We start from the raw sequence: 1,153,433 nt of genomic DNA, 5'->3' as shown, positions 1-1,153,433 counted from the left end.
TACCCTGTACCCAGCACGTTGCTTCGAAAACAAATAAGCCTTTCAGATTTCCCTCTAATTTGCATGCGTTATGTTAGCAAGTAATAACTTGTAGCAAAATTTGTGATATATCCAAGTTCCTTTGTACCGCAAGTTGTTTTAGTGTAACTCTATATTATCTAGGTAGAATGCAGAGCTGAAACATCGCGGCTTTTTTTACGGCGTACAGACGTAATTCACGCGTTCCGCCTTTCTGTCTCCAAAGGTTTTCCGGGGAAGCGATTAAACTTGATTTTTGAAAGACTACCTTTGACGTTTGGAAGCTGTTATGGTAGCCAACGACGCAACAGTACCGTCTTTCCGATTTGTGCTGTGGTTTGTCGTGCGTTGGGAATCTGAAAGGTGGCATATTTAACCACAATACAAACCTGGTTGCCTGGATGTTCGAACCAGTCACAGCGCCCGCTACCGCTTGGGTCCCGATTGGCGCTCGAATCGCCGGGTAAACGAGCGCCACAGGCCTATGGAGGGGCTCGTGTTGTGCTATGATTGTTGCGAGTGTGGGATTTCACTATCTTATCGATCCCACCGCACCCACGTCTATTTCTACGCATAAGCGGCCATAGATATAACAACGCGCACAAAATGCAAGAGTAGTTACAAATGTAGTTAAACAGCTACAACATAGTAGTTGCAAAGTAATTTTAACTAGTGCGGCTGTGATGTAGTTACACTGGTAGTTAAACTGCAATTCATGCAGTACTTAGTAGTTACAGTTAAACTACTAAACAGTAGTTACACTACGTCTACGTAGTTAAATAAACAGGGTGTTTCCTTTTACCTGCTACAAATTTTCATAAAAAGGGGAGTTGCCTTAGGGCGGTTTTACTGTTGTCCTTGGATTACTCGACGGGGCTGCTACTATGTGAAGAAGTAAGAGCGCAGTGTGACAGTGCGAAACTACAGGTTTATTGTGGGAGCGAACAGCAAAGGTAGAATGTGCGCGCGAGAATCAGTGCGCATGCTGTTGTCGCTCTCTTCTAGCACTATGAAGCCAATTTTTTATCAATTAACACAGATATTTTAATCAGTTTTTTCATTGTTGACTTTAGGGAGGAAATTGCAATTGCAATATTAAAGCCTGATCACCACATGATCCGCTCGAACCACTGATGAAGCACTAAAGTAATGTCAGCGCGTGCTATAGACCCAAGTACGAGTACTTCACCTCAGCCGTCTCTGGTAGCAGAAAGTGATCGCCAAAACAGCGCCGTTGACGACGTCGCAGAAAAACGTCATACGCGATGTTGGCAAAGCCTTATCGCGCTATGTTTCAGATCTTTGTTTCGTTTTTCTTTTTCTTCCTTTCGTTCCTTCATGTGTTCACAGCCGCTTGCCGGATTAGTCAGTTCATCTTGCCGAAAACGGCTATTGCCTTTCCACGGTACGATAAGCGCTGAAGCAGAAAAAAAGAAACCAAAGATTGAGAAATATTACGTTTTTATGTGTCGCTAAGGGAGGGTGGAGATATCGACGTCATCGTCGCTTTTTTGGCGTTGGCTTAAGGTGCGAACAGACGGCGGAGCTCAAATAATCAGGTCTGTGGCGCGCGCTGCGCTTCGTGCGCTTACTTTCGTGCTTCGTCAGTGGTTCGAGCGCATCATGTGAAGCTCAGGCTTTAGTATTACAATTGCAATGTGCTCCCTAAAGTCAATATTTAAAAAGTTGATTGAAATATCTCTGTTAATTAGTCCCCTAATTGAGAATACATATGGCTTCCTAGTAGCAGCCTCGTCGAGTAAACAAATGGCGAAAGTAAAAGCGTCCTAAGGCAACTCCCCTTTTATGAAAATATGTTACAGATAAAAGGAAACACCCTGTATATAGTCAAAGAAACAGGGATGCAGGTTTTACATATTTGCTAGCTACTGTGCCTCTCCTTGAATACGTCCATTGATTAACTAACTAAAAAAAATCAAATGACCAATTTCAAAACAGAATAGCACATATCTCAAAAGTAAAAAATCACAGTTGGAAGTCCTAGTACCTATTTAAAATATTTGCGGTGTGGTGGATGTCAATTTTACACAGGGCTTTGTCGTGGAGAGATTTGCTCAAGTTTGCATCTCTGTACTAGCCGCTAAGCCTTAAGAAATTACCCGTCATGACAACAGTTACTCAAGCTAATGTGCACAGGTTTTGAAAGTAGTGACGTACTAAAAAAAGGGAGGAAAGCAAATAGAAAGCTGACACATCTAAACTTCAAAGAAATCTTGATGCTTTCACAGGACTATTCATGGCTCAGCCGTGTATCAGATCCCTGCAGAAAACAGCTTTTCTGAGCCTTAATGACTGATTCCCTTGATTTACCTCACTGTGGGCTCTACACATTTCACATTTTGTAATGTTCAGAATATGAGTATACTCACTGGCTTTGTGACAAGTGCGCTTGCATCTGACAGCGCGGATTGGAGTGAAGGGAGCAAGGAGCACATCTACGGTCTCATGAAGAAGGATGTCAATATAACCTGTTGAAGTACAGCATTTCATATTGTTTTCAGTGATGTGTACGTACACTAGAACACTGCTCATAGAAGTGCGTTGGGGAAGCATAAGAACGTTTGATAGCTAGAAGGGTGTGGGAGACAGTGACGTCAGGTGTATGAATTGTTCTTGTTATGTACAACCAGGTACCCATTTCTTGTAATCTAGAAAAGCCTTAGCTCTCTGGCTGGAAATTGCTACTTAATCAGAGTGTGTTTTGTGGAAACGGGTTGTTACTGTCTTTCTACCCACCATTCTTACTTGCTCTAGCAAAAAGGAAATACCTAATTCGCTTCATGGTTTCTTTGAGTGTTTTCAGACTTCTGAAATGGAGTTACCTGGTGCATACACTGTGCCATGTTGGCAGTGTCATTACTCAGATTGCCTTTAATTTTCAAAATTACCCTTCAGCAATTCATGTGACTGCAAGAATGGTATTCCCCAAACAATAAGCGATAAGAACGGTTTCTGCAATGTAATGAGCGTTGTGAACCAACAACTTTGTTTTTAAATGATGATAAGTGGGGATCTTCGTCCTCAGGGGCTCTGCTATAACAATTGCTTACGGGAATATGGTGAAATGGAATAATGAGCCCAGGAAACAATTTACATAGCAGTATGCTTTTTTATCATACGTTAAAGACCGCAATATGGTGTAACATAACGGAGGGGTATGGAATTCTACAGCACCGATCACCGGAAGGCCTTGCTAGATCAAGATATGGTACGATTGTAACGTGACAAACGCCACATGGTGGCGATATGCTAGGTTCTCACGAAATCTTTGCACAGCGGCAGTTAGTTAAGAACTAACTAAACACCCGGCGGGGGTGTTCAATAGCCTCCTCTTAGTTACTCTTAATCTTACTCTTAGTAGGTAGTGAATTTGGGAAGGGGAAACGAGGGGGAAATCTTCCTCCCCCATGTAAGGTCCCGATACAACCCCTCTCGAAATATTTTTCTCGCTGCGCTACTGGGTAGCTGGATCAAATTTTTATCAGGCTACTTTGACCAACAAGCGAGCATAAAGAACTGTGTCAAAAGCCTTTGCAAAAAATAAAATAAATAAATAAAAAGTATTGCATCGATATGGACCCAGTAATCAAGACAGTTTTAACTGTTGGGAACGAGGTCCACTCATTAGTTTCGCCTGAGTACCCTTTTTTGAAGCCCTGTTGAAATTTGAAAAAAGAACTTGATAAACCTCAGATGGTTAACAACATGCTAGTATATGATGTGCTCCATTAGTTTACAGGGAGCCTTAAAAAGTGGAGCTGATCAGTATAATCCAGGAACATCCTTGTCTCCTCTTCGGAAGACAGGAATTAGCTTGACACCTACTCCTCGACTCGAGAACGTGCTAAGCATCTTTCACAACAGATTAACACGTCTTCTTTTTAGCACATTAACCTTCGAATGTTCATCACTGTTGCGTGGTTTGTCATACGTGTAGTACAGGTCTTCGTTGAAATGCAGCCCTATTGGAAAAACGTCTTGAGGTTTCCTCAGGATATCTTGAGGTTGTCTGAGGTTACCTCAGAACTGCCTGTGGTTCTTCTGAGGTTACCTTAAGAAATCCTGAGGCTCTACCTCAGGACCTCAGACCCGGCTGTGGTTCTTCTAAGGTTACCTCAAGAAATTCTGAGGTTCTGCGTCAGGACCTAACACATTGCTTTCGCTCTTTTGAGGTTACTTCAAGAAATTCTGAGGTTCTACCCAGAACCCCAGACCATGCTGTGGTTCTTTTAAGGTTCCACCTCAAGACCTGAAACCAGGCCGGAGGTGACCAGGCAGTGGTGAGCAATTTCTGTGGGGGCCTTTGCGTTGGAGAGGTTCGCGAGGTGTTTTGGTGTAGAATTTAGTTTGATGACTTGTAATTTCATTATGTTACCTTCATTAAATTGGAAACGTGAATTCAGCCTACACCAAACCGTAACGCCAAAACGCGAAATTTCAGAAGTGTCATCCACATAAACCATCAGGAAGGCATGAAGTGAATTATATTCGGTTATAAATTAAAGCCCTGCTAGCACAAAGCGCCCACAACGAACGTTACACAAAAATCACAATGAAAGAATTGCTAAAGAGGAAGCGAGCTGGAGATTATAATTCATATTACTAAAACCCGAGGCTAGGGAACTACGAAAACAGCCGGACACTGTCCGCGTGCGTCTGTTTGCGTAGCTCCCTAGTCTCGAGGGTTTTGGCAATATGCACACAGAAATCACATTACTCGTGTGAAAAATACACTACCGATTTTGGCATGACCAGTCATCTGAAAACACAATAAGCGCAATATAGGGTAAACGGTAGATTCTCTCCTGTATCTCTATTAGAGGCTATAATGGATAGATAAAATTGCAAGGAGGAGTTGTTGCGATACTTTCTGCTTCTGTGAGCTTCACACAGGTTGGCGTACACCACAATGAAATGTGAAAATAATCTACAAAAGATGGAATACTTCGTTTCGTTTGGTTCTGAAAAAAAAAAGACGAAAGAAAACAACAACGCGGGAGATATGCGTCGGTGTTATTTTTACAGCTCCACTCAGTGGCTTCGCTCCAGCTACGCATCCCTATTTCTCCCTCTTTTTTCTTTTTTTGCTCGGGGGCCGTACACTAAGTTCCCGCATTTGCAACGCGTTCTAGGAATCGCCTCCCTCTGCTTCCATGGCATGCGTGTGTATTTGCTTCGTCCTGTGTGCCGCTTTTTAATAAGGTGTCATGATGACGTGCGTATACGTGAGTTTCTTGACGACATTCGAGTTGTTACTTCTGTGGACGACGTGAGGAATTTTTCTGAAGACAACGATCGCACAGATTTTCAATCGGAACACGGAATATCCAGTGCACGCCATTTTCCGGAAGGAGGGCGAGAAAACCCGTGGAAGCTTCTTTCTGGAAGGTACGTGACGGAAATTTTCTTGTATATAGTTTTTGCTGTATGTGCGTGCGTGCGTGTGTGTGTGTGTGTGTGTGTCTTGTTTTAAAGGAAAAATTATGCTTGAATATCTCATGAATGGAAAGTGACGCTTTAGAAGTTGATGTAACTGTGAATTTCTAGTACTTGTGATACCGTATTTTCAGATTCCTACGATGCATTTCAAATCGATTGCATGTCGCGTGATAGGCACTGAAAATATCGCCAAGGCCTGCAGCGAACGAAAGCGGATAGGAAAACCATCAAGGCGTGAGCGGGAACAGCAACAAACGCGGAATAATGTGAGTGTTTACATATCTTGAACGGTGTATTATCGGCACTAAATTTCTCTCCTTCTGTTGCTTTTCATTCGACAACGTGCCTGAGGGTACTGCTCACCAGATTGTTTATCCCTCTGGTTTAACAAGCATTCATCGTTACTTTTTCTTGTTGAAAACGTATGCGCATATTCTTGCTATGCATAGAGCTACTAAACTTATTTGGAGACTCTAGGTATGCCTGTGGTCTGCGTTTTGAGTATGAAAATTTACCGTAATGAACTTTTATAGTTTGGTCACTGCGTGGAGCAAATTACTTTCGTTGATGCAGACATGCTCACTCAATTTGGTAACCAATATTCGGTATGCCGTGTATTATTTTATATTCCCTTTTTGGTTATCGTACCTGAACTGAATTTTATCTCTATGTGCATACCTCCAGTGCTTCAAGAGCAGAACGGAGGAAGGCGAAGAAAGCAGAAAGAAGAGAGTCGCGACACTGAACGGCAAATTAAAATGTCTGAAAAATATTTAGAACCTGATGACCTCAATACCAATAAAAAGTCTTTGAACACGAAGTCGTGCTACGGGCGCTCTGTGTTGTCCAATGCGTTCAGGTCCAATCTGTGAAAACCTCAGGCCCTGAGGTAACTCGAGAACCCCAAGCTCTGAGGTAACCCCAGGACCTCAAGCTTTGAGGCAACCTCAAGACCTCAGATGTCCCATAATACCTGAAGACCTCAGACTCTGAGGTAACCTCGGGAATTATTTTCAACAGAGAGGCGCATAAGGGGTGCTCTGAAATAATTAAGAGTGCTCGATTTTAGTTCTTTAATTCAAAATTCCTAAACTGTAATTCCAAAAACAAAGACGAATGTCACGGTGACTATCCTTCTGAAATGAGCAACCTCAGGACGAAAGCAAAAATATATACATGTATATCTGGCCATACCATAGCATCAAACTGAAACCTGGCACTTCGATTGAATACTGGCAGTTGGACAACTTACCCTTGACTTCGTCGAGGCTCAATACCGCAACAGTACCGCTGTATACACGGATGGATCGTCGACCAGGGACACTTCAACTTCAGCCTTTGCCATCCCATCACAGTCTGTTACACGTGGGTGTCGTCTATCTCACCGTACCTCATCGACATCCGCTGAACTTTATGCCATCTTGTTATTTTTGACATATGCGGAAGACTGTGAACCGCGGCACTGGGTAATTTACACAGACTCCAAAGCAGCTCTCCTGTGCATTAAAAACATGGGCATCCGCGGCTCCCTTGCCTCAGTGGTGATAGACATCCTGTGCGCCCTGAAGTCCCTACAAGATCGCTCCCACTACGTTGCCTTTCAGTGGGTTCCAGGGCATTGCGGAATAACTGGGAACCACGAGGCCGACGCTGCCGCTGCCGCTGCACACCAACAACGACCTTCTATGCCCATTATACTCTCGAAAGGAGACAGAAGATCCCTCCTCAGGCATTTGTCCGATTCCTGGTCTACCCTACAGTGGCAACACGACATTCCAACTATGTCCTCTTTGGGAAATGTAGACCCAACGCTGTCATACCGACTGCCTGCAAAGCTTCCTCGTCCTCTGAAGTCACTCATCCACAGGCTACGTCTGAATGTGGCCTTCACTCCGTCCTATCGATACCAGCTAGGCTGTGAGGCTAGCCCTATGTGCAACGAGTGTGGCGTACTTGCCAACGTTGAGCACATACTCCTCCACTGCCGGACCTATGTCAACGAGAGGCGTACACTGCAGTCGCAGCTTGCCACCCTTGGCTGCCGCCCCTTCAACTTGTCGACCATCCTCGGCCCTTGGGACACCGCGGCCGACTCCAGGGCGGCCTTACGTCACGTGGTTGACTTCTTTGAGGCGACAGGCCTAAATGACTCACTATGACCCCAGCAGCGCCCTCGGACACTCCCACCACCACGATCACGTCCAGCATCGTCATCGCCACTTCGATCATTCCCGTCATCTTTCATCGTCATCACTGATCATTGTCACCACTCATATTAGACCCCTAGCTATGGGGTAGCGTTCCACTCCTAGAGTGGAAAACCTCCCCACTTCATCATCACAATATATATGTTGTTGTTGTTGGCAGTTGGAGAAAAGACAGAAGCAATTGTTGGCATCGTGTGGCTGAGTTTGCCACATTAGATTTTGAATAATAATGTACGCTAGATATGCTATAGTATCAAAAGTACGATGATGTACAGTACATTCAATATGTAGCGGGGACATGTGAAACCACTATAACACAAACTTACATTTCAAACTTTCGTGAAAAAAAAGCCAATTCAGGCCTATCGAATTTGTCCGACTGGATGAGAAGCCTATAAGCACAGTGTGGAATGATTTTCCGATCTTTCGAAAGTAGAGAAGCAGCCCCTCCGTCATCTGATTGGTCCAGAGCGTCAGGGCCTAGTAAGAAACCAGAAGAGTTACATAAAGCATAGCTGAATCTATGAAGCGGAGCGTCGTGTGGTTGTGTAACGTTATTACGGTTATTATGGTTATTATGGTAACGTTATTACGAAATTGCAACTGCCTACTAATATTACTTGGCATGCTGCATCTTACTGGCCTACTTAATAGTTTTATAGGAAGGAAATAGGGTGTTAAAAATGACTTGGGTGCTGCATTAAGACCTCAGTTGTACTCTGGATTTTTGGCCTACTCTGGATTTTTCACCCACTTTAACTGCAACTTGCGAGAGGTGAATAAGAAAACGCGCCCATTGATTGCCTCTCGCTATTTCTGCGCTCGAGTGGTGTGTAGGTCTGGTTTCGGCACATTTGCATAGCGAAATTCAGATATTTATATCTCAAAATGCGTTCGCTTCTCAGGGTCTCTAATAACGACGATAGATTTCAAAAATGACTGGATACAAATCTGCTATCTCCCATTTGCCAGAAAATATATAATTCATAAGTCAATTAATGAATTTTAGATAATTAGTCATCCAGTAGTTGCAAACGCTCTCCTACAGGATGCTCACCTGGCCGTATAACCCACCTGCTAAAAGAGCATCTATTTTGCTGTGCTTGTTTTCATAAAAATATGTACGAATAAAAATAACACCCCGTACACAGAGTGTTTTTTTTAGCCTTCAGAGAATTTTCATAGAAAAGCTACGAGAGCAGCATAGATGCCGTTCTTGCAGTTGAGTTCTACGGCCAGGCGGTAGCGGTGTAAAACTATCGATAGTACTATCGATACTGTCGATTATCCAATGGGGGGGGGGGTATTGTTTATCGTATGAATATTGAGTAATCGATACTAAAAAAAAACGTCGATAGTGCTATCGAGAGCATACTATCGATAGCTAGGAAATAACTTTTGTCGCACATGATTCTGTTTCCGTTGTCATCGTGCCAGTGCGATACGGGAACGAAAGCATCGATAGTGAGAAGCAAATCTAGCTATCGGTAGCAAAGGAAAATAAAAGAACACTACTATAAATATAGCTGGGTAGAAATCCAGCGAACCGGTAGAGATGTAGGAAGGGAGTTGCCTCAGGACAGAAGCTGCCGATATTTCGAACAGAGACTGTTCTTCTTCTGGGCACCGTCCTCATCATTGGCATGGTATTTAAAGAGTTAGGTGTGACGTGTTTAAAGGTTCATGCGAATTGTGGGTCAACAGCCCGGAGGGAAGAAAGGTTCCGTACGGGTTTCTACGGCCGGAGTGAATGGCTGCTTTGTTAGAGTGTGGAGGGGATTATGTGAACGTAGTGATCTAGGCTACAGACCGGTTACAGAAAAATGGAAAGTTCACGAACACGTGGACGAAGCGGGACAACAGGCAAGAATTGGCAAGCAAAGCGAAAGATAAGGAGGTTAGTGGTTACGTGGGGAAAACTCCAGAACCAGCAAAGATTTTATTTTATTTTTTTAAATACAAAGTTGTGGCATGCAATAAAGAAAGTAGAAAGCAGTGGCCATGCAGAACATAACAGATGATAATGGAGGTAGAAGGGAAAAGCATATTTTATTTGTGAAGTGTTTCTAGGGTGCCTTGTGATTTGTTGATACCGGACGAGTGAAGAGCGTTGAACTTGTATATGAGATAAGACTCCCTATCACGTCTGTCACGTGTGGATCTACACCCGGTTTCCAGAATATATAGTTTAATGTTGTCAAAATTGTGACCAGGAACGTTAAAGTGTTCGGCGACTGCTTTGGGGAGTTTGTTGGACGTGTCGGTTCTGTGTCCGGTAAGGCGGTTGTTCATTTGTTGGCCGGTTTCACCAATGTATTGCATAGAGCAGTCGCCGCATTCAATGCAGTATATAACATTGGAACTTGTGCATGTGAATGCGTGGTTAACGGGGTGGGTGTAATTGCTCGCAGTGGTTTTGATGGAGTTAGCGTGTTGAACGTGCTTGCATGTTTTGCAGCGCGGGAGGTTGCAGGGTCGTGTTCCCGTGTACGGGGTGCTCGTTTTGCTGATTTTGGCATTGACCAAGGAGTCTGCCAGGTTTTTTGCGCGTCGGTATGTCACCTGTATGGGATTTGTGAATATATTGCTAAGCCGGTCACTGCTTTGGAGGAGGGGCTCGTGCTTCTGTAGAATGGCTTTGATGTTTGGAAGTGCGTTGGAATATCTTGTGATGAAGCTTATTTGGCACGCGTCAGGATTTTTTCGGTTTTCCAGAACCTCGTCTCGATCGAGTGTGAGTGCCTTGCGACGGAATTCGGTTAGGAGGGAGTCTGGATAGTCCCTTTGGGCAAGTGTACTGCAGAGTTCGTCAAGCTTCTCAGCGTAATCTGTGTCGTTTGAACAAATTCTGCGTACTCTTACACTCTGCCCATTAGGAATTCCAACCTTGCAGTGACGCGGGTGGTGACTCTTGAAGTGAAGGTATTGTTGTTTGTCAGTTGGCTTTTTGTACAGTGTTGTGATGAGGTTGCCGTTGTCTAGTGATATTGTAGTGTCGAGGAAGTTAATTAAGTGAGTTGAGTGTTGTGATGTGAACTTTATGTTGCTATGCGCGATGTTCAGTAGATCGATGAACTTTTGAAATTCATGTTCCCCGTGTTCCCATATTATCAGTATATCATCGATGTATCGAAGGTACACCGTGGGTTTTAATGAGAGGGCGCTGAGAACTTTGTTTTCTAAGAACCCCATGAAGATATTTGCGTATGTGGGTGCAACAGGTGTGCCCATACTTGTACCGTGTACTTGTAGGTAGTATTCGCCATTGAACTCGAAGTAGTTCAGTTTCAGGACCAAGTCCATTAGAGCGAGTATGGTTTCCGTGTCTTTTCTGGTGTTTGTTGTAGAAAGGGTATTGCAGAGGGCTGTGATTCCGTCGTTGTGTGGGATGTTAGTATACAGTGATGTCACATCCAGCGTGGCTAGTATTGTGTCCCTACCAAATGTACGAGTGTTGTTTATATCTCGATTATTCTGAGGAGGTGGGGTGTGTCTTGTACATGTCTTGTCTTCTACCCATCTACGTTCGCTACTGACGATCCGATGGCCTCAGGAGGTAAGCAACCCGTCCTCTCTTTCTCACATGTCGCACTCCTAGGGGATAGCTGTTACAATACATACACGAACACATCCCACACGGAGAACACGGACCTCACATACACTTCTCAAGCGGCGCAAGAATACGAGACATCATGACACATGTAACCGCCGTCCCACCGAACATCACGCACTTCATACTCCACGTAGGGACCAACGACATCGCACGGTCAACAGCACAACATGTCATCCAGGAATTCGAAGCACTAGTTTCCTTCATCACAAACAACAGACCAGGCGCTGAAATAGTACTGACAACGATACTTCCCCGAAGACAGAACAAACACCGAGCATACATATACCAGGACACATGGCTACACGAGTTCGACAGGAAGGCGCACGCTGTCAACAACCACCTCATCCACATGCGTCAGGTACACACCAACGTTATGGTTATCACACACGCAGCTTTCGAATACCACGCTGAAGCACATCTCGCTCGGGACGGCATCCACCCAAACCACGCAGGCGTACGAGCTATGGCACACAACATCAAACACCTAATGGTCCATAGATGCCGTCCTGCATTGACAAACGCTCAAACACAACACCCTCAACCAGCTTACACTTTAAGTGCCAGCACCGCAAACACGCCAGAACACACGATGGCATCAAAGGGGACCACAACGACCACTGCACCCACGCATACACACGCGGCAAACGACAACACTCCAAACACAACCCGCACACACACAAAGTTCACGCAAACTGTGACACAGAAAACCACAAGCACGCAAACACAGACCGATGACATCGAGGAACACAGCGAGTCTCCACAGTCACTGACCCCACAGCCACCGACCCCACAGACACGACGCACGCGCACATCACGCAGAAAACACCGTTGACTATCTAATCACCAGCCTACCATGCAGTCAACGAACTTTCTACGAATGCGAAAACTCATGGAGAAACGTAGCCGATACCTACATCATCTACGGATCTACACCCACCACCTGGCTCACAACACAGTACCTAAAGGCCTCACCCCTCAAACAGTTCCTGCATTAGGAAAACTGACACCTGAACTAGAGCTAGAGTGGGCATCAGCCCTTAACAACACAGCCCGTACGTTTCTAGAAATATTAAAGAAACAGTGCCACGCGCAACTCGCTACGATCCAGGCCCATATGAACAATATCAGTCTCACCGACGCGGAGGCAAATACTCTCGAACTACACATTCAACAACTCAACCGCGAGCTAGCTAACAAGGAACACTCAAAACTCGGAAAACCTAATTCCAACAACGACACGGATACCGGACCCACTAACACGACACACGCAGCAGCCGAACAAATAATTTCCAGCACCACAACCACAACTCTCCGCAACATCGCTGAGCCACCCCGAGAAAACGCTGACGCAAGCACCGTAATAGATATATCACAGTCACTAACCAGCGACGAACTACAAGTCCTCTCTAGGGGGTTAACATTCTGCCCGACACTCAATTCTGTTAACGAATACGAAATCCACAAAGACATATCAGACTTTGCGAGACGGCTACGCCTTAGAGAATTCTTCGCTCATACAACACAAGAAAACAACAACGACCACCGACTACCATCAACCTGGACACGAAATCACGGCCGAGAACCCGCATTAGACCTGTACATTAAACAAGTAACCAACGACATCCTTCGCGGTATTTCCCAAAGCTCGCGTGGTCACAACCTCACTAAAACACAGCGTGACATCATCAAAGCGCTAGCTGACAGAGATGATATCATTATCAAGCCCGCAGATAAGGGTGGGAGTATCGTCATCTGGCCCACATATAAATATATTTCTGAAGCTCATAGGCAACTCAACAATACGCAACACTACCTCAAACTGGACCATGACCCAACAAAGGAGTACACGGCGCTAATAACCCATACCATACAGGACCTCCACGAACGAAAGCTCATCACACGTGATGACCTCAGATATCTCACCCCATCAAACACAGGCGCAGGTCGTTTCTATTTACTGCCCAAAATCCACAAGGTACACGCCAACGAGCTATATACGGCTGACATCCCCGGCAGGCCAATTGTATCTAATAACAACACACCAACAGAAAGACTCTCGAAATTCCTGGACCACTATTTAAACCATATTCCGACAACACTGGCATCGCATGTACAAGACACACCCCACCTCCTCAGAATAATCAGAGATATAAACAACACTCGTACATTTGGTAGGGACACAATACTAGCCACGCTAGATGTGACATCACTGTATACTAACATCCCACACAACGACGGAATCACAGCCCTCTGCAATACCCTTTCTACAACAAACACCAGAAAAGACACGGAAACCATACTCGCTCTAATGGACTTGGTCCTGAAACTGAACTACTTCGAGTTCAATGGTGAATACTACCTACAAGTACACGGTACAAGGTGGGCACACCTGTTGCACCCACATACGCAAATATCTTCATGGGGTTCTTAGAAAACAAAGTTCTCAGCGCCCTCTCATTAAAACCCACGGTGTACCTTCGATACATCGATGATATACAGATAATATGGGAACACGGGGAACATGAATTTCAAAAGTTCATAGATCTACTGAACACCGCGCATAGCAACATAAAGTTCACATCACAACAGTCAACTCACTTAATTAACTTCCTCGACACTACAATATCACTAGACAACGGCAACCTCATCACAACCCTGTACAAAAAGCCAACTGACAAACAACAATACCTTCACTTCAAGAGTCACCACCCGCGTCACTGTAAGGTTGGAATTCCTAATGGGCAGAGTGTAAGACTACGCAGAATTTGTTCAAACGACACAGATTACGCTGAGAAGCTTGAAGAACTCTGCAGTACACTTACCCTAAGGGACTATCCAGACTCCCTCCTAACCGAATTCCGTCGCAGGGCACTCACACTCGATCGAGACGAGGTTCTGGAAAACCGAAAAAATTCTGACGCGTGCCAAATAAGCTTCATCACAAGATATTCCAACGCACTTCCAAACATCAAAGCCATTCTACAGAAGCACGAGCCCCTCCTCCAAAGCAGTGACCGGCTTAGCAATATATTCACAAATCCCATACAGGTGACATACCGACGCGCAAAAAACCTGGCAGACTCTTTGGTCAATGCCAAAATCAGCAAAACGAGCACCCCGTACACGGGAACACGACCCTGCAACCTCCCGCGCTGCAAAACATGCAAGCACGTTCAACACGCTAACTCCATCAAAACCACTGCGAGCAATTACACCCACCCCGTTAACCACGCATTCACATGCACAAGCTCCAATGTCATATACTGCATTGAATGCGGCGACTGCTCTATGCAATACATTGGTGAAACCGGCCAACAAATGAACAACCGCCTTACCGGACACAGAACCGACACGTCCAACAAACTCCCCAAAGCAGTCGCCGAACACTTTAACGTTCCTGGTCACAATTTTGACAACATTAAACTATATATTCTGGAAACCGGGTTTAGATCCGCACGTGACAGACGTGATAGGGAGTCTTATCTCATATACAAGTTCGACGCTCTTCACCCGTCCGGTATCAACAAATCACAAGGCACCCTAGAAACACTTCACAAATAAAATATGTTTTCCCCCTACCTCCATTATCATCTGTTATGTTCTGCATGGCCACTGCTTTCTACTTTCTTTATTGCATGCCACAACTTTGTATTAAAAAAAAAAAATCTTTGCTGGTTCTGGAATTTTCCCCACGTAACCACTAACCTCCTTATCTTTCGCTATGCTTGCCAATTCTTGCCTGTTGTCCCGTTTCGTCCACGTGTTCGTGAACGTTCACATAATCCCCTCCACACTTTAACAAAGCAGCCATTCACTCCGGCCGTAGAAACCCGTACGGAACCTTTCTTCCCTCCGGGCTGTTGACCCACAATTCGCATGAACCTTTAAACACGTCACACTTAACCCTTTAAATACCATGCCAATGATGAGGACGGTGCCCAGAAGAAGAACAGTCTCTGTTCGAAATATCGGCGGCTTCTGTCCTGAGGCAACTTCCTTCCTACTACTATAAATAGTTAATTATCCTATAACTATCGATAGTTTCTCAACACTCGCGTCCACTATCGATAGCATTTCGGCACTGTCGATTGTTTTGAAAAACTAAAGCGAAAAAAGTGCAACTATAAGATGACTAATTACCTAAAAGTTGTTAGTTAACTTTTTAATTAGGGGATGTCTCTCGCAAAAGCGAGATACCAGAGTGAGAGACTATCCTAGTTCACATTTAAAGGAGCATTAAAGCGGTATCCAACATTGCCAAAAACTGCTGTCATCTTGTAAAGCAGTATGTAAAAATCATTCCCACAATATATTTCTGCCCAAAGTTGTTTCACCGCGGTGCCATTAATTTGCAAAATCGCTGCTGCGGTGACAGGTCGGACTGTAGACCACACTCTAGAGTGACGTTTGTGGTAGAGAGTCCCCTCATTCGTTGGTAGAAAAAACCATCTGCTACGAACATTGCGAGCTGTTTCTTGTTGACTGCTATTCATTACATGATTCATATCAAGTTTTCTGACAAGGAAAGCACATATATGTGCTTTGCTTATCGCAATCTTATTTTATCGGGCTGCATACATATGTATGCAGCCCGATAAAATAAGATTGCGATCACAAGAGGCCCCTCAAGGGATATCTGGCTTCTGTGCAGTCTCGTTGCGCGTATACAACTGGTGAGCGACGTACATGCCACTGCGCCGTTGAAAGCGAGAATACTTGTGAGTTGTTTGCTGTATGGCGTCTCTCCCACATATTCACTAATTCCCAGTCACGGCAAAGTCTGTTTGATCTGTCGTGTACCTGCCTACATGAGCGAAGTGTGTGGCCAGGCCTCCACAGCTTCCCGCATTCACGGCTCTAAAAAAAATCACTGACGATTTAGCGGTAAATGCGAGAGAAATGCGTTAGCATTAACCGCCTCTTCCGGTCTATACTTGACTTCCGGGTACCCATTTCCGGTCTAACCTGACTTCCAGTTGTCAATGATTGATTTCCGGTTTTACACTTCCAATTACTATCTCTAAGTACATTTAATTACTCTTTAATTAGTATCAATTACTTTAAGTTACACTGTAATTACCCTTTAATTAGCTGGGTCAAGGCAGGTTAAAAGAGGTAATCATGAATTCCCTTAATTAATTTTAATTACCAGCTGTATAACCTGCGTTTACCTTCGGTATTCTTTCATTTCATTTATTCTTTCTCTTAATTACATACAGGGTGTCCAAGCTCAATGCGAACATATATCTTCAAACTATATACGTATATCACTTTTTCCGAAATCAATTGCACTATAACATATGCTGAAGGGCACCCCCTAGGAGGGCATTAGCAGATGTCTAAGGCAATGACTTAATTAACTTTCGATAATTAACATTTTAATTATAAAAGCTACGAAGTTGTTCCAGTGAGAACATCTGATCGCTTCGGTCACCTGATACCGGAGCCATTTTGAGGACAAAAATTTGTTCGATAGATCATGCGCCAAAAATTCGTGAAGGCGCACCTTTTTTTTTCCTTTTTTTTCCTTGCGCATCTCTAGAGACGCGTCTTTCCTGCATCCCCAACATGAGAGGATGAAAGTGCACACTATCGGCCTATTGCATCCCGGAAAACGATTAAAATGAAACAGAAAATGCAACCCAAGATAAGGGAAGTTCCGATAGAGTCACCCGATACATTTGTGTTTGTTTTGTTTCCACAAGTCACAGCTCTCGTAAAGACGCCGCATTAGTTCATTGAATGCGCTTCGACGTGTCCTTCACAGCACAGTGGCGCTACCGCTTGAGACAAGTTAACTCTCCCCACTGCAGTCACTGCGGTGCTGTTGAAGATGTGGAGCACATTCTTCTCCATTGCCCACACTTTCACCCTTCCCGCTCCGTACTCTCCGCCTCCCTCAACGAGCTAGACTCCCGTCCCCTCTCCCTTCACAAAATTGCTTGGCCCCTGGCCGCATCCAGCCCACCAACGCTCTGTCCTCAAGGCTCTCTTCGCCTTATTGGACACCACGGGACTTCGATCCTCATTGTAACGGGACCCATTCCTTCATTCCCCGCTTCACCTCCAGCAATGGGGTAGAGTAGCTCCACAAACTCCACACCCATCATCCTGAAATAAAGTTGTTTTTGTTGTTTTGTTCGGCGCATGTGCGCCTTGACCCCCAGTGTGAGAGGGTGAAGGAGCACAGTGCCGCCTCATGCGTCTCTCAAGACGCCTCTGCGAAGATGCGCAATGAACAAAATAAAGAGAAAAAAAAGGTATTCCTTCATGAATGGTTGTGTGAATAAAAAAGGCTACGCCTCATTGTCGCTTGCACAAAGTTCTGCAGAATGAGCCAGAAGAAGCAAGACGCTCCGTTTAATTCAACGTCAGGCTACAAAGCCCGATACAAACGTTCGAAAATTCAGTCCATATTTCAGCGATAGCGATTATGAATCACCGCCGAGCATTTTTGTTGTACGTCAACGATTCATAACAGCAGCAGATATTTCCCCGCTCGGACGGCATGGCGATTGAGCTGCCGCACGTCCACACGTTCACGCACACCAGTTGTCACATCTCGATGGCATCCCTGAAGACCTTTCTGGTGTGAAAGCACAGTGCACAGTACGCACCGGGAAAGGCACAGGACGCACTCGCTCCTCATAAAGCTCACTGTAAGGCCGCGTACCCACATGCGGTAGAGATGTGCGCAACCGCCTGCCGCAAGCGGACGCGTATGGATGCCGCCCCAGCTATACTGCCTCCGCCCGCGACCAGAAAGCAAGAAAAGATGGCGAACGACAGCGAAGTCAAGCTACTGACTGTAGTAAACGTTTCCTTTCTTACATCTGAGCTTTTGCGAAATCAACATCGCAGACGCAAGAAACGCAGGCTTTCTGTTCACTCGCTGTGACGATAGCGCATTCTTTTCTTGTGAACAATGTTTAGCTTTCAACTTTCTGACACTACGATAGTCAATATCTTACACTTTACTTCCCTGCACTCCCAAATGTTATTCCAGTGTCCCCCCAAAAAGTAATCTTAACGCAACGCTCTATAATGTAGGCAGCAATGGCATTTTATTTCCGTCATAAATTCGCCGGCTAAAAAACGTGAGCATCACTGCGACGTACCTTCCAGTCAGCGACGCAGTCAATGCTCCGTGCGGAAGGCCAGAAGAAAACAAGAACGCACGCAACTTCCCTTTACTTCCTGATGGACCGAGCATGTGCGGATTCACGATAAAAATCGTGCACTGCGCGATCGCCAAAAAGCGGAAAGCGGAGGTGGCTTTTCCCGCACAGCGGCAAGAGTTTACCGTTCGCGTTTCCGCGCAGATTCTCCGCATGGGGGTACGCGGCCTAAAAGAAAGCAAACAATGACGGCGGTATTGTATCACCATCTGCTGGCCGCTGAACCAACTGCACACTGTCGGGAACACAGGGGTGACGCAAACCCGCCATTGCTGTAACTACCCTCAAGCGGGTGCTTTTGGCAAAACAGTCATCTTGTCCTGGTCGCACGTCATCCAAAACGTCATTTTGATGTCATGTGACTTTGTTTACATGTCGTTTTGCCGCTTACCGACATATTTTCATCGTCATAACACCAACAGATTACCGTATTTTGCCAGTGTAAACTATGTGGTGCTTCTTCCGCAACATGGTAGCCCATTTCACCTTAGTTTAAGTACATCGCATCGGCTCGGTAAGTCTTAACGCGCGGTCGTCAACACATCTTTGGCAGTTGTCAACAATACGAGGCTTTATGTGAAAAACTGTGCTTTATACTGCGAGATTATCGGATAAAAATAATTACCGTGACCGAAAAACATCCAAAACGTCATCCAGAAACAACAACCGCATTGTTTACAAACGGTTTAGCCGCCGATCACGGGCGCCGCCATCTTTAAGGTCACGTGTGCTGTGATGTGCGACCAGGACCTGTCCACGATGCACTGCGTTCGCCCAGCACGCTTTCGTCTACGGAGCAATACATTGGGTGCCACACCTATGGTCGGGAAGCAGTGGGCTATCGCTGTACAACGCACAGTTAGATTCGTGCTGCACCTCTCGTTCTTCCCGTGGTGTCAGCGGCCCCCAAAAGTCGAGCTGTCGTTGACGGGTGTACCCTGTTACCCACTCTTAATAATAAAACTTTTGAAATCCACGCTAAGAAATCCACCCTTCAAATTCCAATCCTTTCAAATTCAAACTGTCAAAATAAATCACAATGGGTCTATGCAGTCCAGTGTTAAGCATGGTTTTACGTGAGAAAATCAGTGTTTAAGAAGGTCACACTCCACAATAACGAGTCTTTATGCAATTCTGTGTTGTATTCAGCATGTATCTCTCAATTATTCATTAATTTAATCAAGTTAGAGGCGTAAATAACTACGCGTATGAATACTAGGAAAACAACGCTTCAGAGGTTCGGCCGTTCGGCTACTATTGGGGACGAGGCTATTAGAGAAAATGGAGTAACGACGGAGCTGTATGGTGTTGCGTGATGTGCTGCATGAAAAGGATAATCACTGCAAGCTCTAATAAAGCATATGTTTCTCCTGCCGATTTCGTCAGGTATTTTTCAGATGTGTAACGACTTGGTGTGCTAACACGCGCGTGTAACTTCTGAAGGAATTCATTGGTGAAGTGACATTGATGCAGTCGTAGCTGTTTTGGACAGGCAATCTGGTAGCGAAAAATGTCCACGATAGGGAACATATAAAACGTACCGCAAAACTGCTGTGTCGACCATTTGTCACGACGGTAATCACGTACATCACGGTAAACATCATGGAAACGTCTCTTGCTTTCCTCGGCCTCGGCCTACGAAGAACCGCTAATGTTATGTTTGATAAGCGCCGCGAAAAGTGGTTTAGCAAGGTAAAACTGTGCCGGGAACGCCGTCACATGAGGGATGTGTTTAGTTAAATCACAGTGAAAGATAGCAAAGGAATGTTACTGGTCATGTAGAAAGCAGATCTCGTTCACCAACATATCAATGGACTGTTTAAATAGTGTTCCTGTCAATGGACAACTGACGTTTTCGTCCCGTCTATACTGAGAAATGTTGGCCCAGAGCTTGGTTTCTGGATGCCACAAAACACTTCTCGCCAATGTGGTGCACTGTGACTCAATGGGGCATTTACAGCTCAGTGTCATTACCACATGAGGCAAGTTGGCTCTCTCAGGTGCTGTAGAAGATCCAGAGTATATTCTTTGTCATTGCCCACACTACTGAGCTTTCCAAACTGCCATTTTGAGATCTCAATAATCTGAACTCCTGCCCCTCTCTCTAAAATTTCTTGGCCTATAGCTAAATCGAGCCCACGAATGCCTGCTCTCGAAGCTCTTTTGGCAATTTTGGACTCCATGGGACATTATTTCCTTCCTCACACCACAAGCAGCTATGGGGTAGAGTACCGCCCCAGGCAATGAAACTCTCTGTCCATCTCAAAATAAAGTTGATGAACAGCATCTGCAACTTCTGTGAGGTGGTTTAAACCACTCTTGTAACTACATGATACAGACAAAATACAGAAACCGACACTTCCTCAGGTTGGACCTAAGGAAGCGTGGACCTCCATGCGAAACCTTGTACAAATTACACTTAAACAAAAATCTTCAGTGTCGGTTTCTGTATTTTGTTTATGCGATCTACAGGACTTGACTCCCCTCTTCGTATATCAACCACATGGTATGTGTAACCTAGGAATGCTGGTATGTGGGTGGAGTGACTAGTTTGCCATAGTACCACAAATAGGAACACAAATGGCTGATAAATCTGCTACAGAATCTGGGCCAAGACGATGAGCACTTCGAATCATCACAGTTTTCAATACCATGCAGAGGAAGATAGAGTAGAGTACCCTCAAATTTTGTACTACTTTTTCTGAATTACTTGTAATTATGCAGCAGCTACATAGGCAGCAGTTAAAATGCTACTCAGAATTACCAAAACTTCATGCTAGCACTCAATTCTTTTTACAAACTTTGGTTTGTGATGTGATGAATGTTTCGGTGACTTCCATAGGCCCGGTTTCACCAACTCTGGTTAACTGAACCAATATCAAGGGTTGACAATCCTCGAACAGACACTTAATGGACACTTCTTTTTTTTCATCGGTGATGTGGTGAAGCAGATAGTTTAATGACCGTTCATCTTAGTTCAGATGCTGAAAAGGTTGGTGAAACTGGGTCATTATGTAGCCTTTGTGCTCTGGTGCTGTGCAATGGTTTTTCGAGGGATTCAAACTATAAAAAAAGGGTAGTAATAAAAAAAAAATCTTGGCATACCTACCTACCTACATATATGTCCTGGACAGCATGTAAGAAACTGAACAGAATAGAAATGTCATCATGACATTGGTAGACAGACTGATACCGAAACAAATCGGAAGGGGAGGGCTGGGTTCCACGAATGGGCACTTGTTCACTGCCTCCTCTTGAAGGAAAAGTAGGACCGAAAGTTGCGTGCTCTGTCAAAGACCACCATAATCCCCTCAAGACCGTGCCTTTTTGATGCGAACTCGTCCCCCCTATAGCTTTGAGCGTAGCTCAACTGTACCAAATTGGTGGGACTGTTGAACAGTATGATGTCATTTGTTTTTATGATGGACAGTGTGATGTCATTTGTACTGTTTCTAAGGCACTTTGTACAAGGGTTTTGTATGCCAGCAGTGTACTGTCTGCGAAAGGTAGTTTCCGTGTCCACTTCAAGACGACAATTTTTTTAAGAGGCTTAGAGGATGTGTAACTAATGTGTGATTCCCACTAAATATCAGAAGAGAGCTGCACACTTAAATACCTGAAACCCTCAACTCAATTAATTGTAGGATCAAAATTACGTGGAAATATATTGAGGTTTGTCTCGTTCACAAAAGACATCATTGCACACTCTGCAAAGTGCATCGGTAGTTGCCATGGCCTACATCAATCATAGATACTGCAAACCACTCATTGAGCATAGTCAGTCCGCGGTACACAAAGTGAAAAGCGTCATTGCCCATTGTGAACATGGCCATGCAACAGTGCTTGCGGCTCCGCATTTCTCACTAGTTTCTTTCATCACTTTGTTATGAGATGACTAACGCTTTGCCAATTCGACACTTGGAACTTTGGAACAACTTTGCAAAGCATATGTACTCGTATGCACTTCCTTTAATCGCTTCAGGAGTATTTCTTCCGTAACACATCTCAGCAAAGCAGTATGTCATGTAGGTAACACAATTTTGGCACAGTATTTGCTTGATATGTCCAACAAGCAGAGATATCAAATCTTTGTGCCAAAATGGTGTGCCACGTGTCCGTGTAAGGACGGGTCGCTTAGATGGAATAGGTATAGCATCTTGATGTTGAATGCAAGAAGTTAATGTTTGACAACATATATGTCATGGGTTAAATAGAGCAGTATATCATACACATCAGAAGAATGCCAACACTTCAGTGCTTTACCTTTACCTGTTATTCCAATGTTTACTCTCCCTTCTATTGGAATTATGTATTTCAGAATCATTTTTGTATTACTGAATTTTAATTTGGCAATCCTTTCACATGTCTTGTGATAGACAGGTTAGCAATGTAAGCAGTGTTTATGTGCCTCTCACAACCTGCATCTTTATGCGAAAGTACTCCAAAAGCCGGGAGACGACATAACTAGACAAAAAAGTAGAGAACTCCAACTTAACATAACAAAATAACAAGGTTTACTCAGACGTTTCATCCGTCATGCGACAGACATCATCAGTGCCAAACTGAATGAGCGATTGCACAACCGGTCATTATTTAAGGAGATGGGAGTATTGTTCGGGGAAGGGCCACGGTTTTTCTTAAAAACCGAGGGGTCACTGCGTATGTTCCGAGACTCTAGAAGCTTCCTGTGTCCCCATCTTTGTTCTCTCTTGTTATGTTAAGTTGGAGTTCTCTACTTTTTTGTCTGCATTTTTATGTCTGAGGGTGTTTTTGTGACAAGAGGGCAAGGGTGCCGGCAACATGGCACATGTTCACAAAAATGCAGAACCAGAGACACACACAAAAAAAAAAAGTATAGCATAACACAGTCCCAATCATTTTGTCGCGTCCTTTTTGATGTGTTGTCTGTTCTACAGCTTTTTGTTTTTGTTTTTTTCGTGTGTAGTTTCTGGATTTTAAGCCCAGGAGCAGTTGCTGTAGAGGATGCTGAGAACATGTGAAGCATACATTTTCTCATTCTCACATTATGCTGTAAGCAGTGTGAAATACAACCCAAAAGGAATTTAATGAGACACAACTTGTCATCAAGATCAGTATGGGAACATTGCAAAGGAAAAATAATTCTGAACCATAATGAATTTCTATCCTATTTAATGGTACAGTATCAGATGAAAGTTATCCAAATAATATTAAAGAAGTAACCGTGCAGATTATGAGTCAAACAGTGAAGCTGGCTGCAGTACACTACAATGTGTCAGATGTAAAAATATCAGTGTTTCCAAAACTGACACATAAACCATAGGGAGGCCGCAATAGTCAAAGCAGGGGTTACACCAGTTGGCGAAAAGAAAAAGCAGATGAAATGAACGCAATATGCGACAAAACCAAGGAAACTATCAAGCTACAACTGCAATATATTGAAGTTGTTTTTAAAAAATAGAAGTTAGTTCAGCGCACAGATATCAGCTGTCGAACACACATACATCCCGAAAACTATGCCCATCTTCGTTGATGCACCCACGAATCCACAGGAAGACCGCCGAGGCTTTCCCACTCGGATTAAGTATCTGTACCTTGAACTGTGAACAGTTTGGTGTACACTCCAGAAAACGAGAACAGCTGATTGCCGATTTCATGGGCGCGGCCATGCGAGCCGACAAGGACAGTTCAACAGAGGAGCAATTTGAACGCGAATGTGGCGCTAGTGGTAGGCGCAACAATTTGCACTTCAAACGACGTAAAGTGACCAAAAATTAAGCAGCGAGGATGCGTGCTTGCTCATTTCTGATTATTTGGGCCTGTAATCCACATCACGGTTCAGAAAAGCTGCTAAAAATGCCGATGACTGGCACAAGAAAAACGAGTTTGCAATGTTTTTTGACCCGTTGCGGTTCAAGCGAATATATCTTTTTTGTGCTTCCTTCCTCTTTTTTTCTTTCTTGTTTTTCTTTTTCTTGTATTGTTTTTTGCTGTTGTCGGTTCGCTCCGGAGCCCTAGCTTGGAAAGCTGCTCCTGTTTAGTTTCGGTATAAATCGGAATGTGGGGGCAGGGGGAACAGTCCACCGCTCCTCGAGTTTTCACAGTGCTGGCTCTGCCCCCCACCCTCCACCCTCGAATTTTCCCTCCGAGGACCTCTTTGAAAATGCCGTACTTCTCAATCTTTAACTCCATGTCCAGCAGTGCTCTCCTTCAGGTTAGGTTAGGTTAGGTTGGGTTAGGTTAGGTTAGGTTAGGTTAGGTTAGGTTAGGAATATACTTCAAGTACTCTTCTCCTTAGGGAAGCGAGGAAGCGAAAGATTTATTGACTCTACGTTGCACTAGTGGCAGCGCGCTGAGCGGTTGAGCTGGAATTGGAATTAGAATTGGAAATGAATAAAAAAAAAGATAAATATTACTAGAAAGACAAAGAATGAAAAAAGCGTTATCTGAGCTGATCGAACTCGGTTCACTCTGGAAATTGTTGCACCGACGACTGGCGCCACGCTCGAACTTGCCTAAAATTGCTCCTCTGTTGAGCGGTCCTTCTCGGCTCGCATGGCCGCTCGCATGGCCGCGCCCATGAAAGCAGCAATCAGCTGTTCTCGTTTCGTGGAGTGTGCACTAAACTGTTTGTAGTTCAAGCTACATGTATAGTTAATACGAGTGGGAGAGCTTCGGCAGTCTTCCTGTGGATTCGTGGGTGCATCAACAAAGATGGGCATAGCCTTCGGGATGTCTGTGTGTGTCAGCCGGTGTCTTTCTCCGTCTGTTCCGTCGCGAGACAACTGAGATCACCGTCTGTGCGCGCTCAGGAAGCTTGAAATCTGCCCTGATACATATACAGTAATATACACCTTCAATATACGCTGATACATATACGGTCAATAAATTGGGACTTGCTCCACAGCAATCTTTCTCGGAGTTCACAAGAGACACTGTTTGTGGATTTATGCCTTACATTTAATCTATCGCATGCCGTTCCACATCCTACCCGAATAACTCATGCCACGCAGTCAACCCTTGACTTGGTTTTAACCTCCCATCCTGAGCACATCACTTCTTTCCATGTCACTGATGGTCTCAGTGACCATTTTCTAAGATATCTCTTCAAGTAGTCCAAATGTTCATAAATTCAACGATAAAACCATATACGACTATGCTCAAGCTCACTTCAAAGCCATCAACGAGGGTCTTGAAGCTCTGTATGAAAATTCATTTCATGGCACCTTGCCTCACTCCATTGAGGATAACTGCTCCCTCTTTCGTGACAACATAAACTACCTTACCGAGTACAATGTTCCAAAGATAAGAGTGAAATCTTATGATCACAATCCTTGGTTCACGAAAAGTCTTAAAATCTTGCTAACCAAGAAAAAGCGCTTATTCAGGAAAGCAAAGCGTCTATGTACGGGAATACAGGTGCTCGATCAAGGAAGCGAAACATAAGTTCTTTACCATCGACTTCCCGTCTCTCTTGACGAATAAACCAAAACAATTTTGGAAAATCTTATCTCCACCAAAATCCCACCGTATCAGTCTAACTGACACCCACCGACAGCGACTGCGCCAACGCTTTCGCTTCCTTGTTTTCATCCGTTTTCATCACCGATAACGGGTACACCCAAACTCCATTATCAGTAATCGCCTTGTCACCTATGGTCCCCATTCATATCAGCACTCATGGTATTTGTAAAATCATTGAGTCACTTAAGCTGTCGTCGAGTGCTGGTCCGGACTCTATTAACCCGAAGGTTCTATACAACACGAGATCTATTTCCAGCAAGATTCTATGTTGCATATTTACTCAGTCACTCCAAGATTCTGCCATACCGCAGGACTGGAAGATGGCGAAGATTGTCCCTATTCAGAGATCAGGCAGCTGCCACATCGTTAATAACTACCGCCCCATTTCACTCACATCTATAGTATGTGAAATTCTCGAACGCATACTCCAACGTTGTTAAGTACCTTGAAGAAAAATGCTTCTTCTATCACTTGCAGCACGGGTTTCGAAACCTCTTTTCATGTGAAACTCAAGTAGTCAGTTTTGTTCACGACATCTTTCTCCACGCGGACAATAATCATCAGACTGACGCCGCTTTCTTAGACTTTCGCAAGGCCTTCGATATGGTGTCGCACTCTAAGCTTCTATACAAACTCTATCTGCTTAACCTCGACCCGTATGTCGTCCATTGGATAGCTCAATTTCTGACTAATCGTACGTTATTTGTTCCTTGCAACAACCACCTATCCCCAGATGTACCCGTGCTTTCTGGTGTCCCTCAGGGTTCAGTCCTCGGCCCTCTCCTTTTCCTTATCTATATAAATGACCTTCCTTCAGGCATATCTTCCACGATTCGTCTCTTTGCTGACGACTGTGTAGTGTACAGGCAAATCCTCTCTCCTTCTGACCAACTAACCTTACAAAGCGACCTTTAACTAATCCGGCGTTGGTGCAATGAGTGGCAAATGCCTCTGAACATTGCACAGTGTCGCATTTTGTCGTTTTCTCGAAGTCGGGTCTCCTGCCTTCCTCCCTTCCCCTACACTCTAAGTGATATCACATTAACCGGAGCAGATTCTTACAAATATCTTGGAATCCACCTTTCCTCCAACCTAACTTGGAACTAGCACATCAACCACATAATAACTAACGCTTCTCGCTCCCTAGGCTTTGTTAGACGCACCCTCAGGTTGGCGGGCTCCATCTTAAGCTCCTAACCTTCACGACTCTTGTACGAAGCAAGGTGGAATATGCATCACCTATTTGGGACCCTCCCCAAAAGTATCTCTGCGACGCCCTAGAAGCCATCCAGAATCGGGCTGCCCGTTTCATTTCCGACGACTACAAATTCGATCCCTTGTAACCGCGTTAAAATCAAACCTTAATCTCGACTCACTCGAACATCGTCGCCGTCTTGCCAAGTTAGCCCTCTTCTTTTTCATCTTGCCACCGCACCAATCGCCCATCACCTGCCTGAGTGTCATTTTTCCTCGCATCCATCACACTAATAAGGTCACATGCTTTCATTGTAATACCAATGCATTATCCAGATCATTCTTTTGTTCAACTGCCATCGAATGGAACAACCTCCCATCACCTCTCGCAACTATTATCTACCATACACTATTTTGTAACACCCTCTCCCGTTCACTCCACCCACAAGACCACCACGCTTGTATGTCAGTTGCTATGAAATTTTTCACCTCCCCCTTATCATATTTGTTAATTATCTGTACTTATGTGAACGAACTCTGTTTCACGCTTTAATACTTGTTTTCATATAAGATTGTACTGTCGTCGTTTCTTTATTTTCCTGTTTACTTACTGCTAATTGTGTTGTTCTTTTCTGCTTGCTTGTTTGTTTCTATCAAGTTGCTGTAAATGTATCTTACGCTCCAGTTCCCACCCCCCATGTAATGTCCTCCGGACCCTTGGGGTTCTCGAAATAAATAAAGAAATATGAATGTTATACTAGTGCGTGCAAGTAGCGTCCGATGTAGGTCCACGGTCTCGTCATGATACAGTGAGGAATACTGCGGCACACTTGATTCAAAGCATTGCTGCGAGTTAGCTTGTTTCCCGACTAATTGTGTGCTGAACTGAACTTGCATTTTTGTAAAACAACTTCAATATAATGCAGTCGTAGAGAAATAGTTTCCTTGGTTTTGTGGCATATTGCCCTCACTTCATCTGCTTTCTCTTGGGCCCCGTTTGGGCTATCGTGGCCTCAATGGGAGTCCTGACACACGGTTTGGGAAACACTGAGGCATACTGTATATTGTTACATGTTGTAGTGTACTGAAGCCAGCTTCACTGTTGTATTGTTTCTTCGCATGGTTACTTCTTCAACATTACTTGAATGAGGAATGCGGAGAATGAGGAAATGTATGCCTTGCATGTTCTGGATGTGCTCTATTTGCTGACCCCTGCTGTTGGGCTAAAATCCAGCAACTACACAAAAAGATTAACAAATGCAGAACAGGAGACAGAAACACGGACACAATGACATGATTGAGATCATGATATGCTGTCAATTTTTTTCTGTGTCTCTGGTTCTACATCTTATGAACATGCGCCACATTGCCAGCACCCTTTCCCTCTTGCTACGAAGAGAGCCTCTCAGCAATAAAAATGCGGGTTGTCAAATGCACGTAAGCAGTGGTTACATTTTTTTGGGGTCTTCACTCATCTAATGTGCCATTTATGCCAGAAAATGCTCCCCTAGTTCACATGGCATACTGAATATGAGTGTGCTCCACAGCCACAAACTACATTGTAAATTAGCACTGCAGTATGTTTATTGGCACACATGAAATTACCCTTCATAAGTGCATCATGCAAGCTGATTGATTCTGATGCCAACTGCTCATGAAATAACGTGGGGTGGGGTGAAAGACACTGGAATCACATGTTGCGTCACTAGCAGTGCCGTACTCACTCAGCAGTGCCGTACTCACTCCGCAGTGATTTTTCACTGAAGCCTGCAACTCAACGATGTAATTTACATCTTGATTGCAGAAAAAGTAAGCACATGTTTGTTATTACTTGGTATACAGTTGAAACTTGTTAATGTGATGACGGTCATTCTCGTTGATTTTGGCAATGAAACCATTTTAGGATAAAAAACACCTGTCAAGGTGTAAGCTATGAAAAGTAGTAAATTGAGTGAGGCATTTTAAATTGCCTTTTTTCCTTTATATTTTCAGTGCTGACATACATCAGCTTGTGTAACTGTCAACCTGGGCTATTCCAGCCAAAACCAGCCAGAGATGTAGCTTGACTCTGTTAAATATCACTGAAAAAAATTGTGTGCATTTTTTAGATGATGCATATATCGAATGTAACTCATCATTTTGTTTTCTTGAACAATGGGGGCACATTAAACTGTGCCGAAATATGAAGTTGTCCCTTACGAGCTTCCTTCTGACATCTACATATGCATCATTTGTGCGCTTTCCTTGCCTGGTGTTAGAGGGGAACCACGGCTCTGCCATCCCAAAGGGTATGTAGAATGAGAATAAATCTGGTGACGTGGTGAGAACTCGAGAAAGGAACACATTTGGAGTCAAGTTTACAATAAATTTCTGACACATTAGCATTCTTGAAGGAGCCCCAGATTATTTATGCTTGTAACTGATTGCTTGTGATTAGCTTCACATAAAAATATCAAGCTGATCTATATTCATTGTTTAACCAGGTGTTTGAGAATAACAAGCACTTGCAAAAAATTACTGTTTTTTTTCAGATAGTATATTCACATGTAAGTCGTCTAAAAGAAATCCTCCCTTATTTGTATAACTAGTCCTCTCCTGCAACATATTGAAAATCTAGAGGTTTATTTTTCTTTAAGAAAAATTTTAAAAAAATTGTCACCATAATGTGCTGCAGCTTGTTCGTGAGTTGAGGCCATCTAGGAAGCAAAAAATAATAATTTGAGAACCTACAGGTGTATTTGCTCTTACGCAAGAAAAATGTTTCGTCAGCTCATTCATATCCCATCTGTATGACGCTATAGCACACTTTGAACAAATTCTGCATTCAACCGTTCTGCCCAGTTCTACAGATTAATTGCAGTCGCTGCTTCATAACAGCTTTGTCAACATTTATGATTGTTTTCACATACCTGAAGTCACCTGGAAAGTGAACAAATCTCATCATTTCAAGGGCATACCCTCTCCTATAGCATGTTCAGAATCTGCTGGCATGTGTTTTCTGTAGGTCTTATAGCATCAGCTGACCATATTGGCTCAGATCATGTCAGAATGCGACGTAACAGCTTTTGGAAACAATTTATTATGATCTCGTGTGCCCTTCAACCACAACAGAAAAAAAAAAAAAACAAGTCTTTCTTTCAGTGGAAATAGGTGTTTTTGCTGCATTAACAGAAGGTGGCTCAAATTAATTGTGTACCTCCTTGTGGCCTGGGTGGAGCATGCCTCACTGTGCTTTATGTCCAGTTCTTCTCCAACCGCATCTCTTTGGCAGTGAGCCACAACGTATGCAGTCTTCAAGCTTTCTTTCACCCGGAAGAACAGCTTACAGCTCTGCAGGCATCAGAATATTTGCACGCAATAAGGGGCAACAATCTAGCCCTAGAGGTGCCAACGTTTTAAATCGTACTGCGAACACAGTCATAGTACCCTATATCACGGCACAAAGCAATTATGTCAAAGTTATGCTTGTGGAGGCAAAGTCACGCTTGCCAAAGCCAAAGAGGCAAAGTGATGCTTATGGAGGGTTTTATTATGCCCTGCTGCTCAGTGTATGGCTTCTGTTTTTAGCTGGAACAAACCAATAAAAAAAATCTGTGGAAAGAAATATGCCACCTTCAGTTGTCATCGACCAAGCAAACTAAGTCAATAATGGTGGTTGTTATTCACTCTGCTGTGTGATTGTGTTCATGTTAATTCACCTGTTTGGTACTGTGGTACCAGCTAGCTTCCTTGTAGTGTAACATAAATGTGACCGCATGGAGGACAAAGAGGAGGAATTAGCTAGTCTGGCGTAGGAGCTCTCACAATGGCATAGCTGGTCAAAAAGAAAATGTGGGCCATACATCACATAAGACACAAATACCAGTATATTTTCAGCAAGCACTGGTTAATTTCTAGTAGGTGCAGTGCATATAGCATGTCCATGGACTGATATTTTATTCTTAGAGAAATAATATTTTTGCAGTTATAAAGGATGACAACATGTTCTACATCCGAAGCGAATGTACTAATTAGGTCTCGTTTAATTATTAGAAATAGAAGGTCGGTGCAAATGCAATGTCGGTTTCCCTATGTGCCGCTATAGTTTTCCAAAGAATGCTCGTGACCATTTAGTTGCTAGGACATGGCCCCGAAATAATGGCTGTGTGAGAGTAAGTACCGGAGCGTTCTTTTTGCCTTTTCACATGAACGTGAGGAAGAAACAACGCTGCAGAACTGCAAGCAGCACATTTAATGTCATGTCGTACAGGATGCAAGTTTTACAGCGATTTCATATTTCAGCACAATATTTATAAGCTGTAAAAATGGGTGCAAGGGTACCATACAGTGAAGTAGCTGGTACCGTAAATTTTAGACCTCTTCTTGGCGTGGGTGCTTGGCATAAAGAGTGACTGCTAATAAACGCACTTGGGGATTTCTGAATGCGAAGATCATAGGAGAGAAAGGAAGGCAAACAAATACAACAGAGGGTGCTGATTTCAGTTACTTCATTGCTCTTAGTTTTCTTCAGTTCCGACATCTGATAACCATAATTTACACTGTATGTCCACGCGAATAAAAAAGATGCAAAAATTCCTGTGAGAAAATTTCATGGTTTTTAATACCTTGAAAATGGCATTCTTCGGTTCCAGTGTATTCAAAGACCAGTGAAAACAAAGTGCTTCAAGTATTATGTCTAGATACATCTTTTGCAGCTTTTGCATGGCAAATCGTTGTCTAGGAAGGTGCGCGAATCAATGTGGATGTTCCTGAAATTAGAATCTTATTTCGTTACACTTTGAGATTACCGTATGCTGGTTACAAAAAAATTAGGACCTCTGCTGACTCAAGTTATTCATTCGAGAGAAAATAGTTTTTTTCTTGCAAACAAACACACAATTTCTTCACATTCATATGCAGCTTATTTGCAGAAATGCATTTCGAGAGTCTGTCCAGTGCCTGTTGCGTGCGTTAATCAGAACGTAGGCTCACAAGGAAAACCACAGGCAGGTTCCGATTTCACGATTCTACGGTTCTCAGGCTGGAACACACACAAACACGTACAGACGGATAAACACAACATATCCACACGGTATCGGAATCAGGCTTTTTCGTCGATCGTCACTTTTCAACTCTACGACTTCACAACCAAGGCAGCTGCAGGAGAATGGCGATGTTCGCGACAATGTTCATAATATTGCAGGTGTCCACCATAGCTGGGACGGCTGGGACCAACACCGGGAACTCATTCGGTGACACCACACGAATTCAGAGTTCGACATACTCAAATTTGACAGGAGAGCAGCAGAGCAAATTATTAACTGCAGTGTCAACAGAATCCTGATAGCCGGTGGAGAATACAGTAAACGATTCGTCCAGACTCGGTACTCTCGTTCCCAGCCCACCGCAAAAAGCCTCACCCTGCGGGGAACTATTTTGAGACGCGGGAGCCAAAAGCCTTCGCTGCTCTGAGGCTGCCGTGCCTGTCGACCAATCAGAGACGATTTATTTTGAAAGTTTGAATCTGAAGCGTTTGTATCGCAAAAGTTGATTTTTACGGCTTTATCTTTACACCGTGGATTTTTTCGTGATTTATTTTGAGGAGTTTATTCTCGAAGTTTATTTTGCGAGGTGTAAACCAGAGTGATCCCGTCGTTGACAGCCTTCGAACTCTCCGTTTCGGACATCACGCAGCACACAGCTCAGGACAGCCACGCGCGTCACGTAGTGACGCGCGTGACTACGTACAAAAAAACTACTCTGGCTGGAACACACACTCTGCTGATCCTTCTGATGGCTTCTTACTAGGCTATGCCGCTCTGAAGCATTGAGATGACGAAGCGTCGTGATGGCTGCGCCTCTGCTTTCGAAAGATAAAACAGTCATTCCACACTGGCTTACTGGCTTTGTGTCGAGTCTGACAAATCGGACAGACCTGGACTGCCTTTTTCAAGAAAGTTTGAAATGTAAGTATGTGTATATTGGTTTCACACATCCACCACATATTGAGTGTGTGTATCATTGTACTTTATATGCTACAGCATATTAGCGTACGTTGTTATACAACACATGGTGTGGCAAACTCGACATTAGTCACACAATGCCAACAATTGTTTCTGCCTTTTCTTCAACTGCTTATTTTTATCATATCATGTTTTTGTCTATATCTGAATTTACCAACCAACCAAGTGTAATATTTTAGTGTTATAGTCCGATTTTTAACTAGTCAGTTTTACCATGGTTATGGCGCACTATAGCCCGAGTTGGTTATCCGCCATTAAATTGAATCATCTTCAGCTGCCATTATTCAATTCAAGTGCCAGGTCTCAGTTGGATTGATAGGGCGAGATATATTTTTTGCTTTCATTCTGGATGTGCTCATTTCAGTGTAGAAGAATAGTCAGTGTGAAGTTTGTTTTCGTTTTCGGGAACATTAAGAGGACTAAAACCAAACACTTTTCTTTCACAGCATCCCTTATGCACCTGCATTTCAATTCCAATCTGCATTACAAGAATGACAGACCACTCAACAACGATGAGCATTTTAAGGTGAACGAGCAGGAACGAAGATGCGTTAATCTGTGTGCAAGGTGCTTTGTATGTGTCCTAGTCGAGGACATAGGTCTCAAACTAGTTCCTGTCTTCAAAAGAGGCGATAACTATGCTCCTTCTATCAACTAACGAGCTCCACCTTTTAGGGTGCCCTGTAAACTAATGGAGCACATCATATACTAGCACGTTGTCAACCATGTTGAGTCTATCAATTTCTTTTTTTATTATTCTAGCATGGTTTTAGAAAAGAGTATTCAGGCAAAACTAGCGTAGTGGAATTCGTTCACAGCATTTTAAACTCTCTTGATTTCTGGGTCCGCGTAGATGCAGTATTTTTTTTATTTTGTAAGGGTTTTGACAATGTGCTTTATGCTCGCTTGTTAGCCAAACCAGCCTAATTAAAATTTGATCCTGCTACCATTAATTGGATATGCAGTTTCTCAAATAACCGCAACCGTGGCAACAACTCGTGAGGAGAACCTGTCATATCGCCACCATGCAGCATTTGTTATGTTACAATCGCTTCACATTTTAATCTAGTCAAAAGAAAGCAAGGCCTTTTGGTGATCGGTCTTGTATGATTACATGCCCCTCCGTTATCTAACACCACAATGGGTTCTTCAACCTATGACAGGTAAATAAATATATGGCCAAGTAAATTGTTTACAAGGCTCGTTATTCCATTTCGCCACACTACCACAAGCAATTGATAGAGTAGTGGCCCGTGGTATGAAGCTCGCCATTAATCATCACTCAAACAAAGTTCATAATGTAAAATCCTTTACTGAGAACACCGGCTTAACACAACAATTAAGAACAAAGTGAGTAAACGTTTCGTTGCCTATCCAGCTGGCATCATCCCTACAACAGAGAACAATCAAAAACTACATCAAAGGAGTCAAATCGGTGGTCCGCATTCCTTTCACCCAACGTGTTTCATACGCCATTTGGAGGGCACTGTGCCCATCAGGCATTTTGACTGTGCATATCAAGTTGAGTGCATGGAATGTGATGCAACCTACATTGCCCAGATAGACAAAAGACGTGAGACAAGACAAAAAGAGCACACAAAGGGACATTGCCAGGGCTACTAATGCTTAGCTTAACTAATCAGGACCGAATAAGTCTACCATTGCTGGGTTAAAGGACATATATTTCATTTTGATGGTGCAGTAACCTTTGCACATGACTAGCGATGGGGCCTTCGAAAGTTCTTAGAGTCCTGCTTTATCAGGCGTGATGCTTCAGCCTGTAATACAAACCGTGGCCCCCTATCGGATGCGTATGATGCCCTCTTAGATAGGCTGATGTGCTCGTCTTTGATCTCTGTTGTACTGATGATGCCACCCGGATAGGCGGCAAAACGTTTACGCTCTGTTTTTAATCGTTGTGTTGAGCAGTGTTTGCAGTAAAGGACGTTACAGTATGAGGTTGTCACCCGGCTTTTGGAATATACTCAAATATACTCAAATATACTCAAACGACAAAGCTCAATACATTGCAGAAATCATTCATATTGACTATTGTTTAGGGGATACCATTCTTGCAGTCACATGAAGCACTGAAGGGACAATTTAAAAATAAAGGCAATCTGATTTATGTTCTTGCCGACATGGCACAGCGTATGCACGCGGTAGCTTCATTTCAGAAGCCTGAGAACACTCAAAGCAATTAGTGTGCTAGCATGAGATATGGTGTACAGCATTTCAGATTTTCTTTTGCTAGGGCAACTAAGATGGGTGGATAGAAAGGCAGTTACAACCTGTTTCCACAAAAGACACTCAGACTGATTAGCAATCTAAAAGCGATAAAACCACAGGGGACACAGACAGACGAAACACAGACGAAGCACTGACTGACTAAAACATGTCTGTTCTGTCTGTCTGTGTCCCCTGCACTGGGGTTTTATCGCTTTTAAATGTACCACCAACCAACATGTGGTTTTTATCGTTTTTCATTAGCGATTTCCTGCAAGAGAGCTAAGACTTTTCTAGATTACTAGAGCATGGGCACCTGGTTATACCCTTATGAAAATGATTTTCCACTTTCTATACAATTCCAATGGACAATCTATCTCCTCTGTCCAGTTCCAATATACTAGATAGAAAGTTCATTGAGATTGGATAGGTGCTTTATCTATCATATTCTATAGATTTTCTATACAAAAATCGCGAACGTAATTCATTCCAATCTGAATCTTCTCTGTATAGACGTAAACAAGTTGATCAATAAGACTTTATTTTGGTTCACTGTCAAAAATGACTTGATGCACTGCAATTGATTAATTTTCTTAGTACTATTATGTATGGAATAAAGGTGATGTTGATAATATTGAGTTTAATATATATGTTCTATGTGTAGGTTAATTAAGAGGTTAATATATCAGACGGCTGCGAAGTTGAATAAAAGTAAAATAATACGACATGAACGACATATAACAGGAAAGTTAACGAAAACTAATTTATTCAATGGGTAATTTAATACATAGATTATAAAAGAACGGTCGACGTTTCGACAGTGGCACTGTCTTCGTCAGGACAAAAGAGGTACAAGGGTTGCACATGCTTAAAAAGGTTCGGTAAGTGACGTCACAGTCGGTGCACCGATTGTGTTAAATATGTGTCTAAATATCTATGTGTTAAATTACCCATTGAATAAATTAGTTTTTGTTAACTTTCCAGTAATCCGTCGTCCACGTCTTATTATTTTACTTTTGTTCTGTGTATACCTATATCAGAGATCACGGGCTCACTCAAACGTTGTCTGCATCGCACTACTGATGAGAGACACGCAAGCGGCAGTCCAGTGCTGGCACGGCGTGTTCGGGTTAGAATCTTAAATAATATAGTAAGATGAGCAGGCACCACATAAGAAAAAGATAAATATATATACGTATACGTACATGCAGAACCGGCAGATGATACATGAAGTAGAAGTTGTGCAAGACTATAGAAAAAGATACGGCGAATTGACTGCAGGATGCTAAAAAAAGCTAATTTATTTGATGGGAAACAGGAGGAAAATGACTACAACACCATGATACTCCTATGTACAGAATTATCTGCAGTACATGCAGGGAGTGTGTACATACAATAAAACTGTTCTGCACTCTAAATCGTTTCACACCTTTAAAGGTGTAAAATGGGTGTATTAACAAAGATCACACCCCTTTCACACCCTACAACTTTGTTTTGGAAGTTCCTGAGGGTGTAACGTTGGTGTACTCCACCCTCAGGTGAAATATGGTGATAGTGTGTCGCCTGGGTGTAGAAAGGGAGTATGTTTGTTTTCGTTCACATGAACAAAAGTAAATATATACAACAACAGGGAACAGGAAGTTACATTACAACAGTGCATGGCCTAGATTTACAACAAGTCTGCCATATGCATGCAGATTTAGAAGATCTGTTGAGATAGTGCTTAAATTTCTTAAAACACGTTGCTCCTCATTGCAAGACAGAACAAATACATGATAGTGCTCATCATACTCAACTGTAGTTAATGTTTGCATGAGAAAAATGGTACCAGAGTTGACAACATGTATGCCTGCAATCTCAATGAACACGGGTATGTCCTTCTCTGAAGATTCTTTGGCAACAACAGCCAACAGCAAATGTGTTATCATTATCAACTGCACTTTTCACATAGACTATAGATTCTGCGTGAATCTCCTTGGAACCATCAGTAGATGTGGCATTTCTGATGAAGGGCTGCGACCACACATACATTTGATAAAATTGATGTCTTCTTGCTAATGAAAGGGTTATGTTCTTAAAATGTCGAGTTTTTCTAGTAACATATTCACAAGGATGGTGTTTCCCTTCGAAACGCGTACAACCATGCAGATAGGAAAGGACCAAACATCATGATGAGTCGCGGATAATGAACAACGTAATGCATTTTACAGGGGTTAGATATTTGTGGGTACAACACTGCAAAGCCTTGAAGAAACGAATAAATGCAGCGTTCTAAGTAATGAACATGCATATGGGGGAGATGCCTGCTCATGAGAAGGTCTACAGTTTCACGAAAAGCTATATACAGCTGCCATGCTTCATTGCCATGCACAGCTGCCACGCCATACATGATTGTCTGTATGTCGGCTGTGCATGTTTACACGCATATTTAATCACCTTGATGTGCATACATACTATATGGACCTCAATGTGATTATACGCAATATGCTGGTAATTGTGAATACACAGTTTATTGCCACAAACCCAGGAGTTTTATTCGGCGTTACACCCTTTACACCCCAATTGCCATGATGGTGTTAAAATACACCTTAAAAGGTGTGCGCCATGAACATTTTGATTTACACCCTTTAAGGTGTAAAACGATTTAGAGTGTGTATATATAATGTAGGTGACAATATAGAAGAAATATTATTTACACATTCCGATAAAAAATCGCACTTCAAGTTACCAGGTTACAACGTATTTACAGCTATTTACATGCTCACTTGCAAATTCTGCCTATGAGGTTCCGGTATGAGGTATTCGTCTTTGATCGATTGCGTCTCCAAAGCCCAAGCCCTGTGTACAGAGCACAGAAGTACTCTGCCCTCATCTATGAGCGCAATACATTTTTGAACATCCTTGGCAGGTGCTTCAAGCATAGTGCTGCCCTCAGAAACCTCTATAATTCCTCCAACAAGGACACTGTTAGATACAACATCCAGCACCTTACTCGTAGTTACAAGCTGGACAAATTGAAACATCACCTCTTTCGCACAGGTACAACTGTTGTGCCCACTCTTACAAGCCAAGAAAATGCGCTCAACTCTTCCAAACGTGCCTTTCATTTCGATATACGAATTTAGTCGTCGTGACTTGTCTGAAGAGTGTATGCAGTAAGTGAAACCATCTATGGTAACCTCTCTGAAAAGCAGACCCTGTGAATCGATTTTCCCCTTCCCATGAAGGACCACACCAGACATAGCTCACGAATGCTTTCTTAGGTTGTAACCTTTAACAAAATAGTTCATCAGCTTGCTCACAGAAGGATCCCTCAAAGAACGTGAACAGGCATTCCATACCCGTGGCATTGACGACAAACGGCAAAATTTATCAAGAATCTGTGTTTCAGCATGTCTTGTTCCATTAATAACTCTGATTAACCGGCCGTTTAGGTTCTCAAAAGGGTAAGCAAAATAGTTCCAGAGAGGACCCCACGTTTCGACTGAGTCTGCAAGGTGATTTAGTAGGTGAGAGTTGAAGGTCATGTTCTCTATCCCGTACAAAGTTTCATACTCTTTCAGAAAAGGACGCATTTCTTTACGTGATTTTCGCGACTCATACAGTGGAACAGATTTTGCAAGAAAAAAATGCATCACTTTAACAAACCCGAGCCAGTTCTTATAGTACGGCGTTGGCAACACACCACGCAAGACAACGGGTGAAAAAAATAGAAGCCAATTTCGCTACTCCGATGCTTTCCAGTACTGCCGGTCTGTGAGGGATCGAGGGAGCCTTGAAAATTCCCAGATAGGCTGAAGAGTACAGAGTCGTCTGTCTACCTCAGGCAGCCGGCTGCCAATGCTATATGGGTAACTGGCCTTGTGCTTGAACCACATGCATGCTGTGTGCTTGACAAAGCCACAGCACACAGCATGCATGTAGTCCACAACACATTCAGTAGGAAATGTTAAAAAAGGCAAAAAAAAAAGAATTGTTGGCCCTTTGATGCCGCACTGGACTTCTTCAGCTTCAACTCTTCAGCTTTTTTTTTTTGCATTCAAGCGAAAGGAGAAGTCAGTTCGCATGACTGGCTTGGGCACCAACGACGAATACACTCGAGCATGTCCGCTTCCTGTATCTACGACTTCGCCCTCGTGTTGACACCAGGCACAGCCATAAGCACAGTTGAACTGGTTCATGTTCATCAACATAGCTCGCGCGACTGTGTCCACGGTGCAAGGGCCAGGGAAGATGCGAGAAACCGTGTTGCTGCCCTGACTGTCTACTCACGGTACACCATTACGAGATAAATCGTTCATCTCGTCGACAAAGGGTTTGAGAAAGGTATTCATCTTAGGTTTTGTCGCACCAAACCAGATCCCTGCAAGAGGTGGATGTTTGTTGCGGTCTTCAAGTGGCAGCTCGTTTATCTGTAGTAGGATGGGCCAGATACTGAATGAATATGACTTATAAACAGGAACACCATCTGTGTTCCATGTGACCGTCAAGTCGTCATCTCTAAGAAGGAGGTCATGGTAGCCGGCACTTTGCGTAATGTGTACTATTTAACGGAAAGAGCTCGAGGCATTTGTTTAAAGTTGATGGATGGATCACACAGCATGTCACTCAGCTGACGCTTCATGTCCAATGTAAAAAATAGCTGCCCTCTGCAGTCAATACCGATACCTTGTAGGAACGATTACACTTTTCACACTTCATTTCACTGCCTTTGATCTTGTCCAAGTAACGCAGGCACCCAGGCCAGTAGAAATGCTCTCTCTTTACTGCTGTTTTACTTGTAAATTCCTTGAAAAATAAGTACTTTGAAGTCGGGATTGCAGCATGCTCTTGTAGGTGTGCTTGTATGAGCTTTAGGAGAAATTCTGTCGCCTCTTTAGATGCATGATGACGCAAGGCATGGCTTATAATTAAGATGAGGCTTTCCCCCTTAGTTAGCTGGGACCCTGGAAAAAGTTCCGTGTTCTGAAAAGAAACAGAAATATTATAGTCAAGGGTGATGATGTTCCTCGATTTTCACTGTGCCACACAAGTAGGTACGGTTGCTATCTGTCCGGATTTCACCCGAACAGTACAGAAATTCAAGGCTTGCGTTCGGTGTCCGGGTGAAGGTGTAATCCGGACACAGAATGTTCGTCAATTGACAAAGTCATAGTAAATATATATATTTATATATATAGTGAAGAATTATTTCCCTAAGTAGGACATCAGAATGATGTTACAAATTATCAGCTTCCTACCATCTCACCTTGCTTATCAGAGCGATGTGGTGATATGTCAGTGGCATGAGCATCGAGCACTTCTTCGCCGTCGCTGTCATTTTACGATTCACCGCTTGAATGGCTGTCATTTTCTAGCGGCTGTACAGTATTCTATAAAAAAGAAGTGCGCCTAAGGAGCGTTACTTTGAGTTACAGTAGAGATACTGCATACAGGCGATACTAAATAGCACGCTATGCCACACACACGAGATACACTAACCATTTCGCTCTCGTCAGGCACTTGCGCTGGACGAAAATCACTATGATGCTGCACTGACACACCTGTGTCACTGGAACTGCACGGCGTAAATGGCGTGGCTTGATTCTCCCATCGACGTAAAGTACTGTTTGGAATTTGTTGACTGGGATCGAAAAGCCACCGTCTGTGGGTCTTGGAGTGGGAATCACGCTCACTCATTGTCGCTCAGAGTCCTCCTGTCCCTTTTAAATTTCGTCAGTTGCGCTAGTCAAAGAGATGTCCGCTGTAAAACTAAACTTTTCGCACACCACTTTTTCCCGGTCCCACCAATACGGATTCCGTCATGTCACTCAGCGATCGACTCGCGCGGTGATCAACAGATGTCGCTGGCATCGCCGTCAGGTCTCTTATCACCGAAATAAAAAAAAAAACGCTGATATGCTTGCGTATTTTTTTATTTATTCACGCTTTCCATAACTTAGTGTAACGACTGTGTGCGACTTATGCAGGCGTTGCTCTGCAGCCGCGTCCTGCGTCTGCCAAACTTCGCGTATGAAGAGAAGGGCCAGCCGGTCAGTTCACCTTTGTCTTTATACGTTTTACGCGGACTTTTCTGGGAGCATCAGTTTCGTGAGATCTTGGCTTTCATACATGGCATGAGTCACGTTCTCGTAAAGTGGATATCAGAGGAATCGTGGGATGTGTATCCCATTACATGTCTCGTCGACGAGAAGGTCGCTGCAGTCATCGCCCGGAAACCGACGTCCGTTGGCGGCTACATCGGAAACGTTTTCGATGTAAAGTGGGACGCCTCGGAGGAACCGTCTCCTGCGTACATAGTGGCAGCAGATAGGCATACGTCAATACTTTGTTGATGTTCTGACCCTCATGCAGGTGCGATGTGTACATAGGGGCACAAAGTGTAAGCCCAGGGTCATTTTAGTTTTCTTTTGGGAGCACCACGGTATCCCAGGGCCTGAAATTCTGAATCACTGTTAAGTCTCTCAGTTTTGTAGGTTTGGTCAGTATAGAAGACTGCGAGTTGAAATCCAGAGTTAGTGAGTAACCCCAATTCCAAAATTTTCATGCCAGTTTCTCCATAGTTTCGGATTGCTGTTGTTTCGGATTCCCATTGTTCCAGCTATTTCAGTGTAAACATACGAAAGACGCACTCACACTGAATGTCGATGGAACTCTAACCTTACTATTAGAAATAACAGTTGTTTTAGAGTTTGAAAGTCCGAGTTCGCCCTGCGAACAACCCCAACTGTCCATCATTACCCTCTATGTGGCCCGCTTTCAGGAACGCTGATTCACATTTCACTTAGGCGTTTTATTCTGTGTGGCAGCCCTAAACGAAGCAAATAACCTTGCAGAAAATGTAGTTTACACCACAAGTCATACATCACCTCGTTCTTCTCTTCTCCCTCACATTATTACAGAGCATTTCTCCTCACTGGGTACGTAAATGTATCATTTCTTACTGTTCAAATTGATACGTCGAAAAGGGGAAAAAAATAAAACACTGTAAAGGAGCCCGCGAAGAGGGAATCACACACGTAACATGAAAAACGGTTAGGAGCAACTAATATTTATTCGAACAAGAACTTTCGTGCAAGAGACTGCACTTCTTCAGGTTACACAACTAAGTACGACACGAGTATATATACCAAGTGAACAGATACAATAAAAGAGGTTTCCAGAACTAAGTAAACATAAAACAACCAGACAGTAATACAATGCATCACGTGAGTAACCGTCACATAAGAATCAGGAAAGAGAAGGTGTACGGGTAAATGAGACATTCGGAGAATTGGGGTTCAAAAGATTTGGTGGTGAAAAAACGGGGGCACAGGTGGATGTCTAGCCGTGTACGAGGGGAACACAGCTTTTGTTGAACTGCGTGGGAAGGTACGGGTGACCTTATGGGCTGAAGGGAAAATGGAGCTAAGAATGCTAAGAACAGAAGGTGAATGGAGTAGCTTAGCTGGATGATGGGTTGGACAACTGCAGAGGGCCGCCATGAACGTTTAGTCCCCGTGGTTTAAGGAAGAAAATTTAGAAATGAAGAAGGACTCGCGATTTTTGCGTTTGCAATCGGTAGTGTAGCCAGATTCCAGAATTGCAATGGACAGGTGTGTATCCATGACATGGATACACACCTGTCCATTGCAATTCCGTACCTTCCCACGCAGTTCAACAAAAGCTGTGTTCCCCTCGTACACGGCTAGACATCCACCTGTGCCCCCGTTTTTTCACCACCAAATCTTTTGAACCCCAATTCTCCGAATGTCTCATTTACCCGTACACCTTCTCTTTCCTGATTCTTATGTGACGGTTGCTCACGTGATGCATTGTATTACTGTCTGGTTGTTTTGTGTTTATTTAGTTCTGGAAACCTGTTTTATTGTATCTGTTCACTTGGTATATATACTCGTGTCGCACTTAGTTGTGTAACCTGAAGAAGTGCAGTCTCTTGCACGAAAGTTCTTGTTCGAATAAATATTAGTTGCTCCTAACCGTTTTTCATGTTACGTGTGTTCAAATTGAGTTAATTTATTGTGTCAATTATGTGTGTGTCTTACACGTTTGGTGTTGGTGTGTTATGCCTTTTGCTTAAGGTGTCATGTGCAGGCATCTGTATGTCACTTACATGGTTAATGTACTTCCCATGTTGTGTGTCCATCTACCTTTTTTAATTATTCTTATTCTGTCATATATACTATCACTGTGCAGATAATGTATTGCAAACCCAACGGTGTGCCTCTGGCATATGGATATGTAGCAATAAACAAATAAATTTTTATCCCTGTCCCTTGCACTACCGGGCGATCACAAGAAAATGTAAAAAGTACGGGCAGAGCTGGCAGAACAGTCAGTAGCAGGTGGACAGCAGCACCCAGCAGTACCGCCAGTGGAGAACAATGGAAAGCGGGTTAGAATACCGTGGTCTCCAGTGAAGCTTCCTTTTCAATTTCTCCTCTGTGCTCTGTTAGCCTCTGTTACTACGCCTGTTCATTCTTTTCCCTGTCAACAAATCTACTGCTTCTTCATGACAGTTCTCTGTGTGCACATACTAAGACCCCTGGCATGGTGCAATTGTATTGCGACATTTCAGCTCAAACGTCCGAAGCTTGTGTTTGGTGCTTTCATTCCTTCGACACGAAAAAACAAAACAAAAAGAAACACAAACACACGCTCTAAAAGATCACTTGTGACGCCGCTGGATGTCGCGAAGGAGGGCTCCGCGCCATTTCATGTTTCTCGTACTGTGGCAACTTTAAAAATTCGTCACGCGCGTTTCGCACGCTGAATTTGCCGATATCAGCTCAAAAGGCCAAGTTCGCAGTTTTTTAGAAAATGAACCATATGTCACATGACCTCAGATATTTTTCTGTGCAATGTATTGGTATTTTTCTATCAGAGAAAAATATATACAGCTGATTTTAGCCAACCGTTGTTAAGGAACAAAATTCCGAACTTTGTACAATGTGCGCTGACTTTGCTTGTCCGATATGTTTTAATGCGTTGATCGCTTGGGGTACAGAAGATGTTAGAGACGACACTATCCTTCCTTAAAATACCTAATTCGATTTTTTTTATTTATGTATAGCCGTATTCCATCCACAAGCGCCAAAGCGCACCCGTGTTTTTCGCCCAGAACCGACATTCGAGCCCGCCCTACGACCGTTCTACACTGCGTTGGGAAAAAATATGTTTTTCTGGTGCATGTTCATTCACATGTTCACTCATGTCCCAACATCGTATATTTTTTTCTCGGAAATCGACGTTGGTCGAACAACACCGTTGGGACGTCTGAGCTGGAATGATCATTTCATTCAATGTTCATTTCAACCAAAGGGTGCCGAGTGCTGTACGCATTAAGCGGAAGTGAAACGTCTTCGGAAGGAAGTCACTGAGCTCGAGACCCGCGTTGAACAGAACGAGAACAGACATGGTATGATGGCTGCTCAGCCACATGATTGAGATGATGTTCTACCATTATCATATTTCAGTAGAGGGTTCATTATCCCCAACATGCACCATATTTTTGTAGAAGTTGCGAAGATGGTGAAGCGGCTCGAGAATATGATCGATAAGATCCAGCACCAAGGGGTAGAAAAACCCGAAGTAAGTACGTTTGCACTAGTACAATGGTGTAGCTCTGTCGCCTTTCAAATTTTTAGGAACGTTTATTCGCAGGATACACGTGACGTTGTTGGGCTGATCTTGAGCGAAACAACCAAGAAGGGATGACACAGAAAGCTCAAACTAGGCAAAAAACAAGCCTATTTCAGGTGGTTTGAGGTTCCCGTGTATTATCTGTTTTTGGTTGTTTCGCTCAAGTTGAGGCATAGCATGCTATGGGATTTCTGCATGCATGGCGCTTGCCTGCATTGCCAAACAAGGGTGTTCATATAATGAATGAATATTTTTCTCCACTGTTTTGCAATGAGGTGTTGGGTACAAGTGCGCTCCTTATTCTCTGGAATATTTGGTACCTTTCAGGAGGACATCGGACATGGAGTCCTCGTTGCAAGACTGTACTCGACAGGCTCCACAACACCTTTCAAGGCAACCCATGCAAATTTGCTCGTAACCTCACGAGGTTACTTTTCTCAGTAGAGGAACTTCAGGGACACCCGTTGTACGGGTCTGCATCCAGTGTGAAAAAGGGAGCTCCGACCAAACCAGGTCTCGACAGAAAGAGGCTGGATGCGATTCTCGGTATGCAGCATTATTCATTACCTTTGTCCCTAAAAGTGCACTGTTGTTAGCGAATACAGTAAAATAAGCATATGCAGACATGTTGGTATGATCCCACACACAGAGGATACAAACGTACATGTCTGCACATGCTTTCCCTCTTGTTGGTTGTCAACTAGCCCAGGCTCAGCCTTCCACTTGTTTTTGATGACCAGTAGCACTGCTGCACTTCTACAGACTGCAGTATGAGCAGCGTGGACGACACATATTTGCTACTGACCAGAGCTGGATCTATAGCAACATATTCAGGTCCTGATTTCCGACGCCCGACTTTCTCGCGTCAGCATGTCTAGATCAGTACATAAATGTTTGATTTGATTTGGTTTTTTTCTGGCGCACTAGCTACTCAGGCCATAATGCGCCAAATACTACTATAAGTTTTATCTACGTAAAATTTGTGTGTTTACTAAAACTCTTAAGTGCAGGGTTAGTAATTAAAATCGCAGATCCTTTAAAAATCCGGTATATTTAAAAAAAACATATAGATCTTTCCAAAAGGTACGAAACTTTCATCGCCCAGCAAAAGCGCCGGGTGGAGTGGTAAGAAGTTTCTATAGAATAAAACAAAATGTCTTTCACGAAGATGCTGATATGCTGGGCATACAATGAGTATATGGAGGATTGAGAGAAGTTCCCCACAGTGACTGCATTCAGGAGGGTCTTCTTCACGTAGGAGATATCCATGTGTTAAGTAGGTGTGCCCCAAGCGGAGCCGACAAAGTAGCACCTCATACAGTCGATTGGATGTAGATGGAGGAGGACCTATCTTAGGCTTTATAGTGTGCAATTTGTTACTTATCTGTTGGTCCCAAAAGCTTTGACAGTGTCTGCTAATGCTGCTTTTTAAACATAGCCTGAGATCTTTTGATGGAATGTCGAATGGCGTTATATCTTTTGTTAGGGCAGCCGCAGCTGCTCGATCGGCCTTTTCGTTTCCGGGTATCCCAACATGGCTGGGTACCCAGCAGAACAGTAACGGATAAGCCCTGTTAGCTATAGTGTTTGCTAGGCTCCTTGCACGATGAACTATAGGATCTTTTGTGCTATGAATGCTACAGACAGTCTGTAAGGAACTCAAAGAATCTGTGCATATGACCGATGATTTGATACGCTTTTGTAAAATATAATTGAGGGCTAAAATGATGGCATACACTTCTGCTGTGAAAACAGACATGGTGACTTTCAAGCGATGTGACCTTGTAACTGTGCCAGTGACCATAGCGCACGATACCCTAGAAACGGTCTTTGAGCCATCAGTGTACAACTCTACTGGCTGCCAAAGCTATCCTTTAACACCTCAAATTCCTGCTGGAGTACAGTGTTAGCAGTATCACGCTTGTTGTATCTGGAAAGGGATACGTTGCATTTTGGAGGGGGCTGCCATGGAGAGATTTTCTTAGTTGTCTCAAGAATCATAGAGTTGTATTCTGGAAAGCCATAGTGTTCGACTGCTTGTGACATTCTAACGCTAAAAGAAGGCACAGCTGAAGGTCTGTTCAAGAAGTGCTGTCTGAATTGTGTATCTTTCACACATTGATATGCTGGGTTCTCGGGGTGACCCCTGATTCTAAGTGCATATGAAGCAGCGAGGTAAAACCTACGTCTCTCTAAAGACCACTGATTCGCTTCTATGTATAGACTTTGTATCGGAGAAGTTCTGAATGCTCCGAGTACTAAACGCAGTCCTTGGTGGTGTATTGGATCGAGGATTTTGAGTTAGATGGCCGTGCTGAACCATACACAGCACACCCATAATCCAATTTGGAAAGAACAGTGGAGACGTAGATCTTCTTAAGTGTGTTCGGTAGCGTGTGCGCCTTCTGATCCCGAGATCGCGGGTTCGAACCCGGCCGAGGACGCCAGCAACTTGGTGGCAGGGTACAAGTTGCTTACACACGCAGTCTTCCGCGAGGGACGTTAAATACGGGGTGCCGTGTGATGAGCTTTCATCGCACGTTAAAGAACCCTCAGGTGGGCAAAAGCAATCCACAGACCGACCGCTGTGGCGTCGCTCATGATCTCAGTTGTCTCGCGACGTAAACACCCAATTATTATCTTAAGTGTGTCACGATTTGCGCCCCAGGATCGGTGAGAAAGCACCTTCAGAAGATTTAGAGATTTAATGGCCTTTACCTTGAGGTGTTTGAGGTGAGGAAGAAAAGTCAATTTCCGGTCAAATATAAGTCCAAGGAATTTATGCTCAGGCTTTACGTTAATGTCGTGGCTGCCCATTTTAAGTGTTGGTTCGGGAAACACTCCCCGAACCCTAGAGAAAGAGACGCATACTGTCTTTTCTGGAGAAAACTTGAAACCATTTTCGTGCGACCATTTGACCAACTTGTTTATTGTGAGTTGGAGTTGACGTTCGCACCTAGCAACGCTGGAAGAGGAACAAGAAATTTGAACGTCATCTACATACAGTGAATGCCTGACTGAAGGAGGAATGGCACTTGTTATGGAGTTCATCTTTACAATGAATAGAGTTACACTTAGGACGGATCCTTGAGGTACACCGTTCTCTTGTATGAATGGGCGAGAAAGTGTCGATCCAACCTGGACCCGGAATAATGGTCCTTGGAGGAAATTGGCAATACAGCGAAACATGCGGCCGCTTATTCCCAGAGTGTGCAGATCCTGCAGAATACCATACCTCCAGGCGGTATCATAGGCCTTTTCAATGTCGAAAAATGCGGGCACACAATGCTGCCTTCGGACAAATGCTTCCCTGATGGCAGTCTCTAGCCGCAACAGATGACCTGTTGACGAGCACGCAGCTCTGAAGCCACTCTGGAATTTATCTAGGCATTTATTTTCCTCAAGGAAATACATCAGGCGATCATTAACCATGCGCTCAAAAGTTTTCCCTAGGCAACATGTGAGTGCTATGGGTCGATAACTGGAGGGGTTTGTGCAGTGTTTTCCAGGTTTTAACAGTGGGACAACGGTTGCCACCTTCCAGCCAGACGGAAGACCACCGTCTCGCCAGACAAGATTAAAGAAATCAAGAAGGGATTCTAAAGATGTGGATGATAAATGCTGGATCATGGAGCAGGTAATGCGATCAGGACCTGGGGCTGTAACTATACTGGATGACAGAGCCCTTTGTAGCTCAGTCATTGTAAAGAGTGAATTGTATGGGTACTTGTCACCGCCCTCACCTGGAATAGTCTGTTTCTCAGCAGACGATTTTATTTTCAAAAAATCCCTGCTATAGTGAGCTGAGCTGGATACATGTTGCATATGTTCCCCAGGGGCATCGGCCTGCTCTTCCAAATTCTGACAAACTACGCCATTTACCTGCAGTAATGGGACAGAGAAACTCGTGTAGTCTCCTTTGATTTTCCTTAACCTGTCCCATATAAGTTTTGAAGGAGTGTTACAATTCAAATAAGATACACAACTTTCCCAGGATTCTTTTTTTGCCTGTCTTCGTGTCCAGCGTGCTTTTGCACGTGCCTTCCTGAATGCGACTAAGTTTGGTGTGGTGGGGCGCCTTCGAAACGCCCCCCCCCCCCCTCCCGCCCGATTTTGTTCTTTGCGTGTAGTCTCGCAGTCGCTTGTCCACCAAGGCTTGGAGCGCTTAGGAAGGCTACCGGATGTTTGTGGGATGGACTGTTGAGCAGCATTTATAATGGTGTCCGTAATAAGATTATTGACATCTTCTATACTTAACCCTTGGAAAGATGGTGTTAGGAGATTGGCTTCTTCCTTGAAGAGATTCCAATCAGCCTGTGACAGTTTCCACCGGCGTGGACGTGTACCTAGGGTGGTTGGGGCATTATGCACTTTCAGAACTACAGGAAAATGATCGCTACCCCGAGGATTCTGGTCAACTGCCCAGTCAATGGTTTGAAACACTGATGGGCTGCACAAAGAGAGGTCGATAGCGGAGAAAGACTGACTAGCGCTACCTACATAAGTGGGACTTCCTTTGTTAAGAAGACAGATAGCTCTAGAAAGTAATATCTTTTCCGGCATTTTTCCTCGCCTGTCGACTCTCGAGCTGCCCCATAAACAGTTATGGGCATTAAAATCTCCCAGTAAGAGGAAAGGCGGTGGGAGCTCGTCAATTAAAGTTTCCAGTGTGTTCTGGTCTACCACAGCTGATGGTGGTAGGTATAAAGAACATACAGTTATGACCCCCTGAAGACATATTTGAACGGCAACTGCCTCAGGTGCTGTTTTCAGTGGAAGGTGCTTTGTAGGGAGGGTTTTTGGTGTAAGGATAGCAACACCTCCAGATGTACGTGTTTCATCAACCCGATCGTTTCGGAACAGGTTCCATCTCCGGAGTGTATGTATCTGTTGTGGTTTAAGATAAGTCTCTTGTAGTGCAAAACAGAGTGTATCATACCTGTCCGAAAGATCATTGACATCATCAAGATTAGTGAGGAGCCCTCGACAATTCCACTGAAGGATCGCCATAGCATAGAAAATGAAAAAGGTGTGCCCAAGAGGCGTCTCCGTCATTGGAAAGAGTGTACTGTGTAAAGAACCTTTCATTATTTCTTCTTTGGGGGCATTAGGGGCTGCCTCGGAGTTTTCATCCGCGCAGCCGCAAGTTCCTTAGCTGTTATATCGGGGAGTGAGCCGCTCCCAGACATACTGCTCTTAGGCTTCCTTTGTGTTTGTGAGCTCACGCTCGTAAAAGAGCCTTGCGAGATCGTGTCGTCATCGCATTCCATGGAGCTTGCCTCCACAGTTTGCGATGACGAAGGCGGCGTCTGTGAAAATGACGCCACGGAAGAGGATTGCGAAACTTTTGTTACTGTTACGGGAGGTGGTGTTTGAGGAAGAGGCGTATGTGTTTCTTCACTTTGTGTTGACTTTTCTGTCTGTGTTGCACATGAAATCATCCTTGGTTTCTCTTTAACGACGGATGAAAAGGATTTCTGGAACAGGAAGGGAGATGCCTTCTTCCTGGCTTCTGGATAGCTTAGTTTCTGTGTAACTTTGATGTGCATAACCTCTTTCACAAACTTCCACTTTGGGCAAGACCTAGAGTACGAAGGGTGGTCACCTGAGCAGTTAACGCAGTGATCAGGCCCTCCGCACTCTTTGCAGTTGTGGTCCTGTTTGCTGCAGCGAGCACAGCATGCAGACCCTCTGCACGCATCGGAAGGATGACCAAAGCGGTTACATTTAAAACATCTAAGTGGGTTAGGAATATATGGCCGCACTTCGGCAGTCAGATATCCTACCTTCAGTCTTTCTGGTAGAGTCGGGCAGTCGAACGTGAGAATTGTGTTGCGTGTCGTTATATATTCATTGTTTTTCCTGATTTTAATTTTCTTTACATCAATCACCTTCTGGTTTTTTTAGATTTTCCAGAATCTCTGCTGAAGGAACATCGATGAGTTCTACCAGCGACACCACACCACGGCAAGTATTAAGAGTCCTGTGCAAGGTTGATGTTATGTTGACTCCGAGCATTTGCTGTGTATTCAGTAAGCGCTCACAGTCGGCTTCCGAGGTGCATTTTAGAAGCAAGTCACCCGATCTAAGGCGCTTGATTTCGGTCACATTCTTTGACAGGGATGCCACCGCCTTCTCAATAAAGAACGGCGACATTCTCCCTAGTGGAGTGCTTTTCTCAGTATCAGTGCTCACACTACTGACAACTATGTATTTAGCTTGGAAGGTGTCGAACACCTGTTTGAAAACTTCGGTCCGCGGACGCTTTCCGCCCGCGATCAAGGAAGGAGAAGAATGTTTTACCATAAGAGGTTAAGGAAATGAATGTTCCCATTGGTCACCCACACTTCACATTCATACATGTGGGAAGGTCCCGGAGTTTGAAGGAAAACCGGGGTAAGCCGGGAAAGCCGGGAAACTGGGGAAAGCCGGGGTTTGACCAAGACCCCGACCGCCACCGTTCAAGGCTTCTACCCTTCGCCTTTCATCCCCTCGGCACGGTACGGATAACACCTTAGGACTGGGGGCTGGGGTCCGTGGTGGCGCCACTCACCAAACACCAGCCGAAGCCGGTGCCCCCTGCGGGGAGTACATAAAGGTCACCAATTGTTCATCCCATGTCAGATCAACACACCCGTCCAAGAACTCTCAACTTCTCCCCTCCTAGCGATAAGGGGAAACAAACTGGGCAGTCAAAGACGTAAGAAAGTGCACATTAGAGTCACATATTAGGTGCATATTAAATGCACGTGCAGTGAGCTGTCAAAATGTGTTCCCCAACTACCCATCTTATCTGTTTCATAGTCCCTGTTCTTGCACTTGGATGCCATATTTTTCTCCTTTACATCGCACTGGTTGTTGCTAAACTTGGATGCAGTTGAAAATGCTTTTGGCTCTTTTGGCCCCTTTATTTACAATATACCGAGTTATGCTAGAAAAAAGAGACTGGGATATAGCTACTCTAACCTTCTCTGCTGTTATGGGGCATCATTCTTCATAAGTGTATGGACTATTTTCGTTGGCATGAGTTACAAAAGCCATAGAAATTTTTATGTAACGCATGACGTGTTGGTCTAAGGTAAAGAACATGCAATAACTCTGAATCTGGGGCAATACACGAAAGCGCAGTAACACAGCAGTATTCTTTGCAGCGGTAAGAAACCTTTTCTTTGCGGACCAGGAGATGTGGAGCTCTTGTCAAGAGGATCACACAATTTTTAATGTGCAAGGATGTCCCTGTGATGGTTTCGGTACTTTTGCTTCACAAGGTTTGATCACTTGATGGCGGGACTTACAAGACGCGACTTGTTCAAAATAATATAAATTACGACATTTCGCAAAAATCATTGGGCGTTGCTGAATTTAAATAGAAAAGCAGGTCTAACGGACCAGGACAGCTACTGGCATGTATTCCTTGCGTGGTTCATGTGAACCATACACATGAAAATCTCCCATAGACTTACTGTGCAGGTGGTTCCGCCTCAATTCAGCTGTATACGAAGCATTTACCTGTATGTCCCAGCCTCCTTAGCCCTGTTTGTTAATTGCCTACATTTTATTACTTCTGTTTTCAGATTATACCTCAAGCAAATTTGCAACTGCTGTGGCACCGATCAAAAAATCTCTTGCGTCGATGCTCTTAACTGTGCAGGAAATCAAGAAGTGCGTCCCAAGTGATGTGCAATAGAAAGAGAAGGTAGCACGTCTGCCACCTAGTCATGTCAATCCGTGTACTCTTGAAAGAATAAACATTTGTGCAAAAAAAGCCATCGCCTCAAATGTGCAGTGAGGTGTGCAGTGTTTCAAATATGCTGTTTTTAGCCCTTATGGAATGCATTAGTACAGAACAGGTGGGCGGACAATGGAAGGAGAGTGTGTAGATCTTTTCTAACCAATTTCTTTAGAATATGTGTATATCATTTTGAACCAATTTCTTTGAATATATGTATATAATTTCTATCCAATTTTTCTAATATATCTATATAATTTCTATCCAATTTTTCTAATATATCTATATAATTTCTACCCAATTTCTTTTAATATCTGTATACACTCAGAGAAAAATCTATACCTTTAGAGGTATAGATTGCTTGCTCAATAACTTAGCCCTTCCTAGGTATTATTTTATACCTCGGTTACAGGTATAAAAAATAGTCCTCAACAAAGGGATATAATGCCACACCTTTAGGGGTATAGCTCTATACCCCTGTGAGGGTCTGCACGAGTGCCATCATTGTGTTAAATCACACCTAGGCATAGGCATTTTTAGAGGAGGAAACTAGAAAAATCACCTTTGGAGGAAAGAAAAGTTTTTGACACACACACACACACGCGCGCGCACGCAAAAGCATATGGTTGCGAAGTCGGACGAAAAGCTCGTGCACGTTACTCCGCATGTAAGAAAAAAAAAAGATGTGGAGTTAAAAACTAAAGCAAATTTTCATGGAGCAAGATCGCTCTGCGCAGTCATCAAGTGTGTATCACGATGTATCGCGAGATAGATAGACATTTACAGAGCAACGTATACTGATACACTGGTGGCGACTGGACAAACTGTAGAGCAGCCTTCGTCTGGTACGCAACCCTAAGGGTGAGGACATCTAGATTCAACATTCCAGCAATGAAGATTTTATGCAGCCATAAACTAACCATGTGGATTTAGATAGTACTGTACTGATGTCTGTGTTTCTTCGTTAAATATCCGTTTAACATAGCTGATACCGTCTCAAGAAAAAAATAATAATGATGTGATACAGCACGTTGCGGAAGTAAAGGTATAAAAAACACAAAGGTATAAAGAAATAGAAGGTATATAAGCAGCCTCATCTATATACCGTGAAAAGCATAGCCTGGTGACCTATTCCTGGTACTGGATATGTACGCGTGGTGATGAGGTATAAATATGGTACGTTAGCCCTCCTTTATATCTCTTTCGTACCCTTGAGAAGGGTTGGAGGTATAAATAGGAAACCTGTACCTCTTCTATACCCTCCAAAGTTATATATCTGAAGCAGAAGATATAAAAGATGTATAAGAGCACGTTATTATACCTTATTAATACCTTTTTTCTAACAGTGTATCTTTTCTAACCAATTTCTTTAGAATCTGTCTCTTTTTCTCTATTTACTTTCTATACGAAGTGGTGGCTATTTATTGAAAGGAACTATATTAAAAGTAGATAAAAGTTGTATATACCTCCAATGGACTTTTAAACCACCTTATCCACAGTTTTCTATATAACTTCTATAGAACCTAGCCTCTATTTTTCATAAGGGTAAATAACAAGAATTCATCCACCAGAAGTCAGTGTTTCACACACCCTACTTTCCATCAAAACTATTAAAAGGTGTGACCCCCAAACATGCGCAAAATTCCTAGAGAGTCTTCACTGGACACTGTTGCTGTCCCTCTCACCAGGTGCTCTCTATGAACCTGACTCATAGTTCTGGACGCGCTGCCTGAGCAAACTTCAGCATGCTTTCCCAACACGAATGGTAACTGCTATGAGGAGTGTTGTACTTACTGAAAGCGATACCGTGAGGTTCTTGTAATCAACTCCTTGAGACCTGAGACGGAACGTTTAGGAACAAGTTTACTTTCCCACCACGCTTAAATTAACGACAAAAATCCATCATCAAGTCCCATGCAGTGCCGATCAAGCGGCTGCCAGTCGTTCCGTTGAGATCGGAATCCTCCTGTCCACTTCTTTCTCGTCGTCTTCCCTTCACTCCTCGTCGTCTTCTCTCGGAAGACCGAATCCTTACGCTCCCTCCCCCTCTTGACGGTCTGTACGCTGCGGAACCGAACCGTCACGCTTCACTTGGAAGTGTTATCGGTTGACGTGCCGACGCGCAATGTAGCGCCTCAAATCTTGTACGTGGAGCCTTGGGTTGACTCTTGAGCCAAGATCAAGAGTGTAGACATTTCCCGACCTGTGGATAATTTTCGCTGGCCCAATCCATGGCTTTGCGAGTCGAGAAGTTTCTCCTTCGGCCTTATTCGACAAGGCCCTGTTGCGATAAAGCACCAGGGCACGACATTGAATTCTGCAAATCGCCGAGATCTGTTGCAGTAATGGTTGCGCTTCTGTGACTGCTTCTAGCAGCTTTTTCGAGCCGTTCTTCAATCGTTCCATTCGTGTGATCGGGAAGCAATCCCACCGGAAACACTGAATCTGCCGGTGCTCTGGGAAGGGCGGTGAGGATTAACTCAAATGGAGCTGATCCAGTTGAACGGTTCTTCGCAGACCGTAGGGCGAAAAGCAGTTCGGGATGCTTCGTGTCCCATTGTCGCTGATTTTCTTCCAGGTATGTCTTGATCATGTACTTGAGTGTCTGATTATACCTCTCTGTTGCATTGGGTTGCGGGTGATACGTTAGAGTGAATGTTTTCTCAACTCCCCATGATGCACACAATACGGACATGTTGGATGATTTGAATTCCGGGCATTATCCGTAAATAAGATGCATGGCGCTCGCCATCGTGAGAGTAACTCCCGTGTCTTGTCACAGACAGCGGTTGCTGTGGCCGATCTGAGTGGAAAGGCTTCGACGTATTTGGTGAAGATGTCCACAAAAACGAGCAGGAACTGGAAACCCTTCGATGTTGCCGGATACGGTCTCATAAGGTCGGCAGCCCACACCTGGAGTGGCTGCTTTGCTGTGTACGAAGACATGTAGCCTTGGGGCTTTTGCCGTGGGATTTTCGCACGTTGACAACTTTCGCAGGATGCTACGTACTGTTCCACACCTCGGTGCATTTTCGGCCATACCACTCGGTTCTTCAAGCTTGAATGCGTTTTTGACAGTCCAAGGTGTCCGGCCGTTGGTGCGTCGTGAAATGATACAAGAAACATCTCTCGTAGCGAACTGGGAAGAAACGGCTTCCACTGTTCCTTGTTATCTCTGCTGGCTACTAGCTGGCAGAGGATGCCTTCCTGAAGGCTGAATTTCTCTCCGTTGTGTTAAACAACCGGTCCATCAGAGTGAAATTTTTCAAAAATGGGTTGCAAGACAGGATCTATCCTTTGAGCTTGCCTGAAGGCTTCTCCTCCTTTGAAAGTATCTGGATCTACTGCGAGATACTCCGAATCCGTCTGTTGTGTTGCGCTTTCCTGTATGTCGTTCCGAGCAGACGCTTGGGCCCGTGTGATTACAGCAGCAACTGTGCTACATGACAGCGCATCCGCGACGGGGTTGAGCTTAGCACTTCTATGCTTGAATGCGACTGAAGTATTTGTTCTTAGCTTTCTTCAGCGCAGATTTATAAGAACTAGCGCACAAACTGTACTCCCTCCAAGAATTAGAACAGTTAGAGCTCTTAGCCTTCCTAAATAGTCACCTTTTCTTATTACGCAGTGCGCAGTGCGTAATAAGAAAAGGTGACGCAGTGCGCAGTGCGTGCAGATAGTGCGTCCGCAGGACCACCTGTGGTGCTACTTGTTATTTCTTGGGTTCCATCGTTAGAGATTGATGAAGTACTATATGCAGGCTGAACGTCCAGCACGGTAGTGCAGTTAGAATCTCCGTCTTCAGAGGTAAGGATGTCGATGTCCTCTCCAGTAGTTGTACGCAGCTTTTGCGGTCGAAAAGAGAGTTCTTGTACCAAGTAATCGATGATGTTCGTGCCGGCAATAAAGTCTGTGGAACAGTCTTCCATGATGAGGGTTGGCACCTCTCGTTTCCAGGACTTTACCTTCACCAGTACAGGCACCGTGCCCAGAACGGTGATTTTTGTTTTATCAGCGTTCCAAACGGGGCTGTTGCAACTGGCAGCATCTTCCAGAACACCCAGTTTCTTGGAAAAATCTTTCGACATAACGCTGAGCGTTGCTCCTGTGTCAAGCAGCATGAGAGTTTCACGGTTGTTCACCGTTGCCTGTATGAAGATCTGCTTGTGATCTCCCGTCAATATGGAGTGCATCTTTCTTTTCTGTTTTGCGCACTTCGGAGCAATGTGTCCTTCTTGACCACATGTGTAGCACACTGGCGTGCTCTTTGACGAAGGGCGCGGCTTTGTTGTAGGGACTTGCGGGGTCGATGGCGTCACAGGCACATTTGCTTCTGAAGAAGTGAGCTTCGTATCCGTCCGGTTATGACTTCGTATTTCCAACTGTAGGATGGGACAAGCGTAAGCTTGCCCACATCACGCTTCAAAAATAAAGCGCAACCTGTGGCACGCACGTGACTTTATGACTTTATGATTATGACTTTCCGAAGATTTGTTGCATTGGAATGAATCTTTGGACCGAACCACTGAAGGCTGAACTGGCTGAGCGGACCAAGCATGCACGCGCCTGTGCATGACTTCATCATCCTCTAGCTGTCTTGCAGCTTTGATGAGGTCATCGAGACCGTCCCAAGACTGACATCTGGGCGATTCCATGCGAAATGATCCAGCGGACCTGCTCGGCCGTCGCAAAACTATCGGGAATTTTTAGGAATTTTTTTTTAGCAGTCCCTAATAGTGCAAAACGACACACCACGAAACATTTCTTCCCAAAATCTCAATGTGGCGGGTGCTACACACGAGCAAAGTTCGCAGCGCTGGCGAAAACCGTGCCTGGCGTGAATGGCAGCTGCGGCTCATAGAAAGCACCTAGAACTGCGCGGTTTTCTTTTGCATATAGAGGAAACCATGCTATACACAGTGTTCAAATCCCGGTTGTCGTGCTGTAGTCGGTGCTGGTATACAAAGGCTGGAAGTTTCGCAATTTTCCTTCTATTTCGCGATTTTTTTGTGGAAAATCAAACTATTAAATTTTAAGGAATATTTTTTCCTGTCAAGGCCTCGTGAAATACTTCAACAGGAAAAATCGCAAGACACGTAATTGTTCTAGTCATTGCAGGAAAAAAAGAGGAAGTATGCGATTTTTCCAAAATTCGCTACAATCGAGCGTAAAACACGCAATGAAGAGGGCGGAAGAGACGCCTGAAACCAACGCAGTTTTATAGAACGAGCCTTCCTCTACAACATAATAATTAAAGTTTGGGAAGAAATGTTTCGTGGTGTGTCGTTTTGCACTATTAGGGACTGCTAAAAAAATTTTCGTAAAAATTTGGGATCGTTTTGTGGAGGCCGAGCAGGTCCGCTGGATCATTTCGCGTGGAATCGCCCATCTGAGTCTTGCGATATGCGTTTGATCCCTTAAACCAGAAAGAATAATCGAAGGAAAGGTTGACGTGTTCTCCTCAATCTTGGACTTCCGAAGAAGTTCCGTTTTGCAGTACATATAGTTGGCTACATTTTCCGACATACGCTGAACACGTTTCAGCATATTGTCATACAGGAGTGCTGGATTTTCTTCCACAGAAAATGCACTCACCAATGCAGTTTTCCATTGTTGCCATATGTCTTGAGGTTTTTCCCTCGTGCTCCATGCCAACGTCGGGTAGTACTTCGAAGTTTGCTGATGGCCATACTGAGAGACATTTCGTCATTCCACTGCGCGAGAGTTGCGATCCGCTGGAATTCAGTCAACCAGTCGCTAACATTATCGCCTGAGGATCCGTCGAAGAGTCGTACATGCGTGATCAAGTCTGGCGTCACGTTTACTTCAGTTGATCGGGAAGCGCTGGTCTGCGTCTGTACAGCCAGACTCAAAGCTTCAGTTGGTTCCTTAAGGGCGTTGGGAATTCCTTCCATGTCAACGTGTCGTTGATATCATTTGTAGTTGCAGTTGCACCGTTGGCATCTTTCTTCAGAGGCATGTTGTCTACGTGGCATGCGTTCGAACGTTCCAAAAGGTGATCCAAGAAGTCCGTGTCGGCTGCGCCAAATTGTGAGGTTCTTGTAATTAACTCCTTGAGACCTGAGGCGGAACGTTTAAGAGCAAGTTTACTTTCCCACCACGCTTAAATTAACAACAAAAATACATCATCAAGTCCCATGCAGTGCCCATCAAGCGGCTGCCAGTCGTTCCGTTGAGATCGGAATCCTCCTGTCCACGTGGTGGTGGTGGTGGTGATGGTGAAAGGGCTTGCCGTTGTCGGCCTCACGTATGTGGGCAACGTCACGACTGACGCCCTGGGGAAATGTGCGTCCTGGGCCGACTCCTGGGGGAACTGTGCCGACATATGTCTGAAAGCGTCTGAGGAAAACCCAGGAAAAACCCCAGACAGCACAGCCGGCACCTGGATTCGAACCCGGGTACCTCCCAGTCTCGACGTGACATGGCCAGCACGTGACACTGTCACACCATGGCCAGCACGACGTGACATGGCCACTGAGCCACGGGAGCTGGTCCTCCTGTCCACTTCTTCCAAGTCGGTTACCGCCTATACAGCATATACAGCCTATAGCAGCTCTCGTCGTCTTCCCTGCTCTAGACTCCTCGTCGTCTTCTCTCGGAAGACCGAATCCTTACAATATGAAATGCTGTGCCTTGACACGCAATGTTGATGTCCTTCTTAAGGCTGCAGAGAGATGCTCCTTGCTCCCTTTATTCCAAACCCCACTACGAGACGCAAGCCCACTGGCCACCGAGCCTCACAGTCAGGGCAATCAAGGGAAGCTATCACTGAGGCTCAGAAAAGCTGTTTTCCATCGGGATCTGATACAGGACTGAGCCGTGAGTAGCCCCGTGGAAGCACCAGGGTTTCTTCGAATTTTAGATGTGCCAGCTTTTATTTTGCTCCCCCTCCTTTTTTAATGTAGTAACTGATTATTTTAGTCTTGTACTAGTTTGGAGATCGAAGATGCGGAGATGATGTAAGAGGTGGAACTAGGCTTTAGGCACAATGAGGCAAAGTGTGACCACATAGCTTCTGAGAATGTTGATGTATCATTCACACAAAGAGAGGATAGGTGTTACAATAGATGTTACATCTTTTTCCGGTTTTGATATTTATTTATTTATGAATATACTCAAAGGCCCTTGCAGGCATTACATGAGGGGGGACATCAACATGGGTCACTTAACAAATACGGAAGTTATAAGGAAGATACATATTTGGAAAACAGACTCTGTTTTTGTTTTTCGTTCGTTCATCAGTCTTGCTCAAGAAATTGTTCACTATAGCAACGGTAGAGAATGTCACGAAAGGAGTGCTCATCTACCGTTTCGCAAGACTCATTAAAAAAGACTACTGTTATGTTTCAACACGACATATTGAACTCATTAACCCTGCATCACCCTGATAGCTATACGTCGTCCTAAGTACAGGAGCGGCATCATTTTAAGTGCGATAGACCAGGTGTGCGAAGAGGTACCTCCCGTTAGGATCTCGGGTACTTGAAGCCTGTGGCAGTTTCTGTGGAAAAGGCTTGCCAGACCCTCTTCACTGCACAGGCTGGGATGACCATGCTCATGTTTTTCCCAAGCTTGTGCCATACTCACCTTGTTAAACTGGCGACAGCAGTGTATCTGTATCGTCTACGCAGATGTACATAAAATATATTTTAGGCGAATAAGTAACCGGTTACAGTACAGTGTGTGTGCAGTGTAATTTCCACATGTACATGAGAGCAACTACAGTTTACCTGCCCCCACCCTATATATTACTACACATGCTGTGTTCTTTTAGAAACCAACATTGCTTTACTTTTCACTGGATGGACAATCAAGAACACTCGATATCGCGAAAAACCTACGTTAAAGCCCTATGCACAGGGCTATACATAAAAAGGTGACTCAGGACACAACACACTGACAATTACAAAATTGCCTCTATTGCTTTTCTCCAGTTCAGAGTTGTGTATTGTATAGTCTTTTTATGTGCTGCGCCCTGTACTGGAGTTTTGAGCGACTTTAATGCAGGACCAAACCAGTTTTGAGCGCCCAAATTTTAACATCATTCGACAAGGACATATGTGACCTACTAGTGAATATAGTCGCTCATAGGTTCGCGCTGCTCACGGAGTTCAAAATATGCCACCTTCAGGACAGTCATATTGAAGCATAGAAGTTGAAAATGTTCGTGGGTTGTAATGCACTAATACTGCAGTCATTCGGCAATGTTTTCGAGCTCCTTGCAGCACACGTATTCGATCTCCTTCGGCATTATCACACACTAGCCCCATAAACAGCAAGTGCGCATTAAATATAAGTACACGAAATCTCAGAGAACGTTTACATGTTCGATCACAGTGTGCGTTAAAAAGCTCATCGCTTGCCTGTCTGTCGAAGACAGGCGACTGATGCTCTTTGCTTCATCTGTGACCGATGTTCGTAGAGCTCTAACTTCGTCTTGCATTCGCGGCATCGGCGACGTTTCCAAAGCAAGGCTACCGACCTGTTCAGCACGCAGAATTTCCTTGTCGATGTCAGAAAGGTAAGAAAAAAGGTTCCGGACTCGAAGTCTCCGCCTTTCTTGCTTTGACGTCCATATTGAAGATCCCTTTCTGGACGGATGCCGCCGCTCTCACAAACTCACTAACAACGATGAAATAAGGGTGCGCAGGCAAGCGAGCTTGTGAACAAGAAAACTTCCGGTCCGGGCGCCCAATGAAAAATGGACCTCGTGCTTTCGTCATGCACACGGAAATTGGAGGATGTCCACTACAAAGAGGCTATATTTCGGCGCCGATTGCGCGAGTTGAGGAGGAAAAGCGAAGCCGGTTTTCAGCTCCCCGTTTGGCAAACTTTGCTGCCGCGCACAGCCAAAATATTTCGCGAGGCATATTATACCTTCGTAGTAGATGCAAACGAAAGATTTGTCGAACTTCTGGTCAGAGTCCCTTTAATGAAACACTAGTAATAAAACACACATATCCACACAAGTTCAAGAAGACGGCGGGCAGCAAGTGACGGGGCTAGTGGGTAGCTGACTTAAAACGTTTAGTCAATGTCTTTGTAGGAGCAACCACCGTCTAGGCCCGTCCGTAGCTTTATAAGCACCCACGATGGCCCTGTACAGCTACTACATTCAAACGTGACTTTCTGCTGCTTGCCTGATGCGGGCCTCACAGGCGTCTTCTTTAGTGCGCCGATAATGTATGTAATGTTTCTGAATAAATTATTTGTGATATATAAATAGTGGTGGTGAAACTGCTTGCCACGCTTGTAGCGGGCAACGTCACGACTAACGCAGGAGGATGAAGTAAATGATTAATAAGAAGAGGGTGAGGTTAGGTGAGATAATGTAAGATGAGTTTCTACGCAGCAGTTGAATAGCATACGCGGTGTAAATCATGAGGCGGCTAAGGATGACCCGGAAGCAAAACAGAACACACAGAGTTTCGATCAGGTTAGGTAGACCGGGTCCCAGATAGAAAGTCAGTCCACGGTGACGATCTTGAGACGGGACAAAAGGATAACAACCAGCAACATAGGAGCTGCTTGGATGCCAGGGATGCAAAGACGTAGGATGAGACTTGTGTCTTTTAAGAAGCAGACTCGGGCAGCAGTCCGTTTGCGCCTTCTCTGCCGGTGTAGCGCCGCCGAAGAGGACGTCGGACAGCGGAAGGTTGCTATTGTTCAAAGGTGACAAGAATTTTCCACGATGAGTGGCATAAGCAGTACATTCGAGTAGTACATGTTAAACAGTTCCAATAGCTGCTTTGCATTTCTGACAAATTGGAGATGGCATGAGGTTAATCCGCTGAAGCCAGCTGCGCGTAAAGGATGCCTCAGTCCAGATGCGGTGTAGGACAGTGGCGGTGGCCCTGGTGCAAGTACGGGACATAAGAGGAGGCGGGCTTGGTAAATAGCACGTCTGGTACCAGAAGATGTCATTAGTTTGTTGACAACGAGCTTGGCGTTCTCTTCTGATGGGACTGAGAATGTGAGGTTTGAGAGGGTGTGAGCCTCCTTTGCTAGTCTGTCGGCTTCCTCACTGCGGAATATACCAACATGGGAGGGAACCCTTGAAGCGTGATGTTTTCCCCTTGTTCTTGAGAGAGTTCCATGGCCTTAGTAATGCATTTGACCGGTGTTGTAGGACTGTCGAGATCAGATAGTTCGCATAAGGCGGACAGAGATTCAGTGAAGATCACAACGTCATCACAACTGAAAAAAGAGGCTCCAATAGATGCAGCCTCGATGTAGAATTGCACATAGCTCTGCTGTCGTTGAAGAGAAATGTACAATTTAGCTTAGCGGATCACTGAGAGTTCGAAGATGCGATGTAATATGCACTTGATGATGAATTGGAAGCTATATATATCCCTCAGTGTAGATCAGGTAGCGCCAAGGTCATGTAACAATTGCGGGTGTCCGTTCCTTTCCCTGAAGTCCATGAATAGTGAACCAAGTGGTGGGAATGTGATCCGTCCAGGGTGGTGAGCTTTCCGTCCCTGCGTTGACAGAGTTTTTCTAGATTTTTCTGAGATAGGCACTGCAAAGTTTGCCGACGTTTCTATTGAAACATTACTTGATTTGCCTGATGAAACAGTGAGTAGAGGAAAAGCGATGCAGCCGTGTAATAGAAGTGTATACAGCATTTTCAGCGTGGACGCTAAGAGCCCATTATGCCGCCTGTAGAAGGGTTTCCTCAACACCAGAAGCACGTGGAAGACTCGGGGTGATGCGTAGTCCGGCTCTGTAGAGCCTTTCAAGTCGTTGCAGGCGAGAGGCGGATGGCTGTGTGACCGCGAGAGCATTGGAAAGGTGGCTAAGAACAAGCGCCTAATAAAGTGTCAGCATTGTCCGTGGGTGATTACCCCACAACTTTCCACAGAGTAGTTTTAGGACGTGCAGAAGAGGGAGGCAGCTGTTTACTACACTTGATACACTTGATGATACACTTGGAGAGGAGTAAGGTAATCCCTGAACACATGTGCGCCTATCGGCAACGTCGTGGAACAGCCGATGCTCTTAGGCCAATTTCAACCGGATTCCAACAAGTATCACCAAAAGGTAGAATATCTCTAGCACTTTTCATCGGCATAAAACAAGCTTTTGACAACGTCCAGCACGAATTATCATTTTTCCTCTGAAAAACTCTTGCATACCTAAGAGATTGTCAACTTGCATCGAAAATCGAGATCTTGTAAATCGAACTTTGGCTGTGGTCATAGAGGGCTGCACCAGCCAAAAAGATTACTGACAAATGGAGTACCTCAAGGACTTTCCCCAATCCTTTCAATCTTGCACTCACAGACATACATCTTGACTGTCCAACTATGCCGTATGCGTTTACGGTGATGACATCTGTCTCCACTTCGTCGGAAAAATAAAACGACGACTACAATCATCTGCACAGATAACACTGAATCACCTACTTGGACGCAATCTTCCAAAGGACTTGGACTCTCAACTAGCAAGTCAGTCTCCCTTGTGAATGTCTCCAAAGATGTTCATATGCCCAACATTTTCCCCACACTCACAATCGAGGGTACTACCATACCGAGAGTGAATAATTAAATGCATGCAGCAGGGATGGGTGTGCGCACATTCACCCCAAATGGGCGAGTACGAAAGCTGCTCCTCCGACGACGACGACACGTATTGGAGAAGAAAAGGAATCCAGCGAGACACCAGCAGCCACTGTACTTCCGACGATGGAGAAAGACACTGGAACCAGAGCATTCCGACGTGGACCATGGAGGATCGGTTCAACAATTTTCGTCGTAGTCATCACCACAATGATCACAGTGGTCGCTCTTGCAGTAGGATGGTGGAAAGGCGTGGGCTCCGCTGTCATCGTCTCCATGTCTGTGCTTCTCTTTGCTATCAACGTCTAACGATAAGCAAATGTCGTCTGTTCTGATGCCTTCGTCGCTGCGGCTTCTGTTTCCCACAACAGACAGCACATTTGCTTCGTTGTTCCAGCAAGTGCACATCAACAGACATAGTGGAAACCTTGGTAACGCAATCTACTGATACTAATGAGTTCCTGTTGAATAATTAAATGACGGACATTGATTTCGAAAACTTCAAATGTGGGCTCTGAGATGAAATGGTGTGGAGTTATGTGATTAGCACTGGAGTGCTTGTCTGTATGAGCCATGCATGTGTGAGGATCTGGTGTACGCTTCCCTTGTTTTTACAAGTCGGAGCGAACGGGTGTCACGGGGAGGATGCGCAAGTGTTGTCAACCAGCACCTGAAGTTGAGCCGCAGAGCAAGCACTGAAATTTTCTCAGATTTCCCTCGACTGCATCGCTGCGAACAGCCGCTCATCAGTCGGTCCCTCAAACTTGCCATGTCTTGTAACGACTAACAACGCACAACCCGCGTGCTCTCGTACAGTCGATAGATGGTATTTATCACGAATTTCACGAGAGCTATTTTGCCGCGAAATTAAAATTCCGCTAAAAAAGTAACACCCCGAACTTCCTGGTGCAGAATCTACGTACCGCGAAATTAAGGTCCCGCGAAACACTTCGTAAACGTGTCAACGTCCGAATTCGCGAAATTCACTTTTAGAAACAAATATGCTGCCGAGGCGGGTCATTTTTTGCAGTAACTAATTAGTTTCGGTTTACATATTTTTGTCGCGGCTGGTCGCGGTGAAAGAACGCTCTTCCACTCCCTTATCCACTAACGAATTATGTGCTTACACCAATTAATTAAGCCACTGAATTACGTCCTATTGCGCTTCACCGCGACCAGCGGCGACAAAATATAGAAACCGATACCAACTAAAGATGTCGTGACAGGTCAATCTAAAATGTTGTCGATACATGCATAAAACGAAGCTGTGTGGACGTCGAATCCTAGGATTCCATTCGTAGGTTCGCGTACGATTTATCTTTGTAAGAAAATTATGTTTTCGGTTCCGAAACTGATGCGGGCGCGACGTCACAGCGGAGCACGGCAGCAGCTGGCGGAAGCATTGGTAAGCATTCGCCTTCATTTGGTAGCGATATGCGTATATGTTACGCTACACTGTTGACAGCGATAGCGATCACTTGCTGCTCAATAATACCTGCAGTTTGCACGCATAAAGCATCAGTTGCTTGCCTACTATCGTCAATAAACATCATCGTCACACGATACGATAGCGCCTACGTTTTGCCATCTTGTTACAGTTTTCCACGTTATTTCTTCTGCACGCAGTTGTGCGGAAGATCCTAAGAAGAACATAAGGAAATCATCTGCAGGTGTGCCGGCGAAAATTGCACAAGAATGGCAACAGGAAGAGAATGCATCTGTTGCACCGAGGTGGATGAAGTGAGGAGCAAAATTCTCCCAGGGCACAAGTGCGTCTTAGACAACCCTCATTTCCGCTCATACTGTCTAGACCGACACCTTCTGGAAATTGGAATGGAAAAGGTCATGCATTATAACCCTGAAGTAAGAACCGCGAAAGATGAGAAGTCGTAAGTGAAAATATTTTATTGCACAGGGAGAATGACTGGATTGCGACTGGATGCTATATACTGAATAAATATTTTTTTTTTTGCAAAAAAATCACAAACAACAAACCAGTATGTTGTCACAGTCGTTTTTAGGTACACAACATACCGCCAAGCCGTATGGCTCTTTCACAGGCGAAGTCTTGGGAAATTGAGCATAGTGATAATACCAAGCTGTGTTGTCACGGAAGTGCGGCAAATGTTCCCATCACCAACAGGGATGTTCAGAGGATTTTCACCGTTTTAGGTGAGGCTTAGTAGTGTATGAAAACCTTTGCACACTACGCAAAAAAGAATGGGGCACACAAAAGCGACTAGCCGGGAGCTAAATAGTGCAGCTCAGTAATCAAAACAGAAGGCGGTGTCTAGAAACACAATCAATTAAGGGCGTTGCGACACTTCTTCAGATATGTTCAAGCATATTATACATGCATCGTGCTCCTTGTCAAAACGCCACGAAAAAAAAAATTGCTGGGTAGATCAGTTCAGAAAATACGCATGCCTGAAAAACGGCGACCCATGTTGTGATGTGGCACCCCCCCCCCCCCCCCCCTTACACATTTTCCCTTGGAAGATTCGTGCTCGCTCGGGGACGCTATCGGAACAGCCCTCATCTTTGGTTGCATTTTCCGTTTTCTTTTAACCTTTGTCCAGGACGCAAGAGGTGAGAGTGTGCGGTGCCAGCATCTCACATTGGGGGTGAAGTTCCCTATTCTTCTAATAATGTTTTCTTGCTTTAATATTTATGAATTTCATCTTTCTGACGCTTCCTTTCCTTCTCGTTTTCCATCGGTAAGGTGATTTTTCGATTTTCCGGTGAGAGGCTGTCGATCTTGTTTTTCTCCATATCTGTTTATGCACTGGCTTTGAAATTTCGAATGTGGACTTCTGCTGGGCTACACAACCGTTGTCACCGCTGTTCTCGTGGTTTTGGCCTTTTCCCGTTGGGAGGTTAATGTTCTGAAGTAAGCGAGCCTCTAGATGACGGAACAAGTTCCATAGTACTTTTAAACGTCATTTCACATCAATAATGCCCTCCCGTTTGTAATATGCCCACCGTAACGCACTCCTGTTACAGTACTTTTCTCGGGAGGTTTGAAAGAAAACAAGAAACATGTGGCTATTCTCCTTCCCAGGGTGGGAAGCCTTTGACCGGCGTCACTCTGCTGGGTCGTCCTCTCCAGACATAGCTTCTTCCAAGGTAGCTTCTGCGCACTGCCTTGCAGAGTGGAGGAACACAGGCAGTTGTTACATCTGTGTATTGCCTCAGTTATGTACACAAAACATGTGAATGCAATACCTGTTGTACTGCGTGCGACACAACACACGAAACGCCATACGGTACCACGGTTGGACGGAGAAGAACCACGACTACAATGAGGGCAATAGTTGTTACAAATTTACTCTGCTATTTAAAAATCACGTGCAGACAGCTGTGTCGCATACAGAACAATTACAAGGCACAAATTGCAAAAATGGAGAGCAAGCCATAACACCTATTCTATGCAGCTATAACAAAGTTCAAGTAATTTCTTTTTTCACGTGTTCCTTGAGGGATTTGAAATGTAGGTAAATGGCCACATGTTTATCGCTACAAACTATGCACGGCCAAATAGCACAGCTCACATTGAAGCATGAGAGTAATTATTAATGTGATATTGTTCAGTAGCGCACCTGTGAAAAACGTACCCTGATAGTAGGAAGGAGTTGCCTCAGGACAGAGGCCGCCGATATTTCGAACAGAGACTGTTCTTCGTCTGAGCACCGTCCTCATCATTGGCATGGTATTTAAAGGGTTAGGTGTGACGTGTTTAAAGGTTCATGCGAATTGTGGGTCAACAGCCCGGAGGGAAGAAAGGTTCCGTACGGGGTTTTACGGCCGGAGTGAATGGCTGCTTTGTTAGAGTGTGGAGGGGATTATGTGAACGTAGTGATCTAGGCTACAGACCGGTTACAGAAAAATGGAAGGTTCACGAACACGTGGACGAAACGGGACAACAGGCAAGAATTGGCAAGCATAGCGAAAGATAAGGAGGTTAGTGATTACGTGGGGAAAAATTCCAGAACCAGCAACGTTTTTATATATATATATATATATATATATATATATAGTACAATAGTATATATACATACATACGTACATACATATGTACATAGTATATATAGTGCAAATATATATATATATATATATATATATATATATATATATATTTGTAATGCAAAGTTGTGGCATGCAATAAAGAAAGTAGGAAGCAGTGGCCATGCAGAACATAACAGATGATAATGGAGGTAGAAGGGAAAAGCATATTTTATTTGTGAAGTGTTTCTAGGGTGCCTTGTGATTTGTTGATACCGGACGGGTGAAGAGCGTTGAACTTGTATATGAGATAAGACTCCCTATCACGTCTGTCACGTGTGGATCTAAACCCGGTTTCTAGAATATATAGTTTAATGTTGTCAAAATTGTGACCAGGAACGTTAAAGTGTTCGGCGACTGCTTTGGGGAGTTTGTTGGACGTGTCGGTTCTGTGTCCGGTAAGGCGGTTGTTCATTTGTTGGCCGGTTTCACCAATGTATTGCATAGAGCAGTCGCCGCATTCAATGCAGTATATGACATTGGAGCTTGTGCATGTGAATGCGTGGTAAACGGGGTGGGTGTAATTGCTCGCAGTGCTTTTGATGGAGTTAGCGTGTTGAACGTGCTTGCATGTTTTGCAGCGCGGGAGGTTGCAGGGTCGTGTTCCCGTTTACGGGGTGCTTGTTTTGCTGATTTTGGCATTGACCAAGGAGTCTGCCAGGTTTTTTGCGCGTCGGTATGTCACCTGTATGGGATTTGTGAATATACTGCTAAGGCGGTCACTGCTTTGGAGGAGGGGCTCGTGCTTCTGTAGAATGGCTTTGATGTTTGGAAGTGCGTTGGAATATCTTGTGATGAAGCTTATTTGGCACGCGTCAGGATTTTTTCGGTTTTCCAGAACCTCGTCTCGATCGAGTGTGAGTGCCTTGCGACGGAATTCGGTTAGGAGGGAGTCTGGATAGTCCCTTTGGGCAAGTGTACTGCAGAGTTCGTCAAGCTTCACACACACAAACACCCTGATGGTGTTCCACCAGATCGGCTTTCGAAAGTCTTGTGCGAGTCTAGCTACAGGCAGCGGCACAGGTACAGGTGGCCTGCTCTGTTGCGTTTTGCACAGCTCCAAAGTGCAGGCAATCAACTTCTCGATGTAGCCTATGCACATGAGCGAAAAAAAGCTGAATGTACGATCAAAACTGAAAAACGATCATTATCGTGTAGGCAGTAGTGTTTAACAACATGCATTAGGTATGCTGCAATTAGTTAATGTTCAGGAGTTTGCCATTTTTTCTATGTTGTTACATAGACACCTCACTTCTCATCAGGCTTGTGATGCCTTCTCATGCAATTAGATGGAAGTGGGAAAAGCTACTATCAGCTTGACAAATGTTGCAGCTCCTTTAAATGGGGTCACGACAACGTCATGGTTTTTCATGGAAAATGCGGAAGCGCTGGCTTCTGTCACGCAAAGGCTTTATTTTTCGGATAGGTATTTCCAAATTACAAATATTCAGTCTGCTGTAGCTGCGCCAAACACGAATATGACATGAACATTGTTCCTGAAGTTCAAGTTATATGCCGGAGCAACTTCGCATTCACTGATAGCTGATGTCTCACGTGGAGGGTTATCAAACCTCTTTTTGCCATGTCTAATTATGCACAGTGTTCCTGCGTTCATAAACTTGTATCTCCGTAGTGCACAGCATACTGAACTAAACCATTGCCATATATTGTTTTCTTTTGTTTGTCATATCAGGTGTACTTCATTTCATGTGTCGCAGTACAACGGTTACTATGGCTACACTTCGTGTTCGCATCCCGGAGTGTGCGTTAAAGGTAATTGTCTTTCTTCCTTTATGAAAGCATTAATTAGGTGCTAAACTAGCTCTGTTGCATACTTTGGTAAAATCCTATATCAACAGCAGCAGTTCTTTCATTTGTAAGGCCTTGTATGTAAGATCACACTGTGTGCTGAGTAAAATATTTTTCTTGTTTACCGGACACAGAGAAACTACATTGATGTAGCTTACCTGTATGGTGTTTTAGTCACAGTTGTACTTGACTCACAGAGGAAATTAGTGCTGCTTACACTGTGGAAAGTATTCCGTTTTAAAACGGCAAGAAATGCTGCTAACCGTGTTGCCAACCGAGTTACCGTTGTCTTCCGTTATGGCTCTGATGCTCAACGGCTGATGTACGGGACGGTTCCGGTAACTGGAAAGTACAGCTCGTATCATGTTGGCAAGTGCAACGGGTGCCACTCCGTCATTTATCATTACGGATGAAGTGAAGTCAAGGCAGATTGCTGCTATATATCCGTCACGGGAATAAACACTGATATAGGCATGTTTTCTACCAAATTTCCGTTGTCCTCCATTTCGGTACTGAGCTCACTGTGTGATACGCAGAAAGCATTCCGTAACTGAACAAAGCAATTAATTTTCTGTGGTACACTTTTCATGCGAAAACACTTTATTTTCTAACAATGAGATTGAAAGCGGAGACTAGATGAGGCTGGACGGGGAAACTGGACTTGATGACGTGACTGTGCCGACAGGCTCACACACAGACACACATGAGTTGAAAGAAAAAGAAAAAAAAAGTTAAATACCCCCTCATATATACCAAATCGTGACCCTTCGAGTAACGTATATCACTGCACCTGTCACATGTTGTACTGTATGCCGGATTATTTTGCAAAAGATAAGTTTTGTGCGTATCATAGCTGTCGTCAGATAGCCTGGCACAGAGACTGTTTTGGACGGAGTGGGACTTCTGGGAATAGTCAGTTTCTCTCCTGTATATATTCACTTATGAAGACTGACATATATGACAATTGGCCATTTGGGATTTCAGGAGACGTTACAAGTTCCACAATATCCTGAAGGTTCAAGAGTAGCACCCATACTTCGTTCGTTGTATGTTGAGTGTTTTCTCCAATTATGACGGGAAGGAGAAGAGTATATATAGTTCTGCAGCGCCTGACCTCCAAGTCTTTTTCCCTTTGGGTTAACTCGTGCTGGCTTGTTCCTTTGGTCGTGCATGCTATACTTGAATTTTGACTGAATCGTCACATTCAAATGATGATACGTGAACCAGTTGAGTGTCTTTACAAAATGCTTAATCATGAGTGCCACATCATAATCCACAACACCTTCAAATAAGTCATGTCAAATACATCGCGGAAGACCTGGCAGACAGACCTGGAAATCTGATAGTTGGTAGAAGCGAGAGTTGCTTTTCACGCCCATCCAAGTTTGTTCTCTCTTGAATATTCAAAAGCACTGTCATATGAAGATACAGTTCGAAGCTCACATTTGCCCTCTTTGAAATCTTCCATAGTTGAAGTACAGTACTTGCAGATGTATGTCGATGAATTAAACTTTCAACAAAGCCTCATTTGGTATGACTTCCTAGGTTGTCTCCACAGATAAATGCAATCCTAGGCCTGTAGTGACAGCCCTGAACAGCAATGCGACCTTGAAGGTCGCGTACATCACACAACAGCCTTTGAAAAATTTTGTCACATCCAAAATGCTTAAAGTCCTTCTCACGACACAAGAGGACTAGCTGCTGGGAGTCGACCAATGTTCTCAGTGACGATGGCAACTTTCCGAGAGTGCAGTAGATCGCAAGGATTTTGAATGTCCCACGAGACTTGCCAAAGGGTTGACGACCTCAAAGGCGTCTCGATACAAAATAAGTTCTACGCTTTTCTCGTCAGTGACAGGACGATTTCTAAAGACTTCTCCATCTCTGAACTCTATGAAAATTTCATCACGTTGTGCTTTACATTGTGCGCCGTTACTAGTAGCGGCGCTACCGCATCCGTTACTTTTTTCGGTAGCGGAGTACAGATCGCGCTACTTTTTTTTAAATAGGTAGCGTAAGAAGGATTTCCATTACAAATTTGCGGTAGCACAATCTTTGAGCGCTACCGCTACCGCTACTTCCCGATCTCCGGTTCGCGACAACTCGACTTCGACCTATCATCAAGTCTCCACTCTGCCTACCTTCGAACAAGCTGCCCAATGTCACGGCCCATTCTGCGAAGATCCCCAAGAACACACACGGTCCTCAGGATGTCCCCACAGTGTCATCGTGTCCTCGTCCTTCGAGGTGTATCCCCAGAACGTCCTGAGGATGACACTAGAGGACTGTCCGTGAAGTGTCATTCAGGTACGTCCTGTGCCCGTCCGTGAGGGTAGATAGCGGGACGAGAAATATTACTTTGTTTAGTTTACCTGCTCAGACTACCTAAACATATTATTTTGTGTTTTCGGGCCCATCCTTGGACCAAATTGACATTTTTCTCAAATAAAGGGTGCTCCAACGTAAAATTTTCTGCCTCCGAAAAGGATGACTGTCTATGATACATGGAGAATTTCTTGTGGAAAGGACAGGAACGCGCGATTATGTCACACCGCTTTTGACTTTCAAAAGTCCTACCTGAATATCTCAAACCAAAAGGAGTAAGAAACATAGACTTTGCAGTGATACAGAATTAATGCTTCAATCAATTCCTCGCTTTTAGTATTTTTTATTTGCGTAATCGAAGGAAACATGGACAGCTCACCCTTTGTTTTGTGTCGCAGACGGGCATGGCTATCGAATTTACGGAGGGTCGCGTAATAAGCAATAAATAGTATCTGTTAGTGCTTCGGAAGGGAATTATAGTACCTTCCGGAGTGGGTTCCTCAGACTCTTTTCTGTCTTTTATATTTCACTCTGCTTTCTTTTTAAACCGCTGTGCTTATTGTCGGTTATGGAATGTACTGGAAACGAACAACAAGACTTTATTGCGGCAGTTAACCAAGATGTATGAAATCAGTATGCAACTGTCTTCTGTGCAATAAAAAACATTGATATGGGTTATCTGACGAGTTGGAGGTATTCATAAGTGTGCATGCGGAAAAAAGAATATAAATATAAAAAATGGTTCATCCTAGAAATGCTCCTGCACTGTTCTCAAGTTGTCCTCACGTAGGATCTGTGGATGATCTGAGGATACCATGGGGATGCTATATGGTGCCAAAATGACATGTTGAGGATGATTTGAGGATCAGATTCACCGTCCTGGGGATGTCACCCCTGTCCATGCATGATGGTCTTAGGATATCCCTGGGATGACAGTGTGTTGTTGGGGATGGGGCACATATCCCGAAATGAGGGCACAGATGTCGTTATCTTACAAAGAGAGCCTGTGCCCTCCACGTGTTCCCTAACTTTCTTGGTGATTTGGTGTATGGTTTGAGTTGTCAGCAAACTGAGGTCACTCCTACTGCATTGTGGAACTATGCAGCTATCAGTTATGGAGCTGCTACTTTTAACACTTGGTTGTGTCCACATAACATTGCACCACAATGGAGAGCTGCAATGGAGAGACTATGGCCTGCTACAGCAAGCACCTTTGAGTATAAGGAGGAGAAAGGAGACGGTAGCGTGGTGTTCAGATGTCTTTTATGCGCCTTGGTGGGAAAGCTTATCTCTGCGCCAAGGAAGTCAAACTGCAATTTGAAAAAGCACACGAAGGTATGTTTACTAACTTCTCGTTCCCGGCAAGCTCAGTTCTTTTGGTAACAGAGCTGTAGACCTTTTTAGCGGTAAGCTTGCTCTGTGCCTTATTTGCTTCAGGGGAACAGAAAAATATATGCGGGATATCTACCAATGCGGCTTTAGTAAATCTGTAAGAATGTTTTGCAAATTATAACCTTCAGGCGACCTACGTGATTTCTTATTTTGAGATATGCTTTTATTGTTTTATTTATTACACACGTAACATGAAAAACGGTTTGGAGCAACTAATATTTATTCGAACAAGAACTTTCGTGCAAGAGACTGCACTTCTTCAGGTGTTTTATTATTTTATTTATTATTTTGATATATTTTATTATTTTGAGACGTTTGAAGTACGTCATCAAGATGCTGTTCGTTTGTTTCCTAAAAAGTAGCGCATGAAGTATCGCGTTACTTTTTACGGGTAACGGTAGCGGTATTCCGCTACTTTTAGGACGTGTAACGATATTGAGATTTCGTTAATTTTTGCTCAGGTAGCGCGTATCGGTATTACGCTACCTTTCCGGGTGGCGGGTACAACACTGTAAGAGAGTCATGCTGAAAACAATGATCTATTGATTTGTCTATGTTCTCCTTCGACATACCGCAGCATAAACGCTGCTTTAAAGCTGCTTGTAGATGACCTTGGGGAATGCTATGCCATTTTTATACCGTTGATGACGTCCTGCACGGTTGATGCTTGTATCATCTGTTTGGACTCCAGCTCCATGAAAAGTAGCGGCAGACCACTAATAAAATCACTTTCGGTAGAAGGGTCTGTACGCATGTGTTCCTCATGAGGAGTGTTGTGTGCAACTTGCGGCCCACTGTGGCACACGGGTATGGCAGCACTTGAGGGAAGTTTGTCCATCATTTCACATTGTAGTTGTTCGTCACCCGGTGTATCACATGTGGATGTGCACTGTGGACGCACAGTCTTGCGGTGGTAAAGGGGAGCACTCTGGTTTACACTTCGCAAAATAAACTTCGAGAATAAACTCCTCGAAATAAATCACGAAAAAATCCACGGTGTAAAGATAAAGCCGTAAAAATAAACTTTTGCGATACAAACGCTTCAGATTCAAACTTTCAAAATAAATCCTCTCTGATTGGTCGACAGGCACGGCAGCCTAAGAGCAGCGAAGGCTTTTGGCTCCCGCGTCTCAAAATAGTTCCCCGCAGGGTGAGGCTTTTTGCGGTGGGCTGGGAACGAGAGTACCGAGTCTGGACGAATCGTTTACTGTTTTCTCCACCGGCTATCAGGATTCTGTTGACACTGCAGTTAATGATTTGCTCTGCTGCTCGCCTGTCAAATTTGAGTATGTCGAACTCTGAATTCGTGTGGTGTCACCAAATGAGTTCCTGGTGTTGGTCCCAGCTATGGTGAACACCTGCTATTTTATGAACATTGTCGCGAACATCGCCATTCTCCTGCAGCTGCCTTGGTTGTGAAGTCGTAGAGTTGAAAAGTGACGATCGACGAAAAAGCCTGATTCCGATACCGTGTGGATGTGTTGTGTTTATCCGTCTGTATGTGTTTGTGTGTGTTCCAGCCTCAGAACCGTAGAATCATGAAATCGGAACCTGCGTGTGGTTTTCCTTGTTAGCCTACGTTCTGATAAACGCAGGTAACAGGTACTGGACAGACTCTCAGGTAACAGGTACTGGACAGACTCTCGAAATGCATTTCTGCAAATAAGCTGCATATGAATGTGAAGAAATTGTTTGTTTGTTTTCAAAAAAAACTATTTTCTCTCGGATGAGTAACTTGAGTCAGCAGAGGTCCTAATTTTTTGTAACCAGCATACGGTAATCTCAAAGTGTAACGAAATAAGATTCTAATTTCAGGAACATCCACATTGATTCGCGCACCTTCCTAGATAACGATTTGCCATGCAAAAGCTGCAAAAGATGTATCTAGACATAATATTTCAAGCACTTTGTTTTCACTGGTCTTTGAATACCCTGGAACCTAAGAATTTTCCATTTGCCATTTTCTTAAATACCGTGAAATTTTCTCACAGAAATTTTTGCATCTTTTTATTCACGTGGATATACAGTGCAAATTCTGGTTATCAAATGTTGGAACTGAAGAAAACAAAGCGCAATGAGTAACTGAAATCAGAAGTGCGAGAAATGAATGGCACCCTCTGTTTTATTTCTTTGCCCTCCTTTCTCTCCTATTATCTTCACGTTCAGAAATCCCAAAGTACGTTTATTTGCAGGTCACTCATTATGCCAAGCACCCACGCCAAGAAGAGGTCTAAAATTTATGGTACCAGCTACTTCATTGTATGGTACCCTTGCACCTATTTTTACAGCTTATAAATATTGTGCCGAAATATTCAATCGCTGTAAAACTTGCATCCCGCGGGACATTACATTAAATGTGCTGCTTGCAGTTCTGCAGCGTTTGTTTGTTCCTCACGTTCAAGTGAAAAAGCAAAAAGAACGCTCCGAGACTTACTCTCACACAACCATTATTTCGGGGCCATGTCCTTGCACTAAATGGCCACGAGCATACTTTTGAAAACTATAGTGGCACATAGGGAAACCGACGTTGCATTTCACCGACCTTCTATTTCCAATAATTAAACGAGACCTAATTAGTACATCCATTTCGGATGTATGACATGTTGTCATCCGTAATAACTGCAAAAATATGATTTCTCTAAGAATAAAAAAATCAGTCCATGGACACGCTATATGCACTGCACCTACTAGAAATTAACCAGTGCTTGCTGAAAATATACTGGTATTTGTGTTTTATGTGATGTATGGCCCAGATTTTCTTTTTGACCAGCTATGCCAGTGTGACAGCTCCTACGCCAGACTAGCTAATTCCTCCTCTCTGTCCTCCATGTGGTCGCACATATGTTACGCTACAAGGAAGCTAGCTGGTACCACAGTAACAAACAGGTGAATTAACATGAACACAATCACATAGCAGAGTGAATAACAACCACCATTATTAACTTAGTTTGCTTGGTCGATGACAACTGAAGGTGGCATATTTACCATTATTCTTTCCTCTGATTTTTTTTTATTGATTTGTTCCAGCTAAAAACAGAAGTCATACACTGAGCAGCAGGGCATAATAAAACCCTCCATAAGCATCACTTTGCCTCTTTGGCTTTGGCAAACGTGGCTTTGCCTCCACAAGCATGACTTTGACATAATTGCTTTGTGCCGTGATATAGGGTACTATGACTGTGTTCGCAGTACCATTTAAAATGTTGGCACCTATAGGGCTAGATTGCAGCTCCCTATTGCGTGCAGATATTCTGATGCCTGCAGAGCTGTAAGCTGTTCATCCTGGTGAAAGAAAGTTTGAAGACTGCATACGTTGTGGCTCTCTGCCAAAGAGATACGGTTGGAGAAGAAATTACTGGGCATAAAGCACAGTGAGGCATGCTCTACCCAGGCCACAAGGAGGTACAATTAATTTGAGCCACCTTCTGTTAATGCAGCAAAAACACCTATTTCCACTGAAAGAAAGACTGGGCTTTTTTTCTGTTGTGGTTGAAGGGCGCACGAGATCATAATAAATTGTTTCCAAAAGCTGTTACGTCGCATTCTGACATGATCTGAGCCAATATGGTCAGCTGATACAGAAAACACATGCCAGCAGATTCTGCACATGCTATAGGAGAGGGTATGCCCTTGAAATGATGAGATTTGTTCACTTTCCAGATGACTTCAGGTATGTGAAAACAATGATAAATGTTGACAAACCTGTTATGCAGCAGCGACTGCAATTAATCTGTAGAACTGGGCAGAACGGTTGAAGGCAGAATTTGTTCGAAGTGTGCTATAGCATCATACAGATGCGATACGAATGAGCTGACGAAACATTTTTCTTGCGTAAGAGCAAATACACCTGTAGGTTCTCAAAATTTTTTTTTTGCTTCCTAGATGGCCTCAACTGACGAACGAGCTGCAGCACATTATGGTGACATTTAAAAAAAATTTAAAGAAAAATAAATTTCTAGATTTTCAATATGTTGCAGGAGAGGACTAGTTATACAAATAAGGGAAGATTTCATTTAGACGACCTATATGTGAATACACTATCTGAAAAAAAAGTATTTTTTTGCAAGTGCTTGATATTCTCAAACACTTGGTTAAACAATGAATATAGATCATCTTGATATTTTTATGTGAAGCTAATCACAAGCAATCAGTTACAAGCATAAATAATCTGGGGCTCCCCCAAGAATGCTAATTTGTCAGAAATTTATTGTAAACTTGACCCCAAATGTGCTCCTTTCTCGAGTTCTCACCACGTCACCAGATTTATTCTCGTTCTACATACCCTTTGGGATGGCAGAGCCGTGGTTCCCCTCTAACACCAGGCAAGGAAAGCGCAGAAATGATGCATATGTAGATGTCAGAAGGAAGCTCGTAAGGGACAACTTCATATTTCGACACAGTTTAATGTGCCCCCATCGTTCAAGAAAACAAAATGATGAGTTACATTCGATATATGCATCGTCTAAAAAAATGCACACAATTTTTTTCAGTGATATTTAACAGAGTCAAGCTACATCTCTGGCTGGTTTTGGCTGGAATAGCCCAGGTTGACAGTTACACAAGCTGATGTATGTCAGCACTGAAAATATAAAGGAAAAAAGGCAATTTAAAATGCCTCAGTCAATTTACTACTTTTCATAGCTTACACCTTGACAGGTGTTTTTTATCCTAAAATGGTTTCATTGCCAAAATCAACGAGAATGACTGTCATCACATTAACAAGTTTCAACTGTAGACCAAGTAATAACAAACATGTGCTTACTTTTTCTGCAATCAAGATGTAAAGTACATCGTTGAGTTGCAGGCTTCAGTGAAAAATCACTGCTTGTGATGTCACTGCTGAGTGAGTACGGCACTGCTAGTAACGCAACATGTGATTCCAGTGTCTTTCACCCCAGAATCAATCAGCTTGCATGATGCACTTATGAAGGGTAATTTCATGTGTGCCGATAAACATACTGCAGTGCTAATTTACAATGTAGTTTGTGGCTGTGGAGCACACTGATATTCAGTATGCCATGTGAACTAGGGGAGCATTTTCTGGCATAAACATTAGATGAGTGAAGACCCCGAAAAAAATGTAACCACTGTTTACGTGTTCATAAGATGTAGAACCAGACACACAGAAAAAAATTGACAGCATATCATGATCTCAATCATGTCATTGTGTCCGTGTTTCTGTCTCATGTTGTGCATATGTTAATCTTTTTGTGTAGTCGCTGGATTTTAGCCCAACAGCAGGGGTCAGCAATTAGAGCACGTCCAGAATATGCAAGGCATACATTTCCTCATTCTCCGCATTCCTCATTTAAGTAACGTTGAAGAAGTAACCATGCGAAGAAACAATACAACAGTGAAGCTGGCTTCAGTACACTACAACATGTAACAATATACAGTATGCCTCAGTGTTTCCCAAACCGTGTGTCAGGACCCCCATTGAGGCCACGATAGCCCAAACGGGGCCCAAGAGAAAGCAGATGAAGTGAGGGCAATATGCCACAAAACCAAGGAAACTATCTCTCTACGACTGCATTATATTGAAGTTGTTTTACAAAAATGCAAGTTCAGTTCAGCACACAATCAGTCGGGAAACAAGCTAACTCGCAGCAATGCTTTGAATCAAGTGTGCCGCAGTATTCCTCACTGTATCATGACGAGACCGTGGACCTACATCAGACGCTACTTGCACGCACTAGTATAACATTCATATTTCTTTATTTATTTCGAGAACCCCAAGGGTCCGGAGGACATTACTTGGGGGGTGGGAACTGGAGCGTAAGATACATTTACAGCAACTTGATAGAAACAAACAAGCAAGCAGAAAAGAACAATACAATTAGCAGTGAGTAAACAGGAAAATAAAGAAACGACGACAGTACAAACATATATGAAAACAAGTATTAAAGCGTGAAACAGGGAGCTCGTTCACATAAGTACAGATAATTAACAAATATGGTAAGGGGGAGATGAAAAATTTCATAGCAGGGTAGTTTCATTTTAAATCGAACAACATGTGACAGTCGTATTTTTTAATTCGCCCAGAAAAAATATATGTTAGAGGACAGTTCAAACGACGCAAATCGCGCCACGTGCGACGCTCGTGCGTGGAGTAGGTTCCGCATAAGAGAGGGGGAAAGTCGGATGCTGCTTGGGCGCGCTTTCTTCTGGGCCGACTTTGACGGGATCTAGCACCGCTGACTTTATGTCTAGGAACTGGAGGATTTTTGTGATTATAGGCTGCACCATAGACACTGTCGACAGCCACTCACAGAACTCTGAGAGCCACAGATTTTCTGTTAAAAAATGCCAAACTTGGCGTAAACGTTCAAAAAGGCCAAATTTTGTTACCAATTTGCTTCATGCCGGAACCCCTGAGAACATCGAGCTTAGTGCCATTCGATAGGACGTTGAAAGAGCTTTCGTGCTGTATAGAATTCATTTTTCTCAGCCCAGTTGTTTCTGTGTTATTAACTTGATAATCACACATGGTAGGCGAAAATTGCCAATGTTGCATCTCAATTTTCTCAAAAATGCCATCTTCGATTTCCTTGATTATTTTTCAAAAGGTGGCGTCATGTCTATACTTTAGACGTCAAGTGAGACAATCTTTTATTTTTGCCTTGGAGATGCGCAGCGATTTTTTTTTTGTCAGGCAGGGTGCACGAGGCTGCGGCCTTGCGCGCCCCACCCACGACCACGCGACCTTCAACCTCTTCTTTGCTAAATGTGTCCCGTTGACGGAGAAATCAATGACCGCACTGCGTGAGCTTGTTGTAGTGTCCCCAGAGCATGACTTTACGTTTACCCAATGGTCTCTCAGTTCCGTCAGGCTGATTCAAGCCGTGGGAGAGTACATGAGTTGCCTGTGCGCCCTTGACGAGAAGCCCCAGTTCGACGAACATACCGACAAAGCAGTGAGAAGAAACGAAGCGCTTCGTAGAGATCTTTATCCACTGGTAACATCTTAGCTTTTGTTTCAGGTTGCCGCCAGTCCCTCAGGCAGTGTGAAAGGCACATCCTTTTCATTGGTAAAAGAAGGAAAACCGAAAGTTTCGAAAAACGTAAAATGTGCCCATTGCGAGACCCCTGCAGGTGGTGGCTGCCACCATTGGATTAGCATCATCCGATAGCTTTAGACATGACCTTTCACATGATATAAAGTGACTGGGTTCAAGCGCATTCTTTGTCCGCCTAGTATCGCAAAACCACGAGTGGTACGCGAAAATTTTGCATGTTTGATCTTAATTATTTCTAAAAAGCCGGAATATTTTTCACGATTTATTCCACAGAGGTAGAATTATGCCGGTACTTTGCGCTGCTGGTAAAGTACCTTTCCCCTTTTTGATTGAGACATAGGGCTACCTTTCCGCGGAGCGATTTTTCCACACAAAGGCGCTCTTCGTATGTTTACGAGCGCGTTTTGCTTCGTAGTCTTTGCTTTGTAATTTAATGCCAGGTGTTGCATTATGTACTTATTTTGCACTTATGGTACGTATGTTTATTTTTTCCTTTGGAGACGCGGGGCAATACTTTCGTGGGCGACTTGAACTTGCTATTACGCACTTTCATGGGAGTCGCACGCACTACGTGTGCGTATACGCACGTGCGCATATTCACTATTCTCCCGCACATGTGCTTGAGGCAATGCACATACGCGCGCTATGAGGCTGTCGTGCGAGTTAATATTAAGAAGGCAGAACTACGGCCACAGGGGACAGAAAGTTACAACACCTGAGAATACAAATTTGTGGTCGCGTGGTTGCAGTCGCCTCTTAACTTGGGCGCAATAAGTGATAGTTCCGAAGGTGTGCATGCTCTCTTTAATTAGTTTTATGCTCCGTAGCGTTATTTCGGAACCACGACGAGTGGTACAAAACCCGAAAGACCGCTGTGATGACAGTTGCTGCTCTCAAGTATAACACATTTGCCCTCACCGAGATGTGTCAGTGTCACCGTGGGAATCAAAATTTCCGACAGAACAACGCACAACTAAAATCCCTCATTTCCGGTAGCCGTAGGTACCTTAAACCCTCGGTGTGGTCTTCAGTAGTCCATCTGGCATCCATGCGCTTGAACCCATTCACATTATATCATGTGAAAGGACATGTGCACAGCTATCGGATGATGCTAATCCAATGGTGGCAGCCACCACCTGCAGGGTTCCAAAAATTTTTTTTCACCTGCAGGGATCTCGCAATGGGCACATTTTACGTTGTTCGAAACTTCCGTTCTTCGTTCTTTTACCAATGAAAAGGATGTGACTTTCACACTTCCTGGGGTACTGGTGGCAACCTGAAACAAAAGCTAAGATGTTACCAGTGGATAAAGATCTCTACGAGGCGCTTCGTTTCTTCTCACTGCTTTGTCGGTATGTTCGTCGAACTGGGGCTTCTCGTCAAGGGCGCACAAGCAACTCATGTACTCTCCCACGGTTTGAATATGCCTGACGGAACTGGGAGGCCATTGGGTAAACGTAAAGTGATGCTCTGGGGACACTACAACAAGCTCACGCAGTGTGGTCATTGATTTTTTCGTCAGCGGGACACCTGTAGCAACGAAGAGGTTGAAAGTCGCGTGCTCGTGGGTGGGGCGCGCAAGGCCGCAGCCTCGTGCACCCTGCCTGACAAAAAAAATCGCTGCGCGTCTCTCAGGCAAAAATAAAATATTGTGTCACTTGGCGTCTAAAGTAGAGACATGACGTCGCCTTTTGAAAAATAATCAAGGAAATCGAAGATGGCATTTTTGAGAAAACTGAGATGCAACATTGGCAATTTTCGCCTACTATGTGTGATTCTCAAGCTAATAACACAAAAATAACTGGGCTGAGAAAAATGAGCTTTATACAGCACGAAAGCTCTTTCAATGTCCTATCGAATGGCACGAAGCTCGATGTTATCAGAGATTCCATCATGAAGCAAATTGGTAACAAAGTTTGGCCTTTCTGAACGTTTATGCCAAGTTTGGCACTTTTTAACAGAAAATCTGTGGCTCTTAGAGTTCTGTGGGTGGCTGTCGACAGTGTCTATGGTGCAGCCTATAATCACAAAAAACCTCCAGTTCCTAGACATAAAATTAGCGGTGCTAGATCCCGTCAAAGTCGGTCCAGAAGAAAGCGTGCTCAAGCAGCCTCAGACTTTCCCCCTCTCTTACGCGGAAACTACTACACGCACGAGCGTCGCACGTGGCGCGATTTGCGTCGTTTGAGCTGTCCTCTAACATATATTTTTTCTGGGCGAATTAAAAAATACGACTTTCACACGTTGTTCGATTTAAAATGTAACTACCCAGCAACTGACATACAAGCGTGGTGGTCTTGTGGGTGGAGTGAACCAGAGACGGTGTTACAAAATACTGTATGCTCGATAATAGTTGCGAGAGGTGATGGGAGGTTGTTCCATTCGATGGCAGTTGAACAAAATAATGATCTGGATAATGCATTGGTATTACAATGAAAGCATGTGACCTTATTAGTGTGGTGGATGCGAGGAAAAATGACACTCGGGCGGGTGATGGGCGATTGGTGCGGTGGCAAGATGAAAAAGAACCAATGGAAGAGGGCTAACTTGGCAAGACGGCGACGATGTTCGAGTGAGTCGAGATTAAGATTTGATTTTGACGCGGTTACAAGGGATCGAATTTGTAGTAGTTGGAAATGAAACGGGCAGCCCGATTCTGGATGGCTTCTAGGGCGTCGCAGAGATACTTTTGGGGAGGGTCCCAAATAGGTGATGCATATTCCAGCTTGCTTCGTACAAGAGCCGTGAAGGTTAGGAGCTTAAGATGGAGCCTGCCAACCTGAGGGTGCGTCTAACAAAGCCTAGGGAGCGAGAAGCGTTAGTTATTATGTGGTTGATGTGCTCGTTCCAAGTTAGGTTGGAGGAAAGGTGGATTCCAAGATATTTGTAAGAATATGCTAGGGTAATGTGATATCACTTAGAATGTAAGGGAAGGGAGGAACTTTGCAATGTTCAGAGGCATTTGCCACTCATTGCACCAACGCCGGATTAGTTAAAGGTCGCTTTGTAAGGTTAGTTGGTCAGAAGGAGAGAGGATTTGCCTGTACACTACACAGTCGTCAGCAAAGAGACGAATCGTGGAAGATATGCCTGAAGGAAGGTGATTTATATAGATAAGGAAAAGGAGAGGGCCGAGGACTGAACCCTGAGGGACACCAGAAAGCACAGGTACATCTGGGGATAGGTGGTTGTTGCAAGTAACAAATAACGTACGATTAGTCAGAAATTGAGCTATCCAATGGACGACATACGGGTCGAGGTTAAGCAGATAGAGTTTGTATAGAAGCTTAGAGTGTGGCACCATATCGAAGGCCTTGCAAAAGTCTAAGAAAGCGGCGTCAGTCTGATGATTATTGTCCGCGTGGAGAAAGATGTCATGAACAAAACTGACTACTTGAGTTTCACATGAAAAGAGGTTTCGAAACCCGTGCTGCAAGGGATAGAAGAAGCATTTTTCTTCAAGGTACTTAACTACGGTGTAGTATGCGTTCGAGAATTTTACATACTATAGAAGTGAGTGAAATGGGGCGGTAGTTATGAACGATGTGGCAGCTGCCTGATTTGTGAATAGGGACAATCTTCGCCATCTTCCAGTCCTGCGGTAAAGCAGAATCTTGGAGTGACTGACTAAATATGCAACATAGAATCTTGCTGGAAATAGATCTCGTGTTGTATCGGTCGGGTTAAGTCCGGACCAGCACTTGACGACAGCTTAAGTGACTCAATGATTTTACAAATGCCATGAGTGCTGATATGAATGGGGACCATAGGTGACAAGGCGATTACTGATTATGGAGTTTCGGTGTACCCGTTATCGGTGTTGAAAACGCATGAAAACAAGGAAGCGCAAGCGTTGGCGCAGTCGCTGTCGGCGGGTATCAGTTATACTGATACTGTGGGATTTTGGTGGAGATAAGATTTTCCAAAATTGTTTTGGTTTATTCGTCAAGAGAGATGGGAGGTCGACGGTAAAGAACTTATGTTTCACTTCCTTGATCGAGCGCCTGTATTCCCATTCACAGTAGTGAAATTTAGCCCATGATACGTTGTCGCCAAGACGCTTTGCTTTCCTGAATAAGCGCTTTTTCTTGGTTAGCAAGATTTTAAGACTTTTCGTGAACCAAGGATTGTGATCATAAGATTTCACTCTTATCTTTGGAACATTGTACTCGGTAAGGTAGTTTATGTTGTCACGAAAGAGGGACCAGTTATCCTCAATGGAGTGAGGCAAGGTGCCATGAAATGAATTTTCATACAGAGCTTCAAGAAACTAGTTGATGGCTTGGAAGTTAGCTCGAGCATAGTCGTATATGGTTTTATGGTTGAATTTATGAACATTTGGACTACTTGAAGAGATATCTTAGAAAATGGCCTTGTGGTCACTGAGACCATCAGTGACATGCAAAGAAGTGATGTGCTCAGGATGGGAGGTTAAAACCAAGTCAAGGGTTGACTGCGTGGCATGAGTTATTCGGGTAGGATGTGGAACGACATGCGATAGATTAAATGTAAGGCATTAATCCACAAACAGTGTCTCTTGTGAACTCCGGGAAAGATTGCCGTTGAGCATGTCCCAATTTATTGACCGTATATGTATCAGCGTATATTGAAGGTGTATATTACTGTATATGTATCAGGGCAGATTTCAAGCTTCCTGAGCGCGCACAGACGGTGATCTCAGTTGTCTCGCGACGTAACAGACGGAGAAAGACACCGGCTGTCACACACACAGACATCCCGAAGGCTATGCCCATCTTTGTTGATGCACCCACGAATCCACAGGTAGACTGCCGAAGCTCTCCCACTCGTATTAAGTACCTGTAGCTTGAACTACAAACAGTTTAGTGCACACTCCACAAACTGAGAACAGCTGATTGCCGCTTTCATGGGCGCGGCCATGCAAGCGGCCATGCGAGCCGAGAAGGACAGTTCAACAGAGGAGCAATTTTAGGTAAGTTCGAACGTGGCGCCAGTCGTCGGTGCAACAATTTCCAGAGTGAACCGAGCTCGATCAGCTCAGATAACGCTTTTCTCATTCTTTTTCTTTCCAGTAATATTTATCATTCTTTTCGATTCATTTCCAATTCTAATTCCAATTCGAGCTCAACCGCTCAGCGCGCTGACACTAGTGCAACGTAGAGTCAATAAATCTTTCGCTTCCTCGCTTCCCTAAGGAGAAGAGTACTTGAAGTATATTCGTGTTGTGTGATTCCTTTTTCCCTCTCTACGTTCCAGAAACATACGGTTTCTGAGCCAAGACAATATAGTTGCGAGCGCAGTTGACTTACAGAAGTATCCCATACAGATCCCGTACGGTGAAGACCACCACCCCAAACGTGGTTGCCACGGTTTCGGTTTTGGCCATTTGCATGTCAAAATTCAGGGATTTATATTTTAATACACGTACGCGTTTCAAAATTTTTAAACGTGGATTTTAACTAGGACAGTCTCTCATATCGGTATCTGGCTTTTGTTCAAGACGTCCTTATTACAGTTAATTAATGAATTTAATTGATTAGTCATCCTTATTAGTCATTATAGTATCTCTTGGAAAAGATACGCGCCCGTAGAACTCAACTGTGAAAATGACGTGCTCTCGTGACCTTTTTTATAAAAGTTTGTCCCCCCACCAAGCTGAAACACACACACACACAAAATAAACGGGGTGCCACAAACGCATACTTCGTGGTCGTAGCCATTTTTAATGGAGATTTTTTTAAAAATAAAACAACTAGGACTATGTGTACATTAGTTTCGCACGTACGCGTACGCGAGTGGAGGAAAACCTTATCTGCAAGGTATTTTGGCATTCTAATTTGCATAATTCACCAAGATGTATTTTTTGTGTGTGTTTGTGAAGCTGTTTTTCTTTCTTCGAGAAACAGAAAGAGCAGAATTGCTGGCAATCGGTTTAGATATGAGATGAATCCTTCATCTATATGCTTCAAATTATTATCCAGAGAGGTGACATTTGTTTTTAGTGCACCGTTTCAGATTTTCCATTATCGAGATACCTCGCTCGCACTAACTCGGCAGTCGGCAAGGGGGAGCGAGCCCTAACCTAACCTAACCCAACCTAACCTAACCTAACCTGAAGGAGAGCACTGCTGGACATGGAGTTAGAGATTGAGAAGTACGGCATTTTCAAAGAGGTCCTCGGAGGGAAAATTCGCGGGGGGGGGGGGGGGGGCAGAGCCAGCACCGTGAAAACTCGAGGAGCGCTGGACTGTTCCCCTTGCCCCCACATTCCGATTTATACCGAAACAAAACAGGAGCAGCTTTCTAAGCTAGGGCTCCGGAACGAACCGACAACAGTAAAAAACAATAAAAGAAAAAGAAAAACAAGAAAGAAAACAAGAGGAAGGAAGCACAAAAAAGATATATTCGCTTGAACCGCAACGGGTCAAAAAACATTGCAAACTCGTTTTTCTTGTGCCGGTCATCGACATTTTTAGCAGCTTTTCTGAACCGTGATGTGGATTACAGGCCCAAATAATCACAAATGAGCAAGCACGCATCCTCGCTGCTTAATTTTTGGTCACTTTACGTCGTTTGAAGATCAAAGTGTTGCGCCTACCACTAGCGCCACATTCGCGTTCAAATTGCTCCTCTGTTGAACTGTCCTTGTCGGCTCGCATGGCCGCGCCCTTGAAATCGGCAATCATCTGTTCTCGTTTTCTGGAGTGTACACCAAACTGTTCACAGTTCAAGGTACACATACTTAATCCGAGTGGGAAAGCCTCGGCGGTCTTCCTGTGGATTCGTGGGTGCATCAACGAAGATGGGCATAGTTTTCGGGATGGCTGTGTGTTCGACAGCTGATATCTGTGCGCTGAACTAACTTCTATTTTTTAAAAACAACTTCAATATATTGCAGTTGTAGCGTGATAGTTTCCTTGGTTTTGTCGCATATTGCGTTCACTTCATCTACTTTTTCTTTTCGCCAAGTGGGTAACCCCCGCTTTGACTATTGCGGCCTCCCTAAGGTTTATGTGTCAGTTTTGGAAACACTGATATTGTTACATGTGACACATTGTAGTGTACTGCATCCAGCTTCACTGTTTGACTGATAATTTGGACGGTTACTTCTTTAATATTATTTGGATTACTTTCATCTGATACTGTACCATTAAATAGGATAGGAATCCATTATGGTTCAGAATTATTTTTCCTTTGCAATGTTCCCACACTGATGTTGATGACAAGTTGTCTCTCATTAAATTCCTTTTGGGTTGTATTTCACACTGCTTACAGCATAATGTGAGAATTAGAAAATGTATGCTTCACATGTTCTCAGCATCCTCTACAGCAACTGCTCCTGGGCTTAGAATCCAGAAACTACACACGAAAAAAAAAAGAAAAAAAAACTGTAGAACAGACGACACATCAAAAAGGACACGACAAAATGATTGGGACTGTGTTATGCTATACTTTTTTTTTTGTGTGTGTCTCTGGTTCTGCATTTTTGTGAACATGTGCCATGTTGCCGGCACCCTTGCCCTCTTGTCACAAAAACACCCTCAGACATAAAAATGCAGACAGAAAAGTAGAGAACTCCAACTTAACATAACAACAGAGAACAAAGATGGGGGACACAGGAAGCTTCTAGAGTCTCGGAACATACGGAGTGACCCCTCGGTTTTTAGGAAAAACCGTGGCCCTTCCCCGAACAATACTCCCATCTCCTTAAATAATGACCGGTTGTGCAATCGCTCATTCAGTTTGGCACTGATGATGTCTGTCGCATGACGGATGAAACGTCTGAGTAAACCTTGTTATTTTGTTATGTTCAGTTGGAGTTCTCTACTTTTTTGTCTAGTTATGTCGTCTCCCGGCTTTTGGAGTACTTTTGCATAAAGATGCAGGTTGTGAGAGGCACATAAACCCTGCTTGCATTGCTAACCTGTCTATCACAAGACATGTGAAAGGATTGCCAAATTAAAATTCAGTAATACAAAAATGATTCTGAAATACATAATTCCAATAGAAGGGAGAGTAAATGTTGGAATAACAGGTAAAGGGAAAGGACTGAAGTGTTGGCATTCTCCTGATGTGTATGATATACTGCTCTATTTAACCCATGACATATACAGGGTGTCCCAGAAAACGTGTCATTGAATTATAATAAAAAAGCTACACCACCTAGAGTCATGCGGTCAACGGCATTTCTTCTTACTGGGTTTTTGCCACCTCCTCATGTGAATGCCGTGTAACGTAAGTTTAATTATGTAAATTTTTGCGAGCTTAAGTCGGAAATTTGCCTAGTAAAGGTCACTTTTTTACCCCACCAATGTGAAGAGCGTGTCTAATTTAGTCAAATTAATGATAATTGACAGGGATATTCAGAAGTTATCCCATCGGAAAAAATAGCCGAACATCATGCTCTACGGAGGTCGCACAGAATAGCGCGCGATGAATTTTTCAGCGCAATCTCTGTCAGTCCGACGAAAGGAGGTTGGAAACCCAGCCCTCCCCGACATCGCAGAAGGAGAGGAGTCCGACTTTCGCTGGGATAATGCTTTCCCTCTCCCAATTTTAGGAACTGTTACTTTTTCTAGTATCACTCTGTGGGCTGGCTTCGGAACCTCCTTTCGTCGCACTGAGAGCGATTGCGCTCAAAAAGTCATCGCGCGCTATGGTCCGGTGCTCCGAAAAGCATGATATTCGGCTATTTTTTCCGATGGGATAGCTCGTGAATATCACTGTGAATTATCATGAATTTGAGTGAATTCGGCACGCTCTTTATATTGGTGGGGTAAAAAAGTGACCTTTACTTGGCAAATTTCTGAGTTCAGTTCGCAAATATTTACATAATTAACCTTGGAGTACATGACATTCCCATTAGAAGGTGGCGAAAACCTAATAAGAACAAATGCCGTTGACCGCATGATTCTAGGTGGCGTAATTTTTTAATTATAATTCAATGACACGTTTTCTGGGACACCCTGTATGTTGTCAAACATTAACTTCTTGCATTCAACATCAAGATGGTGTACCTATTCCATCTAAGCGACACGTCTTTACACGGACAAGTGGCACACCATTTTGGCACAAAGATTTGATATCTCTGCTTGTTGGACATATCAAGCAAATACTGTGCCAAAATTGTGTTACCTACATGACATACTGCTTTGCTGAGATATGTTACGGGAGAAATACTCCTGAAGCGATTAAAGGAGGTGCAGACGAGTACATATCCTTTGCAAAGTTGTTCCAAAGCTCCAAGTGTTGAATTGGCAAATCATTAGTCATCTCATAACAAAGTGATGAAAGAAACTAGTGAGAAATGCGAAGCCGCAAGCACTGTTGCATGGCCATGTTCACAATGGGCAATGACGCTTTTCACTTTGCGTGACGCGGACTGACTATGCTCAATGAGTGGTTTGCAGTATCTATGATTGATGCAAGCCATGGCAACTACCGATGCACTTTGCAGAGTGTGCAATGATGTCTTTTGTGAACGAGACAAACCTCAATATATTCCCACGTAATTTTGATCCTACAATTAATTCAGTTGAGGGTTTCAGGTACTTAGGTGTGTACCTCTCTTCTGATATTTAGTGAAAATCACACATTAGTTACGCATCCTCTAAGCCTCTTAAAAAATTATCTTCTTGAAGTGGACACGGAAACTACCTTTCGCAGACAGTACACTGCTGGCATACAAAACCCTTGTACAAAGTGCCTTAGAAACAGTACAAATGACATCACACTGTCCATCATAAAAACAAATGACATCATACTGTTCAACAGTCCCACCAATTTGGTACAGTTGAGCTACGCTCAAAGCTATAGGGGGGACGAGTTCGCATCAAAAAGGCACGGTCTTGAGGGGATTATGGTGGTCTTTGACAGAGCACGCAACTTTCGGTCCTACTTTTCCTTCAAGAGGAGGCAGTGAACAAGTGCCCATTCGTGGAACCCAGCCCTCCCCTTCCGATTTGTTTCGGTATCAGTCTGTCTACCAATGTCATGATGACATTTCTATTCTGTTCAGTTTCTTACATGCTGTCCAGGACATATATGTAGGTAGGTAGGTATGCCAAGATTTTTTTTTTATTACTACCCTTTTTTTATAGTTTGAATCCCTCGAAAAACCATTGCACAGCACCAGAACACAAAGGCTACATAATGACCCAGTTTCACCAACCTTTTCAGCATCTGAACTAAGATGAACGGTCATTAAACTATCTGCTTCACCACATCACCGATGAAAAAAAAGAAGTGTCCATTAAGTGTCTGTTCGAGGATTGTCAACCCTTGATATTGGTTCAGTTAACCAGAGTTGGTGAAACCGGGCCTATGGAAGTCACCGAAACATTCATCACATCACAAACCAAAGTTTGTAAAAAGAATTGAGTGCTAGCATGAAGTTTTGGCAATTCTGAGTAGCATTTTCACTGCTGCCTATGTAGCTGCTGCATAATTACAAGTAATTCAGAAAAAGTAGTACAAAATTTGAGGGTACTCTACTCTATCTTCCTCTGCATGGTATTGAAAACTGTGATGATTCCAAGTGCTCATCGTCTTGGCCCAGATTGTAGCAGATTTATCAGCCATTTGTGTTCCTATTTGTGGTACTGTGGCAAACTAGTCACTCCACCCACATACCAGCATTCCTAGGTTGCACATAACATGTGGTTGATATACGAAGAGGGGAGTCAAGTCCTGTAGATCGCATAAACAAAATACAGAAACCGACACTAAATATTTTTGTTTAAGTTTAATTTTTGTTTAATAAAAAGCTTCCTCAGGTCCTACCTGAGGAAGCGTGGACCTCCACGCGAAAGCTTGTACAAATTAAACTTAAACAAAAATCTTCAGTGTCGGTTTCTGTATTTTGTTTATATAACATGTAGTTATAAGAGTGGTTTAAACCACCTCACAGAAGTTGCAGATGCTGTTCATCAACTTTATTTTGAGATGGACAGAGAGTTTCATTGCCTGGGGCGGTACTCTAACCCATAGCTGCTTGTGGTGTGAGGAAGGAAATAATGTCCCATGGAGTCCAAAATTGCCAATAGAGCTTCGAGAGCAGGCATTCGTGGGCTCGATTTCGCTATAGGCCAAGAAATTTTAGAGAGAGGGGCAGGAGTTCAGATTATTGAGATCTCAAAATGGCAGTTTGGAAAGCTCAGTAGTGTGGGCAATGACAAAGAATATACTCTGGATCTTCTACAGCACTGCAGTGACAGCCTCATGTGGTAATGACACTGAGCTGTAAATGCCCCATTGAGTCACAGTGCCAACATTGCTCAGTATAGACGGGACGAAAACGTCAGTTGTCCATTGACAGGAACACTATTTAAACAATCCATTGATATGTTGGTGAACGAGATCTGCTTTCTACATGACCAGTAACATTCCTTTGCTATCTTTCACTGTGATTTAATTAAACACATCCCTCATGTGACGGCGTTCCGGCACAGTTTCACCTTCCTAAACCACTTTTCGCGGCGCTTGTCAAACATAACATTAGCGGTTCTTCGTAGGCCGAGACCGAGGAAAGCAAGAGACGTTTCTATGATGTTTACCGTGATGTATGTGATTAGCGTCGTGACGAATGGTCGACACAGCAGTGTTGCGGTACGTTTTATATGTTGCCTATCGTGGACATTTTTCGCTACCAGATTGCCTGTCCAAAACAGCTACGACTGCATCAATGTCACTTCACCAATGAATTCCTTCATAAGTTACACGCGCGTGTTTGCACACCAAGTCGTTACACGTCTGAAAAATACCTGACGAAATCGGCAGAAGAAACATATGCTTTATTAGAGCTTGCAGTGATTATCCTTTTTATGCAGCACATCACGCAACACCATACAGCTCCGTCGTTACTCCATTTCCTCTAATAGCGTCGTCCCCAATGGCAGCCGAACGGCCCAACCTCTGAAGCGTTGTTTTCCTAGTATTCATACGCGTAGTTATTTACGCCTCTAACTTAATTAAATTAATGAATAATTGAGAGATACATACTGAATAACACACAGAATTGCATAAAGACTCGTTATTCTGGAGTGTGACCTTCTTAAACACTGATTTTCTCACGTAAAACCATGCTTAACACTGGACTGCATAGACCCATTGTGATTTATTTTGACAGCTTGAATTTGAAAGGATTGGAATTTGAAGGGTGGATTTCTTAGCGTGGATTTCAAAAGTTTTTTTATTAAGAGTGGGTAACAGGATACACCCTGGTAAAGTGACAGATGGGTCATTCCACGCGAAAGGATCCAATGAGTGCGCTCGACCTACCACCATTCGAGCCGAAAAAAATTGTGGCACCTCCTGGGTATTTATAAAGTCACATGACAAAATATCTATGTTCTAGTGGTAGCCGTTGTCGCTCCAGGCGCCGTTAAAGAGTGAGTTCCTTCTAAAAACCACCAATCGCCCGAAAGTTTGTAGCGATGCTTCGGGATCTCCAAGAGACTTGAGGTTTTTTGTAAATTGTAGAAGGTGGCCCATTTTATAATCGCAGCGAAATTCCCGTCTTTTTATCTTTCCCCATCATTGCCTGCGGAATCCGTCACGAACGCAATTTTCGCCTAGGTTTGCGATTTTTTTACGCCTGATGGCTCACATGAACTTTCGTGAATATTTTTTCGCTGATAGATCGCGCCATGCTCCTCATGCAAAAAAATCGTCATAGCTCAGGGTATAGTTGGTAATGTATTAAAAATTGGTAAAGTAGCCATTTTTAGCTAAATCCTCAATGTTCGGAGGCGAAATTCGGAATGAGGACGTCGGTTTGGAAAAATATAGTGTGTGTCATCGTATGCGACGGACCTTACCATACAACATATCAAAAAATCTCAAGGGTATTTTTTGATAAGCGCGAGAAAAAAAAATGCCGACGGATACTTCGCCACTCCGCTGGGTGAATTGGTCCGTCGCATCATGGACGAAACGTCCGTGTAAAGGGTTGTTGGCCGCGAACGAAAGTTCATACAAAGTGACTGCAGTGCTTGAAGTGATACTTATTCACTGCAGTGACACCTAGTGACTGCTGTGATTCAAAGGTTCTGGAAATATCAAAACAGTTGCCACGTGGACATCCGTACAACACATCTTTTTTGCCATGATTTTATTATACAAGATAAATAAAGTATCACGACAATTTGAGTAATGTCTTTTGAAGCACTACTTTTTGCAGTCATTCCCACATCTTGTCCATTACACATTTTGTACACAAAACTTCTTTACAGTAGAGAAAGATGTCTGAGCAGCGGTGACTTCGCAGCGGCTGACCTGTGATACTTTCTCGTTCCAGGAATTGGGACGGCATGCTCATATCGTTGTTTGAGCTTCTGTCGCTCCGCTTCAACGTCCTTCTTTGACGCCCAAATGGCATGCTCTTATTTCATGTTGTGATGGACCCATGCGAAGAGGTCCTTCGGCGTTAAAATCCGCTGATCATATACTCGTTGAAGGATGGTCTTTGATGCAAGCCTTTTGACCGTCCCTCCTACGCCGTCACAAGGCTCCTTTCCGTGAGAAATTGCGAAAAAATTCCACGCAGCGTTTATGCCGAAATCCGCGGAATGAAGGCACAGGTTGGCAAACTTTTTCTTATTTTTGTATTGGGACGCTGCCCCATCCCTGAAATAGTGTAGTTTCCTAATTTCTGGAAGATGCTTCTTGATGTATGATGTGAGGTGCCCCTGGAAGCAGTGAACTGCGCCATTATCGTGCACTAGGCAATCAGAGATCACCACAAATGCCTTATGGTTGAGCTGAACAGTTGATTCCGCGCTGTTGTAGTAAAGGACCATTGGATGCACAGTTGCCTGACTTTCGTCCCAATAAAACGACTGCGGAGAGTTTTGTACAACAAAACCATAGTTCTCCGCAAAATCCATGATAACTATTCCTTCGCTTACAGGTAAGCGCAGTTTTAGGTCCCGGAGATACCGGGCTTGTTCTTTAAAAACAAAATGATGTGGTCTGATGTCCTCAATCTCTGTAACCAAGCGGTGTACGTAATCTTCTGCCTTCAGTGATATCGTCGCTGAAGTTGCACGCTTACCAGCAACCCATTGTTTGAAACACACGCTGTCTGTGCACTCGAAGTCAACAGTTGCTGTGCTTTCGATGTACTGACGGAGTTTTTCTGGCCCGGGGCAATCTTTGCAGTCGCCGTTCATGCACTTAGAACTTTCCGTATGGCAGACAGTGGTAGCCATTAGATCCTTGTAGCTGTCTTTCACGCCAATTGCGTTCAACATCAGTTTGACATTTTGATGATACATGCACACGCACATCGTCTGTGTACCAGGTGCACAAGCGATGACGCACCACGCAGGGCGTAAGGAAGCAAAGGTTGAAAATCCCGCATTCATACCGGGATTCTCTTCTTTCCATAGTGTATGTGCTTCATGCAAGTTCATCAGCATCATCCCCTTCTGATGCCCCTGTTTTACACCTTTCTTACCGGGAAAACTGTGAGATATTCTGTCGTCTTCAAAAAATTGAGTAATTGACGATCTCACGTCTTCGGAAATACCGTGCTCAGTCCGCCGCTCAGGGCAAGCTAGGGCCCCATGTTTGTCACGTAGACTTCTCGCTCTCCAAACAACCTTCTCTGAAGCTCCGAAGAACTTCGAAGTTTGTTCCCGGCTCCAGGAAAGGGGTGCTAAAGTGAGAATAGCCAGCCTTATTTCTCGAGACGATTCATTTCTCAATTTAGTCTTGAGTTCGGACAGCAGAGTGGTGTAATCTTTCGAAAGGGGATCCTCTGCATCGCAACTAACATTCAGTGTTTTCTGGAGCCTTCGGTGAAAGGACTTCCGAATCTTCGCAAGCTTCTTCCTGGCATAACCCTGGCGTGTACTAATTGACCGCTTTCGAGAAACGGGCGTTTCACTAACCATCTCTAATGACCGATTGGTTGCTTCCAAAACACCTTCCGGTGTCAGCAAAGGGGTCGACATATGCTCCTCTTCCTCTTCTTCTGGTGGTGAATCTCTCTGAACTTTCTGCGACTTTGAGCAGCTGATGTAGCACGCCGGGCAGAGAAGGTCACCCGGAATAAGCGTAGGATGTGTCGTTGTCCCCCTCGCATACTTTTTGTGAGTACCAAAGGGGTCAGCGCAGCTTTTTGAAGCAAGAAGAGAAGACTATTTAAAGATGTACAAACGATAGTGGTGAGCGCACACGTTCTTGATGAATTCCTGGTTCCTCTTCGAACGAAGACACAGCAACGTCTGTTCCCGACTGGATAAGGTCTTGAAATCCATTAGCTCTGTCCTGCTTGTTAGGGTACTTTTGTGACAACCTTTGGGGCCGAGGCAGCATGGCTCCAATGGGACGTCGCATTCCCTGTAATCGAAGGTAATCAATCCACAAGTGAACGCAAGTACATCAAGACACAGAGAATAAAAATGGTGACCAGACGGCGCATGATACACATCCGATGTCAACAATCCACTCCCCTTACTGCGGCGAGACTTATCTTTTTTTCTGTGACTTTCCGTAAGCGTTGTCGTTGCCTCTCAACCCACCATGTGTCTTGTTTGATAGAACAGCCCACACAATCCACGCATACAACGCCCTCCTATCCGTGCCATCAGGTAATCTGGTTCAGATGTGGATAAAAGAAACCTACCTGCCGGAACTGCTGAGATCATCCGAGCTTCCCGATGGTATCGCTTCGTCCATCGTGCACAGACTGACCGACGAACGCGACGCTGAATATTTGTACTCGACTCGTCGCGTCCAGCCTTAGCGACGCCTTAGCCAGACGCAGAATCCCACGCGGAGACGTGGCGACATATCCGTCGGCCAATTTTTTTTTCTCGCGCTTATCAAAAAGTACCCTCGAGATTCTTTTATACGTTGTATGGGAAGGTCCGTCGCATACAATGACGCAAGCATTATTTTTCCAAACAGACCTCCTCATTCCGAATTTCGCCTCCGAACATTGCAGATTTAGCTAAAAATGACTACTTTACCAATTTTTCATACATTCCCAACTACTCGCTCAGTTCTGACGATCTTTTTGCATAAGCAGCGTCACGAGAACTACCAGAGAAAAAATATTCACGAAAATACAGCTGACACATCAGGCGTAAAAAAATCGCACACCTAGGCGAATATTGCGTTCGTGACGGGTTCCGTAGGCAATGACGGGGGAAGGTAAAAAGCCGGGAATTTCGCTGCGATTATAAAATAGACCACCTTCTACGATTTAAAACCAATCCCAAGTCTCTAGAAGATCCCGGAGCGTCGCTACAAACTTTCAGGCGATTGGTGGTTTTTAGAGGGAACTCACTCTTTAACGGCGCCTGGAGCGACAACGGCTACCACTAGAACATAGATATTTTGCCATGTGACATTATACATCCGTTGGAGGTGCCACGATTTTTATCGGCTCGAATGGTGGTAGGTCGAGCGCACTCATTGGATCCTTTCGTGTGGAATGACCCAGATGGTGTTTTAGTGATCGCCAAGTTCCCAATCGGCCACTGCATTTGTCGAAAGAACAACTCACGATGCATTGAGCATCTCTCATTAGGTGATGCTTTCAGTGTGCGATGTGTGCTTGCTCACTGGTCACTGAACAAGCCCTCAAGTACGGTACTTCCTCTGTTGGATGTGGCTGGAGTTCCTTGGACATGCTTTGTGTACGGGTTAAAAAATTATTTGCAGCTTTATTACATGCAGAGTTGATTAGAATTATACATATGTATTCCAGGTACTTTATGTCATGTTTCTTCAGCTGACCATGTTTGACTTCCTTATCAAAAAATCTTTTAGAATCCCATTAGATCATCGAATAAGGCTTAATGTGTTTCTGGTGAACCACCTAAGACCCGAAAGATGTTTTATGCAACCCATTACAACAAGGCAAGAGGTTTGTATGCGACCTCAAGTAGATCCACTTTCTCACTACCCCATGCATCTTGGAGGATCATAGGGTATCACTGAAGTGCGATAGGTGAACCCCACAAGTCCGAACCTCATTGAACAGTGACCTCAATGAAGCCAATTGCATCACATTACGTTCTGTGAGGCACCTTCAAAACCATATTTAGTAGAGCCCGGAAAAGTAGTATGTGCGAGCTGAATTTTCACGGGACGACTCGTTTAATTATCACTTTCTTACATTGATGACTCACTCTAATTTTTTTCAACTCTGATGCTGTACCTCCAGAAAAAGCACAATGATAATTTCTCAATGTACTTAACATCCGGTGCGTATCTTTTCAGATTAAAAGTGCTGTCGAACGTGGGTAGCAAAGTAGCAGCCAATCGCTAATGTCATGGGAGGTAGTTTTATACAGAATACATTTCACGTGTACAGGCACAGGTTGACTGCTCCAAAATCATGATGCGTACGTGTCAGAAAATGAGAGTTCGAACTGGCTATGGCCATTGCTTACTGGAGACAAAAGACAAGTGCAATGAGTTTTCACACACACGCATTTTGATATACCTAGAAGAAAGAAAAAAACTGCCTGGACCAACTGTGGGCTGGCGAAGGCTATTTCCATGGTTGGTCTAGAGCACTTTGAATTTCCATACTGAAACCATTTAACTTGCATTTGAAAACCAGGATGGCACCCTGCTACAGCTGAGCTGGAAATGGGAGGTTACAGCGAGCACGCTGGATTGGGTGAGATTCCTGGCTCTGATGTTAATCTGTGCTTATACAAAGCAAAAAATGACGAAATTAATTGCACAAATGTGTGCAAATAATTTGTGGTCCAATATAAAATAAATATATAAAATAATTGAAAATAAATAAAAGATTAAAAACAAAATAATAAAATAAAGAATACCCAAAACTGTGCAAAGTTATGTGCAAAACTCCACGTACCTGGGTAGGTTGCAAAAAATGAGTATGCAACATGATAGTTTCTTCCTTTACGCTGCGAGACGTGAGCCTTCCCGGTCTTCCAAACCGAAAGTAAAGCTATAATGCTCTCATCGTCATATGCGACCTAGCGCCACCGGCATCATCTCACGATCTGTTTTGAACTTGGAAATGTCTGCTGGCATGTTTCCGGCAAAGATCTAAGACGCAGCCAGGTAAATTAGGTGTTTCCTGCTGTCTTTCAATTCCTAAGGACCGTATAAAACTATGCACGGCTTTGCATTTGTGTAGTGAGGTGCTCCGTTATGCATTTTGTTCCTGAAAACCCATGCCCGAGCTGAATTACGACAAAGGGTAAGCGGCGTGGGTAGGACGGTTTTGAATATCCTTAAGTTCCAAATCTGAACCAAGAAGTGTAGCAGTGATCCGATATTTTTATCTATAGTTATCTTAACTGCTTTTATGACGTGTCATTGTCCCGCTTGTACTGAGTGAACTTACTTCGGACAAATGAGAAAGAGCGACTTTTCTCATGCATGTATCACCTGACGTTGCACCAAATTGTGTGACATCACAGTGTTGTCACTGTTACTGTATAAACTAAAAAAAAAAACCTAAATATATGTAGCACGCATCGAATTGTTGCGACAGAACCAGACATCGAAAACATACACGCCGGGATTAGCTGCACCTGCCATTAACCAGGACCACTTGGAAAGCCTTTGTGTCAGTCCAAAGGGTTTACAAAGGGCCATTCCACCGGACCCAGACGGAGAAGATCATCCGTATGCGGAAACCCGCCGTCGCCAACATTCCGAGGGGATCTACTGCCTATTCTCCCAAGGAAGCAGACGGAAGAAAACCTCAGCCAAGGTTAGAAGCCACGGACAAACGCTGTGACGTAGAGATAATCTCCGGTCAGCTCCTTCATAAGCCAAGACCTCAGAGGCCACGTTGTCTGTTATCGTCGAAAGCTAGCATGTCAGAATAAACGCTGTTACGTTTGCCCAAGATCAGGCCCCTGTCTCTACCTCCTACACGCTACCTCGGACATTGCGTCGTGAACAGCTGGTTTGCAGCACTGGGATGGACTGCGCCGACATTATACCGCCGGAAGCCCCTGGTCTCTGCCCGCACCACCGACTTTCGTAAGCCTTCCGAACCTTCTGGAAAGAAGAGATCAGGTCCCCCCTCAAGTCCTCCGAGCCCATTTTCATGCTCTGGTAGACGAGAAGTTTTCTACGTTTACGGCAGCATATACAGATGGCGCATCCCGCAACAACAAGTACGCCTCAGCATTCGTCATACCATCCGAAGGCGTAGTGCAAGGACGATGCCTTTCACATCTAACCTCCTCAACAACTGCGGAACTCTATGCGATCCTTTTCTTCCTACAACACATCGCTGATTTTACCCCGCGGGAATGGGCAGTCTTCACAGACTCCAAATCTGCACTTCAAGCTGTTGCAATTTCTGGCATACGAGGCCCATCCGCAGCCCTAGTCACAGGTGTGTTAATGGCTTACCACACTGTCTACGCAGCAGGCCACTGGCTAGTTCTCCACTGGGTTCCACCCCATTGTGGTGTCGTGAGGAACGAGCAGGCCGACAGCGCCGCGGAAGCAGCACTCTCGTATCGGACACGGACCGGTATTGCTCTGCTGAGAGGAGACCGCCGTTCCATTCTGCGACGCCTCGTGACACCCCTGGCTTCCCGCCAATGGACAACCGACGTTCTCCTCCTTTTATGTTGAGCAGAGTTGATCCAACACTCGCGTTGCGCCTGCCACGAAACACCTCTCGTCAAGATGCTGCATTAATCCACCGAATGCGCCTCGATGTGGTCTTTACAGCTCAGTGGCGTTACCGCTTGAGACAAGTTGACTCTCCCACCTGCTGTCACTGCGGTGCTCTTGAGGATTTGGAGCACATCCTTCTTCATTGCCCCCACTACCAACCTTCCCGAACTGCACTCTCCAAGTCGCTTAGCCAGCTGGACTCTCGCCCCTTCTCCCTATCGAAATTGCTTGGTCCCTGGACACATCCAGCACACCAACGATCTGCGTTGTCATCAGACTGTGAGCAGCCAGTAGGCAAAATCTGTTGGGTATATTTTGTCGAATCCGCTGAAGTGTTTATGGGTGCGTTTTCTTATTCAACTCCGAGTTACTCTCAGCCGGCGAAAAATAGCCAGAGTAGCCAGATTAGCGGAAATGACGTCATAACTCTGCGGCGAAAATTAGCCAGAGTAGCCAGGGAGTGACAACTCTACTCTACTCTGCTCTGAAGAAGGGTAGTCGTCGTTCTGACGTCACACACAAGCTAGCAGACGACGATCCGTCGTCTGCTACCAACCGTCCTGTTGACAGACAATATGGGTGGTGTTCAATTTCGAAATGTAGGGCTGGTTAAAAACTGTCGAACATTTTCAAAATCTGCTAGAGTGGACGCATCTGCGGTAAGTTGTTAAACAGACGGTATGCCACTACTTCCACATCGTCTCGCCTGTCGGGCCAGTCCGCCATTTTGAGCGCAGAGTAACTCTAGCCGTTCGAAAATTACGGTCAAAGGTGGCTACTCTGGAGTCACGTGATGATAAAGGCTCTGACGTCGTTACCCAACTCCTGGCTACTCAGGTTGAATAAGAAAACGCACCCTATAGCGTTACCAAAAGATAGGACGGAAGGGAAGCACCACTCAGAGAGGAAACGTGGATCTGAGCAAATTACGAGTACCAGATCTGTTACTTTGCTGGAGGAATTGGGAGGTAGCGCAGGACAGGTGAAGCGAAAGCCAACGATCATTGAGCTCAATCAGAGTATTGGAGCGGATGATGAGGAACTTCAGGAATGTTGTGAATTGATAGTGCAAAGAAAAGACGACGAAGTGCATGCCAAACATGAGAGTGTTGAAAGACAGAAACGTGAAGATGAGAGGATCGAGTTAGAAACGTTGAAGCTAGGCAGAGAAGATGCCAGTCGCCCAGTTTCGAGAAAAGGGGACGGAGAGAGGCTCAAAATTAAGGAACTTCTGCAACCATATAAAATAGGCCAGGATATTGGTTTCTTCCTCGTGAACTTGCGAAAAGGTAGGGTTTCAAGGTGAGTCTTGGCCCCATAAATTGCTAACACTGCTGCCATGCGAAGCCGCAGATGTCATAGCGCGACTAAGTAAGGAAGATGCCGATAACTATGACAAGACAATGTCAGCCCTCTTGAAAAAGTTTAGGCATTCCACAGAAGCATTTCGTCAGCGTTTCCGCACGTCAAAAGAGACTGATCAGTCGTACCCTGAGTTCGCTTATAGCCTCAAAGCCAATCTAGTCGAATGGCTAAAAAGCGCTGAGGTGCACGGAGATCATGACAAAGCCATTGAGTGTATAGCGCTCGAGCAGTTCTATCGTTGCATGCCTGAGTCCGCTAGGTTTTGGGTTCAGGACAGATTAAGTAAGATGGATGTCCAACAAGCCGCGGAGCTCCCGGAGGAATATGCAACGCGTCGCAAATTGCAAGATGTAACAGGGGGTTTCCCAAAAGTGCAGAAAGAAGTGGGAGACGGGAACAAGATACAGTCGGGACGCCGTTTCCACCGTTGACGCTTCGAAAAGGTTCAAGCGAATGAAAAGGACCTCGGGGGTGAAAGTAGGACAGCTCTAGAAACGCAGAAAGCAAAGTCAAAGAGAGTGGAATAAACACAAAAGTGTTCGAGTCGAGGGGACTGCATCTCTGTTATGTCTGTAACAAGCCAGGTCATTATGCGGGAAATTGTCCAAACAAAGTTGTGTTTTCATATGTCAGTGAGAGTACGGAAAATGACAGGTTGCTTGAGCCGTACATGCGTGACCTGTTCGTGAAGAAAAAACCGTGTAAGGTGCTTAGAGATTCAGCGGCTACTATGGATGTAGTGCATCCATCTTACGTTACGGCCGAAAATTTCACTGGCGCGCCTGAATAAAGCAAGTAGTGGAGGAGCATAGCGTCTGCCTTCCAAATGCTAGAGTAACTATTGAAGGTCCATTTGGGACACTAGTGACAGAAGCGGCCGTCTCAAAAAATCACCCGCGCAGCTATCCGTACTTGTTTTCAAACAAATCAGACCAGTTGATAAGAGAACGTGGTCAAATCTTTTCGGTAGCACGAAACCATTCTGGCATTAGCTCGTTCGAAGGCTAGACAACTCGCGAGTCAAATGGAATCAAACAGAGATGATTCCTCGCAGACACTAAAGTCAGGTGACGCGGATGTTGGGAAACGCGACCACTGCGATAAAGGAGCTATATCAAGTGCACAATAGGACAAATGTCGAAATGCCACTACTGCGGTGAGCCTCCTGCCGACCGTGGGCGAATACCTTCCGCCAGTGTCGCTGAACTTTCAAAGTCTTGCTAATATAGACAGGACAACACTAGCAAGGGAGCAACAAAGCGACCCATTACTAGAAGACTCGCGCAACAATGTTAGAGAAGGAGTAGCGAAGAAAAACATTTCTTTCAACGTAAAATCGGACCTCCTTTACCTGCGCTATCAAGACCGCAAAGGCAATCGAACAGCTGGTAGTTCCGCAGAAGCATAAGACTGATCTGCTGCACTTGGCACACTCCGCCTCGTGGGCTGGGCATCTAGGCGTGCGAAAAACGAAGATGCGCCTAACGCAGGAATACTATTGGCCGTGTTGTTGGAAAGCTTTTGAAGAGTTCGTCCGTTCATGCGACACTTGTCAAATAATAGGGAAGTCAACCGACAAAAGAAAGGCCCCTATGCAGTTGGTTCCGATCATTACTGATCCATTCTGTCGTTTGGTATTATTGCTAATTTTCTCATCATCATGTTTCTTATTAAGTGTTTTAAGTAATTTTGAGCGCAATATATATATTTTTCAAGTTTCATATATTTTGTTCCAACATTTACACAACTTTTAATTAATCAATTTCTTAAGTGAATAGCATAGACGTAAGGAAATAATGAGAAACAACACAATCAACAGATAGCATTAATATAGAATCAAACCGACTTATCCTCCAACACGTAAACAACAAATACATGCAGGAATATAATAGCGAAATAATCTATCAAAACGAGAAATATTAGAAATTTAATACTGTGACTAGCACAGACTTAACGCTGAAGAACAGAGCGACACTCTAAGCGGGGCCACTAAACAACGATAGAGGAAAATCTATCTATTATTATATTATCCTATATATTATAGGAAAACAAATCTATTATTGAACCACCATAAAATCATCTTCGTGACTTAATGTAATCGAACACTTCACAATTTTCATTCTAATGAACGCTACAAACCTTGATGGAGCCATCCAACACACAGGCACCGCACACTCTTAGAAATGAACTTCACCGCATAGCAAGCCCCTAGCCAACCATCGCCTCGAATGATATCATTATCTGCCTTGATTTGTTGAAAACGGGAGAGTACGCCTTTTTTGTGACAATTATGAACAGCATAAGTGTCACAAAAAAGGTGTACGCCTCCCGTTTTCAACGGGCAGATAACGATATCATTCGAGGCGATGGTTGGCTAGGAGCGTGCTATGGGGTGAAGTTCATTTTTAAGAGTGCACAATGTGAGACGATCTCGGTTTTTTCGTCAAAGCCAGGAGACATTATATCTCTATCTATACGACCAAAGCGAAGCAACTGCGCATGCTTTATCACTCAAAGGGTAGGGGCTATATTCCTTTTCCTTCTTCCAGCAAACAGGACGCTCTCAAGGTCTGATAAGATAGTACAAAGGCGATATGTTTTATTGTACATTGTAGATGTCGGCATTATTCGTGGGGATCACTGTGTTTTCACATTCTTTGCTTTTAACGGAAGTCTTTATCAAAGTGGAGCACAAGTCGGCTAAGTTTGTACAGAGACGATGTCACCCACGATGTCATTTCCACAGTTCCTCCGGATATACTGGGAGGATGTGTGAAGGACAAAAAATTATTCTAACCTTTTTTCGTGTCACTCTTGTTCGTTTCCAGAATGCTCACTTTTATTTGGTGTGGTAGTTCGTATTTTGCATCCGAAATACAAACTGAGGAAGACAAGCGACTTTTATGTAGTACGCACGGGAAAGCCACTCCGATCGGCGTACTGAGGGCTCACCTCATGAAAGTATATATTTTGTCCCTTCCTCACCTGTCGAAAAAGAGCCTGAGTTGAAGAAAGCATATGTACTAAACACAATGCACATGAAACACGACTCCCCCAGGAAGAAACTGTACGATGTAAATAGCATGGGTAAGCACAAATTGCATTTGGGCCGCCTTTTTCGCATTCGACTTGACTTGGAACAGGTTCGCGCGAAACAATATATGCAAGTTTAGTTCTCGCAGTTGCATCACACACCGCATATCTTCTGCGAATATACAGAACAATATTACAGCACCGCAATCCTGTGAGAACGAAACGCCATGTGCCCGATACAAGTTGTGCTCCAGAATATATAGCATTATTAGGCTTTCTGAGCTGCACTGCATTACGTGCCAAGCACACGACATGAAAAATGCATGTGCACCAAGTTCGCATGCTCCACCCGCTAGGAAAAACGGAAAATCGAGAAACAACCAACGTGAACCTACACTGAACACACCACACACTGACTGCCGCCGTCTTGTTCGCTTGGCTTGGACAAGTTAGGTGCAATGTTGTTCACAAAGGTAAAAGCAGGAAAAGTGTGCGCGCAAGTGACTTGTACTCTCCAGGAAAACAGGAAACAAAAAATTCACCGTCTTTGCCTTCGCGCGTGTAAAAATGCAATACGACAAACATTTTTGTAGGAAGTCACCAACTTCCGCTTCCGATCAACGGTCCCGCCAGTCCGCCAGTATAGCGGCAGCCGCCGGCTCTAGAGCGAAACGCACCGCCTCCAAAATACTGTCGCCACCGGCGCGCTTGCTCGGGAGATCTCTGATTGGCTGCACATTATATGTGTATAGGTATATTTGGATGCTCATTGGTCTCCGAGAACTGTCGTCAGTTTCCTTCGCGCTGATTGGGCGACAGTCGTTTGATTAAGGCGCGAGTATCCAAACGGTCGGTCGAACGGAGGGGACATCGTTGCATCGACATGTAGCAAAAAGTTTGGTGTCCGGGTTGTGTTTAAAAACTGCTTTAGACTTGATGCTCTCTGTCCTTTCCAGAAGCGTGACAAAGTTTGTAAATCGCCTAAAAATAGCTACGTACAATGCCAGTCAAATGTGGTGTATCAGATACCTCTTGCTTGCGGTTTTTGCTATATCGGCCAAACGAAACGTTGCTTGAATGACAGGCTCTGGGAGCACGCTTCGGAGGCGAAAAATGAGGACCAGTCGTCGGAATTGGCAAAGCATCTCAAAGTTTGCTTTAATTGTTCTCCCATATGGGATGAGACCTTTGTCAAGGCCAGGGAGATCGACCTCAGCCGGAGGCTTTTGAGAGAAACGTTGTCAATTTTGGGGTCTGGGAACTGTGTCAGCAAAGCGTCTGTGACCTTCGGCCCTGCTTTGGCGAGCCTTTTGCACTGTCCCTCCTCCCCCACCTGATGTGTTAAAAGTGTACGGTTGTCGATTAAACTTTAGCTGTGTTTGAGACTTTGTGTTGTGTCGTCTGTTTTTCGTCTTTTTCCCAGTCTCGGGTTTTCGTCATGGAGACATCGCGTCTGTCCGGCCACGCGTGTTCTCTGGGACTGCAACCGTTGTGCACGCAGACGCTAACGGGTAGTTTGAGGGTTTTGAATGCTTTAGATTTAGATTGTGGCGAACTGCTCATTTGAGATTGTGGCGAACTCATCACAACAGCGGGAAGACAAACATGACAGGGAATTCCTGCACTTCCAAAGGACGTAGAAATCGTCAGAGAGGAAGTCTGCACACTTTCCGACGTACCGCAGGTGAACGGTAAGACAAGTTTGATTACTTTTTTTGTGACCGAAGGAAGTAATGCAGGTTTATCACGTTAAGTGTATTACGTACAACATTTACGAGTCACTCGGTACGTTAGCGGCGTTTCATTGTGCAGTGCATTGCCGTAACTTGTACGTTTCTGATATGCCGCTAATCAAATTAAATGTGGTTGTGCTAGTTGCCCCTCATGCACGTCGCAGTCGTTCATTCACTGTGGTCTACGAACATTTGTGACAAGAGCGCTTTGGTGTTCAAATACGAAATCAAGTTTGATTGCCTATCATAGCAGTGATTTTGTTGCAGAGTTACGGATCATCAATAGATTTTTTTGTTTTGTTTTAGTTCTCCCGCAGCCATCGGCATCAACGACGCACATAGCTCAGCATTAGCTTCTGAACTGCCCTTCGATGTCGAAGCACCTAAAGCTCCAGTGAAGCCTGTTACAAGACGTACTGTAGCTTTTTCGAGGCAGTTCCCGAGGACAAATAAACCTGATTACCCGTATTCACCAGCCGACTTAAGCCATTGGTTGAGTGACGTCGAGTTTATATCGATCACGTGATCTCTCCGTCTATGAAGCGCCGTCCAAAGGGGTGACCACAACGCATGCGAATTATTCACATTGTCACGCGACGGTTGAGGGGAGGGAAAAAGTAGCAGACGACAGGACTGCGAAGGAGGAAGGCTCCTGTTTGTTTGTTTGATTATGAGGTTGTCAGGCCTCCATAGCTCGCCGCATTCGCGGCAGTAGAAAGTTAAAACACGTCATAATCACGTGGTATTACATCGTCAGGCATCATGACGGATGCCCATTGGCCGAAGGAGGTTTCGCGCTCCGGGATTGGTTGACAAAGTTTCGAAATATCTGGCAGCTCACTTTTCGCGGACAGTCTGGGCAGTCGAACAGGCGGGCAGCTCCAAGCAAGGTCGCTGCGTCTCCGCGGCTCGCCGATGTCGGTTGACCGCAACGACCAAAGAGGAAGTGTATTCGCGTCTTTGTTCGTGAGTTATAGTGACTCTGGCCATGTACTGACCTCCGAGAAAGGATCAACCTACGGACATTCTAGCCGAGTCGGAAATGGAATGCTTGGTGAGCTGACGCCTGAGGAACACTTTCGAGCGCTGTCGCATTTTCAAATACAGTGACTAAGAAGAGAGTGTTTGTAACGACAAAAGTATTTCCCGTGACTGTGTGACCTTGATTGCATCGCCAGTATGAGAAGAAGATGCTCATCTGTGAAACGCACGCGCTCGCTCGCCTCCAGAAGTAGACTGTGTGTGTGCTTTGCAAGTTCGAACTTGGTTTGGTTGCAGTTTATTCAACGAACGAAACGTCCTGTACGCACGGTGAATATATGAGTCAAACATTTGAGTCTATACGTTGCATCAATAAATATGTATTTACCCTATCAAAAATGTCTTAGTTATTTTGGAATAACGGGCGCCAGGTATGAAAACCAGTAGAAGTCAATTTTAGCCAGGGCCAGCCGAAAGCCGAGCCAAACGGAGAGGTTGCTGATTGGCTGGCTGCTAGGCATCACGACGCATTTTCGTTGGTCGTATGTCCAGTGTTGCCTGAATTATCTCAAACTGTGGGCTCTATGGGGATCTGTGGGCGCCTGAGGTTGTTACGGAAGAAAAGTTGAGATGGGACTGGCGCTGCTGCAGGTGGTTGCGGATCAGGGTGTCGGCAGTGTCGGCAATCGGTGGTTAGATCTACCTCTCTATCTGTTAATGACAAGCTCCGCGAGATATGGTCGTTATGATCGCTAAAAGCGTGTACATAGAGAGCGTTTGCCATGCTATTGGGAAGACAGCAGTAGGTATCCTCACGGAGGTGATCGTTGTGCTATTGTCAGTGTTTGGTCGTCGATTGTGGTTGCGTGTAATAATTTCATCCGCATCGACCATCGCTTATTTATTGTCTGTTGTGCGATCTCTGTTGTGAACTGCAACGATCAAGATTGCCTCTCGATTGCTGGGGCATTCCATCAGCGTCCTTTATACGCTTTCGATCCTGGTGTCATGTGCGCAACGTGTGTGCAAGTGTTTGATCATTGTAGGCTATGCAAACAGAAACTTTGATTCAAGGGTGGCCTTATGCTGCATGGGACTGCCACACGCACAACTTTTACGGCGTTATCGTTTTAAGAGATCGACGTGGTACATTCAACGCGTCACAAACCTGCAACACGTTGGAGCATCTCTTTGCTGGCTGTGTTTCTTTGGAGTGCAACTCATACGGAAAACGTACTCAGGGTGCTGCCTTGTTTACGTCCTCGTCCTGTGTGTGTGTGTGTTTCGTTTGTTTGTTTAGCGCTGTTTTTGGTCATGTTACCCAGGGCGTCCTTGCTTGTGAGCGTGGAAGTGTCGTGACCCCCTGCCAGTGCGGTGCGCTGCTGTGCTTAACTCTGACCTCCTTTATTTCTGCATTTCAGCATATCAGATTATCGTACATATCACAAAGCACTAAATTGATTGTTCTGTTCAGCCCACAAAGATTCATCGTTACGTTGTGACTGTCTCCTGCTCTGATGAAATTTCACGAAATAGGAACATACCTAATGTATATATTTATCATTACAGTTACTGAGCATACTTGTCATCTGATATGATGCATTTCACATTGTTAAAATGAACGGCCACACTTTAATGCCATTACACTACATCTGAGTCATTCAGAATTTATAGTTTATTGAGACCATGTACACAAAATATAGATGTTAAAATGAACCAATTATCTCATAAAGAAGGATATCTTATACCAGTTTCAAGAGTGATGTTTCAAGGATGGAGCAAACAGGAATGGACCAAAGAAAACGCATACAACAGCTGCAACATCAGCTGCAAACAAGCCTGTGCTGCTATTTTGTTCAATAATTGCATTGTGCTTATTTCTTCAACGTCATATATTATTGAGGAAACACTTTTACACAACCGGTTTTGGACTTGCATACTTTCCATGCTCTTTCTTTACACGCTTCTCTCTCAACTTCATACTGGCACTGTAAATTTCACTAGCATTATCATCGCACCATCACCACCACCAATGCCTAAAAACTGCCCACAGCTCGTGCCATGCCATGCTATAATACGGTGCCATGTACTAAACAAGTGTAGGAAGGCGGGGTAGGGCGTACGAATTATGGTGTCTAGACAGCGAAAAGACTCGGACAGAAGAACACTGGCACGGACGACAGCATAATGCACTACGCTCTGTGAAATCACTCGCTATTCAGGTTTTTAATTTAGGATTCTTGTTCAGAAAGAATTTGCGTAATGATGCAGTTAGTTATCACCCCACTCTAACATAGATCACTCAACTTTGACTGTGAAATGACATAAGAGGCCTGTGTGATGCCATGAGAATGATAACTGCCACTGTATAAATGTGTAAACTTACCTTGTTAATTTTTATTTCAGCAGCTCTTCACCGCTTTCTCTGCATTTTTTTTAGTTTTCCAGTCATGGAATACTTCTCGGACTATTTTCCCAGTTTTCCATGCTTTACTGGGTTGCAGACATCCTAAGACACTCACGGTAATTCAAGCAACTGGGCATTCGAGGATTACATGTTTTTATCGCTCATGTTTGTGACCTGCCTCGACTAATTCTCGGTCTTTACAAAGATGATAAAGCTCTGAAAAATTATTGCGCAGGCTGAATTTCTGCACTGAGTGGTTATGCAGTTTGCTGTACAGCTTTGTATTAAGAGATTATGCTATTTCTTGAGAAACAACACAGTGGAATATCAAAGCAAGACACACCTGGAGGTGCTCATTCTAGCATGAAATCTCTAGTAGCACTGATCATTTTCTGCTTGCTTTCTGTATTGATCTGTAGCAGACAGTAAGATGAAGTTCGCAATTGACAAATATACGCAATGCAAATAAGCTCATACAAAGAAAGGAATGCAACTTGAAAACAGGTGCATCTTAGCTGCAATGTGCTGTATTATTTTTAATAAAATGTACATGATTGCATAGCTTTCTTCCACAATTTCTGTTATTTTTTGAGCCACTTTGGTAGTTGTCACTTTGTAGAGGCCGACATATTCATCCAGTTGTGTCAGCACAAATCTATGCAACTGGACAATTTAATGTAGTGAGCATGGTGTACTGCATCATAAAGGACAATGTCTGGGATCAGATGTATGGGACATAACACTGAATATGTAATAAAATAATATAGATGCCTCTGCATGGCTGACCACCTAACTTCAGTAGAAAGTGATGAACATGCAGTGTCTTCAGGCAACTTCAGGAAATTAATACATAATGTATGGTTTGCAAGATATACCAGCACCCAAAGCAACAGCTTCACAGGTTCCGGGCAAATGCATTACGTAGGTGCACAAGATGAGCATGTAACTATTTCGTTCCACTTTACTGAACTTTATGCACCCTTAAGTGTGCAACAGAAAATGTGGGAGGAGAGGGAGGTTCTAAAACGAAACAGAAGTAGTGTGAATTTCCCGTAAAATGAAATGAAAAATTCCACACACACACAACCACAGGATTTGTGAACATATGGTGAACATATGGTGCTGGTTACGCAGAGACGCTTTTCATGTGTTTCATGAAGGTCAGTTGTGTTGAGGATGGCATGGTATGATATGCGATAAGGTTAAGCTAATGCAAACCACATATTTGTATAGCAATACATTTTCTTCACATGTGGCTTTGAAGAACCGCTTACTTGAAACAAAATAAATAACCAGGTGTGACACATATACAATAATATGTCACAGGGGTTTGATGCCAGTCATTCAGTGAAAGTAGCTTGCATGAGATGCCACATATTCTCCTGGTGACGATGAGGGGGGATAAATGTATGTTATGGTGTCTCATATTGCAACAGCATTCAGGCACTGTTTCGAATGACAGATCCATAGATGTTAAAATCATTTGTCATGACGCTGATGACACACTCTTAGTTACATCCGAACTTTGTTACCGTAGTATTCCCATATTCTGTATACCCTCCACTCACCGCTTTAGGGGTGGAGTGCGAGTCAAGGCAGAGGAAAGCTTGTGAAATGGGAGTACACATTCTGCGTTGATATTGTACAGGACATGTCATAGGGGAAAAACCGTGGACACTTAGCATGCACCTGAGCTGGTGTAAGCGGAACAAGTTGTAACATAATTGAATGTACAGTGAGGTACTTCATATATGCATATTGGAAGAGGATATTGGTTTGGTTCACTATTTTTGAACTCAGCTACGCATAACATGTTGAAAACAGGCATAACACCAAATTAGAGGCTTTGTGCCATTCGCGATAAATAGAAGCATGATTGCAATGTGGATGCGGGTGTATATTATAAATCATGTAGCATGATTCCATAGGAATGTGTTTCCCCATTCTTAAGATTTACCTGTACAGGATATGAGACTACACTACAAGAGTGCACAGATCGCACCAGTGTAAATCTGCAGTGTCGTCGAGCAATTTTTAACAGTCCTGCTCACATAAATGATGCAGAACAGCATGCATACATTTTAGCTTGAAAGAAAAGCCTTGAGCTTCAGGAGACACAAATGGGGCACAGTTTTGTTGTTTAGTGCTCTATTCACACTCAACACCTGAGCACATGGATAAGCTCTGTGGCCATATGATAGCTATCAACAACATAAAAGAAGGAGAGCTAGTGTAACATGGGTGCATGTTTACCCTGCTTTACTACTGTCATCTATATCTACACTGAACACATACACACAGAAATTAACTATTGGGCCATACGGCAGCTGTCAATAACGTAAAAGAACGATAGCTACTGTTAACATGGGACCGTGCTCTTCCACGTTCTCGTCTGCTCAGTGTATATATAAACGGCTGCACTGGCAGGACAAATCTGTACCCATGCTAACACAAGCTAAGTTTCTTTTACGTAGTTGACAACAGTCATGTGGCCATACACAATATTTCCATTCATGCTATAGTTATGGCAGAACTACATTTCCATTTTGATGTTGTATGTACCAGCTGGCTACTTTTATAATTGTCAATACCATCTATTGATAAGTCTGTAGCCTATGTTTTGTTATATTTATTTGGAAGGTGCTATGTATATGCAGTAATTGCTGTTTGATCTAATTTTAAACTTAAATGCAGTGCAATGTGAGCAAGGGAGCTCAAAGTTTCTGTACACATTGCCCTTGATTCCTATGCAATTCAGCTCTTTTGCAGTACACCTCAGATATATTAGAGGAGTCAGCATGTGGAATGTAGCAAGGATTTTTTTCCTTGTGCACCATTGCTCACTTACGTTCTCATGTGACCTCACCAACTAATTGAGCAGGGTATCGAGAGTGCATGCCTCTATGAAAAAAGTCATTCTTGTGGAACTACGTAATAGCCTTTATTGTCTGAATATAAACAAAAATCTCACGAATGCAAGGTTATTGTGATGAATTAGTCCACAACAGAGAATTTTTGAGAAAGGATCTCCAGAATATCTGTGCTTATACAATAGACAAAAACTGTCAGTGATTGTTCATAGTTATGTACAGTCATGTCTGACATATCCGGAGTTCAGATATCCGGAAACCTCGTTATCCGGACTACCTTACCGGGAACGAACCCGCTACCGTTGGATTTTGTCTCGGTTATCCAGAATTCATTATCCGTATCCAGACAGCAAGTACGGGGAACAACCTCCCAGGACCCATGTTATTCTGATTCGCTTATCCCGAAAACTGTCAACGTCCTCTGTCCCTGGTATGTGCTGTGTTCGAATTATTCCGGAAAAGGGTCACATCTCACGAGGCCATTCTGTAGTGTTTGACCTTCTTTTCTTCTGAGGTCACTCCTTTTTGGTGTGTGCGGCCACACGGAGATAGTAGACGATAAGCGAAAGAGGTGCACTGCACCCACGGAGCGCAAGAATTCCACACGTCAATGTGTACGTCAAAGTCCAGGCCGTCTGAAAGCATCGCCTGTCTTTTTGCCTCTGCCATGGGCATTTGCAAGAAGACAAAAACATATGCGCAGGACCGACTTTCTCAGACATCGCCCTTTATTGAACAGCGGGGTGCCGCAGCTGGTGCCGTGGCTGTGACGAAAATAGTGTCACACGCGTGCCTGCTAATTTCAAGAAGCTCACTACGCACAAAATTTTCAAGTAGCGATCTTTTCCTTGTTTCCTTTTCTGGAGCTATAAAGAGCTGTCCCAAATTTTTCTGGTTACCCCGGAAGTATGCTTGGTCTGGTCATCCGGAAATTCGTTTTCCGGACGAAAAGGGGCGACTCTCGAGGTGTCCGGATAATCGAGACATGACTGTACCTGTAACCTTAGTTAACCTCAAAAGTAACTATGCTTCCTAGAGGTCTCCAGCCTCTTTTAGTACACTGCTTTGTAGTGTCTTTTGCAGAAGCAGCCCTACAAAAGCAGATCTACTGTTACCAGATGATAAATAAAATACAAGTAAGCAGCTGTCTTTTTGAATGTTTTCCAATGTAGCAGTAGTAACACAATACCTGAAGAACTGTTTTTAATTGGTTTCTTCTGATGTGGCATGCTGAAATAAGTAAAACACACATTTCAGTTTCATCTATGCTTGCATGTGAATCCAGGGAAAATGGGGACCTCGTTCGCTTTTGCTCCGCTATTTTCATAATCTGGGAACGCAAAAGTAGTAGGGTGTGGGTGGGGTCCAGGCTACATGGGTGAGAAACTACGGCACCCCTGCCCCTGAGCCCTGCGCGAATTGTACCCCGCGCGGCGCATGTGCGGAGGGTTGTCCGCGCGCTTATCGGCGGGGGAGGGCTGCGCGTGCGCTCATCGTAGCGTATTTTTCAGCCTGGGCAGACTTCTTTGGCCATACTTGGGCCGACCTCACATATTTTTCCGATACAACAGGTGAGCGGTTTACATGCAGAGACATGCAAAGAAGGGTCATACACAAAAAGTACAAGTCAAAATATATTTATTAATGCCAAACAAGTTGAGATATATTTATTAAAGCCAATAGTGCTGGGAATTGTACCAATTGTGATGTGAATCAGGTGAAGGAGAAAAATCCAGCCGAAAAACCTTCACCACCTGTAACAGGGCGGTGCTCGGGTGGAGGGCTGCTGTGGTGGGCGGAGCGTGACCGGAGGGCTGCGTGCGCGCTTACCATTCACCCTAGGCTGACTTCTTTCACAATTTTCCTACTTGGGCCGACTTCCTTCCCGCGACAGGTGGGCGTCGCGTGGCCGGAGGGCTGCGTGCGCGTTTACCATTCAGCCTGGGCCGCCGACTTTCGTCATTTTTCAGCCTGAGTCGACTTGAATCGTAATTTTTCCAGCTACAACAGGTGTGCAGTAGGCTGTTAACATGCAAAGGATAGCCATACACAAAAGTACAAGTGAAAATATATTTATTAAAGTCATTAGGAATTATGTTTTGACTGTGTGTGAATGGGAAAAAACTATTAACAGTAATCACAAGTTTTCAATGAATCAGAAGTGATAAAACACTTAATCAAAGAAGATATTCTTAATCAATATGATTATAAACAAAATTACAAATTGTATTATAAAAAGTCTAATATTCCTATACGTGAGAACCATCAGTGCAATAGCGGGAAGTTCTGATAGTTGTATGTAGTTAAATGTGAACAGCACAGACCCTGGGAGACTATAGGACACGAACACAAGATAAAATAAAATCTATACCACTACATTGATTAATCAAAACAACATAGTAACCTATCATTCAGAAAATCAGAAGAAAAAATCAAACTCATCAGAAAATAGACACGTTAAAAATGAACTTCACCACATACCACGCTCCTAGCCAACAAAGAGAACAAAGAACGACACGAACACAAGAGGAAATGAAATCTATACCACCACAAAGAAGATATTCCTAATCAAAACAACAGAGTAATCTATCATTCAGAAAATCAGAAGAAAAAATCAAACTCATCAGAAAATAGACATGTTAAAGTGAACTTCACCACATAGCACACTCCTAACCAACAAACAGAACAAAGAACGACGCGAACACAAGAGGAAATAAAATCTATACAACTACATTGATTAATCAAAACAACATAGTAATCTATCATTCAGAAAATCAGAAGAAAAAATCAAACTCATCAGAAAATAGACACGTTAAAAATGAACTTCACCACATACCACGCTCCTAGCCAACAAAGAGAACAAAGAACGACACGAACACAAGAGGAAATGAAATCTATACCACCACAAAGAAGATATTCCTAATCAAAACAACAGAGTAATCTATCATTCAGAAAATCAGAAGAAAAAATCAAACTCATCAGAAAATAGACATGTTAAAGTGAACTTCACCACATAGCACACTCCTAACCAACAAACAGAACAAAGAACGACGCGAACACAAGAGGAAATAAAATCTATACAACTACATTGATTAATCAAAACAACATAGTAATCTATCATTCAGAAAATCAGAAGAAAAAATCAAACTCATCAGAAAATAGACACGTTAAAAATGAACTTCACCACATACCACGCTCCTAGCCAACAAAGAGAACAAAGAACGACACGAACACAAGAGGAAATGAAATCTATACCACCACAAAGAAGATATTCCTAATCAAAACAACAGAGTAATCTATCATTCAGAAAATCAGAAGAACAAATCAAACTCATCAGAAAATAGACATGTTAAAGTGAACTTCACCACATAGCACACTCCTAACCAACAAACAGAACAAAGAACGACGCGAACACAAGAGGAAATAAAATCTATACAACTACATTGATTAATCAAAACAACATAGTAATCTATCATTCAGAAAATCAGAAGAAAAAATCAAACTCATCAGAAAATAGACATGTTAAAATGAACTTCACCACATAGCACGCTCCTAGCTAACAAACAGAACAAAGAATGACACGAACACAAGAGGAAATAAAACCTATACCACTACATTGTCAAAGTCATCAGAAAATAAACATGTTAAAAATGAACTTCACCACATAGCACGCTCCCAGCCAACAAACAGAACAAAGAGCGACACGAACACAAGAGGAAATAAAATCTATACCACTACACAGAAAATATTCCTAATCAAAACAACAGAGTAATCTATCATTCAGAAAATCAGAAGAAAAAATCAAACTCATCAGAAAATAGACATGTTAAAAAATGAACTTCACCACATAGCACGCTCCCAGCCAACAAACAACACGAACGGCAAGAACACAAGAGGAAATAAAATCTATACCACTACAAAGAAGATATTCTTAATCAATATCATGACAATGAAATTACAAATTGTATTATAAAAAGTCTGAGACGTGAGAACCATCTTTGCAATAGCGTGATATCTGTCATAACATTTCGAGCGCAATAGGGAATCTCAGTTTCATATTCCAACATTACTCAACTTTTAATTTCTTATTAAGTGAACAGCATAGACGTAAGGAAATAACGAGAAACAACACAATCAACAGCTACAATTAATAGAGAGCGAAACCTGCGCACCATCCAACACATAGAGAAATAATAGCTAATCAATCTATCAAAAAGGCGAAATAGCACAGACTTAAAGGGACTGTCGCATCCGGAACCGTGCTTACGATTCCAATACCAATGTGTTCGGTACACTACCATGAGCTATTTGCCAAATTTTCTCCTTCCAAAACTGCCGGGGTGATGAGGAATCGAATTTAAAAGATCCGGTTTCGTTTTGATCCTCGAAAGCGCCACCACCAACAACATCGCGTGACACAAGGTCGAATCTGGCTAATCCGCTGTGAAGGTAGAGGTGTGCGCCGTGGGCATTTTTTTCGGCGGCGGCGTAGAGCACGTTGAAGGCCCAGCGGCGGCGGCGTCAGCGGCGTCACGCCGATACTGTCATATCGGCGTGCGCCCCGTGGGCTGTCCATATGTTATCTTCTCCAACGGGGACGCACGAACACCTCAGAGCGGGGGTATTTTCTCCATCATAGTCAACGCGACGGTGGCAGTATTTACTGTACCTTGCACCAAACAAGTGCGTCAGCACTGGATAGTATTTTGAAAGAAAACCGAACACACAAAGGAACATTAGGAGAAGTAAAGGACTTCAAGAGGGTCGTCGCCCAGGAACTTCGACTGGGCGCGTTAAGTGCGCGTTAAGCGCTGGAGAAAACAACATAGCTAGATAATCAGAACGACGAGCCATCACTTTAATGGCAACTACACGTAACAGTTATAGCGAGTGCTGATCGAATGTTCACAGGACGGCGACGCGTGAAAACTCTGTCCACTGATCCAGTGGCTCTTTTTGGGAAACCATATAAATAAGCGAACGTTAGCAAACGATATGACATAAGGCGCACCCACCACGTCATTGAACAGTATTTTTGCAGAGGCTGTAGTTATCGTGAATAAATACTGTAAAATCATTTAATTTCGCAGCCCTAAATTTTCGCGAATCGAGTAGGGATATATTCGAAACAACTAAATTTCGCGCACTCCACGAGTTCTTCGAATTTTCTCGATTCGCGAAATTCGCGAAAATTAAGGTCTCGCGAAATTAAAGGGTTTTACAGTATAAACTTGTCCAGAACGAGTGGGTTGAGTCTGCCATGCTTCGCGCGCATTATAAGCCCCGCAATTCCGCGATTGAAAACACCCTCTCTGACTATGTGCTTTTCGCCGGCACACACAAAATGCACTATTTGCTACGCACTTTTCGAGCGCAGAAAGAGCGACGGGCAATCCACGTGAGAGGACCAAGTGCTTTGGAGCGATCGAGCTGATTGGTGTAGGCGCTAATCTGTTGGTCAGATAGACCGCTTTCCAACCCAGATAAGGCGAAAGTCGCGTCATTTCTGCGCTCGGAAATGGCGTACTTCTTGTTTCGGCTCATTTGCATAGCGACATTCAGCGTCGGATATTTCAACACACGTGCGAGTTTAAGAATTTCTTAAACATGGAATGGCTTTCAACGATGAGTATCTTCGGTTCTGCTATCCCGTTTTTACGCGAAATTCCTTAATTTACGAATTAATGAATTTGAGGTAATTAATGATCTTATAGGTACATACTTCCTTCCAGATAATATTCGCATGACCAACTCAAAAGCGGCATGTATTTCGTCCCGCTATTTTTTAAACAAAAATTCTGTGACGAATAAAAAACAAAACACCCTGTATATGGATAATGACCAGTGCTATGGTGTTGGTGGATGACCGGCAAACAACCTGCAAGAATTGAATGACAAGTTTTCCTGGAGTTGTGTGCCTCCAGGGTCGACTATGAAGGGAAACTCTAAAGCATAAACAGCATATCAGGAGATGAAATTGTCACTGCTAAAAACACCACAAATGAAGCCTGGAACCTAAGATCAAGGAAAAACAAACAAAAATACTAGGTATGGGAGATATTCGTTTATAGAAAGTGGATCAAAATGGGCACATTACACAGCCGCGCCGATTTTTCAACATCGGCGGCGGCGGCGGTGCGTCGGCAGTTTTGGTACGGTGGCAACGGCGAGGCCCCGACCTCCGGCGGCGGCGCTTCGGCGCGGCGGAGCACACCTCTATGTGAAGGACGCTGTCGTCTGCCGCCAAGTCTGGGGCTGCTTTGTTTTTTCCTGCACGTCACTTCCTAATGACGCGGATGCTCTTTGTGAATCGGGAGAATCTCTACGCTTGCATCCTTCGCGTGAGATGTCGTTTGGAAACCGACGCAGCGTTCCTGACTCCAGGAAAACTTCCTTCGAAAACATCAATGTTTGATTTCGCTCGCCTAGGGTACAGCTACAGCCAGATCCCAGACGAAGCGAAAGTTGGAAGCAGCTACATCACTAGCGGGTATTCAGATGAAGCAAGGAGTGTTCATGCTGTCCGTGTATGCTCCTCGCATTTCACCGATAATGTGTAACTGGATGAGAACATCATGGAAGTGCAACTTGGATTGACACAAAAAAGGAACGAATTGAAACTTGACGCCGTTCCGACAGTGTTCCACGAACAAAGTGAGCCAGCAACATCGACAGTAAGTCACAATGTCTATGTAGTTTCGCGTTTCCCAATCGGATCTGTCACTCTTGCGCGTGAGTAACTTAGCAGCAAAAGACGAAATCGGTACAACGTAAGGTATCCCCTAACCTATGATTAATAACTAGATAAATAAAATACAATAAACAAGTAAACGATCATGATGTCATTCATATGAACGTGATTGGCTTTTCTTGTTGTCGGACGCGTTATCATGAAACTTTCCCTGTTACTGAACCTGCGACTTTTGTGGAATGTGGTAGTCATGATTGGTTTTCATGTGTATTACAGCTGCAGGCAACTCGACAGGGTCAAGCGCAAGTGGTACGTATATTACTTCAATACATATAATGTGTTTACAATTTTTGGACACAGAACAATTCGCAAACTATGAACCCCGATCACTAAAAGGAAGAACTGACGCTGTTTGTGTGCTGGTGGTAGAAACAGGCACTATATACAAGCAGTACATCTGTCCGTAACATAAGCGCCATAAACCACTTCCCAGTTTCCTTTTCTCTCACTGTTTGTGAACTGTTTGTGTGCTGTAGGGCGGCGGTTTTTGCGGTTGTCGTAGCCAACTTGAGGTGCACTTTTGACGTTCTGTGTTATAGAAGGACCAGGCGCTGCTGATCCAAGTCCCATCCATCCATGAAACGGCATCAAACAATGTACGTGTGTACACGGCAATTTTGCTGAGAGACCTGGGTTTTACACTAACGCCTTTACGACGCCTCTGACAAATTAGGATCTTCCAGAACAGTGCTTTCTGCATCCAAGTTGAAGAAGTAAAGAGAATGACTTCATGGCTTCCACTAACATCTCACAGCTACATGCCAAGACAAAATAACTTGAAAGAAGGAAATGAAAAAAAAATAATAAAAAGGTCCTTTTCAGGTTCACCCAAATCTTTGTGCAGAGGCTGACAACAACGTTATTGTGAGATGATGAATGATGCTGATGCAGCGTTGAGGTTAAGCCCTTGTTTCCTTTTGTGCAATGGTATACATCACTGCTGTTTAAATGTAAAACGATGCACCTACCTCCAGACATTAAAGGGGCTACCAGAGATGTAGTGTCAATTCTACGGAAAAGCTGCATGTTCTACGAGGCACTGTCACATAAGGATTGGCCAAATTTGCTGTCCTGTGAGCTTTGATAGGATATGCCGTAGATAGTAAGAGGTCTCTTGCTGTAAAAGGTAGGTGCATTATTCGAGTAGTGGGGTCTGAGGCATGAGGGTCATTTCAGGATGTACCAACCCTTCCAAAATTTTATACTTGGTTGTGCCCAGAGATCGATACAGATCACCCCGAGTTTTTTTTCCTGTGTACCACTGTTACAATGAAACCGTCCAGAAATGTAAGGAACACAGATTTCTAGATTTTCATTGCAATTGAAGTACTTACGATACTGTTTTTTGTGTGTGTGTGTGTGTTTTTTTTTTGTGAGTCCCCGCTTCAGATCCCAAGGGGCATTGCCAGTGTGGTGCACGCTGATAACTGTCTGTGCATAGCAAATAATAAATATCTGTGCATGGAGAGTTGGATGTGGACTTGTGCAATGACTCTTGAATGGACAACACTCAGTCAACACAAAGATTTATTCAGATTTGCGTAACTTATTGCCTGTGATTATAATTATTATAATACATAGACAAGAGGTAATGCTCTGCCAAGAATCTCTGAAGTTACAGTCTTGAAAGCTGTTTTCAAAACAGTGGGGCTAAAAAAAAATTGAATCAATGGCAGGTATCAAAATTTGTTTTGCTGTATCAAGGCAGAACAATCTTCCGTGGGAATGACAAATTGTGGACATTCCCAGAGAGATGTATCACTTTCCATGATAATGAGGTGTAACTGTACCATTATTGAGTTATGAAACGTTACCTGAAATTATTTGACGTGTTATATCCCTCACATGCTATAATACTGCCAACGATAAGAAGCATTACACTACCAGTAGAAGTATAACTGTCACTTATGGCCACGTAGTTTATTGCTCTAGCCTATTTATTTGCACTTCTCGGGATTATTGTGATGATGATGATGATGATGATGATGATTCAGGTTTTTATGGCGCACGGACAACTAAGGTCATGGTGCGCAAAAAGCTAGATTATTGTGGTAACACAAATTATGTTTCACACTTTTCAATTGGAAACTACGCAAGTCTATTATGGTGTAGGTGTGAACAGGAAACGAGGCACACTAAAGATGATAGTCCTGATACGTCCGGGATGGAAAAACGTTGGTGAGTCATGCGGACGGCACACCCAGGTATCTGTTGTCTGATTCTCGGTCCAAGGAATCTCCAAACTCAGCTTGTAAACACACAATAAGGAGTGAACCTGACGTAGCTGTAAAAAGAGAGGACACTTTCCTAAATACGTAGCACAGTAATTTCCTGACAATCATTCTAATTCTAACCCGGCCCTTGAGTTGAACAGTTGGTTAGAGCCTTCCTAACTTTCATGGGGCATTCGTCGTGTGTGCAAACAACGACGACAACTACGAAAATAAGGATTGCTCAACGTGCCTATCTATCGTGGGTACAGTAAGCGAAGACTGTGATCGTCGCTGCAATACTGCGGTGGATACACCACCAGAAGTTCTGGCCGAAGACAGAGAGCTGGGAACAAAGTGTGATGCGTGCTTACACTGTACTTCGCCGTCATTGCACAACTATGCCACTTCACCAGCACTGCAGCATATAGGTTCTCATCCGGTTCCTGGGGAGCACAGACGCCGCACAAACACTTGGATTGTTTCCTGCGTCGTAGTGAATGTCGAGCACTCCGATTGTGAACGTACCTAAAGCAGTGGCCCTGAGGCTCGTTCTGTTGCGCTAACGCAGCTGCAAGCTGCAAGCCGCGGGGACTCCTCTGGCTCGCCGCGTTCTTATTGGTCAGATTCCATGTGACGTTGCTAAAGATTCTGAGCAGGGAGTTCCGCTGGACGCCCGCATCCGTCGTCTGCTGTAGCGCCGCTTACACACGAAGTATGCAAAAAGTATTCCGTCGATCGGGATGGGACTTTCGGAGTCATGGTCAGTGAAGGACGGGGAATCTCATTTCACTGTGGTTTCGGAATCGATCTGTGGTCGATGCGACTGTCCCTTTAATGCTGAAGAACAGAGGAACACGCGGCGACACGTAAACATCAACAGAGGAAAATAATCTATCATTGAACCATCATAAAATCGACCAATATACAATTTTCATTCTAACAAACACTACGAACCTTGATGGAGGTATCCAAGACATAGGAAATATGCACAGTTTTCGCTCTTTTCCTCAAAGCCGGTAGACTTTATGTCTCTGTCTATGTGACCATAGCACAGCACATATTTTATCACTCAGAGGGTTAGGGGCTATATTAGGGGCTCTAGAGGTCAGATAAGAGAGTTCAAAGGCGATATATTTTATTGTACAGCACAAATAGATGTCGATATCACTCGCGGGTGTCACTATCTTTCGCGTCCTTTCCCTGAAACGGAAATCTTTTGTCAAAGTGGTTGACAAGTCGAATAAGTTTGTAGAGATGCGATATTCTTATTGAACATGTAGAAAAAGTTTAAATTATTAATTGGTAGCAATGATACTCAATCAAAAAGAGAAACAAATTTAATTACATCAATTTTTGTAATATCTTGCAACAGAAATTTCTAATGAACCACACAGAAATATCAAATGTGGAGTGCAACTCAGAGTTATGAGGCATTCACATCTTAGAGGTACTTACTTATGTCAATCGAGTGAACAATTGAAACAAATACAAGACAATAATTATTTCGAGCGGTAAGTCCACAACTCATAGAATATCAGTCGAGTGAATACTTGAAACAAAATCAAAACAATAATTCTCACGACAGGTAGATATTATAGCATTCTAAACCAGATAATAAAATTTTAATAAATAAAATCAACATAGATATGTTTTTAATTAAGTGTAGATGTGCACTTGAAAACAGAAGAGACAATTGCTCTACATTGAAAAGATGGACATATTTTGTACTCGATACCATAAGTCATGGGAAGATGTGATAAAAAACTGCTTCGAAAAGGAGGAGCCGCGAAACGATTTCATTATCGCTGCATTTCAACACATCCTAGACACGGTCCTATTCGAGGATATGGTACAAACTACAGAACTGAAGGTGCAAGAATTTATATGCCGAATGTACAATACTTATAAAAATATATGCACATCAACGTCGGAAGGGCCACTAGGATCGATGGCAGAGTTTTTGAGATTTCCTAACGAAGAATTGAAATACACTAGACCAGATGTAATTGAAATCATTGCAATGGGCATTGCCTTCATCAAGAAAGCAGTCGAATCAAATTATCATATACAAGCGGTCTATATCGCACGTTTCATTACAGATTTGTTGAAATTACACATATCTGAGATGGAAAGTACATAAAATCTTATCACGTGATATGTTCCAATACCACGGCAACGCAATTATTTTCTTCTACCAGTCTCTGCAACGATGTCGAATCAACAGAAGTTCAATATTGTCGTGCAAGGTCTGATGTATTATCACCTGTTGAAACTCAACAAACATATCAATTGCGGTGGACCACCGGACGATTTTCATCTAATACTCTCTTGTACGCCATTCAAGAATCTTCATACAAAGAAAGGAAACATCAATAAGAGACTGTGCAAGTTAATCGCGACAAAGTGCGAGTTGTTGAAGCAATACAAACACGGCGACAACATAGCGCCTGCGTTAATCAACGCTGGATTCAAGCGCCCAATAATCAGAATAAACTATTTAATGGCTTCGGAATTCATCAAAGAAGACAAATAACGAAAACTTCAGAGTTTGAAATAGAATTGTAATTTATCGAAATAAACAAGTGTATAACTGAAACAATAAATGTAATCTTTGTCATCATTATAATGAATTCTGCGCATCACAATGAAAACATCTTATGATTAGATTGAAGATCGCTAAGAAAACGAATATTCCACAATTTGTGTAAGAATTCTCATATGGAATGAGACCCGAACGGACCAAATAGGTTTTACTCGACTACACTCTGTACAAGTTCATCACCCGAAGGATAGAATTGCCGGAGAAGGATCGGTCATTGAAATTTAGAGACATGATACATCAGTCTATGATTACAAAAAAAGGATCACTAATCTCATGTGAAAACTTATGATATTTCTCAATCAGTTGCACTAGCCTAGACATAGTAAAAGAAGAAGAAAAGGCGTCTTTGACAAGCAACTCGATTGGAGTACAAACGGACAACTGTGTTGACAAATAAATAAATATTTTTGTCAACACAGTTGTCCGTTTGTATGACTGGATAGGAAAGATGAGCCGTCCAAGATATGGCAAAACGGGAAATAAGGCAAGATAACTGATCGCGGCGGGATAACTCAAAGCGTTCGCGACACACTGTCATCGACTTTTACAATCGCATTCGGGTTCAGTGCCTGGGAGATAATACGAAGCCTTCGCGAAAAGCGAATCTATTATCAGATGCCACAATGCAAACGAAAGATTTTACGAGCATGACGTGCAGGCCAAGTCTACATTTCTAATCACGTAGTCTTCGTAACACACGGCACACAACTGTATATGAAATAATTTCCAAGTGGCAATCAGATTTTGGGAGCAGCGGATCACACAAAAGCCATCAGATGTGCTTAACCAATATACAATGAAGATGAGCGTTATGCATAAAGACAATGGAAGATATATTATATTAATTATAATAAGCAGATCAGTGCCGGTCACACATAAACGTAGATTCAATTCACAAAATATACTAGAGATTTCCCGTAACCATACAGAAAAACTATCACATTATTTTAGTGTCATAGCATCCGGGCACTACAAATGGAAAGGCCATACTTTAATTTTATAAGTCTTTAGCTCATAACATTGTAAAATGCAAATTCCACACTAAAGATCATTTTCTTCTTTAAATTTTCAAAGTCGAAACTGCACGCTATTTCTTGCATTTTTCTAAAGATATAGATTAAAAAGTTGTGCATATTCTCACACATACTATACAAGATATTTGATTGTGGATTAATTGCTAAAATTTATCGGTTCACATTCAGGAGAAGTGGTGTCTACCACACGTCAGTAAGAGTTTAATTACAATTTGAACAGGTATTGCGATTTATGATCAGTGTTGTAGAATGTGTAATTTCACAATACGCAAGCTTTAGGTCGCTCACTTTGACGAGCACTCTTTCACGTGAGAGAAGATCGAAAAATCGAGAATGTCAGAGAAGTTATTCGAATGGATTGATATTTTCTGTATACACTATAACATAATGCGAATTCTTTATGTCGTGGATATTAAAAGTTACGAATATTTTCAGAACGAAAATTTACTTAAGACTCGAAGAAAGGGTCACCCGCGTCGTCGATGACGTTTCGGCAACACGCCGGGCCGCGTTTTCCCAATGCCGTACCCGAAACCGAACGCGATTCTGCGCCCGACGCGTTAATGCGGTACCGCACGCGAGCGTGTTGCTTTTTCCGGAAACGGGTTCGTCGACGCGGGTGACCCTTTCTTCGAGTCTTAAGTAAATTTTCGTTCGAAAAATATTCGTGACTTTTAATATCCACGACATAAAGAATTCGCATTATGTTATAGTGTATACAGAAAATATCAATCCATTCGAATAACTTCTCTGACATCATGAAAGAGTGCTCGTCAAAGTGAGCCACCTAAAGCTTGCGTATTGTGAAATTACACATTCTACAACACTGATCATAAATCGCAATACCTGTTCAAATTGTAATTAAACTCTTACTGATGTGTGGTAGTCACCACTTCTCCTGAATGTGAACCGATACATTTTAGTAATTAATCCACATTCAAATATCTTGTACAGTATGTGCGAGAATATGCACAACTTTTTAAACTATATCTTTAGAAAAATGCAAGAAATAGCGTGCAGTTTCGACTTTGAAAATTTAAAGAAGAAAATGATCTTTAGTGTGGAATTTGCATTTTACAATGTTATGAGCTAAAGGCTTTTAAAATTAAAGTATGGCCTTTCCATTTGTAGTGCCCGGATGCTATGACACTAAAATAATGTGATAGTTTTTCTGTATGGTTACGGGAAATCTCTAGTATATTTTGTGAATTGAATCTACGTTTATGTGTGACCTGCACTGATCTGCTTATTATAATTAATATAATATATCTTCCATTGTGTTTATGCATAACGCTCATTTTCATTGTATATTGGTTAAGCACTTCTGATGGCTGTTGTGTGATCCGCTGCTCCCAAAATCTGATTGCCACTTGGAAATTATTTCATATACATTTGTGTGCCGTGTGTTACGAAGACTACGTGATTAGAAATGTAGACTTGGCCTGCACGTCATGCTCGTAAAATCTTTCGTTTGCATTGTGGCATCTGATAATAGATTCGCTTTTCGCGAAGGCTTCGTATTATCTCCCAGGCACTGAACCCGAATGCGATTGTAAAAGTCGATGACAGTGTGTCGCGAACGCTTTGAGTTATCCCGCCGCGATCAGTTATCTTGCCTTATTTCCCGTTTTGCCCTATCTTGGACGGCTCATCTTTCCTATCCAGTCATACAAACGGACACCTGTCTTGACAAAAATATTTATTTATTTGTTCCGTACTCCAATCGAGTTGCTTGTCAAAGACGCCTTTTCTTCTTCTTTTACTATATCTAGGCTAGTGCAACTGATTGAGAAATATCATAAGTTTTCACATGATATTAGTGATCCTTTTTTGTAATCATAGACTGATGTATCATGTATCTAAATTTCAATGACCGATCCTTCTCCGGCAATTCTATCCTTCGGGTGATGAACTTGTACAGAGTGTAGTCGAGTAAAACCTATTTGGTGGTCGGGTCTCATTCCATATGAGAATTCTTACACAAATTGTGGAATATTCGTTTCCTGAGCGATCTCCAATCTAATCATAAGGTGTTTTCATTGTGATGCGCAGAATTCATTATAATGATGACAAAGATTACATTTATTGTTTCAGTTATACACTTGTTTATTTCGATAAATTACAATTCTATTTCAAACTCTGAAGTTTTCGTTTGTTGTCTTCTTTGATGAATTCCGAAGACATTAAATAGTTTATTCTGATTATTGGGCGCTTGAATCCAGCGTTGATTAACGCAGGCGCTATGTTGTCGCCGTGTTTGTATTGCTTCAACAACTAGCACTTTGTCGCGATGAACTTGCACAGTCTCTTATTGATGTTTCCTTTCTTTGTATGAAGATTCTTGAATGGCGTACAGGAGAGTATTAGATGAAAATCGTCCGGTGGTCCACCGCAATTGATATGTTTGTTGAGTTTCAACAGGTGATAATACATCAGACCTTGCACGACAATATTGAACTTCTGTTGATTCGACATCGTTGCAGAGACTGGTAGAAGAAAATAATTGCGTTGCCGTGGTATTGGAACATATCACGTGATAAGATTTTATGTACTTTCCATCTCAGATATGTGTAATTTCAACAAATCTGTAATGAAACGTGCGATATAGACCGCTTGTATATGATAATTTGATTCGACTGCTTTCTTGATGAAGGCAATGCCCATTGCAATGATTACAATTACATCTGGTCTAGTGTATTTCAATTCTTCGTTAGGAAATCTCAAAAACTCCGCCATCAATCCTAGTGGCCCTTCCGACGTTGATGTGCAGATATTTTTATAAGTATTGTAGATTCGGCATATAAATCCTTGCACCTTCAGTTCTGTAGTTTGTACCATATCCCCGAATACGACAGTGTCTAGGACGTGTTGAAATGCAGCGATAATAAAATCGTTTCGCGGCTCCTCCTTTTCGAAGCAGTTTTTTATCACATCTTCCCATGACTTATGGTATCGAGTACAAAATCTGTCCATCTTTTCAATGTAGAGCAATTGTCTCTTCTGTTTTCAAGTGCACATCTACACTTAATTAAAAACATATCTATGTTTATTTTATTGATTAAAATTTTATGAGCTGGTTTAGAGTGCTATAATCTCCACCTGTCATGAGAATTATTGTTTTGATTTTGTTTCAAGTATTCACTCGACTGATATTCTATGAGTTGTGAACTTACCGCTCGAAATAATTATTGTCTTGTATTTGTTTCAATTGTTCACTCGATTGACATAAGTAAGTACCTCTAAGATGTGAATGCCTCATAAGTCTGAGTTGCACTTCACATTTGATATTTCTGTGTGGTTCATTAGAAATTTCTGTTGCAAGATATTACAAAAATTGATGTAATTGAATTTGTTTCTCTTTTTGATTGAGTATCATTGCTACCAATTATTAATTTAATCTTTCTCTACATGTTCAATAAGAATATCGCATCTCTACAAACTTATTCGACTTGTCAACCACTTTGACGAAAGATTTCCGTTTCAGGGAAAGGATGCGAAAAGATAGTGACACCCGCGAGTGATATCGACATCTATTTGCGCTGTACAATAAAATATATCGCCTTTGAACTCTCTTATCTGACCTCTAGAGCCCCTAATATAGCCCCTAACCCTTTGAGTGATAAAACATGTGCTGTGCTATGGTCACATAGATAGAGACATAAAGTCTACCGGCTTTGAGGAAAAGAGCGAAAACTGTGCATATTTCCAATGTCTTGGATACCTCCATCAAGGTTCGTAGTGTTTGTTAGAATGAAAATTGTATATTGGTCGATTTTATGATGGTTCAATGATAGATTATTTTCCTCTGTTGATGTTTACGTGTCGCCGCGTGTTCCTCTGTTCTTCACCATTAAGTCTGCGCTATTTCGCCTTTTTGATAGATTGATTAGCTATTATTTCTCTATGTGTTGGATGGTGCGCAGGTTTCGCTCTCTATTAATTGTAGCTGTTGATTGTGTTGTTTCTCGTTATTTCCTTACGTGTATGCTGTTCACTTAATAAGAAATTAAAAGTTGAGTAATGTTGGAATATGAAACTGAGATTCCCTATTGCGCTCGAAATGTTATGACAGATATTCACGCTATTGCAAAGATGATTCTCACGTCTCAGACTTTTTATAATACAATTTGTAATTTCATTGTCATCATATTGATTAAGAATATCTTCTTTGTAGTGGTATAGATTTTATTTCCTCTTGTGTTCTTGTCGTTCGTGTTCTGTTTGTTGGCTGGGAGCATGCTATGTGAAGTTCATTTTTAACATGTCTATTTTCTGATGAGTTTGATTTTTTCTTCTGATTTCTGAATGATAGATTACTCTGTTGTTTTGATTAGGAATATTTTCTTTGTAGTTGTATAGATTTTATTTCCTCTTGTGTTCGTGTCGCTCTTTGTTCTGTTTGTTGGCTGGGAGCGTGCTATGTGGTGAAGTTAATTTTTAACATGTCTATTTTCTGATGAGTTTGATTTTTTCTTCTGATTTTCTGAATGATAGATTACTCTGTTGTTTTGATTAGGAATATCTTCTTTGTGGTGGTATAGATTTGATTTCCTCTTGTGTTCGTGTCGTTCTTTGTTCTGCTTGTTGGCTAGGAGCGTGCTATGTGGTGAAGTTCATTTTTAACATGTCTATTTTCTGATGACTTTGATTTTTCTTCTGATTTTCTGAATGATAGGTTACTATGTTGTTTTGAATAATCAATGTAGTGGTATAGATTTTATTTTATCTTGTGTTCGTGTCCTATAGTCTCCCAGGGTCTGTGCTGTTCACATTTAACTACATACAACTATCAGAACTTCCCGCTATTGCACTGATGGTTCTCACGTATAGGAATATTAGACTTTTTATAACACAATTTGTAATTTTGTTTAATCATATTGATTAAGAATATCTTCTTTGATTAAGTGTGTTATCACTTCTGATTCACTGAAAACTTGTGATTACTGTTAATAAAAATATTGTGTTTGATTTGTGATACCTATTCAATGCTAATGTATCGTACCTGTAAGAAGTATATTCTTTGTTACGTGTATTGTGTTCCTTCTATTTCAGATGTTTGGCTAAGTTTTTCGCATTCACAGAGAGTCATAACATAATTCCTAATGACTTTAATAAATGTATTTTCACATGTACTTTTGTGTATGGCTATCCTTTGCATGTAAACAGCCTACTGCACACCTGTTGTAGCTGGAAAAATTACGATATAAGTCTACTGAGGCTGAAAAATGACGAAAGTCGGCGGCCCAGGCTGAATGGTAAACGCGCACGGAGCCCTTCGGCCACGCGACGCCTACCTGTCGCGGGAAGGAAGTCGGCCCAAGTAGGAAAATTGTGAAAGAAGTCAGCCTAGGGTGAATGGTAAGCGCGCACGCAGCCCTCCGGTCACGCTCCGCCCACCACAGCAGTCCTCCACCCGAGCACCGCCCACCTGTCGCGGGAACGAAGTCGGCCCAAGTAGGAAAATGGTGAAAGAAGTCAGCCCAGGGTGAAGGGTAAGCGCGCACGCAGCCCTCCGGTCACGCTCCGCCCACCACAGCAGTCCTCCACCCGAGCACCGCCCACCTGTCGCGGGAACGAAGTCGGCCCAAGTAGGAAAATGGTGAAAGAAGTCAGCCCAGGGTGAAGGGTAAGCGCGCACGCAGCCCTCCGGTCACGCTCCGCCCACCACAGCAGTCCTCCACCCGAGCACCGCCCACCTGTCGCGGGAACGAAGTCGGCCCAAGTAGGAAAATGGTGAAAGAAGTCAGCCCAGGGTGAAGGGTAAGCGCGCACGCAGCCCTCCGGTCACGCTCCGCCCACCACAGCAGTCCTCCACCCGAGCACCGCCCACCTGTCGCGGGAACGAAGTCGGCCCAAGTAGGAAAATGGTGAAAGAAGTCAGCCTAGGGTGAATGGTAAGCGCGCACGCAGCCCTCCGGTCACGCTCCGCCCACCACAGCAGTCCTCCACCCGAGCACCGCCCACCTGTCGCGGGAACGAAGTCGGCCCAAGTAGGAAAATGGTGAAAGAAGTCAGCCCAGGGTGAAGGGTAAGCGCGCACGCAGCCCTCCGGTCACGCTCCGCCCACCACAGCAGCCCTCCACCCGAGCACCGCCCTGTTACAGGTGGTGAAGGTTTTTCGGCTGCGTTTTTCTCCTTCACCTGATTGACATCACAATTGGTACAATTCCCAGTACTATTGGCTTTAATAAATACATCTCAACGTGTTTGGCATTAATAAATATATTTTGACTTGTACTTTTTGTGTATGACCCTTCTTTGCATGTCTCTGCATGTAAACTGCTCACCTGTTGTCAAGCGTCACGGCGCTTTTCTTCACAAACCGTGCATTTAAAACGATTCTGCATAATTTTTACCAGTTAGAACTCGATTTAGTGAAATATCAGCTACCACAGCCACTCTACGATAGTTGTTTCAGCACACGTTCAGAGTTGCAACGTACTTAGGCCGACGTTAAACTATAGCCCCTCCCGTAGTTTAAAACCAGTCCCATTCAAATACATGGGTCTTACACCGCCGGTTTAAGTAGCTTGGGTGGATGATCAAAATAGAACATTTGAAGCGAATATTCGTCCCATTGCGATAAAATTCATCTCCTGGGCGCTTCTAGTAATATATCAATCAAAACTTACCCAATATTTGATGAAAAATGCTTCGTGAACCGCAGATTAGGCCTACCGGTCACAACCGCTTCGGGCAGACTCTGGCGAAATGCGCATGCGCCGTGCAGGAAGCCAGCTATGTGCGGTGCCATTGGCTTCACGCCAACAGGTGGTAGAGCATGGGGTGGTGATCCAGGATTGGCGAAGGAGAGTCTCACGTGATCAATTTAAACCCAACGTCACTAAACCAGTGGTTTAACTAAGTTGGCGAATACGGGTAGATTTGTCATACACCATCGCTTTTTGATTGTCTGCTTTGGGACAGCATGATAGTTGCTCTACAGCAAAACAACAAGCGCCGAAGACAAACAGACGAGGCTGGGGGGTAGGGAGACGAGAGGAGAGACGAAAAACCCGAGGAGAGAAGGGGAAGGAGGTTAGGACAGGTCGGTCTGCGCATGCACACTGGGCCCCAGCTATTTTCCCGCGCTGCTGCTCGGGGCCGCTGTGAGTTGCTCCTGGAGATCACGTGGTTTGGGCGCCCTCTATTTTCCCTGGTCCATTGCGTAAACGGGAGCTTCCGGCGGATGATAGCGGTATACCTCGCCATTTTCTTTTGTTGTGCGGCTGCCGGTTCTCGTTTGGCTCTCGTTTGTGTGCTTGAGTGTGTTTTGTTCGTTCAACGTGCTTCGGAAGCGATGGATGACTCACGTAAGACAGCAGTTTCTTCAGCATTTTGATAGTGTGTTTTAGAAGCGTGACGTTACTGAAGTCTAATGCCGCCGCCCAAGTAACCGAAGGCTACTTTGTACAGACGCTCAAGCCGTAGCACTCTACAGAATTGGGAGCTGGTCTCGTCTGAAGTGTATCATTGTGGTGACAGAGGAGTCGGAAGGGGAATAATTTCTGGGGCATCAGCTGCTCATAGAGAAGCCAGTCCACAACCCAAACGAGACGTGAGTGAGAGTGCCCTACAGCATGAGGTTTCCTGTGCTGAGGGTCACAGCAGCACAGGTAGTTCGCAGGAGCTCTCTGATTATGCGGTTGTAGATCGTTTTGCACAAGTTGAGATAGCATATCACGAGAGCGCTGTTAGCCGCATGGACAGTTCAGATTCATTCATGGAGCAGCTTAAGGTCTGGGCACTGTCTGGTGCAAAATACAAGCATGTTACCGGCATTTTGAAAATTCTTAAGTCGCAACCGTGTTACGCTTACCTGCCAGACTGTGCAGGCACGCTGTTGAACACATCTAGAAATACGAAAGGCATAATACCGATGTGCGAAGGGCAGTATTGCCTCTTTGGACTCGAGAGTGGACTCCAGTATACACTTGGGGCCTGTGCTGAAGTGCCAGATATTGTTCGTGTAAATATAAACATTGACGGTCTTTCACTAAGTAAAAGTACAAAGAATCAATTTTGGCCAGTACTTTGCAAAGTAATCAATTGTGGAGATGCGTTGCCTCCTTTTCCGATTGGAGTCTATTATGGCACTTCAAAAGCTTTGTGTGCGAACACTTTTCTTGAAGCATTTGTTGTTGAGCTTTTGGACACCCTTGAGACTGGCATAGAAATTCATGAAAAAAATGTACAAGTGCAAGTATCTACGATTGTGTGCGACGCGCCAGTAAAGTCCTATGTCCTTGCAGTGAAGGGACATTCTGGATATTTCAGCTGTATGAAATGTGTAACCGAAGGTGACTATATCAAGGATAGAGTATGCTTTCCTGAAACTGACGCAGCTAACCGCACTGATGAGGCATTCCGGAATCGTCACCAAGAGGAACTTCCATCTTAGAAATAATTCCTATAGACATTATCAAACAGGTGCCTCTGGACTACATGTACATTGTGTGCCTTGGTATTCAGAAAACAATCCTTTCTACCTGGTTTAAGGGTGCAAGAGAACACAGACTAGATCCGGCTATGCGTGAAAGTGTGTCTGTGAATCATGTTTCTTTGGAGGCGTTTGCGCCCAGTGACTTCTCCCGAAGGCCCAGGTCGTTATCTAAGCTTGACAGGTGGAAAGCCACCGAGTTCCGCATGTTCGTCTTGTACACTGGGCCCCTTGTGTTGGCATCTGCTCTCCCACGTGCGATGTACAAGCACTTCTTGCAACGACATGTTGCAATTTCTAATCTAGTGAGCCCCAGTCTCTTAAGGCAGCACGCGGACCTAGCAGAAAGGCTTCTGCATAAGTTTGTTGGTAAATACATTGCAATATATGGGCCTCAGTGTGTGTCACATAATGTGCATTCCCTGCTTCATTTAACAAACGATGCGCGTATTCATGGACCACTTGATTTGTGGAGCGCATTTCCTTTTGAGAATTCTTTATGAGCACGTTGAAGCGGTACCTACGCAAGCCGGAGAAGCCTCTCGAACAGTTATATAATCGTATCTTTAAACAGCGGTGTGTGCCACTGCAGGCTGCATCTCCGTCTAGTGAGCCGACACTGTCTTTGGAAACGAGAAACTCCGCTCTGCCTGCTCAGTGTGCTCCACCCCTATACAGGAAAATAACTATTCCACTGCGTTTCTCTCTACAGGCAAATTCACGAGACAGTACATGCATATTTCATGACGGCACCTTTATGGAGGTCACAGGAGTGGCCCGCAAATCCGCCACACGACAAATATGTATCATAGGCAAAAATTCAGACAGACTGATGACCTCTATGTGAACCCTGTCAGCTCCTATATTCATGTTGTTTCACAAAGGGGGCGTGTGACTGTGTGCCCACTTTCCGATGTTCATCTAAAATGCGTCCGTTTCCCTCACGGACGCAACAGCTGTGCTGTTTTTCCATTGCCACATACAGAATAGTTGTAAATTATGTTGTATTCTTTAGTCCGTTACAGAGATGCTAGTTTTAGTCGGGATTGTTAGACGACAGTCTGTGTAAAAATCCTTGCATTGCATATCGCATGAACGTGACAGGAAACGACAAAACATGATGTTCTCTAGCTTTTTTTGTTTTGTTTATGTAAATATTTTATTTGTAGCGTAATGTAATGTAAATTATGTAGCGGAGGCCCGCCCATTCTACATTGTAAAGTTTCCGGATGAAGAAAACATGGTTGCCGTTGTGCCAAGTAACTGGATGTTCGGCGATGGCAGGTGTTACTGGCCACCATCCAAAGACGAGAAAAAAGTCAGCTTGTATATACGCAAACGGAAAACCCCCACGTACGGCTGGCAGAACTTACCCTGCATCAAAGTGGCTGAATATGGTATGGATGTAATTTTGTCCTGACAAAGAAGTACCTAACAAATACATGTGCTGCTTGTTCTTCTTCTTTTTTTTTCTTTTATAAACATACAGCGAAGCAAGGCAGATGCTACCTCTAGCGGAGAAGACATCCGATCTGAATGCAGGGGACGAATATCGACGGGGCAAGCGAAAGCGGATTATCGTATCGAACAGTGACGACTCCTCTCCACCAGCGTCTCCCCTCATGCACAAAGAAAAAAAGTAAGCTAAGTGACTCAGAATTTTTATTGAGAGATAGATTGTGTGCAAAAGCACGGCACTGTTCCATATACTGTTGCTTGTTTTCGTTCTCTATTAGTGTCTGTCAAGAATCGTTCCTTCAGCCAGCCTGCACACACCCTGGACGACGACTCCATCTTTGTAGGTCCGAACAAAGAGCGTATGTTATTTTTAATGTAGCTGAATTTATTAACATTTTACGCGTACGTAATTAGTTAAAATAGATGCCATGGCCAAGGAGTCCTGATTGTTGTGGTCGCTGCTCTTATATTACAGGCTCGTTTCGTCACTCAGCTTCGGATTATGCGCCTTCAGCAACTGAAAGACATTTCGGTATGCTCACTGGTTGGTCGAAAACACAGCGCGAGAAGACACGACGGAAGAAGAGAGGATAGGACAGGCGCTAACTCCAACGAACAGTTTAATAACACAAAAACCAGTACGCAGGCGCACAGCCGCCAACCCAGTCACCCCACCTTGGTCCAAAAGCGCAGACGCTCAGACAGACACAATCACTTGTCTTCTCGCGCTGTGTTTTGGATCTTCATGTATAGTCACCAACGTGCCCAACAGCGAGTCCTCACTGGTTGGTGGTTGTAGGACTACAATTGCAGGCTGTACTTTAGGGTAGTTGCAAATGACCCTTTAAAGACCCGCTTCAAGCACACCATTGCTGTTTCTAAACGTGATACTAAACAATCAATCATTCAGGGGTTACCGTTATGGATTTTTTTTAGTCACGTGTAAGTCCGTCGAACTCAAACGTCGGGGGGCGCCCGAACTTCGCAGAGACCAGAAAACACACGACCACTTCGTAGCTTTGAAAAGAGACGACTATTGTATTTACAAAAAGAAGGGAGAGACAGAGGCACAAGAAACAGTGACCAGATGCGCCTCTCGGAAGACGTTGCTTTGGGTATCAGGTTACACTGACCCATTCGGGGACGTTCCAGCGAGGGGTGCAGGTGCAGCGCCCCATAAATAACATGAACTGGTTGACAAGCCCCCGTGACTCACATGAACAGTCAAAAAAACACAGTTCGACTGGCATCGTCAACAACATTCTCCATTTCGTTGTTACACGTTGTGATATTGGCCACATTCGGCCATCCTTATAAAATTTCGTCCTCGAAATTTCCATCATAGCAAAAACGTAGAGTTATACATTGCTAAATGAAGGCACCGTAGAACGTGAAGAAAAACAATGTGCAAGTTTCCGGCGATGCAGAATCAAGAATAACAAAGACGGTTAAGAGCATCAGCTGTTTACTATATACATTAAAAACAAGACTTTCGTGCAGTAGGCTGCACTTCTTCAGGTTTTCATGAAGACACATAAGACACATAACAGGCTATGCTCTTAAATGCATGGTGGGTACGTCAAACATTGAACAGGTTATATGCTTTAATTGATTAACATAGCATTTGAAACATAGCATCAACAATAAAACACTTCAATGTCAATTGAACATACGTGGTAAAATGGAATATGTTACACGTTTACGTTTACTCGGAACCCGAGTCTATGTCGTCATCATCATCTTCATTCCCTGAACGCGAACTCCATAGCTTGAGTTGGTCGACATGCGCCGTAGTGCTATAACGGCTCCCGTTTTGTCCGCTCATACGAGTGATGCGGCATGTGTCGTTCGGTAACATTGCTTCGATGACCAAGGGACCACGATACTTTGGTTGGACCTTGGTTGTCTTTCCACTTCCGCTTACTGGTAGTCTTCGTACTGCGACGATATCGCCATTTTCTTATCTTGGAAAGTTTGATCTTCACAGGTTGCACTGTCGAGATTGCTTTTCTTGTTGCTTTATCATTCTTCTTGTTTCTTGGCGGATCGTTTGTATGTTTTTGCTTAGACCTTTGTCGACATCTAGGTATACTTGTCTTTGCGGCATTCATGTAGACAGTGGCACGCATGTGCTCTCTTCCGTTGTGCGTTGCTCTATATGGTTTGCTGTAGACTGGCTTAGAACCATCAATTTCTTCGATTTTCATTCCAGCCATCTTTGTTTTTCCGAGTTCGTGGATGTCAAATGCAAAATAATCTCGGTAAGATGTCAATAATGTGATCAGTTGGCTCTTCTGCTCTCGTGTTACGCGTTCTAGCGTCCGCATTGTACTTCGTGTTCCATGGTGCATCGCGCACCTACGGCATCCTCGACTGTGAGCACTGGAGAAACATCATGGACTTGTTCTATGTCCTGTGCCGTGCTCTCGTCAACGTCGTTGAGCTTGCAAACGTGTGTGGAAACTGGGTCTACTTTCACCGCTCTACCGAATGAAAAGTTCTTCTTTATTGTTATTTCATCGGAGCTTCTGTGTATGATCGGTATTTGCGTCCTTCCATCTCGTAGCTCAAGCATCATTATTAGGCATCTGTTTGAGGTAATGTGTTGCCTACCTTCAAGGAGGAAGTAGCACTAAACGCACTCAAGTAGTCCGTGGCATGATCTCAAATTCTTATACAAATATGACAACCATGCATGAATGTTTCATCATGACTACAAAACTCCATAACTGTAACGTCCTGCATGTTGCTTGCACAGTATCACATTTGGAAACAGAGTGATTAAAGAGCATATTTAAAAGTTCATTTGAAACTACCCTGAAGTAAAGCCTGTAATTGCAGCCGTACAACCATCATCCAGTGAACATACCGAGATGTCTTTCAGTTGCTGAAGGCGATGGTACTGTAACCCATGGCACTGATTGTGCATAATCCGAAGCTGAATGATGGAACGACTCTGAAATATAGGAGCCGTGACCACAAGAATCGGGACCCCTTGTTACTGGATCTCTTTTACCTTATTATGTACCAGTAAAATGTTTAATTAGGCAACATTAAAGATAACATACACTCTGTGTTTGGACATGACTACGTTACTACTAATGATTACAAAACTCCATAACGGTCATGCCAGATGAGCGCAAAAAACGAGAACAAGACCAGACAAGGATGAGCACTAACGTCCAGTTCTCTCTCCGATAGTGCTATTTACAGGGTGCTGACACATATAGGGTCCAATCTATTGATTTCTTGAGCCTCGGTAATTTCTCTGGTGCGTGTGTCATGATGCCTCCGTACTATACAGCTATCAGGCAGCACAGGTTGGCATTTCCACGCACTACAATGATGAGCCAGTCATCCCCCTTTTTGTTAACATTGTTTTGATGCTCACGTAATCTGTCATTGATGCATCTTCCTGTCTGTAAAGTATACATCTTGCCACACGTAAGAGGAATTTAATAAATGATGTCTTTGCACTCTATAGTAATTGAAAACATACGTCATACACTTGACCCCGCCCCGACACGAGAATCTCTCTACGTGCGCGAATGTAGTGCGACGTTGCCAAGTGGGACTAGGGAGAGAGAGAGAGAGAGCACTACATCGTGAAGTGGGGGCGTCGTGCAAAGGCTGGTAGCTAATCACAGGAGCCTTCCACGGATTAGTGGGCGGTCCCAATCATAGGACTTGTCACTGACTATGCACATTTGTTCCTGTGGTTCTTTGCACCTCTGTCCCTCATGGTTACTTATAGCGTTACGCCTACAAAGCATCCTAATTTTCTGCTAAGCTAAAAAAAAAAAAACTACTCTCACATTAGCCCTTCCCACAATTTTTGTCGAAGCTATAGGACACCACATGTATGTATGGAATGGCCGTTCTATGATGATCTCTGTCCGGTTCAGGCCTCAGGTTGTTATTACTGCCACGGAACTGCCTGTACAACCCCTCACAAACCGAAGTTAACAAGTGGCTGGGATATCTTGCACTGTGCAGTCTCCTTGCTTGAGTAGGGGAACTATCAGCCATACGGTGCGAGTACGACTTATTGAGTGTGTTACGAAGGCAAAAGTGAGCAATGCCTCGTTTCACCAGTTTTGAGTGGCTAGAGCGATACGGGGGAAGAGGCTTGTTTGCTCGACGCAGGTACTCCCAGCAGGTGTATTTCCTATGAAAGGTGAAGTTGATATCGAGAAATTTTATGGAACTGTCCTCCGGTGCTAAGCATTAACCATGTCTAGGAGATGGTTCACTTATGACTGCACACCATCACCAACTCCCTTAAGAAAATTAGGTAATTACCGACAAAACGAAATGTCTTAACGACACAGGCCTCATCTACTTCAAGTGACCAGTTTCTATCTAGTCTGGCCAATAAGTGATCAGTTCTCCGGTGCGTGACACACAGCCAGAGCAACTATCGAGGCTGAGGAAATCGGTAAACTGGGCACACGTGTGTGAGCCCAAATCAATAGCGCTATCGACTGGCTTTCGAATTTCTAATAAATGTTCTGTTGGAAGTTAGCGCTCTTCCATGTCTGGTTTTGTCCTCATCTCTTTGCGCTCATCTGGTATCAATGTGTGCCAACTAGGCCAATGATCCACCTTGCCATAATGGTAACTCCCTTCATGTTGCTTGTTCAGGATCACGTTTGGGAACAGTAATGATGTAGTTGAAGAGCATCTTTAAAAGGCCAGTTGCAACTACCCTAAAGTACAGCCTGCAATTATAGTCATACAACCATCGATCCATGAACATACCGAGATGTCTTTCAGTTGCTGAAGGCGATGGCACTGAAGGCGCATAATCCGGAGCCGAATGATGAAATGAGCCTGAAATATAGGAGCAGCGACCACAACAGTCAGGACTCCTTGGCCACAGCATCTATTTTACCTCATTATGTAGGAGTAAAATGTTCAAGAATTGGGCAACATTAAAAATAATATACTCTGTGTTTCAACGTGACATTACTAGTCACGTGTGTGGCCAATATCACAACGTCCCTAGTGAAAATGTATCTGAGAGGCCTCTCAGGTCTAATATGTTATGGGACTGAGAGGACCTCTCAGGCTGGTGGACCTCTCAGGCTGACCTCTCAGGTTGAGGGGACCTCTCAGATTGACAGGACCTCTCAGAAGCTAATGCCCAGATCTGACATCGGAACATCAATGTTCAATTTCGCCGTCTACGCTGCACCTGTCGTCGGAGTGGTATAATCATACAGTGCTATGATACACCAGACATAGATACAGACAAGTACATGTCACAAAACTCCACATATATTGAGTTCCTTCGATTGTACAGATACACTCAAGGCATGCACACTGCTATCTGATTATGTAACAGTTATTTCAAATGTCTTACAGAATTGTGAATATCTAATATTTGTTGAAGGATCGCTCGCAAGAAACTACACGAAACGGTGAATTGCACCAACAGAAACTAGATTTAGCACTTACATGTCTACGAAAGCGTACGAATCATCATCAACACATACTGTCGTATTCCACAAAGCGTGAACTCATGGGACACATATTCACAATGTCCGTACAGCGGCGATGAAAAATATTCTTGAGGAACTCTGCTTCTCGGTGATCAAGTTCATCTGTTTTACGTATACTTCGGGACTTGCGATGCACCGTCTAGTTTCCCTTGCTTGCGTAAGCCACCAACTAACTGGAGAGATTGGTTTTTCACCACCTTGTGTTCTCACCACCTGTCACTTCGTACGAGATTCATCTGTAAGAAATACAACTTCAAAATATCAGTGTAAGTCGGTGTGTAGGCATCGAAATATATAACACACCGTTTGGCACCCAGCGCCGTTGGTAACGTTACGTGGTTGGTAATCTTCCTATCGGCGCTCATAATGCGTGTCTGCGAACAGTAGTAAAAGCCTAAAGTGAAGAGGTATGGCTGTCAATCACAAAAGCATATTTGAGACATCGTCTACATACCTCAAAAACAGTTACAATCCCGAAGACAAAACGCAAATTACTTGAGATCCGCGGCCGACGTCCTCACACTTCAACGTTTCAAAACAGACTGATTCAACCGCTGGCGACTGGCCGAAACGCTTCCACTTACGTGCAGTGCAATAATGCACGGATTGCAAGAACAATAGCTTCAAGGGGGGAATGCAATACAAGGTTATCACGGCACGTGTTCCTTGAAGGAATAATGCACAAACACGTGAAATCTTGCTATCTATTTTCCAAAGCGGACGAGGTAGCATGTTCCGCGGCGCGGAAAACACGTAGCAACTTGCTCTGGGAGGTGTTGCACGACGCACTGTCGCAAAGCTGTCTGAGAGGTCCCCCCAAACCTCTCAGGGCTACATGAATGTCTTCCAGATTTTCTCTAAGAGGTCCTCTCAGACCCCTCGGTGCTGCCTGAAAGGTCCTACCAGACCTTTCAAGATTTCTTGAAAGGACCTCTCAGACCCTTCAGAAGTGCCAAAGGGTCCTACGAGACCTTTCAAGATTTCTTAAAAGGTCCTCTCAGACCTCTTAGGACTGCTTGAGAGGTCCTCTCAGACCCCTCAGAAATTCGTAGAAGGTCCTCTCAGACCTCTTAGGACTGCTTGAGAGGTCCTCTCAGACCTCTTAGGACTGCTTGAGAGGTCCTCTCAGACCTCTCAGAATTTCTTAAAAGGTCCTCTCAGACCTCTTAAAAAATCCTGAGAGGCCTCTCAGATACATTTTCACTAGGGGTGTAACAACGTAATGGAGAATGTTGTTGACGATGCCAGTCGAACTGTGTTTTTTTGACTGTTCATGTGAGCCACGGGGGCTTGTCAACCAGTTCATGTTATTTATGGGGCGCTGCACCTGCACCCCTCGCTGGAACGTCCCCGAATGGGTCAGTGTAACCTGATACCCAAAGCAACGTCTTCCGAGAGGCGCATCTGGTCACTGTTTCTTGTGCCTCTGTCTCTCCCTTCTTTTTGTAAATAAAATAGTCGTCTCTTTTCAAAGCTACGAAGTGGCCGTGTCTTTTCTGGTCTCTGCGAAGTTCGGGCGCCCCCCGACGTTTGAGTTCGACGGACTTACATTTTTATCAGAAGTGGGATAAGGACTGATTGGACTGATGAGCAGGTGAACATTTTCATCAATTTTGACTCATCTGGACTTTAGCCCGTAAGCACCGAAGGTAGACAACAAGACCGCAACGAAGACGCCCTCAGGGATCGAAAACTAACGGCACCGAAGATAACGTTACGACCAGCGACGAACATCAGCAGCAATCTGGTTTAAGCGACAAAGACGGCTCGTCAACGATTATCGAAGCTCACGACGGCAACGACGTTCCAGCAAAAACGATGACTGAGCTGGAAAAACTTATCAAGTATATGCAAGAACGTGACGAAGTTCGTGACAAGATGTTCTACGACTTAATCTCATCGAAGAGGACCGATGGTCAAGCCCCTGCTGCACGCATCATGCCGGATATCTCCAAGGAGGTCCATGTGTTCGACGGCACCGGTGACGAGAAGCAAGCAGAAGAGTGGCTAGAGACATTTAAACAGCTGTCCATCCAGTGCCAATGGACTGAGCCTATGAGGCTAACCGTGGTACAGACGAAGTTAAAAGGACCTGCAGCAACGTGGTATCGCAGTAAGTCAAAGGAATGTGACATGTGGGAACATTTTGAGTACCATTTTAGGAATATGTTTGTGCCTGTTACTAATCCTGTAACTAAGTACGAAGAAATGCGCAACAGAGTTCAAGTTAAGGGCGAATCAGTGCTTGATTATTTTATGGATAAGATGCATCTCTGTAAACGCTGTGAGCTAAAGGACGACGAAAGGAAGGAAATGATCCTTCTAGGTATTGCCGACAGGTCAGCGTACCAAATGCTTATGCCTAAACATCACAACTCATTAGAACAGCTACTGCATGATCTAAAGCGTCACGTCCGATTGGAGAAAGAAAGACATGACATGTTTGGCAGAGGAACTCAAAAATCAACGCCCGAAAACAAGAAGAATGTCAGTATCAATGCAGCTGAAAATTGAGTCCAGACCCGTAAAGGAGGAATGTGGGCCCCTGCAAAGGACTCGCAGGGCAACCAAAAATGTTTCAAGTGCAACGAATACGCCAATCACATCGCTAAAGATTGTCCCAAAGAGAAGAGGGTAAAATTTTGCACGTCATGTAACAAGTATGGTCACGGAAAGCGAGAGTGCAGTTCGGGAAGTGACAAAGCGACGAATGAATCCCTCTGCATCGGCGACAATGGCCCCAGCAAATACGTAAAACAAGCCGTCATCAACGACGAGATATTGGTGACTTCATTTATTGATCAAGGTAGTGCCGTAAGCATGATTACAGTTTCCGCGGCAGCCAAATGTGGACTGAAAATTTTCGGTGTCTCTGAGAAGGATGCGCTATATGGACTCGCGCAAAAGAAAACCATGCCAATTGGCAGGACCGCCATTAAGATATGCATCGACGACGTCACATCTGAAGTCCCAGCCTATGTTGTGAACGATAATGTAATTCATTACGATGTACTCGTGGGACGAACGCTGATCGATCTTGACGACGTTGTCATGATTAAAGCGACATGAAACCAATCGACAGTCGTAAGGACGGCCCCTTTAAGGATTTCACACTGGATGATAGTGAAATTAAATGTACTCTGGTGAACGAAGGCTCTATTACATCATCGCTAAACTCCGTGCAGTTGATCAACGTAAAAGCCGAAGGCAGCCATAATTCAGGGACTGTTAAGCTTAACCTCCAAGAGCATGATATCGGATGGCACATTTTTAACCTAATAATCACAGCGATGCCCACTCATGCGCCATTTTGCACCAAGCTGTACTTTTGGAGCTATCTGATTAAAAGCTAATTTGGAATCAAACTACTCCAAACAGAGCTTGCCTCCTTCTCCCACGTGGCAACTGGTATCTGAAACGCTTACTGGAGAGAGATGTTCATTCTTGCCTCGTAACATGCGTTAGCCTTCCCTTTCCTTGTGTGAGGCGCCTACTGATGCACCTTGTACTTGCGCGCGGCTCCACAAGTATATTATAAGTTATCAGTGCTCATTATCGCCACTTATATATTTTTGCAATCTAGAATGCTCACACAAACACACTGTGCGTGTGACGAAAAGCAGTGCCTCCCAAAATAAGTGAGCTTACCTTTATGTGCGAAAGGATACCATGTGAGTGCACTCTAACTTTTAATCGTGCACTGAATTTTGGTTCCCAGCAGAGTGGTCTAAAATCGCACAAAACCAAAAAGCAAAAATTTACTGCTCCAAATATTTCTCCAAATTACTTGCTGAACATGGCGTTGCTGTAATCACAACCAGGTGTCTAATTCCCTCATTCTGTTTAAGGGAGATACATCTTAACTAGGTAGGTGCGGCAAGGGAAAATATAGTTGTGGCATTTTCGATGTCCTGAATCTAATTTTTGATTGTCACATTTCTGAATGGCAACGTGATTGGGCCCACGCCCTCCTCTCCTCTTGGTTTATAAATATTTCTAATCTACATGGGGACCTATAAGCCTGTTCTGGCGTGCAAGAGTGCTGCAGAAAAAGTAAAGATAAAGTGAACGCCTGATGACGTACTAGCTGAAATGCAGCATTCTGCAGATATATCGTGACATCTGAAACGCTGATCTAGTTTTAAAGGGATAGTTCTATCTCCAAGCATCGACTTGTTGATATATTTTACAGACGACAGTGTATTTTGAACATTATCAGGTCCATTCCCGCTGCTTCCCCGCTGCTCGATCGGTATGATTGGAACGGATGATGAGCAAGTTTAGAAGCAACATTCCCTAAAAACATAACAGTGAAACTGAAAAACAGAACAAAAATAAACAAACAAATGAAACCCTATCACAAGTGGCCAAAAACTACCAGTTCACTGTTGATGCAGGATCGTTTTGTTGTAGCTCTTTGTCCTTACTTCTGTGTTGTGTATTACATCTACCACTATTTCTCCTCTTACCGCAGCACTCGAGAAGAAAGTCCTACGTTCGTTCAACTTAATACAACTCCGCCTCTAAGAGCACTCTCAGCAACTCGATTCAATCTCTACATCTCTGCAGCAGCGAGAGGAGTCTTCGTATGCTTCTTGATTGGTCAGTGGTTGAAAGTGTGGCATTGTGTCTTGTCTTGTTCATTCTTTGGTTGCTTAAGTATGAATTGTTACCCATCATCACACTCATGCACTGTATTTCGCTAATGAATGTGGCTTCACTAACTTATTTGCAGCGGAAATACATGGTTTCACTGGGAGGCATCAACCTAGGGGACAGAGTTCGAAAAATTCTTTACCACCGGATGCCCGATGAGGTATCTGTATGCTTCAACTGGACAGGAACAGGAGGAAAACGCAAATCCAAGACCCTTGAATTCACAGATGTCATGCTGGGTAAGTTGGTTCAGTCACACTTATGTTTGTGAAGCCAGCAGGCATTTTACCGTACTACTATGCCTACGGCCCTTGTTTTTCTGCTGCGGTAAATCCTGAATTCCGCAGCAGGCAACTATGAATTCTATATTTTTCCGCGGTAAAAGGCAAATTGCCCTAGTTCAGACAGAGAACACTCTCTGTTAGCTCTTAGTGTGGAGCAACACGGTTACAACTCCAAAAACTTTTGTGACCTAGCATAACAAGATACACTGTACTTTCTTCTGAGAGGGAGTGACATTTGTCACTGACTATCAAATTGTACTTGCTAAGTGACCTCTCTGCATGTACAGAGTTTACTGTCACACAGAGGTGCTTGACAGCTATGAAGACCAAAGCAGGGGTCAGCGTTTGCATTCCACTCCAGAACCCCAATATGTTAGAGGGCTGTTCCATCACACAGATGGGTCCATACCACGCCCTGGTGGCCTTATCCGGTTGGCGCACCTACGCTGTAACGGGAGCCGACTCGGTGCGAACAAACTCCGTTTATCTCGTGCATCAACTGAGTTATGCACTCGCTTTCTGCAATATTCTGCGCAGAACCTCATATGCCGCGGCTGACCCACCATTGATCTCAGTTGTCTCGCGACGTAAACCCCAATTATTAAAAAAAATTATTATTATGACCCACCATTCCGTGAACTTTTGCAGAATCGCAGAAAAAGAATGTCCTTAACTATGCCATAGTACCAACACACGGTCACATAGAAGTCGCATTTATTTTCCTCTATTCCATGGTTTTCGCAAATTCCCAGCTCATCGTTGACAGTCCAGACCACAAACAGGTACTGGTGACAAAGGCTTTACTCACACGTTAGCATCAAACACACACACACACATGACGCGGTATCGGGAAGCCCGCCGGCGCCAAAACTAAGTCACTTCCATCCATCCAAGCGCTCCGATTGGCTGGATTAAAAAGCCTTTGTGGAACAGCGCTGGTAAGATGCAGCACGGAGTACTTCTCGAAAACTGCCGGGGAACGCTACGCGACTGCTGTCTCGCGGTCTCAGAGCATGCGGCGTCAGCTCCTCAAGAAACACATATGTGATTCCAGCTTTTGAGTTTAACCTTATGACCTGCGTGGCTTATGTGAGTCCCCTAATACATGCTCCTAAGTCTGTGTTCTCGTGTTGAGCAGGTGTTATTACCAGCCCTCCTAGCACTTCAACGGGGGCCGAGGTGGAGAAAGTCGTGCAAATCTGGCTTCGACATGGGCAAGAAATACTTCACAAAAACGCAGCCAAGCTGCCAGTAGACCGTGAGTGAAGTGTCAACCACAAGAAATCACACAGCCAAGGCAGCAAAGCATTCAATGCAACGACCATTTCCGTGTGGATGACTGGTCCTGAATTCTCCTGCAGGACCCCATTGCGAAACAGTCACATTGTGCACTAAGACTTTTTACATGAGAGGCGGCATGCAGGTCACTTGACAGGTACATCCAAGGGGCATTTCTATGTGTGCCGATGGTGTCTTTGTTTGGGACTGACTGTTACAGTAGTAATTTCATATTACTTAATTAGTTAGACAACATAGCAGCTTGACCATCAGTTTTTTTGCAATATAGCTCAGCATTTCAGGCCTCATGATCACAATCATCTAATGAGGCGCGAGTTCAGCCACGGCTACAAACTCACATGAAGGTCGACATGGCGCATCGGTGAGCTCGATCATGCCTTCTCGATCATGCATGTTAAATCACTCACTAGATGAACAAGAGAGAAACTGATGTTCTGAGGCTAGAGCAACATAGAAGGGACAGATACAAACAAAGCCTCAAATTGCCTAAGAAATCAACGATGAAAGATGAAAGTCACTGAAAAGGTTAGTCAGCTGTAGGGATCGAACCCACATCTTCTGGATTACCGGTCCAGGGCTCTACCAATTCTCTCCAGCGACTTTCGGGGTGCGTCATCTGAAGGGACGACAAACCAGCCACTCACTCTCACTCACCCTCCTTTCACTCTTACATTTTTTGCTCACTCATAAACACATTCATACGACGGAAAACGACGCAAGCGGCACCTGTTGAACAGTGTTAGCTTAGCTCAATTGGTAGAGCCCTGGACCGGTAATCCAGAAGATGTGGGTTCGATCCCTACAGCTGGTTAACCTTTTCAGTGACTTTCATCTTTCATCACTCACCAGATGTCACACCCGCTCTGTTTATAAGTGTGATGTTATCCAGTGAGTGCACTAATATGTGGTATCATCGAGGTCACCGATACGCCATATCAACCTTCACGTAAGTTCGTAGCCGTGGTCGAACTCCCACGTTACCAGATGATTGTGATCATGAGTGTTGAGGCCCGAAATGCTGAGCTTTGTTCCAAAAAACCGATGGTCAGGCTGCTCAACTCTGAGCAACATTCTGTGGTTTTCACCTTACGCACCCAACTCAGTGTTCATTAAATGTTAGCGAGTGTTTTGAAGGGTGCTTGAGAGCCTAAATATTCCTTGGTGACTGTACTGTGCTTACCACTGTTAACCAACCTGTCATTTCTGTGGCCTCGTTCCAAAAAATATCGAACTGCTATATGGCACTGGAAACTGGGGTGTAGAGTTCGATTGTCACGGTAGGGGTAGACGAGTGCTGCCACGGTACTGCTTCTTTCAGACACACGTAAAAAAAACCTAGCTGGCACAAGTGCAGAGATCTTTCTATCTGGAGCCTCTCCTTGTACAGTGCTGGACAAAAGCTTATGGAACACGCTCCGGCGCATTCCTTCCTCAGAGGACACGCTAGCAGCTAATGCTATCGTATACGGACTTGCAAACAGGTGACTGGGTTACCGAGGCACATGTCTGCAAGTCTGTAGGGTACCATTCGCTGCTAGCATGTCACTCTGAGGAAGGAATGCGACGGAGCGTGTTCCATAAACTTTTGTCCACCACTGTACGCATGTGGCACACTCTGAGAATAAGTGCTAGTATAGGCAGCAAGCAGGTACAGTTTAGGAAAGGTGCAAGATACTCAATTCTCTGTGCTAGTGCGAGCCTCTCTTGCCATATTAGTAAGGAATTGTACAGTGCTAGCACCTTTCCAAACCCCAATGGGACAATGGATGTGTCCTTTATACTGTCACCTGCTAGTCGGCTGCTTTTCGAAGAAAGGCCACAGAATTAGAGCATTGATTTAACAGTGGCAAGTGCAGTACATGACACACCCTGCATATCTAGTCAGTATGTTTCCTGCAGCACTACTCTAAATGTGAAATAACACAAAGTACTCCGGGGAGCATAGATAATTGTTTCCTTCGCAAATGGCAGTCACGAGTCTGCAACGGTTCAATGCAACACATGCATCATTTCACAGCATTAGTGCTTCCATCGTGAGTTGCTATGGGTGGTATTGCTCTTGATATGTTAAAAACCTTTCGCATTTTACTAGGTGTTTTCACAGAAATATGAACTGTTTATCGTGTCCCACCCAGTTTGTTCAAACAAAAGCATTGTTATGTGTTTTGTGGGACATGCGAGTGCCCATTGCATAAGCTTATGCTTTATTTTTAGCCTTTTTAAGCGTTTCAGTCACTGAGCTGTAACCAGCTCATTCTTTACCTGTGATGACTTTGATACTGGTACATGTCCTGCCCTTGTATGTGTCGGTATTCTACTTATATGATATATTGCTAAATTGCAGTACTATATATTCTGCACATGTTTGTGATACAGGTTGGTGTTGGATACCGCATGCTTCTTGAAGAGCTTTCATTGCATTGTCTGGGTTTTCTGAGGACCATGCAAGTGCCCATTGCATAGCCTTATGTTGTATTTTTAGCCTATTTAAGCATTTCAGTCACTGTGCTGCAACTGTTGCTCATTTTTACTTGTGATAACTTTAACACATCCTGCTCTTTGATATGTTGATATTCTACTGATATAATAGATTGCTGAATTGCAGTACTATATATACTGCGCATGTCTGTGATACAGGTTGGTGTTGGATACCGCCTGCCTCCTGAAGAGCTTTCATTACTGTTCATGAGAGTACTATCTCATTGCATGGGTCCACTTACAAGCACAGCTTCTACACACCCTCGTAAAGCTGCATGGGTGTCCATATAAAAGTGCTGAATAGGGTGGACAAGGGTATCCCTTTTCGCTCCTGACACCGTACTGGCCGAGTACCTATTGGACATCCTAGGGACCATCAGAGTATTGTCTGCGGAGTCTCATTCTAACACTTTTCTGACTAATTGAGGATCTTTTCGGGACATCCCAATGCTGTCCTCACTGTCCTTCGGGGCCATCCTTCGGACAAACGTAGGACCGCGCAGTGCTTTACACACGATTGCCTCATCAAATACCGCGACCATATGTACTACACCGCAATGTATTTGATGCGATATAAATGACATCAAAGCATGAAACCTTATCTCCACTTGTTATCCCTTAACGACAAGCCACCCGACGTTTCGCGCTTTTCTCTTCATCCTGTTCTGAACCCTTTAGCTGGTGTACGTACAAGTGGAAAGAACTCTCGCGATAATGTGCCTGCTGTTCACAGTCACATCATAACTACTGCGTATTACTCGCTATTTTCAAGAAATGAGACTCCATGTAAGAACCGAAGGAAGTGTGTTTCGGGAGCCCACTGGTTGTTTTAGCCCGTACAGCCTGTATGTGTACATCTCGCGCTTTTTTTATTCTACACACCATCAGATCAGGGTAATAAAATTTCTTTATATATAGCTATCTTGTTGAATGTCAGTATTCAATAGCAGGCAATGGAGCAGCGTCGCTAAAGTTGGAAGTAAGAAAGACAAAATAAAATCTGCAATAAAATAAACATTACAGCGTCCTTGTTCCCTGAATATTCACCAGCTGAATGCGTGAAAGTGCGGGTAGTCAGACAACAATACTGGTGTTCGAATTTCTGAAGAAAAAAATAAATAAATTATGGAACAGCATCGTTTGCAGCGGACACGCAAACCTTTTCCTTACGAACGAAGATGAACAAAATAGGAGCGGCGCTCAGCATGTACCATGATACCAGATAAGAGCGAGATGATGTCTTTCTGGAAGTGATAAAGATTAGTGATCCTGAGAGTACGGTGGTGGATACTTCCGAGCGATCTGCCTGCCTGTCTGGAGGCACATGCTGCTCGGGCGGGGGGGGGGGGGGCGTTCTGGACCGACTTCATAGGCAACTGTGCTGACATTTGTCATAAAGTGTATGAGGAAAGCCCAGCCTCAGTCAGCGGAGCTTCTGCAGAGATTCGACCCGGGTCACCTCCCAGTCTCGGCATGCCATGCCAGCATAAAAGGGCACCTCACATTCTAACACATAGTGACCCCCAGCACCAAGAGGGCCGCCGCAGATTTAGCATCGTTCGCGGAGTGGCCCGGACTTGACTCCTTTGGGATTGCTGGTTCTGCTGAAGCAATCTCCCAAAATTTGGACGGCTTTGTTAGGAGGACATCTGCTCCTGAGCACTAAAGTCATGAAAGTTCTCTCTCTCTCTCTTATCCGTCATGATGTACTTTGCGAACTTGCTGCTGTGTGGTGGCGTCCATGAAAACAAAGTACAGGTCACTGTCCAGCATGGAGCGAACACTAAGAGCTGTTGGGCTGAGAGTGCGCCCTCGTTTTGAGAGACGCTCACTTCAGCCAGTAGGAAGAGTCTCCTCTGCTGGAACGGTTTTTGTTGTCGATTTCAGGAAAAAAAGATCCAAAGGGAAAGGAGATCCATACGGAAAGAAAATCCACTAGTGGATCTTCTTTCCCTTTTGATCTTTTTGCCGCATGGATCTTCTTTCTCACTTGAATCTTCTTTCCTTATGGATGTTTCTTCCGTGTGGATCTTTATTCCCTCTGTCACGTGACCACGTTGGAACTTTTTTGTGTTGTACAGTTGCACTTCATATTGCGACATGGCTCCTTGCGTACATATTTTCCTCCTAAGCAGTAATGTAGTACCTATCCACGGCAGGGTTTGCATTCACCCCTGCCTCCAGCCAACCCAGCGAATCAGCTACGAGCTGTTCAAGTCCTCATCACATTTTTAACAGCAACAAGGCTCCTGCGTGAGCTCTGAACATTCATCATCATTCACCATCACCCCTCAAGCAATGCGATAGGTTGCCGCCTCAGCACGAAACATCCCACTACATCGCCGTCACTTAAGCATTGTAGTAGGGTTCTTCGTTTTCCGGTTTTATGACTTTTCAAATTCTGGAGGAAAAAATCGGGTGCTATTTACAACCGAGAATTCGGGGAGAAATCGGACGCCATGATCTCTGTCACCAGGTCTCTGTCATCTCTGTCTCTGATATGTCACCAGGGAAGTTTCGGGGGAAACGAATGGCATATGAAGCAAGTCGCTGCTCTGACACGGGGACGAGAACTAAGAATATATATTTTCGACCGGAATCAGGGCAGTGAATGACCGCGGTATTCAAACACTTCCCCGACCTCCACAAAAGCTCGTCTTTGACTCATGCAGGAGGTGATCATAAATAGAGGACAAATAGGTTGTCACAAATAGCTCTTAGCTGGTATTATGATTTACTTTCGCGACAGTTTACGGAGAACGACAAGTTGAAGGACCACAAGAATTTCGGGTAGATATTGTGTATCATCCGAATTTGAAAACTTGTTCGGGACGGGACTATTGTAAAAAATCGTGTTTAACCCGAAAACGAAGTACGCTAAGCACTCGTTGTTATTGTTGTTGCTTACTGTATTTCATGAATTCTTCACAATCAATATTTATAGAATAAGCAAATAATAATAAGTAATAATATCCTTAATATGTAAACTGCAAGGAAGATGTTATAAAAAATATGTCGCTAATACCGCCAACAAGCCGTCTGCTGGTTCCCTGTCCGAATGACAATGCATCAGTTCAGGCGAAGCGATTCCGATCACCCGGTACTTCTCCTGGTACTTCGAGAGCTTCTGGATCGAAAATGCTATCATCAAAGGCATATAGGGTCGATTGAAGAATACCGGGCCTCGAACCACGAACATGGTAGAAGACTGACACAACGGCCCACTAAGTCGAATCGACAGGCTGCACCCCAGTTTGGCAGAGCTGTTGCAGTGGGTCCGAACCTCGCAGCATGCCACTCAGAGTCGGATGCATGCTCTGAGGCTTGATCCCATTCCTTTTCCCTATTGACCTTTTTGCCGCGTGGATCTTCTTTCACTATGGATGTTTCTTCCGCATGGATCTTCTTTCTCGTTTGGATCTATTTTCCCTTTGGATCTTTTTTCCATCTGTCACGTGACCCCGTTGGATGTTCTTTCCCGATTGATCTTTTTTCCCGTTGGATCTTTCTTCCACAAGCGTTTGTTTTCGCCCTTTGGTACGGGTACCAAAGGGGAAAACAGGGTTTATACACTATGTCACTGCTCTCCCCCTTTCCCGGCTTTTCGCGATGGAACAAGCTTTCTATTGAAGAATATGAATACCAATACACAAAAATGATGCTGAAATATGATGAAATGATGCTGGACCTGCTTGCGACCATGGCCTGTGACAACTTTCAACGATGTTGTGTACCCTTTTTGTAGAGGACACGCGTTTTTCAGTTTGTTTGCAACTATTCGGTTCCTTGTGGTACAAGGGCGCCCCACAATGAACTTGGTCGGGGGTTGTAAGTTTTGTAATTGCAAACGGCTTGTTATTGTTATATTTACTTTGCGATCTCGCTATCCAGCAGTGGTTCATCGTCCTTGATGTTTGTCACACATTCCCCCGACAGAAAGAGAAAACGGGCGCGAGAGACGCACTTGGCCTTCGTGCTTTGTAGTCAGCTTTGAATAATCTCTTGAACCCAGAGCACTAGGGAAACTGCGACAAGTTTAAGATGGCGAACAAGATTTGGGGATTTAGACTAAGCTACACGTGAATTTTCACCTGAGCAACCTTGTTAACTTCACCACTTAGGTACTTAGTTTCTGTTTCTGTGGAGTGCCTTGATTGGGCCCTGACTGGACTCGGCAGCGGTCATTTTTGCCCCATAAAAGCGGGCGGATGCGATTTTTGAGTGGCTCGAGCGGGGAACATTGCTACAGGAACGTCTGGGACCTTGTATCACCGTCCACCCCGCCGTGTTCATGTCCAGCCAACTGTAAGCATTGTATATATTGTCCCATGTTAAACCTTGTCGCTGTTTATGCCATCTACCTCGTCAGACGTTCTCTTTGGAAACTAGTCCCGATCTCAAAGAACACATCCCGCACATCGTGGAGAGGAGAAAGAACTTGTACTACATGGTCGTATTCGGAGATATGGTACGAACTACAGAATTGAAGGTGCAAGAATTTGTATGCCGAATATACAATAGTTATAAATATATCTGCACATCAACATCGGAAGGACCACTGGGAATGATAGCGGAGTTTTTGAGGTTTGCTAACGAGGAATTGAAATACACTAGACCAGATGTAATTGTAATCATTGCAATGGGCGCTGCATTCATCAAGAAAGCAGTGAGATCAAATTATCATATACAAGCGGTCTACATCGCACGATTCATTACGGATATGTAGGAATTACACCGAACTATTGAGATGAAAAGTACATAAAAATCTTATCATATGATAGGTTCCACTACCACGACTACGCAATTATTTTCTTCTGCCAGTTCTTGCAACGATGTCGAATGAGCAGAAGTTCAATATTGTTGTACAAGGTCTGATGTATCATCACTTATGAAACTCAACGAACATATCAACTGCGGTGGACCACCGGACGATTTTCATCTAATACGCTCTTGTACGCCATTCGAGAATCTTCACAGAAAGAAATTTGATTTGATTTGATTTGGGTTTTTCTGGCGCATTAGCTACTAAGGTCATAATGTGCCAAATACTACTGTGAGTTTTATCTACGTAAAATTTGGGTGTTTACTAAAACAGTGCTAACTGATCGGTTAGTAATTAAAATCAGATATCTTCTAAAAACCGACTATCTCTAAAAAAAACATGTAGATCTTTTCAAAATGTACGAAACTTTCATCGCCCAGCAAAAGCGCCGGGTGGAGCGGTAAGACGTTTTTGTAGAATAAAACAAAATGTCTTTCACGAAGATGCTGATATGCTGGGCATACAATGAGTATATGGAGGGTTCAGAAAAGTTCCCCACAGTGACTGCATTCGGCAGGGTCTTCTTCCCGTAAGAGATATCCACGTGTTAAGTAGGTGTGTCCCAAGCGGAGTCGACAGGATAGCACCTCATACAGTAGATTGGATGCAGTTGGAGGAGGGCCTATCTTAGGTTTTGTAGTGTGTAATTTGTTGCCTATCTGTTGGTCCCAAAAGCTTTGCCAGTGTCTGTTAATGCTGCTTTTTAAACATAGCCTGAGATCTTTTGATGGAATGTCGAAGGGCGTTATGTCTTTTGTTAGGGCAGCAGCAGCTGCTCGATCGGCCTTTTCGTTTCCGAGTATCCCAACATGGCTGGGTACCCAGCAGAACAGTAACCGATAAGGCCTGATAGTGCTTGCTAGGCTCCTTGCACGATGAACAATAGGATATTTTGTGCAATGAATGCCACAGATAGTCTGTAAGGAACTCAAAGAATATGTGTATATGACCCATGATTTGATACGATTTTGTAAAATATAATTGAGGACTCAAATTCTGGCATACACTTCTGCTGAGAAAACAGACGTGGTGACTTTCAAGCGATCTGACCTTGTAACTGTGCCAGTGATCATAGCGCAAGACACCTCGTAAACGGTCTTTGATTCATCAGTGTACAACTCTACATGGCTGTCAAAGCTATCCTTTAGTACTTCAAATTCCTGTTGCAGTACGGTGTTAGCAGTATCACGTTTGTTGTATCTGGAGAGGGACATGTTGCATTTTGGAGGGGGCTGCCATGGAGAGATATTTTTAGTTGTCTCAAGAATCATAGAGTTGTATTCTGGAAAGCCATAGTGTTCGACTGCTTGTGACATTCTAACGCTAAAAGAAGGCACAGCTGAAGGTCTGATCAAGAAGTGATGAAAAATGAAAGATGAAAGTCACTGAAAAGGTTAGCCAGCTGTAGGACTCGAACGCACATCTTCTGGATTGCCGATCCAGGGCTCTACCAATTGAGCTAAGCTAACACGCCTTCTCAGCGACTTCAAGGGTGCGTCATCTGAAGGGACAAACCAGCAACCCTCTCTCACTCATCCTCCTTTCACTCTTACATTTTTGCTCACTCACACGCACATCATACGACGGGATCGACACAGGCGGCAACTGATGAACATGAAACAACTGATGTTCTGAGGCTGGAACAACATAGAAGGGACAAATACATACAAAGCCTCAATTTGCCTAAGAAATTAACGATGAAAGATGAAAGTCACTGAAAACGTTAGCCAGCTGTAGGACTCGAACCCACATCTTCTGGATTGCCGATCCAGGGCTCTACCAATTGAGCTAAGCTAACACGCCTTCTCAGCGACTTCCAGGGTGCGTCATCTGAAGGGACAAACCAGCCACTCTCTCTCACTCATCCTCCTTTCACTCTTACATTTTTGCTCACTCACACGCACATTCATACGACGGGATCGACGCAGGCGGCAACTGATGAACATGAAACAACTGATGTTCTGAGGCTGGAACAACATAGAAGGGACAAATACATACAAAGCCTCAATTTGCCTAAGAAATTAACGATGAAAGATGGAAGTTCATGTTGATCAAGAAGTGCTGTCTTTGTGTATCTTTCACACATTGATACGCTGGGTTCTCGGGGTGACCCCTGATTTTAAGTGCATATGAAGCAGCGAGGTAAAACATGCGTCTCTCTAAGGACCACTGATTCGCTTCTATGTACAGGCTTTGTATAGGAGAAGTTCTGAAGGCTCCGAGAACTAAACGCAGTCCTTGGTGGTGTACTGGATCGAGGATTTTGAGTGGAGATGGCTATGCTGAACCATTCACGGCACATCCATAATCCAATTTGGAAAGAACAGTGGAGGCGTAGATCTTCTTGAGTGTGTCACCATCTGCTCCCCAGGACCGGTGAGAAAGCACCTTTAGAAGACCTAGAGATTTAATGGCCTTTACCTTGAGGTGTTTGAGGTGAGGAAGGAAAGTCAATTTCCGGTCAAATATAAGCCCAAGGAATTTATGCTCAGGCTCACATTAATGTCGTGGCTGCCCATTTTAAGTGTTGGTTCGGGAAACACTCCCCGTAGCCTAGAGAAGGATACACAGACAGTCTTCTTCGGGGTAAACTTAAAACCATTTTCGTGTGACCATGTCACCAACTTGTTTATTGTGAGTTGGAGTTGACGTTCGCACCTAGCAATGCTAGAAGAGGAACAAGAAATTTGAACGTCATCTACATACAGTGAATGCCTGACTGAAGGAGGAATGGCACTTGCTATGGAGTTCATCTTTACAATGAATAGAGTCACACTTAGGACGGATCCTTGCCGTACGCCGTTCTCTTGCATGAATGGGCGAGAAAGTGTCGATCCAACCTGGACCCGGAATAATCGTCCTTGAAGGAAATTGGCAATACAGTGAAACATGCGGCCGCTTATTCCCAGACTGTGCAGGTCCTGCAGAAAACCATACCGCCAGGCAGTGTCGTAAGCCTTTTCGATGTCGAAAAATACGGACACACAATGCTGCCTTCGGACAAATGCTTCCCTGATGGCAGCCTCTAGCCGCAACAGGTGATCTGTTGTCGAGCACGCAGCTCTGAAGCCACTCTGGAATTTATCGAGACATTTATTTACTTCAAGGAAATACATCAGGCGATCATTCAGCATGCGCTCAAAAGTTTTCCCTAGACAACTTGTGAGCGCTATGGGTCGATAGCTGGAGGGGTTTGAGGGGTCATTTCCAGGTTTTAGGAATGGAACGACGGTTGTCACCTTCCAGCCAGACGGAAGACAACCCTCTCGCCAGATTAAAGATTAAAGAGATCAAGAAGGGATCCCCAAGATGTGGAAGATAAGTGCTGGATCATAGAGTAGGTAACGCGATCAGGACCTGGTGCTGTAACTTTACTGGATGACAGAGCCCTTTGTAGCTCAGTCATTGTGAAGAATGAATTGTATGGATACTTGTCACCGCCCTCGCTTGGAATAGTTTGTTTCTCAGAAGATGATTTTATTTTCAAAAAGACACTGCTGTAGTGAGCTGAGCTGGATACATGTTGCATATGCTCCCCAAGGGCATTGGCCTGCTCTTCCAAACTCTGACAAACTACGCCATTTGCCTCCAATAATGGGACGGAGAAACTTGTGTAGTCTCCTTTGATTTTCCTTAGCCTGTCCCATAAAATTTTTAGGGGTGTTACAATTTAAAGAATATATAAAAAAAAATTCAGTATTCTTTTTTTGCCTGTCTTCGTGTCCAGCGTGCTTTTGCACGTGCCTTCCTGAATGCGACTAAGTTTGGTGTGGTGGGGTGCCTTCGAAAGGCACCCCACGCCCGATTTTGTTCTTTGCGTGTAGTCTCACCGTCGCTCGTCCGGTAATGCTTGGAGCGCTTAGGGAGGCGACCGGATGTTAGTGGGATTGACTGTTCAGCAGTAGTATGGGATCAGCTCAAGTATCCGGAAACTCACATCTTCGTCTGGACGCCATTAATTAGCAATTAGAGCTAATTGGGACCCCCCACATTAATCAGGACCCACCAGGGCGTCATTACACTAATTGGGGATCATCTAAGACACGTCCAGACCACTGTGTGAGTTTCCGGCTACTTGAGCTGATAAAAAATAAAAAAATAGGTAGAAAATAAAATAAAAAGATAGAGATAGAGTGGAGAGAAGGAGTTTAGTTGAAGATCAACGACGCCATCTTGTAGAAAGCGGTCCGGAACGGCCGCTGACTGTCGCTGGGCGACGGAGCACGGAGGCAAGTTGCAAAGCATCGCAGCACCAGTTCCGGACATCCTGTGACGTCAGCTGTGACGTCATCATGGCATGTCTGGGCAAGTTAGGACAGCTCTGGACATGCAAGGAGAAAAACACTCATAATGAGCAAGAGATGGGAAGAGCATGGGAAAGCAAGAGTATGCAAACCATCAATAGCTAACAAGAAAAAACAATTAGTTACACAACAAATGAGCCCACCAGAACAGGAGCGCAGAACCATGCGACTGCTCCATCCGAGAGGCAGGCAGAAACTGACTCGTAATGCTTTTTTGTCCTGTATAAAGCCCCGCAGCTGCACCCCCTAGCGGTTACTTTCTCAACTAATCTCACAACAAAATTATTAAGAATCACGCCAGCGCTACTGCCGTTCCCAAGGCAGAAGATGATAGAAAATGCCGGGGATGCCCGGACAACAGCAACCAGCACTGGCACGAAAATCGCAAACAAAGCGGGAAGAAAGTTGACGAAAGCATTAGTTACGCAACAAATCACCTCACCACAGCAGGAGCGCAGACCGATGCGACTGCTCTCCGTGACAACCAGCCAGAAACTGAGCGAGCGCGGGGAGCGCACGTCTTCTCCCAACGAGAGCCAGAGGTGGACTGACGTAAGCGCCACTCTACGGGTGCTACGCATGCGCGCGCTCGTAGCGCCCTCTACGCGCTCCTACCGCCACCTGCGAGAGGCTAAGTGAGAAGAGCATTCCTGCGCCCCCTGCTGGCCGTTCTCATTGGTCCAGACATCATCCTATTGTCTCAGGGCTACCCTGTTTTTTTTTCAATAACGCTCCTTTGGTCAATCTGCAGTGAAGCCACGGTATGACGTCATCATGCACCTGCGTGCGCTCTAGACAGGGAACCCTATTATTTATTGAATCGCTATCCCAAGATTATTTCCTCTATTGTTCTATAACGATTGAATAGGAAACTATTGCAGAAGAGCACCATGCATGAAAGCTGATCGTAGGAATTCCAAAGTCTTACTAAATGAGACTTGCAAAAGAACAAAATATCCTAACACGTAACTCCATCAACGACAAATAAGAGGACTAGGCACTCAACAAATCAACAAAGAGTACGGGTAAACAGGAGCGCAGAACTCAGGGCAGCACTATTGTCAAGACAACAATGTTCCTTGTCAAAAGAGAAAAAAATACTAAGCGTCAACAAAGGAAAGCATGCATATCGGGGCATGTCAGGACAAATCGTACGACTGCTGGGCAACAGAGGAAAACAAACACTTGAACAGAGTGAAAAAGGCACTCACCATCATTTTTCCTGTTCACAGCATTCCCTCATTGTAAATCCGCTCGTCACAAAATCCACCTGCATCGTCGAACACCATTCACCAGTGACGAACCACATCCGCACCCCATCAGAGGCAGACAGAACCCCACCGAAGCTACGCTCTTCCACTGACGGCCAACGCCAGGAGCAGAATTTGCGTGTCGAGACCCGTCAGTGTCCAAGAGAGAAGTGAATCCTTGCGCCCCCTGCTGGCGGTTCTCATTGGTCGTGACGTCATCCTATTTTCTCAGGGCTACCCTGTTTTTTTCCACTAATGCTCCTTTGGTCAATCTGCAGTGAAGCCACGGTATGACGTCATCATGCACCTGCGTGGCTCAAGGCCGCGTGCGCTGTAGACAGGGGACCTATTATTTATTGAATCACTATCCCAAGATTATTTCCTTTATTCTTCTATAACGATTGCATAGGAAACTATTGCAGAAGAGCACCATAGACAAGAGGAGATTGTAGCATTTCATTCCCAAAGTCTTACTGTACAGGAAAAAAAATGGTTCAGCAAGACATAAAGTCACACACCTGTCCCCCTCGCGGTTACTCTCTGAACTAAATGAATCGCAAAATTATTAAGAATAGCTCTACTCCCATTCAAGGCAGCACTATCGTCAAGAATATGCCTTGTACAAAAAGAAAAAAACTACATGTAGAAGGAAAGCATGTCAGAACAAGCCCAGGCATGTCAGCACATGTTTGTCAGACAAGGGGGGAAAAAGCGAAAAGAAACAAAGAAGGAAACCAGCATCAAACTATTTCTTCTTATTCAAAAACAGTTCTCATCATAAATCTGCCCAGGACAATACACACTATTTTTCTATTGCCACACTTTTTTCCAGTAACGGTCAATGCATTGCTACAGACTGCGTGACGTCATCACATCCTGTCTGAAGAAGACACCGACAAAGACTCCTATTATTTATTGAATCGCAAGATTATTTCCTTTGTCCTACTCTTAATGACATTGATTCTCTCATTAAAATTCAACAAAAAAGCACCCCGCATATTAACGATTTTCACCCCAAAGGCTCATCATGGTCATTACAATTACAGTAAACTGCCACTGCTCTTTTAAAATAATAAGTGAGACCACTCAACATCACCTCCAGGCTTATGTAATACGTGACCCTTTCTATGCTCATACATTCGTTGTCTGAGGCTACACCTGCGAGCAAAAAAAGGCGCGGAAGCCGGGTGGGCAAAGTTCCATTCGCGCATTGCGAGCATAATGGCGGGAAAGCCTGGGAGCAAAGTTCTATTCGCGCATTCCAAAGCACAAGACAGAACGCCTTTACGGGAACACGATAGCATTCCTATACTATATTAATGATTATTGCATTGCAGTTTAGAAAAACTACAACTAAACTATAATTTTAGGAGCCCAACTTTCTATGGAAACTATAATTGCCCTATTACTTGGATCGCTACTAATGAAGCGCACCAAATTTTTCTCTCTTCCCATTTCAGCCTTGTCATGCAGGGAAGCAGACTCATATCCAAAATAATTAATTTACACTGAGGGTGCCGTGCTTCAGGAATTCCTATCCTGCGCTCAGATGCAAGCATTTCTTCACGGATACCTTTAACAGCTGACTTCCTCAACATATCGAACACCCAACAAAATCAAACAAACAATCAGAGAAACCCTCTTCTCAGCTGCACCATGCGACTTTCTTCTGCGTAAAATCGGTGATTTGAAGAAGAGAGCAGCGAAAAATTGCGCGCGCTTGTGCTCGACCTGAAGCATATGCCAATAAACCAAGAAAAAGGCACTCATGTCTGGTATCTGATAGTGCCACATACACAGACGCATTGTCGCAAAGAAAGCACAGGACACGGATACACAAATTTCCTTAGGTGAGCAGGGAAAAGGCTTAAGACCACAGGTCACGACACATCGCCACGCGGCTAGCACAACATGACACCAACAAGATACTAGCAGCGGGAAGAACTGCAACACTGCTAAACAAGTCCAGACATGCCACGATGGCGTCACAAATCAGGAAGAAAAAAAAAAGAAAAAAAAGCACACGCACGCACGCACAGAGGACAACGCATTAAACACACGGAGCGCTCAGGAATAATTGTAGCGTCACCGCACATCGCTACGAAGCTAAACGTCTAACACAAGACGACACCAACAAGATATTAGCGAAGGGTAAAAATTGCAACACTACCGAACAAGTCCAGACATGCGACATCGCATACAAAACACTGCTCATCGGGGAAAAGGCCTAAGCCTGCGGCGGATCATCATAGAGCGTACACAACTTCATTTTTTCTGTTTTGCGTAAACTAAACGCGGTCTGCTTGGGAAACGACGTACAAATTTTCTTAACGAGCAGAGAAATATTTCTACTCCGTGCTCAGATACCAGCATTTCTGCTCAGATACCTATAACGGCTGACTTCCTCAACATATCGAGGAAAGCGAATACTAACACTCAACATATAACAAAAAACAAACAAATTCCATTCTCATGAACTCTCTCCTCTGCCGAGCGGCTTTCTCTTGCTCTACCTGGATGCTGACTGTTTCCCCTCATCTACATTCTAAGTAAAAGCCGTGAAAGGAGAAAAGAACCGCGAAAAATTACACGCATGTGTGCTCCAATAGCTGTAACTGCAAGAAACCGTAGCGCACGCCAATACACTGAGAAAAAGACACCTATTTCTGCCACCAGATAATTCTTGCATAATGCCACATACACAGTCGCATTACCCTTGCGTAAAGAAAGCACAGGACAGGGATACACAAATTTCCTTAGGTGAGCAGGGAAAAGGCTTAAGACCTCAGATCACCACACATCGCCACGCGGCTAGCACAACATGACACCAACAAGATACTAGCAGCGGGAAGAACTGCAACACTGCTAAACAAGTCCAGACATGCCACGATGACGTCACAAATCAGGAGAAAAAAAGCACACGCATGCACGCACAGAGGACAACGCATTAAACACACGGAGCGCTCAGGAATAATCGTAGCGTTACCGCACATCGCTACGAAGCTCAACGTCTAACACAAGACGACAACAACAACAAGATATTAACGAAGGGTAAAAATTGCAACACTGATCAAGTCCAGACATGCGACATCGCATACAAAACACTGCTCATCGGGGAAAAGGCCTAAGCCCGCGGCGGATCATCATAGAGCATACACAACTTCATTTTTCTACTTCGCGTAAACTAAACGCGGTCTGCTTGGAAAACGACGTACAAATTTTCTTAAGGAGCAGAGAAATATAGAAATTTCTACTCCGTGCTCAGATACCAGCATTTCTGCTCAGAAACCTGCAAAATTAAGCACTGCTTACTTCGTCAAGATATCGAACACCCAACAAAATCAAACAAACAACCCCACTTCCACTGGTAGAACACTATTCAGCTTTTACGCAGGAGGCTTTCTTCTACATAAAAGTAGAGAAAATAAGAAAAAGAGCAGCGAAATATTACACGCACTTTTGCTTGACTTAAAAAACCTGAAGCATATGCCAATAAACCAATAAAAAGACACTCATGTCTGGTATATGATAGTGCCACATACACAGACGCATTACCCTTGCGTAAAGAAAGCACAGGACAGGGATACACAAATTTCCTTCAGTGAGCAGGGAAAAGGCTTAAGCCGTACCGCCTAGGAATAATCGGAGAATCACCGCTTATCGCTACGCGGCTAGCACAACATGACAGCAACAAGATATCAGCGAAGGGTAAAAATTGCAGCAAGAAAGACACTACTGAACAAGTCTAGACATGCGACATCGAATGCCAAAACACTGGTGATCGGGGAAAAGGGCTAAGCCTGCGGCGGATCATCATAGAGCATACATAAGTTCATTTCGCGTAAACTAAACGCGGTCTGCTTGGAAAACGACGTACAAAGTTTCTTAGGGAGCAGAGAAATATAGCAATTTCTACTCCGTGCTCAGATACCAGCATTTCTGCTCAAAACCCTGCAAAATTAAGCACTGCTTACTTCATCAAGATATCGAACACCCAACAAAATCAAACAAACAACCCCACTTCCACTGATAGAACATTATTCAGCTTTTACGCAGGAGGCTTTCTTCTACATAAAAGTAGAGAAAATAAGAAAAGAGCAGCGAAAATTACACGCACTTTTGCTCGAATAGCAATAAGAGAAAAAAATAAAATAAAATATCGACACACACGCTAATAAACTGTGACAAAGACACCCATTTCTGCTATCAGATAATTATTGCGTAATGCTAAATACTCATTTGCATTGTCCCTGCGTGAAGAAACCACAGGGCAGGGATACACAATTTATCTTAAGCGAGCAGGGAAAGTCACTTCTACTCGAACAGCTTAATACCATAAAGTCTGAATTTTTGCAAAGCAAATAAAGCTTGAACAGCGCTACGAACGTGAGAGACACAAACAAACAAACAAACAAACAAACAAACAAACAAACAAACAAACAAACAAACAAACAAACAAACAAACAAACAAACAAACAAACAAACAAACAAACAAACACTTCTATTCATTTCTATTGATAAAGGCGTAAACCACACTACAAGAACAAAGCACGCGGCTTCAGGAAAGCGTATCAAATGTATCGCAACAGGACCGGCTCTCATAAAATAGCCTGCCCAAAACGAAGACTTCACCAGGTTCGCGAGGTAATTCCATTAAAAACGCTCTCGGTCTATCCTACAGATAGCAATGCAAGCGCTGCTTCCCTTATTTTTTAAGCCACTATTCCACGCAATGGCACATAAATGTATCACTCGTGTCACATGAAAAAGCACACACAAAGAACTTACTTGTCAAGTGGGATCCCTGGTTCACACATACACAGACACACACTCCCATTTTCACAATCACAAACACAAAGTCCACCACAACCACATAAATCCATATTATTCCTCAGGTCAATAATTGTCCTACCATCACAGCAGCAGAGCTCACCATTGTAGTACCCTCGCGATAAATCTTTTATTCCAGCGCCAGCAGACCCAAGCAGGGTACCCAAGCTTGCAGCCAGCGATGCTGGAATGATTATTTTATTTGATTTCATTTCATTTTGAGTCATTATCGGCTCACCTATTTAGTGAAGACCTATGAACACATGTTAAGTGGTTTGGTTTAAAAATGGTGAGAGCTACAGTGTGTAGCGAATGATGTTCACATTTGTCCGTTCTGCTCTATAGTATTCTTGCAAAATATATGGGTGCAAGAAAATAAAAGGAAAACGAAGAAGACAATTCACTCCTGTATGATGAGCGCTGCGTAGAAGCACGGCACCGTTTTCTTTGTGGAGGTATAGCGAACGCGCATTCCTTTCTTTCTTTTTTGGTTCGCGTCGGCCGAGTGGCGATATCCTATTACATCCGGAACGAGGACCTATCGCTTTGCGATCGCATACAAGAGTGAGCCATCTTTTGACGATGGTAGGACAATTATTGACCTGAGGAATAATATGGATTTATGTGGTTGTGGTGGACTTTGTGTTTGTGATTGTGAAAATGGGAGTGTGTGTCTGTGTATGTGTGAACCAGGGATCCCACTTGACAAGTAAGTTCTTTGTGTGTGCTTTTTCATGTGACACGAGTGATACATTTATGTGCCATTGCGTGGAATAGTGGCTTAAAAAATAAGGGAAGCAGCGCTTGCATTGCTATCTGTAGGATAGACCGAGAGCGTTTTTAATGGAATTACCTCGCGAACCTGGTGAAGTCTTCGTTTTGGGCAGGCTATTTTATGAGAGCCGGTCCTGTTGCGATACATTTGATACGCTTTCCTGAAGCCGCGTGCTTTGTTCTTGTAGTGTGGTTTACGCCTTTATCAATAGAAATGAATAGAAGTGTTTGTTTGTTTGTTTGTTTGTTTGTTTGTTTGTTTGTTTGTTTGTTTGTTTGTTTGTTTGTTTGTTTGTTTGTTTGTTTGCTTGCTTGCTTGCTTGCTTGCTTGTTTGTTTGTTTGTTTGTTTGTTTGTTTGTTTGTTTGTTTGTTTGTTTGTTTGTTTGTTTGTTTGTTTGTTTGTGTCTCTCACGTTCGTAGCGCTGTTCAAGCTTTATTTGCTTTGCAAAAATTCAGACTTTATGGTATTAAGCTGTTCGAGTAGAAGTGACTTTCCCTGCTCGCTTAAGATAAATTGTGTATCCCTGCCCTGTGCTTTCTTCACGCAGGGACAATGCAAATGAGTATTTAGCATTACGCAATAATTATCTGATAGCAGAAATGGGTGTCTTTGTCACAGTTTATTAGCGTGTGTGTCGATATTTTATTTTAATTTTTTCTCTTATTGCTATTCGAGCAAAAGTGCGTGTAATTTTCGCTGCTCTTTTCTTATTTTCTCTACTTTTATGTAGAAGAAAGCCTCCTGCGTAAAAGCTGAATAATGTTCTATCAGTGGAAGTGGGGTTGTTTGTTTGATTTTGTTGGGTGTTCGATATCTTGATGAAGTAAGCAGTGCTTAATTTTGCAGGGTTTTGAGCAGAAATGCTGGTATCTGAGCACGGAGTAGAAATTGCTATATTTCTCTGCTCCCTAAGAAACTTTGTACGTCGTTTTCCAAGCAGACCGCGTTTAGTTTACGCGAAATGAACTTATGTATGCTCTATGATGATCCGCCGCAGGCTTAGCCCTTTTCCCCGATCACCAGTGTTTTGGCATTCGATGTCGCATGTCTAGACTTGTTCAGTAGTGTCTTTCTTGCTGCAATTTTTACCCTTCGCTGATATCTTGTTGCTGTCATGTTGTGCTAGCCGCGTAGCGATAAGCGGTGATTCTCCGATTATTCCTAGGCGGTACGGCTTAAGCCTTTTCCCTGCTCACTGAAGGAAATTTGTGTATCCCTGTCCTGTGCTTTCTTTACGCAAGGGTAATGCGTCTGTGTATGTGGCACTATCATATACCAGACATGAGTGTCTTTTTATTGGTTTATTGGCATATGCTTCAGGTTTTTTAAGTCAAGCAAAAGTGCGTGTAATATTTCGCTGCTCTTTTTCTTATTTTCTCTACTTTTATGTAGAAGAAAGCCTCCTGCGTAAAAGCTGAATAGTGTTCTACCAGTGGAAGTGGGGTTGTTTGTTTGATTTTGTTGGGTGTTCGATATCTTGACGAAGTAAGCAGTGCTTAATTTTGCAGGTTTCTGAGCAGAAATGCTGGTATCTGAGCACGGAGTAGAAATTTCTATATTTCTCTGCTCCTTAAGAAAATTTGTACGTCGTTTTCCAAGCAGACCGCGTTTAGTTTACGCGAAGTAGAAAAATGAAGTTGTGTATGCTCTATGATGATCCGCCGCGGGCTTAGGCCTTTTCCCCGATGAGCAGTGTTTTGTATGCGATGTCGCATGTCTGGACTTGATCAGTGTTGCAATTTTTACCCTTCGTTAATATCTTGTTGTTGTTGTCGTCTTGTGTTAGACGTTGAGCTTCGTAGCGATGTGCGGTAACGCTACGATTATTCCTGAGCGCTCCGTGTGTTTAATGCGTTGTCCTCTGTGCGTGCATGCGTGTGCTTTTTTTCTCCTGATTTGTGACGTCATCGTGGCATGTCTGGACTTGTTTAGCAGTGTTGCAGTTCTTCCCGCTGCTAGTGTCTTGTTGGTGTCATGTTGTGCTAGCCGCGTGGCGATGTGTGGTGATCTGAGGTCTTAAGCCTTTTCCCTGCTCACCTAAGGAAATTTGTGTATCCCTGTCCTGTGCTTTCTTTACGCAAGGGTAATGCGACTGTGAATGTGGCATTATGCAAGAATTATCTGGTGGCAGAAATAGGTGTCTTTTTCTCAGTGTATTGGCGTGCGCTACGGTTTCTTGCAGTTACAGCTATTGGAGCACACATGCGTGTAATTTTTCGCGGTTCTTTTCTCCTTTCACGGCTTTTACTTAGAATGTAGATGAGGGGAAACAGTCAGCATCCAGGTAGAGCAAGAGAAAGCCGCTCGGCAGAGGAGAGAGTTCATGAGAATGGAATTTGTTTGTTTTTTGTTATATGTTGAGTGTTAGTATTCGCTTTCCTCGATATGTTGAGGAAGTCAGCCGTTATAGGTATCTGAGCAGAAATGCTGGTATCTGAGCACGGAGTAGAAATATTTCTCTGCTCGTTAAGAAAATTTGTACGTCGTTTCCCAAGCAGACCGCGTTTAGTTTACGCAAAACAGAAAAAATGAAGTTGTGTACGCTCTATGATGATCCGCCGCAGGCTTAGGCCTTTTCCCCGATGAGCAGTGTTTTGTATGCGATGTCGCATGTCTGGACTTGTTCGGTAGTGTTGCAATTTTTACCCTTCGCTAATATCTTGTTGGTGTCGTCTTGTGTTAGACGTTTAGCTTCGTAGCGATGTGCGGTGACGCTACAATTATTCCTGAGCGCTCCGTGTGTTTAATGCGTTGTCCTCTGTGCGTGCGTGCGTGTGCTTTTTTTTCTTTTTTTTTTCTTCCTGATTTGTGACGCCATCGTGGCATGTCTGGACTTGTTTAGCAGTGTTGCAGTTCTTCCCGCTGCTAGTATCTTGTTGGTGTCATGTTGTGCTAGCCGCGTGGCGATGTGTCGTGACCTGTGGTCTTAAGCCTTTTCCCTGCTCACCTAAGGAAATTTGTGTATCCGTGTCCTGTGCTTTCTTTGCGACAATGCGTCTGTGTATGTGGCACTATCAGATACCAGACATGAGTGCCTTTTTCTTGGTTTATTGGCATATGCTTCAGGTCGAGCACAAGCGCGCGCAATTTTTCGCTGCTCTCTTCTTCAAATCACCGATTTTACGCAGAAGAAAGTCGCATGGTGCAGCTGAGAAGAGGGTTTCTCTGATTGTTTGTTTGATTTTGTTGGGTGTTCGATATGTTGAGGAAGTCAGCTGTTAAAGGTATCCGTGAAGAAATGCTTGCATCTGAGCGCAGGATAGGAATTCCTGAAGCACGGCACCCTCAGTGTAAATTAATTATTTTGGATATGAGTCTGCTTCCCTGCATGACAAGGCTGAAATGGGAAGAGAGAAAAATTTGGTGCGCTTCATTAGTAGCGATCCAAGTAATAGGGCAATTATAGTTTCCATAGAAAGTTGGGCTCCTAAAATTATAGTTTAGTTGTAGTTTTTCTAAACTGCAATGCAATAATCATTAATATAGTATAGGAATGCTATCGTGTTCCCGTAAAGGCGTTCTGTCTTGTGCTTTGGAATGCGCGAATAGAACTTTGCTCCCAGGCTTTCCCGCCATTATGCTCGCAATGCGCGAATGGAACTTTGCCCACCCGGCTTCCGCGCCTTTTTTTGCTCGCAGGTGTAGCCTCAGACAACGAATGTATGAGCATAGAAAGGGTCACGTATTACATAAGCCTGGAGGTGATGTTGAGTGGTCTCACTTATTATTTTAAAAGAGCAGTGGCAGTTTACTGTAATTGTAATGACCATGATGAGCCTTTGGGGTGAAAATCGTTAATATGCGGGGTGCTTCTTTGTTGAATTTTAATGAGAGAATCAATGTCATTAAGAGTAGGACAAAGGAAATAATCTTGCGATTCAATAAATAATAGGAGTCTTTGTCGGTGTCTTCTTCAGACAGGATGTGATGACGTCACGCAGTCTGTAGCAATGCATTGACCGTTACTGGAAAAAAGTGTGGCAATAGAAAAATAGTGTGTATTGTCCTGGGCAGATTTATGATGAGAACTGTTTTTGAATAAGAAGAAATAGTTTGATGCTGGTTTCCTTCTTTGTTTCTTTTCGCTTTTTCCCCCCTTGTCTGACAAACATGTGCTGACATGCCTGGGCTTGTTCTGACATGCTTTCCTTCTACATGTAGTTTTTTTCTTTTTGTACAAGGCATATTCTTGACGATAGTGCTGCCTTGAATGGGAGTAGAGCTATTCTTAATAATTTTGCGATTCATTTAGTTCAGAGAGTAACCGCGAGGGGGACAGGTGTGTGACTTTATGTCTTGCTGAACCATTTTTTTTCCTGTACAGTAAGACTTTGGGAATGAAATGCTACAATCTCCTCTTGTCTATGGTGCTCTTCTGCAATAGTTTCCTATGCAATCGTTATAGAAGAATAAAGGAAATAATCTTGGGATAGTGATTCAATAAATAATAGGTCCCCTGTCTACAGCGCACGCGGCCTTGAGCCACGCAGGTGCATGATGACGTCATACCGTGGCTTCACTGCAGATTGACCAAAGGAGCATTAGTGGAAAAAAACAGGGTAGCCCTGAGAAAATAGGATGACGTCACGACCAATGAGAACCGCCAGCAGGGGGCGCAAGGATTCACTTCTCTCTTGGACACTGACGGGTCTCGACACGCAAATTCTGCTCCTGGCGTTGGCCGTCAGTGGAAGAGCGTAGCTTCGGTGGGGTTCTGTCTGCCTCTGATGGGGTGCGGATGTGGTTCGTCACTGGTGAATGGTGTTCGACGATGCAGGTGGATTTTGTGACGAGCGGATTTACAATGAGGGAATGCTGTGAACAGGAAAAATGATGGTGAGTGCCTTTTTCACTCTGTTCAAGTGTTTGTTTTCCTCTGTTGCCCAGCAGTCGTACGATTTGTCCTGACATGCCCCGATATGCATGCTTTCCTTTGTTGACGCTTAGTATTTTTTTCTCTTTTGACAAGGAACATTGTTGTCTTGACAATAGTGCTGCCCTGAGTTCTGCGCTCCTGTTTACCCGTACTCTTTGTTGATTTGTTGAGTGCCTAGTCCTCTTATTTGTCGTTGATGGAGTTACGTGTTAGGATATTTTGTTCTTTTGCAAGTCTCATTTAGTAAGACTTTGGAATTCCTACGATCAGCTTTCATGCATGGTGCTCTTCTGCAATAGTTTCCTATTCAATCGTTATAGAACAATAGAGGAAATAATCTTGGGATAGCGATTCAATAAATAATAGGGTTCCCTGTCTAGAGCGCACGCAGGTGCATGATGACGTCATACCGTGGCTTCACTGCAGATTGACCAAAGGAGCGTTATTGAAAAAAAAAACAGGGTAGCCCTGAGACAATAGGATGATGTCTGGACCAATGAGAACGGCCAGCAGGGGGCGCAGGAATGCTCTTCTCACTTAGCCTCTCGCAGGTGGCGGTAGGAGCGCGTAGAGGGCGCTACGAGCGCGCGCATGCGTAGCACCCGTAGAGTGGCGCTTACGTCAGTCCACCTCTGGCTCTCGTTGGGAGAAGACGTGCGCTCCCCGCGCTCGCTCAGTTTCTGGCTGGTTGTCACGGAGAGCAGTCGCATCGGTCTGCGCTCCTGCTGTGGTGAGGTGATTTGTTGCGTAACTAATGCTTTCGTCAACTTTCTTCCCGCTTTGTTTGCGATTTTCGTGCCAGTGCTGGTTGCTGTTGTCCGGGCATCCCCGGCATTTTCTATCATCTTCTGCCTTGGGAACGGCAGTAGCGCTGGCGTGATTCTTAATAATTTTGTTGTGAGATTAGTTGAGAAAGTAACCGCTAGGGGGTGCAGCTGCGGGGCTTTATACAGGACAAAAAAGCATTACGAGTCAGTTTCTGCCTGCCTCTCGGATGGAGCAGTCGCATGGTTCTGCGCTCCTGTTCTGGTGGGCTCCTTTGTTGTGTAACTAATTGTTTTTTCTTGTTAGCTATTGATGGTTTGCATACTCTTGCTTTCCCATGCTCTTCCCATCTCTTGCTCATTATGAGTGTTTTTCTCCTTGCATGTCCAGAGCTGTCCTAACTTGCCCAGACATGCCATGATGACGTCACAGCTGACGTCACAGGATGTCCGGAACTGGTGCTGCGATGCTTTGCAACTTGCCTCCGTGCTCCGTCGCCCAGCGACAGTCAGCGGCCGTTCCGGACCGCTTTCTACAAGATGGCGTCGTTGATCTTCAACTAAACTCCTTCTCTCCACTCTATCTCTATCTTTTTATTTTATTTTCTACCTATTTTTTTATTTTTTATCAGCTCAAGTAGCCGGAAACTCACACAGTGGTCTGGACGTGTCTTAGATGATCCCCAATTAGTGTAATGACGCCCTGGTGGGTCCTGATTAATGTGGGGGGTCCCAATTAGCTCTAATTGCTAATTAATGGCGTCCAGACGAAGATGTGAGTTTCCGGATACTTGAGCTGATCCCATACTACTTTCAGCAACATTTATAATGGTGTCAGTGATAAGATTATTGGCATCTTCTATACTTAAACCTTGGAAAGATGGTGTTAGGAGATCGGGCTCTTCCTTGAAGAGATTCCAATCAGCTTGTGACAGTTTCCACCGAGGTGGACGTGTACCTAGGGTGATTGTGGCATTATGCAGCTTCAGGTCTACCGGAAAGTGGTCACTGCCCCGAGGATTCTGATCTACTGCCCAGTCAATGCTGCTTCTAAATATTGATGGGCTGCACAAGGAGAGGCCGATAGCAGAGAAAGATTGATTAGCAATGCTTACATAAGTATGACTTCCTTTGTTTAGAAGACAGATATATCTAGAGAGTAATGATTTTTCCAACATTTTCCCTCGCCTGTTGACTCTCGAGCTGCCCCATCAACAGTTACGGGCATCAAAATCTCCCAGTAAGAGGAAAGGCAGTGGTAGTTCATCAATTAAAATTTCCAGTGTGTTCTGATCTACTACAGCTGATGGCGGTAGGTATAAGGAACATACAGTTATGACCCCCTGAAGATATATTTGAACGGCAACTGCCTCGAGAGCTATTTTCAGTGGAAAATGCTTTGCAGGGAGGGTTTTTGGTGTGAGGATAGCAACACCCCCAGATGTACGTGCTGCATCAACTTGATCGTTTCGGAACAGGTTCCATCTCCGGAGTGTATGTGTCTGTTGTGGATTCAGATAAGTCTCTTGTAGTGAAAAACAGAGTGTGTCATAGCTGTCCGAAAGATCATTCACATCATCAACATTAGTGAGAAGCCGTCGACAATTCCACTGAAGGACCGCCATGGTACTGCCGTTACCTGATATTCAAAATAACTGAAGCTTCTTTTGGCTAAAAGAAATATTTATTTGACACAAAGCACTGATTCACAGATCTGATACATGGGTGCACTGTGAATACAAAGTCCACTGCGTTGTTGATGCACTGTAACTAGGTTCGAACTTCAAGCAAAACGAACACAGCCCTCCGGCCTGCAGCCCTCGAAAACCGACGGCGCCCGAGCGTGTTTTTCACTGTCCAACCGCTCCAACTCACGAAGCATTCCAGTCCCGGAGTTGATAGAGTGTTCGTGGGATAATAGTCGTGTCCAGGAACAGCACAACACACGTTGAATCACATCGACGCTAATCAGCGAACACTTCTACAAACCGTTCTGCCGATTGACATCACCGAAACACGGAACACAAGAGGACGCCGTGCCTGCCGATTTTATGATGAGCATCTTCTTTCGTTGCTTGCAGAGCGGAGGGCGCTTGTGTGGCACGTAACCGTAATCCTGTCTTTGTTGTCAGCCCACAAAACCCGACGGAGCCTGAACGCGTTCTTCACTGTCCAACCGCCCCAACCGACGAAGCATCCCAGTGCCGTAGTTGATAGACTGTTCATGGGATAATAGTCCTGTCCAGAAACAGCACAGCACGCGTAGAATCACAAACTATTCTACCGATTGACACCACCGAAAACCGAAACACGGAACACAAGAGGACGGACGCTGTGCCTAACGATGCGTGCTATTTCGAAACTATGCTGAAACTGCTGAAACGGCCTCCGGGACGCTGCATGCACATGCGGGCGTACAAAATGCGATTTCAAAACCTTGTCGACCAATCGGAGCGCGCATACAGTCTGGGCCAATGAGCTTGCAACGTTGTAGGTTGGCGCAGTGGTACATCTGGTGGTAGTGGTACTCTACAGCAGCATCCTCGGTTACCTGAGGAGGACTGCTTACGCTACATAGACAATTACGAATAAAACTAATTACGGGTGCCTAACAGTGCCCAAGCAAAGGACAGAAACAGCAATCGCTGTGTTTACAAACCGTTCGGCCGTGACGATGGGTGCAGCCATTTTCGTTGTCACGTGTACGTTGACGTTTGCTGTAACGTGCGACCAGGACCGGTTCAGAATGCATTGCGTTCGCCCAGCACGCTTTCGTCTATGGGGCAATGCATTGGATGCCACCCCTGTGCACGCCAAGATGACCTGTCTCGGACCCGACCGTGGTACCGTCAAGTTGCCCGCTTTGTCTGTGCGCGGTAGATCATCACGGCGTTGCGCCAGCTGCACACTCTTCGGCACTTCATTTAAATTCGCTCCCGAGAATACTCCTGGCATGAGGAGGGTAAACTTTTGGTTGTAGACGCGGTAAAATATTTTCTTTGTGATCGAAACTACAAAAATATCATTTCGTAGTATCTTTAATGAGGTCGGGACACGTACCCCTTTCCTCTTGATCCGAATCTTTATAGATAATTCTTATCCTGTTTTTCAGGTTCCTCTAGATCCTCAAATAAAACATATTATTAATAGTAAATAAAGCAGTTATACCTGTTAACATCATAACAAGCATTATGTGCAGTACGTTTGACTTTCATCGTCCGGTTCTTTTCCGTACGCCGTGTTGTCTTGTTAACATCAAAACTCCTCCGAGATATCGGCAATGTGTTTCATATGAATCATTGTCATCGCGTTGTCTTAGAAAAGGCATCTCTGTACCCGAAGAGAAGAACCAACTTGCTATTACGCGTCCAAGCTCAAACTGCCACTCTCGCCCTCCCGCGGCCCGCTGTTCCAATTTGCATTGGAAGCCTCCCGCCGCACCGTTGCGCCCTCATAATTATTGCGTCTGCTTTGGAACAGCCAGTGTTGTACGTATCGCCGTTACAAGTAATGCCGTTACAGTAATCGATACTTTTTCGGTATCGGAGTGCGTATCGCGATGCTTTCTTAAAGGGACTGTAAAGGGAAAAATAACCATCATATTTTTGCCCACTATCATGCACAACGTCATTGTTTGATAACACACAGAAAGCATTACTTCTCAATTCGGCATATTTTTTACGTATAAATATTTTGAAGATTGCCGGAACATGGACGGTGCTGCCAACGAACGGCGAAAAAGAGCAACTTGGGTTTCGGGTCCAGGGCTCCCAGGGATTGGTCAACCCTTACCACGTGAGAGTTAATTTTGTAGAGAACAAAGTTGACGCACAGTATCTAACAGCTAAACGCCATTTTAAAAATGACGCTCACTTCCATAGTTTCTACATTAATAAAGCATTCAGCTACTTCGCCGCTATGAGCTACGATCTGCTGCGCCATCTGCAAGGCCGTCTGTGTTATCGCGTTTCTTGTGGTTTACTGTCTACGTCGTGGGTGGTCATGCTGGTCGCGCGAAGCAGAAAATAGAAGTGAATGGCATATCTGTGGCTACTGTGTCATGTATTCGAGGGTCCTACATATGCCTGGCGTAGTTATCGTGTTCGGGGATGCAATAATCATCTTTGTTCATCTTCGACGACGGGCGTTTCCTACCACAACATTCCACAGGAGAGTGCGCGAAAACGAATGTAGTTCGAAGCACTCTGCTATTAGATACAGCAGTCTTGTCGTGTGTGCTGAGCTCATTTTGCTACCGATAACTACGAAGATCACGTAGAAGGCGAATTGCGAAGACGTCCGAGGCAAACTACCGTTCAGTAACCAGTGATTTTGCGTCACCGAGGTGACGAGTTGAACACAATCTCTTATTTATGTACAGGTGTCACACATGTATAAATGATAATATAGCGATTCCATTTAACTTATGTAATCCTACTTGTCCCGTACTGAACATTGTCAACATCAACAAACTTGATTTTAGGGTTCTTCCAGTGTTGAAGCGGCGCCAGACTGCTTCGTTTGTGTGTTATCCAGGCACTCAAGTTGACATGACAGAAATAGCTGAAAGCAGGTATGCAAAGTCCACAGATGTAAGCACTAGATCTGTTACGTGTTGCAGACTTTGTGACATTTTTGAAGTCTTTGACAGGTGCACAACATTAGTATTATGTCAACAGCAGGAGAATAAACCGATAAGAACTACTAGCTTCTTTGAAGGGTAGAGGACTACTTCCTGTTGAGGTACAGTTATGGGACTAAGGAACGCTAATTTTCTAGAGATGCATCCTCTACACTTTAATGCCTAGTGAAACAGCGAAAGTTCATTGTCTTTGAAGCCCCCCTACTGGAATTGTTCTAAGCGTGTCACAGCTGCAGTGAGCCATGCAAGGCAACATCATATTGGTCCTAAATTTGCAGAGTTCCCCTATCTCGGACGCAACGGTCATTTCACTTTATTCCTCACCCAATCCTACCTTCTCAGAGATTAATGTGGTTCTGCGTTGCATGGGCACTGCCTTTTTCTACTTATGCTTTCGGTTTCTTGTTGTGTTGAATAAATATTCAATTGAGAGTTTGCAGCCATCACACTGTCTACTGTGTTCACCCCTCATCTATATTGATGTGCTAGAACGGTATAGCACATCAACATGCCGACAACCTACCAACAACAACAAACAACCTTGCCTAGTCCTACTTTTGGATGGAAACTACACGATGTGGTAGCATCCACATATAGAAAATTTTAGTCGACGGAGATTTGCCGTTTTTTGTACAACCTTCATTGTACATTTCTTTTGTCTAACTTAGCACACATGAAGAAAAGTTCTCCTCTTCATCAAGATGACAGGTCACTGTTGGATCTATCTGCAGCATTATTGTTCCTGTAATATTTTCATCAACAGAGAATACAGAAGTGCACACATGGTAAAATATAACTTGCTTGTTACATTCAAAAGGGAGAGACAGAACTGTTGATACTTCTCTTGTTTATTTTGTTGCAGGTTTTCCAACTCTATCAAGTACGTCAAAACATCAGGGGGCAGGAAGTCCTACACTGTTTCCTAAATCTCTGGACAATAAAAAACAAAGATATAGTTTGAGTTGTGACAAAATGTTGCTTCTCCTCTTATATTATATTTCAATTAAATGTTATGATGCATTTGCCGTGTTCACTGAAGCCAGATTCAATTTGCAGGGCTGTCAAAATTACTTTACAAAAGTACATCTCAATTACAGTAACAGAGAACTTATGCAATAAATTATTTAGCCATTTTGGAGTACTGCACACCAATGCTTCATGGTTAACTTTGAACCCAGGTTAAGGGTTGCAATAATTGAAGTCAGCCCTGAAGTCCTTCTTTACGAATGTTAGTTGGTGATATGATAATGAATCAGTTACAAGTACTTCTTTTAGCAAAACAGAGTTAATTAAGTGTTAAATCCCAATCTTGGCTCAAATATTAATTAGCATTTGGAAACGTGGTCAATAAGAAGTATATTAAAAGGCTACGAACACAGCTCAGCTGAATGACACTGATGAAAATTATCTTATTTACTCATCATATATATACAAGACATGATTATAATCTACAAATACAGATATGCCCCCAGGTTACTTAACCCTCAGGAACAAACTAATAATATGCTGTGACAGCAAAGAAAAAGCAATGAGAAAAACTTACAGCAAGCAAAAAATGAAAATTTGCTGTCATCAACATTTCTACAAGTCTGCGCACTGATGGGAAAAGCATCCCTAATAGCATGCGCGACGCAGATCGAGATCCAGTGGAGTGCTTTCTATTGTATTTTCTCGGAGCACCCCATATCCTTCTTGTGAATGGCCGACAGATGACATAAAATAATTTCCTGCAGAAATAAGGGTTTTCCGGCCACTTTGCCGTTCAAGTAGCGCGTAAAGACCACACGGCGCAGCCGCGTATGTTGCCATAGCTCTTCGGTTTCTGGGATGTATGTAAAATACACTTGCAGTACTTCGGTGTCAAGGCACAATATTTCGAAATATTCGTTCGTTAATTGTGATGCAATTGTCTGTCTGCTTTTCACACGCATTCTCTACCTCTCGGCAGCAAACCGCAGTATCCATCCGTACTATCCGTCCGTAGTATCCGTCGGTTTGCATTTCACACATTTGCATTTCACCTGCACGACGAAAAAACAGCGCTTGTTTCGTCTTACACAAGTGCTTCTCCCTGATACATGGAAATTTCACAAAGCAGTCCATTGTTCACAGCACGGTGAGCTACTGCTGAGGACGAATGTGACTCAGGTTAATCTCTTGTTTGGCGCATTATAGCCCCAGTAGCTTTTCCGCCAAAAAACCCAAATCATGATCATCATCCGGTTAATCTCTGGACGAGGAATCTTCTGCTGCGAAGCACACACTTTCCAACACGCTATCGCACGAACAGAAGTTCTGTGCGAGCGACAGTTCTCCAATGCGGAATTCCAGCGCATTCATGTTCAGGAGGCTCGACATTCTCGACGTAGAAAGTGGTCACAAATGCCCACTGCTATTTTCGTTTTCGCCGGATTAGCGAGCGGGAGCGGAAGCGCGCGTATTACGGTATTACATATGTCCTCGACAGATGGCGCGGGGTCATGCAATTGTTGACAGACTGCTCGGTTTCCTTCTCAGTCCCTGGACATGCAATTATGGAAAATTCGATTACAGAAAAGCTACAGCGATTTCAGCGGAGTTCTTTGATATTTGAACTTTTGAAGGTTCAAGGTTTTCGCTGAACCTAAAGCTTCGATAGGTTTATATTCATTTTTCGGTCCCTTTAAGTCGGTATCGGAAATGTATTTCCGTTACAAATTTATGGTAACGCGATCTCTGTATCGTTACCGATACCGATACTTTTTAGTGCCCCACCCTTCCTTCGCCGACCATATTTCTCATTCTTATTCATTGCCAATGGTCCGCCTAGCCCTCGACAAGAAGCTTGTGGGCACGCCTACGTGCTCCGTAACCGGAATTATGGAATTATACCAAACACGTGTCCACCGTTTTTCTTTGAAACTGAAGGAAATAACCATGCTGTGTTCAACAAAAGAGTTGAGGGCAAAGAAGACAGGTCAAGACTTTGACAGTGCGCTTTGAACTCCACTGCTAAGCTGCCGTGCCGCACTGAGTCAGGCTCACACCTACTGTGGCATTGTTAACTTGAGGTAGGATTTGTGGCGGCCCGTGTGTGATGACGAAGACGTGCCTCTGCTGCCACGCGCTACGGCGCTGGCACGGCAGTTCTACCGGCACCGTCCTAGCGTGAGGCCACGCACATCTGCCCGCTGGGACATACCATCATCACCGGTCAGGACTCAGGGCCCGGTCAGGTCAGGTCAGATCAGGACCCGGTCGTGGAGACCGGGAGTAAACTCACTGTGGCCTCCGTGCGTGACCCCGGTGGAACGTTGGTCCTGGTGCCCCTTGACCGCAATTGGATGGACTGGACTGCCACTATGTTGCACAAAAGCCAGGTGGGAAGGCGAGGCGGGCAGGGTTCCTTGACCGCTGGCGTAGCAGATGCGGGTGGCGCGGTCGACAGCGGCGTACCGCGACCGGTACAGGAGCGTGATGCTCGGGAAGGTGCCGCTGGTGGAAGCCCGAGGAGTGCCATCGTGAAGCGTGTGGCGACGTGACGCAGAGTGCGAGACCATGGCGACGCGATCTGGGTAGATGGGTAAGGTGGGTAGGACCATGGTGTGGCGCGGTTGGGCGTTGCGATGAGTGGAGCCGCGGTGAATTGACGTCGTCGCCTAGCGGTTCCTCGGTAGAACGTTGCACCGTACCTTCGGAGGTGGGCTTGCAGTAATTTGGGATGGTGCTTGGCCGAATTACGCCGAACATGGTGTTCATAGTTCGGGTCACCAATTGTTGGAATTAGAGGAGACAGGAAGCAGTAGTCCGTTTGTCTCGGTTACCAGATTCCAACTGGCCCGAGGATGTTTATTTACTCGAGCCACGGGGCAGGTGCTGGATGTCAGGGACTGGCGATGCGGCTGCTACAGATTCCTTGGTCATGGGACTCCATGGTACGTGTGGGCCTCACACTAACGTAATTGTCACACTGGCCTCTGTCAGCTGCCGGAGAGACCACGGCTTGCAAGGATGGCGGAAGACGACTTGAAGAACCAGCTATTGATAAAAGTCAAACATAACGTTTCCGAGCTACATATGAAATATGCTGCCTTTTCACTGCAAAACTGTTCACGTAAGCGATATTTCTATGTTGCGTCCGTATTTTAAACAAAAGTATCGCCCAAAGTATCGCGTGACTTTTTTTTTTACTAACGGTAGCGGTACCCCGTTACTTTAAGTAACGAGTATCGGTATCGCGATACCATATATCGGTAAAGGGAACAACACTGGGAACAGACCGTTCAATTATATCCTTGGTTTTTCTTGCTCTAATTATTTAGCGTAGTTTCTGAATACTTTTGAGTGTCTCTTTTGACGGGATCACTCTGGTTTACACTTCGGAGAATAAACTTCGAGAATAAACTTCCCAAACGAAAAAATCCACGGTGTAAAGGTAGAGCCGTAAAAATGAACTGATGCATTATAAACGCTTCAGATTCAAACTTTCAAAATAAATCATCTCTGATTGGTCGACAGGCACGACAGCCTCAGAGCAGCGGATGCTTTCGGCTCCCGCGTCTGGAAATAGTTCCCCGTAGGTTGTGGCTCTTTGCGGTTGGCTGGGAACGAGAGTACAGAGTCTGAACGAATCGTTTGCTGTGTTTTTCGCTGCAGTTAGTGCTTTGTTCTGCTGCTCGCCTGTCAAATTTGAGTACGTCGAACTCTGAATTCGTGTCGTAAGTCACCAAATCAGTTCCCGGTTTTGGTTCCAGCTATGGTAGGCACCTGCCATATTGTGAACATTGTCGTGGACATCACCATTCTCCTTCAGGGCTGCCTTGGTTGTGAAATCGGAGAGTTGAAAAATGACAATCGACGAAAAAGCCCGATACCGGTACCTTGTGGATGTGTTGTGTTTGTCTGTCTGTGTGCGTTCCAGCCTCAGAACCGTAGAATCGTGAAATCGGAACCTGCCTGTGTACTTTCCTGCGTGTGGTTTGCCTTGGGAGCCTACGTTCTGAGAAATGCAGGAAACTGGCACTGGACAGATTTTCGAAATGCCTTTCTGCAAATAAGCCGCATACGAATGTGAAGAAACTGTTTGTTTGTTTGTTTGCAAGTAAAAACAGCAGAGGTGCCTTCATTTTATGTAACCAGCAGACGGTAATCTCAAAATGTAACGAAATAACATTCTAATTTCAGGAACATCCACATTGATTCGCGCACCTTCCTAGACAACGATTTGCCATGCAAAAGCTGCAAGAGATCTATCTAGACATAATACTCCAAGCGCTTTGTTTTCAGTGGTCTTTGAACACCCTGGAAACTAAGAATGTCATTTTCAAGGTCTTGAAAACCACGAAATTTTCTCACAGATATTTTTGCATCTTTTTTATTCTTGTGGATATACAGTGTAAATTCTGGTTATCTGATGTGGGAACTGTAGAAATCGAAGAGCAATAAGTAACTGAAATCAGAAGTGTGGGAAATTAACGGCACCATCTGTTGTATTTGTTTACCTTCCTTTCTCTCATGATCTTCACATTCAGAAGCACACAGGTACGTTTATTAACAGATCACTCTTTATGTTAAGCACCCACGCCAAGAGGAGATCTAAAATTTACGATACCAGCAACTTCATTGTGTGCAATAGTACCCTTGCACCTATTTTTATAGCTTTTAAATATTATGCTGAAATATGAAATCGCTATAAAACTTGCATGCTGCGCGACATTACGATAAATGTGGTGGTTGCAGTTCTGCTGCGTTAGTAGTAAAAGGGGCATGCCGAGAGAGACTAGTGGCCAGTACGTTCCATAGGTGTCTGGTTCGAACCTCACAGCGTGTGGGCCACCGTCGCGTATTTTTTTCCAGCGCGCGGCGGGCTGCGTATGGGCGGAGGGTTGTGCGCGCTGATAACATGTATAGACATGCAAAGAGGAGTCATACACAAAAAGTACAAGTTGAAATATATTTATTAAAGCCAAGACAGCTGAGAATCCCAAGCAGCACAATGTACTGAAAGTCGAGTGCAATAGGGGTGGACGGTATGTGTCTTATCAATGTTCTTTACTTTCACGAGTCTTTTCAAGGCCTTCCAGCTACCCGTCCACCCCTATTGCACTCGACTTTCAGTACATTTTGCTGCTTGGGATTGTGCCAATTGTAATGCCAATTGTGTTGCCAATCAGGTAAAGGAGAAAAACCAAGCTGAAAAACCTTCACGACCTGTAACAAAATAAATAAAAACGCAAGACAGTACATGTAAAGAATATACATATTTTATTCGTTATTAATATTCCAAGTCATCAGATTCTGAAAGAAAACATAATCTCAACATTCATCACATGGCTTACCAATTGTTCACTTAGGGAGCCCCGCACCAACGACCTGAAAGATAACTTATTATTATATGAAAGTACATTCGCATTGAGTAATACGTACAATACGGCGGCCACACTGGATAATTTGAAAAAGACACATTTCAATATAAACAATCATACTCCCATTATAGCTACAATAATCCGAAACAGAATCTAATTTAATATCATATTCTACTTTCAATAATACATACACTGTGACGACGGTGGACACCAATAATGTGAAAGAGAATCTCATTTATTATCATAATCTACTTTCATTAATACCTACAATACTGTGGCCACACTGGATAATCTAAAAAAAAACAGACATTTTAATATCAACATTCATACTTGAATTATCGCAACAATAATCTGAAAGCGAATCTCATAGGATTACAACTACGAGTGCCGATAGGTGTACGTAATTAATTGTGAACAGCAGAGACCCTGGAAGACCATGGGACAAGAACGACAGGAACACAAGAGGAAATAAAATCTATGACACCACATTTAATAAGTATATGACCTTATGACTAATGTAATCTGATAAAAATGATTGATGAGGAGCATAACGATTTTTTTCGAGTATTTTACGTGCTTTTAGGAAGTAGTTTTTGGCCTTACAAGAAGTATCGTCCTGGAGTCAATTCATTTTAACCTTTGATGATCGTTTACGCCGGCCCTTTCGGACACCACCATTCTTTGATGATGACACCCCTGGTGACAGCTGTGCTGGAGTACTGTTTGTCAGGGTCGAGCTGCTTTGTGGCGGAGCCGGAGTAGCAGCCTCTGCGTAACGTTCGGGTGTAGGTGGTCTTGTTGTAGACTGAACTGGAGAAGAAGGTTGACTGCCAAGGGAATGGGGATTCTGCGTTTCAGGCGGATGAATGTTGCCGGAAGCGTGTGAGCCAACACGTTGATGACTGGAAGAGGCTGTCAGAGTCAGAGATATTCTCAACCAAACAACAGAAGATAATAATCTATCATTTTAACTATCATAAAATCGTCCTCGTGACTTAATCTAATCGAACATCATACAATTTTCGTTCTAAGAGGCACTACTAACCTTACTTTGTTTTATGGAATCCAACACAGAAAATATTTAAAAAAAAAAACTTCACCCCATAGCACACTCCTAGCCAACAACCAGCTCTAATATTATCTGCACTGATTTGTTGAAGATGGGAGGCGTACGCCTGTTTTGTGACAGTTATGAACATTTCGAGGGCAAAGGGAAGATAAGTCGATTATTCCAACAATACGCAACTTTTAATTAATCAATTTCTTATTAAGTGAATAGCATAGACATAAGGAAATAATGAGAATCATCACAACCAACAGCTGGCATTAGTAGATAGCCAAACCTGCAAACCCTAGCCAACACGTAAACAACAGATACATACAATAGCCAAACAATATATCAAAACAAGAAACATGACGAATTTAATACTGTAAATAGCACAGAGTTAACGCTGAAGAACACAGGAACACTCTAAGCGGACCCACGTAAACATCAACAGAGGAAATAATCTATCATTCAACCATCATAAAATCATCTTCGTGACTTGATCTAATCGAACACCATACAATTTTCATTCTAACGAACGCTACAAACCTTACTTTGATGGGATGGATACATCCAACACCCAGGCACCATGAGAAGATCTCGGTTTTTCTTTAAAGCCCAGAGACATATTACCTCTCTGCCTATACTGCTAAAGCACTGCGCACGCTTTATCACTCAAAGGGTTGGGGGCTATATTCCTTTTTCTTCCTCAAGTAAACAGGGCGCTCTCGAGGACAGATAAGATAGTACAAAGGCGATATATTTTATTGTGCAGCGCAAATAGATGCCGATATTATTCGTGGGGATCACTATCTTTCCGCATCCTTTCCTTGAAACGGAAGTCTTTCATCAAAGTGGATGACATAATCGGCTAAGTTTGTACAGAGGTGATATTTTTATTGAACATGTAGAGAAAGTCCAACTTATTAAATGGCAGCAACAATACTCAATCAAAAACAATGAGAAACAAATTTAATTAAATAAATTTTGTAATATCTTGAAAGTTCTATACAGATGAACCTGGGGCTATATTCCTTCTTCCAGCAAACAGGGCGCTCTAGAGTTCAGATAAGATAGTGCAAAGGCGATATATTTTAATGTGCAGCGCAAATAGATGCCGATATTATTCGCGGGGATCACTATGTTTTCGTATCCTTTCCTTGAAAGTGGATGACATAGTCGGCTAAGTTTGTACAGAGGTGATATTTTTATTGAACATGTAGAGAAAGTATCCGTTTCTAGGTAGAAAACTGTAGGTTCCTTGTGCTGGCGCACTTGCCCAAATATTTGCTTGTTGTGGGCAACGCCAGCAACTTTCATGCCTCTTGGCTCGAAAACGTTTCCGTTTATCAAAAACGCTCTTCGGGATACACATACTAGAGGTATACAGTAGTTGCATCATTCTACCAAAGTATTACTTTATATGCAGAAAACTGTTGTTTCCTTGTGCTTGCGCGGTGCTGGGTGAGTACACCATATCCATGCCTCTTAACCATTCAATGGTTCCGCTTATCAAAAATGCTCTCCAGGATTTATATAATAGATGTATATTTGCATCAGTCTTGCAAAGTTTTCGTTTCTAGGTAGAAAACAGTCGGTTCCTAGTGCTGGCGCACTTCACCAAATTTTTGCTTGGTGTGGGAAACGCCAGCAACTTTCATGCCTCTTGGCTCGAAAACGTTTCCGTTTATCAAAAATGCTCTTCGGGATACACATACTAGAGGTATACAGTAGTTGCATCATTCTACCAAAGTATTACTTTATATGTAGAAAACTGTTCTTTCCTTGTGCTTGCGCGGTGCTGGGTGAGTACACGATATCCAAGCCTCTTAACCATTCAATGGTTCCGCTTATCAGAAATGCTCTCCATGATTTATATAATAGATGTATAGTTGCATCAGTCTTGCAAAGTTTTCGTTTCTAGGTAGAAAACAGTCGGTTCCTAGTGCTGGCGCACTTGACCAAATTTTTGCGTATTGTGGGCTACGCCAGCAACTTTCATGCCTCTTGGCTCGGAAACGTTTCCGTTTATCAAAAATGGTCTCCGCGATACACATACTAGAGGTATAGTTGCATCATTCTACCAAAGTATTATTTTATATGTAGAAAACTGTTGTTTCCTTGTGCTTGCGCGGTGCTGGGTGAGTACATCAATATCCATGCCTCTTAACCATTCAATGCTTAGCTTATCAAAAACGCTCTCCAGGATTTAAATAATGGAGGCACAGTGGCATCAGTCTTCCAAAGTATCCGTTTCTAGGTAGAAAACTGTAGGTTCCTTGTGCTGGCCCTCTTGCCCAAATTTTTGCGTGTTGTGGGCAACTCCGGCGTCGGGAACTTGGCGCCCCCATCGCCCGGCAGCAGCCGCAGTAGCCTCCTCCTGCACTCACGGTTGGGTCGCCGCAGGAGGGAGACCCCCACGTATACCTGTGCGTGGCTGTCTCGTGTCTGGGGAAAGGTGATGCTGGTGGTTGAGTGGACCCGGAGGTTGCTTAGGACCCTTCGGTGCCCCTCCGGGAAAGCAACACGCTGCTTTGGCCCCTGCTTCCCATAGTCGGGTGATCCTGGAAGGCCCGGCCAGGACTATTCAGCTAGTCGCCATCTCTCTTTTTATTGCTTTCTCTTTCTCTAGTTCTTCGGCCTCTCCATTTTCTTTTTCACCTTCTTTGGCGGCAAGGGTCAACCTTGGGCAGTCTTTCACCCTCCAGAAGCTGCACTTGGGTATAGTGCACAGACAAGTGTTAACGTGTGAGACACGTTCCCATGGTTGGGGTCGGTGGTGGCCGACACACCCTTTGCACTGAATTCAACATTCACTCTTTATGAATAAATCAAATTCCAAAAAACTGATCGGCGCCCAAAGCGGCATCGCACCGAAGACATTGCAATGAGCGTCTTTGAAAGCGTTCAAGAGCCGTGATTTCCTAAATTCCTAGTAATCCATGCAGAGAATGAAACAAAGTCGTTTGCAGGGCTGTCCCCATTTCTTGTGGCGAAGACACTCGAACGAGTAGTCGGGAAGTCTTACAACGCCAGGAAACTAGGCAACAAAGTACAGCACTCTCCTCACAAGACCATTGGAGAAACCCCAATTTCTGTCACAGTACATCGTAGCTTGAAGACAGTGAAAGGGGTCATATCTGCCAGTGAGTTGCTATTATGCTCTGACTCAGAGATGACGGAGGGCTTAAAGGACCATGGGGTAATCAATGCTAAGAGGATCATCATCCGCAGAGAAGGAACAGAAATACCCACACCACATGTCGTTCTCACCTTTAAACTCCATAAGTTGCCTTCAAGCATCAAAGCAGGTTGTCAGCTGCCCAGTGCGACCATACGTCCCCAACCCGAGACGCTGCTTTAAGTGTCAACGGTTTGGGCACGGTTCGCAGGTCTGTCGAGGTCAGGCTGTTTGCCCAAAATGTGCAGGGACAAACCATTCTTCTGACTCGTGCCAAAATGCCTTAAAGTGCGCAAACTGTCAGAGTGGGCATGCAGTGTACTCCAGGTCGTGCCCACGTTGGCAAGAGGAGAAAAAATCTTGAGAAGTAAGGCAGAGCAAAACATAGCATACAGGGCGGCGAAGGCACAGGTTGAATTTCAAAGAAAAGGTACTTTCTCTGAGGTGGTGCGCAGGGGGGTGGCGCCACTCAGAGTTTCAGTGGAGACTCAAACGTCTGAGCCTCCACCCCACACCCCCCAACACGAAAATCAGGACACGGAAGTGTCCCTTACAAGTTCCCTGGCTTGCCAGACGAGCAGCCAGGACACTGCCTCAGCTTCCTGTGAAGCTGACGGCACGCAGTCTATTTGGGACGGGGCCACACAGGCCTCGTCTCAAGATACACAACAAAACATGGAGGTGGAGGACGACGACTCTCTGTCACAGAAGTCGTCCTCCAGTATGTCAGGTGTTTCCTCTCTTGGAAAAGAGCAAAGAGAGAAAACGGCTAGCAGAGGTAGGGGCAAGAAAGTAAAAGAGACACCCAAATGCCTCCACCGAGAATTACTCCTCCCTAAACTAAACTTTCATGCCCACACACTCCAAGTTACACATCCAAGTTATGACAAAGTCGTTGCTACTTTTTTCCTCCCTTACCTTCCTAATGGGTGCTGGCACCATACTTCAGTGGAATTGCCGATGTCTTTTTGCTAACTAAGATGACGTTAACGACATGTTTGAGGAACACAATGCAACTTGTTTCTGTCTGCAGGAAACCTACTTCAATCCAGAAAATTTCAACCTCTTTCGTAGGTGCAATATATTTCGAAAAAATCGTGTAGGCAGAGCACGTTCGTCGGGTGGTGTAGCCATTGCCCTTCCTCGCTCTGTACCTGCAATGAATATTCCGCTTACAACAGACCTAGAAGCTGTTGCTGTCCGTGTGTGTCTTGAACAGACTATAACTGTCTGTTCATTATATCTTCCTCCATCGACTTCCGTCGGTCACAGAGAGTTTGAAAAGTTAGTTTACCAGTTCCCTCAGCCCTTGATGATTTTAGGCGACCTCAATGCGCATAATCCCTTGTGGGGCAGCGCAAAGGTTGATAGCCGTGGAAAAATGGTGGAGAGAGTTCTCTTTTCAAGGTCACTTTGCCTCCTAAACACAGGGTCAAAAACCTACCTAAACTCTGCAACACAATCCTTCTCTGCTATTGACATCTCTCTTTGCAGCCCTTCCCTTTTTTCCTCTTTAGATTGGAGAGTGGATCACGACCCGCGTGGTAGCGACCACTTCCCAATTGTTGTCACATTTCGTGGCCCCCCCAACAACATTGCAACACGCCCGCCTCGGTGGAAACGACAAGAGGCAGACTGGAACCTCTTCAGCAAAGAGGCCAATATCTTGACCCAATCTTTTCAACATCTTCATGTTGACGAGGCAAACAGCCTAATTACAAATGCTATTACAAATGCTGCTCAGCAGTCGATACTACAAACAAAGGGTAACCTTCCAAGACGTCCAAAGCCATGGTGGACGAGTGAGTGCGAGAAGACTCGCAAGCAACAAAACCGGCCGTGGGGTATTTTCAGGAGATACCCCACAAGCACAAACTTACTTCTTTTCAAGAAAGCTCGTGCAAAGGCACGTTGGACAAGACGTAAGCCAAGAAATATTCTTGGAATAATTTTGTGTCATCCCTGAACTCAAGCACCCCTTCTAAAATAATATGGGACCGGTTGAGAAAAATTAAGGGTGACTATATCAGTTTTGCTATTCCTTTACTGCAGGTAAACGGTACTGTTTGTCAGAAATTGGAGGAGCAAGCCAATGTTCTCGGTGAACACTTTGCAAATGTGTTAAGCTCTTCACATTACGCTGATAACTTCTTAAGAGTTAAACATCATGCCGAAAAACAGAACATTTTAAGTGGCACAGGTGATAGGTGTGCCTATAACCAGCCCTTTACAGTGCAAGAATTGCTCAGAGCCTTGTGCTGCCGTAAAGTCGCAGCACCTGGCCCTGATCGTATCACTTATTCTATGCTCAGTCATTTATCAACTACCTCTTTAGAAAGCCTTCTTGATTATTTCAATCTTGTCTGGCGAGAAGGATCCTTGCCTACCAGCTGGAAAATGGTGACCGTCATTCCTCTTCTGAAACCTGGCAAAGAAGCTTCGGATCCAGCGAGTTATAGGCCTATTGCCCTGACCAGCTGCCTTGGAAAAACCTTCGAGCGCATGGTCAATGCCCGGCTTCTTTACTACCTGGAGCAAAATCAATGCCTTGACCAGTGCCAGTGTGGGTTCAGATCCTCCCGTTCTACCTCAGATCACCTCCTGCGCTTAGAGACTACCATAAGACAAGCATTTATTAGGAGGCAACACTGTGTTTCCATATTTTTCGATCTCGAAAAAGCCTACGATACAACCTGGCGATACGGCATTCTAAGAGACCTGCACTCCTTGGGAATACGAGGCCGGTTGTTCCGTTGTATCTCAAACTTCCTTCAAGGACGTATGTTCATGGTCCAACTGGGAGCTACACTGTCTCGCCCATTCGTGCAGAAGAACGGGGTCCCACAAGGCTCCGTTCTCAGCGCTACACTGTTTATAGTGAAAGTGAATTCCGTTGCAAGCGTTATACCACCATCAGTCAAGTATTCCTTGTACGTTGATGATTTGCAAATGTCCTGCTCAGCTTCAAGTCTGGCTGTTTGTGAGCGACAGCTTCAACTGACTCTTAACAAGTTCGTCAAGTGGTCGTGTGAAAACGGTTTTAAGTTTTCACCGAGCAAGACGGTTTGTATTCATTTTACAAGAATTAGGGGTCTATTCCCAGAACCCACACTCAAAATGAGCGGCCAGGATATTGCCGTTCGGGATGAACACAAGTTCCTGGGAGTAACTTTTGATAGAAAGCTCACCTTCTCAGCGCATATTGAAAACTTAAAAGCAAAGGGCCTCAAGTCTTTAAACATCTCGAAAATCCTGTCACACAGGTCTTGGGGTGCCGATCGTGAGACCCTTCATCGCGTATGTACGAGCACTGTGGGCTCCAAGTTAGACTATGCATGTTTTGTTTATGGGTCAGCACGGCCCTCTGCCTTAAAATGCCTGGATACAGTGCACCACCTCGGCTTAAGGTTGGTACTTGGAGCTTTCAGGACTTCCCCAGTTCAAAGTCTCTATGTTGAAGCAAATGAGTGGTCTCTAGAAAGGCGACGCTTCTATCTTGCAGTGTCGTACGGACTGAGGGTAAGAGGGTATCCTCAACACCCCGCTTTACCCTGTGTGGAGGGCACCCGTTTTGAACGGTTGTTTCTCAACAAGCCCAGTGCTGTTGTGCCTTTCAGTCTGCGGTTACAACGCGACACCGAACACTACGCTTTTCTGAGCTACCACCTGCCTTCCTTGCAATGTAGCAAAATGCTCCCTCCCTGGCAACCTGCTATAATGTGTGATATTTCACTGTTGAAGTTCAACAAACGGGAAGGACCTGCTGTTGAGATACAGCACGAATTTGAACTTCTCAAGGAGAGCTTCGGTGACCACACTGAAATTTACACCGATGCATCCAAGACCAGTTCAGCGGTATCATGTGCCATGGTGTCTGGTGACTGCACAAAATCCCATTGTCTTAGCAGTGTCCTGTCCATTTTCAGTGCAGAGATGTACGCTATTGTGGTGGCACCCAACCATGTCTTACAAATGCGCATAACATCTTCTGTTATATATACGGACTTACTTAGTGCCGCGCATGCAATTAATACTATAAAAACTCACAAAACTCTTCTTGTGAGGCGTGCACAATACTTAGCGAGTGTCGTACAGGGTAGAGGTTACACCTTAACATTTTGCTGGGTACCTAGCCATGTCGGCATAAGTGGAAATGAGAAAGCTGACCGCGCGGCAGCCTTTGCCCAGAGAAGCGATGCCACACCTTTTGAAGTTCCCTTATGTGATGTAGTCCGTCATTTAAAGAGAGACATTAATAAAAAATGGCAGGACTTCTGGGAAACACAAATAGTCAACAAGTTGCACACCGTAAAACCGCACATTGGAAAGTGCGTGCAACACTTTCATAGCCGACTGCACGAAGTTTTGTTTAGTCGGTTCAGATTGGGTCATAATTTCTTGACCCATGGGCATTTGTTACGAGGAGAGGGCCCACCAGCGTGCACAGAGTGTGGAGCTGCATTTTGCATCTACTTATTAGCTGTCCTTTTCTCGAGGTACATCGTCAACGCCATTTTTCTTTTCTCTATGAACACTGTGTACCTCTCCATCTGGGTGATGAGGCTCACGTTCCGTTTGAGAATGTTTTTAAGTTTTTTTAGAGATGTCGGGATCATTATTGAGTTGTAGTGTCACAATTCCCCTTTTATGCAGAGATTTACACACCCTCTGAAACCTTGAATATTTTTTATCCTTTTAAAATAATCAGTATATTTTTAAATTAAATTTATTTTACACATCAGAGTTTTGGCGCGTTATGATCTTTGTTGTCGTTGCGCCACTAAACTTCCAATCATCATCATCATCATCAGTTGTGGGCTACGCCAGCAACTTTCATGCCTCTTGGCTCGTAAACGTTTCCGTTTATCAAAAATGCTCTCCGGGATACACATCCTAGACGTATAGTTGCATCATTCTACCAAAGTATTATTTTATATGTAGAAAACTGTTGGTTCCTCGTGCTTGCGCGGTGCTGGGTGAGCACACCAATATTCATGCCTCTTGACTGTTCAATGCTTCAGCTTATCAAAAATGCTCTCCAGGATTTAAATAATGGAGGCATGGTGGCATCAGTCTTCTAAAGAATCCGTTTCTAGGTAGAAAACAGTCGGTTCCGTGTGCTGGCGTACTTGCCCAATTTTTTGCTTGTTGTGGGCAACGCCAGCAAGTTTCAAGCCTCTTGGCTCGTAAACGTTTCCGTTTATCAAAAATGCTCTCCGGGATATACACACTAGTGGTATAGTTGCATCATTCTTCCAAGGTGTTATTTCGTATGTAGAAAACTGTTGGTTCCTTGTGCTTGCGCGGTCCTGGGTGAGGACACCAATATTCATGCCTGTTGACTATTCAATGCTTCCGCTTATCAAAATGCTCTCCATGATTTAACTAATGGAGGCATAGTTGCATCAGTCTTCCAAAGTTTCCGTTTCTAGTTAGAAAACTGTAGGTTCCTTGTGCTGGCGTATTTGCCCAAATTTTTGCTTGTTGTGGGCAAGGCCAACAAATTTCATGCCTGTTAACTCGTTAACGTTTCCGTTTATCAAAATGCTCTCCGGGATGTACATACTAGAGGTGTAGTTGCTTCATTAAGCGAAACTATTCTTTTCTATGCAGAAAGCTCTTGGTTCGTTGTGTCTGCGCGGTGCTGGGTGAGGACACCAACTTTCACGCGTCTTAACCATTGAATGCTTCCCTTTATCAAAAATTCTCTCCAGGATTTAAATAATAGATGCGTAGTTGTCTTCCAAGGAAGTCGTTTCTAGGTAGAAAACAGTCGGTTCCTTGTGCTGGCGTACTTGCCCAAATTTTTACTTCTTGTGGGCAAGGCCAGCAAATTTCATGCCTCTTAACTCGTAAACGTTTCCGTTTATCAAAATGATCTCAGGGATATACATACTAGAGGTATAGTTCCATCATTATGCGAAAATATTCTTTTCTATGTAGAAAACTGTAGGTTCCCTGCGCTCGCGCGTTCCCTCCCATTGAGCCTTTGCATTTTATGTATACGTCAGTGGAACCAGGGCTATTATTTGTTGCCGTTCTCGCCAGCTGATGTCCGACAACACAGGGCTGACTTCGACTTCTTCTCTAGTGACTAATAAAAACAGCTGATTGTCACGGGGCACGCGATGACACACGGTCATTCTGCCCGCAGCCTCAAAACGGTAATGCTGCCTCTTGTCTGACTCTGGTCCTGTCTCATCATTATTCGTAGTCTGTGCAAACTGCGTGGATATATTCGTTTTCTAACGGATTCGAAACTCCCCAGAGAGCATTGCAATTTTTGTAAGTGAAACTAAGTCAAGGAAAAGTGTTCAAAATCCATGGCGCCTACGGGCTGTGTAGGGGTAGGTTTCACCAAAGACAAGGGTGTATTAGGTGAAGCAGAGTTTACGTTTTCTCCCTAATTCTTGGGAATAGGTGAGAGCGCTTATTGTTATTGCGCCGCTTTAGAAAATTGGTTGTTCCCTTCCTTCAACACACAGTTCACAACAACGTCGAGCGCGGGGAACACTGACATTAACTTTCTACACTACCTTTATCGCGGGTTTCAGGCGGATCTGCTGTAACTGGCCAATTATCTATATTGATAATATTTACACCAGGTGTCGGCTGCATTTCCAACAGATACCCATCATAGAAAAATCTGATGCGTGTCTGTTGGAAATGCAGCCTGTAAATCTATCAAATTCGTACTGTACCAATTTCTGTGAAACATCTCGAAACAGTAACAGCTGAAAAAAACAAAGCGCAGAAGTACAGTTTTTCAGAGCAGCAAAAGTAAAGCGAACATGAGGTTGTAACGTCTGATGTATGCCATTTTTTGGTTGTTCCGCTAAATAAAGCTGTGAGATACGGAGCATCGTTCCCTTCTTTTTCACGGTGGCCTGCAAGTATTGCTACTTCCAGGGGTAACATCGCAGGAAATAGAGCTTAAAAAACTTTTTACTTTCGAAAAGTATCCTGAAGATAAAAGCTTGGTCGTTCAGAAGCAACGTGCGTAACTGCTTAAAATGTGAATGCGTTTCTACCCCTATTGATAAGTAACAGCATGCATAAGTTACGTTCATCAGAAGATACCCTGTAATTTCCAACTTTCGCCAGGTATACGTCAAATAAAACGTTAGACATTTCAAAGGCAGAAAGCCAAACATAAACGATCATACACAAGACCCAAAAGTGCGTTCAAGCAGGGAATGATTAATGGATTAATCCATTTGATATCACGAAAACTTGAAAACTGGCCGTAAAAACATAAATGAAGAATCAAAATCAAACAAAAAACCAGTGCCAGACGTGGGTTTATAACATGCATGTCGCCTTCTTCTGCACTTTGAGTAATCCTAAGATCTCCACAGAGATATATTTTTAACGTTATATTGTATGCTTTTATAGATGGTTCTCTTTGACTTCAATCAGGTCCAGAGAGATATATTTATTTGCTCTTTTAATTATGGACTATAGTTATTGTAGTCAGAGTTGTAAAAACCACAGGGACAGAGCTCACTTTTCAATCTTCCAACAGGGGAGCGCTGTCCCAGAATGTCCTCTAACAGTTTCGTGACTTTTGTTCACGCTAACAATTACATTGGGCTGGACGTTTGAAGTTTTCATACTAAACCTGATGCCCGTTTTGTACCTCTTGTGTACCTCTCTAAAGGAATGGGGATCCGTGGGATGAGGTGCAGAAGCGAACACCGTTAGATAATGGGTACACAACCGCTCCGGAACGAGGAAGCTGCGGATTTGTGAGGCACACAGCGGGTAAGAACAACAACAACTTTATTTCGAGATGATGGATGGGGAGTTTATCGCCAGGTGCGATACTCTACCCCATTGCTGGTGGGGAATGAAATAATGAGCCCCAGCACCTGCAGAGCACAGCAGGTATAGCACGCTGTACCGAATACCTTGTACCTGATACCTTCAAGCCAGTACCCTAACCACACTAAGACATACACACTGATCTTGCAATACTCCTCCTAATTTTCTGCCAGAAAAGCTGCAAATATCTCTCCCGACTGAACCCCACACCCCCAACCGTGCGCCGTGAGCACGCGCACTGTGTGCAGTGTAAAAATTAATTCCTCCTGTTTAAAATTTATAACCCTCAGGATTCTTGCATATGTTTGAGAACAACTGTTATATTAACCAGCTGCACTGTCGGAAATTTTGTACCTCGGCCTCCACAGCACGAATTCATGACGTGAATGTAGGCATCTTTGGCAAAATTGACGTCTTCACTTTTCTACTGTGAAACCGTTACAGGTGAGATGTTCATTTTTCCAATGTTGTTTGGCACATGTATTGACTACCAGGTGTTTTTTTTTCGTTACGATCAGGCTAAAGACAGCTCAGCACTCCAAAGTAACATCACGTCTTTCTCCATATTCGCGTCGCAAAAAAAAAGACTATTTTAATTATAAGCACTGTGAATTTCCATGCCTAGGTTGAGCGAACCTGTTCTTTGCGCAGAGTTCACAGCTTACAGAATGCTTCTTAGATTTGTGGAAGGTTGAGATGTAAATTAATAGGGTATGCGCCGTTTATCGGAATTTGAGAGGCCCGTAAACTCGAGACGGTTAATAGTCGGACTTTAGAATTTCTGAACGATGTTATGTACGTAATAAAGAGTCCCCACAATTGTTTTCATGAAAATCATGGGGTCGAGTGGCGCCCTCGGAACGTTTGGCGTGGAATGACCCGCGGGCGACTGAGACCTGACAATGTTTGACGTTCGTCTGGTCTCTCACTTCCATGCATACGTTCAGTGGCAAAGGGTCATGTTATCGTATGTGTACCTTATGCATGAAACCGTGCCGTACCTTAGATTTAGGGTTTGTGGTTTACGGCATTAGCCGAAAAATGCCGAAAATCACCCCCGAATGATTTTTTTTTCAAAATTCGGAATGTTCCGAAAAAATCTGACTACGCAGTACCATGTCAGCTGCGGTCCTCTGAATGGGAAAGGGAAATTCCCGTTGGAATGCCTACTTGTGGACCGTAGGTCGAGCCTGGCATTAGATAGTTTTAGCGCATCGTACACTATCTCATTTAGATACGTAAAGGGTAACGCTGGGGGCTCAGCGCAAAACATAAAGGGAACTTCCCACCGCGCTATTCCATACGCACGCTCAGACGATTGACGCTCAGATGCACCCATACTGATCTTGGGGATGTTGCGTTTTCCACGAATAGGAGGATGCCCTGGTTGTGAGGTCTGCTATCGCCAGGGAATGTTCCCAAATAGATCCACAAGCCGACCACTGACTCCCTAGCATTCTAGCTTGCCTTTGTTCTGTTTCAACTTTTCTGGCTACTAATGATAACTCACCCTTGTTTTCGTTTCTGAGGCACGTTAAAACATGGTTAAGCCAGCAAGACCTGCGTGGGGAATTGAATATATGCCCGCATTCGGGAATTTATTTTCGGGCCGGAGTCTAACGGCTGAAAGAATCAGATTTTTACTGAGCCGTATAAATGCCGATAAACAACCCCGAATTTGCCGAAAATGCCGAAACCCACAAACCCTACTTATATTTCATCAGGTTCGCTGTATATATTTATTGAATCATGAGGTACAACCAAAAAGAAAAAGCACCTCGTGTTTATGCGGTTAAAAAGTGAAGTAAGACAGCTATTGGCGCTATCAAGCGTTGCATCAATTGCATCAGAAAGACACACTTTCATGCGGAATCCATGGCCCAGGAAGTTCTGAAGATTCATCTGACCAACTCGTGGTTCTTACTTGTAACTTCTTTAGTATCTTTTTAAAGCTTAGAATATATTCACCGAATATAATTTTATGTATAACATTACAAACGTTGTCTACAGAATGGAATGCTGTTTTCCGTGATGCCTTGTCACTCATTTCATCAGAATTATAACGGCTATCAGACCTATATGTACGAAACGTTGTGCACTACCTTCTCATCTACAAGCGCTTCTCACTCATTTGTATGTATGGGCTTTTATTTTCTGACCGCAGACATTGTATAGAAAAATGTCTAATAGGTTCATGTGTACTGCGTCTTTCCCGTGTGTGACAGAAACCACCTTTGTCAGTAGGGTGTATACGTATCAATATGTGTACACTTACACGGAGACAGGAGTAAGTTATGGTACCTTGAGTGTAAACAAAAAAATTATAATTACACAATTTTTGAGAGGGTGTAGGTCGGGAAAGGGGTGGCATGTGAGAATTACACATAAAAGGGTGCTTTAAAATTAACAGTGTACCATAATTCTGGCAAGAAGCAACATATTTAGGCACCGCAGATGTATTCAAGGAATTCGATACCGCGTTAGCTTTTCCAGAAAGGTGAAGAAATCGCATGCAGGTCTACGCATACATCCCGGGAGCTTCCCTATGAGAAATAATAGACACGAACACATCTTAAGTCTTCTGCAACATCTGAATTTCGATCATTGCCTTTTTTTCGTAAATTCTTCGACTGCGACAGCACACGTCTGGCCAGATAATTTCATTTGATTTCATTCTCTTGATTTTTTTTTTCGTTTCACATTACTGGAAGTGGATAAAACCGCAGCAAAAGACATACGTCTAATGCGTAGCACAATAAGATACTGGAATTTAATTTGCTTCTTCTCAATTCCAGGGATTTTTGCCGTCTCACGCGAAGTGAACATTTTCCGCAAAGCCATGAACAACCCGACCCAAGCAGCACATAATATGGGCCCAATATTGGCTCTACTGTACCGGGTATTTCAGTTAAATCATCGGGCTAAATAATTTGCGAACGGGTGCACCAATCGACGAACTTTCTCTTTTACAAGTGTTTCTCTGGTATCACCTACAAGCTGCGCACCGTGTGAATGAGTGGGAGGCGCTCATTATTTAAATACAAACTCGAATGAGTTTCGTAGAAAAAAAAACATGATTTCTAAAGCAGGGCGCTGTCGGCATTAAAATGGGTGCTACCCCTTTTGGGACCTTCAGCGGACACCCTTTAAAGAAAAATCTGCCACCGAAGCGGGTCATTTCTGCCTGCAATTACTTGGTTTCGGTTTACCTATTTTGTCGCGGCTGTTCTCAGTGAAGCGCAAAAGGACGTAATTTATTGGTGTTATTCATTGGTGCAAGGACATAATTCATTGGTGGGTAAGGGAGTGAAAGCGCGTCCTTTTGCGCTTCACTGCGACCAGCTGCGACACAAATATGTAAACCGAAAGCAATCAATCACTGCAACAAATGGCCGCTTCAGTGGCAGTTTTTCCTCTAAAAGGTGTCCACTGATGGTCCCAAAAGGGGTAATGCCCATTTTATTGCCGACAGCGCCCTGCTTTAAAAGTTATGTTTTTTACGAAACTCGTTTGAATTTGTATTTAAATAATGAGCGCCTGCCACTCAGTCACACGGTGCACAGCTTGTAGATGGTATCGGACAGATACTTGTATAAAAGAAAGTTCGTCGATTGCTGCACCCCTTCGCGAATTATTCAACCCGGGGGTTTTCACTGAAACGCCCGGTATACAATAGTAATAATAATAATGCGTTGGCTAGACGTTGGCAAAACTGGTCCAGTATTCCCTAGATTCTATACCCAGTATTGGCTATGTTCTAGGCCATTGCTGAATAACTGGTAACGTGAGAAATTAAAAGAAAAGTTTCGGTTGGTCCACTGAATGTCTCAAACCAAAAGTAAGGAGAAACAACAACAACAACTTTATTTCGGGATGATGGGTGGGAGTTTCATCGCCGGGGCGATACCTTACCCCATTGCTGGACGTGATCCGGGTAACCAGATAATGAGCCCCGTCACAATAAGAATCCAAGTCCTGTGATGTCCAGAAAGGTTAAGAGATCCTTGAGGCCAGAGCGTTGGTGTGTTGGATGTGTCCAGGGACCAAGTAATTTTGTGAGTGAGAGGGGGTGCGGGAGTCTAGCAGGTTGAGGTATGCGGATAGCACGGCTCGGGAAGGTTGGTAGTGGGGACATTGCAGAAGAATGTGCTCGAGATCTTCAAGAGCACCGCAGTGGCTGCAGTGAGGAGAGGCAACTTGTCTCAAGCGGTAAGCGTCACTGTGCTGTGAAGGCAGCGTCGAGGCGCATTCGATGAACTAATGCGGCATCTGGACGAGAGATATGTGCCGGCATGTGGAAAGCGAGCCCTGCGAGCTCTGCTCACCATGCGAGGGTAGAATGTCAGTGGTCCGTTGGCGGGTAGCCAGCGGAGTCACTAGGCGTCGAAGTATGGACCGACGATCTCCTCTCAGCAGTGCAATACGCGTCCGTCTCCGAGACGAGTGAGCTGCTTCGGCGGTGCTGTCAGCCAGATCATTGCCTTCGACAACGCAGTTGGCTGGAACCCATTGGAGAACGAGTCTGTGGCCTGCTTCGTAGGCTAGTTTGTAAGCCATTCGCACATTCATAACCAACGTTGCGGAGGAGCCTCGTATGCCAGAATTTTCAATTGCTTGCAGCGCAGATGTTGAGTCAGTGAAGACCACCCAATTCCTTGGGGTAAAGTGGATGAAGTGCTGCAGAACGAAAAGTATGGCCCACAATTTCGAAGCGGTGGATGAGGTAGATGCCAAAGGCGACGTCCTTCAACTACGCCTTCGGAGGGGATGACAAATGCTGACGCGGACATGCCATTTCGAGATGCGCCATCGGTGTATGCGGCGGCAAAAGTAGAGAACTTCGCGTTCACGAGAGCATAAAAATGGGCTCGAAGTGCTTGCGAGGGAACCTGAAACTGCGGTCCAGGAGGTCAGGAAGACATGCGAAGGTGGGTGGATAGGCAGAGACCAGGGGGCGTTCGGCGGTCTGACGGAGTTAGGTGTGAAGCCAGAGGGAGCCTGGCGTGTCCTCTGCGCTACGCGATGGAAATCACTTTCAGGACGGCATCGAATTTTCCTGAGGAGTGGGTGCTGGGGAACGCGCGCACGCAAACTTAGGAATTGTCAAGCCGTTTTCCGCTCACGGACGACCTCCGCCGGGAGTTCATCAGCTTCAGGTAGGACTTGCCGTGCTTGAACTCCAAAGCAGCGACGAAAGCTTCGTGCAGACAGGGCCCGAAGGGTATTTAACGATGTTGTAGAAACCCTGTGCAAGACTGGAAGGCTGTAAAGCACAGTCGCCATCACCAAAGCCGCGTGAACGGGTAGAAGGGAGCGTTGGCCACAGCTCCAGCCTCAGCCAGCAAGATGTTGAATTGCAAGAAGCCATCGCTGCACTTTGGTTTCAAGGTGCTTAATGTGGCGAGCCCAGCGCAGGTTCGAGTTCAGGACCACACCGAGGAAGCGATTGGAACGCACAGGCTCGAGCTTCTTTGCACCCACCGAAAGAGGGAAATTACTCATAGCCTTGTGAGTAAAATGGAGCTTCACGCACTTTTCGGACGAAAGGTCCATTCCAAGTCGCGTAAGGTATAGATGAACATTGTTTAATGCTTGTTGCAAACGGCGCTGAATGGCAGGTCGTGACTTCCACACTGTCCAGAGGGCAACGTCGTCGGCATACACGGAGAATGCTACCTTGCCAGGAACTATCGATTTTAGTCCTGCCATTACCACATTAAAAAGTGCCCACGCAGCACAGCGCGACGACCCAACGTCGGTGCGCCGGCGGCGACCGATCCGACCGGGTCGGCTCCTGACCATGGTCTGGCATAGGGTTTGTTAATGGTCCGTTATCGGCAGCCTGTATCGTACCCCAACGATTTCCCGAGGTGCAGCCAGTGCACACTTACGGGTACCTCCTACCCCCAAACAAGAGTTAATTAGCGCGACTTTTAAAAACAAAATCAATATGTTCTTGTATAAAACTCTTTATTGCATCATAGTCACAAGATACATGGGTTCTTTAATGCATCATTTCACCAGCAATGAAAAAAAAAGAGTGTTACATTGAAAGTATATAACCACCAGTCCCGTATATGTACTATTTACTTCACAAATATTCACTTAACACAGGTTATATAAAATAGAGATAGAACCCTATCAGAAAAAGCCGCATAGCTTTAAGCTGCACGGAGCTGTACGGATTTATGAAACACTGGGGAGTCCATAGGTTGTACGGTGATCCTATGCTGAGTCCGCAAGACCTGCTGAGTCCGTAGCAAGTGCGGAGTCCGCAACATTAACGGAGTCCGTCGTATGCGAAGTCCGCAAAGGGCAGCGGAATCCGCAGCCTGTGCCTAGCCTGCTAAATAAAAAAATGTGTTTGCAGAAACTAGAAAGTGTGCAGGGCAGTACCAATGAAATGTCAACATACTTTAATATAGGAAACTACATAGTCTTCAGGTAATCTGCTAACAACCTATTCTTCTTCCGTAGCCGTTCACTGGCTGCAGTTCCTTTCGGGCAGGTGTTGTTTTCGACGTATACCTCAAAGGCATCTGTAGGGAAAAGGAAATGCTGTTAATAGAGTTGCATGAAGGTTGGCACATCGCACATAGGTGACATTTTTGAAGTTTTGCCAGACTCTGCCCAAAAGTCTACTGCCTGAAGGAACGCCAAGGAACTCATGAGAAACCAGATTATTCTCTGAAACCATGCAGGACTTTTATGTAATTTATTCGAAACCGAGTAGTGTATATGTGAAATGCCACCCACACAGAGCATGGTTGCTCTGGTGCTCATCGTGTAACTGGTACGGCACCGTGCAGTGGTTGTATAGATAACACTGCATGCAGCTGGAATGAACCGATCTTTTTGTTTGTTTTGTGACTGCTTGGCATCGATTCCGCTAGACGTACTTCTCGCGCAGCAGAACCAAGTCTAAACGTACTTTTAGAATTTCACGCGCATTTCTTCAGACCGCAAAAAAAGTCCTAAACAGCAGGCAGCTGCGACCAATGGCATTCGTTGTCTCGTGTCACCCTCTACAATTGCATTATTGACAATCTCGTTGTAATCACTTTGATAACTCACTTGTCAGAGCTGCAAGCTTTCGTGGAGTGAGCGCACGCTTGCCATTGCACCCATCCTTCAGCGACCGCTGGCAGGGTTTCCCGGTGACGCTTCGCCCTTTCAGCTCCTCAGGTGACCATAATGCCCTTGTAATCCCCCTGAGGAACCGTGAGTCAGTGGCAGCTTTCATCATCCACTCCAGTTTCTCATGAGGAATAAAAATTCCATGTCCGAGATGAACCTGAAATGTAGTGCTCATGTTAGTTACTGCTGGAACAACCTGCAGGCCGAAACACTTGCAACCATGTGCTCAGCAGGAGTTTTGGCATTTATTACAGACGTATTTTTATGGCAGGGATCATTCACTAAACTGTTATACAAAGCAAGCTTGCATCCGCTTACCTCACTGCCAACGGTAGCCATCACTGGTGGGAAAGCACCTGTGGCTCCCTGCCGACTAGAAAATAAACTCTGCCCCTGTAAATGACAGCCACGTATTACGATGGAACGTTGTAACTGTTTCAGCTCCACCTCAGGGAGATATTAAAGTGACAGTCCGGTCGAAAACATAGGTCTGGGAAACACCGCCTTATGATTTCTAATACTCCTCACAACGACTGTGCAAAATATTTCAGAAGAAATCGTATCGCACGATTTATAATCGACTTTTTTCTATGCCGCAGTTGGTCCTGAGTAAAGGCCGCAGCGAGCTCTCGCGTGACGTGCATAAGAGCAAAGCCGCACGTGACTTGCGCATGCCTGTTTGCGCGATAGTTGATTGATGCGTGCTAGCATTTGTCCATTATGATGTTTTTGAGTAGTAATCACGCGTTATGTAGACTAAAATGCAGAGTAGCGTCAATGTAAACACAGGTATCACGACGTAGCCTTCTGTTCAGTACACTCATAGACAAGAACACCTCTCTGCATTCCCAGCAACGGCGCAGTCCTCCGCTCCACTTTGTCCATTGGGGACGTCATGCTCACGTGACGGCTGACGTACATAGAGGCTCCTTGGGGCAAGGAGTATGCGAGGGAGAAAAGCGAAACCGGATGTCTTCAGAGGAGTATTTTTTATTCGATATCTCGAAAACCACGCCATTTTGTGAGCTGAAACTTTCCACCCAGCATGTAAGCCTCAGTGGCAGTTGGAAAAAATCAACTTCCGGTTTTTCCGGACTGTCCCTTTAAGCTAACCTGTATTGTGCACCCAGGATCCGTGTTATACACTGCATGACTGGTGTTGGTCCCATCACAGACAGGGACACTCTGTGTGCACATCCCACTCTGAAAATACGAATCATTCAATATGCCATTCGTTCTTGTGCACAGTATAAAGCATGGCAGTAAAGCAAACATACACAAAACACAGGTACCAGCAGGTTCGCATGTAATCAAGACAAGATGTTTTCAGGCTGAGCCACAGTGGACCCCATTTCGGCTCCAAAAAGAGCAATAGAGCCTTCACGCAAAAGACGTCGAGGACGAAAGGGCCAAGTCAGATCACGCAGGAAATTACCTTTACTTCTGGAATCTACGGCAGAACTAAAATTGTGCTGCGCTTGAGTAAGATGCTCTAATGCAGCCCTTGCCCAGGACTGTCACATAGGACACACACAGGACAGCACACACACCATAACTACAGCTTTGCACCAAATCGCACCCCGCCTACAAATTAAAAGGTGCTTTGCACCTAATTAAATTTCAAAAATTGTGCCAGGAAAACTGTTTCCTGAAAACTTTTAGCCCACGGCATGCAGTGCTTGTATCAAAAAGTCAAAAACTCTGGAAAATTACATTTCCTGCCTGTCGCACATCTTCTCTGAAACAACCTTCATTGGAGGCAGGAGGTGTGTGTGCCATTTCTGGTTATTCCATGCTGGGTACGGCTCCATTGGCCAGCCCCTGTACCTGAAAGAATGGTGGTGCTTTGTTTATTATTCTAACACAGCATACACAAGCAAAACAGCCTCAAGCTTGGAGGGGTGGATTTTAAGTGGTGTTCTCAAAATTATTGGACACTGTAAGCATAATGCTCTTGTCCCACACATAATCTGGTTAAAGTAAACTTTAAATTTGAAATTTATGAGAAAACAAACTGCAAGTTTTTGGACCAGGAGCTGATAGTATTTCAAGTGAATTATGATGACGAGGTGTCTATCAAACTGTACTTTTTAAATTCCCTACATTTTCCTTGTTTTCACAGACAATTTCAATAAATTTCACTGGGCACCACAGCGCGACCTTATTCAACACCCCAGACATCTCAGAACACAATGTGCTCACTCCACGTGAAGCACAATTTGGGTAATGGATACTGTATGAGCTATTGTTTCCTGTCCCATTAAGATCTAACTTAAAGTTGATATTCGAAGCATTCGGTTGTTCCTGCCCGTCCAGAGCATCAGTGGGAAAAGTGTGTCTGCAACTGTGGCGCCCAGTCCTAGGTGTGACAGCCAGTTGCGATTCGCAATTTTCCCTGTCTTTGGTGGCATTTGGCAGACGCCCCGTACAACACGGCTGACAAGCAGCTAGCCCTTCTACTGCTCTAGTTAGCCTGTAAATGTTAATTACACATTTTTTTAAAGTGTGAATGTTCCTGAAACACTTGCACTAACTGAACTGCGTATGACCCACTGCCACGGTGATACCAAGCCGTAGATAAGGCAGGCATCCAACTGTCCGGGCGTCCATGTTGACTGACACTAGGCTCGCCAAAGTTATGCAGACATGATCAACAGTTCCGAATGAGCAGCATCAGCTGAGAATCTCCACTTAGCTGAATGCAAACAGAACAGTTACTAGAGGATATCAAGTTCACACAGAAAGAAACATTCACAAAAGTAAGAATGCTGGACAGCTCGCCCCATTGGAGTCCGATGCATGGTCATTTGCTATGGCGCAGTTTGATTAAAATTAGAGGTGCACGAATAGTGAAATTCTCTAATACACATGGTAAACGAATACTTGAAAAACCTTCCTTCGAATATCGAATCAAATATTTTGGCCCCGCAAAAATGGTTGCTGCAGCCTTAACACTGAATTGTCAGGTCCATGAACCATGCATAAACAGTACAAAGATGGTATTGTTGCTCGTCAAAGGGGTAGGCAGATAAGAATGATAAATAAAGAGGGCCCTCAGTTTCCTGGGAATATTTTTATGTGAAGCCAACTTGCGGTATTGTGGGATGTACACGCAGTCCAATTTCGATCAGAGAGGACGCTAAGGACGTGCCAAACAAGGAATTTCTGCAAAAGTAATCACGAAACCTGGAATTCTGCTCATTTTAGCGGGAATGCTGGCACTCGTGCTCCAGTGTTCAAAAATTTCGAATAATCTAATTTCTCGAATACGAATAGGGTTCCAATATCAAAAATAGTCGAAATTTTGAGTACTCGTACACCTCTAATTAAAATTAAACACTGTGCATGCCGTGCCCACGAATAACGGCACCACCAGCATATTTTTTTTAAATATAGAAAAAAGCAAAGACAGGAACACACAAGTATTATGCAGCATTCACACACAACGCTCAGAGCCACGTACACTGACTGTTGGATTTATAACGGCTACTGTATTCCAGTAATGCATTTTACCTGTTCAGCGAGTAGCCTGCTGCACACACGTGAATCAAAATTCACATGATGCCCTGCATGGCCATCAGCGTTTGCTGCCTCAGCACGAATCGTGTAGTCACCTGTGCAAACAAAGACCACTGCTGTATAATGTAAAAAAGCAACCCAAAAATTATCAAGATGATGATCATATTATCAAAATAAGTATCAAAATTTAAGTGGTGGTTACACAAATACAGTTGACCGCCCTTAACCAGACCTTGCTGTTCCGGCCGAAAAAAGTCGTACAGGGAGACACTCAAATAAGAAAAAATATCAACCGCACAGTTTGTAGGCACACTCAGAGCACGTGTACATTTTTTTTCACAACTTCATGCGATTCGCAAATACAGATGCTCAGGGGTGCAGATCATTTTCAGCCCAGGAGAGGACAGGATGGCAATCCGTGCACCCACCCCCTCAGCTAGTGTACTCGTGTGGTTCCACATTATTGGTAGAGGCTTTGGGGTGCTCTGCGGCATTTATGTCTCTGTCCATTTCTGACATTTTCAGCATTTCACACTGTTTGTCCTAAAGGTAGATGCTGAATAGTTGGTGGCAAAATTGATTAGGTTGGTGATCGCCACGAAACCGTTGCCACCTTACGGGATATGAGATCGGGGATGTGACGCGCGCACCTGAAAATGTGTTTTGGGAGAATTTCAACATGCAGAATGTCCACGTACATTGAGGAACACGACGATGCTCCCCGATTTGACAATTCCTGGTTTACGCGGATTTGATTTCGTGCGAAAACTCAGATCCAGATAGAAAAATTACTTGATTTGAAGCTTAAAAATTAAATCTGTACTTGAGTTGTGTCCTGCACCAGGTCCTGGACTTGATTTAAATCGAATTTGGATCCGCAAATCCGCAAATGTGGTAATAACAGGGCCATGCCATGGAGTAACAATTAAGAAGCAAAATCACAGGATGAACTGTGAAACAAGCGATCAGCACAAATAGGAACACAGTGGGGGAAGTAAGACAAGCCTTGTTCCACAAAACCACAGTACGCAACACTGCCATAGGCCCCGAGAAATGAGACTACCTTTGCCATACATGTAGGTTGCAGGAAAACCAATTATAAACTTGAAAAGCTCAAGGGTCACACACAAAGTGATAAAACATACCTCTGTCATGGTTGTCTGGAACGTCAGCTTGTCCATCGTTGTCAACTACTTGAAATGCAGCTCTCAGGTTCCGAAACTCTGAAGCCCTTGGAGCAGCATCGGCCGGAGCACACCTTACGCATTCAGTCATGGCTGGCACAGTATGTGAAATACATGGCTTTGTTACGTTTCTTGCTCAGTACATACAACAGTTACATTTTGGTTGTGTCAGATGCTTGTGGCAAGTGTACCAGAGTAGCACATAACACTTTAATTAATGTACCTACCAAGCTTTTTTAGCAATGCCATGTTGATTTGATGGCAAAGCTCGCGTTCCCTCTCCAGCAGGCTCCTAGTCTCTGCGAGCTGCTTCTGAAGGACTTCGTTTTCCTTCCTTAAAGCTGCCAATTCAGAGCTGCCATCACAGCTCTTATTCTCCTTGTGCGTCTCAAGGATCCTTTTGAGACCCCTGTTCCTTGCAGTTCTTATGTTGGCAGCCTTGTGCTCTTGCGAAAGGCCCTGCTGCGACTGCAAGTGTTCCAAACAAGGAACGAATTACAATTGTACGTATGTACAGCACACATTCAAAGACAGTAAAAAAACGACCTCAGCCGTGTTCTTTACCGGAGGTTTTGGATCTCCTTCCTCATCCTTAAATATTTCGGGCACCGCCTTGTGCATTGCAGTCAGAGTTTTTGCCAGTTCTTGGACTGATTCTGCAATAGATTGTGAATTTACATCAGCTCTCTGAGCGTTACGTGTCGTAGGACAATCTGAAGACACGTGAACACATTCCTATTTGTAAGAGTAAAATAATTACCCTTCAGCATGGCGATTTTAGCAGGATAATAGTCTTCAACGTCGCCACTCGCGTTTCTCCAGTAGGCATACACGATCTGGGACGGGTTGAAATCGTTCAAAGAAGTGGGGTGGAAATTCCGAATTTTGGAAACCGGCAGGATAGCTTCCACTTCATCTTCATACTTGACGTGGACATACATTACAAGTGCGACGAAATCTTTCGATGATTACCAGCCAAATGGGAACAACGTGGCCGCTGACAACAAAACAGACTGCGACAAGTACCCCCCTAGTGTCAGATGGCGCACGTTATTTCAATGGTGAAACCAGTGGTTGAAACTGACAGCAGAAGTACTTCATTCTAAAATACTTAGTCACTTCCAAAGTTACACATAATCAAGTGAATATAGAAATTAACACTGGTAACTGTATGCCTAAAGCAGCTGTTCAGTAGCACAAGCACAAGTGTGCATGCCATTTCACATGCATAACCGTCCGTAACTGGGGTAACCGCGCGGTGACTACCTGGAGTGCGGAAAACGTAATTTGAGAACTTCGCCATTCGAAAATGGTCAATACAAAAAGGAAAACATCGCTTTGCGAATAATGCATAAATGTTTCAAAGGCGACACGGTTTTTGAGAAGTCTGTTTCGGGGAACATTGGTTTCGGTTTCTGAATATGTGTTTCCTAGTAAGTTTGTGAACGGCAGTAATTTTACGCGTAAAAGCCTCATCGCAGGTAAGCCGCAGCACCAATTTTTAGGACCAGTTCGAAAATTTTCCGTTTGATAAGCCGCACTCCTTGATAGGCCGCGCGACGCGACTGAGTTGTCTCGTAGGCCAGATACGAAGTGAATAGAGAGTTTAATACAGTGGAAATGAATATCACGTGTTTGATAGGGAACGGGCTGCCATCAGAAGTTTTAGCGAGTGACTCACTGAGGCATTTTCTGAAAGTTGTGCCAATAACCTCCATAGGTACCCCACTGGACAACTTCGGCGTACTTAGCACGGCGGCTCCGACCACTTGTCATTTATATGCTGTCTCGCAACACTGCATCTACGTTTCCCATTCCTTGGGGATGTGGTAGTTGAAGATTTTTAGCTCCATCATCGAGTTGTTAGTATGGAGTGGTGGTCGATTGTTAACTCCACCGAGGCGTCCATGCTACATATATTGTTCGTGCATTGGCGGCGCGGTGCAGATCCTGAATACCTGAAACATTGTCGACCCTTTCGTTTAAACTGGTATGTGGAAAATAATAGAGGAAAAAATTGTCATCAGATAAGCCGCACCGGCTGATAAGCCGCTGAGCGCCCGTGAAAAAGAAAAAAATCGCGCATAAGCCGCGCTAATACGTGTGAAATTACGGTAAATAATGAGCGGCGTGTACACCTGCCTGTCCCGAAATATAGACAAAAGAGATAGCATTATGTTGATAGATCCGACGCTGTAACAAGCGTTAGCCCTTCGAAGGGCGAATTCCCGGCTGCTTGCGGCAAGCAATGTCGGCTGCCCCTGACATCACCGATTCACTCTTTTTCTGTACGACATTGCTTGCAGACGCAAGCTTATTTTCCTTAAAATCAGAATTGTGGGGTTGCATGATTTTTAATACCTGTGTGTTTTCCCGCGGGCTTATGAGAGTTCGGAGTCATTTGGAGAATGCGAAACCAGAAATTTTTCTACAACATCAGCCATTTTAAGATATTCACTAAACTGTCACCAATTGTCATATGGCTTGAAATGTCACTTTCTACAAGTAACAAATAAGTTGGGTGAAAAGAAACCTCCAAAACGAGTTTGGGTCGTGCATAAAGATGCTTCGCACTAGCTTAATGGTCGTGGCACTGTGAATCATCAGAGAGGCATGCGTTGTCCCCGTTGACTCGTGTAATCCATTGAATCTGGTCACGGCTTCGTCCACTATTTGTTACATTAACATTCATGTTGCTAAATAGTTTCCAGTGGATCACGTAAGGTTGTGCTCGAACTTGAACGCGCACTTCCCGTCAGGGCCGTCAGCGATGGAATCGGACATCGGGTCGAGCGATCAGCAGCACTCTGCAACTCCCGCAACACAGCCGCAACCCGTGAAACGAAGGAAGCTATACCAGAACAAAGGAGCACCCTTCATAGTACCACGGACTACACGGTATCGCAGACAGTTACGCTTACGTGCACAACAGAGCGCCGCGCAGAGTGCCAGCCCCAGCAGCAGCCCGTCTATTTTGCATGCTTCACAGATAAGCAACGTAAGTGCAACGACGAATGATGAGGAAGTTGGAGCCGATTCTCTCGGGTCAGTCGCGGAACATGTGAGCAACGACGTTAGGCCAGTAAGAGAAGGTGAAGCAGGTGAACGCGGGTCAGTTGTGGAACATGTGGTGAACGACACCAGGCGAGTAACAGAAGGCGAAGCAGATGAACACAACTCGGTCGCTGACCATGTGGTCAGTGACAGCAGGCCAGAGGTAGAAAGTGAACCAGGTGAACACGACTCAGCCTTTGAACCTGTGGCATACAACATCAGGCCGGAGGGAGAAAGTGAAGCAGATGAGCACGACTCTGTCACGGAACATGTGGTCAACGACACAGAGCCAGCAGGAGCTGGACTTGAAGACAATGATACCGATGACATCATACCACCTTTGGACCATGCCGAACTTATGACAAACTTCCTCAATGAATTCGGCGACGAGACAATCCCACACTCAACGATAAAAAAGGCAGAAGCTGTAGCCTTAGTAACTGCATTTGCAGCTGGCCATTCGTTGACGTGGACAGCGCTAGACCACTTATTAAGACTCGTCAATACACTGTTTGGCCATGAGGTCGTCCCACGGAGTATATACATGCTTCGCAAGCTTTCGACGCCCAAGGAAGGAAGAGATCTCAGACACCACTATTATTGTGAAGACTGTAGCATGATCCTTGATGATTATGGAGAGGCCATGCTAACATGTAGTGTGTGTCTACAGAGCTATGATCAGAAAAAGCTAAGGGATGCTGGCAACTTCTTCACAATTTTGGACTTTACACGGCAAATGCAACACGTTGTCAAGAAAAACTGCGACGTACTCTATGACAGCCTGAACAACATAGTCTCTTCTCAAAATGTTGTATCTCAACCAGAGATCGTGAGAGACATTACTGATGGCACCCTCCACAAGAAATTACGGGATGATGGGGAACTATCTGCCATGGACCTCACGATTACTTTTAACACTGACAGGAGCCCTGTATGGTCCTCATCGAAAATATCAGTCTGGCCTATCCAGTATATTATCAATGAGCTTCCGCCACAAGTGAGGTTCAAAAATTGTATGTTGGCCGGCCTTTGGTTCTGGAGGAAGCATCCCAACATGACGATGTTCATGGAAGAATTTGTAAAAGAAGTGAATGAGGCAAAGGCTATCAAGTGGAAACACGATGCAGAACTGGTGACGTCCAAGGTGCTCCCCCTGTGCTGTTGTGTCGATACGCCTGCACGCGCCATGGTTCAAAACCACATCTCTTTCAATGGGTACTTTCCGTGCACGTGGTGCTTTACCCCTGGAACATATATTGATGGTAAGAACCTGTCATCTTGCTGTTTTCGTCTCACTATGCAATTTGTTTAATTTTCTAATGCGTTCATTACTGTCATTTAGGGACCATGAGGTTCCTAGCCACAGAACCAGAAGGTGAGCGCACCCAGGAAATGGTTTTGAGGGATATGGAGATGGCTGTGGAGCTACAGTGCCCAATCAATGGAGTAAAAGGACCATCTCCCTTGATCAACTTCAGAAGCTTCAACCTGGTGTGGGGTCAGACGGTTGACTATATTCATTGCGTCTTGTTGGGAGTCATAAAGCAAGTGACGGAGCAGATATTGACCATCCTCAGTTCAGGTATGCATCAGGAGCAGGGCACATAGCTCGGGTGCCAGCATGATATGGGTATTGTGTAGCTTTGACCATGACAGCATGTCATGTGTTGAAGGAGCATTCATTATAATGGTGAATCAAGCATTAGCTATAGGCAACTTGCTGAAATGAAACTGACACACCACGAATAGCTTTTGTGCTTGTTCCCATAGCTAAGTCTTCATTCGCCATGAGTCATGCCTACCGTCTCATCCCGTCATCTTGCCTTCCATTTAGTATCACTTTGGTCAGACCTCGCCAGTTCCCTGTTTTGGAATGCGAAAAGGGCTTGAGTTCACGTTTTTGCATGTGTGTGTGTGCATGCTTCGCTTTATGGGCAGGACGTTAGATGATACCAGTGGATAAGGCAGCTAGTGATGTGTCATGCAAAATTTATTCGTCGAAGTGTGCAATAGCAGGGAGCAAGTCAGCAGTCTGCTAAAAGTTGCGGATGACGATAACTGTTCTGCATCTCTTTTACACAAGAACACAGTTTCAGTGCAGTTTTGAAATGATCCGGAGACCGACCACTGTGGCATCCCTAATGATATTTGTTGCCATGCGATGTAAGGCGACAAATCATTATGCAGCTTCGAAATCAGTTTTGTTGCAACAAAATGTTCCCCTTGAGTCAGGCCATAACAGCCCCATAGTTTGGCTTCTGGCTTAACCCTTACTTTATTAATAAAATAAAGTAATGCATCGACTATGAGCTACATATTGATCTGTTTATGGCTGAAATCACACGGTGGTTGGTGCGAACCATACAACTGCGCACACCATCCAGCTTTTGCTGTGTTTGGCAACATTTGGCAACGACACTTTTTAGCATCACCAGATAGCCTCACCTATTACGTCGGGTGCACAAAAACACTGAACAGAGCGCAATAGCACCGAAGATCGATAAGCTCCGTTTCTCTGTTTTATTTTGTCCCGTAAACACGATTGATGAGGATAGGGCGTCAGGTCAGGAGCAGGCTTCTCAGCTGGACGGTGTCACAAGGGATGGATAGCTATGATGTTGCTACCAATTTGGAGTGATTTGCGTAACAACTGTAGAGTCTCGACCGGGCGCTTTCACAAAATATTGTGTTTCCAGACACGAATAGTTGAATAGTATTGTGTTTGTTGGCGCAGTGGTGCATGAGACTGTCTGCTCTAACATTGCATACCAAGAATTGTAGAAATATTCCTGAAGCTTGCTCGAATCTCTTCCAGGCAATATTGCTTTTGTCAATAGACGGCTTCTGGCCATTCGCCCACCACACTGCTTCACACGACTTCCTCGATCATTGGCAGACCGGGCCTATTGGAAGGCCAGCGAATGGCGCCATTGGTTGCTTTTTTATTGCTTACCATGCACTGCGGGAATTATCCCCTCACAGCACTGGAAGCATCTGAGCCTACTTGTGGAAGCCATCCACCACCTACTTGGGACGGAAGTCACACCTGCCTTGCTCCATCATGCTGGTAAGTAAACTTGCTTGTCCTATTCTGTTGTCTTGCTTAGAGATGCAAAATTTACGGAAATTTTGAATCGCTTGACAGAAAACTTTTCTCTTTTTTGGGTTTCTTTCCGAAAAATTGAAAAAATGGAAACAAACGCGGTTACTGCTGAGTCGAAGCATTGCCGGCCAAGCCACAGCATACAATGAGCTAGAAACTTTAGTACTGTTCACCCTCTAGGCATAAATGCAGAGCAGAGCATCCCATGAGACTGCTGTCTACTCAGCGATAGGTAATTGGAACAACCCGTCCACTCCGACCAGAACTCAGACATTATGTGAATGCGACAGCGATCGCTTGGAGCAGCCAGACGGAGCTCTAGGTTGGTGGTTGTTGGCAAATTAGAGGCACCCAAGGCACTGTTGGCGGGTTGGAACGCATCGAAGGCACGAAAATTTACATTTTTGAATTTTGTCGCCTGGAAATTTTGGGCAATTTTTCCGGACACGAGGAAAGAAAACAAAAAATAACGTTTTTTTTTCAAAAAATTTCGGGTTTTTTTCTGGGGCTTCGCATCTTTAGTCTTGCTGGGTGTCACCACGCAGGCGTTTAGTTATGGAAAGAACATATAGAACATAAACATCAGAAAGAACATCAACACATCTTGAGGAGGTGCCCATCAATATGCAACGCTGAGCACACTTTCTGCTCTTTCATAATAATGTGCTAAACTGTCAGTATATCTTAATTAGTGTTTATAGTTTTCGGCATTTATATGTAGGCAAATCCGAGTGGTGTATATCGGCATTTATGATGCACCCCCCCAAAATGCGGTGCACAGGGCAGTTGCCCCTCCGGCTCCCTCTTAGAATGGCTCTGTGTGCGCACACACCTACTGCAGCAACACCACAGGAATTTAGAGGCCCTCTTTCTATTGCAATGCAATGTGAGCTGACTTCAATCAGAGTATCACTGTTCCAGAAGTGTGCGTGAGGATTTGGATGGCTTCTGCATTGTGTCTTGATTCTCCAGCTTCTAAAACCATGCATGTCGTCATGTCACTGTTTCAGATATGTAGAAATAATTCTCATTTTATTTGGGCTCTTTTCAGACAGCCTTCTAAAACTTCGTTGCACGCACACACAGGCTATATGGCGACAGCAGCATGACGTACAACATTCACCAGTTGCTGCACCTAACAAAAGGAGTTAAGCTACTGGGCCCACTGTGGGCTCACTCAGCTTTTGTGTTCGAGGGTGGCAATGGTTCATTGGTGAAGAACATCACTGCTGCAAAGGGCATGCCCCATCAAATTATAGAGCGTGCCCTTATGTCTCAGCAGCTCAGCATGCTTGTAACACTGTCACCAAATATTAGAAAAATGTGCAACAGCATTCTTGGCAACGAGCCACTAAAAAATTTCGAATATGTGAATGAGGCATGTCTGCTTGGAGTACCCAAGCATATGACGCATTTTAGTATTGAAGAGCAGGATGCCTTGGCAAGGTCGACAAACATGTGTGTCACAGCTGTTCTGGAATACTACCGTTTTGTTGTTGGAAACAATTTATACCACAGCAGCTCCTACTCAAAGGCCAACAAAAGTGACAGCAGTGTCATCATATCCAGTGATGGTGACTTTCTGAAAATCGAGAGGATCTTTCGGGTGGTGGTGAGAGGAGACCACAAATGTTACCTTCTCTGTAAAAAGCTGGTTGAAAGTGAAGCTACCTCACTACCATTCCCAGGTCACCTAAAAAGCTGTTTTTGTCGCAGCTCCGAACATTTTCTGTAATTCAACCAGAAGACATTGCGAACCCTTGTCTCTTCATTGATCTTTGTGCAGACGATTTGTCATATGTATGCATACTGCCAAACACAGTGGAACGTGACTAGTATGACCCTTCAGTTACCACTGTTCCAAGCATAGTACATGTAGGTTTCCGTGCAGCTTCCAACTGTGAATTGTGACATCTTAGTAACCCAACCAACTATTTTAATTTGGATACAGTGAAACCTGGTTAAAGTGTACCCTCTTAAGCAGCTGTTCTGTAAACGTAGTACGATGTTGATCCCCCCGCAAACTTCCCATGTATATAAATTGACCCTGTTAAGCTGCACTGCCGCTTAGTGCGTGTCTTCTCTGCGGCCTCATCAGGTAAGCTTTAACGACGTTTTACTGTGATTTGAAAATTCCTGAAGTGGCACACTAAGCTATTACTGGCACACATGCTCATTATCAGAAGGGTAAGAGTGCTCGGGGGGTACAACGAAATAGGATCGATATCTGGTTATGGGTGCTTGGTGTGGGGTGTGACTGAAGTCACAAACAAGTCTGATAAATAATTGAGTAAAAGAAAACTGGTTTCTTTCCTTAAAGTTGGGAAAATTGCAAAGCTCCGTTGGACAAAATTACAGGGACATTCATGATTTTGCGTTGCACGACAATAATGATCAGCAGCACCACAGTGGTTGGTCAGTGGATTATCTTCGCCCAGCTCAGGGCTTGCTAACGTGTTTTGAAATCTCAACACACGGCACATTGTATTTAGCATCCGCCGTGGAAGACTGCACACTTTAGCTATTCGTACAGGCCACCAAATTGCTGATGCCTCAGCCAGGATTGCACTTGCGTTTTAGGATTTGGAAGGTGCAACATGCTACGAGCCAAGCCACCCAGACTGGTGGACATTATGATTATTCATGTTTACATATGGAAATGGACTTGCTCATAATTACAGTTAGCCAACCTGCAGGCATTATTCCAATTCCTGATGTTCCCTGCATATTTAGCATTCATGTTGGAATTGAGAATGTGTACAGGGTGGTCCACCAACCATGATAAGATTTCTTTCAGAGAGCAATCAAAGAAAAATGAGCAGTGCTCTTCTGCAACAGAGTAAGAAATAGGTGCTACTTTCGTTTCTTTTCGTTTCGGTTTCTTACTCGATCAGGTATCAGGAAGGTGCCGCTTGTTTTTGTTTTGTCACTCTCTTGAGAAACGGTTGGTGGGACACACTATGTACGAGACCTCAGTGAATCATTTGACATTGCCAGCATGAATCTTAACCCGTGGTAACACTCAGTCTTAGCACAAGCGCACGAGACTCATGCACAATATGCAACTAATACTAACAGCGAAACTTTGTCATGCACTTTTTAAGTGGGGCACAGTTATGGTTTTCCATGCCATGATCAGCTTTATGTCGTTATACGTAGATGACGCGCCAGGTACCTTCCCGCTTTTTGCAGTTGAGCTACATGAAAATCTCCATGTCATCACATTGTTTGTCATATCTGTTTCAAGTGCTAGCTACAGGGGAACCCAATGGTTATCCATGTTTCACCAGCTAAGTTGCTGTATCATGAGCAACATCCCAAGTGTTTTGTTATTTTCATTTCAACCTGTGTTATACCCTGGCACGCGTTATCGGTATTGATGTGTAATTTTCACGTGATAATTTCATCACATTGTATATCATAGCAGCATATAAGAAAATGTTAAATACTTTTCAGTGTACAAAGATGCTACATGAATCATTTAAGTGCACTAAGTTTTCATGCATGCAAGGAAATATTGTGGCCATGAATGATCTGCCATGAATGATGGTCATGAATGGTGGCCATGAATGATGATCTGCCTTCATCGTGTCATCTGTAAATAAACTGTTTGCCACCAGTAGATGAACTGAGATGTGCCGTAGTTCTTGTGCATTATGACTCCATTTGCTCTCGAGCGGTGAGAATAATCAACAAATAACCAGAACCGAAATTTTGCCCCATAGAGGCTGCTGCAAGGGCAAGGCAAAAGGGGCTGGTTTGTGGCATCCACATATCTGCCTCCGCCCCCCCTCCCCCCTCATCATGAACGGAAATGGTCTCCTCTTTGACTGTCAGGATAATGGACCTTTTTCCGAAACGCTGTTTGTTATCCAACCGCGTCGAAGTAGGAGAGGAGGAACCCCGCTCCTTCCGTGCGCTCGTTGTTTTACAACCAAATAAGGAAAAGGACAGCTTGCACGTGTGCCTTCGTCTTTTTTACGAAAGGCGGATTGGGAACGCCGCAGCAGAGAGGTGTCAATTTTTAACTATGTGGCAAATCACGTGGTACCAAGATATAGTGACAGTAGCGATAGTGACTTTTTTCTTTTTTCTTTTTTTGCGCACGGAGATGTATTATGCATATCGTTAGACTATGCTTAACCGACGTCGCTGCAGGCACACACACACACACACAGCTGCAGCATGCTGTGGCGCCGCTGAAACGTTAACGTGAGCGCTGAAAAAATGGCTAGGAAGCAAGCGAGCTGGTGAAGATGATGCATAATGTAAAAACCCGAGAGTAGGGAACACGAAGGGACAGACACACGCTGACCTGCGATAAACATTCCACGCTCCGCTCGATTCGGCAGAGGCCCACACGCACGGCGTGTGGACTCCACACACCTCCGTTGGGGTCCCCCACGTGCGGTGCGGAGACTCCGCACGTCTGTATATCACGTGTATGGACTCTGTGCACGCGTCCTAGTAGGGGTCCGTACACATGATGTGCGGACTCCGCACGACTGCGTAGGGGTCCGTACACATGATGTACGGACTCCACACGTCCACGAGGGTCCGCACACTTGATGTGTGGACTCCGCACGCCGTACGTAGGAGTCCGTACGTACAAAGGTCTGACCCCGTACATGTTCGGTTGGAAATCCATTCATCACCATATGACTCCGTTAAACTCCACACATATTCCGTTCATATCCATACTTTTCTGCAGCGTTCCGTACGAAATTTCGTATGGAGCTTTGTGGTTATTTCCAATCGGGAAGTTGGAACTCGTTGACAGTTAAGTTAGACTGTTGAAAGATGGAAATCACTGAAAAGATTAGCCAGAACATGATTGTAGGCCGGTTCCACGTCAGCTCAGACAGGGAGGTCCCATGGACCTCCTGAATTTTCATGATTTTTTATATATATTTAGACGCTCATTGCAGATGATGATCAACATTGGTAAAATTAATCATTTGAATACTTTCCGGGCAAAAAATCGACAAATCCAGCCATGAATTCGATTGTTGCAATTTTGCCGTGTTTGCAGGTGTATGCATCCTGCGTTTTAAAAGATATCGTAGTGCAATTTTTTTGTGATTTAGTATACCTACCTGCCAGCACTCCGAGCGCAAATTTAGGTGCACAGGTGCAACACTGTATCGTATAAAAAGCGGCGAACATGCTCTGTCGCGCAGTTTTGTTCAAACTTCGACGCTTCTTGCTCTGGCTGTAGATATCTCTGACACGTTCGTACCCAGTGGGGCCGCGTTTTAACGCGCTAATCAGCAGTATACGCCTTTGGAGAAGAAGTTTTTGCGTTAGATGTGTGGCAGCCGACGAAGACTAAGTTGCCACCGCTACGCGCCGCGCGACATGCGCTTCCCTGGCATTCTCTGCCAGTCAGTTCAGTCCTCTGGCAGCCACTGATCGCGCTGCCCAATAAACTGTGGCTTCCTACTTTGCTGCCTGCCTTTCTTCACCACACGCCCACAGTTTTTGGTGACCCGGTACTTGCAGCGTTCCATGGCGCACGTTCCCTCCACCGATGCATCAGCAGGCCCACCGCCTCCCACTGAGCCTCCCAACGCAGGTGCCACAGCGTCGTCGATCCATCACTACGCCATTCGCTTACCACCTTTCTGGAGCCACAACGCCACCGTGTGGTTTTTACAAGTCGAATGCCAGTTTGCGTTAAGCGGCATCACCTCCCAGCTGGCCAAGTTTCGGCATGTGGTGAGCGTCCTGCCCCAGGAAGTTGCCGCCCAGCTCATCGATGTTCTCACCGCGCCCCCCGCCGCAAACCCGTACGACGCTCTCAAGGCTGCCTTGCTCGAACGGACCACCACCTCCGAGCGAAAGCGCTTCCAGGAGCTTTTGTCAGCCGAAGATCTGGGCGACCGCCGACCGACAGAACTCCTGCGTCACATGCAGAACCTTCTCGGGGAGCGAGCAGTGACGTTCGATGCAAGCTTCCTGAAGCAGCTGTTCCTACAACGATCCAGATGATCCTTACGTCCGCTTCAACACTCTCGCTTCCGGAATTGGCACTCCTGGCCGACAAAGTAATGGAGGTTGCCCCCCCATTCCATCTCTGCAATTCCACCTGCGGCAATCACAAATCCTCCCATCCGTCCACACCCTCAGGCCTGTCCACCCACTGCTATGCCGCCCGCGGACCCCATTGTCCAGCTCCGCGAGGATTTCGAGCGGATTTCGAGCGTTACTGTAATGCCAGGTACTGGAATTATGTTGGGGCCATTGAAGCAGAGTAGCCACTGTGCCATCATGTGGACTTCTGATAACTCACGCAGGAATACATGCAGTGCCATCCAATGGAGTTTGAATGACCCCACAGGAAGGAGTAACAGAAGATGCTTTTATAGAGTCAGCTGCACTCCCGCACTGGGGAATGACGGGTCATCCCACGCGCCATATCGATCTAAGACCCGTTAGGTTAAGCAGCTTCCGTGCCCCTAATGATTTTCATATATCAACTGCTACATGTGCTGTGAAGCCGTGTGCATTTAGCGAATTATGCAAGGAATGTGTTCATGGAGCCATGTATGGGCCCTTAAAGAAGGCAACTATGAGCAAGTGGCATGTATGCTATACACACAATTTATTTACTACGTACAAAGCCGATTTCATTCTGTAGTCTTGTAACTAGAATTGACGTTCCTGCTGCCTGCGGAAGTCCAACGATTGCTTCCAGGATCACGAACACCTTCTTCAATCTTGCGGAATAGTGGATGTTATAGATCCAATACAGTGATAGCACAAGTGCCATCGCTGCATTGAGGTCTACAGCATCCACTGAAAATCCTTCCAGTCTCACCCTGATTGAGGAAGGTGCCCAGAGTTCTCCAGAGACTTCCACACATGGATGAATGGGGTCACTGGGCAAGGTACCCTGAAGAAAAAAAAATGGGAGAAAGATATAGTAGGAACACAAAGATCGTCGGCAATAAACCTAGAGTAACAGGAGATCAGCAGCACAACAAAATAGCGGACTTATTATTTACACCCATCATTTTGTATATTTACTTAGAGTAACATACCGCTTATGCGAAACATCTTTTACCTTCTTTTACTTATGACAGAGCCTTTCTAACAAAATCCACACTTGTTATTATCAGACACTGCACTGCCCTGTGAACTATTTCATCCTGGCCCCTAACTGCGGCTATACTCCCTGCCAGTTTTAAATGTTGCAGACACTCTATACACATTACTTGAAAGTGCAAAAACAACCAAGTGAAGTACATCGCATGGTTGAACAGGACAGCTGTTTTGCAATGGAGATATGAGAGCTTACTCTCTGAATGATGTCTCCAGGCGCATCCTTTAGCAGTGCTGGTAGGACTACCCATACAGCAGCAGACATGCAAGCTGAAAGTGAGTGGAACATAAGATCTGTTGTTCCACAAAATGCCAGTGTAAACACAGTTACAACTACCCACCGTCATCCACAGCACTCGATGTGTGACCGGGAAAGCCTGAAAGATGCTTCAGAGCCCACTTGCGTCGTGCTGCTGCATCGATTGTTGCCTTCCCATAGCTGTTGATAAAACTAGCCAATGGAACATCGGCGTGGCACTGTGTCATGCAGTGAAATTCGTTGAGAATCTGAAATAAACTATTGGTAAGCACAGTGCAGCAAAAACTCTGCAAATTCTTGCACAAATACGCAGTGTGCTTTTTTAACCTTAACAAAAGCAACAGGGAGATGTACCTCATTTGCCAGGGCCAAGGCAGGGTACTCCTCAAGCACCTGAGCAACCGAGAGTTGCTCCTTTTCAATCATGCGTCGTCTTGTAGCATGTGTCCGGCCCATGGCATCTGTGATGCGAGAGTAATGCCTGTCCCCCGTGGCCTTTCTCATTTCTCGCACCATGAACAGCCTGTGCGCAGCCAACGTCTCTGTGTCATCGGGCACACTGTCCTTATCAGGTAGCTGCAATGGCAAGGCATACTCAGAACCAAAGCATGTGCAGAGCCACAGAGACAAATGGACGTGTATGCAGAACAGGAACTACCTTCTGTCGGATACAGTTCCTCGTAGGAGGACTGCTCTCATCGCGCCTTTTTCGCTTTCCATATTTTTCACGGGTAGCTTGCACCACCTGTATTTCTGCGAGTGACTTGCGTTGGTTTTTCGTCCGGTACTTGAGCTGCCTCCACCATGAGTGCTATGAAAAGAAAAGACATGGATGAGGTGCAAGTATGATTCGTATAGTCGCACATGCACCAACAACATATGTGACGCCATTCTCCGAAAGACATGACAGAGTGATGACACATTGGAAATAATAGCTCACTGGCAACTCTGCTTTTACAGACTTCAGAAAACAATCCAATTCGAATAGAACAGCGAAGGAAAATCCAGCATACTGGTAGGACACAGATTGAAAAGGTCACCTCAGGTTGGGAGCTGCCAATATTTTGTGCAGAGCCCAGAAGAAGCGCAGACTCTGTGCAAAATATTGGCTGCTCCCAACCGGATTCAAATGTAACTTGAATTCTACTCACAGAAACCACAGTAACAAACAGGCCACCAAAAATTCTGGGTGAACACAGACGGTATATGCCACTTACAAAGCCTGGACCATAAATGTCACGCAGAGCAGGGTAGAAGTATACCAGCAGACGTGCAGCCTCATGGTACAGGTTCCTCTGCCCCGGATAGCTGCAATGAGTGAAGGATACGTGATACTGTGAGATAACCCAGCATATAGCCACAAGAGCTTCCATACATGTATAACGACACTTGTGTATTGAACGTTAGAAAGACAGTTATCATTTCTGAGCAAACATGACCACTTACAGTGTGTAACGACAGATATCCATATGTAGCCAGCGCACAATTTTGGCTCTCAGCTGGTCAGGTATTTCGCCGGTCTTCAACCCTTTGAGCTGGGCTTCCAAATCCAGCGGTGGTGTCGGGAAGGTATATTCCCCTTCAGTTGTCGAGCACGCTGCATCAAGGAATTACTGTAAAGTGCTGCAGTGCTAGCTGTAGAAGCCGAATGACACGAACGTAATCTCACATAGCAAGATATATTATACCCGAATACGTAAATAAGGAACCACACCAAATATTGAGTACCGGTAAAAGGAGGCCGGTAAAGCTGTGCCCCCCCTTTCCCAGTGCAATAATTGCAGGAACACATGACAAATGCTTGCAGATGATTGCCATGTGTGCTGCTGTGGCTAATATTACAAATGTATTAAACTACAGCAGTTAACTACAGGAGGAATAGTTGAACTGCGAACTTTTGAGAAGTAGTTGCAACTATCTTATATAACTACATAGGAAGTAGCTAAATTTGCGATTAAAGTACTGATCATCTCACTGATTTCAACAAAGCTGTGAACGCGAGACCCCTCAAAACGAGCCTAACGATGGACTCAACAATTACCACCTCGCTTGGATAAAGCATGGCATTTCAGAGCACGTGGAGATGAACGAAATCACGAAATGGGGAAAATCCACCGCTGGGCAGGCCACTTCACTGTCCGAAGCGAAAGAGGAAGGAGCCGAGGCAAGCGAGTGGGAAAGCTTTGTGTGCTAGTCAAACTAGAGCAACTCAAGCATAGGTCGTGTCGCTGGCAATGTCATTGAGATATAGATAGTGTGTGTCTGCAGATAAGCCTAACGGACATTTCCGCTTACCGTTCGCTTTCTACTCGAACACGTATGATGCGGTCATTCTTTGGAAGTTACAATATTGCGTAATGAAATTTCTCAAATTTCGGCTTCCACCATTAGCACCGACGCCACCGTTGTTGCCTGCTGCGAATTTGGCTTGCTAGCTACTGTTAGCAAACATTTGCAAAAAGGAAACTTCTCCGCACATCGCATTCCCTCTCGCAAAAGCAAAAGGGGTGCTTTGAGACTTATTTTGTATTTGTGAACACATCTGTGTTCATGACAATCTAGGTTACGTTTCTCGTTGACATTACCAGCGACACGATCACGTGCACGGTACTGTAACACTTCTGTAAAGGTACTGCACGTGTACGACCACGTGCCATCACCACGTGCCATTACACAGTACCGTTACCACGTGCACGTATTCTTCTGTAGGCCGTTGTTATAAACAAACAGAAACGTTAACAACTTACGGAACGACGGCGATGGATATCGCTTCCCCGGCATTTTGCCGGGCCTGTGGTGACGCTGTTCGTTTCGGACAGGAAAGAAGAATCTTGTCGTTGTCGGTCACAGTAGTTTTGTCATCGAAGTCGAGGAATTCTTCAAATCTTTTGTCGTAAAGCTGAAATGATAAAGACATGTAATTAATCAAGTACCTAACAGAGGAAAAAGTAAACATTGAATGTATAAATTAGACAAAGCTTACCTGAAGCTTTACGTGCTCGCTGACAGTGGCAGCTATATCCGAAGCCAGCAATGCCGTTAAAATATCTAGTCTTCCTCTTGCCCCACCAACGTTGATAAGTACCTTCTTGTCGCCAAAAATCGCAAGGCAAAGCGCAGCCATCGTCAGCTCGTGGAGAGTGTCACACGCAGAATGAAACTGACAGACGGGAGAATGTGGTGCCGGGCTTGGATGGAAATTTCCGAACGAACAATGTCCAGCATGAGTCAGCCCACTCTCCGATTCCTGGAACCCGTGAACCCAACTGTCAAAAAGGGGTCAAGTAGGCGAAGAAGGGCAACTCGGACAGCATATGTGGAGGAAGCCGGGTATGGCTGCAGTTTGTAAAAGTGCCGTTTGTAAAAGTGTAAAAGGCTGTTGCTCCAGGGCAGGAAATGCTGCAACCACTGCCCGTGATTGTAAAAGTCCGCGATAAAAAGGCTTGGGCTTGAGCGAAAGAGCAGGACGAACGTACAGGGCACCGTGTGCTTTTTTCGTTGCTTCGCTCAGAGTGGGGCTCTTCTTCACTTTTATTTATCCTGTATGATGGCGTCTTTTTCTCTCTTTTTTTGCCATAATTTGTGCGGGCCCTCTGCATTGTTCTTGTTATATTCGTAAATCGGATCCAGCGATCATAATATTTATAAAGTCGTCTAAAATTAGCTTAATCGTCGCTTCGTGGAAATATCCAGTGACACACATATCTGATGTCACTAGAAACAAAAAGCTGAAAGCGCTTGATACGAGAGTACTATAAAATAATCGGACATGTGTATAAAATAGTCGCGGTCACCTCACTCAAGATTGGAAATAAATAAATAAATAGACAAATCAATCACATACACACACTGAGTCTGCCTCCTGTATTATCTCGTGTTCGGGACTCCTATGGTACCCATCATCTCATTAGTTATAGTGACAAGAGTAATGGATTTTAACAATTTTATGAAATCTCTAAGGGGTTTGACAGCGATGTGCCAGGTTGGGCCATTTAGATCACAGTAGTGGAAACACCCTCTAAGTTTCATCAAAATGAGAAACCCAAGTGTCTAAACCCTCAATGATCTCTGTGAGCCCGCAAAAGAACAAGGGTACAGGACGTACAGCAATTTACAGAAAGCAGTCTGTGTGACCGTGGGCCTTTTTGTTGAGAGCTGCGCGATAATTCACGTGACCCCCTTCATTATTCATTCACGATAGCGGTCAGTATAATTGAGTCGGGTATGTCAACGTTTGGAACTCCCTCACGGGGAAGCCGGCAAAGCGTTGAGGCTTTGCCGCTGAACTGCAAATGAATCATTATTTCCCGCCTGACAACTGCCCCTGTCTTCTCTTCGCATTCTGTATCATTGTACGTGGGGACATTTGCTCACCACAGAACTGTAATTAATTGTTAATTAATAATGTATGGCATTGTTAGGCTAGGTTAGGCGAAGTCAATTTGGTTCTCCCTTGCTTATGACAGGCTGCTCGGTGAGCAACTGTTCGCCTTCGGTGGTTACTAAATGTGAGGGACGCAGTTATGAGTATAAAGCCACAATAAGGACGAAACAGCTGTCCCGTTCTGGTAGTGTGGCATTTTGGGATTTTATACCCATATTCAATAAGTACATCCATGAAGCTTCGGCTTTCAACTGAGGAGAATTCGAGAAAGCCACCCCTTTTGGGACCAAGCTATGGATTTGCCTCCATATGCTTACCTTCTTATGTACTTCACGAACACATTGCAACTATTCTCTCTCCCCTACCCGATAAATAAGAAAGAGTACCAATTCACTCTAAATCCTTCAAAGTTCTGGTGTGTCGAATGTCGGATAGCGGACGGATGCGGACGGTGCCGTGCGTTATAGCGAAATATATATAGAAATATAATATATATATATATTTTTCTCTCTCTCTATATATATATATATATATATATATATAGATAGATAGAAAATATTACACCTACTGTGTTTTATGTTGCTTAACTTAACCTTAATTTGTTATTGAACTTTTACGTGCAGGGTCTTCAACTTCACTGAAAAGTTACCCTGAACTGTTGAGGTATGAACGTGTTGTTGTTGCTATAGCTGGGGCTTAGAATTATTATTCAGATTAATCTTTCAATCAAAGAACGTGTTATCCTGGATTACTGTGGATTAGTTCAGAACTTGGGGAAAAGTGGTAGTACCGGCGGCGACTGGCGGCGACGATATCGCGGTGGCGTCTCCGACGGTGCGGCGGCGGCGGTGGTGGTAGTGCGATACCATGTGCGATACACGCTTGTTGTTGGCGTTTCCGACTGATACGTTGCACATTTCGGTATGGTGTTCGCGTAGTCCGCTGCAGTGGCCTCTCTAACTCATTTAGCCTCTTGAATCTGAATAGTAAGTACACAGACCAAATGTAGCAGCAAAGATGTACACGTGTTCAAGGTGCGCATACTTCTCCCCCGTGTTTCAGTTAGTCATGAATCACATTGCACTGGAGCATTCGCATGGAAGAGGCTTCAGCATTACATGCGGGCTCAACGGCTGCAGTAATACTTTCAAGAAGTATGATGCGTACAAGAAGCACGTACAGCAGAAGCACAGGGATGTACCACCATTGAGAAGTAGTGGACAGTCAAGGGCAGAAGACGGTACATCCGCAGATGCAGCGGAGCCTACCTCTGCCCAGCCAGATGCTGAATCAAGGTCAACGAGCACAAACCGCAATGAAACGTGCAGCCCTACGGAGTACATGAGCAACATGTTCAACAAACTGAAGAGACACCTTGTTCTGTTCAGCTTGAAAGTGACTGAAAAACATATGCTTCCAACATCTGTGTGTGAAGGTATATTCAAGCACATGAAAATTCTCCTGGAACTACTTTTAGAAGCATTTAGAACATATCTTGAAATGCTCATGTCAAGTGACAGGGTAACAGTGGATCCGGGTCATGATGTGTTATCAGCGTTGTCGAATGACGCGATTGACATGACATGGGACGTGATTAGCTCTGAGCATGTACGACTGAAGTACGTGAAAGACAACTTTCCTTTCGTCCAGCCAAAAGAAATCAACTTGAATGAGAACATCACTGGTCGGTCAGGCAGGCATGTGGTCTATTATGTCCCAATTCAGGACTTACTGACAAACTTAATGTCAACAGACTTGGGTGAACACATTCTCTCAGCACTGCCCAAATACAGTAAAGAACGCTCAGATGACCACGTCTTCAGTGACGTCTGTGATGGAGACTTTGTGCGAACCCGTACACTGATTCAGGAAGGTGTTGCTCGAACTCTCCTCTTGTTGCTCCACACTGATGAATTAGAAGTGGTGAATCCTATTGGCGCAGCACGTGGTGCACACAAACTTCTTTTTGTGTATGTAAGCCTGCTTGATTTGCACCCAAGATACAGGTCCAGACTAAGCTCAATATATCTTGTTCTTATCGTCAAGTATGCACTTCTGAAAGAGTACAGCCTCCACAGAATAATGGAGCCACTAATTGCTGACCTTAATTCCATCCAGTCAAATGGATTTGATGTTATGTTGGATGGCTCACCTGTTCACTTCAAAGCAACTGTCATCGGATTTTGCGGCGACAACCTGTCTCTGAACAGGCTCGGAGGCTTCACTTGTTGCTTCACTGCAGGTCGCGTGTGCCGTCACTGCCTTGCGAGAAGCACTAACCTACCATTGCTAACAGATGAATCTCGCTGTACATTGAGGACTGCAGAGGCACACAACAGTCACATATCTGCTGTAGAACTGAGCCCAGAAAATGTAAAGCTCTATGGAGTGAAGGAACGGTCCTTCCTGCTTGCACTTAGTGGATTTGATGTCACAAGCCAGCTTCTCCCAGACATAATGCACGATGTGCTAGAAGGAGGCATAAATGTTGTCCTCAAGGCTGTGCTAAATTCTTCGCTGTCTTTGAAGGTGCTGCTGAAAGAGCACTTCAGTGTGATAGACAACTTTCAGTATAAGCATCATGACATGCACAACAAGCCTGTGGCCATTTCACTCATGAACACTGGAAAAGTACAGAGTATAAAAGGAACAGCAAGCCAAAAACTATGCCTTTTCCGTCTTCTACCACAACTGCTTGGTGATCACGTCCCTGAAGGAAACACGGACTGGGATATTTATCTGCAGTATCGTGAAATTGTAAACATTCTTTTATCCGACAGGATACCTGTTGACTGCGTCAGCTATCTTGAAGTGCAGATAGCCTCATTTCTGAGAGCGTTTGTTCAACGGTACCCAGAGGTGAATATTACACAAAAGTTGCACTACCTGATTCACTATCCTAGGTACATTTCACTCTTTGGGCCTCCTCGCAACTTTTGGTCAATGCGATTCGAGGCCAAGCACTCTGCGCTGAAGACAATTGCAGTTCGTTCAAGAAGCTTCCTCAATGTTGCAAAGACTCTGGCCACAAGGGTACAGCTTGGACAGTGCTATGATGCCATGTCTCCATGCACAAATGACGGCCTTGAAGTTCCAGTGATGAATGATGTACGGTGGGAAGAATTGCCTGATTTAGTGAGGGAGAGTTTTGTCTTGCTGCCAGAACCGGACGAGAGAATTTTTGAAACGAGATGTGCCACTGTACATGCAAGCACATACAGAGAATGGGACATTTTGTGTGCTGGTTGGGAAGCCGAAGCACCAATGTTTGGTAAAATTATCAAGCTAATAATTTTCAGGGGATCTCTGCTTCTTTTTCTTCATATTCTCCACACATGTGGATTCTCCCGCCACAGGCAAGCCTATCAAGTCGTTTTCACAGATTCTTCTATGCAGATATCCCCAGGAGGTGAGCACAGCCATCAACCAAATAGATCTCTACAAGTACAAGAACCTTCATGAAATAGTGCCACAGTTTGAGTTGTTTGAAGCATAGTAACACTCACCTCACTGCAGTGAAAAGTGCCTTCTGTGTCAGACAATATGCTCTACTTTGTATTCTGTACTTTCATAGTGTTTTATGCAATACCACACTGATGCGTACACGAAGAGGGGAGTCAAGTCCTGTAGATCACATAAACAATTATTCATTATACACCTCCCTTATTCATTGTACACAGACATGTGGCACCATATCTCCTTTCCTCTTCCCTTTCTTTGTACAGCAGTGTATATGTCTATACTATATATACTTATGTGTGTCACCACTTCACTTTGTGCCTGAGGAAGCGTGGACCTCCACGCGAAAGCTTGTACAAATTAAACTTAAACAAAAATCTTCAGTGTCGGCTTCAATACCACACTGCCATAATCAATATTAATGCCATAATCTCAACTCTTTTGTCTTTGTGCCATCATTTTCCTGTGGAGTTTTCTCCATTGCTGGATGCTGTTTTATGCAATAACAGATTGCTGAAATGTTAAAGGGACAGTCTCGAACACCCTGTCACGTCACAACATCTATATGGGCGCATGAACATGGGTGTGAAATGAGCAAAAATAAGGTGCACTACTACACACGACCAAATTTGAAACCACCTGTAAGACTAATACACACTGCTGTTCTATCTTACACGTTTCTTATGCACATCTCGGTATTTTTGAAATTTTGAAGTCATTTCCACGTCTTTATTCAACGTGATGGATGTGTTAGCCCGCAACCCGTTACACTGAATCAAACCATGGGTCAGTATATGAGCTCATGCGCACACCGATGTGAAATGAGCAAAAATAGGGTGCACTACTACACACGACCAAATTTGAAACCACCTGTAAGACTAATACACACTGCTGTTCTATTTTGCACGTTTCTTATGCACATCTCGGTATTTTTGAAATTTTTAAGTCATTTCCACGTCATCTTTATTCAACGTGATGGATGTGTTAGCCCGCAACCCTTTACACTGAATCAAAGCATGGGTCAGTATATGAGCTCATGCGCACACCGATGTGAAATGAGCAAAAATAGGGTGCACTACTACACACGACCAAATTTGAAACCACCTGTAAGACTAATACACACTGCTGTTCTATTTTGCACGTTTCTTATGCACATCTCGGTATTTTTGAAATTTTTAAGTCATTTCCACGTCATCTTTATTCAACGTGATGGATGTGTTAGCCCGCAACCCTTTACACTGAATCAAAGCATGGGTCAGTATATGAGCTCATGCGCACACCGATGTGAAATGAGCAAAAATAGGGTGCACTACTACACACGACCAAATTTGAAACCACCTGTAAGACTAATACACACTGCTGTTCTATTTTGCACGTTTCTTATGCACATCTCGGTATTTTTGAAATTTTTAAGTCATTTCCACGTCATCTTTATTCAACGTGATGGATGTGTTAGCCCGCAACCCTTTACACTGAATCAAAGCATGGGTCAGTATATGAGCTCATGCGCACACCGATGTGAAATGAGCAAAAATAGGGTGCACTACTACACACGACCAAATTTGAAACCACCTGTAAGACTAATACACACTGCTGTTCTATTTTGCACGTTTCTTATGCACATCTCGGTATTTTTGAAATTTTTAAGTCATTTCCACGTCATCTTTATTCAACGTGATGGATGTGTTAGCCCGCAACCCTTTACACTGAATCAAAGCATGGGTCAGTATATGAGCTCATGCGCACACCGATGTGAAATGAGCAAAAATCGGGTGCACTACTACACACGACCAAATTTGAAATAACCTGTAAGACTAATACACACTGCTGTTCTATTTTGCACGTTTCTTATGCACATCTCGGTATTTTTGAAAATTTTAAGTCATTTCCACGTCTTCTTTATTCAACGTGATGGATGTGTTAGCCCGCAACCCTTTACACTGAATCAAAGCATGGGTCAGTATATGAGCTCATGCGCACACCGATGTGAAATGAGCAAAAATCGGGTGCACTACTACACACGACCAAATTTGAAATAACCTGTAAGACTAATACACACTGCTGTTCTATTTTGCACGTTTCTTATGCACATCTCGGTATTTTTGAAATTTTAAGTCATTTCCACGTCTTCTTTATTCAACGTGATGGATGTGTTAGCCCGCAACCCTTTACACTGAATCAAACCATGGGTCAGTATATGAGCTCATGCGCACACCGATGTGAAATGAGCAAAAATCGGGTGCACTACTACACACGACCAAATTTGAAATAACCTGTAAGACTAATACACACTGCTGTTCTATTTTGCACGTTTCTTATGCACATCTCGGTATTTTTGAAATTTTAAGTCATTTCCACGTCTTCTTTATTCAACGTGATGGATGTGTTAGCCCGCAACCCTTTACACTGAATCAAACCATGGGTCAGTATATGAGCTCATGCGCACACCGATGTGAAATGAGCAAAAATAGGGTGCACTACTACACACGACCAAATTTGAAACCACCTGTAAGACTAATACACACTGCTGTTCTATTTTGCACGTTTCTTATGCACATCTCGGTATTTTTGAAATTTTTAAGTCATTTCCACGTCATCTTTATTCAACGTGATGGATGTGTTAGCCCGCAACCCTTTACACTGAATCAAAGCATGGGTCAGTATATGAGCTCATGCGCACACCGATGTGAAATGAGCAAAAATAGGGTGCACTACTACACACGACCAAATTTGAAACCACCTGTAAGACTAATACACACTGCTGTTCTATTTTGCACGTTTCTTATGCACATCTCGGTATTTTTGAAATTTTTAAGTCATTTCCACGTCTTCTTTATTCAACGTGATGGATGTGTTAGCCCGCAACCCTTTACACTGAATCAAAGCATGGGTCAGTATATGAGCTCATGCGCACACCGATGTGAAATGAGCAAAAATAGGGTGCACTACTACACACGACCAAATTTGAAACCACCTGTAAGACTAATACACACTGCTGTTCTATTTTGCACGTTTCTTATGCACATCTCGGTATTTTTGAAATTTTAAGTCATTTCCACGTCATCTTTATTCAACGTGATGGATGTGTTAGCCCGCAACCCTTTACACTGAATCAAAGCATGGGTCAGTATATGAGCTCATGCGCACACCGATGTGAAATGAGCAAAAATAGGGTGCACTACTACACACGACCAAATTTGAAATAACCTGTAAGACTAATACACACTGCTGTTCTATTTTGCACGTTTCTTATGCACATCTCGGTATTTTTGAAATTTTTAAGTCATTTCCACGTCTTCTTTATTCAACGTGATGGATGTGTTAGCCCGCAACCCTTTACACTGAATCAAAGCATGGGTCAGTATATGAGCTCATGCGCACACCGATGTGAAATGAGCAAAAATCGGGTGCACTACTACACACGACCAAATTTGAAATAACCTGTAAGACTAATACACACTGCTGTTCTATTTTGCACGTTTCTTATGCACATCTCGGTATTTTTGAAATTTTAAGTCATTTCCACGTCTTCTTTATTCAACGTGATGGATGTGTTAGCCCGCAACCCTTTACACTGAATCAAACCATGGGTCAGTATATGAGCTCATGCGCACACCGATGTGAAATGAGCAAAAATCGGGTGCACTACTACACACGACCAAATTTGAAATAACCTGTAAGACTAATACACACTGCTGTTCTATTTTGCACGTTTCTTATGCACATCTCGGTATTTTTGAAAATTTTAAGTCATTTCCACGTCTTCTTTATTCAACGTGATGGATGTGTTAGCCCGCAACCCTTTACACTGAATCAAACCATGGGTCAGTATATGAGCTCATGCGCACACCGATGTGAAATGAGCAAAAATCGGGTGCACTACTACACACGACCAAATTTGAAATAACCTGTAAGACTAATACACACTGCTGTTCTATTTTGCACGTTTCTTATGCACATCTCGGTATTTTTGAAATTTTAAGTCATTTCCACGTCTTCTTTATTCAACGTGATGGATGTGTTAGCCCGCAACCCTTTACACTGAATCAAAACCATGGGTCAGTATATGAGCTCATGCGCACACCGATGTGAAATGAGCAAAAATCGGGTGCACTACTACACACGACCAAATTTGAAATAACCTGTAAGACTAATACACACTGCTGTTCTATTTTGCACGTTTCTTATGCACATCTCGGTATTTTTGAAAATTTTAAGTCATTTCCACGTCTTCTTTATTCAACGTGATGGATGTGTTAGCCCGCAACCCTTTACACTGAATCAAACCATGGGTCAGTATATGAGCTCATGCGCACACCGATGTGAAATGAGCAAAAATAGGGTGCACTACTACACACGACCAAATTTGAAACCACCTGTAAGACTAATTCACACTGCTGTTCTATTTTGCACGTTTCTTATGTACATCTCGGTATTTTTGAAATTTTTAAGTCATTTCCATGTCTTCTTTATTCAACGTGATGGATGTGTTAGCCCGCAACCCTTTACACTGAATCAAACCATGGGTCAGTATATGAGCCATGCGCACACCGATGTGAAATGAGCAAAAATAGGGTGCACTACTACACGCGACCAAATTTGAAACCACCTGTAAGACTAATACACACTGTTGTTCTATTTTGCACGTTTCTTATGCACATCTCGATATTTTTGAAATTTTTAAGTCATTTCCACGTCTTCTTTATTCAACGTGATGGATGTGTTAGCCCGCAACCCTTTACACTGAATCAAACCATGGGTCAGTATATGAGCCATGCGCACACCGATGTGAAAAGAGCAAAAATAGGGTGCACTACTACACACGACCAAATTTGAAACCACCTGTAAGACTAATACACACTGCTGTTCTATTTTGCACGTTTCTTATGCACATCTCGGTATTTTTGAAATTTTTAAGTCATTTCCACGTCTTCTTTATTCAACGTGATGGATGTGTTAGCCCGCAACCCTTTACACTGAATCAAACCATGGGTCAGTATATGAGCCCATGCGCAAACCGATGTGAAATGAGTAAAAATAGGGTGCACTACTACACACGACCAATTTGAAACCACCTGTAAGACTAATACACACTGCTGTTCTATTTTGCACGTTTCTTATGCACATCTCGGTATTTTTGAAATTTTAAGTCATTTCCACGTCTTCTTTATTCAACGTGATGGATGTGTTAGCCCGCAAACCCTTTACACTGAATCAAACCATGGGTCAGTATATGAGCCCATGCGCACACCGATGTGAAATGAGTAAAAATAGGGTGCACTACTACACACGACCAAATTTGAAACCACCTGTAAGACTAATACACACTGCTGTTCTATTTTGCACGTTTCTTATGCACATCTCGGTATTTTTGAAATTTTTAAGTCATTTCCACGTCTTCTTTATTCAACGTGATGGATGTGTTAGCCCGCAACCCTTTACACTGAATCAAACCATGGGTCAGTATATGAGCTCATGCGCACACCGATGTGAAATGAGCAAAAATAGGGTGCACTACTACACACGACCAAATTTGAAACCACCTGTAAGACTAATACACACTGCTGTTCTATTTTGCACGTTTCTTATGCACATCTCGGTATTTTTGAAATTTTTAGGTCATTTCCACGTCTCTTATTCAACGTGATGGATGTGTTAGCCCGCAACCCTTTACACTGAATCAAACCATGGGTCAGTATATGAGCTCATGCGCACACCGATGTGAAATGAGCAAAAATAGGGTGCACTACTACACACGACCAAATTTGAAACCACCTGTAAGACTAATACACACTGCTGTTCTATTTTGCACGTTTCTTATGCACATCTCGGTATTTTTGAAATTTTTAAGGTCATTTCCACGTCTTCTTATTCAACGTGATGGATGTGTTAGCCCGCAACCCTTTACACTGAATCAAACCATGGGTCAGTATATGAGCTCATGCGCACACCGATGTGAAATGAGCAAAAATAGGGTGCACTACTACACACGACCAAATTTGAAACCACCTGTAAGACTAATACACACTGCTGTTCTATTTTGCACGTTTCTTATGCACATCTCGGTATTTTTGAAATTTTTAGGTCATTTCCACGTCTTTATTCAACGTGATGGATGTGTTAGCCCGCAACCCTTTACACTGAATCAAACCATGGGTCAGTATATGAGCTCATGCGCACACCGATGTGAAATGAGCAAAAATAGGGTGCACTACTACACACGACCAAATTTGAAACCACCTGTAAGACTAATACACACTGCTGTTCTATTTTGCACGTTTCTTATGCACATCTCGGTATTTTTGAAATTTTTAGGTCATTTCCACGTCTTTATTCAACGTGATGGATGTGTTAGCCCGCAACCCTTTACACTGAATCAAACCATGGGTCAGTATATGAGCTCATGCGCACACCGATGTGAAATGAGCAAAAATAGGGTGCACTACTACACACGACCAAATTTGAAACAACCTGTAAGACTAATACACACTGCTGTTCTATTTTGCACGTTTCTTATGCACATCTCGGTATTTTTGAAATTTTTAGGTCATTTCCACGTCTTTATTCAACGTGATGGATGTGTTAGCCCGCAACCCTTTACACTGAATCAAACCATGGGTCAGTATATGAGCTCATGCGCACACCGATGTGAAATGAGCAAAAATAGGGTGCACTACTACACACGACCAAATTTGAAACCACCTGTAAGACTAATACACACTGCTGTTCTATTTTGCACGTTTCTTATGCACATCTCGGTATTTTTGAAATTTTTAGGTCATTTCCACGTCTTTATTCAACGTGATGGATGTGTTAGCCCGCAACCCTTTACACTGAATCAAACCATGGGTCAGTATATGAGCTCATGCGCACACCGATGTGAAATGAGCAAAAATAGGGTGCACTACTACACACGACCAAATTTGAAACCACCTGTAAGACTAATACACACTGCTGTTCTATTTTGCACGTTTCTTATGCACATCTCGGTATTTTTGAAATTTTTAGGTCATTTCCACGTCTTTATTCAACGTGATGGATGTGTTAGCCCGCAACCCTTTACACTGAATCAAACCATGGGTCAGTATATGAGCTCATGCGCACACCGATGTGAAATGAGCAAAAATAGGGTGCACTACTACACACGACCAAATTTGAAACCACCTGTAAGACTAATACACACTGCTGTTCTATTTTGCACGTTTCTTATGCACATCTCGGTATTTTTGAAATTTTTAAGTCATTTCCACGTCTTTATTCAACGTGATGGATGTGTTAGCCCGCAACCCTTTACACTGAATCAAACCATGGGTCAGTATATGAGCTCATGCGCACACCGATGTGAAATGAGCAAAAATAGGGTGCACTACTACACACGACCAAATTTGAAACCACCTGTAAGACTAATACACACTGCTGTTCTATTTGCACGTTTCTTATGCACATCTCGGTATTTTTGAAATTTTTAGGTCATTTCCACGTCTTTATTCAACGTGATGGATGTGTTAGCCCGCAACCCTTTACACTGAATCAAACCATGGGTCAGTATATGAGCTCATGCGCACACCGATGTGAAATGAGCAAAAATAGGGTGCACTACTACACACGACCAAATTGAAACCACCTGTAAGACTAATACACACTGCTGTTCTATTTTGCACGTTTCTTATGCACATCTCGGTATTTTTGAAATTTTTAAGTCATTTCCACGTCTTTATTCAACGTGATGGATGTGTTAGCCCGCAACCCTTTACACTGAATCAAACCATGGGTCAGTATATGAGCTCATGCGCACACCGATGTGAAATGAGCAAAAATAGGGTGCACTACTACACACGACCAAATTTGAAACCACCTGTAAGACTAATACACACTGCTGTTCTATTTTGCACGTTTCTTATGCACATCTCGGTATTTTTGAAATTTTTAAGGTCATTTCCACGTCTTTATTCAACGTGATGGATGTGTTAGCCCGCAACCCTTTACACTGAATCAAACCATGGGTCAGTATATGAGCTCATGCGCACACCGATGTGAAATGAGCAAAAATAGGGTGCACTACTACACACGACCAAATTTGAAACCACCTGTAAGACTAATACACACTGCTGTTCTATTTTGCACGTTTCTTATGCACATCTCGGTATTTTTGAAATTTTTAAGTCATTTCCACGTCTCTTTATTCAACGTGATGGATGTGTTAGCCCGCAACCCTTTACACTGAATCAAACCATGGGTCAGTATATGAGCTCATGCGCACACCGATGTGAAATGAGCAAAAATAGGGTGCACTACTACACACGACCAAATTTGAAACCACCTGTAAGACTAATACACACTGCTGTTCTATTTTGCACGTTTCTTATGCACATCTCGGTATTTTTGAAATTTTTAAGGTCATTTCCACGTCTTTTATTCAACGTGATGGATGTGTTAGCCCGCAACCCTTTACACTGAATCAAACCATGGGTCAGTATATGAGCTCATGCGCACACCGATGTGAAATGAGCAAAAATAGGGTGCACTACTACACACGACCAAATTTGAAACCACCTGTAAGACTAATACACACTGCTGTTCTATTTTGCACGTTTCTTATGCACATCTCGGTATTTTTGAAATTTTTAAGTCATTTCCACGTCTTTATTCAACGTGATGGATGTGTTAGCCCGCAACCCTTTACACTGAATCAAACCATGGGTCAGTATATGAGCTCATGCGCACACCGATGTGAAATGAGCAAAAATAGGGTGCACTACTACACACGACCAAATTTGAAACCATCTGTAAGACTAATTCACACTGCTGTTCTATTTTGCACGTTTCTTATGTACATCTCGGTATTTTTGAAATTTTAAGGTCATTTCCACGTCTTTATTCAACGTGATGGATGTGTTAGCCCGCAACCCTTTACACTGAATCAAACCATGGGTCAGTATATGAGCTCATGCGCACACCGATGTGAAAAGAGCAAAAATAGGGTGCACTACTACACACGACCAAATTTGAAACCACCTGTAAGACTAATACACACTGCTGTTCTATTTTGCACGTTTCTTATGCACATCTCGGTATTTTTGAAATTTTTAAGTCATTTCCACGTCTTCTTTATTCAACGTGATGGATGTGTTAGCCCGCAACCCTTTACACTGAATCAAACCATGGGTCAGTATATGAAGCTCATGCGCACACCGATGTGAAATGAGCAAAAATGGGGTGCACTACTACACACGACCAAATTTGAAACCACCTGTAAGACTAATACACACTGCTGTTCTATTTTGCACGTTTCTTATGCACATCTCGGTATTTTTGAAATTTTTAAGTCATTTCCACGTCTTCTTTATTCAACGTGATGGATGTGTTAGCCCGCAACCCTTTACACTGAATCAAACCATGGGTCAGTATATGAGCCCATGCGCAAACCGATGTGAAATGAGTAAAAATAGGGTGCACTACTACACACGACCAAATTTGAAACCACCTGTAAGACTAATACACACTGCTGTTCTATTTTGCACGTTTCTTATGCACATCTCGGTATTTTTGAAATTTTTAAGTCATTTCCACGTCTTCTTTATTCAACGTGATGGATGTGTTAGCCCGCAACCCTTTACACTGAATCAAACCATGGGTCAGTATATGAGCTCATGCGCACATCGATACATCTCGGTATTTTTGAAATTTTTAAGTCATTTCCACGTCTTCTTTATTCAACGTGATGGATGTGTTAGCCCGCAACCCTTTACACTGAATCAAACCATGGGTCAGTATATGAGCCCATGCGCACACCGATGTGAAATGAGCAAAAATGGGGTGCACTACTACACACGACCAAATTTGAAACCACCTGTAAGACTAATACACACTGCTGTTCTATTTTGCACGTTTCTTATGCACATCTCGGTATTTTTGAAAATTTTAAGTCATTTCCACGTCTTCTTTATTCAACGTGATGGATGTGTTAGCCCGCAACCCTTTACACTGAATCAAACCATGGGTCAGTATATGAGCCCATGCGCAAACCGATGTGAAATGAGTAAAAATAGGGTGCACTACTACACACGACCAAGTTTGAAACCACCTGTAAGACTAATACACACTGCTGTTCTATTTTGCACGTTTCTTATGCACATCTCGGTATTTTTGAAATTTTTAAGTCATTTCCACGTCTTCTTTATTCAACGTGATGGATGTGTTAGCCCGCAACCCTTTACACTGAATCAAACCATGGGTCAGTATATGAGCCCATGCGCACACCGATGTGAAATGAGCAAAAATGGGGTGCACTACTACACACGACCAAATTTGAAACCACCTGTAAGACTAATACACACTGCTGTTCTATTTTGCACGTTTCTTATGCACATCTCGGTATTTTTGAAATTTTTAAGTCATTTCCACGTCTTCTTTATTCAACGTGATGGATGTGTTAGCCCGCAACCCTTTACACTGAATCAAACCATGGGTCAGTATATGAGCCCATGCGCACACCGATGTGAAATGAGCAAAAATGGGGTGCACTACTACACACGACCAAATTTGAAACCACCTGTAAGACTAATACACACTGCTGTTCTATTTTGCACGTTTCTTATGTACATCTCGGTATTTTTGAAATTTTTAAGTCATTTCCACGTCTTCTTTATTCAACGTGATGGATGTGTTAGCCCGCAACCCTTTACACTGAATCAAACCATGGGTCAGTATATGAGCCCATGCGCACACCGATGTGAAATGAGCAAAAATAGGGTGCACTACTACACACGACCAAATTTGAAACCATCTGTAAGACTAATTCACACTGCTGTTCTATTTTGCACGTTTCTTATGTACATCTCGGTATTTTTGAAATTTTTAAGTCATTTCCATGTCTTCTTTATCCAACGTGATGGATGTGTTAGCCCGCAACCCTTTACACTGAATCAAACCATGGGTCAGTATATGAGCCCATGCGCACACCGATGTGAAAAGAGCAAAAATAGGGTGCACTACTACACACGACCAAATTTGAAACCACCTGTAAGACTAATACACACTGCTGTTCTATTTTGCACGTTTCTTATGCACATCTCGGTATTTTTGAAATTTTTAAATCATTTCCACGTCTTCTTTATTCAACGTGATGGATGTGTTAGCCCGCAACCCTTTACACTGAATCAAACCATGGGTCAGTATATGAGCTCATGCGCAAACCGATGTGAAATGAGTAAAAATAGGGTGCACTACTACACACGACCAAATTTGAAACCACCTGTAAGACTAATTCACACTGCTGTTCTATTTTGCACGTTTCTTATGCACATCTCGGTATTTTTGAAATTTTTAAGTCATTTCCACGTCTTCTTTATTCAACGTGATGGATGTGTTAGCCCGCAACCCTTTACACTGAATCAAACCATGGGTCAGTATATGAGCCCATGCGCACACCGATGTGAAATGAGCAAAAATAGGGTGCACTACTACACACGACCAAATTTGAAACCACCTGTAAGACTAATTCACACTGCTGTTCTATTTTGCACGTTTCTTATGTACATCTCGGTATTTTGAAATTTTTAAGTCATTTCCACGTCTTCTTTATTCAACGTGATGGATGTGTTAGCCCGCAACCCTTTACACTGAATCAAACCATGGGTCAGTATATGAGCTCATGCGCAAACCGATGTGAAATGAGTAAAAATAGGGTGCACTACTACACACGACCAAATTTGAAACCACCTGTAAGACTAATACACACTGCTGTTCTATTTTGCACGTTTCTTATGCACATCTCGGTATTTTTGAAATTTTTAAGTCATTTCCACGTCTTCTTTATTCAACGTGATGGATGTGTTAGCCCGCAACCCTTTACACTGAATCAAACCATGGGTCAGTATATGAGCTCATGCGCAAACCGATGTGAAATGAGTAAAAATAGGGTGCACTACTACACACGACCAAATTTGAAACCACCTGTAAGACTAATACACACTGCTGTTCTATTTTGCACGTTTCTTATGCACATCTCGGTATTTTTGAAATTTTTAAGTCATTTCCACGTCTTCTTTATTCAACGTGATGGATGTGTTAGCCCGCAACCCTTTACACTGAATCAAACCATGGGTCAGTATATGAGCTCATGCGCAAACCGATGTGAAATGAGTAAAAATAGGGTGCACTACTACACACGACCAAATTTGAAACCACCTGTAAGACTAATACACACTGCTGTTCTATTTTGCACGTTTCTTATGCACATCTCGGTATTTTTGAAATTTTTAAGTCATTTCCACGTCTTCTTTATTCAACGTGATGGATGTGTTAGCCCGCAACCCTTTACACTGAATCAAACCATGGGTCAGTATATGAGCTCATGCGCAAACCGATGTGAAATGAGTAAAAATAGGGTGCACTACTACACACGACCAAATTTGAAACCACCTGTAAGACTAATACACACTGCTGTTCTATTTTGCACGTTTCTTATGCACATCTCGGTATTTTTGAAATTTTTAAGTCATTTCCACGTCTTCTTTATTCAACGTGATGGATGTGTTAGCCCGCAACCCTTTACACTGAATCAAACCATGGGTCAGTATATGAGCTCATGCGCAAACCGATGTGAAATGAGTAAAAATAGGGTGCACTACTACACACGACCAAATTTGAAACCACCTGTAAGACTAATACACACTGCTGTTCTATTTTGCACGTTTCTTATGCACATCTCGGTATTTTTGAAATTTTTAAGTCATTTCCACGTCTTCTTTATTCAACGTGATGGATGTGTTAGCCCGCAACCCTTTACACTGAATCAAACCATGGGTCAGTATATGAGCTCATGCGCAAACCGATGTGAAATGAGTAAAAATAGGGTGCACTACTACACACGACCAAATTTGAAACCACCTGTAAGACTAATACACACTGCTGTTCTATTTTGCACGTTTCTTATGCACATCTCGGTATTTTTGAAATTTTTAAGTCATTTCCACGTCTTCTTTATTCAACGTGATGGATGTGTTATCCCGCAACCCTTTACACTGAATCAAACCATAGGTCAGTATATGAGCTCATGCGCAAACCGATGTGAAATGAGTAAAAATAGGGTGCACTACTACACACGACCAAATTTGAAACCACCTGTAAGACTAATACACACTGCTGTTCTATTTTGCACGTTTCTTATGCACATCTCGGTATTTTTGAAATTTTTAAGTCATTTCCACGTCTTCTTTATTCAACGTGATGGATGTGTTAGCCCGCAACCCTTTACACTGAATCAAACCATGGGTCAGTATATGAGCTCATGCGCAAACCGATGTGAAATGAGTAAAAATAGGGTGCACTACTACACACGACCAAATTTGAAACCACCTGTAAGACTAATACACACTGCTGTTCTATTTTGCACGTTTCTTATGCACATCTCGGTATTTTTGAAATTTTTAAGTCATTTCCACGTCTTCTTTATTCAACGTGATGGATGTGTTAGCCCGCAACCCTTTACACTGAATCAAACCATGGGTCAGTATATGAGCCCATGCGCACACCGATGTGAAATGAGCAAAAATAGGGTGCACTACTACACACGACCAAATTTGAAACCACCTGTAAGACTAATACACACTGCTGTTCTATTTTGCACGTTTCTTATGTACATCTCGGTATTTTTGAAATTTTTAAGTCATTTCCACGTCTTCTTTATTCAACGTGATGGATGTGTTAGCCCGCAACCCTTTACACTGAATCAAACCATGGGTCAGTATATGAGCTCATGCGCAAACCGATGTGAAATGAGTAAAAATAGGGTGCACTACTACACACGACCAAATTTGAAACCACCTGTAAGACTAATACACACTGCTGTTCTATTTTGCACGTTTCTTATGCACATCTCGGTATTTTTGAAATTTTTAAGTCATTTCCACGTCTTCTTTATTCAACGTGATGGATGTGTTATCCCGCAACCCTTTACACTGAATCAAACCATAGGTCAGTATATGAGCTCATGCGCAAACCGATGTGAAATGAGTAAAAATAGGGTGCACTACTACACACGACCAAATTTGAAACCACCTGTAAGACTAATACACACTGCTGTTCTATTTTGCACGTTTCTTATGCACATCTCGGTATTTTTGAAATTTTTAAGTCATTTCCACGTCTTCTTTATTCAACGTGATGGATGTGTTAGCCCGCAACCCTTTACACTGAATCAAACCATGGGTCAGTATATGAGCTCATGCGCAAACCGATGTGAAATGAGTAAAAATAGGGTGCACTACTACACACGACCAAATTTGAAACCACCTGTAAGACTAATACACACTGCTGTTCTATTTTGCACGTTTCTTATGCACATCTCGGTATTTTTGAAATTTTTAAGTCATTTCCACGTCTTCTTTATTCAACGTGATGGATGTGTTAGCCCGCAACCCTTTACACTGAATCAAACCATGGGTCAGTATATGAGCCCATGCGCACACCGATGTGAAATGAGCAAAAATAGGGTGCACTACTACACACGACCAAATTTGAAACCACCTGTAAGACTAATACACACTGCTGTTCTATTTTGCACGTTTCTTATGTACATCTCGGTATTTTTGAAATTTTTAAGTCATTTCCACGTCTTCTTTATTCAACGTGATGGATGTGTTAGCCCGCAACCCTTTACACTGAATCAAACCATGGGTCAGTATATGAGCTCATGCGCAAACCGATGTGAAATGAGTAAAAATAGGGTGCACTACTACACACGACCAAATTTGAAACCACCTGTAAGACTAATACACACTGTTGTTCTATTTTGCACGTTTCTTATGCACATCTCGATATTTTTGAAATTTTTAAGTCATTTCCACGTCTTCTTTATTCAACGTGATGGATGTGTTAGCCCGCAACCCTTTACACTGAATCAAACCATGGGTCAGTATATGAGCCCATGCGCACACCGATGTGAAATGAGCAAAAATGGGGTGCACTACTACACACGACCAAATTTGAAACCACCTGTAAGACTAATACACACTGCTGTTCTATTTTGCACGTTTCTTATGCACATCTCGGTATTTTTGAAATTTTTAAGTCATTTCCACGTCTTCTTTATTCAACGTGATGGATGTGTTAGCCCGCAACCCTTTACACTGAATCAAACCATGGGTCAGTATATGAGCTCATGCGCAAACCGATGTGAAATGAGTAAAAATAGGGTGCACTACTACACACGACCAAATTTGAAACCACCTGTAAGACTAATACACACTGCTGTTCTATTTTGCACGTTTCTTATGCACATCTCGGTATTTTTGAAATTTTTAAGTCATTTCCACGTCTTCTTTATTCAACGTGATGGATGTGTTAGCCCGCAACCCTTTACACTGAATCAAACCATGGGTCAGTATATGAGCTCATGCGCAAACCGATGTGAAATGAGTAAAAATGGGGTGCACTACTACACACGACCAAATTTGAAACCACCTGTAAGACTAATACACACTGCTGTTCTATTTTGCACGTTTCTTATGCACATCTCGGTATTTTTGAAATTTTTAAGTCATTTCCACGTCTTCTTTATTCAACGTGATGGATGTGTTAGCCCGCAACCCTTTACACTGAATCAAACCATGGGTCAGTATATGAGCCCATGCGCACACCGATGTGAAATGAGCAAAAATGGGGTGCACTACTACACACGACCAAATTTGAAACCACCTGTAAGACTAATACACACTGCTGTTCTATTTTGCACGTTTCTTATGCACATCTCGATATTTTTGAAATTTTTAAGTCATTTCCACGTCTTCTTTATTCAACGTGATGGATGTGTTAGCCCGCAACCCTTTACACTGAATCAAACCATGGGTCAGTATATGAGCTCATGCGCAAACCGATGTGAAATGAGTAAAAATAGGGTGCACTACTACACACGACCAAATTTGAAACCACCTGTAAGACTAATACACACTGCTGTTCTATTTTGCACGTTTCTTATGCACCTCTCGATATTTTTGAAATTTTTAAGTCATTTCCACGTCTTCTTTATTCAACGTGATGGATGTGTTAGCCCGCAACACTTTACACTGAATCAAACCATGGGTCAGTATATGAGCCCATGCGCACACCGATGTGAAATGAGCAAAAATGGGGTGCACTACTACACACGACCAAATTTGAAACCACCTGTAAGACTAATACACACTGCTGTTCTATTTTGCACGTTTCTTATGCACATCTCGGTATTTTTGAAATTTTTAAGTCATTTCCACGTCTTCTTTATTCAACGTGATGGATGTGTTAGCCCGCAACCCTTTACACTGAATCAAACCATGGGTCAGTATATGAGCTCATGCGCAAACCGATGTGAAATGAGTAAAAATAGGGTGCACTACTACACACGACCAAATTTGAAACCACCTGTAAGACTAATACACACTGCTGTTCTATTTTGCACGTTTCTTATGCACATCTCGGTATTTTTGAAATTTTTAAGTCATTTCCACGTCTTCTTTATTCAACGTGATGGATGTGTTAGCCCGCAACCCTTTACACTGAATCAAACCATGGGTCAGTATATGAGCTCATGCGCAAACCGATGTGAAATGAGTAAAAATAGGGTGCACTACTACACACGACCAAATTTGAAACCACCTGTAAGACTAATACACACTGCTGTTCTATTTTGCACGTTTCTTATGCACATCTCGGTATTTTTGAAATTTTTAAGTCATTTCCACGTCTTCTTTATTCAACGTGATGGATGTGTTAGCCCGCAACCCTTTACACTGAATCAAACCATGGGTCAGTATATGAGCTCATGCGCAAACCGATGTGAAATGAGTAAAAATAGGGTGCACTACTACACACGACCAAATTTGAAACCACCTGTAAGACTAATACACACTGCTGTTCTATTTTGCACGTTTCTTATGCACATCTCGGTATTTTTGAAATTTTTAAGTCATTTCCACGTCTTCTTTATTCAACGTGATGGATGTGTTAGCCCGCAACCCTTTACACTGAATCAAACCATGGGTCAGTATATGAGCTCATGCGCAAACCGATGTGAAATGAGTAAAAATGGGGTGCACTACTACACACGACCAAATTTGAAACCACCTGTAAGACTAATACACACTGCTGTTCTATTTTGCACGTTTCTTATGCACATCTCGGTATTTTTGAAATTTTTAAGTCATTTCCACGTCTTCTTTATTCAACGTGATGGATGTGTTAGCCCGCAACCCTTTACACTGAATCAAACCATGGGTCAGTATATGAGCTCATGCGCAAACCGATGTGAAATGAGTAAAAATAGGGTGCACTACTACACACGACCAAATTTGAAACCACCTGTAAGACTAATACACACTGCTGTTCTATTTTGCACGTTTCTTATGCACATCTCGGTATTTTTGAAATTTTTAAGTCATTTCCACGTCTTCTTTATTCAACGTGATGGATGTGTTAGCCCGCAACCCTTTACACTGAATCAAACCATGGGTCAGTATATGAGCTCATGCGCAAACCGATGTGAAATGAGTAAAAATAGGGTGCACTACTACACACGACCAAATTTGAAACCACCTGTAAGACTAATACACACTGCTGTTCTATTTTGCACGTTTCTTATGCACATCTCGGTATTTTTGAAATTTTTAAGTCATTTCCACGTCTTCTTTATTCAACGTGATGGATGTGTTAGCCCGCAACCCTTTACACTGAATCAAACCATGGGTCAGTATATGAGCTCATGCGCAAACCGATGTGAAATGAGTAAAAATGGGGTGCACTACTACACACGACCAAATTTGAAACCACCTGTAAGACTAATACACACTGCTGTTCTATTTTGCACGTTTCTTATGCACATCTCGGTATTTTTGAAATTTTTAAGTCATTTCCACGTCTTCTTTATTCAGCGTGATGGATGTGTTAGCCCGCAACCCTTTACACTGAATCAAACCATGGGTCAGTATATGAGCTCATGCGCAAACCGATGTGAAATGAGTAAAAATAGGGTGCACTACTACACACGACCAAATTTGAAACCACCTGTAAGACTAATACACACTGCTGTTCTATTTTGCACGTTTCTTATGCACATCTCGGTATTTTTGAAATTTTTAAGTCATTTCCACGTCTTCTTTATTCAACGTGATGGATGTGTTAGCCCGCAACCCTTTACACTGAATCAAACCATGGGTCAGTATATGAGCTCATGCGCAAACCGATGTGAAATGAGTAAAAATAGGGTGCACTACTACACACGACCAAATTTGAAACCACCTGTAAGACTAATACACACTGCTGTTCTATTTTGCACGTTTCTTATGCACATCTCGGTATTTTTGAAATTTTTAAGTCATTTCCACGTCTTCTTTATTCAACGTGATGGATGTGTTAGCCCGCAACCCTTTACACTGAATCAAACCATGGGTCAGTATATGAGCTCATGCGCAAACCGATGTGAAATGAGTAAAAATGGGGTGCACTACTACACACGACCAAATTTGAAACCACCTGTAAGACTAATACACACTGCTGTTCTATTTTGCACGTCTCTTATGCACATCTCGGTATTTTTGAAATTTTTAAGTCATTTCCACGTCTTCTTTATTCAACGTGATGGATGTGTTAGCCCGCAACCCTTTACACTGAATCAAACCATGGGTCAGTATATGAGCTCATGCGCAAACCGATGTGAAATGAGTAAAAATAGGGTGCACTACTACACACGACCAAATTTGAAACCACCTGTAAGACTAATACACACTGCTGTTCTATTTTGCACGTTTCTTATGCACATCTCGGTATTTTTGAAATTTTTAAGTCATTTCCACGTCTTCTTTATTCAACGTGATGGATGTGTTAGCCCGCAACCCTTTACACTGAATCAAACCATGGGTCAGTATATGAGCTCATGCGCAAACCGATGTGAAATGAGTAAAAATGGGGTGCACTACTACACACGACCAAATTTGAAACCACCTGTAAGACTAATACACACTGCTGTTCTATTTTGCACGTTTCTTATGCACATCTCGGTATTTTTGAAATTTTTAAGTCATTTCCACGTCTTCTTTATTCAACGTGATGGATGTGTTAGCCCGCAACCCTTTACACTGAATCAAACCATGGGTCAGTATATGAGCTCATGCGCAAACCGATGTGAAATGAGTAAAAATAGGGTGCACTACTACACACGACCAAATTTGAAACCACCTGTAAGACTAATACACACTGCTGTTCTATTTTGCACGTTTCTTATGCACATCTCGGTATTTTTGAAATTTTTAAGTCATTTCCACGTCTTCTTTATTCAACGTGATGGATGTGTTAGCCCGCAACCCTTTACACTGAATCAAACCATGGGTCAGTATATGAGCTCATGCGCAAACCGATGTGAAATGAGTAAAAATAGGGTGCACTACTACACACGACCAAATTTGAAACCACCTGTAAGACTAATGCACACTGCTGTTCTATTTTGCACGTTTCTTATGCACATCTCGGTATTTTTGAAATTTTTAAGTCATTTCCACGTCTTCTTTATTCAACGTGATGGATGTGTTAGCCCGCAACCCTTTACACTGAATCAAACCATGGGTCAGTATATGAGCTCATGCGCAAACCGATGTGAAATGAGTAAAAATGGGGTGCACTACTACACACGACCAAATTTGAAACCACCTGTAAGACTAATACACACTGCTGTTCTATTTTGCACGTTTCTTATGCACATCTCGGTATTTTTGAAATTTTTATGTCATTTCCACGTCTTCTTTATTCAACGTGATGGATGTGTTAGCCCGCAACCCTTTACACTGAATCAAACCATGGGTCAGTATATGAGCTCATGCGCAAACCGATGTGAAATGAGTAAAAATGGGGTGCACTACTACACACGACCAAATTTGAAACCACCTGTAAGACTAATACACACTGCTGTTCTATTTTGCACGTTTCTTATGCACATCTCGGTATTTTTGAAATTTTTAAGTCATTTCCACGTCTTCTTTATTCAACGTGATGGATGTGTTAGCCCGCAACCCTTTACACTGAATCAAACCATGGGTCAGTATATGAGCTCATGCGCAAACCGATGTGAAATGAGTAAAAATAGGGTGCACTACTACACACGACCAAATTTGAAACCACCTGTAAGACTAATACACACTGCTGTTCTATTTTGCACGTTTCTTATGCACATCTCGGTATTTTTGAAATTTTTAAGGCATTTCCACGTCTTCTTTATTCAACGTGATGGATGTGTTAGCCCGCAACCCTTTACACTGAATCAAACCATGGGTCAGTACACCCTAAGAAAAAAGAGAGTATACATAACTCTTTTATCGGTGTAAAAATTCTGTCACTGACATCACTCTTTTAGGGAGTAATTATAACGCTCTGAAGCCTAAGAGGAAAGGTATGCTGTTGGCAGGTCGGAAGGTTACCCTCAAATAGGGTGAGTCAAGTTGCCCTGTGATCAGCCTAAAGTTTGTACCCACCAGGGTGAGCATATCGTGCTCTTTGTGCGCGTTGTGTATTTACACTCCTCAATTTTAACTCTATAGAGCGCTATTCTTTAGCACTTTACAGGGTTATAATTTCACTCTCTGATGGGGGTATCGTTACACGCAAAGGGGGTAAGAGTTTATGCTGGCCGTAGCATAGCATGATCACGCCTCAGCTGTGCAACATTTTTACTCTGTAAGTGAGTTGCGTTTCTCAGCGCTTCAGAAGTGCGTGTACTTAACCCGCATAAGTGTTATTGCCTTCACGCGGCAAGCGGAGTTATACATCTACTCTTCTACGAAGTAGTCCTTCAACGCTGCCACCGCCTTTCGTGGTTGTGCTCACGTGGGTGACATAGTTACTGCTTACAAGAGTCAATTTCGCTCTCTCAGAACTAGGCTACCTACAAAGTCTTGAAGAAAGCACTCCTGCAGTCTTGCTGGGAGTGATATGGACGAGCTTTATAGGATTGTTTCCACGTGAATAGTGTGTAAAACGCGCTCCAGATGCAGATATCTTCATCCTGTCCGTAGCCTTTCAACTTCACCGGGAAAGCTGTATCCCGCAAATGCTCAGACCGTGGTGTCACGCATTAGAAAGCCCCGTAGGTAAGCGGCATAATAGCCCCATCATGACAAAGATGCAAATATATGCTGAACAGAAAGAAACAAGCGTCTTTATTGCCTTCATTCCAAGATGTAGCTCCTGATTGACTCCACACATTTGGTTTCCAACAGGCTTTTTGACTCCGATCTTGGGAGTCCGAGAAAACGATCAAGAACAGAGAACGTTCGCCTCAGCTTAGGGTCATACACAATGTCATACACCCAGTAAATCATAATGACCGTGGCAATCCCTGATACAAAGTCCGCAGTCCTGATCATGAGTCCTTCAATTGTTACGGTCACCTCCATTGATGCGTTGTATATATCTCCGGACACCTTCATCACCGGGTAGGGGAATGCCTGGTTGTCCTGAAAATGCAAATGTGTAATAGTCAGCAAATGAAGCAGCAAAATAGATTGTACCAACAACAATAGTAAATGATGATTGCGAACAGTGGCTTTCGAACAGCTGTAATTTCTTGTATGCAATCCCTGGCGAAGCGTCTACATGCTGCTAGCGACCACTGTATAATGAAGTATAATGAAGGATTAATGCAAAGGAATAATGGATGTAGTTCCGTATCGGGACCACTGGCTTTTTTTAAAGAAAAACGAATAAAAACAAAAATAAAACGCTTTTACGTGAAAGTGGAAGTAATTAGTAACGATATTGACCAGGAATGACCCTCGTATATTGCGTAAAACGTATAAAAATTGAATTTTATCGCCGGTTTCTTGATGGCGATCCACCACATTGGCTGAGGACCTTACTGACCTAACCCGAGGCACAGTCTCGACGCCCGCACCGCCTAGTGCGTGCCGGGGGGGGGGGCGCCCCCCAGACCCCCCCCCCCAAATCTGTAGAACCTAACTTAACTTAACCTCACTAAAGTGAGGTGATTTATCCCATTTCAACGACCCTACCTTTCGCAAGACGGAAAGTTTCGAATCCGTTAGGCTTAGCATTCCCGTCTTTCTCCTGCGCTAAAAGTGAATCAGTCGGGGTTGTTGAAATGCATATAAAGAACTTCTAGTCCACAGCATTTTATAATTCTTACATTTTTAGATTCAGTATATGATCTTCCACTTCTATGCAATATTTACTTTCCTAACCGTTTCACTAATTTTTAAAAACGAGTGGTCCCGATACGGAACCACGCCCGGATTAATGCATGAATGTCGCTCCTGGTATCGCTTAGGAGTCAAAAAAGCAACATGCGCACTGTTACGAAATAGAAAGCAGGAGAGCAACGTACTCGCCTCGATACCAAGGTGAAAGTAACTTTAATGAACAATACTTGTCCGTGTTCGCGCACATTTTGTGCGTCTTCGTCTTCCTCATGTACAAAACTCGCTTAGTAATCCTCCAAGAACAGTGAATTGTGCTGGAGGTGATTGAAACTTAGTACAAAATGTGTACAATACTCACATTTCCGAAAAAGTACTTCGACGACTCCTTTACAAGATGCGGAAGTGCACAGAGGGTCGTCACCGCCATGAAGCCTGTTGGCGACAAAATATCAACACAAAGGGATTAGTGTTAAGCCGCCCTTATGTTGAGACAAAGCGACTAGCCAGTGTAATTGCAATCCGACGTAGACGACAGGAAGAAAAGCAGCCTATAAGACAGAATAAAAGCACACAAGTTTCGTATTGCTGTTCAGGAAGTTTAAGAAAGCGCCCCGACCATCTTTTTCTTCTTCACTTTTCGCTTCCTTCATTTTCTACTCGTGCCTTTCCACGACGTGTGTAGCCGAGTGTCTCTGCGCCGCACAGCTCAGAACTGCAGCACGGTGATTGCTGATGAAGACCTGCATCGAGCATTCAAGGTCGACGCCAGTTATTCGCTTGAACTCGCTGCATATCTGCGAAGGAACAAACGTGCAGTATCTTGAAGCCGAATTGAATATGTTATTGTAGAACTGCCTACTTACAAAGGCATTCTTCCGGTATGTCCTATGTTACTTATGCGCCTATTTATTTTAAGTGTGACGTATTTTGATACCATAGTCACTTGTAATATCTCATATAAGAGGGCTTCTGTGACAAGTCAACAAACCGAAGTCAACCACAGGTTAACACAAGTCCAGGCCGGCAATAACAGTGTGCGTTTACCACGTTTACGGAACGCAAACAGTGAGGCACGCTGTACAATCTAAGAAAGGTGTACTGTACTCATGTATATAGTAGGAATCAATGAAATGTAGCGGGCGACTCACATCATCCAGGACGAGGGCTCGGGGTCTGACAAGTTTTTTTTCTTTTTTGATTATCGTTTAAAACGTTAGCGTTTAAATGTCTGAAACGTCATTTAAGTAAACATTTAGTTTGGGAAATGTTTCACGCGAAAACATCGTGGAACGAAACATTCAAACGAAAACGTTTGGACGATTATGCATTTGATAAAGTGCTCCATCTAGGGCATAACTTCCCGACGCCAAGATTTACTGGATGGACTAGGCTATGTGTGTTATGTTTAAGCGTGTTTCCCGTTCCGTTTATGGCCCAGTCATAACACAGCAATTTTGTCTGTAGTGGTGCAGTGAAAAGGGCTCACCTCCTCTCTCAGATTTAAAGCCGGCCACTGCGCAAGGATATCTTGAGCAGAACGCGGACATTCGATGATCCATGTTCTGCGGGCTGACGCAGTTCGCTCCATCGAATCGTGAATCAAAGCACTTGAAACCTGTGCGTTCTTCCTCATCTCTCGAATCATCAACTGTTTGTGTCCCTCGATTGAAATGTCATCCTCGCCCGCACAGCTTGGCATCTAAATAAGGAGACGATCATTATGACAAACACGCAGAGCAGAATGACATGAGGACGAACACGAACGAACAACGTGTTTTCAACATACAAACGACGGACGGCCTGTCTTTGTGTACACCTCAGTGGGCTGGTCTGAACTGGGCATCTTCCTGGAGGATTTCTGCCGACGCTCCTTAGCAGCCGCTACCTCAGGAACCTCTGTCATCTTTTTCCGCTCATTTCTTGTCCGGAAGTTTATGGAGCGTTGCCAAGATCCCTGTTTTAGGGCAACGTGCTATCAATGTAGTACTATGGTTGGCCTTCATCTCACACTGGCTGATATTTAGATGTAACGAGTCCACACCAAAAGAAAAGACATAAAGGTCAAAGCTCTTACGAAACCGCTGCCGGTGCTGTCCTTCAGTGCTGGATATTTCAGAACTAACTGCCGCGCAGATTCGTAGTAAAGGTTCAGCTTAGCTGGGTACCTATAACGCATTAATATGTCAGCCAGGCCATCTCCTATGCTCCCTTTGGCCTTGTGCCAACATTAGCATGCTACTAACAATGTGTAGCGCAGAATATCAGAGTATAGCCAGCGCACGATTTTCGTCCGAAGAGGGTCCGGTACTTTGTTGCCCGTTAAGATCTTCACCTCCTGGTCGATGTCACGTGGAGGCTCTGAAATAATGTAGGGGAGTTGTGCCACCGGTCTAGGCTGTTCCAATCTGCGAGAGTACAACAGCAGCATATATTATATGCTAGGAAATGAAACTTTACGATGGGAGATAGCCATGAATGACGCCACAGTATTGCACCCCAAACGACAAATGTATTGCGCCCGGAAAGGGCAGTAGTAGGAATATGGCCCAAGAAAAAGCAGAAGAGCATTTTAAAGCGCAGGATGTCCGCTCATACCTCACTGCATACCTCACTACATTTAGTGGTTGGTTCTCCGGTACTGATGGTCCGGCTTGGCTATGGCCAGGTGGTGCGTCGTCCTTTTCACTTGACAGAATATGAATTAGGTCATCGCCTTGCAACGTTGTATCGTCATCGACGTCCACGTATTCCTTGAAGCGTTTATTGAAGACCTGGAACTAGTTCGCAAAAATAAAAACATAAATATAGGGAAACATGTTAGTTGCTAAGAAGTGTATCACGGCATTGTTACAGCTTTCCTTTCGTGCGTACGTTATCTCAAAAGTCGATGCCAGTCCTACGGCCAAATTCCTAGACGAGCCTCGACTCAGCGCTCAAACAAATCAGTGCTCCACCGCTTAAGGAGCGGTGTATATACAGGGTGTCCCAGAACACGTGCCATTGAATTATAATAAAAAACTACGCCACCTAGAATCATGCGGTCAACAGCATTTGTTCTTATTAGGTTTTTGCCACCTCCTAATGTGAATGTCATGTACTCCAAGTTTTATTATGTAAATATTTGCGAACTGAACTCGGAAATTTGCCAAGTAAAGGTCACTTTTTTACCCCACCAATATGAAGACCATGCCGAATTCACTCAAATGCATGATAATTCACAGTGATACTCACGAGGTATCCCATCGGAAAAAATAGCCGAATATCATGCTTTTCGGAGCACCGGACCATAGCGCGCGATGACTTTTTGAGCGCAATCGCTCCCAGTGCGACGAAAGGAGGTTCCAAAGCCAGCCCACAGAGTGTGAGTAGAAAAAGTAACAGTTCCTAAAATTGGGAGAGGGAAAGCATTATCCCAGCGAAAGTCGGACGTGATAAGCCGCGCCTGTTTTATCTCTTTCTGCGATGTCGGGGAGGGCTGGGTTTCCAACCTCCTTTCGTCGGACTGAAAAATTCATCGTGCGCTATTCTGTGCGACCTCCGTAGAGTATGATGTTCGGCTATTTTTTCCGATGGATAGCTTCTGAATATCCCTGTCAATTATCATTAATTTGACTAAATTAGACACGCTCTTCACATTGGTGGGGTAAAAAAGTGTGGTGGGGTAATTGGTGGGGTCTTAAGCCCGCAAAAATTTACATAATTAAATTTACGTTACACGACATTCACACGAGGAGGTGGCAAAAACCCAGTAAGAACAAATGCCATCGACCGCATGACTCTAGGTGGTGTAGTTTTTTTATTATAATTCAATGACACGTTTTCTGGGACACCCTGTATAGTACATCTAATAGCAGTATCTTGTGCGATTTCCACAAAATTTTGTTTGTGACGTTTTTGTTTGTTTGTTTTGTTTTTGTTTGTGACGCAGGGGGAAGCAGATAAAGCCATGCAAGATTGCCTTCGAAAGCTCCCAACATAGTCTAACCACGGCCCGCTTGCACGAAACTTCTACTAAGATCCTAACCTTGAGGAATGTCCTTTAGCGCAGCCTTGCTAGTGCTTGTGTCACGTGCTACTGACGTACACTTTATCAGCGAAATGCACTGCCAGAGCTGCGCCAAAGGAAATGCCTCAAGATTAGGATCCTAGCCGAAGTTCCGTGCAAGCGGGCCGCATTGCAAAAGGTTGTGGAAAATTGTAACGTTACCGAGGAACTCCAGTGCCACTTTCATTGCCTCACACGCACCTCCTGCCCTCATTTTTCAACCATACTACCTGAGGTAACTTTGTGATTACATCACCCCTTTTGAGCAATTCAAGCCTCGCCGTTCTGGTCATCTTCAACAATCAAGCAATCCTTGGCGCTTCGGGGCACCCTCTTTGGTGACCCACATGCCCAGTAAAATACACTAAACAACTACGGTATGCTAAAATGAGTCACTCAACCCGGGTTATAGACCACGACCTCCTTTGAACTCGTACTAAGAACTCGACAGTTCCTTTGAGCTAGATTACAGCCGACACGCTGTATGCGAGTAAATGGAAATGCGTCAACCCACCTGCGTCTTTGACGCCAGATTCTTCAGCGAAGTGCGCTGAATAGCTGCTTCCAGGTCGCACAACTTGTGTTCACCGCCGATAGCAATAACCTTCTTCCGTTTGCCGTGCACAACTAGGCATGTTATTTCAGACATAGCGGAAGCAAAACACAGTAGAATGCCGCAAGAGAGGCACTGCGTAACTCCTGAGACCACACAACCCACTAAGGAGGTAAAGAATACGATTGCTTTGGGTTGGAACCGATGGCGACAGTGCAGCACATTCAGCGCAGTCTTGAACAAGCGAATTTTATCAGATCCTCCCAACCATCTCTATCTCTCTCTCCCTTTTCCGTGATTAGCTAGGCGGAAATGCACACCTGTGTTGTCATCCAAGTCTTCTTGCCATGCGGGAGGTGGGAGCGCCTGTCCTGTTAAACAGATATGCCAGTGTATCAGTGCAGCCGTTGCTCGTATTTTTCGCAAGTCTTCATACAAGTTGCAAGCCATATTGGCACAGTCCACGCAGGGGAACCTCATTTCAAAATCCTTTGCGATTTAGATAGCGACTCGGGCCCCTGCAATCGCCAGTTCCCGTCGTACGAACCGTACAGAAGGCACCTGTACCGATGCCACAGGGATTTCTTGGTTACTGGATACATGGGGAACAGCGATAGTGGTCGAGATGAATCGGTATGCATGAAAATTTTCCCTGAGCCTTAGAGTAGCCCTACTCGAGTTTAGCACACGTTCAGGGCACTTTGTATAAAGAGTAGTGACCGGGCGAAGGAAGTTCGACGATAAGAGAACAAATCGAGCGAGTATGAATGGGGGTAAATGCCAACTGTGACTCCCCTTGTTGAGTTCTACTATCACCTGCTATCACTACTCTGCGCACCAAGCCCGACGCCCCATCTAGCAACAATAGCAATAGATGATAAGGGTTGTGGGAGCCTTTTCCCACTCTCGGAGGCAAAGCCCGTCCCTTCGACTCCCGTGGAAAGCAGGGCACAACTATAAACACAAGATATACTAAACAACCGCTATTTTAATAACTTACATGTTACAGTCTCTATCTTGTCCGCACCCACGTCCACACTGGCTGAGTAAAAACCCTTCGTCCTCCTCCTTTTTACCTCCAGTCCTTCACCTCTTCGTCATCCCCCAATGCCCCAACTTCTTCCTCCACTTCGCCCCACAGGGTGAGGTACGGAGCTTTGCCATATCCAGCTACACACGTTGCCACTGGCACTCTTGCGTAGCAGAAACGTCTATCACTGCACTTCAGTAATCAATCCAGCAAACCAGTGGAACAGGGATGTCATAAAAATCACAGCGGCGATGCAGAAAATGTATGCTAGAGCAAGAAACTACTGAATTTGTCTGCCCACTTTCGTTTTTCACTTTCTGGTTACTGGAAAAATTATTTAACCTAACGGACCGAGTCTACTTCTAACTTTTGTTCCAGTCTGTGTAGCAGTATTAGAGTACTATACATGTAGAAATGCACTTTTATGGTCGAAATGTCTTGCCCGTCACCTTCTGATGTACTTTTCATGCGTGAGCTTACCACGTGTTATTGTCCTGACTGTGCAGGCAGCATCAGAAGCATCAGAGTCCCAAATGTGGTCTCAAGAGAGCGCGGGCACATGGGAAGGCGGAGAGGAATTCTCGCAACTGGAGGACGAAGACATTGACGACGACACAGCATCTTCTATTGTGGAGTTCATGCGCGGTGTAAATCTCCGTCTATTCAACATGTACGTCAAGATTAGGGAACTGTATTTGTTGCCATGCACAGTTGTCCATGGAATTGTGAGTGACGTCAAGGAGCTGTTTATTCTCGTCATGAAACGCTACAGTCGTCACGTGGGGGCACTTCTTACGGGACACAATATATCAAGTAACGTTTGTGACGATGTGCTCCGTTGTTTCGGACGCGACGTGGTTGATGATCTATGGTCAGACTGAACTCTGAACACTCAGTCACACAGCTGTGCGCCCGCAACATGCGCTATGTGCACCCACAGAAGTGTCGCTGGGAGATTCCGTACAGATGTGTTTTATCATATCCCTATCTCTAACGTGTTATCGAACTTAGTGAAATCAAAACAAGTTTTGGAACATGTACTCACTTGGGACCCTAGCGTACAATTTAGCCCTCGGGACCCCCTTTGCGATGTAACCGACGGTACGTTTGTGCAGTCAAAGAATATTCTTCGCAGTGCCGATTGCTACACATTGCTTTTGTTGTTGTATACCGATGAGTTTGGCGTGTGTAACCCGCTGGGCGCGGGAGCAGCCAACCACAAAATCCTTGCTGTTTATTTCGCACTTGTTAACTTACATCCACGATATCGGTCAAAGGTACAGCTAATCCATATTGTAATGGTAGCTGAGTACCGGCTTATTACGAAGTACGGGCTAGTAGCGGTGATGCAACCTGTCGTATCAGAAATACAAACAATATCCACTGTGGGTGTTGATGTCTCCTTCGATAGCGGGAATGTACGCATTAAGGGATATGTCATCGGGTGGGTCGGAGAGAACCTGTCTATGCACAGGATCGGTGGTTTCACCATGTCTTTTAATTATGGCAGGATCTGTAGGTTCTGTTTAACTCAGTCACAGGACCTGGATACCTTTACGAGAGAACAAGACACTGTGATTAGGACAGCTGAAACACACAAGAGCCACCTGAGAGCAGTTGCCCTAGATGCAAACAATGCTAGTCTGTATGGCGTCACCGGCCATTCGCCTCTGTTAGCCCTGTCCGACTTCGACGTCACTAACCAGCTGCTGCCGGACGCTATGCACGATATCCTGGAGGGGGCCATTAATTTCGTTCTGAAAAATGTCCTCTGTGGCTTAGTGAGGTCAGGTACACTTTCGGCGGTTGACTTCGAAGCGGTTACTAAGTTCCCGTATGGCTTTCACGACAGGCACAACAAACCCGTGAAAATGACGTCCGCCTTTTTGAGGCCATCCGGGAGGATAAAAGGCAAAGCATCCCAAAAGTATTGCTTATTTCGGCTTTTCCCACAAATTTTTTGGGGGAATGTTCCAGTTGGCAACCATAACTGGGAGATATATCTTGAATTCCGCGAAATTGTGAACATTATCCTTGCTCAATGCATTCCACGCGACTGCATTGGATACCTCGAAGTTCGAATTGACGCCTTTCTACGGCACTTCCATGAAGGGTACCCAGATGTAAAACTGATACCGAAACTCCACTATCTCGTTCACTACCCCAGGTTTATTGAGATGTTTGGCCCCGCCAGGCGTTACTGGAGCATGCGATTCGAATCTAAGCACTCCTACTTTAAGACAATAGCCGTACGATCACGAAACTTCAGGAATATTTGTAGGACATGGCCACACGACATCAAGTTTTGCAAGCGTACTTATTTTCGGACCTGAAGCTTAGTCGACCCTGTCGTCGCTACACGATCGCGCGAAGTCCTTTGGGAGGATATTTCGCAGCTGATGCGTTCATTATTTTCATACCCTCCACACGATGGAGAGGTAGTATGCCGCGCGTCCTCTGTTACGGTGAAAGAGTGCACTATATAAAGTGTGTGATGTGTTTTGGACGGGTTGGGAAGATGAAACACCAGTATTTTCACAAGTCGAGGCTGTTTTTATCTTCAGAAAAAAACGCCTGTCATCATTACTCATGTACTCGATACCATATCGTTTAAACAGGCACAGGTGCAGCATTGAAGCTCTGCGAACGGGGCGGGCTCTCGTTGCTTAATCCTGGATGTGAAAAGGATCCTGCCCCAATGGACGCGTATAAGAACTCCGGGTACATTGAGCTCGTACCGTACTATGAACTTTTCCAAAAAGTGCAATAGAAAATGTCACGCGTGGCTTCTGTGTGTTCTACGCATGTATGCCTCTCTTGAGTGCATCTGTAGCCCTTGTTCTAAAGCCGACACCTAAAGTTAGGCGCTTCGCTGATCATCTTTTCCATTGTGCAGTCTAGTATTTGGGGCGGTCGACGAAAACCAAAGGCAATATGGAATCCAGCAAAGTTACCCAGCATTAAAGGAAGTACCATCACTGCTTTACATTCGCTACCGTGAAACGTGCCCGATTACCAAACTAGCTTATTATGTAGATGGGTAGAAATCCAGCGAACCGGTAGAATGTAGGAAGGGAGTTGCCTCAGGACAGAAGCCGCCGATATTCGAACAGAGACTGTTCTTCTTCTGGGCACCGTCCTCATCATTGGCATGGTATTTAAAGGGTTAGGTGTGACGTGTTTTAAAGGTTCATGCGAATTGTGGGTCAACAGCCCGGAGGGAAGAAAGGTTCCGTACGGGTTTTTACGGCCGGAGTGAATGGCTGCTTTGTTAGAGTGTGGAGGGGATTATGTGAACGTAGTGATCTAGGCTACAGACCGGTTACAGAAAAATGGAAGGTTCACGAACACGTGGACGAAACGGGACAACAGGCAAGAATTGGCAAGCATAGCGAAAGATAAGGAGGTTAGTGGTTACGTGGGGAAAATTCCAGAACCAGCAAAGGTTTTTTTTTTTATATATTTGTAATGCAAAGTTGTGGCATGCAATAAAGAAAGTAGAAAGCAGTGGCCATGCATAACATAACAGATGATAATGGAGGTAGAAGGGAAAAGCATATTTATTTGTGAAGTGTTTCTAGGGTGCCTTGTGATTTGTTGATACCGGACGGGTGAAGAGCGTTGAACTTGTATATGAGATAAGACTCCCTATCACGTCTGTCACGTGTGGATCTAAACCCCGTTTCTAGAATATATAGTTTAATGTTGTCAAAATTGTGACCAGGAACGTTAAAGTGTTCGGCGACTGCTTTGGGGAGTTTGTTGGACGTGTCGGTTTCTGTGTCCGGTAAGGCGGTTGTTCATTTGTTGGCCGGTTTCACCAATGTATTGCATAGAGCAGTCGCCGCATTCAATGCAGTATATGACATTGGAGCTTGTGCATGTGAATGCGTGGTTAACGGGGTGGGTGTAACTGCTCGCAGTGCTTTTGATGGAGTTAGCGTGTTGAACGTGCTTGCATGTTTTGCAGCGCGGGAGGTTGCAGGGTCGATGTTCCCGTGTACGGGGTGCTTGTTTTGCTGATTTTGGCATTGACCAAGGAGTCTGCCAGGTTTTTTGCACGTCGGTATGTCACCTGTATAGGATTTGTGAATATATTGCTAAGTCGGTCACTGCTTTGGAGGAGGGGCTCGTGCTTCTGTAGAATGGCTTTGATGTTTGGAAGTGCGTTGGAATATCTTGTGATGAAGCTTATTTGGCACGCGTCAAGATTTTTTCGGTTTTCCAGAACCTCGTCTCGATCGAGTGTAAGTGCCTTGCGACGGAATTCGGTTAGGAGGGAGTCTGGATAGTCCCTTTGGGCAAGTGTACTGCAGAGTTCGTTAAGCTTCTCAGCGTAATCTGTGTCGTCTGAACAAACTCTGCGTAGTCTTACACTCTGCCCATTAGGAATTCCAACCTTACAGTGACGCGGGTGGTGACTCTTGAAGTGAAGGTATTGTTGTTTGTCAGTTGGCTTTTTGTACAGGGTTGTGATGAGGTTTGCCGTTGTCTAGTGATATTGTGGTGTCGAGGAAGTTAATTAAGTGAGTTGACTGTTGTGATGTGATCTTTATGTTGCTATGCGCGGTGCTCAGTAGATCTATGAACTTTTGAAATTCATGTTCCCCGTGTTCCCATATTATCAGTATATCATCGATGTATCGAAGGTACACCGTGGGTTTCAATGAGAGGGCGCTGAGAACTTTGTTTTCTAAGAACCCCATGAAGATATTTGCGTATGTGGGTGCAACAGGTGTGCCCATACTTGTACCGTGTACTTGTAGGTAGTGTTCGCCATTGAACTCGAAGTAGTTCAGATTAAGGACCAAGTCCATTAGAGCGAGTATGGTTTCCGTGTCTTTTCTGGTGTTTGTTGTAGAAAGGGTATTGCAGAGGGCTGTGATTCTGTCGTTGTGTGACACACAACGACGGAATCACAGCCCTCTGCAATACCCTTTCTACAACAAACACCAGAAAAGACACGGAAACCATACTCGCTCTAATGGACTTGGTCCTTAAACTGAACTACTTCGAGTTCAATGGCGAACACTACCTACAAGTACACGGTACAAGTATGGGCACACCTGTTGCACCCACATACGCAAATATCTTCATGGGGTTCTTAGAAAACAAAGTTCTCAGCGCCCTCTCATTGAAACCCACGGTGTACCTTCGATACATCGATGATATACTGAAATATGGGAACACGGGGAACATGAATTTCAAAAGTTCATAGATCTACTGAGCACCGCGCATAGCAACATAAAGTTCACATCACAACAGTCAACTCACTTAATTAACTTCCTCGACACCACAATATCACTAGACAACGGCAACCTCATCACAACCCTGTACAAAAAGCCAACTGACAAACAACAATACCTTCACTTCAAGGGTCACCACCCGCGTCACTGTAAGGTTGGAATTCCTAATGGGCAGAGTGTAAGACTACGCAGAGTTTGTTCAGACGACACAGATTACGCTGAGAAGCTTAACGAACTCTGCAGTACACTTGCCCAAAGGGACTATCCAGACTCCCTCCTAACCGATTTCCGTCGCAAGGCACTTACACTCGATCGAGACGAGGTTCTGGAAAACGAAAAAAACTTGACGCGTGCCAAATAAGGCTTCATCACAAGATATTCCAACGCACTTCCAAACATCAAAGCCATTCTACAGAAGCACGAGCCCCTCCTCCAAAGCAGTGACCGACATAGCAATATATTCACAAATCCTATACAGGTGACATACCGACGTGCAAAAAACTGGCAGACTCATGGGATCAATGCCAAAATCAGCAAAACAAGCACCCGTACACGGGAACACGACCCTGCAACCTCCCGCGCTGCAAAACATGCAAGCACGTTCAACCACGCTAACTCCATCAAAAGCACTGCGAGCAGTTACACCCACCCCGTAAACCACGCATTCACATGCACAAGCTCCAATTCATATACTGCATTGAATGCGGCGACTGCTCTATGCAATACATTTGGTGAAACCGGCCAACAAATGAACAACCGCCTTACCGGACACAGAACCGACACGTCCAACCAAACTCCCCAAAGCAGTCGCCGAACACATTAACGTTCCTGGTCACAATTTTGACAACATTAAACAATATATTCTGAAAACGGGGTTAGATCCACACGTGACAGACGTGGATAGGGGAGTCTTATCTCATATACAAGTTCAACGCTCTTCACCCGTCCGGTATCAACAAAATCACAAGGCACCCTAGAAACACTTCACAAATAAAATATGCTTTTCCCTTCTACCTCCATTATCATCTGTTATGTTATGCATGGCCACTGCTTTCTACTTTCTTTATTGCATGCCACAACTTTGCATTACAAATATATAAAAAAAAACAAACCCTTTGCTGGTTCTGGAATTTTCCCCACGTAACCACTAACCTCCTTATCTTTCGCTATGCTTGCCAATTCTTGCCTGTTGTCCCGTTTCGTCCACGTGTTCGTGAACCTTCCATTTTTCTGTAACCGGTCTGTAGCCTAGATCACTACCACATAATCCCCTCCACACTCTAACAAAGCAGCCATTCACTCCGGCCGTAAAAACCCGTACGGAACCTCTCTCCTCCGGGCTGTTGACCCACAATTCGCATGAACCTTTAAACACGTCACACCTAACCCTTTAAATACCATGCCAATGATGAGGACGGTGCCCAGAAGAAGAACAGTCTCTGTCGAAATATCGGCGGCTTCTGTCCTGAGGCAACTCCCTTCCTAGCTTATTATGTGTATCTTATGCTTTGCTTTTATGTTGCGTAACACTAATATGAGTTCATGCTTCCTGCACAAGAAAATTTGTTCAGCAAGAAGAGTAAGTACCTATAGGAATTGTTGTGTTGCATGAGAATTGCAGGAATAAAGGTGCTGGTGTCGATGTAACGCGCAGTGTGTGCCTTCCTGTATTTTCTCTGATTTGACACACCTCAAAGCTCATGAAACTAGAGTAGGATTATTGTTATCGTACTTCGCCTTGTATTTCTCTCTCTCTTTATTTTTTATTTTTTTGTAGTTTATTTGTTGCACGCACAAAGGAATAGTCGATATTAGAAAAAAAAAAATAGCACCAACCGTTTTCTTGCTTCACCACGTTTCGCCCAGGGGACTGCTCTATCGTTCGTGGCGAAGCCTAACGAACGTATTCGATATTCGCATGCAGCCAGGTGCTGCAACACCTTCTAGATACGGCCTGAGCACTTCGCTGCAAGGTCATCACCAGTATGCCGCCGCGAGGCATTTGGCTGGCTAGAGAAGTCATAACGATATGACAAGGCAGCACATCGACAGTGCACGATCGGCTTGATCCGTATTTACAAGGTGGTTTGTGCTCCCGGTCACATGACGTATGGCGGGCGTCCTCCTCGAGTTTTTTATTAATCTAACTCTTATTTGCCTCGGGTCAGGTGCTCCGAATAAAAACGTCAGAGATTGCTTGCGAGATTACGTGGTTGACAGAGCAGGTATCATCAAATGTTAAGTAGTGTCTGCCTGTTTCGCGCAGTAGTGTTTGAAGTTGCCGAACGAGTGCTGTGAAAGACAGGGGCAACCTTCTTGCTGTCTCATGGTTCGCAAGGCAGATAACGTCTACTTTCCAATGTTGGCCTAGACAAAATACTGCAAGGGAAAGGCGTATTACTTGTTGCTTCGCTCGACAGCTAAAAACACTTTGAACCAGGTGATAGCCCTGCATCATATGAAATCGCGTGGAAAAGAGACAACCTAGAGCACTGATTAGCGCCGTGTGCGTTACTCGTTTTATGCGCGGTCAGATAGCGTGAGGCTCAGAAAAGCGCACCGAAAGCAGAACACCAACATAAAAGTGATGCGTCCGGTGCTAAATGCTTTTATACAGGGTGTTTAAGGGTGTACCTGTGAGCCCATTTTCAACGAAACCGTGGTTGTGTCTAGGGAAAGGGATAAGTGGAAAGGGCTTTTGAAAGAGACGGTGGAGATAACGCAACCCAGGAACAGTGTAAATAGGTCATCCTTTATCCCTCTCCCTCCCCTTCGGGAGTTGTTAGGTATTTAATGGGCTCTGTGTTTATTAAATCATTACTGCGTCTCAGAACTCTCGTGCTTGTCTTCGTGTCCGGTGTCTCTCGGTTATTCGTTTCCTTCATCAGTAGTGCTCTCGTCACGTTTTACGAATGAAGGCCGCGTATAATGTACCCTTTCCAATTTCTGTTGTTTAATGAATAAGAAAAAAAAACAAGAAAGAGGGACAAAAACAATGGAGAGGCGAAGGACAGGTTTGTCATCCCGTGACGGATTGCTCACCGTCTAGCGGATACAGTGCCACGTAATGGTGATAAGAGTGCAAGCGGGACGGAGCCTTAGGCTCCGCGAAAGGGGGCAAGGGGGTGCCGATGCCCCCGCCCATGACCGGGGAAAATTATTTCATTTTGACGGTATTTTGGGGCCAAATTGGCGACTCCCCCCCCCCCGGATACGACTTTGCCCCACCCCTTGGAAAAAATCTGGTGGCGCCCTTGAATGGACCACATATCTGCTTACGAAGGGAGTTGCTTCAGGACAGGAGCCACCGATATTTCGAACAGAGACTGTTGTTCTGGGCCTTCTTCGTACTTCTCTACCGGTTCGCTGGATTTCTACCCATCCACGTATCTGCTGTTCGCTTTCTGACCGTCACAGAGCCCTTAGGCAGACGCGCTTGTCCCGCATCAGAGCCCAGGTCGAGTGGTACTTTTGGAAGTCCGCACGCATTTTCTTCGAATCCGCAAAAAAAAAAAAGAAAAAGTAACGACTCGTTGATGGAACAGGGTTGCAAGCAACGGCATTCGTTGTCTCGTATCACAGTCTGCAGTTTCACCATTGACAATTTCACTATAAGCACTGTAATTAAAAATTTACAAAATGAACTCCGATTGGTTAATTGGTTACATGAGAAACAAAGACACTTAAAAACAGACCAGGCTTCTTGTGGCGTTATGGAAGTGGCCCTACTGTGATGCGATGCACCGTTATTTTTTAAAGGTGGGGTTCAACTTAAATGAAACACCAATGGTGTCAAAGATGCACTATTCAATGATAGCCTGAATTACCAGCCCCTCCCAGAAAGGAACCAAAGATAGGAACAATACTCGTCTCGCATGACATTCGACCCATTTGACGCTTGACACAGAGTTCTGTATGCTCGACTTGAAGAACAAACAACTTTTTCAAGGCCAACAGGGTCCCGTACATTTTGTTTACTCTGTCCCCTGCAATGCGACGTGTAATTTTACCCTTTCCACAGAGTAAATGAGGTGCGAAGCGTGAAAAATGCGCCTGAAGAGTACCTCAAGCGCAATGTAATCCCGGACAGAGTGAAAGGAGAGTAAAGCCTAGTGTTACTCTGTATTTACTCTCTTTTTCTTAGAGTGTATATGAGCTCATGCGCACACCAATGTGAAATGAGCAAAAATAGGGTGCACTACTACACACGACCAAATTTTGAAACGACCTGTAAGACTAATACACAATGCTGTTTTATTTGCACGTTTCTTATGCACATCTCGGTATTTTTGAAATTTTTAAGTCATTTCCACGTCTTCTTTATTCAACGTGATGGATGTGTTAGCCCGCAACCCTTTACACTGAATCAAACCATTGGTCAGTATATGAGCTCATGCGCACACCAGTGCGAAATGAGCAGAGATTAAGTGCACAGGTGAACAGGCTCCGCATTGTGCGACATCCTGGTATCTGATTGTATTCCTTGTACCAAGGTATTTCCAGATCCACTTTGTAAAGCAAGCGTAAGTTGCATATCTGTTCCACTGTCAGAAGCAATGCAGATGCATGTCAATCCCATGTTTTGGTTTCCCTGTGTAGCGGGCCGTGGACAAACGACGAAGATGGCCACGCGCCTGGAGCACCGGCCTCAGTTCCACCGGCGCGGCCATGGAGATAGGCCACCGTCATCGCCTCTCCGTGGCATACCATCATCGCCGGTCGGGGCTCATGTAGAGGAACTCCACCTCCTCAACATTTGGTGACCCGGACGATGAAGATCAAGTTCGGAGCAATTAGGCCCTTGACTATCCCAAATTTCTGACAACACCATCGACTAGCACTACCACGGCACGCTCTCCCTGTAAGCCACCGCCATTCCTCATCATAACGACATCACGACCGCTGCTCGCCGATCAACACGCACGACCGCTCCCGTCCCGCTTCTGTCACGCTACCGATCCGACCGACCCGCACCGACCGACCGCCCGACTCGCAACGACCCGACCGTCCCGTACCGACCGACCGACAAACCCGCAACGACCCGACCGCTCACTGATCATCGCATCCGCCCACAGACCATCGATTCAAGGCTTCCAGGGACCGCTATCCACGGCCCCCGGCACACTCACCACCCTCTTCATTTGTGCATCTCAACTCGCACCCACTGCCGGCCGCGACACCTGAGCAACATGCTCGCCTGCCGGTTTCGGCAGTCGCGGCAGCCGACGCTACGGCACGCATCAGCCGGCGTCCTCGGCAGTCCTCACGGCTACGCAGCCTCACCTGGCGTCACTTCCTGGGACCCTACGAGCTCTCGCTCCCGTGCCCGTTTGCGGCACCCCAGGCCACGACTCCAACGCCAGATCACGACTTCGACGTCGTCAACGTTCATCTCTGGCAAGCCTCATCTCGGCCGCTCCCGCCCCACTCATCAATCTCTGCCTGCAACGTGTGCTGTCCGCCCGTGGACATGTCCAGCAGTGCGCGTCATCCACGGTCACTCTTGCTCCTCTCCCTCCGGTATAGACGCGATTATTGGATCTTTCTTATCGCCGCTCCGCGTCTGAGGGGGGGGGGGAGCACTGTAGCGGGCCGTGGACAACGACGAAGATGGCCACGCGCCTGGACACCGGCCTCAGTTCCACCGGCGCGGCCATGGAGATAGGCCCAACCGTCATCGCCTCTCCGTGGAATACCATCATCGCCGTAGGGGCTCACGTAGAGGAACTCCATCCTCCTCTACACCTGCATCACACTAAATGTGGACGTGCCATTATATACACAATAGTGCTAGTTCAGGATCGCAACGCAGCTGTTATCATTCGGATCCAGTGGCCGTATTTGACGGCTGCAACTTCCGTGGACTGCTGTTAGGGCATATTTCTGTAAAACCACTTCGCTGTTCTGGATGAAACTTTCACGACTGTGTTACTGTAGCACTCGTGAATGTAGTTTCATCTAAGTTTCGGAATCACTCGATCTGTACGAGACCGTCCAGAATCTCAACTTTTTTTTTGTCTTCCTGCCCTTATTTCCCTGTGGAGTCTTCTTCATTATTTTTCGTCCTTTCTTTCTTGCGACTCTCTCCATAATGTCACCAAAAAAACCGTCAAAACATCGCTTGAAACTTTGCTGCAATTTCAACATTCCTCTGCTTATAGTGTAGAGTAGGACAACATTGGGCCTTCAATGCCGCATCATCCTTACAAATGCAAGACAGGCAAACAACACAGAGCAGTCCCTATATTAGTGATTGGACAAATCCAGATGGAAATGACACCGCAAGTTCGCGCACAGCCGTTGAAAATGAGGATGAGCTTTCCATCGAACGCAAATTTATCGTATCAAGAAAATATCATCTATGGAGAACACATTAACCTCACTAGTGTATTAAGCTGGCTCATAGACTTAATTAAAGGCTTAATTAAGCTGGCTGGTTTAATTTGGTGCATTAGTGTCCACGTTAATGGCCACCTTATACAAAACCAACCCCCTCATATTCGCCCCTGGTTTTGGCAAAGGAATATTGAGTCACTGTATATGGGGGAGTAAGCCTCATCAGCGATGGAGTAACCTTGCATGTATATGGAGTAAGTCTCATGAGCGATGAGTAACCTTGCAGCTGCATGGAGTAAGTGGGACGGAATGGAGTAAATCTAGGGAGAAGGGAGTAAAAGTAAGCAGTTACTCCCATGTTACTCCCTTTTTTTCGCAGTGTTCATCAAGGCATTGATTCCTTTAAGCACGCTCTGTTAGTGGTCCAGCATGACATTCTGAATGAAAGATGAGGTAGCTCCATTCACTCACAGTTTTAAAGAAATTGACATATTGCCTCGAATCATCTTCTTCTTGCGTTAGGGGGTTCTAATGGGCCGAATTCTGCAGGCAGACCAAGCTGTCTTCTGCTTTGTCGCAGTTGGTCTTCCAGGCCGTTGGACAAGGGATGCCCCGCACCTCCACCAGAAATGTCACGAAGCGAAATGGGCCGGCAAGTCGTCGATAAACAGCAAACCGTTTATTAAACTACTTGGTAGCAAAAACAAAGAGTGATAGTTCTCAGAACACAACAGGTCCAAAGGAAGAATGCTGCAGCCTGGAGCGCACAAGCATTTAAGCGTCGCGCCGGAAAGTCTAGAAACAGCACGTGCGTTTGCTAGAGAGCAGGCGATGTGTCTGGAAGCTTCTTGTCTCTTCTTCAGCACACGCCGGATGAGAAATGAGATGTACCGTTTCGTGCCTGCCCCTGGATGTTTCTCCAAGATGATTCGTGGCATTGCCCCTTCCGTAGACATGGCATCGTCTCGATGCGTTTTCTTTTTTATTTTCGTCATGTTTGTCTTCTTCCGGCCAGCCTAAAGCGGTATCTGCTGTAGTACGGCTTGAGTCGAACGACGTGAAACTATTTGAGTCCTCAGGGCTCGTTGAGAGGGAGCGCTGCCCTCGGGTACCACTTCGTAATCCAGATCTCCAATGCGTCCCCGCGCCGGCGGCGCGTGGGCGCAGGTTGTCCGTGCGCTTACCGGTGGGCAGAGGGCAGCGCGTGCGCTTATCGTTGCACATTTTTCAGCCTGCGCCGACTTCGTTTGCGATTTTTCAGCCCGGGTCGACTTCACTCGCAATTTTTTCCCGCTACATCAGGTTTGCGGTGGGCGGTTTACATGCAAATATGCACATGCAAAGGGTAGCCATACACAAAAGTACAAGTGAAATACTAGTTTGAGTGCCGGGAATTATGTTGTGAGTCTGCGTGAAGGTGAAAAATCCGGCCAAAAAACCTGAAGCAGAAGTAACACAATACGATACACGTAACAAATTACGTAAAGCCCAATTTATCAATCCTTACGTACACCTTACGTTGGGGGTTTACACCAACGGTTACACGTTAACAATCCTTACGTTACGTGCTATTCATCAATCAACACAACAAACGAAAACTCAGAGTTTGGAATAGGACAACTGTAAGTTATCGAATAAAGAAGTATATAACTGAAATAATAAATGTAATCTTTGTCATCAATGTAATGAATACGCAACGAAAACAGCTTATATTTAGTATGGTTTGATTGAACACAATCATTGCTAAGGAAACGAATATTACATACTATGTACAAGCATCCTCACATGGAATCATCGCCTGAAAATCAAAGAGGTTTTACACGACTATACTCTATACAACATCATCATCTGAAGGATAGCATAGCAGGAGAAGAAACGCTAATTGAAAATTTAGAGGCACCTTACATCAATCTTTGTTTACAAAAGATGATCACTAATCATCTGCGAAAGCTGATCACATTTGTGCATTAAATTGCACAATGTATATGTTTCTCAAGAGTTGGACACCTGTCAATGTATGTTGAAAAGAATCTATATCAAATGATGCGATGGAATGAAGGTTTTTACAAGCATGATGTGCAGGCGGAGTCTAAAATTCTAATCCTCGTAACACACGGCACCGAAACGCAATCATATTTTGGGAGAATCGAATCACACAACTGTCATCAAAAATGTTCAGCCAGTATACAATGAGCACTAAGCATAAACACAATGGAAGATATGTAATGTTAATTATACTAAGCAGATGTACCACCCCCTGTATTCTATGCGAACTTCGCATAGGTATTGTGGCTGAACTACGAGACAGATCGGAATGCGGAAAGTTTCATTGGAAAGGTGACGTCAGATCTCTTAACTCTGGGAACTGAAATATCGCTCTAGCGTTGTAATTTTTTTACGGACCCCTGAAGGTGGGAACCCCTCTGTTTTCTATGTGAACTTCACATAGGTTTTGTCGCCGAGCTATGAGACAGATCGGAATGCGGAATGTCTCATTCGAAAGAGGGCGTCAAGATCTCTAAAACTCTGGGGCTTATAATATCGCTCTCGTGTTGTATTTTTTTTAAGAAAAGAAACGAATTTTGTCGCTACAGAAGGACTTGGAGAATTTACGTGGCAGAGGCAGGCATGTGACGGAACCTGCGACCCCAACCCCTGCAGATTTGAGAGATTTTGGTAATGCAGGATGCTCCAGCCGTGCTGTTCTGAGTGATCGTTGCACTTCGACGACTCCACATCGCGCAGATACCCTTGTAGGCTCAACCTTTGGTGGTAGTGTTGCTCCTCAAACTGCAAGTGATGCCGGTCGGAATGCTTGTTTCGCTTCCAGCACAAGCGAAATTCGTCCTTCAAATTCGTCATTTGCTGATCAGCTGGGGTAGATAATGTAGTCCCCTGCAGTCCAGGGTGTGACGAGCTTGCCGGTTCCAGAGCAAGTCCCGTTCCAACCACTGCCGCTGTTACACCCAGTCGATCTCCATCTTTCGATACTGGCAATATTCACCAGACACAGAGTCAGCGCACAATCAGTGTGAATGGTCGGCGTATAGTGGAGATTGATCACTTCTTCTCGTCTTGCAAAGTTTGTCGGTACATAGTCCGTTTGGTTGCGGCCTGGCTGACATGGAAATTGTATCAGAACATCGGCGAGGTCTGTGTAGCTCTTTCAGTTTGAAGTGCAGGATGTGTCTGAGGAAAGATAGTCACAACGGAGGCACCAGTTGATCAACTTGTTCAACAACGCATGGACGTCAATTCCTCAGCAGTGAACGGTATCGTGTCTATAGGTTCTGGTTTCAGAGGCCTTCTTGAGCTCCTAGGTGCTATGGACATCCCCGGCATGGCTAGTAGCACGTACAGTAAGTATCAGGACATTGTTGCTAAAGGAATCGACAAAACAGCTTGGGAAGAAATAAGAAATGCAGGCATTGAGGAAGCTGATTAGCTAGGGAGGCTGGGGACGTCGATGCTGACGGTTTTCCTATAATTACGGTCGTTGCCGATGGTGCTTGTGCAAACGTTCATACAAGGACAAGTACGACGCTCTTTCTGGCTTGGTAAGTAAATATTGTTATCTACACTAAATAAAGGTGCCCGAAAAAGAAGGATTTATCTTGCACACCGCTTGGCAGACGGATATACAGGAAGTCTGTGCCCACCATTTGCGGAAGAACACTATGAGCATTTATTTGGAGGAAAAACTTGACCCCTCTGGTGCTATTAGTGGCACTGCTGTCTTTTGGTAAACACACTTACTAGAGTGGTATACATCCTGTGGCATGAGTTTGTACGATACGCATACAGATGCATAATTCCTGGAAACATTCATTGCGGGTAGAGTTTTGTGGAATTAGAGGTGTGCGCCGCCGCGTCGAAGCGCCGCCGCCGGGAGTCGGGCCCTCGCCGTCGCCGCCGTACAAAAACTGTCGGCGCGCCGCCGCCGCCGCCGATGTTGAAAAAATCGGCGCGGCTGTGTAATGTGCCCATTTTGATCCACTTTCTATAAACGAATATCTCACATACCTAATATTTTGTTTGTTTTCTTTCATCTTAGGTTCCAGGCTTCATTTGTGGTGTTTTTAGGAGTAACAATGTCATCTCCTGATATGCTGTTTATGCTTTAGAGTTTCGTTTCATAGTCGACCCTGGAGGCACAACTCCAGGAAAACTTGTCATCCATCTTGCAGGTTGTTTGCCGGTCATCCACCAACACCATAGCACTGGTCATTATCCATATACAGGGTGTTTTGTTTTTTGTTCGTCACAGAATTTTTGTTTAAAAATAGCGGAACGAAATACATGCCACTTTTGAGTTGGTCAGGCGAATATTATCTCCAAGAAAGTATGTAATTATAAGATCATTAATTACCTCAAATTATTCTTTAATTAAGGGATTCGCGTAAAAACGGGATAGCAGAACGGGAAGATATTTATCGTTGAAAGCCATTCCCTGTTAAGAAATTCTTAAACACGCACGTGTGTTGAAATATCCGACGCTGAATGTCGCTATGCAAATGTGCCGAAACAAGAAGTACGCAATTTCCGAGCGCAGAATGACGCGACCTTCGCCTTATCTGGCCAACAGATTAGCACCTACACCAATCAGCTCGATCGCTCCAAAGCACTTGGTCGTCTCACGTGGATTGCCCGTCGCTCTTTCTGCGCTCGAAAAGTGCGTAGCAAATAGTGCATTTTGTTGTGCCGGCGAAAAGCACACAGTCAGAGAGGGTGTTTTTCATCGCGTAATTGCGGGGCTTATAATGCGCTCGAAGCATGGCAGACTCAACCCACTCGTTATGGACTAGTTTGTACTGTAAAACCCTTTTATCTCGCGAGACCTTAATTTTCGCGAATTTTGCGAATCGAGAAAATTCGAGGAATCCGAGGAGCGCGCGAAATTTAGTTGTTGCGATACATCCCTACTCGATTCGCGAAAATTTAGGGCTGCGAATTAAATCATTTTACAGTATTTATTCATGATAACTACAGCCTCTGCAAAAATACTGTTCAATGACGTGGTGGGTGCGCCTTATGCCATATCGTTTGCTAGCGTTCGCATATTTATATGTTTCCCAAAAAGAGCCACTGGATCAGTGGACAGGAGCTTTCACGCGTCGCCGTCCTGTGAACGTTCAGCACTCGCTATAACTGTTACGTGTAGGTTGCCATTAAAGGGATGGCTCGTCGTTCTGATTATCTAGCTATGTTGTTTTCTCCAGCGCTTAAACGCGCACTTAACGCGCCCAGTCGAAGTTCTTGGGCGACGACCTTCTTCTGCTTCTGCTTCTTCTTCTGCTTTACTTCTCCTAATGTTCCTTTGTATGTTCGGTTTTCTTTCATAATACTATCCAGTGTTGACGCACTTGTTTGGTGCAAGGTACAGTAAATTACTGCCACCGTCGCGGTGTCTATGATGGAGAAAATACCCCCGCTCTGAGGTGTTCGTGCGTCCCCGTTGGAGAAGAGAACATATTGACAGCCCACGGGGAGCACGCCGATATGACAGCATCGGCGTGACGCCGCTGACGCCGCCGCCGCCGGGCCTTCAACGTGGCTCTACGCCGCCGCCGAAAAAAAATGCCCACGGCGCACACCTCTATTGTGGAATACAATGCTGACATTTTTTCGTTTTTTGCAGGCTATAATTGTTGGGTACCGCAAAAAGAAAGTATTGTTCCTAGGCGTCCGGAACAAATTTTGTACACTGTGCGCAAGTTGCAAGGCAGGGTCGAGCCCAAAACAGCATCTGTGCTTCAAGAACTGGGACAGCAGCTCTACCAGGATGGAGAAGGATATCGTCGTTGAAGGCTTCAGGCGCAGCATTGAACTGCACGGGGTAAAGTACTTGCAGTTGATCGCTGACGGTGATTCGAGCACATGCAAGTCAATTCTTGAAGCTGCACCGTACCAGCATCAGGTAGTTCAGAAGATAGAATGTTGCAACCACCTTCTTCGAAACCATGTAAGTCGTCTTGGAGATATTGCTTTGGCAAAGAGAACAACCCCCATTCCCCCATCGCTGAAGAAGCTACTTCTAATGATTCTAAGATAATGCTGTTCGTGTAAGAGTTGGAGTTGCTAGGGCTATTCACTATCGCAAAGATCAGGCTGAGTTCAGCAAACAAGATCAGATTCGGAACCTGGTGGCTGATATCCGTAATGGGCCACTCCATGTGTTCGGCGACCACGCAAAATGTGCGGGTTACTTTTGCAGTGGTCCAAAAAAAGGGAAGTCAATCACGTCCAAGAGCTCAGGAAATGCGGACTTTTCAATGAAATCCTTGTAGCTACCTTGGCTACCTTCTACCTTGGCTTGAGTGTATGAAAATATAGCAAAGCTGTCCCCAAACCGTCGTTCTTCCCTGGCATTGTTGAAAGACGTCCACACGTTGATGCTATATATGTCAGGCCATCATGGTATTCTACCTTGGCTTGAGTGTATGAAAATTGTGGAAAGAAACATGAATGGTGTTCCTAGCACTTTTGAAGCTCCACCAGCCTGTTCAGATGTCGACATCCTGAGTATGAATCCATTTTGATATTTTGACAAGGTCGGTAAGTATCATAATTGTGCAGAGCTGTCTCCCAACTGTCGCCAGTTCCCAGCATTGTTGAGCACGAGCAACATCCCAACATGTCGCTCTGCGTTACGTCCTCTTGCCATCTTGCCTTTACTTGGGTGTCATTTCAACATATGAAAATTGCCTTTTCAGATTCAGGTTTCCAGTACTACTGCAGATATGATGGCCAGACGCAAAAAGGTCAAACTTCCTAAGTGTTACTGTCTTTATCTGCCATTTGAAAATCTCCCACTCTCTCCCTGATTATGAAGCACCTGCCCTTGCCAGTGTTGTACCTGGTTCAGCATTATGTGGCCAATGATGAATGGTGCCCTGTTTGACATTTTTTTTTCTCCATAAACATATACTCGGAGGCCTTAGCTGCCAACTGACAAGCATGGCAAAAGCAACTATCAGTTGCTACTTCATTGCTCAAAAAGGAAACTCGTTGCTGAGTAACACGTTCCAAGTTTTTACTATACCCATATTATGAATCTGGCTCTGTCCACCAGGATGCTATATGTTGATGCGTATGTGCGAGACCTTCATGTCCAAGTGCGCCTACATGCAGCGGACTGTATGGTACTTCATTATGTGTTTATGCCACATCGCCAATGATGAAATGTGCTCTGTTGGATACTGTATCCACGAATGAACATTCTGAGGCTACAAGCATGAGCTGATACGCAAAAGTAATGCAGAAAACGTGACGATGTATACATGCTGCGTTCTTCAATAAAATATATCCAATCTACCAATAGTGAACACATGCTACTGATTTCTTTTTAATCTTTCGGGTGCTGGCTGTCTAGGATTTTCTGCTTACAGTCCGGGGGAACACTGCAAACACATCTGTACGGACCACGTCTGTACGTGCCGACATTCGTCTGGAAAGTCTTCGGAAAACCCAGGGAAAACCTCAGGCAGCACAGCCGGTGACAGGATTCGAACCCGTGTCATCTCCCAGTCTCGGCGTGGAAAGCGATCATCCTAACCACTGTGCCACGGGAGCTGGTGGACCAACTTCTAAGGAAACTACTGGTCTCAGGGTGCCTAGGGTAACGAGCAGACAGTCCAGTCGGAAGCTGGCAGACGGCATGGAGCCATTACAAAATCGCCATTGGAATGATGATAGTTGTTTACAAAATTTTATCGGGCAGGTCTTGCGTAAGATGTGGGCCATTTGTACACTAATCATGGGGCAAAGTATGCGATGGCAGGAGGAACAGGTTACAAAAAGCTTTGGCTACGTTGCTGCTGCTGACAGAAGTGAGCATAGGATTGGGGATCAGATGACGTGGTTGTTATAATACAGTAGGTAATGGTGGCAACATCGTTCTGTGTCGTCATGACATGGCGGCTAAAATGGTGAGCGGTCACTACGGTGAGCGCACAGGCCTGCATGCACTCGTGGGGTGTCCCTTAGTACGACATTCTTCACACGACTCCATTGGCTTGATGGGTAGAAATCCAGCGAACCGGTAGAGATGTAGGAAGGGAGTTGCCTCAGGACAGAAGCCGCCGATATTTCGAACAGAGACTGTTCTTCTTCTGGGCACCGTCCTCATCATTGGCATGGTATTTAAAGGGTTAGGTGTGACGTGTTTAAAGGTTCATGCGAATTGTGGGTCAATAGCCCGGAGGGAAGAAAGGGTCCGTACGGGCTTCTACGGCCGGAGTGAATGGCTGCTTTGTTAGAGTGTGGAGGGGATTATGTGAACGTAGTGACCTAGGCTACAGACCGGTTACAGAAAAATGGAAGGTTCACGAACACGCGGACGAAACGGGACAACAGGCAAGAATTGGCACGCATAGCGAAAGATAAGGAGGTTAGTGGTTAGTGGGGAAAATTCCAGAATGAGCAAAGTTTTTTTTTTGTATTTGTAATACAAAGTTGTGGAATGCAATAAAGAAAGTAGAAAGCAGTGGCCATGCAGAACATAACAGATGATAATGGAGGTAGAAGCGAAAAGCATATTTTATTTGTGAAGTGTTTCTAGGGTGCCTTGTGATTTGTTGATACCGGACGGATGAAGAGCGTTGAACTTGTTTATGAGATAAGACTCCCTATCACGTCTGTCACGTGTGGATCTAAACCCGGTTTCTAGAATATACAGTTTAATGTTGTCAAAACTGTGACCAGGAACGTTAAAGTGTTCGGCGACTGCTGGGGGAAGTTTGTTGGACGTGTCGTTTCTGTGTCCGGTAAGGCGGTTGTTCATTTGTTGGCCGGTTTCACCAATGTATTGCATAGAGCAGTCGCCGCATTCAATGCAGTATATGACATTGGAGCTTGTGCATATGAATGCGTGGTTAACGGGGTGGGTGTAATTGCTCGCAGTGCTTTTGATGGAGTTAGCGTGTTGAACGTGCTTGCATGTTTTGCAGCGCGGGAGGTTGCAGGGTCGTGTTCCCGTGTACGGGGTGCTCGTTTCGCTGATTTTGGCATTGACCAAGGAGTCTGCCAGGTTTTTTGCGCGTCGGTATGTCACCTGTATGGGATTTGTGAATATATTGCTAAGTCGGTCACTGCTTTGGAGGAGGGGCTCATGCTTCTGTAGAATGGCTTTGATGTTTGGAAGTGCGTTGGAATATCTTGTGATGAAGCTTATTTGGCATGCGTCAGGATTTTTTCGGTTTTCCAGAACCTCGTCTCGATCGAGCGTGAGTGCCTTGCGACGGAATTCGGTTACGAGGGAGTCTGGATAGTCCCTTTGGGCAAGTGTACGGCAGAGTTCGTCAAGTTTCTCAGCGTAATCTGTGTCGTTTGAACAAACTCTGCGTAGTCTTACACTCTGCCCATTAGGAATTCCAACCTTACAGTGACGCGGGTGGTGACTCTTGAAGTGAAGGTATTGTTGTTTGTCAGTTGGCTTTTTGTACAGGGTTGTAATGAGGTTGCCGTTGTCTAGTGATATTGTGGTGTCGAGGAACTTAATTAAGTGAGTTGACTGTTGTGATGTGAACTTTATGTTGCTATGCGCGGTGTTCAGTAGATCTACGAACTTCTGAAATTCATGTTCCCCGTGTTCCTATATTATCAGTATATCATCGATGTATCGAAGGTACACCGTGGGTTTTAATGGGAGCGCGCTGAGAACTTTGTTTTCTAAGAACCCCATGAAGATATTTGCGTATGTGGGTGCAACAGGTGTGCCCATACTTGTACCGTGTACTTGTAGATAGTATTCGCCATTGAACTCGAAGTAGTTCAGTTTAAGGACCAAGTCCATTAGAGCGAGTATGGTTTCCGTGTCTTTTCTGGTGTTTGTTGTAGAAAGGGTATTGCAGAGGGCTGTGATTCCGTCGTTGTGTGGGATGTTAGTATACTGTGATGTCACATGCAGCGTGGCTAGTATTGTGTCCCTACCAAATGTACGACTGTTGTTTATATCTATGATAATTCTGAGGAGGTGGGGTGTGTCTCGTACATGCGATGGCAGTGTTGTCGGAATATGGTTTAAATAGTGATCCAGGAATTTCGAGAGTCTTTCTGTTGGTGTGTTGTTATTACATACAATTGGCCTGCCAAGGATGTCAGCCGTATAGAGCTCGTTGGCGTGTACCTTGTGGATTTTGGGCAGTAAATAGAAACGACCTGCGCCTGTGTTTGATGGGGTGAGATATCTGAGGTCATCACGTGTGATGAGCTTTCGTTCGTGGAGGTCCTGTATGGTATGGGTTATTAGCGCCGTGTACTCCTTTGTTGGGTCATGGTCCAGTTTGAGGTAGTGTTGCGTATTGTTGAGTTGCCTATGAGCTTCAGAAATATATTTATCGGTGGGCCAGATGACGATACACCCACCCTTATCTGCGGGCTTGATAATGATATCATCTCTGTCAGCTAGCGCTTTGATGATGTCACGCTGTGTTTTAGTGAGGTTGTGACCACGCGAGCTTTGGGAAATACCGCGAAGGATGTCGTTGCTTACACAGAACCGACACGTCCAACAAACTTCCGAAAGCAGTCGCCGAACACTTTAACGTTCCTGGTCACAGTTTTGACAACATTAAACTCTATATTCTAGAAACCGGGTTTAGATCCACATGTGACAGACGTGATAGGAGTAGTAAAGATAGGTATAGAAACTACGGCATACCTAAACGCCGGCACCCCGCCAGGGCAGCGCTACCGTCGGTCCGACTTTTTTTCGCGATTTTTTCCCGTGCGCGGCAGGCGGCGCTCGGGTGGAGGGGTGCTGCGGTGGGTGGCGCGTGTCCGGAGGGCTGCGTGTGCGCTTACCCGCTCACATTTTTCATCCTGGGCCGACTTCTTTCGTCATTTTTCAATCTGTGCCGAATTCAATCGCAATTTTTTTCCAGCTACAACAGGTGTGCAGTAGGCTGATTACATGCAAAGGATAGCCATACACAAAAAGTACAAGTCAAAATATATTTATTAATGCCAATCAAGTTGAGATATATTTATTAAAGCCAATAGTGCTGGGAATTGTGATGCCAATCAGGTGAAGGAGAAAAACACAGCCGAAAAAACCTTCACCACCCGTAACAGGGCGGTGCTCGGGTGGAGGGTTGCTGTGGTGGGCGGAGCGTGACCCGAGGGCTGCGTGCGCGCTTACCATTCATCCTGGGCTGACTTCTTTCACCATTTTCCTACTTGGGCCGACATCCTTCCCGCGACAGGTGGGCGGTGCTCGGGTGGAGGGCTGCTGTGGTGGGCGGAGCGTGACCGGAGGGCTGCGTGCGTGCTTACCATTCACCCTGGGCTGACTTCTTTCACAATTTTCCTACTTGGGCGTCGCATGGCTGGAGGGCTGCGTGTTCGTTTACCATTCAGCCTGGGCCGCCGACTTTCGTCATTTTTCAGCCTGGACCGCCGACTTTCGTCATTTTTCAACCTGGGCCGACGACTTTCGTCATTTTTCACTCTTAGTCGACTTGAATCGTAATTTTTCCAGCTACAACAGGTGTGCAGTTTACATGCAAAGGATAGCCATACACAAAAGTACAAGTGAAAATATATTTATTAAAGTGATTAGGAATTATGTTATGACTCTGCGTGAATGGGAAAAACTTACGTAACAACTTACTTACTTACTAACTTACACGTAACAATACTTATTACAGGTACGATACATTAGCATCGAATAGGTATCACAAATCAAACACAATATTTTTTATTAGTGGAAGTTTTCAATGAATCAGAATTGATAGCGCATTTAAAATATTCTTAATCAATACGATTACAATCAAAATTACAAATTGTATTATAAAACGTCTAATATTCCTATACGTGAGAACCATCAGTGCAATAGCGGGAAGTTTTGATAGTTGTATGCAGTTAAATGTGAACAGCAGAGACTCTGGAGGACTATGGGACACGAACACAAGAGGAAATAAAATCTATACCACTACATTGGTTAATCAAACAACATAGTAATCTATCATTCAAAAAATGAAAAAATCAAACTCATCAGGAAATAGACATGTTAAAAATGAACTTCACCACATAGCACGCTCCTAGCTAACAATCAGAACAAAGAACGACACGAACACAAGAGGAAATAAAATCTATACCAATACAAAGAAGATATTCCACTTCACCACATAGCACGCTCCTAGCCAACAAACAGAACAAAGAACGACACGAACACAAGAGGAAATAAAATCTATACCACGAGAAAGAAGATATTCCACTTCACCACATAGCACGCTCCTAGCCAACAAACAGAACAAAGAACGACACGAACACAAGATGAAATAAAATCTATACCAATACAAAGAAGATATTCCACTTCACCACATAGCACGCTCCTAGTCAACAAACAGAACAAAGAAGGACACGAACACAAGAGGAAATAAAATCTATACCACTACAAAGAAGATATTCCACTTCACCACATAGCACACTCCTAGCCAACAAACAGAACAGAGAACGACACGAACACAAGATGAAATAAAATCTATACCAATACAAAGAAGATATTCCTAATCAAAACAACATAGTAATCTATCATTCAGTAAATCAGAAGAAAAAATCAAACTCATCAGAAAATAGACATGTTAAAAATGAACTTCACCATATAGCGCGCTCCTAGCCAACAACCAGATCTAATGATATCTGACCTACCTGCATGATTTGTTGAAGACGGATGCCGATAGATGTATGGAAGACCACGGAACACGAGCGACAAGAGGAAATAAAATCTATACCACTACAAAGAAGATATTCTTAATCAATACGATTACAATCAAATTACAAATTGTATTATAAATGTCTGAGACGTGAGAACCATCTTTGCTATAGCGTGAATATTTGTCATAACATTTCGAGCGCAATAGGGAATCTCAGTTTCATATTCCAACATTACTCAGCTCTTAATTTCTTATTAAGTGAACACCATAGACGTAAGGAAATAACGAGAAACAACACAATCATCAGCTACTATTAATAGAGAGCCAAACCTGAGCACCACCCAACACATAGAGAAATAATAGCTAATCAATCTATCAATGGCGAAATAGCACAGACTTAACGCTGAAGAACAGAGGAACACGCGGCGACACGTAAACATCAACAGAGGAAAATAATCTATCATTGAACCATCATAAAATCGATCAATATACAATTTTCATTCTAACAAACACTACGAACCTTGATGGAGGTATCCAAGACATAGGAAATATGCACGGTTTTCACTCTTTTCCTCAAAGCCGGGAGACTTTATGTCTATATCTATGTGACCATAGCACAGCGCATGCTTTATCACTCAAAGGGTTCCCTTACAAAAATAGTAATTGAATTTCTGGTTTGATCTTAATGTGTTCTTGATGACTCATCAGAAATGCACAAGAAATTCTATGCCTGATGTGCTTTCACAACAGATCAGCAACAACAATTCTTCTGAGAATCCACATCAAGTTTTCTGTTGTCAAAGGTCTTTAGTTTTCTTGTAGAAATCGAAATGTAAAAATACGTAAGGACGATTGCTCAACAAGAAGTCTGGTGAGTTTACTCATGAACTCACATTGACCTAAAATTGTAGGATATAATTTGTCGTTGTGCCAGGGCTGTGATACAGCATGAGGTGTGGAACCATAGAGTGGGAGAAGACCATTGAGTAATATTTAGAGAAATCATTGGTGAAAACAGCAAGAAAATATTTGTCATTTTGTTTGTTAAAATGTTTTGTATATTTGTTTGATATTTTATTAAAATATTTGTTATTTGCACAAACTGAAGAAGTCAGTCAAGTCATCTGAGGTTAGGAGCAGTCGATATTTACGCACAGAGCCTGTGGTAAACATGGAAGCTTTTTGTAGCGTATCATGTGCCAACATGAAGATGAAGTACTTTTAGTACTGTAAAGAATAGAGCAGCACAGCAGATAACATGGCATTGTTTATTTGCACCACCTTTCAGACAATGTCGCAAGAATCCATAATCTATACATAGTTAACAACACATACATACTATATTAAGAATAATAATGGGAACTGCACACAAATAAACATTTGATATATACATATATATATATATATATATATATATATATATATATATATACAATGTACATGTAACATACAGCATACACATACAGATATACAGAAACTTGTCGGTTAATGATCATGAATTCGAAAATGACACGATATGGGGTTTACTGCATTCAATCAAACTCTCAGAAAAAAAGAGACAACGTGCATTAAATGGTGCTGGTTTACTTGTCACGCTGTCCTTTATAGTTATCCTCAGAAGGAAAGTACAGGGGTTAGACAAAATGGTGGAAACACGTGAAGATTTCAGAGGGCAATCAGCAATAACTACTTCAGTCAGTACTTAAAAGACTGCTGTTTCTTCTTATTATGTGTATTTCGTCCTCGCTCAAAGCATACGGAAGTCCTAAAACATGTGGCGATGTGAGATCTGGCAGACCCCCAAAATGGACGACGATCTGGAGTTTGTTTTGTGCGAATAATCTCTGAGCGGGACTGCAATGTTCGTGATGCTCTGTAGAAAACAACTGTATGGGGTAATACATTGGGATTCGGGGTAGCAGTGTGTCGACAAAGAGGGACAGCAACGATAACTGTAGGTACGGTGATGATTTCAATTTGGTTCTAAGGAGTTGTTTTCATGCAAAGCCACTGCGTGAGAGTTGATAGCTGCACTTAATACACACCAACACAATGCATTTCGACAGAAATGACGACAATATCATTACAAATTTAACAGTCATCGGGAAGTTGGATTTGCGAAATCTCTCATCATGAAAAAGAATGCTAGAGCTGACATAAACTACTACAAGGGGTATACAAAACAAGGGGTAAACAAAATTCCCCTTACAGCCAGCACGTCACGTGATGTAAACATTACGCAGCCACCATTATCAGCTTTGAAAAGAAATCCAAGGAACAGCTTCCTTCTGTTTTCCTTTTAGAAGTAAAGTGAGCATATATATCCTTTGGGAAAAAATGCCACAACAGTCTAAAAAAAGCACTGACTGGGGGCCTCAGAGGGAATCCCTATGCAAAAAAATTGTTTCATATAGTACAGCGACAAAGTCTGTGTGATTTCATGTCTGTTTCCATAATTTTGTCCAACCCCTGTATGTGGCATGAAAGACTGAGTACTCTCTCATGTTATTTCTAACACATGCTTGTCATTTAATATGCACAGACATGTGAGTGAGCCACACAGCAGCGCAAGGCATTTGTTCATACCTCTCATGGTGACACATCTGTTTTCAGTGGTGCTCTTAACCTCGACAAAATTAAGTCCACTGCTGTGGAAAGTGGACAGCACACTACGACATACTTGATATACTTCCACATAGAGAACAACATCCCGAATACATGTGCACGCTACATGTCCATGTGGGCAAGTGGCAATGATGCTTTGTACACGACCATAAACACCATCATTTTCAACAAAAGAATTTACCCTTCGTGACCTGTCAAGCTCGGCGGTACATATGGTAAATACACCAAAACTCATCTTTTTGTAATGAATGCCATTTGATCTATTTACACCCTTACCATAGAAAATAACACCACCATTTTGTACAAATTTTCGTTTCAAATAATATCCTTTGTACAGGCCTCTGAATACTTCTTTAAGATCCTTGTTACTTTTTTGGGAAGCATTCCAAAGTCTTGGAAGGGCTTGGATGAGGCAAAATTTCTCAATAATTTGCCTTTCGGGGTACCTAGTCCCTTTCACCAGTTTTCCAAGTGAACCATTCATAGATTCAAATGAAAACATTGAATATGCCCACAAGGGTCCCCACTCTTTTACGGTATCAACAAGGTGCAGTAGTAAGTGAGAGTTATAGGTCATATGTTTTCTACCATATAGCTCCTCGTAGCCCTTCAGAAAGTTTAGCATGTCAACCTTGATCCTACTTAAGTTTTCAAGAGAGACGCAGGGGCCTAACAGATAATGCATCATCTCAACAAATGACATCCAGTGGTCGTAGTATTTCGGTGGGATGTAACCCTGTAACACGAGTGGTGAATAAAAAAGCAACCAATTTCGCCATTCAGACGACTTCCAGTACTGGATGTCTTTGAGAGATCTCGGCAGTCGTGACATCTCCCAAACAGGACATAGACTCAGCAGCAGCTTATCAACCGTGTCAAGGTTATGACGTATACGAAAGCTACGACAAGTTTTTGACTTCATCCAAAAAAGTGTCGTAGCTTTCACAAAGCCGGAGCAAACGGCATGCATGTAATCAACTACAAAGCCGGAACAAAACGTGAAGTAAGTCAGGAGTGTGAGGACGCTTGTTCCTTTCACTCCACAACTTACATTCTTCGGTTTTGTTCTGGCTTTGTGGGCATGCTTAAGGAATGACTCATGTGCACGTAGTTTTGGTACAGATGATGGGACGGGGTAAACTCTACAATGTCCATTCCCTTTGGCAATGACTTCACCTGGCAACTCACACCAGTTACAGCCACATTTTCCATTGAATTGAGTCATGCCCATAAGTTCACATCGTGCCACACTGTCTACTGTGCACGGTCCAGGGAAAACCTTTGTGGTCCTCCTGTGGCCATTGGAATCTTCCCATGTCACACCAGCTGCAGAAAGTGTGTTCATCGTTTGTACAAATGGTAGCAAAAAAGTGTTCATTGGTGGCTTTCTAGGGCCAAACCATAGCCCAACAAGAAGAAGTTTCTTGGCCCTGTCTTTATATGGTAGCTCATTGATTTGAGCCAGAAGGGGCCAAATCCCCACGCCACTACTTTCGAAAAGTGGTACACCGTCGGTATTGAAAGTCAAACTGACATCATCTGGTCCAATGGGTAGCTTCCTGTAACCAATGCTATTGGTGATATCTGTTATGTCGTATGAGACAGATGTTTGAACAGGCATGAGATCAGTCACTTTCAAAATGTCGCATATCTGTGCAGCTATATCCAGGAAAAAGAAATAGGATGATGACTTCACAAGATCCTGTACTTGAAGCTCAGTTTTGCATTTCTTGCACACCACATCAGTCACTTCTTCTAGTGTTCCAATGTGAGAGTAGCAGCTGCTACAATAGAAATGTCTGCTCCTCTTGACATCGGTGTTGCCAAAATGTTTGAAGAAAGTGTACTTGGTAGTTGGAAACTCTGTTCCTCGTGGCAAATGGGCTTCAACCAGCGTTAGAAGGCTTTCCGTAGCCTCTTTTGAATCTTCATGACGTAGAATGTGACCCAGAATCAGAAGCATACTTTCTGCCTTTGTGATCCGTGAGCCAGAATAGAGCACTTGACCCTATAGATGGAAAATAAAAAAACACAGTGTCAATAACAAGTACAGATTTTCATGCAAATGCATATTTGCATACAGGTTACGGGACTTTTAGTGTCTAGTGGACTTTTACTGCCTAAAACTGCCAGCAAGTTGGTAGGGAAGTACAAAAGAAAGGTGATACGGGTTGATGGAGAACAAGTCAGTTCTGATGAACTATGCAACTTTGTGATGAGAGGTAGGTTTATTTCAAATACGCCAATAATAAAGTTTTCAGAGACAAACTGTTCGGATTGAATATCAACATGTATACTTATATCAAAAGGGAACTGCATTTGTTTTCTTTCTTTTTTTTCTTTTGTTGTGAGGTTAAATTATTTAAAGTTAAGACAGATATAAAAATACTAGGTTTTTAACTACTCCCACCATTGAAGTTAGTAACTGTCAAACAAAAGCATCAGTAATGTCTTACCAGGTCAGAGTCTTTATCTGGTAGAACATCTGCATCATCTTCAGAGGTAGAGTTATCTGAAGAGTTAGGGGAACTGTAGCTGTGTGGGCTGTTCCACCCGCTGCCGGCTGGAGAGCGTATTAATTCCTCCTCGGCATCGGAATCGTCACAATCGGGATCAGGGATGCTTTCACTACGCCCCGGACCTGGTTCAGAGTTTATCGGCATTTCCTCGTCAGCAGCATTGTACACTGGATTCGTAGGGAACGCTTCAGCTGTGAAATTAGAGCACCCCTGTATGTCGTGCTCAGTGTCTATGTTCCGCGGTGGAGATGGCGGATTTCCATTAGAAGCGGCGCTTTTTTCTTTTAATCGATGTCGAGAACGGGCCGGCACGTTGCACGTGGGGTCCCAGAGATATCGACCATACTTCTTTTTCGGCTCCATGTCTCCTACTTAGGCATATGTGGAAGAACGAAGTCAAAACGAGACCAAGAAGCAAGAGTGTGCGGACGGGGTGCACATCCCAGGACGGCTCTGTCATCCAACACACAAATATATGTGTCGTTCTGAACTTGCTGTCGTTCTGTGCTGCATTATTAAGATTGAACGAAACGGATGGACGTCTTGCACTGAAGCTTGCACCAAGTGGATTGACTTGAGGCTGCAGCGCTATAGCCTATTACTAGAGGAGAGGGCTGATTGGTCAGTGTTCATTATTTAATCCTGCACCGCAACAAATATAAAAAAATGCTTTGTTGTCAAAGTAAATGGTTCAGGTTCAGATTCCGCCTAAAATATAAGTATTGCCACAAGGCGGCTCTGCCAATTTTTAGGTCAACACAAGCACGAATCCAAGCCTAGCCATGTTGTCTGTCAGACTTTCAAAACAAGGCGCCATAGACCACGCTATTCCGTCATTCCGGTTTGTTCACATCACATCAACAGAATGACGCATATACTTGTGTGTTGGACAACAGAGCCTTCTTGGGATGTGTACCCCGTCCGTACACTAGTGGACACAAAGGTAGGAGTGCGTCTCCTCAGTGAAGAAGGAGCAATCACAGAACTGCGGCATACGATGCTGGAAGTGAACTGGAAGACAGGGGAGCCGCCCGCGTTAGCCGAGCTGTTGGATTGTGGTAAGTGTTGAACCCAGTATACTTATGTACCACCTTGTTAGACTGCTGGAACTAATTTTTATGTTCCATGTTGTGACGGTATTACAGGCACGGAAAAGGCCATGGAACGAAAACGAACAAAATTGGCCAGAAATGGCCGCCATCAGTCCTCCCGCATTGAAGAGGTGCTTCCAGCGGAGGAACTGGCCACAAAGAGACACAAGGTATACTAATCTCTCTGCTGCATGACTTCCAGAAGTAGCGGGTGTTTCACTTCACGCTATATTTGTCACGTGGGTTCACTGACGGCTTCAAGCAGTTATGGACATTATTCATAATAACTAAATTACTTTTAGTGCAGTTGGATTGTAAGTGCCGCTGCCCAATAAAAGTGATTGGTATTGGATGGCTAATTTTTTATATTTTTGTAATAAACTACAGTAGTTGTCGTACGCATCAAACGGGCTTGTTTGCTAGACTGCGAGCGAAAATTCGTGCATTTTAGACGCCAGAAGATCAAAAAGGCCATCTTTGTCGTATTCTTCATTAAAAACCTTACTCTTAATTCTTACCTGCTATCTCATCTAGTCATATAGTCTCAAGGTCTTCTCATTTGCGATGAGTGTGTCATAGCTGCATTGTTCCATATTTACTTGGAAATGTAATTGCAAATGCAGTTGATACTATTTTGTTGTTGCTTAAAGCTAGATGTAGCTTAAATTATTTACTAGTTCTGTACCTGAAAAAGTCTAGGTGTGGGCAAACCAGAAAACGACACACTGACAAGCTGAGATTGTGTCGTCTCATGTCTGAATTTAGTCCTTTTCAGTTATGAAATTCTACGACCACTGCGTCTGCACCATTTATTTGATTATGCTGATTAGAAGCCGTTTCTGCAGGTCACAGGTGGATGTGGTTGCCCTGCTGAACAGCGAGTAGCAGAACTGGAGGACAAGGTCAACACCTTAGAGAAACGTTTGGAAATATCTGAGAACAACTATGGTAAGGTTTTCCTGTTTATTGAAGCTGAAGTGTCCTGTCATTAAATTCATTCTGCAACCCTGCCTGTGGTTGATGAATGTAAACAAAAGCACGTGATTAATCTGATTTTTGTGGTATGCTATGTAAATTTGTGGAGCAAACCGTGATAAGGTAAATGGGCATTGGCAAAGATTCCACAGAAGTGTAAATATAGTGTACAAGATGGACATGGTTGATAATATGATATCTGGGTATTTGGGTGCTGCCACTCATAATCTTATGCACTACACTACAAAAGCTGACGTTGTTGCAGCATATGCCATTGTGTCATTTAGTGAATGTTAGGCAAACCGCTGTATTTATGGCGATAGCAGTCATGTAGTTCCTGATCTTTTAGTAGTCACAGGCCCCTCATTGAATGAGCTGTCGTTCAGGGTCACCCATAGATTACAATATGACATACATGCAGAGAAAAAACTCAAAGGGTACGTTATGTAAGCAGTTGCCTAAATTGAGTGTTACACACGGTGGTAACAATTGATGTTGAGAGACGCATAAGTTTGAATGGATTGCATATTGCTATCAGCGATGGCTGTGGAATCCAGAGTTTTACACATAGGGTCAACAGTTATCGTTAGTAATTTGTTTCTCAATTCCTTATTTGTGTTAGCTTCTTCGTCCAAGTCCCAGCTTTGTGTTTCTCGATATGTTATTCCTGTCTTAACATGGGTAACAGAATCCAAGACTCCCCCCCCCCAGTGACCATTTTGACCAGTGCCAAACAAATATATGTTCAGAGTTGTCACACTGTGACAGTTGGTTGGTTTCTTATCCTACTTTACCTTTTCTAGACTCATACTCAATGGTGAGGAAGTTAAGAAAGATAGTCTCCAAGATGGAAGCGTCCAGCAGCGTGGAGGCGGAAAAGGTAAAGCAGCTTTCATTGGAGCTCCTTAGGATAATTTGATATTGTGCTCTATAATCACAGTTGCTAGGGCTATTTCAAAAACAGGTTTTATGCACATAAAACTAAAAATAGATTGTGGCCAGCTGGTTAAGTGCAGGTTCCTCTGCCTACATAAAAGATGAGTAGTTTGCATCCTCATCTATGCACATGTGCCTGGAGCAACCATGCACCAGAAGTTCTACCTCTGATATTCCCATCCTGTTTGGATAACCTTGCAATGCAATAAGGCTAATTAAAGTAATGCAGCATTATTGGTACATAATAGGGATGTTGCAGATAGTATAATTTTGGAAAATGACCTCAACAGAGGCAGTGGCAACTGCACAGACAAAGCTAAAAAGAGGTTCTGGAAGCTTATGTGATAGGACTTGTATGTGCATGAATGTGAATATGTGTGTTCAGTCAGTAGTGTTAAGGAGAGGAGTTATAGAAGGATGGTACTACCAGAACTGAATTTGTCTGGGGCTGCATTTTTCCTTTTCTTTTAATGAGGCGGTCGTGTGCTCCTCCCCCATCACACATTGGGGTGAAGTAAATACGGTATGTCAAAGCATGCAATGAACAAAATGAAGGGAAAAGTGGTGTCCTTTCATTTCGTGTTTTTTTTTAATGACATGAGGGACAGTTTTTCGTTCTGAACACAGCAGTGGTTTCGGGCCAAAGCAATCAGATGTCCCAATTGGGCCATCTTGTAGCTTTCATAATTAAAAAGTTAATTAGGACATCCCCTTAGGCCATTGCTCATGCCCTCGTAGCGCCTGTCAGCGTATACTATATCACGGTCAGTTCGGTCTAAAAAAATTATGTACCTATTTTTAAAAAATCCTGGAAGCTTAATTTTGAGCACCTTGTATAAGTATTCTTATTTATGCAGGTGAACATTGGTGGAGGTGTTCTCGTAGAAAAAGCCGTCCTGAGCCGCCTCCACGCACACTGCAGGGGAGCACCTGCGAAGTTTGCAAGAAACTTGCTTCGCAGTATTTTCAGCCCTGAGGAACTCAGGGATATGTCCCTGTTTGGCAGGGGCAGCAATGCCAAGAAGGATGCCCCAGTGAAAGAGGCGCTCGACCCAGTGCGGGTTAATGCCGTCATTGGTATGTACTAACATGTATCTTATTCCTTAGAACAGTGGTTCAAGGCAAGGGTTTTGTAAGCGTTTTGCTGGGTTCGACACACATACATACATGTGTCTCAGCGCAGCCTTAAAATTGATGAAAAAAGAATCCCTTGTGTCACGTCACTTTATTGGTAATAGGCCACATGGGAGGAACATGAAAATGAAAAAAAAAAAAAACGAAACGAATACAAGACTACTCGTTTCATTAAATGTAATATATGCGGCGGTCAATACCCCAATTTATTTTTCCAATAAAAGCACAGAACCCTGTACATGAGATAACATTGAGAGCCAATGGGGTTGGGTATTGTATCTCAAGTTTCATGTAGGCAAATTTTTGCTTGTGTGTTTGCGGGGGTAAAGGAGGATTAACAGTCCTATGCACATGAATCATGGTAACTAGATCATTTGCATTTCCTTCGTATATTCTACATCATTAGCATATTGAGCTGTGAGTTTGCTCAAGCTGATATGTTGGATTGATATAAGAAGTGCATTATTAAGTTGCAAATTAGGATGGGTGCATATGGGGTGTCAAACTCACTGTGTCAAAAATTATTTCAAAAGTGACAGTTAACGCCAGAAATGTGTTAGACTAACACCATAATGTTCCTCATAGTTCAAAATTCAATAAGCCCAACTTTCACCGTAAAAAGTTCGTTAGATGTCGAGGAACTGAGTTTTGGAAGGTCAGAGCTGTGCGACAATAAGAGCAATGTGACGTCACTCCTAAACATTATATCATTCTCCACCTTCCATACTGATGCTCCCTGCCTTATAGCGCTCTTCACTTCATTCCCTCACGTCTCTGGGCTCCACACTGGCATTCGTTCTTGTCAGAGTGACATTTTCTCTGGTTTCCATAGAGAGAATTCTGCCACATCCTCAACGTCTGTCGTCTGCTCCTTTGATTATTCAGTCTAATTACATAAAGGTGACATTAGTTATTATCAGATGGGTGGTGGGACCTGTTTGGCTTTAGAGTGTCATCCCAAACACTTTGTGTCTGATGGTCAAGCATTTTGAAGATTTATACAGCTTTGTGGAAGGTCCAGTTGTTACACATTGCTGCATGCTTTTTTAATTGCATACTGTGATGTTCTTAGTGCCACGAGTGTTATTGAACGCTTGATTTTTTTTTCTCTTTACAGGTTATGTGTGCGGTAACTTTGACACCAGCACAATACAGAGAAAGAACAGTTTATCTTCAATGTTATCGCGTGAAATAAAGTAAATATATTTGTGCAATGTATTACACTGCTGTCCTCCATGTGCTTACGAATTGCGCCAGGCCGTGCCATGGCAGGCTCCCTGTACGTAGGGTGATTCTCATTAGGGACCAACAAGGAACACATTAGGTATACATTAGGTTCAACATGCTCAAAGTCATCACGAACTCAACAGAAATTTTGATGTGAAAACTAATCAGACACACGGTGGCCAATATTCTATTGAAACTCAGTATAAACTCATTAGAGAAAATCAATAGAATGTCTGATGAGTGTGATGTGATAATTCAATGACATTTAATCAGACACTCAATAAATTTTTTTATAAGGGTAGTGGCTATATTACTTTGTCCAGCAAACAGAACGCTCTAGAGGTCAGATAAGAGAGAACTCAAAGGCGATATAGTTTATTGTGCAGCGCAAATAGATGTAGATATCACTCGCTGGGGTCACTATCTTTTCGCATCCTTTCCCTGAAACGGAAATCTTTCGTCAAAGTGGTTGACAAGTCGGCTAAGTTTGTAACAACAACAACAACTTTATTTCCGGCCTTGGAGAGTGGGCAGTTTCATCGCAACAGGCGATACTCTACCCCATTGCTGGGTGGAATGGGGGGAATAAAATAACGAGCCCCTTCACAATAACGATCGAAGTCCGATGGTGTCCAGAAATGTCAGAAGAGCTTTGAGCGCAGAGCTTTGCTGGGCTGGATTGGGCCAGGGACCAAGCAATTTCGGTAGGGAGAAAGGGCGAGAGTCCAGCTGACGAAGAGACTCTGAGAGTGTGGTTCGGGAAGGTTCGTAGTGAGGGCAATGAAGAAGAATGTGCTCCAGATCCTCAAGAGCACCACAGTGGCAGCAGGTGGGAGAATCAATTTGTCTCAAGCGGTAACGCCACTGAGCTGTAAAGGCCACATCGAGGCGCATTCGGTGGATTAATGCAGCATCCTGACGAGATGTGTTTCGTGGCATGCGGAAAGCGAGCGTGGGATCAACTCTGTTCAACATAGAGGGGGGAAGAATGTCGGTTGTCCGTTGGCGGGAAGCCAGGGGTGTCACTAGACGTCGCAGAATTGAACGGCGGTCTCCTCTGAGCTAAGTTTGTAGAGATGCAATATTGTTATTGAAGATGTAGAGAAAGTCCAAATTATTAATTGGTAGCAACGATACTCAATCAAAAAACGAGAAACAAATGTAATATCTTGCAACAGAAATTTCTAATGAACCACACAGAAATATCAAATGTGAAATGCAACTCAGAGTTATGAGGCATTCCAATCTTAGAGGTACTTACTTATGTCATGCCAGTGAACAATTGAAGCAAATGCAAGACAATAATTATTTCAGGCAGTAAGTTCACAACTCATAGAGTATCAGACGAGTGAATACTTCAAACAAAATCAAAACAATAATTCTCACGACAGGTGGAGATTATAGCATTCTAAACCAGATAATAAAATTTTAATCAATAAAATAAACATAGATATGATTTTAATTAAGTGTAGATGTGCACTTGAAAACAGAAGAGACAATTGCTCTACATTGAAAAGATGGACAGATTTTGTACTCGATACCATAAGTCATGGGAAGATGTGATAAAAAACTGCTTCGAAAAGGAGGAGCCGCGAAACGATTTCATTATCGATGCATTTCAATACGTCCTAGACATGGTCGTATTTGGAGATATGGTACAAACTACAGAACTGAAGGTGCAAGAATTTATATGCCGAATCTACAATACTTATAAAAATATCTGCACATCAACGTCGCAAGGGCCATTGGGATTGATGGCGGAGTTTTTGAGGTTTGCTAACGAAGAATTGAAATACACTAGACCAGATGTAATTGTAATCATTGCAATGGGCATTGCGTTCATCAAGAAACCAGTCAGATCAAATTATCATATACAAGCGGTCTATATCGCACGATTCATTACGGATTTGTTGAAATTACACATATCTGAGATGGAAAATACATAAAATCTTATCATGTGATATGTTCCACTACCACGGCAAACGCGCAAACCCAATTATTTTATTCTACCATTCAGTGATGTCAACTGAACAGAAATTCATTATTGTTGTGCAAGGTCTGATGTATCATCATTTATTGAAACTCAACAAACATATCAATTGCGGTGGACCACCGGACGATTTTCATCAAATACTCTCTTGTACGCCATTCAAGAATCTTCATACAAAGAAAGGAAACATCAATAAGAAGTTCATCGCGACAAAGTGCAAGTTGTTGAAGCAATACAAACACGGCGACAACATAGCGCCTGCGTTAATCAACGCTGGATTCGAGCGCCCAATAATCAGAATAAACTATTTAATGTCTTCGGAATTCATCAGTGAAGACAACAAACGGAAACTTCAGAGTTTGAAATAGAACTGTAATTTATCGAAATAAACAATTATATAACTGAAACAATAAATGTAATCGTTGTCATCATTATAATGAATTCTTCGCATCACAATGAAAAACACCTTACATTTAGCATGGCTAGACTGAGAACAGTGATCACTAAGGAAACGAATATTCCACAATTTGTGTAAGAATTCTCATATGGAATGAGACCCGACCACCAAATAGGTTTTACTCGACTACACTCTGTACAAGTTCAACATCCGAAGGATAGAATTGCCGGAGAAGGATCGGTCATTGAAATTTAGAGACATGATACATCAGTCTATGATTACGAAAAGGATCACTAATATCATGTGAAAACTTATCATATTTCATGAATTAAATTCCACAGTGCATGTATATTTCTCAATCAGTTGCACTAGCCCAGACATAGTAAAAGAAGAAGAAAAGGCGTCTTTGACAAGCAAGCGATTGGAGTGCGGAACAAATAAATAAATATTTTTGTCAACACAGTTGTCCATTTGTGTGACTGGATAGGAAAAATGTGTCGTCCAAGATAGCGCAAAACGGGAAATAAGGGAAGATAACTGATTGCGGCGGGATAAGTGAAAGCGTTCGCGACACAGTGTCATCAACTTTTACAATCGCATTGGGGTTCATTGCCTGGGAGATAATACGAAGCCTTCGCGAATAGCGCATCTATTGTCAGATGCCACAATGCAAACGAAAGATTTTACGAGCACGACGTGTAGGCCAAGTCTACATTTCTAATCACATAGTCTTCGTAACACACGGCACACACAAACGTATATGAAATAATTTCCAAGTGGCAATCAGATTTTGAGAGAAGCGGATCACACAACCGCCATCAGAAGTGCTTAACCAATATACAATGAAGATGAGTGTTATGCATAAACACAATGGAAGATATGTTATATTAATTATAATAACCAGAGAGACGCAGGTCACACATAAACGTAGCTCCAATTCACAAAATATACTAGAGATTTCCCGTAACCATACAGAAAAACTATCACACTATTTTAGTGTCATAGCATACGGGCACTACAAATGGAAAGGCCATACTTTAAGTCTATACCTCATAACATTATAACACACAAATTCCACACTAAAGTTCATTTTCTTCTTTAAATTTTCAAAGTCAAAAATGCACGCTATTTCTTGCATTTTTCTAAAGATATAGATTAAAACGTTGTGCATATTCTCACACATACTATACAAGATATTTGATTGTGGATTAATTGCTAAAATTTATCGGTTCACATTCAGGAGAAGTGGTGACTACCACACATCAGTAAGAGTTTAATTACAATTTGAACAGGTATTGCGATTTATGATCAGTGTTGTAGGATGTGTAATTTCACAATATGCAAGCTTTAGGTCGCTCACTTTGACGAGCACTCTTTCACGATGTCAGAGAAGTTATTCGAATGGATTGATATTTTCTGTATACACTATAACATAATGCGAATTGTTTATGTCGTGGATAATAAAAGTTACGAATATTTTTCGAACGAAAATTTACTTAAGACTCGAAGAAAGGGTCACCCGCGTCGTCGAAGACGTTTCGGCAACACGCCGGGTCGCGTTTCCGTAATGCCGTACCCGAAACCGAACGCGATTCTGCGCCCGACGCGTTAACGCGGTACCGCACGCGAGCGTGTTGCTTTTTCCGGAAACGGGTTCGACGACGCGGGTGACCCTTTCTTCGAGTCTTAAGTAAATTTTCGTTCGAAAAATATTCGTAACTTTTAATATCCACGACATAAAGAATTCGCATTATGTTATAGTGTATACAGAAAATATCAATCCATTCGAATAACTTCTCTGACATCGTGAAAGAGTGCTCGTCAAAGTGAGCGACCTAAAGCTTGCATATTGTGAAATTACACATTCTACAACACTGGTCATAAATCGCAATACCTGTTCAAATTGTAATTAAACTCTTACTGATGTGTGGTAGTCACCACTTCTCCTGAATGTGAACCGATAAATTTTAGGAATTAATCCACAATCAAATATCTCGTATAGTATGTGTGAGTATATGCACAACTTTTTAATCTATATCTTTAGACAAATGCAAGAAATAGCGTGCAGTTTTGACTTTGATAATTTAAAGAAGAAAATGAACTTTAGTGTGGAATTTGTGTGTTACAATGTTATGAGGTATAGACTTAAAGTATGGCCTTTCCATTTGTAGTGCCCGGATGCTATGACACTAAAATAGTGTGATAGTTTTTCTGTATGGTTACTGGAAATCTCGGGTATATTTTGTGAATTGGATCTACGTTTCTGTGTGACCTGCGCTGATCTGGTTATTATAATTAATATAACATATCTTCCATTGTGTTTATGCATAACACTCATCTTCATTGTATATTGGTTAAGCACTTCTGATGGCGGTTGTGTGATCCGCTTCTCTCAAAATCTGATTGCCACTTGGAAATTATTTCATATACGTTTGTGTGTGCCGTGTGTTACGAAGACTACGTGATTAGAAATGTAGACTTGGCCTACACGTCGTGCTCGTAAAATCTTTCGTTTGCATTGTGGCATCTGACAATAGATTCGCTTTTCGCGAAGGCTTCGTATTATCTCCCAGGCACTGAACCCGAATGCGATTGTAAAAGTCGATGACAGTGTGTCGCGAACGCTTTGAGTTATCCCGCCGCAATCAGTTATCTTGCCTTATTTCCCGTTTTGCCCTATCTTGGACGGCTCATCTTTCCTATCCAGTCATAGAAATGGACAACTCTGTTGACAAAAATATTTATTTATTTGTTCCGCACTCCAATCGGTTGCTTGTCAAAGACGCCTTTTCCTCTTCTTTTACTATGTCTGGGCTAGTGCAACTGATTGAGAAATGTGCATGCACTGTGGAATTTAATTCATGAAATATGATAAGTTTTCACATGAGATTAGTGATCCTTTTTGTAATCATAGACTGATGTATCATGTCTCTAAATTTCAATGACCGATCCTTCTCCGGCAATTCTATCCTTCGGGTGTTGAACTTGTACAGAGTGTAGTCGAGTAAAACCTATTTGGTGGTCAGGTCTCATTCCATATGAGAATTCTTACACAAATTGTGGAATATTCGTTTCCTTAGCGATCACTGGTCTCAGTCTAGCCATGCTAAATGTAAGGTGTTTTTCATTGTGATGCGAAGAATTCATTATAATGATGACAAAGATTACATTTATTGTTTCAGTTATACAATTGTTTATTTCGATAAAAACAGTTCTATTTCAAACTCTGAAGTTTTCGTTTGTTGTCTTCACTGATGAATTCCGAAGACATTAAGTAGTTTATTCTGATTATTGGGCGCTTGAATCCAGCGTTGATTAACGCAGGCGCTATGTTGTCGCCGTGTTTGTATTGCTTCAACAACTTGCACTTTGTCGCGATGAACTTCTTATTGATGTTTCCTTTCTTTGTATGAAGATTCTTGAATGGCGTACAAGAGAGTATTTGATGAAAATCGTCCGGTGGTCCACCGCAATTGATATGTTTGTTGAGTTTCAATAAATGATGATACATCAGACCTTGCACAACAATAATGAATTTCTGTTCATTCGACATCACTGAGTGGTAGAATAAAATATCTGCGTTTGCCGTGGTAGTGGAACATATCACCATGATAAGATTTTATGTACTTTCCATCTCAGATATGTGTAATTTCAACAAATCCGTAATGAATCGTGCGATATAGACCGCTTGTATATGATAATTTGATCTGACTGGTTTCTTGATGAACGCAATGCCCATTGCAATGATTACAATTACATCTGGTCTAATGTATTTCAATTCTTCGTTAGCAAACCTCAAAAACTCCGCCATCAATCCCAATGGCCCTTGCGACGTTGATGTGCAGATATTTTTCTAAGTATTGTAGATTCGGCATATAAATTCTTGCACCTTCAGTTCTGTAGTTTGTACCATATCTCCGAATACGACCATGTCTAGGACGTATTGAAATGCATCGATAATGAAATCGTTTCGCGGCTCCTCCTTTTGGAAGCAGTTTTTTATCACATCTTCCCATGACTTATGGTATCGAGTACAAAATCTGTCCATCTTTTCAATGTAGAGCAATTGTCTCTTCTGTTTTCAAGTGCACATCTACACTTAATTAAAAGCATATCTATGTTTATTTTATTGATAAAAATTTTATTATCTGGTTTAAAATGCTATAATCTCCACCTGTCGTGATAGTTATTGTTTTGATTCTGTTTCAAGTATTCACTCGTCTGATACTCTATGAGTTGTGAACTTACTGCCTGAAATAATTATTGTCTTGCATTTGCTTCAATTGTTCACTCGCATGACATAAGTAAGTACCTCTAAGATTGGAATGCCTCATAACTCTGTGTTGCATTTCACATTTGATATTTCTGTGTGGTTCATTAGAAATTTCTGTTGCAAGATATTAAATTTGTTTCTCGTTTTTTGATTGAGTATCGTTGCTACAAATTAATAATTTGGACTTTCTCTACATCTTCAATAACAATATTGCATCTCTACAAACTTAGCCGACTTGTCAACCACTTTGACGAAAGATTTCCGTTCCAGGGAAAGGATGCGAAAAGATAGTGACCCCAGCGAGTGATATCTACATCTATTTGCGCTGCACAATAAACTATATCGCCTTTGAACTCTCTCTTATCTGACCTCTAGAGCGTTCTGTTTGCTGGACAAAGTAATATAGCCACTAACCCTTTGAGTGATAAAGCATGCGCTGTGCTATGGTCACATAGATATAGACATAAAGTCTCCCGGCTTTGAGGAAAAGAGTGAAAACCGTGCATATTTCCTATGTCTTGTTTACCTCCATCAAGGTTCGTAGTGTTTGTTAGAATGAAAATTGTATATTGATCGATTTTATGATGGCTCAATGATAGATTATTTTCCTCTGTTGATGTTTACGTGTCGCCGCGTGTTCCTCTGTTCTTCTGCGTTAAGTCTGTGCTATTTCGCCATTGATAGATTGATTAGCTATTATTTCTCTATGTGTTGGATGGTGCGCAGGTTTGGCTCTCTATTAATAGTAGCTGATGATTGTGTTGTTTCTCGTTATTTCCTTACGTCTATGCTGTTCACTTAATAAGAAATTAAGAGTTGAGTAATGTTGGAATATGAAACTGAGATTCCCTATTGCGCTCGAAATGTTATGACAAATATTCACGCTATTGCAAAGATGGTTCTCACGTCTCAGACTTTTATAATACAATTTGTAATTTGGTTGTAATCGTATTGATTAAGAATATCTTCTTTGTAGTGGTATAGATTTTATTTCCTCTTGTCGCTCGTGTTCCGTGGTCTTCCATACATCTATCGGCATCCGTCTTCAACAAATCATGCAGGTCAGATATCATTAGATCTGGTTGTTGGCTAGGAGCGCGCTATATGGTGAAGTTCATTTTTAACATGTCTATTTTCTGATGAGTTTGATTTTTTCTTCTGATTTACTGAATGATAGATTACTATGTTGTTTTGATTAGGAATATCTTCTTTGTATTGGTATAGATTTTATTTCCTCTTGTGTTCGTGTCGTTCTTTATTCTGTTTGTTGGCTAGGAGTGTGCTATGTGGTGAAGTGGAATATCTTCTTTGTATTGGTATAGATTTTATTTCCTCTTGTGTTCGTGTCGTTCTTTATTCTGTTTGTTGGCTAGGAGTGTGCTATGTGGTGAAGTGGAATATCTTCTTTGTAGTGGTATAGATTTTATTTCATCTTGTGTTCGTGTCGTTCTCTGTTCTGTTTGTTGGCTAGGAGTGTGCTATGTGGTGAAGTGGAATATCTTCTTTGTTGTGGTATAGATTTTATTTCATCTTGTGTTCGTGTCGTTCTTTATTCTGTTTGTTGGCTAGGAGCGTGCTATGTGGTGAAGTGGAATATCTTCTTTGTAGTGGTATAGATTTTATTTCCTCTTGTGTTCGTGTCGTTCGTTGTTCTGTTTGTTGGCTAGGATCGTGCTATGTGGTGAAGTGGAATATCTTCTTTGTATTGGTATAGATTTTATTTCCTCTTGTGTTCGTGTCCCATAGTCCTCCAGAGTCTCTGCTCTTCACATTTAACTGCATACAACTATCAAAACTTCCCGCTATTGCACTGATGGTTCTCACCTATAGGAATATTAGACGTTTTATAATACAATTTGTAATTTTGATTGTAATCGTATTGACTAAGAATATTTTAAATGCGCTATCAATTCTGATTCATTGAAAACTTCCACTAATAAAAAATATTGTGTTTGATTTGTGATACCTATTCAATGCTAATGTATCATACCTGTAATAAGTATTGTTACGTGTATTGTGTTCCTTCGATTTCAGATTTTTGGCTAAGTTTTTCCCATTCACGCAGAGTCATAACATAATTCCTACTGACTTTAATAAATATATTTTCACTTGTACTTTTGTATATGGCTATCCTTTGCATGTAAACTGCACACCTGTTGTAGCTGGAAAAATTACGATTCAAGTCGACTAAGAGTGAAAAATGACGAAAGTCGTCGGCCCAGGTTGAAAAATGACGAAAGTCGGCGGTCCAGGCTGAAAAATGACGAAAGTCGGCGGCCCAGGCTGAAAAATGACGAAAGTCGGCGGCCCAGGCTGAATGGTAAACGAACACGCAGCCCTCCAGCCATGCGACGCCCAAGTAGGAAAATTGTGAAAGAAGTCAGCCCATGGTGAATGGTAAGCACGCACGCAGCCCTCCGGTCACGCTCCGCCCAGCCCAGCAACCCTCCACCCGAGCACCGCCCTGTTACAGGTGGTGAAGGTTTTTTCGGCTGTGTTTTTCTCCTTCACCTGATTGGCATCACAATTCCCAGCACTATTGGCTTTAATAAATATATCTCAACTTGATTGGCATTAATAAATATATTTTGACTTGTACTTTTTGTGTATGGCTATCCTTTGCATGTAATCAGCCTACTGCACACATGTTGTAGCTGGAAAAAAATTGCGATTGAATTCGGCACAGATTGAAAAATGACGAAAGAAGTCGGCCCAGGAGTAAAAATATGAGCGGGTAAGCGCACACGCAGCCCTCCGGACACGCGCCACCCACCGCAGCACCCCTCCACCCGAGCGCCGCCTGCCGCGCACGGGAAAAAATCGCGACAAAAAGTCGGACCGACGGTAGCGCTGCCCTGGCGGGGGTGCCGGCGTTTAGGTATGCCGTAGTTTCTATACCTATCTTTACTACTGATAGGGAGTCTTATCTCATATACAAGTTCAACGCTCTTCATCCGTCCGGTATCAACAAATCACAAGGCACCCTAGAAACACTTCACAAATAAAATATGCTTTTCCCTTCTACCTCCATTATCATCTGTTATGTTCTGCATAGCCACTGCTTTCTACTTTCTTTATTGCATGCCACAACTTTGTATTACAAATACTAAAAAAAAAAAAGCTTTGCTCATTCTGGAATTTTCCCCACGTAACCACTAACCTCCTTATCTTTCGCTATGCGTGCCAATTCTTGCCTGTTGTCCCGTTTCGTCCGCGTGTTCGTGAACCTTCCATTTTTCTGTAACCGGTCTGTAGCCTAGGTGACTACGTTCACATAATCCCCTCCACATTCTAACAAAGCAGCCATTTACTCCGGCCGTAGAAGCCCGTACGGACCCTTTCTTCCCTCCGGGCTGTTGACCCACTATTCGCATGAACCTTTAAACACGTCACACCTAGCCCTTTAAATACCATGCCAATGATGACAGACGGTGCCCAGAAGAAGAACAGTCTCTGTTCGAAATATCGGCGGCTTCTGTCCTGAGGCAACTCCCTTCCTCCATTGGCTTGAGTACGATGCCACGACGCGGACCCGGTGCTTTCAGCCATGGTCCATAGCGTTTCACCAGGGCTGTGCGGAGGATGCCTGCTAGGCACAATAACCCCCGTCCCCTCGAAATGTGATCCCAGCCATCCCGTGAAAGCATCCCCTCTTTCACCTTATCGTTCCTGGTAAAGACCTTGTGCTGGAAAAGATATTTGAACATATATACGGAATGTTTTTGCAAACAGCACTTCACAAAGACAGCAATACAAATAAACCGGAATTCCTGGTAGGCATGTGCCAGTACTTCGTACGCATTTTATTTTCGGAAACATTGCGCGATAAAAAGCAGCTGGAAAGTAGCTTTGTGATACTTGAATTACAAACAGGCACCGCATCAAGACACGCACCTGTTTGTAATTCAAGCACCACAACGGTAGCTCCAGTTACTTTTTGTCGCAGTGTTTTTCCAAAACTAACGAGTATACTGTATCAAATACCTGCCATGACCACCACGAAGTTCCAGAGTTGGTGTAGAAGCGACTACTCACGTCAATACCCAAAACCGTAGCGTCACCGGCACGGACAGCTGGAACGTGCGCAGCATCGCGTTATGACCCTGAATTGTGCCAGAAAGTTCAGGCCGCCTTGTCTGTGGCATCAGCTTATACAGGAATATATGCTCCGCGTATCCTTTCGCCACCTCAACGGTATCCTGTGAAAGAAGAGAATTCATGAGAATGAATCTTCCCTGGCGTGTCAGAGGAAATGGGTTTTAGCAGCACAGAGATTGAAATCGTTGCAATCTGTACTTACTGAGACTTCCCGCAAAACAGCTGCGGCACTCTTCCCATCCTGGATATCGTTGCCACCGATATACATGACGATCCAGTCTACTGCTAGGTGCAGTCGATGGATGTTTTCTCTCAGACGGGCCGCTGTAGCTCCGGGATAGCTAAAAGTGACGATTTCCACGTCAGCGTCCACGAACAACCTGTCGCGCGTCATAAACTTCAGCTGGCTACTGCCAACCAACGCGTCTTTCATCGTTTACGTTTCTCTCGGATCACAATGTGTGATGCGGCGAACTGCAAAGTCAGCTGAACGCTAAACAAGTAAATCTACGAAGAAGCTGCAAGGGAGAACCATGCGTGCGTCTGTGCCGTGCGCGAGACCCAGTTGGCGCCGTTGCGCAGTCCTCCTCTCCACTCTCCGCGGCTGTCTGGTCGTCTGCTCGCTGAGGTCGACGGGACGACCAAGCATTTGGTAGCCCGCTCGTGCAGACGCGGATATTCTGTGACGGGGCCCACACAACAAACCCACCGCATGCAAAAATATGAATAAAATCAAATGCGTATGTGGTGTTTTGCACATTGATTTAGGGCCTTATGGACCAGCCAAACCAAATATATTGCGATGACCGTGAGGGTGGGGACGTTTGCCGCAAGATTTTGCGGCACGCTACCCAAACCCGGATTTATTTGTCATGAGCATTCTGCATGTATTCCTAAGAATCCTTCGCTGTAGTGGAACGATCATATGTTCAAACACTAAAAACAACAAATTATTTATCGAGTGGTCAAAAGCTTCCTTTTATGAACTGTATATGCACCGCGGAAAGGATTGAAATTCGCCTGCAATCTCTGACGGTGAAAATGAAATCGTAGTTCGATTGCCGCGGAAATAAACACTTTCTTTTATTTTTGAATCGGATAGTCCGCAATTGATGCAGACTACACTATGATAAACAGTCGCGTCCGAAATATCGAATATTCAGACAAACAATTCAACACGTCAGCCTGAACAGACTGGAAGAGAGGTTGCTTTATCTTGGAATTATGAAATTTTTATCGTGCTCGAGGAAGGCCCGGCTAGCATTAAACCCCATAAAAAAGTAACAATAATACAGTGAAGGAAGTAACAAATTGACACCTGCCGTCTGCACGCACACTGTATCACGAAATTGGCCAAATCCGGCGGCCATTTACTCAAAATCGCCGCCAAAATTTTGGCACGATCTTCGGGTATGTTATGGAGCTATCCTTCCCGAGAACACAGAAAGAAAATTGGAATGGACAAGTGGGACTGGCCATCGGGCCCGCCGCGAGCCTGGGGAACACTTAGAGCAGAGGTGGGTTTGGATAGGGCCTCAGTATGGAAATATTGGTGTAAGGGCAGGGCACGGGCCTGAAAATCCGGCCCATGCAGTGCTCTACCCCTTCTCAAGAGGCGACTACAGTGCCAAAATGCGCATGACCTGTGCATACGTGCACTGTTTGGTTTGTTTGATAGCTGAAGAAACTCGGGACGGGGGACAAGACAGCGGTTTCTATAGAAAAGCGCTATCACGCATTTTGTTTTCCCAAATGTTCGCGTAAGCCAGACGGACACTTGGTAGTTGGACAAAATGGCATTTCGACCGTATGACGTGCAACCCATTATTTGAGGGTGAAATCCATACCCGACCCCTGCCTCCTCTGAGAAGACCCGCCACCCGCGCTCTACCAGAAAAAGAAATCCGCACCCAACCGGACCCGACCAGCAGGGGCTGCGGCGCCTTTGTTTACTTATTATTTGGTATGATCTTTTCTCTTCGTTGTTGTTGCTGTAGCCGTTGCTTGTTCGTGGCCGACCCGCCAGCAGTGCTTGTGCCAAAAACGCTGCACGCAACAGTCTCGCAACCCGCGCGGGTGTCAATAATATCACCCGCAACCGACCCGTTACCCGCGGGAAATTCCAAACCGGGATCCGCACCGCAGGATAAAGCGGGTCGTGCAGAATCCTGCACTACGCCTGAAAACTCCGCACTCCGGCTTTCCTCTTGATCAGCGATGAAAGATGAAAGTCACTGAAAAGGTTAGCCAGCTGTAGGGATCGAACCCACAACTTCTGGATTAGTCTGGATTAGTCTGGATTACCGGTCCAGCGCTCTACCTTATTATTCTCTATTCTCTCTGTTCTCTCTCTATTCTTATCATTCTTATTTGTAGCTGTCCCTTCTATGTTGTTCCAGCCTCAGAACATCAGTTTCTCTCTTGTTCCTCTTGATCAGCGTCTCACTCTGCTTCACGGAGTCACGGTGTCGTGTGTACGCGGTTGCTCCACTCTGGCTTTGTTGAAGGACGCTCCTTCAGCTGTCCAAACGCGCCCACCACGCCTGTGGGCCCCAAACGTGTGTGAGTGCATGTGTGTGGAATTCGGAGTAGCAAGGCGTGGCCATCTGGCTGACATCTCCTAACCCCTATGAAGAAGAAGAACCGAGACCCGTTACACGAAATAGGCATGAAAATGGACACAAAAATTCAGCTGTCGAGTCTCATGAAGTCTGTTGACGTACATGCCGCACCATGGTATGTGTTGTCGAGTCTGAACCTGGCACGGGGACGTGCGAAAAACGTAAAGCCCGGCCCGACAAGGCCCGCGCAATGCTCTAAAGGGGAGTGCGAAACCCTATCGAAATTTGCTAGCAGTCCTGTGCGAGCGCACCGGCCTTGAGTTCTACTATGAAATAATGCGAGCCGATTGAGGGAGCGCTTTCACGACACCAATCGACAGCAACGAACGTCATGGTTCAACAGCGTAAATGTCACCGGCAAGCAAAGCAGGGATGTTTTGCAACGGGATGTTGCACTGTCACATGACTGTCGACAACCCCGCGTCCTTTCTGGATACCGTTGCCTCTAACAAAAATCGCTATTCAGCTCAACTGGAGTCCCCCGATACTCTCAGGGACACGTGATCCTGTGACACCACGACAACTGAAAACTACGATCACCATATTGTTAGGAGAAGAATCGCGAGAGCAGGCACTTGCTAGGCGGTAGCCCAAAAGAATGATTTATTCTCGAGCGCGTTTCCCGCGCTTCAGACCAACATCTTAGTCAACTTCTTCCTCGGGTCCCGGGGAAGAGAGTTGTCGTGAAGGGTGGTGATGGGACGACGCGAGTCCAGTCCGCGGAGACAGCCAGGCCAGTCCAGGTCGTAGCGGCAGAAGTTTATTTACATCTATATACAGCAGGACGACTTCCGACAAGAAAGTCCGAAAAAGATCAGATCAAAGACTCTTACACATGGGCGACGGGCCTTTTTGTTCAAAATCAGGGTGCCGCCCACAAATTGCACAAACAAAATCAAAGATGCAAATTTCACATTTCTCAGCCCCAGGATTGGTCCGTTACCGAAGGTCTCCAAAATGCTCCAATCCTGAAGCGAGCAAATTACAAAGGATACTTCCCAGAATTCGATAATTGTCACAAATAAACAATGTTACAAATCCAAAACCCATTAGTGGCTCAAAACGAAATGTATAAAAAAACATAAAAGGGCTCGCAGGAAACGAGTTCCCTACATATGGCAAGTTTGGCCTCAATTCATGTTTCTCGAGTCCCCGAGGGAAGACAGACGCCAGTGTTCCGCATGTCACAATGCCCATTCATACACGGACGTCTGGAGATAATCCGCATCTATTCACGGAGCAGTGCGTAAATGAAAGTCACTTTAAACAAAACCCTCTGGAAGGAAATAGGCGACCGAGTAAACCGGGTTCTGGAAAACAAAATAAAAAAATACAAACAGCAGAGGGGTGTTCTCGACCATCATAGAAACTTAACAATCTTCTTCCTCACATTACCCCCCTCGGCGAAGGCGGCTATGCCCTCATGCCGCATGATATGGTTTGAGCCGGATGACATGCACGGTCTGGATGGCGGGCGTTCTGCGGTCGGCGGGGGGTGTGCATGGCTCTATTTGATAGTTCAGCTCAGATATACGGCGGAGGACCTTATGAGGGCCTGTGTAACGTGGGAGGAGCTTCTCAGAGCGCCCAACTCGACGCGTTGGCGTCCATAACCAGACCAGATCACCGGGGTTGTAAGATACCGGGCGATGCGACGCGTTGTATCGGGTAGACTGCAGTTGCTGAGAGTCGTGTGTGCGGATCCGTGCGAGCTGACGTGCGTCCTCGGCGTTGCACAGAGCGGCGGCGGAAACGGGATCGAGCGGATCGTCGCTAACCCGTGGGAGGAGGCAGCCAAGAAGGGACAAAGATTCGCGGCCGTACAGTAGGTAGTAAGGGGAAAAGCCTGTGGTCGCTTGGCGGGCGGTATTGTAGGCATAGGTGATGTATGGCAGAATGACATCCCAATTTGTGTGATCCGCCGTCACGTAAATGGACATCATCTCGGCGAGCGTTCGATTGAGTCTCTCAGTAAGACCGTTGGTCTGCGGGTGGTACGGGGTGGTAGTGCGGTGGACGATGTTGCTCAGCTGAACTACATTCTGGACAGTTTCGGAGAGAAACGCTGCACCACGGTCGCTGATCAGAGTCTGAGGTGCACCATGCCTTAAGATTATCCGCTCGAGGAGAAAAGAAGCGACGTCAGCGGCGGAGGCGGAGGCTGTCGCTCGAGTTTCTGCATACCGCGTAAGATGGTCGACAGACGTAATTATCCATTTGTTTCCGGTTGACGACAGAGGGAAGGGACCAAGCATGTCGATACCTATTCGTTGAAGTGGCGCGTCGGGGGGAGGTATGGGACGCAGGAGACCGGCGGGTGGCGTGGTCGGAGGCTTTCGTTTTTGGCATGGGGCGCATGATCTGATATACTTGGAGGCAGAACGATACATTCCACTCCAGAAGAAACGATCACGTAGGCGGCTGTAGGTCTTGAACAGCCCAAGATGACCAGCTGTTGGATCGTCGTGGCATGCCGCAATTACATCATGCTGCAGTGAACGGGGGACTACTAATAACCACTGTTCACCATGCGGCTGATAATTTTGGCGGTAGAGAATGCCATCTCTGATGGTGAACAGTTTGGCTTTCCGAGATACAGGGCCAACGGCGGAAGAGAGCTCATTGATGACGTCAGCAAGTGCGAGGTCTCGGCGCTGCTGTAGTGCAATATCAGAGAACTGGAGCGCAGCTACAGTGGGGGACAGCTCCGTAGTGGTCGGAGCCGGGTGCCGCGACAAGCTATCAGCGTCCAGGTGTGTCCTGCCGGACGTGTAGCGGATTGAGAGGTCGTATTCTTGCAGTTTCAGAGCCCATCGCCCAAGGCGACCCGTAGGGTTCTTCATCTTGGTCAGCCAGCAGAGCGCATGGTGATCCGTGATGACGTGAAACGGGTGGCCGTAGATGTAGGGACGAAACTTGCCCAATGCCCAGACGACTGCCAGGCATTCTTTTTCGGTTATAGAATAATTCCGTTCACAATCTGACAACGTGCGGCTAGCGTAGGCGATGACTCGCTCACTATGGTTGACGAGCTGGACTAACACGGCTCCTATGCCATGGCCGCTGGCGTCGGTATGGACTTCGTTTGGAGCACCTTCCAGAAAATGGCCAAGGACTGGTGGGGAACTCAGCGATGTTTTCAAAGACATAAAAGCCTCTTCTTGCTCTGAAGTCCAGGTGAATGTCGCGTCCTTCTTTAATAGGCGCTGTAAAGGTTCGTCAATGTTGGCAAATCCCTTGATGAAGCGGCGGAAGTATGAGCATAGCCCAAGAAATGACCGTAATGACTTTTGGTTCTCCGGAGGAGGGAAGTTTTGAACGGCCATTATCTTGTCTGGGTCAGGGTGGATGCCGTGTTTGTCAACAAGATGACCCAATATTTTTATTTGTTGACCTCCGAATGTGCACTTCTTTGCGTTCAGTTGAAGCCCGGCTTTACGGAAGCATTCGAGTACGGCCCTTAGACGCTGGATATGGTCATCAACGTTTCCAGCGAAGACTATTACATCGTCGAGGTAACACAGGCAGAAGGTCCATCTGAATGATCGAATGATCGTGTCCATCATTCGCTGAAAAGTTGCTGGGGCATTTCAGTGTCCGAATGGTATAACTCGAAACTCGAAGAGCCCATCAGGGGTTACGAACGCGGTCTTCTCACGATCCTGCTCGTCGACTGCGATCTGCCAGTACCCTGACCGAAGATCCATAGAAGAGAAATATCGGGCACCATGCAAAGAATCTAATGTGTCGTCGATGCGTGGTAGGGGATACACGTCCTTAATAGTGGCGGCGTTCAACTTCCTGTAGTCAACACAGAATCGCCATGTCCCGTCCTTCTTACGTACAAGGACTACCGGAGAAGACCAGGGGCTGTTGGATTCCTGGATGATGCCCTTGCTGAGCATATCCTTTACGTGGTCCTGTATGACACGACGTTCAGCGGGAGACACACGATACGGACGGCTATGTACGGGAGGAGAGTTCCCGGTCAGTATCGTGTGTTTTACCGTGGTGCACGAACCTAGGGGAGCCCCGCTCACATCAAAGAGATCTGAGAAGTCCGAAAGCAGGTGTGAAAATCGTGCCTTGTCCTCGGGCGGAAGATCAGGGGATATCCTATCTTCCACGAGGCTTATATTGCCTTTAGTCTTTGGAGTACCATCCGTGCTTGACGCCGAGCTGAGAAGAGCAGAAACCGACAGATCGCCGAAAGAGAATGTTCCGAGCCGTATCCCCGAGAGGAGGAAACGATCTTCATTGGAAGAGTTTGTTACCCATATTACTCCAAGGCCTCTGTCAGAAGTAAGAAGCGAACAAGGCGAGCATAAAGATGTCTGAAGGAGAACGTCCGTTTTGTAAAAGAACATGCCATCAACTTGTGGGAGGGTAGTCTCAATTCTCACACGTACAGCCGCCATGGTGTAAGCGGGGACTCTACACGCTGTCAGTACAGAGACGGGAACTGCCATAGGGACGTCATCACCACCGCAGGGCACGTCAACTCCAAGGTCCAGAATTTTGGCAGAGCAGTCGATGAGGGCTTCTGTAGACGAGAGGAAATCCCAGCCCAAGACGACGTCAGAGATGCACCGCGACAGCACCAGGAACCTAATCACATACAATTCCGACCCAATAGTGACTCTCCCTGTGCAGTACCCCAAGGGTTGAACGGCGCTACAGTCGCCAAGTCTCACGCTGTGCTCTGCTGTAATTGGTGTTAGCACCTTCCGTAATCGTCGACGTAGTGTTTCAGAAATGCAAGATATCGTCGCTCCTGTGTCAACAAGTCCTTCCAAACGGCTGCCGTCAAAATCCAACGTAACATAATTTTCAACGAGTGGTGGGGGGTTTTGAAGACATGTCCAGCGCGCAACCTGACCCCCAAAAGTGCCACAGGCTGCGGATTCTAGTTTGGAGCAGTAAATGACTTCGGGATAGTTTGATGCATGGGGGACCTGGACCTCCGTCGGGGATGCGGGGATGGTGACCGCGTTAGTCTCTTCCTTGGCTGGTCTTCGAAATCTTGCGTATTGCGTAAGTCGTCATCATCAAAACAGTTGTTCCCGAAAGGAGGTTGGCTCCATCTACTAGACGGGAGTCCTGCATCATAGGCGGGTGGAAACCGCTGCCCGTAGTACGCTCGAGAAGACGACGCATAGCGTTCGCTGCGCAAGTCCTCTTGCCGACGGACACAGTAGCGTGCAATGTGGCCAGCCGTCTGACAGTAAAAACAAACCGGTGGGGGTCTGTAATAGGCCCGTGGCCTCCTGTACTGTGTAGGCTCCCAAGTGTAACGAGGCTGGGCTTGGGACAGGAAAGGCGCGATCGTAGACACAGGTTCTGGCGGTAGAGTGCTTGTATGGGATGGCGGTGGGGATGGAGCAGGAGGCGACCTGCAAACTTCGGCATATGACCGTGGCTGTGCAGAAAGAGCCGATGCCGCCATGTGAACTTCTTGTTGTACCAACCTACGTATATTATTGTTGTCGCCGTTCTGATGGACGGGGTGAGTCGTCACCAAATCAGGACGCTGGTTATGACCAAGGGCGGCTAGTTCTTCCCTTACAACCCTCCTCACGATGGCCAGCAAGGACTCTGAATCGACATTAGCACCATTGCCGCAGTGCGGCGGACCCGTGAACGGCAAATTAGGTGGAGGAGAACAAATACGTCGTCCGCGTAGGTCTTCAAGTCGTCTGCAAGCTTGGCTGAGTTCGGTTACGCTACAGAAAGCTTGTGAGGCGACACCGTTGAATAAATATTCCGACAGCCCCTTAAGTAGATCATGAATCTTTTCGCTTTCAGCCATACCGGGATCTACTCGTCGGCACAAATACACGACATCTTGCATGTAGGACGTGAAGTTCTCCTGGTATTCTTGGTGCCTAGTGTTTAACTTCCTGCTGGCTTCCTGCTTCCTTTCTTCCGATTTACCGAAAGCAGCCGATATCGCTGTTTTAAAGGCATCCCAGGTGTGCAGACTTGGCTCATTATTTTCAAACCACTGCAAGGCGGTAGACGAAAGGAAGAATACTACGTTTGCCAGACGCGTGCTGTCGTCACAGTTGTTGTGGGCGGCGACACGATCTACTTGTGCCAGCCAGTCTTCGACGTTTAAGTCGTCTATCGCAGCGAAAACCGGCGGGTCGCGCTGCCGAGCAAGGAACCGAGGGGCTGGAACGGGCTGGGCGGGTTGTCCGGAACAGCCGGCCGGAGCTGACGCTGGTGGAGGCGTCATGATTTTCCCACTTCGTAGCAGCAGGTTGGGTTTAGGCGAGAGGAAAGGAGGACGGTGAAAAGCATCTCCACCAAATGTTAGGAGAAGAATCGCAAGAGCAGGCACTTGCTAGGCGGTAGCCCAAAAGAATGATTTATTCTCGAGCGCGTTTCCCGCGCTTCAGACCAACATCTTCTTCCTCACAATATCACGAATAGACACTTCCACGGACAGTCTCTGCGTATCGGGTGAAAAGCTTTAGCCCGCTGCTACCGATCAGAGCAATCTTCATCCACGAGAAAGCGAGGTGGTAACGGCGGTACGTGACAGTCACACGGCATGTTCGAGAAATGCCAGTGAAACGTGCACACCAAAAGCAAACGCGAGACAACCAAATCCACCGCGCAAAAGCAAATCGGGAGAAAGGAGGAAATCTAAAAAATAAAGGAAACACAACCCAGCTCATATGTCACCGCCTTTCACGTGGGCTTGTCGTGTCCTCCAATCAGAGACGCGATGGACTTCTTACAAAGTCGGAGGAGTACGAACGCAGCGCGTGTGGCGCCATCTATCGCAGAAAAAAGTTCATTTTTGAGATGAGACCTATGCGATATGTCCTCTTAAACGAAGGATCCAATCAACAAAGTATACCCGAAGTTTCCCGTAGCCATACTGAAAAACTATCAGGCTATTCTTAGTGCCATAACACACAGGCACTACAAATGTAAAGGGTATACTTTCATTTTATATTTTTATATAAAATTAAAGCTCATACTGAGGTAAAACACAAGCTCAAAACGTCAAACACGTCAAAACACGTCAAAACGTTTAAACGTTTTCTTAAGAAACGCGTTTTGACACACGTTTCACAGATTAAACGTTTTCTTACAAGACGTTTAAACGTGTTGTGCTAGATACGTAGATAGATTACGTATTTAAACGTTTTCCCAGGATACGTTTAAACGTTTTTGTTTGCATAAACGTACAGCGGCACGTATACGTATATAAACGTTTTCCTAGGAGACTTTTAATCGTCTTCTTTTACATAATCGTTTTTAATCGTTTTCTTTCCTCCTCTAAACACCACAGCTTACTTTCCTTGAAAGACAGTGCAGGGTATCGTTAAAGTGGCATGGTACTTTGTCCCGCTCATTTGTGTCTGTCTTATGTTTAATACAGTCACAGCCCAGAGCGCATTTTAATCCGTTCCTTGGTGGTTAATAGAGCGTTGCCACTACCCCATTCGCAGAGTACACCGATCTCTGCTCCGCGTGCACACATGGCATTGGGATCGCTGACACTCCAAAAACGGAGCTTTATCTCATGGACATCGTCCGGCAATTCTGGGTGTTATCCTTTTCTCCATCCCTATTTGTTCATGACGGGAGGTGTACGGCTCTTTGTGGGAATTCGCGTCAGGGCATTGCATGTCATGCAGCATGCATGATATTATTCCGGACACTGATTGGTTCTTAACGCCTACTTGGCAAATGTTCTGGTTTTAGAGTGCAATAGTGGGAACCAGCATGAAAGAGCAGGCTACATGCTTCAGGCAAAAGTTGTCGCTCAAGGTGACAATCTTCCGCGTTGGTCTTTTTTCACCAAAACACTACTCGCTTAAAGAAGATAAATACGGAATTTTTAGTATAAACTACCCAAGAGATCCAAACGTCATCGCCGCCATAACGAGCTCGACGTGTTCAAATCTATAGTGAAACACGTCGGTTCATAATGAAATGTACGACGAAAATGAACACAAATAGGGGGTTGCTTAAAAGCCAAATGTGAACTGAAGTAATAAGCTAGTTATAAGACAGTGAGAAACTGGCGTAGTTGGCAATTACTGATGGGAACCACGGACGCGCCAGGCATAGCGGGGACAACTTCTGTGTCTGTCCCCGTAATGCCTGGAGCGTCCATGTTTCCTATTAAGAAAGGTAACAAGTTGCTTAAATAGCTATCCGTTTCGAAAGGCGTTGCGTTTCGTATTAACAAGACGTTTAAACGACCTTGACATAACGTTCAACCGCCTCATTTAACAAAACGCTTAAACGATGCACATTAACGACACGTTTAAGGGTTTCGCATTAAACAAACCGTTTAAGCGTTTCATAAAGAAACGTTTTCCAGACGATACGTTAATCTAAATGACGTATAAAACGTTTAAACGGAAACGTTTTAAACGAAAATCGGGAAAACGTGTTAGATCCCGAGCCCTAGTGAACACGCTACCGCATGCGAGCGTGTTCCTTTTTCCGGAAACCGGTTCGTCGACGGGGATGACCCTTTCTTCGAGTTGTAAGTAAATTTCATTCAGAACATATTCGAATTAGTAATATCCATGGCATAGATAATCCATATCGCGTTGTAGTGTATATATAGGGCCCTCAGTTTTCGGGTAAAACCCGATAAAGCCCGTTTTTACTCCCCGATTTACATGAAAATAGTTCGGGTTTAACCCGATAAAACCCGTTAACCGGGCTTCCGGAACTGCAAACCAAGGACTTGATCCGCACACGTGCGAACTACGGCAATCACGCAACGGCTCCCGACTTGCTCCCAACAACCGCCGCGTCTCGCTGGTAAAGTAAACAAAACAGGTCGGGTTTGTAGACGCTTGCATGCAGGTCCGATTTCTAGCGTGAAAAATGTTCCTTTGGTAGGCGTCACCATTTGAAAGTTGGCTTCACCTAACACTCCCGTGTATTGCGGTCAAGCTCACTTCAGCGAATGCTTAGTGTTGCTTTAAATGTACGTTTGTAGATTTAGCGGAACTTTTCGATTCATTTATTTTTGTTACGGGAAAGCCATCTTTAACCCATGACATCATACACTTTGTTTAGTGATATATTAGGTTGGATTAGTGCGGCTGTGGCAGCTTGCCTCGCAGTCCCAACTTCATTATCGAAGCGGCCATGGTTCTATTAATCTAACCTAACTTCACTAAACTAACGTAAGCCATCATCAACTTGGTTAGTTTAGTGATAAGTTAGATGAATCGGGCCATGACAGCGTCCTTTGTCCCTCAAAATCCGTTTCAATAATGAGGTGAAGCCGCGTTGCAGAATGGCAACGCCAACCAAAGTAATACCCTGGTTTCGTACCAAAAATGCCCTGTGTTTTTCACACCCGAAGAAATGTAGTCTGTTATATGAAAGCTTGTGTCAATAAGTAAGTTGAAAACTTCAGTGTTGGATTTTGTACTGCTAGTGCTTTCCGTGGACGTCGACGAGACCCTTTCTTGTGCTGTTACCATAAACAAAATATAGAAACCGACACTGGAGATCTTCGGTGTCGGTTTCTGTATTTTGTTTGTAATCTACAGGACTTGACTCCCCTCATCGTATACGATTATGCTGTTACCAAACATAGTAAAGGAATCAAGAAAAATCACGCTAAACAGCGAAGAAAGAGAGTTAAGCAACGCTCGGTGTTCCTTGAAGTGAGTTTGCCCGCAATACACGGAAGTGTGAGGTGAAGCCAACTTTCAAATCTTGTAGGGAGCATTTTGTATTAGCAAAGTACGAGAAATACTAAAGAGGATGCAGCAACAGCCAACGATATACGAGGCATACCAACGCGAGCGCGAGCATGCTCTCAACGCTTATCGATGGATACAGTGATGGATGCAGTGGTTATACAGTGAATTATCTACCAGTCTCTTAATAAATATTCTTTCAACACTCCACAGACCGACCGCTGTGGTATCGCTCATGATCTCAGTACTCTCGCGACGTATACCCCCAATTATTAATTAATTAATTTCAACACATAAAAGTTTTTTTTTCTTTTTTTTCACCCGAAAGTACATCACTTCTCAGTATATCACCCGATTTTACCCTGTTTGGCAGGTCCTGATTTTCAACCCGATATTTACCCCCCGATTTTCACAAAAAATAAAACCCGAAAACTGAGGGCCATACGAGGGGTGTTCAACTCAAACCGGGGCTTTCTGTCTCCTGAGTGTACAAATGACTCGCGCTACTTCTTTTTCGTCATTTTCACACACAACAGGCCTCCGCGTTCACCACGTGGTTGTCCAAAGTTGGTGCAAAACAGAAGACACATGCTGGAGGAGATGGCCGACAATTAGGTGAGCGCGCACATCGAACAGCGAATTGTCAGGAAGTTTCTCGTGAATGAAGGCGTAAAGTCATCTCAAATTCAGAGAAGACTTCAGGCTCAGTATGGACACGATACACTTAGCCGCAGCAAAGCGTTTGAGTGTTGCAAACGGTTCCGAGACGGCCGCGCATCAGTGCAGGACGATCCCGGCTGAGGCGGCTCAGAGCGCAGTGTCAGAGTTCCTGAGAACATCCAACTTGTGGAGCCCCTGATCCTCAAGAACCGACAGATAACACTGATGTATTGAACTGGCTCGAAAGACGGACCTTTCTGTGGGAACGTTGAACGCTATTATTCATGAACACCTCCAGTTTCGGAAAGTTAGTGCCCGTTGGGTCCCGAGGCAGATCTCCATGTTTGGCAGGCAGAGAAGACTGGAAATCTCCCAAGAGCTAAGGTACCGTTTCGACTCTGAAGGACAGCCGTTCCTTGATCGGATCATCACGTGTGATGAAACGTAGGTGCACGATTTCACTCCTGAGTCTAAACGCGCATAAAACAGTGGAAGCATCCGGGCTCACCAACACCCAAGAAGTTCCGAAGCACCCTGTTTGCGGGTAAGGTGATGGCCACGGTTTTAGGGGTAAACGCTGGCGTTGTTCATGTTGATTTTCTGCTCAGTGGTGCCACTATCAATACTGCATACTACTGCCAGGTTCTCAGAGATGTGCATGAGGCGCTGAAGCAAAAACGACCGGGCCTCATCATCAAAGGAGTACTCCTCCTACGGCACAATGCACGCCCGCATACCGCGCATCTCACGAAACGCACCTTTCAGGAACTTGACTGGGAGTTGCTGCCACATCCCCTCACAGTCCAGACCTCGCCCAAAAAGATTTTCATCTCCTCGGGCAACTGAAGGCATTCCTCGGGGGCCGCCACTTCAGCTGCGACGACGACGTCTAGAATGCGGTCCGATCATGGCTGCTACGCGCCGGTAAGGGTTTCTGCGCTGCTGGAATCAACGCCCCTGTGAAACGCTGGGGCAAGTGCATTAGTGCAGCTGGAGATTGCGTTGAAAAATACAACCAATTTCTCGCCTGTAAGTTCATTTTATTTTTGCGAAAAATGAAAAGTCCCGGTTTGACTTGAACACCCCTAGAAAATATCAACCTCTGCTATTGGAATTCTCTGTCCTGTCCATTTGTAGTGCCTTTGTGCTATGACACTAAGAATAGGGTGATAGTTTTTCAGTACGGCTACGGGAAACCTCGGGTATATTGGATATATTGTGTATATATATATATATGTATATAATTAGGAAAAAAAGCCATTAAAGAAACCAGTAAATGACACTAGACGTGTTTCAAATTCAAAATTACAGATTGAGATGGCGTCTATGGCTGCACGCAGAGAAACAGGTACTCATGGAACGATGCGTCAGCACCAGAGGACACGTGTTTCGCCGTGTTTGCGGCTCGTCAGCTCTGGGTAGCTGCGCATCGTTCGGAATTGGCAAAGCAGGGGTCGCTCAGCGAGCGATATACACCTGGGAGGGTGACTGAGCACTCCTCAATGCCACAGTGCAAGCCAGTGAATTATAATCAGGGGAAAAAAGCCATTAAAGAAACAAGTAAATGACACTAGACGTGTTTCAAATTCCGAATTACAGATTAAGATGGCTTCTATGGCTGTACGCAGAGAAACAGACACTCATGGAACGATGTGACAGCACCAGAGGACACGTGTTTCGCCGTGTTTGCGGCTCGTCAGCTCTGGGTAGCTGCGCATCGTTCGAAATTGGCAAACCAGGGGTCGCTCAGCGAGCGATATACACCTGGGAGGGTGGCTGAGCACTACTCAATGCCACAGTGCAAGCCAGTGAATTATAATCAGGGAAAAAAAGTCATTAAAGAAACATATAAATGACACTAGACGAGTTTCAAATTCGAAATTACAGATTACGATGGCTTCTATCGCTGTACGCAGAGAAACAGATACTCATGGAACGATGCGACAGCACCAGAGGACAGGTGTTTCGCCGTGTTTGCGGCTCGTCAGCTCTGGGTAGCTGCGCATCGTTCGAAATTGGCAAACCAGGGGTCGCTCAGCGAGCGATATACACCTGGGAGGGTGGCTGAGCACTACTCAATGCCACAGTGCAAGCCAGTGAATTATAATCAGGGAAAAAAAGCCATTAAAGAAACATATAAATGACACTAGACGAGTTTCAAATTCAAAATTACAGATTAAGATGGCTTCTATGGCTGCACGCAGAGAAACAGATACTCATGGAACGATGCGACAGCACCAGAGGACACGTGTTTCGCCGTGTTTGCGGCTCGTCAGTTCTGGGTAGCTGCGCAGCGTTCGGAATTGGCAAACCAGGGGTCGCTCAGCGAGCGATATGCACCTGGGAGGGTGACTGAGCACTCCTCAATGCCACAGTGCAAGCCAGTGAATTATAATAACACCCAACGTCAATACAAACGCCTGGTTTGCCAATTCCGAAAGATGCGCAGCTACCCAGAGCTGACGAGCCGCAAACACGGCGAAACACGTGTCCTCTGGTGCTGTCGAATCGTTCCATGAGCATTTGTTTTTCTGCGTGCTGCCATAGAAGCCATCTTCACCTGTAATTTTGAATTTCAAACACATCTAGTGTCATTTATTTGTGGATTTAATGGCTTTTTCCCTCATTATAATATTATATGTATATATTGTGTGTATTGTGTATATATATATTGTGAATTGGATCTACGTTTACGTGTGACCTGTGCTGCTTATAATGATTACTTTTACCAAAGGAACGTCTGCTTATTATAACTAACATTACATATATTCCATTGTGTTTATGCATAGTGCTTATTGTATATTAGTTAAACATTTCTGATGACAATTGTGTGATTCGATTCTCCCAAAATGTGATTGCAATTCGCTGCCGTGTGTTACGAGGATTGGAACTGTAGACTCCGCCTGCACGTCATGCTTGCAAAATCCTTCATTTGCATCGCATCATTTGATAATAGATTCCTTTCAACATATATTGTCAGCTTTCCAACTGTTTGAGAAATATATACACTGTGCAATTTAATTCACAAAATATGATAAGCCTTCGAAGAAGATTAGTGATCCACTTTTGTAAACAAAGGTTGAGGTAACATGCCTCTAAATTTCAATGAGTGATTCTTCTCCTGCAATTCTATCCTTCGGATGATGATGTTGTATAGAGTATAGTCGTGTAAAACATCTTTTATCGTCAGCGCTGATTCCATGTGAGGATCATTGTACATAGTATGTAATACTCGTTTCCTTAGCAATCACTTGTGTTCAATCGAACCATACTAAATATAAGCTGTTTTCGTTGCGTATTCATTACATTGATGGCAAAGAAGTTTTCGTTTGCTGTCTTGATTGATGAACTGAGAATGCATCACATAGTTTAGTATTATTATTGCCGCTTGAATCCGGCGTTGATTAATGCAGGGGATACGTTGTCACCGTATTTGTAGTGCTTCAGCAACATGCACTTTGTTGCGACGAACTTGCACAATCTCTTATTGATCTTTCTTTTCTTTGTATGAAGATGCTTGAATGGCGTACGAGAGAGTATTAGATGAAAATCGTCCGGTGATCCACCGCAATTGATATGTTCGTTGAGTTTCAATAAGTGATGATACATCAGACCTTGTACGACAATACTGAACTTCTGCACATTCGACATCATTGCAAGAACTAGTAGAACCGCCCACTGCACAGCTGTTGTAGAGGAAAAAATTATGGATGAAGTCAGCCTAGTCGGAAAAATTGCGAATGAAGTCGGCCCAAGTGTGACGACATCATCGCTTGGTGGGGTTGCCAGTGTGCATATTCCTACTTGCATGTAAACCGCCTGCCTAGCTGAAAAAATTACGAATGAAGTTGGCCCAGGCAGAAAAATTGTATTTATTATTTTATTTATTTATTAATACTGTAAGCCAATATGTGGCCCAAACAGGAGTGGCATACATGTTTGACACATATTCAACGATGGACAACAAAACAGATCTCAGTAAATTGACCCATCAAAACACGATCATACACTATATCTATTAAATCAACACCACAAGGCATTCTATTGAGAACAAAAGTAAAATTGCTCCACGTTACTTATCAAATTACCTGACTCGAAAACACTTCCGGGCAATGAATTCCAATCTTCTATCGTTCGAGGAAAGAAACTATATTTAAATGCATTAGTTCTTGCAAAAATTGGTGCTAGCATTTGTTTCCGCTGACTGTGTCGTGTTCTTCTCAACAACGTAGGTTTCAGAGAATTTGGTAAATTTAATGCGACATTTCCCATCAGACCCTTACGAAGAAATAATATCCGACTAGTTTTTCGGCGCAGTTCAAGTGTCTGAATATTGTTTACCTGCATCAGCTTACTAGGTGAGTCAGTTCTTCTGTATTTCCCAAAAAATGAATCTTATGGCTCTTCTCTGTACCCTCTCGAGTAGTGTAATATCCCTTTTCTGATACGGGTCCCAAACTACTGCTGCATATTCAAGTTTTGATCTAACAAATGTGTTATATGCGAGTAACTTTGTTTGTGCCGGTGCATATTTAAGTTTCCTTTGTATAAATCCTAATTTCTTCAGGGCTAATGCACAGAGGTCAGAAATGTGATCAGACCACGTTAGTCTACTATTGATTGTCACCCCCAAGTATTTATACTTCTGAACTTTTATACTCTTACTCTCTTTTACTCCTATACTTTTGAACGAAGTGATTGTAATCGTATTGATTAAGAATACCTTCTTTGATTAAATTTGCTACTCCATTTTAATTCTTATTCATTGAAAACTTGTGTGTGCGTGATTACCATTAATAAAAAATATTCAGTTTGATTCTTTCAGTGTGACACATCTTCAATGCTATTGCATCATACCTGTAATAAGTAAGCATAATCCTAGTTAGTGTATCGTATTGTGTTTCTTCTGCTTCAGGTTTTTTGGCTGTGTTTTTCTCCTCACGCAGAGTCACAACATAATTCCCGGCACTATTGAATTTAAAAAAATATTTTCTTCACTTGTACTTTTGTGTATGGCTATCCTTTGGACGTGTATATTTGCATGTAAACCGCCCACCGCAAACCTGGTGTAGCGGGAAAAAATTTGCGAGTGAAGTCGGCAGAAAAATCGCGAACGAAGTCGGCCCAGGCTGAAAAATGTACAAGGATAAGCGCACGCGCTGCCATCTGCTCACCGGTAAGCGCACGGGTAACTCTCCGCCCAATCGCCGCCTGCGCGCGACGGAAAAAATCGCGAAAGAAGTCGGCGCAGACGCGACGGTGGCGCTGCCCTGGTGGCGGGTGTAGTCGTCCTGCCACCTACGGATACTACTGATGCTGTCTTTGTTGTTGCGTTATATGGGCAGGCGGACATCTTCTCCAAGACAGTTTGTATAAGGAATATGTAAAAATTTACTAGATGACTAGTTACCTAAAATTTATTGATTTTATCTTTATTTGAGGCTTTCGGGCAAAAGTGACACAGTAGAATTCTACACAGTCTTCGTTTAATGTAATTCTATCGTTGAAAAGCCCGAAAGCCGGCATTAGGGTTGGTCCTCACTGATGCGTTTTGACGCACAGGCATCCGTTCTGTTGGCCTATATCCGTCAGTTACCATGACAACGAGCTAACGGAGAGCTCCCACGCACGGACGTAGACGAGTTCGCGTCGGCTCAACTTTTCCGCACAGCAGTGCGTTCGACGCAGCAAGGAGACCAATCAGAGCGGCGAACCAGACGCTTGCGCAGTTTGCACTTGGTAGGTAAACAGCAATGGCGGCCAACGGAGCAACGTTGTGTAGTTTTGTGAATGTGGTGCTGCCATAGTGGCATTGTGCTGCCATAGTGGCAACAAGTGCAGCGAAATGGAGGTAACAAGACGAGGCTAGATTATAAAAAAGGTAGTTCAGCGTGAGAACGTGTGTTCTTGTCTCATTCAATTTCTGCTGCAAGAGTGGCGCCGCCGAGGAATACTGGGCCACAAGAAATCCAGCGAAAGCATCTCTGAGCGTCACCGTTTCTGGACCTTGCATATCGAGGCACCACAGCACGCAAATAAAACACCTTTATAAAACGATGTTCAATCGTAAAGCCTTCGTCTGTGCTGTTGTAGGGGCATGCACTGAACCCACGTTGGTGCGCTTCGTCGACCGCATGTGTCAACCGACGGACGTAGGTCCGTGGCAGTGGGAACATGTCAATGCATTGCGCTGCGTTGAGCGCTGAGGATGCGTGCCAACGGAACGCATGCCTGTGCGTCAAAACGCACCAGTGAGGACCAACCTTTACGTTGAAGCGTCAATCGCCGAATTGTCGCATGTAACGAAACCGCACGCCTCAGGAGAGCATGACTTCACCATCGGAGGGCCTACCTGGGCCGGTTGATCTGAACTCCATCCCTCTGCGTTGCTCCAAAGCACATGGCCCACTGACATGGTATAAGCTTATCCTCCCAGCTCTCCTGATCTACGCTTTTGGTTTCGACTCATTTGCGTAGCAAAATTATGCGATTGGTATTTCAACGTCCAGTCTCGTTTCAGGTGTTTTTAAAGGCGAATGGCTTCCAACGAGGATTGTCAACCATTGTGCTGTGTCAGTTTTGCTCGAAATCCGCAGATAAAGAGTTACTTAATGATTTTGTGGTACCTAGCGCCCTGTTCATGTCGCGCAGAGTGCGCACTGAGAATGTTCGTGTGACTCTGATACTTAAAGGTCAGCTACGCCGAATTTCCCGATGTGTTGAAACGGTTGTGATATTCAGAACGAGCACATTCAACTGCCTCCGAAACGCACCTTCGTTTCTCAATTTTGTCTTCCTATTACGGAAATTAATTCATCAAAGAAACCAAAACAAGGCATGGGCGCAGCAATTTTGTGACGTAGATGGGATAAACCTGCTTCATCTACGCAGATAGAGAATCGTGCTTCTGATTGTTTGAAAGCTGAGGCTTTCTCTGACTTCCCTGGCGTCTTCTCCAGTTTGCGAAGAAATCCAGTTATGGCCGCCGGCTACAATGAGCGTTTCGTCCGAGGTAATCCCGAGAACTATTGAACGATGAAAACAACCCCGAACTCACCTCAACAACATTTTCGGCGTGAAATTGTGATTATGTTCGCCGAACTTCGCAGTTCAACCGTTCAGCTGCCATTCACGTTAACCCGTTTGCTGCTTTTACTACAAGTGCAGGAATGGGAGCGATTGAGCAACAACGTGAGACTTGGTGGTCGTTTGAGCATATACCTGCAGAGGACTGCTCTTCAAAGAAAGAAGACCGTCTTTCTGCTCATGCACATCGTGCGATTGCCAGGCTTGTTACACGAGATACGTATATTGTGCAGCATCATGCGCGACCGCAATGAACGACGTAGGAATGTATCGTGACCACTCGAACTGCATTCGTTGAAGCATTCGTCGGTTATATGAAAGTGCTCATTAGAGTTGCCCCGCACATGGACGGTGCTGCCAACAAACGGCGAAAAAGAGCAAGTTGGGTTTCGGGTCCAGGGCTCCCAGGGATTGCTCAACCCTTACCACGTGAGAGTTAATTTTGTAGAGAACAAAGTTGACGCATATTATCTTACAACTAAACACAATTTTAAAAAAATGACGCTCACTTCCATAGTTTCTACATTGAAAAAGCATTAATAAAGCATTCAGCTACTTCGCCGCTACGCGCTACGATCCGCCGCGCCATCTGCAAGGCCGTCTCTGTGTTATGGCGTGTATTGTCTACTACGTGCGTGGTCGTGTTGGTCGCGCGAAGCAGAAAATTGAAGTAAATGACACGTCTGTGTCTGCTGTGTCTCGTATTAGAGAGACCTATATGCCTGGTGTAGTTTTGGTGTTCGGGGATGAGAAAATCATCTTCATTCATCTTCGACGACGGGCGTGTTCTCAGGACAGTGCGCGAAAATATATGTGGTTCGAAGCACTCGGCTATTAGGTACAGCAGTCGTGTCCTGTGTCCTGAGCTCATTTCGCTGCCGATGACTACGAAGATGCCGTAGAAGGCGAATTGCAAAGACGTCCAAAGCAAACTGCCGTTCAGTAACCGGTGATTTTGCTTCACCGATGTGACGAGTTCAACACAACGTCTTAGGTATGTACAGGTGTCACACATGTATAAATTATAATATAGCGATGACGTATTCCATTTCACTTATGTTATCCTACTTGTCCCGTGCTGAACATTGTCAACATCTACAAATTTAATTTCAGGGGCCTTCCAGTGTTGAAGTGGCGCAAGACCTCTTCGTGTGTGTGTGTGTCATCCAGGCACTCAAGTTCACATGGCTGAAATAGCTGAAAACAGGTATGCAAAGTCCACAGATGGAAGCACTAGATCTTTTACGTGTTGCAGACTTTTGGCATTTTGGGGGTCTTTGGACAGGTGCCGAACATTAGTATGACGTCAACAGAAGGAGAAGAAACCGATGAGAACTACTATATTCTTTGAAGGGTAGAGAAATACTTCCTGTTGAGGTAGACTAAGGAACGATAATTAATTTTCTAGTGATGCATCCTCTACACTTCAATTCCCAGTGAAACAGTGGTTCATTGTCTTTGAAGCCCCACCACTGGAATGTTTCAAAGTGTGTCACAGCTGCAGTGAGCCATGCAAGGGTACCACATCATATTGGTCCTGAATTTGCAGAGTTTGCCTATACCGGACACAACTGTCATTTCTCTTTATTGCTCTTCCGATCCGACCTTCGCAGATATTAATGTGGTTCTCCATGCATTGCATTGGCACTGCCTTTTTCTACTCATGCTTTCAGTTTATTGTTGTGTTAGACAAATCTTCAATTGAGAGTTTTCAGCCATCACGCTTGTCTATTGTGTTTGCCCCTCATCTATATTGATGTGCTACAACGGTATAGCACATCAACATGCCAACAACCTACCAACAACAACCAAACAACCTTGCCGATAGTCCTACTTTTGGATGGAAACTACATGCGGTGACATCCACATATATCAAGTTTTAGTCAACGTAGATTTGCTGTTTTTGTACAACCTTCATTGTACATTTCTTTTGTCTCACTTAGCACACGTGAAGAAAAGTTTTCATCTCCATCAAGATGGCAGGTCATTGTTGTATCTATCTGCAGCATTATTGTTCCTGTAATCTTTTCATCAACACAGAATACGAAAGTGCACAAATGGTAAAATATAACTTTCTTGTTAAAAGGGAAAGACAAAACTGTTTATACTTCTCTTGTTTATTTTGTTGCAGGTTTTGCAACTCTATCAAGCATGTCAAAACATCAGAGGGTAGGAAGCCCTGCTCGGTTTCTTAAATCACTGGACAATAAAAAGAGAAGGCTATAGTTTGAGTTGTGACAAAATGTTGCTTCTGCTCTTACATTATATTTCAATTAAATGTTACGATGCGTTTGTCGCGTACACTGAAGCCACTTTAAATTTGCAGGGCTGTCAAAAGTACTTTACAAAAATATACCTCAGTTACAGCAACAGAGAACTTACACAATAAATTATTCAACCATTTGGAGTATTATTCCCACACCAATGCTGCATGGTTAACTTTGAACCCAGGTTAAGGGTTGCAATACTTGAAACCAGCCCTGAAGTCCTTCTTTACGAATGTTAGTTGGTGATATGATAATGAATCAGTTACAAGTACTCCTTATAGCAAAACAGAGTTAATGAAGTGTTAAATCCCAATCTCGGTTCAAATATTAATTGGCATTTGGAAATCTGGTAAATAAGAAGTATATTAAAAGGTTATGAACACGGTTCAGTTGAGTGACACTGGCGAAAATTACCTTATTTACTCCTCATATATAAAAGACATGAGTATTATCTACAAATACAGGTATGCCCCCAGGTTACTTAACCCTCAAGGAACAAACTAATAATTATAATATGCTGTGACTGCAAAAAAAAAAAAAAAAGAGAAGAAAACAGCAATCAGAAAAACTTGCAGCAAGCAAGAAATTAAAATTTGCTGACATCAATAAATCATGATGAAAGATGTTCAATATGTCTCATGTTCTCATGTTCAATATATACATTTCTACTAGTCTGATTTTTCCACTGATGGGGAAAGCGTCCCTAATAGCATGAACGACGCATGCAGGAAGAATATTTTCTATTGTACTTTCTCAGAGCGCCCCATATCCTCCTTGTGAATAGCCGACTGGTTTTATGACGGAATTTCCTGCAGAAATAAGGGTTTTCCGTCCAGTTTGCCGTTCAAGTAGCGCGTAAAGACCACACGGCGCTTCTGCGTATGTTGCCATGCTCTTCAGTTTCTCGGATGTATGTAAAATACACTTGCAGTAGTTCAGTGTCCAGACACAGTATTTCGAAATATTCGTTAGTTGTGATGCAATTGTCTCTGCTTTTCACACGCATTCACGACCTCTCGGCAGCAAAAACACTGGTCCGTGGTATCGATCGGTTTGCATTTCCCACATGAACAGCTGCACGACGAAAAAACTGCACTTGTTTCGGCTTGCACAAGCGGTTCTCCCTGATACATGTAAATTTCACAAACCAGTCCGTCTTCACGGCGCGGTGAGCTACTGGTGAGGACGAATGTGACTCCGGTAAATCTCTGGACGAGGAATCTCCTGCTGCGAAGAACACACTTTCCAGCACGCTATCGCAACGAACAGAAGTTGTGTGACCGATACTTCTCGAATGCGGAATTACAGCGCACTCATGTTCAAGAAGTTCGACATTCTCGACGTAGAAGGTGGTCACAAATGCTAAGGCCATTTTCGTTTTCTCCGGATTAGCGAACCGGAAGCGCGCGTATTACATGCGTCCTCGACAGATGGCGCGGGGTGATGCAATTGTTGACAGACTGCTCGGTTTCCTACTAGGTCCCTGGACATGCAATCATGGAAAATTCGATTACAGAAAAACTACAGCGATTTCAGCGGAGTTCTTTGATATTCGAGCTTTTGAAGGTTCAAGCCTTTCGCTGAACAAAAAGTTTCGATAGGTTTATATTCACTTTTCGGTCCCTTTAACACTTTGAATGTCCATTTAGACATTCCAAGTCTTGTATAAAGGTAATTTCGCAGGAAAGTGGGGAATAGAATCGCTTTATTACACAAAGCACGTATGGCATAGGTGTTGACTTGAATTTGCTATAGCCATCGTGTTTCTCTTCTGCACTATTGGCTTGTGGTTGTGTTGGGTCCTCTGCTTATCTGTACACGTAGGCACTTGGACGTTGCATCTGTAAAAAATCGTGAAGTGCCAACTGTTGAGCTGCTCATACCTGTGTCGAGACCACTTTGTGGTTATTTATGTTTGCAAATCACACAGCGTCCGTTTACACAGATCACGATCACAATATCTCCACCTTATGTAAATAAGAAGGATCGTCGATCTTACTCACCAGTATAATTAGCTAGTATCCTGCCTGCTAGCGACGCAACTGTTGCCTCTGTTCCCTTGTTGCCTTATGAACGGCTACCGATTTCATTGTTCCTTCGTATTTTTCAATATCTTGAACTCACCGGCCAAGTAGAAGTTCCGTCGTGGAAGCATACTGAGAAAAACGACACAGACATGATACAAACATATCAACGTTAGATAATTTTGTTATTTAAGTAGCATTCTTACCTGAAGCGCATTAGACGGTAAACGATTCCAACGATGAAAGATGTATGTATTGTATCTGTCCCTTCTATGTCGTTCCAGCCTCAGAACATCAGTTTATCTCTTTTCAACGATTCCAAGCTTGCTCAAAGAGATATTTACGAGTCCTGAAAGAACATGTGAGATGAACACTACAGTGAATCAACCACAAATTAAAAGTAGCACACGCATCCTAATGTGCGTACAAGCATAGCCAGGTTCGTTTTCATTTTCATGAACTGGGTGGGCTGAATCGACTGGAAGAACAATAAAGTCTCAAACGAACGCTAATAAACAAAGACACCACGGCGATTCACCTGTTCAGACTGTGGCCGCATGTGGTGCGTCCGTTAAATACGAGGGATACTCACTCAACGTGTGCTGGAGCTGTTTGCACTGGAAATTACCGCACTCCTCCAAGACATCGAGACGCCATCACGCTTCTCGACTCCATCCTCCAGTGGCGTCTGGAACAGTTTGAAATAGTGATGTGTCGTTCGTGGGCGAACCCTTCAAACTGATCTAGTCATTCGGGTGAACTGAACGAACTAGGTCAACAACAACAAAAGCATTAGTTCCGCAATTCAGTTCAATGAGCCTCGACACCCACAACGCATACGCCATACGCTTTGATACGCTTCTGAGTCTGACATCTGCGCCATCTAACGAACGTTTTGTAACGCTAACAAAGCGCATGCGCGCAAGAAGAATCGCGGGAGACCACGGGACCACGGCGCATACGCTGTGGCCTTGAGTGGCTGTGACGCTGCGCTCAAGTGGACTGCGTGAAGGTGTGGAGGAACTGAACTGGATGAACTAAAGAACTAAACGACGTCGCGAGTCGTTTTGAAGTACGTGCAGAGCCTGCCGTTGCCTGTCTGAACTGCTGCTCGTCCACAGCGCATGCGCTTAAGGAAAAGCGCGGGCGGCGCGCAAGGCAGAGCTTCAAGTGGACTGTGTGAAGGTGTGAAGGAAGAGAACTGGATGAACTAAAGAACTAAACGATGCTGCGGGACGTTTTGAAGCACTCGCAGGGCCTGCCGTTGCCCGTCAGAGAAGGTGCTAGTCCACAGCGCATGCGCTTAAGGAAAAGCGCGGGTGGCGCGGGAAGGGGGGGGATATAGGTTTATTGCAAAACAAAACAAAAAACACGAAAGAGGGGAAAGGTTAGCCTGGCTCCAGCAGCCGACTTGCTATTCCTGCTTACAAAAAGGAAAAGGGAGAAAAGGAAAAATAAAGAGAAAGAAGAAAAAAGAAAGACAAATCGGAAAGAGCGAAAGAAGAGGCGCAGTCACAGGCTCAGCGCAAGCCCTGTGTCGGTAAGGAAGCGTACGAGTTCCCTTCCGACGCGCCACTGAATGGGGCGTTGCAGAGGGCCCAGTAGCGTTGCCAGCGTGACCTCCCTGAGCCCTAGGGCAGCTAGCCGCTCCATCAGAGTGGCACGGGGAGCGGCGAACAGGCGACAGTGGAGGAGTAGGTGGGAAGTGTTGCCCTCGGTAGAGCAGGCTGCACATTGCAGGGGTGTCAAGCGTGTTGAGTTGGAAGAGCCGTGTTGGCGTTCGAGCCACGCTTAACCGAAGACGGTGGATAACGGACGCCTCCCTCCTCGTGATGTTTGGGGGAGGGACGTATTGCATTTTTGGGTCGATGGAGTGCAGAAATGTATTGGGCGAGATGGCACGTTCTGTGAAATCTTGGACACAGCGAGAGCGTAAGCGTCGTATTTGGAGCAGGCAGGCAGACATTGAAAGCGGGACGCTGAGACTCAAGGCAGCCGTGGTATGGGCACGTTTCGCAGCAATGTCGGCACGGGTATTTCCGGGCAACCCGACGTGACTGGGTACCCACTGGAGCCGTACGCTGTGGCCGGAAGCCAAGAGCTCGTTGTATCTGGCGATTACAAGCGTGCGGAGATCGCAAATAGCACTGCACCGGTACGACGCCAAGGTCTCCAATGCTGACTTGCTGTCCGTGAAGATGGACCACGAGTCGGCCTGTGAACCGGATATGGCGTTGAGCGCTTCATAGATGGCTGTCAGTTCCGCTTCGGTGGATGAAGTTTCATGCGGCAGCTTGAAAGTCTGCGTAGTATCGCTGTGAGGTATGTAGAAAGCTGCAGACGACGCGCCGTACACAACCGAGCCATCTGTGAAAATTCCTTTACGCTGACCGTGGACAGAGTTCAAATGGTCAAGAGCAAACTGGCGCGCAGCGAGGACAGGAGTGTCGTTTTTGCGGGACATGTCGGGAATGCGCAGGTCCGTCGGAGGCAGCTCGAGGGTCCACAAAGGTGGAGCGTATAGCAGGCGCGACGGAGGGGGCGGAAGCGACTGTGCCAGCCTGCAAACAGCAGCCCCGAAACCTGAGCTTTCATACAGTAGGTGAATGTCCCGTAGGTAGTGGGCAGCATGGGCGCGGGAAGGGAGAGCTTCGAGTGGACTGTGTGAAGGTGTGAAGGAAGAGAACTGGATGAACTAAAGAACTAAACGATGCCGCGGGTCGTATGGAAGTACTCGCAGCGCCTGTCAGGACTGTTGCTCGTCCACAGTGCATGCGCTTAAGGAAAAGCGCGGGAGGGAGAGACAGCGGAGGGGCTTTGAACGCCGTATGGATTGAAACTTCAATTCATACGGCGTTCAAAGCCGCTCCGCTGGCTCTGTGGGCAAGTGAACTATATGAACGACGAACGCTGAACAAGAGTAAATCCTTTAGAACTGTTTGCGCTGAGATCGCACTGAGCTCCTTCTCGCAGTTGTGGACTGCTAGTGGCGCCGTTATGTTCTGACTTCTGGCTGAGTGTTTGTGACTGGCACGCCCTGGAGCGGGCACGCTATTTTTGCGGCAATACACTGCAAGCTTCCCAGTTTTTCCTCCACAACGCTAGACGTTGTACTCAAGCTCTCTCATGCATTTGAATGAAATGAGTTGAAACTGCAGTTACTCTATCACACTTCTGTGTTCTCAAGCTCGCAGCAAGCGGACGTAAGTGATCAGAAAAATACGATTGTAACATTGAACGATGACGGCACCTTGCATATTTATCTGTGCATTACTTAGAAAAGAAAGTTAGAAAAGAAAGAAAATTAAAGCAAAATAAAACAGCGACCTAAAAGATTACGTTTGTTATGTTGATGTGCTCGAACCTTTGGAAAACTGAATTCCAAGATCATTTTGTTGTATCTGTCTTGGTCGAGTCACTTTAAAGTTTGGGACTATATTACTTGATTGTGTTTCATTGCGAACAGGTGAACGAATGAACTATTCTTTTAGACAGTTCAGTGGAATGAACTGAACTAAATGAATTAGTTCACAAAAGTGAACTGACTTGACCATCACTAGTTTGAAATTAACCGCTGCAACGGCGCAGCGGTCTAGGGCATCACGTGATTCTCTCCTCTGCGCCTGACGAAAAAATACGCGTTCTGCGCAGATTTCTCCTGTGACCGGCTGGCCGGGCTCCAGGTTGGCGGTGGTACGGTGGTGTGAGGGTCTCAGACGGCAGGGGGGCAGAGTTAAGGAGATGGAGTGAAGGCGGATGGCGGAGAAAAGGGGGCTCAAACGCCCAGACATTTATTTCTCCTTGAAATGTATGGAATTTGATTATACGTACGGTTTTCAAGATGCTCTGAATTTCATAACATACCCGTGTGTGGATCACTGGGTGGGCACTTAGTGGTTTTCCATCAGCTGTAGGTTTTCCACGTATGGAATTATTGCCATATTAATATTTTCTTTGTACGATCTTTTGCAATGTTAACAGAGTAGGATCACGCAAAAGAAACCTTGGTAAAGCGCTGTTGAACGGCCTGCACGGCAGATCCACATTGTTTGAGCCTGCTTTTTGCTAAAGGCATGAGGCAAAATTTTTGCCAAAGCAACGTTGTAGATTCGATGTCTGTCCTTCTGTGACTTTCCATTACAGTTATCGACGCTGTTTTCACGTACAACGTTCAATCTACTGTTAATTTGCAACAAATCCACTTTATATTCACGTGACATGCTGAATTGACTACGTAAAATCAGCGCGGAACCAATGTTCGCATTTTGCATTCTACATTGTTCAGCAATATTCAACGTTAATTTTGCATTCTACCAGCAATGTGTGTTGACTGGGTAACTCTCCCCAGCGTACAAGCACGATCCTTTGATACTCTTCGTGGTCACGAAACTCCGACGGAAAGTTAGCCAAGGGAACGGAGCTGCCGCACGGCGGCATGCGCATGTTCAGCAGGGCAGTGTCCTGTACTAAAAAGCAGTCTGGCCATTAGGAGGAGCCTAAGAAACAGTCTTGACCTGTCAATCAAAATTTGGCGCCTTTCATTGGTTGCCGTTTTCCGTGGGTGTCACCGTGACACCAAAATTTCTCCGAGATAGAAGGTGGTGCTTGAAACGGCGAAGCGGAGATTTCGTGACAAACATTACTCACAGACTACTTCAGACTACTTTAATTTCATGCTGTAAGTATACATCCTCATGTATGCATTTCCAAAAGCAGTTTCAACTTTCGCTCCGCCATCATTATTTACGCGAAAATGATATTCGTCGCTACCGTATTACGTTTCGTCGCTATACCGTTAGGCCTAGTGAAGACCACTACCTAAAAGAAAACAGCAAGAAAGAAGCCCTAATGCGTAAGATTTTGCTTTATATGATTGAATGTTGTTTCTACATACATCTTGCGCATTTTCGATTTAATCGCCTTGCGTTACGTGATTTAAAAGTTCATACCGTCAGCGTCTGCAAAGAAGAATCGGTTTTACCGCTCTCCTGCTCAATCACTTCTGCCAGGAACCATTTCTGAAAGTCTGAGCCTTCCCAACATGCCCCTCTGCATGCAGGGGCATTAATAAACAACAACTTTATTACAGGATGATGGGTGGGAAGTTTTACACTCTTAACTCGGTACACTTTATTGTAACTTTTAGCAATGTGTAACCTTTATATAGACGTAGATTTCCAACTATCGCAGAGGTTACACGTCCTCTATATAGGAGGAGCAATAGAGGTTACTTCAGAATTCAACGGAAATTCAATCCACGTAACTTATAAATTTACCCTTTATAGGAACGTTGTAACTTCTAAACGAATTCCGCGTTTGAATTTCCTTCGTTTGTTTTTCTTGTTTCTTTGCAAAATAACTTGTATAAAAGGTACTGCTCAAAGGTCTCTGTGTTCTCGTTCAAGCCCCACATTCAATCATTCAGTACGAGCGTTTCAGATCAGTGTGCGTTAAGTTATTGTGTTTCTGCGTCAGTACGAACTGCGGATCGTGTTCAGAACTGTGAAGAAAGCACAAGGTTGAAGTGATGGAACTTTATCAGGGTATTTCTACGGTATGTTCACTACAAACTTTACGTAGTTACGTTTTTGCTGGACAGTCTAGGAACACTAATCGCAGCACAGTCTGTCTCTTCAACACGGTTCAAAGGTTCAACACAGTGTGTACGTGTGTGTGTTACGTCCGTTATTTGCTTAGCACTTTGTAGTCCTTGTTTCACTTCTTCATGTGCTTCTGATTAACCATAGCCGCGTCGCTGGTGTGTCATTTTGACATATCAGAAAGGAATAGAAATGTTTTCGGCGTACTGGAGAGGGAGTTCCACCAACGTGAAGACTGTAAATAGTATGCCTCCTTGAAATTGAATGTCGTTCACCACAGCTGAAGTGTTGGCACTGTGACGTCCTCGTGCTCTTGCCTCATCTGTAGTTCCAGGTCTGCCACTTAAATAATACATATTCTCCAGTTGTAATTATCTCTTTCTTTCATTTGTTGTGCATGTGAACCTGTACATGTATTGATCACTCGCTTTTCGCCACTGGATGCCTTTGATGACATACGTATATTATAGCTATATGTTGCGAATGACAGTATGCGTTCTGCACTGATGACAGCTCCTTTTCAGCACCATTTGTTCCATAGCGTCTGTGAAGAGGCGGGCGTCTTAGAGACAGCCATGACTCGCGAAACTGTAACTTCTACGTCGGTGTGGCGGTTAGGAGACAGTAACCTCTATTTATAGGTGAACTGTGTAACTTTTATAGAGGGTATTGCCCATAGGTTACAGGGTAACTTCTGAAATAGGGGGTAAAAATGTTGAAATTTGTACCCTTTACTAGAAGGTACCAGATTTAGAGTGTACATCATCAATTACGTTAATAAGCAAAAACAATGTTCCAGGGCAACACATGGAATATCTGAATCTACTACGGCCTTGGATGGCCAGACTTGTTTGCATTACTCAACGTCAGTGGTGAATCTTCTCTGCCACTTGCGGCAGGCGTGATCTGGAAGTAGCCAAGTTAAGCTTCATGCCCTTCTAACGGGAAAAGATGTGCAGCGACATTCGGCAAAAAAAGACAGGAAAACGAAGCAGTTCAGCGCTTTCTAGACTTCGCTCGCTCGATGGCATTGCGAAAAACAACACATTTTCACGAGAGTTATATCCTGAGCGACGCGCCAGGACACAACACGTCTACGGCATGCAGAGATTCGCAGCCGAAATCTACTCACAGTCAAGGATGCACGTGTATTTCAGAAAGAAGCTTGTTCCTGATCAAAGCACAGGCAGAAAAAGAGAGTTGCCCGGTGTCAGGCGGCGTTTTCTCCCAAACTACAGAAGTGCGCAGCTCCGCGCGGTAGTGATCCGCCCTAGGCACGCATCTCTTCATATTGTTCTCCGATGGAATTTCGTGGACACAAATAAGACTACGAAAGGACCGTGGTATAACTTACGAAGTAAATTACAGTAAGTACTTAAAGTAATTAAGTACATTAGGTAATTAAATTCCAGCTAGAGTTAGTTACTTCTGAAAGTATTCAGATAGAGTAATTAGTTATCCTAAATTTAATTAATTATTACAGCTTAATTACTTGTAACAAGTCGCTTCACAGCTCTGGCCACGAGAAGTCTACACAAGAAGAAGTCTACAATGGAAACTATGTGATATTGATAGCATCTTCTACGGTTGATAATGAACCACTTGCTATGACGGCGCTTCGTAACTTCGCGAGTTTGTTTCCTCGCTGATTCATCCGGTAGCGTCGGTTCAGTGAATAATTGCTTGTGGATACAATGTGGATACTTGTGGATATATGTGACCAGTATAATGAATGATACAGTACATAGAGCGTGCATGACTTTTGCTGCTTGAGAGACCGCGGCGTCGCTTATTGTCGTCCTTGGTGCACAACATAGCACTCCTATACAGACCTGGCTTATTTATATGAATAAACATATTATAGATAGCTAGAGTCTTCCCATTTGAACAACTTTTTTTTTAGTCAGTACTCATTAATAATGATGTTGTCTATTTACGAGTATTTACATATTGTTTTGCAGATTGCTTAGCCATACTGAGAGTGCAAGTATCTAGTACGACTCCTACCATAACAACGCAGCAAGCGACGAAACATATAGTCGTACAACTTGAAAACGCCCTTGGTTGTTCTGTGCTTATCCGTCCATCAGACACAGACAAAAATATAGATGCACGCACAAAAAGGGAGGAACGTACGAAAAAAAAAAAGGACACCTATCCGCTCCGCGGTCCCCGATCGATAGGCATAGCGCCGTTGGTCACCTAGCGGCCGCTACGCGTACTGCACATCACGGGTACCCGCTCAGTCGATTTTCGAATATTGTGGAGTGCTCGTCGCGGTCGATGTCGCTCTTCGTCGTCAGCACAGGTAAGCCATTACCGTTGGGCAGGGCACGCTGCGTTTCCTTATTCGAGATACGACGATCAGAAATGCCGTCGCTGTGCCATTGCATCTTATGCGTGTGAACATGACATTCTGTCTGTTGCACGCATTTATCGAAATGCAGGCAACAACACGTGACTCTCGTACCAAAGGCGCAGCGTTTCTAGGGTGACGCGTGAGCCAATAACCGATATGCGAGAGTCACACTGAGATGCGAGAGTAGCTCATAGGTTCCAGAAATATGCCTGCCTCTCACTTTGTTGTTCCGTTAACGTTAGTCAAGGTCGAGGTGTACATTTTTGCGAGATAAGCTTTTTTCCTTTCTTTCTTTTCTTTCTTTTTTTTTTTTGCTTTTCATTAGCTCCAGTTCAGCGTGTGTGTTTTCGGTCTCTGCCTCTGCTGTGATTGAGCGAAATCTGAAAGCAGGCGAAAGGATAGCGAGCGGGATCCCCCTGAAGAAGTCAGGAGTGATGTGTAGGCGCGACGAGCAGAGAGTTTCGTCCTCAATTTTCTCTCTGTCTACGAAAAACGTCAATGTTATGTAAATTATGTCTATGTGTGGAAATGTGTAATAATTTATGCCATCCATCTAGTAGCAGTTGTTCAAATAGCAATAGTTATAAATGCAAGTGTGTTGACGTGTATGATCGCATTATCCGATTAAAAACCTTGCGTTCAAGAAACCTTACTCACCTTGGCTACCACCAGGTTACTACAATTGACGTATAGTTCCTGCATTTCGCCGTACTTTTCTGTGCATCTTCACAATATTGAGGGTACTCAATAACTATATAGTGAGGGCGACGTTGCATACGCGGAACATATTCATAATAAATGGCTGGGAATGCGCGCTATTCCTCGAATGCGTTGCATAATTAGCGTGAGAAGGAAACCAAGTTGTTAACGTATGTTTTACTTGGAAAACTACGCACTGAAACGTTATCGGGAACCTTGCGGCGTTCCTTCGCTGTATTCAGTGAATGATAGGTGGCGGACTTCCGACAATTGACTAATCGAATTTCAATTTAGTTTCCTTTCGGATGGGAGAGAGTAAAAAGCCAAAAGGCTTGACGAAGACTCTGCTCCCAATCGTACAGCAGCATTACGGAGAAATTATACAGAAGAAGCACATAGACAATAGAAATTCAGTTAATCCTTGGACATATAGAAATAGCAGAATTCCCGTTTAGAATACAAGGAAGGGTCTACTGACGCACCTAAAAGGGACTAAACAAGGACGACGACATGTACTGTGGGGACTGTTTCTTGTAGTTAGTTCTAGATATCAGTACATCAAATTGCACAGCTCTAAGTAGCGCGCAGCATTCTTGCAGCTAAACAACGCAAGCGGCGACACTTAACAAAGAGTGTTGTAGGTGCGCTGTACAGCAACAGCTGATGAGTTCGTGGTGGGACTCCGAGTCACTGCTTTTCCAATCTGCGTTGATCAATACGCCGTTCTGTTTTTCACGTTCATACACCATGAGTCACAGCATATAGCTGTTGAATGAAAATTTATAAAAACAGTGGAGCAGGGCGGGTAAATGGCCTGTCTTTGTATTATCCTTAGGAAGCCATGTGACGTCCTTGAGCTGCATTCATACCTACAATGCATATTTCAAGCAGTGACTTTCGTTATAGGTTTTGTATTGTAGTAACTCAATTAACGATGAAACGCGATTGTTTTATGTTATTTAAAACATTCACGAGTGGTGCGTAAATGCTGGGAACGATATATTTTTCGTATTGTCCAACGAAAAATGAAGAAGACATATCGAGGGAAGTGAAAGAGAAGAAATCGTACAAAATGTGCCAGAAAATTCGGGCAAGATTCTCACTCAATGTGCTCACAGCTGGTTATTTGCGACAAAATGCTTATGTAACAAAGAAACAATGTGCCATTTGGCAGCGAAAGCTCTTCCATGACATGATTAGCATATAGGGTTTCGTGATACAACATTAACGCCAACTTGTACGGTGAAGAACTCTCTTAGCAGCTCGTTGCGGCGATCACCCGAGCTAAGGGCCGACAAGAGCACCCGACGACCCCATTGTGGATGGAATTACAACTTTTCTTCTTAATTTCAATGTTTTTTTGTTTGTTTTTTACTTTAATAGTATGAAGTAAACACTGTCTTACTTCTTACTTACTCCTTACTTACTCCTTTTTTACGCAGAAAGCAATTGTGATTACTGTGGCAGTTGTTTCTTGAGGAACACGCATATAATCTGAAAGGTAAAAAGTTTGCATGGCATGAACGTAGTCCAAATCGGACACGTGGTTTATTTGCAATGGAAAGAACCGGGAAGCTACAGTTCATATTTTTCTTTTCTAATTCTAACTCTCACTCCAATATTCTAATAACGGTGACGCTGACGGCGAAGAGCATTATGCACCTTTGCTGAGATGTGCCTGAAATAACCTCCTTGTATGACACACACAGGGATCTTGATTGTGACAATTCGCAACCATAACTATATGATTTTGAGTAACGCCACAGTTGTCAGTCAGTGAATTTCTGAACGTTCTTTAACGTGCAAAATCTCAACACACCGTATTTAACGTTCCTTGCGGAAGACGACATTTGGAACCAACCTGTCTCCAAGTTGTCTCTACCGGGATCGTACCCGCAATGTTGGGACCGGCAGGTGGACCAATTGATGCACCGAGGGCGGTAGGGATACGGACTGGTGTCAAATAATCGGAGGTTCAAATGAGGTCTGTATAAGTAACTAATCACGCCGCTGCAATAGTAGGTCCAGTCCTCAGCGCGTGTCCTTTTCATTGTGTAGCTTCCAGAAGGGCCAAGTAGGACATACTGTTTTTCATTTCGAAATTACCGAAATTTTCACCGAAATTACCTGACCACGTTCTGTAGGAGGGTGGGAAAACAAATACTTTATGTTTCAAGTAGTTTACCGCTTACCGCTCGTAGTGCACATATCCTGTGAAGATATATCACTGGTGTGTGTCGTTTACGTCCAATATACTGAGGAACAGCTGTGTCTGACGGCACAGTTCCATCAGATGTCAGCCCAGGGCGTGACATTGCCCACCTCTGTGAGGTCGACAACGGCGAGACCCTTCACCATCTGAGGAACAGCTGCCTCCCATGTGCACACTTAGCCAACAGCAACGAGTCATTGCCACTTGTATCGTCTCACGTTGAAGGCATTGAAACAAATATTTGCATTGGCGCCGTCTCTTATGAGCCTATTTGACAGGAGACAATGTGGCCTCCGTGTTAATCTCGATCGCTTTCTCTCTGGGCGGAGTAGCGTATCGATTCGGGAAGCCCCGCACAGGTACGGCAAAGGCCGTGGGTGACCGAATGCACACAAGGGTACGCACTCGCGCTGATTTGGAAGGAATTTCCCTCCTGGGACACCAGACGTGACCCGGCTCGCCCGTTGGGGTTACTTGTTTTTTACTGTACTTCTTGGGCCGTCCTCGTTTTCAATGTTCCTTATGCGTCGTGTAAGCAGGATAGGGCCTAAGGAAGTGTGCAAAATTATGTGCGACAGTGAGGAAACTTAAGATCATCCGTGTGTCAGGTTCTTTCTCCTGTGAGTAAGGAGACGGAAAACAACTTTAGTGAACAATCCTCTCGCATTGGACAGAATAATCGGTGCCACATGGAGAAAGCGCACTTGCAAATATCTTGAAGTCACATTAAAATTAGGGTTAGAAGAGCAAGCGCGGATATCTTTTTGTTGACGCTGTTGTGCGTTTATGTCCCGTTTTGTATAGGGATTTGTTTTGTTTTGTTCTCAGTCCTTTCTCAGTTTCTTAGCACATGATAATATAACAAGGTTAAGGGATCCGTATCAATAGCACATTCCATCAAAATTTTCCTTTTCCCCGCTGCACGCTTTTTATAAATATCAACGCCCACTCACGTATAGAATTGATTCCGTCCGCGTATCTGTTGCAAGCCTTTCAGTGAAAAGCCTACGATATCGTTTCACCTTTAGTGACTGCGAATGGAAGGTGCAATATATTATCACACACTAGACAAAGGATAAAAAAATCTCATAACATTGTTCTAATAATCTGTATGCGGCGATACCTGGCAATCAACCTACGGTGTCGTGTTTTTTTTTTGTCGTTTTTTTGTAGTTTTTATAGAGCGTGGCTATGCAATCTCAAAGCAGAACTGCGCCTCATGAATCGCTCAGAGTAGACGAGCATTGATAATAGTATCGTTCTGTTTCGTGACTCCCTGAGGACGATGAAAGTACGTCATATCTGTAACAGTTTGTGTACATATAAAGTGTTACAGAAAGAGTGCTCCTTCCATTTCTGAACAACCGGAAGACGATACGTACGATGTCATTCTGACTGTATTTTCCCCACGGGAATGATATGTGATGAGTTCCATGTTTGGTGTGCGGCTTAATGAATGGCATTTTATTTCCACTTAAGAGGCCATACCAGTCGGGGGAAAACTCCGACTCGCGATTTTCCCTATTCTAGATGGCGCCACGGTCGCCGTCCTTATCACGCAGTTCGCCTCCGACTCCGAAATAACCCCCATCGTGCCTGGTTGACGTCGCAAGTTTAAGGCGGCCCGCACCCTCTGCGCTGTTTGTCGAGAGGTAAAGAGTCGGACTTTGACACGAAAGGGTCCGCAGTTCGATTCGAGACATTCACGTCTTTTTGCTTGTCTCCTATTGCTACATGAGTACTTTGTTATTTTTGTTTTGTTGGTATATATTTATGCTACAATTATTGTTTCCACGAGTCACTGGCGTCTGTGCTGACTGATTATGGAATTTTTAGTTGCTCTTCGTATTGTTTTACTAGTGCATACTTACAGGATGCCGACGTACAATTGTGATCGGATAGTACGGAAGGCAATACGGGCAGTACACACACAGATGGTATTATAAACGCATGTTGCCAGCAGTGAGTGTGAGCACAAGGCGATTGCCAACTAAGAAATCAGGAAATTGCCAAGGAAAGGTAACTTCATACGCTATCAAAGCTCGCCCGAGATGTCGGTATCTCCGAGACTCTCAATTGGATGTACCAGCGGCTGTAAATTAGGCTATAAACACACAGCGCTTACAATGCCAGTCAGGAAAGTCTAGTGCTCGAAACAGTATTCCCTTTTCTTTTTTATATTTTGCTGCACTCGCTTACATGCAATTTACCTTGATAATAGCTCTATTATTCATGCAAAACTGACATTTTGGTATATATTTCTGGTAAGTCAGCATTATCAAATGTTTGAATTAATTTACAAGGCGTTGGTGCAAACTACTTTTCAAAATTTTCGTCGCAGAACAGACTTCTTATTATTACCCGGAAACTTCAGTAAGATATTTGAAAGACTCCTTTCCCCCATGTTCCCGCTTCATTTTCTTTCACATTACATCGGCTCAGAAAAATGATGTCAGTTGACAACCCCAAGTAACAGGGGACTCCCTTTCATCTCACCTTGGTGTGCAAAACCGCACAAAGAAGGTGAAGGGCGATAAAGGCTTCGGGTCGACACACAGCAAACCCAGTGACTCTAAGCAAACCAACCAAGGAAGATACCGAAAGGTCGAGTGGCGAGGCCTCGCAGCGGGAGTCGCGATATTCCCAACATAGACTTTTTTTATTTCTGGATGCCAAGAGGAAGGATTCGACAAAAATAAAAGGACACAGGGCAGGTGTTTCTTACTCATGTTTGTACTGTTATCAATTACTTTTCTTCAAATAACAGCTTAGGAAATCGGAATATCCAGTTATAATGTGATGAGGACGATGCGATGGACTGAGGACTCTCGAAAACGAGCCTAAACTAACCTAATCCCTGAAAACTAACCTAGGACCCGGTTCTAACCTAGGTTCCGAACCGGGACGATTTCTTCAGGGACGATTTCTTCGTATCCCGTAAATTACAGGAGCGCCGTTGTGAACAGCTGAGAGAACGGATCATAGCCGATCAAGTGCTATCTCGTCATTTGTTTAAATTGGGAGATGTTTTTTTTTTAAATTAAGATTCATGCTAATGCATAGTAAAACCATTGAACAAGAAACATAAATATCGTTAAACCCGCTGCACCGCTTGCATTGTGCCGTTTACATCTATTCTTTCTGTTCCTCTCTCGCAAAGTTTGCTGAGCACAGATAACGCGGCAAGATGAGGAAGCGATTCTCCAACAACGAATAAATCTTGACTATGACACGAGGTGATTCATCACTGGTGATTTTCCAAGGTCATGCTACCTATTTCTGGCTGATATGTTCGAAAAATGGTAGCCGTGTTCATTTATAAAGGGGAGTACTACAGAATACTGAGCGCAATGACACATTAAGTTCTGTATTCGTACCAATGAAATGAAACGCATATGCCCACTATCCTGAGGCTCTGACTTCACGCTCGCTGAACACGGGCATCGTCGGATCGTCAGACGTAGTTCCCAACTCAACCGGGACAATGATGTTGTGGTTGTTCTCTAATACTTTCTATCTTGACGAACCGTATTTCCAGCAGAAGTGGAGTTGTAAGGGCAATGAAACAACTGAATTAGTGGGTGTAAAGCTTTTATAACCCATAAACATCGGACCAGAAAAAGATATAAGGACAACTGTAACACCTGTGTTTGACTGACTGTGGAGAAATACTAGCATCCAGCGAACGATATCGCTAGCGAACTCTATCCATTTTATGTTGCTCGTTGAATGAAATGTATATTTAATTATTCATTAACACATGAAAAAAAGAAGAAGAACCCTGTGTCTCCCAATTTTAACAAATCCGCAAAGCGAACGATAACACTTGGTCGGCTGTGCTGTGCTTCTTCGGCTATCTTGATTTCAGTTCATAGTTGCATCTATATTTCAAGGCCTTTTAGCGCACAATTATCCGCACTTTACCCACAACACACTTTCTTTTCGTAGTAAATATGTTGTAGATTATCGTTTTTCATCTTTGCTGGCTAGTCTATTTGCGAGCATAAAGTGCTATGCATTCCAGTTATTTGATTTCTAATACAATAGCCACAAAACTTTTTCGTAATCCACACCATCCCATTCAGTGGTCATTCACTGGAGTGCTCTCCCTGTGTATATTTGGTCTTTCCATTTTCAGCTTTCTTATTTTCAGCTTTCTTATTTTCGGCGTTCTTATAGCTCGGCGTTATGATTTTTCGGTCTTTTGGCTTTCGGCCTTCTGATAGTTCGGTGTTATGATTTTGGGCCTTTTGATAGGCTCAATACTCTCAATCAGCCTAAATAAATGCATTGCATTTAGCAATAGCTATTCAAAAAAAAAAAAAAAGAAAAAAAGGAGAAGAAGGAAGCTCCTAAACGACCTTGAACTCCGTTTTTATGCATGAATGAACAAGATAAAATGAAAGAAACTTGACGCACAAGGAGGTCTCGGAACACAAATTCCGTCATATAATGTGCTGATTATTACCCGGAAACTTCAGTTCTATAATTTTAGACAATTCTTGGTTTTCACAGGGTACTTCACATTACACCAGTCCTTTCGTTCAGTGTAGAGTCACTAGTTCAGCGGAGAATCCCCAGTGACCCCGAGCTTTTCCTTATCTTCGTCAGAACGCCTCCCTTTGTTTGCGGTTCAAAGACAGACGGGTACAGGTTTTGGGTCATCCAACCAGCCAGGAGTGTCGAAAGATGGAAAATCCAGGGAACTGGTATCGAAAAATTGTTATCGAAAAAAAAATGTTATCTGGCTATTTGTGCGCGTAAACTGCCAAAGCCCACTTAGACTAACCTGAACATGGATATGCAAACACCCAACTTTTACTAACCTAATAATCAACTAACTAACGTGCTGTTCCCTCGCGTCCGCCTCGCTAAGCCTAAGCCTACAAACATGTGCATTTCGTTCGCTGAAATATGACTTGGACAGACATCGAAATTTGTTGAGTTTGTGTGGTAAATAGTGATGTCGGACTTTTAACCACGGCATATCATCGTACGAAGCAATCGAGCATTGTCGTTGGTTTTTCTTGTTTCGCGGACGTGAATTTGGGTTCCGGAAAAGACAGTTACTCGTTGCGTGGGCGGAAATAATTGTGCAGCGGTCGCTTGATCGACTTTTCTTATTGGTTCTCGTTGAGCGTTAATGAAAAAACGAGAAAATAATAAAGATACAAATAAAAATAAATCGATCTATAAAAGAAAGAAAGAGAAGAACAAAGATAGCTGTTGTTCTAAATGCCGTTATCCTAAGGAACATTTATCAGTGTGTAATCCACTTGCTCACCGCTGTTTCAACATTGCGTTGAAACAGCGTTGAAACAACAGCTACGTTGCTAGACCCTACACAACATAGTGAAGTGACAAAGGCACTTGTTCAGTTCCTGCGAGTCTGCGGCCTTCTGGGTGAACCGTGATCAATTTTGTGTTTATTTTCTGTGTTTGTTGCGTTTTTGTTTTCTTATTTTGATTTGTTTCTTCCTTTCTATTTTTATTTTTTCTTAGCCGGGAATAGCAAGCCGACGTAGCGCAGGATAACCTTTGAAAGAAGGGAGTCACAGAAATGAAAAGAAGTCATGATAAAAAAAAGTCCTGAATAAAAGTCCTTTTTTTGTCCTGACGAAGACAGTGCCACTGTCGAAACGTCGACCATTCTTTTTTAATCTATGTGTTAAATTGCCCATTAAATAAATTAGTTTTTGTTAACGTTCCTGTAATCTGTAGTCCAAGTCTTATTATTTCACTTATATATATATATATATATATATATTAATCGAAATCGGTCGTTCCCTTTCTTAGGTATTCGGCTCCACGAATGATCAATACGTACAACGATGCTTCTGCAGGCATCAATACAGCTTGACTACACAAAAGCACATTAAGCAGTGTTCTCACCTTGCTGTTGCAATTTCTATAGCCAGACAGTTGCCTCTTCTTCCGCCTTGTTTATGGCTCTTGTAAAATTCAAAAGAACATTTTCCTTCATCCTGTACATTTGCTGCATCACAGAGTTCACATTCTCTTAGACGACGAGATCATTGACTGATTGACTATAATTGTCAGTGAATGTCAACGACGGGGAACGAGCCCGCACATCTGTTCTCTGGTCACGTATGCTACTATTAGGCTACGCTTCGCGTTTAGAGATAACGTGGCGCAAGTGAGCTTGTCTCTCTGAACAATTTTTTGACATGTTGTCATGAGAGCGATGTTGTCGTAGCCGTTATGGTAGCACACTTAATGCTCGCTCACAGATGTACGGGTTTCGATACCTCCCGCGAGCACTTGTCTTCGGATAATTGCCTCGGGTGGGGCTCCATTAAGTACGCTGGATTTCTCTGCAATTCTATGTGCCAATTCATTGCTCCTCTAACCTATTATTACGCCAGCTAGCCTCTTTTTCTACGCATGCTTCCACTTGATCCAAACACTTTTACGAAGGATACGTTTCGGGTACAGCAACAATCACGCTGAAAAATTACAAGTACAAAATGCTGCTAGATTATTAAGCGTCCCGCTTATAAATATTCACAGCCTGTACACCAGTTCCCTTCTCTGGCGCGTTCAACTCTATTTTTCGGAAGCCCAACAATTTGCAGAACAGGTACATAGCTAAGCAAGGAAATCATCTCACGTCGTCTGGCAGCCGCTCTTTTCCAAGCTTATAGTGAACTGGTAGTTCTCAAACAGTCATCTCCTCCAACAATGCATGAAAAGGGTGCGCGGAGCGCATGCCTAGCATTACGAAATCACAACACTTTTATCGCTAGAATTAAGTGATTCGATCAAGCCCACCGTGCTGCAGGTTAAAGCTGCGTCAGGTTCATTCGGTTTCAAGTGTGAAATGCTTTCGTCTTATTATAAGGCTCGCGAAAACGGCTTCGTGAGTTTGGGACGTAATAAGGGATTGACGTCTCCATTTACTCTTCTTGGGACTCGAATGGATTAGAAGCACATGACCAGAATAGGCTCGGAAATAACTCGTCCTTAAACGATCGCTAAAAGTTTTCTTATCCATCGACGTCGTGTTTTAAGTTGAAGAAATGACTCTCTTCCTGGGAAGACTGCTGCATTCGGTGCATCGCTGCTGTCTATCGGAAGCGTAGAGACACTTCTATAAGACTGTTGATGCCGACTTAGACGCGATGGATTTCGAAGCTTCCAAGTGGGCGATTCCACCCAAAATGATCCAGCGGGCCTGCTTGGCCCCCACAAAATGATCCCGAATTTTGACAAAAAAATTTTTAGCAGTCTCTAATAGTGCAAAACGACACACTGCGAAACATTTCTTCTCAAATCTCAATGTGGCGGGTGCTGGACACGAGCAAAGTTCGCAGCGCTGGCGAAACCCGTGCCTGGCGTGAACGGCAGGTGCGGCTCATAGAAAGCACCTAGAACTGTGCGGTGTTCTTCTGCGTATAGAGCAAACTATGCTCTACACAGCGTCCAAATCCCGGTTGTCGTACTGTAATCGGTGTAGGTATACAAAGGCAGGAAGTTTCGCAACTTTCCTCAGGAAGAAAATTGCGAAAAACCGCGAAGTAGGCCTATTTCACGATTTTTTGTCGAAAACCTAACCATTAAATTTTAATGAATATTTTTTCCTGCCTAGGGCACAAGGAGTACTTCAGCAGGAAAAATCTCTAGACAAGTAAAATTTCATAGTCATTGCAGGAAAAAAATGGGAAGTATGCGATTTTTCCAGAATTCGCTACAATCGAGCGTAAAACACGCAATGAAGAGGTCGGAAGAGACGTCTCAAACCAACGCAGTTTTATAGAAGGAGCCTTCCTCTACAACATATCAAAAAATCTCGACGGTGTTTTTTCGTATAGAAGAGAAAATATTTTTTTTTTGTAGTATAAGGTATTACGACCACAGTGACCCACGTTGCATGTATCCAGTGGGGTGCTATATTTGTTTCTTGGGCTCCTGTTTTAATTCTTTTTATTTTCAGTTTTTCTCTGGTCGGGTTGGGTTTTAATGAGCAAGCAATATGCTGTGGCACAGACTTCTGCAAGGTTACCATAATCTTTGCTTGTGTAGCATAACACGCGTATTGCAATTCTGGGTGGTTAAGTTTATGGCATTGTTTCCGGTGTGCACGGTGCCGGCAACTGAGATTGGGGATTAGCGGTGATGGGCAGGTCTAAGTAATACTTTTTGTCGTGTGAGCTAAAGCAGTTGAGCTTTTTGACATCCTCATCCTATCCAAAAAATCCGCGTCTCCCACGGCACGCAGCAATAGTTCAGTTTCTATGCTCGATATATCAGGCCAATTTTCCAGGAAATAAACGTTATTTCCCATCAGCACTAAACAGAAAAAAAAAGCAAACGAAGAAAAGCTGTCGCCAAACTTCATCCACACGGGTGACTTCCTCTCATTCGTTCTGACAGTGAAAACCCCGGAGCGGCATAGCTTTTGTAGCGAGGACAGGTCCTGAGCGTCCACCAAAGGGTACACGCCAGCAAGTACAGATTTAGCTTCCACCAAAGATTATGCGGCACCAAGCACAGCAACACATTTTGCACCAAACGGGATAAGTAGAGTTTATTGCAAGTGAAACGCAAGATCGGCGCTAAACACACACCTTGACTCGAGACGCCAGAGCCAGAGATCTTTCTCAGATGCGCGAGGGGCTTTCGTACGCCTTGTACTCTATCTTCTGTACCTAGTGTGAAGCAAACTGATGGCGCAATCTCGCGATTTATCCGAGTCTGACCCGCTCCTGATCCGCAGATCACAACAAGCGTCCATATTTCACCCGAACCCAGAAGTTTCTTGCGGATATCCGCGGGTATACGCTTCCATACGCGAGTGGTGCAAGGCTTTATATAGCTGTGAGCCTCACTGGAACTTAGGACAGCATGGACGATGAACCACCACCACGAGATTCCGTCATTTCCAGTACTGCCATGTATATGACTATTTTGCACGTTCGTGTTTTCCTCTAGCGTTATAATTTATTAAACTTTTCGTGGTTAATATTTTGGCTGAATTGTTAAGCATTTAAATGTGAGTGTTAAAGGGAACTTTCATCAAGTGAACATGCATCTACGCGCCTATAATATTCATACCTATGAATGGTAACTCCACAGCGCTGAACTGGGTACATGTTCCTTTGGTCCGGGTGGTTGTCATATTGAAAACCAACCAGAAAAAAAGGATCGGAAATACGAAGAATTAAAACGGGGGCCCAAGAAACAAATATAGCACCCATTAACAGAATGGCGTAAATGCAGGCTAGCTGGTGGATGAATTCCATGATAGGCAAGCCTGGGCGATGGGCAGGACACGTAAACACACACGCTTACGTGTCCTGCCCATCGCTCAGGATTGCCTATCATGAAATATAGCACCCCATCGGGTACATTCAACGTGGGTCAGTGTGGCCGTAATACTCTCTACTACAAAAAAAAAATTATTTTCTCCTGTATACGAAAAAACACCCTCGAGATTTTTTAATATGTTGTAGAGGAAGGCTAGTTCTATAAAACTGCGTTGGTTTCGTGCGTCTCATCCGACCTCTTCATTGCGTGTTTTACGCTCGATTGTAGCAAATTTTGGAAAAATCGCATACTTCCTCTTTTTTTCCTGTAACGACAACAGGAGTTACGTGTCTTGCAATTTTTCTTGTTGAAGCATTCCACGAGGCCTTGCCAGCGAAAAATATACATTACAATTTAATGGTTTAGTTTTCCACAAAAAAATCGCAAAGTAATAGTAAAATTGCGAAACTTCCGGCCTTTGTATACCAGCACCGATTACAGCACGACGACCGGGATTTGAACACTGTGTATAGCATGGTTTCCTCTATATGCAAAAGAAACCGAGCAGTTAGGTGCTTTCTACGAGCCGCACCTGCCGTTCACGCCAGGCACGGTTTTCGCCAGCGCTGCGAACTTTGCTCGTGTCTAGCACCCGCCACATTGAGATTTGTGAAGAAATGTTTCGTGGTGTGTCGTTTTGCACTATTAGGGACTGCTAAAAAAATTCGTAAAAATTCGCGAGTTTTGTGAGGGCCGAGCAGGTCCGCTGGATCATTTCGCGTGGAATCGCCCAAGTTCTCTATCTATACGCACGGTGCCGTGGACACGGCAGGTACGATAACTTCACGATGACGTTAGCAATGGTGTCATAGCACTCTCTACTCTCTAGTACGTACTCAGCGTACAGGTTGTTCGTAGATCGTTGATACAACCGGCTTTCGAGTATATGTCTCACTCAATCAACCAATAAGGTTCTCAGTCACGAGGACTGCCATTGATTCCGGTAGGCAAGACGACTTCACGCAGCCGCTACAGTCTTTTAAAACTGTCCAATGCCTTTGTCTTGTAGCTGCTGCACACAATATATTTACTTATGGTATCTCGAAACGAGTTCCCCCCCCCCCCATATGACCGTGTTCCCTATGTGAAAACCCTATCTCCTGGATGATGCTGTGCCGCAAAGCACGAAATAATCTTAAGACCCCCCCCCCCCCACGACAGACCCTTAAATTCGCCCCTGTTTTCGTAAGATCCATGAAGGGGATACGTACGTTACCCTGCGAGAAAAGGCTGTCAGATATGGCGTTTCGGAAGTCAGCTCTGACGCGTTCCACCTGACTTCTTTATAAGGGACTATCGCATACAAAGGTCGATACGGCAATGTCTGGCACCGCGTCACGGTCTACATCGCTCTTCCGAAAACAGCTTCCATATCAAATATTCTCACTCCCTCTGCAACTAAGGAAGCCTCAGCAATAGTAACATCCTGATGACATAAACTAGGCACACGAATGGGAGGCGCAGCGCAGCCGATTGTCGCCGAGATTCGCGTTCGCACTGCAATATACTAAGTGAAAAACACTCCGTAAATATGCTAACTTTCGCTTTCCAGTGTCAGGTCCGACCCCGCCATGTCGCGTGGAATATGGTGTTTTATGTTTCTGGCTGTACGAACCCGTCCGACGCTAAACCAGAAGTGACACGAGCCGACCACCGATCACAGACTTTCCGAGACCTGTAACGCAGCCGGTCCCCACTCCATGTTTGTCCGAGTGACGTTCCCTCCAATTTCCAGAAAGACAATTCCGGTATACTCTCAACATCCGTCTTCCACTCTTGTCGTGCGTTTCACGAAATTAAACAGAAACTACCTTCACAAATTCGGATCAGATTTCCAGCGTTCTTGTCTGTGATGAAAGAGGAGTAAAGCGACACACTTGTTTCGGAGTCGACTGGGACGGACGCCGACAGTTCGTTGAAACCCAACAAAATCAAGTGTCATCATGCTTAAACGGACAATGAATTCAAATTACATGACCTGTAATAGGAGGCAGTGACACTACGAATCAATAGTCTGGTTTTTGCTGTGCTGTTATGCGTGAAAGGTGTTCCACGTAACTCGTCTTATGGCCCGACATCCACAATGCACAATGAAAAGTGTGACTGACCGACCAAAAGCATGCGACGAAATGAAATCTTAACCGCACTTATCACTCAGCATGACAGAAATTAACCGTGAACAATGTGGATATTCCCAAGTAGCTCTGGTAAGTGTTCATTGTTGAATTGACAATGCGGACACCCAAACAGTTGGGACATAGCTGGCAAATGAAAACTGAATCCACGCGCGGCTTGCCCTCTGGACGAAAAAAATTGGCGCGCGTGACGTCAGAACCCTCGCTAACTCACGTGCCGTGTAGGGTAGCCGGGAGTAATTACCCCCTCAACGCTCGGGCGACCACAGTTAGATTTTCGGCGGCGCGACGTTATTTCAGGAAACCCTGACTCTTAAGGATTCAGTTGTGTTTCCATGGCCATTATGAGAATTGTATGTTATATTTGTCCAAATTGGCATCATCCGCCCACATCTGCATGCATGGTGTTGTTGGGGGATGTTTACTCATATTCTTAACGAGCCTGCGATGAGGTTTGACCCGATTGGTAATGTCAGTGGGGAAAGGGAATGGCACCGTTGCAGGTGCAGGGCAGTCTGGGTTTTCCAGGCAACTCGAACCGTCGCGACGGCCATAAATCTGGGTTCTGGCACCGGAGGCATGCACTGACCAAAGTTAGGTCGTGCACGGGTTGACACCTCGAAACGTTGGACGTAAATCGCGTGGAGAAAGTCTGCAATCGGGCGGTTCTGGTCTGGACAAGTATTTAAACTGGGCCAACGATGAGCTGTAACCCTTTGAACCCAGGCCGATTGGAAGCCTTCAACGGGGGTTATGGCCCTACCTGTCACCCTTTTAAGCCTCCGCAGCGTCGGAAAGAGGACTGGGAGCCGGTCTTCGCAACATGTAACATCCGGTCCTGTGTGTAAATCTTGTAAATATCCCTATGTACCAAAGTCCCCAATAAATAAAGCCCGTATCACCGTCATCTGAGTCGGGCTTTAATCAGTGCCCACCGAGCAGATTCCGAATCATCCCATCATCAGAGAAGAATTTGGACACTTCGTGCACATCGTCATCGCCAATCCGTCCCCCACCACTGGGGACGAGAAGAACTGGCTAAACAACTTCCAGTGCGAATTTTTACTCTGAGTTTGCGCCCACCCAGGGGTGCTCCCGATACACCGGAGTTGAATAAAAAAAGAAAAACACACCAGGTAATGTCTATGGCGCGCAGCGTGGGAACTAAAACACTAGAAAATACTGGGCACAGGAGCGCAAGTGTTGTCCTGTTAAGTGACAGTTGTCTCGCAGCAGTCGTCGCGTCGACCGATCTTATCACAATTTAGGCAACCAATTAGAAAATTTAGCGCGACAAGTTAAGGCTGTCTATAAGGAAGAAGCTGTTCAATGAAAATATAGATGTAAGGCATGATGTTTTACGGTGCCTTTTAATGGAATGTTTTAAGAACTACCGCTCTATGCTCCTTGAGGAGGTCGTAACGCATCGGGCACTGGCTAGAAAAAGTAATGGTTTCCTGGTTGGGGGCCATCCTCCCGTTAAAGGAGGTATGAACTCCTATCTGCATGTATTTAATTACGGGTTTAAGAGATGTAATATTGTTCTTCTACGTTTCCTAATTCTAGTTACAATTTATTGTTCAATTCTTCTCCTTCGTAACTTGTGCAGCGTTAATACAAAAACGCACTCACTTTCGTATTCGGGCGAGTAGACGCACCGCCATCCAGATACCTCTATCCATCGTTAGGTCACCTGAAGAATTGTAGCACCCACTCAGACGCCAACGCGGAGGTAGACATAACGTTCTCCTTTACCCTCTTCAAGATGAACTTCGCTACGTGCCACGCTCCTAGCCAACCATCATCCCGAATGACGACGTTCTCGTCTCTGATTTGTTTTAAACGGGAGGCGGAGCCCATTTTGAAGCCGCGCATAATAGATACCATAATAGGCTCCGCTTCTCGTTATTAACAAATCATGGGCGAGAACTTTATCATTCGGACGATGGTTGGCTGAGAGCGTGCTATGTGCTGAAGATACGCACTTATCAAATTCAGATACAGGGTGTTCAAAATTAAGCTTTCACTAGAACTTTATAAATAGGCGAACAAAAGAAAACTGGTGCTACTTTTTCTATTTCTTGAGTAAGAAACAGGTGCTACATAATTAGCAGCACCTGTTTCTTACACAAGTAGCTTAAAGTTATCATCCGGTTTCCAGTCATCGCTGTGTTTGCGTAGCGCTCGTGAAAGCTTAATTTTGAACACCCTGTAAACAAAAGGTGTCACAGACAACACGTTGAAATCGCCGTTTGGAGCCGACACAGTCGGCGGGCTCGCTTGGTACAGTTCATAGCTTCTCTAAGTCTACATAGGTTGACGTCTTTCACAATTTCTCGACTATTCCGAAATTGACTGGCGATGAATGCTATGAGTGCGTTCTGTACCGGCACAATAGATATATGTTGACATATGTCCTTTGGCTGGTGTGGCGATCAAATGTACTTGGATCGTTATTGTGAAGGGGCTCGTTATTTTATTCCCCCCATTCCAACCAGCAATGGGGTAGAGTATCGCCTGTGGCGATGAAACTCCCCAATCTCCAAGGTCAACAATAAAGTTGTTGTTGTTGTTGACATACGTGTGGTACGTCAGCAGGCGAGGAGCTCTTCTTATTGGACTGATATGGTGGGAACACAAGACGAGCAGGATGGACACGGACCTCTTGGTTTTGCGTTCCCACCGTGAACCAACATGATGTACATATTATTTTGCTCTTTCTTACTGGAATTCCGTTTGACTTCGACCTAAAATGGCGATTCGATTCGACTTTAAAATTCGATTTTAAACGGCAGCATGGAAATAGTTATCGTCGATACATACACAGTAAATTTTTTTACGCCCTTCCCAGTGTGAAAAGGGTGTACAATGAGGACACATCCGAAATACACTTATACTACACTCAACTAAGCACCCGTGATGGCGTAAAAGGGGTGTAATGTACCAATACACCCCGATCACACTTATGTTACACACCATGCTAAATTTTGGAACACTCATATCAGTGCAACAGGGGTGTATGCCGCACAATGCTTAAAGCTCCTGTATTTTTCTTTTTCCTTGTGATAACCTGATCTGTGTGTGATGTGATGTGATCTGTGTGTGATGTGATCTGTGTGATAATCTGATCTGTGTGTGTATAGATAACTTGGTACATACAGATGGATGCGAGAAGATATAGATCATAAGTAACGGAGAGACTTGGGAAGCCGTATAAGGATTAACAACAATTGCTACTTTTATTGCATTAACAAAATTAAATGGGAATTATGGGAATTACTAGAAACAGATTTACAGTCGTATTGCCAACTGTAGGACATCTGTAGTCAAAATTAGGGTCGACGTTTTGGCAGTCAGCGCTGCCTTCAGCAGGACTAAACTTGAAAATTGGTGACAGGGGCTTGAGCCCCTGGCTGGAAGGTTTACTGGCGCGGGTGATACTGCAATTAAAATACATATGTGTATGTAAGTAAAGGGCTAATTACTGTGAGTGATTGTGAAATTAATATACGAAAAGAAAAGGTAGAAAGAACCAAAGATTACGAACAGTTAGGAAAAACAAGGGAAGTTCGACAGCAGCAGCCTTCAACTGGGCTTGCAAATGTCGAAGGCACGCTACTGTTGAAGTGTCGACTTGGTTAAAGCGGAAGCACTTGGCCTAGCTAGCAGAGCCTTTCTAAGCTCTTCGAGTGCACAGCTAGCTAAACTCTAAGAGACCAGTTCCCGTGGCATAGGGGTTAAGATCGTCGCTTTCCACGCCGGTGACACAGGTTCGAATCCTGTCACCGTCTGGGTTTTCCGAAGACTTTCCCACCGAATGTTAGTTCCCCCGCAAGTTTGCCCAGGACGCACACTAACCCCCCTGTTCCTCACTCCTTCCTGCTGTCCTCTGTCCACGCCTGTACGCCACTCATGGCCACAGTTGCTTCGCGGCGCCAACACGGAAATAAAAAAGCTCTAAGAGTCATGTTCACACTTGCAAATGCAGGTTGCACTGCATTCGTGGAACTATAGTGTTCCGTGAATTTCGGGAGCAAGCCTTTTTTCGTTTTTGGGGTCAATACACCCAATAAACACCCTTCTTTTGGGTGTAACATGTGACACCCCTGTTACACCCATTATTGAGGTGTAGCATTTACACCCATGAGGGTGTGAGTTATCTAACACTCATTTTACACTCATAGGGGCGTAAATAAATTTACTGTGTATGCGCATCAAGTGGAGCTTGCACGGCTTAATACTCACCATATCAAAAGAACGTTTGCAATATTTGTTATGAGCTGCATCGCATTGCAAGATTTTAATGAGCGTTCAGTATTAAGAAGTAGTGCGGATGCGTACCTGTTTGCATAGCGGCCCCAGAGAGGGGTGCGACGTCAGACGAGCAGGAACGAAAAGGACGGCGCGTATATGTTTAACGTAAACGATATGGTCATCCAGGCGATCTATGTCCTGCTGCGGCAGAAGCCACGCTGGAGTCACCGGGTCCAACAGCCACAGGAAGCACCTCCAGTTCAAAAAGTGAGCACGTGGCAATGGTTTTAACAAAACATTAAAAGCATTTCAATAAAAAAATAATAGCATTTAAAAAAAGGGTTTGCCAAGAACTTCATGGCCCCATGAGACAGACATAGCGTACTTAAACGCGTTTTGCAGGATGCCCAATGATGGAGTCATCTTTTGCACAACGCGTACCAAAATTCGTGCAGCCAAAGTGCAGCCGCAAAAACGTGCAGCCAAAGAGCCTCTGCTAATTTTCTTCCCTTAATACTTTACTGGCTTTGCACTGGGCTTTCAGAGGTGAGTTCTCACCCTGACGGGAGGACATCACGTTCCACGTGACCTTCCGACGCCACTCGCTGAAACGTCGCCCACCTACGCATTGCTGCTGAAGGACCAATAAGGCCGAAACAGCTGTCCAATGCTGGTGTGGCGACGTTTGGGACTTGTAAACTCTGATAATGGGTATTTTAAAACAAAAACACCATTAAAAGGGGGGTACTCTATTGAAAACACCTTTCAGGGGTTTCCCCCGTTCTTTATCTTTAATAAACATATCCCCCCCTGCACACACACACACACCTTTCAGGGATGGAGTTGTTTTGTGGCAAATATTCCCTCTCAAACGGTTAGCGTGGCGGCATACCGAGACATACAGTTCGACGTTCTTGCGTCTATGGGAAGCACCACCATCTTCAAACGGCAGTCTTCCAGCCGTGGTTCCGATGTACAACATAACCCGGAGTCAATCAATGCGTCAGAAGCACGCCTCGTTAGGTAGTGTATGCGTGAGTGCCGAAGCTTCAGGAGACCTGCCCACCCTCGGTAGCCTATATTGGCTCATCGGGTGGATCATATACTGAAATACAATTTGTTGGCGGCATGTTTGTTAAGTGTAGTAGCGCGGAAAACGTCTATAACGGTGACGGTAATCCGTCTTTGAAATTATTATGTACGCCTGCAACGAGTCCAGGATACCACGTAAATTCCTGACATCCTTCCTTGGGTGGTGAGGTGAAACGAGTATAATTTTTATTTTACGAATTAAAACATCATTTTCAACACCATATTCCCAGTTCAACTGGGGTGTAAAAGTGTAAAAGAGGCGCATAGAACGTAAACACCTGTTTCAACACCTCACTTTACACCATTAATCATCGACATGGGATAAAGCGCGGTGTATGTCGATATTGCATCTGTAATAATGCTGTTTTTACACCATTTGCTACAGTTTGCAGGATAGAAAGTGGTGTTTTTATAAGAATACGCCTGCTTTGAGTGAATAAAGGTGTAAAATTATTTACTGGGCGCGATGCATCGATGCTGGCCAATGCACGAATGCTTCACATCATCGACCGTATTCAGTGCTTGCGGAATTGGCACCAGCGTGTGCAGCGTGATTGATTGGTAGTACCACGAAAAGCGCAGCAGGTCTTCGTCTTAATGCTGTCATCGGGCTCCCAATAGCGCTGAATGCCCATTTTTATAATTAATCTGTCGTTTCCTACAAACATTCAGACACGAAAAAGGCCCCTATTAATCCCCTACCCCACCCCAAATTATCCCACAGGGACTGACCTCCGGGCCGAACGCTTCCCCGCATCCCTTCCAGACGAAAGAAGAATGGGCGTCATATGTTGTACGTAGCACATAAAAATTAACTTTTATCGCCGATTTCGACCACTGAGTTTTCTTGTAACGAGAGAAAATGAGCACGAAAGTAGACGGTTCGTTTTAAACTGAAAGAGGAACAAATAACGAAGCAAACGAAACAAGAATGGACGTCATATGTTGCATGAAACACATAAAAATTAACGTTGATCGCTGATTCCTTCAAGGTGATCCGCAATGGTAGCTGAGGAGGGAAATACATTTTTGCGGCACTGTCTGGTGCCGGCAGCTTCTCGAGACAACCTCGCCACTCCCCCACTCCCAAATCTGCCCTGGCCTAATCTGGACTAACTTGACCGAGGTCCTCTAAACTTAGCTAACCTAACGCTTCCTACCTTTCACAAGATGGCCGTCTTCAAATCCGTTAGGTTTAGCGAGGCTGTGTTTATCCTGCTGTAGAAGTGCTTCAGGTGACGTTATTCAAATGCATAATACGCCTCGTTCATCCCAATTGTTGCTCCGCTCTCATTGCGTAGCGACGACGGGAGAAACTTCTTCCGGGAGTCGCTGTCGTGTCTTGGCGCCGTGCACGCTTCGTGCAAAGCGTCCACCGCGCTACGGAAAATTCTGGCGGCAGCCATAGGAACTAGTTGTGTGAGTCCACTCAGTTCTCTAGGGCGATTCGTACGCTCTCAATCACAGGGTGACACAAACCCGCCATTGTTGCAACTACCCTCAAGCGGGTGCTTTTGGCAAAACTGCCATCTTGTCCTCGTCGGACTTCATAGAAAACGTCATTTTGCGGTCACGTGACTTTGTTTACATGTCGTCTTGCCCCTTACCGACGTATTCCCGTCGTCATAAAGGCAAGAGATGAACGTATTTTGCCAGCGTAAAATATGCGGTGCTTCTTCCGTAACATGGTAGCCCATTTTTCCTTAGATTAGTACATCGCATCGGCTCACTGGGTCATAACACGCGGTCGTCATCACTTCCTTGGAAGTCGTCAACACTACGGGGCCTTATGTGCAAAACTGCGCGTTTTACTGCGATATTATCGGATAAAAATAATTACCGTGATCGGGTGTACCCTGTTACCCACTCTTAGTAGGGTCATTTCATGCCAAACGTCCCAGACATTGCGCTTGACCAATCCCAATTTTCTCCAAATAAATTGTGGTTGATTGTCCCCATGCAGCCAATGCTCTCGCATATTATTTTTGTCGCAAAAATTTTTTTTCGCGCCGTAGCCGGCTCTTGAAGATTGTGATGTGAGATGTAACCTACTCGGCGAAAAAACGAAAGAGCTTTTACGCAAATTCCAACCAAATCTCTTCTGAGGGGAGCTAAACCATAATACTTTCGTGCCAAGATCGTTGAGGGTTCGACACTTTTTATCGAGAGTTTATGTCCCGAAAATAGGTAAAATTCTGGGAACTTTTGAATTTGTTTACGGAACTCTGCCATTTTTTCATAGCTCTTTAAGCTGTTTAGCGCGGTTGTGTAGGAGGCATACAAGGTGTTAAAATATTTTGAGGTGCGCAGACTTGGTAGAGTACGCAGGAAAAAAAAAATCATGAATTTCGGAAATGTTGCTTTTTACCACATATTCAGCCGTCCGTTGCACACTGAGGTGGCCCCGATAAAAATATGAGACCAATTGCATTTGATATTATGCCCCTTGAACGTTTATTTTACGAAGTTTCGTCGAAACACTTGTTGTTTTAGCAGCGAAAACCTTTTTTGAACTTGACCACCCCCGCACACATCCTGCATTGCCCCGCAACGCTGCTGCACCAAAATACGCATCGCCGGCGCTGCTGCCAAACGGACACTGGAGCTGCCCAAACCGATTTCCGTTCTTCAGCGAGAGAGAGAGAGAGAGAAACAATCTTCCAAGCTTCCGATTCTCACGAGACTGGCCTACTGCGGCGACGCAGTTCAGTAGGAGCACTCCCTGGGGCGAGGCGCAAATAACTACGCGTATGAATACTAGGAAGGGAACGCTTTGGTGTTTCGGCTACCATAGGGAGCAAGGCTATCTGACAAAATGGAGTAACGACGGAGCGGAATGGTGTTGCGGACGTGCTGCATAAATAGGATAATCACTGCAACCTCTAATAAAGTATATGTTTCTTCTGCCGATTTCGTCGGGTATTCTTCAGACGTGTAACGACTTGGTGTGGTAACACGCGCGTGCAACTCATGAAGGAATTCATGGGTGAAGTGACATTGATGCAGTCGTAGCTGTTTTGAACAGGGAATCGGGTAGTGAAAAATGCCCACGATGAGTAGCATACAGAACGGATTGCAAAATTGCTGTGTGAACCATTTGTCACATCGGTAATCACGTAAACATCACGTAAAATGAATGTATAAAGTGAATGTGCCAAAACTCCAATTTTTTTCTTTAGCACTTCTTGGCACATTCACCGTGATGATAACGCATGTAACAGTCATATAGGGCCACTACCTGACTGCAACAAGGTAATGACTAAGCTATAAGTATAACTCGGATGGCGTACCGTTTCTTGTTTCATTCTGATGATGATGCCCGAACACGCATTGAAAAGTCATATTACATTTTGTTTCATTGTAACGTTAGGCCAGTGTGTGTAAGTTTTCGTCATGATGACCCCTTGCTTTTGGTCTATCTTCAGTCTTTCTCGTTCGCCGGTCAGTAGGGGTCAGCGCCTTGTCCCTTTGCCGCCGTAAACCAGTTTTGCCAGTTCTCTCGTAAAGTTGGGGATAGAAGGAGCGGCCGAATCGCTACCGAGCCAGGAAAAAGGCTTTTTCAGAATCCCGAACAGCCGACTAGCAGACAACATTTCTCTAGACCAATCAGCGAGCGTTCTCCTTATACCGCCAGCACGAGGTTCGAGGCAGATCACAGGGTGGTACTGCTCTTGACTACCGTTGCGCACGGTCGCTTATTGCGGCGCATTTTAAATTCAATTTCTGGGATAGCTATGACTGTGTGGTGTGGACTACTTCGCATGGTGCATCTTACTGGCCTATTTAACAGTTTTATAGGAATACAACAGGATGTTAAAATGACTTGTGTGCTACTTTATGGTCACGCGTGCCTTGACGTTTGGTGTGACGTGCGACCAGGACCTGTCCAGGACGCATTGCGTTCGCCCAACACGCTTTCGTCTACAGAGCAATACATTGGATATTGAGTCGTTGGGTGCACAAAATACGTATGAGAATGCCCAGTGTAGGAAAAAATGGCCCCTGGTTGTGTGGGCAGAAAAATGGTCCCGCAGGCCCCTGCACTATTTCGCTACCGGTATGGTTCCCTGGATGCTAGTATTTTTCTACTGTTGGTCAGACACGAGTTTTGAGTTTAAGTTTGAGCCTGAATGCAAAGAGAGAGAGAGAGAATGTTTTGCGGATGGACCAGCGGCGTGGCCGGGTGGGTTAAGGCATCCCGCTCGTTGGTGTGGAGGTGGCTGGTCGCTGTCTCAGGTTTTTCCTGGGTTTTCCCAAGGCTTTCCAGACGAATATCGGCACAGTTCCCTCTCAAGTCGGCCCTGGACGCATACTAACCCCCCTGTCCCGCAGTCCTTCCTGTTGTCCTCTCTTCATCTGTCCTCATCTGTATGCCGCGCATAGTCACAGTTGCTTTCCGGCGCTAACACGAAAGTTAAAAAAAGTTTTACGGATGATGAAAGCTGTCGCCCTCTTAAGGCTGGTTCACACTGTCGCGTTTACGCTTGCGGCTACGGGTTACGGGCGCTTACGGTGGGGGTTGCCATGACGACGAAGCGACTGCGCCCGCAAGATCGTTTCCGCAAGGAGTTGAAGCAACTTCAACTTTTCTCCCGCAAGCTCCGTAACCGTAAGCGCACTGGCCAATAGGATGGCAGAAAAGTTCGGATGCCGCGCATGCGTTTTGTCTCGCGCATCTCCTTGCAAAGATGCCATGCTACTCCGTGGCTCTATTTCACTTTTCTTCGAAAGGATGGCGCTCTAGGAGGCCGCTCCTCATTGGAGGAACGGAGCACCGAAACGTAGTAATGTGAACGATGGAGGAACGCAGCCGGCAACGAGATGGGTACTACGTAAGCGCAACCCGTAGCCCGTAAGCGCGAACGTGGCAGTGTGAACCAGCCTTTATTGATTGTTTCATTGCCTTTACAACTCCACTTCTGCTGAAAATACGGTTCATCGACATAGAAAGTACGACAACTGTAAAACCTGTCTGACCAACAATACGAATTCACTAGAATCTAGGTTGAATTGGGAACTACATGCAACAACCCCAACGAAGAGCGAGCGCGAGGTCGTAGCCAGTTGAAGGTAACGTGCATGGGCGTACTGAGAGGGGGCAAAGGGTGGCCGTGCCCCCCCCCCCTCTGGAGCTCCAAGGTAGCTTGTGAAAATAGAGAGCTCTTTAGACATGGGTCGTAATGATTATTCTCAGATGTCATGATAGGAACCTCGGAACTCCCACACAGTGCACAACGTCTGCCCCCAGAAAAAGATGTGGTAGGGGTGGGGGTTTGCACTCTTGCCCACCCTGGAAGATCTTTGCCCCCTGCCATTGGAAAAGTAACCTGGGAACGCCCATAGTAACGTGCCTTCTTGCTTACGTTTTTGTAATCCGTCCTGTTATGAAAGAACGCGGGTACCATTTTTTCCGACATATCTGCAAGAAATCGGGTTGTCTGTACTCTACTGAATAAAGAAGAGAGAGAGAGAAAATAACAGAAGGAACAGATGGAACGCGCTCTATACAACAGGTGCAGTGAATGTAATCTCTTGTATGTTCCTCACTAAATGGCTTGCGTATTTCATAATTTATTAACGTCAATTTAAAAAGCCTATCTCTCCCAAGTTTAACAAATCAGGAGTGCGAATGATACTACTTGGTCGACGGATCCGTTTCAGCGGCCCTCCACAACGAGTGCTCTATTTTCGTGCTCACGGAACCCCGCAGGACCACTGTTTCCGCCCGCGCAACCAGGGACCATCTATTTCGGAACCCGAGAGTGTCCCACCGGGTACAAGGTTTCCCGCAAGTCCACAGGAAGTGGACAGGAGTACAAGACGTGCGTTGGCCGTCAAACATACGTATACACAAAATAAGCTACTCCGGCGATTCTATCTATCTTCTTTTATGCCAACGATCCTAATTGGTTGCTGTATTGAGACCGTATATCGCTCGTATCGTGTTGAGTGTTGTTGTAACGTGTGCTCTCAATTCAGACACCAACTTCCAACTAGCTTGGTCCCTGTCCCTTTGTCCGACTGAGCTAATGAGACTTCTGCATCCCCTTGCAACCTCTGCAACGTCGCTGTAAAAAGGGTAAAAGAAAACACGCCCGCAAGTACGGGGCGCACGAAGAAAAGGTAAAATAATTGTAATAACGGAGACGTGCCTGCTTCTGCATATAGTCTTACGCCGTAATGACCCCGAAAGGAGTCGTTCGGACTTTAAAGCGATTCGAATCCCCTTAATCACACATTTTTGATTTTCATGAAGCCTGCCGCATACATTCTTGACAGGTTTAGATATCGGACGACTCACACAAAAAGTGCATTATCCCACCACTACGTGGCCGCGCAAAGCGCCACCTTTAGTCTGTGCACGATGCGTATAGGCGTGCTTCCTTCATGTACTTTGGTCGCTCTTCCATCGTTAGTTGGAAAATACTTTGTTGAATAGTGCCTATCTGCGACAGGCAATTCCGTCGAGCTATAACTGTTGCGTTAATGGCTGCTCAAACACGTGCACGAACCTCGTTCTGGAAAACTGCATTTCAGAAACGATGTCTCCGTTTAGCATTAGAGCGAGGAAAGCATATTTAAACATTTTGTAGACTGAATGACGTTTTAGAGAACGACGTTCTGTTCTATAGTGACCTAGGTATAAGTGTTTAATAAAAAGAAGGATAGCACTGGCTTACATAACAAACAAAGTAACAACATTTGTTTGTCAATTTTGTTACTTTGTTTGTTATGTAAGCCAGTGCTATCCTGTTTTTTATTAAACATGACTCCTGGCTTCTGGTCTATTTTCAAGTATAAGTGTTTGTAGGACGTGCGATGGACGAACTAGCAGCCAGTTTAGTTAACTATGTAGTTAACCAATCTCATCCAACGAATACGATCACACAAAATGAAGAAGGAAAATAACAGTGGCTACTAAAATTGCTCGACTGCGCACTTTAAATTGATTTCATTCGCATATCGCCATCCGCGTTGATTTATATCCTTGTGCTTGTTAGGACAGCATTGTACGTGTAAGGTGCACACGATACCACTATCGATCAATTGATAACATGTATATGAGTGGGGCCATATAAGTGCATTTGTTCCCTTAGACCAGTTTTGTTGACTTCGACTACTGTTGGTAAGGTTCGGCGCTAAAACCGAGCAAGCGTTCACATTCAGCGTTCAGAATATCATTTTTTATATCACTTTATTTCACTCGGAATTTTTCTGTACGCGCTTGAAGAGAAGAATATCCATAAAACAAAGTAAATACGTTATTTCAGCTTGGCTGCAGCAATAGACGCGAACAAAAGTTAGGAACATCAATGGGACAAACCATCCGCAGTGCTTACTTCACTTACCATACCTGCTCATCGCACCAGCCCATTAACTCCTGTCTGCTTGCAGATGGTTTGCTCCATTTATGTTCAAAGTTGCCTTTCTTCGCGTTTATTGCTGCAGTGAAGATGACATGAACTTTACCCCGCTTTGTCCCTCTTGTGTAAATATGTTATGTATGTGTGTCTGAACGTGAACATTTCAGATATCCACTATTAATATCCATATATTAATTCCACATACGTGTGTCCAGTGCTTTATATACAGGACGTTTCACCTAACGTCCTAAAACATTTGCCTGAACAACAACGCTATTTATCCCGGGGGAGATTTTTCCAGTACGCTTGGGCGCGTGGCTCAAGTTTAAGTCGCGTGAAAATGGATTATCCCAATATATCTCGGAAATTTTTCTGACCTTTTTTGACACCTGAACTTCTTTTTTTTTTGTAGAAAGCAGAAAGCATACGTCGGATTTGCCCCACTGCATATGAAAGTACAGTTCCTACTGCTTTGGTAATAGCTAAAAAACTATGCGAGACACGTCGTGTCGAAGGCATTTGCATCGTATACGCGATGTGCCGTTCCACTGTTCTATCACGTCGCTCATGTGTTCACTTTAATAAAGGTTGAACCGCTCTACACTGTTGTTCATGCAAATAGACTTGCCTTTAAATTGGAGGTGCGCAATGTCAGCGATTGCTACCGTCATCATGGTAGTGGCACATACATAGTTGTCTGTTAGGATTCCCGGAAGAAATGCGGGCCTCTCCGTGCTAGGGGATTTGCTCGTGTTGCCCTTATAGGCGCTCCACGAGGGCGTGTAAAAAATGCAGTGATGGCCAGTAGTTAAACTACTAGTTAAACTACCAGAGTGTAGTTAAAAAGTAGTTACCAACTACTTGCAGAAATGTAGTGGCAACTACTAGTTAAACTACTATTTTAAGTAGTTAACTACAGTAGTTAGGTTACTGAAGGCGCGAACTACTTCCGATTTTGCCGCAAGCTTGTGCTTCCGACTTTTACCTTGAGCTGCTTGTTTGATGAGAACGGAGGTGCAGAGCAATAGTGTCGTGCATGTGTACTAAATCTTCACAATTTAATGCTTGTACAGCAGTGTTGCGGATTTAACGGGTCAAATCGGATTTAAATCAAATCCATGTTTTTCGGAACACCGCAAATCAAATCCAACTCAAGTCCGGATTTAAGCTTGAGGCGACAAATATCATTTTGAATCCGGATTTGTTTTTGGTGTGCTAAATCAAATCCGGTTTTAAATCAGGATTCATCAAATCCGTCAACGAATCCGGAGGCTAAAGTTCCCGAAATAACGGTAGCATGCAACTGACCATGTCTACAAGGTACAATTACTGAATGCATTCACTGGATAAGACCCGTGACATGGTATAAACACATATAAATCTCACCTGCAGCGAAGAGTATGAACAGCCCACATAGCGATGTGAAGGTTGACACTGACATTTTATTTTCACGTGGATATCGGAGTAACATATTTGTAAAATACGCTTACTCGGCACATATGATAAGGCCAACTGCCGGGAATTATGTTGTGTTAAATGTGACGGCTGCGTGCTGCACACCGCAGTTGTGTTATAACAAACTCAGTAGTACATCCGCCCAACATGCGTAAGCAGTCTTATTCTCTCAAGTTCTTGTTTAGAAAGACCAGATGCTCCAATGTAGCTTGGTGCAGCCTGTTTCTTTTCATGGTCTTGATCAGGCTGACTGCAGAGAGCACTCGTACAACTGCTCCAGAACTTGCAGGTACTGCAAATACATGTTTCGCTACTTCCGTAAGCAGCGGGTAGCGGGCCACTGCGAACATCCAATAGCAGAGAGGGGAAACAACATCATCCTTTACTGTACACTCGCTTAAATAGAGGATTTCGTCGTTCGTTTTTGCGGTACGAGTTCTGCGGTGGCACCAAGTTGACCATAAGCAAGCCTCTATGAAAAAGGGCAACCAGCGTTCACATTCCTGTTCCTGGACACAATGACCTCATACGACTGGTTCTCATGTGGACATTTCGGGACTTACTTTAGCAATCTCTGGGACACCAGAACGCGACATCAGTCGCAGTTCAGAGCCAATAAACAGACAAAATACGTGTATACGTGTCCTTTTCTCAAACGTACATTGTCTGAGCTCAGTGGACCAGTGGTGCGCTTTCTCCAATGCGTTCCATTTCTAAGAAATTATAGAAAGCTGTGATACCGTTGTGAATTAGACATCGAACTGCCCATGTGATTATGTGTGAGAGTATTGCATGACGTACCTTTAGTGCTCGGAAGGGAAGATGGCTATAGGCCTTAGAGGTGGTCTGTCTGGCAGACAAACCACCTCTTAAACTTGAAGCAGTCTACAAACAGTGTCCGTAGACTGCTTCACGCAATAAAAAATCGTGGCATTTCTTTTTAAACGAAGCACAACTTTTAGCGGGACATTGGGAACCGAGATGGCGGGATGCAAGGCAAGCCATCTCAAATCCAAACACTTTTTACACCTTCTCCTCATTAAGAGTTGCATTGCATCATGTGTAAACATATGTGAAATGCAATTCAGCCAAACGTCTTGTAAACTCTCAGTTACGACTGACAAAGAATCTGCCCGCCCGTCAACGTCAAATTTCGTAGCAGTCAAAATCCAACCATTTCCCTTCAGGAGCTTGACCAAATACACATCCAGTTCCATCGAAAAAAAAAAAAAAACGTGATTCAATCCCAATCCAAATCATCTGCCAAAATTGTGATTCAATCGAAATCCAAATCATCTGTCAAAAATGTGATTCAATCCAAATCCAAATCGGCGCCATATTTTCCCCGTAAACCAAATCCCAAATCAAATCCACGAGCCCTTTGATGGATCTAAACCAAATCCGCGGATTTAAATCTGCAACACCGTTGTCCAGTGAAGCCTCATTTGCTGTGAAAAATTATGCAACTCAGTTTATCGCGTAGGCACAGAAAGAATCCCGCCGTAAGCTTTGTATATGACGGTCGTAGCAGTAGCTTGAGCCAAAGTTTATCATTGCTTGTGATTCATATTTAGGAGTCCAAGAACACTACAAGGGATTGGTGTTGATGGACAACATTAAGTAGTTATAGATGTTAAACTACAATGCAGTAGTTAAAGAAGTAGTTTTAACTACTCCCCTGAAAAGTAGTTGAACTACTAGTTAAACTACTCCATCACGAAGTAGTTAGTAGTTATAGTTAAACTACTGTAGAAGTAGTTAGTGGCCATCACTGAAAAAATGTCATAGATCAGACAATTTATTAATTCCTTTTAGTTTCCGTATATGACCCCCTTTTACTCGTATGTGGAATATTTACCTTCCAAACGCTTTCACTAATTTTTAATTCTCAACGGTCCAGATAACGAACTACACCCCTCCACTATAGGGTAAGGTGGGGAAATTTGAGATATTTCTTGCTCGATGCCGCCTGTGTCAGAGATCTGTTGCTCCATACGCGATCGTTTTGCCCAGAGCATTGGGGCAAGATGAGACAACCTGCATTTTTGAACTTCTTGTTGCGTGTTTATTTTAGAAGCGGCCACGTCCGTTCTGATATACAGATCAGAAGCTGTAGACCTCTGAGAATGTGCCTATGGCTAGTTTCCAATTTTAACGAGACAACCAAAAATTCCATATTCAATTGCAAATTTATGTCCTCCACCTTCCCCTAATTGTCGAGGAATGCAGGCTTGACAACCAGGTACATGCAACTTTTACTGAGGACTCATTGCTGCACAGCAAGTTAGAAACAAGTGATAAAAAAGGAAGAGCGAACGACAACACCTAAGTGCAGCCGAATAGCACCCGATTTCACCATGAATTTTAGAGAAAACAGAACCATATTGCTCCTATTCCTCTTCCTCAATGAGCGTTACAATTTGGGGCAAAGCAGCTCGCGAAAAATCAACGTCCTCGATCTTCCAGCGCTGAGAGAGCAGAGTAACTTCAACCGTACGAAACATCCGGCCGAAGGTGGCTACTCTAGGGTCACATGATGATACGTCATACACAACTCACGGGTTATTCCTAGGTTGAATACGAAAATACGCTGTCACCAGATCGGCACCTACTCCCATCTCCATCACTCCAAAATTACGTGTCCCTCTGACGTGAAATGATCGCTGCGCTGCCTGCGTTTCTTCCTGCGGCCCCACCTTTGTTTCCGATCCAAAGGTATCGCGTTCTCGAAGACAAGGGTGTGCCCCGTTGTCAAACAATGATGAAAAACTCGACCTTGTCGCATTTCTTACATTCTACACATCCCGTTTATGCTTCACGAGTCGGATACGGCGTTCCTAGCTTTCTTCCTTTATTTTTTTTTCGCCGATGTAAACGTTGTCGCAGTTCTGTCATTTTATCGTACCAATCCGCTGTGGCATTCCGGGCTACCGAGTCTTTAGGCTTGGAAATTAAATTACTGAGTTCCATGAAAGGTTGAAAGGTCGTCTGGATGTTTAAAGGGGCGAGCACTCTTCGAATAGATTCTGACACGCCTTTGACGAGCGTCCTTTTGTCGTGCATTCGTCGTCTTGTGCTGACACTAAATTGCCTCGGATACTCACGCTTAGTCAGTGAGCTGCCAATTTTCGCTTCCTCGGCTGCGCGTAGTTTGGGGCTCGAAGCGACCTTGTCGGACCTATGTTTGGGAGGCTTCTCATGACGCTACGCTTATGTTCTGCTGGAATCTATTCTATGAGCGTTCGCCCCTTTAAACATCAAGAAGAACTACAAACCTTTCATGAAACTCGGTTAATTTCTAAGCCGAAAGGGGCTCGGTACCCACGGAATCCCAGAGCGGATTGATGTGAGAAAATGCCAGGACTGCGACGCCACACACGACGGCGAAACAAGCCGTAAATGCCGTTCCCAACTGTGGGAACATAAACTCGACGTGAGAAATGCAACGAATGTGACAAGGTCGAACACAGAGCTTGTTGATTATTGTTGGACAACGAGGCACACCTTTCTCTTGGAGAACGCGATACCCTTGGCTCGGGAACAAGGGTGGGGTCAAAGGAATCTTCTGATGTCGTGGCATATAAGACGTGACCCACTTATGTGCAATGTGAACCGTGGTCCTCTCCCGGACATGCATAGCAACCTCCTCAAATAGTGCTCTGGTTGTCATCCTCTCGTGTGTGCTCGCACTGACGATGTCTCCTGCATGGGTGATAAAACGTCTGTTGAAGTAAATGGTTAGCTTGTTATGTGAAGTCGGTGTAAATTCATTTCTAGTTGATTACTTCATTTCATGGACGCCTGCTCCTTTGGAGGGGTACACAACGAGTCACAACGAGTACACAACCAGTTTTGTCACTAGTGACAAGAGATCAGACCATACGGATTTCAGGCGTTTTTGCCTCAACACAGATGTGCTAAAAGTTGCATATTTTGTGATGATTCGAGGACAGCGTGATCTCAAGACCGTTCATGCTCGCAAGTAAGCACGAAGCTTTGTGGTCTTCTTCCATACACATGTTGGGAAATTTAAACAGACAGCACTGGTTTTCCAAAAGTACAGTATAATTTTTCACAGGTTACGTCCTAGCTACACAAACTTTGTTTAACCTAGCGATGTTTAGCTTTTGTTCTTCTAGGAGGCGCAGGTGCACTGTGTATCATTAGTTTGGAAGTGGGTGTGGACATGCAAAAATAATGGTCATCCCAACCTGAGAATGGAATTCAACAAGCCATTGCAGCTGCCTTAGGTTTCAAATACTCAAGATATTGAGGTATATGGCTAGGGTTTTTCCCTGTCCTCATAACATTTGTATTCGCAAAAAAGAAAAAATCGAAGCCCGATATGGAAGGTATTTTTCGTCAGGAAGTTATCCAGGCACCTTAGTTTGATAAATTATAGCCATGTAAGAGAGATCCACGTAAGAATATTCGGTATTGAGAAACGTGTTTTCGTTGAAACACCCTTTGTAATGCCCATTTTAAAACCACATCCTTGGTAAAAACCTTAAAATCCCCCATTGCGGGTGAACGCAGAAAAGACAACACGAAGACAAGATTCACCAACCAGCCCACATCACATGTGTTGTTTTGAATATGTACTTTGAAGACTTAAGAAGGCTCCGCCCTGTGAAGACTACGCAACCGTTTGAGCCCTCATATCATTAAGCATGCGATAACAAGATTCGTGTCATCATGTCAGCAGTAGTGACATTTATGCTGCAGATGGTAAAGAAGGAAAAACAGGCCACTTCTACGTTCATTAATGTATAAAATAATTAATATCTACCCTATTTTATACCCAACCCAAAACACTAAATCTGCAAGACTATGTAATAACTCAGCACCCAGCATATTTCGAGCTATACAAGGTGTAGTAAAATATTTGGGAGAGGGGGTCAATATTATAGATACGTTGCAACAGCTTCACGTATCATCTAAAGTCTTTTTTGAACTACCCTCCCCATTCCTCGGTCTGTACTGGCTCAAAATCAGCCCTGCAATGTGCAGGAAGCATGGGCATCCGTGGCTCTTTGACTCCGGTGGTAGTTAGTTATCTGACGGCGCTCAAGGTTCTTGGCGGACAGGGACACCGGTTGACCCTAAAGTGGGTCTCTGGCCACATTGCCATTCAGGGCAACGAGAAGGCAGATTTGGCGGCTGTTTGCGGCTCACCGTATCTCCTGAGCCGTGCCCATTATCCATTCCAACGGAGATAGACGCTTCTACTTGTCGGCGCTGGTGTCACCCTTGGTCCGCCTGCAATGACTCCATGACATCACTCAATGGTCACTCCTCCATGCAGTGGACCTGTGATTGTGTAGTTTCATTTTAAATCGAACAACGTGTGAAAGTCGTATTTTTTAATTCGCACAGAAAAAATATATGTTAGAGGACAGCTTAAACGACGCAAATCGCGCCACGTGCGACGCTCGTGCGTGGATTAGTTTCCCCGTAGGAGAGGAGGAAAGCCTCAGGCTGCTTGGACGCGCTTTCTTCTGGACCGACTTTGACGGGATCTAGCACCACTGATTTTATGTCTAGGAACTGGAGTGTTTTTTTTTTTTTTTGTGATGATAGGCTGCACCATAGACACTGTCGACAACCACCCAGGGAACTCTGAGAGCCACAGATTTTTTGTTAAAAAATGCCAAACTTGGCGTAAACGTTCAAAAAGGCCAAACTTTGTTACCAATTTTCTTTATGACGGAACGTCTGAGAACATCCAGCTTCGTGCCATTCGATAGGACGTTGAAATAGCTTTCGTGCTGTATAGAGTTCATTTTTCTCAGCCCAGTTGTTTCTGTGTTATTAGCTTGAGAACCACACATGGTAGGCGAAAATTGCCAATGTTGCATCTCAATTTTCTCAAAAGTGTCGTCTTCGATTTCCTTGATTATTTTTGAAAAGGTGGCGTCATGTCTTTACTTTAGACGCCAAGTGAGACAATCTTTTATTTTTGCCTCAGAGACGCGCAGCGATTTTTTTTTGTCAGGCAGGGTGCATGATGCTCCGGCCTTGCGCGCCCCACCCACGACCACGCGACCTTCAACCTCTTCTTTGCTACAGGTGTCCGGCTGACGGAGAAATCAATGACCACACTGCGTGAGCTTGTTGCAATGTCCCAAAGCATCACTTTACGTTTACCCAATGGTCTCCCAGTTCCGTCAGGCTCATTCAAACCGTGGGAGAGTACATGCGTTGCCTGTGCGCCCTTGACGAGAAGCCCCAGTTTGACGAACATACCGACAAACCAGTGAGAAGAAACGAAGCGCTTCGTAAAGATCTTTATCCAGTGGTAACACCGTAGCTTTTGTTTCAGGTTGTCTCCAGTCCCTCAGGCGGTGTGAAAGGCACATCCTTTTCATTGGTAAAAGAACGAAAACCGATAGTTTCGAAAAACGTAAAATGTGCCCATTGCGAGACCCCTGCAGGTGATGGCTGCCACCATTGGATTAGCATCATCCGATAGCTTTAGACATGACCTTTCACAAGAAGATAAAGTGACTGGGTTCAAGCGCATTCTTTGTCCGCCTAGTATCGCAAAACCACGAGTGGTACGCGAAAATTTTGCATGTTCGATCTTAATTATTTTTAAAATGCCGGAATATTTTTCACGATTTATTCCATAGGAGCAGAATTATGCCGGTACTTTGCGCTGCTGGTAAGGTAGCTTTTCTCTTTTTGATTGGAACGTAGGACTACCTTTCCGTGGAGCGATTTTTCTACACAAAGGCGCTCTTCGTATGTTTACGAGCGCGTTTTGCTTCGTAGCCTTTGCTTTGTAATTTAATGCCAAGATGTTGCATTGTGTACTTAATTTGCACTTATGGTACGTATGTTTATTTTTTCTTTTGGAGATGCAGGGCAATACTTTCGTGGGGAACTTCAACTTGCTATTACGCACTTTCATGGGAGTCGCACGCACGACGTGTGCGTCCGCACGTGCGCATATTCACTATTCTCCCGCACATGTGCTTGAGGCAATGTACATACGCACGCTATGAGGCTGTCGTGCGAGTTAATATTAAGAAGGCAGAACTACGGCCACAGGGGTCAGAAAGTTACAACACCTGAGTATACAAATTTGTGGCCGCGTGGTTGCAGCCGCCTCTTAGCTTGGGCGCAATTGTAGGTCTCTTGCTTCGGTGCGTGGGGCTTTAAGAGCAGAGAGCAGACATCCGTACTTCGGTTCGTCCAGCGAAAGAATGAGAGTGCGAGCTTCGTCTTTCGGCTCGCCTCGTGCTGCTCGGACATTTATTTTCATGGCAGAAAAACGAAAGTAACGACGCAGAAGCAAGCGGTGAATTGTGAGTAAAAAAAAAAAAGGTTTGCGATGACGCGAAAGGTGCAGTCTAACATGCCCCCCTGCGTCGAGCAAAACTTGAAAGAAATTGAACAGGTTGAAGATGGTTGTTCAACGAGAGTCTCTGAGACCGAAACCTTCATTGCACACCATGATTTTGGGGCCTGGTACGGCCTTCGTAAGTGAGTCCGCAATCATATCATCGGTGCGCAGGAAGGACAGTCTAAAATTCTTGTTCTCCACTTCATTCCTTGCAAAAAGAAGCTTGAGGTCAAAATGTTTGGTTCGTTGGTGGTGCATGGGGTTCTCTGCGATCTTCATGGCAGAGTGGTTGTCGCACCGCAGTTCCAACGTGTCAGTTCCGTACTGGTCGAACCCAAGCTCCGTCAGAAGTGTTTTCAGCCATTTGCCTTCTTTCATGGCTTCTGTGAATGCAATGTATTCGGCTTCGCATGTCGACAACGCCACAAGTTGTTGCTTCGCTGATCGCCAGCTGATCGCTCCTTTGGACAAGGTGTAAACATAGGCGCTTCTGGACCTCCCAGTGTTGTACTCGTTCCAGCTGGCGTCGCTGAACCCGACTAACGGTTCTTTGCAGGCGGTGTAAGTTATTCCAGCATTCCACGTCCCCTTTAGGTACCGGGGTATTCTCTTTGCCATCCGCCAGTGGTGTTGCGTGTAGTTTGAGTTAAACTGACTTAGGAAATTCGCTGCGAAGGCGATGTCAGGGCGAGTACCTTGAACTAAATACATCAGGTTGTATTGCAAGGGATCAGTGGAAGTCTACCACGTCGCAGACAAACAGATTTCCACTGACCCCTTGCAACAAAGGTTATGGGCCCAGGGACGGATTCTACTACGGTCAAGGTCACAAGCGAGGACGATTGCTAGGAACCGAAGATGGCAGAAGGATTCTCTGTGTCCCACTTCGAAAAATTGGAAAGTAACAATTATCCGACGTGGAGGTACAAGCTCAACGTGCACCTCAAGGCAAAGGGGCTTTGGGCTACCGTGGAGGAGGACCCTCCGAGCGAGGCTGCCGCGAGGGTAGCTTGGGAACAGAAGGATCAGCAGGCGCTCAACGTAATCGTCCAGACTCTGTCGACGTCACAAGCATGCTATGTTATCAACCAAACAACGGCAAGGGGCGCTTGGCTGAAACTACAGGAAGCGAACAGAGGAAGGATACTGGAGCGCAAGATCAACCTGAAGCGTGAGCTAAATGCCATCAAATGGAAGAAAGATGAGACAGCGACGCAGTATATGCAGCGTGTTGAAGCCATTGATTAGCAACTACGTGCTCTGGGCGAAGCGATAGAGGAACCTGAGTTGGCATCATTATCCATACAAGGATTGCCGAGGTCCTACCATGGTGTTGCACGGGCATTCGACACCACCGCTATTGCGGACCTTACCACAGAAAAGGTCAGATACGCTCTTCTGCAGGAAGAAAGGCGCCAAGAAGGCTACGGAAATGAAGCAGCTCATGAGGCAAGAGTCAGCAAACGATGCACCAGCAAAGGGGGCCCTCGATGTTTCAAATGTGGGAAGCCAGGACATATCGCTCGACGTTGTCCGACGAATGCCTCGAATAGTCAGGTGTCCAGCAGCACGGCAGATAACAACCTCAGAAGTCGAAGCTCGACTAGAGGGAGACATAATGCAAGAATCGCGTCAGAGAGAAATGGGCAATGCCCGGAATCTGAACAAGTCAACTTTCTAGCCCTTCAAGTTGTGATGGCCAACGGGAGCAACGAAGGCTGCGATAGTTGGTCCGTGGATTCAGGAGCAAGCAGCCATATGACCGGATGTCGCAATATCTTGGAGAATTTTCAACGAGACGAAGAAAAAAATGTCACACTGGCTGACGGCAACAGTATGTGTACAGGAGGAATAGGAGAAGTCACGTGATACCGTCAAGAAGTCAAGGGATACCGATTGTTCGATCCCATCAAAAGGAAGGTCTTCATAAGCAGAGATCCAAGGTTCATGGCACATTCAAAGGGGTCAGCATCGTTGGCATCGGCTTGTAAAACAGGAGACTATAATGAAATGCGCTACGTGTCAATCACAAGCAGGTACGAGATGGATCAGGGGAGCGACTCGCAGGATGCCCTGGAGCCTAGCTCTGAAGAGAGGCGTGTAGAGACAGATGATAGTGACTCCATTTTGGCAGGAACTTCTTCACACAGTAGCACAGAGGAGTATACACTGCCCACAGAGTCCGAGAACGATGATGTACCTGCTGAAAACATCCATATACGACGGTCTGTGAGGATCAGCGTTCCGCCTGATCGTCTCCAGGTAGACCCTAAGAAGAAAAATTATTGCCAAAAGACAACATCAATCCAACCGATGATAGAGGAGCCGGGAAGTTACACTGAGGCAATATCATCCCCGCAACACATTCAGTGGGAGCAGGCGATGGCAGAGGAATTAACTTCCCACAATATAATGAAAACATGGTCAATTGTCTCGAGAAAGCCAGACATCAAAGTCGTGAAATCAAGATGGGTTTACCGAGTCAAGAGAGGAGCGGGCGGTGAAATCGAAAAGTACAAAGCACATGTGGTGGCTGTTGGATGCTCGCAAGTGCATGGAATTGATTACTTCGAAACTTTTTCACCCGTCGTAAACCTTGACAGTCTGCGTTTGCTTCTCACTCTTGGAAAAGAAGAAAACGTGGTAATGCGGCAACTCGACGTAAAGACAGCTTATCTTCACGGCAAGTTAGAAGAGGAAGTTTACATGGAGCTACCACCAGGACTAGACAAAACAGAGGGACAAGTGTGCAAATTGGACAAGGCTATCTACGGCTTAAAACAATCAGGAAGAACGTGGTACAAAACTCTTGATGCAATTCTAAGAGATCAAGGGTACAAACGTTTGGAAACTGACAGATGTGTCTTCGTATTAGAAACCAAATGTGACAAAGTTATACTCGGAGTCTATGTAGACGACATGTTGATGGTTGCTACGAGCCAACGAGCGCTACGAGAAGCTATCGGCGCCTTGGGAAAAAGGTTAGAATTGAAGGATTTGGGAGAACCGAAGTACATTTTGGGACTCGAGGTGAACCACAACAAAGAAGACCGTACTCTCAGTATTAGTCAGAAGCAGTATGTGGGAGAGGTGCTTAAGCGTTTCAACATGGAAAACTGTAAGCCTGTATCTACTCCTATGGATCCTAACAACTCTAGGGATGACCAAGAGGACAGCGCATGCGATGACGGAAACTCGCCACCGTATCAAAGCCTGATGGGCAGCCTAATGTACTTGGTACAAGGAACTCGGCCCGACATTGCGTTCGCCGTGAGTTATCTAAGCCAATTCAACAAATGCTTTACGACACGACACTGGAAGATGGCAAAACGCGTACTTCGCTACTTGCAAGGGACAAGACATGTTCAATTAACGAACAGAGCATGCGGAGAGCCGATCATAGGGTACTCGGATGCGAGTTGGAATGAGCGAAATACAGGAATATCCAGAAGCGCATACGTATTCACCATCTCAAAGGGAGCAGTTAGTTGGAAGTCTGTCAAACAACCAACTATAGCATTGTCCACCTGCGAGGCTGAATACATCGCACTAACTGAAGCGATGAAAGAAGGACAATGGTTGAAGATGTTTTTAGGAGAACTCGGTTTTGACAAATTTGGTACGGACGTGATTACTATAAAATGGGACAACCAATCGGCGATCAAGATGGGAGAAAATCCTGTTCAACACCAAAGGTCTAAGCATATTAACCTCAAGTATCTTTATGTGAGAAATCACATTGAGAATGGAGATTTTGTGGTGGAATGTCTACCTACGGAGCCTACGGAGGACATGGTTGCAGATGGTCTGAAAAGCCGGTACCAAGGGGGAAGAACTTGTTTTGTGCAAAAGGGTGTGGTTTGAATGTACTATAAGTATTGACAGTTTGACGCGAGTGGGAGTGTGTTGTAATATTCAAAACTGTGCCCGTCAAATATGTATTTTTGGGACTACGTCTTTCTTGTCAACTTGTGAGAGTTTTGAGCGTGTGCAATAAAAGCACCTGAGCGTGCAGCTCGAGCAGGGCATGCCATAGCTAACACAATATCGGGGTCGGACGTGTATTCTCTGACTGTCGTTAGCAATCTGTTTGTCTGCGACGTGGTAGACTTCCACTGATCCCTTGCAACAGGTTGCCTATGAGGCTTTGGTATGGGACGTTGGGGTCGGAGATGTTCTCGGACGTTACTTCGCTCGTTGCGCTTCGTCCTACCTCTATCGGTGTTTTTACTGGTTTGCTGTCTTCCATGTTAAAACGCTTCAAAATTTCGTCGACGTATTTCCTCTGGTTGATGGTCAACGTCTTGCGGAGTTTGTCGTGTTTTACTTCTATCCCCAAGATGTAGGTGGGCTCTCCTAAATCTTTGAGCTCCACTTCCTTCCCCAGGTTCTTCATCGCTTTGTCTAGAAGTCGCGCGGATGTGGCCATCATGAGCATATCGTCCACATATACGCTGAGGATAACCTTCTCAGGTCCTTTCCTCAGGACGTATACGCATCGATCGGCTTCAAGCCTACTGTAACCTTGTTTTTTCAGGACGTTGTCAAGTGTAAGGTACCACACCCCTCCCTTTTTTCTCCCTGATTGCTTGAGACCATATAAAGCCTTTTGGAGTAGACAAACTTTTCCATCAGTTCCTGGGCATCCCAAAGGAGGCTCCATAAAAACTGTTTCTTCGAGTTTCCCATGGAGGTAGGCTGTCTTGACGTCTAGTTGGCGCATGATCATTCCTTCTTCGAGCCCTAATGCTAGTAATGTACGTAAGCTGGTTAGCTTTACCACGGGCGAGAATGTTTCGAAATAATCCACTCCTTGAACTTGTGAGCTTCCCACTGCAACCAGCCTGGCTTTAAATTTGTCTATTTTCCCTGCTGCATCTCTCTTGATTCGATAAACCCATTTTGACTTCACCACCTTCATGTCTGATGTTCTCGGTACTAATACCCAGGTTTCCATCTGATGAAGAGAGGCTAATTCCTCGTCCATCGCGTCGACCCATTGCGCGCGTTGAGGTGACGTCATGGCTTCCTCGTAAGAGTGTGGGTCCATCTGTTCTTCGGTTGCCATCTCACAGTAGCTCGCCTTCTTTGGGTCTACCTGCAGGCGTTCGACGGGCCTACGTGCTCGCGTAGACCGGCGCACGGGTACGTCCTGGGGTGGTGGCTCCACTTCTTGGTGGCTTTCGAGACTTTCGTTATCCTCGTGACCGTCTGCTGGACTACTGATGGTACTGGTGTCGGTTGACTCTGAGATTCCAGGTTCTGGCGTGTCACCTCCTCCCTCAGCTTCCTGAACCGTACCATCCAGTTTCGTACCAAGAGGGATTACGACCTCGGTAGGTTCGTGTTGGCCTAGTCTTGGAGCGTGATGAGGAAACTGATGCTGCATAGGGTACTGAAAGTCCTCACTGACTCCACAGCTGTAAGAGTCTTTGTCCAGCAGTGCCGATCCCTTCTTTTGTTCAATGAATTTAACGTCGCGGCTTGCCAAAAATTCCTTCGTCGTGGGATCGTAGAGACGGTAGGCCTTCCTATCATGGCAGTATCCCACAAAAATGACGTCTCGGCTTTTCGGATCCAGCTTCTTCCTGTGTTTGTCTGGTATCCACGTATACGCAAGACAACCGAAAACTCTGAGATGTCGGACAGACTGATAATTCCCTGAGTATATCTGTTCTGGGGTATGCCCATCCAGTAGTCTCTTAGAGCAGCGGTTTCTGATGTAAGCCGCAGTGTTCACTGCTTCTGCCCAAAACACGAGGGGAAGACCCGCTTCGTGAAGAAGAGTCCTGGCTGTCTCTACAAGGGTCCTGTTCACGCGCTCAGCGAAGCCGTTTTGAGCAGGCGAAAAAGGGGCGGTCTTCTTGTGAAATATCCCCTTTCGTTTCAGAAAATGAGCCAGGCGATGATTGATGAATTCACCGCCGTTGTCGCTGCGGATTCGTTTGACGCTCCGCCCACACTGTCTTTCCGCTGTAGTTATATAGTCCTGTAGTGCCTCAGCTGCCTCGCTTTTATGCTTTAAAAAGTGTACGGCTACTCGTCTGCTGTGGTCGTCCACGATAACCATGATGTACTTGCTGCCTCCGAGGGAATCCACTTGAAAGGGTCCACACAAATCTACGTGTAGCAGTGTAAGTACTTCTTCTGAACAGATTTCTCCTGCTCCCTGAAAAGGCCGGCGACAGTGCTTGCCGGCGATGCAGTTCTCGCAGACTTGGGTGACTTTTGACAAAGGCGGTAATCCAGCAACTGCGTTTGTAGTGGACATTTTAACGAGCATATCAATGATGACCCATTCGGCGATGCCACAGCGTCGTTACATTATGTATTGTGGCGTGGCCAGCTCGTTCACTGGCTGGTATGACTTCAGCGTTTAGCTTATGAATTCCGTTCACTTTGGCAGCCGAGAAAACAAATTCGTCTCATTTGCGCGCTGTGCAGTCGTCATGGCTGAAGGTCACTTCCGTCCCACTGTCGGTAAGTTTAGATACCGATATTAGATTATCGGTGATGTCAGGAACGTAGAGGACGTCTTTAGCTTTGAGGGTATTGTCCACGTAGTCGTTTTTGACACGAAAAATAACAGTTCCTGAGCCTTCGGCATCAATGCTTTTCCCGTTCGCTACTGTGACCTGTCGGTGATTCTCTTCCTTGAAGTCCCTTAGAATGTCGATGCAACCAGTCACGTGACTAGTGGCCCCGGAGTCGATCGACCAATCGTCCGAACAACACGTATTCTCAATTACTCCGAAGGCAAATTCTTTGGTGCCTTGTTTAGTGTCGGCATTTCCAGTCGATGACTTGGCAAATCCGGCTCCTTCTCTTGGCTTGTCACCTCGAAACCGTTCATCTCGACGGCGTTGCGACTGCGATTGTTTTCCATTAGTGTCCGTCTGACGACTCCAGCAATTTCGTGCATAATGTCCGGGTTTACCACAGTTGAAACATTTGAGTTGCCTTGCGTCCTTGTCTTGTGGGTACCTCTTGAACTGAGCACGGGCTTTGCAAGCCGCCTCGTCTCCAGAATCTTTCTTTTGACGCTGTTCCTCCTGGCAGATCGCATACTTCACCTTTTCGAGTGTAATATCTGCCATCGCACACACATCGAATCCCCGGGCTACTCCATAGTAAGCTCTTGGGAGCCTTGGATGGTGATAGCAGCAGCCTCAGAGTCTTCCAAAGTATCACCTAGGCTTCGTAGCTGTTCGCAGAGGGATTCCACTCGATGCATGTACTGCGATGCGTTCTCACTTTTACTCCACTTAATGCCATTCAGGTCCCGCTTCAGGGTAAGTTTCTTCTCCAGTAGGCGCCCTCTATTTACCTCTTCAAGCTTCCATATATCTTTGGCGGATGTGTGGTTGAGGATGTCGCTGGTTTGAGCACTGGCAAGGGACTGCACCATCAAGTTTACAGCCGCCAGTTCACTCTTGTCCCATCGTGTTCTCTCCTCAGCATTTTCGGGAGGATCGCTTTCCACAGTGGGCCAAACTCCCTTTGACTTCAGCAGTATTATCACCTTGCATCGCCAGGTCGGGTAATTGTCGAAATCCAGCTTCTCCAAGTAGTCGTGGCGCCGACTTTCCAGCGTCGACGTTGCTTCCGCCATCTTGGCGTTCTCTCGTTCCTCACTTCGTGGACTTCCTTATTGAATGATGCCAGTCGCCGCCTTAGTCCCTTCCTGGGCCCATAACCTCTTGTAGGGCTCTTACTTCGGTGCGTGGGGCTTTAAGAGCAGAGAGCAGACATCCGTACTTCGGTTCGTCCAGCGAAAGAATGAGAGTGCGAGCTTCGTCTTTCGGCTCGCCTCGTGCTGCTCGGACATTTATTTTCATGGCAGAAAAACGAAAGTAACGACGCAGAAGCAAGCGGTGAATTGTGAGTAAAAAAAAGGTTTGCGATGACGCGAAAGTTGCAGTCTAACAGCAATAAGTGATAGTTCCGAAGGTGTGCATGCTCTCTTTAATCAGTTTTATGCTTCGTAGCGTTATTTCGGAACCACGACGAGTGGTACAAAACACGTAAGACCGCTGTGATGACAGTACGTTGCTGCTCTCAAGTATAACGCGTTCGCCCTCAACGAGATGTGTCGGTGTCACCGTGGGAATCAAAATTTCCGACAGAACAACGCACAACTAAAATCCCTCGTTTCCGGTAGCCGTAGGTACCTTAAACCCTCGATGTGGTCTTCAGTATTGCTTTTGGCATCCATGCGCTTGAACCCAGTCACTTTATATCATGTGAAAGGACATGTCTAAAGCTATCGGATGATGCTAATCCAATGGTGGCAGCCATCACTTGCAGGGGTCTCGCAATGGGCACATTTTACGTTTTTCGAAACTTCCGTTTTTCGTTCTTTTACCAATGAAAAGGATGTGACTTTCACACTTCCTGGGGGACTGGCGGCAACCTGAAACAAAAGCTAAGATGTTACCAGTGGATAAAGATCTCTACGAAGCGCTTCGTTTCTTCCCACTGCTTTGTCGATATGTTCGTCGAACTGGGGCTTCTCGTCACTGGGGCACAGGCAACTCTTGTACTCTCCCACGGTTTGAATGAGTCTCACGGAACTGGGAGACCATTGGGTAAACGTAAAGTGATGCTCCGGGGACACTACAACAAGCTCACGCAGTGTGGTCATTGATTTCTCCGTCAGCGGGACACCTGTAGCAAAGAAGAGGTTGAAGGTCGCGTGCTCGTGGGTGGGGCGCGCAAGGCCGCAGCCTCGTGCACCCTGCCTGACAAGAAAATCGCTCCGCGTCTCTCAGGCAAAAATAAAATATCTCACTTGGCGTCTAAAGTAAACACATGACGCCACCTTTCCAAAATAATCAAGGAAATCGAAGATGGCATTTTTGAGAAAATTGAGATGCAACATTGGCAATTTTCGCCTACCATGTGTGGTTTTCAAGCTAATACCACAGAAACAACTGGGCTGAAAAAAATGAACTCTATACAGCACGAAAGCTCTTTCAACGTCCTATCGAATGACACTAAGCTGGATGTTCTCAGACGTTCCGTCATAAAGAAAATTGGTAACAAAGTTTGGCCTTTTTGAACGTCTACGCCAAGTTTGGCATTTTTTAACAGAAAATCTGTGACTCTCAGGGTTCTGTGGGTGGCTGTCGGTAGTGTCTATGGTGCAGCCTATAATCACAAAAAACCTCCAATTCCTAGACATAAAATCAGGGGTGCTAGATCCTGTCAAAGTCGGTCCAGAAGAAAGCGCGCCCAAGTAGCCTCAGACGTTCCTCCTCTCCTACGCGGAAACTACTCCACGCACGAGCGTCGCACGTGGCGTGATTTGCGTCGTTTGAGCTGTCCTCTAACATATATTTTTTCTGGGCGAATTAAAGAATACGACTTTCCCACGTTGTTCGGTTTAACATGAAACTACCCCATTATCATTTAAGATGTCAGGTGGCTTCGCTCGCTCACTTGCGTTCACTTACGTTCACAGAGGAGGTCACTCCCGGTGCGTCTACGACTGAACGTCGCCTTCACCCCTGTGTTCCGGGTTAAGCTGGGTTACCGTAAGACGGCGCTGCGCCCAGATTGCCACACCCCAGCTACGATCCTCTATATCATCGAGGACTGCGACCGGTACACGACTGCACGTCGGGTGTTTCGACGCCAACTTGAGCGTCTTGAGCATGGACCGTTCAGCTCGTCCGAAGTACGTGGCCCATGGGGCTCATCTGCGCATCAATGCCGGGCTCTTCGTTCCCTTTTTGCTTTCATGCAAGCCACTGAACTCATCGAAGAGCTCTAAACGAACTCCGACCTGTCGTCACTTCGCGTTCATCATGATTCATCCTCATATATTAACCGCTGTAGATTGAGGTAGGGTCCTGTGGCTACGACGGGGAAACATCCCATGTCATCGTCACTTCTCCTTCATTTATTGTTGTTGTTCATGTACCGTTGTTCACATGTATTGAAAGCTGAAACTACATCAGGACCGCATAACAAGGACAGGGATGGGGCTTATCAAGCATTTGTATGGATTACGTGGATAGTTAATTAACTGGCACATAACCACACACTTCTCAGGCATATCGGTCTGTGTTTCCTCAAAATGGTACAAAAGCACTTTCACTGAAGCACACGAAAATGAGCTCAGTTTCTCAAACTTCTTCGCCAGAGGCAAAGCTCTAGCTTAGTCGTGAACAGTGGAGGTCACATTTGTGTACGAAGAAAAATCTGGAACACATGTGTAACATGCAAGTCTCATTTTTTTGTCTCTGCCTGTAGCCTCTGTTGCTAAACACTTATGGTACTATAACTATTGCTATATCCTACTACTAGCTTATTTTCCAGATCTGTAATCATATAGCGGAGCAAACAATACCAAAATGTTGCTTTTTACAAGAAAACTGACCAGGCAGCTGAAGTCTCCCATTCTTTATGGTCCTATTCGTACCCCACTCATACCCATTCATACGCATACACCACTAGTCCTCTGAATTGGTATTCTGAAGACTACGTTTTTGTGTTTTTATGCTGGGGTAAGCAAACAAGAATGGTTATAGGTCTATGCTTCACTAAACCTGCACAGCAGTACTCAAGTAGTGTGTCAAGGCGCAGTATTTTGTATGTGATCATCACATATAGCAGCCAATTAACAACAAGACAGAGACAAGAAGCTGCAGCTTTGCATGTTTTATTCTCCTGTCGCTGTCTCGTTGTTGGCTGCTACACGTGACGACAGCAATACTCGTTTGCTTTGAAGTGGCGGGATGAGATGTGCAGCAGTGGGGCCCAGCTTTAGTCCGCGGTCCTGTGCTCCGTAAAATTAGTACCAGCTGATTAAACTGAACACGTCTCTCATAGTTGTAGGTTGCTGCTGTATAATTATTGTTTCATTCTCCTCTTGTAGTTGCAACAGGAGATGTGTCATTGCATTCGTGTTGACTTGAACATCTTACAGCTTAAAATATAACAGCTTCCCTAGGAAGGGAGTTGCCTCAGGACAGAAGCCGCCGATATTTCGAACAGAGACTGTTCTTCTTCTGGGCTTCTTCTGGGCAGCTTCCCTAGGTTGTCACGGGTGTGAATCGCCATTTATTGGCTCAGTTGTAGTTGGGTTTCTGTGTCAACAATTGCCATTTTGGACAACGGCAGTAAGGAACATCCATGGAGTTTCACATCGACACTATAAAATGCAGCATTCTATTTACTTGTCAAAAGATATATCTCTATGCAGTCAACAAGAAGCTGTGGCAAAGTATGCTTTAAAGGCATACACACAGCACAATGTTGCATTTTCTCTAAGCCAATAATAGCTACTCATTTTGGCATTCTCACCTTCTAGAAGTGGAAGAATAGGAAGAGCACGTTGATTTAGTAACATGATGCATAGCACAAACCCGTCAACCTCTCCCCAACGGAGATCGGCTTTGTTGCAAAGGAGCTGATAGAATAGGCTAGACGCCAGTGTATTCAATGTTCCTGTTGCTAGTGAACGCTGTCCCTTGTCCATCTGTGTCGTGCGTGCGTTATGTATCATGTTCCAACTTCTAGTAATCTCTGGCACGTACATCGAAAACGGTTGAAAATTGGGCTGTTCGGTATTTCATACTTTAAAGGCGATAAAAAAACCCGTGCCGGGAAACAAACAAAAGAACGACAGAATAAACAGCACAGACTGACGAACAATATTTTTATTGACAGATCTGCTTTTTAAATAAGCTGAGCCAGCAACGCCCTCTTCTGCAAGGTTACCGTTTCACACCCTCAAGCGTCCCTAGTGCATTTATCTTTTCGAAAGCGGAGGACTTCTCAAGGGACCCTCCTGTTAGCAACTTCCACAAATTCCTCGACTGGATCAGTTAGCAGCACTGAAGGCACACTCACGCACCAGTTCCCCGCATGTTTTATCCGTAATGCTTCACGATATAATAATCCACCGACCTTATTACTCTTATATAAAATTTTGGTCTCATGGAAATTAGCAACACACCATTGACAACTTCTTAAATGTACAACAAAGTTACATTACCCCCTCTTAACCGAACACCGATGTTCCCTCACCGGACATTAATGCACCGGGACGTTTACCCTATACATTTACGCCCGCAGCTAGTCGGAACAAAACAAACAACCCCAACTGTACAATCCAAGAACCGATTTTCATGATTTATAGAGCACCCAATTTACTTTTACCCCTGGTTTACCTTCCTAATCAGTGATCTTAATCGCCCCCCCCCCCATTTTACGAAAGACCACATCAACATTGTACTTGTTAGCTACTTTCTTAATCCTATGGGAGGCATCTATGGGCATGCGTAATTATCCCAAGTTCTTCCCCCTTTCAGGACTCTCTCTTTTTTTGCCACCACTTACTTCTCCGATAATTCTGTTCAAGGTATCTCTAATGATGTTCTCAGGATATCCTGCTTCTTCCAACCTCTGAATTTGTTCTACACACCCACCCATCAGAAGATGGATGGACGACCTGCTCATCGCGTTACGTATTACACATCTAGTTACGAACCATATACTGTTAGAAAAATTTATACCTTTTAGGGTATAAACAGCTTGGCCCAGGGCGCATACCTTTTGAGGTATAAATGCTAGATCTGCTTCGAGGTATGGTAACTTTATACCTCCCTGAAGGTATATTATTTGCACCTTATGGTATCCTGCCGTATGGTCCAGGCGGCCGACGTCATACGAAAGTATACGGCGGGCTCGTTTTTTCGATTATTTGTATTGCCCTACAGAGTGTCTCTGGAAGCTGAACTTTGATGGAAAGCACATCGGATGACTATGCGCTACAACTCTGTAATTTACACCAGGCACAAATTTTCATTAATTAAGCTAATTAATTGCGGTAACTCATTAATGACGTACCGGCGTGTAGGTCGAAGCGTGCTCTTTAAATCGTTGTAAAATTTGCATGCCTGTACCTTGCCCCCTTCAGACAAAGCGGTGTACAGTGCACTATGCTATAAAAAAAAAAAAAAATTATACTCTCGTTTCTCAAAAACCCCACTTTCAATTTCTCCCTCCTGGAGTATCCATGGCTTCATCAAGGCAGAAAGGTCATTTGATGCCATCAAGAGGAGTCATTTGACTCCCACTGGCATGGTACCCTTTTGACCCCTACCGGCATCAAGTGACCCCATTGGGGGAGTCACTTGATGCCTTAGGAAGGGGGGGGACGTCCCATCCCCACACAGAAAATGAAAAAAGCACCGTTGCAATAATGTTTCCCTGCCGTACTCGCTAACTGCACCAGTTCTTGAGCTGAACATACAAATATAAATTATCTTTGGAATCAAGGTGTACTGGCCGTTAGAACGTACAGCAGAAAGGCAGAATTGATTGCAAATGGTATTTTGTATTATTGACAAGTTACTGAATGGTTCCAGACTATAGGCATAAGATCACAGTTTTTATTGCTTTGACTATAAGCACTCCTTTGAGACCAGGTAGCAGCAACAGGCTGCAGCGACTAGGTTACATACGCTTTTTACTTTAAACTGAAGCGCCTGAACCCGCTCAACTTTGACGTTGTTCACAACCCTGCACATATCTGATGATCTACATCGATTAAGAACTAGAAGTCGCTGAGCGTAGTGGCTATTGACTATTCTATATATACTTCTTGAAACCAGTTTCATCTAGTTCGACAGCGGACTTTATTGAATTTCTGACCGGGATGAATGTTTTTGTTCTTGTTTTCGTCTTTTCTGTTGCAGTCAGATGAAATGTCATGTACAAGGTGGTGCCTTCAAGAAACTACGGATACTGCAGGAACTGAATGGGAACCTGTAAATTTCCGAACTGACAGAGAACTAATTCTCAATCAGAATTCAAGTAACAACTGCATACTTTCCGTTGAAGCTGCAACTGTTACTGTATAAGTAGCAATTGTTACAACTTAAATATGCACGAATGCTGCAGCTGTTTGCTGCTACGAGAACAAAAGTGAGAACAGTTCGTGCACCAGCATAGCACAGCGATGAAAAAAACCAACCGGAAAACCGAAGTGGGATATGCTGCTGTCGCCCATGCTTCTCGCCTGCCTTTCTCTTAATGTTTGCTGGGAAGCGGTACGACTTTACTACAGGAATCTGACCCCTCGTGTTCATGAAGCTGTTAGAACAGTTTACAATACAACAGTATTGTATACGTGACTTTCTTTTCTTTGGTAGAGATACCATCGCAGTACAGCGGAGCGGCGCGCCATACGACACACACGATCCACTAGTACGACAGCTGTACAACACAGGCCTGATCGGCGCTGCGGTCGCCGAACGAACCTTTAGTGGAGCAGGCCTATGAAGAAAGGCAGCCACAACCGTCCTCTGTCGACACGCGCGCCCTCTGCAACGTGCCACCGCCGAAATGTAGCAGATGACGGCCGCATCAAACCTGTGTATTTCTGCACGAGGAAAGCTTCGCCTACTGTGCACCAAGGCCATTGGTTCCTTTGCATATTCGACATAAAGGGGTGTTAAAATGCGTCAAGCGCAAATTAAACGCTCAATTATTCGGGTTTTCTGTGTTTTATCCGCTGTTGCCGTCGTGCTTTCTGGAAAAACAGAACGGTGGCATTCCTGTGGACGCAACGTGAAGTGAATGTAGCGCAACGATAGAGAATCAACCACGTCTAGCGGCGCCATAATTTTGTTCGAGACAGACAAGTTCGTTTTAACAAGTGTCAGTGCTTTACATTTTTGTAGTAGTAGCTTGCATTCATCTCACAAGATGTCATCAAGTCACACCACGGTTACATCGTTTGCGACAATATCAGGCAGCAAACTATGAAAACAATTAAAACGTGACTCCCACTACTGTACACGTCTAATTGGCTTCTAAATCAATTTGTAACCTGTAATCTAAATCAAAATTTGTTCCCCCGAATAATGGACTTTTGGAATACAAAAGTGTGATGAAGAAAAAATACATTAATTGAGACAAAGTCTTGTATTCATTTATTAGGATATCTAAATGAGTCTAATAAATATATCTAATTTAATAATGGTTGAGTGCCATGCCAATGCTATGACTACTACACTTCTGATTGATCTTAACACTCAAAAATTATACACACAAACGCACTAAGAGAACACACAAAATTATTTTTCTATACCAGTATTCAATCTCTTGTCTTGTTTCCTTTGCCGCATGGAATGTAAAATCGCGTCTTGCCATTTTCACTTCGGTTGTTGAAAGTCGCTGCAGAGTAGCCAGGCATCTAGTGATACGCTGAATTTCAGTGAACGTCGCAAAATTTACCAAGAAGTCGAAGAAATGTTTAAACTTGCAGCAAAATCAGGCTAGCACGCCCTTGGAACTGCGTGGTAGGCGGTGCGTAGGAGCGTTGGGAGAGAGAGAATGTCACGTGTTCAAGCGCGATGTATCGCTGAGCACATCGGAACTCGGAAGGAGCAAAGAGCGTCGCTACTTTTGCCAAGAGAGAGGCTTGAACATTGGGGTGAGCCTGCGCTGAAGTGCTTCTGCCCGCGCCTTACAGGGGCCGCGAGTCTCACGTTGTAGCCAGAGCCGGATATTAAAAGGGAGTCTGGCCATTGGGAGGAGTCACAAAAAGAGGCTTGACCTATCAATCACAGTTTCGCTCCACTGATTGGTTTGCTTTTTATCAAGGGGGTCGCCATGACCACCATGATACCTCACTGCCACCCATGTGTACATTTCCAATGTGTACGTTTCTCCCCAGTAAACCACCGATGTCCCAAGGACGTCCACATAATGTTACACTCAGGACGATGAGAACATCCTGAGGACATCCTGAAACATATTTTTGACATACTTTGGATGTACTCAGAAGTGCCAAACTAACATCCGCGCGCGTCCCAAGGAAGTCCGTCGTACGTCCATGACGACCTTCGACGGACCCCTAGTGGACCTTTTCCCCGTGCCTTAGCCAGGCTAATTGGCGTTCCCTGATCATTACAACAACACCGCACAAAAGTGCGTATGAGTGGCACAAACAAGCAACATGAGATCAAACACTTTATTTCGTATGAAAATGAGCGTCATAGCATCGTATTACCTCACCAGGTATTATATCACAGCGTAACATGACAAGCATTTTTCCGCAACTGGTTATTGAGCACTTAATGGCTTTGAAAACATGATGTCCATGAACATACACAGCATCGGTCCACAAGGGGTAAACTCAAAGGCGTATCCCCGCAATGTCCGAACTGCGACGACGAAATATATGTTGAAGCACTGGGATAACCGGCGATCATGCTGCACTGTGTTTCGTACAGCTGGAGATTTGCCATGTGTCCAGCTTGCCTTTCGTGCGCAAAAATTAACGCTATCCAACTTCTGCGAGATTCACTTTTCACCATGGACTCCCTTGCCTGCCGCGTCATGTGAGAAACCTTGATTAACCTGCAAGAAATGCAGTTTCAAAAACACTGTTACAGCAGCGTGTCACTGTGAAGTTCACATCGACGTATACGCCTACCTTTACACACAGCGCCTATGGTTGCAGCCTCGCAGCAGCTTTGCATTCTCCCTATCAACAGCGTTATTGCCTGTGAAGACGGGTAAAAGCATTGATAACCACGTAGTAGGAACGTGAATGCCTCATACATTGTCTACGTACATTGAAAACGAATAAAATCTTGAAAATGGCGCCCGGATGACGCCACTTTTGTTGGAGATCCATAATTCACATTGAACCGCTACGACGTTTCGACACATCTGTAAAAGAGTAAATAAGCTCCGACACATACTACTGCCCTGCAAATTACTTATTAAAAACATTCAGCATTTTCTATATTCAATGGCACAGCCGTAAAGGCTTTGTGCTGCCGTGGAGCTGATGACGTATGCCCCATCTGTTTCGCAGTAAACACAAGTCAGTGAAGAGCTCTGCAAACGCACTTTTAGAATACCTAATCTTTTGCAACATTTCTGTGATGTATCTTCCCGCGTCGTGTGTGTGCTGTCCCAACCGCGTTGTTCACCGCAATGAATATGTCGAAAGCATCTGAAACTCAGATTATACATTAGTAACGAGGCCACTGAATATGTGATATCTTCACCCTGATAAGTGCTAGTAGGGTCACGAGTACACTAACCTGAACGATAAAGCATAAAGTAATAGGAATCAAAAGGGTAATAATCACGCTGCTAGCATAAAGTAACAGAACCCACACGCTAGCAAGGACACCAAACAAAAGTTGCACGAATCGTAGAAACACAGAACAAACCTTTAATTCACGAAATTGCAGGGCTTCTGGACGTATCTTCCATGGTACACACATAAAAGCACCCCCAGGCAACACTAGTAGGGCATAAAAACACATTCACAGCAGTTCAGGGCGCCAGAGCAACAACGAAACTCGAGACAACGGGAGTGAGAAAAACGCGCGCGAACGCAACGAAGTTTGCAAGCGAAATGGACGCCGAAGCGCACAAACGGCAGGAAGGCCACCTGCCCAGGTGCTCCTCGGAATATGGCAAGGGAAGGGAAAGTCGCGCGAAGACGGGACCAACGCTATCGGAAAGAGGACGTTTTCCTCGTCAAAAACAGACCTCAAACACCTTTCTACGCCAGCAAGAACCCGATATCGAAAAAAATGCCCCGGACCCATGTGTAAGAGAGCCGCCGTTGCCACGGTGTCCTAACTCGAGAACCGAGAGGGATAGAAAGATGCGGCAAGTTTCTACGCGTTGCCCATGTGGAGTTCCTGCGCCCAATTAAAGGAACTCCGATCCGCCGCGGGCTTCTAACCTCACGACAGGAAGAAAAGTCGGTGAACCGAGGCTGGTGTCTGGAATTTCGAGGATGACGTCTTAACCACTGGAAATCGACGGCTGGTCTCAATCGGGCAGTTGTAGAGCAGGGAACAGAGCACACGCACACGAAATTTCGACTAAATCGGACATCGGGTATGCGAGTTGCGACACCGAAAAGTGGGAAGCGTTTCAGGGTGACTCTAGCCAGGCGGGTCAGCTCGTCATGCTCTTAAGCCGATATTGGGAGAACGGAACGTCGCGCGCCTGCGCAAGAAACGCTATTGGAAAGAGCACATCGAGACCTTCACAACGAAAGCAAACATGACCACATGGCAGCAACGGGTAGGTTTTGGGGGGTTATAGCCGCTGGTCCCATGTATTGGGAGGAGTGTGAACGCGGAATCCTCTAACTCGAGAACTGCTAAAGTTAGAGAGATGCGGTAAGTTTTACCACGTGCTCCGCGTCGAGAGCAGTACGATCTCCAAATATAAACCCTGTCCATGGCGAACTTGTTTCCAAAACAGGCCCTGAAGTTCGGGACAACGAACTTTGCTAACGCGTCTCCGCCTACAAATTCGAAACCATCAGCTCCTGTGTAATTTGACTGATCACAGAGCTATTCCAGGCCCGTTTGGACCTTAATTTTGGTCTTGATCCGACAATCGGGGCGGGACTTACAAGACTTTGAAGGTGTCGGAAGCCTAGAATTTTCCTAGAATTTTCAAATATCTGGACAACCGTCAGGATTTCTCAGAAGCCGCAATGTGCACGCGAAGGGGGAGGTAAGGGGAATTCGTAAGAAGAAACGGCATACCGATATGACCGCTGGAGGCCATGATATTAGACACGGGAACCCATCGAGCAACACCGCGATGTCGCTCTGATGGGGTTAAACCATCACCGAATGGCCAAAAAACGCCGGTAACAACCGCCACCTCAAGTGGCATGTGCAGTGCTCAGTTGGAATCTCTATGGATATCTGATGTATTCTGATCGATGTTGTCATTACGGTGCCGTAGGGGACGTGGAGCACATTCTTCTTATTTGTCCATGCTACCAACCTTCCCGAACCGCGGTCTCTGAGATCCCTAGTCAGTTGGAATTTAACCCCTTCTCTCTATCAAAATTGCTTGGCCCCTGGCGAAATCTCGCCCATTAACACTCTGCGATGAGATCTTTTTCGGTCTTTTTTGACACAACAGGACTTCGATCGTAATGGCGAACGGGCACATTTCATCGCCCCTTATGTCAGCAATGGGGTAGAGTATCCCCCCTGGAGACGAAACTCCCCATTATTAACCTTAGAAATAAAGTTGTTGTTTTATTGATACTGTAGGCAAATTCCTTCAATTTGTTTTGCATTCTTTGAACTGGTGCAGTGTGTACAAAACATGTTGGATCACATTAAATCTAGTGGAAATCAGTGTTTAGCATTGATATCCATTAAGCCAATTCATTGACTTGCTTCTTTATGCCGTGGGTGCGGTTTTCGCCACACAGCATAATGGAACACGATGTCGCGAAGCTAGCTTCTCTGCAAAACCCCTGATTCCGTCAGTGAGGAACTTGTACCTGACGGGTACGTAATGAACGAAATGGCTGTCTGATTTGACTTTGGATCTCGTTGGAACTGTGGCGATAATTCAATGATGTTGTGTCTTCTCGTTCCGGCAGGGAAGCACATCTGAGCATGTAGTTTTGTGTGTTCTGTTCTGCATGGCGATATTGCAAGAGATATCTGAAGCCTTGTTGGCCTTCCCAGCTATCTTTATTGGTACTACACTAAAAGGAAACAGAAGCTAGAGACTTTGGTACATCTGACAAGCCCAGACTATGTTGAGAGTTTCTTCGTAATTTTTGTGTGTTGCCACTTTGGGACCACAGTTAAAAATTAGTGTCACTCTTTTAGTTTCTTGCTGCACGCTGTTGAACCTTATCATAAGACTGCAAAAATATAATTAGCATCGAAATTATGCTTGTATTCTACTTCTAAATCAACGTCCGATCGGGACGCAATTTCGAAGTCCCAGTGATATCATGAAAATACATCCTGGTTAGACAACGCTATGACGTTTCGAATGACGTCTTTATTTACATCAACGGGACTTTTCTTGCGGATCAGGACTTTCGGATCATTTCAGGACGTCCATGGGACATCGGTGGTTTACTGGGTTGGAAATCAGTTTCAACTTATGCTCATCCATCGATGTCTAACTGAAAATAATACGTTTTGTCGCCGGTGTTAAGCCTAGTGAACACGGCGATCACAACGAAATCATAACAAAAACGGCACTGTGCTGTACAATCTATATTTAAGTGCCGGATTTCACGGATATAAACATTATTGCCTTTTATATTCGAACTATTCATGTGGATTTGTTTAAAAATCATACCGAAAACAGCAAGTTGTTCTGCCGGCAGCGGTGCAACACCGGAAGCAGACGACAACTCCCGACGTGCCTGCCCACCGTACTCTACATGGCGTTCATCAAATTTGTACCAAAAATCCACTGGTTTTGCAGATATCGAGAGGTATCCATTTCAATCGCATCCAATCCACTTGCCACCCAAAATGACGCTGCCCATGTTGGATAGGGGGACAAATAGTAAGGATAGGTTGCTTGATAGCGCCTTATATTTCAAGATTTTATTAGTCAGAAGGCTGAAAAAGTGGGTGGAGCTCAAGGTATAGGCATGACCCATTAATGCCCAGACTCCCTTTTAATGTACGGCTCCGGTTGTAGCGACATATTTTTCCCTTTCCGTCGCGACCTTGGACCTTTAATGGCGGCCAAAGCATACGTTTCAGTGGTACGACCGCCATGAAAGGTGCAAGGTCGAGGCGACAAGATCAAATGGATGGCGGAACTTGTACCAATTCAGGGACTTTAGTTGTAACTTCGGTCGCGTCTGCGGAGAAGAAAGAACAGTCCTCATCAGGTGCCCGAGGATACGACTGTAGAGTATGTACCACTATGCCCGTCTACAACGCTGCAAGCTCATTGGCCGAGACTGTGTGCGCGCTCCGATTGGTCGACAATGTTTCGAAATCGCATGTGCGTGCAGCGTCCCGGCGGCCGTTTGTGCATAGTTTCGAAATAGCACGTCAAGGCCGGCACGGCGTCCTCTTGTGTCCCGTGTTTTACTCATGCGTCAATGTGATTCCACGCGTGTTGGTCTGTTTCTGGACACAACAATTATCCCACGAACTGTCTATCAATTGTGGAACTGGAATGCTTCGTGAGTTGGAGCAATTGGAGAGTGAAGAACACGTTCGGGCGCCGTCGCATTTCGAGGCCTGACAACAAAGACAGGATTACGTGCCACACAAGCGCTTTCCACTCTGCAAGCAGCGAAAGAAGATGCTCATCATCAAATGGTAGCACTCATGAGACTCCCTCGGTATTAAGACATGAACGGTGCGTTCGTTTTCCTTCAAGTTCGAACTTGGTTACAGTGTCAACAACGCAGTGGAACTTTGTATTCACAGTTCACCCATGTATCAGATATTTGAATCAGTGTTTTGTGTCAAATAAATGTTTCTTTTAGCCAAAGGGAGCTTAAATTATTTTGAATATCGGGTAACGGCGGCAGGCGTGAAATCCAGTAGAAGTCTGTGGTAGCCAGAACCGGCCAAAGGTCAGCCAAAGGTTGAGGCTCCTGATTGGTCGACAGCATATGCATAATTTCTACAACGTTGCACCTTCATTGGTCGTACGCCCATTGTCGTGTGAATTTTCCTATGGGGAGCTGTTGAAGCCTGGAAAGAATCCGTTGCTTGCTCATGCGCCTTGTCTACTGTCTCGCCTTTGCTAGAAAGCAAAGTAGACTGGCCAAGCCACGATGCTCGCCGAGTTGCGCAGCTGTCATGCGTTCTGCCGTTGTGCGATGAGTTGTCCGGTTGAGCGTTGAGTCGTTTGTCGTGTGTTTCCTCATCTGTGTGTGTTTTCTGTGCTCCCCATAGTGAAGGAATATGATTTTTACAAGTCGACCCTTTCTTGCGTCTTTTTGTATAGTTCGGAGACTGTTTGCTTAGGCGCGAGATCTACGAAGCCATGTACTACATAGAGTTGTAGCGGTCGGTGGACAACGAAGAAGATGGCAACGCGCCTGGAGCACCTGCCTCAGTTCTACCGGCGCCGTCCTAGCGTGAGGCCACGACCATCTGCCCGCTTGGACACTCCATCATCGCCGGTGAGGACTCATGTAGAGGAACACCACCTCATCTACATTTGGTGACCCGATCTATGAACATCAAGTTCGACGTAATTCGACCCTTTTCCCATCCCAAATTTGGCAACCTTCCCGCATGTCCAGCACTGATGGCACGCTGCCGCGCAGCTTGGAAGCCGCTCTACTACTACCTATCCGACCGGTACGGTAGCTCCGTGGCACGGCGGTACCCTCAACCGCTGCCACTACTCTCATCCGTGCCTTGCATTCAGCATCATCTGCTCATTCCCGAATGACTTCCTGAGCTCGACAAGCAGACTGCTGCATAGCAACCACTCTTCTACAAAGCACTACCAACCGGTACACACGCGCATCACAGCTTCATTACCCTTCGCTTCAGCCCCATGTTCACCGCACCCCGGCGCTCCTTCTCTGCCGGCCGCGACACCCGAGCTTCGCGTTCACCTGCCAGTAGCGGCAGCCGACGCCACGGCACGCTTCAGCCGGCGTCTCTCAACGGCTCCCACAGCCTCACCCTCTCCTCCTCTGGGACTCTCAGAGCTTCGGCTCCCGTGCCGGTAGAGGCACCCCAGGACCTCCACTTCCCAAGCGCCTCACTCTTTTCCTCGCTCTTCTGGGACTACCGGATCTGATTACTCATCAGCTGTGATGCTTCGCCACCGTCTGCCGTGCCGTTATCCTGTTCAAACGTGCATGCTAACCACGGTCGCCCTCGCTGCCCTCCTCCAGTGAAGTCGCGGAGATCATCTGCTTTATCGCCGATCCGCGTTTTAAGGGGGGAGTGATGTAGCGGCCGGTGGACAACGACAAAGATGACCACGCGCCTGGAGCACCTGCCTCAGTTCCACCGGCGCGGCCATGGAGATAGGCCACCGTCATCGCCTCTCTGTGGCATGCCATCATCGCCGGTCGGGACTCATGTAGAGGAAGACTATCGTCCTCTACAGAGTTATGAAAAGTACGCATAGTAGAACGGAAGAAAATCAACGAACCGCTGAAGAAATGTTAAGAATGTTAATGAAAGGAGAAATGTTAATGAATCAACGAACCGCTGTTAATGATTCTCAGTACTGTAAAACAGTAGCTGCTAGAGAGAGCTGAGAGCTACCGACCAGGTGACGTGCTTGGCGGTGCCAGGCTACCAGGTCGGTTAATGGAGGAGGGGTGGGGGGTAACGATGGGTAATGAGCAGAAGTTATAAAGCTCCGCCTCGATGTAGCGTTCGATGCCGAGGTTTTCGATGAAAGATGGTTCGAGACGGTCAGCGCTTACTGTGTCCTCTCTACCGTTGATCACGATGCGGAAGGTCTTGCCAGACCGCTGCAGAACCGGGTGCGGACCGCTGTATGGTTGACAGAGGGCCTTTTTGACTCTCTGTTCACAGAAAGACGTGAGTTGCCGTTCTGAGGTCCAGCGGAAGATGGGGCTTGCGGGAAGACGTGGCGCGGTTGGGGACCGGTCGAAAGCTCTCGAAGGAACGATGCAGTGGGTCCAGTAGCTGCGAATGGGGAGGAGTGTGGTCACAGGGCAGGAAGAACTCAGCTGGCACACGAAGAGCACAGCCATAGACGAGATTGGCTGCGCTGAACCCTAGGTCAGGTCTCAGGGCTGCGCAGTTACCGTGGAGGACTACAGGAAGACGATCTGTCCAGACGTTGCGGTCCTGGTGGGCAATTAGGGATGGGCTCTGAGATGACGATGCAGTCGCTCAACGATGCTATTAGATGCAGGACGGTACGACGTCGTTCTTAACCAAGAACTTCAAAGGAGGGCTGTAACCGCATGGAAAAGACGGCACTCGAACTGCAGGCCCCGGTCCGTGGTGATCTGCGACGGCACGCTAAAGCGGGCCACCCACATCGCAAGGAACGTGGCAGCGACCGTATCTGTGGTAGAATCCACCATGGGGGCAGCCTCGTGCCAGCGGGTGTACCTATCAACAGCCATTAGGAGATAGCCGTAGCCGGACGAAGAAGGAAGAGGTCCGACGATGTCAAAATCATCGACATCGAAACGAGCATCCGGTATGTTGAACTTGCCGAGCGGGGTGATGTGACGATGAATCTTTGAACCCTGGTACGCTATGGAGTTCTTCGCCCATTTGCGGACATCGGTATTCATTGAAGGCTAAACATAACGGTCCGCAACCAAATTCTGTGTAGCCCGGATGTCTGGATGGGCCAGGTCATGCAGGGCTGAGAAAACGTTGCGTCGACACACCAACGGGACGAAAGGCCTGGGGTGCCCGGTCGACATGTCGTAAGAGATCGGTAGATTAGAGTCAGGAACGGGTAGATCCTCCAAGCGGAGTGAGGAGGGTGTGCGCTCACAGAACCGCTTGAGGTCGTCGTCACAGGCTTGAGGAGAGGCGAGCGTCTCATGGGAAACGGACAGAATAAGAGCAGACAATGCGCGACGCGACTTAAAGCGTCAGCAGGACCGTTTTCAGTTCCCTTGGCGTGCTGAACATTCCTGGAGAACTCGACCAGGTAAGACAGGTGTCGTATTTCCTGGGGTGAACAGCGGCTGCTGGCGGAACCGAAGGCGCAAGTGGGCGCAGTGGCGTATCTAGAGCTACCTGCGCCCATGGCAACATGGTTAACATGATGTCCTTGGGGATGCGTTTTCGTGTGTTCCGCACTAGGTTTCACCCTACAACCTCTCTAATGGCGGGTGCTTTAGATCATTTATGAATGTGCCAGGTTGAGTGCCCGACCTTGCACATTCACACCCGACCACATAATGGCGCCCCTGTTCACCTGGCGCCCATGGCAGCTGTCCACACCTGCCACACCCTAGATACGCCACTGAGTGGGCGGCTTGTGATCAGTCAGGATAGTGAAGGTCCGGCCTTCAAGGAAATGGCGAAAGTGCCGGACCGCAAGGTAGGCTACCAACATTTCGCGGCCGAAAGTGCTATACTTTGTTTCGGCGGGCTTGAAGGCTTTGGAAAAAAAAATGCAATGGGTTGCAACGCCCAGTCGAACTGCTGTTGCAGGACTGCTCCGAGAGCCGTGTTTGAGGCGTCGACCATAAGAGTGGTAGGAGCTCCGTGTTTCGGATGGTAGATGAGCATTTGAGTTGTGAGGTTCGCTTTGATCTTTGAAAACGAGGACTCCGCCTCGGCATTCCATTGTAAACTCTGGTAACGTGCTGTATCCCGCCTAAGTAAAGCTTCCAGAGTCGAAGCGTGGATGCGCAGTTGAGGATAAAACGTCGGTAAAAGATTATTAGTCCGACGAAACGCTGGAGCTGCCGCAGGAATTGAGGCTGTAGGAAAGTGGTGATAGCCTCAACTTTGCTGGCGAGGGGGCGATGCCGGTGCTGCTGACTTGGTGACCGAAGAGTTCAGTGGACTCCACGCCGAATTCGCATTTTTGCACATTGACAACGATACCATGTGCGGTCAATCGTGTGAAGAGGAGACGGAGGTGTTGAACGTGCTCTTCGGGACTAGAGCTGGCCACGAGCAGGTCGTCAATGTAGACGAACACGGAGGCAATACCTCGGACGACAGAATCAATAAACCGCTGGAATGTCTGAGCCTCGTTCCGGAGTCTAAAAGGAATTCGTTGGAACTGAAACAATCCAAACGGTGTCGTTATAGTGGTTTTTTATAGTGGTCTTCGGTAGCGACGGGAATTTGGTGATGGGCTTTCATGATATCTATCTTGTTGAAAAGGTGGCGCCGTATAAGTTGACGGTGAAATCTTGTAGCCGAGACAGCGGGTAACGATCAGGGACGGTTACCAGGTTAAGTGCACGGTAGTCACTGCAAAGACGCCAGTCTCCTGTTTTTTGGGGTACCATATGCAGAGTTGAGGACCAATTGCTAGAAGGTCATCTTGCGACGCCGACGGCAAGCATACGGTCAAATTCTGTTCGTGCGATCTTCAGCTTTTCCGGACTAAGACCGCGAGCGCGAGCAAAAACGGGAGGCCCGGTCGTCTCAATGTGGTGTTCTACATCGTAAGCCACAGGGCGCGTCCAATCCGGTGGTTGAGTGAGGGTAAGGAACTTCCGGAATAACGGCGGCGTATGGTGAAAGCATCGCAGACAGCGTTACACTATCGTTGGCGATCTGGGAGTTGGTGGTGAGAACTTGGACGGATAGAAGCGTCGACGTATCGCGGAGGCGCTTGGTTGAGACATCCACAGTTAAACTGAAGCGATGGAGGAAGTCGGCCCTCAATATTGCTTGGCTAACCCCGGCTACTAGGTAGAGCCAAGAAAAATGTATTCGTAATCCGAGGTTGAGATTTAATACCTGTTGCCAGAACACTGGTATACCGGTGTGATTTACCGCCGTCAAGTGAAAAATAGGAGTGCGGCGTCGGTCGGACGGAATGGCAGATAGTACGCTAACTTCGGCTCCTGTGTCAACCAAGAAACATGTTCCGTTTACTCTATCAGACACGTAGAAGAGGCGACTTGTGCCAGGAGAAGGGGTTCCGCTGGTCACCGTCAGTGCTCCCCTGGCTGGTTTCCCAACCAGGCACAGGGGCGGGTGCATCGTTCAGCGTTGTGACCGACGCGGGAATGGTAGCAGCAGTAGCGAGTGGTAGAGGGGCCTTGGACCGTACGGCGGGGAGACCCAGAAAACGGGCTTCGAGAGCGACGGCGACGTGGAAAGTCGTGCTGCCTTCGTCTGCTGTGCATGTTCGTATGCGCGGCGACAGATTCGCTTAGGTGCTTGACGTCTGCTGCGAGGGAATCCAACGTGTCATTTTACAGGTCTTGGAGCGCACCATGGACGAGATTATGAGGGGCAGTTGCGTGTGGGGACGCGTCAGAAAAGGAGGCGACGCCAGAGCCAACTACTCCTTTTACCCTATCAGCTGGGTGCGCTAGATCCTTGAGGGGCAGGCTGGATGCAGGCGTAAGGATCATCTGGGCCTGTTATAGAAGTCACCGTAGGAAAAATTCTCTGAGTACATTGCTGTCAAATGCTGATGCATGGTCTTCAAGCAGAGGTTCCATGGATCGCAGCATATGAGTTCGACGGCGGTCGCCAAGCTCTTCGGCAGTCATCAACTGCTGCAGCCGCTTACATTCAGCCATAGTGGTGCGATCGATTATCGCGGACTTGAGCCCGGTATACGGCTGCTGGGAGGGCGGTGCTTGAAGCATGTCAGCAACTTCCACTACGACGTCGGGTGGTAGGGCAGCGACTATGTGACGGTACATCGTGGGTTGGGATGATACACCGGCTAGCTGAAATTGGGTCTCTGCCGGGATGAACTATGTGTTCGGGTTGCTTTGGGGATGGCGGTAGGCGAATGGCCACGTGCCTCATGCAGTCCGAGGGCGAAGAAGGTTGCTTGGGCTGTGGAAGAAGAAGATGATGATGATGATTGATATTTTTATGGCGCAGGAGCGACGAAAGCTATAATGCGCCAAAACATTGTTAAAAGTGTCGCTAGTTAAAAATGAAATGTTAAGGTTAAAAACAGTGCATGATACAAATTAGCTTAAGTATTGTGTTTTCAAAAAAGGTTTCCTTAAAATTAGAAGGTCTTTAAAAACCAGTGTCTCTAATAAAATTATAGACTCTATTAAACGCTAAAAGAGCTTCACCACTCCGCAGTAGGGCTGGGTGGAGCGGTAGGTGATTTCTATAAAACTCCCGGAAGTGACAATGGCGAAGAGGTCCATACAACGCACACGAAATAATGATGTGTAGTACAGAAAGGAGTTCCCCAGAGTACTTGCGCTCGGGTGCCTCCTCTCTGTGAAGAAGGAAACTATGAGTGAGGTGAGTGTGCCCAAGTCTTAGCCGTGTACGTGTTACTTCGTGTGCTCGCTTCTCCAAATTCTGTATGGGGTGTCCTATGCTATTTGTAACCAGGTGAAGTTTGTATCGGTGTGTCCCAATATTCCTGCCATCGTTTGTTTATCGTCTTCTTAAGATTGGGCTTCAAGTCCTGAAAAAGTACATCAAACGGCGTCACATCAGCAGTGAGCGCAGCTGCTGCAGCCTTGTCGGCAAGCTCGTTGCCTGCAATCTCTCTGTGGCTAGGCACCCAACAGATGATAAGGGAAAGACCTCTGTTTACTACTCTGCTGGATATGTACCGTGCTCGCTGCATGAGATGGTTTTTCTGTGGTTGAATACTGCATATGGATTAATAATAATAATTGGGTGTTTACGTCGCGAGACAACTGAGATCATGAGCGACGCCACAGCGGTCGGTCTGTGGATTGCTTTTGCCCACCTGAGGGTTCTTTAACGTGCGATGAAAGCTCATCACACGGCACCCCGTATTTAACGTCCCTCGCGGAAGACGGCGTGCCTAAGCAACTTGTACCCACATATGGATTCTAAAGCACTAAGATAATCCGTGGAAGAGCTCCAGCGGCATTATTGCTTGCCTGCTTGTCGTCGCCGAGCATCTTTGACTCCGCCGTTCGGGTCACCAATATGGAAGTTGTAGAGCCAGGAAAGAGACGGAAGAACAGGGACGTTGTTTAATAGCAGAGTGCCAGACCCGGACTGAGAGGCAGTCCAAAAGCTGCACATCCTTTTTGAAAAGAATTATGCTCATGCCATGTCACGCACGGCGGAGCGGTAGGACTTCTTCTTCGTCTTCTGCCGCAGGCTGCCACAGTGCCTCATATGGTCGCAGAGTTATGTCCTTCTCCGTGCAAATGCAACTATGCACCCTGCCAGCTTTAGAAGTTTTTGAGTTTGGAATCGTTTTGGAAGACGCGGGAAGACATTGCACCTCAGGTTGTATTTGTTCAACCACCTGTAACTCACGTTCCTTTGCACACAATTCTTATGGTGACAAAAACGTGACGTTAACGGAGCAGATTTCGGAATTGCATTCGTAAAGACAGATATAATAAAGCTGAAATGGAACAACGGAACGCATGTCATAAAAGAATTCTGCACATAATGTGCGAGACGAAAAGAGCCACATCCCATGGCGCTACCCTAGCATCATGGCGCTGCAATCCAGAAGAGCGGCTATTCATCCACAGCGCATACGAAGGCGTGTGGATTCTTTCCTCTCTGCAGACGCATCCGTAATGTCTGTCAACCATGCTATCGCTATCGCTAACCAGCTATCGCTGTTGTTGAAATAGCGCGAAGGATTCGCGATAAGTCTGACGTTTTTTTTTTTTTTTTTCGGTTGATTCGCGTTTTGCGCTTGCCCTGTCCTCCTCGCACCGCGTGCGTTGTCACGTCCCGGACCCTGTGAAGACGACAGACACGTTTCTGCCGACTGAGGTGGAAACAGTTTTGAACAGTGGAAGACGGAGTCAAACATGTGTTCAAGGAAAGACCCAAGCAGCACAATGTACTGAAAGTCGAGTGCAGTAGGGGTGGACGGTATGTGCCTTATCAATGTTCTGTAGTTTCATGAATCTGTTCAAGGCCATTCACCTACCGGTCCACCCCTATTGCACTCGACTTTCAGTGCATTTTGCTGCTTGGGGAGTATCGCAATTCACTGCAGCGCTGCAATTAATGTCACACTCAAGTTTGCTCCTTTTTCGGGACCTTGATTTGCGAAAACGATAAGAAGCGGAAAACAATAATTGGCGCTGATAATTTTTGCAAGCTCTGTCAGTTCCGTTTGAAAGGTGACTAGGAACACTGTTAGGACGATATAAACGGTCTTTGTGTGGCGTGTCAGATATCAATTAAAGTCCTGTTTCATGTTCTGAGCTCTAAATGTGACATCAAGCGCTACTTGAAATCCGTCAGCACTACAAACCTACAGCGTCATTTCTCGGAAGCCCACAAAGTTGCTGGGAGCATTGTATGTTTCATCAATTCTGAATCCAGCCTTTGATTCCATAGCACGTTCTTTTTTATGGTAACGCTGACTTCGTTGATTTGCTATCCCAAATGTCGCTGTGCTTTGTCCGACACGTATTGACTCACTGCATTCTGAACATATTTTTTATTCAAAGAATATTTAAAACTTGAGTGGGCATAAAAGAACACAAAGCGAGGGCACTGTGTACACGGTGTACTTTTACACAAGTGTTAGAAGCGGGAGAGCGGGGGAAGAGTCACCGTCATGAGGTACCTCCGTGACATGCCATGACGTTCAAAGAAAAAATAACTTATTACGCAGTTACAAAAAAAAAGAACATTTAACCTATTCGCTAACAAATTAATGAAAAAGAAAAAGAAAAGACAATCGTCCTTCTACCGCAACAAAGGAATGGGTACGAGGAGTATTAGTGAGCACGTTGGCATACTGGGACTAGTGCGCTGCCAAGAGCCATTATCGATGTATTTTGTGTTATTTGGTTCTGCTCATCTGCCGATATTTTGGCATGCTTGACATGAGATAATGATTTGATCGCGGTCGGCAACCTATACCTGGTGAAATAATTTTATCTCACCAAAAGTGCTTTACCTGTACCACAAGAGCCTTAAGGGCTATGAACTCTACCAGCTAGTCATCCGACTGTGGTGGCACCAAACGGCGATTTCAACTTGTTGGCTGTGACACCTTTTGTATACAGTGTGTCCCAGAAAACGTGTCATTAAATTATAATAAAAAAACTACACCACCTAGAGTCATGCGGTCAATGCCATTTGTTCTTACTGGGTTTTTGCCACCTCCTCATGTGAATGTCGTGTAACATAAGTTTAATTACGTAAATTTTTGCGAGCTTAAGTCGGAAATTTGCCTAGTAAAGGTCACTTTTTTACCCATCCAATGTGAAGAGCGTGTCTAATTTAGTCAAATTAATGGTAATTCACAGGGATATTCAGGAGCTATCCCATCGGAAAAAATAGCCGAACATCATGGTCTACGGAGGTCGCACAGAATAGCGCACGATGAATTTTTCAGCGCAATCTTTGTCAGTCCGACGAAAGGAGGTTAGAAACCCAGCCCTCCCCGACATCGCAGAAAGAGATAAAACAGGCACGGCTTATCACGCCCGACTTTCGCTGGGATAATGCTGTCCCTCTCCCAATTTTAGGAACTGTTACTTTTTCTACTCTCACTCTGTGGGCTGGCTACGGAACCTCCTTTCGTCGCACTGAGAGCGATTGCGCTCAAAAAGTCATCGCGCGCTATGGTCCGATGCTCCGAAAAGCATGATATTCGGCTATTTTTTCCGATGCGATAGCTCGTGAATATCACTGTGAATTATTATGAATTTGAGTGAATTCGGCACGCTCTTCATATTGGTGGGGTAAAAAAGTGACCTTTACTTGGCGAATTTTCGAGTTGAGTTCGCGAATATTTACATAATTAAACTTGGAGTACATGACACTCACATTAGGAGGTGGGAAAAACCTAATAAGAACAAATGCTCTTGACCGCATGATTCTAGGTGGCGTAGTTTTTTAGTATAATTCAATGACACGTTTTCTGGGACACCCTGTAGATGGACCCAATGGGTCGGTATCCAACCAATGCGATCAGTTTCCTCGGCTCGGTAACGCGGCCGTTCGGTCTGTCACTGTTTTTCAACGTGAGCACGCATTTCTTCTTATCTTCTCGTTATGGGCTTTATCGCTGAAAGCATGTGCCGAAAGAAAGAAAGAAACTTGCCCGCGTGCCTTGTGGACGAAATGCCTACGCCGTGTGCTGTCGCCGTCGTCATCAGAGGCAGAATAACGGTAATGGTACCGTGTGTGCGGATAATGTGGACCACCTGGGGTTCTTTTGACGTGCGCAGAAAATTTACGTCATAGGGTGCTGGAAGCAATGTTTACCTCCCCCACATTATTACCACCCTTCCAGCTGGGATCGAACCCGCGATCTTGAGCTCAGCAAGCCCGCATGTTACCGACTGAGCTACCAAGGACGGTCAGAGGTAGAAAGAAAGTGAATTGCACTACATAGTAGAACACAATGCAAAACTGTATTGCAGGGTCCCACGTTTTCGGTCCAGCGTTTTAGGCCATATTATCAGCAACCCGAGTAAGTTTCCCTCGCTGATTCTAGACCGCTCTCCGTCCTAGAGCAGACTACGTTATGTGTACTACCGCCGGTTCCGTGTGATTGGGTGCTACAATTCTACAAATGACGTAGCAATGGATGGAGATACTTGGATGCACGCAGATGTACAGATATGCAGATATCTGTACATCTAGTCGCCCGAACTAACAACTGACAACTAGAAAGTGAACTGGTACCAGGTCAAGCTGGACTGGTAGCAACTTGTAGTGATTGTATTAACCCTGCACCCGTTCTGAAGAAGAAATATTGGACAAGACCTTGTCAATAGAATTACGAAGCATACGAGAGCAATATTCCACCTTTAACACCCGTAGCTCAATAGTTGGAGATAGGAGTTATTACCTCCTTTAAACGTATTGTGCCGCTTTGAAACACGATGTTAATTAAGTCCAACACGAATCATTGCAAAAGAAAAGTAATTATTTTTGTTGGTGCGTTTGCCCACAAGACCATTACGCATGCAGTTCTGACTGCAGTAGAAGGAGCGGGATACAGAATATGTCTGCTGTGGCGTATGAGTTACGAGACCCGCGGTTCTTTGCCGTCATTACCACCTTTGCTGTGGATTGCATTGACGCAAGAAACCGCCCCTTACATTCATTCGGCGTATAACTTGGAGCGACACTTTTGTACTTTGGCGGATCTACTTCGAGTGAATCGTTCAAGTTTTGTACACGGTCAAACAAGGGTACAAGGGTGTGTTAGACCAAGTCGATCAATAGAGGGAGATCACGAGGATGCTTTCGCGAACATACTCTCGGAGGTACTGAGTGATTATGACAGACTGACGCCTTTCTGTTGACTGGCTTCAACGTCTGTAAAGAGGCTAACATGATGTGGGTCACGGACTCCTGCGACATACTCAGACGAACACGTCGTCTCACATTAAAAGTATTATTATGTTACGCATGACAAATATTTTAACTTACGGGGTACATGTGTATTCATGCACAACATCCCACATTATATTTTTTCCTGGTTCCTGCTTCATGTGACGTAGTGATAAACCAACTTCTTCATCGCCAACTTCTTTTAGTCTTCCAGACATCTCACGAACAATTACGTCGGTTTAGCGGAGCCACGCATTGGTACATTGCAGATACACACAGCGTGTCGGGAAAGAACATTTTTCGCTGGAGCCTCGGACGACGATTAAATCATGAGTGCGCGTAACTTGGCCAGAAGATATGAACACATAGTTGACATCCAGGCAGCAAGACGCTGCTCACGGGGTATTGCGTGATAGTGTGTTAGAAGAAGCTCCTCTGAGACGTCCTGACCACACACAGCGAGCGAGTATTTGCTTGAATGCGTACATCCCATCTTACTTGATCGATTGAGACCTATCAGTCTGTAGGAAGCGAAGCCACGACGGAACGGCATTACATTCGTTCTTATCTATGCTAGCTTGTTGAGCTATGGCACCCAGGTGCACGGAATTCTGTAATAATATGTGTAAACTAACTCGAACTGATGTGCAGTCACGTAAGGTCAAATTGAGTTTTACCAGTATAGTATCGCTCGAAGAAACCATTTTGCATTCGGTGCCTGACATTAGTTTACAATGAGCGGATACTGCCAGTGTTAGACCATTCGAAGAGGTAAAATGACAGAGCCTTACCTCGTGCACGGTTAGAATAATATATACCTTTTTGGGTGTAAACGGCTCGTTCCAGGGTGCATACCTTTTAAGCTATACATTATATTAACTTGATGCCACACTGACAGTATATTATTTGAAGGTCACCGGTTGGAACATGCTCCGCTAATGGGTGTATTTTGAAAACCTTGTGGCATAATTTTATAAAACGTGATGATTACATGAATTTCAGCACTATAGTGCTAAGTTCCCAATGTACTTTGTTTCACGCCAGAGTAATGTCATTCAATAAGAACACTAATGAGAAGGATATGGTTTTATACATAAGCACACACATTCATATTCACCAAGCAAGGGTGTGAAACGGAGATGGAAGCCCGGGGAGATGACTAGCCACGTAGACCAAACTGTGCCGCAATAAGATTTTGACATTTGCTGGAGACTGACACAACACATCACTAACTGCCTTCACCCGAGAACGGGTGAGGACGCGCAGATTCGGTAATTTCCGGAACATATCCATAAACACATATCCACAAAAAATATCCATAACACATCCATAAATCACTTCGTCGCTTCATTAACATGTTTGTGACCTCTAAGAAAAGTGAAGCAGGACTATTCTAATGTGCTGTCACACTTGGCGCAAGTAAATGTATACAAAACGCGAAACGACACTGGCTATACAAAATGTACAGAGAAATACACAAGTCCCTCGTTACAACCCCAGATGCCATGAGAGGTATAGCATCGGTGATTTATACTTTAAATATGGTCTAAATGGCTGATGATGATGATGATGATTAGTATTTTAATGGCGCAGCAGCAACGGAGGCTATAACTAAATGGCGTATGTATGGTGATGAGGATGTATAAATATGTTTCTTTAGCTCTGTGTGATTTATCAGGATTGGGATTCAGGATTTTTTATTTATACTCAGACACATTACAAAATGAAAGGTAAGACTGCTAGGTCAAGCCTGTGACCGAATATACAAAACAAAATAATGTGTGAGGCACAACCTGAGCGAGTCTCCACACTGCTACTTCAACAGCTTAGACACGAAATTAACGTGAGAAACAAGAAATTAGTAGCACTAAGTACACTATTACAGGGTTCACGTCAAGAATGCGAAGAATATACAGCTATGGGCTTGAGTAGTTAATATAATTCTTTTGTTAGGTATCAGCTAGCCAGGGCCTGCACATGTTGCTTTTCGTTATGGTTATGGTTAATAAAATCGTGTATCATGCGTATCAGTGTTGGAATACACACGCTGGCTTTGTAGGGCGTTGTTAGAGATCATGCCGCTTAGTTAGTGTATAATCAGTGGATATATAATAATAATTCATTGATCCTTGAACGCGCCTTTCAATGAATTCCAGTTAAGCTCACAATCATGCTGGGTGTTCCATGTTCAGAACAAAGTATGCAAAGAACGTAAGTACCGCAGCATCAAGGAACATCCGAACAGCTTCAAAGAGTACCACACGTTTCATGACAAGAAAAAAAAGTGTTTCTGACTGAAAATGTCACCACCTAAAACGACAATGTATGAACCTGAACTTAATGGTTGTTGCAGCACTTTCAAGGTACAGTGAAACCTCCCTATCTTGGACACCTTTCGTTCCTAGTTCAGCTGTCCCACTTACAGAAGATGCTCGAATGAAATTTTCTTAAAAGAAAAAAAAATACAAGGACAGCAGTTTTGACAGTCTAAAAATATTTTGTTTGTGTTCTTTTCACACAGAAAACAAACTTGTGATTGTTGGTTGTGTGGACTTTTTTTCTGACATAGTTCAGGTGGGCAGTGTTTATCTTTGACCTGAAGGCAGTCAGTTGCACGGCAGTCACGAAAGAAATCCAACACCTTCTCGTCCACACTCTTATAGGAGGCCTTTCGAGCAAGCCGTTTCGCTGTGCTGTTGATATTGTCCAGCTAATCCTGCAGAATTGCATCCTTGGCCGCGCTTATCCTTGAAATTGTCGATTTCGAGACACGAAATTCATCAGCAAGGAATCTGCAGGACGCCCCAGCTAGAAAGCGGTCCACAACTTCCTTCTTCTTGTCCAAACACAGCTCCCGAAGCTTCCGTTTTGGCATCTTCACTAGCTGGCTGTCACGTCACAGAAGAAATGACCACTGCAGGCACCAAAGCAGGTTGACCAAGCTTGGGCACGCAAAGGCACATTCCAGAACAGTCTCTCACATAGCAAAAAAATGGCTGCCCCACTTCCGACATAGTGAGGTGTCCCACTTAAGGCTACGGTCTCACGGTAGCCATCTGGAATTTACTTACGGACTTCCTACAGCGGGGCGCCACAGTCGCGGTTTCCGTGGATGACCCCGTTAGGGAGAAACGCGCGTGGGACAGCTGCCGACTGGACCCTTTGACCTAGTCACTTCTCTATGCCATTGTACCCGGCGTTTACACGTGTGTAGAAGGGACGATTGTCTCGTAAAAGTCTTCTGAAACTGTCGTGCAAGACGGCGAGTTGATTTTCGTGTTTTGAGTAGCACGGGCCTGTCGCGCGCGTAGCGTGTGACGAAGACTGTGCAAAATATAATATATTTGAGATATGTCAAATATATATCTCAAATGCAAAATGGTCAAACAACCGTCATAAAAAATGACGCAAATACTAAGTAATTGCAGTCAGCTGTGAAGAGTCTCTTCACGTGCCGATCGGTAGCAGTTTTATCTCAATACAGCTTACAGAAACAGGATTTCTTGAAATGACCTATGAAATTACCAGTTCTGTTGAAACTAGAAGTTCAACTCACAGTGCGCACACAATGGCATCAAAGGAATCAAAGGAATGGCATAACCGAAGTAAAATAGGGAAGTCGACAATTATACGCTATGTAACCTGTCCGTATTCCGCATAGTAGCGGCTGTGACTAGTAGGTGAAGATAACTTTTTTTTCTCTCTCTATTTGGCTGCGATTCGTGTTATCGCTTTGTGAGATGACGAGAGGTGTGATGTTTCGCCACGAAATGTGGTCATTTCACTAGTTTATTTCAGTCGTCTCCATCGCATTACGCGGAGCTGATTGCCCACAGTTTGTCGTGAGACGATCGTTGTCCTTGCGAGTAAACGGAGGATCCGTCTACAGACTTCAGAGTTCAATCCAAGAAATTGCATTTGCATTGCAATATCGTGCGACATAAATTCCTCATAGCAAAATGGATGCGACAGCACTCCTTCCCCTTGCCTACATAATAAACATTTACCGTGGTGCCCCTCCCTCCATGCTCCGGTTCTTCGTTCAGTTCCCCCACATGTAGAAAACAAAGAAACCAGTTGGAAAGAAAAAGGAACGAGACAAAGACGCGCGTGCTCTGGGGAAGGGGATTGGCTTATATTCTTTTCTCTCTGGGCAATAGTATTCACGCCTAGCACTGACAATTGTTTTGTAACAGCCTGCTTTCCGCCCCTAACAGGCTTCGCTGTCATAGAAGTTGTCAGTGGCACTGGGAGACCGAAGTTGATTCGTCATGCGCAGCGAAGGGCGCAATTGTTATGATTCGAGCCTATTGTGATAATCGCAGTTTCATTGTGATAAGTATTATAATAATAACGAATACAGTTCTATATGCCATTTGACAGCAGGGTTGCTTGTCCGTCGCGTAGCGAAATGATTGCAACGAAACAGCTGTTGTACGAAATGCCGCAAGCGTTCATTGTACACGCACGCATTGCTTACTAGGGGCAAAAATAGGGTGCTACGATTTTTAGTTCTGTCCACAACAGTTGTTTCGATCCAAAGACAATATGTTACTCTGTGGAAACCTTGCAAGAATGTCAGAAATACAAGCAAAGAGACACTCAAGAGCCAAGCTCTGAACAACAGCTTTGTTGCGTTCCCCTGTGATTCTCTCTTACAATGAGAAATGAGATACAACAACCGAAGTAATGTCAACGCGTACGCATTCTCGTTGTTTTTTCTCGGTCGTTCGTCCTGTGGCCATGTGTCACGTTGACACGGTTGCAGTAGCACAGTGGATGCCAATCTCCCGTGAGGTGGTCTATTTCCAGGTCTCGCGTAACGGACTGTTACACTGGTTACACACTGGTCATTTCAGATCTATCCGCTGCGCCGTGGAGCACTACGTAGAAGGTAAAGAGCGTGTTGGTTGGAACTCATCAAAGGAAGACGTCACCTTCGTCGAGAAACACGCCCCCGGGTAGCGGTAGGGAGGATGTGTCAAATAAACCTGGGTTGCTAGTTGAACGCCGTCCGTGTCTGTCGTGTCTGTGTTCGTCCGCCACGATGCGTCGCCGAGAAAGCACGAATTCAGCTGAAATCGCCCACAGAGCGCTGTCTCACTTCCGCACTTCGTTCGCAGACCATTGCGCAGACGATATCCCCAGGGCTCAACTGATTTCGGTATTATCGCTGCTGAGTAGACTTTTCATGCTGCTCTCATTTGTTTTGAGCAACGACCGCTCGTCAAAAACGCGTAGGAAAGGTTCCTGGGTGGGTTTCCGCGAATCTGCAGTTGTGAATGTAGAAAGGCGCGTGTAAAAAAGGGAAAAATAGATTTCCCCCATTTCCTGTCTTTTTTTCTTTTTTTCGCTAATGGAAAAATCGGGAACTCAGACTCGGTGAAAAGCATGGCGGCAAATGATGCGCCATGGTTCGTTGTGCTTTGTTTCTGTGATGTTGTTTTATGCTTGATACACGTAACCAACCAGCCGAGCAAATACAGTCGACACTACAGTACGAGAATACAGTAGCATTTTAGTAGTTATATTATTTTTCTCTTTGGAGTACAGCGTACTGAGGAACATAGGCCGGGACAACGTCACACGCGATATTGATACATTAGGGAAACGGCACAGGGACATGTTCCCCCTGTCCCCCTCTCCTTCCTGCTGTCCTCTCTCCGTCTGTCCACATCTGTACGCCGCTCATAGCCACAGTTGCTTCGCGGCGCTAACACGAAAAAAAAAAAAAAAACAGGGACATGTGACGGGGTTTTTATTTCGTCATTTCGACTGGGACATTTTACCCAATGCCGTTTCATCGAACGCCGATTTATCATCCCTTGCCATTCGTGGTCCCTCGTCAGGGGATTTTACTGTCACGCAAAAACAATTCTCCAAAGCATCGGGGTGCACAATCGGTTATGAAAAGCAGAAAAGCGTGAACGCAGATACATGAAAACGTACATCTGGAAAAACGTCTGTGATCTTGTCAGCCTGCTGGCCGGCATGAGCCCCACCCATCATCATGTCTTCGTGTGCGTGTGCTGTTGTAATCTTGTATTTTGTTTCGTTAGAACGGATGCCCCCCCCCCCCCCCCCCGGGAATGTTTCATTCCCTGCCCCGCAATAATTATACTTGAGCCACTACAGGAGGAGTTCCTCGGGGCATTCGCACTTTAGGAATTAGCTAACTCTGAAATTAGCCGCAGGAATACCGCTGGTAGCCTGAATAACGCGGTCAGTCGGGGACGTTTTTGGGGTGGGAACGGGACGTTTCGGTGTACGGACTTTTTTTTTCGGGGATATTCTTTTCTACAACCATTCTCCGCTGTTTGCGAAGGCAACGCTGATAGCTACTGTCATAATAATAATAATTCGAGGCTTTAGGTCGCGAGACAACTGCGATCAGTTACTGTCATGAAACAGGTTCTCCGTTTATGGGCTTATCCCCTTTACTATATACTGAGCCTATACTGATATTATGATAATAACGTGAAGGTAATGGCAAATGCTATGAGCACGATATGGAGAAGTGCAACGAAATAAAAGCAAGTTTCTCACAAACACGCAGCTGATTGACGTACTGTCACTGTGACTTCCCTGAGAGAAACATGCGACGCATGTGACACGCTGCTATTTCCTTTTCATGTTCACTCCCAAAATCGAAAATTCTCTTTCCACACCCAAGGTCATCGCATATAGCTTTAGAACAGGTTTGCTAGGCAATTTTAGATAGCTTTTAATTATGACACCCAAGTACTCATAACGTTGTACTCGCGCGCTTTAGCCCGAAGAGGAAAAGACAGTTCGCCGCGTGACTCAGAAGAGGCACCCGAACGTATGTATCTACATATATCCAATATCTTGTACATCCTCGAAGGAGGAGCAGCAGTCGCCAAGTAAAGATCCTCCAGAACAGTCGTGTGTTTTGAGCATCTAGACCAGTGTTTCCCAAACTTTTGGCGGTGACGGACCCCCGGAAGCCATGAGAACCTATCCACGGACCCCCCGCACACACACACCGTCACAGCCAGTGCATAACCAGCAACCTCGTCAGCTGCTGCGTGCTTTCGATACAGCTTCAGAAACGATTCCGGACTGGTTTCTACTTCTTGTTTGTATGTGTATGACGTGGACAAACGTGCATTGCAGGACTTTTCTATAGGATATTAGAAGCTAGCCGTTGAATGGAAGTTCTGGGTGTTTGGAAATCGGGCAGCATGTACGAGCGCGTGTTTGTGGGGACGAATATGCTCACTGAAATGTGAGAAACGGTCGCGGACCCCCACGGACACTCTCGCGGACCACACTTTGGGAAACACTGATCTAGACGAGCGAGAGGTTGTCTACACATTGAACACGCGACCATTAGGATATCCCGCGAAACGTTCATCCTGAGTGTCAGCTGGATAGACTGCTTGGAGGGGACCTTGCCCCAGTATGATAAAGTTCCGGGGAGCAGTGGGGCAGACAGTCAAGCCCCCACGTAGTTGTGTTAGTGTATATCACACAAACAAATGTCGTTGACTAACAACGCAGTGTGGGGTTGGTATGACATTTCAGATGCGACGGAGCTACGGCAGACGAGGACAATACGGAAAAGGGCGGTGTGGTGCCTTTCTGTCCTTTCCGTACTGTCCTCGTCTGCCGTAGCTCCGTCGTGTCTAAATGTCGTTGATCATGCATTTTCCGCGGCACCCGTTTTTTTCTTTTCTTCTTGTCTTGATGGGAAAGTTATGCATCAACTTGTACAACTTCAGGAAGGTGAATTGCATTGTTGCATTTTTGGTGATACGATATGCCATGTAAAACAGTTGACATGGTTATACTTGTATATTAATGTATATTATATACTAATACCATGTTTTTATTTTTATTTTACTAAGTTATTTAACTGACTAACTACTATCTACAACGTTTTTGTGGCTTCAGAAGAAGAACTATTAGCTGGGAAGCCACATATGTAAGGACGCGTACATGTTCACTTGCAAGAGTCAAGGATGTCGGCAGATGGGAGGAACGTTATACGGAAGGTTTTCGAGAGCGTGCAATGCGAAAGACAAGAATACATAACACAGAAGTAGTCCCACAGCATATGCCTAATCTAAGTTTATGAATCCCCCCCCAAAAAAAAACAGGTAAGTGTTATCACGATTTGCTGTTTCTTGCTCTCTCTCCTTCTTTTGTTTTTCTTTTTGCCACAAAAAAGGATTTGACCGACAAAATCCCCTTGCCTACATAACGAATGTTTATCATGGTGCAGACGGTACCTGAATTCAGTCATACGCGTTACATTACGGCACACACGTGCGTGATTCGGGGATGTTTTTTTCTTTTGTGTGTTTGCGTGTGCGGCTGGACAAGTTTCCTTGTCGACAGACAGTGCTGTGCGTAGCGGCGCTACTAACAGAGCAGCTCTTTTCGCTACTTTTTCAGTAGCGGAGGAGCGCTCGCGCTAAATTTCGAACCAATAGCGGAAAAATAATTCCCGCTACAAATATTGGTAACGTGTCCGATGCTGCTACCGCTACTTTCCCGCTACTTTAGTGGGTAAGACAAAAGAAGTAACTCGTATTCCACGCCATTTCACTTCGACAAGGCAGTATCCGTGTCACAATCCGGCATGACCAAAGTGATATTTTCGAATTTCTGTGCGCTCTTATTCTGCCTAGAATAAAGTTCAGAGCTGGTATCTACATTTTTCGTGCTTATTGTTCCTGCATAAAACAATATTTTATTGCCTTTTACATATTTCCTTCCGGTAGCGGTACCGCGCTACGTTTCGGAATGAGTAGCGGCGTTTCATTGGAGTAGCGAATAGCGGTACTCCGCTACCTAACTGCCGACCGAAGGGACAGGACGTAAGCAAGCTGGTGCATAACCCGGTTCCTTCCGTTCGACTAGAAACAATGAAGCAAAAAAATAAAAAAGAAATAAAGGAACAACACGAAGAAGCGTGTGTTTGGGAGACGGAAGAGAATTAGCTCGTAGCCTTTTCTGTGTTCACATTCATTGCCTAGCAGTGACAATTCTTTTGTAGGAGCCTGCTTGTTGCCCCTAACAGCTTTATCTAACACGCAGGATGTCAGTGACACTGCAGTAACCGAATATGATTCAGCATGCGCGGCGAGGTGTGCAACTGTTCAAACGTATTGGGATAATTAGGTTCAAACGATAATTACGTTGATGATACCTAGTACAGTTGGATATTCCCTTGAGACTATGGCTGCTTGCGCACCGAAGATAGTGCTACACAAAATGCTACAGTCGTTCATCGTACCGCTAGATTTGGTCCACAGGCACACTACACGCACGTATTACTGTCTAGGCGCAAACATAGGGTTCTACGATTTTTAGTTCGTTCACAACAACGATTATGAGCCAAGGCCAATATGTTAGGCCGAGGACACGTTGCAAGAATGCGAGAAAGACAAACAAGGAAGCACACAAGAGACTCGTTTCGAATAACAGCCTTATGCGTTCCCCCACGATTTTCTTTTACAATTAGATAGGTGGTACAACAACCGAAGGAATGTGAACGGGTGCGCTTTCCCATTATTTGTCTCGGTCATCTGTCCTCCTCTGGCCGTGTGTCATGCTAACCCGATTGCAGCAGATCAGTGGTCGGAAATCTCGTGCAAGTTGGTCTATTTCCTGCTCTTGCATAACGTATTCAAATTGTTAGAAGACTTTTGTGGGAGAAGAATCTATACGATAACTTTTCATGAGACCGCAGGACGTTGGAGAAGGTAAAAAAAAGAAAAAAAAGCAGACGAGAACATATGGTGAGACTAAAGGAGTGTACGGGTCAAATTTCAGGTATGTTAGTACGGACATTGTGATATAGCTATGAACCTGCCCATGCTGAGTTCATCGTACTGCGGAAGCGGCCATTCGCTTGGCGAGGGTAAAACAGCGGGATGAGGCAGTGAGGCAACTGTAGCAAACATAGAAAAAGAGGAGATGGAACACAGCCTTTATAAATTGCTAAATGCATATATTCTTTATAATAACATCCCGGTCGACCTGAACCGCATCACATCGCACGCTCTTGGATAGCCGCAAGTGAAAGTTGGCACCATTGTGGTAATCTGAAAAAGTCAAAATACACAAAAACTTGGCAATGCTCTCATGGGCAGAAATGAAATATCGAAGTGAGATACACAGCAGAAGACAGTTCCAAACCTAGAGAACGCTGTCCATTCTCACCCTTTTACTCCTGTGCTGTACCTCAGACTATAAAAAAAAAAAAAAAAAAAACTCATCGGGGGAGAGTCGTAATACAGGTGCTTCTCAGTCTTGCCCCCAGAGTCAAGGCAATGACACTAGACTAAGACCACTGATGCCTAAGACCATACAAGGGGGACAAAGACCACAGCTTGGATTGCCTACGGGGAATAACAAATAAATAAGAGCAAGCGCACTACACCAGTACAAAGTTACAATCACTTGGTTACAACTTACCGTTTCTCTCTCGCCAGCCGCCGGCGCAGCTTGCAGACTGATATTCGACCGCAACTCCGCGGTTTCCGAGGATTCTTGCACGGCCGTGTCATTGCCGCGCGTTTCCAGTTTGTGCGAAGCGGCAGCAGCAACGATACTATGAACGTGCAGCCTACCGCAGTATCAACAGTTCAAATCAGAACAGTCAGCACCTGTCAACACGGCGTGGATGAACGCGTCCCGCAGCACAGCGACACAGCGAGAGCAGTACGCAACCAACGTGACGTAACGAACACAAGTGACGCAAGCGCCACCTTTCGCAGAATACTGGAGTTGATCACACGGTAGTTACATGCTCCGCCACGATGTGGCCACCGAAAATCCTGTATAGTTTCGGTTTGGTCGGAATGTTTTGGAATGGCTTGGGAACGTAATAACCTGCGGTGTGCTCTTCCAATCATGCTGAAATTTTCAGCAATTGTTTTGCGCATAATTGCCCATCCACTGCCACTTCTAGGCTGATGTGGTGACATTAGAACACCTCGAAACAGGAAGCCAAAGAAAGGCATTTTTTCATGTTTTTCTGAAGGCGCTTCCGGATTATCGGCGTCATATATCAATAAGAGCGAGGCGGTTCACCCTCCACGTATCACCGAACAACACAACGCAACAAATTGTGCGCCGTTATCTGCTCTCCCTTTTGCGCCAGATTCGTACAAAGACCACCCATAATCGGAGATATTGGCATGTTCCAGGCCTTATGGCGCCGCAACCGCATGCCTGGCCGAAAATCGGAAGACTGTCCCCCCGAGTCAAGAATCATAGCTTCCGAATGGCACCAGTTTCACCACCAACAGACGAAAATGAGAGCTACAGGTCTGGTACAAAGTTGCCTCTTTCTAAGAGGGGAGTGAGACCATAGCCTTAAGGAAGATAGCTCCCATGTATTTCCTATGGAAATGTTCGTGTTCCCTCTCATGCTGTCCCACTTAGGGGAGTGTCCCAGGTACGGAGGTGTCCCAGATGAGAGATTTCACTGTAGTATAGACATGTAGCGAAACCCCCATAGGCCCCTGAGTCTTCAGAATGACGTCATGAAAGAGACCGTCAGCGCCATCCATTCGATACGTGGAATACTATCATTGTAAATAAAAGACGCCAGATACGACGTCAGCAGTCTGAATAATAGGCAGTGCACAATTGAACCCCTGTATGCAATAAGGGGATAAGTAAAAATATCCCAAACCGAGAAAAGGGGCCTGATCTGATTGTCCGTCCCATTGACACACATGCATTTCCCGTTTCGTACGCTCCTGTAGCGGGCGAATAAAGTACAACATGGTCCTAAATTTTCTTTGGCTGGTACATACTGGCATGTAGATGTTATTGCAGCAAAAATAGTAAAGAGGGGATAAGTCGACTTATCCCCTTATTGCATACAGGGGTTCAATTAGCCATGGCGCGTTTACATTCGCGTAAGTCGTTCGCGTTGTATTCCGTTCCCCTTTTCCTGACCGCGCACTGATTCGCCGCTTGCATTTCTTCAGTGAGTGGTGATAATAGGTCCGTTGCAAAAGCATGGCATATAGGTGCACAGCTGATTTCTGCTAGCACTCACACTATAATGGCCGGTCTCGTCATGCCAAAACTTTTTTTTTTTCGCGGGACCAGCAACAGAGGGTACATTGCACTCATCTGTTGACACGTGTTAATCTTGTCCTACAGCTCCGATAGGTGAACGTTGCTTCCTGTTGAGTACAAAAAGTGTACGAACTCCGTATTAGAATGCACGGACACACGGCACGGATACAAGGATACCCGGAGCCTACTGTTACACATGCGCTGTGGAGAAGGATAAAAAACGTACTTGGTGGATGCTTTCGTATATGTGTACGAGTGGGGCAACAGATGGTTTTTCCTATATTGAAATTACGAATGAACTATTAATACATATAAGAACCATGCGCAGTCGTAAATATTTTTTGCTTACGATTGTACCTGTGCTACCAACACCAAGGATCGCTCGAGTCGATGACAATGTTGCTGGGTCAGGTTTGGCTTTTCCCCGCCTTCGCTACCTGCCTAAATCTACTTTGGCACTTCCCCAGCACTCAAGGAATACGAAATAGAAACGGAGGAAAGGATGGAACCCTTATCCAAGTCTGAAGAAAAAGAAGACGTCAGTGAGACAGTAACAATCATTTTGGCAAAGAAAAAAGCTTTTCTGCACTACAACAATGGCAACTGTATGCACCTTCCATTGCTGCGAAAAAGAATATTTCCATAAGGCGATGGCATAACACTAAATAGTACGCTGACTAATTCTGTCGAGTTGCGTATGGCATAGTGGTTATCACATTCGGTCTTTCGTTTTGTGTCGATTAGATACGCGACAATAATACACAAACTTCTGAATATACGCACGTACAATGCAGCGAATTGTGAGTGCAAGATATAAGAAGGCGCATGAGGACGAAACCACAGTCTGGGGAATAAGGAGTCTGTGCTTATGTTGGTTTTAGCCGGCATGTTTTGCAATACGCCTTCGTGAGCACTGTGCTATTTACGTAACAATGTGTACAATGTCAGTTACTTACCTTCGGTGGCGCAAGTAGCTGAAGAATCCCAAGTACCAGGGCCTGACAAAAAAAGAAAAAGTCCGATACGCGTCTGTCGCTGTCACCACCGTTGGGAACTTGAAACGGAAGACAGGGCAACGGTGTCTCTAGTGGGAGGATTCCGAAGATAATAGAGAGTTTTAGCAGATCGTTGATAATGCGGCTTGCGTGGAACCATATCATCCGGAACGAATCAGTGGATAAGATTCTCAGTGACGCACAACCAATAGGCACGATAACCTTATCATTGGTATACTAAACACACTATCACTGCAACGCAAAGAGCGCTGGGCGGCCATTTTTCCCGTTTCTGAAGCATACGGACGAACGTGCAATAAAGATACAGGTAATTACACCGTCAGAAAACTGCACACTGTTCCAGTGGAGACGACCGTTATGCACCGCTCGTACGAAGCGGTGGGGCGCAATAACACATTTTTTCTAACAGTATGCGCACTACACCAATCAACAAGGGATGGGTGCAAGTTCAGAATTGCCTCAGGACGAGAACCTCCGATGTTTCCAACAGATGGAAAGAGGAACAACAGTCTCTGTTCGAAATATCGGCGGTTCTCCTCTTGAGGCAATTCCCTTCATACTTCCTTACCGGTTCGCTCAATTGCTGCGCGTCTCACGTAGCATGGTATTTCGGAAATATGAGGTTGTACAGTGTATGGTATATTATTCTTCATGCATATTGCCACTCCCCCGTGATTAATGTTTTGCCTATGGGAAAATGCAACAAAATAACATTGAATCGCGAAAAAGGAATGCATAGAACAATTTAACCATATTTCTGCCAAAGCCAAAAACGACGCATTACTATTCAAAATGTGAGTACTTAAAGCAGTAAATTCATAAAAATGCTTGTTTCAAATTCTCATATTCGAGTGAATAGCTGACAAACCAATATTCAAAATTATAGCTAAATCAGTCGACCCGCGTTTATCCGGACGGCTCCGTTTCCTGTGAAAATATTCGAATAGCAGGGGAACAGGATAAGTCAAACACGAAAATCATTTTAATATACGCATTCAGTTCTTGCAAATATTTGCTAATGGCATTAACTTGCGAAATATTTTCTCTGTTGCTCGAAAAATACTAGCGCTATTTTCAGTGCTGCCCGCACATTTTGTACTGTCACAGCTGGTGCATCCTCGCTTTAATAATCAGATGCTCCTTGAACACTATCGGAAGTGACGACACTGACGACGCCGTCATCTGTGATTGTAGCGCGGGGGGGTCCTTGTTGCGTTGAAATTACCGGCATTCACGTTGTTTTCAATCGAAGAGCAAAAAGGCCCATAGAAACAAAGAAATGTAAGGAAAGAGAGAATGGCTTACCGAGTTTCACGCCAAAGATCTTTGCCTTTTCATTCAACAGCATATTGTTGACTGGTATTCGGCGGCCGGAGATGTCCCCGAATCATGTCATTAGCGCCTTTTCGAGCTTGCCTTCTCGTCCTGCCCGCGCTCGAACGATATTTAGACTTTTCCTTCCGGCATCCAACCAACTGTCCGAACAGCTGCGGATACTCCCATTGTCGATTTGAGGATATCCTGCCCAAGTGTCGTGTTGGCCAAGTCTTGCATGTCCGGACTTTTCATGTGGAGGTTTTCTTTCTTCCTCATACATATCGCGGCTTTGCTGGCCATGCTGATACCAATTAAGTCGTCGACGCTTCGGCGTGCTGGGAGAACGAGTAGCCGACAACATCTTCAAAATGCACACACGACCTTTTTTTTCTGAAATGACCAGACTGCTCAGGAGGAGGAGGAGGAGGAGTGTCGTTGGGAGGAACCCGAGAGGGTTGCCTGCCTGATTAGGCGGCATGTTTCTCGGGAAGGGAAAGGTGGTGGAGAGGAGGAGAGGAAGGGGTGAAGTGGAAGACCGAGCGGAATCCGCTCGGGGGGAGGATAGCTGCGTCCATGGGCCGACTTCAGGGGAACTGTGCCGGCATACGCCTATTACACATCTGAGGGAAACCCAGGAGAAACCCCAGACGGCACAGCCGGCCCGCGGATTCGAACCGCGGACCTCCCAGTCTCCAAGCGCCCGCGTTACCGCTGCGCCACCGGAGGTGGTCCCCCCCCCCCCCCAGACTGCTCAGTGGATTACATTTGGGGCATTTGGGAGTGGATTTGTGCAACGTGGAAAGTCGGAACGGGAGAAAATTCTTCTTAGCAAAACCCTCTTTGTGTCACTAAAAAGGAGGCCACGACCACGGTTCTCGACCTCGCTTGACTAGATGTGGGCCAAGTGTTCTCTCTGGACAATGACCAGATAACTGAAGCCGATTGTTGGGCATCGTCACTTCTGTTCCGTGTTTGTCCATGTCCGGAATCTCAAGTCTGGATAAACAAGGGCGAAATACATGGGGAGAAATCCGTCCACAGACTTGTACGCGTTACCGAAAAAAAGGTAGCAAATAACGTTACTTGTTTCCATGAAAAAAATAATCTAAATACGTTATTAGTTTGGTTACCAAAGCAATAAACCGAACGCGTTCCCGTTACTTGACAGTAACGAGTTACTCTTACGTTACCATGCTATTACGGAGCCACAACCATGTCAAAACCAAAATTGGCACGTGTTTCATTTTGTCCGACAATTTACATGAAATTATCTTTCAAGAATTGTTGTGCACACTAACCAGCAAGCGTATTTGACTTATTGTGCATGAAGCTCTTTCATCCTGCGAACTGTAAGTACAGTCACGTGAGTAAGTAAGCACGTCACAAGTCACGTAAGTGATTGCTGTTGACGCGCTAGGTTACGCAGCGTGTGGACGAATGAGACCTTTCGAAATGATTTGATTGGTGTCACAAAAGTACAGAAGACCGATACTTTCTGTATAAATCTCCACATGACGCTCGTAATCTTAACACATTAACATGAACATGAAACATGACATGAAAGTTAACATGAAGCTACCACTGAAAAAGTAGACGTGTGATCTGACGCAGCTGTACAACTAAGCATGAATCCGCCTGAATGACCTGCGTCTGCGCAGATTAATATTCGAGCAATAGTGCCGTGTAACGGAACTCAATAACTCCACTACTCAAAGTGACTAAACAGTTACCTGCCTTCTAATTAATTCGTGTTCCTGGGTATCGCTAGTGGACACGTATTTGCAAATAATTCAAACAGGCGGTGCGCCGCCCGTTAGACTCTGCTATTAGACCTTCCTTCAATTTCAGACGCAGACATTCAAAAGGCACAAATATGTATACAGGGTGTTTCCTTTTATCTGCAACGAATTTTCATAAAAAGGGGAGTTACCTTAGGGCGATTTTACTTTAAGTATTCCATTACTAGACTGGGCTGCTACTTGGAATGCAACTTTTTCCTCAGTTGGGGGACTAATTAACATATATTTTAATCAACTTTTTAATTATTGGCTTTAGGGAGGACATTGCAATTGCAATATTAAAGTCTGATCACCACATGATCCGCTCGAACCTCTGATGAAGCGCTGTACTAACCTCAGGGCGTTCTATAGACCCAAATACTTCACCTCGGCCGTCCGCTAGAATCAGAAAGGGATGACAAAAAGAGCGACGGTGACGTCGATATCTCCGCCCTCAGAAAAACGTCATACGCGGTGTTCGCAAACCCTTATCGCGGTATGTTTAACGATCTTTGTTTTTCCTTCCTTCCTTTCGTTCCTTCATGTGTTCGCAGCCGCCTGCCGTATCAGTCATTTCATTCTGCCGGACACAGCACTTGCCCTTCCCCGGTACAATAAGCGCTGATATGTAGTGCAAAAAAGTGTGTAGCAAAAAACAAAACAAAGATTGTGAAGCATTACGTTTTACGTTTTTCTGTGACGGAACATGAGGGCGGAGATATCGACGTCACCGTCGCTATTTTGGCGATCACTTTCTGTTTGCAGCGCACGGCCGAGGTGAAATACTTGGGTCTATAGCGCGCGCTGAGATTACTTTAGTGCTTCATCAGTAGCTCGAGCGAACCATGTGGTGACCAGGCTTTAATATTGCAATTGCAGTGTGCACCCTTAGTGAATAATTAAAAAGTTGATTGAAATATCTCTGTTAATTAGTTCCCTAATTGAGCAAAAAATTGGTTTCCTAGTAGCAGCCCCGTAATACAATGCGAAAGTAAAGCTGCCCTAAGGCCACTCCCCTTTTTATGAAAATTTGTTGCAGATAAAAGGAAACACTAGTCGATCGATCGGCTCATATTTTCGCAGCTGTTAGCGGGAAAGTTCGCCTGCGTACTTCTCTTTTCAACCGAAACATACTGAAATAGCACCACACGGATAATACGTAGTTGTATTGAGTTTCGATATGATACACACTACAAGAGTACACCCATGGAGGAAGGAAACACAGGAGCGGCCCTTCCAAGTTTTTGCCATGGGGACGGGCGTGCCAGCCTCGCATTGCACTCTGGGACGCTCCTGTCTACCATGTGACCGCCACCTGACCCCAAGAGCATGCGCAGGCCAGCTCCCTAAGCAGACGACGGGTACGGGAGTCGGGATTGCAGCTCAGACGCTCAGGTATCTGTCTTGCGATGAGCGCCGCGCGTCCAGTTTTATTTGTGTGTGTTCGGAGGTTTACTCTTGGTTCACCCTTCTACTACGAGACCGATCACGGTCTGCAGGACAAGGAGGCAGTACTAGAAACATCATTCGTGGCAGTGACGTTTGTGTGACGACGTGACCACGTTTTGTGTTTGTTGCTGAAGTGGTAAAGCATGTCGGTAATCAAACTTATACAACAATGAAGGAAATCAGATGAATCTGAAGCTGTAGCACAGCGCGAGCTTGCAAACGAACGATTCAAGATTACTCTCTCACAGACAGGGATACGAAACAAACCGATCAAGTACGTCTTACGAATGCAACGTTATTCCCGCGACAGAGCTGCTTTCTGTTGAGCGACAGCCGCAAGCGCGGTAAGAACACGTTAACGAAATGTTGTTTCAGCAACGGCGCTCGCATTTTAAGAGTAAATGACTTTGGAAAAGCATAAAAGCACGGAAAGCAAGCAAGCAACACAGCGCGAGCAACAAAGCGTTGCTAAACCGAAACTTTAGAGAGGATCACGTGGTGGACAGGAAGTAATGGCGGTTTTGACAGGGGCGACCGCCAGAGGGGTCCCACGGAAACCTGTTCGAAACGGCCGCTCCTGTGTTTCCTTCCTCCATGAGTTGCATCGCAACGCTTTTCACATCAGAATACAAGAGTGCATAGCCACGTGTTGTCACAGACACGCTCACAATCCAGAAGACATACTTTAAAATCATTGTAAAGCAGATTATGCACCTGCATTAGCTTGGCATTGCTTCCTGCACGCTAGCCTTTCTCTGATTCGCGCGCTTCCACCCTTGTTGCTGAGGGAGGCGACAAAAGTTTTCTGAATTTTGCCGAGCTCAACAGCCAGAGGACGACACCTTCTGTAGCATACGAGGGCACATCATTCACTCACTGTCTGTTTATTCTAGTGCCAATAAGAGAATGATCCGTTACGGTTTGGGTCAGTGGTGCCCTTTGGAAAGGTATGTTATGTTTTGTGCGTAGGATTTACTTGAGTGACTTGACGTTAACTGTCTTGCTGAGTTGCTCACTTTGATTGGTAAGTTGTATCACTACAGCTGACAGTTCTGAAACAGTTGGAGAATTTCCTGCAGACGAAGTTGACGACCTTTGCTTAAAGGGAACCTCCGGGACAATCCGAAACTATGATAACCCTAGTAGCACAAAACGTCACAAATAATACGTAAGACGTACTGATTTTACGTTCGATTTCCCGTTCCTGTTGAAAACATATCCTAAAGGGAGACCTCCTGTAACCGTATTCCGTTCACGTTTGCAAGGCATGCCGACTTTTCGTTTATAACACGTCTTCGCCATATCTGTTCACGAGGTATCTTAAAGGAGGACGATTTGTTTGCTCTTAGTAAGTTTACTTTCGATGAACCTACTCATTGTCTCAAACCAAAAGCACTAAGAAACACAGACGTTGTGTTGGTGGTGAGATAATACTATCCCAGTAATTCCCCACGTCGGTATTATTTGTGTGCATAATAGAATTAAAACTATAGACACCTCACCCTCCATTGTGACTCAGAGGCGAGCAGGACTATCGAGTTTGCGAGAGTTCCTAAGCCGAGCAATGTATAGTGTCTGTTTTCCATGCTCTGGTCTCCTTACGCGAACGCGATAGAGGGGGGTAAAAAGGGAGCTTGCTCTTTTTAGGGTGAGAACACCTTTCTTAACACGGTCTACCTTGGTTTACTGTGCCTCCGATTACGGCCGAAAGCTCGCGTGCCAGTGTTGCTTGCAGTACTGCTTGGAGAAAGAGAAAATGAAACGTGTGGTGACGGTGGCTGAGGCTGAAAAAAAAAAAAAAGAAACAGGCAGATCTCTGTAAAACAATACTCTATAGACATGCACAGGGCTGAATTTTCTGACATTTAAGTGTTTTAAACATTTTTCTACACATCTTCAGAACGACCAGAAACACGTCTTCAAGACTAGAGAAAGCGTAATCCCGGGATAGAAGACGTCATGTAGGTCAGATTGGAGACGTCTCCTAGGTGAAAATGTGGTCGTGGCTAGACCTTTCCTCGACGTTTAAAAAACGTTTTGTTCTGCTATGGTTAATGGCTGTGTACATAAGTTCGATATACAGGGTGTCTTTTTTTTAGGCGATACAGATTTTTCATTAAAAGCTATAAGACCTATAGACATGCTGTTTTCACTTCTATCACCTCTGGGCCGGCGGACGTTCTTTGCCAAATGTTGCTCGACCGCCAAATGACCAATTACCTAAAAATCGTTAATTAACTTTTAATTATAAGGTATACGAAGTTGTCCCAATGAGAACATATGTTCCTTTCGGTGACCTGATATCGTAGCCGTTTTCAGAACAAAAATCCGTTCGGTAGATCGTCCGCAAAAAAATCGTGCAGGAACACCATTTTTTTCCTTATTTTGTTCAATGGTTCTGCGGGGACCCGTTTTTCCTTCATCCCCAATGTGAGAGGGGGAAAGAGCACACTGTTGCTTCTTGCGTCCTGGAAAAAGATTAACAGAAAATGCAGCCCAAGATAAGGGCAGTTCCTATAGCGTCGCCCGATACATGTGTTTTTGTTTTCTTTCCGCAATTTAAAGCTCATCTTCGACGCATGAGGCGGCACTGTAGCGGCATCTTCGACGCATGAGGCTCCTTCACCACCTCACGTTGGGGGTGAAGGAAAGACGCGTCTCGGAAGATGCACAATGAAGAAAACAAAGAAAAAAATGGTGTTCCTTCACGAATTTTTTGCGGACGATCTACCGAACGGATTTTTGTTCTGAAAACGGCTACGATATCAGGACACCGAAAGAAACATTACATAATTAAATATTTATTTTTTATAATTAAAAGTCAATTATCGATTTTTAGGTAATTAGTGATTTGACGGTTGTGTAACATATGGCCAAGAACGTCCGCCGGCCCAGAGATGATAGAAGTGAAAACAGCATGCCTATAACCCTTATAGTTTTTTTTTTATGAAAAATCTCTATCGCCTAAAAAAAGACACCCTGTATACTTCCCAAATGATCAATAAATTTGGTTTGGCAGTCGGGGACTCGTTAGTTACGAAAAGATATGGAAGTTCAAATCCAAACCGAAACGTCTGAAGGTTCCCTGACCTACCGTCCTGTACTATGCGTGACGTCACCGGTATTCTCATGTGGGCCAACGGCTATTTTTCTGGCACGGGCTTTGTAATTACTTCGTGCCACATGGATGACCAGTCATCTGCTACCCGTGTTGCTGAACTGCCCAGTGTTGCTGAACTGCGTTTCCTTGGAGGAGCGCCTAATCACTCAAAGGAAAATATTCTTTTTCTAATTATCTGTTCCAGTTCGGGATGAGAAATTGTATTGAGTGAAATATCATACCGCATGGATTCATATTACACTATTACCTAAGCATGTTTTTGGTGCGGTGTCTCCCTTTAATGATCTAGCGTGCTTGAGGAGGGCGTTGGGACGAAATCGGTAGAGGAGCCGTACAAATTTCAGGTTGTTCAGCAGATTTTCTGACTCAGTGTTCAGGCGCGGTGCTCCGTAACGTCAACACGTTATGTGAACTTTGATGAAGGAACAATGGAAGCGCTCGGAAAAATATACTCGGAGTAGAAAGTAGGTTTACAAACGTGGGACGCACATTCACACAAGGTGGTCGAGTGCAGCGCGCAATGCTGGCGTGCAAGAAAGCTCTCAATCTCGCGATTTAGAACAGCTTCTTACCACTTCAGCACTTGCCTCTGCACTTCTAAATGCCGACCAGCATACGACGTTTTCTGGACTCAAGAGTTCAGAGAGGTCGGCGTTTTTACGTTCAGCTTCACGGACAATAGCAGTCGAGTGGTGACGCCGTAATCTCAGGTGAACATATCTGAGCGGCAAGCGCGGGAAGTGACGCGACGTTCTTGACCGACCGCGTGCTTGGCAGGGAACCACCGTTTGCAAAGCCAGGTACTGCACAGCCGCTCAGCTGCACGGGCATAAACCGGCATGCACGACGTGGACACAGTGACGCAGTCGCAAGGTATGCGCATGTGGAAGACAGTATGAATTGGACCAGACAGAATGGGCTGCTGCATGAAATAACTGGGGGCACGGAATCGACAAAAGGCATGTCATCCCACTTGCCAGAGATTGCTCAATTGTTGTTGCAATATGGCCTAGGTATCCTGCGCTTAGTAGTGTTCCGGACAGTCCGGTATACATTCACCGTCTGCTTATGACAAATAAAGTACTTATTCTATTTACTTTTGTGCTTGCGTCACACGTGTCTTCATTGTGTTGGTACTTGCACGCTAGCAATCTGCACATTTCTGAAGGATATCGGAGGTGCCAACCTGTGCAAGTGCCACGCAGACGGTTCTGGATAAATTCAAAGTATCCGCTGGAATACCGGTATCGATGAAAGAAAGACGTAATCTCACTGTTGACGTAAATCTCTCTCCTCTTGGACAAGGTTCTTCTGACGAAAAAAAACAAGAAAGAAAACAACTGCGGCAGACGTGCCTAGGAAATCGTTGAAATGCGATAGCATTTACGAGCTCATCGCGGGCATGTCACATCACACTCTAAAAAATAAAACTCCTTTTTAGGTGTAACTTGGGTGTATTTGGGGTGTATCAATTGCTTTACTCCCTTATTACACCCTCAAGAAAAATAATACACCCTATTTTTGATCTGAAATGGGTGTAATATGTGTATGTCCACTCTGCAGGGTGTAATTTCGAGAATTGGTGTGAAAAAGGTGTAGTGGCCATGAAATTTCTAATGCTTCGCTACGACAGGTCTGGCAACAGTGTGCTGTTTACTCTGTGTTCTCCTGCTATGGCGGTTGGAGTCAGTGTTGGCACACCTACAGATTTATCATGAGATCTACCTACTTTTTGAAAAATCTACAGATCTACAGAGATTTCTGAAAATCTCATGATTTTCTGCTCCAACGAATGAGTCACTAAACCCAGTGTTTCGCATTAGTGCACAAAACGACAACGATGAAAAACGTCAGCAGAGCGCGAGCATGAGTATTTACCCACTATTTTTTGGAATATTTTCCGCAGTTAATTTGATGAAAACGAAGTAAAGAAACAGCCTCTCAACGACCACCATAACTGGCCTCCTGCACACAAAACGCATGCTGTTGAGTCAAGCTGCTACGCCGCCGCCGTTGACAATGATTTGGCAATGCAAAGAATGCTAGGAAGCAAGCGAGCTGGCGAAGGTGATGCATGGTGTAAAACCCCGAGACTAGGGAACACGAAGGAACAGACGCACACACGAAGTCACTTCGTGTTTGTGTCTGTTCCTTCGTATTCCCTAGTCTCGGGGTTTTACATCATGAATGATTTGATCCGCCGATCACGAAACTGGCAGGGCTCGGCGGTGGAGAAGGACGTCTCCAGCGACGGAACCATTGGCGAGCGAGGAAGTTTTCTTGAGTGTTTGTGTGCGCGTTACCAGTCTGCCTCACAGACTTGTATTGACTAGCTTTGAAGTGAATACACAACGTTTATAATTCACGACATGCATGTACGCTTTCATTATGTATGTGGAAATAATATACTGAACATTATTGTTTTTGTGGTCCATCGCGATCCTCGCTCGCCACTGTGATGGTGGAACAAGAGAGAAATGTTCCTACTACATGCGATACGGCGCCCGTGCGTTGTTCCTGCGTTGTAGCGCCACTACTGATGCGAATGCACATGTGAAAATATTAAAATCTACGTCCCGTGACACTTTTTTTTGTGTTGTAGCGGACTTAAGTACACGACATCGCAAACCGAAAGTTCCAGCGCGTAATGGCAGTGCGCCGCAATAATGAATTCCGGCTGTGGTCTTCACCAGTGGAACGAAATAAGCCCTTGACCTTCCATTAATCTAGAGGCGCAGGCAGACATTCCAGATTTGAAGGCAAAACGTTCAAGAAACTGAGTTTTGAGTGACTACAGATTTTTAGCACGATCTGCAGATTATTCACACTCGTATCTACAGATAATTTTAATTTACGTGTGGCAACACTGGTTGGAGTTAGTTGTGGTAGTTTTCGTGTTCTTTGTGGAGGTCGTTTGGTGAACTACAGGTCATTTGACCATCTGAGTTTAGTATGCACTGCAAGGATTATGGTTCCGGGTCTGGAACGGATGCAAGCAACAGATGCGCCGTGCCCATCGGATCGAGTAGCTTGTCCGAGCGTCTCGCTGCAGCGTGCTGTTTGGTAAGTGTTGTCGGTGTATTTTGTCTTGTCTGCTTGTCTGGTTGATTGAGGTGCCTTTGAAGCGGGTATTTTGAGTTTGTGTTTGACCCTTAAGTGAAATGCACGGAGAGAACAGTGTGCGTCGCGTTGTAACGGTCACATGTGGCCGTTAGGCAAAGTCAAGGGGTATACGCAACAAACGAAGTTGGTGCAATTTGTGGTAGCAAGTAAAGCAGCAGGCCAGAGTCAACAACTCAAGACGCGAGAGGTAGCGGGCAATGAAACCACAAGGCCACAACCCTCTGATTTCCGGTCAGATGTGCTGAGTCAATGGCTGTGCGCATCTTCTGAACGAGACCCTGGCAAGTTTGTGTGTTGGCGATGTCAGCATGGTGTAATTGGTAATACACTTGACCAGAAATCAGAGAGATATGGGTTCGGGTCTCGCTACTGACACTTCGCTGACCCTTTACCGATTGCAGCTTTGTAGGGACATTGGTCTTTTAACTACACTATGATTGTGTGCTTCTTAATTTCTACGTTATTTTAGTATAATCATCTGATTTTTAACTACACAATCACAACAGTCACAATATTACCATGGATTTGGCGTATTATAGCTTGAGTTGCTTTTGCGCCAGTAAAATTCGATCTTCATTTATCGATTGCTTTACTTTCTATCTTGAGCTGCTTGCATGCTGACGAGGGCTGTGTTTGTGTATACTCTTAATTCTTCTCTAGCCTGAGTCATCTGCGTAACTGTCACGTAATTTGTGGTTCGCCCTTAATTTGGTTAAGGCATTTCACAGTCCTTTTTTTTTTTTTTTTCACTACCGCGGCAGGACTTCTCTTGGCCTCACCGTAATACAGTCATCTTGGTCGACACGTTGGTAGACACTTTTTATGTTTTGTATTGTGCGGTGACTATGTAATTCTTATTGCAGTGCATGCAGTGTATTATAGGTAATCGAAATAAAGAATATGCCTGTTATTTTAGCCGTTGTCTTTCTGTTGTCCTCGGCATCACACCCTTACTGAAGGGTGTTGTCTTGCCTGGGGGTGTAGACATACACCAAAAAGGGAGTCAGTTAGGGTACCGCTAGATCACACCAAAAGAGGTGTTCAGACAACACCCTTTCTGAGGGGTGTAGTTTTGCCATAGGGTATATATATATACACCAAAAAGGGAGTCAGTTAGGGTATCGTCAAATTACACCCAAAAAGGAGTTATATTTTTTTAGAATGCACCACGGTTTTCATCTCCGCAATGGCCTCATAAATGGTATCGTATTCCGAAGACAGTTTCTGTGTAATTTGTTATCGAGACATTAAACGCCGTTTTGTACTACGTATTTTTATTGAACTGATTGAAAGCACGTTGAGGATCTTTTCTAACAGTATGCGTCTTCTGCGTTCTGTAGGTGCTTCTTCGGCGACTTGTTGTGTGGATGCCACGGAAGATTCGATTGGAAATTGGATGACGCCGTTACTTTTCCTTTTGGACTCTGTGCACCGACGAGCGAATCTTGCAGCCCTTGCGTCACCTCGTTCTTGTATTACCCATCCTACAGTTGTCTGCGATGCCTAATTATATCATGTATGCCTTTCCAGTGACAACTTCCCAATAATGATATCGACACCCCTATGCGATGTGATCCTTCCGCAATATTTTATTGTCCCCGATACCTCGGTTAACCTGTCTCGCAGGGACGCTTAGCTTCCCGCATTTTAGTGATAATTCGTGGGTTTCCGTCGCGCGACAACTATGAGCATGAACGGTCGGTCTAGGGATTGATTTTGTCCTCCTCATGGTTCACTAAAGAAACACTGATGTGACCCACAAAAGTATTTTTGTTTTTCGCTGCGGTGTGTTCCGCGACGAATAAAATGAGATCCTGCGAAGAACCAAATGCTTAGGGGACCCGCTGTGCAAGCGCTGTGCAAACCTCTGTTCCGCACACCTTTGAAAAAGCCTCTCCTCGGGAATAAAGAGACAGAGAGGACGTCTGCCGTAACCTGATGCATCGGCAGGTGATCCGTGAGGTATAGCGGCACAGCTCAAACACGTGTAAGCGGCGTATGAGATGAGACGCCACACGAGGATCGCGACTGCTTTCTCCGACTGATCGAGAAATCGCTTTGGTTGCATCACAAAGCCCTCCGCTTCGTCTCTGTCTCCTTCTGTTTGTTGACTGTCAGTTTCGGTGTTGCAAACTAAGTTACGTGTATCGACGACGTCCAGGAAAGGTTCTCGATTCTTCAGCGTTTCCTGTCACGCTTTTGTCCCGATTTTAATAATATTTTTGTCCGGCTAATTCCAGCTCTACACATCACCACTCACTTCGCATATCACGAGGCAGTACTCGTTACTCTAAAGTAGTTGTGCACATATCGGTTTCATGTATATAAAAGTGTCAACATCGACACACAACAGCTACCGCTGATATTCCCGTAACACAATCGTAACCGTGCTGTAATTTGTTTTGTACATTCGATTGCGCAGCTACAATACACTTGAGAACGGAAATATTTGCGTTGTGACTTCTGGTGCGCAGCTTTACAGATGAGGCAGGGTTGCGAGCCATGTTAATGTTAATGTTTACCTCGTTCCTCTTTAACGCGCCTCGGAACCTGAGCACACGGCACACCGTGCTTACAGTCCCACGCTGAAGATGACGTGTCCAAGCAACTTGTACCCAAGTTGGTGTCGTCCTCGACCGGGTTTCAACCAGCAACCTTAGACTCCGCGTACAGACACGTCACCAGCTAGTCCCGGAGGTCGGTTGTCGAACTTTACACAAACACGTTACCCGTTCTTCCAACGTCTCCTTCGGCATGCTTTCGATGGAGAACTTCCTCCCCAGACAGCTGCTGACGCTCTCATGCTTGTGACATCTCAAGGAGCCTTCTTTCACGACGGTTCTAATATAGGCGCGACGGAACACGTGATTCCCGAGCAGCACCTATTTCGTGGTTACATACCACGCCTCACAACAACACTGTAGGGTTCATTCACATTAAAAAAGAAGAAAACATGATCGATCCATTGGTGGATCCGACGAAAATGCGTTAGCATTAAAACTTGAAAATCCATTTGGAACCCCCCTTCAGAACGCTACACATCCCTTCAACGACCCTTCACAAACCTTAGGTAAGCCTTCACACGACGCTAACGCAAGACAGCACCGCGCCCAACGAGCCTTTCGGGCTTCCTCCGACCGAGCTTGGGGCTTTCGCCGGTGCTCCTACGCACATGGCGCGACCCGCTGACACATCCGAATCTGTCGACCACCATAGTTGCACTGACCGGCGTGACCGGTGCACAGACAGTGGAGTGCATTTGTAGCTTCCACAGTGTCGCCGTTTCGCCACGAAAACGCCTCCTCGGCTACGTGATCATCGGTAGCGAATGGCGAAGACAGAGCCAGAATCTGGCCACAAAAGGTGAGCGCTGACTTGATGAAACTGCGCACGTGCCCTACTTGGTCTCTCCTACACCATTTCCCTCGTATTCGCCCCGTCTCCGTTCTCCCCGCTCTGCCGGGTGGTTTGACTAATATTATCGGGAAGCAGAAAATGAAAATCCAGAACACAAAGAAATGCACATGTACACATTTATTGACACAGGAAACATATAAACAAGACGCAACATTGGAAAGGAAGTAATTGTACACGATGATTACATAATGATAAATACTTCAGAACAACATAAAGCGCGACTATCGTATAACACAATCTTCAAAGGAACGAATTCGGTTTGGAGAAAGTAGATATTATGCGCACTTATGAGGCCCACGAGCCATTCTCTACATCCTAGCACAACTCTAGAACTTTCAGGTGACAGGGGCTACATCCTCAGGGATTGCATGGCCTCTAACAGGTATTCAGCTGTGCGTGTTAGAATGTAAAAAAACTGTTGAATGAACTGTTAACGATATGGAAAAGCTGAGCATAAACAATCTCAATAGGGTGAATATGCGATGTCAGATATGCTATCCGCCTTAGGTCCGTCATGCACCGACGTGCCGGCTAATGACGAAATTTGGGGAGTCAGGCGTACGCGACACGTGTTGTTTTCCTTTTCTTGCATGTCAGTGAACTACACATCAGACACATTCAAAGAGCAGAACAAAACGCAACTAGTAAGGCGATACAGAACATCACATGAACCAGCTAATGACTCATGACCGGTAGAAAGTGATGTAGGGGACGGTGGGGCAAGATGAGACAGGATGTTGCAATTGAGTATGGGATTTCGTGTTTTCGAAAAAGCAAGCTATAGGCACGTTCGCAGAGGTCTAGAGCTCCTGATCTGTAAATCAGAACGTACGTAGCCGGTTCTAAAATAAACACTTAACAAGAAATTAAAAAATGCAGATTGCCTCATCTTGCCCCAACTGGTGTAACCGCGGCGCTTCTCCACTACCTACGTGATACCGGTCTCCTCAGCAGCCTATGACATCGTGTGTGGGACGGGTGAAGACATCTGACCCCTCATCGCCTTACTTTTAACTACCGCAGGACCGCGCTCTAACGAATCATTTATTAAGGAATAGCAAGCCATCCTTTCTGACTGACCTTTCCCGTGAAATAAATAGACCCCCTCCCTCAACTCTCGGGGCAAGACGAGACATCGCGTGGTGCAAGATGAGACACGCCGTGGTAATGAAGTATAGAAATTAGTTCTTGCAATCCAAGCACTTAGACAGCCCTCTTCAACCCCTCGCCCACATGATGTGCTATAAAACCACGCACAACCCGGTGCTATTTCCCACCACCGTCCTTTCCAAACAAGGCACCGCCGGTCTGCCAGTAGCTGGTCACTCGCTTTGGAGTGCGCTCCGGCTTTGCTGGAAATATCCTGAGAAACATGACAATTTGCTGGAGAATCCTAGGCAATACGCGCCCCCCGCCGCCAAAAAGAAAGGAATATGTGAGGAACAAGCATAAGACACAACAAGATAGCTAATGGTTGACGTACACGTTTCTAAATTGCGTTAAATTTATTTTGCATTACAAAAAATTCATTAAGTTGTCGAGTCTTGCCTCGGGCGTATCAAGGGATGTATTAATTTTTCAGTTAAACACAGGACAACCAAGAGAGCCAATAATTTGCTATGACGCACTTGACATCGCAGACCTAATAGTTGCTAAAATAAACGGTCACACTTTAATATCTCATAAAGAAGGATGTCTTATACCGGTTTCAATAGTGGTGTTTCAAGGATGGAGCAAACAGGAATGGACCAAAGAAAACACACACAACAACAGCTGCAACGTCAGCCACAAACGAGCCTGTGATGCTATTTTGTTCGATACTTGCATTGTGCTATTTGTTCCAAGCCATATATTCTTGCCCAAAGGCTTTTACATACCTTGTCGAGGACTTATCTATTTTTCCTATCTACCTATCCTATCTATCCCCTATTTCCTATCTAAAAGTTATTTCTCGACTCCATACTGGCATTGTAAGCAGTTTCACTAACGTTATCAACGCACCATTACATACCAAACCACCACCGCCGCCAATGCCTAAAAACTCCCGACTGCATATGCCATGCTGTAATATGGCTACCAACAGCATATCATGCACTAAACAAGCATATGAAGCCGGGGTAGTTGGTACAAATTCATGATTCATTCACAACAAAAGGACACGGACAGAAGAACGACAACACGGACGACTGCATCATGAACTGCGATCTTTGAAATCACTCCTTATTCAGTTTTTTTTTTTTTTTTTTTCATTTAGGCTTCTTGTTCAGAAAGAATTTCCATAGTGATGCAGTTACAGTTATCACTTCACTCTGACACAGATTACTCGACATTAACTGTGAAAGGACATAAGAGGCCTGTGTGATGCCAATACAAAGACAATTGTCACCGTACAATTGTGTAAACTTATTTAGTGAATTTTTACTTGAGCATCTCTTCACCACTTTGACATTTTTTAGTTTCTCAGTCATGCAATAATTCTCAGACTATTCCCAGTTTTCCATGCTTTACTAGATTGCAGACATCCTGAAATACAGACGATAATTTAAATAACTCAACTGGACGTTTGAGGCTTACATGTTTGTACCGTCCGTCTTTGTGGCCTGCTTCGACTAATTTTCGTTGTTTGCACAGATGATAAAGGTATGAAAAATTATTGCACAGTCTGCATTTCTGCACTGTATGGTTATGCAGTTTGACTGTACAACAACAACAACAACTTTATTTTCGGCCTAGGAGAGTGGGGAGTTTCATCGCAACAGGCGATACTCTACCCCAGTGCTTGGTGGAATGGGGGGAATAAAATAACGAGCCCCTTTACAATAACGATCGAAGTCCGATGGTGTCCAGAAATGTCAGAAGAGCTTTGAGCGCAGAGCGTTGCTGGGCTGGATTGGGCCAGGGACCAAGCAATTTCGGTAGGGAGAAAGGGCGAGAGTCCAGCTGACGAAGAGACTCGGAGAGTGTGATTCGGGAAGGTTCGTAGTGAGGGCAATGAAGAAGAATGTGCTCCAGATCCTCAAGAGCACCACAGTGGCAACAGGTGGGAGAATCAATTTGTCTCAAGCGGTAACGCCACTGAGCTGTAAAGGCCACATCGAGGCGCATGCGGTGGATTAATGCAGCATCCTGACGAGATGTGTTTCGTGGCATGCGGAAAGCGAGCATGGGATCAACTCTGTTCAACATAGAGGGGGGAAGAATGTCGGTTGTCCGTTGGCGGGAAGCCAGGGGTGTCACTAGACGTCGCAGAATTGAACGGCGGTCTCCTCTGAGCAGAACAATACGGGTCCGGTTCCGAGACGAGAGTGCTGCTTCTGCGGCGCTGTCGGCCTGCTCGTTCCCCACGACACCACAATGGGCTGGAACCCACTGGAGAACGAGCCTGTGGCCTGCGGCGTGGATAGTGTGGTAAGCCATTAACACGTCGGTGACTAGGGGTGCGGATGGGCCTCGTATGCCGGAAGTTTCAATTGCTTGAAGTGCAGATTTGGAGTCTGTAAAGACTGCCCATTCCCGGGGTGGAAAATCAGCGATGTGTTGTAGAAGGAAAAGGATGGCATAGAGTTCCGCAGCTGTGGAGGAGGTTGGATGTGAAAGGCGTCTTCCGTGCACGACGCCTTCGGATGGAATGACGAAGGCTGAGGCGGACTTGTTGTTTCGGGATGCGCCATCAGTATATGCTGCCGTAAACGTAGAAAACTTCTCGTCTACCAGAGCATGAAAATGGGCTCGGAGGACTTGAGGGGGGACCTGATCTCTTCGTTGCAGAAGGTTTGAGAGGCGTACAAACGTGGGCGGTACCGGGAGAGACCAGGGGGCTTCCGGCGGTATAGTGTCCTTAGTTATGAAGCCAGTGAGAGTCTGGCGTGTCCTCTGCGCTACTCGATAGAAGTCGCTTCCAGGGCGGTATCGAATTTTCCTGAGTAGCGGGTGGCGGGGAATGTGAGCACGCAAACGGAGGTAGTGCCGAGCCGTTTCCCGTTCACGGAGAACTTCAAGCGGGAGCTCACCAGCTTCAGCCAGTACTTGTCGTGTTTCAGCCATTCGTGGAACTCCGAGGCATCGACGAAGGCTTCGAGCAAACAGGGACCGAAGCGTATTTAATGAAGTTGTTGATATCCTGTGCAGAATAGGAAGGCTGTAAAGCACACTTTTAGTATTACTTTTATTGAAATTTACATTGTATATCTTTCTTCCACAATTTCAGTTATTTTTTTAGCCATATTGGCAGCTGTCACTTTGCAGAACCCGACATATTCATCCAGTTGTGTCAGCACAAATCTATGCGACTGGACAAGTGCGACTGGACAGGGAGCATGGTGTACTGCATCATCAAGGACACAGTTTGGGAGCAGATGTATGGGACACAATGCTGAATTCGCAGTAAAATAATATATATGCCTTGCGTGACTAATCACCTAACTTCAGTAACGAGTGATGAACATGCAGTGTCTTCAGGCAACTTCTGGAAATTAATGCATGACATATGGGAGATGGTTTGCAAGATACCAACACCCAAAGCAACAGTTTCACAGATTTTGGGCGTATGCATTACGTTGGCCCACAAGAAGAGCATGTAATTATTTCGATCCACTTTACTGAACTTTAGCACCGCTAAGGGTGCCATAGAAAATGTAGGGGGAGAGGGGGGTTCTAAAAAGAAACAGATGTAGTGTGAATTTCCCATTAAAAAGAAATGAAAAAGTTTACACACACAACCACAAGATTTCTAAACCTATGGTGGAGCTAGCTCTTACACAGACATGATTTTTGTAGCGGATGGCATGGCATGCCATAAGCCTAAGCTAATGCCAGCCACATTTTGTATAGCAATACATTTTCTTCACATCTGGCGTTGAACAACTGCTGACCTGAAACAAAATAAATAACCAGGTGTGACACGTATACGTACAATCATGCGTCACAGGTATTTGCTGCCAGGCATGCAGTGAAAACAGTGTCGATAAGATGGCACATATTTTCCTGGTGATGATGCGAAGGAAGGAAGCTTCCCAGCAGTAATTGTATGTCATGGTGTCTCCTATTGCAACAACATTCAGGTACTGTTTCGAAGGACATATCAATAGATGTTAGAATCATTTGTCATGATGCTGATGACACATTCTTAGTTACATCAGAACTTTGTGGCCTTCTTATGCCCATATTTTCTTCATACTCCACTCACTGCTGTGCAGTTAGGGGTGGAATGCGAGTAAAGGCAGAGGACAGCTGGTGTGAAATGAGAGCACCAATGTACAGGACATGTCATACAGCAAAAACCATGGACACTTACATGCACCTGAGCCGGTGCGAGGAGAACAAGTTGTAACATAATTGAAAGTACAGTGATGTACTACACATATGCATATTGGAAGGATTTTGGTGCATCATATTGGTGATCACACCAGTGTAAAGCTGCAGTGTCGTCGAGTAATTTTTAACAGTCCTACTCACAAAATGATGCAGAGCAGCATGCATACATTTTTGTTTGAAAGAAAACCCTTGAGACACAAAAGGGAAACCTTATTTTGTTTTGCGCTATATTCACACTGAACACATGAGCACATGGATAAACTCTGTGGCCATATGACAGCTGTCAACAACGTAAAAGAAGGAGAGCAAGTGCAACATGGGGGCTTGTTTACCCTGCTTTACTGCGGTCGTCAATATGCGCACTGAACACATGAGCACAGAAAAGCTATGCGGTCATACGGCAGCTGTCAATAACGTAAAAGCATGACAGCTATTTTTAACATGTGTTCATGTTCTTCCACGTGCTGGTGTGCTCAGTGTGGATATAAACGGCTGCACTGGCTGGAGAAATCTGTACCCATGTTAACGCAAGCTAACTTTCTTTTAAGCAGTTGACAACTGTCATGTGACCATGTACAAGTTGTCCATGCGTTCATACTACAGTATGGCAGAACCGCATTTCCATTTTGATGTTGCATGTACCACCTGACTCCTATTATAACTGTCTATACCATCTATTTCTGAGTCTATAGCCAATATATAGTATATATTTTGGTATATTCATCTGCAAGGTGCTATATGCTGTAACTACAGTTGATTTAATTTTCAACTTTAAGCACGGTGCAATGGGAGCTTCAAAGTTTCTGTACGCATTGCCCTTTATTCCTGTGCAATTCAACTCTATTGCAGTACGACACCTCAGATATTTTAGTGGAGTCAGCATGTGGTATGTAGGAAGGTTTTCGTTGCTCACCTTTGTTCTCATCTGACCTGGGCAACTAATTGAGCAGGATATTGAGAGTGCACGTTTCTATGAAAAAAGTAATCCTTGTGGAACTACGTAATAGCCTTTATTGTCTGAATATAAACAAAAGGCTCACGAATAGGAAGTTGTTGTGATAAATAAGTTCATAACAGGTAATTTTTTTAGAAAGGACCTCAACAATATATGTGCTTATACAATGCACAAAAGCTGTCGGTGATTGGTGATTCTTATGTACCTGCAATAGTAAACCTCGAAAAGTAATGATGCTTCCAAAAGGTTTGCAGCCTCCTTTAGCACATTGCTGTGCAGTGTCTTTTGCAGAAGCAGCCCTACAAAAGTATATCTACTGTTACCAGATGATAAATCAATACAGAAGTAAGCAGCTGGCTCTTTGAATATCTTCTAATGTAGCAGTGATAACACGATACCTGAAGAACTGTTCTTCATTGGTCTGTTCTGCTGTAGCATGCTGAAATAAGTGAAGGACACATTTCCGTTTCATCTATGTTTACATGTGAATCCAGGGGAAATGGGGACCTCGTTCGCTTTTATTCCGATATTTGCGTGATCTGGGAACGGAAAATCTGATCAAATTTTGTGTTCAGTGTAGTGCAACAACATGCAATATTTCCATGCCTTGATAGTATCCAAACAACATCTGCAAGACACTAATGCACTTGATGATCAGTCCTATTGTACTGTATAATATGCCTGGAGATCAGACACGATGCCAAGAGATGATGCCAGGAAGAGATACCGGGATGGTTGATAAACATGCCAGATGGATAACACCCCTCAATTTCTCCATCGGGGCTCGCAACAACCACCTAGCATGTGATTGCTCTTACTGTACAATGACGGGGGCGATAACAGTGTGTATCGCAGGAGATGACACCATAATAAGCGGCAGCACTACTTATACTTTGTTTTTGAAGATGCACGTTGACGTTCGGCCATCCGCACGCTCTTACTGTCCCTTGGACTGGTATATGGATTTTGTTCAGTGGCACATGTCAATGTGACCCTCTTTGACCACACTTTGACGGAGTCTTTTGCGTTTGCCAAGCACGCAATAACGCCTTGAAACAACTGCCGCATTTCGTGCCCCTGGTCAAGCGTTACGCCGTTTTCTTTACTAACCGTGCATTTAGAACACAGGGGTGACACAAACCCGCCATTGTTGTAACTACCCTCAAGCGGGTGCTTTTGGCAAAACTGCCATCTTGTCCCGGTCGCACGTCATAGAAAACGTCATTTTGAGGTCATGTGACTTTGTTTACATGTCGTTTTGCCGCTTACCGACATATTTTCGCCGTCATAACACCAAGAGATGAACGTATTTTGCCAGCGTAAACTATGCGGTGCTTCTTCCGCAACATAGTTGCCCATTTCAACTTAGTTTAAGTACATCGCATCGGCTCGGTAAGACTTAACGCGCGGTCGTCATCACATCTTTGATTTGATTTGATTCGGGTTTTATTGGCGCATCAGCTACAAAGGCCATAATGCGCCAAATACCACTGAAGACTAGTTAGTTAAAAGGTACATGTGTAGGACTAAAATGTGAGTAACTGTGCATTAGTATTTAAAATCACAGATGCTTTAAAAACCCAGTATCTTTAAAAAACCTATACACGTTCTCAAAAGGAACAAAGCTGTCATCACCCAGCAGAAGCATTGGGTGGAGGGGCAAGAAGGTTCTATAAAAGGGAGCAAAATGATGTTGACGAAGATGTTGGTACGCTGGACACGTGATGAGGATGCGAATGATCGAAAGCTGTTCCTCACAGTGGTTGCATTCCGGTGGGTCTTCCCCTCGTAGAAGATACCCATGCGTCAAGTATGTGTGTCCCAAACGAAGGCGAGAGGATAGCACTTCATATTGTCGACTGGACATACCAGGTGAACTAGAGCCTACATAGGGCTTGGTACTGTGTAATTTATTATTGGTTTGCCGGTCCCAAGATGCCTGCCAGTCGTTATTGATGCATCTTTTTAGACATAGTTTGAGGTCTTGATATGGAATTTCGAAAGGGGTTATGTCACGTGTTAGAGCAGCCGTAGCAGCATGATCAGCTCGCTCATTGCCAGGTATCCCAACATGACTGGGTACCCAGCAGAAGAGTAGCTGATAGGCCCTATTAGCTATAGTGCTTGCCAGGCTCCTTGCACGAGCTACTACCTCATCACATCTTTGGAAGTTGTCAACAATACGAGGCTTTATATGTAAAACTGCGCGTTTTATTGCGAGATTATCGGAACAAAAATAATTACCGTGATCGAAAAACATCCAAAACGTCGTCCAGAAACAACAACCGCATTGTTTACAAACGGTTTGGCCACCGATCACGGGCGCCGCCATCTTAACGTTACGTGTGCCTTGATGGTTGCTATGACGTGCGACCAGGACCTGTCCGGGATGCATTGCGTTCGCCCAGCACGCTTTCGTCTACCGAGCAATACATTGAATGCCACCCCTGTCATTTAGAACGATTCTGCTTATTTTTTACTAGTTAACTTCAAACTAGTGCAACATCATTACATCACCCACCGCAACCACTCTACGATAGTTTTTTCAACACACATGTTCACAGTAGCTGCAACGTACTTAGATCGACGTTAAACTAGCCCCTCCCCTAGTTTAAAATATGTCCCATTCAAATGCATGAGGCTTTAAAGGGACTGTCGCATCCGGGAACGTATGTATGATACCGATAGGATAATGTTCGTCACCGTTTCAGATGCATAATGTAAAAACCCCGAGACTAGGGAACACGAAGGGACAGACACAACACTTCGTGTTCCTTAGTCTCGGGGTTTTTACATTATGCATCATCTTCACCAGCTCGCTTGCTTCCTAGCCATTTTTTCACCGTTTCAGAGTCAACTTTGCCAAATTTCTCTTCCGGAAACAGCGTACATATTAAGTAAACGAGTGCTAAAGGTCTGCAGCCAACACGATGATGACGTAAGCCAGGCACACGAATGGGAGCGCAGCGCAGGCGATTGTCCCCCAGATCGTCTGCTTGGCGTTCGCATCGCACTATACTAAGTGAAAAGTCCTCGGTAAATACGCTGGCTTTCGCTAAACAGTGTGAGTGCAGACGTAACCATGTTACGTGAAACATGGCGCTACGCTCCTGACTGTACGAACACGTTCAACACTAACCAGAAACAACATTCCGCGAGCCGATAACAGAGAAGACGCCGTCCCCTATTGTTCCGCCTCGCTCGCTCTCCCGGCTGCCCGACTGCCTGCGGTCGGTTGCCAAGGCTACCAAGGTCCCTCCGGCCGCTCCGTGATTGGTATTCTCCATGTCAAAGGACGCGCAGTGATTGGCCTCGTCCGTGTGACGTTTCGAGAGAGGGAATCCCGGAATGCGTCGTCTGCTCTTGCGAAGTTTTATATCAAACTACACAGGAACAACGCTGCCAATTCGCGTCGGGTTTTCGGCGTTATTATCAGTGATGAACGCGTAGTAAAACAGCACTGCAGTTTCGGAATTGACCGGGACGGATGCTATAGTCCCTTTAACCACTAGTTTAAGTAGCTTGGGTGGATGATCGAAATGGAATATTCGAGGCAAATATTCGTCCCATTGTGATAAAATCCGTGTCCTCGGCGCTTCTACTAACTATGCCAATCAGAACTTACCCGACATTTGATGAAAAATTCTTCGTAAACCAGGGATTAGGCCTACCGGCCTCCTTCGCTTCTGGCAGACTCTGGCGAAATGCGCATGCGTCCTGCAGGAAGCTCGCCATGTGCGGTGCCATGAGCTTCACAACAGCAGGTGGTAGAGCATGGGGTGTTGATGCAGGATTGGCGAACGAAAGTCTCACGTGATCGATTCAAACCCGACGTCACTAAAGCAATGGTTTAAGTCAGTTGGTGAATACGGACTTACTCGGCCAGAAATTGTCAAAAGCTTCATTGCCCTCGGAATGGAGGGTGCCCCCCTGCGAGATGTCATGAAGGTGCTGCTCCGGTTATTGGCAGTAATTTTAGAACCAGGCAGTTGTCCTACTGAAGGTTTCACCTGAGACCCGATTTACGTTCATCGGGTATGAGCACGCATAATGCCACCAGGTCATGAAAACGTAGCAGACAGTGTACACGCCAATGGAGATGGAACTCTGTGTCTTTTGTCGTTTCTGTTGGATTCGGAGCTTCGAGTGGTTCATATTTCCTTTTTAATGCGATAGTATTATTGCCCTAGCTCCTCAGAAATTACTGTGCTCTGCGCCAAAAACTCGCCTCCGACAATAGATGACTCCACGGGAACCGTGGTCGCTGAAAAGTCCGTGTCTGCTGTAAGGAGAAAAAAAGAAGAAAACAATCTTCAGTAGTCACATGGCATCCACCAAGGTACCGCGTAGGACGCTCGTTTATGGCCCGCTAAAAGGATTATGCAGGCGGAATTTGGACGGTTGCCGTGTTGTGCGACTTTCCAACTCAGTTATTTATATATCTACCATCGCACGTCATTTGCGCTGGCTCCGGATTTTCAGGTGTTGCCTATTTCTTTTTTTATGTCGGCAGGCAAACAAGTCTGGTGCTGAAGGCACAGTGCCACCATTTCCACCACTAGCATGAGGCTTGAAACGTGTGATCCAGTATGAACGTTTTCTAGATCATGCGAGATAATACGCGAAAGCTGCCAATTTGTTCCCCTTGCAGTCTAAGAGGGTACTAAGTGACAGATTTCACTAGGCACGTTTTTGCACTCTTGTCAAGCGGTGAACCGTTATTGCTGCAAAGTTTATACAGCAGTAACGGTTCACCGCTTAGCACGACTGCGTTGACGTGTCCAGTCTCCTGAAGCCCGTCAGTACTTAGCTGGGCAAGAATATTGCGTGAAGCACATTCCCTGCCGTTCTTCACCGTTCACGTTCTGAATGAGAACTCGGGCGTCTCTTTGTTGCTTCTCTTACTCCAAATAAAGCCGCTCCGTGCAATTCCATTCCAGCCCAAGTCTGCTTGGCATTTCTAAACGGACGTAGCAAAGTAGTGATTTAGGAACCCGAAATAGCAAATATATTCTAACCCACTCGAGCAAAGACTTGTACTTTTCCCTTGTCCTTTTGAGGACGCACAAAGAGTCTCAGTGCGTCTATGTTGGATTTTCGTCTTTCTGTTTCGAAGTTTAAGTAATGTTTCGAAAAACCGGTACTTCGAATGAGGACCTTGTGCCTTCCTTGAGCAGGCTGCAAGCTGTCTCCTAGTGCAATTTTTAATTTGCCATCTAGTGAAGGGAATGTCTTGGTGAATCGTTTCCCTTGTCAACACAACTACTTGTGACCACCACAGTACATAATACAACGTAAAGTAAATTTATAGTAAGTAAATATATACCACGTTATCAAGCGCTCCAATTTTTTTTTTTCTACTCAGCATTTTCATTAACATTGGGTCGAATTGTACCGGAATCCTGTTCAAAATTTGGGGATTGGTACCTGGTGAAGACATTCGTACATTTCGATATAGTAGTGTTAACTATGCTGAGTACACTTGGTAACTGTTTTATATTTTATCGAGATGGGACGAATCCAGAATTTCCGGAATCCGAATCCGGATCCAAGGAAGTTCCTGCGAATCCACTAATCTTTCGAACATTTCCTTAAAGAAGAGTTTAAAAAGCACGTTAAGGGAAAAACACGTCGATTGTAAAGTGTTTTGAAGGAGAATTTGCTATGTTTGTTTGATGAAAAGCAAATTAAATGTTAGTTCACTTTCAGGGGAAACATACCGATATACTTCTTAAGTGAAATTTATTGAACATGTTTCTCATCGACTAGAAGAAAAACAAAAAATCTTGAGTCTGAATTCTTTCCGTAAACCTAAGCAACAATTAAAGGCAAAATCATGTTACTTTTAAACTTGCAACGTCGGAGCTTTATGCTATGGTTTTGGCGCGCCTGCAGGCCCGCCGGCCAATCATGCTTCGGCGGAACTCCGGAGGCGCCAATTTTAAAAAGGTCCAGAGGTGGTTGATGGATTGAAAATATTCTATTTGCCGTTTTGGGAACTGGGATTCGAATTCCCGAATCCCTCCCTAGGAGTCGAGGATTCGGTTAGCCCATCCCTAATATTTTATAACTGGGCTACACCTTTAAGTAACGTTTCGTGCCAGTGCTTTTCAGCAAACGCTAAATATTTAGCCTATCTAGTTCCAATCCGTTCTGTAATGGCCTACATGTAATTTCATTTTTATCATGTGGACATGTTTCATGCTTGCAATGTAATCGTTCTAGGTTGTGTTGGAATCATGGGACCCCGTTATTTTACGCGTCCCGAAATCCCCAGACTTTTCTCAACAAATCCCGGGATTTTGGAACTTGGGAACATATACAAACCTGCTGTTGGTGCAGTCCCGACACAACACTGTGAAGCGCTGTTCAATTCCTAGCACTCGTTCTCAATGATAATAATAATAACAATTTGAGATGCGGCGGGATAAAATACTTTTCGCAATGTCTCTTATGTTACGAAAAAAAAGTGGTGCCTAGATGCCCACGATGAATACTTTGAATAAAAGACGAAGAAAAAAACACTGACGTGGTTTGGTGCTTCCAGACTTTTCCATTGTATTTAAACAAATACAAGACTCGCTCAACCTTGGACGACCATTAATTGGATCATGAAATGTCATTCGCTGCCTCTCTTCCTTGCGCAGGATTGATTGTTGATGCCTGTGAGTGACACACCTACCGGAGCTCAGTCTATTGCTTTGCAGATTGCAGAGGTGTCGGCGACTTTCATCAGTTTGTATAAGGACGCACATGAACAACGGCACAACGAAAAAAGAATTGCTGGGGATCAGAAATGTGAGTTTAGTTTCTATGGTGAGTAGAGAGACGGAGTGAGTGCGGGTATCTTCGTACGTGCACCCGCACCGCACGCACATGTGCCACCCGCAACCGCAGCCCGCAGCCGTAGCCCGCAGCCCAAATACAAATTTATTTTGTTTTAGCTATGTGCATGTTAGCAGATTACAGGTGACCGATGACACACAATGGGCGTCAAGGGTGAGAACACAAGAATACTACCACTGCCGGCTCTGTCACGAAATTCTAAGTTAAAATTTGTAGGAAAGCAATGACCACGCACAGTCTAAGGATCATATTGAGCACATTCAGTTATTTTTTTATTGACTGCCCGTTGGCTGCCATCCAGTTCATGAAAGCAACCTTTATCGTTGAAAGAACGGTTCAATAGCAAGCGAGCTGGTGATAGTATCCATGATGGCGAGTCCCGAACAGGAGATACAAGAAGGGACATACACCACAATGTTGAGACATTGTGTATGCCCCTTCCTATCACTCGTCTCATGGTTTTTGCTATGGACCTTTTCCCTTCCGGAAACTTTACATATGTTTATGTAGAATTGTGAAGGTACAGCCAGGCGCTGTTAGCAAATCACACAGTAGTTTTCTTGAAACAAGAATCCATAGAAGGTACGCAGTCATCTTTAGCATTGCACATATCTATGGGACATTGTTAATCACTTTGGAATGTCACAGGCATGTCATGGAGGCCGGCACATGATTAGTGGTGTTGAACAGACAACGAGTTGTCATATTTTAGGTACAAAAAGCAGTTTTGGCACCTGTATATTGAGACGAATGTATCTCTACATACTTTGCCATGACACAAATAGATGAAGCAACAAATGTACTCGCTACCTTATTACGGTTATTAGTCAACACTGCCAAGAATGTGGGAACATAGTGTTGTACCACCTACACTCTTCAAAACGACCTTGACACACAACACATAGTGGGTCGACGAGAGTCGAGAATGATGTCCTTTCCCACCCCATGGGCTGAAAACATTTTTCTACGACTTTGGCATCAGGGGTAGCTAGTACAACAAACGCACACGTTCCTTTTTTGAACAAATCAGTATTCAGAGCATTACCATACTGTGGTAGACCTGCAGTGCATTACGTGGTACAGCACACAATGTAAAAAATTTCACCGTAGAACATGTCCGCCGTTCTAAAGACAGTCTTCTCCAGTTTTTGAAAGTACCATTTCCTATAGTGGTTTATGATATGACACAGTATTTCTAAATCTTTACAGTAGTTTAGCGGTTGTAGCAGAAAAAGTTACCATTGTTTCCGATCACAGGACGCAAGCCATAAATGCTATACGGCAACAGTTAGCATTGAATGAATGACCAATTAGCTTAGAATTACGAATTAGAATTATTAGCAATGAATTACCAACTAGCCCAACAAAGCATTTTGGTGAACAACTGTCAGGTAACATGATGTAGAATGCTGTATAGTATTTATGTCCCGTGTCATGTGCCCAAAAACAATATGTGCTTTTGCTCATTCTGCACAGCACAGGAGAAATGAGCTGCATGTGAGGATAACAACATGATTTCCGAGGCGCAGAGGAAAAGACATGACTTTACGATATCTGTGTGAATTGTTTCATGTTGTAATTGCGTACCAGCTCGCCTATACCTGAGAATAAGTATGATGCATTGTACACGCACCTTAGACATGCAATGTGTGGTGTGTTGTGATAGTAATGCCACTGCCAATTGAAAAATAATGCTCCAGGTGGATTGTTTCGGTACAATCTTGAACTAAGCATACGGAAGGTTAGGGCATCTCCGTGACAGGTTTACCTGGAAGTGAGAAGGTAAATGCTAGCTGAAGTCATTGAATAATTAACATTATCAATATGCTGCTGCAGATCATACCAACAATAGCACACAAGATGTGCCGATATATTTTGCAGGAATGTCTCTGTACTTACAATATTAGTACAGAAGCTACAGAAAGACATAAAACAAGTTTTTGTATACATGATACCACTTGCATGCAACACAAGCATGTGTTGCATTGCCAAAACACAACAGCGAACATATTTACATTACTTAAACCTGACAAACAAAATGTATTGTTGCACACATAAGGCTGTTTGAATGTAATGCTGAATTGTTTCGAAAAACATAATTTATGACTGAAACACATCAACCGGAAGATTTCGATTTACCTTACTCAAAACTGAGAAAAGTTATGTGCTGTTGACACATGAAACTGCCTGAATGTAACCCTTGAGGGCTCTGGAAGAACACCTTATTTGTGACCAAAATACAACAGCTGAGGCAACATTTAAATTTAGACCAACTCAAAATACACAAGATGTGCTGCCGTGCATACGATACGATAATAATGCTTAACTGTACTCTGAAAGCGCTGGAGTAAGAACACAAACACCTCAGGCATGGTTGCTGTAAGCTAGCGAGCAACAGCAAGGGTATACGAACACAAGAAGTCGAGCACAAGTGATGCAATGCACAATTCATCAGAAAATGAAATGTCTCAGCACAAGGTGTCAATGTTTCGTCAATAAAAACAGATGAACTTTGAAGGGGCATCTGGTTGGCACTAGTGACAGGCTTCAGCTTGAAACCCAGAAGGTGATAGCTGAGACGTGGAGTGCAAGCTTTTCGGTGGTGCAAGAATGCCTGCGAAATCACCCATGCAGCACCATGTACTGAAAGTCGAGTGCAATAGGGGTGGGCGGTATGTGTCTTATCAATGTTCTTCAGTTTCACGCGCTCTTCAAGGCTTTCCAGCTACCCGTCCACTCCTATTGCACTCGGCTTCCAGTACATTGTGCTGCTTGGGAAGGCAATTCCAAATATGTTGTGAGAATACACCCGCTGGGGCCTAATCTTTAAAAGATGAAGCAGTAACTAACAGATAGCGTGTTTTTCTTTCTATGTGATGACATTTACACCGCCTGACTGACTTGTCAAACATTACGCCCCAAGCAGCACAATGTACCGAAAGTCGAGTGCAATAGGGGTGGACGGTATGTGTCTTATCAATTTTCAAGGGGTGGACGGTATTGTGTATATTAGTTTCACCAGTTCGTTCAAGGTCTTCCACCTACCCGTCCACCCCTATTGCACTCGACTTTCAGTACATTGTGCTGCTTCGGGCGACTTACCTTTATCTGCTGCGTATTCCTGCTTCTGCAATGTCCTGCTGCAGATAACGCTGGCACAGTGTCCCGGACAACATATCTTGGGTTTCGTGTGAAACAAGTTGTGCATTGCTTCGGTAACATTCGTATGAGCGAAATTAAGAGATCAAATCGCTGCTTTCGAGGGTGGTACCCAGTCGGAGTTGTAACCGATTGTTGCAGTCAGTAGCTTTTTCTTTCGGCTTTCGGAAAGTTGTAGTTTGAAACATTGGAACTGCATGATGCAGAAGTGTTCTTGCATACGGGAGCAAAACGCTCACGCATTCTCAGCACGCAGCACAGAACACGACACACACCAGGAAGTCTGTACTGGCCTAGCAAATGCTTTGCAGTCGAAGGAAGCAAAACTCACGTTGCTAGTGGGTTCAGTGAAGTCCAGAAATATGCTGGCTCCCTAATAGCGAACTCTTTATCACTTCCCCAATGTCAATCTGCGCAGCAGACGGCTCGGCAGAAGTAACCGGCCAAGAAACCACAGGGCGGAATGTCCACGGAAACCAACCGGGCCACAGGGCGGAATGTCAGTGAAACTGAAAATTCACTTTTTCGAAAAATCGCAAGGAGTTTGGGATAACTATTTTGCGCACATAATCAGTGCCCCCTTATGAACGCATCGTGTGAGTAACATCCCATGCTGTAACACTCGAAAATCGGCGTAGCTGAGCTTTAAGATTCCGACTCCCATGTTCAATTTACGGTCCTCCGGCCCTTAACGACAAACACGTGATGGCAATTGATGGGAACGACAAACACGTGTTCTGAAGGTGTAGGAACACTAAAGACGGACTCCCAGCCATCCCGTCGGTACCCTTTTTACTTGGGTCCCTCTTTTAAGAGGACGTAATGGCAGACACATGTCCCGACAGCAGTCCACTACCGGACTTGTTGCTGCGGAGGGGCCACTTTACACAAATGCCTATTTCGGCCTGTGGATCATTGGCCACATATGTTATCCTTTACTGTAAAATGCTAGACGGCAGCTCAGAGAGCGCAGCTCTGCACGCTACCCTCGGGCAAAGAAGGGTGCCCTCGACGCTGCTGGGATAAGCGGGAGAGAAAAGTGATCTTAGGAAAAATTTAACACGCCTCAATTGCTTGGCAGTCCATCATTGTAATTAAGATATACAATTATCGTATCTAAGGTGCATTATGCGTCAGAGGTACCTAAGCATAAAAACAGAATAGACAGTTGTGGGATATGTAACACGGCGATTTGGTGCATTTGCATTTCACACGAGGTTCCACGGTACGTCTCTATAGCCAGCGTGGATTGGTAGGCCAATTGCAGCCAAAAGAGTGTGGACTGCGAAGGAGACAAACTAGCTTTGTGTCAGAATTTCTATCTGGCTGACAGGGAGTTTTCTTGGAGCAGGACCCGGGGAATAGGTTTGGGTCAAGTTGTCGCGCACCGAGAGGAGGCGTGCGTGATTCCTTCTCGCGGCGCCGGAGTGTTCTTTCCTTTGGCTATGTTTGTTTATTCAAATCGTGCGACCCCCGAGTCGTAGTCGTGACGTATAAGAGCCATCGTACGTCATCGATTCCAGATATCCGCATTGAATTGAGAGCTTCTCGGCGTCTGCTGTCGAGTACCTCCAAAGCTGAATCCTTGAATTCGAACGGGAGTCACAGTCACGGGGGTGACGTCACGAGAGCATGTCAGTGGCAGTTTTGCCTAGCAAGAGACCCATCTCGACTGTCGAGTATTCGACTGGGGCAATCATAAATATCGTGAAATCATAATAAGAAGACTCCCTGCTATTATACGTGTTAGCCGAAGCGCTACTTTTGAACCGTTGCACGAAAGAAATGCGCTGTTTCGTCGAGAAAATGTGCAGCGAGAAAGAGGCTGCGCGTCTGGATACATCTCGCGGTCTGGAAGATCCCGGATCCCATAACGCCAGTGTGAACATCGCAGGTGTTGAGCAAACCACCCTCGAGAATCGGCGAGTAACAGTTCGTGACATTGCACCCGAGCTTAATTTAGTGTCGTGACTGTGGATACAGTCGGTCACGAAGAGTTAGTGTACCACAAGGCATGTACGAAAGGGTTCCCCGGCACTTCAAATTTGACCAGAAGGGAGCACGCATGGCAGCGTCTGAGCAGGTGCTGAATCGGGTGCAATCTAAGAGGGACGAATTTAACACTGAATGGATCACTTCATCCAAGAGACAGAAAGATGCGGTATGGAATGGCGAGATGAGGCTTAGGCCGGTTTCACACTAACGTTCTTGTCGTCAATCTTTCACGGAGCCAAAACGGACTCATTGAAAGCTACGGGGCTCGATTGCCCTTATTTTTGTTTTTGAGGTAAACGAACGAGAAAAGGGTTAGTTTGAAATGTGCCTTACCCGCCGCCAAAAAACAAAAAAAGAAAAAGCAAGATGCAGCCATCTGCTGGGACGTCCATGGGAGAGTGCCATCCATGTGGACTTCTTGAAGCAAGGGTCACGATTAACGCCCACTACTATTCCACGTCGATAAACGGCGCCGTACAAAATTGAATTCTCAAGAAAAGGCCTGGGATATTGTCTAGAAGGGTCATTGTTCTTCGCGACAATGCCCTGCCTCATATGGAGAATATGACGGCAGCAGTGCTGGCCGAAATGCGCTGAGAGGATTTGCCCCGCACCCCTCACAGCCCAGATGTTGCCCCAAGTGATTACCATTTGTTTGAGCCTCTTAAACGGCACCTTGGAGGAAAGACATGCCAAACGGACAAAGTGCTCCAGAAAGATGTTCTGCAGCGGCCACGTCAGCATCAGAGATTCCCCACATAGCAGTAGTGTCTAATACGCACGGTGAATAATTTGAATAAAAGAAAAAAAAAAAACTGACGTGGTTTGGATCTTCCAGACTTTTCCATTGTATTTAAACAAATACAAGTCTCGCTCAACCGTGGACGACCCTTAATTGGATCATAATGTTCCTTATTTAGACGTACAAGCAAAACAAAGAGCGACAAAACGCCAGGAAAATGTCTTCATCTGCTCAACTCAGCTGAGTCGTTTGCTTGCATGGATGGAGATCCTTGCAGCGACGGATCTATTCCCTCATACGTTTCTTTATTTTCCCTTTTTTTTTTTGTCTGACGCCGTTTCTATTTAGTTTTTCTTTGCTGAAGTGCACCCGAGTATATGAGCTCCATTTATTTGCCTTCGCGAGGGAAATTTACCCCGCAACATATCCCAGCAGTGGATATGTACGCAGAGGCACCGGCTATAATTTCTCATATCTATCCGCTGCTACGCAACAGTAAGATGCGTCGTTCTGTTTCTTTCACTGCTGGAATAGTTGGAGTGGAAGACTGTCGCAACGTGGCCTCTTTCTGTCCGTGCATGTTTGATTCATTCATGTGCAAATACTACTGCCCTTCTAAAGGCCCGCGTAAAAGCGGTACGATATTGAAACGGTTCCCAAAACATCACAGGTGAATGCCAACTGCGCACATAAACAGGTACACGCTTCTTGCCGACATACCATCATGCGGTAGGTGGTTTCAATCGGTGAAAGTTCATGTTTTGTACATGTTAGCAAGAACTCGAAATCAAAATGCAACTGTATCTTTGAAATTTAGCACCTTTGGCTTGACATAACAAGCTTGAAGTACACATGAAGAAGCCGAAGAGAGGGACCGAATGATTCGGCTTGTAGTGTCCTTCAAGGCAGAGAGTTGAACCGAAACGTTTATCGGTTCGGTTCGGGTTTAGGTTCGACAGTAAGTGTTCAGCTCCGTGCGGTAACTATAATGGTTCGAACCGGTTTTCTTTAAACGGTTCGGTTCAAGAACCGGTTCAGGGGCCACGAATTGGAATGAACCACAACAGGCAGGTTAGAGCACACTTCCGTTTGTGTCTTACAGTGCAGGTACAGTGCTGTGATACAGTGGACAGGAAAACGTCGACGGTCGTTCGGCGAAATGGAAGACAATATTAGTAGTGGTCACGACAGCAGCGTCATCATGAGTTATCGGTTTGTGTTGAGTGCCCCAGCACGCGGCTCATGTCGCGGTGGTTAACTAGCCCACCGGGTTGTTCGCAGAATCTCGGCAGGAATATAACAGTCAACCATTAAATGACCGTTAAATTAATTAGACAGCTAAATGACTTAAATGACTCAGGCCTAGGTAGCAGGCTTTGCTACCTCGGCCTGAGTCATTTAAGTCATTGATATTGATCTATTAATTACCAGTCAGGTGACACGAATACACGTTAATCAGCAAACGACGCTTCATGGTAGTTGGATTGGAATTGTGCGATACTGAGCCTGGGGTCTTTATGTGAAAGGTGGGTTATCGTTCATACAGGCTGATCTTACAACGCCTGCACCTGTTCGTAACACAAACGTCATAGGAGGGCAGTCAGTTTTTCTTTCACGGTGCTATGTGTCAGCGATAATTTCTGCAGTTAGGTTGGACACTCTGTAAGGTCAGGTTGATTAGTATATCATTATATCTCTCATAAAATTGCTTGGTCTCTGGCCACGTCCAGCACACCAACGCTCTGCCGTCAAGGTTATCTTCACCTTTCTGGACACAACAGTAATTCGATCCTTATTGTGAAGGGACTCATTATTCCTTTCCCCGCATCACCACCAGCAATGGGGTAGAGTATCGCCCCCAATTGTTGTTTTTTCCCGAATGTTACCCAAAACTGTCGTTGATACCTAATTATTATACATATTGTTACGAAGTGGGAGAGGAGGACGAAACTCATTCTCGCTCATTCTGTAAATAAACCTCTGCATACCGCTTGCACAGCTGTACGTTTTCTCTTCACAAATTGGTGGAGGTGCTCTATCCCTATCTACCAACAGTTGAACCTGGAATTGCGGAGCGGATTTACCATCTCCTCAGTTATGGCTCCTCCAGCAACGCAGCCACTGCCACTCCCGTCTTAGTCAACATCAGGAGCTGCCCGGTTCTTAACCCGTCAGCGGGACCCACCGTTCTTCTCGGGTGACACAGACGTCCATGACTGGCTTCTTCAAGTCGATGGCGTGGGGGCGTATAGCAATTGGGACGACGCTACTAAGTTATTGAACGTCGTGTTCTATTTAAAAGATACAGCACACGTGTGGTTTGACAACCATGAAGATCAGATTCCATCATGGGAATCATTTAAAGCCCTTCTAGTTCAAATCTTCGGCAAAGGGACGACAAGTGAGTCAGACGCTACCTCAAAACTCAGTGTTAGGCAACAAGCGCACGGTGAGTCATTTGGAAGATGGAAGATGTCCTTGCCTTATGCCGCCGTGTCGATTCTAATATGTCGGAGGTGGATAAAGTTGACCACCTCTTGAAAGGCTTGTCTCCTACACTGTATATTTCTGTCGCGGCGAAGGAATACGATAAGGTCTTAGACCTGGTGCTCCCTCCAGTGCCTTCGTTGTTGCTCCACTCTCCTTTGATCATATAGGTGAAGACCAACGTAGGGACCACGCGCTAGCCCCATTTTTCCACGACCAAAACGGGCGATATCCTTCTGGCGGTGCCCGACACTTTGCCGTCATCAACGGGGTCCTGTATAAGCAGAACATGAGAGGGGAAGGTGCAGCGTGGCTCCTCGTCGTTCCTCGTGCTTTACAGCGGTCAGTTGTCAGCGCCTACCATGAAGATCCAACATCTGGCCATCTGGGTGTCTTCAGGACGTATGCTCGGCTACGGAGGAAATGTTTCTGGAAGGGCATGTACCGTTCTGTGCAGCGATTTGTCAAATCGTGTGTACCATGCCACACCCGGAAAATACCAACGACGCGTCCGTCTGGCCTCCTGCAACCTATCAATCCCCCTACAATACCGTTTGAGAAGATCGGGATCGATCTGCTGGGACCATTCCCTCAGTCTTCTTCAGCTAACAAGTGGATAATTGTATCCGTCGACTACTTGACGAAGTACGCAGAGACAAAAGCAGTTCGTTCTGGTGCTGCCTTGGATGTTGCCCTCTTTCTTGTACAGAGCATTATCCTTCGACATGGTGCCCCGAAAAGCCTTATTAGCGACAGAGGACGGTGCTTTCTGCTGGAAACTGTGCAAAACACCAACCACACCACCGCACCATCAGCGAAATGATGTCCATGCATGTTTAGTCTACGCACGATAACTGGGACCTCGTGCTACCCTACATCACATATGCGTACAATACCGCTTGCCAAGCTACAACTGGCTTCTCTCCATTTTTCCTTCTGTACGGGCGCGAAGCTCTGTCACTTCTCGACTGTTTACTGCCACCGCTTGACGACGTCCCTCTGGATTCCACTTCAGCTCGTGCTCTCTGCAATGCGGAAGACGCAAGACAGCTAGCCCGTTATCGCATCGTGGACTCCCAGGACAGTCAATGCCAACGATACAACGCAACACACCGCCCTGTCTCGTACACTCCGGGAGATCTGGTATGGATGTGGACACTCACCCGACGAACTGGACGCCCCGAGAAACTTCTACCGCGCTACACCGGACCTTACCGCATCGTGCGACGAGTCTCTGAGTTAAACTATGAAGTGGAACCGTGTACGCCACCATCCGACCGAAGGACCCCCGCCATTCAGCTGACTCATGTCCTCCGCCTGAAGCCTTACACGCCCGGGGCGGGCTTGTTATTGGCTGTGTGCTCCGGGCCGGGCCGAGCCCGGGCCGACAAAATACGCCAGCGCCGCGGGCCGGGCCGACAAATATGTTCCCGAGAGTCAGGCCCGGCCGGGCCACGCAGCTAATTCCACACAATGGAGATGCGTCAGTTCATATCATCATGCGCTTGCGTCATTCCTGTGCATATTTTGCAAAGACAAGCAAAGGATACTGCATTATGCATATGATTCGACCCTCTAGAACATTCTCCAAGCCACTTTACATTGCTCCTCACTCCTCACATATTTCACGATCACTTTGGCAAAGCTTGGTGAGAGGGGTAGGGACTGGGAGAAGCAGTCTGTCGACAGCATGCTCTACCTCCGCAAAATCTTGACAGTGTAACGATAACGCCCATGCCCGCGTGCGTTCTGGATTTAATTTGGTCTCATGTGGTTACGGTGTTAAACCGCCATCACTTGTATGTTTGTCTTCTCTCCTTATAAATATACTTATAAATTTGTTTGATAATCGCCAGAAACGCGTACGTCGCGGCTGGAAATACTAGGCCGGGATCTACTCGCCGGGTCGGGCCGGGCTGGGCTCTATTTGCTTAGACGCCGGGCCGGGCCGGGCTCTAGTCACTGGGTCACCGGGCCGGGCCGGGCCGCATAAAAATATGAAGGTCCGGGTCCGGGTCGGGCCGGGTCATTTTTCGATGCGCCGGGCCGGGTCGGGCCCGGAAAAGTCGGCCCGTGCAGGGCTCTACCTCTGCATACCGCTTGCACAGCTGTACGTTTCCTCTTCACAATATTCTTATGTATGTCTTAGGCATTATTAGTCATAACAGTTTTTAGTCATAACTTCCCATCATCATTCTCCTTTCATCATCTTAAAATAAAGTTATTTCGCGACTCGAGAAAATCTAGAGCATCCCTGCAGGGAACGACTTTCAAGTTCGGCAAGCAAGAGGAAGGCTACTAAAGTAATAAAAGAGGCAAAAAAAAGAAAAGAAAAAAGATGCAAACACAGATGCAACAGACACAACATGCAAAGTTCCGCCCTTAGTCCCGAATGAACTGTTATTTGAACCGGTTACCGGTATTTTTTTAGCGGTTCAGTTCCGGTTCGGAGAAAAATAACGGTTAATAACGGTGTTCGGTTCGGGTTCGGTTCGACTCTCTGCTTCAAGGTGAAAAGCTGTCGACAGGTGTAAACAGCTTGTAGCTTAGCTTGTGAGTCAAGCTACTTTGCAATATAATTTTTATTAAGATGTTGGTGCTCTACAACTTCTGATTTGTAGAATACAAATAAAGATAAGGAAGCAGCGACGTCTAAAAGAATAAAGACACATTCAGCTCGGTAGATTTTCCATGGGACATCAGCTTGAGCCGTATACTTAGCAGCGGACAACACGCGTAAATGATGCTCCCCCAACATCAGAGCCATTTGCCACTATTCGCGTTTATTATTTAGCAGGTTCAATCACATACTTTGAGGATGCTCGTCCAACAGAGTATACGAAGTCATTACGTTCTCGCAAGCCAACGCTGCTAGTTCCGCAGGCTGACTTTATACCGACACGACTGCGTAAGTAGCCCAAGCAGCACAGAAGCTTGGCCGAATATTGGCTGCATATTGGGAATACAGTTCCAATATTGGACCAGTATTCCCAAGATTCTGCCAATATTGGCTCACCATTGGGCATACTGGCCCTATATTCCCAAGGTTCTATCAATATTGGCTCGTCCTTGGGCATGTTGGCCCAATATTCTCAAGATCCCGCCAATATTGGTTCATCAGTGGCCATATTGGCATTTCCCAATATTGGTTATATACAGGGAATATTGGCATTTTTTAGAAATCGGGAAAATCAGATATAATAATTTCCTCTGATTAAACCAGAATCAGATAGGTATGCGCAATTTTAGCAAAGCTAAAAACTTCACCCTGCGCAACCGTGGTCCCCAAACTGATGGTCTGGAACCGCCCCAGGGTCTGATGGACTTCCAAATCCAAACCTGTCTGACAAACCGTCACGCTTGGCGCTTCGCTGTGACAGGCCTGGCAACGATGTGCTCTTTGTTTCTCTCTGCTGTAGCGGTTGTGAATGTGGCGGTTGTTGTGTTAGGGCCGGGTCCTATAGCTTTATGCGAGCAGCAGCAGCAAAGCAGCAGCGGTGCGGCAGCCGCAACATGGCAGCAGAGCAGCTTTCTGCTGCCGCTGCCGGTGCTCTGCTGCTGGAGGCGTCCCATAGCTTCGTTTTGAATTAGCGGCAGCAGCGGCTTAGGAAACACAAAACGTGTTGGCAACTGTGTCATTGTTTACATTTCGCACATTCCGAAGGCGTACGCAGCGGCTAAGCCTATTAGTGCACACACCTAGGAACGCAATCCTAGGTGAAAGGCGTTTGTGTGAGAGATATATTGTGGATTTGGAGCTCATAAGTAAACTTTGAGATGACTGTGTGTGGTGGTGGTGGTGGTCTGAGCCTCGTATTACCTGATTGACTCTTCGTTGATGTGTAGTCAGTTTCATGACATTCAACGTAGGTTCGTCCTACTGCTGCGCAGGACAGTCCTTGCTGTGTTGTGTGGAGATTCTTCTACGGGATTTTGTCGTATAAATATTGCCTCGTTACTATAGTATTTGATATTTTGATTTACGGTGACTGTCAAATGCGTACGTTGCTCTTAGTGAAATAAAATTGTCTAACGAAAACAAAGGCCCCTTCTGCTAGTACTCACTGCTTTCTGCCTGTTTTCACAAGGAGTGGGTTCATCATCTATCTGTATCGAACCTTTTTTTGTTGTCTGAACGTTGTCTATCTCCATCTAACCCTTTTCAAGGGCCAGTTTCATTTACAACCACCTAGCAAGGTCTTGGAATACCGACCACAAGAAATTTGTTCGGTTTGGTTTTCACACGGCATGGACGTGAAAGTGCTTGTACGTTATCAGGTCACGGGTTTTGAAGTACTTTCCAGAAAACAAGCGAACATGTAGCTACAACTGGTACACAACATATGTATCACGTAGGTTCGGACGAACACTTTATTGAACTTTGTGAACTGAATTATGTCCTGAAAGCGCACTTCACGCAGTTCCGATGATTGAACACTCGCTCCAAACTACTGGCACTCACAAGCGTATCCAGGTCTTCAGAATCAAATCACAGAGCAACCAGAAACAAACCTTCTGCCGTCACTCACCGCCCTGCTAACCCTAAACACCGTCGAACGAAGACAATACCAACCAGCCTCCTGATTGGCTTTCGAGACCAGCTGCTCAGGCTGCAGAGCAACAGGGCAGCACAGCAACCAAAAATTCGGATACGAGAGCAGCAGGGAATTTCTGCAGCTCGGCAGCGCTGCTGCTCTCGCCCAGTGCTATGGGACCGCTCGAGTCGCTACAGCTCTGCTGCTCCGCTGCTGTTGCTCTGCTGCTGCTGCTCAAATCGAGGCTATGGGACCCCGCCTTTACTTGCGGCATGTTTCAACAGTTATCTAGGTATTGGAACAGGTCGTTTGTACCTCTACAAGTCATTGTAGTGTGATATCTGCAAGGATAACCATTCTCGGTTCCAAGTAATGCAAATGCAAGTAACCCGAATGCAAGTAACGTGGAGTATTCAACTGGTCGGAGCGGCGCGTCTCAACCTAAAAGTTGATATACAACATGCTGCTAGTGGTAAGTGTTGTCTCTACGTTTTGTTCCCTATTGCTTATTTGAAGTACCATTGTAACGGGTTGTTCAGACTATACTTTAACTTTAAGTGGAATGCACATATTAGGGCAGCGAACATTACGCGTTGCGATTACCAGTTATATCCCGGACAGTTTCTTCCCAAAACATGCTAATAGTGGAGGTACATATAGTGTGCTTTGTGTCTTTTTCAAGGGCTCGACGTCCTCTTTCGACTACTTTGGTCCCGTAAGCGCGCGACGTTTAATTCTCCAGAAATTCGCTTGGGAGCGTCGGTTATCCGCGCCGGTGCATCTGGTAGCGGCTTCTCACTGTCTGGGGACGGAACTCGCTTCCCCCTTGTCCGATCGCGTTGAATTTTCAGGTTTGTATATTGCGGTTTTTCCCCAACAACTTTCTATCCCACATCTGTGTTGTAGTCTATGTTGTATGTTCAGAGCGGTTACGAAGTTATTCGGCAAATTCCCGTGCCTACCCACGGTTCCGGCACCTTTATCGTGTTTTTCGGTTCGAAGTTCGAACCCAATGGCGTATCTGCACCATTCTTCCGTACGACTTTTGAATTATCTTTGAGCCTCACGATTTATTATAGTGCAATGTTTGGCAGAGCCTTCCATGCTTCTAGCCTTTCATGGTACAAGTTTCTGCATTGTGTTGAATGCTTTGGGACTGTCGCATTACAGCTTTTCGCAGTATCTCATGTGGTTTTTCATTGTACTGGCATTTGTTTTGAGTGAAATGCTCAGTCTTATATAGTACAAGTTCTTTTTCTCTGTTACATGCTTATGGTCTTTCTACATAGGGAGCGGCACAGAATGTGCGCAATGGCACACAGCTGTGCAATTTTCTTGCACGCAGTGTTTAGCAAATAGTGTGGGTTGACTATGATTGACCTTGATGTTGGGTAGTTTCATTTTAAATCGAACAACGTATGAAAGTCGTATTTTTTAATTCGCCCAGAAAAAATATATGTTAGAGGACAGTTCAAACGACGCAAATCGCGCCACGTGCGATGCTCGTGCGTGTAGTAGTTCCCGCGTAGGAGAGAGGGAAAGCCGGAGGCTGCTTGAGCGCGCTTTCTTCTGGACCGACTTTGACGGGATCTAGCACCGCTGACTTTATGCCTAGGAACCGGATGATTTTTGTGATTATAGGCTGCACCATAGACACTGTCGACAGTCACCCACAGAACTCTGAGAGCCACAGATTTTCTGTTAAAAAATGCCAAACATGGCGTAAACGTTCAAAAAGGCCAAACTTTGTTACCAATTTGCTTCATGACGAAACCTCTGAGAACATCGAGCTTAGTGCCATTCGATAGGACATTGAAAGAGCTTTTGTGCTGTATAGAGCTCATTTTTCTCATCCCAGTTGTTTCTGTGTTATTAGCTTGAGAATCACACATGGTAGGCGAAAATTGCCAATGTTGCATCTCAATTTTCTCAAAAATGCCATCTTCGATTTCCTTGATTATTTTTGAAAAGGTGGCGTCATGTCTTTACTTTAGACGCCAAGTGAGACAATCTTTTATTTTTGCCTCAGAGACGCGCAGCGATCTTTTTTTTGTCAGGCAGGGTGCATGATGCTCCGGCCTTGCGCGCCCCACCCACGACCACGCGACCTTCAACCTCTTCTTTGCTACATGTGTCCCGCTGACGGAGAAATCAATGACCACACTGCGTGAGCTTGTTGTAGTGTCCCCGGAGCATCACTTTACGTTTACCCAATGGTCTCTCAGTTCCGTCAGGCTCATTCAAACCGTGGGAGAGTACATGAGTTGCCTGTGCGCCCTTGACGAGAAGCCCCAGTTCGACGAACATACCGACAAAGCAGTGAGAAGAAACGAAGCGCCTCGTAGAGATCTTTATCCACTGGTAACATCTTAGCTTTTGTTTCAGGTTGCCGCCAGTCCCCCAGGCAGTGTGAAAGGCACATCCTTTTCATTTTTCAGGTCACATTTCACGTGACATGTTGCCACTCTTTCAGATGTTGCCTACTTACGCACTGTTGATAGGCACAATTATGCAGTCAGGGCTAGGGGGAGACCATGTTATCAGAGGGAAGGCCACTAAGACAGAAGGATGAGATAAACCAGGTGGAACAAGAGGGTTAATAGGGGTACACATGTTCGTGATAACGTCCTTGGATAAGACTAAGTCGAAGACATTGCCTGCACAATTAGTAAATTTATTAAATTGTGTGAGGCCATTAAAGTGCATAAAGTCTAGCAGTCGTTGTGCCTTTAGTCGGACGGTTGTAGATACACAGTACAAAGCTGGATCGGTTGACGGTTGGTTTTGGAAGATTGAAGTCTCCATAAATATGAACATAATACTTGCTGAAATCCAGCTTTTGCTATATGTCGTCAAGAAACGATACGAAGGAGAAGGCGTCGAAATTCGGCGGAAAATAGTAATTGCCTATAAGGCAGTTTCTCCTACCGCGGCAGGGCAATTCAATTCACTTTCAGGACACAGTTCAAAGTCGTTTCTTCGAATGGCGTTTCAACTACGCTTTACAGCTATCAACACCCCCCCCCCCCTCCCAAAGATCAGACCGCAGAAACTGTAACTCCTATCACTCCTAAAGACAACATACTCTGATGTAAAATAGTTGTCTATGGTTATCGTGTCGTTAAATCAAGTCACAGTGAGACAGATAACATCATAGGTTTCACAAATAAGATTACTGAAAAATGTGGACGCTTTGGTACGTAATCCACGAACGTTTTGATAGTACAGCCCGATATTACTGCGTGACGTCACTATTATCTCCAGAAGCAGCAGGAGAACCAGGATCAAGAACAGCAGGGATAAAAATTTGTGATCGATTGAGTTGACCAATGTACACATGGAAAATGCACCCTCAGGCCAAACATTAGGGTCATTCAGCGTATCAAAACACTCGTTGTCAATAGATACATGGAACGAGGAATACGAGGAAAATCGGGTTTCGATTCTTGTACACACAACAGAATGGATATTAGTTACTGAAAGTACCATAGATTCAATGCTGTCCACGGTTGTGCACGGTGCGAGTCTAGAGACGAACAGTGCTCGCTTACGAAGTGGAGGGGGAGCTGCAGAGATGCTAGAGGACTTCGCCTGACCGACAGAAGGTGCAGGACGAGGACGTCGACGGTGCCGAACCGCGGTGAAACCATCTTCTTGCACGTCACCAGAAGCGGTTGTCGGATCATAGAATTTCGAGTTAGTGACGAACTGGACGTTGTGGTGGTCCTCCGCTAGACGACGAGCAGTAGAAGAATCCAACGGTCGAACGTTATGTCCAGTCGAATTATTGGGACGTACACTTGCACCGCGTGATATAGTTGCTGCACACGACGATTGTGTGCCAGCAGAACTTGCATGATTTTTAGTCTTCTCCGAACAGTCAACACCGAAGAGCAGACGTTTAAGGGTGAAAACTTCGTCACGCAGTTCGCAGCTTTGTGTTTTCAATGACTTCACCTGTGCAGTTAGTCAACTTTCGCCAAAACTTTGTCTAGAAGCGAGACAACGGAAGAAAGCGGATAGGAGCCGTATCGGCTTCCACATACACACTCACTGGACGAGTTACGCCCTATAAACGGAACGCCATTGCTGCCACTGGAATCGTGTCGAGTATCCGAGGATCTTCTAGTACAATCGTGGCACTTGTAGATACTGTTTCCACTGCTCATAAAGAACTCGAATTCTTCGGCGCCAACTTTGATGCATTTACAGTGGTATTTGCGACCGGAGCGCAACAGCAGTTGCTGCCCACGGTGAACCCTGTCTGAGCAGGTAACGTCTTTCACCGGCGGCGCCATGTCCCAGTACGATTCGCAATGTTTCGCAATTTTCGTCCTATTTCGCGATTTCTTTTTGTGGCAAATCAAACCATTAAATTTGAATGAATATTTTTTCCTTCGAAGGTCTCATAGGATACTTCAACAGGAAAAATCGCAAGACACGTAACTTTCGTAGTCATTGCAGGAGTAATTGGGGAAGTATGCGATTTTTCCAAAATTCGCTACAATCGAGCGTGAAACACGCAACGAAGTCGGAAGAGACGTCTGAAACCTACGCAATTTTATTGAACGAGCCTTCCTCTACCACATATTAAATCATCTCGAGGGTGTTTTTTCGTATACAAGACAGAATGTTTTGTTTTCGTAGTGGGGGGTATTACGGACACCTAAGTCGCATGTATCCGGTGGGGTGCTATATTGGTTTCTTGGGCTCCGGTTTTAATTCTCTGCATTTCCGATTTTTTTCTGGTTCGTTTTTGATTATGACAACCATCGGTACCAAAGGAACATGGGTCCGGTTGAGCGTTGTGGAGTTTTAATTCACCAGCATGAATACTAAGCGCGTAAGTACATGTTCAGTGATCTGCGCAGGATCAGGAGCGGGTCGGATGCGGATAAACTGCAAGATTGCGCCATCAATTTTCGTCACACTAGGTACCGGACACAGAGTACAAGGTATACTCAAGCCGCTCGCGCGTGTGGGAGAGAGCTCTGGGGCCCTATTCCGAGCCGCTGTCGAGCGGCAGCGACGGTGTCGATAGAGGAGTATCGGTAGAAGACGATAACGAGCACCGGGAACGACACCTGTCACTTTTGGCATTCCCATGTAGCTTTTAACGACAGTGCGCTTGGTTTGTTGACTGTCGGTAGAGGTTAAGACGTCTGGGAACGAGACGTCGCACTCTGAGCCAATGGTGTAGCAGGAGGAGAATCACGCGGAATGCCTTATTTTGGAAGCAGACGACGACGACGACGCGTTGACGATGGAGAAGTCTCGCGCTTCTCGCTCAACGCACGAATAATATGAAATTCTGTTGCTGTTCGTGATAGAGCACCGCAGTTTAGTCACGGACATTTTGCTGACGACCTACACGCAATTAGAATCAGTCGCGATAGTAAATTCCCAGAGAAGGAGCTGTCAGAACAGTTAACAAGTGGAGAAATGTAAGCTTTAGGCAGACCTTTGTGTATTGTTTGATATGTATGATAGTAGAGAATTGTCTCTGTGGCAAAGTGGTTTCAATAAAGACCTTCCATCTGATACAAACCCGTTGTCGCCCGATCTAAACACCGGCGCCAACCATGATTGTGTTTAGCCACGCGAAGTAACTTGCAGCCGTCTTGACAGCTCTGTCCGCTTAACGACAGTATCATCCACCATATCGACAGGGTGGAAGCTGTCGTTCCCGTGAGCGACACCGTCGCTTACGGGCGACGCGTTTGGAGCGCAGGGAATATCAAATTCTCTTCGATAGCGTTACGTTGCGTCACATACCACGTGTTCTCGCTCCCGAACGACACGTTCGCGCTACCGACATAGATCGGAATAGGCCCCCTGGCGCCTCGAATCGAGATGGGCGTTCGGCGCCGATCTTGAGTTACGCTTGCAATAAACTCTACCCATTTCGTTTGTTGCATGTGTTGCTGTGCTTTGTGCCGTGTATTCTTTCATGGCAGCTAAATCTGTGCTTTCCGTCGTGTATCCTGTGGTAGCATCATGGCCACTCAGTAGCTGTCATCGCTACAAAAGCTATGCCACTCCGGTGTTCACACTGTCAGCAGAAGAGAAAGGAAGTCGCCCATGTGGATGAAGTTCGGTGACAGCTGTTTTTGTTAGTGTTTTTTCTGTGTTGTTTTGGGCTGATGGGAAATATCGTTTATTTCCTGGAAAATTGGCGATATATATCGAGCCCACAAACTGAACTATTGCTGCGTGCCGTGGGATTCGCGGATTTTTCGGGTAGGATGCGGATGTCAAAAAGCTCATCCGCGTAGGGCTTTGGCTCACACGACAAAGTACTACTTAGACCTAGCCATCACTGCTGATCTGCAGTCTCCGTCGCCGGCACCGTGCACACCGGAAACAATGCCACAAACTAGGATTGGGATACGCGCGTTATGGTAGAGAAGGAAATAGTGTGGTTACCCTGCAGAAGTATGTGCCACAGCATATTGCTTGGACATGAAAACCCAACCAGACCCGAAAAAAACTGAAATTAAATGAATTAAAAGAGGAGCCCAAGAAACGAATATACCCCACTAGATACATGCAACGTGGGTGACTGTGGCCGTAATAATCTCTGCACTCTCAGAAAAAAATAAATAAAAATAAACGGTGGAGCAGTTACACCTTTTAGGAGGTAATGGTTGTCGCATATGTTGTGCCAGAAATGTTGCGAAGTTCTACCTGCTACCTCACTTTCTTCCACGAATGACAGGGTTACCGCTTCTGATTCGGTGAGTTATCTCAGTCGCTTCAAAATCCCGTTTCCAAAATCTTCCCATTTAGCGGAGCATGTAGGGGGTTGCGTTTGCGAGCCGGATTTTGAAGCGACTGATATAAAGTTTAGGTCAAAGGATGTGTATCTCAGGCAGATTGTGGAAACGCAACTCATTGTAGATCAAGGTAGAGATTGTGTTAGTGCCCCCACCGCTGTGCTTACAAAGGAGCAAGAAGAAGTGGTAAAGAAAGGATGTTGATTCGGGTGATATCGGTGTGTGGCATCAAGTGTTTTCTGTGACATAACGCACGTGGGGGGAGCGTTGGTTAGAATGTATCTTCGCTTGTTTTCAGTGTCAGTAAACGGTTGAAAGTTGCGTCGTCGCTGTCTCGTTCCTTTCTAGTCGCCTGGCCAAAGGCGATTGTGGGACTTTCGGCAATTACCTTTGGAAACTTTTGCCACCATTGAGGAAGTCTTTGGGGAGCTTTTAATTGCGAGAATTTTTTTTTTAATTCAACTTTGAAAACTGACAAATGCACCTCACTTTTTTACAGAAAAACAAAGTCCTCCACGGATAACGCAGACCCAACAAAAACTATGCACAGTATCCCAACAGAAATAGCCGAAAAAAAAAAAAGCTTTAGCCTGGCGTGCTTGATTTTCGGAAAGAAGGGTTTGCGAAATGTACCTCTAGAGGCGGAAGTGTCACCTCCTTCATTTGTTTTCTTTGCGATGAGAAGGCTGTTATCTTTTCTTTTCTTTCTGATAAGACGGTTGTCGCCTCGTGTTTTACCCTTTTTCCCCCGCTATGACCTTGACGGTTGTCAAGGTCAAAACGGGGGGAAAAGGGTAAAACGAGATGCGGGAACACTTCTTCCTCGCCCCGCAGCTGTGATGTGCTCTTCTTTGCTACAACCAAAGCAGGCGAGGCTAAAGCGGAATTTTTTTTTTTTTTTGACTAACACCCTTCTGTGTGTGTGGGGGGGGGGGGGGTTGTTTACAAGTCAAGTGGGTCACATTCCAGCTATGAACGGCAGTTTCGAGCTACTTGGTTCTCATCCACACAGCGTAGAGATGTGACACGCTCTAGGGTCCGCACGAACAGTCAATGTTCCAGGGTGTTAGCAACACCTCTAGGGGCCGCAGTGTAAAGCCAGCAATTACATATCCAAATACAGATATAAGCGGAGGCTCCGTGGCTGCACATGATGTATATATAATAAGGCTGGCACTGCATGGCTTATACGCTGCTGAATGTATATCCATACCTGGCTGCAACATTGCGTAACAACGCAGGTTACAATATACAACTTGACTTTTGGCCGTAACGAGACTTCGGCTTTCATGAGACACAATAAACGGTTGCTGTCTCGTGCGACCTTCAAATTTATTGAGGAAACAACTGCCGGTTCCTTCACTTTCAAATGGGGCGACTACGTTGCGATATGGTTATGCGTGCTGCTTAATGTACTCATGGTGCGACTAAGAAACTTCATGGCAAACCCCACAGCGCGTTACCCTCTTTAGCATTACGTTATAGCTGCTACATTTGAGCCATGTCTGCAAACCATTACGCGTAACGCAAAGTCCCCGCATTTTCTTTCCCCGCAACAGTTCATCAATCACTACCACTTTACTCCTGGTTGCACAAGCAGGGAGACCGCATTTTCTCCGTTTTACACGCCGGGTACCCGTTGATGAAGATATCCGTTGAAATATGATTTCTAGTACGCAACCATCATCGTAGGCGTAGGAAATGTGAACGCGCGTACATGGCGCTCCTGTATTTTGTATCCGGGCATTCTAACATGCCCGAGAACGACGCAGCTGATACTGTCTAGAGCATACTGCCGTAGTCTAGACAATTCTGGTCGCTATCAGCAAAATGATATTTGGCGCTTCTTTATCGGAATTGTAAGGACAAGTTTCCTTGACGCATCGAAACATGTCGTTTGTGGTATCCGCTGTTAGGATTGCCGGTTTTCGGTGCCTAGTTTTTCGGAGATTCCGTAAGGTGAAATCGGTGGTTACTTCGCTCACCAGAAATCATTGTCTTTCGGTGGTAATATTCTGAAACGTGAAGAAACCCGGTGGAAACCGGCGAGGATCGTGACGGGAGGTTCCCATGCATACAGTGAACTATCACTTGATGTCCTTATTTTTTTGTTTTGTTTTTTTACAATGCCAACTGCTAATATGAGCGGTTGATAACTTTGTGAGATATACGTGTTAGCGATGCAGGCGAGATCGCACACCGCTCTTTTCACTGTAAGACATTAGCATTGGAGCTTTCTCGTAGAAGGCAAATCTTACAGTGGGTCCGTGTCCTAGTTTGTAGTCTTTGTGGAATAGACTATTGGTTCGTGCTGGCACACTCCATGGTCTCTAGACTCTAGCTGGGGCACTTCCAGACCAAACAGCCCTATTCTCATTATGTAGATCTATTCGTAACTGGACTGGATCGTGACTATCGACAACATTAAGGCCGCTTGAGAAGCTAAAGGCAAAATATATGTTCTTCACGACGAACGACTTCATGTCCACTGTCCGCTGCCAACCATTTCAGAGCGAAGGGACAAGACATGAAATCAATACATTTGAAGTCGACATTTCGATGACCATCGGTGAATAATTATTTCCACTGAACTTGTAAAAAATTACGGCCATACGTTTATCGGCGCTCTTCGGTAAATACCGAAGACCGAGAACCCTACCATTGATACGTGATATGGAAACGCTGTTTCGCCGTTTCCGCGCAAATGTTGCCTGCAGTGATCAGTCTCCAGCCAAGATCGGAGTTTTCAGCGCTTAAAAGACTCATTTTGCTTTTCATTGATTGAATGTCTTTCGCAATCGTCAAAGTTATCGTATCGCCGACGTCAAGTTTATCAGCTAGTCTAAGCACACGAAATCATGCACGTGTAAGGTATGTGCCAAGTGTACGTGTATTGCTGGGGAGCCAGTTTGTGTACTGTGTTTGGCGGCTGGAGTTGTAAAGTCAAAAGATCGCACAAAAAACCGGGTTGAGCTCATCCACGACCTAAAGTTCAAGGGCGGATATGTCAACATCAGATGACAGACGTTTTGCCAATTGATTCTGAGCTACGTATATACTTTACCAGTTATACGAGACACATGATTATTTGTCATTGTTTAAATGTGGATTATAGAAACGGGCTTTCCTAAAGCATCTATAACGGTTGTACACAGCGAACGCAGCTCATTAAAAAGTTAATTAACGAAGCGGATGCAATTCTTCGGCACGCAGTAACAAGATATCCTCGGAGGCACTGCTCTCGAAAGTTTCAGATTTTATTCATGTATCATCACCAAACTAATCCCACTGTTTTCTTCAAGAGGCGGAAACACAGAAGAAGATCAAAAGAAGAGGTGCCATGTTACTGGGGAATTAGATACATTGCCATCCGGGTTGCGCGCTTTACCTTCTATCAACGTGATCGAAATTTTAGTGGGCTATGTTACGGCGAAAGCTTCCGCACTGCTATAACATTTACAATAGTACAATGGAAAATTTTGTATAACAAATGCTAATATATGCAAGCACGGGCTCTCATTGTCTATTATTATATTCCACTTTGTTTTAAGGCACAGGATCAGTGGATTGATTCTGTGGGTTCTACAAGGGTTGCTCCGAAAGTAACACCTTGTTACCTTTAATCTGAAACGTAGAAGAGATACGACAACAACAATGTTTGATACTCAAAGGCTAGCTATAGGATGCGATTTTTCAGTTGTAGTGCATTTTCTCCAGCGCTGAACACGACACTGTACCCGACCGAAAGATGAAAGCCTGGAGGGGCGAAATACGAGCTGTAAGGTTGGTGCCTGTGGACGGTTCACCCAAACTTCATTAATTATTGCAACGATTTCCAAGTCCATTTCTCGAAGAAGACCATTCAAGGCTTATTGCCAGAGTGAACGCCCCTCGCTGTCTTATAAATAGGGCTTTAAACGAACTATGAAATTTCTCAAAGACCCTGCATTCGCAAAGACCCAGAAAGATTGCTGCAAGCGCTTCTTCCTGTCGTAGAAGCTCAAACAACTGATCTTTTTTTAGATAAAACTACGTCACTTTTTAATCAGGCGCTGTTGAAATCGCCGCCGGGCCTACCCCCACGTTCCTTTTGCCTCTTCTGTTCCTACCCACGCTCCTTGACTGCTGGCGCGGAATTCGCTTGGAGAACGAACACTAGCGGCGCTTAGGGCAGCCGTATCATGTGATACTTTTACGTCACGGGCTGGATAGATTCTGGTGTGTGTGGAATTCTCCGTGGTAGTGGTGTCTGCACGTTGCTTTCATAGCTATTTCGTCTAAGAAATCTGCTGCGCGGAACTTACTCGACTTCGAAGGTTTCTCAGACTCGACACGGCAAAAGTGAATTACCGTCACAGTCGGGTTTGCACTAAGTACTTTGCAAGCACCAGTCGCTACCCAGTGCTCGAGTTCACACTGTGGGCGCTTTACGGCGAATGCAGCTTTTTTTTAAATCTAGCAGAAGAGATTGTGCTTTGACCTCTTGCCGTATATATTGCTAACATTCTCACAATTACTGCTGAAGTGTCAAAAAGAAATAAAACTATCTCCGAGAGCAAGTTTCTCTTCTTTCTCTTAAAAGACGAAACATCAGCCATGTTGTTAACAGCTTGCTTGTATTTCTCTTGGATGTGAGATGCAAGTTATTGGCCTGGTTATTGAGTTAAGGTGTCCGACTCTGGCCGTGTTCCACGCCACAAAATATGGCCCCTCGTTGCTGAAGTCTTTTACCGCCGCTGTGCAGCGCTCGCATTCCCTGGTTGGCTAGGTCTCCGAACCCGTAAACGCTAGAGTGCATTATTTTGCGTACACTTTCGTCAGAACAATCACTGATAAACACTGATAAACAACCACACTAGACATATATACTGTGCTTGTGCCTCTTCTGAGACTCTTCAGGTAAATAAATGAAATGAAATGTAAAATGAAATGAAATGAAATATATCTAGTGTTACAAATTCAAATGGTAAATCCTCACGGTTGCTTCAATTGAGAGGGAGTTTTCTTTCGTTCTCTTTTTTTTTTTTTTTTTGGCAGATGGGAAGCACTTTACGAAAATGATACAATAAAAGAAGCTGTCAATCAGCAATGTGCTGTCATGCACTTCGAAGGCGATTGACGTATCATGTTTTTGGAATCGTTATCGTGAACACCTTCCGACGTACCACGGTGGGCGTACTAAAACTCGCTAACTTCGTCGTATGGCCTCTCGGAACTGTTTTCGCAGACGAAGACCATCGAATACAGCAGTCCGAGTGCTGTGCCGTGAAGGCTGCCATGTTTGTGTATATTATGTGTGCTGGCGTTGTGCTTGTGACTGGAAATACAAATGTGGCAAAACCATGAAGATTTATGGATATATCGGTTCACTTTTCAACCCAAAGTATTCATTCGTTATTTGTAGCGTGCAACTAAACGGTGTTTGAAGCAAAAACCAGTGGCCATTCATGCCCAAGAATTAGGGACAAAACGTAAAGCAGGCTTCACCTAAAACGGCTCCCATAGCACGTATTCTGGAACGAAAAGCGCGTGCTACATATTCTGCTGGCAGCGCTTTGCATTCGTTCTCTAAATTTGTGTGTTACTTCACGTGGTAAGGGTATAGGATATAAAAAACTAAAAACTAGACAGCTGTTAGGAGAACTAACATCGTTGAGGTTGTAAGAAAGAGCAACGGTGTGGATATTATGGATGTTACGAAGTCTGTTGGCATCTGCTAAACTGTGAGCAATCAAACAAAACATAAAATAAAGGTGTGGTCGGAGTGAACGGCACAACAAAAACAACAATAAATGATGACGATGAGACGGGGTGTTTCACCGCGGAGGTGCGTACCCTACCCCACTGCACGTGGAACATTATGTGAAGATGATGAAGGAAGGATGAAAACAAAAGAAATGACTAAAATGAACGGCAGAAAATGGAGCAACGACAGCTTAAGACGACATGTACTACTCTGCACAGGAAAATGTGATATCTGAGGTTCTACGATGTGCTAGGGTTGTCAAACCAGGTTTATCGAGGATAGGTTCAATGTGTCGGTCATAGATATTGTACAATGACTCCACGGGATTCGATGCTGTCATTCGGTCAATCTCTTATCTTTGAAAATTAGTGAAGCTAATTAAGTATACCATTTTAGTTAGCCATCGAACACTGATGCGACCGGCTAGGAAAGATATCCGAGAGGCCAGGTATGTCAGGCGCCCAAACGGCACGTCCGGGGCTCTCATAAATTTTTAATAACAACTGTGGCACCTAACAAACGACAACCTGTATATCCTCATATGTTTCCATGCTGTCTCCCGGAAGAATTCGAGGCTCGTTCGAGTAGACCGAATGTACAATCGTATTTATAAAATAGCGCAAAAAAAAAAATTGGACATGGTTGCAAAATTTGGGACATACACAAATAAAAGATTTGACTAAAATTGGCGGGCTAAAGTGTGCCTAACAAACCAACAATCAGTTTGCTTGTAGAAACAAGGTATTCTGAGGCACGATAGATCTATAAGTTGAGTGAATGTTGGCGTGGATATGACGTAGATGGTGTCGTCTAGACGAAAAAAATGCTGAAGACTTGAAGGCTCGGCAGTGCAGAGAACCTACGGATACGCATGTAAGATGAGGGAAGTAGGACGCATGACGCTGAACTATGAAACCGATCCATATATTCCGAAACTCCGAGTGGCTGGACACACCGTTTGTATAGACTGCGGTTTTGTTTCTTCTTTCTCGCTCTCTCCTCTTTCATTCATTTTTCTTCTTTTTTTTTTTTGGGGGGGGGGGGGCGCTTATCAATACCTGAAGACAATTTATGATACAGCTATATAGGATGTCACGCTTCCTCGCGAACGCAGGAGCCTCTCTAGGGAGGAAAGCGCAATTGTAAAACGGTCACGTGTTCCGTTTGTGTTATAACACATTACTCTGCTCTCTTTTGACCACAATAATGCTCGTTGCCCTGTCAATGTCATCTGCATTTTTTAGACACTGTAGATATGTCGTTTACCTCGAAACTACAAAAAAAGTTAAGAAATCACGACTTTCTGTTGTTTTTGTTTGATTTGCGATTATCTGGCAACTTTCTGTTGTCGTCACCTGTCAAGATCTATCAAAATAAGCACAATTCCAGACAACGAAAAAAAAAAAGAACATATCGTGCTGCGTTCCTGTCTTTCATTTTCCATACTTAATACAGCTAACGCCGAAGTGACTCAAATCTATTCCTATTGCAGCCTAATGCCGCGTGCTTTTCGACAGCCGTGCTCCTGGCTTTTCTTTTCGTCAGTGGAGAGGGTGCTAGCAGGTGTGCTGTCTTATCAGCGTATTTCTTCTGAAGATTTACTATCTTGATCCAGCCGTCGTACATGCTCGCGCTTTCAGCAGACTGCTTGGGACTGTGCCGTTCGCTATCGCGTCTGTTTCCTTCGTTCATCTTTGTTTCTGTAGGTGTGAAGAAAAGTTTATTGACTGGTTGATAAGCATCTGCGTGCACCACGTAAAAGTCAGTTGTGTAGCATCGATTGCTAGTACGTATGAGTTGAATAAATACGAATGAAGCAGGATGAACATTTGATTTGCACATAAGAATTAGTGACGTCTTCATGTTGGGAAATACTTCGCATGGCTGCATATGCGATCACAATGTCCACCTTTTAACGTTGAAGCCAAAATAATCGGGGGTACTTCAAACCACATTACTCGAGCTGTGACGCAACATTTGCCACAGCTTGCCGTCGTCTGGATCTTTGGACGTCGTTCCCGATTTCCGTTCTTAGCTCACCTCGCGTCATAGAGTCCACATCTAACATGCGTGACAAGCGCTGGTTGAGTTCGACACTTAAACCTGGCCTCTTTCCTCTTGGGTGCCACCTTCTTCCGAGTTCGTGACGTCACGTTTCTGACATCTCCTAGCCCGTAGCGCAGACGACTTTTCTTCTAACTTTAACATATTTTCGCCCATCCCATGCTGCGTCCCATTTGTTTGTTCGCCGATGATGTAGGTTCTCTAAGACACAATTTTTCTTTTCTAGTCCTTGGCTAGAAGGCCATCCTAGTCAGCGCTGCTGCATGTGGCTCATCGCGGCGTGATGCGAAAAAACATGTATATACGGGGTCACGCTCTCCTGTCCGTACCCCTTGCATTTGTTTCCGAGATCTAGAAACATAGTTAGGACGTTTAACGTCCCTGACGCAGACCTTTCCCTGCAGTATCTTGCTCAAATTCTTTTACCACACCTCTGAAAAGATCTCATAACTGTGCTAGTTGTGGTAGTAGCCTCGAACTGGGGTCGCAAAGCGTGGTAGATCCTCAAGAAGTAAATCGTCATTCTTTCCTGTTAATGATGTGAATTTAGCAACTTCCGTTTTGCTGTCAGTGAGCAGTCTGACTTTCGCATCAGATCCCTTTATAATGTCTACCAGCTTTCTCACGGACGTGTAATATATTCCTTGCATATTCCCATACAGATTATCGAATACCGTTTTAGCAATTATTCGTTCTATGGCGTACAGGCAGTCTGAAGACATATAGGAAGGAATCTGTTCGTACTCCCGTAGCAGACTCCCAGAATTCTCAGCTGCAGAAAATACGGGCACAAAAGCTCTTGCATACAAGAACAATAGCAATAAACGCGCGCAGAGCGAATAAGCTTTGGCAATGTCCTAGCATACTTCCTACTCAAGACAAGACCGCAGTGCTATCAGCTCCAGTAGATATCTTGATGAACAAGGAATGATTTCATTGGATGAAGTATGGAAGAGAAAAAAAGTCACTAAAATCAAACAAAAGAATAAGTCGGTCGTTACTTTTGTGCACGGGTTTCGTTGATAGCTGCTGTAATCGCCCTCACCTTTCTGTCTGTCATGTGGTTAACGCGGAAGCCGTGATGAAGCGGGCAACTCAACAAGATACAGATAAAATAATAATTCCGCGCTTGATGCCCCGGTACGAGTACATCGTGAGCCGTGCAGCAGTGGCCGGTCTGCGGCCACTGTAAGGAAAAAAAAACAGAGAGAGAGAGAGAAACTTCAGTAGTCGAGTGGCATCGGCGAGTCCTGCAAAAGAAGCTGATTATCGCTCTTATCGCTCTCACAGCATTTGTACGCGAAAGGTGGACGGTTGTTTTGCTGTGAGCCCTACAGGCTCATTTATTCGAGCAGCTTCTTGAAAACCTGGTCTTGGAAATGCAGGACGTAGACACTGCTAATAGAGTGCGCGATCCGAAAGGAAAAGACACGTCCGTGAGAAAACTGGTGGACATTATAAAGGAAACTGGCGCGAACGTCAGACTGCTCACTGACAGCAAAAAAGTTGCTACACTCACATCGTTAACAGGAAAGAAGTTTTTCCCAACATGAAGACGTTACTAACTCTTATGTGTAAATCAAATGTTCATCGTGCTTCATTCGTATTTACTCAACTCATACGTACTAGCAATCGATGCTACACAACTGACCTCTACGTGGTGCACGCAGATGCTTATCAACCAGTCAATAAACTTTTCGAAACAAAGATGAACGAAGGAAAAAAGACGCGATAGCGAACAGTCCTAACTCCCAAGCAATCTGCTGAAAGCGCGAGCATGTACGACGGCTGGATCAAGATCGTAAATCTCCAGAAGAAATACGCTGATAAGACAGCACACCTGCTAGCACCCTCTCCACTGACGAAAAGAAAAGCCAGGAACACGGCTGTCGAAAAGCACGCAGCATTAGGCTGCAATAGGGATAGATTTGAGTCACTACGGCGTTAGCTGTATCAAGTATGGAAAATGAAAGACAGGAACGCAGCACGATATGTTCCTTTTTTTTTGTTTCGTTGTCTGAAATTGTGCTTATTTTGATAGATTTTGAGAGATGACGACAACAGAAAGTCGCCAGATAATCGCAAATCAAACAAAAACAACAGAAAGTCGTGATTTTTAAACTTATTTTGTAGTTTCGAGGTGAACGACATATCTACAGTACCTAAAAAATGCAGATGACATTGACAGGGCAACGAGCATTATTGTGGTCAAAAGAGAGCAGAGTAATGTGTTATAATACAAACGGAACACGTGACCGCCTTTTACAATTGCGCTTTCCTCCCTAGAGAGCCTCCTGCGTTCGCGAGGAAGCGTGACATCCTATAGCTGTATCATAAATTGTCTTCAGGTATTAATAAGCCGCCCGCCCCCCCCACCCACCCCCCCAAAAAAAAGAAAAACAAAGGAAAAAGGAGAGAGCGAGAAACAAAACCGCAGTCTATACAAACCATGTGTCCAGCCACTCGGAGTTTCGGAATATATGGATGGGTTTCATAGTTCAGCGTCATGCGTCCTACTTCCCTCATCTTACATGCGTATCCGTAGGAAGGGAGTTGCCTCAGGACAGAAGCCGCCGATATTTCGAACAGAGCCTATTCTTCTGGACTGTTCTTCCCAGAAGAAGAACAGTCTCTGTTCGAAATATCGGCGGCTTCTGTCCTGAGGCAACTCCCTTCCTACCTCTCTACCGGTTCGCTGGATTTCTACCCATCTACATGCGTATCCGTAGGTTCTCTGCACTGCCGAGCCTTCAGCATTTTTTTCGTCTAGACGACACCATCTACGTCATATCCACGCCAACATTCACTCAACTTATAGATCTATCGTGCCTCAGAATACCTTGTTTCTACAAGAAAACTGAATGTTGGTTCGTTAGGCACACTTTAGCTCGCAAATTTTAGTCTAATCTTTTATTTGTGTACACTCTTAAAAAAAAGGGAATACTTTAACTCCTTTCCTTGCCCTTTTTGAGAGTACAATTACGCTCAAAAGGATGTCTCCTCACTCCCTCAAGGGAGTAGCATAACACCTTCTCCCTGCCGGGGAGTAATATTACTCTCCAGTAGGAAGAAAGGTGTTATGCTACTCCCTTGAGGGAGTGAGGAGACTCCCTTTTTGAGAGTAATTGTACTCTCCAAAAGGGTGTTATATATGTGGCAAAACAGGAGTTAAAGTACACCCCTTTTTTAAGAGTGTATGTCTCAAATTTTGCAACCATGTCCCTTTTTTTTTTGCGCTATAATAGGATTGTACATTCGGTCTACTCGAACGAGCCTCGAATTCTTCCGGGAGACAGTATTGAAACACATGAGGATATACAGGTTGTCCTTTGTTAGGTGCCACAGTTGTTATTAAAAATTTATGAGAGCCCCGGAGGTGCCCTTTGGGCGCATAACATACCTGGCCTCTCGGATATCTTTCCTAGCCGGTCGCATCAGTGTTCGATGGCTAACTAAAATGGTATACTTAATTAGCTTATAATTTTCTTTTGTGTTCTTTCTCTTTATTTCTTTTTTTTTTCCCTATAGTCGTGACAGCGCCCACTTCTGTGTGGCCAACAACGGCGACCCTATCCTGCCATCACCCCCCCCCCCCCCCCCCTTTCACTAATTTTCAAAGATAAGAGATTGACCGAATGACAGCATCGAATCCCTTGGAGTCATTGTACATTCTCAATGACCGACACATTGGTGTCTATAATTATGAACCTATCCTCGATAAACCTGGTTTGACAACCGTAGCACATCGTAGAATCTGAGATATTACATTTTCCTATGCAAAGTTGTACATGTCTCGTCTTAAGCTGTCGTTGGTCTATTTTCTGCCGTTCATTTCAGTTCTTTCTTGTGTTTTCATCCTTTCTTCATTATCTTCACATAATGTTCCACGTCCAGTTGGGTAGGGCACGCACCTCCGCGGTGAAACACCCCGTCTCATCGTCATCATTTGTTGTTGTTTTTGTTGTGCCGTTCACTCCGACCAAACCTTTATTTTCTGTTTTGTTTCATTGCTCATAGTTTAGCAGATACCAACAGACTTCGTAACAGCCATATTGTACACACGTTTGCTCAGTATTACAACCTCAACGATGTTAGTTGTCCTAACAGCTGTCAAGTTTTTAGTTTTTTTTATATCCTATACCCTTACCACGTGAAGTAACACACAAATATTTGCTCCTCGTATTGTATTTCTTATTTGTCTTCTTTATCTGTTGTAGTCTCTTCTGCGACGAGCCATTTCCCAAACCTGTGGTTGCGCGTGGCCTTGAACGTAGGCGTCGCTGCTACGCGTTCGTGCGGCGATTGAAGGCTCCTTTACAGGTTCAAAATTTGAAACCCGAATGGAACCTTGAAGATGCCGCTATTCGTGCCCAAAAAAATTGCTCAAAAGTTTTGTCCTGGCAGAGGGAAGATGCCATTAGAGAACGAATGCAAAGCGCTGCCAACGGAATATGTAGCACGCAGTGGCGTATCTAGGGTGTGGCAGGTGTGGACAGGTGCCATGGGCGCCAGGTGAACAGGGGCGCCATTATGTGGTCGGGTGTGAATGTGCCAGGTCGGGCACTCAACCTGGCACATTCGTAAATGATCTAAAGCACCCGCTATTAGGGAGGTTGTAGTGTGAAACCTAGTGCGGACCACACGAAAACGCATCCCCAAGGACATCGTGTTAACCATGTTGCCATGGGCGCAGGTTGCTCTAGATACGCCACTGGTAGCACGCGCTTTTCGTTCTCAGAATACACAGGCTCTATGGGAGCCGTTTTAGGTGAAGCCTGCTTTACGTTTTGTCCCTAATTCTTGGGCATGTTGTGCGGTGGCGCTGGTGTGGTGACGCAAACGACAGAGCTGATTGAGACGTGAAAGGAGGACGACGAGAGCCCGCGACCACAGACGAATGTGTTTTTGCAACCTGAACTCACGGAAGGAAGTTCGGCCTCGTGGTCCGATATTCTGCACGGGGCATGGCTTCCTGTGGATAAGGCTTGAGTTGCATAGCCCTTGTCCCCAATCTGGAACTCGCACAGTGCAAACGTTATCGCTACTTTTAAAGATGGCGCTCACCAAACGTCGCGCGGCAACACGTGAAAACCGTTCGGGTGGGTCGCGATTTCGAATATACGTTGAGATGGGCCTTCGCGTTGGAGCTCGTGGCGAATTGTGGGCAAGCCGGCGATAGGTGTAGGACGAGCCAGGTCCCACGCACAAAGCCGGCAACTATAAGTGACTATCATTTTTTTATTTTTTTTTATCAGGTGTAGACTGAGTCACACGCGCGATCTTCGACTGAAAGAGAAATAAAGATCCTCATATCGTGTGATGAGAAAAGGCCTGGGCGCTTCCAGGGTCTTCATGCTCACACATGTATCACGTACATCTGCTGGTGGAGTAAAATTAGGCAGTTCAAGATATGGAGAGGTTTATGAGCTTCTTCCAGTACTTGCATCCAGAGGCGGAGAGTTTTCATTTTCCCGGGGAGGGGGGCTAGGGCGCACCGCGAAATAAGTACTCTGGCGGGGGAGGGGGGAGATATGTTTATTAACAAAAAAAAGAAATGAAAGGTAAGCCAGATGGATGTCGGCTTGTTATTCAAAAAAGTGAAAGGGGGAAGACAAAAAAGGCAAAGGAAAGAAGAAAACAAAAGAAAACAGAAAGAAGGAAGGAAAAGAAAAATGAAGAACACAAAACTAAAGCTGAAGATATGATATATAAGACTATGATATATGCAGAACTGGTATAGAGATAAGAGGAAGGAAGAACAGAAGAAAAAAAAACAGAGAGAACGTAAACAGTGTACATGTGCACAACTGAAACTGAAGGCATTACGCCTTTGAAAACTGAGTGCAAAAGGAACAAAATGCATTGTATCCTCGGTGTTTGACCCGAAATGCGCGCAATATAATGAATATGGTCAATGAAATGGAGCAGCGGGAGTTGGACCCGCTCCCAACGGGTATGCGTTCCGAAGATCCTACCGTTAAACCTCACTGGCAGCTGCTGGTACCTTTTCGACTGCTTCGTTTCATTGATCTGATTGCTTTGGGCGAAATTCAGGCTATGTGTTGTGTCATCCTCTGTGTTTCTTCGCCTCACCTTCTACTGTGATAATGAGTATGGTGGGTGGATGCATATTTTCAAATTGCAAGATGCATTTCTGGGGTTGGTGCCTCTTTGCTCTTTTGACCTGGACGCGCCGAGCCCCAAAGGCTGGTGTCAGTCTCTTAGCGGCACTTCCCGGGGGAGGCGGCGCCCTCCCCACGTTCAAGTTCCGGAGATGGGCAAGCCCCCCCCCCCCCCCCCCCCCCCCCCCCGCTGTCGGCGCCTATGCTTGCATCGACTACAATTCCTTAGCTTCTTTATTATATTGCCGCTACTTACTTGCGACTTATTTACTTTCTCGCCTGTGCACATCTCAAACTGAGAGAATCTCAATGCGGAAACCAAGTACTGAGCTAATCCATGTGCGGTCATGGCTTCTTCATGTTACAGCGGCTATATGTTTAGTCCGGTGCTTCCCTGCAAGATTCGTTTCTGTTTCGAACGAAAAACCTGTTAGTGTTATTAGTTACATGTTTGCAGCGAAAGAGGTGCGAAGAGCCACTTTTTAGTAAAAGTTGTGTCACGTATGTACGCGGAGGAGATGGTGACGCAAAGCGCATCCAGATAAAATATATGCGTCCAATAAAACCTCTACTCTCGCTCTCTTTGCGTTCTACTGCTGAAACTTTATTCTGCAGAATCCAACACGGTTCTGAAAAGAAGGTTAGGTAAGATGAGTAATAACATGTTGGCCCCATGATACGGGGTGTCATGCGGAAAACTTGACAAAAAAAAATACCTGTTTTTGTCTAGCAATTCCAATAATTGGAATTGTGACATTAGGTGGGAGGGACACACGCACACAGCGCCGAAGAGATGGGGGTCTGGCCGGGCCTCTTTGGGGTCCGCTGAGTCCACCTGAGCAGAGTGTCCGGGTAGGGCTCAGCAAGCCGTATACCCGGGTTGCGTAACTTATCTCGCCGGCCCCGCGCGCAGAGACACATGGGTTTGTATTCCTGTCCTCTCTTGTTAATTCCCTTGATGCGAAAACCGTAAAGGCGGTGTCACACTGGGCCAAAAACAGACAGAATCTGTCGTCACGTATCCAAAGACATCGTGTCCGCAAACCTGTCACACTGCACGAACAAAAGACGGCCGACACAGAGATCCGTATGTCGGCCGTCGCCGAATGCCGCTATCGGCGGGCCATCCTGACAAACAAGTCTGGCACACTGAATGATATCGACAACCGACAAGCTGCCATGCCCTTTCTTTCAACATGGTGTCCTGCAATAAGCCCTTTGGCAAAAGGACAACCAAGTCTCTGTGATTACCGCTCCTCATCAGCAAGCAGTATATGTTGATCAATGGTCCTGAAGATAGTCATTGTCACCAGCCTCGGGGCAGACACAGTTGTATGTCATTTCCTGTCGTTGTGTCTTCCCTGCTTGAGTTGGCCTTGGACCGCCTTGCAATGCGCGTGGCGTATTGGGTGCTTCGTGATTGCGTCAGGTGAATTGGGGGTCGTGCTGGCTGTCATATATGTTGTGTGCCTTCATGGACCCCTACTCTGTCTTGCGATTCGTCAACGGTGCTCCGAGTAGCGACTTCATAACTCTTCGCTCTATGCTTCGCACCCCCACCCGACGAGGGACCTCAAGGTTGAACTTTGGGACTCCACAGCCGCAACTTCCATCTGTTTTATCCGCACGCGTATTGTTGAAAAGGAGCAAGAACCAACCTGTATAGGGAACCATTAATGGTGGATGACTTGAACAACTTTGCGGATGATGATGACTGGAACAACTGCCGGAGACGAGCGTCGCGAACGAATCTTCATCTTCCCTTTTCTTACATGTATATCTTGATCGCAAGTTCCATTTCTTCAGTCTTACTGTTCTCCTTCAACTGTCTGTCCAAGTTGAGTTTCTTACAATAATTCATGTTCCTCCATAACAGGTAGAGTTTTTATAAAATTATGTTACCGAAACAAGTATGTGACTGGACTACTCAATGTGACCTGCAAGTGACCTGCATGTGACCTGCAAGTCCCGTACGTATGCTATGCAAGGTTCATGCACGAAAGCTCGTAAAATATTTCCTTGTTGTTAAATACATGCAAATGCTTCTCCCGTTTCATACCGTTTCTGAATCATCCACAGCGCATTAAATCAACTTTCCTATATATAAATAAACAGTTTTTGTGCAGTATGTGTTGGTTGTGGGCGATATATTTTGAGCAACGATCAAACCCCTGTCGATACGCTGTCAGACAATATCTGCCTGCCTATTTTGTCATCAAAATATGTGATACTGAATGGGCATTTTGTCGACTTACCTCTGTCACTGTCGATCAGGCAGTGTGACAGCAGTGTTTGGCAAAACAAAGTATGATGACGACGTCAGTCTTCCGACGACGTCGGCAAAGTGTCAGTGTCGTGTCGGTCCAGTGTGACAACGTCTTAACCGTTCATCTAGTGTCAAAGAGGCCCCGTAGACCCTTATATCCGGCCCTGATTACGGGGGAAGTGATGCATTTAGAGGCCGACCCACATGGTGCGTATTCCAGCGAGAAGCACGTTGTATGTCACGTACTGCGTATAATTTCAAGCACACAATCCGTTTTCTGTACACGGTAAAAAAATTCACCGTAAAAAAAAGGGGGGGGGGCAAACGCAAGGAAAGTTGGCTGCCAAACATTGGCCTTTTTTTTCTTAAGTTGGCCAGTCATTTTAACAGGCATATGCCGTGTAGCATTACTGTGCTGTGGTCGTTAAAAAAAAAACTATACTGGCCAGTAATTTTAACTGGCATATGCCGTGTACCATTATGGTGCTGTGCCCGTCCCAGGAACCTCTGTTTTCTTCTTTTTTCTACATATGGTCGTAGTCATTAGAGAGCAGTTTTAGCAATGACCGTGCGCAACACATTGTGATGTTTGTCACATTAGGATTTATTTTCTATATACATAGTGGTGATAATGTGCCAATGACCTCTGGCATCAAAACTCTGCAAAGAGAAAGGAAACTGTTACAGGGAGTAGGGCAATTTACATGCAATTATGCTCACAGTTTATTTTTTCAAAGGAAGAACATACGAAGGAACCATGTGCACCCATGAGTCACTTCTGGCATCAAAACACTGCAAAGAGAACGAAACTGTTCCAGAGAACAGGACAATTGACATGAAATTATACTCTCCGCTTATTTTTGCAAATGAAGAACATACGAAGGAGCCATGTGCATCCATCAGTCACCACTGGCATCAAAACACTGCAAAGAGAAGGAAACCGTTACAAGGAGCTGGGCAATTCACATGCAATTATCTTCAGCGTTTATTTTTTCAAAGGATGAACATACGAACGAACCATGTGCACCCATCAGTCAGCACTGGCATCAAAATACTGCAAAGAGAAGGAAACTGTTACAGGGAGCAGGGCAATTCACATGCAATTATACAAATCTCAAAGGAATCGCATATTATTTTTTTATTTTTTCAAAGGAAGCACATAAGAAGATGCACACAAAACGCGGAGACGGCACGAAACTACTTCTGGCAGCGTTCATAAGGACATCTGATCTCATGACCCTATCGTACCTGCTGCTTCATATGTGACACCATCTCCGTATATTCGTAGTGAACTGACGCGAGCACGAAAGGACGTGACACACTTTCGTGGTTTTGGCGAGCAAATGGATCGGGGCGACCGTCCTGGCGTGTTCTTGTGGCATCTCAAAATGTGTCATCTGAGTATTCCATACTTCGCTGCCGTGTGCACACAGTGCATGACAGCACGGTATTCCGCTCGCTTCATGTACATGTCTACTGTAGTCAACGTAGCCCATCAGAGTGTTAAAAACACAAGGGCATCTTCTGCAACCATACATTACAATAAGAGCGCCTTAATCACTTGACGAGCAAGGACGCATGACACACGGACATCTGAAACTAGGGAGACGCCTCACAGCAAACGCGAGCCACTATTTGCTGGGGTCCCATAAGTTGAACAAAAACAAGTCATACGGTGCATCACGCTCAAATCGCAAAGAACAGAATGTGCGAACAGAAATGTGCTTACCTGACTACGTGCATTCAGAAAATTTACGATGACCACTTCGTCCTCCTTCATCAACGATCGTCCGCGAACGATGTTCGGCTGCTGCGGATGACAGCAATGCCCCGTACTTGGCTTAGCCTTCCCTTCGCATTGAAGTTTTTGGCTGGCGCATCATGATGGAGCCACTGTTCTACGTAGTTTTCGTCGTATTTGTGATTACGGTAACACGCAGTCGTCAGATACTATTAAACGCCCGTAGAAATCACAGTATTTTTTTACAGTGATACGCAAACAGAGCGTCAAGGGGGTTCTGAATTTTATGGCGCGCATCACAGTAGCGTGTGCGCAGTAGCCAGTCGAAGCTAAGACCTCCCGCGTATCACGTGGATTGAGCAGAAGAAAAACATGGTCGAAACATTGGTGGATGCTGTGGAAATGCGTCAAGTCGTTTTTAGTTTCTTGCCATACGCGAAAGAGATCCAGTTGTATGTTGAAGCGCCTAGATGGCATCGGAAACGCTAGAGTGCCAGCAAAGATGTTTGTGTTTAAAGGGCTGTTGAACGTTGGACATTGAAAGGAAGAAGGTGAGAGTTGCGGCTTGCATTGGCGGGACGCGGTATGGCGAGGTGTCCGCGCTTTTGATCCTGAACGTTGAAATGGAACGTAAAACGAAAGTATTAAAGAGTGTTTCACTCAGTATGTGCGAGTGAAGAAAGTCCTTCTTCAGAACTTCTTCAGAACAGAAAAACTTCAGAAGTGGGATAAAGATCCGTCTTGGACTGTGACGACGAAAGAAATGTGCGAAGAGAGCGAAGCCTAAAGCCAACTACGCAGTACGGAAACATGGCAGACGGCAACAAGGAAAGTGAAGTCTCGGAGATTCCAACGGCAGAACTTGTGCGCATGGTTTTGGAGAAAGATAAGCTAATCATGGAACTACTACGAGAACGTACAGCTGACCACCAGCGACCTGTGTCAAGTTTTCAAGTCATGCTGGACTTAAGCAAGGGGATCAAAGACTTCAACGGGGAAGGCAACTCATCCTTAGCCCGCGACTGGATGGGAAACATAAGGAGTACGGCGGCTTTACATAAATGGCCAGAAGAATTTCAGCTCGAAACATCAGTTGTCCCATTTGAATGGAGCTGTGCTAGACTGGTAGCGCAGCCGAAGGAGCAAGATGACATCATGGAAAGAATTCGAAGAACGCACCACGAGGACTTTCATAAGTCAAGCTAATGCAGCAAAGAAGTTCAGGCGCATGAAAGAGAGAGTTCAGCAGCGGAATGAAAGCACAGTGGCGTACTTTCATGCCAAGGTTCGATTGTGTACCGCAGGTTTGGCGCCGTCCGCAAGAAGCCGACGCAAGATAATGAATTACATAGCGCAGTAAGAAAAAAGCAACCGCTGTAAGAAAAGCAACCGCTGTAAGAAAAAAAGAAGAGAAAAAACAACAACAGAGAGACAGAGAAACTTCAGTAGTCGAGTGGCATCGGCGAGTCCCGCAGAAGAAGCTGATTATCGCTCTTATCTCTTATCGCTCTCAAAGCATGTACGCGGAAGGTGGCGGTTGTTTTGCTGTGAGACCGACAGACTCATGTATTTATTTCCCCTAGCGGCCATGGAGGCAATACAAACGGGAGGTTAGCATTTCGTAGCATAATATTAACATAGCAGCATACAACCAAGTGAAAAAAAATGTTCAGATACGTGGAGGTAAATAAACAAGTACATGAAACATTTTGGTCAACTGGAGCAAACAATGACAACACGTACAAAGTGGAAATTGAAAAACGGCAATGCAGCGCAATGGTCATGCCAGCCAGACGCGTGAGCCTTCCTCCTTCATCTCCCCCTCTTCATCCATTCCCCGAGCAAAGTGCCGCCAGTGTAGGCATGCAGATCGCTCCAATTTCCACGTCACCCCTCCGCCCGCAATGGTCGCGTAAGAATTTCTTAAATTGTTTGGCATCGGTAATGGAATGCATCTAAGCTCTCGAACTAACGATCCTCTTAGGTATTATTATGATAATCAATTTTGTGAAACAAACACTCACAAGTTGTTATTCGGCGAGTGGAAAGCAGACGCAGATGCACGGCAACATGAAAAACTCAGTGCGGCACCCCCCATTGTTCTCTATAGAACCCCGCTTCATTGTCCCTGATGCTTTGCACATGAAGATACGAATAGTCGAGCAGCTTCTTGAAAACCTGCTCTGGAAATGCAGGACGTAGACACTGCTAATAGAGTGCGCGATCCAAAAGGAAAAGACACGTCCGTGACAAAACTGGTGGACATTATAAAGGAAACTGGCGCGAACGTCAGACTGCTCACTGACAGCAAAACGGAAGTTGCTAAATTCACATCATTAACAGGAAAGGATGTCGATTTACTTCTTGCTAATCTACCACGCCTTGTGACTCCAGTTCTTTCCTCAGACACCAGAGATGAACTAGTACACTTATGGGATACTTTTAGACGTGTGGTAAAAGTATTTGAGCAAGATACTGCAGGGAAAGGTCTGCGTCAGGAGACGTTAAACGTCCGAACTATGTTTCTAGAACTGGGAAACAAATGCAAACGGACAGTAGAGCGTTACCCCGTATATACATGTTTTTTCGCATCACGCCGCGATGAGCCACATGCAGCAGCGCTGACTAGGATGGCCTTCTATAGCCAAGGACTAAAAAAGAAAAATTGTGTCTTCGAGAACCTACATCATCGACGAACAAACAAATGGGACGCAGCATGGGATGGGCTAAAATATGTTAAAGGATAGAAGAAAATTCATCTGCGCTACGGGCTAGGATATATCAGAAACGTGACGTCATGTACTGGGAAGAAGATGGCATCCAACAGGAAAGAGGCCACGTATAAGTGTCGAACTCCACCAGCGCGTGTCACTCATGTTAGATGTGGACTCTATGACGCGACGTGAGCTAAGAACGGAAATCGGGAACGACGTCCAAAGATCCAGACGACGGCAAGCTGTGGCAAATGTTGCGTCACAGCTCGAGTAATGTGGTTTGAAGTACCCCCGATTATTTTGGCTTCAACGTTAAAAGGTGGACATTGTGATCGCATATGCAGCCATGCGAAGTATTTCCCAACATGAAGACGTCACTAATTCTTATGTGCAAATCAAATGTTCATCCTGCTTCATTCGTATTTATTCAACTCATACGTATTAGCAATCGATGCTACACAACTGACTTTTACGTGGTGCACGCAGTTGCTTATCAGCCGGTCAATAAACTTTCCGTCACACCTACAGAAACAAAGATAATCGAATGAAAAAAGACGCGATAGCGAACAACACGTCCCAAGCAGTCTGCTGAAAGCGCGAGCATGTACGTCTGGATCAAGATTGTAAATCTTCAGAAGAACTACGCTGATAAGACAGCACACCTGCTAGAACCCTCTCCACTGACGAAAAGAAAAGCCAGTAGTACGGCTGTCGAAAAGCACGCGGCATTAGGCTGGAGTAGGGATAGATTGGAGCCACTACAGCTTTAGCTGTATAAAGTATGGAAAATAAAAGACAGGAAAGCAGAACGATATATTTTCTTTACTTTTCTATTTTTTTTCGTTGTCTGAAATTGTGCTTATTTTGAGAGATTTTGAGAGACAACAGAAAGTCGCCAGATAATCGCAAATCAAACAAAAACAGCAGAAAGTCTTGATTTCTTAACTTTTTTTGTAGTTTCGAGGTGAACGACACATCTACAGTGTCTAAAAAATGCAAATGACATTGACAAGGCAACGAGCATTATTGTGATCAAAAGAGAGCAGAGTAATGTGTTGCAATACAAACCGACCACCTGACCGCCTTTTACAATTGCGCTTTTCTCGCTAGAGAGGCTCCTGCGTTAGCGAGCACCCTGACATCCTATAGCTGTATCATAAATTGTCTTCAGGTATTAATAAGCCCCCCACCCCCCCCAAAAAAAAAGAAAAGAAAAAGGAAAAAGGAGAGAGCGAGAAAGAAGAAACGAAACCGGCAGTCTATACAAACGGTGTGTTCATCCACTCGGAGTTTCGGAATATATAGATCAGTTTTATATTTCAGCGTCATGCGTGTGTGTGCATGGTTGTCCCACTTCCCTCATCTTACATGCGTATCCGTAGGTTCTCTGCACTGCCGAGCCTTCAGCCTTCAGCATTTTTTTCGTCTAGACGACATCATCTACGTCACCGCGACATATCCACGCCAACATTCACTCAACTTATAGATCTATCGTGCCTCAAAATACCTTGTTTCTACAATCAAACTGAATGTTGGTTCGTTAGTCAATTTTAGTCAAATCTTTTATTTGTGTATGTCTCAAATTTTGCAACCATGTCATGTTTTTAGTTTCCATTTTTTTGTGCGCTATTTCATAAACACGATTGTACATTCGGTCTACTCGAACGAGCCTCGAATTCTTCCAGGAGTCAGTATGGAAACACATGAGGATATACAGGTTGTCCTTTGTTAGGTGCCACAGTTGTTATTAAAAATTTATGAGAGCCCCGGACGTGCCGTTTGGGCGCATAACATACCTGGCCTCTCGGATATCTTTCCTAGCCGGTCGCATCAGTGTTCGATGGCTAACTGAAATGGTATACTTAATTAGCTAATTTTCAAAGATAAGAGATTGACCGAATGACAACATTGAATACCTTGGAGTCATTGACATTCTCTATGACCGACGCATTGGTGTCTATAATTATTAACCTATCCTCGATAAACTTGGTCTGACAACCCTAGCACATCGTAAAACCTCAGATATCACATTTTCCTGTGCAAAGTAGTACATGTCGTCTTAAGCTGTCGTTGGTCCATTTTGTGCTGTTCATTTTAGTTCTTTCTTGTGTTTTCATCATTCCTTCATCGTCTTCACATAATGTTCCACGTGCAGTAGGGTAGCGTACGCACCTCCGCGGTAAAACACCCCATCTCATCGTCATCATTTATTGTTGTTTTTGTTGTGCCGTTCACTCCGACCACACCTTTATTTTATGTTTTGTTTGATTGCTCACAGTTTACCAGATGATACCAACAGACTTCGTAACAGCCATAATGTATACACGTTTGCTCTTTCTTACAACCTCAACGATGTTAGTTCTGCTAACAGCTGTCTAGTTTTTAGTTTTTTATATCCTATACCCTTACCACGTGAGGTAACACACAAATCTTTGCTCCTCGTATTGCTATTTCTTGTTTGTCTTCTTTATCTGTTGTAGCCTCTTCTGCGGCGAGCCAGTTCCCAAACCTCTGGCTGCGCGTGGCCTTGAACGTAGGCTTCGCCGCTACGCGTTCGTGCGGCGATTGAAGGCTCCTTTACAGGTTCAAAATTTGAAACCCGAATGGAACCTTGAAGATGCCGCTATTCGTGCCCAAAAAAATTGCTCAAAAGTTTTGTCCTGGCAGAGGGAAGATGCCATTAGAGAACGAATGCAAAGCGCTGCCAACGGAATATGTAGCACGCGCTTTTCGTTCCAGAATACACAGGCTCTTTGGGAGCCGTTTTAGGTGAAGCCTGCTTTACGTTTTGTCCCTAATTCTTGAGCATGCTCCGTTAAGAGAAATGAGACCAACGTTGTGGGAAAGACATCGGAAGATGTCCAGCAACCACAGGTCCTCCTAAAAAAAGTGCGTTGGAACGGAAAAACGAACCTCGTGGGAATGATCGACACTGGCATCTCCGGCTGTCTCCTACGCAAATCTGCTGCAGAACGTTGCGGCGCCGAAGTTCAGCTTGAGGCAACGCTCCTTTATGGTTTTGTGAACAGCGCTGTCCCAGCGACAAGGACAATTGGAAGTGTACAGCAGACCTGGAAATCGATGGAGTTGTGGGCAAGAATGTTTCTGTCCATGTGGTACCAGATCAAGCCCAAACAGTGGACTTGCTTGTGGGTCGTACGTTCACAGAACTCGCATATATAACTTACGCGCGCATTGGAGGAGTATTGCGTTTCTGGCACAGAGACGACTGTCCGTTTTCACATGTGGAGGCTATCCAGATAAATACTCAACTTCGGCTGAAAGCGAAAAATGATCAGCTTTTGCAAGAAGGTACTGTGAACTGGATTACGTTAACAGCAGACGAGAATGTTCGTGGTGAAGTGTCGTACAGGCAGTCGGAGAGGAATGCTTCGTCGATATGAAGCAAGGTGAGATAAAAGTTCCTGTCGTATGTACCGAGAGAGGAGGCTCCAAGATCAGAAGACGTCAGTGCATGAGAAGAGCGGTACTGATTGAGCCTGATCAGAGTGGCGCTTCAGGGGAGACTCCCTGCACATACTTTAAGCCTGTCGAAGAGGGCACCAGTGCGAGCGACACACTTCTGATAACTGAGCGGAGATTGATAGATCCCGGAGAGGTGAAGGTTGGACCAATAGTAGAACAACAACAAAAAGCAGAACTTGTTGACCTTCTGAAGGAGTATCATCAGTGTTTTGCGACGATTCCAGAGGAGCTCGGTTGCACAAATGTGCTGGAGATGAAAATCGAAGAGATTCCCCTTAGCACACCGGTGGCCGTAAGACCATACAGGGCAAGTGCGGTCGAGAGAGAGATCATTCGGAAGATTGTGACTGAGTGGAGGAGGCTGGGTATCGTGACTGAGAGCCATTCACCATATGAAAGCCCTGTTTTGCTGATTGGCAAGAAAAATGGTGCTCAGCGTCTGGTGGTAGACTACAGACGCTTGAATGTGCAAACTGTACGAGAGAAATACCCACTGCCTAACTTGGATGATCAGTTGGAGAGGTTGGCTTGCGCGTCGCACTATACCGTACTCGACCTGGTTCATGGCTATCTCCAGGTCCTTTCGTCTGAGGACGCTAAACTGAAGACCGCTTTCATAACGCCAGACGAGGCAGGACAATTTGAACGAATGATGTACGGTTTGACAAACGCTCCGTCCGTTTTCCAACGTCTCATGAACAAGGTGCTTGAGCCTTTGAGTGGACCAGTGGCTGTATGCTACCTAGATGACGTAATGATTCCTGCTACATCATGGTGTGATCTGATCGATAGGCTAACCAAGGTTCTACATGACTTTAAGGAAGCATGATTAACTCTGCGACTAACTAAGTGTGCGTTCGCTATGGAAAGCATTGAGTACCTGGGATTTCGCATCAGCAAAGGGATGGTTATGCCAGGAGATCGGAAGGTTAAGGCTATCACCCAGTTTCCAGCTCCGAAGGACGTCCACGAGGTGGGACGATTCTTGGGACTTACGAGTTTCCTCAGGAGGTTCATAGAACACTATGCAACTATCGCCGAGCCACTGATGCAGCTTACGAAGAAAGGAGCTCCTTACGTCTGGGGCCTTGAGCAGGAACGCAGTTTCCAAGAGCTGAAGTCGTAACTTACACAGAAGCCGTTGCTAAAGCTGTACGATCCGACTGCGGAGACCGAGTTGGACATGGACGCCTCAGCAAAAGGGCTGGCAGGAATGCTACTGCAAAAAAGCGATGAAAAGTGACACCTTTTCTATTGTGTAAGCAAAAGGACGACAGAAGCCGAGAGTAAATACCACTCGTCAAAACTGGAGTTAATGGCAATAGTTTGGAGCGTCGACCGCTTGAGAACACTGCTTCTCGGCAAACACTTCATAATCGTCACGGACTGCCAGGCTCTCGTATACATGAATGCCAACAGAGGACAGTTACGTGTAGCAATTTAACGGGGACGTTAAAACTTTCAGAATGGCCGAGTATAGTCGTTTTTAGTTTCTTCCCATACGCGAAAGAGATCCAGTTGTATGTCGAAGCGCCAGATGGCATCGGATACGCTAGAGCGCCAGCGAAGATGTTTGGGTTTAAAGGGCTGTTGAACGTTGGACATTGAACGGAAGAAGGTGAGAGTTGCGGCTTGCATCGGCGAGACGCGGTATGGCGAGGTGTCCGCGCTTTTGGTCCTGAACGTTGAAATGGAACGTAAAACGCAAGTATTAAAGTGTGTTTACCTCAGTATGTGCGGGTGTGTGGAGAAAGTCTACATGCGTTAGCATTAAAACTTGAAAACCCCTTTCGCAACGTTACACCTCCTTTCAAGCACCCTCCACAAACGTTACACAACCCTTCAGACGACCCTACACAACGCTAACGCAAGACAGCATCCGCAGCCAAACGAGCCTTTCGGGCTTCCTCCAACTCTGGTTGGCGGCGCCTTCTCGGGGCCTCTGCCTTTCGCCGGTGCTCCTAGGCGCAGCTTTCGTAAGCCATGGCGTGACCGCGCTGACACGTCTGAACCTGTGACCATCAGAGCTGCACCAGTGGAGTGCAGCTGTAGCTTCCACAGTTTGGCCACGAACCCCCCCCCCCCCTTGTCCACGAGATCATCCGTAGCGAATCGCGAAGGTTGGGCCGGTTAACGGCGCAAAAAAGCGCGCGCTGACTTGATCGAACTGCCAATGTGCGCGGCGTACCCTCTCCTATACCCTCTCACGCGGATTCCCCCCGCCCTTCTGTTCCCGCGCTTCGCCAGGCCATCTGCTAATATTATGGGGAACTACAAAATAAAAATCCAGAAGACGAAGGAATGTACATGTACAAATTTATTGACACGGTAAACATATAAACAAGAAGCAACATTTCAATTGAAGTAAATCAACAGGATTATTAAAGAATGCTGACGAATAAATAAATAAATAAAGAATAACTACTGCACAACAACAGAGAGCGTGACAATCATAAGGGCTACCCATTCTTAAAGGTCAGCTACGCCGATTTCCGGATGTGTTAAAACGGCTGTGATATTCAGAACGAGCACATCCAACTGCCCCCGAAACGCCTCTTCGTTTCTCAATTTTGTCTTCCTATTACGAAAATTAATTAATCAGAGAAACCAAAACAACGCATGGGCGCAGCCATTTTTGTGACGTACATGCAAAAAACCTGCTCCATCTACGTAGGTAGAGAATCGTGCTTCTGATTGGATGAAAGCTACGGCTTTCTCCGACTTCCGTGGCGTCTTCTCCCGTTTGCGAAGAAATTAAGTTATGGCCGCCGGCTGCGATGAGCGTTTCGTCCGATATAATTCCGAGAACTGTTGAACGATGGAAGCAACAACTGGCGAACTCACCTCAACAACATTTTCGACGTGAAATTGTGATTATGTGCTCGAGAACTTCGCAGTTCAACCGTTGAGCTGCCATTCACGTCGACCCGTTTGCTGCTTTTACTGTAAGTGCAGGAATGGGAGCGATTGAACAACAACGTGAGACTTGGCGGTCGTTTGAGCATATACCTGCAGAGGACTGCTCTTCAAAGAAAGAATACCGTATTTCTGCCCATGCACATCGTGCGATTGTCAGGCTTGTTACACGAGATACATATATTGTACAGCATCATAGCGTGATCGCAATGAACGACGCAGGAATGTATCGTGACCATTCGAACTGCATTCGTTCAACCATTCGTCAGTTATATGAAAGTGGTCATTAGAGTTGTCCCGCACAAAATGTGTTGGATGTGGTTTTGTGGTGTGTTGTTTATCTTGGAGAGCGTATCGCGGCATGTAGATCGAGAGCCCTTATACGTGTTTTTTGCATGTTTACTCGAGTGTGCGCATTGTTCTGTACCACACAGGCCATATTTCATTCATAATAGTTTCGCAAATAAACACGTACGGGTCGATCTCATACTGCTTTTGAGTTAGGCATAGTGTCTTCAAATCAGGGTATATGTATCTTGTTTGCTGTGCCCAACAGATGTTATTATTGGTAGTGCAACATTTCCCACTTCTTGACCCATGCTAACATTGCCAGAGTAAGGAACATTACACTGTGCTGTGTATTCCACACTCAGTTGTCCCGCGACGTAAACCCCAATTATTATATTGTGTACTCCACATGTTCAACCAGGCAGCACTTCCCATACCCTAATTTTTTTTAAACATGTGCTTAAAATTACACAACTGCCACTCAAGTAACTTTGCCACCAAATTAATCAGTGACAAAACGTATATGTACTTTATCACAAATTTAGTAACCTTGGTGGAAATGGTTGATGCTGTCCTCTGCCTTGTAAGGTGCACTTCGTGTCAAAATACACAGAGTCCAAATGAAAAATTGGCTAGGAAGCAAGCGATCGAGCTGGTGAAGATGACGCATGATGTAAAACCCTGAGACTAGGGAACACTTCAGACTTCGTGTTTGTGTCTGTCCCTTCGTGTTCCCTAGTCTCGGGGTTTTACATCATGCAGAGTCCAAATGTTTTCCTTGAACACAAATGCCCTGTCAAAGCTGAAAGACCCTTATCAAAATGGGGAAGCCCGGGCTTGCTTGTCCAGAGAAACCAATATGAAACTGCAGCGCTCAACGCAAACAACTGCATGCTCAGCAACTAAGGCTGGTGATGCCGAAGACCTAATATTTCTAGGTTAGAAGGAACAAAGGAGAAAAGACCACAGCGGCGTATTAATGTTGCTTCAAAAGTATAACACTACGATATATGTGTTATGTTGGTCACCTCCTGCATCAATTTTCAATAATGTTCAATTGCGCTGCTACCAACCAAGACCTAAGCCTGACCTATGATCTAATAATAATAATAATATCTATCTATGACCTATATGGACCTTCAACACTAGTTTGGTCTAGGTTTCACACGTGGCTTCTAGTGAAATTTGAAGCTGCTCTGTAGACCTGACAGGAGACTTGCACAGTAGAGAATTTGTTTATTTATATTTTCCAAAGAACATGTAAAAAAGAATGTGCTGTACCAACTGTATTCAAAGAAATACAAATATATTTTGTTTTAGCTATGTGCATGTTAGCAGATTACAGGTGACCGATGACACACAATGGGCGTCAAGGGTGAGAACACAAGAATACTACCACTGCAGGCACTGTCCTGAAATTCCAAGTCACCATTTGTCAGAAAGCAATGACCACGCACAGCCTAAGGATCATATTGAGCTCCTTCCATTATTCTTTTTATTGACAGCACGTTGGCTGCCATCCAGTTCATGAAAGTGACCTTTATCGTTGAAAGAACGGTTGAACAGCAAGCGAGCTGGTGATAATGTCCATGATGGCGAGACCTGAAGAGGAGACACAAGAAGGGACATACACACGCTATGTTGCGACATTGTGTATGTCCCTTCCTATCCCTTGTCTCAGGGTTTTTCGCTATGGACATTCATGATGTTTCCTTCCGGAAACTTTACATATGTTTATGTAGAATTGTGAAGGTACAGCCAGGCGCTGTTAGCAAATCACACAGTAGTTTTCTTGAAACAAGAATCCATAGAAGGTACACAGTCATCTTCAGCATTGCACACATCTATGGGACATGTTAATCACTTTGGAATGTCACAGACATGTCACGGAGGCCGGCATATGATTAGTAGTGTTGAACAAACAACTAGTCGTCATATTTTAGGCAAAAAAGCAGTTTTAGCACCTGTATGTTGAGGCAGATGTATCTCTACATACTTTGCCATGACACAAATATATGAAGCAACCAATGTACTCTCTACTTTATTATGGTTATTAGTTCACACTGCCAAGAATGTGGGAACACAGTCTTGTACCACCTACGCTCTTCAAAATGACGTTCACGCACACACATTGTAGGTCAACGAGACTCCAGAATGATGTCCTCTCCCTCCCCATTGGCTGAAAACATTTTTCTACTACTTTGCATAAGGGGAAGTTAGTACAAGAAACACACACGTTCCTTTTTTTAACAAATCAGTATTCAGAGCGTTACCATACTGTAGTGGGCCTGCAGTGCATTACGTGGTACAGCACACACTCTAAAATAATTCACCGTAGAACATGTCCCCCTTTCTAATGACAGTCTTCTCCAGTTTTTCAAACTGCCATTTCCCATAGTGCTTCATGGTATGACACAGTATTTCTAAATCTTTACTGTAGTTTACCGGTTGTACACACAGGGCGCAAGCCATACGTGCTATACGGCAACAGTACATGCTGCTGTCTAGCAGTTGTTCGTGTTTGGACATGGTATGGTGCATGCAGGGTAAATTCCATGGTTAAAATATTCAAACGTGAACAACTGTTAGATTACATTATGTAGAATGCTGTATAGTAGAGTAAAAGCTCCAGAGTCGGACACCTCCCTACCTCGGACAACTCCCCATATCGCAAGATTTCATTGCACGGGCAGGCTCGCATTGGAACTACACGGAGACGAAGTTCTCTACGTCGGACACCTCCCTATCCCGGAAGTGGGACAGGGTTTTCCCTGCTAAGTCGAACAAAACCCTGGCCAAATTACCTCAATCTCGGCCCATCTTTGCACCAAAAAGACCCAAAATGAGCCAGTGGCCTTGACTTTCGCCCCTTTTTTCCCCTATACTGGTCCCAGCATTTTGTTGTTTTAGTTATTTGAGTCCAAAGACAAGTGCTGTCAGTCTACATTGTAATCCTTGGTGTGAGCACTTGTCTTCGGTTTGTCTAGAGCCTTTGAAGGCGCACTGCACCAAAGCAATGAAAAGCGGGCTGACGCTTAAAAGACAAGTCCTCGCTGTTCGAAAAGCTCCAGGGGTAGTGCCATTGAGTGGAATCTGAACAGAATTGAATCTACCAAAATCAGTAATAATTATCAGTGAAGAGTGGGTAGAGGTACTACTACCACCAGGTACCACTAGCAGGTACCACCACCGGGTACCACTAAGGACCATAAATTGAAGAAGGGGGACATTTCTGGCAACACAGCTGTGATCTTTTCCATTTTTTGTTTCCCTCGTATTCTGTAACTCGGACACCTCTATAAGTAGGACACACTTCAGCTGCACCGCGGGTGTCCGACATAGGAAAGTGTCGCTGTATTTATGTCCCGTGTCATGTGACCAGAAACAATATGTACTTTTGCTTATTCTGCACAGCACAGGCGAAATGAGCTGCATGTGAGGATAACAACATGAAACCCGAGGCACACAGGAAAAGGCATGACTTTACGATCTCTGTGTCAGTTGTTTCTTGTTGTAATTGCGTACCAGCTCGCCTGTACCTGAGAATAGGTTTGATGCATTGTACACGCACCTTAGACATGCAGTGTGTGGTGTGTTGTGATAGTAATGCCACTGCCAATTGAAAGATAAAGCTCCAGGTGGATTGTTTCGGTACAATCTTGAACTAAGCATACCAAGGGGTAGGGCATCTGCGTGACAGGTTTACCTGGAAGTAAGAATGTAAATGTTAGCTGAAGTCATTGAATAATTAACATTATCAATATACTGCTGCAGATCATACCAACAATAGCACACAAGATGCTCTGATATGATGCAGGAATGTCTCTGTACTCACAATATTAGTACAGCAGCTACAGAAAGGCATAAAACAAGTTTTTGTATACATGGTACCACTTGAATGCAACACAAGCTTCTGCTGCATTGCCAGAACACAACAGCGGACAGATTTACCTTACTTCACCTGAGAAAAAGAATGCACTGTTGCACACATGGTACTGTTTGAATGTAATCCTCACGAGAAGCATAATTTATGACCGCAACACATCAACTGGAAGATTTCGATTTACCTTACTCAAAACTGAGAAAAGGTATGTGCTGTTGCACACATGAAACTGCTCGAGCTGCCCTTGAGGGCTCTGAAAGAACACCTTATTTGTGACCAACATACAACAGCTGAGCCAACATTTTAATTTATACCTTACTCAAAATACACAAGATATGTTGCAGTGCATATGATACGACGATACTGCTTAAATGTACTCTGAAAGCGCTGGAGTAAGAACGCAAGCAGCTCAGGCATGGTTGCTCTAAGCTAGCGAGCAACAGCAAGTGTATACGAACAGGAAGTCGAGCACAAGAGATGCAATGCACCGATCCACCAGAAAATGAAATTTCTCAGTACCAGGTGTCACTGTTCCGTTAACAAAAAACAGATGAACTTTGAAGGGGCGTCTGCTTGGCACTGGTGACAGCCTTCAGCTTGAAACCCAGACGGTGATAGTTGAGACGTGGAGTCCAAGCTTTTCGGTGGTGCCAGAATGCCTGTGAAATCATTTAACAAATAAGGCAATTCCAAATCTGTACTGAGAATACACACGCTGGGGCCTAATCTCTAAAAGATGAAGCAGTAACTGACAGATAGCGTATTTTTCTTTTCTATGTGATGGCATTTGTACCGCATGACTGACTTGTCTAACACTACGCGTCTTACCTTTATCTGCTGCCTAGTCCTGCCCCTGCAATTTCCTGCTGCAGATAAGGTTGGCACAGCATCCCGGACGAGACATCTTCGACTTCGTGTGAAACAAGTTGCACATTGCTTCCGTAACACTCGTATGAGCGAAATGAACAGATGAAATTGCTGCTTTCGAAGGTGGCACCCTGTCGGAGTTGCAATCGATTGTTGCAGCAATAGCTTTTTCTTTCGCCTTTAGGAAAGTTGTGGTTTGAAACACTGGAACTGCATGCTGAAGTGTTCTTGCAGACGGGAGCAAAACGCTCATGAATTCTCGGCACGCAACACAGAACACGAAACACACCAGGAAGTCTGTACTGGCCTAGCAAATGTTTTGCAGTCGAAGGAAGCAAAACTCAAGTTCCTCGTGGGTTCAGTGAAGTCCAGAAATATACTGACTTCCTAATAGCGAATTGTTCATCACTTTCCCAATGTCAATCTGCGCAGCAGACGGCTCGACAGAAGAAACCGGTCGGCTTGGCGGAAGAAACAAAGCCAAATGTCATGCCAAGCCGGAGCACGGGCAGACCACGAATGTGTTGTCGACACAGGGTTTGCGGGCCACAAGACGGAATGTCAGTGAAACTAAAATTCACTCTTTGGAAAAAACGCGAGGAGTTTACTATTTTGCACACATAAGAAGTGTTGCCGTATGAACGCATCGTGTGAGTAGCATTCCATTCTGTAACACTCGCAAATCGGCGTAGCTGAGCTTTAAGGGGTACCTCCGGGTACCCGAAGATATGTGCGCCGTTTCACGATTTGCGGGTAAATTGCAGGGTACCCGGAATGCGTCCGCCCATATGGCGTGTAAACCGGCATTACGGGCACCCACTAAGCAACCTTTTGCCACCATACCGTAATTATTATTCTTAGCACTTTCCCCACTTTTTATAGAGGTAAATAGCCGCAAAAGAGCACTTTTTCGCATATCCCATGGTCATTTGACCTTTCATCGGAGCACCCTTGGTCTTACTTAATACCTGACAAGTTCTACATGAAAGATTATTCCGAAGCACACGCGTTCGTGTAAATTCCTCTCGTATTCTTTCAATTCTACTCTATCGGCAACAAATCACCTGATCATTTGACAATGTCGCTCTCAGTTTGGGGTTCATCTTACCATACCAGTCGTTTCCCCACACAGACTCTAAAACGAAACATCCTCAGCACTTACCGTAATTGCGGATGATATCTTTTGTGATTCGCTTCGCAGTTTTGCTGTTCGGGAGTAGAAGGTGGGTGACGCTGCGGATTGCGGGTAAAATGAGGGTGTACCCGCGTCCCCGTGTGACATATACCAGTGACATAAGTACAGCCTAGTGCGGGTGAGGAAATTTGCATCCGCATACCGGATATACCCGCATCACGCGCTGCGGGTTATGGGTGCGGGGCGAGTACAAATTTGCCTACGCGCACTGTGCCCTACTGATGTCAAGTATATAACAAAGTTTCGCGTAGCGAGCAACGGGAATAGTATGAAGGGACAGACACTATATTTCACAATTAAACCGACACTCCGGACTAAAATAAAGATCCACCTGTGAATGCCTGTAAATGCTACTTATTCTCTTTCGTATTTTAAATGAACTTCGCTCAGGCACTCTGTAGGAAACTTCTAAATGCTACAACACGCGTTTCCACGAACTATGGCAGAATTAAGCCAAATCCTTCGTGTCATTTCACCAAGAGCGAGACCTGTCGGGTCCGCCCCAGATATTACGGTTGCTCCTGCACAGGGAAAAGAATCCGTACGTCTGCACAGGCGCTGTGGACGACTGCATAAATAGTTGCTTTTCTGGATTGCAGCGCCATGAATCGCGCTGGGGTTAGGGAAGCACCATGAGATGCGGCGGCTCGTCTTGTAGGAGCACAGCACCGAGTCCGAATTTCGACGCATCTGTATGAACCTGGATGCGAAAGGATGGGTCTTCGGAGAATAATTTGAGGGTTGAGGGTTGGCTCGTTACAGTTTTTCTTTGAGGTCTGCGGATGTTGACATCTGTGCATCAGTTCACAAATGAACATCCCTTTTCATGTGATTCCGCAAGGGCGCAGTGAGAACGCTGTAGCTTCAGATAAATTTCCGGATATAATTTGTCAAACCGAGAAACGATTGAAGGTCTTTGACATTCTTTGGCACCGGGAATCCTTGTACTGCTGCTACCTTGGCAGAATAAGCTGATACGCTGTGTCTCGTAACAACGTGTCGCAAATAAGGTATATTGGTACAAAAGAATGAACACTTCCGTGGCTTGAGCTTTAAGTGTGCGTCTTTAATGCGCTGAAGAATGGTCGTCAGATGATCCAAGTGTTCGCCAAACGTCTTGCTGTAGAACACGCAGTTGTCCATGTATACGAGGGCATAATTAAATTTGGCGGCATCGTGTACTGCGTCAACTGCCCTTTTTAAAAAGTGAACGGTACTAAACCGAAAGACATCCTCAGGTACTCGTAAAGACCGAAGGCGTTACGAAGGAAGCCTTCCCAATGTCCTCTTCTTTCATCTGGATTTGATGAAACCCAGATGCGAGGTCCATGACTGAGAAGTACTTGCAACATGTCAAGGCTTTTCAGGCCTCTTCAATGAGGGGAAAAAGTGTTGGAAAAAGCCGACAACACTGGCGCCCTCTGCATGTTAGGGTATGCGTGCGTATCTGCGCACACCTGTATATTCTAGTTTTTCCATTAAAGCTTTACCTCTGTGCCACGGACTCTGCTGTTGCTGTGCTGTGGAAGCTGTTTTAGTGAGCTTCAGGGAAACCCAAAAACTCTACAGGCAGCTCCTGATGGATAGTCACAAGGTAAAGATCACTCGGAGTGCAGTTTTCGATATAAAATCTTTATAAACATTCCTCTATAGAAGTCTAAACAATATCAATAATATGTTTATAGACATTTTATGCCATTTCTATAGCAATCTCATGAAACTTTCTAGTGAAAGTCTATTCGGAATTGGCCACCGTGTTTTTATTGATTGTCTATTACACATGCTCTATTGACTGAGGGTTATAGAAACTCAAGAGAGTTTCAATTGTTTTTACGCCCAATTATAAGTATGCATTTTCATGCAACAATTAAATAATACGTCACATGTGAAAGCAACAAATAATATTTTATTGCACATATGACATATACGACGTTGTTGTTGTTGACTAGACACAAGAGTGAAAGACACTTGCTTCGCAGTACTGGTGTGAAACAACTACCGATACAGAATGCTTGTGTATGTATAACATATATGACGTTGCTGCCGTTGACGAGACACAAGAGTGAAAGATGCTTTCTTCGCACTACTGAAGAGAAACAGCTGTCGATACAGAATACTTGTTCATCGTGCTATGTTCATCACAATACTTGTGTTCCACAAAAATCGCCTGACTGAATAATTTGAGAACAGCTAACCCTATGAGTAAAATGTCTTCTCGGTGGCATCCTCAAGTCATTCCCCAGTAATCACTGAGGTCATTTGCAGACGCTGAAGAAACAAATATTTTATCATTTGCAAATTGCTTTGCTCGTCTTTGGCACCTTTGAGGTAGCAATGAAGATGTTTATTAGAAGCCACATCAGTAAGAAACCCCCGTCTACCTTTTTTTTTCAAATAGATTGTTTCCATTTACATAACTATTGCACAGATCAGTGTGAAATGCACTTTCACTGAATTGTGTTATGTTAGAATTTTTATCAAATAATGAGCACATGGAAATGGGCATGTCACTTGTTGCCTGCTGAGTGGTGCCTCATGGATGCTTACTGAAAAGAAAATTTCCCGTGAGGTTCAACTGCTTCGGAATTATTCAGCAGGAGGTCTTTGTTGAATACACTGTGCTAGTGCTGCAACAATTGAGTTTTGTAAAGTGATATGTAAAGTACAACCAAGGAACCAACACCGTGACGGACCCTTCTGGTGAACGTGGGACATGAACGATATGCTGGGTGGGTCAGGTAATGCAGACCAGGTGACGTACAAAGGAGCAAGCAACGCGACAAGGCTCCGCGTCTGGGAGCAATTAGAGGACCCCATCACCCCCGGCGACACGGTGGCACCTGACGGCGGCATCAAAGGGGTGCGTACTTCGAACCGAATGAAAACCATATGTGCGGGGTGTTCGAAGGGAAACAAGCAGGCACGCGAGAAACAAAGGGACCGAGCCTTCGCGTTAAGGAAGAGCTTTGACGATGGACAGAGTAGACCCGACAACCAACGAGAAAACATCTCCTGACGATTGGGAGCTCTGAGATCGCCTGTTCGCCGGTTGACACTAACCGCCTCCAGGAACAACGCCGACCAGAACCTGCGTCACAGCCGACATGTCTGCGTCCCCGGATCTGAACTGAACACCAACGTGGTGCGACAGAGACCATCGCCCAGGGTGTCGTCGTCAACGAAGGCCCGTCAGCCAGAACAGCCTGCAAGCCACGTCGAAAGCGTGAGCCTGTCACACATGATGCGATGTTAGATGGGTAGAAATCCAGCGAACCGGTAGAGATGTAGGAAGGGAGTTGCCTCAGGACAGAAGCCGCCGATATTTGGAACAGAGACTGTGAAGAACAATCTCTGTTCGAAATATCGGCGGCTTCTGTCCTGAGGCAACTCCCTTCCTGTGATGCGATGTTGTACGGCTAGGAAAGTAAAGATGCTATAACTGTAAAGCGGTCTCGTCTCGTTTTTCCTCGCCTCAGCGTGGGCCCATCCATTTTGGTTGTGTTAAACATTAATGTGGACGCAACGCGAGCAGGCGGGTGCATCACAACCCGATCGAAAAACACGACAGAAATTTCTGTCGTGACAACAGGATTTTTTGTCGTACGACAGACACTTCTGTCGTTACTACAGAAATTTCTGTCGTTACTACAGAAATTTCTGTCGTCATGACAGAACTTTTGTCGTAACTACAAAACAAGTCTGTAGTTACGACAGGGGCGCCTGTCGTTACGACAAGCACTTTTGTCGTGTGACGTACACGTTTGTCGTCACGACAGACTGTTCTGTCGTTACAACAGGGGGTCTTGTTGTAACTACAAAAGAGTCTGTAGTAACGACAGGAATGGATGCTGTACAACAAGCAGCTTTTGTCGTACGCCAGACATATTTCCCGTCCCCGCAGATAGTCGATCTCGCTGTGGCGACAGGTACTTGTCGTGCGATAAACAGCATGGGAAAGCGGCACCTAGTAAATAACAAGAAACGAAAGAAAAAAAACGAAGTGACAACCGTTGTGTTGTTATTATTGCTGTTATTATATTATTGTTGATGTTGTTATAATTGCTGTTCTTATTGGTAGCTTGGTGTGTCGTCACATTCGTTTGCCGGTGCACGGCTCTGGGTGTCGGCAACAGCTGAATTGCCGACAACGGTTTGAGGGCGCGCGGGCTCACGAGCATCCTCTCTCACAAAATGACGTTCACTACATCTATGCTTGACGACACCACAAAAAGAAGAAAAAGAAAAGGACCAAAGACAGCAAGTTCCGGCACAAAAAACAACGTCGCCGATACGACGATACACTTGAAATCGCATTTCGTGCGCGTTACTCTGGTCATGTTGCAAGACAGTCAACCAAGAAATTTAGAGAAAAAAGACAACGGAATATGAGCAATAAACGTTCCTTTACTGAACAGTTACTTTTTAAGTACAACGAAACAAGGAAAACTTGACACGTGGTTTTCCTGAAAATAACTCGATGGACGTAAGAAATTTTCCAAAATTCGATTTGTTATGTGCTAGGAAAGTTTATAGGAATTTAGTTCTTATTGTTTTAACGTACTGGTCCTTTTTGCGCCTCACGCACACATTAATTCGTAACTGATATTTCCTCTCCGTGTGGATTCCAATGACGGCTAACATAGCGCGCCACCTGTGCGCGTAGTAGGCCTGATTCTGATTCTGTTTCTGGCAGTTTCTGAACATGACGGCGGCATTATTATTTGTGTCGCTCGGTGCGGTTCCCTTCGTTGGCAAGTTTGCAGTTATGTTCCTGTTTATTCAATGTGAGAACGAACCGGAAAAGCACGTCGTCGAGCACAATATCATTGTGAACTTCCACGCAATAGAATACTACGACAAACGGAACTTTTTCGGGGCATTTTGGAATGCGACGAGACGACACATGTTACACGACAGGTAAGGTGGTTTCCACAGATCATTTCCAATAAGTTTTCTTACTTCTTTGTCGTAAAAACATTCCAGAAACATGTCAGGATGAATGAGCGGCGCTGAAGCAGGTGTAAAGTGGATCACGAACCACTTGCAGAAGAAAAAAAAGGTAAGAACCGGCACTTGTATTGCGCCCCGAAATGATTTATTTTGGTGTTCTAATGGCGTGATTAGAAGTGAATACAGGTCACAGATTTCGCTCGTCGCACGGTGTACGCCAGTATTCGCTGATCGAAACATGTCGTCTTTGCGACTTTTAGGCAAGGCAGGGCAAACAAGCACTGCACGAAGGCATGCAGAAGAAGACACTGTTTCTGCCCCTGGATTCCGCGAAAATCAGTGAACAGAGACAACGAGAGTTCGAAGACATGGGACGTTTGCAGACAGAAGTGGCAACGCTGGCGCAAATTAATCGTATGCTGCAAAAGGCCATCGCTTCAAAAGTTTTTCAAAGTGGTAAGCAGAACTTTTCGTATGTATGCTAGCTGCGCCAACTTGTTTGTTTTCAAGTTTATTTATGAATGTACATGTGGTCTTTATTCACAAGTGATTTTTATGATGCAGTTTTGATGTCTTCCTGCACTTACTGGTGGGTGAATACTTTTGGGCAAATTTTGTGAATATATCTATGCTTAGCATTCTTTGTCTGTCAGAGAACATAGAGATAACTTTTAAAGCTAAGTGTACATGCACTAGAGGTACATACATGCACTACTTCACACTGTTGCTCCGCTCTAACTGGTGCTGTTGACCAGATATGACTGTGTTTTTGTGACTGCGACCTTTTTTTCTATTTCGTTTTCTTACTAGCAATAAATACTGAAGCCATAAATGAGAAAGACGCTAGATTACTTGTGCCAATGTGTTGAAGTGTCATTTCTGCTAAATTTGACAGGACAATAATTTGTCGCAACTTTTAGTAATAAATGTCAGAGGTAAGAATTACACGGTTACAAACATCTGATAGTAAAAACAAAAAGCTTGTGCAGTAGGCTCCATATCACACTTTTTAAAAGTATAGTAAATGCTTGTGAGCTCCTTATGTTTCGAACAGTAATAATTCAGAGCGCATGTGTTCAGAGTTTCAGAAATATGAAATCGACAAAAAAAGTTTCTTACAAGTAGTTCGCCGGGGGAAGCGTCATGTACTGAAACTACAAGTCCAATTATGCTTGCTGTTAACTAGAAACTACTTTGACAGATTCCGATAAGACCTGTTTGAGCACCTCTCCACTCTCAGTCTCTCTAGCAGCCATGACAAAAACGGTACCAGATGATTGGAATGTCCTCACATTTTTATAATTTTGTGTACTGTCAAGGTCTAGCCTTTTTCCTAGTTTGCATGCATAGAATCGCATATGAAAGATATAGGAATATGACGCTTAACAAATACTGTCATATTATGACACTGATATAGTCTTTTTTTTTTTCTTTCGTACAGGCTACAAGAGGCCCCATACATCCTGCTACAGTGAACAGTGCATGTATGAGTTTTGTAAGTGTATAGACAATAAAAAGATGTACTCTTCTTCATAGACAGGTTCTCCCTCATCTTGCACGTTTGCATGCAATTATACATATTCGACACTTGTTACTTGTTACTGCCGATGCTGGATGTGAATCATACAACACGACAAGATTCATACGACACAACAAAGCACACCAGACGACAGAACAACACACGAGAGGCATCTACAACAGAACGACACACGACAGACATCTACGACAAAACTGCACACGACAGAAATCTACGACAGACGACAAGGTCCCAATATACGACAGCCTTGTTGTTTGTCGTATTTTTCTGTCGTTTTTTTCGACTGGGAACACAAACAGTTTACAAAACCAAATGCGGCACCAGCACAGACTGCTCTATCTGCGTAATTGTGCCTATCAACAGTGCGTAAGTAGGCAACATCTGAAAGAGTGGCAACATGTCACGTCAAATGTGACCATCTTGTGCTACTCTTCTGGATGTTACTTACCTGCACACTGTTCATGAGGCACATTTATACGGAAGCAGGGTATGTAGTTTAAATTGAACAACGGGTGACAGTCGCATTTTTTAATTCGCCCAGAAAAAATATATGTTAGAGGACAGCTCAAACGAAGCAAATCGCACCACGTGCGACGCTCGTGCGTGAAGTAGTTTCCGCGTGGGAGAGGAGGAAAGTCTGAGGCCGCTTGAGCGCGCTTTCTTCTGGACCGACTTTGACGGGATCTAGCACCGCTGTTTTTATACCTAGGAACTGGAGGTTGTATGTGATTATAGGCTCCACCATCGACACTGTCGACAGCCACCCACAGAACTCTGAGGGCCACAGATTTTCTGTTAAAAAATGCCAAACTTGGCGTAAACGTTAAAAAAGGCCAAACTTTATTACCAATTTGCTTCATGACAGAACGTCTGAGGACATCGAGCTTAGTGCCATTCGATAGTACGCTGAAAGAACTTTCGCGCTGTATAGTGTTCATTTTTGTCAGCCCAGTGGTTTCTGTGTTATTAGGTTGAGAATCGCACATGGCATGCGAAAATTGCCAATGTTGCATCTCAATTTTCTCAAAAATGCCATCTTTGATTTCCTTGATTATTTTTGAAAAGGTTGCGTCATCTCTACTTTAGACCCCAAGTGAGACAATCTTTTATTTTTACCTGAAAGACGCGCAGCAATTTTTTTTTTTGTCAGGCAGGGTCTACGAGACTGCGACCTTGTGCGCCCCATCCACGAGCACGCGACCTTCAACCTCTTCTTTGCCACAGGTCTCCCGCTGACAGAGAAATCAATGACTACACTGTGTGAGCTTCTTGTAGTGTCCCCAGAGCATCACTTTACGTTTACCCAATGGTCTCCGAGTTCTGTCAGGCTCATTCAAACCGTGGGAGAGCACATGAGTTGCCTGTGCGCCCTCGACAAGGAGCCCCACTTCGACGAACACATCGACAAAGCAGTGAGAAGAAACGAAGAGCTTCGTAAAGATCTTTATCCACTAGTAACATTGTAGCTTTTTTTTCAGGTTGCCGTCAGTAACGTAACGTAACGAACGTAAAATGTGCCATTGCGAGACCCCTGCAGATGATGGCTGTAACCATTGCATTAGCATCATCCGATAGCTTTACATGACCTTTCACATGATATAAAGTGTCTGGGTTCAAGCGCATTTTTTGTCCGCCTAGTATCGCAAAACCACGAGTGGTACGCAAAAATTTTGCATGTTCGATCTTAATTATTTCTAAAACGCCGCAATGTTTTTCACGATTTATTCCACAGGGGAAGAATTATGCCTGTAATTTGCGCTGTTGGTAAGGTACATTTTCTCTTTTTGATTGAGACGCAGGGCTACCTTTCCGTGGAGCGATTTTTCCACACTAAGGCGCTCCTCGTATGTTTACGAGCGCGTTTTGCTTCGTAGTCTTTGCTTTGTAATTTATTGTCCAGATCTTGCATTGTGTACTTAATTTGCACTTATGGTACGTATGTTTATTTTTTCCTTTGGAGACGTAGGGCAATACTTTCGTGGGCGCCTTGAACTTGCTATTACGCACTTTGATGAGAGTCGCACGCACTACGTGTGCGTACGCACGTGCGCATATTCACTATTCTCCCGCACATGTGCTTGAGGCAATGCACATACGCACGCTATGAGGCTGTCGTGCGAGCTAACGTTAGGAAGGCAGAACTACGGCCACTGAGGACAAAGTTACAACACCTGAGAATACAAATTTGTGGCCGCGTGGTTGCAGCCGTCTCTTAGCTTGGGCGCAATAAGTGATAGTTCCGAAGCTGTGCATGCTAGCTTTAATTAGTTTTATGCCCCGTAGCGTTATTTCGGAACTACGACGAGTACTACAAAGCCCGTAAGCTCTCAAGTATAACACGTTCGCCCTCCACGAGCTGTGTCAGTGCCACCCTGGGAATCAAAATTTCCGACAGAACGACGCACAACTAAAATCCCTCGTTCCTGGTAGCCGTAGGTACCTTAAATCCTCGGCGTGGTCTTCAGTAATCCTTTTGGCATTAATGCGCGTGAACCCGGTCAGTTTATATTATGTGAAAGGTCATGTCTAAAGCTATCGGATGATGCCAATCCAATGGTGGCATCCATATTACCTGCAGGGGTCTCTCAATGGGCATATTTTACGTTTTTCGAAACTTCCTCAACGTTCATTTACCAATGAAATGGATGTCACTTTCACACTGCCTAGGGGACTGGCGGCAACCTGAAACAAAAGCGACGATGTTACCACTAGATAAAGATCTTTACGAAGCGCTTCGTTTCTTCTCACTGCTTTGTCAGTATGTTCGTCAGAGTGGGGCTCCTCGTCTAGGGCGCACAGGCAACTCATGTACTCTCCCACGGTTTGAATGAGCCAGACGGAACTGGGAGACCATTGGGTAAACGTAAAGTGATGCTCTGGGGACACTGTGGGTTCGAGTCCTACAGCTGGCTAACCTTTTCAGTGACTTTCATCTTTCATCGGTAACTACAAGAAGCTCACGCAGTGTGGTCATTGGTTTCTACGTCAGCGGGAGACCTGTAGCAAAGAAGAGGTTGAAGGTCGCGTGCTCGTGGATGGGGCGCGCAAGACTGCAGCCTCGTGGACCTTGCCTGACAAAAAAACTCGCTGCGCGTATCTCAGGTAAAACTAAAAGATGGTCTCACTTGGCGTCTAAAGTAGGGACATGACGCCACCTTTTCAAAAATAGTCAAGGAAATCGAAGATGGCATTTTTGAGAAAATTGAGATGCAACATTGCAATTTTCGCCTAACATGTGCGATTCTCAAGCTAGTAACACATAAACCACTGGGCTGAGAAAAATGAACACTATACAGCACGAAAGTTCTTTCAACGTACTATCGAATGGCGCTAAGCTCGATGTCCTCAGACGTTCTGTCATGAAGCAAATTGGTCATAAAATTTGGTCTTTTTTAACGTTTACGCCAAGTTTGGCATTTTTTAACAGAAAATCTGTGGCCCTCAGAGTTCTGTGGGTGGCTGTCGACAGTGTCTATGGTGCAGCCTATAATCACAAACAACCTCCAGTTCGTAGGCATAAAATCAGCGGTGCTAGATCCCGTCAAAGTCGGTCCAGAAGAAAGCGCGCTCAAGCGGCCACAGACTTTCCTCCTCTCCCACACGGAAACTACTCCACGCACGAGCGTCGCACGTGGTGCGATATGCTTCGTTTGAGCTGTCCTCCATTATGTGTGAGTGGAGTTTTAATTACAAAGTTCTGATATGTAACTTCAAGAACAATAGCTGGACCGATTTCTATAGTGCTTTTTTATTATTTTTTTCCGGCGCGCGGTGGGCGGTGCGCAGGTGAGGGGCTGTCCGTGTGTTTACCAGCTGGCTGAAGAGCTGAGCGTACACGTATGGTTGTACACACTGGGCTGAATTCTTTGGCTATTTTTCAGCCTGGGCCGACTTCGTTCGCATTTTTTTCATGCGGCGCACAAGTAGGGACATGCACAATGTCAACATCGGGCCACATCTTTGGCGATTTTTCACCCTGGGACGACTTTGTTCGCAATTTTTTTTTTTTTCAGGTGGTGCGTGTATCAAAATTAAAAGTTTTATTGTAAAAGTCTAACATGAGCACTCTAGCGGAGTTTTAATTTCAAAGTTCTGACAGATGTACGTAACTTCATGCACAACAACTAGTATTCCATTATGACACATTTAATCAAAGAAGATATCTTTAATCAATCTGATTACAATCAAAATTAAAAGTTTTATTATAAAAAGTCTAACATTATTATACGTGACCACCATAGTGGGGCTTTAATTACAAGTGCCGATATATGTATGTGGACAGCAGATAACCTGGAAGACCGTGGGACACGAACACAAGAGGAAATCAAACCTATAACACTACAAAGAAGATATTCTTAAAAAACAACAGAGGAGGAGAATAACCTATAATTTTATATATCATAAAATCATCCTCGTGACTTAATCTAGTCAAACCCCATACAATTTTCATTATAGGAGACACTACAAACCTTACTTTGTTTTATGAATGCAACACAGAAAATATATTTAAAAAATGAACTTCACCGCATAGCACGCTCCTAGCCAACAACCTGCTGTAATAATATCCGCCCTGATTTGTTGAAGACGGGAGGCGTACACCTGACAGTTATGAACATTTTCGAGCGCAATAGGGAAGATAAGTTCCAACATTACACAATTAATCATTTCCTTATTAAGTAAACAGCATAGGCTAGTTCCATCTCAAATCGAACAATCCGGTACACTTGATGTCTCGAATGAACGGGAAAAAAATATATGTTGAAGCCATCGGTGAGTTAGGAGAAATAAACGCTTTCCGAATTCTCTGCGCTGCGCGGTTCGGGAAATAGGAGAGGAGGAAAAAACTGCCTCTCATAAGGCGACGTCATCGCGAGCGGGTTTGAGCGTTCGCTACAAGGCCATTTCTTCTCGCATTATAGTAATTTCTGATCTGGCTTTGGACCACTTAGGGCACAATAGGATCCTTCCTTGGCAGTGCTGTACCGGTTTTTGTTTGTCTGCAAAAAAATATCAAAGTTGACTCAAAGTGCCGAAAAACACCATATTCACTGCAGGTTTGCGGACGATGTACAAAACGGATAAGACTGGGCTTTATGCCGTTTAATTTGTCATTCATAGGGCTATCGAATGATGTATAATTTGTTGCTCTACTGTGTAAGAAACGTAAGCGATACCTCTTTTAGTAGCACCATACCACCGAAAAATGACGAATTTCGGAAGCCTTTATCTAAAAAACCCCACCAAAAACTTGCCTCGAAAATTTTATATGTTGTAGGTAGTTCCTTAGACTATGCACAGAAGAAAAATCAAAAGTCGGACTTCATCGGTAGGCGCACTGTGAATTTTTTGCCAGCCCTATACGCGGAACGCATTCAAGCCGTGGCACCGTGTCCCGCGTGTTGCAAAATCGAATTTTCCAAAGGGACTTTCAACTTCTGTCTTCACATAAAAAGTAATTGCTATCATTTGAAACCGTTCTGAGCGCTTGCGTTCATAATTGTGTTGTAATCTCTGAATGTAAATTGTGGAGCAACCATATGTGCTCACATTTTTTGCGGGATGACGCACATGCATTGCAAGTGCTGGGAGCCCGTGAAGAACAGAATGCTTTAGAATACTTTTACGTCTTCATAAGAGGTATATTTGTCCACGGTGATCATATCTAAGCATATTTAGAGTACACAGAATAGCAAGAACTTGACGGCGAAGAAGACAAGGTGACGAAGGTAAGAAGGTAACGTAGGTTATGCAGAGCATTCTGGGTGGATGAGAGTGCTCGTGTCATGAACTGCTTTAGGCCGTTGTGGAAGCCACTTTCCTTAATGTTACTTTTGATGGCATGTTCTTGTGTGATTTTCTTTCAAATGTGGGCAACATTGCTGCGTGTTGTGATTCAGCCACCTTTGCTGTGAAGTACTTGAAGCAGCTTCTGCATAGCTGGCCCATTTCTGTTACGCCTTCGGCTTGATCTGCTGGAACCACAGTCTTTATGGCAGCTACGCCGATCTCCGAAGCAAAGCGAAAATCCTTTGTCTATAGCACTTTTTTCTTGTGTATGAGGCAGTAGTCAGCGAAATCCACACGATCAGCACTGTACAACGAAGAGGCCATGGAGGTAGGGCGATACCAGGACGACACACTACAGTAATGCAGATGTCGTTGCACTTTCTGTATAAGGGCACTCCATGCACTTCTGTAGTCGAGAAGTGAATGAAGCGTCTTTTGTGTGTAGGCGAAACTTTGCGCAAGGTGTCTTCAGGGAGTAAATGCGATCAGGACCTTTCCATGGTCGCAGCATGTCGAACCGAATAACATATTGGACAGCGGCGCCAGTCGGGCTGTTTCGGCAAGGTTCACAAAAGGCACCATGAATTAGCCTTGAGTGTGTGCGTATGACACTACAACATTTTCCTCAGTGCAATTTCCCCCGTCCGAGGTCATGGGGCCGTAGGAAAGGAAATGTTTCAAAGAATACTGGAAGTCACTGCGTCCCTCCTGCCATAATGCGTACAGTAAACATGCTTGTTTAGAATAACCATGAACAGATATGCCTCTTACGAACGTGTAAAATAATTCTGTTCTTCCCGGGCTCCCAGCACTTGCAATGCATGTGTGACATCCCGGAAAAAATGCGAGCACATCTGGTTGCTCCACAATCTAGATTCAGCGATTACACCATTGTTATGAACGCAAACGATCAGAACCTTGAAAAGGTAACCTTGAAACCTCAGGATGGTTTCAAATGACAGCAATTACTTTTTATATGAAGACAGAAGTTGAAAGTCCCTTTGGAAAATTCGATTTTGCAACACGCGGGACACGGTGCCTCCGCTTAAATGCGCTCCGCGTATAGGGCTGGCAAAAAATTCACAGTGCGCCTACCGATCAAGTCCGAATTTTGATTTTGCTTCTGTGCATAGTCTAAGGAACTACCTACAACATATAAAATTTTCGAGGCAAGTTTTTGGTGGGGTTTTTTAGATAAAGGCTTCCGAAATTCGTCACTTTTCGGTGGTATGGTGCTACTTAAAGAGGTATCGCTTACGTTCCTTACAGAGTAGAGCAACAAATTAGACATCATTCGATAGCCCTATGAATGACAAATTAAACGGCATAAAGCCCAGTCTTATCCGTTTTGTACATCGTCCGCAAAGCTGCAGTGAATATGGTGTTTTTCGGCACTTTGAGTCAACTTTGATATTTTTTTGCAGACAAACAAAACCGGTACAGCACTGCCAACGAAGGATCCTATTGTGCCCTAAGTGGTCCAAAGCCAGATCAAGAAATTACTATAATGCGAGAAGAAATGGCCTTGTAGCGAACGCTCAAACCCGCTCGCGACGACGTCGCCTTATGAGAGGCAGTTTTTTCCTCCTCTCCTATTTCCCGAACCGCGCGGCGCAGGGAATTTGGAAAGCGTTTATTTCTCCTAACTCACCGATGGCTTCAACATATATTTTTTCCCCGTTCATTCGAGACATCAAGTGTACCGGATTGTTCGATTTGAGATGGAACTAGCCCAAGACATACGGAAATAATGAGAAACAAAACGATCAACAGCTAATAGAGAACCAAAACCCATCACATAACCAAGAGGTACACAAAGGATTACTAATTCAAAAACAATCTATCAAAACGAGAAACGTGCACGGATGAATAGCAGAGAAACACTCTAAACGGTGCATCTACCAACGGTAAACAACAGACACATGCAGGAAAATAATTGAAAAAGAATCAATCAAAACGATAAACATGCACGGATGAATAGCAGAGAAACGCTTTGAACGATGCATCTGCCAACATGTAAACAACACACAGGAAAATAATAACGAAACAAACTATCAAACATTACAATTTGAAATTGAAATAATATATCTTTTGAACTATCATAAAATCAACCTTGCGAGCTAACAATATAGAATTCTCATCCTACTCAGGCACTATAACAATTACCTTGGCAGAGCTATCCAAACACGCAGCACAGCTATGCTTTACACAGTACAACCAGACTCAAGACACGGTGGGGTCACTCTCTCCCTCTATGCAGCCTGGTGGGGTCACACTCTCCATCTATACAGCCAAAAGCGAAGAAGCTGCTGTCAGTCTGCGGGGTGGGGAAATCCTCTCTCTTTTTCACATTCTTTCCTCCAAAAGGAAATATTCTTAGGACCGGTGTACAGAGACGAAATTTTTATTGATCGCAAATAGACATTGGAGTTATTCGACTCTCAAGAACACAATAAGAATTCTATCAAAAAACAATAGCACACACACAAAAAAAATCTAAGAATAGACTTTTATGTCAGTGCAAACTGGTTTTAGAGGAACATTATCCAAGCAAACGAGAAAATATTATCGGCGCAAACAATACTCAACCAAAACGAGAAACGTTGCATTTAATGTATTTCAGATCAGACACAACTATTAAGCATTCATTATTCTCAACTCACAAAATATCAATCGAGTGAAAGTCAAGTTTATTCAGTGATAGAAACAATACTAATTCGAAAACGAGAAACAAATTTAATTACATCGTTTTATGACAACTTTGCAACAGTAATTTCTACACGCAGAAGCAGCAAACAACTCATCTGAAATGCAAATTAATGTGAAAGTTTGCTACAGTCAAAATCAACGCACACAGATAAAAAATACATTCCAATCTAGTAGAATATTTTTTATTAATATCTATCGAGTGATCACCTGAAACAAAGTCAAAGCAGTAATTAATTTAGGCAAACATATTCCTAACCACGCTCGCAAATACAACACAGAAACACGTCTTTTTCATTCAGGACCCACTAGTGGATTCGAAGTGAGAGGGGCAAACGGCGGGGTCACTCTCTCCCTCTATACAGCCCAAAGCAAAGAATGTGTTGTCTATCTATGAAGTGAGGAAACCCTCTCTCTTTTTCACATTCTTTCCTCCAAAAGGAAATATTCTTAGGACCAGTGTACAGAGGCGAAATTTTTTATTGATTGCAAATAGACATTGGAATTATTCGATTCTCAAGAACACAATAAGAATTCTATCAAAAAACAATAGCACGCAAAAAATCTAAGAATAGACTTTTATGTCAGTGCAAACTGGTTTTAGAGAAACATTATCTAAGCAAACGAGAAATAGTATCGGCGCAAACAATACTCAACCAAAACGAGAAACGTTGAATTCAATGTATTTCAGATCAGACACAACTATTATGCATACATTATTCTCAACTCACAAAATATCAATCGAGTGAACATCTGAAGCAAAGAGAGAAAGTTAAGTTTACTACGTGATAGAAGCAATACTCATTCGAAAACGAGAATCAAATTTAATTACATCTTTTTATGATAACTTTGCAATAGTAATTCCTACATGCACAAGCCACAAACAACTCATCGGAAATGCAAATTATTGTGTTTGCTATAGCGGAAATCAACTCACACAACTTAAAAATACATTCCCAACTAGCAGAATATTTTTATTAATATCAGTCGAGTGATCATCTGAAACAAAGTCAAAAGCAGTAATTAATTTAGGTAAACATTTTTTCGTAACCACGCAGCGCAAATATACATCACAGAAACATGTCTTTTCCATTCAGGGCCCACTAGTGGGAACGAAGTGAGAGAAGGAAGCTGAGTTCCCGTACACTTTCGTTAAGGTTACACCCGCAGGGAGTAGGGAAATCCAACAATGGTCTTGGTATACAATCTATAGTTGAACGCCATAAACCGACTCCCGCAAGTCAAGTTAGGGAAGGAGGGGCTCTAGCGCTGTCTTGTACCTGGAATCATTGAAAGCATACATTTTTCATTACACATCACATCTTTTTTTTTGTAAATTGAATTTCATAATTCTAACGTCAGGTGGAACATTCTAAATGAGATAATAAATTTTTAATAAATAAAATTATCATCGATATGATTTAATTAAATGTCGAGGCACACTACACAACAGAACAGACAATTGCTATACATTGAAGAGATGGACGGATTTTGTACTCGCTACCATACGTCATGGGAGGACCTGATAAAAAGTTGCTTCGAAAAGGAGGAGCCGCGAAACGATTCATTTATCGCTGCATTTCAATACGTCCTAGACATGGTCGTATTCGGAGATATGGTGCAAATTATGGAATTCAAGATGCGAGAACTTGTATGCTGAATCTACAATAGTTATAAAAATATTTGCACGTCAACATCGGAAGGACCACTTGGATTGATGGTGGAGTTTTTGCGGTTTGCTAACGAAGAATTGAAATACACTAGACCAAACGTAATTGTAATCATTGCAATGGGCATTGCTTTAATCAAGAAAGCAATCAGATCAAATTATCATATACAAGCAGCCTATATCGCACGATTCATTATGGATTTGTTGAAATTACACCTAACGGTTGAAATGGAAAGTACATAAAAATCTTATCACGTGGTATATTCCACCTTAGAACCTCTACACATTTATTTTATTCTACCAGTCAAGGATATCGAATGAACAGAAGTTCAATATTGTCGTGCAAGGTCTGATGTATCATCAATTATTGAAACTCAACAAACATATCAATTGTGGTGGGCCACCGGACGATTTTCATCTAATACTCCTCTCTTGTACGCCATTCAAGAGTCTTCGTACAAAGAAGGGAAACATCAATAAGAGACTGTGCAAGTTCATCGCAACAAAGTGCAAGCTGTTGAAGCAATACAAACACGGCGACAACATATCACCCGCGTTAATCAACGCTGGATTCAAGCGCCCAATAATCAGTATAAACTACTTGATGTCTTCGGAATTCATCAATCAACACAGCAAAGGGAAACTTAAGAGTTTGGAATAGAATTGTAATTTATCGAAATCAACAAGTGTATAATTGAAATGATAATTGTATTCTTTGTCATCATTGTAATGTATTCTACACATCGCAACGAAAACAGCTTCTGATTAGATTGAAGATTGCTAAGGAGACACTATGTACAAGGATCTTCGCACGGAATCAGCGTTGGCAATCAAAGAGATTTTACACGGTCAAACTCTATACAACACCGACATCCGAAGGAAAGAATTGCAGAAGAATCGCTAATAGAAATTTAGAGGCATGTTACATCAATCTTTGTTTACAAAGAGGAACACTAATATTTTGCGAAAGCTTATTTTATGAATTAAATTACACAGTGTAAATATTTTCTCAGACGATTGGACAGTTGACAATACTATATTGAAAGGAGTCTATTATCAAATGACGTGCAGTCTACAATTCTAATCATCATAACATGCGGCACGCAATTGCTATAAGATTTTGGGAGAATCGAATCACACAACAGTCATCAAAAATGTTTAACCAATGAAGATGAGCACTATGCATAAGATATGCAATTATAATAAGTAAATATTCCTTTTGCAAACTTAACCAAAGCCGCACACATAAACGTAGCTCCAATTCACAGAATGTACCCGAGGTTCTTCATTAGCCATACTGAAAAACTATGAGTCAGTTCGTTATGTCACGGCATATGAGGCACTACAAATGGGAAGCGCATACTTTAATTTTAGAATATTTTAGCTCATAATGGAAACAAAACGCAAACTATAACACCAAAGGTTATTGTTTAAATTTTCAAAGTCAAAACTGTACACTATTTCTTACAATTTTTTAATAGATAGATTAAAGAGCTATCTATTTAGTCACACATTGGATACAAGATATTTGTCTGTACATTATTTGCTAGAATTTATCAGATCACATTCCGGAGCAGTAGTGAGTGTCAGTAAGTATTTAATTAAAAAACTGTAAGAAATAGTGTACAGTTTTGACTTTGAAAATTTAAACAATAACCTTTGGTGTTGGAGTTTGCATTTTGGTTCCATTATGAGCTAAAATATTCTAAAATTAAAGTATGCCCTTCCCATTTGTAGTGCCTCATATGCCGTGACATAACGAACTGACTCATAGTTTTTCAGTATGGCTAATGAAGAACCTCGGGTACATTCTGTGAATTGGAGCTACGTTTATGTGTGCTGCCTTGGTTAAGTTTGCAAAAGGAATATTTACTTATTATAATTACATATCTTATGCATAGCGCTCATCTTCATTGGTTAAACATTTCTGATGACTGTTGTGTGATTCGATTCTCCCAAAATCTTATAGCAATTGCGTGCCGCATTTTATGATGATTAGAATTGTAGACTGCGCGTCATTTGATAATAGATTCCTTTCACTATAGTATTGTCAACTGTCCAATCGTCTGAGAAAATATTTACACTGTGTAATTTAATTCATAAAATAAGCTTTCGCAAAATATTAGTGTTCCTCTTTGTAAACAAAGATTGATGTAACATGCCTCTAAATTTCTATTAGCGACTTTTCTGCAATTCTTTCCTTCGGATGTCGGTGTTGTATAGAGTTTGACCGTGTAAAATCTCTTTGATTGCCAACGCTGATTCCGTGCGAAGATCCTTGTACATAGTGTCTCCTTAGCAATCTTCAATCTAATCAGAAGCTGTTTTCGTTGCGATGTGTAGAATACATTACAATGACGACAAAGAATACAATTATCATTTCAATTATACACTTGTTGATTTCGATAAATTACAATTCTATTCCAAACTCTTAAGTTTCCCTTTGCTGTGTTGATTGATGAATTCCGAAGACATCAAGTAGTTTATACTGATTATTGGGCGCTTGAATCCAGCGTTGATTAACGCGGGTGATATGTTGTCGCCGTGTTTGTATTGCTTCAACAGCTTGCACTTTGTTGCGATGAACTTGCACAGTCTCTTATTGATGTTTCCTTCTTTGTACGAAGACTCTTGAATGGCGTACAAGAGAGGAGTATTAGATGAAAATCGTCCGGTGGCCCACCACAATTGATATGTTTGTTGAGTTTCAATAATTGATGATACATCAGACCTTGCACGACAATATTGAACTTCTGTTCATTCGATATCCTTGACTGGTAGAATAAAATAAATGTGTAGAGGTTCTAAGGTGGAATATACCACGTGATAACATTTTTTATGTACTTTCCATTTCAACCGTTAGGTGTAATTTCAAGAAATCCGTAATGAATCGTGCGATATAGACTGCTTGTATATGATAATTTGATCTGATTGCTTTCTTGATTAATGCAATGCCCATTGCAATGATTACAATTACGTTTGGTCTAGTGTATTTCAATTCTTCGTTAGCAAACCTCAAAAAAACCACCATCAATCCAAGTGGTCCTTCCGATGTTGACGTGCAAATATTTTTATAACTATTGTAGATTCGGCATACAAGTTCTCGCATCTTGAATTCCATAATTTGCACCATATCTCCGAATACGACCATGTCTAGGACGTATTGAAATGCAGCGATAAATGAATCGTTTCGCGGCTCCTCCTTTTCGAAGCAACTTTTTATCAGGTCCTCCCATGACGTATGGTAGCGAGTATTGTATTGTATTGTATTGTTGTATTGTATTGTATTGTATTGGTATTGTATACCAAGATCATTGTTGGATTCCCCTACTCCCTGCGGGCGTAACCTTAACGAAAGTATACGGGAACAGCTTCCTTCTCTCACTTCGTTCCCACTAGTGGGCCCTGAATGGAAAAGACATGTTTCTGTGATGTATATTTGCGCTGCGTGGTTACGATAAAATGTTTACCTAAATTAATTACTGCTTTTGACTTTGTTTCAGATGATCACTCGACTGATATTAATAAAAATATTCTACTAGTTGGGAATGTATTTTTAAGTCGTGTGCGTTGATTTCCGCTATAGCAAACACAATAATTTGCATTTCCGATGAGTTGTTTGTGGCTTCTGCATGTAGGAATTACTATTGCAAAGTTATCATAAAAAGATGTAATTAAATTTGATTCTCGTTTTCGAATGAGTATTGCTTCTATCACTTAGTAAACTTAACTTTCTCTCTTTGCTTCGGATGTTCACTCGATTGATATTTTGTGAGTTGAGAATAATGTATGCATAATAGATGAGTATGATCTGAAATACATTAAATTCAACATTTCTCGTTTTGGTTGAGTATTGTTTGCGCCGATACTATTTCTCGTTTGCTTAGATAATGTTTCTCTAAAACCAGTTTGCACTGACATAAAAGTCTATTCTTAGATTTTTTGCGTGCTATTGTTTTTTGATAGAATTCTTATTCTGTTCTTGAGAATCGAATAATTCCAATGTCTATTTGCAATCAATAAAAAATTTCGCCTCTGTACACTGGTCCTAAGAATATTTCCTTTTGGAGGAAAGAAAGTGAAAAAGAGAGAGGGTTTCCCTACTTCATAGATAGAAAACACATTCTTTGCTTTGGGCTGTATAGAGGGAGAGAGTGACCCCGCCGTTTGCCCCTCTCACTTCGAATCCACTAGTGGGTCCTGAATGAAAAAGACGTGTTTCTGTGTTGTATTTGCGCGCGTGGTTAGGAAAATGTTTGCCTAAATTAATTACTGCTTTGACTTTGTTTCAGGTGATCACTCGATTGATATTAATAAAAAATATTCTACTAGATTGGAATGTATTTTTGAGCTGTGTGCGTTGATTTTCACTGTAGCAAACTTTCACATTAATTTGCATTTCAGATGAGTTGTTTGCTGCTTCTGCGTGTAGAAATTACTGTTGCAAAGTTGTCATAAAACGATGTAATTAAATTTGTTTCTCGTTTTCGAATTAGTATTGTTTCTATCACTGAATAAACTTGACTTTCACTCGATTGATATTTTGTGCGTTGAGAATAATGAATGCCTAATAGTTGTGTCTGATCTGAAATATATTAAATGCAACGTTTCTCGTTTTGGTTGAGTATTGTTTGCGCCGATAATATTTTCTCGTTTGCTTGGATAATGTTTCTCTAAAACCAGTTTGCACTGACATAAAAGTCTATTCTTAGATTTTTTTGTGTGTGTGCTATTGTTTTTTGATAGAATTCTTATTGTGTTCTCGAGAGTCGAATAATTCCAATGTCTATTTGCGATCAGAAAAAATTTCGTCTCTGTACACCGGTCCTAAGAATATTTCCTTTTGGAGGAAAGAATGTGAAAAAGAGAGAGGATTTCCCCACACCGCAGACTGACAGCAGCTTCTTCGCTTTTGGCTGTATAGATGGAGAGTGTGACCCCACCAGGCTGCATAGAGGGAGAGAGTGACCCCACCGTGTCTTGAGTCTGGTTGTACTGTGTAAAGCATAGCTGTGCTGCGTGTTTGGATAGCTCTGTCAAGGTAATGGTTATAGTGCCTGAGTAGGATGAGAATTCTATATTGTTAGCTCGCAAGGTTGATTTTATGATAGTTCAAAAGATATATTATTTCAATTTCAAATTGTAATGTTTGATAGTTTGTTTCGCTATTATTTTCCTGTGTGTTGTTTACATGTTGGCAGATGCATCGTTCAAAGCGTTTCTCTGCTATTCATCCGTGCATGTTTATCGTTTTGATTGATTCTTTTTCAATTATTTTCCTGCATGTGTCTGTTGTTTACCGTTGGTAGATGCACCGTTTAGAGTGTTTCTCTGCTATTCATCCGTGCACGTTTCTCGTTTTGATAGACTGTTTTTGAATTAGTAATCCTTTGTGTACCTCTTGGTTATGTGATGGGTTTTGGTTCTCTATTAGCTGCTGATCGTTTTGTTTCTCATTATTTCCGTATGTCTATGCTGTTTACTTAATAAGGAAATGATTAATTGTGTAATGTTGGAACTTATCTTCCCTATTGCGCTCGAAAATGTTCATAACTGTCAGGTGTACGCCTCCCGTCTTCAACAAATCAGGGCGGATATTATTACAGCAGGTTGTTGGCTAGGAGCGTGCTATGCGGTGAAGTTCATTTTTTAAATATATTTTCTGTGTTGCATTCATAAAACAAAGTAAGGTTTGTAGTGTCTCCTAGAATGAAAATTGTATGGGGTTTGACTAGATTAAGTCACGAGGATGATTTTATGATAGATAAAATTATAGATTATTCTCCTCCTCTGTTGTTTTTTGATTAAGAATATCTTCTTTGTAGTGTTATAGGTTTGATTTCCTCTTGTGTTCGTGTCCCACGGTCTGCCAGGTTATCTGCTGTCCACATACATATATCGGCACTTGTAATTAAAGCCCCACTATGGTGGTCACGTATAATAATGTTAGACTTTATAATAAAACTTTTAATTTTGATTGTAATCATATTGATTAAAAATATCTTTTTTGATTAAATGTGTCATAATGGAATACTAGTTGTTGTGCATGAAGTTACGTCAGAACTTTGAAATTAAAACTCCGCTAGAGTGCTCATGTTAGACTTTTACAATAAAACTTTTAATTTTGATACACGCACCACCTGAAAAAAAAAATGCGAACAAAGTCGTCCCAGGGTGAAAAATCGCCAAAGATGTGGCCCGATGTTGACATTGTGCATGTCCCTACTTGTGCGCCGCATGAAAAAAATGCGAACGAAGTCGGCCCAGGCTGAAAAATAGCCAAAGAATTCAGCCCAGTGTGTATACAACCATACGTGTACGCTCAGCTCTTCAGCCAGGTGGTAAACACACGGACAGCCCCTCACCTGCGCACCGCCCACCGCGCGCTGAAAAAAATCGCTAGAGAAGTCGGCCCAGGGCGCACCGAGCCCGTTGGCCTGCTGGTAAGCACCCGGACAGCCCCTCACCTGCGCGCCACCCACCACGCGCTGGAAAAAATAATAAAAAATCACCATAGAAATCGGTCCAGCTATTGTTCTTGAAGTTACATATCAGAACTTTGTAATTAAAGCTCCACTCACATATAATAGTGTTAGAGTTTTTATAATAAAACTTTTAATTTTTGATTGTAATCGTATTGATTAAAAATATCTTCTTTGATTAAAATGTGCTACCCATTCTACTTAAATGAAAACTTGCGTAATTATCACTAATAAAGAAAAAATGGTGCTAACCCTTCAATGCTATTGCACCATACCTGTAATAAGTTTAATCGTTGTTACGTGTATTGTGTTTCCTCTGCTTCAGGTTTTTTGGTTAAGTTTTTCTACTTCACGCAGACTCATAACATAATTCCTGACACTAATGACTTTAATAAATATATTTTCCACTTGTACTTTTGTGTATGGCTATCCTTTGCATGTAAACTGCCTACTGCACACCTGTTGTAGCGGGGGGGGGGGGGGGAATTGCGATTGAAATCGACACAGTTTGAAAAATGATGAAAGAAGTCGGTGCTGAAACAAAACACACAGCTGAAAAATGTGCACAGGTGCACAGGCTGAAAAATGTAAGTGGGTAAGCGCGCACGCAGCCCTCCGGCCACGCTCCGCCCACCGGTAAGAGCCTCCACCCGAGCGCCGCCTGCCGCGCGCAAGGAAAAATACGCGAAAAAAGTCAGCGTGACGGTGGCGCTGCCCTGGTGGCAATGTTGTAGTTTCTCATACCCGTAGCCTCACAACCCCTACATACTACTTATCTTTTATTGCGCTACTTCACAATGATAGATTCAGGCTGAATAGCCTGACAAACTTGGCTTTGGCGCTACGTACACAAAAGCTACTAAGTCAACGTCGGACGAAACTTGTTGAGCGAAATCACCGAGAATCAGACTTACAGTAGCGTCATACCTTTATACAGTACGACGTGAGCTGGTATTTAATCATAACATTTAGAGGATATTGTTTTACAAAAAGAAATATCGTCTACCATCGTATCTGCAAAGCTACGCTGTCTGTCTCGGTCACAGCCTATTCCGGTCCCGGTGTACGGTAACTGTTAAGCAACTTATTCACGATACACGAAGTGAATGCGGTGTTGTAAGGCAAGAAGCAATGACAAATGACTTACCTGTCGGCAGTCGTTGATTGGGTATCGGGTACGAGGCGTTCGGACTCTCGAATCGTTTCTACCCCAAGAAGCAGAGCAGAAATGTTGTACAGGCATCTTCCCTGGCAGCCGTCCGAAACGGACGCTGGCGACTCCGTGGATGCCGGTTCCAACCGGCACAGCCGCCGCGCTGTCGCCTGTTTGAGCGCTCGCGAACAAATTTGAAAGCGGCCAATCAACGCTCAAACAACGAATTCATCCTCATGGGAACCAATCAGTAATCACTAGCCTCCGGATGTCTCCATGACGTTCAATTTATAACGTTTTCTGACGTCCGATGACGTGAAACGCATGAAGCGCCTCACTTTATCCCATAAAGGAACTGGCGAGTTTCGGGCCCTTGTTCGAATTTCCAACTGCCGCCTGCCACTCTCGCCCTCTGGTCTCCCTCTCGGCTCTCGCCGTTTGAAGTTTGAGTTTGTAGCCACCGTGGCGTCTTCACATTGCATCAGGCTCTGCAATTACATTTTCTTCGTTTTTTTTTCGTTTTTTTTCTTCGAGTTATTTATCTTAGTTTTTGTTGTTGTTGACGTTTCGCTGGTACTTAATATCTTCACCTTCAGATGAGAGTATGTGCACCAATTGACGTTACAGGGATACAGCAAATCGCAGCAGTTATGTGCATCAAAATATGTGGCGGTTAAATTAAAATGATGGCTACTCACTAAATATGTGCTTAAATTACATGCATGTATCCAACAGGCTACCTATCGAGTTATTTTGAACACTGCGCAATTCCAAGTGTGGAAATAGGAAAATCATGCATTGTCTATAGGCTGTATGTGAACTATACAGAATAGGTTGTATATAAACACAAGGTCAATACATGGTGATTATACTTTCTATTGAAAAATAGCAATAAATAGTCAATGTCAATAAAAAGTCAATACAGTACATAGAATGTTCATAAGGGGTAAAAAGAAAGTCAACATTCATTTTTGTAAGAGGGAGCAGCAAACGTGTGGCGCCAGATCGTATGGTCTATGCTGCGCAGGCTCGAGTCCCTCAGGATTCACATTAACTTCGTGGACGGATAGTTGTCGAAGGCGGGTGTTGGAAGAAACCGATAACATTGGCACCCTTTGCATACTCGGGTGTGCGTGCGTATCTGCGCGCACCTGTAAATTCTCAGTTTTTCTATTAAACATTTACCCATGCACCACGGTCTCTGCTGTTGCTGACGTTCGACTCCAACAAAAAGCTACACAGAATCTTTTGTTACGGCAAGTGCACGAACATGCGTATAGATCCTGTTTCCGTTCCTTTTCTTTTTTTTTCTTCGTCCTTTTTCTTTACAAGAACTAAGGTGACGCCCAAGTGCTACGGGAAGCCAGCGTCAGCAAGGTCTTTGGTCATCGCTTTGATGAGGTCTCTCTGTGCTGGTGACTGCCGCCTTGGCCGCTGAGCTACCGTACCGCCTCCTTTGTTGGAATTGCGTGAGTTTGAACCAAGCAGTGTGCAACAACGAAATTTCGCAAGAAATTTTTCAAGAAAATTTCGCGCAAATTGGTAAAAAAATTTCCCACCGTTGACTGCTGTGCACAAATTAGATCCGCTCCAACGTTGACGGAAATATCCCTTATATCAAGCGTGCGATGACCGGAACAACGGCACTGAACAGGGCTTTGTGTATTAGTTTCTTTGTCTTTTGCACTTCAACAGTGAAGCACTTGTTCAATTTCAGAGACGCTCAAATACACGTTTTCCATATCCCGTACTTGTACTGCGAGTCCTACCGTCCTACCTGCGAGTACCGAGTTCCACCAGTTGCAGTGATGGGCAAAGTACCTCAAAATTATACTTCAAGTAAAGTACCTGGGGTCATTAGTACTTCAAGTACAGTACAAAGTACCCAGTTCCAAATGTCTTCAAGTAAAATACAAAGTACTAGGCAAAGTACTTCAAGTACTCATCAAGTACATTGCGAATTTAATTTGTATCACTTTTTATTTCACTGTTTAGTATCTGTGTCTTGCTTTTTTTGTCAAAACTTTACCGAGCATTCTTCACAAATCCTCTAAAGTCATGAAGTCCCAGGTTAAGACCTAACCCGTGGATATGAACTTAATCAGATGGCATAATTTGCAGTTACATGTAGGGAGGTAATCCGTCAGCTGTGCGGTGATTATGTTTTATACCCTGACTGATCCAAGATCCCCCGCCTACTGTGGTGTTGCGGTACTAATCTGCTGGACCAGGCTAGGAAATTTCGAGGGGAAAAAAAGTACAAGCCAACGGAGATTATATATTTCGCTGCATCCCATGCTGCTTTTGAAATACAACATGTTTAAACAAAGAATATGAAGAATGTAAAAAAGGATGAAGCACAATGTAAGCCGCCATTTTTATATGACTGTGATCTGCAGCAATTTAATCCATGTGACCAATTAAAAAGGTACAATGTAAAAATTAAAGCATGTGCGTTTCTCAGAGTGTTCTGTAATGTAATGCCCACACAATAATCACACATTGTGATATCAAATGATTATTAATTGCCAACGAAGGAAACAATGTAAAAAAGCATAGAACCCTGCATTTGAAAGCACAAAAATCGTTTTTGGTAAAATGTCATACTGGGACTCTTGATAGTGCATCCCATTAAAAGCGGTAAAATGACGGCAAGAAGACGAAAACACACAGATAGCGCTATCTGCTATGTGTGTTTTCGTTTTCTTGTTGTCATTTTAGCGCTTTTTGCAGGGCGAATTTTTGATACTCTTTTGTGATTTTTTTTTCTGGACTCCAAGTTTGGGTACTTGAGTACTTGATGGGAAAGTACTCGCAAAAAGTACTTTAAGTACAGTACAAAGTACACGACTTAAAATGTACTTACAGTAAAGTACAAGTACACAAAAATTTACTTAAAGTACTACTTGAGTACTTGGTACTTCAAGTACTGCCCATCACTGACCAGTTGGTTCGAGCAATCGGTTGATTAACATTAAAAAAACACAGTTCATTTCTGCCTCGACCAACATGGCTTCTACGTCCAGTTCATACCGTTCTGTAAACCGTTTTGTAAAGAGGTCTTGCTTGTCACCATGACAGTTTCTTCGTGATTGAATACTTTGACCTTAACTGATTTTCGAGAGCAGGGAAGTACAAGTTGTTTAAACAGTCGAACGCGTTGCGTAGATCAGTTTGTAGTTACTTGGTAGGTACATCAGCCCCAGTCAATAACAGCTTGAGAGGTCTCAAGGGAATCATTCCTCAGCAACACTTTGTCTGCTTGCAAGTGAGGTACAACGATGAATGGGTTGTCGAAAGTCTGGTCATCAACTAAGACTGTTTTTCGGACCAGCCCTTTAACTATGAGGGGTTGACCGTTGGTTCCTTCCAGTCGTACAGATGAAGGTTCAATATGAAGCCTGAGCGCATCAGCAACACTCTTATTCAACAGAGGTCTTGAAGAACCGGACTCTAAAAGCGCTAATTGTCGACGTCCATTCAGTTTGATGGGGATGACCTTAGTAGTACCTGCTGGTGTTCTGCACCTGACTTGATTCACTACTGATGCTTCGGTGCACGTGCCAGAGGCATCAGTGATGCGTTTCCCGAAATCAGTGACGTTGCGCCTGCCATAAACCTCTGCTGCCAGTTTAAAAATTCTTGCATTAAAGGCATGGGGCAATGAAAAACGAAGTGACCAGTAGTCCTGCAGTTTAGATACAAACACTGGACCTCGCGGTGATTCATTGACCTGGGAGATGTCATAAGTGACACAGTGTTTTGTGGCGCTGGACGCGCTCGCTGCTCTGGTAATTGCTTAGGCTTGACAGTGTGATTTTCTGCATATATTTCCTGTTGGAGACTTTTGAGAGGCTCCTGAGCGCTGTTCTGGGAAACCTCACGTAGGACTCAGTGCACAGGGAATCGGCGAGATGTGAAACATTTGTTCAGCCTTGTTACGTAGTTGTTCTTGTGCCTTCTCTTACTCCTTGGGCTGGTGAGATGCAATCAGTGTGTTTTACCGAAGTAATGACTCTAGCATATCATCTAGCGACGTGAACCCCTTGTCGAAGTAACGTTCTTGACACTAGGCAGTAGTGGCTTGATGATTACTTCACACTTTTCCTTTTCGACTGTAGGGTACTCGCACTCATCCACAAGCTCCTGCTTTCGTAACGCAAGGCTCGCTGAGCTCTCTCCGACACACTGGGTCGCAGCAACCATCATCTCTTTTTCTTGTAGACATCATCATCTTGTCTCTATGTAGACAGTAGCATTTGCGGAGAGCTGCCTTCATATTTTTCCATGAAGTAATCTTAGAGGAATTCACGTAATACTTTATCCATGTGAAATATTTTGGGGCAGCTTCGACACAGTTAGTGGAACTGCGATATCAGGGTGTACCTTGTATGTCCGGAACCAGAAGTCGGTCTGATGGATCCATCCTTGCTAAGGTGAGGAACTGCATTAGCGGCAACAGACGACACGTGTCGCTCACTTGAAGCTGATAAACGTAAGTTTGACAGGTCACTAATTGTGGTGCGTTCCAAAGCCTTCGTCTTCCTAATCTTCTTGGTGGCGGCGTGTTGCACCTCTGAAACATCTGAAACATCGGTGGTTGAACATGCCATCAAACGGCGCAGACACGCAGAAATCGGAAACGGTGCAGACACGCTTTCCGAATGCTTCCGTTCAATAACTGGTGCAAGAAGATCGCAAATGAGATCGTGCGTCGCTCGAAGGTAAGGGGTGTTCGCTTGGATATTTGGTCTCGTGGCTGTCTCCTGTCGAAACGGATCCTCAGGAGTTATGAGCCGCGCTTGCAAATCGCTAACTTGCTTTTGCAGAATGTTCATCACAGTCACTACAGAACGGAATGCCTAAATCATTGCCGTGTCGTCCATCTCAGCGAAATCCTCTATAGAATATTCCGCACTGGAATGTTCTGCCATCTTAGTACTACGCTGCTCACGACGTACGAGTGAAAGCTGTGGATGAAGAGCAGGTGCTGGCTGGCTAGTTCCATCTCAAATCGAACAATCCGATACATTTAATGTCTCCAATGAACGGGGAAAAAATATATGTTGAAGCCATCGGTTAGTTAGGAGAAATATACGCTTTCGGAATTCTCTGCGCTGCGCGGTTCGGGAAATAGGAGAGGAGGAAAAAACCGCCTCTCAGAAGACGATGTCGTCGCGTGCAGGTTTGAGCGTTCCCTACAAGGCTATTCGTTGCTTACAAGGCTATATTGTCGCGTTGTAATCATTTCTTAATCTGGCTTTAGACCACGTAGAGCACATCCTCCTCCTGGATTGGCAGTACTGTGTTAGTTTTTGTTTGTCTGCAAAAAATATCCAAGTTGACTCAAAGCGCCGAAAAGCACCATATTCACTGCAACTTTTCGGGCGATGTAAAAAACAGATAAGATTGAACTTGATGCCGTTTAATTTATCATTCATGAAGCTACCGAATTATATATCATTTATTACTCTACTCTCTCAGGAACGTGAGCAATACCTCTTTAAGTAGCACCATACCGCCGAAAAATGACGAATTTCGGAAGCCACCCACCAAAAACTTGCCTCAAAAATTGTACATGTCGTAGGTAGTCCCATAGACCATGCACAGAAGAAAAATCAAAATTCGGACTTGATTGGTAGGCGCACTGTGAATTTTTTGCCAGCCCTATACGCGGAGCGCATTCAACTGGTGGCATCGTGTCCCGCGTGTTGCAAAATCGAATTTTCCAAAGGGACTTTCAACTTCTGTGTTCACATGAAAGTAATTGCTACAGTTTGAAGCCGTTCTGAGCGTTTATGTTCGTAACAGTGTTGAAATCACTGAATGTAGATTGTGGAGCAACCAGATGTGCTCGCATTTTTTTTTTTTTTTTTTTTTGCGGGGTGTCACAGATGCATTGCAAGTGCTGGGAGCTCGTCAGAGTACTTTAGAATACTTTTGCGTCTTTATAAGAGGTATATTTGTTCACGGTGATCATATCGAAGCATATTTACACTACACAGAATAAAAACAACTTGAGAGCGAATAAGACAAGGTATGAAGGTAACGTAAGTTACGCAGAGCATCTCGGGAGGATGAGAGTGCTCGTGTCATGAACTACAGTATGGTGTTGTAGGAGCCACTTTCCTTAATGTTACTTTTGATGGCATGTTCTTGTCAGATTTTCTTTATAGGCTCTTCTCACGTTACATGCTAACTCGCTGCAATCCTGGCAGTTACTCCTGGATGTTCCTGGGAAGGCAACACCGAAAGCGGTCTCCATGCAGTTTAGGGCCTGTCTTTCTGCCCATTTCTTCACGTATTTGGGAGTGTGCCTCCATCGACTTCCATGTGTATTTCAGCTGTGTGACGTAAATTGCTTCAGATGATATATTCTCAATGATTTCTTCGACCACGTCGGGCTGGTGCACAAACGGCTCGCCCCGTGAGCTTCCTTCAAATGTGGGCGACATTGCTGCTTGCTGTGATTCAGCCACCTTTGCTGTGAAGTACTTGAAGCAGCTTCTGCACAGCTAGTCCATTTCTATTACCCCTTTGGTTTGATCCGCTGGAACCAAATTCTTTATCGCAGCTACGCCGGTCTCCGAAGCAAAGCGAAAGTTCTTTATCCGAAACACTTTTTTCCTGGGTATGTGACGGTAGTCAGCGCAAGACACACTGGCAGCGCTGTACAACGAAGAAGCCATTGAGGTAGTTATGATGCCAGGACGACACAGCACAGTAATGCAAATGTGTTCACATAGTCTGTATAAGGGCACTCCGAGCACTTCTGTAGTCGAGGATGATGCGAAACTTTGCGCAAGGTGTCTTCCGAGAGTTAATCCGTCTAGGACCTTCCCATGGTCGCAGCATGTCGAACCGAAGAACATATTGGACAGCGGCGCCAGTCGCGCTGTTTCGGCAAGGTTCACAAAAGGCACCATGAATTAGCCTTGAATGTGTGCGTAAGACACTACACAACGACACTTTGCTCTGTGCGATTTCCGCCGTCCGGGGTCATGGAGACGTATGAAAGGAAATGTTTTAAAGAATGCTGGAAGTCACTGCGTCTGACCTGCCACAATGTGTACCGTAAATATGCGAGTTTGTAATCACCCTGAACAGATATAGCTCTTACAAAGATATAAACGCATTCTGTTCTTCAAGGGATCCCACCACTTGCAATGCATGTGTGACATCCCGCTAAAAGTGCTAGCACATCTAGTTGCTCCACAACCTACATTCAGCGATTACAACACTGTTATGAACATAAACGCTCAGAACGGCTTCAAACTGCAGCAATTACTTTCATGTGAACACAGAAGTTGAAAGTCCCTTTGGAAAATTCGATTTTGGAACACGCGGGACACGGTGCCACTGCTTGAAAGCGCTCCCCGTATAGGGATGGCAAAAAATTCACAGTACGCCTACCGATCAAGTCCGAATTTTGATTTTTCTTCTGTGCATAGTCTAAGGGAATACCTACAACATATAAAATTTTCGAGGAAGTTTTTGGTGAGATTTTTTAGATAAAGGCTTCAGAAATTGGTCATTTTTCGGTGGCATGGTGCTACTTAAAGAGGTATCGCATACGTTCCTAACAGAGTAGAGTAGCAAATTATTTATAAATCAATAGCCCCATGAATGACAAATTAAACGGCATAAAGCTCAATTTTATCCGTTTTTTACAACGCTCGCAAAGTAGCAGTGAATATTGTGTTTTTCAGCGCTTTGAGGCAACTTCTATATTTTTTTGCAGACAATCAAAAACTGACACAGCACTGAAAACGCGGGAGTCTATTCTGCCCTACGTGGTCTAAAGCCAGATCAAGAAATTAGTACAATGCGACAAGAAATAGCCTTGTAGGTAACGCTCAAACTTGCGCGCGACGACATCGTCTTCTGAGAAGCAGTTTTTTCCTCCTCTTCTATTTCCCAGACTGCGCAGCGCAAAGAATTCCAAAAGCGTTTATTTCTCTTATCTCACTGATGGCTTCGAAATATATCTTTTCCCCTTCGTTTAAGACATCGAGTGTACCGGACTGTTCGATTTGAGATGGAACTAGCCAGTTATCGTCGTCCGTGCATCCAGCGATCGTAGTTAGGGCGCCAAGTTGTAACATTGCGAGCGTTACCGTGTAACGATGGACCTTCAAGCAAGACGTTCACACTCGGTCTGTGTTTCGAGGCAGAATGCGTAGTTCCTTCCCTACCTCATCCCCTTCCGTTTATTTTCCCTATCACACACCGTCTTCGTCACACAAGTATTCAGTTTTTTAATTCTCCCAAGTGTCCGACATGAGACACATTCGTATGCTTTGCGGATTGTAAACAGGCCCACATACTTGCGAGAATGCCATAAACGTGTGGGCACCAATCTATCCTGTCTGACTGTGTTTCCCTTCGTCTGCTTCTCTTCACTCTTAGAGGTAGAATGACCCAAGCACTGTAGTTTTTCTTCCCTCCCGGAGCTCTACAGATCAGTCTGGGGAACCATCCCTTCTTTGTGCTCTGTCGTTAATCAAGCCCAATTGTGGAGGCTATAGCTGACACAGGGGCTGTTGTATGCGATGGTATCGAATGTATGTAGCCGACGAGTGAGATTAATTTTGGTGCGTGTCCGCGGTTGCAGTGTTCCTTCCTACTGACCACACTGGTTGAGACACAGAACTGATCCATTACTTCAGGAGATGAGAATGTTTTATTGGTTCCGAGAAATAGTATCGCAAGGGCGTAGAGCTGACGTGACAGAATAGTACCTCATTCCCACGTCAATGTAGGGCAGTAGGCACTCATAGGTTTGACCGTACCCCTGCAAAACTGAGCCATAATGAGGTGGGCATGAGTGAGCAAATAGAGAGCTGAGCAGGAGATGAATGAGTATGATTAAGCGAACGAGGAGATGAGCTGAACAAAACCCATTCCTGAGAGTGTTGATCCATGCCCTCTGGCGAGTGAGCTCAGCATGAGTTAGCTGAAATGATGCTCAAAGTGGACGAACTGAGCATACGCGAACTTGAATAACGCTCCCACGCCATGAACTGAACAGTGTGATTGCACTCCCCACCCCCGTACTTGTGATTCCAAATAAACCACTGCCTTACACCGTGTATTCCACTAACAACCCTCTAGGTGGGAGTGCACTCCCCTAGGTTTTCAGCAACAGCTGGCCTGAAATCTCTTAGATTACTCAATAGATCTCGGCTACCCACGCATATACTCATCAACATATACCCCTCCCCGTATAGAGGTCGATAACCACATTTGGCCGTTCTCGAATCCGCATTACATGAGCCATCTCTCGTTATATCAACCTCGTGACACTGTCTTGGGGGGGGGGGGGTGGCATACACAGAACTGTGAAATGAGACAACAAAAATGACCGGAGGCAACCCATATGCGCGCGAAGGTGAACACCGAGAGAGCTCAGCCAGAGACGGGAAGCCGAGCCGAGGACGAGAAAGCAGGAGTTAGCAAACAGAAAACTGAATGGAGGTGATTCAGCATGGGTGAGCTAAACGAAGACCTGAGCTTGAGTGAAGAAGCAAGCGGAGAGCTGAGCATAGAGTGAGTGAGCATGGGCGAGGAAGCGGAGAGGTGAACTCGGAGTTACGGAGCGTGAGTGAGCGGCAGTCACGAGTGTCGTCTTCTGGCTGCGACCAACCTCTCCGTTTATTTTCCTTTACGCCTGACCATTACCACGTGCACGAACATGACTTGTGTACCTTGATGCACGGCGTCTCAGTACCCATTAATGGAGCTGTCGGCAGATTTTGAAAGTTGCTTCTGCGGTTCTGCCCGCACAACCAGTAACTACCAGCATCCGACAGCCGTGGACAGCCGACACGGGTCTGAGCAACCGCAGCCGGGTGTAAACATCCATCGTACGCCTCGGGGACGCCGTTTGTTGGGTGGTACAATCCATATACAACAGCAGATGTACAACGTACACTGCTCGGGACACTGTGCGCACCCCATCCGCACTGCGTGCGCAGGGGGCGTTCGAGCACCCTTTTTCGCCTCGACACTCCGCCTTCCTGTTCGCTCCCCTCAGTCGACAGACTCCGTCTTGGGCAAACGACAAGTCTGTGCAGAAGGCATATTTATTTCGACTATTTATTTTAATTAATGCGACTCGATGTAGATTTTAGAGCTGAGTGGTGTTACCGCTTGAGAGAAGTTGTCTCCCACTCAGTGGCGTCACTAGGGGGTGCGGGGGGTGCGGTCCGCACCGGGTGCAGCGACGGAAGGGGTGCCATGCCGCACCAATACTGCCGCTTCCTCCCGTTCTCTGTGGCACGATGACGCCAAAAACACCATGAGGGCCCTTCTGCGAGGTACTCTTTTTTTTCTGAGTGTAGTGTAATATGTTTATCGTGAATCGCCTGGTACGGAAAGTTACGTTAATGGGGCACGGGGTGGGGTGGGGTGGGGGTGACGCAAAGAGCTCCCGCACCGGGTGACGCGTACCCTAGCGACGCCACTCCTCCCACTGATGCTGTCACCCTGGTGCTCTAGAGGACCTGGAGCACATTCATCTTCATTGCTCACAGTACCAACTTTCGCGAACCGCACTTCTCACCTGAACTCTCGCCCATTCTCTCTACCAAAATTGTTTGGTCCCCTGCCGAATGCAGCCACCAACGATCTGCGCTGAAAGCTCTTTTGACGTTTTTGGAGACAATAGGACTTCGATCCTTATTGTGAAGGGGCTCATTATTTTATTTCCCCATATCACCACCCACCAGCAATGAGGCAGAGTATCGCCCCTGAGATGAAACTCCCCATTCATCATCTTAAAATAGAGTTGTTGTTTTGTTGTACATAAGTGTAAACATCACAAACGCTAATAATTCAAACTGTCGTTCGCGCAAGTGCAATTAAGTGTACGACTATGTGTATTGCCGTCTTCTGTCCCCGTGTCTCTCGGTCTTCTTCATGGATCTATACCAGCTAGCTTGCACCCTTTCCCTTGTTTCATTTGTACGTTTCGCTTGCAACTTCTTTGTGATCACCACTTCCTGTCGGAATGATCCCCTATTGTTAGTGTGCCGCGAGCAGTAGCTTCGAATATACACCTATGAATATACTTCGGGATGACGCACGCAAACCAGGGTCAGAGCCGAGCAGAGGCAGAACGGACCGGGCGCGCAGACAATTCCCAGGTGTTGCACCACTATCTCTTCCGATTGGTGGCGGTGTTAGCGCACGAGACAACTAGTCGTCCCTTCCTTTGATATTTTCTCCGCTCTTTCTCCTTTTAATGCATCAGTATTATAGTCCTTTCTACGCAAGAATCGCGGCGTAGTCTGTCCATACCCACTGCACGACGAGTGGAGAGGGAACGAAAGTGCGCGTGGAGGGTGCGACGCGGCCACGGCGCCTGCGCGTCGGCGGAACAGCCATTCCCCCACAGCTGCCTGTAGAACCCATTGTTTGAGATAATTCAGGCAACAATGGGCATGCAACCAATGAAAATGAACGATGATGCCTACCATTCGGCCAATAAGAGTCTCTCAGTTTGACACGCTTCTCGGCCGACCCTGGCTACAATCGTCTTTTGCTGGTTTTCAGACCTGACACTCCTTGTTCCGCATTCCAAAACGCCAAGGCCAAATTTGGACAAAACACACATTTATTTGGTAAATCGTATTCACTGAAACGTCTCACACAAATATTCACCATGCGTACAGAGCCCAAAGCCTTGCTTTTGTTCACAGTCTGCAACCAAACCAAGCTCGAGCTCGCAAAACACACTCACAGTCTACACCTAGAAGCGACCGACGGTCACATGAGTGCATGCCATTTCACAGTGAGCGTCTGCTTTCATTGCTTGCAGTGCATCAAATGTTACAACGAAATGGGAAATGCTTGTGTCGCAACAACACTGAATTCTTTCTCCGTTGTCACGGCATTTGAAAATGCGACGGCGCTCAGAGGCGTCAGGCCATTACTTCATTGTAGATCCGAACTGTAGGATTTGTTCGTAGCATGATACTTGTGTCATAACATGTCACAAGCGCAAGGTTACTTTATAACACGAAGAAATCCGTGAACACACTCATCTTTCAACGCAATAGTAATGCGGCGCTGTCACCAAGATAGTCGCGACGCCGCGACTCCTCCTCACAACTGCCAACTAACTACCGGTCAGGTCGACAGCCCGCGAAAAACAGATATATCTAAACTGCCAACCAATCGTGGAGCGGGCAACGTCAATACGTATGGACGATGATGCCTGCATGACGCAGTAATACCACGTGGTTATGAAGTGAAACACTTTTTAGAGCCGCGAACACGGGAGGCTGTGGAGGCCTGGTGCAGCTGTGGTGGTAGACAGGTTCAGACGTGTCGGCGTGGGCGTGTCATGGGTTATGAAAGCTGCGCGAAGGAGCGGCGGCGAATGAAGGCTGAGGTTGCGAGACGGCGCCGCCAAGATGAATCGGAGTAAGCACGAAACGCTCGTTTTGCTGCGAATACAGCCTTTCGTTAGCGTTGCGTAGGGTAGTGTGACGGTTGTGCAGCGTTTGTGAAGGGTCGTTGAAGGGTTGCGCAGCGTTGTGAAGGGGGGTTCCCAATGGGTTTTCAAGTTTTAATGCCAGCGTATTTTTTCTTGCTCACTCTTCTTTTCGCCTGCTTGTTCTTCTTCTTTCTTGTTCCTCGTTCTTTTTAAATGGAATTTAAACTCGGTTTTACGGCTGACGGACCTCTGGATTTATCTTATGTTTTTGTTCCGATAAATCATTTATCCCACCTTATCGGTTACAGATTTTTGTTAAAAATGCTGTGAAGTGGCATCTATTGAAGCGGCATCTATTTACCTTTCGTTGCTTTTTAATAAAAATATGGCAGAATTAAGCGAATCCTTCGCGTTATTTCAGCGACAGCTATAGCTGTCGGGTTCACGGTTTCGGCTGCAGACAGGAAATAATCTGCAAGTCTGTACATGCGCTGTGGATGGGTGGATGACTAGTTGCTTTTCTAGGGAGCCTACATGCGCTTATCTGGATTGCAGCGCCATGGATAGCGCTGTTGTTAGTGAAGCTCCATGGGATGCAATGCAGCCTGGGACCCAATGTCCCCATGCGTGTTCCGAAGCGGTTCCAGACGCAAAAACTTCCAAAGCTGGCCGGTTGCACAGTTGCAGTTGCACGGTGAAGAACATGACTCTCCGACCATATGACATACACACCGCTGATATAGACGGAAGTGTGTGCGTTAACTCGCAATGTGCAGCTCACAAAACATACAAAGTGGTTTTCTATGTAACGTCCTGTCTTCTTTTGGCACCATGTCTACGGTCGATGCAAACCAACTCGCTCGCATCATTGTGCTTGCAGCTTTCCTTTGTTTTCGCCCCAGAAATGCCGTTGCAGACGTTCGTACATGCACTTTTTATTCATTTATTTGTTTTAAAGGTAACAAAAACTACTCGAATGGGATACAACAAACAACTGCTTGTTTACAGGGAACGTGCTCTATGTAGCCGAATTAATGTGACACTCTTCTCCAGTATGCCCCTGACGCATACAAGCCCCCAGCCTCCCACTCCTTCCTGCTGTCCTCTTTTCATCTATCCACATCTGTACCCCCGTAGGGGGCATCAGCGTACTCTGATGTTTGGTGAGTTGCGCCACCACGGACCCCAGCCCCCAGTCCCAAGGTGTTATTCGTACCGTGCCGAGGGGATTTAAGGTGAAACCTTGAAGGGTGGCAGTCGGGATCTTGGTCAAGCCCCGGCTGATAGGTTGTCAAAACTCAGGGACCTTCCCGTATGTATGAGTATGAAAAACGGGTGACTTCTAGGAATACTCATTTGATTAAACCTGCATGGGTAGATATTCTTCTTTAACTGAGATCGTGGCCGCGAAGCGACCGCGGACCGAAGCCTTAAGGACTGTAACAAAACAGTTCACCTCGAAGTACATCGTACTGACTTCTGCGGACACAGATATAAAAGCCTACCACTAGGAAAAATGTCACCCTTTTCATTGAGAAAGCGGTGGCATCACTGTCTAAGAACGTTACTGAAATCAAACGTATACGATCTGGTGACCTGCTTCTAAAATAAACAAATGAAAAATAGTGCGAACACATTCTAAACGCACATGAGATGATGGGAAAGAAGATTTCAACTCCCCTGCACAAAACACTGAACACGTGCAGGGGGGTCATCTCAGTTTCAGAGCTGATGGACGTACCTGTAGAAGAAATCCTTGAAAACCTGAAACATCAGGCCGTGATAGATGTGCGCAAAATTGAGATCCGTAAGAATGGAGAGTATATCATCCCAAGAAACATCGTAATAACCTTTGACAAAACTTCATTACCTGATAAATTAAAAGTAGGGTATCTCTCGGCTGATGTGTGGCCGTACATCCCGAATCCTTTCCGTTCCTTCCGTTGGAATCGATACGGGCATGCGGCTGATGCGTGCCGAGGTTCTCCCTGTTGTGCAAGATGTGGGCAGGCAGGCCACGACAAAAAGGAATGCAAGAGGGCCGACCATTGCGTCAATAGCCCCGGTTAACACCCCTCATATTCAAGATTCTGACCAAAGTGGAAGTATGAAAAGGAGATTCTACATGTCAAAATAACACAAAACATCACTTGTGTACAGGATTTATGCACTGTTTAAGATACCTGAGCGATTCCTGGCATGCTGGTTGGCAATACACACGGAAAGCATCCGCATGAATCAGAATAACTGTGTGATATATATTCTTGTCTCGCCATACCGAAACTACCTGAATGCATATTGCGTGTTTTAGTTGCGTGTTTCTATGTGCCCTATCCTACAATGTAAGAAACGCACTCACTTTTTGCGCCACGTTCAAGCCTCGGACGTTAATTCCTTTGCCTAACTCAGTGATTGTGTTGCATACCCTCTAAAACCAAAGCAGGTTCACGCTGGGAGTGTCTGTGTCTGGGACATAATCTGTTGCAGCAAAATGAACTCTGATGCATAAACCAAACCACGGAGGAACAAGAACAGAAAAGACTGGTGATGCAACGAGGGGTATTGCGAATGCAATCGTTGAATTGCTAACAAATGCGGATAACATTTTAAATTGCACATAATGGTTTGCAGATATGAGACAAATGTAGAGGCAGAACTGCAATGAGTTGTGATGTAATGCTAGGAGGGGAGGGATAACGCCCTGTGGGGGTTTGCCTTAATAAATAATATCCAGTGATCCGAACTATAGGTGATAACTAGTTTGTGTCTCCCTCGTTATGTGCACGGGTTTAGTACATGCAAAATAACGGCCTATGAGTGCTGAAATCCATATTTCGAGAGCCATTGGAAGTATTCAGAAGATACCCCTGGGGGATGACTACAGCCCTAACAGCATTTACCGTAACATGGGCAGTCCTAGAATGACCCTTTGTTCATGTCGGTAGACCCACGCCACAACGAAGCAAAATGTCCCGCCTTGGCTTGCAAGATGTAATATAACGGAGCATTGCAATACCCGCCTGGTGATACCTTCACCTAGCTAACACGCGCGATGATATGCCTTCCAGGCACTCCTAGCCGCCAGCGGGTACTCGAACGACCCTCCTCCGCGAGCTGTGTACGGGAAAAGGGGAAGAGTCACGTCGGATAGCCCGCCATAAACATTTCTGTGCCCGTGGCTCCTGTAACGCCATCTATCTTTTGAGCTGAGTTTTCTGCGCAGACCATAGCAATTTCCGAGGGGTTAGCCTGATAATGTTATGGAATTAAAACGGAGGAGACTTTACATAATTGTTATGAACCAAAATGACATTGGTGTAGGAGCCATTAGTGAGAATATCTGTTACAGGTTTTGTCGTTGTCTCACCTGAGCGCTAATAACGTCCTCCGTATTTTTCTTCTTGTAGGTAAGCTGCTGTCTCAAGCTGGGTCGCAGTTTTGGTGATTTGTGTACTCGTCTAGCGCCGTACTACACTCGTCTCCATGTACTACTGGTGAGTCTACCAAATTTCATGCACCGCGCTTGTGTGTGGATTGTGGTACCCATATTCCTCATGAGTTCTTCGTCTGAGTTTCGATTATATTGTTAAGTAACGGGATAGCAAGCGCTGGAGGGAGAACCAGTTTATTTGGAGACCAGGAAGAACTGACCCGAACCTCTCCATATTTTTCGATTTTTTTTTTTTCAATCCCAGAACTGACCCGAGCGCAAGCGCTCGTGCTCAAGACATCATCCTCAACCTCTTCAAAGGCTCTTCCTAGCAATATTAAGTCGCGTTTGGCAAGTCTTTTACTGCCTCCTGCAGAGCAGACATTGGAAGCACGATTGCGCAAAGGCCGTCCCGCGTACAGAGTCAAAAAGCCACAACGCCGAGTAAAAGGAGAGTTCGTAACACGCGGAGCGAACCACATGACCGCGGAAATATGCGACGCTGCGTAAAAGACCGAAGCTGCAGGAAACGGAAACATGCTTGTTGGCTGTTCTTCGTTGACTACTGCACATCTACTACTTGCGTGGGCTGCACAGAATTTAGTACCCTACTGATGTCCTGTCCCACGTACAAGAACCTCCTCTATGTATGAAGTTTTACAAACTACGCAACACGGACAGTGAACTCAATGAGTTAACTGTGAAAGGGACTGTAAGCTGAATGACAAACCAATGCAAACTACACGTTCTTCGAAAATATTTTAAGGTCGGCGCTTAAGAGATGAGAGACATCTGCTGTGCACTGAGTAATAGAATTTCAAAGGCGCTATTCGCCACGTCACCACTTTCTGATCTCCGGAGCGGCAGTCGGAGGCAGTCGGATATCTTGTCCTCCCAGCACAGATTCAGACGACCGACGGAGTCTGCTGCCGGCAGAAGGAGAAGGTGACGCAACGGATACCGATCGCGCTTCATTTTTATTTCATCAGGATTGCTCTGCATGTGTGCCATTCAACGGCGTTCACTGTACTATGGCCAATTCTGAATGGGAACGCCAACGATGTTTGGTTTTACCGCGAAAATGGTGCAACGACACTCCGGCGCAGCAGCTTCGGAAAAATAATGCAATGCATAGACGTGATCCCTACGATGTAGCGTTGCATAGGACAATTTTTTTTCTACGTAAGGCGAAACAGATACGGAATACATAGCATGGATATTTATAAACGCGGATATTTCTTTCGCTGGACAAACCTTGACTACACGTAATCGTTCGCTTGTACCTTTCGAATACATGTATAAAAGCATAATATTTGGAAGCTACTCTTCCTACCCAAAGGAAAATAAAAATTTATTTCATTTAATTTAATTCAACTAATTATTGACTACGTGTAGCTCGACATCACAGCGTCATCGCCAGTCGGTGTTGGCACGCTATCGCGCCTATATTGGTGCACAACATCGAGATACACTTCAGTTGTGGAAAGTGAAATCGAATATGACAACGTCTATTCTCAAAATACTCCGGCAGGCGTTTGGGTCGTCCAGACGGAGGTTTGGGTTAATGCTGTTTTACGTTCATTAACGCTGCTTCGGAATCTATACTTTGGCCCATATCTTGTCCCGGTTTTCCATGTGGATGCATTCTGCATCATCCACAACGAGCGCAAGTGCCATAAGTTTTCTCTTTCATTGGTCCATCCTGCGTGTTGAGCTGTGCTACCAACATACGCTAGACACAGACGAAATGCAAGGGCGAAAACAGAAGAGTTAGAAAAACGGACTGCCGTCGGAAACTGACTCGTGTGAATGCTAGAGAATGAGCGGGCGTCTTCAGACGCGTAGTGACCTCGTTTATCTCGGATATCCTCTCACTCCTTCCCGACTTGCTACCGCCAGAAAACTGACTCATGTGAATATCGGGTTACTGTGTTTAAATTACGCATTTCTGAGTAGCTTATTATATTACGTTACTTGAACTTTACTTTAGTGGTAACTGCTCTATCACTATAAGTAAATGAACGTGTCAGTCGACTGTTCCGTATATGAGGAGCCTTACAGTAATGCAGAAGCAATTTTTAACGCCCTGTTTTTTTTTTCCTGGAGGACTTAAGTAGGGCAGCAAGATGCGCCATGCGAAGTAATTCACACCACAGAGTCATACTTATCGCAGAAATTGAATTTAAAGTACGCCACAAAAAGCGACCGTGCCCAACGGCAGTAGAAAGCAGTGCCAGCCTGTGATCTGCATGAATCCTCGCGCTGACGCTATAAGGATAACGCCCGCTGATTGGTCCAGAGAAATGTTGTCTGCTACTCGTCTGTTCGGGGTTCCGAAAAAGCATTGCTCCAGGCTCGGTCATGAATCAGGGTGTAGAACCGAAACGTTTTTCGTTCCGGTTTTCGTTCCGGTTCTACCATAAACGGTTCGGTACCGGTTCTGCTCCGGAGCAAAAAATAACGGTTCATACCGGTTTTAACCGGTTCCGCTTCTGGTGGACACATTAGTTCCCAGAAAAAAAATCGATGTTGCAAAATGCAAAACCCGTTTATTCCGTATACATGGTATTTGATATTAATAGGCAGCTGTGAAATTGGTAGCTCCTGGTTCCTGTAGGCTCCTGGATTGGTGCGATCGCATCCTATCCCAATGTCTGTTGCTGCTTCTTAGCCAGCAAGCACTACCGCACGAGTACGACGCAAATCGAGGAACATCTTCACTCACAAACGCGCTCGACGGCTCCGTTTTCTTTTCGTGCCCTGTCCATAAAAGAGGCACCACTTCGCACGAGCTTGCCTCGCGGATACGTAAATGTGTTCAACTTCGCTGCTCTCAAACAACGGACGCGTTGCGCGACATTACCGATAGAGAAGCCGTTACGCATCCCCTCTTTGGGTCGCTGTTTAGTTGAGGAGAGTTTGGGCGGATGAAATTAAAACGAACACTACGGCACTTTGGTAGAGAGCCACGACCGGTCACATGTACCTGTATGTATATGTGCGCGAACGATAAAACGTTACAAAGGGAGCCCAAGGGCCATAGTATATCGACAAACATTGCACCGAACCCTCGTAAAGTATCCATGACATGACTTCAGAACGCACGATGTCAGTTTAATTCGCCTACTCGTAGTCCAAACCGGCGAAGTTTTTGCTTGGACCGAAAACCGTTAAATACATTTTTCGGTATCCCTCTTGAGCGAAAAAAACGTATATGGTTTCGATTCCGTCCCGGTTCGCTCCAAAATAGCAGTTTCTTTTCGGTTTTCGGTTCGCTCCGACACCCTGGCCATGATTCGGCCGCTCCTTCTATCCCCAATTCTCCCGGAGAACTGGCAAAACTGGTTTACGGCGGCAAAGGGACAAGGCGCTGACCTCCACTGACCGCCGAACCAGAACGAGTTCTCCCTGCAACATCATCGGTGACGTGGCATCACACGTTCTCCTCCTCGTTATACCAGAATGGCGAGCTAAGGGCGAACGCGCGGAATCATGTTTCTGTGCGTTTTCTTTTTCTTTTTTTTTCTGGGAAACAAATTACACACATCAACACCTTTCGCGCTATTCGGTAAAATAACACACACACTTTCATCAGACGTCTTAATCCGAATTTTTTTGGATGGCCCTCTGTAGTCCTTTAAAGTGGCACTACTGAGAGAATTTCTTGTCTCCAGAAACCTACCGAATTCATGTCATTGCAAGCCATACTGTATACTCCCAAATTATTGATTCTGAATGTGACAGAAGAAAAGCATAACCCAATTAATATCTAGTCTTGAGAAATATGAAGTTATATGGTTTACAATCTGCCAACCGTACGGCAACATTGCTCTTCCAAGGTCTATTTCGTGCTCCTCGCTACAGCTGATGGCATGCTTCCAACGTAGAGCGGAGGGTGGAGACCTGGACAGCGCGCGCGCTGTTGCTAAGATGCAGACGTCAGTGCTCTCGGTGATATTATACACTCTACAAGCGTTCTTGGACAAATTTGCTGAAGCGCGTAACTTCACTTAGGCATTCACGTTTTGCGCATTGCGGCCTCGAGCGAGACTGATCTGAACAGCGCCATCTGCTTGAAAAAACCACTTTCAGCAGTTTCTTCATTGAACCGTCCACGAAATGGGGTGGCACCTTTGACGTTGTAATGTGATCCCAACATGAATTTCTTTGGCATCCTCGTTGGTGGGTAGGTCTTCTCCCTTTTGCTTATGGCTTTGGTATGTTCCGCGCCAAACATTCCCTAAGAAAAAAATTGTATTTCCCCCATAGATGTTTGATATTTCCAGCAGGGGCATAGAAGAGAGATCCTTTCGATAATTCCCAGGAGGGGTGCTGTCTTCTGCTGTCGCCTGGCCCATTGTGATGCAAGATCGTGCTCCAAATACGGTTGAGCCATCAGGGCGATATGCGTGACAGCTGGCCCGTCAATGCCAACTTTATCGATGTATGCTTCTTTCTTTCCTGTGACGTCATTGCCATTGACATTGCGCACTGTATCTTCTCCCACCCCTGTGTCAGTACAATGTACGTGCGCACTCCACCATAACATTTTATTCCGAATACGAGTGGTGCGTCAGTACATGCCGTGGGTTTATTTTGCTGGATGCGTTAATATTATCGTGTTTTTTGACGAAGAGATGTTCGGATTGTGAGTATACTGTTTAATGTGTGTCTAGTGGTTAGTTAACATTTGTAATCTAGTGCGACAATTAGACAATAGGTGCAGAGCATGTGTAGCGTATAGAATGCGAGCATGGCTGTACAGAGCAGGCCTCGTGCAATCGCGACAATGGCCTTGTTCATTAACCGCGGAGTCAGTTGAACGACTTGGTCTGCATACAAGTATATACGTAACAAAACGAGCTCTGGAGTGCAAGAAGGGGAAGGAACGATCGAACAAACTGTTTAATCATTACTAAGAACATCAATTAGTTATCAGAACATCAAGTTAGAAGTGCTTGTCTTGGCGCGAGCTCGTTCTTAATTTTTTGAATACACATCAATAGAAGAACTAAGACTTGAATATTAATGATGCATGAAAACTTAGGGAGCTTGTTACTTATACGTAGGGTTCCGCGCTTTCGGTTTTAATTGAAAAACACCGAAAAACATAGGCCGGGTAAATTTGCCCTCATTCGGTTTCAATGGAAAAACACAGCATGCAGAGGAACATTCTAGGAATAATGACAAAGATAAATTGCTGCACATGCCCAGCAAGTTGTTGATGCAGATTAGAAAACCATACAGAAATAGGATGGTTATGAAAAATGTCCGTTTACTTTTTCCGTAACCTCAGAAAGCCACCGCAGCGAACAACGCCACGTCGAATGAACGTCGTGCCGGAATTACCAGTGATGGCCACTAACTACTTCTACAGTAGTTTAACTATAACTACTAACTACTTTGTGATTGAGTAGTTTAACTAGTAGTTCAACTACTTTTCAGGGGAGTAGTTAAAACTACTTTTTTAACTACTGCAGTGTAGTTTAACTACACCTATAACTACTTAACGTTGTCCACCAACACCAATCCCTTGTAGTGTTCTTGGATACCTAAATATGAATCACAAGCAATAATAAACTTCGGCTCAAGCCATTGCTACAATCGTTAAATACAAAGCTTGCGGCGGGATTCTTTCTGTGCCTACGCGATAAAATAAGTTGCAGAATTATTTCGCAGCAAATGAGGCTTCACTAGACAAGCATTAAAAGTGAAGATTTAGTACACATGCACGACACAATTGCTCTGCACCTCCGTTCTCACCAAACAAGTAGCTCAAGGTAAAAGTCGGAAGCACAATCGTGCCGTAAAGCTTGCGGCAAAATCGGTAGTAGTTGGCGCCTTCAGTAACCTAACTACTGTACTTAACTACTCAAAATAGTAGCTTAACTAGTAGTTGCCACTACATTTCTGCAAGTAGTTCATAACTACTTTTTAACTACAATCAGGTAGTTTAACTAGTAGTTTAACTACATGTAGTTAACTACTGGCCATCACTGGGAATTACATTGTGGCTTCTATTCACCGACAACTGTCGGGTAAACCATGTACACGCCACAAAAAAACATCGAAAAACGCCGATTTCGTGAACACCGATAAACATCGAAAAACATACCCCGAATCCGGCCAAAAATAAAAACCGAAAACGCGGAAGCCAACTTCCACGGTCCTAATGCAAAAAAGCAATACAAGAAGAGTGAGTGATGGAAGTGCGTTCTGGCGGAAGCATTCGCGCAAGGAAAATCCAGTTTTGGAGCAGCCTGGCGCGATCCGCCGACGAAGTGCATCGGACGTGTACGGTTACTCATTTATGATGTGGAATGAATGCGTTCCATATTCACTTTCACTTTCATTGTGTCTGGGGGCAATTTTCCACTCAATGTAGAGGCGCGAGATCAGGGAGCTGCGAGACTAACATATCGTACCGACTGCGTGTCCACGCATCGTATTTCGTTGTCGATAAGCCTCGCGATCCTCAAGGGCAGCAAGTTACAGTGACCGACAACAGTAGGCAACCATATCTTTAGAGACGCGCAAAAAAGCGATCGAAACCAAGTGTTAAAGTGTGGAGATCACCAATGTATATATACAGGGTGTCCACGCTAAGTGTGAACAGATTTTTTAAAAATATATTCAATCACTTTTTCCGAGATGAAATCAATTGCAATATAGCATATGCTGAAGGGCACTCCCTAGGGGGGCATTAAGAGACTCCTAAGGCAATGTCTTAATTAACTTTCAATAATTAACTTTTTAATTATAAAAGCTACGAAGTTGCTCCAATGAGAACATCTGATCTCTTCGGTCCCCAGATACCAAAAGCATTTTCAGAACAAAAATCCGTTCGGTAGATCGTCCGCAAAAAATTCGTGAAGGAACGCCATTTTTTTCTTTATTTGGTTTATTGCGCATCTTCGAAGAAGCGGCTTTCCTTTACCCCCAGTGTGAGAGTGAGAGTGAAAGAGCACAGTGCCGCCTCATGCGTCGAAGATTAGCTTTAACTTGCGGAAACAAAACTAAAACACAAATCTATCGGGTGACTCTATCGCGACTGCCCTTATCTTGGGCTGCATTTTCTGTTTTCTTTTAATCTTTTTCCAGGACGCAAGAGGCGATAGTGTGCTCTTTCATCCTCCCATATTGGGGGCGAAGGAAAGAAGCGTCTCTAGAGGTGCGCAATGAAGAAAATAAAGAAAAAAATGGCCTTCCTTCACGAATTTTTTGCGGGCGATCTATCGAACGGATTTTTGTTCTGAAAACGGCTTTGGTATCTGGTGACCGAAGAGATCAGATGTTCTCATTGGAGCAACTTCGTAGCTTTTATAATTAAAAAGTTAATTATTGAAAGTTCATTAAGACATTGCCTTAGGAGTCTGTTAATGGCCCCCTAGGGAGTGCCCTTCAGCATAGGCTATATTGCAATTGATTTCATCTCGGAAAAGTGATTGATATATTTTTAAAAAATCTGTTCACACTTAGCGTGGACACCCTGTATATACAAGTACAATGTAAAGCGAGTTGGTGTACACTTCACACATGCAACATCTCCTTCAGCTTGGGGAAATAGAATAGAAATATTCTACAGAAATATATTATAGAATAGATAACCCAGAACGAACAGCACAATTATTGTTTATAAGTCCCAAACGTCGCCACACCAGCATTGGACAGCTGTTTCGGCCTTATTGGGCCTTCATCAGCAATGTGCAACGCATTGCTGATGAAGGCCCAATAAGGCCGAAACAGCTGTCCAATGCTGGTGTGGCGACGTTTGGTACTTATAAACATATGTTCAACGTGCAGCCAAAGAGCCTATGCTATTTTTTTTTCACTAGCACAATTATTGGTACGTCAAAGGGACGGTATATATTTGCGTCGCAAGCCTCGAGACTACTTTGGTAGGGCGAGACAAGGCCGCTAGGCCTAACTGGCATCAGCTTCGACTGATTAGCCGGCTAGCAGGTCGCTGTGACAGTTTCCTCTCATGTTTATACGTATTTTGTCAAACGTTCCTGTGTGTCGTTCACTTCGGGTTTCGTTTCTCATAACACGCGTTATCTTCGTGGTCTGCGAAGTAGTCGCCTATGACTACGCGCCTTGGCGCAACTTTGCCGCAAATACAACAAAAATGTCCTCTACGGCGCAGGATGGCGCAGCACCCCGTGATTGGCGCTGTTTGGCGACAATAGCGCAGCACTTTCATCACTGATAACGAGTCCACGTCTGAGCCAATACTCCGTCTTGCGGGAAATTCCAGGAAAGCGACTGTTCCGCGGAACCTCAACTTCGACTCGAATGAACACATGAAGGAAAACTAGTGTAAGTCCATCGAACAAACGTCGGGGGCGTCCGGGGGCAGAGACCAGAAAAGACACGACCACTTTGTAGCCTTGAAAAGAGACGACTGTTTTATTTATAAAAACAAGGGAGAGACAGGGGCACCAGAAACAGTGACCAGAAGCGCCTCTATGAAGATCTTGGGTTGGGTATTAGGTTACATCGACCCATTTGGGGAGGTTCCAACGAGGGGTGCGGGTATAGCGCCCCATAACATGAACTCGGTTGACCTGTGGCTCACATGAAAACAGTAAAAAAAAGCAAAAAAAAACAGTTGACTGGCGTAGTCGGCAATATTCTCCATTGCGTTGTTACACGTTGTGATATTCGCCACACTAGAGACTAGACAGACCTGTGTCATAGAGTCCCTGGTTTCCATAGTATGCCAAATGATACCAGTCGTATTTTTAAGGGGCTTCCCCTTGGACCCCTGACCCTAAGAAGAATAGCCCATTAATTGATAACAATATTGAGGCCGTGCATAACTATATCATCAGCATGATCAGGAATAGTCCTAGTTCTCCCCGCCACAACCTCACAATTGAAGAAATGTCGGCACTAAGAGGCTTAAAATCCCGTTCTGCTATAATAACTGGACCAGCAGGTGAAGGTGGTAGTATCGTCATTCTTAGTACCACAGATTATATTACAGAAGCTAACTAGAAACTAAGCAGTCCCAAATTCTACTTAGCTCTTGATAAACACCCTACAGCTTCATTCTGCAATGAAGCTATTGAACTATTGATTCCCTTTGCCACCAGAACATAATTCCTTACAACATTACAAAGTTCATCATACCAAATAAGGTTAAACCAGGCACATTCTACCTTCTTATTAAAGTGCATAAAGAAAACCATCCGGGGAGACCCATTATATCCGGCATCAATACCCCCATCGAAAACATCTTCCTAGTTGTTGATCAATGCATTAGCAACATCCCGTGCCTCCTTCCTTCATATATGAAAGGTACTAACGGCTTTTTGCTTAAGATTGAATCTATTAACAATAGCGGTGCTGATCTCAATAATGCGATTTTAGCCACTATGGACGTAGCATCATTGTACACAAATATCCCGCATAGTGAGGGACTTCAGTGCGTCGATACTTTTCTCAGGCCTTACCCGTCTGCGTTATTCCCCTTCTAATTCCCATTCTAGAATTTGTCCTGAAGTACAACAACTTTGTATTTTCTAACACTCACTACGTACAAGTCCATGGAGCCGCAATGGGTTCACGCGTATCTCCAAATTATGCAAATCATTTTATGGTTGTCTTTTGAGAAAAGAGCACGCCAGAGCTTTGATGTACGGCGATTATTTACTACAGCTATATTGATGATATACTTGTGATTTGGCCAGCTGACGAAATAAAAGCATTTTTGGATCACTTCAATTCGCTGCATAGTTCCATGAAATTTTCCTGTACTTTCTCATACCATACTGTGAATTTTCTCGATGTTACAGTTTCACTTAAAGATGGCACGTTAGTAGCTGACCACCTCAAGAAACATCCGTCGTCATTACCTTCATTTCGATAGCTATCATCTCCATACACAAAACAAAAATATCCCCTACGGTCAGTTCTTGCGACTAAAACGCATTTGTTCCGATGAATATAGTTTTTCCAAGCAATCCCTGAACAAGTCTATGGATTTCTTAAAAGAAGGATACCCCTGCGCTTAGTTAAAGATGCTCTACAAAAGTTTGACAGAGAGACTCTCTTTTAAAACCAATAATTAAAAGGGAAAGGTCAAACCGAATTTTCTCAACTCAATAGAACAATGTTTTAAAAAAATGCAAAACAATTCTACGTCGTCATATTAACGTTCTACATGCAGACGAAAAATGAAAGAAATATTCCCGCACGCTCATACCCTAGCGTTACGGCGCCATCGTAACATCCGCGACATACTTTGTAGCACCAACGTACAAAAAGAGCCCTCAGGCTGTACCCCTTGTAATAGGAAACGATGCCAAACTTGAAAACATATCTTTCCTTGCACTAGCGTCGAAAGCCACGCCAGCATTTTTTAGTTCAAAGTTGGACAACCTTTAAACTGTTCCTCATATAGCATTTGCTACACAGTATTTTGCTAAAGATGCGGTTTACAGTACATTGAAGAGTCTCGTAATTCCATGCGCGAAATGTTTTATGAACACGAAGGTGACATCGTTCATAAACGACAGACTCCCATATTTGTGCATTTCAATCTCCCTGGTCACGACTATAATGAAGACTTAAAGACTGTAATTTTAGAATCGGCTTCACTAACGATTAGAAGCGAAGGAATACATAATATTTTTTAATTGCAAAGCTTCACATATGGTTCTCCATGGTATAAATGTACACAGCGGTTCGCTTTACCACCTGACGAAAAGGAACATTGATATTTCGCAACCTGTTCCAACAGTCAATAATACTGTGGTAAATGCTTGCCATTTGGTTAATTAACTTGATTAAGTGACTGATTCATTGATGCGCAATGCGCATAATGCAGTGTGCTTCCCCTATACCTCAGCATTGTATCATTGAAAAACTGTCCAACTCCCACCCTCATTACTTTAGTGTGTCCGCATTGTTTTTATAACATATCAGTGTCGAACTTTTGAATGCACAAGTAATTTTTGCGCGCCGCTCACATTAGCTGTAAGAAGCTTGTACTTAGCCTTTTTCTTCTTTTGCAACGGACAAGTGCGGCCGGCAGGAATTCAAACGGTAAAAGTGGTGTATATGCGTTTCTTCCAAGGGTCTTGGTGACAGATATCTATCCAACGTATAGTCTTCTATTTTGTTCTTTGTGATTTCCTCCTTCCGTTGCTTCTCTATTGTTCTTTGGTTCTTTCTCTCACCGATCCCACTCCCTATATAAGCAGTATTTTAACTGCTTCTTTTGTCTGAAGAAAGGCAGGCTCTGCCCGGAAGCTCACGTATTTACTCTGACTTCGTGCTTCATTCTTTCGGTATTATTTTTCTTGACGGCATTTCAACAAGCTGGACTGTGTAGTATTTTACCCTCTTAGTCCCTAATTCGTTAGAACTTTCAGGAGCGAGGAATAGTGGTATACAACACCCACTTTTGTTATGCTTCTTTTGTTGGTATACGCGTATTCGACAGAGCTCATGATTTCGTCACTTTACCTGCCCAAGTGTACGAAGTTGGGGTAGTTGGTATCTTGACATATTGTTGAATGCAGCAAGAAACAACGCAGGAAGAACGAAGTAGACGCCAGGGCTGCTTACTCACAACGGATAGAATATTTATTTCGGGACGGACAAGGAAAATAAAGCATTACGATGAACAGGTTTGAAACACGAAAAGATCCACTGACCCCCCCCCCCCCCCCTGTTAACACACATGCTTAAAGATAGCCCGTCACTGTCTAACACTATGACACATGCCACGCATGCCTGACAAAGTACCGAGCATAAGAATCCACATCAAAGATTACGTCGTATGCCGATATGCTATCAATTGCAAAGGCAGGTCAATGGAGGGCTGGCTACCACACATATCCCCGTTCTTTACTTCAGCTACCTCCCTTGCTATCTTTTGTTTGAACATAGCTTTTGCCTCTGTGTGTCCAAAAAGTAGAGCCTTATAGAGAAATGTGGATATGTGCGTTTTCGGCATTAAGTGGGAATGTCGGTTGGTTCCTTTCTAGCATACCTCTCTTCGACTGTAATTGAACATAAAGAAGGTTTGTACATACAAAGCCGAGGCACTCCCATTGGCTCTGCTATCGTTTGACTCAAAGGTTGCTACCGCAATTGGGTGTACCTGTGTGTGGCGCAGGTTTGGGTACGTTGATGATTTCCTAGTGTTCTATAAGACCAGTCCCCACTTTGGAGATCTTTCTGAGACCTTCTTCCTGCCTACTTTTGAGGCTCATGCGGAAGGACTCAGATTCACTTTTGAGTTGCCCGTGTGAGACACTCTCCAGTTTTTTTATCTGAAATTGAGTCGGAACTGCACACACGTGTGTTGGACTTACAGTTCGAGGTCTAAAAAAGGAGTAGTACCTTTTGATACATGTCACACCAAACTGGTTAAAAGGGGAATTGCGTCAACGGCACTTTGGTCTTCTTTACGCAAATCATGTGAACACCAAATACAAAGCAGCTTTGCCTCTCAGGTCCAGAGGTTGATGGAGGGAGGCTACCCGCTTCCATTTTTGCAGAACGTTGCTGAGATCGTATTGCAGAAGGTAAAGGGCAAGGCGAGAGGGCTGCGTAGCGAGTTGAGGGGTAGGCCCGTAATACTGCCATACATTCATACCTTGTCTCACAATTTTAAAACTGTGGCTAAAAGGCATGGGGTTCTACTAGTTCTGACTGCTCCTATTAAGCTCAAGGTTTTGTGTTCTAAAGTCAACAACCCTAAGCCCACAGGTGAATGTAAAATGCAGCACAAGAAAAGAAGCTTTTGTGAGTTGCCGACAGCTAGTAGTTTACAGCATACCGCTCTCATGTGAACGACGATATATTGGGCAAACTGGGCGCTGCCTCTACACACGGCTGCTTGAGCACCAAAGCAACAAACAAAGGTTGGGCCAAGCTAGGCTATAGTTAGGCTGGCCTACCTGGCCTTGCTTGGTACATCATCGACCAACAAACTTGTTTCTTGATACGGATATGTACCTTGGCCAACGATTTGCCAAGCATTGGCCAGCCTACGTTGTGGCAAGCTTGTGCCAAGATACAGACCAAAGCATTCCTGCGGCGTCCCTCATTTTCAGACTCAATTGTCTCGCGGCGTAAGGTAACGATATACCATTATTTGTTTGTTGCTCGTATTTCACAGCGTTTCCTGAGGAAAAACAGATACTATACATAACTTGTCTCGCGAGCTTCCGCAAATTCGAGAGACCTGTTCGCGTGTGTGTCAAAATGAAGGGTGAGGCGTGTCTAAGTTTAATTTGGCGCGTACACAAACTACACTGAAATGATGAATTGCTTGTCGTATTAATTCGCCATGGAGGTAATGCTTCTGTTTGTTACTGCTTTAGTTTTGGGAAATGCCCTTGGTCCATCGAAAGTCGAACTCATGCAGCGCTAGACCATTCAACGTTTCCCTCTCCCCCAGGCGAGATCGATCAAAGCTTTGGCAAGTGCTTGGCCAACGAGCTCGTTTCTTGATACGGATCTGTACCCTGGCCGACGGCTTTCCAATCCTCGCTGTGCCTATCACTGTGCAACGCTGCGCCAACGTTGGATGGCCGAAAGAGTCGTTGGCCAACTGTCATCCGACCTTTTGCCAACCGTCGGCCATCGGCCATTGCTTGCTTGGGCATAGGCCAGCGGTGTCCAATTCAACTCCATCAGGTCACCTTGCCGTTCACTGTCGCTCATGCGGGTGCAAGCCACTTTTTGGACACACAGAGGTAAAAGTTGTGTTCAAACAAAAGATAGCAACGGAGGTAGCGGAAGCATCTTTAATAATAAAGAACGGGGGTATGTGTGTAAGCCAGCCCACCGTTGACCTGTTTTTGGAAGAGGTAGCATATTTGCTTACGACGTAATGTTTGATGTGGATTCGTTTGCTCGGTACTTTGTCAGGCATGCGTGGCATGTGTGATAGTGTTAGATAGTGACGGGTTATCTTTAAGCATGTGTGTTAACAGGGGGGAGGGGGGGTCAGTGGATCTTTTTGTGTTTCAAACCTGTTCATCGCAAATGCTTTATCTTCCTTGTCCGTCCCGAAATAAATATTCTACCAGTTGTGAGTAAGCAACCGTGGCGTCTACTTCGTTCTTCCTGTGTTGTTTCTTGCTGCATTCAACAATATGACTTTACTTGTCGTTGAAAGGTGTGGACTAACTCGGTGATAATAAAAAATTCTTTAAGATAATGTGCTACAACGGATGTGATAACAGCCTGGAACAGATCTAGAGTGCCATCATCTCTAAATTATGTTGTTGCAATGGTGAATATTTATAGAACGAATGTGCCTTGCCTACTCTCCCGTCCCACATTCTTTTTCTTTTCATTTTTCTAACACCTGCTCTAAGATGCTCCGTCATCCTTCGTACACTAGTTGTAAAATATAGGTTGTGGCAACAAGAGCCACACTAGAATAAAGCAAGTCCCTGGCTTCTTAAATTATTCTTCGAATCGTTGGAAATTCTTATTATAGGTTACACAAAACATCGAGTAATATTTACGCTGTTTCACTCCCGAACAACTTCAGCACTATATGCATGCTGGCAGAAAAGAAAGCATTTTGACTCACTCTCACGCAGTATGCTCCGTCTATAGCGCTTGCAGGCAATGCTCTCCAGTACGCACAAGAACTGAAAAACCATAACGGAAACCAGAGACACCAAGTGACCAAGGCCCATCTTACTGATACGCCGAAATGGTTACAGGGTAATTCCATTTTAAATCGACTAAGGTCCGCCGAAGACATTTTTAGATTTCAGTGGAAAAAAATATATGTTGGAAACGACCTCGAGTGAAGACGAAAGCAGGTTCCCGGAGAGGTAAGGTGGCGCCGTCTTCCCGATGTGAGTTTTTCTCGCGACTTTGCAGCTTTACTGATGGCATTTCATTCGCGTCACATCCCTTATAGATAGCACACGTAAAGTCTGGGCACTCTAGTATACCTGCAAGGAGTGAAAACTGTGTCACTCTAAAGGGACACTGAAGAAAAAGATGCCAAATTTAGCAGAGATGACAAAAATTGCACATTTTTTTAGCGCTCATATTCGTCAACGGCAGGTCAGATATCCGTAAATCAAGTATGCTTTTAATGCGCAATCTTTCCTCTATCTTTCATTGTATAGTAAACCATTCTATCTCGTTTCGTTGCCGAAAAAGAGATGTCAGTAAATTTCGGTGAGAGCAGAAAATTGCGATGTTTGGTATGGCATACCTCAGCCGCTACCATATTTATTCTAATAATTTTGCGGATACTGAAAGGCCAAAGTATGCCATAAATCCAGCTCCAAAAATATGCTGCACTATTTTAGTAGGGTGAACGCAGCGCATTTTTCTCTGTGCCCAGGTCTCGCCGTTGGAGACCTGCACTACGACTCCACTTTCGAGCCGCACGCCATCGCGCGTTTCTCATTTCACAGCGCCTTCGGTCTCCCTGATGTTGCATTCATTCGTGCCGCCTGCACTTATTTGTGGACATGTCCACGTCGCCATTCTTATTTACGTGCAACTCTTTTATATGCCGCTGCGAGACCAACAGATGGGGTCGGTCTATTATGCCGCAGCTACTGAGAGTGGTGTACTGACTGACGATATGTAGCTGAGTATAAAGCAACAACTTCTGAAACAGTTTATTCAATATTGCACAAGGTGCGAATTTTTAAAAATTAAATTCTGTACTGGGAAGCGCTACCTGTGGCTGATTGCTGGAGGTGCCGCCTTTATTAAAGCCGAAAAAAAAAAAGTAACAAAGATTGTCAGCCTACGATGCATAGGTGGGTACGTTGCATAGGTACGTTGCATGCCATTCTGCGATAGAAATGATCGTGACATCTAACAACAACAACAACTTTATTTTGGCTTTGGAGAGTGGGGAGGTTCATCGCCACAGGCGATGCTCTACCCCATTGCTGGTGGGACATCTATTTGTGAGATATATTATTAAAAACTAATGAGGGACGCATTCTAACGACAAGTGTTCGCCTGGTCTGGCGCGGTCCAACCTTCCTCTTATTGACCAAATCCTGTCTAATTGACCAAATAATGTCGGGGCTCAAGGGCTGCATATGCCATCCTATGCAATGTAGCTGGACAGTTTTTTGTTACTTTTTTTTTGCGGCGGTAATAATGACGGCACCTCCAGCAATGAGTCACTTGGTAGCACTTCCCAGTACAGATTTTTTTTAAAGCGCACATCCTGTGCGGTATTGAAAAAACTTTTTGAAAAGTTGTTACTATACATTGTTGCTACATATCGTCAGTCAGTACACCACTCAGTCGCTGCGGCATAACAGACACACGCCATCTGTTGGTCCCGCAACGGCATATAAAAGGGTTGCACGCAAATCCACAAATAAGTGCCAGCGCCGGGAATCAGTTCAACATCAGGAAGACCGAAGGCCCTGTGAAACGGGGAACGCGCGATGGCGTGCCACTCGAAAGTGGAGTGAAAGTGCAAGGCCGACACGGCGAAACCTGGGCACAGAGAAAAATTCGCTGCGTTCATCCCACTAAAATATTGCAACATATTTTTGCAGCTGGAGTTAAGGCATACGTTGGCCTTTCAGTAACTGCAAAGTTATTGGAATAAGTATTGCAGCCACTGACGTATGCTATCCATACCAAACATAGGCAATTTTCTGCTCTCATCCATGGATGAGAGCAGAAAATTGCCGAAAGAGTTGTCAGTAAAGCTGCAGCTTTACTGACAACTCTTTCGGCAAGGAAATGGGTTAGAATGGTTTTCTATATATTGAACAATAGAAGAAAGATTGCGCATTAAAAGCATACTTCAACTACAAATCTGCCGTCAATGAGCAATGAGCGCTAAACAATGTGCATTTTGTGTCATATCTGCTGACTTTGGCATTTTTTCTTTAGCGTCCCTTTAAAGTGACACCGTTTTCACTCCTTACAGGTGTACTAGAGTGCCCAGACTATACGTGTGCTAACTATGAGGGCTGTCACGGGAATTAAATGGCGTCAGAAAGGCTGCAAAGTCGCGATAAAAATCACGTCGCGAAGATGGCGCCACCTTACAACCTCTACATCTGTGGACTGGTAGACCCTAGGAAGCTCTGGGATCCTGCTTTCGTTTTCAATTTAGGTCGTTTCTAACATATATTTTTTTTCAGTAAAATACAAAAATTGTCATGGGCGGACCTTGGTCGATTTAAAATGGAATGACCCTACAGTCGTCCTAACTGTAGGAGAACCGTCGTTATTCGTCCTTCACTGAATTCCTCCGCAGACAGGAAGAGTGTAAATATTTGCCGAGCAAACTTGTCTAACATTGTTTTGACGTGCGAGAACATACGTCTTCACACGCACCTTGTTCTGGGAAGGAAGCGACTGACGGTGAAAGTTGCAGCACGTCAATGTTTTCACTCCGCGTCTGAAGGGACGCTTGCACTCAAAACAATACTTCCTTCTTTTCTATATGAGACCGTAGGAATTTGTTCTCTCTGTGTTTCTTGAGGCGGCGCGTAATGATTTGATGCGAAAATGTTTCTTCGCGTATTTCAGGGTGTCTTATTTTCCCCGTTATCGTCAGTTGGAGGCCTATTTCTTTCTGGAAAGAAGAAGGTACGCTAATCAAGTTCAGACAATCATCATTCGCGTTAACCCTTCAGATTTCATAATGGGGAGCGGCGAAGCTCGTTTGGAAATCTGTGTGGCTCGTCTCACAAAGCGTGTACATGTGGATGTTGACAAGGTGATAGTGAAGGATCTCACTTCGTAGGGGAACGCAAGGCAGAGTGAGACGAAAAAGCTTGTCGATTTCTTATATTTTTGTACAGGAAAGAAAACGGTACATTTTTAAAGGGGCAGTCAACAGGCCGCCAAACATTTCACAAATAATGTCACCCCATGAAAGAACGCAGGTCATAATACCCAAATATACATTTCATTCGGCTGGTGCCAGCTCGGTGACCCACATAAATGTTCGCAGTGATTCGATTGTTTTATCTACTCTACTGAAGCTGATCCTAAGGATCAACGGGATCACTCTGGTTTACACTTCGCAAAATAAACTTCGAGAATAAACTACTCGAAATAAATCAGGAAAAAATCCATGGTGTAAAGATAAAGCCCTGAAAATCAACTTTTGCGATACAAACGCTTCAGATTCAAACTTTCAAAATAAATCATCTCTGATTGGTCGACAGGCACGACAGCCTCAGAGCAGCGAAGGCTTTTGGCTCAGCGTCTCAAATAGTTCCCCGCAGGGAGAGGCTTTTTGCGGTGGGTTGGGAACGAGAGTACCGAGTCTGGACGAATCGTTTACTGTATTCTCCGCCGGCTATCAGGATTCTGTTGACACTGCAGTTAATGCTTTGTTCTGCTGCTCGCCTGTAAAATTTGAGTGTGTGGAACTCTGAATTCGTGTCGTGTCACCAAATGAGTTCCCGGTGTTGGTTCCAGCTATGGTGGACACCTGCTATATTATGAACAGTGTCGCGAACATCGCCATTCTCCTGCAGGGCTGCCTTGGTTGTGAAATCGTAGAGTTGAAAAGTGACGATCGACGGAAAAGCATGATTCCGATACCGTGTGGATGTGTTGTGTTTGTCAATCTGTATGTGTTTGTGTGTGTTCCAGCGTCAAAACCGTAGAATCGTGAAATCGGAACCTGCCTGTGGTTTTCCTTGCGAGCCTACGTTTTGACAAATGCAGGGAACACTTACTGGACAGACTCCCGAAATGCATTTCTGCAAATAAGCTGCATATGAATGCGAAGAAATTGTTTGTTTGTTTGCAAGAAAAAAACTATTTTCTCTCGGATGAATAACTTGAGTCAGCTGAGGTGCCCTAATTTGTTGTAACCAGCATACGGTAATCTTAAAGTGTAACGAAATAAGATTCTAATTTCAGGAACATTCACATTGATTCGCGCACCTTCCTAGACAACGATTTGCCATACAAAAGCTGCAAGAGATGTGTGTAGACATAATACTTCAAGCACTTTGTTTTCACTGGTCTTTGAATACCCTAGAACCTAAGAATGCCATTTTCAAGGTCTTAAAAACCATGAAATTTTCTCACAGAAATTTTTGCATCTTTTTTATTCGGGTGGATATACAGATCAAATTCTGGTTGTCAGATGTCGGAACTGAAGAAAACCAAGCGCAATGAGTAACTGAAATCAGATGTGTGAGGAATGAATGGCACCCTCTGTTGTATTTGTTTGCCTTCCTTTCTCTCCTATTACATTCACATTCAGAAATCCCCAAGTACGTTTATTAGCAGGTTGCTCTTTATGCCAAGCGCCCACGCCAAGAAGAAGTCTACAATTTACGGTACCAGCTACTTCATTCTATGGTACCCTTGCACCTATTTTTACAGCTTATAAATATTGTGCTGAAATATGAAATCGCTGTAAAACTTGCAATCTGCACGACATTACATTAAATGTGCTGCTTGCAGTTCTGCACCGTTGTTTCTTCCTCACGTTCAAGTGAAAAGGCAAAAAGAACGCTCCGAGACTTACTCTCACACAACCATTATTTCGGGGCCATGTCCTCGCACTAAATGGTCACGAGCATACTTTTGAAAACTATAGTGGCACATAGGGAAACCGACGTTGCATTTGCACCGACCTTCTATTTCCAATAATTCAACGAGACCTAATTAGTACATCCACTTCGGATGTAGAACATGTTGTCATCCCTTATAACTGCAAAAATATGATTTCTCTAAGAATAAAAAAATCAGTCCATGGTCACGCTATATGCACCGCACCTACTAGAAATTAAGCAGTGGTTGCTGAAAGTATACTGGTATTTGTGTTTTATGTGATGTATGGCCCACATTTTCTTTTTGACCAGCTATGCCAGTGTGAGAGCTCCTACGCCAGACTAGCTAATTCCTCCTCTTTGTCCTCCATGCGGTCACATATATGTTACATTACAAGGAAGCTAGCTGGTACCACAGTACCAAACAGGTGAATTAACATGAACACAATCACATAGCAGAGTGAATAACAACCACCATTATTGACTTAGTTTGCTTGGTCGATGGCAACTGAAGGTGGCATATTTCTTTCCTCTGATTTTTTTTTTATTGGTTTGTTCCAGCTAAAAACAGAAGCCATACACTGAGCAGCAGGGCATAATAAAAGCCTCCATAAGCATCACGTTGCCTCTTTGGCGTTGGCAAACATCGCTTTGCGTCCACAAGCATGACTTTGACATAATTGCTTTGTGCCGTGACAAAGGGTACTATGACTGTGTTCACAGTACCATTTAAAACGTTGGCACCTATAGGGCTAGATTGCCGCCCCCTATTGCGTGCAGATATTCTGATGCCTGCAGAGCTGTAAGCTGTTCTTCCTGGTGAAAGAAAGCTTGAAGACTCCATAGGTTGTGGCTCACTGCCAAAGAGATACGGTTGGAGAAGAAATTACTGGGCATAAAGCACAGTGAGGCATGCTCTACCCAGGCCACAAGGAGGTACTATTACTTTGAGCCACCTTTTGTTAATGCAGCAAAAAGACCTATTTCCACTGAATGAAAGACTGTGGCCTTTTTTTCTGTTGTGGTTGAGGGGCACACGAGATCATAATAATTTTTTTCCAAAAGCTGTTACGTTGCATTCTGATATGATCTGAGCCAATATGGTCAGCTGATGCTATAAGATCTACAGAAAACACATGCCAGCAGATTCTGAACATGCTATAGGAGAGGGTATGCCCTGGAAATGATGAGATTTGTTCACTTTCCAGATGACTTCAGGTATGTGAAAACAATCATAAATGTTGACAAAGCTGTTATGAAGCAGCGACAGCAACTACTCTGTAGAACTGCGCAGAACAGTTGAATGCAAAATTTGTTCAAAGTGTGCTATAGCGTCATACAGATGGGATATGAATAGGTTGACGAAACATTTTCCTTGCGTAAGAACAAATACACCTGTAGGTTCTCAAAATGGAAAAGCAGAGTGTCGATTTTCGCAGGAGACAGCCATAGGCTTACGAAGTTACAAGGCTTACAAGGCTTACACTTACTTAAGGTTACAAGGCTTACAAGGCATACGAAGTCTGACTTCGTGTTTGTGTCTGTCCCTTCGTGTTCCCTAGTCTCGGGGTTTTTTACATTATGCATCATCTTCACCAGCTCGCTTGCTTCCTAGCCATTTTTTCATTATCATAAAGGCATGTTTTTTGTTTTTTGTTTATTTGCTTCCTGGATGGCCTGAACTGACGAACAAGCTGCAGCACATTATGGTGACAAATTGTTTGTTTTTTTAAAGAAAAATAAACCTGTATATTTTCAATATGTTACAGGAGAGGACTAGTTATACAAATAAGGGAAGATTTCTTTTAGACGACCTATATGTGAATATACTATCTGAAAAAAAAATATTGCAAGTGCTTGATATTCTCGAACACTTGGTTAAACAATGAATATAGATCAGCTTGATATTTTTATGTGAAGCTAATCACAAGCAATCAGTTACAAGCATTAATAATCTGGGTCTCCTTCAAGAATGATAATTTGCCGGAAATTTATCGTAAACTTTACCCAAAATGTGCTTCGTTCTTGAGTTCTCACTACGTCACCAGATTTATACTCGTTCTACATGCCCTTTGGGATGGCAGACCCGTGCTTCCCCTCTAACACCAGGCAACCAAAGCGCACAAATGATGTACAGGGTGTGTGCAGAAAAACATGACCCGCATTTTGACATGTAACTCGTTGTCTACTTAGCCGACGAACTTCCGGTGGCGCACGACGGCGTATTTATGCGTGCGAAAGCTACAAAAAATCCTGGAAGCCATACTCAGTGTAAAAAAATAAACAGAGCGCGAAAACATGGGCTTCCATGCATTAGAATAGGGTGGTCATGACAGTGCATGGTAGTGCATTTCGGTCTCATGAGAGTTATGTGCAGGCACCACTAGGGGTACTGCAGATGAGCATCCATGTGGGACATCGTTTCGATTTATGCACTGATAGCTCCCCTGGCGGTACTTGAACACAACTCTCCTACGTGCACCGTGTTGCCCTTTCACATACACCCTGTTGTCCACCATGTTGCCCAATTCTGATGCACGGAAGCCGAAGTTTTCGTTGTTCCGTTTATTTTTTAAGCTGGGTATGGCTTCCACAATTTTTCTACAGATTTCGCACGCATAAATGCGCCATCGTGCGCCACCGGAAATTCGTTAGTTAGGTAGGCAACAAGCTATGTGCCTAAATGCGGGTCACGTTTCTCTGCACACACCCTGTATATGTAGATGTCGGAAGGAAGCTCGTAAGGGACAACTTCATATTTCGGCACAGTTTAATGCGCCGCCATTGTTCATGAAAACAAAATGACGATTTACATTCGATATATGCATCGTCTAAAAAATGCACACAATTTTTTTCAGTGATATTTAAGAGAGTCAAGCTACATCTCTGGCTGGTTTTGGCTGGAATAACCCAGATTGATTGTTACACAAGCTGATGTATGTCAACATTGAAAATATGTAGGAAAAAAGGCAATTTAGAATGCCTCATTCAATTTACTACTTTTCATAGCTTACACCTTGACAGGTGTTTTTTATCCTAAAATGGTTTTATTGCCAAAATCCACGAGAATGACCGCCATCACATTAACAAGTTTCAACTGTATACCAAGTAATAACAAACACGTGCTTACTTTTTCTGCAATCAAGATGTGAATTACATCGTTGAGTTGCAGGCTTCAGTGAAAAATCACTGCTTGTGATGTCACTGCTGAGTGAGTACGGCACTGCGACGCAACAGTGTCTTTCACCCCACCCCATGTTAGTTCTTGAGCAATTAACATCAGAATCAATGAGCTTGCATGATGCACTTATGAAGGGTAATTTCATGTGTACCGATAAACATACTGCAGTGCTAATTTACAACGTAGTTTGTGGCTGTGGAGCACACTTATATTCAGTATGCCATGTGACCTAGAGGAGCATTTTCTGCCATAAACATTAGATGAGCGAAGACCCCAAAAAATGTAAGCACTGCTTACGTGCATTTGACAACCTGCATTTTGATTACTGAGAGGCTCTCTTCGTAGCTAGACGGAAAGGGTGCTGGCATTGTGGCACATGTTCATAAGATGTAGAACCAGAGACACAGAAAAAAATTGACAGCATATCATGATCTCAATCATGTCATTGTGTCCGTGTTTCTGTCTCCTGTTCTGCATTTGTTAATCTTTTTGTGTAGTTGCTGGATTTTAGCCCAACAGCAGGGGTCAGCAATTAGAGAACATCCAGAAAATGCAAGGCATACATTTCCGCATTCCTCATTCAAGTAACGTTGAAGAAGTAACCATGCGAAGAAACAATACAACAGTGAAGCTGGCTTCAGTACACTACAACATGTCACATATAACAATATACAGTATATCTCAGTGTTTCCCAAACCGTGTGTCAGGACCCCCATTGAGGCCGCGATAGCACAAACGGGGCCCCAGCGAAAGCAGATGAAGTGAGCGCAATATGCCACAAAACCAAGGAAACTAGCTCTCTACGACTGCACTACATTGAAGTTGTTTTACAAAAATGCAAGTTCAGTTCAGCGCACAATCAGTCGGGAGACAAGCTAACTCGCAGCAATGCTTTCAATCAAGTGTGTCGCAGTATTCCTCTCTGTATCATGACGAGACCGTGGACCTACATCAGACGCTACTTGCAGGGACTAGTATAACATTCATATGTATTTATTTATTTATTTCGAGAACCCCAAGGGTCCGGAGGACATTACATGGGGGGTGGGAACTGGAGCGTAAGATACATTTACAGCAACTTGTAGAAACAAACAACCAAGCAAAAAAGAACAACACAATTAACAGTAAGTAGACATGAAAATAAAGAAACGACGACAGTACAAACTTATATGAAAACAACTATTGAAGCGTGAAACAGGGAGTTCGTTCACATAAGTACAGATAATTAACAAATATGATAAGGGGGGTGAAAAATTTCAAAGCAACTGACATACGAGCGTGGTGGTCTTGTGGGTGGAGTGAACGGGAGAGGGTGCTACAAAACACTGTATGGTCGATAATAGTTGCGAGAGATGATGGGAGGTTGTTCTATTCGATGGCAGTTGAACAAAAGAATGATCTGGATAATGCATTGGTATTGCAATGAAAGCGTGTGACCTTATTAGTGTGGTCGATGCGAGGAAAAATCACACTCGAGCGGGTGATGGGCGATTGGTGCGGTGGCAAGAAAGAACCTATGGAAGAGGCCTAACTTGGCATGACGGCGACGATGTTCGAGTGAGTCGAGATTAAGATTTGATTTTAATGCGGTTACAGAGGTATTGAATTAGTAGTCGTTGGAAATGAAACGTGCAGCCCGATTCTGGATGGCTTCTGTGGCGTCGCAGAGATACTTTTGGGGAGGCTCCCAAATAGGTGATGCATATTCCAGCTTGCTTCGTAGAAGAGCCGTGAAGGTTAGGTGCTTAAGATGGAGGGCACCAACCTGAGGGTGCGTCTAACAAAGCCTAGGGAGCGAGAAGCGTTAGTTATTATGTGGTTGATGTGCTCGTTCCAAATTAGGTTGGAGGAAAGGTGGATTCCAACATATCTGTGAGAATCTGCTCGAGTTAATGTGATATCACTTAGAGTGTAGGGGAAGGGAGGAAGACAGGAGACCCGTCTTCGAGAAAACGACAAAATGCGACACTTTGCAATGTTCAGAGGCATTTGCCACTCATTGCACCAACGCCGGATTAGTGAAAGGTCGCTTTGTAAGGTTAGTTTGTCAGAAGGAGAGATGATTTGCCTGTACACTGCACAGTCGTCAGCAAAGAGACGAATCGTGGAAGATATGCATGAAGGAAGGTAATTTATACAGATAAGGAAAAGCAGAGGGCTGAGGACTGAACCCTGAGAGACACGAGAAAGCACAGGTACATTTGGGGATAGGTGGTTGTTGCAAGTAACAAATAACGTACGATTACTCAGAAATTGAGCTATCCAACGGACGACATACGGGTGGAGGTTAAGCAGAGAGAGTTTGTATAGAAGCTTAGAGTGCGGCACCATATCAAAGGCCTTGCGAAAGCCTAAGAAAGCGGCGTCAGTCTGATGATTATTGTCCGCGTGGAGAAAGATGTCGTGAACAAAACTGGCTACTCGAGTTTCACACGAAAAGAGCTTTCGAAACCCGTGCTGCAAGGGATAGAAGAATCATTTTTCTTCAAAGTACTTAACTATGTTGGAGAAGATTATGTGTTCGAGAATTTTACATACTGTAGAAGTGAGTCAAATGGGGCGGTAGTTATTAACGATGTGGCAGCTGCCTGATTTGTGAATAGGGACAATCTTCGCCGTCTTCCAGTCCTGCGGTATGGCAGAATCTTGGAGTGACTGAGTAAATATGCAACATAGAATCTTGCTGGAAATAGATCTCGTGTTGTATAGAACCTTCGGGTTAATAGAGTCCGGACCAGCACTTGACGACAGCTTAAGTGACTCAATGATTTTACAAATGCCATGAGTGCTGATATGAATGGGGACCATAGGTGAGGAGGCGATTACTGATAATGGAGCTTGGGTGTACCCGTTATCGGTGTTGAAAACGGATGAAAAGAATCCAAGCAGCACAATGTACTGAAAGTCGAGTGCAATAGGGGTGGACGGTATGTGTCTTATCAATGTTCTTTTGCTTCACGAGTCTGTATTCCCGTTCACAGTAGTGAAATTTAGCCCATGATACGTCGTCGCCAAGACGCTTTGCCTTCATGAATAAACGCTTTTTCTTGGTTAGCAAGATTTTGAGACTTTTCGTAAACCAAGGATTGCGATCATAATATTTCACTCTTTTCTTTGGAACATGGTACTCGGTAAGGTAGTTTATGTTGTCACGAAAGAGGGACATGTTATTCTCAATGGAGTGAGGCGAGGTGCCATGAAAGGAATTTTCATACAGAGCTGCAAGACCCTCGTTGATGGCTTGGAAGTTAGCTTTAGCGTAGTCGTATATGGTTTTATCGTTGAATTTACGAACATTTGGACGACTTGAGATATCGAAGAAAATGGCCTTCTGGTCAGTGAGACCATCAGTGACATGCAAAGAAGTGATGTGCTCAGGATGGGAGGTTCAAACGAAGTCAAGTGTTGACTGTGTGGCATGAGTTATTCGGGTAGGATGTGGAACGACCTGCGATAGATTAAATGTAAGGCATAAATCCACAAACAGTGTCTCTTGTGAACTCCGGGAAAGATTGCAGTGGAGGAAGTCTCAATTTATTGACCGTATATGTATCAGGGTATATTAAAGGTATATATTACTGTATATGTATCAGGGCAGATTTCAAGCTTCCTGAGCGCGCACAGACGGTGATCTCAGTTGTCTCGCGACGTAACAGACAGAGAAAGACACCTGCTGTCACACACACAGCCGTCCCGAAAGCTATGCCCATCTTTGTTGATGCACTCACGAATCCACAGGAATACTGCCGAAGCTCTCCCACTCGTATTAACTATACATGTAGCTTGAACTACAAACAGTTTGGTGCACACTCCACAAAACGAGAACAGCTGATTGCTGATTTCATGGGCGCGGCCAATGCGAGCCGAGAAGGACAGTTCAACAGAGGAGCAATTTTAGGTAAGTTCGAACGTGGCGCTAGTCGTCGGTGCAACAATTTCCGCACTACCTCCCACGTCGGTGAGTGAACCAGCCTCGATCATAACGCTTTTTCATTCTTTTTCTTTTTAGTATTATTTCTTATCATTTCTGATTCATTTCCAATTCTAATTCCAATTCCACCTCAACCGCTCAGCGCGCTTACACTAGTGCAGCGTAGAGTCAATAAATCGCTCGCTTCCCTAAGGAGAAGAGTACTTGAAGTATATTCGTGTTTTGTGCCCTTGTTGTAGTCTTGTGTTGTTCTTTTTCCTCTCTCTACGTTCCAGAACCATACGGTTTCCGAGCCAAGGCAATATAGTTGCGAGCGCAGTTGACATACAGAAGTATACAGATCCCGTACCGTGAAGACCACCACCCCAAACGTGGTTGCCACGGTTTCGGTTTTGGCCCATTTGCATGTCAAAATTCAGGGATGGATATTTTAATACACGTACGTGTTTCAAAATTTTTAAATGTGGTGTGGATTTTAACTAGGACAGTCTCTCATATCGGTATCTGGCTCTTGTTCCAGACGTCCTTATTAGAGTTAATTAATTTTTTAATTGATTAGTCATCCTTATTTGTCATTATAGTCTTTCTTGGAAAAGATACGCGCCCGTAGAACTCAACTGTGAAAATGACGTGCTCTCGTGACTCTTTTTATAAAAATTTGTCCAAGCTGAAACACACACACACACACAGAGAATAAACGGGAACGTGCCACAAAGGCATACTTCGTGGTCGTAGCCATTTTTAATAGAGATTTTTTTTAAAATAAAACAACTAGGACTACGTGTACATTACCTTCGCACTTACGCGTATGCGAGTGGAGGAAAACCTTATCTGCATGGTATTTTGGCATTCTAATTTCCACAATTCACTAAGACATATTTTTTTATGAAGTTGTTTTCCTTTCTTTCGAGAAACAGAAAGAGCAGAATACCTGGCAATCGTTTTAGATATGAGATGAATCCTTCATCTGTATGCTTCAAATTATTATCCACAGAGGTGACATTTGTTTGTAGTGCACCGTTTCAGGTTTTCCACTACGGAGATACCTCGCTCGCCTTGCTCGCACTAACTCGGAAGTCCATCACGGCAAACGGGAGCGAGCCCTACCCTACCCTACCCTAGCCTAGCCTAGCCTACCCTAGCCTACCCCGACCCGGCCCGACCCGACCCGACCCGAACGGAACCGAACCCGAACCGGACCGGACCGAACCGAACCGAACCGAACCTTCCCTACCCTACCCTACCCTACCCCACCCCAACCCAACCCAACCCAACCCAACCCAACCCAACCCAACCCAACCCAACCTAACCTAACCTAACCGAACCGAACCGAACCGAACCGAACTGAACCGAACCGAACCGAACCGAACCTTCCCTACCCTACCCTACCCCACCCCACCCCACCCCACCCAACCTAACCTAACCTAACCTAACCTAACCTAACCTAACCTAACCTAACCTAACGCAACGCAACGCAACGCATTCCAGGACATGGAGTTTGAGATTGAGAAGTGCGGCATATACAAAGAGGTCCTCAGAACGAAAATTCAGGGGAGGGGGGCACAGCCACCGTGAAAACTCGAGGAGCGGTGGACTGTTCCCCCTGCCCTCACATTCCGATTTATACCGAAAGTAAACAGGAGCAGCTTTCCAAGCTAGGGCACTGGAACGAACCGACAATAGTAAAAAAACGATGAAGAAAAAAAGTAATAAAAGAGAGGAAGGAAGCAGCAAAAAGGTATATTCGCTTGAACCGCAACGGGACAAAAACCATTGCAAACACGTTTTTCTTGTGCCGGCCATCGGCATTTAGCAGCCTTTCTGAACCCTGATGTGGATCACAGGCCCAAATAATGACAAATGAGCAAACAAGCATCCTCGCTTCTCACTTTTTGTGTTTTACGTCGTTTAAAGTGCAAATTGTTGCGCCCCACCACTAGCGCCACATTCGCGTTCACCTAAAATTGCTCCTCTGTTGAGCTGTCCTTGTCGGCTCGCATGGCCGCGCCTATGAAATCGGCAATCCATTGTTCTCGTTTTCTGGAGTGTACACCAAAATATTTACAGTTCAAGGTACAGGTACTTAATCCGAGTGGGAAAGCCTCGGCGGTCTTCCTGTGGATTCGTGGGTGCATCAACGAAGATGGACATAGTTTTCGGGGTGGCTGTGTGTGCGACAGCTGATATCTTTCCTCTTCTTCTGCCTGTGTGCGCCCTGACATATATACAATAATATAAATGTTATACTACTGTGCGCAAGTGACGTATGCTGTAGGTTAGGGGGTCCGTCATGACACAGTGAGAAATAATGCGACAGACCTGACGGAAAGCACGTTAGCTCGGTTCCCGAGTGTTTGTGCGCTGAACTGAACTTCTATTTTTTAAAAACAACTTCAATATATTCAGTTGTAGCGAGATAGTTTCCTTGGTTATGTCGCATATTGCGTTCACTTCATCTGCTTGTTCTTTTCGCCAAGTGGGTAACCCCCGCTTTGACTATTGCGGCCTCCCTAAGGTTTATGTGTCAGTTTTCGAAACACTGATATTGTTACATGTGACACATTGTAGTGTACTGCATCCAGCTTCACTGTTTGACTGATAATTTGGACGGTTACTTCTTTAATATTATTTGAGTAACTTTCATCTGATACTGTATCATTAAATAGGATAGGAATCCATTATGGTTTAGAATTATTTTTCCTTTGCAATGTTCCCACACTAATCTTGGTGACAACTTGTCTCTTATTAAATTCCTTTTGAGTTGTATTTCACACTGCTTACAGCATAATGTGAGAATGAGAAAATGTATGCTTCACATGTTCTCAGCATCCTCTACAGCAACTGCTCTTGGGCTTAAAATCCAGAAACTACACACGAAAAAAAGTAGAACAGACGACACAGCAAAAAGGACACGACAAAATGATTGGGACTATGTTATGCTGTCCTTTTTGTGTGTGTGTGTCTCTCTCTGGTTCTGTATTTTTGTGAACATGTGCCATGTTGCCGGCACCCTTGCCCTCTTGTCACAAAAACAGCCTCAGACATAAAAATGCAGACAAAAAGTAGAGAACTCCAACTTAACATAACAAGAGAGAACAAAGATGGGGACACAGGAAGCTTCTAGAGTCTTGGCACATACGCGATGACCCCTCGGTTTGTAACAAAAACCGTGGCCCCTCCCCGAACAATACTCCCATCTCCTTAAATAGTGACCGGTTGTGCAATCTCTCGTTCAGTTTGGCACTGATGATGTCCGTCGCATAACGGACGAAATGTCTGAGTAAACTTTGTTATTTTGCTATGTTAAGTCGGAGTTCTCTACTTTTTTGTCTAGTTATATCGTCTCCCGGCTTTTGGACTATTTTTGCATAAAGATGCAGGTTGTGAGAGGCACATAAACACTGCTTACATTGCTAACCTGTCTATCACAAGACATGTGAAAGAATTGCCAAATTAAAATTCAATAATACAAAAATGATTCTGAAATACATAATTCCAATAGAAGGGAGAGTAAACATTGGAATAACAGGTAAAGGTAAAGCACTGAAGTGTTGGCATTCTTCTGATGTGTATGATATACTGCTCTATTTAACCCATGACACATATGTTGTCAAACATTAACTTCTTGCATTCAACATCAAGATGCTATACCTATTCCATCTAAGCGACTCGTCTTTACACGGACACGTGGCACACTATTTTGGCACAAAGATTTGATATCTCTGCGTGTTGGAGATATCAAGCAAATACTGTGCCAAAATTGTGTTGCCTACATGACATGCTGCATCTGCTGAGATATGTTACGGGAGAAATACTCCTCAAGCGATTAAAGGAAGTGCATAGGAGTACATATGCTTTGCAAGGTTGTTCCAAAGTTCCAAGTAGTTGTTACAAAGTATGCTCGTGTTGAATTGGCGAAGCATTAGTCATCTCATAACAAAGTGATGAAAGAAACTAGTGAGAAATGCAAAACCGCAAGCACTGTTGCATGGCCATGTTCACAATGGGCAATAACGCTTTTCACTTTGCGTACCGCGGACTGACTATGCTCAATGAATGGTTTGCAGCGTTTGATTGATGTAGGCCATGGCAACTACCAATGACCTTTGCAGATTGTGCAATGATATCTTTTGTGAACAAGACAAACCTCAGTATATTCCCATGTAATTTTGATCCTACAATTAATTGAGTTGAGGGTTTTAGGTATTTAGGTGTGCACCTCTCTTCTGATATTTAGTGGAAATCACACATTAGTTCGCGTCCTCTAAGCCTCTTAAAAATTGTCTTCTTGAAGTGGACACGAAAACTACCTTTCGCAGACAGTACACTGCTGGCATACAAAACCCTTGTACAAAGTGCCTTGGAAACGGTACAAATGACATCATACTGTTCATCATAAAAACAAATGACATCATACTGTTCAACAGAGCCACCAATTTGGTACAGTTGAGCTACGCTCAAAGCTAGGGGGGACGACTTCGCGTCTAAAAGGCACTGTCTTGAGGGGATTGCGGTGGTCTCTGAGAGAGCACGCGAGTTTCGGTCCTAGTTTTCTTTCAAGAGGAGGCAGTGAACAAGTGCTCATTCGTGGAACCCAGCCCTCCCCTTCCGATTTGTTTCGGTATCAGTCTGTTTACCAACGTCATGATGACATTTATATTCTGTTGAGTTTCTTACGTGCTGTCCGGGACATGTATGTAGATAGGTATGCCAATATTTTTTTTATTATTAACCTTTTTTGTAGTTTGAATCCCTCGAAAAACCATTGCACAGCTCCAGAACACAAAGGCTACATAATGACCCAGTTTCACCAACCTTTTCAGCATCTGAACTAAGATGAACGGTCATTAAACTATCTGCTTCACTAAAGGAGTTATTATTACTGAAATATTTACCACATCACCGATGAAAAAAAAAAAGAAGTGTCTGTTAAGTTCACGAATTGGTAACCCTCGATATTCGTTCAGTTAACCAGAGTTGGTGAGACCGGGCCTGTGAAAGTCACCGAAACATTCATCACATTACAAACCAAACTTTGTAAAAAGAATTGAGTGCTAGCATGAAGTTTTGGCAATTGTGAGTAGCATTTTAACTGCTGCCTATGTAGCTGCAGCATAACTACAAGTAATTCAGAAAAAGTAGTACAAAATTTGAGGGTACTTTACTCTATTTTCCTTTGCATGGTACTAAAAACTGTGATGATTCCAAGTGCTCATCGTCTTGGCCCAGATTCTGTAGCAGATTTATCAGCCATTTGTGTTTCTATTTATGGTACTGTGGCAAACTAGCCACTCCACCCACATAACAGCATTCCTAGGTTACACGTAACATGTAGTTGAAGTGTATACGAAGAGGGGAGTCAAGTCCCTGTAGATCACATAAACAAAATAGAGAAACCGACACTGAAGATTTTTGTTTAAGTGCAATTTGTACAAGCTTTCGGGTGGAGGTCCACGCTTCCTCAGGTAGGACCTGAGGAGGTGTGGACCTCCACGCGAATGCTTGTACAAATTAAACAAAAATCTTCAGTGTCGGTTTCAGTATCTTGTTTATATAACATGTAGTTATAAAAGTGGTTTAAACCACCTCGCAGAAGTTGCAGATGCTGTTCATCAACTTTATTTTGACATGGACAGGGAGTTTCATTGCCTGGGGCGATACTCTACCCCATAGCTGCTTGTGGTGTGAGGAAGGAAATAATGTCCCATGGAGTCCAAAATTGCCAAAAGAGCTTTGAGACCAGGCATTCGTGTGCTCGATTTAGCCATAGGCCAAGCAATTTTAGAGAGGGGGGCAGAAGTTCAGATTATTGAGAGATTTGAAAATTGCAGTTTGGAAAGCTCGGTTGTGTGGGCAATGACAAAGAATATACTCTGGGTCTTCTACAGCACTGCAGTGACATTATCTGAGAGAGTCAACTTGCCTGAGCTGGTAATGACACTGAGCTGTAAATGCCCCATTGAGTCACAGTCCATGACTGACAGTGAACCATCTTGGCGAGAAGTGGTTTGTGGCATCCAGAAACCAAGCTCTGGGTCAACATTGCTCAGTATAGACGGGGGAAAATGTTAGTTGTCCACTGACAGGAAGACTATTTATACAATCCAATGATGTGTTGGTGAATGAGATCGGCTGTCTACATGACCAGTAACAGTCCTTTGCTATCTCTCACTGTGATTTAATTTAATACCTCCCTCATGTGACGGTGTTCCCGGCACAGTTTTATCTTGCTGAACTACTTTTCGCGGCTCTTATCAAACATAACATTAGCGGTTCTTCGTAGGCTGAGGCCGAGGAAAGCAAGAGACGTTTACATGTTGTTTAAGTGATTACTGTCGTGACAAATGGTCGACACAGCAGTTTTGCGGTACGTTTTATATGTTGCTCACCCTGGACATTTTTCGCTACCCGATTTCCTGTCCAAAACAGCTACGACTGCATCAATGTCACTTCACCTATGAATTCCTTCATGAGTTGCACGCGCGTGATAGCACACAAAGTCATTACAGGTCTGAAAAATACCTGACGAAATCGGCAGAAGAAACATATGCTTTATTAGAGCTTGCAGTCATTATCCTTTTTATGCAGCACATCCCGCAACACCATACGGCCCCGTCGTTACTCCATTTTCTCAAATAGCCTCGTCCCCAATGGTAGCCGAACGGCGGAACCGCTGAAGCGTTGTTTTCCTAGTATTCATACGCGTAGTTATTTACGCCTGTAACTTAAATAAAGTAATGAATAATTGAGAGATACATGCTGAATACGACCCAGAATTGCATAAAGGCTCGTTATTCTGGAGTGTGACCTTCTTAAACACAGATTTCTCACGTAAAACCATGCTTAACGCTGGACTGCATAGACCCATTGTGATTTATTTTGACAGCTTGAATTTCAAAGGATTGGAATTTGAGGGGTGGATTTCTTAGCGTGCGTTTAAAAAGTTTTATTATGAAGAGTGGGTAACAGGGTACACCCGGAACAACACCTTCGAGTTTAATGGCAGACAATATTTCAAGTCAACGGCACAGCTATGGGCACTAAGACGGCATCCAGTTATGCAAATATATTCATGGGCACCTTGGAAGAAAAGTTCTTGAGCCAGTGCGAGCTAAAACCGACTTTTTACAAACATTACCTGGACGACATATTTATGATCTGGCCACACTCGGAAGACAGCCTTGTAGATTTTATACGCAACTTCAACTTCCACCTCTCCATTAACTTCACTCATTCTTATTCAGCCACCACTGTTAACTTCCTGGATGTTCAGTAGATTCACTAATGCTAGCCTAACAACTGATCTGTTCGGTAAGCCGACCAATTCTAAACAATACTTATCATTCCAAAGCTGCAATCCGCGGCACACAAAACTCGCCATCCTCTATACGCAAGCCCTTCGATATAGGAAAATCGGATCAAATCATGATGATCTGTAGAAAAAAATTAGCTGCAACAAACATTCGTTGATCGTCAATATCCACTGAACCTAGTGCAAGACGCTCTCAAAAGGGCTCGCAAAGTAGATCGCATTAGCTTGTTTGAAAAGAGGGGAAAATAACTCGAAACACCAATTCGGTAAACTTAAATGTAACATTCGCTGGAAATATCCCAAACATTAAGAGCATACTTAATCGCCACCATAGTCCTCTCCTCCAGTCCGAACGCACTAAAGAAAATTTTCCCGAACCACCACGTGTGGCTTAAGGACGTACACGTAATCTGCAGGATAACTTGGTCCGCTCCTAAGTAAACAGGACGATAAATCCTTCGACTGCTTGTCACCCTTGTAATGGCCGGCGTTGTCTAGTTTGCAAACTAATGCAAGCCACGTAAGAAGTCAAAAGTACAAAACCTAAGTTTACCGCCAAGATCATTGCAGACCTAGACTGCAATTCCTTAAACGTCATCTATGCAATCCAAATTGACGCATGTCGAGCACAATATGTGGGTCAGGCAAAAACTTCTTTCAGAGTCAGATTCAACAACCACCGATCGGATGTCACCAAAAAAACATAATCTTCCATATTCCCGCCATTTCAAGCAGCCGTGTCATTCTATTCACGGTTTATCAATCTTTATTCTGCAGTCAATCTTCAACTCTGACCTCTCCTGAGAGCAACGCGAATCCTACCTGATCTACAAATTCCAATCGACCATTAGCGAAGACTCCGGCATGCTATGAACAATAACAAGTCTAACCTGGTACCCATAAGGCACTTTTTCCAATCCCTGTTCAGCTGGACCGGTCACACGACGTGGGCAAAGCGACTCTCCCAATGACGATGACCTCACACTTGAACCCGAGAAGACACCATTCTCGAACATGACCCATTGACAACCGCCACGTAGCAGGATTTTTCCTTTTCCCGATGACGTCACGGTGCAAGCCGTTATAAGCTCTGTGTATCACTAATATATTTTTGTCCTGACGGAGGCGGAGCGCCGTAACGTAGACAAGCCTTTTATCATTCCAAGTATCTTAGATGTAAATAAATTATCCCCTTTTTTTCTTACTTCCCGTAGCTTCGTAGTCTGTGTTTCATTTTTCATTTCAGCTGCATTTTCGTTCGATATGGGTGAAGGGTGAAAGAGCACACTGCGGCCTTATGCGTCGAAGATGAGCTTTAACTTGCGGAAACAAAACAAAAGTATCGGTTGACTCTATCGCAACTGGCCTTTTCTTGGGTTGCATTTTCTGTTTGCTTTTAATCTTTTTCCAGGACGCAAGAGGCGATAGTGTGCTTTTTCACCCTCTCATATTGGGTGTGAAAGAAAGTCGCCTCTCCGAAGATGCGCAATACAAAATAAAGAAAAAAAATTGTTTTTTTCACGAATTTTTTGCGCACGATCTATCGAACGGATTTTTGTTCTGAAAACAGCTCCGGTATCAGGTCACAGAAGAGATCACGAGAGGTCACAGAAGAGATGCGGCCGAATTAGTGCATCACTGACAAATGCGCAGTTAAACCTCAATTTTCGGACGACTTTTCTAGACATAACCGCCGTACTACGTAACGTATTTTGCGGTGGGTTTGGCTAATTCAACCACGGTCTATCTGATTTAGCAAGAAAAACGTTACATTGACTATGCAAATTTCCGAGTTCAATTCAAAAAATAATTTATTTCAATTAAAAGTGGCCAAATTATTTTTAATAGGTGGCAAATTGAATGGCCGGAAGGTAGCCGCTTACCCCATATTTTTCTGTTGAGCCATTTTTTATACTGGTCAAATGACGCGTTTCATGCACGTAAGACTGACCAGAATTTTTATAAATACCCTATGAGAGCAGCATAGATGCTGTTTTTGCAGTTGAGTTCTACAGCCAGGCGGACATCCTCTCGAAGAAAGTGTGCAACTACGAGATGACTAATTAACTAAAATGCCTTAATTAACTTTTTAATTAAGGGATTCCGGGCAAAAGCGAGATAGCAGATTGAGGGATTATTCTTGTTGCAAGCCATTCCACGTTTAACAAATCCTGAAACCCGCACGTGCGTTAAAATACCCATCCCCGAATTTTGATATGTAAATGAGCCGAAACCGAAACCGGCGACCGGAAACGCGGGGAGTACAGCGCTTATTTCACGTCAGACGGCCACGTGATTTGGAGCGGTGAAGATAATTGGAGTAGGTGCCGCTCAGCTGGCCAGATAAACCGTTTTTCGGTCCAGATAAATCTCCGTGGGCGTGGGTGATTCGCTTCTCAGGCGCACTTTTTCTGTTCCGGCTCATTTGCATACAAGAAATCGGGGATGGAGATTTCAGCGCACGTGCGTGTTTCAAGACTTTTGAAACGTGGAATAGTGTTCAACGAGGATAGTGTCTCAATCTGCTATCTCGCTTTTGCACGAAATTCCTTAATTAAAAATTTCATGAATGAATTTCAGGTAATTATTCACCTGGTAGTTACATACTCTCTTCCAGAAGATGTCCCCCTGCACTCTAAGAAAAAAAGGAGTAAAACGGGGAGTAATTGCAGCTTCTACTCCCCTAGTCTGCAATTACTCCCCATTTTAGTCCCCTAACCCAACATTTAGTCCCGACATTTACTCCCCAGGACTGCAAATTGTCACTAAACTTCGCGAATGGTCTCCTGAATGCAACAGTCTACGTAAATATGTGCCCTAGGTCAATTTGAACGATATAAGGATGTATAACTCAGACAACGTAGCAATTTTCCAGCCGCACAGAGTAAGAAACAGTTAGCGCATCTTTCTTCGCAAATTGTGCCCTAGTATGGCGCAAGATTGGTTGACGGTTTGCTTCAAAGTATTTTCATGCATGCGCATCAATTATGTACCTGGGACTTTTACAACAGCGCGTGAAATGCGGTCTTCACTCTGTGACATTCATTTACTCCCGTGCATTTACTCTCGAAAGGGACTATTTTTTGTGGCAATGCAATTAGTCCCCCAAAGGAGTAAAAGTACTCCTTTTTTTCTTAGAGTGTGGCCGTAGAACTCAACTGTAAAAATGACATCTATGTTGCTCTCATGGCTTTTTAATAAAAATTCTGGTCAGTCTTACCTGACGCACCCTGCATATGTATAGGGTCATTCACGAACCATGCCATTTGGAGTTTATAAGAAAACGGTAGAATGGAAAAAATATGCGGCAATTAGGTTTGCCATCATCAAAAAATACTTTTGTGGAATTTCAGTTGCAATAAATTGAAATTTCAGAATTGAACTCTGAAATTTCCGTAGTCAACATAACGCTTTTTTACAGAATCAGGTAGCTCGCGGCGAACTTGGTCGACGACACGGGATGCCGAAATCACTAATGCTACAGCGAGTGCAAAAGAAATTGTGGAAATCGGCTTTTTCGGACGCACGTACTTGAACGGCGCACAAACGATATACCATATTAGAACGACAGTTCACATGCACATTTGTCGGCTTCTGTATTTTGTTTATATGCACATTTGATGTGAACCTTGTATTTAGAAATGACTTTCGATTATACTCGTTGACCCCCTTTGAAAAAGTTGAAACTCCGTGTAAATTCACCGAACTGTGTATGTGAACTGTCGTTTTAATATCCTATACTCTACCTTATATCCTATATCCTATACTCTCTCTATATCCTATACCTCTGGAATGTGGTTTCCGTTATATCGGCCAAAGTAAACGTTGCCTAAATGATCGCTTGCGGAAGCATGCCCTCAAAGTAAAAAATAACGATTGTTCTTCAATATTGGTGAAACACTCACAAGTTTGTAGAGGATGTGCGCCCAGATGGCATGAAACCTTTGTAGTGTCCAGTCAAAGTGACCTTAACAAACGGCTTATGAAGGAAAGGCTGTCCATTATCTGTTCTGGGAACTGTGTCAGCAAGCCTTCCCTGACCTTCCCGTTGGTTTTGGGTATGTGCTTCCGTCCTCCTCACCCTTCTGTCTCACCAACTTGAACTTTTTATATGTTTGTGTAGTTCAGTAAACTTTCAACTGTGTTTGAAAGCTTGTCTGTGTTGTCGTTTCTTGTCCTCTAGTCTCGGGTTTTTAAGTTATGGATCTATACCACCAACTCGCTTGTTGCCTCTCTATCCTCTCGTTACTGATATTCGAGTTTTTGGCGAGTTGTTGTTTCAGTCGACGGAGAACGGGTTCGGTGACACAGGTAATTATGGCTCCTCTGTGAATGATAGCGTCGACCAGAAGCCCGTGATCAGCGCACGAAAGCGAATTAGCGATGCCTTGGGTCGCATTCCTCGTTCCCTGAATCAGTGTCGGTGTTGGAAACTTGTGCCTTGTTGGGAAACTCGCTCTGCCAATACATTCCTTCATGGACACCCCTTGCAGCAGAAACGTTGCGCTGACTTGTTGGCATAGCCCGTGGTTGCTTTGTCAGTCTCGCCCCATCAGTTTTACCTCTTGGCCTCTCTTATGCACGAGATGTTATCCCTAGTGTCCGTTGACATGCCTAAATCCGTTTGGCAACTGCTAGCGCATTCCAACGGGGTTTCGACACAAGTACTTGCAAAGGCGATCTCAATGTGCTGAGGAAGTCAATCAATGAGACTGGGGACGATGTGACGGTCCTCAAGCTCTGTAGCCCTGCCGAATTTATGTTTCGCACCATAACACTGTTTGATCCTCTGGCGCTTCTTCAGTCTCAGTCACCATAGCCTCCAAACGATGCGTCATGTAGTTTCCGATCTCCTTCCATGTTTCAACAGTGTCGAAGACGTCGGCCAAGTAGCAGTTGAAAGCTCCCCTCCGAGGTATTCATGAAAGCAGCTCATCCGCTCACCTGTAGTGCTGTCATCAATCAATCGCTTCGCCGCCACGCGAGGGTTATATATACATACGTAAAATAAGACGTGGACGACGGATTACGGGAAAATTAACAAAAACTAGTTTATGCAGTGGGTAATATAACATAAATATTATAATATACTATGAATATGAAACGTTTAAAAGAACGGTCGACGTTTCGACAGTGATACTGTCTTCGTCAGGACTAAAGTGCTTGGAATGTGGCACATGGCTTAAGTAGGTTCTTGCAGTGACATCAGGGTTGGTAGAGGTGCGCCACGTGGCGGTCGTCGGTAACATCTCATTACTGCCGTAAGTCTCATTACGGCAAGATCTCATTACGGCCGAAGTTATCTCATTTCGGTCAAAAAGAAAAAAGAAGCATCCACCATATTAGCAGCCGCTGTGTTTTATGCTTCCCAAAGTGTGTCCGAGGCGGTGCGCCCCCACGCCTTGTGTCACACACAATGGTTCATGCACACAATACTGCGACACTGTTTCATGCATCCCTTGTGAAAAATGTTTTTATTCCCATACTGTGTCATACGATATTTGTATCTCTTCCGCCATTTTCTCTCAGTATTCGAGGAACATCCTACTCACTGGCTCATTGAGTAAACTGTATGCGTGTGTCCTGAAAAGGTTACTCCACAGGGGCATGTACCAGGAGACACGTGACCTATGACCATGATCTTTACCCGCAGTAGTTGCCTTCTACAATTTACGTCCACCTGAAAGTTAGCACACAAGGTGCTGAACAGACGACAGATGCGCTTCATTGATAGTGACAATCAGACATTTTTTTTATATATCCAAAACATATTGAAGAAATTATCAACAACAGTGACCATTACGTCATAATGATGCAGTAGCATAGCCAGAAATATATTTCAGGAGGTGTTTTACGAGGCTCTACGTGGAGTGATGAAGTCCCCCTCGTTCATTTCAGGGGAACTACATTAGTACTTAAGTCATTGCACTGATGTCTCAATGTTATAAGCGTGTGTCACTCTGAGCATTCGGAATTACTCTAAGCTATAATATGTAAATTCAGAATGAGTATATCAGAAGGGTAAGCAGCAGATGCTACCTGCTGGCTTCATCTCTTACAGCCGTTACACGTGCCCACCATACAGGCCCACGTGCAGGCAGAGAGCTCCGGCTATTTTTCACTTTTATATGTACTTGCTGACATGCAATACTGTAAGTTACGAATAGTTGAAAGGCTTCATGGGTTTATCTGACATTGGAATTTATGAATGAGATAAGATTCCCGCTGTTTCCTGCACCGATGGCAAGAAAAGCCTCACTGTAGGATGAAAGTAGATATAGTGGTGATTGAGTGTCCTGGGTTACTGAAATGACGTGATATTGGAAGATTTTTTTTTTTTTTTGGCAACGTTAAGTTTTGTGGTTGACGTTATAAATGACGTAGCTATACATCGCGTGCTGCATTCATTGCATTGAAGAAGACAGGCAACATTTCAAGAATTACAGCAAAAATCGCCTATAATTTTTACCCGTTAATTAGAATTCGTACTATTGCAGATTTAGCGTCGTGTATTGATTTATTGATTTGGCATGTACTTGTAAATCGCTCCAGCAGAGGCGACATTCAGATGATAAGCGCTCGGAGATGTATTCGCAGAAAATCACGAATGTAGTGCACAGTACAAGTGTGCAAGAGGGCTTTCAACCTGGCATGTCAGAAAAGCTTCTTCTCTTGGCTGCTATTCTATGACGTCACGTCTTTCACCCAATAGTGAGCCTTCTTTTTTCTTTCCTTCTTTTTCCGGCTGCATATAGCACCCACCATACTGCCTCACCCACACAGCAGTCAATCTATCTGCTGTATAGAGGATTCTCGGCAACCAAAAACAATGGTCGGATGACCGGACGTCAAAACAGGTCGGATGGAGCTGGGAGTGTTCGGCGCCGCTTGCCGCATTTGCATAACTTTAAGGAACAAAACATTCCCACAAACAAACCGCTTGTGCAAAGGAGCAGTGGTTCTGGGAACAGCTTTAGTACGGATATTGCTGCTCTGTGAAAGGCAAAAGTAGTTTTCCTTCTGTGATTTTCGCGACGTTAATTGTGTTAATAAATTGATTACTTTTACTGGTGACTTGTACTGGCAATAGTGGACAGTTCAAAAACAGCTGGAGAACATTTCGCGGACAACTTTGATGGACGTCACTTGATGATCGAGTGTGCCTGAGAGTGCTGGGACGAAATTTCTGGAGGAGGCGACTGCTCTGCAGAACTTCCAGTCTGCTACCTGTTGTTGTTGCAGCGTTACTGTCTTGCACCTACGCCTAATTTTTACAAAATCAGTTTTTCGAGATCTTGTTCGTTATTCACATGTCTTTAAGCGCAAAACTGTTCTACCTATCCTATCGGGATACATTCCATACACATGTTGCACTAAACCAGATAAACGAGGCTCATCAATTGCTAGTGGCGTTGAGAGAAACAAAATGCGATGAAAGGACAACAAAAAATTCCGAGTAGCTGTGCAACCTTTGGTACTCACAGCTGAGAAACTGGGACAGCTGTGTCGCTGAGCAGACTTTAACACAATTCTTTATTTCTGTTTCACTCTTAAAAATGAACTTCACCGCATAGCACGCTCCTAGCCAACCATTATCTCGAATGATATCGTTATCTGCCCTGATTTGTTGAAAACGGGAGGCGTACGCCTTTTCTGTGACAATTATGAACAGCATAAGTGTCACAGAAAAGGCGTACGCCTCCCGTTTTCAACAAGTGTTGAGTGTTCTTAACATATAATACGTTAAGATCTCGAAATTACCTTGATGAATAATAATTATTAATAAGATAATAACTCGAACACCTTGTTCAGATGTTTAGGAATATTTACAATCTTTTCTGGACGAGTTCGTAGTGCAAGTACACAAGACACGAACCTTCACTCAGAACCTTCCTCGGAGGAGCCATCCTGGCGATAAGCCTGCCGTTTCGTGCTTTCCGCTCCCGCCACATGCATCACTACAGCTGACTTGATACCGAACGTCGAATCACGGCGCTTTCGCAGCGCCCTTCTTCCGCGACTTGCAGCGGCGCGATATGTGGGACATACGGAGCACCCAGGCTATCAGCTACTTAACTCCACACATACAGCTGTTGCCCTAAAAGCTCAAGAATGCAGTACAAGAGGAACTGAGGTCACATCAGTGGACCCACAACGAGAATAGAGTACGTTTGCCGCGCGAACCGGAATACCCAAATCTGTGATTCAGAACCTCAATTTCGTTAATGGAGGATTCTTTCGGCTCAACATAAAGTATAGTCGTGCCACAGGTTTAGAACGTATGTGCGACAGACATCCCGTTGAAGATGCTCCGACACCGTCGGGGTCCCTCAAACAACTGGTCACACTACAGATTTCTGTAGAATGCAATATCGTCACGCCCTGCAGATTGTCCTGGATTTCCTGCAAGACGCTGGTTTCTTTTAGGTCCTCTGTCCCTCTTTATGTCCAGTGCACCTCTCCACATTCTCTGTCTTTCGTGTCTTCCTTCATTTATGGGGGCCGTTGCGTATAACCGAAGGTGATGATGCATCCTTACTACCATCTCTCGTTCATCATCACCTCATTCTTATTTTATCTCTCGTACAGTCTCGTCGGTATTGGGATGATGGTGGGTCACAACTAACGTGGCATATTCTCCCATTAATTATCATCGTTCTATTTGTTCTTGTTCGTAGAGTACACGACTTTTGGTTCTTTTTGGCAAGCTGAGAAGACTTTCCTCCGGTATGCTCTTCCCAGAAGACAGCAATGAATAAAGAAGTCGCACGGGACACGAAGATTGATTGCCTTCTTGCACTTAGGTGCCGTGCGGCGGTTGCCGGGACGCCCGTTGTCCGTCTTGGCTTATTCTTTTATTTATTTATTTTTTAATAAAATACTACGAACCCTAAAGGGTGCAAGTAGGAGGGGCACAGAGAGTCCAAATAATTTAAAACGAAGCACATATATCACATCATGTAACCGCGTTTAGGTCTTTCATAAATGCCGTGACAGAGCAGTGTGAGACCTGAACAGATGACAGAGAATTCCATTCATCGACGGTTCGAGGAAAGAAGGAATATTTGAAGCAGTCAGTCCTGCACTGGAATGCTTTGAGTGTGCGCTGGTAGTTTGGCCGTGTTGATCTGGGTACGTGCGGAGTGATGTAGTCCTGATGATGGATCTGAAAGGAACAGGAGCCTATGGGTCTTTCTGCGCTCTTCCAGCGGTATTAAGCCCCTCCGTGCATTAAGAGGAGTATCTGAAGTGTGACAATTGTAATACTTGAAAATAAAACTAACGCTCTCCTTTGAACTTATTCAAGAAGGCGGATATTCCCAGTGGTATAAGGGTCCCAAACAATATCACTATATTCCAAAATAAGACGAACCAATGTTCTGAATTCCGTTAACTTCGTATGAGCTGTAACAAAGCGGCCATTCACTCCTGCCGTAGAAGCCCATGCGGACCCTTTCTTCCCTCCGGGCTGTTGACCCACAATTCGCATGAACCTTTAAACACATCACACGTAACCCCTTAAATACCATGCCAATGATGAGGACGGTGCCCAGAAGAAGAACAGTCTCTTCGAAATATCGGCGGCTTCTGTCCTGAGGCAACTCCCTTCCTACATCTCTACCGGTTCGCTAGATTTCTACCCATCTATGTACAGTATATGTTCTTGCTCAGGAAAGAAATGCAATTGCTTTTCTTTGTGAGCTATTTTGGTTCTAGTGATCAAGGCAGTTTGCTATTTTCTTGCACTTTGAAACGCCGTGCACATTGTCCATTGTGGGTAATTTATGCGGTAGGTTAAAAAGCACTGGGGTTTTATCGCTTTTAGAGTATAATATATGCGCTTTAAAATGCCGTGCTCACTGTCCGTGGTGGGAAATACAAACAACAAAAAATGATAAATAATGATAATTAAATCGTTGCCTTAGCTCGCGAGACAATTGAGCATGAAAATGAGCAACGTCGCAGGAATGTTTCGGTCTCTATCTTGGAACAAGCTTGGCATAATATAGGCTGGGCGGTGCTTGGCAAGTCATTGGCCAAGGTACAGATCCGTATCAAGAAACAAGCTTGTTGGCCGATGCTGTACCAACCAAGACCAGGTAGGACAGCCTAACCACTGCCAAGCTTGGCCCGACCTTTGTTTGTTACTTGGGAAGGCTAGAGAAGAATTAAGACAGCCCTCGTCAACACGCAAGCAGCGCAAGACAGAAAGTAAGGCAGTCGGTATAGAGTAAGCGAAGTGCCGGTAACGAGACTCGAACCCATTCCTCTGATTTCTGGTCAAGTGTACTACCAATTAATTACACCATGCCGGCATCGCACACATACCAACTCGCCAGGGCCTTGTTCAGAAGGCACGCACAGCCATTGTGTGAGAAAGCAGTAAACCTGGGAGGCAGCAACAGTGCGTGTGCACGGGACGGGTTTATTCCGAAAGTGGGGCAGGTGCGCCAGAATGGGTGCGCACGCAACGAGGTTAGCATGTCGACTTCTTCTAACACCCCCCTCGACAGGTTATCCCTCGATGAGCCCCATCCGTTGCCTTAACGCCTCCAGTCTCGGTCGTGGTAAAGGTTTCGTCAACGCGTCCGCGATGTTGTCAGCGGACTCGCGGTACTGAAAGTTGATGATGTTGCGTGCTACTAGATCACGTAAGTGATGATGACGGACATCGATGTGCTTTATCCTGGCGTTGATCCCTTCACTAAGGGCAAGCTTAATGCAGCCCTGATTATCCTCGAACATAGGTGTCGGTTGATCAATAACTAGTCCGAAATCTTCCAACAATGGACGCAGCCACAAAACTTCCTGTGAAGCATAAGCCGCGGAAATGTACTCTGCTTCGGTGCTCGACAGAGCAACAGATGACTGTTTTCCGCTGGACCAAGTGACCGGGCTGTCTCCAAGCAGGATGATGTAGCCACTTGTTGACTTGCGGTCAGTGACGTTGCCGGCCCAGTCTGCGTCGACATATCCTGTCAAATCCAAGCTTTGTCGACCTGTAAGGGTCAGCTTAAAGTCCCGAGTATGCATCAGGTACCTGAACAGCTTCTTCACGGCCCCCCAATCTCGCTGACGCGGACTGCTCACTCGACGACAAAGTATGCCAGTTGCGCAGGCGATATCAGGCCGTGTCGTCGTGCTCAGATACAGCAGCTCTCCGACTGCTTTCCGATACAGATCGTTGCTGGGCAGTAGGTCTTCTTCCCCCGTAAACTTCAGATAGTCTGGATCCATTGGTGTGAAGCTGATCTTAGCAGTACTGAGGTTATATTTCTCCAGCAATGCATCTATTTTGTTCTTCTGATGTAGCAGGAAACAGTCGTGACGTGGTCTCTCTATATCGATACCAAGGTAGTGGCAGACATGTCCAAGGTCCTTCAGCTCAAAGTGCCTATTCAACTGATGCCAAATTCCTGTTATGGTAGGATTGCCTCGATGGCAAATTAACATGTCGTCCACGTATACAAGTACGTATAGCCGGGATCCGTTCACTACTTGGGTGTACAAACAGGGGTCTGCCTGGCTCCGTGTGAAGCCCGCTCCAAGTAGTACATGATTGGCTTTGATGTTCCACGCCCTGGCAGCCTGTTTAAGTCCATACAACGACTTCTGAAGCTTACACACGAGATGTTCCTCCCCTGAAGCGATGAACCCTTCCGGTTGCTGCATATGAATGTCTTCTTCGATTTCGCCATTCAAAAATGCGGTTTTTACGTCGAAATGACGAACTCTCAGGTTCTCGGCAGCTGCCACTGTTAAAAGAATCCGCAGTGTGGTGAGCTTCGCGACTGGAGCAAACGTGGCATCATAGTCCTCTCCAAACCGCTGGGAGAACCCCTGAGCGACCAGTCTTGCCTTGTAACGCTCAACGTTGCCATCTTTGTCCCGTTTAGTTTTAAAAATCCACTTGCAGCCGAATGGCTGCTTGCCCTCCGGTAACTGTGCAAGAACCCAGGTGTTGAGCTGGTGAAGCGAATCGATCTCATCGACAGCAGCCTTTATCCATCTGTCCTTGTGAGCAGCTGGCAACTTCTGCATGTCCTTCCAGCTAACTGGATCGGGCGCGGATGCCGCGCAGGCTACATAAGAAAGACGGTCCGGAGGTACTCCTGTGTTGCTCCGACTCGAGCGCCGTGGTTGAACGGGACCATCCCCATCAGCTGCGGGAGCAACTCCATCTGCCATCTGAACATCCGCACCGGACCCTGGTACAACTCTGTCAGTCACCGGAACATCTCCAACGCTGTCACCGCGCAAGGGCAAGCTAGGAGGGCGAAAGCTAGGCAGCTCCACTTCAACGTCACCAGAAGACGACTGCTCCGAACGCTGTGTGCCCGGACGCCGGAAAGCGGGTGATTCTCCACAGAACGCTTCCATGATCGGGCTTTCGTCAACGATCACACTGCGTGTCACTTTGACACTGTGACTACCTTTAAGAAGCACCCGGTACCCCTTCTGCGTCTCGCTGAAGCCCACTAGCACACCCTCAAGAGCCCGAGCGTCCCATTTGTCTCGCTTCCCCTTAGGAACATGAAGATAGGCCGTGCTCCCAAACATGCGCAAGTGTTCCAGGTGGGGCTTCTTGCCAGTCCAGATTTCGTAAGGAGTTTTCGATACCGCTTTGCTAGGCAGCCGGTTCTGAAGGTAGCAGGCAGTCGTAACAGCTTCGCCCCAATATAACTTTGGAAGGCCTGCCCCGAAAAGCATACTCCTTGCGCTCTCAAAGAGTGTCCTGTTCTTTCTCTCGGCGTCCCCATTCTGCTCTGGGTTGTACGGAACTGATGTCTGGAATGTTACACCGTACTTGCGCAGAAGGGCCTGTGTCTTGCCACTGGTGTACTCTGTCCCATTATCGGCGCGAATTATCTGCGGATGACGCCCAAACTTCGTGTTCATCAGGGCCAAGTACTCCTCGAGCTTTGCAGATACCTCGTCCTTAGATTTCAGCAGGTACAGGACAGTGTATCGTGAAAAATCGTCGATGAAAGTGAGGAAGTACTTGTTTTTGCTAGGTGTTAGAGTCCTCATGGGGCCGCAGACATCCGTGTGGACAAGCTGCAGAACAGCTCCCGCTCGCGACGAAGTCTCTTTAGGAAAGGATGCCCTCTTCATCTTTCCTTTGATACAGCTGTTACATTTTACCAAGTGGTCGCAGTCACCGATCAGGATCCCATCTGCCAAATCCTCCTGCTGTAAACGCTTGACTGCTACTGCGTCTCTATGCCCGAGAGGAAGGTGCCATACGTGTACGCACTCTCGGTGACTAGACGTCCGAGAGACATTGGCAGCCGTAGTACTCAAAGTGGACAGGCGATAGAGGCCATTTTCCACTCTTGCCTTAGCCAACACCTCCTGCCTCCTAGTGACGACACAGTGGTCTCCTTGAAATGTCACCACGTTGCCTTGTTGCGTGAGGCGCTTGACAGACAGAAGATTACTCTCGAGGGAGGGTACGTAGAGTACATTCTTCACCTTGACCGACTTGCACTTGGAGTCAGAAATGCGACACTGTAGAATGCCATCACCGATTCCATGTGAAGAAATTCTCTGACCATTCGCCACGGTAACAGTTTCTGCTGACTGACGATAATTCTCCGTGAAGAAATCCTTGTCGTTACACATGTGGCTGGTAGCGCCAGAGTCAACGTACCACGGTCTACCTGGCAATTCGGGAGCGGCGAGAAATGCAGTTTCGGACGATGACGAGCGGTTGGACGCTGCTACCTTAGTGCGCTGCCGAGGCTTCCTGCGCCCCTTCAAACGGGGGCAGTTCCACTTCAAGTGGCCTACCTCCTTGCAGTAGTAGCAATGCCTCCTGCCGGACGGAGGTTTCCTACTGTCGTCTCTCTTCGTTTGAAGGGCAGTTCCCGAACCAGACGTTGAACTACTTGATGCTCGCTTTTTCATATACTCGTCCACGAGTTTTCCTTTGACGTACCCCAGCGTCAGGTCGTCGTCGGGCCGTGCGTCCAGGGCTGTGACGAGCGCCTCGTAGCTCTCCGGGAGACCACTGAGCAAAAGAGCCGCTACCTGGAAATCCGTGGTCTCCTGTCCGATCCCTCTCAGCCGCTCGACTAACTCCAAGGTACGCCTTATATAGCCTTGCATGTCTTCGTCCTCCGCTAACTTGGATTGGTAGAGCTTCCTTAGCAGGTAGAGCTTATTGCTAAGGTTAGCTCGCTCATGAACCTTGCGTAGCTCTTGCCACATCGCCTTCGCTGAGCCGCAATTACAGATGTGCACAATCTGATTGTCCTCAACGCTGAGGCAAATCGTGCTCTGCGCTTTCTCATCGCCAGCCGTCCAGTCTCCAGAAGGTGTCTGTGGAGTAGGTCCGTCCACGTACGTCCACGTTCCTTCCCGGGTCAGCAACATCTTCATTTCGAACTTCCAGACCTGATAATTGCCGTCCGTGAGCTTTGCAACCGTAAACTTGCCGCTGTCTCCCATATCCACAGTTCTAGTGTTCTGGGCCCATAACCTGTGAGAAAGCGGTAAACCTGGGAGGCAGCAACAGTGCGTGTGCACGGGACGGGTTTATTCCGAAAGTGGGGCAGGTGCGCCAGAATGGGTGCGCACGCAACGAAGTTAGCATGTCGACTTCTTCTAACACATTGGCTCAGCACATCTGACCGGAAATCAGAGGGCTGTGGCCTTGTGGTTTCGTTTCAAGCTACCTCTTGCCTCCTGAGTCGTTGACTATTGCCGGCTGCTTTACTTTCTACCACAAATTGCACCAACTACGTTTGTTACGTATACTTCTTGACTTTGCCTAACGACCACATATGACTGTTACAACGCGACGCGCACTGTTCTCTGATCTAATCCGTGCATCCGACTTAAGACTGAAACATAGTCTGAAAATACCCGCTTCAAAGGCACCTCAATCAACAAGACAAGACAAAAAACACCGACAACACTTACCAAAAAGCACGATACAGCGAGCCGCTCGGACAAGTTATTCGATTCGGAGGGCACGGCGCAGCCGTTGCTTGCCTCCGTTCGAGACCCAGAACCGTAATCCTTACAGTGTCATACTAAACTCAGATGGTGAAATGACCTGTAGTTCAACAAACGATCTGCCCAAAGAACACGAAAACTACCACAACTAACTCCAACCGCCATAACTGGAGAACACAGAGTAAACAGCACACTGTTGCCAGACCTGTCGTAGCGAAGCATTAGAACCTTGATGGCCAGTACACCTTTTTCACACCAATTCTCGAAATTACACCATGCAGTGCAGGACATGTATATATTACACCATTTCACACCAAAAACACGGTGTGTTCTTTTCCTTCGGGGTGGAATAAAGGAGTAGAGCAATTGATACACCCCAATTACACCTAAAAAGGAGTTTTATTTTTTAGAGTGTGCATATTTCAGTTTTCTTGCAGTGATCATAGTGGAGAGACACCTTATTGAACATGGAAGACTTGAGTAATACCATTATGTTAAAAACTATTTCATACTCTGCCATCAATTATTCAGTTTCCTGGATATATTTTGCATAGATTGAGAAGTTACCCATCAAAAAGAACTCGTTACAAGTTACCGTGTGCAAAATGTAACTAAGTTAATACCGAAGTTCTTCGGCCTGAAATGTAACTCTCAGTTACTGAGTTACTTAAAACAAAGAACCAGTTACTTCGGACACAAATTAGCATTACGCAGGTGCAGCGCGCGTAAGCAGTTCAGTTAGACTTTGAGTTGCCTGCGGAGGAGTGCAACATGCTTAGATCATTTCCATTTATGTCCAACAATAGACATCTCCCTGTTTGTAAACAAATAACGCCATAGTGTTAGACATCGACACAAATTTGGTAGGATTTAACCACGCTCGAAGTTAGAAGTAAACAAGGTCGCGCAGGAAAGCCACGGTCTTGAGGGGATTACGATATGGTCCCTTAAAGCGACGCGACCCTCGGTCCTGCCTTTCTTTCAATGGGAGGCAGCGAACAAGTGCCCGTTCGTGACACCCAGCCCTCTCCTTCCGATTTGTTTTGGTTTCTGTCTGTCTACCAATGTCATGATGACGTTTTTCTGGCAGAGGTCTATTCGAACGCTTTGCATTTTACTCCCTGTGGGCGCACAATGGTTCAGCTTCATTTCAATAGCAGCGGTTCTTACTTCCTGAATAAAATACTGTCATTGATTGAATATCACGTTTTATGGGAAAAAATGGCATGAAGGAACAGGAGAGAAAGCAAGAAAATATGTGGACGTGAGCCAAAAACGAGTTAAAATTAACTTGGAACTTAACTTAAGTTACTTTGGCAAAGTTACGTGAAAAAGGAACGAGTTCCTCTGAAAGTTACCACGGCGCAAAAGTACCAAGTTAAGTTACAAGTTACCAAAAAAGGAAACTTAGTTGCAGTAACGAGTTACTGGTAACGAGTTACCTCGTACTCTGATATTTTGTAGCAATTGAAGTTGTAAGCCTGGAGGCTAAGGAAGCTCCAATTACTGCTCACAATTGCCCCGTATAATTTAATTACTGTATTTGAAGGGTGAATCCCTCAACACGCCATTAAAAAACTTACTAAGAAAAAACTTGAATGATTTCTAATACGTGGTATGTACAACGTCAGCTACAAGACGTCTACAATTCGAAGTCTATTTTCAGAAGTCTGTCAGAGGTCGTGTAGATCACTGTTTCTGGACATCAATATCACGGCACGAATTTTAGATGCTTAGTAAAGGTTTTGCTCTGGGTTTAACCCTAAAGCCTGATGTTGGAACAGGTTTGGATATCTAGTAGACCACCATGTGTTCCACGGGGATAAGTGACGTAAACATCGTTTCTCATTTTCTTCGTGGAGCCCTTCTTTTCGGAGCTCAGCATGAGGGCATTATCCATATCGGCGATGAAAAATTGAGTTCCAGTGAAAAGGATATTGACGAAATATGATGGAGTGTTCCGCGGAGTGTCATATTGAAAGTTGTTCTTCAAAGGAAGTGATAAATCGGTGGCGTAACCTGGAGACCCTATATCGGACACGTTGGCGGCTCCCTTCAAACATGCATATTTCAACGTCTTTCTATATAGTGTGACTCGGTCAGCAACCTTGTTCTGTAAACAACACGTAGTTCATCCGTGGACAAGCAACTGAAGCAGGGTTGGCCGGGGAACGTCGATAAGTCGTGAGACGGGACGAAGGTTTTTCAAATTTTTCTGACGGACACACATAAGAAGACCTCTGCCTAGACAATCTGCAAAAGCTATTCAGATGTACCATAATTGCTATGTGCGAAACTCGCGCAGTCATCAAAAGAGTCAATCGTTCTTTCCGTTTTTTATTCGAAATTAACCACTCAATTCCACGCTGACTGAATTTCGGACATGGAAGGGCAAAATAATGTTGAAATAAAACTTGAGTTTGTTTTGCTATACCCAAAATTCTGGATATTTTTCTGTCCGTTTATTATTATTTTTTCTTTCTGGCTACAAGAATTGGTTGCACGTGGTAGTGCACACAGCATATAGGCAGCACAGCATAATGTTCGCGGCAGTAATGGGTGCTTTAGGTGTCATCTTCCTGCATGCAAAGTGGACTCGTGAGGTTTGCCTGGTTTCAGTCCTACCGAATTTCGACATGCTTCACGCTTCCATTCGTTCAACCCTTTAGATAAATACATGCTCAACAGGGGCGAGCCGTAAAATGCGCACTCAAGCTCCATGCCAGTCCTTTCTGGCGGATGAGCCAGAACAGAACGACCGGGCTTCACTAAACTGAGATGATTGCTCTTCAGTTGATCTCTTCGCGTAATGGGAGGAGTATGCGTTTTAAAAATGACTCGTAAATTTAAGCAATTATTTCTGTCAGTCGCTTCATTATGAGGCTCGACGCGACAAGAGGCTCTATTTCACCCTCGGAGTAAACGGAATTGCCTTGAGCGCTTTCTTCATGTGCGCTGTTTTATCTGAGCCGCGGAATTTCATGAAGCGCTCCGCTCAAGTTTACTTAGTTGCATTTAGTTGACGAGTGCGAGAACAGCCCTGCTCCGTTTCGCTGGCGCAAGCGCTAGCGAGCGTCACGTTTATCGGTTTAAAAAACGTTTAAAAAACATAAGATAAAACGAAAACAAGCGAAAACAAACACGAAGGACATTAACGTTGCCTTTAAAACATACTAAACTGTATTTCTAGTCCCATAAGTGTACGGAGCTGCCAGGTGATACAATGCAGTGGTACTCTCCTGCTATATATGCTTAGAACCGTATCGACAAAAAATGGCTTCCCGTTGAAAAAAATGTTTTTTTGAATTAATTCGTGACTTTTCGTCTCGAGACAACTTATGATCTTAATTGTCCCGTGTCCGTCCTGTGTAGTTTTTCCCCTCTTCGTTGCTCCTCACACCAAATGAGATGTTTCCGTTGAATCGTATACAGCAGCTCGCTTGTCTACTCTACTTATGTTCAACGTTATGATCATCAACGTCAACGCCGTAATAGCTCTGAATTAATTTTGGGCCGCCAGAGTTTTGTTCAACGTGCTCCAAAATCTTAGCACGGGGCCCGGGCCAAGATTAACATATTGACAGTGCAAGAACGTGAAGACCATGTCAGGTACAACTGAACATGATGGAGAACGCACAGGAACAAGGACTAGAAGCACGGGTAGTGTTGAACTAGCAACTGATTTATCTGGACTAGACTTCTGCGTCCAAAGAAATCAGTTGCCAGTTGAATGGCGTGTGTGTTCCTTGTCCTGGTCACTGTGCGTTCTCCATCATGTTCAACTTCACAGTGACAGTTTCAGGTGCAGGGCCATGTATTCCCCTTTTATTTTGGCGCGGTTTATTGTTGATGTATAAAGTTCTGGCAGGCTGGCCAGCATATCCAAAGTACCCACCCAGGTGAAGTATGTTTGCAATTGAATGTGATTTATGAAACCTGAGACCCACCTTGACCCTCTGTACATAAATGTATAGTGGTAGAAAATCCAACGTAAAGGTAAAACACGTGAATTGAAGTGCATCTGGATGAGAGCTGCCAATGTTTCAACTGTTCTTCTGTTACTGTTCTCATTATTGCCACAGTATTTAAAGCACATGGAAGGACTCTGGAACAAATTTACTGGGCTTACTATAGAAATTGGGATTACCAGCCATAGGACACACAATCACACAAACGGTACAATTGCAGCATATAATCCTGGAGCACAAGAGAGCTCTCCATATCGTGGGTAAGAAAACCTGCTCTCCTCGGCTTGCAGTCTGCAATGTCACGTGTCCCATCAATACTGAGGCGAGCGCTCTTTTTCTTTCTTTATGCAGCTGCATATCACGCGGCCTGTCACCTAACGTCACAGGACGTGAGAACAGTGTAACCTCCCTGGTTACCCTATTCACAACATTAAGCTATGCATACAAGAAACCAAGTGAAGGTTCACATGTGACAGGGTGTCACATCTCATATAAAGATCTAGCGCTATTCACTAGCTCAGCATTGACAAGCCACAAAGCACCCTAAAAACACGTTTGAAATAAAACACATTCACATGTCTCACTACAAATTATTTTTCTGCTTTTCATCGTACATCAGCTTTCTACGGCCAGTGCTTCCTTAATGCGGCACAGAAATGCAGAACCAACTTGCTCTCAAATAGTGCAATGTTTCAATTAGAACAATTCAAACAAAATTAGTTCACACACGTTTTGAAGACAACCACAATGAAAGCAGAGCCGTCTTTGCCAGGAACAAACGGGATCCCAGGAGGCAAAGATTAGTGGCATCCAATGCGACGATAGGAGAAGCGTGGGCATACCTATGGGCGTGTGGACTTGGAACTGGTATGATCGTAGTATTCTGTATATGTGTGGCATGATGCACAGTGCTGCATTTTTCAATTTTGCATTTTTCGAGAAAGAGTCCGGTATAACTCGAATTGTACCTTTGTAACAAGATCAAAGTTTTCAATTCAGAAAACCAGACCGAGGTTACCATAGCATGTAACATAATTTGAAGTGAACTTGTTTTTGTATTTTATTGCCCCTTAAACTGCATGCCACAATTGTGTGTTACATACATGTACTATAAAAACGCTGTACTATAAAGACGGCGCTGAGCCTTCTAGGATTCTTGTTACTTCCAGAATTCTCCATGTCTGTCGAAGGCACACTGGAAAAAAAGAAGGGGAGGGAAGAAAGCGCTTCATCACTTCAATTACAGTCAGCATGCTGTTTCAAAAAGTCGTTCTTTGGGCAATTGGTGTGGCAATTGCTTTCTAGTATTATGTTTCTAAGCATTGCGAGATGGGTTGATCATTACGCAGTGCGTGTCTCAGCGTAAAACATTGGGTGGCTCTGAAAAGGGCCGTTTTGTTTTGTTCTTGGGTCTTTTGTCTTGAGGTCAGCACACCTTGTGGCTTGGACTGATTTTACTCTGGAACCTACGTTAAAGCCCAGATTGTAAGCGAATATGCAGCACTAAGCGAGCGACGTGCAGAACATGGCAAAACCAAAATGCACATGCCTATTTTGGTGTTGCTCCATAGCTTGAGCAAGAACTAGCCTTTCCACATACATGCATGAACGTGGTACCAGTGTCTCCATAGGTGCTGATGACTTTCGATGCTCACGTAAGCGACTGAAGACCTCAGTGATCAGTTCGGACGTATAAACTACAGAGTTAGAAAATATCCTTATTGAAAATAATTACTGAGGTTACCCCAGAGTCTGAGGTCTTGAGGTATTATGGGCCATCTGAGGTCTTGAGGTTGCCTCAGAGCTTCAGGTCCTGGAGTTACCTCAGAGCATGAGGTCCTGGGGTTACCTCAGAGCTTGGGGTTCTGGGGTTACCTCAAAGTTTAGTCCCTGCGGTTACCTCAGGGCCTGAGGTTTCCACAGATTGGACCTGAAAACATTGAACAGCACAGAGCGCCCGTAGCACGACTTCGTGTTCAAAGACTTTTTATTGCTATTGAGGTCCTCAGGTTCTAAATATTTTTCAGGCACTTTAATTTGTCGTTCAGTGTCGCGACTTTCTTCATTTTCTTTCTGGTTTCTTCGCCTCCCTCTGTTCTGCTCTTGAAGCACTGGAGGTATGCACATAGAGATAAAATTCAGTTCAGTTCAATTCAGTTCGACGTGGTGAAAGTGCTCGGACTGGGGGACCCAAGAAAGCGAGACACTGCCCTTGCGGAAATTTCATTTCATTTCATTTCATTTCATTTATTTACTTTAAAGACCCTTGTGAAGGGAATTACATAAAGGGGGGAGTTTTGTAACAAGACAAACACCAACAACGATGTACACAAAAATGCACAAAATTCGTTACTCAACACATAGAAATTCATTCGTTTTGAAAATGATCATAGCAATTGGAAATAAATGACGATATATTTCGGTCTGATGCTATGGGCAGGAAGGTCATTCCAGTTTGATACCATCAGCTGGTGTGGAGAGTAGAGGAATTTTTTGGTTCGCGTAGGAGGAGCAAGTACTTTGTACGGGTGATCACGTCGTGGAAATGACTTGTGAGGTGGTTGACAGTAACTGGGGTGGGGAAGGGGGTGACCATAATATAACTTATGAAAGAACGCCAGGTCTGATACTTTTCGTCTGGTAATCAAAGGAGTAAGAGAGAGTCGGGCTTTAATGGCTGAGACGCTGGAAAAAGGATGATAATCACAAACAATAAACCGCGCTGCTCTGTTCTGTACAGATCCTACTTTATCGATTAAGAGATGTTGGGATGGGTTCCAGATTGTAGAGGCATATCCCAGCTGTGGTCGGACTAAGGTTGTGTAAGCCAGAGACTTCGTTTCAGGTGAGGCCAGGTGCAGGTGACGCTTAATAAAGCCTAATGATTTATTTGCTTGAGTCACGATGGAATTTATGTGTGAGGTCCAGGTGAGGTCGCTTGTTATAGTGACACCGAGATATTTATACGCAGAGGTTCTTTGCAGTGAAGAATGCGGAGTTGTGTATGTATACATATATGGGACTGTCAGAGAAGTGACTGTCATGCATTTAGATTTATCGTCATTGATTTCCATAAGCCATTAGAACACCAGGAGTAAAGACTATCCAGGTCAGATTGAAGAATCTCGCAATCCCTTACTGATTTGATACTTCGGTAAATAATACAATCGTCTGCATACAACCTGATTGTTGATTGAACAGAGTCAGGTAAATCGTTAATGTACATCAAAAACAGGAAAGGACCCAACACAGAACCTTGAGGGACTCCGGACTTCACCAAACTGTGTGGAGACTTTTTACCATCCATGATAACCGATTGATATCTATTTTGAAGGAAAGCACGCAACCATTTTAGAACTTGAGGATGTAGCTTGTAGTTAGGAGTCTTTAGAAGGAGTCGTTGATGGGGGACCTTATCAAAAGCCTTTTTAAAATCAATAAATAAGGCGTCAATTTGGCCATTTGAATGCAGGCAATTGTGAAGATCGGTCACTAATTCAAATAGTTGTTTCTCGCATGAGAAATGCTTCTCGAAAGCCATGTTGGTTTTTGAAAAGAATACCGTTAGCATCAAGATGGTTCATTATATGAGAAACCGTATATGCTCTAGAATTTTGCATGGGATTGATGTCAGCGAGATCGGGCGGTAATTGTCACTGTGCTAGGAATGCCGCTTTTATGGATGGGTATAATATTGGCTTGCAACCAGTCGACGGGTAATTCACCTTCACATAGAGAATCTTGATAAAGGCAACTCAGGAGGAGGCTGGAGTACTGGACCGTTGACTTTAGAATTTTGCTATCGATGCCATCTGGCCCGGCTGAGCATGTGTTAGGTAGCTTATCTATTAATGTAGTTATGCCAATGAATTGATAATTACTGGAGGCACTCTTGCAGTACTTGTAGGGGGGAAACGTCAAGGGGGGAGGGAACTTTCTTCAGTGAATACAGAGAAAAGAAGAGGTTGAAAAAGGAGAAAAAGGAAAAAAAAGGAGAAATTGAGAACTTCCTTGTGAGCTGCGACATGGAGCTCATATTTTAGGATTTTGTGTGAGTGCTTCTATCAGTGTGTATGTTTGTAGTGTGTATTAGTGTATATCTTTGCATCAGTGTGTACCTTTGCATTAGTGCGTATCTCTTTCTCTCCATGTTCTAGTGATATTTATTCACTTACACCTAGTGTACAAACACACTAATTGTTGGGGATGGGGAATGTACTTTTGTTTGTTTTGGGTTGTTTGTTTGTTTGTTGTTTTGTATTAGGAGTAGCACAACTAGTCAGGAGACAAGTTCAATTTCTCCCTGGTTTTCTTTTAAATAATCAATCAATCACCGTCAGACCAGGTACGATAACCAAAGGGGTAATACAAAATAATACACGAAATACCGAATAGTGATTACCAAATGGAGTGAGCATGTCTGCATCTACGAAAGTGATTTGCTCCACGCAGTGACAAAACTATAAAAGTTCATGACGGTAAATTGCCATACTCAAAACGCAGACGGTTGCGACCACAGGCATACCTAGAGTCTCCAAATAAGTTTAGTAGCTCTATGTATACCAAGAATATGCGTATACATCTTCAACAAGAAAAAGTAACGATAATGCTTGTCAAACCAGAGGGATAAACAGTCTGGTGAGCAGCACCCTCAGGCACGGTGTCGAATCACTCGACAACGTGCGCATTATCGGCACAAAATTTCTGTTGCTTTCTGTTGCTTTCCATTCGACTCGTATGGAAAGCAACAGAAAGACAGAAATTTGGTGCCAATAATACACCGTTCAAGATATGTAAACACTCACATTATTCCGCGTTTGTTGCTGTTCCGGCTCACGCCCTGATGGTTTTCCTATCCGCTTTCGTTCGCTGCAGGCCTTGCCGATATCCTCAGTGCCTATCACGCGACATGCAATCGATCTCAAATGTATAATAGGGAATCTGAAAATACGGTATCACAAATACTAGAAATTCAAAGTTACATCAACTTCTAAAGTGTCACTTTCCATTTACGAGATATTCAAGCATATTTTTTTCCTTTGAAACAAGACTTACACACACACACGCGCGCGCGCACGCACGCACACACATACATACACCAAAAACTATATACAAGAAAATTTCCTTTACGTACCTTCCACAAAAATGCTTCCACGGGTTTTCTCGCCCTCCTTCCGGAAAATGGCGTGCACTGGATATTCCGTGTTCCGATTGAAAATCTGTGCGATCGTTGTCTTCAGAAAAATTCCTCACGTCGCCCACACAAGTAACAACTCGAATGTCGTCAAGAAACTCACGTATACGCACGTCATCATGACACCTTATTAAAAAGCGGCACACAGGACGAAGCAAATACACACGCATGCCATGGAAGCAGAGGGAGGCGATTCCTAGAACGCGTTGCAAAAGCGGGAACTTAGTGTACGGCCCCCAAGCAAAAAAAGAAAAAAAGAGGAGAAATAGGGATGCGTAGCTGGAGCCACGGTGTAAGATATATATATAGTTAGGTGAGGAAGCTCCCGGCGCCCGGACGGCCTCCTAATGTTCACCTCCGCCTCCGCCCTCCGCGGCTCTCACTAGATGGCGCGAAGAACGGTGGGCTGAGGCGGCTGAGGGGCGTGGGATGGGAAGAGCGCGTTGAAGTAAATGTGTGTGTGCACGGTAGCCGGCATTTTAAAAGGGTAGCAAGCAAAGATAGAGGCTGACACTGGCTCGAACTTATGATGAAACTGCAACATTTATAGTTACTTTCCGCGTGTGTATCCGCGCCAGCTAAGTAATCATGATCCGATGCAGTGGACGGCGTTTATTCCAGCCATCGTGTCATGTTTTGCTCTTTATTGTTTTGTCGAGAGAAACTTTGTTGGTGTATGCGTATCCATTTTCAAACTATTTTCGAATCCACAGCAATTCAAACGAAATATTCCAAGTACAAGTTTATTTATTCTCGTCGCTGCATGGCAGAACACTCAAGCGAAAATGTCTACGTTGTGCAAAAGTGTGAACTTTTCTTCTTTTCACGGGTCTCTTTTTTGTCCATTGCATTCATTTGCTTGCAGTATTGACGCATTCGCATCAAGACGTAATACTGCAGGATCTTTGACAGCAACTCGGTTTTGTGAGTATCACAGGGAAACGTTAGTGTGCACACGTCAAGGACGTGCTCGATCGTGTCCCAAAAAATTGTCTGTTCATTGGCATGGGCAGAAAAATAGTCTCTGCAGCCTCAAGATCGCGTACAGTTTCATGTTTGGATGCTGCAGTCCACCTCTACTTTTGACATTTGTGAGTGCAGCTTCTGGCACCTGTGGCGCGTGAACAGTTAAAGCACTAATGCACTTTGAACAACTTATGAGCCTCTTCATTTTTCGGGTTAGGAACCCTGTGACGTAATACAAAATACAGTCGGCTACTGCAGGTGAGGTGCTGTCGCCTACGACTATGTCGTCACATTCCATTCTTCGGTGCCCACTAGCGCGTCAATCCTCGACTTCAGCTCCTGCAAGGTATCATGATCATTATTGTTCTTAAATGCACAGAGAAAGTCTGAGAGTTTCAGTATAGGTGCCTCGTTGGCCAGGACTTCACAATTCCCGAACTTTGGTGGTTTTAAAATACTGTACATTGACAGCATGCGATACAACTGCAGGAACGTTGTCATGGTTGGGTGATCGTTCTGACTTCCTGCAAGACGAATTTTTCCAAAAAAGCGCTCCAAGCAGTCTGATTTAGTTTCCCAGTAAGGACATGCTTGAAGCCACAATTTTTGATTAAGTAAGTACATAAATCTAACGTTGACCTCAGAGTAACACGCAATCCTTCGGCAGTATTGGCTGTCAGGAACATGTCTTTCAATATTGCACCACTGTGAACCTCTTCTTCCCAGTTGTCTAGCCACTTTAATGAATCTTCAAGTGTGGACCAGTCCCTTCCTCTGTACGTAACTCCCTCAGCAGAGAAGCGACGATTTAGGGCATCAAACATGTCATTTATTCTTCTTGTGAATTCGACTGTCCCGTCGCAGTCCGCGAGGCTTCCAATACCGCGATCTTTGTAGAAGATTAATCCCTGGGCTACAGAGTTGCTAAATACTTGCGTTGCAAGGCGCACACGCATCTTGTCGCAATTCGTGGGATATAAGTGTGACTGGGTGAGCCTAGGGCACACACGAAATCCAGCTGGCACAACTTTGTCTTCTCTGTACAGGGCAGTATAATCTGTCCACTTTACAAACTTGCCACTCACTTTTAGAAATTTATTCTTGTGCAGGCGATTTCTTATGCATTTCACCAGATGCGGAACATCAGAAAATGCATACACTTTCCTGTCTGAATCAAGTGGATGCTCAAAGAAGTTGCTACAATTCCCTTTCTTCCCACATATACCGAGTTCGGTCCACATGCGCCTGTTTGGATTTGCGCCGTCGCATACAATTCCGTCAACAAGAGCACCAGCACCTTCCAGTAATACAATTGCTTGAAGGACAAGCTGTGCAATAACTGTTCCTTTCGTGGCATTTCGAGATGCGAACACACCAATTGGCTGTACATAGCTATCGGCATACGGTGCAAACACAAGGCCGTGATCTGCCAACTCAGTTGTGGGTTCTGTATTGTCACCGTGGTCAACTAGACCTACATATGTCATATCTTTTGAGTTGCATGTCCTGCTTTTCCTCACCTGTATTTCATCGAACACAAGATTTCCATGTCTCTTGAAGCTGGACATACTACGAAGCTTTGTTTGCATCGCTTTGAAGAATGCCTCGTCAAGGCCACATTTCAGGCCGACAGAAGATATGTATTTGCGAATGGTTCTCACGGTCGGCAGTGGCAGGATGTCATTGGCCAGCAGGAATCTGTACGCAGAAGGTGAGCGAACATGCAAAAGTAGGCATAACAGCAACCAATCCTCAGTGTATCGGCGACCTTTTTTTGTTTTGCATCGACCAGCAGCAATGCATTCGCGCAGAATCATTTGTTGAGCATCAGGAAGGTTGGATCTACTGATGATATCCTTCAGCTGCTCTTCTTCCAGCTCGTAGAGTTGCTTCTGGCACAAAAGCAGTTCTTCTTCCAAGCGCTGTTTTGCTGCGAGTAGTCTCATTCTTGAACGGTATGAGGATATTCTAGCTTTGCGGATTACATCAACACGCTGCTTCTTAGATGGTGTTAGCGGAAGACGTACGCGTTTCAGTTGATGTGTTCTCTTCTGCCGCCGCATGGTATGGATACGTAATGTATCGTACAAGCCATGACAGTGTTTACAAGGCGATTCCCCATCCACGTGTAATGTACACTTCTTATGTCTCCACGTGCTGGCTTTGTCGACATACGCACATTCTGGTTGAGCTGCAGGGTACTTTTGGAAATCAGGTCCACCTGGACACACATGTAGGTTGTGAAAGTTGGTGATGACACTAGTTAGGGCGGGTATTGAATTGACATCTATCCCTCCAAAAGCCAACGTTGTTTCGACGTGTATGTCGTAGACAAAACTCCGAAGGACCAGTCGCCTGTCTGAAGCCGGGGATATTGACAACATCTTTACACAGGTAGGTGAGCATTCTACGTCCTTTGTCGCCACCATCTGACAGAACATGACTCTCTCAACTTCAAAGTGCGAATTTACGTGGTAATTCCAAGTTTCGTTCGGAAGGCGTACTTCATCGAGCTTCGTCAGCAGCACATCGTAATTCAACACATGATTGATGAGAATTTCCTTCGGGGGCACTCCAGCAGTTTCATCGTCGTCGTTAAGTACATCTCGACCAATCGCAGCAGCATCACCACCTTCACAGACACCACTTTCGATAGACACGACACATCGCTCCTTAGACCTCGATGACGAAGGGACGTCAGCGACGGATCTTCGCTTCGGAGGCTTCCTAGCAGGCTTAATTGAGGACAGATACGTCGGACATCCAGGGAAGATAGTTGGCACAGCGTGCGGCAACAACACCGGGCACTTCTTTTTCTCGTGCAGCAGAATATGTCCATTAATTTCGGAGTGGTATACCCTGGAAATCATGCAGTCCATGAAGTGCTTTTCGCAGACACTGTCAGTAGGTCGAATGTCTCGATCCTGACGAGGGATTGCACGGTTCCATATTGCTAGCCTTTGAGCGTCCGACGGCGCTTTGAAGAGAGATACTTTTTCGCTCGTGGAATCATAGCCGGAACGGCAATTCGGAACGAAACACTTTCTACCCATTACTGTGCATGCAGCCACTCACTGATTTTGCGTCGTCTTCAGAGTGTTGTCACGTTTGGATTTCTCGAGAAAAAAGCGGAGGTCCAACTATACGCAGCGGCCCAAGACGCCAGCTTATATAAGCACAGAGCATGGGTCCGAGAGTCCGATACCACAGTGAAAGCTGCCCTTTATTTCACAAAAATATCTACAAAACAAGAGAACCAAGTTCCCTCGACTTGTTTTCTGTTCCCTCCCTGTTCCCTGGACGATGACCTGTTTTTACAAGGTGCAATAAAATTCGGGGTGCAAACGAAGCGAAAATGGAACGAAGTCGTCGTAGTGGCTATTATTGTAACACGCTGCTATTCCAAATTAATACTGTTAAATTAGTAAAGGTGTTTGACAAGGTTCTACAACATATAAACTCTCCAAAAACACCAAACAAGCTATATGCATTCTATCCCGTCGCTACACTGCGCGAGAGTTCAATTTCAGCAACCCCATACTTTGCGGTTATGCCAGTGCAAAGTTTGGAAGAGAGAAGCCCACGATTGTCAGCGCCACATCTTGCGTAGGGGGAGAACCCTGAACGACCTTGAACATTATCTGGTCGGCGCTTCGCGGGCAGCGGTGGGGGAGCTTCCTCACCTAACTATATATATATCTTACACCGTGGCTGGAGCGAAGCCACTGAGTGGAGCTGTAAAAATAACACCGACGCATGTCTCCCGCGTTGTTGTTTTCTTTCGTCTTTTTTTTTTTTTTTTCAGAACCAAACGAAACGAAATATTCCATCTTTTGTAGATGATTTTCACATTTCATTGTGGCGTACGCCAACCTGTGTGAAGCTCATAGAAGCAGATAGTATCGCAACAACTCCTCCTTGCAATTTTATCTATCCATTATAGCCTCTAATAGAAATACACGAGAGGATCTACCGTTTACCCTATATTGCGCTTATTGTGTTTTCAGATGACTGGTCATGAAAAAATCGGTAGTGTATTTTTCACACGAGTAATATGATTTCTGTTTGCATATTACCAAAACCCTCGAGACTAGCGAGCTACGCAAACAGGCGCACGCGGACAGTGTCCGGCTGTGTTTTCGTAGTTCCCTAGCCTCGAGTTTTAGTAATATGAATTATAATCTCCAGCTCGCTTCCTCTTTAGCAATTCTTTCATTGTGATTTTTGTGTAACGTTCGTTGTGGACGCATTATGCTAGCAGAGCTTTAATTTATAACCGAATACAATTGACTTCATGCCTTCCTGATGGTTTATGTGGATGACACTTCTGAAATTTCGCGTTTTGGCGTTACGGTTTGGTGTAGGCTTAATTCACGTTGCCAATTTAATGAAGGTAACATAATTAAATTACAAGTCATCAAACTAAATTCTACTCCACACAGTAAATCATTTTACACCTTTATTTGCTCAAACAAGGTGTATTCTTATAAAAACACCTTTTTCTATTCCACAAAGTGTGCGAAAAGTGCATTACTAAAGGTGTAATATCGACATACACCACGTCTTATCCAATGTGGATCATTAAGAGTGTAAAGTGGGGTGTTGAAACAGGTGTTTTCCGTCGAATGCACCTTTTTTACACCCATTTGAGTTGGGAGTATGGTGTTAAAAATTGTGTTTTATTTCGTGAGAGAAAAATTATGCTGGTTTCACAGCTCCGCTCAGCAAGCAATCACATTATAGACAATAACCTGAGTTAAAAACACAGTATTTGACAGGGAGGGATGTTAGAAATTTAGCTTATACCTTTGACTTGTTGCAAGCGTGGGTGTTACTTGCAAAAACATACTCCCGCCACCGTTACAAACGTTTCCCGCCCCACCACATGAAACGAACGTGCCCCAACAAATTTTATTTCAGTATATGATACATCCGACACGCCAATATAGGCTACTGAGGGTGCCCCAGGTCTCTTTATGCCTTGCACTCACTTTGGTCCCACAGTGTTAACAAGCTAACGAGGCGTGCCTGCGACGCATTGCACTCCGGTTTAGGTTCTACGATGGAACCACGGCTGGAAGTCTACCGCGTTCGCGGTGCTGCTTGCCACAGAAGCAAGAACGTCGAACTGTATGTCTCGGCCAGTGGTGTCGGTATGCTGCCGCGGAAGCTCCTATTACACTATTTGGGAGGGAATATTCGCTAGCAAATAATTCCATCATAAAAGGTGTTTTCAATAGAATACTCCCATTTTAAGGGTGTTTTTGTTTTTAAACACCCATTATAGGAGTGTTTTATTAGGAATAAACTTAAGTAAAGGGTGCATTAGAAAACACCTATCATTTGAGTGTAGAGGCAAGACCAAAAAGGTGTGCGCCATGGGACAAACCATTTACACCAAAAAAGTGCAAAAAACTTTACTGTGAAAAACACCTTGCGAATCTCTCCAACGAAAAGGCCCCCTGAGAAATTCCCACAGAAATTCCTAGGGCTGTAAGGTGTACCAAGGTGTGAGGCCCTATGTTGAATCTCAAGATTCGCAGAGGTAACCGCAGGAGAGCTACGGCATGGGCTGAGGCCCTGAGGCGGAACCTTAAAAGAACCACAGCAAGGTCTGCGGTTCTGAGGTAGAACCTCAGATTTTTTTGAGGTGACCTCAAAAGAGCGAAAGCGATGTCTGAGGTCCTGAGGCAGAACCTCAGAATTTCTTGAGGTAACCTTAGAAGAACCGCAACCAGGTATGAGGCCCTGAGGTAGAGCCTCAGGATTTCTTGAGGTAGCCTCACAAGAACCACAGGCAGTTCTGAGGTAACCTCAGACAACCTCAAGTTATCCTGAGGTAACCTCAAGACGTTTTTCCAATAGGGATATGAAATGTCCATCCAAGTTTTTTCTGCTCTTGAGGCTTTGGAGAAATTTATGCACACACTGATTATGAGTAAATAGAAAATAAACTTGCATGAGTACAGGAGCAACATTTTTTCTTTCTGTTTTTGCAACAAAGGCGCAATGTTACAGATGAAGTTGTGCGGGATTATGCATTTTGCTCTTCCATTATTTCATATCCTATAACATTGTTGCTTCATGAGCAGTGGTGTAGGAAATGTAGCGCAACCAAATTTTCAAACCTGATACTATGTATTCATCATGCGCGTACCGAGAAGGGGGCAAGGAGGGGGGGGGACCTTTCCCCTGGAACTCCAAGGTCGCTTGTGAACATAGCGCACTATTTTGCCATAGATCGCAATGATTATTCTCAGATGTCATGATAAGAACCTCTGAAAACACACACGGTGCGCAACGTCTGCCCCCAGGAAACGATGTCGTAGGGGTGCGAATTTGCACTCTTGCCTCCCCCGGAAGTGATTTGCCCCCGTTAGAAAAAATCCTGGGAACATCCATGGTATTCATTTCACAGGGATCAAGCGTTACACTAAAACTTGCAGTTAAAGGATGTTCTGATGAAATCACCATAGTGACAGTACACTGGACAGCATATGATAGCAAGCACATACTGTAAGTAGCAGCTTCCTTCACAGGTACAGGCAGCTCCAGACTTTCAGCTGTGCTAGTTTCAGCTCACCCCAAGACCGATTGAGGCCATGTAAGAATGAGTGTGCTAGAGGGTGGAAGGGTCAGGGTCGTCCGGCTTGTCCTACTAGGCATCACGTAGCGGGTCTGAGTACCTGGAAGGCAAGGTTGCGAACAGTTGTGATTTTTTTATGTAGAGGATGATGGACCTTTTTATTTTTATGTAGAGGATGATGGAGCTGTAAGCTCAGTATATCATAATATCACATCAAGTATCGTGATGAAACGGCAGTACAATATTTGTAAGACATCATATTGTACAGTGGAAATGCTCGCCTATTCAGCCTAGTCCTCCAGTTTGGGCAGCAATAATGCAATATTGCTCTGAACAAGAAATGTTGCTACATGCTAATGTGGTACTATGAACGATGTGCGCCACATGTGGAATCATTCTGTACTCGAAGTTTCTTTTTTATTCCGTGTTAGCGCCGCGAAGCAACTGTGGCTGTGAGCGGCGTATAGACGTGGACAGATGAAGAGAGGACAGCAGGAAGGAGTGGGGGACAGGAGGGTTAGTATGCGTCCTGGGCCGACTTCAAGGGGAACTGTGCCGACATTCGTCTGGAAAGTCTTCGGAAAACCCAGTGAAAACCTCAGACAGCACAGCCGGTGACAGGATTCGAACCCGTGTCACCTCCCAGTCTCGGCGTGGAAAGCGATCATCCTAACCACTATGCCACGGGAGCTGGTCCGCACTTGAGGTGCTTTCAGTTTTACAAAAGTTACCTCGAATCTGATCAAATGGTTTCATTTCATAATTAAGATCCGTGGCTTCAGCTGAAATTATCAGTCCATTCTGCCCCGATTTGAATCTGTGCGTGTGGCAGATTCCGGATTTTTCTGATGGGGATACTGCATTGGACAGCATGCTAACTACACTCTAAGAAAAAAAAGAGTAAATAAGTAAATGCAGTGTAACTATGACTTTCACACTTTTTGTATACCCTTTTCTGCCTATTTTTAGTCTGACAACCCCGCCTTAGTGTTTCGATGCTCTCTTTACCCTGCTATGACGACTGTCACGTTGCCATACAATGCTGGAAACGCAGGTTCATGCCTGTTGACTGCCTGTACTCTGAAAACACTGCTTGTAAGTGATCAAGTATGTGCATGTTAGTGAGCCATCCTTTGTCAGTCCAAGTCTCAACATCTGTACGTCTGTCCATATAACCCCCCTCAGTGTGCATATGGGCAGGGCAACATCAGGCGCATGGTCTGAATGCCGGTCACTCTTCATCAATAGACAAAAAGCACTAGCACAGTAACGTACGTGAACGACAGTAACATAATTTTACAATGCACGAACGCAGAGTAATTTAGACTCCCTTGCAGTGTTATATTACACTCCTGGGCGACAGTGTAACACGTTTTTAAAAGAAGTACACAGTAAACTTTTTTACACTTTTTTGCTGTAAACGGCTTGTCCCATGGCGCACACCTTTTTGGTGTCGCCTTTACACTCAAATGATGGGTGTTTTCTAATACACCCTTTAGTTAAGTGTATTCCTTAATAAAACACTGTTATAATGGGTGTTTCAAAACAGAAACACCCTTAAAATGGGAGTATTCTATTGAAAACACCTTTTATGATTGAATTATTTGCTAGCAAATATTACCTCACAAATAGTGTAATGGAAGCTTCCGCGGCAGCATACCGAGACCACTGGCCGAGACATACAGTTCGACGTTCTTGCTTCTATGGCAAGCAGCACCGCGAACACGGTGGACTTCCAGCCGTAGTTCCATCGTAGGAGCTAAACCAGAATGCAATGCGTCGCAGGGACGCCTTGTTAGCTTGGTCAACGTGAGTGCAGAGGCATAAAGAGACCTCGGGCACCCTCATTAGCCTACATTGACGTGTCGGATGTATCATATACTGAACTCAAATTTGTTGGGGCACGTTCGTTACATGTGGTGGGGCGGGAAACGTTTGTAGCGGTGGCGGGAGTATGTTTTTGCAATTAACACCCGCGCTTGCAACTAGTCAAATATATAAGCTAAATTTCTAACATCCCTCCCTGTCAAATACTGTGTTTTTAACTCAGGTTATCGTCTATATTGTGATTACTTGCTGAGCGGAGCTGTGAATCCAGCATCATTTTTCTCTCACGAAATAAAACACAATTTTTAACACACTACTTCCAATTCAAATGGGGTGTAAAAAAGGTATATTCGACGGAAAACACCTGTTTCAACACCCCACTTTACACCCTTAATGATCCACATTGAATAAAACGTGGTGTATGTCGATATTACGCCTTTAGTAATGCTCTTTTTGCACTCTTTGCAGAATAGAAAAGGGTGTTTTTATAAGAATACACCTTTTTGAGCAAATAAAGGTATAAAATGATTTACTGTGTAGTGGATATTACACTAAAAAAAAGTGATCTCAGTGGCAAATATTTTACACTGCAGAAGGTATATTCTGTTTGTTCTTAGTGTGTACAAAGGTCAATTTAAACTCTATGTACTGACAAAAACTGAGGGTGTGGTCAGGACTTCGTCACCCCATTAAAGCCGCCCGTAGATGTGTTCCTGGTGCACACGTGTCACTGTCTGGTAAGGCACCAGAGGTCCCAGTGGCAGGTCGTCGAGCACAAGCACTATGGAACTTGATATAAGTGATAGTGAACACATAGGATAATAAGAAGTGGTGAATGGGAGCTGATGCCAATGTACTATAAAAACATACAGCCCCCAGAAAATATAGCGAACAAGAAAGTAGCCTTGCTGCCATACTGTGTTGATAGGCACGCTACACATTCAAATGTCAACAGTCGCAATGAATAAGTTACATTCACATACCGTCTTGGCGATGGGATGTAATGTGGGATGAAAAGTGCTCCACCACCGCTTCCCAATTCCATTCCTTCGGGTTCTAAAATGATGAGCATTGTATATATGGCATAAGCGTGCAGTTGTGTATATATATTGCGACACACAAAAGATTTTGTGTATCAATCAATGTGAAAGCCTATCGACGGCGAGTAGCAGAAGATATGCACCAGACTCCGCTGATGCTGCGAAGCTGGTCGATGGAATCTGTAACGTAAAGCATTTTTCGATTAATCAGTACTGCGTCATGGTGCCATGCGAAATTTTTCGCGTCACAAAGCCGAAGAAAAAAAGGAAATAATGAGTTTTAGTAAACACAAAGTCCTGTCTAAACAGGAGACTACAAAGGAGATTATAAATGCAGTCCCATGACGATACGTGCGCAGCGCACGAAGTTCGAGAGAGCCAGGACTAAATATCTGCCAGACACGCGTTACAATGAACAATGTCCCTGTTGCCATGGGCAAAAGGCTGACAGTCTGCACATTGTCGCATTGGTAGTGCGACAGTGTCCAGTTAGCCGCTGCTTATTTTATTGGTTCACTAAGACAATCCGTAATCTGGCGTAATCTGGCAGACACGAATTCCGGGAAAGCGTCGTTGTAAGCAGCATATATCATTCACACATAAAAACTTCGATCATCCAGGCACTGAGACTATGAAACAAACGTTGTCACTTGCCTCTGGCGATGGCATGCTGAGTGGTTGCCTGTTCAGGGAATATGGTCGGCACGGCGTCAACTCTCAAACGCTTTCTTTTTACTGGAAACCCAAGGCGGATCCGCATAATGTCAGTCAGCCTGTACGCGTCGTCCGAAAAATGCGACGAACAGACTCCGACGTTTGTTGTTCTGGTTGGTCAGGATTTGCACTGGAGATAACTTCCTCCCACTTTCGCTTGGTCTCACGGTCTCTCGGCTCGCGAAATATCAACTCTGGGTTAGCGATGGTTGTCTTAATGCAGCCAGGAACGAAACAACGTGAACCGCACGACATGATAACTTCGGAGCTTCCAAAAGTGGAAGAATAGTCAGCGTATTTTCACTTTTTACAAGTGTCGAAAGCAGAGCAGACGAACTCAGAAACAATAACAACCTGGTCGACTGATCGCAGCCTTCTGGTTCGCTTAGATAAATACGTCACATTGATGTCGGTCTCGCTGGAACCTCCGCGGCTGCGGTGCGAAACTTTGAAATTCGTTTATTTAATATCTAAGCGGTTTCCGGCCGTGAAAATTTGCCAAGTCGATAACTGAGCGATGCTCAACATTGTAGTATCAATTCTATAGTCCCGTTTCCGGATGCGACTGTCACTTTAAAATCTCGGTTTGGAGCGGACACACTCTGCGGGCTAGCTTGGTAGAGTTCAGAGCTCCTTTAAAGGGCACGCACGTACGAATCTGACGATCCATACATTCAGAATGGAACTCACGCAACCGCCATAAACGAGCGCCATCAGACAAGCCAGTGAGAGATTATAGCAGACAATCACTTCCCCAGAGCAGATAATATTTATTAAAGAACCTTCAGGCACACAAGTTTCAATTAAGGAAGTGATTCTTAGTTCATACAATAATAATTATAGTTAAAATTTCTACCATAACAAGTCTGAGCTTCTTCTATGTGACCTCCATCTTCATGTTGTAAACCAATATAAAAAAATCATACATGTAAATAATTAATTATTCCATGCTCAAATCATTTCAATGCTATTAAATACGAGTCCTTTCGATTGAAGAGCACAACAGGGGGGACACACCGCACCATCCAGGAAAGCACTAATTACACAAACAATAGTTAACACTGTCAGAGGGACATCACTAACACAACTTTTAATTATAGAATCTTTAACTTTCGAAGCTTGCTATCAATACGACCTGAGCTAGGACGAATGCCGAGGAACGCGAACTATATAGGGAGGACAATTTTCATGATATGAAAGATGATACAGCCCTCACTTTCTTGTGCATTCAGAATCATTACATGTACACACATGAAATACAGTTCCGACTCACATTTACGGATTTTGCAGAACATTTCCATGAGAAGAACACAGTGACACACACGCGCACACACAAGCTCAGATAAACTTATTTCCTGACCCCAGTCCGCTAGAACCGGTTTCACCTCTCCTTTCACTCATCCTCCTTTCACTCTTTCCTCGAAAAGCGCGGGAGATCTCCCTCAACCCAATCGACGATTCCCTCGCAAAGTCAAAATACATATTGGGTGCCATCATCATTAGAGTGAAGGATGATATCAAACCACAAGTAACACCATAAATGCAACGACTGATCTTGCTGTTATATGAAGGCGATATTTTTTTATTATCCTAATTGAACAATATACAATGATCACAAATACTCTATATGTAAGCATCTTCAGGGTGGCCAATTCGAATTTTGTTGTAACTCACACCCCCGTTTTGTCTGTTTGTTTGTTTATCAGATCACCATCACAAATAGGTGTAAGGAAATAATAATTAACTGCTTATATTAATCGAAAGCTACCAAATACGAATCTACCAAGTGAAGAGGAAAACGCAGGAACATGCGGATAGTTGGAGAAGTAGAATCAGACACACGATCACAGCAACAATTATCATTAGTCAACACTACAAATATTATGCTAAAAAGAGGAGCACAAGTTAAGAACATGTATATAGATGGAGAAAGTATGGAGGAGTAAAATCAGACACAGAATCGTAGCAACAATTAGCAATAGTCAATGCTTAAAGAATTATTATTAATTATCTACTTATATTAATCGAAGGCTACCAAATACGAATCTATCAAGTGAAGAAAAAAAAAACAGGAACATATAGACAGATGGAGGATTTATATCAAACACGCAGAATCGTAGCAACCATTATCGTTTGTCATTCCTTGGAGGAATAATAATTCTCAACTTATATTAATCGAAAGCTACCAAATACGAATCTGTCAAGTGAAGAGCACAACACAGGAACGTGTAGATATATGGAGAAAGTCTGGAGGAGTAGAATCAAACACACAGAATCGTAGCAACAATTATCAATAGTCAATGTTAGAAATAACATGCTAACAGGGGAACATCGAATAATCATTAAATGGATAGAATCACGGCGAGCAGTCATAGAGGTAATTAAAACAATCAATAGTTAGTGCTAAAAAACTCTCAGAAGTATATTATTAACACAACTTTTAATTAAAGAAGAGTTAACTTTTATACATGCTGTCATTGCGACCTGACCTAGGGCAAACACCAAGCAACACGAATTTCTATAGCAGGACAGTGTTCATCAATCTGAAATAGGCTACAAAGCCTACATTCTTCTGCATTCGGGATCATTACATGTGCACAGATTAAACGCAATTTTGACTCACATTCCTGAATTTTGTTGAATATTTCCATGAGAAGGACAAAATAGCATACACACAGAGACAAGTTCACTGTCCCCCAGTCCCTACAGAACCGGTTTTTCCCGTCCTTTCATTTGTCCCTCTCCATTCTTTTCTGGAAACCTACGGGAGAAGTCCCCCACCGCAACCTACGGTTTCCCCATGGCCGAAATTCCTGTTGCATGGCAAATCAGTGGACTGAAGGATGATATCAACGCACAAGTAACGTCAAAGATTTTTCAACAATACAATGGGTAAAAGCAAACGACATGCTTTAGTTGAACGTAGAATCCGCAAGTGAAGAAGTTGTAACACAAAGTAAACGTCATCGCTTTTCTTTGCTTTTTCTTTCTGTAGCATTCATTATCACTACAAATTTTAAATATACTCATACCGTTTTTTAATATTATGGATAAACAACCGCTTCACATGTATCGAATCATTATTCTCTTCCTTAATCAGGAGCATAAATTTGAAAATGAAAGAACATATGATAATGCATCTATAAGCTTACTTTTATTTTATTTGTTTTTCATTTATTTTTGAGAAGTTTTATGGCTTCGAAGACTATTTCAAGACAACTGCCAAAATAGTCCAATGCATAATTGAAAGAATGAGCATGACCTCATTTATCAACATATAATGTAAGGATCACTGTCTCAAATTTACATCACATGATACAAATGCAACGAAAGCAGGTAAAATGAGAACAACGAACATGACCATTTAGTGATGGGAAGCTCTTTTTTGTATACTTAGACAGTCATAAACAGCCTATGTCAGGAACTGATTTTCTGGCGGTGAAATGACAAACCATATGCATATCTAAGCAACAAACATGTATTTTTCATTGACCTACAAGAACGAGCTGGACTGCAAATATTCCTACAAAGCCTACGAGTTCTCTCAGGTATTCCTCGCTGCATGCAAGCAACCTTTTCTCAGTTGTGAGAAGGCACAGACAAAACCTTTCTAGCTGGCTACAACACAATTGAAAATAAGCTCCCCATCCCGTCAACAATAGAACGTGGAGATGTGCGGTCTTTTTACGACTTCAAACGCCCCAAGGATGGAAGTAATTGATGTTGGGGGAGAATCGGTACACAGGATGACGATCAAATTCTCCACACACACACCTCAAGCCAACGCTTTTCTTCTTTACACATTACTATCATGTTTCAAACTTAACAAAATAACTCAATCGACAATATTTTTGAGTGTCAAAACAGACCAACCAATGCTATATGAGGACGAACTGTTTACATCAGCATATGGACTCAACAAGACAAGCAGGACGAGCGAAAGCTTTGTGAAGCTTCTAAAGCAACCGTGAAAATAAACAATTCCACAGCTGAAAAAAAAAGAACGAGTATAGATTATTTTCTCTATACATAGCAAGTCAATGAAAGGTCAACTGGAATCTTGTAATCTACTCCACTTCTTTGCCAATCAACCAAACGAATTTGATTACATTAGAAGGAGAAAACATAATTATTAATCTTCTTTTCCAAATCGTACGGATATTCATAGAGATGCTCCCCAAATGCCACAGTCGAGGCCTCTGTTGGAATCAGCGCGCAGAGGAAATAGTGTTCTCACATATATTTCTTGTAAACTGCTCTAACTTTGCCCATCATCCAAATGAATTTGATTTCATTAGAAGGAGACAATGTAGTAATTTTAGACAAACACCCAGAATGGCTTAATTTAGAACTCGTGAAAATAGATGATTATCATCTATAACGGTCTTTCAAATTCAAAATAGTATGCAGATACACATAAATACCCTAAATACTGCAATTGAATCCGTTTTTTTTTTCTTTTACTTTTAGAGAATCAGCATTCAGAGGGAATAGTGTTCCTACACAAAACTATTGTCACATGTTAACATTGTCGTTAAGGCATTTTTCATCCTAGTAATCTAGTGTTGACATTAGAACATTCTCACTTTTTTGTGTGCGAAAACTTGCAACAATCTGTAGGGACTGGGGGACAGTGAACTTGTCTCTGTGTGTATGCTATTTTGTCCTTCTCATGGAAATATTCAACAAAATCCGAGAACGTGAGTCAAAATTGCGTTTAATCTGTGCACATGTAATGATCCCGAATGCAAAAGAATGTAGGCTTCGTAGCCTCCTTCAGATTGATGAACACTGTCCTGCTATAGAAATTCGTGTTGCTTGGTGTTTGCCCTAGGTCAGGTCGCAATGACAGCATGCATAAAAGTTAACTCTTCTTTAATTAAAAGTTGTGTTAATAATATACTTCTGAGAGTTTTTTAGCATTGACTATTGATTGTTTTAATTACCTCTATGACTGCTCGCCGTGATTCTATCCCTTTAATGATTATTCGATGTTCCCCTGTTAGCATGTTATTTCTAACATTGACTATTGATAATTGTTGCTACGATTCTGTGTGTTTGATTCTACTCCTCCAGGCTTTCTCCATATATCTACACGTTCCTGTGTTGTGCTCTTCACTTGACAGATTCGTATTTGGTAGCTTTCGATTAATATAGGTTGAGAATTATTATTCCTCCAAGCAATGACAAACGATAATGGTTGCTACGATTCTGCGTGTTTGATATAAATCCTCCATCTGTCTATATGTTCCTGTTTTTTTTTTTTGTTTTTTTTTTCACTTGATAGATTCGTATTTGGTAGCCTTCGATTAATATAAGTAGATAATTATTATTAATTCTTTAAGCATTGACTATTGCTAATTGTTGCTACGATTCTGTGTCTGATTTTACTCCACCATACTTTCTCCATCTATATACATGTTCTTAACTTGTGCTCCTCTTTTTAGCATAATATTTGTAGTGTTGACTAATGATAATTGTTGCTGTGATCGTGTGTCTGATTCTACTTCTCCAACTATCCACATGTTCTTGAGTTTTCCTCTTCACTTGGTAGATTCGTATTTGGTAGCTTTCGATTAATATAAGCAGTTAATTATTATTTCCTTACACCTATTTGTGATGGTGATCTGATAAACAAACAAACAAACAAACAAAACGGGGGTGTGAGTTACAACAAAATTCGAATTGGCCACCCTGAAGATGCTTACATATAGAGTATTTGTGATCATTGTATATTGTTCAATTAGGATAATAAAAAAATATCGCCTTCATATAACAGCAAGATCAGTCGTTGCATTTATGGTGTTACGTGTGGTTTGATATCATCCTTCACTCTAATGATGATGGCACCCAATACGTATTTTGACTTTGGGAGGGAATCGTCGATTGGGGTTGAGGGAGATCTCCCGCGCGTTTCGAGGAAAGAGTGAAAGGAGGATGAGTGAAAGGAGAGGTGAAACCGGTTCTAGCGGACTGGGGTCAGGAAATAAGTTTATCTGAGCTTGTGTGTGTGCGTGTGTGTCACTGTGTTCTTCTCATGGAAATCTCGGCAAAATCCGTAAATGTGAGTCGGAATTGTATTTAATGTGTGTACATGTAATGATTCTGAATGCACAAGGAAGTGAGGGCTGTATCATCTTTCATATCATGAAAATTGTCCTCCCTATATAGTTCGCGTTCCTCGGCATTCGTCCTAGCTCAGGTCGTATTGATAGCAAGCTTCGAAGTTAAAGATTCTATAATTAAAAGTTGTGTTACTGATGTCCCTCTGACAGTGTTAACTATTGTTTGTTTAATTTGTGCTTTCCTGGGTTACATCCCATTTCGCCTATTCCCATTTTGCCTAACGCCGATTATCGGATTAAAGAGGCGGGAGGGGTAACAGCCGTTAGGCGAAATGGGACTGCCGTGCAATCTCATTAGGCAAAACGGGACTGTCGGCAAGTGGGCGTTACTTACACGATCCGACCCGATGATCACGTGTGCAAGAAATGAATGTGCTCGTCGGACAACTACCTTACGTCGTCCGAAACAAAGACCGTTTACATTTGCAAATATAAGGTGCAAATATAATGTACAAATATAACAAAAACATTTTACAAACATTTTACATAGTGACTCCTGATGGACAGCATGACGAACGAAACAAGGCTTCGAGCCATGTTCAGTGTCACCTGAGCGATGTTAAATATGGAAACTGGTGTCGCTGTAGTCGTGTTTAACTCTTTTTTTTATTTTCGTGTTAGCGCCGCGAAGTTATGAGCGATGGCGAGGTGGCTATGAGCGAGATGTGGCTATGTGGAGATGACAGGTGGCTATGAGCGACGTACAGATGAGGACAGATGGAGAGACGACAGCAGGAAGGAGTGGGGGGATAGGGGGTTAATATGATGCTACTTAAGAATGTCATTGAGCAGTCAATAATTTAGAATGGCGAACGGGACATGATGTCGTACCTCGATGCCGTGGGACATCTAATGCATATTGAGTAGAGCTGCAACTTTGGAAGAATTTTGACGTGCAGAAAACAAAGCTGCCCTTTTAATTTAAAAAAAATGTAAATAAAAACTATGTTTTCACTCTTGCACAGTCTATATTTGTGAACCAACAGATGAGGGAAGAAACCCTAGTGTAATATGAATTATAAATACAGACCTCATGCTTCAGTGAAACCAACAAGGTTGCATGTAAAGTTATATGAATATCAGAAATTGACTTTTGGCAGCATGCCAGAGGACCGCCTTCTTTATCACGTAACACGGATTAGTAGGCGAAGTGGGACTGTCTGCAGCATACATTAGGCCAAATGGGACCCCCTGCAGTTCAAGGTCGGTAAACCTGCTAAGGGATGGCGAGATAATCTGCTAAGAAGCATTAGGCAAAATGGGAATAGGCGAAATGGGAAGACACGCTTGCCTGGATGGTGCGGTGTGTCCCCCCTGTTGTGCTCTTCAATCGAAAAGACTCGTATTTATAGCATTGAAATGATTTGAGCATGGAATAATTAATTATTTACACGTATGATTTTTTATGTTGATTTACAACATGAAGATGGAGGTCACATAGAAGAAGCTCAGACTTGTTATGGTAGAAATTTTAATTATAATTATTATTGTATGAACTAAGAATCCCTTCCTTAATTGAAACTTGTGTGTCTGAAGGTTCTTTAATAAATATTATCTGCTCTGGGGAAGTGATTGTCTGCGCGCTCGAGTTATCGAATCTATCCATTTGATATTAAATTGGTTTAACTGCAGATATTACAATATCACAAAATTTGTAGTGTGTGTGTGTAGAATGTGAATGTTGCCTGCAGAAATTGTTCGTTTCAACTTTACACCTCTCTATTCTGATTGCTAGCACTTTAGATTAATAAAATATTTTCACTTGTACAAATGTGTATGTCTGTTGCTTGCATGTCTTCAGGAGTAAAGTATGCTATGTTAAATGACGTTGAAATTTTGTGTAGAAAGTTGATAGGTGAGTTGATCGTTGGTAAATGACGATTGAAACTCCCCGCTCGGGGATGTATTAAAAGATGTGGAAAGGGAATAAGATGTATTTTGCATGTTGATGCATGTTCAAACACGAGAAGGAAACCCCTCTCTACGCGCGGCCGCGAAACGCGCGGGGCGGTCTTGGCTCGCGCTCCTCCTTGAGCGGAAACTATCCTGCTCCAAATATCCTCCGATATCAGACAAAGAGGGTAGCGATGGTCGAATCTATCCACCTATTTCGTGGGATACAGCTAATATCCTCGACCTTCTACTACTCCCACGACATCACAATGGATTGGAATCCACTGCAGAGCCAGCCTGCGTCCTGCTTCGTACGCATGGGTGTGGACGAGCCTCGTATGCCTATGTTCTCAACGGCTTGCAATCCGGATGTTGAGACGGCGAAGAACTCCGGTAAAATGAACAACGTACTGTAACAGAATGACATAGAGTATTGAAGTCAGCCGCGCAACCACCTAGTTGTGTTATCCTAACCCTCTACATGCGAAACTGTTGGCTACGGAGACCGGTCCTTTCGTCAGACACACGCGGAACTGGCGGAAAAGAACCTGCTATCGTGTCGTCATTGCCATTATCTTCTACCAAACGGCACCATCTACATCTGATGGATTCGACGGCGAGTGATTGGCTACAAGACAACAGAGATGCCAGCACTGCGCCTACATTAGGAGATACGGCATCATGTCTCCTGCAGTCAGCGGCGCAACCACCTAGTTGTGTTGTCCTAACCCTCTGTATCATACAAGTGAGCGTGGCACACCTTTTGTTTTGTCCCACTTGCATTCCCACGGCACTGACTGATTTTGACTGCTTTTGATATCTTGGTATATCTGTGTCTCCGGAGTGTATGTACCATGGTTACCTGTGCTGACACATGTGCAACTTGTGGAAAAATGCTAACGGCACGTGACTCTGTCATCTTCGGCCAGGATTGTAATGCCCCGTTTCATGTTGGCGACTGCTCCAACGTTCGCACAAACTCTCTCTCACTCATTCTCCTTTCACTCTTACATTTTTGCTCACTCATACACACCGTCAATCCCGTCGTATGAATATGTGTATGAGTAAGCAAAAATGTAAGAGTGAAAGGAGGATGAGTGAGAGAGAGTGGCTGGTTTGTCCCTTCAGATGACGCACCCTGGAAGTCAGTGAGAAGGCGTGTCAGCTTAGCTCAATTGGTAGAGCCCTGGATCGGCAACACAGAAGATGTGGGTTAGAGTCCTACAGCTGGCTAACCTTTTCAGTGACTTTCATCTTTCATGCTGAATATGTTTCGTGTATGCACCTAAATGCTCGTTCTCTGCTTAATATACAACATGATCTCAACCAATTTCTATCACTTGGATTTAAGGTTTCTATTCTGATGTTTAGTGAAACTTGATTCACTACAGAAGAGGAATGCTATAGATTACCAGGCTATTACCATCTCCTCCTAAATCGACACGATAAACGTTGCGGTGGCCTTGAAATTCTCGTAGCGGAAAACTTTCCAGAGGTGACAGTTGTTCAGGAATTAACTTCCTCAACAACAGATTGTGAATTTCTTACCATTAAGTGTATGCACTTCTTATTCGTTGCTCTGTACCGCCCGCCTTCCGGGAACATGCAAAGCTTTCTTGGTTGCTTAGAAGAGTTGGAGACAATAAGCTGAAGGCTGTTATCTGTGGTGATCTGAATGTCGACCTTCTTACAAATACAATCAACTGGTGCAGACTTCTTAACGCGCTCATAAGTACGGATTCACCAGCAGCATCAACTCTCCAACAAGAATAACACAAAACACTCCTACACTACTTGACCTTGTAATAATTATCTGCGACCTGCCTACAGCTTGTGCTGGTACAATCACAGCTGACATAAGTGATCATTTTCCCGTTTTCTTGGCAGTCAAACTGAGGGGACTTCACCTTAAGATTAATCCCACGATTTCGAGAAAGGTGATATCGGACGCTTGACTAACTTTGAGCATCACCTTGCCCAGACCGATTGGAGCAACGTATTTATGCAAGACGATCCAAACGCTACCTTTGAAGCATTTCTTTGCCGCTATAAAGAGGCCCATGAGCTATGTTTTCCTGTTAAAACATATAAAATTCACAAGCGTGCACGTAAACCTTGAATCCTTCCAATACACATACGCAAGATAAGGAAGCGTAATACGCTTGATTCTCAGTTTCTTAAGCACCGCACTGAAGAGAACTGGAAGAAATACAAGGACTTCCGTAATGCGCTGAATCGTGAACTACGTTGTTGTAAGCTAGCTTATATCAATGCGAAGCTCAAGATTGAAAACAGAGAGTCGCTGTAGAAGAGTGTGAATTTTTTACTATATATTAGAAAGGAGCGGCCCTCAGAATAACATCTCGTCAATAAATGGTGAGGAGCGCACTGGTGCTGACCTGGCGAATGCATTTAGTGACCATTTTGTCGGTGCAATACGCCACGGTAATAATCTCAGTATGCCCATATTTTATTATCAATCCCCAAAGTCCTCTTTGTTTCTCAGGCGCACCGACGCAGATGAGGTTTCCTCGATCATTATGTTCAGGAAAAATAGTAATGCTCTAGATGCGGTTGAATGGATATGAGGAGTACTAAACACGTTGCCAAGATAATTGCCCCTATACTGTCGCATATTATTAATATTAGCATCGCACATTTTTCATTCCCTGACCAGATGAAAATTGCGAGCGTCATTCCCGTTTTCGAGAAAGGTGATCGCGCTATACTGTCAAACTACAGACCGATATCTATTCTTCCTCACTTTTCGAAGGTCTTTGAGAAAATTATTCATACTAGGTTGCTTTTGCTACCTCGATAAACACGCGATTATCTCGCAAAGACAGTATGGCTTTAGACAAGGAAAATTCACGGAATTAGCCCTTTTACGGCAAAAGGATATTATACTGAGCAACTCTTAAGCCAAGAAAATTAGCCTGGGTATTTACATTGATTTGGCAAAGGCCTTTGACAGCCTGAACCACTTCCTGCTCTTTGCCAAGTTAGGTCACTACGATATTCGTGGACAAAGCCTTTTTTTTTTTCAATCATATTTATCTAATCGCCGTCAATACGTTTACTTAGATGAAGCTAGCACTTCGACTACACTCCCCATTTATTCCGGAGTCCCACAAGGCAGCATTTTAGGCCCCTTATTTTTGCTACTGTTCATCAACGATATAGTTACACTACATCCGGAAATTGTGCTTTATGCTGATGACGTGTCACTATTCGTCAGTGGGTCATCTATCGATGCCTTGTTTCGCGATGCAAATGCTGTCCTTTCCAGTGTAGCCACTTGGACATCTCACAATCAGCTAAATATTAATGTTCAGAAGACTGTTCGCACTTTTTTGCCCCTCGTGGCTCTAACTTTACTCTCACTCAGGATTTGTTCATCGGTAACCCAAAGATCACGTTTGTTGACCACATTAAGATTTTGGGATTTATTTTCGATAAGAAACTGCTGTGGCATAATCATATTTATTATGTTGCACCCCAAATTAGCAAAACTATCAGTTTACTCCAAAAGCATAAATATATGCTTACAACCTGGAGCAAACGATTACTTTACCAAGCGCTTGTTCAGTCGCACCTAAACGACTGCAGTTAGTATGGTGTACAGCTTCCAGAACCCTGCTCCAACAACTTCATCTTCTACAAAAAGAGCTCTTCTTGTCATCGAGGGCGTTGCTTTTGATGTAACGACCGAGCCGCTTTTTCGTAAGCACAATATTCTACCGATTTTTCGTCAATATACGAGTACATTTCGTCTTGCAATAGCTTACAAGCAGTCCCTGAGAAAACAAAGCGATCTTTCCATGCTAGCTCTGAAGCGAGAGATTACGAGGTGCTACACAGTTGGCAATCCACGTATATTCCACGAACCCTATTCTCTGTCTAAGATTGCCTGCAGAGTTTGGAGGTAGTCGTGCCCAGTCTTCTTAACTATCTGCATCGTCTCAACAGTGATATAGAACGGCTTTCTTTCTGTGAGCTAGAGGTGATAATGTGTGACATTGATGTTGCGCTTGTGTAACCTGTACTTGTCTCAATTTTTGAGTCTACAGACGTCATTGCCGTGGATCAATTATTGATGTGTTCTGTTTTGGATGTTTGATGTGTTCTACTTGATGAGTTTTGTCTCCATGACTTTTTCTCCGATTTTGTACAAAATATATTATTCCTTTTTTGCCCTAACCGTCATCTATTAGCCGAAACCAACCTGGCTTTTCTCCGTTTTTTTTTTAACATTTGCTGCTACTGTAACCCGGGGGCGAGGCTCCCCTCAAGCTTATTTTTCCCTAATCTTATTGCCTCGCCCCGTCCATCATGTGTATGAAAAAAAATAAAGTGAAATCAAACGAAACGACGCTGTTGATGAGGCTGAATGCGGAAGACATCGTCCTTGCATTACGCCTTCTGATGGAATTACAAATGCTGAGTCAGACTTATTATTTCTGGAAGCGCCATCCTCATGTACTGCTGCAGAAGTGAATACTTCCTCTGCCATCCGGACATAAAAGCTGGCTCGAAGGCCTTGAGAGGCAATTTGTATCTTTCCCGAAGATGCGGAAAACTGACGAAGATGGGCGCGACTCGTAGATACCAAGGGGCTGCCGGCCGTGTTACGTCCTTAGCTACGAAGTCAGTGAGTCTCGAGCTTGTCATCTGCGCAGTCCTAAAAGTCTCTTCGGGTCGGTAAAGAATTTTCAGGAGGAGGGGGTGACGGCGGTTGTGCGCACCCAAACTGAGGAAGTGTCGATCTGCTTCACGTTCACGTAGAACCTCAATACATCAGCTTCACACATATCCGGCCTTGTTTTAGCCATCCTTGGAACTACAAGGCACTGACCAAGGCTACGAGCAAACAGGCTCCGAAGGGTATTTAATGATATCGTGGAAATCCTGTGCGGGGCGGGAAGGCTCAGGTACACAGTTGCCCGCACCAAATCTGTGCGAACTTCAAGAAGGGAGCGCTGACCGCACCCCATCCTGAGCTAGATTGATGTTGAATAGTAGGGAGCTGTGGCACAACATCGCTGCACTTTGTCTTCGAGGTGCTTACTGTCGCGAGTCCAGCGTACGGCAAGGAAGCGACGAAAACGTGCAGGCTCAAGCTTCTTGGCACCGACCCATAGAGGGAATTGTGTCATGTCCTTGCGTGTCAATGGGTGCTCGACGCACTTTTCGGGCGAAAGGTATATCCTAAGTTGCGTGAGGTACTTGTAAGTCTTATTTAAAGTCAGCTGGGAGCGCTGCGAAATGGCAGATCGTGATTTTACCTGTGTAAAGGGCAACATCACCCATTATTGATTTTAGGCTCGCCAACACCACATTAAAGGGTACCGGAATCCGCATGCGTCCTTGCGGAACTCCTTGACGAAGATTACAGTTACGACAGTTTGGTACCAAAGGAAGTCTGGGATACAGTTGCAGCGTCGACGAGACACACCATAGATGTGCACGGCATGAAGTACACACATGTGCGAAACGGCATCGTAAGCGCATTTCATGTCCAGGAAAACTGATCCCACGATTCGTCGGTGAGCATGAGCATGCTGCACTGTGGACCAGGTCAAGAACTGGATCCATAGAGCTGCGGTGGCGATGAAATCCAGCTATTTCATGAGTAAACGCACATTGTTTTTTCGAGCCACTAGTCAAGACGACGCAAAGCCATTATTTCCATCAGTTTTCCCCCACAACTTGTCAGGCTTACGAAGCGAAAGGAGGATAGGGTATTTGTGGCCTTGCCTGGTTTCAGGATGTGAACAACTACTGCCTCCACCAGCTAGGTGGTAGGTATCTCTGTACGAAACGAAAAATAACAGTTCACACTTCGATCGAACGCTCTTCATCAGAAAAAAAAAATACAGAGAAAAAGACAGAATGATACTGTCGGCCAATGTTCAACAAACTTCCCAGTCCGCTAGAGGGCTGTACAGAAAACAAGGAAAAGGGACACACCGCTAGAGCCGGAGGATGTTCAACATACCGCCCAGCAGGCTAAGTGGCCGCTCGAAAAAAATATTTTGCCGCACGTTTTCTTTTTTTTTTTTTTTTTCATTCAGTACACCAGGCCCGGTATTTCACTATTGTGTGTTGTGTAACTGGTAATCCATGAAAAAATGGCTAGGAAGGAAGCGAGCTGGTGAAAATGATGAATGATGTAAAATAGAGCACTGCACAGGCCCGGGCTTGGCGTTTTTTGTGCGGGCCTGGGCGGGGCCGGGTACGGGCTTGAAAACGCCGGCCATGGTCGGGCATGGACGCGAACATACGAGCATTTCACGTGACTGCACAGCTGAATTTTCTGTCACTTTTTTTTTCATTGGGTATGGGATGTCATGATATTCTCATCTGAGAACTATGACTTTTTTATATGTGATCATGCTTGTTTCGTGTAGTGGGTCTGGATTTCACACGTGCACTCACACCCTTTTTTTTAGGACGATTGGTGTGGCGGGCGCGCTGAGAGTCCGGCACGAGGGTCACTTAGGTTAGGTGTTCTGACATACAGTTAACCCTCGTTAATATGACCCCCATAACCTGACATACGCGCTTTACGGCCATACTCCTGGGGAACAATGCAGTGAAACATCTGCAAATCCCCCCGTTAATATGACAATTCCGCATTATGACCAAAATTTTCGGGAACGACCATGGTTATAATAACGAGGGTTCACCGTATTTCGTTCACGTGATAGTCCGGCTCGAGGGTCAGTTAGGTTAGGTGTTCTGACATATATCGTTCGCCTGAGTGTTCGAGAAAGGAGAACTGAGACCGGTGCTACGCAGAAGAGCGGAGATGAGTCTCTGTTGAACCGCAAGGTACATACATCTCGAAAATGGTTAAATATATACATATCGCCCACGCGCCGCTGCGGGCTGCCTTCCCAGGCAAGCAAGCGCCAAGCACAGAGCGGCTCGTCGGCAGAGAAGCACAGCCGCTCAGTTCGAGTGTATCTCCTCATTGTGCACGAATTAGCTGCGTCCTTTTCCCCGCTGCGCTGTGCTCTTTAGTAAATCTAAATACGCCTCCGGGCCTCGAGAACACATAGAACAGAGGCGGGCCGTGACAGGGCCTCAGCATGGAAACAGTCGGGTACGGGCTGGGCCCGGGCCACGAACACGAAGGGACAGACACAAACGCGAAGTCTCAACTACCTTTGACACTTCGTGTTTGTGTCTGTCCCTTTGTGTTCCCTAGCCTCTGGGTTTTACATCATGCATGGTAATCAATTTTATCATCACGACGTTGTAATTTACACCTGCCGAGGACGTTAATAAAACTTGGTTATCCTTCTTTGCAATTGTTTATCGGGATACGTACATCTGTTTAATAGAAACGTGTATCACAAATGGGCGTACTTAATATATTTACACAGATGTTTTAGTACATATGCTTAGACTTGTGCATGTTTGCCAGAAAATTTTCATGTTTAATTGCAATGGTCTGTGTCCTTCAGCGAGGTAAGCAATTCCGTTTTCCTGCTTCTTTCGATAAATTATCCGAGATCAATGAAAATAGTTTTATCTCGCTTTTAGCTAGCTAGCGTCTTGCATATGTACTACTCGCGACAGGGTTGTTTGAAATCTCCAGCCAGTGACGGAGCAGTCCCCAATCGGCGATGTCGCCATCGAAGGAACTGTACCAATACCGACGCGCTCAGTTGCCACCTGTCGGCGAGATAATCGTCTGATACTCCGGCGTCGTCAACTAGCGAGAGAGTGATGGAGATAGCGGCCTCCCCTAGGAGACTGTATTCCTATTCCATTTCTTTCGGACAGCGCCGATAGGGGGCCGCTCTGCCATAGGCTGGAAATTTCAGAAACCGCGCGTCGCGAGGAGTACATGGAAGTCTACACGGGAAATACGTGTACGTACCAAGCTTGTAATACCTGCGAGCGATACATAAATGTGAACTGTGACACGGAACACACACCATTCCATACATGCTCCTAAATCTGTACCGTTGCTACACTGTACGAGAAACATCCGTAGTTTTACTACACAAGGATTCTATAAATATATATAGATAGATACTCATGGAACGATGCGACAGCACCAGAGGACACGTGTTTCGCCGTGTTTGCGGCTCGTCAGCTCTGGGTAGCTGCGCATCGTTCGGAATTGGCAAACCAGGGGTCGCTCAGCGAGCGATATACACCTGGGAGGGTGACTGAGCACTCCTCAATGCCACAGTGCAAGCCAGTGAATTATAAGGAAGAGAAAAAAGGCCATTAAAGAAACAAGTAAATGACACTAGACGTATCTGAAATTAAAAATTACAGATTAAGATGGCTTCTATGGCAGCACGCAGAGAAACAGATACTCATGGAACGTTGCGACAGCACCAGAGGACACGTGTTTCGCCGTGTTTGCGGCTCGTCAGCGCTGGGTAGCTGCTCATCGTTCGGAATCGGCAAACCAGGGGTGGCTCAGCTTGCGATGTACACCTGGGAGGGTGACTGAGCACTCCTCAATGCCACAGTGCAAGCCAGTGAATTATAATGAAGAGAAAAAAGGCCATTAAAGAAACAAGCAAATTACGCTAGACGTATTTGAAATTAAAACTTACAGATTAAGATGGCTTCTATGGCTGCACGCAGAGAAACAGATACTCATGGAACGATGCGACAGCACCAGAGGACACGTGTTTCGCCGTGTTTGCGGCTCGTCAGCTCTGGGTTGCTGCGCATCATCGTTCGGAATCCGAAAACCAGGAGTGGCTCAGCGAGCGATGTACACCTGGGAGGGTGACTGAGCACTCCTCAACGCCACAGTGCAAGCCAGTGAATTATAAGGAAGAGAAAAAAGGCCATTAAAGAAACAAGTAAATGACACTAGACGTATCTGAAATTAAAAATTACAGATTAAGATGGCTTCTATGGCAGCACGCAGAGAAACAGATACTCATGGAACGTTGCGACAGCACCAGAGGACACGTGTTTCGCCGTGTTTGCGGCTCGTCAGCTCTGGGTAGCTGCTCATCGTTCGGAATCGGCAAACCAGGGGTGGCTCAGCGAGCGATGTACACCTGGGAGGGTGACTGAGCACTCCTCAATGCCACAGTGCAAGCCAGTGAATTATAATGAAGAGAAAAAAGGCCATTAAAGAAACAAGTAAATTACGCTAGACGTATTTGAAATTAAAACTTACAGATTAAGATGGCTTCTATGGCTGCACGCAGAGAAACAGATACTCATGGAACGTTGCGACAGCACCAGAGGACACGTGTTTCGCCGTGTTTGCGGCTCGTCAGCTCTGGGTAGCTGCTCATCGTTCGGAATCGGCAAACCAGGGGTGGCTCAGCGAGCGATGTACACCTGGGAGGGTGACTGAGCACTCCTCAATGCCACAGTGCAAGCCAGTGAATTATAATGAAGAGAAAAAAGGCCATTAAAGAAACAAGTAAATTACGCTAGACGTATTTGAAATTAAAACTTACAGATTAAGATGGCTTCTATGGCTGCACGCAGAGAAACAGATACTCATGGAACGATGCGACAGCACCAGAGGACACGTGTTTCGCCGTGTTTGCGGCTCGTCAGCTCTGGGTTGCTGCGCATCATCGTTCGGAATCCGAAAACCAGGGGTGGCTCAGCGAGCGATGTACACCTGGGAGGGTGGCTGAGCACTCCTCAATGCCACAGTGTAAGCCAGTGAATTATAATGAAGGGAAAAAAAGCCACTAAACAAACAAGTAATGACACTAGACGTATCTGAAATTAAAAATTACAGATTAAGATGGCTTCTATGGCAGCACGCAGAGAAACAGATACTCATGGAACGTTACCACAGCACCAGAGGACACGTGTTTCGCCGTGTTTGCGGCTCGTCAGCTCTGGGTAGCTGCTCATCGTTCGGAATCGGCAAACCAGGGGTGGCTCAGCGAGCGATGTACACCTGGGAGGGTGACTGAGCACTCCTCAATGCCACAGTGCAAGCCAGTGAATTATAATGAAGAGAAAAAAGGCCATTAAAGAAACAAGTAAATTACGCTAGACGTATTTGAAATTAAAACTTACAGATTAAGATGGCTTCTATGGCTGCACGCAGAGAAACAGATACTCATGGAACGTTGCGACAGCACCAGAGGACACGTGTTTCGCCGTGTTTGCGGCTCGTCAGCTCTGGGTAGCTGCTCATCGTTCGGAATCGGCAAACCAGGGGTGGCTCAGCGAGCGATGTACACCTGGGAGGGTGACTGAGCACTCCTCAATGCCACAGTGCAAGCCAGTGAATTATAATGAAGAGAAAAAAGGCCATTAAAGAAACAAGTAAATTACGCTAGACGTATTTGAAATTAAAACTTACAGATTAAGATGGCTTCTATGGCTGCACGCAGAGAAACAGATACTCATGGAACGATGCGACAGCACCAGAGGACACGTGTTTCGCCGTGTTTGCGGCTCGTCAGCTCTGGGTTGCTGCGCATCATCGTTCGGAATCCGAAAACCAGGGGTGGCTCAGCGAGCGATGTACACCTGGGAGGGTGGCTGAGCACTCCTCAATGCCACAGTGTAAGCCAGTGAATTATAATGAAGGGGGAAAAAGCCACTAAACAAACAAGTAATGACACTAGACGTATCTGAAATTAAAAATTACAGATTAAGATGGCTTCTATGGCAGCACGCAGAGAAACAGATACTCATGGAACGTTACCACAGCACCAGAGGACACGTGTGTGGCGGCCCGTGTGTGATGACGAAGAGGTGCCTCTGCTGCGACGCGCTACGGCGCTGGCACGACAGTTCTATCGGCACCGTCCTAGCGTGAGGCCACGACCATCTGCCCGCTGGGAGATTCCATCATCGCCGGTCAGGACTCATGTAGGTGAACACCACCTCCTCTACATTTGGTGACCCGAACAACGAACACCATGTTCGGCATAATTCGGCCAAGCACCATACCAAATTACTGCAAGCCCACCTCCGAAGGTACGGTGCAACGTTCTACCGAGGAACCGCTAGGCGACGACGTCAATTCACCGCGGCTCCACTCATCGCAACGCACGGCCGCGCAACACCATGGTTCTACCCAGCTCACTCATCTACTCAGCTCGCATCGCCATGGTCTCTCACTCTGCGTCACGTCGCCACATGCTTCGCGATGGCACTCCTCGGGCTGTCACCAGCGGCACCTTCACGAGCATCACGCTCCCATACCGGTCCCGGTACGCCGCTGGCGGCTGCATGGCCCCATCCTCATCGTCATGCCATTCCCAAGAACCCTGCCCGCCTTGCCTTCCCACCAGGCTTCGATACAGAGTGCTGGCAGCCCATCCAATGGCGCTCAAGAGCCACCGGGACCAACGTTCCACCGGGGACCCGCACGGAGGCCACCGAGTGCTACTCCCGGTCTCCCCGTGCTTCGCGATGGTCTTCCCGGGCACTCTCCTTGGCGACAGTACGAGCTCACCGCTCACGAACCGGTCGCGGTTCTGTCGCTCCATCCTGCATTACGTTCTGCCTACCTGCCTACTCTGCTCTCCACTTCGGCCCGCCCCTGGAACCCTCCCGGCCAGCTCTTGTCCGCACCGTTCATCCCGCCACTCCTGCCCACTCAGCACAAGATGCAAGACCAGCCGTCCCTGTTCCACCTGTGGCCCGTCTTCCTCCTCTTCATGTATCGACGCGGACCCCAACCGCTAGCTCTACGCCGCTCCGCGTCTGAGGGGGGGAGTGATGTGGCGGCCCGTGTGTGATGACGAAGTGGGGCCTCTGCTGCCACGCGCTACGCCGCTGGCACGACAGTTCTATCGGCACCGTCCTAGCGTGAGGCCACGACCATCTGCCCGCTGGGAGATTCCATCATCGCCGGTCAGGACTCATGTAGGGGAACACCACCTCCTCTACACGTGTTTCGCCGTGTTTGCGGCTCGTCAACTCTGGGTAGCTGCTCATCGTTCGGAATCGGCAAACCAGGGGTGGCTCAGCGAGCGATGTACACCTGGGAGGGTGGCTGAGCACTCCTCAATGCCACAGTGTAAGCCAGTGAATTATAATGAAGGGAAAAAAAGCCACTAAAGAAACAAGTAAATGACACTAGACGTATTTGAAATTAAAAATTACAAATTAAGATGGCTTCTATGGCTGCACGCAGAGAAACAGATACTCGTGGAACGATGCGACAGCACCAGAGGACACGTGTTTCGCCGTGTTTGCGGCTCGTCAGCTCTGCGCGTCGTAGCTGCGCATCGTTCGGAATTGGCAAACCAGGGGTCGCTATTAATGAACATATACATGGTGTCTTTTTTTATGCGATACAGATTTTTCATTAAAAAACTATAAGTGCTATGGACATGCTGTTTTCACTTCTATCATCTCTAGGCCGGCGGACGTTCTTGGTCATATGTTGCTCGACCGTCAAATGACTAATTACCTAAAAATCGTTTATTAACTTTTTAATTATAAAAGCTACGAAGTTGTCCCAATGAGAATATCTGTTCCTTTCGATGACCTGATATCGTAGCCTTTTTCAGAACAAAAATTCGTTCGGTAGATCGTCTGCAAAAAATTGGAGACCCGCGAGCGGCCCGTATATACACAGGGTGTCCCAGAAAACGTGTCATTGAATTATAATAAAAAAACTACGCTACCTAGAATCATGCGGTCAACAGCATTTGTTCTTGTTAGGTTTTTGCCACCTCCTAATGTGAATGTCATGTACTTCAAGCTTAATTATGTAAATATTTGCGAACTGAACTCGGAAATTTGCCAAGTAAAGGTCACTTTTTTACCCCACCAATATGAAGAGCGTGCCGAATTCACTCAAATGTATGATAATTCACAGTGATATTCACGAGCTATCCCATCGGAAAAAATAGCCTAATATCATGCTTTTCGGAGCACCGGACCATAGCGCGCGATGACTTTTTGAGCGCAATCGCTCTCAGTGCGACGAAAGGAGGTTCCGAAGCCAGCCCACAAAGCGATAGTAGAAAAAGTAACAGTTCCTAAAATTGGGTGAGGGAAAGCATTATCCCAACGAAAGTTGAACGTGATAAGACGTTTCTGTTTTATCTCCTTCTGCGATGTCGAGGAGGGCTGGGTTTCCAACCTCCTTTCGTCGGACTGACAAAGATTGGGCTGAAAAATTCATCGTGCGCTATTCTGTGCGACCTCCGTGGAGCGTGATGTTCGCCTATTTTTTCCGATGGGATAGCTCCTGAATATCCCTGTCAATTATCATTAATTTGACTAAATTAGACACGCTCTTCACATTGGTGGGGTAAAAAGTGACCTTTACTAGGCAAATTTCCGACTTAAGCTCGCAAAAATTTACATAATTAAACTTACGTTACACGACATTCACATGAGGAGGTGGCAAAAACCTAGTAAGAACAAATGCCTTCACCGCATGACTCTATGTGGTGTAGTTGTTTTATTATAATTCAATGACACGTTTTCTGGGACACCCTGTATATATATTTTATGACAATGCTTCTGATAATGCAAAACCGCGGGAAAAGGAAAAGTATGGCAGATTGACGATGACGATTCAGAGACGACAGTAGAGTGGAAAAGCAGCAGTGCAAGCGAACGGTTGTGTGTCCAGACCGGGTCGACGAAGTGTGGGCCTTGGGGACAGTCACCAAGGATCGGATGCGCGAAGTCTTGTGTGTGTGGTCACCGTTGATCCCCAACACCGAGCATCACATCATCAGCTGGCTCTGCCCGAGATTCATTACTTCGGACTGTGGACTCCACCGCCGACACAGCTAAGCTATTTCAATCCCCTGCTGTCAGATCTAATGTATACCCTCAACCCATAATTTCATATGTTTAAAAGTTCAGTTCCATTGAATAACTGTTCTTCTACATAATGTTCCGATTTCACTTCTACTCATATAGCGTTGTCTAATTGAATACTTGTATAGTATCTGACAATTGTTTTGATTAAGTAAATTGTTGTGTTATGAAGGTTACACCTGTGTTTGGCCTGCAGTTCATACCGCTCCTGCTTCACCAGAAGTGCTCACGCACCAGTCGACCGTCCAAGGCCTCAATCTTTCTTTTGCGCACACAGTTGGGACTCAGTGAGAGTAGGGTACAACCCCCAAAGAATTAGGCGCCCTTTCTCGGGTAACTCGAAGGTCCCGTGCGTACGGGCATACCCCTGAACGCTTGACTTTGCGTTGTCATCACCGCATTCAAGACGGGCACTGTTCTTGCATCCTTTAGCTTGACGTACCCGTTCCTGATGGAGTCCGTCACCTTCCCGGCAGGACTGATTTCAACCACACAGGCCGCTTGACTTTTTTCCTGCAGTTTACTCCAACACTTGTCGGACGGGTGGCGTCTTTTCCCGCAGTTGCTGCACATACCAGTGTTTATCTGGTTTCGCGCGTAGTTGCTGCGGCAGTCCAATGCTGACCCTGTCACACAAATAGCACCTTGGATGGTTTCGGCAGTCAGATGCGCTTCTCTGACTGAGCTTCTGGCTCGCTTCTTCGACAGTCTCGCTTTCTTTCCCCTTAGACTTTCCTAGGTACGTTTTGGCCTTGCGCTTCTAAGAATCTATCTGCAAGTCTTGCCATTTCTTCCAGGGATCCAGTTGCTCTCTCTTTGAGGAAAAGTGCCAGCATTGGCTGGCAATCCTTCACAAACTGCTCATTGATTAGCATCTCTCGCAGACTGTTGTAATCTTTCTTTGTCTTGGATAATTCGACTTATCTGTCCAACAAGCTCCCTATTCTTGCGGCATATTGTGTTCCAGTTTCGCCTTCTTCTGGCTTGCTGTTCCTGAACTTTTCTCTAAATCCATCAGCGGTTAGCCGGAACCGTTGTAGCAGCGCTTTCTTTACTCTGTGATAGTCCACTGAATCCCTGGGCGTAAGCCTCGCAAATACGGCTAATGCCTCTCCTGTGAGGCTCATACTGAGGGCGGCGGCCCACTGCTCCTCCGGCCATCGTTGTCCGGTTGCCAGACGTTCAAACCGAAGTAGATAAGCGTCCAGGTCGTCTTTCTTTTCATCGAAGGCGGCCATCCACCTGTGCGAGCTGTTGAAAGCGGGAACTATGCTACTCTGTACCCCGTTGCTTTCTTGTCGTTGTGGGCCATGACCCTCTTGAAGCTTGAGCTGTAACTGTAGTACCTCGTCTTCTTCCTCCAATTTCTCCTTTTCTAGCTCGGTGGCCCTTGCGCTTGCTTCTACTTTTCGTTTTTCAAGCTCGACTGCTTGTTTTGCCACTTCCCTGTCGAACACTCGTGGTTCTCGGATACGTGAATCTGCTCTCTTGTGTTCGGTAGCTACCCACTCGCGAAGTTCTTGCCCCGCGAGTCCCAGCGCCTTTCCGGCCGCAATTACTTCTTAGATTTCTATAATGTTTACTATGTGCCCTCTAGCACAACCAACTCCGGCGCTCTACGGTTCACCACTTCCCAGTACTCATGTCAACCAGTCCTATCGCGGACGCCGCTTTATGTCACACACAGCGGGGGAACTTATGGCCTTCGAGCGACCCGAGAAACAGCATTTAATTATTCGAGGGTAGTACCCTACTCTCACTGAGTCACAACTGTGTGCGCAAAAGAAAGATTGAGGCTTTGGACGGTCGACTCGTGCCGTGAGCACTTCTGGTGTACCTTCATGACACAACTTACTTAGTCAAAACAATTGTCAGGTACAGACACTGTAGGGGTATTCGTATATAAGTAGGAGTGAAATCGGAACAATAGGTAGAAGGGCGGTTATTCAATGGTCACTGAACTTTTAAACATATGGAATTATGGGTTGAGGGTATACATTATGTCTGTCGGAACAGGATTGAAATAGCTTTGCTGTGTCGGCGGTGGAGTCCAGAATCCGAAGTAATGCGTCTCGGGCAGAGCCAGCTGATGAGGTGATGCTCGGTGTCGAGGATCAGCGGTCACCACACAAACAACACTCGGCGCACTCGATCCTTGGTGACAGTCCCACACTTCGTCAAGCCGGTCTCGACACACAACCGTTCGCTTGCACTGCTGCTTTTCAACTCTCCCGTTGTCTCTGAGGTATTCCATACTTTTCCTTTTCCCGCGTTTTTGCATCCTCCGAAGCATTGTCATAAAAAAAATTATATATGTATATATATACACGGGCCGCTCACTAAGAAAGGGAGTATCCCCAAAACCAATTAACTAAGCGCCATGAACAACACTCTGCGGTTACAGTTGCGCTCCAGTTTGCTCTCTGTCCGACTTTTGGCAGAGGCAAGACCCATAAACGGGCACTGTTAACAAAAGAAAATCCAATTGCTCTGTACGTATCCATGGACCCCTCTTTTTACTGTGAAGAACACATGAGCTTTGTGACAGGAACAATTTGGAAGCGACAGCGATACACAAAAAAAGATTATTTTAAGGGAAAACAATATGTGACGACGCAATCTGTACTCGACGCAGGGCTGGCTGTTCGGAAGCTGCTAGTAAACGGCTAGTAGTGTTTCAAAAAGAAGCGTCCTTCTGAATGACTTTGTGAACTTAGGCTCACAACGTTCAACGTTATGGTAAATTTCTCTGAATTTCAACTAACGTCTGAGTATATCTGTGACGCTCTTTGTCGCCAACGTAGAGTTTCATAAATAGGTATCTCACCTAGGGACCAGCATAAGGGATTGCGCCTGTCGCGGAAAAACGTGAGTTCGAAAGTCCAGTTCAAAACGACAAATCAAAAACACCATTGTAGGTGATAAAATGCATTAATTTTCTTTCTCTTCGCGGAAGTAAATAGTGCTAACCAGTTGGCCACCTAGCAGCCGACATCAAGAGAACAAGAGAACAGCAGGGTCATTCCACGCAAAGTGATCCAGTGATGCTGCTCGACCACCGCCGATTTTCACGAAAAAAATCAGAGATCATTATTGTGCTGTTGACGTATCCCAAATCCAAAATATTAGCTTCAAATAGAGAGGCGTTCCGACGCTTCGGGGCTCTGAAGTTCGCGCATGGAGCAAAAACCGTGCCCCCTCTAGAAGCGTGCTGTGAGCGTTCTACAGCACCCAAGAAACCGAAAATTTAAACATCTTTGGTAGAGGGACAATGCCCCCAACTGACCGAGTCTCAATACTCTACCGTAAAATTTGGCATTTGCGGGATTCTGGCAAACACTTCAACATTTGCCCAACTTTGACATTTTTTATAAAAATAACGACAGCCACATTGACCAAAACGAAATTTTGCAGGTGTGAAGTCCCTCAGGGGTGATCCGTAATTTAAAAAATATTAACCCTTTTCTCAACGATCTAGGTGTTGTAAAAAATTCGAAAATTCGCGGAAATCCTTAATAGTCCACATTTCAGCATTAAAACTTTCAATGGCGATAACAAGGTAGACATATGCGCGTCACAGAGAACTGCAGAAGTCTCCTTTTTAGACGTGGAGAAAAATCAGGAAGTTTTTTTTTTATAAACTCAAGAAATAATTTTTTTTCGGCGCCATACTCGTGACATAGGCTTTGCTGCGCGGTCATGGAGTATAAGCGCACGCTGATCCTGCTGGCCTCGAAAAACCTTGAGGTAAAACTAAAATTTTGGCAAAAGGAATTCCGGAAGCTGTTGTACAGGTGGAGTGATGCAATATTGAAAAGGTAATTTCTGTATTTCTCTAGAGCTCTTTGGACCATCTCAATGTCAGGGCTGCACACAGTTCGCTGAAACTACCGACCACCAGAGGTGGGCGTTTGTCCTCACGAGCCTCGCCCTCACCTCAATTTTCTGGGAGAAAAATTTTCCTCACCTCACCTGAAAAAGTTTTTGAAAATTTTCCTCACCTCACTTCACCTAAATTTTTTGAAAATTTTTCCTCACCTCACCTCACCTCAAAGGAGTTTTTGAGACTTTTCCTCACCTCAAGTCACCTCATTTTTTTTGAAATTTTCGTCACCTCACCTAATTTTTTTCAAGCTGTTTGTGGATTCGATGTGACGTTCGCAGGGATTGAAGAATCTTCATCATTAAAGTCGCGTTGGCTTTGAATGACTGCCAATGAACTCGTGAAATTCCTTGTCCAATGTAACGTTTTCTGCTTTTTTTTTTTTTTTGCTGGCAGGTTTGGCGTAATCAATCACAGAAAATGCTTCGTGGTACGATTGGTATAGGACCCGTAAAAGTTGCGCGTATCACCGCCGAGAGAGGAGGACAGTCCCCGCCCAGGTGAGAGACAGAAGCTGCAAAAAGAAGGAAAGATATCCCGTGTACGCGCGGAAAAAGTTTTCATAAAGTGCGCGTTCATAAAGTTTTCGTCACCTCACCTCATATTTTCTTGAAATTTTTCCTCACCTCACCTAGAAAAATTGAAAGATTTCCTCACGTCACCTCACCTCAAAAATTTTTTGAAGGTTTTCCTCGCCTCACTTCACCTCAAACATCACCAGAAAAATTGGCCCTCACCTCACCTCAAATATGGTGAAGTGAGGGTGAGGAAACCCTCACACGCCCTCGTGAGGGTGCCCACCTCTGCCGACCACCCATACGCTCAAATGCACGAAAGAATCTGCACTTGTGAGGATATGTCTCACAGGCATTCTGGAAGTAGACTCGGTATTCAACCCTAGCCGGATGACTCATCTTCACACGCTTTCGCACAGTCGGTTCACGGCTCTCCTTTCGCTTCTCATCTTCACTGTATTGTTTATCTTTCCTGACGGACTTGGTTGGAGGGCAGTCCGCACATACATACTCTTATGGCAGCAGTTCGACTCCGTCTTTGTTCCTTTTTGGAACTCAAACGTAGAACACGTTCTGCACAGGAATATCCTATATTAAGATGCAGATGCTATCAAAACCGACAGTTTTAAGAGACAGTTTCAATTTCTACAGACTTAGACACGTGCAATTTGTGTTGCTGGTTTGTTGCATTGCATTGCACTATTGGATATCTTAAAACCTATGGGCGGCGGTGACACTTCGGCGACTGCTAGCACCAGCAAAGCACCTCCACAGCGGTGAGTGTTGAATCGCTCTCCTTCCTTTACCGTAGCTTGCTTTACTGTAACTGTTTCACAGGAAACAACGAATTAGAGCAACATATTCCATTATCAGGCTTTTCTCTCCTTCCCATTTGTTAGCGACTGGTATTCCATATGAAAGTTCCTATATGGGATTACAACGACTAGTGTATTCTTAAGGAAATTCAGCCATAGCTCATATGGCTATATGATATTTTTGCCCCTAAAATTAACCTGTAGCGTATCAGAACTCACTCTAAATAAAACACTTAAGTTTATTCCTTCCTGGTGTCGCAGTGACGCCATTTTATTCCATGACATTTTCTTAAAATCATGCGAGTCATTTCTGTAAAACCTTTTTTCTTGTCGATGTTTTCAGGCATGACGCTAATGATCATACGCCGTGCAGCTTTGGGCCACTGCCATAAGCGCACATGGTGCAATCTGCTGGATTACTCCAGTTCTACGATTTGAGCATTGCCGCTCAGCAATGCCTTCGGTCCATGCGCGACAGAAAATGCGTACTGGCATGATAGCCGGACTACAGTTCATCCTCTCATTGTTTATTTCTGTGATGTCGACAGACAGGACAGAGACCAACATAACAAGACTTATAAATCATATCAGACTCACTAACGCATGACAACTCAGCAGTGCACGTTTTGCAAAGGCAACTCCTACAACGCTTCACCGCGGACAATCTTCACATTGAGGAAGTTTCACATTGAGCATTTTAGAGATGCTGCTGCGTCATCGTATAAAAACAAAACAAAAAATTCGTAAATCTCTGTCACCATATATATGACTTTGGTATCAGCTTCTTGAAACTTTTTTGTACGATATCACACAGGAAGGGTCTCTGTGACGGTATCGGGGGAACGTTGAAGAGGCTCGCAGTAAAAGCTTCAAAAACCATTCAAACCAAAAACCATCCAAAAACGAAATCTTGACGCCTGATGATCTGGGTGATCATAAACGAAACTGAAACGGAAGCTTCAACTTTGCTCATAAAACCGCCCTTTAACTATAGGGCGGGTGATATCCTAAGGGAGGTACTAATTTCTCTGACATGAAGGAAGGAGAGGCGCAAAAACGAATTGAAGGTGTACAAGGTCGAAATTTAGAGACATACTTTAAGCAGCATGGCGGCAAGCGCCAAAAGGGGAAAAGGGAAATTAGTAGTCAAGCGAACTTGAACTGTCCTATAGGGCTGGTCGAAAGAGCTCTTATATATGTATAATGTTGACTTAATTCACTATCGGAAAAGCTTCGGCATTCCTTTTGCTGAAATTTGAGTTTTACCTCAAGGTTTCTCGAGGCCAGCAAGATCAGCGTGCGGTTATACTCGCTGACCACGCTGCAAAGCCTACGTCGCGAGTATAGCGCCGAGAAAAAAAATATTCAGTTTATCAAAAAAAAAAACCTTCCTGATTTTTTTCTCTACGCATAAATGAGGAGTTATTCTACGGTTCTGTGTGAAGCGCACCTTTGTAGCTTGTTATCGCTACTGAAAATTTTAACCCTGTATGTGCACTTTTTAAGGATTTCCGCGAATTTACGAATTTTTTGCAGCACCTAGATCGTTGAGAAAAGGGTTAATATTTTCTTATTAAACACTACTCCTGAGGGACTTCACACCTGCAAAATGTCGTTTTTGTAGATGCTGTAGTTATTTTATAAAAAATGTTGCCGGGCAAATTTTCAAGTGTTTCCCACAATCCCGCAAATCCCAAATCTTGTGGTATACTATTGAGACTAAGTCAGTTGGTGGCATTGTCCTTGCAGAAAAGTCTTCTAAATTTTGGGTTTCTTTGGTGCTGTAGAACGCTCACAACACGCTTCTAGAGGGGGTACGGTTTTTGCTCGAAGCTCGAACTTCAGAGCCCCCTAGCGTCGGAAAGCCTCGCTATTTGTGGATAATATTTTGGATTTGGGATACGTCTACCAACACCATCAACTGTGATTTTTTCGTGAAAATCGAGGGTGGTCGAGCAGCATCGCTGGATCACTGGCCTGGAATGATATTCTTTGCATATGCGCAACAGTCATACATCGAACAACCTTTTGTTATCCACGACCGAGTTTCGCAGACTGAGTAGAGCGGAGCTGCGGGAAATAATACTCTTGTCCAACCTGGGAACGCCATATCGGCTGCTTTAGAAGCACTTGTTAATATATATGTAAAAAAATATTAACTTTGAAACGTAAGTATGACACGCTGAAATGTACAGGGTGTCTTTTTTATACACATTTTTCATTAAAAACGCCTATGGACATCCTGTTTTCATTTCTGTCACGGCCTCGTCCTCTGTCCGTCCGCTGGCCCAGAGATGATAGAAGTGAGAACAGGATGTCTATAGCGCTTATAGTTTTTTTTTGTGAAAAATCTGTATCGAAAAAAAGAAAGACACCCTCTACAGAACCTTTTAAACACTAGGCTACCTTCAGGTGGTTAAATATAGGGAAATAAAGAGGCGCCTGCAATGCCGTTCAACGTCGTTTTAATCCCCGTACAGAACATGAAAGAAGAAAACATCGCCAGGCAGATCCATCTTAACCATGTGGCATTGTAGAGTAATACCATTCCACTATAAATCGGGCGTACGAAAGAGTGCAGAGTTAATCTGTAAGAACACTTCGCTGCACAGACGCCCTCTCGCGGCCACCACACACCGTCACACTTAAGACTAGAACCACACAAAAGCGCCCTAGTGGCAGTTTCATTCAATGTGCAATTGCATTCCCGTGAAACTAAGTCCAGTAAGTATTTTTGCCAATACCAACAGAAATTAGCTTCATAAGTGAGAAACCTCCGGTTCCCAAGAGGCCCAGGATTTTGTGGCTCCAATCAATGGTTGGCGTAGGGATTTTCGCGCATGAAACGACGTCATGGTTTAATATTTCGGACTGTGCATGATATATGATAATACTACGCTTGATTCATTTCTCAGAGAGGGGGGATACATACATAATTCAGCGAAAGTTTCGTAGTCATTATGGGCCGCAGTTCCCTGGAGCGAGAAACTTGCCTGCGATGGCACCATCGTCATAATGGCTTTACCATACTGTCGTGGTGCATAGCAGGGAAGTTGGAGCCATGCTCTTGTGCTTTCGGTTTTTGATTTCGGTTTGTATACTTCCGTGTTTCCCTCTCCTCACTTCCACAAACGCATTAATTACACTCTGAGTTCGTGTATTCAGCTCAAACAACATAATTCATTGTTCGATTCGTTTTCACGACAGAAAATTTGACGTGTTATGTCCCGTTTGATAGACCTTAGCTACACCACGGGCTAATTATCTCTGAAACACGACCTTCTTGGTTATAGCTACGATGTCAAAGGGACCTGATCTCAGCGCCCTATTTGGAGGCGAGTGGCAGCACGCTACAATCTAAGCCTCATACTTCCTGGCTACCACGTCTTCAGAGGGTACCATCGCTAAGATCAAGAGGTACAGATCACCCCATCATTTTGGAGGTCGTCCAAAAGTGGGTGATGCCCTTCCTTGCCCTCCTTTACACTTTCCCTTCCGTCTCGCTGAATTTTCCAACTGTCGGCGCGAGAAAGGAACAAAAAGAACGCAAACGAATCATTGTAAAACATCTATTTTTCCCAAAGCAGTCAATGAAGCAGTGTGCGCATCTGTGTGCGTACATGACACAAAGCTGAAGTAACGAGCTAAAGAATTACATGTATCTTCGACCTGGATGAACGAACAATGGAATCACCGTTTACGACTTTCTCTATACGGGAGACAGAAATAACTAAGTAAGATCAGCAAACTCGTGCGTCGAAGATAGTGTTGCATACTCACCAGTTATCTTCACTCCGTTTTCCAAGTTTCCCCTGATGCCACACACCATCCAGCCTGCAAAGTTTTATCAGTATAACAGAACAGCTGCTGCCTAAGTCTAACCCTAAGCAGTGGTGCTGGTTCTCAAAGGGGGTTACATCGTCTCTCTTGATCCCTGCTACAAAGAATATGAATGATGAGCGTATAGCGTATACCTGATGATGTGTCGAACTATTGACCCGTATGGTTGCTCCCGACATTCTCCAAGGTTTTTGTAAAGGTTCTGGACAAATATATGCTGTCTCATCTTAAGTATCAGTTGTTTGATACCCAACATGGATTTATCCCCCGTTGATCGGTTGAGACAAACTTGGTTACCTTTCTTGATTATGTTGCGCCGTATCTACATAAGCAGGGTCAAGTGGATAGCGTTTACTTTGACTGTACCAAGTATTTGACCTTGTGAACCATTCGCTTCTTGTGCGCAAACTCCGGCATTATGGCGTGTGCTCACGTTTCTTTTTTTTTTTTGGTTTGTCAGTTATTTAAACGGGAGGTTGAATATTGTAAGAGTCTCTAACAGCTTCACTACAAATTACGTTGCAAAGTCAGGTGTACCACAAGGCTCCATTTTGGATCCATCATTATTCGATGTCTTCATTAATGACGTGGATCACGTAGTAAGCTCTGCTAATCTTCTCAAGTTTGCCGTTGACCTGAAAATTTTTCTTGCTGTATCTGATATATCGGATTGTATATTGCTTCGAGCCGATGTTGATGCGGTTGCTACTTGGTGCCTTCACAACGGGCTCGTATTAAACACAGGAAAGACTAAAGTATTGCCGTTCACCAATAAAGTAAACCCTGAAGTTTTTGTTTATCGACTGTATGACACAGAGCTATGTAGCGTGTTCGCTATGAGAGACCTTGGGATCTGGTTGGATCATCGCCTCTCATTTAATGTCCATGTGGGACACGTTGTAAAAATAGCCTACCGAATTATTGACATTATCCCTAGAATGAGTCCTGACTTGAGCGGACCAGGTTGTATGCAGACTCATTTTGTATCTTTTCTTTTACCTGTCTTAGAATTTGGGTCAGTTGCATGGAATTGTATTGGACAAACTAATCTGTATAAAAGATTCATCCTCAGTGCATAAGTCGACGACGTCATGTCAAGCCCTCTAATTCCAGGAGACGTTTTTTTCGTCAGCCAATCAAAATGGTCGCAACACTCGGCGTCACGCACGGACGGAGATTGTGCGGGGAGCTCGTCGCCGTATAGCTCGTGTTGTTGCAGACTAATTTTATTTACAACTGTCATTGCCAAGCCTTCACCACAAAAGAGAATCTCCGTGTGCATGTGTGACTCGTTTATTAGTGTGAAAGAACTGATGTTCTGAGGCTGGAACAACATAGAAGGGACAAATACATGCAAGGTATGTATGTAATTCCGGACATATGTATGTATTTGGCCCTTCTATGTTGTTCCATCCTCAGAACATCAGTTCTTTCATGTTCATCAGTTGCCGCCTGCGTCGATCCCGTCGTATGAATGTGTGTTTGAGTGAGCAAAATGTAAGAGTGAAAGGAGGATGAGTGAGAGAGAGTGGCTGATTTGTCCCTTCAGATGACGCACCCTGGAAGTCGCTGAGAAGGCGTGTTAGCTTAGCTGAATTGGTAGAGCCCTGGACCGGCAATCCAGAAGATGTGGGTTCGAGTCTTACAGCTGGCTAACCTTTTCAGTGACTTTCATCTTTCATCGTTTATTAGGTTTAGCAAAAAGTATCGGATGTGGTTAATGAGGGAACAGGGCACGATAAAGAGGGGACGGAGGCCAGGGAGGATTACGATTGGCCTGCGGACGGATAGAAATTGGCCTATTTGTCCATTCACATTGCACGTAAATCGTATGACGCTAAAGCACTATCTTGTACAGGGACATCATCGCCCCGGGCGCCGTTCAAGTTTTACGTCTCGGATGTGCTTTACGATGAAAGGATGGTATTTCATATCGTTTTAGTGATTTCCACGCTTAGTAAAATGCATCAAATGAAAAGAAGAGAAGATTTAAAGTTACTGCAAACAGTAGGCCTCCAAGCTCAGAAAATGTGTCTATTTGATGCCTCAGTACTCTTACTCAGAACTGTCGTTACACTTGATCCCATAATTCTATAGAAAATGAGAGGATGGGATTTTCCAAATGTTGTTAAATATTAAAGAAAAGAAATCCGCAGGCCCTGACGGCGTTCCGAACGTCTTTTAACAAAGCTATGCTCAATGGGTCTCAAATATATTTGCATTATCTTTCGCTGTTCCGTTGACTCTGCAACATTGCCAACGATTGGTTGTGTGCAAGAGTGGTCCGCATTCATAAAATTGGAAACAGGACCCTTGTACAGAACTACAAGTCGATCTCACTTACCAGCACATGTTGCAAATTATTCGAACATATTCTATACAAACACATAATGTCGTTTCTGGAAACTAACGGCCTGCTTAGTAGCTTTCAAGATGGTTTTCGTCAGAAGTTTTCTACTGTCACGCAACTTGTCACAATACACGACTTCGCTGTGGCGGTCGATGAGGAAGGACAAATAGATGCCACTTTCTTAGACCTGGCAAAGGCATTTGATACCGTCCCTCACTCAAAACTTATTCATAAACATAAAGGAATAGGGTTATCGAACAAGATTACGAACTGGGTGTCTGCCGACTTGAGAAACCGCTGTCAGTACGTCACTATATCTAATGGAAAATCCGGTAAATTGAGTGTGTTATCGGGCGTGCCGCTGGGTTCGGTGTGAGGATTCTTGCTCTTCCTCATCTATGTTAATCATATAACTGAGTCCTAGACCCCAACGTACGGATAAGATTGTTTGCAGATGACTGTGTAATTTACTCCCCGATTTCATCTCCCAAAGCCGCATTGCTTTAATGACAACATTGCAAGAGTTGCAGTTTTTTTTTTGGTTGGGTGTTAGCGCCGCGAAGCAACAGTGGCTATGAGCGGCGTACAGATGTGGACGGACAGAGAGAGGACAGCAGGAAGGACTGAGGGACAGGGGGATTACTATGCGCCCTGGGCCGACTTCAACGGGAACTGTGCCGACATTCGTCTGGTAAGTCTTCGGAAAACCCAGGGAAAACCTCAGACAGCACAGCCGGCTGTAGGATTCGAACCCACCACCTCCTAGTCTACAGCTGGACCTTGGTTACCCCCAACGAGCGGACGCCTTAGCCCACTCGGCCATGCCTAGTTGCAGAGTGGTGCGACATGTGTGGAATGATGATTAACTATAAGACAGTGACTCATGACTATAAGTGACTCATGGCAGTGACTCATGACTAAGACTCATAAGTGACTCATAAGTAAGAAGATCTTCTTACTTATGAGTCACTTATGAGTCTTAGTCATGAGTCACTGCCATGAGTCACTTATAGTCATGAGCCACTGTCTTATAGTTAATTTCACTTCGTCATTTCACTTCGTCAACCTTTTGAAGGATCCTGGTATTAATCTGATAAGTGAAGCTGTGACCTGCCTCGAGGCAGGTCACAGATTCACTTATCAGATTAATACCAGGATCCTTCAAAAGGTTGACGAAGTGAAATATCTGTCAGTAAAGCTAATGTCAAATTTAAGTTGGAATAACCAAATTGAGAACATCTGCAATTCTGAATTTGGGAGGCTCTTTTCACTCAGCAGGATAATAAGACGTGCTCCGCCGGATGTTAACAGCCTATAGAACATACATACGTCCAATACTAGAGTACGCCGCAGTTGTATGGGATCCGTCCACAAATAGACACATTGGCATGCTCGAACGTGTTCAAAGATTATCCGCTAGGTTCATTTACTCAAAATACAAACATTCAGACTCAGTTTAGCGATTGTTGCAACGGGCAGGCGCCTGTAGCCTGTAGTGTGGAAGAAGGGAACGATTGGTCTCCAGATTTCGAGACATGCGAGTTGCTAACATCGACCAGTGTCGATGTTGCCGGTTTTCTCGAAAGGGCTAGAAAAGGTAATTCACAAAAGATTACATCGGTTCATAGAAAAACACAACCTTATATCGGATCCACAATTTGGCTTTATGAAGGGCAGGTCTACCGACCAAATGTGAAGGAGATGATTTTAAAAAAGTTTGAGGGAAAAAAATGTATTAGGGGTGTTTATATTCTTCTCTAAAGCATTTGACAGAATTGATCGCAAAATACTTTTGGATAAGTTATTTATGTATGGCATTCGGGGTAATGTACTTCAACTTTTCCGTACAAAGCTATCTTGTCGGAAGCAATCCGTGCAAATTAATTCTGATATATCAGACTTGCAAAATATAACAATTGGTGTACCTCGAGGAAGCATTCCCGGTCCATCTTTATTTAATTTATATATTAACGATATCATAGACATAGCACGCACAGTCTCGTATGTAATATGTATACGCCGATGATGTCAGTATATTTTTGTCAGGGTCTTGTGCGAATGACTTGATTAAACGAACTAATACAGTACTTGATACCATGCACTCTTGGGCACAGAAAAACAAACTTATCGTAAATACGAAGAGTACTAAGGCTATGATATTTCGACCTAAAAATAAGAAAGTTTATAGAGATATCGAACTTAAAATGGCTTCCAATTCTGTCGACATAGTGGATAGATTTAAATTATTGGGAGTATATTTTTCTCATGCAATGTCTTCGGATGAGCACTATCGACACGTACAATCCAAAATATGTGGAGCAGTAGGGACACTTTACAGACATTTTTATGTCCCTACTAAATCTAAACTGGTAATATACAAGGCCTTATTTCTTTCTCACGTACAGTACTGTCACCTTGTGTGGGGAACCTCGACCAAGAAATATATCGAATCCCTTTTAGTCTTACAGAAAAAAGCAATACGGGCAATAGCAAATGTAGGTTACAATACGAGCACAAAACATTTATTTAAAAATTTATCCCTCCAAAGGGTGACAGAATTGTACAAGTATCACTTAATTTTAACGTATAAACGCATGCATCACCAAAATAACTAAGCTTTCATAACATTGTTAAACTAGACAAAAATGAACACTTGGACTGCTTACGTTCCCTTCCGACCTGGGTTGTTCATAGGCCCCGGACAGAATACGGAACACAACTAATATCATACCAGTTGCAGGTTAGCTTCCTAAACATAAGCAAACCTGACATTAGGCGTCTTCTCTTTGCCGCTGATAAATAACGAATAACATGTCTTCAGTTGTGTACGGTTCTTTCGAAGTGTTTCAATTAACGTAGCTTCCATGTGTTATTTTTCTTTTTTTTTTGTACTTTGTATCGCTCATGTTACTTGTAGTGCTGTGTCACTTGCTTGTGTTACATGTGTGCTACATGCTTGTCTTACTTGTAATGCTGCTTGTACTGCTGCAGAAGGGGCTAGGGCTTGTCAAGCCACATTGTGTGGCTTTTTTTCTCATTACCCTGGGCTTAGTGTAAAAAGTAAGAACAAATAAATGAAATGAAATGAAATGAACCAAGGGTCTCATATCAACTTACAATGTCTCAGAAACCGGAAGAATTGTTGGCGGCCTCGCGTTCCTCTGTGCTCCGGTGTTCCTTCCCAGTTTGCAGAGGGCAGTGATACTGTGTTTCATGCGTACTGTCATGTGGCTGTCCATGCATCAGTATAGGAATAGCGGCAAGGATGCATTTTAAACTATGAAATGAAAATATGAAATGAAAACGCATGTGTAAGCTGCAGCGAAGATAGAAAGCACGTATAGTGCGGGTCGGAGAGTTGAATCGAAACGTTTATAGGTTCGGTTCGGCTTTAGGTTCGACGATAACGGTTCAGTTCCGGTTTAGCTCCGGGAGCAACTATAATGGGTCGAACTGTTTTTTTTTTCTTCTTTCAAACAGTTCAGGACCCTAACCAGTTCAGGGGCCACGAGTGGGAGTAAAGCACAACAGACATGTTAAATCATACTTCCGTTGTGTGGTAAGGTGCTTGAACTGGACAGGAAGACGTCAACAGTTGTTCAAGGTTTTGAAAGATTTTGCGCGATATGAAAGACATGATTAGTAATGGTTACGATAGGAGCATAACCATGAATTACCAGTTTGGGTTGACTGCGACAGCACGTAGCTCGTGTCGCGGTAGTTCACTAATCCGCCGTTTTTTTTAAAATATGATTTCGGTATAGGAATGTAACAGTCAATTAACCAAGCCTGCTCCTTTAGCCTAAGTCTTTTGAGTCATTGAAATTATTGATTACCAGTCAGTAGACGCGAATACACGTTAAGCAACGAACGACGCTTCATGACATTTCATGAGAGCTGCTACCTTCGGTAGCCGTTACTTCATGATGCGACGTTTCATTCTTTCGATGCTTCATGGCAGTTGGATTGGCTCATTTCAGCTCCCAGGCAGGGGGGTTGACGTTTCTTAATTAAGTTTGATTGGAACGATGCCATTCTGAGCCCGGGGTCTTTATGCAAAAGGCGCGCTAACGTGTTATCACTGACCGCCACCGTGCCATCATGTCGCCGTAGAATGGAGTGTTGTGGAACAAAGACAGCACAGGCAAGAGTAAGTGCAAACAGGGAAGATCCACCCATTTTCGACGATTGGCGATTCTTAAATGCGATGTCAGTACATATATTTGTTTTCACCTCTTTAATTTCAAATGCACAAAGAAAGCCAACTTTGGTATCTTCTTAACTTTAAATAAAGTTGTTGTTCATTCTGACCACCATGATGGGGCTATCCCTTTACTTTGTAAGTGGCTGATGTAAGCTCACACGCGATATGTGTCAACGATCAGTTATGCAGTTAGGGTAGACACCATGTACAGCTGTGTAAGTCACTTCATGAATGCTATACCCAAAGCTGTCGTTGATCCATAATCCTTATATACATTCATGTCTATGTCCAAGACGTTAATAGTCATAACACTTTTAAGTTACCATGTTTGTATATATGTCGCGACTCCAGCAAATCTATAGCATTTCTGCACAGTACGACTTTTTCGGCCAGCAACATAAAGCTACGAAGCTAATAAAAGAAGAAGATGTAGTTTTATGTTGATGCACAATATGCAAAGTTCCGCCCTTACCAATTCAAATATTTCTGGGCGTTTGACGCTCTCTTGTCTGCGTAGTCCCTAATTGTGGTCTGTCTCGGCATATTCTCGTTGTTTTGTTGCTTCCGCCCATTGTTCCGTATGGACCGTTATTTGAACCGGTTACCGGTATTTTTTAACGGTTCAGTTCCGGTACAGCTCCAACATGGCGTCGACTGTTTCTGCTCGGTTCAGTTCCCGTTAGACCAAAAATAACGGTTAATAGCGGTTTTCGGTTCGGGTTCGGTTCGACTCTCTGGCGTGGGTCAAATGGTTAACTAAGTGTCTCAAGGGGAAGTTGACGACGATGTTCATCTTGTGGAGGTGCCCTGCGTAGATAGACACAGAACATATGTCGTGCATTGACACTGCATATATTGCAAAGTCAACATGTCCATGCAATCAAAAAAGAAAAAGGAACCGCGAGGATACGTATACTGTGACTGGTTACCGAAACGGCCATCTGGTGGTCAGAAAAGTCTCACAGCAGCATATCACAGGAGTTAACCGGCATACTTACGTGGCTATAGTCAGTAACGTAACTCCTGGAGGCGAAGTTCAGCAATCGCCTCTGGGGCCAGGGTCCCAAGGGAGGCAATCGCGCGACTCTCAATCCAGACCGCGCCTCTGAGTGTAGGCTCTGAACTGCAGGCACGGTAAATACACCTATTAAAACCCTTTACTTTCCACCGTCTCAAACGGGAGGGAGACATAGGTGACATGGGGCCTCCGGGCGCCCAGGCTCTAGTTACGCCACTGGCTGTAGTGGGGAAGCCGTCTTATGGAAATGTCACGTGGATCACACTACATTGGCCGAGCTCGCAGAATCGTAACCGTTTCTCCTATGGCCACTTACGTAAAAACCCTGAGATTTTTCACTCTTGTATCTCGCACCAACTCTGTCTTTGGAGACGAACCCCAATGCTGTGCGAGAAACTAGAGCTCGCTTCGCAATCTTTACTTTACCGATATCGTTCGACCCTCATGTGTACCTTGTCACTCCCTAAGAACAGTTGCTCCGCACAAAGAAGGACCCGGCGGAAACCAACGTACTTACGGAGCTAAAGCGATGTGAGCTAAGGTGTGCGTCTTCTGTCACAACGAATAAAATCGCCGTCAAAATCGCATGCTCCAATTCCAAAGCCGTAGACTACTGGGGTGACCTTCATTTTCAATATTAAATGGTTGCGCTGTGGCTTACCTATTTCAGAAAGTCCTGCGTGCATCCCCGGTACGTGGTCGCAGTAAGAGCAACTTATCCATTTCGGTTTTCCAGTATCGCCAGTCCTACAGATGTAGTCTGAGCAGCAACATCTCTCTCTGTTCACGCATCTGTTGTATCTCTGTGTATCTCCCACGACGCATGCCACGAAGATCGGTATTTTGAAACGGCATGGCTTCGTGAAACAAGTTGCGTCAAGGTTTGCGAGACGTGCTGCACGCTGTAAGCTTAGCATATACGCACGCCTGTCGTGAGCCAGGAACCTGGCCTGTTGTGAGCCTGGTGACAGCACGGGTCATCGTGCAGACCGTCACTTGTGCATAAACTATTCAGCGCAAGTTAGCGCGGGAACAATCGGCAGTGCAAGCAGAACTCAACGTTGAGAGTTTGAGATGCGGCGTTTAGGGATCCAAGAAAAAAAAAAGGGGGGGGGGGTACGAAGACACATGTAATGCGACGCGCGTGATGTCAAAGCGTAAGGGTGAATGTTAAAGGCCATATTACCGTTACTTCAATATTAGAATATAGGTTACGTTCGTTCAGGACGAACCCCGTCACCAACATGTCCGAACCGAAAATTTGCATGCGACGTATGGATTGTAGATTTGGGGTGGTAACGTTTAAAGAATTGAAGCATAACTTTTGAAGTATGAGTTAGTCGATGGACATAGCAGGCGAGCTAGCTGGTGTTGAATTGATGTTAACATTGCCTTGAGTTTGAGGGGAAAACACCGGACGAACACAGGATGAGATGAACAGATAGACTCACGAACCAGCAAGTCTGTTTATCTGCTCCTGTGTTCGTCCTGTGTTTTCCGCTCAAACTCAAGGCAATGCTAACATCAATGAGTTAGTCGTTTTGAATGTGATCTTAAAAGTTACCGAATTAATGTACGCTTGAGAGCTGTGCTATGCAGACGCGCATGGGTACCCTTGCCTCGTGTCACGTGGTTCAATTTCAGATTTTGCGCGCGTTCTTGCTTTGCAGCAAAATTAAATAAAAGAACCCCACGCAAGGCGTACGCTGTAGAAAACAATTGCAGTGCGTGCTTCTCAACACTCTGTACAACTTGCAATTCACAACTCGGCACAAAGATGAATATTTACAAGGTTAGCTAATTTGTTAGCCGGCACGAAAAGTACGAGCCATTAAGTCCTCCCAATTTTCAGCTTTCATAGGCTTATCAAGCAGGGTGATTTTTTAGACCCCGGTGCACATTAGATTGGGCACCCTTGCGGTAAAAAGTGTCCCATAATGAGGAAAATAAGAAGCTGATCTGGACTGAACGCAGGATACAGCCGTAGCAAATTCGCATTATTTTCTTAACAATAAAAGTAATTCGACGTGCATTATCGGGATAAGACTGCCCTGACTAGTGTATACCGTTCCCATTTGCTGTACAAAAGGACAGTTAGATAAATCATAGATAACTTTACCTTATCTTCTCTCTTTTTTTTTTGTAGCAGAACGCGTTGAAAACCTTCTTCCGTAGACGCCGCTGGTGAGAGTATACGAAGAACTTTCTCATCTCCGTAAATAATACAGTAATCTGGATATCACCTATTCCATATATGCAAAACGATAAGTGTTTTACGCATGAATATTGCCGTCACTTTGCAAGATGACACCATATTTAGAAGCATAGATCTTCCTATAGCTCCCCATTCAAGGGGAGTAAAAGAAGCATCGTCTATGTGGTTTGTAGAACATTCAAAAATGTGAAGGTTCCTAAATGTTGGAGACGTGTTGCATATACTCTCCATGGTTCTGGCGTCATATTCGTGGTAATGTAGATGAAATAAATAACCACGTTTCAGAACGCTATGGAGGATGCATGAGAAAAACGGGTCTTGTGGAGAAGTAGTTGTGCAGGTACAGCAGTTGCAGAAAAGAAAAAAAAAAATGCGGCGGGTTTAGTCTTGTGAGAGCCGTAATGTTTTACATAAAAAATGTCACGAACTCCTATTCTTTTGCGTGATTTTAGTCACAGAAATACAAGTTTTTATTCATTTATTAATATCAAGAACATATAAGGCGAGGCGCGCCACCTCCCATAGCCGCTGCGCCTGGGATTCTCTGACGTGCTCTGGCATGGTGCAGAGTCCCGCCCCCCTCTCCGGATGGACTACATCGTCTTTGTAGGCCACTCTTACACTCACACAAGTCCAAGATGCCTTTGCCCTTTCCTCGGATTGCCATTTCCTTTGATTCTGATCATAGTTTAGTTTCACGTATGCCGACATTCTGGCAAAATTTAGATAATTTAAGTTTGCAAATTTATGAAAATTTTGGTTAGAGCCCATATCGCTTCAGGTTTCGGTAGAACCTCTCAGGGCATCTTGATCGGCGTCCTAGGTTCACGCGTTCACGAAACAACCGTCCGCAATGTCAGCGTACCCCTATATTTCCATCTCTCTCGCACGCCCCGACACACCCAGAGACTATATAGCGGGAACCGCATACGACGTTTTCTCGACGCAGATACCCCGAGCTTGGAGGTCGTGACGTCACTCCTGATGGAGAAACGTCGAGCCCACCCGCAAACAGCGTTTTCTCGGCGCGGCCTAGGAGCCGGCGCAAAGTTTGTACTCGAGGCCCCTTGCGGCATTTCTCGTCATGAGTAAGAGCTATTATAGGCTGGCATAACATACGCGACAGATATCACTTGAAAAACATGCAGTATATCTTTGTATAAATTCAATATCTGGTAACCAAAGGCAATAACGAAGGCGAGCCGACCATCAACGTGGAAATCTCTTGCTTGTACTTCCGGTTCCGTGCGCTGTTCTCCCGCGTCTCTCAGTATGGACAAAAGGCGAAAATTGCTGCTGCAGTTAAAAAAAAAAAACTGCTTCACTTTACAGAAGATGATTTCGTCTATACAATCGGACCAAGAATGTTTGCTAAGCTGTTACAAACTCACCAAAGTTCAGTCAAGTGCAGGAGAGATAACACAACAAACGTGTGGACAGAGCTCAACAATTTAGACATTTCTCAGATGATGAATACACCATACTAGGGACTCTACAGTAAATTAGAGCACGTCTAGTTAAATTACACCAAACGGAAGGGATCCGCGCACTGCAGATAACAAGACGAATGGAAAGCAGCTTGCAGGTCACAAAGTGCGTGCCTTTGCGGCCAGATTTGCTCTGTATCTTACTTTAATGATTCGTTCTTGGTAAAGCTCGCAAGGATCTCAGTACGAATTAACTTTGGCTTACTGATAAATGTTCCAAATCGCGACCAACGAGCTAGAAGCCCGCGTATTCAGCGCAAACTGACAAAAACTACACAACATATACAATCCTCATGTGGTGGTTAGCTCACGTGATCATTCTTCTTCACGTGATCATTCTTCATTCCGCATCACGGGTCAGCTTCCGAGAGAGGACGCCACCACATCTCCTCAAGACCAATTAGTATTTAATCGGTTGGTTGCTATCAGTTTATTACTCACCGAGCTATAGCGTAATGGAATTCCGCATAATTTCCTTGTATCGTAAATTTTGGCACGGCTACCAAACCGAACTTACAGACGTTTTCGCGTCAAAATGAATAATTCCAGAAATAATAATCGCTCGTGGTTTTACGATTTCCTTCTATGATTATGGTTGGCGCCACATTGGATTAAGGATAACAACTTGAGATTTCTTGGACGCATGCTGGCGTAGTTAGCACATGGTATCTTGTGCTGATAGTGTATAGGAGGCGCTTGTTCAGCGAAATCGGACTGTCCCATACTGCGAAGTTGCTCGTGTTCTCTGTCGTTTTCCCCTTGCACAGCGGATTCACCCGATACTAACTGATTGTGCCAGGGCGAGTCGTAGAAAAACTGGCGAGATATATTTTGACATAAGATCCATTTAGAACAGTTACGATAAATTCATGTGGACAACAAAAGCCCTTACTTGCGGACTACAAGTATGAGATGGGGGAGGTGCTCATGTATAGGAAGGTCTCCTCCCTACCTTTCTGGCCTCATTCTTACTAAGACGCCTGATCACATCAATGAAAACAACCCACTCAACACAGATGGTTGACAGAATGTAAAATTTACGTTGAATATCGTAGTACTATGTGAGACGCGAAATACTAACATGGATTTCACGCACATTGCACGTAAAATTTCAACATGCGAATTGTAATTCAGGGCTACAACGTAAATTCAACGCTCATATAGCAGCAGTGGAATAAAGCACGTTCTGACAGCGTTGATACTTATGCTGGAATTTAACGAAACCGCAAACGCAGAATAAACAGCGTTGTTTCTGCATAAGTTTTACTTCGCCATTTCACATGCAAAATGTAAACATGAAAACGTTTAGGAGCAACTGAGGTTTATTTGAACAAGAACTTTCGTGCAAGAGACCGCACTTCTTCAGGCCTCCTGGAGAAGTGCAGTGTCTTGCACGGAAGTTCTTGTTTAAGTAACGCTGAGTTGTTCCTAACCGATTCCCTCATCGCGGGCTCCTTGACAGTGTTTCCCTTTTTTGTTTCCCATTTCGACGTATGCAAAATGTACACGCAGAAATCACACGTCGAACAACTGCGTTTATCGTGCGTTGTTTTAACGTAAATTGTATGTGTCAAACTAAATATCAATCATGAACAGTGCCCCTATAAAAGTATAGCTGTAGGCGACGGCCCATAACGACGCACATGGAGGCGAATATGGCTCTTTCGATTCGTCTGTACCTGTCCTGACGTGCTTTCCAGCCCGGGGCATTTTAGATGTTCACAAAACAACGAACGAATCACAACAATTTTGTCCAGTACATTATAACTCTGCCACGAACAGAGAGAATTCAAAATTCCTAGTTTCCTAGTCCGATCGAGCGATGCAAAAATGGTATTATCTGTAACGTGAATTTGATGGCAGTTTAGGTCACCTCGTGCCTCAACCTGTATGAAGCTACTCGTCAGAAATTCAAATATACCTGTATGCGCAATTATGTTTCGTGTCAAAGTCGGTATTTTCGTACCTTACCTCTTTCCTCAATCTAGATGTTCGGAAGGAGGGCTGTGTTATTTCGGTGTCTGGTTGAAATCCAACCGAATGCCCTCCACTATCTAATCTGACTTGGTTCATTTCAAACGGAAGAAGCGGGGAAGCCGCACCGGGCCTCATTCTCCTCAGATTGCAACAGTTGGTGTTTCAAGTTTATTACGCTTCTGCTGCTCCTTCATCCTTGTTTCGCGACTTATTTTGGTTTTCAACCGAGTTGTCCTGGTAGGATAACGGCTGTGATATCGGTAATCACATGTTTTGCCCACAGTGCTCCGACATACGGGTTGACGACGGGCTTTCTCCATAGGAAGCTGACACAAGATTATCGCCGCTGCCCGCAAGTCCATTGTGTTCAGGATTCAGTTCAGGATTCTTTCGTAGAAAGCGCAGGTAATAAGTGCACTTTAAATCTGAGTCCATCATCCTATTTACATTTGTAGAGGGTGCAAATAGGAACACTATTACATTACATTACATTACATTACATTACAGCGTTGTTGGCAGTTTCCAATCTATTTGTAGGATAATTATCGTCATATGCGTTTCAGCACTGCGGGAGATATTCAGTGAAGCGCGAGTCTGTACACACAATATGAAACATAATTTTTCTCACATAATATGTCGTTCGAACTTGTCTTTTCCGTTTGTTCCACTTTTTGTGGACGTAGTCGCAAACAAAAGAAGGGAAGACGGGCATCGAACGACGTGGCTTCCTGCGATGTTGCAGTGCCTTTCAACAAGTAGAACGGTCAGTTAATTTTTGTCATTATTCACGATAGAGAGCATCGAAAAATGTGCCAGTGCTAAAGAAGTGTTAGGAGAATAAAACTTTTCGGCAAACATATTCTTGTGTCATTAATTCTGAGGACATATTGTGCTTATTTGTGTATGAAAGGCAGCAGGAATAACGCTTGCACATTCAATATTTATAAATGTAGCTACGATTAATTTGCATCCTGACGGCATGTTGGTTAAACGTTTCAGTTTGCTGTTAATTGTTCCACTTTTTAAACATTCGTATTCATTAACACGTGAACTACGTTTCTCTTACGTGGATTATGCTTTCTGGTCGCTCTTAATTAACCCGTTTTTTTTTCTGTGACATTAGCGATGTTGAATCCACGTTAGTCCTCAACATGGATCCTGCGTTCATTTCGGTTGATTTTCTACGTTTTTCTTTTCTTTTTTTTTTTCGTTGAATTTGCAATGTTGTCCTTTTGCTCTGCTGGGTAGCGGCCCTTCATTACAGTGGCAGCTGCTTCTGCTAGTCGTCTGCATAAACAGGCGACACCGGGATAGAAGGAGAAGGATGATGTATCGAGCAAGGTTTCTTTGATTTAGATAGCGTCGGCAACGCCCGGAATTTTACTTCACACACTTACACCAGTCAGATCGCACATACACTTGTCATGTGATGCGACCTGTGTGTTATGCAATAACAATAATTAAGTTATGTAGCAATTATAGGTCAGGTTGTAGTCATGTTGAAAACAATCTTTCTCGATCTGTGTGTGATGCACCTGTGCGACTCACGCTGCAATGTCACGTCTAAAGGCCCACAGCATAGAATCCCGATTTATGCAGAACAGCGTTTTCTTCCATGTGTTTACTTCTGTTGTGTAATGCTTTTTGTGCGAGCTGTTTAAGCAGCGTCATGTTCAGGAGGCTTTATCACTTGCCGTCTTTTTTTGAAGAACTGTTTTGCATTAGATTTCTTATTTCCATTTTTGCAGCTACTGGTAGACACAGGAACACTACGTCACCAATTTAAGTACCCGCAGGTCGTGAGGAAAAAAGTGGAATATTACGAACCTTCGACTAATTGCCAAATGTGGCAACTGCAACGCAATTCCTGTACATGTAGGAAAGCACGTATGTAAAAGCCGCAGCTCTCTTCTGTGGTAACAAAAAGACCGCATCTGAGAGTATTTGTTTTCACGTTACTATTCGCACTAAAAGGTACTAGAAAGTGAAAGGTTACGCATACTTATTACGGCAAGATACTATCATGTAGGCAACACTTAGACTAGAATGACCGAGTGTTGAAAAAGCAACATGAACACTACCACCAAACCGCAAAATAAAAAGCCAGTTAAACACTCTATTACGTAACTAACCTGGGCACCACAAGGCCTTTTCTTACAACTGCTTCATGTTCTCCTAAAAAAAACAAATACGTCTTTTCGTGAGGGATACCAAACACCACATCAGATTCCTAAGATTTGCATAACTTAATAAACCGCACGGGAAGTACTTAATGAGGAGCGAGGCTGTTAAAGCACTTTATGCGCATTTACATAAATACTTGTTCCCCTCTTCTGTTATCAGTATGGGATCGTTAGCTCGAAGGCTGAAACATTCAGCCTCGAAGAGTGAATACGCGTCTAAGCCGGCGCTAGACGTCGCTGTTCTCCCGGCGCCTGACGATATCTTTTCAGGCAGCATTTCTAGTTTCCCCGTAATCCCTTCCCCAGGGCCCGGGCCTAACGATCACCCTCGAGAAAAGAGAGAGAGAGTGAAAGCGCTTATATCGATTCTTGGCGATGATTCCCATGGGAATGCCTTCTGGTGGGCTATGTGCGCGTTTCTTTCTTTCTTTTAATCCGTGCTCTCTTACCCAGTTTTCTTTCCTACGCAAGCGTAGGAAAGTCTGGGAACGGGGCAAACTGATGGTGCCAACTGGCTTGAGCCTCGAAGCATGTGTAGGCTAACTCGTCAGTTCAAAGGAGTCTAGTCCTTACCGATATAATAGCTAAGTCGAGTTCTCCTTGAGCAATCATGGGCAGTAATTCCTGGAAGTACAGTATGCCGATTCTCCATTTCCACAGTAAGAAACTCACACAGTGCCAAAACTTGATTACTAGAATAAAATATGTAATACAAACTTGCACTTGACGATAGCAGACAATATAAACACATCTCGCAGCTGAAGCTCGCAGCAGAAACATGGCTTGCATTGGATTGCATATCGTGAGTGCCGTTGTGTCCAGCCAGAATAGAATATACGCCTCCTTTCTGTCCTCTCCCTTCAATATCCATGTTTCATTTCCACCTACGAGTACTTATACTTGATTCGTGACATTTCTCAACGAAAGGCGATTTAAGCACCGAACCAACTGGGACAACTATTTCACTGCGACAAAAAGGCCACTGGAGACTTAAATGCTGCAGGTCACCCGTCGTTCTGCTGCAGGAGCTCATTTTATTCTTTACAGAACACGCCCCAGCAGCAGAGTTGTACACGTTACTTGAAAAAGGTAATTAATTACCGTTACTATCACTCTGGTGGCAAACCTAATTTTTACATTTACAAATTACTCGGCTAAAATTGTAATAAAGTAACCGCCAAAAAGTAACGCGTTCTTTGGACCGTTACTGTGGTTAAAGGTCAGCTCCGGAGGAAACTCACTGCCACAGATTACAACAAAAACTCGCAGGCACAAAGGTTGATGCCTACTGAATGTACTTATAAAATAGTTTCGGCGAATATCCTGTATTTACTGCGAAATCTGTTTTTTGGTTTGCCGTCCGATCGTCCGCTTGAACAGCTGACGTCACGCTCAGCTTTCGCTCTGGCTCCTCTTGGCTTGTTTGCTGGCTCGCAGTTTCCCAATCGCCAGCAATCACCACTCGCCAGTCTGAAAGCGAAATCGAGAGTCGTGTAAGTACGGGCACCTTTCTCCGCGCCTTAATTTGATCATTTTTTTACTCCGATTAGTCAGTACACACAACCTAAGTTATCACTTTGTGAGAGATGCAGCGTGAGTGAATTGTGACAATGCCGTGCTTCTCGCAGTACGTGCAGGTACGCTACTAAGAAAGATGTATCGTGCCAGGTTCCTGGTTGATATTGTGCGTGATTGAGTGGTACGAAACCAGTGGTTGAGTGCTCTGAACTTATCAAGGCAACTGCCGTGTGTGCTCGAAGCATTTTGCATCAGAATGTTACGAGGTCGTTCACCTGACGGCCGATTTGGACTGTAAAAGTCGCTGGAAAGGGCTGCGGCACCTGCCTCGTTCGACGACAACAAAGAGGAGAGGATAGCACCAAAGGACCAAAGTTGCGGGTAAGTGTCCGCACGAACTTGCACTATGGCTTGTACACAATGTAAACATGTGAACGACAAATATGGGACTGCTAAGCCCAATAATCCGCGGTTGTATGTAAAACTACGCAGTTTCTCAGAGAAGCTGGTTGAGAAATTACATGAGTTTGGAGAAGTCTGAGCTTGGGCACAGGGAAGACAAAACAGTCACAGCAGCTGAAATCAGCAACAACTTAGGAGTTCCTGTTTTGAGACACTCTGTGTCTGTCTGGAATTCTGTATGATCACACTCAGCCTTTTCCCAACCATGGAACTACCCCATATCCTGCATACATGGTAGCATATTGTTGTTCGTCTTTGAAAGCCGGGCTGTGTCTCTGAGTGCATTCTATTCAAGTTGTAATGTAAAGTTATTACGTGCCAAAAATTCCATTCTGTCCTTCTATACTAATGAAGTTGACTCCAGCAATTGAGTACCTTGACCAGTAAGGGATGACGGTCAGCATGCTCGTCACAGATTAGCAGAAATAGGTGAAGTCATGAGAAATACTCTTCTATCTGTGAATCATCGTTTTGACACATGGCACATTGCAAGAGGGCCACATTTGCTTTGTAGCACACCGTCATAACACGTATGTATGCTGTCCATTGGTTGACAACATATTTCCTATTAGCAGGTGTATAGCTGGGGGGCAAGCTATGCTGTCAACATTGTTGATCACATTTTGTAGCTCTTAAATATGTAAATGCTTTTTTGCTTTTCCTAACAATATTAGCCTTAACAGGTATAATTATAATTTCTGCTTCTCCTTGCTCAGGCCCCAGGAAACAGGTACATACAGCAGCACTGGTGAAGCAACCTCTGGTGCTACAATAATGGTGCCCAGTATCGTGAACATGCACATGGACAAGCAATGATAATGGAAACCTGGTTCCGGTAAAATGGCTCATGATACTCTGGCAGATCATGAATATTTGGATCATAACGTTGCTTCACATATTCATGAGCACCAAAGTCACCATGCAAGATGTGCACATCAAGACATTGGGAAGCTGCTTTGGCCCCACGAAGGTGATTTACAGTATTTCAAGCTAGCAGCGATTACTAAGCAATTGTCCTGCATTCCTCACTTACAGGAACTGGAACATTCGAAGTGTTGTGGGGACAGTGGGTGTACTTCCCATTCTGAAAGACATCCCGCCATTGTGTGCACTAAAAGTTGCCTCGTCTCAGTGCTGTTACTCGGTCATGTATCTAAGTATGTCATGGTAAGTAGGTCATGTATCACACCACTGCTTCCACCTTATCTGTGTGCGACATATTGTATCTACACATAAGGAATGTGTGTGAGAAAACAACTGAAACAGAGGATTGCATTGCTTCTTTACTGCACAAGCCTGCCCTATCTGTTTTAAGAATTCTAATAATGCTAATTTTCATGTCAGGGTATGTCCAGGGGCTTTCTGGGGCTCTGCTCGATCTCTGTGGACGATGCCTGTTCATGAGCCCCCGAACAGAATGAAGAGACTACACAAGGGGGGCTCATCGCAAGCATTACAGTGAATGAGTCGGTACAACGCTAACAGCTCTGCAAGGCATTAAATGCAAGTCGGCAGCAGAAGGGCTTCAGTGAACGTGTACAAACAGTCTCGTATATAGTCTCTAAGAACAGTCTCTGTTCGAAATATCGGTGGCTTCTGTCCTGAGGCAGCTCCCCTCAACTGCACCTGTATTCTGTCCATCTTGCAGTGTACTTGTTTACCTGTTGCAAGGGATTATGGGGGGAGTCAGATAGTTTTATGATCTCTGTGTATTCAATAAAATTATGGTCTATTCAATGTTACGTGTAAAATTACAGTATCTGTGGGATGTGTGGAAATGTGCATTGATTCAAGAAGTAACTCGCCTCCTGAAACCAGCATGCAGATCCAGATGTAATACTGGTGTAGATGACATATGGAAGCAACTCATCTTCATTTCTTTTCTTTCTTTTTTTGTGTGGTTGATTCATGTGATGGCTCATGGCTGCACTGCACTAGTAGACCAGCCGAAATAAGGTGCAAGATATTCCTGATAATTACACATTATTTTTGTTTTCGTTTATTTTTTCCTTCCTTTCTTTTTCTGTTCAACTCTCATAAGCCACGTATGCCCTCATGTAAGTAACTTGGATTGGATTGGAAAGAAAGAAAAAATATGGAGAGGTTATTCCCGACCCAGTTAGAACTGGCTACTCCAAAACGCGTTTGTGGGTAAAAGAAAAGAAAGAGAAAGGTCAGCTACGAAAAATAGGACAAACAACCAAACAGGATAAAGCATAAAGGAAAACGGGGGAAAGTATCTTGTTCTTGTATCTGGTGCTTGCTCTCTCGACAGCGTAAAATTTCGGCAAATACGTTCATCGCGAATCTACACTAATGTTGTCATTCAAGCCCAGTTCTCACGTACGTACCTGCAGTGTGTATACGATAACATGGCGTTGCCAAACACAACTCGTTCACCCGGTATAATGCCAAGAAATGTGATTACTGCTCCTGTAACGTCAAACGCCAGGTATTCGAGAGTGAGAAAGATATGCGCAAGTCATGCAGCAGTGGTGAGCCGTAACTATAAGAGAGTGAAGTCTTCAATTAAGCAATGAATTGACTTACTTTATCAAAGACACCTACAATGCGAATAAAAATATCTTTCGTATTAGGCGTAGCACAGTCCCGTTGACGATATACGTGCCGTTCATTGCGTTCTTAGCCAGTTTGCCGCTGACCGGAACGCGACAGCATAATTGGACGAATTCTAACTGCACAAATGGTATCAACAGCGTGTTTTGGCATTGGCAGATCATCCCAAATATAAAAAATCGATGCGATCAAGAAGTCTACGTCGATCGAGCAGACGCTCCCTGCCGTTTTGGCTGCCGTTGGGCTGTTTTGTGGAAATGAAGGGTGGTTTCAGATACAGTTTGATATGGGCTTCCAGAATATTGTTACAGTTTCAAGAAGTCAAGGTATCTCCGGAGCTGACCTTTAACAATACGTCATATGACTAATAAAAGTTCGTGAAGTTATATATACCTTGACCCGCTTTCTGAGATTGGAGTCTTGCCTTTGAACAGGATAGGAGCAACACCACTTTCTTAGGAGCTTTTGTTTATGTGTGATGACCGCTCCCGCTAAGAACGACAGCACACAAGATAGGGTTGCCTTTGGGGTAGTTTGTGGAAGGAACGAGGCCAACACCAGTAAATAATGGGCACACAATTTAATCTAACACAAGAGATCTGTGCACAGGCTGCCGGCTCACCACAATTGGACGTTGTCCTTGGGGCACAATCTGTGACGGCACAGTGTTGATTGACTCTGTCGAGCTGCTTGTTGAGAGGTTGCACAGTCTGAAGTCCGTGTCGGGCCTTGCGACACCAGTTGTTGGGGGTTTCCCGTCCGAGCGATGTCTTCTTGCTCCCGGTGCTACTGTGACGAGTCGTGGTCGTCCGCCCTCACTTCTCTCAGCCCCTGGTTATGGAGCTGCACCCCTTTTATGGACTCTCCGGTCGCCATTCCCACTCACATCCCTCGCTTAGGGAAAAGCCGGCACAGTAATGAAACGGCTTCCTGGAATCGGCGGTTTCGTTTGAAGTCGTGATCGCCTTCCCTCTTCCCATCTGTCGCTTCAGTTTACGTGCCCTGCTAGCCTCGCAGGCCACACCCCCTGCTTTTCTCCCTGCTTTTGGAAGAGTCGGGAAAACAGGGAAATTGCTAAAAAGATAGCTTTCTCCGCACTATATCTTCGTGCTGGATGTTGGTTCGTCAACAGTTGACTTAGCTCTGGGTGGGGGCGTTCAAACAATGTCGTGCTGTCCATTCTTTCAAACGGCCGCTGTTACTGCAAGGGTGCTCATACACACACAAAGAAGATGCTCATAGAAGTACATGACTGGCCTGCTCGATGGGGACATCTGGAGAGCCCATTTAGTGGTTCTAGGAACCTCGCTTCCTAGGAACATCACATATGTAAACACATTAGTCATTTCAACTACACAAAGACACGCAGCTGGTCACGACGCGGTGAACATTTCTGAAAAGCTGAAGCCATGGTGAAATCAGGAGAGCTAGTCGGCATGACAGTGTCGAAGAGAAAGGACAATCGCTACCACCTCACTGTTCTGAACGACCTCTGTGGATCTCTTACTAAGGCGTTGACTTTTGAGGTATTCACAATAGAAACGCTCAGCCGCGCAACATTGTAATTTCGAAATTCCAGGTGACTCACGATCTCCGAAGCTTAACCTACTGTATATAGAGCAGGGTGCGGTCGGAACGATTAAAGGGATAGCGACAGGTCCCTGATCCCTGATCTACAAAAAAAAGTGTTTTGCCCCGACGTGGACCTACATTGAAATATTCAGAGCGACGAGAGTAAATGGGCACCGAAACTCATGCGGCTCGGACACCACAGACCTCACCAGCGCCAGTGAGGTAGCGCACTAGAAGTCACGTGTTTACGGCTGCCAATGACAATCGATATAACTCTGAGGCCTGTGACGTCTGCGCTTTGCTCGGGAGTGCGTTCGAGGGCTTGTATCTCGCTAAGTACGACACGTAAAGAAATTATTTTTCCTCCGTATACCGGCGTGCAGTGGAATGCGTCCGTGATGAAATGAACCACATCTATGAATGAAATGAAAGTAAAAAACCGGGCATGTTGGTGTTGATCTTGCATGATGAACTAGCACTGGGAACGGGACAGAGAGAAGACACGACAGGACGGGTGCTAGACTAAAAAAAAAACATTGGCAACATAATACCGTCTTTAAATTCCACACTCAGACGGCTAATGCGTCATCCACACACTCATCATCCTTCGCCTTGTCCTACATTTTTATGAATTTTACTTCGTTATCAAACAAAGCGCTAGAAGCATGACTTACACGCTGTTGCTCGTTTTTTCTTATTTCGAACGCCTCTACTATTTCTCTGGTGCGCTGATCACAGGAACGACCTTTTATCCTCGTCTCCAGGAATCTTGGAGGACAGCCACACGTGCTACAATGCACCTGTCTGTCCACTGCCACTGCACTCATGCACTCTGCACTTGTAGCATGTGTGGCTATTCTCCAAGATTCCAGGAGACGAGGATAAAAAGTCGTTCTTGTGATCAGCGTAGCAGAGAGAGAGCTAAAACTAATAGATTACTCGCAAAATTACTCAAGAAAGTACTTGATTACTAGTAACGCAATTACTTATGACGCGTTGCGTACAAGTCTTGTTTTCAGCATAGCCGCCGACATCATAACAAGAAAACACGGCAAAATGAATGACGAAAAAATTGAGCTGTGACCGTTACTGGGTAAATAGCAACGTTACGTGGTTTATTTTTTGAGAAATGCAAAATATTATTGCTTTACCCTCACGCGCGAGTCTTTCACGCTATTTCGGCTGTTTTCAGCCTTTTTTTTTTCTCGAAGCATCCACAGATGCCAATTTTTGCATGAATTAAGAGCACCAACCTCAGTAACGCCTTACTTTTGTACTCCTCACTCAATAATTTGTGAATCCATTGTGAATCCATAATTTGTAACGGTAATAAAGTAACATTTGTCAGACGAGTAGCGGTCAGAACGGTAACCAATTATTTTTTTGGAGTAACGGGCACCTGCCTGCCCAGCCCGAAGCATAAAAAAGGGGTGCCGCCTCACTGCTCTTCTAGAGAGAGAGACTGGAGTGTGCGAGTTCTATGTCGACGTAATGTGTAATTTTTGGTCCACCGGAGCGTCGTAGCTCTTGAGATACAAAAGGAAAACGACGTGCATTTTCCCGTTCCACGATGACGTGAATATGAACTACGTCTTCTTGACGGACGTCTCAATGGTATGCAATCGAGATAAACGTGATTGACGACCTGTTTTGATATCATTCCATCCTCCACCTTTGCCTTCTTAGACAAATTCAACAATACAGCCTCCCAGTTCTGCGTGGTGTCTCACCCTCCCTAAAAAACATATATCATCTATCCTCATAGCATATCAACTCTTCAAATTAGCGAATCGTCATATGGCAAGAAAGCCAAACTCGAATAAGTTTCGTCCTCGCAGGAGGTAGGGAATCTGAAATAAACGTCCTCTATATGACCAAGAGCCTCAACAACACGTCACACGAATCTGTCAAGATAACTTTTCCATCCTCTAGTACGCAACCTTCAAGACAGAAACAGTTATCGTCATCATTACAATGCTTCTTTTCCAGTCGGGTCCACAACCTTTCAACGAAACGGAAGAACTATTTCCACCTACCTTTTGGTTTCTTGAACACATTTTGCTGTACATTAGCTTCTCAAGATGTGAGCCTTCGCCCACCTTCAGAGCTATCATCCACGGACAAATATATAAGGACCTCGTGCTATACACTCTTTGGTACTGACTGAAGCTCGCGGGCTTTCGCATAGAACCTATTCAAAAGAAAAAAGAAGAGAAAGGGAATTCCAACCCATCTGCAATGCATTCAACTATACATGAGGGCAACAGACAAGTCCACCTGGATAACCTCCGAAAATTCAAAAGGAACCTTTCCGTCGCTAAAATATGCAGACACGAACAAATTCCAGCTCTACATGATACATGTTGCCCATCAAGAAACAGTTAACAGCGGAAAAAAATCGCAATACTTCAATAGCATGCCTGGCCTGGTACTAAGGAGGGGCACAGCGTGGGGAGAATAGCTCAACGAATCCGCTCATACCTTTCACTGAGCATGATGCACCCCTCCACCACCACCACCACACCGATCTTATCGCGAAGCCTAATCCGTCAACCAAGATAATCTCGGTGTGCTGGTGGCAAATCGTGTAGTGGACAAATGCAGGGATCCAAACCGGTATTTTTTTCGGTCCGGTTCGGGTTCAGGCATATTGGTTCGGTTCGGGTTTAGCACCGCCGAGCCGAAATTATCATCTTGAACCGGTTCAGGTATATCAGTTCGGCTCAGGGAGAACACCCCCCCCCCCGCACACACAGACAAAAAAAATCGGTCTGCGGTCGGATAATTTACCAGGATTGGAACCGTTACTTTTCTCGGTCCCGGTTCAACCAGTTCATGGACAGTAATTTTGCTACATGAAAACGGGCTCACGCTCACCGTACACAGTTGTAAGAGAAAGGTGCAAGTGAAAAACCTTTTGGGAACACAGGTGAAAACACGAGACAAGTAATAAACACATTTATGATTTACCTGATATTTTACTGTATTCTACTCTCGTGGTCGTCTGCTGAAAACGAAAAGCGAAGTGCTGGAATTTTTTTGGCAGACACGGTCAGCGCTCTATTTTGCTGCGGTAAAAACTGGCGCTATACAGTCACAAACTTTTACTCGCATCTGGCATCGTACAAAAAAGGTCGGTCAGTAGTATAATTATTTCACCTCTGAACCGATTCCCGGACTGGTAAAGGTATGATTTTTTTTTTTTGTTCAGTGCCGGTTCGGTTCAGGACAAGCAAAAACATTTTTCGGGTTCGGTTAGGTTCGGGTTCAGAAAATAACGTTTTTTTTTCCTGTTTTCGGTTTGGGTTCAGTTACGGTTCTGACCCCGGGGCAAGTGCTCATTTCCAGTATCCACTGACTGCTGCTCCACTGGCGGCACCATGGATAGCAGTCCACATATAAACAAGTTGCGCCCAAAGTGCTCCGCATAACATTGACAGCTCCGCATTAGAGCATCCGTATGAAGCTGAACCATCTACCCCTCTCTTTTGTACAAATCATGGCTCATGATGAAACGCCACTCAACAAACAACCTCACCCGCAGCACTCTGCCAAAAGTCCTGTATTGACATGCGTTATTGTGAAGAATGCGATTCATAGTGAGTGAACAACCAGCATGATGAACAAGATGAGCGCTGTTTGTTCGCTCAGTATAGATCATCAGCAAACAGCCCGCCCGCATACCTTAGTCGAATGTGATTCAAACGGCTAAAAAACAAAAGGCGAAGATCGCGTCATTCACCTGCACAAGAGTTCGCGGTAGCATGAAACTCCTCATCCCGGAATCTGGTACACGTGTGTTTGTTTCCTTTCGTTTATTTCTCTTCATATATTCCTTTTGCAACATTGAGGCAATTCTTGCGTAGCAGACCTTTAATGCGTGTCTCCAATCTGTCTTAAGTTCAGTTTGGTAGCCAGGTCAAAATTACGCCGCAACGAAATTATGGCGAAGTTCACGCTTTTTCCAAGTTTGACGCTCTAACTCGATGAGTAATCAACCGATAGCAACCAACCGGCTAAATCCAGATAGCTTATACGTGTAAGATTCTGGCTAACAAGCTCATTCAGGTGGTTGATGTCATTTGTGGGTGTGTTGGGCGGGTGCCAGAGAGTCGGAAATATACGTGTATGCGTACATTGCGAGCAGTCTCTTTCGTAAACGCGGTATCTGGACCGGTACCAGGACCTGAAGCGGGGTCTGCTTCAACAACGCAAACCTGAACTTTATAAATTTGCGAAGATAAAATGTCAAAATTTTGCCAGAATGGCGGACTATATGCAACTTAAATATTATCAGAAACAAAGGAAACCGAAATAAGAAGAAAGGGCGGCTCGAGTGGAATCTAAAAAGCCCCAAAAGTCCGGCACCGAGGGATCGAGAGAGCTACGGGAGCGCCGAAGAAGATTAGCAGCAGAGGCAAATTCGAGTGTGGGCGCGCACAGCAAGCCCTTACCCTTTACCAGTGGGGCAACTTCGACTTGTATGACAGTGAAGTGACCTGCAAAAACAATGTTGGGTATCCATAGGATGTGGGGTGCTCAGCACCGTGGATGATCCAGAGCACGCCAGAGAACCCCCAGGCGAAGCGGCCATGGCGCACCGACTTAAATGTTCTTGGTATTAATAAATGACTAATGAATCGAATGAATCAATGAATAAAAACTTGTATTTCTTCCACTATAATCTGCAAAGTAGAAAAGGAATCGGATATCGTGACGTTTCCATATAAAACTCTACGCCTCTCACACGACTGGGCCCGCCCCCTTGATTTTTTTTTTGTAAATAAACATATGTTTTTTTCCTCCTCGGCAATGGCTGTCGCTGGGTTATCCATTGTTTGCTTTGTTTGGATATCACCGAACTGGAATTGCTGTCAGGCTATTATCAAGAGTCGAGTCCTTGTCAAAGGGAGCTCCTGTACCATGTGTCGCGGCGTATGAATAATTAAAAGTAATAAAGGAAGTTCTCTCAGCGCGAAACAGACCGTCAGATAGGCCATTAATGTAATCGAGTTACATAATGAACTACAGTGATGGCTGGAACATTATAATGGTACAGCTGCGCCACATGCAAACCAACGTTTCTTTGAACAACATGGGTTACTGGGCTCGTCCAAGCAGAAATAAGTTCAATAGATGACGTCGCGCGGAGAGGAGTTTTGAACTTACCAAATTCTAGAAAAATTTTTCCCTTTCCCGGCAACTGAACTTGGGTGTGCGTCACTGCGGATCAAAATCAGTCTGTGAGCGTGAAAATCAGTGTGATTGGTTTAGAGGAACGTCGTCTGCTATTTTTTACTCGGAACCCCGCCGCAGCGATGGAAGAAGTTTCTATTTGCTTTCTCTTTGATTTTTCAGATACGGTAAACGAACATTGGTCTACGGACACCGTTCAAGGTTAGGCCGTGAGATTGTGGAGGCTATCCTCACTGAACTCCCCGAGCAAAGTTAACAAAAAATCGATCAACCTGTCCCCGCTCGACCTCGCTTTTCCCTTCCGCGGCCTTCCCGAGTGGGTGGATTATGAAAATAAACTTGAGGTGCTGTCCACGTCTGTATTTTGTATGTTGTTCGTTATCGTGGTGGCTGTTGGCTGCAATAAGCATAAACACAGTGCCGCGCTTCTTTAGTTCACGCTTCAAAATGATCGCTGCATCGCTACGATCACTAATTTGCTCGTCACTTCGACTAGCCACTTTGCTAGCCATTCAGTGAATGTATCATGCAGCCGGAGTGTTCTTGCCGATACGTTGTCAAATACAATCCAGTGAAATCTATCACAGTATGCCGCCGCCGGCACGTCGCGGCATCAGGCGTTGAACACCCATTGGCTGGGTTACACATCAACATATAGCCAAGCAGTTTCATAAAAACACCACAATTTATGGTCAACTTACCAATCATCGAGCTAAACGAGAATTAGCCGATGCAGACTACAAACGTGGGCGACACAAACACGCATGTTTCATTTCATCCGTGCCCAGCGCCTTTTGTTTTGTCACCACATAGTGACTGACGACGCCGGTTAAGTTTGCGCCCGCCGACATATCAGCGTGCACTGAAAGAACACGTGACTAGCGTAAATGTTATCTGACTATAAAATGTACAATCGCGCGCGGGAAACTGCAAACGGCGAACTGTGACTAATCCAGACGTAACATTGCAAACACGGAACTCTCTAACCTAATAATAAACTAATCAACCTGCCACTCTGCTAAGCCAAATGGCTGCTAAAATGGATTGTATCTCATTACGGCCAAAGTCTCAATACGGCCGAAGTCAGCCTCATTACGGCCGAAGATGTCTCATAACGGCCAAATGTCAAAATGTGTATTGTAACCTGCATTGATATGCAATGTCGCAGCCAGGAATGGATATATATTCAGCAGGGTATAAGCCATGCAGTGTGCCCTTAGGGCCCTTATCATATTTATAATTTATATACACATATTGCGAGACAAACGGTATGTTATCATACCACAGCACAATGCAACATATTGTGTAATGTGTACTCCCACAAGGTAGTGTTGCTGTGAAGCAGGCTACTATGTGGAGTTAGCTACTTGTGGAGAGCTAGATGAATATTGGCTTTGTTGTGACGTTTTTGGAGTCATGGTGCAGTCATTGGCCAAGAAGGAACACCTATCTCAGTATCTCAGTCGATGTCAGTTTATTTCCATTCGCCTTACAATGGTACAATTCTTGTTTCTGGAATGAGTAAACCTGCGAGAAGCTAAGAGCAACCATGAATAGGCTGGAATATATAAAAAAAAACTAGCATTTGACTCTACATGGCTGGTTTTAATGTGCACAAGCTGCACACGTGTTGATATGTGTCTGTTATTTCATACAAGGCTAACATAAATCTTCATCTAGACAAAAGAATGACAAGCCTTAAAAGTGTGACTTCCAGGTAAACACAGAGCATGACCATGAGATGAATTTAGGTTCATCAGTGCATTCCCTTAATGGAAACATGTGAATATCAAATAGTGATGCATTACAATTCATGAAATGATGCATGCATAACTTTCCATTTCTGGTTTCTTTTTTATAAAAGCAGTGCACGAATTAACATTCGTGGACTACTACAAAATTTCTCACTTCACAACAGAACCTTATGATGATCTTAAGAGCTCACCCCTTCGGCCAGGACTCCCTGGGCAGCAACATCCTATTAGCCATGTTGTTGTTTTTCTTTTTTGGAATCCTCCGTGCAGCCACATACCATGTCTAGAGTGGAAAACCAGCTATAAATAACAATGTATTTGAATGACTTCCTCTTGAAGTATTTATTCTAATCAGATATGCTTTTGTGCCTAGTATGGTGCGCGAAGGCGCATAAGTACAGCATTTGCAGACGTTCGACGTAAGCAGTTCAAGGAGATCAATTCAAGTACGCTGACTTGCGCTTTTATTTTTGAAAAAAACGACGACAAATTTTAACAAATTAAATATGGCTCACAATGATACGAGTAAATGCTGCTGTACGGTGATGCATTATCGGTGTTACTTCACGTCTGTTACACGTCTGTACGCCGCTCACAGCCACAGTTGCTTCGCGGCGCTAAAAGGAAATTAAAAAAAAATAAAGTTGGCAATACGAGAACATGAATTTCGAGAACAGAGGTTTCACGACCCGGAATATCGAGGTCCTCCCTTATTCATCACTTGACAGGGAGAAAGCAGGGGGAAAGAAAAGAAAACCGGCCAGCACTGACCCAGACAGAAGCGCTGTCGCAGCTACCCACTTTTATTACATCACCAATGGCGTTTTTTTTTCCTTCTATGAGCATATCCTTGTTTAACCTTGGAGAGCAAGTCGACCGGGAACGCGCACGGCGATGTTCAAGTGTCTTTTTTTTAACAAAAAATATCGCGTACAGAAAAAAGAACAACTGTTAATCATCAAGTTAAGTTACCTGTTTCCACAACGCGTTCGGAACGGAAAATTTTTTATATCGCTTTCTGAGCTCTGAACCTTGAACCGAATCAATATTTCTTCGAAACGGAATATATCCAGAAACAGCACGTCTCGAGGACTGATCCCATAGCATCATAAAACACCCGCGCTACTTTGTATTGGTAAAAAGAAAACGGCAAACTGTTGTACCGATTCGCGCAAATTGCCGGCCGGGCAGTCCTCCGTCAAGGTATGCTAAGGACAAAAAAAAAAAAATACACAAAACACCCGGTGACACGCCTTTCCTTGTTATCACCTCACTGTTGCTACAGATAGCCCCGTTGTTTCAACCCTGATGCCGCTATCTGCAGAAACGTGGAAGAGGGAACTGAAGGGGAGATTCATCATTTCTTTCCACAGTATTAAGGCTGGTTTAGAGTCCGACAGAGCTGGGCGTAAAGACGTGCGGCAAAACGCCGCGCATCGCGAGCCGCCGGCGGTAAAGGGCTAAACGCATGGAGCGTTTTCCCGACGTTTTCAGGACGCGCGCGAGTCCGGCGTGCGTGTGACCTCATAAAAACCAGTTTTTCAACGCGCGCGGAGGGCGTACGCCGGAATCTGTCAACTACAGATATTCGCGCGCGTCTGGGCGCGTTTTCCGAGAAGTAGACAGAACCATGGCCGTCGTGCGGCAGACAAGGTGGCGTATGACCAGGTCGCATAAATTTTTGGGACATTATCCATCACACTAAATTTACGTGAACATTTTAATGGTATCTGGAATGAAGGAACGCAGGAACCACAGGAAAGAAGAGCATCTGCACGTTCTAACAGATATTTGTGGTCGACGAATATGGCAACAGTGGAGTGCGTCACTCGCCTCCGTACGCGTCCCCATCCGTTTCGGGTGGTCGCCTCGCTGGCGTTTCTTCGCCGCGTGTGCAAGGCCATGGCGTACGCGCGACGTTTTGACACTGAGAAAACGTCCAATGCGTTTCGCCCTTTCATAGTTGGGCGACACTCGTCGAAGTGCAGCGCGGCGGCAACGCGCGACTACGGCAGGCGCCGTCAGCGGAGCAGAACAATGCATGGACTCGTATTTCCAAACATGGCGTCGCACTTCGCACGGCGTCGTTGAACTTTTGATCGAAACTGGAAAGGAATATCCGTGCCTCAATAATAAACGATGGATGGACTATAGAGATAAAGAAGGAGAGCAAATGGGAAGACGTGCGACTTTCTTATTTAATTCAGTGTCCACGTTCGGGATACCAAATGTGTTACAGTAATACCAACATAACAGTGCCAATGATGAACAATCAATCAATGAACACAGATGATCTTCAGTCGGATTCCAGCACGCGGGTACAGATATGACTACTTTCCCAGTACGGAATGTGAAAATCTCCGGTGCTGTTTTCATTGCGCTGCGCCGAACACGTCGGATCCTCGCAGGATGAGAAACCGTGGCGTAGCGAACGCTGGCTGTCGGCGCGCAGCGCGGGCGGCAATGGGCGAAGACTACGTCGGAATCTAAACAAGCCTTTACACATTACGTGACGGAGTACGTAACGCTGTCGACAATTTGCGCATCCCCCAGCTATTTTCTTCTCGCTTCTTCTTCAGAATGACCCTTTGAAAACTTGAGCACATGTAAACAGACAAGTGCCCGTACTGCGTGGACACAACCACTTTATGGTAAAAGCGACAGAAAAAGTCGCATATCCGAAAAACCCTGGGTCCATGGAATTGCAAGCTATGATTTGGAGGTGCTGCTCCGTTGTATAGAAAACCACCGACGCTTACCAACGCCCTGCACATGCAGTGTTCATGTCTCTAGTGTGTACATTTCATATTTCGGCTGCAGCTCTCAATCAGAAGGAAAGCTGTTGTCCTCCTCCGTGTCGGATTGGAAAATCTCATTTTTGTGCAGCAAGAAACCACGTGAAGACAAGAGGACATCACTGAACCTGCAGACATGGGAGGTACAGTGTCATACATGGAGAATCTTGTACGCAATTATATGATCTTCCGTGACGTGAAGCGCATCTTGCGTGAACCCTACACTCTCAGAACAGAACTTCACCGCATAGCACGTTTTCCTGGAAACATTGACACGAATGATAGGGCTACTGCTTCTCATTCGAAGAGCGATGGGCAGCGTAAGCAATTTGGATATATGATAATTGTTACAAAAGGACGTACATCCCTCTCTCTCACTTTAAACCAGAAGCGAGAAGCATATTATTCGTGACTGTGGCTGGCGCACAACGTGCTATGTGGTTAAGTTCTGTTCTGAGACTGTAGGCTCTGCGCAGATGGTCACACAGCGAACGAACAGCGGTCTTCGACAGTCGGTAACACCCGCAAAATTCCTCGTTTGGCATTTCAAACGTAGCTTCACACTCACGATAAATGTGGAGTCAGAGGCGCAGTGGTAAAGGCACGGCAACAAAAGCAGCCGCCATCTTTGGAACAAACTTCAAAGTTCGACACTAAATTTCCTTGAAGTTGTCTCCGTGAAAAAAAGAAAAATGGGTGCAACGTCATTTTGATGTCACGGAACTTCCGCAAACATCTCAATTTTCTCTTTCCTTGAACTTTGGTTTGATTGACAACACAGGCCGTCACGTGGGCCAGGGAAACGGCCGGCGGCTGTCTTCCCCGTATCTCCAAAACGTAATTCCAAACATATAACTAAAACGTAATTTCGACGTCATGACAATATTTCCAAGTGCGCGTGCCTCGGTAGCCTCGACCTGAGGTTTGACTGACAGTCAGGCGCGCTCATGTGGGCCACGGAAAGCACCCAATGGATACCCTCCCTCTCATCTCTTGAACTTTCTTAGTGTTCCAAGATACGATGAGTCTAGCACCCCTGGATCGACTGGTTTTCAAAATTATAGATGCACTTGACCGTGAAGTACGTGTGAACTTTATGCAAACTCTCACTCAACATAGCATGATGCTTTGCGCGCAGATCCAGGAAAACGAACCATGTCGTTCCACCATGTTACGTTCTACCGTGAAATAAGCATGGGCAGCCGCACCTTTACTGATGTTGCGAAAATATTAGGTTGTAATAGGCAGTATTTCACTATTGAATCCACCTTACGGTTGTTCAAACACAGAAGCTATTTGTGAAATGTAATCACAATCACGTAGCCAAACTTAACTTTCCTGTAGTCGTCTGCAATAATTAGGTCGCTATAGCATCCTTTTCAGCCCCATCCTTGCTCAACAACTATCCCTGTGAGTCGCCGCAACTCAAAAGTAGTAAGAGTAGAGCTCTTAAGTGGAGTAGACAGGATCATTTTTAGGTCACGCATAGTGTGTGACGTGTGATAGCAGTTTTGAAATGCTCAACGGCTACACCGAGAGGGGAAAAGGGATCGCTTCCTCGGATGTCCGGAGCACCTTTAAATGCACCGGTTCCACCTTTTGTTCCAGGCTGTTGGATCTAGCTGTCGGACTCGATCTCGCTGAATCACTTGCCCATTGATCCCAAGGTCGTGGGCTCCATCCCGACCGAAGACGATAGCATGAAATATGCATGGTGCACGCAACAGCGAGGGCGAGATCCACGACATGACATATGACGTCCCCAACCACCCACATTAGCCACCCTGCCTGGGCAACACCACCAAGACAGAAGTAGCTCCACGAACGTCATCCTACTCTGATGGGCGTCGGCCAATCACACGAAAGCGTCTGGCGAAGCAGATGGTACACGCTTCATTGGTGAGAAACCATCTGAGTAGGCTGACGTACCGCCAGAGGATATTGGAGAGGCCTTCTCTGTGCTGCTGGGTGGTGTTGGCCACGACCTCAAGGAATGGGAGTAAAGGAGGGGCAATGTAACGACGATGACAGATGTGTGTCACGCGGTCATTCTGCCTCATTATATCGTCCTGACGCTGCGGTGTTTGGTTCGATATCACTGTGTGTACAGGAATACAGTATTTGTTTTCATATGAGTCTGTAACCGCAACATGAAACCGTTAAGAGGCCCAGCAATCCCCTGTTTTCGATCTGTTAACATGGATTGCGATGAAATTCGTCGAAATCAAATCCGCCGCTCGTATCAGAAGCGCGTGTTCAATACCTTGCTCGAATAAGTCACTCAGTCTGGCAGGTTGCGAAGGTAACTGGGTGAAATACGACAGTCGTCGAAAGCTTCAGCATCAGAACCGTTACTTTCCATCAATGTAACCCTAGTCCCAGGCCCGGTACAATAAAGTATATCGTTATAAGTTACTTTTAACCGTTTGGTTCATACATGAGTAACAGCCCCCGGCCAGTATAGTTACCGATGTCTCCGTGTCCTTTCACAAATCCCTTCCTAATATTATAATAATACTATCGCAATAATATCATATAATATCCGTAATAATATCACATAATAAGAAATACCAGGTAGGGAAACGTAACGAATTATGTAAAATAGTAACGTATTACTTTAGCAGCGCTTGTGTTGCCCATGACCTGTGGTTGATGTTTCGCCGTCACATAAGTACAACTTCTCAAAGAGCTTCCTGCTCTGCTACGTTTACGTTGCTTTTTGAGAACACACTGATTACGCGCCCCGCTACACAGCACCCCATTTCAGGTTTCGCATTTATTTGGCCCTGTTTTTATTTTGGTTCATCTTCGCCTCTCTGGGCGTCGCGATTGATGGCTACGTGCTGCGCGGTAGGCTGCTAGCGGGATGAAAAGGTACAGGATGGTCGTTCATCTCGCGCGTTCAAACTACCGCATGCCTTGGCACTGTGATGGTCGGCTCTGAAGCGAGCATTTATGCGACTGTATTTTACTTTGAATAGCGTTTTTGAGGGCGGTTTGGGATTGTGTACCTTAACTGTGGAATATCGGGATACCCCAACAGAAAGTTGCATGACGGTCGCGTACTCCACATCTCGGTGGTCGGTGGCGAATGGATATGAATGACAGCAGAGATGGGAAGTAATACATTACCGGTAATATATGATTTTTTAAATAATGGGCAGTGGTAATGAATTACATTTTGCCAGCAAGTAATGAGTGATGGGAATGCGTTGCGTTTCGACTCAGTAATGCAGGGTGGCATTACTCATTACTTTCATCGAATGTTCGTTGCGTCACGTGAAGGTTGGGAGTATCCAGGTTTTTCCAACCCGCCTTTAGCAATGACCTCAGGGCAAGAAAGATCTAGAAGGGCCCAGCCTGGGGAATTCTGGAAAGCGTCAACAGTCGGCGTTGTGTGTCATCAATGTCTACATGGTGATACAGTCGAACCCCGTTTATCCGGACTTCATTTATCCGGATCCCGCGGTATCCGGACAAAAGGCACGGGAACGGATTTTCCTCCATCTATTTTGTTCTCGTTTATCCGGACTTCAGCTTCCGGATTCGGACAAGAATTCCAGGGAACGAAAGTCGAAAATTAATCCAGCTTCAGTTATTCGGACTACCCTGAGTAAGAGGAGACGCTGACCCGGCGTCGTCACCCTTTTCGCTGTGTTGGGGTTATTCCCGTCACACGTCAGGGACGTACATTCCTCCGTCGGGGAGACAACCGTGCACGATGACCCCCTTTTCTATTGGTGTGCGTTGGGTCACGTTGACCAGTCGAGTCATTTGGAAATATCTTGAGCAACTGTCCGGTTCTAGAGGGGAAAACTCTAACCCGAGGGCCTGCTGCTTACGGCCCGTTGGCCGATGAATTCATTCCTCTAGCTGAGCTGCGATCCCTGATGCAGAGGCTCACTGCGACTGCCGTAGATGATGCTGCGGTGTCTGACTACGTTGACGTTGATAAGGATGATGGCGCGTGTGCAGCTATGACTGATGACGGTGTGATTGCTGCTGTTGCCTCCGATGATGTGCAGCAAGACTGTGCCGATGCCGCCAGTGAGAAACAAGGCTCCGACATTGACACTTTGCGACCGCACTGACATTCTTGGAGCAGCGCAGCAGCGTGGCTCAACTCTATGCAAATAGTAAAAGTTTACAGGAATCGAGTGCCTACACTACTATGTAACAGCTGTCATTGACGAGATTTCTGTGTTTTAATTAAACGTTGCTCTGTAGGACGTTTCTAATCGGTCGTTTCATTTATCCAGACGATTTCGCCTGGAACGGCACCGTCCGGATAAACGGGGGTCGACTGTATCAGCTTCGTTCACCTCTATACGGGTTTGGGGTAAAGGAGAATAAACGAAACAGCATCGTCTCTATGAGGGTAACAACTGTCAAGTGCACTAGTGATTGGCTATTTTGGTATGGTAACGTGTTAGTTTGTCTGGGGCCGTCAGATGTAGTTTTTCTGTCAGGTCAGAATTGTAAAACTGGGAATAGCGAAAATGCATAATGGAGCGGGCAAGTGGAGACTTGTCTCTTCCGTGGGCCAAATTTGATGGGTATATCGAGCCAGTAGTTGCAATGAGATAAATTTTACGGTTAGGTGCAAATTATGAGGATCGGAGACTCAAATCGCTAGATGAGTTCCCGAAAAATCGAGAGAGAGCTCGTGCAGTACAACACGGGAATTCCGTCATCCGCTTCCGCACAACGAGTGTTAGTATGGCAAGAGATGTCCTGTCATCGAAGCGGGCAAGGCTAGCAGATAGCAACTTAAGGCAACAACTGCTATACTGCGCTGCAATAAATCTTACCTATGTTTGTTTGTTTATCACTCTCGTTTCTACAGGGCTTTAGTAGCACCAACTTGAGGGATATTCGAGTGGCTCTTGCCTATAACAACGAGAGCAAGGAAAAACTCCTGCGTAGCATGTTTGAGACTTATGTAATAAATACGTAAATATAATGCCAGAGTAATATCATTACTTGATTACAGCACGGTCCCTTGATAGCTTTCTGGTCATGCAGCTCCATCAAAAAGTTGTCCTAGGGACAACGGGAGCCGCGTGGCGATGTCACGGTGCCGGTCACGGGAACGGCAGCAGCAGTGTTGAATATGCGCTTTTCCAAACATACCACAAGAAAATTATTTGTTGCGATGGCTTCCTGCTACGTTGCAGCAGCTGTAATGCGAATAATCGTTTTCTGTTCGACTTTATTTTATGCGGAGAGCTGCTGCCGATCACTTCGAGTGGCACGGATGTAATGTCGCGAGCCTCCTACCTTCAAAGCCTCAACCGGAGATTTTGGCGCCGTTTATGTGCATAGTGCCCGGCGGTAAGGTGATCCGTACTTCATTTGGCGCGTAGAGGACCTTCTACAGTTAATCGCAGACGGTTACTGCGCCCATAATGGCGTACTAATTCACGCGATCGGCCGATCGCAATCACACCAGTCTCTTTCACATGATAGCAGATGACTTACTCTCAATTGTTGCCGCGAAGCTGATGAACACAAAAGTATAGCTTCTAAAAGGATCTCGACTGACTCAGATATGTCACGAAATCTGGCCGCTGTGTCCTTGTCGTTTATCTCTTGTTTTAGTTATCTCGTGTCGACCTCATTTCTTTTCCGAGACTGAAAGGAACCGCCATGTGCTCGACATGCTTGCGTGAATCAGTCTCGAGCATTTTTATTCTGCCATGCTAAACAACTTTAATAATGTGTACTTTATTTAGCGCGTAGAAGTCTTCCTACAGTTAATCGCAGACAGTTACATGACCGCTTAGTATATGACGCGATCGGTCGATCGCGATTACACGATTATTGCACCAGTTACCATCCCTGGGAGCCAAATCAGCTCAAAACCCCCGTGGGGCAGTTGCTTGAGCAATTTCTTTAAGATTCCATCCATAAAAGCACTGAGTTCGTTGTTGGTGTCGACGGTTCACGCTTTCTTTCTACGGGGCCGTTTCCCTGGACTCGTTGTCTGACGGACGGGCTTCGCCATTTCTGCGTGTTCAGATACGACGGGCAGCCGTCGACTATGCGCGGCACTGCATCTTCTCGAAGCTTTGGCTTCTCACTATTGTTCAGCACTTTCTTGCCGTTGATGACGAATTCGTCGTGCCACTGGACGTCGCTGTGGTCAGAGTGCTTCTCGAGAGACGTGTGTGAGGAGAGACAAAAGTGAAGCACCCACCTTCAATACGAGGAATGGAACTTCTCCCCATTTTTTTCTTTCTCTGTCACATCACAATGGCACTTCTCACGCTTGTCAGGATCCGCAGGAAACGCGAACATGGATACCTTGCCACCTCCCGAATACCCAGAGCGACATTGCGTAACACAGCATGTTTCTGGCATGCTGCTAGCACACAGTTACCACGCGACAACAGCCAAAACACGTGTACGGCAATGGGAGACGCAGGCGGTTCCCTCCCGGGTTCCACTGGCAGCGCACCACGCAGATGCTCCGGTCCCTGGGCAAAGCTTCTCTATCGAGTTACGGAGAAGCTGCGTGACAGGAAGCTATCAAGGGACCTCATTACAGTAATCGCCTTACTAATGCTCTACTAACTACAAAAAGTTATGAGTAATGTAATGCATTAGTTTATACAAAAGAAATGAGTAATGGTAACGCATTACAAATTCAAAGTAATTTTCTCACCTCTGAATGACAGCGACCTAAGCGGTCTACGTTACTTGGGTTGCATTTTGAGGATGCCGTCAATGCAAATTTTTCGTGCTAATTCACTCGTAATACGTTACATAGTAGATTATCTACGTTCATAGGATATATATATATATATATATATATATATATATATATATATATATAACTCAAACGTCGCCATGCCAGTACTGGACAGCTGTTTCGGCCTTGTTGGGCCTCATCAACAGTACGCAGGCAGGCAACGTTTGAGTGGATGGCGTCAGAAGGTCACGTAACACGTGATTGCTCCCGTCAGGGTGAGATAACTCACTCACTGAAAGCCCAGTGCAAAGCGAGTGAAGTATAAGAGGAAAAAAAATAGCCGGAGCTCTTGGGCTGCACGTATAGCATATGTTTGTAACTCAAACGTCGCCATGCCAGTACTGGGCAGCTGTTTCGGCCTTGTTGGGCCTCATCAACAGTACGCAGGCAGGCAACGTTTGAGTGGATGGCGTCAGAAGGTCACGTAACACGTGATTCCTCCCGTCAGGGTGAGATAACTCACTCACTGAAAGCCCAGTGCAAAGCCAGTGAAGTATAAAAGGAAAAAAAATAGCTGGAGCTCTTGGGCTGCACGTATAGCATATGTTTGTAACTCAAACGTCGCCATGCCAGTACTGGACAGCTGTTTCGGCCTTGTTGGGCCTCATCAACAGTACGCAGGCAGGCAACGTTTGAGTGGATGGCGTCAGAAGGTCACGTAACACGTGATTGCTCCCGTAAGGGTGAGATAACTCACTCACTGAAAGCCCAGTGCAAAGCGAGTGAAGTATAAGAGGAAAAAAATAGCCGGAGCTCTTGGGCTGCACGTATAGCATATGTTTGTGACTCAAACGTCGCTATGCCAGTACTGGGCAGCTGTTTCGGCCTTGTTGGGCCTCATCAACAGTACGCCGGCAAGCAACGTTTGAGTGGATGGCGTCAGAAGGTCACGTAACACGTGATTCCTCCCGTCAGGGTGAGATAACTCACTCACTGAAAGCCCAGTGCAAAGCCAGTGAAGTATGAAAGGAAAAAAAAATAGCTGGAGCTCTTGGGCTGCACGTATAGCATATGTTTGTAACTCAAACGTCGCCATGCCAGTCCTGGACAGCCGTTTCGGCCTTGTTGGGCCTCATCAACAGGACGCAGGCAGGCAACGTTTGAGTGGATGGCGTCAGAAGGTCACGTAACACGTGATTCCTCCCGTCAGGGTGAGATAACTCACTCACTGAAACCCCAGTGCAAAGCCAGTGAAGCTTTCAGTAAGTGAGTTATCTCACCCTGACGGGAGGAATCACGTATTACGTGACCTTCTGACGCCATCCACTCAAACGTTGCCTGCCTGCGTCCTGTTGATGAGGCCCAACAAGGCCGAAACAGCTGTCCAGTACTGGCATGGCGACGTTTGAGTTACAAACATATGCTATACGTGCAGCCCAAGAGCTCCGGCTATTTTTTTCCTTATATATATATATATATATAAGTCATTGCATTCGTCTTGCGTTATTTGACTGTCGAAACCGCACAGCCTTACAATTTGCATCCTCTTCATTATATATCCCATTTTTCCGTTTCTGTACATTCCTCCTTCGCGAATTGGGAACCTCGCCCTTCCACGAGCTCATGCAATCAAACTGAGAACGACGCTGCTACCACTGCAGTCCGCGCGAAAAGAACTCATCTCATACTACGACAACTGTAATTACGGAGTGTGTCCCAGAAATCATGTCCAATGCAACACAAATTCTAGGACATACCTTTTCGCCCCTAGGTCGCGAAAAGGGAGGAACAGCCGGGAAGAGATGGTAGATGGCACGTCGAACGAGTTTACACTCAGGTTCGAGCGAGAACTGTGAAAGATGTTGAGCGTCTACCGATCGATACCCAGGGCCCGAAATTCCTCGCCTTTCCAAATATGTCAAGGCTGGATACTGGTGCGAAAGCAAGAAGGTCATGGGCGGCGCCGCCCTGTTTCTCTTCTTTCCTGCACCAGTTTTCCTGCACGAATTATTTCGTGCATAAGAGAGTGCCGCCTAATATGTAGAGACTGGGTTCGTAGAGAAATTTCTCTGATGGTCACTCGATCTTTATGTTCCACAGAGAGGTTTCATTTCAAGAGCTTAGGGTGACAAGCAAATGAGGTGAAGTTCGCTGAACCGAGGGTTTCGAAGAAAAATAAATCAAATATTTGGTGCCGGAAAGCGACAGCTCGGTCATAAACTAATGGTCAAAAATTCCTTTCGCATGACGTATGGGTAGGTTACTAAAGGAATTCGCATCTTAGAGACATTTTTTCAAATGTAACTAGTTAGAGCTACAGCTGCCACGATACATCTACACATGCGTACTGTATTTAAATAGAGTTCCATTGTACGATGAAAACGCCGAACAAATGTAACTCTCAAAAACTTTCTTTTAGCGCTTGTACAGTCCAAGCATAGTTGTAGAGTGTAAAACACTGAGGATGTCACCTAATAACACTATGGCAATTAGTCCGTCCTGGCCTCGTACGGGACGCAAAATTGGTGGAATTCCTCGCACGGAAAATCAGCATGGTATTTGGAGTCTCGATAAAACAACGTTGGGAACTAATGCGTGGAAAACATTGCATTACCCGAGTAAGTTAGTTACGGCAACATTTTGTACTTACTTTAATTCCTCATTCACATCCTCAATTTATCTTCTGGTGTCAATTTATCTTCTGGTATCAATTTATCTCAGGTTCTTTACATGAAAGCGGTAACTGGTTACTGCATATAACTGCAATAAGGGAGTAGTAACAGTGGCCTGCAACTTAATTGCCACCGAACACTAGATAAGGGTGCGTTGAGATCGGTCAGTTATTTATATACCAGTTTTATAGCTAGCAGTTTTGCTGTCCTGACCTCGCTCTCAGCAGGTTCCTGGTTATCATATATGAAGTATTCAAACAACTGGATTGCAAATTTGAAAATCGTTCTGAGATACATTTCTGTGCCTCCGTTCACGTTCGTTTCAAGGCCCAATAGATCTACCCAACCCGTCGTGAAACCGAATCCAGTTTGCGCATGTGCTTTGTTTCTGCACGATATGGAAACGTTCTGTACAATACACGAATATATATACAGGGTGTCCAGGGTATATCGGGTGACTCTATCGCGACTGCCCTTATCTTGGGCTGCATTTTCTGTTTTCTTTTAAACTTTTTCCAGGACGCAAGAGGCGATAGTGTGCTCTTTCATCCTCTCGTATTGGGGGCGAAGGAAAGACGCGTCTCTAGAGATGCGCAATGAATAAAATAAAGAAAAGAATGGCGTTCCTTCACGAATTTTTTTGCGGACGATCTATCGAACGGATTTTTGGTCTGAAAACGGCTTTGGTATCTGGTGACCGAAGAGATCAGATGTTCTCATTGGAGCAACTTCGGAGCTTTTATAATTAAAAAGTTAATTATTGAAAGTTAATGAAGACGTTGCCTTAGGAGTCTATTAATGCTCCCCTAGGGAGTGCCCTTCAGCATATGCTATATTGGAATTGATTTCATCTCGGGAAAAGTGACTGATATATTTTAAAAAAATCTGTTTACACTTAGCGTGGACACCCTGAATATACAGGGTGTCTCAGATAAATCCCCGTTCTGAATAATTCGGGAACGGCGCCATCTATCTGGAAATTTTCTTTTTTGTTACCATCTCTGAGATATCGTCCACCAGCCATGCAGTGTGAAATTGATGTGCCCACTTTCATTAATTAGCTAAAAATAAAAATCAATTACCCGGAAATGACAGCTTTCAAAGTACGCGTCCGACGGTACCGCGACATCTACTACACCATTGGGGATCTTGAGTACATACCCCTCAGAGGAAAAAAAAAAATCATCTGGTCTAGTCATTTTCGAGAGTAATTAATTAGCTTCGGTTCACATATTTTCCTCGCGTAGGACCGCAAACACAAGTTCTTTCACATTGCTATCCGCCTCGGAATTACGTGTTCTTCCGCATGTTTGGCAGCAGGGAGTGCTGATAGAAAAGTAACATCCGCAGAACCCGCTTCGCCAACCTTCCTTCCCGTTTATCTGATTGATGTACAGTCCGCTGTAGGGGGCCGTCGTGTAGTCGAGATAAGGTGCTTTTATCGCCAAAACAAAGAATGTACGCACGAAACAAACAAGCAAAACAAAGGAGTGAAGCGGGGATTCTGTTGTTGTCCCGAGCTTTCGTACCATGAAATAACAAGCCTTGTGACCAATTGACCTTCTAATCACTTTCAATCTCGAAGCAGGAGAAATTATGCGTATCATGCCATTTCCCCACTTGGTTTCGCTTCTGTAATGCCATATTCTCTGAATGTCCATAGGCGACCGTTGGACGATGTATCGACGATGGTGTGACAGTGCAGAGAGCGGTGTGCTCTTTATGCACCGCCAAGATACGACGCTGCAACGTTGCTCGACGTTGCTCGACGCTGCTCGACGTTGTTAGTATCATGCGAACCGTGTTCGGAAGCCGCTGCATGAATAATTCGCGCAGGATGGATTCGTCCAAGGATGAGGCCCTATCGCCCAACAACTGCTGCATCCGACGCAGCAGCTGTGAAGGCTTCCTGTCGCCGAGGACCTCAGCTGTGAGCAGTTGTCGCAGACGTTCCTGTTCAGAGGCTGTCGTTCTCTTCGTGAGCGCGTCTTTTAACGCGTCGAAAGGGTTGGCTGCTGGGGGGTAGGTGATGACGTCCCTGACCTCTGACGCTTCGTTAGGGCCAAGCGCTCCAATGACGTGAAAGAACTTTGTTTGCTGTGCAGATATGCCTCGGAGGGCAAACTGCGCTTCGATGTTGGCGAACCACAGAGCCGGGTCGGCTGGCCAGAAAGGCGGAATCTCCACGGCTACAGCATGAAGAGTGGGAGGTTGCGACGCCAGCGGTGCGGGGTCCGGCATCGTCGGCGACGGAGAGGTCATGGTAGCTGTGTTCTACGTTCGGGTCACCAGTGAAGGAAGAGAGAGAACCTTCTAGTTGAAGGGTGGAACGAGAACTGGTTTAACTGCAAGAGCGCAGCGAGCGGGGAGCGTGCGCAGAGGCCGACGAAGATCGGCGTGTGCAGATGACGCTGTGCCTGGCTGGGTCGCTACATACTCAAGATCCCCAAAGGTGTAGTAGATGTCGTGGTACCGTCGGACGCGTACTTTGAAAGCTATCATTTCCGGGTAATTGATTTTTATTTTTAGCGAATTAATGAAAGTGCGCACATCAATTTCACACTGCATGGCTGGTGGACGATATCTCAGAAATGGTACCAAAAAAGAAAGTTTCCCGATAGATGGCGCCGTTCCCGAATTATTCAGCCCGGGGATTTATCTGAGACACCCTGTATGTTTGTAATTTGATCATGCACTCCCAGCCGAGGACAGCTGTTTCGCTCTAGTTGGACTTCTTCAGCCCGGCGCGTGGAATATATACATACATACATACATACATACATACATACATACATACATACATATATAAACGTTTTTTTTTTCATCAGTAGATGGGAGGAGTCGAGGCTAAAAGCCGAAGGGCTTGAGAAGTGCCTCGACTCCTCTACAGTAGCAGCAACCGTTCACATTTGCATGCAATAGCCTATGCATCAATTAACACACATACATTACATATTTAAGCGATGATACATCTAGACATGGACACTATAACAATAGCAAGAATACAGTGCCACTGGAAGGGTGAAGTGCTCATGGAAAGATAGAGAGTACATAAATCAATAAATATAAACTAGTAACAGATTGTGCACAATTTATCTATAGGGTTTCTTATGAAAACGTTAACTCGTTTTCCTTAAATGTATCACGAAAGGATATTGTGTGTATGTCGACACCATTTCGGTATAAAGTGTTCAGAAGACGGGGTACTGAAGACGACAGCCTTTGGGTTCCATAGTTGGTTCGAGAGAAAGGCTCAATGAATCTGTCCGTGTTGCGAAAGGAATAACGTTTAGTGCTGAGCCGAACATTGGAGAGAGTGAATAAGTCATTTGCGGTTTGTATAGACTGTTTATATGATAAGGCTAGACGAGAGGGGTAGTGCTGAAAAACTGGGAGGACACCGTGCTTGCGAAACAGTGCTTGAGTCTTAGCATCATATGGAATCCCCTCGATGAACCTGAGGGCTCTTTTTTGTAGCAACAACAGACGATGGATGGTAGTTTTGGTGGCAGTTCCCCAGACAAGAGAGCGATAGCTCAAACGTGAGTGGATTAGCGTTTGATAAAGCATAAGCTTGCACCAGCTCGGCAATATGTATTTTAACTTACTTAACGCGCCCAGAACCTTGCTGATTTCGGACGCTATTTCAGAAATGTGGTGGTGCCAAAGCAGCTTTTTATCGAAGGTGACGCCAAGAATTTTTATGCATTCAGCGAATCGTATTTTTGAACCTCCCACGTACAAATCCATAGTTGAGGTGACATATTGCCCGCGTGGAACAAACAAAGTGGCGACAGTTTTCTCAGCATTTATGGACAACTGGTTATGGTGAGCCCAGTCAGTGATGTTTCCAAGAACACAGCTGGCCTCATGAAATGCTTCGTGATATGTATCTACAGTAACTAGGAGTGACAAATCGTCCGCATAAATAACAATGTTTGGGTGAAGTGTAGTGATGTCATTTATGTAGATGAGGAACAAAACAGGTCCGAGAATGCTGCCCTGAGGAATCCCCGTTGTAATGCAGAACACGGAACAATAGACGTGTCCTCAGAAGGCAGGGCCCGTATAACAGTTGAAAAACAATGAGCGTCAATATAAGCGTAAATGGATAATACGAGACGCCAGAAGCCAGAGTGACCGTTAACCAAGCGAAAGGAAAGACGCTTTCCACACGGAACCATGCACGTGTTCTCAGAAGGCAGGGCCCGTATAACAACTGAAAAACAATATGCGTCAATATAGGTGTAAAGAGCTAAAGGGCGGATCCCGTAAAGGGCAACCTCCATGGAGCGAATGTACAGCGAAAAAGCTGCGAACTTCGCTCAGCGTCGGACGCCCAGCGCGAGGCGTCAAAAATGTGAGCGTCCGCCGCCGATCTGCCCATGCCAGATATTTTCGCCCAGCGTCCGCGATTCCGGAAGCGTCAACTGCAGATGAACCAATCAAAGTGCTCTTCCGCTACGAATCTACGCCAGATCGCCTGCACGTGGTCGTCTGCTCTCGTGAATCATCGTCATCGTCCTCTTCTTGCAACTGGATGCTGTCGTCTGCTCGCTGTTTCGCCAACTGCATCGTTAGAACGTGAGGCATTCTCTGCCAAGAAACATGTTTTCCTTTCGTAGTAGTGAATATGCCTTTCGGTACGTTACTGGTCGCATCTTTTCAGACAGTTGTTGGATTTAGTTGCAAAATTTGTGACATTAAATGCACTTTTTCGATCAACTAATTTCACTAAGCTTTCACCTTATACCCTGGCAACAGTGACATCACAGCATGACTTCCCGACGCCGTCCGCTGGTTTTTCGCTCCATGGAGCTGGTGCCGGCGAACAACTGGCGGCGGAACGCGCGTGGCAGTCTGCCGCGCGAACTTCGTTGCAAAAATTCGCTCCATGGAGGTTGCCCTTAACACGCGACAAGCGACACGCTACAGATTCTGTCGCTGTCGCCGTTGTTGCAGGAGCAGCTTCCAGATCCATTTGTGAGGCCACAGCAGCTGGCGACAAAACTATATTGGCGAGAGAAGAATTCGTATTTTTCAATTGATTATGCGACATAAACAAAACATCATAAAAAAACATAAAAAAAACGTCAAAAACATCATAAAATTTCGTCTGAAACGCCGCAGGAAGATAAACACCGAGAGAAATTTATACTACCGTAAGTTTGTTATAATATGTTTGTCTGTGGTGGCGCTGCAGTTCCATCCGTTTCCACACAATGTGCAATAGATTTTGGCCATACGCGATAACCATCGATTCGAACGGCTGCTTTCCCCTACAATCTCGAAATTTCATTAAAACAAAGGTGACTTGACACTCACCCTACGCTGTTTTCCCCGCATCTCTATGCTTTGTCGTTCGCTCCAGCTACATACCGCCAAATCTAGCGAGTTTTGGGAACGCTCCGGGCAACAGTGACTGGCGACAAGCGACAAATATCTACGGGGAGCAGATGCAGGATTTTGTAGCCGCGACACCGCTTTTTTGTCGCGAGAGCCCGGGTGCCACCGCCAAATTTGTTGCTTGTCGCGTGTAGCTGTCGCTTGTCGCGGGTTATGGGATCCGCCCTTAATACTCCAACGCAGAGCTTCTGTTTATCCGTCAAAACGAAATCGTTTGCGTCAGGATATGTAACGGGCATGTGGCAGAACTTCGTAGCGCATATTGGTCACGGATCCTACTGTCAAATTCGCCGTGTGAGTCCGGGCATTGTCACAACGAAAGATGACCCGGACAACATCCCAGGTCTTTTCGTGCGAATAGTATTTCACACTGTGAGCTTTATCAACGTGGGACAGTTCTGGGCATTGATCGTGACCCGTTGTTCTACGGATTCCACATGCATGACACCCGCTGCTCCACGTGCTGCTGACCGAGAAGGTCTGCACTGCGTCCTCCGAAAGTTTTATAGAATTACATTCACTGGTCTTTCTCAAATAAAACTAGCAGTCTCGTTGAACGACCCTTGTACTTATGACCAGCGGTGGGCAGTAATACTCATATTTTGTGGTTATAATACACATACATAATACTTGCCACAAATCAGTAGTATAATACAGTCCGGTTTCATATTAGTTCGTGCAGGGAGGCCCCATCGACCTCCTTGATTTCCAGTTTTTTTTTTCTTTTTTGCATATTGAAGCTCACCGTACATTATAATCAACAGCAATAAAATGAATAATTTGCACCGCATAGTTTCCGCGCGAAAAAAAAAAAAGAAAAAAGAATCACGAAAATCCGGTCATGAATTCGAAGTGTTTCAGTTTTCCCGTTTTCGCACGCGTGTATCTCCTGAGCTTTCAAAGATGTTGTATTAAAGCTTTTTGATGCTTTATTATGCCTACAGGCTAGCGGTCCGAGCGCATGTATTGGCGCGCAGGTGCAACGCTCTGTGCTATGAAAAATGGTGAACATGCTGTCTCGCACAGTTTTGTTCAAAGTTCGACGCGTGATTTCTTTGGCTGTAGATGTCCCTCATAACCAGGGTGTCGAACCGCAAAAAATACGGGTTCGGTTCGGGTTCGGGTTCGCGTTGTTTTGATTTCGTTCCGGTTCGGTTCCGGTTCGGCCACGCCAATAATCGAACCGGTTCGCAAACCGGTTCACAGCCCCGAACCGGTTCGCGAACCGGTTCAACGCTTCCGTTTTATATGTTCCATAAAACTGCTTTTATCAGGAAATGCGTGGCTAATAGCTTACTGTTGTTGTCTGCATTGACGTCTCTAGCGGTGAGGTAGCCCTTTAGCGGGAGAAATGAGGAATGGATGAACACTTATTGCAAATAGAGTCCACGCTGTTGAAGCGGTGCAGTCCTGCTACTTTCTGTTCCCAAAATCTCTTTTTTCACACGCACAGTGCCACACTTAAAGGAAGCCTAATAAGATGGACAGCGTAACATAGACGACAGTACTAGCCGGCACACTGCCTTCGCAACGTGAATCGATCTGAAACCGTACTGAAGCATGTCGACAATAAGCCTGCCAGCCTTACTCTGTCCGAGCTCACAGCAGTGTACTAGTTAATCCACAACACAAAAGCAATATGTCACGACACAACTGCACTACCAATAAGCAGAACCACATTTACTTTTCAAGCCACGACCAATCAAACCGTTCTGCGTACGCTCCTTTTCCACTTCTCATGTTTGTGACTTGTTTAATTTGTACTACACACGTGTAAAGGGAAATCTTGGGCGCTTATTTGATCGCATATTCGTCCTGTAGAGCTACATAACTGGCCTACTCTATTCCTGTTTCATTCGTCCGCGTGGCACATCGTCTCTGAAGCGATGCCGCGGCGCTCACAAGGACAATTGCGCTTCAACATGTTGAAAAGACACTGAAAGTATACTTTTACTATACGTCGTCGTCTCACTTCTAGGTGAAAATTTCTTAAATCCATGATATAGGCGCGTGATGATGATACCAATGTGTCTTCGTTCGGGGACAGAGAGGGACTCTTATGCTGACTTCTTTTATGTCCGAACCGTTTTGTTGCGAACCGGTTACCGCTATTTTTTTTTTACGTTTCTGCTCCAGTTCGGGTTCAACAGTGTCATGAAAATTTCGGTTCGGGTTCGGTTCCGGCAAAAATAACGGTTCGGGTACGGTTCTCGGTTCGGGTTCGGTTCGACACCCTGCTCATAACCATACTTCGTGTCCGTTCATTCAGCATTTACTGCTGTTTGAGCTAATCTATCTGTGGTACGTATACCTCCAACAGATATATTCTAAAGTAGGCAAATCTATAGGCATATTTCGAAAAAATAAAAAAGAACAAGGATTTTGCGTGTACTTTCTGGAAAAGGCCCTTTTGATTTCATTTATATTTCGCCAGGACATGGCCCGACGTTGGACCTTTCACCTGACGCGAAATCTTCAGCTTCAAAATGCGTACACTGGCGATGAGCGCATTAAAACGCGGCCCTGTGTGCGTTCGTGTCGGAGCCCGGCTGGCGCGTCCGCGGGATGACGGCCTCCTGTAGACGCGTCGTTTTTTTTGTGTGGGGCATTTCTGTCTGGCCTCAGCCTTTCCTGAGTTATTCGTCGGCAAATGTTTGACGTCTTGCTGAAGAAAGAATCCACGCCTGGGATTTGGTTATTTCCCAAAAAGCATCTGAACGATATCCTATGTCGCTCTGTAGGGGAGCTATTCTCGTCAAAAGTAATCGAGCTCGATTACTTTACGTCACAAACTGTTGGGCAGAGCTACCAGAAAACGCTCCGCCCATAGACTCCGCCCTTATTTATCCCTAGCCGTCGGCCGCCGGTGTCTCTAGCGCATGAACAGTAGGAAGGTCGCGCTCTCCTATACGGCATGGGAGCGCTATGTGCTATACTGAAATAAATGACAGGGGCAAAAGGAGGGAAAAGCGTGGCGCATAGGTGTAAACGTGTATTACAATTAATATGATGTGGTGATATTCCGTTCACCGTGGAATAACTTTCATGTGCATAGATTGCGAAACGTTGCGCATTTCGCCACGTTGGGAGTCAAGTGGCGCTCGACGCCCACATATCGCCCGTCGGCACAAATTTCTCTTTCGCGATACAACCTACAACCTTCCGCTTCCGGCGAGAACATGCGGAAGGGCGGCCTCGCCGTGATATGGGCATTCCCATTAAGCGCGAAGGGCATTCACCTGTGTTCTTCACGTAACGACCAATGATAGGCGAGACACAAACTAATAGAGGTCGATTACTTTGACGAGAATAGCAACCCAGGTGTCCTTCAATTTCAAAAGGATTACTCCCCAACGAACAGTGAATGAAAGCCGTATTTCAACGACTAAATGGTCAGCGAAGGTGAAACCTCTCGCTTGGAAGTTGCGTACATGGTGATACGCATACTGTACAAATAAATATGGAGTGAGGAGTTGCTTTTTGAAGGAGTCCGGTAAGTTCCTACGAAGCTTGCTTCACTTCATTTGACGATATTTTTAAGTTATGCAGAGGGCTTTCAGCACAAAATGCGTGTTCTATGCTGAAGTTGCAGCAGTACATTTCCTCAGAGAGCTAAGGAAGCGTGCCGGTTCCCACATTTGTCATAATTGCATCAGAGACTTCCGGAAGAAAGTCATACGGGAGAGAAACACTAACTCATCTTCCAAGACGCACTTAAAACACTTGGATTTCGCTGAAAACTGGACAGTAGCTATACCTAGCGAAATACAAGCGTACAACTGAAAAAAAAAAAAAAAAAACATATTCATATTCTCATGCGTGGTGAAAGCTGGCACGGAAACGTTCAGTTTTAGTGTGGTGAGCGAAGGCTTGTGCTACTGCTCACCACAATTATTGTTAGCTTGATCGCTATTGAAGAGTGGCTTGACGAGAATGTTCCTCTTGCAGCTAATGAACTACGCGTCAGATGGCGCGGCGAGCCATTTTAGAAATCGGCATAAGCTCTATGAGCTCTCCAAATCTACTTTGGCGAGCGCGACATTGCTGTTCACAGGAACAGGCCACAAAAAATGTGGTTGTGGCAGGACCGGTGAAATACTCAAGCACCATGCCACGACACGTAATTGGGGAACTTGCTTGCGAAAACACCCACAGCGCGACCGTTTACTCCACCTACGCTCCGATGACGTGGCTTCTTTTAGAATGCAAAAGACAAAGGAATGGGTAAATGCATAGCCTCCTATGTATACTACATGCCTTTCTAATGATACTGAAACATGCGTGCGCTGTTCGCGCACAATTGTGGTGCTAATTTCCTAATTGGTGATAGCTACCTTGATGCGATATCAGCAGTATCAGTCATAACGCCATCCTCCTGCATACAGAGCGTAGTTTACAACCGGTGGCGTCTGACAGTCGGAGACATGGCATGTCACTCAAAAGGACCGTACCAACCATATGTGCACGGCGTCGTTCTATAAGCACCATACGGCAGCGTAATCCTGCAGGCAAAAGTTGTCACTTCTCTGACTATCCGTGTTTCCGGCCCTAGGAAAGTGCCGTCCCCGTGAACGGGCGATTTTGCCTTTTTGGGCAGGCATGTAATATATAGAAGGCCATGCTAAATGTGTACCTCATCAACCAGGTATACGACGTTTGCATGCGTGGCAAAGCAAGACATCGGAAAGTGGAGGCCTAGAAACATTCATAGCTCCTACCGTGGACATCGAATGTAGAAAAGTGACGTTTTCATAGAAACTCAGTGAAATTATTCGTCGCTGTCACTGAAAAAAAAAATACTGCTTCCCCTTTCGCACTGTTATAAATAACATAAACTACCACTTTTGATTACACAAAGTTGTAACTTTTCTTGTACGACATCGATAGAGAATCGCCATCCTGCGGTACCGGCAGCGGGGCCCCAACTCGTACGCACGCAGAGTAGGGCGGCGTTTTAACGCGCTCGTCGCCAGCGTACGCCTTTTTAAGCAGAATTTTTTTATGTCGCACGAAAGGTCTAATATCAAGCCATGTGCTGGCAACATATAAATGAAATCAAAGGGGCCTTTTACAGAAACGGACGCGCAAAATCCTTGTTTTTCTTTTTTTTTTTAATATGCCTCAACGTTTGTATGATCACGGCCCCTCGATCGCTGGGCCGTGGCCTGATTCAGAAGATACCCATAGGAGATATACGCACGACAGATATATCGTATGAAAGAGCCTTAAAATCGGAGTAAACTGTTACCAAGTATGTTAATGAGGGACATTGATAGCCAGAGAAATCACTCGTGGAAGTTGGAACAGAACTGCGCGAGAGAGCATGTTCGCCGTTTTTTGTAGCACAGAGCGTTGCATCTGCACACCAGAATTTTCGCTCGGAAGGCTGGTCTGTAGGCATACTGGAGAATTAAAAAAAATCCACAACACTATCTTGTACAACTCAGGAGGCATACGCGTGCAAAAGCGGCAAAACTGAAGCACCGAATTCACGCTCCGATTTTCTCGATTTTTTACACGAAAACTATTCAGTAGAAATTATTCATTTTGCCACTATTCATCATCATGTACGATGAGGTTCTAGATATAAAAAAAATGAAAATCGAGGAGGTCCATGGGGGATCTCTGCATGAACTGACGTGGAACTAGTCTACTAATACACGATACTTTGATTTTGAGATATTATAATACATAACACTAACACTTGTGTGTATTATCAATAACATTATCAAGAAGTTTGTCATCGCTCTTATGATTACGTCACCCGCAGGATCCGCCTTGGCCCCATGCTGTTAACGCCCAAGCAGCACAATGTACTGAAAGTCGAGTGCAATAGGGGTGGACGGTATGTGTCTTATCAGTGTTCCTTAGTTTCAAAAGTCTGTTCAAGGTCTTCCACCTACCCGTCCACCCCTATTGCACTTGACTTTCAGTACATTGTGCTGCTTGGGCGGTCGTCAGTATTGTAATAACTGTGGCACACCGTGCCTACAGACGTTTATTCAGGAACAAGACAGGTACAATAATCATCAGACACAGTGTCTCGCGCATCGTTATCACCTCGGTGGGCGTAGCCACCTTGTCGTATCAATTGACGTTCAAGGGTACGCTAACCGCTATCACAAGAGCCATCGTTACATTCCTTCCCCCTTTTTAAGCAAACCACAACAATCCACTTCTTTCAATGCGCTGCACACTTATCAGTGATAATGACAATAACACGATAATGTTGTACAGGCTTCAAAGTTTCCGTTCAGACACCAAAAGATGGATACAAGTGATTCGATACAGTGCTACTTATATGTTAAACGTTCAGGTGGCTTCCTGATCCGTGTGCTACGTCTTAGCACTGTATTCTCATCCTGAGCACTTGCAGAGGAAACACAGCTTCCATTACTAACCGCCTGATCAGTCACACTTGGCTCATTGCTCGGCTGACAAACATTAACTGCCCAGCTTGCAGGCTGTAAATGAGACGCAATATTGGCGCGCAGGTGACCTGCATGCACAGCACGTTCGACTTCTCCTAACTTCACAACGTACAACACGGAAGATAGTACTTTGATCACAATGCCATGAACCCATTTTTCACTTTCACCCACGCACTGTTTTTACGTACACATTCTCCCCGTCACAGAAGCGACGCCCTGTGCCCCTACTCGTGTTACGTAATTCCTTGATATGCGTTGTCTACGTTTTCATCGCTCCTTGGAAGTCACGCTTTAACATCGAAAGTTTCGCGCGCAGAGTTCGTCCTAAAAACAGTTCACTCGGGGTCCTACCCGTGAAGGAGTGTGGTGTCGCACGGTACGTGAATAAGAACTGGTCGATACGGTGCCGCAACGTTCTCTTTTCCTCTCTGTGGCGATCTTCTGTTAGAGACTTCAACAGAGACTGCACCATCCTTTCTGCTGCTCCATTCGACTGTGGATGGTATGGTGGGCTGCAAGTGTGTCGTACCCCGTTTTTCCGCAAAAAGTTCTCAAATTCTTTCGAACGGAAGGGAGGGGGGCATTGTCCGTAACCACCTCTAACAGCAGTCCATATCGCGCAAAAGTGGTACGCACTTTTTCGATTGTCCGAGCGGCGTTCGTTGATGGCATCATTTCTACTTCCATCCATTTTGAGTGAGCGTCGACTATGATTAACAGATGAGACCCCTCGGTTTCCGCACAGTCCATGTGGACCCGTTCCCATTTCCTAGCCGGGTATGCCCATGGTTGCAGTGGTGCTGCTGGCTGCACGTTTTGCATGCTTTGACATACGCTGTAGTTTCTTGTTATGTCTTCCAGGTCCCGATCAATTTTCGGCCACCATACTAATGTCCGTGCCAACATTTCCATTCTGCTGACACCAATGTGGTCTTCGTGCAGTAAATCATTTACTTGGTTCTGAAGTGCACCGGGTACTACTATGCGGCCGTTCCACAGCAAGCACCCACAGTCTACGGAGAGATCCTCTTTTCTTACTTCAAATGGCTGGAATTCTTCCAGTAGCCGCTTTCGGTTCCACTTCTTTGGCCAACCTTGCTGAGTAAATTCTCGAACTTTACGTAACATATTGTCTTTCGTCGTTTCGCACTCAACTTCCTTCGCCGTCAAGGGAAAATCCTTCAAAGGTGAAACGTAATTTGTGGCTTCTTTGTGTACCGCCACGGTGCGTTGCAATGGTACCCTGGAGAGGCCGTCGGCTTTTCCTAGGTCATCACCTTTACGATACTTCACGGTGAAGCTGTAGGCCGCAAGCACATTAATCCATCGCTGTACTCTAGCTACTGCGACCGGACATGTATGCCTTTGTTGGCTGAATATTTGTGTCAAAGGCTGATGATCTGTAATGATTTCAAATGTCCTCCCATATAGGTACTTATGGAACTTCTGAATTCCGTACACGATTGCAAGCGCTTCACGCTCAACTTGAGCGTAATTACGTTCTGCATGGTTCAATGTTCGCGAAGCGAACGCTACCGGCTTCTCTATTCCATTGATAACATGCGACATCACCACACCTAAGCCGTAACATGACGCGTCACAGGTGAGACGAAGTGGCCTGCGAGGGTCATACAGTTCAAGGACTACGTCATTACAAAGTAGCTGCTTCGCGTCTTCGAAGCTTTTCTGGAAGGCCACTGTCCACTTCCAGGGGATACCCTTACGCAGCAGACGATGTAGCGGTTGTAGCAATATTTGGCAGGAAACGACCGCAGTAGTTCAATAAACCGAGAAAGGCTTTCAACTCTGTCAGGTTTCTCGGCCGTGATGCTTTGGCGATAGCTTCAATGTGTTCCTTTGTGGGACGAATCCCTTTACCGTCGATTTCGTGTCCCAAATACTTCACCGAGTTTTGAAAGAATTGACACTTTGATTTATTGACACGAATGCTATGCGCTTGCAGCCTTGCAAGGACGGCGTTCAGACGTTCGTTGCACTCGTGATAATCTTTTCCCGAGATTAGCACGTCGTCGAGATAACATACAGTTCCTGGTACGTCGCTCAGTATTTGGTCCATAACGGATTGGAAAATGGCTGGTGCACTAGCGATTCCGCAAGGTAATCGTGTGAACCTGTACAAGCCCAGATGCGTATTAATGGTCAAAAGCTCTTGGGAGTACTCATCCATCCCCAAGTGCAAATATGCTTTTGCCAGATCCAATACGGTAAAACACTCTCCACCTGCTAAGTTTGCAAAGACGTCCTCGGGGAGCGGTAGGGGATAGTCGTTCACTTTCAAGTACGGGTTAACAGTTACTCGGTAATCGCCACACAGCCTAATCTTGTTAGATTCCTTCTTGGGAACGATGACTAATGGCGTGGCCCAATCGCTTGTTTGTACGCGGTACAATATACCGTCATTTTCCATGGTACGTAGCTCATCGTCCACTTTTTCCCGTAGGGCAAAAGGCACGGTTCTAGCCTTGCACAATACTGGTCTCACATTTTCTTTGAGCGTCAAGGTCCCGGTATAGCCTCTAATGTTGCCGAAGCTTTTCTCGAACACGTTCTTGTACTTTGTGAACCTATTTTCTGGGTCGCCCTCACGAATATGGCTAATAGTATTCCAGTCGAGCCTAACCTCCGTTAGCCAATTTCGTCCCATCAACGTGGGCATGCGGCAACCCTTTCTCTGCCGCACTACCACCAGCGGAAGCCTATATTCTTTGTCTTCGTTTACTACGTCGACTTCAAATGTGCCTTTAATTTGCAGCGGGGTTCCGTTATATGTGGTCAGCCTTATGTCCGACTCTGTGCACGGAACACTTCCAAACCCTCGTTCTAGTTCCCGCTCTGAGATAATTCAAACTGCAGAGCCTGTGTCAATTTCCATTGGTAACTCTTTACCATTGACATTCATGTGCACCACATACGGCTTATTAATTTTGCCTTTGACAACGAAAAGTTATCTCTCTAGTTCCACATGGGACATGGCGCTGCTTTTCTTTCTACGCATCTTTGCTACATGTCCAATTTTTTTACAAAAGTAGCACTTACTTCGTTTATGCGGACAGATGTGCGGTGCATGTCCTTGACCACATCGATAGCACTGACTAGTTCATTTCTTCTCTACTAACTTCTGCGGTGACTTGTCTCGTTTGGGTTCCCGTCGAGCAGTTCTGCCATGCCATTTGGCAGACGTGTCGGTGTCACTGGTCCCTGTAGATGCACTGTCAAGCTGTAGTCCCTTTGACTGCCTCTCGGCAGCCTCCATCGCTGTCGCCATTGATACAGCTTTGTCGAACTTATACTCCTGTCCGTCGTCACTCGCAAGTAATCGACAGCGAATATTCCCATTTCGTAGTCCACATATGAACCTGTCTCGTAGGGCCCTGTCCAAGTAGGACCCGAAGTCGCAAGTAGCTGCCAGCTTCCGAAGGGCCACGACGAAGTCCGACACAGTCTCGCCTTCCCCCTGCACTCTACGTCAGTGTTTCCCAAAGTGTGGTCCACGGACCCCTGGGGGTCCGCGAGAGTGTCCGTGGGGGTCCGCGACCGTCTCTCACATTTCAGTTAAGATTTTCGTCCCCACAAACACGCGCTCGTACATGCTGCCCGATTTCCAAACACCCAGAACTTCAAAAATTGCTACAAGCATGCTTCAACGGCTAGCTTCTAATTTCTGATAGAGAAGTCCTGCAATGCACGTTTGTCCGCGTCATACACATACAAACAAAAGAAGAAACCAGACCGGAATCGTTTCTGAAGCTGTATCGAAAGCACGCAGCAGCTGACGAGGTTGCTGGTTATGCACTGGCTGTGACGGTGTGTGTGTGTGTGGGGAGGGGGGGGGGGTCCGTGAATTGGTTCTCATCGCTTCCAGGGGTCCGTCACCGCCAAAAGTTTGGGAAACACTGCTCTACGTTGAAACTCGTAGCTTTCTGTAACCACAGAGCGCTTTGGCTTGTAGTGCTTCTGAAGCGTTTCAACAATGTCAGCTAATGCCGTCTCCGAGTCAGTTTTCGGATACAGCAGATTTCGCAGCGTAACGTACGCAACTTCTGCCAACACTGTGATGAATACTTGCTTCTTTGTCTTGCCAGTGAACCCATTGACGGCGCTGAAAGCTTCAAAACGTTCGTAGTAGACGTCGAAGTTACCGGACACTGTAACGAACTCTGGCATAGAGCCGGTAAGGTACCGGAAGCCCTCTGTCCTTTCTTCTGGTTTCAACATTTTGGAGAGCAACGTTTCGTCGTTGCTCACCTTTCGAGCGTTCACGCGTTGGATGCTGTAGTCTTGAGGCCCATCTTCGTCGCCAATGTAATAACTGTGGCACACCGTGCCTACAGACGTTTATTCAGGAACAAGACAGGTACAATAATCATCAGACACAGTGTCTCGCGCATCGTTATCACCTCGGTGGGCGTAGCCACCTTGTCGTATCAATCGACCTTCAAGGGTACGCTAACCGCTATCACAAGAGCCATCGTTACAAGCATCTATATCCGTCCCGCGGTACAGGTCCCGTGGAGTGACTTCGAACGCTTACTTGGTTCTCTGGAAGCCCCGGCGCTTGTGCTGGGGGACTTCAATGCACATCACTCGGCCTGGGGAAGCCGAAGGACGGACAGTAGGGGAAGGAGGTTGTTGGAGGCAATGGAGAGTAATAACATGTGCCTGCTGAACAACCGCGAGCCCACTTACATGCGATCCCCAACGTCACTTGATGTATTGAACCTCTCGTGGTGCTCAACCGACATAATTCGCCACTTGTCGTGCGCTACGGACGTCGACACTAGAGGTAGCGATCATTTTCCTCTATATATTTCGGACGACAGACTGCCCCTCTCAGCCACTGCTGGACTGATTTCTTTCACAAACTGGAGACGTTTTCGTGCGGGCCTCAGAACATCTGTGCACACCGGTATGTCCCCAGAGGCTCTCTCTCAAGCAATTACCCGCGGTATTCAGGACGCGGTGGTCATGTCTAAAAGGGTAACAGGCCATGTCGGCCATTCCCCAGCAATTAATCACCTTAGAGCATTACGTCGCCGAGCAGAAAGAACGGCTCGTCGGACAGGGCAACTTACGGACATTGTGGAATACCGCCGGATGAAAGCTAAAGTAACACGGGAACTTAAGAACGAGGACAGGAAGCGTTGCCGTAAGTTTTGCCACCACCTTTCACCGTTTGTTCCGGCCACGAAGATCTGGCGGACAATCCGATCTCTGAAGGAGGCGCCCCCTCAAAAGAATCCTCTCGCGGCCTTGGCTATCGTTCAGCGTGTAGACGAAAACACGCTTGCGACGGACTTCTGTGTGGTACTAACGACTCCGGCGGCTGCCTCGGCCACGGCCCTACACCACAGTTTTGTCCACAGTTTGACGGCTGAACTTCATCAAGACTGGCCCCGTCCCCCGGAAGTTATGGACCGCGACTTCACACTAATCGAGCTAAAGGCAGTGTTGAAGCTTGTGAACGCCGCCTCGTCCCCTGGGCCCGATAAAATCACCTATGCCGCCCTACGAAACCTTGACGTGCGGTCACTCCAAGCTCTCATTCATGTCTATAATACGTCTTGGCAACAAGGATCTTTACCACATACATGGAAGGAGGCATTGGTTGTTCCCATCCTGAAACCAGACAAGCGCCCAAATGCCCTATCCTCCTTTCGCCCGGTGAGCCTGACAAGCTGTATGGGGAAACTGATGGAGAGAATGGTTTTGCATCGCCTCGACTGGTGGCTTGAAAAACAACGTGCGTTCCCTCACGAAATGGCTGGATTTCGTCGCCACCGAAGCTCCATTGATCCAGTTCTCGACCTAGTCCTTACAGTTCAACATGCTCGAGCCCACCGACGGATCGTCCGATCGGTCTTCCTCGACATCAAGCGCGCATATGATACCGTCTCGCACATTTGTGTGCTGCACGCCTTGCGCTCGTTTGAAATATCCGGTCGGCTCTTCATATGGCTCCAAGACTTCCTTACGGACCGAACTGTCGGTGTCCGTACTTCCCAAGGCCAAAGCCCTCAGCATCCTGTTCCTCAAGGAGTCCCCCAAGGAAGCATTCTCAGCCCGACAGTCTTCAACGTGGTGATGGCCGGGCTACAATCAGTAATTCCTCGCAAAGTGTCGTTCTCCGTGTATGCAGATGACGTCGCCCTTTGGACAGTAGGAAAATCACTCCCTGCTCTCCAGCGCCGCCTGCAGCTCGCTTTAAACAATATCCATACGTACCTCACGCACCTCGGGATGGACCGTTCAGCCGAAAAGTGTGTCGAGCTCCCTGTCACGCGTAAAGCTATGGCCAATTTCCCTCTTTGGCTTGGTTTAAAGAAGCTTGAACCGGTACGCTTTCACCGCTTCCTTGGCGTGGTAATTGACTCGGACTTGCGCTGGGCTCGGCACATTAAACACCTTGAAACTAAAGTGCAGCGATGGTTCCCCGCAATTCAACACCTTTCTGGCTCAGGATGGGGCTGTGATCAGCGTTCCCTGCTCGCGGTTTACGCGGCATTGGTGAGGGCAACTGTGCTTTACAGCCTTCCTATTCTGCGCAGGATATCAACAGCTTCATTAAATACACTTCGGTCCCTGTTTGCTCGAAGCCTTCGTCGATGCCTCGGAGTCCCAAGAATGGCTGAAACACGGCAAGTACTGGCTGAAGCTGATGAGCTCCCGATTGAAGTTCTTCGTGAACGGGAAACGGCTCGGCGCTACCTCCGTTTGCGTGCTCACATTCCCCGCCACCCGCTACTCAGAAAAATTCGATACCGCCCTGAAAGCGACTTCTATCGAGTAGCGCAGAGGACACGCCAGACTCTCACTGGCTTCATAACTAAGGACACTATACCGCCGGAAGCCCCCTGGTCTCTAGCGGTACCGCCCACTTTTGTACCCCTCCCTAACCTTCTGGAAAGAAGAGATCAGGTCCCCCTCAAGTCCTCCGAGCCCATTTTCATGCTCTGGTAGACGAGAAGTTTTCTACGTTTACGGCAGCATATACTGACGGCGCATCCCACAACGGCGCAACAAGTCCGCCTCAGCATTCGTCATTCCATCCGAAGGCGTCGTGCACGGAAGACGCCTTTCACATCCAACCTCCTCCACAGCTGCGGAACTCTATGCCACCCTTTGCTTTCTACAACACATCGCTGATTTTACACACCGGGAATGGGCAGTCTTTACAGACTCCAAATCTGCACTTCAAGCAATTGAAAATTCCGGCATACGAGGCCCATCCGCACCCCTAGTCACAGACGTATTAATGGCTTACCACACTATCTACGCCGCAGGCCACAGGCTAGTTCTCCAGTGGGTTCCAGCCCATTGCGGTGTCGTGGGGAACGAGCAGGCCGACCGCGCCGCAGAAGCAGCACTCTCGTATCGGAAACGGATCCGTATTGTTCTGCTGAGAGGAGACTGCCGTTCAATTCTGCGACGCCTAGTGACACCCCTGGCTTCCTGCCAACGGACAACCGACATTCTTCTCCCCTCTATGTTGAACAGAGTTGATCCCACGCTCGCTTTCCGCATGCAACGAAACATCTCTCGTCAAGATGCTGCATTAATCCAACGAATGCGCCTCGATGTGGCATTTACAGCTCAGTGGCGTTACCGCTTGAGACAAGTTGACTCTCTCACCTGCTGCCACTGTGGCGCTCTAGAGGATCTGGAGCATATTCTTTTTCACTGCCCTCACTACGAACCTTCCCGAACCACACTCTCCGAGTCTCTTCGTCAGCTGGACTCTCGCCCTTTCTCCCTCTCGAAATTGCTTGGTCCCTGGCCCACTCCAGCCCAGCAACGCTCTGCGCTCAAAGCTCTTCTGACATTTCTGGACACCATCGGACTTCGATCGTTATTTTATTCCCCCCATTCCATCCAGCAATGGGGTAGAGTATCGCCTGTGGCGATGAAACTCCCCACTCTCCAAGGTCACAAATAAAGTTGTTGTTTTTTCTAATCAAGAAAGTAAATGGAGAAATAAACTCGATTTGCGGCCAACTTGGGGCGTTCATTATCTCTTCAATCATTGTTTATTGGACACGGTTACAGTTAACAGGGAGATTTTCTCGAGGAGGCAGTCTTCTGGTGCGTGTCTGTTTGCTTTATGCTTTCTTCACACTGCAGAAGACAGAAGGGTGCGTCTTCTAGAATATCGCAGTAGTCTTAACAAAAATAGATGAAATGCAAATTCTATAAGTGTGCTCTAGCAAGCGCTGTTGGAATGATTGGCATGCTTTCAATCATAGCTGTTGTACAATAAATCAATGACGGGTAATAGTGAATATTTACGATGTCATGATTGTACTCTTCACCAACTAAGTAAACAGATGTTGACTTATTGTTCCTCACCTTAAAGGACTACGAAAGCGAAATTTGTCCACTGCAAAAAAGGGTCCGAACAAGGTGTAAATATTACGTAGAATTATGGTGCCACTAGTATTTTGCGAGTACACTGTACGGATGGGCATATTTTTGACGATTACGAGCGCGCTGGGCCGCCCACCCGACACGATCGCCCATGGAGCGCGCCCACTGCCGCAAACCATTGCGGGAAAATCTGAGGAACGCGTGACGTCAAATATCTCTCGAGCTCCATGTGCGGCTGCCCCGTGAACGGGATAAACACAGCGAATTCCGAATAACGCCTGAAGATGTTCGATTCGGAGATCGGATGAAGGCGATATATCCTATGAGAGATGGGTTCGTACATGCTTTTTCGTCTCCGTTTTTTCCCCGTAGCGGCAATCAGACGTACGCCGAAACGCCAAGTGGAGGTAAAGGTTTCTGCCTTCCGTTTTCGTGGAAATACAGAAGGGGCCGCTCATTCTTTTAGCCTGATGTACGTCGTTGACAAGCCAAGACTAATGAGCACCTCCGGATTTGCTTTGAACCATTCGTCAACAATATATCTGCAAAGTACTTGCCTTGTTTCACCTGTCTGCAAGTAGGTTTAGACGGATTCGCGGCGAAAATAAGATTCCTGTCTTTCGGACCAATTGAAATATGACAGTCATCAGAAAAGGCAGACACCGGCAAAACTTCGCATCTCTCGATTGCCAGTCGAGGGCCGATGTCCAATACGGCCACGGAAACAACCGCGACTGGTAGAGCGTGTTAGTTCTGAAACATATCCTGGCCTAACGCAATTTAAGACAGCCAGCAATCTAACCAGCAAGACTCTCATCCCTAGAGAGAATGAGATCACCTTCCTTCGGATGGATTTTTCGGGCCAGCCTCGGTAGTGTTGTCTTTGTAATAAACGTCAGTCGATGTTTGACGCTATGTTTGTGCTCTCTATTCGTGTGTCGTTCGTGCAAGGAACACTATGTCCTCGCGTGCTCCGGGGCCGAATTTTATATCGTCATTATGGCGGCATTTCAACAAATATACGTAAATCTAAATCGAATTCCGGATTGTTTTGGTACACATCTTAATATGAGGCAAACAGCTTTGCGGCTTATTTTCGCTTCCGTCGTCCTTTGAGATTAAGTTTCAAATTTGAAGTTTCAAATGTCTGGACGCACTAATGAATTTCGAGCACTGCAGTTGACACTGTGATCTCAGTCTGGTGCCGTCATTGGTGCCGTCACGAGGCAGGTTGGGGAAGGAGTTATCGGTCTGTTATAATAGCAATAATTGGGATCAATGACGAAAGACAAAATACTTTTGAAAGACAAAATCTATAAAAATCCGAATTAATTGGGCGGACAAAATAAAAAAAGATCCACCGGATAAAATCCATGTGGAATAAATCCAAACAACCGTGGCCGGAAGTCTCCCAAACGCTGCACTGAAGCAACTTGACAGTTTGCATAATAAACTATGCATATGACGTCATTCGTCGTAGCCGAAGGGGACGGGGCACAAAATAACGAAAACAGGGGATACATTCAACGTACGCACCCGCAGAGGAGAGGAAGAATGACGCCACGCACTTCGTCAACAATAACGAAACATGTTTTAATGAAAGCTCAACTGCAACGATATTATTCACTTTGCATGATAAATTACAGAAATCACGACAATTATACTCATGATATAAAGCGGACCCAAGTTAACTATATCGTATGATATACTGTAAATGAACAATTATACAAAATGCGCCGAAAATGAATCAATGAATAAATCCTGTACAAACGAGGCAGACATAACAAGCGGAAAGAGTGACAGACCATGGCTTTGCGCACCCCGACGACATCATATCTTCAGCAGCCCATGGACGATGGCGCGGCAGACGAGCTCTGAATACGACTTCGGCAGTGACCTACGCGGCCGGCTTTGCATGCTGTGGCTTTCGGTTGCTGCTTCCCTCTATCTTCATCCGCTCTGGTCTCCATTCTTGGTCCACGGCCGGGTCAAACAATATCGAAGACAGCGCCTTGGCGGCAGGGCTACTGTCCCACATGGAGGCTCGGTCCGAGGGCTCGACTACCGCCCTCGCCGCCAATCCGTCTCTTGCTCACCACATCGTCGTCGGGTGCACCTCGTTCCAGTCAGTCGCCGCCAGCTGGGCCTCTGGGTCGTAACTTCGGTTGCCCGGATATCAGCGCTGGTGGAACGCGACTTCTGGGACGAACCCTCAGGTCGAACGTGGGTTCGAGGCATCAATGCCCCCCCCCCCCCCCCCCGCCGCCGCCGCCGCCGTTGTCCATCTCCTTCCCTGCATCCGTCCGGGCTCCCGCTCTCGATCACATATCGATGATTCCACGTTGGTTCCGACCATCGACGGAAACTACGACTGACTGTTTCGCGATTGCCTCACTCTCCCTCTTCGAAGTCATCCATGATTTATATAACCTTCGCGCGCCATGTCACAGGCCGTGTCCGTCACGTACGCAAAACCAAGAACACGTGTGCGTCCGCCACTGCATTCCAAGAACGCTGTAATTTCCACCGCTTCTGTTAACATACAATTATGCTGCCTTCAGTACAAAGCCGCCTCTAGGGAAAAACAACACTGTCTAAGGGGGAGCAGATGTCACACATCCCACGAAGAGACACTGCGTACATGTCAACTAAAATTTTATGGCTTTCAACTGTGGGGAAACACGAGCTCTTGCGACCGTTTGAAGGTAACAGGGCGCGCTGACCCTTTGATGCTAGGAAACTGGAAAAAGTTTGGGAAACCGATTTTATCAAAAAGCCCAGCACGACACATGGATGTGTTGCCCACTCTGCAATTTCTTTTATCGCTACATGATAAAAAGCGCTGGAAAGTAGAGCATAGGCGTTCACGACTGCATGCGCTGCATGTGGTATGGCATCCGTAAAACTGGGGCGTTACTCATTGGCTACTTTGTATAAACTACTCATTACATTTGCCTAACTTCGCTGCATAAACTGCGCACAGAAAGACAATTTGACATACAGGTAACAGTCGTGTGACAATCCCTCGGTGCAGTTAAATGAATTCCCCGTAAGCAATATCATCAATACATTTGCTACCATTAACTCAGACAAAAACAATTCTTGACAGATCCGTTCGACAGAGTTAGTTCCCAAACTAAGAAGTAATGCTTCTACAGATTGGATGATCACGGTGCGACATGGGCATCACGCAATATGGATAACCGATGCTGTGTAGATCAATAAATTTAGCTTCATATCGAGTTTGTTACCAAACATACGTGCACTGATGTAATTCCTGGCGAACTATATCGCAAACTGCATCGCAAGCTGTCGCACCAACGAGGGAACATGACAAGGCTTGGTATAGCACCGTGTATGTGACATGTTCATAAGAAGTTCTATGCTACTTTCTGAAAACTGCAGAAACGAAGATGGCACGTGAATTATGGGGAACGCTCAGGTAAAGAACCGACGTCTTCACGAGACAAGACGGGTGACTGCTTTAATAAAGGGAATGCGCTCTCTGTCAGGGCAAAAGGGTCGGCACGTGGCGCAGACGATGATACATTATCTTTGCTAGGACATGGACATGGAGGTAGAAAACAGGGAGAGTAAGGGAGGAGGAACCGCTGCCTCGTCTTCATTCTGTGTCTAAGGGCAGCCAAGAAAATGTGTTTATGGCACAATGATAAAAATTACCCCCAGATATGATGTGCTTTCGGACGCCACATCGTCGCACTATATCGGCTCAATCTTTGTCTTTTCTTTTTCTGCGCAGTAAGGGCATACAACATGCCAAGATGGTGGCGTCGCGTCAGACATCTATCTTTCATAATTTAAGATGTTCATTAGTTACAGTTATTCACGGTAGAGCCTCACTTGTTCCCTAGTGCAATCATAAGGTGATCCACATGACCTAGAATACACCCCTCTAGTTCGCGAGGACATCCTACTCATTGGCTAACTCCTTAAAGGGTCTGCTATACCAAATGCCTCAACTGTACCTCAGTAAGCTTTCTTAGACCATCAACAGCTGGCACTATACCTCCATCAATTGCCTATCCTCCTCGTCCATCAAGGCAGATTACACGCACTTACGCCAGTGTGACGGAACCAGGCACACTGGGGACACGAGTGGAACGCGACTTCGGGGACGAACCCTCAGGTCGAACGTGGGTTCGACGCATCAATGCCCCCCCCCCCCCCTCCGCCGTCGTTCATCTCCTTCCCTGCATCCGTCCGGGCTCCCGCTCTCAATCACATATCGATGATTCCACGTTGGTTCCGACCATCGACGCAAACTACGACTGACTGTTTCGCGATTGCCTCACTCTCCCCCTTCTCTCGAAGTCATCCATGATGTATATAATCTTCGCGCGCCATATCACAGGCCGTGTCCGTCACGTACGCAAAACCAAATGCAGGCACGGTTTTGCAGTTGATGCAGGCACGAGGAGACATTTACCCTCATCAGCCCCTGAAGATGTGGGTTCTCTGGGACTCTTCTCGGCGGTACTCGCTGCCCTTAAGACAATTGTCTCTGCTTTTCCTGGTGCGTCGCAACTGCCCGAGGTCCGAGCGCTTCTGGCACTGGAGGCATTATCTTTGCATCAGCATGACGGCATTGTATAGAAAGGCCATGGCGATACACTGTAATCCTCGAAGCCTGCGTAACAAGCTCCCTGATTTAAAATTACATCTACAACACTACAAGTTCCCTTTCATAGCTGTATGCGAACACGGCATGGATACTACACATCGCGTTAATGCATACACAATCTATCGATCTCACCAATCCTCTGAGAGCAGAACAGCGCTATATGTTCGTAATGACCTCGTTGCTGCGCACATCGGGTCAGTTTGTCATCGCTCTTATGATTACATCACCTGCAGGGTCCGCCTTGGCTCCATGCTGTTAACGGTCGTGAGTACCTATATACGTCCCGCGGTACAGGTCCCGTGGAGTGGCCTGGAACGTTTACTTGGTTCTCTGGAAGCCCCGGTGCTCGTGCTTGGTGACTTCAATGCCCATCACTCGGCCTGGGGAAGCCGAAGGACGGACGGTAGGGGAAGGAGGTTGTTGGAGGCAATAGAGAATAATAACATGTGCCTGCTGAACAATCGCGAGCCAACTTACATGCGATCCCCAACGTCACTTGATGTATTGGACCTCTCGTGGTGCTCAACCGACATACTTCGCCACTTGTCGTGCGCTACGGACGTTGACACTAGTGGTAGAGATCATTTTCCTCTATATATTTCGCAAGTCAGACTGCCCCTCTCAGCTACCACTGGACTGATTTCTTTCACAAACTGGAGACTTTATGGAGCGGGCCTCAGAACATCTGTGCACACCGGTATGTCCCCAGAGGCTTTCTCGCAAGCAATTACCCGCGGTATTCAGGACGCGGTGGTCATGCCTAAAAGGGTAACAAGCCATGTCGGTCATTCCCCAGTAGTTAACCACTTTAGGACATTACGTCGCCGAGTAGAAAGAACGGCTCGTCGGACAGGGCAACTTACGGACATTGTGGAATACCGCCGGATGAAAGCTAACGTAACACGAGAACTTAAGAAAGAGGACAGGAAGCGTTGGCGTAAGTTTTGTCACCATCTTTCACCGTTTGACCCGGCCACGAATATCTGGCGGACAGTCCGATCTCTGAAGGGGGCGCCTCCTCAAAAGAATCCTCTCGCGGCCTTGGCTATTGTTAAGGGCGTAGACGAAAACACGCTAGCGACGGACTTCTGTGTGGTACTAACGACACCGGCGGCTGCCTCGACGACGCCACTACACCATAGTTTTGTCCACAGTTTGACGGCTGAACTTCACCAAGACTGGCCCCGTCCCCCAGAAGTTATGGACCGCGACTTCACACCAATCGAGCTAAAGGCAGCGTTGAAGCTTGTGTACGCCGGCTCGTCCCCGGGACCCGATAAAATCACCTATGCCGCACTGCGAAACCCTGACGGGCGGTCACTCCAAGCTCTCCTTCATGTGTATAATACGTCTTGACAACAAGGATCTTTACCACCTACCTGGAAGGAAGCACTGATTGTTCCCATCTTGAAACCAGGCAAGCCCGCAATAGCCCTATCCTCCTTTCGCCCTGTGAGCCTGACAATCTGTACGGGGAAACCGATGGAGAGAATGGTTTTGCATCGCCTCGACTGGTGGCTGAAAAAACAACTTGCGTTCCCACACGAAATGGCTGGATTTCATCGCCACCGAATCTCCATGGATCCAGTTCTCGACCTCGTCTCTACAGTCCAACATGCTCGTGGCCATCGATGGATCGTCCTACCGGTTTTCCTCGACATCAAGCGCGCATATGATCCCGTCTCGCACATTTGTGTGCTGCACGCCTTGCGCTCGTTTGCGGTAACCGGTCGGCTCTTCATCCGGCTCCAAGACTTCCTTAGGGATCGAACTGTCGCTGTCCGTACGTCCTAAGGCCAAAGCCCTCAGCATCCTGTTCCTCAAGGAGTCCCCCAAGGAAGTATTCTGAGTCCGACACTCTTTAATGCTGTGATGTCATGCCTACAATCAGTATTTTCCTGGCAATGTGTCGTTTTTAGTGTATGCAGATGAGGTCGCCCTTTGGACAGTACACTCTTAAACCCGTACCTTTTATTGTAACTTTTAGAAACATGTAACTTCTATATAGACGTAGATTTCGAGATTTCTTATAGGTTACACCACTGTAACGTATATTTAGAGGTTAAAAGCGACCAAGGTCATGTCTTTACAACACGAATAGAAGTTACATCTCGGAAAAAACAAAAACAGCTTGTTGTAACTTATAAATGTACCCTCTACTCCGGCACTGTAACTTCTAAGCGAAATCTCCAACGATAATTTCTTTGTTAGTTTCTTATCGTTCATGTTCTTATCGTTTGTTTTCCTTCTATTTTTCAGCATAATGCCGCGTTTCAGCCTCCCATTCGAGACGACAGTTGAGAATCTACGCTGTTATTTTTTATCTGTTTCAGCGTCATCTATACGTCGACTACATGTTATCAATGCTGTATGAACACAGATTATAAGCTCGCAGTCTGGAATACTGATAGTATGTTTCTTTCTAAAGGGTGGAAAACCATTGTCAATGCCGCAACCACCAAGATTTCCGATTTCGCTGCGTAGCCGAGCCTGGTCTATGTCTATCCACACTGAGAGCGGTTGCCTTGAAACGCTTAACGCTCGTCGTCCGTCCGTTAACAAGTGTAATCTGTTTTAATCAGTGGTTTTCCTCGCGTTTATCGTAGTATCGTCAGGAACAACGGAAAAGCTAGATGTCTCTAGCAAACAAGGATATTTTCGGTGTTCTCAGGGGAAAGTGTAGTGAGTGCGAAGATTGCAAAGAATATATAACCGAAAACGAACGTCACCACCGCAGCCCTAATTCACACACTTCATACACTGGGTAAGTGTACGTTTTGTGCTAGGTACGTGCGTTATTTTGATAGCAAAAGCTCTTAGCGCATGTTTGTTGTGATTATGGCAAGCGTTTTGCGGTCCTGCATATGAACGCCACTTACGCTTGCTACTTTTCTGCTCTTACTTGGTCGCCAAGTCAATACACCGGCGTGCATTTTGCGAGCTGCGGATATATGCATCGAGATATATAATTCGCAGCTTCCTACTCGTTGTATTCTTACGATATTCTAAGACTCAATCGCGGAGTGAACGCCTTCCTGCATTTATGCTGCTTTGTACCTTGTGCTTTGTACCGATTTGAATGGTTCCGTAATTGTTACTCTCATTTCCCAAACTTTTGTTCCCAGGATCCCACATGCAGGTTCACATATACCGTCACCAGCGCAATGCAGTACCTCACAAACTCGTCCCAGAGCGCCTCCAACGCTGATAACGCAGTAATGTAGTGTCTCCTGCGTTACTGTACACTCATATTCCTCAAGGTTGTGTGCGTTTTATGTAATACTGTATTGCCATTTGCGCTCGCCTCTGCAACAGGAATGTGGAATAAATTTTTTTCTGCTGCAATTCTCCATTTCGTTGGGTCTGTTCAGCTTAGCAAACATAGGGCAGTTGTTTTGACTCGCTGGCTTCCTCGCACTTTTATGCATTGCTTCTCACTTAGAAGATAGTTCTTTTTTCCACATACCTATGGTGAAGCGATCATGGTTCCTCCTCACATCAGAATCGCACTTGTGCACAATGTGTCACCTCTAGCTATACTTCTGTTTTTGTAATATACATATGTTCAAGATCTCCTTTTCTGCGGGTTCATTTTGGTACCTTGGTGTGTTCTGTAAATGTCTGTCCATATCCCACGCACGGGGTGTTTGTTTTTATTCGCATCACACCAGCGCTCATTTGACAGGTGGGTTACGTCAATTTTCGCAAATTAACCCATCCGTAGTTACAAACATCTCCGACATTTCCTGACGCATGTGTCTGTAACTACGGACCGATTAATTAGCAAAAATTCACATAACCCACCTGCCAAATGAGCGCTACCCTGTTGCGAATAAAAATGAACATCCTGTATAAAAAGCCGCGCGTTGACGTACCCTTTACGGGCAGGTGCTGGATTGAAGGCCGTAACCTCTAATTAGTGGGTTTCCTTGTAACTTTTATAAAAGGGGTCGCTCAGAGGGTACCTGGTAGCTTCTGAAATAGAGGGTAAAATATTGCGATTTTTTACCCTTTACTAAAGGGTACGGAGTTAAGAGTGTAGGAAAATCGCGCCCAGCCATACAGCGCCGCCTGCAGCTCGCTTTAAATAATGTCCATACGTACCTCACGCACCTTGGGATGGACCTTTCACCCGAAAAGTGTGCCGAGCTCCCTTTCAGGCGCAAAGCTATGGCCAATTTCCCTCTTTGGGTTTGTGCAAAGAAGCTTGAGCCGGTACGCTTTCACCGCTTCCTTGGCGTGGTAATCGACTTGGACTTGCGTTGGGCTCGCCACATTAAACACATGGAAACTAAAGTGCAGCGATGGCTCCCTGCAATTCAACATCTTTCTGGCTCAGGATGGGGCTGCGATCAGCGTTCCCTGCTCGCAGTTCACGCGGCGTTGGTGAGGGCTACTGTGCTTTACAGCCCTCCTATTTTGCACAGGATATTCGCAACATCATTAATTACTCTTCTGTCCCTGTTTGCTCGAAGCCTTCGTCGCTGCCTTGGAGTTCCAAGAGTGGCTGAAACACGGCAAGTACTAGCTGAAGCTGGTGAACTCCCGATTGAGGTTCTCCGTGAACGTGAAACGGCACGGCAGCTTCTACGCTTGCGTGCCCACATTCCCCGTCACCCGATCGTCAGGAAAATTCGATGCCGCCCTGAAAGCGACTTCTATCGAGTAGCGCAGAGGACACGCCAGACTCTCACTGGCTTCATAGCTAAGGACATTATGCAGCCGGAAGCCCCCTGGTCTCTGCTGACTTTTGTACGCCTTCCAAACCTTCTGGAAAGAAGAGATTAGGTCCCCCCTCAAGTCCTTTGAGCCCATTTTCATGCTCTGGTAGACCAGAAGTTTTCTACGTTTACGGCAGCATATACCGATGGCGCATCCCGAAACAACAAGTCCGCCTCAGCATTCGTCGTAGCACCCGAAGGCGTAGTGTACGGAGGACGCCTTTCTCACCCAACCTCCTCCACAGCTGCGGAACTCTATGCCATCATTTTCTTTCTACAACACATCGTTGATTTTACACCGCGGGAATGGGTAGTCTTCATAGACTCGAAATCTGCACTTCAAGCTATTGAAAATTCCGGCATACGAGGCCCATCCGCACCCTTCGTCACAGATGTGTTAATGGTTTACCACACTATCTACGCAGCAGGGTACAGGCTAGTTCTCCAGTGGGTTTCAGCCCATTGAGGTGTCTTGAGGAACGAGCAGGCCGACAGCGCCGCAGAAGCAGCACTGTCGTATCGGAAACTGACCAGTTTTGTTTTGCTGAGAGGAGACCGCCGTTCAATTCTGCGACGCCTAATGACACCCCTGGCTTCCCGCCAATGGACAACCGACATTCTTCCCCCCTCTATGTTGAGCAGAGTTGATCCAACGCTGGCTTTCCGCGTGCCACGAAACACCTCTCGTCAAGATGCTGCATTAATCCACCGAATGCGCCTTGATGTGGCCTTTACAGCTCAGTGACGTTACCGCTTGAGACAAGTTGACTCTCCCACCTGCTGCCACTGTGGTGCTCTTGAGGATCTGGAGCACATTCTTCTTCACTGCCCCCACTACCAACCTTCAGAAACCGCACTCTCCGAGTTTCTTCGTGAGTTGGACTCTCGCTTCTTCTCCCTATCGAAATTGCTTGGTCCCTGGCCCAATCCAGTCCAGCAACGATCTGCGCTCAAGGCTCTTTTGACATTTCTGAATACCATCGGACTTCGATCGTTATTGTGAAGGGGCTCGTTATTTCATTCCCCACATCCCCACCAGCAGTGGGGTAGAGTATCGCCTCTGGCGATGAACCTCCCCACTATCCAAAGTCAAAATAAAGTTGTTGTCTGTCAATTGCCTATGCGCGTATACACGGCAAGCTCAAACACAAGTACTCAATTTAAACTGCTAACGAGAGTTCCGTATCGCTAGATGGAATCGACTGCCCGAAGGTAAATACTTTCAGTATTTCTTGAAGATATGTGCTTGGAAAGGGGGGGGGGGTTATGAAGGCCTGAAGACTGCTCCCGTTTCTTCTGCAACTGCGCATTCCTGTGGGACTGCGGACAGTGGAGGCTTATGTACCCACGAATACGTACAAAAGGCTAGTTATTTGTTTTCTTCTGTGTGTTTCTTTTTCAACAAGGAAATGAGATATCAGAAACGGAAGAAGTGGATATCAATGAAATGAGATACATGAGGAAATGAGATATCAATCTGCGCTCAAGATTGCCTTGACGCCGTTGGCGAAATGGTGAGAGGTGCACAGAAATTGTTGCAAATGCACATTTATGAGATAAATCGGGCAGGAATTAATGAATAAATATATTTGCATCTTGCTGTCGGCGATGGTGTACGCTCTTAGGATTACATGCAACAACTTAGGACTTTATGTGTACCTGGTAAGGCATGAAGAACAAATCTATGGTCGATCCATTGGTGGACCCGTTATAGGTTAGCGTTCAAACTGAAAACCCTTTCGGAACTCTCCTTCAGAACATTGCACAACTCTTCTACGACCCTTCACAAACTTTCAAATGACCTTACACAACACTAACTCAAGACAGCATTCGCAGTGAAACGAGCCTTCCTGGCTTACTCCGTTTCAGATTGGCGGCGCCGTCTCGCAGCCTCAGCCTTCTTTGGCCGCTGCTCCTTCGCACAGCTTTCATAATCGATGGCGCGCCCACGCCGACACGCCTGAATCTATCGACAACCACAGCTGCACTGTCGAGTGCCGACGCGCCGGCGCTGTGGTCGCGTCTGACTCCCCGCGCGCGCTCTCTTTGCCTCTCCAGTCATCGCGCATGTGCGCCGCGCCGTGGATACAGACAGACCACGCCGCGATTGTTGCGTAGCAAGAATGCATTAAAATGCGCTTTCCACACCCTTTTTTGCCGTTCCTTGCTTCTTCCTTCCATTTCTACTGCATAACCAGAATACGTATCTCTTACCTTTGGCTTCCAAGCTTCATGTTTGCGCCTTCAGAATTTTGTATGAGGTCATCTCATACCTATACGTTCATAGACGGAAGCTTATAAGGAAAACCGTGTGTGCGGCTTTGAAAGCGATACCGGTGCTGGGCGAACCACTGTGTACGTTCGTTCGTTGTCTCACTGGACGATATGACAGTGACAATGTGAAAAAATATTTACAGTTAGACGGCTCAGGAGCAGCGCTTAAAGGGGCAGCCATTTTCTTTGGTTCGTTCATGCATTTTGTTTAGAGTTTACAGTTAGACGCCCCAGGAACAACGCTTAAAGGGGCAGCTATTTTCTTTGGTTCCTTCATGCATTTTGTTTTCTGTTGCAACTGGGAAAAATTGCTCTTCATCAGCGCCGACAGTCTCTTCATTGTACTTTTTTTCTTCCGTCAAACCAGCACCAAACAATCTTAGCGACCACTAATACACGTACAACGCATTATGATTGAACAAACTCTATTTCGTTTGATTCTCTTATCCAGAAGTAAGCGTCCGGGGCGATTCCAGGGCTGATGCAGACGGTCGTCAATTTCTTCGTTGTCCGTGAAAAACGAACGCGAAAACTGTTACATGCGTGTTGATTACCATCAAAAGACGGACATATGGTCTTGCGAGAAAAAAAAAAAACAAACAGAATATACAGATGAGTAATCACGGCGTTGAAATGTCCTGACGAGAAGACAGTTGGTGTGGCATAGCCGTTATACCAGACGTCCTTCCATCAAGGAAGGGACAATGTTGACGAAGGAAACCTGAACAGTTTAATGAGGTATCTTCCAGGGAGGGAGGGACTGCTTTTTTTCGAAATGCATAACGTTCATGTGTCTATTATGACCCTGATTACAACGAGACGGCTGTGGAAAGCCTTGTGGAACCCTGGTGTTTGTCATGTGGTTACGTTGTTGAGTGCTTAAAGTTGTTATTACCCATCGTATATTTATGTTATCGTACTTATTTTGTCGTTGCAGCGCTTCAGAGAAACATCTCCAAGACATGCACCCCTTGCTAACTACAACCGCATTGGAGTGCACCAAGCATAACTCTCGTAAGTAATTTTACGCTTTCTTTCGACGCAGCTTACCTGGGGAATGACGCAGTTGCATACTGATCAGCACATACATGGCAATGAACGTAGAGCGCCACGATCAGCAGTGGACAAAAATAAATGATACGTCACGGTTCCAAACTTGCCTCAAAGTGCATCATAGCTATTCCCCGTGTATTCAACGTTAGAACGGCGCCCGAAGTAGTCCGTCGCAGAAATTACTGTTCCGCCTTCAGGTGCTGCAACATGTATGGTTCCAATAGTTTCGGTGTCGGCGCACTGCTTTTACGGCGTAGTATGAACCGTCTATCTATGTGCAGCCAATTGAGATTTTTTTACGACGTCGTATGCGGATGCGCATGACCTTGACGCGCGGGAGAGGGTTATCTCCGTCTTCACTATAGCAAGTGACAACTTAAGTCCTACAATGGGGACCGCCCACTCATCTGTGGAAGGCTCATGCGATTGTCTGCGATTCAGATGCAGGAAGCAAAACATGGGCGAATCTAGAGGGGAGTCAGGGCATCCTGACCCCCCCCCCCCCCCTCTCGATTCGTGTCTACACATAGCCTTTAATTGACCTAGATCTTGTATATACCATGCTGGCCGAAATTGGGCCCCCTCTCAGAAAAATCCAAGATCCGCCCCTGGGAGCAAGTATACTTTTCGGGGTTCGTGTGTTTCAATGCGTCATAAAATCGTGTCTTCGGGAGTATCAGCGGTCCCAATCTAAACAGCGTGGAATCAATAAGGTAAACCAATCAATACGGCCATTAAGTAATCCTATCTAATATCGAGTCCGCCTGCATGACTAAATAAGGCTCGGGGTGCACAGCCACTCCGCTTCTTTATCCTAAAACGAATTATGATCATAAGGTAACAAAAACACGGTGTGTCACCAACAGAGACGTCGCCGCATTTTCTTTAGTGGATTTTGTATTCCCATTATGAGCTATTTGCGCGCCTTCTGCGCCGATGAACAGAGTAACTTTGGCATATCGAACGCTTCTTCGAAAGGGAACGATAACATAACACAAAGCCCGGTCATATTGGGGCGTCTTCTATTGGAGTAACATAATTCGCTGTCTCTCCTAGCTCTGTTTCGCATGTGTTGCAGCGAACGGTAGTCAATAGAGATAGAAAATAAAATATCGTAATATTTATAATACATGTAAAGATGATACACGTCGTTCTTAGGTATGTAGGTTCTTTGACCAACTGTGATTTTGTATTGCTTTTGACCCTCATCTGTCATAATGCCATAATGCCTTAAGTCTTGATGACAATCAAGTGTTTCAACCAGCCGAAGAATTGGAGCCGAAACCAGCCATTGTTGAAACAATGCGAAACAGACGAGTACGGAGTCTTACATTATCGTCTCATTCGCTTTTCGTCCAAGTTCTCAAGCCAAGCAACACGCTCTCTTCTTGCACTTCAGCCAGGGTTGTAGCTCAGCCGTCTTAGATTTTGAAGAAAAAAAGCATGCATTCTCTTACGGGCATGTGATATATATATACAATTCGACGTTACAGTATATAGAGTTCGAGGTAACTCGTTGCGAGTAACTCGGTACTGTAACTAAGTTCATTTTTTTGGTAACTTGTAACTTAACTCGGTACTCCTGCGCCGTGGTAACTTTCAGAGGAACTCGTTCCTTTTTCAGGTAACTTTGCCAAAGTAACATAAGTTAAGCGTTATACGTTAGCATTCAAACTGAAAACCCTTTCGGAACTCTCCTTCAGAACATTTCCATGTTACCTTTACATACAGTTCCAAGTTACCTTTAACTCGTTTTTCACTCACGTCCACATATTTCCTTGCTTTCTCTCCGGTTCCTTCATGGCATTTTTTGTCATAAAACGTGATATTCAGTCAATGACAGTATTTTATTCAGGAAGTAATTACCGCTGCCATTTTAAATGAAGCTAAACCATTGTGCGCCCACAGGGAGTAAGATGCAAACGTTCGAATAGACCTCTACCAGAGAAATGTCATCATGACATTGGTAGACAGAATGAAACCGAAACAAATCGGAACGAGGGGGCTAGGTTCCACGAACGGGCACATAAGTAGGACCGAGGGTCGCGTCCCTTTAAGAGACCATATCGTAATCCCCTCAAGACCGTGGCTTTCGGGCGCGATCATGTTGACCTCTACGGTTCGAGCGTAGTTCAATTCTACCAAATTTTGGCGCTGTCGAACACTATGACGTCATTTGTTTACAGACAGGGAGAGGTCTATTGTTGGACATAAACGAAAACGCTCTACGCGTGTTGCATCCCTCCGCAGGCAGCTCAAAAACTAACTCAGCTGCTCACTCGCGTTGCACCTGCGTAATGGTATTTTGTGTCCGAAGTAACTTGGAAGTAACTCGTTCTTTTTTTAAGTAACTCAGTAACTGCGAGTTACATTTCAGGCTGAAGAACTTCGTTATTAACTTAGTTACATTTTGCACGCGGTAACTTAACTTGTAACGAGTTCTTTTTGACGGGTAACTTCTCAATCTATATATATATATATATATAGTTAACATATTTATATATATGCTAACAATTTGATCGTGCACTCCCATAGCCGAGTACAGCTGTTTCGTCCTACTTGGGACTCGTCAGCCCGGCGTAGGGAAGTGACACGATATTGGGTCGGCTCTGACAGTGGCGTCTCGGCGAGACGTCAATGTTCCACGGTGACGTGTTCGGTGACGTGTTCACACCACGGTGTGAAATGTTCCACGGCTGCACGTTGAGCATGCTCAACGTGCAGCCATAGAGCATTAGCTATTTTTCCTTTGTATATGTACTTGCTGGTTTGCACTGCGCCCTCCACAGGTGGCGCCGTCACCGTGGAACATTGACGTCTCGCCGAGACGCACTGTCAGAGCCGACCCAATATCGTGTCAAAAAAAAAAAAAAACACCGCTAAAGTGCCATTTTTAGGTAAAATCAATATTTTTAGATAATGGGGGGGGGGGGGGGGGGTACCGTGCAGTCTTTTATGTGTATGGATAATCTTGGAGTCCTACCAGAACGAAAAGACAATGGATCTACAACTCTGGCTTGTTTCGGCTTGAACGACCTGTCTGCTTTCGCCTCATGGCCACGGTAATGATGCTAGGTAAAACATCAATATCCCCATCAGACGGCAGAACACATTCTTTACACAATGCACATGTAAGGCCTGATTCAAAGGGCGAAGGTTGAGCCCCAGTATTCCATGCAATTCCAGTACCTGCCCTGGGGAAATCAGACGGCCCAATCCTCAAAGCCCAACTCTCGCTGACGAGATTTTCTTGGTCTGCTCTTCGTGAAAGTATTGCTCCGCGTGAACAATACCTTAACCGGCTCCTCTTCACGAAATGAGTTAAATTACGCAAGTTTCAAATGGTCATTCAGAAGTATTTGGCTCGCGATGCAAAGCTGCTTGACTTGTACCCGCTTTTGCCAGTCTACCTTTCTGCTGCGAGAAGCCGTGCGAGTCGATAATGGTCGTCATTGCAACACATTTCGTGGTGTTACTTGCTATCTAATTTGTGTTACTATACGGGATGTATAGCCCCTCTATCTTGGCAAAAGTAGCCACGCTCTTTGCTCCTTCCGACGGGGGCTCTAGGACATTTCGCTACAAGACGTTTCGGTATGGACATATCGGTACATGGACATCTCGGTACACGGTCATCTCGGTGCAAGAATTGTCGCGCAGGGAAGATGTTTACGCGTCAGTCCGTCGCCCTTAGAAGTTCCAGCTTTCACTATAAATTAACGGAGTGCCCGGCTGGAAAAAGGGGTATCCATTGAAATTTTTGCGGCAATGTAGATTCAGGGCTGAGGCAGCTGCCCATAGGAATTCGGTGATCATGTTGTCTGTGCTTAATTGCGAACTAAATCCGAGACAAGGAGTACAGACAAATTCTCGTTACACAGCAACAAGGGTTAATAGGCAGCTTATGAACTTTATGGACAGCAACCTTCGCAGCAATTTTCGCGTCAGTCCGGAACGCCGCTGAGATACACGCAAGATTTCAAGCAAATTAATTCATGCTATTATTTCGGACACTGGGGGCACGAAATACAACGATGTGTGGAACTAGAAGAACTGTCTTTCGGTCAGCGCTTTAATCCGGGCTCCGGACCAAGTTTACCTGGCCCTTGTTACTTAATGCAGTTCCGCATTAGTTTTTTTTTATTAGGTTTGATAAGTTTGGCATACTACAGAAAAGAAGATGAAAGCAGACACATTTCCATACAATGAACGAAGAGTTTGAGTACGTGGACTTGGAACAAACACTATAGTTTAATGAACGGAAGAAGATAACCGACGTTGTAGGCAACGCCTGGAAGGCACTGCAAACTGTCACAAATGTTCGCATCCCCCACCCACTTTCGGTAATTGGGAGAATTTCCTTTGTTGGATGGGACAACGGGAACCTATACACCAAAACCGCCTACCACAATTGAGGGCCATAAAATATGACAAGCTGGCGGTGCCTTCCCGTGGGAGGGGACACCTCTGCTATTGTTGGCACAGTATATTCCTCTGCACAAGTATACAGAAGGGAGCATCGCCATGTATGTGCGGAAGCAGCGGAAATCACGTTATTCTGGATGGAATCTTCGCCAACAAGAGAGCCAAGAGAGCCGTGCTTGGCCAACGAGCTCGTTTCTTGGTACAGGTCTGCCCCCTGGGTGACGGCTTGCCAAATCTCGCTCTGCCTATCACTATTCAACACTGCGCCAACGTTGGCTGCCGAAAGAGTCGTTGATCAACTGTCATCCGACTTTTGGCCAACCGTCAAACCGTCTTTTCTTTCTTTTTATTTCGAGTAGCAGCTGCATTTTTTCGAGTTTGTTTGCAACGTACGGCCGACATTGGCCCGTCTTATTATGCCGAATTCTCAATAGCACGCGCTCAACACGTCGCACAACGTTCTCGGCCCAACGTCGTTCACCAACCACCACAGTGAGCAACATCAGACCGACGTTGGTCCAAGGTCGACTTAGCTGGTTGCCGGCCATCAACCGACCACTGGCCGATGGTTGGCAGTCGGCAATTTCCACTTGGGATGTGGATGATATTTGCATTTGGTGCTTTCTGTCATTCAGCACTCGATTTGTTTAATACTCTCTCTTCTAGCGTTTACGGGCTGAGCGCAGCTTCCGAACTATACCAATATCGGTTTGGAACAGGAATCGCTTCGATTCAAAATCCCAATATAGTATTCTACATTCGATTCAGAAGTTGAATTGAATTCACAAGTATCGCTTCATTATTTGATACATATCCTAATTTTCGCAGAGACCTATTAAGCAGAATTACTGCAAGATGCGTAGAGTAAAGACGACGAAACTTGGAGAAAAATTAGCCGTCTAGTTCATAAATATGATTGTGTTACATAATGATAGAAATCAGTTACATAATTGATATCCCATTTGTTCGATTTCTCCAGGGAAACAGCCGCACCAAAAATTAATTTCGAGGCACAGGGTAATTATTCGCTGTGTTCTCCTCCTAGTAGCCTCCTCCTGTCGCTCCGGAGACCAGAAAGTGGTGACGCGGCGAAAAGTGCCGGTAACGCACCAGCAGAGAGCAGTGACGTTCCCTGCCGCCTGAGCGGCAGTGCGCAGCAGACTGATTCGCGTGAATGCACGGTACCTAACTGTGTCAAGGGTATACGCCAGTCTGAATTTTCTACAGGATTAAGCATTTCTTCGGCTTATTGGTAAATTTTGCGACGTTCAGTGAAGTTCAGCGTGTGACTAGATGCCTTGCTGCTGTGCAGTGAGCTGGAACAACCGAAGCGAAAATGGCAATAATCTATTTCGCATTCCATGCGGCAAAGGGAATGAGACAAGTCTTCGTATAGTGGTGTCGAAAAAGATTTTCTTCTGACACAGAGCGCAATCAGAAGTAGCATTTTCATGCACGCAGGTATTACTGAGATTAGATAAATAAGTGTGACGGCTCTCTACCGACACGTCAGCCGACGCTGAGAGCAAGCACACGACACACCACATTTTGTAGCACACATATTTAATATGAGCACTGAATGAAACGGATGGCACAGAGCTGAGAGAGAACCCCAGGTGGTCCAAATTATTCGCAGTCTTACCCTGCGGCAATATGCAACATGTCGCAACAGTGCGCAGACAAACCTTACTTGTAACGTTATTGGCACACAGATCGTCGTCTTCTTCCTGTTGGTGGTCGCCCTATCTTGCCAGTTGCTTTAGTAGCCGCTGCCTTGTCTCTCAGCTTCCTCCCTCCCGCCGATATTGGACCCTTGTTCCAGCACCTTGCTCGATGTTGGGCCCTTCGGGGGCTGTGACACAACTGCCTTCCGTCGAATGGTGATCGGGAGCTCGAGACAAAACCGAAGAAACGGACACTTTCCGTGAAGCGACAGAGACGGTGTCGCATTACGCCCCTTCGACTGTAGGAACTGGACGCAGCCTCCGAAACCATGGATAACGTTTGTGTAACAGCTGGGCTGTTCACTTCAAGTTCATTTGAGCTGCCAAGTTAAGCAGTCACATCTGATCCTTCACATAAGCCAAGTACTGTATATGTCTAATTACATGGTGTTTTATTTAAGTTGAACCCCACGTTTAAAACATAACGGGGCATGGCACTGGAACGAGGCCGTCTGCATAATGTTGCTAGCCTTCGAAGATGCTCAGCATGTGTTCCCCCTAATTAATGAATTAAAATTAATTCTTTAACTTTTTAATTATTAGGATTTGATAAGAGCGGGAAGTGAAGTTAGGAGTGAAGTTAGAAGTTAGTTAGAAGTTAGAAGTAAAGTTAGAAGTGAAGTTTTGGACGCTGACACGAGCTGACGAATGCCAATGGGTGCAGTTATCCACCAGTTATTTTTTTTCAGCGCCGAAAAAAAAAATGTGCGCGAATTTCCAAAAATACTACGTCACCACGTCGAAGCCGGTGTACATTTTTTGGACACAGGAAAACATTTTTTTTTTCTATCCGACTTACAAGCCTAAGCAGATATGCACAGTAGTGGAGAAAATGTCAGGACACGTATTGTAATTGTTTTTTTTTTTTCAGTTTGCTGTGATTTCCGTGGTGTGATCATCTAGTCGCTCTCCATGAGACCCTACGAGGTGGATGCAAGCTGCCACTAAAAAATACAAAAGCGCTGACACTTTTTGAAACGAACATATGCCTGTCTGAATGCCAACAAGCTCATAAAAACGCACAAACCGCGCTATTAGTGGCGAATCTCTCTCGATGCGATGCATTTTCACGTTGCGTCGAAAGGAATGCCGCGGTTTCGAGAAAGCACGACGGCAGCAGCTGATACAACTCGTAAAATCACGTAAAAGTCCCCACCTCAGTTTCAGGCTCATTTCTTGTTTTTAGCAGAGAAACCGAATAATTCAGCGTTTAATTTGCCCTTGATGCATTGCGACACCCCCTATGCCGAATATGCAAAGAAACCGGTGGCCTTGGTGCACAGTAGGCAAAACTTTCGTGGTGCAGAAACACACGGGGATATTTCAAAAGCCGGGAATCATAATGCAGGAAGGAAAAAATAACACGCCTTAACATAACAAAGACAACAATTTAAGCAGACGTTTCATCTCCCATGCGGAAGAGATCGTGAGCGCTGCCTCAGGAGGGAACGAGTTGTCCAAAAACTAATGAAGTATTTGTATACGAGGGTCAAGGTACTCGTGCAGCTTTTGAAGGCTTGCGGTTGCTGAAGTCAACTTCATTAGTACAGAAGAACACAGTGGCATTTGTGGCACGTAATAACTTTACATTCTAACTTGAATACACGCACTGACAGACACAGCCTACATTTTAAAGAGGAACAACAATATGCTTCTATGTGTGTGGGGGTGGTAGTAGCGTGGTTGGGAAAAGGCTGAGTGTGCTCACACAGAAGTCCAAATAAACAACAACTTTATTTCGGAATGAGAAGTGGGGAGTTTATTCGCTGGGGGCGATACTCTACACAGAAGTCCGCGGCACAGATGTCCACGATGAAGGACGAAAGTCACTGAAAAGGTTAGCCAGCTGTAGGGATCGGACCCACATCTTCTGGATTGTCGGTCCAGGGCTCTGCCAATTGAGCTAGGCTAACACGCCTCTCCAGCGACTTTGGGGGTGCCTCGACTTCCGTGTTTGTATCTGTCCCTTCTATGTCGTTCCAGCCTGAGAACATCAGTTTCTCTCTTGTTCAACAAATGTCCAGACTGACACATAGTGTCTCAAAACAGGAACTCCTAAGCTGTTGCTGATTTCAGCTGCTGTGACTGCTTTGTCTTCCCTGTGCCCAAGCTCAGACTTCTCCAAACTCATGTAATTTTGCAATCAACTCCTCCGAGAAACTACGCAGTTTTATATACAACAGCGGACTATAGGGCTTAGCAGCCCCATATTTGTCGTTCACATGTTCACACTGTGTGCAAGCCATAGTGCAAGTTTGTACGGAAACTTCCCTGCAACTTCCATCCTTTGGTGCTGTCCTCTTTATTGTCGACGAACGAGGCAGGTGCCGCATCCCTTTTCAGCGACCTTTCGAGTCCAAATCGGCCGTCAGGAGAACGACCTCGTAACATTCGGCTGCAAAATGCATCGAGCACACGACAGTTGCCTTGGTGACTTCAGAGCACTCAACCACCGATTTCGTACCACCCAATCACGCACACAATCAACTGGGAACTTCGTGCGAAACAGCTTTGTTGTTAGCGTACCTGCTCGTATTGCGAGAAGCACGGCATTCCCACAATTCACTCACGCTGCATCTCTCACAAAGTGACAACTTAGACGAAGTTGTGTGTACTGACCAGCCGGAGGAGAAAAATAACAAGCTGATTAAATTAAGAAGCAGAGAATGATGCCCGTACGTACAGGCGACTCTCGATTTCGCTTTCAGCCTGACGAGTAACGATTGCTGTCGATTGCGAAACTGCGAGAAAGGGAGCAAGCCAAGAAGAGCCAAAGCGAACGTTGACCGTGACGTCAGCTGTTCAAGTGGACGATCGGACGGCAAACCAAAAAACAGATGTCGCAGCAAATGCAGGGTATTTGTCCAAACTATTTTGGAAGTACGTTCAGTAGTCATCAACCTTTGTGCCTACTAGTTTTTGTTGTGATCTGTGACAGTGAGTTTCCTCCAGAGCTGACCTTTAATGAAGCTGTCAGATCAAAGATCAGCAACGCGATGTAAGCCGACTGACTTATATTTTCCCAAAGATTAAAATTGAGAACCCCCCATCTGCTAAAACTCTGTATTCATTCCTAAGGGCACGAAGCTGAATGTGCCAGCGTACAGCTCATTCGAACGACTCTTCGTCTGAGTGGTCTTCAATTCTAGCGATGCAAAAAATGGGTTTGTGGATGCTGTGGCAGGATATGTAGTCCTGTAGCGCCCACTAAGATGCAGTTCTCGCGAACACATGGTCAGTGGTTGTGAGATTGCGTGTGGCCGGCACACTCACATCACCCACGACGTCCAAACTGAACGTATCCTTCATATGATCGCCATTGTTGCCGTCCTTGACGTAAAGTCTCCACACACGTTGAGCGGCACGTCGGTAAATTTAGGTAGGTTAAAGTAAGCTTAACTTTACCGAAATACTGTGTGGGGCACGGTTGTCAAAAATCTCCAGCCCGTGGTGGAGGGGTCGGCGATGTCGCTCTCGAACGAACTGTTTCAAAACCTTCTCCGAGGGGAGGTCGCGCTAGCAGAGGACGCCCTGTGTCCCACAATTATCACTCCCTCCAGATGGCGGTGCGTGACCTGCCCGCGGAGATTGTATTGGCCTAGTTCCTTCGTGTGCGACACCGCCGAGAGGGGACCGCTCCGCCACTGACTGGATATTCCAGACAGTGACAGACATATTGCTAGGTTTCAGTTTCAACATGTGCGGCCATTTTAGATTTCTACGCTCGGTACATCAACCGACATTCCATAATTAGCTGCTGGGAAGTTTGCGAAACTCACGTTGATGGCTCTCAAGCTGAGAACACCAAGTATTTGATTTCATACAACGTCTAGGAGACCTAACAACCAGACTTTATCCTGTTGTACAAGCAAACAAAGGAAACAAATAACTTTTTTTTCCGCGCTGTAGCCATTCGTATGACTAGACAACGCGATTCCGTCATCCGCCGAGACGAAATTCCTCGCTCTCTCACTGGAGGAGAAATCCACTCCTTCTCATCGATCATAATTGACAGCGTGGCGTAACTGATCATAATAACAGCGTGGCGTGTACAGGCTTCTTACATGATTGCATTAGTTCTCTCACTGGAAAGAGAGGAAGAGGAAGAAAAATGGACGGTCGCGCATATAAGACAATTTGCACTCGTCATTCAACAATAGTAGAGTCGCTACACCTTCTGATGCACACAACTCAGTTCTGGCGCCCCCTTAATCATCGTGCGCCTCTACGGGCATGTCCACACGGGTGACTGTTAGACAGATAATGTAGAATATGTGGGCAACCGATTAGTGAGCTGTAATAGCGCGGGAAGCGCAAAGTCTGGAGAAATAGTCACATTTTGTATAAGACCCCTGCGAGGAAACGCACTTGAGACTCTTTCCCTCCTTGTGTGGCGTGTCAATGTAACCTCCTTTCTTGGCAGCTTTGCGCTCAAACTACGAACCGTCAAAAAAGAGGAGGAGCCAAGGGCTCATTTCCACAGATTTCCGGCGAATTTATTTCGGCAATCGCCATTGCATTACGAGTGGGATTATGTGCTATACTGAGTAAAATGACCACGGGGAACCCATTTAAAATATGGAACCCATTTCCGCAAAGAAAACGTTAGGTTGCCTTGGGAAATTTCAGAGTTCAATTGAAGAAATTAACTTTCCGTCAACTGAAATTAAATAAAAATGTTACCAATATGTGGCAAAAGTTATTGGCAGAAAAAAAAAATTCCTTGAATGCATGTCACTCCCGGGCCTACACTCTTAGACATGTGACACTTAATAAGAGGCTTTTTTTTTTGAAAAAATTTGCCGCCTAGAGCAGGCATCGTCGCGTGGTCTCTACACAAAGGTCTACAGTGTAACGCGTGGTGCACGTGTTACACGGTGCCGCTTGCACACATGGATAGGGTGTAGCGCGTGGGATGCCAGTTACATTGTGCTTCCTAGGGTATGCAGCACGAAAAACTGCCTACAGTAAGCGGTCCAACGTGCCGCGTCGCGCGCCTGTTATTTTGTGCCACATGACAGGGGAGGCATGACTGACCCCGAGGACAGCTACAAGGCAAAACGGATAGAGAGCACACACGAAGGATTCAATAATGAGTCTGCTGTGTGTTCTCCGGTCCGTATAGTCTCGTCGGTGTTCTCTGGATCAAATCATTGCTGTTTCTGTCATGATAACAAAAGGGTAAGTGCAATATGCAAAACTATGCAATTACAAATTCAGGGGCGAATACAGACGCGCGTTTTGAAAGCGTGCGGCTATGGATAAAGATAGGTAAAATCCTTTTACTTCGCGAGTTCTAAATTTTCGTGAATTTCGTGGATCGAGAAAATCTGAGAACTTTAAGGGCACGCAAATAGTTCAAAACAGAGAAGGAGGAAAGCTCGAGAAGAAGAAGCTTTGAGGAGCTCGCGGAGCTCGTGAAATTTAGTCGCCACGAATATATCCCTGTTGCTCGATTCGAGAAAATTCTACGGCCGCGAAATTAGAGTTTTACCCTACCAGGACTATTATTCCTCATATGAAAAGCCTGGGCGTGGGTACCCATTAGAGGGACAGGACAAACACACCTCTCGTGTGTTTGTTACATTCAACCCATCATTTTACCAGAAGCATCAGCTCAACACCGATATGTGATATTCCATTTTGCAAAGTCTGAATCGGTTGTTTTACAGTAGCCGGTAATGGAATTTGAAAACGTCTCCACTCAATTAGTGATCAACAAAAGGCACGAAACAGATATTTATTTATGTCAAGACACCTAGATTCCAGCAACAAAGCAACCACTATACAAAAGTTGAAGCATTTATCTCACAACAATATCACAGAACAGTAAATATCACAGGACGTTTTCTTCTAAAATAATGCAGATCCGGCATTTTGCATGGCATATAATGAAAATCCAAGTAACGTTGAAGTCCTTATATGACTCCGCAACCGGCTGAAAAATACGCTTGTAAATGCACACCCCGAGCACCGATGGTGTACAATGATGGTTGAGGGAGTTGCTGCCGTAGGAGGCTGTGGTGTCCGTGCTTCACTTCCTGACGTTCTGGCTGGGTTGTTTGAAGGACACACTCGTTTTTCAAATTTTGTAGCGGCTGGGACGGTGAGAGATGTCGCTGACTTATTTAAACCTCTTGTCTTGTTTAGTGATACGGCACACCATCGAAACTCAACACGCTGCTTGTGGAGTTACCTCTGCAAGAAAATTATGTGTTTGACAAAAATGCTGCGGGAAAATACTGAACGCAGGCAAGGGAATGTCAGTTTTGCGCGCCTGCAGTTTACCAACATAACTATCCAATGTAAAACAAGAAACCGGATAAGATAACTCAAGATAATCTTTTGCGGCTTCGCTCGTTCCTCTGACAGAAGTTATTGCTCAGGGAGGCTGCACTTTGCGAAACTTCATTTGAACCGTTACTTGTGTGTGGTGGGCTACTGCTTTATTCTAGCAAATCTGTACGAAACAAATAAGGAGAAATATGAACCTATTTGCATACCGACAAATTAATTCCACGATGCAACAACCAATTTTATTTATTACGCAGAATAGCTTGGACTCTGGGATGGTGCATGCAGGAGAGACACCACGCCCTTCATGAGGTAGCTCTCCTCTTTGATTACAACACATGAGTGGGCCTTCGATGTAGTTCCGATCGAACTGCATATCCCCCCACGGAACTCGCCGAGCTTCTCTCTTACGTGACATTTGTGAGTCAAAATCGGCACAGTCACTGCTACATCCCGTTCATTCCCCAATCGCTATGAATGCCTCGCACATTTGGTTCGGCTATATACCGAGTTACTGATTCATATCGCAGTAAGCCCTCCCGAGTTAGTTGACCGCATCGATAAAGAAGAGCCTGGAACACGGCATATTCGACGTCTATCACTCTTAATCGTGTGACGCGTAATAAGGGGCACTCTTTTGTATTATTTTGACACTTAGAATACGTGATGTTTTGTGCCGCGCAGAGCGTTGGTCGAAGGGTGCTGCTTAGTCTATACACTACACTGTGCCAGCAACAGCATGTGGCACGTTGAACCGATCATGCCAGTGGTACAGGCGGACTGGCTGCAGCTCCGGCACTTCGTAGCACGCAGAATATACGGTAGTGTGTGCCGCCTCGTGGGCCTGGTAGCGCGTGCCACATAACATCATCGACGGTGGCTTTACCACGCAAAATCAACCGCACGACAATGTTGCACAACACTGTAACAAGAAGATGCATGACAACTTTACTTCTCTAGACGTGCACCGTACGCAATAAATGTAAGACACGCTCAGACAATCAAATCTTGCACACAGTAAAACAACATTGAAAAAAAAATACCCCCCGGAAGCTGTGCAAACGGTTAAACTAAAGTAAGGTGGTCCATAATGACCGGGAGTTGATACTTGTCAACAGTAAAATAATAACCCTCGATTTGTGCAAAGTCCCGGAAAGATGGCTGCACGCCGCTTGCATTTGGATTACCTTCACCAAGTAGGTCTGCTCATGAAAAGAAGTAAAAACAACGAGCGACAGAGACTGTTAACTTGTTCAAAATACGTCACAAAGCAGAAATAGTGCATGGGCGGAAGCCCTCACCAAGCGCGGCATGCTCCGTTCGCCCGCAGTAAGCGCACCATCCAGGCATGAGAGGGGCGCCGCTGTGGTTTCGATAAAATTCCAAGCAGTCACAAGATTTGCATATCCTGCGAACCACGCCTCGCGCGTCCTTGTAGCTTGACATCTAAAAATAACGTAAAATCACAACATATTCCAGATAGTGCGTGAGACAATAACGATCACGTCAACGAAGTGGCGCGACTCCACTGCCTGGTGGCGGTGTGCACTGTGCCCGTCTTAATTGTTTTAGTGCGAAATCATTTCTTGCCTCACGAGTAGAGTTAGCAGGTTGTCACCAGAAAATATCAACCTAGTTAACCATTAATAATTAGTCAACTAATTAACTAACACTAATTACTCAACTAATTAACTAACACTAATTACTCAACTAATTACTGGCACTAATTAGTCATCTAATTAACTGTCACTAATCTGTCAATTAACACTCACTAATTAGTCACGACTACTTAGTGAACTAATTAACCATCATTAATTAGTCAACACTAAGCCCGAGACCACAATGACGTCATCATTAGTCAACACCCATTAGGCAAATAATTAAGATCATTAATTAGTCAACGCTAATGCTTTCGCATTGACGCACGCAAGGACACGTAAGTGCCTCCCACAATTTTTGTCCTCTTCCTTGACACGTAATTTCGTTTCGTAGCCCTTATTTTCACTGCTGCCGCCCTGTATTCAAGTAACCGAGCAACAGATCCAAACACTGCCCCTCGCTTTAGGTGACCCATCGGAAAATGTATTGCTTCCAACATAGCTGTCTGTGATCTGTTTCGCGGCTTCCGCGAATACCACAAATCCTGGGAATAACTACGGTAGCTAAGTAATAACCAGGCACAGCAAGCTCTACCGTACCTGTTTATTACTCAAGCACTGTACACAGAGTCCGCAGAACGCTGCGGAACTGCGGAACCCAAATTACAGGCAATTATGTAAGCAGTGCGAGGGGCCAAGCACACTACGACGTGGTCCCAAAAACTTACTGGTAATCTCAGGGGAATATTAGTAATAGTACTTGGAGCTCTGCAGGGAGACGGAGCCTTAATCTTGTCCTTTCAATTTGGCACTTTGCACTTCGCTGCCAACCGGCCATGCTCGTCAGCAAACGCGCACTGATGTGAATATCGTATCGCATCACAGCCTATGCTTTTTGCTCTGGCAGGCTTTCCAAAGACTGTGGGAGCATCTCATACGCGTTAATCGTTACAAAATGAGACTTAATCACATTTGTTACCTTCAGAATACTGCCTGCCGAGGTTGCACAGGCAGAGCACGCACCGTTCGCGCCGATGCATTCGAAAAGCAAGGCAGGGACGCCTGTGGTCGTCCGCCGGATGCCACCTTGACGCCACTTCACCTTTGTCGACTACTAGGCCGTCAACCGTCTATGGACCATACTAAACTAAAAGTACATTGCGTACCGTATCAAGCAACGTGGATTATTAAAGCTAACACGTCAGCACAATAAAATAGTGGAGGACTACGTTGCGCAGAGCAGTGATGTGACAACGCATTTGAAGACGCGGCCTGTTCGGTGAGGAGAATGTATGAGGCAGAGAAGGAAGAGCAACCGTGTAAGGGGCACACCAGGCGGAACATTTCTGCTGAAGAGCGAGGTGCCGCCTGATAATGGTTACGAATGGGTTTATAGCGCTATAAAAGGCTGGGAAAATTTGTCTCGCCTATTATTTTCGGAAACAACGCCTAAAATAGCCGTTTTTTTTTTCTCGTAAGGGGCACAATAAGCGTATTTGGGTCCAGAGTGTAGTTTTCATGAAATCATGACGATCTGAGGTTCTGAGGGCCTATACATAATTAGTGTCTCTAGTACAACTGCTATTCTGAATAATCATAGTGTACACAAAGAGAATTCGACAATGAAGATTTCTTTTCTGTTGACATGCACGAGCGTTTATAAAAAAAAAACACTAACATTAAGCCTCTACATGTAACCCTTTCTCATGGCTGATCCCTGTATCAATATTCACTGCTTTTCGCTACGCACCTAAAAAATGAACATAAATGCTTACTCACCTTGAGCGTGTCAACAACATACTTGACGAAATTGATGACCAGCACAAATATAATTGTGCACTACACTGCATTCCTGGAACACATTTTGGAAATGACAGCCGGCCCGCCTTGCCGCTTCGTAGTAGTTGATGTTGACTGAGAGGCTTCCTGAACTTCAAATTCCGTAAATTCCGGCAACAATACTACGGTGCATTTGATTTTCCACTCTCAAGCGTAGACAGACAGTTAACCCCGTGTCCTCGCGTTATGGGGTTACGGTTGTTATGGTGGTTATCGCTTATCAACTGCCATGCGAGAGAGTGAGACTGTTGAGAGAGTTTAGATCAGCAATGAAATTTACCGACCTGAGTGATTTGTCACTTTAACGTGACCTATGCGTTTTTCGTTTGGTTTAACAACCGTGCACTGAAACGACACCACAGCACAAATAGATTACGCGAATTGTACGTTATTTGTTAACTCTGAATCTATAAAGCTAGCATTGTCGCTGGTATGCCAGTGAAATAACAGTGAAGAATATTTATTATGTAAAACAACACAGTTTGAGACTTTCCTTTCGTTAGGTTCGTAAAAACGAAAGATGCGCTTGCACGGGTTGACTCGCTCATGAACATGATGGTCCCCAAAGAGCACGCACGTGTTTTTCTCGGTCGCTGTCAGTTCCTCTGGTCAATGAACCCATAACAAGAGGTTGGATCTATGAACTAATAAACACACTCCACTTTGTAGGCGTCCCTGGTCACCCAGCCTGTTTTAGATTCGTTTCGATTAGTCTATTTGAGGCTTCAGGATCCCACAACTTATGGTTGGACGATCCCACAACTTATGGATGAATAAATGATTCAGTTTGGAGAGTGCCCCACTCGAGAATAGCTCCTAACCAAACCCGAACCCGGTGGATCTGAATAATCTCATCCTCGCTACACCACAAAACCTTGCGCCAGATTTCAATGTTTATACGGTTAGGAACACTGTCTGGAAAGTGAAAAAGAGAACCAACTGTTTGAGACCATTGTGAAACTCCTTCAAGGGAAAACCAGGGTTCGCAGCGTCAATTGCGACCTGTTTATATGCCTTCTAAATCGCAGTCGTCTTCTCGACTGTCATAACATCTAAGACCTGTAGTGCCCGATGGGGTACCGCACAGTTCTTCCTTGTAATTTTTTATGTCGTTGTGTTCGATATATTGAGCAAGGATAAAGTGATTTCATTGAAAAGCTTTCTGTAGTTTGTTCCCAGCTCTGAGGAGGTTAATTTAGTGATGAGGTACCACGTGCTGCCGTCCATTGGCGAATGCCATACTGGTCACCGGAATCTTACATAAGTACACTCTAAATCCAAATACGCTTACTGTGGCGCTTACAATGAAAAAAAAAAGCCTATTTCAAGCGCTTTTCCCGTCAATTTGTAGGCGATACGAGGCTGTATGTGTCATTTTACTCCTAATACGCGGCACAAATCAAGGCCTAACGATTCATGAAAGGAAATTTGTCCACCGAAAGTAATGTGCCGCCTATTTGTGCCAGGTAAGCCAAAACGCCCTGTTTTTATTTTTATTTTTTTACTGTTTGCTAAGCTCTCGCTCTTACCTGCGTCGCCAACCGTCTCTCTCTCGCCTGGCAGTTGATAAGCGATAACAACCATAACGACCATAACCCCAGAGCGCGAGGACGCGCGGTTCACTGTTTGTCTACGCTTGCGAGTGGAAAATCAAAGGCGTCGTAGTATTGCTGACGGAATTTGACGTTCAGGAGATCTCTCAGTCAACATCGACTAAAACGAAGAGGCAAGGGCCGGCTGTCATTTCAGAAATGTAGTGCAATTACATTTGTGCCGGTCGCGTCAGTTGCGTCAAGTACGTCGTTGACACGCTCAAGGTAAGTAAGTGTTTATGTTCATATTTTAGAGGTGTACAGGTCCCGACAAAAGTTTACGGAACACGCGAGCGGTGTATTTTCTCCTCCATACGACACCCTAGCGGCAAGCGGAAGCTGGCGAAATCAGGCCAGTTCACTGCCTCAGAGGGGTGGACGGCTGCGCTCTTAGCGACACACAGCGGTAGTTTCGGTATGATTACTGTTGCATGTGCCCGCGAAGTGAGTTGGATTTTACTGTTGTGCTCGCCACCAACACGTGATTCAACTATTGAGACAGGAAGCTCGCCGCTATCATCGTCATAACAAGGATGAATCACGGTGGCAACACTTTACGGTGCATTACTTTTATTGGAAAGCTATGATATGTAGAAAAGAGAAAGAAAGTGTGCGAGCTGATAACCAATTGACGCTGACATTGATAATTGATTGATTGATAAAGAACTGACGTTAGTCACGAGTTGTTGACGAGCAGAACAGTTAAATCCAACTCCCTTCGCGGGCACATAACAGTAATCGTACCGAAACTACCGCTGTGTGTCGCTAAGAGCGCAGCCGTCCACCCCTCTGAGGCAGTGAACTGGCCTGATTTCGCCAGCTTCCGCTTGCCGCTAGGGTGTCGTATGGAGGAGAAAATACACCGCTCGCGTGTTCCGTAAACTTTTGTCGGGACCTGTACCGAAAAGAAGTGAATGTTCATACAGGGATGAGTCATCAGAAAGGATTACATGTAGAAGCTTAAAGTTAGTGTTTTTTATGAACGCCTGTGCATGTAACAGAGAAGAAATCTTCATTGTAGAATTATCTTTGTGTACACTGTGACTATTCCTAATAACACTTGTACTAGAGACACTGATTATGTAGGCGGTGACCCTAAGAGCGTTATGATTTGATGAGAACTAGACGTGGAGTATGCGCTGGCCCAGGCTCTTTTTTTATCGATGCGGTCAACTAAATCGGGAGGGCTTACTGCCATATGAGTCAGTAACTCGTGATATGGCTGAACCAGATGTGCGTGGCATTCATGGCGATTAGGGAACGAACTGGTTGTATAGCAGTGACTGTGCCGATTTTGATTCCCAAATCTCATGTAACAAAGCAGCTCGGGGAGTTCCGTGGGGGGATATGCAGTTCGATCGGAACTACATCGAAGGCCCACTCATGTATTGTCATCACACAGGAGAGCTATCTCATGAAGGGGCGGTGTACCTACTGTATACAGCCTCAGATAGTTCATGCTATTCTGTGTAAGAACTAAAATTGGTTGTTGCAACATGAAATGAGTTTGTGGGTGTGCAAATAGGTTCACATTTCTCTCTCTGTTTCATACAGATGCGCTAGAATTTATCTTATCATACTTTTTGTTTTGCGTTGGATGGTTATGTTGCTAACGTGCAGGCGCAGAATTGATAATCGTTTTTCATCATTTTCAAGTTGAAAATCGTCCCTTGCCTGCATGCAGTACTCTTCCCGCAGAATTTTTGTCAAACAAATAATTTCTTGCGGAGGTAACTACAGAAGCAGCGTGTGAAGTTTCGATGGTGACCCAAATGACTCAACAAAATGAAGAGATTTCAATAAGTCACCATGATCTCTCTTCGTCCCAGCCTGTAGAAGATTTGGAAAACGATGGTGTCTCCTTCAAACAACTCAGCCAGTACGTCAGAAAGTGAAGCACGCACACCACAGCCTCCTGCTGCAGCAACTCCCTGTCCTGTGATATTTACTGTTCTGTGGTATTGCTGTGTGATAAATGCTTCAGCTTTTGTATAGTGCTTGCTTTCTTGCCTGAATCTAGGTGTCTTTAAATGAATAAATATATTTTTCGTTTGTTGATCCCTAAATTGCAATTCCGGCTGCTGGAAAACAAGTTATTGAGACTTTGCAAAATGAAACATCCCATATCGGTGTTGAGCTTATGCTTCCGGTGAAATAATGCTTTGAGTGTAACAAACACAAGTATGGTGTGTTGTCCTGTCCTTCTAATGTTTATTACCTACGCTCAGGCTTTCCAGATCAGGAAGAATGGTCCTTGTAGGGTAAAACCCTTTAATTTCGCGGCGCTAAAGTTTCGCGGATCGAGTAAAAGGGATATATTCGCGACGACTAAATTTCGCGAGTTCCGCGAGTTCCTCGAGCTTCTCGTTCTCTGTTCGCGTGCCCTTAAAGTTCTCGAATTTTCTCGATACTTGAAAATGAAGAGCGCGGGAAATAAAAGAGTTTTTTCATCCATCTTTATCCTAGCTGTACGCTTCCAAGTGCGCGTCTCTATTCGTTCCTGAATTTGTAATTGCGTAGTTTTATTTATTGCACTTACCTCTTTGTTATCATGACAGAGACAGCATGGCCTTGAGCCGGAGGACACCGACGAGTCTATACGGAGCGGAGAACACACAGCAGACTCATTATTGAATCCTTTGGGTATGTTCTCTATCCGTCCTTCCTTGTCGCTGTCCTGAGACTGACTCATGTTGCCTCTGTCATGTGGCACAAAATAACGGGCGCGCGACGCGACACGTGGGTCCGCTTGCTGTAGGCGTTTTTTGGTACTGCATACCCTAGGAAGCACAATGTAACGCGTATCCCACGCCTACACCGTATCCATGTGTGCAAGCGGCACCGTGTAACACGTGCACCACGCGTTACAGTGTAGACCTCAGTGTAGAGAGCACAAGGTGACGCCTGTCCTAGGCGGCAAATTAAAAAAAAAAAGCCTCTTATTAAGTGCCACATGTCCAAGAGTGTATGCCGTATGTCGCAAATCTGTAGCCGAAGGACAAGCTTGATTGGCATGGAGCTTGATTAACCATGGGGAGGAGCTTGATTCGAAGCTTTTCAAACAGGCAGATATATTTGTGCCCACTGACACCGGCAGTCGAACGTCCACTTCATGTGCGCCATATTAGAAAATGGTGAACTCAGCACCAACACAAAGTGCAATAAATTGTGCAAGAACAATAAAATGAAATCGCATGAACAACATATGCTCCATTTGCCAGATACATCTAAGCTACACAACCGAGAGAAACTGTCTCCCCCAATACCATTCCGGAAACTATATACGCGACCTCCAGCTAGGCCTGTAGGGTTATATGTGTCCCATCCCATTTCAGTAAAACATTCAATTATATCAATGTTGTCACGTCTTTTCTAGGTTGTACACACCTACAGCAAGCGAAGCGTGCATAATTTGCTGCCAAGTCCGTTTTCGTTTTTTTATGGGCTTTAAAGGGATAATGAAACTTTTTTTGTCAACGTCACGTGGTTCCTAACGTCTTATTCGCCGAGCCATTGGGAGCAAATAGAAGACCATATTAATAAAAAAAGGAAAAGGGGCAGCCGTGCGGAAAGCACGCATCGTCAGACAGCGTATCACACGCTATGGGGCGACCACGAAGGGTGTGTAATGCGTCTAGATAGGGAGTCCAGGGCTTGGTGCGACGCTGCAGAACGCGAACCCTATAGCACATCGAGTGGAGAACGAACCAGACTTGCATCGGCTGCGCGACGACAACCTGACCCAGCAAAGAGGGAACCCTTATTGCCCGTGGACATTACAGCCAGTGATTTACCCAGAATTTTGTCCCTGGGGGTGTGAGAGGCTTCGAAGAGGGGGGGGGGGAGTTGACGTCACAACATGCAGGATACTCACAGGTACTTTATGCTATTCGACGAAATATTCCGTAACCTCTTAAAATATTATGGGGTGTCTCCCATATTTTGTTGGATTAGGGAGGGTGTAACCGGGGGGGGGGGGGGGTCTGGATGCATCGTTGGGCAGCATCTACTGCAGTATCGAAGGTGTCTCCCTCGGACTTCATTCCCTGCACTATAATATCTGAGGATGTGTTCGATAGATTCGGTTTTCTGACATTGTCTGCAGTTTGCGTTGTCCAGTCAGCAAATCTTCGACAACTGCAGCTTAGTGAATGCCGACTCACTTAGCTCCCAGTGTTCACGCAAGCGGTCAGTCTAGGAACGCTCGGTGCCTTGACGATGTGTTTCACAGGAGTAAGATTAGCTTGGCACCTTTTTGGCCTTGGTCACGTGCTACTATTAACTCTGGCATTCATAGGAGATATCGGGATTGGCGAAATCTCGGCATGTTAATAAGTTTTTTTATATGAGCGTAACTATACAACATGTCATTCATTCCGATAATTTCCGATGACTTGGCAACGTCGCACATCGCACCCACCGTAAATTTGTATGCTTATGCAGTTGGGTAAACCAAAAATAGCTCGAGTCACGCGGAAGCGAGATACAGCAAAATTGGGGTTCATTCAGGTGCCTGGAATTTCGTGTTGCGCTCCTGTTATACGAGTCCTCTTCTCAAAGCAATGCATGCAACGACTCTGCCTCCATTGTGAACTTGATGCCCATGCATCGCTTCAAAGCATTTCGTACAGAACCTTCTCTTCATGGCGGCTCTTTTGTGTTGAATGATCACCGCCATGCATTGTTAATAAGCGGGGGGTGTAGAAAGATTATGCGGATAGGTAGACTTGCGGCTTTCTGAATGCAGGAGCTTGTACATGGCTTGGACATGGCTCGGGAGAAGGGTCCACCCCAGTGTGTGCCTTGCAGGGAACCACTTTCTGTTTTGCATATTCTGATAATGTGCCCACTGCACGAAGCTCACCGTCGCCGCTACTTTCCCGTCTTTTACAAATATAACATTCCCTTCCATCCCGCACTTTTGCTGGGTGATGAGCCCCTGGTTACTTTTGTGTATACAATTTTTTAAACGATGTTGGTTGCATCAAGTACCTTTAAACTAAATTTTAACTGAATTATACCCCTTTTTAAATAGATAACATTTAATCATTGCCTTGGCGCATAATAGCCCTAGTCCCTCATGCGCCAGAAAAACCTCAATCACTCACTCACTCACTTGTACATGGCTACATTTTTCACTGGTTTGTGCGAGGCTTCACCACATCGTGATGGTGTACCCCATCTTTGAAACGTCCTCATTATTTGTCATAGACGGCCGCGGATATCCATGACATTGTTTGAGCTTTCGACTTGTACACCCCAGATATGGCTCTTGTTGTCGGTGCGAATCAATGCTACAAAGCACATCGGGACTTGGATTCCAATCGCCAAATTTTAAGCTTCTTCGCTCTCCTTGAAACATTCTTCACTGTTTGCATCTGGCTGAACATGATATTACCTTCCAAAGCGTTCCTGGCACGAGTTGCGATGCAGGAAATGAAGCTGTGGACGCTGTCGCTGCCCATGCAATTGTTGAATGTAGCTTTGTACCCTTTACTCATACTAATGCAAGCTTCTTCCTATGGAGGTTTCCAGAAAAATGGTCTCAGTATCATCGACCTGTGGCAGCTGCAAATAAACATCTGAAAGCCACAAACCGCGCTATAAAGCTTTCCATCCTTCTTGGTTTGAACAGGTCATGGGGACATTTATTGCACCACCTAAACCTAAATGCTGCCAACACTCCGCTTTGGATGTTTGGAACCAGGAAGAATGGCCCAGCTGTGGTACGCTTGTCGACAACGAGCACCTCCTGCTCCGCTGGGCTGTCTACGAACCACAGCCGTTCTGTTTGCGTTCACCAAGTCACCTGAGTTCTCTACCAGTTCATTGTAGCGGCGTTTCACCGTTCAAGCTATCGCAAATTTATTTACTGACACAGGTCTTGCCACTTGTCTTTAAAGGAACACTCAGGTGACACCCAATTTTTGTTGTTGTCGTTTTTCAGTGTAAAGTCTGCCCCAACGAATAAAATGAGTTCCTGCGAAAGAACGATGCGCGTAGGTGACCTAAAGAGCATGCGTGAGGGCTCTGTTCTTCAGCGGCTCCTTTGTCCGACCCAGCAGAGCAAAAATATTTTGCATGGTGACTCCTGTTGGACAGCTTGACAGACGAGGCAGGATCTCTAGCGATGTTAAATGACACCTCAATGCTCATTTAAATGTGTCATATGAACATGCGATCGCTAATGCTCTGCATTTGGTTGTGTCGCACAAACTGGACACCTGTGTTTCCATCTTCGAAGCATCTAGCTCCGTTTGCTTGCAGCATACATAGGTCCTATTGCTTTCCAACTAACCTCACTGGAAAAACTTATTTACCCAAACGCCCACCAGTAATCCCCGATGGACAACGTACAGGGTTACATCTCGTCAACTCCAACCCCAAATATGAAGACGTCTGTGACTGGGAATAGATGGGCGAATGACGCCCCCATGTCACGACATAAAGGCGACCACATGTTTCAAACTGCTGGTTGTACGCACACCGATGAGGTTACAAAAACACTCACCGGGAACGACGTGGTTTGAGGAGGCATTTCGCGCTAAGAATACACGGGGATTGGCTTCCCCGTCTACCTAGCGTTCAATATCTTCCTGCATGCTCTGACTGTACGACACGAGTCATATCCCGGGGACCACGTTACATCACGACGCTCCCTAGTTTTCCTGTGCGCTCTTTTCACGAGTACAGGATTTTTTAAAGCTGTACAGAACAGAGGCCTCGCGCGCGCGCTCTGTAAGCCACCTGACCTGTACTCGCCTTCTTTCGCAGGAGGAAAAGTGGGCAGCGTGACCTGAGTGCTCCCTTAGAGCATACAGACCACTGGAAGGTTGACAGCGCATGGTGGGCTCGTGTGGGAGAGGCACGCATTCGGGCCGCCATGTTAGTGGGCCCTAAAGCGCTATGTGCGCTCATAGAAAACAATGGGGGACAACCGGGATTGTGAGTATTTATTGCGCTGCAAGCGTTGATCGTTGTTTGTCATCACACGATTTTGTTAGGCCCCAGTACTCTGACGTATCCTAACACTGTTTCACGGGTGTCCTGCCGTTCCATTCTTCATTACGTTATGTTTTGTATTCCGAAACTTAGACCGTCACTGTAATGCAGAACTGAGCCTTGTGCTGCCGCACATTTCACAGCCACTATTTCAATAACAAGCGACGTGAGTTTCTCAACAACCATGCTGCGTTCTGGACAAAAATTGTTCCAGAAAGAACGGTCCTGGAAAAGATGTTCTCGCGTGGTAGAAAGAAAATCGTCCCGTAGAATCATAGCCGTTGTTTTAGATAGGTGTATGCGTCTAGTATGACTTATATGAAACATCGCCGCAGAAAGGGTATTTTAGTGAATGACATTGGTTTCTTCGACGTAATGCTTCGCTAAAATGGACACACCAAAGCAGCCCAAATACTAACTTTACGCAATTAGATCACGCACGTTAGGCCAGGTAATCTAGGTACTGATGTAAGCTTAATCAAGTTGCTTAGAAAGTGGTAATACCTCCTTGACACACAAGACTTACTCTTGACTCTTTCTTATCTCTTTTCGAAGTACAGTACTTCTTTTTTGTTTGTTTCTTCCTTCATTTGTTCTGATTATTTGCAGGCGCGGTTGTGCGGAATAGAATATCCTTCTTGCGTACTCACATGCTTTTCCCGAATAGAACTGCAACGTAACAGCAAAGCTGCGTAGGGACGGGGGCCTGCCATCCACTGTGACTTTATCATGTTTGTTATGTAGAGCACGTTCACCAAAGGCACCTTTTGCTAGGCTGACCTCCCTTAACTCGTATCAAAAAAAAAAAAAAAATGGAGCTGCACATCTGAAACTCCAATCATTATCATCCTAATCTAAATGGGCGGCGTCGTGGCGCTGTTTTGAAATAAGATACGACTTCTGAAGATCTTGTATAAGACTAAGTGTTCCGCAGTTTGCACGCTTTTCTTCAGCATCAAGGTATATCGTAGAAGTCACTTTGCATCAACTGTGGCTCCCATCTTACATTTTAACGTGCGAGCGCTCCCTTGCACTACATATGTATATGGTTTGCAAACTATAACAGGCTCATTTGGAGCTTGAGACAGCTGTGATTACGGCCCTGGTGTACCCTGCCTGTGAAATGGTACCAACTGAATCACGTCAAAAGTGATGTTTAGCGGAAGATGGCTTTCTTGGCTGTGCATTCTTTTGTGACAAAGATGTATCAAAATTTGCTTTTCTGACGAAGCTTAGAGATGTTATGCTCTACGAATGAAGAGGCTATACGTTTTTCAAGTTCACCATTTATTTCTTGGAGTTATGCATTTCAAGATACAGTGAATGTGTATCTTGAAATGCATAGCGCCCTGCAATGACAATATAGGATGCGTCACGTAAGACTGAGCAGAATTTTTATAAAACACTCATGAGAGGAGAGCAGCATAGACGTTGTTTTTGCAGTTCAGTTCTACAGCCAGGCGGACATCCTCTGGAAGAAAGTGTGCAACTACAAGATTACTAATAACATAAAATTCATTAACTAAATTTCTAATTAGGGGATTCCGTGCGAAAGCGAGATGGCAGATTGAGAAACTATCCTAGTTGCAAGCCATTCCACGTGTAACAAGTCCTTAAACTCGCACATGCCTTAAAATATCCATTCCCGAGTTTTGATATGCAAATGAGCCGAAACCGAAACGGCGGCGACCGGGAAAGCCGGGAGTACAGGGCTCATTTCACGTCAGAGAGCGACGTGATTTGGAGTGGTGGAGATAATTGGAGTAGGTGTCTCTCAGCTGGCCAGAGAAACCGCTTTCTGGCCCAGATAAGCCTCCGTCGGCGCGGGTGATGCGCTCTTCAGGCGTGGTTTTTTGGTTTCGGCTCATTTGCATACCGATATTCGGGGATGGATACTTTAGCGCACGTGCGTGTTTCAGGATTTCTTGAACGTGGAATGGTGTTCAGCGAGGATAAGCTCTCAATATGCCGACTCGCTTTTGCCCGATATTCCCTAATTAAAATTTTAAATAATGAATTTCGGGTAAATAGCCATCTGGCAGTTACATACACTCTTCCAGAGGATGCCCCCCTGGCCGTAGAACTCAACTGCGAAAACAACATCTATGCTGCTCATATGGCTTTTTTATAAAAATTCTGGTCAGTCTTACCTGACGCACCCTGTATATATTTCAGAAATGACAATGTGCAGGTGCACTATGTAAATTTGTTGCACCCAATTTTAAGTTGGAATCAGCAATGAATAGCAACTGGACTCCGTTTATTTTCTCATACGTGCTGGATTTTAAATTTTTGCTTTGCTGTCGCCTATGTGTTCAGTTCATTACAAAGTGCACCAGTGCAACAGCACCAGTGCAAAGTGCAACAGCGCTTTGTTAATTTCGAGCTTTTTGTTCCATTCTAAGAGGTTCCTATCCTGAAGGAACGCTACCTCGATGCCACTTCGACACCACATTCAGTCAGAAGTTCTCGCTCTGGCAGGCCCTGGCACTGCGAATTTCATGAATTGAAATCCTTCAAACTGCGTCATATTCTTAAATATGTTAGTACTTTTGTAAGTAGTTGACATGCTGGAAGGCACTCCTCCTGCAGCTAAGGTAACTACAGAGAGTTCCAAGATGCCGAATGAGAACCTACAGCAGCATGAATGTGATCAACAGTAATTGTAGTACCAACCAGTAGCCAGAGAAGTGCGTTCTTACGAAATATTTTTTTTTCCTATATCACAATGTATACGCGCATGCCTATTAACTGAGACAATGAGCACAGTTCCGTGGCAAGCTTTAATTACTCAGAGTGTGCACTGTAAAAGCGGATTAGATCTCCAACACTTCACACAATGTATTATATATTATGAATACCTTTCAAAATAAATATATCGTTTCATAAAAGCATTGCATAAATATTTAAAACATCAGTTTAAAACAAGGTTTACAATCCCGATATCTTTTAAAAATTTTAGAAACTCTTCTAAAAGGAATTATATCTTCATGACCAAGCAATAATGCCCGGTGAAGGGGCCAAAGGTGTATATAAGACTTTCTAAAGTGATGTGTTTCATGATGTGAAGATGTGAAGAGAATGTACAAAACTGGGAGAGGCTCACCACAGTGTGTGCACTTAGGTGGTTCTTCCCCATGAAGCAGAAACCCGTGGATGAGGAACGTGATGCCTATCTGTAAACTCGATCGTAAGACACTGCACAGACGATCCTCTGGGCGGTCTCCATGACAGGAAACCTGTATTGAGAGACGACTTTTCTCTTAAACACTGCTGCAAATAATACGACACGCTACAAATTATTATCTCAACCATAGCTGAGACACAAAGGCGGTATCCAAGTCCCACCACACCACCGTTACGGATGATTCTTTGTCACAAATCAAACCAAGGCACAAAAGAATACGAATACATGAAAAATGGTGACCTTCTTGGTCTCATTACGACGTAATACTGAACTTGTGCGCGAAGTTCATTCAGAGAAATGACTGCGCACTTGCTTCGGTAGAGAACACCGTGTACAGTTCTAGCAATGCATGCAGAAACGCGCTCGAGTTCTCGCACATATACTGATGAGAACACTTCCAGTGTAGTGTTCTCTGTAGCACATTGCACTCAAACTGTGTTTGCCCCAGGGTAAAATGCAAATGTGTTCTATTGAACCTCGGAAGAGCGATCGAATAGCTTGCATCAAGTACTAGTTTCCTGCAAAAACACTTCATAATTGTCAAATAAATGTACAGAATGAACGCATGTCTATTCCTTGATAAAGAACGATTCACCCCTAGAAATTGTATAGAATCTCTGTCCTTGTCGGTACGGTTGGTACGACCGTAACCACAAAAAGTTGGCACGATCGCGACGGTTTTGGTTACGGTAAGATGGTGGCCGGTTTCACGACGCTCGCGGTCCCTATCCGTGATCCAGCCTTTTGTAATCGAGATCACTAATACAGAGCAAAGTTATTGATAAAACGGATACAAAATCTAGCTTATTACTAGAGCCATTATGACCTTCGTCGCTCGTGCGCCAGGAAAACCCGAATCTTCATCATCATCATTAGAGCGCGGATTTTCATGCAGCTGCTTGTTCCCTCCTTGCTCATGGTCAGAGTGAGGTTACAGGTGTACGCTGGTGCTATAAATGCATGCTCTCACGAAAATTGAATGCATGTATATTGCGAGACTTGGCCAAGGTGAGAGAACTTTGTTTCTTTTGATGGAAGATTCGGCTGGTTTCGGAAAGGGTTTGTGTTCGGTCAGAATCGAATATCTATATAGGTGGGGTGTCGTTGAGCTCCCATCCTGGATACTCTACAACGAGAAGTTGGAGTAAACGAAGAGGGGAGGCGTTCGCATTTCAATCTGCAGTATGCTGCGGTATCGAAATCAAAGCCTTCAGCTCCACGACTTACATCGATTGCAGAATATTTTTTGTTGTTTGCCCCTGAACGAAGACGACTTCGTTCTACCGTCTAGTGCTCATGCAAATGGCCAAATTTTGTCAAATATACATTCCATACATTACTCTCATCCTGACATAAGTGAAAAACATGGCACATATTGAGGGGGTTTTAGTGCAGACTTTCTATATTTTTAGTACACAGTGGCATGCATATAACAGGGGTTTTCAATTTATCCGCGCTCTAGCTATTGCCATTGCAAGTAAGCCGGGCAAGGACGCAAGAAATGCAGAAAGAGTGGGACTTTCAAACGTTTTACACGAAAAAAAAAGAGGAACACAGACCCGGAACAATTTGGTCCAGAAACCCTTCGAATCCGGAGCGATTTATCGATACGGCAAATGTAGTTGTGCATCTGTGTGGTTTCTGCTTCATGTCTCTACCACGTTCCACACATGTACACCTAATCATTGTGCCCGCAGCATCGATTACCCGCTGGCACCCGCCGGACGCGATATGGTTTGCTGGGCGTGACCCCACATCTTCCTCGTTAACCTTATTTATGTGTTCGCTCGGATTCTCATTTAAAGATATTCCTCTTTAGTCTACATACTCTTTAGTCTACATCAAGAAAGCGGAACAGAGTAGTCGACGCCTCATATGGGAAACGTAACAGCCGGCCGAACTACTGCTTCGTCTAGATTATTACGTGGCTGATTTGCAATAAGCGAACCAACAGAAAGCATGTATCCGATACGGTGTAAGCAACTTCATATTGCTACAACAATTCGTTTCAATCCAGCGATATGAGAAAACCTGCGCCATTTTGTTCTCTCCACACTGAGCACCCCAGCGTGAATGAGAAAAAGCCGAGGCATAACGAAGCTTCAAATGTTCCAAGTCTCTTTCGGCGATCTTTAAGAAGCATGTATTCTTTCTTTTTCTTCTTCTTCTTGTTGGTGGATTCTGTAGAAAATAAAAATCTATAATTCGGTTATCTGTTGACGACATGTCACCATTCTAGTTCACTTGCGAAATATCGTATCAGAGCTGAGATAATAAGTACGAGAGGAGCGTAGCGGGGGGAAATTGCCTGAATAAATTATTTTACATTTTGGTTTCTCGTCGTCTTTTCATGCACACTGTTGCAGCATTGTTTAGTTTCCCGTTTGTAGCTTCTCACCGTGCTCACTTTCTGTCGACCGTCTACTGGTCATGGCGACAGAAAGAGGAATATTTCACGAACTCCATTATACAGGGTGTTCAAAATTAAGCTTTCACGAGCGCTACGCAAACACAGCGATGACAGGAAACCGGATGATAACTTTACGCTCCTTGTGTAAGAAACAGGTGCTGCTAATTATGTAGCACATGTTTCTTACTCAAGGAACAGAAAAAGTAGCACCAGTTCTCTTTTGCTCGCCTATTTATAAAGTGCTAGTGAAAGCTTAATTTTGAACACCCTGTAGACACAGTAGTACTCTCGGGCTCGGCGTGATATGGCAGTTCTTTATGCGACTTCCGTTCGCCCACTTTGCTCATCACATACACGACTCGTGAAAATAAATGTGTGAAAGGCAATGTAGGCATCAATGTGAGGGAGGCAGACGAGCAAAACACTTGAAATGATATCTGTGCTGCGACGACAACTTTCTCGAAACGCAAAGATGAACAGCAAGACCATCAGATGGAGGAGACAATTTTGAGGGAGCGACAGATATCTGGAGATAAATTATTTGTGGAAGTATCGTAATTACACCAGCAGCTTGGATCATCTGCTCGTTGGTGGTTATGCCAATGTCGGACTGGAACGTGATGGTTTCGAGCCCTTCCACCGGCTGTACTCTTTGAGCTTTTCCCTGTGTATTCCCGCTGACTTTGCAGACAGATGCAGGCACATCCTAGTTCTCCTAGAAATTCTCCTAGAAGCACGTCCAGGACTAGTGTTGGGAATCCCGGGCATTTTTTGCAGTGTCTGAGATTGAAACACTTTTGTTGCGAATACCGGGATCTCGGGACTGCATTCCGGGATTGATATAGAACCAAGACAGCACCCATACGCAGCCTTTGAGTACTAACTCTGATTATTCCTGTTCGCGTTTCCTGTCTCTTTCCTCGGCTCTCTGCCTCTACATGGCAATCGAAACATTCCTCATAATGTAAAGTTATCCATTATGTTTTAATATGCGACGCTTTTAAACCTCAAATAACGGAACTAATTTTATTCACAGTCTATACACGTACCGCACAGGATTTATTTCGGGACATCAGCAAAGGCCAAACTAAACTCTGATTTCCAAAGCTGAATCATTGGTATCAAGCGTACGCCACTAAGCAACAAGATAATACGCCCAGCTACGTAATGCTGAAGATGAACTGATTTCGAAACTCCAGATGGTCTATTTGCCAAGCGAGGTGTTCACAAGGGCTTGTTTGTGGAGAGCTTTCGTAGAGACCCGACCAGTTTTCAGAAACTTGCCATGCCTCCTAAACTTAATGTCTAGTTCATCTACGGCACACCGAACGTGAAATACTGGCCTACTTGAATTGCCTAAATTTTGTGGGACGTCGCTAACAGGTCGTTTGTCTGCTCATCGTAGAAACTAAACCGACACCACCGATCCCCAACAATTATTCCTCTTTTCGCTGTTGTTTACGTACACGTCCATCTAAAGCAGTCCATACTACTACTTTATTTAATGATGATGATAGGGGAGTTCCATCGCAAGTTGGACGCCACCGATACCCTGAAAACCTTTAAGCAGTGGACGCAGCTCCGGCGCGTGTGTCACAATCGAATCCCGCTAACCGACACCACGCAAGGGAAGAAACATGCGCACCCTATTAGAGTGTGTTTTAGGGAAGGGAAGGACGAAGAATAAATCATTCAAAATGCGTACCAGAAAGAAAAAAAAACAAGAAAAAAAACCCCTGATTGTACCACAGTTCTACGCCGCGAAACCCACCCTACAACGCTACTGCATCAACAGCTTTGTAGTATTCTCCTTACGTCACGAAATCCCGGGATTTTTTCTAGGAAATTCCGAGATTTCGCGACGTGACAAATGAGCCGAGATCCAGGGATTCGGGATATCAGTGATCCGAACACTGCCCAGGACGCACACTGACTCATTTGATCTGTTCATGTCTGCTCATAGCCACAGTTGCTTCGCGGAGCTATCACGGAATTCAAAAGAAAATAAAAATAAAATAGCACGTTCGGGATGGTCATGTGTCTCCCCAGAACCATGTTTGGCATTGTGTTTGATGGGTATCTGCATATTTCACTTCACTTCATTTGTTGTCAATTGTAGGACAGAAAAGAACAAGGGGAAGTTGATCAAAAAGCGCGGACGTCTTGCAGTGTGACATTTATTTGCAAGTTGATTGTACTGAAGGGAATTGCAGTTCTGCTTAATATTACCACAGCTGCAGTCGAGTACCATTCGTAAACGTAATGGACAAGAGAATAAAAAGTACACCCGAACGATGTGAGCTCGTGTATGTTGTGACGATTCGGTTGCGTTTCTTCGCTGTGTGACGTAAAACAGCAAAATCGTGTGTAGATAAGATATAACGCACGAAACAACTAAATATGTGCAAGAATATCACATCAAATATCGCATGTAACATGAATGAAATTATACGAAAGAGTGATCCGTCCGCCTGCTGCTGCCCGAGGTTGCGGGTGCGAACCAGGCCGACGACACTAGCAACTTGGTGACAGGGTCAAGTTGCTTTGACACGCTGTCTTTAGCGAGGGACATTGAATCAGGTGTGCTGCCTGTTAGGGTTTCAGCGCACATTAAGTAACGTTCACGTGGCCAAGATTAATCCACAGACTGCCCACTGTGTGATCGTGATGATACAACTTTGCGATGAACATTATATGCGAAAGAACATACTTCCCATGACTCCCGCAGGCTCCCGTAATACGACAGATGACAGTCGACGCTACAAGTTTTGCAAGACATCTATAGGGACACCTATAGAGCAAAATAATGATGGTAAGCATGCACCGGTAATACCGACATTAGTGGTATGTAAGGCATACTGTGCAATATGGAGACGGTAATAGACGAGGACAGAAGGAACCACACAGGATAGGCGTATTACAGCATGCATTTCCAAGAGCTGGCCCAATTTTCTGCACTTGTTATGCAGGACATCACAGGAACCGGTGCACAAATCGCAAAGAAGCCAACATTTTGTGCGAGTGTTCTGATGAGGCCATTTTGCTCATGTTTCAGACGGTCCTCGAATCCTTAGGCACATGCAACACTACAAGATATGACCGATCTCATTTCTACAAAATATATGGAAAGGGCACGCTCCGTCAGCTCGTGTGTTACAACGTTGCGACGTCCTGTTTTGCAGCCTGCTAGGCTCGGAACCGTATACAATATAACCTGGTGCTGCTGCTGTCGCTGCTTCCTCAGCAGCTGCTCCCGGCGCTGCTGCAGTTGACGCGAGGTGTGATTCGCGATAATCCTTCAGGAGGAGGGGCTGATCTGATATATCATATGAAGGCGTGACACTTTACGGAGAATAGAACCCATACGCCAATGATACTTTCATCTCCACCACAGCAAAATATGGATAGTAATCAGTTGCGAGGTTTGGGCAGCAGCGTTTTGAAATGTCGCTAATGACGGTGGCATATAGTATCATACACACATACTTGTTGATTTGATTACCATTTGCTTTGGAATGAACGATTCGTGTAGACCCTCCTGTACCTTCCACCTGTAGACCCTCACATCCCTTGACATGTGCGGACGGACGAAACAAACGTGAAACATCCGAAACATTATGTGGTCATGAAATGTTAAGTGGATGTGTATCGTCCACTGTACGCTATGATCATCAACGATCAAAAGCAACTAGCTCGCATCCACCTTCTTACCGCTATTAAATATTGCTTTAATGATATACAATTTATTATATCGTCTTGTGACCGTTGAAGGATACTCCGCACGGGTTCGTTAGGTCTACAACGAGAATCCTTAATTTCTTGTCGAGGTAGTCTTCGGTCCGGTGCCTTGTTACACTGTGGTCCAAGACAAATCGGGGGCAAGCAACTCCCACCTGGCAGTGGTCACTGCATAGGCGCCGACTGCGGGGGGGCGCGGGGGCCCTTGCCCTCCCGGAACATGAACTAGGGGGGGCGGCGCCTCCCCCGGGAAGTCCCGCTAAGAGACTGACACCAACCTTTGGGGCTCGGCGCGTCCGGGTCAAAAGAGTGGAGAGGCACTAACCCCAAAAATGTATCTTGCAATTTGTAAAATACTGTTTACGTTCTCTCTGTTTTTCTTTTTTTTTTTCTGTTCTTCCTTCCTCTTATTTCTATACCAGTTCTGCATACATCATAGGATACCGCCAGAGTGTGTGATTCTTCAGCTTTAGCTTTTTTGTTCTTCATGTTTCTTTTCATTTTCTTTCCTTCTTTTTGTTTTCTTTTGCTTTCTTTTTTCTTTGCCTTTTTTGTCTTCCCCTTTCACTTTTTTTTTGTGGAATAACAAGCCGACATCCATCTGGCTTACCTTTCCTTTCTTTTTTTTCTTAATAAACATACCCCCCGCCAGAGTACTTACTTCGCGGTGCGCCCTTGACCCCCCCGGGAAAATGAAAACTCTCCGCCTCTGGGTCACTGTCTTCTCAACCTAGTGCATCCAAGAAACCAATGTTCTCTGGACGAACACGGGGACTACTGGTACGATGAGGGTACCACTAGACGTGCGTGCTTTCGATGACGCACGGATATCAAGCATCCAGAGCGGCACTTATATCACCTCTTTCTGCTGCAAAGGAAACACGAACTTCCCATCACGCTGGGGATGCAGTGTGTTGTCCTATGATTTGCGTAATTTTTATAATAAAACTGTAAGAGCTATCTAGGTGCAGTTACGACCGGTGGGTTATGTGGCTAGGCGGACATCCCTGTCAGAAGATGTATGAAGCAATTGCACGCCTAATTACCTAAATGTCATTATTTAACTTCTTAAAGCAATAGTGCGGACCTCCGAAAGGTATTCGGATTGCAACTGCATTGGACTGGGTGCTCCACACGTATATCATTCGCGTAAAATAACAAGGGTGTAAGCTTCACCGTTTTAGAGAAAAGGAAATAAATCGTATGAGTAATCCACATCGGGTTTCTCCGTGACGTAATGACAATCACGAGTGTTCAAGACGATGCAACAACAGTGGGCTCGTCCAAAGCGAACGCCGAGCGTCATGAGGATGAATTGTTTTCTTGTAACAGTGATGATGATTTGTGTTACACCTTCCTAGACGAATGACAACCCGTTGCCGGTCAGGACGAGCAGGGCATTCCCCGTCGCAGCGGCCTTTCGTTGAGGCCCAAAGTGAGATTTTCAGGTGATACTTGAATCAGTTGTGAGTGGCGATTTGGTTTAATAACTTGCGCGAAGTATGCAGCGTGTGACATTTGTTACGCAGGTGCTTGTGCTGCAACACCTAGAGACACACCTGAGAAATGTTCATGCTAGATGCTAGATAGATCAAATATGTGACGAGAACGAGATCGAGTGCTTGTCGTGCTTGTGTCTTCCCTGTCTGCATCTAGACAGTACACGTATGCTAAACGAGGCGTTACATATCCACACACATGGAACAATGTACGGGTGATAATTGGGGGCTTACGTCGCGAGACAACTGAGGTCATGAGCGACGCCACAGCGGTCGGTCTGTGGAAGAACAATGTACGGACGAGGACAGGTGGTTCATTTGCCTCTTTGCTATAACAATATGTTAGGATGATCCTCTGTTGTTGACGTACTCGGAATATCAAAGTGCAATGTATTACAGGGAAGTCATCAAGCCAATCTGACGTGTCCTAATGAGAACAAATATTTTGTTGGCAGATTTCTTGTGCAGCACCGTTAGACTTAAATCACTATTGTTCTTGAATTTTTCAGATGTTAATCACCGCATGCTTAGCATATGATTTGCTCTCCAGCATTCTTTCACACATACTATATGGGCAACTCACGAACAAGCAGTACAGAAATTGTGAAACAAGACATAGATTTCATGCCGTATCGCTTCCTGCTGGCACCGAGAGGTCCACAGTAGTGCAATGTTATGCGGGCTATGGCGTGGTTAGCTCAGGTGAGGCCTTGCAGGTCTTTCATGGTTCTGCGAAATCTCACTCGTGCTACAAAATACCCTGCGGAATTATCGAAGACAATACCTTTCCACGAATCATCATCATCATCAGTGCATTTTGAAACTTACGTATACAACAGAATGCAAATATGTGCACTTCAATTAACCGTATACTGCATATTGCACTCAATGCCAAATTACGTCGCTTATTGGATATGCATAAACACACAGATCGCGAAACATGCACTCGTGCCCCACATCTCTTGTTGCTGATATTGATCAGTGTTATTGTTAATTACCTGCTATGTGTATTAACATCTTTACAGCGCTAACTGTTAACGGGGAAGGGTTAGAGAAATCGCTGTGGCTGTATCACGAAACCCCCGGAGTCGGTTTTGGGATCGGTTTCGGTGATGCAAAACAAGTTAGAATAATGTAAACCTAGTAAAAGAAGTTTTGCATGTTCAGAGATGGGTACGTCGTCCCGGAAAATGGTCCGATTTTTCAGCGTTTCGATTTATGCAGAAAAAATTAAAAATCATACGCCGATAAGACATAGAATAACTTATCAGAAAAAATGCCACTTTTGAGGGTTCCAGTAACCGAAATCAGAGCAAGAATAGCCATGCTACCATGAGTGGTCAAGACGGTTCGTTTTTCTTCTGTGTTGAGATTGCCTGGCATCGGAGGATAAAAGGCCTCGCGAGAAAGAAGCGTGGTTTTCTTACCTCAAATGCACTAAGAACGAGAAAAGTTTCGTCTCCCATACGAGAGACATCCTAAGCGAGAAACAGAATGAGAGGCGAACTCAACCAGCGGATTATTTAAGCCGGTCAGAGAACACCTCGGGGAGAGGGCAGGGAATGCAGTCCCTTTAACTTAGCAATGCGAGAGGCATTTGTGAAACGCAACTCGACGTGAAACAGAAATACATGTATTCGAACGGCTGGCATATCTCGGACGGTAAACATACGGACAGTATCACCGTCTCTCATAGATGAAAACTAAACACATGGAGGCAATACTTTCTGATCATCCTGGTAGTTTGTAACCTCAAAATACATAGAAGGTGAGCATAAGAGCACGATAAAGTAAGCATTAACAATTAAATATTTTTTGCAATGAAAGTTAACTGACATTTTCCGTTACTATTTTCTTTCTTTTGTTTTTTTTTTTAATTTTCGTTGCTCAGATACTTTTGTTACCGTTTTCGGTAATAAACGGCGCGTGGGGAGCTGGGACTCGACAGCTTTCTCAGACTGCGTTTTTTTTTCTTCTCAGCTCGCTTTTTATTTCTATTTTTTATTTTATTTTATTTTTTACAGCGGGAGCTGTTACCGGAAGGCCTCAGGAAATCGATGTGGCTGTATCATAAAATCGTTGCTTTCGGTTTAGGTCATGCGAGGTAATCAAATCTAAAGCGAATAAAATCACTTTTGGGATACTGAGAGATGAGTACCTTGTTCCAGAATGTGTCTTGATTCTTTAGCGTTTCCTGTCCGGCCTTTGTCCCGATTTTAGTGATATTTTTGTCCCGCTAATCCCAGCTCTACTTATCACCAACCACTTCACAGATGACAGCATAGTACTCGTCACTCTACAGTAGCTGCATCTAAAGCATATATCAGCAAGAAAAGTGTCAACATACACACAACAGCTTCCGCTAAAATTCGCGTTACGCAATCGTTCTATAGTTGTTTTTTTCTTTCGGGTGCATGTTTCGGTTGTATGTTTTAGACCAAATACGGTAAGCCAGTTTGACATTGGCGCCCAACCATTGGCCATGCGACCATTTGGCCAACGGAGATCCTGGCCCTAGACATCGGAAACCCTGTCTGCGCCCCTCCCCTCAAAAATCAAACAAACCAAAATAAACAAGCACAAAGTGGAATAATGCATATTTTGAGAACACCTGGAGGTACAGCAGAGTGACATTGATGCTGAAGGTGGTTCGTAAACCAACACCCCCTAGATAACATCAGGGCTGCGCACTTACGTCACCCACGGAGGCCTGTACGGCTTCGCGCGGTGCATCAACCTTTGTTCTCGTTCGCTGTTTCATTGACGTCATATCAGCACCCACAATTGTAACAGCAGGCCTTCCTGTGTGACCGGCGTAGGCCTTCTCCTTACCTAGACCTGTTAAGTAAACTCAAATAAGCACGAGGAATTGAGAAAAATCAAGGAACGTGTAGTCGCAAACGGCGGTGATAAAATGGTAGGGACCAACGGATGTCGTATAAACGTTTCCTTTCGTCGCACCAAGAGCAAAGCCGTGTAAACATTCTTGATGTTCCTTTATTGTGAAATATAGGAGACATAATAGATTCGATTTGATATTAAGAAAAATAATAGACAAACATAATAGGAGAATTTTAGCAAACCGTTCATAACGTGGCAACGTCGAACCGTATCAACTGCAACCAATCAATGAATAACATTCTGACTCACCCAAATCTGCGATTGGCTCCGATAGGCACAATTACCGGACCAACGATCTGCTAGAACTGTTTACACGCACCTGCTATTGATAACAAGGAACAAAATACTTCATCTAGGCCCCAACAGGAGTGCTCGCTGTCTCATATGAAGAAATTTTGTTTTTTGCGAGAAGCAGTAAAATATAGTAGTATACCCATGCAACATTTCCATATTTGTCCAATATTGGACCCATATGGGCTCCCAAAATTGCCAATACTGATCCAATATGGGCTGCCACTGTGGAACGAATATGGGGAGCGCAACCAGGCTCCATATTGGCAAGCCTATTTTGGCCATATTGCGCCAACATTTTGGTGATAGCGTCAACGGCGAGTCCGTGTAATCATAAAGCATTATCCAGTTTAATATCCACCACTGATATTACTTCTCCCTTTCTCTCTCCTTTTGATTTTTCATTTCTTCAGATCTTCTTATTAATCGACGTTACATAGCATTACAAAAACAACACCACATCGCCGCAAAAACGAAGTTCTGCTCCCGCCCGTCTTGCCGAAGGACCCAGGCAGTCCCACAGAACTCCCACTGCTAAACATCCCTCAGGAGCCTTCATTGGGATCGCAATAGTGTTATGAACCAAAAATTGACAACCCGCTCCCAGAGTACAAAGGAACGAAACACTTTCGTGACGGTGACGGACACACGCCTCACCAACATACACTGCCTGGAGTAAACTGAAAGCACCTAGCTTTACAGAATAGCCATCCCTTCCTATCAAGTATTTTGTGTTTTTCTTGACCTGCCACGATTCTGTTATCATTAGAGGAACTACCGACGTTTTAGCCCGTATGAAACGTCGGATTCGACTGTCCCGCATGCGCATTGGTTGTGGGATGCGTGATTTCGCTCAAACAACCACGCTGTCAGTCGGTTCGACCGAGTGGCGTTGGAATCGCGTATATCGCGAAGCAAGATGGCGGCTGCTTCCAGAAAATAGAAAGTGGAGTTGTTTAGTTCTAGAGAATGTTATAATAGGAAAATGAGATTATAATGGGGTTACAATGGGATATAATGGGATGAATAGCATTGCAGAGGTATCACACAGAAAAAAATCGAACACAATGTTTTTATTAATGGTAATCATACACGCGTTTTCAGTGAATGAGCACATAGCACATAAATAGCACATTTATAGCACTTAAATAGCACATTTAATCAAGGTAAATGTTTCTAATCAATGTGATTACAATCAAAATTACAAGTTTTATTATAAAAAGCCTAATATTCCTATACGTGAGCACCATTATTGCAATAGCGGAGTTTTAATTTCAGTTAGAAGTTCTGATAGAAGTACGTTAGTTCGAGCACAATAGGGAAGCTAAGTTGAATATGCCTTATTCCAACATTACACAAATTTAATTGATCAGTTTGTTATTAAGTGAATAGCATAGACGTAAGGAAGTAATTCGAATCAACACAACACAATCAATAGCTAGCACTATATGAGAAACAAAACCGACGCGTCCTGCAACACGCAGACAACAGTTACATGTAGGGGACATATCAGCGAAACAATGCTCTATCACAACGAGAAATGGACGTGACTTTTAATCAAAGAAGATATTCTTAATCAATATGATAACAATCAAAATTTAAATTTTTATTATAAAAAGTCTGAGACGGTACCACCATCATTGCCACACTAACAATAGCGGGATTTTAATTTCAATTACAAGTTCTGATACCTGTACGTAACTAATTGTGCACAGCAGAGACCATGACAGACCATGGGAACACAGAGGGACGATACGAACACAACAGGAAATAAAATCTATAACAAAGGATACTACATTTAGTTGAAGAAGAGAATCTTAATCAATACGATTACAAACAAAATTGTGTTATGAAAAGTCTGAGACGTGATCGCCATTATTGTGACACTAATAATTTCATCATTATCATGCAGCGGGACTTTCTTATTAAGTGCTGTAAGGAATTTCGAGCACAACCCGGAATGCAAGTTGCATATATTTTGTTCCAACATGACACAACTTTTAATTAATCAATTTCTTATTAAGTGAATAGCAGAGACGATAGGAAACAATGAAAAGTAACACAACACGATCAACAGCTAGCACTAATAGAGACTCAAAACAGCACATCCTGCAACACGCAAACAACATATACATGTAGGAAAATAATAACGAAACAATCTATCAAAACAAGAAACATTACAAATTTAAAAAAAACATCCAACCGTGACTAGAACAGACTTAAGGCTGAAGAACAGAGGAACACAAACATTAGCCAGCGCTAATACAGAACAGACAACGATATCAGATCGAACTTCTCTAACTGGCGCATTCTCCAACAAGTAAACAAATGAGTAAAATAATATATCATTTGGACTACCATAAATCATCCTCGTGATCTAATCTAATCGAACACTATACGACTTTCCTTCTAACAGACACTACAAACCTTACATTGATTGAGGTATCCAACACCCAGAAAATAGACACGCTAAAAAAACCAAGCCCGCTAGCTTTTGCTTTTCCCTCCTTTTCCTCAAAGCGGGGAGACATTCTCTCTTTCTCTATACAGCGAAAGCGAAGAAGCTCCGCATGCTTTGTCTCTCCAGGGTGTGGGGGACTCTTACACATTACATTCCTCCTCTTCCAAACGGAGATTTTCTCGAGGGCCAATTGATGGCCAAGTTTGTACACAGATTATATTTTTTACTCAACATTTATCACAAATAGATGCTAGCAGTATCCAATTTCGAAGAACACAACAAGGATTCTATCAAAACAATCAACGCCAGCAAAAACTACGAAGGACGTCAATATCGGGGCAAACCGGTTTTAGACGAGCATTTTCCAAGCAAGCGAGAAATACTATGCTAACATCAACGAAACAACATTCAATCAAAACGAGAAACATTGCAAATTTAATTAATGTACTTCATTTTTTTGTAATATCTTGCAACAGAGTTAATCGAATGAACAACTGAAACAAAGGCAAAACAATAATTAATTTAGACAAATCATTTTTAAGCAAGCAGCGCGAACACACCACAAAATCTGCACAGAAGCTTGCTTTTTCAATGAACAAACAGGATCAAGTAGTGGATTGAAACAGTAAAGTGAGATCAAGTAGTGGATTGAAATAGTAAAGCGAGAGATGGAAGCCGACGACCATAAACTTCCCCCACACCCACGTCAACGAAAGGAGGGTTCTCGTGCGGTCTTGTACACACAGTCACTGAAAGCACACGTTTTTTCTCATACATCGCATATATTTTGTAAACCAATTTCCATAATTCTTATGGCGACACGGGCGAGATATAAATAACATTCTAAACCCGATAGCATGACAAAGTTTTAAGAAATAAAATGCGCACAAATATGCTTTCAATTAAGCGTAGTATTTCAAATAAATAAATAAATAAATAAAAAAGTGTAGAGGCACACTTGAAAACACAACAGACATTTGCTCTACATTGAAGAGGTGGACAGATTTTGCACACGTTACCATATATCATGGGAAGATGTGACAAAAAACTGCTTCGAAAAAGAAGAGCCTTGAAATGGTTCCATTATCACTGCACTTCAATACATCCTAGACATGGTCGTATTCGAAGATATGGTAGAAATTACAGAATTGAAAGGACAATAATTTATATGCCGAATCTACAATAGTTACAAAAATATCTGCACATCAACATCGGAAGGACCACTGGGATTGACGGTGGAGTATTTGAGGTCGGTTAACGAAGAACGGAAGTACTCAGCACCAGATGTAATCGTAATCATTGCAAAGGGCAAAGCATTCATCATGAAAGCAGTGAGATCCAGTGATGACCAGTAGTTAACTACATGTAGTTAAACTACTAGTTAAACTACCTGATTGTAGGTAAAAAGTAGTTATCAACTACTTGCAGAAATGTAGTGGCAACTACTACTTAAACTTCTATTTTAAGTAGTTAACTACAGTAGTTAGGTTACTGAAGACGCCAACTACTTCCGATTTTGCCACAAGCTTTACGGCACAATTGTGCTTCCGACTTTTACCTTGTGCTACTTGTTTGATGAGAACGGAGGTGCAGAGCAATTGTGTCGTGCATGAGTACTAAATCTTCACTTTTAATGCTTGTCTAGTGAAGCCTCATTTGCTGTGAAATAATTCTGCAACTTAGTTTATCGCGTAGGCACAGAAAGAACCCAGCCACAAGCTTTGTATTTGACGATCGTAGCAATGGCTTGAGCCAAAGTTTATTATTGCTTGTGATTCATATTTAGGTGTCCAAGAACAGTAAGAACAGAAAGTGATTGGTGTTGATGGACAACGTTAAGTAGTTATCTACGTAGTCAAACTACATTGCAGTAGTTAAAGAAGTAGTTATAACTATTCCCCTGAAAAGTAGTTCAACTACTAGTTAAACTACTCAATCGCAAAGTAGGTCGTAGTTATAGTTAAACTACTGTAGAAGTAGTTAGTGGCCATCACTGGTGAGATCAAATTACCATATACAAGCGGTCTATATGCACGATTAATTATGGATTTGTTGAAATTACATCTCACTACTGACATTGAAAGTACATAAAAGAATCTTATCACGTGGTATGTTCCACTACCACGACTACGCAATTATTTTCTTCTACCAGTTCTTGCAAGATGTCGAATGAGCAGGAGTTCAATGTTGTTGTACAAGGTGTGATGTATCATCACTTATTGAAACTCAACGAACATATGAACTGCGGTGGACAACCAGACGATTTTCATCTAATACTCTGTTGTATGTCATTCAAGAATCTTCATATAAAGAAAGGAAACATCAATAAGAGATTGTGCAGGTTCGTGGCAACTAACTGCAAGTTACTGAAGCGGTACAAATACGGTGACAAGGTATCGATTGCATTAATCAACGCTGGATTCAAGGGACCCATAATAAGGTATCACTATATGATCCATTCTCAATTCATCAATCAAGACAAGAAGCGAAAACTTCAGAGTTTGGAATAGGACAATTGTAATTTATCAAAATAAACAAGTGTATAACTTAAATAATAAATGTAATTTCTTTGTCATCACTAATTAATTCTATTCATCGTAACGAAAACAGATTGATTGCGGTTGTATTTAGCATGGTTAGATTGAGAACAATGTTTGTTAAGGAAAGGAATATTCCACACCATGTGCAAGAATTCTCATATGGAATCAGAGCTCACCATCAAATAGGTTTTACCCAACCACACTCTGTACAACTTCAACATCCGAAGGATAGAACTGACGGAGAAGAATCGGTCATTGAAATTTAAAGGCATGGTACATCAATCTTTGTTTACAAAGGAGGGTGAATTATGTGTTGCGAAAACTGATCATATTTCGGGAATTAAATTGTACAGTGTGTGGAATCAGAGCTCACCATCAAATAGGTTTTACCCAACCACACTCTGTACAACCTCAACATCCGAAGGATAGAACTGACGGAGAAGAATCGGTCATTGAAATTTAAAGGCATGGTACATCAATCTTTGTTTACAAAGGAGGGTGAATTATGTGTTGCGAAAACTGATCATATTTCGGGAATTAAATTGTACATATTTCTCAACCAGTTGGGCTGGCTCTCTTGTTCTCTTATTCTTGATCAATGGCGAATGTATAATTGAAAGAATGTCTCTAACATCTTTTGACAATATATGGTGAAAGGAATCTATTATCAAATGCTGCGACGCAAATGGGGGATTTTACAAGCATGACGTGCACGCGGAGTCTACAATTCTAATCACACAATCCTCGTAACACACAGCACACAAACGAATATGAGATAGGCTATAACTGCCAATAAGATTTTGGGAGAAGCGAACCACACAATTATCATCAGAAATGTTTAACCAATATACAATGAGGATGAGCATCATGCATACGCGCAATGGAAGGTATGTAAACTTAATTATAATAAGCAAATATTCCTTTTGCAAAATTAATCATTATAAGCAGCGCGGGTTACACACAAACGTAGATCATTTATCCGATTCACAAAATATACCTGAGGTTTTCCGAAGATATACTGAAAAACTATAACCGTATTCAGAGTGTCATACCTTACGGACACTACAAATGGAAAGGACATACTTTAATTGAGAGATTTTTTCCTGATAATGTGGTAAAACGCAAACTCCAAACACCAAAATATAATTTTCTTGTTTAAATTTTTACAAAGTCAAAACTGTACACATTTTCTTACCATTTTATTGCTAAACTTTATCGAAACACTTCAAGGAGAAGTATTGTAAAGTGGAGACCACCACGCATCGGTACGTGTTTAAGTAAAATTTCAACGGGTGCTGCAATTTACGAACTGAGTTGTAGAAACTGTAATTTTGACAATATGCAAGCTTTAGCTCGCTGACTTTGACACACCAAGGTTCTAAGAACTTTTTCGCGATGACAGAGAATTTAATCAGAGTTTGATGTTTTCGATGTACACTACAACGTAATGTTGATTCTCTATGCTGTGGAGATTGAGAATTACGAATATTTCTTCGAATCAAATTGACCTAAAACTCCAAGAAAGGGTCATTCGCGTGGCGACACTTTGTGCGATGAAAATAAACCCGTGGTTCAAGCACGCCCAGCAGATAATCAGTTTTTCAACACAAAATGACGGAATTCTGCGCGCCTTACCAAGTAATCATGCGTCTCGGCGTGCAGGAGAGTTCTCATAACCCACAAGACTATTATTCCTTTGCTCGAAAATGCTGCTAGTAGATGGATGCTACCATGCAGGATAATACAATAGAAATTTCTTGTGCGCGTTGCAATAAGATAAACGCCCGATCCAATTACGTATCGCTGGTTCGCTATTGAACGTCACCATGCAACAAATTTGGAATATTATAATTTCATCATTTGTGTGCCAAAGATAAAGAAACTATATTAACGAGCAAAACTAAAAGTCATTCTTTATTTATTCGAAACGTGTCGGCCCACAGGAGACTGGGGGGAACTGGGAAGTCAGACTAGTTGGCGTTCCGCGCCTCATCGCACCCTCTCATTTACATCATGAGCGAACAGCTCCTTTCTTGCATTCTTTCTTTGTGTGTGTGTATGTGTTGTGTGTGATGATTTAAGGACCGACAGCCCAATTAAGCCTCATTCGATCTCTTTCAATAGGTATATACAACACGCGCCAATTTGACTTTTGCCAATTGGCAGCTTATTTTCCCGAAGTTCAAGTGCTTAATTTCGAGGCTGAAAAAAAAAATAAATAAATAAACGCGTAAGGGGCACTTGATTGCAAACAATACGATGCCGTGTTCGAGAAGTAGCTCAACGACAAAGGTATTTTCTCTATGTATGTTTCGAAATTAATATATAAAAACTCAATAATGAATCTGAGTCAACCACTTTTTCGGTCCAAATCATTAGGGTTCAAATAAAAATATCCTGGCATGCGCGAGACGACTGGGAGCCATGCCGTTGTCTTCGAGTTTGTACCGTGCACCATTCTCTCTCATCGTTTGTTTTGTGCGTGCGAGAGAGAGCTTACGCAAGCGACGTAAATAAGCAGCATAAGCTTAGCAAGCATAAGCTTTCGAGTATCGGTGAAGTGTATCATCAGTGGAGAGGGGTTCTCCATGGGTTCGCCATGCGCTATCTCCCCCTCATTCGCTCCTTCATCGCGGCACCGATTCAATGGGAAGATTTTGAAGAATTAGTATCGATTTAGCAGATCAGAACGTTTTACCGTAACGGTTCCGAAAATATGATAAGCGATGCACCTGATTCCTTAGTAGTGGCCCGCATCACATATTGATATTGAACATGTACACACTTCAGCTTGCCTTTTCGTAAAGCGCATCGCATGTGCAAACCTCCGTAATGTGTTAGCGCCACGCCATGGGTGTGAGCGGCGTACAGATGTGGACAGTTGGAGAGAGGAGAGCAGGAAGGAACGGGGCACAGGGATTGGTGTATGCCCTGGGGTGATTTCACGGGGACCTATGGCAATATTCGTCCGAAAATTGTGTCGCAAAAACCACGGGAAACCATAGACCGCTGTAGATTCGAACACATCACCACATAATCTTACGCACCATCTTTGCTATCACGAACCAGCGGACACCCCTATCCACCCGGCCATGCCGCTAGTGGGTCAGCGTGCCACAACGCGTCTCACGTGATGTCGTTCACATCATCGGGCAACACAAACACCGCGGAGTTAAAGCATAGGCTAGTGTTTCCCAACCTGTGGGTTCCGACCCCCAAAGGGGACGTTAAAGATTCTGCGGGTGGTGGCGACTCGCCCCATTAACTATAAAAAAATGTCCATAGACCATGCTCTGCCCGCTATTCCCCAAGTAGCACGCCAAGATTGGACCAATAAATATTGTAAGCCAAGATCGCTAATATTGGCCAAATTTTTTAAATGCAACCCGGCCACATACTGGTCCAATATTGGGGACAAATATTGGCATGCCAATATTGCTATGCAGACGCTATTATGGCTAGCCTGTATTGCCATTATTTAATTTTTGCTTTATTTGTTATTTGTTTATTTGTTACTTTTTATTTAATTTATTGCTATTCGCAGAAGTCACACCTGCAACCCCGATACATCTAAACAATTTCCTCACCCTCTTTACACATCTACAAAAGTGTTGTACACCGTACATTTTATTTCACACATTTGATTACAAATTAGGGTGCATTTTCGTCAGTGACGTCAAATCCACCCTTTCGCCTTCGCCGCCCGCCGTCCCTCTCCACTGCACCGAGGAACTGCCCTACTGGGGGAACCGCCCTTCTGTCTTGTGCATAGTCAAGTCTTCAACACCTGCAGCCCTCTGCATGGTTGCACCTGGACATTGGGATAAACGAGGAACATGATCAGTTTAATAGGAAATTGCATATCACATATCAGGCGTCAGTCCACAGACAAACAAAAATTCCAAAAGTTCTTCAAAATTATAGAGGTTTCCTTGAGAACAATCGACCAGAATTTGAAAGAAATCTCGCATGCTCGAGCAAAATATGTCTGGGACCCCTCTCTGAATAGTCATGAAACTGAATGGAATAGTAGTTATGCAGTCAAAGCGAATACAATGTGATTATTTTGAGGACAGTATTGAACCGAACCAAATTGCAACGAATAATTCAATACTAACGAAATCCAAAAAATCTAGTTAACATAACAGAACACCCTACCACCTTCTGAACAGTGTAGTAGCTGCTTGTTGACAGCTGCAATCACGCACACCGGTGGTGTATCGCATGCAAGTTTGACGAAGCTGACTGCTGCAAAAGAAGCTTTAAAATATGCATACCAAGTTACCAACTACAACAGCACAAAGGCTTGTACCCTTAAAAGCAGTCTTGTTCCCTTTCTTGCCGTTCATGTTGAGCTTCAGCAGTAGTACTGGAGGTAACACCCTTGACATGATGGCCCTCGATAGTGCATTACAGAATTAAAATAAAAGGGCGGCAAATGCATCCTAAGAGCAGAGAACAGTCCCAAAAGATCTCGTCGGATTGGTTAAGACTATTTGGTAGGCTGAAAGCAGTAATTATGGACGCTGCTTAGAATAATTATTTCTTCTGGTGACTATAGTGTATACAGAATGCCAGTCGACCTTGTTAGCGAAGAGCACAAGACGAGCGCCAATAATGTCTGAAAAATCGGTCCTCACCGTTCCTCACCAGTGCCTCACGCCTTGGTTTTTCACCTAGAAGGTTCTCTAGGTCGTTAAACTCTTCCAGTGCCCTCAAAGGAATTTTCAAGTCATCCAATTAAGTGGTTTACCACTGTCTTTGTGTCGTCACTTAAGCTGGCTTAGCCTGTGGAAAATGTCCAGCTGGGTTTTCTGGATGTCCTGAGTGTGCAGAAAACTTCCTTGCTGTTTTGCTTCGATTCGGCTAAGTGCCTGATGATGTGGTGCTCAATAGCTAGAAAATTAAGAAATATATAGCTGTAACTGGATTTCTAGAGACCGGCAAATGCTCTAGGAGAAGAATTTGTCACTCTCACCAAAAAATAAAACAAGAGTGTCGAAAAAGAAAGACAACCACTGGTGTGCGATGCTAGGGCACTATCATAATACCTGAATTGTGGGAAACTTGCTACAAACAACGTAGTTACTTTTCGCGTTAACCACTTTCGCAGGACAGTTATACTGCCACAGCTCTCGCAACCATCACCTCTCGCAAGGATCACTACAGCACTACCAAGGCTCTGCCTTCGTGGCGGAAACGAACAGCGCCCCCGGCAGGTCGCAGTTTAATGTGGCGTTTTCAGTGGTCTCTTAGAAGTTTTAACGCCTAATAGCAGTGCAGTCTCACAGTTTACCAGGAACGAGCCTTATCATTGTCCATTCGGATTCGACTGCCACAGTATCGGGCTCCTGTTGCCTCATATTGTAACATGCAAGCTCGTATGTGAGGCCTCCCGTCGTTCACGGTTGTTTAGAGCATTGTAGCTGCCATTTGCCAGTTCTATGAAGACACTCTCAGGTCGCCCAAGATGGTAATTCGAACTAATGGGAAAAACGTTTGCAGGATGCTCACTCGAACGAACATATACAAGAGCCAAATAGTTCAAACTTCAGCAAACATATTGCATTAAACTTCCGTTTCTCTTCCGTGGATAACCCAAGAACATCCCCGACCAAAAGTGTGATCTCTAAGACAGAAATCACATCTGTTTTAGCCTCCCGGAGGCATTCTATGCATTGAATGCTCCGTTGTTTGTCTTTATGAAACGCGCATATGTTTCCTCCGGCCAATGTGGAGTGTCCTAAAAATGTCATCGTGACGTCATGCGCATTGACCTCGCGGACTTGCGGAGCGAATAGTAGACTATCAATTGCAAATTGATCCAACCCAAAGACAGCATGAATTTTAAAATATCCCCTGAACATCCAAATATCCAAAATGGATGTCTATGCGAAGGTTCTGGGATGTGAAAACAGTGTGAATCTGGCAGTCGCATGGATGTACTTTCTACGTAAATGGGCTGTCTGTGAAGCTTCCGTGGATATCCTACTATCCACTTTGTGATATCACTAGCATGTATATGGGTTGTATCTGGTTTGCTGGGTGGTAAACACGCATGTAATGTGACATTGAGTATAACGGCTGCAACAAGCAAACTTCAAGCGAGCGTCACTTGTGTAAGCAGAAATGTAGCCTCTTACGCCTGTGCTGTTTTTGTAGAGACATAGAAGATGTATGTAAACAAGATGTACGCACGTGCTCTCGATATACACTGTCAGCCAAATTTATAGTTTTAAAGGTATAAATGGCTTGTCCTGGGCTCATCCCTCAAAAGGGATAAAAATGACACCACCAGGTGATGTTTAATAATTTATCCCTCCAGCAAGCTATGGAAATATGAAAATTCAAACCTTAGGGTGCAAAGTATACACCATGCATGAGGTATAACTTCAATGCCTCAAGGTATAAATTTAATCCAAGGAACAGGGTATTGCAACGGTATAAAAACGTAGACCCCTGGGTGCAAAGTGTATACCATTCACAAGACATAACTTAAATACCTCAAGGTATAAACTGAATCCCAGGAGCAGGGTACAACAAAGGTATAACAAAGTAACCCTTGGGGTGTAAAATATGTACCACATAGAAGGCTCAAATTATATACCCCGAGCTATGAGTTTAATGAAAAGAACAGGGTATAGTAACGGTATAGAAATCAACGCCATTGGGTACAGAATAAATAGTATTTAGAACGTTTCTATCAGGTATAAATATAATCCAAGCAGCAAGGTACTGCACACACACACACAAATCTAGACCACTGGGTGCGCAATACATAACGCTTGAACGGATTATACTACACACCCCCAGGGGGTTTATATTTCATCATACAGAAATGCGCAAAAAGGAAACACGGAGATGCAATTAATAATACTTTTCTACTGGGATAAAAAGAAGCGTAATGCCATGGTGTTTATATCTCCACAGCCAGCTACTTAATTGTGTAGGCCTGTGCATGTTATGTACTTCCTGAACAGAACAGTGTCCTTCTTTGCACCAAAAGCACGCAAGAAATAAAGTGCGTCATGTATGTACCTAAAATAACTTCAATGGCAATGCGAAGTTTTGTTAACCTAACGCGAAAATATTTATTAACAGTAGTACACAAATAAATTTACAAAATCAATGCACTTCGCCTGAGCCTTTGTCACTTCGAGCTTTAAAATTGCCCTTTCAATGATGTTTATATCGATGAGCTGGGAAGAGAGGCAGCTCTTGTTCCTGATAAGATTTTCTTTAAGAACAACTACTTCCAAAGGAATCGTATTTTGCTCTCACCTCTATGATAAGGGACGAAGACTGCTCCTTACATCTCCCTGAAATTAATTTCAGGGCAACGACGAGCAGGTCGTCTGAAAGAGAATATATTGAATATTCAACGTCCCCTAAATGGGAAAAGGTAAAAATGGAAAATCTTACTATCGCTATCTGCAATGAGGAGTAGTTTATCATCCGTGCCGTTTTCCTGTACGATCATCAAAAGATCTTCAAATCCCTGCTGCGGTTGTGCGATGAGTTCTCGTTGGACGAAACAATATGCTCAACTCAAGCAGCAGCTACACAAAAAGATCAGAAGCTGTCAGTTTCGTCAAACGGCAATAAGTACAACAAGAAATAAGTAATGAAGATGTAGGTAAACGGCAGTTTATGACAAACTATATCAAAATCCGCGCATACATAGTCGTATATATCAGAACGAACACAACTATCTATCTTTTATCTGGAGTTTGGCGATTTCAAATTTTATCCTGCATTTCCACGCACAGAACGTCGCTGCCAATATTTCGCCAACGATATCCCATATATATCCATATATCATAATCTAATTCATCCGCACATACGCTAAATGCAAACAGTAAACGGAAAACTAGCTGGAATGTCATAGTAACAAACGTAAACGCAACAAGTCACATATACACACGAAGGAAGAAGGTACAGATGGTAAGACTCCGTTCGCTTGTCTTCTCACAAGGCGCAATATTGTCGTCTGTTCCTTGGTGTGTATGCGTCACTTGCTGCGTTTACGTTTGAAATTACTCTAATCACACTAAAACACTCTTACATCCGGGTCGATTGAACAATAATTGGCGCGAAAGAAATAGAAGGCGAACGAGAACGGCAAAATAATTTATGTCAGGTTCGTTGTAGTACAGCACAAACACGTGAGCACATCACTTTGTGTGCCTAGGCTCGGGCCTCTACATTATGAAGTTTATAGGATCCGGAAAAAACGATCCTGGAAAAAATGGACCCAGAAAAAATGGTCCCCGCTCGCAGGGGAGGAAAAAAATGGTCCCGAAAGAAAAAGATGGGGTGGTTGCAGAGAGTGAATGAAACACAGCCTCATGACAGCGTGCGCGACCACCATCTTGAACAACATCGTTCGCTATCAAAAAGACTCCAAATGCAGGGAAGAGTCATATTTACTGCGTAAAATACACACCGGCACACGACATTTAAAACTCTTTAAAATGACGTTTCGGAATCCATACGTATTGGTCCCCTTGGTACTTAAATAGGCTGGGGCAGGCGCTCGTATGCCATTCTGATGATGGAACCAGTATGGATTCCGAAACGTTATTTTAAAATGATTTAAATGTTTTGTGTGCCGGTGTGTGTTTTACGCAATAAATATCGTTCGCTATCCTGGTTTTTGAAAGCAAAAGAGACGTCTTTGTCGTAGCGAGTTGGATCTCAAGTCAAGAAAGGCATAGTTGCATGAAATGGTTTATTGCCTCAGCACAGCTTTCAACATAACTACATTCCGAAGCGAATAGTATGACCAATCCCGCGCAGAAAGCTCTCCAGTGTCCTCGAACCTTCTGCGTATCCTAGGCAGATATGTCTCTCTTGGAGCTGCAAGGTTGTCGATTTTCTTCCTTGTGGTGCGAGAGCACCCGCGACCAACTGCGCTATTTTGTCTTCTACATTGGAGTGCTCTAGACGCCTTTATCGTTCGCCATATGGTTGGATGAGAGTGACCCACCAAGGTGCGATACCTCCTATTCCATGCCTCTGTATGACTGTTTGTCGTATCGCCTCCCTGCAGTGTCACATCATGCACATTCCATATCTCAAGAAGGAACAAAGGAGGAGTCCGCCGAATGCGGGGATTTTCGTTCACTCTTCCCACCTGTCTGTATGTGCCGCTGATGTAGATCTCATCAAAGTACCTCACTATCGGTTCAGCACCTTCCGGTATTTGACTTTTCCGGACTACCATTCCAGCTGTGACGTCGGCCACAGAAGGAACGACAAGCCTCGTTGTCCTCTTTGTACCTCACGGATAGTCCTAACTGCTGTACTTTTGTCCATGTACTTTGGCACATGTGAAGGAAACAGCCCCTCGTTTGAGCGTTCTCCCCGGGAATGGCTTTAACGGTGTTCCTGGCTCCTTTTCCAAAATCTGTCACACCAATGTCCGGTGCAGGCGTCATGTCTCTGCCACTAGATTCCGTAAGCACGGCACGGTGAAGTTCTTCGTAGGCTTCCTGCGTCTTCGAGGTCATCAACGCGTACACAACAGGAGCTGCCCCTTCGGAAAGTGGGACCACGATGACATATAGCTGTTTGAAGAGCTTCGGTGCTGCACTAAAGTTGCCATCCATGAACCACGTTGCACTGTCTCTCAGGAGCTCGAGCCCACTATGTGCTGCAAAAGCAATCGTTCGGTTATCCGCATCGACGCCACTGTCAAAATTTAGAAAGCGTTGTGAGGTTGGCCCACGCGTTAGTGTCCACTCGCCGTCGATCAGAAGAAGCCCGCGGAGCGAGGCCCGTTGAGGAGGATACGTAGATCTCTGCACACGAATACAGCGCTTCAAACTGTCTTCACCTTGCAGTGCTACCTTTTCTTCAGGAGTGAGACACAAAATTGTTTCGGCCACAATCCCTGCAGGCTTTTCTGTTGTCGACGTTGCTAGCCGTTTCATTGCGTTCCGTTGATGCGTATCAAATTGATAACGGGAAGTCCCCTGAGAAGCGAGGTCCATTCTCCTCTCTAACTTTTCTGGGTCGGTATTGAAAAACTCTAAAAGGGCACAGCAGTTAAGATAGCCGTTATTGTTAATGGGCAGAGGGAGACCTCATATCCGGCTTCGGGTCGTGTTTGAGACGTTGTGTGCCGTGTGTGTGTCCTTCGTCGTCCCTTGTCTCTGGGTATTGCCAATGACCCTCCCAGAAAATGTTTCAATGTTGCAAGGTTGCTATTAAGAGAGACCATCGTGTTGCTCAGTTTTAAAACGCCTCGCTTGTTTGGTCTTGTGACACTGATAATACTCCAAGACTCAAAGCCCGTGTAGCATGCTTTTCATCCGTCCGTCCTTCTTTCTCCAACATGCACAGAACACAGAGGAAAGGGCAACGAAACCACATGTCAACAGCAGTTACAATACCCGCAATCTCTTTCGATACGATTGATGCCAACACCCATATAGCCCTGACGCTGAGTGTATAATGTCGACGACTAAAACAAAGAAAAAAGAACGAATACGGTGCTATTGGAAATTCAAAATGAGCCATCCTAGGGTTCATTTTCAAATTACCTTCGTTTCTTTCATTTTTTTCATTTGTTGCCATTATCATCTTAACTGACAACAACAACGACATGAATGACGACGAGATGAGATGATTTACCGCGCTAATTGCGCTAATTAAAAAAGTACTGCCCATTATTTATTTCTTGCATTATTCCATAGACACCTCCGGGGTTGCTGTCATTTCAGGCATCGAATAATGAAAAAAAAAAGTAGTAGATAGGCCAGTATATCTTGCGGCCGTCCACGGCGAGCAATTCCATCATCACACCCTCGGTCCATAACAACGAATGCCATACGGTCACGCGTAGGGAGATTGCCCAAAAGAGAAATATACCAAAGCCGAGGATAATTCAGGTTGTTTCCGGTTTTATGAGTTTAATTTTAGATTAAGATGATGTGTACAAGTATATAGAAGGCTGTGCTATTGCAACAATAATAATTTTCGCAAATACTTTAAGCATTTGTCTGCCTTTCTGACGGTGAGCGAATGCCTGGCATCCGACCGAAAGTGCGCAACTAACTCCAGGGGTAAAGTAGGATAGCAACACTAATTGATTGATTCAAAAATGACGAAATATGTATACGCAGTACACTGTGCGAACTTGCTTTAGTGAAGCCAGTTTCTATATTAATTTAATGTTTTCTTATTTCAAATATACGCACAAGAGAGGGACCAATTTTATCTCAGAATGTTTTGTTTTCTGTTACATAATTTTTCTTCCGAGTTTGTGGCTTTCCGATTTTTGAGCTATTGTCTAGACGGTATTAGGTTTTTTGCGCCTTTTGCAGTCTTTTGATACTTAGGTTTTTGTAATGTTCAACATCGACAGCCAATGTTCTCATTTACCCGAGAGGCTTCCCCCGGGGGTTTTCCTTGTTTAGCCTTCGTAAAACAGTTCAACAATGCTTGTACACTTGCCAGAGTTAGAAAAAACGACAGCGTTGTGCATTAGCCGCTAAATTTCTCGCTGCGACTGTAACTTGCTGACATGTCTAATGTGGAACTACTATTTTGTATGTGTTTGTGTGTAGCTAGAATATAAAATCGACCTTGTGAATTTTCTTTATCGCATTTGTTGTGCGTGATCTGACTCTGAGTAGTTTCGTCCTTTGCGTTCCTTGCAAAAAGACACCTCAAAAGCCCGCCCCGTGGTCTAACCTGGATCCCCGACGCAGTGGCCGCTGTAAGGGGTGAGAGAGTGCGGGGCAGCCTGGGATGGATTCCTGGACTCGTGCGTCTTCAGCGGCCCCCCTCTTCAAAGAAATACTTAGATCCTTATCGAGACGTGAAGAGGGGGCCGGAAAGGACTCATACCCCGGTCCTGTAATTTCCCTGGCTGGCCCTGACGTTCCGCAGCGGGTGACGGCACGGAAGTGCGTGCCTCTCTTTCACTGGATGGCTCTGAGAGCACCTGTTCTTTTTTATTTTCATTTTGTCCTAAATTTACAAATTTCAATACATCTGAAGGTCTTCACGATAACGGTTTCGAAAGTGCTTGCCAATAATGATAAGCCAATTCGCCAGTTTCTTCGAACCGAAGGGGAATCCCATTGCTAAGATTGAATTCGATATATTCATTTATCGAGTCATTTTCGTAGTGTTCATCCAATGTACTTAAACTCGCTATTTTATGTATCGGGTACCGTGCAGCATATGGCATTGCTGACACACGAATGACAACGAAGAGACGAAACACCTATTTATTATTTCCTATGACAAAAGCTTTCGCCCAGAGCCCTTCTAGAGAACAAAGACTATAGTGGAACTGGGAAAAGCCCGAACAAAAAGGGAAATTGTAGAAGAATGTTCCAACCGCTCGGCGTATTTGGGTCTGGAAGCTATGGAGGGTACCTTCGAAAACCGATTACGTGGATGTGTGTGTCTGTCTTCCATGGGCCTGCAGCTCTCGGCCAGGCGGCGTTACGATCAGCGGACGACAGCGCCGCGTGTGGAAGCAAATCGAAACAATGGTCCGCACTCAAGAGTGTTTCGGTTTCGCGGGTTTCGCTCTGGCGCAAGCAAGCAATGTGTCGCATCCTGCGTGGGTTTGAAAAGCTGGAGGCCATTGATGATTTTTTCAGAGAATCACACCTTTCGAAGGGCCAGTTACTAATCAATGCTTTCGGCGTCGACGAAACATCGGACGGTAAAGAAATCGTCGTTAAAGCGAAGTGCATTTCGGAATAAGTGAAGGGCAGCGTGGCTTATAACGTCCGGTTCGAGGTGAGGCGGCGTGATCGTACGTAATATTTGTTCACTGTACATCAAAATGATATACCTGATCAGAAAAACATTGAATGCACATTTTACAAGCACTGAAAGTTGATTTATATCAATTTCGGTACCTCTACATCACAGGTGTCCAAGGGCCTGTGAACAGTTTATGTTGCGTCGTGTCACACCTTTCATATTGTATTTTTAGAGCTGATGAGGCTACGGTCATCTCTGCTGCATCGTTGATCATTTGCCAATGATCTTTCTCTACTGAATGCTGCTGCTGTACCCTGCTGCATCGTTGATCGTTGGCTATTCTGTTAATCGTAATTCTTCAGCATTTTATATGTTTCATCAACCAGTATTGTACCGTGTACCTAGTACGGTGCATCAAAACAATGCTTTATTGCTGTTGGTAATAAACAGCTTGCATCTGATATATTTCTCCTTGTTTGTGTGCGTAGTGTTTACCTGTACAGGTGTATCAATCAAATATCTCCCCGCTGCCAAAAGAAAACCGCCTTGAGTCTGAACAGAGGGGGGCCTTACAGTGGGACTGTAAAGAGGTTCTGAACGGCATTTTCGACAATGTGGTAACCCGAGAGCAAACTGATATTCTATTTGATCTCCTAAAGGTCATGAGAGGGACACGCACGGTGTTCCATTATTGCATTCCAACAAAAAGGCAAGGGGGTAGCTTCATAGCGGGTCTCGTGGAAAGCATAAGTAAGTAAGTAATAAGTAAGTAAGGTCATTGCTTTTTTCGAAGTAAACATGACACTGCACGAAGTCTCTCGAAGATAGCAGTAAGAAGAACCAGCGCGAGTCGATGGCCACAGTAAGCCTTTCATATTTCTATCTAATCTGCATGCATTATGTTAGAAAGGAATAACTGTTTGGCAGAATTTGTGATATATCCAAGTAAATGTCTACCGCAACTTGTTTGGGTATAACTTTACATTATCTCCAGGTGGAATGCAGAGTGGAAACTTCGCGGCGTTTTCACGGTGTACAGACGCAATTAACGCTTTCCGCCTTTGTCTCCCAAGATTTTTTGAGGAAGCGGTGAAACCTTATTTTTTGACGTTTTGGAATCTGTTATGGTAGCTAACGACGCAACAATACTGTGTTCCCGATTTGTGTTGTGGTTTGCCGTGCGTTGGCAATCTGAAAGGCGGCATATTTAACCACGATACATGCTTGGCTGCCTGGCTGGGCGGACCAGTCACTGCACCAGCTCCGACTTCGGTCCCGATTGGCACTCGCGTCGCCGTGCAAACTTGAGCGCATCAGGCCTATGGGAAGAGCTTGAGTTTTGGGAAACAATGCTGACTAATGGTTGTTAGTGGAATTTAGCGATTTGGAATGACTCCTGATTTTCTTCTTTGGTTGCTATCCGTAAAGTTTGATACTATGATGACAATTGTATGTGTGTCGTAAAATCATGTTGTAGCAATAGAAATTTGCAGTACGAACATGTGTACAAGCCTCAAGTTTTTTTTGAAGGCTGTAAATTACCAACAGTATTATTTTCTGTATCATTCTACACATCCCATGCATACTGTGCAAAGTCAACAAATGCACTTAGAACATGTATTCTGTGTCTGTGACACTGCGAAGGGGTTTACGCCGAAACATTCAAAAATCCACTGGTAAAAATGCACCCGTGAAAAATCCGCGCAGCAAATAAACACTGCCAAATAAATTTAGGCTTAAAGAGGGTGGGCCAGCGATACATAGATCAAGGATTCAAAGCGATACATACAGAGTGGGCCACCAACCATGATAGAAATTCCATGACCAGAATTCAGGGACACGACACAGAAAGCCGGCTTCGCGGGATAGCAGACAACCATGCAAGAAAGCCGACTTGACAGATTTGCACGGGGATATTGGAGGAGGAAAAATTCAGGGAGGGACGAGGAGGAGAGATAAGAAAGAGAACTTTTAACGTCATCTGCACGGCAATACCACTGATCTCTATGTATAAAGGCTGGATGGCGCATGGGAGAGGGGCTCGTGGGGGAGAGGCGTGCCTTCGGGCCGCCATGTTGGTGGGCCCTAAAGTGCTGTATGTGCCCATAGAAAACAATGGGAGGCAACAGAGATTGTGAGTATTTATTGCGCTGCTAGCATTGATCGTTGTTTGTCATCACACAATTTTGTAAGGTGCCAGTATACTGATGTATCCTAACAGTGTTTCACAGGTGTCCCGCCGTTCGATTCTTAATTACGTTATGTTTTGCATTCCGAAACTAGACCGTCACTGCAGTGCAGCGCTGGGGATTGTACTACAGTACGTTTCCCAGCCAATATTTCAATAAGAAACGACTAGAGGTTAACAACAACCATGTATATAATATCCCGTACTGCATTTTGGACAAAAATTGTTCCATAAAGAACGGTCCGGGAAAAGTTATACTCGCATGGCAGAAAGAGATCGTTCTGTAGAATCACAGCCGTTGTTTTAGCCGTGTATGCGTTTAGTATGATTTATATCAAGCATCGCCTTAGAAAGAGTCTTTTAGTAAACGACAGCGGTGCTTTGCCTCGCAAATATGGACACACTGAAGCAGCCCAAATAATTACTTCAAATCACAGATCACACTCGTTAGTACAGTTAATCAGGTTGTGATGTAAGCTTAATCATTTAAGTTACTTAGAAAGTGGTAACACCTCCTTGAGACACAGGACTTATCTCTTTTTGAAGTACAGCCCTTCTATGTTTGTTTGCTTCTTCCTTTATTTGTTCTGATTATTTGCAGGCGCGGTTGTGCCAAACTGAATGTCCTTCTCCAGCACTCACATGCTTTTGTTGAATACAACTGCAGCGTGAGAAAAGCTGCGTGGGGACGGGGTCCTGCTATCCAGTGCTGACTTTGTCATGCTTGTTATGTGGAGCATGTTCCAAAAAATGCAGCTCCACGTATTGTCTTCAAATTGCAACAGGACTATTTGGAGCTTGAAACATTTGTGATTTTGTCATTTTGGCCCTCGTGTACACAGTCTGTGAAACGCAAACAAAAAAAGTCTAACACGATATGCTTTTGTAATGAAGATCACTGATGATGAGTAAAGAGATTATACGAGTTCAAGTTTATTCAATATTTTATATCATTCATTATATTATTCAACATTTTATGTCATGTTTATACAACATCAAGTTTATTCAAGTTCAAGATTTATTCCTTGCACTTATGCGTTTCAGGATACAGTGAACGTGCAGGGAGGTCGCAAAAGACTACATTTATTGTTTTGTGACCTTGCTACAATGGCAATATATATTTTAGGAATGACAATGGTCAGGTACGCTCTCTAAATTTGTAGCACTCAATTTTAGGTTGGAATGAGCAATGAATAGCAACTTCCCTCGTGATATTTTCTCATACAGTCAAGCTCCTTTACAACGAAACTCAGGGACAGCAAAAAAAAAATTGCAGTAAAGGTATTTTCGTTAAAAAGAATGTCCATTATTGGACCTATAGGCTCCAGCGGGACCACAAAAAAATTTGCAGTAGTTGTATTTTCGTTAAAAAGGTGTTCGCTATAAAGGAGTTTGACTGTATATGCTAAATTTTAAATTTAGTGCGATCGAATATGTGATAATATAATAATATATATAAGAATATAATATGTGATAAATGAATGTGATCAACAGTAGATGTAAACAACATGAGTAGCCAGACAAGTGCATTCTCAATAAATAATCTTCTTATAGCGTATATGTGCATGCCTATTAACTGAAACAATTATCAGAGTTCCCTGACAAGTTTTAATTTCTGAGAGTGTACTGTAGAGGCTTCTTAGATCTACAACAGTTCATACAAGGTATTATATATACGTCGAAAAGGGGAAAAATAAAACAATGTCAAGGAGCCCGCGAAGAGGGAATCACACACGTAACATGAAAAACGGTTAGGAGCAACTAATATTTATTCGAACAAGAACTTTCGTGCAAGAGACTGCACTTCTTCAGGTTACACAACTAAGTGCGACACGAGTATATATACCAAGTAAACAGATACAATAAAACAGGTTTCCAGAACTAAGTAAACACAAAACAACCAGACAGTAATACAATGCATCACGTGAGCAACCGTCACATAAGAATCAGGAAAGAGAAGGTGTACGGGTAAATGAGACATTCGGAGAATTGGGGTTCAAAAGAGTTCAAAAGTAGTTGTGTAACCTGAAGAAGTGCAGTCTCTTGCACGAAAGTTCTTGTTCGAATAAATATTAGTTGCTCCTAACCGTTTTTCATGTTACGAAGGTATTATATACTGTGAATGCCTTTAAAAATCCCATGTGACACATATGCCTTTACTTTCTGGAGGTGCTGTGGTAGTCAAAGTTTGTGGGCATTACGCAGGTTCTGCACCCATTTCTTGAGTATGTCGAGGCAGCTGTGAAGTAACCTGCATTGATGGTGATTATTTCAATTTTTATGGTGCATCGACAACAAAGGAAATAATACATCAGAAGATTGGTTTGGGTGCAACCAGTTAAAAATGAATATGTTGTTTAATAAATGCATTGGACAAATGTTAAAACATCAGTTTAAAACATGGTTTACAATCCCTGTATCTTCTAAAAATTAAAAAGATTAAAAACTATTCTAAAAAGAATATGGGGAACTCTTCTAAAAAGAATTATAATCTCTAATTATTATATTGCTGGGTGAAGGAGCCTAAAGTGTAAGGTGTGTTTCTGATGTGAACATGTACGAAAATATGCAAAACTGAGAGAGGCTAACCACAGTGCGTGCACTGAGGTGGTTCCTTCCTGTAAAGTAGAAACCAGTGGATGAGGAACGTGATACATACCTGTACACCCAGCCGTATCACTCTGCACAGATTATTCACTGGGTAGCCCTCATGACGAAACCTGTATTGAGAGACCACTTTTGCCTTAAAAACTGCTACAAATAGCACGACGCGCTACAAATTATTACTATCGTAACAAGCTGACGATACAGCTCAGACACAAAGGCGTTATTCAAATCGCGCCACACCACCGTTACGTAGGATTCTTTGTCACAAATCAAACCAAGGCACGAAACTATACCAATACATGAAAAAAGGTGACAATCGTGGTCTCATTATGACGTAATACCGAACTTGTGCGTGAGGGTAATTCAAAGAAATGAATGTGGCACTTGCTTCCGCAGGGAACACCGTGTACCATGTTAGGAATGCATGCAAAAAAGCGCTCGAGTGCTCGCACATATATTGATGACAACACTACCTGTGTAGTGTAACATGTTCTCTCAAGCATATTATGCACTCAAACTGTATTTGCCGCCGGGTAAAATGCAAGTGTGCTCGATTGAACGTCGGAAGAGCGATCAAGCAACCTGCATCCAGTGCTCGTTTTGGGCAAAAAAACACTTCATAATGGTCAACTAAATATACAGAATGGACGTCTATTTATTCCTCGATAAAGAGTGACTCACCTGTATAAATTTAGGCCCTGTAACCTTGCCAGTACGGTTGGTACGACCGTAATTGCAAGAAGTTGCCATGATCGCTGCGGCGACTGTTGTGGGTACAGTAAGATGGCGGCCGGTTTCTTCACGCTCGCGCTCCCTATCCGCGATCCAGCCTTTTACAATCGAGATCAGTGGGCAATACACTGTGGGCACGCGGGGCACGCACGACAGCTCGTGCTCAGGTAAAAAAAAATGCAAAACGCGTGGCTCAGAATTGAAACATGCATCAAGCCTTTTCTGTTGGTTGAATGTCGTTGGGAAATCAAAAATCGCGCTATAGAAGCTCGTGAAGCGAAATGATTGGTCCGCGTGAGAAAGGCACGATCTTAATATTAATAATTGGTGGCGCCGACTATGATCATGAGCGACGCCACGGTAGATAGATTGGTCTATTTGTGAACAATTTCATGATGCAAAGGCAGCTATGGCCTTAGTGTAACCTTCAGTGGAAATTAATATATACATGAACGATGTACTCGAGAATATTTTCTGTTGCGATTAAAAAAGAGTAGACGCAGGGCCGTCCAGAGATCGCTATTGCAGACCTGCTGTTCGTCAATCAGTACCAATGTAGCTACATTTACAGCATCACTTATTTTTAGTACGTACCAGACGTAACCACTCGCGGCAGTAAGCGAACAAGAAAATGAGCCAGCTGCTGGGAGTCCTTTTTCAATGTGGTCGCAGCTATGTCGCTGTCTTCACCTATCTTTGAATGAAGCGGTAGCATAGGTTTCTCGGCGCTTATCATCACTCTTATACGGTGTTTTATGAAGGCCTGCGGTTGAATTATTCGTAAACGAGTGGCGATAGCTACATATCTAAAATATTTCTTTTTACTGAGCATAGCAATTAGCACGCGCTCATTAATTAAATAAAACGCCCGTTTTTACTGGACGCTTCCGGAACTTCTATTTTATTAAAAAATATTTCAAAAGCCGCGTCGACACTTGGTGATTTTCTCCAGTAATTAATTGATTGAATTCATTTAATCAATTAATTGATTGATTAAGATAACCGGTACTACATTTGAGTCCCAAATTCTTGTCTGTATGGATCTTACTATCATCTCGAAGACCCCAATATATCTATGGTAGAGGCTAGCGCTCGAATAGTCACAACGAAAGAAAAGACGACGGTAGTTTCGTTTTCCGAAACACACGGACTCGGGCCGCGCATGAGCGCATGGGCAAGTGCATTTGTTCTATGGCTGCGTCGGTGGCATCAATTTTAGTGCAGTCTTGTTGACCACACTCGCTTAAAGCCTTCGCCTTCTCCGCTGAGTCTTGACCAAGTCTACCACCACACAAATTTCGAGCCGTCATTCAGGACTAGACGGTAGGATGATTCTGCCAGTAATCCTCAACAGCAGACCCCCAAGCTGGATTGCACAACTCATCGATTCTATCACCTGCTCTCCACGACTTGAATCGACACCGAGCTGCGGTCCGGAGGAGGTTCCGTCACATCACATGCCACACCTCCGGAGACAGCATCCCACGTTGAAGTGCTTTTTTCGACATCACATACCATGAAAGGCGTGTTCTTAAAACGTGCTTCGGATCAGCGCCGTCTGTACCAATGTCCAGCGACAGAGCGATCTACACAACTGCTCTAAGGCATGCGCTAGCTGCTGGGCTGTCGCCGACACACAGGAGCTGCAACTACGCAAGTTAAGCTAGTTAACGAAAGAGTCATATTGGTGAATGTTCAGCCGCTCTGCTTCTACAGGGACAGGCATGAACTAATCCATACTTCCAGGTGTGGACGACACTGTGTGCAACACTCAGTATACTGTGCTATCTTATCGAAACTACTAAATTACGTCGCGCCTACAGTAGTGATCTGCAGGCATGTAAAGCCAATTTTATGAGCAAGTGTACCTGAATTCTAAGATTGTGTATTTTTCAAACGAAGGCATGTCCTCTCAGCTCAGCAAAAACATGCATTGTTGCGCTTTCGGGTTCTTCATATTTAGGACTGTCACACTTTGTGTTTCTAGCCGTGTTCACAATGTATTTTAATTGAACCAGAACATAATTGAAGAAGTTGAACCCGCATTAGGCTCAACAGCATATTTCTTATATTCACCTACACAGTGCCCCATCCGATAATGGAGTTCCTTGTCATCGAATGTTGCTCATATACTCTTACTTACTGTGCTTTTGTTAAGCTGTGCGACCTTCTACAAATCCCCGGATGTAGCGCTTATAAAGTACTTCAGGTATAATAAATGAAATAAAAAATACTATATGATATGTGTACAAAAAAAGTACCACACCAAGGATTGAACCCAAGAACGCAAATCCACAACGCGCTCACTATACCACGAGACCAGCAACGCAACAACACAGCGCGAAGAATTTGGCTAGAAATACTCTGAAAGCCATCGTAGGCCTATCGTGTACTTTTTTCGTCGTGGGAAAAAAATTGGGACCTCCTGCGACTGCGCATAAAGTTGCAGAGCGCACAACAGGCCAGTCTTTCATGTCCAATGGGGACACTTTTTGGGGAAGCCCTGGTTTTGACGTAATTAAAGGATTAAAGACACGCCAATGTATTCTGCCATGAAGCCAACACGGCGAAAATAAGTATCTCAGGAAAAAAAGTGTGTCGGTCTCGAGCTACCAATCTACTTGTGGACAATCGAGGAACCTTCTGCCGTCGCGCCTAGATGTGGACACTTTTTTCAAACCCTTCGTACTAATGGATATTTTACGGAAAGCAGACGGAATGTATAGCTTCAATGGAGGGCATCGAGTTCGCAGGTTAAGCCAACTTTAAGAGTAGGTGTCCCGCAATTCTGGGAATGATAGTAAAAAACGTAGGCCCCAGAGAGACATGCGGCCAAGGGATTTTTTTCTGGGAATAACTTTTGCCACATATTGGTAACACTTTTATTTCATTTCAATTGACGAAAAGTTAATTTCTTGAATTGAACTCAGAAATTTCCCAATGCAACCTAACGTTTTCTTTGCGGAAATGGGTTCCCCGTGGTCATATTACTCAGTATAGCACATAATCCGACTCGTAATGCAATGGCAATTGCCGAAATAAATTCGCCGAAAATCATTGGAAACGAGCCCTTGGCTCCGCCTCTTTTTTGACGGCTCGTAGTTTAAGCGCAAAGCTGCGAAGAATGGAGGTTACATTGACACGCCACACGAGGGGCGAAAGGGTTACAAGCCTTACCCACGGAACAAACACGCGCGGTGAGTGCGGGAATCAGAGCTATCTTATCAAAAATGAGGTCACCCGACGGCCTGTAACCCTTTCCCGCCACGTGTGGCGTGTCAATGTAACCTCCTTTCTTCGCAGCTTTGCGCTCAGCTACGGGCCGTCAACAAAGAGGTGGAGCCAATGGCTCATTTCAACGGATTTTCGGCGAATTTATTTCGGCAATTGCCATTGCATTACGAGTGGTATTATGTGCTACACTGAGTAAAATCACCACGGGAAACCCATGACCGCAAAGAAAACGTTTGGTTGCCTATGGGAAATTTCGGAGTTCAATTCAAGAAATTAACTTTCCGTCAACTGAAATGAAATAAAGATGTTACCAATATCCGGGTGTTTTCCCTCTGGCTCCTCCATGTCTATGGTCTCTAGTTTGTGATATATTTTGTGTAGAATGAAATAAATGAAAAATAAAATGAAAATGAAATATGTGGCAAAAGTTATTAGTAGAAAAAAATTCCTTGAACGCATGTCTCTCCGGGACCTACGTTTTTTACTATGAATTTCTATCATGGTTGGTGGACCACCCTGCACACTCTTAATTTTTTTACTCCCTTTAGGGTGTAATCCGGGTGTAATTGGGGTGTAAACTGATTTTTACTCCCATATTACACCAGCTCGAAGAAACACCCTCGGATGAGGGGTGTTAAATGGGTGTAATAAAAACTTAACACCTTATTTACAACATCCACTGAGCTTGGGTGTAAAAGAGGCGTAAAATGGGTGTAACGGGCATAGAGCTTTGTACATGAACTGTATGTGTCTTTTGAAAGTACAATTATATGCTTCATGCTCCTTACAGATGCGTACAATGGGGCACCTCGCTAGAAATTTTGAGTCTACACTCTAAATCGTGTGACGAACATAAGCCGGTGAAAAAAGTTCCCTCAGAAAGTACAGCCGGTAAACAGCCGTAACAGTTATCAAATAGCAAGCACAGCGATCCCAATCGCCAAATATGTGTGTCCCACTGAATAATATGTGTGCCTACTGAGCCGTGTACGCATGTGCGTATTGAACATTCTTGTGCGTGTTGAATAATGCGTGTGCACGCTAAGTATGTGTGCCTTCGCTGGAGCGTACTACGTTGCTGCGCGCTCCCCCCGTGAGGAGTGACGTGGCACCCGTGGCACCTCGTATTCTTCCGCAGTGTATTCCTCGCTGCTTTCCTGCCTGTTGTGTGCTGTGCAACCTCGCGTTTGAGAAGGATGACAACCTTGTTTTTTCAGTACAGGCTTAATGTTTGCTTAAGGTAAGTCAACCTAGCTGGGATTCCACGTACGACGCCCGCGTTTTACTTGTGTTTAACCATCGCAGTACATTCTGTTGCAGACAGTGGACGCATTGCAAATGGCGGCAGGAGAGGATCGGCTACATCGGTGAAGTGATGATGTACATTACAAGCGAGGCTAATTGTATTCTTTCGCTATAAGTGCACGTGGGACTGTATCAACTTCAAGGACGTGAGTCGCAAAATGCTGTACTATTCTAGCATTCACGTTTGAACAATACCAGCGTGATATTCACTTCGGTTTCTTCACAGGTAGTTTCCTGTCTCAGCGGTCACATACACGCGTGCAAAACTGTAACTGCTTCGCATCGAAGTGTGTATGGCGCCACTAGCTTGGACAATTGTTCATCGGCCATTTCGTTTGAGGAACTGTCGTGTTCGTCACTAAGAATGATCTTGGTTGAGCTGTGCAGTGCCTGTTCGGAGTTCCGAGGACTGTGTGTTCGATGTTTGGAGTACTGCCTGGTTCATCGGAGGTTGTCTGTCCATGCAACGTGTGCTCCATATGTGTGTGTTGGGATTAGTGAACCGTGTATGCTTTCCATTCGGCCAACGGTGATGTACGGGATTCAATTTAAAGGTATGTGCACGGCAATAAAATTTGGTGTTTCAATTGGGATGTCCTTTGTGCATTTTTTTTCTTTTTTTTCCAAACGTGGAGGTCATTTTATGTTAGGGAACCCGAGAGGCATAATGTATCTTGCGTATTAATGGGTACAAGTATTCCTTTAATACGTAAGGTACACTGTGGCTCCTGGCGTCAGCAGGGGTGTCGTACCAGTTGTTTCAGGGGGCACAGAGCACCGGCAGCTTTCGCAGGCCTCTTGAAGTCATCTAGCGCATTTTTTTGAGAAATGTGCCAGTTGATCAGGCGGCACCTATCCGTCACTGGGTTTAGAGTGTATATTGTACTGCTTGTGACGTACTTGTCTGAAATTTGCAATTGAAATTAGGGTGTGCAATTCTACAACATTTCGCTCTTTGTCCTTTCACACGGATTTACAGTTTGCAGCTGCTGGCAGCTCAGAAAACTGAAATTTCGTGCTGCGTACACGCGCAAACACCCTTTTTTTTAAGGGTGTAATCCTGCGCACGGTGTTCACGTACACCCTTAAGGGGGTGAGTTATGACACTTCTTTATTACACCCAAAAGGGTGTTTTTCGTCGAACAGAAAACACCCTTTTTCTGGAGGGTGTAACCTCTCCTAGAGGTGTTCCCATACACCCTTTAGAGGGTGAGTTATGACACCACCGGATTACACCTAAAAGGGAGTAAAAAAATTAAGAGTGCATGTTGTTTGCAATGCAACGCACATTTCGAACGTTTTTATATGAATATTTCTAGCGTTATTAATGCTGTGTCTTCTGGTAAGATCTTGAAAAATTGAATTATCTAGCTTAACATTGCAGAAGACGACGCTCGTATCAATGCAGGAATAGGAATGAATTCGAACACCAACATGCTGTTCCGACGCGTCCACCCTGCTAAGCCTAACGGCCGCTAAAATGTGACTTCTGCTCGCTAAAAGGACATACATTTTATAGTGCACTGGAAATAAATACGTCTTTTATGTAAGAAAATTCCGTCCCTTAAGCATGTAACAACAACTCAGTGTTTGGACATCGTAGTTCACAACAACACTTCTACGACAACACTGCCGCATATTGTATTAAAACGGCGTAGATGGCAAACCAACACAAGTTTGGGAATATAGCCGCTAATGCACGAAGACGCATGATATGCTGTAAACCCTTTTATTTTCGCGGCCCCTAAATTTCGCGAGTTGTGACCGGAAGACAAAAATCGGATTTGCAAAGGTCCCCATTGTTAATGCTGACACTGCCCCAGTCAACGCAACATTGAAAATCAACCATGTGAATGCAGGATCAACGTTGACAACTAACGTTGATTCAACCTGGCTAATGTCACAGCCAGAAACGGGTTAAATTAACAGCGACCAGAACGCATATTCCACGCAACTGAAACGTTGTTTACGCGTTAATTCAACGTATACCAATGTTGAAAAAGTGGAATAATTAACTGCAAACTGACAATGTATAATTAACGTGCAATGAAAATGAAAATTACACGTAACTACATTTTTAATTATTATTGAATATACATATGTTATTTCTCGATGCTTTGATTTCACAAATAAGCATGATGTCCTCATCATAGTCATAAATAATTACACAAGAATATGCTTGCCGTAAAGTTTTATTCTCCTGACATATTATTAGGACTGATACATTTTTCCATACTCCCTCTTGTGAACAATAAGTACAGTTAACTGACCGTTCTAATGAGGCTTGTGCAGTGACGTCATGTTAGGTCATGTGACATTGCAAAACATACTGCCGCACCGGAGTCACAGTAAGAGGGCAGCACGTCAGTTGTTGCGGTATGCGTGCAATTATGAGGGGATATTGTAAAAACACACTCTGCTGCCTCATTCGGCCCGCGGTAAGACGCCTGTGACGCATCCCCATGTTTGCCCATGTCACGTAGCTCCAAAGCGCGCAAAGGCTGCGCGTGACGTCATGTGCACAAGCCTCATTGTCGAAAGGCACTAGAACCTCGTGGGAAGCCACATCGTTTCGGCATCCATGCTGTCTTCTTTCTTTGCGACTACGCCTGCATAAAAGTGAACACAAACAACGCAAAAGATCAATTCGAACAGCTAAGAGCAAACTTAAGTTACATCTGTCTACAGGCTCGCCCTTTGCTCAACATCTTCCTTTCATTCCTCTGGCCTTAAATACAACTGAGAATAATTACCACACAAACAAATTTGAAACGGCCCAAAATGCTGGAAAACAATTCAGGAGCCCACCATGTAATAGTGGCCCTAGTTGCACACTCTACAAATGTAAACACATTTATAAACTCAAATCCGACGTGCACATACCTGCGCTTTCTACGAATCACTCATAAACCGCACACACTGGACTTGCCAGCAGCGGCGATAATCTCTGAGTCAGTTTCCTGGTAGTAGAGAGAGCCCGACGTAACCGTCATAACCAACTCGTATATCCCCGCAGTCTGAGCGAAACCTGTGCTTACCGATATCACAGTCACCAGCAAAACCCGGTTCGAAACCAAAACAAGTTACGAAACAAGGAAGAGGAGCCGCAAAAGCGAAATAAACTTGAAGAGCCAGCATCAGCTAATGGCGGTTGCGATCTGAGGAGAATGGCGGAATGCGGCTTCCCCGATCCTCGCTTTGAAAGGAACTAACTTGAATTGGATCGTGGATGGGGTTGGATTGGATAATTCAGTTGCTTTACGTTTGATAAATCAACGTGATTTCTGCGTGTACACTTTGCATGTGAAATCCTGAAGTAAAACTTGCGCAGAAACAACGTTGTTCGTTCTACGTTTTCGGTTACATTAAATTCCAGCGCAAGTATCAACGCTGTCATAACGTGCTCCATTCCACTGCTGGTATATGAGTGTTGAATCAGCGTTGAATTCCTGCATTACAATTCGCGTGTTGAAATTTTACGTAAAATCTGCATGAAATTCATGTGCGCAATTCATGTTTCACATTGTTCAACGATATTCAACGTGGATTTTACATTGTGTCAACAACATGTGTTGACTGGGGCGGTGAGAAGGAACTGCCTTCGAACTGTGACCCAGTTTCGATTCGCGAAATTCCCGAAAATTATAGGCTCGCGAAAATAAAGGGTTTTACAGTATTCCACTTATAACTGGCATCCGCCGCATGGCATCACGGAAGCACAGCACTAAATCACAGTGTTTTTGTCGTTTATCGACGCAAAACAGCGCAAGGGGCCATCTTAAGCAAGCACAAATAAATTCTACAATTATTATGCATTATACCTTCCCTGGCGGAGCAGGCTGCCAACGAAGTCTCGCGGAATGCAGCGGCATAGAAAAATAATCTTGAAGGTCTAAACCTGGAATATAATACTGTTTTTATACCTACAGACAGCGCCAAAGGTATATCGTTGCAACATGACACTTATTTATACCATGTGAAAGGTATACATATAGCCCTTATGATCTAAACGACGTGACAAGATCCGCCTTTGCAGCTCGTTTATCCTTTTTTCACACCATTTTGGCTGACAGTGTATCACGTACCGAGTCATCACGCCATTTGGCTCACCTTCCCTATTTTTTTTTTTTTTTTTACAGTGGCAGCGGTTTAGGGGAAAGTGTTATGTGTTCGCCGTACAAACACGAATGCACACGAACGCTCATACGCGCGCCACACACAGACACCGACAAACGCGCACACACAATACATATCCACTCGCTCGCTCACACATGCGTTTACACAGAAACACAGGCGTACACAAGCTCGCACGCACGCATATATATACTCACGCACGCACAAACGCACGTGCCCCCATACATGCGCTCGCATACACACAAATACACGCACTTTCACACAAACAAACAAGTCGTGCGATTTTCAGCTGTAGCTGAGGAAAAAAACGTTTTCAAATCAAAATCTCCAGAATGGACCATTTTCACATACGCGTCGTATCCTAGCGACTCTCCAACGAACCATGCTCGGCGCGCGTCAAAACAAATCCACGTTGGTAGGACAAAGGACCAAAACCGGTCCGGACTGGGGCCGACAAGGTCGCGCCATTCGTGCGGTCTCCCCACTTGTCCCCACTTCTGTCGTCCCCATAGTGCGCCATCTAGTGAAGACGGAGATAATCCTCTCCGGCGCCTCAAGGTCATACGCATGCGTATAGGCCATTGTGAAAAAGGTACATTCGTTTTGGATGTTGCGGGTTACATATTCTTCCATACATTCATATGTACGAGAAGTACGCACAATTACTGCCGCTGTGCCAATACCTGTTGTGAAAACAGCGCCACCCATACTGCTTCAGAAGCGACTGGGAAACCAATTTTAAAGGTACTGTAAAGCAGCAGAGGTCGAATTTAATTTAGCGTGGCTATTCAATAGTCTAAGCCATCAGTATGAAAACGGCGCAAATTTCATTACAATCGGCGACGTAGTTATTTAGAAAATTATAATTAAAGATTACGGGCAACACTGTAATAGTATTCGGAAGGGATCCGTACTCTCTGCCGAGTACGGCGACAACCACATTGCATGCGTATAACACTGGGCCCGACCTAACAATCCACCACAGAATCCGCCCCTGCAATCCACACAACGAGCCACATCTGCGGATAAACAATCTTCGTGTTGTGTCTGTCCCTTCGTGTTCCCTAGTCTTGGGGTTTTACAAATACTGAACAGTTGAAATGTGGAAGTCGTTAAAAAGGCCAGACAGTGTCGGGATTTGTTTGTGCGCTGTGTGTGTCATCCTCAGAACCATTGCTTTCCGTTTGTAAATCATTGTGATTTCTCGTCAGCTGGTTCACGTGGCGTTTCCGTGGAACAGCGCTCGTTTTCGTTTTCGTCTTATTTCGCAAAAAAAAGGAGAAAAAAAGAAAACATCTAAATAGGGGTTTCTGCACTCCAGCGGAAATATATGATACGAAATAGTATATCCACCAAAAGAACAAAAGAATGACAAAATAATACTGCATACATAATACATATTCGACAGTGTTGCCCGCTGCAAAGGGAGTTGTTGGACACCAGGCGTCGCGCCGCTGTACTACGGAGGATTTTTCACGAGAAATTAAAAATATTTAGAGAGCGTTGTCGGTCGTATGGTTCCGCATATGGGATTTACAGGCAACAGAGTCTCAAGACACGTCGCCAGCATATCTTTCTTCTTTAAACATGCGGCTATCACAAAGCTCCTTGCGTGTCGGAACCTCTCAGGCGTTTGACATGGAAGCGAGAACACTGACGTCATTTCCCCAGGAAATTACCGGTGACCTATATATACAAACACAGTGGCGTTCTTGTAGATAATGTTACATCTGATTTTGCCTGTGTCAAATTAGGTGTGTATTTTCAGGGCAGTGTTTTAGGACCTTTACTTTTCAACTTGTACATAAATGACATCGTAAATATTTCTCCAATAGCTCCTAGCACAGTAAAATTAAACTTTATCGTATATGCGGACGACACTACGCTACTTTTATCTGGGCCATTAGTTAAAAAACTTGAAAGACTAGCAAACCACACTTTAAAAAAAACTTAAAAATTTGGTTCGTCCATTCGTCCTAGAAATAAGTCTATTCAAAACAATGCTAAACTTTATTATGACGGCCAGGAGTTTGAGGCCGTACCTTCTTTTAGGACATTGGAGACATCGATACTGCCAGAAAATGTAAAGTTGCACATACATAATCCACTGTTTGTTTCTAGATATAGTAGAACGTGAAGAAAAAACAATGTACAAGTTTCCGGCGATGCAGAATCAAAAATAACAAAGACGGTTAAGAGCATCAACTGTTTACTATATACATAAAAAACAAGACTTTCGTGCAGTAGGCTGCACTTCTTCAGGTTTGAGGACCTGTTACAAGTGGTGAAGCATATATAAAAAAAACCAAGTCACATGGTACAAGAGAAAAGGGTAAGTGTGAAGAGAACTACAAACGCAAAACAAATATCAACAAAATGAAAAACAAAAATGAAAAACAAAACGCTAACAAACTTCTAGATATAGTTAATGTTTAGGGTGCCGGGTACTACCACTGCCAGAAACATAAATGTACTATCTGTCCTGCAAAGAAGGGCGTTGAAAATTATTGCTGGCTCGCGTTCTCTTATACATTCCAGAGACATTTTTAAGTGCTATAACATTGTGCCACAGTCTTTAAGTCTTGTGTCTTGTCTCACAGTTTTTAATGATAAATTGACATTAACGTATTCTTTAAGTGCTCGTAATAATCCTGCCGAATTCTTGGATTTGTGTAATCTTCAGAAACTTTCCTCTACCTACCAACCTAGAGCTGTGCAATTTGACGTACCGAAATGTAGAACTAACTACAAGAAACAGTCACTCCAGTACATGTCGTCATCTTTGTTTCGTCAGTTTATAGGTGCATCAGTAGACCCCCATTGTTTTCTAAACGGAAATTGTGCTATTTCTGTATATCCAAGGATTAAGCGAATTTCTATTTTTGACGTGCTTCTTCTGTGTAATTCATAGAAAGCGGAATTCGCCTCACTGCACACGGTACGCTTAATGGAACAATGTTCCTTACCTCATATCAGCGATTTCCGTAAGGCATAGACTTTCCGTAATAGCGATACTCTGCGGAGACGAGTAGGGCTTCGAATTCGGGGGCTTCGAATTTCCCTGTAATGCTGCTGTACGATATATTCTTGGGAGCAGAGTCTTCGTCAAGACTTCTGGCATTTTACTCTCTCCCATCCGAAAGGAAAATAAAATTGAGATTGAAATTGTTCACCAATTTTCGGGGACTCACCATTCCTAGGGAACTACACAGACGAAGGCTACCGAGTACATGCAGGCCTCCATAGCTCCCCGCATTCGCGGCAGTAGAAAAATAAAACACGTCATAGTCACGTGGTATTACCAGGCCTCCACAGCTCCCCGCATTTGCGGCAGTAGAAAAATAAAATTACGTCACAGTCACGTGGTATTACATCGTCAGGCATGATGACGGATGCCCATTGGCCAAAGGAGGATGCGCGCTCCGGGATTGGTTGATAGAGTTTCGAAATATCTGACAGCTCACTTTTCGCGGGCAGTCTAGGCAGTCGGCCAGGCGGGCAGCTCCGAGCAAGGTCGCTGCGTCTCCGCGGCTCGCCGATGTCGGTTGACCACAACGACCAAAGAGGAAGTGTACGCGCGGGTTTGTTCGTGAGCTATAGTGACTCTGGCCATGTACTGATCTCCGATAAAGTGTCAACCTACGGACTTTCTTGCCGGGTCGGAACTGGAATGCTTGGTGAGCTGACGCCTGAGGAACACTTTCGAGCGCTGTCGCATTTTCAAATACAGTGACTAAGAAGAGAGTGTTCGTACGATAAAAGTATTTCCCGTAACTGTGTGACCAACGGTGCATCGCCAGAATGAGAAGAAGATGCTCATCTGTGAAACGCACGCAATGGTGGACTTCGCTCGCCTCCAGAGGTAGACTGTTTGTGTGCTTTGCAAGTTCGAACTTGGTTTGGTTACTGTCTATTCAAGGAACGAAACGTCCTGTACGTACGGTGGATATATGAGTCAAACATTTTAGTTTATACTTTGCATCAATAAATATGTATTTCGCCTATCAAAAATGTCTTAGTTATTTTGGAATAACGGGCGCCAGGTATGAAAACCAGTAGAAGTCAATGGCAGCCAGGGCCGGCCGAAAGCCGAGCCAAACTGAGAGGTTGCTGGTTGGTTGGCTGCTAGGCATCACGACGCATTTTCATTGGTCGTATGTCCAGTGTTGCCTGAATTATCTCAAACTATGGTTTCTATGGGGAGCTGTGGGCGCCTGGACAGACGCCGCGCAAACAATTGAATTGTTTCCTGCGTCGTAGTGAATGTCACGGGATCCAGTATTGAGCACTCCCATCATGAACTTACCTAAACCAGTGGTCCTGACTCCTGAGGCTAGTTCTGTTGCGCTAACGCAGCTGCGGCACGTACATCACCAGCGACTTGCAGAGGAAGCGGATCCGTCGAATATGGGTCGTCATCAAACATGTATTCATCACGGAAGCTGTTATTAAAGGCATTTGAACAGCATGATTCGCCACTTTCGTGTTCCGAGTCCGACATTTTGGTATATGCCTTCGCCTCCCAGACCTTGCTCATGCAAGCTGCAAGCCGCGGGGACGCCTCTGGCTCGCCGCGTTCTTATTGGTCAGATTCCTTATGATGTTGCTAAAGATTCTGAGCAGGGAGTTCCGCTTTACGCCCACATCCGTCGTCTGCTGTAGCGCCGCTTCCGCACGAATTACGCAAAAAGTATTCCGTCGATCGGGATGGGACTTTCGGAGTCATGGTCAGTGAAGGACGGGGAATCGCATTTCACTGTCGTTTCGGAATCTATCTGTGGTCAATGCGACTATCCCTTTAATGCTGAAGAACAGAGGAACACTAAGCAGCCCATTCTTCAACACACACGCAAACAACAGAGGGAAATACTCTATCATTTGAACCACCATAAAATCATCTGCGTGACTTAATCTAATCGAACACTATACAATTTTCATTCTAATGAACGCTGCAAAGCTTATATTGATGGAGGCATCCAACACACAGAAATTAGGCACGGTACAATGAGAGAGACTCTCGGTTTTCACCATTTTCCTCAAAGCGGGGAGACCTTATCTCTCAATCTATACGACCAAAACTAAGCAACTGCCCGCGCTTTATCAGTCCAAGAGGTGGGGGTACAACACTATTCAACCTTTCAGCAAACTGGATGCCCTCAAGGCCAGACAAGATAGTACAAAGGCGATATATTTTATTGTACAATTATCGCAAATATTTCTTTTTTATTGCGTATTAGCGCCGCGAAGCAACTGTCGCTATGAGCGACGTACAATGTGGACAGACGGAGAGAGGACAGCAGGAAGGAGTGGGAGACAGGGGGATTAGTATGCGTCCTGGCCCGACTTCATGGGAAACTGTGCCGACATTCGTCTGGAAAGTCTTCGGAAAGCCCAGGGCAAACCTCAGACAGCACAGCCGGCGGTAGGATTCGAACCCCCCCCCCCCCCCCCAATCTACATCAAGACCTTGGTTATCACCAACGAGGGGACGCCTTGGCTCACTCGGCCATGCCGCTGGTTTATCGCAAATAGATGTTGAAATATTGTTGCCATTGATGTTGGCAGCACAACAAGAATTCTATCAAAACAATCAATAGGCAACAAAAAACTAAGAACAGACATCGTTATCAGAGCAAATCGGTTTTAGACAAGCATTTTCTAAGCAAACGAGAAATATTATGATAACATCAGGGAAACAATACTCAATCAAAACGAGAAACATTGCAAATTTAATTCAGTGCACTTCAAATTTTTCTAATATCTTGCAACAGAAAGTTCCACGTAGCCGAATCACACAGAAACATCTTATGTGAAATACAGCACAGAAATATGAGAGGCTCCCAACTGAGATATTATTTTCATTAATGTCAATCGAGTGAACAACTGAAACAAATACATCACAATAATTATTTCAGGCAGACATTTTATAAGCAAACGAGGAATATTTAGAAGGAGGAATCAACAGACACGACTAATACGTCATACATACCTAATTCCCATGAGCATAGATATGCCAGAACAGACAATTGCTCTGCACTGAAGAGGTGGACATAATTTGTACTCGTTACCATAACTCCTCGGAAGATGTGACAGAAAACTGTTTCGAAAAAGAAGAGCATGATTCCATTTTCACTGCATTTCAATACCCCCTAGACATAATCGTTTTTGGAGGTATGGTAGAAACTACAGAATTGAAGGTGCAATAATTTCTATGCCGAATCTACAATAGTTATAAAACTATCTGCACGTCAACATCGGAAGTACCACTGGGATTGACGGTGGAGTTATTGTTATCGGCTAACGAAGAATTGAAGTACTCAGCACCAGATGTAATCGTAATCAATGCAAAGGGCATTACATTCATGAAGAAAGCAGTGAGATCAAACTATCATATACAAGGGGTCTATATCGCACGATTCATTATGGATTGGTTGAAGTTACATCTAACTATTGACGTGGAAAGTACATAAACAATCTTATCAGATGATATATTCCGCTACCACGGTTACGCAATTATTTTCTTCTACCAGTTCTTGCAAATGTCTAATGAGCGGAAGTTCAATGTTGTTCTATAAGGTGTGATGTATCATCACTTAATGAAACTCAACGAACTGCAGTGGGCAACCACACGAATTTCATCTAATACTCCCTTGTACGCCACTCAATCATCTTCATATCAAGAAAGGAAACATAAAAAAATGTGCAGGTTCGTGGCAACTAAGTGCAAGTTACTGAAGCGACACAAATAAGGCAACAAGGTATCGATTGCATTAATCAACGCTGGATTCAAGGGACCCATAACAAGACATCCTTATATGATGCATTCTCAATTCGTCAATCAAGACAATAAACGAAAACGTCAGAGTTTGGAATATGACAATTGTAATTTATCGAAATAAACAAGTGTATAACTGAAATATTAAATGAAATCTTTGTCATCACTATAATGCATCGTAGGATTGATTGCGATTGTATGGTTAGATTGACAACAATGATTGCTAGGAAAACGAATATTCCACACTATGTGCAAGAATCCTCACATGGAATCAGCGCTGACAATCAAATAGTTTTCACCCGAATACACTCTGTACAATTTCAACATCGAAGGATAGAATTGCAGGAGAAGAATCGGTCATTGAAATTTAAAGGCATGATACATCAATCTTTGTTTACAAAATAGGATTACTAATCTTTAGCGAAAATTTATCATATTTCTTGAATTACATTGCGCAACGTGTGTATTTCTCAACCAGCTGGACTACTTCTCTTCCCACACAGTTCCACACAGTTCCCACAAGAGGGAAATTTCAAGCTAAACCCATTTTACCAGCTTGAAGTTGCCACTCCAAAACTGTAAAACGGGGTTTGATCAGAGGTATCCTATCGAATGCGGTAAAAAAATCTTGTTGTCATCAGATCCTTCTCTCTGCGGAGAGTCAGCTTCTCCGTTTGAATGATGCTGGTTACCCCCAACACATGTTACTCGGTGCTTTAAATGTTTTCTTAAACACCTTGCTTCCTCGTTCGCCTGAAACTAAGGCTTCTGTCTCCAAGCGTGTTGTATTACCTTACTTCCACAAAGTGTCTCACAACTTGTTGGCCGTCGCGAAGAAATTTCAAGTCAGTCTTGTTTTCAAGAACAACTCCATCTTCATCGCCTCACGCCTTTCGCGAAACCTGAAGCTACCTGTAAGAATCACCGGAACAAATTCGTCCTCTGTTGTTCAAATGTTGTTTATCAGATCCCCCTAGCTTGTGGTTTCTGTTATATTGGCCAGACAAAACGTTGCTTAAATGATCGTCTGAGAGAGCATTCATTAAAAGTATAAAATAAAGCCTCAAACTCCGAAATTGCCAAACATTTGGAAGAATACTCAGATTGCTTCCCTCTATGGGATGAAACAATTGTAAAGGCTTCTGAAATGGACCCCCAGAGAAGACTTTTGACAGAGACCCTATGCATAACCTCTTGTGGGAACTGTGTCAGCAACCCATCCGTAATCCTCGGTCCGGCCTTGAGCAGACTTCTTGTTCCCACGAACTGACCCTTTTTGTCCTCAACTGGTTGTTCCCTTCCCTCTGGTTGTATATAATTCTTGTATGTGAAGTAAAATTTTCAGCTGTGTTTGAGACGTCGTGTTGTGTCTGTCCTTTCGTGTTCCCTAGTCCCGGGGTTTTACATTATGCATCATCTTCACCAGCTCGCTTGCTTCCTAGCCATTTTTTCATTCCCTATTGTGCTCGAGGTTACTTACATCTATCATAACTTGTAACTGGAATTAAAACTCCACTATTGCAATGATGGTGCACACGTATAGGAATATTAGAACAATCCTTTGCATGTCTATACTTGCATGTAAACAGCCCACCGCACACCTGTTGTAGCGAAATAAACTTGCGAGTGAAGTCGGCCCAAGCTGAAAAATGCGCAGCGATAAGCGCACACACAGCCCTCCGCCCACCAGTAAACGCACGGGCATGCCTCCGCCCAGCCGCCGCCTGCCGCGAGCGGGAAGAAATCGCGGCAGAAATAATGTCGGCGCAGTCGGTGGCGCAGCCCTGGTGGCGGGTGCAGCCAAATCTCATAGATTGTGTAGCACTCATAAAGTGTGCGTGTCTATGCATTCCCATCGTTTTACATAATCATAGAAGCTTTGCTGCTTTTTCAACATTTCGAGCCTCTCAACAATAAATTTGTGTCAACAACTATGCACTGTAACAGCAAAAATCCCTGGACCGGTAATCCAGAAGATGTGGGTTCGATCCCTACAGCTGGCTAACCTTTTCAGTGACTTTCATCTTTCATCAAAAAAATCCCGTTTGGCAGAATGTGAGACTTGGACTCTTCGTATTGCATCCCACTGAAAGCGCTAAAATGACGACAAGAAGACAAAAACAAACAGATAGCGCTATATGTGTGTTTTCATTTTCTTGTTGTCATTTTAGCGCTTTAGTAGGGATCATTTTTGACACTCTTTTGTGATTCTTTGTCTGGAGTCCAAGTTTATGTACTTGAGTACCTGATAAAAAGTACTCTAAAAAGTGCTTGAAGTTCGGTACGAAGTACACGATTTAAAATGTAAATGTACTTAAGGTAAATTATAAGTATGCAGAAATTTACTCCAAATACTACTTGAGTACTTGGTACTGCAAGTACTGCCCATCACTGCATGGGGCTATGCAACAAGCCAGCGTGAAATGTCCCTTCTCGTTTTGGAACCTTTCAGGAGAAAGGTGCAACACTCTGTAGTATCTAAAGAAGGAAGTGCTTGTAAAGAACGGCGGGTCTGCTTTCTCTTGCGTGTCTGCATCTTCTGTTCTTGTGGTTGTTGTTCTTGCTTCTACATATCCAAACTTCTCTCTCTCTCTTAATTTGTGTGTGTGTGTTGCACAATTTTGATTTTGTCGGCCAAGGCAGTCAACGCTCCGCTGCCTCGAGGCATGCGTGCGGGTACTCTCATAGGACTGGCACTAAAAACGAAAGAAAATAAAAGTTGGTAAAGTTCCTCAATCATTGTGTAATGTCATGTAATTTGCACTATAGATTCTCTTCCCATCCTTCCAACCTGCGGTCCTATGCAGCCACCCCACATTGCAACAGCAGGGCCAAATATGTCACTTGACTGCGCTCTTTCGCTTATGTCACTTCCAGGCAGCCGAACAGATCGAAATGAACCGCTTTCGGGCGAGTACATTTTTTTTTGCCGTAACATCTCGGCGTGTGAAACTTCGCTTCGCTTCGTTCAATACCTACCGCTTTTGTCGGGACCGAAAGTGTTCCACAAGCGCGAATATTGAGGCAACGGCAATGGCTTCGCGAAGAACATCGGGAATCTGCATGCTCCAGTACCGTGTTTTGTGATTCGATATTGCTATGCGGCTAGTGCTTGGTCTGTGTCTATGTTTCAATGTCGTGCTTCCACGAGGTTGGACGCGATTCAAGCATAATTGTCTGCGGAAAACTTGACTTGTGTGCTGTATGAAGTTCCGCCTAAAGGAATGACAAGTGCTTTGTAGTTGAGTTTGCAGATATTTATAATAATATCAATTTGTCCAATTGAAGAAGTCTACAGTAATACCCTGACAGCTAAGCAGGCAAATAAATTGCACTGGGGAGTGCCGGTCGTGCGACTCTCTCACGAATGCTCTCAGCATCGTTCCCACAGCTCACTATGCCCGCTACGTCAAGGCTGGAGATCAGGCGACGTCTGTAATGTCACAGCGCTCAGTACAATGACTGATTTTTCAGAGTGTGTTCGCGAGTATGTGATGTGGTAAAATACTGTTTAGTGGAAATATCTTGCATGGGCGGGGCAGCGTTGCAATTGGGCAGTGCTTCGATAGAACCTAAATGTCATTTTCTAACTCCGTCAAGATAACATGAGAACTACGGTGGGCCCGAAACACAGCAGGCGCCATTTGAAAATGCTGCACAGCTACACTATGGTGAGCTAGAATGACTGGTGTGATAACTGCCTATCCAATGCATCAGAACGCTTGGTCACAGCCATGGCACACGGCCACGTGCGATTGTTTACATGGATGCGCTGAAGCTCCCTGCGCGCCTTGCGGAGGGAGTTTTGTGGGGATTTGAAATACTCTTCTGTTTCGTATCACATGCCATTTCCGCGAAATGCAGAGGTTTGCACCCCGCCGGCCAAGAAACGGAACAGTGCGTTGACGCCAATCGATGGCTTATCAGTGCATCACGAGCTCTTGCTCAGTATAAGGTCGTTGCTTGCTGCATGAGGCTCTCTCTCTCTCTTGCAATTGATAATTTGTTGCTTCATGTCATGATACAAAAATCATCGTAAGCAATGCAACAGCGGTCGGTCTGTGTATATCGCCATATTCTCGCTCAGCCGTGAGGGTCCTTGCGCTTCGAGGAACCATGACCAGAATTCAGGGACACCTCCTCTGATGCAGGTTCTGCCTGATAGCAGAAGAACGTGTAAGAAAGCCAACTTGAAAGGAAAGTATGCGGCAAGGAGGAAGGAAGATGGAATGAGACGTGGGCAGACGAGAAAGGGAATTTGTACATCAGATATCGCGCGCGGAGCCCGGCTATCAGCAGCAATTGCCCAGCGCAGAATGAAAACGTGATGAATCAGCTTTGATAAGCTTTGCCAAACTTTTCTTCGCTGTGCTGCTGCTCAGAGTTCTGGGGTGCTGCTCGTAGCGCGTGGAACGGGGTGATTGCTACTTGTAAGGCTAGCCCTGGTCCATTTTTTGTTCTCTGTGTGGGGAATGGGGATGCCGTCGACGAAGACCAATGTGTGTCCTGGGGCGACTTCTGATGGAAATGTGCCGACGTATGTGTGACAGCGTCTGAAGAAAAGCCCAGATATTATCCTACATTATGCTGAAAAGAAATTATACTCGATAAGCTAAGAAAGCGAATTCCGTAACCGCACCTCACTTTGTTACTTGCACCTTGTTACTCAGTGATCACTGTATCGTACGCTTCAGTTTGTTCTTGGCCTCATCATGAGGACACTTCAATGCTTAATTCCAAATTTTGCGTCTTAGTCTCTTCCCGGCACCATCAAGAATGCTTGTCGGTTATCAACTCCCTCCCTTAGCGAAATAAAAATAAGAAAATAAACAAGCGGAAGACTGCTTATTTTCAGAACATCTAGAGGTGAAAGCAGAGTCACGTTCGGCACAAGAAAGTGCCGAAACCAACACTTCCTAAATAATGTCGGGCATGCACGCTTACGTCACCTATATGGAGGCCTGCGACCTGCTTCGAGCTTTCTTCTCGTTCGTTTTTTTTTTTTTTCATTTACTTCATGGCAGCATCCACAATAGTAACAGCAGGCCTCCCAATGCGACGCAAGGGACAGGCCTTCTCCATATCCTGGAGGTGTTGCTCAAATAGGCGCTCGAATCAAAGACAAAAGGAAGAAAGATGCCCAAGCAGCACAATGTCTCGAGTGCAATAGTTGTGGACGGTATGTGTATTATCAATGTAATTAGTGCGGCCGTTAATTATTTTTGTAATGAATCTTCATAATTCCTGAAAACAAGCTGAGCGCGCAATTCCAAATTGGGAGAACACAACCCTGAGAAGTCTAGTCAGCAGGAATCGAAACAGTAACACTTCTCTGTGCCCTTAAAAAATGAGCGAAAATGTACTATCGTCGAGAGTTGCCGCGAGTTCGGCAGCCGCTCATTCCTATCACCTTCACTGTCACCGTTTGACGATACTGACATCACGCTGTTCCTCAAAACATGGGGGCGCCCGCTTGCTAGCGTCCTCGTTGTTTTTCTCTCGTTAAAATCTGATACAACGCAGACATTTATTAAGCAGCGGAATCGGTGATTGCCTTTTTGTTATCTGCCAGGTTTTTACAGTAATGCATTTGTAGTTTTATTGTGTGACGTTTATGGCATCACATCGCGAACTGTGTTGTGCAGGTCAAATGAGATAACGCGCAAAGAAAATCAAGTACGGCACGTTTTATGATAATGTACACTGAGAAACAACATCGCTATTTCCCTCGCTCCAGGGACAAAGCGGCCTGTTCCATGATTTTAGGAACAACCTGTTGTCAGTTGAGAAGTGGTGACACCGAGTCAGGGAGAGGAGAAATTGCCGCAAAACCCGAACAGTGTTCAATTATTTTGTATGTTCGCACATTTTTTTTTACTAAAGCGCAAAAAGGTTCTGTGATTTCGGTTCTTGAGGCGTAGGCCCCTCAGGGTTATGCTCTACATCTTTGCAATTACGCAGTCAACGCATTTTCACTAATAATAATGATTTATCGCGAATGTTAGTTAACGGCTGCGCTATTTGTTTATACGCCACCACCTTTGAATTGGTCGCGTACGGAATAGATACATTGAACGACTTTTGCGAGAAAGTCATTTTGAAAGTCATTCGCAGATTTTATCAAATTCATTCAGTCTTACTCACATACCCTGTATGCAGGGTATCCCAGCTAAATGTGATCATATTTTTAAAAGATATATCTATCACTTCTTCAGAGATGAAATCAATTTGAGATATAGCGTATGCTCAAGGGCATTCCCTCGGAGAGCATTAGCAGACTCCTAAGGCAATGTTTTAATTCTTTCAATAATTAACTTTTTAATTAGCAAAGCTACGAAGTTGTTCCAATGAGAAAATCTTATCTCTTCGGCCAAAAGATACCAAAGCCGTTTTCAGAACAGAAGTCTGTTCGATATATCGCATGAAAACAATTCGTGAAGAAACACCTTTTTTTCTGTTTTTTTTATTCATTGTGCATCTTCGAAAAAGCGTCTTTCGATGACCCCCGATGCGAGAGAGTGAAAGAGCACAGTGCCGACTCATGCGTGGAAGATTGGTTAACTTGCGGAAAGAAAACAAAAAAAAATGTATCGGGGTGATTCTATCGGAGCTGCGCTTATCTTGAGCTGCATTTTCCGTCTTTTTTTTTTTTTATCTTTTCCACGGACGCAAGAGGCGACAGTGTGCTCTTTCATTCTCTCGTGTTGGGGGCGAAGGAAAGACGCCACTCTAGAGATGCGTAATAAATAAAATAAAGAAATGGTGTTCCTTCACAATTTTTTCTTCTGCGAACGATCTATCGAACGGATTTTTGTTCTGAAAACGGCTTTGGTATTTGGTGACCGAAGAGGTCAGATGTTCTCATGGGAACAACTTCGTAGCATTCATAATGAAAAAGTTAATTATTGAAAGTTAGTTAGTGATGGCCAGTAGTTAACTACATGTAGTTAAACTACTAGTTAAACTACCTGACTGTAGTTAAAAAGTAGTTATCAACTACTTGCAGAAATTTAGTGGCAACTACTAGTTAAACTACTATTTTAAGTAGTTAACTACAGTAGTTAGGTTACTGAAGGCGCCAACTACTTCCGATTTTGCTGCAAGCTTTACGGCACGATTGTGCTGCCGACTTTCACCTTGAGCTACTTGTTTGATGAGAACGGAGGTGCAGAGCAATTGTGTCGTGCATGTATACTAAATCTTCGCTCTTAATGCTTGTCTAGTGAAGCCTCATTTGATTTGCTGTAAAATAATTCTGCAGCTTAGTTTATCGCGTAGGCACAGAAAGAATCCCGCCGCAAGCTTTGTATTTGACGATCGTAGCAATGGCTTGAGCCAAAGTTTATTATTGCTTGTGATTCATATTTAGGTGTCCAAGAACACAACAAGGGATTGGTGTTGGTGGACGACGTTAAGTAGTTATAGATGTAGTTAAACTACATTGCAGTAGTTAAAAAAGTAGTTTTAACTACACTCCTGAAAAGTAGTTGAACTACTAGTTAAACTACTCAGTCACAAAGTAGTTAGTAGTTATAGTTAAACTACTGTAGAAGTAGTTAGTGGCCATCACTGGTTAAGACATTGCCTTAGAAGTCTCCTAATGCCTTCCTAGAGAGCGCCCTTCAGCATATGATATATTGCAATTGGTTTCATCTCGGAAAAAGTTATATACTTTTAAAAAAGATGGTAACATTTAGCTGGGACACCATGTGTATGACAATAAACACGCATGGTATTTGTAACATATTCATTATTTTGCTATAAGAACGAGTTAACCTGTAAGGAGGTTACGGCCTTGCACAATGCTGCATGAGAACGAAAAATTTGGCGAGGTACAGAATAAGGGAAGTTTAAGCTACATGTCCGGAATTTATGTTAAATGATTGAAATACATCTACACTACGAAAAGCATGCGTAGGAATTTCTTCACTTTAATTCCAATTACCATTAGAGCGAGTCAAAGCTGACCCGCATAATTGGTTCCGTCGTCAGATTGACCTCGAATGAAAATTTGGTGAGTTGTGTCTTTACAGGGAACAACGGACGTTTAAGCCACAAGTTTGATCTACATTACATAAAAAATCTACATTACAAAAAACATGCTTGTAACTTTGTGCATCCTATTTAGTTTCACCATTATAGAGCGCGTCCAAGTTGGCTTTCACCAGGACTCCGTCGTCATATCGATCTCGATGAATGAAAATTTCATGAGTTCCGCCTTGACAGGGAACAAAGGACGTTTAAGCTACATGTTTGAAATTGATGGTAAATGATTGACAAGCGTCTACATTACAACAAACACGCGTAGCACCTTGTGCATTTCAATTAGTTTCGCCATTATAACGGGCTAAAGTGTACCTGCTTGACGATTTCGTGTCAGGTCGACCTCTATCAATGAAAATTTGACGAGTTCCGCCTTGACAGGGAACAAAGGACGTTTAAGTCACATGTTTGAAATTGATGGTAAACGATTGACAGGCATCTACACTACAACAAATACGCGTGGCACTTGGTGCATTTCAATTAGTTTCCTCATTATAGCGCGTTAAAATGTACCCGCCTGACGCTTCCGCGTGAGGTCGACCTCTATCAATGAAAATTTGATGAGTTCCGCCTTGACAGGGAACAAAGGACGTTTAAGCCACATGTTTCAAATGGATGGTAAATGATGGACAAGCATCTACAAACACGCGTGGCACTCTGTGCATTTCAATTAGTTTCGCCATTACAGACCGTTAAAATGTACCCGCGTGACGATTCCGTGTCAGATCGACCTCTATCAATGAAAATTTGATGAGTTCCGCCTTGACAGGGAACAAAGGACGTTTAAGCCACATGTTTCAGATTGATGGTAAATGATGGACAAGCATCTACACTACAACAAACACGCGTGGCACTTTGTGCATTTCGAATTAGTTTCCCCATTATTGCACGTTAAAGTGTACCCACGTGTCGATTCCGTGTCATGTCGACCTCTATCAATGGAAATTTGATGAGTTCCACCTTGACAGGGACAGGGACGTTTAAGCTACAGCTCTTTTCCCTGAGATGTTTGCATTCGTTACAGGTCCGAAATTTATGGTAAATGTATCATGTATTAGCGCTACAACAAACACGCGTGGTAATTCGTTCATCTTAAATACCCTTACCATTAGAGCGCGTCAAAGTTGACCCACATAACTGATTCCGTTGTCACATCGACCTGGAGTTCACAGTCAAAGGGCGTTTATGCCACAAGTCCTAAATTTATTTTAAATGATTGACAATAATCTACATTACAACAAACACGGGTGGTATTGTACAAAACGGGGATTCCTGTAGCGGTGAAGTAAGTGGGAGTGCAAGGAGAAGTCATCTGCTATTCTCATATTAACTGCACAGGCAGTCGCACAGCATTAGGGAAACTAAATGAAACTGAACGCCATGCAGTGTGATATAGATCCAGTACAGCATTATTAAGCCAAAACTCTGACGCTCTCGCCCTGTCGTTACTCTCATACCTACCTCTGTTAAACTACCTCAACACACACAAAAAAAAGGAAGAAGAAAGAAAAAAAGATCAAGCCGAGCAGACCGCGGATCGAACCAGGGACCCCGAAAGTAGTGACCATCATCTTTACCACTAAGCCAACGATGCCATACGGGCTCCCTTCAGCAATGAATGTACAGACGCTTCGCAAGCCACACCGAGCTTGTCAATACTTCTTTTGTCGTGGGAACAAAATAGGAGCGTCCGACAACAGCGCACAAAGTTACAAAGCGTACAAGACAAATTCAACTTTCATGTCCTACATGCGCATTTTCCGGAGAACCCATTGTTTTAGCCAAGTACAACAAAAATAGCACACCAGTGCATTCTGCCATGAAGCCAACACGGCGAAAATAAGTCCTCCAGGAACAAAACTGTGACGCTCTTGCGCTTCCATTCCACTAGTACACCATCGATGGGCCTCTCACAGCAACACCCATGTGTGGGCTTTTCTTTCTAAAGCTCAGCGTCAACAGATATTCTAGCAAATCCAGGTGGAATGCATTGCTTCAACGGAGGGCAGCGAGTACGCCGGTCAAGCCAACTTTAAGAAACCGTGTCCCGGATTTCTGGGAATGCCTTCCAGTAGCACTGGCAGTGCGTTGAGCGTTAGCTCGCTGCGCGTGCACAATCTATAAGCAACTTGTACCCCGCCGAAAAGTTGATGGCCTCCTCAGCCGAAATCAAATCCACAACCTGACGCCATACATTTGAACATTTGAGGGTTTTATTGAGGGGGCCTCGATAAATCACTGATTGTAAAGTGCGGGTAGATTTCGATAGACGAAGTACAATGGCTACAACCGCGCTTGTTTCCTCGCATTCGAAATCCGCTATCGCATAAGGACCGCGTCCAGGCACAAGTATGCCAGGATTGTGCGTATAAGGTAAGAGAGAGGCCGCTACAGGACGTCACAGTATGACCGAGATAGCACGGTTTCAACAGAGAAATCAGCAGGTTAGAGCACAGGTCGGACTCGTGCGCGGTGCAAGAATTATCGAATCTGGTGAGGGTTTGTGATGCGTATTCTTTCGCGTTTTATTAGGCCGGCAAGTGGCCAGAATCAGTAGCGAAGCCCACCAAGTGTGCGGATAAACAGTTTTCGACGGTTTAATCAGGGGTCAGATAAACCTTCGTCGCTTCGGACACTGACCGGCTGACAAACGTATAGGACCGCGCAGTGCTTTACACACGATTGCTTCATCAAATACGGAGATCGTATGTACTACACCGTAATGTATGTGATGCGATATAAATCACATGAAAGCATGCGACATTATCTCCACTTGTTATCCCTTAATGACCGGAGGTTACATTTGCGTTGGACCGGATCTTGTAATCAGGGAACCGACGGATAATATGTCTCGAACTGGCTCAAAAGACGGACCTTTCTGTGGGAACATTGAACACTATCATTCATGAACACCTCCAGTTTCGGAAAGCCGGGCCTCATCACCAAAGGAGTCCTCCTCCTACAGGACAATGTACGCACGCACACCGCACATCTCACGACAGGCACCTTACAGGAACTTGGCTGGGAGTTGCTGCCACGTCCCCCTTACAGTCAAGACCTCGCCCCCAGCCATTTTCATCTCTTCGGTCCGCTGAAGGCGTTCCTTGGGGGCTGCCACTTCTGCTGCGACGACGAGGTCAAGAATGCGGTCCGATCATGGCTGCTACGCGCCGGTAAGGATTTCTACGCTGCTGGCATCCATGCCCTCGTGAAACGCTGGGGCAAGTGCATTAGTGCAGCTGGATTACGTTGAAAAATCAAACTAATTGCTCGCCTCTAAGTTCATTTTAATTTTGCGAAAAATGAAAAGTCCCGGTTTGACTTGAACACCCCTCGTATAACTCGCTTGTTGAATGCCAGTATTCAATAGCAAGCAATGAAAAAGCGTCACTAAAGTTGGAAGTAAGAACGACAAGATAAAATCTGCAATAAAATAAACATAACAGCGTCCTTGTTCCCCGAATATTCACCAACTGAACCAGTGAAAGTACGGGTAGTCAGACAACAGTACTGGTGTTAATTTCTGAAGAAAAAGACTAGACATTATGAAACAGCTTCGTTCGACGATGAAGCAAATAGCAGCGGCGCTCGGCATGTATCATGATACCTGATAACAGGGAGACGATGTCTCTCTGGAAGTGATAAATATTAGTGATCCTGGGATTACGGGGGTAACCCTCAATAGTGTATGAAAACAGGACGGTACACACTGTCTGCGTAGCATAAAAGGACATTTGACCTACAGTGTTTGAGGAGAGCCCAGCTTCAGACAGCTCAGCTTGTGCCCAGATTCGAACCCGAGTCACCTCCCAGTCTCGGCATGCTGTGCCAGCAAAAAAGGGCACCTCACATTCTAACATATAGTGACCCCCAGGCCCAGGAGGGTCACTGCAGACTCTGCAGCGTTTGCGGAGTGGCCTGGATTTGACCCCGTTTGGGGCTGCTGGTCCAGCTCTAGCTATCTTCAAAAATTTGGACGGCTTTAGTAGGAGGATACCTGCTCCTGAGCACTAAAGTCATGAGAGTTCTCTCTGTCTCTGTCTCTCTCTCTTTTTATTCGTCATGATGTACTTTGCGAACTTGGCTGCTCTGTGGTGGCGTCCATGAAAACAAAGTAGGTCATTGCTCAGCATGGAGCGAACACTAAGAGCTGCTCCGTCGAGTGTGCGCCCTCGTTTTGAGAAACGCTCACTTCAGGCGGTAGGAAGGGTCTCTTCTGCTGGAACTGTTTTTGTTTTCCCCTTTGGTACCATGCTTTCTAGTCGAGCTGATTCACTCTGATTATATATCAACTGCGAAATAAAATTTCAGCATCAGTTTTATGTATTGGTGTTAATGTTCTATAATAGAAAGATTAGTCGCGTAAAGCCGGGAAAGGGGGAGAGCAGTCACATTCGGTTGGAACACTCTGTCTCTTTCACACCTTCGTCGTACAAGCAGAGTGTTCCTACCGAATGTGACTTTCTGTCTAAGCAGGATGTCACCTTCCACTAGCTCTATAGTACAATGGTCGCGACAAATATATAGTACACCGCGACTTTTGCTTGTCAAACAACGCGATTACATATGCCATTGTCATTCATGTAGTCCTTGTTTTTATTTATTTATTTATTTACATATACTACAGGCCACTTTCTGGGGGCCTAAGTAGGAGCGGCAAAAATAACAAGAACACGCACATCGTTCATAAGAATTGAGCTTCAACTCCCGCCAATAATTGTACAATGGTAGCTGCAAACACAACATCGTCTGACAAGCTATTCCACTCCTCAATCGTTCTCGAGAAAAAAGAGAATTTAAAAGCGTCTAATGTGCAGTTATAAGGTTTAATGTGAAAAGAATGAGTGTTACGCGTGTGTCGCTTATCGAACAATAAAGCGTACTTGGCCTTATCAATTTTAAGCTTATCGTGCATGATCAAGTATAACGTTTTCAACCTCGCTAATTTACGCCTTTTCGTTAAAGTTTTTATGCCTGCCTTCTCGTAAAGATCACTAATACAGTCTAAACTCGTTATTATGACACTCGTTAATACGGCATCCTCACTTTGTGACCGGTTTTCTAGGGAACCGTTTTTTCCCCATAGAAACACCATGTAACTCACCCTCATTATTATGACAACTCGTTAATCCGACTGTGACCGAAATTTTGAGGACGGACCAAGGAGAATACGTGTATTCTGTCCTCATTATTATGACCGCCGACTGTTGACCTCGTCGACCATGAACAAAGTTTCGAGAACGAACGGCGGAAAACCCCGGTGTTCTGTCCCAATTGTGACCACCGACTGTTGACCCTGCGGCTTTTGTGATCCACCAAGAATATCAGTAGCCCTGTGTGACGCATGTGTGGACAATGTCGTACAAAGCACACCCCCGTCTCCAGAATTCGTTAGTGTGTCATAGTCTTGCACCGAAAGCAGCGCTTAAAAGGCCAGGACGTTTCCTCCCTTGACCATTCCGTTTATCGTGCATACGGGCAACGTGATGAGCATGGCTGGAAACAAGCGCAAGCGGACAGAGCTGACTGCAGGGACGAAGAAGCGGTTATGCACCAGGTTCAAGGAGAGGCCATCTATGCACCAGGAGCTCGTCGAATGGGCAATGAAGGAACTTTCGTTGGACATCAGTAGATCAACAGTGTCGACGGTGCTCAAAGACCCCGAGAAGTGGCTAGATGTTCCTGCTGACGAATCCAGCATAGGTCGTGCAAGGCCTCCAAAGCACGCATCCCTGGAGAAGGCTCTGGTGACATGGTTCAACGACGTCCGAGCTAGAGGGGCCATTGTGAACGACGCGATGCTTATTGAGAAGGGCAAGGTTTTTGGAAGTCTCCTTGGTAGGTTTTCAGTTTTTTCGCAGTCTCATGCTTGACTGGATTTGTTATGAAACTGAACTTTTTACTTTTCGTTTGACCAGGTATAGATGATTTCAACTATTCTACGGGCTGGCTTGGACGTTTCAAGAAACGCAATGGGATTCGCTGCTTTACCTTGCACGGAGAAGCCACGTCCGTTGATGAAGATACGGGGGCCATCGGAAGAAACAAGCTTCATGAGGTTCTTGCTGGCTACAGTGACGACGAAATCTACAACATGGACGAGACTGGATTTTTCTACAAGTTGAGGCCGTCGAAGACGTTGGGAACAACACCTGGAGCGGGCATAAAGACGAGCAAGGACAGAATAACAGTGGCGTTTATGCTGAATGCCAGCGGAACGGACAAGCGAAAGCTTATCGTGATTGCGAAGGCGGCGCGACCAAGGTCATTCAAAAAGGTATTTGACCCGAACATTTATTGCGATTATTTTTATAACAAGGAAGCTTGGATGAAGAGTGCCATCTTCAACGACATTCTACGTCGATTTGACCGGACTCTTCAAAAACAAAACAGGCGCGCATTGCTCCTGGTTGACAAGGCTGGTTGCCATGTGATGGACCGGCAGCCTTTCACTAACTTGAGAGTTGAGTTCCTTCCCGCCAACACCACGGCGAAGCTGCAGCCCCTGGATGCCGGAATAATTCGTGCCGTTAAAGCTGCATACCGCACAGGCCTTGTACGACACTATCTTGCCTGTGCTGAGGGCGGAAATGCTCAGACCGTTGATCTTCGCTGGAGCCTGCTCGCTATCGTGCGATCGTGGAACAAGATCACCAGCAACGTCGTGACGAACTGTTGGCGCTACACCAGGATACTTCCTCTAGCTGCACCTCCGGAGGTAGAAGACCCTCTTGACATTGTGCCGCTCTCTGAGCTGAAGGCAATGCTTGCCAGAGGCAATTTTCCGTGTAGTGACAGTGCTGCTCAAGCCTACGTTGATATAGACAGCAGCGAAGACGTTGCCGAGGGCCTTTCCGCCGACGACATTTTGGAGCGTGTTGCTCCGCCACCAGCAGACGACGCCGGAGACGCGACTGTAGACACAAGCAGTGAAGAGGAATTATGTGCACCTGCTTTCGTCAACGTAAGGGATGCCACTCAAGCGCTCAAGATGGCTTTGCAATTCTTCGAGCAGCAGAAGGACATTCAAAATATGCATGCTATTTGTAACGCAATAGAGACAGTGGAGCGCTTGCAAATTGAAAGTGCTACGAAACAAACGGTTCTGACGGATTTCTTTCGCAAATAAATTGTAAATCAGCAACTGAATCGTCTTCATTTTAGTACAGCATGTAGCAGTAGATCCACACATGTGTATGTGTGTGGGGGGGGGGGGGGGGCGTTTTTTCCGTGTGTTTCTTGTTAATATGACAATTTCGCTTGATGACCAAAATCGGCGGGAACGGACTTAGTTATATTAACGAGTTTAGACTGTACTACTAAGGGGCCTGTATCTGTTAAAAATAAAACGATGCGCCCGTTTCTGTACAGCCTCTAATCTAGAGCTGTTCCTCACTGTAGATACGTCCCACTCATGTTTGCGTATTCTAAAACTGGTCTAACATAAGTTTTGTAGGCGGTTAATTTAGTTTCCCAGGTGGCATGCCTAAGATTACGTTTTAAAAACCGTAGCTTTACAGACGATGTTATCCACGTGACAATTTCATGACAAATTATTTGCAATGGTAACTCCAAGATATTTCAAATTGCCAACCCTACTAGGAAATGTGCGTTAATCATATAATCAAAAGTAAGCGCTTCCTTCTTTCTTCTAACAGTCATAGACACACATTTCTTCAGATTTAACATCATCTGCCACATTTCACACCATCTGACAATCTTATCTAAACAATTATTTAACAAAATTTTATCCCGAACAGAGCGAGCATTGGTGTAAAGAAGGTAGTCATCTACAAACAAACGACAACGAACTGCAATATCTTTCGTGATATCGTTTATAAAGATTAAAAAAAGGAGCGGTCCCAAAACAGAGCCCTGCGGAACCCCGAACAGAACATTCCTACACGATGAACGTGAATGCCCGATTTGTACGAACTGCTGGCTATGGGAAAGATAATCTGTTAACCAGTTAATTATGAGTGTGTTGTCTATTAGCTTGCTAATCTTTAACATAATTTTTTTGTGAGACACTCGGTCGAAAGCGCGTGATACATCTAGGAAGATAACGTCTACTTGACCACGAGAATTTAACTCACTCGAAAAATCGTGAATGGTTTCAATTAATTGAGTCACTGTAGACAGCCCTTGCCTAAATCCATGTTGGATAGAGCTAAAACATTTGTTGTCCTCAAGAAACGATATCAAGTGTTTGTTGACAATATGCTCTCACAGTTTTGCTCATGTTGGCAAGAGTGATATAGGTCGATAATTAGAAACGTGGGTTACGTCGCCAGCCTTGTGCACTGGAATAATTTTAGCTATTTTCCACTGTTGTGGGACCGTACCTGTTGATAGAGACTTCATGTAGATCAAAAGGTATTCACTGCACCATTCAGCATATCTGAATAAGAACATGTTCGGAATACCGTCCATGCCTATCGCCTTCTTAGTTTTTAGGTTTAGCAACAGTTGGAAGATACCCTGTACTGATAAAACGATATTCGGAAGCGGCTGCAATGCAATGGCTGCAATTCGGAATGCACTCATCGTAGTCAAGTTGAAAACCGTCATCAGCAGTAAAAACTGAACAAAAGTAGTCACTAGTAACAGAGCCGTCCACCTGAAGCCCATCAAGCTTTTTCTTTGATGGCGACAGGAACCTCCAGAATTTAGCAGGATCTTCCTTAAGATACCTGTGCAGAGTGATGTTAAAAAAAAAAAAAACGGAACCTGGCAGAGCGAACTTCCTCCGTCAATTTCTTAGCTAGTTCCCTGTGACGACATCTAAGATCCGGGCAACGTTTGGTAGATTTCCACAATCTATTAACCTTCCGCTTGAGCTGGATGACGTCACGAGTGATCCATGGGCTATACGCTCTTACTTTTTTTATCTTCTTTGGAATATACAACGACAGGCACTTCTCAACTGTATGTGCAAATCTAACCCACAGTACATCGACCGAACAAAGGGGACCTTCAAATTCATACAAAAAATAGTGAAACTCTACATCTAACAAGTCTAGTACACTTTCTTCTTGAGCGTGAGCGAAATCATATACAACGTTGCACATTGGGGCAGAAGTGTGGGACCTCAACTTGAAGTCAAGGGCAACTAGCTTATGATCGGAAATCCCATCTAAGACTGTACACTCGCACTCCCTCTCCACAAATTATTTCGTAACGAACACAAGATCAAGTAAAGAGCCCGAACCACCGTGTAGCCTGGTAAGATCTTTAACAACTTGATAGAGAATAAACTGGAACACAAGACTAGTTAACAGAACAGAGTTTTGACAACCTTGTATTGTCGGCGTCAGGTTAGTCCAATCTATATTAGGAAGATTAAAATCCCCAGCCATGATAAGCTGACACCTCTTAACCAGGGGAGCAACATACGCAGAAAATAACTCAATAATTCCCGGTGCACAGTGAGGAGGGCGATAAACCGCACCGACAATAACAGGGCGATCAAAAGAGAGCAGCTTGATCCAGACAGGCTCAAGACCGCTTATATCCGGTAACCCCGTCTAAGCCATATCATTTCTTAAAATTATTGCGGCGCCTACGCCGCGGGATTCACGGTCACATCGTTCAATGTTGTAGCCCGGTCATACCACTTCCGAATCACTTATGTTGGCCGACAATCAAGTCTCAGTCACAATTGTAATAATGGGATTGTGTGATAGCAAAACGCTCTCGATTTCTGTTTGTTTATTCAATAGGCTCCTAGCATTTACTTTCAGTAACCGAAAGCCACGTTGTTCTCGAACGTCATGTCAATTCCTAGTACGCGAGCTAGTGAACGCAATGTCAGGGACCCTCTTGTTTCGTACCGAATCACGAAAGATTTGTTAATCCTCAACTTCGTAAAGTGTAAAGAACCTTGTCACTCTTGCGTTTATTATTAATAGCACTCTCCCACAGTTTCTTCCGAATAAACCTCACTTTCTTTGAGTAGTCCTCGGATACTGAAATCTTAGAACCTTTAAGCTTGGAACAGTTCCTTAACACATCTGATTTTTCACAGTAATTCGACATTTTAAGTATCACTGGGCGATTTTCAGACTCTCTACGTCGGCCAAGCCTGTGTATGCGTTCAATAGACGTCAGGTTTACACCCAGTTGATCCGATAACATGTCAGTGACCGTCTTCTTCAAGCCTTGTACAGTTTCGTCAGCGTTTTCCGAAATCCCGTAGATGACAAGATTATTCCTGCGGGAACGATTCTCCAAATCGTCAACTTTTCCTTCTAGGTAGTTCATGTAGTTCGAAATCTCATTTTTGCATTCATCGACTGCCCTTGCAACAGTAGTTATCTCTTCCAATTTTGTTTCGATAGCAGATAACCTCCCCTGGATGTCCCCTAACGCTCTGTCAGTACTTGCTCTGGCAGGCTTGATGCACTGAATATAATCCGCAATTTGCTTGATTGAGCATTATGCGACAAGCGCAATTATGTTGGGTTGTACAACAATAGGGTGTAAAAATATCCTGCAATCAAAACTTTAGCAGCCATCCACCATGTCTCAAAACAGAGGATAAGCCGAGTTACCTTTCCTTGTAACACATTGAAACACTGCCTTTACCACAACATTCCAAAACGCGAACTCGTTCGTCCGTCGTAATCATATCTCCGAAGCGTGACGTATCAGCACGCCCATATTTTTTTCTCTCTCCCCTCGTATCTGCCATTGATTGCTTCAATTTCGGCCATCGCGAGAACTCCCTGGTGCTCCCACGTGCTCTTTGCACATGGGTCACGTGGCCGTGAGGGCGCAAGAAGCGGCAGCGGGTCGAGCCCTTGGTAGCCACCTATCGGCAGGCCCGTCGTCATGACCCGGTTTCAGTCACCGTTAAGCACACCATTCATTCTAGCTCACCATAGGTATACTCTTCAGTTTATGCAATGTCGGCCCCCTGTGGTTCTTCCCGTGTTTCCGTTCTTCACTTTCAAAAGTCAGTCCAAGTCTCTGCCGCCATCCGGAAGCGAGAATGCTCGGTAGATGGATACAGGAAGGTGTCTTTGAAAGAAGGAAAGAGAAAGGACACGTAAATGGGGGGGGGGGGGGGACAGGAATATTCACACTGAATTATATTCGTAATTCGTTCCCTTTTGCTTCGTTTACAGGTCTACAAATATTGACAGGTCGACGTTTATCCGAATCTACAATCTACTATATGTGCAACTATTTGCGCGCGCTAGCGCTTCTGAGAGTGACTTTATCATGCATCCTAGGTTCCAGCACTAGGGTTTTTATTTCGTGTATAAATCGCCGTGTTTATAATTAGAAAATCATGTGCAGCAAACGTTTTTCAGACGTCCAGAACTTGCGGGATGTGTCGAACGTAAGAATTGTGTTACAGTTGGCTTGCGCAGTTCGCCGTTAAAAATCAATAAGAATTAAAATAACCCTAATATACAGAGGTTTAGATTTGCAGTAAAGCTTAGTTATAACCTCAACTCAAATTAACATGCCCGTTAGAAAGATTCCTGGATTGATTTGGCTAAACGACTACAAATACTCTTAAAATTGCGCAATGTAACAAAAGTGAGAAATTCTGCCAAGACACCGTTTCAATTGCAGTGAACTTTTGTTGAAACATGAAATGCCCTCGACGGGATTCTTTTTAATCGACAAAAATGAGAGGCAAATGCATGGCGTTTGTTTTTCTATTGGCACCGTTGCGGACGGTGCCGTGTGCGAAATTTAGCGGTCATGGGTACGTTCGTTCAGCTTATCCTCCTTATAGGATGTCCTGCCGAATGGTGTTGTCAAATGAAATCATGTTGATAATGTTGTCAAATGAAATGATTTCCTGCTACAGCAATTATCCGCCCTTGCCTGCCTGTCTTTCTTTTTCATTTGCGCATACTGCCATGCAGCACACCTGGTGTCCTTGTGATGATCTTTGGTCGTTTTCTTCGATCAGTGTTTCTCTCTGCTCCATCCTTTCGTGATCTCTATTTTGATATATGATTCGAGGTCTCTCGACAATCGGATAATGTTGTTCATACCCCTTTGCGAATCAATAGCCTTTGCCTTTCAGTGTTTGTCAGTACAAGATATTTATTCTCTTGTTAAGCATAAAATCGCACTTTTCATGTACAAGTTGATCCATGGGGCTATCACGGACCACTTGATCTCTCTCAATCGTGTTCATACATTGTACAACCTACATCATCAGCCTGACATGCTTAAACTTCCTTCTTCACGTACAAATTATGGAATATTTTCAATGCCTTTCTTTGGTTCCAAGGTATGGAATTCCCTACCGTTGTATATCAGAACCCTGTCTTCCTTTTTTTTCAATTTAAGAGATATTCCCGTCGATATCTATCACAATGGTAGTGGGACACGAAAGCTGTATGATTTAGTAATGGTCTCCTCCTTTCTTTCTTGGCATAAAACACCCTTGATATGACTTAGGCAATTGTTTTGTAATACTCTTTACTCTCTACTCGTTAATGCTCTTTGCTTACTACAGGTCGCACCATAATGTTTCACTTTCCTTGTCAATGCATTTTTGTCAATTGTTTGTCAATGTCTTTTTTTTCTCTTTCTTTCTTTCCCACAAGGCTTGTTATATTCATGTACGTCTGTGTATTTACTGCTGGGACTGCTATACAGGGCACGCCCTCACAGTCCCATTTGTAACTCATTGAAACTCAGAAAGAGTAAATAAAACCTGAAACCTGATTATATTCATGAATAACAGAACTGGTCAGAGGGAAGTACGTTATTCTGTCACGTGACAAGATCGTCAGATGCTGAACACGTCGATTACGCACGGCTACTCTGTGAAGTAAAAATGTTGGAAAGCACGTCTGCGCCGGCCTGTATTGCAAATCTCACACTGTCCCGAATCCAAACGAAACATAGCGTGAAGGAAGGCTTATCCTTGATTGTAGACTGCTGCTGCTCCCCCAGAGAACTGGTGCAATCAGCTATAGGTATTCATCTGTAAAATCTGTCTATACGTTGAGCAACAATAGACGTCCTGCTAGACAACGTAATGAAGAATTGCCTGCGACGCGCATTTCCTAATTAGTTCACTGGGAGATATATCATTGCATTGTTTACATTTCCATTGACCTCAGTGGGGCGCCTCTGTATGCTCCGCGCACCCCATGTCGGTAGGTGGCAGCACTCGCTGAATATCGCTTCACAGGTATGCGTAACGTGAACTGCGCCAGCGTCTGCCTGGACGTTCCCGGGAAAGCCCACGAAAGGGCGCAGTTACTTAACATTTACAGGAGGTACCACAGAATGAAAGACAGTGTGCACACGATATATATCTATGGGCATGACCTCCGATCGCTTGTAAGCTTCAAGTCGCGAGAAATTTACTTTTCTGAATTGAACTCTGAGTTTTGCTAATTCAAACTCACGCTCTCTGTCTTTCATTCTTTTTTGCCTGAAACAGAGAACCGCATGTCAGATGTATCCCATTCCATTGCAGAGCCCTACTGCAATGGCAATAGGTGAACAACAACAACAACAACAAATACAGCGGAAACTTTTGTTTCGAGGTGCACTTTGATGTTCGAAAGAAGCCAAGCGTGGATGTCATGAGCCTACCCTTTCACTTTTTCTTTCCATGCTTCTGCTTACCCTGTGTTCACACGAGTCAGTTTTCTGCCGGCAGCAAGTCGCGAAGGAGTGAGGAGATAAACGGGGTCACTGCGCGTCTGAAGACGCTCGCTCGTTATCTAGCATTCGCACGAGTCAGTTTTCCGACAGCCGTCAGTTCTCTGATCCCTTTCTGTCTCCGTTTTCGCTTGCATTTCGTCTGTGTCCAGCGTAGGATGGACCAATGAATGAGAAAACTTATTGCACTTGCGCTCCTTGTGGATGATGCAGAGTGCATTCACATGAAAAAGTGGGACAAGATATGGGCCAAAGAATAGACAGCGAAGAAGCGCTATGGAATGTAACACAGCCTTAACGCAGATCCCCGTGTGGACGACCCAAACGCCTGTCGGAGTATTTTGAGAATGGACGTTGACAAATTTGATTTTATTTTCCACAAATGAAGTGTATCTCGTTGCTGAGCACCAGTATAGATGCGATAGCGTGCCGACAAGTGATCGATTGGCGATGACGCTGCCATATCGAGCTACAGGTAGGTAATCATTAATTTAATTTAATCAATTCAATTTTTATTTTATTTTCGGTAGGAAGAGTAGCTTCCAATAATTATGTTTTTATACATGCATTGGAACGTACAAGCGAACGATCATGTGTAATCAAGATATGCCCAGCGAAAGAAATATCGGCGTTTATAAAATTCATACTTTGTATTCTGTGTCTATTTCGCCTCACAGAGAGAAAAAACATCCTATGCGACACTGCATTGCAGGCATACATACATACGTCTTTATTTCCATCAGAAAGATGGGAGACGACGAGGCTAAAAGCTTCGCAGCTTGAGAGGTGCCTCGACTCCTCTACAGTAGCAGCAATCGCAAGTGCCATAGGGATTCAATGTAGATTCAAGACAGGAAAGATAAGAGTAAAACAGGAAGGAGAAAAATGAAAAAGTGGTAACACTGCATTAATCAATTAGGCACAGAACATTGGTTACAACAATAAGGCACACCAACAGCAATACCGCACTGTAGCTCGAAAACAGAAAAGAAAAGCGTACATCTTTTTATAAAGACAGCTGCACATATCAGGATGACAAAAGCATTATCGGGATATTCTGTATGCTAAACCAAACATACACATATTAGAAAAAGTTTAATGATATTGTGGAAGTAGTAGACGTAGGAGGATGAAATCGACGTGGATAGATTCGATCATCGCTATCGTGTGATATCGGAGGATATTTGGAGCAGGATACTTTCCGCCCAAGGAGGAGCGCGAGCCAAGACCGCCCCCGCGCGTTTCGCAGCCGCGCGTACAGAGGGCTTTCCTTCTCACATTCGAGCATCCATGAACATGCAATGTACATAACCACCAACCAAAATCTTATTGCCCGCCCATCTTATTCCCTCTCCGGCCCAGTTCCACATACAATACATCCTGAGTGAGGAAGTCCACTCCATGGAAGAGTGTTTCATCTCCCCATGCTTCCCCTTAACATAGCGTACTTTTCTTCTCGCGCCCAGACATGCAAGCAACAGACATACACATTTCTACAAGTGAAAATATTTTATTAATCTAAAGTACTAGCAATCAGCATAGAGAGGTGTGAAGTTGAAACGAACAATTTCTGCAGGCAACATTCACATCCTACACACACACACTACACATTTTATGATATTGTAATATCTGCAGCTAAACCAATTTAATATCAAATGGATAGATTCGATAACTCGAGCGGGGAGACAATCACTTCCCCAGAGCAGATAATATTTATTAAAGATCCTTCAGGAACACAACTTTTAATTAAGGAAGGGATTCTTAGTTCATACAATAATAATTAAAATTAAAAGTTCTACCATAGCAAGTCTGAGCTTCTTCTATGTGACCTCCACCTTCATGTTGTAAATCAACATAAATCATACATGTAAATAATTGATTATTCCATGCTCAAATCATTTCAATGCTATTAAATACGAGTCTTTTCGATTGAAGAACACAACAGGGGGGACACACCGCACCATCCAGGAAAGCACTAATTAAACAAACAATAGTTAACACTGTCAGAGGGACATCATTAGCACAACTTTTAATTAAATAATCTTTAACTTCGAAGCTTGCTATCAATACGACCTGAGCTAGGACGAATGCCGAGGAACGTGAACTATATAGGGAGGACAATTTTCATTGATATGAAAGATGATACAGCCCTCACTTTCTTGTGCATTCAGAATCATTACATGTACACACATTAAATACAATTCTGACTCACATTTACGCATTTTGCCGAACATTTCCATGAGAAGAACACAGTGACAAACACACGCACACAAGCTCAGAAAAACTTATTTCACGGTCCCTTGATAGCTTTCTGGTCATGCAGCTCCGTTAAAAAGTTGGCCTAGGGACAACGGGAGCCGCGTGGTGGCGCCGCGATCGGAACGCGGTAGAATCTCTCGCTCGGGCCAGTCATGGGAACGGCAGATTCAGTGTTGTTTTTGCGCTTTTCCAGACATCCTACGAGAAAATTATTTGTTGCAATGGTTTTCTGCTACGTTGCAGCAACTATAATCGAATAATCGTTTTCTGTTCGGCATTATTTTATGCGTAAAGCTGCTGCCGACCACTTCGAGTGGCACGGATGTATTGTCGCGAGTCTCCTATCTTCAAACCCTCAACCGGAGATCCTAGCGCAGTTTATGTGCATAGGGCACGGTGGTAAGGTGATCTGTACTTTACTTAGCGGGTACAGTACATTTTACAGTTAATTGCGGACAGTTGCTGCGCCCATGACGGCGTACTAATTGACGCGATCGGCCGATCGCAATCATACCAGTCCTTTCACGAGGTACCAGATGAGTTACTCTCAATTGTTGCCACGAAGCTGATGAAGACAAAAGTATAGCGTCTAAAAAGATCCCGACTGACAGACATGTCACGAAATTTAACCGCTGTGCCCTTGTCCCGTCATCTCTTGTTTTAGTCATCTATCGTCTGGACCTCATTTCTTTTACGAGACTGAAAGGAACCGCCATGTATCCGACATGCTTCCGTGAATCAATCTCGAGCGGCCTTTTTATCCTGCCATGCTAAAAGACTTTAATAATGCGTACTTTATTTAGCGTGTAAAGGACTTACTACAGTTAATCGCAGACAGTTGCATGACCGCTGAGAGGGAGCGTTCACATGTAGCAACTCGGCAGTTCCACCCACAAGCAACCTTACGGCAACCGGAGAGTGTGGGTTCGAATCCAACTGGTGGAGTCTTTTCCTTATCAACCGTTTGTCAAATTACAGTCTTTTTTTTTGCGCGAATAGATCATTATTACCTCCTAGAATGGCAATTGACATATTTTTGTGACGTTCGTAAAAAAAAGAAAGAAAAATCAAGCTATTTCTGAGCTGCACGTGCAGGATTTGAACACGTGAATCCACGCCCTCGGGAGCAACATGACAGTACTCCTCTCGCCGATTGGCCAGCGCGCGAGCAACTTTTCAAGTTTTCGTTCGAGGAGCGATTACGAGCAACTTGACTTGCTGGAGGTTGCTGGTGTCGACCGACTGCCAATAACTCCAAAGTTGCTCAGAGTTGGTGGGAAAAGCTGCTCCGTGTGAACGCTGCCTTAGTATTTGACGCGATCGCTCGACCGCGATTACATGATTATTACAAATGTTGACATCCCTGGGAGCCAAATCAGCTCAAAAGCCCCAGTTCCATAGCAATTTTCTTTCAGGTTCTATCCATAACAGCACTGAGTTTGTTGTTGGTGTCTACGGCAGACGCCGCCTTTTTACGGGGTTGTTTCCCGGGCATCGTTGTCTGACGGAACGTCTTCGCAGTTTCGGCGTGCTCAGATACGACGGCAGCCGTCGAATATGCGCGGCACTGCATCTTCTCGAAGCTTTGACTTTCCACGCTTGTGCAGCACTTTATCGCCGTTGATGACGAGTTCGTCGTGCCATACGACATCGCTGTGGTCAAAGTGCTCCTCGCAGACGCGTGTGTGTGGAGAGTCAAAACTGAACTGCCCACCATCAATGCGATGGATGGCACGTTTCCACTTCTCACGCTTGTCAGAATTCGCAGGAAAAGCGAGCATGTACACCCCCTTGCCACCCCCCGAATACCCAGAGCGACATTTGGTAACACAGCATGTCTCTGACATGCTGCTAGCACACGGTTATAACGCGACAACAGCCGAAAAACGTGTACTGCAATGGGAGACGCAGGCGTCTCTCTCCCGCGTTCCGATGGCAGCGCCGCCACGCGGGCCGTGCTTATTTACAAGGGACCGTGCTTATTTCCTGACCCCAGTCCGCTAGAACCGGTTTCCCCTCTCCTTTCATACATCCCTCTTTCACTCTTTCCTCGAAACGCGCGGGAGATCTCCCTCAACCCCAATCGACACCAGCTCCGGTGGCGCAGCGGTAACGCGTGCGCTTGGAGACTGGGAGGTCCGCGGTTCGAATCCGCGGGCCGGCTGTGCCGTCTGGGGTTTTTCCTGGGTTTCCCTCAGATGTGTAATAGGCATATGCCGGCACAGTTCCCCTGAAGTCGACCCATGGACGCAGCTATCCTCCCCCCGAGCGGATGCCGTTCGGTCTTCCACTTCACCCTTTCCTCTCCTCCTCTCCACCACCTTTCCCTTCCCGAGAAACATGCCGCCTAATCAGGCAGGCAGACCTCTCGGGTTCCTCCCAACGACACTCCTCCTCCTCCTCCTCAACCCCAATCGACGATTCCCTCCCAAAGTCAAAATACATATTGGGGGCCATCATCATTAGAGAAAAGGATGATGTCAAACCACAAGTAACACCAAAAATGAACGACTGATCTTGCTGTTATATGAAGGCGACATTTTTTTATTATCCTAATGATTAACAATATACAATGATAACAAATACTCTATATGTAAGCATCTTCAGGGTGGCCAATTCGAATTTTGTTGTAACTCACCCCCCCCCTTTTTGTTTGTTTGTTTGTTTATCAGACACCATCACATATAGGTGTAAGGAAATAATAATTAACTGCTTATATTAATCGAAAGCTACCAAATACGAATCTACCAAGTGAAGAGCAAAACGAAGGAACATGTGGACAGTTGGAGAAGAAAAATCAGACACACGATCACAGCAACAATTACCATTAGTCAACACTACAAATATTATGCTAAAAGAGGAACAAGCACAAGTTAAGAGCATGTATATAGATGGAGAAAGTATCGAGGAGTAAAATCAGACAAACAGAATCGTAGCAACAATTAGCAATAGTCAATGCTTAAAGAATTCATAATAATAATTATCTACTTATGTTAATCGAAGGCTACCAAATACGAATCTATCAAATGAAGAGAAAAAAACAGGAACATATAGACAGATGGAGGATTTATATCAAACACGCAGAATCGTAGCAACCATTATCGTTTGTCATTGCTTGAAGGAATAATAATTCTAAACTTATATTAATCGAAAGCTACCAAATACGAATCTGTCAAGTGAAGAGCAAAACACAGGAACATGTAGATATATGAAGAAAGTCTGGAGGAGTAGAATCAAATACACAGAATCATAGCAACAATTATCAATAGTCAACGTTAGAAATAATATGCTAACAGGGGAACATCGAATAATCATTAAAGGGATAGAATCACGGCGAGCAGTCATACAGGTAATTAAAGCAATCAATACTCAATGCTAAAAACTGTCAGAGGGATATTATTAACACAACTTTTAATTAAAGAAGAGTTAACTTTTATGCATGCTATCATTGCGACCTGACCTAAGGCGAACACCAAGCAACACGAATTTCTATAGCAGGACAGTTTTCACCAATCTGAAAGAGGCTACAAAGCCTACATTCTTTTGCATTCGGGATCATTACATGTGCAGATTAAACGCAATTTTGACTCACGTTCTCGGATTTTGTTGAATATTTTCATGAGAAGGACAAAATAGCATACACACAGAGACAAGTTCACTGTCCCCCAGTCCCTACAGAACCGGTTTTCCCCGTCTTTTCATTTGTCCCTCTCCATTCTTTTCTGGAAACCTACGGGAGAAGTCCCCCACCGCAACTTACGGTTTCCCCAAGGCTGAAATTCCTGTTGCATGGCAATATCAGTAGACTGAAGGATGATATCAATGCACAAGTAACGTCATAGATTTTTCAAAAATACAATGGGTAAAAGCAAACGACATGCTTTAATTGAACGTAGAATCCCCAAGTGAACAAGTTGTAACACAAAGTAAACATAATCGCTTTGAAAAAATGGCTAGGAAGCAAGCGAGCTGGTGAAGATGATACACAGACTTCGTGTTGTGTCTGTCCTTTCGTGTTCCCTAGTCTCGGGGTTTTACATTATGCATAATCGCTTTTCTTTGTGTTTTTTTCTCTCTGTAGCATTCATTATCACTACAAATTTGAAATATACTCATACCGTTTTTTTAACATCATGGATAAACAACCGCTTCACATGTATCGGACCATTATTCTCTCCCTTAATCAGGAGCAAAAATTTGAAAATGAAAGAACATATGATAATACATCTATAAGCTTACTTTTTTTTTTAGAAGTTTCATGGCTTCGAAGACTATTTCAAGACAGCTGCCAAAATAGTCCAATGCATATTTGAAAGAATGAGCATGACCTCATTTATCAACATGTAATGTAAGGATCACTGTCCCAAATTTACATCACAGGGTACAAATGCAACGAAAGCAGGCAAAATGAGAACAACGAACATGACCATTTAGTGACGGGAAGCTCTTTTTTGTATACTTAGACAGTCATAAACAGCCTATGTCAAGAACTGATTTTCTGGCGGTGAAATGACAAACCATATGCATATCTAAGCAACAAACATGTATTTTTGATTGACCTACAAGAACAAGCTGGACTGGAAATATTCCTAGAATGCCCATGAGTTCTCTCAGGTATTCCTCGCTGCATGCAAGCAACCTTTTCTCAGTTGTGAGAGGGCACAGACAAAACCTTTCTAGCGGGCTACAACACAATTGACCATAAGCTCCCCATCCCGTCAACAATAGAACGTGGAGATGTACGGTCTTTTACGACTTTAAACGCCCCAAGGATGGAAGTAATTGATGTGGGCGAGAATCGGTACACAGGATGACGATAAAATTCTCTCCACACACACCTCAAACCAACGCTTTTCTTCTTTACACATTACTATCATGTTTCAAACTTAACAAAATAACTCAATCGAAAATATTTTTGCGTGTCAAAACAGACCAACCAATGCTATATGAGGGCGAACTGTTTACATCAGCATATGGACTCAACAGGACAAGCAAGACGAGCGAAAGCTTTGTGAAGCTTCTAAAGCAACTGTGAAAATAAACAATTCCACAGCTGAAAAAAAAAATAGTATAGATTATTTTCTCTATACGTAGCAAGTCAATGAATATTCAACTGGAATCTTGTAAACTACTCCACTTCTTTCCCAATCAACCAAACGAATTTGTTTACATTAGAAGGAGAAAACATAATTATTAATCATCTTTTCCAAATCGTACGGAGATTCATAGAGATGCTTCGCAAATGCCACAGTCGAGGCCTCTGTTGGAATCAGCGCGCAGACGAAATAGTGTTCTCACATATATTTCTTGTAAACTTCTCTAACTTTGCCCATCATCCAAATGAATTTGATTTCATTAGAAGGAGACAATGTAGTAATTTTAGACAAATACCCAGAATGGCTTAATTTAGAACTCATGAAAATAGATTATTATAATCTATAACGGTCTTTCAAATTCAAAATAGTATGCAGATCCACATAAATACCCTAAATACTGCAATTGAATCCGTTTTTATTTTCTTTTACTTTTAGAGAATCAGCATTCAGAGGGAATAGTGTTCCTACACAAAACTATTGTCACATGTTGACATTGTCGTTAAGGCATTTTTCATCCTAGTAATCTAGTGTTGACATTAGAACATTCTCACTTTTTTGTGTGCGAAAGCTTGCAACAATATGTAATCTGGATGTCTCAAAGCAACAACAATATAGCGTACGGAAAAAGTGATTTCATGGTCGACATCCAATCTCATTCATGACAATCATTTCAATATGGTGAGCATGTCAAAGGATGTGTAATCACAAAAGGCCTTTGCATCTCAATTGTCTCGCGACGTAAACCCCCAGTTTTTATTAATAAAAGGCCTCTGGCCAAGTGTTCCAGGTTACGATTACATTTACGAAGAGTGCCATTTTAGCAATATACAAGCTTTAGTCAGGTGACTGATACGTCGACGACAAGAGGACACGAAGGTTGCGAAGGTCACACTGACATAGAATTTTGTCGATAACCGACGATATGATTCAGAAGAAGCTTGATTAAGAAGATTATAGGATTAAGAAGAAGATATGATTAAACAGAAGCAAACTTGAAGAGGCAACTGCATTGGAATGATGTGCGTTCGTGAAGATGTTATATCTCCGACGATGAAGAAGACGTTTCCGGAGCAAAGGCAACACAGTCGGGATACCGCGTTGGGCTTGCGATTGCGCGTTTGGGATGCGTCGTGCGTGACTCGCGTGACGCACATCATTCCAATGCAGTTGCCTCTTCAAGTTTGCTTCTGTTTAATCATATCTTCTTCGTAATCCTATAATCTTCTTAATCAAGCTTCTTCTGAATCATATCGTCGGTTATCGACAAAATTCTATGTCAGTGTGACCTTCGCAACCTTCGTGTCCTCTTGTCGTCGACGTATCAGTCACCTGACTAAAGCTTGTATATTGCTAAAATGGCACTCTTCGTAAATGTAATCGTAACCTGGAACACTTGGCCAGAGGCCTTTTATTAATAATAACTGGGGGTTTACGTCGCGAGACAATTGAGATGCAAAGGCCTTTTGTGATTACACATCCTTTGACATGCTCACCATATTGAAATGATTGTCATGAATGAGATTGGATGTCGACCATGAAATCACTTTTTCCGTACGCTATATTGTTGTTGCTTTGAGACATCCAGATTACATATTGTTGCAAGCTTTCGCACACAAAAAAGTGAGAAGTGAGTCATGCTCATTCTTTCAAATATGCATTGGACTATTTTGGCAGCTGTCTTGAAATAGTCTTCGAAGCCATGAAATTTCAAAAAAAAGTAAGCTTATAGATGTATTATCATATGTTCTTTCATTTTCAAATTTATGCTCCTGATTAAGGGAGAGAATAATGGTCCGATACATGTGAAGCGGTTGTTTATCCATGATGTTAAAAAAACGGTATGAGTATATTTCAAATTTGTAGTGATAATGAATGCTACAGAGAGAAAAAAACACAAAGAAAAGCGATTATGCATAATGTAAAACCCCGAGACTAGGGAACACGGAAGGACAGACACAACACGAAGTCTGTGTATCATCTTCACCAGCTCGCTTGCTTCCTAGCCATTTTTTCAAAGCGATTATGTTTACTTTGTGTTACAACTTGTTCACTTGGGGATTCTACGTTCAATTAAAGCATGTCGTTTGCTTTTACCCATTGTATTTTTGAAAAATCTATGACGTTACTTGTGCATTGATATCATCCTTCAGTCTACTGATATTGCCATGCAACAGGAATTTCAGCCTTGGGGAAACCGTAAGTTGCGGGAACCGGAGAAAAGGTCCCCGGAAAAAAGGTCCCCGGAGAAAACGTCCCCGCAGAAAAGGTCCCCTCGGGAGTCTCTCCCGTGGAGTTATACCTTATCGCTCGTAACTCGAATCAGTGATTATTAGAGCGCGAATTTTCACGTCATTTTTGTATTGTTGACATGGTCTTGTACTTGAACGCTTAAATCGAGATTCTGGTCCAAACCCATGGGACCGACTAGAAGAGTTCCGCAGAGATGTAGCAAGTGGTTGAAGAAGAAAGCGAGAGAGAGAAAAGAGCAGCAGAGTATTGTAACGACCACTACTTCGGCACCAAGGAACTCGACACTATGCATATTTTCATGATTTAGATTTAAACGCGCATTTTTAACTTTGGATTTTTTGAATTATTATTTTTAAACTGTTTACTTCAGCGTTATCTCTCGGATCGTACGTATGTTCGCTTCTGGCTGTTAGCTGTATCCGCTGAACCAGATCTCAACGGCAGGACACTGCCACGTGAGGTGTGTTAGCCATTGCCACAAAGAGCATCATGAGTCATCCTGAAATTAGTGGACCAGCTTTGACATGCGTCATCCGAAACCTATGACCAGTCCATGTTATCCAAGGCAGAATGTACATCTTTTTCCCGTGTTTGTATGAATATCGTGTCCCCCATTTCACTGAACGCCGTTTCATCGACGCCTGACCAAGGTTAGGTCAGCAGAGCCGCCTTTTCGTATTTCATACGTCACCAAAAGAAAAAGCGGCGGCCACCGATTCTATGAAACGGCATTCGATGAATCGGCGTTGGGGACATTTTCTCCGGGGACGTTTTCTCCGGGGACCTTTTCGCTGGGGACATTTTCTCCGGGGGCGTTTTCTCCGGGGACCTTTTCTCCGGGGACCTTTTTTCCTACACCCGTAAGTTGCGGTGGGGGACTTCTCCCGTAGGTTTCCAGAAAAGAATGGAGAGGGACAAATGAAAAGACGGGGAAAACCGGTTCTGTAGGGACTGGGGGACAGTGAACTTGTCTCTGTGTGTATGCTATTTTGTCCTTCTCATGGAAATATTCAACAAAATCCGAGAACGTGAGTCAAAATTGCGTTTAATCTGCACATGTAATGATCCCGAATGCAAAAGAATGTAGGCTTTGTAGCCTCTTTCAGATTGATGAAAACTGTCCTGCTATAGAAATTCGTGTTGCTTGGTGTTCGCCTTAGGTCAGGTCGCAATGACAGCATGCATAAAAGTTAACTCTTCTTTAATTAAATGTTGTGTTAATAATATCCCTCTGACAGTTTTTAGCATTGAGTATTGATTGCTTTAATTACCTGTATGACTGCTCGCCGTGATTCTATCCCTTTAATGATTATTCGATGTTCCCCTGTTAGCATATTATTTCTAACGTTGACTATTGATAATTGTTGCTATGATTCTGTGTATTTGATTCTACTCCTCCAGACTTTCTTCATATATCTACATGTTCCTGTGTTTTGCTCTTCACTTGACAGATTCGTATTTGGTAGCTTTCGACTAATATAAGTTGAGAATTATTATTCCTTCAAGCAATGACAAACGATAATGGTTGCTACGATTCTGCGTGTTTGATATAAATCCTCCATCTGTCTATATATTCCTGTTTTTTTCTCTTCACTTGATAGATTCGTATTTGGTAGCCTTCGATTAACATAAGTAGATAATTATTATTATGAATTCTTTAAGCATTGACTATTGCTAATTGTTGCTACGATTCTGTTTGTCTGATTTTACTCCTCGATACTTTCTCCATCTATATACATGCTCTTAACTTGTGCTTGTTCCTCTTTTAGCATAATATTTGTCGTGTTGACTAATGGTAATTGTTGCTGTGATCGTGTGTCTGATTTTTCTTCTCCAACTGTCCACATGTTCCTTCGTTTTGCTCTTCACTTGGTAGATTCGTATTTGGTAGCTTTCGATTAATATAAGCAGTTAATTATTATTTCCTTACACCTATATGTGATGGTGTCTGATAAACAAACAAACAAACAAAAAGGGGGGGGGGTGAGTTACAACAAAATTCGAATTGGCCACCCTGAAGATGCTTACATATAGAGTATTTGTTATCATTGTATATTGTTAATCCTTAGGATAATAAAAAAATGTCGCCTTCATATAACAGCAAGATCAGTCGTTCATTTTTGGTGTTACTTGTGGTTTGATATCATCCTTTTCTCTAATGATGATGGCACCCAATATGTATTTTGACTTTGGGAGGGAATCGTCGATTGGGGTTGAGGGAGATCTCCCGCGCGTTTCGAGGAAAGAGTGAAAGAGGGATGTATGAAAGGAGAGGGGAAACCGGTTCTAGCGGACTGGGGTCAGGAAATAAGTTTTTCTGAGCTTGTGTGCCGTGTGTGTGTCACTGTGTTCTTCTCGGTTCCCCTACGGTTTAGAGAGCCTCGTTTTAGAGAATTGCGTTTTAGAGAACAGGTTACATTTTAGCGAGTTACGTTTTAGCGAAAAAGAGTCTCGTTTTAGCGAATACCGTTCTAGAGACTGCGGGGCACGGTTTAGGGAATGGCGTTTTAGAGAAAACAGATTTCGGTTTTCGTCTCGTCCAGTTATGTGATGTCGACGAAGAAGTTGTGGTTACTGGTTCGTGTAGTTCGAGCAAAGACAAGGGTTTTCTTGCAACCATCACTCCAGCAAGCACACATTCCTTACAATGTTTTATTACACATGATACATTGTAATGACTAACAATACACGAGACACCTATTTTTAGTGATGAGCGATAGCTCGTAAGTAGTCAGCAGAGCTCATTTCTTGACGTCTGTCAAACAGTCGCCGTAGCGCTTCTTCCCTTTTCTTCGTGGCTAACCGATGAGTCGGTAGTAGGGGTCCTCGCAGCAGGGACTCCACTAGGATTTCTGCTTCTCGCTCCTCTGTTTTTACAGCCTCAATGAACCGGTATAATCCAGGATGGGCCACTCCCACGAGGCTGTTGAATCATCGGTGCCATGCCTCAACATGGTTCGTACCTGTACCTGTTCGAGACTGTCCAGCGTTCATAAGCGGGTCTACTGTCCACACCTTATGCATTCCATAATAGAGTTCTCCGATTCCAGTTCCCGTCAAATAATTTTGAAATGTCTGTACAACAATGCCTCGTACTGTTGACTACTTCCCAAGATGTTACGAAGACCCCGCGTTAAAGGGACTCTGTCCAGAAGTTGTGGGAGCTCTTGCGTACTTCACCGGGTATCCGCACGAGCGACTTTATCTGGCGAGATGTCGGCAAAGGAGAGCGAGGAGGAAAGCACGCGCCAATGAGATATTGCGGAAGAAATGCCGAGCGCATCCGAACGACGTCTGAAGTGACGATGAAGAAGTTACTCAAACACGCGATGGAGGACGGCGCTGTAAGCAGCGCAGATAGCAGACGCAGTTTCTCGTCGGAGAAATCCTGTGGAGCACGCACAGAATCTCTCGGCAGTAGACGAGTGCACGAGAAGACGTGACATTGCTCACGTGCACCCAAGAAACTATGACGCCGCTTCTGTCGCCCTCGCGCCTCCGCCGAGATATCGTCCGAAAAAGTCGCTCGTGCGGACACCCGGTTTATTTATGTTTATTTTTATTTATGCGAATACCTCAAGTGCCCGCGAGGGGCGTTACATGAGGGGTGTGTGAACGAATAATACACTAAGAACTATACATCACATAATGAATATATTAATATAAACTAGCACGCGAGGTTACATATGTTCAGTAACACACAAACAATATAATACAAGTAAATGAGACACACTTTATAATTCAAAAAAGGAACACAACTGTCTACGAAATGCAGAAACATCAGAGATGGTGGCGATGGATTGGGGAAGGTCATTCCAAATGTCAATAGCATGTGGAAAGAAGGAATGGAGAAACTGGGATGAACGACAATGGATATGCTCAACTTTGCATGTGTGATCAGTCCGGGCGGAGACGTAGTGTGCTGGTGCAATAAAAGAGGGTCGGATGGCTTGATTGAAGTAAAAGTTGTGAAAGAGACACAAACAAAAGTATCTTCTACGAAGTGCAAGAGGGGGAAGATCGATGGATGATTTTAACAAGGTAATACTCGACGGATATGAATAGTTAGACAAAATAAAACGGGTTGCACGATTTTGAATGGACACGAGAAGATCCGTAAGATTTGAGTGGTAGGGATCCCATATGCTGCAGGCATACTCTAGTTTGGGCCTAATTAGGGTTAGGTAAGCAAGACGTTTGACGTCCGGGGGAGCTGGCCTAAGGTTACGACGTATGAAGCCAAGTTTACGATTTGCATCCTTTACAATGGTATGAACGTGATCTGACCAGGAAAGATTTGATGAGAAATGAAGCCCTAAATACCTGTAGTTATCAGAAGTGTTGACAACCCACTCGTCAATGTGGTATTGATAGGTGAAGAGGGACCTAGAGCGAGAAAATGGAACATGGCAGCACTTGGAAGCATTTAAGGGAAGACGCCAAAAGGAACACCAGTTGGAAATTGACGCAAGGTCTTGCTGAAGGGTTATTTGATCTGAACGGGATTTAATAGCACGGTATAATACGCAGTCATCGGCGAAGAGCCTGATGCAGGATGAGATGGAGCGCGGGAGGTCATTTATAAATATAAGAAATAGAAGAGGATAGTCGGCTAGTCGATAAAGCACCCGACAAGGACTCTCCATGCGAAAATTCACGCATTAAAACCCCACGGTTTCTCTAAACTAGGTTTTTAAACATTCGACTGCGTCCGAGTGTTGCACGCCTAGCGTCAAACCGAGAAAACATACGTTTATATAGAATATCCACCCCGGCCCACCATCAAAATGACGTCAACATGAGGGCCACTGGAAACACCCACAATTGACTCAAACGCGTCACGTGGTCACGAAATACCCCGTCAATTCCCTTTATAAAATGACATTTATACGAGGGGTGTTCAAGTCAAACCGGGACTTTTCATTTTTCGCAAAAGTGAAATGAACTTACAGGTGGGAAATTAGTTTTATTTTTCAACGTAATCTCCAGCTGCACTAATGCACTTGTCCCAGCGTTTCTCGAAGGCTTGGATGCCAGCATCGTAGTAATCCCTACCAGCGCGTAGCAGCCATGATCGGACCGCATTCTTGACCTCGTCGTCGCAGCTGAAGTGACGGCCCCTAAGCAACGCCTTCAGTGGCCCGAAGAGATGAAAATCGCTGGGGGCGAGGTCTGGACTGTAAGGGGGATGTGGCAGCAACTTCCAGCCAAGTTCCTGTAAGGTGCGTGTCGTGAGATGCCCGGTATGCGGGCGTGCATTGTCCTGTAGGAGGAGGACTCCTTTGGCGATGAGGCCCTGCCGCTTTTGCTTCAGTGCCTTATGCACATCCCTGAGAACCTGGCAGTAATATGCACTATTGATCGCACTATACGCAGTATTGATATCGAGACACATTGTGCGTCGGTCCTTGAGGATCAGGTGCTCCACAAGTTGGATGTTCGCGGGAACTCTGACACTGGGCTCTGAGCCACCCCGGCCGGGATCATCCTGCACTGATGTACAGCTGTGTCGGAACCGTTTGCACCACTCAAACGCTTTGCTGCGGCTAAGTGTATCGTGGCCATACTGAGCCTGAAGTGTTCTGTGAATTTCAGATGACTTTACGCCTTCTTTCACGAGAAACTTCATGACAATTCGCTGTTCAATGTGCGCGCTCACCTCGTTGTTGGCCATCTTGTCCAGCACGTGTCTTCTGTTTTGCACAAACTTTGGACCCCCACGTGGTGAACGCGGAGGCATGTCTCGTGTGAAAATGACGAAAAAGAAGTAGCGCGAGCCATTTGTACACTCAGGAGACTTAAAGTCCCGGTTTCACTTGAACACCCCTCGTATGTTAATATGTTTTGGTTTCAGAGTCTCAAAAAGAAAAAAAAAAACAATTTAACACATGCAGCAGCTTCTACGATTGCCTGTTCAATCTGCGTTCTGTTGTCTTGCGTTCCATATGGTTCCGTATCCGGTCAGCTGTAATGACTGCCATATGACGGGCTTGCAAACTTGTGCGATGCCCGGCTCATCCTGCCTTTCTCGGGTCATTGGGTTGGTGTTGTAGTTGTTCACCATATTCTGAACGTTTCACCTCTCATTGCGGCGCACTGTTCTTGATCTCCTGCGAAGCAACGAACCGCAACGGCAGTCACTCGCCTCAGCGAATTTCTGTGTGCTGCATCTCAAAGGAGCATCGGGACCTGATGATGTACTGCAAATGCTGAAGTTGAATTAATTGAACCTTCATCTAAAGAAACCAAGTGTGCTCTCGTGTAGTTCTGACGGGAAAGCAGCTCAAGGTTAGCACATTTATTTTTCAGTCCCAAGTCTACACACTCAAAACCATGCAAGTGCATCCGATCATTCTCGCAGCTGGTGTGTAACAAGTATGCTTTCTTACGTATCCCACAGAACCCTCCACTTCATGAACCCAGTTATACTTTATGTGACCCCTCTGATGGCTCCTTACTAAAATATGCCGTTCTGAAGGATTGAGATGACGAAATGTTGTGGGGGCTGCAGCTCTACTTTCGAAAGATGAAACAGTCATTCGACACTGTGCTTACTGGCTTTGTATCGAGTCTGACAAATCCGACAGACCTGGACTGCTTTTTTCAATGAAGTTTGAAATGTAAGTATGTGTTGTGTTGGTTTCACATATCCCCACCACATATTGAGTGTGTATATTTATTTATTTATTTATACACATTTATACACATACCCTCAAGGCCCATGGGACATTAAACAGGGGAGTGAGCAGGACACAATACAAGGTCAAAGCACAGTAGCTGTACACAGTAACAAAGGATAAATATGCGGACACAACAAAATGACAATAAACAAGCACCTTCGGCATGAACATATTACTGAGATAGTCGCGACAATATATAATGGCATTATCTGTGAAGAACATTTTGACGATGATCAACACGAAGGGAAATGTACGATGGAGGAGTGATCAAAGATGATTTTAAAGTCGCGTTGTGATTTTCCGTCGCAAAGAGAGATCAGTTAATCGTAAGCTAGTTTTCGTAGCGGTGACGCTGGCAGTGCGATTGTAGTTGCTTATATAAAACGGGTTGCTCTGTTCTGAACTGACTCAATTAGTTTGATGAGATTATTTTGATCAGGGTCCCAGACTGAGGCAGCATATTCCAGTTTAGGCAAGACATGTGTACTATATAGCGTAGTCTCCACGTGAACCGGGGCAGATGAGAAGTTTCGACGAATGTAGCCCAGGGTGCGGGACGCATTATTAGTAATGTACTCGATATGCGTATGCCATTCAAGGCTGTTAGGGATGAAAACGCCCAAGTATGTATAGCAGGACACAGACTCAAGAGGGATGTTGTTTATAGTATAGGCCTGACTAGTTACATTGCTGCGGAACACCGTTAGAAGCTTCCATTTTGTTAGGTTAAGTTCCATTGCCCAACTGTTGCACCACTCGAATATTTTATTAAGGTCGTCCTGCAACAAGTCAGCATCATGACTGTTAGTGATTTCTCGATAAATTACACAATCATCTGCGTAAAGCCGGACGGACGAGGTGATACAATTCGGAAGATCGTTTTTGTAAATTAGAAAAAGGAGGGGACCGAGGACAGAACCTTGAGGCACGCCCGAGGCTAGATCAGGGTGATTCCACCGAAAATCAGCCAAGCATGGAACCTTGACATCGCCGATCTCACCGTAAAAAAAAATATGTGTTACCACATCGCAAATGATGAGAAAATACTATAAAAGAAACTTCGATGTTATAACCGTTCTCGAGGGAGAGGAGAAGAAAGAAATGCGGTGTATTCGCGCCTGGTCGTTTCGGCCTACTTTCTGCGCTTCCCAAGCTGCAGCGGTGGGCCGCACGGCAGTTATTTTTTTCCTGCTTATCATCTGGCAGCCAGACAAAAGATTGACGGCTTCCTACTGGTTTGGCGCAAATCGCCGCTATTCGAAAAAAATGCCAAACTTGGGTGAGAGCGTTCAAATGGATGCAGTTTAATGCCTTCTGCCGCGAAGCCGATTTATCGCACAGACATGTAACACACACCGATGTGTTCGTAGTTAAAAACTCTTTCTGTTGGTACCATAATCGCCACGATTACATCATAGCATCGCATCCAAATTGCTCTGAACACAGAAGTGGTTTCATAAAATTTGCAGATTTAGCACGCTTCTGACCCAAAAACCACCACCAAAAACATGCCTCGATTTTTTATATGCTACGCAGAAATTCTATCTGCGCACACCTACAAAAACTCGTGATTCATTCTTGATTGTGCTTCACGCGGCGATTTTTTTAAATGAACGCAGGGTACGCGCCCTACGGAGTCGTCCGCCAGGAACCCCCCAGGGCTGAATTCGTGCGCATGCTGACCGAAAGCGGTTCATATCTGTAAAATAATTTTAGGAGGCAACGTGAACAATTTCCTGTTGCCCTTCGTATTGTGGCCTATATGAACAGGGTTCATGTGCCTTGCTAAAACCGCCTTCGTATGAATTGTGCGGAACGTAGCTTCCCAAAGGCCGCAACAACTTAGGAAGCCGCACTCAAGCACAGTCAACCGCGCTACTATGCGTCGGCAATACCACTGCTAATCTCACTGTGTCTCCGAAAAAGCGTTTGGACACTTCCTCGGATGACCTTGCACTTCGACAGTAGTCGACGTCAAGGCTGTGGGAACCTGTACCCTTCCTTCATCACACGCCTTTGGAGCCCTATATAACGTGTTCACATGACTCAAATGACAATTTTGACTCCAAAAGTGTATGTGTACTTCCAATTCATTCCCTGTTACCTGCACCGGACAACAGCACAACCTCGTCACCTATGCTCCGCGTCTTTAGGTTCAATCTATGCGTGGGAGTTGTTTTCATCGCCTGTGATGTCGTGATTCGTCGTGCCTTCCTCTGAGAAAAATGAGTTCGGTGCACAGTAGTGAACGTGTTTACTGCGCAGACTATTGCCGTCAACACAAGAAGAAAGGTTTACGTACAAAGGACTTCCGGTATGTGTCTAGCAACGGTATGAAAGCCCTCAAATCTGCTCTTAGTGCCGAAAGGAGAGCGAATGCACGCGAATCGGACATGATCTGCATGAACTGTTTTATTCACCTAAAGACTTTGATGCAATCAGAGGAAGTAACAACGTCAGCGTCGTCGTGAAGCAACGGCGATGATGTGCCTTTCGCAACGCCCGACAAAACTATTGGAGAAATTAACGAGCTCATACAAACACAAGGGATCGACGTGACACCTGAGGAAACGTAAAAAGCCCTCAACGCCGTATCTGAGGAAAAAGCAGATGGAAATCAGTGAAGCACTTCATGTGCAGCGACAGATCGACAGGGCTTTTGACGTTTCGCTTCCTGGGACGTCAAGTTCCAGCAATAGGCTGAGTGAGGAGCTGCTTCGGAACACCAGAACAGCCTACGGAGGAAGCAAGTCACACACACTAATTTTTTTTACACCTATGTTAGTGTAAGAGAGGTGTATTTTGAAATATACACCCAGATCATACTCTTATTACACCCCTTCGAGGCTGATCCTCTCATACGTGGGTGTGAATTAGGTGCGCGTCTACATTGGTGTGTTAAAGGTGTACTCAGGGCGTAATAAGGGTGCAATGGTATAGGGGCGTTTTGCCTTATTGTGAAATGTTTAACATTTCATGGAATATAAATGGCGTGTACTCTGAGTCTTAATTTTCCGTCATACCAAAACAAGTAAGAAACACAAACGTTATCTTGATGGTGAGTTGATACACCAAGCAATTCCTCGATTCAGTGTTTTTTTTGTGTGTATAATCAAATTAAACTTGGACATCTCACCCTTGGTTTTGACTGGAATGGGAGCAGGGCTATCGAATTTGCAGACGCTCGCAAGACAGGCAATGTATATAGTGTCTGTTTTGCTCTTAGAAGGGAAATGCCTTTCTAAGTGAGCTTGGTTCGTCATCGCATTTATGTGATGTTGCGAATTTATCTCTAAGCGCGTCTAAATGTAAGAGCGTATATCCTTATCCGTATATCATACTGGTCCAATATGGCACCAGTTCGTAATTGCTATATTGGGAGCACACAATGCATTACGTGTTCACGTTATGTATTTACTTTGGCTGATATGCATGATACACACACTATGGAACCAAAGCTGCGGACTTTACGCCACACTAAAAATTGAATCAGTCTCAGTTATAGGGCATCGTCAAATCACCAGTGTAGACCAATAAGCAGCACACCCACTAAGTAGATGTTACAACCTTTCAGAGGTGTTTGAGTGTGTTGTGAAATACACCCTCAGAGGTAGGTGTATTTCATTACGCCTACAAATTTTTACACTCAAAAGGGTGTGAGTTATGGTACACCCACCTTAAACTGAAAAGGGTGTAAAAAAGTTTAGTGTGCAGCAAGTGCGCAGCCAAATTCTCACCCTGCTTCCAGGGGCGCGAAGCTGTAGTAGAAATCTATTGTAGCAGAAAACTCACGTGACCTCCGGAGCTCGACCAATGACCGAGGACTAGCCCCCCTATTTTTTTTCCTTTTTTGATTATGTCGCGAATGACGTGTCATCCGTTTCTCTCTTACTACTTTCCTCCTCTCTGCTCTGCTTCCCGCCCTCGTTTGTTGTTCCTTTTTTTTCTTCCATGCACTGTTTTTTTTTGTTTTTTTTTGTTCGCGTTTGTCGGAATGCAGTGGGAGTTACAGGAATACGACTGAGCCTTGGTTGTTTTTGTCACATGAAGTATTTTATTGTGCGACATATGGTTATGCAAGCAAGACGTACACAGGATGACACTAATATTGCTCCAGAATTTGCTTGAAGAAGCCTGATGATGTCTTACTGCCTCTGGCAAAGACTGCTACTGGGAACTGGAGCTCAGTGGCTGCAAGATGAAAACAATTGGTATCAGATATACGGTTATGCATGTGAAAGTTGCAATGTAAATAGAAAGAATAAAGGTGCTATTCAACCGAAAAAAATGCGAAAAACAAGAACGGTGGTAGGGTTGTGAGAAGCTCGCAGTCATGGGGTGTGATGAGCGACCTTAGTACGAAAAATACCTTTTATTGCGCTCCTTCACAATTATAGATTCAGACCGATTAGCCTGGCAATCTTGGCTTCGGCGCTACGTACAGAACAGCTACTAAGTCAACGCGTCTGACGAAACTTGTCGAGCGAAATCACCAAGAATCAGACTTACAGTAGCGTCATACCTTTATACAGCACGACGTGAACAGGTATTTAGTCATAACATTTAGATGATATTGTTTCACGAAAAGAAATATAGTCTACCATCGTATCTGCAAAGCTACGATGTCTGTCTCGGTCACCGCGAATTCCGGTAACTGTTAAGCAACTTATTCACAATACACGAAGCGAATGCGGTGTTGTAAGGCAACAAGCAACGCCAAATGACTTACCTCTCGGCAGTCGTTGACCAGGTACCGGGTACGGGGCGTTCGGACGCTCGAATAGTTTCTAGACCAAGAAGCAGAGCACAAATGTTGCGCAGGCATCTTCCCTGGCAGCTGTGACTGTTCGAGGACGCTCACATGATACAGCTTGCGTTTTTAAACAGGAAAAATCAGAACTCATAGTCCAACACAACCGCTACACAACACGAGCCGTCCGAAACGGATGCCGGCGACTCCGTGGACGCCGGTTCCAACCGGCACAGCCGACGAGCTGTCGCCTGTTCGAGCGCTCGCGAACAAATTTGAAAACAGCCAATCATCGCTCAGAAAACGAATTCATTCTCATGGGAACCAATCAGTAATCACTAGCCACCGGATGTCTCCATGACGTTCAATTTATGACGTTTTCTGACGTCCGATGACGTGAAACGCATGAAGCGCCTCACTTTATCCCGCAAGCGAGTTTCGGGCCATTGCTGCTTCCCTCGTTCATGTCAGAGCGGGTCATACAGCAAGCCATTCCAGAAGCAACGCAGTACGAGAGACGTCGTACAAGTAAAGGAAGGGGGACAGAAGACGACTCAAGCAAAGCGTTATATGACCTGTTCTATCCGCGAAGCATATAGGATATTTAAAACAAAATATCCTGATGTGAAGCTCAACCTAAGCAAGTTCTACTCAATTCGACCGATATGGGTCAGTGTAAGTCCCTGCAGGGAAGAATGCGTGTGTACATACTGCGGAAACTTTGAATTAACGACGACAGCGGCCATGAACAACAACAAGGAAGAGCTGACGTTACAGGAGATCATCAATACGTGCGTCTGCGACATCAACTCTGAAGTATGCCTCTCGCAAGTCGAAGAGACTGGTTGTAGAGAAACATGTGTGGGCAATACCTGACCCCTACGAAAGAGGTCACGTGAAGGAAGGGGACTTGCTAGCAGCGATGAGCTTCTACACCGTTGATGAACTAGACTGCTCCGTCCAGAGCCCAAGAGCAAGAGACGTCGTACAAGTAAAGGAAGGGGGACAGAAACCGACTCAAGCAAAGCGTTATATGACCTGTTCTATCCGCGAAGCATATAGGATATTTAAAACAAAATATCCTGATGTGAAGCTCAACCTAAGCAAGTTCTACTCAATTCGACCGATATGGGTCAGTGTAAGTCCCTGTAGGGAAGAATGCGTGTGTACATACTGCGGAAACTTTGAATTAACGACGACAGCGGCCATGAACAACAACAAGGAAGAGCTGACGTTACAGGAGATCATCAATACGTGCGTCTGCGACATCAACTCTGAAGTATGCCTCTCGCAAGTCGAAGAGACTGGTTGTAGAGAAACATGTGTGGGCAATACCTGACCCCTACGAAAGAGGTCACGTGAAGGAAGGGGACTTGCTAGCAGCGATGAGCTTCTACACCGTTGATGAACTAGACTGCTCCGTCCAGAGCCCAAGAGCAAGAGACGTCGTACAAGTAAAGGAAGGGGGACAGAAACCGACTCAAGCAAAGCGTTATATGACCTGTTCTATCCGCGAAGCATATAGGATATTTAAAACAAAATATCCTGATGTGAAGCTCAACCTAAGCAAGTTCTACTCAATTCGACCGATATGGGTCAGTGTAAGTCCCTGCAGGGAAGAATGCGTGTGTACATACTGCGGAAACTTTGAATTAACGACGACAGCGGCCATAAACAACAACAAGGAAGAGCTGACGTTACAGGAGATCATCAATATGTGCGTCTGCGACATCAACTCTGAAGTATGCCTCTAGGGAGACTGTGACCAGTGTCCCGGTTCGGAAGCCCTGATACCAGAAAGTTTAGGTATCCCCGACGATGAGGAGATCCTGTTTGACCTGTTTGATCTTGTTACATGGGAGAACATGGGGTCGGTACTTTTGTGAATCACGATTATGTGAGGAAGATTCAGCGGGAAGCCATACATCGGGAGAAGTGTGCTGTGAGCCCTGGCCATGTCGTGCTTCATTTTGACTTTTCAGAGAACATGACGATCATTCTGCCGAAAGAGATTCAGTTACCATTGGCATAAAAACCAAATTTCAGTCTTCACGTGCGTAGTGACTGCATCCTCTGGAGCTCGCTGCTATACGCCGTCATATCCCACGACACCCGACATGATAGCGCGGCAGCCCTGCTTTGTTTGTCGACCATCGAACAGCACCTAGAAGACCGCAGCCCTCTGTATGGGAGCGCAGAATACGTCTCCGATGGGACAACTGCTGATTTTAAAAACAGATTCCAGTACTTTGAGACGAGTCGTAATGCCACCGCCAAGGGATGGATTTTTTCCGCTCCGTGTCATGGCAAAAATGCGTGCGATGGAGTTCGAGGCGTCGTCAAGCACGCAGCAACGATGTATAACTTGCGCCCTTCAGCAACTGAGGCAATACAGAACGCAGCAGACCTCACAGCATCACCGTTAAAGAGGATCCATAATATAACACTCCTGCATCTTCCAGCTGAAGGTGTGCACAGGTACAGAGAAATAAAACTGGAAGAGTGGAAAGGTGTTCGGCCAGTTGTGGCATTTCGTTGCTATTACGCAGACTTGTACGTATGTGGAGTATTGTATTTAAAATACTGTATTTTAAATACAATTTGCGGTATTTTGGTACTCTACTCAGTACTTTTTGCTTTGTGTATTTGTACTCTATTTAAAATACATTTTATGGTATTTTCTACTCAGTACTCTAATTACATATCTTGCATCTCCCTCTCAAACTTTCTGTGTCTCGTCCTTGCATTATCTTGCTTATTCAGTGGAAATTTCCGGAGTCCCTCGGATTGGACCCGGACATTGGCCCTTCTTGGAAGTCCCCATTTAAACATCTTGCCCCGTGTGTACTAATCCCTGGTCAGTGAGGGTTCTATTATGTGTGCCCTGACGCGGTGACGCCGAATTCTGACCTCGCCGAGCAGGGACTTGCTAGAAGTTTGCTTTGTTGTGGATCACATATACTTCGTGGAGTTATGTGGTATCTCTTTGTCATCTTTTTGGGACTTGTGTTTAGATGACTCCTATCACACAGCGGCGGCTAGCGCAGTTACGGGTCACTGGACAATGCGGCAAGTCGCCGCTATGTGACATGAATCACCTAAACCCCGCGCACTACGCTAGCCGATAGGGCATCGGCTAGCGTAGTGCGCGGGGTTTAGGTGATTCATGTCCATAGCGGCGATACATAGCGGCGACTGCGCGCATTGACCAGTGACCGGTGACTTTTTTCGTTCAAGGATAAATAGTATCTTAATTGTATTTCAAATACTTTTTGAAGTATTTTGTACTCTATATTAATTACTTTAATTTCCATGTATTTATACTCTATCGTAATTACTTTCTAACGTTAGTATTTATTATCTTATCTTAAATACATTTTTGAGTATCTTGTACATGTCTGCTATTACGTGTGGAAGAAGGAAACCGCATCCGCAACAGATGTCAAGCTAAAGCAAATACAGAATGTCATGTCAACAGTGTAAACATATACAGTCAACCCTCGTTTTATGAACCCTCGATTTACGAATTCCCTCGGTTTATGAACGGCGTCACAAGGAACTAAACTTTTTGCATGTATTTCTCCCTAGGTTTATGAACCCTCGATATCCGAACTGTGAACAGATTTTCAGGGAACGAACCGCAAAAGCACAGGTGTTATGACATCGATTTATGAACGGGGTTGTTCACGCACCGGGAAGTACTGGGATCGCGTCAAAGAAGATGAACAAATAATGAAGGTCAAGCAGCCGTGCAGTGTCCCACAGATTAACAATAGGTGACTCACCTGTTTGGTGAGTGGAAAAATTTTACTACCTGGGTGACCTATGACGGCAGAGCGGCCTTCAGTTTCAATCATATCTGGAAGATGGAAACACTTCGTGGCTCCAAAAGAAGGCGAAAAGCGGGACATTTGCCGTTGGAAACAGTCTCGGCTAATATGAATGCCGTCATGGATTGGATTCACCGTGAATGTGGAAATAAACGTAAATCTAATGGATTTCCTGTCGTGTTTCATCTCATTTCTCTTCCGCGCCCCTTGTACCTCCATTTATGAACCATTTTTCGAGAAACGAAGGGTGTTCATACATGGAGGGTTGACTGTATGTCGTTATCGTTTATCTTGCTGTTGTTGTTGTATATTCAGAATTCTATCTGCGTTGTCCTGCGAAGTTAATCAAGTAAAATGTGTGCACGTGTACATGTGTATGCAGTTACTTTGAAGTATCCTCCACTTTTGGCGCGCGCACGATTTCAGCGCTGGGTGGTTTATGGCGGGCGACTCCGTAGGGCGCGTACCCTGCGTTCATTTATAAAATCGCCGCGTGAAGCACGATCAAGAACGAATCGCGAACGAATTTTTTGTAGGTGTGCGGGGAAAGGATTTCTGTGTAAAATATAAAAAAGTCGAGGCATGTTTTTGGTGGGGTTTTTGAGTCAGAAGCGTGCTAAATCTGCCAATTTTATGAAACCACTTCTCTGTTCAGGGCAATTTGGATGCAATGCGCTGATGCAATCATTGTGATTTTGGAACCAACAGAAAGAGCTTTTAACTACGAACACATCGGTGTGTGTTTCTATTGTCCGCCTGCCAGGGGATATGCAGAAAAAAAAAAATAACTGCCGTGCGGCCCACCGCTGCCGCTTGGAAAGCGCTCAAAGTAGGCGGAAACGACCAGGCGCGAAAAACCGCATTTCTTTTTCCTCCTCTCTCTCGAGAACGGTTTTGACTTGGAAGTTTCTTTTGTGGTCGTTTTTCATATTTGCGATGTGGTAACACACACACACACACACACACACACATATATATATATAGGGGAGAAAAGACTTTTGTCTTTTCTCCCCTATCTATATTCAACATCCTGGTCGTTCGAACCTAAATTTTGTAGCGTACATATATATATATATATATATATATATATATAGATATATCTTGAGAAGTTGGAGTTGGATCGGACGGCTACGTAATTATAGTTGAAATAAATGAGAGACAGAAGACGAAAGTAGGGGAAGTAACAAAAAAGGGGTTTATTAAAACTTAAAAATCATAAAAGTTAGGGAGGATGTCTACGTTACGGCGGAAGCTCCGCCTTCTTCGGGACAAAAGAGCTAAATGTGGCCACGAGGCTGATAAGGGGCTTGAGAATGACGTGGTCGGTTGGGGGAAATTCCCGCCACCTGGCGGTTGTCAATTGGGGAAATTCCAGAGGGTTTTTGTGTCAGGTCCAGGAGTGGGGTCATCGTCCTTGTGGGTCAGTGGGGATTTTGATCTGCCTGAAACGAGAAAAGGCAACAGGGTCTTATCTAGGTTGTTAGACTTCTTATTGTTGACAGCATGCCAGGGTCCTCGTTAATGGCCGATCGGAATTTGTAAATTAGGTAAGATTCCCGTTGTTCCCGGGAGCGGTCGGAGGTGAAGTTCGACTGGAGAATAAAAACTGAGGCTTCGTTGATTGAATGTTCTGGTTGTTTGAAATGGCGTGAGACTGGAAGATTAGGTTTCTTGGTAACATCCGATCGGTGATTGTTGAATCTAATTCGGAAAGAAGTTTTTGTCTGACCCACGTATTGGGCCCGGCATGTGTTGCATTGGATTAGATAGATAACGTTGCATGAGTTACAGTCTACGTCTGCGTTGATCTTGACGGTAAAGTTGGAATTCGTACTTCTGACCGTTTGTGCGGTCTGCATTAACTTGCAAATCTGGCATCTCCTGCCATTACATGGATGACAGCCCTCCGGATGGCTAGTGGGTTCGCCTACTTTAGAGCGGACCAAGCTATCTTGTAAGTTACGTGTACGTCTGTAAGCGACACGTGGTGGATTAGGAAATATGTTTTTCGTGCGTTCTGACTGGAGAAGGATACTGTGGTGGCGGCTAAGTATGTTGTTAATGTTTGGGATATTTCCGGCGAATGTTACAGTTAAGTTCACGGCATTACTTTCTGATTTGTTTTGTCTTTTCTCCAGTAAGCTTAGACGGTTTGCCTTGCGAGCTCTGTTGAGAGCATCTTGAACTAGATCGGGTGGATACTGACGACCGACAAAGGTTTGTTGCAGCTGTTCTAAATTTCTGTCCAGATCGTCGTCATTCGAGCAGATTCTCCTATACCGAAGGGCTTGACTATAGGGAATGGCCAGTTTCGTGTGGCGAGGATGACAACTATGGAATGACAAATACTGCTGAGAGTCTGTGGGTTTACGGAACAGATCAGACGTTAAAACTCCATTGGTTAGCTTAATTTGAACATCAAGAAAGCTAACAGTGACGGCAGAATAGGTGTGAGTGAAGTTAATAGAAGTATGGAACTCATTGAAATCGCGTATAAATTCCAATAGGCTGTCTTCCGAATGTGGCCAGATCATAAATATGTCATCAAGGTAGCGCTTGTATAAAGTGGGTTTGTCCTCACGCGTGTTCAAGAATGCCTCTTCTAGTGAACCCATGAATAGATTTGCATAGTTTGGTGCCATTTTAGTGCCCATAGCGGTGCCGTTGACTTGTAAATAGTGGCCATCGTTAAATTCAAAGTTGTTGTTCTTTAGGATCAGTTCTAGTAGAGTAGATACGACAGATGGATCACAAGAAGAATCAGAGTACTTTGAAAAAGCCGCCTCGGCTGCAGCTATGCCATCATCGTGGGGAATATTGGTATACAGGGAAGAAACATCTAACGTAACTAGGAGACTAGATGGGGGTGGCTGACATTGATTTAGTATTTGCAGGAAGTGATTAGTGTCCTTGATGTACGATGGTAGTTGCGGGGGTATGTCCTTAAGAAGATGATCTACGAAACTAGAGAGTTTTTCAGTGGCTGTCCCATTGCAGGAGACGATTGGACGTCCGGGGTTCCCCGGTTTATGAATCTTTGGGAGCATGTAGAATCTACCTGCTTTGAGTTACGGGGAAGAAGGTATTCATATACCGCCGAATCGATCTTCTTTGCGGCCTTTAATGCCTTTAGATGTTTTGTGATATCTGAAACAATCTGTTCCGTGGGATCAGTGTCTAAAGTTTTGTAAAACGTGGCACAAGCCAATTGTCGCAGTCCCTCATCGATATAATCCTGCATATTCATTACGACAATTGCACCACCTTTATCTGCCCTTTTGATTATTAGGTTTTTCGATTTTTTAAGATGCGACAGACTACTTTGCTCGGCTTGACTCAAATTTGGTTTGGTTTTGCGGGGAGAGGGATTATATGAAGTAATTATATCTTTTTGAACTGCTTTTATATATATATCAAGAGCTTTTTCGCGATTGGGCTCTGGCGTAAATTCACACGGTGGCTTGAAAGGTTTGGGTGTTGTATCAGGCTTATCATGAAAATACTCTTTCAGACGCATACGTCGGGCAAAATTATCTAAATCGAGATGGAGTTGGTATTCGTCTACCTTGTTATTATTTGGGCAGAATGAAAGCCCACGGCTAAGAAGTGATAGTTCAGAATCGCTGAGGGGGTGGGACGACAAATTAACAACATTTTGAGGTGACGTATTGGTTGCGTTGTCATGAGCGTTAGGATTTTGATTGTCACAGTGTTCGGTTTCACCTTGGGAATCTAACGAGGGAGTAATTATGTTACTACTACCTGCGAGATTCGCGTTATATTTAAACATAAGGTCAGGATCTATCTGGTCCCTTGTCATTTTTTTACGTTTGGTGTTATTCACAGTTTCTTCCAAGTTCCTAGTGAACTGTGCCAATTCTGACTCATGCGCGTCCGTAAGGGTCACAGTATCGCGGATAGTTTTAGCTTGCTGAGATATTTCTGCAGTTGTTTCCTCACAGTGGGCTATTAGACCTTCCAGTAATGCAGTAGAGGCGTTGCTAAGGGTTTCATTCCATTTCTTTTGAAGGGTGTGGTTCAGAGGGAAGGTTGGCTGGAGCTTAATCGCGAGTCCTTTAGGAATTTTGTTATGATCGCTATAGACTTGCAGTGACCCCACTCCTGGACCTGACACAAAAACCCTCTGGAATTTCCCCAATTGACAACCGCCAGGTGGCGGGAATTTCCCCCAACCGACCACGTCATTCTCAAGCCCCTTATCAGCCTCGTGGCCACATTTAGCTCTTTTGTCCCGAAGAAGGCGGAGCTTCCGCCGTAACGTAGACATCCTCCCTAACTTTTATGATTTTTAAGTTTTAATAAACCCTTTTTTTGTTACTTCCCCTACTTTCGTCTTCTGTCTCCCATTTATTTCAACTATAATTACGTAGCCGTCCGATCCAACTCCAACTTCTCAAGAATATATATATATATATATAGATTAGAAGCTTAGGAGGGCGGTTGACCACGAGAATGAAATAAGCAGGAAAAATCAGAAGACGACAAAGAGCTTACAGGAAAACAAAAAGGGGAGTTTATTAACACATATAGGGATAGGGGTCGACGTTTCGGCAGTCAGCGCTGCCTTCGACGGGACTGGGGTTTGGTGACAAGAACGAGCTTTATATATGGGAGAGGGTTATGTACAAGGGAAAGAGAGCAGCGCATGCGCTTTTGTCATGACTAACATAGGTTGGTGACTAAGTGAAAGGGGAATGACCGGGTCTGTGCAGCAGGACCTTGAGGAAATACCCGTGAGCCTGAAAAAGAGACAAAAGAGTGTATGTATTGTGCTGGATTAGGAATGCAGGTTGCGAATAGTAGAAAGGATTCCTGGATCTTCGTTTATCTGACACTGGAATTTATGAATGAGATAAGACTCGCGCTGTTCCCTGAGCCGCTGGGAAAGAAAGCCTGACTGCAGGATGAAAATAGATATATTGGTAATTGAGTGTCCTGGTTTACTGAAATGGCGCGACACTGGCAGATTAGGTTTCTTCGCGACGTCAGATTTGTGGTTATTGAATCGCGTTCTAAATGAAGTAGCTGTCTGTCCGATATATTGGGCGTTGCATTCATTACATTGAAGAAGATAGACAACATTGGAAGAATTACAGTTAAAGTCGCCATTAATGTTGATCCGATAATTAGAATTGGTACTATCTGCAGAGTTAGCGGCTTGCATTGATTTACAAATTTGGCATCTAGTTGCATTACAAGGGTGGCAACCAATGTTATTTTCTGGAAGTTTGTTAATTTTGGCATTTACTAGTCTGTCTTGGATGTTCCGCGCCCGGCGATAACTTACGCGCGGTGGCTGTGAGAATATTTCCTTCATCCGATCAGATTGTGAAAGAATTGTGTAGTGGCGGTTGAGTATCCGGCTAATGTTAGGAACGCTCCCATTGAATGTGACAGTGAGATTTACTGCAGAATTTCCATTGGCTCGAGGAGATCTTTGGAGCAATTGTTGGCGATCTGTGGATCTTGCTCTGGCTATAGCGTCTTTAACAAGTTTGTCCGGGTATTCACGATCAATGAAGGTTTGTTCTAGTCGTTGGAGATGGTTGTCTAGTTCGGCATCGTTAGTGCATATTCTGCGGTAGCGCAATGCCTGACTATAAGGTATGGCTAACTTAGTATGCCTTGGATGGCAACTGCGGAACGATAAGTATTGCTGAGCATCTGTAGGCTTCCGGAATAAGTTGGTTGAGATGCCGCCGTCTTGTAACTTGACTTCCACATCCAAGAAGGTAACAGCGGAGGCGGAGTAGTGGGAGGTAAATTGAATGTTAGGGTGAATTTGGTTGAACCGGTTGATGAACGTGAGAAGGTCGCTTTCAGAATGAGGCCATATGATAAAAATATCATCTAAAAATCTCTTGTACACAAGTGGTTTCAACACGGAACATTCGAGAAATGTTTCCTCCAGGGATGCCATGAAGATATTTGCATAGTTGGGGGCCATTCTCGTGCCCATAGCTGTCCCGTTAACTTGCAGATAGTGCTTGTTATCAAATTCAAAGTTATTGGAGGTCAAAATAAGTGTTAGCAGTTCGGTGAGGACAGTAGGATCATACGGCTGGTCAGGTTGATTTTTGTATGCTGAAACGGCCGCTGCTATACCATCTGCGTGGGGAATATTAGTGTAAAGGGACGTGACGTCTAACGTTGCCAAGAGACAGCTTGAGGGAACGGTTACTTGCGATACAGTTTGAAGGAAATGGTTGGTATCTTTGACGTAGGAAGGTAATTTAGGGGGGATAGATTTGAGAACGTGATCGACGAAGGACGATATATTTTCTGTAGCGGTACCGTTACTGGACACAATTGGTCTTCCGGGATTGCCTGGTTTATGTATCTTAGGGAGCATGTAAAATCGGCCTGGTTTAGGGTCTTTAGGAAGTAAGTATTCGTAGAGCGCATCGCCAATTTTCTTAGTGGTCTTTAACCGTTTTAGTGTTTTACATATATCTGCGGCAATTTCATTAGTGGGGTCGGATTCGAGAGGTTTGTAAAAGTCTGCACAATTAAGTTGACGGAGTCCTTCCGCCACATAAGCTTGCTTATCCATTACGACTATGGCACCTCCTTTATCAGCCTGTTGGATGATGATACCTTCGTTGCTTTCTAGCGCGGACAAGCTTTGCTGTTCTGCTTTCGTAAGATTGCGCCGGAATTTCCGATTGTTTGAGCTTGCATAAGTACTGAGAATATCTTTCTGAACAGCTTTGATATACATATCAAGACTTTTATCTCGGTTCGGGTTGGGAGTAAAATCGGATTTTATACGGAAAGGATTTAGATTTGATTGCGGTTTGTCGTAGAAGTATTCCGTAAGGCGTAGTCGCCGCGCAAAGTTGTCAAGATCCAGATGTAGCTGATATTCATCGATTTTACTGTTATTGGGACAAAACGATAATCCCTTCTCCAGTAGAGAGATTTCCGCGGGTGTAAGGTCACGGGAAGAAAGGTTCACTACGCTAGATTTGGTTAGTGTGGGGATGTCGGGGGCAAACTGGCTGTTGCTGTCTAACGGAGTATCTGGACGTAGTTGTGAAGTATTGCTACTGGCTTCGGAATTAGGGGGTGCCGAATCTGTGGAATTATTATGAGTTGGAGGGCAATCGATTTTGTCTCTAAATAATTTCTTTTGCTTTCGGAGCTTCAGGTGGACGTTTTTCTTTTGGAGGAATTTGTCTAACTCTGATCTATGAGAATGTGACAACGGGGTAGTGCTGTTAATGGCGTCGGCGTCTTCGGATAGAGACTGGATAGTATCTTGGCAGTGAGAAATTAGAATTTTAGTTAGGTCTAAAGATGCTTTGTTAAGAATGGACAGCCATTGCACATTGCGTTCATGGTTCAGGGGGAAGGTTGATGTTTTTTGGATTTCTAGCCCACGCGGAATCCTGTCGTTTTCATGATAAGTAGCCAAAGTATCACGATGGGAGGTGTAGCGTGCAACTTTATCCGCGATTTTTCTGAGCTTAAAGAACGCCTCAGTGCTACTGCTGATAATTTGTGGAGAGTGAATTGGTACTGACTCACCGGCTAGTCATTCCTGCTGCTTGGATCGTGACGATTTCTCGGCACGTGTGCTTCTTTGTGTCCATGCTGCAGCCTCCTGGAGTGTCGGCCATACGGGGTCCGGCGTTCCAGTGCTTGCTGTACGTGTGGGTAGGCGACGGAGCAGCCGGGGTACCAGGGACCGCAGTCGGTGTGCGATCTGGGTGACTCCTTCGAAACTGGGGTGGAGGCCGTCAGCTGCAAGGACTCTGGTTGGGGGCTGTCGGTGGAAACCATGGTCCAGGAAATACAGGTCACGGGCACTTCGGCACAGGGTCATCAGTCGTTGGTTGAACTCAAACGCCCGGGGATTGCACTGGAATTCGCGTCGCCTGTCAAGATAAGGACGACGGCGGTTGTAGGATCTGGGTAAGATAAGGGTACATACCACAAGTTCGATGTTTCCCCGAGAGCGAATGTGGTCGATGAGTTGCACATAGTGACGGATGGCCATGTCGGGATCGGTGTCCGGCATGTCATTCGTCCCACAGTGCAACACCACGACACGAACACTTGCGGGCAGCTGGTCCACCTCTTCTTTGAAGTCTGCGATTCGGCCTCCGCTCTTGGACACGAACATTGTCGGGGCAGTACGGGATCTGGGGTCGAAGTGGAAACGGAGATATTTAGTTTGTGAGTCACCAAGTACAGCTATAACAGGAGCATAAAAAGGGTACTTCCTGGTGGGCATCTTCGGTCCTCCTCTGTCGGTGGTCATCGTAGAAATAGATTAGAAGCTTAGGAGGGCGGTTGACCACGAGAATGAAATAAGCAGGAAAAATCAGAAGACGACAAAGAGCTTACAGGAAAACCTGATCAGCCTGACCAGCCTTATGATCCTACTGTCCTCACCGAACTGCTAACACTTATTTTGACCTCCAATAACTTTGAATTTGATAACAAGCACTATCTGCAAGTTAACGGGACAGCTATGGGCACGAGAATGGCCCCCAACTATGCAAATATCTTCATGGCATCCCTGGAGGAAACATTTCTCGAATGTTCCGTGTTGAAACCACTTGTGTACAAGAGATTTTTAGATGATATTTTTATCATATGGCCTCATTCTGAAAGCGACCTTCTCACGTTCATCAACCGGTTCAACCAAATTCACCCTAACATTCAATTTACCTCCCACTACTCCGCCTCCGCTGTTACCTTCTTGGATGTGGAAGTCAAGTTACAAGACGGCGGCATCTCAACCAACTTATTCCGGAAGCCTACAGATGCTCAGCAATACTTATCGTTCCGCAGTTGCCATCCAAGGCATACTAAGTTAGCCATACCTTATAGTCAGGCATTGCGCTACCGCAGAATATGCACTAACGATGCCGAACTAGACAACCATCTCCAACGACTAGAACAAACCTTCATTGATCGTGAATACCCGGACAAACTTGTTAAAGACGCTATAGCCAGAGCAAGATCCACAGATCGCCAACAATTGCTCCAAAGATCTCCTCGAGCCAATGGAAATTCTGCAGTAAATCTCACTGTCACATTCAATGGGAGCGTTCCTAACATTAGCCGGATACTCAACCGCCACTACACAATTCTTTCACAATCTGATCGGATGAAGGAAATATTCTCACAGCCACCGCGCGTAAGTTATCGCCGGGCGCGGAACATCCAAGACAGACTAGTAAATGCCAAAATTAACAAACTTCCAGAAAATAACATTGGTTGCCACCCTTGTAATGCAACTAGATGCCAAATTTGTAAATCAATGCAAGCCGCTAACTCTGCAGATAGTACCAATTCTAATTATCGGATCAACATTAATGGCGACTTTAACTGTAATTCTTCCAATGTTGTCTATCTTCTTCAATGTAATGAATGCAACGCCCAATATATCGGACAGACAGCTACTTCATTTAGAACGCGATTCAATAACCACAAATCTGACGTCGCGAAGAAACCTAATCTGCCAGTGTCGCGCCATTTCAGTAAACCAGGACACTCAATTACCAATATATCTATTTTCATCCTGCAGTCAGGCTTTCTTTCCCAGCGGCTCAGGGAACAGCGCGAGTCTTATCTCATTCATAAATTCCAGTGTCAGATAAACGAAGATCCAGGAATCCTTTCTACTATTCGCAACCTGCATTCCTAATCCAGCACAATACATACACTCTTTTGTCTCTTTTTCAGGCTCACGGGTATTTCCTCAAGGTCCTGCTGCACAGACCCGGTCATTCCCCTTTCACTTAGTCACCAACCTATGTTAGTCATGACAAAAGCGCATGCGCTGCTCTCTTTCCCTTGTACATAACCCTCTCCCATATATAAAGCTCGTTCTTGTCACCAAACCCCAGTCCCGTCGAAGGCAGCGCTGACTGCCGAAACGTCGACCCCTATCCCTATATGTGTTAATAAACTCCCCTTTTTGTTTTCCTGTAAGCTCTTTGTCGTCTTCTGATTTTTCCTGCTTATATATATATATATATATATATTTCTTTTTTTTTTTTTTACGGTGAGATCGGCGATGTCGAGGTTCCATGCTTGGCTGATTTTAGGTGGAATCACCCATCAGTGAAGTCAGAGTTGTTATCATTTACAGATAGGAACTGGACACGATTAGTAAGGAAGGAGTGAATCCAAGCTAGGATAGTGTAGTGTGTGTAGTCGATACCAAGCCTATTTAGTTTATGAAGCAAAAGCGAGTGGGACACCTTATCAAATGCCTTTGTCAAAGTATATCGCTGTACTTTTGATGCTATATCATAGTCTAGCATACATTATTACTGAACACCTAGTGTGGAAAACTCGACATTAGCCACACAATGCCAGCAACTGTTTCTGGCTTTGCTTCGACTGTTTATTTTTATTATATTATTATTTTAGTATAATCGCCTGACTTTTAATAGTCACAATTTTTCCATGGTTTTGGCGTACTATAGCCTAAGTTGCTTATGCGCCATTAAAATTGAATCATCATCATCTTTAACTGCCATTATTCAATTGAAGTGCCGTGTTTCAATTGGATACAATGATATGGCCAGATATATTTTTTGCTTTCGTACTGGAGTTGCTCATTTCAGAAAAATAGTCACTGTGCAGTGTTTTGTTTCTGAGAAACATTAAGGGGACGAAAACCAAACACTTTTCTTTCAGAGCATCCCTTACGCACCTGCATTTCAATTAAGATCTGTGTTACAAGAATGACAGACCACTCAACAGCGATGAACATTTTATTGAAGGTGGAAGCTCTGGAACGAAAATGCGTTAATCTGTGTGAAAGGTGCCTTGTATGTGTCTAAGTCGAGGACATATAGGTCACAAGCTAATTTCTGTCTTCAGAAGAGGTGTCAACTATGCTGCTTTTATATACTAACCAGCTCCACTTTTTAGGGTTCACTGTAAACAAATGGAGCATATCATATACCAGCACGTTGTTAACCATGTTGAGTGAATTTCTTTTCTTAAATTCTAGCATAGCTCTAGAAAAGGGTATGTGGGTAAAACTAACATAATTCGGTCACAGCATTTTAAACTGTCTTGATTTCTGGGTCCACGTAGATGCAGTATTTTTTATTTTGTAAGGGCTTTTGACACTGTGCTTTATGCTCGCTTGTTAGCCAAACTAGCCTCATTAAAATTTGATCCTGATTCAAACAATGTTCGTAATGTAGAATCCTTTACTGAAAACACCGACTTAACACAACGTTTGAGAACAAAGATAGTGAACATTTCGTTGCCTATCCCGGTGGCATCATCGTTACAACAGAGAACAGTCAAAAACAACATCGAAGAAGTCAAATCAGTGGTGTGCATTCCTTTCACCCAAGGTGTTTCACACACCATTTGAAGGACACTGTGCCCATAAGGCATTAAGACTGCGTATATAGTTAAGTGCATAGACTGTGATGCAACCTACATTGGCGAGACAGTCTCAAACCAGGACCGAATTAGTCTACCATTGTTGGCCTAAGGGACATGTATTCAATTTTGGTGGTGCGGTAACCCTTGCGCATGACTAACGATGTGGCCCTAGAAAGTTCTTAGAGTCGTGGTCTATCAAACGCGGTGCATCAGCCTGTAATACAAACCGTGGCCCCCTGCCGGATGTGTATGACGCCCTTTTAGATAAGTAGGCTGATGTGCTCGTCTTTGACCTCTGTTGTACTGATGATGCCACCCGGATAGGCGGCAAAACGTTTACGCTCAGCTTTTAGTCGTTGTGTTAAGCGGTGTTTGCAGTAAACGATGTTACATTATGATGTCGTCACCTGGCTTTTGGAACATATATTCAACTAAAGTTGTTGTTTTACACAGGTCATTACATTGCAGAAATCATTCTTATTGCCTATTGTTTAGGGGATACCATTCTTGCAGTCACATGAAGCACTGAAGGGCCAATTTCGAAAGTAAAGGCAATCTGATTTATGTTCTTGCCAACATGACACAGCATATGCACGAGATAGCTTCATTTCAGAAGGCTGAGAACACTCAAAGCAATTAGTGTGCTAGTATTTGATATTGTGTGCAGCATTACATATTTGCTTTTGCTATGGCAACTAAGAAGGGTGGATAGAAAGACAGTTACAACCTGTTTCCACAACAGACACTCAGATTCATTAGCAATTTCCTGCAAGAGAGCTAAGGTTTTTCCAGGTTACTACAACATGGGTACCTGATTGTTGATAACAAGAACTCATACACCAGAGGTCAATGTTACAAACACCCTGCTTTCCGTCAAAACTGTTAAAAGGCGTGACCCCGTAAACCTGCACAGTGTCTTCCCTGGGCACTGTTGCTGTTCCTCTCATAAGGTGCTCTCTATGAACCTGACTCCCAGTTCTGGATGCACTGCCTGAGATAACTTCAACATGCTTTCCCAACATGAATGGTCACAACTTCTATGAGCAGTGTTGTACTCACTGAAAACTATATGAAATGTAATGCCTTGACAAGTTAAGTTGATATCCTTCTTAAGGCCGTAGAGAGATGTTCCTTGCTCCCTTTATTCCAAACCGCACTATCAGGCGCAATCCCACTTGTCACCAAGCCAATGAGTGTCGCCTCACTGTCAGGGCAACCAAGGGAATCAATCACTGAGGCTCAGAAAAGCTGTTTTCTATGGGCCCTGATCCAGGACTGAGACATAAGTAGCCCCGTGAAAGCACTAGGGCTTTTTTGAATTTTAGATGTGTCAGCTTTTAATTTACTGCTTCCCCCTTTTCTATGTAGTATCTGATTACTTTAGCCTCGTACAGCTTTGGAGATTGAGGATGTGGAGATAATGTAAGAGGTGGAATTATGCTTTAGGCACAATGAGGGAAACAGTGACAACATACCTTCTGAAAATGTTTATGTATCATTCACACAAAAATAGGATACATCATTTTCTGGTTTTTGATATTTATTTATTTATGAATATACTCAAAGGCCCTTGTGGGCATTACATGAGGGGGGACATCAACATGGGTCACTTAACAAATACAGAAGTTACAAGGAACATGCATATTTGAAAGACAGACTCTGCTTTACGTTTGTTCATCAGCCTTGCTCAAGAAATTGTTCAGTGTAGCAACGGTACACCATGTCACGAAGGAGTGCTCATCTATCGTTCCGCAAGACCCATTAAAAAGGGCTAGTGTTGTGTTTCAACAGAACATATTGAACTCATTAACCATGCATCATCCTGAGAGCTATAAATCACCTTAAATACAGATGCTGAATTATTTTAAATGCGATAGACGGGCTGTGCGAAGAGGTACCTCCAGTTAAGATGTTGGGTACTTGACGCCTGTAGCAATTTCTGTGTGGAAGGATCACCAGAACATCCTGTTCACTTCACAGGCTGGGATGACCATGCCCTTGTTTTTCCCAAGCTTGTGGTGAAAACACCTTGCAAACTCGTGATACGCAGTATATCCGTAACGTCTACACAGATGTACATAAAATATAGTTTAGGCAAATAGGTAACCGGTCACAGTACAGGTGTGTGTCGTGGCATTTCCACATGTACTTGAGAGCGACTGCAATTTATCTGCACACACCCTGTATATTACTACACATGCTGTATCCTTTTAGAAACCGACATTTCTTTTTACTTGTCACGTAATCGAAAGCAAGAACGCTCAATATCGCTAAAAGCCTACGCTAAAAACCTAAGCACAGGGCAATGCATAAAAAGGTGACTCAAAACACAGCACACTGAAGATTACACAGTTGGCTATATTGCTTTTCTCCAGTTCACAGTTCTGTATTGTGTTGTCTTTTATGTGCTGCGCCCTGTACCGGAGTTTTTAGCGACTTTAATGCAGGACCAAACCTATTTTGAGCGCCCATATTTTAACATCGTTCGACAGGGCCACATGTGACTTACTTGCGAATATGGTCGCTCATAGGTTCGCGCTGCCCACGGAATTAAAGATATGCCACATTCAGGACAGTCGTATTGAGGCATAGAAGTTGGAAATCTTCGTGGATTGTAAGGCACTCATACAGCTGTCATTCGGCTGCGCTTTCGAGCTCCTTGCAACGCCAGCATTCGATCTCCTTCGGCATTCTGATACACCAGCCGCACCGGCACGTTAAACAGAAAACACGCATTAAATATGAGGACAAGAAATTTCAGAGAACGTTTACATGTTCGATCACAGCGTGCCTTAAAAAGCTAATCGCTTACCTGTGTGTCGAAGACAGGCGACTGATCCGGTTTGCGTCATCTGTGACCGATGTTCGTAGAGCTTTGACTTCGGCTCGAATTTGCGCCATCGGCGATTTCGAATGCGAGACTCCCGAACTGTTCAGCACACAAAATTTCCTTCTCGATCGCAGAAACCCTCCTGGAAATAGTAGGCACAATCTCATTCATTTCTTCACGAAATTTTAATGAGATCCAATGAGAAATCAGACTGACAATTCGTTCAACGTGTGAAAGCCGACGCTTTCTCATTGACTGAATTGGAAGTTAAGCAGGGAAGCTGACTTCGCGAAACCCGGCTCCACCGTGTTGTGTGGCGAAGACCACATCAACGAAGCAAGGAACCAATTCAACGAATTGGTTTAGTGGGCGTTAATGAGAAATGTTGATTTCCAATTGATTTAATGGGATCCGACGTGTTGTGTATTACAGACTTCGCCAACAGAAGGAATGAGGAACTGGCCTAATGTCTATCAATGAGAAAATGCTTTCCAATTGGATTAATGGGATCCAACATGTTGCATTACCGCCACTACAATAATGGAGAAGTCAGTTGCTAATGGAACAAGCGTAATGGTGACCAACTGTACATCACCACTCTCAAATTAAGTATTAATATTTGATTATGAAGAACGCTGTACATTCGTGTTGAAGATGAACTAATTCGAACCAATTCAAACAAATGATATTCCAGGACACGAACCGCATCGAAAATATTAGAAGTGAAATTTGAATAAAAATTTGAAATTAAAATTTATTCTGAACAAATCGACTGAGGAGGCGAACGGACCGTCAGCCGCGATGTCGCCAAGAGGCCGCGTCGTAATACATTTCCATGCCGCACCACATAGTGACACGTGCGAGCTGAAAATAGTTCGCGTTACTTCAAATGTTTGTGAACATATTATGCTCAGAAGTACATATGCCGTGGTACGTTGGTATTACACCTCTTACTGTAAGCTATTTTTAATGCATTCCGTATAAGATTCAGTGGATGTATGTGGACGCGTTCTCCGTCAACGGACAACGGATTAATCAGTCTCTCACAAAATGTTGGAGCGTTTGGATGTGTGCGGTCATTTCGGCGTCATTTGTGCTTGATTTCGAGGATTTTATCCGTGTCTAAGGTCAGTAGTCGACTTGTCAAGCATTCCCGTTTTTTCGACGCCGTTTTGCATGTTTTTACCCCTGCTCGCACGCACTACGGTCGTTGATCGGAGGATAATGCAATCAATGTGTTGCCACCCGAGCTGCGTGCATCGGTATGTAATATATTTTGATGCTCACTTACATTGACATGCTGCTGTTCCAGCACCTTTTGCTTTATCTTTCGAAATGTTATTACTTGAAGGTTACCCTCGTACGACGCGGCTGGCATAGGGGCGTCGGCATTTGTCAGCAGGTGGTCAAAACGGAATCTCAACGAAGCTGGATGGCCTTAATTTTCACGCAAGCAAGTCAAGCTGGGCAGGATTAGAAATCTCTTACGAAGCACAAAAGAGCATTATGTTATGTTTTTTTTCGGCACTTTTTGTACATATGGATACATCTCTATGAACTTACTCACTGTGGATATATGTCGTGTGTGTTGATGATGGACAGAAAACTTTCACAACATGTAAGTGCTCATTAAGGTTTCTATTCTTGGTGTTTACTATGTCTTGCTAGCGATTTTCAACCGCTTGGTGATATATTCGCTCTTATAAAAACATCACAAATAACTTTTACCTTTGTGTCTGCCACTTGCAATATTTTCACATCGACTGTATTTTTATATATGTAAGAATAAATGTTCAAGCAGGAACGGTATTTTCTGTAATTCATTTTTACAGCGAAAGCATGCTTTCTGATGCAACAGAATAGTCACTGCACATTCAAAAAGTGCATTGGCAATGAGACTTTCAACGTGACTTTAATGGGAAAATCCTTGCTGCTGTACATTTGGCCAATAGGAGGCTAAGCTGGCCTCCAATGGGTGCGACTGAACGCGGTTCCACTTCGTTCACATTGACATTTACAATGATTGCTCATTGGAACCCACTAAATTCCTGTTGTTTTCAATATGGTATTTGTCCAAAATTGTCGATTCGGAATGATAATTTTTGGTCACTTTCAATGAGAATTGTGAATGTGATATCCACTTAAACTGAATGAGATTCTGATTTATTTTGAATTGGACTATTTCCAGCAGGGAAGGTCAGAAAAAAGTTCCGGACTCGAAGTCTCCGCATTTCTTGCTTCAACGTCCATATTGAAGATCGCTTTCCGGATACCGCCGCTCTCACAAACTCACTAACAACAGAACTTCCGGTCCGGGCGCCCAATGAAACATGAACCTCATGTTTTCGTCACGAACACGGAAATTGGCGGATATCTACTACAAAGAGGCTAGATTTCGGCGCGAGTTGAGGAGGAAAAGCCAATCCGGTTTTCACCTCCCCGTTTGGCAAACTTTGCCGTCACGCACAGCCAAAATATTTCGCGTGTGGCTTGGAGACATAGTATACCTTCGTAATAGATGCAAACGAAAAAATTGTTCAACTTCTGGTCAGAGTCCCTTTAGTACGCACTGATCCGATGTGATTTACTTACGTTTGCTCGGAAGAAGTACTGTATAGTTTACTTTGGCAACATACATTAATCTCTTGGCTTTATGGCGACGGGAATATATCGTCAACTGCTCAAACGACATATAAACAGTCACATGAGCTAAAAATGACACTGCATATGACGTGTGACCTCATCATGCGATGTGTAGCCTCATCGCTACCGCGCGCGCCAAGCGCTCACCAATTCGAAGTTAACCTTCGACTTAGCAGTCCGGAGTCGGTCGCATTGACCACTAACGAACGGATCTCCTCCTCACGTCTGGCTAGGCCTCATTCTTCTCCCTCAAACGTAAGCCACCGAGAATGCCAGGAAACGGCGTACGATAAAGCGTGCCGATATTACTCTCGGCCAGATGTCGGCTGAAGACGTTGTCGCAAACGTGCCCGAAAAGCACCAACGTACAAGCGAAGAGCAGCAGCTTCGGGTCGCACTCGATTCGACATTGCAGCCGGTTATTTGTAGGGGGAAGTCTTCACCACAAATGAAGTTGACCATCGCAGTGCAAAGAGCACTGCCGATGGTGCCGAAGGATCGAACGCTACCCTTGCATCGGCGCGCAAAAGGCCACCGTGAGTGCCGATTGCTACAGCCTGATGCCGCCGCTACTCGTGCTTCCAGTGCAATGTTTCTGCACTAGGCTCATGGCAACTTATGTTCGGGGTTATTGTTTTGTCGCGCGTACATCATGTACGGTCACAGCGCAGGCATCCTTGATGCGCCTTGACAATGCGTCAGATAGTAGTGATTATCTTTTCAGCTACTGCCTTTACAGTTGTAAATTCATTTTGTATGCATGTCTGTATGCACTTCCCAAAACTTAAAATTGAGAAAAGTCCACGGAAATAATGACAAAAGCTCCCACAGATCAATAGAGTTGATGCCATCATTTTAATAATTTAGATGAAATAATAATAATTTGATGAATGAAACACCCTCTACAACACAGTTGAGTAAAGCAACATAGTTGCTTTAGCACTCAACAGCGGAGCAACTCAAAGCGACAGAGTTGCTACATAGACCCACAGTGTAATGAGCTATTTTCAATTGCGCCAAAGAGCGCTGCCTCGATGCCGAAGGGAAGAAGGTCCGCAGACTATAGAGGGTGTTTTCGTCATTTATTCGTTACATAATTGTTATTAAAAAACTAGCCGAGCGAAGGAGGTGCCGTTTTCGCAGTTGTGTTGTATGGCCAGGAGTTGTGTTCTCTGGAAGAAAGTATGCTACTACAACGTCACTATTACATAAAATTCAATAATTAACCCTTTCATTACGAGACTTCGCACTCAAACGAGTTAACAAAAACAGGAGATATTTGTCGTTGAAAGCCATTACATGTTTAAAAAATCTTAAACGTGCGCGCGTGTGTTGAAATATCTATGGGCACCGTGCGCTAGGGTTTTCTATCGACGGCAGCTGCCCCTCGAGGGGAAACGCGGCGTAATGCCCTGGTACCAGCCAGCACCGTCTAGCAGTGCTGTGCTAGTTTCGCCGTTCGAAAAGAGCGATTTGAAGCTGCCTGCATAGAAAGTCAAAGGAGAAGACAAAATGGAAACTAATTCTATGTGGTAATCTGCCACGACAACCAAGTTACTGTGAAAGAGAGGCAACTTGCCGTAAAGTTTTCGTCCTTCTCGCTGTATCGTCCCGCCGATCACGTATTTGAGAGGGCGCTTTCACGGCAATCCACCCAACGTGCCGCTCAAATCCGTTGTTTCAAACTTAGAACTCATTCCTTGCATTTAGTATATTTGTCAATGAGCAGTTGAGCATCACGATGCGGACTTATAGCACAGCAACTGACGTGAAAAAGTTGCGAAATACACCAATGAATGACCAATGAACATCGTGGAGCTTGGCTAAAATTAGTGTCTGCCATATGTCGTACAGTATTTATCTCTTTTACTCGGACCCTAATTTTGCGACGTGTCGGCGAAGACTGGATTTGGACCTCGTCTTCCTTCAATATAAAGCTTGCATGCGAACACAGGGAGTTATTTGTCCTCCCAGAGCTGCGTTTCGCAAGCCGTCATCATTTTATGTAGGTGCATTCTGTCCCTATGATCTTATTATCGTTGCCAAATCTTGTGATCTCGGTTTACAAGTGGTTCTTTGCTCCTTCCTATTCGTCCGCGCACACACACGCAAACGCACACAAAAGTAATCATGCGTTTGTCGAACGCAACTTCACTGTTTCTTCTTAATTATTGTCATTTTTTTATTTTTTAGCATACTTTATGTTTTGTGTTTCTTTTGCGTGATATTTCTGGCTGCTTCTATGTTGCAATTTGCGACCATGTGTCTGATGCGCTATGTTCACCTATACTAAGGCCGCTGTAGCACTAATAAAACATTATTATCATTACATATCCAGTTTCAAACAAAAACACGCCTTATTTATATCCTGAAACAATCTTGATTGACTGATTGGTTTTTATTACTATGACTGTGCATCAAATACAGGCACAAAGGGCTGAAAGGGAATCCCCCGACTTGAGCGATGCAAGATTGGGAATAATTTGACTAAGGAACTTATCCTCACAGTGCATCATCACGTTAACGGATTATGCATAAGAAAGAAACGAGAACGTTTTTTCCGCTATCTTCGTAATGTATATTCCAATTTGTTGTTGACTGTATTATTGTGAATTCTTCAGTGCGAGATTTCCGTCCTCATAGCGCAGGTACTGGACGTAGCTAGTCTCTGATGTGTAGTCTATAATTGGTAGTCCCTTGCGGATAAATATGCACTTAACTTCGCGTAAATACGGGCCACGAATACTACACGCTTGTCTGCGCTACACACTGTGTCACACATTGTGCATAGGCACATAATCTTCCACGTGCAAAAGGCTTCCCCATCGCATACACTTTACGTGACAAACCACTTCCACGCAAGCAGTCTCACGGGTTAATGAGTCCAAAGCCCCAAAGCCGATATATAAAATTCGGGAAAACACCCGTACGCACCAAAGCTACATACGCGAAGGCGCCGATACGGCGTCAGTACCAGACCGTTACGCGCGAAATCGCCACGGGTGGCGCTGTCGATCAAGCGACCGCAGCGTCCTCTCGCTAGTGCACGGTGCCCATAGCTGAACTTCGCTATTAAAATGACTGGAAACAACTACACACTTTCGATCGCACAAAGCGCGACAGGCAATCTACGTAAGAGGGCCACATGCTTTGCAGCGATGCAGCTGACTGGTGCAGGAGCTAATCTCCCGCCAGATAGACCGGTATCCGACGCAGATAATACGATGGTCCCTTCATTTCTGCGCTACAAAAATGCGCAGTTCTTGTTTTGGCTCATTTGCATTGCGAAGTTCAGTGACTGACACTTCAAAATACGTGCCCGTTAAAGGGTCTTAGTTAAAGGGTACATGGAATGGCGATGAAAGATGGAAGTCACTGAAAAGGTTAGCCAGCTGCAGGGCTCGAACCCACATCTTCTGGATTACCGGTCCAGGGCTCTACCAACTGAGCTAAGCTAACATACCTCCCCAGCGACTTCCAAGGGTGCCTCATCTGAAGGGACAAGCCAACCACTCTCCCTCATTCATCCCCCTTTCACTCTTACATTTTTCTCACTCATGCACACAATGATACGACGGGATCGACGCAAGCGGCAGCTGTTGATCATATGAGAGAACTGATGTTCTGAGGCTGGAACAACATAGAAAGGACAAACGTGTTTGTCCTTTCTATGTTGTTCCAGCCTCAGAACATCAGTTCTCTCATATGATCAACAGCTGCCGCTTGCGTCGATGTTGCATGATGTTCTGAGGCTGGAACAACATAGAAAGGACAAACGTGTTTGTCCTTTCTATGTTGTTCCAGCCTCAGAACATCAGTTCTCTCATGGAATGGCTTCAAACGAGGAATATCTCCAGTTCTATTAATTCCCTTTTGCACGAAATCACCTAATAAAATAATTGATTAATGAATTTTATCTAATTAGTGACCTTGTCGTTACATACTTTCTTCCAGAGAATATTCGCATGGCCTATAACCCAACTGCAAAAACGTCATCCATTTTGCTCTGCTAGTTTTTGTTTTAAATAAAAACTCCGCCACGAATAAAGAACGCCCTGTTTGTGTGCATCAAGTGACAGTGCGGACGGTAGACGCGCAGGTTCGATACACGTTAGGCGCAAACAAGTTTTGCCTGGCACAACAATTCCATACGTTATGTACATCTACAGCTATGAAGCGAGTTGGTGCACAATTGCAGGGCAAAACTGAAGCATTTTGACCACTCCACAACTGGCCGAGGGATCATTGAAAATTAACCACACGCGTTGCCTCGCTTCGGTCAAGGAATGCCGCACTAGGCTATCACTCCCATTGTTGAAGTGCCTGTTTTTGAGTGTTTAATTCGGCGCTAGTTGTCAGCTGTATTGAATAATACGGGTTTCCCTCATCCTTGCTTTATTTGAGGAAAATTGTCACGCTTTAGGAGCTTCTCAAGATATCCTGAAAGTCCGGTTTGCTGAAGGGGTTCTGGATATCAGTCTAACTTTCTATACGAATGCCAATTCATGGTGATATTTATTTTCTGTGCATATGTGTACATGTATGTGTGTCGCGAGTAGTGGAGCTCTGCTGGGTTTATACGACTCATTGCTGTGCGACACCATGGAACATAAACGGCATGCAAATGATATATCATAAAGATGCCCAACGTAAAAATGGAGTGGTGTCCTCAGCTAGGCGACTTTGGGATGAACATTGCCCATCACAGTGGTCAGCTTTCTGTCGCATGCATCCAGTTCTTTCCGTCGCCTTTCTTGACGTTGCTCTCGAACTTGAGGTCAACTCTGGTAAGTGAGTTCAAACTCACCACTTTGAGCGTTGAAACGACGTACCTTCTATCGTCATCTGAAATCACCGAACGCCTCATGGTCCTACGTTAATTGACAATTTCTTCTGCTACAATGGTCGTAGATGCGCCCTGTTTGTGAGTCCGCAAGTGATCTTTCCTATGATTTACTATTTGTTTGTAGTTCAAGGTGAAACATACGCGTGTGTGACCGGAGATACCGTTACACCTAAAGTAACGCTACAGTGAACACGACGCACCTCGTGACATTTCTCTACTGCCCTTCCTGTCCTCCCCGTGTTCTTTAACCTTTCACGTCGTTGCGTGACGACGGGATCACGCTGCACAAGCTGCTGTTCGCGTTCGCATGACCCTGTTATTCGCTGAGTGTTGAGGCGTGGAGGCTATGTGCGTCGTAAAGTGAAGCTGTAAAATCAAGTAGTAAAGCTTCCGTCATCTGTAAAAATAACAGCGAAAGCACTGACTTTGCCGCCTGTATCTGAGGGCGTAGTGGAAACTATTCGCTTCTCACTTCTACAAAGGAAGTGCTCAAGATTCCCGTGTGCGTCGTTCACATCAGGCGTCGTTGTGCATGAGGCAGTGTGTCTTTTTTATAGCTCTTACTCATTGGCCAACATATTTTTCGCCATTCAACATCTTTAAATGAAGTTGTTCTTGTTGTTGTAACATAACCCTAACCATCTTCAGTTGGCAATAAACCAACACCGAGTGCATGCTAATCGGAAGCTAATTTTTAACATAAGCACAGAATATTTTGTTTTGTGGCCAGAAAAAAATCTAATGTGAGATTTATATTTGCTGATGCAGATGCATCGTCGCGGAATTGTTAAGGTGGAACCAGACCACGTAACGAGAAATATGCGTAATATAAACAATGCATTCGCCAACCGTTCTATGTCTCCTGCACTCTTTTCTTTTCTCGCTTTCTCAATTTCGCGCCGTTGAGACCAAGTGTCAAAGTAAACTTTCGTTTCCCCTACTTGGGATTCCTAGTTCTTACCTTTTGCTGTACTTCGATTATTGACTTGTATTGTATTGGCTTGACTTGTAGTGAGATATGAAAGTGCACTATGTCATTGAGGATATGCGTCCATAATTGTAATTCACAATCACTTGATGCTAAGGCAGCGGCTAAGTATCTTTTACCTCCGTGCGTGATCGTCAATGCTATTCTGCACTATTACGTTTCGGTGCGTCCAACAGCGATTCGTCCTTCCGTGAACTCATGCAGAACGCTTCGCGAGCGGCAGACGCATCTATTGAGTGAGACCAACCTCTGGATTCATAAACGCAAGGCGATGCACACTGTGCGACATGAGTGCACGAGACTGGCTCAGTAACCCGGCATTATGGTGTTACTAAGCATCTCTATGGTCTTGAGCGTGGCCCACTATGTGGGCACTTCCATGACCACCATAACCACCACTAAGCGTCTCTAGCAGACAAGTTTCGCAGACATGCGGACGGAAATGTCGGACACCCAAGGAATGCTGGACACGTACGCGGATGCTGCCGCACGGACGCGTTTGAACGCAATAGTGCCGACCAGCCTTTATGGTTTTTTCATGTAATGTGGATCTACCGCTTCTTTCATATTCTTGATAACACTGGGTGGCGGGGCTGGGCGGTAGAAGTAATAATTGGTTACAGCGAGAGCTGTTAAGGGTTCAATTTCGTGAAGATGATGTCCGTACGCGGCATCGCTGAAACCTCTTCTCTTCATTGGCGCGAGATGAAGCGAAAAAACGAGAAAAAGGCTCGCGATGCAGATGGGTAATTTTTGAGTGTCACGTTGGCTGTGACGGCGTCATATACCTCGATGCAAAAGTGACAGCGACGGGTCGGCCGCTGCACATGTCAGGGCGTGTGAGAAGAGTTGCGCCGCGCGCATACCGGCTTCCCGTGGCCCGAAGCAGCAGCGACGACGGTATTGCGTGTGTGCTAGCTCGGATGTGAAATGGTGTTATGGGCTTTTCAAGGAGGAAGTATATCAAAACTTCTTTATCCTAGGTGGTACGGTGGTACGGTGATATGGGCACGATGTGCTGCTTCAGTGTCTGGTCTGTTGGTTGACGATGTTCAACCCAGCTGACACTTGGTCGGTTTCGTTTTTGCCTCTAAAGAGGACGAAATAAACGGCTGACTGACCGATGGCGCGCGCCTGCCCATTCGGCTTCAACCACTCGGTCCGCAGTCAGCGAACAGAACAGTAGGGTTCACTGGTCCTTGTGTAATAAGGGTTATTGGCCCAGAAGCATAGCCATAGGTGCTGGAATAGGGAGCCCAAGTTATTGGATCGCTGCTTCGACGGACTTTCGTTTACTCCTTCGGCGCCGTCACGAGATACGATGGAAGAAGTTGTGAAGAGCAACCACATCGACAAGCTTGAAGGGTGCAATTACCCTACGTGGAGATTCAAGGTATCGCTCTACCTGAAGACGAAACAGTTGTCGACAGCCATCGAAGATGACCCACCCACGGCTACGGACGCGAGAACCTCATGGAATAAGAAGGACCAGGAGGCCCTCAACATAATCGTCCAGACGCTCTCGGCTAATCAAACTACTTACGTCATCAACCAAACGACCGCAAAAGGCGCTTGGAATAAGTCAACCGAGGAAGGGTACTCGAGAAGAAGCTAGCCCTTCGACGTGAACTTAACTCCGTGAGGTAGGGCAAAGGAGAGACTGCTGTCCGGTAGTAGTAAGGCACGCCCTCCTACGTGAGGAACGACAACAAATCGGCAATGAAGTCACTAATGAAGCTGCCTTTAAGAGGGCATACCAGCTCTCCGTCCCAATGTATTTCCTATGGAACAGCTTTTATGCTTTCTCTCGGTAACCGCCGCGCAGATTTTGACGCGGGTGCTTTCATCATAAAGAGGAAGACGAGATGAAACTATTTACGCTACAGGATTCCTCATATATGTATGTATTTACGGCGACGTCACGAATGCGAAAAAAATACACAATTTTTCTCCTCCCTCTTTGAACAGGTTTTATTAAACTTCTATAGCCATTTCGAAAAAAGCTTTCCATTTACTTTCTCTGGAATTATTTCAGGAATCGATAGACATCAAATTTATATGTCTACCACTTTCCGTTTTTATAAAAAAGCATGAAAAGTGAGTACGGATAAATACCGTCTCAAAGCCCCGTAAACCGCGTCATTCTGTGTCGCCCTCTAGCCGTAGCACAGGAAAAACCGCGCGGAACATTTTGACCGTATCCATCCGCCGACCATGCGGCGCGCACGCGCACTGTAGTGACCCCTCTCTCCTCTTTACTTTCATGGACAGCGGACTTAGAGCATGGCCTTGGAGACCAGAACAAAAGCTTACTTAGCTGCTCGTAAAGGGATTATCGTCACCCAGCATTGTCGGGGGGGGGGGGGGAAGTTGAGTAGACGAGCCAGCGTTGTCGCGGCCCGTGTAAGAGACCACCGAGACCAATAAACCTCTTTTTTCGGTGCGCTTATAGAGAAGTGAGATGAGTTTAGCTGACATGATGATTAGCTTGACATGAAACGTCAATTTGCTCGATTTTGCCGTTTCGGGTTTGTGCTTACTCAGTCAACTGAACTGTCTGATAAGGCAAACGAGAATCTCTCGTATTTACGGTTAGTGGAAGGCCGACTTCACAAACATTCCAGTAACCTTCAACAGGACTGCCCTGTAATGTTCGTAATGTTGAAACAGCCAGCAAGCGCATTACACACAGATAAATGTTTCTTAGGATAACGGTACTTAGAACTGCAGCTTTATTTGTTGTTTCACTTTCTTTCTTTTATTGATCGATTTATTTTTATCTTTATTATTCCTTTTTTTATTTTTTCATGAACGCTCCACGTGAACCAATAAGAAAAATCGATCAAGCGGCCGCTGCACAATTATTTCCGCCCACGCAATGAGCAACAGTCTTTTCCGGAACCCAAATTCACGTTCGCGTAGCAAGGAAAACCAACGACAGCGACGGGGGAGGGGGATATATTTATTAGACGAAAAGGAAAAAAAAAAACTGGCTAAAGGTCAGCCAAACGGGACGTCGGGTTGCTATTCCAAAAATACATAAAATAAATAAATAAATAAATAAAATTAAGGAATAGGAGATAAATGAAACGGATGCGACGGAACAGCACGTTAGTTAGTTGATTATTAGGTTAGTAAAAGTTCGGTGTTTGCATTTTCATGTTCAGGTTAGTCTAAGTGGGGTTTGGCAGTTTCCGCGCAGAAACAGCCAGATAACATTTATTTACAGTAGTTTATTTTGCAACGGGGACTTCGATCACGTTAATTTGAGATACGGCCAATTTTTCGAGACCGGTTCCCTAGATTTTCCATCTTTCGACAATCCTTGCTAGTTGCACTTTGGATGACCCAAAACCTGCACCCGTCTGTCTTTGCACGGCGCACAAAAGGAGGCCCTCTGAGGAAGATAAGGAAAAGCTCCGGGTCACTGGGGATTCTCCGCTGAACTAGTGTCTACGCTGAACGAAAGGTCTGGTGTAAATGTAATGTGAAGTACCCTGTGAAAACCAAGGAGTGTCTAAAAATATAGTACTGAAGTTTCCGTGTAATAGGGTAAGGTGGTCTATGTTGAAGACGGTTGAACTATTTTGTTCGTAGCAGTCAGAATAATCGCCTAAATTGTACCATAATTCGTTAACCGAATCCCCAAACCTTTGAGAAATGATCCACAAATTATACTGTGGTGCTAAAGCAGATATTTATTTCGTACGAGCCAAAAATGGCAGGCTACTTATTTTCATCAACTTACCCCACCCTATGGGTAAGTTGAGGACATCAAAAAATTAATGCCGGGTTTAAATTTTCTCTTTTGTTTGGGCGGGCCGCAACGACCAGCCACGAGTAGTGCACATGGAAACACAGGGTAATGACACAGCATCATAGCGGTGAGGTCATATTTGATTAGCCGAGGAGCAGAAATGAGCAAATTGGAAGTCAATGCTCGCGAAAGTTACAGATGGGACAAAAAAAGGGCCCCTCTTACCTCGACCACATCTGCAAAACAGCGTCTCGCGTCTTTCTAAAAAGCCACGTGCAGAATGTAAACACGTTACTCCAAAGCCCAGACAACGACTGTGCTCACCCTGGTGTCACAGACGAGAAAAAATATTGCTAAGAAAATGCCACGCGAAAAACCCAAGCCGTCCTCAACTTGCCCCCGTCTTCAAGTAGCCCCACTTTACCCTAATCAGCGCAATTATGAGACGGAAATCGTGCTCCGAGACCTCGTCGCGCGTCAAGTTACTTTGAATTTATCTTGTTCATTTATACATAAAGATGGACTTCAAGGGGTTTTAGGAGCTTCCTCCTTCTCCTTTTTTTTAGCTGTTGCTAATAGCTGTTGCTAGATGCAATGCATTTATTTAGGCTGATTGAGCCTATCACAAGGCCGAAAATCATGACGCCGAACTATCAGAAGGCCGACAGCCAAAAGACCAAAAAATCATAACGCCGAACTGCCAGAAGGCTGAAAATGGAAAGGCCAAAGAGACACCGGGTGAGCACTCCAGTGAATGACCACTGGTCCCGGAAAAAACGGTCCCGGAATCAAGGGTCCCGGAAAGAAGGGTCCCACTGGCAAAAGGCGGAAAAAAAGGTCCCGCAGGCATAGAATGGTTTTGCCATCGCTTGTGCACATAAGCACATCTTTGGTGTGACAGATGATGCTCCTCACACAGAGATAGTTATTATGTTTTGTGAATACGGTGTTTTATTTGCTCTTTTTTTTTCTTGCTTTGAATTGCCTAGTTGTAGGACCTGACTACCCCGCTTGACTAAAATTCCTACCCCAAAGTCGGCAATAACTCGATCGGTAGCTGGCTTCGGGTAGTAGCTTCGGTTGGCGCTTACACTTGACGTCATTCTCTTTTCCGGCTTTGGCCGGAGTTCTTAGACCTAGGTCAGCGAACTTTTTGTCTGTATAACCTACTCTAGCCTAAGCATGGTACTGGTGAAAAGCTTTCTGTCCTTCGGTTAGCGCTTACACTTGACGTTATTCTCTTTTCCGGCTTTGGGCGGACTTCTTTTTGTCTGTGTAATCTACTCTATCCTAGGCGTGGTCAGAAGGAGGCCTCGAATAAAAGTATGCGGGTTATACCAGTGGAGTGGGGGTATATGTTTACTGAAAAAAAAATACTAATAATGATAACTACAAAGAAAGGTCAGCCAGGTGCGAAGCCGGTATACAATAAAAAACTTGTTTCAGCACTAGTTCATAGACTGTTCATGCACGGTATGCACGAATGTACTAAGAGTATTCAGAAGAATGTGCGGGAGAAAGAAAATAACGGCTGGGTCCGGTACCATTTTTTCCTGTCTTACTATAGCAGTGTGACATGTAATTGTTCTTGAATAAATCCAAGCGTATTTGTGCACTAATGTCATCTGTCCCGCACCGATCGAGTTACTGCCAACTTTGGGGTAGCAACTTTGGGGTAGGGCATTTTAATCAAGCGGGGCAGTCATATGCTACTACTGCGCAATTCACTACGCAATTTATAATTTGTAATGTATTGAATGTCTAAATAAAGCACTTATCTATCTAAAAATTCAAAGCAAAAAAAAAGAAAGAGGAAAATAAAACACCGTGTTCACAAAATATATACATATATCACTGTCACACCAAAGATGTGTGTTTAAGCGATGGCAAAGCTATATCGCCTGCCTGCGGGACCATTTTTTCCGCCTTGTGCCAGCGGGACCCTTCTTTCCGGGACCGTTTTTTCCGGATCCCCATTTGGTGCTCGCAAATAGACTAGCCAGCGAATATGAAAAACAATAATCTACAATATGTTTACTACGAAAAGAAAGTGTGTGGTGGGTAGGAGGAGGAGGAGGAAGGAGGAGTGTCGTTGGGAGGAACCGAGAGGTCTGCCTGCCTGATTAGGCGGCATGTTTCTCGGGAAGGGAAAGGTGGTGGAGAGGAGGAGAGGAAAGGGTGAAGTGGAAGACCGAGCGGAATCCGCTCGGGGGGAGGATAGCTGCGTCCATGGGCCGACTTCAGGGGAACTGTGCCGGCATACGCCTATTACACATCTGAGGGAAACCCAGGAAAAACCCCAGACGGCACAGCCGGCCCGCGGATTCCAACCGCGGACCTCCCAGTCTCCAAGCGCACGCGTTACCGCTGCGCCACCGGAGCTGGTAAAGTGAGGATAATTGTGCATTAAAAGCCCCTGGAATATAGATGCAAGTAAGAACTGAAATCTAGACAGCCGATGGAATACATCACAGCCGACCGAATGGGAGACATAGGGTGCTTTTTTCTTTTTTTTATGTGTTAATAATGAGTAGTTAAATCTACATTCCATTCAACAAGCAACATAAAATGGATATACATAGTTTGCTGCATTAGTTCGCTAGCGATATCGTTCGCTGGATTCTATAGTATTTCTCTACTGTCAGTCAGACACAGGTGTTACAGTTGTCCTTACATCTTTTTCTGGGTCGATGTTTATGGGTTAGAAAAGCGCTACACCCACTTATTCAGGTGTTTCATTGCGGTTTGATTGCATTGAAAATACGGTTCATCAACATAGAAAGTATTCCAAAAATACGGGGATGAAAATCTGGCATCTCGGGCGAGCTTTGATTATATGAAACGACTTCTCCGTGATCATTCCTTCATTTGGCAACCAGCGCTCATATTCATCTCTGGAAACCGCAATTTTGTAATTGCATCTGTGTTGCCCTTCAAGAATAGTGCTTTTCCTAAAATACGCATAAATTTGGCTCACATGGTGTCCAGTTCTTCAGCTTTTCCACGACCGAATTTCACGTGTTCAAGTTTAGATTGAATTAACTGAGACCTCAGCATCAAACACAACGAAATCTGGAGTAAAAATTTACGCTTCAGAAATTATTCTAAAAAAAGAAAAGAAGGCATATATTATCCTGTCCCACATAATAAGGAGGCCGAACTGTACTTTTTTGCCACACTCAAACAAGAACCTGTTATGTTGTCAGGTGACCATAGTTATTATTTTTCTACAATGTGTCCTTTTATTTTTTGTCGAATCGTTCCTCTTGGCGTTCAGGAAAAAAAAAAGACTGTGTTGGGAATATCGCGACTCCTGCTGCAAAGCCTTGCCGCTCGACCTTCCCATATCTTTTTGGTTGGTTTCCGTGCGCCTTTATCGCCCTTCACCTCCTTTGTACGGTTTTGCAAACTCGTACACTAGACGAAAGGGAGTCCCCTGTCACCGGAGTTGTCGACTGACATCATTTTTCGCAGGGGGTATAAGGTGATAGAAAAAGAAGGGAGAACATGGAGGAAAGGAGCCTTCCAAATATGTTACTGAAGTTTTCGGGTAATAATAAGAAATCTGTTCTACGACGGAAATTTTGAAAAGTCTTTTGCACAAATGCCTTGTAAATGACGTAAACAACCTTGTAAATGAATTCAGATATTTCATAATGCTTACTTACCAGAAATATACATATCAAAATGTCATTTTTGCATGAATAATAGAGTTATTATCAAGGTAAATTGCATGCTGTAAGAACATTTTTGGGACCCCTCATATAGGACCCCGGTTAGCGAATGCTGCCCTGTTGTGCATTTCTCACACACAAAGTATGGACTTTGTCGCAGGCAATGCTATGTACCTCGTATCTTTAATGAGCTCCCCTTCGACAGTTTTTCTTTGGAATCGAAGTACAAACTAAAAAAAGCGCTACGGCAACTTTATCATAGGATGTAGTACCTTTATATGTTCATGTACTGTCAAACTGTACGCCGCTGACTGCTTCAGGCCCAGTGCCACAAGCTTTTCCGCTTAAACGGGCCTGTTTTATTATATTTGTAGTTTGCTTTCTTGAGTAAAATTATTATTATTATTATTATTATTATTATTATTATGTAAGCGAGTGCAGAAAAAAAAAAGGAATACCGTTTCGAGCAGATTTTCCAGACTGGCATTGTAAGCGCTGTGTGTAGGCAATGTTTATAGGCTAATTTACAGCCGCTGGTAGATCCAATTGAGAGCCTCCGAGATACCGGCATCCGTACTATCCGATCACACTTGTACGTCGGCATACAGTAAGTATGCACTAGTAAAACATACGAAGAGCAACTACAAATTCCATAATCAGTCAGTACAGGCGGTAGTGACTTGTGAAAACAATAATTGTAGCATGAATATATAAGAACAAAAAAATAAAAAGTACTCATGTAGCAATAGGAGACAAGCAAAAAGACGTGAATGTCTCAAATCGAACTGCGGACCTTTCGTGGCAAAGTCCGACACTTTACCACTCGACAAACAGCGCAGAGGGCGCGGGCCGCCTTAAACTCGCGAGGTCAACCATGCACAATGGGGATTATTTCGTGAATCAGAGGCGAACGGCGTGATAAGGACGGCGAGCGTGGCGCCATCTAGAATCGGGAAAATCGTGAATCGGAGTTGCTCCCCGACTGGTATGGCCTCTTAAGGTGCAAGGTTATCGCAAGCGGAAAGAGGAAGACCGACCAAAATGTTACCACTGTGGTAAACCAGAGCATATAGCAAGGAACTGCTACTTCAACTGAGGTACATCGTCTAGGATGCTAACGCAAGTCGGAAACTTCAGAGGGCGAGGCCCGTCCGTGGACACGAGGAACCCAAGAAAGGGCAAGATTTGCAAGGACTCATGACGATGAATTGGTCAAAGATGACCGAGACTTCGCCTTGCGGACCACGTCGCATGAAAACCCCGAACCGGGCACCGGGCGATCAATTGATTCAGGGGTAAGCAGCCACATGATCATGTGCAAAGACATCCTACGAGACTTCAGAGAAGGCAGTACCAAGACAATAGCTCTTGCCGATGGTACAGAGATTGATGCCAAGGGAATTGGTACAGTGGTATTCAACGTCACAAAAGATGGACAACAAAACAGGCAATGCGACAGACGTACTGTACGTGCCCAGTATGGAGGACAACTTGATATCGGTGTCCAAGCTAACGGACAAAGGCATGGACGTCAGCTTCTCAGCAGAAGGGTGCGCAGTATACCAAAATGGGAACTTCGTATTCGAGGGAAAGAAGGTCGCAGGGGTGTACAAGATGCAAGCGGAAGTCGTAACTCCGAGGGAGCAAGCAAATAAAACAGAAGACAGTTCTGCGTCAGGATGGCACCGGCGCTTGGGCCATATAAACTACGACACTCTCCACGAGATGACCCGAAGAAGGGTCGTACGAGGACTCCCAAGCACGCTGTCGTCGACCAATCATCATTGTGAGCACTGCGTGCTGGGAAAATGCACAAGACTGCCTTTCAAATCAACCGCAAACTCTCCTAGGCAGAGGATACATGATCTACTGCATATGGACCTATGTGGACCCTTCCCGCAATCACTTAGAGGCAGCAAATATATGGTAATTACCGTCGACGACTGCAGCAGAAGAGTTATGGTCCGCTTCATGAAGAGTAAAGATGAAACAGCACCAATCATCCGGACAATGATTGAGGAGATCGAAACGCAAACTGGCGAGAGGGTACACAGAATCCGTACCGACAACGATGGCGAGTTCACAGGACATACATTGGGGGAATTCCTGAAGCGGAAAGGCATCGTGCACGAAAATACCGTGCCATATTCCCCAGCGCAAAATGGGATTGCAGAGCGCGCCAACCGAACGCTCGCTGAAACTGCCCTGGTACTGCTCGCAGATGCCAAGTTACCGGAAGACTTCTGGGCAGAAGCTGTGAATACAGCGGCCCACGTACGAAACAGATGCAGTAATAGAGTGCTGAACGGAGCCGTACCTGGGGGATGTCTACACTGGGAGAAAGTCAACCGTCAGCTACTTTAAAGTGTTCGGATGTCAGGCTTACGCGTGGATTCCGCCACAGTACAGGAGTAAGCTTCAAGTAAAGGGGAAGCCAAGTATATTTCTAGGCTACTGTCATGATAGGAAGGGATACCGCCCCTTCGACCACAAACAGAAGGAGGTCTTCTTCAGCAAAGACGTGACATTCTTCGAACACAAAAGGGGTTCGGAGCTCCTAAAAGAAGAGACTGACGACTTTGGACATCAAGTCTACGTTGCTATCCTTCCCGACCCAACCCTGAGCCATGAGGTCGAACGTCCGGATTTCGTGGAAGTCCCTGAACCTCTCGTAGAGAATCCTGAAGAGAACATTGAAGCTATGGGAGTCGGCAACGAGATCCGGAGATCAGGTAGGACGTCAGGGCCCCCTCAGCGGCTACAAATACACCCAACGATAGCAAGCTACTCCGACACTGAGAATGTGCAAAAGGCGAAAGAAAGTTCGACACCAGATATTGAGGAGCAGGAGCCTTCAACCTATCTTGAGGCATTGTCATCACCCGACAGCCACAAGTGGAAAGATGCCATGGACGACGAATTGCACTCACTTCATGAGGCAAGTACATGGACGCTGGTTGATCGGCAAACAGGGATGAAGGTCGTAAAATCAAAATGGGTTTTTCGCATAAAGAGGAACGAGAAAGTTGAAATACAGAAGTACAAAGCTCGCCTTGTGGCAGTGGGAGCCAGCCAAATACATCGCGTCGACTACTACGAGACGTTCTCTCCGGTGGTCAAGCTGACGAGTCTGAGGATGGTGCTGGCTTTGGCCAATGAGGAGGATATGGTAATGCGCCAGTTAGACGTGAAACCTGCGTACCTACACGGTGTCCTTGAAGAGGACGTGTATATGGAACAGCCACCAGGCAGCGATACGGCATCACAGAAGGTATGCAAATTGCAGAAGTCACTTTATGGTCTCAAACAGTCCGGGAGGACGTGGTATCAAACATTAGACAAGGTACAACAAGGACTTCATTACAAACGACTGGAGACGGACCGATGTGTGTACCTTCTGGAGAATTCGACGGGCAGAGTCCTCCTGAGCGTATACGTGGACGACATGTTGATGGCGGCCAACAATGATCGTGCTCTAATGAAGGCTATCGAGAACTTAAGCAAGAAGGTTGACCTGAAGGACTTAGGTGAACCCAAGTATATACTGGGCATTCAAGTTGACTGAGACAAGTCTAAACGTCAAATCACGATACATCAGCAGAGATACATCACAGAAATATTGACGAAATTTGTCATGGGTACCTGCAAACCGGCTAAAACGCCAATCGAAAGAGCACCTCCTCCGCAAGAAAGACGGGGCGAAAAGCAAAGCAGTGTTAGCACGAATTAGGGGCTAAAGGACCTACCCTATCAAAACGTCATCGGTAGCCTCATGTACTTGGCACAAGCAACGAGACCAGAAATCGCCTATGCCACCAACTACTTAAGCCAATTCAACAACTGCTTTGATGAGTCGCATTGGAACAGGGCGAAGCGCGTTCTCCGCAACCTATCTGGAACGAAGACAGCCGGAATAACTTACACTGCCTGTGGACAACCAGTCGTCGGGTACACTGATGCAGGTCTGAACGAAGACTCAACAGGAAGGTCTAGGAGCGGATACGTCTTTACTCTATCCCAAGGGGCTGTCAGTTGGAAATGTGCTCGGCAGCAGGTCGTCGCACTTTCTACTTGCGAAGCCGAATATCTCGCTCTAACGGAGTGTATGAAAGAAGGGAAGTGGTTGAAGATGTTCTTAGGCGAACTGGCCCTTCAAAGGTACTGCGGCGGAGAGATGGAACCTTTCTGCGACAATCAGTCCGCCATCAAACTGGCAGAGAATCCCGTATATCACCAGAGGACCAAGCACATACAGTTGAAGTACCTCTACGCCCGGAACGAGATCGAGAGCAAGCAGTTCAGTTTGTCATTCATCCCAACCGACGTCATGATCGCCGACACCCTCACTAAACCTGTACTGCGTGCCAAAAATGCCTTCTGCGCCCAAGGTTTTGGACTTTACCTCACATGAGTATTACCTCACAGACTCTTCCTTTTTCCTTCCGTGCTTTTCGGTTTTTTCAGGTATTACTAGTGTTTCTTGTAACGTCCTGTCAGCTGGATTGAGGGGGAGCATGTCGGTTGACGATGTTCAACCCAGCTGTTATGGGCTGTTCAAGGAGGAAGTATATCAAAACTTCTTTATCCTAGGTGGTACGGTGGTACGGTGATATGGGCACGATGTGCTGCTTCAGTGTCTGGCCTGTTGGTTGACGATGTTCAACCCAGCTGACACTTGGTTGGTTTCGTTTTTGCCTCTAAAGAGGACGAAATAAACGGCTGACTGACCGTATGCGCGCGCCTGTCCATTCGGCTTCAACCACTCGGTCCGCAGTCAGCGAACAGAACCGTAGGGTTTACTGGTCCTTGTCTAACATGGTCCATCACCGTCTCCTGCAATCGGCTGCTGTCGAAGTCGTGGTAGTGTTCACGCGATTTTACAGTGACAGCTGTATGAGGGAACTTGTTTCTCAAGGACGGCATAGGCGCTCACTTTCAACTTCGCGCGCCATTGGTTGGCCCAAGAGCAAATCGGAGAGGGCATGAAAATATTTTGCGGAGCACACTGCGTCGTTGAGAAAAGCTGCGTCCTTTCGTAAATAACGGCAGCCATGCGGCGTCAGTGTATACCGCGTATATACAGGCGCCGTCAGTGTATCACACGCATTACATCGCCTGATGGATGCTCCCAAACCCGAGACGCTGCACGATACCCAAGAATGACGTGAATGTCCCGAACATCTCGGATAGAAAACCGTATGTAAGCACGAAGCCCATTGCCGAGACGAAACTAAGATTTCGCTTCACCTCCGTGTCACGCACAGAGAAGTATATTCAAGGCAACTTGTAAAATGCGGAGGAGTTATTGAAAAATATATTTAAGTTTGAGAACTAAACACTGACTTTTGAGAGTATTTGAAAGATACCAGGTTACCCGCAAAAGCAGTAACGTAAATACTCCGCTCAAGTATAAATCTGCCGGAGCGCAAAAGGAGCGACAGGTGTTCGCGTCGGAGGGCCACGTGTTTTGTAGCGATGCCGGATCTGATTGGAGTATAGGGGTTGATCTGGGGGCCAAATAGACCGCTTTCGATATGAGCTCAAGGTCGTTTCATTTATGTGCTCGAGAGCTACGGAGTTCAGGTGTCGGTTCATTTTCGTATCAAAAATTGGCGATTTATACGTCCTCAGAGTACGTGCTTCTTTCATGATATTTAGGAATAGGAAAGTGACATTATGATCGCCATGAATAAGCCTGACTCGGATGTCCCAGGAAATATATAATTGAAAGTTTTAGGCAGGTAGTCGTCCGGAAGTTACATGGGCTTTCCCACAGGATGTCCCCATAACCTTTTTTTTATGTGTAAGGCAGGGATGCAGAACTCATTTATGTCCGCGGGCCATATTCAGCCATTGAGGAACTACGCGGGCCACATGCCGCGGCTTTGGAGTAGCCTGCTTAAAACGACACAAAACGTATTACTTCGCGTTGTTCAACCACAGGATCAGCAATCTTTCTTGTTTTCTGTGTCATGTGGAAACTTGCTACCTCTCCTTTTTAAATATTGTGTCAGCATCGTGTAAAAGTGATTGCGCAACTGCAGTCTTAAGCACTGCGTTGATGTGTTCGTTTTGTTAGTTTGGAGCGTAATTTTAACTTATTCAGATCCATCACGTTAAATGTCTGCTCGCAGACGAAATGTTGACACAGTTGTCTGGCGAAGTACAGCCACGAATTATTATTATTAGACGTACGTTGTACCGAACATGGAGAGTTTGTCCGTGACAACATACGTACCACTAGGTACTTTCGTCTAACATAAGAATGAAATGAAGTCGCACTAATTTCAGCGAACTTGTTCTTTTCGGTCAATCGAGAGTTTTAGTAGATTGTACGCAAAGGCCATAGCGTACATAATGGATAGCGTTGGTGGTTCACGTACTTCGCGAAGCACTCTTCTCTTATGAGCGTGCGCAGACCCATCAACGCTATCCCTTACGTTCGTAAGGGCGATAGCGTACGATGTACTAAAACTTTCTAATCAGTTCCATTTGTTAGTCATCAGGAAAGCTGTCAACAACTGCAGAAAACGGCGAGACAAAAAACTCCATTTCAAGTGTCCTGCACTCGAAGAATATTTGCTCCACTATTCGGGAGATGACCAAAGCCTGCGACTGAACCGGTCTGTTCCTGCTGGCATCGAATGCACCAATATTACAAATCGACCATATATGGGGATTGCTCAGAAATTTGCTAGGAATGTACTAGTAATAAATGTAAATCAAGTAAAAACCGCTAACACTGCTGCGACACGGCCAAGATTTTTGACTGCGCGACAATCGGAAGTTTAATGTCCCATCGTGTCGAGCATTAAGTCACACAGGCAAGACATGCCAACTCCCGACACGATGTGTTTGTTACACTATAGAAGTTAATCGCGATCGTCGAATAAATTGTAGATAAGGAAACAAGCTCAGGCGAATCGGTAATATTCGCAAGCAACAAACAACTGTATATTGTAACCAAAGTAGGAATACATGAAGGAAACTCTCGATGACAAAACTGAATACAAGTGCGAGTTGCTCGCGCGAAGAACAGAGTCCAAGTTCCCCCTTCCGTCACGAGCATTTCTCGTTCTTTTCTCTTGGAAATGGTAGCCTCTCCCTGTGACCAAGAAGTGACCACCTTCCCCATTGGAGGCTTCGGACCAGATTCCTGAGTCATAAAGGTGTCGAGTGACAGTGACACAGCGCTGTCTGCTTCCCAGTGAAATGGTCTCTGCTGTTTCTGAAACTTCGGTATTTTCTGTAACATCCTCCCCGCGAATGAGCTTCGCTCATTTCCAGAGGATACAGGTGTTGCACAGCTCTCCTGAGTCGGTGGCCGTTGTGCAATTGTACCTCGCAAGCTCTAACATTGTTGTCACGCCGCGATACAAGACGCAAATTCTTCCCATCTTTCAATTTAGATTAGATTAGATGCGTTACTGTCACGAACAATCATCACATCTCCAATTTTTAAATTGTGGTTTCCGTTGCGTTTGTTCAGGTGCGCCGATCGCAACTGAAGCAGATACTCCCGCTGACATCTATTCCAAAAGTGTTCGACGACACCTCACCGATGCTCGAGACGGCGTCTCATATCCTCGGCGATATTTGCACCAGGAGGCATGCGTAATGGTAGAGATGGAAGCATGGAGATGCGCTTGCCGATTAGATGAAGATGCCGATTAGAGATGCCGATTAGAAAATGCGCTGGTATTAGCGGTTCTGTAGCAGCCGACGGAAATGGACAACGAGCGCCGCCGTGGACGTTTCGTCACGACGCGTATCTCGCGCATGATTTTCTATCGAGCGCGCGTATCATCGATTATTTCAGTTGTGGCCGGGCTGCCACATTAAACACTTCGCATTCAGCCTTGTCTGCTAGTCCTTCTGTACCCTAAAGTTTGGTGACCCGGACGCTGCAGCCACATGCGACATGGCACAGCCACCAGCCCCTACCATCTCATCCGCCTCCGACGATGCCTCAGTGGCGTCGTCAATCCAGCGCTACGCCATGCGGGTGCCGCTGTTCTGGAGCCACAATCCGGGCGTATGGTTCCTACATGTGGAATGTCAGTTCGCTCTCGCAAATTTCGCCACGTGGTGAGCGTACTGCCGCAAGACGCTGCCGCCCAAGTGGTCGACATGCTTTCCACTCCACCCGCAGCCAACTTGTACGACGCGCTCAAGACTGCTGTCCACGAGCGAACCACGGCTTCGGAACGCAAGCGCTTCCAAGAGCTCCTGTCTTCCGAAGATCTTGGCGACCGCCGTCCATCTGACCGCAGTTCTATCGCCGTCGCTTCGGCCGATATAGTTGTCAATGGCCTGGAGTTGACAGGCGCCTCAACTTCCTGAAGGATAGTCTCCAGTTCCTCATAATTTACCCATGATCTGCCTAAAGTCTTGCGGAGGCATGTTTTTACGGTACGAACCATACGCTCCCACCACCCACCCCACCAGGCGGCTCAGTCAACAATGAACTTCCACCTGATGCGGTGGAGTGAACAGAAATCGTGCACGGCTGGGCTGCTCAGAAGCTCCCATAAGCAGCGTATGTCTTTCGCCGCTCTTCTAGATGTCAAAACGCTGTCGCTGTATGTGACTTGCGGTAACCCTGTGCGTGATATGAAGCGACGAAATGTCATGACAAAGTTCGTAGTCGTCAAGTTTAACACGATCTCAAGATGCATGGCTCGTGTCACTACGCACCTAAATAGCGTTATGTAACTCTTGATCTCTCCGTCCGCTGTCTTAACATAGAGGGGCCGAGCAAAGTCAATACCCACAATAGCAAATGGGTCTTGCTTGTTGATTCTGTCACTGGGTAAAGGCGCAATGGGCGCTGTTTCTGCCTTCAACTTTTGCTTGTGACACAGTCTACATCTCCGAATTAATTTCTTCACAAGTTGATGGCACCGTGGGACCCAAAAGCGGTATCTTATGTCGGTCGTCGTCTCCAATACTCTGCCGTGCAGTATACGCCGATGTGCACTTCTCACGAGGAGCTCCGTGAAAGAATAATCTGGTGGGAGTACGATTGGGTGTTTCAAAGCTGCCCCCATTTCTGCGTGCTCCACTCTGCTCCTCATCCGTAATAACCCCTCAACGTCAAGGAAAGGGTTCAGTTCGAGCAGCTTGGATTGAGGAGAAACTGGACATCCCTCACGAAGCTTCTTGATCTCGTGTGGATAGGTATCGCGCTGTGTTTCCCGCAAGCAATAGCTTTCCGCGGATTGCAACTCTTTGGCGGTGAGCAGTCCTGTAGTATTCGTGTGGCTACGTCTGCATCTATTAATAAATTGTAGCATCCACGCGGTGACCCGTAGGGCACTTGACATCCTGCTGTAGCGACCTATCTCCAACACCGATTGCGTTCTGTCTGAGACATGCAGCACGACGTGGGGATCTGTGTCTTTGGATGGTTTCCGCTCTTCTCTGTCGCTGGCTTTCACTGTTGTACTCTGGGGCTGGAGTGTATGATTTGGGCCAATATCATTCGTGCTCTCGCAACCATGGAGGCCCTTCCCACCAAAGTGAGCTACCAACGAGGGCGTCTGATGAGATTCCTCTTGTGACCAAGTCAGCCGGATTGCAGTGACCCTGACAATGTCGCCATCTCGATGGATCTGTCAGTAATTGGATCTCCAACACTCGGTTCCTTACGAAGGGTTTTCACTTCGATGCTGGTGAATGTATCCAGCAGAGTGCCACAGTAGAGTCCGACCATAGGTAGTACTGAACTGCTCCTTGAGCGATGATTCCTGCCACGCTCCCAGCTTCACGCTTCATTAGCCTAGCTCCCAGCAGTGCACCCATCAGCCCCAATCGATGTAATGTCAGCCGTTTAATAGGAGCCAACGAGATTTCGCTACCAGTAGATTTACGAAGACGTGTCCCGTTTCTGCTTCCACTCGAAGATAAACTGCGGCACCGTAAGCGAGCGGACTTGCCTCGGTGAACACATGAACCTTCAAGGTGTATCCCGCATGCTCAGCAGTAGGAACAACGCACCCCGGCACACCCGAGAAGCATAGCTTCTGAATGTCATTGCACCAGGCTCTCCACTCTGCGCACAAGTCACTTGGAAGTTCGTGGTCCCAGTCGACTCCCACCTCCCAAAGTTTTTGGAGCAGCACTTTTACTCGAATTAAGAAGGGCGACAGAAATCCCAGGGCGTCGAATATTCTGGCGAAGACCTGGCGGACGCACCTCTTTCTGTTTCGTTGGTTTATTAGGAACTCCATGATGGTGGAAGGGTTGAACTTCAAGTTATCTTCGTCTCTGTGCCAAACAACTCCAAGTACCTTCGTCTCCCCCTTTTGTCCTAGAGTTAGTATCGGATCTGTTGGTCGACCAAAGACGTCTTCAAGCTCTCTACAATTGGACGACCATTTGTCCAATATCATTCCTGCCCTCCTCATTAGTTCGGTTGCCTCAGACGTGATTCGTGGGGCCTCTTCCAATGTCGCAGAACCGGTGATGAGGTCACCAACGTACAGAGACGTGTTTAGCGCAGACGCGGCTTCAGGGAACTCATCTTTCATCTTGTTCAGGTGATGCGAAAGAGTGGCAGCGAGAAGGAATGGGCTCGCAGTTGTGCCAAATGGCACTCTAGTCATTCGCCATTCTTCCAGCTTGAGTTCTTCATTGTTGAGTGCAGGGGAATTGGCCAACCAGAGGAATTGAAGGAAATCTCTATCTTCCTGTTTTATATCTATCTGCAGAAACGCCTTCCTAACGTCTGCTGTTATGGCGATCCTATGAAGCCGGAACTTTAGGAGAAGTTGCACGAGGTCGGGAACGATGTTCGGTCCCTTCTGCAGGAAGTCATTTAATGATCGTTCCACTCCGCATGGCTCGAGGCATCGAAGACGACGCGCAGTTTTGTCGTAGATGAGGACTCACGAAGCACACGATGTGGCATGTAATACATATTTCTTGCGTTCCCTTGAACAACAGGAGGCGGTACCTTTTCCGCGTGCCCATCTTCCATATAGGTTCTTATAACTTTATCATACCGTTCCAGAAGAGCGGGATTGCGAAGCAATTTCTTCGTTAAGCTCTGGAGTCTGTTGTATGCTACTGCTCTGTTGTCATGCAGGTATCCTCTTGCTTCCTCTTCAAATTGAGGTTCACATGGTAGCGTTCGTGCTCGAATTTGATGGATTTTTGGAAGCTGTCTAGCAGTTCCTTGAGTCCTTTGTCTTGTTTTCCATCCTCTGTAATTCCAATGTGTTCGTGGTCCCAGAACCACCATAACACCACTGAGGTATCATCTTCAATTCCGACAGCAGTACGCAGCACGCATACAAGGGAAGTGCTCTGGCTTGAAAGTGAGCTCTTTGTCTCAGAGCTCTTTGTCTCTTTGTCGTAGTTGGTCCTTGAAGCGTCCAGCCCAAGGTTGTGTTGATGGCCACCATTGCATTGTTTTGCGGATTGTGCTGAACATCAGTCTTTACCAGTTTCCACAACTGGTCTGAGCCAATCGGCACGGAAATTCCATTTGCGGTGCCTCCATTGGGAAATTTCACTCTGTCTGTGTGGTTCATTCCACGTTCGTTCAGCTGTTTGACGATCGCGTCGTTCGCTGGAATGGCCGCCATGTTCTTGCAGACTATAGGGAACTCGATGGCTTCCAAGTCGCATTCGGATTGATCAAACTGGCTTCGAAGCCTCAACTGTGCAACGTTCCGCCTGTGGCTGGGTGTCGACATGTCATCAGCGAATGTACCCAGGCGGAGATCAATCTTTCGGATAAAAGGCAAGTCTTCGTGAAACGTCTTCTTTCACGAAAGTCCGCTGACTGCAACCGTCAATGATGCCACGTACATAGTCGCAATCACTCTCAGTCACAGCCCACGCTCGAAATGTTTGAAGAAGAACATCACAGTCGAATTTAGAAACTGTGTTCTTGTTAGTAGCAAAGAGGTTGATGCTTTCGACTTTGTCTTCTTGTAGCGCTGGTTTCCTACACGATGGATCGCACATGGTTGTGGCATGGCGACGTTTGCACGTTGGACACATGATTTTCCGATGGCAATCCCTTCATCTATGTCCTCGCCATGTGCAAATGAAACATCGCATGTCCCGTGAGATCCGGTTTCTTTTTTCCTCCAAACTCAATGATGCCCTGCAGCTCTCGGTTGAATGGGTCTGTGACTTGGAAAAGCAACACTGTGGAGTCTCTTTCGCACCGGTATGGAGTACGGCTACAGTAGGATGATTCATCTTTCCATCTGGGCGCTTGTTGTATCCATTTCTGCTGTTATTCCTTTGTGGGTCACTGCTACTGTCGCATCTTTCGCGGCTCTCTACCTCCACACAAAGAAAATCTAATATTTGTTGCAGTTCAGATTCACTGGACAGTTCCGCTTCTACTGATGCTGAGCAGCGCGAACTGCCTGCTTAATACTTGGGTGATAATCAACAACGATGTCAGGTGGCAAGGCCTTCAGGAATATATCGCACATCATTGATGAATATGTGAGAGGGCTTACCCCGAGTGCCTCCAGACCTCTAATACTTCCTTGAGCGTAGTCATGCAGGCACCTCAGGCCTTTCACGCCACGTCGTCTTGAGATATATTGTTGCTCAATTCTTTTCTTGTAGGCAAATCTTGTGGAAACCTAAGTTCCCACAACCTCGGGGCGTCAACCCGTCCGTTCCGCGCGCAAAAGAACAAGCAGCACACAAGCAGATTCAAACAGACCACATACCAGGTTTATTGTCTCTGTTCGCAATCCAAACCAAAAAGAGCCTCCCGAGATAACGAACCCCCCGCTTTTATCTCATTTGGTCACGCCCCCATCGCCTTCGTCGGATGCCCAGCGCGCCCTCTGTCGGAGGGTATCCGGATGCTGGATCCGACACTCCCCTCCCCTTAGAGGGTCATCAGGTCGTCCGTCAGTTCCAGGACTGCCTCGTCGAATGGTGACTGCGGGGCTGCTGTCTGGGGTGGAGGAGGCCTTGCTTCTGCGAGGAGTTCTGGCTTAAGTCGTCTTAAGGTTGATAGGGCCGCGCTGACATCGCTGTCCTTGCGGGCGGCTTCGACACGGGCGAGGTGGAGGGAACCCCTGCGATGGGTGGCACGGTGCAACTCGGGAACGTGGCAGGTTGGGCAGAGCAGTCGTTTCTCATCTGCCGTGAGTGGCTGGAGTGGGTCGGCGGGGTGCCGCTCTGTCAGGGTGTGGCCCCGGAAGGGAGCTGGGGTGAGGGCCAAGTCATCACCTCGGAGAGGCCGCGGCTGGCTGGTCCAACGCGACCGGGATGCCCACGACACTGGCTGCCCGTCTGCAACGATGGTCCACGTTGCCACGGAGTGACACTGGGAGGAGGCAGGACCAGGTGCGCGTGCGGAACTTCCCTGAGAACGGGAGCGGGAGTCTGGCCGGGGGGGCTGCGCGCAGAACCCCGGGGTCTTCCAGGGCTGGCGGGGCCGGGAACGTCGACGCATCTGTATGCGAGGAGAGAAAAAAGGGAACACGGTAAGAGGGCATCCCCAAGCCGTAAGCGCCGGAAAGGCACTCCCTAGGACAAACAGCGGAAAACTGTGCAACAGAAATCACACTAATAAAACACTAAATCACAAGCACTATGCTTAGCGATGGAGATAGTGGCAGCTACGTGCGCCGCCTGCGGGGACGCAAGTTGTAGCGGCTGGACGCAGGTCCGGGAACGGGATCCGGGTCCAGGTCCTGGAGGGAGGCAGGTTGCAAATCGGGCTCCTCTCCGTCCGGGTCTCGGAGATGGTAAGACTTCAAGTCCGAGATGTGAACTGGCCCAGTCTCTTCGCCGGTGTCGCAGCGACGAAGCCTATAAGTGAGGCCGGAGGAGCACGCACTTACCTCGAAGGGGCCATCCCACCTATCTGCGAGTGAAGCTGCAAAGCCTCGAGACGCATCACTTAGCGGGTGAGTCCGTCGAAGGACGAGGTCACCGACGCTGTAGGTGAGGTTCCGACGTCCACGGTTGTACTGGCGAGCCTGGTCCAACCTTGCGACGTCCAGGTTCTCCCGAGCCGTCCGGGCTGCATCGTCCAGTCGACTCCGGAGGTCCTCAGCAAACCTTGAATAAGGAGGCCGGGTACCACCATCCCGGAGGCCTAGAGCATTCTCCACTGGAAAAGGGGCCTCTCGTCCCAAGTTCAGGAACGCCGGGGTGAATCCTGTAGACCTGTTGATCGTCGTCCGTGCAGCGAACGCCAGCTCAGCCAGGCGAAGATCCCAATCACGGTGGTGCTGGCTAGTAAAAGCAACCAACATCATTTTCAGGTTCCGATTAACACGTTCGGTAATGTTAGCCTGAGGGTGATACGGGGAAGTCTTCTTATGCTGAATGCCTAAGACAGCGCAAGAATCTGAGAACACCTTACTTGTAAAGTAGGCTGCGTTGTCGGTGATCAGCTGTGCGGGAAACCCGAACCGGCAAAAGGTGTCGAGTAACTTTTCCCACACTCTCTGGGAAGTCAGTGTCCTGAGAGGAAACAGCTCGACCCATTTCGTGAAATGATCAGTAACTACGAACAAATACTGGTTACCTCTAGGACTACGGGGAAATGGTCCCATCACATCACAAGCAACTATCTGCCAGGGCCTATTGCTCTGAACAGGCTGTAATCGCCCAGGGGGTAAACCACCACGAGGTTTTGCTCTCTGGCATACGGGACAAGTACGAACATACTTTGTTACATCCTGCCTCATTCCTGGCCATGTCGCAACACGACACAACTTTTCATAAGTTTTCCTGCCGCTGCTGTGACCTGCCAAGGCCGAGTCATGAAAGTAACGTATGAAAGACTTACGCAACTTCCGTGGCACCACGACTCTGAACGGGGATGAGCCGTCGTCCTCATCCGCCTGGGGTATGTATCTGAACAGGATGCCATCCTCGCCCAGCAGATAGGAGTCGTGCCGTCCGTCAGTCGTTCCGGTGTCCGCCGAGTCTTGCTCAGCTATCCACTGCGACACCCGCTGACAAAGGCCGTCCGCTCTCTGAGCGTCTAGGAGCTGCTGTCTGCTCACGACCGTGCCCCAAGACGAAGATACGTCTCGTGCCACCTGTGCTGCTGCCAGAAGTTGAGAAGGCGCATCGGTGCCTTCCTCTTCCCCCTCCGGTAGAGGCGCGCGGGACAGTGCGTCTGCTACCACGTTCGTTGAGCCCCGCCTGTACTCCACGTTGAAGGAGTAGCCTTGTAGCGTCAGGGCCCACCTGGCAAGTCGTCCAGACGGGTTATGGAGCCGCTGCAGCCAAGAAAGTGCCTGGTGGTCAGTCTGGACAGTGAAGGTACTGCCATCCAGGTAAAGGTCGAACTTCCTGAAAGCGAAGATGATCGCCAAGCACTCCTTTTCCGTCACGGAGTAGTTCCGTTCTGTCGGATTCAGCGTGCGGCTTGCAAAAGCCACTGGACAAAGAGTAGCGTCATGCTCCTGCAAGAGAACTGCGCCAACACCATAATCGCTTGCATCTGTTTGCACAACAAATGGTTTGTTGAGGTCGGGCAGATAAAGCCTAGCCGTATCAGCGATTGCTTGTGATAGAGCTCGAAATGATCGTTCCTGCTCTTCTCCCCAATTCCAGCGCGTGTCCTTGCGCAACAACTGGTTAAGCGGCTGCGCTAGCTCGGCACAATTAGGAATGAATTGTCTGTAAAAAGCAACCATGCCTAGGAAGCGCTGCAAGGCTTTGACGTTACCGGGAACCGGAAAGTCCGTGATCGCCTTTAGCTTGTCGTCGTTAGGACGGATGGTCCCTCTGTCCACCACGAAGCCGAGAAGGCTGATCCTAGACGATGCCAACTGCACCTTGCGGGGGTTGATTGTTATGCCCGCTTCATTCATCCTTGCAAGGACGATTGAAATGTGTTCCAAGTGTTCCTGAAAATTTCTAGAAAACACTACGACATCATCCATGTACGCCATTGCGAAATTGTACTTCGCATCTCCCAACACTGTATCCATCAACCGCTGGAAACTGGCAGGTGAATTGGACAGTCCGAAAGGCATCCGTACAAACTCAAACAAACCTCTATGACACGTAAAGGCTGTTTTTGGGACATCCTCCGGGTAAACTTGGATTTGCAAAAATCCTCTACTACAATCAAGCGTTGAAAACACAGTTGCATTGCCCAGGGAATACAAGATTGACTCAATGGACGGGAAGGGGTAAGAGTCCCTTACAGTTACTGCGTTAAGTCGACGGTAGTCGACGCATAACCTAGCCGTACCATCACGTTTCGGAGCCAGAACAACAGGAAATGCCCAAGGACTCTGGGACCTTCGAACTGCACCGGTTTGGAGCATTTCGTCAAGAGCAGCGTCTAATAAAGCACGCTTATGCACACTGAGTGGTCTGGGATTACAACGCCAGGGTCTAGCGTTACCGGTGTCTATGCTATGCTGTAACACAGACGACTTACCCGGTTTTTCGGTAAAGATTCCGTCAAACTGCCGCAGTACTTGTTCAAGCTGACGGCGTTGCTCCTCAGGACCATGGAATGATCCCAAGACAGTCGGCAGCCCAGACGTTTCAACGGTCGCTGCCACAGCTTGCTGTGATGTGCAGTGTTCCCGTGCTGCGGCGAAGCGGAAAAATCCCGACGAGCCGTGGTACACGTATCCTCCATTGGGCAGGTCCAGCACCAACTTCTGCCGGATGATGAAGTCTCTGCCCAGAATAACAGGAACTGCCAGGCCAGGAAGGTGCACGAAGCGCTGCTTTCGTCGTCTCCCATCCAAACGTACCCAGAGCACAACTGCTGCCTGTGCTGAAACGGCGTCATTGGAAGCAAGACGAAGAGTGACATCTGTGGATTGCAATTCCACATGCCGCGATACGCAATGCTCGTAAACACTATCCCCGATAAGGGAAAGCGTAGCTCCCGTGTCGATAAGGGCGATGTAATCTTTACCCAAAATTCGAACGGCGATGTTTGGTTCCTTATCCTCGATGTAATCTCGGACAGAAAAAGCAAGAGGAGCCAAAGCATCTCTTTGCGTTATCTTACCGCTTGCAAAGCTAGTTTTTGACTGATCAAGGCCACGGATAGTAACCGTCTGCTCGCCTTCTTCGCAACTTGCCGACGTCGTTGAGCGAGCATTCATGGACGCCGGCTGCGACCGTTTCCCGATGGCACATTACGGGTGTTCGGTCTCTGTCGCGGGCATTCCCGACGAAAATGGTCAGGGCTGCCGCAATTCCAACAGCCGTTGGGCGCTCGTGGCTGCGGGGGCGCAGGATGGTGCCGCTCCCGCTGCCGTGGGGTTTCGCTAGCTGAAAGGCCAGGTTGACCGCGACTTCGGGGCGGGACGGGTCTGTCAAGGCTCGTTCCTGCGGGGATCGTCCTCTGGTCATAGAGGAACGGATCTAGGGCTCGGTGGGATGACTCCGCATTGTCTGAATTACGGGGGTTGTCACCCAAACCTGTTGCATGCAGGCGTTCGACCGAGGCGGCTCCTCCCGACCACGCGCAGCGCGGTTCCAAGGCTTGCTCTGGGGGCGGAGGGGGCCGGTATTGAAGCTCTGCCAGGAGGTCGCCTTGTATTGAACGAGCCTCCTGGGCCAACGCCTCAAGGGTTTTAAAGCGATGGGCTCTTAAGTAGGGCCGGAAGCGCGGGTGGCACTGACGGATCGCCCGTGCGACGCGCTGCTCTTCCGTTGCAGTGGGATCCGCTCTGCTGTACAGATCCTGCAATGCCCGAACGAATTCAGATAAGCTTTCCTCAGGATGTTGAGTACGCTTATGCAATTCCTCTAGGACACGGTATTCGTAATCCGGGGGAAGAAATTCGTTTTTGAACCGCTCCTGGAAGTCCTGCAAGGACGTAAACTCCGATTGCAACCGAAGCCAGCGGGCGGCGTCTCCGACCAAAGCAACCTGCAGGATGCGTTGGATTAGGACTTCATCCGAAATTCCCATACCCGTCTGATAGGCGGTGAGGTCATCCAGGAAATCGGCAACGGACTTCTTATCGGTGTAACCTGAGAAGGTAGGCACCGGTAAGTTGAGTCGTAGAGGCGCTTGTGCCTGCGGCGGCGAAACCGACCCGGCATCCATGCGTTGTACCACCAACGAGCACAACTCCGTCATGCGTGACAGGAGTTCTGCCGTTGCGATGGCGTCTGACTGCGGCGCGGGCACCTTCGCCTTGTCAGCCATCAGCTCCGAGGGCTCGTCCACCGGGTGGGAGCTGAAAAACTCAAAGAAACACACGAAAAACGCACACACAAAGAAACAACAGCAATAAACTACAAACTACAACAAACTACTCAACTACACAAAAACTAGTAGAACCAAACAGTGCAGCGTGTTCCCCGCCACGGAACAGACGGGCTCGAACCCCAAACGTTGGGCGCCAGTTGTGGAAACCTAAGTTCCCACAACCTCGGGGCGTCAACCCGTCCGTTCCGCGCGCAAAAGAACAAGCAGCACACAAGCAGATTCAAACAGACCACATACCAGGTTTATTGTCTCTGTTCGCAATCCAAACCAAAAAGAGCCTCCCGAGATAACGAACCCCCCGCTTTTATCTCATTTGGTCACGCCCCCATCGCCTTCGTCGGATGCCCAGCGCGCCCTCTGTCGGAGGGTATCCGGATGCTGGGTCCGACAATCTGTTCGTCAGTATTATCAATGGCGTCGTTGTAGCAGGCTTCTGTGGTCTGAAGACCTGTCACCGCCGCTGCCGCTTCTCCAGTCAGCCGAGCGCGAAGATAATGAAACTTCTCAGTAGTACTAAGCCTTGGATTTTCGTGCACGGCACTGCGGTATTGCTCCCAAAATGGTTGCCAAGACACCATATCGCCAGTGACGGAGTACAAGCCTAATTTCTGTAATTTTATCCCGCTCACGGTTCTTACGGATGTATCTTGTTCGGTAACAGGCATCCTATGGTTAGATTCGAGAAGAGGACTCGCGGTCGTTGCCATGACCTGTTGTGGGGTCGTTCCGTTTGTTCCTGTACTCAGTTTCTTAATTGCACACTTCAACCTGGCAAGCGTATGTAGAGCTTGGTATTGATACTCGGCAATTACTGCATATTCCTCTTCAATTTCCTCACTGGGAAGCAGTTGCTCTATATCGTCATTAATCTTTTCTAGCTTACTGTTGCTAGCCTCTACTCTTTCCATGAACATGGCTAGCTCTTCTGCAGTGACATCAGGTCTCTCAAGAGCGGAGCTCACCTCGTTATCCATTTTGGCGTTCCGCCCTCCCTGTGCAGCACGCTTCGGCTTTAGTCTCTCCAAGGTGACGCCTTCTGATGAAGTGCTCATGATTCTTCCGTGGATTATTTCAAATGTGGTCACTCACTGATCAGTCCGAGTCACAAAGTCCGGGGATTCGGCACCATAAATGTTACAATATAAAAGTTGATCGTCGAATAAATTGTCGGTGAGGAAACAAACTCAGGCGACTCAGTAATATTCGGAACCAACAAACAGCTGTATATTGTAGGAATTGTAGGAACCAAAGTAGGAATACACGAAATAAACTTTTGATGACAAAAACTGAATGCAAGTGCGAGCTGCTCGCGCGAAGAACAGAGTCTAAGTTCCCCTTTCCGTCCCTGTGACCAGGAAGTCGGCCACCTTCTCCATTGGAGGCTTCGAACCAGATTCCTGAGTCATAAAGGTGTCGAGTGACAGTGACAAAGCGCTGTCTGCTTCCCAGTGAAATGGTCTCTGCTGTTTTTCTTTAACATCATATTCGTGCAATAAAACGAGTCACATGCATCAGTCACACCCAAGCAGCTCAATGTACTGAAAGTCGAGTGCAGTAAGGGTGGACGGTATGTGTCTTATCAATACCCTTTAGTTGCACGAGCCTGTTCAAGACCTTCCACCTACCCGTCCACACCTATTGCAGTCGACTTTCACTATATTGTGCTGCTTGGGCAGGGACAGGTTCAGAGCCATCAGCGAAACCGACGAAACTAACAGGGTGACAGACAGGGAAAGTCCACCTTTCATCTTTTTATCGTATGATTAAAGGTTGAAAGTTCGACGTTCCCTGACTGTCCTCGTGTTACTTTTGTTGTATTCGCTGTTATCATGTGCCTCACTCGTCTCTTAGAGAGCTATTGGGTGTTAGAGGCCAGTACCCAGGCAGCACGCCAGTATTGGTCCTAGATTTGACCAGTATTGGCAATTAGTGTTTTTCAAATGCAACCCGATCCAATATTGGACCAATAGTGGGATGCCCATATTGAATTCCCATATTGCCAGTGCACTCCTCATATTGCATAATTACGTAAATACATCAGATGAACTGCACGAGCACAGAACCCAATTATACAGCCACGACCTTTCATGAAGCTTAGGTCGGATCTTTCTTATTATTATTATTATTATTAATTAAATAATTAAGTTTTCTTTCTAGCCTCACGTGCCCCTACTTCGGCACCCCTGGTTTAGGAGATTACAAACACACTGACATATCGCTTACTATCCGCTTCACACATACATCTAACTTTGTATTTGCTTCGATTTCAAAATCCTCAAGGTTTCACAGCTCAAGTGGTTAATAATGATCATGCAGTTTTTATCTTCTATGGATTTGCAGTCTATTGGTTCAGCGTAGCTGCGGTGATTTTGATGACTTCAGAAATGCGTCAACTACTTAACTCTCACAACTTGCAGCCTGTCGTGCTCCTTATTCATCATTTTGTAACGTATAACTGTCGCTTCACTGCCGTTCTACATAATAACTTCGTTGATTGGTTAGTTGGAAACAATTAACTAATTGCCGGCATTGTGTGTGATTGCCTGAGGCGACCACTTCAAAGTTAGAGCCCTGCACCATCCACGGATATCCGCAAGATACTTGCGGATTCGGATGAAAATTTAGCACTTTCTGCGGTGTGCTGATCGGATGCTGTGCGGATCGGACCGCGTGCTGTAATTTTTCCACCAGCAATTTTATTGTATTGCGCGCCGACAGCGAGCGCATGGTCGGATTCACCTTTGACCATGCACGGCAAAGACGGGAGAGAAGGCATTCTGGCGTCTCGATCCGCGCGAGCACCGACGAGGTAGCGTTCAACGCGTTCCAGAAGTCTCTCCAGATCACGTTTGTTGAAAGGTTTACCTTTGCTTGTCGTTGTGAGTCCTTCCGTGACAGCATGGAGGCATCCGAAATTATACAAACATGTATGCTTCCGGCGGTCTTTACGCGTCCTTCGAAACGTGCGGATTTTGCGGATCAGGTGCGGATGGTGCGTTTTGCTCAGCGGATCGGATGCGGATGTAAAGTGTTGTGTATGCTGCGGTGCGGATAGGATGCGGATGCCAAAAATATCATCCGCGCAGGGTTCTACTTCAAAGGGCTCGCACATTTGGCTGCTTCCAGCAACGGACTGGCGTAGCAGACCTCTGCTACGTTATAAATTAAAGCGCATTCTAACCATAGAAAATACCGACAAACGTAAAACAATCAAGTCACCGATCCTGTCGACGCCAATCGCCGTAGAGGAACGCTAACGCAAATGACATTCTCCAAGTGAGATCGTGAAAGTGGGAGATTCAATGAGTGAAATGTAGATGGGCCTAAACGGATCCACGCGGTGAATTAATGAGACATAATTAATTCGGCAACGGGAGGAACCCGGCCGATGACGCTGGATTGTGCATCTATGGGCGATTGAGGCTGGTCGTATACAATGCTCTCGGCAATATTGTGCTCGCGCTCCTGGAACCACTGTGCAGAATACTTCGTTAGGCGCGTTGTTTAAGCTGAAAGGCGACGCAGGAACCTGAAGTGATCTGCTGTAGTTCGATTATGGAGTAAACTTTCCGGAGGCCCCATTTTGCTGCATCCCTGTAGAGGGAATTTCGGTAGTACATACATGCAGCACATAGCTGAAACAAGTAGTTTTACGTCGGAATATACAACATAGGCATGTTTTTATATCATGTTCGACTTAGAGGTAGTGGGGGCTGTCACTTCATTCGAATACTTAAAGGCGCAGTTGATTTATTACATATTAGAGATGTATCCTGCTGGGAGTTACATGTAGATGTCATGCAAAATTTTGTACCTCCAAGATAAGTAGTCTTCAAGATAAACTAGAAAAACGAAACTTGACAAAATCCTGTTCGATTCCACAATGGCATAAGTATCAGCAACCCCGTCTTCAACGACGTGTGAAGGGTATGCCACCGAGACAAAAGTGGCTTAGGACTGCTTGCAGATACGACAAAACAAAATCCATCCGTTTCGTCTCGAGCTGGCGAGCTGATTGCAACACAGAAGGAATATCGAGTGCCACTGACAGCGACGTTACAGGAAGGAAAGCGCTGGTATAATACTGATGATAATTTTATTTGTGCCTAAGAACAGCCGATGCAAAAATATTTCAGAAGCCAGGAGAGGTCATGATGAGAAAACAACGAAGTTGCACACCGGCTTGACACAACAACTAACAATTCAATGCAGACGTTTCGTCTCCCATGCGGGGGACATCATCAGCGAAAGCAAAATGAGAGACGACCGCAACCAGCGGATTACTTAACCAGGTCGGCGAACACTTGGGGGAGGGGGCCGCGACTGGTATTACACACTGAAGGTTCTCCTCGCACGTGCCATGACTCAAGCATTTTCCTGGGATCCCACCTTTGTTCCCTCGCTAAGGTTACAGCATTGGCGTAGTCAAAAGAGTGGTCTGTTTGCCAACAATGCTCGGTGAGCTCAGTCTTAAATCGCGCTGCGTTTGTTGAGTTACGTACGTCGCGTTTATGCTCCATTAAGGCTGACCCGCATACGACGTTTTCTCGACGCAAGAACGCGGAGCGTTCGACATTTTTACGTTCAGCTCCACGAACAATAGCCGTCGAATGGGGACGCCGACATCCGAGGTGAACAGATTGGAGCGGCAAGCGCAGGAAGTGACGTGTCCGTCTTGACCAATCGCATGCCTGGCCGGAAACGACCGTCTGCACAGCCGCTCAGCTGTGTGGGCATAGACGGTGTGGCCGCGAAGTACGCGCAAGTGGAAGACAGAATAAAGTGCACCAGGCAGAATTGGCTGCAAATGAAAATAAATGGGAACACGGGAGTGACAAAACGCATGCCATCCCACTTGCTAGCCATTGTTCGATTGTCGTCTCCCTGTGGCCTCGGAATCGCGGCACCTAGTAGAGTGTTCTGGACGGCCTTCTTCAATCCTTCCCCTGCAACACTTTTTGTGGCTTTTTGAGAAGAATCAGTTTTCTTTTTCTTTTTTCTTTTTTTCCTTTCTTAGCAGCAGCAGCAATTTTCGCCTTTCATCCGTACTGGGAGACGAGGGGGAACAGCGAACGAAAGCGAAAGTACAGGCAAGAGATTTCCACGTTGATGATCGACGCGCCGTGTTTGTTGCCTTTGGTTACCAGATATTGTATCTATACAAAGTTATATTGCATATTTCTCAAGTGATACATGTCACGTATGTTATGCCAGCCTATAATAGCTCGCACTTATGACGAGAAATGCCAGCAAGGGCACGAGTACAAACTTTGCACCGGCTCATAGGCTGCTCCGAGGAAATGCCGTTTGCGGGTGGGCCCGACGATTCTCCGTTGGGAGTGACGTCACGAGCTCAAAGCTCGGCGTATCTGAGTCGAAGAAACGTCGTATGCGAGGGGGAGGGGGGATAGGGTCTGTTGGCCTGGGAATGAGTGAACCAAGTTTTAGGCAGGGCTTGAATGCAGTCTTGATTTTTAACGGGAGGAGGGCTCACCGAATGGACTCTGATACACCTTTGACGTATGGGATGGTGACGATGCCGTGTCAGAAATCGTCTTTCCTTCGGGTCCTTGGTTCGTGCATTCGCTTTCGTGTGTTCTCAACGAAATGTAGGGGGTATCCTCGTTTCATGAGTGATTCCATGATTGGCAGCTCGTCGGACGCACGTTGTTCCGGGCATGAGGCGAAATCTTCACATGCGTGAAGTAGGGTTCTCACTACACTGCGTTTGTGTTCAATCGGATGGTAGGATTCGAAATTTAAGAAGTTGCCAGTATCACAGAGCTTACGGTAGACGGAAGTTTGAATTCAAACTTCCGACATAAACCCATCATAAAGGAGGCATCGAAGCTGGCGTACGACGCCAAATAACTCACCACTGAACAGAACCAAAAACCCTGGAGTGGGAACCACGCCGGTCAGCGATGGACAGCGTCATAACTCTTATCAGTTGGACACAACAGGCAAGGGCCGAAGGTTTACTGACAGCCGCTGTCTTCCTGGACGTCAAGAAAGCGTACGACAGCGTCCTCCATAGTGCAATCATGGCGACGCTTTCAGAAGCTGAAATCGGGGGCTGCCCCTGGTCATGGATCAAAGACTTCTTGGCTGACCGCTCCCTGTTTGTGCGCGGGGATACTGCGAGGTTCCGCGTGCACCGTGGTGTCCCACAAGGGAGCGTCCTCAGTCCCCTCTTATTCAATATCATCATGGCTTCTCTTCTTGCGCAGCTTCATAATCACACTCACATTACAATATATCCTGACGACATATGTATCTGACCGGTCCAACGGCGGCTACAAGGTCCATTAAACATCATTTCGAGATTCCTCTTGGACCGCGGCTTGGTTGTCTCGCCTAGCAAGACAGTAGCTATGGCATTCTCACGAAGATCATTCCATAAGTACCCGCTTTTCATTGATGGCTCACTCCTGACCTTTGTCACGACCTGCCGATACCTGGGGATTACAATTGACCGTGGCCTGACGTGGTCCCACCATGTGAAGCTGCTTGCTACCAAGGTAAACTATTTGGTAAATATACTCAGGCGTATTGCTGGTGCATCCTGGAGTCCGTCATGCTCTGACCTCTATCGTGTCCATCAGGGCTTGGTGTTAGGGACATTGCGGTAAAGCTTACCCATTCTGCTTGGTCTCAGTCGAACCCAAGAACAGGAACTGCCCAACATCGAGGCCCGTAGTCTCCGCGTCTGTTTGGGAGTCCCCAGAACAACGGAGACGTATTCTATCTTGGCAGAGGCGCGACAGCAACAGGTTCACATACTGCGGAATGGTGATACCCTTCCCGCTTATACACGCTACATTACACGGTACCCGCTCCACTATCTTTGTCGCATTGATGAGGACTGCCCGGCGTCTGCTTTTGGCAGTGCCATTGCCCGCCTGAAAGGGAGCATTTCATCTCCCGCGTCTACACCATCCTATGCACCGGCGATGTGGATTCTTGAAAGACCCTGTATTCACTTTAACATCCCTTGTCTCCAACGCAAGAAAGACGTCCACAGTCGTGGCCCACCAGCTCACACTGCAGCACCTCGCCTCAACACACGAACTAAGTCGCCATAATGTTAAGAGGCGAATAAGACGGGAGAGACAGGAAGCTTAGCGTGTGGTTTTATGGCAGCCAAACGAAAGAATGCGGGTGATATGAAAACTCGCGCTAAAGGGCTGATGGCGATGAGCATGGCTATGGTTCTCCCTCACATCTTCTCCCCGGCCGAAGACGAAGCCATCCTGGCTGGGATGTCCTCAGAGGATGAAGGGGGTTTGTAGGGCTTGAGGCGGGATACGTGAGCATTTTCTCGGGAACGGCAACGGCGGTCGGAAGGTAAATCAACAGGTTCCACGGAGTAATTAACGTCAGAGTTTTTGGAGAGTATACGGTAGGGACCAAGGTAGCGGCAAATGAGCTTTTCGCAGAGGCCTGGTTTGCGAACGGGTACCCAGAGCCAGACGAGGTCGCCGACGTCGTAGGATACATGTCTGTGACGCTCGTCGTAACGCAGCTTGGCGGCGGCCTGCTGACCGAATGTGCGGCACCGTGCGAGCTGGCGACACTCCTCAGTTCGTGATGTTGCTTCGGCCAATGTGAGGTTGTGGTCGGTGGAAGGATGATATGGAAATATGGTGTCAACGTTAGAGACTGGTTCTCTGCCGTACACGAGCCGGAATGGACTGAAATTTGTCGTGGATTGAACGGCGGTGTTATAGGCATATGTGACATAGGGCAAGAGGGTGTCCCAGTTCGTTTGGTCGGACGACACGTAGAGGGACAGCATATCACCAAGAGTATGGTTGAACCTCTCTGTAAGGCCATTAGTTTGCGGATGGTATGCAGAAGTGAAGTGATGCGCAACGGAGCACGCACGCAGAATATCCTGAAGCAGACGGGCAAGGAACGGGCGGCCTCGGTCGCTGAGCAGCACACGAGGTGCACCATGGCGGAGAAGGAGGCTGTGGATGAAAAAGTTTGCGAGTTCTTCTGAAGAGCCACTACGGAGCGGGGCGGTCTCAACGTAACGTGTAAGGTGGTCGATGGCGACGACAACCCACTTGTTTCCAGCTGGCGAAACAGGCAAGGGGCCGAGTAAGTCGATGCCGACACGATCAAATGGTGCATGGGGCGGGGGCAATGGCTGTAAAAAGCCAGCCGAGGGCGAAGGGGACGCCTTCCGCCGTTGACATGAGAGGCACGATGAAACGTATTTGTGGACCGTTGTGTACATCCTAGGCCAGAAATACCGTTTCCGAATACGTTCGTATGTTTTGAAGAACCCCAAGTGGCCCGCCGTAGGGTCATCATGCAGGCTCTTTAGGATTAGCTGACGGAGGTTTCGTGGTACGGCGAGCAACAAACGCTGACCTTCGGGATCGTAGTTGCGCTTGTAGAGTGTTCCGTCCATTAGTATGAAGTTTTTGCACCGCCGCTGGAATTTGCGGTCAGGGGAAGGGGAGGAGCCGTTCAGATGGCGGACAATCTTCGAGAAGTCTGGGTCGAGAATCTGGTGTTCTTGGAGGACAGTCAGATCGATAGGAGGTGAGGACAGGACGCTTATCGTGCCATCTGTTTCTCCTTCGGTAGGTTGCATAGCGGGCAATGGACAGCGCGATAGCGCGTCGGCATCACGATGTTTCCGGCCGGACTTGTACTTGATGGCATAGTCGAATGGCTGGAGGCTCAGGACCCAACGGCCTAAGCGACCAGAAGGGTCTTTCAGAGTGGTCAGCCAACATAAAGCATGGTGGTCGGTGATGATGATGAAGTGGCGCCCATAGAGGTAAGGACGGAACTTTTTAACGGCCCAGACAACAGCGAGGCACTCCTTCTCTGTTGTCGAATAGTTCTGCTCAGGGTGCGAAAGGGTGCGACTGGCAAATGCGACAGCGGACTCCATCGGCGCATTGGGTAAACGCTGGGCAAGAACAGCTCCGATGCCCACTCCACTTGCGTCAGTATGTAATTCGGTTATTGCTGACGGGTCGAAGTGCGAAAGAATTGGCGCAGACGTTAAGGCTGTCTTCAGGCGCATGAAAGCATCGGTGTGTTCCGCGGCCCAGGCAAACTTGCCGTTTCGCTTGAAGAGGGACGTAAGAGGAGCGGCGGTGTCCGCGAAACCTCTGATAAACCGTCGAAAATAGGAGCAGAGACCGATGAAGCTGCGCAGATCTTTGAGTGTAGTAGGAAGGGGAAATGAGGATACCGCCTTGATTTTGTCGGGGTCCGGCGCGACGCCGTCCCTAGAAACCACGTGACCGAGTACTTTGATTGTATCATATCCAAGCTTGCACTTCTTGCTATTGAGCTGCAGGCCGGCGCGAGAGAGACAGCTGAATATTGTTTCGAGCCGTTGGATATGTTGGTCAAAAGTGGATGCAAACACGACGATGTCGTCTAGATAGCAGAGACAAGTTTTCCACCGAAGGCCACGGAGCACAGAGTCCATCATGCGTTCGAAAGTGGCTGGAGCATTACACAGACCGAACGGCATTACGTTGAATTCAAATAAGCCGTCTGGTGTGGTGAAGGCAGTCTTTTCCTTGTCGGTTTCGGCCATGGGTATCTGCCAGTAACCAGATCGGAGGTCCAGGGACGAGAAGTGACTTGCGCCGCGGAGGGTGTCAAGGGCGTCGTCGATCCTTGGCATAGGATAGACATCCTTGCGGGTGATGTGGTTGAGGCGACGGTAATCTATGCAAAATCGTATGCTTCCGTCTTTCTTTGGGACAAGCACGACTGGAGAAGCCCAGGGACTTGAGGAGGGTCGAATTATGTCTTTGGAGAGCATTTGTTCCACTTCATTTTCAATAACCTCTCGTTCTGATCCTGAAACTCGGTACGGTCGTTGACGCAGGGGTGGGGAGTCCCCGGTGTCGATGCGGTGCTCAGTATGGCGTGCGACGCCTAGGGGAGAGGCGCCGATATCGAACAGGGAGGAGTACTGACGTAGAAGAGCAAGGAGCCGGTGCTTTTCAGGGGAAAGCAGAGACGGTGACATCATAGAATGAAATATGGAATCAGGCTGGCGAACAGGAGGACGACCGGTAGGGCATTTGGAGTCAGGAGTACCTATGACAGCGACAACACCGTGTGTGTAGTGCGGTTCATACATTGCGACGAGAGATCCTGTGGGGAGGAGGACGGGGCCATCTAGTAGATTAGTAATTGGTATAGCCACTTCGCCGCTTGCGGGAGTGCACAAGCACACAGGAGCGATGAGGCCTTTAGTAGAAAGTGATGCGTTTTGCGGGTTCACAATAATGTGCGGTGAGTCGAACGTGCCCAAGACTGGCTTCAGGCTGGCGAAGACGGTAGAGCGAGATGGGATTAGGACATCGTGGAGGCCATGTAATTTGCAGGAGGAGATCGTGACGTGCTCAACCTCATAGGAGGGCATATCAGAGAAAAAGATTTCGTCGGCAGAACAGTCGATGAACGCACCGTGGTCCTTCAGAAAGTCCCAGCCTAATATGGCGTCATGTGGGCAGGAAGTGAGCACGACGAACTGAACTGGGTACCAGGAATCTTGAATCCCTACGCGTGCCGTACATCTCGCGGCTGGCAGAAGAGTGGCATTTGCTGCACTTTTGAGTACAGGACCGTCGTATGGTGTCGTAACTTTACGTAGCTTCTTACAAATGTCCGCACTGATTACCGACGTGGCCGCACCTGTATCAATGAGAGCAGTCATCCTGAGACCTTCAACAACGATGGTGATGAGATTACGGGGAGGTTTGTGAGTAGTGATCCTTGTCGCAGCCCGCCCTCCTCGGACTGCGGCTATTGGTTTCCCTCTGGAACAGGTGACGGGCCGCGATTGCGTGTAGGTGACGGACGGGGGTCCCGAAACCGTGGGGACGGTGAGCGAGAGCGGCGAGCATCAGGTGAGATGCGACGGTCCCTTAGACCTGACCGAAACGGCCCGTCAGGTATGCCGTAGGGAATGGAACGATTCTGTCTCGCGGCCACGTAGGAATCATAAGAGTCCGAGCCCGTCTGACCATACTCGAGGTCTCTGCGGCGGCGGCGACAGTCGCGCGAAATATGCCCTCGGATACCACAGTAAAAGCACGTTCGCATTTCTCGTCGAGGGGAAAATGTGGTCGGACGCCGATTAGTGAAATATCTGCCTGCTTGAGAATATAGAGGCGCGATAGGGGCAACAGCCTCGTAGGTATGTGCTCGGGCCTCTGGGGCGTCGTATGTTGGAGGCATGCGAACGACATCGGCGTAGGTGCGGAATGGCGGCTCGGGTAGAGGTGGCGGAGGTTGGGCCATAGCGGGTGAACGGACAACGTCTGCGTAGATACCGTTATTCGTCTTAGCTGGTGCACTGGCACCCAAGGCAGCGGATACTTCCTGTCGCACAAGTGCGAGCACACTGTGCGTGGGTGGTTCCGGAGGCAGCGGAGAGCAATGGGGCCCTGGGTACGTCCTAGCGATTTCTTCTTGGACAACCTGGCAAATGAAGGCGCGAAGAGCCTCTCGGGTTGTAGAGTCCATGAGTACGGCTGATGAGATAGAGGAAGATAGCCGAAGATTTTTCGCTTCTTGGAGTTCCTTGCAGAGGGCTATGACATCTTGGACAGAGGAAGGGGACTTCAGAACGAGAAGGTGAAACGCATCAGGTGCGATCCCCTTGAGAATGTGCTTGATCTTCGCGGGATCCGACATGGTGGAGTCGACGCGATTGCACAAAGACAGAATCTCCTCAATGTATGACGTAAACGTCTCGTTTGCCAGTTGAAGTCTCTGTGACAGCTTATGCTCTGCGTCGGCTTTTCTCAGCGCCGGTCGTCCAAACAAATCAGTGAGGCGGGAGCGGAACACAGACCAAGAGCTGATTTCGTTTTCGTGGTTCAGAAACCATGTTCTTGCGAGGTCCACCAGATAGAACGCCACATTATTTAGTTTCGAGGAGTCGTCCCAGGCATTGAACTTGCTTACTCGTTCGTAGGCGGCCAACCAATCATCAATGTCCTCAGTGCCCGTGCCGGAGAATACGGGCGGATCACGTTGCCGTGCTGCGGGAGCGTTGCGTTGTCCCACGGGCGTTGGCGAAGCGTCGCCGGTTGAGGCATTGGGGGAAGCCATCGCGCGAAGTGAACGCCCAGAACGCAACTCCAGTACGAAGTCGGGAGATCAAAGCGGGGGTTTGTGACGGTTGGGTAGCGAAAGGGGGATGACGAAGTCGCACCTCCACCAAATGTTAAGAGGCGAATAAGACGGGAGAGACAGGAAGCTTAGCGTGTGGTTTTATGGCAGCCAAACGAAAGAATGCGGGTGATATGAAAACTCGCGCTAAAGGGCTGATGGCGATGAGCATGGCTATGGTTCTCCCTCACAATATATACACTGATGGCTCAGTAACCCAATATAGTTCGAGCGCGACTTTCTACGTTCCGGATGAAGACCTGGGGCATGGTTTCAAACTCCCCTATACTGTGTTCTCGACATAAGCCGAACTGTTCGGTATCCTGGCAGCACTGGAGCATATTATCGAATCAGGGCACGGAACGTGGGTCATTCTTACCGACAGTAAGGCATCATTAGATATGTTGTCGTCATCTCGCCCCAGCATAATAAGCGATTTGCATACCATGACGCTTCAAAAATTCAATCACCTCTTAGCCACTGGTTGGAACATCACGTTTCAGTGGGTCCCTGGCCACGTAAGCGTGTATTGAAATACCCGAGCACACGCAGTGGCGAGACGCGCTGGGTCTGATGACATTTCGGCCCTGGCACCTCTGCCGCTTACAGCCTCCACATGCCGTCTATACATACGCCGTCCGTGTGCCACATGTGCTCAGCAGTTCCGTGCCGAAACCACGACTTACAACTCATTCCTACGGTCTATCGACCCATTGATGGAGTTCGTCATCACTTGCCACCGCAGCCGTAAAGAAGAATCCCTTCTCCACCGCATACAACTCAATGTTGCCCGTACACCCTCATTTCTCGATGGGTCGGCTAAATTCACCAAACTGTAATGTCTGTGGAGAGGAAGCTGACATCCCACACCAGCTCCTATATTGCCAACAGCACTTTCGACATTGGGACGCCCTCCGTTGCCGTCTGCTCCAGATTGGCTGTAACGACTTTTCGTTGGCCGCTCTTCTTGGCCCCGACCTGCACCCCAACCAGTGGGCTGTCACTGCCGCCCTCCTCGGGTCTCTCCGTGTCTCAGGACTCGTGAGCGGCATGTAACGTTGTGCAAGTGTTTATTCTCTTCTTTATTTCTCTCATTTTTCTTTCTTTTTGTTTTCCTCGTTTCTCTTTTTTCTTTCCTTCCTTTTTTTTTCAATTCCCCCGTTTTTCTTTTTTTCTTTCCTTCCTTTGTTTCGATTCCCCCTTTTTTCCCCTTCCTTTTCTTTTTCGATTCCTCCCTTTTTGTTTTTTCTTTCTCCTTCTTTCTTTTTCGTTTTCCCCTTCCCCCTCTCTTCCTTCCATCCTCCCCTTTTTTGGAATAGCAAGCCGGCTCTTTGCCTGGCTAACTTTTCCTTTCTTTTTTTCTTAATAAACATATCCCCCCCCCCCCGGAATAGGAGTTATATACAGTCTGAAGCCTCAAAGAAGGCGATTTCTCGTAAGTATTACAACTTGGGTAAAATGTTCTGTGGGTTCTAGTGTTACAATATGGAACATAGAAATTGAGCCTCGATACAATCGGAGCTGCATCGATTTAGTTATGTAAGCATTTGCACAAGAACAGCAAGTCACGATAGGTTCTCCTTGTGAACAAAAGAGGAACAGAATAACCACAACATTTAGGAAAGCAGTAGTTCAGAGTTCTAAAATATTTGCGCTCTCTCAAGTTAGCCCGAATTAGTCTTACCAGTTGAGTTCCATGCAACAGGTGCGAACTCGAAAATAGGGATTATACCAAACAAGTTTTTCTTTTTAATTTCGAGACAATCTTATAATATCTCCCAAAACCCAGTGGGCCTTTTTTGACGATAGATGCGACATGAAATGGGCGTTATCTTCACACATATAGCAAGGCCATTCACGTCCTCCTGAAGGGGGATGCAATCTGTAAATGAAGACATTGAACGAAATAGTTTAATATCGCCAGCGAACTGTAGCAGTTCAGAATGTTTAACAGACCTCGTAATATCGTTCACATAGACATTGAATATGAAGGATCCAAGAATGGAGCCTTGAGGCACCCCAGAAGCAGCAGTATAGACATTAGCACGAACACCATTAATCTTCACTTGGTATGAACGACCGGTTAAGAAGACCATAAACCAACGACGAAATTTATTTCTAAGACAGTAGCAACTCCACTTAGATAATAACCTGGCGTGGTTCACAGTATCAATCGCTTTAGAGCAATCAAAATATACGGTATCTACCTGGCGTCCTAACCCTACATGAGCAACTGCATATTCCAAAAACGGCTGTTAGATCAGATTTTATTGAGCGAGCGCAAACAAAGCCATGCTGAGTGTCTGAAAAGAAAGATGAAAAATAGGCAGAAAGATGCTCACTTCCAGGGGTTCGCACACAGCTCCACCAACCTGGGTAAGCGAAACGCCCTGTTGTCGTACGTTACGTCGACTCTCGATAAAGTTCCAGAAAGCCTTGGGGCTTCTTGACAGAGATGAGGAAACATAGTCGTCGAACGAGGCTCGTGAGTGTCGCTCTAACGCGAAGAATTCTTCGCGTTAGAGCGACGCTCATAAAATTTATGGTACCACACGTTGTCACCATTAAGTTTTAACATTTTGTGGCACTTTCATTTATTTCTTTTTTAATTTCTACTTTAACTTCAACACGGCAGTGTCAACATCAATATCCATAGCGATGTAGGACTTCCAATCAAAGTCACGATAAAACTTGTGTAGACTTTCATAGTCACCAGCTGCATACGAGTTCCGTGCGTTCAATGATAGAGCATTTTATGGTTACAGAACACAGGTATGTCAACTGTAAAGGTAGGGTGCCCGGAGTCGACATTCACAATAGGAAAATTCACACCTGTGTCACAGAGTCGTCGCATAGCGAAAGATCAAGAATGTTGCCAGCAGGATTTTCCCAACACATTCTTTCGTTTTAACTCAGTTGTGTCCAAACAGGGAAACAGGACTTCTGCATGACCGGTGTTCTCGTAAGTGAGGGGCAGAGCACAGTCCCATTTCACGTTTCGTATGACGAAGTCTCCGAGTAAAATAACTTGAAAATTATCATTAAATATTAAATATCATTAATATTAAACAAATATATTATCATCATTGAATTATTATTATATGCAGCCCTCGGGCCGTACGTGTTCGTGATTAATGCTCTCGAAGCAATCGCTGTCGGTTGATATGTAAAAACAGGCATACGTGTCATATCTTAGTCAAAGCAACCGTGTGGGCGAGTTGTACGAGCACTCAAGTACTGTCTCTGCGCTGTTTTTGTGTCATATCTTGTTTGGAGTTTCTTCACAACAACTGCCTTGCCAGGTATAATCGTAGACAGCAAGTCACTCATTTGACCACTCGTTGACCTGGCTGCAAGTCTTGAGACAAAAAGCGCTTTTTGTAGACTACGTCGAGAAACACTTTTCACATTTGAGCTCTGGTTGTTTCCAGCTTCCACTTTACGATGTCTCCTGTTTTGAACCACTGCAAATCCTTCCTCATCAGTCGCCGCAGGTCCGTCTTCTAATTGTGCGGCTGATCTAGTGTCAAGCTTACCCGCTCCGTATTTTTTCTGCCTCGTGTGGTCTCCCGGGAAAGATATATTTCTCGCTGACAAAATATCAACGGTTCGGTCATTGACGGGTTCAGTACGTGCCACACGTGTAGGGAAACTCTGAGCTATATCGACGTAGTTACGCTTAGTAGCTGGTAGCTTGGTTAAACAACTGGCACATTGAGTAGCCAAGGAGGTAGATAGTCGACTTAGCTCCATTGAAAGTCGCCGTTGTTCCCCGGCAAGTAAGCCTACCTTTTCCGAGAGTGAAAGCAACAGAAAATGCATATCACTGTTGAAATCTATCTGTGTGCTGTGGTCGCGAGATATTGAAGGAAGCGTAGCTCCAGGGATTGACATGTTGGCATCCTCGTTAGGCCTGTTGATTGCAGATCCTTGTGTTGGACGAGGCCTCTCACATTTTGAGCACCTATAACGACTGGAACCTAACTCGGTTTCACCCACGTCGACACACTCGCAATGGAAACTGTGACAGCATCAGCCAGAACAATAAAGAAAGTGCTGTCGGTTGTAAATGGGCTCAGAGCATTTTCCGCATGACAGCCTCGATGGCACCATCTTGGATTCATCATTGATACGTCAGTATACCCAGGGTACGAAGAGCGGAGAGCATCTTCATGAAACAGAAGCTTCCATCCGATAATAACCCCAACTGTCCCAAACGGTGCCGACACGACAGAAAACAGGATTATTATACATATTGTGATATCTAGTGTCAATTACGTCAGCACCGCCGCAAGGCTTTGGTAGCTTATCGAATATCACTGCTGTGCTATTCCCTTGATATACCGCACGAAGCGATTCCAGAACGCTATCCACACAATCCGAGGGCACAGCTGTGAATTTTGTGAAGAATAAGTCAGCAGGAATAACGTGTTACCGCTGCGGTGAGAACCATTTGGCGACACAGTGCCGATATCGTAACGAGCCTGTTCAAGGCCTTCCAGCTACCCGTCCACCACTATTGCACTCGACTTTCAGTACATTGTGCTGCTTGGTGGGTTACGGTTGGGGGGTTACGGCAGCGTTCCTGTTACGTTTGTGTTTCTTGTGTGTGTTCGGACATTTGTGTGCCTACGTCTGGTGTCCTTCAAAGTTCTAATCTTGTTCGAATATCTTTAATGTCTTTGTACACTATCTTGCATAACCTGTTAAGCATTCCACAATTTTATCGCAGTACGTAGAAGAGCAATGTGCAAGCATCCAGAGATAGAGATTCACAACAGAAAGAAGATGGTTGAGCATCTAAATTTTAATGAGACGAGACTTTCGTGCAGAAGGCTGCACTTCTTCAGGTCAGACCTGAAGGTGACCTGACCACGTTACCTGAAGACGCGCAGCCTTCTGTACGAGAATATCGTCTTATCAAAATTAAATGCCCTCGACCGTCTCCTTTCCATTCCACAATTTTCGCAATATGCTGATGACTTTAAAATCACGACGGTTATCTCATGGCCTTTCTAAAACTACAAGAATACCTTCCTCGTGTCATGTCCTGGTGCTCTGATAAATTTCTCAAGAATAATAGTGAGAAAATTAAAGTTGTTTTATTCACACGAAAAACTGACATCGCCCTCTTTCAACATATGTATCATAGTCGCGGGATTGGCTTAAGTGTAGAAAAACACAGCCATCATGGCAAGTTGTATGCCTTCGAGTCACAACGTAGCAACTGCAACGTCGTGCTCTCCGTGCGTAAAGGAAGAGTGAAACGAGATCAACACAAAGGTACGCCGCGCAGACGAGAACTTAAACACTAGGTATTATATCAAGGGAATACCGGCGCAGTGATATTGGATAAGCTACCAAAGCCTTGCGGCGGTGCTGACGGAATTGACACTGCATATCACACTCCTCGTGTCACACTCACACGTTTCACATTCGTGTAGACCGTCTAGGTGACGATGTCACCGCACTATCACTTGAAGTGTTGCTGCCGTCTGGACATGACCCATGATTCTCCACGGTATCAGGTTGAAAATCAGCTGGTGGTACACTCGGTGCCAACTGCGACTGTTCGGCTCCAGTGTTGCTGTCTGATGATGGTTCTGATCGTTGTGTATCCCTTCGTAGATAATCTTGGTGCCTGCTAGAAATAACCCCTCCAGGTAGCTGCACAACAGCAGACGATTGTCCTTGTGCCTTTGTGACAATAGCAGGGACCCAAGTTGGTCCAGGTCGAAAATTTCTAACGAACACGGAATCCCCAGGACGATAGACGTTGTGGAAACGAGCCCTTTTTTAATGCAAAAGTTTCCTGCGCAGTTGCTTACGAAGTACTGGGGTGCGCATGTCACGATGGAGATTATACAGAGCAGCCTTGAGCTTTCTTCCGCACAAGAGTTATGCTGCAGATGCCCCGGTTATCTCGTGTAGCGTTGTCCGATAGCTCGTCTTGAAATCACCTGTGCTTGCCTTCTTAAGCTTGTTCTTAATTGTTTGAACAACCCTTTCAGCAGCCCCATTCGATGATGGGTGATATGAAGGAATTAGGACTTTTCTTACTCCATTCCGCTTCAGAAATTCTGTGCACTTTGCTGATACAAATGCTGGCCCATTATCCGACACTACGAGATCGGGCAGTCCTTCTCTCGCAAAGATAGAACGTAGACAAGAAATAGTAGCTACCACGGATGGTGATGGAACAACTTCGGCTTCTACCCACTTGGGAAATGCGTCCACAAGGAGGAAGATGTAATGACCCTTAAAAGGCCTGCAAAATCCACATGCAAAGGCGACCAAGCTCTTTCTGAAAAAGGCAGAGGCGTCATAGGAACACGTCTGGACTCACGTTGTTGTTCTTGGCATCTCTGTATACCCTCGCAGCAATATATTCGTCCCGTGTATTCAACCAGACATGACTGCGGGCCACAGCCTTCATTTTTGCGACACCAGGGTGGCTCTCATGAAGCAAGTCGAGAGCCTTTGCACGTAGCTTTGCACACAGGTGATGGTGGCTCCTGTGTCGAGAACAGCGTCAACCGGATGCCCGTTGATCAGCGCACGGAAGTGAAATAGTGGTGCCTTGGGCCGCTTTCCTCGTTTCCCGAATCCACCTCAGTGTTTGAAACTTGTGCTTTGCTAGGACACTCGCTGTGCCAATGCATTCGTCCATGGACACCCCTTGCAGCACAAATGCGGCACTGGCTTGTTGGCATTGCCCGTGGTTGCTTTGTCAGTCTCGCCCCATTATTTTCACGTCTTGGCCTCTCTTGGGCACGATATGTTAATCCGACTCTCCGCTGAGATGCCTCCATGCGTTGGGCAATTGCTAGCCATTCCAACGGGGTTTCGACACAAGTACTTGCAAATGCGATCTCCATGTGCTGAGGATGTCCACCAGTGAGACCGGAAACGATGTGACGGTCCTTAAAGTGACAGTCCGGTGGAAAACATAGGTCTGGGAAACACCGCCTTATGATTTCTAATACTCCTCACAACAACTGTGCAAAATATTTCCGAAGAAATCGTATCGCGCGATTGATAATCCACTTTTTTCTATGCCGCAGTTGGTCCTGAGTAAAGGCCGCAGCGAGCTTTCGCGTGACGTACCTAAGAGCAATGCCGCAGTGACTTGCGCATGCCTGTTCGCGCGATAGTTGGTTGTTGTGCTAGCATTTGCCCATTATGATGACTTTGAGTAGCAATCACATGTGATGCCGAGGAAAATGCGGAGTAGCGTCAATGTAAACACAGGTATATCATGACGCAGCCTTCTGTTCAGTACACTCATAGAAAAAAACACCTCTCTGCATTCCCAGCAACGGCGCAGTCCTCCGCTCCCCTTTGTCCATTGGGGACGTCATGCTCACATGACGGCTGACGTACATAGAGGATCCTTGGGGCAAGGAGTATGCGAGGGAGAAAAACGAAACCGGATGTCTTCAGAGGAGTAGTTTTTATTCGGTGTCTCGACAACCACGCCATTTTGTGAGCTGAAACTTTCCACAGAGCATGTAAGCCTCCGTGGCAGTTCGAAAAAATCAACTTCCGGTTTTCCCGGACTGTTCCTTTAAGCTGTGCAGCCTTGCCTAATTTATATTTCGCATCAGAATACTCTTTGATGCTGTGATCTTCACGTGAATAAACTCACGGAAAGGGTCTGTCACCACAGCTCCGAAACGATGCGTCATGTATATTTCGATGTCTTTCCATGTATCACCAGTGTCGAAGACGTCGGACAAGTAGCACTTGAAAGCTTTCCCTTCAAGGTATCCATGAAAGTAGCTCACCCCGTCTTGATGTGACCACTCGAGCTCTGTTGTCTTCTTTTGAAATAGACGAAGCCATTTTTCGATTGGGACGTCGTCCGGTGACCCAGAGAACTTGGCGATGTTGAGATGCTTCTTTCCCGGCATTGCGGCACTGATTGAAGGAATATCCTGTCGACTCGTGTAACTCTCGCGTGGCGGTGGCTTGGTGTGGAAGGGGTGAGATGATGAATGATGAGGGCACTACAGGTTTATTTACATGAATATTTACAATAGATACAAGCTATAACGGAAATGAACTGGCTCGGACGATGGCTGAGTCCGGACTGCCTGGGACAGTCGAAGCGTCGCTCCCAAATTGTTCTTGGAAGGAGTCCTCTCCCCCATTTCTGGGAACTGAGGGGTCGCCCTTCGTATGACACAGCTGTGGGGTGGAGACGATGAGGTCTTGAGAATGGCTATGTTACACGTATATACAGGGTGTTTCAAAAAACGTGTCATTTGGACTTTATAAAAAACGGGGCGACGGGAAAATAATGGGTAAAGGGCACTTGTGTGGCAACTGAATTTGCCATCTCGCAAAAATATTTTCATTTGATTTTAATTAAAATAAATTGAATTTCTTTAATTGAACTCCAAAATTTCCCAAGTCAACCTAACGTTTTTTTTTTTTTTTTACAGAATTAGAGAGCCCGTAGCGAACTTCGTCAGATCCACTAAGAAATCCGCTCGATATTGCAAATGGGACTGCCCAAAAAAAGTCCCGAAATTGAGGCTTCAAAGTTTCGGGTATTCAACGGCGCACCAAATCAGACTCAAAGATTCGTGGAGAGGAGGACATGCTCCTGCCCCCATGAAAGATAGAAGGTCGAAAAAACACAGGGCGGGAAATAAGAGGCGGAATCATTTTTGTTTGCCGCTTATCGACGTATGGTGGAATGTCACCTGCCTTGTTATCTGCGCGTCTTGTGCTGCACGCCGGTTCGGCGATACACTGTTCTAGGTTCATGGGGGCAGGAGCATGTCCTGCCCTCCGCGCATTTTTCCGACAGATTTGGTGCGCTGTTGAATACCCGAAACTCTGAAGCCTCAACTTCGGGACTTTTTTGGGCAGTTCCATTTGCAATATCGAGTGGATTTCTTGGTGGATATGACTAAGTTCGCTACAAATTCTGTAAGAAAAACGCTAGGTTGACTTGGGAAATTTTGGAGTTCAATTAAAGAAATTCAATTTATTCTAATTAAAATCAAATGAAAATATTTTTGCAAGATGGCAAATTCAGTTGCCACACAAGTGCCCTCTACCCCGTATTTTTCCGTCGCCCCGTTTTTTTATAAAGTCCGAATGACACGTTTTTTGAAACACCCTGTATGTTGTGACATTATGGACTTCCATTGGTAAGCGCCTGCACCATTATCGTCTTGTCGCAATACTGCGCGAACGTGAAGTGCATACGCTGGCCATTTTTGGTCACTTTAATAGCATTACTTAAAATAAAGTTTTTTTGTCAAAATGTGTTTCATGAGTGAGCTACTGTATGTCACTTTTACACGCACAGCCCGTATTCCTGAAACAGCACACACATACAGAAAAGGTTTGTGGTGTGCTTTGAGTAAAGGCTAATGAAGGCATAATCCTAGACATTATGGCTAATTAAGGGCTAGTACAGGGCTACAATCTGCCTCAGTCTGGTATATAAAAGATCTAAAGTTGGGCTAGGGTAGGTCGTTGGATGTCTGAGTTGAGACGCCTAGGTGGCGTAACCTAGGCTAGAGGAACTCCCATAAACATTAAGGATATTGGGAGATATCTACTAAACCTGTGAGTCGTCCAAATTTAGACGTCGATTAGACATTTATTATCTCACTTTTGGCTACATGGGATGGTAATAATGTTTCAGAACTTGCAGTGTCGTTTCTGTAGGTACTCTGACTTTTCGGATTCACATTCATTTTTGTTGTGTGTGGTGGTCGATTCTGGACACTTCGATACTAATGGCGAAGGCGGTTTGGGTTCGAATACGAACGTATGCACTATTTCACTCTTTGTGCTTGTGTCGTGACGCTATGGCTAATAAATGTGTTGCAATTCACATTCGTCACTTTGTGGTGCGAATTAACTGACGTGTTCCAGTTCTCTCTCTCGGTAGTTCGTATTTCACTCCTTGCTTGGTACATCATGGGTGCTAAAGAACTCTATCGAAGGAGTATATCTATTACAGCCGAGAAGGAGTGTATGTTTACTCCTTCTAGAAGTGGTAAAAAAGCTCCATTAGAGGGGTTCGCTATGGGACAAGCCGTTTCTCCTCCTCTGGAAGTAATGTGCATTTTTTTATAACAGTTGTTATTTTTACCTCTTTTATTTGAGATGTACCAAGAAAACCAGCTTGGTATGTTCTTTTCATTAGGACCAGCATGAGGATGGCTGGCCCTTTACTTTTTAAGGGTGTTATCTATGTTCACGCACGCACGTTTGGGAGTTTACCCTGCAGCGTCGCACACACGGACGCATGCTATAGTTGAGCTCGGATAGTTTGTTTTCGCAATGCACTCCACAAAAAGGAACAGAAGAAGAAAAAACAAAGAAACGAAGAAGATAAATTTGAAACAACGAAAGTCGCACAATGACGACATATTCATCGGTTGGCCTCTGTATTCGTATTTTTATACACGATGCCCGCGGAAACTGTAGAAATAATCTCTAACACATAGCACACAAGCACTATGTCAAAAAAAGCAAAAAAAAATCTGACAACCCTCCTATGACGTTTATATTAGTAACGGGCTGATCTTACAATACAGCACCTGTTTGTAGAACAAACGTCGTAGGAGCTAGAGCTCTGTTTTTTTTTTACAGCGCTATGTATCAGCGATCATATCTGCAGTTAGGGTGGGCACCCGGTAGAGTTGAGGCACATTAGTGTATTTTTATACTATTTGTCACTTCATGAATGCTACCCACAACTGTGGTTGATCCCTAATCCTTCCTTATATATCCTTATATATATATATACTCATGTGTATATTCATATATATTCATATAATATATGCATGTGTTATATATTCATGCGTATGTCTTAGGCATTAGTATTCATTACAGTTTCCAGTTACCATATTTGTTGTTATTTCGCGACTCCACAACATCCAGAGCATTCCTGCAGGGCACGACTTTTTCGGCAAGCAAGAGGAAGGCTAAGAAGCTATCAAAAGAAGAAAAAAGTAGAATAAGTAGCCTGTATGTTCGTGCATTGCATGCAAAGTCCGCCCTTAGTTTCGTATCAACCATTATTTGAACCGGTTACCGGTATTTTTTAACCGTTCAGTTCCGGTTCAGCTCTAAGATGGCGTCTGCTGTTTCGGTTCCGTTCAGTTCCTGTTCTGCGAAAAATAAAGGCTTATATGGAATTTTCGGGAACCGGCTCAGCACGTGAGCACTCCCGTACGGTCAGTTGGGAGAGAAGGAAGCGACGCGCATGCGCTTTACCTCGTGGGGATTATCCTTCCTGCGTGGCGATCTTGCTGGTCACTCCGATGTCATGATCTGTTCTGTTCCGATCGTTCTCTTTCGGCAATTCCTCAACGATGCTGAAACATGGCCGAGATGAATTCCATTTACTTGGCGGCAGCCAAGGATTCCACGGATGCCCTAATGGCTCCCCACAAAATCTCGTTCCTCGGAAACCTCGCGGTATTGATATCTATGGTTCACTGTTAGTCAGACTAAGGGTCGGAAACTCGCCGTATAAAATATCGGAAAGGACCACTGCCGCCATTTTCAGGGCCGTTCCACGTAGGGATGCTGATAGGTAGCACTGTTCATACGTTCCATTTCGTAGATTCTACAATATCTTATCGGTCCAATATACGTGTTGGTGTACACTTATTATTGTTCGGTGAAAGAATATTTATTAAATAATGTATCGGAAAATGATTTCCTTTAATTCCTAACGTAAGATGGCGCTACACGTATATCGGCTGTTGTGACCCTTCGGCTTCCGAAAACCCTGTTGGACGAGTCACCTCCGGTTGGTTCTTTGCCACTGGATTACGCACCGGCCGATCGACCGTATGCCAGGCGCTGGTTCCCGAAGTCTCACTAATAACGGTATTCGGTTGGGGTTCGGTTCGACTCTCTGGTCAAAATGTACGCGCGTCTACGCATTCCATTCGTTTAGAAAGATACAAGCGCTGCTACTTCAGCATTTCAAGCCTCTCAACAACGGATTTTCTTCAACGAATATGCTCTATAAAAATTACATAAATAACATAACTTTTTTTAATGGCAGACTGTTACTGTTGGTATTGCATCCCCGTAAAAGCGCTAAAATGCTAGCACGGAGAAGAAAACACACATATAGCGCTATGTGTGCGTTTTCGTTTTCTTCTTATTTTAGCGCTTTTGGTAGGGTGCATTGTCGATATATTTTTTTTTCGATTTTTTTGTCTGGAGTCCAAGTGCAAAGCGGTTTGGGTATAAAGCGGAAAGCGCGTGATTTGAAATGTACTCGAAGCAAAGTACAAGTACTAAGAAATGTGCTTATAGTAAAGTACAATTACGCAGAAATCTACTTAAAGTACTACTTGAGTGCTTGATACTTGAGGTAATTCCCTGCAGCTGAAGGGCGGTCCCTGCGCTGTGACCGTACTTGATTTGCGTGCGGAGAAGCCTGAAACCGGACCGTATAGGTCGGCATGGACTTCGCCAAGACGACGTGGGCGACATCACGTGAGACGCACTGTGCAGCCACACTGAGCGATCAGTGCCATAGCAGGACAGGTAGAAGCGTCCTGGTAGCCAAGGTCGTGCGGAATATTTGATTTGAATCCATCACCGGATGTAGCTCTAAGGTTTTCCCCGGATTTTGTAGCGGACTTGGCAGACGAATGGCGGCACACTTCCCCTCAAGTCAGCCCAGGATGCACACCAAACCACTCCTTCCTGTTCACCTGTACGGTTGTTTCGAGGCGCTAACACGTAACTAAAAGAAACCACACATTAGGGAGTTTTAGCGCACCGAATGCGTTCAACAGAAAGAACACAAGAAAAAGAAAAAAAAAAAACGTCAGCGTCAGCAAAAGTGGTCAACAGCTGCCTCTGGAAATCGTAACGCCTTCCCTGGTCACCTGGAATTTTGCTCCCATGTTGTTCATCTGTAACAGGCTCGTGCAAGGTACTCAGATAATATTTAAGGTGAGTTACAGGAGCCCCAGAAGTGGGCAGAGCCCTAATGCTTTTCTTGGTGCATTACGGCTGCCGTCGGTCAATGCGCCAGTAAAACCTACCTAACTCACTGTAAGATGGTGCATGAAAGAATGAATCTTCATTGTCGTTGTCGCCTACACAAAAGTCTAACTTCCTCTTCCTCAGTCGTAACCCATGTTACATCCCCCTTTTCAAGACATCCCCCTTTTTTTAGGCGATACAGATTTTTCATAAAAAAAACTATAAGGGTTATCGACATGCTGTTTTCACTTCTATCATCTCTGGGCCGGCGGACGTTCTTGGCCATATATTACTCAACCGTCAAATCACTAATTACCTAAAAATCGTTAATTAACTTTTTTAATTATAAACGCTACGAAGTTATCCCAATGAAAACATCTGTTCCATTCGGTGACCTGATATCGTAGCGGTTTTCAGAGCAAAAATCTGTTCGGCAGATCGTCCGCAATAAAAATTCGTGAAGGAACACCATTTCTTTTCTATATTTTCTTCATCGCACATCTTTCGAGACGCGCGTTTTCACCTGTTGTCTCACATGTGCATATACAGGGTGTTTCAAAAAACGTGTCACTCGGAGTTTATAAAAAAACGGGGCGACAGAAAAATACGGGGTAAACGGCATTTGTGTGGCAACTGAATTTGCCATCTTGCAAAAATATTTTCATTTGATTTTAATTAAAATAAATTGAATTACTTTAATTGAACTCCAAAATTTCCCAAGTCAACCTAACGTTTTTTTACAAACAACAACAACTTTATTTTCGACCTTGGAGAGTGGAGAGTTTCATCGCCACAGGCGATGCTCTACCCCATTGCTGGATGGAATGGGGGGAATAAAATAACGAGCCCCTTCACAATAACAATCGAAGTCCGATGGTGTCCAGAAATGTCAGAAGAGTTTTGAGCGCAGAGCGTTGGCTGGGCTGGATTGGGCCAGGGACCAAGCAATTTCGATAGGGAGAAAGGGCGAGAGTCCAGCTGACGAAGAGACTCGGAGAGTGTGGTTCGGAAACGTTCGTAGTGAGGGCAATGAAGAAGAATGTGCTCCAGATCCTCAAGAGCACCACAGTGGCAGCAGGTGGGAGAGTCAACTTGTCTCAAGCGGTAACGCCACATCGAGGCGCATTCGGTGGATTAATGCAGCATCTTGACGAGATGTGTTTCGTGGCATGCGGAAAGCGAGCGTGGGATCAACTCTGTTCAACATAGAGGGGGGAAGAATGTCGGTTGTCCGTTGGCGGGAAGCCAGGGGTGTCACTAGGCGTCGCAGAATGGAACGGCGGTCTCCTCTCAGCAGAACAATACGGGTCCGTTTCCGATACGAGAGTGCTGCTTCTGCGGCGCTGTCGGCCTGCTCGTTCCCCACGACACCACAATGGGCTGGAACCCACTGGAGAACTAGCCTGTGGCATGCGGCGTAGATAGTGTGGTAAGCCATTAGCACGTCTGTGACTAGGGGTGAGGATGGGCCTCGTATGCCGGAATTTTCAATTGCTTGAAGGGCAGATTTGGAGTCTGTAAAGACTGCCCATTCCCGGGGTGGAAAATCAGCGATGTGTTGTAGAAAGAAAAGGATGGCATAGAGTTCCGCAGCTGTGGAGGAGGTTGGATGTGAGAGGCGTCTTCCGTGCACGACGCCTTCGGAAGGAATGACGAAGGCTGAGGCGGACTTGTTGTTTCGGGATGCGCCATCAGTATATGCTGCCGTAAACGTAGAAAATTTCGCGTCTACCAGAGCATGAAAATGGGCTCGGAGGACTTGAGGGGGGACCTGATCTCTTCTTTCCAGAAGGTTTGGGAGGCATACAAAAGTGGGCGGTACCGGTAGAGACCAGGGGGCTTCCGGCGGTATAGTGTCCTTAGTTATGAAGCCAGTGAGAGTCTGGCGTGTCCTCTGCGCTACTCGATAGAAGTCGCTTTCAGGGCGGTATCGAATTTTCCTGAGTAGCGGGTGGCGGGGAATGTGAGCACACAAACGGAGGTAGTGCCGAGCCGTTTCGCGTTCACGGAGAACTTCAATCGGGAGCTCACCAGCTTCAGCCAGTACTTGCCGTGTTTCAGCCATTCTTGGAACTCTGAGGCATCGACGAAGGCTTCGAGCAAACAGGGACCGCAGTGTATTTAATGAAGTTGTTGATATCCTGTGCAGAATAGGAAGGCTGTAAAGCACAGTTGCCCTCACCAATATTTTTTTTTTTTTTTACAGAATTAGAGAGGCCGTAGCGAACTTAGTCAGATCCACCAAGAAATCCGCTCGATATTGCAAATGGAACTGCCCAAAAAAAGTCCCGAAATTGAGGCTTCAAAGTTTCGGGTATTCAACGGCGCACGAAATCAGACGCGAAAATTCGTGGAGAGGAGGACTTGGTCCTGCCCCCATGAGAGATAGAAGGTCGAAAAAAAAACAGGGCGGGAAAAAAGAGGCGGAATCATTTTTGTTTGCCGCTTATCAACGATGGTGGAATGTCACCCGCCTTGTTATCGGGGCGTCTTGTGCTGCACACCGGTCCGGCGATAAACTGCCCTAGCTTCATGGGGGCAGGAACATGTCCTGCCCTCCGCGCATCTTTGCGACGGATTTGGTGCGCCGTTGAATACCCGAAACTCTGAAGCCTCAACTTCGGGAATTTTTTTGGACAGTTCCCTTTGCAATATCGAGCGGATTTCTTGGATGTTCTGACTAAGTTCGCTACGGGCTCTCTAATTCTGTTAAAAAACGTGAGGTTGACTTGGGAAATTTTGAAGTTCAATTAAAGAAATTCAATTTCTTTTAATTCAAATCAAATGAAAATATTTTTGCAAGATGGCAAATTCAGTTGCGACACAAGTGCCGTTTACCAGGTATTTTTCCGTCGCCCCGTTTTTTTATAAAGTCCGAGTGACACGTTTTTTGAAACACCCTGTATATTGTTGAGCTTCTAGGAATAATATTGAAATATTAAACTCCAGTTACTTATGTTCTTTGACTATACATCTTCGCTGACGTAAGCTGACTCTGTAAGTCCTCAAACACAAAATACCAAGTTCAAATAATGTAATTTCAAATATGCAATTCCAAATAATGCAAATTCCAACTGATACCGAGCACCTAAACAAGCTGTCGAATGTACATTTTTGGTTCCCTACCTGCTTGCTTAATGCCTTCCAAGTAATATACATAAAGCCACTGATCAGATAGTAATGCTATGTTCATAACACCACAGTCCAATATTTGTCAGATGAAGATTATTATGTTCAGCTGACAAATATTCGACCAATGTAAATTAACCCTATGAAGAAAAACGGCACCAGCTAATCATCATGGGTAATTCATTTATCAAATCATGCAGACGTAATGGACGCATACCAGCCAACCTGACGAACTCAAAATTCGGGAGAGTATGCAACCTGAAAATTATAAAGTGATCGCTGAATTGCTTCCCTCAAACAAAGTTTATGGCTAAGAAACAGTTTTGTTAAGCCTTTCCGTATTCAAGAACATATTTCACGGCCGTGTGGGTGGACACTTACCGAATGCATTCACTCCGAAGAACTCTTGCGAAAAGCATCGATTCCTTGATAACTCTGAGCTGCACACATGCGATCTTCAACGTCTCAACCACAGTGCAAACTTCGTGAACGACCGAACACAAACCGTTCGCCAAGCTCCAAACGGACGTGAGGTCGCGCAAGGGTACAAAAGTGCGGCGGAATCAAACATATTCGCAAATAATTTGCTTTCGTCAGTCACGACCGACGACTAACCAGAAACAGAGTTTACCTAGTTTATGTCATCACGGAAATGTACATTCGAGATTTAACGTGTTTAAACGTTTAAAAATTATGGGGATTACGTGTCCTTTATGCGCGGATGAAAGTCCACAGAGAAGGTGTAAGAAGGAGTAAGATACACGCGATGCCACTTCTCTGCGAGGTTCGTACACCTGCTATACACCTTCCTCTCAAGTGAAGGAGAGGGACCATCGTTTCTCCTTTTGTGAGGAGTAAAGCTGAGGTGAAAAGAGTACAAATGGGAAATCTACCTTGTTCACTCCATTAGAATATCTTTTAGAATAACAGTGTACTGACATCGTATTTAAAAATCGTTATCGGGTCGAAAATGGGTCTAACTCTCTATTTCCATGGTAGAAGTAGTGCAAGGGTGCAGGCGAGCTGGTAGATTGTAAAACGACGATGAAACCTTTTTGCATTCCATATTTTCATGTTGTGTCTCATAACATCCTAGCCGCTGCAAATAAGTTCGATGTTCAAGTTGTTTTTTCAAATGTTGCGCGTTTAAGGCCTCTTACACCCTTTCATTCTGATATGTCAGTTTGCTGTATTTCACACAAGACCCGCTTTGTTGAGTGTGCCGTAGGCGTTGTGTATTATATTCCTTTTGCATGTGGTTTTTGCTACGTAGGACAGTCTGGTAGGTGCTTAAACATTAGGCTCTTAGAGCAAAAAGGAATGCAGTCAGCCTTTCAGCAAATTCTGAATTGGTCCAACACTTGAAAGATTGTCACAATTGTTTCCCGCTTTTCCAACACACCAGTGTTTTGAAAAAGGTGCGTGACCCATTTGGGCGACTCTGCTGAGTACATAGAGATTATGCCACGAGGCAATTGCGTTAGTGTTCCCTCTGTTTCCCCCTTTGCACCTACCAGGAGGTTATTGGGAGTGTAGGCTGTCATTAAATGCGTTGCTGTTTGAGAACGTGTCGTGTTGTCTCTTTTCTGTTCCGTGTCTCAGGTGTTATCGTCGTTTTTTTCTATTTCCACTTGCTCTTGCCCATGCTCTCTCGATCTGTCTATCACAGACACTTCACTCTAACGGCGTCATGGTAGCACGGAGGCAGTCAGTGATGGAACGATAACGCGTCTTTTACATAAAGACCCCAGTCTCGGAATCGCAACATTCCAACCCAGCTCCCATTAAGTCTCATTTGCTTCTTAACGTGTATTCGATTCTCCTGACTGGCAATCAATAACTTCAATGACTTAAATGACTCTGGCCAAGGTACCAGGCTTGATTAACTGTTGGGCAGTTCCATTTATAATCTACCAAGGGGCGCCATTGACATTTTTGAAATTTGAATTTTTGACATCATTGAAAAACTACATGTTATTCCTAATGCAAAAAGAAGCAAAACAAGCCTAGTTGCAGGTCTCTGCGATGTTTCGTTCTCGGTGGGCGAGGCTCCAAGTAAATGAACGCGATTTGGGCAGTTCCAGCTTTTCAAATTTTGGCGCGCTGGATCCTCAGAACGGCTGCTTTCTCCTGAAAGAATTTTTTTTCACTGGCAGAATGGGTGGCGAAGATTCGCTTCAGACAATTAAATTCGCTGTCAAAGCCCGAAAAAGTTTCGAAAAAAAATCGCGAAAACGCCTCCGAGGACGTTCGTAGCGCAACTTTGCCAATTTTTTTACGTGGCACCACGATTTCCGAACATGACGAAACTTATATGAGATGAAATATCTTTTTTTACTCTTTCGTTTAGTACATAGTGCGTTAACATACCTCACAGGCATCCGTCTACTGTGACGCCGTAATCGCGAAGGGGTGCAAGAAAATCGCTGTTTTCAGGACCGTTTTTCTCAAAAAGGCCATCTTCAATTTTGTTTATATTTTGTGAAGACATGCCTTGGACACCGCTCTTTGACATTATAAAATAAAATTTCTGCTTATTTTATTTCTTCAGGGTGCGCAACTTATTTTCCCGCGCCCTGGTCGCTTTTAGATCCTATGAGTCAGAGAATCGCGTTTTTTACCCGTTTACCTTCTCCTGAAGGCTATGTCATTAGAGGCTGACAAAACCAAGATCAACGTAGACTATTACCACTTAAACAAAAGTGCACTCTGTAGCCCACCCACCTCTACCGATAGGGTTAATCCTAGATAAGCCACTTCAAGGTGAAGCTGTCCCAAGCAGCACAATGTACCGAAAGTCGAGTGCAATAGGGGTGGACGGTATGTGTCTTATCAATGTTCTTTAGTTTCAGGAGTCTGTTCAAGGCCGTCCACCCACCCGTCCACCCCTATTGCACTCGACTTTCAGTATATTGTGCTGCTTGGGGTACGAGAGAAGAGGAAGTGTCGCATGGAAGTATCTTCACATGCGCTTTGCGGGGTCCATTTGTTTCCGAGCTCGGTGCTTTGTGTAAGCAAGTCTGGGAACCGTTATCGGCGACTTTGCTTTCTGGTTCGAAATATGCGCAGTGTCGAAGCATTCAAAACTAGGAATACCAAGGGCACGACTATTGCCGACACACAAAGGCACCTAATTCAGTTTGGTCCTCACGGGTTGTGTGTGCACGCGAGGTTCTTTATTTCTCAACTGTCCATTTCATAAATATGTCATTCACCGAAGACACCACGGTCTTTTCATGAGAACAGCGAGTCAAACGGTTTTTGTGATTTCAGCTCTCCACACTCATTGCTCTCCACACTCGGTGTTTTACACGCTTGTATCGCAGTTATGTGTTTAGTTCCTTTGGCAGCCGGCATAGCATGCTTTTCGAGTACGTCAATGGCAATGAGTCTACAGCAAGAAGCGGTTGTTTTGCTCGGATTACAGTGGGCGACACACGAAGAAAATACTGTGGAATAAGAACTTCAGGGCTGTGTCACTGATCGGTGCGACTTTGTTAGAGACTGTTTTGCCTGCGTCTCAAGCCGACTGTGTTGATGATACGGATGAAATATGTGTGAAATGCTATAACGCATTCCGATTGCAGCTTGTGGACCCTCAAGCCAACAAGATCCTTCACCTCCTAGCTCCGAAGACTCATAAGTTTGTGATCAGACTGAAATCATGCAAAGTGTGAAGAAGATAATTTGTGAAGACGACACTGGGGTCAGCCCACTAAAACCGCCTACAGAAGTTAGACACGCCGTGCTGTACGTAAAACGGAAGCAGAAAGAAACTGCAAGTGCCGTGTCAAGGTCACCTCGTCGCCGTTTGAGTACCGCTTACGGTGTGGACTTTCCTGTGGAGGAAGAAACTGTGGAAAAGAGACAGCGCGACGAATTGCTTGAAAACTTGCGGAAGGCGTATGTTCCAAGCAACACCATGCAGGAACGATGTTGACTCTTGACTTTACTCCCCTTGTCATTCACCAAAGCTGAAATACATCAAGCTATTCCCGAAGCTACAACCTACATGATCAAGAAGAGTCAAAGGCTCATGGAAAACGGCAAAGCATGGGCAACGCCTGATCAATACTCTGGCAGGAATGTTATCGACCCCGAGAATGTGAAGTTGGCCCTCGAGTATTACCTGAACGATAAATTGGACTGTACAATTCAGAGCTTCGAGATGTTGTGAAAATTCTGGGAGCAGATGGCGACAACTTAGAGGCAAAACGCTATATGTCACGAACAATTCGGGAGACATACCACAAGTTTCGGGAGGCGCATCCCGAAGTCTAAATGAGCCTGATAAAGTTCTATTCCCTTCGCCCGTCACATGTCTGTATGAGCCCCTTCAGCGAAGAGTGCGTTTGCACCTACTGTGCCAACTACGACTTATGTCTGAATGCACCGAGTCTTGTCTCGGACAAGTGTTTCACGCATGGGGACCTCAAATCATTGTGCTTGTGCGCAACGCAAACAAGAGAGTGCAAACTGGGTTGGTGCACATCGTGTCCAGGTGAAGTAATTAAAAAAAAACATTCAATGCCGCCTGGGACTGGTGTTTCTCGTAAGCGATTGGTGCTGGGGCTTCGACTGTAATGAAGATGGCAACAATAAATATATGTTTGCAGTAACTATCCTTGATCGATCCTTGGGTGCACGTCAACCTATCTTATCAGCCCGTAATGTCATACCTTTCACCAAGGAAAAAAAAAGAAAGAAAAAGAGCACCATTGTGACTACCATTCTCCGGCACTTAGAATTAAAAGCGACTAGGGTGCGGGAAAAGAATTTGCACACCCCGAAAAAAATAAAATAAGCAGAAATTTTATTTTACACTATTAAAGAGCGGTGTCCAAGGCATGTCTCCACAAAATATTAAGAAAATTGAAGATGGCCTTTTTGAGAAAAACGGTCCTGAAAACAGCGATTTTCTGGCCCCCTTTCGCGATTACGGTGTCACTGTGAACGGATGCTTGAAGGTATGATGACGCGCTATATACTAAACGAAAGACTAAAAAAAGCTCTTTCATCTCATATAAGTTTCGTCATATTCGGAAATTGCGGATCCACATAAGAAATTGGTAAAGTTGCGCCACAAACGTTCTCGGAGGCGTTTTCGCGATTTTATTTCGAAATTTTTTCGGGCTTTGCCACCGAATTTGTCTTAAGCAAATCTTCAGCACCCATTGTGCCAGTTAAAAAATTTGCTTTGAGAATAAAGCAGCCGTTCGGAGGATCCAGCGCGCCAAATTTGGAAACGCTGGATCTGCCCAAATCGCGCTCATTTTCTTGGAGCATTCCCGACCGAGAACGAAATATCGCAGGGACCTGCGACTATGCTTGTTTTGCTTCTGTTTGGATTAGAAATAACATTTATTTTTTTCCCGAAGAAAACAAAAATGTCACCGGCGCCCCTTGGTCGATTATAAATTAAACTACCTGGCGAGATTCTGCGAACAACCCGGTGGATTCGTTGACCATCGCGACATGAACCACGTGCCGGGAGAGACAACCCAAAACGGTAACTCATGGATGCTGCTGGTTGTAACGACTACTCATCTTGTCTTTCACATCGCGCAAAATCTTTCAATATCTTGAGCTTCCGTTGACGCGTTCCTGTCCACTTCAAGCACTCTACGACACAAGCAGATGTGTGCTTTCACCTGCCTGATGTGCTTCATTCCCACCCGTGGTCCCTTAAATAGGTTGGTGAACTGAACAGTTAAAAAAAAAACGGTTGGGAACCATTATAGTTGTCTTCCGGAGCTGAACCGGAACTGAACTTCTATCGTCGAAACTAGACCGGAACCGAGCCGATAAATGTTGCGGTTCGACTCCCTTGTTAAGCACAGCAAGCGGCAGCACGATGACTTGGTCAGTTATCATTTCAGTTCTCCCAAGGCATGGTTAGAGTGCTTTTTTGTATTGTTTCCTTCGCTGGCAACTAATAATCATTCTCTATCACAATATGGGATTCGATTACATGATGGAGTAAAGTTACATTCTGAAAGTTACAGATGATTTCACGTTTTATTTCTACATTTTGCATTTGTTTAATTGGTCATATATAGGATTGCGTTACTTCAAATCACAATCGTGTAAAAATGAAGGCTTACAGTGTGCTTCATCGTTTCTTTTTTTTTCATTTTCTTCGTATTCTTTTTTAAACATGTTATATTTCAAAAAGCACCAAGGAATGCCCAAATATGTCTAGTCTCATTAGGCTTGTGCTCTTTTCTCCCCTGAAATTTCCTAGCCTGTTATACCCGAGGATTAGTAGCGGACTCCAGGCGCGTGTTCTTAGAGCAGTCAGGATGTAATGCTATATTGCTTAATCACAGCACAGCTGACTGATTATCTCAAAAATCCAACAAACACACAAACGTTCGATATGGGATTCTGATGTAAGATCCCAGATCGCATATTGATGCTGAATCCCACGTCCCTCATCAATATGCGATGCTTCCCACATCCCAGATAAACGTGCAGTCGCAGATGATGTATCGATGTGGGATCCCACATAATGTATTTATGGAGGATCCCACGCCCCATATTGATAGGTGGTCCGGCATCCACGTAGGGCCCCATATTTTTGCGGGGTCTCATGTTTCCCGTGCGGGTAACTCAATAATAGCATGCCCATGGGTTGACACCACAGCAGCAGCAGAACACCTTGGGATGATGTGAAACCATACGCTGCACATATTTGACTTGTTTACATTTTATTTACTTTTTATTGAGGTCATTTAGCAATCCACGTATATTGTGCACGGAACGCACCTTTCCTTATTGCCTTTTCTTTCTCATCTTGCACAGCATTGTCTCTTTACTTGTTCATGGCATCTGAAACAGTAGCAAGGAAGAAATCGTAAGACACCAGCAGTTCAATTGATGCCACTGGTGCACAACAAAATCTCCTCTACCGCACGAGTGCGCTTAAAGCTGAGCTACGCCGATTTTGGAATGTTACAGAATGGAATAGGACTCACACGGCATCTTCATTAGGGAACACTGATTATGTATGCAAAATACTGAACCCAAATTATTCGCGTTTCTTTTTTTGTGTGAAAAACGGAGTTTTTAGTTTCACTGACATCCCGTCTTGCTCTCCGACAACCCTCTGTTGACATCACACTCGTGGTCAGGGACGTTTCGGCTTGGCATGACATTTGGCTTGGTTTGTTCCGCCGAGCTGGACGGGTGGCCGGGGTGCCTGCTGCTGCGCAGATTGTGGTAGGGATGCAAGAGTTCGCTATTAGTGCCTAATTATATTTCTGTGACTTCATTGAACCACGAGGAACGTGAGTTTTGCGTTCCTAGGCTGCAATGCATTTGCTAGGCCAGTGCATTCCTTTCGTGTTCTGTGCTGCGAGCCGAAATTGAATGCGTGTTTCACTCCCGCTTGCAACAACAATTCAGCGTGCAGTTCAAATGTTTCAAACCACAAGTTTCCGATAGACGAAAGGAAAAGCTATTGGACTGGAGCAATCGCTTATAGCTCCGGCAAGGTGCCACTTTCGAAAGCTGCGAATTGCTTCGTTCATTTCGGCCATGAATGTTACGCAAGCAACTCGCAACTTGAAGAGCAATTAGGAGTTTTCACATGAAGCCCAAGATTTGCGACCGGAGTGCTGTGCCAACTTTATCTGCAGCTTGCAGAGGCAGGACAAGGCAGCTGATGTAGGTAAGCCGCGTAATGTTAGTTTGACAAGTCAGTCATGTGGTGCAAATGCCATCACATAGAAAGAAAAGGAAAAGACACCATGTGTCAGTTAATGCTTCACCTTTTAGAGTCTCCGTTGTGGAAAGAAGGTGACGTTGGTCTCTAGCGGGTGCATTGTTCTTTTATTTTCATTACTGATTCCGAATGTATCTCATTGGTTAGATTTATAGAAGATTATAGATTTTAGAAATCCTAGTAACGCGAATCCGAACCCGAACCGCAAACATATTTTTTTGCGGTTATACTCCCTGATTATTATTATTAGACCATCCATAGAATCTATTACATTTGTATGCGATAGTATACTAGAGGCGAAGCTCCTGGTTTGTAGAAATTCCAGTAATGGTGATTAAAATTATGGGGGCAGTAGATGACCAACTTAACTAAACACAACGGCTGAATCTCACAAATTTCCTGGCATTTTACTTTCAAAGTGACTTTAATACGGTGCAAAGGATCTTTACTTCCTTGTAAGCTAGAAATATTGAAGTTTTTAGACGTATATCTCTCTTCAAAAAACATGGGAAGCTCTATTGGGATGTGCCTTGTCTGCCATTATAGCTCCTTATGCTATGGCATATTTTGGGAATATTTTACCCCTATTACAATGGATCTCGATTAGGTCTTCGGCATCACCCGTTTTAGTTGCTGAGCATGCAGTTATTTACGATGAGCGCTGTGGTTTCACATTTGTTTCTCTGGAGAAGCAAGTCCAAGCTTCCCCATTTTGCTAAGGATCTTTCAGTTTCGACAGGGCATTTGTGGACCAGGAGAACATTTGCACTCTGTGTATTCTTCTACAAAGTGTACCGTATAGGGCAGAGGACAGTGCCAACCATTTCCACCGGGCTTACCAGGTTCGTGACAAGGTATATACGCTTTGTCGCCGACGAATTTGGTAGCAAAGTCACTTGAATGGCATGTTCCATTTTAAGCACATGCCGTAAAAAAAATAAGGTATCGGAAGTGCTGCCAGGTTGAACATGTGGTGTACATAGCAGCGTGTAATGTTCTCTATTTTGGTGATGTTAGCATTTTCCAACAAGTGAGAAATGTGGCGCTACCCTTGATTAAATCTGTTGGGTCCAGCAAACAGCACTTATACATGATTTGAAGATACTATGACTCACGCAAAAGCAGTATAATGTGGATCCCTACGTTTTCGTTTGGGCAAATATTGTGAGTAAAAGATTGCTTGTGTGGATAGAGCAATGCACTCTCAAGTAAACATGCAAAAATGCATAAGCGCTTTTCATCAACATAGTGCGCCGCGGTCTGCAAGATAAGCACTGTTGTTAAGACCAACGAAATGTTGTTGAGATGGGTTTGCAGGTGTTGTTTCCATTGTCCGCTAGCCTCGGCGAAACGACCAGCCGCATTAACTGGATTTTCTCGCAAGCAGGAGAAGCCTCCAGGAAAGTCGCGGAGAAAGGCTTGAGGGAGAAAGCCTCAGTTCACCCAATCAGAAGCGCGATTCTCTATCTACGTAGATCTACCCATGTACATCACGAAAATGGCTGCGCCCATGGCTAGTTTTTGTTTCTTTGATTGATTAATTTTCGTAATAGGAAGACAAAACTGAAAAACGAAGGTGCATTTCGGGGTAGTTGGATGTGCTCGTCCTGAATATTACAACCGTTTCAACACATCGGGAAATCGGCGTAGCTGATATTTAAAAACTGGCAATTGTTCGGACAACAGAAAGAAGAAGAAAAAATACTGTGCAACAAACTACGGCATCGTAGTACCCTTCGTCGTACCCCTACGGCGACCTAGTACCCCTACGGCGTCATAGTACCCTTCGTCTGCTCCATTATCTCCAATGCAATAAGCAGATAGGACAGTGTACGATGCCCTTTATGTCAGATGGCTCGAATTGATCGATCAAGTTTGACTTAAAACCGCTGTCATCCTATCTTCCTCTCTTACTAGTGCCCACATTTGTCCTGCATTCTGAGTAAAAATAGTGTCATCACAACTCCTTTAAGGGAGCAAATGGGTTGTCCCTTGGAGCACTCCCTTTTGCAGTCAAACACACACCCTCCGCGAAGGATTTCCAATTTACTCCATTTACCCTGAGTAACCATGACATCAGTTACAGGTATCATGCTGACATTATGTCAGTGCCGCTGCAGCTGCTTTGTAATCCTCTGTGAAATTTCTGTCTGAGGAATATCTGTGTGTCCGGTTATAAGCAACTCGTGGTTATAAGAGTCGTGGGGTGTGATACCTCCATCTAAGAAACTTGTGTAATCCCACGGAACTACTTACCTACTGAAAAAAAAGGACATCCGAGCTCGTAGTGTTGACTGATTAGATGAGTCATAGAATTAGTGAGCCAATCTTCGTTAACTTCATCTTCATCAACTTCCATTCTTCATCGTTTTGGTCTACTATTCCCCATACCCGTAATTTACTGATTAATTTTGTTTTTCCCTACAAAGTCAACAACTGAGGTTCCTGCAGTAACCATAATTCGGAACCAACGCGGTCACCACCGGTTGAAGTATTCGACGTAATTAGTTGTGTCAGATGGTCACATTTCACGCTAGACTCCCACGTAAGGGTGAGAACTTAACCAAGTGAGAGTCTTAGTCTAAAATCATGGAATATGCAACAAAAATGATGCAATATATATCACTGCACTGTAGTACACAAGTTTATAACCCGAAAGTTACCGCAGGCGAAGGAGAGGGATGTCACCACATCACTTGTCCATTAAAATTTGGCCCGCAAGTGGGAGTACCTATTTGCTGTGATGGAGTTACATTACAACTTCAGGAAGCAAGAGGGAGTAAGCGACTGTCACTAGGAGTGGGAATGGAGTAATGTGAAGCAAACTGATGGCGCAATCTCGCGGTTTATCCGAGTCTGACCCGCTCCTGATCCGGCGCTATCCACGTCCGATCCGCAGATCACAACAAGCGTCCATATTTCATCCGAACCTAGAAGTTTCTTGCGGATATCCGCGGGTATACGCTTCCATACGCGAGTGGTGCAAGGCTTTATATAGCTGTGAGCCTCATTGGAACTTAGGACAGCATGGACGATGAACCACCACCACGAGATTCCGTCGTTTCCAGTACTGCCATGTAAACAACTTTTTTTGCACGTTCGTCTTTTCCCTTAGCGTTAATTTGTTGGACTTTTCGTGGTTAATATTTTTGCTGAATTGTTCAGCATTTAAATGTGACAGTTAAAGGAAAGTTTCCTCAACGGAACCTATATCCACGCGCCTACAATATTAGTAGTATAGAAATGTGTCCTAGAGCCAAGAGGTTTATCTAATCCAATTCCAACCCAATTCGAATCCAATTCTAAACCATAATCCAGTTCTAATCCAACACAATCCAGTTCCAACCCAACATAAGCCAAATCCAAAGCCATCTGATTGGCCGCCATTAGCTCCGCCCACTTCACGTTGATTGGCCCATGCTAAGCCTACTGATATTTGATTGGCTGACCATAGCTCCGCTCCTTTATGCTTGGCTCCGCCCAGTTCACGCTGAATGGCCCGTGTTAAGCCTACTGATCATTGATTGGTTGACTGTAGCTCTGCCCTTTTATGCTAATTACTCGGCTCCGCCCACTTCACGCTGATTGGTGCATGCATATGGCTGAGCACAGCTCCGCCCCTTTATGCTAACTAACCGGCTCCGCTGATTGGTCCATTCTAAGCCTACTGATCACTCTCCACATTTTCCAGCCCTCTGATTGGCCGTCCCCAATTTAGGCCTACCGATTGGCCCGTTCTAAGCTCACTGATTGGCTCGCTGAACATAGCCTTCATTAGCGCCCGCCAAATGGCAGTAACCCTGCTGCGGCTTTATCTCAGATGTTCAAACTTACCTTGTGGCGTGCAACTTTCCGCCCACTTCATGCTGATTGGTTCATTCTAAGCCTACTGATTCAGATGTCTAAGCCAAAGCCTACTGATCACCCTCCCAGACTTTCCTGACGCTCTGATTGGCCGTCCCCAATGGAAGCCTACCGATTAGCCCTCGCTGGCCCATTCTAAGCCCACTGACACCAGATGGCGGAACTCTTTCGCGCTGATTGGCCCTTCACAACGATTGGTCCATTCTAAGCCTACCGATGGCTGGCCCTGATTGGTCCAGCCTACTGAACGGTGATTGGCTAACCTGAATTTGTCGCTCCTAAGCCAGGCAGCAGCTTCAGACAAGACACACGACAATTGTTGATTTTAACCTTTATTTGGTACAACAGCCTCCTAGTCCAGCTGTGGGATGGTTCAGCTGCATCAGAGAGATCATTGGTCCCGGTCATCTCTCACGCTCATTGCTCACTCAGCTCCCTCGGTCGATTCCAACTGTTATTGGTTCATCTAACTGCAAGTGGTCTGCTCGTTAGTCCATCTGACTGCAAGTGGCCCCTCACCCAGCTCCTTATTGGTTCTAGTTGGTCACAGCTCCCTCATAGGCTCCAACTCCGATTGGTGCATCTAACAGCAAGTGGTCACTCACCCACTCCTATTGATCCATTGAACTGCAAGCCACTCATTGGTCACTCACACATAAATTTAACTGTGGGAGATTGTAACTTTTACCATAAGATAAGTTTAGCGGGGGCCAACTGCTATTGGCCTGTGCTAACCGCATGCCTCCACCCTGCTGCTCATTGGTTCACAACGTACATGCTCTGACGGCACCGAAGAAGGTTCTCTACACATTTAATAGAAATTATGCTACTGGTTCAGCTGCGTCATAGGGCACAGCTTGGTTCTGCTGTGGTTGGCCCTGATTGGTCCATGCTACTTACCTCGTGCCGCAACTCTTTACTGGCTCTACCCACTTTGCGTTCCCACTGCTGACTTCTAAGCCAGTCCACGCTAAGCCTACTGATCACTCTACCAGACTTTCTAAACACTCTAATTGGCCGCTACCGATTGGCCCTCACTGGCCCGTTCTAAGCCCACTGACACCAGATGGCGCAACTCTTCGCCAGCTCTGCCTACTTCATGCTGATTGGTCCATTCTAAGCCTACTGACTTCTAACCCGAACCATGGTAAGCCTACTGATTGTCCCTTCACACCGAAGCCTACCGATGTCTGACCCTGATTGGTCCACGCTAAGCCTACTGAACAGTGATTGGCTAGCCTGTTGCTCCTAAACCACAATGCAGCAGCATCAGACAAGACACACGACAATTGTTGATTTCAACCTTTATTTGGTACAACAGCCTCCTGGTTCAGCTGCATCAGAGAATTCATTACTCCTGGTCATTTCTTGCACTCATTGCTCACTCAGCTCCCTCGATAGACACCAACTGCTGTCAGTTCATCTAACTACAAGTGGTTGTGCTCATTGGCCCATCTGACTACAAGCCTCTCATTGGTCACTTATGTCTAGAGCTCCCTAACAGGCTCCAACTGCAATTCCACTCATCGCTAGACCCAACTGCTACTCCCTCTAATCTCTAGATGAGATAATATAAGTTTAACTGTGGGATATTGAAACTGTTACCATAAGATAGATTTAGCCTGGGGCTGGTAGGCTCCAACTGCTATCGGCCCATGCCTCCATCCGGCTGCTCACTGGTTCACAATGAAACTTTTTCACATGCTCTGCCCTACACATAGAAGAGATGGCGCCGCTTGTGATTACCCTCTTTGCAAAGATGGACAGCTGCCATTGCATTGGTGACTCATTTCTATCCAACTGGGTCATACTTCTAGAGAGCCAGCGTTAGAAGACTGAACAGCTTACCTGCCGCCGCCTCCCGCTGTTCACATAGCCACAGTTGCTAATGGGAAATATAAAAAAAAACGTGTTTAGGGTACACATCTCAAAACACACCCTACACGAGTAAAGTTGGCTTTCCCCGGTTGCATGCGTGCGTTAGGTGAAGCACCCCCCATCTGGCTGCTCACTGGTTCACAATGAAACTTTTTCACATGCTCAGACGGAAGAAGGTTCCCTACACATAGAAGAGATGGCGCCGCTTGTGATTAACCGCTTTGCAAAGATGGACAGCTGCCATTGCATTGGTGACTCATTTCTATCCAACTGGGTCATACTTCTAGAGAGCCAGCGTTAGAAGACTGAACAGCTTACCTGCCGCCGCCTCCCACTGTTCACATAGCCACAGTTGCTAATGGGAAATAAAAAAAAAACGTTTTCAGGGTACACATCTCAAAACACACCCTACACGAGTAAAGTTGGCTTCCCCCGGTTGCATGCGTGTGTTAGGTCAAGCCCACCACTGAGAACAAGCTTAGGATCGCTTAGGATCTGTGTGCTTTGCAGTTCAACCTAAAAATTGTTTCAATCAAGCAGAATGGAAAATGATGCAATGGAGCGCGTTCATTCTTGAGAACGAATTTTGTGACAGAACAAAGAAAATCATTTCAATGTGTATTAAACAAAGTGCGAAAAACTCATCGTGATGCTAATCAGGGAAGCCTGTACGCGTTCGAAATAAGCAGGAAGAAGCACATGATCGAGAAAACATTGATAGTTGATGCTGTGCAGAGAAGCTGGTTTGAGAGAAAAACAACTTGAATGATCAATAAGCCCTATAGAGCTTGGGTCCGTTTTTATTTTAGACAGCACGCATTCAACACACGAAATTAAATAAATCGAGCAGAATGACAATAGCATAGTGGTGCTATGTGGTGAAGCTCAAGACGCACTGACGCTCCAACGCTCCAACGCTTATTAAACAATGCTATGCACGCACGTACTCAAGCTTAAAAAAAGAAGATTCAACCCAAGCTGAGTATGAAGAAACACAATTTCACATTGCTCCCCTCGGAATATTCTGTTCAAACATAGCCAGCGCACGCGACACAGCTCGTACGCAGAGCACAACTGGAAGCACCCTTAGAAATATAAGTTCAGGGCACAACGTCGCACTATGAACCAGTTCATCTCGAACAAAAAATGCGCTCACCTTGACAGACGGGCACGTAGATTCACGAGCAGCATGCAGCAATATCTGAAACATGTTCATCTAATCTAAGCCTACGCACGCACGTACTCAACTCAAGCTGAGTATGAAGAAACACAATTTCAGATTGATCAGTAATTCACGCATTTCTTGCAACTCTTCATCTGTGAATCGCTTTCCATGAGGAGTTCGCCTCCCCGTGTCGACCTTGCGTAAGTCCAACACGTCCAGCTTTTCGTTCTCCTGAACAATGCTCCCATCACTGGGTTTATCCAGCTTTTCGAAAACAGACGACTTCTCAGTTTCTACGCACACTGAATGAACTGAAAATGAGAACTTTCCTCATCTTCCTCGCTGTGCGTTTGACCCAGAGTCGACCGACGGACCTAGGGTCCGCCGCAAAGTACTCAGTTTGGCCATGACGGGTGGAAGTGCGTTTTGATATAAAACAGATGGTCCCAACCGGAGGGGTATATTACGCGCCTGTGTTTCGGCTATCTAGTTTTCCGTGCGGCTGGCACGGTAAGTGGTCGACATGTAGGTGCCTGGAAGGTGCGCGACATCACCAATGCAATGGCAGCTGTCCATCTTTGCAAAGAGGGTAATCACAAGCGGCGCCATCTCTTCTATGTGTAGGGCAGAGCATGTCAAAAAGTTTCATTGTGAACCAGTGAGCAGCCGGATGGAGGCATGGGCCGATAGCAGTTTGAGCCTACCAGCCCCAGGCTAAATCTATCTTATGGTAAAAGTTTCAATATCCCACAGTTAAACTTATATTATCTCATCTAGAGATTAGAGGAAGTAACAGTTGGGTCTAGTGATGAGTGGAATTGCAGTTGGAGCCTGTTAGGGAGCTCTAGACATTAGTGACCAATGAGAGGCTTGTAGTCAGATGGGCCAATGAGCACAACCACTTGTAGTTAGATGAACCGACAGCAGTTGGTGTCTATCGAGGGAGCTGAGTGACCAATGAGCGCAAGAGATGACCAGGACTAATGAACTCTCTGATGCAGCTGAACCAGGAGGCTGTTGTACCAAATAAAGGTTGAAATCAACAATTGTCGTGTGTCTTGTCTGAAGCTGCTGCATTGTGGTTTAGGAGCGACAGGCTAGCCAATCACTGTCCAGTAGGCTTAGCGTGGACCAATCAGGGCCAGACATCGGTAGGCTTCGGTGTGAAGGGACAATCAGTAGGCTTAGCATGGTTCGGGTTAGAAGTCAGTAGGCTTAGAATGGACCAATCAGCATGAAGTAGGCAGAGCTGGCGAAGAGTTGCGCCATCTGGTGTCAGTGGGCTTAGAACGGGCCAGTGAGGGCCAATCGGTAGCAGCCAATTAGAGCGTTTAGAAAGTCTGGTAGAGTGATCAGTAGGCTTAGCGTGGACTGGCTTAGAAGTCAGTAGGCTTAGAATGGACCAATCAATGCGAAGTGGGTAGAGCCAGTAAAGAGTTGCGCCACGAGGTAAGTAGCATGGACCAATCAGGGCCAGCCACAGCAGAACCAAGCCGTGCCCTATGACGCAGCTGGAGCAGTAGCATAATTTCTATTAAATGTGTAGAGAACCTTCTTCGGCGCCCTCAGAGCATGTGCGTTGTGAACCAATGAGCAGCAGGGTGGAGGCATGCGGTTAGCACGGGCCAATAGCAGTTGGAGCCTACCAGCGTATGACCCCCGCTAAACTTATCTTATGGTAAAAGTTACAATCTCCCACAGTTAAATTTATCTCATCTAGAGATGAGTGTGAGTGACCAATGAGTGACTTGCAGTTCAATGGATCAATAGGAGTGGGTGAGTGACCACTTGCTGTTAGATGGACCAATCGGAGTTGGAGCCTATGCGGGAGCTGTGATCAACTAGAACCAATAAGGAGCTGGGTGAGCGGCCACTTGCAGTCAGATGGACTAAGGAGCAGACCACTTGCAGTTAGATGAACCAATAACAGTTGGAATCTACCGAGGGAGCTGAGTGAGCAATGAGCGCGAGAGATGACCGGGACCAATGATCTCTCTGATGCAGCTCAACCAGCCCACAGCTGGACTAGGAGGCTGTTGTACCAAATAAAGGTTGAAATCAACAATTGTCGTGTGTGTTGTCTGAAGCTGCTGCCTGGCTTAGGAGCGACAAATTCAGGTTAGCCAATCACCGTTCAGTAGGCTTAGCGTGGACCAATCAGGGCCAGCCATCGGTAGGCTTAGAAGGGACCAATCGTTGTGAAGGGCCAATCAGCGTGAAGTGGGCGGAACCAGTAAAGAGTTGCGCCATCTGGTGTCAGTGGGCTTAGAACGGGCCAGCGAGGGCTAATCGGTAGGCTTACATTGGGGACGGCCAATCAGAGCATCAGGAAAGTCTGGGAGGGTGATCAGTAGGCTTTGGCTTAGACGTCTGAATCAGTAGGCTTAGAATAGACCAATCAGCATGAAGTGGGCGGAAAGTTGCATACCACAAGGTAAGCTTGAACATCTAAGATAAAGCCGCAGCGGGGCCGCTGCCATCTGGCGGGCGCTAATGAAGGCTATGTTCAGCGAGCCAATCAGTGGGCTTAGAACGGGCCAATCGGTAGGTTTAAATTGGGGACGGCCTATCAGAGGGCTGGAAAATGTGGAGAGTGATCAGTAGGCTTAGAACGGACCAATCAGCGGAGCCGATTAGCATAAAGGGGCGGAGCTGTGCTCAGCGATACGCATGCACCAATCAGTGTGAAGTGGGCGGAGCCGAGTAATTAGCATGAAAGGGCGGAGCTACAGTCAACCAATCAATGATCAGTAGGCTTAGCACGGGCCATTCAGCGTGAACTGGGCGGAGCCAAGCCAACTAATTAGCATAAAGGAGCGGAGCTACGGTCAGCCAATCAAAGATCAGTAGTCTTAGCATGGGCCAATCAACGTGAAGTGGGCGGAGCTAATGGCGGCCAATCAGATGGCTTTGGATTTGGCTTGTCTTGGATTAGAACTGGATTATGGCTTAGAATTGGATTCGAATTGGATTAGAGAAAACTCTTGGCTATATGACACTTTTCTATACTACTAATGTGCATACTGGTGAATTGAAACTCCAGAGAGCTCAACTGGAGCCATGTTCCTTTGGTCCGGGTGGCTGTCATATTGAAAACCAACCAGAAAAAAATCGGAAATACGCAGAATTAAAACGGGAGCCCAAGAAACAAATATAGCACCCCCACCGGATACATTCAACGTGAGTCTGTGTGGCCGCAATACCTTCGACTACAAAAAAATTATTTTCTCCCGTATACGAAAAAACACCCTCGAGATTTTTTAAATATGTTGTAGAGGAAGGCTCGTTCTATAAAACTGCGTGGGTTTCAGGCGTCTCTTCCGACCTCTTCATTGCGTGTTTTACGCTCGACTGTAGCGAATTTTGGAAAAATCGCATAATTTCTCTTTTTTTCCTGCAATGACTACAAGAATTACGTGTCTTGCGATTTTTCCTGTTGAAGTATTCCACGAGGCCTTCTCAGGGAAAAATATTAATTAAAATTTAATGGTTTGATTTTCCACAAAAAAATCGCGATGTAGGAGGAAAATTGCGAAACTTCCGACCTTTGTATACCAGCACCGATTACAGCACGACAACCGGGATTTGAACGCTGTGTAAAGCATGGTTTCCTCTATCGCAAAAGAAAACCGCGCAGTTCTAGGTGCTTTCTATGAGCCGCAGCTGCCGTTCACGCCAGGCACGGTTTTCGCCAGCGCTGCGAACTTGCTCGTGTGTAGCACCCGCCACATTGAGATTTGGGAAGAAATGTCTCGTGGTGTGTCGTTTTGCACTATTAGGGACAGCTAAAAAAATTTCGTAAAAATTCGCGATAGTTTTGTGAGGGACGAGCAGGTCCGCTGGATCATTTCGCGACACAGCATTTTGTCGCGAGATCCCGCGTGCCACTGTTGAATTTGTCACTAGTCGCGTGCTATGCGATCCCTCCTCAATGGTAACGCATTAGAAGGTTTGAAAACGTTGTAACCGGCTCTCTAACTACCCTGGCTGCAGCGCGCCCTTGCACAAGGGCATGACGGGACTGTTACATCCTGGATTGCTGCGCCATCTTTCCGTCGACAGCATACGCAGGGTGGTAACTGAGCCCATTTACCACTCAGGGTAAACAAGTTTATCACACGACACAACGATAATTTCGCGAAGCAACGGTATTATCGTATTTGAGAAGTAATTAAGCAGAAAACACAGACAGGGAATACGGTTGCGTTTTGATCCGAAATGCTGTCACCAGTGCAGGCTGATTTTCCGTTACTACAATGAGGATATCTCCGAACCCGTGCTTGCAAAGTTGCGTGTCAGATGCAGAGGACCTCGGAATTTGTTAACTTGAAGCCTATTCAACAGTATCTGTAATCCGGAGGATTGCTCCCACGTTTGTGATTACAATTTGCACTGTCTTTCAGCATAATACCTCAGCTTTACGCGTGCGGTTTCGCGCGCTAAGTTTCCAGCGGGGTGCATTTGTGTATGCGTGTTTTCTTTGATGATTCGTTGACAAAGGTTACTTTTTGATATCTCATGTTATGAGCCGTAATAACCTGTAAGCTTCACTGGGAAGTTACGCCTGTTGTACAGATCGAAATTTCCAAAAAAATAATGAGTTTCGTATGCATGTACCACGCTGAAAACGTCAAAGAGATAACAGTAACAAAACATACACTATCAGCATATTTCGAAGAAGTCGTACTGTTCTCAGATCAACGCTCTAGGCTTTCGGATAATCCATTTGTACATTTCATAGGTATAAATTTGACTCCCCCCTCCCCCCAGGGACGTAAAGTTAGGACCCACGTACAGGGCTGTACAGTACCACCCTCAGGCAATTCACACATTTGCGGAAAGCCATTACCACCATAATAGGGATAGCATTGACCACCTTTTTTCTTAAGAATGTATCAGAGCTACACTGTTAAAACAGAACTTCACCACATAGTGCGCTCGTAGCCAACCATCATTCCGAATGATATCATTATGTGCATTGATTTGTTGAAAACGGGAGGAGGCGCCTATCTGAGACACATTATGCTTGTCCCAGATAGGCGCCTCCCCCTGTTTTGAACAAATCAGGACACAGAATGATATCATTCGGAATGACGGTTGGCTAGGATCGTGCTCTGTGGTGAAGTTCTGTTTTAACAGTGTAGAGCACGGAAACTGGAGGCTGGCTAAATGTGACGAGAACACGAGGTTATTTTCTGCAATATACTTACTCACCATACTGCCCGATGTTTTATGATATTGAGCCCCTGCTAAATTACATTTATGTCTTACAAACGAAATCATTATTCGCTAACGTTCAATGAAACGTTGATGTCCATCTCTTACCATGTTGCAGCAACGTTCTCCCTGGCATTACGGAGTGACATTCTTGTGCACCATTTATGTTGCAGGCTGTGGTACAAGCTCATCCCAAGCAGCTGCAGCAGCACCGTAGAAAAGTGCGTCCAGCCTTAGAGCTCGGACGCTAAATATCCGCGTGGTAATCACCAGTCGACAGGACGGCGCCCCGGTACGAGGCCGCTGGCGGCATGAAGGGAGACGACGAGTCCGAGTCCGTGTCGCTGGTGGCCCGAGAGAGTGTGCCTGGCTCTTACACGGAAGACCAGAGAGGAGTGTCCGCTGCACTTAGAGAAACAGACTACGTAGATGCAAATGTCCCTCTGCTCTCGCAGTTCCACGAGGACGCCATCGCTCAGGTTAGCGCATTTTCATTGTTTCCTCCTTGTTGACGTTCGAGAGATTGGACGCAGGTTCGTTTCTGTTCTGTTCGTCCATTGCCACAATGCTCTCGCTAGGATATAAACACTCGGTGCGAGTTGAAGACTGAGCTCTTTGAAACGTCTACGTAGAGTTCAGTAAAAGTCAACTCGGCAACTCAATGGTTGCACGTTTGAATGCAAATAATAGGTTCTTTCCTGCCAGAGTGTGGAGCTATGACATTATTCTGCGAACACCGCTTATTTTGAATCCGTCTTAAAGGGGCTATGAACTTCACTAAGGTAGCCCGCCGACTGTGTCGGCTCCAAACACACCTGTGTGTAAACCTGTGTGTGAACACCTTTTGTATTGATGAATCTGGTAGGTCCGTATCTTCGCTACATATAGCATGCTGCTAGCCGACCATCATCCCCAATGACAACGTTCCCGCTCCTGATTTGTTGACAACGGGAGGCGGAGCCTATTATGTGGACCCCTTATGTACTGCATTATGGCTACAAAATGGGCTCCGCCTCCCGTTTTCAACAAATCAGGGGCGAGAACGCTGTCATTCATGATGATGTTAGGCTAGACGCGTGTCATGTGGTGAAGTTCATTTTGAAGAGCGTAAAGCAGAACGCTATGTGTACCTCCGCGATGGCGTCTGATTGGGTGCTACGATTCTTCAAATGACGTAACGATGGATAGAGGTATCTGGATGGCGGTGCGTCTACTTGCCCGTATCCGAAAAAAAAAATGGGCGTTTTGTATTAACGTTGCACACGTTATGAAGGAAAAGTATTGAATAATAAATTGTAAATAGAATTACAAAGCGTAGAAGAACAATATTACAGCTATTACACCCGCATCTAAATACATGCAGCTAGGAGTTCTTACCTCCTTTAAAGGAACAATGAGGGCCCTACCCACAAGTGCTTCATTATAGGCTGTGGTGCATTGCGTAGCATATGGCGTGCGCTGTTGTCCAAGAGCGATTGACCTAGCTGACCCGCAGAGATCAAGTGCGCGACGTCTATTATTTTCGCATCCCGTGGAGGGTACGCCACGATATCTCAGCGCTCAAAATCCTATATTTGCATATGAACAATACCAAAATCAGAAATTGCAAAATTAAAGCTAATATCTGCGAAGTATGAGAATGACCGTGCTTCAGATTAGGACATCACTGAGCAACGCAACGTGTCAGCTTGGCGTGTTTTCGATGTTCATTGAAGTAGTTTCTGCGAAGGAATTTCACCTCTTAGCGACGGTTTGGCTTGGCAGGACGGACGGGCTCAAGCAACCCAAAGCGAGGCGACGCTGCTTATTTCATAGTCATGGGAGGCCTATGCGGATGCTTCACGAATGTTCCCTGGCTGAGTAATTCGTTAGCAGGTGGCGCTATCGAAAACCTTTGTTTGCAGTAGACATTCCTAAGATATCCGGCAAGAACTGAGTAGTCAGCACCTCATTGCATAGGCTGATTAATCAAGTAAAATTCTTAACATTTGAACTTAAGAAAATGAAGAAAATGAACAGCCCCGAGAGAGCATTCGGAATACCCCCCCCCCTTTTTTTTTAAATAGATTTGTACGCAGCGCTGCCGTGCTGTCGTTCGTAGGTGACGTCCTTTTATCGTAATGATGACGATCAATCCACTGCCAGCGCTGTGTACTAGTCTTTTAGAAAAGGACAAGGCATACCGGGCCTCTCTTACAGCTGTTCCATATCTTCCGTCATACCCGCGCGTGAATCAGTTGGATAAACATGTAATTGGCAGCCGGGTAGCTGAGCGAAAGAGCGCGTTGGTACACTGTTCCACGCAAGAAATATGGAAACAGAAATCAATTACAATCTCGTTAATATGAACTCCCGTTAATATGGCACCCTCACTCTGTGACGGTTTCTTCCGCATAGAAACACCATGTATTTCTCCCTGTTATTATGGCAACTCGATAAAAAGCCAGGTACACAAAACCCAAGAGCAGAAGCCTTGACTAGTGTACCCAACAGGGGAAAAAGTATGTCAATTATGATGTCCCCTGACTTCTGGTCTATCTTCATTCAGCTTGACTGGAATTAAGCGCAAGCGGACAGAAGCAGAAGGACATTGAAAACACAGTAGAGACTGGCGAGAAGTTCCAAATTGGAAGTGCTACAATACAGACATTTTTGACCGATTTCTACCGGAAATCAATTGTAAATAGATCAGTAAATCCTCTGCTTCTCAGAATATGCAGTAGATACACATGCTGTGTGTGTGAAAGCGGGGGGCGGGGCGGAGAGGTGTGATGTTTTACAGGTGTTTCTCGTTAATATGACACCTCGCTTTATGACCAAAATCGCGGGGAACGGCCTTCGTCATATTAACGAGTTTAGACCAATTACTCGAAAATCACTAAATGTCGAAGTTTTTCTTTCTTCTTTTTTGTTTGTTTGTTTGGTGGAATATTTTTAGCTCAATGTTCGCTAAAACAATTAAATGTTCCAAAAGTGTCCGAATTGAAATTTAAAAGTTAGGCGCTTCATTTTAGATAATGGGTGTCTGCAAATGAACGCTCCCTGTTCAGTCCTTGGCCGGTGTTCTGAGGGATCCTTACTGAAAACTACGCTTTTCGACAACGCGACTTGTGTCCGAATTATTCAACCGGGGGACCTTCTTGAAAATCCCTGTAGAGTGCTACAGTGAGACCAAGGTTAGTTGACGTTTCTTGAATACAGTTCTCCGCGTGTTGTAGACGGTGCCGATTTGGGATTTTGAGCGTGTTGATTAATAACAATGGGATATCGGAACAACCCTCCCCTATAGAAACCCACCAACTACTTCAGAGAATCCGAATATTGCTGACGTCCTGTGACATGGATAGTCCTCGTAAGTACTGCCAATCCGTCTACCCATCACAGCTTCAAAAATGAAACCTAGCAGCTGTTATCCTGGCTGATGGCATGTCACACGAACCTCATTGCGTCACGCCGTCGTATCGATCCGGGCCTAGGGACAAGGTCGTGCCTTTCCCCTCGTGACCCATTTTGAGGACGATTTTGTGGTACGCACTTGTTCTTTTAATTCCGTAACGAGAAGTTGTTCGGCGAAGTTATGCATGGGGGCTCCTAAGCAACTGCTTTATGAACGGTTTTCTGCAGTGATGACTAAACTACCCCAAAATTCTACTTCAAGGCCCCCCCGCCCAGAAGTCAAGGCGGGCTCTTATTTTTTAGCAATAGGAAGGTACAGTGCTGTGCAAAAGTTTGCGGAACATGTTACGGCACATTCCTTCCTCAGAGTGTCACGCCAGCAGCGAATGGGATCGTACGGACACTGGGTTACCTGGCATATGTCTGTAAGTCCGTATTGTCCCGTTCGCTGATAGCGTGTCACTCTGAGGAAGCGCCGGAGCGTGTGCGGGAGCGTGTTCCTCTTTTTTTTTCATCACTGTACACGGTATCTCCAAGCAATACGCGAAATGTTTCGCTTCTGAAGCGCGGCGGACTATTCCAAACAAGGAAGTGACACCGATCTGCGGCGATGACTAGCCTGCATACAACGGTCTTCCTTTAGATGTGACGTAAAACGAGCCTGGATGCTCATTGGAGGAATGGACACACCGGAAATTCGGTGGTTTCGCGGTTTCGCGATTGCGTAACGGCAAACGCATTCCGTGGTGTTTCTCAAAATGGACGTCGGAGCAAGTATAGCGGAGCGAAGGCAACGAGTATTAAATGTTTCAGTAGCTTTTAAGTATGCTCAGTTCAAGAGTCTCGCCTTCGAAACGTCGCCAGGACTGGGACTTTACACAGCGGTCAAAGATTCATGGATATTGCCATGTATGAGATCATAACTTCAGTCTTATGATTTCGACGGACCGGTAAGTGTGCTTTTACTGTTCATGGCAATCAATCACATTTATAGTGTGTGTATATTTAAAGGAACTGTAAAGTGGAATTTGATCCCCCTGTTTCTGTGTGCGACCTCGTAGTGTTTGCCTGTGTGATGCCTCACATAGAGCCTAAGCACTCAAAGCGCGTTAATTATTACACAGCATAAATTAGAAAAAATGAATCGGACGGTAGGTTGTGCCCCGCAACAGCTAAAAAGGTCATGATGGGAGTACTCCCGTCACGTGATACCTAAGTAATACACAATGAACTTATCACCGACTGCTAATCTCCAATAAACACTACTTTTAGAATCACAAGAATTACTGGGACAATTCTTCAAAATATCGAAGAAACAGTATTCCAAAATACTGTCAGCGCGGTCAGCGCCCTCTGTTCGCTCTCCTCCAAGCCATATCGCACGGCGATGGCGTGTAGTGCGGCCTCGCGACGTTTGTGTACGCAAAAAAGTTCATTTCCTGCCGAAATTGAACAAAGCTTCGCCTGACAGCGATTCCAGGTATCTACTGTAATGTTCGGAGATACACCAAGTGTGCTCTTTTGACAAGGGACGTTGTGTACAACAAGATTCCAACGCAAAATGCGCGGAAACGAAAGTTCTTGCAAGCGCTCGGTCAAGACATTCGTCAGCCACGCCGTATTTGATCAACCCATTTTTCTTGACGACTCGTACGAAATGGTAGCAGCGGACGGCCGAAAACTTGTCATGCGGACCGCAGTCCCGACACAAGTGTTTCGCCTTGTGACGCCTGACGATTCGAACACCAGTGCACACGAGGTATGTATTTACCGATACACAGGAATAATACATATATGTGTTTCAATTCAAATTCAAATCGATTTTTGTGATGCTTACGCTGCGTAATGTACCAAACGCAATATTCACCTTCCCCTGGGGAAGCGACAGAGTCAACAGGACATAGCATGGCACAGACAATACAGTATTGAATACTTGATATCACAGTACCGAAAATGTTCAGCTAAATATAGTGACTATATTAAGCAGTAACGTTGAGCTCTAATCTGTACATAATTTTTTTCAATGTTATGCTATAGATTTATTATTTTGTTCACAGCAGAGGAACTTTTGTTGGGTGATCCTCATACATGAAGGAAATTCCTTATTCTGTTACTTTCGATCACACATGTGTGAAGCAGCAAGTACAATCTGTTTGCAAATGATCATACTGAGGTAATAAAAATGGACTCTGTAACAACTTTCAGAAACTATGCACGAACGGACCACATTAACTTTGTCAAATTATATTATGACCAAATGGATAGTATGTAGTCTTTCATGCTATGTGAGTTCTATGCCCATATATTGAAACAAAAGATCAGTCAGATGAAGGCAGTCTGACTGAGGTACTAGATAATTTAAATAATGTCCATACATATGATGATCCGAGTTTTTTTTTATCACTGACATGCATATATATAGCATCCACAACTAGAAGACATTACCAGAATCTAAGTGCTGTGAAGTAATATTTTATTTTACTGAATATATATCTGTTTTCTTAACGAAAGCCCGCATTTGTTCGGGGCAATGTTTCTTGAACTAGCGTTCCTGATGCGCGTTACCGTTGCTGGTAAATGTAAATCTTGTACGTCAGTAACTGCCCTGTAGAATACTACGCTACACCAACTCAGTCATCAGCAACTAAATTATCGAATCACTTAAATGTCAATAAAAAAGTCGACGACTCCGACGAATCGTTCAGCGCAGCACTATAAACACCATTGCTCCATAAACACAGAAGCACTTTGCACGTACTGTGGGCAGCAGATGGCAGATGTTTGTTTACTGCACATAACATTTTCCCACAAGCTACACAGCTGCAGCAGTAAAATGGAATCTGACGTAAGACTCAGTGATTTCAGGACCCTTAAAAAAATCTTGAAACTGCGCATGGTACCTCTTTGAAACCGCTGAAGAGGCAATACGCTACATATTAGGCACAACCGTAGTTCAGTAGCAAAGGCATCGATAAAATGTTTGCAAAAAGAACACCCATTTTCAACACACACATCACCAAAATACGACACTCGTCACTCGTCACTGCAACGACGAGGGCGATGGCGGCGATGGCGATGGCATAATGATGATGATGTTGGTGTCACTTCCGCTGGATTGGCATATGTGTTATTTAACATTTAACCTCTGCTGGCCAATTATAATGAACGGTCACGGAAATTAAAGAATATTACGAGCAATAAGTACTCAATAAGCACGAGCTAAAGCAATGGAAATGACGTCTGCCCGTCTACCCAATCACCATCCATCGTCCATCCATCCAACCAGTTCGAACCTGTTCAGTTTCAACCGTTGAAACTTCAAACGCAACGGGCAGCAACTGGTAGCAGTTGGGTCTTAGCGGCTGTACTCCACCGGTTGTTATACGAAAATATTTTCAAGTTCTAATCTCCCGCACGTTTTGCCTTGCAATTTTTGAGCACAGCGAGAACGTACGCCGTGCTGTCCAGTGATAAAAACTGTTGAGCCCAGGAGAGCTCCCAGAGTACGCTGTGGTGGACAGCGTTTCTTTGTTCTCTGGCTTTCAAGTTTAAGGGTGAGTTCACTCTTCATTAAAAGTATGTGCCTGTTTCTGTGCACCAAATCGCATGTAGTAGAGATGCGTGGCATAATATCGGATTGTCGTTTCCTTTATCTATTTCGGCTTCGTATCACCGATTGAAGCACATTGGAAGTGTGGGTTGACCTGACTGCACTTGCATTCAAAGTAGTGATTGACGTTGTATGTTCGGCAGTACATCGTTTCAGTAAGTGCCTTGGTTCGTCTTTGTGCTAAAACAAATACGGTATCACTAATTTACCATCGAGATTCACGAGTTTTCGATGACTATTGAAGTCTTGAGTCAACGAAAGTCGACATTTACGGTTTGCAGGGCGGACACGCCGGAACATAAATGCTGGTTAGTTCATTGTCATGTCAGCCCGGCTTCGGTTGTTGCATTTTTCGCTGGTCGTGAAACCACACACTGAAAATTTTGCGCAAGTACTTTTGTTTGCATATCATGGTTTCATAGCAACTGCATTTTTCTTTTTATAGGTGCTTGGACTATCTTGCATCGGTGGATATGAAAATAGTGGTAACCAACCCTACGAAACATCTATTTGCACATAAGCTTAACACTTCCCTGTGAGGTAAGGGGAAGCAGTTGTCTCTGACGAGTGACTTTGTTGTCCTCCAATGTTCCTGGTGTTCGATGTGCCCCCTAATCTTACTCTAGAGGGAGCCTCTTTAAATTTTTTGTCAACAAAATATTGCAAATACAGTTGGTGGAAGGCTCTAACTGCTTTCCATTTACATGGTTGTCGTGTGGTTAACGAAATCGAACCTTTTTTTCAGATGCTGTGAAAGTCAGTAGGGAAGTGCGACGTAGAAGAAAGGACTGCCAGAAGCTTGCTAAAGAGCAAGCTAGTATTTCTGTGCTTTGTCGTTTTGAAACATCCTTGGTATTGTATGGAGAACAGCGTGACTATGTCATTCCGTCTTACTTCACCCAAACAGCTATCTGGCAGTAATGCAAGATTTGAGTTCCTAAAAGGTTTATTCACTGAAGTCACCTCAGCGCCATACTATAGGTCCCTCAATGTTACGTCCTTGCATTTGTTCGCTGCATTATGCTTTTTAGGTGACTATTAACACCGAAAACATGGAAATTGCTTGGATATTCTACAAATCACAGAGCAACAAGTATAATATGGCTAACAGCTTGACTGAGATCTACAATAGGGCCGAGCTCTACAAAGGCCGATGGCAGCAAATCTGCCTGCTAGCGACAGTGGCGGTCTCCTGCGGATGACGTCATGTGAATAAACCTCATAATATTTGACGTGGTGATACAGCTCTTGCTTTGTATTGTCGTTTATAATATACACAGTGTTTATTTTTATCCTGTACAGAATTTTTGCACCAAAGTTATGAGAGCAGCACATATGTTGTTTTAGCGTAATGCAGTGATGCAAGTGCTTCGCCAATCACGGAGTGCTTTGCAGCCGCCTGCTCGACCAGGTAAGGTCGTGCGTCATGAGAAAACACCTGTCACATTGATGTACTATCACCAGGTGTCTTTCACAGCGACAGCTGTTACATCCTCGTTTCCCTGAGATCCTGGAAGCGTCCACTAGAGCCCTGCGCGGCTAAGATTTTTAGCATCCGACCCGCATCCGCGCACACGTTATCCGACCCGCACCGCTGCATACACAACCGTTTACATCCGCATCTGATCCGCTGAGCAAAACGCAATATCCGCATCCGATCCGGAAGTTTCGAAGGACGCGTAATCACTGCCGGAAGAAGGTTGGTATAATTTCGGATGCCTCTATGCTCTCACGGAAGGACTCACGACGACAAGCAAAGGTAAACCTTTCAACAAACGCGATATGGAGAGACTTCTGGAACACGTGGAACGCTACCTCGCCGGTTCTCGTGTGGACGCCAGAATGCCTTCTCTCCCGTCTTGGCTGTGCATGGTCAAAGGTGAACCCAGGCATCCGCTCGCTGTCGGCGCGCAATACAAATAAATTGCTAGTGGTAAAATTACAGCATGCGGTATATCCGCATCCGATCCGCTGCCCCGCAGCAATCCGACCGCGAGCAGTCCGCATCCGATCCGCACACCGCAGAAAGTGATAAATATTCATCCGAATCCGCAAGTATCTTGCGGTGCAGGGCTCTAGCGTCCACATCAGGTGGTCACGTACAAACAGATTTTCAGCTGTTGCTGCAATTCGTGTTGTGTAGCTGTAACAGTCCTGTGATTTTTGTATGTGCAGCTTCTTTTCTTTGTGTCTCTCAGATCAGTGTTGATACAGTTTTTGCTTTGATGTGGCCAGACAACCATCCCGTGAAAGAGTGTGCATAGCCACTAAACAAACTAGTTAGAACTAGCAGGCTACATAATGTTTTCTGACATGTTTTGTTCTATTTTCTAGCCACAGTGAGTCATTGGAGGCAGTGCTGCAGCACCAACAATCACTCATTGGAAGAAAGGAATGAGGTGGCCATCAACACCCTGCTGCCAGTTCAACACTCCTCAGTCAAAACACAAGACGCCTGCTTGGCAGCAAAGTCAATCAAGTTTTAGACTGAGTTTTGTACCGTAGACTTCGTGTGTGGTTTACTGTGAATAAATGTTCATGCTGAGATCCATGTTGATATCAATTATATCACATTTCTCCATGAATGCATGCCAAGACAGTAGCAGGACTAGTCATGGTCTAAAGTACGTCTAAGGGTGGCTAAAGTAAAGTACCTAGACCTGTCGCCTGAATGGAGGGATAAAATCGGTCTAGCTGTAGACTTCATGTCTAATACATGGTTAAGTGTCTGACCCTGTTCCAGACATCCAGGTCAAAAGAATGTATAAATCTCGGCTAGGTATATAGACATCGGATGTCTAGGCCTAGATGGCTAGGTGGCGTAACGTTAGACGTCTTATTTGACGTCTAGTGGATGGATACTTGACATTTGGTCTAGTGCCTAGACATTCTATGGCATTTCTTATCTCTTTTTTTTAGACATCATTTAGAAGTCTACTAGCCCACCATGTGCTCCCTGGGAGTTTTCAGCCACAGTATTTTAAAGTACAGATTTCTTGAAATGCAACCGCTGCGCTGCTTCAGTAACGTCTCATTTTGCGCCAACAAAGGCATTCTTCAACCGTCGGCACCGTCACGCATTTGCCGCAAACACACCTCGACCGAAAGAGCAATGCCATATTTCCGCTGCGAGGTTCTCAACAATGTCATTACACATGAAGAGTGTTTCCCACGGCGGCTAGACGACGGCAATGAGAGTAATTCATCCTCCGTCGACGATTCTGCGGATGATATCGTGTCATGCTGCGTCTCCCGGGTGCACTCGTAAGAACAAAAGCTTTGCGGGCGTGACTGCTGGACTATCACAAGCTCGAGGGCATTCAAGTTTGGAAAAATCGACAACACACGACGTAGACCTCCAAACAACATTACGGCTTCGCCACAGACCGGGAGGCGGATTAGAAAGCCGAGACTAGCCGTAGTCTGCACGAGCCAACCCAGTGTTGTTGCTGAGGGAGTACTGAGCTTTGCGCAATCTTTCAAATTCGATTACCCAAAGAAAAAAGGGATTCAAAAAGAAATACTTCGTAACTGAGATGCACACTTCCTAGGCTTTCATAAAATCATAAGATAACCCTGGGTTGAAATTCACTTTACAGTTCCTTTAGTAGACGGTAGCATATCATTGAGTTTGAGGAGTTACACCAGCTCATGCTGTAAGCTCGTTCTACGTAGATTTCATATCCTAAGTTTTAATTGTACATGCGCTTGTTGAAGGTGCCGCTCTGATTCGTAATGACGTAGGAGATCGGATGCTTGTGCTGCAAGGGACTTGGGATCACTCTGAAGAACTGCAATGCGACTGCATAGAAGAATCATACGAATTTGAGGCATTTGTGCCCAAAGTCGCATATTTTGAGCTTCGAGGACAGCGCAATCCCTGGCCACTTTCTCATACAAGTAAGCTAGAAACTTCCTCCACACACATAGTGAAAGGTTTAATTGGACAGCACTGATTTTCAAGAAGTGGAGTATATTTTTATATGTTATATCTGAGCTATGCAAACTTAGTTTAACAACTATAGTGACATATAGCTTTTGTGCACATTCTTCCAAGAGGGTCAGGCGCACTCCATATCATCAGTTTTAGAGGTGCGTGTGAACGTGCAACGGATAGACACTATTGTATACGTAGCTCAATCCGTAGCACCTGTGATAACACAATCCAAGAGGGGGATATATGTTCATTGTTAAAAAAGAGGGAAGCATACCAGCACTTTTCAAGTACTACGGGGTGTTGTAAAAGGTTTGGGGGGAGGGGGTCATTATGACAGATACGTTGCAACATCTTCATGTGCCATTGTTGACATGTGTCTAAAGTTGAAACAACAAAGACTCCCGTTGAAGAAGCTGCATAGCAAAGACAGAGAAGAGGTTTACCAAACGCTAGTATCGATTGTGCATATAATTAGCCGGCACATGACCACACACTTCTCAGATACTTAACTATGCGTTTCCTCCATATGATACAAAAGCACTCTCACTGAACCCCGCGAAAGTGCGCTTTCTTTCTCAAACATTGTGGTTAGGGGCAAAACTCTAGCTCATTTGTCTCATGAACAGTGGACGTCACCTTTGTGTACCACGAAAAATCGGGAACCCATGTTTAAAATGCAGATACCTTCTTTTTTTTTTTACTCTGCTTGTAACATCTGTTGCTAAGCGCATGTGGTACTAAACTTAAGCGATGAAAATAAAACAAAAACCTTCCTTTTTGCAAGAAAACTGACCAGGCAACTGAATCACTTAAACTAGTATACGCAGTCCTCTAACCTCCCATTGTTTCTGCTCCTATTCGTACACCACCCCATGCATATACCACTCCTCCTGTGAATTGGTGCTTGCATCCTGAAGGCTATGTTTTTGTGTTTTTCAGCTGCAATATGCAAACAACAGAATGGGCTATGCCTATGCTCCACCGAACCTGTACAGCAATACTGAAGCAGCATGCGAATGCGTGAGATTTAGTATGCGGTCATGGCATATAGGAGCCAATGAACAACCAGACAAGAAGTTGGACCATTCCACGCAAAATGATGCAGAGGTGCCGCTCGCCCCCGTGGAATTTTATGTGCATTTTTAGTGGCTCATTATGACTCGGAAAGCAGCAAAATATTGGCATATGCCAACGATATGGCATGCACTGAAAGATGAAATGCTTGGCGAGAACCTATGTCGCTTTGATCAGACATTATGGCCCACGTAAGGCATAGAGCGTCGAGTTCGAAAGCGTCTCATTTGGTGGGGGAAAGTTCATTTTACCGTGTTTTAGCATTTTTCACCGCCGCACTCGACGGGCTCGACACTTGGGCCATGCACAAAATTCGCAAAGTCTCTGCAAGTTTGCGATTTTTTTTTTTTTGCAATGTAAAATTCTAGAATTTCTTCCTTCATTTCTTTTCGTGTATAGTCCCGTGTTGTACTTTAAGCACTTCAGAATCCAACGCTGCGGGTTCACTGTAGGTCGGTGTAAAAAATCAAGAAGCCGCGAAAATTTGACGATATGCACATTTTTGCCAGAAAAATTCGTTGTTAGAAGCTCGGGGTAGAAGCGTGCTCAGGGTGTTATTCAATGCAACATCTTTCTTGCAAGATGTATCAAAAGAATCTCACATGTACTTTTTGTTAAACTGAAATAGTATTTTTTTATTATTATTGAAGGTAGCTTAGTAAACGTGTCTGCGCGCTGCGGCGCATTGTAGCGAAGGGACAACTGGGCGGGTCACTCACAAGACACTAGATGTAAAGAAACAATAAGCGGTCGGATTATTGGAGAGCAAATAACGACTGCAAACACATCTTTCCCTCCTTCGAGACCCGACGGTAGTGCAGCCAGCAAGCGCTGATCAACCTCGCACAACGAAACTTTTTGCCAGTTCGTGGTGCTGGTAAGCGAGAGATCAGGAAAGACATAGAAATATGTTTCCATTCAGGTTTTATGGACTATATGGTTGCACCATCCGTCAGCCGATTCGTTGACATGGGTAGAGTAATCACGACATGAACAGTCATCAAATATTACTTGCACCGCGTACAAACGGAAAATGTTTTCACTCAGTAAGTCCCGGTGGTATGCCATTCTTTCTTTCATCGTTTTTCTTTTTGCATGTGTGTGTTAACTCATTCCTGTATTGGAAACAGATTAGCATCCTTTTAGCTGGGCATTCCTCTTGCATGTATATAAATCTTACTTAGTAACAGTGGTATACGATTTTTTCTCTTTCTGCGCGAACAGTGCAAATATACGCATCAAGACAAATTTTCTCTGTCATGGGTGCTATCGAGTATCAGATAAACTAGTTCCGGACACCTCTGTTGCGTACATAGCTATGATACTGTATTATCCAGGCTGGGTCTACATTTGCTACATTGCGTACAGGGAATAGTCATTTCAGAAAAACATGAGCGGGCCTACAAGGACTGGTGACACCCACACTGCTTGCAGTGTGGATACACTTTATTGCATAAACATTATGCCTAAAAATGATTTGGGGGGAGCTGTGACTTTTCGCCTTGTTCCTTGAAACCTGATGCCATGAAACAACGGTAACAGGGGGTCAAGTTAGCGGTTTTTCGTGAGTTGGAACTGCGAAAATCAAGATCTAAGCCAAGGAACAAGGCGCAAAGTCCCAGATTTCCCTGAAGCCATTTTTAAGGTGAGGTTTACACCCTAAAGTGTCTTCACATGGCAAGCAGTATAAATGTGCCTGTCTTCTTACGCTCGCCCATGTTTCTCTGAACTAAGTATCCCTTGCACGCAAGAGCAGAATGAAAGAAAGTTTAGACCTGACCTGAATAACGCACTATCACAGCTTTGTACACAACAGAAATGCCCGGAAATACCTGATCCGATATCGAAAGTGATAGCACCCGTGACTGCAAAAATGTTTCTCTTATACGTACATCTCAACTGTTGGCGCACAAAACGAAAAGATCGTACATCACAGCTACGAAGTAAGTTCTGTACAGGATGTTTCACCTAACGTGATAAAACATCCTAACTGGCGACGGACTCGTACGAGGATTGTGGGACTTTCGGCAATTACCCTCTGAAAACTTGCCACCATTGAGGAAGCTTTTGGACAATTGTTAATTGCGGGAAATTTGTTTTTGTTTTTTCAATTGAACTTTGAAAATTGCTAAACGAACCTAACCTTTTTTTTTACAGAAATATGAGGTCCTCTACGGATGTTTTGTTTTCTTTCTGATAGAAGAATTGTCACCAGCATCATGGTCAACGCGGGGAAGGAAAGGTAAAACAACAGGTGTGAACACTTCCCCCTCTCCCCGCACTTTCCGTGCGCCCTTCTTTGCGACAATTAAGCAGGCAGAATTTTTTTCGACTGTTTCGATTGTTATACTATGAATAGTTTTTGTTGGGTCCGCTGTTATCCGTAGCGGGCTTCATATTGCTGTTAAAAAAGTTATGTTCGCTTTGCAATTTTCAAAGTTCAATTGGAAAAATAAATTTCTCTTCATTAAAAATTGTCGAAAACTTTTCCAAATGGTAGGAAAAGTTTCTAGAAGGAAGTGCCGTTCCACAATCCTCCGGCGAGCACGTCGCCAGTTTTTTGTTACTTTAGGTGAAATGCACTGCATACGTGCAAGAGGAGTGGACAGTTGAAGGGATCTGTTCCCAATACTGGAATGAGTTAACACACATACAAGCAAGAAACAATGGCACATCCCCAGCTTGTGTTCGGTGCAGGCAATACTTGATCACTCTTGATGTCGTGATTAGTCTACTCACATCAACGACACGAGTGAAGGACGCCGGATGCCACACGGCCAAAAATCAGCCATATGGCACCATAACGCCTTAATGGACCCCTATTTGCCCCCCCCTCCCCCCATGTCTTTCCTTATCTCTCAGTTGCCAGCACCACGAACAGCATAAAAGTTTCGTTGGAGCATAAGATGGCCAGCTTGATGAGCGCTCACTGCACAACGTCCGGCCCAGAAGGAGGGAAACACGTGTTCTATGAATGACTCGTTCAATTGTTCATTCGTGTGTCACACGTTTGCGAAGTTGCCTTCATTTAAAAAATATTATTTAACAAAAAGTACCTCCGAGATTTTTGTGCTACGTCTTGCTAGGAAGACGGTGTCCATCGAATGGCAAATTGATCACTCTTCCATCCCGACCTCCTCACACCGAATTTATCGGTGTGAGGAGGTCGGGAAATTTTCACAAATTACCAACTGGATCAGTATACTGGACAGACTGGAAACCAGTAACCAATGTCATACCGGATTATTGACCCAGTCTGGACACTGCTCTTACTGGAAAGTCCAGTGTTACTGCCCTTACTGGACGGTCCAGTGTGGGCACTGGTGTTACTGGAATGTACAGTGTGGACACTGGTTTTACTGGAGAGTCCAGTGTGGTCACATTGGTGCAGGCCCATCGGCTTTTGGAAATCCTGTTCTGCACGCAGTGTTGTGAGAGGCAGGCATCCTGAGAGGCTGAGAAGCAGTGCAGTCTGCCCTAATCTGCATGCATATTGGTGTTGACCGATAAATGCAAAACAACTCACTCACTATTCCCAGATTTATTTTTCTTTATTGTGTCACTGTTCTGTTTTTGCACTGCTGGGCAACATCTCCAAAACGAAATCTGCAATAATTCACCAGACTAGTTCTAGCTTTGCTTATTTTAGAAGGTCAGTCCGGTGGCCCTCAATGTAAAGTGGCATGCCACCTGAAACAAAAATATGGGAGATATTCAGAATATGCGAGAACACTTCAAGCAGGTTCTTCAATTTTCTCAGAGAAAGAAGTGCAAATTGACTGTGGCTGGAATCCGAACATTCACTGAATGATAGAAAATAACTGCAGCATGTTCTTACTTATGTAATGGAGTCCAGCTTCTCTGGTGTTGCCTGTGTACGAGCGCATGAATGCCTGCTCTCTGGTACGGTTGCCCCGAAATGCAACTAGTCGCTGTTCCATCTGCCCATGAAGTTCTAAGGAACAAAACTGTCAACCTCAAGGTGAATCTGAAATTTGTACACATAGTGAGTATCAACAAAAGAAAATATTGGACACATAATCCTTCGTTGCATTTGAATACGTTGCATGAAGTGCCCATATACTCAGAGAACAGGCTGATATAGCACGAGCTATTGCAATACTTCCCATTTGCCAATTGGAATACAGTACATCATGTACTTCAGCCAAGATACAAACAATGATTGAGTTTTGTTTGTAGCCCATATTGTAGCCCACCACCCAGATGTTTTGGATGCGAATGCTGGAGTCTGGTCAAACAGGGTAAATGAAGGCTCCACAAGTGTGCCTACTCTTTTCTACCCTGAGAAACTGAATGTGGACCGAGAGATATTGACACGATACGTTGCAGTGATCTGTGCCCCTATGTTGGTGAGGGCAGAAAGGCAGGCACAGGCAGCTTACACGGGTACTGATGATATCGCAGGTTCAAAATTAGTTTTTGGAATCCACAGTACAATGCGAAATGCAATCAGTAAGATTCATACATCCCAGTTTGTTAAGCAATTACAAATTGCGCATGAGAGAAAAATGCATATGGCAAGTGATTTTCGCACACAGGAGCAGCTACAGCAAAACAATTACGGTTAGCATGGTGACTTGGTATCGACAGACCATGGTATATCCCTCAAGGCGAAGGCAGTCACATTTTGGGCACTTTTTCGCCTCTCTCTAACAAGGTTAGTTTGAACTTGTTGCATAAGGAGCATAATTATTAGTTTCAGGGTTTAAGCGGATTCTTCCGCCATTTCAAGGTGGCCTTTTTACAGTGAAACCAGATTTTTACCCGCCAAATTGCCCTGACTGAGACATCTGTAGGAATGCACACTAACTTGTTTGGCAGCAGTTACATAACCATTTGTACCGAACCAGTAGAGCTAGTTTTTGAGTAGCTGAGCCAAATTTCTCCCCGAATTGAGCATTTAGCGTATTGGAAGTTTTTCCACTCAATTTCGGATGACTTTAGAGCACGTGTTTATTGACGAGATTTCTTCAAAACTTCTTCGAGATCTTTTCAAAACTTCAGGCTTATATTTATACAACTCCCTGCGTAAAGTAACGACCCTAATGTCTTGTATCTCTCACATGCGGACACCTCCGTCTTGCGAACTAAAGCGTTGGTCCAACGAGCGTCGGTACCAGGGAGCTTTCACTGCCTCTACAACATGATGAGCAAACAAGATTCATAATACCTTACTGGCAACAACAGAATGCAATGCGTGTGATGGCATGTGGGGAGGCATGACAACAGGTGTTGATTTTGAAATGGACCAGGGCACAATATAAGTGATTGTATGCGTGGTGTGCACTTGTCCTTCCTTTGTATATCTGAAATTCCCTGATTGTGTTGTGTCGTAATACGAATAGATCAAATAAGTACCAGATAACAGAGTCGCCTGACGAGCCTCTTCCACCAAAGGTGCTCTCCCTACAAAGAAGAAACATGCTATGATTATCTAATTAACTTATAATTCAGAAAAGCTGCACTCAAGTCAACTGGAGCAAACAGCACCAAATAACAAAAAAGAGAACACACCATATACATGGACTTCTAAGTCTACATTTTTTTGTAGTCTTGGGCGGAAGTTTCCTCTTGCGCCAAGTTTTCAGTTCAAACAGTTAATTGAGTGACATGCTCGTTTCCTGTGCGACATCTTTCTGTTCAACTAACCAGGTGTAAATAAGGGCACGGAAAATACAGAGACGAGGTGGCTGCCCTCGGCCTTATTACGGCCCTAATAATGACTTTTATCTAAGATCCAATAATAAACGCACTGCCGTAACCATGAGGACTACATGCTTCCGCAATGAAAGTATACTGTACTCACAAATTTTGCCCAGCAATGATAGTGTCGGGTACCTGTTGTTCTCTTGAGCTTCACGCTGCTTCATCAGGGTTGTAATCCATCCATTCATCGAGCAACCTCTGTGGTACGAGATTTTCATCAGATATGGTACATCCAGACTGAAGCGTCTCGTGGTGTCCTTTTCATATATTCATAGATGTGTGTTTGATAATTTCGTCACTTGATATGCAAAAATTGTTCATGATGGGAACTCATATTAACCAGCCATTGAGCAGTTGCTCACCTTATTTGCTGAAGTATGCTTTCACATATACTCTGAAGTGATGTGCTGCAAATGCAGCCTCCCCTTTTCTTTTGTGTGCTTGACATCAGGCACCAATTTCTGAAAGGAAATAGGGTTAGAGCGAGTTCATCAAAAGTTGAGCTAGCTACTAAATCACACAGTGAATGTTGTGTGTGAGCAACTTCTTCTGTGCACTCATCAATTAAGAAAACATTAAATAATGCTTCTACGTTGTTCGCAGTAATAGCATGATCTATATTTCAAAACGGCACAGTTGTATCTGTGATCAATGCAGCAACAATCAACAAACATCTGTTACCCTCCAAGCGACGACTTAAATTTGTCAACACATGTAATTTCCAATATAAAAAGGTCATTCATTCATTCTGACCTTGTTGAGCCCTTGCTAAATGAGCCAAATTATTTTAGTGATTGATGGTTCTCAGTAGCCAAAGGCAGCGCGATAAAAATTGTAGATAAACCAACACATACGGTGGAAAATAACTATTCTGAGGCTGGAACAGACGGCAAAGACACACTCAACAAAGCCTGAATGCTTCAGAACATGCATAGTTCAAAATATAGCAGGCCACTACCAGGCTCTTTCTTTGTTGACTGCTTGCAACTGCCCACCCATGATACACATCCGCATCTGTTGATCCTACAATGCAACACGATTTGTGCACTGACGGTGAAACGACGCAACAACAGTAATCGGCATAAACATAATGAATCGGAAAGATTACTTTCGAATTTCTGTTCATGCACACACAACGCGAAACACAATATCGTTTTGCACAAGTATCTATCATATTGATGCAGACAAAGCGCTGGAGGAACAGAATCCTGCACCCACACAGCGAAGGTACACCCACTGCATTGAAGATATGTTGTAGAGCACGGAAAAACACTAGAGACGAGAATACAACGCTCCAGTGTTAACTTAACGTGAATAAGTAACACGAAACGAATAAATAATACGTTACCGGCAAGATCCAAGCTGGTCCGGCAAGTTGTACGCCATGTAATCACGACACTGGCACAACAGCTTTAGACGCAACAGACGAATAGCGAACACAACAAGAAACGTCACGCACGAGATGCAGTATATCTTGCCGATTAAACTCAACGATAACTAGACATGAGTTGAACACAAGAAACCACGAGGGAGCTAGCAGCCCGCTGAACGCTGCTTTCTGCTCCTTCTACATAGTTGCTAGACACAGCGGTTTGCAACCGAAACAAGCGACGGTTTGGTGACTTTATAATGGACGTTATAATTTTGTGACTTTATAAACTTTACTTAAATTTTCCACAGTGCTGGTTTTGATGGTATTGAGCCGACAAATTCCGTATGAGGACGTGAATAAGGAATGCCTTGAGTTTCGATAATCAAGCAAGTGTTTTCGTTTTGTTTTTTTTTTTTAATTTAGCGACAGTGGTGATGATGGTGAAAGAGCTCGCTGTTTTCGACTTCACAGAAGTGGGCAACGTCAGGACTGACGCCGTGGGAATGTGCGAATCAGGGCGACTTACTCGGATTGACTGCAACTAGCGCATAATTGATTAACCATGTAATATCATGTTTGAAGTAGCGCATTACCGGTAATGCGTTACAAAAATGCGGCAGCGCGTAATTCATTATGTTTTCGAGACCCAAGTGTGCATACAGCGTGTAATGTATAATGCCATTATATTCTTGACGGCTAATGTAACTCTGTTAACAACTTGAAGACAATGTAATGACTAATGACCCAGTGACCGCATACTGTACAAAAGTAACGATTTACTGTTATGCATTATAAAGAAGTGACGCGACTAATTACTTTTTGAAGGTTATCAGTAAACATAACACATCTCTGATCTCTATAGGACACTACTCCAGTGGGACTATGATCTGTAATCGGTGTACAGTGGTACAGTGCCTAGTGCCAGTTTCACTTGTCCCAGTGAAACTCCAGTGCGGTAGACTGGTTTCCAGTGTACTCCCCCGTTAAAATCCAGTACAGTCAGCAACCGGTGTACACTGGTTGCCAGTGTATCCAGTGAAACTCTAGTACTGCCAGTGACAAGTGTACACTGGTTTCCAGTATATCCAGTGAAAATTCAGTATATCCAGTGACCAGAATGAACTGGTTTCCAGTATTGCCAGTCCGATTTGCAGTTTTTATCAGTCTGACCAGTGGCATTTCCGGCCTGACCAGTAACATTTACAGTTTAAATCATACTGGTTTTTTCGACAGGGAACCGAAATATTCAGAAATTCCAGAGATTTTACTGAGGCTTACAGCGCGCTCGCGAAAATTGTACTTTTTTGTGCTTAAAGTACAGCACGAGGGCTATTCGACAAAAAAATTCGGAACAAATTCCTGAATTTCAACTTGCAAAAAAAAAAAAAAAACGTAAACTTGTACTAAGTTTGCAAATATCGTGTATGCCACAAGCGCCGAGCTCGTCGAGTGCGAGGGTGAAAATTGCTTATATACGGTAAAATGAACTCCTCACTATCAAATAAGATGCTTTCAAACAGGTTCCGAGCCTTAGGTGGGCGTAATGCCTGTTCCAAACGACATAGGTTTTCGCCAAGCATTGTGTCTTTGAGGGGCTCTGCACCCCATAAAGTTCAATTTATTTAGAAAACACCAATGATCTGTTGCTTTCGAAGTCATAAGGAACATCCAAAAAGATTCACACAAAATTCTATGGGGGGCTGAAGCGAATCACTTGGCGTCGAATGGCCAAGTTTAGCGTGTTTTATTTTCGTGTCTCTGTCTGCTTGTTCACTGCTACACGTGATGACAGCAATACTTGTTCGCGTTGAAGTCACACCATATGATCTACAGTGATGTGCACCAGTGTTAGTTATAACTCGGTGCTGTGGTCCGTAAACTGAGTGCTAAGTGTTTAAGCTCAATACATTGTCTCTCATAGTGACAGGTTGCTGCTGTACGATTATTTTTTTAATTCTCGCCCCGTACCAGTAAAAGAAATTTGTGTCATTGCATTTCAGGGTGACATCTTTTAACTTAAAATGTAACAGCTTTCCTAGGTTGTCATGGGTGTGAATCGCTATTTATTGCATGGGCTGTATTTGGGTTCGTGTGTCCACTAGTGCTTTTTTGGATAAAAGAACGGTCGACGTTTCGCCAGTGGCACTGTCTTCGTCAGGACAAAAAAGGTGCAAGGGTTGCACGTTGCTTAAATAACAACATGCAACCCTTGCACCTCTTTTCTCCTGACGAAGACAGTGCCACTGTCGAAACGTCGACCGTTCTTTTATAATCTGTGTGTTAAATTACCCATTAAATAAATTAGTTTTTTTGTTAGCTTTCCTGTAATGTGTCGTCCACGTCTTATTATTTTACTCATATTCATATTATATATATTAGAGCCTATAGAAATTGCTAGATGCACCTGGGTGCACTTGACGGTTCACCCAGTCCCACAGCATGGTAGGCAGAGATGAGGACATGTGTAATTTGTTGCACATACATATATTTATTACAAGGGCAGAGCTCATAGTCATAAGGTAGGCAACATAAGCAACAGACTGTGGGGACATAGGGGCAACCTTTAAAATATTATTTCCAGAGGAAGGATTCACAGACTTTGACACTGGGTTTGACACTCGTCTTTCAAACCAAGGGGTACAGCTAGCACAGCTTTAAAGTTAATGGGTGCTGCTGAACCTACCAAGTCAAACAACAACAGTGTTTACACAATGCATAAGCTTAACTTTTGTTGTTGTTGTTCGATAAAGAATCACTTCGTGGGCATTACGCAGCCGCTGCATAGGCTGTCGTCCAACAAAACTTGGGCTTACTTATTCAACTATCAGATCAGAGTGTTAATAAGTACATAGAAAAATGTCAAGATTGTCTATTACCGTGGAGGGTCTGACAATACTAAAACTGTTGTATACACAATAGAGCGTAGGTACTAGCATGTATCATTACATGCAGTCTGACTGCGGTGAGGTCAGCTACAAATAAAACCGCAACGATATATTACTACCAATTTTTGTTTGAGTTGTGCGTGACCTTGATGTCTAAGCTTTAATTTTAGATAGTACAACGCTACAGTATCTGTAAAGGGGAAACTTGCTGTGCGACAGAATGGCTCGTTATTTTTGTTTTCAGTTCTGCCAGAAAACGACTGGCCACTTTGAAGACTTGCCGTCATTGCTCCCACACATGTGGTGTGGAAGTATTCACTAGATTCTGGCGCCAAGACACGGAGGATGTGGTTTCTGTGAGCAGTGTTTCGCGCGTGTCGGTAGCGGATGACAGGAGGTAATCAATTTTGTGTTTCGGAGACGTTTGGTCAGTCGAGCTAATGGTTTTGCGAGGGATGTTGTTTTGTTCTATTTTGCTGAGTGCGTAACATGAGCCGCGGGAAAGGAGGGCATGGGGTGGACGAAAAACGACGCAGGAAGCAGGCGAGGATCGGAAAAGAGGGGGACTCGGCCTGCTGACTCCGTAGCAAACGGACTACACGAAGGACCAGCGTGTAGCGGGCGCTGGACGACGACAACGACGACAACGATGGCCACGCGCGTGGAGCACCCGCTTCTCAGTTCCACCGGCGCGGCCATGGAGATAGGCCACCGTCATCGCCTCTCCGTGGCATACCATCATCGCCGGTCGAGGCTCATGTAGAGGAACAACACCTCCTCTACATTTGGTGACCCGGACGAAGAACATCACGTCCGGAGCACTTCGGCCCTTCACCATCCCAAATTTGTGATGACGCCATCGAGCAGCACTACCTCCGGCACACACGGCCCGCCTTCACTCCTACCGCATCTCGGTACTCTTCGCTCCTCTTCTCACGCTTCTCACTGCCGGCCGCGACATTCGAGCCTTGCGCTCACCTGCCGGTCGCGGCAGTCGCGGCAGCCGACGCCTCGGCACGCTTCAGCCCGTCTCGGCACCTCACTCACTCCACCTGGGACTCTCGAGCTTCGCCTCCCGTGCCGGTCACGGCACCCCAGGACCACGACACCGAGCGCCTCATTCTCTCTCGCTCCTCGGTACCTGACGGATCGCTGTTCCCGTCTTCATCCTACGTGAAATGCAGCCAACGTGTGCCGTGCCCCTGTTCGACCACACATCACCACGTCTGCACGTCTACCACGGTCGCCCTCAACTCCTGCTTTTCCCAGACGCGTTACCTGGACTCCAGCTCTTGCGATGCGTCCGCAACGCATCTGACGGCCGCGAGGCCCCTGTAGCGGACGCTGGACGACGACAACGATGGCCACGCGCGTGGAGCACCCGCTTCTCAGTTCCACCGGCGCGGCCATGGAGATAGGCCACCGTCATCGCCTCTCCGTGGCATACCATCATCGCCGGTCGAGGCTCATGTAGAGGAACAACACCTCCTCTACATTTGGTGACCCGGACGAAGAACATCACGTCCGGAGCACTTCGGCCCTTCACCATCCCAAATTTGTGATGACGCCATCGAGCAGCACTACCTCCGGCACACACGGCCCGCCTTCACTCCTACCGCATCTCGGTACTCTTCGCTCCTCTTCTCACGCTTCTCACTGCCGGCCGCGACATTCGAGCCTTGCGCTCACCTGCCGGTCGCGGCAGTCGCGGCAGCCGACGCCTCGGCACGCTTCAGCCCGTCTCGGCACCTCACTCACTCCACCTGGGACTCTCGAGCTTCGCCTCCCGTGCCGGTCACGGCACCCCAGGACCACGACACCGAGCGCCTCATTCTCTCTCGCTCCTCGGTACCTGACGGATCGCTGTTCCCGTCTTCATCCTACGTGAAATGCAGCCAACGTGTGCCGTGCCCCTGTTCGACCACACATCACCACGTCTGCACGTCTACCACGGTCGCCCTCAACTCCTGCTTTTCCCAGACGCGTTACCTGGACTCCAGCTCTTGCGATGCGTCCGCAACGCATCTGACGGCCGCGAGGCCCCTGTAGCGGACGCTGGACGACGACAACGATGGCCACGCGCGTGGAGCACCCGCTTCTCAGTTCCACCGGCGCGGCCATGGAGATAGGCCACCGTCATCGCCTCTCCGTGGCATACCATCATCGCCGGTCGAGGCTCATGTAGAGGAACAACACCTCCTCTACATTTGGTGACCCGGACGAAGAACATCACGTCCGGAGCACTTCGGCCCTTCACCATCCCAAATTTGTGATGACGCCATCGAGCAGCACTACCTCCGGCACACACGGCCCGCCTTCACTCCTACCGCATCTCGGTACTCTTCGCTCCTCTTCTCACGCTTCTCACTGCCGGCCGCGACATTCGAGCCTTGCGCTCACCTGCCGGTCGCGGCAGTCGCGGCAGCCGACGCCTCGGCACGCTTCAGCCCGTCTCGGCACCTCACTCACTCCACCTGGGACTCTCGAGCTTCGCCTCCCGTGCCGGTCACGGCACCCCAGGACCACGACACCGAGCGCCTCATTCTCTCTCGCTCCTCGGTACCTGACGGATCGCTGTTCCCGTCTTCATCCTACGTGAAATGCAGCCAACGTGTGCCGTGCCCCTGTTCGACCACACATCACCACGTCTGCACGTCTACCACGGTCGCCCTCAACTCCTGCTTTTCCCAGACGCGTTACCTGGACTCCAGCTCTTGCGATGCGTCCGCAACGCATCTGACGGCCGCGAGGCCCCTGTAGCGGACGCTGGACGACGACAACGATGGCCACGCGCGTGGAGCACCCGCTTCTCAGTTCCACCGGCGCGGCCATGGAGATAGGCCACCGTCATCGCCTCTCCGTGGCATACCATCATCGCCGGTCGAGGCTCATGTAGAGGAACAACACCTCCTCTACATTTGGTGACCCGGACGAAGAACATCACGTCCGGAGCACTTCGGCCCTTCACCATCCCAAATTTGTGATGACGCCATCGAGCAGCACTACCTCCGGCACACACGGCCCGCCTTCACTCCTACCGCATCTCGGTACTCTTCGCTCCTCTTCTCACGCTTCTCACTGCCGGCCGCGACATTCGAGCCTTGCGCTCACCTGCCGGTCGCGGCAGTCGCGGCAGCCGACGCCTCGGCACGCTTCAGCCCGTCTCGGCACCTCACTCACTCCACCTGGGACTCTCGAGCTTCGCCTCCCGTGCCGGTCACGGCACCCCAGGACCACGACACCGAGCGCCTCATTCTCTCTCGCTCCTCGGTACCTGACGGATCGCTGTTCCCGTCTTCATCCTACGTGAAATGCAGCCAACGTGTGCCGTGCCCCTGTTCGACCACACATCACCACGTCTGCACGTCTACCACGGTCGCCCTCAACTCCTGCTTTTCCCAGACGCGTTACCTGGACTCCAGCTCTTGCGATGCGTCCGCAACGCATCTGACGGCCGCGAGGCCCCTGTAGCGGACGCTGGACGACGACAACGATGGCCACGCGCGTGGAGCACCCGCTTCTCAGTTCCACCGGCGCGGCCATGGAGATAGGCCACCGTCATCGCCTCTCCGTGGCATACCATCATCGCCGGTCGAGGCTCATGTAGAGGAACAACACCTCCTCTACATTTGGTGACCCGGACGAAGAACATCACGTCCGGAGCACTTCGGCCCTTCACCATCCCAAATTTGTGATGACGCCATCGAGCAGCACTACCTCCGGCACACACGGCCCGCCTTCACTCCTACCGCATCTCGGTACTCTTCGCTCCTCTTCTCACGCTTCTCACTGCCGGCCGCGACATTCGAGCCTTGCGCTCACCTGCCGGTCGCGGCAGTCGCGGCAGCCGACGCCTCGGCACGCTTCAGCCCGTCTCGGCACCTCACTCACTCCACCTGGGACTCTCGAGCTTCGCCTCCCGTGCCGGTCACGGCACCCCAGGACCACGACACCGAGCGCCTCATTCTCTCTCGCTCCTCGGTACCTGACGGATCGCTGTTCCCGTCTTCATCCTACGTGAAATGCAGCCAACGTGTGCCGTGCCCCTGTTCGACCACACATCACCACGTCTGCACGTCTACCACGGTCGCCCTCAACTCCTGCTTTTCCCAGACGCGTTACCTGGACTCCAGCTCTTGCGATGCGTCCGCAACGCATCTGACGGCCGCGAGGCCCCTGTAGCGGACGCTGGACGACGACAACGATGGCCACGCGCGTGGAGCACCCGCTTCTCAGTTCCACCGGCGCGGCCATGGAGATAGGCCACCGTCATCGCCTCTCCGTGGCATACCATCATCGCCGGTCGAGGCTCATGTAGAGGAACAACACCTCCTCTACATTTGGTGACCCGGACGAAGAACATCACGTCCGGAGCACTTCGGCCCTTCACCATCCCAAATTTGTGATGACGCCATCGAGCAGCACTACCTCCGGCACACACGGCCCGCCTTCACTCCTACCGCATCTCGGTACTCTTCGCTCCTCTTCTCACGCTTCTCACTGCCGGCCGCGACATTCGAGCCTTGCGCTCACCTGCCGGTCGCGGCAGTCGCGGCAGCCGACGCCTCGGCACGCTTCAGCCCGTCTCGGCACCTCACTCACTCCACCTGGGACTCTCGAGCTTCGCCTCCCGTGCCGGTCACGGCACCCCAGGACCACGACACCGAGCGCCTCATTCTCTCTCGCTCCTCGGTACCTGACGGATCGCTGTTCCCGTCTTCATCCTACGTGAAATGCAGCCAACGTGTGCCGTGCCCCTGTTCGACCACACATCACCACGTCTGCACGTCTACCACGGTCGCCCTCAACTCCTGCTTTTCCCAGACGCGTTACCTGGACTCCAGCTCTTGCGATGCGTCCGCAACGCATCTGACGGCCGCGAGGCCCCTGTAGCGGACGCTGGACGACGACAACGATGGCCACGCGCGTGGAGCACCCGCTTCTCAGTTCCACCGGCGCGGCCATGGAGATAGGCCACCGTCATCGCCTCTCCGTGGCATACCATCATCACCGGTCGGGGCTCATGTAGAGGAACAACACCTCCTCTACACAGCGACTATGCCATAGCATGGAAGTGTTGCCACATAGTCTATCGCTGTAAATAAACCCTTTTGCAACAAAGTGACGCTTTGCTCAAGTGTCACTTTCAGACGCTTTTTGTTGCTTCTGCCTTTTCGAAGCATGTGTCACAAGAGCTCTCACAGCAAGTGTCACGAGCAAGGTCACACAATCTAAAAACGGAGCTTCACCGCATAGCACGCCGAAGGCCAACCAAGGTACAGAGTAATGCATTTAACACTGTTGATTAGCTGAAAACAGGAGGCGCACGCCTTTTTGGGGCACTTATGCAGTTGTGTTAAGTGCCGCGATAGGGCTTACCTTCCCGTTTTCAACAAATCAACAGTGATAAACACATCGATCTGTACAATGGTTGGCCGTCGGCGTGCTATGCGGTGAAGCTCCGTTTTTAGATTGTGTGACCTTGCTCGTGACACTTGTTGTGAGAGCTCTCGTGACACATGCTTCGAAAAGGCAGAAGCAACAAAAAGCGTTGTGACACTTGCCAGCAAGTGAAGCAAATATATAACAGTTGCTGTTCAGGCAGCCTAAAACAACACAGTGACAGGTACAGGTCGAGTTGTGTCCTTCCATTATTCAGTCGATTGTTCAGAAGGATGGTTAAAGACAAGGCCTAAAACGCTGACACGAACTCCAATCCCGACTTCAGTGAAACAGTGCGCTGGATGTGAATGTCATTGTAGCTCGGACTTCTGTATTGAATTAGCGACGTTCTAAATCATGAGGCAGGTGTCGCGTGATGTGTGTAGTTCGTTTTGACTTGTTGGAATAACGAAGCTTTTACGTAGAAATGTCGTTTAACGCAGATAATTATTAGCCTGTTGCATAATCACGTGATAGCAATCTCCGCAGTGAGCAGCCGGGCGTTTGAGGTCACTCTATGAAATTTGGCTAGCGGAGTTTTCTATAGATGCGTGCCGTTCCTCCGTTAGATGCTTGGTGTGCTAGTCGTAGCAGGAACTCCGACGTTTAAAATTCGATTTCTAGGAAAATACCAAGTTTTAACGCACGCGTTTTTGCATGTGTGTTTGCTTTTGTGTTCTTTATTCATATCAATTTCGGAATACCCCCATAGTTTCTAGTTAGGGACCCTCTAAGATAAATAATAATAATTGGGGGGGGGGGGGGTGTACATCGCGGGGCAACTGAGATCATGAGCGACGCCATAGTCTGTGGATTGCTTTTGTCCACCTGAGGGTTCTTTAACGTGCGATGAAAGATCACCACACGGCACCCCGTATTTAACATCCCCCGCGGAAGGCGGCGCGTCTAAGCCTGTAACTTGTACCCTGCCACCAAGTTCATCGCATCCTCGAGCGTTTTGGAACTCGCCATCTCGGGATCAGAAGGCGAACACGCTACCGAGTGAGCCACCGAGGCTGGTCGTATCATTGGACAAAATACAGTACTGCAATTGTACTTGGAACTGCTACACAATGTACTTCAAAGTACTCAAAAAGTGTTTCTCAAACTGAGTTTCATCACTTCACGCTTCACTTTTTGGTGATTGCAATATTGCAATTGCAATTAGGTTAGAATTTTATGGAGAAATTTAAGTAAGCGTTTCTGGCAAGTGCTAAAGAGGCACTGCTAAATTACCGCGTAGCCATGACTATGAAGCTAACCATGTGACATAAGCCGCATTTAAATGCGCACAGACAATCAACTGTGCTAGTCCAACGTATTATTATGTCCCGATATATCCACCTGCATATAGCAGCATAATCTGGCACTAGTATCTCGATATAATATGCGTGACGCTTACTTTCGGACTGATTACACAGAAGCCATGTAACGGCATTTCCACTGTGTTCTGTAATATTACGGGTTGTTTAAATAAAAAAATAGTATGACGTGCGATATAAAACTTCATTTCTTCATGTGTGTTTGTTATTTGCAACGAAGTAATCTAACAACCTTATTCAAGACGATGACTGGGGGAGTTTTATCGCCAGGGGCAATACTCTACCCCATTGTAGGTGGTGATGCGGGGAATGAAATAATGAGCTCCTTCACAATAAGGATCGAAGTCCTATTGTATCCATAAAAGTGAAGGGAGCTTTGAGGCCAGAGCCTTGGTGGGATGGATGTGATCAGGGACCAAGCAATATTGTGAGAGAGAGGGAGCGAGAATCTAGCTCGTGAAGGGATCCGCAGAGTACGTTTCGAGAAGGTTGGTAGCGTGTGCGATGGAGAAGAATGTGCTCTATATCTTCTACAGCACTGCAGTGACTGCAATGGGGAGAGTGAACTTGTCTCAAGCGGTAACCTCACTGTGCTGTGAAAGCCACATCGAGGAGCATTCCATGAACTAATGCGGCATCTTGACGAGAAATATGTCGAGGCATCCAGAAACCGAGTGCTGGCTCAACTCTGAAGCGGAATCAATCAAAGTGAACGATGTGCTGCAGAAACAAAACTATGGCATACAGTTGCGCAAATGTGGATGACGTTTGATTTGAAAGGCGACGTCATTCGACTCCGTCTTCGGATGGGATGACGAATGCCGAGGCGGACTCGTCATTTCGATATGCGCCATCGGTGTATGCTGCGGCATAGGTAGAAAACTTCGCCTCTACGAGAGCATAAAAAAGGACTCTAAGGACTTGAGGGGGACCTGATCTCTGCGGTCTTGGAGGCCCGGAAGACGTACGAAGATGGGTGGCACCTGCAGAAACCGGGGGTGGTTCGGCGCTATGAAGCCTGCGAGAGCTTCGCGTGTCCTCTGCGCTACGCGATGGAAATCACCTGCAGGACGGTATGAAATTTTCCTGAGGAGTGGGTGACGAGGAATGTGCGCACGCTAACGTAGGAAGTGTCGAGCCGTTTCACACTGACGAAGGACCTCCACCGGATGTTCACCAGCTTCAGCTAGGACTTGCCGTGTTTCAGGCGTTCTTGGAACTCCAAGGTAGCGACGAAGCATTGCGGGAAACAGGTTCCGAATGGTGTTTAACGACGTTGTAGAAACCCTGCGCAAGATTGGAAGGCTGTAAAGCACAGTCGCCCTCACCAAAGCCGCGTGAACGGCTAGAAGGGAGCGTTGATCACATCCCCAGCCTAAGCCACAAAGACGTTGAATTGCAGGAAGCCATTGCTGCAGTTTGGTTTCAGGGTGCTTAATATGGCGAGCCCTACGCTGGTCCGAACCCATAACCACACCAAGGAAACGATGGGAACGCACAGGTTCGAGCTTCTTCGCACCAACCCAAAGATGGAAATTTCTGATAGCCTTGTAAGTGAAAGGTAGCTCCACGCACATTTCGGGCGAAAGGTCCATTCCACGTTGCGTGAGGCACAGATTGACATTGTTTGAGGCTAGCTGCAAACGGCGCTGAATGGCTGGTCGTGACTTGCCTACTGTCCAAAGGGTAACGTCATCGGCATACACAGAGAATGCTACTTTGCGAGAAATTATGAACTTTAGGTCTGCCATTACGACATTAAAGAGTATAGGACTCAGAATGCTTCCTTGGGGTACGCCTTGATGAACAACTCCTTAGGGCTTTGGCTGTGGGATGTGCGGACAGCGACAGTTCGGTCCGTAAGGAAATCGTGGAGCCAGCTGAAGAGTGGACCAGATATTTCAAAAAACCGCAAGGCGTGGAGCAGACAAATGTGCGAGACGGTATCATATGCGCGCATGATGTTAAGGCAAACCGATACAACGATCCGCCGATGAGCACGAGCATGTTGGACTGTAGAGAGTAGGTCGAGAACTGGATCGACAGAGCTCCGATGGCGACAAAATCCAGTCATTTCTTGAGGGAACACACCTTGTCCTTCAAGCCATCAGTCGAGGCGATACAAAACCGTTATCTCCATCAGTTTTTCCATAGAGCTTGCCAGGCTCACAGGACGAAAGCAGGATAGGGCATTTGGGGGATCTCCTGGTTTTAGGATGGAAACAACTAATGCCTCCTTCCAGGTAGATGGTACGGATCCCTGTCGCCAAGACGTATTATAAACATGGAGGCGAGCTTGGAGTCACCGCTCGTCAAGGTTTCGCACTGCGGCATAGATGATTTTATCTGGCACTGGGAACGATCGCACATTCACAGGTTTCAACGCTGTCTTCAGTTCTATTACAGTAAAGACGTGGTCCATAACCTCCGGTCGACTGGGCCAGTCTTGGTGAATTTCGGTCGTCAAGCTATGGACAAAACTGCTGTGCACCGCAGTCGTCGAGGCAAGCGCCGGTGTCGTCAGGACGACAGCGAAATCTGTCGCTAGCGTGAACTCGTCTAAACCCTTAGCGATAGAAAAAGTCCACGAGAGGATTCTTTTGTGAGGGCACGTCCTTCAGAGCTCGAATTATCCTTCATATATTTGTGACCGCGTCAAACGGTGAAATATGTTGACAGAACTTACGCCAACGCTTCCGGTCTTCTTTCTTAAGTTCTCGTGTTACTTTAGCTGTCATCCGGTGGTATGGTACAACGTCAGGAAGTTGCCCAGTTCGGCAAGCCGTTCTCTCTGCTCTAAGGTGGATAAATGCTGGAGAATGACCGACGTGACCTGTTACCTTTTTAGACAGGAGCACCGGGTCCTGAATGGAAAAACGAATGCCTTGCGAGAGGGCCTTTGGGGACATACCGGTGTACACAGATGTTCGGAGGCGGGCACTAAAGAGTCTTCATCGTCGCATTTCAGTATATGTTCCATCCAACTCGCAAATAGAGGGTACTGCGGGTACTCCCAAGTGTCCCAAGTGAGGCCAACGGGGTTCGGCACTTATGCTGGCAGGTCACACGGTGTTGCTGTACTGTGATGAATCTTGTACAGCCACAAAGTCTAGTCACAATATAGTGATAAAAGTAGTGATAGGAGGTCCAACTCATTTTGGTGAACCGGCTCATTTCGATCAGTTCACTTTCCTGATTCGTTCAAATGATTCGTTCATGAACCAGTGATGTCATAGGTTCTCTGACGTCATAGTGGTATTCCAGCCAGCTCATGAGCACATCGTGGCTGCTATCTACTGGGATGCAGGCTCACCGATCACAGCTGTGTCAGTGGAAGCCTTCAATGCTTGACATGACACGACCACTTAAAACTGTATAAGAAGAAATACCTACCCTCTGAGACAGCCTTCCATCCCGTGCACAAGGAGTCAACAGCTCCCACATCACATCGACTCATGAACGACGACACAGCGCGAGTCGTAAACAGCGAGCCAACTCATAAAGCCACAACAGCCACATCACGCCAATGCCACAGCGAGCACAACAAGGAAGAGACGACACATACACAAAAGCACAGGAGCTCATTGCAGTCAAAAAAATTTCTCAACAAACAACTCAAAGAGCGCCACCGCTAGAAGCCCGCTCACCCGTTCTCCGAGATCGTTGCGCTCTTGGTCCAACTCTGACTCATCAAACTCACTCATTCAGCTCATCACCTCCCTCACTACCAAACCACACGAACACTCATCATAATGCAGAGAGCATCAGACCCACAGGGATTGAAAACATTGCGGTTCCCGTGATCGGCGGCCAAGCAGACAGTAAAGCGGTTGTTGCTCTTTAAAAACGTTGTACAGGCGCTGTTTATGCAGCCCGCGTTGTGAAACGTGAGACGACGTGTGGGGCGGCAATGCTTGTCCTTCGGACAGATCGTTTCATTGCACCACCTGATATTCCCAGGAAGCCCACACAGTGGTCCTGTATTGCAAGTCATCCAAAAACTCATCAGTGTGAGCCTTTGAGCTGAACTGGCCACGGGGGCACGACAAGGTGCCCTCCGTCATACGAGAGCCACGACTGCAAACAACAAACGGCGTCGGCGAGACTCTCTGAACCGAACAGCGCAGCGACTACACAATACTACACCGCCCACTGGCGCTTCGATACCAGTATCTCTCTCCTGGCCTCGAGCTCGTTCTCCCACCCGGCGATCTAACATTCAGCTGCTTAGCTCGTCAGTTCCCCGACTCTCGATTCCCTTGAAAGCTCTCGGTACAAAGAATCACCCGCACCTCCATGGGTCTGTCTACCTTACGAACTGCCCTGACGAAGGGGTCCCTGACAGTGTTGCCAACATTCTAGACGAATGATCCGCCAAAGTAGCCAACCGATTCCGCCAGAATCCGCTAAATTTTGCGAAGAAGCCGCTAAAATCCGCTTAACGCTGAAAAGTGCATGAACACGTTGAGATTTATGTATATTTCACCTCCTTTTATGGTGTTCAGGAGCATGCTTCGTATTCTCGTTCATTTCTTCTTCGTCGTACCGAGGAGGTCGTACTCGAAGCAGCTCCTCGCATGCCTTCTCAAGCCCGTATCTTGACCATGACCAGGCCCGACCATGTCCGGCTTCATTTTATTGCGTAAATTGTCTTTTATCAAGTTCAGCTGGCTGAAGGTGCGATGAAGATCATCCTTGAAGTTCCTATAAAGCACGTTCGTCAAGATAGCTGAACTCTTGGAACGATACATCTTTTATTCCTTTGTCTGGAATTTTCGCACTGTCCGGGAAAGACTTTACAGTTCCCCGACATGATCGGCGGTCAGCACTGAACTGTGTTCAGCAATAAAGAGCTCTGTCCCGCCTTCAGCCTCATGCGCTGGATCGACTTTCTCCGGGACGATGCGAACTTGCTGTTGACCGGACGTGAAATGTCCCAATGCCTCTCTGTGCTTTGCACTGTCTCCATGTGCCTTCAGATCTGAGTACTTCGTACCCAGCACAGACTCACACCAGCACTACACCGAAGAACAAGAACCAGCACTATACCGTTTCGTCCAATCTGCCGCCGTTCTGAACCATTCCTTAGCACAGGGTCCCGAAGCCATTCCTTTCAAAGTTTTTGTTTGTAACTCACTTTTGGCATTTCAACAAACTAGAAGAGTGCACACTGCCATAGACGCTAGTGAAAAAGAGAAACGAAGCCACCTCGCATTGGGAACAGCAATCGGCAGACTTTGTGGGCTACTACAAGAGGGAGCAAGATGTCCAGACAAACTTTAATTCGTGTTCTGGTGCAAAATCTCGGGTTATGTGCCATCATTTCCCCTAGTCAACAATGCTGTGCTGGGTGAGAGCAGCATTTAAGGCCTTAGTAGTTAAGGCCTTAATTTCGCGCCCTAAGGACAGAGTAAAGTCGCTTCTGTCCGGCGCAAGATTACGGCCCTAACATATAATAAGACATTAAATGTTGTGGTCTGACCGAGGTACTGGTGGTGTGTTCTCCAAAACAGATCAAAAGGGTTCTAGCACAAAGGAAAGAGAGCGAATCGGAAGTGAGCTTCTCGCGCGCAAACAGCCGTGCAGATACCAAATTTCAAACAACAACTTTTTTTTTTACCTTGGAGAGTGGGGAGTTTACCAAATTTCAGGTGACTGGTTTCGGTTCGGAAGTTAGCATACTGTAGGGAATAAATTGATTTTTCGGGCTTTTCAGCCAAAACGAGGCGAAAGTCCGAATCCGCTAGAATCCCCTAAATTCAGCCAGGACCCCGTCAGAAATTCCGCTAGCCGCTAAAGACATTTTTTTCCCGCTAGATGCAAGTGGAATCCGCCAGATCTGGCGGGAAATCCGCTAAATTGGCAACACTGGTCCCTGAACAGAACGCCGTACGCCCTCTCCACCGCCTCCGCCACGTTCAGCATTTGAGTAAGCATAGCAACATGGCATGACTTCATCTGGTTCTTTCTCTTACCCCTGTTTATGTATACAGGGTGTCTTTTTTTAAGCGATACATATTTTTCATTAAAAAAACTATAAGGGCTATAGACATGCTGTTTTCACTTCTATCATCTCTGGGCCGGCGGACGTTCTTGGCCAAATGTTGCTCGACCGTCAAATGACCAATTACCTAAAAATCGTTAATTAACTTTTAATTATAAGAGATACGAAGTTGTCCCAATGAGAACATATGTTCCTTTCGGTGACCTGATATCGTAGCCGTTTTCAGAACAAAAATCCGTAGCGTGAAAAAAATGCGTAAAAGTGGTCGAATACTGTTGCTGCCTAGTATCACGCACATATAAATACGTTGCATGGCCAGCTGCACGCGAACGAGGGATACATAACGGTTTTACTTGTTCCCCCATATCTAGCTAAGGTTCACAGAAGTTTCTGCTTGCTCTCAACGCAAGAAAAAAGTTGCTGTCCAAATAACATGTGAAACATCACATATTTATCCGTATATCTCCAGGCGACGTCTAGGCGACATCCCACTGACGTTCAGTGCCCAAAATCTGGTATATACTAGATCTCGCATGGATACCTCGGGGATGAAGGCTGCTTCTTTTCAAACATCTAAAGCACGATATCAGTTATTTAGTGGGTAAAACTGAAACGCGAATGTTATTCTGGGATACCCCACAGATATCGTTTGTATGTCCAGATATTCAGGACGTTCACGACCTTGAAGGATATCCTAGAGATATTAGTGGTTTACTAGGCTTAGTAGCATGGGGGAAGCGGGAGAATACTCCTTAACGTTTTGCTTTCGCTCACCTAGACGGACTATGAGCCGAGCGAGCAGAAATCGAAACAGTTTAGATGTCTTTTCCTTCTGTACGATACGCGAGTTCGCTCAGTTGACAGCGGCGCTAAGCACGCTGGAATTATCTGAAGTCGTCCGTTTAATAAAGACGGCACCTCAGCAATGAGCCACTTTCTACTGCTTCCAGTACAGAATTTTTACAAAAGTGCACACCCTGTGCAGTACAGACAAAACTGCTATACTCAGCTACATATCGCTAGTCAGTACTTCACTCTCAGTCGCTACGGTGTAATGGAAGACGCCATCTGTTGGTCTCGCAATGGAATAGAAGGGTTACGTAAATGAGAATCCGGACGTGGACATGTTCACAAATAAGTGTCAGCCGTGAGAATCAGTGCTACGTCAGGGAGACAAGGCCCTGTGAAATGGGAAACGCCTGCTACTGCCTGCTCTAAAGTGCAGTCTGAGTGCAGGGCCGCCACGGCGAGACGTGGGCACAGAGTAAAATTCGCTGCGTTCACTCTAGTAAAATAGTACAACATATTTTTGCAGCTGCTTTAAGGGGATATGTTGGCCATTCAGTAACCGCAAAATTATTGGGATAAGTATTGCAGTGGCTGCGGTAAGCCATACAAACCATCGGCAATTTTCTGCTCTCACCTAACTTTACATTTCTTCACTTGACATCTCTTGGCAACGAAACGTGGTAGAAAGGTGTTCTATACATTGGACGATAGAAGAAATATTGCGCATTAAAAATGTGATTGATTTAGGGATATCCGACATGCCGCCGAGTAGATAGGAGCGCTAAAAAATGTGCCATTTTTTCTATACGTACCTGTTGACTTCGGCATTTTTTCATCAGTTTCCCTTTTGAGGAGTGAACGCTTGCATTCCATACAGGTATATTAGAGTGTCCTGACTTTACGTGTGCCAGATCTGATGGTTGCGATGCGAATGGAATGGCGTCAGTAAGCAAAATCGCGAGAGAAAAAATCACGTCGCGAAGACGGCGCCACCTTACCCCATCTCCATCTGTGGACTGCATGGTGGACTGCATGGAGGAAGGAAACACCAAGGGGATGAAACTCGCGAGTTCACTTGCGGACTAAAGTGAGGCGCTGCGGGCTTTGCACGTCATCAAACGTCATGAAACGTCAGAATTTTCACGTCGAAGCGCGAGTTCTCAACCGTCACGAGCCCATTGGCTCCTGAGGCCGCTTCCCCGGTATGCGAGCGCTCATTGGTTGGTTTCAAATTATGGACTTTCCTTGGCGCGCTCAAGCCGGGTGTCGGCGGTGCCGGTGCAATTCGCAGCAAAGTTTCGAAATGTGTTGGCTGCAGTAGGGACGCAAGCAAAGCATCTATGCCGGTACCGCTTTGGATGGTTTTTAGTGTCCTAACATGTAATCGATACCGACTCTGGAAAGCTCGGTGCCTCATGGATACTTGTGCAAGTCAATTCAGTGATAGATAAGTGGAAGGCAGGTCTGCTTCGCATTGCTTGGTGCTACAACGATTCAAGAAGGACAAATACTGTGTTTTTCCGCTACCGATGACAGGTAAGTCAGTTGCTATTCCGTTCTGCCGCTTAGCATAGCATAGCGCCACACCTGTGGCATATACGCAGCAGTTTGACGGGTAGAATTTTTGGTTTTCACGTTTCTGATCTCTATCTTTCTATTTCAGGTATAAGCACTCAACCCATATCAGCTTCAGAATAGCATCTGCATGGATACAGTAGAACGGATAAGCCACTCAAAGTGGTTGGAAGATCATCTTTCGTTGACTCAGCTGCACAAGTTCCTTTTTGGCGGGTCAATCAGGCGCCTACACAAGCAGCAAAGGGATATGGACTAGAGCACTGCACGGGCCCCCGACCCGGCCCGCGGGCCGGGCTGGGCTTGTTATTGGCTGTGTGCTCCGGGCCGGGCCGAGCCCGGGCCGACAAAATACGCCAGCACCGCGGGCCGGGCCGGGCCCGGGCCGTTAAAATACGCCACCACCGCGGGCCGGGCCGGGCCCGGGCCGACAAATATGTTCCCGAGAGTCAGGCCCGGCCGGGCCACGCAGCTAATTCCACACATTGGAGATGCATTAGTTCATATCATCATGCGCTTGCGTCATTCCTGTGCATATTTTGCAAAGACAAGCAAGGGGTACTGCGTTATGCATATCATTCGACCCTCTAGAACATTCTCCAAGCCACTTTACATTGCTCCTCACTCCTCACATATTTCACAATCACTTTGGCAAAGCTTGGTGAGAGGGATTGGGACTGGGAGAAGCAGTTTGTCGACAGCATGCTCTATCTCCGCAAAATCTTGACAGTGTAACGATAACGCCCCGTGCGTTCTGGATTTAATTTGGTCTCGTGCGGTTACGGTGTTAAACCGCCATCACTTGTATGTTTGTCTTCTCTCCTTATAAATTTACTTATACATCTGTTTGATAATCGCCAGAAACGCGTACGTCGCGGCTGGAAATACTAGGCCGGGATCTACTCGCCGGGTCACCGGGCCGGGCCGGGCCGGGCTCTATTTGCTTAGACGCCGGGCCGGGCCGGGCTCTAGTCACTGGGTCACCGGGCCGGGCCGCATAAAAATATGAAGGTCCGGGCCCGGGTCGGGCCGGGCCATTTTTCGATGCGCCCGGGCCGGGTCCGGCCCGGAAAAGTCGGCCCGAGCAGTGCTCTAATATGGACATGTTCTCTGTCATGCCGGATCTCTGAATGTGTGTACCTGTGCGGCCAATATACTGTTGTTCTACTGTGAAATCTTCCAAGTGAGACATCAGCTATCAGTGAATGCAAAGTTGCTTCGGCATATCATTTGAACTTCAGAAACAATGTTCATATCAAGTTCGTGTTTTGCACAGCTGCAGCAGATTGCAGTTTGTGATTTGGAAATATCTATCTCGAAAAATAAAGCAGTTTGTGTAACAGAAACAGCCAACGCCTGCCGCATTTTGTTATTTATTTCACTCGACGCGAACGAAAATCCACTACCACCCAGAACCGCCAAAGCGGGGGAGAGGGTAGATAACAGATGAGAGAGGGAAAGGGGGAAAGCACCCCCAGCGTCACAGGTCACCCAGGGAGACAGAAAAAAGCAAAGGAAAAAAGCTACTCAACCGTCGTCCAACGATTGGCCCAACGCTAGAGGTCACGTGAGTTTTTCCCGACAATAGAAATATACTACACGTTCATCCCCCTGGAAACACAATGAGCGGCTCTCCGCTCCAGGCTGGCGTAGCCACCTTCTAGCGGTCGCTCGAGTCAAAATCGGCATTACGTCCTGTCCATCACGTGATGCCCTCTAAAATTTCGGTTTTGCAAGGCTTCGTTTCTCGCGCTGCTTCCGTCCGTGTAATTTTGCTTTTCGAAAGTAATTTATTGTGAAAATGTGAGCACCATCATAGAAACGACGTATGGTAATGTGTTACTGTCCCGGCTGCGGCTCTCATTGAACTGAAACCAGCTCTGTCACGGGAACACGTTTCGTTCGTAAGAACACGGTCAGTTGTCTTAGTCGCCTGTGTGTGCTCGAGTCAGCTTGAATTGTTCGTTTGGGACCTGACACTGCGCCGCAGATTAATTTCATATCCGTTGATGTTGTACAAATCTAATAGTGTTCACGGCATTGTTTACCACTTAATCAAGAAACCTACATACGTTGGAAGTCACCGTTGCCACACCAGATGTTTTCGGTCCCGCGTACCCCTTTTGCGTTCTGCACGCTGTGACTTGCCTTCTAATAGGAGAGTAAACATTCGAACGCATAGAAATAAAGTGCAAACACGCATTCAACGTAATACTGGCATCCGAACTGTGACGCTCGCGAACGAACAGCTCGCGTCGTCTGCTCTGGTGGCGCCGTGATGTCTGGAGGGCACGTGGCAGACAGGAGTATCCTAGGATGCAATGCGAAGCCGACTACGCGGCTCCTCCAGCCCCCCACAGCTCTCGCAAAATCTGTATCAAAATGGGTGTTACTGCGCACGGAGCAATCCGTGCCTCTCTATTGGTCGGACGCCACAAGCTTGTCCGGATTGGTTGCCAGAATTTGAAAACGGCAGTTCGCGCTTCCTCGCCTGCGTGCTGCGTTCTCCTTCGGCGGTTTCATTTGAAATCTGAACGGTGGGCGCCGCGTTGGCGGTGTCGTTCGTTGGGAGGCAAGTGCGTTCGCCGATCGCCGTTTTATCCGTCTATTATGGTGTCTTTGATCGTGTTGTACTGTTTCTCGCCACAAGCATCGGTCTACGAACAGCCAATCGGATTTCAAACTGAAGTGTTGTCGTGAATTCTGGCTCGATGAACATGTTCGAGCGCCGTCAGATCTGCATAGCGGTAACAAGAAAATACGATTCATGAAGCAGCATTTTATGTTTGACGTGTAGCAGGCAAGGACATGATGATCAATTGTGCGCAAGTATGTGACAGTTGTTCGTTGCTGGGAATAAGCTGTGTCGATATGCGTGTTTTGCAAGTTTGAACTTTGTTCCAGTGTGCTAGGAAGCGCTACGCAATGGACTCAGTAGGCTCAGTGCATGTATATGTGTCAACCTGCCGATTGTGTCAGTATAAATAAATTTCTGTTCATTACGACACTTCACTTTTCACAGTTGTTTGGGAATCACGGAATAACTTTAGGACGTGCATGAAAGCTAGTAGACTTAGAGGTGAGGGGTAGCCGGTACAGGCCAGTATGGAAAGCAGAAGTCAGCAACAGCCAGAACCGGTCGGGCTGCGAGCCAGACGGAAACACTTCTGATTGGAGGATTGAGGGAGCAATTGCTGCACTCTTATTGGTCGTGTGCCCAGTATTGTGTGAATTTAGCTATACTATGGGCTCTATGGGGAGTTGGTGAGAGCTGGCTCCTCCCGATGGAAAACTGTCGGAGAGGCCGCTCCAGACGAGGCACAGTAAGCGGGTTTCGCCGCCGCGAAAATAGTGTCGCCGCTGGCATTTCCCGCCAAATTCCGGCTATTTACTTTTGATTGGCTCCGGTCCCCCACGTGACCTTTCTCGATCATGATTGGCTGAGGTTCATTTAACTGGTGGATTCGCCCGCGTGCGTTTCTCCGACCCGTCTGACCGTTGTGTAGCTGGCGTCTATGTGGGCAGACGGCGATTTTGTTTCGTGGATTTCGAAGATGTTCGAGCCATGGACGAACGCCTGAATGAAAGGTAAGCAGACAAACGTATGATGCATGTCAGTGATCAGACGCTTAATACTGTCGCCTAACTGTGTGCATGGAGGTACGCCTTGTCCCGTATTACATCACTTTCTGCCGGTTATCGGTCATGATCTGGTTGATGATTCTGCAATGCGTTACTTGTTGCGTTTTGTTCTGCTATTTGAATGTGTCTGATGTTTAATACACTGGTGTGCATGGAAAGGAAAACAGTGTGCATCGCGTACGCCGGGCTCCTCGAATTTTGTCATTAGTCGACATTAGGCGCGTAACGATAGCATGTCTTACATAGCGTATTCAGCCAATTACCGTTGCCTGTGCTTGGGTTTACCATATCATTAACAGGTTCCTTCCTTTTTTTTTTCATTCAGACACCGACAGCTGTTCGTGGCCATGCGATCCGCGAGCATGTGGCCCCTGCCACCTGAAAATTCTACAGTTGTTCTGGGATGAAGCGGATGGCTTCTGCGACTCATCACGTGCTATATATGTGTATAATAATATCTGCTTTCTCCAAACCGAATAGTTTCCCCTAACGACCGCTCGTCTTGCTGCCGTTCCGAAAACTGATTTTATTCTCGTGAACTATGGGTCACTGCCCCATCTCGCGCTCGTCCTCTTTCCACGCTCTTCGCCTTTATTCAACAATATATGATAGTCACGCTTTCTGTTGTTCTGCAGTATTTTTTCTGTATTTATTCTGCAGTATTCTGTAATAATCGTGTAGATTTACTTGCATTCAAATCCTGCTTCTTGTTTATGCAGGGTGTCCCAGAAAACGTGTCATTGAATTACAATAAAAAAACTACACCACCTAGAGTCATGCGGTCGATGGCATTTGTTCTTACTGGGTTTTTGCCACCTCCTCATGTGAATGTCGTGTAACGTAAGTTTAATTATGTAAATTTTTGCGAGCTTAAGTCGGAAATTTGCCTAGTAAAGGTCACTTTTTTACCCCACCAATGTGAAGAGCGTGTCTAATTTAGTGAAATTAATGATAATTGACAGGGATATTCAGGAGCTATCCCATCGGAAAAAATAGCCGAACATCATGCTCTACGGAGGTCGCACCGAATAGCGCACGATGAATTTTTCAGTGCGATCTTTGTCAGTCCGACGAAAGGAGGTTGGAAACCCAGCCCTACCCGACATCGCAGAAAGAGATAAAACAGGAACGGCTTATCACGTCTGACTTTCGCTGGGATAATGCTTTCCCTCTCCCAATTTTAGGAACTGTTACTTTTCCTACTATCACTCTATGGGCTGGCTTCGGAACCTCCTTTCGTCGCACTGAGAGCGGTTGCGCTCAAAAAGTTATCGCGCGCTATGGTCCGGTGCTCCGAAAAGCATGATATTCGGCTATTTTTTCCGGTGGGATAGCTTGTGAATATCACTGTGAATTATAATGAATTTCAGTGAATTCGGCACGCTCTTCATATTGGTGGGGTAAAAAGTGACCTTTACTTAAAAAATTTCCGAGTTCAGTTCGCAAATATTTACATAATTAAACTTGGAGTACATGACTTTCACATTACGAGGTGGCAAAAACCTAATAAGAACAAGTGCTGTTGACCGCATGATTCTAGGTGGCGTAGTTTTTTTTTTTAATTCAATGACACGTGTTCTGGGACACCCTGTATGTTTACCGTGTCAATAAATTTGTACATGTGAAATCCTTCGTCTTCTGGATTTTTATTTTCTGCTTCCCGATGATATTAGCAGATGGCCTGGCGAAGCGCTCGGAACAGGGGGGGGGGAGAATTCGAGTGAGAGGATATGGGGGGGGGGCACGCAGCGCACATGCGCAGTTCGATCATCCAGCGCGCTCTTTTTGGCGCCGTTTTCCGGCTACTTTGTCGTGATTCGTTACGGATGATCACGTGGTCAAGGGGGCGGTGGTTTTCGTGGCGAAACTTTGGAAGCTACAGCTGGGTGATTCCATTTCAACTCAGGCAAGGCGGTCCCTGCACCCTCAGTGATTTTTACTGAAAAAATATATGTTGTAGCCTGACTTAGAGTGAGAATGTAACAGCAAGTATTTTTTCTCTAGTTGCCGTAGTTGCCGAGAAAAAAAATCCGGAAGAATATCGCAAGGTCCGGCGCACTTTCAAGCGTAGCGTATTCGGCGTTCAATACCTTTCCAACGAACGCGTTCACACCTTTGAATTTTTCCCCGCACTGTCAACTATGTTGGCTTGTAACTTGTCTGTTTAATTCCTGCGAGAAGTGGGCTGTTTTGCAGCTAAAAATATGCGAAGTTGGCGGTGACGACGAAAATCGCTGATATTCTTACGCCTATTGCGGCGCTTCTGTGCACGCTGGTGGAACGAGAAAGGTATTGCCATGTAGGAGGACTGAACTCTTCAATTTGGTATCAAATTGAAGGGCCTAGGTCAGACTTCTGTCAGGCATGGAGGCGCCTACCACACGTAACATTTGAAAAAATGCGGTTTTTGAGCGCCCATATTTCAAAAAACCCACCTCGAATATTCTTCAAACTTTGTAGGCCCACGGTCCCGCATATGATATGTGAGTCAACTGGAAATAGAAGGTTTTCTTCCTTGCACAATAAAAGTTATAGCGAACCAAAGTTTCAGCGTCAGACTCTGCTGCGTGTGAGGGCCATGAAAGCGCTGTGAGAATTCCACGGGTCATTATTCGCAATTTCCTCGTGACAGCAGTATATTGTACTTGTAACTTATTTTAGGATACGTTCCTCAGTTAACATGCAAGCATAGACAAATATATCTGTGTTTGTCGGAGAGCACTTTGTGGTGTCAGGAGCCACTGCTAATGAACAGCGGAGAGTAACAAGATTAGCGCCACCCGCACTGCAGCCGCATCCGGCTTTAGATACCAAGCTCAAGGTACTTCCGAATCATTGGGAGATTGAGTGGTTCCCCTACCCGTGACCAGTATTCATTCTGTTTGCAAAATCTGTATTTCACCACTGTTTCGACTCGCCGTTGCGTTACCCACCGCATCTGCGTTATGAACGCGAAGTTCAGCAAAGGCAGTGTCTACTGCGCGGACTACATGAACAGGCACGTACAGAAGATACATTTTCGAAAGAACTTCGTCCGTGTATCTTCCCTGGACGACGCGTTGCTGAGAAACGTTTTGACGCCCGAACGGCGATTGCGCGGGTCGGATTATCTTTGCCACAACTGCTGTCTCCATATCAGGAAGACCGTATTTATTCAGGACGACACCGCACTGGAGGCTCCATTAGATACAAGCTTCACTGACGAAGGTGAGACTGTTTAAAGGCTGGACGCGACGTTGAGCTCGACCAGCTCGACATTTGAAACCATCTCTCCTCTGAAGCCACCATCGCACGTGAAGCAAACAACTCGACAGTACCACGCGAAGCGCAAACACGACGAAATTGTGGAAGCTTTCAGCGGAAGCCTAGAAAAGGAATTGTCGGCAGCATATGGTGGACCTTCGGTTCAAGAACAGAGCAAGAAATGTGATCTATGTCCAGAGTGGGTAGAGCACATTCGCCTTGCTTTACGGTCGACGTCTTCGTATCAAGAAAGGTGCCGGTTATTGACTTTGGTGCCAGCAACTCTATCGAAAAGAGACATTGTTGAGCTGATTCCAGAGGCGACAAAGCATCTCACTGACCGGGCTAGAAAACTGCGTTCAGAAGCAGGCGTCTTCGCCAGGCCAGATCCATACGCGGGACACGGATTGAAGGAAGAAGATGTCGCACTTGCCGTGAGTTATTTCACAGACGACGACTTGGGCTGTTCTGTACAGAGCCCTGATAAACGTGATGCTGTGTCGGTTCATACTGAAGGACAAAAGGTATACCGCGTAAAACGGTACATGACACGGACTATAAGGGAAACCTACCAAGTCCTCCGGGAGGCTCATCCAAATGCGACTGTGGGCCCTTCAAAGTTCTACTCGCTGCGACCAAAGTGGGTAAAGTGCAGTCCGTACAGAGTATCATAGTCGCGGGATGGCGTAATTAAAGAAACACACAGACATCATGGCGAGTTGTATGCCTTCGAGTCACGGCGTAGCAACTGCAACGTCGTGCTCTCTGCGCGTGAACTAGAAACGCGATCAACACAAAGGTACGCCGCGCAGTCGAGAACTTAAACACTAGGTAGTATATCAAGGGAATAGTAGCGCAGTGATATTGGATAAGCTACCAAAGCCTTGCGGCGGTGCTGACGTAATTGACACTGGTTATCACACTCCTCCCCCCTCCGAAAAGAAAGCAGAACAGCAGCACTCGTTATATAGGAAGACAAAGCGAGAAAGACAAAAAATGTCATCAGCACCAACTATGGGCAGTATCTGTCCACAGGACGCCTGATTCGTGTAGACCGTCTAGGTGACGATGTCACCGCACTATCACTTGAAGTGCTGCTGCCGTCTGGACGTGACCCATGATTATCCACGGTATCAGGTTGAAAATCAGCTGGTGGTACACTCGGTGACAACTGCGACTGTGCTGCTCCAGCGTTGCTGTCTGATGATGGTTCTGATCGCTGTGCATCCCTGGTGCCTGGTGGTACAACAGCAGACGACTGTCCTTGTGCTTTAGTGACAACAGCAGGGACCCAAGTTGGTCCAGGTCGAAAATTTCTTGCGAACACTGAATCCCCAGGCCGATAGACGCTGTGGGAACGAGCGCTTTTGTCGTGCAAAAGTTTGCTGCGCAGTTGCTTACGAAGTACTGTGGTGCGCATGTCACGATGGAGATTATCCAGAGCAGTCTTGAGTTTTCGTCCGCACAATAGTTCTGCTGGAGATGCACCGGTTATCTCGTGCGGCGTTGTTCGATAGCTGAATAGTGCACGAGATAGCTGCGTCTTGAAATCACCTGTGCTTGCCTTCTTAAGCTTGTTCGTAATTGTTTGAACAACCCTTTCAGCAGCCCCATTCGATGCTGGGTGATATGGATGAATTAGGACTTTTCTTACTCCATTCCGCTTCAGAAATTCTGTGTACTTTGCTGATACAAATGCTGGTCCATTATCCGACACTACGAGATCGGGCAGTCCTTGTCTCGCAAAGATAGAACGTAGACAAGAAATAGTAGCTTCCGCGGATGGTGATGGAACAACTTCGGCTTCTACCCACTTGGAAAATGCGCCCACAAGGATGAAGATGTAATGACCCTTAAAAGGGCCTGCAAAATCCACATGCAAGCGCGACGATGCTCTTTCTGGAAAAGGCCAAGGCGTCATAGGAACACGTCTGGACTCACGTTGTTGTTCTTGGCATGTCATGCGTCTCTGTACCCTCGCAGCAATATCTTCGCCCAGTGTATCCCACCAGACGTGACTGCGGGCCAGAGCCTTCATTTTTGTGACACCAGGGTGGCTCTCATGAAGCAAGTCGAGAACCTTTGCACGTAGCTCTTGAGGAATGACAACACGATTTCCGAGAAGTATACAGTCATCCTGCACGCTCAGTTGATCAAAACGCCTTTGGTAAGGCCTGTAGTCAGTGACGTCAGGTAATTTGTCACCTGCCAACAGTATGTGGCAAACGTTGGATGCAATGACATCTCTTGACGTGGCTTGAGCGACTACCTTTGCGGATAAAACAGTTGGGTAGACTCCTTCCAACAGGAACACCTCTGCTGGTCGTTCCACTGGAAGAGCTTCAGTAGGTAGTGGCAATCTGCTCAGTCCATCGGCATGTGCGATGCGGCTTCCCTGTCGATAGACCAACTCGTAGCGGTAAGATGATAACGTCAGGGCCCAGCGAAGAAGCCTGGGTGAACAGTTATTAGGTACAGGCTTATCGTGCGCTAAAAGTCCCAACAGTGGCTTGTGGTCGGTCACTATTTCGAATGAATGACCCCAGAGGTATGGATGAAACCTCACAACGCCGAAAATTACGGCCAGAGCCTCTTTATCGAGTTGGCTGTAATTACATTCTGGTGGCATTAAGCTCCTTGACGCATATGCAATAGGAAGCTCTTCACCTGACAGTTCACGGTGCGCAAGTACAGCACCCACGCCGTAAGGCGATGCATCACATACCAACACCAAAGGTTTCTTGGGGTCAAAGTGAGCTAGGACCCTAGCAAACGTTAGGAGGTCTTTACTTTTTTGGAAAGCGAGCTGCTGCTCGGTGTCCCAAGTCCATGGCGCATTTGCTCCCAGTAACTTGTTTAGAGGATGCAGTACTGTCGACAAATCAGGCAAGAACTTCCTGTAATAGTTCACTAGCCCCAGGTAGCTCTGCAACGTTTTCACATTCGTTGGCGCTGGCGCCTTCGTCACAGCTTCTACCTTCTTTGGATCAGGATGTAACCCCGCTTCCGTGATTATGTGACCTAAATAGTGCCCCCTAGGGGCCATAAAAATGCACTTTTCAAGTTTCAATCGTAGTCCAGCGTCTTCAAGCCTTCGCAGTACAATATCCAAGTTCTTCTTGTGATCGTCGTCATCCTTTCCAGTGACAAGGATATCGTCGAAGTAAAGCACGACACCATGCAGATCCTGCAGCAGGTTTTCCATTATTCGTTGAAATAACGCTGGTGCCGTAGAAACACCGAACGGTAGTCTTACGTACCGATACAACCCTTTCTGAGTGTTGACGGTCACCAGGTTCTTGGACTCTTCGTCCAGCAGTATTTGTTGGTAAGCATCCTTGAGGTCAAGCTTACTGAATTTCTTTCCTCCTGACAGCTTAGCGAACAGTTCCTCAACCCTTGGAATCGGATACTTCTCAGGTACGGCAACGGGATTTACGGTAATCTTGAAGTCACCGCAAATTCTTACACGTCCATCGCGTTTGACGACAGGAACAATGGGCGCGGCCCATTCAGACGTCTTTACTGGTTCGATAATGCCTTCACGCTGCATACGTTGTAGCTCCTCGGCGACTCGGTCTTGAAGAGCAAACGGCACTGCACGCGCTTTAAAGAATTTCGGGCGTGCGCCGTCCTGAATTTGTAGTTTCGCTGTGACATCCTTCAGGGTACCCAAAGTATCTGAAAAAACGTCTTGATGCTTAGCAATAACGTCATCAACAGTTGAGACCACGCAGACTTGTGTGTCCTCTGCTGTCAGAGCCATGCCAAAAGCTTTCATCCAAGTGCGGCCGAAAAGATTTGGACAAGAACCCGGCGCCACGTAGAGTGGTAAGCACTCCTGCTTGTCACGAAACTTCACTTGAACGTTCACGCATCCTCTCACACGAGTTAGTTCACCAGAATAGCTTCGCAACAGTACGTTGGAAGTCTCAAGCTTTGCATGGGGAAGAACCTTGCGCAGAACATTTTCACCGATGATAGATACTCCAGCACCTGTATCGAGTTCCATTTCCAACGGAACACCATCAAGGACGACGTGCGCGCGAAACGGATCGCTTCGATCCGTTGCATTCCAGAGATCGAACACGTGAGACACAGAAGTAGCTTCTTCGTCTTCAGATGGATCTTCAACGGCATGTACTGGTTTCTTTTTGTCAGACTTTTTCTTGTCTTCCACCTGTTCTTTCTTCTTGTTTGCTTTTCCTTGGCAAACTTTCGCCAGGTGACCTTTCTTCCCGCAATTATGACAATCTGTGTTACCATGTCGGCACTGTGTAGCCAAATGCTTCTCACCGCAGCGGTAACACGTTATTCCTGTCGACTTATTCTTCACAAAATTCGCAGCTGTGCCCTCGGATTGTGTGGACAGCGTTCTGGAATCGCTTCGTCCAGCTTTAATTGCGACAACAGTCTTCTTTGCAATGGCTAGGGTAAGATCCGGCACTTCGAGTAGTCGTGTCTGCATTTGGGCGTCATTAATGCCACACACAATTCTATCACGTAGAATACTGTCCAGAAATGTGCCGAATTCGCAATCATCCGACAATCTGTTCTACGCAGCAATGAAATCACTTACGGCTTCGCCTTCCTGACGAACCCTTGTGTGTAACTTGTAGAAAGCGACCACTTGTGACGGCTTTGGAGAGTAATGACTATCCAATGCCTCCAGGATGGTGGGAAGTGCCGTGGCGGACGGTGCAGCAGGCGCAAGCAGGCTCCGAAGTAACGTATATGTCTGTTTTCCACAGCATGTCAAAAAGACAGCGCGTTGCTTATCCTGAGCAACGTTGTTAGCTTCGAAGTACTGCTGAATCCTGTCCCGGTAGTCAGTCCACGCAGAAGCGTCACCGACGAAATGCTCAATATTGCCGTAAACTGGCATGACGGTGAGTGCTCTGTAGTTGCAGGTCTACTCGAACAGCAAAGATTCAAAGTGGTTAATCCTCGTCGCCAATATCATAGTCGCGGGATGGCGTAAGTAAAGAAACACACAGACATCATGGCGAGTTGTATGCCTTCGAGTCACGGCGTAGCAACTGCAACGTCGTGCTCTCTGCGCGTGAACTAGAAACGCGATCAAGACAAAGGTACGCCGCGCAGTCGTGAACTTAAACACTAGGTAGTATATCAAGGGAATAGCAGCGCAGTGATATTGGATAAGCTACCAAAGCCTTGTGGCGGTGCTGACGTAATTGACACTGGGTATCACACAGAGAAGACTGCCTGTGCTGCTATTGTGCAAACTTCACGTTGCGCCTCACAGCGATCAAGTGTTTCACTGGAAGTTCCGCAAAAGACTTTTTCCTTTGCCGTCCACCATCCGTAAGATGTCTTCTCCGTGAGTGCGAAGACTGTCGTAAAAAGCGCGGATTGACATAGTGTGATCTGTCAATAGACGATGACGATGAGGTCACGTTGACTACGTGGGAAAAAGGGGACCTTGTCAGGAAGGACATTGGTACTCTTGCGTTTCTGAGGGAAGTGAATGACATCATCCTGAGATACATATCCCACGACTTTCGTGGAATTCAGAGAACCGCAATATAGAACGCAAAATCGTTCTTAGCCAAACGTTCAGTCGTGTTCCTGTTCGACTTCGCAGAAAGCTGGAGTGTAGTCATCCCGCGAGCTGTGCAAGGTTATCACTGGCGGAACCAACAAATATCCATATTTACGTGTGTTGTCACAATAAGCAATGGAACATATAGCTTTGCCGTAGTGAGCGACGACGCGTGCCACGACAGCGCCCACGCTTTGGCGGCGCTGAACCTAGTCGAAGACTGGTTAGAAGCAAACCTGCAAATATTCGCGGAAGCCACACTTGTGTCAGACGGAGCGGCCAGCCACTTCCATAGGTGGGCATTTTAGTGAAACCTCACTCGCGCTCACCCTCACGGGCACATGCCCTCACTCGCCCTCACCCTCACCGCCCTCACGAGCACATGCGCTCACTCGCCCTCACCTTCACCGCCCTCATAAGCACATGCGCTCACTCGCCCTCACCCTCACCGCCCTCACGAGCACAAGCCCTCACTCGCCCTCACGAGCACATGCGCTCACTAGCCCTCACCCTCGCCACCCTCAGAAGCACAGGCCCTCACTCGCCCTCACCCTCACCGCCGTCATGGGCACATGCCCTCACTCGCCCTCACCCTCACGGCACTCACAAACGAAAGCCCTCACCCATGAGGTTCTTACCCTCATAAGGACTCCTGTGGGTACACTCATGAGGTTGTGCCCCTCATGAGACCTCCTGTAAGTGCACTCATGAGGTCTGTTGTCGAGGTCGTGTGTCGAGGCAGTGTGCACCCTCCCGGTAGTTGGGTCACTGGAACTATATCCCCAAGTAATCAGTCAGCTCAGGACGCTTTGCTGTGTTCGCAGCGCGACAGAGACTAAATCTAAAAACGTGCACACCAGACCTTTAAAGTGCACCCTTCCTGTATATGGGTCGATGGAACCATATCGCCAAGTAATCAGTCAGCTCAGGACACTTGGCTGTGTTCCCAGCGCGACATAGACGAAATTGCTAAAAACGTGCACATCAGCCCTTTAAAGTGCACCCTAACGGTAGTTGGGTCGCTGGAACCATATCACGGAGTAATCAGTCAGCCCAGGACACTTGGCTGTGTTCCCAGCGCAAAATAGATGAAATTGCTAAAAACGTGCACACGAGCCCTTTAAAGTGCACCCTGCTGGTAGTTGGGTCGCTGGAACCATATCACGAAGTAATCAGTCAGCTCAGGAGGCTTTGTTGTGTTCCCAGCGCAAAATAGACGAAATTGCTAAAAACGTGCACACGAGCCATTTAAAGTGCATCCTGCAGGTAGTTGGGTCACTGTACCCATATCACCAAGTCATCAGTCAGATCAGGACGCTTTGCTGTGTTCCCAGCGTGACATAGACGGAATTCCTAAAAATCGGCACACCAGCCATTTAAAGTGCATCCTGGAGGTAGTTGGGTCACTGTACCCATATCACCAAGTCATCAGTCAGATCAGGACGCTTTGCTGTGTTCCCAGCGTGACATAGACGGAATTCCTAAAAATCGGCACACCAGCCATTTAAAGTGCATCCTGGAGGTAGTTGGGTCACTGTACCCATATCACCAAGTCATCAGTCAGATCAGGACGCTTTGCTGTGTTCCCAGCGTGACATAGACGGAATTCCTAAAAATCGGCACACCAGCCATTTAAAGTGCATCCTGCAGGTAGTTGGGTCACTGTACCCATATCACCAAGTCATCAGTCAGTTCAGGACGCTTGGCTGTGTTTACAGCGCGACGTAGACGAAATTGCTAAAAACGGGCACACCAGCCGTTTAAAGTGCACACTGCGTGTAGTTGGGTCGCTGGAACCATATCACCAACTAACCCGTCAGCTCAGGACGCTTGGCTGTGTTCCCAGCGCGATGTAGACGAAATTGCTAAAAACGGGCACACCAGCCCTTTAAAGTGCACACTGCGTGTAGTTGGGTCGCTGGAACCATATCACAAACTAATCCGTCAGCTCAGGATGCTTGGCTGTGTTCCCTGCGTGACGTAAACGAAATTGCTAAAAACAGGAACTTCCGCCCTTTAAAATGCACCCTGCCGGTAGCTGGATCGCTGGAATCATATCACTAGTGTCTTGATAATTTGCCCACGTCTCGTAAGCGTCATTTGACCTCATTTCTGAATGCACTCATACTGACCTCACACCCCTCAGGCCTCACCAGTGACTTCACTCACACAGACCTGGCGCCCCTCAGACCTCATGAGTGCACTCACAGGAGGTCTCATGAGGGGCAAAACCTCATGAGTGCACTCACTGGAGACTTCGTGAGGGTAAGACCTCATGAGTGCACTCACAGGAGACCTCATGAGGGTTAAGAACCTCACGAGTGCACTCACGGATGGCCTGATCGCGGGCTTGCCCTCACTCACCCTCACCTCAAAGGCGTGAGGTGAGGGTGATGGGCACTCATGAGGGCCCTCATGAGTGAGTTCGCCCAGCTATGGCCACTTCAAGAACCGCTACCAAGTGAACGAATTCCTGCAGAAAACGCATGTCATGAAGTGGCTATTTTCCGCGACAGGCCACGGCAAGAACGCCGACGATGGAGTTGGCGGCCTTATAAAACACCTCGCATCCATGCATAACCTCCGGTCGTCATCCACTGATATAATAAGTTCTGCCGTGACAATGGCCGTTGCGTTGACTGCTAAAATTGAGAAAACGAAGCTTTCGGTCCTGGAAAATACAAAGCTCGAAGCGTTCCGTGCAAGAAAGAAAAGCGAGTGGGCGAGTCGTCGCCCAGCAACAGGAATCCAGTCTTGTCACTTGTGGACGAAAAAAATGAACGCAAGTGGACAAATGGTTATCCAGATGTCGAGGACTGCATGACTTCCAATACCTTATCAACAGGAACAGATGAAGCTTACTTTACCATAGCGCTTTCATACGCTGCAGCACTTATCATCACTAATGTATAGAAGGCAGAAAGTAAACAATGTAATCAATCTAATGTTGTAAATAAACAGTGAGTCAACTTTGCTGGCATGGTCTACAGCGCTGGATGTAACGATGGAATTTTCATGCACGGACCGCGCAAACATTGACACAGACGCTCAATCTACATTTCCCTATTGTACCCTTGTCAAACCGTCGTGCTTATTTCGACGTCCTGAAGAGAAACATTCGACTCTTTGTAAGCTCAAGTATGCACAGTCGACAGCAAGAACGGCTGTGACGAGAAAAATGCGAATACTGACGCGTGAAATTCTCACAGCGCTTCCATGGCCATCACACGCAGCAGAGTCTGACGCTGAAGCTTTGGCGCTGTAACTTTTATTGTGCAAGGAAAAACCTTCTATTTTCTGTTGACTCACATATCAGATGCGGGACCGTGGGCCTACAAAGTTTGAAGAATGTTCGAGGTGGGGTTTTTGAGATATGGGCGCTAAAAAAACGAATTTTTTTCAAATGTTGCGTGTGGTAGGCGCCTCCATGCCTGACGGAAGTCTGTCCTAGGCCCTTGAATTTGATACCAAATTGTAGAGCTCAGTCCCCCCTACATGGCAATAGCTTTCTCGTTCCACCAGCGTGCACAGAAACGGCGCAAAAGGCGCAAGAATATGAGCGATTTTCGTCGTCACCGCCAACTTCGCATATTTTTAGCTGCAAACCAGCACACTTCTCGCAGGAATTAAACCACAAGTTACAAGCCAACATAGTTGACAGTGTGGGGAAAAAAATGCAAAGGTGTGAACGCATTCGTTCGAAAGGTATTGAACGCCGAAAACGCTACGCTTGAAAGTGCACCGGACTTGCGATATTCTTCCGGATTTTTTTTTTTTCTCGGCAACTACGGCAACTAAAGAAAAAATTCTTGCTGTTACATTCTCACTCTAAGTCAGGCTACAACATATATTTTTTTCAGTAAAAATCACTGAGGGTGCCCGGACCCCCTTGCCTCAGTTGAAATGGAATCACCCAGCTGCACTCCACTGGCTGCTCCTTCTGTTTCCTTCCTCTACGGTGGACTGGTTGATCGTAGGTAGCTGCGGGTACCTGCTTTCCTGCTCAAAGTCGTTTCCAACACTTTTTTTTTACTGAAATAAAAGAAATGTCACCTGAGGACCTTGGTCGATTTAAAATGGAATTAACCAGCAATAAGCTAATGATACATTGACTTAATCATAAAAGTGTGAGTCATGACAATTTCCTTGACAAAATACATATGGGATACATTTACACGTGTTGTTTGGAATAAACTGGGTAGTGCTTGGATTAATCTGATTGACCACTGGATTAAATCGGGTGGCGCTTGGATGAAATTGAGTGAGCACTGGATTAAATTGAGGGGGAAGGCCTGTAGAAAGGAAACGATGGCAGCATCCGACCACAAGCAGTTTAATCACTCTACACGAGTTTGCAATATTCTGTGAACACCACGCGACATTTTCTAATTTGGTGACTGTGTAAGACTTCATGTAGAACTAGACGATAATGCATTTTTATACCGCAATTTTTCTGTTCGGTACGCATCTGGGAGCTGGAAGGAAGTGCGGAACTTTATCATCCAAGCTCAACGGAGAACCGCCAATTTGGTACGTCGGGCGCATCCGTTAAACCCTGCAGCATTCCCGGCGTGAAAATATTAAACTCCCGCTATTTCTTCACACCAGTTCCCAGATTTGTTTTTGCATAGATTGGTTCACTTAGCCCACTTCACCCTACAATGTGAAATACAGTACAGCAAGCGTACCGCCGTTCAAAGCGTTGATCGTTCCAGGTGAAGTGCATAAATGCCCGCCAGCGTTACACTAATGCGCCTCAAATTGCACCGTTGTTTTATCATTTTTCAATAAGATCGCGTTCTCAGCATACTCTAATAGAGTCACTGTAGTCGTATCAGAGCTATCACGAAGGGTTCCTCTGATTCCTTCTTCTGTCCATTACTCTTGTAGGCGGCCGCATTTCGAGCCTTACAAGGACAGTCTAACGCTCTCGACTGATTTCCATGTGAGAATTATGTTCGACAGTAAGATAATCCTGGGATGCGAAATGCAAGATTTCACCCAGCAGATTCCCCTACTTTTTCAGCTAAAGGTGAACAAAGGACGGGTACACAGCGATGTGATACAGAGGATATAGGTGATTGAGGGTAGTGCTGTAGTGACAGGTAAGGAGGTGGAAGTAGTAACACGTAAACACCTTAGCGAACTTTGTTTCTTGGTCTTCTGGAATCGGTCACTTGGGAGAACAGCATGCGGAGGTAACTCACAGTGATGTCACGGCAGCGAAAACGCTCGACCTGATATAGAATTTAATTGAATGCACAGTGGTTCTGAGCATCACAAGAATCATGTGAGAGCACCGAGTACGCTACGACAGTGCGCATTAAAGGAGGTTCCACTAAGCAGTTTCATCATCATCACTACCACCAGAAGAGGCGAACAGAAGGCGAGGTCACGTGACTACCTTGTCGCTGCCGCTGGTCGGAATTAGTGGGAAAAACCTGAGCTCCTGATCAGTGTGGATTTGGACTCTGCTAGTGGAGAGACTGTGACCAGTGTGTTTATGGATTAACCTTGACTCATTTTGAACAAACAGGGAAAATTGCATTTTCACTGCACGATTCAGGACAAAAAAACTGAAGGTATATCAAACGCAAAAACATTCGACACATGCGATCTCAAAAATTGCCCAAAGCTAAACCTCACTAAACTTAAAATCAAACTCGTCACACAGGCTACCAAATTGCGCAAATTGCACAAAGTCAGTCTCGTCGAAATCACTTACCTGTATAGGGGAGGGAAAGTCCGAGGAAACTTCCAAGAGGCCTGAGACGTCTTGTTGTTGGCGTATCTTCTGCGTTTCCCTTGACGTCACACAGTGGCACGTAACACTTGCATACTTCACAAAAACTAACTTCCTTTGCAGCAACCTGCGCTTGGTAGCTCAAACCTGTTGTAGAAGCGTACCGCTACGTGAAAGAGAAACTATTGCAGTCGCTACCCTTCCCAAAATTCCCCTTCGGAAATCCCGCTCGACTCTCTTCACGTTTACTTCCCCCTATCTTCTAAACCGATCACGGGACTCTCTCAATTTCATACCGTTGTAAACGACGACGACGAGACATGAAAGAACTGACGATGATGAAGTTGTTGTATGCGCGTAATACGCGTGTGTTCGTTCCTTCTTCGGGCAGCGGTCTGTATGCATGGTTTGAATAAACGAGTTCTTCGAGTACTCTGCCGGAGCCCCTGAACTTCGATCACTCGACTTCTACAACTTAACATTCGGCGACGAGACGGCGGATACGACGCACGCAGAAGAGACAGGTTCTTTTACTTTACAGGTTTACTTTTTTTTAGCAATTTTACCAGTGATGCGATTACAATTTTGAGCAATGAATTACTTGTGAAGTAGAGTCCGACTGTGTTTGTAGGGCTATTTTACTGTAGTAAACAGAAGCCATCGTAATATCACTTTGGAATCCTATGGCCCTTCTTCCTAATCTCTCTCTTCCTCCTTCCCCAGTGTGTTGTGCCTGGTTATGGTAGGTCATGCTCCGGAATTCTAGCGGTTCCAGTGCAGTCCATTTGCAGGTTCCAGTGACATACTAATTGCCAGTCCCTCAAGCGTTCTTTTGTTGAGGCCTCGAAGGGAATAGGGAATCTAGTAGCGTACAGTCGACTGCCTAGCCCGGTGTGGTGTGGGCACTTCTGCAGCTTCGCCATGCCTGTGATTGAAGTAACAGGAAATCGTGTTGTGCCGCGGTACCCAGAGACGGTATTCTATCTTGTCCTAGCAACAATTCCTGTTCAGTTCTCACGAAGTGCCCGAAATGTTTTTCATGTACAACACAACACTTCAGTCATGTGCTACTGTATAGTGGGTCTTCAGCGTCGTCGCCGATATCCTAATAGAAAGTACGGGAAAATGAAAGACAAAAATTTTGATCAGTGACTATGTTAGGTGCAAAGAGCAGCATTATGTTGCTCATTTGTTGGGACATGCAAAATATTATTGCTTACTTCTCACGCGAGAGTCGTTCGCGCTCTTTCAGCTGTTGCAATCATTTGGGAGCTGGGCTTTTTTTTTTATACATAAGAGGCGCAGAGTAACGGCACGAGTAATGGGTTACTGATATACTCTTTATTCAAAGACATTTCCAGTAGAGTAATTTGTAACGCTGACCAATTACTTTTGCCAGAACACTAATGGTAATCGTTTGTGTTTCTTCTTTTGAAGTAAAGGGCACAATTCTGGTTTCATAGCAGTGAGGCTGGAGGTGCGGTTGTAATTACCGAACATGAATCGGACTGCCCTGTTTTGTACAGGGCTTCCCTGAGTTCGAGATTATGCTGTGAGCAGTATCCCACACGGAGGCTGCAACCTATGGAAGACTAGTGATTTGAAGGCCTACAATCCAGCGACGGACTGCAGGCTCGCGTTTCGTTCACTTTCACATCGGGCAACTAAGTTGCGAGGTCGTTATGTGTTCTGCATGGCCAGAAAATCTGAACAGGCGCTCCTAAAGAGAGGGCTTCCCCTAACATCACATGCGCAATCAGGGAAACATTACACACAGGCAGGTGGGGAGGAAAAAAAGGAAAATTCACAAGTGTGAGACGGAACTATCACAGAAAACCGCGCGTCCCGTCTGATGATAACCAGCGTTGAAGGATAGACTTGGCGCTTATCTTGAAAGCAGATTTCTGCGTTGCTTTCAAAGGACAGGATTTTTGGGTATTACTCGCAGAGACGTTACTCCTTTTTACTTTTCTGGCTTTACACGATGGAATGTATTAGGGGGAGGTTGTATCTGTCCGCAAGAACAATGAACAAACATGTAAACGTCAGTGGTTGTAAATGCCGTGAATTACCTATTACCTAATTTCTGGTAATTTACGGCTTTGCGTCGGGAGACAACTGTGATCATGATCGACGCCAGAGCGGTCGGTCTGTGGGTGAATTTTTCCCTCCTGAGGGTTCTTTAACACGCGACAAAATCTCCACGCACCGGAAACCGCATATTTAAACATCCTTTGCAGACGCCGGCCCCTCTGAGGCCTCGTTCTGTGCCACCGTTTGCTGACGCACTCATCTTCGCACGAACAGGAGATAATTTAAATAGACAGATCATAACTAGGGCTCGGCATCTAACACGTTTTTCTGATTTTCGTTTAAAACGTTTCCGTTTAAACGTTTCATACGCCGTTTAGATTAACGTATACTCCGGAAATCCTTTCCTTTTGAAACGTTTAAACGTTTTGTAAATGCGAAACGTTGAAACGTGCCGTTAATGTGAAACGTTTAACTGGAGCGTTTAAGCGTTCTGTCAAACTGCAGCGTTTGAACGCCTTGTTGATACAAAACGCAACGCCTTTCTAAACGGATAGCTATTGAAGCAACTTCTTACCTTTATTAATGGGAAACATAGGACGTGCCAGGCGTTACGGGGACAGAGACACAAGTTGTCCTCGTTATGCCTGGCGCGTCCTTGGTTCCCATCAGCAATTACCAACTACGCCACTTTCTCACTGTCTTATAAGTAGCTTATTACTCCAGTTCATATTTGGCTTTCAAGCAACCCTATTTGTGTTCATTTTCGTCGTACGTTTCATTATGAACCGACGTATTTCGCGACAGTTCAAAATATATCCAGCTTGTAATGGCTGTGATGACGATTGAATCTTTTGTGTAGATTATACTAAACATTCTGTATTTATCTTCTTTACGCAACTAGTATTTTGGTGAAAAGACCAACGCGGAAAATTGTGACCTTGAGCGACCTGAAGCATGTAGCCTGCTCTTTCCTACTGGTTCCCACTACTGCACTCTAAAACCAGAACATTTGCCAGTTACGCATTAAAAAGAAATCACTTTCCCGAATGATATCATTCTTGCACCAGAGTGGGAAAAAAGATATGAGCACGACTTTTGTGGCATCATGCACTCACGCGAATTCCCACAAACAGCCGTAGACCTCCCGTTATGAACAAATTGGGATGGTGAAAAGGATAACACCCAGAATTGTAATTCTGCCGGACAATGTCGATGAGATAAAGCTCCGTTTTTGGAGTGTCAGCGATCCCAATGCCACGACTGCACGCGGAGCGGAGTTCGGTGTACGCTGCGAACGGGGTCGTGGCAACAGTCTATTAACCACCAAGAAACCGGGAGTGGAACAAAACTGCGGTGTTACGTAGATCAAAGAAGGTTGGGGCGTTAATGTATATAGAAGCGCTTGAGATTACGAAAGCAGGAAAAAAGTGTGTCAGTTCCACGTCTGTAACACTAACCGATAAGGTGAAAATTTTTATCGATGTTAATTAAACGGTGCAGCCGAACAAGTTTTTACTGGTTTCTGACGGGTTCGTTTGAACCGTGCCTGTGTTTAGTGTCATTGTGTGTCTTATCGTCTAAGTAAGCTGTGGTTGCTAGTTAGTGCCTTGTCGTCTGTCCCAATTTTTCATCCTCTGCACGGGGTTACTGCTTCTGCAATGCTTAAACGTATCCTGGGAAAACGGTTAAATACGTAGAGGTGCTGTTGAACGTATATCTAACAGAACGCGTTTTAACGTGTTGGATGAAAACGTTTAATCTGGGAAACGTGTTACAAAACGAGTTTGAAAGCGTTTACACGTTTCGACGTGTAAACGTTTAATAGCGAGCTCTAATCATAAACAAACGCAATGATTTCGTACGTTTATTTCAGTGCGTATGACCACATTATTCAATGCACTCCGCTGCGCACTTCATCAATTCTAACGCAAAACTGACAAGATGCGTGTTCGCAGACTGAAGAGCTGTTTTCCGAAAGTTAAGCTTGCAGAAAAAATTCGGGTATGATGATTTGCGATATTCTGTTCCAGTCGTTGTTATCAGCGCTCGGGCTCTGCGAAAGGCACAGCTCAATGGGAAAGACAAAAGGTGATAGCAACGCCGCTTATCTGTCTCTTTTCGTCTGGAGAAAGCTAGAAAGCGTTTTGTGCTGGTTGCATTTTTGGTCGCGTGAGCGTGCAAAAGTGCGACGAGCTTGCCAGGCGGGTCAATTAATAAAAAAGATATTAAATCCTTTATGCATGCTATTGTACACGAGCAAAAGAAGACGCAAGACTTACGCGAAACTGATATTTGTGCGCTGATACTAAGTTACGTCTTTAAATTATTTGCACCTAATTAGCCACTTAATTATAAGTAACGTGATTATTTATTCAGTAATTAGCAAATAGTTTCTAAGGATTGTGACGGAATAAGGTAAGTAAGTGTAAATATATAAGGTAATGGGTAAGGTAAGGTATATAATGTAAAAATAAATAAGGTAAGTAAGGATTGTGATGGGTACTCAATCGATTAATTAACTAAGTAATAGGTCAATTAATGTACAGTTAGTAATGAATTGAATGACAACTATGTTAAATAATTTAAAAGACTAGTCCATTAATTAATTCGTTAACTATGAACTAATTCATTATTCGCGTATCACTTACCGAGTTAAAGTGACTAATTACTATAATTACCTGATCGGTTAATTAAGTACATCATTATGAACTCATTCATTGATTATCCATATAATTACCACTTACCGGATTAAAGTGAATAATTAGTGAACAGAAAGTGACATCAAATAAATAGTTCACAGTTAATTAATTCACTTGGAGCAGGCACGGCCACCAATGTTGCTTAGCGCAAGTCATCTCTTGAGACTAACTACGGCATTTGTCAATACATGCGCCTATCAACAGAGGATTAAACAAAAAACACACACACAAAAGGTAAAGAAAACCACGACCAATACCGCAAGCTCAGCAGCTGACATCAGCAACCCTTGAAGGCGGCTTGCACGCTGTGCCTTCCCTTTTGCGGTCAAGCCAACACATCTTCTGGTGTACATCTGTCATTTGAGACTTTTTTTGGCCCAGGGAACCGCAGGCGGTAGGACTACCGCAAAGGTAACAATAAATTTTAATTCCCCATTTGCCCCTGAACCTACATCCCGGGGAAAAATATGATATCTTTATCACAGCCCGAGATATTAACTCATAAAGTTGTATTGTTGGTGCACTTTTCCTATACCTCCCATGTATTAGTCGTCCAAAATGCTCAACCTCTACGGAACCGACGCCATTTGGTACCCAACGATGATTTCTGTTCAAATGGGCTCAGAAGGGCTCCCTGATACTACAGGGTGTTACCCTATAAAAGTCTACCCGTGCCGCCATGCCGTACTCGCCAATTACTCAATGCAGATGGCACATGGTGCGATCTTCATATAAAGCTCATAAGGACATTTAATCTTGGTGAATTTCAAAGTGATTAAGCGCCGCAACACGAAGTTATAACTCAAAACGTGAAATTCCCGTAGTCAAAACAATCAAGATGGCGGCGTTGAGAAGAGCACTTGCCATGCTGCTCCCCAGACGACGACGTGTCGCATATCCTGCCACCCGGATGGAACTGCAGTTTTCATTTCGCTTTCGTGTAACTGTCGTATTTTGCTCAGAAGTAAGCAACGTGAGGTACGAAAAATGGCGACGTACTCAGCAGACGACACCCAAAAGTGATGTCGTCTGCTTACTGAGAGGCGCCATCTTGACTGTTTTGCCTACGGGAACCTCACGTTTTGCGCTATAACTTTGCGTAACGGTGCTCAATCACTTCGATATTTGCCATGGATGAATGTCCTTATGAGGTTTATACGTAGACAACACATTGTACCGCCTGCATTGAGTAATTGGCGAGCACGGCATGCCGACGCGGGTAGACTTTTATAGGGTAACACCCTGTATATCCCGGGGGAAAATTGGATATGTTAAGTAGAACGGCAGATACAGCAGTTTTTCTTGCTTTCCCATTGTATTTTTGACTAGTTTCGCGCGGCGGCCACAAGATGGCGCAAGGCGTCGCTGTCCAGAGTTTCTGGGGATGTTATGGTACTCATGTTGCGGACAAAAAAGGTTTTCCTCACGCCAAACCCCACAACGCGTTGTCCACTCTAGCATTACCTCATGACTTTGCAGTCGTGCTCCTATATCTGACCCATACCTGCAAACAATAACGCGCGATTTAAAATTATCCCCGCATTTTCTTCCAAGTTCAACGATTGATATCGCGCCTTTTAGGCTTCAGTTTTGGTACGGTGTCATGTATTTCCGGTTCGGCACTCAAACGTAGTAACTGTGTGTCGGTATAGCTTGACTCTCACTGGTATCACGGTTATCAACCCATGATTGCTCGTACACATTGAAGAAAAATAGCGCGCGAATATATTGCTAACTCCTTCGGGGTCCGAGACAGTATACCCGTTAGTATAAAATATGGCAGTTGTGTTAGTGGTCGGATGTTCCGTTACATAGCACCAAGAAACGGTCACTCTTCAGACGAGATTCAACATAGTTACGATAGGTCGTTTTATCATGCATGAGCAACACTACCGATTTGGCCCGTGCATCACTAAATCTCCTATACTCTAGTAACGAGACATTGTTCACCTGTATTTCTGATGAAACTGTAGCTGCCTCCTTTGCTCATGTTTCAATGCTAGAGAAAACCGATACGGATAACGTTCGGAGGAACGTCGACATTTCTGTAAAGACATATCAAAGGCAGCTCTGTGGATTTTTTCAAAGCTAAGTTGATGTTATTGCTCAACGAATAATTGCCCAGTCAAGATCATTCAAGTAGCTGTACAAAAAGTTAGTCGCCTTTGCTTAATTATAGGAGTCATCATGAATTCCATATCCATCAGAGAATGTACCAAACTATTGAAAACAGGAATGCAAGTGGTCACGTGAAGACCAGGTAGGCGAAGCATGTTGCCTGGTGGATTTTGGAGTTGGTTGTATTGTCTAAAGCCTTCGAAGCTAAGAGAGTTCAGCAGTTCAATTTCTTTGCTAGATGATTGAGTGCAAGCGAAATGAAGGTCGACACAGGGCCATACGACGCAAGTGGCACTGAAGTCACCAACCATAACGTGGTAGCGCTCAATATCAATGACAATATACTTGGTTTTGAAAGTTCGTCAGCAACGTCTTTGCATCTATAACTTCTAAATAAGGCCTAATATTCGAGAGGAATGTGACGCAAAACTGTCAGTCAACCATGTTTCCGTAATACAGATGATGTCTTAGTTACATACTAACATATTTGAATAGCAGTGATTACTCTTTGTCCGTGGGTCACGTACGTTCTGGTAGTGAATTAACTAAACATCCATAATTAGGCATCCTGAGAGCTGATGACATCATACAACTTTGCTTCCCCGAAGAAAGCCCGAAATCAACTACCTGAAGACGTATTATCATAAGACCATTGGTCCCTTCGAAACCTTTAGCTTTAGTAGTGATGCAAAAAGATGAATAGAGTACGTATTATATACTCCGACGGGAGCTTTGTACTGTTGGGGACAGTACTGTTGGGGACACGTTCAACGGTGGCCGCCTGCGTCGATCCCGTCGTATGAATGTGTGTATGAGTGAGCAAAAATGTAAGAGTGAAAGGAGGATGAGTGATAGAGAGTGGCTGGTTTGTCCCTTCAGATGACGCACCCTGGAAGTCGCCGAATAGGCGTGTCAGCTTAGCTCAATTGGTAGAGCCCTGGAGCGGCAATTCAGAAGTGGGTTCGAATCCTACAGCTGGCTAACCTTTTCAGTGGCTTTCATCTTTCATCGATGCATACGTCGTTCGCTCGTCCTGACCTAAGTAAGCCTTCATGAACATGTGCTCAAAAAGAGACCTACACAAACGCGTTGCCTATGACATTTTAGGCCGAAACGCATTGGATGTTTTCCCCGCATCAGAACGCCGCGCACCGCGGCGTCCTTGCTCGCGTGGTTAGGGATGGAGCGCGATTAGGTCTGCCCGGAACTCATTGTACGTGTCTAGAGCGAGCGATCTGGCGAGCGACGCATAGATGCACACCTGCTTTTATATTCTTTATACATTCCTTCTGTGACGAAGCTTTCCTTCGTTCGTTATAATTTTGCTTCACCTGGTTCCTTTTCGCCTCAGGTTGGTTGGTCTTTTTCACTACTTTTCATCCACTTCTTCTCACGGGTCATGTTTACACGTATGTGAATTGCCTTGAGAAAATTCTGGTTTTGCTCGTTTGAATCGTGTGTTCGTCTTCTCCCTCTAGTTGTGCCCATACTCAGGCTTTTCACAATATGCAAAGCTAACACTTCCTCTCATCCCATTGTTAGGTGATGATTGGTGTTCACAGAACATTACTCCCTGTAACGCGCCCCGGACACGCGCAGGTATCTGCTGTCGACAGGCTCCGGCGTGCACCCGCCGCGCGTGTTCGAAAACTAGTTTTTCCGCACGCGTTCCTTTGTATCTCTAGCTGGAACAACTGCGTTCTACTTGTAAGCTTCAGTCTATGCTATGTGCTGGACCCTCAAACGAGGTCTGGTTACTGCGAGCTCCTCATTCGGCAGTGCAGATTGCAAGACACGTTTCTACATATGTCTTGTTTTCAACTGCGGTACGATTTCCCACGATCAAGATTACTCCAATGGTATAGAAGCGTTACGTTCAATAAAGAAACGCCTAAGAGAGAGAAAGAGAGAGAGAGGGAGAAAAGAAAATACAGCACGGTTGCGATTGCGTAACGCGAATGAGAGCGGTAGCTGTTTTGTGTGGATGGTGACACCTTTATTGCTGATATATGCCGAGCTACTTAGGGTGACGAGTACTGCCTTGTGATTTGTGAAGTGAGTGGTGATATGTACATATGGCATTAGCGGGACAAAAGTAGGAAAGGAAACGCAGAAAAATCGGGACACTTTCCTGGACAACGTACAATCTCTGAGTGCCAAAACTGCTTTTGTTTGGTTAACATTAGCTTGCTTTTGCATCCCCTAAACCGCACCCGAAACCAAGGTTTCTGTGATACAGCCACAGCGATTTCCGGAGACTTTCCCGCTGTAAAAAAGGAAAAAAATCGGACTGAGAGAGCTGTCGAGTCGCAGCTCCTTACGCGCCGTTTGTTACCGGAAACGGCAACAGAAGTATTTGAGCAACGAAAATGAAAAAAAAAATGTAGCGGAAAAACGCCAGTGAACTTTCATTGGAGGGTATCTTTAATTGTTAATGCTTACTTTATCGTGCAGGCTGATGCTCATCTTATATATATTTTCAGGTTACGAAGTACAAGGATGATCAGAAAGTATTGTCTCCTTTTTTTTAAATTTGAATCTATGAGAGTTATGATATGTGCGTGTACGATGTTATACAGGGTGTCAAAGAAAACGTGTCATTGAATGCTAATAAAAAACTACGCTACCTGGAATCATGCGGTCAACGGCATTTGTTCTTACAAGGTTTTTGCCACCTGATATGCATGTCATGTAGCCTAAGTTTCATTATGTAATTATGCGAAGTGAACTCGGAAATTTGCCAAGTAAAGGTCACTTTTTCACCCGACCAACATGAAGAGCCTGCCGAACTTACTCATATTTATGATAATTGACAGTGATATTCAGGATCTATCCTGTCTCGAAAAATAGCCGAGCATCATGCTTCGCGGTGCACTTGAGTAAAACGCGCGAGGACTTCTTGAGCGCAATCGCTGTCAGTCCGACGAAAGGAGGTTGGAAACCCAACCCACAGAGTGACAGTAGAAAAAGTGACAGTTCCTAAAATTGGGCGAGGGAATGTATGGTCACAGCCGAGGCCGGACGCGCGTGACCTTTCCCGTGTGACCTATAAACCTGCGACTATGCCTACAAGTATGGGTAAACAGTGTTGTAAATACAGTAAAATAAAATTCACTCAGTGTTCTCTACTTCTTCACCGCATCGTGTGACCTTCGGTGTCGGTGATCTCCTGTATTCCTACCCACTGCTGGGATTTGTGCATATACACGCCTTCGATTCTGAATGTATTTTGCCCCGCACCAAAATCTCTGTTCCAACGAAGTCGCGTTTGATCAAATCATTGCAGCTCGCAGACGCCACCACTCGCATCGCCACAGCACTCGCAGACGGCAAATTGTCAATATCTTCCATATCGTTTAGTAATAACTCTGGATATCAACGTGATATCGAAGATGTCATCATTTAATTACGTAGTCTGTATATCCATGCTTAATAGCTATATGAGTCCGCGGCCCATACGTGTTTTCCTTGCTACAGCTTGCGAAGTAGCGTTTGGTCAAGTGGTTCATTTTCAAGCGACCAAAGAGGAAACAGGAGGCACGATCACACACAAATCGCTCTCTTGTTATTTCGTGTTCGTTCTTTGGTCGCTTGTGGGTTTACACGAACCAGCCCAATCTATATACTTCAGATATTTTTTTCCAAATCGTCAGCCAAGTGGCACTCACTGGCGTCAAATTGTCCGTTTTCTCTATTTTAGCTCGTAGTAACTCTTGATACCAACTTGATACTGACGCTGTCATCATAAAATTACGTAGTCTGTGTATCGTCTGTGGACCGTTGCTGTTGTCCTTGCTGCACCCTTAGAACTCTCATTTAGTCAAATTGTCGTCCAGAATGCTATCACAGGCGCAAGCCTGCTAATTTCATCCGGCAATCTCCCGATATCTGGAAATTATCATGCTCATTCCCACAGTTATACATCACGTCTTATTCCTATGCGACAGCTCCCGGGCGTGTTATCGGTGTTGTTATCAGGTCGGGGCGCGAAAAGGGAATTGTTCGCCTCAGATATGTCCTCCTCTCCTTGCCCAAATCTGTTCCTCCTCACGTACTCAGGCACCACCCTGTAAACTTAGCTTCCTTGTGTAGTCCTCTGCTATCAGATCAAGCCGGGTTTCAGAGGGGGTGTCCCTGAATGCTGCTGTTGAAACAGGAAACATAGTCTTTCAATATATTCTCAACAGCAGAGTTATTGGTAAGATATTTCTTTGAGTCTGCACACTAAACTTTTTTTACGACCATGTTTGTGTAAGATGGGTATATTTTATAATATACATCCAGATCACACTCATATCACACCCATTCCAGGCTGATCCTCTCATAGATGGGTGTGGACTGGTTGCACATCTGTATAGGTGTGTTAAGGGTGTACTAAGGGTGCAATAAGGGTGCAATGGTTTAAGGGTGTTTTGCCTTACTGTAAAATGTTTAACATTGCCATGGAATATGAATGTGTGTGTGCCGAGTCTTAATTTTACCTTTGTTTGGTCCTCTGAATCTTAATTTTCCCTTAATTTAGCTTCGTCGTTAAATATTATCTCATATAAAAACGAGATCAAAATGCCATAAGCTGATTTTGTAACATATATACATGAAATTAAGATCGCGGAGTTTCAGCCGCACACCCATTTCCCGTGTTGCACCCTGAGGGGTCGCACTTGGCAAAATCGCCCTGACACGCGCACAGTTACGGTTAAATGGTCATTTTGATCAGTTTCGACGCTAAATATTATCTGGTGTTCCGTCAAATTCGCGAGTGAAAAATCGCGACCGTCAAAACCGCAACTCAAGAATCGCTAACGTCAATATCGCGACATGTCAAAATCGCGACTAAGCCATATGCAGGGTGTCCCAGTGAACGCAGCGTTAAAATAAAGACTGAGAGACTGACCAAGATTAAGACAGAAGAGTATTTTATGTATTTCACACGTTGGGGAGTGGATCAGTTGATGTAGAGTATGCACTCGCCGAGACTGACCAATGTTAGGTCATGAGAGCCTTTTACGTTTCACAGGCTGCATGACAGAGAGCAGAGAGGTAATTAAATCCCATTTAATTCCCAGGATCTACTAGAAAAACAAGAAAAAATAAAGAAACACAAGAAAGAACTCTAAAATGTCCGAGACGTCCGTACACCGCGTGTCTCGATTTTGACGTGCCGCGATTTTTGACTCGCGATTTTGACGGTCGTGATTTTTGACACGCGGTTTTGACGTAGTACCGTTGCACTCTGAGACGTTGCACTTGGCAAAATCGCCCAGTCACGCGCACACTGAGGGTCAACTGGTCATTTTCATCACATTGTGCGTTTAATATTACCTTATATAAAACAGGATATGAAATGTCATAAGCTGATTTGAGTCCCACACCCATTTCCTGAGTTGCACCCTGAGAGGCTGCAGTTGGGAAAATCGCTCCGCCACGCGCACAGTTAGGGTCAAATGGCCATTTTGATCAGTTTCGGCACTAAATATTATCTGATATAAAAACGATATCAAAATGTCATCAGCTGAGTTTGTAACATGTATGCATGAAATGAAGATAATTGAGTTTGACCCTCGCAACCATTCCCCCTGTGACACCCTGAGATGTTGCACTTGGCAAAATCGCTCCGTCACGCGCACACTGAGGGTCAACTGCTCATTTTCATCACATTACGCATTTAATATTACCTTATATAAAAATTATATCAAATGTCATAGGCTGATTTGAGCCCCATACCCATTCCCCCTGTTGCACCCTGAGATGTTGCACTTGGCAAAATCGCTCCGACACGCGCACACTCCCTATAGGCACAACGCATTAAAATTCGTTTGGGCTGGGTGCACTAAATATTGCCACGAATCATCTTCGAGAAACTTCCAGGGCAGGCACGAAACGGGATATCTCATCCCGGCGCATGCTGAAGAAGAAGAAAGAAGGTGGTGGTGGTGGGGTGGTGGTGATAGGGCTTGCCGTTGTCGGCCTCACGTATGTGGGCAACGTCACGACTGACGGCCTGCGGGAATGTGCGTCCTGGGCCGACTTCTAAGGGAACTGTGCCGACATATGTCTGAAAGCGTCTGAGGAAAACCCAGGAAAAACCCCAGACAGCACAGCCGGCTTCCAGCTTCCAGACACATCGCCTGCTCTCTGGCAAATGCACGTGCTGTTTCTAGACTTTTCGGCGCGACGTTTAAATGCTTGTGCGCTCCAGGCTGGAGCATTCATTCTTTGGACTCACTTGTGTTCAGAGAGCTATCACTCTTGTGTTTTGCTACCAAGTAGTCTAATAAACCGTTCGCTGTTTATTCGACGACTCGCCGACCCATTTCGCTTCGTGACATTTCTCGTGGAGGTGCGATGTACATGCTCAACGGCCTGGAAGAACAGAAACGACTGAGTCGAAGACAGCGTGGTCTACCTTCGGAATTCAGGCCATTGAGACCCCCAACCCGCAAGAAGATGAATACGACAGCCACCATCAGGTGCGCGGCACGGCAACAGCTGGGCGCATTGGCGACCCGCCCAACCTGCACCACTCAGCTGGCAGACACGCGCACAAGCAACTCGCCAGACAGACGTACGGCGAACGCCAGGCTTGAGGCCGCTCTGCTACCACTGTGAAGAAGCCACCCGGGTCTACCGCCATTTCCCGTACGGACGACTGGGTCTACCCGGATTTTCACCTGACGCCTCCCGCCTTCAGCGCGTAGTCACCCCGCCGCAATTGAAGACTCTCTACGGCAGCAGCATGCTCCTGCTGACTCACGACGCGACCAGTCTCCGAGCTCGACGAACGGCAATACACACTGCCGCGACGCTCAAAACCTTACCAGTGACCTGAAAATACCTGTGTATCCTGTTAGACTATCTCATGTTTCGAGGGGTTCTTTACACGGCGTTCTTCCGTGTTAGACGATAACATCTTAAAATTTTTATTTTGTTTCGCTGTTAATTGGTATAAACGCAATGTTCCATTGTTGTCACGTCCTGTAAGGTCGCTTTCCCGCATAGTAGCTCTGTGTAGCTCAAAAAAGCAGAGGTACGCGCTGGCGCGGGGTGACCGCAAATTCTGCGAATGGTGTAATCTCAGGTACGTAACACGTGGAAGTAGGTATAGACTCATTGTAGAACGACTGCGGAAATGTATCCGATGCCCTCATTCTAGTGCGGCCGTACGTGGTACAATAGGCACATTATTTAAAGGGAACGAAGAAGATGAAGGGTTGACGGGTTTCGGTTGAAAAAAAAAGAAGAAAAAACGTTGCAAAAGTATCGGGTCAGGAGTTGGTGATATGGAAAATGTGTAACGGGAATACTTGTTTCATTACAAACAGAAAAGAGTAGCGCCATCCCTACTCAGCTACCGAAAAAGTAACGTATACAGTAACGGCGGTACGTACAACAATGGCATTTTGCCTGTGTCTGTCTAGGAAGGTGCATCTTACATGTGCCAGCGGCATAGCCGAGCGGGATAGGGCGTCCGCTTCTTGGTGGTAGCGAAGGTGTTGCTGAAATCTGGAAGGTGGTGGGTTCGAAATGAAATGGGCCCGGGACGCATACTACCCCCCTATCTACCACTCATTCGTCCTGTACTCTTTCCATCTGTCCACGTCTGTAGGTTGCTTGTTGCCACAGTTGCTTCGCGGCGCACACATGTAAAAAGGTGACATGTGGTATCCCATTTTGCTATGCAGAACACCAAGGCCAAACTCTCACTTGTTTATTGAGGATCAGGATGATAAATACTTCAAATATTAGTTACCGAATTTCCTGACTTTTTATACAAACAGCCTGAGGGTTACTGAGAGGAGCGCCTTGTCTTCGAAACAACCCATTGAGTTGTCCAAGAAAGTATATCGCGAAAAGAAGGGAAGAATCATCATAGCTTGTGAGTTACACTTACATCTCAATAATGAGGTAATGTATACGAAGGTATGATACGCACGTTCCAATATCATGGTCTTACAGTCTACCAGGATATGGTTTATCCCATAGTTTTGACTATAGTTTGAGTGTAGGACGCACACTCAGAAATAATGAAATGAGACAATGCAAACAGATGCCAGGTGTGTAACTGTGTGTGCCTGTAGATATGTAACACTTTTTCCTTGTATGCTTCGACTCGTTATTTGTACGTTACATATAATGAATGTGCCCAACTTACTACTACGAAATGTCAGAAACAGGCCCGTTGCGAGATGTCCTGCAACGAACACCTGTAGTGACAACACAGGTGGATAATGAGCGAAAGGGATGGTAACACCAGTGGTTAGCGATTACCTGGAACTGAGACGCCTTTCTTCAGTTGATTTTCTTGTGAAAGTTTCATGGATGCAAAAACCAGAAGGGAATGGAATAAGCGTAATGCATTGTCCCCAGCACTAAAAATAACGTCGTTGTGTTGCCTCTGCGGCCAAGTTAACTGCCTTCTTCGTTCAACAACATAAATCTCATTAGGCGACTCGCGTACTAATCAAGTCAACGTTATCTTGGTAGGCTGGCGAAGGCCTCTTCCAATGGCTGGTGTTTCTTGTGTGCGGCTTGTGTCTTGCTGCCGACGCAATCGAGATCTTCGCAATCGCCTACGTGCTGCCTTCTGCAGAAAGGGAGCTTTGCATGGATGATTCCAGGAAAGCGTGGCTCGGTAAGTGCGCAGGCATAATCTCGAATCAGATGTGACATCTAAGCATGTATTCTTGGGACGCTCATGAAAACTGTATCAAGATAACTATCTAAGCAACGAAATCTGTTACGAAAGGAAACAAATGGACTAATGTTTAGCACATATAGGAGTGATCGAGGCTTATAGTAGCCGTAGCCATCAGGGCACCAAAAAGCACGGACTGAAAGACAAGAAAGACAGGACATATCGCTGACTTGCAATTAGCAAAGCTTGAAGTACAGACACATATCTTTTATACAATAACGATTATTCATGTAAAGCCCTATCTTCTTCGAGATAACGCATCTCGGCATGAAGAAGACATATTGACGGGCTGCTTCTCGAAGAAGAGATGAACACGCGCAACATCAATGATGCGGATGTCAAAAGCCAACCGTAAGAACGCATTTACATCAACATAGTCATGATCATTACATCATGACCGAGCGCTCATGGCTACGGTTGATATTCACCAACTGTCCAGGCATACCACTATTTCATGGTTAATGCGATGGTATCACTGGCCGCGATCTTCGGAAACCTAATTCGAAATCTCTCCAGTTGAGGCGCCCTGCTTACCGTGGTTCGAGGGTGCCATATCTAATAAGAAGTGCAGCTTCTTGCACGAAAGTTCCCCTAGTTGCGCCCCCGTTTTCATATTACGTTTGCGATTGCCTCATCGCGGGCTCCTTGACAGTGTTTTTTTTTTTTTTTTTCTTTTTCCTTCTTGTGTTAGCGTGTTTCCCATTTCGACGTATCAACACCAGGATATGAAGATTTTCTCCCGTGTGATCTAATTGGCAAATGTTGGCGCGGTTACCTCATACGTTCACATTTGTTTCGTTTTCTTCTAGCTGTTTTGGCGGCATCTTCATACGGCACTGAACAGGACGTTTCTTTTTTCTTCCGCTTATGTCTTCCAGCTTTTAACGTTGACAGCATTTCACTTCATTTCATACAACTACGTAGTCCCAACAATTCTTGTTCACTTTTGTATACTTCGACAGCGCCGTCATACAATGTGTCTGGGCCCTCGATGCAACAAACAGATACGTTAAACACAATTATCGTACTTTGAGATAATTAAAAGTTGCTACACGGAGCAAGTATGAAATTATATGCCATGAACCGATGAGTCGCGTTAACGAAATAAAATAACAAAAAGTCGGTGATGACAAGACAACAGTTGGGATTTGGTATTTTGTGGAAGCTTAAGTTATGACGAATTCCTGGGGTCGTTCTTGCGCAGCGCAGTAAAGTGTGCCGGTGTGGGTTGAGTGTAGGAACGACTGAAGACGGTACGGAAATATCAATGAAACGCGACGCAGGTTGCACTGAAACGATCAGTGTAGGATGTACGATTGGAGCTCGACACACTGTAACTTTTTCTGCACTAGAACGCCCAGGCGAATTCGACATTAAAGGCACCGTGGGGCAGTAGATGTACTATCGTTATCTCTGCGATAGCAGTCAGTATTCTTCCGCCACAATTTTCGTCCCACTTGCACTCGTTGTTTCTTTAGAAAATTAAAATTAAAAATTACGGGCTAAACACTGTGTCGAGTTGGCCACCAACTGCGAATTGCTCGTCAAGTACGGCGGTAAAACTACATTGCATGCGGACAGCACTGGTTCTAAAACAAAAGAAGTTGAGTACATGCCTGCTCGTAGCCATGAGGACCAACAACTCAGTAGGGAACATAGATCACTGTCGCTTGGTAAATTGGGGATTACTTGCTACGAGACGTTGCCCCGAGCGTTTTTACATCAATTTTGCTAGCAAATTAAAATATTAGCAGTTTTCCATCCCATTTGTAACTTGTTACGTTGGGTTGCAACAAACTGTTAAACAACCCCGTCAACGGCAATTTTAAACATGCTAGTATCTCACTAAAGTCGAGGAGACAAGGAAAGACAATGTGGAAGACAGGAAAGTGCACAAATTTTATTAAGGATTGTTCCCGAATGTGTGGCTAATAATGCTTTGCGAATCGCACAGAGGAGAAATGACAGAGCTTGCATAGCAGTAATTTGATGTTGCCTGCAATACGTCTTTCTTCAGATGATATCAGAAGTAAACATTTCAGGTTGTACGGAAACGCCACTCTCGTGTCCTTGTCTTCCGGGGAACACATTCGGAAACATTCAATGTAACGCAGAAATTGGGAACCGAAGCATTATAAAGTGGTTCGCGGTATGTTATGCCGGTGTGGTAGCGTTATATGCTAGCTATTTAGTTACGAGTCATGGAAGATAGTGTCGGCTTGATATGAAAATACGCCAACATTTGCAAGTGTTGCGGAGAAGCTAGAGTTCGTTTTAAAGACGCAGACACAAATGAGGCAACTGTGGTCGTAACATATTTGAATGTGTGCAGGCGGCATCAGCTTCGTGGGCATGATGATAGGAGGTCTGCTGTGGGGAAATTTAGCTGACAAGATGGGACGTCGTCGGATCCTCCTTTCTGCTCTCCTCACCAATACCATCTTCTCAGTCATCACTACATTCATGCCAACCTACGGTCTCTTCATGGTCACCAGGCTGTGCTCGGGACTCGGGTACGGTAAATCAAGTGCTCTTAATGTACACTGAGTCTAGTTTATTTACTCTCGAGATGCAGAAAGAACCTGCGTTTCGGCTATGGTTTTAGGCATTGCCATTCGTCACCTGATTGAGCTGGGGCCTCGCATGCACATGCAATGTGGATATATTCACATTCAATGGTGTTCGAGCCATCATACCCAAGCAGCACGCCAATTTTGGTCAAATATTGGACCTATGTGGGTGCCACGATTAAGAATATTGACCCAATATGGGCTGCCAATATGAGTCCAATATGGGGAGTGCAACCAGACTTCATATTGGACCATTATGGGCTGCATATATTGGCAAGCCCACTTTGCCCATATTGCGCCAATATTTCCATGATAACGTCGACGGTGAGTCCACGAAAATAATAAAGCATTATCCGGTATAATATCCACCAGTGATATTACTTCTCTCTTATTTTTCATTTTTTATTTCTGCAGATCTTATTGATCCACGCTGCATAGCATTACAGAAACAACACTACTCCGCACTAAAAAGCAAAGAACAGCTGCTACGCCCGTCTTCCTGAAGGTAGTTCTACGTAACTGCGTCGTATTGCCGACTGTAGGATGGGAAAAGCACGGAGGAAGGAAACACAGCAGCTGCCCTTCCGACTGTTTTCCATTGGGACGGGCGTAGCCTCCTTCGCATAGCATTCTGGGGTACTCCTCTCTCCCATGTGACCGCCCACATGACCCCAGACAGCACGGCGCCTCCCAAATAAGATGACGCGAGCTGTGGTCGTCTTTCAGTTCAGATGGCAGCATTATGTTGAACTCGTGCGGGTACTTCTATTTCGGTGATTTTGATGTTTACACTTCTATTGCAAGACCAGTCACGGTGGAAGGAGGTGAAAGAAGTAAGTCACTGAAAAGGTTCGCCAGTGTAGGACTCGAACACACATCTTTTGGATCCAGAAGATGTGGGTTCGAGTCCTAAAGCGGGCCAACCTTTTCAGTGACTTCCTTCTTTCACCATTAATTTCTTATGCACTTGAGGCTTTGTCTCTATTTGTCCTTTCAATGTGTTCCAACCTCCGAACATCAATTGTGTCGCAGTCACAGTCTCCAGGACACAGGATGGGAACTATCACGCGTGGCAACGGTAACTACCTACGTATACGTTTGTTGCTCAAGTGGTAAAGAATACTGTAGCCAGAACACCATTCATCGGACTACAATAGATTACGTGAAATGAATCTGAGGCACAGCGTCAGCCCCCAAATGGACGATTCAAGATGAGACAAACACATACAAGCGATCAAAACAGCCGACCGAAACAGTCGAATGAAACAGACAGAGCTGTTTTCCGTTGAACGAGAATTGCAACCGGGGCAGGTACACGTTACCATAACGTCGTTTCCGCGACGGCGCGCGCATTTTAACAATAAGTGGCTTTGGAAAAGCAATGACGCTTGGAGAGCAGCTGCTAGAACCAAACCCGTGCACAACCGAAACTTCAGAGAGGACCTCGTTCTGGTCAGGTCGTAATGGAGATTTTCACTCAAGCGACCGCCAGAGGGTGGCTACACTAATCTCGAGGGAAGAGTCCCTCCTTGCGTCTCCTTCCCCCATGCGGACAAGCGTAAGCTTGCCCACATCACGCTTCAAAAATAAAGCGCCACCTGTGGCGAAACAAGCCTCCAATACCTCCAAGCCTCCATCCCTCACAAGCCTTCACTGGGATCGTATAGCGTAAGAACAAAAATTTCTAACCCGCTGCTAATGTACAAAGAAGTGAAACACTTTCGTGACAGTGACGGATATGCGCCTTAGCAATTCGCACTGCCTGCAGTAACCTGAAAGCACCTAGCGTTACAGAAGAGCCATCACTTCTTATTAAACATTGTGTTTTTACTTGAACTCCCGCAATTCCCTTCTCATTAGAGGAACCAGCGATAGTTTAGTCCGCATGAAACGACCTATCCAAGTCTGGTGCTTGCGCATTGGTCGTAGGCATAGTGATTTCGCTCAAACGACCACGTTCCCAGTCGATTGGTATCGCGAAGCAAGATGGCAGCTGTATGCAGCAACTGGAAATTGGAGTTGTTAGTTCCAGTGCATATCATAGCGGGATTGCTATGTATATGTCGACTGTTTCGAACAATATCTGGGAGAAGTAGTTGGATGTAACGGGTTGTATGTACGGGTAACGGGGATGTAACTCGTTGGATGTATTGAGTTGGGCATTTCCCATGCTTCAACGTCCAATCTTGCCGTGGTGCTTGGACATTTGGTACAAATATACCGAGACGGGTACGTACCATTCTCTGCATTTTCAGTCAATATATGGTGTGCACGACAATATGGGTTCCAGATTGCCAACATTTTCCCTATATTGGTTCAAAACTGGCAGATGGCGAACCGACTGAGAGCGTGGTCGAGGATTTTACGCTGCAATGCCCACGTTCGCGATGGGAATGCCCATGTGAACCAATATAGGGAAAACGTTGGTGTGTGAAATGCCCAATGCAATACGTCGTTATATCCAGCCGCGTCCGGCAGATGATACACATTGTTCGAAACAGTCAACGTACGGTGTACAGTCAACGTAACCTGCCATCTTGCTTCGCGATGGCAGCTCTTTGCAACATGTGGAAAGTTGAGTGACAGTAAATGTTACAGTGGGAATGTCACGTACGTTGACTGTTTCGAACAATGTGTATCATCTGCCGGACGCGGTTGGATATAACGACGTATTGCATTGGGCATTTCACACGCCAACGATTTCCCTATATTGGTTCAAAACTGGCGTTATGTGGCCCATATTGCGAGGATTTCCTCATATTCGTTCAAACTTGGCAATATCGGGCCCATATCGGCAAGTTTGAGACAGTATGGGGGAAATCCTCGACCACGCTCTCAGTCGAACCGACTGAGAGCATGGTCGAGGATTTTACGCTGCTATGCCCACGTTCGCGATGGCAGCTCTTTGCAACATGTGGAAAGTTGAGTGACAGTAAATGTTACAGTGGGATTGTCACGTACGTTGACTGTTTCGAACAATGTGTATCATCTGCCGGACGCGGTCGGATATAACGACGTATTGCATTGGGCATTTCACACGCTTCAGCACCAGCTCCCGTGGCTCAGTGGTTAGCGTGCTGGCCATGTCACGTCGAGACTAGGAGCCACCCGGGTTCAAATCCCGGTAACGGCTGTGCTGTCTGGGGTTTTTCCTGGGTTTTCCTCAGAGTCTTTCAGACACATGTCAGCACAGTTCCCATACAAGTCGGCCCAGGACGCACATTCCCACCATTCCCGTGACGTTGCCCACCTCTGTGAGGCCAAAAACGGCGAGCCCTACCACCACACGCTTCAGCGTCCAATATTGCCGTGCTGCTTGGGCATTTCTGCAACACGGATACGTACCATTTTCAGTCAATACGGGTGTACACGGGCAATACGGGGAAAATCCTGGCAAAACGGATCCCATATTGGATCCGTATCGCCAATGAGTAGGTCCAATATTGTGTGCTGGTCGGGTTTACTTTGGAACAATCGCACTTGGGAAACCGAGGCAATGACACTCCAGAAGCAATTCCACAGTTGTTTTCACAACACACGTAGCTTTCGACCGATAACAGGCTTAACTTAAGCACAACAAGTTTCCCAGAGTTTTGGATCATACGATAGGGCGGACATCGCTACTGTGATGTTCCTAGGACGCGAGGTTCCTAGAATCACTAAATGGGCTCTCCAGAGGTGCCCATCGAGCAGGCCAGTCGTATACTTCTACGAGCATCTTCTTTGTGTGTGTATGAGCACCCCTGAAGTGACAGCGGAGGTTTGAAAGAATGGACAGCACGACATTGTTTGAACGCCCCCTCCCAGAGCTAAGTCAACTGTTGACGAACCAACATCTAGCATGAAGATATAGTGCGGAGAAAGCTCTCTTTTTAGCAGTTTCCCTGTTTTCCCGACTCTTCCCAAAAGCAGGGAATAGCCGTAACCTGCGGAGGCTAGCAGGGCAAGTAAACTGAAGCGACGGATGGGAAAAGGGAAGGCGATCACGACTTCACATGAAACCGCCGATTCCAGGAAGCCGTTTCATTACTTTGTCGGCTTTTCCCTAGCAAGGGATGTGAGTAGGAATGGCGACCGGAGAGTCCATAAAAGGGGAGCAGCTCCATAACCAGAGGGGAAAGAGAAGTGAGGGCGGACGACCAAGACTCGTCACAGAACGGCCTGCAGCAAGAAGTCATCGCTCGGACGGGTAACCCGGAGCAACTGGTGTCGCAGGGCCCGACACGGACTTCAGTCTGTGCAACCTCTCAACAAGCAACTCGGCAGCGTCCATCAACACTGTGCCTTCACAAACTGTGCCCCAAGGACAACGTCCAATTGTGGTGAGCCGGCAGCCTGGGCACAGATCTCTTGCTTTAGATTAAATTGTGTGCCCATTATTTACTGGTGTTGGCCTCGTTCCTTCACCGAACTACCCCAAAGGTACCCCTCTCTCGTGTGCTGTCGTTCCTACCGGAAGCGGTCATCACATTGGTGGCAGCGGTGGGATACCATTGCTTTGGGGCATTAACGAAGACCCTTACATAAGGACTCCTCCGTAAAAGTTCGTGGGAAAAGAGTGGCAATTATCTGGATATCAGGTACGTTCAGCCGGTCACAATGCCCTTAGAGATGTCATCCAAAGGTCCGACAATGGGTCATAGCATTCTTGCTTTCAGCCATCTCATTCCTAACTTCTCGGGAGATGGATCGGGCGTTAGAGATTTTCTGAATATGTTAGAGCAGGTTGCAAAGATGGGAGTCTGGAGCGATGAGCAAATTATTTGCATGTGCAAGTGTAAGATCGAGAACCTAGGCTAGGGAATTCACATGGAATGATGAGAAAGCTAAAACGGCCAAAACGTTCGAAGAGCTCAAAACTGTCTTGATTGAACGGTTCGACACGGAACCGTACAGTGTGCGCCTCCAAAAGTTCATGTGTGCCGCACAGCAGGTTGGAGAGGACGTTCCATCATTCGCTACACGCATTCAGCTTTTAGGCCATGCAACACTTAGTAAAGGAAGCGGTGTCACAAATGACACAGCGATCGTCGCGAATCTCTTGAAGGAACAGATGCGGACACAGTTCGTTAGCGGGTTGAGGGAACCAGTACGCCGATTCGTCCTTTCTCGAAATCCAAAAGATCTCAACGAGGCAGTCGATGTGGCGGCCCAAGAAGAGGCAAACGAAGTTCTGAGTAGTGCCGTAGCTCGCATTCGGGTAGTACAGGAGAGCACCAACAAGGACAAGGAGATCACAGAGCTCAAGGAAAGATTAGCGACTTTGGAGAAACTGTTAGTCGCCCAACAACAAAGTTCCCAGACGTCCTCCCGTCCCTTCCGGCGTTCATATTCCGGGCGATGCTACAACTGTGGCGAAGCGGGATGCGGAATTGTTCGCGTAACTCGCGCAGTGTGCCCGCGGTTCAAAAAAACGAGTAGAATCCCCCTTGGCAAACTGTTGCGAGGCGGGAAATGAAGAAAACGTAGTTGTATGCGGTGGAAAGAGTAGCGCAAGGAAAACTAGCGGGTACCGAAGGCGCAAACGACGCCGCAAACAAATCGCAGTAATCAGATATTCAAAGGAGACCAGCCCGATTGTTGAATGCACGGTACACGGATGTCGTCTCAGATTTGTTGCAGGTACAGGGTCTCGAATAACGCTGATTAGCGAACGCACATTGGAAAAATTGAAAGAAGAAAACGGGAGCGAATCAATTCCGGCGAGCAAATTTCTTCATCGTAGATTTATGGGGATATGATATCAGGAGGGACAGTGGACGTGATGGGTTCCTACACGCTAAAATTCACTCTAGGTAAGTCTACGTTCTCCCATCCGTGTTACGTCATTGGAGACAGAGCAGAGGTACCCGTAGATGAAACACTGGGACAGGATGTAGCAGCCGCCCAGAATATCGATGTGCTAACCACCAGAAAAGTTATCCGACTGGTAGACACGGAGATCCCTATAGTTAACTGGCAGAAGCCCTTTGACTTAATTGCACCACCATATGCCAAAAGTTGGAATTGTACTCCCTTGTCCGTTCGACTGTGTAGCATTAGCAAGATACCGCCAATGTCTAAAATCATCTGCTGGGCGAAAATTGCAAAAAAATATGCCAGAGGGAGAGTTGGGCGTTCTGGAGATGACGAACATGTACACTCGCGGCGTACCCTGTTGGAAATTCCTACTTGACTCCATATGGTATTATGACACCAGGTCCTACATGATGAAGGAACCTGCATACAAATAGGATCCTGTTTAATTGTGGGTCATGCATGCAAATGCGATCCTACATATAAACAGGATCCTATTTGATTGTGGGACCTACGTTGGGTCCTACATGCAAATAGGTTCCTACATACACGCTAAAATGGCGGAATACCAAGTCTCTCGTGGTGATCCCGTATAACTTGTGCCCCCTATTTTGCTGTGTATATTAGGAAATAACAAATCATGCAGCTTCTTTCTTTTTTTTATTGATATCGTTCATCATCCCTCTGACATGCCTGTTGAACAATCACGCTCCTGCCTGATGTACAGCGTCTTCAACACCTTTACAGATCATGCTAGATGATAGCTCTAAGATATATTTCTTGGAGGCATCTGAAACAATAAAGCGAATTAGGAAGCTAGACTTAACAAGGGATATACATTATGTGTCACATAAAATGTGTCAAAACCCGTGCACAGGTTAACCAGACTTCCCACATAGGGTGTACCCTGTTACCCACTCTGAATAATAAAACTTTTGAAATCCACGCTAAGAAATCCACCCTTCAAATTCCAATCCTTTCAAATTCAAGCTGTCAAAATAAATCACAATGGGTCTATGCAGTCCAGTGTTAAGCATGGTTTTACGTGAGAAAATCAGTGTTTAAGAAGGTCACACTCCAGAATAACGAGTCTTTATGCAAGTCTGTGTGGTATTCAGCATGTATCTCTCAATTATTCATTAATTTAATTAAGTTAGAGGCGTAAATAACTACGCGTATGAATACTAGGAAAACAACGCTTCAGAGGTTCGGCCGTTCGGCTACCATTGGGGACGAGGCTATTAGAGAAAATGAAGTAACGACGGAGCTGTATGGTGTTGCGTGATGTGCTGCATAAAAAGGATAATCACTGCAAGCTCTAATAAAGCATATGTTTCTTCTGCCGACTTCGTCAGGTATTTTTCAGACGTGTAACGACTTGGTGTGCTAACACGCGCGTGTAACTTATGAAGGAATTCATTCGTGAAGTGACATTGATGTAGTCGTAGCTGTTTTGGACAGGCAATCTGGTAGCGAAAAATGTCCACGATAGGCAACATATAAAATGTACCGCAAAACTGCTGTGTCGACGATTTGTCACGACAGTAATCACATACATCACGGTAAACATCATGGAAACGTCTCTTGCTTTCCTCGGCCTCGGCCTACGAAGAACCGCTAATGTTATGTTTGATAAGCGCCGCGAAAAGTGGTTTAGCAAGGTAAAACTGTGCCGGGAACGCCGTCACATGAGGGATGTGTTTAATTAAATCACAGTGAAATATAGCAAAGGAATGTTACTGGTCATGTAGAAAACAGATCTCGTTCACCAACATATCAATGGATTGTTTAGATAGTGTTCCTGTCAATGGACAACTGACGTTTTCGTCCCGTCTATACTGAGCAATGTTGGCACTGTGACTCAATGGGACATTTACAGCTCAGTGTCATTACCACATGAGGCAAGTTGACTCTCTCAGGTGCTGTCACTGCAGTGCTGTAGAAGATCCAGAGTATATTCTTTGTCATTTCCCACACTACTGAGCTTTCCAAACTGCCATTTTGAGATCTCAATAATCTGAGCTCCTGCCCCTCTCTAAAATTTCTTGGCCTATAGCTAAATCTAGCCCACGAATGCCTGCTCTCGAAGCTCTTTTGGCAATTTTGGACTCCATGGGACATTATTTCCTTCCTCACACCACAAGCAGCTATGGGGTAGAGTACCGCCCCAGGCAGTGAAACTCTCTGTCCATCTCAAAATAAAGTTGATGAACAGCATCTGCAACTTCTGTGAGGTGGTTTAAACCACTCTTACAACTACATGATACAGACAAAATACAGAAACCGACACTTCCTCAGCTAGGACCTAAGGAAGCGTGGACCTCCATGTGAAACCTTGTACAAAGTAAACTTAAACAAAAATCTTCAGTGTCGATTTCTGTATTTTGTTTATGCGATCTACAGGACTTGACTCCCCTCTTCGTATATCAACCACATGGTATGTGTAACCTAGGAATGCTGGTATGTGGGTGCAGTGACTAGTTTGCCACAGTACCACAAAGAGAAACACAAATGGCTGATAAATCTGCTACAGAATCTGGGCCAAGACAATGAGCACTTCGAATCATCACAGTTTTCAATACCATGCAGAGGAAGATAGAGTAGAGTACCCTCAAATTTTGTACTACTTTTTCTGAATTACTTGTAATTATGCAGCAGCTACATAGGCAGCAGTTAAAATGCTACTCAGAATTGCCAAAACTTCATGCTAGCACTCAATTCTTTTTACAAACTTTGGTTTGTGATGTGACGAATGTTTCGGTGACTTCCATAGGCCCGGTTTCACCAACTCTGGTTAACTGAACCAATATCAAGGGTTGCCAATCCTCGAACAGACACATAACAAACACTTCTTTTTTTTTCATCGGTGATGTGGTGAAGCAGATAGTTTAATGACCGTTCATCTTAGTTCAGATGCTGAAAAGGTTGGTGAACCTGGGTCATTATGTAGCATTTGTGTTCTGCTGCTGTGCAATGGTTTTTCGAGGGATTCAAACTACAAAAAAAGGTTAGTAATTTTAAAAAAATTCTTTGCATACCTACCTACCTACATATATGTCCTGGACAGCATGTAAGAAACTCAACAGAATATAAATGTCATCATGACATTGGTAGACAGACTGATACCGAAACAAATCGCAAGGGGAGGGCTGTGTTTCACGAATGGGCAGTTGTTCACTGCCTCCTCTTGAAAGAAAAGTAGGACCGAAAGTTGCGTGCTCTGTCAAAGGCCACCGTAATCCCCTCAAGACCGTGCCTTTTTGATGCGAACTCGTCCCCCCTAGCTTTGAGCGTAGCTCAACTGTACCAAACTGGCGGCACTGTTGAACAGTATGATGTCATTTGCTTTTATGATGAACAGTATGATGTCATTTATACTGTTTCTAAGCCACTTTGTACAAGGGTTTTGTATGCCAGCAGTGTACTGTCTGCGAAAGGTAGTTTCCGTGTCCACTTCAAGAAGACCATTTTTTTAAGAGGCTTAGAGGATGCGTAACTAATGTGTGATTCCCACTAAATATCAGAAGAGAGGTGCACACTTGAATACCTGAAACCCTCAACTCAATTAATTGTAGGATCAAAATTACGTGGGAATATATTGAGGTTTGTCTCGTTCACAAAAGACATCATTGCACACTCTGCAAAGTGCATCGGTAGTTGCCATGGCCTACATCAATCATAGATACTGCAAACCACTCATTGAGCATAGTCAGTCCGCGGTACGCAAAGTGCAAAGCGTCATTGCGCATTGTGAACATGACCATGCAACAGTGCTTGCGGCTTCGCATTTCTCACTAGTTTCTTTCATCACTTTGTTATGAGATGACTAATGCTTTGCCAATTCAACACTTGGAACTTTGGAACAACTTTGCAAAGCATATGTACTCGTATGCACTTCCTTTAATCGCTTCAGGAGTATTTCTTCCGTAACATATCCCAGCAAAGTAGTATGTCATGCAGGTAACACAATTTTGGCACAGTATTTGCTTGATATGTCCAACAAGCAGATATATCAAAACTTTGTGCCAAAATGGTGTGCCACGTGTCCGTGTAAAGACGAGTCGCTTAGATTGAATAGGTACAGCATCTTGATGTTGAATGCAAGAAGTTAATGTTTGACAACATATATGTCATGGGTTAAATAGAGCAGTATATCATACACGTCCGAAGAATGCCTTTACCTGTTATTCCAATGTTTACTCTCCCTTCTATGGGAATTATGTATTTCATTTTTGTATTACTGAATTTTAATTTGGCAATCCTTTCACATGTCTTGTGATAGACAGGTTAGCAATGTAAGCAGTGTTTATGTGCCTCTCACAACCTGCATCTTTATGCAAAAGTACTCCAAAAGCCGGGAGACGACATAACTAGACAAAAAAGTAGAGAACTCCAACTTAACATAACAAAATAACAAGGTTTACTCAGACGTTTCATCCGTCATGCGACGGACATCATCAGTGCCAAACTGAATGAGAGATTGCACAACCGGTCGCTATTTAAGGAGATGGGAGTATTGTTCGGGGAAGGGCCACGGTTTTTCTTAACAACCGAGGGGTCACTGCGTATGGTCCGAGACTCTAGAAGCTTCCTGTGTCCCCATCTTTGTTCTCTCTTGTTATGTTAAATTGGAGTTCTCTACTTTTTTGTCTGCATTTTTATGTCTGAGGGTGTTTTTATGATAAGAGGGCAAGGGTGCCGGCAACATGGCACATGTTCACAAAAATGCAGAACCAGAGACACACACACAAAAAAAAGTATAGCATAACACAGTCCCAATCACTTTGTCGTGTCCTTTTTGATTTCTGTCCTACAGTTTTTTTTTTCGTGTGTAGTTTCTGGATCTTAAGCCCAGGAGCAGTTGCTGTAGAGGATGCTGAGAAAATGTGAAGCATACATTTTCTCATTCTCACATTATGCTGTAAGCAGTGTGAAATACAACCCAAAAGCAATTTAATGAGAGACAACTTGTCATCAAATTCAGTGTGGGAACATTGCAAAGGAAAAATAATTCTGAACCATAATGGGTTCCTATCCTGTTTAATGGTACAGTATCAGATGCAAGTAATTCGAATTAATTCGAATTAATGCAAGTAATTCAGCAATTCGAACGCGAATGTGGCGCTAGTGGTAGGCGCAACAGTTTGCACTTCAAACGACGTAAAGTGACCAAAAATTAAGCAGCGAGGATGCGTGCTTGCTCATTTGTGATTATTTGGGCCTGTAATCCACATCACGGTTCAGAAAAGCTGCTAAAAATGCCGATGACTGGCACAAGAAAAACGAGTTTGCAATGTTTTTTGACCCGTTGCGGTTCAAGCGAATATATCTTTTTGATGCTTCCTTCCTCTTTTTTTTCTTTTTCTTTTATTGTTTTTCACTGTTGTCGGTTCGTTCCGGAGCCCTAGCTTGGAAAGCTGCTCCTGTTTAGTTTCGGTATAAATCGGAATGTGGGGGCAGGGGGAACAGTCCACCGCTCCTCGAGTTTTCACGGTGCTGGCTCTGCCCCCCCCCCCCCCCCGAATTTTCCCTCCGACGACCTCTTTGAAAATGCCGTACTTCTTAATCTCTAACTCCATGGCCAGCAGTGCTCTCCTTCAGGTTAGGTTAGGTTAGGTTGGGTTAGGTTAGGTTAGGGCTCGGTCCCCCTTGCAAACATCCGAGTTAGTGCGAGCGAGGTATCTCGATAATGGAAAATCTGAAACGACGGTGCACTAAAAACAAATGTCACCTCTGTGGATAATAATTTGAAGCATATAGATGAAGGATTCATCTCATATCTAAACCGATTGCCAGCAATTCTGCTCTTTCTGTTTCTCGAAGAAAGAAAAACAGCTTCACACACACACACACACACAAAATACAACTTAGTGAATTATGCAAATTAGAATGCCAAAATACCTTGCAGATAAGGTTTTCCTCCACTCGCGTACGCGTACGTGCGAAACTAATGTACACATAGTCCTAGTTGTTTTATTTTAAAAAATCTCCATTAAAAATGGCTACGACCACGAAGTATGCGTTTGTGGCACCCCGTTTATTGTGTGTGTGTGTGTTTCAGCTTGGACAAACTTTTATAAAAAAAGTCACGAGAGCACGTCATTTTCACAGTTGAGTTCTACGGGCGCGTATCTTTTCCAAGAGAGACTATAATGACTAATAAGGATGACTAATCAACTAAATTCATTAATTAACTCTAATGAGGACGTCTTGAACAAAAGCCAGATACCGATATGAGAGACTGTCCTAGTTAAAATCCACGTTTAAAAATTCTGAAACGCGTACGTGTATTAAAATATCAATCCCTGAATTTTGACATGCAAATGGCCAAAACCGAAACCGTGGCAACCACGTTTGGGGTGGTGGTCTTCACGGTACGGGATCTGTATGGGATACTTCTGTAAGTCAACTGCGCTCGCAACTATATTGTCTTGGCTCAGAAACCGAATGTTTCTGGAACGTAGACAGGGGAAAAAGGAATCACACAACACGAATATACTTCAAGTACTCTTCTCCTTTGAGAAGCGAGGAAGACGCTTTGTAAGTGCGTTTCTGCGCAGAAGAGGAGTGGGAGAGAGTGGAGTGACGCGCGCGGTGATGTGGCGAGCTCCTATTGGTGGAGAAGCTCATTGCACCACGCGCGAGCAGCGAAAAAGGTAAACAAGACGGATCGGTCGCTTTCACGCTGTCAGTTTGTTGTGTTCTACGTCGTTTTTAAGCGACAACATGGTAAATACGTGTTGTGGATTTCGTGTTGTGATATATACGTGCTATGGACAATTGGATGAAGTATCTGTCTTCCCTGTTCCAAAAGACAAACGGGAACGTCGGCGGTGGCAGAAGGCACTCGGCCGTCGCGACTGGCAAGATACAGCTACCAGAGTTGTTTGTAGTCGTTACTTTGACGCCGCAGTTCCGAGGCACCATCTTCAGGACTTTTAAAAGTAACGAGTTACTTTCTATATACTTTGATGTCACATTCCGGCGGACATCAGTCCTGTCTGATAGGGTTTGGATAGTTTAACCGCATACCGTTCAGGACCTCACATCGCTTCCTGCGTGCCCCCAAACCGCCCAAACCCGAGGCACAGTATGCTACCCCTTCAAAAGAGGGACATGGATGTCCCGCTTGTTTCGGTCATTGAAGCATTCGTACACACATTGCTGCGACAAAAGGGAATATTTCGCTTGATATCCCGGTGACGCACAGAGTAGTGCTTTCAGTGTAACATGGAAAATGTGTAGAAGTACAGAAAAAGTATTCAAGTTCGATTACTAAATTTGGCCTTTTTAAAAACACACTTAAATACACTCCTCATGTCTAGTGGTATGGTACTGTTGGGACGGCGTTTCTACTGTTGCGGTACGTTAGTTTTTGACACGTACTTGATGGCAGCAAACGGCATGACTACATTTCTCATTTCCGTTGGGGCATTCACACAAAGCACACCGCATCCGTCCATAGGTTGACAGCGTAACCCTGACTCTGTATGAACGATCTCTGAATGAAGCACGCGCATTCGAACTAATACACACGTCCAGGAATTCACGCTTAACCGCGTTTCCTACGTTCAACTTTCTTTTCACGTTTGTTCATACAGCCAAGATCATCACAGAAAGAAAAACACACACTTTTGATGTCGATATCAGAGCCGTATTCGCTGTTTTACAGTTCAGCTTTGGCTAGACGCTGCATTGTTTACCTTTTAGGAGCGAGCACATGTTTCGTCCAGCCAATCAAAGGCGTCCTTGAAACGTCACTCCTGCGCCATCCTGCGGTGACCCCGCGCGCTTACAGAGCGTGTCAGCGCGCTGAGCGGTTGAGCAGGAATTGGAATTAGAATTGGAAATGAATCAAAAAGAATGATAAATATTACTAAAAAGAAAAAGAACGAAAAAAAGCGTTATCTGCGCTGATCGAGCTCGGTTCACTCTGGAAATTGTTGCAACGACGACTGGCGCCACGTTCGAACTTACCTAAAATTGATCCTCTGTTGAACTGTCCTTCTCGGCTCGCATGGCCGCTCGTATGGCCGCGCCCATGAAAGCAGCAATCAGCTGTTCTCGTTTTGTGGAGTGTGCACCAAGCTGTTTGTAGTTCAAGCTACATGTACTTAATACGAGTGGGAGAGCTTCGGCAGTCTTCCTGTGGATTCGTGGGTGCATCAACAAAGATGGGCATACCCTTCGGGATGTCTGTGTGTGTGACAGTCGGTGTCTTTCTCCGTCTGTTACGTCGCGAGACAACTGAGATCACCGTCTGTGCGCGCTCAGGAAGCTTGAAATCTCCCCTGATACATATACAGTAATATACACCTTCAGTACACGCTGATACATATACGGTCAATAAATTGGGACTTGCTCCACGGCAATCTTTCCCGGAGTTCACAAGAGATACTGTTTGTGGATTTATGCCTTACATTTAATCTATCGCATGTCGTTCCACATCCTACCCGAATAACTCATGCCACGCAGTCAACCCTTGACTTGGTTTTAACCTCCCATCCTGAGCACATCACTTCGTTGCATGTCACTGATGGACTCAATGACCACAAGGCCATTTTCTAAGATATCTCTTCAAATAGTCCAAATGTTCATAAATTCAACGATAAAACCATATACGACTATGCTCGAGCTAACTTCCAGGCCATCAACGAGGGTCTTGAAGCTCTGTATGAAAACTCATTTCATGGCACCTTGCCTCACTCCATTGAGGATAACTGGTCCCTCTTTCGTGACAACATAAACTACCTTACCAAGTACAATGTTCCAAAGATAAGAGTGAAATCTTATGATCACAATTCTTGGTTCACGAAAAGTCTTAAAATCTTGCTAACCAAGAAAAAGCGCTTATTCAGGAAAGCAAAGCGTCTTGGCGACAACGTATCATGGGCTAAATTTCACTACTGTGAACGGGAATACAGGCGCTCGATCAAGGAAGTGAAACATAAGTTCTTTACCATCGACCTCCCGTCTCTCTTGACGAATAAACCAAAACAATTTTGGAAAATCTTATCTCCACCAAAATCCCACCTTATCAGTCTAACTGACACCCGCCGACAGCGACTGCGCCAACGCTTTCGCTTCCTTGTTTTCATCCGTTTTCAACACCGATAACGGGTACACCCAAACTCCATTATCAGTAATCGCCTTGTCACCTATGGTCCCCATTCATATCAGCACTCATGGCATTTTTAAAATCATTGAGTCACTTAAGCTGTCGTCGAGTGCTGGTCCGGACTCTATTAACCCCAAGGTTCTATACAACACGAGATCTATTTCCAGCAAGATTCTATGTTGCATATTTACTCAGTCACTCCAAGATTCTGCTTTACCGCAGGACTCGAAGATGGCGAAGATTGTCCCTATTCACAAATAAGGCAGCTGCCACATCGTTAATAACTACCGCCCCATTTCACTCACTTCTATAGTATGTAAAATTCTCGAACGCATACTACACCGTAGTTAAGTACCTTGAAGGAAAATGCCTCTTCTATCACTTGCAGCACGGGTTTCGAAACCTCTTTTCATGTGAAACTCAAGTAGTCAGTTTTGTTCACGACATCTTTCTCCACGCGGACAATAATCATCAGACTGACGCCGCTTTCTTAGACTTTCGCAAGGCCTTCGATATGGTGCCGCACTCTAAGCTTCTATACAAACTCTATCTGCTTAACTTCGACCCGTATGTCGTCTATTGGATAGCTGAATTTCTGACTAATCGTACGTTATTTGTTACTTGCAACAACCACCTATCCCCAGATGTACCTGTGCTTTCTGGTGTCCCTCAGGGTTCAGTCCTCGGCCCTCTCCTTTTCCTTATCTATATAAATGACCTTCCTTCAGGCATATCTTCCACGATTCGTCTCTTTGCTGACGACTGTGTAGTGTACAGGCAAATCCTCTCTCCTTCTGACCAACTAACCTTGCAAAGCGACCTTTAACTAATCCGGCGTTGGTGCAATCAGTGGCAAATGCCTCTGAACATTGCACAGTGTCGCATTTTGTCGTTTTCTCGAAGACGGGTCTCCTGTCTTCCTCCCTTCCCCTACACTCTAAGTGATACCACATTAACCCGAGCAGATTCTTACAAATATGTTGGAATCCACCTTTCCTCCAACCTAACTTGGAACGAGCACATCAACCACATAATAACTAACGCTTCTCGCTCCCTAGGCTTTGTTAGACGCACCCTCGGGTTGGCGGGCTCCATCTTAAGCTCCTAACCTTCACGGCTCTTGTACGAAGCAAGCTGGAACATGCATCACCTATTTGGGACCCTCCCCAAAAGTATCTCTGCAACGCCCTAGAAGCCATCCAGAATCGGGTTGCCCGTTTCATTTCCAAGGACTACAAATTCGATCCCTTGTAACCGCGTTAAAATCAAATCTTAATCTCGACTCACTCGAACATCGTCGCCGTCTTGCCAAGTTAGCCCTCTTTCATTGGTTCTTTTTCATCTTGCCACCGCATCAATCTCCCATCACCCGCCCGAGTGTCATTTTTCCTCGCATCCACCACACTAATAAGGTCACAGGCTTTCATTGTAATACCGATGCATTATCCAGATCATTCTTTTGTTCAACTGCCATCGAATGGAACAACCTCCCATCACCTCTCACAACTATTATCGAGCATACCGTATTTTGTAACACCCTCTCCCGTTCACTCCACTCACAAGACCACCACGCTTGTATGTCAGTTGCTATGAAATTTTTCACCTCCCCCTTATCATATTTGTTAATTATCTGTACTTATGTGAACGAACTCTGTTTCACGCTTTAATACTTGTTTTCATATAAGTTTGTACTGTCGTCGTTTCTTTATTTTCCTGTTTACTTACTGCTAATTGTGTTGTTCTTTTCTGCTTGCTTGTTTGTTTCTATCAAGTTGCTGTAAATGTATCTTACGCTCCGGTTCCCACCCCCCATGTAATGTCCTCCGGAACCCTTGGGGTTCTCGAAATAAATAAAGAAATATGAATGTTATACTAGTGCGTGCAAGTAGCGTCTGATGTAGGTCCACGGTCTCGTCATGATACAGTGAGGAATACTGCGGCACACTTGATTCAAAGCATTGCTGCGAGTTAGCTTGTTTCCCGACTGATTGTGTGCTGAACTGAACTTGCATTTTTGTAAAACAACTTCAATATAATGCAGTCGTAGAGAGATAGCTTCCTTGGTTTTGTGGCATATTGCCCTCACTTCATCTGCTTTCTCTTGGGCCCCGTTTGGGCTATCGCGGCCTCAATGGGGGTCCTGACACACGGTTTGGGAAACACTGAGGCATACTATATATTGTTACATGTTGTAGTGTACTGAAGCCAGCTTCACTGTTGTATTGTTTCTTCGCATGGTTACTTCTTCAACGTTACTTAAATGAGGAATGCGGAGAATGAGGAAATGTATGCCTTGCATGTTCTGGATGTGCTCTAATTGCTGACCCCTGATGTTGGGCTAAAATCCAGCAACTACACAAAAAGATTAACAAATGCAGAACAGGAGACAGAAACACGGACACAATGACATGATTGAGATCATGATATGCTGTCAATTTTTTTCTGTGTCTCTGGTTCTACATCTTATGAACATGCGCCACATTGCCAGCACCCTTTCCCTCTTGCTACGAAGAGAGCCTCTCAGCAATAAAAATGCAGGTTGTCAAATGCACGTAAAGAGTGGTTACATTTTTGGGGGTCTTCACTCATCTAAGGTTTATGCGAGAAAATGCTCCCCTAGTTCACATGGCATACTGAATATGAGTGTGCTCCACAGCCACAAACTACATTGTAAATTAGCACTGCAGTATGTTTATCGGCACACATGAAATTACCCTTCATAAGTGCATCATGCAAGCTGATTGATTCTGATGCCAACTGCTCATGAAATAACGTGGGGTGGGGTGAAAGACACTGGAATCACATGTTGCGTCACTAGCAGAGCCGTACTCACTCAGCAGTGATTTTTCACTGAAGCCTGCAACTCAACGATGTAATTTACATCTTGATTGCAGAAAAAGTAAGCACATGTTTGTTATTACTTGGTATACAGTTGAAACTTGTTAATGTGATGATGGTCATTCTCGTTGATTTTGGAAATGAAACCATTTTAGGATAAAAAACGCCTGTCAAGGTGTAAGCTATGAAAAGTAGTAAATTGAGTGAGGCATTTTAAATTGCCTTTATATTTTCAGTGCTGACATACATCAGCTTGTGTAACTGTCATCCTGGGCTATTCCAACCAAAACCAGCCAGAGATGTAGCTTGACTCTGTTAAATATCACTGGAAAAAATTGTGTGCATTTTTTAGACGATGCATATATCGAATGTAACTCATCATTTTGTTTTCTTGAACAATGGGGGCACATTAAACTGTGCCGAAATATGAAGTTGTCCCTTACGAGATTCCTTCTGACATCTACATATGCATCATTTGTGCGCTTTCTTAGAGTGGTGTTAGAGGGGAACCACGGCTCTGCCATCCGAAAGGGTATGTAGAACGAGAATAAATCTGGTGACGTGGCGAGAACTCGAGAAAGGAGCACATTTGGGGTGAAGTTTACAATAAATTTCTGACAAATTAGCATTCTTGAAGGAGCCCCAGATTATTTATGCTTGTAACTGATTGCTTGTGATTAGCTTCACATGAAAATATCAAGCTGATCTATATTCATTCTTAACCATGTAACCATGTGTTTGAGAATAACAAGCACTTGCAAAAAATTACTTTTTTTTCAGATAGTATATTCACATATAGGTCGTCTAAAAGAAACCTTCCATTATTTGTATAATTAGTAGTCCTCTCCTGCAACATATTGAAAATCTAGAGGTTTATTTTTCTTTTAAAAAAAATTTAAAAAATTGTCACCATAATGTGCTGCAGCTTGTTCGTCAGTTGAGGCCAGCTAGGAAGCAAAAAAAATATTTTGAGAACCTACAGGTGTATTTGCTCTTACGCAAGAAAAATGTTTCGTCAGCTCATTCATATCCCATCTGCATGACGCTATAGCACACTTTGAACAAATTCTGCATTCAACCATTCTGCCCAGTGCTACAGATTAATTGCAGTCGCTGCTTCATAACAGCTTTGTCAACATTTATGATTGTTTTCACATACCTGAAGTCATCTGGAAAGTGAACAAATCTCATCATTTCAAGGGCATACCCTCTCCTATAGCATGTTCAGAGTCTGCTGGCATGTGTTTTCTGTAGGTCTTATAGCATCAGCTGACCATATTGGCTCAGATCATGTCAGAATGCGACGTAACAGCTTTTGGAAACAATTTATTATGATCTCGTGTGCCCTTCAACCAACACAGAAAAAAAAACAGTCTTTCTTTCAGTGGAAATAGGTGTTTTTGCTGCATTAACAGAAGGTGGCTCAAATTAATTGTGTACCTCCTTGTGGCCTGGGTGGCATAGGTGGGCATTTTCCCGCGGCCTCACTCATCCTCACCTCACGAAGCACGAACTTTATCAGCCTCACTCACCCTCATCAAATTTTCCTCACCAGTAACTTAACCTCAGTCGTCCTCACCCTCACATTCTACTTCAAAGTTTTCCCTCACAAACCTCACTTCAGGGCATCGGGATCCCGAAGTGCCTCACCATCCTCATCCTCACATGCCTTCACCTCATGAGGCTATTCACGACCCTCATGGCCTCACGTAACTTCACCTCATGAGGGTCCCCATCCTCAATTGTCCTCACCTCATGAGGGCTCTCATGGCCTCAGGAGTCCTCATCCTCACGTGTCCTCACCTCATGAGGGCCCTCATGTCCTCACGGCGCCTCACGTACTTTCGCCTAATGAGGACCCACATGGCCTCACGTGTCCTCATCCTCACGTGCCCTCACCTCATGAGGGTCCTCATGGCCTCACGTACCTTCACCTCATGAGGACCCACATGGCCTCATGTGTCTTCAAGTCACTAGGAGACACGTACGTGAGCCTCAAAAGAACTTTCCGTTATGTTTACATGGGACGTCGGCGTTTATCTACTGTGTTGGTAGTTGGTACTAATGATACTGCGCGGCATTAAACTGTTTATAGGGTTTCGTGCTTGGATAAATGTGCTGACAGTTGTTACTGTCACAGTGAGGTTTCACGTTAGTGTTTGGCATGAGTAAAGTGGAGCCCGAAATACTACAGTGCAGATGTACCGTTATGGAAATGATCGGGTGGTGGTGGGGAATGGTGCTTAAAGAGATCCTGTACTCAATTCTCAGAACCGTATGACGCTGCTGCCAAAATCTGAGGATACGCTCACAGCTGAAGTGTTTGGGCACAACGATGGTACTTAATCGCACCTGCAATCAGGCCGTGCCTTTTTATTGTTTTTTTTTCTCCTTCTTTTACATTTCAAAGGCGCGCTACAGTCACGGGGATTCCAGTTTCGTTTTGCGGAGACAAAGAAAGATTTTGAAAATTCTTACAACTCCATGATGAAAAACCCGAGACTGAGGAAAAGACGAAAAACAGACGACGCACACAAACTCTCAATTTCAACGTCTGTTTTTCGTCTCTTCCCCTGTCTCGGGCTTTTCATCATATATCTTTTTGATTGTTATTTGTTTGTTCTGCTTTGTTAGTTCCTTCCTTAGTACTTCCTTTATTATTGCTGTCGCACAGACTTTGGGGAGCCCGGTAAAGGCTGCTTTATATTGAGCTTGATGCTGTTAAGAACAAGAGATGTCAAAACAAAAAGAAAGCCTCGTTACATTGCCAGCAGCGGTAACATTTGTTTAAAAAAAAATACAAAAACACCGCACATGGCACCTTTGGCACGACACAGCACGCGTGTGTCCAGTTGCAATCATTTGAAATTAGTGGGGGGAAGCAGCTGCACGCGCTTTCGAAAACGCGGTACAGGGCCTCTCCAAACGAGGCTGCTATTCCAGTAAACAGGCAGAAAAACGAATCCACAAGAGGTAGTGTGGCGCTCAGAACACGACTTCAAAATCGTGTTCCCTATTCTCTTGGTTTTATCTTATGCAACAACATAACGTGACCGCCTAAGAGAGTCATGACTTATCTGTAAGGTCACTAATGAAACAGTCGCGTGCCCCTTTGAAGTGAGATTCTTCATGGTAGCCTTCATACAGGGTGGTCCACCAACCCTGAGAGAAATTCATAGTAAAAAACGTAGGCCCTGGAGAGACATGCGGTGCAGGGATTTTTTTATGCCAGTAACTTTTGTCACGTATTTGTAATATTTTTATTTCATTTCAATTGACGGAAAGTTAATTTCTTGAATTGAACTCCGAAATTTCCCAAGGCAATCTAACGTATTCTTTGCGGAAATGGGTTCCCCGTCGTCATTTTACTCAATATAGCGCATAACCCCACTCGTAATGCAATGGCAATTGCCGAAATAAATTCGCCGAAAATCGTGGAAATGAGAGCCCTTGGCACCGCTTCTTTTTTGACGGCTCTAAGTTTGAGCGCAAAGTTGCGAAGAAAGGAGGTTACATTGACACCCCACACGAGGGGGAAAGGGTTACAAATCCAACCCACAGAAGAGTTCCGCTGCCAGGTATCAGATATGCCCACGTCGGTTTTAGGGTCGCGCTCTTTTTCCTTAATTCGTGTTTTGCTCAGTGTGTTTATTTGCTTTTGGGTGCGTGCGCGGCTGTTTTCACTATGACCGCTGATAGCGGTCTCGTAGTTTTTCTGCACCACTTTATTGTCATGAACCTGTGTATGTGTGTGTGAGAGAGAGAGTTGTGTGCTGCGCCCGAACGCCTGTCAGCTCTCTTCTTTTTTCAATTCGTTTGTTTCAACATGCTACGGATTTCCTCACATTCAACACACTTCCTGTGTACTTTGATCAGGTTATCATTAGCGTAAAAGCGTTCGTCATCTGCTGCAATGCACAGGTGGGCTCTCCGAATCGTATCTTCCACGGCCCTTTTTATTTCGGATCTGGAAAGCGACGAGCAGAAAGCAGTGATTTTCCCCTGCTGGTCAGCCGGCGATCGCGGTTCGCTTTTATATACTTCGTCTTTGATGCGACCCCAGAGGTAAAAGTCCATCGGCGCTAAGTCAGGAGACCTGGCGGGCCATCACACTGGACCAAATCGGCCAGCCCACTTCTCCCGGAACATGTGACGGAGCAGCTGTACTGCACGCCGCGCGCTGTGAGGTGGAGCCCCATCGTGCTGAAACCACACACGGGTCTGTTCAGCAAGAAGCAGCTCATCAATAAAGCTGAACACGGCATCTAAAATTTCGCTACAGTAGCGGTTGGAATTTAGGGGTCCCGTGAAAAATATTGGCCCAATAATGGCTCCGTTATAAACCCCGACCCATACATTCAATCCCCACTCGTACTGATGCTTGCAGTCCCGTAGCCAGTGTGGGTTTGTTTGGCTCCAATAATACGCGTTGTGTCGATTCACTTGAGCGCTATGACAGAAGTGGGACTCATGAGCCCAAATGACCCTGTTCACAAAGTTTCTGTTTTCCTGGGTCTGACATCGGATCCAGTTACAGAAATCCAGCCGTTTCTCGTTGTCGCCCGGCTGGAAATGTTGATGAAGGCTCACGTGGTATGGGTGGAGTTTGTGCTTGTGTAGTATGCTCAGCACACTTGGCTTTGATGTCTGTACTCACTTTGCCAGGGTGCGCAGACTTTACGTGGAGATCATCTCCTACTTCTTTCAGGGCCTGGTCTGTTTGTGTCGACTCACTGGCAGAGATTGGGTGTGACCGGCTCTGGGTACCGGAATGGAAACTTCCTGTTGTGGACAGTCTCACAAATGCACACCTTATGGTACAAGAGCTCACTACCCTAGTTCCTGGAAGCATTTCACTGTATTTGAGGACTGCTCTGTCATAGTCCATACCTGCAGCCCCCAGAGCAATGATCATCCTTGTTTAACCTTGGTTGGAATACACGGTGCTTGCCATCGCTGCCGTTTACTTGTTCACTGCATTCACTGAGACCGGAGTGCAAAACGGTTGAAAAATGTCTTTCCTTCCCTACCTGTCAACATGTCGGGTGACTTCATTTATGATAAAATAGCTCTGATTCCCGCACTCGCCGCGGGTGTTTGTTCCGTGGGTAAGGCTTGTAGCCCCTTCCCCTCTCGTGTGGCGTGTCAATGGAACCTCCTTTCTTCGCAGCTTTGCGCTCAAACTTACAGCCGTCAAAAAAGAGGCAGAGCCAAGGGCTCATCTCCACGACTTTTCGACGAATTTATTTCGGCAATTGCCATTGCATTACGAGTGGGATTATGTGCTACACTGAGAAAAATTACCACGAGGAACCCATTTCCGCAAAGAAAACGTAAGGTTGCCTTGGAAAATTTCGGAGTTCAATTCAAGAAATTAACTTTCCATCAATTAACATGAAATAAAAATGTTACCAATATGTGGCAAAAGTTATTGGCAGAAAAAAAATCCCTTGACCACATGTCTCTCCAGGGCCAACGCGTTTTACCATAAATTTCTATCATGGTTGGTGAACCACCCTGTAAATGGAAGAATGAAACATAAGAACGGAACATGGCGATCCTCGAAGATCTTCGAATTTCCATTGGCCCTTCGCGCAGAGTGATGTCATCTGACGCACACCTTCTCCAAGCGAGGGGATACAGTGGCTTCCCCTTCATCCGTGAGGCTCTTCACGAATGGACCCATGACCTCATCCGTGAGGTTCCTCACGAAAGGCCTCACGGCCTCAACCGTGAGGTTCCTCACAAAGGGCATCACGGCCTCAACCGTGAGGTTCCTCACAAAGGGCCTCACGGCCTCATCTGTTGATGGCCTCACGACGACTGGCCTCATGAGGGCCCTCACAGTGGGCCTCATGAGGGACAATGCCTCACGACTGTCCTCATGAGGAACTTTCAGCGTGGTCTGGCCTCACTCACCCTCACCTCATCGTCGTGAGGTGAGGGTGAGGCGCCCTCATGAGGGTCCTCATGAGTGAGGCCGCCCAGCTATGATCACGAATAGAAGATTATACAAAGCAGGAAATCGATGCACCAGGCGAACGAATTGATTGAACTGCCCGTCCTAGGGTCGTTGAAAACTTAGTGAGCCTAAGCATATTCATGATGTCTGCAATCCCACAGGAACTGTCATTAAACACAGGACTTCAGACCGACAGTTTGGTGCCAACGAGCAGCCGATCTTACACCCAAGGCCAAGCTGGTAAAACATGGGGAAATAATACTGTCATCCATACCGTCAAAGTAACGTGAAAAAATCGTATGCTCAGCCACAGTCAGACACTACACTGTTAGCCAAAAAGGTAGACATTAACTCCGGAAGAGGAGTAAACGGCTTGTCCCATAGCGAACCCTTCTAGAGGAATACTTTTTTTACCACTTCTAGAAGGGGTAAGCATGTACTCCTTCTGGGCTGTAGTAGATATACTCATTCGATGGAGTTCTGTAGCCCATATGATATACCAAATGAGGAGTGAAATACGAAATACCGAACGAGAGGAACACGTCAGTTTGGCACCACAGAACAACTGTAGCAGGCGACGAAGAGACGGATAGAGGGGACATCTCGTGACGGAGAGCACGAGCACGGGAGTTCGAGGTTGAAGACGGACTTGGTCGGTTGGTTGATTAAAATACTTCTACTGATACCCGTTGCAATTTGGTGGCAGCGGTGGGATATGGATACACCGGCTGCCCAGAGCAATACCCTTGCTCCCGCCTCGGTCTCCCAGCACCCAGTCGTTCTCCCAGCACCGTATGACGGTTCCACTGACTTTCAGGAATGGATCCTACAATTCGACGCGTGCGCCACTGCGAATGCTTGGATTGACCCTCAACGCACAGCGTTCCTCCCGACATGTCTTCGTGGCAGGGCCTTTCGTGCCTTTACTCATCTTGCTGCCGAAGACAAACCCGACTACTCTTCCCTGAAGAAATCGCTCGCCGCTAGGTGCACGTCACCTGCGACTCGAGATTTGGCGTCTATTAGCTTCCGCAGCCGGACGTTCCTCCCCGGCGAGCCTTTCGACGCATACACTTATGATCTGTTGGATCTCTTTGCAAAAGCTTATCCAGATGTGCCCAAAGAGGCCGGAGACGCGATGAAACGCGATGCTCTCGACGGCGCTGCACCTGACGTTCACGGCTCGTGTGCCGTACAGATTACAGTTGGCGGAACTTCTGCACAACACTCCGTCCTCGTAGTGGCTGGTATTGCACATGATTGCATCTTGGGCATCGACTTCCTGACACGACATCGTTTCCGTATGGATTTCAATAAAGGAACACTGGACACCTATTCTGCTCCGTGAGACCGTCATTCAGATACAAATTGCAATGGGCTTTCTGTCTGTTTGGCTACGACGGTCATTTTACCGCCATACACGGAGACCTTCTTGACCGCCGTCGTGTTGTCTCATCCCAACTGCTCTGAAGCGGTCTTCCAACTGCGGCCCGACTTGTTCCAAGTTAAGGGTATTATTGCTGCAACTGCAATTGTTGACGGCACAGCCCCACTCCCCGTGTGTGCAGCCAACGTGACTGATCAGCCGAAGACCCTGTACAAGGGCACAACGCTTGTGTCTCTCGATGGCACCGATACCGACGGTAACCGGTATGTCCCCGCAGCAATTGCGACTCCTGAAGATCCCCTCGCGATGTTCGCCACACCCCGTGCTCACCGGACACGCTGGGACCGAACACGTCTAGCTGACATCGTAACGACTGCGACCGCTGTGACCGGAACGCCCCTCTCGCGACTGACTGACCTATTGTATACCTTTGAGGATGTAACCTCGCAAGGCGATACAGATTTGGGTCGAACCACCATCGTCAGGCACGCCATACACACTGGAAACACTCCACCCAAAAAGCAGAACCCCCGTCGGTAACCACCAGACTGCCGAGAAGTCGTCCAAAGGAAAATAAACGATATGTTAGACATGGGCGTCATTCGGCCCGCTTGTAGCCCCTGGGTCGCCCGATTGTGCTGGTTAAGAAAAAGGACGGCACTCAAAACTTCTGTGTCGATTACAGACTCAACGCTGTGACCTCCAAGGACGCTTTCCCCCGCCCGTATTGACGACACGCTTGAGCTCCTCTCCGGTGCAACATGCTTCACCATGCTGGACCTCGCGTCAGGATACTGACAGGTGGAAATGGATCCTGCGCCAAGAGCACACACATCATTTACCACGAATTATGGGCCGTATGAGTTCGACGTCCTTCCGTTCGGACACTGCAATGCCCCTGCCACTTTCCAGCGACTCATCCAACAAGTTCTTGCTGACCTCCCCTTCTGCCGGTGCTACCTTGATGATATTATCATATTCAGCAAGTCAGAAGCCGCGCACCTCGATCATTTGCAGACCGTTCTCTAACGCCTTCGTGCAGCAAATTTGAAGTTAAAGGTCTCTAAGTGCCGCTTCTTTTGTGACAAGGTATTGTACCTTGGACACGAAGTGTCCCGCCACGGGGTGTCCGCTGACCCGGCTAAGATAGACAAGGTCCTGACGTGGCCCACCCCTCGCAACATCGCGGACCTCCACTCTTTCTTAGGACTGGCGTCCTACTACCGCAAGTTCGTTCCCGGATTCGCTGCTGGCTAGTTCCATCTCAAATCGAACAAACCGGTACACTTGATGTCTCGAATGAACGGGAAAAAAATATATGTTGAAGCCATCGGTGAGTTAGGAGAACTAAACGCTTTCCGAATTCTCTGCGGTGCGCGGTTCGGGAAATAGGAGAGGAGGAAAAAACTGCCTCTCATAAGGCGACGTCGTCGCGAGCGTGTTTGAGCGTTCGCTACAAGGCCATTTCTTCTCGCATTATAGTAATTTCTTGATCTGGCTTTAGACCATTTAGGGCACAATAGGATCCTTCGTTGGCAGTGCTGTACCGGTTTTTGTTTGTCTGCAAAAAAATATCAAAGTTGACCCAAAGTGCCGAAAAACACAAAATTCACTGCAGCTTTGCGGACGATGTACAAAACGGATAAGACTGAGCTTTATGCCGTTTAATTTGCCATTCATAGGGCTATCGAATGATGTATAATTTGTTGCTCTACTCTGTAAGGAACGTAAGCGATACCTCTTTTAGTAGCACCATACCACCGAAAAATGATGAATTTCAGAAGCCATTATCTAAAAAACCCCACCAAAAACTTGCCTCGAAAATTTTATATGTTGTAGGTTGTTCCTTAGACTATGCACAGAAGCAAAATCAAAATTGGGACTTGATCGGTAGGCGCACTGTGAATTTTTTGCCAGCCCTATACGCGGAGCGCATTCAAGCGGAGGCACCGTGTCCCGCATGTTGCAAAATCGAATTTTCCAAAGGGACTTTCAACTTCTGTCTTCATATAAAAAGTAATTGCTGTCATTTGAAACCATTCTGAGGTTTCAAGGTTTCCTTTTCAAGGTTCTGAGCGTTTGCGTTCATAACAATGGTGTAATCGCTGAATCTAGATCGCGGACCAACCAGATGTGCTCGCATTTTTTGCGGCATGTCACACATGCATTGCAAGTGCTGTGAGCCCGGGAAGAACAGAATGATTTTACATCTTTGTAAGAGGCGTATCTGTTCAGGGTTATTCTAAACAAGCATATTTACCGTACGCATTATGGAAGCAGGGACGCAGTGACTTCCAGTATTTGAAACATTTCCTTTCCTACGGCCCCATGACCTCGGACGGGGGAAATTGCACTGAGGAAAATGTTGTTGTGTAGTGCCATACGCACACACTCAAGGCTAATTCATGGTGCTTTTTGTGAACCTTGCCGAAACAGCCCGACTGGCACCGCTGTCCAATATGTTATTCGGTTCGACATGCTGCGACCATGGGAAGGTCCTGTTCGCATTTACTCCTTGAAGCCACCTTGCGCAAAGTTTCGCCTACACACAGAAGACGCTTCACTCACTTCTCGACTACAGAAGTGCATGGTGTTCCCTTATACAGAGTGTGCGACGACATCTGCATTACTGTAGTGTGTCGTCCTGCTTTCACACCTACCTCACACCGGCCTCTTCTTTGTACAGTGCTGATCGTGTGGATTTCGCTGACTACCGCCCCATACACAAGAAAAAAGTGCTATAGACAAAGGATTTTCGCTTTGCTTAGGAGATCGGCGCAGCTGTCATAAAGACTGTGGTTCCAGCAGATCAAGCCGAAAGCGTAACAGAAATGGGCCAGCTATGCAGAAGCTACTTCAAGTACTTCACTGCAAAGGTGGCTGAATCACAACACGCAGCAATGTTGCCCACATTTGAAAGAAAATCTGACAAGAACCTGCCATCAAAAGTAACATTAAGGAAAGTGGCTTCCACAACGGCCTAAAGCAGTTCATGACACGAGCACTCTCATCCACCCGGAATGCTCTGCATAACTTACGTTACCCCTTCTTACCTTCGTCACCTTGTCTTCTTCGCTGTCAAGTTCTTGTTATTATGTGTACTGTAAATATGCTTCGATATGATCACCGTGGACAAATATACCTCTTATAAAGACGCGAAAGTATTCTAAAACATTCTGTTCTTCACGGGCTCCCAGCACTTGCAATGCACGTGTGTCATTCCGCAAAAAATGTGAGCAAATGTGGTTGCTCCACAATCTACATTCAGCGATTACAACATTATTATGAATGCAAGCGCTCAGAACGGTTTCAAATGATAGCAATTACTTTTTATGTGAAGACAGAAGTTGAAAGTCCCTTTGGGAAATGGAAAATTCAATTTTGCAACACGCGGGACACGGTGCCACGGTTTGAATGCGCTCCGCGTAAAGGGCTGGCAAAAAATTCACAGTGCGCCTATCGATAAAGTCCGACTTTTGATTTTTCTTCTGTGCATAGTCTAAGGAACTACCTACAACATATAAAATTTTCGAGGCAAGTTTTTGGTGGGGTTTTTTAGATAAAGGCTTCCAAAATTCGTCGTTTTTCGGTGGTATGGTGTTACTGAAAGAGGTATCGCTTACGTTCCTAACAGAGTAGAGCAACAAATTATACATCATTCGATAGCCACATGAATGGCAATTTAAACGGCATAAAGCTCAATCTTATCCGTTTTGTACATCATCCGCAAAGTTGCAGTGAATATGGTGCTTTTCGGCACTTTGAGTCAACTTTGATATTTTTTTGTAGACAAATAAAAACGGGCAGAGCACTGCCAACGCAGGATCCTATTATGCCCTAAGTGGTCTAAAGCCAGATCAAGAAATTTCTATAATGCGACAAGAAATAGCTTTGTAGCGAACGCTCAAACCCGCGCGCGACGACATCGTCTTATGAGAGGCAGTTTTTTCCTCCTCTCCTACTTCTCGACCCGCGCAGCGCAGAGAATTCAAAAAGCGTTTATTTCTCCTAACTCACCGATGGCTTCAACATATATTTTTTTCCCGTTCATTCGAGACATCAAGTGTACCGGATTGTTCGATTTGAGATGGAACTAGCCTGCCAGTGGAACTAACCGCTCCTCTCAACTGGCTAGTCACCAAGGGAACCGCCTTCACATGGAACGAAAGCTGCGACAACGCCTTTAGTGAGCTCAAGCGCCTCCTGACCTCTCCTCCTGTGTTGGCGTATCCAGACTTCACTCTACCCTTCATCCTGGACACCGACGCCAGTGACGCAGGCATCGGTGCAGTTCTTCCTCAAGCTCAGGATGGTGTTGAGAGAGTGATCTCATACGGCAGTCGAGCCTTGACAAAAGCAGAACGCAAGTACAGCGTGACTGGAAAGGAAATGCTTGCTTTCGTTAATTCTGCACGGTACTTCCGCCACTACCTTCTCGGCCACGAATTCATTTGTAGAACTAACGAACCGGAAGGCCAGTTAGCTCGGTGGATAGAATCGTTGAAGGAGTTCGACTTCAAGGTCGTCCACCGTCCGGGCAGGCAGCACTCGAACGCTGACGCGTTGTCGAGGTATCCAACATGGGTCAAATACAACGCATCCACAGTCAATCACACAACTTTGGCACACGAGCTCACCCACGAACAACTTCGCGCAAAGCAGCGCAGCGATCCCGTGCTTGGAAACGTGATCCGCGTGTGTTCTCACGAAATTGCCACGACACACCCGCTTGAACCACAAGTACACTCTCTGATTAGACACCGAAGGAACCTGGTACTCAAACATGGTTGCCCCGCTGGGCGTCCTAAAGGAGCCCGAAGGCCAGTTCCAGTATTGCCCGCTTCAATAGTCGCAGACGCAGTGCATAAGGCTCACGACGCCCCCGACGGCGGGCATTTTGGCGTCAGGAAAACGTTGGGGAAGACCCGCAAGAGGTGGTTCTGGGTCGGCATGAAACTTGATGTACAACGATGGCGCTCCGATTGCATCCTGTGTGCTGCAAGGAAAGGACCTCCGTGGACACCACGAGCTCCTCTTGTCATCGAATCGGCCACAAAGCCGTTTGAGAGACTCGCTGTCCATATCGTCGGCCCTCTCCCAGAGACTTCGCTATGATACAAATATATACTCATCATGAGCGATTACTTTACACGGTGGCCCGAAGCATTTCCGCTACGTTCGAAGGAAGACAGTGAAGTGGCGTAATGTCTAATCACAAATGTGTTCAGTCTGTATGGTTTACCGTCCGCCCTACATTCCGATCAAGTGCGGTCATTCGAGAGTAACGTCTTTAAGGAAATGTGTTCTTTCCTGGGGATCAACAAAACAAGAACTTCTCCTTACCACCCCCAGTCAGACGGCCTGGTAGAAAGACTCAATTGGACCCTCATTAACGTACTGAGCCTTTACGTTTGTGATGAAGGAACCGACTGGGACGTGCGGCTACCGCTCGCGCTGATGGCGTATCGTTCGAGCATCCACGAGTCGACCGGAGTCACTTCGCACTTTCTTCTCTTCGGCAGGGAAGTGACCGCCACGCGAGACTTACTACTAGATACCTTCGAGCACGTTCATCGTAGTGATCCACACACCAGGCATTTCCGCAATCTTACCAAGGCACACCGCACCGCTCTAGCCAAAGACGAGCGAGCGAAGCAAACCCAGAAATCCTACTAATGACCGCCGCGTTTCCGACTACCTATACGACGTCGGTGACCTGGTCCTACTTCACTCGCCGGCTGTTAAGCGGGGTACGTGCCGTAAATTCCACCTGCCGTGTCAGGGACCGTACAAGATCATCGGGAAACTACTTGGAGACAGAGGACGACAGTGTCACCCGCGGAAGCTCGTCCCCTGAACGTAACGTCCAAGTAGCGGACGGACTAGGTCACTTTGTCAAAGCCTTTGGAGGGCGTTGATGTTTCGCCTACTACGACGTCTGAAGAGGATGGGAAATGCACTAGCCCCGGTGAAACTGCTAGTGGTGATTCCCCGCCCATCCCCGTCCAACACAACAAGTTCAACTGATGACTCTTCAACTAACACACCCTCCAGTGTCCCGTCACCTTCGCCTCCACCTTCTCCGTATGTACCTCGACGCTATTACGTCCGGCCCCGATCGCAAACCTTCGCAAACCTGCGACATCAAAAGCGACATCAGGTCTGATGTGATTTGGGACACTGTCTTGATGCTAACACCAACTGATGTTAACATCAGAGCCGCTCTGATGCTGATGTTAACATCAGCTGATGTTAGCATCAAGACAGTGTCCCAAATCACATCTGCTCTGATGATGATGTTAACATCAGAGCTGTCCAGGCTGATGCTAACATTAGAGCTGCCCTGGCTGATGTTAACATCACAGTTGTCTTGATGCTGATGTTGACATGAGAGCTGCATTGATGCTGGTTATGGCAATCTTGAAAATGCAGCAGTCTGTGTTTTCTGAAATGTTCTGCAAAGGGAGCCCTTCATGCCTGCGGTAGATGAGTACCGACAAGAACCCTCACGAAACAGAAGATAGCAGCAACAAAGCATTTTATTCACCACTCCGGAGTACGCACCTTTCAACGCATATCCATTCAGCACCAACATAACTGAGCGTTGATATCACGGGGGCACACGGAGTCGTTGATAAGACGTGTTAGCTTAGCTCAATTGGTAGAGCCCTGGACCGGAAATCCAGAAGATATGGGTTCGAGTCCTACAGCTGGCTAACCTTTTCAGTGACTGTCATCTTTCATCAGCACAAAACTGGTGATGATCGAACGGTGAACAACAACGAAAAAGAGCACACCTTGGTCCTCATTTCCGGTCCAACTTGTCCGTCTTCCGAAAAAGCACTTCGAAGCGTTGTCATGTCGAGCGAGAGTCCCCACTACATTGATCATGGTGCTTGCGTTTCTCTTGCTAGAGGCCGCTGCGTCATACACGCTCAACCTGCAAGAAATATCGTTCCAGAAAACAGGATGGCTGGATACCTACGTAGAGTAGTGTAGAGACATATGACATATCGTCTGCACAAAGCATACAGTCGATTTCACCTAACGTTCTATCTCCCTGTCGTTGTGCAGATCGCCTGCAAATAGAGTACATCGGACAATGCGAATGCATGGCGCAGTCGAACATATTACTTCACAGTTATATTAATTACACGCCTGAAACGGCAAGAGTCCTGAAGGCGAAGAGCGATTTGTCTTCACATCCAGCGAAGCGTCTTCACTCACATTTCAAACGAGACTGACTGGTCTGCTCGCGGTTTGAAGATATGCTTCCACTTACGGACAGTTGCAATGTCAGACGGGTTGCAAGAACGACAACATCAAGTGAGAGGAACAATACAAAGCCTTTAAAACGTTTTAGACTTGCTGGAACGCTCGAAATTACACGAACTACACGCGGCGACGAGGAACGTCCGTTACAGCAGCCAAAGCGAACCAAACAAAAACGGCGCATGCGCGACACTGGTGGGGGGCATGGACATGGAGAACAAGCAAGGACGCGCGAGCGCGGGCCAGCCTGCGTTGAAATGGGCATGGAGCCAACATCAGGCTCCAACAGCTCCCCATAGAGCCCATAGTTTGAGATAATTCACACAACACTGACTGGGCACACGACCAATGACAGTGCAACGTTGTAGAAATTATGCAATGCCCGTCGGCCAATCAGGAGCCTTAACTTTGGCTGACCATTCGACCGGTTCTGGCTACCATCGACTTCTACCGGATTTCACGTCTACCGCCGTTACCCGATATTCAAAATAACAGAAGCTTCTTTTGGCTAAAAGAAAAATTTATTTGACACAAAGCACTGATTCAAAGATCTGATACATGGGTGCACTGTGAATACAAAGTCCACTGCGTTGCTGACGCAGTGTAACAAAGTTCGAACTTGAAGCAAAACGAACACAGCTCTCGAAATCCGACAGGGCCCGCGCTTGTTCTTTACTCTCCAACCGCTCCAACTCACGAAGCATTCCAGTTCCGGAGTTGATAGACTGTTCGTGGGATAATAGTCGTGCCCAGGAACAGCACAACACACGTTGAATCACATCGACGCATGAATAAACCAGCGAACACTTCTGCAAACTGTTCTGCCGATTGACATCACCGAAACACGGAACACAAGAGGACGCCTTGCCGGCCGATTTTATGATAAGCATCTTCTTTCGTTGTTTCCAGAGCAGAAAAGACGTTTGTGTGGCACGTAATCGTAATCCTGTGTTTGTTGTCAGGCCTCAAAATCCGACGGCGCCCGAACGCGTTCTTCACGCTCCAACCGCACCAGCCCACGAAGCATTCCAGTTCCGTAGTTGATAGACTGTGCGTAGGATAGTAGTCGTGTCCAGGAACAGCACAACACGCGTATAATCACAAACTGTTCTGCCGATTGACTTCACCGAAACACGGAACACAAGAGGACGGACGCCGTGCCGACCGATGCGAGCTATTTCGAAACTATGCTGAAACGGCCGCCGGGACGCTGCACACACATGCGCTCGTACAAAATGCGATTTCAAAACGTTGTCGACCAATCGGAGCGCGCACACAGTCTGGGCCAATGAGCTTGCCACATTGTAGATTGGCGCAGTGGTACATACTCTACAGCCGCATCCTCGGTTACCTGAGGAGGACTGCCAACATCTCCACGCCATAGCTTGGTAGACGACGATGGTAGAATCGTACTACCTCTTGTGATGTGGTCGTTCCAGGATGTTTCTGGAAATGCTTCTGTTTTCATAAGAACTACTGAATGTTATGTTTGAAGCAAAATTGCAACTTGAGATTGCCCAAGGCTAAGGTATTAGTTATGATTGTCAACAGAGCGTCAGTGCAATCGGACAGCGAGAGATCGATGGAATAAAAAAACAGTGCACTCACTGTGTTGCAGACCGTTTCTCTATCGTTTTTCTTTTTGCTATGATCAAAGATATCAAGGTTAAATACTACACTTTTTCTTGACTGTGTGCGATCGTGTACATCGCAGGTTCATAATATGTCATGAAACTACTTAAAACCAGCTGATCGTGTGAGGGCATCACATCTTTCTGATGTGACATTAAGCGAGACGGTGTTCGCCTGATGCTGGCATCAAAGCATATCTGAGACACCTAATGCTAGCACTCAGAGCATGAAGAAACCTTGATGTGACACGAGAAAGTTCTGATGTGTCTTGATGTTAAATCTGGGAATCTTGATGTCACACGAGAAAGTTCTCATACTTCTTGATGTCACATCAAAAAATCTTGATGTGACATCAAGAATTATCAAGAAACATCAGAATTTTCTTATGCTCATTTTCAATAGGGACGAGCACGGGAGTTCGAAGTTGAAGAAGGACTTGGTCGGTTGGTTGATTAAAAGACTCCTACTGATACCTGTTACACAACGAATGTGAACCGTTACACACATTTATTAGCCATAGAGATACGAAACAGGTACAAGGAGTGAAATAGTACATACGTCCAAATTCGAATCCAAACCGGCTTGGCCATTAGTATTGAAGAGTCCAGTATCGACCACCACACACAACAAAAAGAAATGCAAATCGGGGAAGCCACAGTAGCTACACAAACAGTGCAAGTTCTGACACATTAATACCATGACGCCTGGAGCACAATTTCGTTGAAAGCATGTCTTTTCCAGCGTTCGAACGTCCAGTGGCCAATTTGCACGATAAAACTGCAAAACAAACAGACGTACCTCGTAAGCGGCTTACCACAAACACAATGTAAGAACCTGTAAAGCAACATGACCTCACCTGAGTTTCAATCACAGTGACACGACTCATTACCAGTCATGTTGATATGCAACCTGAAAATCGTAAATAATTCGATGGATTGGCTCCATCGAACAAAGGTTATGAGTATGAAACGGTTTTGTTAAGCCTTACCGTATTCAAGAACATCTTCCTCAAGGACACTCGCGATCCTCAGGACGTCCTCAAAGCGCCATCGCGTCCTCATCCGTGATGGGATGTCCGGAGGAGATCCGGAGAGTATCATCATGGGATCTTCCAGTGATAGTCATTTGCGTACATCCTGGAGCCGCCACCTGGAGGACATATATAGGAGAAGTAAATTAGTTTAATAATGCGATGTGCATTTCTATGCCTGCGCCCATTAATTAGTGTTTCGATTCGTTTGTCATAACCAAATTCAACCAAATCAGCAGTGATCATGTACAAACTACAAAAACGCTACAAAGAGAAAATACAAAAACACAGTCTAATATATGGTACAAATACAAATTGAATGATTTCAACTGATACTTCATGCACTGAGTTCAATGTGCGAGAGAATATAGCTTGCTAGACCTTTCATTGTGATCTCGTTGCCATGCACATCCGTGCAAGGTCCCTGACGGGATGCTGCACGGAGCATTTCCGTGGAAGATACAGAAAAGTGATGGCATATTACAGCGCGTGCTTGACTTTCGGTGGATGTTTTAAATCAACTAAGTAGGAAAGACGGACGTTACGTTGCTTATATCCTTATTCTCCAAGGAATTAGCCACCGGTGTGTTGCTTATACATGAAATTGAATTAAACTTACCCACAGAACACACGCGGTCCTGAGGATGTCCCCAAAGTGTCATCGTGTCCTCGTCCTTCGATATGAATCCGCAGAGCGTCCTGAGGACGATACTCGCGGACTGTCCGCGAATAGTAATCAAAATATGTCCTGTGCGTGTCCCTGTGGGTAACTGCCTGGATGAGAAATAGTATTTCCCCAAGAACACACACGGTCCACAGGATGTACTCACAGTGTCATCATGTCCTCGTCCATCGAGGTGTATTCCCAGAACGTCCTGAGGACGACAATCGCGGACTGTCCGTGGAGAGTCATTCAGGTACGTCCTGTGCCCATCCCTGTGGGTAGCTTGTGGGGCGATAAATATTACTTTTTCAGTTTACCTGTTCAGACTCCCTAAACACATTTGTTTTGTTTTTGGGCCGATCGGTGGACATGACTGAGCGTGAAATTACCTGCCTTGAAAAGGAATGACATATACATGGAGCATTTCTCGTGGAAAGGACAGAAACGCGTTATTCTGTAGCATTGCTATTGACTTTCAAAGTACATACCTGGGTGTCTCAAACCAAAATGAGTAAGAAACATAGACTTTGCAGTGATGCAGAGCTAATAGTTGAGTAATTTTCTCGCTTTGGGTATTTACTTTTTGCGTAATGGAAACAAACATGGACAGCTCACCCTTCGTTTTGTGTAGCAGCGTGCAGGACTGTCGAATCTACAGGGGGTCACGTTATAAGCAATAAATAGTATCTGTTTTCGCTTTCGGAAGGAAATTCTAGTGCCTTTCGGAGTGGGTGTCTCGGGCATTGTGCCCCTGGCAGGATTTTTTCTTTGTCTTTTATACCGGTCTGCCTTCTTTTTAAACCGCTCTGCTCATTGTCTGTTGTGGATTGCACTACAAACGAGCAGCCAGATTTTATTGCGGCAGTTTACCAAGATATATGGAATCAGTAAAAGCACCCGAAGGAAAAAATAAGATGCAATAAAGTGAAACTAGGATTCGTCCCTCAAGTGTCATCACTCTGTCCTGAAATTGTCCTCAAGGAAGGTCCGACGACATTCTTAGTACGCCATAAATAATGCCACATTGACACGGTGAGGAGGATTTGAGGATCAGATCTGACCCTTCTCAGGATGTCATCCCTGTCCGCGCGTGATGTTCTTAGGATACCCTTGGGATGACAGCGTGTTCTTGGGGTTTGTACAGTTCACCTGCTAAGATTCCTCAAATATTGAGTTATACATTTGATTTGGTTTTGGGTCGATCTCTCGGGCTGAATGGCATTTCTCATAAACAAAGTGCGGTCCTGTGTAAGATTCTTCTTCCCAAAAAAGGGTGACTGTCTATGACACATGGAGCATTTACCGCGAAAAAGAAAGAAATGCGCGATTCTGTTGCACTGTTTTTGACCTCCTAAGGTCCCACCGAATGTCTCAAACCAAATGGAGTAAAAAACACAGGATTTGCATCGATGGAGAGTTAATATTCTAAGCAATTCCTCATTTGTTGCATTATTTCTTTGCATAATCGAATTAAACTTAGCAGCTCACCCTTCGTTTTTAATTCTGAAGCGACTAACGCTCTCAAATTTACGGGAGGAGGCGTAACAAGTAATAAATAGTATCTGTTTCTGTTCGGAGGGAAAGTCTAGTACCTTTCGAAGTGAGTTTCTCGGACATCATGCTCCTGGAACTACTTTTTCAGACGCTTTGATACTTCTTTCTGCTTGCTTTTTAAATCGCCGCGCTCTTTGTCCGTTATGAGAAGTACGCTAAACAAATAAAAAGGAGCAAACGAAGAGCTGGTTACTAAGGTTGAACAAGTGCCGGAAAGAGACAAACGGTTTTGTACTCAAAATGGGCCACTTTTCTCAAAATAAATAAATAATAAATAAATCATCACTACAAGATATCTTCTTTTGCTCCTAAAACATTACTGGTGGTGTTTTTGGGACACTTCCTGAGGAGCTTCTGGGGATGGCCCGAGGCGTTGCATTTTAACACTTTTCTGACAAACTGAGGACCATACGGGGATGTCCGTGGGACGTTATTCCTGTCCTGATGGAATATCCCTGGGATGACCTTGGGATATCATTGTGTTCTTGGGGTAGTTACCTCCTTCTTCGTTTTGACTGAGATGCTAGGAGAGCTCTCGCACATGCGGGAGTTCGCAAGACAAGCAATATATCGTATATGTTTTATATGCGAAAGGAAATGCCACTCTTGGATATTGCAAAGTCGGCTGTCTTAGTCTTACGCTTACCGGCACACGACGTTTTATATTTTTTTTTGCTTTTTATACCACGGCATCCATCGTTCGTCAACGAAAAATAATGAAAAGTGAGAGACGGAAAATGACAAGCTGGTGGCCGAGGTTGAAAACTGCATGAGAGACAGAGTCCGTTCCACTGTAAACGTCTGCTGACTTCTAACAAGCGAGAAATGAAATATCTACTGGAGGATTTTACATGATCCTATAGTGCTTCTGAGAGTATCCCAGTCTTGTCCCCAGATGCTCTCCCTAGGACCATCTCTGGAGTCTCATTCTAACACTTTTCTAACAAATTGCGGATCATGTGGGGATATTTCCAGGATGTCACTGCTGTCCCGCAATGACATCCTCAGGATGAGTGAGGAATGTCAGCATGCTCTTGGGTTCACGGCCGTGGGTGGACCTACTACCGAATGCATTCAGTCTGAAAATCATTCGAAAAGTATCAATTCCTTGATAACTCTGAGCTTCACGCATACGACCTTCACGTCTCAACTCCAGTGAAAACTTTGCCAACGACCGAACACAAACCCGCGATCGCCACACTCGGAACCGACGTGAAAGGTCGCCTAAGGGTACAAGAGTGCGACAGAATCAAAGATGTCCACAAATAATTTGCTGGCGTTGGTGACGACTGACGACTAACGAGAGACAGTGATCACATATTTTATATCATCACGGAAATGTATATTTGAGATTTAATGTGTGAAAAGTTTAAAAATATTGGGAACTATGTGCCCTACATGCGTGGATGAAAGTGCACGGCGGCGGAGCGGTCGAGGAGAGGAGGTGTAAGAAGCAGTAAGGTGCACGCGTTATCGCTTCTCCGCGAGGTTCGTACACCTCTTATATGCCTTCCTCTCAAACGAAGGCGTAGATGACCATCTTTTCGCCTTTTGTGACGTGTAAATGTGAGGTGAAAAAAGAAGAAATGGGAAATCTACCTTTTCGGATAACAGTGTACAGTGAAACGAATTTGATGGATTTGCTTTGCTTTGCATTACCAACGACGCGACCCAGCACGGCAGCTAATGTCATGAAGATTTCCGCTCCCGATGGACCCAGATGCGAGATGCGGTGACGTGTCTCGTACCTCACAGTAGTTCCGTCAAGCTTCTCGGTGTCTCTTTGCTAATGAGTTCGCCACGCCGCGGCGCCAGCTGTGCTCCCATCGTCACTCTATTTAAATTCGTTCCCGAGAAAACCGCTTGCATGACGAAGGTAAAATATCGGTTCTAGACACAGAAAATTGATTTCTTTCCCACGGAAACGTGAAAAAAAATCGCTTCATCGTCCCTTTAGAGAGGGATAGTGTTTCACAAGCACGGTGTGTGTCCCGTACTTGTGTGGTAGTGCTTGTATATGTCTGTCAAGAAATTTGCGAAAGAGACGTTTTTTTTCTAATTATTTGTTTTGAATTATTATGAGTATACTTGCATTGGTAAGCTATCTTGGACTTTACATCCACCGCATATGTGCGACCTAAGCATGATGAAGCACTATCAGCATGATTATCGTTTTAGAGTCGGTGGCTCCATCCCGATAGCGTTCACCTACTTCGCTGAGTTTCTACTGAAAAAGCATCGAGGACGGAACCTCTGCTGGCTTCTACTCTTCTGGGCTATTGGAGGCGTGTTTGCAGCTGTCATGGCATGGGGTCTCATTCCTAGGACAGGTAAAGCATCACATAACTCTTATTCAAGTTACCCTATTCGATAGTGAAAGCCGCATTAAACCTGTATTTATTATCCGCTTTGCCGAAAGATGTTGCACATTTGTATTCGCATGAAGCATCAAGTTGAGTGCAGTTTCACGAATTATCGAAGATTCCACGCCCCTGAAGCTTGACGAAAAATCCACATAACACTTGTTTTACAGGAATGGTTCTTCTAGACTTGGGACGGTTGCATTTCAGCAGCTGGCGACTGTTCCTTCTGGTGTGTGCAGCCCCGTCGCTCCTTTCTGTCTTCGGTCTTATGTTTCTCCCAGAAAGCCCAAGATTCCTACTCGAGGTCAGTGAAAATTATGTTTCTTATATAACACTAAACAAAATGCCTTCCAACTCAAAGCTTGTGTTGTGTGCTCGTTGTCCTGTTGTGTCCTCAAAACCTATCCTCGTTTCGTGTCTTTGTGTCCTGGTATGATAAGACGGTGAAATAAGCAAAATGAAAGAACACCGTCAAGTCGACGAAGGATTTAGTCAGTTTCAAACGTTAGGACTATATCGTTGAAGTAGGCCTAATTCCAGGAACGACGAACGAATACGTCCGCACGCAACATGAACTGGCTGCAAACTTCGTCTTTATTCAGAAGCACGCTGAAAACCCAGATGCATCATGATTCCTTTCAGAGAACAAGTAAAACAGAGAATAATTTAAACGTTCACTTGATAAAAGTTCTCATCATATCCCAGGCATCTTGATGGCTGTGTTTCCCTGCTCGACCTACGAAGATCTTGAGCTGTCGTGTCTCCTTTCTGGATTTCTTCAACCTCCGCACTCTGCAGGTGAATAAATGACGAGGGCTGGCACTGTTGTACCAGCGCCTCTTCATGATCTTCCGCTGTGTCATACCCATCGGAGTCGGATAGGGACACATCGGCGCTACTGGTGAATGACTCAACAGTACGAAGCAAGTGTTGCCGGTTACGTCGAAGACGGCGACCATGTTCTGTCTCTACCATGTAGGATCGTGAACGGACAGCGTGCAGCACCTTAATCTTGAGAGTCCAGGTCTGGCCATTATGAATCCGTACGACTTGACCGTCCTTTAGCGGACACAAGGCTCCTCCACGAAACGTGTTCTGTGGAGGTTTCCGCACTCTTCGGCTTGGCTTTGTAGGGAAGTCCGGAATTAAAGTGTATAGATGTCGGTTCATTAATAAATCCGCAGGGGAGACTTCGTTCTCCAAAGGACTGGTTCTGTAGGTCAATAGCGCCAGCCAGAAGTCTTCACCTGAGTGGGTGCAGTTCGTAATGAGACATTTTACTACCAGCACTCCTTCTCGAATTCTCTGGTCACGACCTGGGGTCCACCACCCACATGAAGGTTAAGGCGAATGTCATGGCAGGAGAAAACGCTTGCCATGTTGTCGATGACTGTGCGAACTGGTGTCCCAGAGCTGCGTTACCTGCGGGTAGTTCCAGTAGACGTCGTATAACACCAGGTAATTTCGGTGTCCGTACGTGCATAGATCGGCGCCCGCTACGCTCCCAGGATATCAAGATATGGACCTGACGAGAAGCGGTTGCTTGTGTTGTCTGTAGGCAATTTTTTACAGGTTGAACATCTGTTGACCATGTCCGAAATATCTGCATTCAGCCGTGGTCAAAACATGAGCTGCCGTGCTCGAGTTCTACATTTGTTGAGTCCGAGATGCCCGCCATGCAAACGCTTTAGTGTCTCTGGTCTGAACTGTGGAACGAGTACTTTTCGACCTCTTAAAGGGACGGTCTCGTACCCCCTGCCCCTTTCATAAAGTGTACCATTCGATTGCACTTTGTTGAAAATGGAATACTGCTAATTTACCCGACAAAACACGCCACAATTATTAAGTAACCGAATTAAATTGATAAATATTGCAGAGCATGCCGCGATCTGTGTTGGCAACAATAAGAACGGCCACGTCGCCCTGCGGGTATGTCCGTGATAGGATACAGAAACCATCTGCTTTTGCGCGCGCTAGTGCTAGACGATTTTCAGAAGTTACTGGGCACCGCGGCAACTCTCGTACATTTTCTTTCAGTTCTCAGGTGAAAAACGCGCATTCTAAGTAGTGGCAAGCATGGTGGTTCAGAACAACTATGTTAATCGTCAGAGACAAGTTAAAAGTCGCAGAACAACCCCATCCACGATCACAAATCAGAAGTCGCTGGCCATCGGCGCGCGCATTACAGCTCCGACCAAAAATGTAATTACGCGCGCTTCCATTACACTCCCCGTTGTACACTGATCATGCTTCGAAATGAAGTGTCGCTGACGACGCACATGGAGAAGGAGTACGTGTTTATTTAAAAACCGCATTAAATACTCGCGGTAAGAAAATACGTGACTTAGCTTCCACGTATCCGATTGTGCGCCACATTAGGGAGACCCCACAGTCAATGCTCGGACTACATTCTCCGCTCGCTGAGGTATATGCCTGAGTGTCCCCATCTCGAGAGCAAATGAGATTACTCAACCCAAGGTGCTTCTGCAAGTTACAGTTACCACGACAACGACGACGCACCCTGAGGCCGACGTCATACGTGACGTATGCATGAGACAAGCGCAGCTTTCGTCGTCTGCTCATACGGCACGTTTCGACAAATTCCTCGAAAACGACTTGGTTATTCCGAATGAAACTTTGACGGTTGTATATGTACAGTACTCGTGAAACTAGTTTTGGCTATTCGTTCGTAATCGCCCCGGCTCTACGAGACCGTCCCTTTAAAAGCAATCGTTCCATGCATGAAAGTTCTGAGTGGAACGGCTTGAACTTGCCCCTAATTACTTGGCCATTTGGTAGTTTCTGCATGACGTCCTTAAGTACTGGGTCCATCTATGTGGCCCTGTGGAGCCTGTGCTTCATGGTATTCCTGACCAAAGCAGACAGAATATAAGTGCCATATATGTCTACGTTGCCGTCGCTGGTACGGGCAGCACATTTCGTCTAGTGTATTCGCCATAGCGCGTGTGCTACCAGCAGCTCCTTGAGTGGCACGAACTAGAGACTGTAACGATTAGGCAATTCAACCTTCTTATATGTCCTTTCTATGTTGTTCCAGCCTCAGAACATCAGTTCTTTCATGTAGAGAGTATAGTTGTAACGAAACAACCTTAGGAAAAGTATCTGTAAATATGGTGGCAACTCGCATATTGTCTTGTTTGCGATGGCAACTAACGGGTGATGGTCAGTCTCGATATTTCTAAAACGTCCATAGACGAACTCGTGTAAATTCTCGAACACAAATACTTTTGCCAGGGCCTCTGTTTCTACTTGAGAATGTCTGTTTCACTATCCGTTGCGCACGAAAGGCGTATGCCACGGGTCGCCACTGATCTCTGTACTGCTGTAGCAAAGCTGCCACCAAAAGCATATCGTGAGGCGTCCGCTGACAACTTTGTAACACTCACGGGGTCATACGCCGCCAGCAATGGACGTGTGGAAAGCATGTGCTGGAAATTCTTCCATTCTTCAGCAGGCACTCTTGACCACTGGAACGATATGTCCTCTTTAGTGAGATCTCCGAGATGTCTTGTCCGATGGGACTGTACTGGTAATAAATTATACTAGTACTTAGTATATACAGGGTGTCCCAGAAAACGTGTCACTGAATTATAATAAAAAAAACTACGCCACCTAGAATCATGCGGTCAACGCCATTTGTTCTTATTAGGTTTTTGCCACGGCCTGACGTGAACGTCATGTATCGTAAGTTTAATTATGCAAATATTTGCGAACTCAGCTCGGAAATTTGCCAAGTAAAGGTCACCTTTTTACCCCACCAATATGAAGAGCGTGCCGAATTCACTCAAATTCACGATAATTGACAGTGATATTCACAAGCTATCCCATCGGACAAATAGCCGAACATCGTGCTTTTCGGAGCAGCGGACCATAACGCGCGACGAGTTTTTGAGCACAATCGCTCTCAGTCCGACGAAAGGAGGTTCGAAAGCCGCCAGCACACAGAGTGATAGTAGAAAAAGTAACAGTTCCTAACATGGAGAGAGAGAAAGCATTATCCCCGGGAAAGTCGGACGCCATAAGCCATGCCTTTCTGCGATGCCGGGGTAGGCTGGGTTTCCAACCTCCTTTCGTCGGACTGACAAAGATTGCGCTGAAAGATTCATCGCGCGCTATCCTTTGGGAGCTCCATAAAGCACGATGTTCGGCTATTTTTTCCGATGGGAGACCTCCTGAATATGTCTGTGAATTATCATTAGTTTGAGTAAATTAGACACGCTCTTCACATTGGTGGGGTAAAAAAGTGACCTTTACTTCGCAAATTTCCGACTTAAACGCGCAAAAATTTACATAATTAAACTTACGTTACACGACATTCACATCAAAAGGTGGCGAAAACCTAGTAAGAACAAATGCCGTTGACCGCATGACTCTAGGTGGTGTAGTTTTTTATTATAATTCAATGACACATTTTCTGGAACACCCTCTATATCTATATATATCTTTATACCTTTATAAATATATATATACCTCTATATACCTCTATATATACCTTTATATATATATACTAGGAAAAAAATGCCGAGGCTCTTCGAATGCACGTTCAGCATATGTTTGTAAGTCAAACGACGCCATGCCAGTACTGGACAGCTGTTTCGGCCGTCTTTGCCCCATCAGCAGTACGCAGGCAGGCAACGTTTGACTGGATGGCTTCAGAAGGTCACGTAACGCGTGATTACTCCCGTCAGGGTGAGCTAACTCACCACTGAAAGCCCTGTGCAAAGCTAGTGAAGTATACTAGGGAAAAAATTGCCGGGGCTCTTTGGCTGCACGTATAGCATATGTTTGTAAGTCAAACGTCGCAATGCCAGTACTGGACAGCTGTTTCGGCCTTCTTGGGCCTCATCAGCAGTACGCAGGCAGGCAACATTTGACTGGATGGCTTCAGAAGGTCACGTAACGCGTGATTACTCCCGTCAGGGTGAGCTAACTCACCACTGAAAGCCCAGTGCAAAGCTAGTGAAGTATACTAGGGAAAAAATTGCCGGGGCTCTTTGGCTGCACGTATAGCATATGTTTGTAAGTCAAACGTCGCCATGCCAGTACTGGACAGCTGTTTCGGCCTTCTTGGGCCTCATCAGCAGTACGCAGGCAGGCAACATTTGACTGGATGGCTTCAGAAGGTCACGTAACGCGTGATTACTCCCGTCAGGGTGAGCTAACTCACCACTGAAAGCCCTGTGCAAAGCCAGTAGAGTTTAGTAGGGCAAAAATTGCCGGGGCTCTTTGGCTGCACGTATAGCATATGTTTGTAAGTCAAACGTCGCCATGCCAGTTCTGGACAGCTGTTTCGGCCTCCTTGGGCCTCATGAGCAGTACGCAGGCAGGCAACGTTTGACTGGATGGCTTCAGAAGGTCACGTAACGAGTGATTACTCCCGTCAGGGTGAGCTAACTCACCACTGAAAGCCCTGTGCAAAGCTAGTGAAGTATACTAGGGAAACTACTACTTACTCACGCAATTGGCACGTGCAGCAATCTCAACCGACTCCCTCGACAACCTTCGCCAAACATTCTTTTCTTTACAAAGTACCCTGGTTTCATGAAAAACAAGTTTGCAATTGTTACATCCACGAAGGTGCTGCATGAGTTCACTTGATACAAGGCCCATGTTTTTACTATTTAGACACTGTTCCCGTAGACGGTCATTCAAACAACGACCGGTTTGACCTACATAACAAAAACCACATTCAAAGGGAATGGAGTATACAACTGAGTGATTGCAGGGAACAAACAGTTTACGATGTTTTATTGGGCACCGACTGCAAACAGAAGAGAAAGGCGTTAATCCAATCAACTAAGTTTAAAGGCATTAGCAAAACAATCTTGATACCGTTTTTTTTTTTTTTTTGCCACAGCATATACGTTTTGCGACACAGAGTAGTGGTTGCGCCGGTTTTGGCTGAAATTTATTTAAATGTTCTCGACAACGCTATTCGTTCTTTTATTTCCCGAATTGGTGGGGGCATGTTAATGATTAATGGTAGATGACATCATTGCGCTTTTCGATAATAATATGGCTTTTACTGAGAGCTTAGTTACCACCCCTACTTCGTTTGCCCCTCAACTTAGTTTCTCTGTTGAACATCCTTCGAAGGGGAAGCTCAGGGTTCTTGAGTTAACTTTGTTTACCCTTACGGGTTTATGTTGGTGTTATGGTAGGGACGATGCCAAGGCTCTTTTGTCCCATTGTAGTTCGCATTCCAAAATTGTAAAATCCGGTATTATTTCTTCCCTGTTAAATGCTTCTGTCTTCAAAAGTTGCATCCACCGTATTAAGTTTAGTTTGTCACGGCAGTGTTCTAGGTTACGTTCTGCGGGGTTCGATGATTGTATAATTTCTTCTAGAGCCATATTGTTATTTCGAAAACTATTTCACCCCAAACCTCGTTCTGCGATTGATCAGGTTGCTGTTATTTCCTACCACCACTCCGTGTCGCACAACATATATGCTGTGGCAAAAAAATGTTTGTATGAAGATTGTCTTTCTAATGCCTTTAATTTTACTAAACTAACGCCTTTATCTTCTGTTTGCACTGGGTGCCCCATAAAACATCGTAAACTGTTTGTTCCCTGCAATCACTCAGTGGTATACTCCACTCCCTTGGAATGTGGTTTTTGTTATGTAGGTCAAACCGGTCGTTGTTTCAATGACCGTCTACGGGAACACTGTCTAAATAGTAAAAACATGGGTCTTGTATCAAGTTAACTCATCCAGAACCTTCGTGAATGTAACAATTGCAAACGTGTTTTTCATGAAACCAGGTACTTCGTAAAGCAAAGAATGTTTGGCGAAAGTTGTTGAGGGGAGTCGGTTGAGATTGCTCCACGTGGCAATTGCGTGAGTAAGCCATCCTTACTTCCTGTTCCTCCTCTCCGGAGATTTTTGAATATACAGGGCACATGTGCATTCAAGTTTTTGCTGTGTTTGAGAATTCGTTGTGTCGTCGCTTCATCCCTGTCTAGGGTTCCCTTCCATGTTCTTGGGCTTCATCAGCAGAATGTACGCAGGCAACGTTTGACTGGATGGCTTCATAAGGTCACGTAACACGTGATTCCTGCCGTCAGGGTGAGCTAACTCACCACTGAAAGCCCAGTGCAAAGCCAGTGAAGTATACCGTGGAAAAATTGCCGGGGCTCTTTGGCTGCACGTATAGCATATGTTTGTAAATCAAACGTCGCCATGCCAGTTCTGGACAGCTGTTTCGGCCTCCTTGGACCTGATCAGCAGTACGCAGGCAGGCAACATTTGACTGGATGGCTTCAGAAGGTCACGTAACCCGTTATTCCTCTCGTCAGGGTGAGCTAATTCCCCGCTGAAAGCCCAGTGCAAAGCCAGTAGAGTTTAGTAGGGCAAAAATTGCCGGGGCTCTTTGGCTGCACGTATAGCATATGTTTGTAAGTCAAACGTCGCCATGCCAGTTCTGGACAGCTGTTTCGGCCTCCTTGGGCCTCATGAGCAGTACGCAGGCAGGCAACGTTTGACTGGATGGCTTCAGAAGGTCACGTAACGAGTGATTACTCCCGTCAGGGTGAGCTAACTCACCACTGAAAGCCCTGTGCAAAGCTAGTGAAGTATACTAGGGAAAAAATTGCCGGGGCTCTTTGGCTGCACGTATAGCATATGTTTGTAAGTCAAACGTCGCCATGCGAGTACTGGACAGCTGTCTCGGCCTTCTTGGGCCTCATGAGCAGTACGCAGGCAGGCAACGTTTGACTGGATGGCTTCAGAAGGTCACGTAACGCGTGATTACTCCCGTCAGGGTGAGCTAACTCACCACTGAAAGCCCTGTGCAAAGCTAGTGAAGTATACTAGGGAAAAAATTGCCGGGGCTCTTTGGCTGCACGTATAGCATATGTTTGTAAGTCAAACGTCGCCATGCGAGTACTGGACAGCTGTCTCGGCCTTCTTGGGCCTCATGAGCAGTACGCAGGCAGGCAACGTTTGACTGGATGGCTTCAGAAGGTCACGTAACGCGTGATTACTCCCGTCAGGGTGAGCTAACTCACCACTGAAAGCCCTGTGCAAAGCTAGTGAAGTATACTAGGGAAAAAATTGCCGGGGCTCTTTGGCTGCACGTATAGCATATGTTTGTAAGTCAAACGTCGCCATGCGAGTACTGGACAGCTGTCTCGGCCTTCTTGGGCCTCATGAGCAGTACGCAGGCAGGCAACGTTTGACTGGATGGCTTCAGAAGGTCACGTAACGCGTGATTACTCCCGTCAGGGTGAGCTAACTCACCACTGAAAGCCCTGTGCAAAGCTAGTGAAGTATACTAGGGAAAAAATTGCCGGGGCTCTTTGGCTGCACGTATAGCATATGTTTGTAAGTCAAACGTCGCCATGCGAGTACTGGACAGCTGTCTCGGCCTTCTTGGGCCTCATGAGCAGTACGCAGGCAGGCAACGTTTGACTGGATGGCTTCAGAAGGTCACGTAACGCGTGATTACTCCCGTCAGGGTGAGCTAACTCACCACTGAAAGCCCTGTGCAAAGCTAGTGAAGTATACTAGGGAAAAAATTGCCGGGGCTCTTTGGCTGCACGTATAGCATATGTTTGTAAGTCAAACGTCGCCATGCGAGTTCTGGACAGCTGTCTCGGCCTTCTTGGGCCTCATGAGCAGTACGCAGGCAGGCAACGTTTGACTGGATGGCTTCAGAAGGTCACGTAACGCGTGATTACTCCCGTCAGGGTGAGCTAACTCACCACTGAAAGCCCTGTGCAAAGCTAGTGAAGTATACTAGGGAAAAAATTGCCGGGGCTCTTTGGCTGCACGTATAGCATATGTTTGTAAGTCAAACGTCGCCATGCGAGTACTGGACAGCTGTCTCGGCCTTCTTAGGCCTCATGAGCAGTACGCAGGCAGGCAACGTTTGACTGGATGGCTTCAGAAGGTCACGTAACACGTGATTCCTCTCGTCAGGGTCAGGTAATTTCCCGCTGAAAGCCCAGTGGAAAGTTAGTGAAGTTTACTAGGGAAAAAATGCCGGGGCTTTTTTGCTGCACGTATAGCCTATGTTTGTAAGTCAAACGTCGCCATGCCAGTACTGGACATCTGTCTCGGCCTTCTTGGTCCTCATGAGCAGTACGCAGGCAGGCAACGTTTGACTGGATAGCTTCAGAAGGTCACGTAACACGCGATTCCTCTCGTCAGGGTGAGCTAACTCACCACTGAAAGCCCAATGGAAAGCCAGTGAGGTTTACTAGGGAAAAAATGCCGGGGCTTTTTTGCTGCACGTATAGCCTATGTTTGTAAGTCAAACGTCGCCATGCCAGTACTGGACATCTGTCTCGGCCTTCTTTGTCCTCATGAGCAGTACGCAGGCAGGCAACGTTTGACTGGATAGCTTCAGAAGGTCACGTAACACGCGATTCCTCTCGTCAGGGTGAGCTAACTCACCACTGAAAGCCCAATGGAAAGCCAGTGAGGTTTACTAGGGAAAAAATGCCGGGGCTTTTTTGCTGCACGTATAGCCTATGTTTGTAAGTCAAACGTCGCCATGCCAGTACTGGACATCTGTCTCGGCCTTCTTGGTCCTCATGAGCAGTGCGCAGGCAGGCAACGTTTGACTGGATAGCTTCAGAAGGTCACGTAACACGCGATTCCTCTCGTCAGGGTGAGCTAACTCACCACTGAAAGCCCAATGGAAAGCCAGTGAGGTTTACTAGGGAAAAAATGCCGGGGCTTTTTTGCTGCACGTATAGCCTATGTTTGTAAGTCAAACGTCGCCATGCCAGTACTGGACATCTGTCTCGGCCTTCTTGGTCCTCATGAGCAGTACGCAGGCAGGCAACGTTTGACTGGATAGCTTCAGAAGGTCACGTAACACGCGATTCCTCTCGTCAGGGTGAGCTAACTCACCACTGAAAGCCCAATGGAAAGCCAGTGAGGTTTACTAGGGAAAAAATGCCGGGGCTTTTTTGCTGCACGTATAGCCTATGTTTGTAAGTCAAACGTCGCCATGCCAGTACTGGACATCTGTCTCGGCCTTCTTGGTCCTCATGAGCAGTACGCAGGCAGGCAACGTTTGACTGGATAGCTTCAGAAGGTCACGTAACACGCGATTCCTCTCGTCAGGGTGAGCTAACTCACCACTGAAAGCCCAATGGAAAGCCAGTGAGGTTTACTAGGGAAAAAATGCCGGGGCTTTTTTGCTGCACGTATAGCCTATGTTTGTAAGTCAAACGTCGCCATGCCAGTACTGGACATCTGTCTCGGCCTTCTTGGTCCTCATGAGCAGTACGCAGGCAGGCAACGTTTGACTGGATAGCTTCAGAAGGTCACGTAACACGCGATTCCTCTCGTCAGGGTGAGCTAACTCACCACTGAAAGCCCAATGGAAAGCCAGTGAGGTTTACTAGGGAAAAAATGCCGGGGCTTTTTTGCTGCACGTATAGCCTATGTTTGTAAGTCAAACGTCGCCATGCCAGTACTGGACATCTGTCTCGGCCTTCTTGGTCCTCATGAGCAGTGCGCAGGCAGGCAACGTTTGACTGGATAGCTTCAGAAGGTCACGTAACACGCGATTCCTCTCGTCAGGGTGAGCTAACTCACCACTGAAAGCCCAATGGAAAGCCAGTGAGGTTTACTAGGGAAAAAATGCCGGGGCTTTTTTGCTGCACGTATAGCCTATGTTTGTAAGTCAAACGTCGCCATGCCAGTACTGGACATCTGTCTCGGCCTTCTTGGTCCTCATGAGCAGTACGCAGGCAGGCAACGTTTGACTGGATAGCTTCAGAAGGTCACGTAACACGCGATTCCTCTCGTCAGGGTGAGCTAACTCACCACTGAAAGCCCAATGGAAAGCCAGTGAGGTTTACTAGGGAAAAAATGCCGGGGCTTTTTGGCTGCACGTATAGCATATGTTTGTAAGTGAAACGTCGTCATACTAGTACTGGACAGCTGTCTCGGCCTTCTTGGGCCTCATGAGCAGTACGCACGCTGGCAACGTTTGACTGGAAGGCTTCAGAAGGTGACGTAACACGTAATTCCTCCCGTCAGGGTGAACTAAATCACCACTGGAAGCCCACTGCAAAGCCAGTGAAGTTTAGTACGGGAAAAATTGTCGAGGCTTGTTGAACGCACGTATAGCGTATGTTTGTAAGTCAAACGCCGCCATGCGAGTACTGGACAGCTGTTTCGGCCTTCTTGGGCCTCATCAGCAGTACGCAGGCAGGCAACGTTTGACTGGATGGCTTCAGAAGGTCACGTAACGCGTGATTCCTCTCGTCAGGGTGAGCTAACTCACCACTGAAAGCCCAATGGAAAGCCAGTGAGGTTTACTAGGGAAAAAATGCCGGGGCTTTTTTGCTGCACGTATAGCCTATGTTTGTAAGTCAAACGTCGCCATGCCAGTACTGGACATCTGTCTCGGCCTTCTTGGTCCTCATGAGCAGTACGCAGGCAGGCAACGTTTGACTGGATAGCTTCAGAAGGTCACGTAACACGCGATTCCTCTCGTCAGGGTGAGCTAACTCACCACTGAAAGCCCAATGGAAAGCCAGTGAGGTTTACTAGGGAAAAAATGCCGGGGCTTTTTTGCTGCACGTATAGCCTATGTTTGTAAGTCAAACGTCGCCATGCCAGTACTGGACATCTGTCTCGGCCTTCTTGGTCCTCATGAGCAGTACGCAGGCAGGCAACGTTTGACTGGATAGCTTCAGAAGGTCACGTAACACGCGATTCCTCTCGTCAGGGTGAGCTAACTCACCACTGAAAGCCCAATGGAAAGCCAGTGAGGTTTACTAGGGAAAAAATGCCGGGGCTTTTTTGCTGCACGTATAGCCTATGTTTGTAAGTCAAACGTCGCCATGCCAGTACTGGACATCTGTCTCGGCCTTCTTGGTCCTCATGAGCAGTACGCAGGCAGGCAACGTTTGACTGGATAGCTTCAGAAGGTCACGTAACACGCGATTCCTCTCGTCAGGGTGAGCTAACTCACCACTGAAAGCCCAATGGAAAGCCAGTGAGGTTTACTAGGGAAAAAATGCCGGGGCTTTTTTGCTGCACGTATAGCCTATGTTTGTAAGTCAAACGTCGCCATGCCAGTACTGGACATCTGTCTCGGCCTTCTTGGTCCTCATGAGCAGTGCGCAGGCAGGCAACGTTTGACTGGATAGCTTCAGAAGGTCACGTAACACGCGATTCCTCTCGTCAGGGTGAGCTAACTCACCACTGAAAGCCCAATGGAAAGCCAGTGAGGTTTACTAGGGAAAAAATGCCGGGGCTTTTTTGCTGCACGTATAGCCTATGTTTGTAAGTCAAACGTCGCCATGCCAGTACTGGACATCTGTCTCGGCCTTCTTGGTCCTCATGAGCAGTACGCAGGCAGGCAACGTTTGACTGGATAGCTTCAGAAGGTCACGTAACACGCGATTCCTCTCGTCAGGGTGAGCTAACTCACCACTGAAAGCCCAATGGAAAGCCAGTGAGGTTTACTAGGGAAAAAATGCCGGGGCTTTTTGGCTGCACGTATAGCATATGTTTGTAAGTGAAACGTCGTCATACTAGTACTGGACAGCTGTCTCGGCCTTCTTGGGCCTCATGAGCAGTACGCACGCTGGCAACGTTTGACTGGAAGGCTTCAGAAGGTGACGTAACACGTAATTCCTCCCGTCAGGGTGAACTAAATCACCACTGGAAGCCCACTGCAAAGCCAGTGAAGTTTAGTACGGGAAAAATTGTCGAGGCTTGTTGACTGCACGTATAGCGTATGTTTGTAAGTCAAACGCCGCCATGCGAGTACTGGACAGCTGTTTCGGCCTTCTTGGGCCTCATCAGCAGTACGCAGGCAGGCAACGTTTGACTGGATGGCTTCAGAAGGTCACGTAACGCGTGATTCCTCTCGTCAGGGTGAGCTAACTCACCACTGAAAGCCCAATGGAAAGCCAGTGAGGTTTACTAGGGAAAAAATGCCGGGGCTTTTTTGCTGCACGTATAGCCTATGTTTGTAAGTCAAACGTCGCCATGCCAGTACTGGACATCTGTCTCGGCCTTCTTGGTCCTCATGAGCAGTACGCAGGCAGGCAACGTTTGACTGGATAGCTTCAGAAGGTCACGTAACACGCGATTCCTCTCGTCAGGGTGAGCTAACTCACCACTGAAAGCCCAATGGAAAGCCAGTGAGGTTTACTAGGGAAAAAATGCCGGGGCTTTTTGGCTGCACGTATAGCATATGTTTGTAAGTGAAACGTCGTCATACTAGTACTGGACAGCTGTCTCGGCCTTCTTGGGCCTCATGAGCAGTACGCAGGCAGGCAACGTTTGACTGGAAGGCTTCAGAAGGTGACGTAACACGTAATTCCTCCCGTCAGGGTGAACTAAATCACCACTGGAAGCCCACTGCAAAGCCAGTGAAGTTTAGTACGGGAAAAATTGTCGAGGCTTGTTGACTGCACGTATAGCGTATGTTTGTAAGTCAAACGCCGCCATGCGAGTACTGGACAGCTGTTTCGGCCTTCTTGGGCCTCATCAGCAGTACGCAGGCAGGCAACGTTTGACTGGATGGCTTCAGAAGGTCACGTAACGCGTGATTCCTCTCGTCAGGGTGAGCTAACTCACCACTGAAAGCCCAATGGAAAGCCGGTGAAGTTTACTAGGGAAAAAATGCCGGGGCTTTTTGGCTGCACGTATAGCACATGTTTGTAAGTCAAACGTCGCCATGCCAGTACTGGACATCTGTCTCGGCCTTCTTGGTCCTCATGAGCAGTACGCAGGCAGGCAACGTTTGACTGGATAGCTTCAGAAGGTCACGTAACACGCGATTCCTCTCGTCAGGGTAAGCTAACTCACCACTGAAAGCCCAATGGAAAGCCAGTGAGGTTTACTAGGGAAAAAATGCCGGGGCTTTTTGGCTGCACGTATAGCATATGTTTGTAAGTGAAACGTCGTCATACTAGTACTGGACAGCTGTCTCGGCCTTCTTGGGCCTCATGAGCAGTACGCAGGCAGGCAACGTTTGACTGGATAGCTTCAGAAGGTCACGTAACACGCGATTCCTCTCGTCAGGGTGAGCTAACTCACCACTGAAAGCCCAATGGAAAGCCAGTGAGGTTTACTAGGGAAAAAATGCCGGGGCTTTTTGGCTGCACGTATAGCATATGTTTGTAAGTGGAACGTCGTCATACTAGTACTGGACAGCTGTCTCGGCCTTCTTGGGCCTCATGAGCAGTACGCACGCTGGCAACGTTTGACTGGAAGGCTTCAGAAGGTGACGTAACACGTAATTCCTCCCGTCAGGGTGAACTAAATCACCACTGGAAGCCCACTGCAAAGCCAGTGAAGTTTAGTACGGGAAAAATTGTCGAGGCTTGTTGACTGCACGTATAGCGTATGTTTGTAAGTCAAACGCCGCCATGCGAGTACTGGACAGCTGTTTCGGCCTTCTTGGGCCTCATCAGCAGTACGCAGGCAGGCAACGTTTGACTGGATGGCTTCAGAAGGTCACGTAACGCGTGATTCCTCTCGTCAGGGTGAGCTAACTCACCACTGAAAGCCCAATGGAAAGCCGGTGAAGTTTACTAGGGAAAAAATGCCGGGGCTTTTTGGCTGCACGTATAGCACATGTTTGTAAGTCAAACGTCGCCATGCCAGTACTGGACATCTGTCTCGGCCTTCTTGGTCCTCATGAGCAGTACGCAGGCAGGCAACGTTTGACTGGATAGCTTCAGAAGGTCACGTAACACGCGATTCCTCTCGTCAGGGTGAGCTAACTCACCACTGAAAGCCCAATGGAAAGCCAGTGAGGTTTACTAGGGAAAAAATGCCGGGGCTTTTTGGCTGCACGTATAGCATATGTTTGTAAGTGAAACGTCGTCATACTAGTACTGGACAGCTGTCTCGGCCTTCTTGGGCCTCATGAGCAGTACGCACGCTGGCAACGTTTGACTGGAAGGCTTCAGAAGGTGACGTAACACGTAATTCCTCCCGTCAGGGTGAACTAAATCACCACTGGAAGCCCACTGCAAAGCCAGTGAAGTTTAGTACGGGAAAAATTGTCGAGGCTTGTTGACTGCACGTATAGCGTATGTTTGTAAGTCAAACGCCGCCATGCGAGTACTGGACAGCTGTTTCGGCCTTCTTGGGCCTCATCAGCAGTACGCAGGCAGGCAACGTTTGACTGGATGGCTTCAGAAGGTCACGTAACGCGTGATTCCTCTCGTCAGGGTGAGCTAACTCACCACTGAAAGCCCAATGGAAAGCCGGTGAAGTTTACTAGGGAAAAAATGCCGGGGCTTTTTGGCTGCACGTATAGCACATGTTTGTAAGTCGAACGTCGTCATGCCAGTACTGGACAGCTGTCTCGGCCTTCATGGGCCTCATGAGCAGTACGCAGGCAGGCAACGTTTGACTGGATGGCTTCAGAAGGTCACGTAACACGTGATTCCTCCCGTCAGGGTGAGCTAACTCACCACTGGAAGCCCAGTGGAAAGCCAGTGAAGTTTACTAAGGAAAAAATGCCTGGGCTTTTTGGCTGCACGTATAGCATATGTTTGTAAGTCAAATGTCGCCATGCCAGTACTGGACAGCTGTTTCGGCCTTCTTTTTACTTATAACTTACTTATAACTTGGTAATTTACGGCGCACAGGATGCTCTATATCGGCTTTTTGTTTGTAGGATCCGGAATGTTAACTACACATTCAATCATATTATGGTTCGGCTGAATTCATCTGGCGCTGATCTTGTCCCCTAGAAATGTTATTTCCTTCAGTCTAAACTTGAATTTTTCACCATTCAGGTTGATTTCCGGAGCTTGTGCCGCTGCAAATGCGTTCTTAAGTGGAACGTCGTGCTCCCTTCTTTTGGAACGTCAAATGAGGACATAACCAATGCACCTCTTTCACATGGAAGTCGGGCAAATATTTATTTATTTATTGTTAGAAACCAGAAGCATTACATGGGTGAAGAATATACAAAAGAAAATTATAACAATCACTGAATCTTCATGTAGCTGGGAAGCCAGACAGTCTGGCGTCCAAATCGAAAATACAAAACAAGAACATAACTATGTGGGCTGAGAAGTAAGGTGATGCGCTTCTGCTGACTTGAAGCGTGAATGATCATGGATGGATGTGATTCCTTCGAGCAATGAATTCCAAAGTTTGATGGCGCGTGGGTAGGAGGAGTGATATGCGTTGGTGTGACAGAAAAATAGTTCACCATTGTAAAAATGGTCCACAGGCCTGCTCGTGTGGTGAGGTTAGCGGATGTAGGAGGTTAGAGGCACAGATGAATGGAAACCGTTGTGAAATAAATATAGAGTTTAATAGTTGGACGGTGCTCTGAAGGGTCCAGATCAAAAGTGCATTTCGAACCGGTGACGCTAGTGGAAGAGCAGTAGGCATTGGCGATGAATCGAACGGCACGATTTGGGACGGATTCGGCGGGTCGAGACATGAAGCATTGGTGAGGATGCCAGATACATGAGGCAAATTCTAGTTTTGGACAGATGAATGCTGTATACGCCAAACGTTTGACTTTGGGAGGTGCATTTGGGATTGCGTTTGGGATCGGCTCACTGATATGAATCGAATAAATATCTGTTACATGTGCTGCCGAAACACTTTTTGTGCTGACGGCAAGCCTGAGGATTCTGTATCGCCCGAACGGCGTCGCAAACGTACATGTTTTTGTCGTTTCCTCATCAACCGGAATCTGATGGAAGCCGCTATTCGCATCAAGCCTGCTGAAGACTTTCCTCACTCCCGCTTTCCCGACACTGCTTTCGTCAATCCCGCTTCTATATCCGCTTGTTGAGGTAGCACATGTTGACCAACCGGGGATTCGTGAACACACGAAGGCTGCCGTTTTTCTTAGCGACTATCACGAACCCAGTCTGTCGCCTCAGTCACTAGTACAATCACGCCCTTGTCCACGATTCTCTCTAACTCATCTGTGAGAGGTGTCCGAAGTTCGTATCCAACCCGCCACGCGGTTTGCACTACAGTTTGAGAGCCACCTTTCATGACATTATGATAACTTATCTTTGTCGTACCCAAACCTTTCAAGACATTGGGCCAGAGCGACAGAACCCGACCTTTCAGACCCTGTTCTTCTGTGACCTGAGCTACTCTCTTGACGAAGCCAAGCCAGGGGCGCGAAATTGTAGTAGAAATCTATAGTAGCTGAAAACTGACGTGACCTCCGGAGCGGGATCAATGACTGAGGACTAACCACCCTATTTTTTTCTTTTTTGATTATCGCCGATGACGTAAATGGCGTGTTGTCTCTCTCACTACTTTCCTCCTCTCTGCTCTGTTCCCGTCGCCCCCCCCCCCCTTTTGTTGTTCTTTTTTTTTCTTCCATTCACTGTTTTTTCGGTTCGCGTTTGTCGGAATGCAGTGGGAGTGAGAGGAATACGACGGAGGTTTGTTTTTGTCACGTGAAGTATTTTATTGTGCGACATACGGTTATGGAAGCAAGAGTACACAATATGACTACGGCAACGAAAACAACATGACATCAATATTCCTCCGGAATTTGCTTGCAGAAGCCTGATAATGCCGAACTGCCTCTGGCAAGGACTGCTACTGGGGACTGGAGCTCAGTGACTGCAAGATGAAAATTAGTATAAGATATACAGCTATGCATGTGAAAGTTGCCATGTTAATAGACAGAATAAAAGTGCTATTGAACACGAACAAAATAAGAACGGTGGTAGGGTTGTGAGAAGCTCACAGCCATGGGGCGTGATGGGCGACCTTAGTACAAAAATACATTTTATTGCGCTACTTCACAATGATATATTCAGGCCGAATAGCCTGACAAACTTGGCTTGGCGCTACGTACAGAACAGCTACTAAGTTAACGTCAGACAGAACTTGTCGAGCGAAATCACCGAGAATCAGAATTACAGTAGCGTCATACCTTTATACAGTACGACTTGAGCGGGTATTTAATCATGACATTTAGATTATATTGTTCCACGAAAAGAAATATAGTCTACCATCGTATCTGCAAATCTACGCTGTCTCGGTCACAGCGTATTCCAGTTGCGATTTACAGTAGCTGTTAAGCAACTTATTCACAATACACGAAGTGAATGCGGTGTTGTAAGGCAACAAGCAATGACAAATGACTTACCTGTCGGCAGTCGTTGACCGGGTATCGGGTACGTGGCGTTCGGGCGCTCGAAAACTTTCTACACCAAGAAGCAGAGCAGAAATGTTGCGCAGACATCTTCCCTGGCAGCTGTGACTGTTCGAGGACACTCACATGATACGGCATGCGTTTTTAAACAGGAAAAGTCAGAACTCATAGTCCAACCCACTACGCAACACGAGCCGTCCGAAACGGATGCCGGCGACTCCGTGAACGCCGCTTCCAACCGCCACAGCCGCCGCGCTGTCACCTGTTTGAGCGCTGGCGAAGAAATTTGAAAACGGCCAATCATCACTCAGAAAACGAATTCATCCTCATGGGAACCAATCAGTAATCACTAGCCACCGGATGTCTCCATAACGTTCAATTGATGACGTTTTCTGACGTCCGATGACGTGAAAAGCGTTCAAACCCAGTGTTGCCAATTTAGCGAATTTGCCGCCAGTTCTGGCGGATTCGTCTTGCATCTAATGTGAAAAAAAAAAAAGTTTAGTGGCTAGCAGGAACTTTGTCGGGGTCCGGGTTGAATTTATGGGATTCTAGCGGATTCAGACTGTCACAGCATTTTGGCTGAAAAGCCCGGAAAATCAATTTGTTCCCCTGGAGTTTGCTAATTACCTACCGAAGGCAGTCACCTGAAATTTTGCAATCAGACGGCAGTTTGCTCTGAAAAAGCTCACTTTCGACTCGCTCTCATTCCTGCACTGCAAGAACCTCCTTGATCTTTTTGTAGAAAACACACCTCTAATAACGCAGTCAGGGAACAACGTTTAGTGCCTGACACCTTAGTAATTCGGGCCGTAACCTCGCGCCATACGGACAGAAACGACTTTGCTCTGTCCTTAGGGCACAAAATTAAGGCCGTGACTAATATGGCCGTGACCTGTTGCGATAACCCAGTACAGCATTGTTTAGAAGCGGAGACAATCACATATCACCAAATAAATTTGCACCAGAACACGAATTAAAGTAATGCGTAAGGACATCTTGCTCCCTTTTGTAGTGGCCACAAAGTATACCGATTGCTGTTCCTAATGGGAGGTGGAGTCGCATCCATGGCTTCCTTTCCCGTTTTCACTAGCGTCTGTTGCAGTGTGTACTCTTCTGTGCTGCTGACAGGCGAAAAATGAGTCCCCAACGAATGGCCCCGGGATCCTCTGCCAAGTGCATCGCTACGTTGCTGAATGGCGGCAGATTCGACAGTAACGGTGGAGTGCCGATTCTGTGGCTATGTGTGAAAGCACTCACACCTGAAGGCGCATGGAGAGAGTGCAAAGCACAGAAAAGCATTCGGACATTTCACGTCCGGTCAACACACAGTACGCATAGCCCCGAGGAAAGTCAATCCATCCATGAGACCGAAGGTAGGACAGAGCTTTTATTTGCTGAACACAGTTGAGTGCTGACCGCCGACTATCTTGCGCTGTGGCAAAGGAATATAGGATGCATCGGTCCAACTGTTCAGCTATTTGGAAGAACATGCTTTTTTCACGCTTCAAGGAGGATTTTGACCGCACCTTCAGCCAGCTGAACTTGATAACGAACAAGTTGCGCAATGTAAGAGGTGCTTCGTGTACCACCTCCTCTCTTCAAGTTGTCAGGAACATCGGAAAGAAATGAAAGTGAATGCGAAGCAATCTCCTAAAACACCATAAATACAGGTGCAATATACATCAATCTCAACATGTACAGGCACTTTTCAGCGTGTAGCGGATTTTAGCGGATCATTCATCTAGAATGTTGGCAACACTGCTCATAACCTGGACACAAGGACCATCTAGGTCTAAGGTAAATTTGGGACGAATGGTTTCAAACTAGATAGTCCTAATTGTTTGCAACTCAATTATCCAAGAATAGAGTCATCAAACTAATAAAAGTCCCGGTATACTGCTCATGAATGTGCTTAGCTGCCTGATGACCGAATTTTCGTTTTGATTGGATGGCACAGGTTGGTCGGGACGTCGAGGCTATGTTTGTTTACCAGCAGATATTCAAGATGAACCACACCAACAAACCAGCTGCCGAATATCAGGTATGTTGACATGGCAGCAATGGGAATACAATAAGTAGTTCGCTTACACGAATCGTAAACGGAGTGATTCAGTTTTGAGCCCGCATTCTTAGGAAGAGTGGTCAGATTCTAACCAGGAGAGAAAGGTTTGTCGAACGACGACATGTTAGCTGTCGTGCTGAAGCAATAACTTTCAGTATCAAGAACAGCAACCGCGTTAATCTGAGTAACCCTTTCCATGAATAGTTTATGCACATAGAAGAAGCGCGGAATATAACGCATATGACGACGGGAAGCATAACGTAACTCGTTAAAACGTTCTTTAATATATAGTGTACGGTGCTTAAATACCTCAGGGGTGCACTATGGGATGCCGCAACGTTTAGCATGGATACGTTGCTGCAGTTGCCGTTTGTACGCCAGGTTACTGTATTCTTTTCTTCACATCTATACTACTGTTTTGAAATTTACTTCAACCCGCGTTCTTTCGTGTTCCGCATTGCGGACAGCCAAATGCATTAATAAGTTATTTGCTTCTGGTTCCTCGAACAACTGCAGCACGTCAGCAAGAGATATGTGACGTAAAGTCCTGCCCAGCGAAGTGGAGTTTGAACTTGCCACTTTTGTATCCCTTATTAGCTCACAGAACTGGAACTTCCAGGAAGGAGAGCGTTCCACGGAATTCCACCCGCCGCAAATCGGACGCTTATTTCTGACTTTTGCTTCTCCTTAGAAAGCGTAAGTCACCTAATTATTATCTTGGTACCTGAAATATTCTGTACATTTCCGAGCTTCAGTTAGTGGAGATTCGATTTTCTGTCATCGTTCCAAACTGAAATGGGTCGCGTTATAACGAGTCAAACTCGTTATAGATAGTGTTATAGTGTTATATAGTTATAGTGTTATAGAAACTGACCTAGATAGACTGTAGAGCTAACTGCATATTGACAGCATTAAATCACAAGCGTCAAGAAGTGTCCTCATTTACTCTTCTTCATGATACCGTGTCCTGCAGACGAGGACGGCTTTGTTAGACATCTGTAACAGAACGTAGGCGTCCCAGAACTACCGCGATAACAACTACTGTGATATTAAGAAAAAAAACTTGATGGTTGAAGTTTTCGGCTTCATTTATTGGTTTTCGACTATTAATTCACATTTCGAATGGGCCAAGTTGTAATAGTAGTTGATGAAGTCTTCGTTTCAGAATATACTAATCATGGAACCATTGTTTGTACTTCTTTCCAGTTTTGGAGTTCTTTCTTCCAAATATTTTGCTCGCCCTTCATGAAAATCACCTTTATACTACTCGTCGTCTGGTTCACAACGTCCTTCGGGTAAGAATTTCCAACCAATGCCATTTCACTAACCAGCGAATTATCGATAAAAATATAGTAATGGCCATTCTGAATTTCATACATGTCACCCCTTGGAATTTCCGTTTCTGTGTTTGGTTTGCAACTCCCTGTCAAAATGACGTAAAGGAAATTGCAATGTCACATGGACTTGCGCTTGCCCTCCCAAGTTGTGCTGGAGTCGCATAGCGTCAGCGCGATTTCGACGTGAAAATTGGCCGATTTTCGGCGCTTAACTCGGAAAAACGACATAAAATGTGTCGCGTACCCTGGGTACCTGCGGCTTTGGAGATATGTCATGAACGTAAAAGAAAATGAGATTACTAGAAATATCATGCCGTGAACATATACATGTTGAATTACGCGTGACTGTGGTAACATTATAAACTCATAATCTGAAAATAATTTCGTCACTACTTCTTAAGCTAAAACGAAACAGCTACATGCGTATGATCCTGAGAGTGCAGAAGATAGCTGCGTAAAATACTGTCGTTGTAAGACCGCGTTGTAGGGGAGCATTTCGCACAGCAAAAGATGGCGATTTGAAAGAACGCGCCAAATGGCACCGAAAACATGCACCAAGTGTCACGAAATCCAAACATGATCATACAAAGCATTTCGTAAAGCAAGTTATTCGCTTCAGGGGGGGGGGGGGGGGGGACAGGTGAACTCATCTTGGTCGTCGGTTACGCCATATTTTATAAACTTTTGGTTCGCTCCAACTGAGCAAAACTAAAATTTCTCATCGGAAGTTACCAGTTCCAGCATGGGAAGCTCAATCTCTCAACTTAAAAGTCAACCCTATTCTCAACTCCATAATGCAAGAGCCTGAGTGTGAGCACACAAATGGACGGCACGAACACACGAATCAAAATAGCAAAGTTTGAAACTTTGCTGGTTTGAGCCGTGTGTTCGTGTCGTCCCTGTGTGTGCCTAGCCTCACGCTCTTACATTATGGAGTTCATCCACCAGCTGGCCTGTATATCTTGCCCTTTTCTCAGGTTGTATGGAATGGGCATCTGGTTCCCGGAATATCTCAAGCAGCTTCAGGTGGAATCTTATACGGCGGATATGACGTTTGAGACAAACCACAACGTCCACAACTACGTATTCAACTACTCCATTGAGAATACTCACTTTGAAGACTGTGTCTTCCGCAATGTCCGCTTTTCGGGCATCGTCCTCAACCACGTTCTTTTCAGTAACTGTACGTTCTTTAACAGGTGAGTAACTCAGTGAACAGTTGATTGTTTACTAAGGGAACGGCTTCGTAGTGGACTTCGTCTATGTCATAAACATATGTTAATTACGACGTCATCGGAAGTAATGATAATTCATAATCCGTGGCTACGTCACGAGACAACGATTTCAAAAACGAAAATACAGGGATCAGCCTATGGATTAATTTCGCCTGCCTGTATGTTGCTGATGTGCGCTGAAATCTTAGCAAACGGTGCGCCGAAACGTAACGTCCCTACCGGAAGACGGTTTGTCTAATCAACTAGTGCCCTTCAACGGAACAAGTGTGCCTCTAGCCCCGATATTGCAGTCTCGTATAGCACGCGTTATCGATATTTTTGAAGTTGGCGCTCTGTAAACGTCATGCCGAAGCACGTGAAAACCGTTTTGGTGGGCCGCCATTTGAAGAGACGCGAGAGCTCATCGCGAACCACGTGCGAAGTGATGCATTTAACGTATGTTACGACAAATTGAAGATCGCGGCCAGCAGTTCTGACTTGGATGACACGAGTATTCAAAATCCCGAATGCAACCACTTCATTGCTATCAGTTCGTGTTGCTAGTACCGCAATCATATTAGAACGTACGAGGTGAAGCACGTATGGAGGAATGCAGTCTAGTATTTTTCTTTTCTGTGTCTTAGTCGTGCCGCTGCCCGCTTGCAGCGTGGCCAACCACAGCAAGCAGTTTTTCATCTTCACCACCACCACTCCACCACACATTGTGCGTTCACCACAGAACCTTCTATCATGGACAGGCAGTTACCTGTGTTCGGAAGGGCAGGTGTCCTTGAACTATGTTTTGGACGCTGGAGCTGTGTTCTGGACGGAGAGAGTTGCGCGAAATGAATAACTCCTGTGACGCCGTCTTATTCAGATAATGTAATGGAAAATCGCTGATTCACCGAATGAAATATCGCCTGGAAAGCATCTGCATCCCGATACATTTCCTCGTTAACGCTTGCGATAAGTTAAACCTCCAAAGTAACGATTTCCTGCTGAAACTAGCTGACTTCCTGCACCAGCGACATTAGACCGTCTAAAAGGGATGTGCCATTCCACGCCAAGTGATCCAGAGGTGCCGCTCGACCCCCCCCCCCCTAGAATTTTCTGTGATTTTTTTAGTGGTTCTTTATGACTCCGAAGCAACAGAACATTGGTCTTTTCTAACGAAATTCAAATTTATAGGGTGCAGAGCCCCTCAAAGATGCAGTGCTTGGCAAAAACCTATGTCCGTTTAAGCAGGTATTACGGCCCACGTAAGCCACGGAGCACGTTAGAAAGCGTCTTAGTTGATAGGGGAGAGTTCATTTTACTGTATGTAAGCAGTTTTCACCATCGCACTCGACAGGCTCGACGCTTGTGGCGTGCACGAAATTTGCAATGTTTGTGCAACTTTACCAATTTTTTTGCAACATAAAATTCTAGAATTTCTTCTTCAAAATTTTTTGTCGGGTAGACCCCTTGCTGTACTTTCAACACAAAAATTCTAACCCCGCCGGTGCACTGTAAGCTGCATAAAAAATTGGGAAGTTGTAAAATTCGACAAAATGTACATTTTTGGCCGAAAATTCGCTGTGAGGAGGTCGGGATAGAAGCGTGATGAAGGTGTCATTTGATGCATCGTCTTCCTAGCAAGACGTAGCAAAAAAATCTCAGAGGTACTTTTTGTTAAACTCAAATAATATTTTTTTAATTGAAGGTAACTTCGTAAACGTGTATGCGCACAGCGGCGCATCGTACCGAATGAAGAACTGAGCGGGTCACTCACAAAACACTAGACGGAAAGAAAACACTAGGCAGTCGCATTATTCAAGAGCAAACAGTGGTTGCAAACACGTGTTTGGCTCCTTCGAGACCCGACGGTTGTGCAGTGAGCGCTCATAATGCTGGCCATCTTGCGCTCTCACAAAACTTTTAGCCAGCTCACGGTGGTGCTAAGTGAGAGATAAGTAAAGAATGGGGATAGGAGTCCATTCAGGCTTCATTGTACCATATGGTTCATATTTGAACGTGTGGTGTCCGGCATCCATCAGTCGAGTCGTTGACATGACTAGAGTAATCACGATATGAACAGTGATCAAGTACTGCCGCGGTAGTACAAGTAGTACACACGCGGAGAATGCTTTCACCACTAAGTTCCTTGGATGTACCATTGTTCCTTTCTTTTTTCTTTTTTTTTTGCATGTGTGTGTTAACTCGTTCCAGTATTGGGAAGAGAACCTTTTAGCTGTCCACTCCTCTTGCACGTATATAAAACTTATTAAGTAGCTGTGATGTACGACCTTTTCGCTTTGTGCGCCAACAGTTGTGACGTGCGTATAAGAGAAAAATTGTGTCAGTCACGGGTTCTGTCACTTTTGATATCGCATTATTTGATATTTGATATCGGAAGGGGTTAAGTTAGTGTTTTTTTTTTGTGAGTTGAGCTGCGAAAGTCAAGATCTAAGCCAAGGGACAAGTCGGAAATTCCCATATCTCCCTGAAGCCATTTTAAGGTCTTGTTTATACACTAAAGCGTCTTCACATGGCAAGCAGTATAAATGTGCTCTTCCTCGTACGCTCACCCATGTTTCTCTGAAATAACCATCCCCCGTATGCAAGATGACTATGAAAGAAACGTTGGACCTGACCTGAATAACGCAGTACATGTATCATAGCTCTGTACATAACAGAAACGCCCGGAAGTAGCTTATACGGTATCGAAAGTGATAGCATCCGTGACTGGCAAAATTTTCTGTTATACGTACATCTCAACTCTTGGCGCACAAAGCGAAAAGATCGTACATTACAGCTACTAAGTAAGTTTTATATGCGTGCAAGAGGAGTGGACGGCTAAAAGGATCTGTTTCCAATACTGAAATGAGTTAACATGCACATCAAAAAAGAAAAGAATGGAAAGAATCATACGAGGAACTTACCGGTTAAAGCATTCTCCGCTTGTGTTCGGTGCAGGTATATATACTTGATCACTGTTCATGTTTTTGGCTACTGTACTCATGTAGACGACTCGACTGACGGATGTCGGATGCCACACACCCAAAAATCAAACATATGGTACCATGAAACCTGAATGGACTCCTACCCCCATGTCTTTACTTATCTCTTATTTACCATCAGCGTGAGCTGGCTACAAGTTTGCTTAGTGCGCAAGATGGCCAGCTTAATGAGCGCTCACTGCACAACCGTCCGGGCACGAAGGAGGCAAACACGTGTTCGCAACCATTATTTGCTCTTCGATATTGCTACTGCCTAGTGTTTTCTTTCCGTCTAGTGTTCTGTGAGTGACCCACTCACTTATACATTCGGTACGCTGCGCCGCAGCGCGAATACACGTTTGCGAAGTTACCTTCAATTAAAAAAATATTATTTGAGTTTAACAAAAAGTAGCTCTGAGATTTTTTTGCTACTTCTTGCTAGGAAGATGGTGCATCGAATGACGCCTTGATCATCCTTCTATCCCGACCTCCTGACACCGAATTTTTCGGTCAAAAATGTGCATTGTGTCAAATTTTTACAACTTCCCGATTTTTTACTGCGGTTTACAGTGCACCGGCGGGATGGGATTTTCTGTGTTGAAAGTGCAACACCGGGAGTACTGACAAAAAATTTTGAAGAACAAATTCTAAATTTTTATACTTAAAAAAAATTGGTAAACTTTCACAAACTTTCGTGCAGGCCACAAGCGTCGAGCCCGTCGAATACGATTGTGAAAATTTCTTACATACAGTAAAATGAAGTCTCCCCAATCAAATGAGATGCTTTTTAACGTGCTTTGTGCCTTACGTGGGCCATAATACCTGATTAAACCGACATAGGGTTTCGCCAAGCACTACATTTTTGAGGGGCTCTGCACCCTATAAATTTCGATTTCGTTAGAAAAGACTAATGTTCTGTCGCTTTCGAAGTCATAAGGAACCACAAAAAAATGATCACATAAAATTCTAGGGGGGGTCGAGCGGCACCTCTGGATCACTTGGCGTGGAATGGCCCAGATGTCTTTCTCCTTTTATCACACATTCGGTAACCGAGGAGCAGGGCCTTTCCTTTTTTTTACGCTGTAGTTTATGCAAAGACGTGATACATAGCCGCCAAACTGTTCCCGTCGCAACACTGAATCATTTTTATATATGCATTTTGTAGCACATTCAGCGATGTGCGGTCAAGCCGAAGCCTCTTCAGTTCCTGTGACTTCCATCGTGTGAAATTTGTGGATACCGATTTCTACGAATCTCGCTTTGACAACTGTGACTTCAGTAACAGCACCACCTTCCTCAACCGAAGGACAGGATGTCCCATCGACTTCGACATCAACTTCCAACTCTCGGACGTCTTCGTGCAGAACCTGTTTGCTCAGTTGGCCATCATTCCGGGGAACATTATATCATCCTGCGTCATCGACAGGTTCGGCAGGGTGCGAACACTTGGTAAGACTAGGAGTACTGTTGGATACTTGTGTCACTGACACATAGCACATATTTAGTGGCAGAAGCGTCGTAGGCTACTGCATGTCTCACATCAAAAAATTATTTGACGTCGCACGTTTTCATATTTATAGCGGATAAAGAATTGTTCATAACGTTTTTGCTGAACTTCGAAGATGTGTTACCACCCCGAAGGCGTGTAGCTACGATTTGAAGGACGTGTCATCTTATTGGGCTTGAGATGGTGGTATCACGTCAACCCTTGTTTCTCCAAACTAGAAATGACAAGGGGTTCTCTTACGGCTGTGTTAGGCGTTACGTATATCTACCCATTATGTCGCTATGCTACACCTTGCACGTAGCTTGAATCTGAAATATTAGCGAGTCTCCTCGCCTCTCATCAGGTGAGAAAAATTGTGTACAAGGTAGATGGCCCAAAGTTGACGAAATATTGTTGGATGTGCTGATTTTATTCATTTCTCTAGCGCTTGATGAAATGATAAATGTCGTTTGAGGCGTCTTTATTTTTTAAGTGGTCACAAAAGTGGGGGAAGCACGAATTGCGATTAGATCTCATCTTCTGGGCGCTGCTGGAATGTTGCTAAGACCAAACCCAATTAATCGTCCCTCATTAGACAGAACAAATCCCTAAAATAAACTAGCCAAGACGTATTTCACGCCATTCGAGCAACTATAGTATTTTAAAAATGTGTGGGAATGTCATTGGTGTTGAAGGATGTCGTGCCCCATCAAAGGTCGTAGTTACGTGAATCATGTTCTACAGTTAATGGTTATCTCTTAGTTGGCACAATACAAATGGTTTCGTTTATTTCCTTAGGAATATCGATGTTTCTGACGTGCGGAAGTGTCCTTCTGGTCTGGTTAGCGAATAGTCGTCCATCCGTCATTACGTTTCAAGCGATCTTCAACTTTGTGTCTATCTCAGCCTGGAACGCTGTGGACGTTATTACAACGGAATCGTACCCTGCAACTCTCAGGTAGGTTATCCCGCAAGGAGTCACCCATTACATTGCAACTTATACGAATGGCAGACACAGCCTCCATGAAAAGCTTTATATTACCGGATTACTAAGGCATTTCCAGCAAATTGGGAATAGGTAGATTCAGCTATCATAAAGCTCGTGCTACCAAAAACGCGTCAAATGAACAGTGCTTTTAGAACAATCGTATCCTTACTATTTCGCTATACTGTAGTCGACGGATATCCGAAAGCATGCTGCTGTAGAATATCAACACTGATATTCTAAGATAATACTCACAAATAATATAGTTCTCTCAAAGAGATGTTTCTTCAGATACTTGGTAACCAAGCCTGCTCGCTGTATAGTCGTTGCTTTTTGCTTATGCAGTTCCTTTTCTCTTAGCAATTTGATGCATTGCTAGTTGCAAACCATGACGAAAGCCATGCATGACGCGCTCATTAACCTGATCAGTTGTCTGTATATCCCGCTTAAAGGTGTCCGTTCCAAGTAGTTCTGAAGAAGCCCTAAGACAATGTCTATATAGTACACAGTGTCCCGGCTCATAGGCCATATATCTCCAATACACACCTTTTCAAAGCGAAGCGATGGGGCATTTGTCGGGGGGCTCACGGAATAATGCACTTCTGCCCTGCTGCACAGCTCACTGATAATGCCGTTCACGCTGCAATAGGAAGTGAAACGTTCTTATTGGCACGGTGGTTGTTACTTTTTGAGGAATCTGCGAAAGAAATTCTGACTACAATACTGAGGATAACCGCTATAGAGACACACTGACTAACTGTGTGGCGTAAAATACTTTCTAAAATTCTATTTCACCAACAGCTATAGCTGTCGGGTCCAGCTGATACTCAAAAACTTCCAAAGCTGGCAGGTCGCATTTGCATGGTGACGAACATGACTCTGCGACCACATGGGGCACACACAGCTGGTATAGACGAACCAGCGTGCGTTAGCTTGCAATGTGCACCTCACAAAGCATGCACAGCGGTTGTCTGTGTAGCATCGTCTCTTCTTTCCGCATCATAACTGCGTTTGATCCAAACCAACTCGTTGGCATCAGTGCTCTTGCGTTTTCTACCCGCCCTAGAAATGTTGGTGCAGGCTATCATTCATGCATTTTTATCTATTTATTTTGTTTAAATATAACAGAAACTACTTTACACGATTACAACAAAGAACTGCCTGTTTACAGGGAACGTGTTGCATGAGGTAGAATTAAGGCTACGGTCCCACCATTTCCCTTCCCCATCACGTCGAATCCGCCGCTACTACGCTGCGCCACCACCCTTATCTTGTCGGTTAGCGGCCAGCAGGAACTCTGCTTTCTCTAAACAGGTTCCCTAGAAAATCCGTACGCCCAAAATAGCCCTTCTGACTTGGGCTACCCCACGACCCTATTATCCCTTCACAAAGGCAAGAGTCAAAGGCGTTGGTAGACGGAAGGAACGTTTTACGGAAGGTTTCGAGATCCTGCAACGCAAAGACCGGAATACTTCACACTGAGGCAGTATAACAGCATATGCCTCATGTAATGCATGCCTCAGTTTCTAAAAAAAAACAAGTAAATTTCATCACGATTTGCTATCTCTTGTTTTCTCTCTCTTTCCTTTGTTTTTCTTCTTGCTGTAAAAAAGAATTTGTCCGACATACTCCTTTCAATATCAGAAAGCGCGACGGCAACTTTTGAAAAAAAAAAGAAGAAAAGAAAGAAGAGAGAGAGAGAGACAAATACGTCATACGGCGAAGCTAGAAAACAACTGACCTGTTCTCTTCATATTTTTCTGATTTTTTTTATTACGTGTTAGCGCCCCGAAGCAAGTGGGACGATGGCGCTTTCTATTTGTGACAAAAACAAGAGAACATGTTGATTCGGCAAGTTTAGAAGTTTAGATATTGAAACCAAATTTCCTTGTTATATTCCCAACAGACGAATGTCGTTCTCCATATATTTTCCGTGACGCGCTTTTTCTATTTATTTCATCGGTTTGACATTGTTAGCGAAGCACTCTGTGTGGGTAGTGCACAACGCGTAAAACAGCGGACTGCATATTTATGCCCTGGCTCTTTCGCGGACTTGATGGCTGTACATAACTGTCGACATTTATTTGGCTGTCCCACCACATTTTTGTCATTTCTTACGTGGAGGCGCAATAAGCCAGGACACTGTGTAAGCGTCCCTGTCCCACATTTTACCCTCGGTGTCTGTCTTTCTCTTTCATTTTCTCAAACATGACAACGGTTTAGAAAGCATTTGAACTCAGCTGGACAATGTGCACGGAACTACCTTCCGGAGAGCTCTACCTCCATCAATGTTACCAGGAGTTGGTCCACCAAGATGAACCGTTTCATGGGAAAGTCCGAAAGCTACAAGAATTAAACTATACCGTGTGGTTGAAAATTTATAAGACATATTTACGTCAAAAACTGATGTGGCTACTGGAGCACTCTGTTTGTGCGTTGCACTTGTTTCATAAAAAAGAACGGGCAAAACGATTGCCCGGTCACAGGCGCGTATGCTCACTCACACATACACACATCTTTCTGTCACTGCTGGAAAGGGCATGAGCTAACCTGCTCATGCGTTACGTTACTGCAATAACCTCTGTTATTGCAATAAAATGTACGGAAGGTACAACAGCATGCGTATACGTGTTTAGACGACACTGTGTGTTGCTATATGCGTACGAATTGATATACATGTTCCTGCAACAGTACGGGTAGTGTAATATATAATGATATACAGGTGGTTCCATAAGTTTCCGGCCCGACCAACTTTTAATAGTCATACAGACGAAACAAGTGTATCACTTTTCCACATAGTCACCCTTAACTTCGATGCACTTTTGAGACCTTTCAACCATCATTCTTATACCCTTAAAAAAATAGTCCGAAGTTTTGTCCGCAAAATGCTGGAAAACTGCCTCTTGCATCTCACTATCGTTTTCAAATCTCCGTTCTCTGAGATCCCTCTTCAAGTTTGAGAACAGGAAGTAGTCACTCGGTGCCAACTCTGGACTGTAGGGTAAGTGGTGGATTTCTTCAAAGCCGCACTCCTTCAGTGCAGCCTTGGCAACAGAAGCCGTGTGGACAGGTGCATTGTCCTGGAGCAACCGGACACCTCGACTCAACCTGCCGCGCCTCTTTTTCTTGATGGCGTCTCGCAGTCGGTGCAGGAGTGAAGCATAATAAGTCGCATTCACTGTGGTGTTCCTCTCCTTGAAATCGATGAGGAGGATCCCGTGGCAATCCCAAAATATTGTTGCCATGATCTTCTTTGTGGATTGTGTGACCTTGGCTTTTCTTGGGGGTGCTTCTCCTGGTTTACGCCATTCCATCAACTCTTTTTTCGAAAGGGGATCACAGTAGAGCACCATAGTCCCACCCCCTGTGACAAATGACTTCAATATTTCTTCTTCGTTCTCTTGACAGAGCTCCAAAAACTCTTTGGCACAGACGACGCGCTGTTGCTTTTGAACTGACGAGAGAAGTCGTGGCACACATCTCGCACCGACCTTTTTCATGTGAAGGCCCTCGCGGATGATGCGAAAAACGGTTGTTTTGGAAACCCCCAGCCTTTCTGAGATTTCCTTCACCTTCAGACGCCTGTCGCTCAGCACTTCCTCCTCGACAAGGGACAAATTTTCTTGTGTCACCACTTCCACTGTACGACCATCGCGTGGATCATCTTCAATGGACTCTCACCCCTGTCCAAACTGCTTAGCCCAGTCTTTTACCGTTGTGGACGACGGAGAGGCTTCCCTGTACACGTTGTCCAGTCGCGCTTTAATTTCTTTAGGCGAAAGTCCCTCTTTTGTCAAGAATTTTATCACAGCGCGGTACTCGATTTTTTCCATTTTAACTGTAGAGTGCACCCCGGCTGTTTGAAATGCTGCTCTCAAACCGACAAAAGCATGGAGAGGGTTCAGGGTGGTGCTCCGGCCCTCCAACAGATGGCGCCACGCGTCCTTAATCGCATTTTCAAACTTATGATATGAAACATAATCCATTCTTAGTCAGGCGTTTGCTGTCGAGGTCAAACCAAGGATGGAATTTGCAATCCCTGAATGAATACAGTATAGAATTGTGCCGATGGGTCATTAATGTAGCCAGAAAAAAGAAAAAAATAGGAGGAGTTCGATGGGAACTTTACATGGGGTAGATGGAAAGAACGTTTTACGGAAGATTTTCGAGAACGTGCAATGCGAAAGACCAGAATACTTCACACTGAGACAGTCTCACAGCATATGCCTCATCTAATTTTATCAATTCCCCCTCCTCCTAAAAAAAGGGTAAATTGTATCACGATTTGCTATCTCTTGTTCTCTCTCTTTCCTTTGTTTTCCTTCTTGCCATAAAAAATGATTTATCCGACAAAATTTCGTTGCCTACATAACCAATTTTTATTATGATGCAGAAGGTACCTGAACTCATACGCGATACATGACGGCACACACGTGCGAAATTCGGGGACGGGTTTTTTCTTTTGTGTGTGTGGCTGGACTCGTTTCCCTGTTGACAAACGCACACCACAATAAGTGCGAAATTATACATACATACACACACTGCTTTATCGTTCAGAAAAATGTGTAGCGCGTCGTAGCTCAAAAACGATTGTCCGTCCTTTTGGTGTTTTTTCTCACTGCTGTTTCGGGTACCTGCTGTTTTATTTGTTACGTTACTGCCTTCATCATCTGAATTATTGAGGATATAGCTAGTCATCCATGTTTCGTAGTTTGATGCACTTTGAAGGCGGACGACAGTCTGCACGCCTGTTTCTGCGTCACCTTTTAGCCATAACCTTATAAGCGGGAAATCTACTTTGTAATAAAGTGTGGTCAACCCTACGTGCGCTTTCTACTTGTGACAGGACGGTTATGTTAGTGTAACGTGAAGTTCAGCGTCGGTATGAGTGTGGTGAAATGAAGCCGCGTGAAAGTGAAAAACGAGAGAATCACATTTCGGCTCGGCGTGTTTCCATATTATATTACCTGCAAACACATGTAGATGATCGCACGTTTTCTGTGACGAGCTTTCCTTCTTTTATGCTTTTGACATTGTTACTGGAACGCTGTGTGAGTGATGCACAACGCGTAAAACAATTGAAATGACCGGGCCGCTGTAGCGTCGCTCATGATCTCAGTTGTCTCGTGTACGTAAACCCCAATTGTAATAATTATAAAAATAACAATTGAATAGTAGGCTGCATATTCATTATTTATGGCCTGGCGTCTGATCTCCCTGCGAAAGAGAAGTTTTTCGTCTGTCTTATGTCGCCTATTTTCCATATTATCACGTAAATTTTATGGACGGCATTAGAGACGTTGAGCAGCAAAGTAGTTGTTTTGACGAAAACGACAGAGAAAAAAAAACGCAAGAGAGATGGAGGGAAGGAGGAAGGGATAGTACCTTCCACCAAAATATGTCGCAGTCTATTTGGATGGCTCCATAGCACCTCGTGGTTGACCCGAACTCCATACCTTACGAACTAAAATTGCCACCCCGTCCAATTGTCTTGATGGGAAAGTTATGCATCAACGTGTACAACTTTAGGAAGCTGAACTGCATTGTTGCATTTTTGGTGATGAGATATGCCACGTCAGTTCCTCCTGTGTCGCTAAGGTGTGTGTTGGGAGCGCGCAATCGGATTTTTGCGAGATTCACCTAGGTGGTGGCATTCGCTCCACGCTTTTTTCCTTTTTTCATTTCCTTTTTACAAATTATCAGGACTCTCTCTCCGGTTTCGGCTTTTTTTTAGTTTACGATATAGTCCTTTTCTTCGGCCTTGTGATAGTTCGGCTTCATGATATTTCGGCACGTAACAACCATAATTTTGAAAACAGCAACCCGGCCCCTTCCTAATTCCGATATGTTGTACAACCTTGCTGCTTTATCACCAGAAGCATCTCAGGATCATTTTGGAGTGCCATTCAAGAAATCAAGGAACGAAAATTCGTTCCAAGTTCTCCTACGGATTAATGACGTTAGTCACGCAGGTTCCGCAGCATGGTTTCTCTAAAACAGTTGACATGGTTTCAGAAATACCATGTTTTTTATTTTATTTTACTACTTACTAACTAACTAACTACCACGTTTTTGTGGCTTCATAAGAACTATTAGCTGGGAAGCCACATATGTAAGGATGCGTACATGTTCACTTGCAAGAGTCAAGGATGTCGGCAGATGGAAGGAACGTTTTCGGAAGGTTTTCGAGAGCGTGCAATGCGAAAGACAAGAATACATAACACAGAGGTAGTCCCACAGCATATGCATGATCTAATTTTATTAATCCCCCCCCCCCAAAAAAAAAGGTAAATTTTATCACAATTTGCTGTCTCGTGTTCTCTCTCTTTCTTTCGTTTTTCTTTCTGCCATAAAAAAGCATTTGTCCGACAAAATCCCCTTGCCTGCATAACGAATGTTTATCACGGTGCATACAGTACCTGAATTGAGTCATACGCGTTACATTACGGCACACACGTACAGGTCCCGACAAAAGTTTACGGAACACGCGAGCGGTGTATTTTTTCCTCGGTACGTCACCCTAGCGGCTAGCGGAAGCTGGCGAAATCAGGCCAGTTCACTGCCTCAGAGGGGTGGACGACTGCGCTTTTAGCGACACACAGCGGTAGTTTCGGTATCATTACTGTTGTATGTGCCCGCGATGTGAGTTGGATTTAACTGTTGTGCTCGTCAACAACTCGTGACTAACGTCAGTTGTTTATCAATGTCAGCGTCAATTGTTTATCAGCTCGTCACGCGCCGCCCATAATAAAGCAACTGTTTACAAGATACCTTTCTTTCTCTTGTCTACATATCATAGCTTTCGAATAAAAGCAATACATTGTAAAGTGTTGACACCATGATTCATCCTTATCACGATGATAGTGGCTGTCTCAACAATCGTTGAATAACGTGTTGTTGGCGTGCACAACAGTAAAATCCAACTCACTTCGCGGGCATATGCAACAGTAATCATACCGAAACTACCGTTGTGTGTCGCAAAGAGCGCAGTCGTCCACCCCTCTGAGGCAGTGAACTGGCCTGATTTCGCCAGCTTCCGCTTGCCGCTAGGGTGTCGTACCGAGGAGGAAATACACCGCTCGCGTGTTCCGTAAACTTTTGTCGGGACCTGTACGTGATTCGGGGACGGTTTTTTCTTTTGTGTGCTTGCGTGTGTGGCTGGACACGTTTCCTTTTCGACAGACAGTGCGGTGCGTAGCGGCGCTACTAACAGAGCAGCTGTTTTCGCTACTTTTTCAGTAGCGGAGGAGCGCTCGCGCTAAATTTCTAACCAATAGCGGAAAAATAATTCCCGCTACAAATTTTGGTAACGTGTCCGGTACTGCTACCGCTACTTTCCCGCTACTTTAGTGGGCAAGACAAAAGAAGTAACTCGTATTCCACGCCATTTCACTTCGACAAGGCAGTATCCGTGTCACAATCTCGGATGACCAAAGTGATATTTTCTAATTTCTGTACGCTCTTATTCGGCCTAGAATAAAGTTCAGAGCTCGTATCGACATTTTTCGTGCCTATTGTTTCTGCATAAAACAATATTTTATTGCCTAAGCGTTGTGTGGGCTCTACTCATCATGGTTACATACAGGGTGTCCCAGAAAACGGTTCATTGAATTATAATAAAAAAACTACGCCACCTAGTATCATGCGGTCAACGGCATTTGTTCTTACTAGGTTTTTGCCACCTGCTAATGTGAATGTCATGTACTCCAAGTTTAATTATGTAAATATTTGCGAACTGAACTCGGAAATTTGCCAAGTAAAGGTCACTTTTTCACCCCACCAATATGAAGAGCGTGCCGAATTCACTCAAATTCATGATAATTCACAGTGATACTCACGAGCTATCCCATCGGAAAAAATAGCCGAATAGCGGTGCTTTTCGGAGCACGGGACCATAGCGCGCGATGACTTTTTGAACGCAATCGCTCGCAGCGCGACGAAAGGAGGTTCCGATGCCAGCCCACAGAGTGATAGTAGAAAAAGTAACAGTTCCTTAAATTGGGAGAGGGAAAGGATTACCCCAGCGAAAGTCGGACGTGATAAGCCGTGCCTGTTTTATCTCTTTCTGCGATGTCGGGGAGGCTGGGTTTCCAACCTCCTTTCGTCGGACTGACAAAGATTGCGCTGAAAAATTCATCGTGCGCTATTCTGTGCGACTTCCGTAGAGCATGATGTTCGGCTATTTTTTCCGATGGGATAGCTTCTGAATATCTCTGTCAATTATCATTAATTTGACTAAATTAGACACGCTTTTCACAGTGCCCTACTGAAAAATCCTATATGTAGATCCTGATATGATGTTATTGGATATAGGACCTATATGTGGTGTAGGTACCACCGGAGTTATAGGTGTTATAGGAGCAATATAGGTATTATAGGAGATGTAGGACCTGCGTCTTCTATATGATCTGTATACTGCGTGTATGGGGACACGGTATGAAATTTGGCTGTGGCGATACATGCATACACATGCAATGAACAAAAATAATAAGACAGGAGTATAATAATATAGAGTCTACTTCCCTTTATTTGTTAATGCCATTCACAATTTTTTTACATTCAAGGACACAGCTGTAAAGGCTTGCACTGCCGTGGAGCAGATGACGGAGTTGCATGGGTGAGGCGTATGCCCCATCTGTTTCACAGTAAACACAAATCAGTGAAGAGCTCTGCAACGTACTTCGACGCGACTTACTTGATGTCTTTCAACATTTCCGTGACGTATCTGTTCATTTTCTCACGTCGTGTGTGTGCTGGCTCATCTGCGTTGTTCACGGAAATCGATCCGTGAAAAGCATCTGAAATTCATAAATTCGTCGTAAGTAGCAGGGCCACTGGAGCATCACATGTGACATCTTCACCCTCAGGTTTACCAATAGGGACACTGAGCTAACAGATAGAGATAAGGTAATAGAAATCACAAGGGTAATAATCACACTGAGAGCATAAAGTAGGAGGAACCCACATGCTGAAAGGATACTGAACAAAAAGCACGAAACATGACACTACTGGCACGCAACTAACCTTTACTTCACCAAATCTAAGGGCTTCTGGACGTATCTTCCAACACGCACACAAGAAAGCACGTCCAGGCATCACCTGTAGAGCAGAATAACACAGCCACAGCAGTTCGGTGCACCAGAGGAGCCCAGAGCCACAACGAAACGCGAAAATCCGGATGCGAGAACAAACGCGCCCGAGCTCAACGAACTTTGCAAGCGAAATGGACGCCAGAGAGCCCCGCTTGGTGGCGGCGGTGGAAGGGAAGGAAGACGCCAGCTGTTCAGGCGCTCTTCGCACTATTGCAAGAGAACGGAAAGTCGCGCGAAGACGGGACTAATACTATCGGAAAGAAGACGCTTGCCCTGTCAAAAAGAGACCTCAATCGCCTTTCTACCCCAACAAAAACCCGTTATCGAGAAAAATGCCCCCGGTCCTATGTATAAGAGGGCCGCCGCTGCCACGGGAACTAACTCGGGAACGGAGAGGGATAGAAAGGTGCCGCAAGTTTCTACGCGTTGCCTATGTCCAGTGCGTTTATCCATTAAAAGAAAATTCGCATCCGCCGCGGGCTTGCAACCTGAAAACGGGGACAAAGTCAGGAAATGGTGGTCGGTGTCAGGAATTTCGAGAATCACACCTTAACCGCTGGAAATTGACGGGTGGGTTGAATGAGAAAGTTGTAGAGCAGAGAACAGAGCACATGCACACAAAATTTCGACTGAATTGGACGTCGGGTATGCGAGTTGAGACTCCGAACAGTGGGAAGCGTTTCAGAGTTGCGCTAGCCAGACTGGTCGCCTCACCATACTCTGAAGCCGATATCGCGAGAACGGAACGTGGCGCGTCTACAGGATCAACGCTGTTCGAAAGAGCACATCGAGGCGGTCACGACGAAGGGAAACACGACCATGTCGCAGCAAGGGGAACGTTTGGGGGGGGAAAAGCCGTCGGCCCCATGTACTGGGAGGCCAGTAAACGCAAAAACCTGTAACTCGAGAACCGCTAAAGTTGAAAAAGTGTGGTAAATTCTACCACGTACACCGCGTCGATAATAGTATGCTCACTAAAGATACATCATGTCCGACGCTAGCTTATTTCCGAAAAAGGGCCCCGAAGTTCGAAAAAACGGCGTTTCTAACGCGTCTCCTCGTACGGCATCTAAACCACTAGAGATCAGCTACTAGTGTGATTTGAGCGATCGTTGAGCTATTCCAGACCTGTTCGGACCTAAATTTTGGTCTCGATCCGACAAACGGGACGAGAGGTACGGGACTTTGGAGGTGTCGGAAGCACCGGCTGGGACCTTGAATTTCCAAATATCTCGGCAACTGTCAGGATTTCTCACAAGCCACGTGCATGCAGGCGAAGGTCACAAAAAACCGCGTCCCGATATGACAGCTGCAGGCCGAGATATTAGACCCGGAAACCCATCGACCGACAAAGCAATGTCGCTGGATGGGGTTCAACAACCACTGGACGGTTGAAAAACGCCAAGTACTGTAATATGCCAAATGTGTGCATGGAACGCACGCATCATTTTATGTTTGATGTTTGGTCGATCAATAATGGACTTGTATGTATGTTCCAAAAATGAATCGAACATCAGTTATTTTAAGCTGCAGCTTGAAATAACTGATTAAACACATATCAGCCCTCCTAAAATCAATATCAAATTTATACATGTAAAAATTTTATATTGATTTTAGGAGGGCTGATATGGGGGGGGGGGTTCCTGCACGTTTTTACTTGTTTGAGGGTTTCAGGGACTTATAACTGGTTGACAAAGGATGACTCCTATGTGGCCGTATGTGACCCTGTATGAATTCTGCATGGTCTACATATAGGACCCGTGTAACTCCTACATCCTCAATGTAGGAACTTATATGGGTCCTGCATGGTCCTACATGACTCCTGCACGGGATCGTTTATGATCCCATAATGACCTACACAGGAGTTATATAGGTTCCTAAATAACCCATAAGAACCCTGTATCATCCTTTATAATTTTACACAGGACCTATATGAATTACTTATGGGTTTTTTCAATAGGGTGGTGGGGTAAAAAAGTGACCTTTACCAGGCAAATTTCCGACTTAGGCTCGCAAAAATTTACATGATTAAATTTACGTTACACGACATTCACACGAGGAGGTGGCAAAAACCCAGTAAGAACAAATGCCGTTGACCGGGTGACTCTAGGTGGTGTAGTTTTTTTATTATAATTCAATGACACGTTTTCTGGGACACCCTGTATATAATATATATAATATACAAATATCTTACGAGGCAGCTTGGCAGTAGCGCCGGTACATATTTCCTTCCGGTAGCGGTACGGCGCCACGTTTCGGAACGAGTAGCGACGGTTCAGAGGAGTAGCGAATAGCGGTACTCCGCTACCTAACTGCCGACCGAAGGGACAGGACGCAGACAAGCTGGTGCATAACCCGGTTCCTTCCGTTCGATTAGAAACAATGAAGCAAAAAAAAAAAGAAAGAAAAGTAAAGGAACAAGACGAAGAAGCATGTGTTTGGGAGACGAAAGAGAATTAGCTCGTAGCCTTTTCTGTGTTCACATTCATTGCCTAGCAGTGACAATTCTTTTGTGCGAGCCTGCTTGTTGCCCCTAACAGCTTTATCTAACACGCAGGATGTCAGCGGCACTTGCAGCAACCGAATATGATTCAGCATGCGCGGCGAGGTGCGCAATTGCTATTATTCAAACGTATTACGATAATTAGGTTCATTACGATAATTAGGTTCATTACGATAATTATGTTGATGATACCGATTACAGTTTTAATTCCCTTGAGACCATGGCTGCTTGTGTACCGAAGATAGTGCTGCACGAAATGCTACAGTCGTTCATTGTACCGCTAGATTTGGTCCACAGGCACACTAAACGCACGTAATGCTCTCTAGGCGCAAACATAGGGTTCTACGATTTTTAGTTCGTTCACAACAACGATTATGAGCCAAGGCCAATATGTTAGGCGGAGGACACGTTGCGAGAAAGACAAACAAGGAAGCACACAAGAGACACGTTTCGAATAACAGCCTTATGCGTTCCCCCACGATTTTCTCTTACAATTAGACAGGTGGTACAACAACGGAAGGAATGTGAACGGGCGCGCTTTCCCATTTTTTTTCTCTGTCATCTGTCCTCTTCTGGCCGTGTGCCATGCTAACCCGAATGCAGCAGGTCAGTGGTCGGAAATCTCGTGCAAGTTGGTCTATTTCCTGCTCTTGCATAACTTATTCCAAGTGTTACAAGACTTTTGTGGGAGAAGAGTCTATACGATAACTTTTCATGAGACCGCAGGACGTTGGAGAATGTAAAAAAAAAAAAAAAGAGAAGACAAGAACATATGGTGAGACTAAAGGAATGTACGGGTCCAATTTCAGGTATGTTAGCACGGGCATTGTGATATTGTTATGAACATGCCCATGATGAGTTCATCGTACTGCGGAAGCGGCCATTCGAGGTTGGTTAGGGTAAAACAACGGGATGAGGCAGTGAGGCAACTGTAGCAAACATAGAAAAAGAGGAGGTGGAACACAGGCATTAGAAATTGGTAAATGCATATATTGTTTATTATAACATCCGGGTCGAGCTGGACCGCATCCCATCGTACGGCTGTCTCTTGGATAGCTGCAAATGGAAGTTGGCACCACTGTGGTAATCTGAAAAAGTCAAAATGCACAAAAACTTGGCAATGCTCTCATCGGCAGAAATGAAATATCGAAGTGAGATACACAGCAGAAGACAGTTCCAAACCTAGACAACGCTGTCCATTCTCACCCCTTTTACTCCTGTGCTGTACCTCAGACTATCAAAAAAAAATAGTAATAATATAAAATCATCGGGGGAGAGTCGTAATACAGGTGCTTCTCAGTCTTGCCCCGAGAGTCAAGGCAATGACACTAGACTAAGACCACTGATGCCTAAGATCATACAAGGGGGGCAAAGACCACAGCTTGGTTTCCGTACGGGGAAGAACAGATAAATAATAGCAAGCGGACTGCACCAGTACAAAGTTACAATCACTTGGTTACAACTTACCGTTTCTCTCTCGCCAGCCGCCGACGCAGCTTGCAGACTGATACTCCGCGGTTTCCGAGGATTCTTGTACGGCCGTGTCATTGCCGCGCGTTTCCAGTTTGTGCGAAGCGGCAGCAGCAACGATACTATGAACGTGCAGCCTACCGCAATATCAACAGTTCAAATCAGAACACGACAGTCAGCACCAGTCAACACGGCGTGGATGAATGCGCCCGCAGCACAACAGCAGTACGCAACCAACATGACGTAACAAACAGAAGTGACGCAAGCGCCACCTTTCGCAGAATACTGGAGTTGATCACACGGTAGTTACATGCTCCGCCACGTTGTGGCCACCGGACATCCTGTACAGCTTCGGTTTGGTCGGAATCTTTTGGAATGGCTTGGGAACGTAATAACCGGCGCTGTGCTCATCCAATCATGCTCAAATTTTCAGCAATTGTTTTGCGCATCATTGCCGATCCACTGCCACTTCTAGGCTGGTTAGAACACCTCGAAACAGGAAGCCAAAGAAAGCACTTTTTCATGTTTTTCTGAGGGCGCTTCCGGATTATCGGCGTCATATATCAATAACAGCGAGACGGTCCACCCTCCACGTATCACAGAACAAGACAACGCAACAAATTGTGCGCCGCTATCTGCTCTCCCTTTTGCACCAGATTCGTACAAAGACCACCCATAATCGGAGATATTGGCATGTTCCAGGCCTTATGGCGCCGCAACCGCATGCCTTGCCGAAAATCGGAAGACGGTCCCCCCCAAGTCAAGAATCATAGCTTCCGAATGGCACCAGTTTCGCCACCAACAGACGAAAATGATAGCTACAGGTCTGGTACAAAGTTGCCTCTTTTTAAGAAGGGAGTGAGACCATACCCTTAATGTGACATTCTTTTCCAGTCGTCCCGTGACGCATACTAAACTCCATGACCCTTATACCTTCCTACTGTCCCCTCTGTATGCCGGTCATAGCCACAGTTCCCTTGCGGTAATATGTTCCCTTTCAACACTTTGTGGCGGGAGAACCACCCAAGGGAGAAGTGTAAGATAAGGAGGAGCAAGATGAAACACAAGAGAAGACGTGACATTTATTGGTGGACGGCGCCCGTCTCAGGGACGCTTGGCTCCGTGCGCTTGAAACTTTACTCATTGGTGGCGCTGCATGTGCACTTTATTGCACGTTTAGGACTGTCCGGATTGGTGTATGGGTGGAAGATGGAGAAAAATTGGCGACTTCTGCCCAGAATGCAATGACCCGCAAAAAAAGGACGAGATTTCCTGTACTAGTTTTTGTTGTAGTCTTTTCAGCAGAGTTTCGTAGGCTTATTCTGTCAATGTAAGTCCACGTCGTATTCCTTCATTCATTCACCTAGATCTATGCAAAATATGCGCATTCTTGCTTGTCCGATGTTGAGCAGAACAATGAACACACCCGATGATAGGAACCGAGCAACACGCAACAATCTAATGTAATTTAAATTTAATACAATTCAAATTTAATGTAATTCAGAAATGGATAAGAGTAGTAAATGACCTGGCCGAAGTGAAAACGAGATGACTTAGCAACATGGACCCCTGTGCCGTTGACCCATGGGTCCTTCGCGTATTTTTTCCCGCTTATCGGCAGGCGGCGCGTGTGCGGAGGGTCGTCCGCGCACTTACCGGCGGGGGGAGGGCTGTGCGTGCGCTTACCCTAGGGTATTTTTCAACCTTAGCCGGCTTCTTTCGCCACTTTTCCGCCTTCACCACCACTTCACTCCCAATTTTTTTCCTGCTACAACGGGTGTACAATAGGCGGTTTACATGCAAATATAGACATGCAAAGGATAGCCATACACAAAAGTACAAGTGAAAATATATTTATTAAAGTCAATAGTGTCATGAATTATGCTCTGACTCTGTGTGGAGGACAAAACCCAGCCAAAAAACCTGAAGCAGAAGAAACACAATACAATACACGAACCAAGAATATACTTATTACAGGTACGATACGTTAGCATTGAATAGGTATCACAGATCGAACACAATATTTTTATTAACTGTAATCATACACACAAGTTTTCAGTTAATCAGGAATCAGAAAATGGAGTAGCACATTTAATCAAATAAGATTAATCAATACGATTGCAATCAAAATCACAAGCTGTATTATAAAAAATCTGAGATGTGAGAATCATCATTGCATCACAGGAATTTTGTGTACAGTTTTAATTACAAGTATCTGATAGTTCTGATAGATGTAAGTAATTTCGAGCACAATATGGAAGCTAAGTTTAATACTCCAACATAACACAAATTTAATGAACCAGTTTCTTGTCAAGTGAATATCGCAGAGATAAGAAAATAATTCGAATCAACACGATCAACAGATAGCATTAATATAGAACCGAACCGACATATCCTTCAACATGTAGGGAAATAATAGCTACACAACACTATATCAAAACGAGAAATGGACACCCCATTTAATCAAAGAAGATATTCTTAATCAATATCATTACAATCAAAATTACAAGTTGTACTATAAAAAGTATAATATTCCTATACGTGAGAACCATCATTGCAATAGCGGGAAGTTCTGATAGTTGCATGTAATTAACCGTGACCAGCAGAGACCCTAGAAGACTATGGGACACGAACGACAAGAACGACTCGAACACAAGAGGAAGTAAAATCTATAACACCACATTTATTCAAAGACGATATTCTTAATCAAAACAACAGATGAGAATAATCTATCATTTTAATTATCATAAAATCATCCTCGCGACATAATCTAATCGAACACTATACAATTTTCATTCTAAGAGACACTACAAACCTTACTTTGTTTTATGAATCCAACACCCAGGCACCATGAGAGGATCTCGGTTTTTCTTCAAAGCCCGGAGACATCATCTCTCTGTCTATACGGCCACTGCGCATGCTTTATCACTCAAAGGGTTGGGGGCTATATTCCTTTTCCTTCCTCAAGCAGACAGGGTGCTCTCGAGGTCAGATAAAATAGTACAAAGGCGATATATTTTATTGTGTAGCGTAAATAGATGCCGATAGTATTCGTGGGGATCACTATCTTTTCGAATCCTTTCCTTGAAACGGAAGTCTTTCGTCAAAGTGGATGACATAGTCGGCTAAGTTTGTACAGAGGCGATATTTTTATTGAATATGTACAGAAAGTCCAAATTATTAAATGATAGCAATAATACTCGATCAAAGACGAGAAACAAAGTTAATTAGATCATTTTTGTAATATCTTGCAACAGAAAGTTCTATATAGATGAACCACACAGAAAAATCAAATGTGAAACATAAGTCAGAAATATGAGGTATTCCCAACTCAGAGAATGTTTTTACTGATGGAGCGTTCAATTGAAATAAATACAAGACAATAATTATTTCATGAAGTAACATTCTAAGCAAGCGAGAAGTATTTAAAGGTTCTCCTATAGAGGAAATCGACAGACACAATTAATACATCATACATACATAATGCTCAACTCATAGAATATCAATCGAGTGAACACCTGGAAAAAGTCAAAACAATAATTAATTCAGACAAATCATTTCTAAGGAAGCAGGGCGAATACACCACAGAATCTGTACAGAAACTTGTCATTTCAATGAATAAACAAGATCAACTAGTGGGTTCAAGCGATAAAGTGAGTAATAAAAGCCGACGACCCCAACACCAACGTCAAGTTATGGATGGGAGGATTCTAGCGTGGTCTTGTACATAGAATCATTGAAAGCACGCTGTTTCCTTGCACATTGCATCTTTTTGCAAATCATTTTCAACAATTCTCACGGGAGGTTGATATTAATAGCATTTTAAACCAGATAATAAAGTTCTGATCAATAAAATTAGAGTAGATATGCTTTTAATTAAATGTAGAGGCACAATCGAAAGCAGAACAGACATGGACGAATTTTGTACTGGTTACCATAAGTCATGGGAAGATGCGATAAAAAACTGCTTCAAAAAGGAAGAGCCACGAAACGATTCCATATCGGTGCATTTCAATACGTCCTAGACATGGTAGTACGCTAGTTGGATGTTTGCTAATGAAGAATTGAAATACACTAGACCAGATGTAATTGTAATTCTTGTACTGGGCATTGCGTTCATAAAGAAAGCAGTGAGATCAAATTATCAGATACAAGCAGTCTATATCGCACGATTCATTACAGATTTGTTGAAATTACACCTAACTATTGAGATGGAAAGTGCTTAAAAATATTATCACATGTTATGTGCTTACCTCGGCAACACACCTATTTTCTTCTACCATTTCTTGCAACGATGTCGAATGAGCAGAAGTTCAATATTGCCGTACAATGTCGGATGTATCACCACTTATTGAAACTGAATGAACCACAGGTGGACCACCAAATTATTAAATTCAACAAGCAAACCGGGCGCTCTCGAGGTCAGATAAGATAGCACAAAGGCGATATATTTTATTGTGCAGCGCAAATAGATGCCGATATTACTCGTGGGGATCACTATCTTTACGAATACTTTCCTTGAAACAGAAGTCTTTCGTCAAAGTGGATGACATAGTCGGCTAAGTTTGTACAGAGGCGATATTTTTTATTGAATATGTAGAGAAAGTCCAAATTATTAAATGACAGCAATAATACTCGATCAAAGACGAGAAACAAAGTTAATTACATCATTTTTGTAATATCTTGCAACAGAAAGTTCTATATAGATGAACCACACAGAAAAATCTAATGTGAAACAGAACTCAGAAATATGAGGTATTCCCAACTCAGAGATTATTTTTACTGATGGAGCGTTCAATTGAAATAAATACAAGACAATTAATATTTCATGAAGTAACATTCTAAGCAAGCGAGAAGTATTTAAAGGTTTTCCTATAGAGGAAATCGACAGACACAATTAATACATCATACATACATAATGCCCAACTCATAGAATCATAGAATCATAGTGAATCTTCCTAATTTCTGTGGGGTCATCACGATGCCCTTCAGTCTGGAATTGTATAAAACTGTGATAACTCTATGTATTTCGAATTGATATGTTTAATTAAACCTGATGTGAACTATTTTTCTGCATTCTCGTCTGGTGTTGTTGCTTGGGTTAGGGAAAGGGTATACACAATTTTTTTTCACCTGCTCACTACTACATGGGCAACACACTTTTTTTCTTCTTACCCATTGGTAACTGAAACTTTCCTCGTAAAAAAATGACAAAGTCGCAAGAAAACCCGAAAAAAGTTGTCTCCACTTCTCCTCAAAGGGAATCGATACATTTTAGCATTTAAGTCACAATCGAATATCTTGTATAGTATGTGTGACTATATGCAAAGCTTTTTAATCTATATCTTTAAAAATGCAAGAAATAGTGTACAATTTTGACCTTGAAAATTTAAACAAGAAAATGATCTTTAGTGTGGAGTTTGCGTTATACCACGTTATGAGCTAAAAACTTATAAAATTAAAATATGGCCTTTCCATTTGTAGTGCCCGGATTCTATGACACTAAAATAAGGTGATACTTTTTCAGTATGGCTACGGGAAACCTCGAATACATTTTGTGAATTGGATCTACGGTTATGTGTGACGTGTGCTGATCTGCTTATTAAGATAGCATATCTTCCATTGTGTTTATGCATAATGCTCATCTTCATTGGCTAATTCCAGCGAATTTCGACCAAGCAAGGAACCTGACCATCTCCAATCTTTTGGAAAAAATATATTCCTCAGGGGACGAGAAATGATGAAAAATGCGCCTATATTTAAGCCCCAACCTTCAGCCATTTTCGAGGGAGATGGGGAGAAAGAAACTGGTCGAAATATGACCCAGTCGTTTCCGGCTACTTTGCGGGCTTCTCAATAGAGAACTATGCGGTTCTAAAGCCACAATTTTTTTCGCCTGCTCACTACTACATGGACAACTCACTTTCTTCTTCCTACCCGTTTGCAACTGAAACGTTTCTCGTAAAAAAATGGCAAAGTCGCAAGGAAAAAAAGGGAAAAAAACGCCGTTTTTCGGAGCCTTCCTGTACTGACGCCGTTTATCGGAAAATAATGAAACGTACACCATTCGTTTCGTCATTGCATACCCTATATGTCGATACCATTTTCATTCTTCTAGAGTTAATGTGCTAGAAGCAGAGTGTAGTAATCCCACAGGCTGTATCGCGATTTAGTTGTATTTCGGCAAGCGCTAGCAAAAAATAGCCATAAAAAAGTTTCCGCGAGTTTTTTATATGTTGCGTAGAAACCCTTTCCTAACACACAGAAAAAAAAGAGATTTGTATTTGATTGTCGGTGACGCTACGATTTTTTAAAGTGACAGTGTGCACGCGCGCTAGGCGGTACTCTCCCGCAGCTGGTCGGCGTTACGGTCGCCAAGGGCGGACGCGATTCAGAGAAAACAAGTTACAAACGTGACGAAACGAATGGTGTCGGTTTCATTATTTTCCGATAAACGGCGTCAGTACAGGAAGGCTCCGAAAAACGGCGTTTTTTCCCATTATCTTGCGACGTTGCCATTTTTTTACGAGAAACGTTTCAGTTGCAAACGGGTAGGAAGCAGAAAGTGAGTTGTCCATGTAGTAGTGAGCAGGCGAAAAAAATTGTGGCTTTAGAACCGCATAGTTCTCTAATGAGGAGCCCGCAAAGTAGCCGGAAACGACTGGGTCATATTTCGACCAGTTTCTTTCTCCCCCTCTCCTTCGAATATGGCTGAAGGTTGGGGCTTAAATATAGGCGCATTTTTCAACATTTCCCGTCCCCTGAAGAATAGATTTGAAGAAAAACGTAGGTGGTCAGGTTCCTTGCTTGGTCGAAATACGTTGGAATTAGCCCATTGTATATTGGTTAAGCATTTCTGATGACAGTTGTGTGATCCGCTTCTCCCAAAATCTGATTGCCACTTAGAATTTATTTCATATACGTTTGTGTGCTGTGTGTTACGAAGACTACATGATGAGAAATGTAGATTTCGCCTGCACATCGTGCGTGTAAAACATGGAGTTAGGAAACACAGGAGCGGCCGTTTCGAGCAGATTTCCGTGGGACCCCTCTGGCGGTCGCTCCTGTCAAAACCGCCATTACTTCCTGTCCACCACGTGATCCTCTCTAAAGTTTCGGTTTGGAAACGCTTTGCTGCTAGCGCTGCTTTTCGTGCTTTTATATTTTTCCAAAGTCACTTACTCTTAAAATGTGAGCACCACTGCGGAAACAACGTTTTGTTAACGTGTTCTTACCGCGGTTGCGGCTGTCGTTCAACAGAAAGCAGCTCTGTCACGGGAATAACGTTTCCTTCGTAAGCACGTACTTGACCGGTTGTTTCGTACCCCTGTCTGTGAGAGAGTCATATTGAATCGTTCCTTTCCAAGCTGGCGCTGTGATACAGCTGCAGATTCAATCGATTTCCTCCATCGTTGTACAAATTTGATTACCGGCATGCTTCACTTTGTGGCACTTCAGCAATAAACACACAAAACGCGGCCACGTCGTCACACAAACATCGCTGCCGCGAATGATGTTTCTAGTCCTGCGTGGTTGTCCTGCAGACCCTGACCGGCCTTGTAGCAGAAGGGTAAACCGAGAGTAAACCTCCGAACACACACAAATAAAGCTGGACGCGCGGCGTTCATCACGATGCAGATACCTCAACTGCAAGGCAATCACGACTCCTGTCGTCTGCTTTGGGAGCTGGCCTGCGCATGCTCTTGGGGTCACGTGAGCGGTCACATGGTAGACAGGAGCATCCCAGAATGCAGTGCGAAGCTGGCACGCCCGTCCCAATGGCAAAAAGTTCGAAGGGCCGCTCCTGTGTTTCCTTCCTCTATGGTGTAAAATGATCCATTTGCACCACGGCATTTGATAATAGAATCATTTCAACATATATTGTCAAAAGATGTTATAGACATCCTTCGAATGATACATTTGTCGTTTGCTCATGCATAAGAGGTCTACACTCTAAAAAATAAAAATCCTTTTTAGGTGTAATTGGGATGTATTTGGGGTGTATCAATTGCTTTACTCCCTTATTACACCCTCAAGGAAAGGAATTCACCCTGTTTTTGGTCTAAAATGGCTGTAATATGTGTATGTCCCGCTTGGCAGGGTGTAATTTCGAGAATTGGTGTGAAAAAGGTGTAGTGGCCATCAAATTTCTAATGTTTCGCTACGACAGGTGTGGCAACACTGTGTTGTTTACTCTGTGTTCTCCAGCTATGGCGGTTTGAGTTAGTTGTGGTAGTTATCGTGTTCTTTGATGCGGTCGGTTGGTAAACTACAGGTCATTTGACCATCTGAGTTTAGTATGCACTGCAAGGATTATGGTTCCGGGTCTCGAACGTATGCAAGCAACAGATCCGCCGTGCCCATCGGATCGAGTAACTTGTCCGAGCGTCTCGCTGCAGCGTGCTGTTTGGTAAGTGTTGTCGGTGTATTTTGTCTTGTCTGCTTCTCTGGTTGATTGAGGTGCCTTTGAAGCGGGTATATTGAGATAATGTTTGGACCTTAAGTGGAATGCACGGATTAAATCAGAACAGCGCGCGTCGCGTTGTAACGGTCACATGTGGCCGTTAGGCAAAGTCAAGGGGTATACGTAAGAAACGAAGTTGGTGCAATTTGTGGTAGCAAGTAAAGCAGCTGGCAAGAGCCAATAACTCAAGAGGCAAGAGGTAGCGGGCAATGAAACCTCAAGGCCACAATCCTCTGATTTCCGGTCAGATGTGCTGAGTCAATGGCTGTGCGCGTCTTCTGAACGAGGCCCTGGCAAGTTTGTGTGTTGGCGACGTCAGAATGGTGAAATTGGTAATACACTTGACCAGAAATCAGAGGGGTATGGGTTCGGGTCTCGCTACCGACACTTCGCTGACCCTTTACCAATTGCAGCTTTGTAGGGACATTGGTCTTTTAACTACACTATGATTGTGTGCTTCTTAATTTCTACGTTTTTTTTAGTATAATCGTCTGATTTTTAACCAGTCACAATATTACAATGGTTTCGGCGTATTATAGCTTGAGTTGCTTTTGCGCCGCATCATTCATCGATTTATCGATTGCTTTACTTTCTAGCTTGAGCTGCTTGCATGTTGACGAGGGCTGTATTTGTGTATACTCTTAATTCTTCTCTAGCCTCAGCAATCTGCGTAACTATCATGTAATTTGTGGTTCGCCCTTAATTTGATTAAGGCATTTATCAGTTCATTTTTTTCTTTCACTACAGAGGCAGGATTTCTCTTGGCCTCACCGTAATACCTTCATCTTGGTCGACATGTTGGTGGACATTTTTATGTTTTGTATTGTGCGGTGACTATGTAATTCTTATTGCTGTGCATGCAGTGTATTATAGGTAATCCAAATAAAGATTATGCCTGTTATTTTAACCGTTGTGTTTCTGTTGCCCTCGGCATAACACCCTTACTGAAGGATGTTGTCTTGCCTGGGGGTGTAGACATACACCAAAAAGGGAATCAGTTAGGGTACCACTAGATTACACCAAAAGAGGTGTTCAGAGAACGCCCTTTCTGAGGGGTGTAGTTTTGCCAGAGGGTGTATATATACACCAAAAAGGGAGTCAGTTAGGGTATCGTCAAATTACGCCAAAAGAGAAGTTATATTTTTTAGAGTGCAGTCCAGCTGTTTGAGAAATATACATGCATTGTGGAATTTTATTCGTGAAATATGATGAGTTTTCTCAAAAGATTCGTGATGCTTTTTGCAATCACAAACTGATGTATCATGCTTCAAATTTCAATGACCGATCCTTCTCCGGCAATTCTCTCCTTCGGGTGTTGAAGTTGTTCGGAGCGTAGTCGGCTAAAACCTATTTGAAGGACAGCTCTGATTCCATATGAGAATTCTTACACACAGTGTGGAATATTCGTTTCTTTAGCGATCACTGTTCTCAATCAAGCCATGCTAAATGCAAAGCGTTTTTCATTCTTGTGCGTTGAATTCATTATATTGATGAGAAAGATTGCATTTATTATTTCAGTTAAAGGCTTGTTTATTCCGATAAATTACAACTGTCCTATTCCAAACTCTGAAGTTTGCGTTTCTTGTCTTCATTGATGAATTCGGAATGTATTAGGTAATGATGTCTTATTATCGGTCGCTTGAACCGAGCGTTGATTAAGGCAATCGATACGTTGTCGCCGCATTTGTATCGCTTCAGCAACTTGCATTTTGTTGCGATGAACTTGCACAATCTCTTATTGATGTTTCCTTTCTTTGTATGAAGATTCTTGAATAGCGTACAAGACAGTATTAAATGAAAATCGTCCGGTGATCCACCGGAGTTGATATGTTCGTTGAGTTTCAATAAGTGATGATACATCAGACCTTGTACAACAATATCGAACTTCTGCTCATTCGACATCGTTGCAAGAAGTGGTAGAAGAAAATCATTGTGTTGCCGAGGTAGTGGAACATATCATGTGATAAGATTTTTATGTACTTTCCATCTCAAGACTTAGGTGTAATTTCAACAAATCCGTAATGAATCGTGCGATATAGACTGCTTGTATCTGATAATTTCATCTCACTGCTTTCTTGATGAACGCAATGCCCATTGCAATGATTACAATTGCCTCTGGTCTAGTGTATTTCAATTCTTCATTAGCAAACCTCCAACTAGTGTACTACCATGTCTAGGGCGTATTGAAATGCAGCGATAATGGAATCGTTCCGTGGCTCTACCTTTTCGAAGCAGTTTTTTTATCACATCTTCCCAGTACTTATGGTTACGAGTACAAAATCCGTCCATCTCTTCAATGTAGAGCAATTGTATGTTCTGTTTTCGATTGTGCCTCTGCATTTAATGAAAAGCATATCTTGCTCGTTTTATTGACTAAACATTTAATATTTGGTTTAAAATGCTATTAATACCCACCTGCCGTGAGAATTATGGAAAATGATTTACAAAAATATGCAATGTGTAAGGAAAAAGCGTGCTTTCAATGATTATATGTGCAAGACCACGCTAGAATCCTCCCTTCCACACTCTAAGAAAAAAGGGGTACTTTTACTCCTTTTGGGGACTAAATGCATTGCCACAAAAAATACTCCCTCGCGGGAGTAAATTCACGGGAGTAAATGAATGTCACAGAGTGGAGACTGCGTTTCACGCGCAGTTGTAAGAGTCCCAGGTACATAATTGGTGTGCATGCATGAAAATACTTTGAAGCAAACCGTCAACCGTGGTATATCGAGTGATATAAAATCTTGCGCCATACTAGGGCACAATTTACAAAGAAAGATGCGCTGTTTCTTACTCTGTGTGGCTAGAAAATTGCTACGTTGTCTGAGTTATACAGCCTTATGTCGTTCAAATTGACCAAGGTCACATATTTACGTAGACTGTTGCATTCAGGAGACCATTCGCGAAGTTTAGTGACAATTTGCAGTCCTGGGGAGTAATTGTCGGGACTAAATGTCGGGCTAGGGGACTAAAATGGAGAGTAATTGCAGACTAGGGGAGTAGAAGCTGCAATTACTCCCCGTTTTACTCCTTTTTTTTCCTTAGAGTGCATAACATGATGTTGGTGTTGGCGTCGTCGGCTTTCATCACTCACTTTAATATATCGCCTGTATACTATCCTATACAATATAATACAATAAAATATATAGCCTGTGTACTATCTTATCTGACCTCGAGCGCACCCTGTTTGCTCGAGGAAGAAAAGGGAATATAGCCCACAACCCTTTGAGAGATAAAGCATGCGCAGTGCTTGGGCCGTACAGACAGAGAGATGATGTCTCCGGGCTTTGAAGAAAAACCGAGATCCTCTCATGGTGCCTGGGTGTTGGATTCATAAAACAAAGTAAGGTTTGTAGTGTCTCTTAGAATGAAAATTGTATAGTGTCCGATTAGATTATGTCGCGAGGATGATTTTATGATAGTTAAAATGATAGATTAATCTCCTGTGTTGTTTTGATTAAGAATATCATCTTTGATTAAATATGGTGTTATAGATTTTATTTCCTCTTGTGTTCGTGCCGTTCTTGTCACTCGTGCCCCATGGTCTTCCAGGGTCTCTGCTGGTCACAGTTAATTACATACAACTCTCAAAACTTCCCGCTATTGCAATGATGGTTCTCACGTATAGGAATATTAGGATTTTTAACAAGACAACTTGTAAGTTTGAGTGTAATCATATTGATTAAGAATATCTTCTTTGATTAAATGGGGTGTCCATTTCTCGTTTTGATATGGTATTGTGTAGCTATTATTTCCCTACATGTTGGAGGATATGTCGGTTTGGTTCTATATTAGGGTGATTCCATCTCAACTCAGGCAGGGTGGTCCGGACACCATCACCGATTTCCCTTGAAAAAATATATGTTGTACCACAACACGCATACACACAGGAGCAATAAATATTTTGGCTCTATGTTTTGTGGTCCGCCCGCAAAAAAAAAATCCGGAAGAAATTCACTCGGCGACGGAGCCTTCTGACGGAATGATTTCGACATTTTATTCCTCGCCATCGGACGGTCACAAACTGTAGATTCTTTTTGCACAGTATGTCAGGTACAACGACTTTCAGCGTGCATAAACACCACCGGTCAATTCTATTTTGATCTTTAATTAGAAATCGCCAAAGTTACAACAAAATTCACATTTTGCTGATATTTGTCCTTACGCTGAGCTCCTGCTATATATATGAGGTACCGCTGTGTAGGTCGAAGCGTGCTCTTTAAATTTATGTCAAATTTACATGTCTGTACTTTGCCCGCTTTCGTCAAGGCGGTGTAGAGTACAGCTATGTTTTCAAAAATGGGTATTTCTGGACTGTCGTTTCTCAAAAACGCCACCTCCGATTCCTTCATATTTTGTAGCTATATAGCCCAGGGTATGACTTACATGCGTTCGCAAAACGGAAGGTTCCCTCTCAGTACAGCTCGGGATACACCGCAACAAACGTGGAGTGCGGAGCACACGATGTATACCGCGACCTGGAGAACTACGCCAGAGAGTTAACAGCAGAGGTCAGGATGCAGACCTACCGGAAATCCCAACCTAGCAATATATTTTGAGTCTTTCTGACTCGTTTTTCCCACAGTCGAATCTCAATGCCGTTCACGTGAAGTTCAGCGACGTTCTGGGTCGGTCGCTTGTGTTTGTGACATGAATTCCAAGTACAGTATGGATTGCGTATACTGTGCTGACTGTGCGGTGCTATGGTAGCCACCTCAAGCCCCCCAAAATCGAAAAAAACTACGCTTTTGTTATCAGAAACCAGTTGGGAATGCCGGGCAGAATGATGCCTTGAATCGTGATACCACCAAAATGTAATAATGGCGTACGATAAAACAGAACTGTACACTTTTTAAGCATCTAGTTGTCAAGAAATGGTTTATTCATATAGAAAAAATTCAGAAAAACGATAATACAGATCACGAAGCGTGTAAGGTATAACCTGGCTGGACAACGCCGTTAATATTTCTTTTCAGAAGGTTCTCTTGTTGTTCCTTGGAAACACTGGACATCTTGACAGTGACATGGGTCACTCAGCGAGCGATCTACACCTGGGAGGGTGACTGAGCACTCCTCAATGCCACAGTGCAAGCTAGTGAATTATAATGCAGGGGAAAAAGCCATTAAATAAACAAGTAGATGACACTAGACGTGTTTGTTATTTAAAATTACATATTAAGATGGCTTCTATGGCTGCACGCAGTGAAACAGATACTCATGGAATGATGCGACAGCACCAGAGGACACGTGTTCGCCGTGTTTGCGGCTCGTCAGCTCTGGGTAGCTGCGCATCGTTCGGAATTGGCAAACCAGGGGTCACTCAGCGAGCGATCTACACCTGGGAGGGTGACTGAGCACTCCTCAATGCCACAGTGCAAGCCAGTGAATTATAATGCAGGAAAAAAAAGTTATTAAATAAACAAGTAGATGACACTAGACGTGGTTATTCAAAATTACATATTAAGATGGCTTCTATGGCTGGCGAAACACCCCTCGTCAAGATGCTGCATTAATCCACCGAATGCGACTCGCTGTGGCCTTTTCAGCTCAGTGGCGTTACTGCTTGAGACAAGTTGACTCTCCCACCTGCTGCCACTGTGGTGCTCTTGAGGACCTGGAGCACATTCTTCTTCATTGCCCCCACTACCAACCTTCCCGAACCGCACTCCCGAGTCTCTTCGTTAGCTAGACTCTCGCCCCTTCTCCCTATTGAAATTGGTCGGTCCCTGGCCCAATCCAGCCCAGCAACGATCTGCGCTCAAAGCTCTTTTGATATTTATGGACACCATCGGATTTCGATCGTAACTGTGAAGGGGCTTGTTATTTCATTCCCCACATCCCCATCAGCACTGGGGAAGAGTATCGCGTCTGGCGATGAACCTCCCCACTCTTCATCTCAAAATAAAGTTGTTGTAGTTCTTTTTTTTTTGTTTGTTTGGCAGGAGGGATGTACCTGAAGCCACACAGCCGACGTTTTGCTTTCGAGAAGTGAACGATGTTATCACGAGAACCTAAACGAAGTTCATCGGAGCTGATGCACGGGGCGGCGCGCACAGCGAGCGGCACGACGAGTGTTTTGTGGGGAAAAAATTGATCCTGTCACCATTGTGCGCGAAACCTGACCGACAAAGTTATTGCTCACCGTATAGACCGCTCATGATATGACACGAAACGCATTCTTTGCGAGCGATCTACAAACCTGACGTAGCTAGACCCAGAAGTCCACACGTGTAGTAGTCAGGAAGGGAGAGGGAAAAGTGGATCGTGGAGGAAAGGTTCATGTGAGCTTTGAACCGCGCGCGATTTACAATCCGCAAACTTCAATGTGAAAAAAATGGTGTACGAGCTGCTCCACAGGGAGAAACCGTGTTCAGTAAGAATTTTATTGGGTATTCTGGAAATTTCATTTTACCTTTAAGGCCATACCGGGGTCAATACAACGATGAAAGAAATGCAGTGCTTAATCACTTTTTGTTTTTCTTGTATACTTTATATGTTCATCGAATTCCCTATTTTTATGTTTTATAGCATGTTACATCAAATTAGCGCGGAAACCACAGATACCTGGTGGCTTTATGACCTTCGACGCCGGTGCGATCCAGAAAAGCCCGAATTATCATCATCATTGTCGTGCGCTGCATCGCATAATTAATGTGTCATTGCCAACCTTATTTTTTTATATAAATTATTGAATTATGCGTCATTGTGAAGTTGATAATATGTGCATTCTGCACATATTGCAGAAATGTATGCATTTTGTACATGCTAATTCTAACCTAATTTCCTCTCTCCAAAGGATGAACTGGTCGTTCTGAACAGCCTCTTGCATTTCTAACGCGAAACATAATCGATTGCCATTTTCTTTCCCTTCAGGAGTACTGCGTATGGCTTCTTGAGCGCAACGAGTCGCTTGGCTTCCCTTCTGGGCGTTGTCAGTTTCGGTCACCTGCTGGAAATCAGTAAAGCCGCCCCCATCCTAACAACAGCAGGTGTGATTTTGCTGGGATCGCTGTTCAGCATGAAGATTCCTGAAACAAAGGACGTGCTCATGTAAAGGCAACATTACCCCCTGCATTGCAGAATTAAATGTGAAGTAGCGCTCTCGTGCAGCAGTGTTGGCATCAGCCATCGGCTTCTGTGCACAGATTATGTGGTCGTAGCAACATGGATTTCAGTGACATATGTGAGAGGAGAATGCGCTGTGCGATGGCACGAACATCACTGAAAAAATATAGATGGTGATATTCGCCTTTGATGAAGGCTCTGAAAATATTGACGTTCGACCTTTAGAGGTCAAGAGCACCAAGTGATCGCATTCCTGTAGTATTTCGATACCATAGCAATATATCATTGCAATAACGTCCCGAAATTCTTAAAGCGGGCGTTTCCTCACCATGATCAATTCGAGTGGAATATACAAATGACAAGAGCGTTCATTTTCTGCTTTGGCATTTTATGCAGCTTCAAATCTTACTTTTCTTCCTCCTGCTATTTTTATTGCCTTCAGCGTTAATATTTGGAAGTGTTAATATTTGAGGTTCAGTGAGCAGTGTATGAAGACATTTTTATGTGACGTGATGTCTGCGCGGCACAGGTTACTGCAACGCCCAGTCTCGAAGTCCACTACGCACAGTTATCCACTGGACATGATGATCGTTGACCAATGAAAGTATTTCTATCGTTACACGGAACAATTTTAGGGAGGAGAATGGAGTCATTGCATACTAACCAACGTAAGTACTAAAGGAAATACATGCTGTGGCGCAGATGACACCTAAAGTGTATGACTATCGTGTTTTCTTTTTTTTGTGTGTCTACAATGTAGTACGTCTTCCCTGAGTATTGTAAAGTATAAGTACTTGCACACTCTTTTTATGCTTTAATGTCCCTTGCGCTTATAGCGACCGAGAAACTGAAATGAAGGGCGTAAAACTCACTACTCTCTTTTACGTGTGCTAGCAATTTGGGGAGCACGTTCAAATATGTTAAAGAGTCCAGCATTTTATCATGTAATAAGCAACATATAGATCGCGTACGTTATACAATTCACTAGGTCTCCCTCCCGTTTCAAGAGACTACGACACAACAGCATATCAACCACTATTTGTAATCGCATCACTGTTGCTGCGAGCGTGCAAGCTATGGGACCACGAGTCCTGCCAGGAGTAGACTAGGTCTTCAGACCCATCACCGCAGAGCATTCATGTTGGTGGTGGTACTGCTGAAGAGGTTCGCCGTTGTTGGTGGGCAACGAAAGAACCATTCATGAACATACGTAGCGACCACACCTTGACCCAATTGCAGAGCTTTATCAAAGCAATAGAGAAATGCATGCAATACGTAAGTTTTTGACGAAGTTCTCCGAAGTCAAAGTCTGTGCTGGACATGTGCTGGACTATAGAGTGAATGTTGCCTTGATCATCGAGGTTTTCCCTTGTATACATTGAAAAATAGAGGATAACGTGAAAGTACTGTTTGTGCAGTGAAGTATTCTGTGCTGTGCTAGCTGTAAATACTATGTACTCACTAGGTCAGCTGGGTATGGCGTGTAGGAGGATAAGAACTACAGATAGTAGTGTTGTGCGTTGATAATATTTCCTTATTAGATTATAGGGGTTCTGTTATCTTGTTGGTAGCCAGGCTAGGTTGATTCCAACGATGTTAATGAGTTGAAAGCAATGTTTTAACGTGCACGGCTATTGTGCGTAATTGTTATGCACCCATAGCAGCTAAAACGTCCCGGTACACATGGTCCTGTGCTCAAAGTGGTATATTTATTTATTTGGAGAATCACCTGTTAATTTAGCGTGTTGAATAGTAGAGATATGTCGTAGCAGTCAATGCAAAAATATGTGCATGCAAAATAATACGACTTGGGAATTCCCATCGCGCGCTCCAAGAACGGCAAAGTGTTGGAATTATACTGTAAATTGCTGCAATTCCAGAGATTCGCGTCCTGAACTGCACAATTTTTTTTTTTGTTAACTCACGAATATAGAGAGCACAGATAATATTTGGTTATTTAATTCGTTATTTTAAGCGCTGTTGCATTACCTAAAACTGCATTAATAAAGATCACAAACCCTTCGTTCTATGTGTGTAATGAGTTGGATGACGGACGCTTACATATTTCATGTGAACTATTTACCCATAGTTATTTGCAACATGGTTCTTACCCCCTAACGGACCCCTAACGCGTCCCACCAAAAAATGTCAATGTTTCTAAATTGTAAAGGGTGAACAGATGACAACATTGCGGTTGTGATGTGCGGAAGAAGCAACCTGGCGACCCTGTAAAGGGACTCTTGCACGATGGTGTAACAGCAAACAGCAGACAAAAGGAATTCGCGAGCGTCATCATTGACGCCTTGAAAAGTAAAAATAAAAACCTTCAAAGGTTAACGTTTGCAATTTTCGAACTCGCTCATGTCCCGGCATCAAGGATGAACGATATTGAGTCGACACTTCCTGGTAGGCAACTGCCATGCGTGGCGCCATCAGTGAGCTGTTCGAGTAAACAATCTCCCACAATGCACGCTTAAAAATCAACGCACAAAAATAATCGCTGGAATATCCCCGTGTAAATAAAAACGGGAAGGAATCCACGATTAAGAATATATCGCAAAAAATGAATCGTTTCAGAATCCCCCCACGTCTGCCCTATGGTTGCTACGGTCACGTGGTATGGCCGCGAGTGGAATGGACAACCCGCTTAGAGAAATAGTCCCACTTAGGATTTTGTCTTAAAAAATTCTTAGCGTAACCCCCTTATACCTGCACTGGCCAAAGCAAGGTGAACTGGAAACAAGGGCTAACCTCACAGGGCATAACTAGCCTAAGCTATCCCAAACAATCACCAACTTAAACCAAACTAACCTAACATAACCTGATCTAACCCGACGCAGAATGCAATCAATCCGCCTCAGTGCTGGGTGATGAGAGGATTTTGAGACAGCGGTGATCTCTAAACGGATATATTAAGTTCCAGGGTTCGCCGAATGGACCCAGTTTAAAAAAAAAACCACCCGGGTTTTTTTGGGTCCACCAGGGCTGAAAAACCCAATAAAGCCCACACGCGGGTGAAATACAGAAACGAAGGAAAAAAAAAAGAAAAGAAGGAAAAGGGACGACTGCTTCGGAGATTCCTTTACCGTAAATTCTACAACGGCAAACAATTATTTCTTCCAGAAACATGAAAAATAGGTGGAGAACGGCTGTTGCGTGTCATATGCAGCAGTTCGAAAAAAAAAACCAGCACCCGAAAAACCCGAAAAAACCCACTGGGGCGGGCTTTTTTAAAAAACCCGGGTTTTTCCGAACCCTGATATTAACCCGCTTATTTTTGGAGATTTTTTTTTCAACCGTGTATTTTTTAAGGAGTTTATTCTTGAATGTTTTATTCTTAAGCGGTTTATTTTTAATGGGGGATTTCGGGTACCCCCCCCCTCCCGCTCTTAAGACCATAACCAGATTCGAAATGTCAGAGTTTTCACATTCTTCATGTTTTTACAATGAAATTGAGTCCATCCACTCGCTGTGAAAGTAGAGAGCGGCCATCACGGTACCTGTAAAATGATAGCCTGGTGGGCTTTTACACTTACGGTGCAAGCCCTACAACAAGTTGGGAATGAAGTTGTTTGAGGAGCGCCACAATAGGGCGTCATACTCTCATGTTCTCTGAAAGAGAGAAAATATATGTTTATTTACAAAGTACCTAGTCGAGCAGACGTTCTCCTGGATGATCAAGATATTTCATGTACCGTCCACATGTAATCCGTAGGTGACAGCAATGAAATAGCTTCCTATTATTAATCTTCACTGCACTAGCAGAGATCTACGGGAGGTGGGACGGTTTGCTGTCCGCTACGCGGTGTGCTTGTCATTGCACTATTAAAACAGTAGAGAACAGAAATTGAAATAGTCCAAACACAAGCAAGATCACACACGGAGTTGCTCTTTGTCCCGAAATTTGTATATGAAGAATATCAAGCATACACAAACATCAGCAGGCAGATAATAATCTCGGACATTTACGAACCGTTGTTTTTACCGTTGTCATTTGAGTCACAATTATGTGTCAGTTCTTACGCGAGCTGCCTTTGAGGTAAATGCCTGCGTAAATGAGCAGACGTGGAATCTCAGAAAATTTCTCTATTCGGTAACCTAAGCCCTTGATGACTCTCACGTCACAACTCCATTGCACGCATATCTTTTTTTTTCAGCAAGTCATCATTGAAAGCTACGACTAACATTGTTTCCAAGTGTCTCAAGCTGGGGTAGTTGGTGATGTAACTTATCTAAAAAAACATCAAGGAGTGGATGTGTGAACAGGTAGACGTGAGAAAGAACAAGGGCAACTGCTAACTCGTCACTAAGATGCACGAAACGCACACACACACACACACACAATTTATACATCAGGAAATGGGCACGTGTTGTCGACCCCACGTGCCCGCTTCCTGGTGTATACGTACCCTGAGCTGTTTTTCATTCCTTAAATTGTTCGTTACGAATTATCAGTTGGTCTTGGTCTCACGCCTACGTGTCCCCACACCAGCTCCTTGATCCTTTTGAATATCAGCAACACTGTGTTGAAGTGGCCACCAATTTCGTATTGCTCAAGTAATGCTGCAAAACTGCATTGCATACGCGTGCCACTGGGTCTAGAAAGAAAATATGGGCTAGGTGTCGGCTACGCCATTTATTTTTTTATACATTTTTCTTTTATTTTTAATCACAATAAATCGGATATAATCTTCACCCGGGTGGCAACACACCCCTTGGCTGTTGTACTCGCTGGTTTTCATTGATTAACTTTTTGATTATAAAAGAGAGAGGTTGTCAACATCTGTTCCCTTTGGTAGCTCACGGGCAATTTCAGAAGGGCTGATGGCGTTTTCAGATAACGGATCGATCGGATGCAGCTCAAGGAAAAGGATGTGACAGAAAGAAAAGTGGCAGATTTGGAGGTCAATTTTGTAGGTACACCAGAAGACACGTCTCTCACTCCGATTTATGGGCAAACGAAAAACGCCTTTCTGGTGAAGCGACCAGGATGGCGTCCTAATGTGCTATTTTTTCTGGGAGCAAAATTAGCTCGATGCTCAGTTTTTCTGAAAGCGACAAAACCATCACCGGACCAAGGAAACAGATGTTGTTATTCTATCTTTCCATCGAACTATCTTTCACAATTAAAAAGCTCATTAGTCAAAATTGTTAAAGCCGCAGGAGGTAGTGAGGTAGTGAATAAGGCCATAAGGAGGCCCGCTTGACCAAGAACATTTTGAAGAAATCGTGGTCATGGTTACCCAAGGTGTCCATGGTGCACACAGTACAAACACACACACACATTTTTGGCTACTATAGTACTAAAAGACCGTGTGAATGTCCACAACAACTTTATCTGATGATGATGATGATTGTTAAAGCTCTTTGTTAAAGCTGCTGCTATACTATATCCAGGAAGTGAACAGTATATCACCCATGACATCCGCCAGACGCAATAGGTGTCAACTTGCCAGTATCTGACACTTCTTCCGTATACTTCCAGTATGGTATAATACTTCCTTTTCAATGAAGTAGTGTCACGTGTTACACACAGTGGCAGGGACGCGAACCGGCAAAGTCATGCACCGAACCTTGAATGGGGTAACGCCACACATGTGCAGTCCTACATGCTGACAACAATATCTACACAACTGTTAAATTTGTTCAAAATTGGGGACACATGTAGGAACACTACGACGTTGCCTCAAAATATGTCCTTAGCGCATAAGTTCGCAGTGTGGAAGACATGCATGAGGGTCTAGAACATCAAAGCTGAACTATGCGTAATTGTAGATCTTGTTTCTGTGATAACTTGTACGGTTTCTTTACCATGTGTTAGCATCTCGCACATGTGTGCTTTCAGGCGCTAGACGAATGCACACGTAGGTAGCTCAGAATCACCATGTTGAGACCTGTTGACAGAGTCCCTAGTCCACGTGGTGCTGTCCACATAGTTGAGATTTGTACGATATAGTTTCAGTAACAGAACACACAGTTTCTGTAACAGAAGTGCACGTATCCACGTTAAGACAGAATAAAATAGATTTATGTACAATTTATCGAGACTACTCGGTGTCGTCTTATATATCATGTAGCAGTAAGTAGTTATTTGTAGCAGTTGTAGTTCTTTGTAGTTGTTCTTTGCCTGAAGGATAAATATAACGCAGCCTTTCTTGAGTAGATTTGCATGTGTACGTATAATCGCTGCTAAAGCCAGCGTACCTTGTTCAACGACACCGTGGGACTTGAACGTCAAGTTGTAAAAAAGCCTCATCAATACCTTCGTTGTGGCTGTGGTGCTCTCATCGGAGGAAAATGCATTCGCCTCCAGGAATGGTAGGTATTTCATTTTCTTTTTTGCTTAATACCTCGCCGACCTTTTTGTTTGGCAGACTGTCTTTCACCAACGGCACTTAGATGATGAAAGCATGTTCGCTCATCGACCTCCTAGGTCGACATCCATAAATAAGTTTCCACCAATAAGCGACATTCTTCCGGTGGCCGTAGTTTGAGAGTGAGCCATCATCAACCCCATCCGCAGCCACCCGTACTCAGAGGCATCCTTTGTTCCAAAACATGAATAAACTTGCCACTCCTTTACTTTAAAATCTCTCGTCAGCACCGGAAAAAAATATGGTATTGCTCGCGAGAGCGATTACACCAACCCTTCGGGCGAGGAAATCTTAGTTGAACAATAACTACTCTGTTAATTTAACGCAAGGATTTTGTTCGTTTAACATTCTCCTAGTGCCCCCGTGGTGGCTGTTATCGCGCATGGAAATCCTGTAGCCTTGTTATTAAGATCGGCGGGAGCTGTACATAGCAAACCAAATGCCTTAGCTGTACAATTTCGTAATTGGAATTGTTGAAAAATAAATAGTGGCACAATCTGTTATATTTTCTTGTTCCCTTCATACACAGTGTCCCACCTTACATGGACCAAGATGTCTAACAGCCGGAGCGCTCTTCGCGAATTTAACCAACTGAATGTTGTAAGTAGCTACATGTATTGCAGTAGCCAGTGTTTTTATTGCGTCTAATTAATTAATGTGATCATACTGATTTGCAGGCTTTCAAAATATTGTTAAGTGTATTCTATTGTTAATTGTTGATGTTAATTGCATTGTATTGTTAGGTGTTAAATAAGTGTAAGTTGGTAGATTGTAGAGTGCCTTGCGAAGCACCCGACCGAGGTGTTTCCAACATGGTGCTCCTTGTGTGTCTGTATTTTATTTTGTGAATTTTTATTTAATGTTTTGCCTAGGAAGGCGCCAAAATACGAAAGGATACCACGTTACAAAGCGGCCTGCAGTGGCAGCGCGCTCGATTGCAAGTCGCGATGGTGAAAACGCGACTTCTTGCGTTTCTCTTCCGACAGAACTATTGCGGTGGTTAAGATAACATGACGGTAACACGGCTCCATTCCCAAATTAAATGGCGTGCAGTCCAGCCCGATTATTTTTGAAGCATTGGACGGCGAACACCTTGGCAGGAGAAGCGCATAAGAGACAACTGGCATGGCACGAGAAACTAGCCGCATTCTGCGGAAACAACTTTTTCTCGTGAATGTGTCACCGTACTGGACAGTAAAATTCGGCTCAAATCTGCAATGCTCATATCAATTATACCATCTGCCCGGATGCTTGCTTGCGCTTACATTGGTTGCATTCACGATGTGCTTCTTTCTCTGGGTTTTCAAGCCGGACTAACAGTTCCCTACCATGCTCTATGGACCCGACGAACTGCGCACCCAGATATAAAACAGTTGCTTCGTTAGCCATATCCCTGTATCTGTACGACTTTCGCTTGTTCACTTCGTTGCCTGCATGTGTACCTCGCTGTATCTGCCGTTTGTCAACATATTGATCCGGTATTCACCTGTGAGATTTATCTGGCTAACCAAACGGAACGCTCCCGTTGGGCCTCGTGTCATATGGTTTCCAGTACTTTCCCAATACGGATAGCGAATACCGCGTATCAATAAATAGCAAGGGGAAGCAAAACGTTTCGTAGTAGTGCAAAGACAATTGACGAGTTTTTCGGTCGACTCCGTTACAGATAACGAGTACTTCCACTGTATGCGCATAAATAGTCGGTGCACTCCTTCGGGCAGGGGAGGCGGACTTCCTCGAAGAAGCGTGGCCACAGTAGAGCCTCCATCACTTGGCAGGGAAGGCGTTGCCTTCCGTTGGCTGCTTCATTTCTCTAAATTTGACTTGCTTATCTTCCTAAATTCTTCAATGTGCTCTCTTAATTTCACATGCTACGTGCACATCTCACACGTGTATGTTATATAAATAATCAATATATATTTTACACTACGGCATTTTCTTGTATGCAGTCGTTTGTACGTCGCTGTATTATTTTGTGAACTCGCGAGATCGGAACAAGGAATGGTGGGCGGTTTCAGTTTGCGTCAGCGTGGTTTCCGTCGTTTCGCAGAGGTGCTTGAAGATGACAGTTAAGATGAACTCGTGTTGCTGGGACACCTGAAGACAAAACTTTCGAGCACATTGTTCAAATTTTTTTACGTGAACATGAACCAAACAGCTATGCCGAACCACGGCCACCTGCGCGCGACGCTTCGCTCCGGCCCATTTTAGGGAAACAATAAGAGAGAGCTGTGACTGTAAAGTTTCGGCATTCCGCCGCGGGGGTCCTGCACAACGCGGACGGGGAGGAAGCGCATGTCAGCTGGTTTCCATCACGTACTACACGTATTCCGTACTTTCGTTTCATGTTCGGAGACTCTGCTTATGCATGACGGTTACGTAAGTCATGTATGGCAGAACTGAAGTGTGGAAGCAATGATCCTTGTTCAGGACGACGCAGAATATGCCAAGAAACTCTTCGGTGATCAGGCTTATCGTACCACAAAATATCGTAAACCCAGACGGCTCATGGTGTATGTCTCAACGCAGAATCGCGAAAAGGTTAGCGAAAGGCAATGCGCTTGGTACCAGCTCTACGCAAGGTCGTTTATTCCCAGCACTTCAAAGAAGACGACTTAGGGCCAGGAGGGAAAAGAAGTCTGCTGTCTGCAGACGCCCCATCGGTTTTTCCTGGCTGCCATTCCCATAAACAGACTGCGGAACCAGCCAATCCGCGTAGTCGCATGAAGAAGCATCCAATTTGCGACCGACAATGACTGCCGAACGTGGTGAGGAAGCCGACGTTGTGTCTCCCAATGCTGACGAGGCGTCACAAACGGAGTTTGACCTCTGGAGCTTCATGAACGACATGGAGACACCAACTGGCCAATCTACCATCAAGATCAACGCTGCAGAAACCTGTTGGGTCGTCTTACCGTGAAACCGGCGTGACGCCGCTGATCACACGACGATTAAAGTAGAGATACAAGAACTGAGCTTTCCCCGAGCTGCCTATTACTCTTTGATGCTTCATGAAGGTGTCCATAGAGGCGAGTGAATTTAGACGAAAGTGCCCAACGGTGTCCTGACCCAGTAAACCATATGTGTCTCAGAAACGTCCACACGATATCCCACTTGGGGTTTTGGGATATCCCAGGGACTAGGCTGAATAGCCCGTTGACGTCTCTGGGACAGACAGAGGACCCGTATTTCTTCCGCATTTGCTGATCCAGGAAAGGTTCCAGGAATGTCTCTCGGGGATATTTGGAGATATAGAGGACATATACAGGACGTACTATTATTGTTGTATTTTGTTGCTTTTTTGCGAGTTTTACTTATTCTACGGAAAATACTACTCTGCAACAGAGAACATCGTATCAACGAACTCTTGTTTATTGAACAGAAACCAGGTACACTGATGTTACATGCACTGCAAACAACGCTGTTCCTAATAGTACAAAATATGATAGTACAACATAAATAGGCTAATTATTAACAATATAGGGTGACACTGATAAGACGCATAATAAGACGATAACGGTCATAAAAATAATCACGTGATTGCTATGCCACTTCGGAGCCGTTAATCCCTGAAAGATAACCAATAACATATAGTTAATTCCATCTATTGGGATAGCAGCTCAAGCACTGCCATCAATAGGCAAAGAACAGACACTCTGCAAAAAGTGGGAAGAAATGCAAGACAGTGACTTACCGCAGTTTCTTTCGGAGTATAGATGGTTACATGCGGAAGCAGTCTAATCACTGGCAGACCCAAGCGACCTCTTCCGATTTGTGCCTGCCTCTTCAGTGTTGTAGAGAAACCAGGAACTTTACACATATGTGAGGCTATCTATGGGTGCGTGTGGATACTGTAAAACAGTCATGTTTTCTTAATCTAGAGTCACATCGCGTCCATGTGACATTCAAGGAAGATTAGCGGTCATGCAAAAAACAAGGAACTTTGAAAAACAGTGCAGTCAAACGTGAAAACATAACTGCTATCCTTTATATGAAAGACAACCGTAGCTGAGCCAAGCTTATCTACTAGCATGCTGCGCAAAATTCATAGAATTGCTTCACCATTGCTTTCATCATCCCCAATGCAGGATATCACAAGGACCTATAAAATAGTACCTGAATCAAAGAGATGTGAAGAAATGCACTTGCACTTTGTACCCGTACACACACAATCTCACACAGTTCCACCGTTTGCATAAGTTCGTCAGTGATACGCACCAGACTCCGCAGGTAAAACAAACTATGGCTGTTTACTCAGATGCAGAGCTGTCATTACTCCACACCTCTACCACACGTGATTGTTGAAAAAACAACGCACAAATCTTAAGTGAGGCAAAAGGAAGAACGAACTCACCTTAACTCCAAATCCGGAGAACAAAGGAACGCTAGCTCCCGTACACCACGGCAATCGTTGTTATGCACAACGTAGTTGTTCGGCGTACTGGACAGTACTGCCTCGATGCTCCCGAGATTCCAGTACAAAATACGCATGATGCTGAAGTTCCAAAGACCCTTCCGTGTAACATGCCATGTCCTACCAAACTGCTGATACGACGACGCGCGACGCGCCTCTGGCGCCTCGCCTGTTAGATACGGCGGTTGGAGAATGTCGATGGCGATGAGGCAGACGTCGTTACGCTTCGGCTCGCGCTTGTTGGGAACTTCATTCTTGTTATATCCCTCAACATACGTGACCGATCATTCTAATTCCCGTGGAAAAGGTAAAACATGTTTTTTCTCTCTCTCTCTCTCTCTTTTCTTTATTGACTATGGTGCGATACGTGATGAGTCGTTACAAATATGATTAGAAACGGTATGGCTATGAGGGTATAAAATAAATAATATTATTATGAGGAAAGAGTGAGATAAGTACCACATCAAACAGGCCTTCCTTTACATGCGAACGGCACATGAAGAAATTGGGTGTGCAGTATGTTGAGTAAATACTTTTCCGTTCGTGATAGAGGTCCACAATATGTTGAAGGTACAATGTAGAACCCACCCAAATATTTGCTGCGTAAATCCTTAGTTGAGTGGCTCTTGGAAATCAATGTTGTTCTTTATGTTCACAATCCACCATTGACCAGGTACAGTTGAAACAGCGTTGATTCAGCACTATCTATCTAGATACAACATACTCAACATTAGTCAATATTAGACAACGTGCATTAAGTTACACCAACAGTCGGTGTTGATTAGCAGCTTATTCTGTGAGAACTTATTTATTTAAGGATAGTTTATAACCTTTTATGCAAAAAATGAAATTGTCACGCATTCTGAGAATGCTAGAAATGGCTGCTATCGACACAAGGAATCCCTGTAAGAAAAAGAAATGTCATTGTTGTGATATTCGTAGTATATCCACAGAATATTCACTGGGGGATATTTGTGACGTCTCATTGTGGATACATAGCGGACGTTGTGAGGATACGCATGACATCTGTGACGTGTGAGACCCATTTGGGAGGTCTGTGGGATATTGATGGTTTTCTGGGGAGCTGCTACACAAGCCACTTTCAAGAAAGGTCTTGAGATTGTGAGTTAAATATCTCATACGAAATGAAGGTTCTCAATGAAGACATGAAGCCCTGACTCTGACATATGTAATGACAACTATAATTTCTATGTACTCCTGTTTGGAACATTCTTTTCTGCACGTGTGATTTCGTTTTTTTTTTTTTGCACGATAATAAATAGAGGCCCGTTGTTGTGTACGTACAAAAAAGCGTGCACTCGTTGTCTTAGATATATGCTCGTGAGAGGCACAATAATCCTTGAGCGCATTCGGCACATTGTGCATAAGGCACCAAATAAAGTACGAGCAGTTTTAGATGCACCGAAACCGCACTATATGGAAGTCAAGTGCAAGCATTCCTTCGATTAGTAAACAACTGGACGCTTCTGTACAAGTTCTCGCAACATTGGTCTATTCATTGACAAGGCTGACGCGGAAACAACGAAAATTCAATTGTGTCAAACAGTGTGAAATCGAATTCAAGGGGTTAAAAGATGCCATGGCACCCGACAAACTATCGTTATTACTATCCCACACTTTACCTGTCATGTAAGCAACAGATGCTTCGCACTATTGTGTGTCATCTATCCTCTAACATGTGTATGTTGATAAACAAGAACGACCGATCGTTTTCGCATCAAGGATCCCGAGCAGCAGAAAATATTGGGCTCATATTGACTGCTCATTCGCGAAACGGGTCCAATATGGGACCTGTTTCGCCAAGATTTTCCCCATATCGGCTATATGGGCCGATATTGCCCAGTTTGAACCAATATAGGGAAAATCCTGGCAATATGGGCCCAATATTACCAGTGTACACCCAATATTGACCGAAAATGCAGAAAATGGCACGTACCCGTGTTGCACAATTGCCCAATTCAATACGTCGTTACATCCAACAACTTCCCGCAGATGATACACATTGTTCTAAACAGTCGACACAGATGGCAATTCCATTATAACATTCACCAGACCTCAACGACTCAACTTGCCACTTGCTGGAAGCAGCTGTCATCCTGCTTCGCGATGAAAATGCCAATCGGTCGAACCAAAGGCGAAGGAAATACAAGGAGCGGGCCCTCCGACAGTTTTCTATCGGGACGAGCGTAGCCGGCTTCGCATTGCATTCTGGGATGTTGCCGTCTACCACGTGACCGCTCACGTGACCCTCCAGACAGCACGGCACCACCACAGAAGACAACGCGAGCTGTAGTTGCGTCACATTTCAGATCGCACTATTACCAAGGACCCGAAACTCGCAAGTTCCTCTCCGGGATAAAGTGAGGCGCTTCATGTGTTTCACGTCATCGAACATCAGAAAACGTCATAAATTGACCGTCATGGAGACATCCGGTGGCTAGTGATAACTGATTGGTACCCATGAGGATGAATTCGTTTTCTGACCGATGATTGGCCGCTTTCAAACTTGTTCGCGAACAAGCGACAGCGCTGCGGCCGTTTCGGACGGCTCGTGTTGCGTAGTGGGTTGGACTATGAGTTCTGACTTTTCCTGTTTAAAAACGCAAGCCGTATCATGTGAGTGTCCTCGAACAGTCAGAGCTGCCAGGGAAGATGCCTGCGCAACATTTCGCTCTGCTTCTTCGTGTCGAAACTATTCGAGCGTCCGAACGCATGGTACCCGATACGCGGTCAACGACTGCCGACAGGTAAGTCATTTGTCGTTGCTTGTTGCCTTACGACACCGCATTCACTTCGTGTATTGTGAATAAGTTGCTTAACAGTTACTGTAAATCGGGACCGGAATACGCTGTGACCGAGATAGACAGCGTAGGTTTGCAGATACGATGGTAGACTATATTTCTTTTCGTGGAATAATATAATCTAAACGTTATGATTAAATACCCGCTCACGTCGTACTGTATAAAGGTATGACGCTACTATAATTCTGATTCTCGGTGATTTCCCTCGACAAGTTCAGTCCGACGTTGACGTAGTAGCTGTTCTGTACGTAGCGCCAACGCCAAGTTTGTCAGGCTATTCAGCCTGAATCTATCATTGTGAAGTAGCTAGTAGTAAGGTCGCTCATTACACCCCATGGCTGCGAGCTTCTCACAACCTACCACCGTTCTTATTATGCTCGTTCAATAGCAGCTTTATTCTTTCTAATTACATTGCAACTTTCACATGCATAGCTGTATATCTGATACTAATTTTCATGTGCATGTTTCATTTTCATGTCATTTTCATGTAAGGTGTAGGGAGGAACGGCTGCATGTGCACTTTCAAGTTGAGGGAGGGGTGAAGAGCGTGTCCAGGACCGGATGACTTGACGCGTGGATTGGGACTGCAGGCGTCGCTGAGCTGGGGGTGCTGGTTGTAAATCTTGCGCAAAAATATTGGGCAATTTGCAGTTCAGACTGTGATGCACAGAGAGACAGGGAGCGGAACGGATTCCGCTGAGATACAGGGGAACCCCGCCGGCCTGGTGCAGAAACGGCTCACCCTGTGAGCTTCCTTGAAATGCGGGCGACATTGCTGCTTGCTGTGATTCAGCCAGCTTTGCTGTGAAGTACTTGAAGCGACTTCTGCACAGCTACGCCACTTTTGTTGCGCCTTCGGTTTGATCCGCTGGAACCACGTTCTTTATAGCAGCTACGCTGATCTCCGATGCAAAGCGAAAGTTCTTTGTCCGAAGCACTTTTTTCCTGTGTATGAGACGGTAGTAACCGCACTACACGGTCAGCGCTGTACAACGAAGAGGCCATTGAGGAAGGTGTGATGGCAGGACGACACAGTACAGTAATGCAGATGTCTTCACCTACTCTGTATAAGGGCACTCCGTGCACTTCTGCAGTCGAGGATGATGCGAAACTTTGCGCAAGGTGTCTTCCGAGAGTTAATCCGACTAGGACCTACCCATAGTCGCAGCATGTCAAACCGAATAACACATTGGACAGCGGCGGCAGTCACGCTGTTTCGCCAAGGTTCACAAAAAGCACCATGAAGTAGCCTTGAATGTGTGCGTAAGGCACTACACAACGACACTTTCATCTGTGCGATTTGCGCGTCCGAGGTCATAGAGCCGTATGAAAGGAAACGTTTAAAAGAATGCAGAAAGTCACTGCGTCTCTCCTGACATAATATGTACAGTAAATATGCTTGTTTATAATCACCCTGAACAGATATACCTCTTACAAAGATGTAAAAGCATTCTGTTCTTCACGGCCTCCCAGTACTTGCAATGCATGTGTGACACCCCGCAAAAAATGTGAGCACATCTGGTTGCTCCACAATCTACATTCAGCGATTACAACACTGTTATGAACATCAACGCCCAGAACGGCTTCAAACTGTAGCAATTACTTTCATGTGAAGACAGAACTTGAAAGTCTCTTCGGGAAATGCGATTTTGCAACACGCGGGACAGGCTGCCACCGCTTGAATGCGCTCCGCGTATAGGGGTGGGAAAAAATTCACAGTGCGCCTACCGATCAAGTCCGAACTTAGATTTTTCTTCGGTGCATAGTCTAATGGCCTACCTAGAACATATGAAATTTCGAGGTAAGTTTTTGGTGGGTTTTTGTTTAGATTAAGGCTTCCGAGATTCGTCATTTTTCGGTGGTATCGTTACGTTCCTGACAGAGTAGGCTAACGAATTATATATAATTTGATAGCACCATGAATGACAAATTAAACGGCGTAAAGCTCAATCTTCTCCGTTTTTTACATCGCCCGCGAAGTTGTAGTGAATTCGTGCTTTTCGGCGCTTTGAGTCAACTTCGATCTTTTTTTGTGGACGAACAAAAACCGACACAGCACTGTCAACCCAGGAACCTATTGTGCCTCAGGTGATCGAAAGCCAGATCAAGAAACGACTACAATTCCACAAGAAATAGCCTTGTAGGGAACGCTCATGCATGTGTGCGATGAGATCGTCTTCTGAGAAGTAGTTTTTTCCTTCTCTCCTATTTCCCGAACCGCGCAGCCCAGGGAATTCCGAAAGCGTTTATTTCTCCTAACTCACCGATGGCTTCAACATATCTTTTTTTCGTTCGAGACATCAGGTGTACCGGATTGTTCGATTTGAGATGGAACTAACCCTTTATGAATTCCTTCACTAGAGGAAACTTCTGTGATGAAGCGGTCCAGTTTGAACAGCGAGGATTAAGCTGCTCAAAAATAGTTCGGGGTTTAGACGTCGGGTTACTTAGAAAGTGGGCATCGAGCAAAAGCCGGCGGAAAAACCGTTCCGAATCATTCAGTAAGGAGAACTCGTCAGGAGGCCTGGGAGAAGAAGGAACAAAGGACAGGCTCTTGGATAAAAGCGAACGTTGAGGCTCACTCAGGGGAAGATTGGGAGGAATCGTGTACACGGTTGGCAGGGAGTGCGATGAACAGGTGGGGCAGAGGGGTCTTCAAATTCTTCTCCTTTCTGCGTTGGACATCCGTGTAGAGCGCGTGGTTGAGTTCCCGAAATTTGTTAATAACGGTAGAGTAATGATTTCGGGACGACACCCCAAGTATAGCCCTTCAACCGCATTTTGAGGAGGTTCAGGTGCTCACGTAACCTATGAAAATTATGGTCGTGGTGTTTCAGGTGAGCCTTCATTAGGTCTAGGGAAGGCCTATGGAGTACTTGTTGCACCTCGAATTCAGGAGAGGGAACACAGAAGTTTGAATGGAACTTTAAACGAAAGCCACTGGGGGCGGCATTGTTTCGAAGACAGCGCTTAAGGAACACGATATGACTGGAGAACACCTTTGAAGGTTGTATTGGGAACGTCTAAAGCGCAGCGGAACGTGCCGCTCGGAGGCCGGGGAGCGGCGAGTAAAATAGGATGGCAACGGGGATTAAGAAGAGTATTTAAGAATATTGGAAACAACGCTCTGAAATGAACGGGAGTTAGACTTACGTGGGGCATGGCGGCAGAGGGGTGCCGGAGAACGAAAATCTGAAAAGGCCTCCCAGGTACACGTAGAAGGTGACAGAGAAGCGCCCAGAACTGAAGAAGCTAAGCCAAGCATTGCAGTTGGAGTTAATCAAACCAAGCACTGAAAGTGGGATGGAAGTTCAAGAGAGTTCACATTACAACGGGTGTTCATGCTTGTGTGATAATTCCAAAGGACCTTTCACACGAAGTACACAGCAGACATTTCGGAATGTATCGCATGAAGGCACTCTGTAGAGGCTTCATGGGGTGGCCTGAAATTGGCGCTCACATAGATAATATGATGAAGAGCTCCACAGAGTGTTTGCTGCACACGAATTCTCCAGCCTCATGACCGCTACTGAAGTGGGAGGAGCTTGCTTATTTATTACATTGCTCTACCGTGCTTCTGGCAGAAGTAAAAATTAAAATTTCTGAAGCGTGTACAGCGACCCTTTAATGTGCAACATGCAGGTGATACCCAAAGCGATAAACAGTAATCCAAATTTCATTACACTCTTCTGCTTCTGGTAGAAGTTAAATATAACTCCTAAAATCGTGTGCGCCACCCATTTAATCCGCAGTATGCCAATGATACCAGTGGCACCAATGTCGTAAACGGTAATCTAAAGTACGTTACTCTATAGTCCTTCTTGCATAAGTTCAATACAATTCGTCAAAACGTGTGCACCGCCACTTTAATCTCCGTCCACTTATTGTAGGTGTAATATATCGGTCAACAAATAGCGACCTAACAACGTTTTTGAGTGCGTTTACTGACCTACTTCACAATTTGTCGTCGTCCAAATATAACGTTATTATTCTTGGTGATTTCAACATTGATCTTTTGAAAACCGATGCTATGTCTCTGTCTTACACTGAAACGTTAGCATCTTTTGGCTTTAGACAGTTAATCTCTACAGCAACACGGTTTGGTACGACTAACCACGGTACTCTACTTGACCATGTCGTAACTAATTTGACGGAACAAAGCCTCACACATGGTGTTGTATCCTGTAATATATCCGACCATGAGATGATCTACGTTGCCTGTAATAACGCTACACCTCCTTCACCTTCGTTAGACTCTCGGCCCCACCTGAACTTCAGCGCTCTTGAGAGGTGCCTGTCCAAAGTCTCTTTGAGCTTTGACTCTTTCATGAATATACAGGAAAAGTTTAGTTTCTTTTTCTCCACACTCACAGGTATAATTGAAAGCTGCACTATGCCCATTGTGCAAAGTCGACGTGCAACGATAAGACAACCCTGGATAATTAAAGGAATTTTCCGAAGCATAAAGCACAAGAACAATCTGTACCGTAAATTAAGATTGTCCCCATCGAACAGTAACCTTCGAGCAAGGTACTCAAGGTACAATAACGTTCTTAAAAGCATAATAAAGACTGCAAAACAACGTCACTTTGCTTCTCCTATCAGTCACTCGGCAGGTGACCCAAAGCGTCTCTGGCGTACGATAAATACTGCTTTATCGAGGAAGAACAATGTTGATACTCCAGGTGCGCGCCTACTTAGGCACAATGGGGCTCCGGTGATTACGCAAAGTGATATCGTTAATGTATTCAACGATTACTTTTGCACACGTGTGTGCCCGGGTAATCCCGTAGTACATACAGTAATCCTGGCAGTTGAAGGGACTCGGAGGTTTGGTTGGACCCTTCGGGGCCCCTCCGGGAAAGCAACACAATGCTTTGGCCCCTGCTTCCCATAGACGGGTGGTCCTGGAAGGCCCGGCCAGGACTATTCAGCTAGTCGCCATCTACTTTTCACTACTTTTTCTTTCTGCCCTCTCCTCTCTTCCCCTTTCTCATTTCACCTTCTTTGGCGGCAAGGGTCAACCGTGTGCAGTTCTTTCACCTCTTGCGAAGCTGCACTTGGGTATAGTGCGAACGTACCTGTTATCGCGTGGAGCACGATCCCGTGGTTGGGCTTTGTGGTGGACGGCAGGGCATTTGCACAGAACATTGCATATTATTTTATGGCATCACGTAACCATACAAGAAACGATCGGGACCGAAAACGGTTCCGCACCGAAGGACAAGCAATTCATTTCTTAGAAACTCCTGCGGAAACGTGATTTCTAAAGTTTTTGACAATTCATGCTGACAATGACACTGGTACTTTAATCAAGTTATCACCATTTTTGACAGCCAAGGTTATCGAACAAGCAATAGGGAAGTCATATCAGGTCAGGAAACTTTGTACAGGGGATATCCAGATTGAGGTGCAAACCAAGAAGCAGAATACAGCTTTAGAGTCACTGAAACAGATTGGCGATATACCTGTGACGGTAACGCCTCACAGAACACCGAACACGGTGAAGGGCGTGATCTCCCAAGACGAGCTGCTGGACTGTTCAGAGTCTGAGATTGAGGACGGTTTGACGGAAGATGGTGTTGTTTCTGCAAAAAGAATAATCAAGCGCAGAGAGGGCAGAGAGATTCCCACAAAACATGTAATCCTTTCCTTTAGGCGTCACACACTCCCATCGACCATAAAAGCCGGCTATCTCAACTCTCACGTTAGACCTTCCATTCCCAACACGAAGCGCTGTTCCAAATGCCAGCGCTTCGGGCACAGCTCACAGACTTGTCGGGGACAGACGACATGCCCGAAATGCTCTGGAAAGGACCATATGTCAGAAACCTGTCAGAACGACTTCAAATGTGTGAACTGCCAGGGTGGGCACACAGTATATTCCAGGTCCTGCTCGCAATGGCAAGACGAAAAACAAGTCTTCAAGATCAGAACGGAACAGAACATCTCATACAAAGCAGCTAAGGCCCAACTAGAGTTCCAGAAGGAATGTTCTTTCTCTGAGGTGGTGCGCAGGGGAGTGGCGCCCCTCAGAGTGTCCGTGGAGACCCAAACCGTTGGGCCTCCACTCCACACTCCCCAACAAAAGGAGAAGGACATGTTAATGTCCCCTCCTCCAGTATCTGCTGCCAGCCAAGTGGCTGGTAGTACTAATGAGGTGGCAACAGCTTCCGTAGAGGCTGCTGGTATCCTCTCCATCTGGGAGGGCAGCACTCAGTGCTCGGCTCTAAATGCAAGCCATAGAATGGACGTCGATGACGATGACTGCTCGTCGCAGAAGTCGTCGTCGAGTCTTCCTTCTTCTTCCCAGTCTATGCAGAAAGGAGAAAATGAGAAGGGCAGAGGTAGGCACACCAGCAAACACCAGCAAAGGGTACCTGCACCTAGAATACAGCCCCCTTAATCACAATACAAACATGAAAAGACATCAATGTCCGCAGACATCCGAGGTACTATGCATTTGTATGCGGTTCTTTTTCTTTTGCCCGTCCTTTTCCCTGCTGTGGACCAGGTTACATGGCAGTAGAATTGTCGAGGATTCTATTCTAATTTAGAAGATATTAAGGACATCTTAGACAAGAATAACGCTATTTGTGCATGCCTAAAACAAACTTATTGAATGCACAAAACGTGAATCCTTTTCGGCATTATAACATGTTTAGAAAAGACCGCACGAACAACGCACGAACAGCTGGCGGTGTGGCTGTGATCGTACCACAGTCACTTCCGGCTAAAGATATCTCTGTTGCAAGTGAGTTAGAATTTTTTGCAGTCCAAATCTGTCTAAACAAACTTGTAACTATATGTTCTTTGTACCTCCCTCCTTCAGAAAGAATATTACAAGCGGACATTGAGAAACTATTAGACCAACTCCCACCTCCTTTCATTGTCTCGGGAGACTTTAATGCACACAACTATCTGCGGGGGAGCTCTAAAATCGATAGCCGGGGGAAAATTCTAGAGAGGATCTTACTTGCTCGACCCATATGTCTTCTTAACACAGGTTCACCAACATACCTCCACACAGCCACACAGTCTTTCTCCGCCATTCACTTGTCCTTTTGCAGCCCATCGCTGTTCCCAGACATTGCGTGGGCAGCGATGACAAATCCGATGGGCAGTGATCACTTCCCAGTGATGTTGACGTATGTTTCAAGTACAGACACAATAAGAACTCGTCATCCTCACTGGAAGCTCCGAGCGGCCAACTGGAGTTTATTCAAAGAAAAATCAGAGTTCACTCCAGCATCTTTTAATGGAATGTCGATAGACGGCACCGACGATTTTACCACCAATGTTATGTTGGAAGCTGCAGTTCAGAGTATCCCGCAGACCTCCTCCCGTCTACCTAGGCATACAAAGCCATGGTGGACAATGGACTGTGAGGACAGACGGAAGCAACAAAATCGCGCTTGGGGTATCTTTCGTAGGTATCCCACACCACAGAACCTGTTAACTTTCAAAAAGGCACGTGCTAAGGCAAGGTGGACACGGCGCCAGGCCAAACCGTCCTACTGGCGCAATTTTGTCTGGTCTTTAACACAAAGGACCCCATCAAAGATAGTGTGGGACAGAATTAGAAAGATCAAAGGAGAGTACAGAAGCTTTTCTGTCCCTCTGCTTGAGGTAAATGGAGTTCCATGCCAGAGCCTAGATGAACAGGCTGATGCATTGGGTCAGCACTTTCACAATATATCGAATTCCTCCCATTACACAGACAAATTCTTAACTGTCAAACGGCGTGAAGAACAATGAATTATCACAACAACAGGGAGAACTGTGCATATAACCAACCTTTCACTGCCCGTGAACTCCTGCAGGCACTATCATCAGTAAATGTTAGTGCTCTCGGCCCAGATCGAATCGCCTACTCCATGCTTGTCCATTTGTCAGAAAAAATCAAAGAAGGTTTGCTCAAGTTTTTCAATGATATCTGGGGTAGTGGTCAAATGTCGTCAGCATGGAAGGTCGCTACAGCAATTCCTCTCCTGAAACCAGGAAAGGACCCATGAAACCCTACAAGCTATATGTCTGTAACTCAAACATCGCCATGCCAGTACTGGACAGCTGTTTCGGCCTTCTTGGACCTCATCAGCAGTACGCAGGCAGGCAACGTTTGAGTGGATGGCGTCAGAAGGTCACGTAACACGTGATTCCTCCCGTCAGGGTGAGATAACTCACTCACTGAAAGCCCAGTGCAAAGCCAGTGAAGTATAATAGGAAAAAAATAGCCGGAGCTCTTTGGCTGCACGTATAGCATATGTCTGTAACTCAAACATCGCCATGCCAGTACTGCCAGTACTGGCATGGCGATGTTTGAGTTACAGACATAACCTACAAGCTATAGGCCGTTGCTCTCACTAGTTGTATTGGAAAAACTTTTGAGAGAATGGTTAATAACAGGCTGGTGTATTACCTCGAAGTGAATAACTGCCCAGACAATAATCAATGCGGTTTTCGAACTGTGCGTTCTAATACAGATCATCTTGTCCTCTTGGAAACCGCAATCAGAGAGGCATTTGTCAGGCTGGAATCACTGTGTCTCGGTATTTTTGGACCTAGAAAAGCGTATGATGCTGCGTGGCGGTATGGTATCATACGAGATCTGCATTCCTTAGGCATAAGGGGCCGACTTTTACGTTTTGTCGTCAATTTTCTTCACACGAGAACCTTCAGGGTACAGTTGGGTACCACCCTGACAAGGCCATTTGTTCAGGAAAACGATGTCCCTCAGGGTTCGGTTCTCAGTGTGACTCTTTTTATTGTGAAAATGAATTCAATAGCTACCGCAATTCCTCCTTCTGTGTCTTACACGTTGTACGTCGATGAAGCGCAAATCTCCTACTCCTCGACAAATTTGAATACATGTGAGAGGCAGCTCCAGCTGACGATAAACAGACTTGCCAGATGGGCTGACCAAAATGGATTTAAGTTCTCCCCAGAGAAGACCGTGTGTGTCCTATTTTCCAGGAAAAGGGGACTGCTTCCAAATTCAACACTGTCCATCAATGGTCGGGACCTTGCAGTCCAGGACGAACACAAATTCCTGGGAATGGTCTTTGACAGAAAACTCACTTTCTTGCCACACAGCAAAGAACTGAAGAAAAATATATGAAATCTTTGGCTTTAATGAAGGTTATACCGGTAGGGTTTGTGGTTTTCGGCATTTATTTTCAACCCAATTCGGAGGGTGTTTATCGGCATTTATATGGGGGACTATAAATCGGATTTTTTCGGCATCTATATTCCGCCCAAAAAATAAATGCCCGAATACGGGCATCTATTTATTTCGCATGAAGGAAAGCCTATTTCGCGCGCGAAGTAACAACGAACCGAAAAGAAGCTAATCGATTCATGGCTTCATTAACAATGTCTTTTATTGCCTGTGTCAAACCAGCAAACGAGGAGACTAACTCTTGTTGTAATAAATGCAAGCGTACATCATCATGCTCGCATGTCATAGCGGCTCGCTCCTTGCGATTAATAACACGCAGTTTAGAGAAAGCGTGCTCAACATTACCGCAAGAAACAGGAATAGCCAGTATGCTTAAGGCGCACTGCGATAACAAAGGCCATGTGCTGGAACGGGTCGTCCAAAACTGAATAGGAGATATATCCACCTGAGGGGCAGGGCATGCAGCATATTCGAAAAACTCGTGCTTTATATCATCCATACGAGATTCATCTCGTAGAACAAATAAGAGTAAGTCCTCATACAGTGAAGTGCCTCGAAGTGCCTCAGGAACGGAAACAAGGGTCACTCCAAGTCGTAACTGGAGGGGAGTAGATAGAGGAATACAAAGAACACAAAAATGAACTAGAAGGCTAATGTAGGGGATCAGCGATCGGCTTTTGAAACCGTTTGGGAGCTCCGTACACTCGTGATCTCTTTTTAACCCGACAACAACAGACCACAAAGGTTCTGAATTGTAAATTCACTAAAGAAGGTGTGTCACTAAGTACGTGTGCTGCAAAAAGGCGGTCACCGACCGCACAACAGAGCTGAAGTCATCCTCCTATAAGCGCTTGAGCACAACCAAACAAGGGCACAGCCCGAAGATAATGCCATGCTCGAGAAGTAGTCGACAAAGGGAGATTCCAAGGGGATTTCCCTTTGCGGTTCCAGGAATGGCAGCTGTCAGGATACGAGAAATTCGGATTTTTTCGGAATATTCCGAATCTGAAAAAAATCATTCGGTGGGTGTTTTCCGGCATTTTTCGGAAAATGCCGAAAACCACGAACCCTATACGCCACAAGACCTGGGGAGCAGACAGAAATATACTGCACAAAATATACATCTCAGTAATTCGGTCCAAGATGGATTATGGTTCTGTAGTATATGGTTCTGCTCGACCATGTGTCCTTAAATTAATTGACCCTATACATCATCAAGGGCTACTGTTAGCGCTTGGTGCTTTCCCAACCTCACCTGTGGAGAGTTTGTACGTAGAGTGCAACCAATCGTCTTTGGAGAGACGTCATTGCTACCTCAGTATTCTCTACGCCCTTAAAATTAAAAGCTATCATCAACACCCTGCATTGTCTTGTGTCAAAGGCACACAGTTTTGTCGACTTTTGATAAGTAGATCATCAGTTGTACGTCCGTTCAGCATCAGGGTATCACACTATCAAGAACTCTATGATTTCTCTTGTCGGGATTCCTGGATCTTAGAATGCGGTCTGCAAGTTCCCCCGTGGCAGCCAAAACCCGGCTACAATTATTCCCTAACAAAGTATGACAAGAAGGACACATCGCCCCTGGTTCTTCAACAGGAGTTTGAGGAATTGAAACACTCCTTTGGGGATCACGTGGAAATATAGACAGATGGATCACTAACCACTAGCAGTGTTTCGTGTGCCATGGTCTCTGCAGCAGTGACAAGGTCGTATCGCCGAAGTCCACTCGCATCTATTTTTACTGCCGAAGTGTACGCAATTATCTTAGCCCTTAATTTTACCTTGCAAACCAGCATTAGATCTGCTGTAATTTACAAAGATTCTCTAAGCTCTCTGCACGCCCTGCACAGTCTGCAGAGAACCAAGAATCTGTTCGTTAAGATAGCGCTTTTCTTGATAAGTAGAGTCATAAATAGAGGTTATAGCCTAACGTTTTGCTGGGTGCCCAGCCATGTGGGTATCCCAGGAAACGAACAGGAAGATCGAGCTGCTTCAGCAGCCCTTACCTGAGACATCAGTCCACTTGACATGCCCTTTCACGACTTCAGACGGGTGCTAAAATGCGCCATTAACGCAGAATGGCAAGAATTCTTGGATTCCCAAACACAGAACAATCTTCAGCTAATAAAGCCACACATCAGTCATCACACACACACATTGGAACACCGCTTCTGTGATGTCCTGAGGCATAGGCTCAGAATTGGACGCACTTACCTATCACACGGCTTTCTGCTTCGTGGGGAGGAGCCGCCACAGTGCACTCTCTGTGACGAGCCCATTTCATTGTACATATTTTGAAATCGTGTCCAAAACACGAACCTCATCGAAATCGTCACTTTACTGACTGCTACAAGTACATTTTACTTCTTCACCCAACTCTTCTACTGGGTGATGAGCCTTTTGTTCCTTTCGAGAACATTTTGAGTTTCTTTAGAGATATAGCAATGCTTAGGGACTTGTAACTTTTTTATATCCAAATTTTTATATCCACCTCTATGTCTACATTTGCTTCTCTCTCTTAATTCCATCAGTTTTACTTTTACTTCTAAGTTGAGTCGTTTACAACCATAGTTTTCGGCGCTCTATGGTTTAAGTCGCTTTTGCGCCAAAATCCTCAAAAAAACACCAATTATCATCATCATCATTATCTTACACTTGTGCTATAGATATGCTGGGTGTCTCAGTTAAATTCCTGGACTTGAAATAAAAAGAGAACAGTAAAAGAAAAAATGAGCGTCACTGTTTGCTAGTAATACCTGATTGTTACTCAAGTCGCAAAAAGTACTGCTCGTTTTTTCTTGTGTTACTCTCTTTGTATTTCAAGTCCGGGGAATTGACTGAGACACACTGTATATATATAATGAGAGAAAAAAAAATACCATCAAAGAAATGTTTTTGCTTAATGGCGTTTTTTCTTTCATTATAATTCACTGGTTTGCGCTGTGGCATTTAGGAGCGCTCAGTCAATCTCTCGGGTGTATGTCACTCGCTGAGCGATTCAAGGCTCGCCAATTTCGAACGATGCACAGTTACCAGAGCTGACGAGCCGCGAACACGACGAAACACATGTCCTCTGCTGCTGTTGCATTGGTTTCACGAGTATGGGTGATTTCATTTATAATCGAACAAGGTGCGGGAGTCGAACGAAGTCAAAGTCGGCACGAAAGCGAAGTCGGCACGACAATGCCGTTAATTGCACTCCATGCCCCACTCGGCCTATCGATATATAATTCTGTTACTGCCAGGCGTACAGTTCTGCAATTCTAAAGCATAGAAGCATATATGGTAGCCGCAGATTTGCACTTTTTGCTGCCCAATATTTCGAAAATGTCATCGTTATATTTCTAAGATTTTTGCCACAGTGGTAGCCATACCCTTTTGGCTGAGGCTGAAGGGAAGAAATCTGTACATATTTTCCTCCCAGATCCGCGGCGAATTTTTTCTGGTGCCGCCTATTACGCATCGGACCTCCTGCTAGTAGTCTCTGTGGGAGTACCATAACCCTTTGCGCATTATACTTCCGACGTTTCAAAGCAAGGTTGGCGCCGGGTTACTTCTTCATTATTTTGGCTTCTTCACGGGTGGCCACACTCGTGAATTTGATGAAACGTTGTCCGTTATTTACATGTTGGCTATTCCACGCCAGGTGATCTAACAGAGTTGCTCAACGATGACCATGCAGACCTTGGTGAGAAAATTTAGGGTGGCTTGTGGCCCCTGTAGGGTATACATTATGTTGAACATAGCTCAAAAACGTGAATCCTGCGCTACAGTGTGCCAGAAACGTGCCAAAGCAAGGCGCGTCCAGTCAGAAGCTTCAAAACTGTGCGATGCGACTCAAAAAAGAGGCGTACCCTTATGCTTCAACCGAGGCAGATTTATTGCTGCCATTACAGAGTTTTTTTTTCAGTTTGATTGTACACATTTCAGTTTGACTCTATATGTATGTTTTTATATTTTGACTGTGTACGCTTCTTACGCAGAAGTGCTCATCACATTTATGTGTGTGTATATGTGTGTCGTTTCTACTTGTTTGACTTCGTTGTTATTCCATGCCCTCCCCCTGAAATGCCCCTTAGGGCGCCCTCAGGTGCAATAAAATGAAGTGAAATGAAATGAAATTGCAAAGGTTATCCGCGCTATGGAACTCGCAAGCAACGCTAAAACAACAAAACTTAAAATTAAATTGCATAGAGAGGCCAAGTTTTGAGTGCTTCAACAAAATTTTGAAGACACACGTACTCTTCCGGTCACGCAGCGCGATCCTCATAGTTTGTTGCTATCCCAAGCTACTTTACGCTAAACAAATACTACAGTAGAACATTTTTATAGTGAAGGCGTTGGGACCACGAAAAAATCTTCACTATATCAGGGTCTTCACTGCAACAGGATTTGGGGTTTCCTAACATGTAAAGGCCAAGCGCAAAAGTACCACTATTTTTGCTGGATCAGTGCATTCAAAGTGCGCCTGTAAATTTCGCTTCCCGCAATGCAAACGTGCATTAGATGACCCTACTTAACAAGCGGAGCAACCGCGGAAATATTTGCGGATAAGGCTCGGATTAACCGAATTTGAATTAACGCGACTGTACTGTACTACACAATGCGATGAAAATCTGAGGTATGGTGGGTGTTGTGGTCAGGGCCCCTTAAGTCCACAGTCTACTATTAAACCATTGTCAGTTCCCGTATGCCTTACGTTTTAATACTGCGGATTGTAAATCTCAGGCGTTTTCTTTCCCTTTCCCCACAGGTACACACCCTAACGAATGCACAGACCACCATAGATTTTCGCATCAAGATATGTATGCTCATCGTCGAGCAACTTTATAAGACCACACGGCGTGGAATGGAGCACATGCAGATAGTGTGAAATGCTGCAATAAATGCATGGATGTGGCCACCCGCGAAGAAACCAAAATAACGAAGAGGTCGCCGGGTGCGAACCTTTCGGTTAAAACCTCGGAACTGTAATGCACAAAGGGTTATGGTACTCTCTCTGAGACCACTGGCAGGGGGTCCGACGCGCACTTCAGGCGGCACCGAGAAAAATTCTCCACGGGTCTCACAGCAAAATGTGTACAAACTTCTTTCCATCAGCCTAAACCGAAAGAATATGCCTACCGTTCTGAGAAAAAAAGACAAAAGGATCTCGAAAAATAACACTGGCCTTTTTGAGATACTCTGCAGCGAAAATTGCAAATATGCGGCTACCATATACGCTTATATGCTTTAAAACGTTTGAACTGTACACCTGACAGTAACAAATTATATACGTATTCGCAGGGCCTTTTAATGGGCTATTGAGTGCAATTAACGCCATTTTCGTGCGGTGTACTGTTCCGAAGTTACCTCGCAACAAAGAGAATCGTCTGCACGCGGAATCAACCTTGCAATAAGTAGACGAAGTGTCCATATAATGGTGTCAGAGAAGTGCTCTCAGGTACGCCCCAAAGAAGGGCGTAGCAGAAGTGTAATAGGTGTTGACTTCCTCCGGTGCCATGGAGCAGCGAGTTTGAAAGCTGTCCCTGAAAGTAACACAACTGGGAGAAATGAACAAAGGGTTTATTGGTCATTTGTGCAGCGCGACATTCTCTACAGAGTTTGGCTCCATGTGTTGAAAAATTTAACAGCCACAGGCCGGAGGCGGGAGACGTGAGCTGAAAGACAAAGTCTTTCTAATACACAGGCCGTGTTATACGCAGCCTTTGGATAAATTATATGCAGTATAAAGTATGCAGACATTAATACCGCAGTGCCCTCTTCTGCATTAATGGTGCGGAACAATTTTTCTTTATCTGTGTACAAGAACAGGTCTTCTGCACTGCTTATGTCATTCCCTGAATATACAACACAGGGTGTGACGGGAACATTCATCTGGAAAATAAGACATATGCAATGTTGGGAAGGCTTTCTGTGCTACTACATGTGCTGTAACAGTGGGATGTTACATCATATTGCCCTATATGCACAGGCTTAGGTTAAGCTGACCCTTCAAGTGTTATTAAACCCGTCAAAAGAATTTGGAAGTGTTATGAAATGGCAGTCTCTGAGCTCATTATGTCCAAAGGGAGTATTCTGAGAAGAAGCTGTGGCACAACTGTTCTCAAGACAACTAGGCGGCACAGGAGTGTGCCCTTAGTTCAAGGCACACTGGCTCACAAAAGCATTGAGGGGCAATGATTCCTTTGTCGTGAAACATGTGTACTGCTGTATGAGGAATTACAGTCATGTGTCCTGTCCCGTGCTACAGAGCTATCCGCTATTATTTGGAGAATGGAGATACGTATATGCTCATTTTATTTCTTTTAATCTCATGCAGAAGAAAGGAACTGCCTATTCAGATTATCTGAAAGAGCCGCAAACTCCCATTCTGATACATACAAGACTGTAATCACTCTGAAATTGCTCATGTCACTACACATTCTCATGTTCTGCACATTTTTTGTATATCTAACATTATACTATCACTATACTATGCATTATACTAACATTATACTGTCAAACTGAGTAAGATGTTTTATGCATCTTCCACTTAGAGACAGAGAGAAACTCTTACGTGGTGGCTTTAGACATACAAAGGGCGCCTCATCGTGTTGTGTAACTGTTAATGTGTGCCACAGTATAACACATCTGGAAAATTTCGCATTGTAAAGCTGTGCAAAGCAGCAAAGGTAACTCAAGACCAACTTAAAGTTTCATATTAGGGTCCTCTGCAGATTATATTGCTCTGGTAGGATGCAAAGGTAAGATGCAGATAATATTGCTTAGATAAAATATTACCCTGGGCTTCGGTGGCTGAGAAGGCTAATAAAAGAATGTGTGTCCTGGGGTTCAGAGCTCTACTCTTCTCGGATTGGTTTGGTTATACGTGTGTGAGCAACAAATATTTCTCCTGTAGTACAGGCTGTGTCTTGGTGCTCAGTAAGCTGGGTGCTGAATCTGGACATGGGAGTCCAACCAGAATATGTACCAAAAAGCATGGATAAATGTGAGGCCATGAATTCTCAAGACGCTGGTGAAACTAAATATGCACTGATAATCATCTGAAGCTGGATTGAAACTCTGTGCGTCATTTTTGCTGCAGTTTCTTGTTGCAGTGCTTACTATAAAAGGCTGAGGTAATTCATGAAAAATGGATAGCACCCATCTACTGCGTCACGAGGTCAAAATAGGGCCCATATTGCAGAATCTAATTTGAATGTGTCTATTTGTTGAACGAGAAGGTAGCCAGCACTTAGAAGCTACTATTAATGATACTTTGCAAGCTGTGTGCGAATATTTTTGCTTTGCTTCTCACCATTTTTCCTAGTGTCTTCATGCTTATACTTATATTAGTAAAAACCACTTCGTCTGATTTCCCTCATCGAATGTCGGGCAAATTCAACAACAGAAACCCTAATTTTAATATGAAAACTATATAACTGATCAATAGAAATAGGGGAAAAAATGCAGAGCACACAGAAAAAACAAACGGGAAAGAGGAAGGGTCAGCCTCGTGAGAATATTTACGCTAATTGCATTGAATAAACAGTGAAGTAACCAAAGGGCCCACACCCAGCAACCCCGAGCCCATCAACATTCCTGCGCCACGAAAACAAAAGCACACACACATATATACATGGATGACGATGAGGTGAAAAAAAAGCAAAACAACAGACAGGAGTAGGCAATCAGACCACAGCATGAAAAGGAAGACCACAACACACAGTTACAGTTACATGAAGAATTATGAAGGCACAGCCAAACATTTGGTTGCAATTGACAGGTAGAACACAACTGAAATGAGGAAATAAAAGATGAGATTTTGTGAATGTCCTATCACTTCTTTGTATAAATATGAAGCATACAAGACTACTTATAAATGCAACATCTGTACCTAGACCTGCTTGAGTTTTCACACCTCAAATATCTTAAATGTACTCACACCACTTTTTACAAAGAAGGTTTCACATGCTGCAGGCTCCTTCATGTTGTCGCAGATTACCTAAAGGGCATAGATGGCGAGGACATCTGAAAGATTGCAATATTTAGCAATTGCGGTGGCTATTCAACAGGGAACACTCGTGGTGTGTTTACTCTATAAAATGTTCTTTTTATTCGCAACATGTTTTGGAATAGGATAGTCCATTAGCAGAGCTTTGAATATAATGTAAGATCTCAGGGAATTGAGACTATTAAAAAAAGGACACTCGTGCAATTAAGCGACTACTTATAGAAGATATTTTCGAAACATTTTTAATTGTGGCTTTTTGTGAAAAGCCAAGGTAGCGGAATTGAAGACAATGATTGTAAAAAGATCTTTCAACTAGTGCTTACTTTATTAGGCTTTGCCTAATATTTGGATCACGTGATACCAACAAAAAGCAACGCTGCCTGAAACGGGCCCAGCTAAGTAAAAACTCAGGACTGTGAACTGTTTTATTATGGAATTGAATAATCGTAGATTCGATTACGTTGTTGGAACAAATAGCGATATTCAAAAATATACAGATCCTTTAATTTTTTTCATATCGCCACCATCCTGCAAGTCAGCTTTGCGGCATACTCCGTAATGTAAAGTAGGCTTCGCCTTAAACTTCCGAACATAAAGTAGGCTTCTAATTTCTTCAAATGTAATGTGAACTGTGCCTAAAGATTTCAGGCGTAACACGAAGCGTGCTGTACAATGCTGCCATTGTTTCTGCATTTCAAGCATAATTTAGGTAGGCACTACAGTGAAAAACATTTTTACTTCAATAGGATTTCAAAACATTTCAGCAGACGTTGCTTGAGCTGCAGACGTTGCGTTACTTTTGGTTTAGTTGCATCATATTCATAATGCCCAGAAGAAAAACAGTCTCTGTTGGAAATATCAGCGGCTCTCATCCTGAGGCTTTTACCTTAGTTTCATCATATTGTGTAGCAGATCAGGTTTGTGAATTTCTGCAGGTGTTACAATTATGACGGCACTGCCGAGGCCAGGCGGCGTCCCCATGTGTTTGTGAACACCCTATTATCCACAGGCTTGCTTGGTACCCTGTAGCCTATGCTAGTGGGTGTTCAGGATCACTGCAGTGTTCGGCACTCATACTTAATTGTTCAGAAACCACCACTTTCCTCTTTTTTTCTCTCCTCTTCTTCTCTCTGATAATTTTTGTTGTATGTCCCCTTCACAATGGGGTAGGTCGCACATCACTGTGATGAAACAGTGTTGTCATCACTTATTTGTTGTTGTTGCAGGGAAGAGAAAATGTACTTAGTTTTCTTCATTACAAGTAGGATGCTTCTATTTAACATCCCCATTATCCATATGTTTCACTAAATTGTATACACATTTCCTTTTTTTGTATTTATATTGCTTGATATCCGATTCATTACTCAATTCAAACTTAAAAATTACATTTGCTAAAGAATTTGCATGTAAAGGGATCACATGCTATTATAAAATGCAAGTCACAAATTTTGGCGCGACAGAGCAGTTAATGCAGTTTTGCTCAATTGTGGTGTCACCTTCAGGAACGTGTGACCAGAAATTACGTTGCGCCAGATTCAATGTGGGCTATACTTTGTAGGCTTCAAACGAGTTGGATTTATTTGTCTTGCATTACACACACATATATAAGTAGATTAACTTAGAGTATGCTTAGAGCGTTGCTGCGCGTGATCATGTTCTGTCCGTTGCTCCTGGGGAAGTGTACTCTCCCTCTCCCTGTAACATGGTTGCCAACCTATAAGCGTGAAACCGAAACTAAGTCTTGTATTTTGCCTATATTCGGCCATCCTTTTCTTTCGATCGACCCGATCGAACAAATAAAGCTTAAGTTTTCATCTTCTGGGCCAGTCTCACAGAGCGTCTTGGTTCCTGCTCGTCATCATTGGATGACTCTGTCGAACTTGCGAAGTCGCCTTCTGAATTGTCGAACCTTTTCATTTTGTCTACCGGGACAGTGCCCTTGTAGCTTCGACCTTTGTGGCCAGTCTCGGGCAAGGATTGAATTCGGTATTGATCATGCGGCAGTTTCTCAATGACCTCATACGGTCCTCTATATTTGTCGCAGAGTTTCCTGGATTCTCTAGTGGCGGGAGATCCTCTTTCAATCAGTACCAGGTCTCCCACTTTGTACTCGGGCGCTGTGCTGCGCTTCTTGTTGTAGAGGCCTTGCTGATACCTTTGGTCGTTCTCGATGTTTTCGGCCGCTTGTGCTCGTCTTTCTAACATCTCCTTATCTAGCTCTTCCTTGAGCGTCTCTCGTACAGGGTCGCCCGTCAGGTTTCGCGGCACATAGTTGAACAGTAAGCTGAACGGGGACGTTCGAGTTGACCTGTTGTATGTAGCGTTTATTCCTCATTGCACTTGATGTAGGGTCTCGTCCCAGTCCTTGCCGTCGGATCCTTGGTAAGGCTAGAAATGGACGGAGTGATCAAGCGATTGTATCTCTCCACTTGGCCATTTGCCCTGGGAGTCGCTGTGGCATTTCTGATGTGAATGCTCTTGATGTCATGGCAGTACTTCTCAAATGTGCACTCGTGTATGATGTTCCGCGTTCCGTTATGATCCTAGCCGGAGCACCAAACATGCCCACAATGTCTTGGAGGAATCTCGTAGCGAGGACGGCACTTGTGTTACGTACGGCACGAATGATAACAAATTTAGTGAAAGCGTCCACCAGGACGATCACGTAGGTATTTCCACGCTTGCTTCGCACGAAGGGGCCCAGGTGATCGATATGTATCGTATGAAAGGGTTCTGCCACCTTCTCGATGCTTTGTAGCTCTCCTGGCCGTCTCCCCGATGGTTTCTTGTTGTACAAGCATTCTAAGCATGTTGAGATGTAGCTCTTCACGTAACGTCTCATGCGAGGAAACCAGTAGCTACGCTGTACGAGTTCCACTGTTTTATCAAGGGCGAAGTGTCCTGCTTCGTCAATGTATTTGCGTACTATTTGCCAGCGTGCTCGTGCTGGAACTACCCATAGCAGCGTGTCTTTTGTTCCGTCTTGTAGCCTTCGGAACACTCTTCCGTTTTCGAGTACAAAGTCCTGCTTTACTCTCTTCGCTTCCTTTGTTCGGTCTACACTAGCCAAGCTGTCCTTTATCTTCTGGATGTACGGATCTGAACGTTGCGCCACTGCCAACCAGTCCTCAGTTGTGACAGCTGTCGCTAGCATTTGTACAGTGTCCACTACATCTATTTCTTCAGGTTCTCCCACGGGAGCCCTACTTAGCGCGTCTACATGGCCCAACCTTTCGCCTGGTCTGTGCTCGATCTCGAAGCGGTACTCCTGAAGCCGACGATACCATCTACCAATCCGGGGAACGATGTGTTTCTTCGAGAAAGCCGTTCGAAGAGAATTACAGTCAGTGACCACCGTGAAGTCCAACCCAAGCAGGTAAGGGCGTAGCTTTTCCACAGTCCATACGACAGCCAATGCCTCCAGTTCGTACGAGTGATACTTTTCCTCGTCACGTGTCGTTCGGCGGCTGACATACATAACCGGGTGGAGGATATCGTCTGATTGTTCCTGCAGAAGCACACCTGCAAGGCCGTGGCTTGAAGCATCCGTGTGGAGCTGGGTCCTGGCCATAGGTGAATATAAGGCCAGTGTTGGCTTCTCCATCAGACTTCGTTTAATTTCAAGGAACGCTCTTTCTTGCTCGCACGACCAGCACCACGTCTGATCTTTGAAAGCAGTTAGCTGAGTGGCTTTGCAATGAGTGCGAATCGTGCTATGAATCTGCGGAAGTAGCTGTACAGTCCGAGGAATCGTCTTAGCTCGGGCTGATTACGTGGGACTGGAAATTCCGCGATGCTACGAAGCTTGTTCGGGTCTGGGTTGATTCCTGATTCAGAGATTTCATAGCCCAGGTATAATGTCTGCTCTTGGAAGAACGAACACTTTTTCAGTCGTAGTGTCAAATTTGCGTCACTAAGGACACTCAACACCTGACGGAGACAAGTCAGTCCTTCCTCTATAGTCCCTGTAGGGATCAGTAGGTCGTCCATGTAAGCCATAACTATCGTGTGTCTCAGTGGACCTAGTACGACATTGATCATCCTTTAAAAGACAGCTGGTGCCTTGACGAAACCGAAGGGCATTCTGGTAAATTCGTAATGCCCGTCTGGAGTTACAAATGCTGCCTTCGACCGACTCGACTCCGTTATCGGCACTTGATAATAGCCCGATGCCAGGTCTAACGTGGTGAAATACTTTTTGTCGTACAATCTGTCTAGCTGGTCGTCAGTCAGTGGAAGAGGGTAGCTTTCTTTCTTTGTGATACGGTTGAGCGCACGAAAATCTACACACAATCGTTTTTCACCGGTTTTCTTCGTCACGAGCAGAATAGGGTTTGCGAATTCAGAGTTCGACTCTTTTACGATGCCGGCTTCCTCCAGTTCTCGTACGATACCTCGAACCACTTCCCTTTCCGAGTGAGCGAGACGGTACGGACGGTACTTGACGACGCTGTCTTCGATGAGGTCGGTCCGCATTGCTGTGAGCGCCGTGCAACCAATTTCAGACATTGACTGTGCAAAACAGTCCCGGTAGTCGTTTAAAAGTTTAGCGAGTTCTTCTGCTTGGGCAGGTGTTACAGATGTGCCCAGGTTTATTTCGGAAGCCTTGATTTCGCTACTATGGCCCTCGTTGTTGGACAGCACCTCGACCACCGTTGGCGTATCCTCTGGCTTACACCACTGTGCTCTTACTACTCTGTCGTCCTCTTGAATGGAAAGTTCGTGCTCGGACACATTCGCGACCGGCAGAAGGTACTCCTGTTGTTCATCCTCGCAAAGCACGCAACTAAGGATGCAGTGCTCATAACCTGGACCAGCTCGATACTGAGCATCGACGTGGACGTCACCCATGTTCTCCTCTTTCGTGTACAGTGTGACAAGTCCGACGTAGTTTGGAGGAATAACCGTTTTCTTCTTCGCCCAAAGGCTGACATGTCGTGGCGCAAGAGCGGGTATTTTAATATGCTGCAGGGTGCCATCTTCGTCCAGGTGCGCATGTTCTTCAAAGATCCGCAGCATGTTACCTCTGCGTATGACTGTCACGTGTGGTTGCTCTGTGAAGGGTTGTCCGATCAGCAATGGAACTACTTGGGCATTATCTGGAACGATGTAGACGTCCACCGTTGCTGTGGCTTCGTCGACTTTCAGTTCCAGTCGCGCTTTGCCGATGGGAATTATTTTGCCAGAGCCGTAGCCGTGGATCTCAAATGGAGCTGAGAGATCGCTGTACTGAACCGATAATTCGTCTGCGTTAGTCTTGCGAAGCGTGACGCACTGGCTGCCCATGCCAACAAATGCCTCGACTTCTTTACCGTCCAGGAGAGCGGTCATGAAATACTTCGCGTTCGCTGGCCCTTCCGCTGTGACCACGTTTTGTGCGAGCACAGCTGCTGACTTTGGCGTTGCCGAACCCTTGTCTTTGTCTTGATGACAGTCTTTAGTCTCATGCCCTGTTCGTTTGCATTTGTCGCAGCGTGGCTTCCTCTGTGGCTGTGGACATGCGGCTGAAAGATGTCCGTATTCCGAGCAATTGAAGCAGAGGGGTTCTCCTTTGTCATTGTACATTGGTTTTCCTTTTCCTTTGGATGATGCGGTTTGGCCGGTGCTCTGTTTCGCACTCTTACTGGAGTCTTGGCCACCCGCGGAACGCGAGTGCTTGACGGTGTCCAGTCGTTCGTCCAACCGTTTCAGGCAACGAAGGAGTTCCTGGGGATTTGCAAATTCACGCACACTTAGCGATCGAACGGCGTTTTCGTCGTTGAGGCCAGTGATAATATACTCGATGCAAGCGGGATCGTCCAGTCCGCATCTTCTGGCGTTGGCGAGTTTGTCGTAGAAGTAGATCTCGATGGTTTCGTCCCAATTTTCTTTTTCGGGCCTCCATTTCCCGCAGTAGCTGTTGAAAACTTGCACTTGATGGAAACGCTTCTCGAAGCTTGCTTGTATATTGCGTTGTTGTGAGTCCATCATACCAGCTTCTCGCAACTCCTTCGAACTTCGAAAGCGCAAAGCAAGAAGTTTGTTTATCATTCCAGCCGTAAGCCGCCGCGAGTCCGTCTACCTTGTTGATCCACGCTTCCACCGTCAGCTGAGTGTTCGTAGCAGGATGATATGTCGGTATAAGGTTCGCGCTCGCTGAAGCGAGGTACCCGACCGGTGATGACTCATCACTGGCAACAGTACGTTGTGGTGGCCGAGGTGATTCGTAGAGTTGTCGAGCCCCGTCCATAGCTTCTCTAACCGCTGCTTGCACTGCGGCTTGCATTAGTGACTGAATATCAAAAATGTCCGCGTTGTTGCCGTTGTTCGGTGCTCTTGTCCCAGCATCGACGTTGCTGTGGTGTCCGATGCGAGTCGTGCCGTGAAGCCCACTTGACGGTGTTGCCTCGCTGTCCGCGCCCTGTTCTCCATTCGTGTCGCTGCTAACGACTTGTACGTTGTCGTCGGCTACGTTCGCCAGATTTTGGTCAACAGTAGTGCTGGATCCTGTCGGCATCCCGTCCATCGTTCGCGGAGCGTCCACGTTACGTGATGCACGGCGCGTGAGCATACTTTGCAATCCAACTCAATCAAAGCCCACCCAGGCGAAATTTTTTTTAACTGGTACCAGTTGAACTGTGTTATCGAACAGGGACCACTTCAACCGGCCCCAGATCAACTGGTACCAGATGGGACAACTGGTCCCTGTTCGATAACACAGTTCACCCAGTCCCAGTTGCAACCGGTCCCAGTCTCAACTGGTACCACTTGGCCCATCTGGTTTCTAACCGGTCGCAGTCTCAACTGGAACTGGTTGCAAACCTCATTGTTGAGCTGGGACCGGTTGAAGTGGCTTCACTTAGAGCGGCCTGTTCGGACAGAGGTTAGCTTGTATCTCACCGGTGCCCCTTTGCAGAATCGCTGTTCCCAGCAACAGCAGATCCAAAGGACTGCAATGCAGAATTGCATTTTATTTGTAGTCAAACATTACACATAGTCTAATGTACATGCAGCGTAACTATAACATAATTAAATTATAGCAGTAGCTGAGCTACAGAGTTACATGGAATAGATAATACTTCATAGTTGATTGGTCCCTTGCTTGACTGCCTTGTGGACATCTTGAATCATTCAACAAAGTATTTGAGATGTTCTTAATAGCACACGATGGATCACTATTTTCCTTTGAGCCCCAGCAGCTAAGGTTTCTGGAAAGTTGAAAAGGCAGAAGTGAATATGCATTCAATTGCAACATGTAATTGTGGTGTGTGCCTGAGCAGTCACTCAATTTGAGCAGTCGTGGCCCCGGAAAGGGAGGAGGAGGAGGAGTGTCGTTGGGAGGAACCCGAGAGGTCTGCCTGCCTGATTAGGCGGCATGTTTCTCGGGAAGGGAAAGGTGGTGGAGAGGAGGAGAGGGTGAAGTGGAAGACCGAGCGGAATCCGCTCGGGGGGAGGATAGCTGCGTCCATGGTCCGACTTCAGGGGAACTGTGCCGGCATACGCCTATTACACATCTGAGGGAAACCCAGGAAAAACCCCAGACGGCACAGCCGGCCCGCGGATTCGAACCGCGGACCTCCCAGTCTCCAAGCGCACGCGTTACCGCTGCGCCACCGGAGCTGGTAAGCCCCGGAAAGTACGCGAATCTCTCAACATTTCCGTTGTGCAGTAGTTGGACCTTTCAACTAAGAGATTCGCCGGCTTTCGGGGCCAATGAGTACTACTCTGCGCACTACGCTACTTCGACAACATCCGTGGTGCGAAGGATCTAAAACACGAGAATGAACGAAAAAAAAAAGCAAAAACAAAAACATGAATGCAAAAAGTTGCTGGTAACGTTAACATAAACCGGATGTTACTCGTAAAACGGCATACACTTGCAGGTGCCACGAATGTGACGCAGAACAAAGAGAAGCGGTTGTAGTGGAAGTAATATTTCTAAATGGTGCAAAAGGGAAAAACACTTAAGCATATAGTACTCACAAAATAAAGCGGTCTCCACAGTTGTAGTCGAGCTGTAATCCTTTTTAATTCCTGTAATTTCGTCATGGATCTTAGCCACCAGCTCGCTTGCTTTTTAACCATTTTATCTGTAATCCTATAAGACCCACCCGCCCGACCGCTGGCGCTCATTGCACTGTCGCACTGTCGTAACTTGCAGCCAAATCCTTTAGATTATAAAACCAACGCCTATGTCACACATCACGCTAAGAACATAACGGGCAAAAATCGCTGTAAAAGCATGCTGCTAAGCAAGCGACCGTTGAACAGTAAACGCATGATTCATCGCGGGAGCAGGAACGCACAAAATACAACTATAAGAGTTCCAAAATAACTTTCGTTAACACTAACGAACTTTACCAAAAATTGAAATATGATTATTTCTACTAATAAAGTTACTTTCTGATCGTTTTTATAACTTCATCTTGCAATCTTCATATTAACCTGTCCCGGCACTGAAACCGAAACTTCCCCCAAATATGTAAACTGGTCCAGTTCGAACTGGCACCACCTCACTTCCAGTTGCTACCAGTCCAGCTTGAACTGGTACCAGTTCACTTTCCAGTTGACGCCATCCCAGCTTCAACTGGTTGCACACAGTGCCCACTTGCCACCAGACCAGCTTGAACTGGTACCAGTTCACTTTCCAGTTACCACCAGCCCAGCTTGAACTGGTACCAGTTCGCTTTCCAGTTACCACCAGCCCAGCTTGAACTGGTACCACAAAGTGCCCAGTTGCCACCAGCCCAGCTTGAACTGGTACCAGTTTACTTTCCAGATGCCACCAGTTTGGTACCAGTTGGTTCCAGTTGACCACCAGTTGGTGCGAACTGGGAACGAGCTGGTACAGCTTGGGACAAAAGTTTACGGAACACCGGAGTGTCACACTTCTCTATTTGGGTGACACCCTGGCGGCAAACAGGAGTGGACACACAAACTGAGGGACGGACAGAATATCCGGTCACCTGTTTCTTATTCGATCTCTTCGTAATATCTCGAAGGGGGAGGTCCCGATGAAGAAATACGTCAGTGCCGTGTTCCGTGAACTTTTGTCCCAAGCTGTACCAGTTGACTTCCCAGCTCAAATTTTCGCCTGGGCTGATGATGAAAATGGCGAGTCGATCCCACTTCTGATTTCTGTAGGCTTCAAACGAGTTGGATTTATTTGTCTTGCATTACACACACATATATAAGTAGATTAACTTAGAGTATGCTTAGAGCGTTGCTGCGCGTGATCATGTTCTGTCAGTTGCTCCCGGGGAAGTGTACTCTCTCTCTCCCTGTAACATGGTTACCAACCTATAAGCGTGAAACCGAAACTAAGTCTTGTATTTTGCCTATAACTTGGAAGAGCTATTTTCAAAATGGAACTGCTTGTACAGTGATTGCTTTCAATTCAACTGTCTTGGTGTTAAAAAAATTGTCAAAAAAATTAATAGAAATACTATTTTTGTTTGTTAGAAGGTTAATTGCACAAGTGTCATTATTCCTACCAGCTTCAAGGCAGAACGACTGTTATGTAAAATAAAACCTGTGCTACTGTAACTTGCCATTTTTAATTTTCTTAATATGTTGCTGGTAAAAACAAGACGCTCAGCATACGATATAACACAATGAATTATAAATGAACAGTAGGAAGTATACTTACGGTTCCGACGTGTTTCACCGCATGAGAGGGAGTGTGCTTCCTCTATTTTCTGGAGGAGGTCCTCTTCGCATTTTATTCTTCGTGACACAGCAAGCTCCCCGATCTTCTTTAATCCAGATGATGTACCACATAGAGGGTCCTCACCCTGAAGTCTTTGGTATTCCCTACAAAACTGACAGATGACAGAAAATATACACATGAGGACTGCATATGTAAGAGCAACAATACAGAATTTGCCCCTGTTGTACGCCGAGTTATCAATAAAGAGCGCCCTAGTTTTTGGTGTACACCTCACATTACTCCCACCCAAACTCAAATTCCTAATTCTAGGGTTGACCCCAATAGATGCCCATCCTCCTAAGTGCTGCAGCGAGCACTTAGTAGATTGTAGCAACTGATTGCAGCATGTGGAGAAATTGTCGGAAGGAACTCATCGAGCTTAGAGTACTGTTTGTGCCAACAATTTTCAAGACAACAATCAACAGATATTGCAACAGAAGCAGCTTTGTGAACACCCATAAAGCATTTTTGTCATAATTTTTTAACATGATCTCACCATGGTTTATTCGAATAAAATTTTACCAGCCTATGCCTAGAGCTTTAAAGGAAAATGTAACAATAGCAATGGGCCCATTGCTCCACGCACCACAATTCGCCATATATCACTGCCATTGAATGCGACCATCATGAAGGCCCTGCGCTGCTTCACAACATGACCCACAAGTGTTTAAAACAAATATAAATAAAAAATGCTGGCCCGAAAATAAAGAACCTGCCTTCTAATACTGACACTCGGAACATATGAACTTCACACGATGGTGCATTGAATGCTTAAAAGATGACACGAAAGATCTTTTCAGGAAAATATTCAACCTAGACTCCGTAAATGATGGAAAATAAAAGCCGCACATTCCAAGAAATCGTAAATGTCCTATACCACCCTACTTTCTATGGCAGAGGTGGTCATAATGCGTCGCAATTCACTTTGAAGGGTATATTTACTAAAAGCCACAAACAAATCTGCACAATGGGTCTTTTTTATCATTTCACCTGATGTACCTGATTTCACATCATTTCACCCAACCAACAACCAATTGCAGTGAAGTTTCTAGAAGTCTGTAACTGTTTTACCTGGATTGTAAGCTTTCACCTTGAACAACCCTGTGCGGTCTCTAAAGCCTTTTTTTTAGATAACACCTACCCTTGCGGAATCCATGAGATACGGGAAAATCTCCTTCACTGTGGCTATGGAGGGGAGTTCTGCCAGCGCTGTGGCTCTTCGGCTGAAGGTGGCATCCATTCGACTCATGACCTGAACCTCATCAGGCTTAGGCCTTTTTGCTCCTTTGAGGAGCCACTGTTCGTGCTCTGTAATGCTGACGTCATCCTCCGCACCAGAGGCACTTACATGATTATGCTGTCCAAAAAGAAAACTCTCTCAGATGTCATTGTTGTAAAATATGTGATACAATTCTCCTGATTTCTGTACATTCAGAAGTGCCAGTGACTCACATTTTAAGTACATGTTTTGTATGAATTTGCATACAACACTCTCACTTAACATTTTCCCCTCTACAGCTTGTGGAGACAAATATATAAAATGCCACTACTGTAAATTGCAAAGTTAATAATCGATAGTTTTCAATTGGTGCTTGAGGGCACTGCGTGGCATGTAAACTACAAGAAATATGAGTGTGAAATATGAATTGTGAGTAAAAAGTGAACTAAGTAAAGTGTAACTTGTTGTTGCACTTGTTCGTTTGGAAAAGTGCCTATTTGCAGTTGGGGCATGTTTAGACAGGGACGTGCAGCCTTCAGAACAACTGCACTGGGAACATGCAACGCTACCAGTGCTACAGACGTTTATTGAATGTGACTGTCATTAGCAATGGCCGATTGCTGCTACAGTAGTTATTTACAGTAAAAGTAATTGGTTACAATAACTTAGTTACTTGAAATTAGTAAATTAAAGCTCTGACACCTTATCCCAGATACATTTCAAATTTACGACTGGCTCCACCATACAACCTTGGCACTCTGACGAAGAGGGCGGATACGCTTGCAGTATTTTTCAGAACTGCTTTTTATGCAGTTTAACAACCAGCTCGCCAAATTTATGGAGATCAGTACTTTAAAGTACTCATTGAACAGCTAATATCTGCTAAGCGCTGGGGCGACCGTCATAGGTTAGTTATCGAAATCTTGTGAATAACTATAACAAGTACAAAACAAAATCACTCACTAAGTTAAAAACGAATTTTTGTAGCTAAAAGCTTACAGCTACTTTCTTCACTTTTCTTCTTTGAAGTGTTTCCTCGGAAAAGTCAGTTTCCTCAACGTTTGCTACTCTTTTCCTTGACGTAGCAAACTGCTCGCTTGCTTCCACGACCCTTCTGTTTGACTGCACCTTACGCCGCTCGTTTTTGAATTTGTTCCTTAAGGCAACAATCCATGAATGCTGCCAAAGAAGATCACAAGTGTGCACTTTCTAATTGCAGGCGAAATCACTCAAAGGTCGTGCTTGAGCCCTCTCGGTTTTGCTTCCAAAGATTATCATGCAATTCTCACTGCAAATAAAGATATTTTCCAGAGTCTTACGGCCCAATGTTGAACTGCTCTCGATTTAGGCGAGGTCAAAGTTCGTCATAGTCGCGAAAACGAGAAAGGTGACCTGTTGAGCAGGGTTTTGCATCTTGGTGGACGTTACTGATATAGAATGAATGAGCGTGGCCTTAACATTCTGCCAATATCAAGTTCTTCCTTCATGTTTCATTTCTGGCCAGCGTATGAGAGCTGCTATTTGGCGCTTTTTCTTCCAACTAAACGCCTTGGTAAGGGCACTTCTCGAACAAACTGGAAGGGTAAAAAAAAATCAGCATACTCTGGACCTTCCATACTTCGAAATCAAATGTTCTGAAGACCGAGCACGTAATAGTTTATGCCACATTTAATCCGACATGTAGTACCTTTGGTAAAGTTGAGTAGTAAGTACTGACCACGTCTATCCGGAAACGCTACAAGGCTTCTGGACGCCATTAATTAGCAATTAGAGCTAATTGGGACCCCCCACATTAATCAGCATCATCCAATGAGTCATCACACTAATTGGGGAGCGTCTAACTAGTGTCCAGACCATCCTGTGCGTTTCCGGATAGACGTGGTCATAAAAAATAAAAAATAGATAGAGAGAGAGTGGAGAGAAGGAGTTTAGTTGAAGATCAACGATGCCATCTTGAAGAAAGCGGCCCGGAAAGGCCGCTGACCGTCGCTGGGCGACGGAGCACAGAGGCAGGTAGCAAAGCATTGCAGCTATGACCACAAGTTCCGGACATCCTGTGACGTCAGCTGTGACGTCATCACGGCATGTCTGGGCAAGTTAGGACAGCTCTGGGCATGCAAGGAGAAAAACACTTGTAATACAGAGGCTGGGAAAGCAAGAGTATGCAAACCATCAATAGCTAACAGGAAAAAACAATTAGTTACACAACAAATGAGCCCACCAGAACAGGAGCATAGAACCATGCGACTGCTCCATCCGAGAGGCAGGCAGAAACTGACTCGTAATGGTTTTTTTCTCCTGTATAAAGCCCCACAGCTGCACCCCCTAGCGGTTACTTTCTCAACTAATCTCACAACAAAATTATTCAGAATCACGCCAGCGCTACTCCCGATCCCAAGGCAGAAGAAGATAGAAAATGGCGGGGATGCCCGGACAACAGCAACCAGCACCCGGCGTGCACGGGCACGAAAATCTCAAACAAAGCGGGAACAAAGTTGGCGAAAGCATTAGTTAAACAACAAATCACCTCACCACAGTAGGAGCGCAGACCGATGCGACTGCTCTCCGTGACAGCCAGCCAGAAACTGAGCGAGCGCGGGGAGCCCACGTCCGCTTTCCGCGACAGCCGGAGAGAAACTGACTGAGGCGCCGCTCCGCGGCCGCTACGCATACGCGCTCCTAGCGCCCTCTGGGGCGACCACCTCCGAGAGGCTAAGAGTGAAGAGCATTCCTGCGCCCCCTGCTGGCCATTCTCATTGGTCGTGAGGCTAAGAGAGAATAGCATTCCTGCGCCCCCTGCTGGCCGTTCTCATTGGTTGTGACGTCATCCTATTGTCTCAGGGCTACCCTGTTTTTTTACAATTTACAATTTACAATGAAGCCACAGTATGACGTCATCATGCAGCTGCGTGGCTCAAGGACGCGTACGCTCTAGACAGGGGACATATTATTTATTGAATCACTATCCCAAGATTATTTCCTTTATTGTTCTATAACGATTGAATAGGAAACTATTGGAGAAGAGCACCATGCATGAAAGCTGATCGTAGGAATTCCAAAGTCTTACTAAATGAGACTTGCAAAAGAACAAGATATCCTAACACGTAACTTCATCAATGGCAAATAAGAGGACTAGGTACTCAACAAATCAACACAGAGTACGGGTAAACAGGATCGCAGAACTCAGGGCAGCACTATCGTCAAGACAACAATGTTCCTTGTCAAAAAAGAAAAAAATACAAAACGTCAACACAGGAAAGCATGCATATCGGGGCATGTCAGAACACGTCAGGACAAATTGTACGACTGCTGGGCAACAGAGGAAAACAAACAAACACTTGAACAGAGTGAAAAAGACACTCACCATCATTTTTCCCGTTCATAGCATTCCCTCATTGTATATCCGCTCGTCACAAAATCCACCTGCATCGTCGAACACCATTCACCAGTGACGAACCACACATCCGCACCCCATCAGTGGCAGACAGAACCCCACCGAAGCTACGCTCTTCCACTGACGGTCAACGCCAGGAGACAGAATTTGCGTGTCCAGACCCGTCAGTGTCCAAGAGAGAAGTGAATCCTTGCGCCCCCTGCAGGCCGTTCTCATTGGTCGTGACGTCATCCTATTGTTTCAGGGCTACCCTGTTTTTCTCCACTAATGCTCCTCTAGACAAGGTCAACCTGAAACAATGGTCTCGTGGTATGACGTCATCATGCAGGTGCGTGGCTCAAGGACGCGTACGCTCTAGACATGGGACCTGTTATTTATTGAATCACTATCCCAAGATTATTTCCTTTATTCTACTATAATGATTGCATAAGGAACTATTGCAGAAGAGCACCATAGAAAAGAGGCGATTGTAGCATTTCATTCCCAAAGTCTTACTGTACAGGGAAAAAATAATGGTTCAGCAAGACATGTCCATCTCAGCCGAGAGCCATGCAGCTAAGTGAATAATGACGCTTTGTTCCTCCTGAATAAAGTCACACACCTGTCCCCCTCGCGGTTACTCTCTGAACTAAATGAATCGCAAAATTATTAAGAATAGCTCTACTCCCATTCAAGGCAGCAATATCGTCAAGAATATTTCTTGTACAAAAAGAAAAAAAGCTACATGTAGAAGGAAAGCATGTCAGAACAAGCCCAGGCATGTCAGTGCATGTTTGTCAGACAACAAGGGGGAAAAAGCAAAAAGAAACAAAGAAGGAAACCAGCATCAAACTATTTCTAAGCACACACACTCCTCTTGTTCAAAAACAGTGCTCATCATAAATCTGTCCAGGGGAATACACACCATTTTGCTACACTTTTTTCAGTAACAGTCAACGCATTGCTACAGACTGCGTGACGTCATCACATCCTGTCTGAAGAAGAAGACAGCGGCAAAGACTCCTATTAATTATTGAATTGCAAGATTATTTCCTTTGTCCTACTCTTAATGACATTCATTCTCTCATTAAAATTCAACAAAAAAGCACCCTGCATATTAACGATTTTCACCCCAAAGGCTCATCATGGTCATTAGAATTACAGTAAACTACCACTGCTCTTTAAAATGATAAGAGAGTCCACTCCACATCACCTCCAGGCTTATGTAATACATGACCCTTTCTACATTCGTTGTCTGAGGCTACACCTGCGAGCAAAAAAGGCGCGGAAGCCGGGGGGCAAAGTTCCATTCGCGCATTGCGAGCAAAAAGGCGGGAAAGCCTGGGAGCAAAGTTCTATTCGCGCGCTCCAAAGCACAAGACAGAACGCCTTTACGGGAACATGATGGCATTCCTATACTATATTAATGATTATTGCATTGCAGTTTAGAAAAGCTTCTACAAAACTATAATTTTAGGAGCCCATTAAAATTCTACTTTCTATGGAAACTATAATTGCCCTATTACTTGGATCGCTACTAATGAAGCGCTCCAATTTTTTCTCTCTTCCCATTTCAGCCTTGTCATGCAGGGAAGCAGACTCACATCCAAAATAATTAATTTACACTGAGGGTGCCGTGCTTCAGGAATTCCTATCCTGCGCTCAGATGCAAGCATTTCTTTACGGATACAGCTGACTTCCTCAACATACCGAGCTCCTACCAACATCTAACAAACAATCAGAGAAACCCTCTTCTCAGCTGTACCATGCGACTTTCTTCTGCGTAAAATCGGTGATTTGAGGAAGAGAGCAGCGAAAACTTGCGCGCACTTGTGCTTGACTTAGAAAACCTGAAGCATATGCCAATAAACCAAGAAAAAGACACTCATGTCTGCTATCTGATAGTGCCACATACACAGACGCATTGTCGCAAAGAAAGCACAGGACAGGGATACACAACTTTCTTTAGGTGAGCAGGGAAAAGGCTTAAGACCTCAGGAATAATAGCAGAGTCACTGGACATCGCTACGCGGCTAACACAAGATAACAACAACAAGATAATAGCGGCGGGTAAAATTGCAACACTGCTAAACAAGCCCCAACATGCCATCATGACGTCGCAAACCAGGAAAAAGAAGCACGCGCGCGCACACAGCAGCTCAGGAATGCACAAGGAGAGGTGCTTTATAGGAATTTCTACTCCACACACTCAGATACCAGCATTTCTGCACAAATACCTATAACGGCTGACTTCCTCAACATATCGAGGAAAGCGAATACTGACACTCAACATATAACAAAAAACAAACAAATTCCATTCTCATGAACTCTCCTCTGCCGAGCGGCTTTCTCCTGCTCTACCTGGATGCTGACTGTTTCCCCTCATCTACATTCTGAGTAAAAGCCGTGAAAGGAGAAAAGAACTGCGAAAAATTGCACGCATTTGTGCTCCAATAGCTGTAACTGCAAGAAACCGTAGCGCACGCCAATACACTGAGAAAAAGACACCCATTTCTACCACCAGATAATTCTTGCATAATACCACATACACAGCCGCATTACCCTTGCGTAAAGAAAGCACAGGACAGGGATACACAAATTTCCATAAGTGAGCAGGGAAAAGGCTTCAGTCGAACCGCTCAGAAATAACCGGAGAATCAACGCTTATCGCAACGAAACTCGACGGCTAGCACAACATGACACCAACAACATACTGGCAGCGGGTAAAATTGCAACACTGCTAAACAAGTCCAGACATGCCACGATGACGTCACAAATCAGGAAAAAAAGCACACGCATGCACGCACAGAGGACAACGCATTAAACACACGGAGCGCTCAGGAATAATCGTAGCGTTACCGCACATCGCTACGAAGCTCAACGTCTAACACAAGACGGCAGCAACAAGATATTAGCGAAGGGTAAAAATTGCAACACTACTGAACAAGTCTAGACATGCGACATCGAATGCGAAAACACTGGTGATCGGGGAGAAGGCCTAAGCCTGCGGCGGATCATCATAGAGCATACACAACTTCATTTTTCTATTTTGCGTAAACTAAACGCGGTCTGCTTGGAAAACGACGTACAAATTTTCTTAGGGAGCAGAGAAATATATAAATTTGTACTCCGTGCTCAGATACCAGCATTTCTGCTGAAAAACCTTCAAAATTAAGCACTGCTTACTTCGTCAAGATATCGAACACCCAACAAAATCAAACAAACAACCCCACTTCCACTGGTAGAACACTATTCAGCTTTTACGCAGGAGGCTTTCTTCTACATAAAAAGTAGAGAAAATAAGAAAAGAGCAGCGAAATATTACACGCACTTTTGCTCGCATAGCTATCAAAGAAAAAAAATAAATAAAAGAACGACGCACACGCTAATAAACTGTGAGAAAGACACCCTTTTCTGCTATCAGATAATTATTGCATAATGCTAAATACTCATTTGCATTGGCCCTGCGTGAAGAAAGCACAGGACAGGGATACACAATCTATCTTAAGCGAGCACGGAAAGTCACTTCTACTCGAACAGCTTAATACCATGAAGTCTGAATTTTTGCAAAGAAAATAAAGCCTGAACAGCGCTACGAAGGTGACAGACACATACTATCAAACAAACAAACACTTCTTCGAGTCTGTATTATCTTTTAAAAAATAACGAAAGCACACATAAAAAAAATCAAATCGGCTAGGTAGCCTACCAGACGTTGTGCCTTAAAGTTGGCTGCACGCAATGCGCGGAAGCATGCTGTGAAGCCAACTTGCGGTTTTGCTGGATGCACATGAAGTCCGATTCCAATTGGAAATCGCGCTAAGGACGTGCCAAACGTGGAATTTTCGCAAGATTAATCCCAATACCTGGAATTCTGTTCATTTTAGCGGGAATGCTAGCGCTTGTGCTCCATTATTCGAAATTTTCGAATATTCGAATTTCTCGATTATCAAATTTTCGAATACGAATAGGGTTCGAATATCAACAATATTCGAACAATACTCGAAATTTCGAATATTCGCACACCTCTAGTGAATACTGACACTCAACGATATATAACAAAAAACAAACAAATTCCATTCTCATGAACTCTCCTCTGCCGAGCGGCTTTCTCCTGTTCTACCTGGATGCTGACTTTTTCCCCCCTCACCTACATTCTGAGTAAAAGCAGTGACAGAAGAAAAGAACCGCGAAAAATTACACGCATTTGTGTCACAGGACAGGGATACACAAATTTCTGTAAGTGAGCAGGGAAAAGGCTTAAGTCGTACCGCTCAGGAATAATCGGAGAATCACCGCTTATCGCTACGCGGCTAGCGCTTGAACAGCGCTACGAACGTGACAGATACATACTAACAAACAAACAAACATACAAACAAACAAACAAACAAACAAACAAACAAACAAACAAACACTTCTATTCATTTCTATTGATAAAGGCGTAAACCACACTACAAGAACAAAGCACGCTGCTTCAGGAAAGCGTATCAAATGCATCGCAACAGGACCGGCTCTCATAAAATAGCCTGCCCAAAACGAAGACTTCACCAGGTTCGCGAGGTAATTCCATTAAAAACGCTCTCGGTCTATCCTACAGATAGCAATGCAAGCGCTGCTACCCTTATTTTTTAAGCCACTATTCCACGCAATAGTACATAAATGTATCACTCGTGTCACATGAAAAGGCACACACAAAGAACTTACTTGTCAAGTGGGATCCCTGGTTCAGGAAAGCGCGCGCGCCCGCGCGCACACATACACAGACACACACTCACATTTTCACACTCACAAACACAAAGTCTATTCTCACAACCACGTAAATCCATATTATTCCTCAGGTCAATAATTATCCTACCATCGTCAAAAGATGGCTCACTCTTGTATGCGATCGCAAAGCGATAGGTCCTCGTTCCGGATGTAATAGGATATCGCCACTCGGCCGACGCGAACCAAAGAAAGAAAGAAAGGAATGCGCGTTCGCTATACCTCCACAAAGAAAACGGTGCCGTGCTTCTACGCAGCTCTCATCATACAGGAGTGAATTGTCTTCTTCGTTTTCCTTTTATTTTCTTGCACCCATATATTTTGCAAGAATACTATAAAGCAGAACGGACAAATGTGAACATCATTCGCTACACACTGTAGCTCTCATCATTTTTAAACCAAACCACTTAACATGTGTTCATAGGTCTTCACTAAATAGGTGAGCCGATAATGACTCAAAATGAAATGAAATAAAATAAAATAATCATTCCAGCATCGCTGGCTGCAAGCTTGGGTACCCTGCTTGGGTCTGCTGGCGCTGGAATAAAAGATTTATCGCGAGGGTACTACAATGGTGAGCTCTGCTGCTGTTTAAGTGATAAAACAGTGCGTCTGCTCGGGGAAAGGGATCGCGCGCGTCCAAACCGCGAGGCCCGCGTTGCGCTCGCACGGGGAATCGCGCGCGTCGCGTCCCGAGAACGGGTCCGCGCGCGGCTCGCGTGGGGCGCGTTTCGGGAGCACTGTTTTATCACTTAAACAGCAGCAGAGCTCAGAGAGATACCTCCTGTGGAGGTATAGCGAAAGCGCATTCCTTTCTTTCTTTTTTGGTTCGCGTCGGCCGAGTGGCGATATCCTATTACATCCGGAACGAGGACCTATCGCTTTGCGATCGCATACAAGAGTGAGCCATCTTTTGACGATGGTAGGATAATTATTGACCTGAGGAATAATATGGATTTATGTGGTTGTGAGAATAGACTTTGTGTTTGTGAGTGTGAAAATGTGAGTGTGTGTCTGTGTATGTGTGCGCGCGGGCGCGCGCGCTTTCCTGAACCAGGGATCCCACTTGACAAGTAAGTTCTTTGTGTGTGCCTTTTCATGTGACACGAGTGATACATTTATGTACTATTGCGTGGTATTGAGGCTTAAAAAATAAGAGTAGCAGCGCTTGCATTGCTATCTGTAGGATAGACCGAGAGCGTTTTTAATGGGATTACCTCGCGAACCTGGTGAAGTCTTCGTTTTGGGCAGGCTATTTTATGAGAGCCGGTCCTGTTGCGATGCATTTGATACGCTTTCCTGAAGCAGCGTGCTTTGTTCTTGTAGTGTGGTTTACGCCTTTATCAATAGAAATGAATAGAAGTGTTTGTTTGTTTGTTTGTTTGTTTGTTTGTTTGTTTGTTTGTTTGTTTGTATGTTTGTTTGTTTGTTAGTATGTATCTGTCACGTTCGTAGCGCTGTTCAAGCGCTAGCCGCGTAGTGATAAGCGGTGATTCTCCGATTATTCCTGAGCGGTACGACTTAAGCCTTTTCCCTGCTCACTTAAAGAAATTTGTGTATCCCTGTCCTGTGACACAAATGCGTGTAATTTTTCGCGGTTCTTTTCTTCTGTCACTGCTTTTACTCAGAATGTAGGTGAGGGGGGAAAAAGTCAGCATCCAGGTAGAACAGGAGAAAGCCGCTCGGCAGAGGAGAGTTCATGAGAATGGAATTTGTTTGTTTTTGGTTATATATCGTTGAGTGTCAGTATTCACTAGAGGTGTGCGAATATTCGAAATATTCGAAATTTCGAGTATTGTTCGAATATTGTTGATATTCGAACCCTATTCGTATTCGAAAATTTGATAATCGAGAAATTCGAATATTCGAAAATTTCGAATAATGGAGCACAAGCGCTAGCATTCCCGCTAAAATGAACAGAATTCCAGGTATTGGGATTAATCTTGCGAAAATTCCACGTTTGGCACGTCCTTAGCGCGATTTCCAATTGGAATCGGACTTCATGTGCATCCAGCAAAACCGCAAGTTGGCTTCACAGCATGCTTCCGCGCATTGCGTGCAGCCAACTTTAAGGCACAACGTCTGGTAGGCTACCTAGCCGATTTGATTTTTTTTATGTGTGCTCTCGTTATTTTTTAAAAGATAATACAGACTCGAAGAAGTGTTTGTTTGTTTGATAGTATGTGTCTGTCACCTTCGTAGCGCTGTTCAGGCTTTATTTTCTTTGCAAAAATTCAGACTTTATGGTATTAAGCTGTTCGAGTAGAAGTGACTTTCCGTGCTCGCTTAAGATAGATTGTGTATCCCTGTCCTGTGCTTTCTTCACGTAGGGCCAATGCAAATGAGTATTTAGCATTATGCAATAATTATCTGATAGCAGAAAAGGGTGTCTTTGTCACAGTGTATTAGCGTGTGCGTCGTTCTTTTATTTATTTTTTTTCTTTGATAGCTATGCGAGCAAAAGTGCGTGTAATATTTCGCTGCTCTTTTCTTATTTTCTCTACTTTTTATGTAGAAGAAAGCCTCCTGCGTAAAAGCTGAATAGTGTTCTACCAGTGGAAGTGGGGTTGTTTGTTTGATTTTGTTGGGTGTTCGATATCTTGACGAAGTAAGCAGTGCTTAATTTTGAAGGTTTTTCAGCAGAAATGCTGGTATCTGAGCACGGAGTACAAATTTATATATTTCTCTGCTCCCTAAGAAAATTTGTACGTCGTTTTCCAAGCAGACCGCGTTTAGTTTACGCAAAATAGAAAAATGAAGTTGTGTATGCTCTATGATGATCCGCCGCAGGCTTAGGCCTTTTCCCCGATCACCAGTGTTTTCGCATTCGATGTCGCATGTCTAGACTTGTTCAGTAGTGTTGCAATTTTTACCCTTCGCTAATATCTTGTTGCTGCCGTCTTGTGTTAGACGTTGAGCTTCGTAGCGATGTGCGGTAACGCTACGATTATTCCTGAGCGCTCCGTGTGTTTAATGCGTTGTCGTCTGTGCGTGCATGCGTGTGCTTTTTTTCCTGATTTGTGACGTCATCGTGGCATGTCTGGACTTGTTTAGCAGTGTTGCAATTTTACCCGCTGCTAGTATGTTGTTGGTGTCATGTTGTGCTAGCCGTCGAGTTTCGTTGCGATAAGCGTTGATTCACCGGTTATTTCTGAGCGGTTCGACTGAAGCCTTTTCCCTGCTCACTTATGGAAATTTGTGTATCCCTGTCCTGTGCTTTCTTTACGCAAGGGTAATGCGGCTGTGTATGTGGCATTATGCAAGAATTATCTGGTGATAGAAATGGGTGTCTTTTTCTCAGTGTATTGGCGTGCGCTACGGTTTCTTGCAGTTACAGCTATTGGAGCACAAATGCGTGTAATTTTTCGCGGTTCTTTTCTCCTTTCACGGCTTTTACTCAGAATGTAGATGATGTGAAACAGTCAGCATCCAGGTAGAGCAGGAGAAAGCCGCTCGGCAGAGGAGAGTTCATGAGAATGGAATTTGTTTGTTTTTTGTTATATGTTGAGTGTCAGTATTCGCTTTCCTCGATATGTTGAGGAAGTCAGCCGTTATAGGTATTTGTGCAGAAATGCTGGTATCTGAGTGTGTGGAGTAGAAATTCCTATAAAGCACCTCTCCTTGTTCATTCCTGAGCTGCTGTGTGCGCGCGCGTGCTTCTTTTTCCTGGTTTGCGACGTCATGATGGCATGTTGGGGCTTGTTTAGCAGTGTTGCAATTTTACCCGCCGCTATTATCTTGTTGTTGTTATCTTGTGTTAGCCGCGTAGCGATGTCCAGTGACTCTGCTATTATTCCTGAGGTCTTAAGCCTTTTCCCTGGTCACCTAAAGAAAGTTGTGTATCCCTGTCCTGTGCTTTCTTTGCGACAATGCGTCTGTGTATGTGGCACTATCAGATAGCAGACATGAGTGTCTTTTTCTTGGTTTATTGGCATATGCTTCAGGTTTTTTAAGTCAAGCACAAGTGCGCGCAAGTTTTCGCTGCTGTCTTCCTCAAGTCACCGATTTTATGCAGAAGAAAGTCGCATGGTACAGCTGAGAAGAGGGTTTCTCTGATTGTTGGTTAGATGTTGTTAGGAGCTCGGTATGTTGAGGAAGTCAGCTGTATCCGTAAAGAAATGCTTGCATCTGAGCGCAGGATAGGAATTCCTGAAGCACGGCACCCTCAGTGTAAATTAATTATTTTGGATGTGAGTCTGCTTCCCTGCATGACAAGGCTGAAATGGGAAGAGAGAAAAAATTGGAGCGCTTCATTAATAGCGATCCAAGTGATAGGGCAATTATAGTTTCCATAGAAAGTAGAATTTTAATGGGCTCGTAAAATTATAGTTTAGTTGTAGTTTTTCTAAACTGCAATGCAATAATCATTAATATAGTATAGGAATGCCATCATGTTCCCGTAAAGGCGTTCTGTCTTGTGCTTTGGAGTGCGCGAATAGAACTTTGCTCCCAGGCTTTCCCGCCTGTTTGCTCGCAATGCGCGAATGGAACTTTGCCCCCGGCTTTCGCGCCTTTTTTGCTCGCAGGTGTAGCCTCAGACAACGAATGTAGAAAGGGTCATGTATTACATAAGCCTGGAGGTGATGTGGAGTGGACTCACTTATCATTTTAAAGAGCAGTGGTAGTTT

At 44.9% G+C, this 1,153,433-nt stretch overlaps 9 protein-coding genes and 6 long non-coding RNA genes across 19 annotated transcripts; 7 read left to right on the top strand and 8 right to left on the bottom strand.

The window, feature by feature from the left end:
- Nucleotides 1-141,177: 141,177 nt before the first annotated feature.
- LOC135372809 (uncharacterized) lies at nt 141,178-141,589 on the bottom strand. The gene is made up of 3 exons (XR_010416123.1): nt 141,427-141,589; nt 141,276-141,366; nt 141,178-141,208 (listed from the first exon to the last, which is right to left on the bottom strand). It is a non-coding gene; the product is annotated as an uncharacterized LOC135372809 (long non-coding RNA).
- Nucleotides 141,590-200,746: 59,157 nt separating this feature from the next.
- On the bottom strand, nt 200,747-202,788 carry LOC135372796 (uncharacterized). Its single transcript, XM_064606259.1, has 4 exons — nt 202,598-202,788; nt 201,803-201,877; nt 201,422-201,641; nt 200,747-200,886 (listed from the first exon to the last, which is right to left on the bottom strand). Exons 1-4 carry the CDS (start codon nt 202,757-202,759, stop codon nt 200,777-200,779), a joined length of 567 nt encoding a protein of 188 aa, XP_064462329.1. The 5' UTR covers nt 202,760-202,788; the 3' UTR covers nt 200,747-200,776.
- Nucleotides 202,789-203,216: 428 nt separating this feature from the next.
- On the bottom strand, nt 203,217-207,128 carry LOC135372821 (uncharacterized). Its single transcript, XM_064606283.1, has 6 exons — nt 206,948-207,128; nt 206,752-206,843; nt 206,415-206,655; nt 206,149-206,280; nt 204,998-205,098; nt 203,217-204,179 (listed from the first exon to the last, which is right to left on the bottom strand). The coding sequence occupies exons 1-6, from the start codon at nt 207,126-207,128 to the stop codon at nt 204,135-204,137; spliced, it is 792 nt and encodes a 263-aa protein (XP_064462353.1). The 3' UTR covers nt 203,217-204,134.
- A 1,523-nt stretch (nt 207,129-208,651) lies between these two features.
- Nucleotides 208,652-218,335, top strand: LOC135372820 (uncharacterized). Its single transcript, XM_064606282.1, has 5 exons — nt 208,652-210,503; nt 210,584-210,823; nt 212,224-212,308; nt 213,431-213,956; nt 217,847-218,335. The coding sequence occupies exons 1-5, from the start codon at nt 208,958-208,960 to the stop codon at nt 218,333-218,335; spliced, it is 2,886 nt and encodes a 961-aa protein (XP_064462352.1). The 5' UTR covers nt 208,652-208,957.
- A 6,824-nt stretch (nt 218,336-225,159) lies between these two features.
- Nucleotides 225,160-227,587, top strand: LOC135372818 (uncharacterized). The gene is made up of 2 exons (XM_064606281.1): nt 225,160-227,362; nt 227,448-227,587. The coding sequence occupies exons 1-2, from the start codon at nt 225,160-225,162 to the stop codon at nt 227,585-227,587; spliced, it is 2,343 nt and encodes a 780-aa protein (XP_064462351.1).
- Nucleotides 227,588-248,709: 21,122 nt separating this feature from the next.
- On the bottom strand, nt 248,710-255,378 carry LOC135372803 (uncharacterized). Of its 3 annotated transcripts, none has more exons than XM_064606271.1 (10): nt 255,327-255,378; nt 254,288-254,697; nt 252,336-252,505; nt 251,972-252,133; nt 251,803-251,893; nt 251,515-251,682; nt 251,215-251,427; nt 250,345-250,522; nt 250,087-250,160; nt 248,710-249,026 (listed from the first exon to the last, which is right to left on the bottom strand). In XM_064606271.1, the coding sequence occupies exons 2-8, from the start codon at nt 254,420-254,422 to the stop codon at nt 250,382-250,384; spliced, it is 1,080 nt and encodes a 359-aa protein (XP_064462341.1). In that variant the 5' UTR covers nt 254,423-254,697; nt 255,327-255,378; the 3' UTR covers nt 248,710-249,026; nt 250,087-250,160; nt 250,345-250,381. The 3 variants fall into 3 exon arrangements, with proteins under 3 accessions (XP_064462341.1, XP_064462340.1, XP_064462339.1); XM_064606270.1 differs by having other exon boundaries at nt 250,087-250,522; nt 254,288-254,490; nt 254,647-254,697; nt 255,327-255,364; XM_064606269.1 differs by having other exon boundaries at nt 250,087-250,522.
- Nucleotides 255,379-285,139: 29,761 nt separating this feature from the next.
- On the top strand, nt 285,140-287,689 carry LOC135372793 (uncharacterized). Its single transcript, XR_010416116.1, has 3 exons — nt 285,140-285,999; nt 286,675-286,777; nt 287,608-287,689. It is a non-coding gene; the product is annotated as an uncharacterized LOC135372793 (long non-coding RNA).
- Nucleotides 287,690-333,074: 45,385 nt separating this feature from the next.
- Nucleotides 333,075-1,100,996, top strand: LOC135372798 (synaptic vesicle glycoprotein 2C-like). Of its 3 annotated transcripts, XM_064606262.1 has the most exons (15): nt 333,083-333,120; nt 535,279-535,365; nt 708,792-708,868; nt 929,321-929,626; nt 999,807-999,954; nt 1,002,350-1,002,530; nt 1,042,019-1,042,170; nt 1,042,374-1,042,507; nt 1,062,273-1,062,356; nt 1,062,975-1,063,073; nt 1,063,584-1,063,672; nt 1,064,692-1,064,913; nt 1,069,072-1,069,355; nt 1,070,191-1,070,350; nt 1,098,783-1,100,996. In XM_064606262.1, exons 4-15 carry the CDS (start codon nt 929,459-929,461, stop codon nt 1,098,961-1,098,963), a joined length of 1,902 nt encoding a protein of 633 aa, XP_064462332.1. In that variant the 5' UTR covers nt 333,083-333,120; nt 535,279-535,365; nt 708,792-708,868; nt 929,321-929,458; the 3' UTR covers nt 1,098,964-1,100,996. The 3 variants fall into 3 exon arrangements, with proteins under 3 accessions (XP_064462331.1, XP_064462332.1, XP_064462333.1); XM_064606261.1 differs by lacking the exon at nt 535,279-535,365 and having other exon boundaries at nt 333,075-333,120; XM_064606263.1 differs by lacking the exons at nt 333,083-333,120; nt 535,279-535,365 and adding an exon at nt 539,873-539,949.
- On the bottom strand, nt 689,556-690,512 carry LOC135372815 (uncharacterized protein K02A2.6-like). The gene has a single exon (XM_064606280.1). It carries the CDS (start codon nt 690,510-690,512, stop codon nt 689,556-689,558), a length of 957 nt encoding a protein of 318 aa, XP_064462350.1.
- On the top strand, nt 703,479-704,206 carry LOC135372746 (uncharacterized). Its single transcript, XR_010416103.1, has 2 exons — nt 703,479-703,623; nt 703,985-704,206. It is a non-coding gene; the product is annotated as an uncharacterized LOC135372746 (long non-coding RNA).
- On the bottom strand, nt 769,037-770,781 carry LOC135372749 (uncharacterized). Its single transcript, XR_010416105.1, has 3 exons — nt 770,617-770,781; nt 769,988-770,048; nt 769,037-769,579 (listed from the first exon to the last, which is right to left on the bottom strand). It is a non-coding gene; the product is annotated as an uncharacterized LOC135372749 (long non-coding RNA).
- LOC135372814 (tigger transposable element-derived protein 6-like) lies at nt 799,651-801,287 on the top strand. The gene is made up of 2 exons (XM_064606279.1): nt 799,651-799,996; nt 800,077-801,287. Exons 1-2 carry the CDS (start codon nt 799,651-799,653, stop codon nt 801,285-801,287), a joined length of 1,557 nt encoding a protein of 518 aa, XP_064462349.1.
- LOC135372813 (uncharacterized) lies at nt 866,575-867,213 on the top strand. Its single transcript, XM_064606278.1, has one exon. The coding sequence runs from the start codon at nt 866,575-866,577 to the stop codon at nt 867,211-867,213; it is 639 nt and encodes a 212-aa protein (XP_064462348.1).
- Nucleotides 944,821-946,586, bottom strand: LOC135372788 (uncharacterized). The gene is made up of 3 exons (XR_010416112.1): nt 946,544-946,586; nt 945,003-945,152; nt 944,821-944,854 (listed from the first exon to the last, which is right to left on the bottom strand). It is a non-coding gene; the product is annotated as an uncharacterized LOC135372788 (long non-coding RNA).
- A 37,799-nt stretch (nt 1,100,997-1,138,795) lies between the features above and the next one.
- LOC135372742 (uncharacterized) lies at nt 1,138,796-1,140,707 on the bottom strand. The gene is made up of 3 exons (XR_010416096.1): nt 1,140,591-1,140,707; nt 1,139,390-1,139,561; nt 1,138,796-1,138,885 (listed from the first exon to the last, which is right to left on the bottom strand). It is a non-coding gene; the product is annotated as an uncharacterized LOC135372742 (long non-coding RNA).
- Between the last annotated feature and the right edge of the window lie 12,726 nt (nt 1,140,708-1,153,433).

Source organism: Ornithodoros turicata, unplaced genomic scaffold, assembly GCF_037126465.1.
Source record: "Ornithodoros turicata isolate Travis unplaced genomic scaffold, ASM3712646v1 Chromosome17, whole genome shotgun sequence".
NCBI classification, from domain to species: Eukaryota; Metazoa; Arthropoda; class Arachnida; order Ixodida; family Argasidae; genus Ornithodoros; species Ornithodoros turicata.
This window is presented reverse-complemented; position numbering and strand designations above follow the sequence as displayed.

Bases quoted from the DNA above. Each gene is read 5' to 3' on its own strand.
- LOC135372796 (XM_064606259.1), bottom strand. From the start codon at position 202,759: ATGTTTGCTTTACTGCCATGCTTTATACTGTGCACAAGAACGAATGGC. The intron at 201,878-202,597 runs GTTAGCTTAAAG...TGTCATTTACAG, and splicing joins ATCCTGGGTGCACAATACAG to GGGCAGAGTTTATTTTCTAG. The intron at 200,887-201,421 runs GTGAGTTATCAA...TTTTCCCTACAG, and splicing joins AAAGCTTGCAGCTCTGACAA to ATGCCTTTGAGGTATACGTC.
- LOC135372821 (XM_064606283.1), bottom strand. From the start codon at position 207,128: ATGTATGTCCACGTCAAGTATGAAGATGAAGTGGAAGCTATCCTGCCG. The intron at 206,656-206,751 runs GTAAAGAACACG...GAACACTTGCAG, and splicing joins AAGGAGATCCAAAACCTCCG to TCGCAGCAGGGCCTTTCGCA. The intron at 205,099-206,148 runs GTATGTTTTATC...TTGTTTGCACAG, and splicing joins TCCAGACAACCATGACAGAG to GTGACTACACGATTCGTGCT.
- LOC135372820 (XM_064606282.1), top strand. From the start codon at position 208,958: ATGGAATCGGACATCGGGTCGAGCGATCAGCAGCACTCTGCAACTCCC. The intron at 210,504-210,583 runs GTAAGAACCTGT...ACTGTCATTTAG, and splicing joins CCCTGGAACATATATTGATG to GGACCATGAGGTTCCTAGCC. The intron at 213,957-217,846 runs GTGAGAGGAGAC...CGGTACTTGCAG, and splicing joins AGAGGATCTTTCGGGTGGTG to CGTTCCATGGCGCACGTTCC.
- LOC135372818 (XM_064606281.1), top strand. From the start codon at position 225,160: ATGAATCACATTGCACTGGAGCATTCGCATGGAAGAGGCTTCAGCATT. The intron at 227,363-227,447 runs GTAAAATTATCA...CTCCCGCCACAG, and splicing joins AGCCGAAGCACCAATGTTTG to GCAAGCCTATCAAGTCGTTT.
- LOC135372803 (XM_064606269.1), bottom strand. From the start codon at position 254,422: ATGTCTGAAATAACATGCCTAGTTGTGCACGGCAAACGGAAGAAGGTT. The intron at 251,683-251,802 runs GTAAGAGCTTTG...GCCCTAAAACAG, and splicing joins ACAGCACCGGCAGCGGTTTC to GGATCTTGGCAACGCTCCAT. The intron at 251,428-251,514 runs GTATGTTGAAAA...CTCCTTATTTAG, and splicing joins AGACAGGCCGTCCGTCGTTT to ATGCCAAGCTGTGCGGGCGA.
- LOC135372815 (XM_064606280.1), bottom strand. From the start codon at position 690,512: ATGCCCACGTTGATGGGACGAAATTGGCTAACGGAGGTTAGGCTCGAC.
- LOC135372814 (XM_064606279.1), top strand. From the start codon at position 799,651: ATGGCTGGAAACAAGCGCAAGCGGACAGAGCTGACTGCAGGGACGAAG. The intron at 799,997-800,076 runs GTAGGTTTTCAG...TCGTTTGACCAG, and splicing joins GGTTTTTGGAAGTCTCCTTG to GTATAGATGATTTCAACTAT.
- LOC135372813 (XM_064606278.1), top strand. From the start codon at position 866,575: ATGTACTTGGCACAAGCAACGAGACCAGAAATCGCCTATGCCACCAAC.
- LOC135372798 (XM_064606261.1), top strand. From the start codon at position 929,459: ATGAAGGGAGACGACGAGTCCGAGTCCGTGTCGCTGGTGGCCCGAGAG. The intron at 1,002,531-1,042,018 runs GTACGGTAAATC...TTATCGTTTTAG, and splicing joins AGGCTGTGCTCGGGACTCGG to AGTCGGTGGCTCCATCCCGA. The intron at 1,070,351-1,098,782 runs GTAGGTTATCCC...CTTTCCCTTCAG, and splicing joins TCGTACCCTGCAACTCTCAG to GAGTACTGCGTATGGCTTCT.